At 41.1% G+C, this 1153433-nt stretch overlaps 4 protein-coding genes across 20 annotated transcripts; 2 read left to right on the top strand and 2 right to left on the bottom strand.

Moving 5' to 3' along the window:
• Positions 1-207727: 207727 nt before the first annotated feature.
• Positions 207728-919971, top strand: CELF4 (CUGBP Elav-like family member 4). 16 transcript variants are annotated; one of them, XR_011678996.1, is made up of 15 exons: positions 207731-208356; positions 298789-298871; positions 601408-601456; positions 799966-800094; positions 805160-805239; positions 823523-823666; positions 834088-834235; positions 838939-839088; positions 850255-850335; positions 851349-851414; positions 853082-853162; positions 859353-859496; positions 880896-881062; positions 901539-901626; positions 903639-905025. XR_011678996.1 is itself a non-coding variant. In XM_071425772.1 (14 exons), exons 1-13 carry the CDS (start codon positions 208077-208079, stop codon positions 881021-881023), a joined length of 1563 nt encoding a protein of 520 aa, XP_071281873.1. In that variant the 5' UTR covers positions 207731-208076; the 3' UTR covers positions 881024-881062; positions 918615-919971. The 16 variants fall into 16 exon arrangements, 14 of the variants coding, with proteins under 14 accessions (XP_071281884.1, XP_071281885.1, XP_071281879.1 ...); XR_011678995.1 differs by having other exon boundaries at positions 903494-905025; XM_071425772.1 differs by lacking the exons at positions 901539-901626; positions 903639-905025 and adding an exon at positions 918615-919971.
• A 24091-nt stretch (positions 919972-944062) lies between these two features.
• On the bottom strand, positions 944063-1120439 carry KIAA1328 (KIAA1328 ortholog). Of its 2 annotated transcripts, XM_071425768.1 has the most exons (11): positions 1120360-1120439; positions 1115810-1115845; positions 1113997-1114139; positions 1110115-1110209; positions 1101830-1101945; positions 1051489-1051616; positions 1005926-1006611; positions 1002983-1003078; positions 985139-985323; positions 978477-978585; positions 944063-951949 (listed from the first exon to the last, which is right to left on the bottom strand). In XM_071425768.1, exons 1-11 carry the CDS (start codon positions 1120409-1120411, stop codon positions 951733-951735), a joined length of 1863 nt encoding a protein of 620 aa, XP_071281869.1. In that variant the 5' UTR covers positions 1120412-1120439; the 3' UTR covers positions 944063-951732. The 2 variants fall into 2 exon arrangements, with proteins under 2 accessions (XP_071281869.1, XP_071281868.1); XM_071425767.1 differs by lacking the exons at positions 1115810-1115845; positions 1120360-1120439 and adding an exon at positions 1114255-1114439.
• Positions 1120440-1120593: 154 nt separating this feature from the next.
• TPGS2 (tubulin polyglutamylase complex subunit 2) lies at positions 1120594-1142256 on the top strand. Its single transcript, XM_071425766.1, has 7 exons — positions 1120594-1120751; positions 1125184-1125263; positions 1133222-1133309; positions 1134644-1134775; positions 1136607-1136720; positions 1138376-1138536; positions 1140102-1142256. Exons 1-7 carry the CDS (start codon positions 1120679-1120681, stop codon positions 1140327-1140329), a joined length of 876 nt encoding a protein of 291 aa, XP_071281867.1. The 5' UTR covers positions 1120594-1120678; the 3' UTR covers positions 1140330-1142256.
• A 1711-nt stretch (positions 1142257-1143967) lies between these two features.
• On the bottom strand, positions 1143968-1153152 carry LOC139589530 (aquaporin-7-like). The gene is made up of 6 exons (XM_071425975.1): positions 1153063-1153152; positions 1149355-1149481; positions 1147343-1147480; positions 1146496-1146614; positions 1144938-1145155; positions 1143968-1144127 (listed from the first exon to the last, which is right to left on the bottom strand). The coding sequence occupies exons 1-6, from the start codon at positions 1153150-1153152 to the stop codon at positions 1143968-1143970; spliced, it is 852 nt and encodes a 283-aa protein (XP_071282076.1).
• Positions 1153153-1153433: the final 281 nt, after the last annotated feature.

Raw genomic sequence — 1153433 nt, 5'->3', positions numbered from 1 at the left:
CATGTACAGCAAAAGGAGTCAAAAGTCAAAAAAACAATGTTCTTAATAAGAATAAGAGAGAATTTGACATGGGCTGAAGAGTTGAGATGACCCAGAACTGTCTCAAAGGAGGGATTTCTATTAGCAAATGGGGAGAAAACTTGGTTCTACAAAAATTGATATAATTTCCTACTGGAAACAGAGGAACAAGGATAACATCTAGATGAATTTTTCTCAATCAAACTAAGTTTATAAAAAGAAAACTCCTAATCTGACCATCACTCAAATTGTTTGCAGTTAAACAATTGAATCCTTAAGCTGATGTTCTGAAGGAAATATTATATGAAGGACTTGGCCACACACAGAGTTAAGACTTGGATTAATCCTGCTAATTTGTGAAGCATCTGAGGCCTTTTTAGTTGGAATACAGTTCCCTTCAGCTCCCTGTCTAGTCAATGAAGAGAGATAAGTCACTTCACCAGTTAACTGAGATCACAGGAAGGCTGAATTAACCTCTAGAGAAATTAAGCTCCTGCTTTTAACATCACAGAATATTTTGTCTGATTATAGCCAGTCAGGTGTTATGGAACAATGACTCTAGACCTTTGTGAGTGTGCTCCAAAGAGATTGGTTAGAAAGTCTGGACAGGTCCTTCATTTTTAATGTTTTGGATGTTTTTTTCCTACTTTATAGACAGAAAAAAATTGAATCTGCTTGTACTCAAAATTAAGAATCCTCCAGGACTTCAGGCAGCTCATTTTTTCCTTTCTATCATTCACTGTCTGATAAGGAAAGTAGTCCCAGAAAGTAAGTAGCAGTAAGTCTGGAATCAGTCACTAAAAAATAATAAAATTTAAAAAAAAATTAAAAAAGGTGACATTGCTAGATACTTTTGTTTAATAGAATTTTAATGCAAACCTCTGAGTGAATATGATCTGAACCAACCTACCTTTTAAAAAATATCTGATAATCTTAGTGTCATTGATTTAAGTTTCTCTGATTCATACAGTTTCAGGAAGTATTATCTGCCTTTTCTTATGGGCATCAATAAAGAATCATAAGGCTTAATTAATGTGGATCATTTTAAGAGCCTTAGATTAAAAGTGATATGCAAGTTAAAAAGCACTGCCATTAATGTTTATGTTCAATGCTTTGCAGCCTTGCCAGCTGGCTTTCTTTTATTTTTTCATTTACGTGTTTTTATAGGGAATTAGTCATAGAAAAAAAAAAAGGAAATAAATGGTGATACTTTGGTAATTTCTATATGTCACAGATTCCACACTGTTTCACCTGATGACCAAAATACCTAAATGACCTGGCCATTACACACCATCATTATGATGCTTGTTTCTCAACAATCATCTTTACAGCCTCACCTAAACCTGGATTCTTCTGTCTCTGTAACAGGCATCTGCAAACCTGGTCGAGTAGGATCCCTTCTTTATTGTCCAATGTTAATTCCAGATAATTTATAAACTGTTCTTTTTGTTTACTTATGCATCATCATCAATCAATGACCAATCTTGCCCTAAACAATAAAAGAACAAAAATATTTGAAAGCATGACAACTGAAGAACAAAAAATTATATGCAAGCTTCCTTTAAAAGGAAATCCAGTGTTGATTCTACTTTTTATCTTTTTTTTTTCTCCCCAAAACATCCAATTTGGCACATATTTTAAGGGTTTTTCTTCTTTATGAAAAAAAATAAGAGAGAAATTTCCCTGCCCTTCACATTTTAGAGGTTTTCATTAAAAGCAAGATATTGCCAAATGAAAATGGCAACGCTTTATCTGCACCTTTCTGACCACAAGGATATTGACCAGCTGGAGTAAGTCCAGACAAAGCCACCAAAATGATTAGAAGGAAGGAGAAACTCTCCCATGTGGAAAGACAGAGAGCAATGGGCTTGTTCAGCCTAGAAGAGAAGGCTTTGGGGTCACTTAATTGCAGCCTTTCAGAACCTGAAGGGAGCCTATGAAGGAGACGGAAAATAGCTTTTTACAAGAGCATGGAGTGAGAAGACAAGAGGGAATGGACTCAAAGTGAAAGAGAGTAGGTTTAGCTGGGTATTATTAAGAAATTCTTCCCTAAGCCTGGTGAGGATCTGGCACAGCTTGCCCAGAGAAGCTTTGGATATTCCATCTCTGGAAGTGCTCAAGGCCAGGCTGGATGGGGCTTTGACCAGTCTGGTCTAGCAGAAATGGGGGGTGGAACTTGGTGACCTTTAAGGTTCCTTCCAACCTAAACACATTTATGATTTTATACTTCTGTGTTTCTCTGAAACTAAATCCTTCCTCTTTGAACTGAACCATTGCTGAAGTAACAGAATTAACTTTTCCTGTTCAGATATAATTTAGCTGACAATCTGTCCTTGGTACCTTTGCACCTGAAAACCCAAAAGACATTTGATATTTGTGAAAGAAGATAAGGACTTGTGCTTGAAGACAAATCCTCACTTGCCTATGCATGGGCATCCAGGACTTCCTTTCCTTTCCTCTTAGATGAAACTTGATGGGGGAGGCAGAGCTGGACAACCACACTCACTTTTAGCAATGACCCATCAATCCTCTCGAGCCCCACTGGAGGCTAGGTCCCTGCAGCTACTTCAAAAGAAGGATGTCTGAATCATTCAGTAGAGCACAAATCTTACTTCTTTACTTGCTATCTCTCCACCACCTTACTACCAACAGGCAACCTCTTTGTGAACAGCTTGCTCAGGCCATGATTGTGATCTTACTGAGATGTCTGTCCATCTGTCTTGCAGAGGGAGGAGTCTGTTGATCTCAACACTATAAGACATTTTGGAAGGTCTTGCTGGACATTCACCTTCATAGCACTTGCTTGAATTAGGGTTTTACAGTTTCACCAGAAGACTGAGATTTCAGTCCAGGAAAAAGTACTAAACATCATCATGAGATGGTTTTTATGTACCATCAAACTCATAGCAGCACTGAATTAAGAAATTATAGGTGGGGGGGAGGAATAATTAAGTGGATTATTTGACAATTAGGACAATAATTAAGAGAAGCAACTTACAAGTACCTCCTTTGAAGGAACTGCTCTCTCACCCTTCCTCTGCAGATATAAAAAGTGGAGTCAAAGGTTGGACTTGGTCATCTTGGATATCTTTTGCAACCTCAAATCTGCAATTATGTGAAAACCAAAAAGAAAAGAACAATCTTGATCTTGCACAAGGAAAAATCTCTGTGTTTATATGTGTGACATTGATTCCTGACTACCATCCATCTACACTGTGGTGGTTTGACAGGAAATGTGTTTTTTGGGATGCTGTGTTTTTGGCCAATGGATATTCAGGCTTTAATATTGGCATTTAACCTGGCCATTGAGACATGGACATGCCTCTGAGAACACGGGGTTAAAAGCAGAGCTCTCCCCTGGGAGGGTCCTCTTGGGTTTCCGGCGGGAAAGAGTTCGGGTCTCTCCCCCGGCCCAGCTGCTGGCTGGGCAGGGGGAGGGGAAAGCCATGTGGCCGGGAGAGGTAGGCCTGAGCCCGGGGGTGGAAGGGTGGAAGAGAGAGAGAGAGAGAGACACCGGGAGCCATCGGGCAGCCCCCCCTGAGAGACACAGAGAGAGAGAGAGAGAAAGAGAGAGCTGCTGCCTGAGACTGTAACCTTGAAGCTTGATAAACATGGGCCTGTGCCGGCAGCACGGCTGGGACGGAGAAGGAGGGGAGTTCAGCCAGCCGCTTGTAAGAGCTTTTAACCCCTTTTTGGAAAATGAGAACTTCACAGAACATTGACCTTTCCTAGAAGATAGAGTGGAAGATGAAAAAAGGAAATGGGCCAGTGTGAGAGAGGTCTGGGCGAGTGAGAAATAGTAGAAGAATAGAGAAGAATCCTAGTGAGAAGAGATGATAGAGTAGCTTTTGCTGGACTCTTTTTGTATAGCCATGGACAGAACCATGTTCCTTGTGATACAGAAACTGCATTCTAAGGAGAAGCAATGGCCTCAGAACCAAGAGGGTTCAGTGTTGATGCCCCTCGGCCCCAGAAGGTGAAAAAATATGGGAGAGACAAGTGTCCCAAAAGAGAGATTGTGAAGACAAGTGTCCCAAAAGAGAGACTGTGCCTTTTTAGATCGAGACAGAGCATCCTTAAAAGACAACCCTAGAAGCAGTTCTGGTCCGTGTTCAGTAGTGAGAGCACTAGACATGAAAAAGAAGAAGTCACCACGGCAGATGTTCTCCGGGCAGTGCCACGAGTGACACGGAAACACACGAAGCTTCAGCTGTGTTTCCAGGGGAAGCCCATGGCACAAGAAAGACTCCTCTCCTCTTGATGAACTGAAGATTGATTGTCTAAAAAGTGCTGCTAGACCGAGAGTTAGTGATTTGAAGATCAAATGTATTGTGTTAAAATTTAGTAGGGAGAAGAAGAAATGCATTTGTGAAGTTTTCATTTTCCCAGTGTATGTGTTTCATTTTATCTGTAGTTGTAGAGTAGTTAATAAAGTTCTAGTTCTCTTTTCCCTAAGTAAGAGCCTGCTTTGCTTATTCCTGGTCACATCTCACAGCAGAAACCAAAGAAAAAGTATCTTCATAGAAGCACTGGCATTGTGCCAGTGTTAAACCATGACATACACTAAGTTGCATCATGTTCTCTTGTGTCTGAAAGATCTTAAGTGATCTTAAGAGACACATCTTTAGGCAAGAGACACACCTGAAGTGTCTCTTGCTTAAAAATTTCAAGTCCCTGCTGAGTTGCTCTTAATGCATCTCACCTGCCTACAAATACTCTTCTCTGCTCACCATTTTTTTGAAGTCAGATGCTCCCTTGTATGATTACTGCAGCTAAGAGGAAATTTTTCAACGCCTGTTGACATTGTTGTCAGAAAAGACTGATTTATTGAAACAAAAGCTTTTCTCAGAAACTCAGCATATTTAGTGGATCTTAGCTATGTCAGGAAAGAGTCACTGCTGCCCCACAAAATTCAATATTTCGATAATGATGGGAGACTGAGGTTCAAATACCTGGTTTGTTAATTTCTAACAACAGACTGTTTCTCCCACATCACAGGAGGGCTTCAGACACTGTATACCTGCATTCGTCCTTCTAGGTCATTGTACTTTAGGAACTGAAAATATTAATCAGCTAGAATGCTTGGTTGCTTCCTATCCAGTTCTTGTCATGAGTCACTCTCAGGACAGAACTTCTAAACCTTCTACATTTGTCAATCTGTTGTTCTGATACGACATGCTAAAAAAAGGAACAATATGGAAAATTGTGGGTTAGGTCCTGACCTCAGGCTCAATCTTCAACAGCACCAGAAAAATCAATCTAATTTCTCCAAATTTATACAAATGTAATTGACAAGAGAACACAGCCTTTTGTCTCTCCACATATCATCACTCAGAACTCCCCTAGTGCTAGTGCCACCACACTGCTACTGAGGCTGGATCATCAGGGTGAAATGAATTTCCTCGTGGTTTATTATACGATCCCTGCCAAAACGCATTTCTCTGACAAGGACATGGAGCTTCCTTTCAGAGGCACAGATTTCACAGTGCTGCTGTGGACTCCACACTTTCATCAGTCTAAATTATTTGATACAATTTAATTAGTCTAATCAAAAGGCTCAGCAGTTCTTGTAACTCTGCTCAAGAAAGAGGAAAGGAAAAAAATCAGTGCTTTGTTTACTTCCAATGTTGCTCCCAACGCATGAAGACACACCAAAATAACTGCTGTTTATTTTACAAGATGGAAAAAATATTGAACGCCCTCTGGTTATAGAAGCCATTTTCTTTTGGGATTACAAGTGCAGAGATGAATTAGGTACACTTAGGATCAATATCTGTTTCTCTTCTCGGCTCAAGATGGGATTTGTCAAAATTCGAGAGCAGCTTCTATTGAGTGTCAGCTACAAATCCTTCCAGTACTGAGTCATATACTCATTGAAAGTTGAAATATAAATGGCAAAGGGCTTTTTCAGCTACAATGTCCGAGGTCAGAATGGTAGATCACCTTTCTTCCTTCTTTTTAATGAGCTTTGGTTTGATGAAGTGACCTTGCAGGTCTGGAATCTAAGGACGTAACGGGTCTTTACAAGCCCTGGCTGTGTTGGGTTCCATGTAGCACGGCTCCAGGAAGCAAAAAGCACAACACAGAATAATTGAGCATTGGTAAGTGAAAGATATGGCTCATGCTGGGAAGATTTTGTCTTTTGATACGATAATTTTTTTTTTTTTTTTATTCTATCAATTGAATCTTAAATGTGGTCGGAATGTGAGGGGAAGAAATAGCCATGGCTACCAGGCTTCAGCACGGTCAACAAGTGTTAATCTGCTGCGTGCCAGTCCTTGACTTTGCATATGAAAAATGCTTCACTGCTGAGAAAGTCACTGGGAAAGGAATGCCCTCACACTTAGAAGAAATGGGGTCCTAAGGCACAGCCCAGAAATCCAAGGACCTCAAAAGCAGATCATGCTCAATCACCTATTTGGAAACTGAAACAGCCTCTGAAGACAGAACCAGTTTGAAGAATCAAAAAGGCTCTTTCTTCAAGATTGGATTTTGCTTTTTGGAAAAGTATATCTTTTCTGGAGCAATTAAACACTCCCAGGTTCCAGTTGAACAGAAGTTTGATCTTGCTGTTTGCATTCTTGACCAAGAATAGCAAATCCCAGGGAAATATAATATAGAACCAAGTTTAAAAAATAAAATATAATATAAAAATATAAAAAACATATATAAAATGTTTTATATATATATAAAAATAATATAAAAAAATAAAAAACAAAAAATAAAAAATAAAAGTAAAAAATAAAAAATAAAAAATAAAAAATAAAAAATAAAAAATAAAATATAAAATATAAAATATAAAATATAAAATATAAAATATATAATATAAAATAGATAATATCTAAAATATGAAATATATAAAATATAAAATATAGTGTATAATATAAAGTATAAAAATAAAGTAAAAATTACTCAATTCCTTAGGAGTTTGAAAAGTTTCTAATTTTTTTTGGCTTTCTTTGGGATGTATGTTCAGTACTGACTTTATAAGAATGCCCTTTGGCTTGAAATATCTTATATAAGTGTGATCAGCTGCTGCATGGAGGGTGAATGTGCTAAATAATTTTAAAGACAGGCTGTTTTTTAAGGGCATATGTGACCATCAAATTTTGTGTCCTGGTGTTCTGTGTAACACCATAAATTCATCCCATTCTGTCTGCAGATGAAGAGACAGAAAGATATTTCCCTGTAGGATCAATTTGCATGGATGAAGCCATTGCTGAATCATCTTTTCCATTTAGGAAGACAGGATTCATACCTGGGCTATCTGAGGGTCATAAGTCACTCTCTTTTCAGAGGAGGCTGAATTTGCAGCAAGTGTGCACATTGGTGCACCTCCGATTGGCAATGAACATTGAGTCTGTGTCTTACGTATGCATTATTACCTTAAGGAAATTAGCCAGGAAATTTGGACTGAAGGAGCTGATTCTCTTTGTTAAGTGGAAAAAGTACTGTATAATTAATATTGAAGCCAGTAACAAAGCAAAACTAGGCTTCTCATCCTTGAAACTTCACTGACTGGAAAAATTAGCCTACTCTCCCTCTTGCTCAGTCTCTTTTGCTCCGTCTTCCTTTTTTTTTTTTTTTTTTTTTAATTATAACTTGCTGAAGCACTCCATAATACCCTTTAATCTCCTTTAATAACTACCCTATCCTAGATTTTTCTAAGCATCCTTTTGCACAGCATCCACAAATCCAAGAATGAATTGCTGTTAAGATTGACTGACTGGCTGATCTCTGAGCTCTGCCAATTTACCAATCCGTGGCTTGCTCTTGTGGTTCCTCGGGTTCATTGTGGAACGCACGGAAGGGTGGGAGGGGAATGGGGAAAGGCATTTATTCTCTCCTGTAGAGCCACCACCTGCACTCAGCTCGTCTTACTCAGCCTTCTGAGTTGACAATAGCACTTTAAGGAGTCCACTGAAGTGAAAGGCAGGTTGACCTTGCAATGTCCAGAGATAGCAGAGCAATTTTTGCATCTCCATAAAGGTGTAGAGTAAGATAATGGAGGCAGAGTGATAAAAATAACTGAGTTTATGGCTCTGGAGTTCAATAACTACAATTTGTCTCCCTTGAAAGGGAGGGAAAGAAAAAAAAGAAAGAAAGGAAAAAAGAAAGGAAAAAAAAGGGAGAAAAGTTAAAAAAACCTCAAAAAACAAAAAAAGAAAGATGAAAGAGTGAAGAAAGAAAAAAGGGAGAGGAGAGGAAACAGAGAGAGAAGGAGAGAGAAAGAGAGAGAGTGAAAGAAAGAGAGAGAAAAAGTGAGAAAGAGAAAAAGTGAGAAAGAGAAAAAGTGAGAAAAAGAAAGAAAGAAAGAAAGAAAGAAAGAAAGAAAGAAAGAAAGAAAGAAAGAAAGAAAGAAAGAAAGAAAGAAAGAAAGAAAGAAAGAAAGAAGCATTTTTTCACCTTTCCTGACTATCATGTTTATCTGACTACTCATGTTAGTTAAGGTGCCTCTGCACAAACAAGGAGTAAAATGTACATTACTGGTTTTAATACATTTTGATTCTACATTTTGTCCATCAAAATGAATCAATATGTATTGTTGGTCATATTTCATTGTTTCCTTATCTCTTACAATTCTTGTACAATTTTCTTTAGTATTTTATAAAACAAAGATTTTCTTGTAGGGACCTCACTAAGTTTTCCTCAATAAGTTTTTGGTTACTTTGTTGCTAGCTATAAAATTCTTATGAAATCAGCTGAAACAGAATTCTAAGAAAAAATGGTCCATATACACAATTCTGTCCATAACTGTACTATAGTTCTAAGTGGCCAGTAATCCTGTAATCGACAACTTTTTTGGATGTGATTCAATACTGTGTTCTGCCTGGAAAATGCAGCAGTAAAATTGTAGCATCCCGAATGCAAGTAGTTAATACCTGCCATAAAGTTTGATTCGCAAAAATGTGTGACAGGTGGCTCAAGACAGTAGAGAAGCAGGCGTGCTAAAATCATGATATATAGCCAGAAATTATTATATATGCAGATGGTCCAAATAGGTGGACTTTCTTCAATTTCCTGCTTATGATCTCTGATAAAAAGAGCTTTGTTTAAAGCATTGAGTGAATAACAAGAGAATACAGATGTAAGAGAGGATGCCTGAGCTAACAAATCCTGTTCGCTGATACCAAATGTAATTACACTTTATAATACAATCTGTACATTTATTATGTCTCACATTGAAATTAGTCCATTTTTCAAAATAATTTCTTCTGTTATATTATACCATTCAAGAATATTTCTTTTCTTGTTGTTAGAGTATTTTATAGGCAGATTTAAAACATCTGCAGTCAGTGGATCAATTTTTATTTTTTTTTAAATTGTTTTTTCTAAGCAAAAGTAATAGATGTTTTGTTTATCTAAGAGTTTCAAATTTTGCTCTAGCCATAACAGTCAGTTCACATTTACCTAGAGAAAGATAGGTAAATGTATAAAATATACACAGACAGAAAGCAAACAAACAAACAAAAACCCCACCCAAAACTCTGTTCTCATATTGTCTAAAAAAATTACAAAGTTGTGGTAGAACATGAGGTTTATAAATCACAACTCTGGTCATGTGTCACTTCATTCTCTGCCAGATTGCTTGTCTGGTTAAGTCAAATGATATTTGGCACGGGGATATTCAGCATCTGTACTTTCAATTATACGTTATGAAGCTAAGTTAGTTGCCAAACATTTTTTTTTTCTGTAGTCCATAAACTATTAGAAGTATGTCCAAAAATTATATCCAGATTTGTAGGTGTTAGGTGAACAGTAAAACCACATGAGAATGTGAACAGCTCTTTCGTAAATAGACAAAGTTAGAGTGCTTAGTACCCAGAACCAAAAGAAGAAAACAGAAATAATATGTATATCTCAAGTATTTGACCAATCCCAACATAGACTCAGAAATAAATTAATCAGCGTAGTTCTGGCTTGGAATAAATCTTTCTTGAGCTCTGTCCAGATTATTAAAACAGGGAGTTTAAGCCAGTCACACAACTGACAAAGAATTATGATGCCTATTTAGAGATATTTAAAAGAGGTGTCAAATTAGGAGGTTCTAAATTAGGAACTTCATCAGGTTAAGTTTTCTCTGGGGTCAATGGAAGAGGGAAAGCTGCTCTGCAGACTCACTAAGCACATGTGAAATTTGAGACACCTGCAGCCAGTGGGTATTTTTTTCCAGTTTGATCACAACAGGAAACAGTGGCAACTATTCTTTTTATTTGACCACCTAAAATAAGGAAAGCAAAGAATCTAGGCAGGGCTTTTTGTTTAACTTTTGGTGTTTTTTTTAGGAAATATTCTTTTTCAAGAAGGTTAAAATATAGGTATGTGCAAATATTTGATGGTAAAACCGCCATCAGAATAGGATCTTATAAATAAAGAGATCCCTACTATTTCAATAAGGGCTGATCTCCAGCAAAACTGAAATTTGGAAAAAAGTCCAGATGTAGCTGAAACCTTGTACTTAAAGAATAGAGGAATAAGAATTATTTCAATTTTTCATTAGAGAATTTTGTTTCTTTTTCAGGTTTTTTTTTTTTTTTTTCCTGAGGGGGGGAAAAATGTGTTTCAAGGCCTTGAAAAAAAATTCAGAGGTTTGGAAAAGGTCAGATTAAATCAAAAAGAATTTCTAAAAATAGTCAGAAAACTCAGGGAATCAGGAGAAGAAGTATGAGGTTTTCAGACGAAGAGAGAAATTAAATCAACCAGAGCAAAAAGCCCTCCTAATATCTTAAATAAAATCCTGAGGGTTAATTAAAGAAGGGTGTAGCACAATTAACAGGCTTAAAATATATATGCCACAGCTTCATGAGTTTTGTGAAGTAAGTGATTATGGATAATTAATGACAAAGAAAACTGATTGGATTCAAAACTTAAGCTTTTCCTTGACTATTACTCAGAAATACCCAATTTATTAGGAAAGAAAAAAATCTTACCTCATTTACGTGTACTTGATAATTGCATTTCAAGGAAGTTTTCAGAACATCTACCTGTGTGAACCACAGTGAGAACAGAGGTTCAGTGTCAAAGAAACATAATTTCAACACAAAAAATGGAAAAAAAACCATTCTTAGCATGAAAAAAGAATATGTTTGTATTTTTCTTTTAATTTTCAGCTATCTTAATAAAAATGCCCAGTAATCTTAAAAGGTATATAAGAGTTGCTAGTACGAGATTATTTTATTGAACAGGAGGAAAATGATGGTTTGTCTTTTAACACACTTTCTGATGATAGCCCACAGACATTTTGTAACCCATTTCTCAATTCTGAGAGATTTTCCCATCTTGAAAAGCAGTCACTTTATTTTACATTATTATGACTAAAACCAAGCAGGTCATATGCTGCCTGTAGTTCTGCTAATCTATACTGTTGGCTTCAGATAGTTTTAATATTGAAAAACTGAATATTACTAAGAGTAAGGGGCTTAGAAAAAAAAAAACTAAATTAATAATAAAGTTGTGGCTTCCTTTACAAATTAAAATGTTAATTCTAGGACAATCAATCAGATTTGAGAAACAGAGGAATTATATAAATAAAAATAAATTAATTCAAATTTTTACATAAGTGGCAGGCATGGGATCCACTGACTTGCATACTACACTAAAAGAAAGGAGACAGATTTATTTCCTTACTTTTACTGTTGTGTGTTAATGGACAAGCTGCTTCACTGGCTCAGTTCTCTCTCTGGTTGATTATATTCAGACTGGCATTCTTCAAGGACATGCATCAATTCTGTATCTGCACAATGCCACCCTGAAACCAGTCATGGGCTTTTAGAAGTGACTGAAATATAGACAGTAGGAAAAAAAGGAGACTTACATCTCAGCTGTAGTGGAGTGGGTTTAGTGTTCTGCAATGCTTGGTTGCTTTATTATTAATTAACAAACAGAGCACTATGTTCTTTCTTTCTTTTCCCCTCCTTGATATGAGTTGCAGCATGAAGGCAGCTCCTACCAAAACCACTTTTTAATTTCATGGTATAAATTGGGGTTTTTACGCTAGTTAGCAAAAAATAAACAAAGACTTTCTGAATGATTGAAATGGAATTTCTGAAGGAAAGAGCAACAAATAATTACACTTCTATATCACTAATTATTATTGGTAGCTTGAACAAAATTATGTTTCTGGCCTATAGAATTTCTAATCAGTAAAGTCACAGCATCATAATATGATCTCTTCAAACAGATTTATTTTTCAGATGACTGGTTCCTAATGCCATTTTGGCATTGCACAATTCTGCTGTTAGTTATATTTGCCTCCTGCCTATAAATATACTGTTTTCTCTTATTACAAATTATTATTTGTAGCATAGTAATGAATAGAAACTATAGTCACGGGTTAAGGGTGCAGTGCACCAGGAATTATCATAAAGGGAATTTAGGAACTGTCCCTGATACAGATGTTACAATTTAAGAAAATTATATAACATTTAAATATACCACAAGCACTTGTTTCTAGACATGTTTACCTATTACACTTCTTCCACATATTTTTGAATGTCAGTGGAAAATAATCAAAGCAAGAAAGATGGGCTTGGGGCATTTTTATACTAAACAACAAAGAAATTGCACCTGGGAGCCTCCAGTTAATGATGCAAGCATGGATTCATCATGGTTGGTTCAAGCATGGATTCATTCATCATTACCTTTAGACAGTCAAGACCTTTAATTTAAAAGCCTGCATACCACAGGTCTTTTCTAAATGTGAGAGATTCAACATTAAAGCTGCATGTAATATTCTCATTTATGTCTGCCACTTAGATGTAAACACAGAAAAACATCAAGGATTCATATCAAAATCATCCTTCATGTTAAAGATTAGTGGGATTTATAAGGGTCAGTCAAAAAGTTAAACGTTGTTTGTGTCCCTTAATAATGTAGTTCAGCCCATTTTAGGTGCAACTAAAACCTCAAAGTTTCCCACCTGTAAATTCAAAGATTTTCCTCTATTCTACTGAAACAGAAAGTTATACCTTAAGTATGAACTTCATTAAGAATGAGGAGATGAATGTAAGCAGAAACCATTGAGACTAATAAATAGGGAAATGGGATGGCTAGATAATAAATTTTGAGGTGGTGAATGATGATAGGAAAATGGGAAGACTAGCTAATAAATTTTGAGATGATGAAAGATATTATGCCTTGGAATGACAAATATTTTGAATGCAAGACTTGTGTACTTAGACATTTATTGAAACTACAAGGACCCCTTTTATTTTTTGCCTCCATTCAGAACTGTTTAAGAAACAGAGAGCCAACATCACATTAACATTAGGGTGAAGTGATGAGTGACAGATAGGTGGCAAGACATGGGCATGTTAGCAGGCTGTGTCCTTTTAATCACATCTGATGAGCCTCTGGTTCATCTCACTGAAAGCTGGTACAAAGGCAAAAAAGATAACACAGATTGAAAGACTCAGCTGATAATAAAAAATATTCACTAAAAGCTTTCAATTAAAGGCCTAGTGTGTGAATAAGAAATTCCCTCAAAAATGTTGGAGATTAGGAGACTTTTAAATAGTTTTATACAAGCTGGGAGAGTGAATGCATTTGGTCACTCACAGAGACAATACACTGGCCAAGCTGAATAGTGTTTCAATCCAATCCTCTTATCTCCCTGTTTCTTTGGCCTGAGGGTGTGTGGGGCAAATAAGTGGAGCAGAAGAAAACTGGATTTGCATGGGGCACAAACAAACTCTTAGTGAGAGTTGCTAGTAAGGAGATGGAAATGGGAGCACTGCTATGCTCAGCATGAAGGAATACCACAAAGGGCTTCACGTCTCAAAACCTGTAGCACAGAGCTCTTGCCAGGTGGAAAAGCCAGCACTTGCAGCAGTGCAGTGGATGCTATAAATACAGATTACAAACTCAGAAACCTTTCTGAAGAGCCTCATCAGAAAAGGAAGCAAATGCTGCCAGCCATTCCCATACAAATGACTGTACCTGGCTGGGCTACAGTATACTAAACAACTGCAGAAAGCAACAAATCACCAGTCTGTTTGTGACAGGTCATCCCAGCTAAATCAAGTTGTCATTTATTTTTGACTTGCTCTTGCCCCAGGATCAGTAGCTGTTTCTTTCAGGTTGAGACTGGAGCAATTTGAAAGTGCAAAAGCCTATTAGAAAAAATGGCATGAAGGGTTAGTTATAGCAGTGGTGGTTGCGCTTTGTCATCTGTAGTTAACCCTTTTGCCCCAGGGCTTCAGAGACTTTCTGTATGGTTCACAGGTCATTCAGAAGCTTTGCTGCAAGTAAGCATTTAAAGGTGAAACATGGGAGCAAAGCTGTCATAAAGGCATGGGGGGAGTTGGCTGTGCGTGTGGCAGGGGGGAGTTGTTAATCCAGATAATATTTTAAATAGAAACAAGATCCCTGGGGAGGGGGGGAGGGAAGTAAATGTGCCTCTTGTGTTTGGTAGCAAAAAATACCAATCACTTAGGGAGAGTAGACACTTTCAAGCAGTGTTTCAGTAGTTTCAGATAGAATTTCTGCGTCAGTGCTGTCTTTTGTAGACTTACACAAGCTGGAGACCTCTGCTGAATCCTGAGCTCAGTTGTATCAGGGTCTATGAGGAAAAAAGTATAAAGCAATGGAGAAATTATTTGCATGAAGTTCTCCCCATTTCTTCAGAAACAAGAGTATGCAAGAGGAAGTGAAATGGGTTGTTCTGTAAGGAAACCAAACAACTCTTCTGTGGAAAGGGTGTTTAGATTAGATATTAGGAAGAAATTCTTTACTGTGAGAGTGATGAGGCACTGGTACAGGTTGCCCAGAGAAGCCATAGATGCCTGTGGTGGTTTGACAGGAAATGTGTTTTTTGGGATGCTGTGTTTTTGGCCAATGGATATTCAGGCTTTAATATTGGCATTTAACCTGGCCATTGGGACATGGATCCGCCTCTGAGAACACGGGGTTAAAAGCAGAGCTCTCCCCTGGGAGGGCCCTCTTGGGTTTCCGGCGGGAAAGAGTTCGGGTCTCTGCCCCGGCCCAGCTGCTGGCTGGGCAGGGGGAGGGGAAAAGCCATGTGGCCGAGAGAGGTAGGCCTGAGCCCGGGGGTGGAAGGGTGGAAGAGAGAAAGAGAGAGAGACACCGGGAGCCATCGGGCAGCCCCCCCTGAGAGACACAGAGAGAGAGAGAGAGAAAGAGAGAGCCGCTGCCTGGGACTGTAACCTTGAGACTGGATAAACATGGGCCTGTGCCGGCAGCACGGCTGGGACGGAGAAGAAGGGGGGGGTTCAGCCGGCTGCTTGTAGGAGCTTTTAACCCCTTTTTGGAAAATGAGAACTTTACAGAACATTGACCTTTTCTAGAAGATAGAGTGGAAGATGAAAAAAGGAAATGGGCCAGTGTGAGAGAGGTCTGGGCGAGTGAGAGATAGTAGAAGAGTAGAGAAGAATCCTAGTGGGAAGAGATGATGGAGTGGCTTTTGCTGGACTCTTTTTGTATAGCCATGGACAGAACCATGTTCCTTGTGATACAGAGACTGCATTCTAGGGGGAGGCAATGGCCTCAGAGCCAAGAGGGTTCAGTGTTGATGCCCCTCGGCCCCAGGGGGTGAAAAAATATGGGGGGGACAGGTATCCCAAAGGAGAGATTGTGGGGACAGGTGTCCCAAAGGAGAGACTGTGCCTTTTTTGGATCGGGACAGAGCATCCTTAAAAGACAACCCTAGAAGCAGTTCTGGTCCGTGTTCAGTGGTGAGAGCACTGGACGTGAAAAGGAAGAAGTCACGACGGCAGATGTACTCCGGGCGGTGCCATGAGTGACACAGGAACACATGAGGCTTCGATTGTGTTTCCAGGGGAAGCCCATGGCACAAGAAGGACTCCTCTCCTCTTGATGAACTGAGGATTGATTGTTTGAAGGGTGGTGCTGGACCGAGAGTTGGTGATTTGAGAAACAAATGTATTGTGTTGGAAATTTGGTGGGGGGAGGAGGAAATGCATTTGTGAAGTTTTCATTTTCCCTGTGTATGTGTGTTCCTTTTTCTTTGTAGTTGTAGTGTAGTTAATAAAGTTTTGTTTTCTTTTTTCCCTAAGTAGGAGCCTGCTTTGCTTATTCCTGGTCACATCTCACAGCAGAAACCAGGGAGAAGGTATCTTCATGGGGGCACTGGCATTGTGCCAGTGTTAAACCATGACAATGCCCCATTCCTGGAAAGAATGGCCCCATGCCAGGCTGGAAGGGGCTCTCAACAACCTGGTGCAGTGCAAGGTGTCACTGCCCATGGCAGAAGGTTTGGAACTAGATGATCTTCTGGTCCCTTCCAACCCAAAAGGTTCTGGGATTCTATGATCCTATGCTCCAGCCTCATATCCAGAAAAACATTATCTTGACCTCTGTGTATAGAGCCAAATATTTAAGGAAAAGTTTACTGAAACCATGGCTACACTGTTTTGATTTTACACTTGGCTATCTGCAGAAGATACCATTTACCTGCTGCATTTTCTGTTTGCTTACTGCTTTTTAAATAGTTCTTTACAGATTTGACTCATACCAATGGCAATATTAGGAGAAGGATTTCCATCATTTCCTCATTACTGCACTAAAAGATGCCCAGTCTGACTTGCTGGGCATGGAAGGGGTTGAAAAAGAAGGCTTTAGCAAGGAATCAGGTGTTTTCTGTATGTGACTTTTTAGCCACTGGGCTGGCATAGATACATAGAGCTGTAATAACACACCGCCCTCCAAAAAAAAAAAAAAAAAGAAAAAGGAGATTTTTTGTGCATTTGCTTAATCTTGTCAAGATATGTGTATTTGAGATGCATGGTAAGACTGAAAAAGCAGTTCCAACTAATGCACTAATTGTTTATTATTATGTTTATTTTTTTTCTGCAAAAACACTTGTTGGAAGGGCTTACCTTAACAGTGCTAATTCTCTATTCTCTTCTAAGGTATGCAGCCATTCCAAGAGACTGCATGGCAGTAATCAATAACAGTGTCAGAATAATTACAGATTTGCCCATGTTGTGGGGTTTTCTTCCTTTCTTTTTCTTTTTCATCAGGCTTCTTTGCTACATATAAACATGTGCAGTTCTGCCCCTTATTCTGCCAGTCTCAGATATGGGTAATGTCTTGAATATCCTAATCTGACTAAAGCATTTCCCTTTCTCCCTTCTATTTCCAAGAGATCATGAATACCTTACTGAGGCGGTCCAAATGTCTAAACAGTTCCCCTTATGGCCTCTGTTCAAATTTGCTATAGCTTTTCTCTCTCATACCTTTTTACATGGTTTTCTAAAATTCCTTAGGCATCTTAAGTTTACATTCAAAATAAAACAAGGCTGACAGATTTGAACTCATTTCTGATATTGTGAGGAAGAAATTGTAGATAGAAAAGAACCTCTGACAATTCAGAACAAAGGTATTTTTGTTGCAAGCTTGGTAATGGTGTGAGTTCAACCCTAGTCTCTGCTGAATTGTTAAAATGTGAAAGGCAACTTACCTAAATGGGCAGTGAATGAGGGGAGCTGGATGTACCGTGCAAGCAAAGTGAAAACTATCAATCACCATCTATTACTTCACTCTTGGTATTTGAGCAGTGTTTCAGATGTTCTGGAGAGATTAGCTCAGAGTAAGTAAATGCCAAAATGGAAACTGTCTACACATATCCATCCAGTGTGTCAGCCAAGCTAATCACAGTGTGCTTTATAGACTGACCACTTCAGTCCCAGCTCTATCAGGGATCTCTCAGACATAAATTTAGCAAGGTAGATGAATCTGACTTGTCTCAGTAGAAAGTTCCATATCCTTCAAGCAAGTCATCATGCAGATAAGGAATGAAGATATCTGACTTGGAGATTTGACCTTCTAAATAGGCAAAGTAAATTAGAAGCTACAAAGATTTTCTGCAATCATTCCCTGGATTATGTCTTGATTTCTAATACTTCATGGATCACAGGTTGAGAAGAACTGAGCTAGCTTAACATGAAAGCTGTCATCTAAAGCAAAACATAAGCCATGAGCCCACTCCCTGAATTTCACACATGATTAGAGGGGATATCCTCAGGCCTCAAAGTAAATTCCCAGTCATTTTACAGAATCCTTTTAGTAAACAGTTCCTCATTCCTCATATTAATTTGTAGCTTTGAAGAATATTTTGCTTGAGAAAGTAGGACCTCTCTTCTGGATAAATCAGTGTAAATTCCAGTTTAACACAACAGGTTCTCTCTCCATCCACTTCCAAAGAAGTAAAATGATACCTGATTGCTCTGAGCTCTTTCAAAGCAATGGTTCTTTGGATCTCTCCAAATGGAGGAATGGTCAGCCACTGTAATAATCTGAACATAACACAGAGGCAGCATGAAAACCATGAGCTTTTCTTATTCTGAATATGGTGCAATAGGCAGAGGAGGTCATAGAAGGTTAAAGGCAAATGTCACTTCCTAGGGTGTGTTTACTCGTGCTGAAGAAAAACCAGTACACGTAATCACAGTGACAAACCTTAGGAGGGAAAATGTCAGTAACTAAGCAGCATCCCCAGGGGTACAGGAGAAACCTTCCTTGCTCAGGTGAGATTCACTTCTCATTCTGAAACAGAAAAGAAAGCAGCAGCAGTAGAAGAGGGACCATCAATTGAAGCAGATTCTACAAAAATAGTCCTGAAGGCAGAGAGCAAGAGCAGTGGTGGTGTAACTTAAGACTTGAAAGGATAACAGGGATAGAAGAGTTGTAACATTACAGCAGAAAGTGGTAAAGAGTAGGCAGCATCCATACTAGCAGAAGAATGAGACAATTTTACAGGCATAAGAGAAGCTGAAGTGAGATAGATTTAGCTGCAAGTACCCAAAAGAAAGGAAACAAAAAAGTCATTGAATGCAGCAAGGTACAGCCATTAAAAAGAGACATATTTTCTTCCTCAGAAAGAAGATGTTTAGGGGTATAGAAGATGCAGGAACAGTTCCAGAAGAGGAAAAAGAAAAAAAAAAAGGCAGCGAAAAAGCAGGACCACACCTTCACAGGCAACCACTTCATGGAATTGTTCATGTTCTTCTTTTTCTCCAAATAATAACAATCCACTCATGATGTGAAGCATGAGTTCAGAATTACTATCCAGCAGCTCATATAAGGAGCATGTGACAGCTAGGAGAGCCCCCAAGCTGTATTTTAGCAACACATGCACTTCTAGATCTTCTAGCTTTTACTAAGCTCCATTTGCAAATGACTCTGACATTCGTTCCTTTAAAAAACAGGGATGTTGAAGCTTGAGAAGCAGGAATAAAATTGACTCAAAGTCAGAAGTTTTAGAGTAAAGATAAGGAAAAAAGACAGTTTATCCGAGTCCAAAATCTACAGAATTTATATACTCCTCATAAGAGAAGTGTACTATAGTGCGGACTCCTCATCAGCAAAGTGTACAGCACAAAGATTAAAAAGTGTGGTCCCTCTTTCCCTCTCCCAAACACGCAGGTTTTGTATCCATGCTGTATTTGTATGCCTCACTGTGAGCACAAAGAGGCAGAGACTCATTTGTGGTTTGTTTGGTAAACACAGACAATAGATACAAATGCAGTGGCATACAGGATGTGAGAATTGTTCTAGGTGAGATCAAGACAGAATTTATTTATTTTTTAATAAACAACAGCTATGAATTCACAAAAGGTAATCTTATCCCAGATAAGAGAAACATCATTAAAAAAAAATGGTGCTCCAAAAATTGACTGTGACTGCAATTATTTTTTAAGATACATTCTAATACATTAAGATACATCCAGAAAAGAAAATAATTTAAACCATCTGCCCCAGCTTGGGATTTTTGTTTTGTTTTGGTTTTTGTTTCATTGTTTGGGTTTTTTGCTTTGAAATCAGCATATAATGATTTAGCCATTATGTATTTTTCACAATCTGGGATTTCAGGCTGATGCTTCTGTGTTTGGAATTCATCCTTTCTTATGGATGACTCTATTCATGACAAACTGATATTTTCAGAAAACAGTGTTTTAAGGTTGACAATTCTCTGAGTCTTTGAACTGACAAATTTCACTATTCTATGAATAAAGTTAAATAACTTTTTAATTTATATTTATAGCTAAGAATATCAGAATATTTGCTGTTTAATATGAAGCTACTCTAGAAAAACAAATACTTTGTGACCACATTTCCAAATTTAGGCAATGCAAATGGCTAAGCAAGATTGTTTTTAAACTGACAGAAGGCAAGCGAAGACCTCCAGTGAAAAATTAGCCATCTAAAAACTGGGGTTTTTTTAAAGTCTGTTCCTCTGAGATAGAAAACACTGTTTGTTATGAATCAAAACTTACTATGAAAACATATGACTTTAGCAGAACTTCAGGCTGGATTGGATCTGCAAGAGTGAGTGACATCTCCCCACTCGTTATATGATTCAGTGCATCACCTTTCTGGAGCTGATAAAATCCATCTCAAGTCCCTGCTCTGTCATGTCACAGAATTGTAGAATAAGTTGTGTTGGAAGGGACCCACAAGGATCATTAAATTCAACTTCTGGCCCTGCAGAGGACACACCCTATGCCTGTGAGCATTGTCCAAATGCTTCTTGAACTCTGCTAGGCTTGGTGTTGTGACCACTGCACTGAAGGAGCCTGTTCCAGTGCCCAACCACCCTCTGGGTGAAGAACCTTTTCCTGATATCAGATCTAAACCTCCCCTAATACAATTTTAGTCCATTTTCTTGGGTCCTGTCACAGGTCACCAAAGAGAAGAGATCAGTGCCTGCCAGTCCACTGCCTCTCACAAGCAAGTTGTAACTGCAATGAGATCTCCCCTTACTCTCCTCTTCTCCAGGATGAACAGACCAAGTGCCCTCAGAGCTCCTCAAAGCTGTTCACCATTCTTTTCCTCCTTTGAAAGATTTCTAATAGTTTAATGTATTTCATATATTGCAGTGAGCAAAACTGCACACAATATTCAAGGTGATGTTGAACCAGTGTAGAGAATATAGCTTCCTCTTCTCTGAGGCAGACACGCTACTTTATATAGAGTCTCTTTGCCACAATAATTTAAAATATATATTCAGGATTCTCAGAGGATCAGAGCTAGAGCCAGGACTTGAATATCTTTCTTTCAGGCAGTGAGCTGTATAACCCATTGCCAAACTACGTCTTGCTAGAGGTGTGCATCCAGTGCCTGCTAGTCCTCTTGACTTGCTCTGGCACCACCTGCAGCACAGGTGAGAACCTCTAAGGGTTCAACAATGCCTCCCAAAAAAGCTGACTGAAAGTGCTAGCCTACTTGAGAAGAGATGCCCCATTTAGCTAATGACAGCTGAGATTAATTTCATCCTTGGTTCTTTATACTCTGAAGAAAGTGACACTAAATCCTTGCTGGAGGTTCAGAATGCTGTTGGTTTTTTCTTCTTCATCTTCCTCTTGTCATGTATCACCTCATTTTCCAGCAGCAGTGAATGCACAGAAAGGCTCAGCACACCTGAAAGTGCGACTTGGTGCCTCTTGTTCTTCAGCACCCATCATATTGCTCTATGAGATGTAAATATGTGACCTTATTTTGAAAGGAAAATCCTTCCTAGCTGCTTTTCAGCTCCATCACTTATGCATTATAGACTTTCTACTCAATTGCAGCATAATCTCATAGGAATTTATTATGCATCCTGTATATAAAACAGTATGTACCCTCTACAGAGAACATCAAAAGGTAGTTAATAGAGATGTTAAATTATTATTGGTTGAAAGCAGCTGATGCCCTAGAGTAATCAGATTCTCTCTTTCTCTCTCTCGCTTCATATACCATATATAATATATACAATTAATAGTGCACATATATCAGTCGCCGAATAGATCTCTATAAAGTCTGCTCGAATGTTAGAGGAACTGATGTATTAAACATGTGGAACCAAGCAAAGGTGTCACAATAAGGCATATTACAAATACCAGCAAAAGTGTTGATGGATATGGCAAAGGAGAAAGTGCGAGTCCCGAGGAAAATAATAAAAAAAAAAAAAGCTTTATGTTATTTCCTGCTCTCACCATTTATTTGTAGGGGAAGACAGTCAAGGTGCTGCTGACTGGAGTGAATAGCTGTACTGGTATTTATTAATGGTCAGGAGAAAATGTTAAATGCTTACACTGAGCTAATCACTTATTGCCAAAGATCAGAAAAAGTGTGATTTGGAACTTACTACACAATGATTAGATTAATTGAGATGAGATTAAATTAGAATTGCAGTCTCTGGGATAAGGCTCTGAAATACGAACGAGGAAATTTCTTCAATGCTATGGATGTAGTATGAAATGTTGCCTAAGTTCATCCATCCCAGTTTATGATGTCCTATGCAGAGTCTAATCTCTCCTTTCAGAGAGTTGACTCTTTCCAAGTGTTTACTCAAAACAGCAACATCTCAAACACACCTAGAAACTTAATATAGTGTCTACATTAGTAGTAAGTATCACTAGTAATAATTAGAGCAATTGGTGAGACCTAAATATTAAATAGAAATTTATAAATTTTTCTTCAACAGGTAATTGAAAATTTTGGAATAAAATGAGGTTAATTGAAAAATTAAGATGTAGGACAGTGGAAAAGAAGATAAAGGTTCAGCTAAATGATGCTAGAGATTTCCAAGCTTAACAACTTGTGATTCAACAATAACATATTAAATACATATATTCCAGTATATGCTTAAGGTGGCAAAATTACTGCAACCCACTGAAACTCAGGTATCTGACTCCTCTGGTCTATAGCATGATGTACATTTGCCTGGGGTTTTGCACTGCTCCCTTCTGAATTATCTGGGCCTATCTCACACCTGAAGGCTCATCCCATGCAAACCACATTGCTGTCATCACAAAACACCCTATCAAGATGAAAAATGAAAAAGACTTCCTACCTGTTTCACTCACTAATTCCAGAAGAGTACTCAAAGAGCAAGCTTGGACTCAAGAGATATGTTTGTGTTAACAAGGCCCATCATGGGATTCTGTGATAAATGGTCAGACACTGTGTTCTACACTGAGACTTGAAGTGGACAAGGTGTGCTTGAAGGCTACCACCTTAGCTGGCAAAATGAGCAGATCTCTGAAAGACCCTCCTAAAAATCTTTTTTGGAGCTCTGAATGTGAAGACCTAGCAGACCTAGCTATAAGAACATGTTTTCCTTAATATCCAGGGGAAATTTCAAACTGCAAAAGCTCTGGTTACAGGCCTGAAGGAGGAAAAGGGGATGAACAGCTGGGGAAAGTCATCCTTCTCTGTTTACCCACAGGTTTGGTGTGATTATTAATGGACTCCCAGAGGTAAGGGCAGGAGAGCAGTGCTGAATATACACCCCACACAATCCTCATCGCATCTGGTTTTGTTGTGCCATAAGCTGCTATTTCAACAAAGAAATCCTGATCCCTCTTCCTGCTCTCAAAAAGGTCATCTCAGGAGAACATATTGCACATATGGAAGTATATCCAGGTTTAGGTACCTCACCCACATGAACAGAACAAACAACACTGTGACCAGTGTAACGCAGAAATGGTTAGATCAAATTTTCTTCTGCTCTGGGCAGATCAGCTGTTGTTGCAGTGTTTTGTGCCCTGAGTGGGGTGTCAGTGTAGGCTGTCATGGTTTAGCAATGGTGTTTTCCAATTTAAACACCAACTAAAATCTGCTGCCATTCACTCCCTCTCCTCCTCCAACCAGAAGCAGAAAAGGCAAAGATTGTGGTCAAACATAAGAAGTTACTGGAAACAGCAAGGAGATAAGACAACCAGCAGTAACAGGAACAATATTAATAACAAAAGGTGTAAGACAAAGAAGTGGTTTACACAGAAAGTCCGTACATAAAAATCAGCAAATGCCAATTGGCTCTTCCCTGCCCCAATTCCTCCTGAGTGGAGGGAACTCCACTCTCCTGGGAAGTGAGAGTACCATTCCCGCTCCTCCTTCCTGGCAATGACATGTGGAGGTATCAAATAATACTGGTGTCCTGGCCACATCCCCTCCTAATTATTGCAAAAAGTTAACCCTATCCTAGCAGAAAACAGGATATCAAAGAACAAATTTAATACTAGAAGATGTGCTAACAACATCCCAAAACACACTAAATGCCTGTTCTTTATAAGAAAGTCCAGCAACAAAAGTTCTCCTCTGATGTGGACAGAATGTCTCAGGTCAAAAATATTAATAATCCATGTTGAAGAGTGATAAAAAGTGGATTGATGTCATCTAGCTTGAGACATGCAGTGCAGATATCTACATTTGACTGCAAGGAAAGAAATAGGCATGATACGGAACACATTGACTAAAAGTTTATCTTCAGGCACTAACATAGTCAGTGAGGTTAAACAATAAACTGAGCTGCAGATGTCTACCTTGCAAACTTCTGAATGAATCCTATGTGCTGTGTGAAATGGCACTATGTTCAAATGCCTTTGTCCAAAAACAACTGAATTCTGTTTCACTGGTGAGAGTTCCACCTACCTTCATTTTGTGGAATATTAATTTAAAAGTCAGAACAAAAACAACTCTTGAAGATCTGGGAATTGCTAAAAAATTTGGAGTTGTATTAGAGTTCTGTTTGTTGTGTTTTTCTCTTATATATGTAACATATGTTTGGTGTCTTTAAACACAATTACTTTTGTATAATAAAAGTGTTGATTTGATGATGTAACATTTTCTGCAAGTGTGTTTAAGACAGTTTATGTTTTCATAAGTTGCAATGAAACTCAATTATGTATGTGTAATAAGGCTCTTGATTGTTACACTTCTACTTTTCTGTATAATGAAGCCAGCAATTAGAATTTGGTTGCTCTATGGCATAGGAAAACACACTTGTGTTTTCTAGACAAAAGATCTTAATGAGCATCTTTAAAAAAATAAAAAAGTGTTCCAAAAGAAAAGGTCAATAATTCAAACATGTAATCAGATTTCTTAACAAAAAGGATTTTCTTCCTCAAAATATAATAACTTCAATGGGCAAATATTTGAGATTTCATTAATACACTCATTCTTATGATTAGAGAAATTAATAAAAAAGTATTTCACCAATAAAGTTATTGCCTTTACATTGTTAACTTAAAAAAAATATCTTGAGTGCAGGTAAGTGAACACAGCTTGTATAGTAATAAGCCCTAATCACACTTATTGACATCAGACTTTTTCTTTGGGCAAGAAGTGTGCTTCCAAAACAAATTTCCCAATTGTCTTTATTTACCATGCCTTGGTTTGGCTTCTGTGGCAGTCTTGGAGCTTGGCAACTATTCCTTTTGGATTAAATTCAACCAGAAGATATTCTAGGAGATCTTCAGAGGCACCACTCCTGCAGTCTGTGGGTTCAGACTATAGCTGACCCAAAGCAAGCACTCTTGAAGTGTCTATGCTGTGACCATCAGGTTCTAAACATCACCTGTTTTCCTTACACAGATTTCTTTTGTTCAGCTTATTAGACATTATAGATAAAGATAATATCTCATCAAGGAGATGATTTATGATTTTCTAGTAACTCTCCATAGTGGATATTTATTTTGAGTTCTCAGGCCTTTAGTAAAGGGCTATGGAGTCAAACTGTGTCCAAACCAAACCACTAGAACCACGGCTTTCTTGTACCATACGGCTCCCCTGTGCCCATTTATCAATACTGTATATGCACAAACAAAAAAATCTGAGCAAGTCTCAATCAATTTTGATGACTGGCACAGAGTCAGGAAGGCTGGGAAAAGAGACTTGTCACCTTGCAGTGCAGTGGGTGAGACGACAGAAGAGGTTGGACTCACTGAGTATCATTATAGTTATCTAAATCTGATAAACACTAATCCAATTGTTTTAAAGTTTTGTGCAGTCTAGTAGAGAAATAAGCGATTTTAGGGTATGAGATGGCCTGTGACCAAAGAGTTTCTCCTTCTTTCCATTGATTGCAAGGGATCATTGGTAACCAGCACAGATGGAAATCTCATGTTAAACCCCCATGAATGATGCCCAAATCATCTTATGATCAGCAAAACAGAAAAAAAGCCATGAGGATTTTCAACCTTCTGGTGAAAGAAAGAGAATCCTAAATTGAGAAGTAAAAGAATCCTAAACTCAGACAGGCAATTGTCCACTTGAATGACTGAAGGCTGAAACAGTCAGTGGCAAATCTTGTTTTGACTTTAAAGGAACTCATGTTTTACTGTTAAAATTAACACTGAAAAAACTAGTAAAATGCTGTCAGTGCACATTGTTGTGGTATCACAATCACACACTGCGATCAATGTGACTTCAAATGAACCTATAAGAGAGTCAAGAGAGTCTGAAAGACTTTTACATGCTAATGTGGATCCACTCACAGCAGTTCATAAAGTCAGGCATTTCACAGGTAGGATACTTGTCTAAAATCTACTTTAAAATGTTTTTGTTCTTTAAAAAAAAAAAAAAGAAAAAACCAAAGAAAGCCACAAAACCTTAAGGAGTTTTATTAGGTTGCTCTGATATCCATATTTTTCAGGAAAAAGAAATGTAATCACTGTATTGCAAATGTATTTCACTACAACTTAATTTGTCTTTGAAAACCAGCTTTTTTAGAGCTTAATAAAAACACCAATAGAAATATACTCTGGCTTAAGGTTGTCTTTGGGGCTTTTTTGATTCTGTAAAATGCAAATTACTTCCAAATCCTGAATTAACTGATTTTAAATAACTTCCCCTATTTTTAAGTAGTTTTATAATTGTGCTTGCATTTAATTATGGTCCAAGAGGAGCAAGATTTCTAATTATAGTATTTTTCTTAAAAAACATTGCTAAAATCACTCTTTTTCTAAAAAGGCCAATTGCTTTGATATTCTATTTTTTTTCTTTTTTTTTATTCAACTCACACTACAGTGCCTGACATACCCATCCAGGGTGGGCATGTGACATCACATTCTGTCTCCTTTGTGCTTTGGTAAAAGACCAAAAATAGTACAAAGGAAACCCCCAAGCTTTGCAAATGTGTATGTATTTACTGTTACTTTTCAGGTTTGAGGAACATTCAGGTGAGGTTGTACTGAGCACCACACTGATATTGGTAAAGCATGGAGGTAGAGGTAGAGGTGAGGAAGAATTTGTGGAAGGTGAGGCTTTTTCATCCTGTGTTGCCAAAAATTTGTGGCAGCATAAGGCAGACCTCAGGAAACTCTACAAAACAAGATGTTACTGTACCATAGTTGGGTAGCCCAAGATACCTTGGGAAAGCAGAGATGTGAATCTTATGGATCTCATGTGCCAAAACCACTCTCTAGGGCCAGGGACGGTGCCTGGGGTATTATTACTTGAACTGACCAAATAAAACTGATCATGTCTGCTTGTGTGCAGCAACTGACCCACCATATGGCAGTGGCATCACAGCCTTAAACAGGTGTTTGGGCTTGGGTAAATTTAATTTGGGTCCAATCCAAAAGATATTTTGGAAGCATAAACATGTGTTAAACTGCTTAATCCCTTTACACACATCCACACACATGAAGCACATGGATTTCTTTGTTGTGGCTTTTCCATAATATGCACACAGCATGTTCTGGGTTTAAGTCCAGTCTGTGCCTGCTCTTGCACATAAATGCAAGAAATATATTTTAGATATTGTTGGTTTGTTTCTTTTGCTTTATCTTCTTTTTTTTTCTTTTTTTTTTTTCTTCCCTGCCATATGGGTTTCCACAATTAGAGATAGGATTCATCTCAACTAACCTTCCCTGTCTGAAAGGTGAATGGCCAAAAATAATCACCTAGGGTCTCTCTGCAGTCAGCAGAGAAAAACAGACAACTCCAAGTAGTGATTTGTCCCAACTTAAGCCAGATGTCTGAAACAGACAGGACAAATCAGTCTCTGAGGTGCCCATTTCTCTCCACTGAATATAAAAAGGGTCCAGTTATCTGCCTTGCACCAAGTATGTAATGTTTAGACAATAACAGTAAGTGAAATAAATATTGTCCTTAGCATCTTATGATGCATATTATTCTTTACACACCAGAGTAAAGTACTTATGTGAAAAGGACTTCTTGTATAGGGACAGTCCTAAAAACATTTAATAATAGGGAAAATGGAACAGATAATGCAGATATTTAAAATTAAATAGAAATTTTAATCTTCAATTACTGCAAGACTGTTTGTTTGACTCAGCAATACAAATACACAGGTGTAGATTATTACGACTAAATACTTTACACCTGGAAATATACATGCATCTTGCCATCAAAAAAAATTTCATTTTCCATTTCCTTGCACTTGGCCAATTATATATATAATGATAGTAACATACAGTATAAATTTTGCATGCAGATTCTCATTAAAGAAACATCTTAACAAGATATTTTAAAGAAATTGCATACACACTTTGTAAAAGTAATATTTTCAAATGACAGTTTGAAGTTAAGTCGCAAGAAAAAATAAAGTAATTACACTTTTTCGTAGTGGAAGACACATGGTCAAATAAGACTTTATATGAAAAATTATTCCCTTTAAAAATTACTCTGTATTTCTGAGAAGCATCTTCTGAAGTACTGTGATAATAAATTACACTTCAGAGCAATGTCTGATTTAAAAAAGGCTTTTTAAATGTACAATACCTGAATGCAGAAGACATTAAAATTACACATCTTATGCTAAGAGAATATTACTAATTCACAAACTGAAGTACTCAAAAATTAGTACAATTATTTTTTTTTTAATTTGAAAAGGTTTAACATAATTTTCTAAGTAATTTTCTAAGAAAAAGTTCTCAGTCCTGAATCAATGGCAGAGCTTGTATCTGTTATATCAGTATATAAACTGATCCATCAGGTAATAAACAAGAGAGTTATCATTCAAAATGTTCATCACATCTTCTCTTAATACAAGAATTTTTCCCTTATAATAGGGAGTTAGGGTGCATATAGGGGAAGAGCAGGAAGAAGAAGAGGCTGAAAGGAAAGATAATGAGTTTGTATTCCTCTCAAAGAGATTTCATTGAAACATTAACTCTGACCCTTTCCTTCTCAAGTGTCTGTCATGGAGGAGTTTTTTTGCATTGATTTAAAATAAAAAAGCATGAGTCTACTACACCAATTTATAGGCCTACATGATCTAAACGTGCTTCTGCCCAGTGAGTGTAAGGGAGTCCTGAACTGGCCACCTCATATATAAACCTCTGTATTTTGAGAGATGAATTGTACTCTCTCTCCTGGCACTAATGACATTCTGATGGTTCATTAATAGTAACAAAGGACTAAGCCACTGCAGTGAGCTGAGGGTTATAAAAGTCTGCAGATGCTTCCAGTGCTGAGAGCCAGTTAGAAGAATGTTTACAAAGTCTCCCCAACACAGGGACATGTATGATTGTCCATTCGCAACTAACTACCTCAAATAAGACACCAGATGCCTTGAACAGCTATCAGCAGCAGCTTCCTTTCTGTGAGGTATAAAAATGAAATGAACAGCTGGGGTAAGTTTCTGTTTAATGAAACATTTTACACTTTTTAAAGTATCCTTCCCCAACTGTACACATAAAATTTCCCTCCTATCTCATCTAGAAAATGGGAAAATTCTTCCCAATCTTATGTGTCCCTAGTGTGACACTTCAGAATTTAAATAATAATACCCTCCAATAAGTAAGTGAATGGATAAACAAATTTCCAAATCTTATTATTACAAGCGGTTGCACCATTAAGTAAAGTCCAAATGCTCCTTAAGGAATAATTTCAGACAAAACTGTGTCGTATCATATATATTTTACCTTTCCATCCATTATCCAACATTATAGAGAAGCTCTTCTGTTTCTTAATGCTGTGATTTTCAGGGCATGATAAAGTGGCGAAATGTGTGTGTTGATATTTTGTGGGATTTTTAATTTAAGGTGTCTGCATGTCTGTGTCCGAATCAGTGTCAGGTTTTGTCACTGCAGAGCATGCAGGTATGTGCTTCAGAGCCATTGGCTTCAATAAGAGCTGAGTTCTTATTGAAGTAGCAGGCCCTGAAGCATATACCTGTGTGTTTGGTGAATCAATAACTTGTGGGCACCCAGCTCTGCCCCAGAGGTGCTGGCTATTTCACCTCCTATGGATCCTGGTGGGAGCAGAATAGCAATCTACTGTGGGAAGCACGAAGATGTTGAAAGGATGTTTTACTATCCAGACCCCTGTTAAACGCCTGTGTATCATAAACCTTTGTCATCCTCTGAAACTACAGTTCCTTCAGACATCTGCCAGTTTGTGGCAACTGAATTTAAACTGTGTATGTATTTTCCTCATGGCCCCATGACTTGTAAAATATGACAAGTGATGGAGCCATCAAGAATACAAAGCCTCAGGAGACATCCTGCTCGCTTGTGTGTGTATGGGCATTTATTGCCTCTGTGTGTTTGTGTGTGAGCACATTTTTATGTATGTCTGTGTTTCAGTGTTCTCTAGTACCTTCCTTTTTGGGCTTTTTAAATTAGTATCTGATTTTCAAGTGCACTGAATTTATTGAAAAGTATTGCTAGAGAAGAAAGCTGGAAAAATAATGCTCAGAACACTAACAGCAGAAATTACCTCATCTCGCTTAAGGATATAATGGCCACAGGGAGAAATCTTCAATAATTATTTCAGACTAATATTAGTGTTTAAAAGTTAGTATTTTAATGGAAATGTTTGATCTTGATGAAGCACAGAAATTGGCTGTGTCTTTTAAGTTTCCTTGCTCACACACCTCACATACAGACAGTAGACAGGCAGCATAATCCTCTCTAGGCCTTCAGGTACAAAACAAATCATTACAGTTTTCCCATGTATGCCAAGGTTAAACAAACACCTGTAATGCTCAGTTACTCCAGCTCCTCCATACACTGCATTAGTGGCAGCTTTCCTTAAGGATTTGACTAAGCATATGTCTATCCAGCAAAATGGAGACACAATTTCAGAACAGATTGCCTTTAGCCTGCTTGATACAGGTAAAGATAATAGCAATGGCATGTTGACACAAGCTAGGAAAACTCATATGCACCCACCAAAGGCCCTGGGTAAACATCCAGGCTCCCAGGCCTCACAAATGGACAGGATGCTGATCAGCAAGGGCTGACAGCTCAAAACTGACACAGGTTAGGAAAGGCAGTCTGGGAAGGCTACAGAACTATGGAAGTTTGTGATCAAGTCAGGACAGTGTGCTTCAGCAGCTTTCATGCTGACATACCCTCACTTTGGACATTTGATCACTTCATATCTCCATTTTCTTTCATCTAACCTTTTTGGTGGAATGCAGACTGTCCAGGGCAGTGGCTGCCTCTTTTGTTGCAGTCATATCCCCTTTGCAGCAATCATTAATCCCCTTTGCATCAATCAGATTTAACTTAGAAATTAACGTTAAAGGCTGACATATTTATTGACAACACAGTCTGTAGTCATTGGGGTTTTTTGGGGGGGGGGGGTTTTGTGGGTTCTTTTTTTGTGGGTTTTTTTTTGTTTGTTTGTTTTGTGGGGTTTTTTTGGCTTTTTTTGTTACACAAGGGCTAAAATACCATGTTATCTATTAGTATAATTTTCTCTTTGTAATATCCAATGACTCTCAAGACATCCAGGTATACTATCCTACAACAGGTCTGATTAGAAACTAAAAATTATCAGTGAGTCCTGCCTGGAATATCTCTTCTCACATTCAAACCAATATCAAATTTTTGTTCATTTCCAGGAATCACCAGGTCACTTGCCTTTTTTTTTTTTTTTTTGTATTCAGATCTTTCCCTTTATTCCTTTTAGCCCCTGTAGGCAATTTTGACACCTACTCCAAACTGCCTGTTGCAAGGCTGGCGGAGAACATTTGAGCATGGAGGGCAATTTTTTCTTTATCACTGGTGGACAGTTTTTACATTGAATTTTGTAGATCCAAAGGTTTTTTCACCTTTTTTTCTTTTTCCCCCTGAGCCAAATAATAAGAAAGTTATTTGGGGAAAGGTGCGAGAAGAAGACTACTACACAAATAAAAAACAAACTGCAATTCCATGTTTACCTATTAGAGTAGGGTCTTTATGGGGTACTGTTCAGCAGAGTACAAAGGAACTTATAAAGAAAGAGTCACATGACAATAGTTGTGCCAGGTATTTACCTTAAAAGAATAGATTCAGCTCCAGTGGCTTTATTAAAGCAATTATCATTTGCATCTCCTAAAAGCCTTCCCCCTGTGAAGACTGCCCTATTTATTACCAAATGGTGGCTTTCAGTCTCCCTCTCAGTTTTCTGGCCAGAAAAGATCAGCCTGCACAGTTTATCTCCTTTTTATTTACCTTGGTTCTGATAGTGTTTCCTAATTTAATGATGGAGTTGTTAAATTTTCCTGATTGGGCTGTATCTTCCCCTGATTTAGTGACGCCCTTCTTGAGTGCAGTTGTTGCACACTTTGATGATTGAGATGCATAATTTAATTTAATAAATGGAGAGAGTTTACTATCATTTTTGCATATTTTATTATTAAGGAAGATTCATAGTTTTGAGCTCTGGTTTATTCATTCCCCTTATTTATTTATTTTTGGCAAAACCAGCTGCACAGACAACACTTGTTCAGCTGCAAAACTCCGCTGACCAAGCTCTACAATTCAGGAATTGAACTTTTGAATCTTCTCCTTATTAAGGTGCATATTCTAGCAGCAGAAATTCCAGATGCTTTTTCTTCAGCAGCCAGGGCTTATGTGCTAAGCTGTCGACAAATCTGTTGGGGATATCATTTGTTTTAAGATCACTAAAGTGCATTTTCTATAGTTTCAGCTATGATTTTAGATTCTTTGATAAAGCAAATAAAGATGCAATCAGTTTCTTTGTAAATCTTCCTATTTTGCATATAGTAAGTGGCACAAGCTTTCCATAACCAGCAGCTTCAATCTTTGGGGAAGCATTTATCCTACTATTTGAAAGAAAACCTAAGCATTTTGCTATCTTAGATTCTGAAGACACAGCAGGTTGGAAATACTGTAATTCCTGTTCAGTTTATTTTGCATAATATATTGGGGGAAAAACAAGCTTGAAACTGGACTGGCAAATGCAGAATGAAATAGCTATATAAACAGTGATAATAGATGGCTCAATCAGCAAAGAATACAGCGTGATTATGTATAAAATTTCATCCACTAAAGTTCACAGCGTGATCAGGAAAGGAGGCAGCCAATCAACAGAGCATAGAGCTCTACTGAGAATGAATATGTTTTGAAAACTCAGCTACCCAGAATATTTAACGGGATCAGCAAAGTTCTAAAAGGGGGCATTTGAAGATAATAATGGATATGGCATTATTAGTCAGTAGAAAGACAACTCCTTTTGCATGCCTGTTTCCAGCAGTGTGTTCAAAAGAATTTAAGTATTATGTACCTGGGAATACACGTTAATGTTGAGCATGTCACTCATGGTGAGAGCCCTTGGCAGGACTGGTATAAAAATCTGCTTCTATTACACACTAAAGAACTCACTTCATTACATCCCTACTGGTTTTAACATTGTTCATATTTGCAAAGGCTGCCATATTGACCAGCACCCTGAGAATCAAGTGAAGAACTGAAAAACGAGTATATAAGGGTTTTGTTTTTGTTTTTTTTTTTTCTCTGTGAAGAAATAACAAGTTTATCATCCTTGAGGAAAGGGCACTCAGAAAAATTGCTAGCAGTTATCTGTATGTTACACGTGGTGCGTTGGTGCCACTGAATGCTCAAAGCCTTGTCTGGCTCACAAAGCACATTTCTCACAGCATGAACATTTCCATTCAGCCCCTAGAGTATGTATTTTATTCAGAATATAGGCCCATATGATCTGGAAATGAACTGTTGGGACTACCTACATGGATGTCAGCTTGGATGGCTGCCCCAGAATCCTAAGAAACAGAGAGTCTGGAAATTCATTCCACACGGGCCTGTCACTGACTGCTGCAATCATGATTTTAACATACCATGAGATTGAAAAATCTCATTCTTTTCTGGGTTTCTAAGACTCCTACCATTTCATCTTTCTCCTTATTGTAAACAAGTTTCTGAGTACCCCAGGAAACTGCTAGTCAGTTGTATCAGGTCTTAATCTGACAGAACAGCTTCATGCAGTCAAGCAGTGTGATGCAACTTGATAAGATACAAACAATCAGCTGCTGCTGAGGGCCCAGTATCCAGAGCATAGATCCTTCAGGGCTTTTTTAGTTGATGCTAGCCCTACAGTGGTCCCATAAACCCAATATGCTGGAGAATGTTAGATATTTGATTAAAGTTCATCACTGAAATCAGCTTTTTCCATACAAGATCCTGTTCAGACACTCCAAATTTGCTTTATGCAAGATGTAATAATTGAGAAAGGTCCAGAAGGTCACTTCCAAAATGCACTCCTGATCCAAACTCACTTAACAAGGTAGACATACCCTGAACCATATCAACTCCTCAGGCTTTTCAGTCAGCTAGAGCACAGAGTACACTTTCTCTCCATAACACTGCAAAATTTCCAAATATAAATGCCCTATGCTGACATATTCAAGGAGATCAGTACAAGCTATGTTCCCTGTGGCTGGGGAGCCATCTTGTTAAAAGAGGTCTGGGGGTTCTGGTGGACAACAAGCTAAATATGCATCAGCAGATGTCTGGAAGAGCTTCCCTCTGAGAAAAGAGTGAAAGAGTTAAATCTTTTCACCGTGGAAAAGAGAAGGCTCAGGAGCAACTCCATCACTGTGTTCCTGAACCTAAAGAATAGCCAGAAAGAGGACAGGGACTCACTCTTCACAAGGAGTCACACAGAGAAGACAAGCAGCAATGGGAGGAAGGAATTATTACCTGTGGGTAATTTCACTTTTGTATGTTTTTACAGTCAGAGCAGCAATTCAGAAAAAAACCCACACTGACATGTAGAGCCCTCTTCACTGCAGGCTTTCAAGCTGCAATTGCACAGGATGCTAGATAATCTTATCTAGGCTCCCTTTCCCACAGAAGATGGAATCAAATCCTCTCTGGACGTCCCTTCCAACCTGGGCAGTTCTGTGGTTCCATGATTCTGTGATTCCATGTGCATGCATGTATCCATACTTGAACATTGATATGACATATATTACCTTCCCTTAAAAAAGAAACATCCATGTATGTGTTATTTTACAGCCCTTTCTATAGCCACCCTCATGTTACTGCCAAACTGATACTGAAAAGAGTTGACTCTCATGAAGGCAGCCCCAAAGAAGCCCAACAATTGCTGTAGTAATAGACTGTTATGCATCACAAGATATTGAGCCTGAGGTGAGAATTACTGGCTAAAATTCTGTGACAGGCGCTATACAAGAGGTCAGAGCACATAATCATAATGTTCCCTTCCAGCCATAAAATCTATTAATCTAAGGATTTCATTCTACTGGGTATTGTGCACAATTTGCTACAACAAATACTGAATTCAATTCACCCAGGTCACACAGGAAAACAGTTGTTTTTAAGATTACACTTAGAAACATTTTGCACGTGGTATCAGTTAAATTCGTGTACTAAAGAGAAGACCACAGAAATCTTTTCTCACCTTTTCTAGGATCAGCACACTTTTTAAACATCTGAGAAATTCCAGTGACTTCAAAGGCTTGATGTTTTAAAAAAGAAGAGCCACTTGTTAAGTCAATAAATGTAGAATGAACCTCTCAGATTGTTTTATTTCTTTTGTTTGGTTTTTGTTTGGCTTTTATTGTTTTGTGGTTTTTTATTTCTGCATGGTTGAAAGGTCTAATAAAAAAAGATAAGACTCCTTTCATCCCATTCTTTTTTTTACAAAACATTTGGTTGCATTGAATTTAGTACTTAAAAAGATTTTAATTTTAAAACTATTACCATACAGTATGAATAAAACATATGCTAAGTGGATTAGGAACTGGCTAACTATAAGGTTTCAAAATGCAGTACTTAATGTTGTATGATCCCAGGATTTAGGAGCAACCTGTTTCTAATGTGGTTTAGTAATTGGTGCAGCATTATTCAATATTTTCATCAATAAGTAAATAAGAAATCACTACAGCTAAAATCTGCAGATGGCACAGAGATTGACGTGCTGGTAAGTAAGGATGGGAACAGGAAAAATCACCTGGCTGTCTCATGGAATGGTAGCCCAATAAATAGAAGATTCGCTGTAAGATGGTTATACCTGGAAAAAGAAGGTCCAAAATTTCTTTTCCTTCCGTAGAAAGAAGACCCTGAACACTTTGCAAAGCAGAAGCTCAGTATTAGTAAAACTGGACTTGTTTCACAGTCAACTGTACAATATCAACACTGTTTCCATCACTGTGACTGTGGTCACAGGGGTTTTCAGGTGAAGGAAGAGACGAGAATGTTGACTCCATGATCAGAAGGCTTGATTTATTATTTTATGATATATATATATATTACATTATTACTATACTAAAAAGAAAAAGAAGGACAGGTTTTCTCAGTAGCTAACTAAGCTAAGAATAGAAAAGAATGATAACAAAGTCAGTTGGTCCTTGATTGGCCATTAATTATAAACATCCAAGATGGGCCAATCAGAGGTGGACCTGTTGCATTCCACAGCAGCAGATAACCATTGTTTACATTCTGTCTCTGAGGCCTCTTAGCTTCCCAGAAGGAAAAATCCTAAAGAAAGGATTTTTAGTGAAAAGATGTCTGCAACACTGCAAAATTCACAATACAACCCCATCAGCTGTTATGAAAAATATTAACTCTATACCAGCAAAACCATAATGGGAAATAAAGCTGCTGACATAAAGCAATGGACAAAGAAATCTTAAAAATAACCCTAACGTTTTAAATATATTCTTGATGAAGTACTAAAATAAATCAATTCACTTAATTTTCTGAAAGGAAACCCAGGAGCTGCCTAGATTAAAACACAGGTAGGACAAGGTAGGATATGTAGCTTAATCTTATGCAATATGGCAGAACAAGCAAGAATGATTGGACACATTCAAACTGGCACACAATCAATTTTTTAGGAAGGCATAACTTTTCAATAGCAGGGGTCACAAACTATTGGAACAAATTACCCAATAAGTAACAGATTCCCTGTGTTTTGATGTCTTCAGAAGTAGTATGGATGCCTTTTGGGAAGGAATGTAATCAAATACTTTGAATTCAATGCTGAATAACTCTGTGACATTTAATAAATTGCGATATGGAACTATCCTCAGCAAGAGTGAATGTGAGTGTCCCTTCTGGCTTTATCATCTCCGCATGTATTATTTTGTATTATAATGGATGTCCCACAGGACTGTTGGCTGGAATCCTTCTCTCCTTTTTGTGATAGAAGGACACGCTGAAGACTAACTTAAAAATAATAATAACAATAAGAGGAATTTAAGTTCTACTATTTCTTTTATTTCCACTTTCTGCGTCCTCATCCTTCACAGCCATAATGGGACACATCTAGGTGTGTGTTACCACAAGATAACTCTCATCTTGGGTCATTGAAGGCACTCCTCTTTGCCTTGTGTTTCACACTTCCCCAAAGGTATGTGTTATCTCGGTATAACACATGCCTTGTCGTGTCTTATTTCTCATCTTCAGAAGAGACCTTGAAATTAAATAAATAAGTCACCAAACAGTATGGGAGGAATTTAAGGGTATTTTTCCCCCAGTGTTTCTGTTTGTGTGTGCATGGGGGGGTGTGGATATGCCTTTTGGATTTCTTCAGGGGAGAGGAAGGAAGAGAGAAATGTCTGGAAGAAAAAGAGAATTAAGAATTGAAAGAAGCACAGAGATTAAAAAAAAAAAAGTTTTAAGACAGCGGCACAGCTTTGTTACACAGCAACAATATAGGTTTGTGATAATAGCCCCTGATGAAAGAGTCCCAAGAAAATTATTAACATGCTTGCACATGTACACCAACCATCAAAAACATTCTAAGATAGTAAAACATACATAAAGAACCAGTGCGGAAAAGGAACAAGTAAGCAAAGTGAGAACTGACACCTGTGTAGAAAACCAGTGCATATAAAACCTGGAAACAGGAGAAAAAAGAGATTGCACAAACAGCATGATTAGGAAATACAAGCAGAAAACACAGGTATCACATATTTACATAATGTTCTTTTCACATGCTGTGTTCCAGTTCTGATGATAAGACAGACTGGATCATACAGGTGAGTGAGGAGTAGCAGGGAGGTACTGCAGTGAAACACCTTTACCTGGTTGAAAAAATGAAGGCCAGAAGCACCACTGCATCTCATTTCTTCACAGTCCTTATTTCTTAACAGTCCTTATTTTTTAATCTGGTGTGAGATTACTTCGGTGGTCTGATAACCAAAGAAAATAGCATAAATTATTGCTATTTAGGAAGAAAATGTCTATCAAAATACTTAATCACTTCTGAAGATACCAGCACTGTTTTCACAGTTGCTTTTTGTGCTTTGGTTATTTTTTTCATCTATGTCTTAGCCAACAGACTCACATTAGTAAATCAAGCTGTCCATACCACAAGTGTGTGGTGAGGAGAGCCTTGAGCTGCTGTTGGTGGTGTCAACTCCAGAGCTGAGACTAAAGTGGCTGCATGAACATATGTCTGCAATCAAACTGCAAAACTGAGCAGTAGGACACATTGGTTGGGATGCAAAACCATGCTGAGAGCCCTAGCCTGTTTATGGATTCCTGTGTGAGTTCCCAGGATGCACAATGTAAAGAAATCCACTTGGGGGACCATACTGTTTTTCTCTGAATGAACAGTTCCACCAACTACTAGACTCTTGGGAAATACAAAAGAGTGAGCTTTTACAGAGGGGTGGAAGGTGCCATTTGTGTCCTGTCAAGAACTGCAATCAAGTTTGAAAGCCCACAGAGCAGGACCTCTAAGTGCACAGTCCCACTCTGCTCTTCAGACTGGCAAACACAAAACCAGTCCCATGTTTATGAAGCATCTTGGCCTGGGTTGGAAGGATCCTTAAAGTTCACCTAGTACCTCAGCTGGCCTTAAGAGTACAAATTTGGAGCAAAGCCTACTGTTGTTTTTTCAATGTCTGTGAAACGCCTACAGCAAGTCAGTCCTACCCCATTCCTTGAGCACTGGTGATAACTTACATACGTCTCTTTAAAACCAGTCTACTCAGAAACCATCTTCTCTTTTGCAGAGCAAAGAGACGACCTTGATGAACAAAGAAGGAGTAGTCTTTTGCTTTAAAGACAAATTCCCATTGCAGTGAAGAAGCTCTCTCTCCCCTGCTTCATCTGAGAGCAAATGACACAGGTGTCAGGGTCCTGAGTCACCCCTACTGTCCCTGACCAGGCTCCCTGGGTGCCCTAAAAAGAGTGATCTAGGTCACTTCTAAAAGGCCAATTCATGACAAAAGCTATGAACAACCATTTGACGGAGTTTCCAACCGTACTGCTTACCCTGCTTGGCGTGATCTGCTGCAGCATTGATTTCATCCAGGATTTAAGTCAGCAGAAGAACTGTTTTCCCTGAGAAGATTCATCACATCCTCATCCAACCCTTCCTTCAGCCTCTTGTGGCATATCCTTGTGGCCCAGACTCTACTAAAACAAACCTTGGTGTGGCCACACCAGGAATTGAGTCAAGGCAACTTTTTGCTTTAAGGTAAGCAAAAAAAATACATATATCTCATCTAATAGATATGTCTCTCCATAGAGATACAAGAATTTTCTTCTTCAGAGCTAAAGAGGAGAAGGCAAGGGAGAAAGAAAGAAAGGCATTGAAGACCATGTTTTTTTTCCACATCGATATTGTCCTGACAGAATGATAAATTGCATACAAATCTGCAGCTTAAGCCAGCCCTGGTGTCCACACACAGCAAACAGCAGCATCATGTGTAACCAAACACATAAACACGTTCCTACAGGCAAGCTGCATGTCTGTCAAAGCTGTGGTCAACAAAAATTTGCTGAAGCCATGGGGCAAAACGTAATTGTATTTGTCAGCTAGGTACACCAGAAAAACAGGACAGCAAATAGCTGGTTTGGATGCAATATTTGGAAGTAGAAACCAATAATGAGTGATGAGGCAACCCAAAGCTTTCTAGAGGTAAGAAGGTGCCTTTCCACACATCTCTGTTGGTTTTTGACTGTGAACAAGAATATCCCCAGTGTATTAACTTCTCTTTTCCAGCTAGCACATACCTGCACACATCAGCTCACAGATGTGTTCATTTTCTGGATCTTGGCTGCAAGTACAGCACTTCTGGGTACCAATCACCTGGTTCCTGCAGATGAGGAGTTCAGATGCCAGGGATGTAGAGGAAAATGCCACGCCTTTCAAAATCCCACTCCTTTCAGGCTCCTCAGAGGTTGCCATAAGAGCCAGAGCTAGAGGTGCAGAATAAAAAAAAAAAAAAAAAAAAGATTTGCAGACTGGGAGATTTCCTAACATTGGTGGAAAAGCACTTGCTTCGGGCCATTGTAGACCAATAAACAGTTCATTTTTTCATTGTTCTAATTAATTTAATTAAGTTAACTTCCAAGGTGTGTTAAGAAGCAATGCCTTGGGTGATTAACTGTTCCCATATCAAGGTGTTTTCACAAACACATTTACCTTGATTAGTGTACACATTATTATGTAATTAAATACCTCACACAGAGGAATTTATTAGTGCCTCCTTGTCTCCTAACAAATAAAGCAGCCCTTGAAATTCTCTCTGAAAAGAGCTCTCCTAAGCTAGGTGAGAAGGACAAGCAGAAATGTGTGGAGAGAAAGATAATCATGGATTCATCATGCAAGCAAGTCCCTCATTGTCTCAGCAAGGCTCTGCATCTCAGTTTTTGCAAGGGCTGTGAATGTCTGCCTGGGTCTCCTGGAGACTTTCTGGCTAATTAACCCACTTTTTACAGATCTAATGTGCTTTTCTTTGTCCAGCAGAATCATCGCTGTCCCAGTTCTCTGGAACAAATTTTTTATTCAAACCTTAATTCAGCTAAATGGAAAACCTCAGTTTAAAGCATTTACTTAAGAACATTTTAAATCTGAAAAAAAAAAATACAAAGGAAACTTAAACAGTGTTTAAGAGCTCTTACTATGGAGCTTAGTCAAAGGAGTGAAGTGAGGCAATTTCACTGAGAGTTTGCTTCTTCTTTCTACCATTTGTAGCCCCCAGTCACTCCAGCCACAGTTCTGTACTTAAACATGTGCTTAAATATTTTGTTGAACCAAGGCCAAGGTTACTCCCATTGGCTTCAGCAGAGATTAGTGCATGAAGCTGAGATTAGTCTTTGCCCTATCTGCAGGCTGTACCTGCTATTTTATTAGGCGTGACCACAATATTTCAGCATTCTCTTCTGGGTTTGTCAGTAGATCATAAATTGCACTCACCATCTGATGAAGCAATAAGATTTGCTTTATGCCTCATTGGTCACTATCCCAAGCATTAAAGCTTTGAATGGGCAAAACTCAAATGGTTCAAAGGTTCTGTTAAGATATTTGCCCAAAGTTTACAAAAATGTATTTTACAACACTTGTGTTTATAAAATAAATGAGAGTTTTTCACTAAATTCTGATATTATTAATTATTTATTCCAGATAAGCAAAGCAGTTGGATGAAAAATTCTTTTAGGCTAGTTAAATATGATTATCAAGTTCCCTGTAGACCAGAAATTTAGTGCTGGAACAGCAAGGTGCAAATTCACTATCATTACCCCAGTTTATCTGTGAGAAGGGAATTTCAGACCTATATCCACAGTCCACATAATTTTCATATGCTATGAAAGTCCCTCTTGAGCTAAATTTTGAATGTGAAGTTGCTGCCATTATACTCCTTAGAAGAATTTCATATAGAGTGAATACAATTTCTTAATTTTTTTTTCCTTTTCCCCCTAAAAAAGAAAATATTCTAGCCCTTCTTAGTTTATCTTACTCTGAGAAATGACAACAGTCTGGGTTGTTTCAAGAGTTTAAATCCTCAAATTCATCATTATTGATTTATTACCCATAATTCCTTCAAACAAGAAATTAAAAAAATAAAATATTTACATTAAAAAAAATATTTTATGGAAAATAGAAGAAATGTAGAAAGTAAGGAACAGTATTAGACTTGGCCAACTATCCAGCTAGGAGTGGAAAGAACATTTTGGATGACTGCCTTTTCAAAAAAGGTTTACATTGCTTAGCTCTGGCAGCAGTGTTTGAAATTTCAAGATCTGTGATCCCCTGAGCATCTTCTTACACAACCTGCTTATAAAGCCATGAGTTTGCCAGTCTTGATTACATAATATCTCAAATACAGGCGTTGTCAATTTCGTGACCTAATGCCAGTTGTGCCTGAGAGAATGCATCCATCCATCCATCCATCCATCCATCCATCCATCCATCCATCCATCCATCCATCCATCCATCTTCCACATCCCTTTCTTCACCTCGTTCAGCACATTGGTGACTACAGAGAGAATCTCATCAGTTTGCTTCTCTGACCAAAAATCAAACACTCACGGTTTTTCTTTTTTTTCCCCAAAATCATTTCCAGCCAGGACATTGCACTGCGTTGTCTCACTCCATGGTTGCATGATTTCTGGAACTCACGTAAGGGGATGGGGATGGTTGACATCACCCTTTTAGCCTGTAGCACAATGTTAGATCAGGTCAGGCCAAGTGGAAAGAGAGATGTAACCTCCTGAATCTCTGTGCACTGGTGATTGGGAATGGTGTTTGAGGTTACTCTCCTACCTCCCTCAGCATGGCAGGAACACTGAAAAAACTTTTGCAATTTCTGGAAAAGTGCTCTCCCCAGCAGATTTTGAGCACCAGCTCTGCTTCCAGTGAATAAAATTTGATGCAGATTTATAAGCTCCAAACACAAGATTTCAAGTCCCAAATTACAAGAAGAACATATGTGGAAGAGAACACTATAAATGCACTGCACTCTTTAACATATAATTAGCTAATTACATATCCTGGTGTTTGGAAGCTGGCTTGTTCTGTCCCTGTCTAGGACTAAGAATAATAGCAAGGAAAATAAAAGAAGAAAGAAACACATAAAGCCATTTTTTTCCCTTGTCCTATGAGTATAGCAGCTATGCTCCTGAGCAGCGCTCCAAATTCTTGGAATTCAGTGTGCTTACTTATCCTGATATTTTCCAGGGCACTGTGCCCCAGGGAATGAAAAAAAAAATGAAAAGAAAAAAAGAAGTCAAATCTTAATGCTAGTGCATAAGCTTTAAGCATGTAGAGCCCAGCTTTCATTCCATAAGGAATGAAAGCATAGGTCCTGGCTCACAATGGTGTTGTAGTGCAGACCAATGCCTCTGAGTTGCCATTGGAATACAAATAATAAGGCTTACTGATTAACCTACCTGCTGACAGACCTGAAAAGCCTGACTGAGTTAAAAGCACTCAAAAGCTTTTAACAGCCCTCCTTGTGAGTCTACCATTCCCCTCCCTCAAATCACATGCACAAAAGGCAATAGAGGAACCAACAGGATCTTGTTTTCCATTCAGCTCTTAGAGTGTAAAGCATTACCAGGAAAAAAAAAAAAAAACAAGTATTAGGGTCCTCTAATATACAAGCATCACCACCCTTTTTAGAGGGGATGAATTAGGTGACATTTTCTGGGAATCTGGAAAATACTCCTGAATGCCAAGTGAATCAATGTTGAAATAAGAACAAATACAATCCCTACAAATGGGACAAGAGCTATCAGGTCTGTGGCAGTGAGAGAGAATTATGTTTGCCTGGGGCCAGCTCCTCAGGGAGAGAAGATTGATTCTTTATGATTGATGACTCGGCACTTGAATGCCAAGTCATCAATTCCCTGTGTTCATGGCATTGACTGCATCAAGATAACTTTTCCCTCGTGCCTAAGCATGGATATGGTCCTTGCTTGGAGTGCAGCCTCAGAGGGCTCAGGTATAGAACCTGAGTCACTTGCTTTAAATAAGAGACAGACAAAAAACTCCAGCACTGAAAAGTGGATTGGGAATGGTGAATGGAAGGCTTGGCCATTCCTTTACTTTAGGAGGTCCAGATTATATATCCTAAAATGAATGGGTTTGTATTATGCAGTTATGTACTCTGAAATGCAAAATAAATAATTTTGGTTTTGTTGGCAATAAGTTCAAACTTTTGTCTGTGGGAGCTCAACACTCATTCCACTGTAACACTGTAAGCTGTGCACCTCACAGCATGGAGGAAAGTGGCAACCAGAAATACATTGTTTTATCTGTATATCTAAGGGGGCGTTGGAAAATACACATGTCCTATGGGTCCTGACAGCTATTGACAAAAATGTACAAAATAACTACCCACTGATAGAGAAGCAGGATGTAATTTCATTGTCAAAAAAAAAAAAAATCTGAAAAACAAACACTATGAAAAAGCACAGTTCGTGTTTGGAAGAAAGTCCATTCCTTGTCTCTTTTGTTCTGTTCCTAAAGTCCAAGAAAATGAGTTACATTTCCTAAGCAAAATTTAGGATAGGTTTGATTAACCTTCCTTTTCCAATTGCCACAGTGTTTTAAAGGACAGCTCCAGCTGCCTTAAACTGACCACTAAGGACTTCCCCATCAGGGAAGGATCCACAGCTGACACAAAGGCCCCCCATGACAGTGGTGTAGAAAGGAGAAGGAAGGTGAGCAGGACTGCGACGCCTCTCAGCTGAGTGCAGGCTGACAGAAATGTTCAATCAGTGCATGTTAGAGAAATTGTCTGGCTGATCTTTCACAGCCTTCAGAATGTTTAAGCCTGGATCAGCTACTACGAGAGCAGGGACAGAATTCTGCTGTAAAGTCACCCATCAGTCTCACTTCTAGAGGAACCATCCCACTTTTTTCTTTCCTTTTTCCTTAATTTTTGTTTTACTTGGCTACCTTTAATCCTGAAAAAATATAAAGTCATTTTCACTAGATGCATGAAAATGTTGGATTTGTTTTTTTTATTTTTTTAAATTTGTTTGTTTGTTTGGTCTGGTTATGTTTGTTTGGTTGATTATTTTAATAACTCATTTTGCACAATTCAGACTTTGAAAACATTCTTTGCAAGTTCAGATTGAGTTTCAGAAATAATACATGAAAAAATAGAGGAACATCCTTATTTAGAACTTTCTTCCATCCTTTTTAAATTTTTACTTCTAGGAAGACTGATGTGTGATGCCTTTAAAGAAAGTGTTAAAAATTTTGCAGGCAGTAATTAGAGACTTCAAAGCTTTTCAAAATATTACTACTCAGGTTTTTACTTTACTCAAAAACAAAGCAAAATTTAAGCAGAAAAATGAATTCACACTTCCACTTCCCACAACCAGAATGCCCAGTCAGAAAGGCAGAGAAGTGGCAACAATAACAAGGAAATGTAGCATAGATTCCACCTCTAGCCATGTGTACGAACATGTTGTTCATTCACATGTTTACCAACAATCCATGATCACTATTGCCTAGTGTTTATCTAGTGATTCCTCTTCCTTGATTAAGACTTAATAGTGCTGATGCCAAAACCATTTACAAGGGAGTATTTGTAATACCAGCTTATTAATGCTTTGGGACATACAATATCACAATCACCCTTTTAATCTGATCACATTGCATTTGCCCTATTCAGAAGTGAGGAGTTGTTTCACACCTCCTGCTAGAATCTTTTTTGACTCAGAGGTTATGTGCCATATGCTAAAGGTTCTATGTATAGAAATAGATGTGAGCTATTTCCAGCCTTCCCTCAAGCCCAGGCTGTTGGATTTCTACTCTTGGCTTATAACTATACGATGTGTTGTACATTTAAGTTGCTTTCAAACTTGTTTTTAAGGGGCAGATACTTGAAGATGAAAGGCTGAGAGTTATAATGTGTTTTCCTCTACAGCAGAATAAAAATGGTTACACCTTTTGAAGGTTGTGAAAGAGCTGTTAATGATTTTCCTTTACTTTTTGATGCTATGATAGAAGGAAAAAAATATAGTATTATACTGAAAAGAGATTACCTAATTCACACAAACTGCAGCCAGACCACCAAACCTATAGTCATCTTGAGTCTGGCCATTCATACTAAGCAAATCCAGTCCTATTCCTTGTGAAATATTCTAATTTTCTAATTCCATTCTCCCTGGGTTGGGTCCTTGCTGCCAATAAATCACCATAGGTTTTTTTGGTTTATTTTTTTTTTTATTTGAATTGCACTTTTTTACAGAGGCTCAAAAAGATTTTGAGATTCCTTCTGCATTAATGTGATTTTTATCTTACGTGCCCATATCGTTGATGTTACACATCAGAACTTGCATTTGTTAAAGGGAGTGGTGTACATAACAATGTTTTCCCCAGTAGACTGAAATACAGAGGTGTAGATATGTACACAAGCATGCATGCAGCTATTTTAGCCCACAGAAAGTGAGCTAAAATTCCTTTGTTGGTCTGGAAGAATGTAGAAGTTTTAGAAGTTTGGGCACATGCAGAGTCTCAATTATCAAGTCCTAAAATTGTGCATTGCCAAGAGAGGCAAAGAGGCAAAGCATCACTCTGTGCTTGGCTGATTTTTTAATATACTTTCTCAAAGCAGATGTGGTTGGCCTGAGGTACATTTGATGCTTTAGGCTAGCAGGACTTTCTGTTTGACTCTGTATATGGAAGATTTCCTAAGGAAAAGGTCATCCTGAAAAGAAGCAATGCTTCAAACAGTGACCTCAATGTATGCACAGATGCTCCCAGCTCCACTTTCCTAGTGGTTTTAGTACAAGTCACTAAGAGTCTTTGTCAATTTGTTGACAATTTTAATTACAACAAGACTTGATTATAACTACTTTGCCGACTCTATTCAGTGTTTCTCTTCATTAACATCTTATCAGCAGTATAATTGCGGGCTGCAGTGAACTCACAATGCCTTTTACCTTCTTCAAAGCTGCATTCAAAATGTGAAGACAACTTCCAATTCAGTCCTGTGGAGCTAAAGGAGATACACCCCTTCAAACATTTCATCAATCTGATGTTAAAGCAACAAAACCTGAGCGAGCATTTTTTTGATCTATCGAGATCATATGAGAATCATACTCATGAAAATATTGCACTGATTTAAAGAATTTTCCCAGCACTTTGGCAACTGTCTTTGCAGTCTGTTTCCTAGAATATGACACAATTCAATTTTTTCTGTTTCAAAAAATTTTGTTTGTTCAACAGGGCAAGAGGTCATAGTCTCAAGCTGTCAGGGAAGGTTCAGGTTGGGCATCAGGAAGGATTTCTGCACTGAAATTGTGGTCAGGCACTAGAGAAGGATGTCAAAGGAGGTGGTGCAGCCACCGTCCCTGGGAGAGTTCAAGAAAAGATTGGACGTGGCTTTGAAATCAAAAAAGCTCATTTTCTTATCTGAAAACCTACAATAATAATATTATTTTGAAAAATTCTGTAGGCCACTCAACTCTTTTTTTCCCTCCATTTAAAGCAAATTGCTTCACTCTTAATGACAGTATGTATTACCATTTTGTCCTTGCAGCTTGCCAATCCTTTTCTTCAAAACTAAGTTGGAGGCTACCCAGCCTGGCTTGTTCTGAGCACCCAGGACAGATGGGGAGTGACCATACCATCTTGTAGCCCTGGTGTGTAATCACCCCGGTGGAAACATCTCTCCCAGTGTCAGGAGGGGCCAGAAGGATGCATTTCTTTACATTCTATCAGCCACAGGGGAGGAAGAGAACAAAACCAGTGGATCTCCACTGCCACAGCTTCCCTGAGAAGAGATGCAGACTCACCCTGATGTGTACCCAGGTGCTGTAAACTCATATTACCAGGATCTCACTCTGCTTGGCCAGCAGAGAGATACTGTGATCACAACAATTTAACAATAAATAGGGAAGTTATGGCCTATGATTTTTTTCTGTTCAAATGTAAAGAGCAAATAGAGCCAAGGAACACTCTCCTCTTTCCCTCATTGTTTCTACCACTTTATCTACTGAGATCTGCTAGTCCTCTACTAAGAAGTCAGATTCTGAATCAGGATATTTATTTATCGTGTATTAATTAAGTATATGCCTACATAACTGCACTTAAGGTCAGTTCTTAGCAATTTAATTACAAAAGAAAGTTAATCACATTTAGGCAGGCTCTCCCAAGCTTGCCTTTTTTTTTTTTTCCTTCAATCATTTTTCCTCTGTGTTCAAAATTAATTAGTGCTAGCTAAAAAAAAAAAAGTTACTGACACCACAGAGTCTGTTATTATTCCTCTATTCATTGAACAGGCAGCATGCAAGCAGGACATTTTTTTTTTTACCCAGGTGCACTTCGTTATTGACATTATTTTTAGAAGTTTATGTGTTAATATATATTTAATATGTACAAATTTTGAGGTCACCAGATATTATGATGCTTACCCACACTGTAGCCAGATTCAGGAATGTGAATTCCTAAATTCAGCCCTTCCCCCTAACAAGGCAGGAAACACATTGAAAATTGTGAGAATGTGTTGACAAACACTTTCCTGGTTTTCTCTAGTTGATTTAGTCTTCTTTTTTCTTGAGGAATCTTCTCATGGCATGTTCATAAACTCAATTCTATAGCCAGAGACACTACAAATTACTTAGGAAAAGACAGACATATAACCAGGCATTTTCTAAAATACATACCTCTGGAAAGTAGGCATTTAAAGAGAAAAAATTACCATGAGAAATGAAATGAAATCATGGGAAGTTCACGATCAATTTGCAGAGTACAGCTATGGGAACTTCACCCAGTAATTCATGTACAGCACCCAATAAACATGCCTGCTAAGACAAATGTCTTACCCTGGCTGAACAGCAGGCTTGCCCACAGATAAATCCACAGGAACCCGTAGCCCTGATTCACATCCATGTGTGCTGGGGGTACCAGACCTTCCAGATCACTGCCATTTTTCACAGCTACTGGGATTCTTACCGAGGGTGCCAGTCCAGAAAAGTTAGTTTTTGTTTCCTTTTGGGATGCCATCCCCTCTAGAAGGACAGACATTTGCACTTTCTTTTCATGTTAGTGTGCCTTTTAAAGATGAAATTTCCCAGCAAGGTAGCTCTGTTTTATGTATCGTGCATGTTAATTTGCAAATGATTGAATCACACTTTTTTTTTTTTTTTTTTTTTTTTGTGTATGTAGATAAGAAGGACATAAAATATTAGTAAAAATCCATTTATAAACTCTTCCTCTCCTCCTCCCTGGAGAGCTGCTCTAAGTCTTTTCCTCCACTACAGAGCAGTGTGCGTGAAGGTGACAAAACACCACTTTTAAGTCTGCCCTCCAGGGTCCTTTTGTCCTCCATGTTGAAACAATAAAAACACAGAAGGAGAAAAAAAAAAAGAGGAAAAGCAAAGATGAATAAGAAAAAAACCCAACAAAACAAACAAACCAGTGCACTTAGAAAACAGTTTCTAAAAAGCCTTTAAATTGTATAAGGAGCTTCTGTTTCAGATAAGCTCTTTTGACACAAATGCACTGCAAAGTTACTGATACCTTTTAAACAGAAAACTTCCCACCTTTCTCAAGCAGATAAATTGCTCTGGTCAATATTGTCCCAACTGACAGTCATTTGAGTGACAAAATAATTGACCAATACCCAGATTTATATTTTCTATTAGTGCAGTTACCTGAACAGTTATTAGTTTCCTCTTAGATACTAACAATATTATGAATAACCTTAATAAATATTCCACACAATCATGGCAGTTTTGAATAAAATAGCAAAGGGGAAAAAAAATGAAACAATGAAAGGAAGGACAAAATACCCCAGCTGCTACCAAATTTCGAGCTATGACTGTGTGCTCTGCATTTGAAACTTCATCAAAAAGCAACAGGCACAGAATGGGGGGGTGGGGGGCGCAAGGGGAAAAGATACATAAGCTATAAGAAATATCAAAGGACACCTTTGTTGGTGGAATATTTTTCATAATATCTTGACATTACAGAAGGCAGGATGGTGATCAGTAAAAAGGAGTACAAGTATGAAACAAATAGAAAAGTCAATGAACACATAGAATGCATCAGGTATATTCAATAGATCATCAGCAAAGGAAATCAGCCCAGAGTATTTTCAACTCTCTGTCAGTCTATTTATGTATATATCTATTTATCCAAACATTATTCAACCCGAACAGGAAGGTCAAGAAGCCCAAGAGATTAAAAAGGAAATCTGATGATTGTACAGGGGTGTGATAGTCACGTGTGTGTTTGTCAGCAGTGGTGGACAGATGGACTCAGTGAACTGGTTGGTCACTTTATATCCTTTTGTGTCTCTGTCCCATGGTACATACAAGATCTTGAGAAATGCCTGGACAAACAAAACTAATTTTCTTTAAGAGATCGAAATTCCTATGTCTTTATCAGGATGTAACATCCAATCACTACTAGCAATAATGAGTTTCTTAGACTGTAGGCCCTTAAATGATCAAACACACCATTGAATACAGAATTAACCAAAGCGATGAAATGACAGTGAATTCCCAAATATCTCAAAAATTGTTTTAAAGGAGGAGGAAAAAATTAAGTTTGCAACTTGTGGGAATGCAGATGGGAAAACAAGTCTGTGTGCTAAATGAAAGTACTCAGATCCCCACAATGAATGCTGATTTTATTTTTTTTTTAAGATTAGCTATTTCAAATTATGAAATGTGTCATTAGAAATCTTTCTGTTTACTCTGCTTTTGTATTTGTGCCACAGACAGCATAACAAATGGAGTAGGGTCTTAACCAGGGAAAAAATAGGTGAATAAAGTCTCTTGAGATAACCATTCATTTCTGAAAGCCATTCATAATGATGAATGTCTGTGAAGTGCACTCTAAGGGGAAAATTGCTCATCTAATCTCCACCTTCTTGTTGCTGGTGACAATGAAGAGTTAGTAGAGAAAATTGCAATTCAAATAATTCATGGAGAACTTTAAAGTTTTTTTCAAGATTCCTCAAATGTTTGCTACATTTCTTTGAGTTAGTCTTTGCCTTTTGTTACGCAGCTGGTAGAAAGAGAAAAGAAAGGTGATTATCTTGTTTTCTAAAGACTAAGAAAATGTCCTGTCCTTATGAATGACAAGAACATATGTAAGTATAATCTGCAGTTATTTTTAAATAAATTAGGTCAATGATAAGGTAGAACCTATGCCTTACTTAAGCCTTTGCCTGTTTCTCTCTTGCCCTTATTAACTGCTTATTATTGTGGGCTTGAATTTCCCATTACAGATTTCCTAGGTCGGTTAAATCCATATTTCCTGCACAGCAGTTGAGATGAGTTTGAACCATTCTCCATGTCCTCTTCTTCCCTGGTACTTGACATCTCTTGCCTGGAAAGCCTTCATTTCCTTGATTCCCAGTTGGTATCTGAGATGGAGCAGAACAACATGACCTCAGGGACCATCAGTCAGTCCTGGTTAAAGCTGCAGCCCTGACATGACAGGCCTGGAGGTTTTTTTCCTTTTTTTCCTCTTAATTTACCATGCTGAGTATGACTCAATATTTCCTGCTTATGGTTCATCCTTGTCCTCCTGCGCACAAGGGAGCTTTCACTATCCATCCATCTCTAAAAAAGTACTTGCAAACAGAAGAGCACCAGGATGCAGGTGACCTAAGGAATGCCAAACCGTGGTGTGACTAAACTCTTCAAGCACTCCAACAAGAGACAGGTCAGAAATGGGGTTGGGTGTGAAGATTGTTACAGATTCCAGCGCCATGGATTGAACCAGGTACCATCCAACCTGAGATGGAGGTATCTTCAACAGCTGCAGCAAACAAGCTGTCTGCTTGATATGATGAGGGCTACAGAATGCCTGCTGCACAGTGGGAAATCCTAGCAAATATCACAGTGCAAAACCAGTCTACGAGGAAACAAACAGGCTAAACAAAACAATTTGTCTGATTTTATAAATAATGAAAAATTGTTTTCTTTCCAAAGCTTCCCAAGTATATTTAGCTAAGATATTATTAATAATTTAATCATCTCTCCCATCTCCCTCCTGACTCAGATCAGTTGGAGAGTCTGACACTTCCAGATGAAAAAACAGCATCACTTTAAACAAACAACTCTTTAACATGGATAAAAATCTTTGCTCTTTCACTTTCCTGTGAATGAATAGTGACAAATTTATATATATACTTCTTTTTTTTAAAATTTCTAGATTACTCCAGCTTTAATCTAGTGGTTTGTACCATTTTAATACAATATCCCAAGACTTCCTTAGCTTACTCAATAGTGATATCTGTAAAAAAACCCCTTCATTGATCATATCTGAACTGTGTGAGAATGAAACGAAACAAACTACTCTATACCTTTGCCAACACATGGACACATAGCATTGCAGACCTTGCTCAGGAGAGAGAAAAGAATTTAACAAGAGTAAATGCAGGCATCAGTGGTCCCTTTAGAGATAAGGGTCCACATTGCATAAGCAAAGGTCTTGCAGAGGCAGCCTGTGTGTTCCCAGGGGTTATCAGCGTGCCCTCCTGGCTATCACACAAAGTCACAACTTGGTTGTGGCTCATACAAGGTTGTGTACAGAATATGAATTATTGATCCTTGGATTTCTACATGCAGTTTGATGTCAAGGTAATATTGGTGAAGAATTGGTGTAGGTCATCTTCCTATGTTTGTATGGTTGCCTTATAGCTCTTTTTTAATTTATATTGATTGCTCCTTCTGCCTTCAGACTTTGGACAAAGTGTCTCTCCAGGAGTGCATTCTGCCCTAAGTTAATCCAGGAATGATTTTTTTGGACTCGACAGTGCTAGGTTAAAGGTTTGACTCAATGACCTTAATGGTCTTTTCCAGCCTATGTGAGTCTGTGGTTCTATGATTCTAAGACAGGACAGATTGTGCTTCAGGCAAGAGGAGCAGTCAGAAAAGTGTGTTTGTTGATCAGAAAATTATTTATATGAGACTGACCATTTCTTAGCCTTTAACTCCTCTGTCTTCCTGACCTTTTTTCCTTTCTAATCACCTAATTCCTCAGTATGTCATAACAGGTCTGGTGCAATCCCAAAGCACTTTTCCTCTGTGCTCTTTATCATGTCCCACACTTTTGGACCCTTTGACTGGAAGGTGGCCCCAAGAGTTGCCTCTGATGCCTTGTGGTGATGGGTGTCACACATGCATGGTGAGGCAAAGGCTTTATTGGACAGTTTGGGTCAGGGAAGACAGGAAATTTATTTACAGCAAGTCCTTGATTTAGTCCCATTGTCTGGCACAGGACCACCCTTGTGGTCCTGTGGGCTAGTGTGCATGGATATTTAAAGGATTTATGGACTCTGGGATAGGCATGAAGTAACCTGGTAGTGCACTGATTTCCCCCACCTGCTGTGTTCTCTAGCGGCTACTGTGTGATGATCTGAAAATAGTCTTGTGTCATAAAACCTAACAATAAGGGCTAAACTTAAACCTCTGTAACTGAATTTGTCCTAGCACTGAGTCTAGATCCAGGTGTGGGTAAGATCTGACTTTTTATCCTTCTAATTTTTGAACTTAGGGAGCAAGGGTCATTATTCGATGGAAAAAACAGGAAACAAAAACACCATGTTTGGGTTGGTTTCTTTTTGGTTTTTTTGTGTTTTTTTGTTTTGTTTGGGGTTTTTGATTTTGTTGGTTTGGTTTGGTTTTTGTGGTGTTTGTTTTGTTTTGTTTTATTTTGCTTTATTTTATTCTGGTTTGGTTTGTTTTGCCTGAATGAAAAGTCGATCTGTTTTGGAAAAGATTAAATGTCTCCATGCTTTGATGAAATGATGGCTAAACTTTGGTAATTGCAGAACATTCCCTTCCTGGTGATGTATCTTCTTCTAGACAGCAAAGACTTCTCCAATATGGCAAAATCAAATATATTTGAAAATATCTGTTTGTACAGGTTATGTGGCACTATATTTCTGCTGCTAAATACACTGACAATTTTCTTTTTCTGATAAGCATTAATAATAAAAAGTCTCTGGTTGAATTCAGGGTGAACTAGACCCCAGAACTGGGTGATAGATTTTGTCCAATAGAATGGGTGAAATAAACTTGAGCCAACTTTTGAATACTAAGTGGATAGAGAGTTGGAACTGAAAGGGTGCAGCAGCCCTTGGCATGGATAGGGACCAGGAATGAGGTAAATGAAGACCACTAGGGCTTTAGCATGAGTAAAGAAAACAAATTATAAGGGATCTGAGCAGTAAAAAGTTACAAGGGGGAAGAAGAAGCAGAAGCAAGCCTAATTCCTGCCCACCCCCAAAAAAAAAATTATATATATAAGCTTCAAGGACATGGAGCATATAAATATACTGCCATTTCTACTTGTGTCTGAATTTTGCTGAAATCATTGTGGGCCCATTCTTCACATAGCTTCTCATCCTCAGCTGTCTACTTATGCTCATGCCACACCTGACAAAGAAGGAAGTTGGCATTATTCCTGTTGGTTTTGGTTTTTTTCCAGCTTAAAATATCTACATAGATGTCATGAGTATGCAAAGGATGAGAAATTATCTATGGTTCAAGGCCTTAAGTATCTCTGCTTCATTTTGTTCAAAATGGTGGCTATATCATGGTGTTTAGACAGAACTGTGAAACTCAAATGAAATCTCGTTCTTAACTGTTTTAAAAGGATATATGGAGCTAAAAGGTGAGATGCTGACCTGTTTTGGAGATCAGGATTCTACCTTGTGTGTGCTGCCAATGAAGATTTGAACTTCTGGTTGTGGTCTAGGCTTCTTCCTCATTTTCTGGTGCCTGGATTCAGGATTTGTGATGGGGTGTGCTGGATCAGAGCAGCTAATGCGAGGAGAGGGGGACTGTGCACTCAGCATGTAAAATGTTATGTGAGGAACTGAGAAAGTTTCATTCAGTTCAACTTTAAGCACCAAATACGTCCCTGTACCCTCTCATGAGCTGGTGTGGAATTGTTTTCTGGAGCAGATTCTCTCCTTTCATTGATCTTTGATGGGATGAGGATACGCTGGCCTGATAGCTCTGGCAGCAAGCTTCAGTGCAGGGAGCTGGGTGAGGGGCACCCTCTTGCTCACAGAGTGGATGTGCCACAGGAATGATTCAGCTCTTGTTACAGCAACCACCAGGCTATCCACAGGGCTGATAACATCTCTCTGCTTGAAGTAGTGTTTAAAGACTATGTGCTAGATAGGAGTGGGGTCACAGGCACTGGGATGCAGCCACAGTGCAGAGGGCTCTACCTGAACCAGGCAAAGTCTCTTTATAGTCAAGGGAGAGAAGTGCTTCTCCTTAGGGGGTGATTCATTTCACTCTAAAACACACATTTAAAATGGGTCACCTCTTAAAACGCTTCTTTCTTCCCCCCTGTTTGGAGGGGAAGCCTGGAGCAGCTAGCTGAGATATAAACATATATGTGTGGGATCTCTGCAAGGAGGTGAGGTGAATCCCATGGCTGGTAATCAACAGTAGGAAAGCACATATAGGATCATTATGTACAAAATGAGGCCCATTCAACCTGAGTGTTGAATGAGGCAGGACACCCATGGAGAGAACAACATGTCTTCATGTAATTAAAAGTGCCTTCATTACTGACAGATGAAACTGGAGAAAAGGCAAATATCAGTAGCAACCCTATTTCTGGTGTTTACCAGCTCCTGAGTGCTTGACCTTATAAATTCCATAAGCAGCATCTAGGTATACATATATATGTATGTAAACAATGTAAATATTTAAAATGTTTGTTTTGATTTTTCTCTGCATTTATAATAAACCATATCCTTCACTAATGTGAACAAGGGTAATTCTATTTTCTTCTGAACATTTGTGACAGTTCCTCTTAACTGAAGATTTGGCCTGGTTTGTGCTACATGTCTTCTTTTTTTAAGTTTCACAGACATATAAAGTGAATCAATATTTCTGCAGTTATGCTGATGCACCTCCACTTATAATTGCTGACAAGATCCAAAACTAAGTGGCAGCCTCCCAGTGAATGAGATAATTTTTCTTTCTGTCTTGCCAAAGCTTGTCTTACCTGTTTAGCTTAAAGATAGGTTCATACTGAGTATACTAAAACCAACTCTCTGTATTGGAGAGCTTACTGACTATAGACAGTGCAGCTTATGGATGGGAGATACTGTAGTTAATACTAGCCTGAGATGAAGGAAAGAAGGAATTTTCTTGCCAAAGGACTAAGAGAGTTGGATATCGTTATGAAACAACTGTTTGGTACATCTGTCTTGATGAGTTTTAGAAATAAGAAACTGGAAGTTCTTCAAAGCCCCCAAAACTGAAGGAATGTTATTTAATGCTTCCAAGCAGCCCTGGGCAGAAAATAGAGTTTGGCACTTAAATGTTTCCCTGGAGGACATTGTGTGATATATTTTACATGTTATTTCTCAAAGTCATGAATCTCATGGACCTAGGGACAGACTATTCAGTCCCCAGCTGTCATTTGACTTCTGCACACAGAGGACTACACAGTACCAATTTACACCAGTTTCTGGTTGGCTTCATTTAATATATACTTGTACTCTGGAATGTGACAGGGAATGAGCCTCAGTCTAAAAGAGGGGCACTAACCTGCCCTGTAGCTACACATTGTGCTTTTACAGTCCCACTCTTAATCTTGTCTCTAGTGTTTTTTATAGTAAGAGGGTTACTCATTTCAGCCCAAAGTCCAAACATTATCATTGCTTAAGGGTGTTCCACAAACAAATTAATGCTTGAGATTTCTTTGAAAGCTTCTGGCCATAGGAAAAAAATAAAATCTCTAGCAGAATTGGGTCATGCCAGTGGTGATAGACACATCCTGACTTTGTATGGTTGAATACCTGACAGTGGGTGAGAGAGACAGGGAGAACTCATGACCTAGAGGTGGTTCCCATTAAAGGGATAATAATGGGCAATATTGCTATCAACTAGATTAAGTTCTGAATTAAAGACTAATTCCCACTAAAGCACCAGTCTTACATTCCTAACCACAAGGCAGTACTAATCATGGCTAGAGGAACATTTACTCAGCTTGGAGGAATAGGGAATGGAGGCTCTAATGGTGTCAAGAGTACTTTACTTTCTGCAATTTAAATAGAGAAGGGGAAGTAAAACTTTTAACAATACTTGAAATACACTGTCGTTCTTCGCAATCAATGCTCTTAGAAAACAGCAGCAAGATCTTGGTGGAAATGACAAGTAACCTCACCTTGCCTTTTCCCTCATGTGAGATAGAACTTTGGAAGACAAATCCCTTTTAACCCTGCCTGACCATGTTTAACTACTGAGATATTTCAGTGGGTTCAGACTAGAGAACTTCCTGTTGAAAAATCATGTGATTTTGTCCACTGACATCACTTCTGCTATAACAGGAAATGACATTCCTCCAAACATGGCTTTTAAAGGCAATTCAAAGTACTTCTGATCAGACTGTGCTAGTGCAAAATGTAAGGCAAAAACTCTTCTAGATCCTTGGTCTAGTGTCAATTTACTTCAAACTGTCGGTTTATTTCTTACAATCAAACTGTTCTTTCAGAATATCTTTGGGTTATACTCCGAATAATTCTAAGTCCTCTATTATAATTAATTTTCCCTTTAAAAAACCCTAAAATTTTAAAAGCAAACAAACAAAAGCCACCAATCAAAAGAAAAACAAAAAGAACAAAAAGAAAAACAAAAAGAACAAAAAGAACGCACAAACAAACAAATTAAAAAATAAAAACACAAAAAAAACCCCCACAAAATCTCATAAACAAATAAACAAATGAACACATAAATCCCCAACCTGTTTTCTTTCCCCGGGGAACTTTTTTTTACTTCCCCATCACCCCCAAGAAAAGCAGGTTTTATTGACTTTGATGTGAAGCTTTAGCCCTCTTTAGATTCTCCTGGGAAATTTTCTGCTGTGTTGGGGAAGTGCTAAAAATTAATGAGTAATTCTAAGTTCAGTTTTGTTAAATATGGTTACACCTAGGTCTGTCTTATTCTCTGAAAGAAAAAATTGGAAAACAGGAAGCGTAGAAGCTTTTGTAAGAGGTGTTCTAATAGATCTGTGTTTTTCCATCTGGTCTTTTCCTTCTCTGATGAACAGTAGATTATTTAGAAAACGTGTCAAAAAACCCACAGTAGTAAGGCAGGGAACGAAAAGTTCCCTAACAGCCTTCAGAGTTTAAGTTTAAAAAGGATAGTCTGACCATTTGCTCTCCTTTCCACTTTCATTCTTGCCAGAATTGCTGCCAGTGTATATCTGTGGTATCTCATTAATGGAAATGAAAAATGACTAGTTTTGATCCCAGTAAGGTCCAGTAAGGTGCAGGGGGAAAACCATTCATCTGGTTCAATTAACTCAGGAATTCAAGCTACACCTTTTGACTATAAAATCCAAAACTATCCTTTGCTCTGAATATAGAGTTCTTAACAAAGCAGAGTCTGGCTGAGTGAGGACAGGAGAAAATAAGCTTCACACCGCCTGTTTTGAAAGTGACAGGTTAAATCCTCAAAGATGCTGCACAACTCTCATTGAGGTCTCCATAGCAAAAAAGTTATCCTACTAAATGTTTAGCTTCTTCTACTTTCCAGGATTTGGACCCTTCTTTCTATTTTAGAGAAATTTGTATTGCTCATGCCAGCTTGAATTCTGCTGAAAGGAAGGAAGGTACTGCTTAAACCTTGAGGCCTGAGTGAGAAATGTTTTTTCGTGACTTGGTGTATGCAAAGCAAGGATGATAATACCTGTGAGGTGTGAGGATGAGTGTAAAGGTGTAAAAATGTTATGAAAATAGGATCAGTATACACTCAAATCCCTTTAGTTTGTCTAAGTGTTTATCATATACATCTTTGTAGGTTTTTAGCCACATCTAATATGCACTTAACAATTGTTTTGGTTTTGGCTTTTATTTTTTTCCCCCATTGGGAGATTTAGCATCAGCTGTAGTGTTGGATACATCTTGGTGTTATGGATTTCATTGAAATTCTCTTACTGTGAATTCTTATTCCCTTAACTGGGATAGGATTTGCCAAGAAGGACTTCTGTGAAGTACTTTTCAGTGATTCACTCTCATATTCTCTATCAGCAGTTTATCCAGTTTCCAGAAATGTTGGGCAGAGAAGTGGAACCATGAAAATTACCTCGTGGACAATTTGTTGCTGTTGCTGTTGTTATTTTTGCCTAAGATTCTATTAGAGTTAAATATGCTATGACAGCTGGAGGTATAATCTTTTGGATAGAAACTGCCAGATTTGAATATAACTATTGTAAAGAGGGAGATAAAATACAAATCTGAGGGTTAAATCTCTGATGGTGAATCTTATCTCAGTGGCTGAATGTACCCATAGTAGCCCTGTTTCACTTTCCTTGTTAATAAAAAAACAGACAAAAATCAGTGATGATGGGGAATTGAATGCTGAAATGATTGCCTTATAAAGTAATAATAAAAAAGAAAGGGGAAACTCTCCCAAGCTCCTATTAAATTTACAAGTTTAAAACAATGCTAGGATTTCATCAGGGCAACCAGATAAGAAATTCCAGTTTTTGTCTGATATGCTAATGTGAGAAGCTCACAATTAAAGGGAATTTGCTATTCTTAAATGCTACACATTCAATTAAAAAGGTCCATCATGGAACCTAAAGCTTCTTCCTAATTTATAAAATGTTTTCATTGATGAATGTTCAGTAGTTATTCAGTTCTTTCCAAGGAAAACATAAAGCAGAGGACAGAGCATCAGCATCCCATACTTTTCAAGGAATTTTATGTAATTTTTTTTTAAATAGCTATCCCAGTTCATTACTGTCATTAAATATGATTGGAAAAAAAAAAAAAAAGAAAGAAAAAAAGGTATTTTTTCTCTCTGTTCTTTTCCTTAAGGGTCTGGATAGATCACAGGAGGAACTTATCCCCTCTATTTCTTCATGACAGGACAAGGGCTCTTTAAACTCTCCTTCTTCTAGAAGAAAAGTAAATGAAACAATGAGATAAATTCAAGCAACCTGAGCCAAAATATCCAAAGAGTGCAAGGTATATTACATGTCCAAAAGGGTAGATTAGAAGGGTATCTGAAGGATTGAAATTACCAGTATTTTATATGATGATAAATCAAAGTATTTAGGATGTCTGAGATCTTTAAACATAATTACTTTTATTGAAGTCAATAGAACTTTTAAGATAATCCTTCTAGTTCAGAAAGCTGAAAATATGTACCACAGTAATTTCCTAGAATAAGTGGTGTATATCCATTTGCTCTGCCTCTCATGTGAAAATAAGGACAATAATTTTCCTATCATATTAAAATTTATCAGGATGAAATGTCTTAAAGTCCAGATGCCATGTTGATAAGATATCACATCTGTATTGTATTTGTGATTTTCTTTTCACTTGACAATGTTCTCTTTCATTTTGTTACTCCATTTAAAGTTAAATATTTCCAAAAGAATCAGCACCGTCTCATTTATGTCTTTTTTTGACATTTTTAAATTTAAGTGTTCAATTTTATTTTCATTGTAATATTCTTGCTCTTGCATCATGTTCCAAACATAATGACTGGTGAATTCTGAGGTTCAAAACTTCTGCTTTTAAATGTAGTACTTTAGGTTAGTAATCAGAGACTATTTTGAAAATGTGGTGCCTAGAGTACATATGAATATGCTAATCAGCTAAACTTAATAGTTCTCATTTGTATTAATGCAAATTAGGTGGCTGTACTTTCCCCCAAATATTTTCCTCAGTATTTATTAGAGAAATCAAAATCTCTTTCTACCCATAATAAGTCCTAATATTTCATCTTTACGCTTTAAAGGGTGTGTTTTATTTTCACTTAATCTAATTTCATTGAACAAAATTGCATCTAAAGGCAATATAAAGCTACAATTTGTTCCATGTCAAATAATAAAAATGGACTTTAAATTTTACATAATTTGGCCTTTTGTTTTGTGCATTTCAATTAAACCTCTCTTGTAATCCAAATGGTAGAACATACTTTGTGCTCATTTGGTCTTGAAGACTGGCATCCAGCTGGTGCCTCCTTTCCTGTTGCCTTCATACTTTCTCAACTCTCAATCTCAATTTGTTCCCATAAAGAAAAATTGGGATTTTTCTGCCTACTCAAACCAGTCTTCTACTAGCTGGAAACGAAACCTTGTGGGATCAGATGTGCCCAGCTTTCAAAAAGGAGCAAGGGTTGGTAAACATTCAGAACAATCTGGGCTTGTTCTGGCCTGGATCTGGAGTAGTTACTCCTTCAGGTTTCCTTATTGATCACCAGGAGAGCCCTAGAGTTGAGGTGGACCCCAAAGAGAGAATTTTTAAGAACTGTATAGAGAAACCACCTCTGTTTTTAATAAGCACAGCAGTGTGCAAGACCGTGCAGAAGTCTCTTATTATCTTTGTCCATATAAATTTGTTATTAATAGCAAAAATATTTTTGATGTTAGCAATTTTCTCTTTTCAGTGGGAAAACTATAGGACTTCTCTTTGCTATATCATCCTTCAGAATTATATTAATTTTATTTCAGGATCACATGACAGCCATTCTCTTCTGCAGCAGAAAAAACAAAAGGAACTCCACCATCAGTATTCAGAATGATTCCAGTATGAGAATGACCTGCATGATGAAGAGAAAGACCTGAGTTGAATGTAGCTGCTCCCACCCTCAGCAGAGATGAGATAGAGCTTTGATGGGGCATTATGGGGCACACTTTCCAAAACCTCCCCATCCTCACGTGTGACTTGTCTAATAGGGACAGGACCAGCTGTTCTTTGGTTTTTACTCGGTCCCCAAATGCACAGTGGAACCCCATACCTGGTTTGCCCATGCACACTGTTGTAATTAAGATGATCAATAATACATGTTCTGCAGAAAAATAGCTGAGAGTAGCTTCCAAGGCTTGAACTTCTTTTGCAACTTTAAATGTAGCTTTAGACTTGATGGCTTAACAACAACTGGTTCTGTGTCCAGAAGAACTAATTAAATCTGATTTTCACTGGCCAGACCATGTGTGCCAGGCAAGGTACAAACCCCAGTCCTAGGGCTGAGATCTTCAAAACTGCATTCCTTCTCTGTGGGCTCTTTGGAGTCTTAATGAGAGTGGGCTCATGCTGCAGCCTGTCTTTTGTGGCCATATTTAAGGAGTGTTTCTCTGCTACTCAGATGCCTCTTTTCTGAAGCTTGTAGTAATTTAATATCCTTGACACCTTCAACCCTCAGCTAAATTTGATTGAAATGAGCTAATCAGTCTGTAAAGTGAGACAGACAGACAAATAGGAAGAGATGTGTGTGCTCTTTGACCATGATAAGCCTCATTTCCCTCAGAAACCCAGGTGAAAGAATAAAATCCATGATGCTTTCAGTTTAATTTTGGTTTTCTGTTTTTATTGTGTTCTTTTTTTTTTTTTTTCTTCTTTTTCCTAGGGCAAACTAACCCCAGCACTAAAAGCAGAGCAACCTTGACATCAGAGTTAAGGAAAAAAGAAAGGGGCAAGCTATTCCAGTGGAGGATAAATAAGGGAAACATTTTTTTGCTGTTATTTTTTTTTTTTATTTTTTTCTTTTTAACTGCAGTAGAAATCAAACACCAGAGCTTTAATGGAAGAAATCTCACTTCTTTTTTTTTTTTCTTTTTTCCTGGGAAGAAGGAGAAGATGGGAGAGAGGAGGAGGAAAAAAAAAAAAAAAGCTAAGCGACTGTCAGATCAGCTCAGGATCTCCATTAGAATGCAGAGTGCTCCAGAGTAATTACAAAACAGCTGTAATGGAAAATTGGTAGTCAAACCCATTTTCCACCAACTAGAACGGTGAATGGGCTCCATTATGTTCCTAATTCTCATTAACTTAATTTGCATAGGAAACAATGAAGGAATACCTAATGAGTTAGACTCAGCTAGCAGCAGATCGATACCCCTGTGAACAGGGGTTCGACCCATAATTACAGGACATGTGGCAAAGCCAGAATGTTTCTTCTCTTACATAGGGGAGATGGAAAGGTTGGCCTTGCTGTTGTTATTTATTTAAAGGCTGGAGATGTGGTCCCTACAGGGGCGGGGGTTCCTTGCTGTTTGGAGGTGGGAGAGACGGAGGGTTAGTTTTTCTCTTTCTCACTTTGTTCTGTGGCTTTTAGGAAGAAGTTTATTATTTGACTTCCAGTGCTGCCTTAGAGAAGGAAATTCTTTAAAAAATGGTCTTTTCAGTCCAAAGTTAGACAGCTGTGATGTGGTGGTGCTGTACACTGAGGGCTGCAGCCAGCACACTCGCTGCATGTGCTCTGGGCCAACTAAAACCTGGACAAATACGCGTCATGTGCCATCGCGCCCCAGACTTTGAGCCCAGACAAAAGGCAGAGCCTGCTCACCTGGGCTCAGCTCTGTGCAAACACAATCACACGGTATTAGAGGACCAACAGATGTAAATACTGCTGGCTCAGGGTGTGTGTGTGTCTCTTTGCAGTGTAATCCCAGGAAAGTGTCTGTTCAATTCCTGCTCTTGGCAGCGTGGCCGTATTTGCAGTCTTGGACATGTGCATTCAGCTCTCTGGCCTTTAACTCCTGCATGTGGGACAAGGATAACAAATCCCTGCTCTGGTTTAGACCCTGTGCTGGGTGGGGAAGGCTCTGGATGATCCAAAAATTAAGGTAATCTGAATGGGGAATTATTACTCTCACAAGCAAAGACTGCGAGGCAGGTGAGATGCTGCCACTTCTGTACGTTGAGACAATTTTTCTGTTTTTCCTGATTTGTCAGTCCTTGACCACAGTAGCTAGATCATGCTTATAGATATCAATACAGTTACTGGAAGTGGTTGAATCTCTCCCTATGGTTTCATAGCTTAATTTAGTATCTATTGTTTTTTCTGAGTGAGATTTCCCTTGCGAAGAAGACTTTAAAAAAATAGAAGAGGAGAAACTCCAAAAACAGCATTATGTGAGTCCTCCAAAGAGTTTTAAATTAATGTTACCCTATTTTTGTATGTATTGCAGCTGTGTAGTCCTCACAACGCCAAGGGAACATGTTATGGCAGATTCTGTAAGAAATGCATTAAAAGAAAAAGTGCCTGCCTTAACAAGCTCACAGCCCACCCAGATCAGGAAAACAGAGGAAATTGTCCCATTCCCCTTTTCACAGACAGAGACCTGAGTCACTGAATGATGAACCCTATGTGTCCAATGTCAGACTCAACTTCAGGCTGATGATTTATTGCTGCAACTTCTTTAATGTATTACATGAGCAAAAAATTATTGGACACATAGATTTTGGTGTCCCACTGTGCTAATTTTTCCATGTGACATAAGAAAAAGGAGGTGGAACTATGAAGGCATTATGCTATGAAGGCATGCCCTCGCTGTGGGAATCCCTAGTAGACATTGTGTTCATACAACCTAAAGAAAACTTTGGGCTCATGTCAAGACTGCAATAAAGGCTGGGTGTTGGAAAAGTCTTTTAGTTCAAAAATCATTTCATCCTAGAGTGGGCTAGTGATTGTACAGTTGTGACATCTTCAGGAAATGGCAATAAGTGGGAGAAGCCAGGAAAGCACCTCCCTTACCTATGTTACAAGAGAGTAACAGATTTGCTCTCAATGGGGTGGGGAGCATCTGCAGACCCAAAGGAGCAGCGAGGTGACCAGTGAGCTCTGCCTCATTTCCCCATGGCAGGGGTCAGCAGGTGGCACTCACACACAGCCTCAGGAGGTGCCAATGCCATTGGAGTAGTGGCAAGTTTCTCTTTTTAGAAATGCTGCATCATTCTTAGATCTTTGCTGCAGTTCCTTTGTGGGAAGCTGTGGCAAACAGCTCAGGAAGGGTTTTTTTTTCTGTCATAGTATTTCTGATTTAACACAGAATTGCACTTTGGGAAGTGGTTTGAAGTCCCTGAAAGCCGGATGGTCCAAATTCTGATTTTATAAGTTCTGTTAAATAAGTAACATATATAATATCAATACATTATCAAGCTGAACCCTTATATAGAGTCATGAATTCCTCCTTTAGCTGCAAGACCAAGACATGTGCAAGACCAAGATATCTGCCTGCAATGAGAAGTAGCACTGTTCAATGTTACTCAATCTCTTAAAAAAACCCTCTTATATGTTTTATTTGCAAATGTTTATTATTATCAAATTTCTCATCTATTTTAAAACAGAGAATCTTCTTGGAATTCAACAGTATTTTTTTCCCTGTTGATGTGTTGATCATATGTGATGATTGTAAGTTTGTAGCTGGGTAAAGAGGATACAACAATATTCTGGGCCTCTTGAGACTAGAGGTTCATCTCCTGTGTAATTGATTCAGTGAGGTTACTTGGCCAAGTGATTTTGTCATTCTTTGCTCTCCTTCTCCTTTTCAGTTGTTTTTCATCATCTCTGCTCAGATATCTCTGCTCATGTTCTCATTCATCCTTTCTTTATCTGATTTCACCACAACAAATAGAAAAAATAATCACAATAATTTAAAATACATTATTCTGGGTTTTGACTCACAACAAAAGCCTTTTGTCCAGCCTTAGACTGTCAGCTATGATTTGAAGGAACTGTAAGCAATCACTGCATTTAAAAAGATTATGGAAACCAAAAGAACTAATCTTTCTGCAAGACAAAACCCTGCATTCACCCTCCACTGGTTAAACTAAACTCAGGATCAATGGCTAGTACTCATTCTGAATTGCTGTTGCTTTGTATGACTAGTTACATTTGTTTAATTAAAGTAACACATCTGTACAGTATATACTGTGATCAGCCAGTAACATAATACTGTACAAGCACAGCAGTAATTGGATAGCATAATGAAATGAATGGTGGTTTTGGGCTTTTTTTGTTGTTTTTTTTTTAATATAATGAGATTTCATCATTTTATACAAACAGGTAATTAGTTCTTAGAAATAGGAGTAGAGTAAATTATCTCCAGATTTGAACTGTCAGCAGGTATTTTATATAGTGCAGCTGAAGAGGTAAAAATGTTTTAAGTCTCTTGAAATTCAAACCAAAATGAGGCCAGTATGGAATTAAGGTACTGGTAAGAGCTGAAAGGTTTCAGCTTATTTCAGACCATCTGCCATAATGCCTACCAAGCTTGCAGGTGAACTCCCACTGCCTGGCTAGCACTGTACACAACTGCAAGCCATCACCCAACAAGGTCACTGTGCATGAGGTTACTTTTCCTTAGACTTTTCAGATTAACTTTTTTTTAAACCCATTCACCAAATGTGCCACAATTTAGAGACAATTCCCATAAGCAGATGTTTCAAAACCAGGTATGTGTGGTAATAGGAATATGTGTAGAAGAAAGATGCCAGGTTCTGGTCTGGAGCTGCAGTCAGTGAAGATCTGCTTCTGGGCTAATATTGAATCTCTGTTCCTCACTTTTGGAAAATTAATGCTGTTCCCTTTATGTGTCACGATCACGTCCTGGTAGGGAAGGGTGAGGAGGGAGATAAAACACGTTAGCATAGGTTAACATTCAGAAGGTTTGGCAGGCAAGATCAGAAGTCAGGGGATGCAACTGCCTGCATTGTGTCCTGAAAACAATCCATCTTCCTGCTCAGACAGTCCTGATGTTTAATTGATACATTTCCGCCTTCCCCCTTGCTGTTAATATTTAAGCAGGTGAGCACAGCGGGCAATGGGCTGCTTGCAGTAGCCAGGTGGCCCTTGTCAGCAGCCTGCTGCACTGATCACCTCCCCTGAAATTTGCATTGCTTTTGTTCTCCTCTGAATGCGCACCAACAGCCCCAATTCAAAAATGTAAACAAACAAATGTATATCTAAACTTTCTCTGAAGGAAACCTAACCCCCTTGAAGAAAGTTCTGCAGGGCCACCACTAGATTCTTTTATTCGTCTCTATATTTTTTTTTTCTCCCTCTGCCTTTTTGTTTGGTTTTCACTCTTGTTCTTAGCATTGCCTTCTTTCCTTTGTACTTTGATGTTTCTTTGGGGATGTGAGGAAGAAAAGCAATAACAAAACAAAGCAAAACAACAACAACAAAAATGAAAAAAAAAGAAACCCAAACTCAATGGCATTTACAGTTTGTATTCACATTAACTACACCTGACAACAAACATAGGGGAGTGTGGAAATTGAGGGGAATATAACCAAGAAATACAGAGGCAGGAAGACTCGGGTACAGGGAACCATTATCCTTCCCTAGGGTCTTTGCCCTGAGAGCACAGCCTTCCAATCATCCAGAACAAAAGGTGCTCTGCCTGACTTACTGGCTGGATCATTTTCTCTTCCCCTACCCCACTCTGGCTCTTTTCCAGAGCAACAAGCAGGTTGCAGGCAACTGATATATTTGCTCTTGTCTAAGGCAGCAGCTGGTTCAGGTTAAGAGCCTCCAGTGTTAATGGTCAGCTGCTTGGTGCAGAGTTAGATTAACAGAAGTAGTCTGTGGTTAGTGTTTGCCCAGTTATCACTGAAGTGTTTGGGTCCAAATTCTCCATTGTACAACATTTAGGCCCATAAGGATCTATCCTACACCAATCTCCTAGTATGGTAGCTCAACAGCATAGACACTCTGGATGGGCATGAGCTCAAGTCCTCTGCTAGAAATGGTTTCATTTAGTACAGATTTTTTTTTAATATGGAAGGGATTAAGAAGGTACCAATGAGCTTATTTTATCTTCATGTCATTAAAACCTCTTCTTTGGGAGACTGGCTGAAATGAAAATACTGGCCTGAAGCTTTCTCAGATCTTTGGACTTTCTCAGTTCATTTATGAACACCTCTGAAAAATTCTGGGCACAAATATAACATTTCCATGCATGAAACAATGTACTGTCTTGAAGCTAGTACAGTCATCCACAACTGAGAAGGTTTGAATTTAAATCACTATAAACACAGAGGGAAGCCAGACTGTGATCTGGCTACTGAGATTACAGCAAACTTACGACTACCAACTAAGCTAAACTTGAAAGAGCATTTGTAGCCATGGATGGAAGAAGGTGGCAATCATTCAAGCAACCCAGAATTAGGAATCTGTTTTCCTGAGAAAGGCAGCTTTAAGTCAACTGACTAGTTTGCATGTGTTTGGTCTGAGAACATGAACTCAAGTATTCATCTTTTTTTTATGTATTCATTTACATCTATTAAGCCCCTTATCCTTAATGCCTGCTGCAGCTTGATGTAAAAGCTGGTCCTGTTGTGTTCATCACTCTTGCCATTGTATCCATTGAAGTTTTACAGTCCTGTTGAGAGTTAAAACCATTTCAAAGTGCCCCAGTGCCTGAGATCTCCTCATACTGAGAACAAGTATCATCCAAAGACCTGTGAATACCCTGAGTTACAGCTATCTCTGTTTCTTTTTCTGCTGTGATTTACCACATATCCTGTTGAGTCCTTGTCCTGGCTTATCAAATGATGTGAAAGTCATTGTCCTTCTGAATTTACTGGTTGGTTTTGATTTAGTTTGGTTTGGGATTTTGCTTTTGTTTTTGTTTCTTTGTTTTGTTCTGTTGTTTTGGGTTTCTATTTTGATTTGGTTTTCGTTTTGTGTTTTGTTTTGTTTGGTTGGTTTTTTGGATGTTTCTTTTTTTATTATTATTACATATAGCTTATTGTTTAGCAAAGCAGGCCTCCAATATTCCTGTCCTGGTTTGACACAAGACATAGCTTGTTGTCCTGGCTAAATCTTTGGACTCACAAAGATGTAAAGACAGTTATAGTCACCCATCTCTCTGTGTGAAATGCCAGGTCATGACAAAGATTTTCCCATTGCTGTATGAAAGTAGCCAAACCTGGATCAACCAAAATAGTGGAGGTTCTGGATAGAAACAATGTCACTTGGAGAAATCCCGATTCTTAATCTTTTACCCCATTTCTTTTCTTTGTGGCACAAAGCTTATACTGTTAAGGAGTTAATACTAGCAGAAGTTCTCCAGCCTCTGTGATTCTCTTGATGAGGCCACAAGTGGCTGAGAAATAGTGGAAAGGTGAAGGAATTAGCAACTTCGGAGTGGGAGAAAGGACTGGAGTGGGATAGAGTGTCTTTCTTAATGCTAACTTTGAGGAACAACACAGAAAAGATGTTTGATTAAACCCCACACACTCTCCTATACTTCTGAATTTCCCCAATAATTATCTTTTTAATGAGAAATTAAAAACTTCTCATTTCTATCAGAAGCAGACATCATTTAACTAATATCCACAGAAGTGAACATTCACAGCTTTCTTACATATTAGTTAGGGGTGACAGTGGTTTCTCAAGCCCTTGAGTAAAACAGCCACTGTAATTTTATTGTGTGCGTTTATTGTGTTTATATTGGGGACCTCAACATCTGAATGATAAAACATCATTTTTACCACAGATCCATTTTATAAATCAGGCACTGGGTAATCAAAGGTTCCTTTGTATGCATTTTATTGCACTTTTTGCATCCTCATTGTTCTTTGTATGGTGGCAATTTTGACTGCACTACATGCTTTGTCTACATTGAAGCATCTTCCCCATTCTTATGTTGGAATGCAGAGGCCATTTTAATAGCCCCATTTCCTCCACAAATAAAGAAAAAATAGTAAAGAGCAGGTGATTTATTTATATGGACAAAATGGTTTGATGTTCCTTGTTGACAGACTGATCCAGCCAATATTCCATTCTGTTGATAAAACTGTGAATGAATGCCATTCACTGACCGCATGAAGTCAAGGGATTGGGGAAAATTTCTCCATAGAAATTTATTTCCCAAGCTGTCAGATGTTTCTGGAGATTTGAACAGCCTTGTGCTCATATTTGTGTTCACATCTACTTTATCTTTATTTGTTCAACCATTTTGTCCTTACTGGCACACATTCCTGTAAATGCAGCAAAATTTGAACAGTTGTTTTCAGCAGTTAGCTACCAACATCTAATACTTGAGACTTTTACCTTGGTGGGTCTCCAGAATATTTTGAACTTTCCCTATCAATAAATAAGTAAATCCCTAGAGAACACAGTAGTGATTTTTTTGAGATTGTGCAAGATTTCCCTTCTCAGACAGCAGAATACACAATTTGAAGGTTTGGGACCAGTTACTTCTACAACAGATTCTCCCCATGCATGTCACAATTTTCCATGTGCCATGTGATTCTTATAGTTAGTTTGCACTCCTCAGACTAAAAGGTAAAAGACCTCTTCACACAGAACAAGATTAACAGATGCATTTTAAAAAGGTGGGAAATTCAAACAAATCTTAGTATCTGAAATAATCCATTACATCTATTTGTTTCTTTTATCTATCTTTCTCTTGTGCTCTGCTCATGATCCTTCGGTACAACATTTAGTCTCACAAACACACACACTTGGGGACCTGTCATCTTTAAATAAGGAGTCCACAGGGAAAGGAAAGTACTTTTAATTTAGATCTGTCTTAACCAGAATTAAACGGAGCCTTAGATCCCATGGTGATGGTGTAAGTTTGACATTTGCTTCTTGCTTTGTTCCAAGCTAGCGAGCACAAATATGCTTCCTCTATAAAGTAACAGAAAAGCTAAGATTGAATGTAATTAAAATAAAATACAACAATATTAAAATAATATTAAAGGAAGGAAATGTAGTGCATAAACTAGTCATTAACCCCAGCATCCTCAATAGATTTAAATTTGAGTAACTGTTGGTTGATTTGCCTACTTATAATTCCGACTCTAGTTTTAGCTGGATATTATATTCTTTTTCATTCATTAAAGCTTTGCAGCTGCTTCCCACTCCAGTGAGGGGTGCACTGTCATGCTGGAGGGAATGATTCCTAGACAAAAAGAAGTTTTCAGTCCTTTGGGAATTTCTATAATGATTCCAAAAGGGCCTAGTATTTTACCCATAGGCTCATATCAATGCTATGGATTAACCTGGTATATTGCATCTAAATTCTCCTGAATCCTAATCAAGTCAGTTAAGCAAAATGTTAGTGTAAATAAGTGCACAGACTACCAGAATACCCTGAAGCTGGATTTTTTTTTCATCTATGATCTGAGTTTGGATCCCGACGCCGCGTTACTGCCCTTTCTTGCTGTGAGTGCATATACATACATGTATATATGTGTACGCACATATAGCCTAGTGAGACATACTAAAATGCTTTAGGATGAAAGATCCTGGGTAATGTGTAGTCATAAGATGTTATTTATGCAGTTTCCGTGGAGGAAGATTAATTGAGCTGAGGTATGTACACTAATGCATGAGTCAGCTGTGGTATCATCACTGCAGATACATGGCTGATTCAGATGATTTAAAACACACAGCCATACTACAAAGCAGCTCAGGACAGGAAGTTAAGAATGATTTCAAAGCCAGCAGATACTGCAGGAGAAATCTGAGCTGGTAGAATATAATTACACCCAGTCAGCATGTTGTCTAGGCAAGTGAATGAATATTCTCCTTTCTGCATGAGAGCCAGAGGCTTCTTTCAAATATCCATAACTCCAAGTTTGGACATGATTATGAGGATACTTTGGATTTAATATTGATTTAGAGAGCATAAGATACTGGATGGAGTCCTGCAAAGTAAATCTCTGGACTGACAATCCAAGTAAAGGCTCTAGTCACCAGAATGAGTTTTAAAGTCTAGTCCTGAAGCTGCCCTGTTTGTCCATAGGTTGGGCAACTTCAGTTTTGGCACTTGACACAATTCCAACACTTCCAGAAATGTATCTGTAGCCCAGCAGCTTCCAGAAGCTCAAGGACATGGCCCTGTAAGAGCTCTGTGAAGTCACTTAATCACTTTTCATAAGAACCGTACAATTTAAAGGACAAGGCAGACAAAGAAATTGAAACCACACTTTTGAGAATGAAGATGGTTCAAAGGGACCATGCAGAACTCTTAGCAAATTTGGAAGCATGATTCTGGATTCACCAGCCACTGATAGAGCAGAGAGAAAACCTGTGGCTCTGGAGCCCCCAGCAGTTTCCTCATAACAGCATCCTTCCCTGGCTTTATTTAGAAAAGCGTTTAAAGAATTGAAGCAGAAAAACCTCCCATAAATCTGTAGCTTGAACTGATAGAAGAATCCAGCATGGGAGAGGGTGGGGATAGGGCTACAGAGAAGAGTCCCAAATTCATAATGGAGATCCAAGTTCAGCCTGAGGACCCAGCCCCTCAGCTACTCCACTTTAAAGTTGTTGCATCCCTGTCATTTATTCCTTTAATTAATGAGAAGGCACCCATAGTCTTCACTCCTCCCACCACACACCTTGCTGCCAGCCCCTCCTTGCTCCATTTCATGCCCAATCAATATTATTTGACAACATACAGGTCAGCAATGATGGCAGTTATATCAGCAGCATGGAAATTACAAAAGAAACTATTGTTTGTCTTGAAATTAAGGCCTACTGAAATCAATAGAACATTTGAAAATTGATATCGACCACTCTGTGTTTGTGTCTCTGTATATATGTGTGTGTATTTGCATGTTTATGTACAAGAAAAATTTTGGGGGTCAACTCCACTTTCAGCTACATAATTTCTGTTTCTTTTTGACAAAGCCAATGAAATCACCCTAAAAATTATACACATCTGAATGTTTCTGAAGCAATTGAAAGAAGAACAATATTGACAACTCATAATTGGATTTCCCCACTTATAATGGTAACAGCCACTGTTTTGTAATTATTTTCCAGGTCTTGTGTGTTGGTTTATTGTTTTTGAGGTTTGCTCTGGGTTTTGTTTTATTTATTTAAAGGTTTCTATTGAAGTCATATCAAGGAGAGGGGAGGAATAATGTCTGCAAATGCCATTTGGATCAAACAAGCCAAGAATAGTAATAGTTATTGTTTGGCATGTTTGAGAGCTATTGTGTGACAAATAGATTTGGAGTCATCATTTGTTTAAAAAGGCAGTAAATGAAACTTTATGAGATGGGGACAGAGTAACAACACAAAATTACCCATCCAGAACTCCTGATGGTGATCAGTAAAATGAAATAGATTAACTGTTTGTTTTTTCCCCCTCCAAGACACCAAGAAAATAAGATGCAATCAAAAATATTTGTTATCCTTGACCTACAGTGAACCAAAAAATTGCATAGTAGTGGCTGATGACAGCAGAGTTTGATGGGTAATGACTAGATAACCAGAAGCAGATGAGAACATAACAAAAGGCCAACCAAGTATTGTCACAGTCAGAACAACAAGGTTTTTTGATGAGAAAAATGATACCAGTATGAAGTATGACAGTTGTCTCTGGTATATGCTAAGCTCATGCTTCATGACTTCTTGTCAGTACTGGAATGGACAAGGAAAGATTTTTCTCTTCACCTTTTCCTCCACCTGTTTTTAATGAATTTTGTTTGTTCACCTTCTCTGAACTTCATCTAGAAATCACATGTGAGAGCATTTGTATAAAGCCTGAGAATGGTGCTGAAGTACCTCTGGACTGGTTTACTCTTATGAAATAGGTGTCACAATCAGTGCTAGACCTGGAGACAGGAGCCTTTCCCTAGGATGGTTACCCAGCACCAAATAGTCCTACTTGTGTTGTTCTTTTTTTCTCTTATGCTAATTGTCTTCATTGGACTTTTGGCTAATTAGAGGAAGGGAACAGAATGAGAGGTGAGTTGTAGAAGTCCTTGAAGTAGTGGTTCATACACAAGCACTTGAGGATCAGATAATTTGAGTTTATAAAGTTCAGACAGACAGTAGGGAGGACCTCTGTACTGTCAGGGCTGTGTCAAATATTGCACTGTGTTGTGCAAAGGATGTTGAGACACTTTACAGGGGAGATTGTGGAAAATCAAGGTGCTTTCCCTCATCTTTCCTTAGACTGTGATTTGTTTTTTGGTTGTTTTTTTTTTTTTTTTTTGATTTCTCTGCTTCACTTGTATCAATTCTCACCACATGAAATTTCTAGAAGTCAGGTTTTTTTTCCTGGAAATTCCACAAATCCCATTTTCTAACTTCAATTTCAAGTCACCCCACCCCCTCCAACCCCCCACAAAAAGTCAAATTAAAAAACCATACCAAACCAAATCAAACAAAAAAACCCCAAACAAACAAACCAAAAACAAAAACAAACAAACAAACAAAAACCTACAAGCCACACAACAAAGCAAAAAATAAAAAAGTACAACCAACCAACAAAAGAAAATCTGCATTCCATCATTATTGCTCAATTGATCTGTTAAACCTGACTTATGAGAAAGGTGTCTACTTATGTCTTAATTACCAAGACAATTCTTCACACAGATGTTGTAAATGTTATTTATTGATTACGTAGCATGTGTCACCATGGCTAGAAGCACTTTCCCCTGAATTGTAAACTACTTGGCCAAATTTTGATGTCTCTTACACCTTGATGTTACAGATCCCCAGATGGAAGACACTATAAAGAGAGTGCTAAATTTGAAGAATATTCCTTTGAACATTGACAGACAGCAAGAAGACTCTTTCCAGGCCGTGGGCCAAACTGTGCTATGAAACTCACTGCTCCAAGTCTAGTATAACTCCCCTGAGTCATCACCACTCTCAATATTTCGAGTCTTAAGTTTTTCCCTGCAGGTCTATCTGCTTCTTAGCCTAATGAATAATTTTCTAGCTTTTCTTTGCCTCTCCTGATAATCCCAAATCCTCTTTCTTTCCCTTCAGGTTAAAATCAAACAACACAAAGTATTCCTTAATCTGAACAAATACTCATTTCCCTCAAACTTAGATCTTCACCCAATTACATATTTATAATAATTTCAGTTCACCAAAGTTGCTTTAACTGTCCTAATTTATACCAATAAGAAATCTTACACATAAATAAATTTTAAAATATTGAAAACATATTGTGCTGAAACTTCTGTTAAATAGTCTTTCAGTAATCTGCTTCAAATGTATTGTATTTTGACATTCTTCATTCTACAAGTCACAATTTGGATCTTTTTCTACTCCTATGTGGTTTTTTTCTACAAAACAACCTCTTCCCTCTTGAAGCTACATATTGATTCTAAAATTTCTCCTGAAAGCCATGTGGACAATCCTGAAGTCTGCTTTTTAGTTAAATTGTGACTGAAATAAGACGATGTATCAATCTTGGATATCTGGAATATGAAATAGGAGACAGAGTCTAACAAAATCTTAAGTGGCTGCTCAAATTAAAAGCCATTTCTTTTTTTTTTTTTTCAGGACATTATGAAATCAAGGAAACTTAATCTGTATCCTGGACTACTAGGCCACAAGTTTTATCCTTTCGAAGCTCTAATGCAGCAGATTTAGGAACCCGGCTCTCCTGGTGTGGTTTAGGAACAGATTTATTTGTCTAGTATTTACAGCAAATGTCAACCTCTACCCTGAAATGGTTGTCTAGGTCCTCCTGGTTGTCAGTGAGAAACAATAAGCCCTTCTCTTTTGGTGGCCTCTGTTTGGAGCATACAGAGGTGGCAGGGATTTCTCCAGATGGGAGATCAGTTGAGAATTGATATCCACATTATCACCCAGATGAGCCAGATGGGTTAAACAAATCCCACATCTAGGGCTTTCAGTGACATACAGAAAAAAAAATTCCATCTTTTGAATTTGCAATTGTAACTTCTGACAGGGACATTTCCCTGCTGTATCCTGAAGAAATATACTTTCCCTAATAGGAAATACAACCTACTTACATTCATTTCTTATATATTACTTATGGGTTTTAATATCAGTAAAAATTAGTGTTATATTAATGTTCATTATGATACATTTCATTTAATATTGTATCCCAAACACTGAGTTGGAAAAGCCTAATCACTATAAAAAATATACATAAATGGCATCTGGAAAAATCAAAAAGGAAGACTGAGCCAGGTGATGGAGGCAGAATAGCTTTGTTTTTTTTTTTTTGGTAGCTTGTTCTTTTTTATTACTATAATTTTATTTTACTGTAGCTCACAGAATTCAAGCTATAGAAAAATAATGATACATAATCCAGCTTCCAAATAATAACAATAATGATAAAAATAAAAACTATGTGGGAGAAGTGGAGAACAAAACTGTTCAGCAGAAATGAACGAGCAGCAGATTGGAAGTATGAACAAACCTGCCCAACGTCATAGCATGCCAAATTCTTGAAGATGACAGATGGTAGAATTTTCTTTTACTGCACTCTACAGAAATACACAATAAAGCAAAGTGCACCTCCTTCTCCTCCATCCTCTAGCAGGTCATTACTAGATTTCTTGAGACATTATACCCGTCCTCCTCTGTTTTTCCATGACTTATTTTATTTTGTATCATTTACCTTATTTTTTGCATTTCTTTTTTTTTTCCTCATCTTTTAATGCCAGAATATTGATGTTTTGCTTCTGTTTTGTTTGATTAGAGCCTTTTATTCTATACTAAAAAAAAAAACAAACCCTAGCTTTTTAATGAGAATTTTCCTCAAAATTGTGTGTTAACATCTAAGAGGAAGTGTTTTAATTTTTGATGTGGTCCATACTTGTATTTTCATATTCCAGAGGCTACAGATCCTCTTTGGCAATAACTACCTTTGTGACATCCCTACATTGCCAATCTTATTTTATCTTTCCTCTCAGATGGTATTACTCATATGCATTTAATGAAACTCAGATGTGGTGATGCTCTTTCTCTGGCCATCACAGAACTCACCTGAGGGGACAGATAGGGAATGGTTACCTTAATGAGCAAAACACTTCCTGGGAACATTCACGGACACTGGAAGATGATTACTAATACTACTAAGCAGAAAAGCGCTAGATGTGGGTTTGGATTATGACAATTATCAACCTCCTAAGATATTCCTTGGCAAGCAACCAGTGTGGTTTAGGGACTGTTCTTAGTAGGCAGTGAAAGTCATGTTCTAAAAGCTAAGAAATTTTGCAGCTGTGGATGAAAGTTATTTCATGACATTCAGTCACCAAAGAATGGATTAATAAATGCTTAATTTGCACCTAATTATATTATCTAAGGACAGTTCTGGAGTACCACACACAGAAAACCATGGGATATACCCACAAACACCCTAAGGTGAGGGCAGAGTAAGAGGGAAGAGTTGTGTGCATGTTTAGAACCAGTTTGTACTCTCAAATGACATGTACTGAGTGGAAAACACACTTTCATTTTGTTCTTCATGCTCCTTCTCAATTTTGTCTATTTTCTGCCTTCAAACAGTAGAATTTTCAGGTCAGGGGCTATTTTTCACTATGTTTATGACAAATTCTTAGCACAAAACATCATACATCTGTCATAGCTAAAGGAGTTATGACAATTGTTATTAACCTACAGATCTCAATCTTCAACTCTCATTGCCGAAACAATGCAATTATTAATACAAATGAAATGATCCTTCTGAAGATTTTTATGGAAAAGCCTACATTAATGTTCATCTTCTCCTTCTTTGTCTTGTTTAATAAGAAAACACTATCTTTCTCAAAAATATTTGCTATATTTTATTAAAAAACTAATTTGAAGAGCTTTATAACTCCTTCTAATAACAAAATAGCTCTTCAGGATGGATTGTCATTATCTCCTTCTTTCTGTGAAATAGCAAGAGCCTGACAAAAATTCAGAGAAAAAGGGGATAGAGAGCACCTTCTCTGAAGGATTTCCAAGAAAATAATCCTGCTAAACTAGTTTTGGGAGAATGAATGAAGCATAATGGTACAGCAAACGCATTAAAAGTTACCACACAAAGAGAGATATTTTTTATTTGTTTGTTTCTCTCCTTCTTGTGTCATCCATGGCCTGTCCGGAGGCAAAGAGACTGACACTTGTAATATCCTCCCTCTCAAGCCGTCTGTCAGCTGGGAAATAATGAAGGGAATTGAGCTTGTTTCAGCAGAGATCAAGATTTCTAATGGGAAACTGGTGATGGAGATTGTCTGAGTGCTTGTGCCCTGAGCATGGATGAGTTAGTCAATGTCAAAACATAAACCATCACTCAGGGAATGTGGATAAGCTTGTTTGGCTTCACAGCTGCTTGCTGTGTTGGGAAAACTCCATTATGTGCTATGTTTTTCTAATTATTATTTCTTTTCAAAGGCAGCATTTTTTCTGTAAATGTACAGTCAAAAAAAAACAACAAACAAACAAACAAACAAAAACAAACAAACAAAAACCCCCAAGAACAAACAAACAAAAAACCAAAACATCCTGCTAGGTATAGAAGTCTTTGTTTCCATTTGAGTATGTGGGAGAGGTGGGTTATAGAGGAGTCCCATACAGAATTTTTTTTTCTTTTCTGCATATTATTTGTGTACAAATAATACGCAGAAAAGAAAACTTCAGTAACTTCTGTTAACACAAGTTGTGATCAGCTGGAGGTTTGCTATTAGCTGTAAAACACCCAAGATAAATTAGGCTAATACTAAAAAGTTAGAAATTCCACACAAAATAACCATGATGACACATTATTTCTCTCGCCCTTAGCTGCTTTTTCTGCTGAGACCAAAGGCTGTTTGGAACTGGAATTGCTTCTTTCTACAGGTTTGCACAGTGTCAGCTGGTAAGACTTTAATCTGGCTGGTATTCTCCAAATTCTGGTGTAATGTATGTAAGTACATGGTTTGCAATACATCACTGGTCATTACTGAGAACATGAGATAGACAATCTTCTCTTGCAAATGGCTTAGAGTAGTTGATCCTGCCTTGGGGAAAGAACTACATGGATTACACACCCTCTTAAGACCCTCTGCAATGCTGTTTTTCTGTGATTGCATCTAATACATACTTCAGTGCCGTTAAGGCATTTGGAATCTAAAACAGGACTCCTCCTTTTACATAAAGGGAAGCTGGAGTAAGTCCATCTGAAAAACAAAGTGAACTAAAACAAAACAATTTTTTTTTTTGTTTCTGAATTAGTTTAATAATTTTTTCATAATTTTTTTTAAAGTTCCTGAGTCAGATGTTGTTTAGAAGCAGCCTTTCAGATTGCTGGATTGGATATGTTTCCAGCTGTACATCTATTGTTCTTTATTCTATTGAGTGTGTTTCAGATATAAAAATCACTTGCTGTGAGCTTGGGTAGAAAGGCATCTGTCAGAAAGGGGAAGCATGCCCATCTTTTGAAGGGAGAAGCATTACCTAAATGCTTCTGTAGCCATAGTTGCAAAGATGATTTTGCCTGTGTTTTGCCACTGGTTTCCTCATGTGCTTTGCTCAGGGATACTGCAGGCAGCATTTCTCCATCTTTAGACCAAGCTGAAGACAGAATATTTGATCTACAGCTACCTTTTGCTTTCCAGTTCTGTGTGAAGAGCAACCTTTTGCTTTCCAGTTCTGTGTGAAGAGCAACGCTTTTTCTTTCAAATTATCTAATCAGAATTATGCAGTGATGAACAAATATCTGCCTTACACATAGAAGGGAAGATTAGTAGACTAAATATAAAAATTAAAGTTTGTCTAGATCTGCTTAAGCTCTTGTCTCACCACCGTGCAGAGCCTGATCCATCCTCAGACATCTCCCTGCAGATACTGACAGACACTGGTGAGGTTCCCTCTCTTCTCCAGGATGAACAGGCACAGCTCCCTCATCCTTTCCTCATAAGAGAGGTGCTCTAGGCCCTTTATCATCCTTGTAGCCTTCCACTGGATCTGCCTCAGGAGCTGCACATCTCTCCTCTCTTGAGGAGCCCAGAACTGGACACTGCACTCCAAAGCCTCCCTACAGTCCATACATAACAACAAAAGTCCTTGTTGCAAGTTCAAGATGTGAAATATTCTTTTCGACTGGGACAGTGCTGTGCTGATCAGAGTGTGTGATGACCTTGTGCCATGCTGGGTCATTACTCTGAGCTGTTTGGTGTCTGAACTTGGTCTCTCCGACTGGCTTGGGAGCTCTGGTTCTGCATCTGCAGATAAAGCATCTCTCTTATCTGCACTTCAGCTCAGAAAACTTGCATAACACCGCACACTATGAGCTATGGTTAAACATTCAGAACACCTTCCTCTTCGTGACCAGGCGTTTCTCTGTCCTCCAGAACCGATAAAGGTCATATACAGAAATTTAAAGTGTACCTCATGAAATTATCATATGTTAATCGACCTCTTCAGATAGCGACCTGTACACTGGATTATTACAAAATCTTGGATACTTTTTTCATCAGAACCCCCCAGTGGGACCTTTTGAGTAAGAAGTCCAGCGACATGTGAGACCTTTATATTTATTTATTTTCCATGTCCATTTAGCAGATGCTCTTGCTAAGTACAATTCCTCATTCTCAGGGGCATCTCATGGCACATAGGTCTAAAAGTTCAACCACAGCCTCTACAGGAAAAGGCTTACATCCTCTTCTGTGCTTTTTGAATTGCTGGAAACTCTCTCATTCTTCATCTAATAATAAATAATTGCAATAATTAGTGTTATTAATAATGCAGGATCTCAGAGGGCATAAGCACTGGTAAAACTGAGCATCCAAAAGATTTCTGTGAGCACAGAAATGTCCCCCCAAGGAAATAAAGTAATCAGAGGGAAATATTTTGAAAACAATGTAACTTTGGGAGAAATGTGTTGTTTCTAATATGCTTTTGGTTCTCTATGGAACAACAAAAAAAATCCCCATTAATTATTATAATTGTTGATTATTTGTTAGGCACTAAAAATACATTCAGGGTAATGAATGATTTTTAATTTTCAAGGCTTTAGGATACCTAAGTGAAAAGACTTTGGTGGATTTCAGTCAGTCTCATACTGGAGAGGTCACAGAGCACAAACACAGAATAGTGAACACTTCTTTTCACAGTGCTATCTATAAACTGTAGGCCAAATAAAACTGAGCAATTAATTTTCTCTTTTTTGTTGCCTGCCAGGAATACTTCAGCATGAAACTCATTCTGTCCAGAATATCAGTGTCCAGACTATTTTGAGCATCTGAATATAATTGGTAAGCTTTGGGTATCTATTCCATGAATAGACCTATTTCATCCAATAAATGCAGGTACAAAATTTTACTTTCAAGGTCAAACCAAGAACTTTTGGAAAATATCCCAGAAGAAAACTGCCTTTATAGGCTGAAGTTTAGCAGGAATTTCATGTTCATATGGCTTTACTCATCTTTCCAATGGTCAGAGCCCTTCACTACCGTTTGTAAGACAGAATAAACCTACCCCAGAGGAAAAAGCTAATTTCAGGCCTGAGTAGATTTAACAGAGAGACTACAAGATCTCAGAGGATTACCACTGGTTACCTCTAGTCTTATGAAGACATGGAGAGACAAGGTAAGACGGAGACCCTGAGAATGTCTAGGAACATCAAGCAGCATTGCCAGGAAGGACAAGGGAGGCAGCAACCTGCTGGATTTTGGTGAGGAGCACAAGCATCTTACTCATCCTGTCCAACAAGCCACCACCAAGGCTTACAAAACAAGGCTGGACTTGGGAAAACTCCACAGGAAATGAATGTCCTATCTTTTTGGTTATATAATTCAAGTTCCATATGCAATTCTGGAATTGCCTCCCAAACTCTTCTGAACAACCCAAGAAAAGGATTTTCATATGCAAATGTGAACTTTCTGCCCAGTGATGAGCAGTACCCTTTAGTACCCCAGCCTCTTTGTTCTTGATCTCATGCTACATCCATGAATCCTAACCCCATGCTGCTTCTTCCTTCCTCTGGCCCCATAGGAAGAGGTTTTTTTACAGTAGAAACTCCTGTTCTCAGTTGGAAAAGAGGCAACACTGGGCCTGATTGTCAGCCTTTCTGGGCTGGTGAGGTTTTTTATGAAATTAGACATATTTGTCTTGATGTTTAGTAGAGAGCATGAAATTCAAATCTCTGTGTTTGGCATTCCACAGGCCAGCGCTTTAATATTCAATGACATAACTTCATTGCAGTTTTGACAACACTATATAGGAGTTGTGCTTACCATTGAAAATTAAAGCCACTGAAAGAGTTGACAACAGCAGAATTGTGAATGCTTCCAGGCTCCTGAAGTGATTGTTATTCCAGTTTGTCTAGAAGTGCTTATTGTGTTTGTAATACCGTCAGTTCCACTTAAGGGCTACTTGAAGTCAATGCAATACGGGTAAGTATTACAGAAATCTTTCTTTCCTCCTGAACATTTATACCTATGTGGCCCATTTGCATTTTCATTTGCCCATATGTTTATTGATTAGACTTATGCTTGAAATCTTATCCAGGGTTAGTGTTTATATCTGTCTATCCTATCTACCAAGATTCTTATCTGTTCCTTGTCTCCATCATATTTTAGCACCTCAGAATCACTCATAGGCTTTTATCCTCAGCTCTGAGAGAGGGAAGTGCTGTCTGTGTTTCAGAAATTGGAGATTTGTATGCAAGCCCACGAATTATGAAAACTCTATCCTAATTTCCTGTACATGTTAGTTACACAGATTGATCTTGCTATGGTTTCCGCAGTGAAAAGGGATTGTGTACTGAGCATCCAAACTCAGTTCAAAAAACAATAGCAGTTGAAAACATTATAAAAATCAACCTCCAAAATGTAATAAATTCAAAGCAATGAAGCTATAGAGCTGAAAAATTGATATGCATAAAAGTCAGGGAATTAAGAATTTTATTTTTCTCAGTGACTTTTACATGCATATCACAAAGCAAAATTGTTTGCTCAGGTTTACTGTGCTGATCTCATTTCTTCAGATTGTATCTTGTAATATCTCTACACTGATATGTAGAACCAAGCCTAAATTTATTCTTAACCAAGTGGAGGCATGTGAAGCTCCTCACCTTATCTTCATCGTACCTCACAGCTCAATGCAAAGATTTGCTGACAGAACTTATTTCTCAAGAGTGTCATTAAAACACAACCCATAATCCTCTGAGTCTTATAAACCCAAATATTTCTTAGAAATTAATCTGAAATACAATTTATTGAGCTTATTTCCATTAGCTCTTCTCCCTGCATGCCTGGAGACCCTGAGGGGCAATGCCACAGAGGGGACATTTATCCAGATCCTTTCCCTGGGAAAGTTGGAGCTTCCAATTGCCTTGACAGCCTTGATGGCTTCTGCATACTCTGGACCCTGATTTTGAATTTTAAACTTCTCACTAACTTAACCTAAACACTTTAAAAATTCAGTCAAAAATTTTACTTCCATTAACATAATATGGTACTCTGCCTGAGTTTTTTTGCAATTATATTAACATTTAAGCAGTGGAATAAAATAAATAAGCAAAGAATATTCACATTAATGAAGTAAAATTATTAATACCCATAAAATTTGTGAAATATTTTGAAAAAAATGTATGTGAACTAAATTTTTCTTATACAATCGGTATCACAGGAATTTAGAGACTTTCTGTTCACAAAATTCAGGTACTATATCTGAAAATTGCTTTTATTATTTATTGAATTAAAAGAGAATTAGGTTTTCATTTCCTGATCCTCATTTTACGGGGCTGGGACATACATGTTATGCACATAAATTAAAGATAAATTTTAAAATTAACTATTTTTTGGCCAGGAATTTTCTTTCTCTTTCCATCTCACATTTATGCATTGCCAGTTAATCTCCATATACCGTCGTGCCAACAATGCCTTTTAACATAATAGTTTCTTCTGGCTCCCTCATGTTTATTTCCCTTTCCCTTCATTTGCAGGCATTCCAAAAAGCATCCACATTTCTTATTCATCCTCTAATATGACATCAGTGTTGGTTATGCACTTATGCAAGTTTTGGGATGGATTTCATATCACTAGTGATTTAATCTGTGCAAATTGCTCAAGCAGTGATGATATCAATGGAAGAAACATAAAGAGCAGCAGATGATTCAACAGAGATTGACATCATTGTCCAAGATAAGACCTGCAGATCACTGCAACATCCCTCTCTGGAATCCTGTGAGAACCCAGGTGAGCCATCTTAGATACAGCATTTAAGAGTGAAAAGCATAAGTGAAAAATCTGCCCTGTTTTCCCTGCAGCCCACAGATGATTCTGGATCCTTTTCCATGCTTTGGCATTATTTGGATGATCCGTATGAACAAAAGCAGATAATGCATAATAGAGGAACACAGGGCCTATTCTGCTGTCTCAGAACAAGAGCTAATGAAGAGTCTCCCATGAAAAGAGACTTGCCTGACTCAAAGAAAAATCACAGGCATCAACACCAGACAGAAAATAATCCTGAATAAAAAAGGCAAACAAACAAATAAACAAACATTCAAATTTAAAAAGGCTGTTAGGGATTACTGAATAACCTGTCCCCAGGATAATTCTTTCTTAAAGCCTGAAAGATGATAGTTGTTAAATACTTATTATAATTCTTTGTATTCATCTTATATGAGTATCTGTCTCAGCCTTTGAGTCATGACATCTCCTTGGAGAAACAGGCTATCCAGCCCTATGGCCTTAATATTTCCAGTTTTGTTTTTTATTTCTGGTCCTCTTATTCCTTGTTTAAGAAGCTACTACCTTGTTATCTGCTGCAGATGATCTCCATGCCAAGGTTTTGTTTTCCCAAATGTTGAATTATTTGTGCACAAGCAAAGCATCTGAAGTGGTCTTCAGGCACGAAGAGTGCTTTCAATTCCCAGATAACTCAAACCATGAGATTTGAAAACATTTTATGAACAAAAAAAAATAAGCCCCAATCTATTCAGCCCAGGAAGTGAGAAGTGTTTGAGCCTAGAGGAATTTGTCCCATGCCAAAAGATTTTTTCAAACTGTTAAAGGTGCTAAGGCTATCCTGTAAGGGTCTTAGTTGGAGTTAAAGCAGACAATACTCTCATGAGAGGCACTGGAACTCCGCAGAAAATGATCAAGTTCAGAGCAGCTGAATGTTTCTAGCCTTACTACTCACAAATGTCCCTCTGCAGACTTCAAAAGCCTGGAAGTCTCAGAAACTTTGTGTTTTCAATCAATTTCTTTCCAAAAACATTTTAAGAGAAATTGGACACTATTTTCCCTTGTTGGTGCAAGAGTTACTTACATGGTTTTCACTTTTTCTTCTCTGTCAATCTCTTTCCTGTGGTTCTATTGAATTATTTTAAATCCTCCCGATAAAAGGCTATGAAAGCTCACTCCACAGGTTGGTTGTTGCTTATTTCTTTTCCCCTTGTTCAAAGACATAAAGTGGTTCTAGTTCACAGAAAGGAATCAGGCTCCCATTTGGTCTGCTGGGTCAATTTCTGGGCTCCCTGAAACAGACACATGAATATACCAGAACATGTCCAGCAAAGGGCCATAATTATGATGGGGTACATGGAGCATTTGGAATATGAAGAGAATCTGAGAGGGCTGGAACAGTTCATCCTAGAGGAAGGAATGCTCAGGGGGATTTTATATCAATCTGCATAAATACTTCAGGGGAGAGAGCAAAGTCACAGTAAACAGGACAAGAGGCAGTGGGTATAATTAAAACACAAGAAAATCTATTCAGACAAACACAAGAAGAAAATTTCTAACTCTAAGGGTGGTCAAGACTGCAGCAAGTCATCATCTCTAACCTCAAGAGAGGTTAGAGAATCTCCATTCTTGAAAATTCTGGAATCACAAATGGACATGGTCTTGAGTAAGCTGTTGAGGGGACCCTAATCACCTGGGGGTAAGACCAGAGGAACTCTAGAGGCATCTCCCATTCTCACCTATTGCATGACTTTATGATTGCTTGCTGCTGTGAACACTTAACACATGCAGAGAAGAAACAGGTTTCAGTCTGTTTTTCTTTCCTGGCACCATGTTATTATTCCCTCTGAACAGTTGCTTCTGTCATTAGAAATTCACCTCTGTGCCCATACTGTTCAGAAATACAGTGGGCCCCAGGTGTCAAATCCTAACTAGTTAACTTTTTCCTGTGTGACTTTTCTCACAGTTTTTCTTTCTCAAATCATAGTGTCAACACATCTTTCCTAATTTTTTTGTTAATTCTTTAAGTCAGCTTTCAATCCCACTAATGCTATCAGCATTTCAATCTTAGTACTTTTGTAGAACTTTATCCTACCTGTTACCTTTAATCCTTTGAGTCATTTTGTCGGCATTAATGATTTCTTCTCATTAGTCCAAATAAAGTATGCAAGACTAGGCACAATTCAAAAAAATCAGAAATAAATCCTGAATGGTTCAGAAAAGTCCTATGAATTAAAAGGATGTATTTCATGAGTATAGTCTGAGTAAATGCTTAGTGAATATGAGAAGTCATCCAGGAATATGTGAGCAGTCTTATGGTTTCAGACTGTTCTCACAGGAGCTACTTGTCATGAATTCCAGTCAGCAAGATTGCACTTGTATTTCATGTTGGTACATGCATGGTGCTTATCGAAGAAAAAGATCGCTCTTCTGACACCAATCTCCAAGGCTTTGGTTTCCTGTCCAAACACTGACATGTTGACAGATATAAAGCTCCCCATTTCTCAGGCAATATTGTTCTGATCATGATGGTTTTGACAAAATTCCATCTTTATCCCCAATCCATTTTCTTTTTTATCATGGCGATCGCTTCCTAGTTTCCCTCAGATTACTTAGTAGCTCAGTATCAATAGACAGTGGTACTAAAGGGAATACACTTTAGTGCTTGTACAAAGACCATCCATCATGGAGAGATGGATTTGGGTATTTTTATAGGATTCTCCTCCATGGTTGGCTGAGTGCTGTTCTGCTGCTGTCTAACATGGGGGGATTAGAGGTGTCTCTCTGTTGTACCTGCTGCTTTCATATTGCAAAGCAGGGGGGTTATTAATAGCAATTGTTTTCAGCTGGAGCTTTTAAAGCTTGTAATACCAATACACAGGATTGAAACTTATTAAATGAACTGCCAGTACTGCAGCAGAGATGATAGTGTCTAGCTCTGGGCACTTATTCCTCAGTTTCCTGGATAAGCAGACTTTATGTTGAATGCTTTTTCACCACAGTGCTCTCCTTTAGCAGACTGCTTTATATACAGAGCTTCCAAACAATGCAAATCTTTCTTTAATTCCTTTTTTTAACCTTTCTCCATCTTTTATTCTCTGGCAAATTATACCTTTGGCATCAGGCTCTTCATCATCTTTCAGCTCACTCAGCCTTTCTTGTAGATAACAGCTTTCTGTGAGCGTTTTCACTCTGAACATCTTGCCTAGGATCATTATCTTAAGGTATTAGTGTATCTAGAACTTCTTGTCCCTTACTTTCCTTTTCCTCACAAAAAGAACTCAGTCCCAGGTTTTGCTGATGAACATGGGAACAGGAATCTTCACTTTATTTATGCCATGATGGGCTCAGAGCTATTTGGAAATGAGGTCTTGGGATGATAAAAGATAGTGCTAAAAAAGTATCATCTCACCAATAGTTAAATTTAGGACTGTAAGAGAGAGAAAAGCACTGCAAGTCTGCAGAGTCCCTTAACACAATGCTGTGTGCAGTTCTTCTTTTCCTCATCTCTTAGAGTAAGTAAAAGAACTAGAAAAGATACAGAAAAAAGGCAACAAGAGAGATCACAGGTATAAAATAGCATCCATCCATGAAACTCTGAGGCCTAACAAAAGAGATGACTGACAGATGATATGATAAGGGTCTGTGAAAACAATGTTTATGGGATCTTTAAAAATACAAGCTAAACCATGAAAGGAAACTAGGAGATGGGTATTTAGAAAGTAACAAAAGGAAGCACTTCTTGGAATTCCTTGCAACAGGTTGTTGGGTATGCTAAAATTCTTATGGCTTTGAAAAACAGATAGAATGAGTAGAAAATTTGTTGATAGTTATTATTCTCAAAGGTACTGCCCTTGGAACAGGAACAAGAAATGTTTCTGAAACAATAGGATTGAGGATATTTAGGAAAAAAAAAGAATCACTCCCCTCTTCTCACACAACATTTCTCACCCTATAGCTCTTCAGTGGAGCTGGTCAGAAAAAGATTTTTTAAAACTTAATTCCATCAGAAATGTTATTGCAGTAGGATTATTCTTGGTGTGTTCATATGTGTATGCATGTACATCTGTGAAATGAAATACTGATAATATTTTTGCTTCAAGTGTCTTAGGAGAAACATTGAGTAGTACATTTTCTGTTCAAACATCTTAATGGGATATTTAAATTTAATATCTCAAAATATAGTTGAACAAAGAAAATTACCTCATTTTATATGGAATACATAAATGCACAGATAATCAGAATTACATATTTTTTAAAAATGTTTTGACAATTCGAAGCAAGTATGTTTACATATATTTCTAGGGGAGAATTCTTAAAAAGTTTCTTTCCGATTTGTACTGGAATTATATGGCAGTTTCTCAGCAATGACATTTTGTACAGTAAAGAATTTACACTTGTCTCTGCATCAAAAAAATATTATATTACCATATAATCTTAGCAGGCAGAGATCATAAGGACCTCACATTATTAAAATATTCCATTTCTCTCCCAGGGTAGGATTATTATCTGCACTTACATTGTCTAGTGATTTTCTTCTATCTCTAGTTTTAAAAATCCAAGCAAATGAGTTTACTGGGAAAAAAATGACCCACAAAACTACTCAAACTATTTTTTTGTATAACTTTTCTTTTCCCCCTTGAAAATGCCATTTAAGCAAAACCAAAATGTTTCTGGAATGTGCAAATTTTGATAAAATTCTCCATGGAAACTTTTTTAAACAGTTCCAGGTGGTAGTGATATCTGTGTTTGCTGTGCTTCTGACATTTCCCTCAGTAAATATTCTCTTTCACATGAAATTACAGACTACATTTTGTTCTAAATTAAAATAAAATTTAAAAGAAATAAAATTAAAAGTGTTTAGGAGTTGAAATCTTTCTGAATAATCTATTTTCAGATGAGTTCTATGTATCACTTAAAGAACAAAGTGCATTTACTAATGCTTTCCTCTTCTTTTATAATGAACCATGATGAGAAGATGAGCTTCTCAATTCTTACAAGTATGGGGGGCAACTCCACCCATGAAAAATGCTTTGTGAAAGCGTTCATTCTCCTTATCCTTACAAACTCTGTAAAGATGCCAAATCCTTTCTTATTTATATTTATTAGTTTTGTTCTTATTCTTTCTAAGCTAGTCTGTTCCAGCTTGGCCTCTCCGACATTTTGCCATGGTGTGGACCAGGTTTGCTGGAACTGATGAGCCAGACCAGAGACCCAGGCTAGAGGATATTGCTCAAGCAGGTTCCCAGACAGCAGTCAAGCATCTCTTTGACCTCTGTGCCTTGAACAGAAATGTTCATGCACTCAAGAGAGATCATGAAAAAAAAAAACACCAACCAGGGTCACCAAAAACTGGGAAATAAACTCTCTAAACAATTTGCTAGGTTAGAAAGCCAAAATTACTTCATTAGCAGTGTCAGATGCATGGAGAATTCTCATCAAAACATGCATGCCCAGTAACCTAAGAGACCAGGTTATATTCCTGAAATTAATATATATTCAGCACATTTTCTTAATACATTCATATATGCTAATGATTTCAGTGGACTTATTTGGATATAGTTCTGGATCTTCTGATTAATCTTTTTCTCCTCGAGAGTATTTCAAATAGGAGGTCAGGTCATAATGTACTTCCCTTATCATTCTTTGTTCTGACACACAATCCTTGTTCTCAAAACTAAGACATCTACTAGTATATATTAGTCACTGATATAAGTAAATAAGGAAACATTAGCTGGCTCAAGACTTATTAGTCATGATGTAGGAAGTAAATACAAGGCCACGTTAATCTCTGGCATTTGTACTAAGCACTCCATGTACAAACCTAAGTATTAACCGTGAATCTAGGGATCATTCAGTATGTGCTAAAGTCAAAAGAATTTTTCAACATCTTCCCTCACTGCTGCATAGACTCCTTCCTAAAGAAATACAAATTGTTTGGCAACAAGGGTATCACAGATTATATGGGTACAGACTGTAAATTGGGCTGGGAGAGGGGATGCAGTTAGCTGCTGAGGCCCCAGAGATCCTGGCTTAGCACTGAGAGGGATGCTTCACATGAGCAGAGGCAGGGAAGGCAAAGCTTAAATAAAGATGTAGCTGCAGCTACAGAACCACAGGACACAGGCCTATCCGTACCCAAGGGAGGATGAGCAATGCAGTCTGGCACTGACACTGTCTAATCTCTTCTTAAGAACCTCCCAAGCAACAAAGTTTCACAGCATTGCATCTCCATCACAAGTAATGACCTGACATTCACTGAATGATTGTATCCCCTTCCCTCTCCTTTCCAATCCTTCCTGTGACATGGGGAAATGCTGTTAGCCTTGCTTTGGGGGAGACAAAAAAATAAAATGTTTTGGCCAACATCACAAAGGAAGACAGAGCATAAAGCATAAAGCTTCATCCAAAGCTTGAAGCCACTGCCTGAGTGCCACACTCTCTTCCTGCTGTTCCTCCACAACTCTCTCTCTGCCTCTGAAACACGACTATTATTCCTACTCTTTCTTCTACCCTTCTTTTTCAGTCCCTGCTATGGTTGGAAACACTTCACTGTTTTCCACTTGGCCATCCTCCCCAGGCTCCTGTGCAGGTACCTGGAGCCTCAGCCCTGGGATCAGCTGCACTACACCAGCCACATAGAACTGCATCAGGATCAACTCCAATTTCTCTCCAACCTCCAGCCAAGGAATTCAGAGAAAGATGAAGTACCAGGAGGGGGGTGGGAGAAAGGTGAGGCATTTTGTCGTTAACAATACAGCCTCACTTATCACTTACAACTGGAAGTGCAGATAGCAGTTATTAAAAGATGTACCATTAGTACAAAAGCTCATTACCATGCTGTAATCCTTGTAAGCATTTGTGACTGATACCAGTGGAACTGGCAGTGTGTAGAGGGTTTTTTTTGTCTCTTTTTTTTCTTTTTTTTTTTCTTTTTATTTTTGTTACATATATCTGACATTGAGAAAGGAACCAGAGATTCAAGGATCAAAATATGCCAAGAGGAAATCCTGGGTTCACCATAATTGTAGTGTTTATATATTTATAAAGCTGCTGAAGAGTCACATGTGAATATTTGTCCATCCTCCATGAAAAGGGACTAAAATCCCCTTTCTGCTAAGGTATAACATCCTCTAGAATGGGTCTGCCCATATTTTTGCTTATATCTGACTTACTTTCTCCAAGCACATTTGTCTCACTCTTAAGTACAATCTTTTCTTACCTGTTCTTATGACACTTTCCCCTCACCCATTGCCCCATATTCTTTATTCTCATTTGAAACAGAGTTTTCTGTCTTAAAAAACAAATCCCAAAATGAACTAGGGCACTTTGCCAGACATTTTACAAACTTTCACTGGAAACTGCTATTCTACCCTGTTGAGCCTTGAACTTTGTCTGAGCTATGGTTCATTTCCAACCATTCCACTAACCTCCATTTTAACTGTTAGCAAATTATTTCATTATTTCAGTGCCTCAGGAAAGCAAGGATAAGAACATTTCCTTGTTTTATGAAGTTCTCTAAGATATATATATACGAAAAAGCTGTAAAGAGCTAAGCAATACTATTGGTGGTAATAATAACAATCATAATAGAGCTAAAATGAGCCTGTGTTCCAAACTTTGGTACTTCTTTTTTTTTTATTCCTTGAAAATATCATTACTGAAATGGAAGGGGAAATAATGACAGAAAGGAAGATGTACTTCATTCTTCTAATGCAAAAAATATAAAAAATAGATCTGCATGAGATTGGCTACCCAAAGTAATATTTTGTTCAGCTCAAGAAGGTGCCAGTTAGTATTCAGATACATGGATTTAGGTACTACAAAATGAACAGAAACACCATATATGTAAGTCACGTAGAAAATAGAGATCTCTTGGTTTCAAGGATTCTTCTTCACTGCAACTTAAAAACAATGGGTCAATTTCGTAAAATCACCTTGATTCAGGGTAAAAAATAAAAATACTGGTCTTTTTCTGTTCTGAAGCAATACATAGACTAAGAGAGTCTATGTGACTGATACCCAGCTACTTGCTGTGGCTTTTTTCTCCTGTCTTGAGGAAAAAAAATGCATTTTCTTGGTTATGCATAAGTAAACTCCAAGGGAATATTTAATTCATGTCACCTTAATGGGTAGAAACACTCTTTGCAAGCTTGAATTTCAAACAAATAGTCAAGACCACAAGGCTGCCAACAGCTGACTGAAAGGCTGAAAGGCCACCATGGCTGAATTTTGGATGCAGATACAAATCTCATTAAATGTATTGATGTATTAAAGCTAATGTTTTGGCCAAAAAATATCCTTCAGGCTCAGCAAAAACAGGAAACAAGCTGTTCTTTGCAGTATAACAGCTGGATTGTGTCAAAGATCTAAAACTAAAATACTTGACAGGCTGGGGACAAGTAAAATGGAGGCTTCCCGTAGGTAAAGAAAGTACCAGAAGTTGCACTCTATAATCCTCTTAAAACAGAAATAAATAAGCTAAGGGGCTTTGAGAGTGAGCCAAGGGGCTGAGAGAGTGAGCCAAGGGGCTGGGAGAGTGATCCAAAGAAAAGACAGAGGGACAAGGCCATTAGCACAGAGAATGCCCCGGTGAGATGGACATATAGACTTGACTAAGGCAACCAACTTTATTTTCAGTCCAAAATGCTTTGCCTGTTGGTAATTGTATCCAAATAGTCTTCTCCAAGATTTTACCTGGACAGGATCCCTGAGATCTCAGCGCAGCCTTGGACAGCCCAAAGGTTGCAAAGCCCAGAGGAAGGGTATGAGATGTGAGGTGCATGCTCAGCTCTGCTGTGGCCCTGCCTGGCAGTGCTGAGAGGTTCACCATGAGAGGCAGACCCACCATGGGGAAAAGGCTCCAGTGACACCAGCAGTGGTCAGTGCTGAATGAAAAGAGGTGGCTTTAAAAGAGACATCACTGGCCAGGGATTCAAATAGCCCTTGACAGAGAGCAAAGCCTAGGGGAAAGCCTCTGTGTGCTCCTCATTTCCCAGCCTGGTAGATGTGGTCCCAGATCCCCAGGAGCTGTCACGTAGCATTCTACCTTCCCTACTCAGATAGCTCAGCAGCCCTGGCTGCCTTGTCATCAGATCCTGCACCTCACACTGCTAATAATTCCTACAAGAGCTCTTCTCTTTCCCTCCCCTCAGTTTTCCCCTCCTCCCCTCATTCCTCTGAGTGATTCATTTTGAAGTTAGAAGGATTAAACAATATGTTATCTCAAATGCTGGCAATAGCTTCAGGTTAAAACCATGCAGTCTGCAAGAGGTACCTTGTTGCTTAAGTTATGCAGAGACCAGAGGCTGCAGAGCAATAGAATCTTTTTTCAGACTTTTATCATGCCCACTCCTATAATGTATTATAAATCATTACCTTCCCACTCAGCATCCTGGAGTCACCAATATTCAACAGCATGCTTTTCTTTTCCTAGAAATAAATTAATATATCTTTAAAAAAAATGCTGACTGAATTTACTGCTCAGAAAAGTGAGTGTCTGAGAAATGGCGTGAATGGCTGTGGTGTGAATTCACACACACAGCTCCGCAGTCCCCTCACCACCCCACTGCCTGCTTCAGCCCAGCTTCTTTCCTGCTTCTTGCTATTGCAGACTACATCTTTCACCCTGCTACTGCTCCATTCTTTATTATTCTGCTCTTTTTCATCCTTTCCCTTCAGCCCTGTCAAAGCAGTTGAACTCAAAGCCTAATTCAAAGCCAACTGAAGCCTAGTAAAGCTAAGAGCAGTTTTCCCATTGACTCAAGGGGACTTTTGATGAGGTCTTCAGTGCTTCAGAGGAATGGGGACCAGCTTGAGAAGCAGGCCCATGGGAAAATCATCAGGTTTGACAGGACCAAATGCAAGATTATGAACCTGAGCTGGGACATGCTCGGTGCCAGCACAGGCTGGGCATGAACAGCCCCAGAGCAGCCCTGCCCAGAAGGGCTTGGGGGTGCTGTGGGTGAGAGCTGCACATGGCCCAGCCATGGCACTCACAGCCCAGAGAGCCAAACGTGTCCTGGGCTGCATCCAGAGCCCCGTGGGCAGCAGGGCAGGGAGGGGATTCTGCCCCTCTGCTCTGCTCTGCTGAGACCCACCTGGAGCACTGCATCCAGCCCTGGGCTCCCAGCACAGGAGGGACAGGGACCTGCTGGAGAAAGTCCAGAGCGAGCCACTAAGATGTTCAAAGGTATAGAGAAACTGTCCCATGTGGAAATTCTGAGATAATTGGGATTGTTCAGCCTGGAAAAGAGAATGCTTTCCAGTACCTGAAGGAAGCCTACAGGAAAGATGGAGAGGGACTACATACAAGGGCATGTAGTGACAGGACAAGGGGAAATGGCTTCACATCAAAAAAAAAAAAAAGACAGGTCTAGATTAGCCATTAGGAAGAAATTCTTTACTATGAGGATGGTGAGGCACTATCACAAGCTGACCAGGGAAGCTGTGGATACCCCAGCTCTGAAAGTGCTGAACGCCAGAGGGGAGGAGCTCTGAGAAACCTGGTTTAGTGCAAGGTGAGCCTGTCAAAAACCAGGGAGTTGGGACTAGTAATCTTTATGTGCCTTCCAACCCAGACCAGTCTCTGTTTCTGTGATGCTACCTACTATTTTCCCAGAAGTCCCTATAACTGTTTTCTTGTACTTGGAGTTCCCTAATTCCTAGGAGCTACAACACCTTTTAGAGTGGTACCGAAGCCTGTTCCTCATTGCTATTCCCAGTTGTCACTTTTTTTCAGTACTTGAGGAATCTACAACTCATGTATTCTGGGCAAAATCTCTTATGTTTTTTATTTTTAACTTGTCCAAAAGTAAAAGTTCTATGGATTTGTCTTGTTAAACAAGAACAAAAAGTGCATTGTTTTTAATTCAGCTTCATAATTTGAAGATTAGTGTCTGGCAATAGTTACTTTTTTTTTATTTATTATTTATTATTTTTGTCTTATGAATCCAGTCAGTTTGGGGATTCTTGAGTGGTTTAAAAATTTTGGGTCAAATTTTCATTTTTTCCCCCCAAAACTTCTTCTGGAAAGATAAGTTATGGTAATATGGAGAGGAAATAATTCTTAGCATTTACATTCCCAGATAAATTTTAAAACTCTTGGAAATCTCTCGAGGTGCTGCTGTCATTAAACTGTCTGTATTGAGTCTGGGTAGAGACAGCTGAGCAAGTTTGAATATAGACTGCTTAATAAACCCAAGATGGGAGATATTTTAAGCACACACACAAAAATCTTCCATATTTTGAAATACTGACTAGCGCTTGGCAGCACACAGTCTTAGTCCACGAGAAGCTTTCCTGCCTGCTGTGGTCAGAGGTGCCCAAATTAACAGTGAACACATTGAAAGTGCTACACTAAGTATTAGTGAAAGAGCAAGGACCCCTAGGCTTTCTGTCTCAGGGAGGTTCAGCTGCTGTGTGGGCCATCGCAAAAATGTTTTGGCTGCCATGCCAGGCTAGAAGCCCCTCTGAGCTAGTCCTGTTTATTCTAGGCAAATTCAGCATACAAGGACTGTTTAATGAGCCCCACAGTGGAAGAAATAGCATTTCTTAACCACTCATCAATGAAAATCAGTCGCTTCCCATATCAAAAACAGGTCCCAGGAAAAGGCATAAGCCTTAAGATGCTCCAGAATTCCTTTACACAATAGAACTTTCCAGTCACCTAGTTATGTCCCAAGATCCTGTCACATTACCAGGTTTTATTTCTGTGTTATGACAGAGAGGACAAGAAAGGCAGGAGGAGGTAAATGGCTTTAACTGAGAAATAAATTGCAGTCTACTCTGGAGCCTGGTAAACTGTGGCATAATTTGAGGGCTATCATAATTTTTCCTTTTAATTTTGGGTAATGGTCTTGGGCCCATGTAATGATGTTTAATTTTTTAGATTTATCTTCTTCAGGTGAATAACTACCCTATTTCTCCCCTCAAGTAAACCTAACAAACAAAGAGAAGTCTCAGAAACATTGTCCAGATCTGGACTGGACTCCCAAATCCCAGCCTTATCTCTGAAGAAAACTAGGAAAAATCCCACTCCTCATGTGGGCAGCCCCTCAAAGCAGATGTTCCCAGCCTGCTGCTCCGCAGTGCCTGCATCCCCCTCTCTGAAGGAGACAGCCCAGCTCCTGCCTGTGCTGCCTGGTGCTCAGGGACCCTGACAACACTGGGGGCAGGATGATTTGGTGTTTCTGCAACACCATTCTGCAATTCCCCTGCTGCTCTGCCTTCCCCCAATGTTTTCTACAGTGTTTTGTTAGGGTTTGTTTAAAGTGTTATTGCATGCAATGCTGAGAATGGATTATTCCTTGTTATGAATTTATACAGCGCCCTAAGGGTCCCTTGATTTGTACTGTAGAGTTTCTCATGAATAGATCTCAGCTGGGACCTGAGAGCTATGAAGTGAGGCTGAGCAGTTCGCTCTCTGCTAGATGAACTGTGAGCAGGGGACTCAGTGATATACAGAGAGAAAAGCTCACTGCTGAGGGGAAGACTTGAAGGAGCCTCTTCTTAAGAGACCAGCCAAGAAAGTGCTCAAAAAATAAAACGTGCATTTCTAGCCTTTTCCTTTGAGCAAATAACACTCCCCACAACAAACCCCCACTATAATTCTCTACAAACTAGCCTGCAAAGTTAAAGAAACAGAGACCTCCTGCAGCAAACTCAAATGGCAGCCAGCCATTCCCATTCCATGTATACGCACTCACCAGCATACAGCCAAGGATTATGGTTGGGTGGGTGCTATCAGAGATCAGAGGGAGCCTGTGGATGGGAAGGTGATAAACCAGTTGATGGCAGAGACTTGGACCTGCCTGTTCCATGTGTGATAATCCAAAAAGGAATAAACCCACTGACTGCAAGCTAGCAAGCTCTGAAAAGTAAAGCTTATCTATTTGGACTCTTCCATGCAAAGTTTAGGAATATGCAGTTTCTTGGAATTTGGAAATTTTTTCTCCAAAGACATGTCCTAAATGCACAAAACCAGTGTGGCACTGGGAGCCAGGGAAGTGAATTCTCCCTGGGACTGCTCTGTGTGTAACACTTTGTCCTTATTTACACTTTGTCTCCATTGTCTAACAGGTCTCTAAACTCTTGAGGATATGGGCTGTCCCTGCCTCATAGCTGAGCACTGTTGTCTTCTTTAGATATTGATTTTTGCTAATATCTCACAGAGAAATGGAGATTCAGAAGGTTAAAACTGGTATATAATTCTCAGAAAAAAACTGACTGCTCTGTGAGACTATAGTCATGCTTTATCCAGCAGCTGCTAAGTAACATGGGAAAGGCAGTGGCACCCTTCAGCAAAGTCAACCTAGTGATAGATTTTGACACTTTAAAAAAGCTGGGACTTAGAGTGGCATCCTGTAACAGCCACCCCTGAGTGCAAAGAGCTTTGTTAATAAAAGTGCCAGGCTAAAAAGGACAAAAAAAAAAAAGAAAAAACAGGATGGAGTTTAGTTTTTGTGGGAGTTGGTTCATTTTCTAATTAGTGTTTGTTTATGCAATTATGTAGAGGTTTCTGCCATCATTTGGAGTAAGATCATATGTCATCATACTGGTGGTCAGTATAGCTGGCAAAGACCAATTTCCCTCCTTCTCCAGGGAGAAAGTTCAAGTCTCAGTTTGAGTCTGATAATTCAGATGTTACCAGCCTCTGCATATACCAATCCCACTATATGGACCCTATAAGTTCTCTATAAATCCTCTCATTCTCTCCTCCAAATGAGGGCAGAAGATTAACACAGGGTTTGTTTCTGAAATGGCTTTTGATGAATAGTGGGGAGTTTAGTCAAGGAAAAAACCCAAATCTTGGTGATACATTAGAGTGAGAGTGTCATGCCCATGTGTTGAATGTATTCTGGCACAAATATCATCCTCACTAATGATGCTTCCTTGAAAACATAAAGATCAAGGAAAGGAAAAGGAATAACAACATCTTTCATTGTGTTTCTGTGTGTCTGATAAAGTCGTTAGGGAAAACAAGAAAATGGCTTTTTGATGCTGATGCTGCATAAACATGTTTTCTGAAGGAAAATGTTTTCACATTATCCTAAGAGGTGAAAAATAAGAGAGATTAAACTGCCAGGCCTCTTACATTGAGGGGTGATTTCCCTTAGCACCACTGAGAGAGGGGAGAATGACCTGGATAAATGAAAATAGGGGTGAGTAAAAGGGAACCATCGTCCTCTCTGTCTGGAAGGTGTGCAGAGCATGGTGCTTGAAGGCCAGAGGAGAGCAGAGTTTGTGAAGGGAGCTGCACAGAAACTAGACAGCTGAGCTGGAGTGATTACCTGGATAAGATAGGTTGAAAATAACATCATTGTGAGGCTGGTGCATCAGAGAATGTGTTTCACTCCCTGAGATTCACACAAAGATACCTATGGTCCTCTGCTGGGAAAGGATGGCTTCTAACCCAGACTTTCTGTTTTATACACATATTCCAGGCAGGCATGGATGGGGGCCAAGATCTGCAGCTCCCCTGCTGGGGAACATCCAAGAATGCTTTGCTCTTTCCAACCAAGCTCTTAGAAAACACACTGGCTGAACAGAAAATATCCAGACAGGACTCAATGCCTGCAGTCCATCATTTTTGTGCATGTCCCGAGCTCAGACCTGTTCAATGGGTTTATGTGCTTTGAGTTACTGAGACAAAGTGGAAGTGGGAAGACCAACCATCCCAATGATCAGTGTGCTGAAGGACACTAATGAGACAGCAGCCCTCTGTGAAATCACTGTTTAAGGCTACATAGACTTCTTCTTGCTTCATGTGTCTGATCTCTCTTTGTTCTGCAATAGAGACTAATATGGTGGCTTCTAGAATGTGGAATAACTTTGCTGAATTGCTTTGTTCAGCTTTTCTGTGCTGTGAATATTGTTTGATGGATGTGCAACAAACGGGACATCTTGGAACAGCTCCATGTGATGGAGTCATCCCCAAGCTGTGACTCCAAGGTGTGCATGTTTAATGCATTTTGGACATAATAGCTGAGTTCCATAATGTTGTCCCTCTTACAAACATAAATTAGATTATACCACACCACAAAACATATGTGCCGTCTCTTCTTCTTATGTCTACCTTACTTAGACATGCCCTGGAGACCTCACAAGGAATGATAAGACCTCACACTGAAAAGACTAAGAGATTTAAAATATTTGCTATTTATTAAAATTCAGTACCAAATCTAGATTTTTCAACAGCAGTGAAAATTCACACAAACAAACAAATAAAAAATGGATGAAAACTGTTTTTCACATGTCAGCAAGTTGGCCTAATTCTGCTACACTTAGCAACCCCAAGGACAAGGAAAAATCCCTGGATATCAAAGTATTGGCTGGCCAATTAAACTCAACCAGATACTTTTTGTTTGCCTGCAAGAATGAGATGTGGATGGGGTGAGCTTGAAGGAACTCTTTTAGGGGATCCTGAAAGAGTTGATCTCATTAACTTTTCCATGGGGGACAGAAGTTTTCTGTGTTATGTTATCTGATGCCCACAGTCCAGGCCACAAGTAACCTCTTTTTTACACCTGCAGCTAGCAGGCTCTTTAGATCTTTAAAAGCACAAATTAGCTCTGTCACATTATGGGGGCTATAGGAATAACTTTTCTTTAAAGGCATTTTACTCTTCACTATTTTCTTTTTTTCTTTTTCTTTTATTTTTCTGGGTTTTTTTCTTTTTTTTTTTTTCCCAAGGTAATCAAGCCTTAGCTTCCTTCTTTTCTCCCTTTTTCTTCCTTCCTTTCTTTTTTTTTCTTTCTTTATCTTTAAGCCCTTTCCTTTTCCTCTTTCCATTTTTTTTTTTTCTTCAACCTCATTTTGGAGGTCTGACAGCTCAGATCTGTAATGGGTCTTCCTGCTGGACAGCTTTATAATTGGGACTGCAGAGTTCTGAAAGCATGCCAGATGTGTCGTCATCAAACAGCAAAGTCCTCATTAGAGCCAGAGTTGTAAGTGCATGTGTATGTTTTCAGAAGAACTTTTCCATTAATGGCTAGTAGGTGTCCAGGAGCAAAGATCATTGTCGCTTTTGTAGCTGGCCTTTATATCAAGGATTTTACTTAGTGAAGTGAAATATTTTCTTTTGTCCCACTGCGTTTTCCATTGTAATGGGGACTTGTCTGTATCATTTCGTTGTTGAAGTGGTGCTTGATATGACAAGAAACCACTCTCCAGATGCTAATTGCCCTTGGGTTGCATTATTTATGCAGGAGAAGCAAAAATGGGATGCTCCACTATTTTTTTTTTTCCTCATAAGTGTTTCTTCAATTCTTCGACATGATAGCTTTTCCTTTTCACTGCACATGTTTGAGCTGTAACATTTATCCAAAAAAGATGAATTTTCTTTCATTTTGAAAAAGAGAGACAAGGGTGTACAATGGTGTCTTATTTGATGCCTCAGTCCAGATTCTGTATCACACTAATTTCATTTTTCCAAATAATTTATAATCTTCATATCTTAGCATGTTAGTGAGAAGATAAGTGCAAATATATTAGACTCCATTCCTTTGGAGCTTTTTTTAGAATAAAATGTATATGAGGTAAAGTTCCTTGAATTGAAAAATATTTTTAGGTACAAAGTAATTAAATCTTTCTGTAGAAGAACCATAGTAGATAAGTGTCTAGAGAGAACTGACTAGCTATTTTTTTTTTTTGGTGGGGGTTCCTTTTTATTTCTTTTAATATAATACAGAGATTTTAAAATAAAACTGGCAGAATGTCCTCTGCCAACATTCCTAGCAGAAAATGCTTGTCAAAACTGCATGCTTGTGTGAAAATCTATCAATTCTAATAAAATTCCATTATGAAGAAATCTGAGAAGATTGTTCTGATGAGCTTGTAATGGAACAGAATGTTCAGATGTTTCCATTTCAGTACAGCCTTTTCTGTATATCATTTTAAAGCTGTTCATAGTGTATAAAATCAAACATGAACATTACAATGAATCATTTCACTTTCTTTGAAAAAGCAGGTTTCAAATAAAAATCATTATTATTTTATTTCAGGCTCACATTCCTGAGTAAATTTCACATTTCTCCTATTATTATTATCCAGCTAAAAAGAGTGAAAATTATGGGAATAACGTAATTTTCTGTGAAACAGAAAATACATTTGCAGCCAGGTTCTACTTTTAAAAGTAGATTGGTCAAACCATGAGTGAGCAATTTTGTAGATACATTAAGTGGGTTTTATGTCATCTACTGTTAGATGTGAATAGTTCTAAGTAGCTAGACTATCTCTAGGATCCATGGACAAAAACAGATGTCACCACAGGATTTATCTCATGCATGTTAGAATGGTGTGAAGTACTCATGCCAGATATATAGTCATAGTTATATATTCTGTTTCTTCAGCAAATAAATGCAGAGAAAATATTATAGTGAGAATGTTTTAATAAGAACACAGGACAGGAAGCGTTCTGTGTGTCTTATTTTGGTCTTTTTCTTGCTATAATTTGTCTCAAAACTCAAGAATGTTTATGTTATTGTATTCCTTAGCACCTAGTTCTGCTGTTCTGGACCAGTTACCAAACCCTACTTGGTGCAATATAACAAAAATCTGACTGCTCTTACCCTGTTACTAAAAGCATACAATGCCAGGTGAGAACTGTGTGAATTCTCAGGTCAGTTCCAGAAACCTCAGCTAGATTTAGTATTAGCTTTAAGTACATGTTAAACAAAATTGAAAATGTCAGTGCTATCCTCAGCCAACAGAGCAGAGAGAACAGGACGGTGTCTCTGTGTGCAGCAGGACGAGTCACTCACTCCTCCCACATGATCCTGAGCCTGACCCCAGCTGTAACAAAACAACAATTAAACAAAACAAATCCTGTAAGGATTTTGGGTTCACACAATGGCAAGTAGGATCAGAAACTAGTCTGTGTCTGTTAATAAAAGCATATGTCTGATCCACAACAGTGAAAGTTATGGTCCATTGCTCATTTTGTCTTTGTCCTTGCTCTCTCTTTTCTACTCTGTTCTGTCCTTTCTGCCTCCCCTTTCTTTTCTTCAATCCAGTTATGACTTACTACATTATAATTATATGTTGTCTTCTGACTATTAATAATTCCAATATCCTATCCATCCATAAACCAGTAATTATTAGCTATAACTTGTTGCTCAAAACAAGGACAAACAGACCGTCTCTTTTTTTTCCTTTTTTTTTTAAGCAGGTTTTTGAAGACATTCTCGATAATGATGCCTTTGCCTCATCCCCCAAAGAAACTAACAGAAAAAGAAAAGAAAAAAACAAATGCCTACACAAAGGAAGAATGAGAATACAAAGAGGAAATTCAATACTGTGTATTAACTCACAAAGAGAAACAGTGAGTAAAGTGCTGGGCTTATCATTGACTGGAATGGAAAAAGATTACTTAACAAATCTATCCCTTCTGTTGATTCAGAGCGTTTTGTAGACTTGCACCAGAAATTAATCTGGACCAACAAAATTACTTGTATAAAAGAAGCACTAAAAAGAAAAGCAGCAAGCCACTTCAGAATGGGATTATTTCTTCATTTTATACATACATAAATACAAGGATTAAAGAACTTGCTTAATGTTTACTTGCAATATATTTATTCTTTAAAGAACTTACATTATATTTACTTACAACACATGTTGTAAAGAGTAGCACTATTTCTCTTCCCATTCTGTTTAGAAATTCAGATTTTAGTTATGAGACAGGTATCTAAAAAGCATCACAAAAAAGAAAATCAGGTCCTTTTAATAATTATAAAACACTTCAAAAATTTGGCCCACAGTGCCATAATGGATTGAGATAATAAGGTCTTTTGCTAAGATCAAAATATGAGAGATTTGCTAAAATGAATTGTTGAGAGCTGAATCTCAGCTCTGCTGAAAACAGTGGCAAATGTCCCAGTCATTTCAAATGCTTTGCCCTAAGTAACTTAGAAGTTTACACCACCAGGACTCTGTGACTTAGAATATTTTGAAATATTCTAATTGATCAAACTAAGTAGCCCCTTTAATGCTGACAATTGGTGGATGCCCAGGTAAGATAAACATACAGTGGCATTTTATCAGAATACTTTTTCAGTCTCCAATGTTAACTGCAATTTGCAACGCAGAGTTTTCTAAGATAAGGGATGGCCTTTTTATGTTAGCCTTGATGGCTTTTTCTTTCATGAAGGGCTTTTTATGAACCTATATAGATATTTAATCTTCAAATGTTCCTGCAGCAGGGAGTTCAACAACTCATCAGGCTTTTAGTCTTTACAATCAGAACACTCTTGATTTGTTAGATTTGTGTTTGCTTTTTAATGATTGAATTTGATGTCCTCTATTTTCTGTGTTGAAAAAAAGGTCATCAAATGTAATCTGTAGAGCATAAAGTCTGAAAATCTTCTTATTGACCTCCATGTCCTTTGTATTGGGCTCATAATAATTTCTGCTAGAGTATCTCAGAAGAGGTCCAGTACTAGCATACAACAGAAAGCTCAATACTTCTCATTCATTGTTTCTAAGACTGACTCTTCAATCAGAGACTGACTATGAGATGATGGAGTCTGGGACCATGAGAGAAAGTCAGAAAAATTAACAGCAGGATCACAAGCCTGGATTTCGAGGCAGCAAAATTTGATCTGTTTGGGGATCTGCTTGAAGGAATCCTATGAAATACAGACCTGAAGCGAAAATAGATCCAGTACTGCATGATTTTCCAAAGGCCAAGCACTGGTTGATTTTCCAAAGGCCAAGCACTAAAATAGTTCATCTCAACTAACAGGAGACCAAGAGAAGGCATCAAAAAGCCTGCATGGGTGGACACTAACCTGACAAAACTCAAGATATGAAAGTAAGTGTAGAAAAAGTTGATGAATGATCTAGTGACCTGGGAGGAATACAGAGACTGATTTCATATGAATGATGCTAGGAAAGGCCACTCATTGGAGCTGACTCTGGCAAGAGCCATGAAGGACAAAAAGAGAAAAAGGAGAATTTACAGAAAAGTTTAAGTTTGCTTCTGAATGGAGTAGAGGATTTACAATATGGTGAAGGCTGAGGTACTTAACACTTTTTTTGGTTTGGTTTTTAGTGGTGAGATTTAACATCAGGAATTCCAAGGCTCTTGAGGCAACCCCAGGAGTGGTGGCAAAGTCTGAGGAATGAAGATTTACTCTTGGTGAAGGAGGAACATCTTAAAGTACATTTTAATAGACTGAACATACACAAGAACTTGGGACCTGATGGAATGCACTCATAAATGTTGAGGTCCTAGTCAATGACATTGTGAGGCCACTTTTAAACTAATTTTTGAAATGTCATGGCATTTGGGGGAGGTTCAGAGGAAGCAAACACTGCCCTTGCATGCAAGAAAAGCAACCAGGGGGACTTGAGGAACTGTGGAATGCTCAGTGTTGTGTCGATCCTTGAGGAGATGATGGAGAAAATACTCAGGGAAGCAAACACATAAGGGACAAGGAAGTGATTTGGGGTAGTCAGTACAGACCTACAAAAGGGGAAATGATGTCTGACAAACCTGATAACCATAACCAAAGGAATAGTTTGGTGAAAAAGAGAAGAGCTGTGATTCTTCCATTTTTCTTGATTATGTGAAAGCTTATCACAAAACTCTTCCACAAACAAACTGACTAAATGTGGGCCAGTTAAATAGTGAAGTAGTCGGAAATAAGCTTAACTTCTGTTCTGAAAGAGTTGGTGATCAGCAAAATCCATGGAGGCCTCTTACTAGTAGTATATCTCAAGGGTCTTTAATGAGGACCAGTACTATTTAAAACCTGTATTAATAAACTGAATGATGGGAAAATGAACCCTTGGCATGTTTGCATATGTTTGCATGACAAGCAATGGGCACAAAAGGATATACAGGAAATTCCATTTAAACATAAAGAAAGCTTCTGAACTGTGAATGTGATCAAATATTGCAATAAATTTTTTAAAGTTGCCTATTCTCTATCCATGGAGATACTCAAAATCCCTCTGGACTTAATCTGGACTCTGATTTGATCAGGAAGTTGACCAGGCCAATCTCTAGAGATCCCTGTCAACTTCAGCTATTTTGTGATTAAGTTAAATTTCCAGGTGAGTAGGGGTTTGTGTTACCATTTTTTCCCTACCTATCTCTGACATGGGTTAAGGAGCTGGCCAGGGCATAAACAGACCACATAATATGCTCTGGAGTGTTATTAATCCCCAGTTCATAAATGTTAATGACTTTCCTGCTCATGGCTAATCCAGACAGAGAAAAGTGGTTTTGAGATTAGAAGATAAATCCTTACCTTCATGGCAGGCCCAAAGGACTCTGAAGCATTTGGGAAAATGACATGTTAGCATCAACACCAATTCTGCATCAGGATGCACCAGCACAGATTTATGTTCCTGAGAGGCATCCCATTTATCACGTGTGTGCTGCAAGATCCCACTTTGCATAGGTTTTTCCACAAAAGTTCAAGACATGTTAAGGCTGAGAATATAAAAAGCAGAAATATCAAGAGAGACTCTGTAAGGTGAAATGACAGATACCTCCTGCACCTGTTCTCTCACCACTCATTTCATTCCCTTTCACTTGTTACTTTGTCAGTGTGGACTGTGTTCTTGCAGTCCCTCAGACAGCCCTTCACACAGACAGCTTGAAAGAAACCCAGGTTTTATAGTCTTCCCTGAGCAATCTGAGAAGCACAACTTCAGGAAAACTGATGTGTTTCTACTCTTATCTGAACAGTTGAGAGAAGGAGAGAGATATCAGGCTGATGCATATTCGATCTGAAATTATTTATATGCATGTACATATTTTTTTGCATGTATATCTAAAAATACATGCAGATACATGTAGATATGTATATGTATATGCATAGGGAAAGAAAATATATCCCAGGCAGGTGTTACAAAGTGTTATAATAAGTGCCTGTTCAGACTGCTATTATGTGGGTTTCTGTGTTTTTGAGCATTAGGGGTAGGGTTTTCCAATACTTGCATATTTCACCATCTGCTCTATCTATCAAAAAAACAAAAGTTGTGTTGGGACAGAGGAAAAAATATAAGCAGTTAACACAGCAAAATAAAGCCACCCTAAACTTCTTGAGTACCCACGCCAAGAACTGGTTTCACAGGATATTTCACACTGCAATTTAAGGGAAAAATACCATGATGATAACCATAAGGGTCAAATTCTTGTGAAAATGGCCGTGTCTTCAACTTGTTTATCAATACAGGTCTCAGGAGATGTTCAGAGTTTGCCTGCTAGCTAATGCAAATCCTTTTTAAAATATTTATACATGACCCTCATGGGAATCATTTTGCTCGGTGATGAGTAAGAATCATTAAGAGATCACAGAATAATAGAATTAAGTTGGAAGGGATCTTAGAGTTCATCCAGTTCCAAACCCCAGCCATGGACAGGGACACCTTCCACCAAACCAGGCTGCTCAGAGCTCCATCCAACGTGCGCTTGAACACTCCCAGTGTTGGGGTACCCACAGCTTCCCTGAAATGTGGAGGTAGTAACTTGGCACCTCTCTGGAACAGAAACTGAGACTGCTTCCTGCAAAATGCCATGAGCAAGTCAGTTTTAGGTTTCCAGGTATCCTTATCAATGGATGTGTCCAATAACCCAAGTACATGCCACCCGTGAGTAGATGTTAATTCCCTAAATCTTTTGTCTTTGTCATTCTAAATAGGAAAAAAATAAGATAAAAGGTCAAATACATAATTTTGGTCAAAAATATAAACTAAAAAAAAAAAGAAAAATAAAGGGTTGTTCACCATAGATATCCACTTACTTTTTATATTTTAGAATGTGTTTTGCACTACATGAACATCACAGTCATAACTACTACTCTTGTGCATGTTACTACATTGGCAATTGAAAAGCTTGAAAAATTATTATCTGGACAGGATCAATCCTGGAGATATCCCCAGTGCTTGGAGTAAACTGAAGTCCATGAGTACTCTGGTTTGTCTGGAACAGAAACTAAAATATAAAGAAAATTTATAAAGGTCTCAAGTAAAATTATGTTTCTTGCAGGGCTCAGAACAATAAAAACAAAACAAACAAAAGAATCATTTCTCAAGTATACTAGGAGAAAAAAGATTTGAAGAGTGGAATATTTCCATTACTAAGTAGCAATAAAAAAAAGATAATAAGGATGGAAAAAAAAGATATATTTTTTATTAGAAGTTAGCTTTCATATTTGAAACAGGCAATATGAAGTACTTGTAGCAGATGAGGTAATTAAGCACTTTTCAGTCCAGCAGCAACCAATAAAGATAGAGAAATATTATTTCTAGACATGGACATTTACAGATCATGGGACTGAAATTCTCATGTCAGGAATATAAGCATGTGCCCTAAGTGCCCATCTTCCTGCTAATGTGAATTTGGATTTTTTTTTTTTTTTTTTTTTTTTTTTTTTTTTTTTTTTGTAAAAGGAAAAAACAAAATAACACAAAACCCTCACAGGATTCTAAAAAAATAGCACTATTGTGTTTATATATATATATATAATAATTCTATATCAATTCTGGGTAAGACAATGGAAAACTTTACCAGACACTCTGAAAATAGAAAATTGAATAGTACATAATTGGTTGAAAATTGGTAGATTATGATCAATAATTAACAACAGCAACAACAACAATAATACTGCTTTATCGAAAATAGGTTCCATAAAGCAAACCTGGTTTAATGTTTGGAGGTGCTTACAGGTGGCTTGATAAGAATAATTCTGCTACTATGTTATACATTAAAGTATTCTTTGTTTCAGCACATAATTTTGATTAAAAATATGTAGTTCAGAGTACCATCAACACACACACACACTTCTCTGTGCTTTACTGCCAGATGATTAACTGACAGCTGTGAAAAAGAAAATTTATCAATAAAGAATTATCAGTGAATATGAAAAGGTTAGAAAACAGTTTTGTGCTCATCAACATTTTAAAAAGGGAACTGGAAGGAGATATAAAGTCATTACTAGTGAAATGTGCAGATGACATAATATTCATCCTTCCTTTAGCTGATTGAAGGATAAATATTACCAATATCCAAGCAGACATACAAAGGCATGTGGGTTGCTTGGTAAGCTGGTGTCTGCCATCCATGATTTTTACTTGTTTTTTTTTTTCCATTTTTTCTTTTTGTTTTGCTGTATTTGGTTCTTTAAATACAATCGTATCCAGACACAGGACACTGGAAACTGAAGACTTTGAAAAGATTAAATGTAAACAATGATATTAAGTGAGGCACTGATGGAAGAGAAGCTTGTGTGATGCTAGGCTGCATAAAAAGGGAAGAAGTACGAAAGAGTGGAGAAAATATTCCATTTCAGCCTTCAGCATTCATAGGACTGGGACTAGAATACAATTGTGGCATCTGCATGAATAAAAATAGTTTATTAAAAAAAATGAGCTGGGTGCAGAAAAGAGCCATGGAAGTGATTTCAGGTCCAGAGAAACTGCTTCACAGAGAGAGACTTAAAGAGCTCAATCTGTTCAGCCTATTAAAATGAAGACTGAGAGGTGACTGCAGTACAGCGTATCAGTACCTTCACAGGGGAAGAACGCTGGGTATTAATGGGCTCTTTAATCTAGTGGGGAAAGGCACATCAAGAACTAATGGCTGAGAGCTGAAGCCAGACAAATTCAAATTAGAAATTAGGCACAACGGAGGAGATGATTAGCCAGAATCACAAACTACTGAGGGAAACAGTGTTTTCTCCATTGCTTGATATCGTCAAAATCAGAAAAGACAGTTTTGTTTGGTTTTTTTATTCCAGATCTGTTTTGGCTGAAGCTTTATGTCTTACTAAAAAGACAGCTCAGCCCAGGTTTGTGCAGCTTGACATGATATAGGTTGGTGGGAGAGGTCCCTTGATGTGCACTGGGATGACAAAAAGCTAAGTGAATGTGGTTAGCACAGGGATGAGGCTGAGCTAACTAATCTGGCCCATATATTAAAGCTCCAGTCTCAAGAGTCTTTCATGCTTTCCAGTTGGAACAAAGAAATGCAGCTTGTCTTCTTTTATGAGAAGCACCCTATAGAAATATCCTTTCTTGTAAATAAGGATATGTTTTATATCCCTAAAGAGATGCAACAGTAACATAACTTTGTCCAGGTACAGCATCAGAACTTTAGTTTCAGGGTTTATACTTCACAAAGCTGTCTTCCAATTTTAAGGATCAATATTCTACTTTAAATATATATATATATATATATATATATATATATATATGTATATGTATATGTATATGTGTGTGTGTGTGTGTGAATAACATTAATTAAATATAAATATGTCAATATGTGAATAACCTTAAGTAATTGAGCTTCAGATCTCCTTTCTGAGTCTTTTTGTCTGCTTTGGTTACTTTGTGGGGTTTTTTTTGTTTCTTTGGTTCTTAGTGAAATGCAGAGAAAAAATGGGAAACAATACACAAAGGAACTAGAAAATTAAACTCAAATAGATTAATAAAATGTGAGCTGTGCTGCTAGAGTTTTGAATTTGTTAGCCACAATGTCTCAAATAAAAGGACTGCTGCCATTTTCTCAACCAGTTATTCCAGGAAACCTATGTACCATGCACAAGTGTGGCATGAGTTTTAATATGCTGCTAGACACTTGCTTCTTTTCTCATTACAAGCAGACAAACAGATACCAGGGATGATGATTATACAGACTATATATCCTTCTATTATTTCCAGATGGCTCTGCTTTGTTGTGATTTTAATGCCATTGCAAAATGTATTTATTAAGAATATGTGCTCTTTCTTCATCTTTTTTTTTTCCTTTCTCTTTTTGTTTTCTTTTCCTTGTTTTGTTTTCTGATAACCACAGAGCACTGTGCAGTGCTGGAGAAGAACAATGCCATGGACTCTATGCCCCAGTCCACTCTGGGGAAGCAGCTCTGTGTAGAAGGAAATGGGGGTCCTGGTGGACAAGAATGTGTCCCCCTGCTCCTGAGGCAGCAGTGTGCCCTGCTGGAGGGACAATGGTTCTCTGGGGTGCCTCAGGAAGAGCGTTGCCAGCAGGTCAGGGAGGTGATCCTGACCCTGCCATCACGTGGAGCTCTGTGTCCAGCTCTTGGCTCCTCAGGACAGGGGAGATGTGGGGCTCTCAGAGCAATTCCAGTGGAGACCTTACAAGGATGATTAGGGACTGGAGCATCTCTGCTACAAGGAAAGGCTGAGGGAGTTGGGGCTGAACAGAGATGACTGAGAGGGATCCTCATCCATGTCTGCCAGGGCCTGCAGGGAAAGGACCAAGGATGGAGCAGAGTCTGATCAGTGGGGCCCAGCAATGGGACAAGAGGCAGGAACAGATGTCCATGAAGTTCCACCCTAATGTGAGGATGAACTTCTTCACTGTGCAGAGACTGAGCACTGGGACAGACTGCCCAGAGAGGGTGAGGAGTCTCCCTCACTGGAGATATCCCGTTCTGGATGCCATGCGCTCTGGGATCACCCACTGTGGCCCATCCAACCAAACCCACTCTGTGATCTTGTGATTAAGCACAAGCCCCTTCTTAGTATCTGGATTTGATATTTTCAGAGTGATTACTATACTGAGTCTTCCAGCAGATCTGATTTTTTTTTTTTCCAAAGCACAAAATAAAGAGTAGAAATAAAAAAAAAAAGTATATCAACTTGCACTCATTTCTTTGTGCACATTTAAAGAACTATATTCCTGTTCAAAAATTTGCTTTAAAATTCATTCAGCATCTATGAGATTTAGTCTAGCTGTTTAATTAATTTTTTATAAGTGTTCACTATTAAGGGTTGCCATTTCAATGAAAGCTAATATTTATTACATTTCAAATTTTTATTTTGAAGACAAGACAAGTGTTATTAAGTACAGCCTCTCCTTTGCCTCCTCACTACATTAGACAGGATTCTGATTTCAGAATGGCCTTTAAGATAAATTAAGATAAATAATGCATTTCCTTTTTTTTTTTTTTTCCAGAATTCATGGTAAGTAATTTGAAACAAACAATTGATGTCAAGGTTATAAAGAAACAGTGAACACCAGATCCTGACAGGAATATGGTTATGGCTAGAGACTCCATTTAGGCCTCAGTCTCCTCTGAGTTATACCCAGACCAAGCACACAATGCAATGGTGACACCAAAGACTTTACAGCTGAGGAAGAATTGGCCAGCAGCTTCTAAAGGAGCAAATCTTTGATTTAAGAGGGTATGGATCAAGATTTCAATGAGAATTTACAATTACCAGCTTTGTTTTTGTGAAAAGCCTTTGAGGCACGTGGAGAATATCTTTTCAAAAGAATGAAGCTTAGACTGAGATGAAAAACATGTAAAAGCTGATAGAGGTTACCAACATTTTTTATATCTAGCTTTGTGCAAATGTTTCCTGGTTTTCAGTAACACTAGAAAACACTTGCATCAGTTCTCCTTTTCTAGCCTGTTTCACTTTATATGTAATCAAGGAGTCAACTTTCCAAGGATTTAGGAAAATTCCATATATTCCTAAAAAATTAACTGGCTTAAGCCTGAGAACTTCTGCCTGAGATTGCAAGTCCTGAACTAACCTGATGTAAAACTCTCTGAAATGACCCAAAGAGAAACTGATGAAACCTTACAAAGTTCAATAAAAAATTTGTCAAGAATTCTCTATTTTATGTGTTTTCCAATCAAATAAGAGAAACTTTTAATAGTGGTATATAATGTTTAAATTTTATTTTATTTCATTTTGACACATAATTCACTGTATAGAGCACAAAAGCATCAAAGAACAGTCTATACAGGAGAATGTGGAATTTCGTCCATTAACCTTAAATTTTATTTTGAAAATATTAGAAAGTATTAAAGAAATTATAAATAACAGATCCCCTGGAAGTGCAACTTGATCAGTCCAGACTGGACAGTGGGAAAATATCTGCTATCTGTGCAGCCCTGAAGATAATCACACAGGAAATTGAAGGAGATTCTATCCCTGGATGCTTTCAAGACCAGGCAGGTAAAAACGTGCCTGGCCTAACACAATGCTTTCTTACTTGATATAGGCAGCTGGACTAGAGGCTTCAAAAGATGTCTCCCAACCCATATATTCTATAAGTAGCTAAATAATTGCAACATGCATTGAATCACTTCTTCTTTTAAACTAAATTTGTTAATCAAGACCTAATAAGTGGTACGAAATAAGTCATAAGGACACTATAATTTGTGTACTAAATATTCTAAGACCTCTTAATTCAGTATTTCATATCTTATGTTGCCCTCTAGAAAGCAAAAAAGTATTTCTATGAACAGTTACTCAATAATCTGGATTTAGAAGGAATTTCTAAGACACATAAAAAAATCTTTTACAGGATCATAGAATCATTTAAGTTGGAAACAACTTTTAAGATCATCAAATCCAATAGCAGACCCAGCACTGCCAAACTCACATGTTCCTAAGCCCCACAACTGGATGGTGATTCAACCCTGGACACACTGTTCCCTTTTGTCAACCCTTTTGATGAAAAATTTTTTCCCTAACATCCAATCTAAACCTCCCCTGACGCAACTTGTGGATATTTCCTCTTGTCCTATTACTTGTTACTTTTAAAGGTGTTTGTTTTATTTTATTCTGTCTCTATGAAAAAAAAAAAGTCATTTGAATGAAAATAAAGTTTTAGTGTCAATTTTCGATTTTGTTATGATACCACACTTTGGCATATTTTAAAATGAAACATTATAGCTTTCAATTTCCAAAATATCATTTCTGTTATTCCCTTGAAAGATTAATCTTCTCCTTCCTGCTGCATCTTCAAATAAAAGAAGAAGTTCAACTTTTTTATTTGAATGTTTTCTTCAGTGATCCATTTGTGGTACTTTTCATTTTGTGTATTCATATTTCAGAGAAAAAAATTAAAATAATGAAAACAGTTTCATATTGATGCATTTTCCTTCTTTCCAACTCTGTAGTTTTCTATTTCGACATTAAAGTGCAAAACCAAAAAATAATCTGTACTCTAACACTTTAACCAATCTTACTGCATTAATCAAAACCAAAAATTATTACCCTAAATATTTTTTTAAAAATTTATTTACCACTTTGGTTTGGAATGCAACCCTAGACCTTCTGCATCCACCTTAAAAAAAAATAAAGATGGTACTTTTCTACCACAGTATTTCAAAATTCATACATTTAGAATGCTTAATACTATATAGAGTTATTTCTAATTTACAGCAGTATGAGTCTCCTAAATACAGTGCTTTTTATTGTGATTTACACCACTGTTGCTGAGTTCTGAATCACAACCATGTCAGTATTTATGGTTTTCACAATCCCTTTGGTTGTATGTAATTTTTACAGTAGAATAAAAATAGCAGACCCCTACTTAAAGGACTTTATCATCATAGATCCTTAATTACAGCTATGTTAAAATAACCTCTATAGTGGCCCACGAGCCAAAGCAACAATAAATAAAAGGGACTGCAAAGTGAGTAGCTTCTTCCAAAGGGAAATGTCAGCCTGCACAAGGAAATGTCACCAGAGCAATAACATTTCCCACTGCAGCAGCGGTGGGAGCAGAGCAGGGAGAGGAGCGGGAGCTTTCTGGAGGCTGTGAGTGGTGCGAGGCTGGGGACACCCAGGACAAAGCAGGGGGAGCTGCCAGGTGGGTGACCAGAGCTGCCCATGGAGGGAGGCACTGTCAGGCTCTGGGCTGGAGCCCTGGAATGTGGCATCAGTTTGGTATCAATGCCCCGTTTGAGTAATATTTATTTTAATTCAGACACTATACAGTCTTCCCTGGAAGCAGAAGAGCTTTCCTTCCATTAGATCTGTTCCTCTTTCTGCAACAGCTGACAGGGAAGTGTCAATCAAAAGAGAGTGGACACAGCCAGAAGTTCACCAGCCTTTGTCTTCTGGGTGAGGTGTTCACATATGATAAGATGAGAACACTGGTGCAGAATTCAGCTGTCCTACAAGAAGCCTTGTACACAATACATGGAGGAAGTTACCTCATTTTCCTACAGGCTGCAAGTCTATCTGCAGCACTTACATTCTTTCCAAATCCCTGCTTCCATCTCCAGTAAACTTTAAACTGGGGTTTTGATTTTGCTCTGGATCCAGTTTGGTTTTGCCCAGCCTCCCACCACATGGGCTGCACACACAGCCCTTTAGTCCTGGGTTTGAAGAACCACACTCTGGGCCAGACAGCTAACCCCTTTTGCCTGTCATGCATCCAGCTCTTGGGATGCTAGATTGCTAATCCCTTGTTGTTTTTGTTGCAGGAAGAGGTCTTCTTGCTTCATTTGCTGAATCTCAAAGACCATGCCTAACACAGTATCTGGCTTTAATGAACTCGGTGATTATCTCTGTTCTGAGAGCAGATGTAAGAGCCCTTGGTGCAGTTATGCCAGAGAACAAAACACTCAGACCAAAAGGAAAAAGGGAATCTGCCAATTCCAAGCAATCATTAAGCTTAGTACTTGTGAAAAGCAGTAAAAACGAAGGTGAAATTTAGTTAACCAACTATAACATGTACTGAAACATTCTCAGACACAACCCTTGGAAAGACAGTTTAGCTAGTATAAAGAAGTAGGACTTACACAGAGATTTTTAGCCTGAAGATGGGAGTTTGCATAGTGAAACATAAACTGTAATGCATTGTACACTAGATAAAAATGAGAAATAACCTCTGGTCAATAGTACAAGGCATAAGATTTCCTCTGCATATGGCTTTAGCAGTAAGCATGAAAGGTTTGCTGGGACTTTCTTTCCCTTCACTAGCTGAACTTGTTTTAAGGTGCAATGAGAATCAGACCCTTTGCTTAGGGGGAAATCAAAGCGGAAATCAAACCCAGCAAATGCCTCTGGCCCTACCCCTCCAGTCTGTGCCACATCACATAACTAAAAGATCAAGCCTTACATCTCAGAAGAACTAACCTTTTGAAGTTGCTCAGAGATGATATCTGCTGCCAACGTCCTTTAACCAATTTTAACTGCCAGACTCCTCACCTGGAAAAAACTGCTTCATTTTCCCAGAAGAAGTGAAACTTTTTTTTTTTTTCTTCCTCCTCCTCCTTCTTCCCCCAGCTCCTTTGCATCTTTTCAATTTCTGAAATGCTTTGGTATCATTCTGGGAGAAAAGCTCCATGCAGTATAACCACATTAGCTTGTAAAGCAAACAGAAAAAAATGGCCTGTTGGTCATAAACAAGCTGTCTGCAAATTTGTCATATGCTATCTCTGCACTGGATCTTATTCAGGACTGCAAGATGTGGTGGTTTGTTTTATACTGATGGGCACTGTTGCCAGGGATTCCATCCCAATATAGATGTTTGTAATACACATCGTGTGTCAGTCTCTTCAGTCAGTTGTTGGTAATAGAGTTTGAAAGGCATATAGTGACAGTATAAATGCATATGGTATATCTGAATATTTTGTTAGAAGGATGATGGGTCCTGGCTGCTTAGGATGCTACATGGACTCCTGTGCAACCTGCATTTTTACCAGCTCTACCTCCCAAACTGGAAATAAAGACAAGCCATGCTGGTTTCTCTTTAGTGTCAGTGGAGTAAAATCTGGAGGGCAATTATCTGACCTCCCTTTGACCTTTATCTTAGAATGCGATGAGCTTCTTTCTATATTCCTTTCCACTGACTATGAAAACAAGACCCACATGATACTGGAGCTCTATGCAATTTCTTAAAATTTAGGCCCTGCCTACTCTGATCAACCTCTATTTTCTGGGAGCAGCATCCTTTAGATAATATGTGGTACCTGCCACCCCTTTTAGCTGTGTCTGACCGGAGCACTTTGAGTGTTACCACTTTTTGCATGAGCTGCTGAAAGTCCCAGGTTAAGCTCGGTACTGGGGGACCTTCCCAGCAGACCACAAGCAGCTGGTAGGGCACCATATCTGGCTCCCTAAAGTCCTGCTCCAGGTAGGCCAGCTCTGTGCTGGTGTCTCCAAAATGCAAGGACACTTAAAATGCTGTCAGACTTCTATTTTCAGGAAACTGACTCAAGCCACTATATATCTAAATTTAGGTGTTTGCATATGAGCTAGGTGTCTAAGCTTGGAGAGCTATTGGTTGACCAGATATAGACATTTGCTTCATCTCTTTCTAAACCACTAATTGTATTGACTAGACCTCTACTCTCTTTAATGGGTACCTGGCCATTTATCTTGCATGTGGACATCTAAAATTAGATGTCTTAATCCATGAGCCTAATCACACCACTAACTTTTAGATTCCTAATTAAGATAAATTAATTGAAAACTGCAAGACCTTTGCACCATTTTTGAGCTTTCTTTGAGCTTTCATCTGCCCTTAGTGGGAAAGAGTAAATGACCACACTGCCTTCTCCTTCGATAAATTGCAGGAATTGGGGAAAAAAAAAATTAAGAAAACCAGAAACTGGGCTTCTGGAAAGAACCCAGTTTCATGTACACAGAGATTTGCTTCTTCATTCTGAATAGCCATTAAATACCAATCGAAACTTCAAAAGATGGATTGCTCTGTCATCAAGCTAAGTGTGTCAGGGAAGGTTTTAGCTGGATATCAGGAGAAGGTTCTTCTCACAGAGGGTGGTTGTGCCCTGGAACAGCTCCCCAGGGCAGTGGTCACAGCACCAAGCCTGGCAGAGTTCAAGAAGCCTTTGGACAATGCTCTCAGGCACAGGCTGGGATTCTTTGGTCTGTCCTGTGCAGGACCAGGAGTCAGACTCCATGATCCTTGTGGGTCCCTTCAAACTGAGTATTCCCTGATTCTGTGATTCTATCAAGAAATAGCTGCAGAAGTGGCTTATTTTCTCCCCCTGGCCAGACCTGACTGAGGTTTTGGGTAACTTTACTACCAGAGCTTCATGTCAACACTTAAAAGCCTTGTTAAGCTTGAGCACTAAGATCTGAATCAGATTTGCTCTGGCTGCTCTGGCATGAGGGATGAGTATAGTAACCTTCAGCTCTATACAGCTGCATGTGCAGATTTTACCTTGTTGAAAATGTTTACTCGAGCTTTGGCATTTTGGGCCAGTTTTGGTTTTGTTGGGTTTTGAGCTTAATTTTTGTAGTTGTTGTTGAGAGATTTGGTTTTGTAAGTAGTTGTGTGGTTTTATTTGCCTTTGTTTTTATGAAATATCAGGAAACGATTTTTTTTTCTTGTTAAATAAAAGAGATACAAAATTTTGACTACAAGTTTCAGATAAGTCTGGTGAAGTTAAAACACTGTATCCACAACATCAATGCTAAAAATTTTCCAAAAATAGAACATTGACAGGGACAGGATACGACAGAAGTGTCAAAAAATATTCAAAATTTGTACAAGAATTGAAAGTGCTCATTCTTACCTAATTAGAGGTTGTTTGTGCCTCCCTACAGAAAATGTCCTCTGAAAACTGGTTGTGTCAAGACCAAACAGTGTTTATTTATGTAAGTTGTTGTTTTGTTTTTTTTCCTCAGAAATGGCATCATAACATTCATACATTCATGTGATCTCATTTCTTTAAAGAGGCATATATTTTCCATTTCAACAGCTATGGAAGGTAGTGAGTACATTTGTTTCAATTTTACGTGAAAGAAAGTGAGACAAAGAAGGCCCAACCAGAAAGGTATTTAACCTCCTACTTCCTTTTGAAATCATCATATAGCAATATCTTTGGAGATGTAGCTATAAACTTTAAAAGCAATATTCAGAGTACTCACTTTCACATCATAATGGCCAAAAATCAATTTCATTGATTCTATGCTGGCTGTTGAGCAGGGAGAGCTCCCAGTTCTCAAGTCAGAAGTTCTGTGGGAGCTGTTCAAGAGTCACGTACAACCTGTAGATGTTTTTAAGGATTCACCTTCAGTGTAAAAATGGCTCCCTCCTTGCATTGGGGCTGAGCTCCCCATTCATTGAATTATTAGGGTTGGAAAGACCACCTTGTTCCACCAAGGGCAGGGACACCTTCCACTAGACCAGGTTACTCAAGACCCCATTCAACGTGGCCTTGAGCACTTCCAGGGTCTTCCACAGCTTCTCTGGACAAGCAGTGCCAGGGCCTCACCACCCTCAGAGTAAAGAATTTCTTGTTAATATCTAAACTAAGCCTGCCTTTATCACACTGCCTATACACCTATAGTTTGGTACTACATGGAAAGAGATGAAAGTTCCCTTTCCTATACACCAAAAAATGTTACTGAGAGGAGGAGACATTCCAGTTCCTAAAAGCAGAATGATGATGAACCCTCTGGATTTCATTCCAGTTGTTCACTTAATGGACACTGCTATATCTCTACAGAAAATACAGGCACAAATCAGTCTGCAGCAATCAGCTGAGGGCCTGATATTGCTGGACTTTTTGGGGGTTGTTTTTTGTTTTTCCTTGTTATGGGCTAATAAATTCTTTTCAAGTTTTGCCTTGAATAACAGAGTGGTGGGAGGCATTTCATGTTTAGAAATTTTTCAAGGCAGTCCATGTATGTGATGGGCCTAACTGCACTCTAATGCCTCAGGCCAGGCAACTCATGATTGTCCTGTTCTTTCTGAGGTCAGGCGTCATGGAAATCTGCAGTGAGATTTGTGAGGCTCCAAGGTTAGACAATCCCTTGAAAACAGCTTCCTGGAATTTAAGGTTTTAAGTTCATTCAAAGCCCCATTTGGACACTGAAATAAACACTCTGGACCACATCTCAAGTGCTTTGTTCAAGGTCATCTGAGAGGAGTTCAATGGATCTTGGAAATGAGCCCAGATCTCTGCTTAACTCCAGCCATAGATCCATCCATTTTCATTCCATAGCAGCATAATAGGGATTTGGAAAACTACTCTAAAACCTTGAGAACAGAATAGATATCAAAATCCTTCTGTATATATTTGGAATCATCCCACCGTTTTCAATGGAGGAATATATTCTTTCTTATAACGAATTGAATTGCTAAATACGTATTGAAATCTCTCATTACTTGTTAAAGTAACTACAGCTTTCTCATAAATATTGTAGAGATACATGCAGAGGGTTAAAAAGCGACAGCTCAGTGGTCTGGAATTAAATCTGTTGCAGGTATATAATTTAGTGTGACATTAATTGGGTAGTGGGGAAGCATAAATGAGGAACACAATGCGTATACATTGGAATTTTTTGTTAAAGAAGGAACACTGCAAATGCTAACCTCAGCAGAGCGAAATCAAAGAGAGCAGAGAGGAAGGGGAGGAAAGAAAAAAAACAAAAAAACAAAAACAACACCAAACCAATTTCCCCCCACCAAAAAAACAACCCCCAAAGCAACACACAAAGCAGTATACAACCAAAAAATTGTGCCTTGTTTCTTTGGGAAGAAGTTTAAATTAGCTACTAAGGATTAAGATTATCAACTGGAAGAGATCAGTTTAGCTCTGAAAATGTAGGTTTAGCTGATTGTAGTTCAGCTCATCTTTGCAACTGTCTACATCCCAGGGCAAGCAGAGGGCAGCTGAGCTTTGTGAGCATCAGCTGTGATCACCAAGCCCCACACAGCCACTCACTCACACCCACACCAGCAGGACTGGGGAAAGGACTGGAAGAGTAAAAGCTGGAGGATTCAGGGGCTGAAATAAAGACAGTTTAATAGGGAAAGCAAAAAGCCATGCACACAAGCAAAGCAAACCAAGAAATAATTCACTGCTACCCGTGGTCAGGCAGGAATTCAGCCATCTCCAGGTGAACAGGGTTCACATAGGCTCACATAGTGGCTTGGGGAGACAAACTCCAAATTATCCCCTCTCTTCCTCCTTCTTCCCCCAATTTACACACTGAGCACGATGTCACACGGTCTGGAACATCCCTTTGGTCACTTGGGGTCACCTGTCCTGGCTGTGTCTCCTCCCAGCCTCCCAAGCACCCCCATCCCCTCCCCAGCCTGGCAGGGCAAAAAGCAGAAAAGGCCTTGGCTCTGTGCAAGCCCTGCTCAGCAATAACAAAAACACCTCTGTGCTGTCAGCCCTGTGTTCAGCACAAATACAAAGCATAGCCCTACTGTGAATAAAATTCTCCTTACACCAGACAAAACCAGCACACCCATTCTCTGTTTTGCCCTCACTGGCTGACCAGTATTGACTTGTTTTCCTTCTTATGGGAATTGAAGTGTCAAAGAGAACCTGGTAACAGCACAAGTCATGTGAACACCAAGAGGAACACACACTTCAGTCTCCTCTCAGGAAAACTTGTTGTACTTGTTGTAGCCACTTACATGGCAAGAACTTAAAAAAGAAAAGAAAAAAAAAAAAAAAGACTGCACATAGAAAAAAAAAAAAAGCTGAAAAAATCTCCCCAGAACTGCACATCCTTACACTGCTGAAGGGATCCCTGCACCACAAGAAACCAAAAATTACAAAATATGCAATTTGTCTCTACAAAAGAGCAAAACATACAAAGAACATTGCAGTGCTGTAAGTTCCTTCTGCCCTAATTTTTCATATGTGTTATTCCTGGCCTAGAACAGGGCTTTCTGGACTCTTTGTACTTCTCTCTCTTTACCTCTCACTCTGTTTTTTGATACATTAGACACAGAATGTCCTGGTTTGGGTTTTCAATTGCATGTTCAGGCACTGACCTGGACGGTTAAGTCATTTCACCTATCTGCTATTCCTCTGTGTTCTTCCTTGACTGTTATGTTCAGAGTTGGGTCTCTCTTGTGTATAATAGATACTGCTATGGGACCTTGGTCTCTGCTAAGGATATTAAATGTTGCTACCACACAGGCATTAAGTGTGCCTGCAGTTAGGCACAGGTAATCTTACAGAGGAAACTGGGGAAAAATAATAAATTCAATGCCCTACCATATTAATTTGCACAGTCGCAGTTTTGGAGATTAGTCTTAAATTATTTTGAATTGCAAATCCAATTGGACTTTAATTATGATTATGACCTCTACTTTGTGGCACACAGTTCAGTCTGTGCAGCCACAGCCTATGGTAAATTACTATAATGGTGCTGGAGATGATGTTCCATAGCACAGAGCCTTGCCCTACATCTGTAGACAAAGACATGCATGCACATGCACATTTTGACTTGGAACAACCTCCTAATAATACAGATTTATTCTCCTTTGGTTTTTCTTTTTTGGCTTCCCTTCACTCCTCATACAGGGTAGCAAGGACTCAGTGACTTGCTGGAAGAAATCTGTAGAGTATGTTAATTTCTGTGGAACTTAGGCAGCCTCATAAGTCTTAGAGATTAATAAGAATCTGGGAAGTATCTATCTTCTGGTGATGCTTTCATTTGCGCAGTAATAAAGCTCGCCTTTCTTGTTTAATAAAAACAATGAGGAAACAAATGGGTGTGCAGGCATTGGAACTTTTGAGGAATTAATTCAAAAGCATGGAGGAAAGTTTTTTATCTTGCTGTAAGCACCAGAAAGGTGAAAATTACTCTTCCCTCAAGCTCTTACCCTCTGTGTGCCTTATCTCCATGTTACATCAAATTTAAGGCAAAACCCTCAGAAGGTGCAAAGTGTCTCTTAGAAAGTACTGATCATTTTCCTGAAAGGTGGCAGGCACATTTCAGTGAGACCATCAGCAGCCTGGGAGAATTTTGCATAATTCACATTCCCTTGCCCACTGGAATAATTTCCTGGTAGAACATTCCCTCTCCAATCAAATGATGCTCCTGTGGAAAATTTCAAATCAGTGAAAATGTTGAGGCTTTTCTTTGCTGTCTTAAAATTCTCTCTTGCTTCTGGAGAGATGGTTGTGATTTTGCCTGGCTGTTCCCTTTATCCTCCACCCTGGAAGGTTTTTGTCACTTTGGCTTTCTGTGCACAGACAGGCAATTGGTGAAAGCAGGTGCCTTGCAGCAGGCAGGGGGCCAGGGGCTGAGCACCCAGCTCCTGCCCAGCTCCAGCTGCCAGAGAGGCACAAGCCCAAGTCACTTAGCATCCCCACATCTCCTGCAACTCTGGCTGCCAGAGAGCTGGAGCAGAGTGAGAACTTGCAAAAGCAATTTGCTTACCCCTCAAAAAAAGAGCTTTGCAAGTTAGCACAATTTTGTTTCATTTAGGCAAAAGGATTTAACAAAAAAGAGAGATGTTTCAAACTTTTGTTTTCCTTTGATGCACGTACATTAAATTATTATATTAAAAGTGGCTTTAATGTCTTAAGAACTGCACATTTGTCAGCTGAGGTTACACACTCCTCTTCCTGTGGCCAAGAGCTGACCAAGCCTCCCTCAGCTACCAGTTCCCAAGCTCTGTTTCAGCATGAGCACAGCTGCCTACAGGGGTCATATTCAGTACCAGGAATGAAAGGATGGTGCAGCAATTACTTATTCAGGGTTCTGAGTCTCCTTATCTTGCTGCTATGGCGCTTGGTAGTCTCAGGAAATGGTCCCATTCTTGTTTTTCTATCTCAAAGAATACTGGACAGTCTGGTACTTGTCCTGTTTCTCAAGCAGGCCATTACTTCACCACTTTCAGCCCACATGGATGGAAACATAGAACTGTGGTTTGATGGGTACTGAATGCAGACATTGCTGCCTTTCTGGTTCAAGGGTGCATTGGGCTCTTCTCCTCTCAGCTCCCCATCCCCAGTGTGAATTTTGTCTAAGTAGCAGTAAAGTTTCCTGCTTATCTCATTTTGATCACCTGAGAAATAAAATTAATTGGGATATTACTCTTCCCTGCAACAGTTTCATCCAGCCTTACTGTATAAACCTACAAAAATTACTTGATGGGCAGGCCTGTCCTGTGAGTTGCTGAGATTTGTTCTTGTTTTGCAGCTGGACCCTTTGTTAACTGCAGTCTTTTATCTTCCACATAATTCATGTGGTGGCACCTTTAAGGGTGATCCAGCTCTGCCTGGGTGCAGAACATGCAGTTACAGTCAGGAAGCTTTTGCCTTTGCTCCTGTTCTGGAGCTGATACTGTGGCATAGGTCTGGGTCAGGATATTATGTTTGTAATCATATTACAGTGGATCTGTTTGGGCCCTGACTTTAACCTTCACTTAATAAAAATGTGTTCTAGCCACAGGCCATGAGTTCTCATGACTAGAAAAGGTAGGGACCTTTGCAATATAATAAAAACAGGGAGGAAATACTGTGAGATACAGCACAGGTTCTGCTCTTCCCCTCCCATCTTCTGGCACTCTGATGTGAAATCTTTGTTTTAGAAATAAACACTTTGGAACTTAAATCAGTTTTTGTTTAATCAAGTCCACTTTTTAAATATTCTTAAATAAAATACTACTTAAAAAGGGTAATTTTACATGAAGTGGGAGAGAGATAGTGCAAGAACCTACAGTATATCAGACTGAATTAGGTTTTCATGCTACAAGATGTAAACAAATCTATTTAATTAGAACACCTTGTTCTTATTGCATTCAGAGTCATTTTTTATAGAGGCAGAAAGAAAAAAAAAAAGGGTTTGGCAGCAAATTTCTACAATACTACAAAAAACCCATCTGAACTGAGCATCTCCCTCAGTAAAAAGGGTGTTTTCTACTTGTTATTCTAATCAGATTCTCAAAGTCTAACCCCCAACTACAAAGATGATCCCTGGGCCAAGTACATGCATTCCTAGAGACCAGCTTTGGTTTGAAACCCTTCCTTTCTACTTCTTCAGGGGAGAACATCAGATCTGTAGTCATGCAGGGGGAAGCTGGTCCTTCAAGCAACTTCTTTAGGTTGTGCATACCAAGACCAGACCTCACCCATGGAGCTCCCTGCCTCTGCCAAGGCCATGAGGTTTCCATGCTTGCTCACCTCTGGGCCAACCTGTCCAATTTTCACCATTATTCCACATGTGCAACCCAGAAAAAAATAATAACTTTTCCTCTCTTTGCTGTCCTTTTCTCTGCTTTATAACGCAAAATGGAATCTGGAACAGCAACAGGAGGAAGGAGAGAGGCTGTGTGCTCGAGGGCTTTATTAAACTCCATAAAAACTCTAAGATCACCTTTCTCTTTCCTCTCTGGTAGCCATGCAAGGAGCCCACTTGGCTACACAGGCTCATTAGTCACAACAGAGAGGCAGAACAAGGTCCCACAGTGACAAGCTGCCACCTAAATCTAGGTAATGTGCCGTGCTAAAATGCTGTACACTTGCTTGCTGCAAGAGCTCAGCTCTTTGCTAAGGTGATGTTTCCCTTCCTATCTGAATTCTAGGCTTGGATTTACTACCCTTGTGGCCTGTGCTTTCGTTGATATACATTTTAAAACATGTAGCTTCCTGCCTACACAATTCCAAAGTCTCAAATGGGCAGTAGAGGCACACAAATGTTATCTGGGAATATTATGCATAATGCCAGACCTCTAGATCCAGGCACCACATGGAGACTCTCAGGCCAGCACAGAGGTAGGCTGAGCTATTAAACACCATCACGGGTGTTTTTCTTCTCCTCTGTACATATTAACCAGGTCTGTTCCACCACATTACTGGTACAAGAAAGACTCCTTGACTGTGTTGTGGTAGAAAGACCTCATGGCGGGATCTGGGGAAAAAACAGCGAGTACTTCCCTGAATAATCTTTCCTGAATAATCTGACCAACTGCCTGAGCAGAGCTGCACAATGCAGTCAAGGATGTCTTCATCATATGATGCCATCTGTTTTGGTTCCTAGTACAATAGACAGTCATGTTGCATACTGGTCCAGAAGTCTATGGATATAGATTAAAGGGAACTTTAGTAATCAGGGGATTTTTATACTTTTTCTCTCTTGCTGTGGCTCCTGGAACAAATATCTTCTTTGAATTTGTGGAAGGCATCCCTGACCATGGCAGGGAGATTGGAGGTAGATAATATTCAACGTCCCTTGCAACCCAAATCATCTATTATTTATTTTTTTCCCCTCTCACCTTTCCTTTGACCTGTCCATTTATATGACCACTTCTTCAGGACAGTCTGCTTTGTTCCATACTGATGTCCAATGGACCCTTCATCTCATCTGAACTGTCCAGAAATGGTAGTAGCCTGTAATCACAATAATCACACTGAAAACAAAATGCCAACATTTTTTGTACCAATATGAGGGCTGTTTTGTATTCCTCTGGCTTTGTCCCCTACATTAATGATGCTTAGAGGCAAAACAAAAAGCTGCTCATCTTACCACCATTAAACACTATCAACGACTTTTAAACAGTTGTCAGTGAACTTAAGTGCTTGTGTAAGTGATTAATTAATAGTCCTGGCTTAATAAATATCTCAGTCACTGGCACACGACTTATGGGCAAACTGTCATTTATGCCTGGCTTCAAAAGTCTCCATCTGGAGAAGCAACCAAGCAGCACACAATGACACTGCTGTGTGAGCCACCCTCCTCACTCCCACCCAGGAGCCACAGCTCACTTCATCATTCCTCCAGTCCATTCTCTGTAATCCAGCCTTCACTTCTCCCCCATTCCTATTGCATTTATGGTTTTCCCCTTGTTTCCTCATACCCCTCCCAAAATATTCCATACACTTCCTTCCTAACACCAGTCCTATTTTCTTATCTGTCCTCCACTGGATAAAGCACTGCTCTGTGCATCAAGAGCAAAAGAGATTTACAGAATCACTATCATATATTGTCAAGGAGCACACCATGCCCATCTGCAGTCCTGGAGTTCAGTTCTGTTTTCCTTGCACAAGGAGCTTCTGGAGAGGGTCCAGCAGAGGCCATAAAGATCTGGAGCAAAAAGGAATCTGGAACCTCTCTCTTATGAGGAGAGATGTGAGAGCTGGGCTGCTTTAGTCCAGAGCAGAGAACACTGGGAGGAGATCTCATTAATGCATATATAAGTATCTCAGAGGCAGTTGTCAGTGGATGGTGACATATTCTTCTCAGTGGTGTCCAGTGATGAGATTAAGAGCAGTGTTCATAAAGTAAAACACAAAAAGTTTCCCCTCAGTATGGGGAAAACCTTCTTTGCATTGAGGGTGGCAGAGCACTGGAACATCTGAGCAGGGAGGTCCTGGAGTCTCCTCTCTGGATACATCCAAACCCCACCTGGATGAGTTCCTGTGTCACCAGCTCCGGGTGGCCCTGCCTTGACAGAGAGTTGGACTGGGTGTTTTCCAGAAGTTCCTTCAAACCACATCACTTCTGTGATTCTGTGAAAGAAAAACCAGCGTGACCTTGTGGCAAAATCTGTGGCCGAACAGCACATCCTATTACTAAAGTGACCCAGCATAAAAAGATAATTTCACTAGAAAACTATGTCCCTGTGTTAGATTATTCACATTTGTCTGCTCTTTCCAAGCTCTGGAAAGGTAAATAAGTGGTTTTATGCCTATTTCAGCTGTGAAACTTTGGTGTAGAGAGGTTATTTTGTCCAGATTTATAAAAGACGCTTTATGGCAGAACAGAAACATTAATTCAGTTCTTTTTGCATCTTGATCACTGCTCTTTATTTCCTCTCTCAGTGTGATTTCTACTCTCTAAATTTTCATTAATTCCTAGGAGGTAAAATTTTTTTTGTGAGTAAAAAAGAGCTGTGTCTTTACTAGCTGGGTGAGGAACATGGTGTAATCATATGATTTTCAAAACAAATCCCCAATGCCTTCCAGAGACTTATTACCTTCCCTATGGTCTTAGTTCTGAGTATTTACCTCAGGAGAGAAAAAAAAAAAATCCACTCATTTACTTCTCTCACTGGTCTCTTCAGTTCTTGCCCCATGATGCCCCTTCTGCTTGGAGCACATCCCTGAATCTGCTCTATTGTCCCTTGGCTAACTACCCATACAAACATCTGCATTACTGCCAAGGAACAAAATTTCCTTCCTTATAAGCGCAGCAAGAAACAAAACCCAAATCTGAACAAAAGCAATGGCCCTTTCCCACTGTGATGTGTGAAATACTTTCCCGAGGCTGGTATCAACTCTCTCCATTTAAGTGAAGCTCATTTGCAGTCACTTCCCTATTCATAGTGGCTGGGCAGAGAGCAGAGACGGGGCTGCCTGTCACCAAGATGAATGGACAGATGGCACGGACAAAAGTGGTCACATTTGGTCCCAGCCAGGGGTACCATTTTTAAGGTCAGGTCTTCATCTTGTAGTGGTCAGGAGGAGGCCTGTGATGATGATGATGACAGTACATTTGGAATGATACTGCTATTTGTTTATCATGGCTTTTGCACAGGAGGTACCAATTTTAGCAAACACAGGAGGAAAGCAATTGAGTTAGCCCTGCAGCAGCATCTGAGGATCTTATCTGCATGGATGCCTCTCTTTTTACCCACTGCATGTCAGAGTCTAGGTACAGAAACAAAAGCTGTTTTCTGTCCTGGGCCAACAGTGAGTATTTCCTGGACCTTGCTGAATTTCTTCCCATCTCCTGTTGGAAAGAACTACCCTTAACTTCACCAGAGATTTACTTGCCAGTTTAAACCACGAATTAATCAGAATGCTGGATCCTTCACTGGTCTTTATCCCACTGTCCTGGTTCTATGGACATGGATTTATGTGGAAGTTTTCTACTAATCTCAAATGGCTCGTCAGAGTTTTCCCTGGTTAAACAGAACACATCACAAAAAAGGCTTTCTCCCTCTTCTTCCACACCTGCACCCCTATGCAGACAGATGCTAGACTACAAAAATATTCTTCAGCCAGGGAAGGTAGATATAGGTTCTCAAAATGCAAACACGATGTGTCAGTTTACCTTCAGTCAAGACTCTGAATATAAACAAATTATAAATATCTCACGCGAGTGCAAAGACCAGAATATAATTAGATTTTACTTTACCAACAACCCTAGAAGAGGGCATTGATGTCTAATGCATTTTCCTCATTAATTGGAGACTAAAACTTGACCTGAACTAGAAAAAGCATATTTATTTACAAGCTGGAGATATGCTTTAAACAGAAAATTAAAAGCAGATAGCCGTATAATCTTATAAGAATAAATGAGGAGGAAGACTGAGAAAAAAACAAAGAAAATAAAATTTCTTGCAGCTGTGTTTCACATATGACCTCTTCAGAATGTGATTAAGAAATAAAAACAAACAAAAACCTTCCTTCTGGTAAATGTAATGTACTTATGAATAAAGAGTAGTTTGGATTAGTGCTATGTTAACCAACAGCAAAACATGAATTCCTGTATATTTAGTTTTTAGTTTTAAAAATCAAGTTCAGCAATGTGATGTCAGGAAAAGAGTCTCTTTCCAGGGTGGGAAGTAAATCAAGTTAGGCTGGTTCTGACATGATCCTGATGTTATGACAGCATAGAGTTGGAGTCTGGAAATAGCCAAAATGTTGTGTGACCACAACACATACATTACAACACAGGGTAAAGAAAAGAAAATAAAACCTGCTGCCTCTCTGTGTTGCATATCTATAGCAAGGACTTGCTTTGGTGGACAGGTACCTACAGTGTCTCTGACTGTCAGGAGCAAAAGAGAAAAGAGGAAGGGGTTACCTGCCTGCCCAGGTAACCTCTTACTCTCCAGGGCTCACTTCTAGAGTTCATTGACAGTAGAATTAAAGCAAGAATATATTTAATGTGTTTACAGATTGTCTGGAATTAATTTTCTTGCCCTTCTGCAGACACAAAGTGTAAACAGCACAGTGACTGAGTCTATCTCAGCCTCCTTGGTGTGGAGAAGCAAAATACATTTATTTTCTCCTAGCACAACTCCATTCCCTCAGGTTGGCTCCTTTCCATGGAACTCCTTTACCTGTTCCATACTCTCTGTAGCCTCTCTATACCACCAGAAACCTAGAGTGACAGACTTTTCAATTCCCAAGTCTTTAGAGGCTGCATTTCCTTCTCTTTGTCCTTCCTTTCTAGTGAATGGCTTCTCTCAGTGAACTCCAGAACAGTTCTCTGTTCCTGGGCTGCTCTGGGCACCACAAAAGCTTCTCCAGTACCGGTTGGGACCCTCTGGCTGCGTGTGGCCATGACAGTGTGAGGAACAAGTCCATTGCTCCCACCCCAGGCGCTGAGGGAAGGATGGAGTCACCAGCGAGGTCAGCCTCACTTGATGCCTGGTGGCACTCCCTCCCCATGTGCATCTTGGCTACCACCTCCTGGTGGGAAAATGTTTTTATATGGAGCAAAAACCGCTTCCTGGGGAGAGCATTATTGTCTCCTTGGAGAGAGTCCAGTACCGGAGGAGGCTGCAGTTTATCAGTTCTGTCCTCACCACTCCACTCAAAGTGTCTGTGCCGTCAGGGGGATTGATGGAGTTGGGAAAGCCCCCAAAACCATATAACTTGACATTAAAGAGAGGCTGTGAAGCTCTCACAACCAAGAGTACCTTTCAGGGAGACATGCAGAGAAAACTGCCCTGTCTCTTTGGTGGATGACTTTTATCGTGAAGCTGCACAAAGCCATTACTAAGAAAGGCACAAATTTGCGGGAGATTGGAGGGGGGAGGAAAGGAGAAAGAACCAACAACAATAAAAATACGACACATGCTGCTCTCTTTTCTCTTCAGAGGCTTTGGGAGAATCTCCTGAGGACTAGGGCAGCTGCAGAGATGTTGTAAGGAGGGAATAGCGCACACAACCCATCTGTAATTTGACCCAGCGTGAGCACTGAAATGGACAGGACCCCTGGTGTAGCAGTATACACATCCCACCCCAATAAATTCACCTGGATAAAACCTCCAAGAGTCCCTATATTACAAATCAGTTTATTCTTTCAGCCTTCAGGGCAGACAGCAAGGAGTGGGGGCAGCAGTTACCTCATGGCAGCTCACCGAGTGCCTTTTAGCATGGACTCTGAAATCACAAGAAAAGGCTAGTACTTTGTGAGCTTGGTGATGCTGTGTCTGGATTGCCAACAATGTAGGAGCTTTCAGGTTGCTCAGGTGTAGCCACACAGGAGTGCTGGCCCTTCAGCAAGTGGATCCTATGGCTTTGTGCAGCACCCTGCACCATGGGCAGCCTCACACGGAGGCATTCACTGTCAACAACATTGTGGTAGTGCAGGTGAGAAAGGGGGAGTAGAGGATCCTTTTTTTCTATTTTTTTTAACTCACTGCATAAATAGAATCAAAGAAAATATAATGTAATATAAATAAAAACAAATGGTTCAGTCAACTCATCTTTAATGCTTTGCTGCGTGACATCTATTTTGTCTAATGGAATACGACTTTCATACACCAACTGGATATTTAACCTTGGCCAAAAGTTATGATGTACATTACAATACACTTTTATTATGTTACAATCTATTGTTGTTGTTTTTTTAATCTATTGCTAGGCCCCTAACAGTATGTCTGTGTCGATGAAACCCATCTGTCAAAAGCACAGTAGGGACATTATTATGTAAATGTAGTTGGGTCTTCCTTTTGTGGAATTGGGGGCAGGAATTTAATATACTGTCCTAATATTCCAGCCAGAGGGGAAAATATTTATGAAAAAAGTCTTTTTTTTTTTTTAAGTGAGAAAAAAATCTAGATGAATTTGGCTTTTAAAAAGTCAGATCCTTCTCTTCGCCCTTCCCAGTAAGATCTTTAGAGCTAATGATACAGTTTCTAATAAAAAATAAAATAAAATACATGAGAGACTTTTTAAGCATACCAGGAGACAGGCCATTAATATCAGCACTGCTATCTTTTCTATATTGCACTCATATTTCAATAACCTACATTTTGGGGTTATTCGCTTTTTTTTTTAACACGTGCCATTTTGGATTACTTCTTTATTAGGGTTTGTTATAATATATGCACAAAGGTATGTAGATTTCTAGGAGAGGCGTGGGCGAGGAGGAGATTATTTATTACAGTTCTTAAATATCAGCCAAAATCCATCCATCTAAATTGTCTTGCCTTAGACGCATTCTGCCATTATTTGCAAAATTAAGACATTTGTCCCTGCTCAGAAATGGGGCTAAAATTGAAATAGCCACTGTAGGAAATGAAATATCTACACAGCCCTCCCCTGGGCAAGCTCCCAGCCTGAGGAACAGACTCCAGGAGGTTTGTCCCAATGTGATGCATGAAATGAAGTGCATGTAGCTCTCTAAATCCAGATTACCAGCTGATTTCCTCCCCTAAATTCAAAGGCACCATCTGTTGAAATCACGACAGCCTCCACTATGAGGATCTCTGAGGTGGGAAAGTGTTGTCATCTCCTTCTCTGCAGATGGGGTGCTGAGGAGCAGAACAGCTGAGTGTGTGTTTGCACAGAATTAAGGTATATTCACAGCATGAGGAGAGGCACACGCATGAGGGCTGCGTTTCCTGAGCACAGGTAATGGAAACAAGGAGCACATGACAGCCAAAGGGTTATCATAGACAACAAGTATTTATGGCCCCCTCACAGTCTGGATCACCATTTGGATCCTGAGACTTGCCTCCAACTCAGTGAGTTTTGGTGAAAGCTCCTCCTGTTTGGGAATCCTTTCTAATTTCTTTTGCAAGGCAAACTGTGAGAACAGCCTGGTTTGGTTGAGAGACCTTCCCAAAGCACACAGACACCACTGTGGGACAGGAGGCTTCTAGGGAAGTAATAGCCAGCACCAATAAAGAGGCTGTACATGCACCATAGGAGTTAGCCAGGGATTTTAGCATCCAATTCAAAGACGGGAGCCAAAAAAGGCATGAATTCACCATATCTTTCTTGTGCCATTTCCTTCTTTGATAAGAAAACTTTTAAAGTATGCTATGAAAACTCTATTTCTTGGTGCATTAACATGGGCATGGGAAAGACTAAGTTCTCATCATCCATAGTATATTCAAGCCCTCAGCTACTACCCAAGACAAAAGCACCCTTATTCTGAGGCAAGCTCCAGGAGGAGACATTAATCCCTGGTCCCAGCTGGGTCCCTGCACAAAGAGTATAACACACACAGATTATATTAGTACCTACTGCTATTTTTGACAGAAAAGGGAAAACATTTAGCTTTGCGTACACTTCTCTCTGCATAGAGCTCTTGGAGCTCTTGAAAGAATCCCGTTTGCTAGTTTGAAGTGCCACAGGATGTCCATATGTGTTCCTAGACTTGACCAAAAATGAGGAAGTCCTGGGCATACTAAACGATTGAGTGTGTGTTTCACATCTAAGTCACATTCAATAAATATCTTGAAAGAATTTGAAATAATAAATATCTTGACAGCATTTCTAGCATTTTCTGCTAGAAAAAAAGCTCTCTTTTATCCAGAAGTACAGAAAAGAAAGTGTTCGCACAGGAATACGGTAACTAACTTTTAAACCCTCAGCCTTTTTGAAGTGGTTTGAAGTAACATCTTTTCCTTTCCTGAGGTTTGGACTAAGGTAATTTGAAATAGGTGTGATGCCTGGTGCCCATGGTGGAAATATTCTGTACCCTAAAGACAGAGAAAATCATTGAGAAAAATGGAAACCTTACACTACACTGCAGATTCCTTCCCTGATTATTAAGTTGTTGTGCAGACAGGGATTCCCTCTCAGTAAATGCACATTATGGTACACAGAAACACCCAAATGATTATGTTTGTCTGGCTGGGCCCAGGTCTCAGCTCCTGAGAGGAGTTTCAGTCTTTCTCTCATTTAAAACACATTAGGGTGAAGCAGAGCCTCTGTTTGAATGACTGTATCTGACAGTGAGCACCGAGGTTCTGGCTTAGACTGATGAGCTCATGGGGATCACCAAGAGGTTTGTGTTGGAAGGACCCTCACAAATGTCACGTTGTCCAACCACGCAGCAGCAAGGTGTGGTCCATGAACCAGACTTTCAAAGCATTTTCAGCCTGTGTTTTCTCCTCCCTGCTGCTGCTGCGTGCCATCCTCTCTGCCAAGGGAAGAAGGTGAAGCTCAGCACTGAATGAGGATAAACATAATGACTGGGCTTAATTGGGCAGCATACAGTGGAGACAAACACAGCGACTTTTCCTCATCCATAACTAAGTCTCACTGCACTCAGCCACTAACATGCTGAACCTGATCAGCAGAGCTAATTTTCATTAGCTAATTGAGCATGCTCACAGCATTCTCCAGCTCCTACTGCTCCCAGCTGCCTGCTGAAGGAGGTGCGCTGAGTGCAGGTCCCATCTCAGAAGGGTCAGCTCAGCAGGGCGCTGTCTCAAGAGAGGAAAGATAACCAGAGATGTTCCTTTTGCATGCCTTCCCCTCCTGCTTTCCACAGACACCCGCTTCTTCAGATATTTCTTAATTTAAACTTTAATCAAATTTTCTTTTAACATCTAAGCTCTTATGTGACATTAATATCTCTAAAGACTAAAATTCAGATCTATAGATATCTCCAAGCCTAAAAATACTTTTCCACTGTTAGTCCAAAATGTTAAATAACTATTAATTCCCCTTCAGGGCCAGGTTTTAAACCAGGCTGTAGAGATGCATTGTGTGAAGGAGGATGTGAAACACTGTCACGTGCCACTCATGGCACAGCACAGGGCAAAGATAAAGTGTACTATTTAGTAATGGGAAGAATCAGAACACTGGCTTGTGAATCTTTTAAAGCTCCAAGCTAATTGGCTAGGACCCATTTGGCAGGCTGCAGTGGAAGAAATGGCAGGGATGACAGGATCTGCTTAGTACTGCTGAAGCTGGTAAGAAAAATGGATTACATGCATTTTGCGGGTTTGGTTGGCTTTTTTTGGGGGGGGTTCTTTTTTGTTTGTTTGTTTTGGTTTGTTGTTTTTTTTTTCCCTGAATTTTTTTTTACAAATTTTTAAAAATAAAGATCTGAAAAGTTTTTATTCACAATGTCACCTGGGTGTTTCATAGGAGTCACAGTTTCCAAAGGTTTTATGAGAATTTAGTGTGTTTGTTCCCCTTAATTGACTGAATTGTCTGGTTAAACTACATTTCCCATTGCGCCTCAGAGCTTCTACATGCTAAGAGAGTAGATACTAAGGTAAAACAGCCCCTGAGCACTGCTAACCAGGCAGACACACTCCAAGAGGCAGATCCATGAATCAAGATATTTGTGTTTGCTCATATAACTAGGGAGGAAGAAGAGCTGTTCCACAGAATTATTATTGGTGAAAGAGAAAAAATTCAATGTTTTATTTGCAAAAAAGACTTTATTTGCAAAATATCGTGTTGTGCATTAATAACAGTAATTTATCATTATCATTATTAAATACATGTGTATATATGTGTATATGTATTTTATATGTATATTCATATCATACTTTTTAAAAACCATTGAGAGCAGTGCGCTGGCCTCTCCTGCATCTCAGGTGGGACATCTTATGGAAGACATTAGAGATCCAGTGGTGAAATAAATAACTTGGATGCCCATCTAAACTTTTCTGTGGGTGTTTTCTCCACCCAAGTGACCTTTGCACACCAAAGTAAGCTCCTTCATCCACAGGCTGGATGTGGTGCAGTTCTGAGGAGTGCCTCAGCAGCAGCAGTTAGCAAGGAGGGATGGCAGGGAGGCTTCACCCTATGGTTTGTGAAGTTTTCCAGGCTGCAGAGGGTGGTGCCTCAAGCACTTCTGTGTTCACACATGGGAGAGAAAGGATGGTGGTGCCTCAGTCTGGGGAGAGGGGACAGCTGCTCTGGGCTGGCAGCAGGTGAGTGGCAGATTGGGAGGCAGCTGGGGGAAGGAGCCCATCTCCAGCGGTCCTGTCTCCCCTGCCTTTGTAGGTTTCTCCATACCTGAGTGAGCTGCAGCAGGCAGCTGCTGCTGGGTGTCCCAGAAGCCTCCTGTCAGAGCACATCTTGATGACAGCATCCTCACATCTTTTTAAGCACTTCTGAGGCACACAGGCCATAAGGAGGTGTTACGGGGACAGCGCTGGAAGCAGAGACCAGCTTTCATAAGGTCAGTGCTGCTCCTTGATTGGCAGGGTGGCAGCTCCTGATCAATAACTGCAAGGGGTTATTGATTCAGCCACCAATCTGAACTCTTAATTACTGATATTAAATGTCAGAAACTTTCAGAGTTTAAGCCATATGACTGTAATCTCTTATTCCAGAAGCTCTGCGGTGGCAAGCTCTCATCAAACTTTGTGTGGCAAGGGTGTGCTCTCAGCTCAGCTGCTGCACTCTGGGAATGATGTGGCTGGCTTTGGTGAGGCTGCTCTGGGCTTGCTTGGTGGGAGGGAAGTTGCTGTCTGTCCCATTGCATCTTTCTGCTGCACATCAGCCAAAATTAAAGCAGAATAACAAAGAAAAGCCCTTCTCTCCCACTAGCAGAAACTGGAGTCCTCTACCTAGTGAAATCTTTGCTTTAAGCACCTCAGAAGGTCAGGAGATAAAGTTTTCCTTGTTAGGCCTGTATAAATATAGGTATATAAAGAGAAACACAGCAGGTGAATATTTCATAGATATATATTTTCTTATGTATTTATTATAAACTTTTGTACAGAAAAGGAAAATAAATCACCCTCATGCTTTATATCTACTTGTCTGTTTGCCTTAATTAAATGCACAAAAGTGCTCTGAGAATACCTGCAACAGTCTCCAGTAACTGCTCAACTGATCTGTCTTTCTAATACTTAGTAAAAGTTTTAATCTCTTTCCTGATCATATAATATCTTGCTCTCCATGTCCAATACTTTTGTCATTCTTTTGTCTTTGTAGAATCATAGAACCATTTGGGCTGGAGGAAAACATTCAGATTAAGCCCAACTGTAAATTCAGCACTGCCAAGCACATCCTAGCACAACATCTATATAGTTAGGGATTTTCTCCCCCTTTTTAATTACTTTGCATTTATCAGCACTGAATTTCACCTGCCATTCTTTTCGCCCTATCATTCAACGTGAGGAGATCTGTGCTTCTAGCTGCCAGATTTATTGCAGTTACCCTAACTATCTCAATCCCATCAACAGAGTTTTGTCTCTACTGCCACAGAAAGGATTCCTGTGGGACTCCTTTGTTCACCTGCCTCCAATAAAATTTGAGCATTTATTACGACACTTCACATCTACTTCTTTAGGCAGTTATTAACCCAAGAAAAGCATTTCCTACTTTCTGCAATACCCTGGTTTCTTCGCAAGCCTTTGGTAAGGGACTTTTCAAAAATCCAAGTGTGCTTTTATCCATATGCTTGCTGACTCCTTAAAAGCACTATAATAAATTTTGTAAGGGATAACTACCTCCCATAAAAGTTGTGTTGCCTCTTTCACATTACATTATATTCATCTACTTGCCTGCCAGTTCTGTTCTTGATTACAGTTCCTTCCAATTAGCTTGAGACTGTGTCACACTTGCTGGTTTGCAGTTCCCTGTTTCTCAAACTGGGAGAAAAAAAAAAAAAAAAAAAAAAGAATCCCTGATAAAAAGGTTTCCTCTTGAGCAAGAGCTAATAATCAAATTAAAGATGACCATGGAGTACTCTTGATTGCTAATAACACTTCTGAGTTTAGAAGGAGGAGTTATTTCAAGTTACTGAGTATAACTTCATTTTCTTTAAAATTTTTTGGGCTATTTATAATCTGAAGAAATCATTAAAGGTAGAAACTAAATCTTAGTATCTGTCTTTCTGGATGGTGAATCAGGGTTGATTCCCTTCATTTAGTCTCTTGAACTGGGTTGTTTATCATGTCATAATTAAAGGAAAAAAAAGGAAAAATGGATGGCTCTTTGCTATGATCATTTCATTCTCAGAAAAAGGGAATTGCATTAAAAGAAAAACAGTACATAAACAGTGATTACCTCAGTCTCCTGATATTTCTTTATAAAAGGTTTTTGGGAGATATTACACCTTGGAGGCTCAGCTGATTCTTGAGGGAGCCAAGTACTCTATTACCAAAATTAGTAGCAGACAAGTCATACTGTATCACAGGTAATTAAAATAATTTATAGATGGGCAAAATCCATTAAAGGTTTGGTGAATCCTATTTGGTGTATCATGGACAACCCAAGCAATTTATAAATGGGCAAATGTTGCTAAGCTTAAATAAATCCTATGAAACCAAAGAAAGCCTTTAAGTCAGTTAATCAAAAGAAGCCAGTCAAGCAGTTGTCTTGAGGCAGGTAAATCAATGAATATCAAGAACCTTAAATCTGTATTAAATCCCATTACTTATCTTTGTTTACCAAATTGTAACTTCAGTGCCCTCTCCAGGAATATATATTCTAAAAAAGCTGGCGTTCAAGAGTAAAAAACCCTCAGCCATGTACATGGCAACAGCAGTTCCACATCCTGGTAGAACTGTTCAAAAAGAATTTAAATTAAGTTCTGTGGCAAAACTTTCCAGCTGCACATCACCTCTTCAAATGTCACCTCAGTGATGTCATTACATGGTAGGAATAATGCTGACTTATTGAATACTGCTGTTTTATTTCGAGTTGTACTGTCTTTTGTTCTCAGTCCTTCTTCTTAGGCCTCTGGTTGCTGAAAACTCCCAGGAGTGAACTGGAAAAGCTGTTGGCCATACTATAAAGCTGAGCAGTAGGAGAGCTGTCTCTTTATTTCAGAGGATTTTATAACCTTCTCTCTTACTTTAGGCAGGGAAAAAATGTGCATCTCTTTCAGGCTTCACTGGATTCAAAATCAGCCCTTTTCATCTACTCCTTAACACCTCCATGGCTTTAGAAACATAGCTCAGGACTATGCAGTCAATTTAATACGTATATAGGACACTTCTAACTGGCTTTTGTATGTATGTGTATCTGGAAAGAATGACTCAGAGTTCCTTTCAAGGAGAGGTTTTACATTTTTGCATTTATTTGAGCCACTTAGTTACATGAGGCTCAGTACAATCTGAAATTCTCAGTACAATCTGAAACTTGCAGTTAACTTCCCTTTTATAAAAGAATAAGGGAACAGTCTAACATTTCTCAAAAATCTTTTAAGACTTGGTTTTCAAGAGGGCTTTCCAAACTGAATGACCATGAAAAACCATTTCTGTTTAACTTATTAACCTGTGTGTACAAGCTTGGTCTCTTGATTTCCCATTTGGTAAGGAAGTCTATAGCTATGACATCAGTTGCTAGCAAGAACAATTGTTCAACTTTTCTGCTAAGTTGATCAGAACATGTAAGAATTTGGTTAGAACGCACTAAGCCTAAATGAATAAGCAGAACTAGGAAGGAACACCACGTTTTATTCAGTAGAGTACACTTCTGCTCTGCCTGAACAATGGCCAGAACAAGTTCTCTCTTTTTTTCAGCCTAATCTTCAGCATAGGTCAACCTTAATGAGTACATCCAGTACTAAACAACAAATACATGGTCTTATTGAAATATTCATCTGGTACTGTATACACTATAGAACAGCACACAGTCTTGTATTTGAAAGGTTTCCTGTTCATAACCAGTCATTTCACAGCCCTTTTTGTCCATGAGGCTGGATAAGGCTTCTGTAAGCTTTGCAAGTCAAGGTAAGGCAAGTTTTTATGGTCCTAAATTGTTTGCCTCCCACACTGAACAGTCTCTCATTTCTCTGGGGGAAATAAATAAGCCTTTGAAAGCCATTAAATAAAGACAAAGTCTATGCAAGTTTAGGTGTTTAAGGTATCTGGACACAATCTCCCCTTGAGAAGAGCCCTATAAAGAAACCAACCTTCCCTTATTGACCTGCAGGAAAGTTCATCTCACTTGTCTTCAACTGTGTGGATTTAGCATCTCTTTGGGCTGGTCATATTAAGATGTGCCCTGTGCCAGGTAGGCAGCTGCAGGACACTGTGCTTTGGTTGGCTTCATGTCATATGTCAAATAAACTACAAATGTCACAAGGGATAAAAACATCCCACATTCACTACAGGGGGAACCTGTGAGTTTAGATTAGACTCCTTTCTCTTAGGTAATAAAGCATGGTAAAATTAAGCCCAATTTTATTTTACAATACCTGCCTCAGTTACTGTTAAAGGTTAGGCTCATACCATATTCAAACTAAAATATTGTATTTATAGATAGAGGTCTCGGAAGAATTTTACTATTTCATGGTTATCAAGAGATCAAAACAAAGAATCATCTATAAGAATAAAAGAAAACACATTTAATATAGAAGTAATTGCTATCTCCTCCAAAGCCTTTTTGAGTTATAAATATGCTTCTGAAGGTTCAAAAGTTGAAAGCATTTTTAGAAGAAAACATGTTCAATAAGAAATCATCAGGAAGACATGATTTTATTTCAACAAGAAGTTTTTTTTAGAGTGAGGACTGAGAGTTGTTTGTGATATATTCTGTTAACATATCCCTACATTACTCTTTGCTCTTTACGTTTTTGAAAGTCAGGATTCTTTCTAAAGCATATTTTGTAAAAATCTGTTTTTGTGAGATTATGATAATGTCTCTACCAGCTGGATGTCTAGTACAAGGAGTCTTGTTCTTTGAGGAGGCATTCATGCTAGTAGCTTGATTCTTGACCAAATGGCTCCTAGTTTTACAAATGTATTGCATTTGCAACACTATAATTATGGGCTTTTATTTAATATTCTTTACAAAGCAAAAAATATAATGCTTATATCAATTCTAGTTTAAAATCCAGTTTAAATCTACTAAAAAGATGTTAATGATTTTCTTTTTGAACGAGTTTTTTTATAGGTGCATAAAAATTCAATGTTTATAAATATATTGCCAAGAATAACTGAAGACAGTGAAAACTAAAACATGTTATAATTACACAAGCTGATTTTCAGACTTCATATAATACTGGCTGTTCTATAGCCTGTGGTACTATCCTCCTCTAACATGTACAGCTGATTCTTGGATAAAAGAAATAAGACCAGAATGGACTATTTTTAATTAGCTTGAATATTTGAATAGCCTGAATATTTTAGTAAAATACACACCCAGATACTTTTAAACCTATTTTAAACATAAGAGATTTAAAACAATTACAAAGCTATCTTAAAATTTTCCAGCAAGCTACTAACCACCCAGAGTAAATTCTGCTAATAATATGTTCCAATGCTATCAAGGATCAGCAGCAATTGCATGCCCCTTTTACAATTCTGCTCTCCTTCAGGGTAGTGCTACAACAATAAAGCAGTGTCTCCCAGAGTATAAGATCTAGTAATTTTACTTATTTAGGTATCTATTCAAAAACAAGGAAAAAATTACATTTTATATTTTCTGACAGTTGAAAATGTTCATGCATTCTCCCTTTGGATGGAATTAAACATATACTAAAAAGAATAGAATATCTTGGAGATCTAAAGGTGATGATTTTCTTTCTGGGTTTAAAGACAGAATAGAGGTAGCTAGAGGGGAGGAAGAATACTAAAACTTTGTGTTTCTTTGTTTGTGTGTATAAAGAGGACTGCTATTTTCAAAAAAGTCAAATGTATTTTTTTTAAATGTTTTTTAGTGTCTGACTCAGAAAAAGAGCCACCAGTGCATATGGGAACTTAAACAGATATGCCACCAATAATGATATTCCTAGAAATACCTTTTCCTCTTGTATATATATGTACCTGATATTATCTGAAGCATTCGAAAATGTGTTTGTGTACAGCAACAGTATAATAGGATTTTGTGAATTGTTCTTATCTAAGTGTTATATATGCATCCAGAGGGAAAACTTTACTTTAACCAGGTACATTATCAGAAAATAACAATCTGGGGCATAAGCATCCCAAGTGTGCACCTTTTTTATGGTGTCAAACAAAGCCAACAATACACGTATTTTCCCATTATTTTATGTTTGAATTTTTTTCATTATTATTATTGTGTTAAGCCAACTGTGTTGGATTTGTAAATGGGCTATGACTGTTACACTATAGCATCTGCTTATCCAAACAGGTCTCTCCTGATAATGGTGCCCAGCAATTCAGGCCAGGAAGTGGCAGTGGGAGATGAAACAAAGGGTATGTCTCTGCCAGTGGTCACAGGTTTCACCTCAGGCATGAATGCAATGAGCAACTCAACACAAAAGAGTTGTTTTCAAAAAACGGGACAGCATGAATACAATCCCCCAAGCTGTCCAAAAATTAAGATCAGGGAGGCAATGGCTGTTTCTGTTAAAAGTCACATTCCTGTGAGAGCAGTGCAGTGAAAAATAGAAGAAACAGGAATCAGCAATGAAAATAGGCAAAGGTAGCAAACATTCCTCATATCTTTGCTATGTACAAGAAACTTTTTTTTTTAACTTCAGCACTTCTTCACTGCAGTGTTATGTGTATATTCCCAGCAGTAGAAGACAAGCTGAGCAAGTTTTCATCAAAAGAAAGTTTGCAGGGCTGCAGCACAGAGGAAAGATAAATTGATCTGACTACTAAGATGAGAAAAAAAACATGTGTTTTATACAGTTTATGGATAGGCAATTACCATTTACTTGGTGACAATGTCTGTGTTAATCAGCTTTCCACCTGAACTTGGAATAGAGGCAAAGCAGGTTTATTAGAGCCAACCCTTTAATGGAGTGATTTCTGTGAGTTCCAGTTACCAGATGCTAGAATCCTCTTCATCCAGATGGTGACAGAAAAGAGATATAGAGAGGTGTGGATGATCAAAATTGGGAAAGATTCCATCAAGATCATCATAAATATTACTTCATTAAACACTCTTTCTACAAAAAAAATTTATGCTTGACTTGAACATGTCGAATCCTCTCTGTGGCACTTCTTTTCATAAGTTTTAGGTGTAAGGTTTCCTCTTTTCGGAGGGCAGGTTGAATCCTTCTCCAACCCAATGGGTAAATTTAGTGTTAGAAGTAAAATAAATAGAAGATTCTCAATGTCTGAGAAAGCATCCCTTTTTTTCAGACATCTAAAGCAAAGAAAGTAGAGACTCCGTGTCACACTTTCAAGAAGTACCTATTTCACTGCACGATAAGAGTGTTTATACTCACTCATTCCTTACACTCATGAAAATTAACAAGATTCACTGCAGCTGCAGTGGTGAAAGCCACTGAATGCATTTTCCAGACAGGATGCCTTCCTACTTCAGTCTCTTAGTCGGTGTGGTTGTAACTGATATTTTACTTTTTGGATGGTCTTTCAAATTCCACTTGGCGTGGTAAGTTCCTGGTAAACTTGCAACATTACTACAGCAGCTCCCATGCTAGATGTCCTCACCAAGGAGAAAAAGTTTAATATTCCTCCTCTCCCTTTGCAGTGAAACATTTGGGAAGCGCCACAAAGCAGCTGCACATGGGCTGGTAAGAAGTAATTTGACACCTTTACACCACAGGAGTAATTGGAGCCTGGTTTTTCAAGGTCCCATGAAGGCTCAGTCCTGAGGTTGAGAAAAAAAGTGCAGGTAAATCATTACTTTTCCCTTTTTTTTTCTTTTTTTTTTTTTTTTTTCCTGAAGGAGAACTTTTATCCCCATGTGTTTGTTTTAGATATTTACCACATATCCCCATCCAAAAGAGGAGTTAAAATTGTCGTGGTGAATTCCAGAAATTAAATTCCTTTTTATGTGATGAGATGGACTGCAGTCGAACAGCCCTCTAAACATGATGATAATAGCTGGCATGAATCACTGGCTCTGGAGAGCAGAAGCACCTTGAGTGCTTCTAATGCATGTTAATAAGTTTTCTGTAGTCTGTAAGGTAGTTTGGCTACCACAGCTTTTGATTCCATGACCCACATTCATAGCACAGTAGCACCAATGCCTCTGTCCATTGACTTCAGTAACATTGCTTTCCCAAGTAATTGTTATCCAAGCTGAGTAAAATCTGCAGAGTGTGATCAGTGGTTTGTGAAGCTACTAAGTGCTTTGCAGTGGAGTTTTAATATAGCTAAGACAAATGATGTAACAAAGATATCTATTTATGTTTAAAAGTGATACTGTAAATAGTTAGGATTCCATTTAATGCATTGCAAAGTTAGGTAACATGAAAAACAACCTGATAACAGACAGGCTTTCAAATCCATTAAGTGTATTTGAATATTGCATCCTAAATGTCCATCACTATTACAGGATTTTATGTGAGAGTACAAATATATAGGCCTTAAAAAAATCTACACGGAATAAAAAGACAGTAATAAAATAGAAGCTTACTGAGTTTCTTCTTTGACTACTCTTTCTTCTCCCTTTTAATCTTTATTTGACACTTTATTAAAAGTCCAGAGCTCAGGATTTCAACCCCTGGTTAATTACCACTTAATCATTTGGCACAAGTTAAAGACACATCTCTGCTGCATTGGTTTCCCCCCTGTACTACTCTCCTGATTAACCATCAGACATTGCTTCCTTTTCCCAATTACATCTCTAATTTAGATGTGGTCAGCCCACCTTCTAAAATACTGCCTAATGTATATACCACAGATATTAAAAAAAATAATATGGAAACATTATATGGAAACAGATGCCACTCTAAATTATATTGTGAGCTCCAGAGCAAGGATACTGGTGTGGACTGGGAATAACAGTGTTTAATCCTGCTCACACAAGTAAAAGCCTAATTTTAAGGAGCTTCTCTGTGCCAGGATCCATGTGGTGACTGAGTTGGACAAATTGGGAAGCTGTGTGAGACTGTGTGGTGCTTCAAAAATGGCACGATTACACCTTGGAGAGATTGTTCATGAATACCTACTTAGTGCTGACCACAACTAATAGATGGATGTCAGGAATCACGTTTCCCCACAGCACTGCAGGAGTAGGGCTGGAACCAGTTTTCCTTCCACCTTTTCTTCCAACTTTTGCTGCTTTCTCTGCACGCCACTTCTCCCTCCTGGGAGTTGCAGAATTAATTTCAGCAGCGATATGTGATCGGGAATGTAGGAAATCTTTGAGCCAAGATGGATGCTTGACATAATGAGTTGCACAGCAGCACCATGGAACTCGTCAACTGTGATCATCACCAGGGCGCTGAGAGTTTGGGATATTTTCTGTAAACACAAACATCTTTATTTTTCCATGTGTTTTGCAAACTCGTATGGTGGAAGGCTTTTCACACTTTTAGCCTGCAGACTTCTATTGAGTGTGGAAGCAGAGTTTATAAATAGGACTTCTCTTTTTTCTTTTAATGCCATTTAGATCTCATTTTAGCACAGTTTATAAACAAGCTACATTTGTTCTTTTTATTGGCTCAAGAGAACAGCTGTCTATCAAGCATTCCTGTTTACATGATCTCCTTTGGTAAGCCATGCTTAGAGACCTTCTGTGGGTTATCAGTAGCTGTTACATAAATAACAGCATATTGGATGAAATCTGTGATATTATTTCATGCGCATTTTCTTCCCTTACACTGAAGTTCTCTTGCAGGCAGTGGCCCAGAACCAGATCCATTCACCTCTGAAATGTCTCCAAAGTCCTCTTTACAGGCATTGTGTTAGATCCTGGCAGACAATGCCCCCTGGTTACACAGATCGTATGCTGGCTATCTGTAGAGGACTGCATTTCAGCCATAATGAATTAAGTGATTTCTTTCTTCAAAAAGCAGGAGATGTTTGACAGAAAAGCTAAAAAACACAGTGCCAAAGTGGGAGGTCTGTGCTGTCAAGAGGTGTCAAACTGACAGAACTGGAGACCTAAACCTTCTGTTCCCCTACAGCGAAAAACAGATTTCAAACCACGTCACATACTAGAAGCACTGGCAATGGAAGCAGTCATGTATGTTAGCCACGATAAAGAGGCACCAGATGTAGAGACGTGAGGAGATTTTAGTTGCCATCTCAATTCCAGTCTCAACTTTAGAGATCTAGAATTTAGTTCCCCAGAACTTTGTCCAATACTGCACCTTTTATTTCCATGACACTCTCCAACGCTTATCCGCAGTGCTCATTCAAATACAGGATTTTTGTTCCAAAGCATTTGAAGATTCTACTTTTCATTGCCCAAACATTCCCCAGTTATACAAGTGAAGTAAAACGTTCAGCACATGTTTAACTCCATCTTTTAGAAGTAGTAAATGTTCAAATTCATAAAGGGCACAGCCCAAGTTAAACATATGTTTAACTAGCATCCTGACTCAGTTGTTGCCCTGCATGTGGGGACTCAATGAAAATAAAAAAATAAATCCTAATTGTAATCCTGACTTTGGGCCAGGATTTTATTGAAATATTTATAAATAAAGACACGGTGGTATTTAATTATTTAAGAAACAAACTGGTTGTGGAAATTTCACAGAGATGTAAGGTCCTTGGACTTGTGCAAGAGATAAACTTGGCCCACTTTCCTGTGACTAATATATACAGTACAGAAAAAGAGAAAGGGTAAGGAAAAGCCATTTTCTTTCGCAATGGGAACATATGATATTAAGGAAACTGAAAACTACATTTCTAAAATTGTTTCCATTTCAGTGTTCTTCTGCCTATGGAGAATCAATACGCCAGAAGACCATAGCCTAAAACATTAATATTACAGAATAAAATTTGGTTTTGATGGATTGATAGGCACATTTTCTTAAGGCCAAGCAATAATGAATACAACCCTTTTTTCCAGATAATCTATCTTTCCTCTCTCCCTGCACAGAGGATGTAGAGAATAATATGATACCACTTGCCTGTATATAGAAACATCTGTTATTAGGCACCAAGAGGTTTGCATCACTAGGATGCATGTCCTCAACCCCACATATCCAATTGAAACAGCAAGGGGAAATCAGAATACAGGAAAATGCAGTTGTTTCCTCTGTTTCAGCTGCAGAAAGCCAGTCAATCAAGAAAGCTTGGCTGATGTCATGGTGGCTGATAATTCTCAAGGGATTTCACTCTGCTCTAACTGCACAGTCCCTAAGCAGGCTGAGTTTAAAAGCAAATCCATGTACACCCTGATTTCAACACATAGTTTTACATCATGTCACACTTGCTTTCCTTTCTGAATCAGCAATAACTAGTAAGTGCTTCCCTAGTAATTCTGATCTTACACATGGACAGAGCAAAAATAATAATTCAGCTACTTTACTGACATTTGGTGATTCTTTGCAGGGAGGAATCATGGGCCCATATTTCTGGGGAATCTCTAAATTCCTATGGCTCTGAGAGATGCTTCCAAGATCACTGGGTAAGCACTGAAGTTGTATTTCAAATTTGTCTGTGTTTCACTGTCAGACACATTTTTATTCACTTTTATACTTACAGAAGAAGTAATTCTGATTCCAAAAATTCCCTCTTTTCCTTCCTGTGTCCTTCCCACTTAACAATGACAAAGTCAAATTTGAGTGTCCTTCAGAGGTAAAACAAACCACTGGACAAAAGTAAAAAGAGTTTTTTGCAATGTTGTTTTCCTATTCAAATATATGTACAGAGAGGGCTGGTAATGTGGAGAAAACAATTCTGCTCTCTTTTGGATAAACCAAACAGGAGGTTATGATGTTAGGACACTTATATCATAAGTAGTTTTACCCTGTCATGACATAATTTGTGCAGAATTCAGGGAAAAGGCCGACCTTTCATTGAATGTCACCTTGTAACAGCTCACAGTTTAGACTAATCATTTTTTAAAATTAAGGGTAGGGAGGAGTAGTCTCAGTCTGCCTCAATGAAAAACTGTGGGGGATCTGTCCTAACTCCCTCAGCATCCTTAGATTCATACAGCTGCTCTGATAGAGACAAAATCAGTGGAAGGAAAAAAATGGAAGGCAAGAACCTTCTTAAAGCAAAGTTAAAGTCAGCGTAAGAGTCCAGTTAGAATTGTGCAAAGTCCAGAGCAACTTTGTCATCCCCTGAGATTCTTGGCAGTTCCTCTAGCATCTCCCAGGATTTCTGCTCACAAGAACAGAGGATAATATTGTAGTCATTGATTGCATTTTATTATTGTATTCTGAGTGCTGACTGGGGGACTGCATTAGTGCAACAGACAATGAAAACTGACTCACCCAAAACTTATAATTGTCTTGGATGAGGTTAAAGATATCACCACTAAACTGCTTGTGCTATGTTATTGCTGAAATACCCCAGGCTTTTGGCAAATTATGGAGCACTGGTTTGTGCCTGGAACAGAGAAGGAACTTACCCTTTAAGTCCCAAGAGCTTAGAAACTAAAGCTTCCTTAAGAAGACTACAAGCTAAAACTTAATGCTGCAGTATTACGGGTTGATCCACAATAACATCAGCATTTGCACATTGTAATATGACTTAGGGATATGTTATTGATTTTCTTTCCTAAGCATCCAGTAATCAGCATCTCAGCTAAGGTTCCTCTATCCTTCCATATGTTGTACAGCAAGTCATTGTACCTCCATAGAACCAATCCTTTCTTATTTCTTTTTAGGTTATTGCAGCCCCCAGCCTGTGCCAGGTGCTTCCCAAAGAACAAAGCTTAGGAAGTAGCTTTGAGATCTATGTAAAAACTCATTATAATGATATTTTTTCCTTCTTCTTTGTATTGAACTGCACCTTTCAACTAGTGAATTCAGCAGAGTTAGCAACTTACACCAAAAATTGGTCCTTTGTTAAACTTTTTCAAGCTTTCTTTTCTCTCTCGTTTTGAGTGGAGAGAGATACAGGTTCATCGGTTGGTCGTTTAATGAAATTCTCTTCATTCTTTTTTCTTTTCCTTTTCTTTTTCCTCAAGAATAAACAGATGGCTTTGTAGCTAAAAATATGATATAACACACCTCCGGTCAAAGTCTTCTGAAGCATATCTGTTTTTACTTATTTTTCTCTGCAACCATAAATGTCCCAAATACTTTACAGCAATCATACCTGATTCTCACCTGGAAATGAGGAATAAGATTTTTAGTGAGTTTCTTTGTAGGCCTTTCCACTCCTATCCATTTTGACTGAAGGTTGGAAACCCAGAACTAAAAGGCCTCCTCCTCTTTATAGACTCCTCCTTTTGAGCCCTTTGTGGACATATATTTTAGCTGAATGCCTATTTATGTTCAGAGAGTAAAATTTTTGCTTTCAATCTGTTTTAGAGCAAAAAATTTCTTTCTATTTGTTCATTTTCTTTACAGCTCATAATGCATTTTCAGTATCCTGTTTTTGTCTAGCATAACCTTGTTTCAGATGGGACAACCCCATAGGCCTATCACACACTGAAATGCAGATAATCATCAAAGTGGAAGTTTTTATGACCTTGAAAATTGACTGAAAAATAGATTATTACTTTTCTCCTTCTTAGAAAAAAACACATAGGCATAGATTACATTTTAATCAAAAATTCTTAATAGCCAAGCAATTTCCTACTGCTAGCCAGTTAGTGTGGATGGAGTTAAAGCAACAGAGATGTTTCTGCTCTGGACACTCCAAGATCTCACATACCTATACATGCAGTTATTTATTTATTCACTTACTTACTTATTATTCTATATCTAAGAATCAGTGCATGCACATGAATTTCATGTGGTGGGAAATGTTAATCTTATGTTAAAGAAAAGGGCTGGAAATCTTTTAATCTATCTCCTGCAATCAGGATTTAGTCTTTGACCTTTAATAAATCAATTCTTGATGTGTCAGTTTCCCCACTGGTTAGATTTTGATTAATAATGACCCTCAATATAATTTCTGTAGTTCAGAAAAGGGTGATGAAAGTGAAGGTCCAGTCCTGGCAAGTTTTACTTCGTCAGGTAGCACTTACTCCTGAGAATGGTTTTATAAACCTCAGTAGAAACTGCCTCAGCTGAGAAGTTTACATGAATAAGTATGATTTATTTAATATCTGCCAACTTTTTTCAATTCTTGAGGCTTAACATGGCATTTAAGTGAAGATTTTTTTTTTCTTTATGAAGGTCTTTTTTTAGCCTATCGTGCCTTGTGACAACGCAGATAATTTAGCACCCTTTTTAATGATGGAAGAGCTGTGATAGTTTGATGCCACTTGGCTACAGTTTAGTTATTTTTTATTTGGAGGTGGGGTGGGGAAGAACTTGTTATCTCTATGTAATTTTTGCCAGCATGGGTTTACACCTTCAGACAAAGGCTCAAGTTGACTGATGACATTCCCATCTAAGGTAGACAGCAAAACTCTTTCCAAAATCTAGCTGCTACACAGTTATACACATGCAAAATGACTCATTCTTTATTGCAGTGGCATCCAAGATTTTTACAAGAGCTATGACAGTGTCCAAAACAAAGGATGCACTCCAAATCAATTTAGTGGTGAGAGAAAAAATGGCAGAAATTAAAAGTCTAAGACATATTCTTACCATCTCCTGGCTATAGTCAGGGATTTCAGAAGGTCTCAGTTTTCATACCAGGAAGCCAACACTTTATTCTTTAACATCTGAACAATGATATAACTCATAAATTATGATACACTTCTCTGTTTCAAGAAAATGCATGTTTCGACAGCTTTATCAAATGCATAGCAGAGGAATTTTGATGTAGGTTCTTCCCACAGCTTCAGGATACCTTCTGTGAATGGCTTTATATGCATTTCAGGGAAAACTCTTCTCTTACTAGTGGGACAGATCAGTTTTTCCCTGTCTTTGCATAGATAATGGAATCAATATTAGGTGTGATGCAGTGATGAGTCAAGGTATGAGTCTCAAGCGTTTTAATTTAATAAACTCACAGTGCTAATTATGCTCATGAAATTATCCAGAAATTCCATCATTTTTATTTTGCAGTACTTAATCCATTACATCACTGCAATTTTCCACCGGGCCTAGCAGGTGATAACCATTATGATCATTCTCTTTCTTTCTTTCTTTCTTTCTTTCTTTCTTTCTTTCTTTCTTTCTTTCTTTCTTTCTTTCTTTCTTTCTTTCTTTTTCTTTCTTTCTTTCTTTCTTTCTTTCTTTCTTTCTTTCTTTCTTTCTTTCTTTCTTTTTTATTTCAAAAATCAATACTATAGTCATTTTCCAACCTTTCTGTTAGCTCTCCAGATTTTCAATTACTTTTCTGAAGTATTTTTCTTGGATAAAATTAAACCAATTATTGCTGATCTTGACAAGTAATGACACATGCCCTGTGAACTAGTAGCTCTTTCTGTGCTCTGAAAGCACTCCTTCGTGAAGCAAAGGTGTTTATTTGTTCTTCTAATACTTCTTTCTCCAGGAAATAGAAAACTTAACTACCATGCCTCTTGATACATCAGAAATTTATTCTGCTGAACTTTCAGTATTAGCTTCTATCAGATCGTTTCCATTACTAGCAGATTATGCTACTAGATAATTTTCATTTTTACAGAATTTGTAAATTGGATCCCCCAAAATTCTTCACCAAGCAATGATTTGAGTCCCTTCTCAACTTAAATCATAGAAATGCATTACCAGGCAGAACCCTGGGGACAGGATGGAACATCAGACCATGCTCTGAGATGTTGCAGTAAAAGAAGTATTTACACACTGAGTCATAATGAAGGAAAAATAATTTCCTGCCTCCAGAAGTGGGCCAAGACATATTACTTCCTTTCTGAATTTTCCAAACAAAACACACCTTTTTTTTTTTTTTTTAAGCTTCTTTGGTCATTTCAAAGAAGTTAAGGGATAGGAAACCAAACCAAATTGGTCTTCTGCTTCTCTCCGATGTTTTTGGGGGTTTTCTTCAGAGACATAAGGAAAAAAAATCTTTTTGGGTCTACCAGCCAAGTGAAAAATCAATTAGTTACACAGGTCTGGCTATTTGTAAGGATTAGCTATCAGACAATACATGCTTTTTGTTTGTTATTTTTTTCCCTATAATAGAACATATCACGGACCCAACGCTATTGAATTTTTGTTTACATCTGCACAAAGTAGCATTTTTAACACCATTCTTCAAGGTGCAGACAAAAAAAATGTAATAAAAGGGAAAGAGAAGCAATTCCATCTATATTTTAAAAATATATTTGTAGCTTCTGGGAAAAAAACCCCAGTGATTTAAAGATAGCCCTAGAATGTTCAGCACTCCATTTTTTTACTTAAAGTGAGACTTCAAATCTTAAAATCTTAAAATGAGACTTCATTCTACCCCCCTTCCCCACCCTTCCCCAGTTTAGTGAGATTCTGTTTGGTCACCATCAAATTCAACTTCTCACACCTTAGTTGGACAAATTTTTTTTTCCTCCCCGTTAAGAAACTATTTAGAGGCCAAAGAATACCCTACTATCTTCAGACTGGACTTGCACAATTGTTCTGCATGACCTTTCTCTGTTCCTCTTTTTCCAGTAGCTACAAATTCCTTCTCAAAACCTATTTTTTTTCCTAGAGTATTTCTATGCTGCAGCCTATTAAGCATCTGAGTTTCAATATGCTCAAATAACCACCAAACATGTAATCAGGACCAGTTAAGCACCTGAACTTGCCCGGTGAAGAGGTAATAACATGGGGACAAACTATCAGCTGCTATGAAGCAATCTAGTTCCACTGGGTTCAGCACTAGAATTTCTGTTTGTAGCAGAGACCTCAATACAAAATCTTCTCTACAGGGAGGCACTCAGTAAGAGATACCTGAGAAGAGAATGCATATAAGAGTAGACTAAGGAAGGCAGCTTACAGGCAAAGGATCAGATTTAAAAAATTAAAAAAAAAAAAAAGAAAAAGAAAGAAAAAAAGAAAGCCATCTCTCTGCTGCCACCTGAGCTGTTCACTAAGGAAAAATAACAACTGATGTACAGGGAAGTTGACAAGGAATACAAGGAAGCACAACTTTTTGTCCACTGCCTTGGACTAGCTAATATTAATAAGCAAAGGTCAAAGCCTTAAACAGAAAGGTTATTTCAGGGAATTGTATAGAATAACAAGAATCAGTACAGCCCAGAATTGTTGAACTTGGAATTCAAGGGTCAAGGTTTCCAACACCTGAAATTTCACATGTGGCTGGATTTTTACATACTGCATTGTTTTCTAATTGCTATAAATCTTGTGGGTTTTTAAGCACATAATCTGCATTTCTGAAAAACACAGTTACTAGTTACCAGAAACTCAATGTATTATTAATTTATTAAATGCTGATGGACTGAATTGTGTAATGGGTAAAGACAGTCAAGGATCGGTGATTGGCAGGAATAAACCTGTTTCATTGAATGGGGACAGAAAGGATTTTATTCAAAGAAATGGCAGTGAAACTCATCCTAATAAATAACCAAGCTGAGTTGACTCAAGCACTTATAATGCCAGTGTCTGTGATAAGCAATGGAAACATTAATATAAAATGCTTCACCATAAATGAATACAGTAGAGTTCAGAATGATATATTGCAGCACAGCCATCCCTAGCATGGCATGTTTTTAAAGTGATGCTTATAATCATTTTTATTTTGGTAACAATAGGGGGTGAAAAAAGAACAGAACAGCAAAAATTGTTATCTGCTAAAAAGGAACTGCAATAGCAAAATTTCCTGATAAGAACCTACATAAGGATTTAGCCACAGTGAGAGAACTGTGCTCAGATACAAATGCAGTAACTAGGAATGTGGTTGTAGCTTGTTCATTCCTAATCCTAGCTGTATGTTACAGTCAGATGGTGAAAGCAGTCATTTCATGAAATAACTGAAATTTTCAGATATTTCACAAAATTACCAGCATTATGGCTGTTCTACTACACTCTTAGACTCTTTCACTCCATCATTAAATTAAATGACTGGTGTTATTGTGAAAGTCACATTGGTGTGATTTTTATCACTTATATTTAGGCACCTGAACTTAGATGTACAGGTCAATTTAGGCTCTCACAGTCATTGGAGAAAAGGTGGCATGTCCAGCTGGTAACCTAGCTGACCTAAACTTAGCTGGTTTTCGATTAAATAAACCATCCTTTGCATACACTGCTCCCTTTCACTTAATTACAAAAGTCAAATGTTATAGGTTTGAATAAAGATGCTTATCCTTTGGTTGATCCCCGTGACTCCAATTCACTGTGTTGCTTAATATTATAAACACTCACAACTGCTGTGAAAAGTATTTCTGTTACGACACACTCTTGGAGACACTGACTTTTTACACCCTGTACTCTTTGCCACAGGACATCTGACTGCACTGGATCCATTTGCTCCCTCCCTGTAGCCTACATTTCCCTTTCCCAGTGTGCCATGTGGGCTACAGGACAGAATTAGTATTATATTCAGGGGTGGTTTTTTTCATTTTGTTTTGATCAGAACAAATAACATGGCACATCTTTCTTTACCCAGTCTGGGACATTTATTAAACCTCTCCACAGTCATGCCTTTCCTACAGTCCCTAGTCTTAAAAATTTGCCCCTGTTGTGACAGTCAAATTCTAGTGACAGATGAGCATGTTAAATGCCTTTACTGCCTTGAAGAAATTCTGTCTCGTATTCCTAGTAAATGCAGCATTTGTTGGTCCTTCCCCTTGCAGGCCAGAAAAGACTAAGAGCCTGTCTTTCTAACTGCTTCCCTGGGAAGTGAAAAGTTCTATCTTCAGACAGCCATGATGAAGTGGTACCATTCACAGGGAAGACAATATTAGTTGAAGTATGGATGTGGTGAGTGTCCATGAAGTTATATGACAGGTTCACTCTTTCCTAACGAGAATCTGAGAGGAGCCAAGGGATTCTGCACATAAGATTTGGAATGTCCAATATGGTTCTGATAGAACAGAGAGGCTGGAAACTACAACTCAAAACAAGTTTCCTGGCTGTGACTGCAGAGCAGGGGAGATACAGTTCTGGGGTTTTCTGGGCCCTAGGAGGAAGGCAAAACAGGCACCTGCAATGCAAAGGAGAATCTGTTTCTCCAAGAGAATTACTGGATTCCCTGAAACTGTTAAAAAAGCAGTCCTCATCCCAGGGAAAATCTTCATTTAGATGGATAGGGTTGAAGTTTTATATGAGTTCAAAAACTACCTGCCAGTTTGAGTCTAGGCTGAGAATATGGATAGGGTAAATATTAGCTCCTACTTCATCTGCATATAAAACCCAGAGCATGTCACAAGGCACTTCACATTTGTTCACACAACTGTGTGCTCTGAAATCCTTAGAAGGAGGCTTTTTTAGTATGTACTCCTGTATGTTCCTTCAGCTGTGGGATGGACTCTGTTGTTGAGATCCAATACCCTTCCTGCATAAAACTTTACCACAAATTCATAGTCCAGAAGACAGCATAACAACAGACAAAGTGAGATGTGTCACAAGTCTTAAATGGAAACTGGACAGTGAGACCTAGAAAATACTGGTCACAGAGGGGTGATATTTCTCACTTAGCATACTTCACACTGTTTTATCAGATACAGGTTGTTATCATGAATATGTGTGGCCACCCCAGAAGAGTTTTAAACTGGTGAAATGTGTATTTATGTCAGCAAATATTATGCAAGCATTAGAGCTTGACCCACTGAACCCAGTGCCCACTAGAAGGTACAAAACAAAATCAAAGTCATCTGACAGAAGTCAAGTAATTCTGAGACAAAATACTTAATGCTCTTCCCTGGTCATGGTCCCATAAATCTTTGCAGTTCCCCCTTCCACATCAAATATGTAAAATAAAACTGCCTTCTGATTTGTGTCCCTTTTTTCTTTTACAGTCAGCCTTGAAAAGTAAATGATCAGTTGAAACATCCTTTACAGACTTCATGACTATTAAACAGTAAAGAGACTGGTCCTGAACATTTGTAAAGTTAGATATTTCAGAAAAGTTTAAATGTTGGACAAGAAATGGGAATGCAATCCTAGAAAAGAATTTTCTAGGATTTTCTAGAAAAATCATATATTTTCTTCCTAGTGTTGCTGCCAAGGAAGTGAGAAACATTAGTGATTTGAGCTTGCTTTTGTTGTTTCCATACATCATCTAGATATTAAAAAAGTATTTACCTTCCAAATCTATGTCTTAGACTTGAGTTTTCTTGGTTTTTTTCCTAAAGGCTCCACTAGGTTATTAACAAATTAACTCATTCAAGGATTAAACTGATATTAAAAGAATTTGTTTTTAAATTTTATTTAATGTAAATAATTTTAAAGCTTCCTGAGAAGCAGATTTTTTTTTAATTAAAAGTTTTGGGTTTTTTCATATTATATGTTGGACTTTAATTTCCTTTTTATATGGACAGATTTTGAACATATGAGTTTATGTTTATTTCTACAATTATTATGGTTTTCAATAAATCATATACAATTAGACTTTTGAATCAGCACCCATGAGGTACTGATTTCTGAACTCCAACTTCACATGTTTAAGATCAGAGAATCATAGAGTAATTTCTGTAGTGAGGAAATCCTGGAGAGTTAGGATGGTTCAGTGCTGAGCCAATTTAAAAATTATACCATTTGACATAGGCCCTCATTCAGCCAAGTTTTGTGTGCAAGAATGGATATTTCACTTCTTGTCTGGGTCTCTGCCTTAATGTTTGACCAACCTGATGGTGTGACTTTTTTTCTAATTTCTAATAAGAATTTCACTCTCTGTAACCTGTGTCCATAGACTCCTGTCCTTTATGTGTCTACCTCCAAAAAGTGCCTGGCCCCACTATCTCTCCAGCTGCCTAATTCATATTTAATGGCACTTATTTATTCTGCTTTTCTGAAGATTAAATAAACCCAGCTGCCTCAGTTTCTTTTAGTATATCTGGTACTCTGGACACCCACAAACCTTGCACTATGCAGCTGCCTGCTGGCCAAGCTTGAGTACCTTGTAGATTGTCCTGGATTGTAAAATAGGGTTTGGGGCTGTGTATTCTTTTTCCCATCTGTTAGAGGTGGGGCAGTTATTTTCTGTTAATTGGGCAGTTTTCTTTATCTCCACATTATTTCCACATCCAATCCTCCCTCCAGGAAATACCTGCTGTTAATGAGCCATTGAGTGTCACTGCATGACTGAAAAAATTCCATAACCCCACAGGGAGATGCTCCAGCCAGGGGGAGGAGCCAAGCATTCCTAACTGGATATGATCTGAGATCTGGAACGCTACAGCAGCCTTTTCACGCTGGATTCCCAGAGGAAGATCAGGCTCATCTACACCACCACTGGACCTTCACAGGAAAACTAAACCCTTCTGCAGGATCACTGCTTCAACAGAACCACTGTTGAACCACCAACCTGGCATTCCAGGAGGACTGCAGCCACCATTTAATGGGACTGCTGCCAACACCCTGACCAACAGGGTGTCATTCTGACTCTGTCAGTGCTTTTTATATTACTACTTTTTTTTTCCTTTCTTCCCTAATAAAGAACTGTTATTCCTACTCCCATATCTTTGCCTGAGAGCCCCCCTTAATTTCAAAATTATAGCAATTCAGAGGGAGAGGGTTTATATTTTCCATTTCAAAGGAGGCTCCTGCCCTCCCTAGCAGACACCTCTCTTTTCAAACCAAGACACAGATGCAGGGGTGATGCAGTACTTCGAGCTGGTTTCACTAGTGCTGAATTGAATGTAATCACCTCCATCACCTTGGTAAGGAAGGATGCACTGTGACTCGAGTTCAACTCAGTGTCCACCAGGGCCCCCCAAGCTCTTTTCTGCACAGCCATTTCCAAGGCCAGCTGGTGGGACAATGCAGAAGTTCTTGACCTGCACAAAACCACTCCACTCTTGACCGCATTCAGTGGCCCCACAGAGAAAAGCCAAAAAAACCACCCTGCAAAGGAAATGGCTGCACCTCTGTCAGCCTTATGAGCAGTGCACATCCATCAGATTAGGGTCAAGACAAAGCAGGGGATGGTGTACTCCTTCAAGATACAGCTGCTTCAGGGTGAAATGAATTGGGGTTGACAATTTTCTTCATAACAATTTAAAGCTTTAATACTGAGCTTTACTCACAATGGTAGAGACAGAGATCCAGTGAACTGAGATTGTGAAAATGAATTGTCTCAAAATAAACTGAAAATGTGGCAAAACAGTTGCACATTTCCAGATGGTAATGAGATGCAATTATATATTTGAACTAAACAGATGTATCATATAGCAATTGTTTTGAAACTATTAGAAACTGCTCAAGAGAGAAAGTGTGCCTGCTTGTTTGTCCGAGGCTCACAAGAAACTCAGCTATATTCAGATTTCCTCATTTGGTGGGAGAGTAAACATTCACTAGAAGGTAGTTAGATAAGGTTGAATGATAATTCCAAAGGCAGGTTATATCTATTTAGTGAATGTGGGTGTAGTCTTGCTAATTTTCAAGTAACCCAGAACACAATACAACAGTTTCTGCAGCTAGATGAGTGACCTCCAATACTGGTACAAAGCCCAAACGAATCACTGGAAATCTTTATAACATGAGATATGCTTCTTACCAAAGTTTATACTCTAAACTCAAGTTTAGACAGGATTGTCTAATCTCCACCTAGAGCCAATACAGGGGGATGTGACCCTCTCGAGAGGGGTGTCATGTGTTTTGCTGAATGATGGTCACAGCATGTCTGGTGGAAAGGCAGGGGTGTGTGACAGAGCCTCCAATTTGGGACATGTCATTCACATGCAGTAATACCAGATGAAAAACAATTCTATCTGCTCTCATCTGTTGCTGTCAGAAACAGGATATATTTACATATGACTGCAACGGGTTGTGAATAAAGAATCATAGAATGTTGGGAGGGACCTTTAAAGGTCATCTAATCCAAGGCCCTGCAGTGAGCAGGAGCATCTTCACCTGGATCAGGTTGCTCAGAGCCCTCTCCAGCTCGACCTTAAATGTTGCCAGGAATGAGGCATCCACCATGTCTTCGGGTAACTTGTGGAAGTGTTTTACCACTCATAGTAAAAATCTTCTTTCTTATATCCAAGCTAAATCTACCATCTTAGTTTAAAACCATGACCCATTTTCATCGTGCTGTAGGTTCTGCTAGTAAGTCTGTCCCCATCTTTCTTGTAAACATATTTTCAGTGCTGTAAGGCTATTACAAGCTCTGCCCAGAGCCTTCTCTTCTCCAGGCTGACAAACACCAATTCATTCAGCTTTTTCTCTTAGGAGGAACCCTCCCATAATCTTTGTGGTCTCCTCTGGGCCCACTCCAATATGACCATGTTCTTCCTATGTTAGGGTTATAAGTTGACAAGTTGTAAAAAAATTAAGCTTTGGGGAGAAAGACTGATTTAATTTACAGTTTAATTTAAAGTAATATAGGAAAAATTTTAATGGCATTGTAATGTCCCTTTTCAGTACTGGTAGAACAAAATCTTGCTATTTGTGTTACAATATGATTTTTATATTATGATAACGTTTCATCTTAGATGCAATCTAACAAGATTTTAATTACTTAATTAGAGGTAGAACCTCATTATTTTGTTAAAGGAAAAGCTTTGAAATATTATTTTTTCCTAATGAAGATATTTGGTGTATTTTATACAGTTCAGAAAAAATAATTTCATCAACTCAGAAATTGTTGATGAAATGAAATTGGCTTCTTTTTCACACCTCTAGGTTATTTATTACACTATTCTTCATTCAACATCTGGTACTTATTATCAGTTGAAACTTTCATTGTTGCGATGGTTGATTACTCATACCAATTATTGCTGTTCTTCTGGTTGTACTCTATTTGAAAGAATATGCACAGCAAGCAAATGCATTATTATCTATTATTCCATTTATTATGATTATTAGTATATGTAGGGAATATATGCAGAATATTATTCATATAGTAGTTAGACAGTTCCACAGTCTTGATATTTGCTGTCTTTGATATCAGGCTATAACAGTTTCCCCACTCTATATATTAGAAATAGAAGGAAATAATAATTAAAAATGTTGCCCAAGGTTAAGGAGAGAAAATGAGTAGGAGCAGGCATTCACAGTCTTCTGGCTCTAATTGCTTCTGGAACAATATGTTTCATTGTATTATTGAGACCAAAAAGAACTAAGAGTGATAGATGAAAAAACTCCCAGTGGTAGATATCTGACTTATTCCTGAAGCCGTATCACCAAAACTTATTGATTTTCACATCAACAGAGTCAGTTTAGAAAATATTTGTCTGAAATCCAGGAAGACTGAATACATCCAAAAATACAGAATATCCAGTTCTCAGAGAAGTCAACAGGAACTTTCAAAAGTTATTTTGGGTTGGAAATTTGGTGGGTTTGCTTTCTCTTTAACTAAACTGAAGTTGTTGACTCTGGGTCTGGGTGTAATGAAAGAGACTTGTCAGTACTGAAGATGAGGGAAAGGCTATGTAACCTTCAATGGTTTTCAGAAGATGTTCTCATATTTTCATAATAATCTGTGGTCTACATTACCACAATAAAAGCACAGTGGATTGATGAACTAATCTTGGCATTATATGCTAAATATTGCACTGAAATAGAGTACTTGTTACTGGTGCCAAAAGAAGGGCATGTAACTCTCAGAGTGTAAGAAAGACAAATGCCTCCAATGTGTAATCAATTCCATACATTTTAGGCTCCTTTCTGGCCATTTGGAAGTGCTCTATCATTCTCCTCAAAGACTGGGACCAACTCAATAGGTTCAGCTAGGAGAAAAGGATCCTGCTCTACAGATTAATTCTGGAGCAGCTATGAACAGGTCATCAATGGTGAAAGAGGTGAGGACTTGGAGCAGGGTGAAACTAGGTTTAAGGGCAGTGAAGACATAAAAGACCAGATATATAACATATATGGAACATACTATGTGTAGCAATCTGGGATGTAATGCAAACAAGGAACAAAAAGCAAAACGTATAAGGATGTTAGAAAGTAGAAAAATAGTCCATGCCAATTCCCCCAAAAAGAAGGAATAATGAAGAAACCCCATTAACACAGCATTTTTTTCCATTTTTGAGCTTGGAACACTGATGGCCTGATCCAAATGTTCCTTTGTTTGAGCAAGATGTGTAGTACAAGATCCAGAGGGACAGTGTCAGGGTGACCATAAAGTTCATGAAAGGGATAGATGTTATTGTGTGTATAACAACTATAATTGCTTTTTTTAGTGCTGAAACTTTTTTCTTGGTACAAATATTCCTTATTTTCTTGTCCTGTAAATCTGAGCCAATAATACCTGCCTAGCTTTACCATTAAGATTTTATTTTTTTAATAATAAATTCTTGACTTCATGTATTCACTGCATTTCCCTTTAGCACATAACAAGATTTTAAGCATAATAAAAAGCTTAAAGCTTTAACAGACAAACAAGTTCCCATTTGACTAGCTTTCATAAAGCTGCTTCAAGGAGCAGCTGGGACAAACAGTAGTGTTTGTTTTTGTCTCATCGCATTTTTATTTCTTAGTGGAATTTGCTGCTAGCGAGCAAAAAGAGTTTCTGATCATTGTCAGTTACTCTGAAAAATATATTTTATTACTTTCAAAAAACTCCAGTTAAATGAAGGGAATTATAAAATCATTTTTACAGGAGTCTTTGGATAATAAATTGTCAAGTCTTAAATATCATCAGATTGTTTTATCTGAGTTTATCTTGTCAAGATGGATCAGAATGCTGTAATCAATCACTCAGCTTAGCCATAAAATGGCTTCATCATGCATGTGTATTCTCTTCAAAATCAAGTTGTAACATTTGCACATAATAACTTATTGGGTTGCAAGGTTAGTCCAAGCCTGTGTTCAATATTATCTGACATTTTATTGGCTACTACACAAACTTTTGCCTAATACAGTCATTTTACTTAGAAATTTAATTGAAAGGTTGCCTGTAACAAAGTACTTTTTTAATGTAGGAAGAGTAATGTAAAACTGCTTGATGTGTGGGAGGAAGACAGGAGACAGTAAAATGTGGGACAAAATGAAGAAGAAAAAGAAAACACTCATTCTAATGAGAAATGGAGTTTGAAGAGGAAGTTTCATAAGGATGAATTCATTCCCTAAGGGAGCTTACTCTGCATTTGGTGCCTGGATCAGCACACCTTCCTAGATGAAAAGTATAAATCACACAGTTATGTGATGGATGATGTTTATTTAGAACGAGGCTTGTTAAAGAGGTGCTTAGCACAGGCGTCTTCTTTCAAGGAATGAGGTCTTGATGCCAGCGTTTAGAGAGTACAAAAAAAGGAAGGCAGGAAGTCATGGGCTTGTAGGGAAAAACCCCAGCAGAGGATAAAAAATGGGCTATCCTCAGTTTGTGACTATCTGGACTTTGTCAGAGGAATTTGCAGGATGAAAAGAGGCCTCTACAGGAGGTTTCAGGCAGGCGATGGATCTAGTTTACATGTGAAACTTATACTGACCTATTTCATTTCACAGGAATGAGGCTTTACAAAAGGTAAAAAGGTCTGCTTAAAAAAATAATTTATGTCTGGGATGATGAGCATGCAAAAGACAACCATCAAAACAGAAATATAATATTAACCAAATACTATGTTTTCTCATGTTGGTGTTATTTTTTTTTCTTTCCTCCCATGTCTTAGACATCTATAACTTTGTTGAAGAAAACTTTATAATGCCTTATTTTCAGAAAACTTTTTCCATCTTTTCCCAGGACAGAAGAGTCCTCACTTCCCTGTCCTGAAAAATAAAGAACCCCAAACAAACAAATAAAAACTATTTTCCGAATATACCTTATACTTGACACAGAATTAATATGTTAATAGAAGTATGTGATAGCAAAGTATTTTGAAAAACAAACTAAAGAATGAATAAGTATGAAAAATATTATTAAAGCTGGGACTGTGGTCCCTAAATTTATGTATAGGCAGTTAATATAAAATAGCAGTAAAATTGAAAAACAAACAAACAACAACAAAACTTCTAGAAGTGCTTTATCCTCATTACTGTTTAGTAGAAACGTCCTGAATAGTAATATTCCCTCAGGAGATAATAATTTATAAAATATAAATGTTTTATGACAGCTGTTGAATGTTGATAGAGCTGCATTGGAATCCAAGACTGAGTTCCATTAAAAATGTTGTCTTTTCTTTGGTTACTGTCTCTCTCCATCTTTTCCACTGGTTGGCTATGGGGATTGCCAGGATCCCACAGTGCCTCTCTGTATGGAAGGTAAGATGAAAACTTGGAAACTATTGGATCTTCAGTTCCTGAAAAACCTCATCTTGCCACTTACTGAAGTGGCTTCCCATTTTGAATGTGTAGGATAAGAGAAACAGAAAACTTGTGGAATGTCTGTACAGCCACCCTCCCAGGAGCTTCCAGTGTTCTTACCTTCAGGATGGCTCTTCTGGTGGGTTTCCTGAAGACAGTGACATTTTTTATTTTACACAAAGAATTTGAAATGTGAGGTTCTCCTTCAGTTCATAACAAAGTCAGCTATTCTGAAATATCAAAGCCCTTTGTGAATTGGAATGACCTTTCCCTGGTTAGCTCCTGCCCTTTAGCAATGGGTGTTGCTGGTTGCTCGAAATTCACATACATGGCCACTTTTTGTAAAAAAAAGGCTGTGAGGGGGCAAACTTTCTCCAAAAGGTCTTTAACTTAAAAAAGTCAACCCAAGGCATGAAAAAAAGAGAGCCAGTTCTGCAGGCTATTCACCTCTTGGCCTCTTTACTGAAATTGCCAACAAGCAGAGGAGCTGCGATGAAGACTATTCCTTTATCTCTGAAAATAATGTTGAATATCTGTCACTGCTTTGGGAAATGATTGACCTGATAATGATAGGTTTTATATCAGCAGGTCCTCGAGTGCCATTCTCAAAGTCACTATATGGGGTTGGAAAATTGACTACTTAATGGTGACAATCCTGTGAAACAGAAAGGAATTGCATTGCAGATGAATTTTCTGATGCAAGTGCATTGTCTTTTCTCTATCCAGATTGATGCCCATGCACTAAGTATGTTGCCCAGAGCAAAACTTAAGGGAATTATAGTGCAATGACATTACATTGAGCCATATACCTTTAATCTCATGCAATAATTTACTTTTAAATTTTTTCTTATGATGGTGAAATAGTTCTCAAAAAAAAAAAAAAACCAAAAACCAAGCATACTTACAGGTGGGTTATATTTAAATTTATGAGTATATAATTTAGCCTTAAGAAAAAAAAATCTTAATTTGCTTCTTGTTTTTAAGGTTCATTACAGTTAAAGTTTCCTTCCAGAGAAGCATCTCACAAAGGTCAATAGAAACTATTGGGGATTAAGGATGGAGTTTTCAAAAGTAATTACTGCTGGCCTAAGTCTGATCTTACTGTTTTCAATGAACTACTGTTAACTTTAGTTTGAATAGTCAAATGTCAGGAGCTTTTTGGAAATCCAGTAGGAGTGTTGTGTCATTCAGTTGACACTGAGAGGACAAGACCCTCAAAGTGGGTTATGTCCCTCTTTCTTTTCAGTGAAGTGTGGACATTAATTTCTCAGAAACATATAAATGCTATCATACCAAGCAAATATGCAAATATAAAAAGAGGAAAAGAACAGAGTGAATGAAATTGAATGGCTGGGACAAAAGGGTTAACAAGGACAAATATAGATAAAAGTAAACAAATACAAATCCAATGAGATATTGCCTTGGAAAATTGCTACCTAATTTATTTCCTCATTAGCATTTTTGAAACTTAACTAGGCCCAATTTCCCAGTAAACAAGAAAAATGAATTGCAGATCCCAACTCTGTTTATGTTCAATTTCTATGCTTTGTTTTGTTCCCCCTGAATTAAAGAAAAAAATCTGTCTTGTTTGCTCTTGAATTAATATTATAATCAATGCAACTTTCCATGGTGTTTGCAGTTTGTCACTACTATTTATTAGATACAGTATGTTAACAACCAAAGAATAACCAACAGAGGTATTCCGTTGTGATAGGTAAGACTGAGACACTACTCATTCCCATCTTTGCCTATTTAAATGGTTCATTTTTAATTAGTAAAACAGGGAATACTTTTAGGGGTAGGAGAGAAGAAGACACATAACACACAAATTTAGAAAATTATATTCTGATTTGTAGACTTCAAATTGATCCTACAATCTTGGGCAACTTAGAGGAATAGCTGCTTTTCAGCAATTTTCTAAGAAAATTGACTACTTACGGTAAAAAAAAATTGGAGAATGGTAAAAGTTAGATTTTCAATCCATGCATTATGCTGGCGCTTGTGTAGTTGTCTTTGCACAGTGAGCCACGGAAAGGAATGACTGCATCTTTCTGCCACAGCAAGAAAGAACCCACTCAGCAATCCTAACTGGAAAAGTTAGGCTGTGCTCTGCACATAGAATCCCAAAATCATAGAATAGCCAGGCTTAGAATGGACCTTAAAGATCATCTTGTTGCAGCCTTACCAGCGTTCATTCCAGTCAGGTTGCTACGAGCCCCATCCTGCCTGGCCTTGGACCCTTCCAGGGTTGGGCACCCACAGCTTCTCTGGGCTACTGTGCCAGTGCCTCACCACCTTCACAGGGAAGGATTGTCTCCTGTTTTGTAAAATAAACCTCCCCTCTGTCAGCCTGAAGCCATTCCCCCTCAGCCTGTCAGTATATACCCTGTAAAAGAATCCTCTCCATCTTTCTTGTAGGCTTTCTTGGAAGATGAGAGGCTGCAATTAGGTCAGTCCAAAGCCTTTTCTATTCCAGGCTGAACAATCCCTGTTCTCTCAGCCTTTCCTCATAATATATTCTGTTATTTGGGTTGTTTGGTTTTTTTTTGGTTGGTTGGGTTTTTTGTTGTTGTTTTTTATTGTTGTTGTTTTGTTTTGTTTTGTTTAAATTCAATCATATACATTTTCTTTTATGTATATAATTCCATCCCAGACTATCAGATACAAACTGAAGTTTTTACTTCAGGGAAGGGAAGACGACTCTTCTACAGTTAGGACAGCATGTGAGTAGGAACCTGATCTTAGACGGGTTCTGGAATCTACCATGCTTGCTTATGTTTTAGTTTTAGGTCACAGTCCTGCATAGGTGACTGCATATATGTACATCCAAATTAGTAAAATATGGTATATTTTACAATTGAATTAGCTACATCAGCTTCTGATGGTCTTATTAGCACCAAACCTTTTGGCTGAGATTCAGCTATGCTGCAAAAAAAAAATATCTCAGTATGTGACTGCTGTTCTCTGGTAGCTGTGGATGTTGTCTAGGAAAAGTACACATGGGTGCCTTAGCACCTAGTGCATGACAGCATGACACTGTTCTAGGGAGAGGTCTGTGTGTTAACTTCAGTCAACTTGTGTTAACCTGTTCACTTTAGTCCAATATATACATTCCCTCTCCTGTACAGGTAATTTGTTTCTTCTGTCATGGTATATTTTTTTTCTCCAATCCAATCCAATCCAAACCAATCCACATGACTACTCTTACTATAGGCACTGTAAAAATACGTTTATTGTAGAAAAAAAATTAAAATTAAATTTTCATAATCTTTTGCTGAAGTGTTGCACATTAAATGTAAAGTAATTGATTTCCATAACAATGAATTTTACTAAATGCAAATGAAATTCTATTAAAAATATTTCAAAGCGAATATGTTTGGTGGTTTTTTTTGTTGTTTTTATTTATTTATTTATTTATTTTGAGCATGTTGGATCTTTTGGGTTTTTTCTGTTCTTTTTGGCATAACTCAAACATTTATTCTCCCAAATATAGCTAGTCTTCTGCTTACAAGTACTCATCCCCTATACGATTCATTTACACTGGCATTTGCCTGTCTATAGACTTTCATCCACACACGTAAAAGCACTGAAAAATATCAGGTAATGACTTATAATTGCTACTTCTGATGGACTATGGATTATGTATGAATAATTTTGTTCCTCCTTACCAACCTCACATCTTTATTAGCACACTTTTGTTGCATATTTTTTTCAGGCTGCAAATTCTGCAGAATAGAAATTATATCATTTGATTTATTTGTACAGCATCTAACATAACATGATACTAAATATGTCTGTATATAATCAGTGCTGTATCAGTGTTAATAATAAATAAAAAAAGCCCTGTAAGATTATTATTCATTGCTCAGGTAAAGAAAAATGGAAATAAGTAAGTAGGCAACTGCCCTAGGCTCCTATGCAAATCAAAGGCAGAATCAACCTTCCAAACCAAAGTAGATTAAGATTCACTTTCAAGACATGACAAAATGATGTGTTTCTTAAAAGCACAATTAAAAGATCCACATTATCTGCCATGAGTGTCTAAGGGTGAGCTTCACTGTGGGTCACTCCAGCTGACTTAAAATTTAGGCAGATAATTTTCCTGTTCAGCAAAGAGTGAGGAATACCCACCTCCTAAAACCAAGTTCCTCCCAGCTCTCTCTCCTTGCTGACTGCAGAGGGAACCAAGACAGCTCAGAAATTCCTGGACATTCTTGGCTCAGCTCACTTGCATGCACTGACATCTGATGATCCAGGGCATCCAGGCTGGGCTGGAGGAACAGCACTCAGGACCTTCCAGGTGCCTCTTGCAATATGAACCTCATCCTTAGGATCCTTTTCCAGGGAGAGCCAATGCATTCTGGTGAATAATCAAGCTCTGCCTGAAGTAGGCACGGCATTTAATCAGAGGAATCCCTCTGAGGAGTCACACAATTTTAGCAACTGGAGCTCAGAAAACCAGCTCTTATGTAGACACTTACCCTGCAGTTAACTAAAATTAGGTGAAATGAATCCCAAATTCATAATTTTTAAATAGCTATAGTTATATTAAATGCAAATGATCCACGGAGCAGGCATCTGCAGTAATTTCTGATCAAAGATTTCAGAGTTGGGCTGGAGGATGATGGCTGCTAAAGTTCAGGAACAAGCTATAAGAGGAAACTGGGGACCTCGCACAGGACTTAAAATGGTGCTAGACAGACACTTCTAATAGACTTGCCTCAAATCTATCTGAAGGAAGGTATTTGGGGATATCTTAATGCTAGCACCAGGGTTATGTGAAGAGGGCTGGTTGATATTTTATATGTTCTCTTTAAACCATATCAGATTTCCATCCTTGAAAATGGTTTACTAATTGTAGAAAGGAACTCTTTGTACTTAAAAATCAGATATATTCCTTGCACCAAAGAGCATAAGGCAGAGATCTAGATCAAGAAATACTTAAATTATTTTTAAAGAAGACTGAGAAAGACTGGCAGGCTGACAGGCTCTTGAATGTGTTCCATCCGTATGGATGTGTTCCATCCGTATGGAATAGGGTACTGAGCAGCAAAAAATATAATATGCATACGCAAGTAAAAAAAAAACATACATAACTAAATGACATAATGAGGAGCATTAAGAAGAGCCATGGTGCCATTCTGAATGCTAGACTGATGCAGTCAAATGAAGTGGGGAGGAAGACAACATTTGCGTGTGCATCAGGGGAGAAAGATTCTGCTTTAGGCCAGTTGCCTGTCAGCAAAAATATGTTTTCAGTTAATACTGGATGAAATAAAGTAAGTAAACACTGTTCACAAGCAATCAAAAAGTTTGGGAGGGGATTTGTTTTCTTTTTTTTGCCTCAAAATCAAGATAAAAGTATTAAGTCTATGCTTGCAGGTATGTGTTTCAGTAAATTGAAAGGAAAAAAAAAACAAACAAAAGATCAAAAAAATAAACAAACAACAAAATCATAAGCATTTATGGAAAAAAAAAATGGGGGTCGTTTTAATTCCAAAAGATTTGTCAGTTTTTGTTTATGTTTTCAAATAAAACTTCCTTGGAGTTCCTGAGCACCAGAAATGGTGATTACCTGTGTAAATGATCCAGATTTGTGATTTCAACAGAAAAAATGAGAACTCCTGATTTCCTCCTGTGTTACTCACTCTGACTGTGAATACCTTGAAAAGCAGCAATGCCTTTCAAAGGAAGCCATAAAAGCTACAGGTGTAGTCATCTTTCTCATGCAAACCACTGTGACCCTTTCTGACTTTAGTGCAATTCTGATTATCAGCATCGGTGGAAGATTTGTCTAAACTGAATCTGAGCTATTCCTGTGTGGTAGTGCAAAGTTGTGACCATCTTTCTTTGCATGTAAGGTTAAAGAGCTTTGTGCTAGAAAGGATCACCACAGGTTCTGACACCTAGTCCAAATATGGAGAAGTAAATATTTGAATGCCTGGTCTACTGGAGACATCTGTTGCTCCTGTTCAATGTCAGTAAAGTAGTTGCCTGTAACTGCAAAACCAACCAGAGAATCCCCTTCTGGTTACAGAGGAAACACGCATCTATAGATGAATTTCTACAAATATTTCCAAGATGCAGAGAGCAGGAAACATGCAGTAACTACTACACTTGGCCCCGTGTACTGCTGTGACTGCTGCTATACAAATTTTAAAAAGGCAAGTGAGAAATGAAGTCATAAGAACAGATGCAGAGAAGAAAAAAAAAGACATTTCACAAGGCTTAATTGCAGTTAAAAATATTTCTATCATTCCTGAGTGAAGAATTTCTGCATCACTAAGATATAATTTTAGTCATCTTATACCTACACTAACAGAACAGCAGTTCCTGACTATCTAAAGGTAGCAGAAGCCATGTTTTCCTAATCCTGGGGTTGTTTTTTTCCCCCAACAAATGCAGTTGAAATAATAACAAAGCAGCCTCATTCCACCTCTACAACCCAGCAGCAAATATAAATCCATCAGGGTGACAATAGGATTAAACTGTGGGCACTGCTTGCTTGTTAGTCTTCTCCCTTAAATAACTTCCATGTGAGATGGGAAATTAATGTTGCAATAAGTTGGTTCCTGTTGTGGGCTCAACAATAGAGCCAGCAATCCTCTTACTGTGGAGCATTACTTTTGCCTGTATGTCGGCTGGCTAAACTGTTCAGTCACCTTTTGTCTCCATAGGAGTACAATGTGCTTGTTGATTTGCCAAGTCCCAAATCCTATATTTAATACAATGCCTTGGTGTAATTTGAAAAATAAAAGCATGACTCTCCCTGAATACCATTAAGAAAATTGAAGGGGAGGGGAGAGAATCAGGGGCACGAGCTCACATACAGATATTTTCACATTCACACCCCAGAAAAAGACTCATGCTGTGTCTTCAGGTGGAAGGAAGCATGGACAAAAGAAAATATATTAATTGGACCACCTCAGGACTAGGTCTTAAGTTGGCTCATCTTCCACTGCTTTTTCCTTGCTTTAATGCAAGGCCATTTATTTGCTGCAGAGCAACCTCAGCTCTGAAGGCCAGTGAAGAAAGAGGACAGAGCCAAGCCTCTTCCTTTTCCTAGCTAAACAGATATTCCTACACCTAAACCCAGCCATATTGCATTTTATTTGTTTCTAGGTGTTGAATCCAAGCCTGAGTAAATCCAACATATTTAAGTCTATGACTAGGGGCTCTGTAGTCCAAGTCTTCATAAGGAAAAAGGCCACACCTACTGAGTAGTCTGGAGTTTCTGCCTGCACTTCTCCTTTAGATGCCTTAAGCTGGTCACAGCATTCCAGAGCTGAAGCCACTGCTATTTAAAGCTGTTCAAAACAATGTTGTCAGAGTGCCTGCCTGGTGAGGAAAATTATATCTTTCAAAATGCCTAAAAAAATATTGCTTTCCAGCAAATTTCATGCAAGGAGGAAAACAAATGAAACACAGTGATGGTGACAAACTGTACTGTGGCAAAAGCTTCCACATGGGATATTTTTTTTTTTTTTTTAAATTTCAAAATAGCTTTAAAAAATCATTGGTTTAATGCATTTAAAAATAATATATAGTTTTACTGTGAATTAAATTCTCTGAATTTAGTACAGCAAAATATTTGGACTGACCTTCAACTCCCTTAGTTTTTTTTTTTCCTCTAGGGAATTTAATTTTGAAGCAAGATGTTTATTTATCTATTCTCAAGGAAGTTTTTTGTATTTTATGAATGAACCAATAAAAATCATGGACTTAGATTTTCCCATCATACAGGGAAATCTGAGCATCCTGATTCCCCAGGTCTACCACCATCTCACCACTTTTCTGTAGGCAACTAATCTGTGCCCTTAGTTTGCCTCCCATGGGACAAAAGTTATGCTCAGAATGGTCCCAGCACACAAAAAAAGGAGGAAGGAGGACATTTTCAGCTGTAAAATTGTGGGCATTATTTGTGTTCCAATGCACTCCTTGAAAACCCAGTGCCCAGGACTGGGCACTGTGGATCTGCTGCTGCTCACACAGATGACAAAAATTCTCACAAATTTAGCAGTTAGGATGCAGAAAGAGACAGATGAGAAAAGAGCAGGGCGGGTGGCAAGGCGGGAGAAAGGGTACAAGAGAAAAGAGTCACACTTCAGCTGGAAAATTGTGAGCTTTTGTTCTTGATTGCATGACTAGTAGAGTTACACATCCTTCAGATTCCTCTGAGGCCATCCCTTCAAGTCAGACCTCATGTGACAGGAGGGAATTTGGTCTGTCTCTGCCCCATGCTGGAGGTAAATAGATGAGTATCATAATAAATTTACTTTAATGAGAGAAACAGATGCATGACATTCTTTATACTGAGGGGATAAGGAATGCAAGCAGCACTGTCGTGGTTTGAACAGGATTCAGCCCCACACAGCCACTCATTCACACCCTGGCCATGGTGGGATGAGGAGAGAATCAGAATTGAAGAAACACAGGGGTTTTTTATAAAGTCAGTTAACAGGTAGAGGAAAAACCAGACTCACAAGCAAAGCAAAACAAGGAATCCAGCACTTGCCATCAGCAGGCAGGTGCTGAGCAATTCCCAGGAAAGCAGAAGATCCATCACACTCAACAATGACTTTGGAAGACAAATGCTATCACTCCAAACTCCCTGCACACACTTTCTTCTTGTACGCTGAGTGATGCCTACAGTGATGTCCCTGTGTGATCACCTGGGGTCAGCTGCCTTGCTTCTGTCCCATCCCAGCTCCCTGTGCACCAACTCACTGATGAGATGAGGTAAGAAGAAAGGTGCTTGATCCTGCGCAAACCCTGCTCAGCAATAATGGCAACATCTCTCTATTATCAACACTGTTTCAGCAAAAATTCAAAACACATCCTCGTGGTAGATACTGGGAAGCAAATTAACTCTACCCCAGACGAAACCAGCACATGCATGAATCTCCGCCCAAAGCAGAGGAGACAATTCCCAATGAGAATAAACAGAGGGCTTCTGGAGCAGAGGTGCATTCTCAAAGTGACTTTATAAAAGCTTTCTCCTCACTCCAGCCTTCTCCCCCACTCAGCAGCCTCCTTGAGATCTCATGTATCATTGTTTTGTGCACACCACTTTCCATGAGATGAGTTTAATAGTATTATAAAAGTCACATTGTGCACAAATTGGGAACTTCAGCGCCTCGGTAACTGCTCTGATGCATACACACTTGCAAAGTTTTCAAAGCAGAAATGTTGAAGGCACTTCAAGGCACAAAAACATCCTTGGGTAAATTACTTCCTATTAGTATGTCACATATATCTTATATATGACTCTGGTTTCATGAAGTGACAGCCGCGCTTGACAATAAAACTTTGCACTCTTTTTTATTTATATTTTTCGTGATTTTTTTATTTCTTCCAAGTATATAATGTCTGATGCTAAACCACTTATCTTCCTGCTACCAGTGAGACCAGAGCTGCCTACTTTGCTTACCAATAAGCTAGAGCATTTCCACCCCACACCTCTGCCTGAAATATCAAGCAATTCTAATCACTGCTGGTTAAGTCAGACAAGAGAAGGAAGAATGGATAGTTTTAAAAGGTGGGTAGGTTGTGAGTCCTGTGACCCATTTAACATTAAAGTGGGAAAACATGAAAGAAAAGCTGAGTATCTAAAAAAGAGTTGTTTCCTTGTCTGAATAAATTCCACCTTAGATCACAGAATATCACCCTTTTTTCAATATCTTGAGGCCATACAGCAAGAATGAAAAGTACCAGGCCTTCCTTCTCACCTATAAAAAAGGAAGAAAGAGGCATAGCTTCTACCCATATGAATCCTCCAAACTGTCTGCAGCCCTCCCCCTTTCCAGATAGTGATTCCAGAGTGAGTAATTTGGTTCTCAATTTTTTAATGAAGAATCTGATCTCCTTTTTTTTGTTGTGTTTTATGCTCCTGCATAATGGGACACTGAAATTGAAAAATCAGTTTAAGTTCAGGTTTACAATCTATTTCACTTCCTCATTTCCAATTACAATTTTGGAATATTTTGTTGTTTGCGTTTAAGGCATCATATGGAGATATTTAACACTTCATATATAGTAGGTTAAATGACAATTTTAATTGACTGTTAGGAAAGTTTAGAAATACATAAAAACTAGGAAAAGATAACTCCATATTTTTCTACTTTTCTGCCCCATACACCATTTATGCATAACTTTGAATCACATCTCCTTAACAAATTCTGATCATTTAAATAGCCCTTGTTGATATATATTTCTGTATATATACAGAAATATTTCTGAAATTTTTTGGCTGAGAGAAAGATGGAGTAAATTACAGAAAATAGAAGAGTATCAAACCTACATATTAATCCCCAACCAAACATACAGTGTCCATTTAACTGAGCTATGAACTCTCTGTTTACAGCTATAGGAAACATTTCCTAAATAGTTCTCTTTCCAGTTAAATTCCTAAACGTGGTCACATCTGGCCAAAGAAAAGTATGGGAGGCAAAGCTCAGTAATCAATAGTAAGTTATTTTAAAATTTAGTTGAAAAACCTTACCTTTTAGACCTTCCAAAAACTAAATTAAATTTGAATCTAGGATTATATGTTGCAATTATGTTCACTTGCAAATTTACTTTTTTTCTGTAAAACCCTGTAATTTGGTCTACATTAAAAAACTTATATCAGTTAATTCATAATTAATTAATTAATTAATATTATTTAAAAAACCCACACAAACAAAAAAAGAAGTAGCAGTCACCACATCAGTACCATCACAAAGGGTAACCACAAGGAGATTTATTTTGGAAACATAATTTCCATGTTTATGCTGGCTGAAAAATATATTATTTTAATAATGACATTTTTAATATTTAAAAATATGAAAAAAATAAAGATCATTACTATTTTTTCAAATAAAGAATTTGATTTAGAATTAATGAGTTATGATGGTTTTAACTATTTTTTTTCTTTTTGTTTTCAGTTTTAGGAAGCAGACAGCTTTTCAATCCCGGATCTTGACCTGTTGGCGTTTTATTTTTTCAACATTATATGACATCATAAATCATATATAAAGCAAATATCTGAAGCATAAATCTCCCATTAGACACACTAGACAATGTAATTTCCTTCATTTAAGCTTCAAAGATTTAATCATGACTCTTTACCTGAATTTTAGTTCTGATTTAGGTAGTGGCTATCTAAATAAATCTCCCATAAATTGCAGGGAAATCTGAGTTTGAAGGTGGTAGAAAAATAGGGAAAGAAGAAGAGGAAGAGTGAAAGAAAAAAAGGAGGGAGGGAGGGAGGGAGGGAGGGAGGGAGGGAGGAAGGAAGGAAGGAAGGAAGGAAGGAAGGAAGGAAGGAAGGAAGGAAGGAAGGAAGGAAGGAAGGAAGGAAGGAAGGAAGGAAGGAAGGAAGGAAGGAAGGAAGGAAGGAAGGAAGGAAGGAAGGAAGGAAGGAAGGAAGGAAGGAAGGATCTAGTATCTCAGGCAAGGCTGAATCCAGGGAGATTGCAGTGGACTATAAGGCAAAACCTCATCAGAGAAAGCTTTATTCCCAAAGGGAGTTGCATTGAAAAGGAATAATTGACTACAGAACAGAAAGAACCGATTCATATTCTTTGAAGTCAAATCAAATTCCTCATCCTGAAAACTTCCTTTCACAGATTAAGGGCCAAGTTTGCTTCTGCATTCTGTGAAGCACAATAAATTACCATGGTATGAGTGAGACAAAAACTTGTCTACAGGCATTTGATTCTTAGATCAAGGAAGCAGAATATTTTTATATGCATTGATTATTCTGCTCACCATTTCACTGTATAAAATCCCTATATGACAATTCCTAATCTCTATTTTTCAGCATATTTATTCTTATATTCTTAAAAAAGCTTTTTTGCTCATTCCAATAACATCTCAACAAATGTGGCCACTAGGGTTAGTTAGGTCCAGGTCTTTCTTATTCCTTCTTCTGATAAGAAAATTGTTATTTTTTCAATTACTCTTTCATATCAAGACAGTGTGAGCTGTCTCAAAGACCAGCAGAAGGAATACAGAAGCGCACTTGAAAGTAGAAAGTATTATAATTTATACAATGGTTCTTTCTTATTTCAGAAAAACTGAGTACAATTCCTTCTTTCACAAGAAGTCTGCACTAATAGTCTCAGAGTGTTTATCAGTCCCAGGTATGCCTTTCCATAATTTATAAAGTGAGTCTCAAGACTCTGAGCTTGATGTATGGAAGCAGAATAAGGAAGAGAGGACATAAATGTTTTCCTTCTGGGAGCAAAGGAATAGATAGGATGGTGGTGATAACCTTTCATTGGGAGCATAGATTGGTGTATATATAGATGGGAACTATCAAAAAGCAGTTGGTTATATATTCTTGAAATAAGGCAAATTCTTACTTACTTTTCACCTTGCACAATTTCCTGCACTGACATCAAGTGAGCCTACAGTGGTATGGGATCTCTGAGTGGAGAGCTCTCCATACAAGCCCCTCAGAATCTGAGCCAACACATCACAAGGAAAGAAAGGAGAGAACAGCTGTCTTGAGTAAAGCCAGAACAACATTACCAAGCTCTGGTCTCTGGGAAATTCAGTCCTTTTCCTACTGCTTGTGTGGCCTTTGATGATACGGGTTCACCTTTGCAAAAGACATTTTGCGGCAGACAGTTCAGATCGCTGTCCTTTAAATCCAGACATTACAACCAGCTGGAAGTCTGCAATGACCTCTTCCATGGCAGAGCAGAATAAATCAGTGACAAAGTGCTAGAATCACTGCAAGAACAAAAGAGGTCCCTCCCTCCTGGAGCCTGTATTTTAACCTCTTTAGATGAGATTCTTGTTACCTCACATGGTCCTCTGAAAGTTAGACATCTAAGTCTAAGCTAGCCATTTATGATTCCTTAAGAGTCAACAGAAAGAAACACAAACCTCCAAAAGGGCAGTTCACCTTGTCCTAAAATAGTTTTTGGGAATGAGTCAGCAGTACTGCCCTCTGCATTACCCATATCTGCCCTTTGACTGTAATGGATGGTGAGGGCAGTCCATACCTGTAAACTTCAGACACTGAATTTATATGTGAGGACTTCCACTTTCTTTATGGTATTCCAGATTTCATTCCTGTGGAGTCAAACGCATGAAACTATGAAGTCCATGTATTCAAGACTTGCCTCTTACAAGTACTTGGATAGGTAACATAATCACACTATGAGCTGAAGACTGATTTGAAGGGGGAAAAGACTTATGTTGGTCACCTTAGTTATTGTGAAAAAAATGTACCATAAACATAAAGCCATAATATCAATCTCACTTTTATGTCCACACACACACACATGCACACACACACACAAAAAGAAAAGGAAACAAGGTAAATTTGGTCTCAATTTACGTAGATGGATAATAAGACTTTCAATTATTGTTGCATTATTTGTTAGTAGGTGGATGAAAGATTAGGTGACAATATGCAAAATATATTTTCTCCATATTATAATATTTAGTAATGTCATTCGATTTTTTATATGTTTCATTAAATTGTTTTGTGGCTTTATTATCTACCCAGATGCACAGCTCAGAAATACAATTATTCAGATTTAGAAGCAATAAAATTTGGCATGCATTTACTTGTATTCAGAATTCCTGCACGGTAAGAGAAATTACTGCATTCTCCCCACATAGCTTGGTTCTCATGCCTTCACTGAACCATTCATTAGAAGGAGCACATTATAGAAAATACACCATTTATGTTAAGAAACCCTCTGATAACAGATGTATTTGTACAAAGCAAATATTTCAATATATCATAGCCTTTTGATCATGACTATAATAGAAGCAAACCTATACACATTTTCTGTAATGCATATCTCTGTTATATGATTATTGGGGGGGAGGGGGGAAATGACTGTTATAGATTATATGTTGTAAGAAAAGGCACCTGCAGACAGAGGTTGACAGTCCTTTGAAAACATTATTGAATACAATACAAATTGTTCCATTTTATAATAAATGTTTTGAGGTTGCATTAAAAGGCATGTCTCCTAGCTGAAGCACGGGGAGCTTTCCTACAGACAAGTCATTCCAGCTTTGTTTTGCCTTTGCTATGTTTCATAAATCAAGCACTCATATATACGACACAATGTCCTGAAGTCATCCCCTGTCCCCTGTAGTTACGACTGAGTCTGTTCCTGATGGATAGCGGGGTAGGGAGTAAGTCAGCGGTCATGTCCTAGCAGGGGAGCTCTCAGCAGCGGTGTCTGCTGTGCTCTGTGAGGCTGCACACAGCACCTTGGGGCCCTGCTTGGACCTCAGGCGACGATCCTGGGCAGAAGCATCCCAGATGCTTTAGTGTGTGTTTTTTTTGCAAAAGCGTCCCAGATGCACACTGTCTGCAGCACAGACCTGCTGGGCTGAAATGGGCTGTGACTGCTTATCAATACACAAGTAAATGCACTAAGGGGAAGATGATACTGCTCGGTGCTCCTTCCAACAGGAGCTGTAATTCCACCACTGACTAAGTGCTTTCTTTCACCCGTGTGTTGCTTCTCACAACATCTCTACAAGAAGAGCATCCCCTGGCAGAAGAGCACTAATGAACATCCATTTGCTGCCCAGGAGTAAATGGGAGGATGTTCAACATTCCTGACCAGCAGTTCCCTACTGGATCAGGCCACACTGCCTGGTCTTTGCTCACTCTCAGCGTCAGCTCCTTGCCACTCTGAGGCAATAGTTTGCATTTTTAGGGGAGTGCCCCAAGGCACTGCCATGTGCTGCACTGGGGAGCTGCAGGTCTTCAGTCCTTCCTCTATGCTATCAGGGCTGTACCATAATTGATGTTCCTGCTGATGGATACCTTGAAGTTTCATGTCTCCCACGGACTCAAGCTGTCTCCCATTCCTGCCCACCCATCTCACAGGCAAACTTTATCTTGTAAGCCTGTGTAAGAGAGGAGACAAAGATAATCTGAGCAGCTGTGATTTAAGATTTGGATAACTGAGGCACAACATGGCTATCTCCAAGGGGCAATCCCTAACTGATGTGGGAGATCTACGGAGCATTAGAAACTGACTGTGCTTTTTTTCTATTATTTATTTCTAAAAGCAGAAAGGCCTCCAAGCAGCAATACTGGTCTGAATATCTCTGCTTTGTAAAAGCCACCGATCTCATCCTCTTCTTTTTCTGCTGCAATTATTAAAATGTAGAATAGCATTTTATTTTTTAAATTAATAACTTCTGCTTCAACATTTCTGATTAGGGTATAAGATCTTTATTACATGAATGAAATCAGTATAATCTTTTTTGCCTAAATTTATACACATAATACAGATAGCTTTAGTTCCGATTTCTGAGAGGCATAGAATTTTTATTCTTTTATCCTAATGGATAGAGTTTCAGGCAATTATGTTGTTTATATTTTAGAGACCAAACTAATTTTTTATGTGAATTTCGAATAACTCTATTGACTTCAACAGAGTTACAGTGGATTTACATTACTATAAATGGTAGTACACGTTGGTCCTTAAATGACTATGGGGAGTTTGGATTACCCAATGGATTTGGCAAACCACACTCAATAATTTTGCTAAAAATGTCTTTATTCCTGGGGCCATTTAATATTTATGCACTTGTTTCAAGCTTGTTTCTAAAGAGTACAATGATTTATTATGAACCAACACTTGCACAATAAGCTATAATAAAACAGCTATTTAGGTTTGCTTATGTTTACCACAAAATCAGTTCAAGGCATCTGAGAATTTTCGTTGGTTAAAATAAAGTATGTCCAATATAATGAAGAAATCTTACTTGATATAACTCATAAGCTTGTAGGACAGACAGCAAAGTGCCATGGTTTGACAGATGCCAGTGGATATTCATTGCCCACCACATTTTCCCCTCTTAGGGCTTCCCTGTTCCTCTTTTCCCCCCAAATACATTATCTTTTGAAATTAGGCATAAGTTTTACCGATAGTGAAGAAGCAGCAATCTCTTTCTGTGTTTCTTTGCAAACAGCTGAGTTATTTTATTTGAGGGGTAATGTTCTGGGAGTTTCTAAATTGTAAAACAAACAGATGGCTGTCATTTATGTATGGTTTTCAATTTGTACATTATAATCTTTCCATTATTATTTTGAAAAAGTACCTGAATAGCATTCAGCTTCTTCAAACCATGAATCACCTCTTCCAACATCTCTGCAGTTTCCTTGGACAGGTACATTGTCTCAAGGGAGAAGAAATCTTGCTCTTCATGCATGATTTGACCCTACACTAAGGTCATTGAATATTCTCTCATTTACACTGGATAACTGAGTGAGGGCTAAATGAGACCCTTGACAGGGTGAGGGTCAGTTAACAGAAAGGTTTAGAAATTATATTTTAATGTATTTTGGTTTAATTTATTTTAATTTTATTTACCTTATTTTAAAGATTCAGAATCTAAATTTTACAGACTCAGAAAAATTTCATATTGATGACTGACATTCAAACCAAAGGCAAAAATCTGAGATCCCAGATTTTGGATCTCTTTCCCCTCTGCCAAATAGTGATTTTTAGTAAAGAGAGATGACTTTGATTTAACTTTTCACTATGTTCTAGCCACCCTATTTTGTTGCCCATCAAGCAAGAAACATTAGTCATCACTCTGACAACAACAGAAAAAAAATGGCTAAAATAGAGGTCTGATATATATCAGCCACTGTTATTCTTATTGCAAGTCAAGAGAACACAATTTCCACAAATTTGCTTAGACTCATAAAGTCTCATGCTCAGAGATGCAGCTAGGGTTTTCAAAGCCACATCAAAGCACAAGCCCTGTCACTGCCACAAGAGGAGAAACATTGCTCCACTCGTCAGCATCTGCATTATGCATACCCACTTCCTTCCCTTTGATGACATCAACAAGATCAAAATGGGTTCAGCTCTCAGAAAGTAGTGCTGTGGCTCAGTCATAGGTGTTTGGGCCAGAGAGAATTTGTGGGGAGAAACTTTCCACCTTCAGGCTGTGCAGTAAGGTCACCAACAAGCAGTCAAAAGCAATTTATTGCATCATCCTCTCTTCCAAGTTTTCTGCTCTCCACGATGTCACACAAGCAAAAGATTTTTCATTTGGCAGAATGCTTGCTGCATGGCAGTTGTCACATCCTTGGAAACAAACAAAAAAATGGACAACCTAGAGGACTGGAACCATTTTAGAAATCTGTAAGAGAGAGAGAAAAGTTCTCAGGACATAGGTGAATTTTTGTCCATTGCAACTGTCAGGAAATAGATCTTCTTGTTAAAAAGGAGGCTAAAAGAAAATCTGATATAGTCTTACTGCCATGAGACTGCTCAAGTGAGTAAAGGGGAGAAGGAAGTATCTCCCACTTACAGGTGTTTCCAAAGTGAACAAAGATAAAATGCGTCCTATCATACTTAAAGAGAAAAATAGGACTGAAAATGGGGATAAGAAAGGTCAGGTTTAATGCAAAATATTTCCTGTTTAATGAGATAGAACTTTGACATGTGCTTCTACAAATGCCATAGATCTCTGCACATTCAGAGGCATCACTCCCACACTCTGATGTTTTGGTTGGTTTCAACTCCTGACCCGGGTCCCGGCAAACAAGCCATACCATGGACAGCAGAGAGCTGAGCTAGTTGTGATGGCTCTCTCGTGGGACACTAGAACTCCAAAAAGGATGGATTTGGGCAGCCTCAAACAGCTGTGAGCATGAAAACAAATACATTATTTACTTTGATGTGTTTAAGTCAATTGCTTACTTAAGTCATCACTCCGCGGCAAAAGAAAGGGAAATGGCGCAGTTGAGCAATACAGAAAACTGACCACCAGGCTGACTACTCAAACAAGTGAGAGGCAGAGAAGCCACCTGGATGTCAATGTGATCAAGTCTCAGTAAAGAACTGCAGACAGAACACATTCATTTATAAGCTCCCAGCCATAAGTTGCTCCAAGTGCTAAAGGCAGCATGTAGTTATTTAATAAGAGGTATTTTTCCATTTTGGCCATAAACCATGTGTAACCATCTCATGACTTCCTATTGTCATGCTAGAAATACTTTTTTTTTGATTTTGATATTATTTGTGAGATAAAACTAAACTCTCCAGACAGCTGAAATTTCAGTACCTCTCTCTGGAACATCTGCTGAAGTGTGAAGGAACACAGTGCAGAGTTTCCACTGAGGTTATTCTTTGATTTAACACAAACAAATGCCTTAAAAAATCCTACTCTATTTGCTAAACAACCACTCTGAAAGAGAAGCTGGACATCTTGGGAGCTAAAACATAATATCCCAGTTCTGGTGAGACACCACAAGGGTGACCAAGCTGACTGTGCTGTCTGGTGATGAGCATGCAGGATAAAAGTGATTTGTTCAGACCATTTTCATTCTTCCCACTTCGTGGCTGCACTCAGACTAATTCTGGAAACCTACTAGGGCTAATTAAGAATTGAAAAGCCTAAGAAAAATCTAAAACATCTATTAAAAAAAATCAAAAAAACCAAACAGGTGGACAAATATAAATTGATGTTTAAGAAGTTGTCAAGACTTGCTATACATGCCACGAATATAAGTCCAGTCCAAGTCAAAAAACTTCAATGTCACTAACTCAGGGAGAAAAAATAAAAGGCTCTCTGGAGCAAAGCTGACATAGGTCTGATTATGCTGACAGAGGAAAATAAAGTACTTGTTCTAGAATATTATTCTAACTTCCCTGAGAGCTTACTAGGAGACATTATGGCTAAACAGGTAATCAGCCATGCCAAATCTATTTTTGCTAAATATAGTACACCTGCGATCAGAAAGTCTGACAGTGGGCTACAGTTTTGTAATTTACTGATGGAAATTAGATATATTAAGCAGTAAAGAGGCCCCAAGCATCCATCCTGTGTTTTAATGAAGTTGTCTCCTTAGAACCATCAAATCATATAATTGTTTGTATTGAAAAAAACACTTTTAAGAACATGGAGTCTAATCATCAACCCAGTACTGTCATGTCCACAACACAACCACGTCCCTGAGAGCCCCATCTACATGCCTGTTAAAAAGCTACAGATATGATGACTCAATCACATCCCTGGGCAGCCTGTTCCAAATCTTGGCTACCCTTTCCATAAGGAAATTTTTCCTAATATCCAATCTGAACATCCCCTCACACAACTCGAGGCCGTTTCCTCTTGTGTTGTTGCTGTGACTTGGTAGGAGAGACTAAACTCCACTTCTTTTCAGATATTTTCAGAGAGCAATAAGGTCTCCTTTTCTCCAAATGAAACAACCCCAGTCCTTTCAGCTGCTCCACATCAGACTCATGCTCCAGATCCTTCCCCTCTGTTGCCCTTTGCTGGGCACTCTCTAGCACCTCAATATCTTTATTTTTGTGAGGAGCCAGCCTCTTAAACAGGACAGTCTGCCCTACAGAAGTCCAAGGTGTCAGTGTTGTTGGCCCCATCCTGCTTACTTCTCTAAGAATCAAAAACTCTGTTATTCCATGATTGCTATGCCTGGGGCAGGCTCTGACCATCACATCACTGACCAGCTGTGGCTGCCTGACCAACTCAGTGGCCTTCTATGATGGGTGGATACATCAGTGGCCAAGGGAAGGGATATAGATGTCATTCATGTGGACTTCTGCAAAGCCTTTGACATGGTGGCCCTCAACATTCTTCTCTCCAAACTGAGATGGATTCAGCAAGTGAACTTCTGGATGGGTAAAGAGTTGGTTTAATGGTTGTCCCATTGTACCAAGATGAGCTCAAAGCTTTAGCCTAGTCCCAGAGATTTGGCATCACAGGTGTAAGTGAAACCCTCTGAGATTGGAGTGCCTTTTTGGGGGGTTACAGGGGGTTACAGAGGGGATAGGCAGGGCAGGAGAGCTGGAGGGGTGGCACTGTCTGCAATGGAAGGGCTGGAAAGTATGGAGCTCACATTCCATTCCAGCCCAGCTGGAAAGTATGGAGCTCACATCCACCTTGCACCACTCCTTGAACAGACCAGGTGCAAGGTGTGCCTCTACTCTGCTCTGGTGAGACCCCAGCTGGAGTGCTGCCTTCAGCTCTGAGCAAGCTGGGCTGCTGGCAGGTGTCCCTGCTCAGGGCAGGGGCTTGGAACTGAGGGGGTTTTAAGGTCCCTTCCAACCCAGTCCATTTATTTACCTTATTTTAAAGATCACATTATTACCAACAATCCTAGCTGTTATCTGCCTTGGCTTTCCCCCTGATCCTTTCCCATAAATTATCAACTATCATTAAGCTCTAGACAACCAAAACGCTCCCTCGCATACATGGCTACCCCACCACCTCTCCTTCCTTGCCTTCTGACGAGGTTAAAACCATCTCTTTCAGCACACCAGTGGTTCAAGAAGCCAAACCATGTTTCTTCCTGTTTATTCCCTCATAATTCCCTGCAGGCCCTGAAGTCTCTCCTCTCTTTTTTTGTCAGCCTTCTTGTTGTAACTTCATGGTGTTGTGCCCACCTGGGAAATCAATACTGAATAATGACCTCAGGGCCCTACCAGAGAAGGTCCTTCCCTTCATGTTGGTAACTGTGCCCAAGGGCAGCAGCAGTGTTCCCTAGGGAATGGGGCTGGTCTGCAGTCACAGACACACCTCCTGTGCTGGGCCAGAACTCATCCCCCTTGCCCTCTGTCCCTTCAGGCCATGTGTTCAATCAGGTAGGGAAAGGACAGGGACGTGTGCCCTGTCTGTCTGTCTGTCAGGCCTGTCTCAGGGAAGTCAGGGTGCAATGCCAGCCTGTCTCACATTCCCTAACACTCCTCAAACTACTCCTCTCCTCCTGAGAGGTGCTGTCACTAGACAGAGGAACCTCTCTGCCTGGGTGACCTCCGCTGGCATGGGAGCAGGGCCCACCCTGAAGCTGGGTGCTCTGTCCCAGAGCCCTGGCAGGGTGGCTGCCTCATCATGGTGCTGTGGAGCTCACAGCGGTCCTGCCTTTCTGCCCTGTGGACACCACTGCTCCCTGGTAGAGCTGACAGGGCCTCAGTGCCCTTCTTGCGTGAATTTCAGCAGGAACTGCTGGCCAAACTGCCAGGCCATGCCCTGATGGCTGTGTACTGCCCTGCTTTCCCACCTGGCTGGTGTCACTCCTGGCTGTCAGTGCTCCCTAAGGCCTCATTTCATAGGTGCAGAGGTTTGGCCACCATTGCTACTGGTCTCACCTGGCTTCTGCCATCCAAAGCCTCATGATCTGTGGGCTTCCAGCAGCTCTCCCATCTCCTCCTGTGTGGTGTTGTGAGGTTCCCAGGCCAAGGTGAGAGATGAGAATTTGACTCCATGTTCTCAGAAGGCTGATTTATTATTGTATTATTGTTATTAATATCATATAATATCATATTATACTAAAACTATGCTAAAGAAAGAGAAAGGATAGATCAGAAGGCTAGACAAGAATGATAATGAAAGCTCGTGATTGACTGCTCACAGTCCGACACAGCTGGTTGTGATTGGCCATTAATTAAAAACAATTCACGTGTTTGGATAAGCAATCTCCAGACCACATTCCAGAGGAGCAAAACATGGAGAAGCTGAGGCTTCTCATCTTCCCAGGAGAAGAAATCCTGGCAAAAGGGTTTTTCAGAAAATATCCTGGTGACACTCCTCAGCTTCCCTCAGGTCAGGAAACTCTGCTGTGCACTGCACCAGGGTGTTCTGCAGCCAGTCCTGACAGGGCCAGAGCTGCTCACCTCAGCAACCTCAGGAACACCAAGCAAAGGACATGTGCTGGCAGAGGGGACAGAGGCAAAATAAAAGGGACATTTTTTTGCCAAAGAAACCATCACACAAGCACCAAACAACAAAGCAAGAAAATCCAAAAAGATAGCTGTCCCAGGAAAGTTGGATCTGGCACTTCAGAGCAGCAATGGCACATTTTAAAGGAGTCAGTCCCTGCAAAAATAGCATGAGAGAACAGATTTTAAGTACTAATGAAAGTCCCAATACCACTGATATCTCAGGAGAAACTCAGTAATTTAAGAAACTAGAAAGGCCTAATTTAATTTAATATTGTTAATGAAGTATAAATGATGCTTACAGATATTTGTGATAGGATGTCATTTGCCTACATTTTATAAAGTTGGTTTTGTTTGGTGTTTTTTTTTTCCTTTTGCCTAGGACAGTAAAGCAGAACAAATGTTGGGAATTGCACCTTTCAATGGAAAACACAGGTACTGCTTTATGCCACCTTAGACGCTTAAAATCAGGATAAAAATCTCAGTGAGAAAAACAAGATTCACTTCTGTCTGCTGGAGAAAAACAGACACCTTCATAGGATGCTTTTCCATACCTCAAGCCAGGAATCTAAACTGGGAAAAGTTTTTTCCCTCTCTCTCTCTTTCTCTGTGTCTTGGTCCCACTGTGGGCTGTACAGGGAACACAGATGGGAAGTCAGGCTTAAGTGTCTTACTGTGTGACATTTAGAATCAGGGGCACTGATTCCTGTCCCCAGCCTCAAGGATGATGCTTGACTAACAGTATCCCTAGGAGACAGCTGTTTTCCATGACCTTTTCAGTGACCTTAGGCCAGGCCTTCAATAAGAAAGCTTTTTATCACTTCACCAAGGACTCCTACATGCTACAGGAGTCTGCTCTATCACCCTTTTGCAACATTGGATCGATTTCCCTGAGAGTCTCTACCACAGCTAGTTTCAAGGTCCCAAGTTAATTTTCGTGGTATTTTTATTTCCACACCCCTTTGAGTCCTCCTTTGCAGCAAACCAAAACCCAGGGAACAAACCCAGGGACAGGACATCTGCATTTCCCTTGGGTTTCATCTGTTCCCTCATGCATGGGGCTATTGGCTACAACTCTGTGCATATAAGATCAGGTTGCTTTGCATAGTGTCTAGCTCAGCATTAACACTCAGGTCTGCAGCTTTTTCCGTGTCCTCCGAAATGCTAACACCAGGGCACTCTCAGAAGGCAACTGGGGGGCGGCTGGAGCTGGAAGTAATGCCTGGGCTTCTGCATCCCATTTTGAATCAGGCCCATGGTAGATAGCAAACAAGCATTGCTACCATCTGATGGTTGCTTGGGGAAGTGAGTTTAGATGCTGCAAATGTTCGTCTCGGATAAAAAACACCACTCCCCGTTGCATCAAGGAGCACTGTGCTGGCAGCTTCCTGGCTTGCAACAGGAAAGATTCACAGACTTATGTTTTATTTCTAGCTCCTCTCACAAGACTCTGAGGAAAACAGGCAGCATAGATGAGTAGAGCTGGAAACTGAAGTCTTTTATATAATTAAATACTCATGTGAAGGACAGAGGTGTATTTTTAACTTAGTCAGATATTTTGCTCCCAGGGAGTTTAAAAAAACATTATATTAAAAAGTTGTTTTTATTAACAAAGGAAAATGTTCATTATTGTCATAATGCATCTTAATTGCGGGGGGAGGAGGAAAAGCTCTAAAAGGGTCTTTTTGTTTCTTTTAAAAAGCTTTTTTTAAAAAATTTACATCCTTTTCAATGTATGGATAGATCAAGGGATTCCTTTACAGTTCTTCATTGTTTTGATGGCATATCTTATATACTGGGAAATTGAGGCACTGCGATATTAAAGTTTAAAATCACAGATTCTCCATGAAAATGGGCGGTACCTGACCTTCCAGTGTGGTTCACTTTGCACTCCCTTTTTTCATGTTCAAAGTCCAGCTGTAGTGAATTCGTTTGTTGCTGAAGGCTCAGCATTTTCATCAATTAGGATAATTACCCTTTCTTGCATATTTTGTGTAGCCACAATGGTTTCTGCCCACAGCACAGAATCCATCCTCAGATCCTTCTTGCCTTCTTGTCCCACAAGATATTCATTTTTAATTAAATGAATCAACTGTCCAGTCCATTTTTAGTTTCCCTCCTTTCCTCCTCAACAGTACCTAATTCCAATTTATTTTTCACTCCTTCTCGTCTGTTTTTCTTGCCATATAAATTTCTTGTCCTGAGCTGTTTCCAACTTTCTCAGGCCAGGTTTCTCTTTCTCATATGTGCAGCAAGCAATTCCTCATCTTCTCCAAACAAGACTCACTCGAGGAGAGGAGAAAGGATGTATACCAGGAAAGCACAGGAGAGTCATTGCATTCAGGTGCTGAAATGCTGAGTTTCACAGACCACCACCCAAACTGCAATTGGAGCTGAAATTGAATTTAGCAGCTGAAATTTAGGAAGTCTCGAAGAACTCAAGGAGCTTGTCAATTTTAGAGTCCTGTACATTGAAAAAATCCTGGTCACAGCAAGCGAAACACTGAGATCTTGAATCTTTACTACAGTTTATCAGAGCTTTAGAGCTTAATTAACAAAATAGTACCAGAAATCTCTAGATAAGATAAGCAATATATTTTTCTCTAGTCTTGCTATCAGAAAAAAAAAAAAAAAAAAGTTAGTTACTTTGGAGTTTTTGAAGGTTGGATTGGCTTAAAATTTTTTTGTTTTGTTTTTGTTTGGGGTTTTTAGGGGAGGTGGGGGGAACACGAGCTTGCTGGTTAGTTTTCATTGTTGTTTGTTTTTCTTTTGCTTGGTTAATTTTTTTTTGTTTGGTTTTTTGGGGGTTTTTTTTTGGTTTTTTTTGGGGGGAGGGGAGGGTTGTTTTTTTTTTGCTCTCCCTCAGAAGACAAGCAAGAACCCAAGATGTCAGAGCTGTAAGGAACAGAATTTAGGGCCAAATAATGGGTAGTCATCAACCTTAGGAAGAAACAGGAAAACCAGAGCTGCTTATCAGAGAGAAAATGGCCAATTTTATCAAGGTGACAAGACCCAACAACATCTCATGAATCCATTATCTGAACTATTATCTGCTTTACAAAATGCCAAACTCTCCACTTAAGGAATAATTACAGTTTCAAATTGCCATCGTTTGCATAGTTTACAAATTAGATAGTTTAAAAATCCTACCTATTGAAAGCACTGAGGCTTCCACATTGCCCTCGAAATAGACAAATGCACGAGTCATGTAAGTTATCAAGAAACTGACATTTAAAGTGGTGCTGCACTAAGAAACCAATTTTTGTATTTATTTCTCATCCTGATTTTGGTACCCTGCAAAACAAGAAATGCCTACAGTATAAATTCTTTGAAAAATTAATATGTATGGGAAAACTCATTTGAGGTAAACTGGCATGTATTTTTTATACATATTATGATTTGTTCCTGGAGCAAATGCATTTGTTTATGAGTTAATCAGTAAAAGGCTTTTGTGTACCTAGATCTTTATGCTTCATCTGAAGAGTGTCAGTTCTTCAGAGTTTGTTACAGAGCAGTTGTTCTTTCCATAATGATGCTTATGCATCTTATCTTTTTTTTAGTACCATTATGCACTTTTAAATTCTTTTCTCCTTATGAGGTCTGGAAATCTCCTTCTCCATTTTAAAGTGAGAAAAAAACTTAGGCAAGAGAAAGCTTAATGATTTACTCACAGTCATACAGGTAACAATAAGACAGCTGAACAGGGTTTTCTGTGTAATGTGCAATGAGGACAATATTTGCTCTCACTCCATAAGTCCTAGAAATAAATTACTTGCCCACTGGCAGGGCTCAGCATTTTTCAGGGGTGTCCTCACTTACTGGGTGGCATAGTTTGGAGTCCTAGATGGAAAAACTGCAGTCACTGTGGTGAAATCTACAGTTCTTACACGGACTGAAGCACGGCCCCTGAAATCCTTGCACCTGGTAGTACCAGAGCTACAGCATCATAGCACCCTCTCTAAACTACTGCCAGAGGGCAAAGGCTGAGATGCAGAGTTACCGACAATCAAGGCCAAATAGAAAATAATTTCTATTTACATTGATGTGTGGGACAGGAATTAACACCACCAACAAAAATCCTACTGCAAAAAGAAAAGAATGGGATATTATGGACGTAAAGATGGTGATACATGATTAAGTTGCACCTGCCCTCCAAAAGAAAAGTTGAAGGAACTGGGGTGGTTTGTCCAAAAAACGTGGGAAGCAAAGTAATGGTTCTTCAGTTCAAGAGCTGCCAAGGCAAGTGAGATGAATTATTTTTCAGAGGCACCACGAACAGGAAAAGAAGGCATGGACTTAAATTACAGCAAAGTTTTAAAGTAGATGCCAGTAGGATGTTCTCCTGATGTGTAACAATTAAGTAGCTGAGTAAACTGATTGGGAATCTTGCAGCATCTCTATTTCTTGGGGTTCTTTAAAACATAGTGGAGACCTGTTAGGCCTCAAACAGGCAGAAAATCAGCATTAGAAGGACAAAGGAATAGATGATTTCATGATTCTACATCCTAATTCTGAGTTATCTTCCATGTCTTACTAACCAGAGTTGACTTTTATTTTTTCTTAAACAGAAACTCTCTGTAACATACAGAACCAGGAGACAAGCATATGATCTAGTAAACTGAAGACCTAATTTGGAAAATATTCATGAGATTTCAGGGCAAGGATATTTGAGGCAAAAATAGAACCATTCTCTTCAATGATTTATAAAATTGCTTTAGAGAGACAGGGTAGAACATGCACAGTGATGTAGTGAGTGAAAACAAAAGTAATTGTTAACATGTTGCATTTTGAAGAGTAGTGGCACCATTTGCCCTCCTGAATTTTGTATCAGTACTTCCATGAGCTCTCCTGATCAGTGCAGATGTGACTTTGGTAGGCCTGGGAAAGGCATGACCTCAGTTCTTCCCTTGACCTAGAAATGTCAGGGTTAATCTGTTCTTCCAATTTATATCTAGGTTGCCTGCCCTCCTTCCCTGGGAGTGTTTCAAGACAAACACTAAGCAACCGTTCAAAACTCTCAGCTGCTGTCTTATCCTCTATTTGACAAACTCATGAGTTTTTTATAAATGTAAGTCTTACTTTGATTTTTGCCTGCTGCATCAAGCCCCTCAAATTAAGGGTTACTATTTAATGAGACTAAAATGGCCTCACTGGACATATGTTTCCAGCAGCACAGCACAAACAAAATGGTAACACTCTTCTACTTGCTTAGCATTAGAAATAAAGTTGCCTGGGCAATTTCATTGTAAGATAATTATGAGCTGCCAGGTAATACAATTAGATGATGCCTCACTCTACCTAAACCAGTTAAAAAGGCTTGTTTTGTTTTGTTTTTTTACCTTATACTACTGATAAAATCTTTCACCTAAGTGGCTGCCCTGTCATCTGTACTGTAATTTGGTATTATCCCAAGTGAGAGCACATGTCTCACAGAAGACAGAAGATGGTGTTTTGAAAACAGTTGGAACCATCTGAATATTCAGATAACTAGTAATTAAATTTGCCCAGTTTAAACGAACAGGGGGGACCTCTGAGAAATCTGAAACTCTGCTAAAGGGCCTTCAGCTTTTTGAAAGGACATAAGGCCAGCAGTAATATGTGTGAATACCTCTACCATAGCTCCCAGCAACCTTACAAATAGCCATAAAATCCCTATTTCAAGTCTGGGATTGAAACAAGTCTTCTGTCAAATATTGTTTCCACTGGTTTGAAAAGCAAGTCTGGAATAACATGGATTCTGCTGGTTCTGTCCCCCAGAATTGCACATATTTTTTGTTGAGCCTATTTCCTCTACAAAAATCTATGACTTTCAGGGAGTCAGAATAAGCCAAAAATGCACCCATTTGAATGTTTCAAATAATTCTTGGTAAGGGCTAGAAAGGAATGGAACACTGGGGGATGTTTAGTTGCTTTGTAACACATGTTAAATTTTGGTGCCATTTGTGATACTGCAGCACTCAGCTTCACGTCTTTGCTTCATTTTTCTGCAGAGATGACTTAGTTGAATTGCCCCTTTAACCTTCTTTATCTTTGCCAGAATTTTCCCCCTTGCCCTGCTTGAGTCCTGCAGTGGAATCTAGAACCTCAGATGGATCAGCAACTTTGGAAAACCTGTCTCTTTCTCCCCCACTGCTCTCTGACCTCTGTCTTTGGCCAAGAGTTCTCCACCATTGAGTTCCATCTCATCTCCTTCTACAGTCTTGTAACTGACAAGATCAAACATTATTTATTCATTTCACTGTTGGGGTAGGGTTCAGCCTGGAGAAGAACTTCACTGAGCTCTATGAACGATGTAGGAGAGTTTCTGTTGCTGAAAAATTTATAGTCTAAAGAAACAAATAGTGAGGGAAACACAGTTTTTTGTCATATTTTTTCTGAGGTTGAGTGGGAACATCAAACTATTGCCTTCTGTTCACACAAGAAATCTCTGATGTTTTAAAATACCCTGCTTCCCTGCCTAGACTACAAAATCACCTTCCATTTCATCAAGGTTTTGTATTATGCAAATGTGAGAAGACACTCATATTTTAGATGTTCCGATTCATTCCCAACCTTCATCTTTAAGCAGATTTATTTGTTGGGTGGTTTGGTGGGTTTTTTCGTGGCTTTTTTTTTTTTTCCTCTTTCCACTTTCCAAAACTGTTTGCTTTGACTTCGTGCTGTTAAAAATAAAACCTGCGATCACCTTCACGTAAAATTTTGCCGGTGCTCCTAATTTGTCAGTTTTCTCTGTGCTTTGGCCACTAGAGGGTAGCACAAACAGCCTCCTGGAGCGAAGGTCCCAGGACCCCCAGGAGGACCCCAGGAGGGGCCAGGAGAGGTGGAGCAGGGTGGAGAAGCAGGAGCGAGGGGCTGTGGGCAGAGCTCCTTGCCTCTGCTGAACCCAGCAGTGAAGCCACCCCTGGAACAGGTGGGTTTAGACATGGATGATTCCTGTTAACCCAGCCTAGGCGTGGTTTTGGGGGGATAGAGAAGGGTATTCGTGCATACATATTAATGATTTTCAGCAGAGGTTGGTTTTGTTTAAATGAGGATCTGTTTGTGTTTAACCCTTTGGGCAGCATTCATTTGGATATGATCAAGAGTGCACAGGACATTAATTGTAATGTTTACAGGAAAAAACTGGATATACTTAATGTTGATAGAATTAATGAGTGCAATAATGAAAAAAAAAATAACCAAAACATATGAAAGAAGTGAGAGTAGTGACAGTGTGCCTCTGTAAATTCAAATGTACAGTAGCCTGAATTCTCTGAATTGTTTAGAAATTTTGCTTCTTCTAATAACCCTTTGGCTTATAAATCACATCACTGCCTCCTGACTTTGCCTTGAGAAATTCATTATATGTCAATCCAAAGGATGAAAGGTTTACTAGCCTACACACCCCAAGCCTGAAGCATTGCCCAACACTGAGAAGAAAGACAGGAGACAGAAGCTCTGGAGATAGAGTAAATTTCCTGTGTAGATACTAAGAAACAGGTGAGACCTGGTGTAAAAATGTTCTCCCTTCTACTGAAAATTAAAAGCAATGAAATACAATATCTAAGCTAGGATTCTGTCCACCTTGGCTGTCCAGATCAGAAAAGAGGGTGAGGAAGCCAAGTCAAAGAGAGTGAAAACACAGCTGTTTTGTGTACTGACCTCCAGATATCCTGTAAACTTTAACTGCTGTACAGGAGAGAAAAACCTGCAGCAAAAAAACTTTAGGAATTATCCTACAGAACAAAACAGGATGCAACAGCTGAGCAAGGCCTATTATAAAGCAATTTTCATAAAGTGTCTAGAGTAGACCAAGGAACTGCAAAGAAAAAAAAAAAGATAAGAACAGACGGAAAAATTATATAACAGGTTGTAGATCATCAGTGGTTTTTTTTCCTTCTCAGCAGCAATGAATATGGTAGTAAAATCAGCAGAAAAGCAGTGTACGGGTCCACTGATGGCAGGAATAAAGCAGACCCAGGGGAATGCCTAAATGGACAATAATTGCAGGTTATTATATACTGTGCTACAGTACAGTGAAAAGCTGGTCAGCTATTAGCAAGTTTGGAAAGAATAATCAAGAGGACAGAGAAGAGTTTATAATCTTTCACACTCAGCAAATCAGAGACGAGTCTCCAGAGCTGAGAGATGGGAAAAGAAACCAGTTATATGAAGCACCAGGGTTGTATCTCGCTGCTGAGTGGAAGGAATTTGTCTGAGGAAGGAATTTGTTTAAATGTGATTTTTTTAAACCACTGTGGCCTGCAAAGCTGTGTTTAGCTGGGGTTCCTAGGCTGGATGCAGAGATGTTCTTGGCTAATGGATGCTGCACCTCAGGAAAGTAATAAATTTAGTCATTTATTAAGACTTGAGGCTTTTATTTATCTATGTTAAACACTTTGAGCAAAATTCATTTTTTTCAACATAGACATCCACTGTCACAGAAGGAGCAGTGGGACATCCCACTCTGTCCTGGGAGTCCTGTGTCCTGTCTATCTGCCCCAAGCACATCTTAGCTTTTGTAGGACATCTGGGAGATCACTGGGTACCTGTGTTCAGACACATGCATCCCATCCCCAGGTACATGGCATTGTGAATGCAATGGAAAATTATAAACTGCTCCTAACCCATCTGCAGATGTCCATCCTTCTGCCTCTAAGTTACACATCCTTGAATAACCAAACTTCTTCTTGGTTTCCTCAGACGAGTGTCACAGCTAAGTGGGATGAGTCTGGACCTGCGTGTCTCCCAGTCCTCAATGTATTTATCCTACCAACGTTCCTGTGAAGGAAAGAGATGCTATAATTCCTCCCTGACATATGGGCAACAGAAACAGTCACGCAGAGAGTTTGTGCTCAAGAAGGAAATTGAGTCTCCGTCTCCTCGATTGTAGCTGTTGAATTGTTCCCTCTTATGTTGTTAAAACTCATTGCCTGCACAACAGACAAAGGTTTAAAAAACAATATTACTACTAATTAGATTCTGCTGCATTCATTTAGTTTAACACTGTAGATTATTTGTATCTCTTTTTTTTAATGCAGCTTTGTAAAGTCCGTTTTTATTTGGCGTATCTCGATTCCATTATGGCATTAGGAAAAAAGGGAGACAAGATCCCAACTTTTCTGCTGATTATTTCAACTCCCACTACACAGCAGATGACTGAGAAATCCTAAAGATGAGTCAGAGGGTGAAATAGAAAGTGTGGAGAGATTGTTTTAAATTAATGGGTGTGCTGAAAAAATATCTGACAAAAAAAAAAAACAACCAAAAAGCAAAAGGAAAGAAAAAAGATATTTACATTTCTAGATAGGTTGTCTTTACAAGCTTTAAAAGCTTTCTAAGTCAGTAAAGGTATCAGTGTATCTCCATATCAAAGAGAAAAAAATATGTTGGAAACATATTTTTCTTGGTTAATTTTAGTAAAAGATTGAAGAAACAATTAAATCACTTTAGGGTAATGCAGGAGAAATTTGCATTGTAAGGTATCACAACTCAGTTTTAACTATGCTATTGCCTCTAATGCAAGCTTAAAATAATATTTAGCTGGGGATTTGCAAGTGGAACCCAAGTGGCTCAGGAAATGGAAAGAGTGACTATAAGATCTCTTTTCTTTTCCACTTCATGCCAATTACCAAGTAGGGCTCTGCTGAGGCCGTGAAGGATATTCTGATCTTACAGATGCCTTCTTTCAAATGAGACTCCAAATCAAGTCCTGACCACTGATAGTTATTGAAGGTCTCAGAGCCTGTCCTACCCAAAGTCCAAAAGGAATAATCACAATTACTCTCCATACTGATCCTTCATTATCAGTCAAGGAGAAGTTTTTCCTTGAATCACAGATCTAAAACTCTATCTGGTTGCCCTCTGCTGTTAAACAGACACCGTTCTCCACAATCTCTGTCCTCTTGGGACCACAATTTTACGCATCATCTGTGAAGGCCATCGCTCTGCACTTCTGGGCTATTGGTTCAACACAGAAAACGATGGAGGAGATTTTCCAAGGGATCTGACAGGTAAAGGTGGTGCTTTACATACAAAATTCAAACATTTCGAGACATGCCTTTTAGACAATCAGAAGTAAATAGTTGTAAAAAATTTTACCCCAGTCTCAGATACACATAACAGTGGATGATAACTACTTATATTAATGGGAAATAGGGACACACTGTGTAGATTGCCAAAATGTTCTTTACCAGGAGAGTGCTTTCCCTCAGTGAGTACCTGGAAGAGTCTGCAAGAGGCTAGAAAATGGCCAGCCATAGAAACCTACTGCTGCCAGCTGTGGAGAAGTGGAGGATTTTGTTGGCTATGTAGAGTGATGTTATGAAGCAGAATCTTGGAGATCTTGCTCCCAGATTATTGCTTACAGCACGGGAGGAATCATTTAGCCTACCTGGCCTCTGAGGAGAATCTCTGTCCTGAGCTATTTTGCATGGATGTTGGTTCCAGGTCTTCTTTCAGAATTGACTTGTCACATGCTGTGAGTTTTTGAATTATCCACTCCAAACAGGACAGGAGCACCTTTGCCTTTGCCTTCCACTGCATTCAAAGGAGTTTTGCTTGTGTGTGGGCTGATAAAATAAGCTGATAAAAAGACTGGATAACTAGATTAGGGCAAATAGGATATAACTGATAATGACAGTGAGTGAGAAGTCTGGCAACCAGGCAGAGATAACAGGATTTATTGGGGAAATCAAACGTGAATTGAAATGTTTTTTGGCAACCAAATGAGTTAAAACAATAAAACAAGGGACACCAAAGTAGGCCTTCAGAAAATAAAACTCCTGGGCCCAGTGTAACAGAAGAAAGGAGAAAGAGAACAAATGTTAACAGAGAAAAAATAAAGCAATCCAACAAAAACCAACTCACACCTTAGCAGGGGAGCAGGAGGATGAGATGAAATGATGAATGCTGAGAAGGAAAGGGAGTGGAGCAAATCCTTTTGCTTGGGCTTGAGGCCAGGCTGTGGGAAACAGGTAAATAACATTTTGCTTAAATTTGAACTAGCCATGCTTCGTTATCTGCATTTTTTCTCGACCACAGTCATGCTGAAAGTAAGAGATGTGTACGAGAATATTGTTTATGTGTTTGTTTACGGGAAATACAAAAAAATAAAATCAAACTTCCTTCTTCAGCTTTTTATCTTGCAGGTTGCTGGAATCCATTGGTTAGGGAGAAAGAATAGCTGATTTTAGGTTCCTCAGCACACAGGGAAAATGGCAGGCTGCAATATGTGCTTTGTATGTTTGCCTTTTGTAGGTGGAGAAATGTCTGTTTCCTTGTAGACTGTTTTACACAAGTGAGTACAGCTAGTCTGTTTTTTTTTTTTCTTTCAGAGGTGCAATACATGATGTTGGCATTGGTTTTGTAGTGAGAATTAATTAAGCATAGGATTAAGGTGAGTTAGATTAGAAGGAAGTTCAATCTTATTATTAATCTAGCCATACTATAAGGAAAACAAAAACAAGGAAACATAAAGTAAACAAAGCAAAGCAAAACAAAACAAGAGAAAGGCTAACAATAAATACTTCCTCACCCATCAGATTTCTCCAAGGTCTTCTTCAAACTCATGTGACTGAGCTTTTTGGGTTTGGGCTTTGGTGGTTGATTTGTGTGGGTTTTTCCTGCTTCACCTGTTGGTCTAATATAACTTCCTCTGCTTCCAGTGTTACAGGGAAGACCACAAAACTGGAATCCAAAATGAGCCCCCACATATTTTCAGAGGGATGTTTTCGTAGGCCGGGGGTGGTGGGCATAGGATCACAGTCAGGAGATGAACAGTGATGTTCCAAGTGTGAGTATTTGACCTTAAAACGATAATGGTTTTATATTGTTTCCTTGAAAGACCGTGTGTGGGGGAGTGAGGTAAGGGAGAAATAAAGCTATTTCCATTTTAGAGCTCATGAAACATAAAACAAAGTGGCCCACAGCCACCTCAGAGATCAGAACCAAGGAGTCAGTCCAAATCATCAGACTCCAGGTGTGAGAAAGAAGACAATATTGCCTTGTCCTTTTATTGAGACTGTTTCCCTGGCATCTCTCACCAGTGCTAAACACATAAGGAGAAGAATAACAAAGACTCTAAGTGGAGGGAAATAATGAAGGCTTGTGAGGTTTTGTTCAGTTGCAGCAATCTCACATGTTTATTAATAGAAGGTCACCATGTGTAAATATATAATTTTGGCTGGATATGGGCAGCATCTCTTTAATTATCTGAAGAAAGAGGGTATTCATTATGTAGATAGTAAAGGAACATCATTCAGCAGAAAAGCAACAGAAAATTTCAAGCAAAGAAAGGCACGAACTGCTATTTTTCCCTGTCTCTTGCTTGTCATTATGAGTCATTTCTACAGAGTCTCTCTGTGCATGTGTAAGCGTGTATATATTTTTACACACAAAACCATAATATCTGTATGACTTATATAAAATCATGTGTGTGCTTCCTTGGCAACTCTGAAGGCAGGCAGGAGCTGGAAATCCTGGGGAAAAAAAAAATAATAATTTAAATGAATGCAGAGCTGACCTGGCTCAGTGTGCAGTGACTGAGGGTAAAATAGAATTTGGTTTCACAAACTGAACTTCCTTTCATAGCCAGTGTGTCCTAAAGTGCTTTACATACAGTACAATGAGGGTGATGCCGGGAGTAGAGGCAAACACAGAAGTCATTGTAGGCACAAAAATAGCTCACATGTAGCCTTCTATATTAGAATCTGTTTCAGCAAGAGAATGGTCTTGGGAACGTTATTAACTCTATATTCATCTGTTTCCTTATTGCCAAGGGATGTTGAACTTCTTCTTGGACAGCCTCTGAGAGGATGGCTTGAAAAGCATCACAGTTTCCAGCCTCTTTAAAAACCCCTGCTATTATCACTTTCAAGTACCCAGGTTTCACAGCACAGTTATAACTGTATTGGTCTTTTCTTTCTTTTCTTCCATCTTGGACCTTGTCTGATTGAGTGTGTGTGATTGAGGATATCAGACTGTTATTCAATCAGAAGACTGGATAAGGGCCAACAGCAGCATTATACTCAGTCCTTTCCATTCATTGTATGCATTGAGTCATATTGCAAAAGAGTGTTTCATCCTTGCTAAGATTCCCAGGCATCTCAGTCCATCCACCATCATGCAAATTATCTCCCAGGAAATTATTGAGTCCAGAGGAACTGCTATTTGTTATATGGTATTTATGTACCATAGTCACCTTTCTTGAATGCATTCATGAACCACTTATGAACTTGGAACTGAAATTTTCCCACCTAGTTTCAGGAATTCACTCGAGATAATGACTAGTTGTGGGTCTTTTTGTGTCACACTCTGTGTTTATTGAATGGATAAAAGCATCTCAAGTGGCCAATTTTGATTAGTCAAGAATAAAATGTCATCCAGAGATTCAGGTGGAGGTTCACCTCCTGTTTTCTGGGGTCTTGTGTGGGCAAAGAATCTAAATTCATCCCTTTTGAAAAAACAGAGTGCCTCTGTCTTACTGAGTCTGCTACTCAGTTCTGGTGGGAAGCTGGAGGTCAGCACAGATAGATGATGTCCCTACTGTGAGCAGCATTAGAGTCAGGAATGAAATTCCGTCCTTATCATTCACATCCTTCCCTTCCAGCACAGTGCAAACTTTGTGTCAGAACTTTGGAAAGTCTACTGAGTGCTTTAGGCTTCAGTGTAAGCCAGTATATTTGAAGGCTATATCCAAACTGAATAGCATATCCAAACTGAATAGCAAATACTTATTTATTTTGTTCATTTTATTAAATCACTATTGTTCTAATTCACTGATTGCTCAAACCAGGGGGATTTGGAAAACCTTACAATAGTTCCCATCCAGACTGCTTGTCTCACATTTCTTTCCATGGTAACCATGGCACAAGTTTCAGTCCTGATTCAGTCCTGAAACTCATCCTGATATGAGCCTGGGGACTCAAAAACACTGTTGGGTCTACAAGCTGTTCTGTACTCAGTGAAGTTTGGAGACCAATAGTGCTCAGCCTGACTCAGCCCACATGTAAATCAGTTTACAAGAGTGTCTTCTAGTTTACACAAGCTTAAGTGCAAGAAGAACATGGTGCTACTGATGTCCCAACAGTAATTATAACCACTGAAGGCTCTATGTGGATAAATGTCCCAGAATACAAAGGTCAGTATTAGGGTTCACGATGAGATTGTTCAGCTGATGCATTGATCAATCAGAAGGCACATTTCTCTCCCAAGCCCACCTGACATTATTGAGTTCTATATTAGAATCCGTGATTTTCAAATTTTCAATACATTCTATGGCAAGTATAGCAAAATCAATGAGGTGTGATGACTGGGGATGATTTGGTATTTAATCTGCTGCTGTCCAAGTTGACTGCTTTGAAAGAAAGGAAAGAGGATATGGCAGCTAAAAGAGTTCTTTGAAAAGTATGCTTATGCATTTGATGCATATATTTGAGAGGTAATAATAAAGATTTTTTTTTTTTTTTTGCAGCTTTCAACACTCAGAAACACTTGAGATGAGTTTTAGTGCTTTGAAATTGAGGGGCATGGTGAGGGATACAGTGTCTTTGAGTCTTATGAGCTTAGGCAGAAATTTTAACCCCTCAGTTCTTATTTTCATTTTAAAAAGTAGAAAAGAGGATTTGAACAGCAGCAAGGTTTCTTATTTAATTGTTTGGCATGAAAGAGCAGATCCTTACTTGATATGGACTAAGATATTTTATACCAATCATTAAAACAGAACTCACATTTGCATGAAAGAGCTCTTCCTTTTAGATGAAAAAGCTGTGTTTTTTTCTGGGATGGGCTGTGAAATTTGATCTAAATTTTCTGTAAAGCTTGGAAGAGGTAAAGATAGAGGGAACTGATGTCCTTTGGGCAGCCACATTTGCCCTCTTGGGAAGAAAATTTCCTGCAGAATACAGTCACAAAAAATTGTATCCTACATCTTCAGTTAAGCACAAAATACTGTGGGTTCTGAAACCTAGACCAATCCACTTTATGTAATGGAAGCTCAAAAACCACCAGCAAGGCTCTTGTCATAATTTGACCCTTTGAGGTAACTGTGGAAGGCAACCAAGCTTTCAGGCTCTAACAGCCTGATTTGACCACATGTCAGTAGGACAAGCTTCCCCAGGCCTGGGGCTCACAGGCTATATGGAGTTACAGAAATTCAACTGATTCAGCTGTATGGATGCAAAAAAAGATCAACCAGAGATGGACTACCCTTTGCTAAAAATATTTTATAACAACTGAATCCCAAACACAATTAATCTGTTGTTATGTGCAGGGTTGTAATCTCATTAAATAATGTTTATCAGCCACATAAAAATCTTCAAAGTAGCCAATTTCCCCATGACCTGATCCCAGATCTTCAAGGGATCAGAATTCTCTCTCACAGGCATTAGTAAGAAAGCCTCTCTCCCCACTGATTTCATAGACAAGAGTAATAATACACATGGCTGGCATTGCTGAGTATCTCTGGTTAAAGACTGGTATAACCTCACCCTTATATCCCATTCTGTGGAGTCTTGGCTCTGCTCAAGTTGCACTGCAAGCAAGCAGACGCCATGCTCTCCTTTAGCCAGTTCGTTGGACACTTCCTGCAGCTAAAACCAAGAAATACAGTATTTCCTTTCCTCTGTGCAGACTGGGAAGAAGACCAGGCATTTTCTATTCAAAATCAATTGCCCCTGGAAAGCAAGGTCTGATTCTGTCAGTCTGGGACCTAGCAGGGCTCTCCTCCTTCTCTTCTTAGTGCTTCTCTGGCTGCTTGCCAGCAGAAGCATGAACAGCACACAGAAGCAGAACTACTGGACAGAAACTCTCCCATTTTGCCTCTGAGTCTCCAACTGATCCTACTTTGGACACCTGTGCTTCATTTGACTTGTTTCATGTGCTTGAGATGACTTGCTGTTTATTGTGATGGCAGACTTTCCAACCAGGCCAGTGGGTGGAAGTTTAAGCCTATATTTAAATTTGTCCCATTATTTCACACAAAAAAGCTGGCTTCCAACTGTGTGTGAAGCTAGTCCTGGCATATCCCAAGTTCCAATGTCAAAGTATGCATGTAAATACATGTACAAACTGCTCTGCTCATCCCATGTCCTTCTTTGGTGTAGATAAATTCACAAAGTTCATGATATCTTTATTCTCATTCCATTATTTCCTGTCACAACACTATAGAAGGTAGTGATAGAAGGTTTCCTTGAGCAGCTGCTGTAGATGGAGCTGGTACATTTTGTTCAGACTCAGATTAATTCAGAGCTGTGGAATTATGGCCAGTTTCAGAGGTTACTCCATTATGGACTCTGGAGCTGCCTATGTGTTTTCTGCCATTTCTCCCTATGCATGACCTCTTTGACTTTATGCTTTTATCCCTCCAAACTCTCGCACCTAGTTTTATTAAGTGTTCAGACCTTCCTCAGAAAGGCCTCAGTAGCCTTACCTACCCAATTCTTTCCTGAATAACTCTTCCTTTTTTTGATCCAGCTAATATCCTCACTAAGACTTTGCTAGTTCTTCCAGGAAATGTAGCTGCTTTACCTTCTCCTGCCTGCACTATGACTTAGAATGTTTCCTTCATTCCTGAATTTCCTTTCAATTTTCCCTCTCTACTTCCCTGTCCCAGTCCCTCTTTTGACCTTCTCTGAGCATTTTTCTCATCTGCTGCCTCCTAGAGATCTGGCATTTCTGCTTTCTGAATTCTAATCTACCATTTCCTCTTCAGCTAAAGGTCTGGAGAGATGAACAGCCCTCAATAACACCTATCTTTTAACATCAGCTGCAGATGTAACTGGGGCTCCTAAATTAAATGGATACATGCAGAAAGCACAAAGGATGAAAACTGTCTGTTCTAATTTCAGGCCCAGCACAACCCACCAGCTGGAAATACAGGAAAAGACCTCTTCACCCTCCTATTTCAGTCAATGGAACAAACAGAGTCTGAATCTTTGTATTATGCTGTCACTTGCACTATAACTATTACTTTTAGATCACGGGGAGGTACATGCCACACAGAGTTTTCCTGAGATGCTGGAAGGCTGGCAGAGAGAAAAACAGCTTCCAGGTGGAAAAGTCATTCTGAAGTGACCAAGACCCTACACTTTCCTAGAGAATGCACACTTGAGTGTGCACATGGAAGCCAGAAAACCTCTTTAATTTGTTCCATAAACTTATTAATGTGGGCTTGGCCCCACAGCTAACTAGAACCATGAGTATTCTCTCCCACTGCTGTTGAAGCCATGGACAATTCAAATACCCCTGCTTATTTCCTTTACTGTCTCTACCTACATGTCTGGCCTTCAGAAGACAGCTCACTGTACAGGTGATTTACTATTCTGGACAGAAACAGACAAAAAAGAAATAATCAATAGGAGTTTAAAGAGATATAAGAACAGATCTACATTTTATTACATTCATAAATTCTAGGACAGATTTATAAATTTGACCATTAAGGAAACTGAGCATATTTGCAACACCAATAACAAATAATGCAGGTAGAGATATCATCTATCAGACAGCAAAGAACTGATATATTTGTAGATATGTAGACAAACAGATAGGAAGGGAGTGAAATAGGCAGAGAGACTGGCAGAGAGAGGGATAAAAAAATCCTTAAGGTCTCTATGAAATTGTAGCAGAAAACTGACGAAGAGTATTTTTGCATGTTTGGCTGTAGAGTACCCTCCTTCTCTGTCTGCAGTATTTCCACATATGTACATGTGTGGATGCACTCCTACATGGGCTCCCCCCAAAAACCACACACACACACACACACACACACACACTGTCAGCACTTGGTCATCTGCCATGCATCTGCGTTAGAATGAGATACATGAAATCAGCAGCATTAATGCTGGACCCTGACTGTCATTCCCTCTGGGCACTTGGAGAATAAAACAGGAGCAAGAATGGGTTTTATAAAACAAGTATTCACTCATGCAAATAAATACAGCATTGAGACTGTGCCTACAACATGTGTCATTCAAAGCAAGGCTGGGCACAGCTTCAGAAGTAAAACATGCCACAGGATGTCAGGGTGCTCTGAATCTGAGCTCTGACTTTGCCATTTTTCCCCCCTGAGGCTGTAAAGGTCTGTGTGTGTAAAGGGACCAGTGATTTGGGATACTAACGTCACACACCTAATCTCCATGCTTCATTCTCTCAAAAGTTCAGCAAGCAGCTGGGTGCCTAAATATGAATTAACTGCTTTAAGTCCTTTTTCAGAGTTAGGCCTGATTTTCAAGAATACACACTGACTGTGACTACAGCTCTGGAGGACAACACTCTCCAAAAGCTAGCTAATAATGCATCTTTAACCTTGTTAAATTGAGTTAAAGTCCCCAAATCCCAAACTGAGTATGTAATAAAAAAAAAAAAAAAAGGAAGAAGGGTTTTGGTTTGTTTTTTTTGTTTTGTTTTTTTTGTTTGGTTGGTTGGTTGGTTGGTTTTGGTTTTTTCTTTTTTTTTTTTTTCTTGCACACAAGCCCTAATTAAAAAGAAATTATTCTGGTTGCAAAGACAAGCACTTAAATATTAAGAGCTCCCAGAATTGAGGTTACTTGCACAACCTGGATTTTCCTTTGTTGTACAGATGCATTCTAATTCAGACTTTAATTACATGATCATTCACAGAGTAGATGGCATGTGTAGTGCTGTTTGTTGACTGTAGAGGACTGAGGGACTCTGCCTCACATTTCAAGTACACAGAAGAGTGGACTTTTAGGGGCAAGTATTCTTTCAGGCAGGTCTTCCTGTTCTTTTAACTCATCCCCATCTCAGATCCACCCCTTTCACTCTGTATTCCCTTTCCCTGTTCCAGTCCTGTATCTGATTTCACTTTTTGGCACTTTCTCAATTTGTCTCTCTGTCCTGCTTCAGTCTTTAAGTGCCTTGCCTGTGAGTTTACCAGCCCCAAAGATCTCAGGTCCTCTGTGCTTTACCAGAATTTATTTTCTGAGGTTTTCTTACATCATATTTTGCATATTAACCCCCCAGTTTTCCTTGATTTTGTACTACAGATGGCTGCCCATTAGATTTATCTCCCCTCCCATTTTTCTCTATTTTCCAAGTTTCTTCCTACTGAGAAGCAGACTGCTGTGTCTCAGAACAACCTTTTCTCCAAAGCTCTCTGTGGCTAACTGGGTCAATACAAATAAATAACTAGAGAATTCTTTAAACCTGGGTCCAAATAACATGGCACTAACTATCCATATGGCTAAATGCTCTTTTCCATTAAAAAAAAAAAACAGAACAACACATTATGCTGTCTGTAGTGCCTATTGAAAACACCACACTGGTCTGTGATGACCTCCAAGCTGCACCCAGAAGGTGCCTGGGAGGCTGGTAAGGACCAAACCTGTCAAAGTCTGTGTTAAGATTAAGGAAATTATTACTTTTCTTAAACTCATAGTCTGAACTTTTTTGTTCATTTCCTGGTACACATACTAACTTTGAATCTGAATCTCAGTCTGTTCCCCATTTGACTCCCTTTTGAATCCAACCCAATGATACTCCAACCTCCTTGTCTTTCCAGAATTACCTGAATTTCCCCCCAGCTCCCTCTTTTTAGTTTCCGCTCTAGTCTCCCTGTCAGCCCCTGAAAGCAAAAGGAGGATACATTCTCTGCTTTTGTCTTAGGTATCCAGACTCCAATTTTTCCTGGCCTGTCCTGGCCCTGAGCTGCAATGACAGGAATAACTCTCTCTACTGTAGCAAACCCGGTGAGAGCCGAGTCACTGGGGAATCTGGTTTTGGAAATCTGCATCTCTAGTGAGCATCTGAGAATTGCCATTTTCCCCCGGCTTTTAATTGGCCACTTTGGGGCAGATTTTCCCAGAGATAGCAAAAAAATCTTGAGAAAGAGCTTCACCTCCTGACAGCTCTTAGTATCATGCTGTAAAGCATGGGGACAGGAGAGCTTTTCAGAGCATCTCATTTGACTCAGTTCAAACCAGCCCAGTTCTCCTACGGGTTGTTCTCAGGGACAGACAAATAGCTCCAGACAAAATTTTTTGAGAAATAATTAAAGAATCTGAGCTGCACCCTGGTGCCCAACTTGGAGTTTCAGCCAAAACACGTGCAGTTTATCAAAGCTGAAGAGGATTTTATTAGACTGAGGCAACCTTTTTAATTGGTGGTGCTACCAGATCCTATTAAAGTGAAATCTCCCTTCCTCACAGGGGCGCTGTAAGCATTAATTTGTTAATGACTGCACAATGATTTGATGATGAAAAGGACTGTATTAACATGAAGCATTATTGTCCCTACAATACAGGCTTGCCTGCTTTCATTACTCATTATGTACAGGGACATACCTATTATGAAAAGGGATGTGGAGATAATAAACTCGATATTCTTTTCAAAGGACTAATCCAAGATATTTACAGTGTGTGCAGCACAGGTAATAGGAATATTCTGGAGAGCTCTGTTTAGGTGGCAGATTCCATTGTGTGGAATGTAATGATGTGCATGTATGTGTCCGCACAAATCCTGTGTCCAAACATACCTGCAAACACATGCATGCATGTTCTCTTCTACTTTTCTATCCTTTATTAACCATACATTTCTTTTCAGCCCTCCCTTTGCCACCTCAAACTCACCAGTGCTACTTTAATAACAAAATGCCTCCATAAACAAACTCTTTCTTTTTCTTTTAATAACAGTGATACCTTTTGTTTCCTACATTGACTACAATCCTCTGCTAAGCTCCTTTGTATCCAATAATTTTTCATTTCTCTCCTCAATCAACCTTCTTGATTCTAACTAAGAGTTAAAAAAAACAAAACCAAAAAAAAGCCACCAACCCACACTGACTTATGCATTAATTCAGGGACCAATCTTGCAAATGTTCGCATGGGTAATCCTTCCTCAGATGAATAATCCCTCTGACCACAGCAGAGTGATTAACAACAATGCAGATTAAGGTCTTCAGGATCGGGCCCATGCCCTGATGCTTGGGTTCTCACCAAAAGTTTAGTGGATGATGGTCCCTCTTCTTTTGTTAGATGTTATTAGAGGCCCACATGCAGCTCTCAATTATTTCATTTGATTACATAGCTAATATGCCCTGATCCTGTCAGCACTCCCTGCAAAGCCTAACAAGCTGAAGTAAACAGTTCCAGCTGAGTTAGAAGGCTTGGCAGGATTGGGCCCTTTAATAGCAGTTGTGAGCTGTATCTGATTTGTTATCAGAATGTCTTTGATATTACCAGTCTCATGTTTCGTTTAGAAATAATCTTAATTAAAAAAAAAAAAAAAAGCCTAGTAGAAAATCTGTGAGTATATGAGCTGGTAAAGCTAACTAAATCTAAAGAAAGAGAGATTGCTATTTAAAAACAGAAGTCACACGAATTTTTATTTCTTTGGAGCAAAACTTGCCTGCTACTTAGCTTGCCTGTTTAAAAATAAAATTCACATTTATTGCTTACCTATTTGGAATAAAACCTGCCTACAATTCTTTTTACATCATACAACAACAGATGGTTTTGTGTGCTATGGGTCCAGGGGTTTGAAGTTCAGCAGAAGAATCCCCCTCCAGCAACCTTTTGGCCTATTCCTGCCTTTCTTCTCTACTTGCTCGTTTCCTGGAGAACGGAGACAGTCAGGACTGATGTATCGCTGTGTCCCCCTTGCCTGCACCACACGGTGTTCATTAAAAACTTGCTGCTAGCAAGGGCCTGATCCAGCCCTCCTGGAAGTCATTGGAAAGCTGTCTATTGACGTCATGGGGACGAGGAGCATACTAATGCATGCAAGTACCTTTACTAATGCGGCCAGTCCTGTTAACAACACCGAAGTTGTTCACAGGATTAACAGCAATCAATCAAGCCCTTTGAAAGGCACATTAAAAGCCAAAGCCTGGTCTGCAAGCCCTTTCTCACAGGAGGTGTGTATATACCTGTGGCTGGTCCTGCTGCATCCTTCTGATCCCGGCCGGGCCATGCCCGTGCCTTTTTCCAGCCGTGTGAGTTCGGGGTAGCATTTCTTCTGAGGACGTAAAAATTGATGGCCATCTGCCCATCTACCCCCAAAATAAATGGTGCTTGTGTTCTTAAAAAGAAAAAAGAAAAAAAAAAAAAAAAAAAAAAAAGAAAAAGAGAAAAAAAAAAAAAGAAAAAAGACACCCTAATCGGAGTGAGAAGCAGGAGAAAATGGGGCTGCAAATGGCTGTGGGAAGGGGCTGCTTTTTCCCTGCAAGTAGGGAAGAAAAAAAAAAAAAGTGAAGTGCTTTATTTTGTTTATTTTGGTCCCAAGCAGATAAATAATATTTACTCTCGGGAGAAACTGAAGCCTGTTACAAAAGACCTTATCCTTACAAAATTCCTGTGGACTTCTCTGCTTCTGGATTGCTGAACTGGACCCACTGTGATTACACTGGGAACATTTCTCACTGGGGAACTGTTCAGCAAAAGCTGGTTTATAGATAACAATTTCACTCCTCCTTTGCCTGTATCTGTTTAAAATCTGCCACAGCCCCTTGTACATGTGTAAAGGTGCTTATGGGGTATAGCTTATTTCCACCCACAGCAGCAGCTGTGTTCATCTTGGAGCCCTTGTAGCAATATTTGTGTCCGTATTATTTCATCCTGCCACCCCTCACAGCTGTGCCTGTGCACCAGGGGGCTGTACTTGAACAGCATCCATTTCTAAATGACTATACTTACGGCTCTGTGAAAACGGGGCGTGGACCAGCTCAAAGTTTTAAAAAATAGAGATTGTTATAAAAGGGACACCCGCACTGAGCAGCAAAATTACTCTTTTTACTGCCCTGGTCTTTTTAATTTGTTTTCATTTGAGATAAGCTGTGATTGCAGGCAGAGTGGCCTGCTCGTGGACAAGGTGTTAACAGAGCTATCCCTGGGATGGATCAGTGCCGGATGTTGTTTCACTTTTCACTGTAGTGGATATTTCTTCTTTAAAAAAAAAGAAAAAAAGAAGAAGGTTTAGTCCTCCTAGTTCTATCACGGGTGTGGTTTCAGGATCAGAAAGAGAGGCTATTAGGATTTTTAAGGGGCGGGGGGGGGGGGGGGGGGGTGTGGGGGGGGTGGGAAGGAAGGCTGAAAGATTTTGTTTCATGTGGGTTTTGTTGTTGTTGTCATTCTTTTATCACAGTCTAAGGCACAAGGCAGGATTTGAAAACAGGTGAGTCACGGGGCTGGGGATTTGGGAGCCGGGCTGTCTGAGGGTTTTACCCTCCCCGCGGCTCCCGGGCTGTCACATCTCCGTGTTTGTAGCCTTTAAAGGTTGCAGGAGTGTGCCCAGGAAGGGAAGATGGGCAGACCAGCCCACTCACCCCCCCGGCTTGGACCCCGGCACACAGCACGGCTGGTCAGACGGCAGACAATGCGCGGTGCCTGCCACCAGCCCGGCACCAGGCGGCTGACAGCCGCTGCTGCCCATCAGCGCCCCAAGATGTTGAAAGAGCCGTAAAAGGCAGCGCAGGCTGCCGGGGGCTCCGCACGGCTGTGCCCCCAGGTGCGGGCCCCCGGAGGGTGGGATGGGGAGGCTCCTCGGGGCCGGTCCCGTCCCGCCCCCCGCCCGCAGCGCTCCCCTCGCAGGGACCGGCGGTGGCCCCGGAGAGGGGCGCAGTCCTGCCGCCCCCCGATCCACCCCCGCTCCTCTGCTGGCAGGACACGGGAGCACTCTCAGACGCAGGAGTAGCTGGAATAGCCGAGCCACCTGCAATGGGGTGATTTTATTTTTTTAAAGGTTTTTGGTTTTGTTTTTAACGGGAGGCGGAGGGGACGGAGGACGGTGAGGGGGCGGGGGGGGGGGGGGAGATGGTTGGCAGGACACTGCCTTCCTTCTCTGTCATTAAAACAAAAGCCAAATAAAGTGGAAAGGCGGCAAAGCTTGCTCCTTTCTTTTGTTTGTTTGCTTGTTTGTTTGTTTTTAAAACCGAAATAAAAAAAATAAATAAATAAAATACATAAACCCCGCTCAGTAAAGCAGGCAAGAAGGGCTGAAATTTTAAACTAACAACCTCCTTCCTCCGCGGCTGCCCCTTCCGTCGGCAGCCACACGTGTTACCTGCGCTCCCGGGGGACGGGCGGCCGGGGGGGGGGGTCCCGCTCCCAGCCCGCTCCCCCTTCCCCAACTCCCCGGGGCCTCGCCGCCCCCGCCGCGGGGCTCCGCTGCCGGCGGCGCCGCGAACAATGGCCGGGGCCGGGGCCGGGGCGGCGGGGGCTGCGGACACCCCCGGGGCGAGCGGCCGGAGCCCGCCCGGCACGGGAGAGGGGGTTCAGGCCAGGTAACTCTCAGGCTGCTCCGAGCTAGCCCGCTGGTGCTCCTCCATCCCCGCACGGCTCGCACGGGCAAGCGGGAGAACCGGAGAAAAGGGAAAGCGGGAGGAAAAAAAGAACAAGGGGAAATTGCTCTGAGCGCACGCAGAGCCGTGTTTCGTTACTGTCCGGATTACTGTGGTTATTATTTGGGGGACAAGGGGGAGTTGTGTCCTTAATCCGAGGCTCCGTGCCCTCCCCACCCCCAGATGCTGTGAAAGCAGGGCTGATTTCGTCTCCACCATACAGTACACTTTGTCTAGAGAGCATTGTTCGGACAAGCAACTCCCGATCACTGATGACTACAAAATACGATTTATGTTTCCATCAGAGACAGACAAAATATCCTGATGGCTTGAAAGTCGGGCAAGAAAACCTTGCCTAATCAATCCCTTTCCAATATACACACGCACATACACACACACAGAGCCCGTATAGGAGATAACGCCCGCACTGACTGTACATAACATAAATACCGGCAGCACGAAAATTAACAGCAGTCATTTCGATATTTTTTTACTCTCTTCAAAGCTCTACAATAATATAGTTTGTGCTTTCCTAGTTTGATGTCATCATCAGTAACATAATTTATATTTTAAAAAAAAGAGAGAGCTTAAAGAGCATGCATTTTTTTAGATGCAACATGAACAGATATAGTAAAGAGAGCTTGTAACATCACAATCACAACAACAACAGCAAAAGCAACCTCTGAGCCGGGGGGTTCATCCGTATCTGAACTGCTTTTTATTATCATTTGCGAAATTAGAATAAGAGTAAATAATAAGTAAGAGGCATCATCATAACAGAAAGAAGTCAGAACACCTTGGGTTTGGGTTTTTTTTCCCCTCTCAAATAAAAAGGCAGATTTCCCGATGATCACTGAAATTATAACGACAGCGATTGATCGGAGGGCTTGCAAACGAAAAGGAAAAAAAAAAATCATCATCATTGGTCCTAAAAACGCAACCGTTCCCCTTTGCTCACTTGGCACAATAGAAATTGACTGTCTCTCAAAGAGCCATGCGCCTAGTGCTATTTATAGCCAGGGGCTGTGTTGGAAGATACCATTAAGCCTCTGCCGGGCAGACAGACAGGGGGGTGGTTGGATGGGAGGAGGGGGTTTAGCCAGAGTAGAGGCAAAAGCAATCCCCCACCCCTAGCCTCCCTTCCCCGTACACACACACATCCACACACTCACACCCCACCCCCTAGTCTGGCTGGGAATTTGAACTGATCCAGCCTGTTTAAACGGAAAGGACACAGATCTTCAATGTAAAAAAAAAATCAGATCAGACCCAGAGAGAGAGAGAGAGAGAGAGAGAGAGAGAGAGAGAGAGAGACAGAGAGGGAGGAGTGTGTGTGTGTGTGAGTGTGTGTGTGTGTGTGTGTGAAAGAGGGAGAGGGAGCGAGAGAGCGAGAGAGAGGGAGAGAGAGAGGGAGAGAGAGGGAGGGAGAGAGAAAAGAAGAGGGGGAAAAAAAGGAAAGAAGATTTTCTCTATGTATATAAAGATGGCCACGTTAGCAAACGGACAACCAGACAATACCAGCCTGAGTAGCAATCACAGCAACCCCAGCACCAACGGGCATATGAACGGATTAAACCATAGTCCCGGAAACCCATCCACCATCCCAATGAAGGACCACGATGCCATTAAGCTCTTTATTGGGCAGATCCCCCGTAACCTGGACGAGAAAGACCTCAAACCGCTCTTCGAGGAGTTCGGGAAGATCTATGAACTGACGGTGCTGAAGGACAGGTTCACTGGCATGCACAAAGGTGAGTTACCTCCTGAACTTTCCCGGGAGAGATCGGGAGAGAAAGGCAGGCTCCCTCTTTCTCCCTGTCTCTCTCTTTCTCTCTCTCTCTTTCCTTTCGATTTCATTTCATTTTATTTCATTTTTGGTTGGCCCGGGGGCGGAGGCGGCAGGCTGGGGGGGCAGGGAAAGAAATAATAGACCCATCCTGGGAAGAGAAGAGCGAGAGTCAGGGCAGGGAGTCAGCTCCTTTTGGCTTATATGTTAGTATTTTTTATTTCTTTCCCCGCTTTTTTGGGGGGTGAGAGGCAGCTCCCGGGGAGCGCCGGGCGAGCGGCGGCGCGGGCGCGGGGCCGGCGGCAGCTGTCCGCGGTGCTGAAGCCGGAGCGGGTGCTCTGTATTTACCTTCGGGAGCCGCTCTTCGTCAGCCCAGGGGTGTGTGTGTCCGTCTGTCTGTCCCTGGGTTTGCTGGCAACCCCCGATTTTACAACTGTTCCGTATCTGACACCGGCAGCTTTTTCTTTTCTTTCTTTCTTCTTTTTTTTTTTTCTTTTTTTTTCTTTTTTTTCCTCAATTTTTTCGTAGTTTTTTTTATTTTTACTGCTGTCACATTTATTATTTGTAGTCCTCTACAAAGCAAGAAGTGGAGGAGAGTGAGTTGCTCCGGGGGGGACTGTTTAATTTTGGTTCTATTCAACACGGGAACAGAGATATAAACAACAATAAAGAAGCCCATCTCAAGCGGGGCAGGGGTGTGTGCACAAAATCACGGTATGTGTGCTTGTGTGGGAGAAGGCAAGACAGAAAGGACAGGTGGCAGCTTAGTTCCAGAGGGAAGAAGTCTCTGACCAGGCATATTCCAAGCACTACTTTAATGTGCCCGAAGTCCATGCCGGGAACTTTTTAGGTTTTCTCTAAAGGTAGTGGAGATGTACTCCTCACACAATGCCTCACTTGCTCCATCTCTGCCCGCTCATTTCCCTGCTCAGCTTAGGCTCTCCGGAGGTGCCTATCAGATTAGATGGTGCTCCGTTTTGGGGGTGGGGGAGGGTGTGTGTAGTGGGGGAGAGATGCTCAGATCCTCGGGTAGGAAAGTAGGACTCGCAGGGAGGAAGTTGAAGGTAATTTGCATGGCAGTCCCTCTTAGAAATAGGAGAAAGGCAGAAGTGATATAAGCCACCTTATTAACTCAGATTCTGTGTGCATGTGTGTTTATATATTTTTTTTTTGTTAAAGAAAAGGGAAAAGAAAAAGACCGGGTCAGAAGTGATTGGGGTGTGACTCCAGATTTAGTGCAGGAGGAGAAAGCGTTTTGCACGGGGCCACGGGGAGAGTGGAAGTTGTATCTTTTACAGGACAGCTTCAGTACCCGTGTCTAGTCCAGCTTGGCAGACTCCTGCCAGTGACAGTCACCAGTAATGGCATTACTGGCTTCCCAGCTTTCCAGATGCCTTGGCGAGTTGTAAATCTTGAACTTAACGGCATGTTCAGCAGGCATCTCTTCCCCCTTCCCACTCACTCCCTTCCTTGCTTCCACTCTCAGGAAACGCGAATGAAAATATACCCTGACAGTGCAAAGTACCAGCTTTACACAGGCTGGAGAAAATGTTCAGGGCTCAGGGACTAGGGACTCAGTCTAAGTTATAGGATATTTCTCCCATCCTTACTTGCCGGTCGCTTCAAACACCCTTCTCATTTTTAAAATGATCAGTGTAGCTCTTTTGAACCTTGCTTTCTTTTCAGACTGTCTTCCTAGAAGCCACATCATGGTCTGATTGGCATTATTCAAACATTACACCCGTACTATAGTAATTATAAATAATAGCAATAAAAATAATAGTAAGAAGTGCAGGGAAGGAAAGGTCCTGAGAGATTTCATCTAATAGTGAGAGTAGACACTGAGCTCGTGTGTGTGTGTGCATGTGTTTGCAAAAAATTATCTAAGGTTTCTGTAAAATAAAAATAACAGCAGTAAAAGCTACACTGAAGAGAATCACTCAACATAGTGTAGAGGAAATCTTTGAGCTAACACTTCAATAAAGTATTTTTTTTCGGTCGTGGGAGGTTACTGTGATTTGTTGATGAGATTTTATTCTTTTGCTATGTTTTATCTTAAACCTGAAATTAATCATTCTGTGCGCTAACTTCAATTTCTATTTCATAGATTTGAGTTCTCTCTCTTTCAGTTCAGTTTTGCTTTTACTGTATGCCTGTATTCACAGAGACAAACTCAGGAAAGGGGAGAGAGAGAGAGAGAGAGAGAGAAGGAGAGAGAGAGAGAGAGAGAGAGAAAGGAGAGAGAGAGGGATCATTTATCTTGCTTGGATGTGTTTAACACATATCCCTGAATTAAGCAAGATACTAACTTCATTTCCCTTCATTTCATTTCTGTTCTAAAGCTGCAACCTAGGAAAAAAGCCAGGTGGGGAATCTTGTCACCTCATCAAACCAAACTGCATGAGTTCATCTCAAAACAAACAGTCATTTTTAACATGCTATAAGTTTTGGACTTTGGAAAGAAAATTTATGATGATGATTGTTATTTTGCGGGCTAAGGTTTGAGTGAAGCTTCAATAGACACCGAGTTGCCAGCATTTCAGAGATCGGTTTTATTTAGTACATCCGAGAAGAGTTTGAACTCCTTTCTAGCGATGCCGCTGATTTATTAGCTAATCCTGATAAAAATGTGCCTCTGGCTACCTGGAAAAAAATTACTTTCTTGCCAGTAGTGATTAATTACTATTAAGTCAAAAAGCGTGATGGGGCTTTGAAGGATGAGGGTTGTGTTTGGCTTTTTTTATTATTATTTTATTCATTTTATTTCATTTCTAATCTATTTTTTCTCTCTTCCCTTCTCTAAATGCAGTCATGTGAAGCATTGTATTCACTCAGATGTCCTTATTTTGGCTTTGCTTTGCAGGCGTAGGTGAAGAATTGCATAAAGATAGTCCAACTTGGCTCACAGGGGTAGGTTGGCAATACAAAACCCCAAGATGCTTTCCATAAGAGATGCATAATGCTTATACATTAATTGATCCATCACTCTCAGTTGATTTCATTCCTAATTCAGGGGATTAGGCTGTGGCAGTGGTACACCCTGAAGGGTTAATAGTAGGCTGTAGTTTATTTAAGTGTGCGGAGAGCATACCTTGGGTGTAGAGGGGGAGAAGGTGGGACTGTTCTGGGAGGAGGGAAGAGAGAGGAATTAGCTTAAAGTAAAAAAACAGCAACCGGAGTAATTTCAGGTGTAAATCCATTGAAACAAGATCAAAGGATGTGTATTCTTGAAAATATTATGAAGATATCCTATTGCGGTGCCCCTGTATAGCAGGAGGAAATTGAAAATTAAGAACCTAAAGTACATTACTATGCCCTCCTCCAAGAAAAACTATCACAAAAGGAGAGTGAAGTCCCAGGTTCTCTCACCAGCAGCCCTGGCTGATACCAGTACAGACACCAGGAAAGAGGCAGGGGATTATGATTCTCTTGCAGATACACAAAGAGAGAAGGGGTACGGGGGAAGCAGCATGTGGGGGAAGGCAGGAAAGGCTTGCCAGATCCCCGAGAAAATAAGCTTTCATGGCATGAGCGTAGCTGCTGCATATTTCCCCCATCCTTGCTTCTCTCCACACGGGGCAGGAACAGGTTCCTGCTCTGGTACTTTGCTGAAGGGTTGGGAAGAGGCTGTGTGCTGAGATCTACGGGTAGAAATCTACCGGGGCTGAGCTGACCCACCCACGCTCTCACACATACACGCACACACATGCACTGAGTTAACTAATCACTTTAACAATTTAGCAAGACATTCATTCATAACTTCCCCACATCTTATCTAGCTGTGGAGTATGCTTAAAGGCTGAGTTACTGGGAGATATAAAGGTTAGTGCTCTCAGGACAGCCATATTATAATGCATTATCTTTGAAGTCATTTAAGGCCAATTTAAGTGGTATTTAGTATAATATTTATGAATTAATGTTATCTAAATATAGGACTGTCCCCATAGGTTTAAACAGTCTCTTCTACTGAAGCTTGCTTGTACCCAAGGCCTGGGAAATGCTTTAATTTAAAATACACAGGTCTCCATAATATTCTATTTAGGAAGTCGGAAGAAATCAGCATTCCACACTTAACTGAGATTTACTGAAACACATGCGGGTGAATGCACTTAAAATGCGGAGATAGTGTGCACTGGAAAAGCAGGAGTCTTGCAAAGACTTGAGACCAACAGCACTCTTTCAACCCTTATTTAGGGGTGAGAAAAGCACAAACCCCCCAAAACCTTCTTGAAATCCACTGCTGCAGTCCTGTGGTTGGGGTGTTTTTCCTGCCTGACCTGAACCTCACTCTGTAAGCATTCAATGCAGATAGAAAAATGCAGTATGAAGAGAAGAGTTTAGTTCTTTTACAGCTTTACCTTCTTAAAAGTATAAATAATTTTGAAATTTAAGATTCCTCTGGGGTAGAAAAACAAGACTTCCATTCATTATATTCTATTCTATTTGATTACAAAGATAGATGATAGAAAAATTAAAACCTTGTTAAGTTTAAGGATGTTTATGAAGGTTTTGGATATATCAGAAATTCAAATGCGCAATGAAAATGATCATTCAGTTAAGATGATGTGTATGTTTATACGCAGAAATGTATAGATTTGTGTGTGTATGCATACAGAAAAAAAGATGTGTACACATTCATGTGTACAGCCTTTGGGAAATGGAAATTTAGTTGAAAAGAAGCGCAACGCAATACAGGTGCTGAATAAACTCCTCCATAATTGAAACATAAGACTTGCCTGTCTGAAAGCAACACATACAACATTTAGTATGGTAGTAAACCAAACAAGTTTTAGGGAGGTAAAGCACAAATAAACTGGAACAAAACAGAGGAGACTTCAAGCCTTAGGTCTAAAGAACAACCCCTTAAAACAATCACAATGCAATTTGATAGATTGATGGAAGAGAGGAAAAAAGCAACACCCTGTTCATTAAAATCTCCTGTATATATGAGCATCTATGTGTTTTGATAATGTCAAACAGATAGCCCAGATTGCTCCATAAATTATAAGATTACGCGTTAACTCTTTTTTTCCAGGGGTCTGGACATGGATTCTGGTTTCTAAAAGCAGCTGCAGCCAGTTATGATGCTGTTGTTACGGTTGTGTCAGCATTTCCAATACAAACTCTAATTTTCTGGGATCTCTTGCTTGCCTGTCAAGTTTTGCACTGAAAGCTGTTCCTCAGCTAGTCCCACTACCATATGAACTAATCATCCTTACAAGATGGATTTGTTTAAAAGTTACATTAATGCAAAAAAAAGAAAGAAATTAAAGTTTGTGTGCCCACAGCTTTTGTTTCTTCTCTTACATTTCTCCAGTTTAGACTCACATTTCTTACACTTTTACAGATTACAATTGCTTCTGTCCCTCAATACTTACATATTCTGGTGCCTTTGGGCATTTTATGGAATAAAAAAGGGTACTTTTTGTCCTTAAAAAAAAAAAAAAATAGGAACAACCAAATTTCTTAGTATTTATTTGTCCTTACCAAGGTTTTAATTAAGGTTTGAATCAGAAACTCACTAATTTCTGCAAGAAACAATAGGAATGGGGGGCAGCTTGGTTAATTTTATGTCTTTTTTATCCCATATCGACACAGAAAAAATCGGAAATTTCAACACTGAAGTAGAGGGAAAAATTGAGGATCCTTGTCACCTTGCATGAGAAGCGTGGTTCATCTGGTCCTGTATCCCGCATCTGCTAGTGGCCAGTGCCACCGGCAGGGCTTTCTTCAGCAGAGAATTCAAATTGCACAGCATAATAAAAGCCAGGCAGCTGATGGAATAGTCTTTTGAAGGAGATTGTCAGAAAGCACCTGGAAATTTTGTCTGGGTAAAGAGTGGCCGAGATTGCGGAAAGTGTCTTGTGCTCAACTGAAAAGCGGTTTGCACCTGTCAGGGAGGACAGGCAGAGAACTCTCTGTCCATGGTGGTCAAGAACAAGGGACAGAAGGGTGATCAAGGAGGGTCTCCTCCATCCTTAAGAGCTGGAAGTACGCAGCCACATTTTTCAGCACGACATCAGGGTGTTTTTTTATCATGCATACCCCTGTGTGCATGCACACCAGCCAGCCGCACTGACCCGACAGACCATAACGACACTAAAGGAGCTGTTACTGTCCCTCCCGTCAATCAGGTGTGAACTGAGGTGGTTGTATGTGACAGGCAGTAATGGTTCCAAGGGAGAAAAAGTGGGGGAGATGATCTAGGCTGTTGGACTGCTTACCTGCATTTAAAATACAGAGAAAGTACCAGATGCCCAAAGACCCATGCAGGTGCTGGCTCTAACCTCAAAGTAATATTCCAAAAAAGCAGGGGGCTGCAGAGCTCAACATGACCTGTCCATCAAGCGGTGTGTGGTTTCTGCCCCATAAGAGTTTGCACTAAGCAAGTGAGGTGCTAAGGAAGCTAAGTTGAATCCTGACTTTAACAAATAGCTGGTGCCTCATTAATCCCTGCGTCACCTTTACTTCAGGAGCAAAGGCCTTTACCTGCTTGCTGGACAGAGCACAGTGAGATTTCTGCCATCGCTTAGGTGGCTTCATGTTTGGAAATCCTGCTGCAGGTTTGCACTTATTCAGTGTTTCACATTCCCTTTAAAATTCTGGATTTGGGGTTTACACAACAAACCTCAACACTTGCAGATAATGCTACTAATTTCTGTGCTTGCTGGCTTGTCCCTTAACTTAGCTTTACTTCTGTAAGTGAAACTAAAACTAAAACAAAGAAAGGAACTGACAAAAGCCTGATCTCTGCCACATTTTTCACTCACTTAAGTGCTCCACTGACACTTGTATGACTGTTGCCGGAGTTTGTCATGGTGGACTGACCCTTATGCATTAAAATCTGCTGCAGAAAAAGGGAAAAATATAAACCGTGGTGAGTAAAAGTTATGGTTTTCTTCCACCATTGCTCACTTACTGAGCTGGGGTATATATTACAAGGGTTTCTTTTTCCTTCTACCTCCCAGCAAGCCATCATCGCATTTTGGGGATCTCAGGATCTACTGAGTCACTTTATCTGCGCTGCATCTCTTGGTGTGGTCTGGAGTCAGGGTGTCACCACAGAGATTGCATTTGTTTGCTTTTGTCACTGTGAGCCACAGCCTGAATGCACCTACAGGTGAATGCAGCTTTTAATGTACATTCATTATATCCAACTGACATCCCCTTGAAGGAAGAGCGGGCTTATTATTGTCGCTCCTTAAAATAAAGATGGATGAGAGCTCTAAACCTCTCAAATAAAGTGCCTGACCATACGTAGTAGCTAAAAATAAATCATATACGGCCATCTATTCCATGTAAATGAATGGCAAGACATATAGATATAGACATTGTGTTAAGTTTGTCAAGCAGAAGCAGCCAAAAATATTGATCAAGGCAAGGGGGAAAAATTGATAATGAACTGGACTCCAAGAAGACTTTAATTGACAGTGACTTCTGTGAACCAGCTTTGGACAGTATATATAAACTGACCACGATGTAACTTTATTGCAATGCACTCTCCTGTAATTAATTGTCACCTTTGTTAAGACTGGCTACAGATCAAAGGTTTAAAGATACTTAACAGGTTCTTAGTAACAAACCCTTCAGATGCATTAGAAATATCCGACAGTTCAGCCAATGAGGCATGCAGATTTCGATCTACCTCACCCTTATCTGTTTATTTCTTCCTCCTTTGTTGAACATGTAAAGTCATTGTTTAACATTAACTATTTAAAGTTTAACTTCGCTGGCAATTTTAATGCCTCCAGGGATATATTGTTGTGGTGATCGGGACCTTCACTGTAAGGTCTCTCAAAGTATTTTGCAAACAGAAAGTTGTTTATGGTTTGGTAGACCAAAGTGTAGTGCAGACACAGTTTGCAGTGCAGACTATTCTTACCCCTTTACGTGGCTAAGGTGTTTAATTTCCTTGTTTAAACCCAGAAAACATAAAAAGAATATAAAAACCTGAAAAAGCACATACACAAAAAGTGTAGCTGAAAATGAACTTTTACGGGAAAAATGCATAAGCAGTGAGATAGAAGTGCGCCTGACATTTGTACATCACACACATACAACTATTTATTTTATGTGCATGCTAATGAAAACATGTACTCAGTACAGACAGGATAATATAGGTTTCTAAATAATTCCTTTCTGAAAGACAGCACAGAGAACATACTCTTATGTGAAAGTGGCAGGTGACTTAAGAGGGTATTCCCGGAGTTATATGCAGAGTTTATTATACATAACCATTTACTCATTATACTATTTTAATGATACAGTCACACTTAATTCATCTCTGCTTTATTTGTACATTGTGTCTGAGCCTCCAAAATATTTTAGAGGCTACCAGGCTGCCTTCCCAGTGCACCAGGGCAGATAACTTTGGACATGAAGCTTCTTCAAACAGAATAAAAACGGAGCTTTGCAGACAGAGTTAGTCTGATGAGATCTGACTGCATATTTGGTCTGTTTCTAATTCAAATGCCTGTATATATACTACATAGGGACTGTGTATGCATGCATGTATCGAAAGGGCAGACTTGCATTTGCACATAGTTCCTCTCCTTCCCAGTCCCTAAGGATAGATTCGCATCACATAATATGCATCACTCACTGCAAACGCACACAAATATCTTTGTCGGACTCGGTAGCTTCTTGCAGGTAGATGTATAAAGCAGCATCAGCCTAATAATATCCCTATAAAACAGCGTTTCCTTCCTAGGATCGAGAGGGATGAAGGTTGTCAGAAGATCAAAAGATATATCACAGTGTGCTTGTAGAAATCCCCTGATTATGTTTCCTCTCTATAATGCTCTAATTCACTATTTGATCAATTGTAAAAGGGCAAATGCTTTAGGAGGAAAAAAAAAGTATTAGGTTACTAGATGCTTCAGGGTGAGTGAAAATCACACCTAAAATTATATGTAGCAATACAGTAATGAACTTATCAATACTTCTTTAAGGAATCTGACAGCCCTATATGAGAGATTCAGTTCTGTGAGCAAAGGTCACAATATAGGTATTGCTTATTAAGACTATCGATAGCCTAGTTGACCAATCTAACCAGAGACTGTATAATGTACCTGCTGTTAACAGGCGGGGAGGAGAACTATGAAGAATTTACAGAATTGCCCACATGTAATATTAATAATATTGATTGATTCTAATAATATAATAAGGTAAAGATGCACTTCTTTGAAATGGTGCATGGAGGAAGCAGGGGGAGAGTGAGATACCTTTGCTGAACAGATTGAATTGGTTTGTACTTCTCTGGAAGTTAATCTAGTGAAAATTCAGTTTTCTCACCTGGGCTCTGTTTCCTGCTCATTATTTCACTAAACACAGACGGAAACCAGATTTGCTGTTCTCTAGGATCGGGTCTTGGCCCAATAGGTGCACAAAAGCCAGGGACCTGAGAAACTTGTCGCAGCGAGGAGTATTTTGGTCAGCAACTTCAGCCCCCGTCAAAATAGGATTAATCCTAGAGAGTTCTTTTTCAGCACAGAATTGCAATGAAAATGTTTCATGTTTTTCCCCCCATACCTTTATCAGCATTTAAGGGAAGGGGGGAAAAACATGGCGGAAATAACATACGTTCAACACTGTGTGAAATCTATTATTGATAAGAAAGGACTTTGCAGAGCAGCCGCACACCTGCCCCAAAGCCTGCTGAAGCCCAGGAAAAGCTCAGCCTTGCCTGCAGCAGTGTTTGGATTGGGCCCGAAGTTACGGGCAGCTCTGCAAGATGCCGCTGGTTGAAGCAGGAGCAGCCGATCACGCGCGATGCGACTGACTTAAGGTTGTTGCTCACCCAAGCCCAGACACACAGACCTGGCTCCATCCGAATTCCCTAACTACTCCCTCTGCAACACTAGGCTGCCTTATCTAGGTAAGCTAGTTCACTCCTTCTGCTCTACCATTCAGCTTCAACCGTTCTCGTTCCAGTGTCCATATGGTACTTTCAAGAAGGTTTGCATTTCATTACACCCTTTTTTTTTTCAGTTTATGGGGCAAGTGTTTTTCTTTTGTGAGCATTTAATTGCTTTTAAACGCGATTTATTTGATCGTATTCCATCTTCAATAATACATGGATGAGGATGCAATTTTTCACCCTCTTTTATAAAGATATATTGTTATTCAATTATGCTATTCTGTGGTATTTGTTCTGTTTTGTGCATTCAGAAGGAGCTTGGTTACTTTTTTACATCACTTTCCTTCTTCCTATCTTCTTTTTATTATTATTTATATGGATTTTTTTTCTTTTTAGAAAAAGAAATCTCATTCAAGACACTGGCAATAAATGAGAAAAGTAGGAGTGGAAATGAGGAATGGGCAAGACAACCAACAAAAATCCTTTGGCAAACTCTTTAAAAGCACACCATTGCCTCATGTTTATTTTCAAGAAGGGATACAGCCAATTTTGATACCAAAAAAAGAGTATCTTAGAAATTATTTAACTCCAAGTTTAGTAACTAACAGAGAAGGGGAAAAAAAGAAGTGAGTCAACCCACAGGAACACTGGCAGAAAGGGCACCTAAAGATCTTGCAGGAGACAAGAATGCCAGAATGTTGCTAGTTTCTACATTCTGCTAGGGATTTGAAAAGTTAACAGGGAATTAAACAAACAAATAAAGAAACACGGAACACAAGAATTGACATTCCTTCTGAATATTTGTAATGGCTAATACACCTCAGAGCTGCTCCGTTTAAATTGCTGCCTGTGCCTGCAGCTTCATTCAAAGGAAGGGCATTATCTGGTGGGTGAGGGCGGGCAGTGAGGACGCCTAGGTTCTAATCACAGCGTGGATAATTACTCACCAACACTCTCTGATGGAGTCACTTAAGCTCGGTGCCTTCAGGCCTGAACTGAAACCTGTTGAATCAATGGAAAGATTCCCATTGGCTCTAGTGAGCTATTGATCTTTCATTTCCCCAACTGCAATATTAGGCCAGCAGGATTTTTTTTTTTTTTTTTTTTTTTTTTTTTTTTTTTTTTTTTTTTATGAGGGAGAAGGGGTAGCGGTATAAATTTGACTTTTTTCTGTGTAAAGGTTTTGGTGTGTCTCTGATAGTAAATGTATTACATCAGAGCCCCTTTCAGCGTAGATCCGAAAAACACGCTTTCAAAAAACACTGAGTGGGGGCATGGAAAATTAGCTTTGCTCATTTCACTTGTAAATACATATTTGTTCCCTGCTTTGCTAAGAAAGGGTCAACATCAATTTTGCCAGTTTTCTTTGTGTGAGTAGGATTCAGCCTTTGTAATTTCTCTGTCTACAGGAATGTCATCATTCACTGATTCAGGATCTTGATTTATACTTTTTTTTCCTCCTTCTTTTAGTGAATCACATACATACTCTTCATTGTTATGGCAACTGAGGGAGCTGCAAAGCAAGGATTTGATGAAGGGCTGCATCCCACCTTTCTTCTTTGAGGGCCCGATCCAAACCTATTGTTTGCAACAGAGTTTGGATCAAGCTGAAGGTATCTGCCTTCACCGGGTCAGTAAAAAGAGCAAGTTCCCTCCAGACAAGTGTACTCCTGCCCTCAGTACAGGCAGATGGAATTGGCAGTCGTCGCCCATTTACCGAGCACCGACCCAACACTCTCTGAAGTCAATAGTTAGACTCTGACCCAGCCTCACAAACAACAGACAGACACTGTGTGAATCCTTAAGCAGGGATGTGAATATCCCTGACTTTGGCAGAGCAAGGTAGTCCAGAAGGGAGTTTTCACTGCTGCTACCCAAGGTGTAGGTTGTGGGGAATAAATAACATCTCAGTGTCCTTAGGTATCCAGACACAAAAAAATTAATTTAGTGATATTTTCATCAAAGAGGAGGGTTTTAGGTGATCGCCTACAGCAAAGATCTGACAAAAAAATTAATCAGGTTCCTTGTGTTTCTTTTTTTAATTATTTCAGTTGTAGTTTTAGTTTGTTCATCAGTAGCTATGTACATGGGATTTCTTTCTGGTTTTTTGTTTGGGGTCTTTTTTGGTGTTTCCATCCCATCTGTGCTCATGTGTTTTATGAAATAAATGAAGGAGCTGGAGTGTGCATGCAGTTATGTGTGTGTGTGTAGAGTCGATTATCTAACCCCTAGTCTATTTGAAATCATCACAGTGCACTCAAGTCAATGATATTCTGTCAAAGGTGGAGAGGAAGCCTGCGTGCAGTGTGAGTGTGTGAACACGATGCTGTTTGATTGCCTGAAATCCAACTAAGTCTCAGTTTCAAAGGCCTGGGGGCAGCAGAGAAAGTATTTGTTTGTTTAATTATTTATATATTTACTCAGCTTTACTGACAGTGTTTGCAGATGGGGGAAAAAAAGAAAAAAAAAAAAGGAAGAAGGAATGTTGGGTTCTTGTTTGGAGGGGAACATGTATTGTATTAGCCTCAATCTGTTCTCCCTTATAACAGCTGCTTTGTGCTGTTAAATGGTCATTTGTTACTGACCGGCTCATTGAAAAAGGCCAGAGAGGTGCTGGTAGAATTAGATTTCACGAGTTTATTCATAAAAGGAGTTGCACAATAGGTGTGTCATTCCCCTGTCTTTTCCTCTGCACCGATCCAGGGACAGGACTTCTGGCAGCAGCTTCTTAATTCAAAAAAGATATAGCTGAGCCACCAGCAAACCAGATGACCCTGCTGTGACAAAGCACACAGGTCCGACTGCCGGGTGAGCAGCTCGCTCCCCCGGCTTGGGCCTCTCTCCTTGGCCCCTGCCTTTGCTGTTCAAGTGCAGCACCCAGGCTTTCACTCACTGGGCTTGCATCCAAGATCAGCTCTTCATCCTGGCTTCCCAGCCTTCCTTGCCTGCTTGCAAGTACAGGTGTGGGTGTGTGGACCACAGGCTTAGATCCCCTCCAAGATCTTGTCCCTTCCCCAGGTGCCGCTCCAGGCTCGCTGCCCATTCCCACTTGTCAGCTTACTGTGCTCATGAGTCGTTCATTTTCCATAGCCAAGCTACAGATCATTTCCCCCAGCTTTCACTATCGCTGCTCAAACTCCCCTTCCCTTGGTTCAGCTCTGCACCGATGTTCTGCCCTCGCACCGTCCCTTGCAGAAAACACTTCACCGGTTCGTGTCGCGAGTCACCACCTGGGTTCTCTCCGACCATGCTAGCTATCTCTCCTCTCTTTTCTCATCTCCTTCCCTAGCAGGTTTTGGGAAATGGAAGTAATGCTGTCCATATTTTCAGAAAGCAAAATAGCCATGGGTAATAGCTGAAAGACCCGCACTCATTAAATATGCAGATACACAACCAGACACATTTCTGTACATAAACTACTAAGAGAGTAGGCAGAAAAACATTTTTGTTTTTGAGTTTTTTCCCGCCTTTTGGGGCTCAAAGCTCAAAGTCCTCTTTTAAAGATTAAAAAAAAAGTTCAGTAAGCATTTAATTTCACAAAGACAATTGCACCTTTTTATTTTTTAACTTTGCTTGTTTCATTAAATAAGCAGCTGGTTTCTCACACCTGAACAAAGATCCTGCATATGTTTTCCTTTGAATTCTAAAAATTGTTCTTAATGATCCCTGGCAGTCCATTCTGAGACTACACTTCAGCTTCTTGCAAAAAATATTTTTGCTCCCTATTTTGAAACATAACTTCAGAAACCAGAACTTCACTTCCAGAACCTCTCTCTAGCAATCCAAAATTAATGTGAGAAGGCAAAATAAGCACTTGATATGGTGTTGCATCAAAGTCTTCTTCAGTCAGAGGTAGGTAGGAAGGGTTTAGGAGCCTATTTCTAGCCCAGTCTTCTTACTAACCTTCTGTATCTTACCTGATCCCATTTCTAGACCTCGCTCTTCCTTAGTTTGCTGTGTGTAAAGAGGAATTTATGATATCCAGCTTTGCAAAGAGCTTTGTGTATATTTAAGTCAGAAGTCATGCTGTAGCTTTAGCGGTGATGGTCTAAGGTTATAAATGAGACCAAATTTGTAAGGAGAGGTAATATCTTTTATTAGTCCAGCTGATATAGCTGGAAAAAAAAAAAAAGTCTTCCTTGTGTGCTTGAAAGATTGTCTATTTTTTTCCAATTGTATCACTCAGTCTAATAAAAGATATTACCTCTCCCAGCAAGGCTTGTCTCATTTGAGGTGTAAAGCATGTAAGCTGGTAATTTAGGCCAGTTTTTTGTCTGTCTTGAGGGATTAGACTTTTCCTCACCTAGGTGGACAAGGGGAAAAGCACCCCGGGCTGGTGTCCCTGTCTCTCACTTTCTGTGATCAGCAGCGGTGGCCATCTCACAGGCATTGAGAGGTGCAGGGAAACTCCGACAACCCCTGTTTTCTGATTGTGGAGATGTCCTTCCTTTTTTGCTGTTCTGCTCCCTTCCAAAGCACCACATGCCCTCTTCTCACCCCTGTGACTGTGATTTATTTAAAAAATTGCTGCGTGTATGTGTGCGTGCATATGTGTGTGGGCAACCACACAAACATCCCCAAGCTGCCGAGCAAGCTGATGAGCATTTTCTAATGTATTTAGCAAGTAATAATGCAAACCACAGGCAAAAAGTACACAAGGACAACAGGTAAAATGCTTAAGCCAGGGAAGACTTTGGAAGGAAGGTATTTTTTTCCGCAGCTATGAATAAATTGCAGCCCCCTCCATGGCTGGGAGAAGTATTTTGGTGGTTATTTTTTTTCTGTTTGTTTGTTTGATTTCATAAAGTGTTGCTGAAAATACTAAGCAGCAGAAAAGAATCCAGAAGCAGATAGCAGGTTTTCAGACACAGCAAAATCTGAGTCGTACGCATAAGGCAGCAGTAGTCAGAGGACAGCTATTACTTATGCTTGGCTTTACTACCAGGGAAAGCGTCGGATCATCTATTCAGATCAGGATAGTCAGCTATGCCAAAGGTTTAATCAAATATTAAACATGGTCAGTAAACTTAAACCAACGTTAGACATGCAGGAGTTCTGTTCCTTTTCAAGCAAGCACTCTAAGAGAGGAAAGTTTTGTCTTGTCTTTCTCTGATGGAGACCTTCTGCGGCTGGAGGGATTCTTTTTGCAGACAGGGATCCGCATGGGTGTATGTCTGGATAAATAGGTGTGCATGTGGGTCTCCAAATGTGTGTCCCTTACCCTGCCAAGTAGAGACAGAGTTGATTTTTCCCAACAAGTTCATCTCTTTCTCACTCAGATAATTACCTATGTGCTTTTAACTGTTCGCCCTGTCCATTTCTCTGTCCATCTGTCCCTCTCCAAACATGTTTTCTCTCCTGCACTCCCTCTCATAATCTCTTCAACAGGGTTAGAAAGGTGTGTGCTTGTAGATATGTGTATGTATGTATTTGCAAACCCGTTCAGGTAAATGTGAATATCTGGCTGCTTATTGATAAATAAGCACTTACAAAGCCACATCTGCCTCCTTCTTCTGTGCATTTGGGCTGTATTTACACCCTCCAGCTCTTATTTATTCTGACTGAGGACAGTCAAAGGTAGAACATTTTGCAGGGAGTTTTGGTTTACAATGTTACCTCTCCCTTCTATTATTCATTCTCTCTGATTTTTATCTAATCTCTCTTTGATTGTCCTGGTGCAGCTTAAGAGACAAAGTGAATTTTTATTACATCATCAATATAATCTCCAGCTAATCAGCATCTGTGTGCATTACCTTGCCCCCCTTTGGCTTTTCATCTGTGTCCATAAATAATAAGAATAAGGGCCGGTTTTTGTCTGTGTGCGTGTGTTTGTGTGTTGGTATCAGCGAGAGAGTCACAGCTGCACTTTTTCATTTCAGCCAGCTTGTTTTAGCAAGCTTGTTTTACACTGGACCCAGGTCTCTGCAGATTGTCTTGACTATTGCCCAGATTAATTTCCTGGTGCCTAATGCTTAAATCGTGGAAAAAAATTAAAGTGGATGAATCCATACACATCTTCTTGCAGCAACTGAACTTTGCTGTTAATTGTACAAACATTTCCATGGCACTACAGGCAACTTGCCCAGCCCCAGTGGAGTGTGGGGTAGCCAGCATATACCCCTATATAGACATTTAGCCTCTAAACTTTTAGTGAATGCTTGCCACTCTTTCCTGGGTAGGAGAATAGTACATTGCATATCTTTGAACAGGAAGCTTGGAGACCAGATTTTTGGCTTTTGATTGCTGATATTTTTCCACAGCTTGCTGTGTAGCTCTTAGCCTGACACTCAGGTCCGCAAATTTTGCAGAGTTGAGCTCCTATACATTTTTTTCTCCTCCTTTTCCAGCTCTGGAAGAACAATGAGAATAATACCTCCCCATAAAGTAAGACTTGTGCCGTACTTTGAAATTCTCATCCTCTGTATAGATGCATTGCGAATTTTAAACAGAATCTCTCTGCTATCTCTTTAAAATACCCTGATTTGGCAGAGCAAGGCAGTAGCAGTGCCTCTCTGTTAAGCAGGCAGATTTCAGATTGGCTTCCCAGTGGCTTAGGGTGATACTCACACCCGATACACAAACTGTAACACTTCTATCCCGTTCTGAAGTGCCAGGATCAATCCTTTCCAAGTTGTCCAAGACTCCTCACAAGCACCGTGTGAGGGTTCGATTAGATATGACAAAATCTTCAATTAAAAAAGGCACATACACTTATGGAAAAATTTTAGACCGATATAGTGGAGAGCAGCAAACCCTTTGGGAAAGAGTATGGCTCTCTTCCAGATGTAATGTAGCTATGGTATAGAGCTGTCCATCCAGCAAAGTGTGCGTTTAATTCACATTGTGGAAAGCCTCCCAGAACACAATAGGTTCTTAAAGTTGAGCAGGTGCTTAAATGCTTTGCTGGATCTGTGGAAATCTGTAGTTCAGATGAAATAATTAAGCGTAGGGGTGTTACAGAAGCCAGTGAAAAGCATAATTCTGTGACTCAGAAATAACACTCCTTCATAGCTGTGACAGAACAGTGAAATAATGAAAGAAGCACTGTGTACCTTGAACACCTTGCAGGGTGGATCAGGCTGAGACCACCTCTATATTTCAAAATATTTCCTTTCTGAATTCTTTCTTCATGGACAGATTCTGATTTGATTTGGCTTGAGAATGGGATTTGCTTCAAGCAAACAGAAACACAGAATATTTTCAGTCCTCCTCTTCTGTTTTCTTTTTTATAGCAAATCCTTTTCCCTGGCCCCTCCAGTTCCACTCCCTGTTTTGACAAACCAGCTCATTTATCAGATGGGAAAAGAGGATGGGAGGAATAGGAATATTTTTGGTTGCTTCTGTTTTGCATGATATAATCCCCCTCTCCACTTAGCACCTCCGTAAATAGGAGTTCCAATCTGAAATTGGTCACAGTTTATCGAACTCAGGATGAGACCAGATTGGGTCCTGAGTCTCTGTCAGCCATCTAATAAAGAAAACAGAATTTTACACTTCAGACAGATAGATCTGACACTTCATATAATGTCTTCTGATTTTTCTGGATCTTTATCCTTTATCCTTTTCTTATTTTTTTCTTTTTTTTTCTTTTTTAAAATTTTGAATGTTTATTTTCACGTGTACCGCTAGGTCTTTCCTTATTGTTTCACTATTTTTTTATGCCCCCTTGCATGTTTTTACACTCTTTCTTACCCAGCTTCCCCAAACCCAATGGCTAAATCCCTTGGGCAGGGATGAAACCACGATAATTGCTGGATAAAAGTCTACCTTGAAGGATGAAGAGCATCCCCACATTTAGAACTGGAAGCCATGAAAAAGAACACATCACTTATCTGAATTTGCTGTTCATTCAAGCACTGTTTATGGAGATTTACAGTTCCTTGCCTGCGCAAAGAGCTCTATTGCATGGTGTCTGCTGGAGGATTTTAGGTGGCAGTATTAGCTGCGGTATTAAAAATGCATCGGAAGGCACGGGGTGGGAGATTAGTTGGATAGAAGGACCCATGAATGAAGGGTTAATTGCATTCAAAGAGGCCATCGTATGGAGCAGAAGAGGCAATAGGTTTCTTTTCTTCAAAATTTACTAAATAGCTGGAAACACGGTTTAATGAATTTTAATGGGATCTTTCTGAATCCTATGCATATTGCATCTGCTGACTGTAGGAAGTCAAAGTATTGTTGAAAGGGAGGGTATTGCCCTACTTTAGGTTTCACAGTTCTGTATTTAAAAAAAATATTCTGCAACAAGCACTTTATTCAATATATATTTTTCTCCCTATTTAATTCCTGCCCCCCCTCCACTGCAAGTGGAAAAGACATTCAGAATCTGTGAGCCCTCAATACCATAGATTATTCTACTGTTATGTAACACGTGCTTTACATTTATTGAGCCATCTTGTGCTGTCAAGATAAAGGAGGCCTTAGAATTTTCCTTGCTTATGAACCATCGATGAAGACATGGTGATGAATTCTCCTCTTGGTTATATCCATGTAAATCTAGAGGAACTGACTCTCGTGAATTTCTTCCAGGATTACTGTGATATAAATGAGACTGGGATTTGGCCCAGTCTGCTGGGAGAAATAAAGAAGGGGAAGAGTCCGAGTTCTCTTTCTCCCTTCCAAGTGTGCATGGGCTGAGCTGGGATCTCACCATACAACTCATTTCCACAGAAGCTCCAGCAGAGGCAGCAGAAAAGCCAATCTATTTGACTTCGATGCAACACAAACCAGATACCCACTCACACTTTAGAGAGAACGGGTTTAAAGGAAGCTTTTTCCTATGGTAAACCAAGGCAGGGCATGCAGTGAGTTTGTCTCAGAGGAGCTGTGTGAATGCAGCACGTATTTTTTACGTCTGTCTTCACTATGTTGAGGTTTCCCATTGCCTTGGCAACTTGAATTTTCTCTGTCGCTCATCCTCAAAATGCCAGGCACCCTCCCAGGCAGCTGATAGGATAAGGCTGCCCTACTTTTCATTAACCTGGGGCCCAGTTCTCCTTTGGGGTGCAGAGAGAATTGCTGAGACCCTCAGAACAGAAGCTTTGAGGTTCCCTCGAAGCCAGCAGGAATTGACAGGGCTTGCCATCTTACAGGATTGTAGGTCTGTGGAAGGAGAAAACTGCACTGTTTTAACTGCAGCAGCATGATCAGGATGGCAAAACTTCTGTGTTAGAGATGTTGTAGTACCTATATAGAAATGGTCACACTCCCATATAAGTACACAGACGTACACACAAATATAGAAAATGTGAAAGGAAAGTAAAAGCATGCTGGCATTAGGCGTTGTTAAACCAATCTGACCGTGGCTATTCTACTGGGATAATATGTTCTGTGACCAGTTGTTGTTACACTGGCTCTGCAGATCCAGAGGGTGTCCCAACATAGGAATCAGGGCTCCCTTAGATCAGAGACAATCTTAAATCTGGATTTGGAGCGAGACTATCTAGACTGAGAACAACAGGAGGACTTTGCACCCAGAGTTCTTTAAAAAAGAAAGACAGGTATTTAAACACTCTTCTCCAGGACTCCAGACAGCACGTCTTCCCAGTACCGGGTTGGTGTATCTTCCCCCCCTTGTCTCCCATCCTTCCCTCACTTGTTTCAGATCTTTCTCTGCTTACAAGCAGGCAATGTGATGCCTGCTTTAATGGCACAGATAAGTTAGCCATGCAGCTCGGAGTGCCAGCCCTAAACCACCTATCCTCCTCCCTTTGATCTGGAATCAAAACAAAAGACGCCGGCATCAAAACGATCCTTTGCCAGGTAACGGTTACTTTGTGCGCATCGCCTTAATTCAGCTGTGAGGAGCTCTCATCTTTGTATCGTGCCCAGATCTCTGCTCATCTTAATACTTTATCAATGTGCCAGCAAGCTGCTTCTATCGTGGATACAGCTGTGCAGAAGCTGTCAGCGTTTTTAAGTAAAGCATTAAACAATACTTCAGGAGACAGCAAGTTGTTATTTCCTTACCCCTCCTCCAAATCTTCCCTCTTCCCCTCCCTCGCCAAGCCCAAATGATGAAGCCCTTATTTTTATGTCAGCTTCGTGCTCAAATTATACAACCCAAATGCATTTTCCTTCCCCCCCTCCGCCCCGATGGGACACGTTCTCTCTCTAAGGGGTGGAGAAAGAGAGGCACAGGAGTCCTTCTGAGGAGCTGTAGACTAAATGAACCTCATGAGCTGTTTTGGTGGCTCATTTCCCCTCCGTTCCAGGTGAGCTGCTGGACTGAACCCAGAAAAGCCACCCACCTCACCCAGGTCCCTCTAAAAGCACAGCCTGGGTTTCATAGCCCTTTCTAGACTTTTAACACACAGTGTTGAGTGATGGGTGTTAGGAGACATAGTTGTTTTGGTTTTTTTTTTCCTAGCTCAGCTGTTGGTTTACTCCGTAGACGCTGAGCAAGTAATTTCTAGAGAAAAATTAAAACTGTCTGTCACTGGTTTTAGTGCCTACTTGTTTTGTGGGCTTGTTATGTACATGCTTTGGGGAAGGGGGGTCCCTAACACAATTGGTGTTTCAAGCTGGACACTAAATTCGAGATTGATTTAAAAATTTCGAGATACTTAACTTGTTGGCATTGAATTTATGATTCTTGCTTTACAAAACTGGATAAATAAAATTTCCCTGTAAAGAACTTTGAGATATTCCAAAAGGTTAGCAATTGACAGTCACTTGAAGTATCAGGGATCAGACCTTGTTGGGCTTGCACATACTGCATAAACAGATATATCTTAACAGGAATATTTTGCCAGATTCTTGCTGTAGGGAATCCAGCTTGTTTTGGTGCATAATAATCTATCCACCCCAATTTTTTTTCTTTTTTTTTGGTGTTTTTTTTTTTTCCCACTTTTTTTCCCCCTCTTCTCCAGTGAGGGGCAGTTGTGAGGCACCAGTACTGAGAACAAAGTTTACTCCTCATATGTTGCCTTCGGCACTGACCCCCTCCTAATAAGTCAGGTCGAATTGATGCAGGCAGGACCAAGGTCAGGCTCGCTTGACTCTGGCTGTGTCTTCCACACACCAGATACAATGCTGCCACTTTGTGGCTCCTTCCTCTCTGTTCTGCTGCACGCACTCCCCCAGTGCTCTCATCCTGCCAGAGATCATCCCAGCTTTCTCTCCAGGGAGGGCTAGTGACACTCCAACTCTCACACTGCCTGGTCGGGGCTGCCATCCAGCCCTACCTGCCTCCACAACAGGCTGAGGCCAAAAAAAAACCCCTCTGCCAGTGGTCATCTATTGTAAGCCCCTTGTGCCCTCCCGTAACCTGTCTCGTGTGGCACCTAGTGCTTCCAACTAAAACCCTCTGAGCTGGAAGGGAGGGTGTAGGGATGCCAAACTTCAATCCTCAGATAGACACCACCTGTTTTTACCCTCCTCTCCAGATCCTTATAGAGGTGGCTGATGATTTTGGTGCAAGAAAAATGTACTCAGGCCACTCTTTTCCTAAACATCTTTTCTCTTTATTGTCTGTCAGGTTCTCGATCTTCTTTTTTTTTTTATTACCGTTCCTTTTTTTCTTACTTCCTTCCTTCCTTTGAGGAAAAGAAAAACACATACACACAAAAACACAGCAGGACAGGAAATTAAACCTTTGCACAAAGATGATTTGGTAAGATGCTGGCTTTTCACTCATTTGTTTTGCACTGATTATTTTTTATAGGGGAGAAAGGAAAGAGTGAGAGCAAAGGGATGTGACAGAGAGGGTAACTAAGCAGAGGAAGAAAAGTCCTTTAATTTATTTGGAGATCTCAGACATTGGCTGTTGCTTTTTCCCTAGACACATGAGAAAACCAAAAGAGCTTTAAACCCACCAGCAACACTCACATGAATGAAACGCCAGGTGGAACTGCTCCCATTTTCCTGGATATGATAAGGATAATGGCTTCCTCCTGGCGAGATTCTCCCCACATCATCGTGGTTAAGCAAGCCTTAGCTGTATTGCAACACCACTAGGCATTCCAAGGCTCCTTTTAATTTAAATGTGTTCATCTCTTTGTACCGAAAGGTTGTTTCAAAATAAGGCCATAGCAGTTCCTTCAAAAATCCCTCTTTCTCTTTTACGAGGATATGAACATTACAGCCAGGAAGCACTGGATGTCTCTGGCTCCCTGCTCATCCTCAGTGCTCCCCAGACAGCATGGTTTGCCTCCTCAGAGAGGATCTGCCCCTTGGAGATATTGAAATCCAAAAAGCAGGAGGGAACTGCCACAACTTAGGAATTTGCACTTCAAAAAAGTGGAGGTATATCAAGGATAGTCACTATTTCTGAGGAAGATGTGCCCCAGACAGGAAGATTCCAGTGTTTGTCCATGGACATGTCTTACACTTCCTAGAAACGTGTTCAAGTGCAGTAAGAAACAGCTGTGACAGAGTCCTAGCAAACCCCAACTTTCACCTGCAGGCTCGGAATTTCCCCACACATCCTGCACAGGGTGGAGCAGCCCAAGGGAGTGAGAACAGAGAAAACTCTCCTGCCCCATCTGTCCCTGGTGGCTACCATCAAAGGATACACCTGCAGCCCTCGTGCTGTGCAAACACTGCCACATGCCCCATCGTCTATCTGCCACAAGGTTTAAACAGTTTTTTATTTGCACACTCTGCAAACCCAGAAAACACTGTGTTCTCTGTGGTGGTTTGAGTCTGTGTTCCTCTTGGCATGAAGGGCCACGCAGTGCCTGTTTTTACTGAGGGAGAGGGACAGCTTTAGGGTGCTGAGTGCTCTTATTAGGGAAACAGCAAACCTGGTGAAGTGCAGACAGAGGTGTCATAGAGGAGTGGAACTGTTACTCTCAAATCAGGAGACATGTTTAAAATTTGAATATTTATAAATCTGACCAGAACAAGGGGAATGTGTGTCTGTTCCAGGGCAGCATTTATGGGGATGTTTTGCTGTTTCAAGACATAAGTGCTTATTTCTGTATCCTTTGTCTGGGGCAAAGTTGTGTGCCTCAGTTTCCTGGACTGCAAAGTAGGCAAGGTAACAATCCCATGTCTGGGAGGGCAAGATGCAAAGCCTAGTTCATGCTTGTAAAATAATTGAGATGTTTTGAGGAAGGGTCACTAGAAGAACTGAATAATTGAAAAGGCCACAGGAGATCAATGCACAGCAAAATACATGTTTGCTGATAATTTTTAAATCATAAGAGAACATTAACAAATAGACTATAATAATAAGGTCCTTAGATTTTATTTTTCTTTCAGTTTAATCCTCAGTATGTGCTGGGCATTTGGGCAGGGGGCTTTTTTGGCAGTTGTGATCATGTTTGCATTATATTTTTTCAGCAACAGCTGAGATCAAGAATACACTATGCTAGATGCTGTACAGGCATTCCCTGAGCTTCCATATTCCAAATGGACACAAACAAGCACACATCCAGTAGGAGAAAAGAAATACCAGATCGTGATCAAACATGTTGGGATCCTAACCCAGAGCTGCACTGAGATTAAGACTCAGATCCTTAAAGGCACTTAGAGCCCAACTCCCATTGAAATCAATGGGTGTTAGATATCTAAATAGCTTTATGGATCCAAGCATAAATAACTTATCCAAGGGCAGAGCAGCAAACTACAGCTGGGTTGGGAATTAAACACAGATTATACAAGTTACGGTCTGATTTCTTAATCACAAAATCATCTTTTCTCTCCAGATTTTGTGCAATAAATCCCCAGCATTCACATTGCAACACGGACACACAATGTCCACCCTATCAAATAACTGGAAACCTGCAGTGGCAAAAAAATGTTTTCCTCAAAACAAACCCAGCTGCACACACACACCAGTACATTTCTTCTGTGCTTGAGGTTGGCTTCTGCTCTTCTTTACACCATAGAAGCTTCTATGGTCTTCAGAGTTTCCTCCCTAGGTTTACACCCAGGTGACAGAGAGCAGAATCCAACCCCAGCACTACAAGTTCAAGCATTTTTCACTTGGCTCTGGGGAGGGGATGGATTAGACAAACTGAACTTTCTGAAAAGATCAATATGGAACATCTCTTTCAATTACTCTCCAAGGCACTAAGCCTGTGAAGTCGGTTATGATGCATTTATAAATCTTTCCAGGAGGGGCTGTCTGACATTCTCCTCTTCCACCTTTACTCCCCACAAATAGGCTGGCAGGGCAGCGTTACTCAGGGAAGGATCAGGCTTGAGTTTCTCAGAACCAGGACAGATGGGGACCATTTTCATCTCCCGTCCCCAGACATTAAAATTCACATAATTGGAGAGGCAGCTACGGAACAACAGGAGGGGCCAGGACCAAACCTTCCAAAAGCCACTGCAAAGTCACTGTGACCAGAAGACATTGCACAACCTGAATATATGAGTTACAGTCTCCAAAAAGATCACAGCCCTAATGGACCTAGCCCAAATGCTAGTTTGGATGCAATTATATAGGGGAATGGGGTGGGGGAGCCCTTATGCCGATACAGCTCCTTTGATTCACAGAACAGGTTTAAAGCCTACCCAAAAAGTTATGCTGAAGGCGTTGATTTAAGTTCATCTCCTACAAGCCTGCTGGCTCTGATACTGCAGGGTTGAAGAGAGGATTTGGAGCACACAGGGAGAGTTTTCTAGAGGACCATGAGTCACTACACTGTGGCTATGCTTTTCTGTGCATTTACCTGCCAGGACGACAGGAAACCTGCCAGTTAAAAGAGCATCAGGGTCACTTGAGATGCAATCTGTGTCCCTTGTTCTCCCTCTCCAAAAACCCTTGCTTAAGATCAGGCTGTCTGAAGTTTTATTTTGTGTTCTGTCTTGATGTCTGGTTAGGACCTTCTCTAGAGGCATTAGCTGAAAGGTAGTAATAGGCTCGGGCAGCCAGGGCTATGAGTGTTTAATTCGTATAAGCTATTTAGACGTTGCATCAACAAGGCTGCAGGATTAATGCATATTAATTCCCATCTTTCAAATCTGACTGCAGACCAAGCCTAAAAACACCACTGCTGGCCGAGCTGTCTCCACTCCTGTGTGGGTGTTTTTTTCTCAGAGGGTTTGATGAGACAGCTTTTGGGGGGCACATGGGAAGAGTCTGTGTCTCCTCTTAGGGTGTAATAAAATCCACATGATGGTCTGCAGACAGGAAAGAGATGCAGGGCAGTTCAGACTCCTCTCTGCACTAAATGCACCCTCCTGCTGCAGAGGGCATGGTTGTACCTTGAGGTTGCCTTGGCCCTGGACAAGAGTTTGTTACCTCTGCAGGGGCTGTGAGCCCCACTGCTGGGTGCTGCACAGATGGAGGACAAACAGAACCTCCAGCTTCAAGGTGCTGGGATGCCAGACAGGAGACAGGAGATAGCAGATGAATACTGGCAGACAGGGCAAGTGTGAGTTGGTGCTGAGATGTTTTTCAGTAACGTGGCTGGCAGCCATCTCAGCTACCCAGCCACTTTGGGTTCCCAGGCAAGACCCAGGGGTGAGGAGGGGCTCAGCAGCAGGTGAGGGGGTTTTGGTCTTGGCTCATAAACCCAGCAAATGTGACAGCCATCTGGGCTTGTCTCCCACTAAGTCCCTTCTTGCCCTTCCAGCTCTTCCTTACCCCAACTTGAGAAATGCCAGGAGGGAGGTATGTGCTTGAGTCTTGTTTGCTCTGACAGCAGTACTGGGCTGATTCCTGGCCTGATAGGGTCTGCTTTGCTGATGTATCTTCACAGAGTGGACATCTCTGCACCCTTCACCCCTGCCTTTAAGGAATCAGGAGTTCCAGATGTGGGCAGGGAAAACGGGGGAGCTGGCAGTGTGTGAGAAAGGCTGCAAGTATGGCTGGGGAAATTGTTCCCCTCCATTTCTTTCCTTTGAGATGACCAAACCCTCGGCAGCTGCAAGGGTCAATCTCTTGATTTGTCACCCACTGGTGAAGGTGAGGCTTGTGAGGGTAGCCAGAAGGGACATTTAGGCACCAGTGTGACATCTTTTGCCCACCAAGCCTGTGTAAGCCACAGGAGTCCAGAAGATGCCCTCCCTGCTGCCGGGTGAGAGCAGCACTGCGGGGCAGCAGCGGGGAAAGCGCTTCAGGAGCAGCTGCATATTGCGGGGAGTAAAACTGTCCATAACCTGATCCCAGCTGCAGGATCGGGCTGCAGTGAGGTTGAAAAGGACCTGCCATCCTCGGTGACAGCATTTGGTGTGAGTGCCAGCCTTATTTTAACCCAGTGGATGCTGTTAATGAGAGGATGTAAAGGCACCGAGGAAAATTTGCATGCAGTGACTGCGCAGGGATTGAATCTTTCGGAGTGAAATTTCTAGTGTGAGACAGTCTTGGTAGATGTTATGAAGAATTAATATTTATAGACCATCTTAGCTCTTAGCTGGGAATTTCTACACAGAGGTACATTTGCATTCTTGGAAAAGAACTTTTTATGAACTTTTTTTTTCTTTATCACTAAATAGAAATAACTTGTTGATATACAGCATATAATTTGAACAGATGATTACTGTCACATTTACAGATAATTGAGCAAAGTGCATATAATAGATGTATTTTTACATTGTAGTGGTTACATTATCTAGAAAAAACAGAGAAATGCACATGACTACATTAAAGATTTAGGGCTCTATTCTGCACCATTTAAGTCAATGGGAGTTTGTCACTGATTTTAATGGAAGTTAGGGGTTTATAAGCCCAAGTAATGCAGCTGCTAAGGAATAAATATTGACATAAGTGGGTCAATATATTGGTGTCTTTTAAGTGCTAAAACTGTACTTTGAGATACCTATTGCATTTTTTTCTTTTTTCTTTTTTTTTTTTTTTTGCATATTCATTGTAGCTGCAGTGCAGCCATCCTGCTGCTAAAAAGCAGGACATGGTGGGTACCAGGATTCATTGTGTAGTAGTGACACCTTCAGGTTACTACCAAAACCAGTCCCCTCTGTGCAAGGCACTGCACATACACGTGTGGAGAAAGAAACCTCTAGTGAGAGATTTGGTGACTTGGCCAAGGACATAGGGCACATTAGTGACAGAGGTTGCAATGAAAGCCAGGGACTGCAGCTCCAGGGAGAAATCAGAACCGCACACACTTAATCAAGTCTTGCTTGGGAGGTTTGGGGTATTTTTCACCAATGGGCATTAAAAAAAAAAAAAAAAAGTTTAGGTTAAGCTCAAAATTTAATTTGTTAATTTCTATTAAAAAAAACTCAGATATTTTATTTTTTAACACGTCTATGTCTATGTTGGGTCATCTTCTATACTTTTCATAAAATACAATAATAAAACCAGGTCACACCCAGTTAAGAAAAAAAGTTATTCCCACAGATAAACTTTTTTTTAAGATAATAAAAAATAAAAATGTATTGAATTTATCCCTTTTTATGTCCTGCTTGAAACAACTTGCCAAATTTCCTCCAAATCTGCGAACAGATTTCCTTCTTGTTAAGCTATTTTTCCCCTACAAATATCAGCTGACAAAAAAAACTGTGCAAGTCTAGTCATCAAGCTAACAGTCTGCTCTCAGTCTCTCCAAACTAAGCAAACAGTATACAAAACAGAAAAGAAGTAAGAAAAGAGCCAAAGAGACCAGAACAAAAGCAAAAAGGATTTATTCTCTTAAAGCATCATCCTGGAGTACGGGGATATTACTCCAAGACGCACAAGAACCACTAGAAACAGCCACCTCCATATGAACAGAGAGAGTGCTGTACTCTGCCTCCATCTAATACGTGAGATTTATAAGTGCTTCAGCTCCCCAGAGGCACTCAGGCATATTGCTATATATAGGACTGTTCCCAGATTACAGAATGCCTTCCCTTGACTGTAGCATTTTTAGTCCACAGGGATTTTTTTTTCTTTTGCTTCTTTTTATTTTCTTTTTAAACCAGCTCACTCCAAGCTGCTTCCCTTTGTTTGCTCCACCACCAGTGTTAATCATTGCATGGAAATGGGTTCAATGTCCGGTTCAAAAGCAATCCTAGGCAAATATAGATAAACAGCCTCTCCCAGGAAGCGACAACATTAGTGCGGCACGTAATGTGGACAATAGATTTGTTTTCTGAACGAGTTAGCTGGAAAATCAGTTAGGGCTCTGCCTCACATTGAGCTGTGTCTCCACCGAGGCAGGACTGGGGGCTGTGGATGCTGGGCTTGGGGCTGGTGTAGGTCCAGAGGGTCGCTGGAGCCACCCATGGGTTGAGGCAAGCTGCTTGCATCCCATCCACACCAGATCCATGGAGGATGTGGTTCTGTCCCAGCTCACACTCAGGCTCTTTAGCTCAGAAGTCTTTGCTTTAACCTGAAGCATTCACAGGGACAGCAACCATCACCCTTTCAGGAACAGTGAAGAGGGGAATTGGACAACAGCAGCTGCTGCTCTCAAATAGGACGTGATTACACATGGTTTTGGGGAAGACATGGACAGATCCTGCAGCAGTGCTGAGTTCCCTCTGTGCAGAGCTGGTTTCCCTTTCTCTTTAGCCTACAGGGAAATTAGTATTTTTGCTCTCCTTCACTCTGAAACTGGTGTGTGATTTCATACATCTCTGCTTCTGCAATCACTGGCCTATCCTCCATTTCTTAGATTTTTTTTCTTTGTGTGTGTGTGTGTGTGTGTGCTTTCCTTTCCTGTCATTATTTTTGTCCAACAGCTATTTGTTCAGTAATCTCCCCCAAGAGATTAGCACACTAATAGGCAGGCAACAAAACAAGAAAGAAAGAAAGACACAGTACTTAAAGGATGAATACTTGGGAGAGAGCATCAGTCTTTTGATGTCCTGATTCCAGTCGGGTTTATTTGCTATATATATGTCTATAATAACTATACATCTTCGTACAGCTGTCCTACTGCTGAAACGGAGATTTCTGACTGCCTTGCAAACCTTGTGCTTCTCTTTCACTCGCAGAGAGGAGGGAAACTACAGCATTCCCAGCACCCAAAGGGGTACCCTGGCACAGAGAGACTCACAATTTGGGGGAGCAGGACAGCTTAGCTGCAGAGTCAGTCCACCCATCACGTTTTCCTGCCCTCTGTAGCAGCAGCCTGAATCCTGAAAACATCTCCACAGCTTTCACTTTAACCCCGTGGTTGCTCCCATTTCCCATTTTGAGGGGTCTGTGCCTCCTGATGGTGCAGAACCAGGGCTCCATCTCCAAACGTAGATGCTGGATTTCGCTCAGTCATGGCTGACTAAAAGAACATCATCTGATCTTTAGTGACCCTACTGTGCTGAGTGGATAACAGCCAGGCATTTAATACAGATGCAGAAAAAGGCAGGGGCACTCAGGAGGGAAAATATGGCTGCAACTGCGTCACATTTTGCAGCATGGTCTGACAAAAGCTGCAAGTGCACTTTTCAAAGAAAGTTTGGATTTTCAGGCCTGCTCCATCTTTGGTGGTTGCTCTTGCTTCGTTTTTTCTCAGACAAATTCTTCTTTTAAACTGGCAGTGAAGACTTACTTAGGACTGCATTAGGGGCTCTTGAAAACACCCTGGAAATTGATACCACACACTTGGGCGATTTTATTTTTTTTAACAGATTGGTAGGCATTCTTTTAATTTCCCCCTTGTGATTTTATACAGAACACTTTTTCAGGCAGATCTTTTCGCACCCCTCCAAAGCAGTCAATGAAACCATTTGCATGCATACAATTAAGCACAAGGGAGGGGGTGAAAGCAGGAAAAAGCTACAGCTACAACAGCCAATAATTTCATCTGAAAAAATCCTTCAGTCGGCTAATATTCTGAAGCAACAAGTCCTTTTTGAGCAGAGTTTCAAAAATTCATGCATATCTCTAACAACCATTTTTTGTACCAACAAATTTTGGAAAATATAAAAGATAATAATTTTAAATCTAGAACAATATCATACATTCTGCACCCAGTTTGCCCCTGATCATACACAGCTGAGGATGGTAAGAGCTTCATTATTGACTTTGTTGAGCATATGATGAAGTAGCTGATGGGCATGCAGCCTCCCTCAAATCAAATGGACATCACAGGTGTAGCAGAATTTGCCCCCACATTTCTGATAATGTGTAACATAAAACCTCCCACTTAAACACACTCCAATGGCCAGAATAATAGAGGGAAAATAGGGAGGCCTGTATCTGGGGAATAAAGGGGAAAGAAATTGGAGCAGCAGGAATAAATCACAAATCTTCACAGTAAGATAGGTATCTTAGGTATCCAACATCGTAGGCCTCTTCCCAAGAGATCAGAGCAACCCAGTTGTTCCCTGTGATTCCCAGTGTACACAGAAGAGGGAGTTACTCAGAGTTTGGAAGGCCATGAACTTGTTACTTTTGATTTCAAAGAAAACAAATTGATGTTTGAAAGTTAATAGAGTTTTATTGTGAGCTCTCATGCATTCAGAAAAATGGAAGAGATCATCCAAAATTATGATGCTGGACTGAATATCTCTAGCCAAAATATATTCAATAATTTCAGCTCAAAACAGTGCACCCTGTTTTGCAGTATTTCAATCTATAAGATTCAGATTTTCTCAGTTAACACACAGACTGAAAAATGTACACTTAAAAAAAAAAGTTGAGATTCTCATATATTCTCACACATTCTGGAGCTGATTGTGAGGAAGTAGAGCAAAGCACACCAGACTTGGAGGAGCTAGAAGAGAGAACAAATCCAAAATAAGAATAGGAATGCTTTTCTTTGAGTATGCACATGGTTCATTTAGTTATTTTCAGGGTCAGATCTCAAAAGTATCCTTTAAATTTTGATTTGCTTGCTATTCATTCCCATTCATCTCCTGGAGTCCAGTGAACACGGTGTCAGCTTTGTAAACAAAGTTGACACCTTTGAGGGTTGCTTAGAAAACTTTTTCAACACTAAGGATGCAATGGGAAAAAGAAATAGAAAGAAAAGAAAGACAGAGAAAATGAAGGACAGGGCAAGTGTATGCAACAGCTCCCTCAGACATTCTCCCAGGCTCTCACCATTTTCAGCCCAAGGGACTTCCAAACCCTGATGCTGGTCACTTCTTTCTGTAGTGAACCATAATGAGCGATTTCATCCCTGTGCAGCTCCAACCCAAAAGTCTTGAAGGCCTTGTACCATAGGGGCATGAGATATTCCATCCGTATCAGTGCATCTGGTCAGCAGAGAGAAGAAAAGTAATTCAGAGGGCACAATAAAACCTTGAGCAGAGTCTCCTGGAAGTACTCAAGAGGAAGCACCAGTCCAGAGACCTGCCTGGAGTAGCCAAGGTTTGCCTTTTAGGACTGGCATTTTAGGAATATACATCAATAATATAAGAAAAAGAGTGATCACATAATTCCTTGGAGAAGCAGTACCTCTGGAACCAGATCAAATGTCTGCAGTAAAAGCTGAATACAAGTAAAATTCACTTGCATTTAATGTTTCACTCTAAGTTTCAGGTTCAGCTAGATTAAAATTAAAGTTTGTCCAACATTTCAGATGAACTTGAAGTTTGAGAGAAGCAGGAGAGACTTTTGTTTTTTCAACATTATCACATAGATGGAGCAGTCGTGAACTTTTCACTTGGAACCAGCTATCAGTGCCCAAAATAACCTTGAAAAAGTGTAAGTTGAGAGAGCAGAAAAAGATTTATTTTGTTCATATTTTTATCATGCTTTTACAACATTTCCCAAATAAAAGACTGGGATATTAAAAGGGGTGACCAAATTTACCAGCACTTCCGTAATAAGATCTTTAGACCATCCAACATCCTACAATGAAAGATCAATTTCTATCATCACCTTACACAAAATGTTGGTTTAAAAGTTTAATTCCCACTCTGTGCCTCTGAACAATGCAATAACATCCTCTTGCTTTTTGTGTTTTCGGGCCCAGGCAAGCTTTGGATTTCTATTTAAACCACTCTGTATTCCTAACCCAAGCCCCCACCTCCCCTCATCCCAGGTAGACATTTGCATCCTTTAAATGATCTTGTTTATTCTATGTGTTGGAATACAGTTATCTGAATATTAATTATGGTTTTAGTGAAGTTCATCGGTTGAGTGCAGGAATTGAGAATTCCTCCTTTGGTTGCAGCCACCTGCCTAGATTTCTGTGTTTATCTGCTTCACTGAGTTTAAATCAGTTTCTGTAAGTGAAAGTCTGTTGCTTTGAGCAGATGTTAATGCTCAGAAATAGTGTACAGTCTGCCATTAGCATATGTAGCATAACACTAATAAATAGAGGCATGTACCACCCTTGAAGGTGATTCTGATTTCAATAGAGAAATCTTCCCCCCCATCCTGCCAGCCCCTTTCCTTAGGGAAGCCTCTGGCAAACACAGCTGTTAAAAGTGAGGGATCTTCCTCCCACCCCTGGAAAGACCTTAGCAAATGGTCCATTCTGTTTATGCTACATTTGGATGATTAATGATATTGTATAGTGTAACTAAATTGTACTGCTATTATCATCAGGTCACTGCTGACAATTAGATATATCATCTCTGGGGTTCATATACAGATAACAATTTTAACTATGTGGATAAGTAAAGGTTTGATGGTGTCCTAATGTTAATGTAAATATTACCACATATTGGAAATCAGTAATGCACCGCATGCGGGGATCGTGTTTCACAGCATTTCACAGCAGCGGCTGCCGGGGAGCCGGAGCTGGTGAGATGGTTGCAACGGTGGTTTTCTCCTTTATCCTCCTTGTTAGTTTTTTCCCCCTTCCCTAAGGATTTGGAGCAATCCATCTGTAAAACACGACAGGCTCTAAGGGACCCAGCAGCTTTCAAGCAAAGCTGTAATCAAACTGATTTGGGATGTTTCAGGTTTTGGGAGGGGGGAAGTTCAGTTACCTCAGTGCTCTGCTGGCTCCCTGCTCAATGCAGGGCTTAGAGCTCCAGTACTAAAGCAGAGTCACTGGAAGAAAAGTTGTTGTTTGAGCATGGCCAGCTTAGCCATGAGAATGAGAAAATCTGAGAAAATCAGGTCCTGAAAGTGTCTTCATGTTTTGTCTCGAGAACAGATCAGTGCTCCTAATCCTGACAGCTGCAAGTAACCATTTGAGAGAGAGGTCGTATTAAGTCAAGATGAAAAATTTGAGAAAGGACTTATATTGCAGAAATGTAACATTACAGCTCCTGGCTAAAGTTGAAAGTATATTGAAAAGGTTTGGAGGAGCAAGAATTCAAATTGAGCAAAGCCTCTGCCCCTTTTACTAGTCATCCATCAATAACTGGCACATGTCATGTTAGGGCACAGACTAGAAATTAATTTTCTTGCTAATATTAAGAAACTTTATTGCACCAATCCTTATCTTCATAAATCCTGATATATACCAAGAGCAAAGAACACGGAAGTCACTGCAATAATATCAGCAGAAAACTGGAGCATGATAAAAATCAGCTTTACGGGCCTTGCATTTCCATGAGTCTAATTCCCATTTCATAGGGAGGAAAACATAGCAATCTGCACTCAAAAAGAGAAAAGAATCACTGGATCAGAGCCCCCAACTGATTTATACTCACAATTTCCTTCTGAGATAGCAGCAGCGGATGTGAAAAGCAAAGGCTACCAATATTTCTGTTCTCCTCCTGGCATGAGAAGGGAAAGATTTTCCTAAACTCAAGAAATTACTGGAGTCAGATTCATTGGACAGTGGTTATTTTTAAGTGGCTTGAGCTATCCACTTCCATCATTTCAGGTGGGTGATACATCCCATTTTCCACAGAGGAAGGCATTAAAAATGAGAACAGTTTTGAACAGAAATAAGGATACAACCTGAGTTCACACTTCAGTGATTAGTGCATATCTTGTCTGCTAATTAAATAATGGGGCATATCAATTAAAGTAAAAGCAAAATAAAAAAAAAAAAAAACAAGTAAAAATTATAGACAATGGTTGCTCATCTTGTTAGAGAGCTGAATCTATGCTGCAAGAGCAGATCCCTTGTAGGTAAATTTTTACAGATACCCAGAAACTGACAAAACAAAAAACCCAAACAAAACCAAAGCAGGTCCTAGAGCACCCAGGTTTATGTGATAGGAAAACAGAGATGGTGGCAAGTGAATATTAGATTCCAGCTAATCAACACAGATCAGAGCATCATTTCACTTGACATCCTGCACCTCTTGGGAAAGGCATTCTTCTTCCAGACAGTGCTTGCGTCTCTGGGCAGAGGTACCCAATTTCTGTGGGTCTCAGAATAAAAAAGCAAATTTCTTCTCTGCTCCAAGCCCACCTCTGCTGTAAAATAAGTCCACTCAACAATTTAAGAGAGAGAAAATAAGGAATGTATAGTATAAATTCATTTTTATTCCATTGATGTTCCCTTGCCCAGTATTTGCAGTTATTGATCTGCAACTCAGGGAGAAGGCCAGAAACAGTAAAGGATAAAGGTAAGCCCAAAAAATTTTGCTGTTCTAGAAGCTGGAGGGCAGAGGAGAGACAAGGAAGAAGAGCTGCAAGAGAAAGGGAGAACAGAGAAAGGAAGAGAAAATTAGAAACAGAGCAAACAAGATTAAGTTTCATCTGACTTATTGGATGTACACTTGGAAAGCAAAAGGCAGAGAGAGGAAGGGCAGGGGGAGAGAACATGAACTGCAGCAAGTTCTGTCCTGAGGCTCCATGCAATGGTTTTGTCAGAGACTCTCTGAGGCTGGTGCCACTTCGCATGATGTGTAGCTTTAATGAAACAAGGAGGGGGCCAGGCAGGAGGGAAGGGAAAAAGAAAAAGTGACTGAGACTCTCTGTCTCTTGCTCGGTCTCTGCTTCAGAGACCTATTGGCCATAACTCTTGCAGGGCAAATAACAAGCGTTCCCCATCCAAATGTAAGCACATTGGCACTTAATCCTATTTTATAAAGGTTATAGTTTTACATAAATCACTCGCTCTAAATGCACTTTAGTAATCCTCCTCATGTTAAGTTTCCCTTTAAGCCTAACTAGGCAAGGAGGATTTCTCCCACTGGCCCTCTGGACATGACGCCACCAAGATTGAACTATGCTCTCCATCTTTAATATCCCTGGAGGGATTCATCTATAATGATGTCAGGGGCTAAGCATATTCCCTTGCCAGGGCGGGGGAATTAAATCTGTCCTTTCCCTGTCTCACTCAGGTCCAGCATAGCTAAAAACAAGTTGTTTGGAGACCAGGGAAAGCTGGTGACGTTTCACTTTTGATGTCTTGCTCTCCGTGCAGGTTCCCTAATGTCTACTAAAGAGTGAGCTTAGCAGCCTTTTCTTTGGTGATTTCACTATCAGTCATCCCATTAATGAAGTTTATAACAGTCACTGAGACCTCTGCTCTCTATCATATCATGTCGAATCCACCCAGTGATTCTCAGGGTTACACTGGAAGGACAGACTGACAGACGGAGCCAGCCCTAGGTAGGCAGACAGCATATTGCTTGAAAAAAAACACATTTCACTAAGGAATCAGGTTAAAAGTGCCACTGACATAATTGCTGCAAGTCATCTTTTACGTGTTCTCACACAGATGCATCCCTGATGAGGAAGGCACATTCAAGCTCCTGCACATTTTCCTAATGAGTTCTGTGTTTGTTTCATAGCAGGGCACACAGGCTGTTGAATCATCAAACACTCAAGGAACTTCACAAGCTTTGACCAAGCTAGGTACAATTATTTTAGCAACCTCAGAGCAGAAGCACACTGTTCCAGCTGCTGCCTTTATTTTTTTTCAGTGAAAAGTTAGTCCAGAAGGATGAAGTATCCTGCCGTGGACACAATAACTTCACGTGGCCAAAACAGAACTTGGGTTCTTTCAGCTAGCATAGCTGAGCTATCTCTGTGGCATCTCACTAAGGCACCTTTAGCTTAAATGTTTCTGCTCTATACACATACCCATTTTCTTAGCATTTCTTCTAGTTTAGTCAGTCAGATTTTGGACCTAGTCAAGTTTTCTGAGGTTGAATAGGTTTTAAGAAATTGGAGTGGAATAGGGGAGAGCCAGAGACAGTAGCACTACCATCAATAGGCTTGTGTTCTGAAAACTAATCTAAAAATACACTCTCTTTACAAGGAGACAAGGTAGGTAAGTAATATTAGATGGCAGGAAGTTTGCCCCCCAAGCTGTCTTGATCCCTCTCCATAGATCAGTTTCTGGTAATCTGCAAGAATACTTTGAATTTATTGTGAGGAATCCAGAAACCTTTTTCAGTTTTCCACTAGCACAGACTTTACCTAGCCTTTGTGTTTAAGAAATGATTCATGAGATCCAGGTTTAAGTGAGTGTCTCTGCCTAGCATTAGAAAAGAAGCTGATGCAACAGGAAGCAGCTCTTTTGTTCTTTCTGGCCTTACATCAGGCAGGAGACAGTTTTTGTGACTTCCAGTCAACCGATGCAAAACCACGAGTCATTGAACTAAATTCCCAGTGTCTGATTCAGAACACGACTGTAAATAGATGACGCTCCACTGAAATCATTGTTGTTTAACTCTCCCTACCAACTCTTTGACTCTTCATAGCAACTCTGATTCTAGCTCCAAATTAACATTAACAGCACATAATCCGTCTTAACAGAAAGCTATGGACAGATAGGAGATGAAAAGCCTGAACTCCTCTGCAGAGAGCAACCTCACACCTCTGAAATCCTCGAGCTTTCTGTGTCAGCCTCAGCTTAAATGATTGTAGAAGCCTAAACAGGAATGAATTTCACCCACAAACAACATGAAGAAAATTTTTTACTTGCCAGTCAGTGACGATTCATGCATTAGCAAATTCACGGGAAGTTCAAAGCTGCCTAGTTCTGTCACCAGCTTTGCACAGCTGGGAGAAACTCCATTTCCTTGCAATAGTAATGACATTCTACTACAAGAGTAAGAATAAATTTGTTTTCTATCAGACAACCAATAGAAATAATTCATAAGTTTGCCTTATGCAATATGGTTGCGTTTGGAAAGCTCAACTGCAATCAGTGCCCCACAGTGCAAGGTGCTGTTCATTCTTTAACAAAAACACAAGCCAAGAGAAACAGAAGAGAGGAAGTCATACACTCAAGGCCGTGCAGCAACTCAGCAGCCAAGGGAAAAAATGAACTTAAGTTTTTTGACCACCAGCCCAGTGTTCCTTATGCTGCACCATTCCCTGTGCCATCAGTGAGGTCAGAGAGGGTTTTTTATTTACGCACTTCACAATATCATCATGCAAAAGCACCTCACAGCCTATATTCTTATTTTTCCCCAAGAAAGTAAAAGCTGTTTCTGTTCCCAGTAATATAAGAAAAATTGAGATATAGGAAAAAACTGGAGCTACAGACATAAATAAATAAATAAATAAATAAATTATGTCTAGACTATAATTTGTGGTGCTTATGTCCCAACTTCAAAGGCCCTGCTCAGTTTCTACTCAACCCCAAAAGCACCTATTCCATCAGCATAAATACTCCTTCTCTAATGAATCTATATCTTGGAACAGGGCCCAGATCTGAGGTCTCCTCTGAGTCGCATAAATGCCCTTACCAGAGCATCATTTTCTCAAATCTCTGGTCCAGAATTAAGACACAAGAAGCAGCAAAACATTTTTATCTCCTGCTATTGCAGCATCCAAAGCACCACCTTGATTCTTTTTGGTACACACTGTTTGTTTTGGGAACAGTAGCAGCTGTCACATCAAATCACTGCCATGTACTTTGTGGGGCACACACTCACCTGTACTGGTCCAGAGAGCCACCTCCAGCACCAGCATCCCCCAGCTGTGCTCAGCACACCCAGAGCAGCTGCCTGCTCCCCTCTGTGCCTGAGATCCCCAATAAAAACTTCCCTCTCCATACAAATATACAAGACAAATGTTTATCTGAAATGTTTAGGGCACTGGGTTTTCTGAGGATTTTCTGTTAAAATCTCCTTGGCCCTAAAAACCAGGCTGGGTCATGGAAACACTCAAAGCTGCTAAGTTTCTCTAACAGTTAACAGAAAAAAAAAAAAAAAAACAACCAAACAAAAAAAAACCCCAAAAAAAACCAACCAAAAACAAAGAAACAAAAAACCAGCATTGCTTCTTTGCAGAGAAAAACAGGCTGGGGCCAAGGACAAAGAATCAAGTTGCTGTTTTCTAAAACATTGATTTGAACCTGCTTTACACTTAAAGCAAAACAGAAAGACAATAAATCCTAAGAAAGAATCAGCAAAAAACCCACAAGATATCAAAACTTATGGAGTTCTATAGTAAATCCAAACTGCTCACATAAAGGTCTTCCTGCTGAAACATCCTAGGAGGACTTTTCTCCTCAAGGGGATGCCAGAGTCACCAAGGTTAGCTTATCCCCCTCCTGCAAACATCTTTGGAAAGCATCACAGCTGGAAGGCTGACGTAGATTTGAGACAGACACACACGCTGGACTGCTCATGCAAGAGACCCCACGCAGTTACAGTGACAGTCACACCTGCTCTATCTCTGCATATGCAAGTCCCAGACTGCCTCAGAACCACGTGGAGCTGCTTCCATTTTCTGCTCCCCTGTTTGGCTGCACGCAGCCACAAGGCAGGGCAGAGCAGCACATATGCTGTTCAGGAAACAAAGGAAAAAAACACAATGTCATCTGCAAAAAGCAGGAGATTCCTCAACACCGCTGAAAGGTGAGTGATAAGAGAGTCTTCTTCTTTTTCTGAAAATACCAAAACAACACTGGTTCTCTCAGCTGCCACCACAGCAACCTGTGAACAAGGCATATCAATTTTATGCAGTCACAGAATAAACACCAGGTTTAGAACACACTGTCCACATGCTGTCAACAGATATTTCATGTTTGTGCTCCTTAACACTAAATACATTCACAGGCCTGTCCATTACATAATTTCTAGTGCAGGTGTACCCAAGCTTTTGAGTCAAAAGCAATTTTTTTCTTTTTTTTTTTTCTTTTTTTTTCTTTTTTTTTCCTCTCTTCTTTTTTTCTATTCCCCTGGCAAACCCACTTCATTGCTGGAAAAGTATAAGACTGGCAAATGATGTCTTAGCACTTTCTACTGCTTCCCCTAAAGCCCACCAAATTAGTTCCTGAAAATTGCTCTTATTCCTATTAGGATTCTCTAGAGAAGGTGCAACAACAGAGGATTAGGACAAAGAAGGGTTCTTTTGCATAGTTCAGAGAGGGGATACACTTTTTTTTTTGCTCAGAAATGAAGGTGGACTTTGGCAGGCTTCTCTGCAAAGCTCTGCTCCTGTTCCTGACAGCTCTCCTGAAGTGATTTCACATGGAGGCAGGAGCTCCTTGTAAGATCAGACCTGGTTCCCACTCACTGCATTTGTCATGAAGGTTCCTAGCTGGTACAAATTCACATTACTTTGCCAAAGTCAATAAAGCTACAGCTCAAGTGTTGACTTCTGAACTTTTTCTTAAACTTTTTTCATTTTGAGAGCTACTCTGTGTGAGTTAATGATTTATCCAAAGAGAGGGTGATATAGAGTTGCATCTAAAAGTTATTTACATAGCAGACCTGTTGCTGAAATCCCTTTGAAGGTATAGACCTGAATCTGGTTTTGAATTAAGCCCTTATAGTCACTAAAAAGAAAATACTTCCTTATTTCTTTATTTATGAGTATAAATTCATTTGCTATCCACCTAGAATGTGGTAGTTTAATTCTTTTCTTTCAGGAAGAATAGGAATGGAACTTGGTGAGTTAGAACCATAGGACAGTAATTCCTTAACTGCTATAAGCTCTGAAATTGACTTTCAACAGAAACAAACACCACATGAGAAAAGTTAGCAAGTGGGAAAAGTATTTGTTATTCAACAGGCAGTTGTGTTCAAAAAAGCTTAGCTCCTAGAGTGTCCCCTTCTTGCTCACAACCCTTTGACTCTCTCTACATAAGTAGTTAGAAGAGGTTTTAGAAAACTGTACCAAAAAATTATTGCAGCAAGCCCTTCTTATAAACTTAACTGACTTGCTCAGTCTTTGAGTCTTTTCTTGGTTTTATCACTACAGAAGTGTCTATTTGTGTTTCATGGGGGGAATTACCAAAGCCCAACTAGGGAAAAAACCAAAATGAAACAAAACCAGAAAAAACCTCAAAACCTTTCCAATCATTTATTTTATTAGATGTAATAGTAACCATAGCAAACGCACCTGTGAACAATTAAAAATAGTCTTTTATATTTATTATTTTTTTTATATTTAATTTCCCCTCAAGACACTTGGAAAAGCAATTTACTAAAAAAGCAGGAGGACACAAGTCCAGGACTGCACCAGAAGCATCACATACAAGCCCCAATGTCCTCTCTCTTTATCATTTCCTTCCCAGAAGCTGCATCTTGTCAAGGCTTCCCCTCTACATAGAGCACTTCCTAGCCTACTTTTTTGAGGGATGACTTCTTAACACAAGGGGTAGAAGCATTGCAAAGGCCCTGAAGAGTCTATTTTGCAGTAGGTAGTAGACTGCTAAATCTCTTTGTTTCAGGTTGTGAGCATCCTTATTTCTTGTTTGTGAGCTTTGAGTTTGACTGTGTGTCTCAGACAAAACTGTTGACACCTTTCACCCCATCTTAAAGTTAAGTAGTTACATTTTCCTTTCCTAGATGATTTTTCTTCTCCTGAAAATTATTCCAACTTGCCTCCCTAAAAAATCATCTCTAAGCAGCCTTCAGACATGGAAGGGGTTTTATTTTTTTTTTTATTTTCTGAAAGCTATGGATAGACTCGTTCTTGCACAGCTCCTTGGAAGTAATTCTCATTAATACAATATGTTAAATCCCAGTCTCGAGAAGACTTTGATGTGTAGGCTTAGGAGATGTTCAGGATGGGATCTATCCATTAAGAAGGGCTTGCCTTGGACAATGAGTTTGTGTATTAGGGCCTGGAGCTGTTAGTTTAAACACAAGTAATAAGATGAGGTTATTCCTGGATGTAAGGCTAAATATAGCACCACCTTTGCCAGCTTATGCTTCTGCCTGTGCAACTGCCTTACTCCTAAATCCCTATGCCACATTCCTGCACAGTTCTGGGATGCTGTTTTATCCCTCTAGGATGTTAATAAGCCTCACTGGCAAGGAAGAGAGCATTAGTCTTTGATGGGTAGGTAGATTAAATATGCACACATAATAGTAAATATTTATTTAGGTACCTGAGCTATTCTGATTAATGGCTGCATTTTTCTTTTAAACGATTTGAGTACTTTTTAATGGCAATTAATTAGTATTTATGGTATGATTATTTAATTTATTTCACTCTTCTGCTGCTACTACTGTCAGGGAAGCTGGAAACTCCAGGTTTTTACAGTTTTTTCAGGTTGGTAAATATTAGAGTTTGCTTCTGTCTTCTGTGTGCCTGGGGATGCACAAACCAGCATGTCTCTGCTCTATTTCCTGGCACTTATTTACCAGCAGCAGAACTACCATCCAGGGAAATAGGACTCTGATCCTGCAAGCACTTCACGAAGTTTTTTAACTTTAAGTACACAAATAAACTTGTTGTGGTCAGCAGTGGCACAAGGATTACATGCATAAGTTTCCAGAATTGGGACCTCTAGGTCTCTCTAGTGACCTGCTTAGCTTGCAGCAATAACAGGGCAGCTCTCAAAGGACTATGCACAGAGATACCCAGAGCCATAATCTGGCTTTGTAGGTCCGATGTAAGTAGTGGCAATATGATTTATTTTTGGCCCTGATTGTTGAAGTGTGAGGAAAAGAAGTGAGGGTTTCAAGAAAAAGGACACAGGAGACCCTTCTTTGTCAGGATGTCCACTGCAGAAGCTATGAGCAAAGAGGCTATGTACCTCCTCTCTTTGGCCTGTCAGGTAAGCTACAGGGATTGCAGGTATCCATCTCTTGCTCCTGCACAAGGAGCTGTACGAGGACCTTGCTGATTGACCCTGGGAAGAATCTTCACTGTTAACCTCACAAAAAACCCTACTGAATTCAAAAAACTTAATTTCTTCTTTGGGTGAATTCCTAGAAGTTTTATGGGCTTTGCTGTTAGTTGCTTAAGCAGCTTGAGTTCTCCCTTGGCTTGATGCATGCTTAGGAGCTGGATTTTTTTTTCCTCTGGCATGTGGGTTTGTAAATGAGACCAATACTGTATTAAACCAAAACTTTGGAGTGCCCAGTCCTATTCCAGATTTGTCTGAGACAATTTCAGAGGTGTAGGGCTTCTGAGCTGATCTGGGCACAGAAACTGCTGACAGCCTCGAGAAAGCCCTGTCCCCCAACAAACAGCACAGGATCAGCACCTTGCCTGGATCAGGAAGAGTTGGAGGCTACCAACAGGGAATGAGTTGATGGGAGAGGTCTTAATGAAGCAGAGGGTGAGACAATTAGTGCCAAGGGATAAATCTTACACAGACGGTTCTCTTATTCGCTCATCCCTTACGCTCTCCTCCCTCGACAGCCCTGAGTCAAGGCAAAGCAAACAGATGGGGAAAAATACAATTAGTTGCAGAGCCACCAGAAATCCAAACAATATTCCATCACAGGTTCTAGGCCAGCACACTAATTTATCGAGTTCGTGGTGCTATTGGAAGTGGCCCGGTGTGCTAACTCGGCAATAGATCATGATAAAAAATGTAAGTGATCCGTTATCGCCAGGTTAATGCGCTTTACTATGCAATTCTGCTAGCTCGACAGAAACATCATTACATAATGATAATGATGCTCTGCAAACACAAGCTGGAGGAGGGGGAGGAGGGAAAGAGACCTCAGGCTCCAGGATTTTGCAGAAATTCCTGGGCAAAAAGCACTGGATTTCCAATTCAATTAAAAATAAATATAGGAAACTGAAGAGAGTCAAGTCTCAGAAAGCAAAGATGTTAAGGAATCATTAGTTCAAAGTAATGAATTTTTTTTTTTACAGTTCATCTGCCTGATTAGGAGTGTTGATAACCATGAAATTCACCAGATATTTGCTATTGTTTCATTTCTCAAGAGCTGACAGGGCTATTCAAATCTGGATGCACTTTGCTGATAATGTGGATGAATCAAAAAACTGTCTTCCCACCTGGCACATGGGCTTTTGGAAGCTTGAAAGAGAGACTGGAGGGAGGAAGCAGGAGGGAGAGAGAGAAGGAGCAAGTGACACAGTGCCTGGAACATGGATAAGCAGAGAGAGTGGGATAAGTGGGAGAGGCTGAGGCAGGGTAATAGGAAGGGGGAGAAAGGCAAAAATAAAGCACAGCAGCATGGTGCTGGTGGGGCGTGTGTGAAGTGAGCTGAGGGAGTACACACAGGCAGTGCCCTGGGTGAGGAGTCCCTGAGAGTGAGCAGAAATAAGTGTGTGAAGGAAAGAGAGCACTGCCTGCTCTGAAGGCATGGCACAGTGAGTGACAGGGGTGATACTCGTGACACAGACATGATTCCAGCAGATGGGAGTTTGAGAAACCACAAGCATGACCAGGGGCCAAGAGGGAAATTCTCCTGCCTATGATGTCTCATTGGGTCCTGGGGCAGGACAGAGACCTGGTCTGTCACAAGCCACCCTGCTTTACCCCCATCTTGCTCTGCATCCTCTGGGTGTGACATGTTTGTCTCATGGTGCTGTGGAAAGCTCTTGCAGTTGATGTGCTTGCCTGGGTATTTTTAGCATTTACATTATAAATCCTGCTGGCTTTAACATTGCTGGGTAGACTTGGTATAATTTACCTTTGGTTTAGCAAGAAATAGGAGCTGACTCAGGGATTAAGGTGCGTCAAGTCAACACAAATAAAAAATAACACAGGGGAGGATTAGTCAAAGATGAATGCAACACGGGACCTGAGTGCTAATTGTGAGAACAGCGCAGGGAAAGAAGAAATGAAACCTCCTTTATTTACCCCCTACTTCTCTGAAGACACAGCCTGTCGTGGGGTCAGTGTTGACAACACGTCCTGTTGATGTGACCCCCTGTAGCTTGCAGAGGTTGCATCCCTTCCTGGGGAACTCATTGTCTTTATAGCCCAGGTTTTGGAGCTGCATCTCTTAGATTAGGAAACTCCTGCTAGGCCTCCTACACAGCAGGCAGGGTGGCAGCCCTCAGCCCCATCTCATGGCTTGCAGCTGCTGTGTGATGTGGCTGTGAGCAGAGGCTGGCTGCTGACAGGATGAATTGGGAGATGCCTGATTTGACACAGATTTCGTTCTCCGGCAGGAGGATTTCCCTTACAGGCTCCAAACAACTTAGCCATACTGGGAAGCGGAAATTTCTGAAACATTAAAACTCTTCATGCAAACCTGTTGTGGGAGGGAGGATGCAGTTGAGTAAAGCTGGTTGCTATTAAATACAGGGTCCTGTGACTTTGGGGAAAGATGAGGGATGACTTGGCAACATTGAAAAGATGGTGGAAAAGGGGGGTGGTCTTCCCTGGTCAATCCCTATTGAGTTCTTTTTTTAAATGAAAGACCCTGAAGGTTTCAGCACCTGAACAAATTATAAAACTTCTGTCTTCCCTGAGGGTCAGGGGGCCTATTCTGTTCAAACTGCTGGGGTTCATGCTTTTGCCATATGGGTTGAGTCCTTCAATGACTGTAGGGTAAACTACCATCCCCTATTATTCTCATTCAGCACAACTGTCCATACACACATATGGACTCTGCAGTGAAGCCTCTATCACAGACTTATTATATGTTGCCCTGCTCATATTCCACATCTCATGGCTGGAATCAGGCTGTGACCATAAGACAAAAGAAATTAAAGTGGCTCAGTATTTTTTTATCTTTTTGTTCCTGTTCTAGTGCTCTGCCCCAGAAATAAATGGTTATAACATACCTTGAAACAACAAATTTCATAGCCTTGGGTTGGTTTCTTATGAATTATTGTCTTATTTTAGAATCTCTTTATATTTCCTTTCAATTATTTTTCTACAAGAATATGCAAGGACTAATTTGGAAGGAGAGGATGGGAGCTGTTGCATGTGTACATGGACATGTACACATTCTCTCTAAAGGTAGTGTTAAATTTGTGATTAGTTGTTTAGATTAGTCATGCTTCAAATTCCCCATCAAAATTTAGATGGGCTTTTTGCTAGTCACAGCAATTTCACAATACCCACCCCTCTTCCTCCAATGTTCCTGACATGGTTGTGTTCTGATAAGGAATGACTGGAGGTAGGAGAAGGCTGAGGGCTCCAAAATGCATAAGTCAGCACAGGACAGTTGGTTTGGACCTCCAAACTGCCAAGGTTGTGGCCCAGGAGTGACATCCCTTCACACTGCACATGCAGAATCCCGCAGGCAGCAGGCTGGAAACTCAACTCTTGCTGCCAGCCTTCTGAACTTCTGTGAGTACACACACAAGCATGAGGTGCATGAGGTGATATGAGGGAGTAGGTATCTGAGAGTTAGGATTGTGTGAATATTGGGCTGAAACAGGCAGGGTGCTGTTCTAAAATACTGCCTTCATCAGGTCTGGGCTTCTAAATTCTCTGTAGGAGTGGAGTGGCACTGCAGAGGTCTGAGGTAGACTCACAGGCTTAAGGACAGCTGGCATCCTGTCTATTAAGTCATTTAATACTTCTCCTGGGCTAAATACAACTCTCCTGTGTTGAATCATCCTCTCTGGTAGTATGTGTGAGCCTAGAAGACATTTCCAAGATTCCATAAGAGAGTACATTTTTAAATTTCATTTTCTGTAAAGAGTGCAGAGATAGAGTGGAAACACTTAAAATTTTTCCCCACCACACCATGATGTCACAAAGAGGAGGGATAATGCTGGTGCCAATGGAATATGAAGCCCCTATCATTGCAGTTGAAGACCAAACCAATGAAAATCTCAGTCATACAAAATGCTTTATATCTGATCTTTCACTGTAAATGTCATATAAAGAAAGGATCTCTCTGATATTTCAAGGAGCAGCAAAGTCTGTGATGACATGCTGGTATCAAGATTTGCATATTTATTATAGATAAGCTGTCAAAATGTATGTTGTCAATTTCACCTTATACTCAGAATTTAATGATGCACATAAAGGACAGAAAATCTTTAATATTAATATTAATATGATTTTAGATTATAAGACTTCATTGTGGATATCAATCACCTAACCCTTAAGGACATGCCACTCAAGTTGATAGAGTTTATAGAAAATTAATGTGATCCATTCTGTATGATCTATTGCAGGATGGGGGGCTCAGGGGGTGGCACGGGGAGCAGGCAGGGGGTTGGCCATCCTGAGTTTGCATTCCTTTCTTGGCTATGTTCAGCCCTTTGAGCAGATTAACTCTGCCTGACCTGGGACTCAATTGCTGTCTTTCATGTAGCTGCTGAGGAGCTGTGCAACCTGTAACCTGAGGGAGAGTTTGCAGCTCTGCTGATGGCCCCGTGTTGGGTCAGTGCCTGCATAAGGAGGTTGTATTTCATCAGCAAGAGGTGCTCTTGGAGAAATATTTCACTTCCACTTGCTACTTAATAGCTTTAAAGGGGATGGGTATTATGGCTTCCAAGAATCTAAAGGGGAAGGGAATACAGGAAAGTAGTTGAGAAGGAAAGTTACTCCTATGATTGATATCCCCATAAGAGTGTTGAAGTTGACAGGTTTCTTAAACTTGATTGTACAGATATTCTGGTAAAATCACCCTGATATTTAGAGAAAGGCTTTGAAAAGCAGTTACAAACCTTGGTTGGGGTTATTTTTGGTATCTTTTTCCTCATATTTTTGGTATCTTCTTCCTCAGAACAGACTCGTTCATTTAAGGCACTACCAAACCAACATTTAAGGCACTACCAAACCAACATTCTTACACCTTCTTTGCATGGGCAGAGGCTTCCAGGTAGAATTCAGAGAGGAATTTGGAGGTTTTGATCTTTTATTTCAGTATCTGCTGCTGTAGTTCATTACCTACAGCATTTGACCCCAGCAGCTCCAGTGGAGCTCACGTTCAGGACCCTTAGGTGAAGGCAAAACTTGGGCCAGGCTGCAACAATTAGATCTGTTCTTTGGAGCAGGGGGACAGAACAAGACCATTGCACACTCTTCCTAGAAACTCTTGCATGACAAAAAGAAATATTTTGTGGCTGGACAGAACTAGGATCAGTTCCAAGCTCAGTCACAGGCAGGGAAAGATATCTAAGCACCCTAACAAAATGGTGATCCTCTTTGCGTGCAGCTCTGCTGTCCTGCCCTGCCTTTGCAAGCCTTGTGTTCAGACCGCAGCTGGGCTGGTTCAGGGCTTCCATCACAAGAACACACAGCACATGGGTGTAGCCACACAGCCTTATTTGCTATTGATGGTGCATCATGTCTGATTACCTCCCCAGCCCTCATCTCCCTTGACATTGGCTCCCAGGGAGGAGACTGTTAAACTTGCTGATGAAACCATGCCTTCAGCTTGCTGCAGTGTTTCTGGGTCAATTTTTTTTTTGTATGGGCCAAGAAGAAGTCCTTCAGATTTAGTAATTATCTGTTCTGTTTCATCCCCTGAAATTAAGTAGCTGACACTACTTGTATTTGGGACTTTAGGAAGGAAAACACCTGATACCCACCTTTTGTATTATCTTCTAAGCTGTGAGTTCTGAGAGTCACTTAAATTTGTAGGGAGCACCTGGGCTCTGACACCATGGTGGGAGGGGGGAGAAGGAACTGGAAACTACCTTCCTAATAATATTCCCACCAGCAGAGAATCATAATGTGAAAGTTCAAGCATGAAATGAAGACAACATGAATCTATTTCCTTTATCCACTTCATAATACCTGCAGAAAAGAGGTAGGGGAGCTCTTATATTTAGCATGTGAAAGTAGCATGAAGCTCTGGCAACACAGACTGGGTCTCCTGGAGTTTATACACATACATACTCCTCTTATCTCTGAAAAAGACAGTATGCACAGGCTCAATAAATCAAAAAAAATAAAGGCAGGTGGGAATGAGAAGGGGGCAGAGATAGCCTGAAATATTTGTAGCAGCTTTAAAACCACCTTTCTTTCATCCTGGTTTTTAGTGGAGCTGAGTTCCTACAGATCTTGTGTTTGCAACTTGGTTTCTGTCCCATATTGGGTGGGGAAGGAGAGATTGAATTGTATCCTGATTGTATAAATTAATGGGTGAACACCCTGCACATGTTTTCTTGTATTAAATAGTACCAAAGATTCACTAGTACAACTTTCTCTGCATGCTGGCAAAATGCTGAATTGGGAGATCTTTCTCAACATGTTTATGCCTCTAGAGCAACTGTGAAAATGATAAATTCCAAAATCTGTCCTATTTTGACTGCTTTTTATCTCTTTTTTTTCTTTTCCTTCTTCTTCCCCCCATTCCCCTCCCCAACTCTCTTCTTCTGCTTGCATATTTAGGACACTTACTCATCTGTGTAACTGTCTCATCTATTTCCTGTAGGGCTCCTGCATAGTAGTATAAGCAATGAAATAAACCTAATCAGCCAAACACGTGTGCTCTTTCTTGCCTTGTGCATTTTCTCCTGGTTGTATCTGTTTATCTCTGTGTCTCCAATATCTGCTTTTATCTATTAGTATGTCTTCTTTCCCATGTTTTATCCATTAATACCTCTTGTTCAGCTGAGGATAAACTCAGTAATAATTGCACTATAAAATGAAGAGTACACTACATGTCTCGTATTGCTCAGGGGTCTGTTAATTGGAATTTATAAAGTTCAATAAACAGTAATCCAATAAGACCTAAACTCTTATTCATTTATCTTAGAGGTAATATCCAGGCTGCCAGCAGCAAGCTGGAAGTAGTTGAGCCACAAGCCTTGGTCACACATGCAGAATGGATTTGTCTCTTTACCTCTCTGTAGTAGGTACCTGCAGCTGTGAGTCTCCCAGCATCCCTGTCACTCCCAACAGCAGGAGATGTTTTCCCCTGTATGGGAGACTTTGAAGGAACGTGGCAATAAGCAACTCATGTAAAGCAAAAGGTAATAATTTTTTTTCCCCCTTATGTCACAGCCTGTCTAGCAGATCCATGTGGAGGTAGTGAGTCCTGGGTGGACTCACTCTGGGTGTTTTTTTTTTCCTTTCTTCTTCAGTTGGACACTGCTAATGTACAGCGAATTTAAAACACTGTTCCTCCCCTCCACCCCTGTGAACTCTGCCTTTTAAACCATAGCCCTGTTCCAGAGGTGTCTGCTCTGCTCTCCTCCTTCACTCTGGCCTAAAGCACTGATTATGAATCACACTGGACACCACTGGCTCATTTTCAACCCAGCCTCTGTTTTAACTGAGGGAGAGAGCATGAAGCAGCTCTGTGATGTTTTTCAGTGCCGTGCAGAGATCTCTGTGTGTACAAGCACTAAGTTTTCTGCAGTCCACTGCAGTGGAAACCAGGAGTGGAGTCCTGCAGACATAGATCAGGTACTGTCCCTAAAGCAGTCTGGAAAGCAATGCAGATAAGGGGTGAGGCAGGGTCATGTTTTGAGGTCTGTTGTTGACTATCATGGGGGCTGATTGGATAGCCCTGCATTTGGCTATGCAAACAATTAAGTGTTCTGTAATACAATCCCTGCAGATGTTGTACCAAATATATCTCAGTGATAATGCAACTTAAATAGCAATGTATTGACTGGACAGACTAAACAGATAACATGATACCTGATTAGTGGATCAGTTTGGGAGCAAAAAGCAGTAGGACTGAAAGTGATTTACATGGCCTTTTGAAGGCCATGTGTGTTTGCTGCTAGCTAAAAAAGAAATCCCAAAAAAACAAAACCAAAAAAAACCCAAACCAAAAAAAAAACACCCAAACAAAAAAAACCCAAACAAAAAAAAAAAAACCACAAACAAAAAAAACCAAAACCCCAACCAATAAACAAACAAAATCCTGCGTAAAAACTATTTGTCAAAAAATTGACTTTATGTCTATTTTTAGTATTTTTTACTTTTTTTAAACTGTATAATAAATTTGGGGCTTTGAACTGAGTTTGATAAATCTAAATATATTGCTTATAAACCATCTTTGAAAATAGCAGCTCAGCATGTCAGTGTTTCCCAGGAAGCCCCATAGAAACCTCTCCAGCATGCAGCAGTGGTTTTGCTCCTTGGAAATAGTTGCTGTAGGTCTGAGAGGAGATGCTGGGCTGGGGATTACACAGCTGAGCTGAGGGTCTCACTCTTTCTTAACTCTTTTGCACATTGAATCAAGCCCCTCACAAGCAAAACATGACAAATACTGTTGGCTCATCTTATCTGAAGTGCCCACAGTGCTTCTGCATTTTACCTGGATGCTCAAAGAGTATTTTGATCTTGGCTCTGTGGCACTTTTACCTCTGCTTCCAAAGTGTTGCTCAAGTTTTTTTTCACTGATACCTACTCATATCCTGCCATCTGATACAAGCACCCTGCTAAGATTTTGAAGCAATGATATTATGGCAGTGGTTTCTACATCATTGCCCATGCACTGGTTTCTACATCATTGCCTGTCTTTGCAGCATGATGTGGTTGGCAGAAGTTCCCCATCTCAAAGTGACTAGGCAAATGTTCAGATAACTCCCCTTGAGTGTTTTGCTTTTTTTTTTTTTTTTTTTTGTCTAAGGTTGCTACTTTGGAGTCAGCAAATCTTTGAGATGTAGATAGCAGAGGTTAAGAGAGTACACAAGGAAAAGAGTGTACATATTTGCCCTGTTCTTGTGCTTTTTCACTTAATAGCCATTACTGACCATCACCAGAGATGGGAGAGACACTGGGATAAATAGATATTGGGCCTGACCCAGCAGGCTGTGGTTACAAACAGCCCTCCTGAGACCCCTCTCTCTACATTCACTGGCTGCATAAATAACTTTGAACCATCACGGTCTGTTCTGAAAGCCTCAGCCATGTATCTAAAGTGAAGTGGAAGGAATCTCTGTCTCCGGGTCTACTCTTGTTGAGCAAAAACTAAAGCAATAATTGTGAATGAAAAATGCTCTCCAAACCCCAGAAGGGCTTGTTGGGCAAGGCAGTATATTTGCTTTGCCTCCTTTTGGTGACGAAAAACATTTTACTGAAGAAAACCGAACATTTATAAACCCTTAGTTCATCAGTGGGGAAGCTGCAATAATTTATTTGATTCTTTCATACTTCACTGTTGTAACAGCTTAATATTAGGGTTTAGGACAACATATATCCCTGTTCTGAGAGTATTTGCTTGTTTTAGGACAGTGGAAAAAGAGACAAGCTCTGTAGTTAAGAGAGGAAAGGGACCTCAATTTTAGCAACTTCAGTACAGAAATGGACAAAAATCCTAGCCTTGATTCAAAGCTTCAAAAGTGTAAAGTGAAGGCTCGTTATGACCTGTTCTGTTAAATGAAGTACAGTGGTTGTTCAGAGGTAATGTCCTCATATATTATCATGCTTAAAAACAGGCAATGTCATAAACTTTTTGAAGCACCTAACATACTACAGAAGCTGTGCAGGCTGGTAAAGTCACTAGTTAACATCTCTAAATCACATAAAACTGGAAGTGCCATATTCTTTCCTGATGTGTTCAAGGTGACCTGCCATTCTCACTATAAACTGGATTTTTAATTTATTTTTTATTTAAGAGGGGAAATGCATCCACTCTGGGGTGGTGCATAACAGCTTTTTAATCATGCTAGGGCACTGTTCCTTAGGTAGGGGCATCTTGGTCATTGTGGCCTAACCACAAAGATGAACTGACAACTTTGTTGGTGACCACTGTCCCAATATTGACATATTTTTCAGTAACAGAGGCAGGTGCCTTTGTTTCCTCATTCCTTCACAACCACGATGCATTTGTTGAGCCTAAACACAGGTAAGCCCCAGGTGCTGTCCAGTCTTTACAGGTGCAGCAACAGATTGAATGTTACTCTTGTGAGGAGGGCAGTAGGATGTGTAAAGTCAGTGAAAGTGCTGGCCCCCTACGGGTTCCAAAGGCAGGAATATATGTTCAAACCTCTGTAACTTATTTTCAAATACTGCTTAAAGTTAGACTTTTAATGCTCTGTATAGGAACCAAAGTGTGCTGCCTGGCTTTCAGAGACACCAAACACTCAGGAGATCCCACCAAAATCAGTGGAGGCGTGTGTGCTTGGGAGCTCTGAAATAATGCCATGACAGTTTCAGAGGGAGTGATGATTCCTTCCTCCCATATTCTATATCTAACCAAGGCAAGGTATCCCTAACCAGGATCATATGGAGCTCAGTGCTTTGAACAGGAGCTTCTGTCCTGTTTGATTTACTCTCTCCACACTGTGGTTTGCACCAACCCATCCCTCAAACCCTCCTCCCTCTGTAAATCGCAGTACTGCTTCACTGACCATGTCAAAGGTTCACTTTGCTCCTGTAGAAGTCTTTTCCAGCCTGGTTAATGTCACTTAGTGTTTAGCTGCACTGTTTGTTTTGAATGAGATTAATTAGGTTTCCCATGACTGGTGTGTTAAGAGCTTCTTGATTCACATGTTCTGAATATTGTCTCTGGACGTGTTTGGTGGACAGTCTTTGGAAATGTTTGTGCTGTGGTGATGTTTGTTGCTAATTGCTGTGATTTGTTGAGACATGGAACAGTTGAATGATATCACTGTTAGCAAGGTCAGCAGAAAGATAGTATATTTTATTCTGAGGTCAGAAAAAAGTAGGAAAAAATCCATTGCAAGTTCTAATGAAATTTTCCCTGTGCAGCAAACAATTACTTTGAAAAGCATCTAAACAAAGGGAAGCCTTTGAAAACCAAACAAAAATCTGTTATGTTTTAGAAATAATAAACAAACTTACCAATGAAACACAGCTGTTCCCTGCTGCTATGTTAATGGTAAAAGGTGCCTTTAAGCACCTGCTTAAACAGGGGTGGCCAGTACTTGACAATGTTATTGTTTTTCAAGCTCCCTTAGTAAAAATGAATTGTCAGCAAGTTTAAGTACGACATCCTTTCTAAAACCTCCAGTGACTCCCAATGACTTTTAAAACTGTGTAGCTAAAGATGTGGATTGTGGCAGCTATCTCTCCTAAACTTAAACAAACCTGCAAGAAGTTGGCTATTCCCTCTTCTTCTAGGAATGCCTTCCCTTAAGGATCCTGAGTGCTTTTAGTAACAAATTTTCCTTGTAATGATCAGATTGTGAAAATTGCATCCAAAGCTAATGTTTATCTCCAAAAATATGTTCATCTTCATCGGTGAGAGGGATCTAGTGCTCTGGCAAGTTTTCTCTCCAAGGATCAGTGGTCTCATTAATATCTAAAAGCCAATGGCTTCTAACTGAAAGTTTGGGATATAATCTTGATTATAAAAAGAGAATATTGTGGGAAAACTGCTGTTTATGGATAAAGAGTGAGGCTGTCTTCCAAATACCAAGGAAAGCAAACCTATTATGTTCCAACTGCTGATATTCATAGAGATTATGTTCATAATATAATAGATACAGACATGGACTTGGATGTCTGAAGAGTCCAGAATTTCGACTTGGCAGATTGCTATGTATTAGTAGCTTTTTAATTTTGGTCATATTATGGTCTTCTTGATCTATGTAAATTTGATAGAGTGCATCTTTCACACTCTCTGCTACCTCAGGGCTGCTGCCAGTGCGGTCAGGGTGACAGACTGCCATGATGTTCTGCTGCTATTGAGGAATTGGTGGTTTTCTAGCCTGCCAGCAATTCTTGGGGTTCCTGGTCTTGGCATCTTGCCTAAGTTCCATCTTTTTAACTTTTTTACTGTCGACTTTGTTCAGAGATGTGTGCATACACCAGCCATTGTCTGGAGACTATTTTGCCCGAACTGTGTTGTGAGGGCTGCTCAGTTTTCTCACAGTACGAAAGAGGCTTTTCTCCCCTCTTTGGTAGGAAGCACAAAAAAAATTTAACGCTTCGGGACTTTCACACCAGATACAAAGCAAGAGAAGGAATCTTGAAATTATGGAAAATTTTGTGTTGGGAGGAATGTTTCAAGTTCATCTGTTCTAGTAGTTCTGCAAAGAGCTGGGACACCTTCAACTGGATCAGTTTGCTCAGAGCCCCGTTCAACCTCATCTTGCATGTTTACAGGGAGGAGGGACCTGACACCTCTTAAGACAACCTGTGTTGTCTTAAGTGTTTTACAAAACATTTTAAACAACTTTCTCCTTATGCCTCATCTAAATCTTCCTTCTTTTAGTTTAAAACCATGACTCCTTCTCCTATCATAATAGGCCCTACTAAGCACTTTATGCCCATCTTTCTTATAGGCCTCTTTCAAATACTGAAAGGCCACAGTAAAGTCTGGAAAGCCGGAATCCTGCCCTTTTCTTGAATATTCTTTTTGATAACATAAAAGTTATGATAGTTTGTAAATTTACCATAACTCTTCTTCCTCCTCCTCCTCTTCTACACACTCTCTATAATGTCATCAGGCATATGTACATATGGCCATTGCTCAGGTAAAGGCTATTTCACCAGTTGTTTGTGTCTCTGAAAGAAATTCCAGTGGTAGGACTTGCAAATGTGCTGGGAATATAGGGGCAGCCTCCTTTCCCTTGCCTTTGCTGCACACCTGCATGAAACTTACCCCACCAGAAACCCAGATAATCTGCAACTCAAATATCTTCTGTGTATCTGAAACAAATTGTGCTGGCTGTTTGCCATGTAGTGAAATCACACAGTTTTTCATTACACTCTCAGAAGCCTTAATTAGTGAATAAGGCAGCTGTATGCTCTCAAAAATACATCTATCAGTACAAACGGTTGCCTGATGGTCCAAAATAAAACGTGCCAACATTTCTTTCATGCTTTCTCTTCCCTTAGAGCTCATGGGCAGGTAATTGGGGGGAAAGGACCACTGAGGATTTTCTTACTTTGAGATTTATGTTCATCCCCAATTAAGAATAAAAGACAAAATGCATCTTTAAATTGTCTGTCTGATTAAAATTATCTGTCTCTGTATGGAATTACATTCCTTTCTGTCTCATCTAGGTGTACAACTGGTAGCTTGTAACTCCTGATTTTGTGGGTCCTTCATGCTTAGAGGAAAGGTTCTCTGATCTTCACCCATTAGTTCCACAGTGCTATTTGTCAGCATAGAGAAAAAAGAATGCTTGTCTTGACATGTCTTAAAGAGAGCAAGGCTCTTACCTGTCTTAGAGAATTGACCAGAATATACTGTTTTTCTAAAAAGGGACAAGAATTTTATTTTAAAAATTGGCATGTGTCACTTTAAATGGCTCTTGGTATTTTTGTGGACTAAATTAGCCCTAGGGACATGCACCGGTGAAGTTTCTTCTCCTGGAACTTTTCCTGGAATTTCCTCTTCCTTTTTACAGCAAACTTAGAAATGAGCTTGTGAAAGTTTTTTTTTCACTAACGTGGCAGGTAAATAGCTCACATCACCCAGTTTTCTATTTAGTAAGTATTTCTAATAGGAAGTTTCCTCCAGCTTTGAATTAGAGCTGCTGAAGCATCACTGGGGTTCTATCCTCTTGAATTCCCAGTGGGGCAGTGAAATTGAGTGTTTCTTTTTACAGAGAGGAGAAAAAAATCCCACCAGCCACCTAGGAAGCTTTTGGCGAAGATGGGAATTGAACCTACACCTTTCACATCAGCAGGCACATGGTGTTGATGTCATGAAAGATTGGCACAGCTTCAAGCAGGAAGAGGGTTAGTTTAGGGTGGTATCAAGGGAATGCAAATTCACATTGATTCCTCTCATCTCCTTGAGCCAGGGAAGTGCCTAATGATGCAAACTTGCAGAAAGTGACAGAAAACCCAAGGGAAAGGTACAGAATCGATACTACTATTTCAAAATTTTATATAAAGAACAGGAAGGGTGATGAGACTTGAGTCCTATTGTGAGTATTTTGTTGTTTGTACTGTTTTCCACAGTGGTGGTTGAAACATCCTACTTGAGAGACAGGGGGAGAAAGCTCTTTTTTTCTGAGAAAGGGATTCATGTCTGGTGGAACAATGGAGTCTGATCTTTCTGCCTGTCTGCATCTCACATGCACTTGTACACTGTCTTTCTTTCTCCCCCTTGCATCCTCAGAAGAAACAACTCTGCTTCATTTCTCATCCAGATCACTTCTGATCCCTCTTCAACAAAATTCTAGAACAAGTCTTGGTCTCCTGTGTCTGTCTCAATATAAGTGTGAGTCAGAGATCCATCTGGATACTCTCTGGGTCTTCTGTAGAACACTCAAGGATCAGCATGTGAGTTTTGCTAGCCTCAGCTGGTGGACTGTCTCTTAGCTAGTCTACATCTCAGGTTTTCTGTTCCTTTTGGAGATTTGTAGTTGGAAAAGTGTTGGCTGAAAGCCTGCTAGTAACAAAAGAAAGCTCAGACTTTTTAATTTCTTATAACCTGTATTAAGTGCGTACCCCTGGCAACTTCTGATTCACAGCAGCAGATCCTGGGAAATCTAACATTCTTTTGCAGTACAGTGCAGATAGAAAGGTGTCAAGTAAATTCAAGTGAACAGAACACATCAAAAAAGACTAGATTTAGACTTAATTTAGATTTAGACTTAATTTCCCCTCCCTCGCTCCCTTAATTTCTCATATTTCTGCTTTTTGGACTGTATTGTGAGGTTTTAACTGTGGTTATGATATGAACAAAGAGCTTTGATAGTCAAGAGACTCATAAACAAAGGGCAATGCTAATTGTGAAGCTTTTACCATTGAATTAAATAGTGAAATAAATTCTGCACATCTGAACTTCCCAAAAAGACAATATTTAGCCTTTGCATTAAAAACCACATTTTCTCATAAAATCATACTCCAGGCTGAATTTTATCCCTCAGCAAACAGTTGGAAGGCAAACAAGCAAAATTTGTGCCCCACAAAATGCAAGTGAAATAAATACAAGCCTTCTGTCCCTCAGCAGACTGGTAACATCTCCCAGATGATATGTTCCTACTCAGAGGTCTTCAGTGCTGCTGGGAGGAGCCATGCAAGTAGACTTTTCAGACTTCTATTTTGCCTGCACATTTGATCCTCTTCGTGCCTGAAAAAGAGGTAATATATAAAATCAGGGTTATTCATGATGGCAGTAATACCATTAACTGCTGCCTTAATAGCCTGCAGGAAATGAGTGGGAGTATGTATCTTACTATTTATGGTGAGCAGAGGGACACCATGAAGAAGGCTTTGACAGCTCCAGTGGTTTCTGTGGTTCATGTTGTCCATGGTGTGTTTATCTGACCTCAAAATGCACTTTGGCTGGGGCAAGAGATGGAGGAAATTTGTTTCCTTCTCCAAAAGAGGGGTTTGGGGGTGGAGCTGGACAGGGAGCTGGCCCTGAGGAAGGCAGATTTCATACACAGCTTTGTTACCCCTCTCCTGGTTGAGTTTGGCCAAGTAATTTCATATTTCTCCAAGTATCTGTCTTCTCATCAGCAAATGGAATAAAGACACTGACCTTAAGTGCTTTGATACCTACTCAGATGAGATAATTTCTAAGACCATGGTGGAATTAACATGGCAGGTTGAGAGCTTTACCCTTTTCTGGGTAAATAGGATACTGTTCTCTCAGGCTGTCAATCCAGTAGCTGTCACTTGTCAGAAGCACTAAATTCAGATGCAAAATGTATAATTGCAGACAAAGTTAAATGTGCCAGGGTCAAAAGAAGGGGGTGGTGGGAAAATGAGATAAGTTGTTTATGTGGAGAGGGAAAGTACGTGTGTGGGGGGAAGTGTTTGGTGAACTTCATAGACCACATCTTCTGAAGGATGGAATGGCATTGCATGAAGATTCCAAATGCTAGTTTCTAGCAAAAAACATTAGCTGCTGGAGAAGCAAAACCATATATTACAGAGCAGCACTTTCTGCAACTTTTTTTTTTGAGGCACACATTTGTAAACACATCTAAAATTAGATTTCAGCATCAGAACAATGAGTACTAGCTCTTCATATTCTTTGCTCTCAAATTTTGATGGTTTTTTTCCCTCTACAGATCATAATATAAGTAGTGAATGTGTATATATAATTTATTTATATTTTTAAAAGGAACTTTCTATATTTCCATCTGTTCCAATTAGAGTGAATGGAACAGCTTTTGTAGGTAAATGGAGAGAGGGGGAGGAAAAGGAGAGTAAAAAGAACAAAATGGCTTAAAACACAAACCTTGAATGGAAGAGGAGAAAACATTTGTTGCTTAGCACCAAGACGAAAAATATATTCTCTCTACAAAAATCCAGAAGCAAAATTCTCGTTCCTCCCCCTCCATCTTCCTTTCTCCTTTAGGGAACTTCCAGACATTAGCAAGGAATATGGGATAGTAGACTTGAGCACAAAAGGTCACACAGGACCTGGACATAGCAGTGCTCCTGTGGCAGGTGGCGTTTTCCTAAATAGAGAATCTCTTTCTAGTCAGAAATGACCCCACATCACCCCTCCATGCTTTGAGTGAGTTTGTACAATCCAAGGAGAGGGAAAATCTTGGTCACCTTGGGCAACACGATCTCCAGAATCTCCTCCCAGAAGCCACAAATCTGTGACTCAAGATGGTCAACAACATGCATGATTCCTTGGTTTTGAGAGGTCGTACTTTTGATTTCTATCCTGGTGACTTGACATGTCAAAAATTCTTGCCAAAAACTCTAATTTTATGCTGGAGAATTTAAAAATCAGTCCACTTGGCTTGCTAAGCAATGATGAGAATAGGCCACGAGTACCCTGAAAGGCTGACTGTTTTACTGTTTTGCTACCATTTTCTTCTGCTTCCCTTTAGTTTTCTTGTTTATTTTTGTTTCTTTGTTTGGTTTTTTATTTGGTTTTTTTTTTCTTTTTCTTTTTCTTTTTCTTTTGTTTTTTTTTCTCTAAATGGAATACTTTTCAGTTTTCTGATTAGAAACTTGCACTTATTTGTCTCCAGGATTTTTGGCTGCTTTGTACGTCCACATCTGGGTGAACTGAGGCTTCTAGAGTTGGTAGAAGCTTCTCTGAATTTTTCCTTCTTCAACCTTTGCTTGAGGCTCTCAGCAGTAAGCTGAGATATGACCAAGAGTAGAAGCTGCTCCTTTCCTGGGACCCACGTGTGGCACTTGGAAGGTGCATCCTTGCTATTTCATTCCTTCAACCAAGTGGGAAACCCAACGAGACCGTCTAAGCCCTTTCCACTCCAGAAGAGTGAATAGGCCTCCTTTAATGGCTGGAAGTTGCAGGGAGATGGGAACCCATGCAGTTTTTAGGTTCATAACCCCCTCCTTCCTCTTCCCTCTCTTCCCATGTCAGTGTTTTGTTGCCATGGAGACAGTAATTACTCCAGGAGGTTTCTAGACTCTACTGAAGCTCCCATCAGTCTCGCCTCCCACCTGGGGAGCTTCTGACATTGAGTTAAAGGTCAAGTCCTCATGTAAATGTTTTCCTTTCCAAAATGAAATATTTTACCTATTTTGGGTGACTGTGGTGGCAGCACAGAAAACAGTTTGTCAAATCACTTACAAAGCCAGAGCTGGGACACTTAAATTCTATTCCCATCAGGTACCTGGTAGTATGGGTGGAAATCAACAACCTCATAAGTCATATATTAGTCCAAGTTGAGTGCTTGATTTTCCCTACCTAATATTGCACATGTGCTTTGCCATTCCCTTCCATCCCCCTCCTTCCAGGTTTTCTGAGCTTCTTGTTCTCATTAATTTGTTGTTTGCTCTCCTGCCTACACGTAAAAGCTGGGATGAAATAATTTTTATTGACGTTAGTCATAGGCTGACACAGTCCTAGAAAGGATCCCCTGGGTCACTGAGTCTGCCCCCCTGCTATTGCAGCAGGCAACCACGTAATTTAATTCCTTTCATAAACTACCTGTTAAAAGCCAGAATAATCCCTTTTTAAGTGACTGTGAGGGAGGTAGGGGAGGGAAAAAAACCCTCATCCCCTGATGTTTCTTGTATAGAGGGCAAAGAAATGGAGATGTGTTGTTAGAGCACTTAGAATAAGAGGCAGGAAGATGTGGCTCTTTCAGGTTTGTTTTTTTTTTTCCCAATTAACCCATGCAGTCACCTGCTGGAAGGTGTTATCCATGTGTGTTAGACTAGACAGGATCAATGAAATGATGGTGCTGAAACACCAGTCCTCTCTGAAGCAAAGGACAGTGTTAGAGTTTCAGATGCTGCACTGAGGTTCATGTGACCAAGTTCTGCTGGTCTTTGTCCTGGAGTCTTCCTAAGCAAGCCCAGACAAACAATTTCTTTGACAAGGTCTTTGCTGTCTGACCATTGATACTGCAGATGACTTGCAGTTTTCCAGAGAGGCCAAGGCAGAAAGAAGTGTGTTTGTGATGGCTCCTCCAGAAGGAATAGCTCTGCTGAGCAGTCCTCCATCCAAGCTGTGCCTGTGCTCTGTGCCGCTGGCACAAGTGGCACGGAGGTCAACTGTGCTCTTGTCAGAGGCAGACTGGAAAGCAGCAAGTGTAATTTATGGAGGCTGGGCATGCAGTTAAGTGTAAAGTGATGGAAAGTGTGGTGGATCACTGCACTGGTGCACTTGACTTGTGCATCAGGCACATATCTATGCAAGTTCATGTTCAGTTCAAAGACAGTCCTGAAAGCATAAAAAATGGCAGCACTCCCAGCTACAGCATTGTCAGTGTCAGAGCATGCCATGGGGTTTTGCTCTTGATGCCTTTCTGAGCTTCTCAGCAAAGCACACAACTGTAATTAGTTGACAAGCTGGCTGTGAGGAAACTCTGGGCTTTTATAATATCCTCGTGTTTCACTGACACCTTTGATCCTGAAGTGCTTTACAAAATTCTGCATGCGCACAGAGGAGACCTTTGGCACTGGCACTGACATTCAGCCACTGCTGGGGTGATCTGCAGCAGGTGGGTAAACAAACAGCAGCTACAGCTGCATTGGGTGCTGGAGAAAGAAGCACTGAAGCAGTTGAAGAGTTTTGGGTAGGCAGCTTGGGTAGGGCCCAAGTGAATGCATTTGCTCAAAACAAAAAAAAAAAAAAAAAAAAGGAAGGAGCTTTCAAAGTATGTTAGTGCATTGTTTCTAAACCAATGTGTTGAGCTAGGTAGCTTGCAATCGGAGAAAGTAATTCTGGAGGATCAAGTGTACTTGGCAATTTTCTTTGAGAGAGGGACTCAAAGAACAGAGGGCTTTTTTTAACAGCTAAAACTCAGGATACAGGTTAAGCTCAGCCAGTGAAGTTGAGCTGATGGAGAAAACAGCATCCTGCAAGCAGATCAAAGCTGGACTGTATAGACAGCAACTTTAGCATTGGTTGAGTATAAAGTGTACATGACTGGACCCCCAAAAGGATATCTGTTTAAGCAGACCTCTCTTTTTTCAGTGAGACAAGTGCCCAATTTGCAGTCTCTTTTAAGCCTCTTCATTGTGGGATTGTTTATGCTGGAACAGAGAGGTTTTCAGAATGGTTATGAGCAGTTCAGAGCGTCCACATCTGCAAATCCACACGGTATCTAATTGCTCTGGTCATAAGTAGATATGGTACAAAACAGTGTGAAAGAGAATGCAAATATCTGTCTTAAAGTGATGATGTGGCCTCTCCTACTGGTAAACTGCTTTTGTTGCCCGAGTTCAGGGTTTGCTGGTCCAGTCAAGTGTCATGCCTAGCAGTCAGGGACACTGACCTTGGGCTGTCTGTCTCTTCTCCTTGGTTTTTGAAGAACTTTGATCTGTCAGTGTCAGACATGGATGCAGTAACTGCTGATTAGTTGTGATTTTCAATGAGTTTTCCAATCACCACCATACCTTGGTTCCCCAATTTAACAAGTGAAAGTAATCTTCTCTTTCACCAGCATGCTCAGAGGAAAGGAAGCAGACTTCAGGTATGTTTCCAATGACTTGTATTACTGATGGAGAGCATCCTTTAGCTCAGTTGAGAAAGTAGGAAGATTAATTTAACCTCTGGAGGTTTAGCCACAGCATTAGTTAAAAGGCCTTAGCACTGCTGCTGTGGAGTAGTGCTGCTTCTTGCTACGTGAATCTAACACTTTGGGGAGGTGGGCATTGAGGTAGATTGCAAGTTGCCCAGACCCAGAGGATGTAATCAGAAACATTTCTGGCTCTGAGACTTCTGGGTTCCCAGAGCTGCACTCTGAAACCTTGGTCTCTCCCAAAACACAGTGTAAAGTCATTGGACTGGACACAATATTAAACTTTCCAGCTTCACAAACCGTGATCTTCTCTGTGGCGTGTAGCCACAGCACAGCACAGCAGCAGGCTGCTGTGTAGTAAATTCATTGTGTATTGTGCAAGGGACCATTAGTTAGCTTATTATTAATACATGTGTGGGCTTTAATATACTGGTACTGTATCTGTCAGCATCTCTACCAGGTTTGCTTTTGTCCTTTGTGTTTTCCCAAAACAAGCTTATACAATTAGTTTCTTCTTGTTTCCTAAATTATTTTTTGCTGTTCCTAATTATTTCACACTCCATATAAAAGAATTATTGGGGTGGGTAATGGGAGGCAAGGGATCACCTCACCATTGCACTGCAGGCAATGTGACGTTAAGGCAATTTGGATTTGTTTTTGTACTTGTTTGTATTTGGCTGCTGAAGAAATAGGAGATACTTGGGATCTGATTTTGGAGGTTAGGGTGTGACTTTGCAGTAGAGAAAAAGAAGTCTATCAGGTTGGCCTTTATGCCCAAGTAAGATTTTTGCTGAAATAGGTTTAGACTAAATCACTGTCAATTCATTCAATCTTACCTGAACATGTGGAGTTATTGGTTATTTCCATAATTTTTATTCCTTTACAGACTATCCTCTTTCTTCCCATCTTTAGATATGTGTAAGTAGCATCTTCAAACATTCATATCTATTTACATAAGGAGCAGAAGACAATATTCCATTGAAGATTGTATTCCCAGTCTCATGCAGATCATGGAGAGGAAATGTGTGAGAAGGGTGTGAATAAAATGAATTTTACAGCTGGGCAGTTAAAACACATTTACATTTCTGATTTCTGAGAAAGCAGCCAGCTCCTTAAATACTGGTTGACTGAGTGTGAATAGGCCAAATATCACTTATTTCTTAAATACCAATTAAACAGCCATCTCAGTTAGGATTAGAATGCAGACCAGCAATGGAGAGAGCCTGAAGAGATTGTGTACAGAGTGTGCTGCTGACTTGGAGGCAGCGCCTCTTGCCCATCCAGGATAGTGATCCATGTCCCTCACCAAGCATACCTGTGCTTGAAAATTTTGACCAGAACTGGAGTAGCAGCTGTGCTGTCCAAAGCTCTAGGGTAAACAGGGCCTCGAGTATGCTCATTGCCAAGTCATGCTTGGATTGCGGTGGTTAAATGCTCAAACACCATCTGCTTATATACTTTTTCTGCCTTCCACAGAGCAACACCCTTGCTAACGTTTGCTTTCTGGTAGAGATGAAGCATGTTTGCCTGTTCTCCCCAGGTTGAACTAGAGCAAACACATCCATTTATTTTCCAACACAAAGTTTCTTGCTTAAAATCTGGAGGGTTCTTTCCTCAATGGACTATTCCCTTCCAGCGATGACATCCTGCCTTTCTCTAGCCTACCCTCATGCAGAAAAACCTTTGGAAAAACAGAGTTAAATGGGAGGTGGGTTCTGTACTGGAGCTCATGAAGAGCTGGGGATGAAACTAAACAGCCGGAAACACTGCAGGAAATATTATAGAGGTCAGGGAGAATATACTAATTAAATCTGATAAATATGTTTCTCTTGGGGACAAAAAAAAAAAAGCATGGCAGTTTGTTGGTTGGGGTGTTTTTGTTGGTGGTGGTTGTTTTTTCTTTGCTTGTTGTCAAATAGGTTCTTTTGTTTGCTGGTTTGGTTTGGGTTTTTGGTATTCTTTTTGTACAGTGAGTGGGGATCTTGAAAAGGGAAAATGCAGATTACCTGATTATTTATTCCACAACTGATGGCAATATGGACAACCATTCCCCATTAGTGGGGGTGGTCTGGGCTGGGTGTCAGGGCCCTTCCACTTCAAATATCTCTAAAAATATCATATCCTAAGTGAATGAGTGAATGAGTCCTTGCTACAGAGGAAGAGAAAAACAAGGGCATAAGCAGCCAAAACCTCTCTAAATGGAATATTTGTTAGTTTTCCGTGAGGCACTAGTGGGTTTTTAAGCTCTTCCAAGCTTTGAACAAATTAAGACTGAGTGTAAAGTGTAGATATATTTATATTTGTTCCACCTCTTTTGGGTAAGTTGAGGATCTAGGGGAAGACTCATCAATTCAATGCATGTTCCATTAGAAACTTCTTGGGATTAGATCAGGTTAATGAAAGGAATAAATAGGGCTTTGACATGTTGTTTGGTTTTACAGGACTGTATTGTTTTATGATGTTTTATGAGAAACACTTATACTACTCTTCAGGAGAGAGATTATTGCGCCTTTTATAAAAAGTAAAAGAAAACCCACTTCTCTTTCTTTTTCTCTCTGTTGCTAAGTAGATGGTATGTTTGTTTGCAGTCGTCATTTCCCAGTAGAAATGCTATGTTCTGGAGCACTGCCTAGAAAGAAATGGTTTCAGAGCACAGATTTCACAAGCAAAAGTGGTGGTGTGGTGGGAGGTACCCAAATCATGAGCACCCAAAAAAATCTTGGAGTAAACAAGTTGTCTTGGAGAGAAGATGAATGAACACGTCCCAGATGAATACACCCAAAGTCCAAAAAAGCCCCCTTGGGCTCAGTTCTGAAATACTCCTCTTGTTACATTTCCTATTTCTTTAGAACTCTCATATCTCAACAAACAATTGAAAACATTATTCTGACACCAAACCTCTGGCTGTGCAGAGAACATCTGAGGTGATGTCAGTGTTCAATATGAATAGGTTAAGCTCAAGCTCTGAAAGTTTCCAACGCCTACTTTCAGAGCTGGTTTTTTAGTCTTTCAGCATCCTGGTTAAAATGGGACAGCTGATCTTTTGATTTGCTTTAAGGGTAAGGAGGCTGTCATGCCAAATCAACAGGGAGTACTTGTTAAGCTGCTTTGTCTCTGACTTCACACTATTCTGTTAGAGTTTTAATCTTTTCTGTAGGATTTAAACAAAAACACAGTAAAAGTGTAAAACTGCATCCTAAGCTCCATCTTCTCTTGCTACTTTACTCTCCAGCTCAGCTTCTCCATGCTAGCTTTCCTATAGAATGACATCATTATTCTAGACAGTGTCATTTTCACTTTTAATATCCTCTCCCTTCCCCTATGATGACAATCCCCAAGCAATTGGTTTAACTTCCTAACCCTTCCAGCACTATGGAGACACACAGCAGTTACTATGCCCTTGCAGATGGGAGGCAGAGCTGAAGAAACAAAGCAATGTGCTCAGATCCACACACAGCTTGGGGGATGCACAGACTTGAACAGGGTCCTCTTGTAACCTTGGCTTTTCAGGAGGCTCTGGCTTGTACTTGCAGACTGTCACTGGTTTTGTGATATGGACAAATGTCTGTTAGACCAGTGTGACCCACTTATGCGTGTAACCTAATGAAGCTTTGAGTACAGACCTTTCCTCAGAGGCAAAAGGCCAATGCACTTGCCTGTGAAGTCTCTTTTCATTCACCTTTAATATTTTGATGTTAATGGATCATGCTAAAAAGGATTAGCCATTTCAATTTACATTCTGCTGCTTTCTGCATTTAACATTCTCACTGTAAGTGATGAATTATTGACTATTTGAATGTGACTACAAACAGTCTGAAAGAGAAGGTCTGCTTTACCGTTTGCAATGCTGAACTCATACAGCACAGGTGAAGGTGCTCCTTTCTCTTTTTAGCTACCCATCATGGGCCTGCCTTCCCAGCTTTCACCTACTGTCCCAGTACCCCAGGCTGGTGTGCTGTCTGATGTTTAACAGCCCAAGAAGAGGCCCCAGGGTTAAATATTGTTAAGCATGTGAAATTTAACCTATATTATTGATATTGGGTTCAGACCAAAGTGTCTGCAAAGTGGCTTAAAAGGAAGAGTTCATTATAGAATAAAGCACTTTGGCAGAAGACCAAATCCACATGCCCTTAAAATTGCTCTTGATTCCTCCCCTCATATTTAAATGTACGTAATTACAGAATCAGCCACTGTTCAGAAATCAAGATCTGTCAGATCTTGAAAATAAGTCAGAAGAGATCTAGGAGCAAGATGGGTACCATTACTCAGGACATGAAGCACAGTCTCCTGAACAGCTGTAGCAATGCAGTGAGGCTGAGAGATCAGTGTTTTTCTGGGCCTGAAATAGTTTTATAGTGGCAAAGACTATACCTATGAAAGCAACAGTGAGTGCAGAGGCTTCGGGAAACTGTTTCTACAGACTGTAGTGAGGTTTCAGACCTCCCCTGTAAAAAATGAAGGAGTCGTCCTTACCTTGCTCCCTGCAAATCTCCTGCAAGTCATCTGTCCTTGGCCCCCTCAAAAGCTTAGAAGTGAATCATGCACCTCCGAGGTGGAAACAAGGTTTCTACCCTTGTATGTTGGACTTTTTTTTTTTGGGATGGGAGGGAATGAAGAGACATGACATTGGTTTCCAGGCTACTCATTCCAGGGAAAAGTAGAACTTCCTGATAAATGCCCAGTTCTTACTCCAGGATGGTAATGGTAGAGGAACTTGGAAGTCTTCTCTTGTTGTGCATATGTATTGTGTCTAACATATGATAGACAGTTTTTGTAATTTTGACATGGGTAGTAGGTCTGTGGCAGACCTTCAGCTGCAGATGGGCTGAGAAGAGGGACAACTTTTCAAGCAATCAGAATGAGAAAGCTCTAGGATCTTTTCTATCAAGGCGCTTATTTTTTTTTGTTCTTTTTTAAGTTCTACTTCCACAATTGTTCTGTAGGCTCTGCACCATGAGTGACTGTCCATATCTGGAAAGCAGCCACCAAGGGAAAACCAAAAAAAACCTCAAATCACATGTGAAAACTGAAGTGCTTCTATAAAATATGCTGCAGAAACCCCTACATAAAAGTGAGAGAAAGGCATGTGTCAGTGGTTTAGGCAAGGTTTTAACCTTCAATGTATCTAGCCATTTGAAAGCAAAATAACTTTCCCAGAGCAGTTAGTCAAAAGCTTATGAAATGAGTAGGTTTTCGGTGAACTCAAAACCAACTCAGCCTTGTCTGATCCCTTCTTCACACAAGTGCATGAGAAACACAAACGCCTGGTTAGAGGAGAAGGTGGCACCAACACAACCATACCCCATCAGTATGACCGAGCAGTTGGCACTGAGCACAGAACTGCTGGCTCCTCTTTCTGTGACAATTATGATCTGACTCTTCCGTCAGATATGGGGAGTGTTTCAATCTTTTCTTTTTATTAAAAGGCACTACTTTAGTGCTAAGTGTTTACTGGCTTGGTATGATATTTTGTATCCATGTCTCTTCATGGATTCATATGTCTGGAGTGTCTTGCATATAAATTCACAGGCATGCAATAATACATGGTACTGTTAATAATAACTATGCAGATTTGTTCAGGGCCTTTTGTAAAGGAGAACAATACACTTAGAGTTTCTGTCATGCACTTAAGAACCTGACACAGGAAGTTAGGAAATTGTTGACAGAGTTTGAAACAACTCTATTCCATCTCTGGCAAGTTTTCTTTCAAGTTAAAGAAATCATGGCCAGTGAAGACCAGTAATGTTTCTTGAAATTCTTTGCAATCAGATGTTCTATATACAAATAAATATAGGTGAGTACTTGAGAAAATGTGCTTTTATATTCAGATTTCATTAACATTTTTACATGTCATTTTTAAATAGTGGTGCACTACCTGAAATCAGTGGACCCATTCTACTAGTTACTAAACAAAATGAACTCTGAAATACTGATAAACGAAAAAGGCAGTGAAGAACTAATCAGAGACATTGCTCAAAGTGTATAGTCATGTGGGAGTGCTTATTGAAACAGATAAATAGCAGGAACTGCTCCAGTTGCTGCACATTTGTGTTTAGTCCCAACTGTAACAAGCAATAGTTAAAAATTAAGGTGAGAATTTGAATGCACTTTCTTTTCAAGAAGAGGAATTGGATCTTCTGGAGTAGGAACATTATTAATTACAAGAGGCATGCTGACAGAAATGACTCAGTTGTGCAAATTTCCCCTTATTTCTTGTATTTTTCTTGGTTTGTTTTCTTTTTTTTTTTTTTAATGTATGTTCTTTTGGAAATCGAGGTCTTATTTTAAGAATTTTTACAGCTGTGAGAAAGAAAAAATGACAGACCTTCAAATCGTTTTGGGCCTTTCAGACTATGAAGCGTGATTTCTTAGCATATGGCTAGAGGAAGAGGGTTTGGATGTGCTCTGGAAAATAATTTTCCACAAGCAATTGCCAACTCTGCAAAAGGATTTCCTGAACGGAGACTGAAAAGACGCTTCTGATTCCACTCAGGGTGTTCTCTTTAATGGAAATGTCTAACTTGCTGCAGTAAACCTTGAAGTCCCCATGAAAAATTCATGGAGCATAGAAAAAAAAAAAAAAAGCTGAAGGACTTGCGTAGTGCTGCACGAAGAGGCTGGCACTGAGGCTAGGTGACATGAGAAGTCCTGCGGCTCTGCCAGGTGGTGCCCTGGAAATAGCGAGGAGTCCAAGTCCCGTCATGCTCCTGAGCACTGCTGAGCTGGGAGCGACGTACTGCAGAGGAACCCAACCAAACCTTGCAATTTAACTGTCCTCCCTCCCTTTCAGCCTTGCTTTCTGTCTTGGGGAAGTCCAGACAGGAGTAGAACTCCGGCAGTGGATGTGAATAGTTTCTTCTCCTTTTGGAAGGAAGGTGTACATGAGAAGTTCCTAGGCTGCAACCACACACACACAGTCCTGGTGCCTGGGAAAGAAAACTGTCTTCCTTCTCTTCTGGACAAAATCTCTGCTCTGGAATCAGTTCTGTTCATTCAGTGTGAATTTAGTGTGAATTGAATTCCTTTCATTCTGTGTGAATTCAATTCAGATGATTTCACTCTTGGTGTAAGTGAATGGAAGAGAGACCTTTCTAGCGTAGAATAGGACACACAGCTATTGAATTTGGCTGTTCTTTTCCTTCTCAAGAGTGGCTATAACTTGTTCCTTTTCTGAGAGGTGGAGGCTTGAAAGTGAGCTAATGATGCTTCAAGGCCCACTGGGTAACGGCAGACAAATAACAATAAGGCAATAAAATTGCTGGCATAGCAATTTGAGCAGTATGACCCTTGTGATAAGGAATTTGCCCATAAATTGCACCTAAATAAAATAAATATAATTGTCAGAAGAAGTGTGGAGTGAGATTTGAAAATAAGTGTAAAATAAATTAAAAATTTGCATTCCATCTTCATTTATGGGCAATTGTGGGAGCTGTCTAGGGTTTGTTTGGCACAACACATGGTTGGTATGGACAAAGACATCCAGAAGGAGAAAGATTTCCTATGTGGTGTTATGGCACATGAGAAGTTAAGAATATCCCAGAGGTCCAGTGATTGACATCATCAAATGCACTTACAGTTCCAAAGCTCTTGTCTGTCTCAGGCCTGTTTGGCAGCAGAGCCAAAGGTCAGCAAGAAATTAATCTGCTGTAAATGAAACTAAATGGATTTCAGGGTGCTGTTTGTGACAAGAGTAAGTGGTGGAAGACTTCAGCATGTAAAGGGCTGCAATTTAGACCTTGCTAGTGAACTGGGTCATTCGTCTTTCCCATGTAAAATGAGGTGAACCTAATCTTCCCAACAAAATAAGGATAACAAGCAAGACGGGTGTTTTTAGCAATTTAACCCCAGGGCAGCTGCTATCTAAATAACTAACTATTAATGTGCCTATCCTGCCTCCTATCAAAAGGAATTAAAAGAATAATGTTCATATGAAAATAAAAAGTAGTTAATTGTTGTCATTCTAGACATCTCGGCTCTAACTGAACTCCTGGTAATATATTCTATGTTCTCTAATTACTGATGCTTGAGTGGCAATTATATCTGAGGAGTACCCTGGACCAATTCTGGGTGACAAAAACATTCTGATCCTGCTAAGAAAGGTGATTTTGGGCAAGGAAATATTTTTTTCATAGCATTATAGCACTTGTTGCAGGGATCCTTCATCTTCTTGGCCATTGACTGAGGTCATACCCTGCTTGATTCAATCCTCCTGGAGTTCTGAGTGCTTCTTAGCCACTCTCTCCCTCTTCACTATTTTATTTAGTGCTCTGAAGAGCAATTAAGACGCACTGATTTAAGAAAAACCTTTGTGTACAGCCTACCTGAATGTGGTGCCAGGTATGCTTGTGCCTCTTAACATGAAGAAAACTGATTCTGGTTGAGATTTCTAGGTATTAGAAGGTATAAATAATCTCCTCTTGAAATGAAGTGAAATAAATGTGTGCACTTGCACGAGAGCTAGCTTTCTGTTGAGAAACGTATAATGATCCCAGCTTCTGAGGCGTCTGAGCCAAAATGTGTGTGTATATAAATGAATGTATATCTCAATGCTTAGATGCTCGAGTGATGGATGCTTTGGGAGAAGATAAAGTAGCCAGGAAGGTTTGAATAAATGTCTCACCAATGCCTATCAATAGGCAGCGACTGCTGCTGACATGCTGTTTCTCAGTGGGCAAACTGTAAGGCCTTTAAGTAAAAACAATTATTGAATGTATGATGTCTAAGTCTATTAGTTGTATACTATTATTGACTGACGTTAGATTAAAAAGCATGTCCTTATTACTCCCTCCTGTCATTAACTTGCCAGGAAAGGTCAGTCAAGAAGTAAGTTATTACTAAATTGTAGACTCACACATTTGTAGATGAAACCAGAATAAAGCCATGGAGGACTAGAGCCAAGCTTTGGTCAGGCCCAGAGCCTAGTTTTGTTCTCACTCCCCACACTCTATAATGCAGCCAACTGCTCCCCATCCAGACACACTGTGGCTTTGTCTGTATTCTGTGCTGAAAACAAGCGGTTTTTTCTTACTGTAGCTCTTCCCCAAATGCCTCAGGGTACCTCTGCACTGTGCAAGGAACCTGGATCTAAGCCTGCATTTGAGTTCCAACCTGCTGTCCATCAATGCAGGGCATGTGCAAGCCCACAGTGTGCTTCATCTAAGGGACAGAGGGAAAAGAGAGGGAATAAAGGCTTTGTGCTCAAAGTGTATATTTATCCATGTCATGGAGGGACCAGTCAGCTGCGTTCAGCCTGTCTCTTTCTGTTATTTAATGTTTCCTGCAGCCATGGTGGTTGATCCACACCAAATAGTGGAGAAGGTGCTGCCAAATCCTTCCTGAAAGAGCCCGACATCTGCTGCTGCAAAGCAGATGGGATCTGTAAGCAACCTGTCCTAAATCAACTCTCTGTCAGGAGACATCAGGAATCAAAGCCTCAAGCCAGAACATGGAAGGGTGGAGAGTGGGCAGGGAAAGAACTGGCCATCAACCTTTTTGCTGACCTAAGCATCATAAAGGCAAACGTAGTTTCAGTGCTAGACCATCCTTGTATCTTCTCTGACTTCGGCAGTAGTTAGTCTGAAATGCCTGAACTTTAGGCCATGAACTCCTTTCTCAGAAATAGTATTGAGCTAAATAGAATGCCACTTGACAGTGACTTCAGTATTTTGGAAGTCTTTACTTGGTGTTTAGTGTCATTGACATAAAATTGCAAGATTGGGAGTGGATAGGACTCCACTCATTCCTTTTCCAGGGATTCCTTAAAATGGTCCTTCAGCTGCTCAAAACTTAACACTAAGATTTCAGAACAAATCAAAGCAGTGGAAATGGAAATTATTCTTTGTCCACAATGTGGACTTATAGATAGAGCAGTAGGTTACTGACACAGGCAGAGAAATAAGTTGCACAAAAAATGAAGCTTTGTTTTGATATTTCTGATCCTTTTGCCTCTTTCCTTGGACGGAAAGATTCATCACAGTCTTTTGACTCAGAACAAAGCTCCTTACAAACATCAGATATGTGACTCTTCTTTCAGGAATAATGTCATTGTTTTGGCCTTCCACCTTCTTCACTCTCTTTCCCTATTCCCAACTCCTTGAAATCATCTGGGTTAGTGTGTTTTTATTCTTGGTCTCTTGCATGCCTAAGGGAATTGAGTCACAAATGGCTTGTTTTCACAAAATTGGTGGAATAAAGCCCAAGCTTTAAAGATGCGGCTTGGCAGCTTTTAAAAGGGCATAAGTAAAGGCATAAAACATTGGGTGAAGTTTCCAGAGTGATTTGAGAAAGTGATTCCTAAGTGAGTTTAGAGAATTTAAAGAAGATTCTGACATTCATTTTTTGTCTCATAAAGATACAGGATGATGAGCCATTACATACATTACATACATTTAAGTGTGCTTCAGAATATATGTTATTCTGCTCCTGCAAGATTGGGGAGGGTGTGTGTGTGATTCCAGAACAAGCTCGTCTTTAAAGTAAAACTCGGGAATGTCATGTGGCAGAAGTAAGAGGGAGTTAGGAAAAGAGTTTGACATTGTAGTGGGAGGGAGGGAAGGAAGGAGCTGTTTGCTCTTTGTGGAGGAGTTCAAAGTTTCAAGAACTGTTTAGGCATTTGGAAATATTGGTCCTGTTCTGCAGACCAAAATCAGGGAGATTTGGTTAATCTGTTGACTGAGACCTGGCCATGCTTCCTGAAAGTGAGTTGGAGGACAGGTTTTACAGAGGAACCCATTCCTCTTCCTTAATATGTAAAACCATAGCAAGAGGGACAAGGTGTGCAGACATTAATGTTTGCCACAGGATCATTCTGAATCCTTTACATCCATCCTACTCTCTGCACTTCTCTGCAAGTTATCCATATCTCTCTAGGTTTCAAATCCTCTCTTCCTGGCAACTCTGGAAAAAGTTAAGTTTTTGAAGTTAATCTTAAGGATTTTTATCTCTTTTAAATATCCTATCTCTAGTCTGCTGTGTTTCAGAAGTGTCACACCAAATCCTGAAGCGAAGAGTGAGAACACCAAGCTCTGCATAATGCAGGTGCCCAGGAGAGCAGTAGGCAGGCTGGTTGCTATAACAGCTTGTAGCTGTAGAACATCTTCCATTTCAGAAAAGATCCCAAATCTCTTTATGGACTCAGTTGAGAGAAGGTAAAATGCTCTATGGACAAGTTGGGAAAAGCTGAAAGAGGCAAAGTACTGGGTTTAACTTGGTATCTAGGATAAACAGTCCTGACCTACTAAGTACTCTCTATGCATAGATGAGAAAGGCAGAGAGAGTTCTTCTGCTTATTTCTAAGCAGTCTTTCAACATCTGTGGAAGAGGGATAGCAATTTATCTCTTTTCAGTAGCAGTGGTGCAGAAAAGGAATCATGCAACATGTCTAAAAAAACCCAATGGCTTAGGAAACTTAGGACTCTGTACCCATCAACTATTGTGCTTCTGTATAGAGGACAGTTATGTTAGGTGAAGGATGAGATGACAACTGACACTCTGGACTGTGTCTGTGTGGCCTATTTTTTCTTTTGGAAATGATAGAAATGGGGAGGTTTGTCCCTATGGCTTTAATAGCCATGACTGAAGTGATCTAATTTGAGAAACATGAATGGGAAACTTTGTTGGAGTGGTCAGGCATAAAACTGCTGTGAATTGTGTGGTGAGTTTATGACACCCTTAAGATTTCTCAAGACACCAGAGGTACTTGCTCTATATTCTTATCAGAAAATAATTTCCCTTGCAGTGTGAAACTGCTTTGCATATCAAGACTCATCTTTCTTGGGAACTTTATCAGTTATCTTAAGGAAAAAATAATGGCTAATATCAAGACTGCTGTTGGGGTAATCCTGGGACAGCTTTAACTTTGCAGAAGGCTTTTTTATTGAAAAAGGAGGAGTGGTTATATTCTAAATCTTTTTCACCTGCCACCCTAATACTTAATAGGATTCAGACTGAGGCAGTTTATATTGCACTATGATTCCAAAATGCAGATTCTTCTTATTTCTGGAGGTTTCTAGGAAAGGATTGGACAAAAAACATTAAACGCTTTATGTATGCCATGCATTTTGGTAGCTGGTTGGATGAGCTGACCCCGCAGGCTCCATTTCAGAGTAATTGGTGTGAATTGACAGTTCTGTGATTCACCTGAAACTGCTAGGTAGCCAAGAGTGCTGCTCTCAGTTTTCAGAGTTGAACAGAAAATATGGTTTGCATGACTAATATGCTTATCTAGATGTTACTTCCTGCAACAAAACTTTCAAATGCATAGACTGATTTTTATTAAATATCAAAATGGTTTCCTGTGTATATGTTTATTTATCAAAATAATGGAGTAATTTGCCCAATTTTCCAATACAAATAATCTTTCCTTTCTTCCCCCCACTTTTATTTCAATGACAAATGTCTAAGTTCATCATCTCCCACCATCTATAAAGATTTCTGGGGGCTTTTTTTTTCCTTTTTTTCCCCTCCTCTTATTTTCCTTACATTTTCAGTAGTAGAAGTTCGCTTTCAATGTAAGTTGAAATGTATGATCTTTGGAAAAAAGGAAGCCAGTCCTGTTTTAGAACACGGTGGTCTCTGAGATGCCTGGTAAATCACTGCACTGCAGAGGAGGATTTAGGTTGACAGAATGCAGCCTGGAACACAGGACTGGGGGGAAATTCTGGCTCATCAGGATCTGTTCCCTACCATTGCAGACAACCACATCACATAATCCCTTTCATAACTTTATCGAGCCTCATCTTTAAACTAATTAGGTCGTTTGCTCTCACTATCCTTGTTGGAAAGCAGTTCCAGAGCATCGCTCCTCTGATGGTTGGAAACCTTTTACTAATTCCCAAATCAAATTTATTCATGGTCAATTTATACTTATTTGTCCTTGTGCAACATTGTCCTTTATTTTAAATGCTTCTTTTCTCCTTGATATTTACTGTGGGGATGTAGCTAGCAATCCTATCTATGTGGAGCTTTTTTCCATTTTGCCAACCAGACAGAGCAAGCTCTTATTTCTTGCATAATACAGGAATTTGGTAATATCTCTCTGGCTCCAGGTATTGTATTCCACCTTTTGGAATACAGGTGTGGGGAATGGTACCCACTCTTCATGCTGGGCCCTCCTAACAGCTTTGCTAATGGACATGGTACTCTTTTCCCTGATTTTTGAACATTCTTCTTGACATTCTTCTTTGGCTTTTAATACTGGAAAAAAACATTAGAGCAACACACTGAGGTTAAGCCACTCTCCTTTCCCTTTTGCACATGAAGAAAGGGATGCAATCACACCTTAAGCAAACAGCTGGGAACAGGGACACCCCTGGGTGTGAATTTCAAAGCGTCACAACACGTCCTGTCACACAAAGCCCACTAGATGACCGCCAGCTTTCCAAGCAGTCTCCAAATTTGTGAAGACTTACATGAACCTTGAATGCTGACCAAAACCAGAAAAAACAGTAGCTGCAAGGTGCTCCGTCTTTGTCCTTCCATCACAATGTGATACACAATGCAGAACCATGTGTAAGGGGAAAGACCGGTTTCGTGTAGTTCCTCCTGGAGTGTGCGTGAGCAGCAAATAAAGCCCTCACAAATGGAGTTCTTCTGGGGACACAAAGTTCCATGAGTATGCAGGAATCATAGCCAAAGGGGCAGTGATATGGCTGCAGGGCATCCGCTCAAAAACTGTGAAAGTCTTAGACATGGAAATGCAGAGCGGTTGAAAGACTTTGTGGATGCCTGGCAGTGCTCCATGGAGGGCAAAGACAAGAGGTAGAGTAACACAGCCATTAGCTAGTCCAGCGTGTCAGCAGGTTGTCACTGAGGAGGGTTTTTCAGCAGTTGGACAGAGCTGACCATGAGTCATCAAATGCCGTGTTAAACTGCGATGTAAAACTTCTGCTTGAGCTGTCGATGCTTAATTTTATCTGTTTAGCTGTTAAGCTTGGTAAGGCAACTTCAAACTGCAGCATGCATCTGCAAAACATGTCATCATCGTCTTTGGGCATGGAATTCTTATGGCATGCATCCTGGTGAGAAGCAATTCTGAAATATTTTTGTAGAGAGAGGAGAGGGAGAAAACAAAATACTGCGCGATTAGGGTCTGAGTTGTGCGAAGAAGTGCTGCATGAGTGTCAGGGCTTGGGAGGTGGGCCCTTCAGAGACATCCAGCACCTTTGCTACTTAGTAATAGCTGGATAAGAAGCTTCTGGGTTAGCCTCTTTTGTCCCTTTTCCAAGGAAAGAATTTCTGCTGCTTTAGCTATAACATAACATTCTGCATATCCTGATAAACTCAATCTGTTGCAATTAAATCATATGGTGATCACATGACATGTTTTAATTCAGATGAAGAATTGTTTCAGTTGTACTGGACAAAGTGGCTGCAGGGATATATTTTTATGGGGATGCTGATCTGCTAGGATCTGTACAAGAGTGCAACAAAGACAGTCCAGTGAGAGAAGCTAAAAAACAAGGAACAGAAAAATAGTGCGCAATCATATAACTAATATCTTCTATAAAGCATGCATATATTAACATAGTTTTGCTACAGAGGCAATTTAAATTCTGCTGTTTCCTGTCTTCTAATTTCCATTTTAAAAAAATATTACCTCAAAATCTTGTATTTTCACATTTGAAAATGTAAGGATCTTGCAGAGATTTTATAGTCCTTGTCTGAGGGAAGGTGGGGAAGGGGTGAATAGAGAGTCTGTAAGGTTTCTTTTTTTCTTCTGGGGGTCAGAGAAATATTATTTAACATTCCTGTGGGTATTATCCCATTATCATGTAGAACATATTATCATGAGAAATTTGGTTTATCAGCAGAGGTAGATTAGAGAAGAAATTCTGTGATAAATTAGTTCCCTATTGAGCAATGTTGTTTTACAGGAACCAAAATATTTGAGAAATGCTTCAACACAAAGCTTCTGCCAGCTGTTGTACCTGGATCTCGAATATTTGGGTCTGTAAATGGGTTGGTAAGATACTGGAAGCCCTGTAGGGCACTTCTAAATGTATAACCTCTTGATACACCTTTTGGACTGCTCCATAAAATCAGATTATAGGTAGTTCTGGAAGTAGAGTCTTATAATTATTGCTTTTAAGACTGAAGCTTACTAGCCAGGGGTCTACTACTTTTTCTGGAAAACTTACTATAAATGATAAGAAAACCCTCAAAACAAACAGTCAAGCACCCTTAAATCTGTTTACAGGGAAAAAAAACCAAACCAAAATAAACCAACCAAACAAACGAAACCCCAACACAAATAGAAATATTAAATATATTAAAATATATTTAAAAATGGCTGTGGAAAACGACAGATTTGGTTTCATCAAGTGATTACTGAATATGCAGAGATCACATTTGGACCAGAAGTCCCTGACCACAAGGCTGAAATCTGAGGAGAATACCCAGAGGAGGCATGATGCGCATCCTCTGCTTATAAGAGGCCAGGGCCTCTGCTTCTGTCCCCCATTGGAATGAGGACATTGAATAAGGTGGACTTTGTCTGATCTAGCACCATTGTCCTTATATAATGTTCTAGTCCACTACTTTTGAGGGCAACAGTAGCTGTTCTTTGGGATTTTTAAACTCATTAAACTCTACTCTCCTACTTTCTGACATCAGCAGGGATTCTCCAGTGAGTTTTAGCCTCCCAGAGACGCTCAGCAGCTGGCTCACTATTTTTAGCTTTCCTGACAGAAAAAAAAAAAAATAGTAAAATGTAACAACATCTTTGATGTGTGTCTGCTTTCAGGCATCCACTATCCACTGATTCATTGACTGGTAACAGGGAAAAATTTGGTAGGTCACTGTATTCATGAGGTAGCCTAGAAAGTTTCTTTCATCTGTCTTTTAATGTCTTGGTCAAAATGGCTTCCAACAGTCTCTTTTGAGGAGTCTGCTCTACAGTCTGAATACTTCCCCACTGGGAGCTATTTGCTGGTACTGTGTTGGTAGAGACATGCCTTTCTGTTCATTTCTGGCCTAGAGCTTCTCAATCTATACTAAAATATCAAGCAAGACGTCATATTAAACTTTTATTAAAAAAAAAATCCAGGAAAATCATGATAGGTTGTGTGTGTATGTGTGTGTGTGAGAGAGAGAGACCGATTCTCAGTTTTTTCCCTGAAATAAATCTCTACAAAATAAAAAAAGAATTATATCACTCAGGAAAATTTGGTGACTGGCTGACTGCACAGCTCTGTCCAACCCCTTGAAAATTACTGGCAATTGCCCAGCTGACCATGGATGGAATGGTGCTTTAATGCAAATTTTATCACAGTCAGTTGACATTCTGATTTCTTTTTACCAAGAAAGGCTATTGAAACTCTTTCCTCAAAAAATGGGCTTTTTCTTGGGTTAGACAATGTATTAAGCTTCTGGATAGAATCATTAAAGTTAGAAATAGGGAGAAGGGGGAAAATGAAGGCCCTCTGAATGCATTTGCTCTTGGATCAGTATTAGCTTTTGTTTATGGTTTCAAGTCACTTAAGTAATAAAAGTTCCATGAAGGACTGATTTGTTCTAATGGCTGGAAGAGACAGTTAGTAATGTTTACTTTTACCTTCTGTAGGGTCATAAACATCCATCTCATAGCTTGCAATTGTCCTAAATGGCACAAGAATGTGTGGCTGTGATTCTCTTCCAGGGTTGCAAGAATTTCTCTCTCCTTATGCCTTTTATCAGACTAAGGAGACAAAAACCTTACAGAACAGTCAGATGGAACAGTGACAAAAAAAGGTGTTGGAAAATTACTGAGTTAAAAGTTTGCACTAGAAGGTCCCTCTGCCTTTCCATGCTGATTTAACTCTTCCACCTTTTCCCTTCCTGCCTTTTCTCCATCCCTGCCCTCAACACACGCAGACATAGACACCCCTCAATCATGCTTAAGAGATTATTCCACTATTGCCCTTGAACTTGTATGATCTGGAAAACCACAGGTTATGTGGTCATGCACTATCCTCACACAAATAAATGCCAATAAAAATTAAATTAAATCTATTCCAGACTAACAGGTTGTTTAGATGCAAAAGCCACTTTGAGGCTGAGAGGGAGGAACAAACACCAATATTCTGAATAATTAGGAAGCATTCCTAAAGCTCAGGAAAAATGTTCCAATGTTGAATTTCCTGTTGTTACCTCCAGTTATTGTTCCCTGGTATCACCCTGAACAACTTTTCTCCAATCTTTGTGTTTATACCTTCAAGATTTGCAGCCTGTTACCAGCCATCCTCCTGAGCCATCATTTACCCAAGTCATACACATTTAGTTAATCTTCTCTCATAAGTCAGTCCTCCCAGTCCATTACGAATTTCTATTACTCATCTCTGAAATTCATCTTTTCTTTTCCATTTTTTTCCCTTCCATGTGTTTCTGAACAGTTTTAGGTGATTAGAGCTGACAGGATCATTTTAGATGTGGGTTTTCTATTGGCACCAAAGGAAGGGGGTGTCTGATCTGGACGAGATATACACACTATTGTGTATGATATTGCCCACTGTCATCTGAAAATGTCTTTTGACATTACTGCCTTTCAGCTTTGTTGGTCCTGTTGAACATTCTTCTGTGGCTATTCTTTACCTGTATTTCCAGAAATGAACCATGCAAGGTTCTAGGCATGGCTAATCCTCCCCAGCAGGGATTCAGGTGACTGATCATTCTATTAAGGCGCTCAGCACCCTCTAGGATCTGTTGCAACTTATTCTCCATTCCTCTTGATGTGTGAAATCTTCCTTGCTGGACTGTTTAAATTTAATATCAGAACTTCTGCTTTGCTAGATAGTTCTTCTACAACTGACATTTATCATGCATGTTCCTCCTGCCAGCCCTCAGTGTTTTGTGGTCTACACTGTTCATCATAACATGAGTTCAGTTCTCAAAGCAAAAAAATTTCTGCAATAAGCTGTTTCAAATGTTTGATAGAAACAATTTACTATATACTCAGCATTCACTAATTTTTAAGTTGATCAACAAAAATGTGATCAAAATATGTCTCTGGTAGTTGATTACTACACACTTTTCCTTCTGTTCTCTACGTGTCAGGAAATTGTACCTCCTTTATTACAGCCTGACAAGAGCCCTTTTTAAACCTAGTGCACTGAAGCTTTGTAAATTGCACAGATCTTGTTTTAATTAAATTCACTGTTTCTTTTTCACCTCAAAGATTACATCCTTATACCTTTTGTAAAAATCTGAAGTCTTAGACTTAAATTCACACAGTTTGTCTTAAACTTGCTACCCAGGAACTTTGTCCCACAGTAGTGGATGGGAAAATGCAGCTGGATACAAGACATAACAGTGTTTTCCCAGGTTTCCATTTTGAGACAATCTACTGGATTATATTTATAATAATTTATATATAAATAATTTACTGGATTACATACTGGATAATATTTGTGAGTCTGCTCAAGAATATGCTCATGTTCAAGAAAAACAGACTGATAGGTGCTCATAGCTTTAGGTAGGGTCTTGAGAGGTTTTGCGTTCAAGTTTGACCTTTTCTACAAACTCTTTGTGTTGCTTTGGACAGGTGGTTAAATCTTCATTCAGTCCCTGCTTGCCTTGTCTAGGTTCCTAAGTTCCCTATGCATCAGCCAGGCTCTTAAAGGAAGCTTGTACCGCAAAAAGATGGCTCAACTTGGAGATTTTTGCCAGAAAGGCAGTGGAGGACCTTGCCCTTGGGACAAACCTCTCTTCCTTTGTGTTATAGCTGATTGATAGGGCCTTTGAGAAGCCCTTTTCATCTTTCTCCTGCCATGATCCCAGAGCACCTCATCTCACTTCCCTTTCTCTCTCATGCACACACACAGGCTGTGCCTCATGGTTCTCAGCCCTAAGCTGATAGAGGTTTGTTGATTAAGAAGATTACTTCATCCCTGGAATCTTGCAGATGAACTTGATCCTACTTCATACCATTCCACTACCTATACTTAAAGAACAAGCCAAATTGAGAAAGAGGGATAAAGAGAAAGAAATAGGTGATAAGAGACAATACTTATTTGCTTCCAACATCTCTTGGAGGATAGAAGAAGCTATTCAAAGTCAAAACATATGGAAAACAGCATCTGGTTATGGGAGCTTGGATGTTAATTGTTCTGACAGCTGAAATTTGTCTCCAGAAATCTCATGAAGCCAGCTGGTATTGTAGAGTTTTCTCTGGCTCATATTGTGACTCTTACAAGTTTCTGGAGACTTCTAGTCTCAGGGTGATCATCTTGTAGGAGCAGCTGCTGCTTAAAGATTTTCATTTCTATATCAGCTGGAATCAGGAAATACATTTTTTGTGGGTTTGGATTTGCTTTTGTAACAAAAAAAAAAATCCTAAGGTGGCTTTGGATGCTCTTCCCTAAATTCAAACTTTACAAAAACTTGTGGAACTTAGCAGAGAGGTTCTGATGTTGTCCAGTTTACAGCCCTTGCATATGTGGTGTGCAGAAAAACTCACTAACTGTGGGTAATAAGGCTGATTTTGAGAGGTATCCTAAGGTTCCATTTTGAATCTGAATTTCCTGAATCAAAAAATTGTGGGCTGGCAAACTTGGTAAGAGCAATATCTCTCTAGAGATAATTACAATAGTTTGTTTCTGAATGGTCTAGGCGTTGTCTAATAATAGTTCTTTTCTGCAGTTGTCTCAGTGCCTTTTTCTTTCAACCTTGAGCTGGAAATGTCAGAAATCTATATTGACACTTGTGCCCTGTCTGAGAGAATAAAGAATATGAGGTTGTTTAGAGAGCATACAAGTCTGTATTTAGAACAAGCTACTTACATGTTTCTGAGACAAAAGCATAAATAACTAATCATTTGATGATGCTATCAACAAGATGTTTGCTGCATGGGCATGACATTTTTTAAGGGCGAAAATACCAACTTTTTTATGCAAAAGTACAAACACATTTCCTGCACATAGACTTGATGTTATTTTCCAAGAAATGTCTGTTCCTCATCCTTGTGAAAGATAATGAGCAGTAAAAGAAAAAAAAGGAAAAGAGAAAAAAAAACCCCAAATCAAACCCACTCTATATAGATGCAGAAAAGAAAGGCTTGGACAAAGCTGTAAGTAGCAGAGTCATCTAATTAGTTTAGAGATGTTTTTGCTTTAGCTTTATTTTGCTAAGATTCAAGACATTCAAAGTGATTGTTGTTTAACAGTAGCATAACCTCTGGAGACTTAGATGAGCATTCTTGAAGAAGTCTCTCCAAAAGAAGTGAATCCAAAAATCAAAACAAAATGAAGTGGAGGAAAAGTTTCCAAAAGAGCTAAATGTTTTAGAAAATCCACTGAGTTATTCATATGCTGCTAACAATAGAAAGAACTCAAAAAGCAGGACCCAGAACAGCAGGTACAAAGTCTAATTAATGCATGTAGTCTAAGGAGGTTTAACCCATAACATTCTGAATTTAAGTGTTACTGTTTCAACAGCAGGATTATATTCTCCTTTCTTTCACAAATGAATCACAAGACTCAACCCCCCCTAAATTTCTGTATTTTTTCTTTATCACCTCACTGCAAACAAGAAATCTTGACGATTTCAAGCTATTTTTTTTCCTGAGTCTGTAATGTAAAATGGATAACATAATTATGTTGGATTTTCTTTGAAGTAATAGGTTGAAGTGAGTCAAGCTTAGAGATGATCAGGATTTTAACTCAAACTTGATGCATCATTATGGAGTAGAAGGTGGAATCTACTTACTCTCACATAAGTGATCTCCAGAGTTCAAGACTTTTTCATCAATGACAGAGTTTTGAAACACTGGGAACACTCTTGCTTGGTCCAGAAGAACACTTGACTATTATTTTCACTTGAATATCTGTCTTTCCTTATTTTAAATAAAAAGCATGCCCTAATTATTAGGGCCTGAAGGCCCTATCTTGACTTACAACAAGGAGTACACAGGTATTAGGCAACAAATGAGAAATAATTGGCTGCTCTGTTTAAAAGTAAGTTTTCTACTGTAACTCAAAGCATCAAATATTTCCAGGCCTTATTGGGCACACTAGCATTCTCTGTGGAGGACAGCTATCTTAACCAGTAATCTACATTCTGATTTCTTTAATGGTGAGCCTATTCATGGACCATTTCTTGTGTGTATTGAAATTGGACACCTGCACTGGGGAGAAAATGTTCTGGATAGTCAGAATTGCAGAAACTTGAGCAGCGAGTCTTCTCTTGACTTGGCTTGGATGATCAAAATTATTTCTGGAGTTTCAGGATGAAATTTAAAGCTGAAACATTGGCAGTTATAAGAGAACAGGACATGGTGCGTGGTATGTCAAATCAATGGTTCATTCTGCACCTTGCTTTAAGTGTACCAGTCAGCAAAGGATTGTTCAAAGCAACCTTGCAAGGAACTTTCAAGACCCCAGGAAAAAACATTTATGAATGAATCACAGCCAGAAACTGTTCCCCCATCCTGGGGAAGAAAGTCTGACAGATCAAAAGCCTTACAGTTTTGCAGTGGTGTGGAGGCAAAGTAACTGTGGTGTTACTTAAAAAGTAAACATGAAGCTTTGGGGGTCTGCCAGTGACAATGTGCTCTCCTGTGTCAAAGCTCTGCACCTGAGACCCTTTTTGCCTGATCCAGATTAGAGCCCAGACTACTGGCTGTCCTGGAATAAATTATTCTTGCTGTAGGATCTTGTCAGAAATGGTATCGTGGGGCTGAGAGACTCGGTGAACTATTTCGTTAAAAATTTCTATGAGAAGTTCTGACTTTTAAAAACTGATGCTTTCATTAAAAAGCTACTTGTTATCAAAAATCAGGAGAAAACCATTGTCTTTGTTGTTGAAACACACACCGACAGATGCTCAAGTCTCTGTTGTCTGCCTGTACACTGCTAAATATAATTAAACGCTGCTTACGCTGAGGACTGACTCTGATTTGGACTGTGCATATCAATGCCTCATTTTGAACTATCATAAATGCATTTTAAGTGAGCTAATATTCTGTAAATATGGTTAACTTCTGCATTTGCAGATTGCGCCTCTTAATTTGCTTTTTAGTATTGGTTCATGGATGTATATGAGTGGGTCTTTTGTATGCTTTTAACACAGAGAACCCTATCAAGTTATCTATAGCAGGAATATTACAGCATCATAATAGTTAATGGAAAATAGCATAAGAGGAAAAAGAAAATTAGCATTCCACACAGCAGGGCATTTCGGATGTTAATCTGCCTTGCAATATAATTGACAGGGAAGCTGATATCTGGGAAGATTTTTATTCCTATCTTTTTCTCTAAACAGTTAGTGTTCAGTTGTTGTGCAGCAGGGGAGATGGAGAAAAAGAAAGTTCTAGCCAAGTGAATGTTCTTTACCAGCAAAGATGTTAACTTTTGTCAGAAGGTAGTTAATCACTGAGAGAGAAACAGATGAAGAAATTGGATAAAACATTTCCAGTTCCAAAAGTCTTTATTGATTGTGTCTCCCTCAAGAAAATTCAGCTCAATCTCTGAAACCCTCAAGTGATTAAACCTTGGGCAGTCCACTGTAGACAGAGCAAATGAGAATTGTTTCAAACCCAGACATGTAGAGCTAGGATAGTTAAAGTGAAAAAAGATTTCTTTTTCACTTTGAAATCCTAGCCGGGAGACGTAACCTGAGATGTTGATTTTAAGGCAAGAGTTTTCTTAAGTATCATGATCTTTCTCTATATAACAGATCTCTGAATTTTGAAGCAATGAACTTCTTTATTTTCAGAGAAGTAGCTCTCTTAAAACATCAACCTAGAGTCTGGAAAATGGGGCACAAGTCTCTGGTCCATCACAGATAACTCGTATATCTGGGTCTAATTTTTTCAATGGTAATTAGGGCATAGAGAAATTGAGGCATCACTAAATGAGATGCTCAGACCTGTGACCAGTTGAGAGTTCCTATATTTTTTTTTCCCAGTGATGTAAACTTTTTGGTCTCAAGCCAGCTTCTCTAGAAGACTGTAGCTGTTCTCAAGCTGCAGCGTGACCCAAGGTATGCAGAATTACTTACCTCCTCCATTCTCAGTACACAGCATGAGGGTCTTGGAGAGTTGTGTTTGGATTGCAGTTTGTTTTCTGAAAGTCCACAGTGGTCTGCTGGAGTAAAGCCCTTGGTTTCTTTGCTTTGGGGTTTTAGGCTGTGAGGTACCCTAAATATGGTAGGGGAAAAAGTAGGCACTATCAGCTGATCTGTGTTCTTTCTTCTGTTACAGAAGACTGTCTTGTTCACTAGTTCATGTGCTGTGAAGGATTCTAGCATAACACAACACAGGAAGGCCAGTTAAGGAAATCCTCACTGTTAACTAATATATTTGTAACTAAAAGCGAGAAGGTATTTGACTCAAAGAAGAAAAACCAACAAAAAACTGACAGCCTTGTGGAAATTTTATCTTTTTTTGGGCAATGATTCTGATTTTAGTTACACTCACAAGTATTGGAAAGGCTGTAGTTTCAGAAGTTATCACCTGTCAGCAGAGCTGTGATGACTGGTTGAGTGCATACGCTATAGTCACAAAAGTTTGTGAATTAAAAATTGGCTTAGATCACTCGAGCCAGCCTTCTCAATCCCTAGGGTTATCCTAACTGTTCTGGATTATTGTGGCTGAGGTGAGCATCTTGGCCAAAAACTGTTCCAAGAGAGGCAATGTATTAGGGTTGAAATCCCCAATGTAATATCACCACTTAGTTCCAACTTCCCTGCCTGTCCACCTTCTGCTAGACCAAGGCACCAAACCTCATCCAACCCAGCCTTGAACATTTCCAAGGATGAGGCATCTGCAACTTCCTTGGGCAACCTGCTACAGTGCCTCATCAACTTCACAGTAAAAAATTTCTTCCTAATATCTGATCCAACTCTACCCTCTTCAAGTTTTTAGCCACTTTCCCCTTGTTCTATCACTTCATGGCCTTGTAAATAGTCCCTCTCCAGCTCTCTTGCGGCTCCTTCAGTTAGATGTCCCCAGAGCTTTCTTTTCCCCAAGCTCAACAAACTCAACTCTCTCAACTTGTCTTTACAAGAGGGGTTCCCCAGGCCCTCTGATCATCTTTGTGGTCTCTTCTGGACTCTCTCCAGCAGCTCCACATCCTTCATAAGTTTGTGACTCCAGAAATGAAAGCAGTACTCCAAGTGGACTCTCACAAGGGTAGACTAGAGGGGAAAATCACCTCCTTCAACTTGATGGACACAGTTCCTTTGCTGCAGCCCAGGACATGGTTGGCTTTCAGGGCTGTCTGTGTGCAATGCTGAGATCAACCAACATTGCCAAGTCCTTCTTGGCAGGGCTTCTGTCAATACATTCTCTGTCCAGTCTGTATTTATGCTTGAGTTTGTCCCAAAATGGGTAAAAGACTTTGCATTTGGTCTTGTTGAACTTCACAAAGTTTGCATGGGACCCCTTTCCAAGCCTGTCAAGATCCCTCTGGATGGCATTCCTTCCCTCCAGAGGGTGGAATGCCCCTCTGGCAGTTTCTGTTTCAAGGTAAACCTATTGAAGGTGCACTGAAACCCAGTGTCCATGTTGCCAGCAAAGATGTATAACACCACCAGTTCAAAAACCAGATCCTGAGAAACAGGAGCACCACTTGTCATTGCTTGTCATTGTGAGAACTCACACATTGAGCCATTGGAAGCAACCCTTTGAGTGTGGCTATCCAGCCAATTCCACTAGCCCATCCCTGAAATCAATTTTTCTCCATTTTAGAGACAAGGATGTTTTGTGAGACAGCATCAAATGCTTTTCACAAATCCAGGCAGATGGTGTCAGTTGCTTTCTCCTTTTCCACCAGTGCCTTGTAGAAGGCCCACAAGTTTGCTAGGCACAATTTGTCATTTGGGAAGCCATTTTGACTGTCACTAAGTACAATCCTTATTTTCCATGTAGCATGTTTTCCAGGAGTCTCTGCTCCATGATCTTACCCAACATGGTCTGTAGTTCTCTGGCTCTTTCTAGTTTCTCTTTGAAAAATAGGGATTTTTTTCCTCTTTTCCAATTAGTGGGTACCTTGCTGGTCTCCCAGACATGAGGGACAGGGGCTTAGCCATTTCACCTGCCAGTTCTCTCTGGACCCATAGATTCACCTCATCAGATTCCATGGACCTGTGCATTTCGAGGTTCCTTAGATGGTCTCAAGCCTGATCTGCTAAAGTGGGTTTTTGTCCATTCTCCCAGGTCCTGCATTTGCCTTCTTCAACTCAGGCTGTGTGACTGGCTTTCAGTTTTCAGTATTATTTTGTTCAGTTCACAGTGTGTCTCCTGACAGTTTTGCCCCCCAGGCTTGTGCAAAATCTTCTGAAGACTTGCTATGAAGTTGAAGTTGCCATAACCACAATCATTTTCCATCTGTATCTCATACAATTATTATTTGCGGTATTGAATTCTCTGGAGATAAAATTTAAGTAGAGCTTTTGTAATTTCTTTTCCATCTCAAGCTTTTGTTTTTGTTTCCCACCATCTCTTTAACAATCCTGTTTCCCTGGAGACAGCTTGATATGTCCTCATGCTTCCAAGAGATAGGTTAATAGGTTAATAGGCAGGTGGGAGTTTCCAGATGTTTATGTGCTTGCCCAAAAAGCTGTCCACTGGTAGCAAGTGAAGAGCTGGAAAGATACAATCCAAACACAGTCTTTTTTAACTGATTGACTTATGTCTGGAATGCATGAGAAAAACAGAATTAAAATTAGGAGCAGTTTGGACGGAGCCCTTCATTATCAAATAGTCAATTAGAACTTTTTGTTCAAATTCTGATATAATTCACAAACACTGTACTGACTGAGTCATTACCACCCATAGAAGTGGGAGATAGAAATAATGCATTGCTTCCACACCATCTTTACTTAAGAGATATGTTGAGAATGGGCAATTCAAAGGGGATGGATGGTGCAAATGTTTTGTGATGGAATGTGAAGCCTTCCACCCAGAAGTCATGTTCACACCCAGACCAAACTGCTGATGGCAAGTGAGCAGTTAAGTTGAGCTACTTAGGAGTTCACTATGAAAAATCTTTTTTTTTCCCAGTGAAATAAGTGATTCTGTACACAATCATGAGGTTCAGCAGGGAAAATTGATTGTTCTAAAATTTTGTTCCATCTGGGAAATCAAAATGAAATGAAGGAAAAAAATCATATTAAAAAAAAAACACCTTTTTTTTCCCATTTTCTTTTCTCTGAAAAAAAAAAACCAACACAACATAGCTGCTCCATATGACATTATTTCAAGACAGTTGTTTGGGATGCTGTATTCAATAGTGTTAATCTGAGTGTCTAGTGCTGTATTTTCTAAGCAACATTCTCCAGGAAGGAAGAGCCCTTTGGAGGGGTCATATAGAGGCACACTGAAAGTGGTAGCCTTGGAAAAGTAACACCTGAAAGAGGTTCTCATTCCTTTAAACATCACAGTACAAAGTAGAGATCAATTTTGGTTTCAGGGAGGCAGGCAGGATGGTGCAAGAAAGAGTATTTCCTTTCATCCTAATAGATAAGTATTGTTTTATAAAAGTTCTCGTGTTTTTGAAAAAAAAATTATTATTTTAGCTGATGGCTAATGCTGCATATGTGACTTACAGAGCAATCTTGTGGTAAGGAAAGGGAAGACAAAAATTCCCCATGAGCTGTCCTTTTCAAGTTCAGGTTTGAGGCCTGCTATGAACATTAATCTCTACTTTATTTCATTTGGCCACTGCTGGGATGGAACTTCTTACAGTCTCTAAGAAACCAAGCCTTACTTAAAATAAACAAGATATTATTTTTCATAGAGATATTGCTTTTTACCCAACATGTGTGGGATAGATTGTAATTCATGTGCATGATATATGAATGAAAAGGGAAAAAGAAATGCTTCCACAGAGCATACATTTTGTCTCTGGAAAACAGGAGGGTTTTTTGTCTGATCATACGAGATAGTAGCTTTCTTTTCAATTTCAAAGTGTTTTAGCTCATAACAGTGTGTTTGTTATATCAGTAATGATTGGATTCATTCTGAGTACTATTTTGGGGAGTTTGGTACTTCTACCACTTTTGAAACAGCTTTGGAGAGAACTCAGTGGAGGTTTCTCCCTGGTGAGAACTTGCCTCCACACACAGGATGGGTCTTGGGTGGAAAATACCCACTTTGAGAGAAGAGTTGTCTCCTGCTTACTCAGCCTGAATTACAGGCATGGTACTATAGGAGTAGGACATTGCTACCCTGAACTGTCATCATGGCAATCACAATGAGGAGAAAAATATAGCTATCATTATGAGAGCTTTACACTGCATAGTTTATCTCTATAACAGTGTGCTATGATGTGCCTAATTAGACTGTATCAGCTGCTCCACGTCTGCTGCTAAAGGGAGACTTTCTTATTGTATCTAGTAAACAGAGAGCTCTCAGCCTGTGATTTAGCACTGAAATTAAATTTAAGCATAGTTTCCCATTTGATTATCAGGCTATGGGTGACTTTTAAGGATCCTTTCCAATCCATTATTTCTGCTAGCTGTAAACACTTTGCCAGAGGAAGTTTCTTCCTCTTCTTTGGTGGATACAGACTAACTGAAAACTCATCAATTTAAAGTTAGAAGGGAACAAATCAAAATAATTCCAAGCATGCAAACTTTTGATGATGTTCAGTCTCCTTCTTTGACTGTTAGCTTCTGCATCTGAGTCTCAGTTATTGAGACATAATAAATGTGATTGATTTGAATAAACAGAAAGTAAGAAGACCTCCAGAAACTAATACAGGACAAGAAATTGTGAAAAATCATTCTTTTTATTCTTTTTCATGCCATATTATAGCTTCATTGTGAGAGGAGTATGGTGACTTCCACAGGACAATCTTTGATAAAAAAATGTAAATTTATAGAAAAAAATCCTATTTTCTTTAATGCACTAATCTATCAAAAGCATGTAAAAGTGTGTATTTCTTCAGTGATATTCTCTAAGGAAAAAATTTGGAAAAAACTGAACATTGCACAGACAAAATGCTCACAGTGGCAATTAAAAAGAAGTTTACAGTCTACTGTTTACTCACCTGCTACGTACTTTATATATTCTTGGGAAGAGGGTGGGTGGGTCAAGATGAGGTTATGGGACCTCTTTGTTTCTTTGGTAGTCTCTCTGTACTTGTGCTACTCTTGAAAGACATTCTCAGTTTGAGGGACATGCTGCCTGAACCTTGAAAGATATGATACCTCCATTTCAAGGAGCTGGAGACATTCTGTAGTAATTTCAGAGAAAATGTCTTCTGCATAACAAGCATATTTTTTGCTGCAGGAACTGGCAGGTTTTCAGTATACTGCAGTAAGAAGAAATAATTTGATCACATCAGACACACAAATGGAGTAAGATATTGCAACATTTTTACGGGAAGGGAAGCATAGAGGTGGGGAACAAAAACACAGGAGGGTTCTACTTTGACAGGGCTTTAGGCTTTGTAGTTGATAAATTAATCTTTGGAAGAATCAAAGATGTAACCCATTGGTGTATCTCTCAAGTTCAAGTGATCTGTGGGTCAGGGATGTTTTGTAGTGATTGTTTGGGCTTTGGCATGGTTGTGTTTGTAACTGGAAGCCACTGAGTCCTTGCAGCAGCCAGAGTGGGGAGGTGGATTTATGATGTGATGCAAAAAGAGCAACGAGTTTTTGGTGCAGGTCAGGCTAAACAATAGAAATTTTCCTCTGCAGTAGGAAGTTCCAAGTCCTTGTATGCCCTTTGCTTAAAGCACCTGGTAGGAAAGAAAGGTGTGAGACCTTTCAGCATACGGCAGCAAGGGTCTTGTTCCTGCTGGAGCAGGGGTGGGATCTCATGCCCCTCCTGGCCATCCTGTGGAACCTTTGAGATCCCTAATCCTGTGCAGCATTCTGTGGCTGAAACATAAGCATGTCTTCAAGGAAAAATAAGCACTCACAGGTACACTGTTGCTCACTTTCCACCAGGGCTCAGAGGAAGCTTTGATAGCTTCATTTCTTGACTTTTACTACTGACACACTAAGGAGGGAATTTTATGATTGGTTTACTGGGAATGGGATGATGGCCGGAAAGTGGTTTGCTCTATGTCTCAATTTCAGAAGGATCTTCTCTGAAATAGTGCTCTTACAGAGGTTTTTCTTGTTCTTTGCAGGCTGTGCCTTCCTAACATACTGCGAAAGGGAGTCTGCTCTAAAGGCCCAGAGCGCACTGCATGAACAGAAGACACTGCCAGGGGTGAGTCCAGACTGATAACATTTCCTTTTTTTTTTTTTTTTTCTTTTCTTTTAAATCTAAGAAACGGGTTACATATGGTGTTCTCATCTCATGTTTGGAAGCAGAGAGTCTCCGTTTGTTTGGATGATTCAGTATTTGCATTGTGCTAATAAAACCAAGATACCACCAACCCAACCAAATGGTTCCCATGCACAAAACTAAAAGCTTTTTGCCTTTACTGGGAGTCAGGAAAACAGAAATCAACTGTTTACGGACTGGATTCTACCAGCCTAACTCAGCTGAGAGCTTCTTTAGGATTCTGACCACTACAGAATGTTAGTTGTCCTCACCAGGTGCTTCCTCTCACTACTTTTCTTCTCTGAAGCAAGGTTTGGCAGCAAGTAATCAAGAAACAGATCACATTATTGAGTTATCACAGAATGAAAACATATTCCTGATGACAAAGTGGTTTGACTCAGTTACTTTAGTATTCAAGCAGCTGAAGCAGATTGGAAAGGCGGTGAGACAAGGAGAAAAGAGAGAGAGAGGAAAGACGCACACAAGATAATGAGGAAAATTATTCACATGAGCAAGATCTAAGGTTCAGACAACACAACCAGAACTAAAAATAGAATCAGCATTATGTGGGGAAGACCTGCCCTGCTGGGATGGGTTTCTAGCTAAGTGGTTACCTGGGGGAGGGAGAGACTATTTAGATTCAGACAGAGTGCATGGATTGGGAGCAGCCAAGTGCTCCTGCAGCTGGAATGAAGCTGGTTTCACAATAACCAGGAGCCAGTGACCACATAACTAAGAGTGGGCTTCTGAGGGCTCCAGGCTGCATCTAAACTGAGAGGAAATCTATCCAAAAGTCTGTCTTTATTAGCTGGTGCTGAATGATTGATTGCTGTGTAGCAATAACCTACCTTTCCACCAGATCTAAGACACATCCCTTGCTCTGTGTTCTGAGGAAAGTGTTGATTCTGGTCTGCTTGTTTCCATCATCCTGGGTCTATTTACCTATCTCTAAGCCACCTTGCCAGTATGGAGATGCCCACGCACTTGCTCATCTACATCTATCTTTGCTTAAAAGGCCATACCTTATGCAAATATATACATACTTCATTGCCTAAAAATATTTCTGTCAGCTGACAACTCCCTCTGAATTATTTTTTTTTCCAGAAACTCCTTAGCAGCAGATTGAAAGTAACTTCAGTCTTGGGAGGGGATTTCAGTTTTTCTTCCTCCTCCCCCTTCCAATATTTTCTTTTTGCTTCTCTCTTTCCTGAATGATAAAACTGGATAGAAAAAAAAAGAGAGCGAGAATATGTTGAAGAGGGGTGTTTCAGGTAACATTTTAACTGAAATTTTCTGAAATATGCTTGAAATAAAATACATATTTATCTAAACTAGAGATGTGATGAATAGGGTGTTGTGTATTTAAAAAAGAATAACTGAAATTCCAGATTTTCCACTGAGACTGCTTGCACTTCTCATTAGGAGGAGATCATTCACTTTATGGAACTCTATCTTCTCTGTGAGTTTAAAATCTTATCCTGAAATTGTATGATGATAATGTCTTCAAGAACACAGTGGGTCAGTGAGATTGAGGACTCAGGTGTTGGAGAGGGAGGGCAAGTGATGATTTAGGATTTTTTTTCCTCTAAGTTCCTTATATGTTCACCGTTCTGATTCTCAATCTCTGTGTTAGAGACTTCAAATCACAAAAGTCTTAAAGTCAAAACTGTTTTCTTGGACAGTGGTAGAATTCAACCAGCTTTTGCATTAGGATTGAGACTTCCTTCTAAGGCTGCACCAACTAATTCTAGACTACAGGGAAACAATTTCTTCCTTGGCTCGTGAAATTTCTCTTACATATGTTCCATACTGGCCACACTGCCTCTAGAAGGCTTTTTTTTTTAAATTTCTTTACACACTTTCAAGAGACACATCAAGATCTCATTGAGCTGAGAGCAGTGAATCCTCTGTCTAAAAGAGCAACCAGGTTTCTTAGAGTTCTGAACACTGATTTTCCCATCCCTTTCATTTCCAGTTCTATTTGTCTCAGGATAAAGGTTTACTTTCCACCAGCAAACCCTCTTCATGCAGCTTTCTGCCAAGTTTCTGAACTCATCCTCTGAATGATGTCACTGTAGTTTATTTAAGGAAACCAGTCTTGTCTCTTGATAAAGTATCATGCCTGGATACTGTTTTATGGTTCCTATCTGAGTAGCAGAGAATTATTTATGACTTACCTGACTGTTCTTGATAACATGCACCAAAAATATCAACCATAGTTCATCACCATAAAATAAGAGGCAATTTTAGGGTCAGAGGTCTAAGTCCTTATTCACATAAGTTCAAAATGAGACATATATAACATCTTCTCTTGACACTCCACTGTCTGTGACACAAACAGCTCGACTGAGGAGGCATCAAAAACAATTAACAGGCATGGTATAGGAAAAAATAAATAGACTAGACTAAGCCATTCTTTCCCATTCCCCAGTAAACTGTACACTTACCTGCTCTTGCAATATTGCTGTTCATATTCTTTGCATTGTAAAACACAGAACTGAGTAATTTTTAATAATATGCACATGAATGGTAATGTATGGAAATGGTGAGGCATGAGGAGGTTTTGTCCAGATTCAGATGCCTTGCCTCTTAGCTATGTATCACTTTGTTTTTAGTGGAGTGGCTACAAGCACATATTTTACAGTAATTACTTTCTGGATGTGCTTTGTACAATGACAGAAATATGTGAAACATATTTCTATGTTATATGTAGGACATAAACTCATCTTGTGGAATAATCAAAAGACTTCCAAGCAGGTATGTGTTGATTAATAAAGTCTTTATGGCACTTTGTTTTTTGGTGGGAAGGAAACATGATACATATTTTGAAGCAACTGGATTGGAATGTAAAACATAAGACTATCATTTGAATCTTCCTCATCTGAATGAGTAAATTAGGTTATTTTGGAGAGTTTGAAATTGTTTTGCCTAAAATGGAAGGTTAATGTGGCACAGCATGTAAAGAGCACTTTGTGATTGTCGGACAATTCAAATTCTAGTGTTTACTTGTGATTGTTTATTTTACATATAATAGAGTGGCTGGATGATGAAGTATATTAGTTCTTTAATAATTTATAGAAATGCTTTGATGTTGCAGTAATTACATTAAAGGTCACATATCAAAGGTAATTTGGTTGAGCAGCTGTGATGGTTTCTCAGAAGCAATCAATATTGCTGTCCATGGCGCTGATTTCACCAAGGGGACTGCCAGATTAAAGGAGGCTTATTACCAGACAGACAGACACGGGGGAAATCAAGAACAGATTGGAGAGATGCACTATTCTTTTTCCTCACCTATAATTAACACTGTTCACCATAATCTGTGCTAATCCTTCATAGTGGGAAACTAACTTTTTTTTTTCTTTTTTTTTAAACTCACATTATAAAAAGCGAATTAAGGCAAGGGAGAGTAATTTGGGGGAGCAGAAGAGAGAAATTAGAGAAGTTAAAAGTTGGCTCACCCCTGGGATTTCTGATGCTGATATATCCCACAATGATAAAATGCAATATCAAACCACAGGCCATGGTCCTGAGGAAAGCTAGGGGGGTAAAATGATCTAGACAATGAGAGTGCAACGTATGGGAGAATTATATCTGCCAGCAGATTTTGTATAATATTATCTATTTGCCCCACAAAGCTCCACAGGAAATGAAATCGGGGAAATAAAATTATGTTTTAAGTGTAGTCATTTTGATTACAAATTATAGTGAAGCGAACTTTTTCTCCCCTTTCTTTTTTCTTTCTCAAGTGAATGGCAGAGGATAATGCTGAGAAATGTAATTACGCTATCAAGATCTACTTTTATTTATAGCACAAATAAACTGAGCTCTTGTATGATAAGCACAGCAGCATTTTTCTTCCCCTAGTTCTTTGTGGCTCTCTCAGGCAATGGGAGTGAACAGTCCATGTACACTTGGTTGGAGGCACTGTCTCTTTGCATAATGTTAAAACCTTCCTGTAAGACTTGCAAAGAATAACTATGAAATTAAGTATGTACGAAACTGTTAACCTCAGCAATCTGCAGGGCTTGTTCAGTCTGGGAAATAGGCTGGGTTTTCTTACTGTATCTATTCCTCTTGAAAGAGACCAGTGGTACTCCTGGTATGCTAAATTTCTCAGTGCGAAACATAATTAGTTTTCTCCCTAACTGTTCTGATATTCTTTGTCTCTTCTTGCCATCTAGAAAAAAATGCATTCTGTTTTATTCATCATATGCAAAAATATGCCTCTTTAAGACTAGAAGACAGGTGAGCTTATAAAACTCATATTAAACCCATTTTTTAAAGAAACAAAAACTCTCCATCTTATTTCAGGTGCCAGCAGTTTGGGGGTTTTTTTTGTTTGTTTGTTTGTTTTTGTTTTATGAGGTTTTGTTTCTTTGTTTTGTTTTGTTGAGGGATTGTTTGTTTGTTTGTTTGTTTGTTTTAATATAAAAGGTTTTTCCAACATTACTAGTTTTACCTGACTTAAATTTTTATGTATATGTGAGGAAAGACACCCAAATGTAGGTGAGAGGGGTTTTGTTGGTATTTTTGTTTGTTTGTTTGTTTGTTTTAATAAAAAAGGTTTTTCCAACATTACTGGTCTTACCTCATTTAAATTTTTATGTATATGTGAGGAAAGACACCTGAACATGGAGGAGAGGGGGGAGGGTACCTTGCAAGGTCTGGCCTCTCTTAAATCCATGTCATAAGGCTTAAATGAGACATAAGAGTCATGTGGACTTCAGAAATCCTGCACATATAGCATGGATTTCACTGCTTAAAAAGGCCTTGAAATTTTGCTTTCTTATTGTCTTTTTTTTTTTTAATGTTTCAAAGCTTTTTCCAAAAGCTTGTTAGAAAACCATTAAACCACATATCACCCTGCATGCTGTGTTGTGCCAAAAATGGTATTATATTCCCACAACTTCCCATTTCAAAAGTTTTTCTCTACTGATGTAAATTGCAATTTGGTCAGCAGTGGTAGGCTGGATGGGTTCCATTGATTAAAGTAGCCTGCTGAACACACAGCTTGCTCACCATGCCCTTTAGATTTTGAAAGAAAACACATTTAATTGTTCCCTTGGGAGAAACATGTCTGTTTTCTGAAGTTAAAAATGAAGATGAAAAGGAATAAAACCAGATTTGAGGTAAGAGACTTGGGAAAAAAAAAAAAAGAAAAAGAAAAAGAGAAAAAAACCCCCCAAAAAACAAAACAAAAAAAACAGTCCTTCAGAAATTCTCCAGAAATTCTCCCTTTAAGATTTTTGGATGTCAATGTCATGCTTAAAGTGATATTTATTTTTTTACCCCTTGTTTCCTCCTTCTGAGTGACCAGGCAGAAAAAGTACTTTTGAACCTTGCTTTGGATAAAGCAGGGTAGAGGAGAGGAAGAGGAAGCTATAGGCACTTTCCATTTGCTAAAAACCCCTGTAGTTTGACAGTGCTGCTCTGTTCACCAGATGAGATGAAACACCTGGGTCCTATCTGCTTGGTAAACATTAAAGTTCCATTTCACTAGTTAAAGATTGGCTTCTGTATCCCTACAAGGCAGCCTCTAGAATACAAAGTAAACTCTCTCTCTGCTACCCAGTCCAAAGAGCTTTGCAGAGAAAGAGCACAGTGCCAGCATCCTGACAGAGCCAGTGTGTTGGATGCACACTGTTATCTCAGCTGAGACTGGTGTATTCATCACCTTTGTGGTGGCTAACCACACTCAGCCTGAGATGCAAAATGGGAAAAAGGCTTCCCAGTCGCGTCTGAGATTTGGTGGCAATTGAAAAATGATGTGCAAGAAAAAAAAATCATCAAGGTAGCATTGTCTTGTCTTTTTAATTTGACACCTTTTGGATCTCAGAGGATGATTTTCAAGTTATTCAACAAAAGGTTTTGCTGGACCTTCATTTGCTTTATGTGTTATTCAATGACAACTTTTCTCTCTGACGTGTCTGCCATAGGAGGATCAATCTAATTTTATGTACAACTGTAAAGATGAATGATAAGTAGAAAGGATTCAGGCAAGTACAAGCTGAATAAATTATAAAGGGCAAATGATGACAGGACTGGGGGTCCCAAGAGACAGTGATATGATAACAGAAACTAAAGACGAATTTATGATGGATGTAGTTAGCATGTACTGAGGCTGTTAATTCTTCAGGGTAGTTTTACAACTTCTTGTGATTGGAGCAATCAAAGTATTTCATTTTAAAGAGATGCTGTATATTTTCACTTGTCTGTTCTGCATATTTGTATGTATGTCCTCATTTACATGCATAGCAGTAAACTCCCATAGGCTAGTCAAGCTTACCTCCCATCAAAGGACCTCTATTCTCCAAACCATAATGCCACTGTTTATGCATAAATAAATAGATAATGTGCAACAATTTGAGGGCAAAGCTGGATATCAGGGAAAAAAAAAGTTTTCATTTTCTTAGAACACAGCGAACAAATTTTTTTAGACCCTGCAAGTAGCTGAGCACCTCCAGCTACCTTCAAAGCCAAGCTCAGAGATTGAGTCAGCTCACAGATCCCTGATGAAAAATTATGTATAACAAGTTTCAGGTAGGTCAAATTTTGGGCTTAAGCTGCTCTAAGAGCAGCTGATGCAGCATCATAAAGTTAGAAGCAAATCTGATCTCAGAGCAGTTCTTGATTGCATTTCATTCATACTCTTATTTCGAACTCTTGTTCCTTATTATTAAGTATATTTGCATGAAAATGATCTTTTTTCCTTCCTCTGAAGGGTTGTCTCTTGTCTGTGAGTAATGCTTACTCTGGCCTACATTTGTGAATACCATGGGCTGGATTCTGACTTCATTTACACAAGTGTAAATCAGCAATGATCTGATTGAGGTCAAGGGATTTATATGGCGTAGGAAAGAGCAGACTCAGCTATATTTGTCACTGCTGAAATGATGTCATCGTGAAAAGTACCGTAGCTCTAAATGGGGAAACATATTTTTACCAAGAATCTTTGCATGCGAATGCATGATCTCACAAAACACTGAGCATCCCTGACACCTGCTGGGCCCTTCAATAGCTCCCACAGCCCTTTTGCTACAGAGAGGTCCCAGCCCCAAACTGTAAGAATTAAGGATGGTTGATGCCTTGGTGTTTCAACAGTGTTCATTAGATACTAATGAACCCTAAGTATTTGAATTGCCAGTTGCATCACCCTGCTGATTTGGCAATGATGGGATACTCCCAGGAATAGCTTGCAAGCAGTAAACCTTCATTCCTCATCCCACATTTCCAGTCACAGAGAAACAGAGGAAGAGGACAGGCACCCTTTAACTTTTCATTTTTTCAGTCATAGAGTGAGACATTACCTAGCCCAGGAGTCATGGTTCATAGGCTAACCTCCCCATAAACACCCACTTCCTATATTTGCACTACAAAGTCTGGGCTGCTTGTGATCTGCAAGGCCACTGTAAGTTTCTAGAAAAGCACTTAGTATAAGATCCTGTATAATTGTGTGATTTGGATTTCTTCCTGGGGTGATGTGCCCACCTATACTACAGCTTTACAAGCTGTACCAGTCATAGCCTATGCTGGTGTGAGCATTGTCTGCCTGATGTTTTTCATGCAGTGTATACATCCCTTAAAATCCTTCAGATACTCAGCGACAATACAATAATTCCTTTTTATTTTTTTTTTTTTAATACAAAGGCTGAAGGCCATGCACAAGAGTGATGGATCAGATGTGTATCTCTGCCACCAAAATCATTATCTTTGAAACACACATACCTGTGTCTTGATCTAATTTAACTTAAATAGTCTATGTAATATCAATGAAAACACTAAAACATGGACTTGAATGCTGTGGAGTAACCGCATGCCATGACTGTAATTCTTGGTGGGCAGTTCTACAGTAAGGACTTGAATCTTTCCTGAAACACTATTTCTGGTAGTGCTACTTATGCTATGTAGGTTAAGAACATCTATGCTTGTTGAAAACATTTCAGTTGCAGAGTAGACAGCCTGCCAGCCTTACCATGTGAAATCCATCCACTGGCTGCAGATCCTTTAAAAAATAAGCCGTGTTCCCTACATTAAATAATCTAAGAGCATGATTTGTGCATTAAACTTAAAACTGTTCTTTAGGTTAAGGACACCTTTTAAAGAACTATCTGAGCTGGAATGCTTTTGGGAGTGGCAGGAACTGTCCCATCTCTCCGCTCACGGGTAACTTCTGATAGGACTTGACGTGATGTAACCCATTTAGCTACTGTGCTTCCCTTCCCTTGCTGCGCTCTGTCTCTGGCAGGGAGAAAGTGGTGGGGAGTGACTGACCATGAGATTGCACTATCAGTTGAGGCGAGCAGGTATCTGAAGTGATTTTGCTCTTTTGAGTAAGCTGCAGTGAGAGACTTACAGTGGCCCCGCATGTATGAGCTGCTGCACTTGGCAGGTTCCCAGCAATGTCAAATCTCTCTGATTAGTTTCTGTAAGTACAAGGACAAAATTAAGCCTAACCTATTTTTCAAAGAAGAAATGTGCATTTCCCATTTTTCTCTTTAATGGGAACTTCTTATATCTTGTGTCCTATACCTTTTTTCCCCTCCCCTTCCCACCATGCCACTCCTTTAAAAAAAAAAGTTTGTTAAAATACAATTTCTTGTAAAAACATGCATTCAAATTTCTTTGATTTCTGTAACATATTTTGACCTTGATATGCATTCATTTTCAGCACCAAATGAATCTTCTAGTGCTAGAATGAAGTTGTTCTTTTACTTTCCCCTTAGGTATGGTATACTACAATCCTAAAATCCTCTGCTTCTTTCTAGTGCATATTTTCTTTGACATGTTGCAAAAAATGAGTGTTTTGATCACTAGCTTTGTAGGCAGGTTTTGGCAGAGCAAGTTCTGTCCAGCTATAACTAATCCATTCCAAGCTCAGGTTGTTCCTTCAAACAGATGGAGAAAATTTATTTTTCTCTTGTTCTTAGAATGGCTCAGTAATTTCTATGCTACTATATTGACTTTGCACGGTAAATATGTAACTGATAAGACATGCTGGCGTGAGTTTCTGATTTCATTTACAGCTTTGATCAGTGGAAGAGCACTTTGTTTTCAAGGTGGTAAAACTGGAATCAGTTTTTCTTGGTCTTTTTATTTATGGCTAGCTTACTGTAGAGATTTTCCTTGGTAAACATTTGAGGTGCTGCTTCTGTCTTTTCGGCTATTTTGTAGTGTCCTTTCTCAATGAAGTCACACTAATGTCTGCTGTCTGGCCAAGCATCATTTTCTCCTTTTCTCCTCCATCCCATCTCACCCTGCACGTCTGTCCTTGCCATCTCTTATCTCCTTTGTAGATTTGCTGGAAACATTACCCTGCATTCCCGTAATGCCTGCTTGGTGAAATGAGTTGAGATTACAGCTGCTGAGGAGGAACACTGTGCTTCCCAACTACTTCTGCCTGGGAGAGCATGTATTTTCTCCAGACAAAGGGAGATACTCAGCTTACTGAACATTTCCACAAGTTTTGGGATGCCACATGTATATAGACTGCAGAGCTGGCTTGTCCTAAACCTCATGTCTCTTGAAATTATGAGGCTTAGTGTGTATGAGCTTTTCATGCATACTCATGCTGCCCAAAAGAAACAAGACACCCAGGAGAGGGTTGTACATGTTGTGTTCTTCCTCAGAGCAACTGGGGATTGATTTCTCTGCCTGTGTTTATCCTGCACAGGGGAAGGGAGTGGGATGTACAGAGGGTGAACCTTTCTAACCTTTCAGGGTACCTGTTTTGTTGGTAGCAGCCTGCTGCTCCCACCTTGTTGTTTTTTCTGCCACTGCATCCTCACATTGCTTGACGTGACTCACGCTTTCACCTGGGAGAGGAGAGGCTGAGACACTCCTGGGCATGTTGGGCATGTGTTGCTAGCATTCAACAAGCACAGAGCTTCTGAGGGAAGCCTGAGAAAATGCTGATATTTGAGGGCTTTGTATGGGGTTTTTTTTGGAACCAGTCATGTCCCAGTGGAGGTCCCAAATTTATGAATATTGCTATGTATTCCTGTTTCATTTTTTTGTCAGTTAAGCCTTAAACCTTTTCTACCAGTACTCTGAATCCAACCTGCCACAGCACAATGATAATGCTTTTAAAGTGAGCCTGTCCAAACTAATTTCATTGTCCTTGTTGAGTGAAGTGCAACAATTAAGCAGACAGCACAAATGAGTCCAGATAAATCTAGTATTTACAATTATTTCAGTTTGGATAATCTAATGTGATATTCATTGCGGAGCTAAGAATTATGTTTCTCAGTGAGGGAGGGGCTGCCATTCAGTACTCTTGTTGGCTGGATGTAAATTCAGAGTAACTCCATAGGCTCTTGCAGAGTTTAAGCTTCTTTACATCAGTGCAGCTCAAATGAGAATCTTGTCCTCTTTCTTTAGATGCCCTATACAGCTGAGTCCCTTCAGCTGTGCTTGCACTTTAGAGATACAGCCAAGGGAGCTGGAAGGTCATTTTTTTTTTCTATTTTATTTTTTTTTTAATGTTTTTTTTTCCCTGGGCCAGGGTTGTATTGTTGAACTCACTCACTTTAAGGACTTCAGCTTTCTATGAGCACCTCTTCACTCTCCAGCACTGAAACACTGACTGACAACTTGAGTTACCCTTCAGATCTCTCATTGCTGCTGACTTTCTGAATAGAACTGCAATCAGATCTCCTCATTACAGGTGCTTCTCTTTCTTGGTATTAAACACCTTGTGGCTGTGCACTGCCTTTCCACCAATTCCAGCTGAAAACTCACAGCAATCCTGGTTGAAAGCCAAGAGATTTATACCAGCATATCGACATTAAAAGGCAGATTTGTGCTAGTTTCTGCTTCATTTCTTTGCAGGATACATTGCTTCTCGTTCCCTGCTCCTGGTCCCCCCTCTCCTCAAGCAGACCACACTGTGTTGCTGGGCAATTTTCACCAACTTAATCACATTTGGGCCGAGTGTTTTTCCTGCATACCCTGGAGTGTGCCTTCCTTAGGCCTTGGTTATTAGTTTACACAGTATATGAAGCCCATTAGAAGAGGATAATCAGGGCTTGTAGAAGGCCACCTCACTCGTTATCTGAGGAGGTTATGCTAAGCCTCTGTAGTTATTAATCATACTTTCCCATGCAGATAGCTGAAGAGTCACATTTATCCTCTTTGCTCCTCATTCTTTCGCTCTGATGTGCAAACTCTTTTTATAATCGTTGTTATTATGGTTATTCATAGCCCATCCAGCCAGCCAGCACTGCTCCTAAGATGTCACTTGAAGTCTTGCACCTCTCTGAGGTGGCCTGATGATACAGATCAGAGCCACTGGAGGTCTCTCCATTTGAAACTCAGAAAACATCCTTGAGAGTCCTAGAAAGTCTCTGCTAGCTGTTATTGAATTGCAGTATCTTGTCCAGAGGCCAAGAGAATTCTGAACAGAAGCCGACACCATGACAAGAGCCAAGTTTAACAGCAACCCTCTTGATTTCACTTGCCTTGCTTTTTAATATCAGCTCTAACCTTGAACTTTGACTAAGATGATATGCTACCTTGTGGCTTTTTGAAACCTAGCCTAATGCCCTTTTAATCGAAGTGAATGATCCTTTTTCCTTACTTCACTTTTAAAGCACTTAAGTCAACTTGGATAAAATCAGAACTGTACCAAATGGACTCAATATTGTTAAAAAAAGTTTTAAAAAGTTTTAAAGTGTTTACTCCTTGATAGAATTTTTTTTGCCCTAGAAATATGTTTAGGTTTAAATCACTCTCTTTCTGATATCCTGTGTACACAAAACAATTCCCCAGAAAAACTTGTCTAAAAGCCAATTAGTTGAAGCTTTTTCTCCAATGGCTCTAGTCATGGAGCCTTTGGTTCAATAAAATTAAAGTTAAAACAACAGTTAACAACTAACACCATTCAGCATTTAGACATTGCACAACTATCCAGTCACAGATCACATCAGTGTGCAGCTACTTCCTACTGCATGCACGTCTATTTCTTTCCTTTGTGTCCACTACCACTTTTGCAGAAGCTGTCCTCCAATTTTTTTCTTGTCTCCCTTAAAGAAAACTGGTTTTCTGTGAGAGCACTTAGTTTCTGAAGCAGTAGCCATGTCAGTGGCATGCAGAAATCCAAAACAATGGAGACCATAGTATCTATCATGCAAATTTAAAATCACTTGTTCATTCAGTTCTTAAAACCTGGATTTACTCTTTGAACCTGGAGTGTGAGTTACCATATAAGTACATTTTTCCATCCTAATATCGTTTCTCAATCTGTGAAAACAGGAAAATTTCCAGAATGAACACTTTGTAACACTTCTCCTTTGACTGAAATACATAAAACTCAAAACTCTGATTTCTCCTTAAGAAGTCTATCTCATCCCCAAATCCTGTGCTTATATAACAATTCTGCATATCTAGAGGAAGGCAGTACTGCTGTATTGACTGAGAGGTCCACTAGTCTCTGTCATCTCATGATCTGGCTTCTCCTCTTTTCTTTTTCTTCTTTTGTATGTTTTGTCTTCACCTAGACAGCATGCTTGATAATGCATAAGACCTTTGCTAGGGCATTATGGGGTTTTTTTTTTGGTTGGTTAGTTTAGGGTTGGGGGAGGGGTTTGTTTGTTTGTAGGGTAGAGTTTTTGTATGGTTTCTTTTTTAAATTATTTTTAATGAAAGTATTTTCTCTAGAAAATGTCAATTCAAGACCTTTTCATTTGAGGGATCATAGTGGATTTGATCATGCATTTATGTGAAGACTGAGTTTTGGATCTGATAGAAAATTCTTGCTCAAATGAAAAGGCCAGAAAAGCAGAAATCAACCCAAACAGGCAGGCATGACATTTGCTTGACATACGTAGCTTCCCTGATACAAATCCCTGCATTACCTAATTCAAACTAAAAAGTGAACAGACACTGGCTTTTCTCTGCCCTCCCCAGCTAAATTTCCTACTCCCCTGATCCTTGACTATTTGAAGATATTTGCACATATGCTTCCTTTATTTTCTCCTCCTCTCCCTCCATTTTTATAGAAATTGCTATGTAATTTTCTGGAAATGCTAAGGACTTTTTTTTGAGTGGATGAATATTTTGGTGTGATTCTTTGAGGCACGATACTGGACCTGGATGATTTTAAGATGAATTTAAGGTTTTTAAAGATGATTTTAAGGTTTTTGACATGCAGTGATGAGAGGGGACCAGGCACACAGATGGAGATTGCTGCACATGACCTCAGGTTTCATTAAGATGTCGGCAGCTCCTCAGTTGCCTCTGTACAAACTGGTCACCTTTATCCTCCCTGAGGTAGTGAAGAGAGAAATACCAATGATAAAGAGCAGTTTTGAGGGCTGAACTAGAACCAGTGTTTCCAAACTCTAGATTCAGTTCTTGCCTACGTAACAGAATTCAACAAACCCACCTTTGCCTTGATATCCTAACTATGAAATGGAGCTAATTAACCTTCCCCCAGTGCTATCTCTTTGATTGGTAGGCATTTAGAGTCCTCCAGAAAAGTATTTTTCCTTTCATATGTATCTGTGTTTGTGTACAGTGCTTAGCAGTGACAACTCCTGCTTTTGACTACAGTGTCCTAGACACTCCTGTGATGCTGACAAAGGATGATAACTGTTGGGAGGGAAAAGCTTTCTTCCGATATAAGTTGATGGCTCAGGATGATTCTTGCCTTTCAGAAGGGGGTTGCCTCTCTTCTCTTTCTCATGATTGACCTGAAAATAAATAAGGAAAGAGTGACATTCTTACTAGTGCTTTATTTTTATATATTTATTTTAAGAAAGGAGAATTTCTCTTAGACTCATGCTGCACTTGTCCATACTGTATTTGACATCTGTGATAAAATTTGGGTCAGATACACTTGTCGATAAAAAGAGGCATCCTACAAACAGCCCTGTGCTTGCATTAGGGTCATGTCAAGAATAATAGAGACCATTGTCACTGCAGTGAACCTCTGCATCGTATTAAGTATTCCTCACTTCTCTCCTCTCTGCATCTCTCCAAGACATAATACAAGATGCCTATCATGTTCCACCACATCTCACCAAAGGGCACAGAAAGGGGAGATGGCTAGCAGGGAGCAAAACCCATCCAGGATGCTCCAGCATCAATAAGCACAGGGAAAAATGGTGCATCCATTGTCTTCCTTGATCATGTCTCCTCTCCCCTTCCGTGGGTGTGAATTGCAGAAAAACATTGCTTTTGTCAAGGGGAATTTCAGGTTCATCTTGTTATTTTTAAGCACAAGATGTATGTTGGGGTTGTTTTTGTGAATGAACCAGTGTCCTGGGGACAGATGAGGAAATCACACATTGGCATATGAAAGAGATGGTTCTAGGCAACTTCCTTTCAGTGGTTTTTGCTTAAGGTCTCCCATGCTGCTCACAGGTACACAAACATCAGACACCTGTATGTGTTTTAATTGTGTTAATATGTGTTCAGCCTGCTTTGTTAGCAGTGAGATTAGCAATGAGATTTCATGCTATTTCTCTACACTGTCCACCAACACCAGAAAAATTCATGTGCTATCAGAGACCTGCACCCACCTCTGACCTGTTCACATCCAGAGATGGCCCTTGGCCTTAAATGCCTCATACATCTCTCCCTGATAGTTCTGGATCAGCACCCACAGCAGTGTGGTGGCTCAGGAGTACCTTTGTATAACCATCTTTTTTTTTTGTTAGCACATTTGTAGTGGTTCAGAATACTTTCAACACTGATGCTCAATCAAACCACTCCCAATTCTGGTGATACAAGAAGGAGGGGAGACTGATTTCATTCACTCATACCTCAGAAAAGGCTTAGAAAACAGATCATGTAGGTAAAGGAATTATTTGCTCTGAATTTAATGCCCAAAGTTGCTCTGATATGCTCTGCTGGACCTTTTCTGTCCCTGAATAGTGTTTTCTGGGGTAGACAGCAAAATCTAGTTCCCCCCAGAAATGCAATACCTGGCTCTCCTCTGTACAAAACCACTTTCACTTGACCAATACATCAATAATTCAGTGTCACCTGCTTTGGCACCACACACCTGCACTTTCCCTCCCTTCCTGTTTCTCCTTTCCCTTCTTTTTCCAAAGCTTAGTGACATCCTTTGCTATATTTTAGGTGCTAGCATAGATCAAAGTCCTCTCAGGATCAAACAACGTGCTGCATACAATCCTTACGGTAACAAACAAGGTCTTTCACTGACAGAAACACGTTTCTGTGCTGAATTTTCAGCAGCCTATCAGACTTGATTCAAGGGTACCTTTTGATTTCACACGGAAATCTCTCCTGCCCTTCCCCCCAGTTCTTCAGGCAGAGCAGGAGGGGGAAAATAAAACCCTGGAAGAAAAGGGAGAAGGGCTTTCTTGAAACTTTGGGGAGGGATTTAATATTCCCATGCCGTATGCTTTATTTGTTGTGTCAAGCAGCAGACAGAGACCTTTAACAAAGGATGGACATATCCAATGTAAAAAGCAAGAAAGAGAGAGGGCTCAGACACTTGCCTGAGTGTTTCTTACGTCATTCTGATGGTAATTTTTAATATCTTGTGGTCCTCACTTCCCAATAAGGTCTTTCCTGTTCAAATATCCCTTCAATACAACCTTTGATGTTTGAAGGGACAGGTGGGTCCAGAGTATGTTTTGAAAGTTGGATAAATGGGTTTCCATACAGGATACTACTTACTATGGGCAAGTACTTCCTATGAGTCCTGTCTTTGCACAACTTCAAGCAGACCTTCAAAGGAGATGAAGTGAAAATATAAGTATTAATGTACAGTTTTCTGACTAGCTTGTATCTTTTGTATTCTATCTCTTGGGGCTTCTGAAAAGCTCTCTGAAAATTTAAGTGACGTAGATGCTGAAAATTGAATGCAAATACTAATTTTGCAAATCCCATTTGCAGAGGTTCCCTTTAGTTTCCAGTACTCTGAGAACACTCTTCACTGAAGACAATTCTGCTTGAACCTTGGGAAAAAAAAATCCCAACAACATATTTTCTTTGCCACTTTCTATACAGTTAGAAAAATGGAAAAGTAAAGAATGTAAACAATAAATAATACCCCTTTCCACATTAATGGAAGAAAAATCTATATTTTAGCTAGAGAAAATAATTGTTGATTAATATTTCTGAACAAATAATCTTCATAGTCCATAATTTGCATTCTATTATTAAAAAATCAATCAGTAGAAAGCTCTTCTTAATAATTAAGTTCAGGAATGTTACTGTTCACTTATAACGTTACTGGGTTTGTAACTGTTCTGGTTCATCCTGAATCACAGAGATGGAAAAAAGCACTTACTTATAAGTGGCATACAGATGAAACATATTGCTTTCAAGAAGAAAATTAGAAATTCTCCCTTGATGCTCACTTCATCAGGGTCTGTTTATTTACCAGGAGAGTCTAGGTTTCATTCCTAGTTGATATTTCTTCTCTAATTTTGAGCATACACTCTTCTTAGGGTACAAGTAGCTGGCTCACAGGTCCTCAGAAGACCTGAAAAATGTAGAACGTATGCTCTGAAAAACAGTTTGTCAGGAAGCAAGAACACGAACCCACACCAGTCTGTGATTATCCATTATGGGATCACACACTCGCTGGCTTGCCTCAAGGGCCTCTTTTCTGGAGTGCATGCAGGGTAAATAGGTGCTAATTTCCTTGCTGCATAGAGTGCATTTTCTGTCTTGTCTGAAGAGAGGAGGTTCTCGTTTCCCCCTGAAGAGTTTCTTTGTGTATTGGTTTGGATGAGACAATCAGGAGAGAAAGTCCTCTAATCATCACAGACTCAAGTGAGATGCAGTGTGCCTTTGTCTGCCACAGTTAATTCCTTCAAATTCTTTCCTCACACAGTAAAGTGATGTTTAATTTTCCTTCGAAAGAAATATCCCTGCTGGTCATTACAGATAACTGATGTGGTAACTCAGTTGCATGAGAAGCATCACAGAATAAATAAAAAATAATAAGAATCAGCAAAATAATTAAGAATTCACACACTGGAGTGAAATTGCAAGCCTCCACAAGGCAGGAAATGGTTACACAAAACAAATCATAGCGTGTACATGTGCACTCTAATATGAGGAAATGTGAGTAATACATGGGAGGTACAGAGAGATTTGATGTGGACTCCAACAAGTTCATTGAAAATCTAACAAATATTCAAATCCATTCCAAGTGCAACTCTCCACCTCTGGAGGATAATTTCATTGACTTACCTACCGTCAAAGAAATAAATTCAAATGGAAACCTAGGAAAACTGTGTTATGGGAAATATGGAATGGTTAAATGGAGTTAAAATTTTACCTTTTTTTTTAAAGGAATGCACTCATAGTTTTTCAGAATCTCTGTGAAAATGAGCATTATACAAAAGTACACTGAAGCAATTTCATGTAATGAAAACAGCTTCATTTAAATGAAAATACTGGTGTAATTCTCATTAAAATTTAAATTTATGAAAGATAACCCAAAGAAGGTCTTAAAGTGATTTAAAAGAAAAGGGGGGCCCTTGCTAAACTGGAAAACATTGAGAGGGGCTGAAACAACTCTCACTGAGGAAGGGGAAGACACTAAAAGGAAGAGATTGGTTACATTAAGCTGTCTAGATTATGACCCAGAATGGACCAGTTTGGCACAGTCCTCAAAGGGCAGGAGGCACTTTCAGCTTTCCCTACACCCTTATTCATTACCACAGGCAAATCTTTCCAGGCCTAAACCTGCTCTGCACAACTGAGGCTGCTGAAGCATCTTTCCTACCAGTTGCCAATTTCCTGGTGAAGCTCAGAGTGCTGGGCTGTGTCAACTACCCTGTTGTCACTGACATATTTTCTGAAAAATCTCTTTGCCAGGATTTCTTCTCCTGGGAAGCTGAGAAGCCTCAGAGAAGAATGAAAACAATAATGATCTGATTGCTTCTCCTGTGTTTGCTGCTTTGGAATGTGGTCTGGAGATTTTTTACCAGCTGTCAATGTTAGATTGGTTTCATGTGAATTGTTTTTACTTAATGACCAATCACCATCAGCAGTGTTGGACTCTGAGGAGTCAGTCATGAGTTTTTATTATTCATTCTTGTTAAGCCTTCTGTCTGTATCCTTTCTGCATTCTTTAGTATAGTTTTAGTATAGTATTCTTTAATACAATAGAATATCATACCATATCATAAAATAATAAATCAGCCTTCTGAGAACATGGAGTCAGATTCCTCATCTCTCACCTCATCCTGGGGACCTCACAAACTCAACACCCTCTGATGTTTGGCTTTTGGGGCACCCAGCCAGACCTTCAGGTGACTCAGGGCCACACTCAATGCCCACCTTGGGCATGAACACAGTGGTCTGGGGGACCATATTGGAGCCTGTGGGATCCACTACAGGAGGATGAGACTCCCAGTAGCATATGGCCAGGGTGTGCACTCACATTTCTGCTGGCTGCTGATGTGTGTGCCAGAGGTCGCCTTTCCATGTGGTGAAGCCCCACTGGTGTTTGTTTGATGTCATCCTGGGAAGGCCACAGTTTTAAGAGGTTGTGTGGAAAAACCAGAGTCTTTCTGAAGTTGGAATTAAAGCACAGTTTTACTATTCCAAAGGGAAGACAATCAGGAGGCTCTTCAGGCTTTGTCTGCGGCTGGTTTTGATCTCTCTCTCTGAGAATTAGTCAATTACAAATGACTCATTTCAGTGCAGAGAACCCAAGTTAGTACTGGGGGAAGGGATGAAGTTGATTGGATTTTCTGTCAGTATGTGGGTAGATTTTTCTTATATATGTGTTCAGTATCTGTTTTGTTCTGCTCTCAGTTGGAACCAGGGAAAAGTCTTCATCTGGATTCCCAGAAAGTGGAGCTAAGTCAAGGACATGATAAACCTCTCTTTTCATGTGAGCTATCCATTATGTCCATTCCCAGTATGTGTGGGAGGAGGTGGAACGGGGCTTAGTAAGCTGATGGTAGAGCTCTTTTATTTCCAAGGATGTTGTTTTTCTTATACTGGGAAGCTAGTGGGAGTTCTGCAGTGAGTAGGTGAATACAATTCTCAGAGGCTGGTTTGGTAGTGGCAGACGTGCAAGTTAAACTGGAAAATGCAGTCATGTGATTTGACTTTTAGATGAAGCTAAAGTGGGAGCAATATTCTGGTATTGAAGTGTTTTTCTGTGAGCTCACTGATCTCAGCCCCTTTATCCAGATATTAACCCTTCCCTATTTCAAAAACTCTCTCCCTGGGATTTGGTATTTTAGGTTAGCTGTAGGCATCCTTATAGACATTCAAGGCCATCCTGGTATTTCCTAAGTCTATTCTCACTGTCTTTTTCTCATAGTTCTTTGGTGTTTTATAGTGTAGAGAGACCTGATGCATGAACCTTCATGGTACGGTCAGTCGTCCTCTAGAAAACAGAGTGTACAGGGTGAAGGAGATTCTTGCCCATTTTCAGTCTCACCTGAATATTCCCAAACTGTCTTTGAGAACAATCAGATGGGTGGTTGAAGTTACTTGAATTGCTGATTTGTAAAAAACCTGATTAATCTGAGCCTGAAAGCAAGATTACTGCCCCTGTAGTGCAGGGAGATGCCCAGGTGACTGTGGCACTGCTGTTATGAGCTCAGGAGGGTTTTACAGCTCAGATGCTCATCTTAGCCAGTATGGCTAGAAGCTGCTTGCCTTTGGTACCACACTTTCCTGGATCAATGTTCTTTACATCTCCAGAGCAGTTATTAACATTTTGGATTCCAGTTCCCACACCTAATAGCTCACCTTGACAGATGACATTGTTTCTTTTGTCATTGCTGGGCTGTACTTTCAGGGAAGCAGTCCATGGGAGATGGAAATAAAGCAATGGAACTTCAGCACTTCTTCTTGTTCTTGGCAAAATAAAGCTGGCCATTCTTGTTCTGAACTAGATAGGAACAGAAAACCCATCCATGAATTTGCTTCCCAGTGATCCTTGGAGGAAATGCCAACCACAGCCTGGAACGTTAACAAGTTAACTATTGGAAATATAGATTATATTGGGCAAAATTTTGCTTCTCTGAGTTTTGGGCTTTCACCCACAAAAGGAAGACAAAGTTCCTGAACTCTTTTGCAAAGTGGCATAGAAAGATCAAGTATTTATTGTCCAGTCACCTGCTCTCCCTGCATAGGAGAAATTTAATTTTTTTTTTTCCCTTAACCATTTCACTATTGTCAGATGCTGGCAAGAACTGCTAAAACACCAAGAGTTTTCCCACCTCTTGGCTTTTAAAAACTGTAAGCCCTTAAAATAAATTTGAAAAACACCAACCAAGCAAAAACCTGAATTTATCATCACCTGGTAGGTCTGGATAGGGCTATTCATGAGAACAATCCAAAGGCCTTCACCTTGACTTCCCAACATAGTTTGATGTGATTTTAATCTGATTATTAGACTCTTGATACATCTTGCAAGCTTGTAAAAGATTCATTGCTGGCAGAAACATTTTCGTTACTGGGGAAACTTTTTGTTGTTGTTGATGTATGTGTTGCCTGCCATAAATACTCATCCAAGAGCCAAAGGTCATTTGGTAGCTGCTTAGCAGCTTCACTTTCTGAAATGAAACTCGGGTGTGTTGGATCAGCAGCAGAAAGCTGGGGGTGTAAAATAGATGAGGGAAGAGCTGTTCTGTAGCATTGAAGCAGCCAGATTATTTTCCATCTTTTTGGTTTGCTTTGGGTTTTTCTGGTTTTGTTGTTTTTTTTTTCTTAATTTGTTTTGTTTTGGTTTTTTTTTTCTTTTTTTTTTTGTGGGGGGGGTGCTTTGTTTGAGGTTTTTTTTTTTTATTTTTTAAATTATCTTGATGTTGAATTTTCTTGGTTTCAGTTTTTTTTTTTTTTCTTAATGTTTAAGTTCTTAAGTTCTTCTTCTTAATGCTTAAGTTAAGACAAGCAAAGCGCAGAAGGGATAGCCTTGCTACCCAAACCTTGTGTTTACTTACAGGGTTTATTTACAGGGGCTGCATAGTACAGCCTGTGGCATTAAGGGATGCACTCCCAATGCCATGACCTTCTCCTGTGCTAGCCCAGGGGATTTGTCTACAGAGCAGCAGATGCAAATTTGGGCTTGTTTTCTGGGCTAACCAGAATGATTTGGTAACCAAGGGCAGTGGGTAATCAAGCCTTGACTTAGAAATTTCATTATGTGTACAGAAATGAGGCTGAAGAAAAAGCTGAGACTCTGGCTTATGCAACCTAAACACACCCTGAACAACACAACAAAAAAATCAGTTTATCCCTATGTCCATTCAGTTCTCAGTTTACTTCAATAAAGTTTACTTCTGTAGGTACCAATTTCTGCTAGGGCTTGCAATATCTTTAAAAAACCTCTGTGACCCACATGACACAGCACATCAGATTAGGTGGTATAGCAGCAAGTGCTCACTCTAAACTTTTTAATTTATTTTGTTTGGGGCACCACCTTATACCTCTCTAGATCTCTGAACTTCCCTCGCAGAGGGCCTTGTTTCTGAATCTTCAACAGTCGTGATTTGGTGTTAAAACTGAGGCAAAAAAATTGGCACTGTTGCAGCCAACAGACTTGTTTGTCCCTGGTGCTTGAATGGCATTCACTGCAACTCTTTATTTTTATATATATATATATATATATAGATATATACACCAAAACCAGAAAACCTTTAAAATTTAAAATTTTAAAATCTCTTTAAAAAGAACAGATTTTCACCAAACATTTTTGAGAAGCTAGCAGTCTTGCTTATGAAAACAGGTGCCATCCACAGAAGTGACAGCACTGCCAGAACAGCAGCAGCTCCTGACTGCAAGACCAACACCTATCATCTTCCAGCAGGGAGGAGCAGCTGGCCTGTGATGGGAAATTACCTGTGTGCAGGATCTGTGGAGCAGTCAAGTTCACTGTTAAAATTGTGACTGCATCCTCTCTTGTTTAAAACGCAAGAAAATGCCGAATTTAATGAGCAGGGATGATGGAAAAATTAACACACAAAAGTTATTCTCCTGGAAAGCACTGAAATGTTTTCTGGAATAATTGCTTTCGGTATATTTCTTAGTGGGATGGTGTTTCAGATTCAGAACAGTAATTTGACCAAGTTCCCTTTATCCTGTTTTGATGACATCTGGCATTACAAATCAGTAAGTAAACCTGCTCTGATACTGGTAGAGGATTCTCCTCTAAAATTACATCTAATCACAGTGATAATACACAGGATAATACACAGTGTTATTTCTCCCCTTAAAATATCAGTTCTCTCTTCACAGGAGAGAAATAAGCTTCATAGCCTTGAAGTGTGCATTAAATGGAGTAATGTTTTTCTGGCCAACCCTGGTGGTACTTTGTGATCATGGTTATATTTCATCTTCCTTAGCTTCAGCCTAATGAAGGTAAAATATTTGGGTTTCTTCTCACAGCCATTGCAGAGTAGTAGTTGAGTGTGGCCAGTCATCCCATCTTTCCTTTTCCCTTAATGGAGGGAACCCAAAGGCTAAGGTTGCCCGAGTGACATCAGGTGAAACTGCTCTGACAGCATGATGGGTGAATTAATCCCCTGGACCCAGGCAAATCAGTAGCCAGGTCTCTCAAATGAAGCTAGTCAGAAAGTAGGTTTTCATCCTATTAACCCACATGCTTAGAAGATTTAGCATTATGCAGCTTGTTATAAGCTCTTCACTGTCTTTATTAAACTATTTATCTGAGGTAACTTCATATTTTCTTTTAGGATAAAATGGAGATAATGCAATGTGCTTGTTTTAATTTGCAAGGTTAACCGATCTAATTATCTGTGTGTGTTTATTTAAATCCTTTTGAGCACAAGGCCCTTGCAGGTGGCTGCTTTGTTTTCCACCAACAGGAAATCTTTTAAAATGAGATGATATAGCTCAGTGGGTCTTCTTGTATAAAGGATTTTCTAATAATGTATGAATTTATTAAAGACAAATAGAGGGCTTATTTACATTAAACAAATTCATAAGGAACTATTTTTTCCTTAACTAGGAAGAACAAATGGCACCTACTTATTTTACTATGTGAAAGGATTTTACATTTTCTACAAAAATATTAGACATCAACATTTTGGGTGAGGCTTTTTGACATACATTTCCATTCTCATATTTAGGCAAGTTTTTCAGTGTTTGTGAGTTAATATTTTCACAAAGTCTTCGAATTTGGAAGATTTGGAGACTTCAGTGGCACAGGAAGCAGCACCACAGTTCTAAACTTCTGCTTCAGGTGGAATGAGTGCAACCTTTGAGCTGTGCTGTGTTTATGTGCTCAGTAATTTAAAGAGAAGAAACATGCTCCTATGGACATCTAGATAATATTTCAGCAAAATTGAAAGAAGGGTAATATTTTTTCCTCTTTCATTCCTTGCGCTCTTATCCTCTTCTAGCTTTCACATGAAACCTAGGTGTTCTACTTGCAAATGCTGATTTACCATTTGCTGTATCCGGCTGATGGAGTTAAGCTACAAGCAGTGCCATCTGGGGAAGCTTGTCAGCAAAGGTGCTGCATGAATGTGGCCAGACAGCCTCCAGAGCAGAGAGGGCTCTGCCCTGGCATCCCCTAATCTTTCAGCCCAGGGATTACCTTGAATAGAGCCAGCTTGTGCCAGCCTGCTCCTTATGTTGTACAGTTACCAAGGTCCCCAGGTTTTGCAGGACCAGTAGATTTCTTTTGTTTGTGCTGCAGAAGGCTTTCTCCTAGTAACTGTTCATCGACTCTGAATACTCCCCATATTAATGAATTACCATGTTCCTCCTATCAGCTCACAAAGCCACCTTTGATAAACAGACTCATTTGCTCTGTTTCCTGACCAAGCATTAGCTTAGTGGCCCAGCACATCCATCTTATCTTTTGGGAGCTTTGTTCGCTATGGCAGAGCCGATATCTTGCTTCAGTTAAGCACCTGCCAGTGATAAACAGAAGAGAGACAGGTGCTAATCTCCCTGGGCCTGCCACTCCCCAGGGAAAGAGCCCATTTGGTCATAGATATGAGTTGCTGATGGATATTTTATTGATGCCACATCTCACCATAAAGGGAATTGGCTGAAGCCCTTTCTTGATTTTGGATGTTTTTAAATCTTGGCTGACTGGGGCACTGCAGAATGTGCTGCAGTGAACAGTCATGTTTTGGCTAGCATGTAAAACAGCGCTGGTTTCAGACAGAGTTGTGTATGAGGAAGGTCTTACTTTTGCTGATCCTGCTTGTGCTCCAGACGGTCTTTTATAGGCTGTCAAAACAGAGAGCCAAACTGAAGTCTTTCCTTGGATTATATGTGGTCTTTACTTGAGCAGAGCCTGCACTAAGTGAGCAAAATCTAAATAAGGCTGTCAAGGCTCTGACCTAGAGTATTTACTCACACGAGTTCCAGTGAGAATTGCAGACTTTATACACTGGTGCAAATGTGTTTCAGTGCATTCTCCTGTGCTCTGACAAAGTTAATTGTCTAATCTTGACACCAAGTGCCCTGTACTTTTTTAAGTGGTTTATGCATGAGACTAATTATGTGCTGTTAATTTGGCTGCTAGAAGCTTTCTGCTTTTAACATCCATTTGATTTGGGAACCATACAGGGTGGCATTTGCATGTAACTAGTGCAAGGGCTCTGAACTGGATGCTGAAAAACAAAGGCAGCATATACCAGTGGAGCACTCAGAAAGAGGAGGAAAGTGCTGATTCTTTTGTCTTGCTGTCCAGAAATACTAGGATGCATGATCCACAAGTACAGATAAATTTTTCTATCACAGAGACATTTTTCCTGTACAGGGAAATTTTTCCAGTGTATATGCACTCTGTTCATGTAGATAGAGTGTACAAGGAAAATTAGCATTTTCTGTAACCATGTTCAAGTGCAAGAGAAATTCTTTCAAAAGAAAGAATTTAGGTTACAGGGGCAATGCAGGGAGCCCTAGGCTGGGACAGGCTATTTCCATCAGCATAACTGAACTTCAGTTGTCTCAACTGCTTTGGAGGCACTTTTGAACTTAGTGATATCTTGGCATGCACGCTTTGGAATGAGACAAACTTGTGAGTTATCTAAATTCTTGAGAACATGCTAGTGTGTCATGGCTAAAGGTGCCTCAAAATCTGAGCAAAACCCTTGCACAATTTCTGGAAATGTCCTATTTTTCACCCTCCCAGTTTTCATCAGAACTTCCAGTGACTGCACCTGAAAGAAAAGCAGACTGTGTTTTTTGTTCTGCATCTAGAAAGTGCTGTGGAAAGCTAACCAACTTTGTATCACAGGACATTTACTGTACTGTGTTCCCAAAGTAGTTTCTCAATGGTATAATGAAGCACTTACAACATTTCACAAATTAAGGGGAAAAAAAAAAAAGTGGGGGAGGCAAGCCATTGTGGGAATCAGATTAATGTGACAGCAGTTTGTAGGTATTTGGGGAGGGGGATGGCCTCAGCTTCTACTGTGTTACAATCATGTTTCTCATGTCATTTCTATCTGAAATGAACCATAATGCCAAAGATCTTAAGACAACATTGAACTAATACAGTGCTTCAGGAGTGGAGAAAGTTGGCTGTTCAGATGCTTCTATTTCAAAAGTTTGAGTAGATCAGAGCGTCTGTAACTGGGTTTCATTATGAGCCCCATAAATATCCATTAAGTTTCTGCCAGGGCAGTCTGATTTGTAGTTTGGGAACTGGCAGACTGCAGGCTGTCCCCTCACATCACATCAATGGGAAGTTTCATTTTGGGTTCGAGAATGATGGACCTTGATCTTGGGTTTCCAGCTGAAGTTCCCTGGGACTCTAAGCTCAGCTCCAAAGCCACTGTTGATCTCAGCATGATGTAGCTCTGAGGCAGCTGGTCTTTGTTATCAACCTCAGACCTTCAGCCTGCAGGCTAAGACCTTTCTGAAACCCAAAGCAACCAAAAGAAAGCAGACTCCCCCACAAAGAAAATGGTATGGCAAATTTCTTAGGAGCGCCTCTGACACTGTAGGCCTGATTGTTAAGAGGATCCGTGACTGTGGAGTTTCTGAAATGACTTCTCTTTATATGGCAATTTCCCATCTGGTATAGAAATCAGGTTGTTAACAGACCCGGTTTGATTAGGAAAAAAAAACAAAAACAAAAACAAAAAAACCCAAAACAAACAAACAAAAAAAAACCAAAAAAAAACCAAAAAAAAAAAAAAAAAACAAAACAAACAAAAAAAACCCCAAAAAAACCAAAAAACCAACCAAAAAAAAAAAAAAGAAGAATTCCAGGTGTTATTAGTAATGTATTAGGATTCCAAATTTTTATTTAAATCTAGGGCTGAGAGATAAAGCATCTTTTTTTTTTTTTCTCTGAGACAGTGTAGTGTTCTCAGGCTGAAGAGTTATCACCACGTACCTGTGAGCTCTTTTGAGTCTGTAGGTGCCTCTTTACCTGAGCAAAGAGCTGAAATAAATGCCTAAGTTGATGGATGCATAGGCAGTGAGGTTTTTTAAAGGAGCAGGTGTTGCATGAAGTTGGAAAGCAACAAAACAAGGGGACTTGGTTTCTGAAGGCAGCTGGGCTGGGCAGGCAAAAAGCATAAGCACAGGGGCAGCTGGTAACCTGTGCTGAGAGGAGGAATAAAGAGGAGCCTGTGTTGAGGACAGGGGAGAGTGAGCCTGCTCAAGCCGAGTGGGAGGCAGCAGGAGCAGGAAAGTTCACTGCCTGCTTAATTGCAGGGGGTGCCACAGTCCCACTGTGTACACAAAACCCTGTCAATAGCACTGAGGTGCCAGCCTGTTAATTAATGATTTACTTACACTGACCCCTAACCCTGAGGCAAATAAGGGGGATTTGTTTTGCTTCTATTAACTCCTCAGCTTGCTGAGCAGAGGCCCTGTAGTCCCCAGAATTACACGGCCACACAGGAGCTCCATGTCCTTTATTGAGCAAAGATCCAGCTTGTGGCAGAGGGGAGGGACTTCTCACGAGGCTCAGTAAAAGAACTGGGGGCTCTGGGCCTCCTTTTCCCCATGCCTAGTTTAAAAGTGCATGTTGATGTGGCACTGTGGGTGGTGGTAATGGAACAGTCTCTGGAGCCAAATATGGTTTCCTAGTGGTATAAATGGAGATAGAAGTCCCAATACATCCTCAGGGACACCTGCCATAATTATCACAATCAGTTTGGCCAAATGGCTCCCAGCAGAGCCTGGGGTCTGATCTGTGACTGCTGTCAAGGCCAGATTTCTGACACAGAACTGTCTTCCTGCATGACCACGGCCAGGCCTCAAGCCCACACCAAGATTCAGGTCTCCAAATCCCATGCCATAGGAAATGAAGAGCTGAGAAGGCATTGGAAAAGCAATAGGAGCAGCAGTGTTCTCTCCTTCCCCTGAGCAGTAGGAGGATAAATACATTTCAGAATGTAAAGAGATTGATACTATGGAAATAGGAACTCTATAAGTTACTTAGTTCGCACACGTGCAACTCCCTGAGGGTGTAACTAGGGTTGTTCTGGTTTTTTAGTATTATTGCTTCAGGCATTACACCTGAAAATGCCAGATGTATTTAAATCAAGTGTGATGGTGTCACTGCATAGTAATAGTGTTTTATCAGGGGGATGAACTGGTCTGCTTTCTCTCTCAAGAGCATTTGGAAGAGTATGATGCAGAGTGGTTTGGAAGGCAGATGGGCTCCTCTCTACTGGAGAATTACATTTTTATTAAAGTAGCTGGTTGTTGCTTCAGTGGAGGACCAGTGGTGGCTGCTGTGATCAATAGAACTGTGCTTTTTATGTAAGATTTACTCTTGCTTGTCCCAGTTTTGCCGAGAATGTTCAGCTTGCAATCGATAACAAGCCGTGATGACAAAGTAGCTCGTTTCAATTGAATTTGATGTCATTAAAAATGTTAAAAAAACTGTTGTCTCTTCCACCGTTTTTTTAGATAAAAGCCTTTCAATGAGAAACTTTGGTGCTGCCCTAGCAACCCAGCAGAGTGAGAATAACCAATCATCTGTCCCAGCCTTGCCATTGCTGGTCTAGGATTATCATGGCTGAATCCAGCATCTCGTAGCCCTGTGCTTAGACTGGGTCATGGTGGCAATTCCCCAAGAAAAGAGGTGCCCATTGGTGAGGGGAGAAGATTCCTGATGGATGGCTGTAACGTGATACCGGGCAGCTTCCAAAGTAATTTTAGCTGATACTGCTCTTACCTCTGGAATCAGGCTCCTTTTGGCCTTTGGTATTAAGAGTCTGATTTGTAATTAGAAGAATGACATTATGATAACTTTAAGTTCTGGAAGGTAGCTGTTGCCATGTATCTCATAATTTTCCATTTCCAAAGTCAGAACACATTAAGTAAATATCCCTCTTGTGCCCAGAATGGGTGATTATCTTCTCTTCTGACTTGAAGAAGCCCTGATGCAGGGACTAACTTGCTCCAACTTTTGGAGAGCAGCCACTTCTTCTGACTCTGACAGGACCACAATTACATTTACCAGTTTTGTCTTGCACATTTCTGCTTGTTTAATTTCCTAATAAGTTCCTCTTCTTGTGCAGGGGAGTAAAGTGACTTCTCACTCTTCCAGGAAGTCAAGCCATTCCTGGCTCAGGTGCTTCAGGTCACAGTGACTCAGCTTGGGGGGGATCCTAGCAGTAACTTTCTGCAGCAAAATAAATGGTTGCAGATTTTAATTCATCTGGGAAGTGTTCTGAGTTGTATAATTGACTTTTCCTATCCAATCTGCAGAACTGCGTCTGCATTTAGAGAACCTGATATTTGCTAGGGAAAGCAGCCCTTAGAAATCTGCTCCCAGTTGTTGTGAGTTTTTGGTTGGTTTTGGTTTTGGTTGGTTTTGGTTTTCTGTTTTTTGGGGGGTTTTTTTTTTGTTTTTTTTTTTTTTTGTTTTGTTTTTTTTTTTTTGTTTTGTTTTGTTTTGGTTTTTTTTTTGCTTCATCCCACATCCTGCTTTAAAAGCATCCTTGCGCCCAGAATGTTCCCATCAGCAGAAACAGGTATTTTAACATCACAGCCCAGCAGAGAGAGAGAGAGATGTGTGGCTATAGGACTGTCTAATTCTTCCTCCTAGGTAAGTCTGTTGGGTTAACCATCTCCTCAGAGCAGGTAGTTCCTCCTCTGAGAGCTTCCCAATGAGGGGCTGCAACAGCAGAATAAGATGAAGGAGAACGGGATGAAACACACAAAGGCCCAAACCATCTTGCTACCTGCAGTTGGTACAGAAGAGCACTCTCCTTAGATGGGCTTAGAGGTGGATGGAGCTGAAGTCTGACAAATGAGCTTGGAGACCCTGCTGTGTGCTTGGAGCAGGGGGAAGGCAGGATGAAGCGACTGCAGACCAGGCTGACAGACGGACTTTGTGCTGGTTGCTAGGCAAAGGCAACTCATGCCTGAGCCAGCAATCCCCAAACCCTCCCGAGGAGCACCAGAGCTGGAGATGAGGGTTGCTGCTATTCCAGTGCCAAGGAACAGCACTTTATTTTGTTAAGAGCATGGTCCTGCTTTATTTGTGTCCTCTCCAGCTGCTGGACATCAGTGGCAAGGTTAACTCTGCCGTGGGTGGGGAGAATTCCTCGCTGTGGCCTGCTTCACATATTTTGTTTTGTTCTGTTATAATTTCATAACCTCAGCAACAAACTTCTCCCCCTTCTCCCTCCTTATTCCCCCTCTCCCCTCCTCCCCTTACTCCAATGGTTTATGAGTTTTGTGCTCTGTGGCCTATTAAGGTTCAGTTCCCAGCCAGTAAAAATGAGGAATTGGTTCCTGCCATTCCACGCAAGGAGTTTTAATGCACTCGGTCTCCTGGAAGCCTAAATGTTTTGTATCGGTGATAGTTGTGTAACATAAAGCCTTAATAAAGGTTTATAAGGGAAGGGATATGAAATGGAGCGTATGGAGTTCAGCTCTGTCTGTGGCTCTGTTGGAGAATTAAACCAGGGAGAACGAGTTTCTAGGAGAGCTGGGGGTCTGTGATGTGTACAAACATCCACTGCTGTGACCCCCCACATCCCAGCTGTGCTGCCTCCTCCTGAGATTAGAAATTCCCCCTCTTCTGAACCCTGCATGGGAACTTGTGAAACACTGGCCTGAAGAGACATGGCTCAGTTTGAGGTGTGGGTTTCCAGGGTGGACTCTTGTGTGTCTCATCCTGAGGTGTCCTCTGCTGCCCATCTCTCCAGAATCCTTGGAGATGCACTTCCCTCCACAACTTCTCTCCAAACTTGTATGTGCAGGGAAGGTGCCTGTAAGTAGAGGTGGCAGCTGGATCATCTCTCTATGCACCTTACTCAGCTTTGGGCTGAAAAGTTGGGTTTTGCTTCTGCTTTATCATTTGCTTGATCTTTTTGCAGCAATCCTTGAAAAGCAGCTTGCTGTCACCTCCTTTTTGCCATCACCTCCATTTGCTGTCTCACATTTTTGGGTTGTAAGCTCTTCAAGATGCTGTCTGCTCCTGTGCAGTGCCCAGCACAATCTTTCTTCAGTGGTCAGTGAGGCATCTAACACACATATTTAATATTTAATAGTCTTGTGGGACTCAGATTGGGAATACAGAGACAGTCTCATGCCTACCCCTTGTCTTTTTCCCCGTTTCAGGGATGGTGCCACATGCAGTTACAGCTAGCCTGCCCCATGAATTTATAAAACACAAGCTTTTTATGAGCTTTCCCATCAAAATTCTTGAAAGTAGGTGCATGGGAATGCATTTAGTAGGGTTTGAGGGGTGCCCTTTAGCTGCCTTATGGTATGTAAACATGAAGGTATTTTTGTGGCTTTGTTCTTTAGCAAAGCAGCAAATCTTCATTTCACTGAAATGTCTCATAAACATGAGCTTTTAAAGGGATAAGGATGGCAGGTTTTTGACATATAGGGAGTTTGGCTTTTCCCCCCAGATCTTTGAACAAATGGAAGCAAAAGCATGAGAATGTCTTTTCTTCTCAGTCAGCCTTGTGTTCTCAATATTTTAAATTTTAACTTTCCAGAAGTCTTCATGGGGATGGGGAAAGTACTGACTTTTATTTTGCTGCAATTGTTTTCTGTGTTCTGATCTCTAGACCCAGTCCCATTCCCAGTCACCTCAAATTCAGATTTCTGTATGGTTTCTATTTTTATGAAAAGGACATGAAAGACAAACATAAAGTTTTCATGACTTTGGAGAAAGTTTGTCTTCTGACCTGAAGGTTTGTTTCTTATTTATTCAATATTGTTCTACCAGTTATTTCACAATTTCAAAAAATTAAATTCAGATCTAATTACAACTGATTTAATCATCAATTTTTAATATATACATTTTCAGGCATAGAATTAAAAACCAAAAATGTTCAGATATATGTATGGTGTTTGGGGTTTTTTGTTTGTTTTTAAACAGACGAAAATAAATACGTGAAAATGGTACACTAGGGATCCAATATTAGTCCATCCTTAATATTGCAAGAAAAGTGCAGCAAGAGTTTAACCCTAAGAAGGACAGTGAACTGTCCTAAATGATTAGAAATGGTGATTCTGTAAGGTGTAAATTCCCCATAAATGTATTAAAGGATATTAACAATGAAACCTAAAAATGATGTATGAATATTGCAATGAACTTTTTCATTGCTGATCAGGTTAATAGATGGGGTGAAGAAGAAGGCTAGTATGAGGCCTTCTAAAGGTCCTCAGGAGTTATTGCAGAGGACAAAAAGCAGAGAGATGAAATAGAGGAAATAGATATGGATAATAACCGTGCTTCTGAACAGGTGCAGTTTTCTCCTGTGCAACAGAGGCGACAGAGTAATAGCAAGTGATAACTAAATTGGTGTTTCAGTAATTGCAAAGTCTTGGTCCATGCCTTAGCATCCTGCTGCTGTCCTTGGGTTACTCTGATGAGAGGACAAAGTAGTCTTAAATGAATATACTTGTCTAATGATCCAAGCCACAAAAAAGATCATGGGGATTTTGAATGCTGCCTCACATGCTGTTCACCTGCAAGCAGTACAGGACAGCTGTAGCTCACCTAGTTTCACCTGTAGAGCTATCTTAAATGACACAATTTGCCTTCCTGTGTTTCTCAGTATGAAGGTTGATGTCCAAAAAAGTTTCAACCATTGATTGACTTACTTTCTCTGATTGATATGTTTCTTTGACTTGACATAAACAACATTTCCAGGGACATTATACCATGGATTGGTGTGGGCTACCCATAGAAAGGATGGTGACCTTAATATCATGCCCAAGTTCACTTTCACTCCTTCAGAAAAATTCCTGTTCGGCCTAGACTAAACCAGTTTGTGTTGCACTCAGAACAGTATTTGAGATGGGTGACTCATATTGAAATCAATATGAGTCCATTGCAGATACAAGCTCTGGTTCCCTCTTGGTCTCATTTCCATGTGTGTAAAATGGTGTAAGAGTGGCAACCTCTGCCTCACAGAGCAGGAGGACAAAATACATTAAATACTGAGAGCAGCTCAGATGCTGTGGTGATGGGAAGGCACACAAGCACCAAGTTGCAAATGCTTCAGACTAAAATGCCAGCAGGAAGAACAACTTCAGCATTGGAAGTAAGTCATCAGGGTATCTGCAAAGGGAAAAAAAAAATTGCTTGAAAGAATCCCCTGAACAAATTAAATCTTGAGGCCTAAAGACAAAGGGAGAGAGAATTAATTTTTCTACAGATATGAAATGTTCTGAATCAGATAAGTCTTGTCATTAGAAAAGGCACTAAGCAGCAAATGTCTGGATAATACCGCCAGCTCCAAGCTTCTCTTGGAACCTCTAAATACATTAAATCCATAAAACTAAATGAAAGCAGCTGCAGTTTTATAGAAATAAAAGGCTCTCATATTAAAAAGCTAAGAGCTTATGAAATGAAAGAAAAAAATAATAATAAAATTAAAGTGGGGGAGGAGGAGAGCGAGAGATAGGGAGAGAGGAGTGAAAGTTAGAAACATAGGTTCCTAGGAAAGGATGATGCAAAACGCTCTGAGTTAATATGTGAGAATCCTTCAGAGACAAAATAACACACATTCAATGCTCAGTAAAAAAGAATAATAATTTTTTTATTAAAATATTTTTTGGCTTTAAGTATAGGTTTTAGTGTAAAAATGCCATTTTGCAATAAAACCTTTTAGAGCAGTGTGCCCTCTGAAATTTTGGGAGAAGCCCAGAGGGTTTATCCCTTTTTTCATTCCTGCTTCAGCTTTCTGAATTGAAGCATTTTGACTTTCCACTTTGAAACGCTATTCTTCCACCTTTTTTAAGTTACAAAAAAAGATAAGTCTTTTTGTCCCCCTCTTCTTATTCCTTAAACGCATCAGTGCATAGAAATAGCCAAGCATATTTTGCGAGAAATTCTGCTGTTTCTTCTCTTTGTGGGAAATGGAAACAAGGTTTCTGTCCAGCAGTAATTCCTCGTGTCTTATGCATCCTTGAGGTTCTGAGAAAAGAATGAAACTGGAGGTGGGGGAATAGTGCGTGCAAAAATAACTTTCATTTGTATGCAAATTTGCTTTCATTAGGATTTTCAGTTCTTCTTTCTTAGATGTATTACAGCAGTGTTTGGAGGCCTGCTGTACAAACACATGAATTCTGCACTGCTAACATCCCTTTGTGCAAGAGCTGTTGAGCCACATCTCCGTGATTTAAGTGGAGCTGCCACTTGTTGTGTCTCTGCTTTTGCAGAGCTGTTAGAGGAGATTCGTCTTGCCCCATCTACAGCGTTTCAAAGTCAACTGCCCATGCATGATTGGGCTGTCTTAGACCCGTTTTATAGCCAGGAAAGGGACAGGAACCTTCAGAGACACATTGACCTTTGCCTGTTGGCCTGCATTGCCTATAAAACGAAGTCTAGGTTGAATAACTCAAACTTGGAGTTCAGATCACTGACTCCCACTCTGTGATTCCTTAACTTGCTGGAATCACTCTCACCAGATGGATGCTTTCTGTTGAAGCTGTGCATCACAGGACTGCTATTTTGCCAGCTATTCAGGAAAACGTGCATGTGGGCCAGATGGCTAAAAGTAGCCTTGATGTGTGGTGATTTAAGTAGGCCTTCTCCTGTTTGCTTTGTGAGTTTTTTTTGGTTTTTTTTTTTTAGTTTTTATGACATTGAAAGGATGAAGAGGGAGAAGCTGATTGAACATCCTATTCATAGGAATAATTACTTTTGTAAGGCATTTGAAGGGAAAACAAAGAATTATTTGATTCCTACAAGGAGAAAGGCAAGAGCTGAGACAATGAGACATCAATGAATACATATTAAACCAGCTGCCCTTAAGCAGAGTATGGACTTGTAGTTAGAACTGACCTAAAATCCCTTCCTGACTGTATAATTGGTTTGATGCAAGTTGATGGCTGAAAAGGGTAACATTCTTCTCCATTAGTCGTCTTACTTGAATAAAAGAAATAAAAGCTCAGATGTTACCACCAATGATTTCATGTACCAAAGTTATTGACATTAATAAGGCCTTACAAATGTTAAAAAAATGATGATAATGCTGTGAAATCTTAAGCTAGATGCTACTTCTCAGCAAAACAAAGTATTTTAACTGCCATTATCCTTTAAATTCCTGTACCGTTTTGCTTTTTTGCTTTGTTCTGATGTGTCAAGCCTGTGGAGCAATATTCTTTCCTAGTCCTCTTGCCTTGGCAGGAATACACAAAGTCCAGGGAAAGTTGTGTGATTTATTCTAATTTTCCTTAGAACCTCTCTCTTGGTATGCTGAAACTCCAAGTGGGCAAACGCTCCCATCCAGGAAGGCAAAGCTTGTCAGATGTTGCCATGACAACCTGAGTGTAATTAAGGCCCGTTTCAGCTGCTAACAGCTGTGTGCATTTTATCTGTCTTGAAGATTATACACACACACACACACACACACACACACACACACACACACACACAGATAAATATATATCTACATGGAAGTGTACTGTGAGGATCTGCATCTATCTAGCTGTACATAAACCCACACACTAAATTGCTGCCCTTATGTACTACCATATTAACCGAGCTGAATTTAAAAAAAAAAAAAAAATTGCAAAGACCTTTCTGTCCTTAAGGATGCTGAAGAACCAGAGCTTCTCCATTGCCTTTCCTCATACAGCCACCCATTTTTAATGAAGTGTGGGAAAATAAATATTCATAGCCAAGAAAAAGGAAACCTTTCTTCGGGGTTAGAGTTTCCAGCATCTTTTCAGGTTGGTCATAGAGACTATAATTTTTGTTCCTATTAAGGAGGAAATAGGAGCTGTTTCCACTAAATGTCTTTTGCAAATGCATCAAGTTCTGAAATAAGTCACTTAACCTTTAGGTAGCTCTTCCTGCCTTCCTGCAGGAAGCCATTCTCCCGTGCACTGTTTCTGCACTCAGGATGGAGTGTGCTGTGGTGTGTATTGGCGCCGTGCTCCTTGGAGTGCTGTGTCTCCAGGCTGGGATGGACCCCCTGCATCCCAGGGCACAGCCAGAGCTACTCTGCTGCTCCTGTGCAGTGCTCAGCAGAGGTCAGGAGCTGCTGCAGGCAGTGCTCTCACAGGAGAGGGAACAGGACCTGCAGGAATGAATACTCAGACCACTCAAAAATAAGTGCCAGATCAATTTCCTTTGTTAGCCAACTGGGACAAGAACCTTTTGAAAGGTACCTACAGCAGGAATATTCACTGTCAGCTGTGAGACCCTCCTGAGCTCACTGGCTTTCCCTGCCTGTGCAAGAGGCTGCACTGGGCCTGCTTGGAGGATGTGAAAACCTTTCATTTTGTTGCAGTGGGTTACAGAATTGTCACCTAATAAAGAGTGCTTCAGTTGGTTGTGCTGAAGGTAAACACGTTTGCTGTGAGTGTGGCTCGTAAAGGATGTGGGGTTTTGTGAGATGTCACACGCAACTTGTCTGAGGCTGTGAATATATTAGACTCCCACTCAAGTTTAGATACGCATCCTTCCAGCAGAGGAGTTTAACTCTTCATGGAGCCCATAGGGATACAGTAAAGCATGGGGAACTTCATAATTAATAAATTTATTTTCTAATATCTGTATAAATTGTCAGAGATGACATCAGTTTCAGTAGGAAATGATGGTCAAGGGCTTAAGTGAATCATTTATGGAAAAAAAAAAAAAGGAAGATGAGGAGGTAAAAAATGAAGAAGTGGTTTTGGGAAAGATGGTTCACAAAGTAAATGCAGTGTAATGAAGACAGGGATTATATTCAAAAGACAATAAACTCTGGACTCACCTTCTAAGACCTAGATGATGTTGTTGTTGTTGTTGTTGTTGTTGTTTTTCATAATGGTCTCTAGGTTTGCACCTGCTATAAACTATACAAATGTGGATGTCCAGAATGTGTTTGGGTGGCCTTTTGGTTTTGTTTTGGGTTTGTTTTTTTTTTTAAATTATAATAATCTGAGCTGGTGAATACAGCTGCGTTCTCCTGCTCTTTCTCTTTGTGTGTGAGAAATTATAGGTGCCAAGGGATCCTGTGAACTTTCTGTTTTGGGAAGGAATCTCATTGCAATCTGCATTTTGGGAATGCAGAATTTCCCCTGAGTAAGGGAACGGGGTTATGTCCCTGAATGCTTTTTGCCTGGGGGACAAAGCAGGGGGAGGCTGCAGGCAGAGAAGCCAGCAGTGTGTGATTATGTCCATAAGGTCCTGTGTCTAAGGCACAGTTCTCAGAGGTCAGATAACTCTTTGCAGCTCTGTTTTTGAGTGCCTGGCTGCAGAAAGGCAAGTCATCTGGCATCACTTTGCTTGAAATTCTTTGTCTCAATCCTACACTCTTTTCTGGTCTCCTTGGTCATTGTGTTCCTCTTTCCACTGCACATGATTCTGTCAGGACACTTTTTTTTTTTTTCTATAGCAGATGATTGCACAGAGTAAGTTAGGTATTTTGATTAAAAAATGCTTAAAATTCCATTGAGAATGTGTTTCATTTGTGTGCATACGCCCACAGGCATGTGTAACTTGGAATATGTTCAGGCTTGGACACCAAAAATGGCCCCATCCTGGGTGCAGGTATCCTGCACTGGGCGCTGGTAAAGGTTTAGCTACAGCTGCAAGATAAAGTGGGAGTGGTGTGCTACAAGTTAGTCTGAATCCAGAGAAATTAAAACAACTTGAATGCCATGCTGTACCTTTAGCATGGTCTAAATGATTCCTCAGAGAAAAAAAATACATTCAGCATTTTGCGGTATTTATGTGAGGGAAATGCTGTTCAGGGAAAAGGGTGAGATGAAGGTTTCAAACAAAATAAATGGAATTTCATGGAGACATTTAAAAGGGGAAAAAGTTGGAATGGCGGGAAGATTGGGGTGACAGGGAGTAGGAGACCTTTCCAGAGTATGGATCTTTTTGCTTGAGGATTTTGTATGGATTTTGATTTGAAGAATTCTGTGAATGATCAAAACATATTCTCCCTCCACCTACACCCAGTCCCTTTTCCTCCCAAAAAGCACCAAACCAAAGAAAAACTGATTATGAAAATTGTTAATTTTTGCTGAAATAATTCCAAACTTGAGATGTCAAAGAATGATTTTCAGGTCCAATTCTTACATGTGAAAAGCTCCAGTTCTTAATTTCAAGTTGGCATATGCTTTATCAGACTGGAAAATCCATCTCTGAATGGAAGTGGAAGAAATAATAAACTGGTAATTGGGATAATATGATACCAAGATTAGCTTCCTACATAGCTGCAATGCCTCAAGTAATTTTCTTGGGACTGTGATATACCCAGTTATATCCAATATTATTTTGTCTTTATATATATATTTATGATATATTTAAATCCCCCAGTGATATTTTATAGCTGGGTAGCCATTTTGTGAAAACAAATGTTTTCCTCAGAGGAAAACATCAGCACCACTACTTTTTGTGTGCCATTTTTGGGTTTGTGCTGCCCTTTTCCTACCCCATGAGAGGTGACACCGTGAGGAAAGTGTTTCACTGGCAGTTTGTATGGAGAAGTGGAGGAAGGTGAGGATGGGCTGTGCAAGGGATAGAGAGGTCAAATATTTACAGAACTAGGTCACATTTTCCAAGCTTAACTTCTGGATAGCAATCACAAAGAAAAAACTCATTCCTTCAGAAACCAGGATGTGCCCTGAATAAGGAGGAGTCTGTAAGAAAATGAAAAGCATGCTTATCACACAGTCAAAGGATCTACTTGGAACTGGGAGATTCAGCAGTTTAAATGTGCCTTTGGACTGTAAATAGACCCAAACCCCTATCTACCAGTCAAACAGACTCCAGTCCTTTCAAATGTAAGATTTGCTTTAATTACAAAAGCATATTACCATTTATCACCACACTCTAATCCCTAACCATACACCTCCTTAGCCTCTCTTATCCACTAACTTTACTCAGCCTACCCTAACTGATATAAATCTACATCTACATATCAAACATATTCATGAACCTCTGTCAAAAAAAGAAAAAGAAAAAAACAAACCCCCCCTTCCCCATCAAGTGCAGGATTAAGCCAGCAGAGGTGTGCTTGTGCTGAGTCTTGCTTTGCTGCTGCTGAAGCTGCAGCTCACCAGAGGTGCCTGCATCCCACAGTGAGGGACAGGGACAGTCTCCCTGCCAGCCTGGCACGTGTAGCCCATAAATCCCTTTTCTTTCAGTGTGTAGGTGTTTGGTGTCACGGTGCTTTACGCATCTCCTCAGTTGCTGCCGAAGCTGCCTGAGGTCTGCTGCGATGGATCAGGGTTTTGATGTTGGCTTGCCTGTCTGTACACTTTGCTAATTAGAATAACAAAACTGGTAGCAAATCTTCAGGCATCAGCCATGCATTGCATCAATTAAAAACATCAAAAACAAAGCCTCTCCTGGTTCCTCTCCTTTCCACTTGATCTCTTACTCCATGGGATGATGTAACTGTTTCCCTGAGTCCTTCTCCTAATTACTGTGTTCCTTGCTTTCTCTCTGAGCTTTCTTGCAACCCCAATTCTCTTCCAACATTTTATTTGCTTGCCCTTTCTTTTGCTGCTAGGGGACACCACTACTCTAATAGGGGAAAACAAGCATTTGCTGAGTTTACGTACCCTGGCAGAAATATAAGCATATGATTTTTTAAATAAATTTTTCTTCTCATTTAATTTGAAGCTGACTTTTAAAATTTTCTTTAAAGTACCAATTTTTGCATAATTTCTTCCAAAGGATAGATAAGTATTGTTATTTCAGTTGCATGTGGGGTATTCAAGACACACAAGTTTGAATTAGATGAGCTCATATGTTCTACTGGATAAATTCTAAGCCACTGAGCAAGTAGGTTGATCTCTTAGGACATTGACAAAACATGATTGTATGGAATTTAGATAAAACACCCTGAACATTAATTTTGACAGAGCTTGGATTCAGTTTTGAACTGTTAGCATTTAAATTCACATCTCGTGTTTAACTGACACAGAAATATAAAATACTTGGAGGAAGACAGAGACACTGCCCTAAATTTTTTCTTAGGCAGTTTAGTATGTGCAAAACAAAGCAGAGGGAGATGCCTCACTGTAAAGATAATTCTTTGTGCAGAGTCTGAAAAATGAGATCATGGTATAAAGAGGCTACTTCCGCACTGATGTAATTTCTTTATGGGCTTCTAATATAATTGTTTATTTTTCTTAGATTAATGCAAAAATAGAAAGAGTGCACTGAATATTTCAGGTGATCCATAAATCATACCATGGATATTTTGGTCTTGTCATCTCACTTTGTCCAGCTTGAATTATGTTGTGACACATGGTGGAAAAGAAAAACACTGCTCAGTGGAATTCAACACCAAGTGTGCAGACATGAATATAATCCCCCACCCCCCCACCACGCACACAGATATTACATGTCCCAAAATTCAGACCATCAATATTTTGTCTTTTTTTCCCTCCTATTTAATCTCTTGTATGTGTTTGATTTTGTGTATGAGTTTTTGCTGTTGCCAATGAAAACTGAGATGGAAAATCTCATGACAGAGGCCAGTGCCTCCCCATCATCTTCTCCCTCTTGCTGACTCAGGCATTTCAAGAAGCATCTTAAACACAGGGATGCTTCTGAGCTTGAACTCTCAGCCTTTCATGCCTCTCTTTTCAGTTTCCTTGCTCTTCTTTCACAATGCTTGTTTGCTTGGCATCACATTAAAACCAACCTTTGCTGGGGCTTCTTTTGAAATCTCCCTACCCAACCGCAGCAATGCCCCTACTTCCTTTTCCTCCTTCCTCTCACTCTCTTCATCTGTGAACACTTGGAGCTGCTGTTGGGGGAGTGACTTGTACCAGGGCAAGCTGCATTTAATTCAAGTCACTCCTTACACCTACAGAGCTGCCTTCCTGCTGTTCAGCATATGTTATGCATCCCCTCTCCGTGCCTGGTCCGTCCGCCTTGGCAATTTAATTCAAGTTGCACAGCATCATGCTTAGAGTCTCCAGTTTGCTCTCAAGTGTCAGCCAAGATGGCTGCTGTCATATTCACTTAAACATCCCATGTAGATGAGCCCTTTGTATGACAGGAGAAGGGATTTGGTGGGTCAAAACCAGCACGAACCAGGAGACACAGCATTTCCTATTCCTAGCTGAGCTATCCTGACATTTCTGACCAGACTTCACATGCCACAAAGGACTGACTGCAACACACACTTTCCTGATGAGCTCCTACTTAATTAATTATTTCTCTTCAAAGGAGTTGTGGGGGGTTTGATATATTGATACATGGTGCTTGCTGTCAATCCAAAGTAGAGGTCTGTCTTGAAAATTTTAGACAATGCTTTATTGAAAAAAAAAAAAGGAAGCAAAGCAAAAGCCCCAAATGATTGCAAGACTTACAAAGAAAAAACTGGGGGCCAGAAAAGGCAAAAAATGAGTAGTGTTAGTGCATCTGACAATGTGTAACAGGATGCTTGTTCTTGCATCCTTTGGTTAAATCAACTCAAAGTTACTGTCTAGGAGGAGGGTAAAAGAAGGGGGGAGTGGAGGAGATAGAGGATGAAGGTGGATGGGGAGCAGGGGGAAAGAAAGAAAAAGAAAAATCAATTGAAGCTGAGTGAGATTTTGTTTGCCAAGTTTCCAGCTGCTGCTCAGAGTGAATTTTTATGGCCAAGTTATAAACCTTTGAAAATAGGAGTTTCTAATGGAAATGCTGACAGACCCTTTATATGGTGACATTAACACTGGCCGCTCTGCAATTGTCCTTGCCTTCTTTTATTTATTTTCCTCTCTTTGTCCTTAAGGTCCTATCACACTTACTGTGATCCTGGTGAAGAAACAAAGAGAGAGAGGTCAAAATCGCTTAGAAACAGGAACTCTTTGTAAGCTGATGAAGCAGGTTGGGGAAGGGCAATTTCACTGTGTGGAGACAGAAATGCTTCAAGTTATTGTACCCTCCCACCATAAAGCCTCTTGTGATGCAAAGTAGTGTTCAATCTCTCAATATATATTGTTTTATCTTTCTTCTTTTTTTCCTGCTCCCAGTAGCTTAATGTCATGTGAATGGTGTTCTTCCTTAGAGCCAATTAATGAGGTAAATTTTTAAGCTAATAACAAAAGTGATCTTGAGAGTAAAAGAAAAAAAATAAAGGGAATTGTACTCTGTGTTTTCCTTTTGGTATTTTGTGTGTGATTCAAATAGCCATGTCTCTTTCTCAGCTGAAATTAAAGTGTTCTTTTAGGGGAAAATCAGTCTTTCCTACCTCTTTATTGAGAAACTTGATTATACTATCACAGGCTTTTGATTTACTTGAGAAAGTTTAACTTTCCTTGTGTCTGAATGGCCTTAAAATGAGTCTCAAGCTGTATTTCTGAAGGAGGCAGCCACCTCTGGGTTGCTGGGAAAAAATGGTCAGGAATATGACCTTGTCCATATTTGCTGCCACAAGCTTTTCCTTCATGTGTGCAGGTTGGGATGGGGAACATCCAATGACCTGCAGAAAACAGGCTTTGTGTGAAGCCAGCAAAGGGGGCTAACAACTCTGAGAGCACCTGGGGACTCTGCAAAAGATGTGAAACTTTCCTGATGGAAAGGGAAGAGGGGATGTGCAAGGAAGGAAATGAGGATATCAGTCTTGGCCCTCTCATTTCCTTCTGCAACCCCTTTGACTTGCCAGACAAAAGAGAAAACTTTCTGCATAATCTCAGATTTAGTTTGGTTTTATCATTCTTGGAGACATTAAGCATATAGAAGGCCTTTAATTGCAGAGGAGAAAAAAAGCATCTCTGATCTTTTAAATGCTGTTACTTACCTTCTCTGGGCCTTGCTGATTTGACTTTCCACCAGCAAGCTGTTGTGTGCACCAGTGCCCGGCAGCTGTGAGGGGTGGGATGTCACATTTGTGAGCAGAGGTTTTTTATGAGCTGCCCTGCCTGCAAAGGCTCCTCCCTGCCATGGTGGGTGGGTCTCAGACTGGCCCCAGCGTGAGAGAGGCGAGTGCTGGGTCACAGGATGAGCATGTGCAGCATCTCCAAGCATCCTCAGTGAGAAAAGGTGATGACACCTTCTCCCAAGAGATGAGAGGTACCCCTCTCCAGCCTGTTTGCCTGGTGGCACCACTCTCTAAAATCTGTGTCTGTGCTCTTCAGGGTTTGTGCCCTGAGTGGAGTTGAATGCACCTGCGGAGCATTTGGCCATCATTGGATTTAATAGATCTCAGTCATGCCTCCTTGCACTCCCCAGAAGGTGGAAGTCAAATACATGCCTCATGCTTCAGTGCTCTTCAAACACATGTTTAGCATCTTAACTTTATTTCTTGGTTTCCATTTTGATGGTACACAAAGGGTTTAATGTTTTCATTGTTATACACAGTAGCTTAATTTTTTTCCTGGTAGCCTCTAGGCTGTTGCACCACTGTTATGAGATCCCTCCTAGGAACAGCAGGGCAGAAATGTTCTTTATTATGTGCTTGAATTTAACTTTTTTTTCCCCCTCCTCCCTTCGCTCCCCCCACAGTTTCGTTTGCCTCTCTGGTTTTAATTAGCCTTGCTTTTCCAATTAACATCCTGGTCTGCTGCAGTGAGGCCAAAGGAGGGAACCAGAAAGGCATGGCAAGAACCCCCTTTTCTGAGAAAGACTCGTGGCTGAGGCTTGGAGACTGAATTTTCCCAAGGTGGAGCTGCATTGACTGATTCTTAATAAAAGGAGAATTTGGGGCCCAGCGGCACTGTGGGTTTGTAACAGGCATTGTTCCTTGAAAATATTAAGCTCAGTAGGAAGCACGTTCCCCCTTGGCCTCTCCTAGTCTCAGGTAGTGATATGGAAACTATCATCACATTTGAACCCCTTGCAACCTGTCCCTAGGTGGTAATGCTTTATGAATACCACTGAGCAAGCAAAAAGAAGAAAGGAAACAGGAAAATAAAAGATTAAAAGCAAAACCTTTTGGCTTGTCCCCCAGCACAATCAGCTTGGTATTTTCAATAAACTAAAAAAAAAATATTTGGGGCTGAGCAAATCCTTTAATTGGGACTTAAAGATTTTCTCAGACATTTATCAGAAGTGTCAAACTGCTGTTAGTGCATCACCTAATGTGATCCATTTAGCCTCTCTAGCCTGGCACTCGCTTTCAATGGAGTGAGTCTGGATTTTCCTCCCTGATTTTCCTTCTCCTGCACATGTCCAGCTAATGGTGGGGCACAGGAATGGTTGAATGGGGTCCCCTTGTCCAGCAGGCCTCCCAAACTGGCCCTGCTGGTCCCAGGCCTTCCATAATGGTCCATCCTTCCATAAAGGGTCAGAGCAGATCACAGCCAAGGAAAAGGGGACCTGGATCAGCCTTGTTCCCTGGGGTGCGGTGTGGGGAAGGGTGGTGATGGTGACTTCCTGCCACTGATGCTCTGTCCAGCTTTCCTTTCTCTGCCCAAACTGTGTTCTCTGGCTGATCTGCAGCAACAGAGTTCTTGATCCTAATGTGCCCTTGCAGGAATCACTTTCTTGTCCCTACAATTCTTTCTTCTAGGAAAGAATTGTTGGGACAAATTCTATACATGCATATTTGTATTTAGATTGGGTGTGTTTGCCTGGTATTTCTAGATAAATAGCATCTTGTAAGAATATCCCTTTCTACAGAATATTTTTGGTCTGATACAGCCAATATCTATTTATTGGCACAACCAAAGTTCAAAAAATGGCTTTGATAATGACAGAAAATCTACCTGAATAAGGACAAATTAACATTCTAGAGAACACTTCTCCACCAGTGTTCTTGAACAGACTAAACTATATCAGAGCTTTAAATTTTTTTCTCTGTCCCTCTTCCTGCCTCTGCTCATTTTTCTAGCTGTGATCATGCATCCTTAATTCCATTCAGATTTCTTTCCTTTGAGAAGATGGTATTAAATTAATAGCTTTGCTGGAAATACAAAAAAAAAAAAAAAAAAAAGAATGTAGCCAATATGTAAAGTACCTGGAGATTTAGCACTTTGCTGAAGAAATTAATAATTACAACAATATGAATCTCATCGCTTTGCCCAGCCCACCAAAAAATTAACAAGTCTCTTCCCCTCTAGAGATAAAAATCTTATTTAGATCTGTCAGGAATATACTTTTGTTGCCTTTGCAATATCATTGTCAGTGCAGGGACAGGGGGAGGGTAAGATTCTATGTAATGTAAGGATTTTGAATCTAAATATTTGATCACATCATTCTCTGCTGAGATTTTATTTTTCCTTATCTTACTTCCAACCGTTTATTTTACCCTCTTCCCACTAGGGTGGTGTAGCTTTAGTCACACTTCCAAAAGAGCTCTGTGTTAGACCCTGGATTCAGCCCTGGAAGTGTTATTATTAATAGTGATGTTTCTCAGTAAACTTGCCTCCCAAGGTTGCTCTAGCCAAGATTGTTTAGAAAACTCCACTGGGATACTTGTAAGGGACACCTTGGGTCTAATGTACTAGCATTTAATGGACAAATCTATTTAGGTCCCTGTGTTAATATAAAACTGTTTTGTTAGTTGTGAAGCAGGCACAAAGCACTACTAATAACAGCTGTGAAACAGAGCTAATTTGAGCATCAGTGGCCACCTGAATACTGGAAATTCAGGGCACTCTTAAAGCCTCTCTTTTCTTGATGAGTAAAATTGGATTGATGTGAATTTCATTATTAAAACAGAAATTCGTACTTCCCATGGAATTTCTTTTTCACTTCTTTGAAAGCAAACATTACATTTTTCTTGAGAGAAGAGCACAATTTGATAGCTAGGGGAAGTGTATTCCCTGATTTTCCATGGCTTGTTTTGGAAGGCTGAATTCAAAAGGATTTGGAGCCTGTGCTAATGTGATAATGGCAATATTGGTGCTATTAATTTTGTGTTTCACCCTGCCTTGTCCTGCCGTGTTGCAGCTTTAGCACTGAACAGACTTGTCTCCTGCTCTGTGGGGAGCTGTCAGCCAGATGATCTCCCCAGCTCAGGGTGCTGCTTATTTTCCCTGGTAAAGTGCTGAAGTAACCAGAGCTGCCACAGAACTGGGGAGTCAGTGGAGATTTCTGGGTGAAGATAAGTGATTTGTAGTGTCAGCGTTGCAGCTCCCAGGGTGAAATTGTGTCAGATTCCAGCCAGGCCCCCAGATTGCCCTGGTGTGACAGAGAGGGTACAGAGAGCAGGGAGGAAGAGTCAAAGAGAGACACCAAACCATGATGCAGCCACTTTCTTCCTATCCCCAACTGCCTGTGTCTTCATCCAACTCTTTTTAAAATCACATTTTCCACAGCTCACAAAAATGGTCTTGTGTCTGTCCTCTTCTTTCCACATTGAATAACACGGTGGTTCTAGGTTTCCTTCTTGGAAGTCTAAATCCTCACGTGCTTGGTTCTTGTCCAGAATCTGGGCTAACAGTCAATTTGTGTTCACTATGACAGGGGAAGTAATGACTCCATGTGGAGGAAGTGTGGGAAGAATAAATAAAGGACATTTTTTTTCTGGAATATTTCAGAAAGAAACTGTGTAGAAGGGCAGAAAGTTACAGACAATTTAGCATTTCTTCTCTGGGACAACTGGGTGGAGGAAAGTTTTTGGACAGCAGGGAACGAGGGAATGGTGGTATGTGATGCTATGTAGGTGTTGGATAGCAACACAGCAAGAAACAACACAAGGGGCAAAAGGTCATTTGACCAGCGCATCTCCTGTGTCTGCACTGCTGTGCTTTTAAATGATGCATTGCTTTGGTTTTTCTTCCTGGGGCCTGCGGTGGATAATACCGACAGTTTTTGTGCTGCCCTGGTATCCTGTGTGCACCAGGGCAGCTCACTCTTGCCGTGACCCTGTGAATATCACTTTCAGTGGCACGGATCCGTCCTGTTGCTCTTGACTCCGCGGTGCCGCACAGGCTCTCCTGTAACTGACAGGTGCATTTCTCGGGGGACTTATTTGTCAGCCTGGAATTCCCCTTCCCCTGCTTTAGCAGAAACCTGTCGACACCATTAGCATGGGGATTGCTGATTCACCAAGTGGGAAACAAGAGGAGATTGTTTATTTGCTAATGTCAGATGTCAGTTCAAGGTAATCTCTGACCCTTGGTCAGGTCTCAGGAAATGAAGCTAAGTGATACCTTGGCCAGTTTACTTTGACAGAAGAAGCAAAATATTATTATAAATTATATAGAGATTAAAAAGAAAAAAAAAATGGAAAAAGCTTTCCATGGAGGAAAAATTGGTAGCAAGGAATCCCCAGTGTATTATCTCTTTGAAGGTATCTTCATCCATCTTTGTGACTTTTTACTTTAAAAAATAACCTCATCTTAACCTAATCTCATTCAATTTTCAAGGAGAATTGGAAGAGGATATTAAAAAAAAAAAAAAACAACCAAACTAAAAAACCCACCAAAACAATGGAAAGCCTTAGTGTTAACAGATGGGTAAAAAAGAATGTATAAATTACATTGCTAAATAACCTTACTGATGGCAAGTTTGTATCTCCCTAATAAAATAATGTGAAAGGTGTTTAATTTGTGGGATAAATTAATGGTTGGCAGCATGAAAAATCCATACGGTACACAATATCCACCAACCCTCTCCTCTGTTGGATTCCATACCCAATATTGACAATGAGAAAATTATTCTGGGCTTTTAACAGTGGCTAATGCTAAGATTTTACAGAACTGATTAGGGTTTTTCATTTTTCATGATGCCTGCTCTTTGCATAAACTGGATGAGACTGGACATATTTTTAAGTCTGAGCCAGAAGATGACTGAATTTTCTCTCCCTAAAACCCTTCTGATTTTAAATTGTTGCCCAAAGTAGGGTCTTAATCAGTTGTTGGTGAAAATGACTGGTAAGCAGCTGCCAGCCTGATCCAAACCTCAGGAATCCTTACTGGGAATCCTTAACTCTATTGTGAATGGTCCATGAAAGCAAGTAGCCTGAGATTTTCCTTCCCGCCTAAAACCCACACAAAGGGACTAGGAAACAACATCTCAGGGTCAATTACCAATGGAAGACAGTGTTAATCTCTTAAAAAATGTTACTCACACTTCATTTTTTTCATGTCTCTGACCATTTACATACACTCCTGACTCATTGCCTTCCTATAATACCTGTGAATGTGCAGCCCCTAAACTGGAGCTTGTTCTTGATAACCCTCAAACAGAATTTCCCACCTCAGCAGGTGGGAATAGAAGAACTCTTGGGCAGATACTCAGTGGTAGAATTTGAGATAAATGAATCCTTGTCTGCTACAATTCCTTCCTAAATACCCTTACTAGTATCCTGGTGAGATGAGTCTTCATTTCTGGTCTGATGATAGAAACAGATGATCTTTTAATAGTTCCAGTGGTGGGAATGCCGTTTCCTCCTCTTCCAATGAGGAGTTTAGAAACCGACAGGTAATTAGCAGGAGCAGCTGTTCATATGAAGAGGCCTATGTCCAGCTTCCCCTCCTCAACTGCTATGCTCTGTGGAAACAGGGAAAAATGATATATCAGTGCAAGGGCAATTTAATTTCATGTTCTTTTTCCTTTCCTCCATCATTTACAGTAGTTCCAGCAGTACTGATGTGGTAGCAGGTACCACTTAAAGCTGAGACCTGCAAAAGAATGAGACCCTTGACATTTATGTCAATGGATTCAGAATTTATCATTTTTGCTACCCTATATGGCAGCTAAGAGGTTTTTTTGCTCTATTTCTTGAAATTCAGAATTCCAAAATTTCCGTTTATAATGATGGTTTTGTTAAGAAAATACAACTAAGTGGGTTAAAACAATCTGTTGCATAGACAGCTTCAAATAGAAGAAGATAAAAGTAAATTTTTTAGAGTTCTTTGGGGGGTTTTTCTGCTTTGGTGTCTTCTATGTCAACATTTTGTGAGGCGGGTGGGAAAGGAAAGAAATACGCTAGAGGCTTCAGTATAAATTAAGACGTGCTTTCCAAATCATTAAAGGGAATTGTTAATATTCACAGACACTTCCAGGGGTCAGTTCAGCCTACCTAGGATCTGAATTGCCATCTGGCTATGCCAATCTCTGCTCATTCAATACATAGTCAACTTAGGGAGTAGACTCCTAATACCAAGATGCTGTTTCCAATTTTGTATTAATATTCTACTCAGATGTGGAAGATTGTACTTCCATTAGAATCATCTAATTCAGAGGGTGCTTTTTTTTTTTTTTTTTTTTTTTTTTTTTTTAATGTGAGCTGTTGCCTTGTCAAAAGGAGTTCTGCTGGTGATGAAATAATTCAGATTGTAAAGTTATGCATCAATAATTGCATGTTGGGTTCCGTGAGAGGCAGGACCCTGCAGGGTTAAGCATCTCATGAATGTGCAGAGATGTCCTTTGCCTTTGGGAGTTTTCCAGTGTGGGGAAGGAGCAGAGAGGGATGGCAGAGAACTGGGGTATAAAGAAGGCTTGTTCACAGCAGCCAGCAGTACAGCTGTGAAGAGAACTGGTGATTCAGCCTTGTGTCTTTGACTGCTGGCCCCTGATTCACTCCAGCTGAGGTGTCAAGTTAGGAGCTAATCTCCTTCAGTTCACTCTGCAGTCAATGAAATCTCTTGAAGCGTTTCTGAAGGACAGGTTACTTAAGAGCTTGAAGTTAATGAGATAAATTGAACAGTTGGTGCCCCTTTAAGTTGCTGTCACTTCTGCCCATTGAAATCTCCAACGTGCATTTGGTATGGCAGCATGACAAATCCCAAGCAACAGTAATGATGACTTCAGTCTCTCCAACACCAGTTAGCCAATATAATATAAAAGTGTTAGCAGTATATGTTGTATTTTTGGTTAGATATGCTATTTCTCTAGCTGGGAGAGGTGCTTCATGCAGAGCCCCATCAATAGCTCTGGAAACCATAGTCAGTGCTGCTAATTGGATCCTCTGCATTTTCTAAATTGAGGGAGAAATGCTGGAACTGAGAGCACCTCTTTTCCCTATTCACGCTGCAGCACTTCTGCAGCTGCAACCATTGTTTTTCCAAGTAATTTCCAGGAACCCAGACAAAGGAGATTACATGATCACTACAGTGGCCTCTCTGAAGAGACAGAGTGATTAAATGTGTTGATTAGAAATTTGCTGCTCACCTCTGATAGCAGTGCATGGATCAAAAAGTCATCTGCAGGTGAAAAACAAAACAAAACAAAAACTGCCTTTTGAGAAGAACTCTGACTACATTTCCATCAAATACTTACAAGAGTATAGCGTAGCTAACAAGTGAGCAATGAGTTGAGAAGTTTTCTAGGTAAGTAATTTACCATATAAAAACCAGATGTATGAATTTAGATGTTCTTTATCTATGCATGGACATTGGGGTGGCCACTGCCTACTCTGCTGCTACAGATGCTCAAGTACATCAGCTGTCCTAGCCCTGAGCAAGTTTTTCACCTTCACCTCTTCTGTGTCACCTAGCAATATGGACACTCTGTCTTTTTTAAAGTGCATATTTATGGTTTTCTGCTGTCTACTGCAGTAACATGGTTTATGTGGGACAGAGAGCTGAGGTGAAGAACTCAGGGTCCCTATAGAACTTGCAGAACACAAGAATTAGATGCCCAGCACAGAGGGCTTCTCCCTTTCTCAGCATATAATGGATGGTAGAGTAGAGAAGACTGGTTGTTGCAGCCCAAAGCACAATGCTTTGTCTTTTTTCTCAAATTTGTAAAATCTAGAAACAGGTACATATTTTCAAAGGACTCGTTGGCAAGAGTTGAAACTATTTGTGTTGCTTAGGCATTGTGATCTGTTGTGCTTGTAACTCTGTAAGCATTCAGTAATACATAATTTCTATTCTGATGTTTTGGGTGTTTCTCAGAATATGGAGACAATATCTAGCAGCATGGGAGGGAGGATGTTTTATATTTAATGCACTCTTCTCATTTTTCATTCTTGTTTATCTTCTCCTGATTTTGCTCCTTGGACTCAAACTGCAAGGTGTTGAGGTATTGCAAGTGTATTTTCATGGTGGGGCTCCAGAATGATCCAGAGGGATGTGCAAGCTAACATATGATGCACATTAAATTTCCTTGTATAATTTACAGGTTTTACAGAAAACCTGTGATGAAACCAAGATTTCAAACCTGTTTTTCCTGTGTCTCAGTGATCTAAGAGCAGAATTGGACAGTTTAGTTAACTTTTTAGCTTATCAAGAGTGTGTGGGCTAAACTAATTGGGGTTAGATTTTATGGACATTCTGGATAATAATAGGATGTGAAATGTGAAATGCTGGGATGTTTATCTCTCCAGAATATTGCACTTTTTTGGCCCTAGGAGGCTTCTCTCTCAAAGAAACTTTGCTATTCAGCTACCTGTGAATAAAAGATTCTACTCTAGGTCAGCAGAGCACACCATGAGCTTTTGAACAAGACCAGACTAAGTCTTGGCCACTGAATAATTGAGCAGACAGGAGATGTCACAAAAAGTGACAAAACAAAACTTTTGAGGCTGCTGTCATTTTTGTTACACTGCACAGGGAAACAGTGTTTTACTTGAAGAGTTTCATAGAGAAAAGAGAGGTACAGAATTTTTTATTTCTCCAAAGGCTCCTTAGCAACAGTACTTTTTGCTTCCAGTGTGGTGCCACACCTATAGGCTCAATCCCCCACCAGTGTGAGTCTGCTGAAACTGGGGATGAAGCTTCCCCCACAAAATAAACTCCATTTGTCATGGCAGGTCTGAGTGTGGCCTTTTGAACTCACTGTGTATGGCCTTAGGCTCTTCTGTCTTGAAAGGAGCTGTATTTCCATCTGAGGCATACAGAGACTTTTTTCATCCTGGACAGGACTCAGCCCTCCTTGCTTTTGTGATGCCTTGACTTTTCCTGTTGCTCTGTGTCTGCTCTCCTCACACTGCTTCCTAGTGCTTCACAGACAAGGCCAGGGAGAGCCACTGTTATGTGTAATGCTGCCACTGGTTGCAAATGAGGCTCAAGAGCTTCACAAGTGTTTAGAAAGTGTGCCAGACCTAGAAGATCAGTGTGTGCAACAACTTGATAAATACACAGGTGTATAGGAGTCAGAAGAGTACAGTGTCAGCATTCAGGAGCTCCCAATGTATGCAGCTTAACCATCTGACCAGAGTAACCAGTTATTTTGTTTTGAATTGTCATTCTTTCTCCTACTCATATTTTTAATCTATTTGCTTTCTACATTTTTCATTTTTTTTTAAACAAGTGAGTAAAATGAGAGTAAATATTATTATAATGTAGATAGATGCCAAGAAGCTACATCTTTGAAATCACCACAATACCTTTTGGATTCTCTCTTAAGATTGGGTTTCTGAGAACATGAGTCTTAAACATTTTTTACTGTAGCTCTATTTTCTATTCTTGTCTTTTTTCAGTCTGTTGAACTGACTAGCCAAGTCCTCCTCTCTCTCTCTCTCTCTCTTCTTCTCTCCCCCTCCTGTTCTGGAATAAGCTCTCTCAAATGTATTTATTTCCTACAAAGCTAATGAAAATAAGGCTGTGGATAGAGGAGGAAAAGCTTGACTCTCACTGGGGGAAAAGCCTTAGTTGAGATCAAGCACATTACTTTGACAGCAGAGATTCCAAACTGGGAGGAAGACTGGAAAAATTAATGCATAGTAGTTCCACCATTTGTTCACCTACATGCAGATTTTCTGGCTATCTGCTCCTCCACAAAGGTAATATTATTTAAGTAAACAATTAAAAAAAAAAAGAAAGAAAAAAGAAAAAAGAGGTATAAGAGCAAGAACCATATGCTAATTTTGGACAAAAAAAAAATCACACTCTTCACCTGGATGACCACTTTGGCCTAGCTATTATCACAAACCAGTTCCAAACCAGGACTTTTTGTGAGCATTTATTCTAGGGAAAATCATTGCACTTTCCTCAAAACTCCCTGGGGCCCATGGGATGGAGAGAGGGACAAGCAATTTACTGGCACAGAAAAATACTATTGGAGCTGCATATGAAATTATTTCCTTCTTTTCAAACAAATGGGGCTTGGTGTCACTGACCTGAGAGTGCTGCAGAAGTGTCTCCCACAGGAGCTGAACCTGCAGCAGGGTGTGGCAGCCATGAGAGCAGCACCCATCAGTTCTGCACAGAGCTGTAGGACAGCAGCCCACCCAAAACTGCAGGTGAGGGATTTTTGGAGACCCTTTAAAGGGATAAACCTGTATGTGTAACTTGAGCACAGTCCAGTGTGGTCCCATCCACCAAATATGTCCTTCTCAACCTATCCCCATCCTAACAAATTAGCTTTTTTCTGGGAGCTGCTGGGTCCTTTTGCTTCCCAAACCTTCACAGACAGCAGCTCTGCTGATCTGACCTGAGTACAAGATACCCTTCACTGCAGCAGGGCTGCCAGGATATTCCTGCCATCAACAGAGCTATCCATCCAATCCTTACTGGTAAATTGGAGCGCAGATCACATGCTTTTTCAGGCTAATGATGATATAAGGGAGTACAATCCATGGGTTGCCACTGCAGCAGCTCCAGGCAAGCACAACCTCTGCTATTCAAGCAAGAGGGAGGAAGAAAGCTTCCAAAATTCACCTAGCCTTTGCCCATCATAAATGATCTTTCTCCTCCTGGCTTCAGGCTTCTTTGTCAATATCAGAGCCAGGTACTGCTGCCACTGAGACTTGGTAAACCTGGTGTAGCACAGCTCAGTTCTACACTTGCAATACTCACAGGCATAGTCAAAGATGGGAAAATAGCTCATGTTATACTGAAAGCCTCTGTCCCTCAGCTGTCTGCCCAAGCAATGCAGCACCAGCCTGCCTGGCAGGGAATATGGTGCAGGATTTTGTGACTTGTTGAGAGAGACAATAGATCATGAATTCAAGTCTGCCTTGTGCTTTTGTTGGAGCAAATGGGAGTTTTGTCTCTAATTCTGTGGAGAGCAAAGTCAGGGCCCTGGTCAACAGAAAATAAACCTTTTAAACAAAAAGGAGTAAAATCTGAAGGTGGATTTTTTTCTATCAAAGTTTAAACGTACTTACTGCATGGAGGAAAATTATTTGTCTGAATTATGACACTGAAAGTCACCTTTCAAAGAGCTCTCTAAATAGATTTGTGTTTTCTTTTCAGAAGTTCACTGCTGAAAGTTAAGAAATCCCCAATAAACATTAAAATTTATTTACAAAATTATAGGTGTGAATATGCTGCATAAAATGAATATTTAATATACAAGAGCTCTTGCTTAATATTTGTGCAATTGATTCATTTTTTTATTATCCCTGTCATAATGATCATTGCTTATTTCACACTGAAATCTGTTTCTGATGGTTAGTTCTAAGCAGACACTTTTTCTGTGATTAACATAATTGGTTATCTCATTACAGGCAATCAAAGATTTTGATCTTAAATACTTTTTGATAATTAATTTGATGTTTTATTGAGTAGTTTTGGCTATGTGATAGATGCAGGAGACAAATTCTGCATTGTATGACACCGCAAAAAAACTTGGGCTAAATAACTTATCACAAAGAATATTTACCATTTGGAAAAAACAGCTATATTTAGAGTAAAGTCTCTCTAACTAGATCTTCTGTAATGTGCAATTTAAGATTGGCATGCCATCTAATCTATAACAGTGGATTACACCACTTTCCTTACTGCTGCATTCAAATATTGAGCCTAGTTTGAAGTATTGATTCAGCTGTCTTCAGCCACTAGAAATATGACAGTTTATACCAGCTATCTGGTTAGTAATGTCTCCATAAAGTGATACATTTAAAAAATACATGCTTAAAAATAATACTTTAATTTTTGCTTGCTTCTTAAAAAGAACATCATGGTTGTCATTAAATGAAAATAAAATGCTCTAGTTCTGAAGGACAAGCTTTATAATTTTTTTTACTGCACTTGATCAGGTCAGATGTACAGTCCTTGTGCAGCTGATACTCCTTTTACAACCAATGTTGTGGGCATCCTCATTTTATTTGGATTTTTAAACCATTTTGCTCAAGGAACCTTTGCATAATTGGACCTTTTGTTCCATCACTGTGCTGGTTCAGATCTGAGCTCTCACATCCGAAGGGCTGGTCTGTTTAAAAGCTCCTGTGTGTCAAAGCAGGGGAGAGAAATAGAACCATTAGGAATTATTCATACAGTGACAACGAGATTTCAAGGCAAAAGAAAAAAAAAAAAAGGCAAAAGAAAATATCCTGCCTTAATTTTGGGGAAGTAGAGGCCAAGCTGACCTTCTGACCCAAAGACACTCTGCCTGCCCATGGCTCATTTCTTCTGTAGTTCTTCTGGCATCGTGTCTTGCTTCAAGCTTCCCTCTGTCCCACCTCACAGAAGATAACCCAGGGACTGAGGGACAGAGAAACCACTGATGGGAAAATCTCCTGGGGGTGACACTATGCTAATACCAAATAAATAACAAAATTAAACCCAAACTTGTTAGTGGGTAGGTCACACAGCCAACCCTTTTAGGACGACTTCTTGATGCTGGAGGGAAAAGAATATGAATCAACAGGCAGGCAAAGACTCTGCTTCTGCTGAATGACTCATTCTGGGAGTGAACTGTCTTCATTAGCATACTATCACCCATTAATTTTCCTCTGTGGAAGGAAAGGGCTTCAGTTTCCTCTCTTCCTCACATGACCTTCTTCAAAGTTATTGTAGAAAACCACTTGGATATCCAGCACCAGCTCTGTTGCTTTCCTGATTTTCTCTTGTTTTTTTTCCAGTGTGACAGTAAATGTTACTTGAAACCAAAATCTTTGTAGGTTACTTACTCTCTATCCTATTTAATTTCCTATATCACGACTACATTATGACATTCTAATCAGGTTCCCACATCACACCCATTGTTGCTGAAGTGACTTTTATTTATTGTTTCTTCCCTTCTCTCTTGTGCCCTCCTTCATAAGAAGGACATTGGGGCTATCTGGGAAATGAAATGACTCACTCAGTGAGAAATCCATTTGTATCATACAGGAAGGGCAAAACAGATTTGCTCAGTTGCTTGCAGAATGTGAGGGCAAACCTTCTTGGTGGTTTTCCAGTTTCTTTCCCTGTGTTTTGAGCCTGGGAAACAAATAATTTTGAAATTGCTTTTTCTAACTTGGTTTGGGTGTTTTCTCTCACATCTGTCTCGAGGTTACTGACTAGAGAAGGAATAGAGGGAGAGAAAGGGAGGCAAGGGGCTGGTGGTAGAAGCCTTGGAAAGAATCCGGTGAGGTTATCCAGCATATCTTCCTTATTCCAAAGAGGGATTAACTGTTCTTTCCCGTGGAATTTGAACAGGAGGGTTTTTTGAATTCTGTGGAGATGAATTTCTGGCCTGATTATTATCTAATCCCAACATGCAAGATTAAAATTGATAGTTCTAAAGCTGAGAAATACATACGTGAGGAATGAAGCTTTTAGCTGTATTGATCAAACTACCAGTTTTATATGAGAATTAGTTGGTATTTAATCTATCTAACAGCATATATCAAAATTACAACCTAAGGTTTTTAATACTTACAAAAAAAATTGGGAGGGGAGGCTTGGGGAGATATAAATCAATGGGATAAACTGTAATTAGCTTTTTTCCTGATAGATTATAGTTCCTTTCCCAAACGAGAACTCAGTACAGTCACTATATATATTTAAATTGCATTAACTATCCTAAGAGCTGTAAAATACCTGGAGCATGGGAGATGTCTAATATAATAAAGAAAATAGTAAGTAACAATATATAACTAGGAGCTTGTGTTGAATTTTTATGGGTCATGTTGTTTATAGGCTTATAACTGTGCTCTTGGTTGGAGCACGCACTAAGGAATACCTAACTAAGAATCAAAGAGAATACTCTGCCAGAAGATTTGCATGAGTCCTTTTCTTTTATAAACTCTAAACCATGTTCAAATATGGTAGCCTGCTCATGGAATGTTAGATTAAAAAAAAAAAAATAGAAAACTATGTTAGATTAAAAAAATAGAAAACTTTTGTCAAAATGTACTTTGTCTAAATATCTTTCCATACCAAGCATTAAATATTACAGAGAATTACAAAAATAAAATACAAATTTAAATAATTTTTAAAAAGTAACCCATAAGCATTTCAGAAACATTGATTTTTAAAATTTCATTACTTTTCTGAACAATTTGCAAGTTCTCAGAGCTGAGATTTTGTTGCAACAAAACCTGCGTTTTACTAGCAGCTGAACTTGTGGCCAAAGAGAACACAAACACAGACCTGGAGAATCAAGTTTTGAAGAAGCCTTTTGGCATTAATCAAGCTGACATCTTTAGGATGTTTTTTTCATACACTTTCTCCACCACTAACATTTTCAAGGCTGCGCTCAATCACCTCCAGCACACATGCTCAGTAGTTTTATAACTGGAGGTTGACTTATCGAGTTGTCCCTCCTCTTCAGTGCCACTTTTATTTGGCTTCAGATCCTGAAATCCTCATTCTCCAGTTCAAAGTGACTTTGCCAGAGTACCTATATGTGACTTGGTCTTACACCTGGGCCTATCTGAGGTGCATTTAGCAGCAACTCTTTAAACCTTGCTACAGTCATAAAACCTTCCAAGAAGATTGCAGTTAGCTCATCACCTTCTAATGGATGCCTTGCACAGCCCCTGGAGCAAAGAAAACTCACGCACTGCTCTGAAATACACCTTGGGTTTGCTCTGCTTCTGGTCATCAAACGTTAACACCAAATGTTTGCAATTAGGCTGCTTATTGTAGAGACTCAGGAGTTCTTTGAATATAGAGCAGCAAATGGTTCTGAGATAATGGTAGGCATTATCCTCCATAGGAGAGATCCTATTTTCAGTGACATGCTATCTTAATTCTGCTTTACAGCTGCTTTGCAGAAAAAAAAAATAAAAAAAATGCTGTTTCAGTCCAACTCTGAGCACTTGTTTCTTGGTCTGCATCATGGCAAAGTTTTCTTTAGCCCCACTGCTGCTTTCTTTTCTTATGACAATGCATCTATCAGGATTTTCAGGCTAATTTAGGGATCTGCCTGCTTACATGTTTATTATGAGTCTCAATCAAGCCATCAAGTCTTCTTCAAAAGTACAGAAAGCCTGGAAGTGCTTAGGATGTAATGAAAATAAGCAGCTTTATGACCATAAAGGAGGAGGGAAAGAGTGGGTGGCAGATGAGAATAAGCAAGGGGAAGTTTACATCTCTGTTCTTTCAGTATGGTTCAATAGACAGAATTTCAATTCCACAAAGACCTGAGTCAACTCTGTTGAATTCCCTGGCTACAGTAGGCATCCTACATGACTTTCAGAAGTTACTTAGCTTGTCTATGGCTCAGTTGCCCTTCCTGCTTACTTGCTTTTAGGCAGCACATTGCTGATAGCAAGATGCTCATAACTAGTGTCAGGGTAATAGATAGGAATTGCACAGATGATCTGAGAGTGGTGACTTACCTCAGGGCCATATGCCTAGTCCTGGCTAGTGCAGGAATAAAGCCAAGTCCTGTGCAGGTTGGTGGCTTCCTAGTGAGACTTTCTGCTTGCTGTGCTGTGCTGATTGACAGGAGAAAGGGGCCCACGCTGATGTGCTTCAGGATTGCCTAGATTATGGACATATACCACCACAAACAATCAGTTTAAAATATTTCTTGTTGTTGCTATCACTTGGATCTTGATGTAGCAGTGACTGAAGGTACTGAGTATAAACATTGGATGAAGCGTGATGGGCAAGAATATCTGATCTGAAAACTGACCTTGGTCTTGGAGGTTAATCCAGTTTGGTGCTCAGTGTGTTCATCTCCCCACCAGCTTCCCCAGAATTTAAGCAAGCTGTGCACCTTGAAGGATCAGCCTCCTTTAGTATGTTTTTTAGCCTTTGGCAATGCATTAATTAAATGAGGATAATGCTTACTTTCCCCTTGAGGATATTGTGAGACTTGTGTAGAGAGACATTTTGAGCCCTTCTCATGAAAGACACTGCACAGAGTAAATGCCAAGCGTTATGTACCTCTTGAGAATCAAAAGGTCACCCACTGAAGACCAAGCTAAATTCCCATTGATTTTTATGAGAAGTCTGGGTGGAGCCCAGAAAAACAGTCCCCAGGGCATGGACTGATCCTTCTGGCCTACTCAGTGCTGGGATCATGTAAGCTTTGATACTTTCTGGAATTAAATAATTCACTTCTTTCTTAATTTTATCATCATTAATTTAGCCTATCTTGAAGAGAAGCAATAGGTCAGTTGGATGGGGGGTAAGGAAGCCACATGGAACAAGTGAGGAGGAATTAATTAGGTATGCTGCTGGCAATGTGCTGCTACCTTCTGTGGAAGCCACAATGCTCAGAGCTATGGAACTATCAGGGAATGAAAAATAAAATAAAAGGCTTTAGATTTACGATTCCTGGTCTTATGTGTTCTTACCATCGTTCATATGGATTAGGAGTTAAGTTCAAACATTCCCTGTAGAAACAAGGGTTTGCTGACTTAGAACAAACAGCATTAAGAATACAGGTTAGGCAAACCCAGAGATATTCAGGTTCATCCTAAGTTTCAGCTGGAGTTGGTCTGAAGCGCTGTGTTTAATTTTTTTTTTACTCTGGTGCAGCAATATTCATAGGATAAATCTATATTGGTCAGAGTTTTTCAATGCTGCTTTGGGGGAAAAATGTAAACTAGACCTAACGCTTGAATATTTTATAATTCCTCTTCCTTGTCTGTTTCTGTTTCTAATTTCTTCCAATATCTGTCCTTTCTACTGTTTCCAGGTTATTTCAGAATCACTCTGGGAAATGTTAATGTTGAGAAGTCCAGGTGTACCAGATTGGCAAATTCCTTCTATCTGAATCAGAAGTGGAAACTGACGTTTTGGTATCCAGCACATTGGCAGTGCACAGAGGTCAAGAACCAAAGCATCTCCATACAAATTAGGCATAATTAGACATAAACATAGTTTGTGGCATAGAAGTTGCAAAAGTAACATTCATCAGATGAGGGAAAATAAAAAAATTAAATATAAGGTTAGAGGTAGGAGAAGGAAAAAAAGAAGAAAAAATAAAACAAAAATAAACAAACAAAAAAAAACTAGCCGAAAACTAACAAACAGACCAAAAAAAAAAAAAAAAAACAAAAACAAACAAAAAAAAAAAAACCCACCAAAAATACAAACAAAAATTTGGCCTCTGTCTCCTGGAAGTCAGGCAGATGTGCTTCTATAGAGGTTGGTAACTCCTCTGTTCAGTGTTTACAACTACCATAGGGAACAGTAAGTTTCAATATATAGGAAAAGAGGGCTGCTTTAGGACTGTCATGCTGTCTCAGTCTATAGAAGCTGTGAAGATGATACTAGACAAGCATCCACAAACTACTGGATATTTATAATTCCTTCTGGATCAGGTGATCTTTTGGGATTCCTCACAGCTCTGATCACTAGCTTAAGAAACAACAACACTGATTTGACACCTGAACTTTGAAGGAGATGGAGAAGGAAATATTATGTACCTTGCAATATTTTTTTTCAGCTGGTCTGGAACACAAGTCCAGACTTAAAATCATGTAAAAGCTGAAAATGTGACTCTTAGCCTACTTGCACAGTTGAATTCTCTTCCTCACCTGGGGCCAGTGCTGTCCCCAGGGCTGTTTGATTTTGTTCTGCTTGATCCTGAACACCAATTCCCTATTTTTCATAAATCCAAAAGACAGAGGAATAGATCATAATGAAGGCAAATCCCATGATCCTAGAAGCTAAAGGGCTAGAAGGGATCATGAATTGTAAAACCACTCTCTAGCTATCCCACTCTTGAAGTGACTTCTCGTTTCCACTTGTCACCTTCCCTTGCACCCATTCTGACCATGAATTTTGGGCCTGTACCAACCTGTGTTGATACCAAGTCAGAAGGAAAATTTCTTTGTCTCCACATTAGGCAAAACATTCACTGGTATCATTAAACAAGGAGCCTCTTTCTACAGCATCCCTCCTCTGGAAACAGCCTTCTGATTTCTGCTTTGGGGAATGCATTAATGATGCCGACAGGGAACTCTCTTGCAGGTTGTTTCTTGCAGCGTACGAGGATTTTACTCTATCAAAGGGTTTCTGGCTGTCTCTTAGGGCCCAGGCAGCATTGCTGCTCTAATTCCTGGGCCCGGATTTCATTTAGCTTTTTACTACTTCTACCCTGGTGTGACTCCCTTGACCTGCAGAGGCTTTCCTCTGATTCATGCTAAAGTAGCAGCGCGTAGTTCGCTCAGAAATCCAGAATTCACTCTTTCCAATCCTTCCTCTCCATTTCAGACACAATGGCCTGATGCTGATCTTAGTTTCATCAACACCTGCCTGAAAAATAACTCTTTTTGTGTGCACCTGTTGAATGTGTTTAGGGACAAGCCACCTTGGAGCCTGTCTGCATGAAGGGGACCAGATGTTACTGCCAAGCAGCTCTGGTTGTGAAGGGTCATGCATAAATTTCCATGTGTGTTCTCTCTCCAGTTTCACTCTCTCAGATGCAAAATCTTTCCTCAGGGGTCTATGTTTAAAAACTTGTTCTACAAAAGAAGGGTGAAAGGGTGATATTTGCATATCTGCAAAGGCACCAGGTTTTAGGTGAGAATCTTGATAGATCAAGGATGTCACTCTTAATAAATTCCTCCTTTGTATGAGACTGCTGAAACTTCTCTTATCTGACACAACAAAACCAAAATTTTCTAGCAATGCTGTTTGATGTGAGGAGTTCCATTCCAAGCACTTATTTGCTCAGAAGCTGATTGTGCGGCCTGATGCCTAATCCCAAATTCAAAATGCTGTCACACATATCAGGTTATTGGAACTCTGTGCCTCGGTTTCCCCAGTTATAAAAGGGAGAACAGCTACCTTTTTCCTACTCAAAATACATTGAGGATTGGGCAAATTACACAAAAGAAAACACCTAAATCCAAATGCTGTTAAGAGCTTATTTTCCATGTTGCTTCAAACTCTCAGTAGTAATTCAAAGTAGCAGTGGTGTGTGTGTGTTTGTGTGTGAGAAAAAGGGAAGCAGTGAGAGCATTTATGAAAAGATGAACAGGTTTAAGGTAAATTTACCTGAAAATCTTTCGTCAGCATAAGGGGTGGCTTGAATTGAATGACAGAACTATGTGTGTGTTTATTTGTAGAAGTAAATGTAAAACATCTGTTGGGCCCGTGTACTTAAACCTCCTGGGAGCAGCTTTGAAGCTATATACCTCTGAGTCTATGCATTTTCTTTCTCCAGATTGGTGACTAAAGATAAAAAGAAATCAAAATATGCCTAAAACAATCTCATGTGCCAACCTGGACGTGGTGTTTCAGGCTTGTTCAGATTGTAAGACTTATTTATGGTTTATTTTGTCACTAGCAATCTCCAGTAAAAACCCTGGCCTTTTATTGTACATTTGGATCTTTTTATATCCTAGGTAATTAGAGAGCAGATCCAGGTATTGAACACACATTCCTTCACTAGCTATCTGAAATTAAAGGTAATCATAAAGACATTACGGAACACATCAAGATTTCGTTTATTACGACATTAATAAGACATTATGCATCGCACCCCATTTGATTAGCATATGGTGCCTCAGAGCAAATCAGTTAACACTGATGCATCTATTAAAGTGTCCAAGCAATATTCTGCATCTCCTAAGTGATGCACAATATATACACTGCTGTGTGGCCACCCTCACCCAGCCTCTGCCAGGCTGACACAGCCCTAAACCTCCCGTGATGGGCTGGGTGTGCTGCAGACACAACACTGGGATGAGCACAGGGCTTGGAGGGCCCTTGCCAGAGAGAGAGAAGGAACTTGAGGGCACATTTTAAGCCTTTGTAACACAGCTAAGCTAGTTTTTAAGAGCAAGCTTGTTTTAAAGTGTGAGTTTAGTGAGGTAGGAGTGAGTAAGGCTTTTGTCCCTCTGAGACCCTGCTGTTAAATTACCTGGTTCCACTGCATCCCAAAAGCCCTGTGAGCACAGCTCCCCCCTGAAGTCAGTGTTGTAGCTCAGTGCCTTCCTCTGCAACTGCACAAGTGAACCAGCTTCAAAACATTCCTCCCATCCTTTGTTATGGAATTGTGGCAGAATCAGTAGTGCATGTATTGTCCTGATCCCTGCTGCAGTCACTAAAGCCTAGAATAAATACATTAATTTTAGGGTTTGATAAATGTGAGTTTTGCCTTGTGACTCAGTGGTCAGGTTTCCATCATATATTTGGACTCACTTCTCTTGCTCTCAGAGTATAATTCTTATTGCCTAATTCTGTCCTTCTACATTTTAAATTATGCCTTTATCTAGAATTTATTTCTCTCGTCTGCAATTCAGAATTTCTATTATTAATCCTCTGCAATATTATAGACATGCAGAAAGTACTATGAAAAATTCAATATACTTTTAAATTTTTTTATTATTGTAGTAAAAAAAGAAATATGAATGCCCCTCATCTTTGAGTTCAACATATTTAATTTAATTTAATACATTTAACGATGTTTAAAAAACAGACTAAAGATGTGTTTGGATTTGGGTTTTGGTTTTTTTTTGGTTTGTTTTTTTTGTTCAGAAATTCAACCACAATTCACAGCCAATTCTGTTGGATTGTGTCACATAACTGTGAGATTAAAGCAAACAGTAAATATATTATCCTTTTTTTCCGGGATGGAAAAACTGCATCACAGGATAAGTTACATGACACAACAGAGTAACAGTAATAGCCTGGATATTAAATACATAGTCTTGTTTGCCCTAGATAAAGTCCCTGTGCATTTCTTTCTAGAGATTGTCTCTTACTGAGCAGCCTCTATTGTTCAGATATTCTGCCTGAAAGCCTTTGTCACTAACTCAGTATAGCAAAGTAGGAGCTAAATACTTGAAACATTTTCTCTCTTACTATAAGTTTCAGGCACTTCAGGAACATAAAGGGCCATTTTTAAGTGTGGCACATCCTATTTCTTTAAAGGAACAAGCCAAAATCTCTGATGTGCTTTTGAACTTCTGCAAAATTCACACTGCACTTTCTTTGCTTGATGACTCTTACACTGTGACAAGTTGGGGGAAGGTTGCCTGAGGTCAGCTGAATCAGACAGGAGTAAGAAAAACTATTCCTTGTCTAGTCTGCAGAGAGAGATCACCCCAAAAAGAGAATTAGCCATGTGTGACCACTAGGCTCTTCTGCTATGAGCTGACAACTGCGTGTCTTCCTCAAAATCAGACTCTGTAAATGTTTATTTTTTTATTAGAGCAATAATAGCCTTTTCTGCACTGCTGACATGAATGATTTTTTTCCCCTATTTTTAGATTTTAAAATAAAATCCCTATTGGCAAACAAGAAATATTTTCTGGGAAAAGTTCAGTAAACTGTGAATGCTGCAAAGATACCCAAGAGCTTAGAGGCCACAGTCAAATGGGGAAGAAAGAGGAATGTGAGAGTGGAGAACAGAGGAAAGAAGAGTAGGTACTCCAGTATGATGAGAACCATCTGAGTTTCTCTTGATGTCCCTGCAGTTCTGCCTTCCACTGGTGTCTTTCATCTGTCAAGCTCCAAGTCATGCCACTCATGCACTCCTGGAATTGTGGGCATGTAGCAAAATGTTTGGAGCAGGGGCAGCCTCGGTGTGTGGCACATGCTGTACATGCATTTTCCTTGAACTCCCTCTAAAAATGCACATATTCTGACACACATACAGGAGGCCCATTCTGGGGTTTAACAAATGCCTTGTTTTTTTACAACATAAAGCTCTTGTATAGCTTGAAGAAATGTGGAAAAGAGAAAGTATTCATTTCTTTTTTTTTTAGGAAGCTGTAAACTGTAAGGTACTTATTCAAGAGACAAGAGCTTTTCCCAAGAGCTATTCCAGTTGCTTTTAGAGTTCTCTCTCTGTTTCTCTTAGTGTGGAAGAATTTTAATATTTGTTCCCTTCTTTTTACTTTTAAATATAATGTAAGTGGTTCTGTGACAGTTTAAACTCTCTGCTTACATTTTCCCTGATTGAATGGGCTGCAGGAAGATAGGATAAAATTTAGAGGCATGGGTCATAGTTTTGATAAAACACATTTCAAGAATTGCTGCTACAGGAATGCTACAGCTGAGATTTTCACAGCTACTCAAATTTAATCTCAAATGTTTTTGCTTGCTTTGCCCAATAAGAAATTCATCAAAATGGGGTTAGATCCTAATTTTAAAAGCTAAAAAAGATGATTGTCAGAAGTGAGTACAAGATGGTGTGAGTACAAGATGGTATTTCACCACACCACTCACATTGCCATAACACCTTTAACATAAGATCAAGTGAGGCATCTCAGCTACCCAGTCCCCTCCACTGCTGCCACATCAGCCCTTGAAAAGCTGTGTATTAATTCACACAGGCTCTTCAAAAATTTTATTCATCTGCAGGTCCCAAACCTTCAGGTCTAAAGATGTTTGCAACGTGCTTGCACCAATTAGTTTTTCCCTGATGGTGCCATGCACGACCAGCCCCATGAACAGCAGCACCCTCATTCTTTGCTGTGTCCATTTAAACATCCAGGGGCTCTTCTGATGAGGCTGTTTATATTGGTGACTTATTTGGCTATATTGAGTGAGTTATATTGGTACCTTCTCCAGCTACAGAGGTTTCATTGCCACCAGGGTTGCCTAAAAAACATGCTGAGGGTGGGCAATAGTAGCTAAGCCTTTAGATGCAGGGTGATCTAATGTACAGGATGTGAGCTTGAACCTCTAATTCTTTGCTCTGGCACTGATTTCTCTGAAACTCTGAGCAATTTGTTTTACCTTTGAATCCTCCTTTCTCTGAATCACAGTGCTTACCTGCTTTGAGGTTTAATCAAGGAAACTGTGCAAGTGCCAGATACTGTATAAAAGCAAGAGGCAATTATTAAAAGTGGGCTTTGACTTTTTAAAGGTAGGATAACAGATGCTGGGTAATAAATCTCATTAACGATGATAGGGAAATTGTCTTACTTTTGAACTCTCGTGGTGTTTGTTCCCTAACTTTTGTTACTGCTTAATACTTATTCTGGTTTCACTGTTTGTTTTCCAAAAGTGCTGAAAACAATTAGATGACACAATGAGCTATTATTTCCCTAGGGTGTCCTAGCACTTTCAGATCTGTGCTTATGTTTAGGAATTATTGAAGCATATTGTTTTGATATGGCTTTAAGCAACATGATTGGCTTTCAGATCTAACCAACACTGAGATTTGAAATCTGTTGAGCGAAGTTGCAGTGTTTTTAAAGTGTTGTAGCTAGAAATTCATACGAGATATTTCACAGCCTAATATTTGTGTGTGAACGCTTATCTACTGACAAAAATTATTGACTTAATAGGCTCTGATTTTTCTCTCTCAATTTGGAATAGGAAAAACATGTCTCTTGTTTGCTCATGATGGGAAATCTGCTTCCTGTCCACTTATATCAACAGCTCTGAACGAGGAGCTGCAAATCCAGCCTGGACTTGATTGCTCTCAGAAGTGTTTCTGCAGTTAAGAAGCTGCAGTGTAGCACTTGGTTCCACATGAGGGGAATCAGATGGGCTTTAGGATTTACTTTGCTCTGCTAGTGAATGTGCCTCAATTCTGCAAGTTCAAAATGGTGACGCATTTAAAGTTAGCTGCTGCACTTGACTCACCCACTGTTCTTCTTGGGTGATTTCTGTCTTGCAACAAGCAAATATACAGGAAATAAAGATCTAAGTTTGGGTGATTATTTGTCTTGGGATGATGGGTAAGGCATTCACATTGAGATTTAAAAAAAAATAAAACAGAATAGAAAACTCTTGCTTGAGTAGGAGACAAAAGTGTCAGTGATAAATTAAGCCCCGACCTCAGTTTCCCTTTCCTACACAATTAGGAGTTTCATAGAAATACCTCACAACATGCTTGAAAGAGAGAAGACCGATTTGTACAAGAAGGAAATATCCTTACTCAGGGTCATGAGAAATACTAATCATCACAAATACAAAAAGGCAAGTGAAACAGAGGTTTGAGAGAATTAGGTTTTTTTTAAAAAAAAAAAAAAAGATGTTGCTCTTGCAGACAGAAAACTGTGATAAATAGACATGCAGGTGGTGTACTTGTGTAGTCCTGGGCTTGTTGGAGATGCTGACCCACCCAGACATGGACACATCTATCTATCAGGCAGCTCCTCTCCGAGAAGTGTCCTGTGCTGATTCCCTGACTCATATTGTAAAGAGAGAGGGAGACCAGCCTCGTGCTTAGGATTTTATGATGGAGCGTAAATCAGGTCTGCCTGTACTTGACCAAGGTTGAAACCCACAGTGCTGCATGGTAATTAGATTTTTAAAAGATTTTTTTTCCCTCTGGTTTATTTATATAGCAGTAATTACCTCCAGCACACAGTCGGAGTGACTGCTTGTCTTTCATGACCATACTTTTACCCTTTCATTTGACTGTCCTGTGCTTTTGTGGCTAATATAGAGCTTCATTCATTATCCCCGAGCCCCTTCCCCTGCCAGCCCTTGCACAGTGGCACAGCGGGGAGCACAAGGTTATTCTGTGGCAGCTTAAGTGGGAGTGGATGTGAAGAGCAGAGCAGAGATGTGTCCCCCAGCACTGAGAAGGCCAGGCTGCTCCCACACCTTCCTCAGAGGCGCAGCATTCCTAGGGGGAGCAGGGCTTGCCTGGGGGCTCTGAGCCCCTGCACCCCCTTCCTGCTGCTTCCGCTGATTCTCCCATCCCCGGTTCTTTCTGGTGTATCTTACCAGCAGTACAGAAATGTTCCTTAATAAACATCTAATTTTCCAGCTCTCCTTATCACAGAGTCCTTAAGGTTGGGAAAGACCTTTAGGATCATCCAGTCCAACCAGCACTGCCAAGCCCACTACTAATCCAAGTGCCACACCTGCACATCTTTCAAATCCCCACAGGAATGGTGACCACTGCCCTGGGCAGCATCCTCCAGTGCTTGACAACATTTTCAGTGAAGAAGCTTTCCTAATATCAAATCCAAACTACCCCTGGTGCACATATGTCTCTCTTTGCCTCTCTTCTCCTTCCACCTCTTCCCACCCTCCTTTCCCATTGTCTTCTGAACTTGTCCCTGGGTTTGAGATGGATTTGACAACACTTGTTTTACGGCAATTAAAAAGTATTTGGCTCTTACACTTCTCGTCTTAGTATGAGAGAAGGACCATGAATCAGCTTCCTGAGGATAAAACAACCCCTCATTGTTTCAGCCTGGCTCCTGACAGGACCTGTGGCCCCTGGAGAGAGGAGCCCAGACTGGAGCAGGTTTGCAGGTGGGATTCGTGATCCCATGGGGAACAAGCTGCAGCAGCCTGCTCCTGGAAGTATGGAATGGGAAAGTGGGAGTGTTTCTGAAGAGCTGCAACCTATGGGCAGGACCCAGGGTGGAGCAGTTCATGCAGGACTGCCTCCTGTGGGAAGCACTCCACACTGGGGAGGGTGAGAGGAGCCCAATCCCTGTGGAGGAAGAAGCAGCAAAGACAGCGTGTGATGAACTGACCACAGCCCCCATTTCCCAGCTCCCTCTGCCACTGAGGCTGAGCAAATCAGGACTGAGGTTGAGCCTGGGAAGGAGGGAGGGGTGGGTGAAAGGTGCTTTAAGATTTGGTTTAATTTCTCCTCATTACACTGATTTGATTTGTAATAAATTAAACTAATTTCCCTAAGCCAAATCTATTTTTGCCTGAGATAGTAACTGGTGAGTGATTTCTCCCTGTCCTTATCTGGACCCATGATCCTTTTGTTTTTTTTTTTCTCTCCACTGTCCAGCTGAGGAGGAGAGCAAAAGAGCTTTGCTGTGTGCCTGATGTCCAGCCAGGGTCAATCCACTGTGGCCCAACTTCTGTTCTGGCTGCAGTTAGGGAAGGCAATTCTCATGTAAGTCAATTTTCCTGAAGGCATACAAGGATCTTAAAACCATATTTGTTCTGCTGGACCAGTGTTTGAGGTAGGAAGGACTGAGGTGGATGCCTGCTGCAGATCTGTGTGGCCATGCTCAGCAGCACAGGCTGCAGAGGGACTCTGTCTTCTCTCTGGAGGCTCCTTAGAGCTCTGGGTGTTCCCAGTTATTATTGCTTAATGTGCACCAGCATGCTCCTGGACCAGCAGAAACATGGGGTTTCCAGGGGATATCTTTATAGCAGTTGTCAGGAGGCTTGAGGCAGAACAGCTATGAAATGGAGCATTTTCAGCTCTCAAATGAGAGAGAAGGAGCTTGCTTAGCCACATGAGGTGGTGATGCTGCCATCAGGCCAGTGCAGTCAGTCAAACAAATGCAACTCCCTTTACAGTGTGAAGAAAAATAGGTTTTAAAAGCATCACCAGCCTCCCCAAAAGCAAACAATGTTGGTGAGTCAATAAATGATGGAGTTCATAAAGTGCCATTTACTTCCCCCTCCGTCTGCAGCAGTAAATTCAGATCAGACTTTCAGTAGCTGTCTGGCCTCACAGGGGTCTTGATTTCTTTTTGAAAACCATGGATGACAGTTACTTCTCTTCCCCAAGCTGTCAAGAAAGAGCTGATATGACTGTCAGAGGTGCAGTGTACATGGTGTAAGCAGCGTTTCTGTTTCCACCTCACATTTGTAAATGCAGCTGCTAACATCTGAGTTCAACTCATTTCTAATTATTTCAGTAACACTGAGCTGGCTTTCTCTTTCTGTGGAAATTTTCACTATTTACCAGGTTTCCTGACAAGATCTTGAGTGAACAGGATCTATCTGTAGATATTAGACTAGATTCTGGTAGAGGAGATCAGTGAGAAGGAGAAAAGATGCTGATGGTTCACATCTAGGGGCAGGAGGCAGAGAGAGCTCTGTCACAAGGTGTTAGTGTCAGCATCCAGGCCTTGGAGACCTTCAAACATACTGACTAGCTGATCTAGCTGATCTATTCCAGATCTTGGTGTCATGGGCTCAGCTGCTTCAAAGCCATCACAGCAGCCCACCTGGGTCTCTCCAGCCTTGTTAATCGTGTGTCCCTACAGCAGTCAGAGCTTGGGAGGAACGAGGTCTAGAACCACAGGGACACAGAAGTGTTTTGGTTTGAAGGGACCTTAAAGATTGTCTCACCAAAACCCCTTCCACTAGATGATGCTGCTCAGGGACCCATCAAACCTGGCCTTGAATATTTTCAGGCATGGGGCATCTATTTTCTGGGCATTGTGTGCCAGTGCCTCACCAACCCAAAAAGAAAGAATATTTTTGCTACCTTTCACATTAAAGCCATTCTCCTTTGTCCTGCCATTACATGCCCATGCAAAAAGTCCCTCTCCAGCTTTCTTGTAAATCCCCTTTAGGTTCTGAAAGGCCACAACAGAGTCACCTTACAGCCTTCTGTTCTCTGTGCTAAACAGCCCTGGCTGTCTCAGACTCTCTCCATAGGAGAGCAGCTCCACCTGTCTGCTCATCTTTGTGGCCTTCTCTGAGCTCAGAGTGAGTTCTTCTGAGAACTCATGCCCCTCCTATGCTGGGGACCCCAGAGCTGGGCGCGGTGCTCTGGGTGTAGTCTCACCAGAGCAGAGTAGAGAGTTCCTTCTCTGTCTTACCTGGACTTCTCTATTTCACACCCTTTCACACCTGCACATGCAGAGACCAACCTGACTTGAGCAGCAATACACAACTTCTAACCATGACACCACGGTCAGATTATCTGAAGAGCAGATGCATATTCTAACCATGACACAACTTCTAACCATGACACCACAGTCAGATTATCTGAAGAGCTCTCAGCACACCACAGACCTGTCCCAATACTACTTTCTGATAGTGATTAAATGCAGTGCTGGGTTTTTTTGTTTTATTTTGGTTTTCAAGGTACCAAAAGCATGCACAATTTGAACTCACAGTGCTATTTTTCTACCCACTGTAAGATAGCACCTCACATTACCATTCTTCTGCAAAGCGCCATTTTTAACAACTGCAGGTCAGGAGTCTGTTTTTCCTTCCCAGTTTCAGCCCACAGGGATTTTCATGATAACATTTAGCTTCAGAGCTCCATGCTCTATGGAGAAATGTGATTCAACAGCTGCCCTTCCTGAACTGTGTCCTTAAAGTAGAAGCAAACCTTTCATAAAGCCAGGGATGCAGGGGAACATGTTTGTATGTGTGTGGATGGATTTATGTGTATATATAGGGACCCATATAAAGAAAATTTTGCTCTGTTTCCTCAGATGACTTCTGATTTCCAAGTACTGTAGAAATCTTGGTCTCGGGTCATTTTTTCTGCAGAGACAATCTGTAAGTGGGGAGGACAAGCAGTGATGCTTTGGTAGCTGGAAACACTGGATCGGGGTGTAGGTGAGGAGGGAGCAAAGCACATCCCATTCTGCATGAGAGTGGAGGTCATTCCCACACCCTGGTAAACTTCCCCCTGTTTCAGTGTCAGGGTGTTACGTGGTCCCTGCCCTGGCAGGGCTACATAAGAGTGAGGGGACTGGGAATGGAAAGCAGTTGACTCCCACATATGCTGAAGGTAGTGTCCAAGCTGTGCAATCAGGGTTGTTAGCCCATTTTCTTTGTCTCCTTGCCCTCACAGTCCAAATGATATTCCTCTTTTGTTTGGTTGTTGGGTTTTTTTTTTAATTTGATTGTTTAGTTTCATTGGTTTGTTGTTTTGGGTTTTTTTCCCTAGTCTCCTCCTTCCCACAGATTCTCCTTGCACATGCTGTTTTCTTAAAGCTAATTTGTTTCCTGCTCATCTTCCATCTGCCCCCTTAGGGAGGAGTTGGACCTCCTCTCTCTTCACCCACAGACTCTACTTCCCGCCGTCATTTGGTGTGCGAGTGTGTTTTAGGGTTCGTTTTAATTATCATTAGTGTCCTGAAATGACCTACACGCGTAAGCTGCTTTGCATTCCCTGAAGCTGGTGTGGAGCAATGCCTGGCCGGCTCCTCTCGGGCTGGGTGGGGCTCTGTGATGGATCAGGGCTCAGCTCCTCGCCTCCCTCCTGCCCTGCACCCTGGGGAGACCACAGAGAGCCGCCTTCCCCTGTCACCCCACCGCTGATTGAAAACCTTGCTCCATGGATTAAGACACAAAAGTCCTAAGTGAATTAAATTGCTCAGCCTCAGCTCTTTCCTTCGATGAGAGATTTCGGAGAACAAAAGCCTCTGTAGGTTGTTTTTTTTTCACATGGTTCAGCACAATTGGGGCATCTTGCTCTGAACAAAAGAGATGTGGAGCTGAGCGGAAATTGCAGGGCTGGTTGCTGGACCCTGTCCTCCACCCTCCCCTCCGTTCTCTGCACCACGTGCAAAGGGCTGAGGAGATGTTCCTGTTGTACATGGTGTGAATCAGGTGGGAGTTTTTCCCCCTGCACCTTGGCCTGAACAGTACTGAGGGTCCAGAACTGCCCTGGCCCTAAGTGAGTATTCCCTGATACTGTCACTTGAATTAAAGACAGATGATTTTCACATCGTTCCTGCCTTGACAACATTAATCTGATGTGGCTTTCACAGCTTTAGTTGCAAATCCAATCACTTGATGGATGGGAATGTTTACCCACCCCAAATCTCAACTTTCCTGCCTTCCCCGCCTCCTAGCTAGTGTCAGCCAAGTCAGCAAGATCTCTGTCCATAAAATATACCAAGCAAGCTGCAACTTTGCAGTCTTACTGGGATTTATGGACAGGCTTAAATGATAGAGGATTTTTTTTTGTTTGTTTTTGTCCTTTTAGGCTTTTATAAACAAATGTTTTCCATGAGTAGCTTTGTTTTCCTGAGTTCCATGTCAGCCCAGCTCAGCTGATGCTGAGACCTTGCCCATCTTTCACAGCCACATTAATTGCAATGAGTATTGTGGCAAACTGAGAGATGAGTTTCACGTTCTGGAGCATGGAGTAAAATTCATGCAAATAACTTTTAAGACCTAAAATCTCCTTTTCTTTATCAAAACAGAAAGAATTGGTATATGGAAGAATATTGAGACAGGTGTGGGGGCAAAATTGGAACAAAACAACAAAAAATTGACCAAAAAAAGCAACCAGGCCTCACTCTCTGTTTCCTTTAATAGGACTGTAGAGGGTTGAGTATTATTTCTTTTCCTATTGGCCTCCTCATGTGACTATCTTAAATACACCCCTTCTCTGACCAAATCATGCAATCTGTGTTTGTCTTTGTATTTGGACGTCCGTCCATGTCCTACCTTGTGTGACTTCACCATGTGTGGGGCAGAAATACTGGTTGTGACTGCCACACAGAGCAATTATTCAAGGCCTTCTACACCTCTCTTAGTAGACAGAATGGGTCATTTTGTAAAGACTGGTCCCATTCTCTAACAATTAGAAGGACTTGGTGTCATCCTCCTTCTGCTATCTCACTGTAATCCATAAAGCATTGGCTTTACAATGCATTAGTATCCTCTTTATAATCTCTCTCTGTTCCCCTCTCTGACTTTCCTTGAAAGGACAATGTCAAGATAAAAATCAAATATTTACTCTTGTGGGTGTAGACAAATCCTTTCTGTGTTACTTATAACACCTCAGATTATGAAATCGGACATGATTTCAATCCTCTAATTGACCTGTCGTCATTTAGGCTATTTACTTTAGTTCTTGTGGTGCTCAGAGCTTGGACAGTGAGTTCAGAGGAGCATAGAGGAAGAGAGATTTTATGCATAAGTTGGATGCCTTTAGTCCTTTTATGGCAGTAGAAACCTTTACATCAGGTGATAACACTGAGAGGAACAGCCTGGCATTAGCTGTGAGTAAGCACAGCTAACAATCACCTCCCTAAAAATGTTATTTTGCTTATTCTGGTCTCTCATTAAACAGCTACAAAGCACAATTAGTGGAAATTTTTCATGTAAGTGCTATCCTGGAAAACCTGGCTATTAAGGTTTTGTATTGACCCTCAATGTACACTGTAGTGAGAGAAATGCAGTTTAGTAGTAAGAGTGTGAGTCATATGCCCTGAAAACTTCATTTGAGGGAGCAGTAAAGTCAACTGGAAGATCTCTGTTGATTTCAGCATTATCTTCCTGGCTTTGTATGCACTGACCTTTGCTACCCAGGTAATTCTGATAATCCAAGGGATGCCAGGGTGTCGTTGTTAGAGACTCAGTCCCTCTGCAATAGATATGAAGGATGGCCTTGTGTCAATGAGCTTCAAAGGTATGACACAGAAACTAACATTTTTCTACCTTCTGCAAAACAATTTCTCAGTAAACATACACCAGTCCCTTTGAGAGGTCTTGGCTAAGGTTTAACACCAGATCATTTTTCGTTGTCTTGAAATTTAATCACTTCTGCTGAAACTTTTTTGGTAAGGGACTGAGAAGGGCAGAGTGGAGGAAAAGAAAAGCCTTCAACTTTTCCAAAGGGTTGGGATGCGAGAGGTACTCTTTTATCCAAGCAAACCATCAAGTTTCAGCAGGCACATTGGTGGTGCCTACTCACATCATTTTATAGCATTTTCTGAAGACAGCGCTGTGGAATGATGAACATGAATAGGTTCAAGCTTTGTGAGAGGTCCAAGAACACTCATGGGATGCTGCAACTTTTTCCTTTCCTTATGTTAAGACATTGCTGCTTGTTGGAGTGGATAGGTGAATACATAATTCATCCTTTACTCGTACAACAGTGACTGTTTTGGTCAACACAGGACAGATTGATGGTCACCCTGAGGTGACACAGTATGCTTGGGGGGACCAGGAATGCAGCTAAGGGTGCATCTTGCCTGTGTCAGGCAGAGCCACTGGACTATAGGACTATAGAAGAATTTGAGATAAAAAATACTCCTGGCCTGGAGCTTGCCTTCTTCTGTGACCATACACGTGGGGTTTAAGCACAGTTTAGTGACTAATCATAATAAATTTAATTGACAGTACTATTAAAATGGTTGTTTTTACCTTCTGCCTAATGGCCATTGAGAGGCTGTGCTCTGCACATGACAAGGAGTAAGTTAATGACTGTCATTTCAATTGCTTGTAAGAGATCCTGAGAAGATTTTAGCATGCTCTCTTTTCTTCCTAGTGTCTTTTCTCAAAGGCAGGAGGGTAACAAAAGTCAGATGTGACCATCACTGCCCATGGCAGTAAATCCATGATGGAGCCTTGATTACAGTCCATCTCTTCAAGTTTGTTCCCTGGTTCCCTAGTTAGCTGACAGACAAAGTGGTATAAGCTGCAAGTGTGAGATCAGATGGTGTGGGTATTACTGGAATCTTTGCTTCTGCTCTGATTGGTGGCCTTGATTACTCAATGATGTTGTCTGTTCCTGTATCTCACCACTGGAGGATAAAGTCTGCTATCTCTATGTTTTTTCTAGAAAGCTTTTATATCCCAGTGACTAAACACATCAACCCATTAAAAATCTTGCTCCTGAGCGGTAGGAACCCAAGAAGATTTTGAGGGAAGGTGTATTTGTCTGTCTTTTTAACCAGTCTCTTTCACAAATCAAGTTATTACCCAATCAGATGACTCCTTGGCAATTGGGGTACCAAGCTGATGTACCAAAAGGGGAGCTTTCCAGGGGACAGTCTCACAAGTACAAGGAAAAGAAGTGCCTTTTGTTAAAAAAATTTGTGAAATGGAAACCATCAATCTGTTTTAATACAGATGCTCAGGAAGTGTAAAGATAAGAGGAGAGAAAACAGTTTAAAATTGCAATCAGTGTGTAGTGGGCACGGTCAGCTGAAGGGTTAAGTGACAGAGCCTTATTCACTCATATGAATTAATAATTGATTCAGTAACAAATCACTAATGTTGCAGTAGTCATGGTGAATAAGATAATAAATGTGTCCTGTCCAGGGAATGCAATGTTGTTAGAATTCAGCTGAAATTATTCATAAATGTGCTACTTTTCCTCATCTCCAACTACTGCTAGTTTAGCTTTTCTTTTTAATCTTCCTAAGCTGTCACATTAGATGGTAGAGCTAGTCACATTCTATATACAGTGGGATATTAAGGAGAACTGTGGAGACATTATGTCAAATATCAATAGATAATAGACACAAATTAAGAAACAAAGTGCCTCCATACCTTTTTGTGCTCCTCGTCTGGCTTAATAAATAAATAAAATAGAAGCCCAAAGGCTATTTAATAGCTTTTGCATGTGACCCCTGCGGATTTTCTGCCCCCTCCCTCTTTTTCTGCTTGTGGAAGGAGCTCCAAGGACTTCTGTAGCCCTTTGCTGAGATGTCCTGGCTGAAGAGGCTGCAGGGTACCTGGTATTTGACCTGCAGAGAGGACTCACAGCCCCTACACACCAGTCTGAAATGCCACCACAGGTCCTTACATCCTTACATCCTTGAACCACTATTCACAAAGGCAGCAGGGTGTCCTAAGTGACAGGAAATGAGTGAGGGCTTGTAGTGGTATTTGGAACATGAGGAAAAAGGTGTCAGGGATGGAGAATCACTCAGCCAGCAATTAAAGAGAAGGTGAGGCAGATGGAGCAAGCTTGCAAAAGATGAGAAGTGCTTAAGAATGTTGTAGCTTGGATGATGTGAACAACAAAATATCTCTAGTTTATCAAAGAAAATGACACCAAGGACTAATACTCCTGAAAGCCAGCCAGACAAAAAATGACAAATAAGTATGCTTTTGGTTTTTTTTGTAATCAATGAGTGTAATTGAACTTTGTCATAACTTCAAATGGGTGAATTTTTCATTGCTTGAAGTTTTCAAATCAACATTTGGATCCCTTCCTAGAGAAGATGCTTTAGCCAAGGGCAAGGTGTTCAGTAAGTGAGTGGAAATTGTGGTGCATCATGTTAACGAGGTGAGATTAGAGAAATCTGGCCTTAAACTCTTTGAACACAATCTTTAAATACATCTGGAAAATGACAACAATATGAAACAAAATCCCCATCAGCGTAAAAATAAAGAATGCTGGAGAAATTATCAGTGTGTTCAAAGAGGGAAAATAATAAAGATGGGAAACAGTTCAGAACTGAGGGCTAATGGCAAGTAGTCTAGAAGTAAGGACAAGGTAATTTTCAGTACAACAGAGGGATAAGTGGTAGAACATAGGAGATCTCATTTTAAAAGTGAGAAAAACATGGGAAATTCACCTGCCTACAATATTTAGGGCCAGTCTGAATTGCAGTGGACAGCTTCGAAGGAATGTAGGTCAGGAAGTCTTCAGTCCTGCTCTGCTCATATTCCTGGTACACAAAGAAGCACATCCCTCTGAGCCAGACAGAAGACTAGGGCTGAGTCAGAGACCAGAGACAACGCCAGAGTACCCTTGGAATACTGAGCTGAGAAAGGGAGGGGAGCACAGGAGAAATCAGTGAGCTCTTTAGAGAGTGATCTCAGCTCTCCCTGGTTTGATATGCGTACTTTGCTCATCTGTAGCAATTACACACAACCTCCTAAAACTTGTTGTAAATTCACCTTTTTGTGCTCTCCTCAGATTTTAGCCTCCTGTTAGGATGTAGCTTCCTCCAGGAGACTCTTGCTCTAGTGCAGCAGCACAGCAACCCATTTCTGTCTGGAGATGCAGCAGCCAGAGCAGGTTTATCCGTACAGCCTGTGATTCCCCAGCCAAGATGACGTTGTCAGACCTCTTGTTTTCAAAGAAAAAAAAAAAAAAATCTAAAAAAAACCAACACTGCCATGGGGGCAACAGTGATCACACAACAAGAGGGCCTCCCACCTCTGCCTCCCCATCCTCATCTCCCTGGGTGCTACCAGGGAACAATAAAGCCCAGCAGAAAGGAGCATCACTCCTCCTGTAATCACACAGGATAAGACACGCTGTCTCTGCCTCCCCCCCCCGGGTTACCTAACCCCTCGTGGTGGCAGGAGCTGTACGTGCCTCCCTGGGAATGATGTCAGAGGAGGCACAGGGGGGCTGGGGTTGTGCCACATGGCAAGTCACATGCAGTGTGGCTGTCTCCACGTCCTCCTCCTCCTCCGAAAGGCTCCGTGTTTACTCTGCAGCACACTACTCCCCTGTGCAAGGGACATGCAGCTCGCTGGGATGCTGGGGGATTGGGGACCAGGGTTCACACGTGTGTGTGCACGTGTCTGTGCAGGGGTGAGCATGTCTGTGTGTGTGCAGAGACAGGGCTCTCCTCCACCACTGCTTTAGCACCAGATTAGGGACATGCTCTCCCCTTGGGGCTATGAGGTCCCTTCAAGTGAAGCCTGAGCTCTTCTCCACGAAGCAAGAGGGACAAAAAAAGTGAGAATGGGGCTGGAGGGAAGTGGAGAGGACCGGAGTCCTTGTCTGGCTGTCTGCCCAGTCCGCTTGTCCTCCCTCCACTTCTACATTCCCTCTTCCTCCTGCCACCCGGCCCTCCCCCTCCCTCCACACACATACACTCCTTTTATTCTCAGTAAGTTATTAAAAATGTAGACATCACTGGCTCCCAGGGTCAATATGTTGTTTTTAAATTTAAACATGAATTTCCATTTCATTGAGCCTTCAGGCCTAATGAGATGTGCTTTGACAGGAGCAGCTAGCTGGAAAAGGCATGATTGAGGGGCGAGCCAATAATATTAACTCACAGCAGAGTGTGCACACACAGCGCCGGAGCCACGAGCCTTGATTCGCTCCTATCCAGGGCTCCGGATACAGCAGGCAAGGATTTCTGCTGCAGGCCCTGCAGTGAAATGTCAAATGCATTTAACCATCTGTGAGCTCTGCCTGCTCGTGCTGGCCCAAGTTGGACAGCCTGAATGGAGTTTCTTTCAGCTGGGATGACAGACGGGGCCAGGAGGGCTCTGGAAGTTGGGCTTGTCAGTTTAGAGGGCATCAGCTAAAACAAAGGGAAGAGCATTAAACTGTGGAGAAGGCACTGGGATGGGACTCAGAAGATGTAGACTTCCACTGGCCTAGTGTGTGACCCGGGCAGATCACTCTGATATAAGGAGGATCGGGAAGGAGTGTTTGCATATCCTGGTGTTGGAGGTCTCTCCTTTCCCTGGACAGGTAGTGGAAAGTGCCTCATTCTCCCTGGGGAAAGCTACCAGCACACAAACTTGGCGATGTTTCCTGTGGAGAACATGATTTTTCCAACCCAGTCTGTATAAAGCACATGTGGGAGTCTCTGTCAAGATTGCACTCTGGGAAGAGACAGCAACTCTAACTCCATTTCCACAGGGAAAAGCTACTCTCAGTTGTGAGGTGCCCCAACCTACCCGTGTGTTCTGAGTGCTAAGGGACTGTAGAGTCCTCAGCCTGGCTCTGTCACCAAATAAATTTGTCATTGGAAGTGACATTTTCCCATATTTCCGAAAGATGGCTCATTTCAGAGTCTTTTCATCTGTTACAGACAGAACCTCTTACCCAGCTCCAAGACCCATGTTTTGTTATTCTTAAGGTGTGTAAGACCACAGATGTGCAGGAACAGCAAGGCAGTGAGAATTCACACAACATAAGATAGGTTGGTTTGATTTTTCCAGTTTTCTATCAGAAAAGATACCGGTTAGAAAGACTAAGAAATGGATCTCAAAAATGAAGAGAATTATTTGTGAGTTGTCTCCAAATTAGGATTAGCACAAATGTTTTATTGGAGCTGTGTTTGGGAGAAATTAGATATTTGACCTTTAGATTTTATGAAAAGATTTGTTTTCCCCCCTCTGAAAATAGTGATTTAGCATTGATAAAATAAAAGGGGAAGTAGAGAAAAAAATCAAGTTTTGGAAAAAATAAATAATTTTTATTTTTCAATGCAAAATTGATGCTTCCCATAGATTCAATCCAATTAAAATGCTATTTTTTTCAATCTTACTTTTTCTCTATTTGGGCATATAGAAAAATCCATTTCCCAGACCTAATCCAGACCCCTGGTGATTTCAAATCACTTAGGAGGTTTCTGTCAGGTGTGATTTGTAGGCCTTCCTTGGTTTTGTTGATCCAGACTTAAAATCAGGAAGAGCCTTTCTCATGGTGCTTTACTGGGTTTGTTTCTGCTGAAATCCACAGCAGCAGATGCTGATCTGCGAGTGTGTGTGTTTACAAAATGTGAGGGAAAAATGCAGCGTGATATTAAATGAAAAGTGAATCAGAGTAATAATTAATAATAAAGGCTGCTGAACATTCTGAATCTTTGAAAAGGGTTGCTTTCTTCCCCCCTGAATCCAGCGAGCACTCACTCGTATGAATAACATTACATGCATGAGTAATCCTTTTGAACTCAATGAAACCCAAGTTAAGTATGTGCAGGAGACCCACGCAGGATGGGGACCAGGAGTTTTAGCCCTGAGCTGAGGGAAGCTGTAGCATTATGTTTGTACTGTTGCTTAATTGCAGGGCAGATGTAAATAGTAGGTCTCCCCAGTTCTATTCTGTTTGGGCTTGTCTGGGAGAGATTCCCTCCTGGTGCCTAAACCTTTCTGGACTCGTGCATTTGTGGCCTTTAAAATGTGATATTTAGCTTTCAGAAAGCAAATAACAACCATTGTGCACTTTTTTGCACCTTTCTCCTGAGGGTCTTCCAAAGCACTTTTGACAACATTAACTGTTGAGACCTGACAACTCCTCTGTTGAGGGACAGCATTTCAGATTTGCTGTTTCTCCTTCTCCTCCTCTCTGAGTCTGCATATATTTTTCACTTGCATAATGTTATTTGGACCTTCCATAAAACTTCTCCTGCTAAAGGCATATTTGTATAAGAAGCTGAATTTCTATTTCACATCTTTTCTAGGAATAAATTTCTAACCTGTACACACTTAAAATTTTGAAAAAAATATAATTTAGAAAAATGTTACATTTTGAGGGAAGCAGTTCGATATGTCTTAACATTTGGTTTTGAGAGTCCTGGGTGCTCAATTCTGATTTTATAGAGAACTAGATAGATAAAGGTGAAGTCTAATTTAGAGCATTGTGCCCAGTATCATATAAATCATCAGTGTTAGGAGCAAGAATAAGAAACCCTGAGTACCACAGCCCTTGCTTTATGTCCTGGCTGACACTTGTAGTAGGAGAAACATGAACTGCAGCAGCTGAGATGGTGTGAGGATTTGCTGCCTTAACACAGAACGTTTTCCATAAGCTGAGTTTCATGAGTCAGCATTTCAGAGAGCAATAACTTACAGTAATAAACAGGGAAAGAACACCAAGTTTGTGTGGGTAAATTTGGTTCTAAAATGAGTGATGTACTTCGTGGTAATCAGGTACAGTTGTGATTTGAACCCCTTAAAGCCTGTGAAATATGTTCTCTGTTGGATGATTCCAGCTTTTTTTTTTCTTCCCCATCTTTTATTTTCAGGAGTGTTTTGGGGTTTTTTGTTTTGTTTTGTTTTGTTTTGTTTTTCTTTCTTTCTTCCTTCCCTTTTCTTTAGCTTTAGCTGTCTTTAAGGACAGATACCTCAGCTGGATATTGTGCATTGCCACTATAGAAAAAGAGAATAAGGAGTGAGGCAAGGAGAGGAAGAGTACACATTTTCCCATTCACTATTGATTTCTGTGATTTGCAGAGGGAAGCTGCTGTGGCTTCTATATGAAGGCTGTAGGTGGGGAAGATGGGGAGGATGGGGAAAATGGGGAAGCACATTCAGGAACAGTGCTTCCATGTAAATTTTTACCCATCTCTGTCTTTCTGCTTGGTGGAATTTTGGAACGGATTCAGGCTTTTCATGTTCACAGAGAATTGGAAGCTTAGATCTGTGACCTTTTTAAAATCCATTTTGAGTCTCATCTTTCAGAGATTTAAACAAAAGATTTTGACCTAAAGGGCCATTGGTTTACACTTTCTGATAGAGGGGATAAGAAAGACTAAGAGGAAGGAGGGGAGAAGCAGAGATTATCTGAAGCAGGACCTGCTGATTCAGGTGGTAATTTTGCAAGTGGGAGAAGGAGACAGAAACCTGTGAAAGGTGCAAGTTGCTGCTTTAAACCTGTAGCAGGAAATGTGGCAAGAACCTTTGGGGCACAGACAGAGTCACTGTTGGAATAAAACAGTTTTCCTACTATAGTCAGGCTCAGTGTTAGAGGAAAAGGACATTCCTGATTCTTTACTGCCATCATAATCATCTGCTTTTATTGCTTCTATACCTAGACCCTAAAGAAATGTCTCAAATAGCAGAATTTCAGAGACAGAGAAGGTATGGGATCCAAGCATTGGTTGTAGTGGGAGCTGAGACCTCTCACTATCTTAGCTTGAAATCTTCCTTCTTAGTGCTGATTTTTTTTTTCCCTTGGAGTCTTTTCCATTTGAAAATTAGTAGTAGCTATGAAAAGATATCCATCCCAAGCCTTCTTTATTTTTCTTCTCCCTCATTTTTCTAATACTTCTGTTTCTGTTTGGAACAGATTTTGTGTGCATTTTGGCAATCAGATAGAATCAAATTCTTCATACCTCTTCTTTTTCCCACTGACCCACCCAAATACTTACCCACAGAAAGAATGAAGAATGGAAATGTGCTAGTGAAGAATTCTCTATATTTAGGAATGTTGGAAGGGGATGTGTCCTTTCCCTAATCACTCTAGGAGGACTTTTGTGATACAGAAGTGTGCTACCACTGGAGCTTCATCTCTGTTCCTCATCTTCAGAAGGAAACATCAGAGGGTGTGGAGAGAGGAGGCATCTGACACACCAGACACATAAGAGGGAGGAAGGATTTGCTCCCTGTTGAGAGAGGGGCTCACCCCAGACTTCAGAAAAGACTAGAGCAAAGCTCTGCCCCTCTCACTCCTGCCTGCCCAGCTGCAGGAGGCTGTTCAGATGCAAGGACATTCAGTAAACAGACTGGCTCCATTGAAGCAAACCTTCATTTTGCCTGGATTTGAGCTATGTTTTTAGTCTTGTTTCCAAAGGAAACAGAGCCTATTCATTCACACAACCCACCCACATCTGCTCACCTGCTTTCTTTCTGCCCCCATTTCCATATCTACACTCCCCCAAGACCCTTTTTAACCTATCAGTCGTTTTCAACCACATCTAAAATCTCCTGAAACTCTCAATGGTAATTGTGGTTCCAGTGGTTGGAACTGGCAGAAGAAAGGGTTACCAAAGCATTTCCCTTCTGAGGAGGTGATGGCCAGAGTCTATCCTGGGCAGCAGCTGGTGCAGCTGGAATGTGTCACACCCAGCACGAGCCACAGAGCTCACAGGCTTTTGGATGAAGTGGAACTTATGGAGGAGGCTGGCTTAGCGAGACGGGAGAGCACGGGAGGCCTGAGATACAAATCTGTAGCAAGCCAAGCTTCATTAGCTTGGCCTCATACTTTGAGGAAGCAATTATTATTTCCAAAGCTTCCACAGTGCACGGAGGATGCGCTGCTTAGCTTAGAAAAATGCCACGTCCTTGAGAAATACCTGTATCATTGAGAGAGCCAGGGTGTGCACAGTCAGTCCTGAGACAAAGAGGGGAGAAGTTAACTGGGCACCTTCAGGATTGCTTGGAGTGGAGGCATTAAGATCTAAGATGTGGAAGCTTCTCTGTTGAAAAGAAGTCCTCCCCACCCCATGCAATAGGCAAAATGTTGAACCAATTGTTTTAGGACACTGTGAAGTTTAAGAGGTATTCCTGGAGTGGAAGATTTACATAATTAAATAAATAAAAGCACTAGGCAAATTTGGTTTAGGAAAATCTCCATAGGAAGCACCTATGGTGACTCTTAAATATGGTTAACCATGTAAGCCATTTCTGAGAAATTTCCATAATTGCTGTTTTCCTGAGAATAAGAGGCTCTGTCTAGGGGGGATTCACTTGTATTCTTTCTATTTTTGTCATCCACAAACATCTCCTAATTACTGTCTGAAATAGGTGCTGGACTTGAAAAGTCATTAGCTGGGTCTAGCACCACAATATTTATTATTTCATCCTCATTTGTTGGACATTCTGGGTCCTAGTAACTGAAGGATTGAAGTTTGAAACAGAATTCATTGGGAGGGAGCCATGGACAGATTGACAAAGCTGCTGTGGGATAAGAAACTGGTAATTGTGGCAGATTTATGATGACCTTCATAAACGGGCATTGGAACCTTCAATTCAAGGAGGAAGCCATTAACCCTTTTGCAGATATTAAAAATAATGTCATGGGGTACTTTAAGTATGCAAAATTTTTCCTCCTGATGACACACTTTCCTTTGGGTCTGATTTGAAAAGCTGTGCATTCTCCCAGGGGCTAAGCTTCAAATAATAGCGAAGCGTGCAGGGAAAGAAACTACTTTCACACTTCATAAAAGCAGGACAACTTTCCACCAGGGAGCCAGCAAGCAGTGTCCCTGTGGGACCTGTAAAGGTGTGTTTAAAACAAAAGTGAGACAGGTTAAGAGAAGACTGCATTGATTAACAGGGGGCCAAGTGTTCCCTGTGTATAATAATCTGATTATTGCAGCAGTGACATCAACACTTTCACTGATTTAGTCTGTCTGGGGTTCCACCCAGTTATTTCTTTGTGAAAACAAGAAAAATATCATAATACAATTTTCTCACATTATAAAATGCTTCAGTACTCCAAAGTTATTTGAAATATTAATGTTTTGGGAAAATGTAAAGCATTTTGCTTAAGAAATGCAACTTGATGACAAAAGTAGCAGAATTCCATAGGATTTGGTGGCAATTGTAGTTGCTAAGATTCTGGGGGGAGAATGAAAATTGTTACTTCTCCAGCATGTGAGTGAGGACATTGAGGAAATGAGAGATGAAGGGACCTCTTGAAAGAAATATATGTTGATCTTCTGGGAGAAAAAAACCCAATTTTGCAGAGTTTAGAGTCTCCCATATCAGTGTTGTGGCTAAATAAACATTTCTTTTCAAATTCAGTACAAAATTATTTTAATGAAAACTCAGTGGGAGTGTCTTTTAACTTGCTGCACAGTGATGAGGAATTACCAAGTAATTCATCAACAATGTCTTGAGAGGCTTTGCATCACTAACAGGCACCAATAATTTTGTCATCTCTGTGCAGAATGGTGGTCACAATTCCCTATAAGCTTTGAACTGATGCCTCCCTTCAAGTCCAATGGTCCCAGCCCACAGCTTTTCCAAACACTATTTGAAGTCAAGATGACTTTTGTTCCTGTGGCGCTGCATACTTCATCCTACCCATCAGAACACAATACTGGTGTGAAAAGTGCAGATATTTCCTGGAAAAGATAAAGGATAATAAAACCTGTTCTAGGCAGCATTGATTGTATGACCTTATATGAACAAGGTTTTTTTTTTTTTTTCCTTATTTCCAGAATAAATATACCTGTTATGAGGTCTGATAGGAAGAATAGACTCTGGCTCCTCTCCATTGCTCCTCTGAGCAAAAGCATCACTTTAATGAACCTGGTGCTCAGCATCCAGGGGACAAAAAGTGCACTCTGCCCTTGCAGGCAAGTGCAGGAGGGATGATTTTCCCCATTAGCGTTTTGGAGTATGGATAACTGCTTTCCCCAGGATGGCTGATCAGTCAGTAGGATATCTCTTTTTCCACAGCTTCCCGCAGAGGTGGTGGGCGAAAAGGAGAGAACAGCAGAGAATAAGCCTCTTCCAGCTTCTTTTCTTTTCCTCGCTCTCCCTTGTCCCTTTGATGTAGCTGCTGGGGCTTGTGCACAGGGACAGTGAAAGGCCCAGGCACAGAGGGGACTGCCCAGATGTGCCCCAGAGCCCGTCAGAGGGGCCATACAAACACAGCGTGTCCGTGGTGAGCAGGATGTTCCAGCAACACCGTGCTGCTGGGGCAGAGCAGGTCCTTCCAACAGCTCTTCCTCTGGTGTGAAAATGAAAACAGAGCTGGTAGTGTGGGACACTGGAGTCTGAAACAGGAACATATCATGAACACAAAATGAAAGCGAACGACAGTTACTTTTATCTATTTGTCTTCATTTCAGTGGATTCTCCCTTCACCCATTCCCACCCGCCTCTCGTCCTTTTTTATTGGGTGAATAGCAGTTTTTGAACAATCTGATAGTAGTTGCTAGCTCAGCTCCTTTGCTTTTGAGCTGTATTTATTACTCATTTCCTGATTTCTTACAAAAGAGTTCTGCTGCCTTTGAGATTTACAGAGGGGTCTCTTTTCTGCAAGGAAAGGAAGAAAAAACACAGGGAAGACTTTGCTCAAATCTGGCAGTGGAAAGAGCTTCCCCTCACCTTGTTGCTCTCACTGACCTTTTTCCCAACACTCATGCAAATTAAAATCAGCCTTTTCTATCTATCCATTCCCTTCTCGCTCTGTATATCAGCTTCACATTGCAGATAATCATTATCAAGAAAATCCTCCTACAGTGCACTTGTTGGTAGGGATCTGGAAAGTGTGCCTCTGTTCAGCTGCAAGGCAGGGCCAGACATATCTAATTGATGCATAATTATAACCTATTTGGTCTTCCAAACTGCTGCTGCTGCTGAAGCTTATCTAACCTTAAGAAGGGCTGGCTTCAGCTACTGCAGCTGCCACCTCAGGAATGCCTCACCCAGACCCACAGTCTCTCTGGCTCAGGCTAATAGACATTAACCCTATTGCTCTGTGTTTTGTTTCCAGTTCCTGACACGTTTTGTTTTTGACAGCTGGCCTGCCCTGAGAGGACCTGGATGTGCCCATTAGTGGAGCCAGCCCTGGGTGCACAGTGGGTTCTCCTCTGGCTGCTGTAGTGTGGAGGCTTTTTACCACCACCACCACCACACAAATGCAGTTCCCTAATGGGAGTTTCGGGGACTGCAGCTGGGGAGGACAGCAGTGGAAATGCATGGGAAATTCTGTTCTGAAAAATAGGGTGAACTCTGTGTGCAAGGCCATGGTAATACTCAGGCAGAAACATACGGGCCCGAGGAGGCACCTTCCAGGCCCTCCTGATTAGTGGGAAATTCAACCTAACTCCAGAAAGAAACTTTCTCCTTATCCTGTGGCACTTCTTTATGAATGTATTTGAGCCCCTACATCATCCACATGTGAGCCAAGGAGAAATAGATGAAGGCTTGGAAACACAGGTCATTGGTTTACCTTTACCTGCCCTCTCTAATACATTTAATTTACTTCCAAAAATTTTCTGCAAAGGGAAGATCTGCCCATTTATGTGCAAAATTGCTGAATTCTAAGGATGGTAAATGGCTTAATATTATCACACAGTGACTGAGATATGAAAGAAGCCAGGTGACTTGACTTCTCCAACTCTTAATGATTTTCACCCTTTTCTCTCTGCAAAGTGGTTTGTACACTAAAGTGCATGGGAACTGCTGCACTTTATACTCCCTGAATACAGCTTTTAAATTTGGGCTGGTAGACCTTTCTCTTGAGTACCTGCAATTTACAGTCCCTCCTCTCCACATTTAATTGTGTTTGTAAATAATCAGTATATCTTTGGGTGGAAAAATAAAAGTGCAAAGGATCTGTTACGGGCTAGATTTGTAAACTAAATCTTTCTTCTGCAAAAAAGAGATAAAGGGGAGGAGCCCTATGGTAGTTTATTTCCTGCACAATGAAAAAGCCCTCGTACCGCTGTAAATAAAACTCCAGTAACCGTAGTCAGCTGGCATCATGTGGAAATCACTGATTTTCAGGCTGAACAAAACTGTCCCTTTGTACACCTCTGCCATTTGTTGGCACTGAGCCGAAACAGTTTGAGTGTGTGTGGAGAGGCAGCTGGCTGTTTGCTCTGTGCCTTGCCTGTGTAGCACCCAACACAGAGATTTTCTGACTCAAAAAGAATATTTTGAGGACGTTGCTTTGGTGAAAATACATAATTATGTGTTGGGTGGTAGGTCATTACTGTGCTGACTGCATTTGTTCCTTAAGCAGCCTGAGAGAAGCCAGTATATCCCAATAGCTAAGAAAGGATTTGCACGCCTGGCTGAGGATCTCAGTGCTTTATCTGCTCTAGTGAACCAAGCCTGCAGCTCCCTAAAATGAAGAGAAATGCAGTCACTCAGGACCTTTTCCTTTGTCACTGAATTGCGCAGTCCTGGTCCAGAAGGGTATTTAAGTGGAGAAGGGAGTAACTGAGCCTAGGTGTGGTTATTCCCTAAGATGGCTTGCTCTCATTAATTCCTATTCCTAACATTAGATCACATTTTCTTTTTGGGTTGATTGTTTTGTTTGTTTTGTTTTTTGAAGGGGGTGGTTTTTGGGGTTGCTTTTTTGTTGTTGTTGTTGTTGTTATTGTTGTTGTTGTTGTTGTTTGTTTGGGTTTTTTTAGTTTTTTTTTTTTTTTTGGTGACTGGGAGGAAGAAAACTATCCATGACTGGTGTAAGACCAGGAAACTATCCATGACTGGTGCCAGACCAGGATAAGTTTATTTTCGTGTGAAGTTTCAGAGTGCCGTTTCCTGTCAGCTGAATGCCTTGATGGAGGAACCAGCCCCCAGGACACCTGCCCCTGCCCCATGGGCTATGGAGAGATCCCTACACAGTGTCAGTAACAAGTCTGCAGTACATATAGCAGAAACTGGCTCTATCCCATTTTCTCCATTTTGGTATCTTCTCACCACTAAGATGTGCACAAATTGAAGGAAGTTCAGACAAGAGCCACAAAAATGATGAAGGGCCTGTGAGGTGTTGACTTATGAGGAGAGATTAAAAAGAGCCAAATATGTGTAGCTTGGCTAAGGGATGACTGGGGGTAGGGGGGAGGAAGGGAATGTGATATTTATCTCCATGTACATACAAGGATGTAAATTCCAAGGCAGGAGATGAATTGCTTATGATAGTACAAAGGAAGATTTATTAGAAGTTGTAGTAGGAAATTAAGCAAAGGAAATTTTCAGCTGAATATCAGGAGAATTTTGTTAAGGGTATGATAACGATGATAAATATTTATATAGCATTTCAATAGTGAGAAGGGGAGAATGGTGGCACAATGATTCCTGCATCCAGTGTTTCAAGGCAATAGGGAGGGATCACTTTCCACCCTGTACTGCTATTTGATAAAAGGCTTAGTGCAGAAAGGGAAAGCTTTTTCTCCAGTATGTGAAGCTGAGATGGCTAAAATCCTTGTCTAACCATAAATGGCTTTGGTTCTCTGGCAGTAGTAACTTGGAGAGACCTTGACCACTTTGCCTGATCAAGCAAGCCAGTTGTTGGTCAGCTAATGCTGGTATTTCTAAAGACAAACAGATTGGTTCAACATTTTCCTGGGCAGCTCAATCAGAAGACATGGCTGTCTTCTCATGACAGGGGCTTATATTCAGAAAAACATTGGAAAACTTGCCATTTACTTAGTAAACAATCTTTGCCTTCCAGCCTGTGATCAATTCATTTCACAGCTCTGTATTAGTATTTTCTGAACATAACAGGAATTTTCCAGCACCAGCCCAAGGAAAGATAACTTCTTAGTGGGATGGTGGAAAGCCAATACTTGAGGACCTGGAGGCAGGAATACCAGAATGTGCTTTGCAAGGGACAGTGCCATACAAACCTGGAAAGAGTGTGTAGGATGGAAAGCAGTGTCTCTCTGTCTCACATCAATTACAATGACCCCCATCTGACGCCCCTCAAAGCCACGCTGGAGTCATTCACTTGAATTTATCAAGCAAAGGGGAATCCCAAAGTGATTCCAGTGTGAGAGAGCCTCACACACTCTTTCAGAAAAATATTTCACACAATTCAAGGCAAAAGCAGAGTGGGTTTCTTCTTTTTTTTTTTTTTCTTTCCTAGTGCAGTGTTCAGTGTCTGGGACACAAAAAAAAAAGGTATTGTCAGATGTGTAAATGCAAATTTAATGAGTGCGTAAAAAATCCCTTCAAATCAATGCAAAAATATTCCACAGTGGAGTCATTTTGATTAAAAAAAAAAAAGGGGGGGGAGGAGGAGGTTGCCTGAAATAAGCAAAATTTCAAGCTAATGGGAATCTCATTCATTATTTAATCCACTCCTTATCTGAAATGTACAAAAAATGGAATCTAATATGGCGTATGTATGTTGTTGTCTTAGCAAAAAGACAGGGGCAAAGGCCTGCAATTTCACTTAATATATTAAATCCTACTGCAGGCTTTGAGCCAGATTAATAACTCTAGCGAGCTAGAAAATCCCAATATATATTTTTTCTAGCTCTATGCATGATGCAGCTTGATTCATAAGCAAGTCTACTGTTGGGCTTCATTAAATACAAATAAAATATCCCTTCTATTGCTAAAGCCCACAAGGTGACAGAAAGAGGAGAAGCAACTGTCCTTGCTAGTTAAAATGTATTTTCTTTGGCTTCCTACTCCTTAACTCAGCCCCCAAGTCCCAGGTCCCTAGAATATTTATACAGTCATAACCCTGTGCATAGAATCCAGAGGGATGGACTGAAAGGAAAGAATTTGTTCCCGGATCACTGGGGCATGCTTGTGCAAAAGACCCTGCAGCATTCCTACCCTCAAGTGGACACGACTCAGTTTTATGTCCGCTCAGGAGAAGAGTTTCAGCAGCCCAGCACGCTTCCTTACTGTCTGGGACATCTGGTTTGTGGCTGATTTAAGAGTGTTACCCAACGACTCGCTGGCAGCTCTGCCACAAAACCTGGGTTGGTGCTGTGTTTGCCAGGTGGCATGTTTGAATCCCCAGCTTGGAAAGCAAGAACGGTGTCAGGGAGCTCAAAATCACCAGGCTGGCTTAAAACTCATCAGATTGAAACTGTAAAATGTATAGGAGAGACCCTATATAATTTTAAGGTTGCTTTGCAAGCCTTTCTGTGTACATGGAGTGATAGTAAAACAAAGGATTTTGGAGAAAAAAAAGAAAATCAAAGTTACATGAACAGCATAGTCCTGCCTATAAATTGTGGCACTAGCTTGGGAAATCAATCCTTTTTTGGACAACAGTGAAACACATGCTGTATGGATAGCTAGGGATGCACTTGAATGTCCTGAAAAGAGAAGGATTTATTCATGTACAACCTCGGTCTAAACCTTCTGTGTGCACAGTGTTCAAAGCCAAGTTCTTGGGGTCTATACTGGAATAAGTGGACAGGGCTTCCCAAAGAGTAGAACTGGATCCCATTGCAACCCTTTGCTCTGGTATCTTACAAAGCCATTAAAACCCCATTTGAATATGCCTTGAGTCTAACGGTGGTGATCCCTGAAGGGAACACCAGCAAAAATCTGGGAACACCAAATTTTCCATAGACCTGCTGAAATAGATACAATAAAATTATGCAGGAGTCAGAGCCTTCTCTGGAAAGGTTAATATGGAAGTAGGCAAGTGAATTAGTGAAGAAAGATATTACCTGTTCTGAAGTGAGCAGAGCTGGCCTGATATAGACCAGGGGACAGGATACCTGCAAAAGTACTCTGGGGGAATACAACACCCTCTTCTTAAGGGTTTATTTAAGCCATGACTTATTCTTTCTAAAATAAACAGAAGAATAAGGTCTTATTTAATTTATTCCTCTGGAGAAAATGGAGCTTTCAGTGTACTGGAACAGGATAAAATAACTTCTCCAATATAATTTCACAACTCTTTTTTTTATTTTTTTTTAAATCATAGATGACCGAAGGGGTTTGTTTTGTTTTAATTAAAGGAAGAAGAAAAATGGAGTCTTAAGTTAGTGCTGCAGGTTTTCAGATATCTGGCAGTGAAATAAGAAAGCAGTGGTTTTTATTGCTGCAGTTGTTTTTAAGGTGGGAAATTAGTGTAAAGTTATTTTTAAATCCACATTAGTATCTTGATGGATTTTTCCACTCACTCCTGGCATAGACCCAAGGATTCCAGTCCTGACTGCACTGAACTGCTGGAAGTGGTGTCCAAAGGGACCAAGGACAAGGGCATGGTGCAGGAGGAGGGATGGTTTTCTGTCTGTGTCTATATGTCTGTCATGCTTCTAGTTGGGGGCTGAAACTGCTCTGGTGTCACTGCAGCTTCTCTGCTGTGCTGTGAGCAACAGTCAGTGGATAACCTGAAGAAATTTGAGTCTGGCATGAGCTACTCTGGTCGTACTTCCCAGCTGGGCCAGCCCTCAGGACTGCTGCTGTTGTTGGTTTATTATAGCATGCATTGCCATGGGCACAGGAGCTCCTGTTTGAAGGTAAAAGTCCTGGACTAGTAAGTGCTTACCACATGCAAAATGAAAAGATGGTCCTTGACCTGAACTGCTCGGAGATGTGAACGCCTGAGAGAGGCCACAGCAAACAGATGGAGGGAGAGCAAGGTAATAGAGAGAGGATTATGATTTGGTTGGGAAGTTGCAGTGATAGCACACTGGCTGCCTCGTGGGTGTTGAGTGGTTTGGAAGTGTCACTGCAAAGGTGAGTTTCAAGGAGGGATGACGAGGCGGACTCTGTAGTAGATGCCTCTGATGTTGGCAGGACTTTCACATCCCTGGTACACAAAGGTCTCTGGACAGTAGAAACAGCTGACATAGCTTTGGGGTTAAGCCAACACTATCATGCTGTTAGGATGTTTATCTGAACCAACCGTCACAAAAGGCTCTCCCATGCCTACCTCAATATTAAGGACTCAGAGGATTTTGAGGACAGAGCACATCATTTACCCTGACCTTCTGGACGTAGCAGAGGCCACGGGATTACAGTGGCTCCTGCACCAGGCCCCAGTCACTTGGGCTGAATCACAGCAGCTCTCTCAGAAAGGTGCACAAGCCTAACAGAGAGCCTTGAAGGGAGATGGTGTCTCACTTAAACAGGACCTGTGTATGTGTTTGCACAGCATGTGAAATATAGTAAGCATATATTTGTGGGTTTGGTTTTTGTTTTTTTTTTTTTTTTTCCTTAATGTTAAATGGGCTTAAGGGCCTTTCTGAAAAGCTCAGGGGTTTTGAGCACAACTGCGTACTGCAGAGGCAGCAACTGTAGGCTAATTTGAAAAATTCACGCTGGACACTGGGCTGAGATGTGCCCTTTAAATGATGGTCAGTGACCCAGGAAGAATTTCCTGAGTGCAGGAGGACCTCAGCGGAATTGTTTCATGTCTGCAAGTGTGTGGCTAAGCAGTTTAAATGAAAATAGTACTAAGGGCATATTGTTTTCCTTTGGCTTGCATTTAAAGTGCTTATCCTGTGCTTCAAATGCTCATGATTTTACATGAACTTAAGTTCAGCATAAACATTTAAAAACCTTAGAAAGTCAGTAATATTACAAATCCATATTTTAATTTATGGGGGTTTTCCCTCTTTTTTTCCCAAATGCCATGTTATTCTTTTTTTTTTTTTTTCCCTTATACAGTCAGCACCATTCAAAGGGTTCACAGATGGTAAAGTTGGCTGTGACCATTAGAAATGGGATTTTAGCTAGAGGAATGGAATTCAGGAGGTGGGTTGTGTCTATGCCACAGAGTTGCTTTAGAAGCCTTGAACAGGACATGCAAATATTATGAAAAGGAGGAGTTAAGAAGTGTGGCATTTGGTTTCACAAATTCATTAGGTATCTTATCTACCTATATGATAGTGAATAAGGGGGAATATGCTTTGTTCTGGGAACAGTGTGGAGCACTGATCATTGCTGGTCATTTTTTGACATTCTAAATGGAAGCAGAAAATAAAAAAATTACTGTAAATTACAGGAAAATTTAAAATTTTGCCATAAATTATTGCATTAACTGAGTCCCATGTTGTTGTCAACATTCTTCTAAACTTCCCCCATCCATTATAACCCCTTTTCTCTGCTGAGATCATGTCTGTCTACTTTGTAAGCTCTGTGTATACAGTCCGAAACCACAGTTTCAGGCCCTGCTAAGAAATTGTGTTAGCACTAGGACAGAAAATTGATTAGTCCGTTTTCTCTGTTCCAACTTAAGAGAAGAGTGAAGCAGTAAATAGAGTTAATGCTGAAAAGTGAATTAGATTTCTAACACTGTTTCTGCTTTAATAGTTTTTTCCATTTGCTAATAGCCCAGATAATAGCAACTGCCCTTCAATAACATGTGTTGTTTTGTTTGTATCTTTTTTCTGACAGCATCTTTTTAAAGCAACATGTTATAGCTCATTCAAGAAATAGTTATCAATTCTGTCCTTGTTTGTTTCTGCAGGCAAGCTAAGTATGTCCTTGTTAACACTGGCTGTCGGGCATTGTGTACCTGCAGGCTGTGCTTAGCTCCCTCCCTTTAAGGGTCTCTCAGTCAATTAAAATTGCAGATACAAATTCCAGGTGCTTTGGAATGGGGCTTTCAAATCCAAAAGGCCATTTCACACTTTTTTGGAAAGCAGAGCAGAGTGGATGGGTGGTGACGGCCTCTCCAGGCAGGAGCAGGGTGTCCCCTGAACGCCAAGGATGCTGAGCCAGATTGGATTATTTTGGTATCACCTTTCCCAAACCTCCTCTATCTTATTAATCTCAAATTCCTCTTTAGGCATACTTTTACTAATCATACTGTACTTGTCAATTATAGCTTTCTTATCTACTCGTGGCTGTATCTAGACACTTCCCAAGAGTGTCCAAAACAGCAGGGCTATTACATCACCTGTAGCTCATATTCTTTATCATCCCCTCCTCAATAGAGTGAGTGGGGGGAGTGTTCTGCCAGGGTTTCTTTCGTTTGTGCCTCTGCAACCCATGTGCTGCTCCATGTGAACATTTGGAGGAGGTGGTTAAATTTGCTATAAGAAATTGATGTGTCCAGAATGCTCCTTCATTCCTGTGTTTGTTCTGAAATACTGTGTTTGTCTTGAAAATCATGGTTCCCAGTTAAGTAACACATATGGAGGAAAAGTCTGTCGAGCTTTCAAAGCCTGTCAAATGCAGGCCATAATGTACAGCACTAGGACGCTTCCACATGCATAGTCTGTGCCTTTGAGGGGTTCCCCACGTGTCCTTTGATGATTAAGTGACAATTTGTGATTTGATATTGCCTAGCAAATTCATTTTCTTTCCCTGTACCAGATTTCTCAACCCACCCCATTCTGTTCTGTCCCAGCATTTCAATGCCCAAATTATTAGGAAACTAGGGCAGAGACCATTTACTTTGGGATGTCCATTCAGTAGTTTTCCCAAGTATTTAATCTCAGATTGGTGACTGTAAAGCTACAGTAATTTGTAATTGCAGTTACTGAGTGATGACAGTTAAATGGCATGTAATAAGAGCCTTTTAGCTACATACTGAGTTTTATCCTAGTTTATCACTGACATTTCATTCAGAGAAAAAATCTCACAAAGTTTTAGTTTTGTAGATACAGTCATCTAGAGCAGAAATGTTTGCAGAGGAGTGCTAGTCGGTTGGTTCTGTCACTCTGTCCTTGGCAAAATACATGTTTAATTTTAAAATACTCTTTTAATTTATTTGATAGTTCAAAGATCTATGGTTTTTTTTTCAAATATGGAATTGCTATTTACTTGGATCTCAGAAAATATGTCTAGTTTTTTTCTAAATTAAATATCCTGGCTTGAATTTGCATCTTTAAAAAAGAAACTGGTAAAATTGGCATGGAAGAACTATTTGACTAGTGTGTTCTCAAATCCATTTGAATAGCCAAATTCCTTCTTCTGCAACAGTGTGCAATGCCCGTACCTAATCCCTGGGTGAGAAAACTCACAATTATCTAGATGGAAAGGACCCGTTGCCACACATCCCTGGAAACCATTCCTCTCTTCTCCAGAGCTAGCAGAGCTTGGCAAGAAGATGAGCTTGGGGAAAAGTTTCTGAAGTTCAAGTGGGATGTTTGATAAATTACTGGCCAGCATATTATTTGTTGTACTGTGATTGTGATTAGTCCAGACATAACCCTGTTTTTTTTTTTTTTTCTGGGGTTATTTCTTTGAGATTAAGCAAAGCATAATAGTGTGATAGAGTTGAAGTTTATAAGGAAAAAGGTTAGAACATTAATTAAACTTTTCTGTATTTATCTCAGTCTTCTTGCAAGACAATTTCTTTTAAAGCCAAAGCCAGATACTTGAATGAAAAATGACCCATCTCCTTAGCTCTCCTATCCACCACTTTTCATGAAAATTGACCTCTCCATTAGATCAACTAATCAGTGGAGCATAACTGAGGTTTAATGGCCATCAAAGAGAAAACCAATTTAGCTTCAGCAGCTTTGACTGGAGTGCATCTGCAGGACTTTGGGCAGACTGATCAGTAGGGGAGTTTTTTCTGATTGTTGTGCCAAGTCTTTGCTAAATTTCAAGTAATGATCTCTCACAACTGTCCCTTTACTTTGTGATTGTGCTAAAAATAAGTTACTGAGTATTTCTCAGGAGGCATTATCAAAGCCTGGACTTAAATGTTTGTATGAGAACTATCATGTCACACTCCTGTGGCCTGGCTAAGGGATCCAACCTCTTTTCAAACTGCAGGAAGTCCTGCTTTCCTTCTCAAGCACCAGAGAGGCATCACCAGCAGTAATGGCAGAATTTTCACTATGTATTTTCTTCTGGATAGAAACTCCATTTTCATCAAAGAGTAAATTCTAGATTTAAATAAGGTGTTTCACATGCAGCAATGATTTTATTTAATTATTTATTTATTTAATTAATTTATAGCTAGCTCCATGTTGCAGTTCTTCCCTGTGAAACTAATCTTTGCTGGAAACTGGATCCAGTCTTGGCTGAGTGTGAGAGCTGCAGTGATATGTTAGGGGGTGTTGGTTGGTTGGTTTCTTTTTCTGGTAGAGAGGAATTAACACTTAGGTGTGGACCCAAGAAGAAGGTTTGGGAACCTCAGGACTGGTATACCCATATCTACTGATATGGGTGGATCCAGCTGATTAGGACTGCGTTTTCCCATGGGGTTTTGTCCAGAATTTGTCATGAGTAATCTGAAATAACCTAACCTGCATCTCCATGCCAGTGTAAGGTGTCAGTGAAAATTACTTTTTAATTCATAGTAGCCTCAGTTCATAAGACTTCCTATCTGGTTTTCTTTATTCTTTTTTTCCTTCTACTGTACCACCTCTTTCAACTTCCTGAAGTATTCTGTAACTTCATTGGCTTTGGGAGTGGGTACAGGTTAAAAAATAAAATAAAAACTTTTTACAACTCATTTTACACCTAGAGTAAACATGTTTCCCATTCTTGTTCCGGAGATATTTCTGTATCTCCAGACTCTCAGACTCTGATCCAGAGGAGCTCATTACTATACAAGTACAGTCAATGAGAATAATTTTTGTAGGCTTTAAATACAGAAAAGAAGAGAAAAATGCATGTAGAAACTAGTAAATTAAAAGTAAAAAAAAAGGAAACATTTTAAGACAGAGTAATGCAAAGCTTTCAAAAGCATGAATTAAACCAACCTTTCACTGATTAGGCATTAGGATGAAAGTTTCCATGGGAACATATTATCTCATCAGTCTCTACTTCAGTGTTCCTTGTGTCCTCGATTGAAACAGCTGGAACTAGCTAAATTATGCCATTTTGTTTGTTCTCAGTTGTATGAAACCTTTTTCTTTCTGTGTTTCAACTGCAATACCAAAAAGTCAGTGTCTCTTTTTTTCCCTCCTTCTTCTTTCTTGGCCAATGAATCTTTAATTATTTATACAAGTGGAATATCTCCAGGAGAAGTGAGGGAGAGAAAAAGAGAGGGAGTAAAATGAAGAGAAATTGCTTTAGCTTTGCTGGTGTGGAGTTGATCCCAGTCTTGAAATAAATATCAGCCTTTTTGGACTTGATTATTTACCAGTTAGGGGAAAAAAAATTTAAAAAAGAGAGAAAAATCATGAACCTCTGATCAATAATTCAGGCTCCTCCATCTGTGAAAATGTTGGATTTGGCCTAATTTTTCTTATAAACAAAGACCATCATCTGCTCCAGAAAATAAAATCTGCAAAATTCAGGTTCTGAAGGGGCACTTTTTCCCTGCCAAGATCTGATATATTTTTTTCCCACACAGATGCAATTAAAAAGCCAAACCAGGAAATTATAACAGAAAATCAGGCAGGCTATCTTTCATCCCTGTTCTGGTAAAATGTCAGTTGCTTAGGGCTATACTGTTGAAACACAGGTCAACAAGAAAGGAGTTGTTAGCCTTGCCAGATTCTGCCATTCAGTGCCTAAATCCCTTTGGCAGACATGTTAGATACCTGATGCTGCTCTGGGAAGGAGACTCCATATCAAGTGCTGAGATGGAGCTTGAAGGACAAGAAGTAACTTTAGCCTGTATCTTGTGTTGCACACAATGGATATCTCCTTCAAATTTAAAATAGTTTTAGTAAAACAGCTTCAGTAATTCTGCCCGTCCCAGGACTTTATTTCTTTAGAACTGTAGAGAGATGTCTGGGTGCAAATATGTTATTATTTGCAGGTCATCTGCAATTAATGAATTCATAGAGACTGGCTGCAGCCTTGAGTGATTTCTGAGAACTCAGCGTTCAGGGGTTTCAGGTAGTAAAGAGCTGAGCATTAGGACAACCTGAGGTTCAGGGATCTCAGCATGGGCCAGTCTGTAACCAAGGAACTGGTGATCTTCTGCCTTCTACATCAAAAGTAAGTGTGGGAGTGCAATGGCATGCAGCTGATTTTTCCAGGTTTTGAGAGCTAAATGCACAAGGGTGGGCAAATGTCAGGGGAAAGACCTGTGGGAAGCTGAGTTGGGAATGGAAGAAAGGTAAGCCAGGCTGCAGACTTTGATATAAAGTCTGAAAAATTGTGCTCAGAACTAAGTCTACAGACTTCAGAAGGAGAAGAAATTTGCAAGGAAGGGAGCCTGAATCAACATCTTAGAAAAATTCAGCAAGAAAAAGTGGTTGAGGAAACTCTGAGAGGCCTCGAGTAGAAAATTCAATATGATGCCGGTAAACATACCAGCCCCATGGCAAATCCTTCTTTGTATTTGGCTTCTTCCTTTGATTTAACAGAGGTCCAGGGAAAAAAATACAGCCACAAAACTACACCCAGCCAAATTTGATCGCAGCTTGTTTGGCAATTATTGTATTCATGTATGCGTGAAATTTCTGCTGGGAACTTCTCAGGGAGAGTTTGTGGCTAAATTATCATCATTTCTCTCCTAAAACTCTAAAAATGTTAATGAGGGTTGGTGCAAAAACTTGTAACTTTAAAATTAGATTCATCCAGTAGAAATGACCTGAAAGTCAGTTCCCTGTGACAAGCAAACCAGGAATCTCCTGAGAGCAGAATGGCAGTTTTCCCTCAAGAGTGAGGGTGGTGAACTCAGCTTTGCAACGTCAGAATCAAACCCAGCTATCTGGCTCTGTCAGACAGGTGGGATATTTATCCACCTGCCACAGATACACGTTTCTACTTAAGAGTAAACATAAGTGACATGAGGAAGAATCTATCATAAAGTGTTTAGGGAAAAGAAAAAAAAAAGAAACAAATACAAACCTACAAGCGTTAGTGTTTCTCTTCTAGATTCAAATTAAAAAAAAAGCCACATTGTGAAATGAAATTTAAATAGATGTGGATACTTGGATCCAGCTTGCTGGACAGTGCTCACAAGGCTGTGCTGAGCTGTGACATTACTTTAGAGAGGGGAAAACAATACATGTGACTACTTCTGAAATGCTTTTGATGCCTTTATGAAGTGGCATTTGCAGTACAGGGTGGACAGAAACAGTCATATCCAAAGGCCTGGCAGTGTTTCCATGGTTGCTGAAGTCAGATGGAGTAAAGTGGCTGTGGCTGAGCACCAGGGTACCTGAAGATGTGTGTCTGTCCCCAGACACCCCAGGGAGCAGTGGCTGGGCTGGGGAGGACAAAGAGAAGCCCAGAAGTGGAGCTCGGAAAGAATAAACAGGATTATTTGCTGCAGCTTCCCACAGCTCTCCCTAGGCATCAGGTTAGCCTCTGCACTCCCCTCCTGCTCCGTGGAGGTGCAGTGAGCACGACTGGAGCTGCTGTACCATGAGAGGGAAAGTGTTTATATCATGTGGGTTAGAGCAACCAACCTGATCGAATTCCCCAAAGGGAGCTGCACTTTCTGAGGCTTTCAGCAATCTGTTGGGAAGGTATTTTTTTTCCTTTGTCTTTCCTTTATGCGTCCCTCACAATCTGAGCATTTTAAAGAGCATTGCACAGACTGCAGAGAAAAGGGGAGAGGCTTTTCTGAGGGTGCCCCTTCCACCAGAGCAGAGCAGACACTACACTTGTTTCTTTAGGGGGGTGAGAGGAATGGATGGAGACCTGCTTTTCTGCTTCCCTTGCCAAGCCAGACCTGGTCATGCAGGGAAGAAAGAAAATGAAACTCGCTTTTGGGATCAGGGGAGGAAGATAGGAACAACTCCTCTTCACTGTTATTTCCAGCCTGAGATTAGCTAATTTCTGAGCAATGACACTCCATTAGGGCCTGGGGAATCGGCTGTCCAGCCCTGCACTGCCAGAAAATCAGTCCTTTCACAATGATCAACCCATTTTTAATTCATCAGCAGCCAAATCCTGGGGAACAGCTCTGTGTACATGTCTATATGTATGTGAGATAGTTATGAAAGACCTGTCTTTGACCTCCTCACTTTCAGCAGAAGGTTATTGTCTTAAATAGCACATCCAGCTCACAATTCCCTTTGATCCTCTGAAACTTCAGCTCAGCCACCTGATATAATTTTCATCCCCCTCTCCAACTCCTTGCAATCCCTCCTCCCCATCCACCTCCCCCCCCAAACATTCAAAGACATTATAGCAGGAACTAATTTTGTCTGGACTATTATTAGATCATGAGATCAGGGCAACATAGAGGTCGTAAAATGTTTCATTCTCTCAGAATGGCCATCGTGCCCCTATCAGGTACCATAACGTTAGGTTTGCTTATTGTGCAGATTGCTTGAGTTGCAAATTGCACATTATCCAGCTTAAACACCTGGCATTTACATTCATTATAACCCTGACACCCCCCCTTTATGGCCTCCCGTGAGGGTCTTCCAATTGGTCAGAAGCGCAAATGAATGTTTTATGATTATGATGAATAATGTGAGGGGCTGTGGAGGGGAAAAAAAAAGGAAAAAAGAAGAGAAAGAAAAAACAAGAATGAGATGTAGGCAGAGGAAGGGCCTTATAAAGCACTTTGGCAATGCAGAGCTTTTTGTTAGAGGTGTATAGTGATCTCTGTAGTTAGAAGAGGACTCGATGTAGCTGGATAAAGCTAAAGCAGAAATTAAGTCGTTTTCAGGAACGTAAAATTGTGTCTTTTTTGAAAGAAGGTTGAAGATTTTGGCATCCTGACACTAAACAAAGTGTCGGAGAGAGAGGGTTATATTCCTGATGGTGTTTTTTGTTTCTGAGTGTTTTCAGGCCAGTACCTACTTATAGTTCCATGCCTCAGTTTCCCTTTAAACACTCATCAGGAGTGGATTTAGCAGCCACTTCTCTTTCTCCTCTGCTCCCCACCTGTCTCAGGGCCTTTGCACTGAAAAAATCCCTTCCTCAGCCCTTCCAGACTTTATGCTTTCCCTAGGAAGGAGCACTTGGACACTGGCTGCTAACTGGAGTCACATCTAGATGCAGTTTTGAGTGTGTGACTGTAACATCCAAATCAAGAGCTATTCTTTCAGTGTTTTCCTGCCTCATTTTCTGGCTTGAGGAAGGGTCATAGCTTTGAATTAGGAAGCTGCAAACTAAATGTATGAAGCCATTTACTGCACTACTTCTTGGGTATTTGGCTTTTTATTGGCTCCTTCGTTTCCGCTGTCAGTGGCTGCTGGGCCAGCTCTATCTCAAGAAGTCACACTGCATTTTGAACCTGGGTGTTATATTTTCTATTTTATTTCTCAGGGAAGATGTAGTTCCACTACCCTAATGCTATTATGCCTCAAGTTTGTTTTTCAAGGGGCAACAGAAGGTGGACAGAGTTTATCTCTTGCCTCTGAGGCCATCTTCAAAGTTGAAGAGTCTTGACTATAGTTTGTTTTTTGTTTTGTTTTTGTTTTGTTTTTCCAGGAAAGTTGTAGCTATTTTGCAATTGACTTCAGTGGAGCCAGAACTTCAGGGCTTATTTCCTAGACTGGTCAGAGAGAAAAGCTGGAAAAAACAGTCTCTCTCTAGTGGGACTTTCATAGGCTAACAAGAGCCTGGAAATTGCCTCTGGGTTTGCTAGTGCCATGTCTTCCCTCAGGAGGCTCACAGAGATCATTCCAGGATGCTCCAAGCAAGGAGGAAGGAAAAAAAAAAAAAACCAACAGGAAAAAAACCCAAAACAAAACAAAAAGTCTAAATGAGACTCCATGTCTCCAGAGATTGTTTCTGTGGCTTAAATTATTTTAATTAATAAATAAATAAATGGGATTGAAAGTTGCCTGGGAGAGAGTCTGAGGTTCTGAGATATTTTTAACCCCTCACTCCTCCCCCCCGATGTTGTTTTGCTTCATCTCTGAGTGGGATCTGCTGGTTGCTGGGTGCTCTTGTGTGCATCTCGGTCTGGGCTAATGAGACTTTCGTGTGATGGAAAGCTCAGAGCAAGGGCAAAGATAGATTTGACTATTGTGTTCAGGGCTTGTGTGCGTTGTAGGGTACCAGCTGGGCAAGGGAGGCTGATTTTAAGGGCTGGTTTTTGTTACAGCCTCACCATTTAGAAACAATCAAGCAGCATACTGATAATGAGAGGTTTTAAATGCAGTCTTGGGCTCTGCACAAAACTGAACTAGTCGAATAGCAAATTGCTCTGCGTTGCTTTCTCTCACATTGTCTGTGATAGTTCACTTATTCATGATGTGCACTGAGCTCAGGGAAGCCACATGCCCAGCCTAAATCCATACAGAAAAAGCAAGTCAGTCCTATAAGACCCAAGAAGAAAGGAATATTTACCAAAGACTAGCATGACATTTAAGATGGGTAGAAAAGACACTGCTGGAAAGCCTTCTGCCTGATCTCTTTGTGGAACATTGCAGACAGCACGGCTTAGAACAATGGGAGAGTTGTGGGCTGCTGTCCCCTACAAAGGACATGTTCCTGTCAGTAGTTTTGTAGTCTGTGTGGCTCATAACCTAAGATCTCTCTGACTAAAACATAAATCTTGGTTGGTAGCAGTGGAGGATTCACGTCCTGAACAGAAGTGGGCTCAAACACAGAAGGAGGTTGAATCAGCAAGGAAGCCCAGTGCCCTGTCTTATATGGTTGTCATCATATTGCAGCCTTCAAATCGACACATTCTTTAATTTTTCAAAATAGCCCTTTAATTGAATTATCAGCCATTGATGAAAACATAGTCTTTTCCCTCTACAGGCATAATGAGACCAATTCCACAGTACTCTTGACATATCAGTTCCTTATGGCACAGTCCTGCAACACTCGATAGGAGCGAAATCATCAGGATTTTATAGAAACAACTCTGAGAGGGCATATAATCCATTTGATAATGTTTTGATCTCACGGATAGATAGCTCTGGATATTTCAATACATCCTAGAGATTTTTCTAGGATCATATTCAGTTCAATCCTATAGATGTGTGGACAGGTTTCCTCTCTCCGATATCTAGACAGCATGGATATCTGTTATACACAAAACAGCTATGTAAGTGAAACAAATTCATCCAAAGGAGGAGGGTGCCTTGCGTGTCATCAGTTACTTGAAAATTACACTTGTGTAATTTAATCTTGCTAGAACTCCTTGACTGAACACACCATCCATTTCTACCTCCATTTTTGGTGTTGCAGGACAAGTGCTAAAGTCCACTTCAAGGGTAAGTACAGAAAAAACCAAATTTCTTCCCAACTTTGTCTGACTTATGCCTGGAAGCATGAGGGTGATTTTCCTAGCATTTCTTATCTGAGACAGTGCAACTGTGGATGTTCTCATTATGCATATAAATGTCTAATCCTATTTGGAATTACGGTGAGGTCTCGGATTTCATGGAACCTTGTGGCAATTTGTTGCACAGGATAATTATGCAGTGTAGTTAAAAAATAAATAAAAATCTTTTGTCGGCTTCAGATTCATTCTCCCTTTCAGCTTACTGAGATTCTCTCTCAAACTGGTAATATATGCATATATATTTTATGCAGGGTTTTTCACAGAAAGACTGCTGATCATTATAATGGTTTTTTGGAAGAATGAGGATTGTTCTTTCTGATCTCACTAATTTCTTTCCAGGCACCTATGTCTTCAAATTTTGGGAATATGTGCTTGCCTTAATATCACCGCCCCATAAAAAAGAGAAAAAGTAGATTTAGTTACACATTCAGTTTAGGTAACATGATCCTGGAGTTGCAAGTGATTAAATTAAAAAAAAAAAAATGGATTTGAAATAATATGAAGAATATGCAAAAAGGTCGATGCTGCTGGGCAGTATCTGGGAACATGATGGATCTTCCATCAGTAGGGGATGCTCACATGAAAATTGGATTGTGTTTTAAGATGAGCCATATACCAGACAAGATAGAGAGACATGATGCAGACACTATAGTGTAAGATTCTATGAGAGTGCTTGTGCTTTGTATACCATGTCAGACTAAAAACTACAGCATCTCCTTGTACTCCCAGTATCTTAATCTATAAGAAATATTTATGCTTATTATTTTTAATTAATTTAACCCTACTTCCAAGTTGTTGAACCATTTTTTCCCCAGCTGTTATTGGCTTGCAAATTTTTTGGTTGGTTAGAGTTTTTTGGTCATATAAAATTATTTTAAATTAAAGTGTTGCAGAAGATGTTGTTCAGAACATCTTCCCCTTGAACTGAGTAGGATGTTATGAGATTTTAAATTTTCTATAGGAAGTGAGTCAATAAACCTGATGCTACAAAATAGAAAGCAAGATCTTTTCAGGGAGAGTTTTCACTATTCTTATAGGACTTGAGAAACGGAGTGTGAGTCTCTCTTGAATGTTATGATGTGTCTCAAAATATTTAGGCATGGCTGATAATTTCCTGTTAAATTCTAAAAGGTTGAGAAATGCGACAAAGATGGAGCCTGTGGAAGGAAGTGGAGTTCTTTTTGCCCTTAGTGATTTATGCTAGCTGACGTCTTCAATTATAATTCAAATTTGCAATTTCCTCTTAATTGTTTTATAGAATCATTATCTTCAGACTACCTTTTTCATGGCTTCGTGTAGGGCAGTTCTCTGACTCCAATCCTGTCTTTAAAGTTTGCCCTTTCTCAGCTGCACTCTTCCCTCACTTTATCTGATTCCTGCCTTGGTATCTGCAAGGGGCTGGCGTTGTGTGAAGCTACAGGAACAGTACAAAGTTGCCACTCATAAAACGATTTTCAAACAGGAGAAACATAGCGTTCAATTTTCCTGTCCAGAGCTGCATCCTTAAGTTGGCATTGATAAATCAGCTCTTTATTTGGTGTCACAGAAGCCAAGTCCAGGAAGATTTCCTGATGCTTCTGGAACTCTCCCTCTCCATCTGTGTGGTGGATAGACCTCTCCATGCAGTGAACCATGAAAGGGCTGCACCACAGATGTTGGGGACTGGCACAGAGCTGGTGATGGAAACCAGCTCGAGCACGTGGGGCTGGGACACTTTTCACCAGTTGAGGGTCATCAGGGAATGGAGCAACTTGTTGGGGCTTGCACTGTGGACACATTCCACTCTTTTCTCCCAGAATTTCTTGGCACCCCTTATTTCCTCCACCCTTCCAAAAAAAAAGAAAAAACCCCACAAAATTATTCCAAACTACCAGAGTGATGGTCTGCCTCACCCTGTCCTCCTCCTCCTCCTCCTTGCCCAACTCCATCACACTGTGAGTCTGCAGAAGTTTAGCAGTAATTAGTGCCAACCTCTAGCTGCTCACTGCTTGCCGGGAATCCGGATTGTCAGCTCCACCTGTCACAGGGCTGTGAGGAAATGAAGCATTGGGAGGCACAGAGATGTGGGAAGGAGGAGGAGAGATGTCCCCGTGCTACAAAGCACATTGCTATTAAAGTGTCAGTTTTTTGGTTTACTGTTGCAGTTTGTCTGAAGAGTTTATGGATCAGCAGATAACAGTAATTATCACAGAGACTTTTCTGCTAAAGTCTAATCTAACCTTTTATAGTTTGTACCACAGGGCATCCTTCTCCTCACTCCTCCCCCCACACCCTTATTTTTTAAGAGCTTATTGGGTGATTTTATTATTTTATTTTTATTTTTTATGGCCTTTAAATCATCAAAGTTGACATCAGACACCTTCACACGCACACAAAAAAAAAGGATGCATAGATTAATTGAATGAGGGGGAGGATGGTATGGTTTTATTAATAATACCAATCTAAAGAGTTTATTGTAGCAAAACCCAGGAACAGATTAACTGCATTAAAAGAAAAGGGAGGGGGGAGCAGGGAAGAGTAAAAAACTCAGAAATGTTAGTCAAGGTGAGATGCTGTCCTCAAATTTAAAGCACTTGAAAATTTATTGAATACCATTTAAGCCTTGCAAATACTTGCAAGGTCCCAGTCCGGAATCATTCTGTCAAAGGCAATGCCTTTATTCTCAGTTGGGGAACAGAATAGGAAGACTTATCCCAAAAGTGGGAGAGTGAAGAAAATTTGAAAAAAAGGTAAAAATCACCAGCATTGCTAAAAAACATAAAAAACTGCCACAAGGCAACTTTCTAACCATTGTTTAAAAAAAAAAATGAAGTCTTTGGGATAGTGTTGCAAATCTTGTTGGGGTGTCTTGAGCTTTTCTTTTACTGAAACACAATTTTTTCAATAAAAAGATCTGAAATGCTTATAAAACACGGTGTGTCATTTTATAGAAGGGTCAAAAATTTTCATTATTTTTATTTCTGCCTCCACAGTCTTTGCTGTGCAAGCATTACAAAGAGGTCCTGATGGAGTTAAGCTCTCAATTTATACTACTTTTTCCCCCTCTCTCTCACCATTCCCACTTCTCCAGAAGAACACAAAAGGAAAGAAGTACTTCTAGAAATTAATAATGCAAGTGAGTAGGTGTGCCTTTTCCTCTCCCCGCCATTTGTATTTTCCTTTGAAAAACTTCAGAACTGTCAACACAGGGGTTTATTTTATTCGTTCACTATTTCATAATATGGTAGAAATCATCCCAAAAAGGAGTATTTATTCCTGTTTGCTTGAGTATATGTTTTTGAAAAGCTACCGATTCACAATTGTAATGTGGTGGTTTGGAGACAACGTGCCAATTATCAGAGCCCCAGTGCAGAAAGGATTTTCAGACATCTAGGAGGAACTGAGAACTGCCCTAAATAGCTTTCATGTTCAACAGGGAAGGCTGGAAATACTTCATTTTGACATGGAAGTTTGATGTACAATGGCCAAGACATGAGGTCAAGTTGATGCTTGCAGCATGAATGAGAGGGACCATTTTAAAAACAGTCACGCCAAAGATGGTCAGTGAACAGCATGATCCTCAGCTGTCTGAAACTCTTCAGATGTCAGAGAAATCACAGCCTAGATCTGCCAGTTCTTTGGGACCCTGGAGTCTCTGGTCTCTTGGCAAACCACCACACTTGGTTTAATTTGTCATCACATTTCTAAACAGGATGATGGTATGAGTGAATGGTGTTGGATTGGAGCAATATTTTTTATATCTCTTGCATGCAAAATGTTAAACTCTTCCATTCGTGTATAAGTTTTCTCTTCCTAAGGCTTGGGGCATCTATTTGCTATTTTAGTGGGGGAAAAGAGATGTAACTCAATATTGAATACACAATTGTTGACCCCTTGTAAGAAGAAGCAATAGTTAATGAATTACACAGAGGGAACTGAGTAGGGAAATGCTGAAACACCCTGTAGGTTTAAATTGTTTTGTTTTTAAGCCTGAGATTTGGGAGATCTGGTCCTTCTTTATCACTTTTAGTCCTTCCTTTACCTTTGTCTTCATTCTATTAGGGAACGTTTCAGAACAGACATATCTGGATTTTAATACTCTAAAGAGCAAGGTTTCCCTGGACAGTCAAGTCCATACAGCAACTCAGGGAGCTTCTCTGTTTTGTGTTTTCTCTTGTCTCCATGCTGGACAGGTAGGATTATAGGTCTCCAAAACTGTTCTGTTGAGGTACAAAGTACCAAGTCAAGAGTAATTTCCTGCAGGGACGTCAAGGGAGAGTCATGAAAAGGGAATACCGAGGCAAGCTGTAGTCTCTGGGAGACGATGTGGGGAAAAAAAAACCTATTTAATTTATTTATTGTTAAAGAAATATAATGGCACTGGACAGCAGCCACTTTTCAGGGTATAAAACATGCCAGGGGGATAAGGATGATATTTTTGTTCCTGCCTGAGGAGTAGCACAGCTAGGTACAGTCTTGGTGAAGAAATCCATCACTGGTGCAAACAACCTGCCATGTCCTGCCCATCATCTAAATGATGTGAAAGGTCCTCAGTCTACAGTTCTTCCTCTGGTGCTCAGCACAGGCATGAACTCACCTTGAGGGAATATTAGTTGCCTAAGTTTAGTATGTTCCTGGATACCAGGCATTTCACTTCTTCATCTTTTTTTCCCTATTCAAAAAGCTCTGGCTCAAATTAAACAAACAAACAACATTTCTGGTTGAAATTAAAGAAACAAACAAACTAAAACAGAAAAAAACCCAAAAAAGCCCAAAAAACAACAACAGCTAAACAAAAACAAAACCAAAAACATACCAAACAATCTCCCACATTTTCACCTTCTTCCTTAAAGTATGTGAGCCCAACCTTTTTCATCCTAAAGTGACAGAAGAATGGCAGGAACAATGAACATGAAATGTAACAGTTCACTTAGCAGGAGAGCAGGCTCCTGGTGTTTGAGGTCTCTGAGAAGCCTCTGTCAAATGGCAGATGTGGCACTGGTGATCAGGCTTTGCTCTTGCTGGATTTAGCACAGTCAGAGGATTTGGACTGTTCTAGTCAACTGTGAAAACAAAGTATCCTTTTTCTGTTTTGTTCTAAATCTGAGGAGAGAGGAAAATAAAATGCCCTTCTTCCAGATACACTGAAGGGCAGTTTTATTTATGTCATTACGGGAAATATTTTCATCTAGACGATCCTTCTCTGGATGCCTCAAATTTTGACATTGTTTTTATAATCTCTGTCCCCTTTCTTTGCCCCTTGGCAATATTGACTATTGTTTATCTAAGCCCTTCCTCAGTCACCTGAATATATGTTTCAAAGATTGAATTTCTTCCCCAGAAGTAGCTTTATTCTATTTTCTCTAAAAACTGGAAGGAAATTGCTTCCAAGAGGGTATATGGCAGCTTGGATTGCAAAGGCTACCGGCATCTTCTTTCTCCAGCTCCACAATACCTAGCCAGAGATGCCATTATTGCTACTGGACTTTTCATTTCTGAAATTAACCATGTAACCAGAGGCAGTAGCTCATTTCATGGCTTTGCTGGGAAGCGAAGGAGCCAGGGACAGATATCCAGGCATTTTTACTTTGGCTGCAAATTGATTTTAGCTCTTGCTCTGGAGTTTGCAGCTGGCCTTTGGCATCTGGAAAAGCATTTGCTGAGGAGTATCCAGCACAAATTAAGGACTCTAATTTTTTTTTCTTTGGACATTCTCTTTGCAGGAGTATGTTTTACTCTCAGAGAACGCAAAGGAAGGGGGAGAGGGTGACTTCTCAGACCTCTTGTTACCTTCCTCCAAAGCCACTTGGAAGCCTTTCAGCCCTCTGCAGTACCCTTTTGGGGGTACAGACTTTTGACATCCTTTTGGATCAGGAGACAACAGAGCTACCTAGAGATGATATCAGAGACATGGTATAAATGCTCTTGTTTATGGTTTGACACTCACAGGGCACCCAAAGGCCTCAGGTTTGATGACTGCAGATCTCAGAGGGACCTACGGAGGTGTTTGAGTTTAAGCACTCTGGTTTTGAAAGTTTTGTCCTATGAGATTTGACAAAAGCAGTGCTGCCAGGTTGGTGATGGGAGCAGACACAAAATCTGGGAGTCTGGCTCTCCAGATGCCTCCCTGAAACATCAGTTACATTCTCTCTTTTCTGCTGTGGTACAATCATTATGATTATGGCAGCCTACAGGGTTATGGAAAGGTGCAGGTGTTTTCTGCTGATTTTGGCTAAGAGAAATTACATCTTGGGAAATCCAGTGGATTAAGCAGGTCTTTTTACCCCCGTTTTAGAGACTATGATATCTGCTGACAACAAAGAAATCAAAGTCACTATTTTTTGCCCCTAAGGAAAACTGGTTTCTTTGAAAAAGTTGAGATAGGACAATAGAAAAATGAGTGAAAATAAACACTGGAGAAAAAAAGAAACCTGAGAATCTGAAGGGTTTGCCCCAGAAATATTTTCAAACTGAAAAATCCATGACCAGAAGTTCCACATCAGGTCTGTTTCCCACATCTCTGAGGGATCTGTGATTTCAGCTGTTAAATGTCAAAAACAGAGAGATGTCAGCCCTAAGTTTGCATCTTCCTTCTCATTGTCAACTCTTTTCTCTAGCCAGTGCAGGAAGCCATGCAGCATCTTTCTGGGCTGGATTTTTATATTCTACAACAATCCATATAATCACAGAGGTTTAGGAACCTCCCTCTGCAATGGCATTTAGGATCTGGAAACCCCTTTAAATACCAGTGCCTCTAAGGACCATTCAGTCTGCAAACAGCAGACAAACTGGTTAACTCTTGGTTTTGTGTTCTCAGGCATCCCATTTAACACCTTCCTTTACACTCTGCAGCTGCCAGAGCATTGAGAAATGTTCACCTTCACCCTGCTCCTTGTGCCACTGCTCACACCCCATCATCCCTCCTAAGCCTGGCATGAACTTAACCACAGTGCCCAAAAGCTAACAGGGTTCTCTAGGACTGTTCATTGTACTGACCCCAGAGCAAATTCATTCTGGTGCTGCTGCCTCATGCAGGGGCAGATTCCAGGCATCCCAACTGATACACCCCACAGGCTTTGTCTTAACTCTGAGCTCAGCCCTCTGCCACCATCTCCACTAGCCCCTCTGGAAATTTCCACTGAGAAACAGAGAATTCTTGCTGCTAATATTATTGGTGCCAAGAGTCTGGTTGACTCCTTCTGGCTGTAGGTCCCTACTTCAGTTTCAAGAACACTGGAAAATAGTATAGAATCTGTGAGTGTCCTGGAAAAGAAAAGGCCTGTTATAGTTTGGTTAGATAAACAAAGTTGTTTGAATCCCTTTTCCACCAGCCTAAAACTTGCTGGAGACAGATTTTATTAAAAGGGAAGAAAAATAAAATTCTTGTTTGTGTCTTTCAAGTGTCTTTTTGTAACAATACTGCACTGAGGGAAAAGGCTTTTCCATCACTCCACACCTCTTGATTAGTTTGGATTATCAATACATCCTGATTATCTACATGGAATTGCTTCAAGAATTATCAGAGGTGACATTAAATTGATTAATCTAGTAAAGCTTTTCTTGCAATTAGATTCATCCTATTTCCAATTACCTAAGCACTTGCCTGGTATTTTATGTGGTGGAAGAGGAATCACTGAGATGTTCTTGTGTGCTGGGTGCACTTTTTCCCCATTTGTAGAGGAGTTTATCTCAGAAATAGAAAATCACAATTCAGTGCTGTGTTTCCAACAGTGAGAGGTCACTGCTTCCAGACCTTTCAATGAGAGGGGCAGAGTTGAAAAAAATACCGGCTGCAAGTCAAAGTTGTAGAACACAGTCAAAGTTACCTTTTGACAAATCCGATTTCCCTATGGTCTTTTTTGTAATTTCCACTTGGAAAATGCACCAGTTTCCAGACTTTCGGGTACAATGTTTTGAAGATGGTCACTGCTGCTTCACACCAGAGAAGTTCTGTGTTTGAGTTGCTGGTTTATGATGCAGGAGGTTTCTGGCTGCTCCCAGGACAGTGATTCCATGTGAATCACCCTTTTCTGACTCTGCTGTGCCATCTATAAAACATGGGCAACAACATTCCCAAGGTCTCCATGCTTTAATCTGGTCCCTCTTGACAGTAAGTTCTTTGACTTCAGGGGAGCTGTACTGATTTAAGCCAGCAGAAATTCTGCCTTGGAAAGTTTTTGACGTGTTTTCCAGCTCTGTGGGTGAAGAACACACAAAGTTTGCTTGAAATTAAAGGTGAGGGTGACTAGTTGTCTGTGTAAGAGCAGAGTTCTTGTGGGATGCCCCTTCTCAAAGTGGGGAGAGCAAGCTGTTTTGCCACAACCCCATGCTGTGTGTCTGGTGTACAAAACAGGACCTGAGAGAGTGAGATGCTTATCAGCTGCAGTGAGGGAAGAGGAAGAGCAGAGTAAGCAGTAGGAGGGAATCTTCACAACAGCTTTAAAGGAAACACATTTGAAATATAATGAAAGGTCTTATTGGGCTATAAAAAAAATAGAGAAAGGGAGAGGAAACAGCAACCAACCCTGCTGTTGTATTGTCTTGTTAACAGTGTGTCACCAAATTTAGCAGAAGGAAGCATCTCCCACACATCTCCCCTCACACAACTGCAACTGTCACAACCTCCCGAGCTCTGAAGCACAGCTTTGATCCTGTGCAGCTCTGCCCCAGTTCTGCAGCACACAGAAGAGAGGAGAAAGGGGAATCACCTAGCAGATTTTCTGGGGGAATGAAGAACACCATTGCCAAAACAGGGTTAATTGCCATGACAACAGTACTTCCCCAGCATCTTTCCAGTCTCTGTCAGAAGGGCCCCCCTCCTCGTGTCCTCCTCCCCTCACTGCATGTGTTGTGTTAATCTAATTTGTTCAGCTCAGTGGCTAAACAAATAACTGCAAACCTGGTGCTCATTCAGATGCATGGCAAGAGGGGGCAGCTCTCCGAAATGATATTTACTTGGTTATCTGATGATACACAAGTTGTATTAGGAAGGACAAGGCCTGGGAAGGGAGCAGACGGAGAGCAAGGTGAGATAAAAGTGAAGGGGCTCCTTAAGTGCCGACTGATTTGTGGCTGTGTCCTGCTGCGGTTGGGCAGATTGTACAGAGCAAAGTTGGTCACTGGAGCATGATGTGGAAAGGCTGTAGAGGAAATCTGCTTCCAAGGATTTCTACTGAAGTCCCAGCAGCAACTGACAAAACTCACAGAGAAAAAGAGAATCACTTTTCTGGAATCACTGGGTCCCAGAACAGTTTTTAGAACAAAATCTGTTCTGGTCAAGATCTGGGTCTCTTTGTAAGATGTCTGATCCAAAGAAGTGTTTGGCCTTTTTCAGTTTATTTCCTTATTTAATGATTATGCTTGTGACCATGAAATGTGATTCCCTCCTCTCACGGGATTTTTGTGTTCTCAGCTACCCTCGGGAATGCTTAGCTTTTCACAACTGTGTCATTTGGTTGCCCTAAAATTTGAGAATTCTCAATGAAAGGAAAAGGTCCTTCCCAAAAATTGCTCCTACCTTGATTTGCAGAGAACATACATTCTTAGATGTAGCTCAGAAAATCAGAAGTGAGCTGCTGGGTCCCGTACCTACACATGGCTCAACCAGTCTGTGACCATACATCTTACACTGTGTACATCTTTTCTGAAGTATTGACATTGCCTTTTGGATAGAGCACATCCCTCCTAAGAAGCGAGGCAGAGAAGTACATGGAAGTAGGTGCCGGGCATAGAATTGGGCACAGAATTGGGCACCTACATGCAAAAGCTGTCTTGCAAATTGCTGAATGCCTTGAGCATCTGTTTTCAGTGTGGAGGGTGCAGGCAGCTCCTCACCTCTCTGAAGTCTCTTCTGTGTATTTATTTGAGGCAAGGTTTTTGCCAATGGACGTGAATTTCCACATAGATTCCATTGAACCAGTTATATTTCCAACCAGACTGGCAGACTGGGGAGCCATACTTGTAACCAGCCCATCCTTAGATTTCAAATTATTTTCCCATTATGTCTGTGCCCCCCTGGATTCAGGGCAATCTCAGGGACAGGGAACAAAACCCTGAGAGTCCCCTTCCCTGTGACCCCTACATCAGCTACCTGCACTCTCTGTGCATCTGTTTCCCCTGCCAGCACTGCCTGCTTGGCTCTTATGCTCAGGATGAGCATTTACTGGGGTCCCAACAGGTGTTGCAGCACAGTCTTCTGTATTATTAGCAGTAAATAGCAGACCACTGCTGCAAAATGCTAAATATGTTTTGTTTTCCTTAGGTTCACTAAGCAGAAGGAACACCTATTAGCTCAGGTCTGTTCAGACCTGTAGGCAAGGACTTTCCTAATTTAATGTGAATTCTTCTCCAGTTAAAAATGATAGCCTGTTAGAAACACTGCACATGCACATCAGGTTCAATGCTCCTCTTAGGGCTAGCAAGGTTAACATGTCCACACTGTTGCAGTAGTCTTACATTTTAACAGGATCATCCATTCTGTTCTTTTAGAAGGAAATTAAAAAGCTGCAAAATTTTTGGCCTTGGAATGGTTGGTTTTTTAGTGCTTGTGGCTTGTTTTTTACCTTCCAGGATTTCACCAGTGCTCTCTGAGGCCTTACTTTGTTCAGAGGTAGGTCTGTTTTCAGGGGAATGAACATTGGTATGATACTTCAGCAATCCTTGTTTCCTCCTCTCAGCAGTTTCAGGTTGTTTTTTCAATGTCTCCTCTTTCAGTATTTCACCAATTATGAGAGATTTGAGGAAGATACAAAAACTTTTCTGCAAACCTCCTGCTCCCATTCCTTCTTTGCAGCATGGGATTTTCCATCTTTGGGTTCATATAGAGAGTGGTGACCAAAACATCAACATGCTAATCTCAGAGCCCCGGGCCATTTTACTTACTGTTGCTAAAGAACACAGCCCTGCTGGCTGTGCCCTGAAGCTCTTAAAGCAAGGAGCTGAATTTTGATATTCTCTTCCCTTCTCTTGCCCTTTTTTTTTTTTTTTTCCAGCCTTATTTTATAATTATATTTATTTGAAATTGAATTTTAAAGGTTCAGTCCCCAAAGCAGTGAGATGTAATTTCTGGTGGATATTAAAACTGTATAAAACTGCTCATATATCCCCTCATGAAGAACAGCTGGTACTCAGAGCGGAGGAGAGAGAAAGAGATTGACTCTACTCTTCTTGCCAGCTATGCAAAAACCCAATAATAATAAATAAAAACTTATTATTTTCCCTTGGAAAAGAAAAAAAATAAAACCAAAAACCAACAAAAACCAAAATAAGCCTGAAGTTACATGAAGCATAAAAATTTGCTGCGTAGATTATAAACAGATATTCAACCATATAACTTAAAGTACTGCCATTGAATTCAGGACCATGATACTGCCTTGTGCTGGTGGAAGGTCTAGCATGGAACAGCTCAAGATGTTCCTGTCTGAGAGTGCAGGCTAAGAGACAGCCACAGGGCCTCACTGTATTTTGTACAGTGGAACTCAAGACCACACTTCCATCCAGCGTCCAGATTGTGATGCCTGTATTTTCAGTTCATCTCTTTCTCAAAGAAGCATTGAAAAAAAAAGGATGCAAATAAAACTGTACTGTGTTAACCTGGGCGGAGATGGCAATAAGGCCCAGGGTTTACACAGAGACAAAACAGACAAGAGCATGAAATACTGGGACAGAGATAAATCAGTGGTGGTGTTCATTTGATCTACCTTTAGGTGCGTTCTGTGTAGGCTTCCATTTCTCTGTTCCCTTCATAGTTAATGGAGAGATAGGAAAGACAGATGGTGAGTTTTAGGGCATGACTGGTGTTGGCCTTGAGCAGATACCTGTGTTTAGCTGGATAAATTGCACTCCAGACTGGTGGGGCCCTTGGTTCCATCCCCAGTGGCTGTGAAGAGAGCCATGGATGAGCCCTGCACAGGCTGTGCACTCTCATTGCTGACAGGTAATTACATTGGCTGATACAGCCAGTGACCTGCTCAGTGTTTCAGTGGCAGAGACAAGAAAGGAGCTCAGGTCTCTTGAATTTGAATCTTGTACTCATCCTACACCTCCTTTAACAACGGGGAAATTATATTTTCTGGTTTGGAGTAGTGGGTATCCTGTACATTTTTCTATACAGATGCATAGTTCGGGTATTTTTCCCCATTTCTATTGCTTTCCAGCTAAATTAATGAGATTTGATTTTCACTGAGAAAGCAGTAGAAAAACAAAAGTGGCCTCAATGGCTGAATACCCTGTTAGCATAGGGGGTGAAACATCTCCACTGGCCCTAGTGGGTCAGGGGGCCATGAACATGACTTGGAAAGGACAGATTCCTAGAGGGCTGTGCATAGAGCTATTCACCTGATCAATAATTCATTAGGTACAATTTGTAAATAACTGAGTGGAAAATATCCTTTCTTTTCTTCTAATCACCCCAACTAATCTGCTGATCTAGAGAACAGACAGGTTGATAGGGAATGTTATCTCACACTCCAAATGTAGGAGGAAGAGGTCAAGCTTCTTTTTCAAGTCTCACCTCATGGACTTCAGATGTATTTTGGTCCAGCTGGTGTTATTTGAGCCACTCATTTGGCTCCAATCACAGCCTGATATCCTTGACAAAGTTCTCCCAAATCACTGAAAATCTCTTTTTTAAAATTTATTTTTATTCTTTTATATGTCAGCTCTTTACTCTTTTACAGAGGTCTGTGGAAATATCATATCATAACCCGATGCACTGATGGGTTAGGTATTAACAGGTGGAAAATTCAACATAGCAACAGAAGAGTCTATTTAGGGTAGTGGATAAGAGTGTACTCTGTCACCAATCCATTCTACACCCAAAGTCACATCTCTCAGTTCCTGTTTCACCTTCCCTTTGCCTCATCTATTTTGACTATATGTTCTTGGATGGAATAGCTCAGTTACCACTACCATCATGATACTGAAAACACAGTCTGCCCCATATTACCCAGGAATAGTAGGAGTCCCTTCCTCCTCCACATATGCATGCATTTCCTGCTGAAAATGTCAATATTCTGCAGAAACCCATCTGTTTTCAGAGCAGTCTTGTAAGATTTCATTACTGTAGGACAGAAGACAAAGGGAAAAAGGAACTTTTTAGCTTTCCAGACGGCAAGCTCTAGAGGGGAGGTAAGGGTGACAATTTTGTAGCTCAGTGTTGAAAACAGATTCTCAGCTTTTTGACATTAATCTGATGGTCCCAACTTAGACCAGAGGAGAGTAGTAGAATTTGAATAAGATGCTCTTCCTGACATTTATGTGGTTCCACAAAAACACAATAACAGAGAACAACCCTGGTGTTTGGCATGTCAGTTCTTGTGGCCCAGCATTGTTACTCTTTGCCCTGTCTCTCAAGGAGCACGGTGGTTTGATTTATGTGGTAGTGTCTCTCTAACACAACACAGAATTGCAGGATCATTTAGGTTGGAAAAGACCTTCAAGATCAAGTTCAACCATCAGCACAGCACTTCCAGGTCCACCACAAACCCATGTCTCTAAGCCCCATATTTACCCATCACGGCCATAAAGAGCAGCCTGTGGCAGGTTTTGCCCCTTTTTGAGCTCCTGGGAGAGCTGTGTTCCTCCTCCATCATTGAAGTCAGAATAGAAGATGGAAGGCAGTGTGAAATCTCATATCTCACCCTCTGATACCAAACAAGACTGAACAGTGTGCAGTGTATTTAAATATCTGTGTATTTCTGTACACATGAGCAAGTGTACAGTGACACAGATAAGGCATTGTTTACCCTTTGGATTCTGGTCACTGACCTTTTCTATCTGATTGATCTAGAAACACATAATAATATTTAATTAGAAATACACTGGAGAAATTTGTATCATCAACAATAATACTAAGAAAAACAACTTGCTTCTTTATTCCCTTTGTTTTCTTGGAGAAGTTAAACTCTAAATTAATACCGATTTAGATTTTCTAAGAAATCTTGCTGTAATGAAGCTCATGCAGTGACCTAAAGAAGCACACACTGGTTTGAACTCTGCAGCCCCTGGTAGAAAATGTTTAATTACCTCTATTTTGCCGAAAGCAGAGCTGTTTATCCTGCGGTTCTTGGAGATCTCTTGGACTCCCTCTGGTGGCTCATCCAGTACGATGTGAAAGGAAGGGAAAAGTTGTTTACTCGGTGCATTACATCTGGGCACTGTTTGTGCTGCCGCTGTGGTTTGCATTCATCTCTCTTAGTGTTTCCTAGGACTGTGTCATCCTCTCTCTGCCTAGAGCTTTTCAGTCAAAACTCAGTGAGGGTGTGACGGGCTCAGGGTATTTTAATGCCTGGTTAGTGGAAATAAGAAACCTAATCCTCAATTCTCCACGGCATTAAAAATAAAGAAATAAATGTCACCATGCTCATGAATGCCCAGATGTTTGCATCAGTGCCTGGGGAAATTTGCTGGATAGCAAACCTGTAAGGTGGGACTCAGGTTACTCCTGTACTGCACAATTTCTCACTCACTTCCTTTTTTCATTGTGAGATGTTCTTGTGCTTTGAGCCCCAAATGAAGAGTGTTGCCCACATACTCAGAGAATCTAGGAATCCATCCTGACTAAGGATACAGACAGATACTATTTGATTTTGTTTTTCATGAAAGGAACTTTCTGCATTGAAGCAAAAAACACCAGTGTTATTTGCAGCACAGCTGTTTTGCTCTGCTCGATACTTTTCCTTCTTAGTTTTAAGTCAGCTCTTTGTAGTTGCTTTTGCTTTTGTTGGTTTTGCTGTTGTTGGCCTGGTTCATTGGTTTTGGGATTTTTATTTTTTTTTTTTCCTTCTGGCTGGTTTCACATGAAACTGGATGCAGTTTGCTGTCAAACCCATCCTGTCCATCTGAGCTCAGATACTGGTGAGTCTGGCTTGAACCCGGACACCAAGTCAGTGCATCCAGAGAAATATTAAAATATTCTGGTGATAGCTTCTCTTCAGTTCTATGAATGCCAGTTCAGTCTTATCCATGATAGAGGTGTTTGCACATCTCAGAAACTAGGATAAGTTTTCCTGGTGCAGACACAGATGCAACAGTAAATCTGTTCACAGCACAGAGACAGCCAAAAACTCCCTATATGGGCTCAGTGAGATAACAAGCTGGCTGGAGTAGCTTCATCTGCATCATGGCAAGGATCAGGGATTGTAGAGTTGCCCATGGAATTCTCCAGCACAAACCAAGCTTTTTCCATGCGCCCACTCAAGCTGAGCTTCAGGGACAGGATTTGTTTAAATGTCTAAAAGATAGATATTTACATCTGAGATGATTACCTTCACCCCTTCTGTGGTCAGTGGAGGGAATGAACAGCCTCTCTGTTCTTAAAATAATCATACTAAGCACTTGGGTCCAATGACAATCATTCAAATTTATTTATCTGTAATTGGATAAGTATCTCAAATTCAGATGTCAAAGGTTTAGATGTCAAGAACAAAGTACCTCTGAAGGGCACAATGCTTGTATTTAGGACAAAAAGTGACTTTTCCCTTTTGGTTCAGGATGAAGTGTAAAGTAAATTTTTCATGAAACCTGCTCTATATTGCCAGAATTCAGTGTTATGTGATGTATCCTTGACAAAGAGTATGAGCTGGTAAAACAACAAATGTTCAGGGAACACACTGAGAAGGAAGAGATCTGCTCAGAATGCGGCTTCCTTGAAGGTCCACTTAGCATGTCTGTGACAACACCTTTAGTACTGAGAAAGGATGGTAACCTGTTATAAAGGACTGTCATGCCCTATTGGACTTGGGTCTCGGCCCAAGAGTAACCCACCCAGTAACTGACACTTCCAGCACTTTGAATATCTGGGCAGTTAATTCCATGTATATATATGGAATTGTACATGTACACAAGTGCATCTGAACCAAGTAATCTGTAATATGTTTTGTTACAGTAGCACAAAAAATTGTTGGGGTTTTTTTGGTTTTTGTGTGGTTTTTTTGGTTTTGGTTTGGTTTGGTTTTTTTTGTTTTGGTTTTTCTGTTATTTTCCAAAAGCAGAGAAATAAGCACTCTGCAAGTGAAGTTCAGGTATATGTTAAGTGATCCCTTTTGAGATCAAAATTGGGCAAAGAACTTCATGGAAGGTATTGGGAGTCATAGCAATGCCTTGACTGGTTTGCTGTCCAGGTGCTGCAGCTTTGTTGTGCTTTCACCAAAAGCACAGTGTTCTTTCATTAATGGAGCTCCTGAAACAGTTATCCATTAATGTACTTTGGCATAATTGCATGGAAGTGGCACACAGAAGTGTCACTGCACTGATCTGTGCCATCTAATAATCAGTCTACTGCCTACCAAGATGATGCTGCCTTTTAGGCTTGATCAGAAGCTCCTGAAGAGAGAGGGATGATTTCAGGGGCCTTAGAAGCAGGCCCTATGTAAGGTGCAGACCTGTAGGCCCTCTTCCAGGTGCAGACCTGGAAATACCCAGCTCTGGCTTCACATTGGGAAGAGGGTTGAGGTTCATGCCCTTGATTACTGCTGCTGATCATCTCCCTTTCTGCCATTACAGCAAACTCTGCTGTTGGGTGCCTCCTCTCAGGGGGAATAACCTCGCTCTGGGTCGAGGAACGAATGCTGGAGGGAGGATGGAGAGGCAGCCCCCTGTTTGTAATCTTTAGACAGAGAAATGCATGTCAAAAAGTGTTGGAGTCAGCTGGGAATGCTGCTTGCAGCAGTTCATGGTCACTGGCCAGTTGGTAGGTTACAAATGGCCTGTGCAGCCACCCACAAGGCTCCCTGCCTCATGGGTGGACCAGGGAACAAAACCAGCTCCCTGTACCAAATATCTGCGTGAGAATTGAACAGAGACAGGAAATGCCAAAATTGCACTTGCTCCCTGGGAGCAGAGGAGCAGCCACCCTCTCCACCCCACTGTCTGCCACAAGGCAGACCTTGTCTGGTGAATTTCAAAGCATCTGCTGCCTTCAGAGAGGGAGATGTGAGGTGATTTCTTTTCCCCCCATTTTCATTTTCTTTTCGGTTTCTCTTGAAGACATCAGAAAAGGTTTGCCTTGATACTCACTGCTGAGGCATTCCCAGTGATTTCCCCCATGGCACATGCCAGTTGTCTTTACCTACCTGTCTGTTAGCACAATGCAGGGAATCTCTTTGGTGTTTGGGGCTAAATCAGGAATAAAGAGCCCAGTCTTTTCCTGCACGGTTATCAGAAAATAGATGGTGGCAAAATATCTCTATTTGCACAGTATTCTCTTTGTTCTGCTGAGTGAGGGATACAGAGGACACTTACTCATTCTGGGAATTACTGACTTAAATTCTTCCACTAGGGATTCAAAGTGATAATCCAAATGGTCCATTCTGGCTTGAAACACAGCACCCAGGACCCATAGCTTTAGAACATTAGACATGTTAGGTCACAGCATACTCTCTTAAAGATTTGAAGATCATTCAACATCAGATTTTATTTATACGGTTTTGTATCCTTTCTCCAAATGAGCTTAAAATAAGCCCTCTCTCTCTTTTTCTTTTCTTTCTTTTTTTTTTATTTTTCAGTCATTTAAAGGCTTACATCTTCCCCAGTATGGTCAGATCTCCCTGGAAATACTTGTCAGTCTTTTAACAGATCTGACTCAATTACAAATATTTGAGAAACGCCCCCAAATTGAGATGGTCATGGCCTTAAGTTATCTTGCATGAATTTCATTACACCTCCTATCATGGAGAGAATTTCAAGAGTCTCTAGATACCCTTAGGATGATCATCACTACTGATTCAGGCATGCAGATAATGTGGGATATTTTTAATTATTTAATTGTGCCTTTGCAGAGCTGTTTATGTGTATCTCATTTGTTCTCAAAGCAGACTTCACCTACTCCAGCCAAAATTATTGACACTCAGAGTAGTGTTTGTATGCCAAGAACCACAAGTCATAGAGCACCTCAGGTAGCTCAGGTAAATGGTAACTGTGGGTGCAGTCCAATCCCTGGAAGTGAATTGGAGTCCTCTCAGTTTTTGAGAGAAGGAGGGAATTCAATTACATGTGAGCAAGGCTTTCACGGTCACAAGAACCAGTCCATGGCTTGGTTTAGTTTTTTTAGCACACATGTGAGAGGTCAGAAAAGTCATTTTGGAAGATTTCCACTGGTTAATTTCTTTCTAAAGTCAGAAATTCAGATTTCAAGGAGGAGTGGGTAGAGGAACAGCCTCTACCAGGAGCTATCTGGTAAACAACTCTTTTACCAGGTGAGGAGTATGAAGTCATAGAATGTGAACCTTGACTTGCATATGGGCTGGGTCACCTCAAGGAGTGAAGAGAAACTTCAGCTCAAGACAGGCAGTTTTTCAGTGTTTTCAAACCCCATTTCAAAGGATCTTGAGAGAATGAAATTGTCCTGTAACATACATTGCAAGGGTACCAGGAGCTAGAGGCCTCCTGAGTGCCTCTGCACAGAGGAGGGCAAAGGAGAAGTTTATTGGGTGTTTGGATTTTTGCTCCTGAAGGACATTGCCATAACTCAGCTCCTCTCTCCTGAGCAGCTCTCTCACTCTGTACATGCAGATGAAAGCCTCTTAATTCACTGTATGCCCTTCTCTCCCTTTTTCTGGTGCAAACATATGTGCATTTACATGCTCTGCTTTCCTGCATCCTCCTCACAGCCCCTGCCCTCTCTCCCACCCACACGCTGTTAAAATCTGCCAGGGATCCAGTTAGCAAAAGGTGAATTTTTTCTGCCATCTGGGTGTTTGGTGGCACAGATTCTCTTGGCCTGCCTACACACATTCGCGGGCGTGGTACGCCCTCCTCTTTCCCCTTCCTCTTTCTCTCCCCCTCCCACGAGCTGGCAGTAAAAACAAAAGGGAAATCTTCAAAACCACAATGTCAGCTGCCTGTGTCAGTGTGGGTTGAGAGGACGGATCACAGCATACTCATCTCCCAGTAGGCAAAGGGGACTGTATTTCAATAAATTTACATACTACAGAAGACTCTGTAAGAGATTGCTTTGGGGATCTCTCTGTTGAGTTGCTTTGGGGACACCGAGCCCTTGACTTGCTCACGAAGGGTTTGATGCCACCTGCTCTAAAATTCTCATGTTCTCCATACCCTTTCATTTCAATACCAGTGTCCATTGTTTGCTTCATAGCACAGTTTCGTTTTTTCTTCCAGTTTGACGAAATGCTGTTTATTTATAGATCTGGAAATGTTGGCTCTGGGCTTGCTCTCAGGAAAGAGCAATGATAGCTTTCCTCTGGTTAGCTCCTGCACACACCTTGCTCCTGACCTTCTTGGGTCTCACTTAAAATCGTGACCTGTCTTGAGTAGATCACTCAACCTCTCTGCCTTTCTTTAATCTTTGGTTTCTCTTCTGATTAAATCCAGTGGAACTATTCTAACTTAGGAGAGCAATCTGAGAAAAATAAAACGTGTCACTGAAAACAGCATTTATGTGTTCATCTCACTTTTCTTCAGTATTATGTATAATTTTTTCCTGTGAAAAGATAATATTGAAACACTTTTGCAACTGGCTGTTCAGTACAGATTACATCTTTTTGTTCAGAAGAGAAGAAGAAATTTTCCTTAGAAATCCCTGCATTTAAACATTTTTGAATTGCATATTTCCACAAAGCATGTGTAGTTGTTGCCCTTTTTTTTTTTCCTGGCTTCAAGAGAAGTGGCAGCTGTAGAAATAGCAACATTTCCTGTGTTTTTTGAATTCTTGTACTCATCATGAAAGGTTGCTTCCTCTAGGACCTTAGCTGGACTGATCACAGACCCAAATTCCATCCCAGAACAGCACAAAACACAGGGACTGCCTTCCAGATGGTTGTTGCTGTTGCTTATTGAAGGGATTTGGTGCTATTCCCAGACTTTTTTGGGGTGATCACCTCCAGGTAGCACAGGGAAGACCATGACTACACAGTCTGCTGTAGGATGATTCACATCTATACTTAAGATAACCCTTCTCCATATTCCTATGAGCTCAGACTGATATCATGGAGAAGCTGTCCTGCCATACTCTTCAAGCAGGTGAAGATATCCTCACCTAAAGGCTGGAATTTAGAGCTGGGCGTAGAAGGTTGGTTTGAGGAAGAAAATGAGAGAGGAGCTAGTCAACATTTCATATACCCGCTGCTGATATCAAAGAAATGGCTTCAAACTCCCTCTTAGGCACGAGCTCTCTGTGTGACAAGGCAATTAGCCTCCCTGTGGCTCAGTTCCCAGTCTATGCAGTGAGAATACAGCACACAGCAGAGCAGCAAAGCACAAGTGCTGGTGAGATGTGCCACGGGGAAGGGGATGGAGGCACTGCTGAGAAGGGATAAAACAGGAGTGTGTAGCAAAGAGCCACGTGAAATGCACATCCAAGCAGAAGTAGCAACCTGCTGCTTCGGTGTTTGCATGGCTCTGGAAGTGCACCAGGACAAGAGGCTCTGAACCAGGTCATTTTAACAGTTCCTGTCAGAGGAGCACTCATTTAATGCAGAGAGGGAGCAGCTGAGCAGCTGCATTTAGAGAGAAACACCGTAATCTATTACGGGGCTCGGGCCACCATTGATCAATATGGCAAAGTCAATAACAGCTTTTGATTCCAGCATATTAGGCTGAATGTCAGATTCATGTTTATTAGAAGTTTTTACAAATAAGTCAGGCTTGAAGGAAAGAGAATATGTGTCAAAACTTCAGACAGAAGGCTGATTTTTTTTTCCTTGGGATTATCATAGAATGATATAATAATTTGGGTTGGAAAGGACATTACAGATCATCTAGTTCCAACATTATGCCATGTTGCATAGCTTTCTAAGGAGGGGAAAAATCCCCACCTTTTTATGTACAGAATGAAATTCAAATAAAATCCATTAAATTTGAGTTTTCCGTTAAGGAGGATGAGGGTTTTCTGAGGTTTAAACTTGTAATGACCAAAGCCTCATATCTAATTTCTTCTCCTGAAACTTCCATGTCTGTAAATAAGTCAATCCATTAGTACCTAAAAATCTGCTTGAAAAGAAAGAAATTCAAACCCAAAGTGCTTTAGGCATTTCACATGACATCAGAGAAATGTTATAACTATAACATGAATTTATTTTAAATGTCTAGAAAACATGAGGACTGTTATATAAATAATAACATAGTTAAAACACTACAGTAAGTTTTAAAGGGAAAAATTTAGTATAATTTTTATATTCATCACATATGTTTCTACCTCAACAATGGATATAGAATATTTTGACTGACAAAAAAAATGAATTACCAAATATACAAATATTTTCATTTTTACAGATGTTATTCTGAAAGGGTAAAGTGGAAGTGCAAAAGTAAAAATTCAGAACTGCTTGAATTTAATCTTCTCTATCTTTTTAATCAACCATGTCCCAAAACACTTCCTGGGAGTTAAGCAGCACCAGTACAGAGACAGTTTATTAAAGAGAAGGGGGGATTAAAAGATATAAGGAAAGGAAAGAAAAAAGTTATAATAGAAACTAATTGGAATTGACAAGAAAAAAGGGAGGTTTTTCCTGATGTCTGGAAATATACAACACAGAAACAAGGTCTGAACTTAGCAGTGACAAGACTGTTTTAAAGACACACAAGAGGTCTCTGTCCTGGATGAAACTAGAGTGATAGGAGCTCACAGATGCAAATGAGATTTGTGTGACTGGTGGAGAAATAGACATAGCAGCATTTTGATTTTTGGTTCTTGTTTATTAATAATCAATGGAGCTCAGCAAAACGAAATCTCTCCATTTAAAGAGAAAGTCTGAACAAACAAATAGGTGAACAAACTTGTTGGAGAGTAAGTCAGACTGTGTGTCAGAGCTCAGCCTTGAAGGAATATGTAAGAAGAGCTACTTGTGTCCTTATCTGTGTCTCCTCTGAAATGTTAGTGCATCTGATGCATTTTAAAATTTGATGGATTTCTGTGGTTCTTATCTTCTTTGTTCTTCTGGTGCTTTGCCCTTCTGCTTTCCTTTGATCACTGCCTAGGATCAGTTTTTTGTAGAGTTGCTGGGGCAGAGTGTGTTGGCCGCCTTGCTAGTCAATGACCCAGCAAGCGTGGTACAAGGACATTACATGGAGAGGAGTTTTTTCAAGGGATGCTGGATGAACAAGTTTATCATAATTAATGAACTTGCAGAGAAGAGAGCCTTGAAATCTTCCTGCTCCAGTCCTGTGTGCAGCCCTTCACCATGTAATTTTCTAGGTTCATACATCTTGGTAGGTTTGTGCATTTTGGCAAGAACTGATGGGTGTGGGGCTGAAATAGCATCCCAGAGAAAACAAACTCTCACTTACATGCCAGTGGTGTTTTTAGTCAAGGGACTAAAACTGTTTGGAGTATTATTAGAAAACTGTTCATTCCTGAGAGAGAAAGGCTTTCACCAATACACATCTGCAGTGCCTGACTTCCTGGTGGATTTCTGCAACTTTTTAATGCAAACCTTCTGAAAGTTTGCGAAACAAAAACCTGGGAAGTTTCTAAACTGCTGATTTCAGACTCAAGAGTACAGCCAGGGGAAAGATCACTCTGTAATTGCCATGGTTTTTATACACTTTCCCCAAACATCTGTTACAGGTCACTGTCAGGAACAGGTTATTTTGTTACAGACTTTTAGTCTGACCCAGGATGACAGTTTTTACGTTCTGATTAATAGCCTTAATCCAACATCACCCACAACTCCTATAAATCCTCTTACCTCTTTTTTGGCTCTTACCTGCCAGAACCCCAGGAGTGAGAGCACTACAAAGAAAATGTTCCTTTCCCTTGCAGCAGAATCCAGCTTTAAATCCAACACAGTCTACTGAGTTTATCATTCATTTTTTTTTAAGCCTTGCCTTATCTGCTGTTATTGCCCCTCTTGGATCCAGAGCATTTTGTGAAAGGAAAGATGGTTGAAACCTAGAGTTAAGGGCAAGATGGTGCTCATTCCATCAGCAGAGGAGCACAGAGAGGTTTGCATAACACCACAGTACCCGCTGGTTTTGTTCCTGTGGCGTCATCATTGCACTATACAACAGAGGATAATTTCCCCTTTCTTTTATTCTTTTTTTTTTTTTTTCAGAAAACAAAGAAACATCTTACTTTTCAGCCTGCCAAACACATGTACCAAAAACAGGAAAGAGAACATGTTCATAATCTTACAATGCTTACAAGAGTGCAACACGTATTTTCATACTGGAATAAATGTTGTGTTTGCAACCAAGGCTTATTGCTGCACCTTTCCCAGGATGTTTTGAAGTGTGAATCTTGTGGGCATAAAATTGTTTTCTGTAACACTGGCGAGGTAAAAAGGCTCAGTGCATCTTACTTTCTTGTGACAGAAAGAATTGTTGTCTGTATTTGCTGTACATACATGAACTTGAAGCCAAATCCTTTATGAGTTAGTCTTTCCAAATGATTAACAGGACTAGTGTAGGCTGCACACTGCGATGTGAAACACAATCTGGCACTTCTCTTTTTCTCATTTCAGTTGAAATTCTTTAATTCTTTTCTATCTAATACGTTAGTGGAAAAGAAGAAATATGAAGTTTTTGATGGCTTCTCCATGATGCTGATGTGTTTGATTGGTGTGTGTTCATATGTCCTTTCTTTTTTCCTCCAAGTTCTGCAGCCATCTACATGCAGAATGGCCTTTTTGTGTGTTTAGTGTGACCAAGTCTCTGTTTAAGGTCCTCAACTACTAGCCTACAGACAAGAATGAGAGAGAGAGAGAGAGAGAGAGGGAGAGAGAGAGAGAGAGAGTCCTTCTTTGTGGTAACTAACTCTTTATATAATGAGCCCTTTGCAAATTCTCCTTGCATACTTACCGACACCCCCGCAGTTACTTAAATGGGCATTATTGGTCACTAGGTCCCAAGGTCATTCAACAGAATGGGGTTGTTAAAAATAGGAATGAGGGTTCAAGGCATGGGGTCAAGAGAAATTAATTGAAAAATCTTCTGCAGGCCTGACATCGTCTGTGGAATGGCAGTGCCCAGACACCTCCAGCTGCTGTTGCGTTTCTTGCGAATGTAAATTAATGGCTTCCTTTGTGGCACTGGGGTGGTTTCCAGGCTGGATTGTTCATTTTATTATGTTCTTTTACCTTTAATTTTATTTTCTTTTCCTACAGTTCATCTTTTCCTTGGTGCCTTTTAGTCTTCCTTCCTGCCTTGTCCCCAGCTTTAACCTTTGAACTCTTTGGACAGATCCAATTAAATGTGGAGTTCTCACCAGTTTTGTGGAATCAGGCTCCCAAATGAAGGAAATGCTGTTTCTTTCGCTGTCCTTAACTTCATGAAATGTGATGCCTTAGCAGACTGTGGAGAATGCCCACCTCTGCTGACACATGAAAAAATATTTCACAAGCCAAAGTGCATTGCTTCCCTTGCAGACAGAATTGCTCACATTTGAAGATGGGTGGGTGTTGCTTTTCTTTATACCAGGTTTGAAATCAAAAGTTGTTGCCTGCTCCCCTCTTCAGCACACATTCCTGTTCTAAGCCTCTAAGCTATTGCAGATCAGGGCAAAAGCTGAAACTCCCTGAGGGGGGTTTCCAGAGGTCACTAGGATCCTGCATTTGAGAACTAACCACAAACCCAATCATGGAAACTAGATGCTTTGAGGAAGGTGTCTTCTGCAGGTTGTCACAACTTGGGATTCATTGATAAATGTGCATAATGAACAGGCATCTGACCTAACTGCCTAAACTCTGTACACAGTCAGTGGAGAGAAATAGGCAATTCCAGAGAGTGAATCTCCTGACATCTACATTTGAATTAAATGGATTGTCCTCTAGAATTGACTATTTCTCATGGGTTGTGAAGGTGACCTAGATGACTATCTCAGATGTAAATGCCAGTACTGTAGATGACTAAATCTGTACCAATGAAAGTACTCCCAGTGTTCTGATGAAGATATGCCAGTCCTGAATTGCTTCTGGCTGTTTATGCTTTAGAGGAACCTGAGATCAGGACTTGCGTGCCAGGAGAACACCCCTTCCCAATGCTGTTTTTTTAGTTGGTTGACTTTGTGCTTTGTTTTGTGTTTTGGGTTTTTTGTTTGGTTTTGTTTTGTTTTGTTTTGTTTTACAGAAACAAGACAAGCAAAACATCCCTTTTCAACAAATGTGACTGAAGTTATGCACCTTTCCCACTGTGACTTTGAAATTTTGGTACAGAATTGGTAATAAGACTGAAGTGTCTTCAGTCTTATTCCAGTACCTTAATCTTAAAATTAACTATTTTCAGAACATTATTTTCAGAGTTTGAAGAAAGAATCATTTAAGTTTGAGGTTCCTCTAAGAGCTAAAGAGATTTTAGACCATGAAGACTCTAAGAGGTGTTGGATTTATTCCCTCCTCTGGTCAGAGAAGAACTTTACCAGGTCAGAAGTCACACTGCAAATACCAAGTTCCAATCTAATTAAGGGATGGTGCTCAATTTGCCGGTCACTAACTTTTACCAGTCACCTCCTCCTGCTCCGATCTGCTGTGGAGGATCACTTCTTTTCCTTTCTCTTTCTTCTTTAAAGGAAAAAAATATCATTAGGCTTTGAGGGCTTAAAACTGTTGCTGGCTGCACATCTCTAAAAATAATATAAATCAGTGCCGAGGGACCACTTGTATTTTGGCTGCATGAGGAACTTTAACAGCAAAAGAAAAAGGGGAAAACTCATCAGTGCGTAGATCTCAAAAACTAGGATGCTGTGTCTGCAGCCTTTCAGAAAGTTCAGAAACCCATTAAAAACTTTATTTTTTATTTTCTTTCCTTTGGCTTTTCCTCTCTGGTAAGTTATTCAGCCTTAACATGGCTGTCATTTACACTTTTAACCAGGCTTGTAATGCAGCAAGGAGGATCATCTCAATCTGACTGCTCCCCTAGAAACAGGTATGAGGCAATATCAGGAAGAGAGATGCTGGGTTTTAGTTCTTCTTTGGCCTCTGATTTCACACTTGTAGCTTACAATCTCAGATATAGGCAGCAATGGTAATACCAGCCAGCAACAGGGTGCAGGAGGGATAATCTGTGATATCAGCATGCAACAAGGAATGCCAGGATGGCAGGTTGAGTTATAGAGAGGCAGAAGGAAGTCAGCCAGCATCACCAGGAAATTAAGAGTTAACGAAGGTCCATTTGTTTCACATTTGACCTCTTCAACTTCTTGCATTTTATCCGTAGCTGATGTGGCCTTTGAAATTCACCTGGAAGAACTGAAAACCTCTTCCAGGCACCTTCTTTATAGACTCATTTGTAAACACACATTTAAAAATTTCACGCTGTTAATGATTCCCTTGATAAGCTGCTTGCTGAGGCAGCAGAGGATATTTAATGGATTTGAACTACTCCTCTATCCAGCTCCATCCTCTTCCTCAGGTGAAATATCAGCATTCAGGATCAGATCTGACCCATGATCTGGGTCTATTAGAGACAACAGTTGAGCCAAGTTCTCCCCTGTTGCCATACCAACTGAAGCAGAGGAGTGAATATTCTTAACATGAGCCTGTCCATCTAGCTGTTAAAGCACAGAAGATATTCTTTCACACATAAACTTGAGATGGAGAAACAGTGATAAAAGCTAAACAATCCTTGTAGGCCAGATAGTCAAAAAACAGAAGGATCAAGAACAATACTAAGGTTGTCCCAACTCCATGCCCTGTCTCTCACCTACAAGACAGAGTTACTGACTGGATTTAGAGATCAAAGTGACTCACAGGGCTTCTTAAGGCTGTCTCAACCACACTTCTCTAATATCTTTCCTCCTGGCTCCTTGAACATTCCCCCTTCATCTCTTTTTTTTTTTATTCAAATGCACCAACCGTAAATCTGTTTAAGTAACATGATAATGACCAAAGGAATGGTTATGATGTCACTAAAATGAGCTATATATAATCTACCTAGTGTATTATTGGGAGCAGACAAGACAAGGAGATGGGAGAAAAGAAAGGGAGGAAAAGTGCTTGGAGTTAAATATCAATGTTTATTAGCTACCTTCTCAGAGGTGCTACTTTAAAGGTAACGGATCTGTTCCCTTGCATTTCTTTTGCCCCTTCACCTTCTGTTTCTGATGTATTAGAAGTTTAATTTTGATAGCAGAAGTATTCCCCCCACACTCCCTTTGGTTTACACTAGACTGTCTGATCTGTTTCACTGACATAGCACAATGGAGATGCTGCTAAGAGATATTAAAGTCAGGAATTATCAGCTCGGTAGTGTAATATTATTTCAATCTCATCCTCAATAGATTGTCTGCATAGTGACATACTGCCAAGGTGAAATGAATGAATGAACCTGGGGAGGCTCATTGCATGGTGAACACAGGAAATGAAATAAACAAAGGGCAGAGAAACCCAATGTTAAGGAGGAACAGGGATGTGGGATTTGGAGGCATTGCCTTCACTGTCCTGCTAGAAATTGACCTGGTGGTGGCACAGGATGAGATTTCTCTCTGGAGGGCACATGGCAGGAGTTTAAATTCTTCTTCAATAGTGGAAATGGTCTGGTCTGGTTATGTGGATGAATTAATGAGAGAAAAGTAATAGCCCTGTTCCTCCTGTAAACTATTACTTTAAAGATCTGAATTTTGTTCAGACATAACACTCCAAGTACTGCAGGGTTGTACCAAATACCAAATCATCAGTGTTTAAAGATGGGATATTATTGAATGTCCTAAATTGGTATTTGGCAGAAAAAAGTGGGTTTGTGCCACAATCTTTCTTCATTCCTTGGACATTCATGTACCCAATTTTTCCTTTTTCCTTGTTTTGCTATCTGTCCCTTGGGGTTAGATGCCAGTAATTCCCTAGGGAGATTCTGATATTTCTTAACATCTGCCAGACATTTCTGAACATTACAAGGGAGTCAGTCCTTATGCACACAGGTAGGGTCTGACTGAATCATGGGATATGACCCCCAGAGAGGGGCAGTTGTTGGTGAGGCATGGGCTAATCAGCTCAGCTGAGGAGTGGTCATGATAATTTTGTTATCTCAACCTGTTAACTGAAGAAATTATATAGTACTGCCATGGAGATCTCTAAGCAACTCTGACTTAATCTAAAATTATAAATCTGGCTTCAAGGGGAAGGAATACAGTCTGTGTCTGTCCTTCAACTTTTGAACTCAGCTGATTTTGGATAAATTAAGCAGTGGAGGTAAAAAGACTCAGATACATTCTGCTTTAGTATGAATTTTGGAAACAGGTAAAATGGTGAGGAAAAGGCACTACCACTGCTTCCACTGAAGAAAGAGCTAATTGATGTTGTTCTTTTTTAGACATCAGAGAATCCAGTCACAAGCAAGCCATTGGCAAACAGTCATTAATTTCACAAAGTCGGAAATAACTTGTTCCTATTTAGGAACTAGGTAAAAATATTGAGGAAGCACCTTCCAGCTCTGTCTCTCAGTAAACTGAAGTACACTACAGAAAATTAACAGCTTTAACAATCAACCTTTTGCTAATGACCAGCATAGACAACTGATTTTATGAGCCTCTAGGCAGCACGTCAAGACCAGCTTTGCATATGCACTTGATTGTGCATTGTGATGGATTTAGGCTGATTCTCACTTCAAAGTATTTCCAACTTTCCCTCTGCCTGTCCCACACTTTGTGCCTCTCAGCACAATTCTCACAGCCCATTAGAGAGAGTTGTCCATGGCTCAGATTGCTGCACTCAGCCAAGATCAATGCAAGTGCCATTCCCCTCGTTTCCACAGTCCACTCTGCGCCCCTGCTGTCCTCCGTTGGAAACACTCATCTATCTGCACACCCTAGATGTGCTGCTCCGACTGAAATCTGGCAGGAGTAACACGTTAAAGATGCATCTAGTGGAACCTGCACCCAGAGAAACGCCACTTGGTGGTTCAGCCACTGCAGGCAGGGAAATCAGCCAACAGAGGACTCACTTATCTGTTAGGTCTTGATGAGCTGCTCTACAAGCTTCAGACAAGAATGCCTTAATCTTGTAACTCATCCAAAATAAAGTGAACAAGCACAGAAGGTGTTCAACTTCACACAATTTCAGAAAATTCAAATTAACATTTTCATTTTGTCATAGCTGTACAGTCAGTGAACATCCCAGACTTCTCCATGAGAAGCTAGTAGCTACTTCACTTCCATTTGATGGCTGGAGATAAAGCAGAGACAGAAACAAAGCTACTTGTGCTCTGTAGCATGAGGATGATGGCTCTGAGTGACAAATATCTCAGGTTGCAAAAGGAACAGGTAGATGTAAAACTTTATTTTGTCCTACATCAACTTCCTTCACCTGCTTTCAAATTGGATATGCTTAGACAAAAATATGAGTCAAGTCTGAAGATAGCTACAGGATCTATCAGAATTATCTATGGGACACCACAGTCCCATATGGTGGTTAATCCCCTTCCTGGTCATCTCTTCATCTATTTCTACAGCAGTTCAGTTTTGCTTCTAAGAGCCAAGTGTTGCCTGCAATGAAAGAGATCTGCCCAATGACAGATTTTTTGAGGATTTTGCATGTCTTAATGATAATGTAGAGAAATGTTAAGATCTCTCATATTTTCTGTCTGCAAGGAGAAGGGTGAGGTAGGTAAATCCACACACATGAGAGAGATTGAGTGCTGCCCAGTGCTCATTATATTTGTCTAGATGATAGGAAAGCCTTTTACCTGCTCTTTTCTTCGTATGCTGAAGGATTTGAATCTTTGCCTTCAGTCTTCCTAAATGAGTCCCCCAATGACAGAACTTTCATGCCTGCACCCCCTTTCCCTACAAATGTTTTATTATTTATAAAAGATGAAACTGTTCCAACTGTAAGGACTGACAGGTTAAGGTATGTAGGATGTTAAAGCCTCAGGCAAAAGTTTCTGTCTTTTCTGCTATCCAGGGTTGAACCCAGGGATCTCATGTGAGTACCTTAACTGTCTGTCTATTCAAGGTCTCCCTGACTGCCATCCATTTATTCTGGAAAGAATAAAAGCAAACTAGACATCAGACACCAAATATGAAAATCCCAGGGGACTTGGAAACAAAACAATACCTGACTGATTTTAGACATTTTGTTCTCTGTGTTATTTGGGGGGTAGGGGTTGTTGATGGAGGAGCTGTTTGTTTTTTATCAATTCTATAGAAGGAAAATTAAAACTGTAGCTGAATTCTGTAGTAAAGACTTTAAAATGCCTGACTTTAATAATTTATCTCTCTAGAACTGTTTTTATTTATGTTAAACTCTTAAAAGTCTAAAAGGATTTTTTCTTAAATCAGATGGTGCATACTCTTTTAAGTTTTATAGATATTTTCTATACAGTTAAAGGACATATTTCAGGGGCTTAAACCTCTCAGGTCTGTGGAGACTTGCTAATGGGAGCTATTTTTGTGCTACTAGGGCCAGTCCAAAATAAGGAGGACTAGAATAAGTGTCTGTTACTTTTTTGCTCATTTTTGCTGCCTGCTGCATTATTGATGCAGGAATGGAAAAGAGTAAGAAGTGGTGAGTTAAACAGGGACATATCAGTTGGTCCTGGTCTCTTGTAGCCTGTCCTTCTGTCTAGGACTTTCAGCATCAGTCACAAACTTTCAAAGAGTTTTGGAGATCTATTCAAGGACACCCTACCACTGGATAATTAAGAAAAAAAAAAAAAAAGCCACCACTATTCAGCACTTTTAGTAGACTTCTGGAGTCACAGTACTTCTAGGAAGTCATTGGATAAATCAGATTATGTTTCATCTTGCAGACGAAGCAAATACATATTTTCATGCTGACAAAACCAGTTACAATTGGTGATCTGCTGGTGCCTGTAGCACCTGTTTCTCCAGAGTGAGAAATCATCTTGGTCTTGGGACACTCAGAGGAGAAAATGATTGCAAATGCCTTAACCTTGACCTCAGTAAAGTGAGATAAGGTCCAAAAACTGGCTTGGAAAAACTGAGGAACACTACTTGGGATGGTACAGAAACATTGGAAATTCCCACATTTCACAGGGCTCAAAGAACTGAAATCCAGTTCGTATTTAAAAGAAAATATCAGACAAAAAAAAAAAAAAAACGACAAAAAAAAAAAAAACCAACAAAAAAACAAGCAGACAAAACCCAGAAACCCCTCCAAAGTTGCCTCTCAAGAAAAACTTTCTTGGCAAGGTGAGTTGGACATTGGTAATCTGGGTGAGGGTGGTTTGAAGAAGAGTCTGCTGCCAGTTGTTGATTGTCTGATGGAGCTGATGGGAACATTGGCTGAGCCTCTGCCCTCATTGTGTTCATTAGCATTCACACCTTTCACTGGCCACCCCCTTGCACCAAAGACATTTTCTGAGGTTGCTAATTTTCATGAAAGCAAGTGGGGTCACTTTCCACCTTTTTTCCTCATCTCGACAAGGCTCGTCCCCCAGAGAGCTGAGAAGAAAGGTGCTTTCTTGTTGTCATCTGTGCAATTATCAGCTTTGAACACGATGGCAATTTGTTGTTGTTGTTGATTTCCTTTGTTATGCTAATGTACCAGCTCATTCTCTGAGTGCTTTTTTCCCCCACACAGCATAAAAAGGAATATTACACATTTAATTTCATGTTATCATTTGTTTCCCTCTGAGATTTCCTCCAGCCATTTTTCGGTCTTCTTCAGGCTAGTGGGAGCTAAGCAGTGGCATTTTGAATTCTGACTTTGTCACTTCTATTTACTTTTTATCATAAAGGGGTATTGTCAATAGGTCTTATGTGGCACCTATAAAACCCATTTAGGAATTTAAATCTCCACTAAAACACAGAATTTATGCTTCCTTTTATGATTTATGAGTAGAAGCCTAAATTCTGCTTTTAATAGTCTACCCATTTATATTCAAAGCAATCAGCTTACATGCTGCACGAGCCTTAAAGTTGTTAGTGCACAACTAAAGAGAATAAAAGCAGGAGGATGTAGACAGAGGCCTAAGCCAGGAAGTTCAGAATAGAATTCAAATTAGGACTTCTCCAGGGCTTTAAGATGCTGTATCTCTCTGACACTTATTACGATTCAACTCCTCTATGCATCCTGTATTTCACCCTTTGGGAAGAAAAACAATATTTGAAATCAAGAAGCAGGAATATTTTTTTTCTTTTTTTTCTTTTTTTTATTTTAAATCACGTAATCAAACCTCAACTGGTTCACTTGCAAGTATAAATCACTCAAGAAGTTGAACACTCCTCTGAGTCAATTGTTCAAAATTTAACAGTCCTTACAGCTAAGGTGGTAAGTGGTCTAAACCAGACTTTTTAATGCTAACAGTTCTTATTCATTTTCAGACAGATTTAATGGTTGTAATATGCTTTTTTTTTTTTAAATCAAAGTGAGTAATAACACTTGTCTGTAATAATGCTTAGAATAAATGAAAGAGACTGATGAGTACTTAGGTGTTTTCAAGTTTTTTGATTAATTGAATTTCTTTCCTCTGAATTTTGAGAAAGAGTGAGTGGAACAGGACAAAGCTCTTACCTCTTCTGGCCAATTACTGGTAATTTGTACCTATCAATAACTGCAGATTCATATCTCTTGATTTACATATTTGGAAGGCTATTTGTTGGATGTCAGTTTAATTTGTCTTCCTTTTGATCTCGCTGGAATAAATCTAAAAGTCTTCAGATAAATGAATGACTCTGGAGTATTGCTATCCTAACAAAAAATTATAATGTGTAGTCTAAGATGTGAATAAAATAACCCATAACTCTTAAGGGTTAAAGTATTAACCCAAATTATTCCTACAACCTGACATCTTTTGCTTGCATGTTTATCATCATTGCATGCAGAGGCAATCTCAGAAATCGTCCATCAAAAATGGGACTCAGAAGTTATCTATTTATGACAGAATATCTTTCGCTGATGAACTCTGCTGCAAATGATTTTATGCCTGGTGGGTTTTAAAGGAGTTCTCACAGATCATTATTGAGGTTCTGAGGAATGAATATGAGAGAGGAGGCATCAAAACGTGGCCAGTTTAAAAATATCTTCTACTATAAGTATTAGTGCTGTCTATTGATGAGCATTGTGGTGTGCATAGCAAGCTTTATCTTCACTGCAGATTTAGCAACATGCTATGCTGGAGCTGAAGGAGTTTCTTGATGCAGCTCTGGTTCATCCAGTCAGCATACCTAAAAGTCTGGTCTGCCTCCCAGTTGGAAGTATGAAAAGCAGAAGCATGTAGCAAGATAGTCCCCTAAGTTCTTTTTAAACTCTCTGCATTTCAGGCCATTTAAAAAAAATATTCATAAACTGCATGTGGAATATCAAGCACAATATCTTTTGCTATTTACCTGTGCAACGCTATTTTTGTTTTGTTCTTAAGAGGGACCACCAAGATCTATGGTGAAACTAACATATTGTTTTATTCAAGGTCTTTCATGCCTTTGTTTAAGGTGAATTTGGTTTGGTTTTGGTTTTTTTTTTCCTATCTTCTCGGGAAAAAATGTAGAACCCAGCAACTTCTAATGAATGTGACCACAAGAGGCTTTCAGGTATTCTCCTTCCTTAGGTGTGGTGATGATATATGTACCAGCTGAAGGAGGCTTACATTTCTGGAGAGACAGATGCAAGGCACAGAGGGAGCACGGTGACCAGTCTAAATCCTTAAAAGCAGCCTAAAATTAAGTTTCTTCCTGAAGAAAAGGGTAATGAAGGTAATGAATTTACCTGTAGTTTGGCTAGCACAATCTCAGAGCATTTGTTTAATAGATCCTAATTTACTGTGTCCATTGCTGTGCAGATCCCAGTCAGGCTCTTTTCCACACCTACAGTGGGACAAGGATGTGGCTCAGTCCTTCCAGGTCTTACAAAGCCTAAGATGAGGTTAGAATTTTACCCTTTCTCACTCCCAGTCATGTGCTGGGTACCAAAAATAGGTCATATCTTCTACCCTCTTTTTAGGGAGAAGACATTTCTCACAGCATAATCAGGACTCCCCTGGTAAATCTCTGCTTTGGATCTATATGCTTACTCTTCCAATTATGAGTGCTATGATAAAATGTCTTCACAAAGGACAAACTACTTTCATAGCATCCGTCAGCATCATTTAGACTCCAGTGCCCTTGCTGACTAGGTTTATAAAAATGACATCTACATCCCAAACTCTTGGAGCAGAAGAAGCAGCTGCCTCTGCGAACTGCCATTTTTTTCCTTCTTATATTATGCTCATAGTGATAAACAAAGCCTCTTTTGAAATATTCATGATACTGGCCCACCTGGGGTATAAAATATCCAGAAGGTAAATAATGAGCTAAGGTTTCACAAAATATATCCCCAGACAGAATGGAACACATCAACTGCTTCCAAAGTCCCAGAAAAATAAGTTCCTTGAACTTACTCCTGCCTTGGATAACAATGTGTTTCTGGGAACAGGTGATCTCACTTGATGTCGCAGGCTATTACAGGTCTTTGGAATTATAATATTTTAGGGGCATATAACCATGAAATATTTTCTATATAGACCACAGTTAGTCCTTGCTAAGCAGCTGTTTTAGCATGGTGCTGAGCTTGACTATAAATTCCCTAATTTTCACTATAGCTATTGAACTTGGAGTAAAATCTTAATCAGCCATTGCTTACGTGGCTTTTTTTCAGAATTGGCACATGTAGGGCCTGCCATAGAAGAGACCATGGACATCATGCCTACTAGCACACTAGTACACAGATGGAAGAAAAATAAGAAATGACCAATTTTTCATCAGTCCCAGTGTTCAGGCTTCAGCAGAGATCCTTTTCAAGGCAAGCAAGCAAAACCAGCCTCCATCTGAAAACTATTCCTTTTGTAGTCCCACAGCTCATCCTATTGGTCTCCATTTTACAGACATACTGTCTGTGAACAACTAGTTCCTTTATGAACCATCTAATAATGTCCTTCCACATAATCTCCTGTGGTAGCAAATTCCAGAGGTTCACCACTTACTGCATAAAGAAGCTTTTCCTTTTGTCAGTTTAAAAAAAAAAAAAAACCAAAAAAACCCTTTTCTTATTTCCTTGCTTCTTTTATTGCATGTTGTGTTATGTTGAACAACATTTCCACATTCAGCTCACCCAGTGCTTTCACCTTTAGTAAGTCTTTATGGTTTCAAACCTCAGATTCCTGAATTGTCTAAGTCTTTCAATTTCCCCTCAAGAAGCAGCCACCCCATCACCCTGATCATAATGCTTGTCCTTCATTTCACCTTCCTTAACTTCAGTATGTCTGTCTTGGGGTGTGTAAGCCAGAAAAGTACACAAACCTTCTCAAGAGGTGTGTGCAGGACACCTTTTAGATACAAAATATATATCCTATTTTGCTATGCACAATTTCATGATGGTGCCCAGAATCTCACTGGCTTTTTGAGCATCCACTGTGCATTGAGTCTAAGATTTCAGACCCCTGACATCATGAAACCAAGATTTCTTACCTGAACTATAACTGCCAGTTTCATGTCCAGCTTTATGAACCTTCAGGTTCATGGTTTAGGTTTTTTTGGTTCTTTTTCTTACTTTATTTTAGGTTTATCCACATCAGAGTTTATTTGTCAGCCATTTGTAAATTTTTATGGGATCTGTCAGCATCTCCTGTCAGCAGAAAAGTGGTTTTCATATCTACGGAGTTGGATATTCCTCTACTTATTTTTTTCTCCAGGTCATGGACAAAGATGTTGAATAAAATTGCTTCCGGGACCAATCCCTATTGACTTGTCTCTTGAAAAGTCTCTTCTCTTTAATATTCCTTGCCTTTCATCCATGCATTTACAGTCCCCCTGCTAGAACTTCAGCAGATTATTGAGGTGAGTTTTCCCTTTGCAGAAGTCATGCTGCCCAACAGAAAATATAGTTCATGTACTGTATGATTTTATTGTTTATTATAGACTCCGTCATCTTTCAAGGGATGGAAGTCAGTCTCACCAGTCTGTAGTTCCCAAGATTTTCCCTAGAGTCCTATACACTCTCAGTGAGGTCAGTCTTTGATTAGAAGTTATAGCCTGTCAGTATTGGTTTTGATAGCTAGGTTAGAAATCTCCTCCCATGGACTTTCTTGCACAGTTATCCCCCGAAACAGAGCGAGAAAAATGTGCCTTCATTTGGAAAAAAACCTGACATTTTACTCTTCCCCTATTTTTTTTTTTGAATGAGTGAAATTAAAAGCTAACACTGATTTTATCATTAAAATAGAGTGAAACCAACATGGCTTTGTGTCATGCAAAAGGTAGGGGGAAGGACACAACAAAAAATATACAAAAATTCCCTTCTCTCACTACAGTAGAACATCATGCAAGAATTTGCTCACAGGGTGGTTTTTTTGGCTTTGTAGTGTAAGGATGTCATTCCTTATTCTGTTTCTGCTTTAGAAATAGGACTTTCAGATTTTTAGCACAAATACCATCTCTGTAATAAGCTGTGAAATATGAATGAGTCTTCTTAACTGATTACTACTAAAGGGATGAAGAGCTAGGACAGTCCAGCAAGACAGAGATATGCCAGTCCTTTCCTAAGTGTCTCATTTTGCTGATTCAAATGTCTCTGTAGTCAGGGTTGTTTGAACAGAATCAAATTTACTTGTAATGAGCCATATAGTGATTCTCTTGTCTTTTTTTCCTCTTATTTTTTCTCTTGTCTTCACATTAATTTCTGTAAAATAGCACATCTGATTTTGTAATGCGCTAAGCAACTGTTTCTCAATTACACCAAATTTTACTACTCCTCAGTTTACTTTTAAAGACATGGCAACTTCAACATTATCAAAGGTTCTCCTCACAATAAAATCTACAGTAATTCTTCACCAGTTTCATAAAAGTTTCAGTACCAAATTACTCCATGAATACTTGAGTAAGTAATACTTTCTACCAAATTCTTAGACTTGTTTCTAGAACATCATAGATCCATGGCAATGAAATCCAAATTGCCCACAATGGTAAACTGATAATTGCTGCACACATCTACATTCTTTTTTTATAAGTTTTTTCTTCCTAACTCATCTTTTTAATGTATAATTTTGAAAGTGTACAACAACTAGCAAGAAGTGCTGCATATATTTTTGGACTTGGATAAAACAGTAGAGGAATATAAGAGGTTCAAGGAGAGTAATGATGAAATAGCTACTACTTTATTTATGAAATATTAAAGAAAAAATAAAAAAGAAAAAAGTGATATTTGTTCTTTCTTTTGGTTTTCCTGAAACCTTTGTCTTTTCTAAAGCATCTGTTTTGGGTCTCTTCCTTTTGTAGACCCTCTCCGTCCATCCATCACTCAGTGTGTGCCTTTTCTGGACAGCTCATCCAGTTTCTAACTCTCTCTCTGTCCTGCCCTCAGCTCTCTGCCATGATATTTCCATATGTATGAGGGACAAAACTTTATTCCTATAGTTTCTCTCTTTCTTGTGCATTTGGAGAATCTTGACTGGGAACTTTTTCCTTGCTGAGGGACTTCAAAGCACCGTGAGACGTTTATATATGAGCCAAGACTCTTACATTCATGTACTTGAGAAATGGGTATGTGAAGGAAGGTGGGCGAAAATCCAATATGGTCACAGGGAAGAATGAAAATGTCATCATATGTGAAAATATCTCCATGTGTCCTTTATTAATGTCTAGGTCAGTAGAGATAATGGATATTATGTATTTAAGTTTCTGTGCACAATGGGCTGTAGAGATTCATGTCCAAGCTCCTGAAGCAGGTGGACAATCCACGTGGAACAGGCTGTACATACAGAAACAGTTTCATCACTTCACATTGACCATCAGTGGTAACAGTCACAGATGACTTTCTTCTCTCTCCATCAGGTATCTCTATCCTGAATAAAGCAAGTCCTCTCCTCAAAGCTAAAGTGTGAGATGTGTTACTTATAGACAGAGCTGTCTTACACCTTTGAATTTCCTGCTTAAGCTGGATGGAAACATTGCCAGCAACCCCAGCAACTTATGCTAGTAATTTTTCAGAGCCACCCACTTTCAAACATTACACCTTCCTTCTGCTTTTCCTAATATTAAAATTCTTCCCTATGATAAAGTGAAGGGGTAAAAGAACCAGGCATTCTGATTATCTGACGAATAGGGATGATGACCTATTCGTTGACATTGAGGATCAAGGCAATATGCTCTGGGCTGCAGAATCTTCCCAAACACCAACAGCCATTCATCATCTGTCCTGTAGCAGAAACACTGGCATGAATCTCCACAGCTGGCTGAATGTGGTGGCCTACTCAGTTCTGCTGGGTCTTAAATTGGTTTTCAAGACATCTTTGTGAATCATGGGCAACTGGAGAATCAAAAGTTTCTGTTGAAAACACCAAGGTGAAGAAACCTCATAATTTTTGTTTATTTATTGGAGGACTAAATTCAAGAGAGACCCACATACTCTAAATTACAGCCTGAGACATGTTTGGAAATAGTTTACCTTATTTTCCTCATGGCCTCTTCCTTTTCTGAGACTAAAAGGGACTTGGTGACCAGCATCAGTACCTGTGCTGCTGTAGGCGGAAATTAAAATCCTATGAAGTTGCCACAGTGAAAGGCATTTGTCAGTGAAAATACAGCATAAGAATACAGGTTTTTGCTGTTCCTGGACACATAACCCACTCAGCTGTCACAGGAGTAACCAATGCAGCAAAGTGAAATTCATCTCCCTCAGCATAAGCTGAATAATGAGAGAGCAGATTCCTGTGAATTCTTTACATTAAGAGTTTGGTATGACCTGTCAGAGCTCAGATGGTGCTTTCAGTGCAGCTGAATTCACATGGCTTTTCAGTGCTAAGACACTTCCTAGAATATGACAGGAACTTCCACCATCACAGTCTGGTTTCAGACATTCCCTGTGGATGTCTGCCAACCGCCTCCATGGCCATGCAGGCTCTATTTAAGACCTTTGCAGTGATGACAGTACTGATGACCATTTTGACCTTTCTTAAGTTATTCATTCTTCCTTTAAGAGTTCCTTTTTCTGAGTTTTCTATAGTGGTTGCTCTTTTGGTTTAATTATATTAATGTTGTGCAGTGCATCTATTGCCTAGAGATGGGTCTTTTAGAGAACAGTACAAGAACAAGAGTTTGCAGCAAATCCTTTGTTGTAGAAAAAGATACAAAATTCCAAACTTTGCCCCGAGGAACTGTCAATGTGACAACTTTCACTTCCCCTACAACTCACGAAGAAGGTGTCTTTTTGATGCAGCTGATGGCTAGAGGAGCTGTGATCTTTGTGCACATTTCCTCTGCCAAATACACGATTGAGGCAGTCCTTACAGCAGAAAAGACGGTGGTTTATAAGCACTGCAGTGAGGGAGGTGAGAAGGAAGTGACAATAGTGGACCTTTCTTAAGCTCCTGTCTGACTTGTCAAAAGGCAAGAGAAGGAATGAGATTCAATTATGTCAGAGCCTTGACTAACATAGAATGAGAAGATAGTAACACCTCTGAGCAATTGTAATTGCCTGGGTTTTTACCACTGAGATGGAGACCCATTAAGGGTGAAGTTTCTGAGGAGATTTTCAGCATTTTAAGTTCCTCATCAAGCTGAAAGTAATGAGAAAGCAGTGAATTCCTGTAGTAGTCTGGTGCTTGGATTCAAAGCATTGACAAGAGGCAAAAAATCCCAAATATCTACCTGTAGTTTAAGGCAAGAGAACAGGTTGTGAAGTCATCACCAATAAAGGAGCCACTAGATCTGAATATGAGAGTGCTTGTTGTGAGTGTGAAGCAAAGGCCTCAGTGGATGGTCATTAATCTAAGACTTTTCATTCTTTTTTTATCCAACTCTAGATCTCCCTGCTCTATTCCCCTACTTACTGCTTGAAATATCTCATGGGAAACCACTTTCCTGGTTGCAGTAGTGTCATACCAGCACAGCAGAAGAACAAAAGGATGAGAGGACAGGAAGACTAAACCCAGACTGTTCCTACCCTCTTTCTTCCCTCACCTCAATACTCTAGAAGTATTTGTTCAGGTCCACCAATAATTACACTAGGGTTTATGTAAGACAGCCTCTGAGAAGTCAAAAGAATGTCACCCCTTTGCAGCACTAAAAACACAGTGATACTGCTCAATACATGCAGGTTCTTTAGGAGTTCAGGTCTTCTCTTCAGCTATTAGCTTTTCATGGGGAATACAGAAGAATACCGAAAACATCCCTAGGTGGGATTTGTCACAGAAAATAGGGAGCCTTAGCCTTCTCTGACTTATATCCTACTCCTGTGCAAAGACAGTAAATGATATAAGTATAATGATGAGCAACTTGGATTGGGATATCAGGGATGAGGAGTGGAACAAAACCTTCTGTTAATTTGAGGAAACATTGTGAGTCCCTACCTAGAAAAGTTTCCATTTACTTCACTGACTACACTAGGTGCCTCCCAGTGTTAGAATTTTAGATACTCAGAGCAGACTGGACACTTTCAAGGCTTAAAAGAATTTTCTTCATGTAGCAAAAAACTATATGACAACTTAAAGCATTCTCATGCACCCTGAGAGTGCCCCAATGTTTTCTGACAGCTGACAAACTAAAAAGGACGAGGCTGTCAAATGCAAAGAATGGGTCCCCTCCTTTTGGCTTCTGTCCCTCTGGTCTATTCAATTAGGATTGATCAAGCTGTGTCAAAGGTCCCTCCTCAGTTTCAGTGGCCACCAAGATCTTTCATGATGACTAATGATAGGCTATCCTTAAAAAGAAAAGGAGAAGAAATAGAAAGGGTAATACAAGCATTTCTTTTTTCCTTTCTTTCTTCTACTCTTTCTTATGGTCCAATTAGGCACATTACCTTTATGGTGCACTAAATGAATTTATTATAGTTGTCATTGTTCAATGATATACCAGGCCCTTCTGCTTTCCAAAATATGCTCTCAAGCAGAAACCACCACTTACTCAAGCAAAACAAGATTTAATCATATTTGGTGAAAGACAAGGTGGAAGATAAATATTTTTCTTTCTCTGAAAGGTAGCTAAAATATTTGAATTCAGATATGGATAGCAAAGGGAAACTGGGTAACACTGCTGATAAGAAACTTATGCATTTATTTGGTATCTTGCATAAGTTTAAGAAATTAGACTGAACTGTTACTGGAATTGAGGAAATGACCCAATCATCCTCTGGCAGTTCCCATACCTGTTCATATTTTTCCTAAACTGGATATTTTATTAGCATTTGTTATATTAGCATTAAACAGCCAAAAAGTCCAGAAAAAATATTTTTTCTGGACTTTTTGCCTGTTTAATGCTAATATCCAGGTACCATTTACATTTGAAAGTATATGCTACACTTTTCTTTGGGAGCTAAGGTTGTTGGTCCATGGCAGCCTTTTCAAGGGGTTTTTTTTTGGTCTGTCAATGCTAAAATTAGGTGTGATTGGTAACAGATATTTCCCAAGTCTTATATTAGACCAGCCTCAGAAAGACAGAATGATCTGCACCAAAGAGTTTGGGTGAAGGTGATGGAATGACACCATGAACAGAATATAAATGTATTATGATAATTCTTATATTGCAATAACAATATAAAAACTGCATATATCTCATTATCCTAGAAACTAGTCAAGGACTGCCAAAGGTTCCCATCAAAAATCAGTTATATACAGGCCTCTATCTAGTTAAAAATCCTTTATTAATTTCTAAGGGTTAATTTTCACTTAAAGCTAAAATATATAAAAGAAAGGAATGGGGAGATCCTAAGAGATTTGAAAAGCAAATAAAGCCTGAGAACTTAAATCTGTTATAGTAACACAGGTCTAGGGATTTTCCTTTCAAGTTCACACAGAAATTCCTGATTTTCACAATCCTATTCATGTCTAGTATAAAATCTTTGGAAATTTGTACTGTATCTTCAGAACAAATTATTTGTCTGAGCATCTGAGTGAGTTCCAATCACAAAATGCCAGAAGTTTATCATGGCTGAATATCACTGTTCTAAAAATGCCTGATCCAGTGTTTCCAGCAAATAAACTTTGCTTTAGGACTGAATATACCAGTGAATTTCCTGGTGTGGTCATGTTAAAACATTAATGACCAAAATGTTGTTAAATTCAGGGATTTTTTTCTTTTCACAGAGGGTTATGGCATCCACTGTTGGTTGAGCTTTTCCTTCTCTGACCTGAAAGAAGAATCACTCATTTATTGCCAGAAAGATTTATCAGATTTACCAATCTTTTTGTAATACTTAATATTAATACTTAATAGCTTTCCAAAAGAACTGAAATTGAGGGGGTTCCTATCTTCCAGTAAAACTCAGTGGCCTCCCGCTTTCTTTCTTTCCTTGAAAACATAGAAAATATGGCCTCAGATGGAAAAAAAATTCACTAATGTCAGAAACACAAATGAAATCAAAATATTGAGGTTGTGCAATATTCTGATTCTGTAACAACTCAGCACTACATTTATCCTGAACCTTTGTACTGAAGGATCCTAAACCTGATGCAAATACTGTAACATTAACACTCACAGCCTTGAAGCATCAATATTATAATTGTTCAGCCCATGAGGAAGTGAGGCAGACTCAGTCTGAATTAATCCAGGTTCACAGAGTTAGGAGGGGTCCTGGCAATTTTGATAAACAAAGGCTGCAGGGATCCCATGCAGAGATGCCCTCGGAAGGTGAGGGGAAGTGACAGCTATCTAATTACTTGGGCAGATCATCACTTTAATCACTTATTGTATGTTCTACTGAACCCCAGAAGTCATAAGAACCATCAACGGTGAGGAGATGCCATAACTGTGCACACCAAAGTCCAAAGTCTCACAGAGCTTGCCATCTAAATCACTGGCCACTGATACTGAAGTTTCACTCACTGGCATTAAAATGAAGTCACAACTTCCAAGATAATAAAATTCCCTGCCATTATTAACATTAACTCCTCACAGAAACAGAGCTGCCAGCCCCACCAGCAGGAGCTGAGGAGGTGGTGTTGCAAGACAAGTAGGTTTTGGGAGCAGCAAAAAGTCATGGAGCAAGGGAAAAGAGGAGGAGGAGAGGATGGGGTCAGGGAGGTCCATCTTAAAAAGAAAAAAAGTGGGGAACAACAGGTCCAAATGCACAGATGAGGAGTGGGAGGGGAAGCAAAGACAGAGGGGAAGGAGTTGAGCCCAATTACATGATCACAGACAATATTTTTGCCTCTGAAGAAGTCACCACTATCCTGGTGAGACACAGCCAGCCATACCATTATCCCACAGCAGTAAATGACTGAGCTGAAGGCACGTACACGACCCTGTGATGGTGACTTGATACCTAATGCACTGACTTCTTGGCTCATGACCTTGTGGTCAGCCCTCAGAATGAAGAAAATATGCAGTAATAAAAGACTCTTCAATTTGAGGGAATAAGGATTTCAAGAAAAAAAAGGCCAGAAGTTGAAAATAGATAAAAGGCGCTTTTTTTTTTCTTTTTTAAGCAGTGAGTATAATTGCCTATTGAAAAACAGCTGGTGTATTTTATAATAGTTTCTTCAAAAAGAAAACAGAGATCTTTCAGAAGACAAATTTCAACTTAAAAAGTCATTGCATTTAATAAAGAGGTAATAAGGAAAATCAGTGCCCAGTTACATGTAGAGGGTCGGACAAAAAGAGTGATGGAGGACTATTGGCATTGGTGTTATGCCTGGCACTGATGGAGGCCTGGAATGACACCAGCTGGTCTCTACTGCCATGTTTTAAGCAAATTTGGCAAGAGGCACCTGAAAAATTTTCAATTGCAGTTGAAGGACCTAGAGGTCTTCAGAAGCAAATGCATTTCTGAATGAACACATTTACTTTCTGGAAACGTAACTACACTGTTTTGGTCAGGGTCCTTTTGGAAGGATGTGGTAAGAGCACCAGGCTTTATCATCGGGCCAACATTTGTAAAACATACGTCCACACAAATTGGCAATTGTAGCAGAGACATCCTATCTGAAGGTTTAAGTTACATTTATGTCCCTATGGCATGGTTGTCTAGGAAGATTGATTTCTAGCTACAGCCAGTATTGTGGACTAACTCTAGGGCTCACTTTGCCTGAATAAATAAGTAAATAAATAAATAAATAAATATTGCTCGCTTCCTCTTGTGGCAGCTAACATTTCTTGGCTAGGCTGAGCTTTCCATTTCTGTATGTCATGGACCTGCACTCTGAATAATGTCAAATGCCTCTAAAATATACATCACAAAACTGTAGATCTGTTAAGATTTCTAATCTTTACTGGTGAGAATCAACTTTTCATTGCACACAGAGAAACCAATTCCCATCTCCTCTCCCTCCAGAAATTAGACTGTACAGTGGAAAGGCTCCAAGTCACTGCTGTTTAATGGCAAATTGGCTTGGGGCACCAGCAGTACTAGTTCTAAAATCATTAAGTGAGCTGCCACCAATACATCTTTCACAGTCAAGCTGAAGATAAATGGATGGTGAGATTGTCAAAGATGGAATTCAAAGTTACTGATGAGTTCCATCCTTATCCTTTGATTTTTTGAAAAATAATATTATTTAATATTATTTTCTTCAAGTGCAACATTTTTTTTTCCAGGTGGAAAATAAAGGGGATAGGAGAAAGCAGAGAATAATTTTCCTCTCTAAAACAATCAACTTCTCTCCCTACTCCCCTTTCTCCAAGACCAAACTCCATTAGTAGTTTGCTTTGATAGGAAGGGGTAAGATTTGTAAAAGCTTCTGAGATGAGGAGAAAGGAGACCTGAAAGAAAGAAAGAAAAATGATGCATGTTTTTGTTGAGGGGAGGGCAGCGTGGCAGAGACATTTGAGGCTCCCACAATATTGATCCTGAGACAAAGGTACCCCTCAGAATTTCCAGGTTACAAATGAATGTGTCTTTCCCCATCCTCATACCCCATTAATCGAAATAAGCTCTCTCCTTGAATCACAGCTTTGCTTCTGTTGCAGGTCAGTAAAAAACATTGACTGAAGGTTGGGAAAAAATCCCTTCCAGGGGAAGTGTGGCATGCACTCACCTCTCCTCAGCTGCTGTAGATCACAGTACAAGTGAGAAAGATGAACAGATCTTTGAATGGGTGGCACATGAACTGATGTCTTTGATGGCATGGTTTGATGACAACGCCTGTTAGAGGCTTTTCATGCAAATTGTGAAATCACATTAAAACCTCTCCTGCCTGGAAGAGTTTGTTCCCTACTACACACACAGCAGAATGAGAGGGAGAGATTCAGGGAGAGCATTGCTGTAGGTGTCTTTTCTCTCTTCCTATGGAACTAAGCAAGGTTTTCTCCTTACTAAAGAGGCCAGGAAAGATATATAAAACCAGTTGCCTGTATTTCTAAGATATCATCAACTTTAGGATGGAATAAATGTTCTTCAACGGAAGTACAGATCACTATTTATTGATAAGAATGTTGCTTTATATGACTAGCTTAGAGGTTAGGCTTAAAATCTGAATACCTTAGATGAGACACACTTCCCTGTCTCCCCTGAATCTTTTAAGCCAGGAAACCAACCTCCTCAGCTTGTTTAATCCCTGGGAGGTTCATAGGAAGAGAGTCATTGGTGATTTTATGCGAAAAATAGCTGTACCTTCAGCATTTTGTTACTCAATAAGGGTATTTCATGGCCAAGCATATGGGTGAAACTGTGCTATGCATGAGTCACAGGCATGGAAGATAAATATCTGAGACTGTCAACAGAGTGGTCATTTCATGTCCTTACAGATATTAACTCCCACCATAGTTACAGTCATTGCCTGTATAGAAACACTGTTTATGGGCAGGAAGCACATGGAAAATCTGAGTCATTTTACAGACTCCTGACATATGTGGGGACCATCAGGGATAGTAGAGTTATAATAGATGATGCTCCTCCAGCACAAGACATTTTTTATACCATGCACTGCATATCACAGGTTCTCAGCATCACCCAGAAATCTTTGATGATGATTTGTGACTTGTTTGAAGGGTTTTTTTGTTTACTGCAGTGAAAAGTTTTTCAGTCTTCTCTAAATTCTGGTGAATTTCTGACCCAAACTGTTCCAAAGAGGTATAATATATTAAACTGTTAGAAGTCTTTTTGCATAATCTTTTGTTATAAGCCTTTGGGTATTTAATATTTACTCCACATGAATTTATTCTGTTTTATTTTATTGTTAATAGTTAGAATCAATGATATTAAGGTCTTTTCCAGCCTAAATGATTCTATGATTGTACTTTAATACTGCCCTTATGATTAATTGCAAAAGGACATTATAAGAGTGCAGATTCACCCCTTTCTTCCTAAGTCAACTCTACCAATGTCAGGGAAACAAGTGATTCTTCTTTTACAAGAAGATAAAATTATGATGAATGTAATATAAGGAATAATTGAATTAGTGTCATAATAGCAGCATAGACTTCAATTAGAAAAAAATATTTCCATTGTGATAAAGTTCTGGCCATAAATTTCAGAAATCATACATTTTTGTAGCCTTATATTTCTTTGCTCAGGAAATGTCTGTCACTGAGAACCTGAGGATGACTCTTAAAAATGAAAGGTTTCTCCTCATAGAAGTGCAAAAGGAGAGGGAGAAAAAAAAAAAAAACCCTGTCCTGTAAATGAGATACCATTTTCAGGAATCAAGTTAAAAGGTAAAAGACACTTTGCTCCCAAGCATGTGACAGTTAAGTCAAGGTGTTTTGTTTAACATGGCAAAGAGCAAAATGTGATTCTATAGGTCTGTCTTACCTGTAAAACATTTACTCCCATTTTTCAAAAGGGAGGAAGAAGACAGAGATTAACAAAATTTAGGGACCAGATAGTGTAACATCTGAACTTGTTTAGACCATTGTTTAAAATGGAATAAAGTGATGGGTATGAACTTGTGCTAAAGGCTGTCAGGATCATGCAGTACACTTTTGAGCAAGGTCCTCATTATTACATAGTTTTATCTGAGAAGTAAAAAGGGGAATGAGCTTTTCTCATAGCAAATGATGGTCTACATATAAACCCAAGTCCCAAAGATTTTGGTAAAGAGTGGACTAAGCTGCAGGGAACAAGTAGGATGTCCAGTAAAGTCTTAAAAAATATTTTGCAAGTCTGTGTGTGCCCATACGTGTGCATATTGGGACTGGATGGTCCCAGTGGTTAATTACAGTGTTTGTGGAAAAATAATTTAGTGAAGGATGGCTGACTTGAGTGAGAAGGAAAAAAAAAAAAAACAAGACATTTCCATACTGTTGATGTTTCATTTTCTTGCACATATTAAAGCACATTTACAAATAGGAGAGCAGCTTAAGTTTCTTCAGGGAGCATCCAAGTCCACAGCTATTGGGATGCTCTGGAGTATTTTGTAAAATTACTTAAAAAATTGTTCCCTTTGGCTTCCATATTCCTTTCTCAATTTCTTTCACTAAAAAAAAAAAAAAATTGTGTTGTTTCAATCCTGCTTCATCTTGATAGAAATTATTTATGTTATTTATGTACCACTGTCATTTTCAGCTGGCTGATGTGGAACTGATACTCAGGGTAGTTACTGAGAGTAGACCAAGTAGGATTGCACCCCCTTTTTTATCATGGCATTGCCACCACACAAACACACAATACAGCCCTGGCATTGCTAGGAATAAGTGTCGCTAGTGCCTCTTATTAGTGTTTATTATCATAACTGCTCATTGTATTGCCCATTATGTTAATGAATTAGAACAACAGACCTAAATGTTTGTTGTTGTACAAAGCTCATTAGTCTCTGAGAGGAACTCAATGCAACATGAAGGTTGAGGAGCTGGGTTGCAGGAATATTACCAATTAAGTCCTATATGAACACGCAATTAGGTAGGATGACATGCTTGATTTACGTTGCTTTATGGTTAAGCTGGATAAACAGCGTATCGCTGAAGACGAGAAACCTGCTCCCCCTTTGCTCATCCCCACCCTGCTGGAACCTATTCTAATGCTTCCAGTGGGAGCTCAGCACACAAGAGCGGCTGGGCAAGGTTATTGGTGCCATCCTGAAGCACTTTTTACTCTCTCTGCTGAGCTAAAAGGATGGGGGCAGAGTGTGTTCCCCTTGTGACACTTGTTAGTTTAGCTGCTTGCCTCTTTCTCACTGATGTCTGGTCTTCATGGGGTGTTTTCCCTCAGTACCTCAAGCCTGCAGTGTCTGCCAGCTTATAAATGGCTTTATCCCACATCATACTTCTTCAAATAGAGCACTGGACTTAATTTAGATTTCTCCATCAGCCCTTGCCTTCCCTGAGAACACACACAAGTATTTATTATGCAGTGCATAGTGCAGCATGCAGCATTGCACGTCACACACACATACATTGCACATCAACATGCACCATCGGCTGTGATCCTTGTGAAGCATCACTCTTCCTAACTTCCTCTTCCCTCTTTGTGCCATTATACACATCCATCACAACTGAGGGGAGATGCAGTTGAAAGGCACTTTCAGAAGTTGTCACCTCCAGCTTCTCAGCCATAAATTGTTACCTCCCAACTGAGACTTGGTAACTGATCATATGAGCACTCCTAATTGTTTCAGAGCAAGGTGAAACTTCAATAATGAATTAAACTATGGAATCAGCAACCATTAAATAGCGACATGTTGATTTTTTTTTTTCAGTGTAAGGCATTTTATTTCCAAAATTAGAGGTTACATGTACAAGTAGAAACCCAACAGGAGCCAGGAGACTGCTAGTGAAAGACACAGGCAGCTGATCAGCAGTATCTTGTTCTGTGTGAGGCACCTGTCTCTCACAAATGTGTCTTTCAAAAAGCCACGTCTCCCCAGTCTCCTGGCTTATTCTGTGCTGTCTTTGGCACCTGCACAATCAGTTGTTGACCTCTGTTTTCAATGACGCTGGCTTGGCACTGAAATCAAGCCGTAGAGACAGTGAGGCACAACAGAGAGACATTTTATGATGCTGTGTCTTACTGCCTGAAATGCTGCACATGGACAGTCTAAATCCTGGACCTGTACAGAAGGGTTGGGTTTGCATCACTTTTTCTAACTCTTCTAAGCAAATATGGTGTGGCTACCTATAGGACATTTGTTGTGTGGGTTTCTAGTGACTCAGAAATCAAGTTTACTCTTGGTGTTACATTGACCAGAACAATAAAAATTGTGCTATAAGTCAGCTATGCTGAGAGAGCAGGGAACTACACACCTTTTGCCCCTTGCTGTTCCTGTGTGTGCAATACTAGTGCACCATTTGCTGTTTCAGCTGTGTGGCAGGCTTTTGCATTTTATCTTTTTGTTAATGATGGGATAGAGGAGTCAAAGCCCTCTCCTGTTCTAAATTGCTGATGAATACTACATCTCTCTCATAGTCTTTTTCCCTGTTCAGCATGAAAAAATGTGAAACTTTCACCATTGCATTTCTTTAGAGTTTAAAGTTCTGTCATTTCTGGTGAATAAATACTTAATAACAAAAAACTTGGAGTCATCAGTGGGAAAATGAGTCTGCTTTAGAAACTAAGTTAGCAATCAGCTTGGAATTGAAGTGAGTGCTTAAAAAGAAACCTGAGAGGCACAAAATGTCAGTTTTGAATGGAAAGGAGGAGTGGCTGTTAGGGGGAAACTGGGAAGATCAGAAGTATGATTCATTGGGTGCACACACCCAAACAAACAAACAAATACCCACAAAAACCAAAAACAGCTCCTAAAGGGAGAAGAGAGGAGGGGACCTGCAGTTACAGGAAGAGTCAAAAGGAAACAGTGACAGGTAGCTATGATGTGTTCAAAAAGACTCTTTCAGGATCTTTCATGGTTCTAGCCTGGAGGCAGAGGAAGAGGACCTGACAGGAGGCAGCTGTACATCTGTACAGACTTCATTTGTGTCTCTGTAAGGATTTCTAAAGAAGATTTTGCTGCTGTCCACCTTTTTCTTTCCTAAATATCCTACCCGAGCATATACTTTTTGGTGAAATGTTTGAGACCATTAGTTTTGGAGACTGGTGTTTGAAACAGGCTTCATTTCTCCAGACAGACACATTCAGGTTATCTCAGCCCCATCCTGAAGGACCTGTCTTTAACACTGTGATTATCTAGTTGTCTTCTCTCCCACAGTCCTTCCTCCTGAAGCTTTGCAAGAGTGCAAAATGATGTGGATTGTTAGGAAGAGAGGCAGCTCCAGAGCCCTCCATTAGAACCTTCCTGCCCACTAGAGTCCAGTCAGGCTGCCTCAATATTCCACAGACTCTGCTAGTCACTTTAATCTGGATTCAAACAAGTAATTCTTGATTGCAAGTTTCCTAACAAGTCTGAAATATCCCAAGGTCCCTTGTGCTTTCCTCCATTTTACAAAGGGGCTTTCTCATGCAAGAAGGCAGAAACAGAGACACTGTTCTCTGGTGCTTCATGCAAAGCAGTGATGAAATGTGAGAGGAATGGTTATTAGCAGGAATGAAAAAGGAATTTTTTTTTTAATTTTATTTTCCATTTCCACCGAGTGTTTACTGGCAGGATTGTTCCAATCTGCTCCTGTAGCTGCTAGATCAAGTGTCCTATTCCATCTGCCTGCATTGGTTTTCCTTGATTGAAAGGACTGAAGGTGAGAAGCCTCTAATGTGGGCTGATGAAAGTGGAGCTGGCACTCCACAGCAATGGGATAAAGGTGGCAGGTCTGATTTTTCAAACTTGTCTGAGAACTTCATTCCACTTTATCTCATCTTTAACCTTCAGCTCCAAAGATGGGGGGGAAAGCAAAAAGGAAGGGGTAAGATTCTCAAGGGCTAATTCTGAACAGTGATCTTCCCAAGCAAAAACTCTGTGGAGGACATTTACTGTCAGGCATTTTAAAAAATCAGAATTTTTCTTCTATACTGTCTACTTCTCTATACTTATACTTCTATGCTGTGCAGATAGAGGAAGACTTTAAAAAATAAAATTGACTAAAAAACCCATCTGGAATGGAGTCAAGCTGTTTGCAAAGTGGTTAATTATCATAGTAGGAACAAGATATTCACTGCCACGTGCTTCTTAAAATTTGAATGTGAGAGAGGAGTGAATGAAAAGGAGTGCCAAAAGAGTCCCAAATATTAAAACTGATGCTGCAGATTTTGAATTCTAGGCTTTCCTGTTTTCTGGAGATCAAGATCATTTGAGCTAGAAGTAGATCCTAGAGGGAGTTGTGGCTTGGTCTCAACTTATCTAGCTTTAGACAATTACTTGAAAAACTTCTACTGGTTTCATAATAACCAAATCTGTTAAATGTGGGGAGGGGTTATTTTCCAGAGGGAATGCAACCCCTTAAATTAATATTTGAATAGTTAATTTTTTCCACACTGACCGCAGTGATAGCTCAGGACGGTCGCACTCCAAGCTTTAGTATCGTATTTAAATACACGGAAGGATCTGGGCCACTGTGTCTCATCAAATCACTCTTGAATCTAGATGGATTTCACCCTGACTGTTATTCAGAATCAAGACCATTTCCAAATCACAAACCTGTACAAACTGCATGGCAAAGCACAAGGTGTAATTTCCGAGCTGAGCTGAGCAGTAGGATCTTCTGTGGTATCCACCAGTGAGGTGGGAGTACCTTTTAGTCACGGCACAAGTACGCTGGTGGTGAAGTAGAGCAGCTTAGAAAGGTTGTCCTCTTCAAAACCAAACTAACGGCGAACAAACTCAGAGCCTTAATGCACACCGATTAAAAGGAAATCAGGATGGGTAATTAACTCCTCTCTCAAGTGTTTGTACAATTCACTTTCCCTCTGCTGCATTTCCTGAGCACTCCTGGTGCTTAGCTCTGAAGACGTTGAATAATGACTTAGACCACTGAGTTAAAAGTTTATTTTCTTAAAAGATCTGTTCTCCCATTCAATCCATTTCACACATTGCCCTCCACCAAGCAGAACAATAAAATGAACTATAATCATAAATCCACAGGTGTTTTGAGGTAGCTCATTCATAGTTTCTCAGACTAACAATATGAGTCAGCCTGCAGCACCAGGGGAGATGTTAAATCTACGTTGTTACATTTTCACTCTTACCTCTATGGTTTCTCTGAATCCTCCCTTCTCTATTTAATACAGCCTGCTAATCTGTTTTCTGTTTATTTTTCAAACACAGGCCTTCTGCCTCCTACACCACTCAGCATCCCGCCCACCTCCCCTCCCCCTCTGACTTTCCCAAAGCAAACAGCGCATTCAGATCGAACCAGATTGACAGGTGTGTGACAGATGGATGGACAGAAAACTGGATCGGTCCAAACTCCTTGGCACTTGAGAAATTGACAACACAACCAAAGCAGCGTAACGGGGAGAGATAGATTGGCAAATGGAATAAATGGTCCCCTGAAAGTTTGTGATTAATCTTTGCCCTGTCAAGTAATGGCCTGATAATGCAGGAATTTAATGGGAATGACTTCTGCTAGTTCAGAGGCATCCATTAGTGTGGGGTAAAGCAGGAGACAGTAGTAGGAATTGTTCTTTTTCATAGCCTTTGCAAATGAGAGAAGATTATTAAAATTGTACCATCTGCACCCCTGCTCCTCTCTCCTAAATGACAAGTCCACACCTTTGCACTCTTCTGTTCAGAAGGGGTGACACTTGTGGGTTTGCAGCTTCCTTCCTGGAAATATTCCACTTTATTTGATGTTACATGCTTCTCCTCTCCAGAATGAACTCCAAGCTACCTGATAAAGTTAGCACTGGAAGAGAAAGATTGTGTTAACTAAAAGGTGTATACTTTTCAGAGGCTGATGTTTGTCAGCCCTGTCTTGAGAAAAGAAGGCTTTCCCCCTTCATATATCATTTGGCTCTGCCTCAGTTTCCCTATACATAATAAGGCTGTTCCCCAGCAACAGGGCACTGCGGAGGATTCTGCTAGACAAGTGCAGAAGGAAAATTCTGTGTCTGAACAAATGCTGGTGTTGTCTCAGGTCTAAATTGTGCCTCACATGCTGTGGGTGTTTGTTAGCACACTAGCTTAAGGGTCTGATTAAGGTGAGAACACATCTATTCTAGTATTCTGTTTATAAAAACAGTTGTAGTGACTGGGGACATAACACAAGAGTAGGCAATAACATTTCTACTGAAATTTTTGTTGTAAAGACATCCTGTTCTGAAATCATTTGGCTCAGTAGATACTAATTGGCCCGTGAATCTGTTTGGTTTGTCTTTTTGAACTTTTCTGAACTTTGTTGGTTGCCTCAGCATCTCCTGCAACAAGTGCTTTAATTCTGTACCACTTCAGGAGGAAAAAAATAGCTTTTACTTTCAATGTGCTTGTCTTCTCACTTCATTAGCTTCAAGTATTCAGAGCAGGTGGTAGCACTTTTGTCCTTAGCCCTTCAATTCCAGCCAGGGGCTTATTGCACAAGATGTCAAGAGGGGAGGGAAGGATCTGATGGGCGAAGGATCCCAAGAAAAGAGCAGGCAGATGTCTTGCACCAGTGGGGTGGTGTTTACTCTCCAAGAAGCCTGGTACAGACTGAGACACCCCAGGCCTAACTGATATGAATAACTGAGTCACCTTCAGGTTGGCACGGAGGGGACTGGCTGGGGAGTGAGCAGGGAGCCCAAGTGCTCAGTCACATCAGTGCAGCTGTAGCACTGGGGGAGGGAGGATGCAGGGGGGCGGAAGAAGCTCATTATGACTGATAAATAGAGGGCTCCTGTTGTCAGCAATGTCATTGTGTTCACCTTTTTTTTTTTTACAGTCCCCTCTTTCCAGCTGTGTAATTAATTAATGGATTGGAAGTGCTTATTTTCCAGTGATCTACAGGTTGACCTTGCACCTTCCCCTGCCTGTCTGTGATTGTAGTCAGGAGGTCCAGCTTTCACCAAAAGCACCTCCCTCTCTAACCATCTCTGCATCAGCCCCCATGGTAGCAATAGCTGATTCCTCCCCATGTTATTTTCATAGTTCTGAGGAAAAGAAAGCAGCAACCTTCTTTTTTTGCTGGCATTTTTACATTGACTTTGCACTGGGATAAATGTTGGCACAAGGTGTAGGTCCTCATGCGCCAAAGGGTAGGATTAAGATCACAGGCATTTTAGTTCCTGGAAAGAGGGAGGATCATATCTTTGAATTTCAGACTGCCCAAAATAATGCATGTAATCCAAACTAGATTTTCTGGTCCTTCTGCAGCCACTGATGAGAAAGGTGCCTCTACTCTTACACCCAAAGCAGATAACTGTCCAGAATAGGATTAATCTCTTCCAATAGAGATGTTTTCCTTATTTAGGCTAGGAGGACTACAGAAGTTAAAGTAGATATTTTGTGTTCAAGGTAGCTAAAATTAGGCAGGATGTGTTTCATCCTCATCATGTCTGCCTTGTACTTACAAATGAAACAAGTAGATCCATTTCTTCGCCTCTCATTTATATCTTTAAGCATATCTGTAAAGGCATACAATGTTACAACAGTACATCAGAAACTTACAGTTAATGGGGACTGAAGAACTTGTACCAACAGGGACCTCATGGCTTCAGTCCATAACTGAACTCTTACTTTTTGCAGTGTGTGAATAAAATATCATGAGCTTTACAATCAACACCATGAATGAAAGTCTGGGTAAATACACTTGGTGACCTCGCTGGCAAAACTGCCCGACAATTTTGCAGAACAGACTCAGGCTATTGATCAAGTTGGTTGGAAGGGATCTTTTCACCTCAGGGTCTCTGGACTACATTTGACTTAGGGCAGTCAAGAGCAAAAGTGGCTGTTATCAAATGATAAGAGCAAGCTGAAGGTCTCAACCTAGTCTCTGGAGAAATAAGTCCAGGGCATGGAGATCTCAATCAATTTAAGTTATACTAGGGGTGACTGACTAGGTTCACATCACAAGGCCAATCTTCTCTTGGTTTTAGGCCTGAATGCATAAGAACACAGTTATTTAATCTTTTAGTTTGACATAAGATTGGAAGAAACTCGGAAAGACCATTAGAGAATCTGCCAGTCTGTTGCTTCATTGTTTCAGTTTCTCTGTAAAAGCAATTTTTTTAAACTAAACATATCCCAACACTGACAGTCTAAAACTTTCAGCTACCTTAATAAAGTATAATAACTAATTCAAGACTCTATTCCCCAGCCTCACTATCTCCAAGAAGAAATACACCCAACATAGGAGCAGGATTACCTAAACAAGTTGCAGGAATGTGCCCATAAGTGCTGGGTCAACCACTTTATTACTCTAGTGTAGAGCTTTTATGATTACTCATAGGCTTTGTCATATATTTATTCACCTAAGCAAAACCCCACCTTTCCTAAGAGCTTTACTGACTCAGACCAAAACTTCTCCTTGTCCAGCAGCTTCTTCTACAACAGTGACTGTAAGAAAGTGTCCAAATAAAGGTGTAAGTGGAAAGCAAAAACATTTTATTACTTACTTTCAGCACCCTTGCAGCAAGTTCAAGCTCAGACACTTTCTGAGGTGTGCCATTTGCAGTTAGGAGCGTTGAGTAGATTTTATTTTCTTGAATTCTCCACAGCTTTTGGATTTATGAAGGTGTTTCATACCTGTATCTAGGAACAAGTTGATTCATAAGTCTAAGTACAATATAATCAACTCCCTTTCTATATTTTGAGCGTACTACATGCTAATTCTGCTACAACCAAATTCCAGATACTATTTTTTATGGAAGGTCTTCCCTCTCTCCTTCTTCTCCCCCTTAGAGAGATGGTCTTCCCTTCCCTTCCCTTCCCTTCCCTTCCCTTCCCTTCCCTTCCCTTCCCTTCCCTTCCCTTCCCACTTCCCAGAACTTCCCTTCCCCCTCCCCTCAGTGTGTGAACTGCAGGAAAACCAGGCTCAGAAGAAAACCAGGCCACAGAAAACACAGATCATTCCACAGGAGAGAACAATCAGAACTCCAAAGTCAGTTTCTGAGACCGACTTTATTATGGTGCTGCCTTCTTTGCCGCTGTGGGATCTGGGGAGGAAGCATCTGGCAGTGGGTTCTCTTGTACGCTCTCTATTCCCTCTGACTGTTCTCTGCATCTGAGTTAGATGGTGTTTGTATTTCTCCTCTTCAAATGTACATCAGCATTTCAAATGAAACTTCAGACCACCGCCGTGGCAGCCTTTTAAAAGGATACAGCACGAGATTCCTCTGTCTCCTCTCCTCCACTGGAGAGCAAAGGCAAACCAGAAGAGGGATATTAATGTGCAAATTAGCGCAACCTGACTGGCTCCAGATTGCTACTTAGAATTTGCATATTAATAAATGTTTTTGTGACAGCATTTAGCAGATCAAGAAGGGCAAAGATTAAAAAAAGTCAACAAGATTTTTAAGCTTTTCCTTTATATTCCCTTCTCCTTACACTCACAGCCTCCTGTATATATCTATATCTCCTTATACCATATCCATATGTGCTTAGGTTGCACATCTATAGGTCAATGCATGTAAATCTGCCCAGCTCTTGACAGATGTGAGATTTGCAGGATTGGCCTGTGTAGAGTTGGAAAAACAGCTCTGTTCTGGAAGGAGAGCAGGCAGCTTTGCCTGTGTGTGTATTTGAATGAGTGTGTTTTATACACACGCACACAGAGTTAGAAAGATAGATGTAGGAACTGGACAGTCTCCCTCCCCCACCCCCTTTTCAAATCTTTTTCCAACAGGCGCTTTTATCCCATTCAGCTGAATAAATTGGGACTCTTGAAACTGTGATCTTGACAGATGTGAGCTTTTTTTCTGAGCTGCATTGGAAAAAGATAGATAGTGAAAACCTCCAGGGCATTTGGGCTTAGTGGAGCCAGTGAAAAGGGTTATTTCCAAGCGTGCTGAATAATGCATCCCTCTGAATTCCTTAGTTCTCTCTTTCTGTCCTCCTTTCTGTCTTTCACTCTCTCTTCCTTTAAATGCTTTGTGGATGAAATGTTGAATGCCCTCCCAGAGTTCTTCCACCACCACAGGAAAGTTGCGATCAAAATCTTACCGAGCAATGGGCCTTTAAAGTGTCTCATGTGAGTAGTCTGTGGGGGTCAGAAAAAGAGGGGGAGAAAACGAACAGACAGATAAACAGAGCAAGTTACATGTACGTAACTGGTGCATTAAAGATATATTTCCCCATTTCAGCTAATTAGTTGTCACATCAGTCTTAAGCAGAGAAACTGGCTGATAGCCAGACTACATTTTTTTCAGAAATCTCTGAGTCAAGAACATATGTTCAAAGAGACTCTCACCCCTATTAGATTTGTCTCCCTGGCTTATTTTTGTTTATCTATGACATGTTTATCAAAACAAGAAACAACTTGAAATTATCTCATTGTCAACTCTTTTCTTTGTTCTCCTCAACTTTCTTTATCCTTTCCCAGTTTGAGCTTGAATTTTGTGCTAGTTGGTCAAGGCAGGATTACAGTTTGCAGTGAGGAGAAACCAAACTTCACATTTTACTGAATCAAAATGTACAATTTCTGTATGAAACAAAGGTAAAAAATGTAATCTCTTTCAAGATAAATGTGAAATGCTTTGTTCTTGCCTTGCTTCATACAAGACAGATGTTGGAAAGTTATGTAATTATTGTTTCAGTGGTTTTTTTCTTAATTGCCCCCATTTGGGGCCCTTTTTTCCTTCCTTTTTTTAAAACAAAGGCATTTTGAAAAGAAAAGCCCAATTTCCAAATACAAAAGTTTTGTTTTTTCCTTTGGCATTTCCACCATAAAGCACTTTGTCTCTGACTGCATTGAAATGCAGTGTTTTGACATTTTGCTGTGTGGATGTCGGGCTAAGTGTCTTGCCTGAAACCACAGAGGGAATTAAGACCACATCTCTTGAGCCTTCGGTTAGCCCTTAACCACTGAACCATCCTTCCTCCTAGCAAGCCCTAGGAATTTTTTGAGCAAAAGTGAGCCCATGGACAACAACATGGAGAGGGACACATCCCTTTATCAGAGGCTCATGAGCAGAGACAACCCCAAGCGGTTTGTGTAGAGGGGTAGGCACGTACCCCCCATGCTGGAATTGGCATCATCTGTCTTTTTGCTATGCCTCCACTATAAAAACAAAGATTTAAGGGAAGCACAACAGTGGCATACACACCCTTGGGCCACACATCAGTGAGTTTGCTGGCAAGAGCAAAGCTGCCGTGTCTCTGCAATGTTTTTGTCAGGATTATCTGACTCCCAGTCAAGGTGCAAACAAACCTGAGGTCTTCTGTCAATAGCAGCGTGTGAGCTGAGAATCTCAATGTCTTCTGAAAGAAAGTTTGGGAGTTCTTCCAGAAAAAAAAAAAAGCGGGGAAAGGTTTCTATACCAACATTCAGAAAGTCACTAGAAGAGTCATAGTGAAGTGAAGACAAAGTCAGAGTATCTCTTGATTTGTCTTTTCAAGTATTTTATTTGGCTTGGTTTTAAACAACTCAAATAGCCTTTACTGCTTCACCTGGGAGCCTCGTGCACCATCTCATTTCCATGAGTCTTCCTCTATTTTACCCTCCCATGGTGTCACATAATCACTCCTTGCAATAAACCATCATTAGTGTAAATTACTTCAGAACTTCCTGGTTCTGGTTCTGATTCTTGTTCTGGATGGCATTTCCATGGTTGTTCTCAATCAACCCGATGCTGCTCTCCTCCAGCCCAAAATCCCTTTACAGCTATCTGAAAACCAGTTACACATACCCAGCTCCTGAGAGATGAGAGAATTGGACTCCACACATCCATGCAAAGCCTATGACACAACTGTAGGTTTAGTTGACAGCCAATGGCAGTCCTGATTTCACTGATCCTAAGTCTATTCATTTACCCAAACAGAATTCACAGATTATCTTATTCACCTTATCCCTTCCTTATTCTCTGTTTCTTGCTCCATCCCAGTTTCTACCTCCCTTTCTAGCTTTCCCTCTTTTCAGAGTATCCTGACGCATTTTGTCCCAGCTGCCCTTCATCAGCCCATCATCTACAGTAGCCCATAAGAAGCACCACAAAATCTTCACATTCAAGTCTTTGCTCTTCACACAGGCTTCTCCCTTGGGTGGGGGAGGTAGAAAAGAGAGGGCACAAAACATTTCTGACAGGCATCAGTTACATTGCTTTATTTATGGCTGGAAGGCAGTTAAGGGCTGAAGATGTAAATAACATCTTTGTGCAGCAGAAGGAATGGGGCCCAGTTTGCCATGTTATCCAATCTCCCTTCTTTCTCTCATCACATCCTTTTTGTAGATTCCCCTATGTCTAATATAGAAAGGTGAACATACTTCAGTTTTCTCTCAAAAGAGGTTTACAAAGCTTTCCTTCACTCAGCTGTCTAGTCTCATAAACATCCATGGAAAGTAATGTCTTTTTTTTGTCTTGAAGAATTTTCTTTCTCTCACTCTGTCAAATTTGGTTAAAATTGCTCAGCTACTATAAGAAATATCAGCAGAGAAAGAATGGGACAAGGAGATAGGTAATAAACATAGCACAGTTCTGTAAATCCCATTTCCTTAGGAAAACTGGGTAAAACAGGGTGTTCAGGATTCAGCCTGGTCCTGTGATGGGCTTGATCAGTGCCTCTTACTGATTCCTTGTGTGGAGGGCAGGTGTCAGAGCTTTCCCTTGGAAATGATCATTGTAATTGGGTGTGCTGGATGGGCTCATCCTGCCTGGATGTGCTGAAGGCAACAGCACAAAGTGTTGTACCCTTTGTCTTTAGGTCCTTTTACAGAGTCATAACATTTCAGATGCCCTGAAATTTATGCCTCTTTGTCCTGAAATATACAGTATTTCAATATGTCCTGAAAAAATGCATAAGCTTTCTCTTCCCACTTTTCTGACTTCACTTCCCCCTCTTTCTGTCTTTTTCTATCCTCAGTCAGCCTCTCTCTGGTGTTTGTCAATAAATATTCAATTAATGCTTTCCTATGATATAGATCTATGGGTGCCAGATAAGAACATCTTCACAGGTTGAATGGTGCTGCTAAGTCTGGCGGCTAATTCTATGCAGATGCAGAAAGTCTGCTGGAAGTGACTTTACAAAATGGAGTGCTCAAGCATCCCTGTTTTATTTTTTAATGCAGATGAGAATTTAAAAGCCTGTGTTTTCTACAATTAATTTTATGTACTATTCTTTTCAATTATTTATGTTCCCTGAATGATAAATGGGCTGGTGGAGAGGAAAACAAGACTCAAGGTAGTGGGAATCTGTAGAAAGAATCCTTTTTCCTCATTAGTTATTTATTTATTTTAGACTGGAATAGCAGCCCAGATGATAATTAAGAGAATGTGGGCCCTAGATCAACAGGTCACAGGAGATCAGTTTATCACCTAGCAAGGCTCAGAGGAAAAAAGACCAGAACAGAGGATGGAGGTTTAATCATAATTTTGCCATAGATTTATTTAAAGTGCTTTGCCAAATCCCTTAACTTCCCAATTGCAAATAGGAGGAGATAGCTGTTTTTTGCAAAATAGAAATGGATAGCACAAGTAAGCACAAATTCTGTAGCTGATGAAAAAACAAAACTTTCATGGATTCAGATAGACTTTTCTTGCATATATCAGTGTTGATCCTGAGCCTAGGTGAAAGCTGCATTCATTAAAGTCATGTTCATCCAAAGCCAGAAAAGTAACCCAGAGGTAACTTTTGATGTTGGAAGCAGGAGAGAAGTGATACAGGATGTATCCATAGCTTCTTCAGGCAACCTATGCCAATGCCTCACCACCTTCACAACAGAGAATTTTTTCCTAATATCTTATTTAAATCTACCCTCCTTCAGCTTAAAGCCATCGCCCTTCATGCTATCTCCACAAATCCTTGTGAAGAGTCTCTCTCCAGCTTTCTTGTAGTCCCTTTAGGTACTGGAAGATGCTATAAGGTCTCCCTGGAGTCTTCTCTTCTTCAGGCTAAGCAACCTGAATTCTCTCAGCCTGTCTTCACAGGAGAGGTGCCCCAGCCCTCTGGCCAATTTAGTGACTCTCCTCTGGGCTCACTCCAACAGACCAACATCTTTCTTGTGTTGAGGGCTCTGAGCTGGGCAACATACTCCATTTTTCAATTTTTTTTTTAATGCCTTTGTGTGAGTTCTTGGCATAGCACTAATACAAACATGCAGAGAACAGCCCTCCTCAAGAAAGAAAATGCCTGCTTGAATCAGTGGGCATTTGAAACCTCTGGGGAGAGAGCCTTACCCTCTCTGGTTTCCAGTCCATTTCCAAGGCTTTTGGAGAAGCAACAGGATGGCATTTGGGGCCTTTGAGAAATTGATTCTAAAGATGTAAGGGGATTATTTTAGAGCAAAAGGGAGGAGACCCCATTAAAATAGCACTGAAATGGAAAGGAAGCTGAACAAATGGAGATGTGTTAGGCTGAGCGTTGTTTGAAGTGAGACATTTTCCTTGAGATATTGATTGGGTTTTATGCCGCTCTTAACCTAAATCAGATCCTTAAAAACAAAAAAAAGCAACCCTGAGTAAAAAAAAATATAAAAACCAAAACCAATGAACAAAAAAACAAATAAAAAATATATAGAGGGTTATTTTAGGACTGAGAAGAACAGCCAGGATTTTCCTTCCGCACATTCTGCTTCCCTAAAATAGTAGTGCTTGCTTGTAAGAGAGACATCTTGGCAGTAATGTATATTATTTTCTTTCAAGTTCATTTATAAGGTTAAAATCAAAAGGTTTGTGAGTTCTGGATGGATTTTTTTTTCTCCTTTCTAAATTTATTTCAGCATAAAAGAGTTGAGTTGGAAGGAAAACAATGGAGGTAAAAATTATGCACTGGAAAGAACTAGGGATGAAGCCACTTGAAAAATTGCCAACTTTCAGAGACAAATTCATACTAATTTTAGAAATTTCAAACACTTTCACAAATGTATTTTTATTCACAGTTATCCCATTATGCTTTCATGGTTCTTTAAGAAAGCAGGGCAAGGTGGGGGTGGGAGGATGATAGATCAGAGTAGAGACCTTCTCCCAGTTTGGGAAAAATAAGGTAAGCAATTTGGTCAATTTTATACAGATGAGAGTTTATTAAAGTCACAACTAGAAGAATCAGCTATTAATTGAGAATTATACTGCAGGTATGAACTGTGTGGTCCTTTACAGGATGTCCGCAGGGTAATCTTTTCCACCATGACCTTCAGAGATGACTGAAATTATGGCCCTTGATACACTAAAACAGTTCCTTCAGGAAAAAAAAAAGGCAGGAAGGAGAAGTTAAAAAAAAAAAAAAGAGATCCATCAGACTTATAGCATAAATGTTTGTCTTTGTCATAGAGGCTGTTAGATTAGTTCAGCTTCCATAATCTATTTAATTATTGTCTTTAATGGGACAGCCATTAAGCGAACTAGTTACTTTCTGTAAACATAATGAGAAGTATCTGCATTTTTTGCACCAGCCTGCCACCTTCTGAACCAAAATTGTGTACTCATCTCAGTGACATTCCACTCTTTCCACAAGAGATGCTGTTATGAGATGGAGAATGGGAATGATTTCACCACTCTGTCTATTCCACTACTAAGCTCCATTAACAGTGGAAGATAATAGCTGGAGAGAAACTGGAGTCTTCACCCTACTTTTCCCTTTTTTTGAGTCTATTGCACTACTGTCAGTTTGTGATTTGGGTGTTGAGGAGCACTCAGAAGGTAGGGATCAAGCTGAAGCTGCAGGTTCATTTTTCTAATGGCAAACAGGATGTGCTAATGAAGCACTATTTCCCTTCTTGTCTCTGTGGCTGGAGAGGGACCTATTCCACTGATATACTCAAAGATATCATGTGGTTTGGAGACTCTGTTAATTTCTAGTGAAACAACAATTAGGCAGAGTGAACAATTACCAAAAGAAAGCTGGGAAATGTAACCAATGCCTGAATTAAGGGCAAAATCCAGAAAGCACCTTTGAAACACTTTTTTTTTCTTTCTCAGAGTTGCTTTTTAAATAAATATTTTAAACTTTAAGGAAGGGGAGACTCTAGATCTCAGCAGAACCTGGACCTGACCTAAATCCCACTACACCACTGAGTTTACTTATTACTGGTGGCACTTGTTTTTTTTACTTCTTTGCGAGTGTTCTTTCTCGTTGTCTCTATTCTTTTCCTTTCCTGCAGATTTTTTCCTGTTTATTGTGCCCCTAGAATAAGAAGGCATCTGAAAATGTTCAACTCCTAGGAGGGGTTTTGACCCAGTGGTTGCTAGGTGATTAGATGTTTTGATGATGGGAAGTCATATAAACCGATAGCAAAAGCAGTATCCAAAATACAGCACAAGCAAGTGTGAAAATATGTGGGTGATGAGCCTCTAATTTTACACTCTTCATCTTTCCACATGAGGCTGTGAGTTTACAGCTTGCGTGGATACTATCTAGATGCCTGTTGTATGAGGATGAGAGGTGCTGGAAAAAGGTAAGGCTATCTTCAAAAATAAATCCATAAACTCCCCTTAGCTGCCCGTTACAGCAAGAAGCCAACCATTAGAGGTCCTGATGAGGGTGGAGAAAACTGGGGAAAACAAACTGCTTAAAATGGTGCCACATGCCCCAAAGCGGCTTCAAACACACTCATAGAAAACAACATTCCAGAAATAAACTTTTTTTTTTTTCCTTCCCCCTACCCCCTGTGTGTGATTAGTTCATCCTAATTCACCATTTAGGAAGCAGGAAGCCATGAGGCAGAAGGAGCACTACAATGCCAGGCTGCTATTTCTTGCTGAGTAGCAACAGGCTGCAGAGTGGACACACAGCTTTTCCTGGATGTGGCAAAAGGTTTCTTTCAGCCCCTAATTTGCAGTGTCAGAGTAACCCATTATCAAGACGATTAAATTTAAAGAGACTGCAGTAAATGCTAGCATACAGAAGACATCAAGCATCATTAAAATGTAATTGGAAGCAAAGCTTAATGAGGTAAAAGGGAAAAAAAATACCCAGAATCCTTTAGGGTTTTCTGCCCCCCCACCCCCCTTAACTTGCTTTGCCTGAGCCAGCAACTACTGTATTGAAAATTATAACATGCAAGCTGCATTTTTTATTTGCTGTTCTTGCAGCAGCTAAAAAGGCACGATGTTTAGTGTAGCTTGGCAATGAGCATATAAAGTTATATTTGCTGTAATTTTAGACTAAAGGCGGGAATGCTTTTGCTTTCTCAAAGTCTGAAGTTTCTTGTAGGAGCAAAGATAATCTGGCTTCACTCATCTAGGGCAGACAATAATGGCCAAATGGAAATGTGTGCCTAGAGTTTTGCACTGATCTGTAGACAGCAGTGGGTTTTGGAGCAGCATGATTCCATCTTTCCTGAGGACAGCAGGAACGGTGAGACAGGGGAGAACAAAAATTGAAAAGGATCGAGAGGGGAGCAGCAGTCATTGTACCTGGTAAGCCAGAATGAAGCTGCAGTGCCTCTGGTAGGGATGTAGATAGTAAATGTAATGTTTGTATAGGAGGTAATAGCTCAATAAGGCAGTGGGCTGGTTTCCCAGGTCCTTAAAGGCTACTTGCTACAAAGCATCTGCAGTTCAGCTGGTACTATTGTGATATGTGCTGGGTAGGGTTCTCTGGAGAGGGAGTTGTTCCATTCATCTCTGTCTTGCAGCAAGGTTGAGGCCAAGCCTAGACTTTGCAAAGGCTGAGTTGGTGTGAGTCCAGCTTTTTGTTGTTGTTGTTTTTCTTGGTTGGGTTTGGGGTTTTTTTGGGTTTTTTTTTTTTTTTTCTTTCTTTTCTTTGTTTTTCTTTTCTCCCCAAGACATCAAGTCAACACATTTTGTACTTTTTTCTGGAGAAGGAAACAGACTGGCTCAGTTGGCTGCATATCACTATCTGGGCTTGTGTTAGTGGTTGTTCTCCTTGTACACAGCTGCATATTTCCTGGAAGCATCACCATTTCAACTCAAGGCCCACACAGAAGTAGGTTAACAATACAAATATTTTTCACAAAACCATCTGATCCAGTGAGGGTGCCAAGAACTGGCCCTTGAACTAGCCAGATATATTTGTCTCAGTTTGATCCATGACGATTTTATTATTTTTTGTTTGATGTTGTCCTTTAAATCAAAACTCTTCAGTCACCAATGGTGACTCTAGAAGAGAATTTTGTACCTTTGTTAGAGAATAGAAAACCCAGCCTCTGGAGAAAGCTGCCTGACCTACAAATAGAGCCCCAAGCCGGCAGTGTGTGTTGCAGCTCAGCCCTACCAAACACCATTCACCATCCCTGGTTTCATTTACAAGAATTTACATCCCACCTTGTGCATTAGTTTTTTTTTTTAAAAAAGGCTTCCAAAAACAACAAAGTGACCTCAGAGCTTGGGAGTGAATTCCAAGCAATGTCTGCACCAGAGGGGGCTCAGAGGTACAAATGCCTGAGCTCATTTGGAGCCAGGAGAGGTGTCCACGCAGCAGCAAACCCAGCTGTCCTGTTTCCTGATCCAGAATTGATATTTGCACCAGACTCCACTGTCCTCTCCCAGACAACCAAAAGAACTGACCCCTGAAAGTTTCTAGTATCCAAACATTCTCTGAAAACTATGCCCTTCAACTTTTGTCTTTGCTTTTATTGCTGCTCCTATTCTCTGTCATGTCTCTTTTAATTTAAGTCCTCCAGGGAAAAGACACTCTTCCTTATTAGGAGCTCATACAATGTATAAAACAGCAGGGCTCTATCTTTTTGCTTTCTAGGATCAAGCAAACAACCTGAAGAAATAAATTTTGTCAAAACATGTCAACAGAAGCTTGACTGAGTAGCACATCTCACTACAGTAAAGGAGGTGGTGTGCCTGATACAAAAGATTACAGATGAATCACTGCTTGTTTTTGTTGAATAAGATCCTCTTGCTTCCTTGCACTGTCACATTTATTTTTAATTGCAGATACAGTGTCAACTTAATTCAATATGGGGAGTGATTAGTAGAGTATAACCTGAAACAACCGGACAGGTAGAGCATCCTTAAGGATCTTAGCTGGGCTGCAATTAAATAGAGGTTGAGTATTTGAATAAGCTTCAGATTAAATTTTCCCTTCATTTTCTGAGTTGCTCTTATTGGCCAACTATTTTACACTGCCTAAAAATGTAAATCTTCAAGTCTCCAGCTGCTCAAACAAGACCTTTCACTGACACAGTGTTGTCTTTAGATTGAAAAAAATGCATAGTTGCAGGAAGCTGGTCATTGAATCTTTCAGTTTCCTACCTTTACTAGAAGAATATTTGCCTTATCATACAGAAGTAGAAGGGGAAAAGGGGAAAAAATATATATGTGTGTGTGTGTGTATATACATATACATATATATATATATATATATATATATATATATATATATATATATATATATATATGTATTGCTAGACCAGACTCTTCTGGTTTAATACTGAATATAACTTTTTATATTTTGGATCACAAAACCCTTCTAGTAAGGTCTCCAAATGTTCTTTTCCTCAGTGAACATATGTGAAGTGCCATTGCCCTTTTTAGCCCCAAACGTACGTCTATGACAGACTGAGTGAAGTTTTTTGCATGTTACCTTTCTTGGACAGTTTATTCTAAATAATAACAGGGGGGTAGGGGAAAGTTAGAGCAATCATCCATTTCGTAGTATGCCAAAGAACAAAAAAGGAAACCACTTGATTTTTTGCTGTGTTTTGGCCACACCTTTCACCAAGGTTGAGATTGTGATGCCCACACTTAAAAAGGTTTGAAGTTTGGATTATTTGGATTTGGACAATATTAAAAAGTACAAAGAAGATGAGTTAACATCTTCACTGCCTGCAAAGGGCTCTCTATTTTCAAAAAATTTTTAAGATATTGTGTGTCTTCAAGTTGAATGTGCTTTTGCTGCACAGAATTGAAGAGTCTCTTCTTTTTTATACAAATTAGATCTGAAGGATCTCTACAAATAATACAGCAAAGTTCTGTGTCTCAATGTACTGTTTTTACATGTCATGCTAAGCTTTGTAGGGCAATTCTCACGATACTACACTTCTTTCCAAAAATAGGAGTATTATGTACTAGAAAACTGTAGTTAATTTTTTTCCATCAAAAATGTGTTTGGCTTTTTAAAGGGAGAAGTTGAGGGATGGAGTTGAAGGTTTGTTGCCCTTTCAGGAGTAGCTGACATGTTTTAGGAGATTTCAAATTCTTATTTCATGTAAATTTTCAAAACTTTCATTAGAAAGAGGAATAAAGGGAAAAAGATAACATAATTTTTGATCAACCTGTGTGACAGACAAATAAGCACTAAATTTTACTACATTGACATAAATTATAATAGATTTCCATGCGGTACTACAACCTCAAACATGAGTGCTGTGAGTTTTGGACAGAGTGTGAAAAATTTTTTGGTTTCATATTATAGCATTTTACAATATTTTAGGGTGAAACTCCAGATTTCAGTCTTAATCCCTGTGTAGTATGGGAACTCTTGGAGGGTGAAATAATTTTACTCTCAGATTTCAGAACCAGAGGTTTTGCTGCAGTTCAAAAGCACTTTGGGCTATATTGGGATTTTCGTTTTACCAGCTGAGTCCTTTATAGAGATTAACCATTGTACACTTAAAATTTTGCAATGGCAACACTGAGCTTTATACCCCTCAGTTATAAATAAAGTCTCAGCCCTAACAGTGGCCTATCAAAACTGAAGTTGTATAATAATACCTGGGGCTCTGGGTAGACCATCTAGAAATATTTAGAAGAAAGATCAGAGGTGAAGGAGATGAAAGAGGATAACATTTAGGAACCACTCTTGTTTTGCTTTCCCTGTACCCAAAAAAAAAAAAAAGAAAAAGAGAAAAAAAAAATAGAAAAAAAGATAAAAAACCTCTGTATACACATTATCATAGAAATAGATTGCCCTGCAGCTGCTCCACTCCAGATATATTAACAGCTCTGGGATTCAAGAAACCATTGTACAAGCATAAGCTTAAAGCCATCAGAGTGACCGCAATGGACTTTTTCATTAACAACAGGATCACAGAGGAAGAATTTACTCAGGCGGAACAATTAAAAAGCATGGAGCTGCAATAAAAGGGAATGAGACTTCAACTCTTTCTCTGCCTTTGTCTTTAGGATTCTTTCTCCCTTTCTGGCTCTCTCTTTTTCCCTCCTTCTCTCTTTCTCTTGTTGTTCTAATCCAGGGCTCCCAATGGTCTGGCATTACATCTTCCCTTGAATTAGCATTCCCATTCCCCCGGGAGGGCTGCTGTGGTGATGACTAAGGGAAGGGGTGATAAATGTTAACAGAAACACTTTTGCAGAGTGCTGATTTTTCTGTTTGTAAAGCAAGCACCTGCACAAAAGATGCCGAGTGAGAGAAAATAACTCCATCTCGATGGGAGACAAGCGCAGCCGGAGACACACACTCACTTAACATACATTACAGGGATGCCCTGTAGTACTATCACACTGGGACTTGTACGGCAGAGCAGGAAGAGGGAGAGGGGAGGAGAGGTGCACAGTGGAGAAGATGTTTGCTTTGGGGTTAAGGCTGTAGCTCAGGTTTTGTATCACTGGCACACAGCCCCATCACCCCTTCCTCCCATGACCTTGTGCCTCTCCGTTGCTCGGTGTCTCAGTTTGTCAGCATCAGTGTGGTTCATGAAGTGGGGGTGGACGGCTGGGGCTAAGGGAATTTGAATACCTGAATATCAGCCACACTCCAAGGATGCATCTTTTCAGGGCAGTTCAGTTCATTTCTGAATCCCCATATTTTTACATGTGGAATTTTTGGGGAAGGAGGGAGCCCGTAGGTGATAAATTGGACACTGGGGTAGTTCCAGTGTCTGCAGGGTCTGTATATGGAGATTAAGATGAGCAACTAGAGCCTTGTCCCACCTGAATCTGTGCTCCACTCCACTCCTGCCCCACACCACGAGATCTAACGCAGAGCCATATCAGTACAGCTCCCATCACATCACCTGAGTGATGAAAGAAAGGAGAGTGGGACTGTGGCCTCACACTGGGGTGTCCTCATCTTCTAGAGCTAGAACTGCAGGAGCTGTAACTTCTTAAATAAATGTAGTAGATTCTGCTTTGGTTTGGAATAAAAATGATAAATATGAGCAACACATCCACGTTTGATGAATTGCAGGGCTAAATGTTCTCATGCATATGTCTGAACCACTTCCTGAGTCACCCACTCTTGGCAACATCTACTTTTGGGCTCTCTATTATTCATGGCCATACTGTATTTGCAGCATTTTTAGCTGAATGGACAAAGTAAGGCCATGGACATTTTCTGGGAGAAAGGTCAGTGCACTCCCCATATTGTAGATTCAGAAGAAAAGTAAAAAAGTTGTTCAGGCCAATGATGGATGCAGAGAAACTTGGGAGAGGTATGGTTTGCTTTTGATTATAGCTAAGATAAGGACTTGGTCTAAGAATATTACATTACAAGGGCCTACTAGGCTGCCACAAACTTTGGATTAGCTTGGGAGACTGTGTCCAATTCTTTTATGAATTTTGTTCTTTTTCTGGAATTACTATTGTAAACAATTATATTATAGAATGGGGGGAAAAACTGATTATTTTTTTTCCTCTGTGTATGAGTCACCTACATTAAGAACAAGCTATGGAGGTAGTTTTACCAATTAACTTATTGTAAAAATTGTAAAAGTAAAGAAGGCTAAATCTTTCCTTCTTTAGTCAAAGTTCTTGGAGTACTTCATCCTTTCTTTCAGACAGGGTTGGAGGTGGTGTATACAACCTGATTCTGGTGGTTTTTTATGAGGCAGAGACTCAGTTTCTCAATATTATTGTACATGTCTAGGAAGGAAGGAAGGAATATTTTTAATCTGTTTCCATCTCACCATCAGGCTGGTTCTTCACCAGTGATGGACATGGGGTAATAAGGAGAGGACAGGACAACAGAGACCCAATCTCCTGCTACCTAGCAAGACAGGCTCATCACTCAGTTGGATTGAACAGTCCAAAGTTTTGGTGGGTGTTCTGATCCTTCCTTATGTGAAAAGTTGAGATGAAAGAACAAATTTAGAGCAAGCACTAGTTCATTGAACAGTTCCAGCCAGCAGATTTACTTTAGGATCCATAATGGCTATGCCTATCACATTCCTTGAAAGGTTCTTGGGGAAAGTTGCATGGGCAGGTCTGTGAAAGAACTGTCTGAGTTCTGAACTGGGCTTTCTAGGAGTCCTAAGAAGAGAAGCCAGGGTGCCAGTCTCCAGGCTTCAAACTGCAGAACATCCAGTTGTGAGGTGTTGGTAAAGACATCTAAATACCCTGCTCAGAAGGAGCTTCAAACTTTGACAAATAGAAAGCACTTTGAGCCAGAAAAGCCACTGACTTCATCCAGAGAAGGGAGGGGAAGAGAGGCAAAGGCAATGTTTAATTAGGAAGCTAATTTCATGACATCATGCCTCCTGGCCTTTATTCCATTAATGAAGCTGAAAGTAGGCCACAAACTACAGGGATTTATTCCTCCCTATTGGGACCATGTTATATCTGTCTGTCTGCTTGCATGGAAAATGCAACATCATTCCCAGTTGTTAACTTACTCCATAAACATTCACCATTCACTCCTCTTTTCCTGTACTCTCATTTGTACTGCATGCCTAATGCCCTGTATAAATTGCCTCTCTCTGTATACTAATGCGGGCATATTTTTATTTTTTCTTATTATATTTTCTTAGAGCAGTGGGCATAGGAAGAGTGGAAACAGCCACCTCTGAGGATTTACCTGTGGGCTAAGCTCAGAGTATAAGGGCTGTCTCCCAAGATACTGAGAGGTGCTGAAATAGAAATCGTGAGATGGGAGAGCAAAGAATTAATGTTGGTTTTACCTGTACTGTGGGATGAATACTGAGGATCTGATAACTCAGCCCTTATGTGCAGGGGGAAGAGGGAGAAAAGGACAGTGGAAATTAGCTGGAAGCATGCTTAGGATAGTGCAGACAAAAATGCCTCAAGACCTGGCTCATGCCCTGTCTCCAGGCTCCTGGTGTTTTATGATAACGAATCTGTAGCGGTGCCTGTCTCCCCCTCTCCCCAGCGTCTGCTGCTCCCCACAGACAAGGCAGTGGAGCAGAAGGCATGTCTGCTCCATGCTGCTACAGCTCACAGCCCGGGGTCCTAACGCAACATGCAACAGATGCCAGGTCTGGTTCCTGCTGGAGCCATTCTCTGTCAAGACATTGGGAAAGGAAGCATCTTCAGCCCTTCTGCCGTCACTGTTGAGGCACTCAGCTGGGTTAGAGGGGAGCCGTGTCTGAAGTCAGCCCCGTATCAATCACCACAGCTCCTAAGACAGGACAGAGAAGGACATGTTTGGATAATATAAGTAAATAGCTCCAATGGCCAGCTGCCACGAGCAGGGGCAATGTCATCCCCTGCCCTTATCTGCATGTTTGTGCTCTCTCTGCTGCGCCAGCGTAGCACTCGTCAGGCTTGAGGGTTTTATCGCAATCACAGAATCAGAGAATATCTGGAGTTTGGAGGGACCCGCAAGGACCATTGAGTCCAGCTCCTGAAGAGTTCCTGAGGTGAGCCAGCTCATGCAGCTGACCTGACCTGGGGTGGGACCCACCAGTGCCACCCTGAGAATAGGGTAGGAAGATATATTTGTATGCTGCTGCCAAGAAATGCTCTCCCATGGATCTGCAGTGATGCTGAAATCTTGGATCCCTTTCCCAGACTGCACAGGAACCAAAGTGAAGGCTGGGAAAGTAAGTAAACACTGTCATGAGAATACAGCATCTCAGCACCAAAAATTGCGCATTATACCCCAAAAAATGTAGTCTCTTAGCTCAGGCATGTACCCATCCTCTGTGTCTGAACAGTATCAGCACACATTACACCAAGCCACTGCACAGGCCTGCTCAGCAATCAGCTGGGTATATTCATAGATGTTAAAGCCCTGAGGACTACTGCGATAATCTGCTTTGACCTACATAACATGGGCTGGAGAAATTCACCCAGTATTTCCTGGAGTGAAAGGAATTGTTCTTCCCAGAGTGATTTCATTCAAAGTAGGACTGAGTTGATTGTCTGTGTGTTTGTGTGTGCTTGTGTTTAGCTATGCATTATGTTGTGTCTCTTTTTAATTCTTTCTCCATCTCCCATTAATGGCCTTTTCCCCTCTTCTGAATGCTTAAACCCTTGAGGATTTAACAGTATTCAGAGGATTCAAAATTCAGAATTGCGGGCATGACAACTGGAAATATCACCACAAAAATGTGTTTAGCTCACCCCAGAAGACAGGGCCAAAACAGCATGTGTCATTCTCTGACCAACCACAGTGAAAAGATGTGATTCAAATTTCAGATCTGCACCCACGATAATGGTTGAATAAACATCACTTTTGTTTGGTGCTTGACTGCTTAGGGACACCAGCAAACACTGATGAAGTCAGCACTGATGGTCTGTGTCACAAATTCCCTGTATACAGTGAAAAGGGACAATCTCAGATAGCACAGTCAGAGCAGTCACATCATGTCACAAGTTTCCCTTATGGTTGTCATTTGTGTTTCCAAAGCAGAGCACTTTTCTCTATCTGTTCTGCTTTGATTTTGGGATCAGCTGTCCCACACCTGCATGCAGCATGAAATCCAGTGGCCCCAGATTTGGGAAAGCTCTGTGTTTCCTAAACTGGCAGGCACCAAGGGGTGTATTTAGGCTGATGAAAAATATTTCAGTTTGTTCAGGCTCTGGCCTCAGAGATTGTGTGAGTGATGTTTGCTGATTGTACTTGATGCTTATGTAGAAAAGACTCTCTCCTTAGCAAGGATTGCATTGCCTTGAGAGAGTATGAGCTGGGTGCAGTCACCACTTACTAAGTCAAAGGTGGAAGGACTGGTTTCTCCACACCAAGGTATCCCTGTGCATTGCCTATTTTTCTAGGAAGATCCTCTTTAAGCTGTAGCACAGAGTTCTATTCTTTTCACAAAATCTGAGATACTTTTTGGCATACGCTTACAAACTACCTTTCATGTAGGTACTGGCCTGCTTCTTCCTGGACCAAGTAAATGTACAGCACAGTGCTGTTGCTTCTCCCTTTTCCTTGGGCTTTCTTCTATCAGATGGAGGTGTCTGATCAACATGTAGTCCACTGAGCAGCAATGGAAGTCCCAGAGCAGGAAAGATAACACTGTGTCGTGTACAGCTTCTAGTGACAGCTCTTGAGCTGAATAATCCTTTTTACCTGGTCCCTACCTCATATCAACCCCGACATGTAGGTCCTTCCCCTTCCCGTGGCCCTGGGGCCCTCTGTCCACAAGCAGGTGCAGAATTCATTCTGGTACTTCACATGCATCTCTCTCCAGTGTCCTAACAGCCCTTCATCTTACAGCACACCCCCATCACTGACTGTCTTTGCCTTCCCATCCCCATCTCTAAGCTCCAAGCAGCCATCTCTTGCCCTGCTCCTGCGCCTGGATGCGAGCAGCGAGCGCTGGGAATCAGCCCCATCCCTCCCGCTCAGCACAGTGTTAGGACAAGGTCAACCAGCCTGACCCTTGTGTGTTTTTTTATAAATACATCCTCCAGTCACCAGGTCAGCCGCATAAAGACTTCTTTCTGAAATATGGGAACCTGACAAGTGCTTAGCAGACGGCCCGACATCCTGAATCCGGTCTCTGTGAGATTCTCCTCTCAGCAGCGCCGGCACATGCTGTTCTGATGGTGCGGTGCCAAGTGACTTCTGGGTCAGTGCTGATCTTTGGAAATAAGTCTCAGTGGGGGATTGATGACAGAGTTCTTCTGACCTGAGGGAAATCGGTAGGAGGAAGGCACAGACGTGGAGCTGGTCTGCAGGAGGGGGTGAGGAGGGGAAGGGGCGGGCAGAGGGGAAGGGGGGATGGAAAGCTGGCGACTTGAATATTAAATCCTCTTGAGCCAGGGAGCATGGTGAGGCAGCCGAGCCTTTAGCTCCCTTCCTCATGGGCTGTTTTCCAGGGAAGGAAAACAGCTTTAATCTGTTAGAAGAATCCCAATTTGTGTTTGAAAGCATATGTTTACGCTGGGAACCCAGCAAACGGCACTGCAGTGCTTAACTAGTAGGTCAATGCTGTGGACTGGGAATTCAGCTCTGCCTTCAGTCTGGAGAGTTTATCCACACAGATCTGAGCTGCCATGGTGGTGCTGAGGAGCAGCACCTGCACAAGGAAAGCCCAGAGGATGCTGGCTCTCCAAAAGGCTCACCTGGACCTGCCTTTGTTCTGAAAGCTGACAGGGTTTGTGGGAACTGTGCTGTCCCTCTCTGCTTTTACTGAGGAGCTGGGACCCCCCCCTTCTGCCTGGCCTGAGGACACTGGCTGGACTCAGCCCAGGCATTGAAGAGCTGTTGGTCAAACAGATGAAGGGAGGCAACCCTTTGGCAGCTGTGACCTCAGGCAGGAGCCCACACTCCCTCCCTCCCAAATCTAAAAAGAGCATTTAGAAGTCTCAGGAGGCATTTTGTTACAACAGGTCTGGATCTTGCACACCTTTTGCTGCTGAAAACCAGTAGTGTCCTCAGGAGAAAGTAGCACAAAGGAGCTCCTGGGATGGCACCCTCTGTGCAAATGCTGCAGTCACGGCGTGCAGAGCAAACTCATCCTTCACCCCACTGCTGCTCCCCTGCCCCCAGCATGGTTTCTGAAGGATTTCCTACAAGCTGCAGCAATACTTCACCCTGGTTTCTCATTTGAATCAGCAGGGCTCTACAAATGGTTTCTCCAAATGGAGGAACAAGAAACAGAAGAGTTTAACCTAAGATGTGAATTATGTTAGGCCAACCTCCAGCACAACCTCCCTGTTGACCTTACTGTTTGTTTTCAGCCAGGCTGACTGTGGTTTAGTCGCTTAGGGACAGCCTCATTTGTGACAATGAGGGAATGTTTACAGTGGGTATTTTTATCAAGCAGGCAAACCCTAGTTTAAGGAAAAGAAAACAAACCACAAATAATATGAATTATCTCATTGTATCTTTGCTCCTGAAAGATAACGCTGAAGTTATGATTTCCCCCCATACCCTATGTGAGAACACAGTGCAGCACTGTACATGGAAGCACAACAGAATAGTAACTCTTTATTACTCCCCTCTTCTCAAAATTATACCTAACTTCATCCCATAATACCATTCTTTATATTTAAAAGTGTGAGTGCAGGAACAGATTCTCAGCATTTCCATAAAAATTATATAGACAGGTACAATCTGCTGCAGGCAAGACAAAGAATACGTGATTCTCTCATTCTTTATTTGATTTGTCCAGCTATTTCTCAGCATGAGACAAGACAAGGCAGGAGTTTCCTTCACCTTTCATAGCAAAGAGCAAGCATGCATCAAATAAGGAAGAGTTTGTGGCCATCTCCCATGTGAGCACTCCTTAAAAGATGTGCTGAGGGAAGACCTCTGGGGGAAATATCACCCACTGGGAGAGGGAGATTTGTGCTGTGGTTTGGTTGCTTCCACAGAGCCAGAAAGCAGAACATCAGAGATGGAGCAAGATACTATCACTGAAATCTAAAGTGGTGCTGCTGCATCTCCCTTGGCAAAGACCTCTCTGCAGAGATCAGGGAAGTTTTGCTACTTTGGGACACTTGGAAGCTGAAATTTTAGCACAGGCTTCAGGTAATTGATGAGTTCATATCCAGGATACTAAATCTCCTTAATTGCATGGCGAGTTTTAAGGAGTTTGGGCCAAGTCCCATGATATCATGGGAATACATGAGTTGACAGCTAGGGACAGAGGATTAATCCCAAGTCATGAAGGCCTGGTGGTGTCTATTCCCAAACTTATTAATCAGACTTGGAGTTACTTGTGTTTGGCATTAGGAAAGGTGCACTGAGACATAATCGGCTTCTTCTAACTCTATCCCATGATGGGAGAACAAGGGGTGACTTGGTGAAATTAATGGCTGGTAAATTTAGAATAAATAAAAAGAACCACTATGCCATGTGCCAGTCCCCTGTGGGATTTACAGCCACAGGAGGTCATCGAGACAAATACTGTGGCTGTATTATTAAAACAGGCTAGATAATTTTATTACCATTAATAACGTTTACAGTTATGTAAGCTGAGATAATGAGGCTAATCAAATCTCATGCTTCAGGGCATAAACTGATTGCCTGCAGGGGTCAGGAAGAAGTTTCTTTTTCCCCACATGCAGCACTGCACAGCTGGCTAAGTGCTCTGTCTAGGGGCTACACCAGCACACTGGCTGTCACTGCAGCATGGCAGTGTCCCCATCCACGCTTTGCTGCCGTCTCTTCTTCCTCCATGTGCTCCTGCTGTTTTGGTTCTGACCCCATCTCCTGGTGTCCCCCTCCTCCTCATTTCCTGAGCATCCTCTGCTTTCTCACTCTGCACCCCAGGTTCCTCTCACTGCCTACAACTGCCTCTTTCCATGCTGTCTGCGCTTTCCCACCTCCTGCACCACCCACACCTTGCCTCTGCACCCTGCCACGAGCTCCAGCATGCTGGCTGGAAGCCCAGGCTAATAAGCCTGGCTCCATTTGTCTGACCCTGTCCAAAGCTGACCCTCTGTGGAACAAGAAATTGTGTTTGTGTGGGGTCTGGGGTTCATGGTAGAGGTTATGAACCTGTGATATTTCCTGCAGTTTCTTTGCAGATATATTTTAATGACTTAGTGCATTCCCTGGTAATACTCAACATCCTCTGCTGAAAAGTTTTTTGTGAGCAAAAAGTGAGGGCACATTAGCTGAATGTTCTGAAAAAAAAAAAAAAGACAAAAAAAGCCCAGCATGTCTTTCTTGGTCCACAGAAAGACTCTAAGGAGAAAGAAGAGGTGATAAGTAGACAGTGAAGTGCTTTTAGATATCTCTTCTGGGGGGCAGGTGAAAATAGCAGTCGTGTCATTGTTATTTTGGATGAGATGGGGAAAGGAGAAGCGAGGGAGAAAGTGTCATTTAAGTCACATGCAGTGTTTTGGATCTGCAGTGATTACTCATGCAGATATCTGTGCTGGCGTCTGACAAGCAGATGAACGGGCTTTGGGCTTGCAGAGCTGTGAGCAGGGGAGGTCAAACTCCAGGTGAAGGGGTTTGAGATGTTCCCTGCACTGTTATTAATTTGGCCAAGGCAGACCAGTACCTGATAGCCCCAGGGGCAATTCTGCCTCGCCTGTTACAGCCAGGGAGGGGCATGGTGGAATCAAGGGCTGGATCTGGTTGTATCCAAGGCTGCCTCTTCAGCACCATGGCCCAAATTCTTCAGTGCCCAACACCACAAGCAGTTTTCAGACCCACTTTCTCACAAATTCTGGGACAGTCACTTGATCCTCTGATTTACACTTCAAGTGTATCAACAGGCGAGATGAGAACTTGAACGCCTGCTAGGAAAGGACTTTAATAAAGTTTGCTCCTGTTGCAAGAGTTCAGATGACTCCAGGGCATACACAGGGTTGTTTGCAAAGCTGATGCACATTTGCTCTTCTCAGTCAGAATGATGAAATATTTTCTTCTTTAAGCATCCTTCCCAATCAACTCAGCTTGCTGAGAAAGACACCTCATGTTAAATACCCTGCTCAGATTTTGTCCCTGAAAATACATGTGAGAAGCACATTTTCCTTCCCACTCATGGTAGGCCCCCTCACCTCCAGGACCTGTGTTCACCTCAAACAAATTGGAAAGCTACAGGCTTTGTCAAACCCTGTCCTTGTTGCTGCAGAACCACCTCGCGTGTGCACTTTGAAGGGGTCTTTAATATAGGCACAATATGGGGCAGACCTCATCACTGAGAAAATCTCTTACAGAACCAATATTTGTTAATGTAGATAGGTGCAGAATGCACCTTTCAATACCTCTTTCTAGCTGAATGCACTGAAAATTACTAGTGCTTTATGTAACTCAATTGGGGGCCACTGAGACTTCAGTTTTGCAATTAGATGCTGTAACAGATATGTATAAAAATATATTATGGAGTTGGACTTTTTTCCCACCCTTCCTTCTCTTTGATTAATCCTTCTTTCCTTAGATTCCTCTTGCTCCCCTGCCTCCACTTCCTCCATAGCACATCGCCCTCATGTCTGGTTTCACTTGATCATCTCCCAGGAGTGGTACTGCCAGTCCCAAAAATGTAAATTCCAAGAATCATTTGGACTGGGACTGTAGATGAGAGACACTTCCTTCTGCAAGTGAATGATTGTCCCAGGCATTGTTACCACTCACTTGGTAGCATGCTTTTCTTCTTCTTGTCCACATATATCCTTGGGATAGAGATTGTTCTGATAGCTTGTATGCCTTGGAGTATTTTGTAGAACATTACCCTGCAAGAAAAAACTTTGATTTCCGAGCTAAGGTTTACTGATTAACAGAAATATGAGGTTCAGTCTTGGTGCAGCGGGGCTAATTCTTAAATATTTTAAAACCAAGTTTGCTTGTAAGAGGCCTTGATTTAAATTTATGGTCCACTTTCACACATAAAATGGTGGATATGGGATTTTAACACCAAAACTTGGGCTTAAAAGCAGGAGGGCTTGATTTAGAATTAGAAATTTAGCAAGAGTTGGACAGCTCTCTCTAAATAAAATATTTTTTAAAAAATAAAAAATTAAAAATAACTAAAAATGTTGTTTCACAGAGCCAGGGCAGACTAGAGAATTACTATGAGCAGCAGTAGCAGCAGTTGCCCCACTACAACCCCTAGGTAGACAGCCTAAATTGCTCTTCACAACAATGGTGTTTACTCCAATTTTCAGCTCCACTGGTGCAAATACACCAGAGGTTGTATGGTTACAGCTATCCTGGTGGCTGCTGAACACACAGCCACTTATCCTCCCCAGGATGGAAAATACTCTTTGCATCCAATCCCACCAAAAGCTCTTTTTCTTGCTAAACTATCTTCTGAGAAGTTCACTGGAAGATTAAATACCTCCTTCTGCTATCGCCCTCCCCTCTTTATATTTTTATCACTCTGGATGGCCCAACCTTTCCCTCTTAAAGCTGTGCTCAGTGGTAATATAAAACCCAGACAAAAGCACAGAAGCACTGAAGACAGCAGCCAAGTTAGAATTTAGGTTGCGTCCTCTGAGCTCCTTTTCGGAATACTGCAGGCTTAATTTGTTGTTTGAGCATCTCCCATATTTATAATAATGCCCTCTATTAAACAACATGCCGTTAGCCATAATTTCCCGTGTGATTTACATATTTATTATTTTTATTTTTATATATACAGAGGGTGATTTTGTCTCTCAGAATCTACGGCTCTCAGATGGCTCTGGTTGTTGCATTATTATTTTTTTCCCATCCATTACCAAATGATCAGAGACAGATTGCAGGGGTTTTTTTTTTCTATTTCTTTTTTAATAGGGTGGCCTGGCTAAAGAAGGGTAGAGTGAAAATGGGTGCAATGCAGTAAACCTGGAATCGACACAAGGAACCCAGAAGGTCTGCTAGGTTCTTGCCTCATTAAGAACTCCATATCTGCTCACTGACTAACCTTGCAAATGAGTTCACGCTCAGTAAAGGAAATTGATTACTTTCCATTGCAATTAACATCTGGTCCTGGGTCAGATCATTAGGATAATTTGTTATAGAAAAAACCAAAGAAGCTAGCTACAGGGTAATAAAGTTTCTTCTGGACCCAATTAAAGATGCATTCTCTGGTTATTTTGCGGGACATCAGCCATCTCTTGGGGGTATTACCAGGAAGAAGGAAGCATAAGGAGTGGACAATAGGTGGTGGAAAGAGATATCAGGGGAATCATTTACTCCTGCCTCTAGGAAACGCTCCCTTTTGCAGCCTGAGTTTCAGAAATGATGTATGACATCTATTTGGTGAGGAATGCGCAGGGCTGAAGGGTTAGTAGGGACTGTGAATCTCTAGGGGTTCACTCAGAGCAGGCTGTGTTCCTGTTTCGGACAGGTTCATAGATAAAAATAAAAATAAAAAAATCTCTTTTTTAATTTCACAGCCCTGTTTGCTCTGAGACTTATAAAGATGTTGGCTTTCACCGGCAGAGTTTTCCCAGTTTGAGAAAAAACTCTGAATCTCGCCCAAGAACTAATAAAGGGTTTTCTTGGATCTGAGACCTACTTTACTTTTTTTTTTTTTTCCTTACATGTATATATATCAAAACTCTAAGAAATCTCTAAACATATTCCAAATTTCAGCCCCATGTGTTAATCGAGCTAAAAAAGAAGCAAACACCACCAACTAAGAAACCTAGTTTCCATTCATTTTTCTTGCAACAACAGGTTTACATGGCTCCAGGGAGAACATTTTGGGAGCCAAAGTGTCAGAAATGGAAACAATGCTGTTCATATTCATAGCAGCAAATGCTCTTGTAACAAACCTGTTGGTGTCTGAGGCTTCCTGGTGTTTCTTACACTTCTTTCTGTGGCCACTTAGAAATTCATGGTGACAGAGAGGCTCAGAAACTAGGTTTTCCTGCAGCACAAATACCATCCCCTACCACTGAGTTAAAGGAGAATCTTCATTAGCAGCAGAATGGATAAATATTGTTGTTCTAATTATATATCTGAAACTGGGAAGTGGCATGTCAGAGTGGGTGGGAATTGATTTTTTTCTCCCCACTGGAGAAAAGTTTTTAAGATAGCTTTTGATTCGATATTTTTGTTCCAATTGTGATGAAAAGGGAAATTGGGAAAATGTAGCAAATAAACATTTAAACATTTTCAAAAATCAGATTGGATCAGGTGAATATATTTTAAAATAATGAGTTTAAACTGCTTAGTTTTCTCTTCATCATACTACATTTATTCATCCTTTAGTCATGGACTACAGTTTCAAAGCAAAAAGTAGTTTTCTAGTGACATGCACTGATATGTCATCTTTTAAAATTATTGAATCATTATTAATTTCAGATTATAGAAGGGAGCGGCATTATTTTGTTGTTGTTGTTTTTACTTTCAATTTTCTCTGTGAAAGTTGAGGGATTTTCTTTGTTAGCAGATTTTTCTCGCAAGTACTTTCAGTTCTTTCTGACCAACAAAACACCAAAATGTCACAGAAGGAAAAAATCAGAACATAGTTAACCTATGAGAAAATAAAATACTGAGGTATAAGACTTTACTATATGCCACTCTTTTTGTTTATTTAGTTGTCCTAAGAAATAAACAAACTCTCAACTTTAAAAAAAAAAAATTTTTCTTTCTTTTCCTGAAAATTTGAGCCAGACATTGCTGATGGCTACAACAGTTTGGGTTGATCTCATTGCAGCACAGGATATGAGGGAGCAGAGCCTGGCTGAGTGCTTAGGTAGGACTCAAGTGATGCATAGACTTCATGATGGCTCTGTGCAGGAGATGTAAATATCGGACTCCAGTGGCTTTGAAGCATCTTGCTGATAATTCATATGGCTACAGATCTATAAACCTGCTGGTTCTCAGGCACCTTTGCCACAGCTATCCATGTTAATGGGAATGGGAAATGAAGCATATATTTTTCTAGTAATGGATAAACATCAGGAGGTCCAGGGAGTTTGAATTCTTATTAGAGAAGACTACTCTACTTGTGAAAAGCCCTTCCAACTCTGGAACAGTTTAGACCTAGATCACTGAAATCTGTATAGGTGCTACCTGCTTTTTTTGATGGGTTGGCTCTCCAATTTCAAAGCTTCTGAAAGCTAGAAGAGGCCGATATTTTTAAGATCTGGCTCTGGAGCTCACTACTATGGTCTGACATCAGCTACTGTCCTGATGACCTTGTATTTATGTTTGTGCTAAGATCAGTCTAAGCTTGTGGTCATTTATGATGAGACCTCAGTCACAACACAATGAAATAAACCAATAGAAGTATTTTTCAAGCACATTAAATGCCCAAGTTATTTATTTAAAGAAACTTGGCATTGGGTCAGATGGCAGCCAGACTATCTAGGCTTGGGATTCATCTTGTCAAGTGTAGACACCATATTACCTGTATCTGTAAGCATCCTCTGCATTCCACAGAGAAAATTAGCACTTGCAAGAGGGTTTCCATACTGAAACATATGGAAATGTACTGAAAAAGCAGACGTCCTGGGAGGTACCTGTTTTCCACTGTTGCCTCTAATGTCACCAGCACAGCAGAAAAAGTTTATGCCTGGTAAAAAGGTCAGGTTGAATGCTATCCAAAAAGAGACGTCTGCCTACAATCTTCATATATCTCCATGTGACCCAAGGTGGATTTAGATTCTGTGGGTAGATAAACAGGCCAGTTACTGAATTTTACACCACAGTTCATCTCACCCTACAGTGGACACTCACATTTCATCATGTCAACAGGCAGAAGAGATTTCCACTGATTAAAGGAAAAACCTAGACATCTACCTTCCAGATACCCAAACTTGGTTCACAGGAATCCTACCCAAGATTATAGACTCACAGAATGATTTAGATTGGAAGTAACCTCAAAGGTCATCTCATTTCAATCCCCTTGCCATGGGCAGGGACACCTTCTACTAGACCAGGCTGTTCGTTCAGCCTGGCCTTGAACGCTTCCAGGGATGGAGCATCCACAACTTCTCTGGGCAGCTTGTTCCAGGGTCCCTTTACTCACACAGTGAAAAGTTTCTTCCATCCAATATCTAATGTAAACTTGCCCTCTATCTGTTTAAAGACATTACACCTCATCCTGTCACTCCAGGTCTTGTCAAAAGTCCCTCTCCAGGTCTCTTGTAGGCTCCCTTTAGTCACTGGAAATTTCTATAAATTCTCCCTCTAAGCCTTTGGGTCTCTGGGGTGACCAACGCCAGATCTCAGTCTGTCTTCACACAAGAGGTTCTCCATCCTTCTGATCATCTTTGTGGCCTCCTCTGGACTCACTCCATCAGGTTCACATCCTTCTGGTAATTAAAAATCTCAGCTAATTTCAGTAGAAAGTGAGCTAGGTTGCACTTAAATCCCCCATCAGAAAAAGGGGTGGGTGAACTGTCTGTTTCACAGGGATTTGAATTTGGGTGGGCTATGGAGGCTTCTAAATGAGCTTAGAACTGTGTTATCACTATCTTGGTAATTCCTCAATAAATAAAATTAATGAGTTCTGTTGTCATCCACATCCCCACTGAAGAGGATTCAGATCCTCCTATCTCTGAAACCACTCAAGGAGTCTTGCTCCTCATCTGCTTCCTGATTATATTTTCTGTTAAAGAAAGGTCCATTTAATATGTTCCTCCCCAAAAAGTATTTGCAATTAATTCTTATCAAGGGCAACAGCTGATTTGTAAGATTACTTCTAAATTGGTAATTAATTAACCTATTACCAGAGGAGGGAGGGGTGCTCTGATTGTCGGAGGTTAGAGCTGATAAGTGATGAATGGTTGGGTTATATCAGGACCTTGGCTCCCCTCTCTGATCACTTTGGATGTTACCTAACCATGCATTATATTTGAACATGAATCACAGCTCCTCAGTCTTTATATTTCCTAAGCCGAAGCCTGACACACAGAACTATGGGTAGATCTCATTTATTATTTCTTAATTAAAGGCTCAATGCACAAAGAGACGCCTCTTGCTTCACTCTAGCTAGCCAGCAAGATCATAATTGTACTGATGTCGAGGCCAGCTTTCTAAGTAGCTATTGGAAGTCACAGCGAAGAAGATCTGAGCTATTCTGTAGGGAATTTTAGACAACAAAACTTACAGTCATAATTTTTAATTAAGAAATTACTTTTTTTTTTCCTACTGGGCTCCAACGTTGATTTCTTCTCATTCCTCTCATGGTTCCACACTGGAGCATTAGAAGTAACAGGGAATAATTAGTTATTTTTCCCTGTTTTTAATTTTTTGTGACTAGGCTAATATATTAAAATGTTTGCATTGACCAAAATGGTATCTTTTAGCCCTGCTAGTAGAACAGTTGTTTGTTGTTTCAGCACAGTAAAATAAAATTTTCAGTATACCATTGTTATAGTCTCGAAGTTTTCAGGTTTAAATGTGTTTACATACATCTATAGAGACCTGTTTATAATATTAAAAAAAAATTTAAAATAACAGGTTTATGCAACTCAACTGTAAAACATCTGCAAAAAAAATTCAAATTCTTATGGTTTTTGTATGTCTTTTAGCAAAAAATAATTTCCTCTGGTGGAAGTAGGTTCAAAGCAGTATTTTATATAGCTTCACATTGCTGTCTGAAAGAAATTCCATAGGATTGCAAGGTGACAGACAATGTGTAAGGATGAAAATGATCAAACTGACTTTTTTTTTTTTTTGGCAGACTCTTTCTCTTCTAAGGTGATGTAAGAGTTAGATAATGCATGACCCATCCTTAGGGGGGAGTGTGCCAGGGCTGAGTTGGAAATGAAAAAAAATTATTTTTGACTTAACAAACTCAACCTGGCAATGTTATGAGAGAGAGAGAGACAGAGAGAGAATAAAATATGGAAAGCCCAGATGGCATTATAGAGTCACTTTTCCTGACTGTGAGTGTGTTTTCAGGAATTGTCCTGCACTCTGGGATGCCATAAATCTATCTTGATATAATGCAGCACTGCTCAGTTGCTGTCTGAAAACTTGCATCCTCGGCTTTTTTGGTGGTGGGGTCCGGGGTTTGGTTTTGTTTTCCATCAATGAGAAATAGGAATTATTTTTCTGTGAGATGGAAAGAAGGCAGGCAGGAGGCATCTTCTCTTTGCTTCCCCCCACTCAGCTGTGCTCCTCATTTAGCAAGATAATCTCTGTTATGTATAAATAATGATAGGCCAGTCATTGCTGTGGAAGGCGAGCATGGGGTAGAGGTCTGACAAAGAGTAAGAAAGCCTAACTTGATGGAAATCCAGATGAAAGGCACTTTCAGATTTAGAAGTTCTTCCTTCCTGCTGACCAGCTGGTCCCATGTGAGGCAGGCTCTGCTCAGACAGACAGACCAGGCCAGCAGGGAAGGTATTTGTTCCCTGGAAGCCCAGGTGGAGAACAGTGTCATGATCCCAGAGACTTCTGGCATTCCCCTGCTATCTGTCCCTCGTGGCTGTGTTTTGGTTTAGCAGTCACCAGAAGCAAATGTACTGCCTGAAATGCGGACCTGTCCACAGCTCAGCAAACTGCTGGGAGAAAACAAAGGAGATTTCCTGCATCCTTGGTTTCTTATCCTGCTCCCGACCACAGGGAAGGCTCTTACCAGCTTCAAACAAGTCTCCAGCCCATCAAAGCTTTTTTCTTAGATTCAAACTTGTAGAAATATGCTTCTTTCTGCATGTGGGAGTGTAATGTGCTAGTGGATGAATATGGGTGTACATACAACTCCATACATCTGTACATACAAATACTGTCATGATCCATCTGATCAGTGAAAGATGTCCCTGCCCAAAATTAAGGAGAAAATGAGACCATATGCAAAAGCAAATCATATGGATTTTATTTAACAATAAATGTGAGGTAGAGAGATAGAAGGAAGTAGAAAAGAGGAGGATGCAAGGGGGAGAGACACAGAGAAAGAGGAATAAGGCAGAAGATAGTCACAAACCACAGATCCTTCAGCACCCCCCTATTCTTCTTCACTGTGGACTTCCTGGGGATGGGGGTCCTGGAGTTGTTCTTTTGGGGACACCACCTTTACACAGTCCAAATTCCAAGTACCCACAGGGTGGTCAGGGCTGCTGTTCCCTTACTGGGGGTGACATGGGTGTGAACCATTGCTTCCTTTCCTACACTTTGCCACAGACGGAATCGTTGTCAGGTGTGTTAGCCCTTATGCACAAAGCAGACCTTTCTTCCCCCAGGCCTGGAATTAGCACCTTCCTGTCACAAATTCCTTCCTCCAGTGCTTATCTCAGGTTCCCACTGTGGTGACTTGTCTTATGGCAACTTCATTTTCCTACTGACCTTGTCTGTATTTGAGACAGGCAATATTGCTCTTTAAATCCTTAAAAATTCCTGTATGTATACATATATATATACATATATATATATACACATATATATATATACACACACATATACATATACATATACATATACATACATAATATATACATATATATATATATACACATAGTATATACATATGCATATATATACAGATTCAGCAAATGTGGCAGTATATACATATACATGTATATACATATCTATATACATACATATATATATATATATAGGGACATAGCAATGTACTTTCTTAATTTCTCTTTTGCTACCCAAAGTCAAGGCATCAAGAAGAACATGTACTTAAAATTAATAAACTGAGATGGTTCTTGAAACAAAAACTGAAGGGTGCCTGTGAGACGTTGCAGTGATTAGTGTTGAGATACAGAACAGGCATCCTAGTGAATGCCTTATAAAATTAAAAAAAAAAGGGAAATTAATTGATTACATGTAGTATCTGTACCACTGCAGAGGTCTCCTCAAGACTCAGAAGTGTTTTTGGAGAGGTGACCCCCTGCACAGTCTCTCAGGGTGCAAATAGTCCATTTTGCATATCACTGTGCTAATTTCCAAATCGTAGAAGATTTGCTCCAAGTTTTTACCAACACATCTCCTATGCAAACAAGACCCATGGTTGAATGTTGTATTCATAACCCTGTGCTTGTTGTTGTATTCAGCGCTGTAAAACAACCCAACACCAGCAATGTTGGCAGATTTTAAAGGTGTGCTTTTTGGGATAGTGAACTGGAAGTACAAACGCATATTTTATTTTTTAATTAAATTTTAATTTTAATTTTTTAATTTTTTTTATTTTAAATAATCTTATTTCTAAAATTTATTTTAAATTGTCTTATTTCCTCCCACAGATTGTAGAAAGATTTTTTTTATTATTATTATTTATCAAATCAGTTTTCAGGAACACTGAGCCTTATGAAATGCTTTTTATGTGAGCCAGCAGAGGCCAGTGGCCACAGGTGAAAAAACACTGGCCAGCACTCATGGATAACCCCTGTCAGCAGTAAGCTCTACACAGCTACTTATACATTCCCAAAATCCAGCATCCGGGGGGAGAGGATCAAAAGAGTAAAAGTGAGAAAACTTGTGGTTTGAGATAAAGTAAGTTTAATCAAACAAAACAAAATAAACAACCTCCTCATAACAACAACAACAACAACAACAACAACAACAACAACAACAACAACAACAACAACAACAATAATAATAATAATAATAATAATAATAATAATAATAATAATAATAATAATAATTCACACCACTCACCAACTGATGTCCAGCCATAGGATTGGCTAGACATCCCATCCAGCTCTCCCCACAGTTTATATGTTTATATATTGGGTATGGATAAACCCTGTGGCCAGCTGGGCTCAGCTCTCCTGGCCATGCTCCCTCTGTTTGCTTGCAGAACCCAGGACTCTGAAAGGTTCTTGATCAGAGTGAGCACCAGTAAGCAACAGCTAAAACATTGCTGTGTTGTCAACATTATTTTCACATTAAGTCCAAGAGGAAGAGCTATATCAACCACAGGAAAGAAAATTGACTCTACCCCAGCTGACAGGAGGACACCAGCTTTCTCTGGAAAGACTTTCCTGTGTAGACAAGCCCTCAGGGAAAGGTGTTTTCAGTTTCTGGTAACATCTCTGCAATATCATGCCTCTGCATTGACTTTAATCAAAACTTAGCAAAGCCAGCTTCATCACCAAATGCCTCTAAAAAACTGTACATTCACAAGAAATTACTTGTCTACATGCAAATGAGGTTTCAATTAAGAGATATTTTCTCTTTGAAGGATTTTTAGTAAGTTGCCACACATTCAAAAACCACCTGAGAGTTCTGCTAACTCTTCCCAAAGCATTTCTACTGTAGTGCAGGAGGACAACAGCCTTTGGTTTCCATGTTTGCCTGCCCAGGGTTCCCCAGCAATACACAGCATACTGACCTAGTGCCCTGATTTAGTTTTAGTCAAAGTACTAAAAACTTTTTTGCAAATCTGGTGTACTTAAACTGTGCCTGTGGTTACCAACATGCTCTTTGTTTCATTTTCTGGAACTTGGGATAACTAACTTTATGATAGCGATGTTGAGTAGCCATTAATTCTCATTTCTTTCAGCTATTCCTCAACTCCAGCTTATGAGTTCTTCAATAAAAATCTCCCAAAGTTACCTTGGCGACTCATACGTTTGCCAAGCTGACAGATTTATGACAGTTACATATATAAATATTTATATGCTGCGGCAATGCAATTTTTAAAGGCAGATATATACACTCTCACCGAGACTTTCAAACAAGGCAAAACGCACTCCAACAGTGTGACATAACCACGTGCAAGTCAGTGTGTATCCACAGTGCCTGGGCACACAGACACACACCCTAATGGTCATATAGTTCTTCTCACAAGCACGTAGGCTTTCTATTCAAAGGCCTTTTGGGGAGCCAGATCATGCTGATAGACGTGTGGCTGTAATACGCACCTCAGACACTCAGAATTAAACCTCCTACTCTGCTGCACTTTGCTGGACAAGGCAGCACAGGAGCACACCTCCCACAGGAACTCCATGCAGTTTGTAGACTTCAACTTGGCTTCTACAGAGCAGCACATTCACTGTTTCCCAATAAAGTTGGACACAGGACATCAAAAGATCTGCCCAACAAAGCCAGCTTCACCTGTTTGTACAAGGCCATGCACATACAAGAAGAATCATCCCTGGAAATAATTCTCTTTAATTTTGCCCTGTCATCTACTCATGTACCTTCTTTTTAGACTAACTGAATGTCTTTGTGTTGCATTGCCCTAGGCTGGTCACCAGAGCAAATTCTTAGCCTATACATTCTGGTGATGAGTTCAGCTGTTTTATTGTCTGGCAGAATAGATGGAGATGATACACAGTCCAAAGTTAAAAAAAAAAAAATGAGGAGGTGGCTAAATAGAGAGGAGTAATTTATATGTAAACGACTCAGCAATTTATAGAATAAGCCAGGGATCTTTTATTTTTGTAAGACTGAGGGGAAGCACAATCAGCATCATGTTAACCTAGGATGTACTCTGAAGGTACCATTTTACTCACTCCATCTTCCCTTTCTTTGTCTAAAAGTCTAAATATAAAATCACATCCCCCCTCCTTCCCTTGCTTTAAAAATAGAACTGATATGAAGTCTTCCTCCTCCCCTGCTTTTGATGGGGAAATCTCAGTGGCTGTTTAGATTTTGCTTGTACATTAATAAAACATTACAGGGAAGTAGTAGGAGAGAGAGCAAAAATCTTTCCTGTGACATCAAAATGCCTTTCTATTCCACTGTTGCCACTTGAATTCACTGCTGCTTCTTCTAATCTCCAGAACTTTGGTTTAGTGTGAAATATGCACATAGGAAGAGGTTATGTATGTGCATATATTTTTGGATGTGTTGTGTCTCCCAATCCCTTGGATGCACACTGAGAGGTGTGACAAAGGATCCAAGAGAGCCTTCCCTCATATAAGGTCTCCTCTTGGCCCATCTGTGGACATGAGATCAAAAAAAGGTTGGCAGGTTCCCAAGTCCCAGCCCTGGAGATTTTCCCTGTGCTTATGGTAGAATGAAAAATTTGAGCAATATCTGTTGAGGTGGGTTCTGATTTTGCACGCTTTAAAAAGGGACACTTGAGATGAAGGGAGCAAACAACTGCAGAGAAAAAAGAATGTAAGATTCTGAGAAGCAATGGGAATCTGAGCCAAGAGGGAAGTCAGTACAATCAGTGGTTTTAGAACACTCAAACTGGGTGTCCAAAGCTGCAATCAAAACTTGGACAACTAACTCTCTTGGCCTCATCTTCCCATCTGTAATCCCAGTTATCTACCATGCCTTTCAGCCTCTGAGCATGAACAGTGAAGTGTGCTGCTCACTCTCCTGACTGCTGACAGCTACCAAAGAGCTGTGGCAGCCTGACTGCAAATTCAGCTACCGGGGTAATTAATCCCTCAACCTAAGCCAAATCACATAGGATAGGAATTAGACAGTGCTGACATTAAATATTTGTGCCATTTTGTTCTCACCTGCATGTATCTTTGCAGAATTTACAGCACTTCCAAATACCATGCGCAAAACTGTTTTTGCTAGATAATAAAAACTTTTGTGATATTTGTAGCTTGCTTTTTTGTTGTTTTGTTGTGGGGCTCTTTAGCATGCAGGCCATCAGGTATGCAAAGTCATCTCCTCATTCTCATACTTTTGAAGGTCTGAAGTTCATTCACCAGCCTTCCTACTTGTTTCCCAGTTCTGCAGCCACAGCTTTCCTTAGGATCTGATCCAAATCCCTTTAATCCCAAGGAAAAGCCTCAACAAGCATGGTTTGTACACTCTGTGCAGACATCTAAGAAAGTTCTTCAGTTTTTTTTTCCATGCATAACACTGGGAAATATAACACTTTTTCCTTTTCCTTCACTTTTTCCTTTTCTTTTTTTCTTTAAGGGAAACATTTTTATTGCTTCTCTTTGCCATTACTGCAGTATTATACAACATGTGGATATATGTATTTTATATATGTATACATACTTTTTATATTTTAATATTTTTATATATTTATTCATATATATGCCTATATATATGTATTTCACAGATATACAGTTCAGCTACTAATGTCTCCAGGCTTCATGGCAAAGAATAGTTTTAAAAGTTTAATTCTATTTCATATTAAGTACAGAGCCTCAAAAAAACTAGAAGTCTTACCAGAGTGTTCAAATCTAGGAACAGGGCCATGTTTGAATTCTTTGTTGGAAGTCATGATTAGGAATGTTCCCATCTTAAATCACTTTCTAGGAATTAAAAATGATCATGCACTGTAAGTGCCCATTGTTCTTTTGAGGTTTGGAAATTAAGGAAGTACAATAAATATACTGAATGGGATCTACTGTTTCTTGTCTTATTTTCTTCAGGGTAGTTAATCTTAAAATATACTGCCACGTTTGCTGAATCTGTTTGTGTGTATGTGTGTATAGCCATTTTGAAGTAGGAACAGAAGTACAGAGAATCCTTTAGGAATTTACTGTAAGTCAGTAATGGATTTTGCTTGTTTTCAGGCCTGGTTTTAAAATGTCTTGTAAAAAAATAATATCCCCAATGCATATTGTGCAGGAATTAATGTGGAACTAGAGCAAAATTACTCTGCCTCTTAGGCATTAAAAAAATCCCAGTGACACTAAGTTCAAAACATTGCAAAAATGTGTTTCTCCCTCCTTCTCTCTCTCTAATATTTTAGTAACTCAGTATAATTCTTCATTATTGTGCTGTTTGATATGTAGGAAAGGGGACCTTGAATATAGAATAAGTGCTTCTAGTACAGCTGTAAGATATGTGATCTGCAAAGCATAATATTACATAAGCCTGATAAAGCAGAATGTTTTTAAGCCATTAGCTAAAGCAGGTTTTGTAGCAACAAGGGTTTAACTCAGTGGTGTACCACTGAGTTTATACTGGTTTAACACCATCACCCATATAAGGAAAATCCATAGATAAACCTCATCTTTGCAGCTGGACAAGTTTTTTACCTTTGAAGGCTTTAAATTTTTCCCTTTTTTCATGGCACGGTTGCATTAACAAAATAAGCATCCCATACTTACATTTATCAAAGGACTGAACCTAAAAAAAATCATCTTTATGTGTATGTGTAAGTTAAGGAAGGGACCCTGATCCCAGCTGACACTGCTGAAGTGGAGCTTGGATCAAATGATCCTTTTCCAAACAAAGCAACTCTGGGATTTTTGCAGCCCTGAGGGCAGAATAGTACCAACTTAAGGATTCCCATTATGAATTCAGGAATCAGTCCACTGTTTATTCACACAGTCTAAGCTTGCAGTGACCTCCCAGTGTAGGTCCAATTGAAGAACAGGGGCCTCGGATATAATTTCTTGGAAAATCTTTTCAGTAACTGGATTTTGTTGTTGTCCTTGTTCTCAGGGGATCTAGACTTTATTCTTTCTTGGTTACTGATTTACAATGAAACTCCATGGAGGGAACTTCTTCTTCTGTGCTTTACTTTTTCCATCCTCAGGGAAGGACCTATTTGAGCCTGGCTTTGAGATGAGCTGAGGAAAAATTTAGGGTATAATTATTTCAGTGATGCCACTCAAGGTTAACTTTGCTTGAACTGGACCCTGTCAAAACTTGTCAAAATTTTGACAAAATGACTCTTGTCATCAACTAGACCCATGGAAGAGGATCCCCTTCTACACCTCCCGTTTTCTAAACACAGGAATAATTCATTTCATAGAAATATTGTAATTGAAATAAGCAAACACAGCAGCCACTTTGTGGTTCTGTGGGAGATGGTATTTAGAGTGGGAGGATGACTAGAGGATATAAGATTAAGTTAAGTGAGGGAAAATTAAGCCTGAACATCAGGAGAAATGTTTTTCCAGTATTAAAGTCTGAGAGGCTGTGATTGCAATTTCATAATCCAAGGGAAAGGGGGAGGGGGGACAGGACAGGGTGGGGGTGTCCATGGTATCTTTGAATGACAAAGCACAGCAGAAAATATGATTCTGTTTCTATTTACTGGACTCCCAAGTACACTGTGATCTGGTCTGGATTGAATTACACAGTCTAATTAAAACAGACCCTTATTTAATGGGCTAGAGACACAGAACATTTAGGTACACAAATGCTGGTGTAAGCTTTGCATGCAGTTGCATTAATTTGCCTGCCCAGTTACAAGAGTTCTGTGTAGAAATTGGTTAATTGCACCAATTGAATCGCTGATTGGGCATAATACCCTGCACAATAGCCTTATTTGCATATGCATTGATAGAGGCTTGCATGTATAGTTATGTGGGCAACGGTGCTCATATTTTGTATATATAAGAGTGCATGTAAATTGCTCGAAAATCTGTCCCTGTAGATCTCTTCCATCTCTACTTTAGATCATTTTTGTTTGCTAAGCAATAGATCATCCCACTCTGATACGAAGATGCGTCAGCTTAGAGAGTGAATATCAATTAAATGGGTAAATAAAATGCTGCCAAAGGTGTATTTTTGTCTTTTATCTACAAAATCCTTTTTTGCATTTCTCATAGCTAAAATTCTGGGTTGTTTTGGGGCCCTTTTCTGGCTGTGAAAGCCAGATTTTTCTTTCAGTAGTTTATTTATTAGCCCCTTTTCACACAGATTTATTAACTATAAACCTGATTGAATTCCATATAAGGCACACCAATGATATTCCCACTAAATTCCATAGGATATGTGTTTAATTAGAATCAAGGCCTTGTAGTATTGGGAGCTATCATGCTGCTAATATGCTCCTCAAGGCTAGGATCTGTTTTGAGGCAGTTATATTGCCCAGTAAATACCTTTGCTTTGATCTTTTTTCTTATGTAGGGCAACCGAGTCACAGAATGCAAAGGTCACCTAAAATACTATTAAGAAAACCACACATCCTGGTGAACTAGATCTGTGTTCACTGGTGAGTCTTTTAGCACGCCTTGCCCTCTCCTGTCTCCAAACATCAGCCAGCTGGCCCCTCTCAGTCTCTTCTCTTCAGCTCATCGCTGGCTTTAGAAAGTAATGAGCCCTCCTGTGGCTCTCTTTTGTTGTGTCTCATTCTTCTTTGGCAAAGTAACACATGTTGTCCAAAAAAAAAAATAAGAAATGGGAAGAGCTTTCTCAAACCTTTAACTCAATACAGGAAGGGCTACAGGATGAGCTAAGAGAGAGCATTGGAATGTTCACCCATTCTTTCTCCTTTCTGATTTGGAGCACACATGGGGATTTGGGGGAGTTCTGAAGAAAACAGAGTTTTCTGAGGAAAGGAGAGTTTCAGGCAAGTGATTCCAAAAGGTTTGGTATTACCCCTGGGCTTTAGTCTCAGCACAAAAATTAAAGGCCCTGGTTATTGTTTTTTTGGGAAAGAGACCCTGAAGGAGCAGGAGCATAGCGCTGGGATTAGGCTGGAGGGTGCCTGGGCAAGCCTAGAGAAACCTTCCATTGCTTGTAACTTGGGTTCTGCTTTCCATAACTCCATCAGGACCTGCAAGGCCATACTACATTCCTTCTTCTATGGATTTCTTAGTCAGGAATTCCCACCCTTTGTAAAACTATTTAAGACTTCCAGAGTGGGTTGACAGGATTGTCAGCAGTTGGACGTGATGGACTAATTTCAGTAAAACAAGACTGCATTCCATACAAGTAAAATGATATCATGTAAAGGGCCTGACAGGAATACATTCATCTGAACTTTAAAATACAAAACAGTTTGCAGAGCAGTTTCCAAGCAATGAGTGCCCCAGAATAGCTAAAAATTGTCACACGTCAGGTGAATGAATTATCAGCTCCCTAAAGATTGGGGCAGTGAGAAAGTGGAACATCCTTAACAGATTAAACATAAATTCAGCATCAGAACCTCCAGGTGTAGTCCCATTTTTGCAGGGAAAAATTAAAATTCAAGTGTGATTTGAAGGGAATCTGTGATGCAGAAAGTAGGAGAAACTCTGCTGTTTAGAGGATGAGTCAAAGGCACTCTTACCAGTAGAGAAAACCATTTAGTGTTTTATAAATAGATAAGGGAAAACAAGGACAGAGTAAACTGGTGCCCAGCCTTTAGCACATGCTTAAAGCAAGCAAACATCCTTAAATTAAAGACTGAGATCCTGGGACTGTGGGAAAAGAGCACCTGTGTAAGCACTGGTATCACCAAAAAAGAAAATGAGGTCTGGCCATTTTCTTTTCATTGGAGTTGATGTGTCTAAGGCAGGTAACACCATTTTCCACTACAGTTTGTTATGCTCCCTGTCATGAAAAACAAGTCTACTCCAGCCCTGGCCCTGTGTCCTATAAAAAGTCAACTCCTGTCATCCAAGAGAATGTCTTTGAATAATGAATCCTGAAAACAGCCAAGAATTCATAGCAAAGCCTATCTAGCTTTCCCAGATGCCAGGCTTCCAGGTTCAGATTTAGTCAAGACTTTTGAGAAGCTCAGGTAAAGAAATAGGAAGTGGAAAGCTTCATTATTATTGCTTGTTGTGGCTAGAGGTACAGAGAACTAGTCAGCTAGCAGCAGAAAATTGACAGTTTTTCAAATCCCCTCTAAAAAATTGAAGATGCTTTGCAGGATTTTTTTTTTGTTGTTTATTCCAGTGTTGTCTTCTTTTTTTACTCTGTGTATTTTGCTATTTCCACTTTGGCTGTGCTATAGTAATAGAAATTATTGTTCTTGAAGGCCAAACCGTCAGATAACAGCAAAGTAGGGGAAATATTTCCATCAAGAAAACAGGAAAAAAAGGAAATACCTTCATCTCCCAAGATAATGCCATACATGATGAATGCACCTCTTGATCACATTAAAGTGTTTAATTCATGTAAAATTACAAAGGCATGAAAATGAGCAGGATTCCTTTTGAAGTCAAGACAGTTTACGTCATCTTGGTGGTCATTTCTCAGGGAGGCAACTCTGAATTTATTAATAATGAAGCTGAGAACCTAGAGGGAAGGCTCTTTTTGTGGGTGCCTTTTATTTTTTTTCATTTTTTTTTAATTTCTTGGAAGAAACAACCTAAATCACTTGGAGTAGGAAGTCTTCTGGCACCTAGAAACACTGGCATCCCTTGATAATAGCCATAAAATTCCTATCTGCTCAAATAAATTCTTGTCCCAGTCATTTCCTTTAATCACCAGGATAATTTGCTCTCAGCCTACATCAATCAGGAGGTTGAAACCCTGTCCCTACTATGGTCCTCAAGTTTCCTTGTAGCCTTTACCCACTGACAGCAGCACTAGTAATATATCAAAAGGTTGGACTATTCCATGAGGTGGGGTATTTTCTGAGACAAAATTGTGACAATAGTATGATGTGAGTGTCTGAGACACCTGAGATTTTCTTGGAAAATCTCTTGAAATCCTGGTTTGTAATTTTCTGAAATCTTGTCTGCAGAAGCAAGTTTTGAGTTCAGTGTAGGCACAAGTGGTGTCAAGGTGAGATTTGCACTAAAAGAGACAGCATTCACTATGAGAGGTAACAGTGTGTTGTCTAAAGACATAAAAAGTAAGTGGGAAGAAGTATTCATCACTGAAAGCAGGACTGAAAAACAGTTTTGTGGCATGAGCATCAGTGGTCCAGTGGTTAAATGAATGCAGCTTTTCCTCTGGAAGTCTTCAGTGGCACTCAGCAGACCCTATTGGTAAAGTAGAAAAATTATGGATATATTTAGAAATAAATAAATTATTTCAGTGCCTAAGTTTGCAAAAGATCACTCCAGAGCTTCATTACACACCTAGGAAGAAATTGCAGAAGTTCTTGGTTCCATACTCTCCTTTTTCCCCATATTAAAGATGTATAATATTTACACACTAGAGAAAAAATACCTGGGATGAGACCCATCTGCCCTAAACTTGAAGGCCAAAAGAGAGACATCAGAGTCTGGACTAGTTATGCTAGACTCCCTTTATGGTCAGTGGAGAGAAATAATCCTCTCCTGAGAGTGATTCATCACATCCTGAGATGCACACCTCAGTTAACCCAACTGTGTGTTTTCAGGGCTTGCTGTTTCTTTCCATTGACTAAAAACATAAAGTCCTGACTGTCTGAAGGTAGATGTCTTAGTGAAAGTGAAATTCTTGTTATCTTGCACCCACCTGAGAAGTCCCCATAACCTGACCCCTTCAGATACTATGTCTTTAGTATTTTAAAATGTCTTCTCCACCAACCACTCATCCCAAATAGTACCAGTATTTATGCTTTGAAATGGCATTTAAGTGAGATAACCTATATATATAAAAGACAAATCATATTCAAAAAGTGTCTCACCCACCAACACAGTATTTCTGAGGAGCCTGAGCAGCAGATGTCCTCAGATGGAAGTTTACACTGGACATTTAGGTGAAGCTATTTCTAATTTCTGTGTGTGTGTGTGTGTGTGTGTGTGTGTGTGTGTGTGTGTGTGTGTACATCTGTAATAGCAGATATGACAATGTGGTGTGTACGGGAAGAATGGGTGAACTTTACCATTTCATCCAAGCATTGTGTGCTACAGTAAATATCAGAGATAATGATATTGACTTTAAGGTATTGCAGCTTCAAATGTCAGTTCTACTCTATCTAACACTCCTTTGGATTTGATTTACATCTCTTCCTCCCACCTCAAAAGCTGCAAAGCATGTTGGAAAGAAGGACTCGATACGGAAACACTTTGTCTCTCTTTTCTGGCTCTTCTTTTTACAATTTTTTTTATTGCAGATTTTTGACCAGGGCTGAAGAACTAACTCCACCGCCCTTTTTTTTAATGCTTTAATTCTGATTGTAAATAACTGTGCTTCAGGCTCAGGGGTAAATCAAATGGATGAAATATCATCAGCCTCGAAAGTGAGTTCTCTTGCCAGAGGTGCTGCAGCTGAATCAAAAGGTCAAGGAAGTATTAGTGACAGTTTGAACAGAAATTAAACTAGTCCAAAAAACCAAAGAGCTCATAAGAATAACATTTAAACAGCATTTCTTGGTCCTTTACAGGCATTAACTAAGAAATCCTCACTGCACCCCAGTGACATAATGAGAAATATGATGGTGGTATTGATACTGAAGATTCAGTTGCAAACTGCAATCAAATCTGCACCCTATAATTGAGCTGAAATCCTATATATTTGATCCTTAGAAATTGCAAAATATTGACTTAAAACTCAAAGTGGGCAGGAAACAAATTTTTCATCCAGCAAAAACTTTGCTTCTTTCTGAGCCTTGATAAGACAAGCTTCAAAACAGCTAATTTTCAGGAAGGGGACGGCACAGAAAGAGCCCAAATGCTTGATTCAGTGAGGGTATTTTGCTTTAATAGTCCCGAAGTGCTTAGCTTTCTTTCCAGGTCCTTGGTTCTATTCTATCTTTTAGAAGAGTGTTGCAGCATATCATTCACCATGTAGGATCAAGTGAAGGTTACTGAGGAGGCCAGTTCAACAGAGGTCACTTTTCCAAAGATCCTGGAAGGAAGCAATAGCAAAGAACTTACCCAGTTACGGTTTTAAGCTTCCTAAATGCATTAGGTCACTTTACTGTAAAATCTTTCCCTTCAGCTTTTTCTTCTAACACTCTCACCCTTACACTGTATGGTAAAGTTTTTCCATTTTAAGTATTTTGAGTTTACAGGAAAAGGAAATTACCTTGACAAGCTCTGTGGTTTTAGGGAAGCACTACCATAACTAGTAGAGACATCTCTAAATCTCAAGGATGTAGGTACTGAAAGACTGTATTTTTCTTAAAGGATTATTAAAAGGACAAGAAATAAATTCACAAATGGAAGAAAAAAAGTTGCCTATGAAGGAAGGAGTTATTTAAGATGATCCATGGTGTCATAACTAAGAATAATAGGATAAAATTAGGCAAATAAAAACTCACAACATGTATCAAGTGAAGTATATCAAGCCCTGGTCTCCCAAAGGAAAGGGTGGAAAATCCAAAGTTGAGAAGACCTCAAGACACATTGAGCAAAATGGGGAAACATATACAGGAACATTCAGACACTGGCAATAGAATTGGCTGGATGACCTACAAAAAAATAAGTCTTTTTCTTACTCCTGGTCCTGGCAATTACTGTCCTATAAATCTAACTTCTCTCCCCATTAAAATAATGGAATATAAAGACAGAGAAAATATCATGAAACTTCTAGAGGACAATGGGATCGTGAGCCGTAAGGAAGATGGGGTTGAGAATTAATGACATCAGTGTAAAGACAAAGCAGAGGGAAGGTTATGTGATAAGATTTTAGTAATAAGTTTGATAGAGTGCATCTGAAAATCTTGAACCCAAAAGGTCATTTAGATGCCTAAGATACCACCACTTCCTTGTTAAGGCTGTCTGTGAGAGAAGGTGATGATAAACAGCAGAGTTTCTAATGATGGAGACTGGTCTGAAAGTACATTGCAGTGCCTTTTCCCTTGTGGCGTCTTCATTCCTGATGCAGAAAAGAACCAGCATGATAATGATGTTTCCTACTAACAGGAAGTTAATCTTAGTCCTAAATGCCTGTCATGGCAAAGAAATGCTTCCAAGGAATGTATACAGATTTGCAGTACTATTTGTTTGAGGGAATGGTATTTCAAAATTGTTCATTTTTTAGGCTTCTCACACTTTGAATTATTCTGGACAATAATAGTCAGACCTGGTGGTAATATCCTTCTGTAATTTAGAGGAACGTAGTTTTTCATATTTTGTTACGTGGTCTTTTTTTTTTATTCTCTTAGAAAAAATGAAGCACAAAGAGGTCATTTCTCTTAAATTTCTCTTAAATATACTGAGTTTGTTATAGCTGGGAGCAGACAGCCTGACTTGCAGGGCCCTTTCCGCATATCATCACAATGGTGCTCACTGGTATGTGGGTAAATAAAGAAGTTGGGGTAGGATTTCTCTGACAGTTCATTACAAACCTGAATGGTTGAAACCTCTGCCTGGCACAGCTGTCCAGACTGGTCAGATGTGTGGAATTTTCAGTTTCTATTTTTTCATTATAAACTTGAGAAATAATTCAAATACAGACATAGAGGGATGAAAATAGGTGTGTTGACTCTCCGTCTTTTAACCAAGTCCCATGAATTATTTGCCTGCTCTTGTTCTTCCAGAACAATCTCTACAACCTCCAGAGAATATCTTTATATGCCTAGTATTACCATTTAGTTTTGTCGTTTTGTTTTGTTTTGTTTTCCAGAGCACCTGTATTTCTAAACATGCCATATTGCACCATATCCCTGTATTTTTTCACAGCTTCCCATAGACAAAGTTCTGATTTTAGCTATTGTTCTGTGAGAGAACAGAATAGGTTCTTATAGCTGGATTCTCAGTCTGGCCATTCCCCTTCTTCTGCCGCCTTCATGACTGAGATCCTTCCAAAGGTGGTTTTCGAAACCACAAACTCCTTAGAGGAGAGCCTGGTCTTCCCTGCTTATTCTTTTGCCAGTTAGATTCTCATCATACCTGAGATCTGGACATATTTTGTGCCCAAAGTGCAGCTGAAGCATCACTGAGAAGAAAAGCTGCAATCCTCCTCTTCAGCCATGACTCCTGCTCCTGGTTCCCCATGGATCAGCAGGGAATGTTTTAATCTGAGCAGACATTCCTTACTTTGCTGTGCCACTCTCCAACACTAGCCACTCCCCGGCCTTGGTGGTCTGTGCTGGATTGAATCTGAAAGGTCAGACAGAGAGGGGAGGCCAGATGGCCGTGGAGACCCAGCATGTTGGAACACTATGTTTAATTACACACAAATTTACTGCAGCATGTCAGGAGGGACACAGGGAGCTTGTCCCATGGAAAGGTCATGCATTGTGTGCTGCCTTTACCTAAATTACACTAGGAGGAATGGAAGTGAGACCCTGACCTTGTATAATGAATGTACAGCCAGACCCCAGTGGGCACAGTGCATTCATGTGTTCAGTTCTTCCTTCCCCAGACAAAGCAAAAATAAATTTTTTTTTCACATACTGACTAAAATGCCCCAGATTTTCCTTTTCTTAAGAAGTGCCAGTATACAGGACCCTACATATGTTAAATGTATAAAAATGTTAAAATACATAGAAAAAATACAAAAAAAGTATAAAAACTTTAAAAAAATTTAAAAAATGTCAAAATATATTAAAAAAACTTAAAAAAAAAGAGGGAACGCTTTGACCGTGGAAAGCCATCTAAATATGATGTCTGAAATAAGCTGGGGAACCAAAGCCCAGAAAAGAGTTTAAATAATCAGATGCAGAAATTTCTTCTTTTAGGGTAATTTCTATGGGGTAATTTCTAAATGGGATTATTTATCTCTGAATTTTAAATTCTCCAACTTTAATATCCCATATTTTTTTTTTATCCCTATTGTGGTACAAAAATTGAAGAAACAGCTTACATTTTTAACTTATGCACTTATTTAGCCTGGTTTCCTTGATTTGCTTGTTTTTTTTTTTTTTTTCTGATGGAGGAGAAGATGGAATGAGGGAGGCAGGAGAGTTTCTTTGGCTTTTACTGTTGATCTGAATCTCAGTGGCATCCAATGGTCACCATGATGATGAAGGTCCCACTGTTGTGTGTGTGTTTGTTCCAGCACAGCTCCCACTGAAAAACAGTACAATTCCAAATAAATGTCACCAGGATTGAAGAAGGTGGTAGAAATTTGTTTCCCAAGATTACAGTGGATAAGCGACAAGCTGGAAGAGAACTTTGTTGTCCTGATTTCCAGTCTAGTTCTAGTCTTAACACAGGCTTATTCAAAGACATGAATATGAACACTTATCTGGGGAAGGTGCCGATTAGAAATTCTTGTAGGTAACTCACAGTGGTTAGGTTTCAAATTACATTAAGAGCTTGACATGATTTAACTGCTTCTGCTACTAACCAAATCTGATGGAGCCTATAGATTTCCTTTTCCTTGGAATGAAAAATCATAGACTGATCTCATTTTATTCAAAGCAGTTGTTCTACTACTGCCTTAAACAATGAGTTTTATATCATTATTTGTCAGTTTGGCCTCCTGGGATATTCCTTTAGTTTCCTTAAATGAGAAATGAAGAACAGATAGTAATGGTGACACTTAATAGTGCCATATTTCTGTATCCTACCATCTTACTGGTATTTACTCTGCAGAAGAAGTGACCTGTCATATATAAATGAAAGTATTCAGGACCAGGAATTTATTTCTGTGGTTTTGAACTTACACATTCTATGAACAAATGTTAAGAACTTATGTAACTTCATAAAGTACTAGTATGAGAAGGTAAAATTGCACAAAGAGTTAGAGTGTATTGCACAGTAAGGGAAAATAAAACAAATAGCAATAAATAAATAAATAGATAAAAGCCAATAGATGGGGACTATATATCCATAGAATGTTCTTCCTAAGCACCATCACACAGATCAGGGACTGTCCAAGCTGGAACTTCAGGAATTTTGGTGGCTTTGAAATTATGTTTTTGGGGTACAGTTCTGCATTAGGTGAAGGTTGGACTATGTGACTTCATAAAATGTACTTTTTTTTTGCTGGGATTTCTTCTGATTCCATGTGGTTGATTTTGATTAGTTTTATGGGATTTACTGCTTTCCTGACCTTCATATTTTAAAAAACCTGGGAGATTTTCAGCAACTCAAATCAATAGGTTGCATGCTAGCTCAGTGAGAGAAAGCATGTTTTCTCATGTAACCACAGAAAGGACATGTGCCTTAGATGTTGGCATATGACCAAGACAGATGTGTGTTAAGGGGTTGTGAAATGTTATCTAAACAAGTAGAGGTCAAGATGACAGTTCAGAGGCCTCTTTATCAAGGATTATGTATTTATATAATTGACAGCTCTAGCGCTGTACAATTTTAATGTCCAGATTAATTCCATTTGACAGAGGAATCTGATATTCTTGGAGGTTGCTTCAGATCCTGGACTGAAGAGCTCCATGGAGAGGCATAATCTCACCACCTCTCTCCATTTTTGATGAAGTCAAATGGTAGAAAAGCAGTCAAACTTCTTCATTCTTCAAATACCCTTTGCCTAAAACAGCAGTGAAGTTGCTGGGCATCTGAGCAGCTCCACACCATTAAGTGTTCTGGTTAGTCATGGAAATGCTATTCCTCTAATATATAGGAGGATTGGGGAGGAGGGCAATAAAATAGGGAGGGACTGGTCCAGAAAGGTTCAGAAAGTGCCAAGCATCCAGTACCATGAGTTTTGTCTATCTGCACACCAGCAACACACATGCCAGTGGGTGTCCAGTTTAAACCCAGGAAAGGACAGAATACAGCTTCATTCATATAGGAAGACATCAAAATTCTTTCACAATAAATTGATATGAAGTTCATTTCAGCTAACTTGACAGCCCTTGGGTTGGATGTTTGGAAGAAGTCATCAGCAGAGAGAAATTGTTGTGTGACATTCGTACGGCCTCTTTCACTTTTGAGATCCCTATATCCTCCTTCATCTGCCACTGCAGGCACTGTACCTGAAAAACTGTTTCTCTCCTGAACACAAACCTTAATTTCACACCCTTTCTATAAGCATACAATCATAGGATGGTTTGAGTTGGAAAGGACCTTAAATATCATGTTGTTCCATGGGCAGGGATGTTACTTCTACTGCACCAGATTGCTCAGCTGCCCAACTTTTGTTCTCTCAGTGATTGCACTGATCACTGGCAGCCCTTCTCATTCTATTCTAATCTCTAATCAGAAGTAGTTCTTATACCTTCCTACATGACTGAGGTCACAAGCTAGTGGTGATCTGAATCCCTCACCTCCTGCAAGGCTGCCTGGGAGGTTTTTCAGTCTGTTACACACCTTTGTAGTGCTGGTGAGAACTGCCTGAAGGAGATGTCAGTCCTAAATCCAGCTTGCAACAGCCAGGGGTAAATACAGCCAAGTTCTTTGGCTCTTTTCTGGGACTGGCACACTGGGGGGAAAAAGGAAGGAAGAAATCACAGGTTCCATATACTACTTGACCATTATGTTCTGAAAGTTAAAAAAAAAAACAAAAACAAAGCACAACCAAAAAAATCCAAAGCTATCAAAGAAAAGAAAAAAAAAAAAAAAGCACAGAAACAACAAAACCAAACATGTTCACAGACATGTGCCTAAAATGCTTCTCCAGCATTTTAGAGTCAAAGCTGAATTTATTACTGAGAACTTTTTTTCTTCCTTTTAAACTGAAACCTCCAATAATTGCCTAGTGTTCCTAGGAATGTAAATTACTCTTTTTGGTCTCTATGTGGGAAGCAAGGAGATGAATGGGAGTCTAAATTGGTTTTGCTTCCTGTTCCCTGTAGTGGTTGCAGGATTAGTCCACTGTGCCTCTTTGCCCTTCCATTTCCTTGAAGACATGGGAAAACCTTCATTTTGCCAGGAGTTACTTATTCATTAAAATGAATCAAGCAAGCCAGATTGTAGCAGGCATTTGAAAACCTGCTATCTGTCAAGAATTTTAAATTTAAAATTAACATTGAGTCCTCCTTTAAGACAAAAACCTTGACCTTAAGTTGCGTAGTGATTGGCAAGCACTCCCCATCCCCTGACTCGATTAACATTTAAATGCCATTTTGTGTGAATATGAGTAGCGCCTTTGGAACAAACAAATTACTAATGTCTTCCTGCAGGAAAGGAGCATCAGAAGTGTCTTATTAATTTGATGTCTAATTGAAAATCCCTTCCTTGATCTGGAGAGGTCTATGTGGCTTAGGAGAAAAAGACATGGGGTACTTTTTGCCCCTACAGGTGATAACTCCATTGGCTTACTCTTCCTTTATTTGTTCTTCCAAGCATGGTCTGCAGTGGGACAAAGAGAAATACAGGAGAAAACTTGTCTTGTATAAGGAATGTATGTTTTGTGTTTCAGTCTTCTGGGAATGAGCAATAAGGAACAACTTATGACCATTAAGCTTTGCAACTTGTAGTACAGCACCCAACTGCTGTACCAGTGAATAAAGAAAGCTATTGAGAAATACAAGTGTCTCAAGAAAATTAACAAAAAAGTATCAAGGCTGGAAGCCAAATTCAGAAATTCTGGTTTTTTGGACTATTGAGCTTTTGGGGTGTTGATGTTTTAGGACGTAAGCACTTTGCAGCCCTAACCACTATCCACACCATGTGTTCAGCTCATCTGTGTTTGTTGGATCTCACACATCTCTTGTAGCCAGTGCAGGTTAGAGTCTAAGTAGAATCACAGAACTATGAAGGTTAGAAAACACCCCTGAAGACTCTGAAGTCCAACCTTTCACCAAGTACCACTATTCTCACTAAACCATATAATGAAGTGCCATGTCTGCTTGTTTTTTGAACACTTCTAGGGATGGTTGCTCTATCACTTTCCTGGTGCACTTATTCCAAGTTTTCCAATAATAAGTATGCCTTGTTGGTGAGTACACATTAGAGGTGTCCCCATCCTTCATCACCCACAGAGAAGTTTCACAAAGAATTTGAAGGTTAACCTATCAGTGATGTGCTCCTGTTTTGCATTTCAACAAAATATCTGAGGCCTGTGCTGTTGGCAGGGGAAAGTATAGGAGGGAATGCTTCACCAGCCAGCACATTTATCTGCCAGCACTAATTGTGCAAATGGGGAAAAATTTGTAAGATGCAAAGGTGCCGCTCAGAGAACAGCAGAATTTGCTGCTATATCAGATAAATAAATATGCATATGCAAATTAGAAACGGGCTGCTTTTTTTCTTTTTTTTTTTTTATAGGATAATGCCCGCCATCTCCTTCAAATTATGTCAATTTGACATTGTAAATTTGCAAGGTACACACAGGAATCTTGATACACCAAGCCTAGCACTCATTCTTTTTCAAGTGTTTTTCCCCCCATCTCATTAACTCTGTCAGTTAATTCTTGTTCAGACACTTTGCCATATTCTATATTTAAATTTTGAATAAGAAAAGATGAGATTTTATTTAATTACTCCCTTGTCCCACCTTTTCTTACTAGAACTCCCATTACAGTCTGTCTATACACTCACGCTACGCATCATCTCTAGCTACAGAGATTTATTTTTTTTTACCTATGCATGAGCTAATCAGCATGGTCTTCTGCTGAGGTCAGTAGAGAGAAATACACTCTTTTATGATGTGATTCCTCTCATCCTAATGTTGAAATCTAAAATCAGTCAAATGAATTGTGTCCCAAAAGAACACATTTCTCTTTGTTGATTATAGAGAATATCAAATGTGACTCACTCAGATGGAGTAATCTGTTCAATGACCACATCTGGCTGGATAAACTTAAACTCACTCCATCCTCATGGAGAAGAAGTGTTCTTGAGGTACCAAACCCAAAATTTTATCTCCTGCTCCTGAGCAGCATTCATGGCAGAGCTGTGATATCCGTGATGCCAAAGATTCCCGTGTGCTTGGAAATTAGTGAAGGTGCAGTTGCATCCATTCGTGAAAAAAAAAAAACCCAAGCATGCAGATATTTCTAGATGCTACCCTGGATTCTGCTTTACCAAGATGGGATGGAGATGTTTTGTTTGAGCTTCCTCTCATCTTGTAAGGATATCAATCAGATTGTGTGGTGACAGCATGATCATCATTTTAACGTTCAAGTCCACACCCCCTGCCAGTTCAAGGATGCTTTCTCCAAAGAATATTTAATCTGCAGCTATCTTATTCATGGCTTTAAGTAGTAGCATGATGAAAAGCTCCTCCTGACCTAAGTGTTATGCAAAAGGCTTAGAAGAAATATGTTCTTACAAGACTTTTAGCTCAGTCAGATTGAAATATTTATTTTTGTACAAAGAGTGCATCTCAACTTTACAGGTACTCATTCTTTAAAGCATAGAAATTTGTTCCCCATGTTAAAAAAATAGTAGTAAAAAAAGAAAACATGAACTATATATTGATCTGTGTCCAGCTGGACCATGTGATGCCAAAGTACATAAGAGTTCATCTGTCTGTTTTCAGTAGATGAGCGACTCAGTTGCAAGTCCTGAAGAAAATGCTGGTATTTGAGCACTTTGGGGATAGATCTGTCAGCATTTCCACTGTTTTCTTGAAACTTTAGGCATGTTTGTCTGACACAGAGGTGATAAATCAGTGCACAGAGTGCAGGTGACCTGGTCAAAGGTGTTTGGTAATGCAGTTAATCACTGTTCTGCTCTTCATCATGAGGACCTGCAAAAGGTGTTCCTATAAAGTTAGCTTTTTATCAGCTGGATATAGATAATATAGATAACTATGGTAAAGAATGCTGGCATAGTCTTTTAAGTAAAATATAAAAATAAAGGGCTCTCTAAGTGGGATGCTTTGGAATAAAGGGGGAATTGTGTGGTGAGGCTTGTAGTGAGTGAATATCCAATATTATGGCTGTGGACAGCCATATTCAGAAGATACCTACAATCTCAACACTCCTGTAAAAAAAGAGCTAGGAGAATGGATCAGGTAATGTAGGATGCAATTTTGCCAATTGTTTCCTGTTATGTATTTCCCCTACATCTGTCTGAGTGAGTATTCAAGATCCTAAATAAAAGGGCTTTCTTTATTTCCCAGGGTGGTTACAACCTAATATACTTTTCATTTACGAAAATTCTCCTTGGCATCTATGTCTTTCATTTTTCTTCCTGTATTTGTGTGTAACTCTATCAGCAGATGATCTGTTCAAAACTGATGGCATTTTGGAACCCAGCACAGCATTTTACTCCTGTAGCTTGGTCAGCCAGTTGTAAAAAGCTTTGGAACATATAACTGGCTTCCTTTAAGATTTTACCTTTCATCAGTTTCCAAAGAAATGTGACAGTAGGCCAGAAGTCTGAGTGGGAAGTATCTTTATGGACTTGGACACTGTAACTTCATCTGTCTGTGGAATAGCCCATTTTGAAAAATTGCCAGTATATAGGAAACAGCAGAAGAAAATACAAAGCAAATCAGAAAAGAGAACATACTGGTTTTCCACTGTCTTTTCAAGAAAAAGTTTTTGTCCCCCACAAAATTTTGATAATTTTATTATTGTTTCATTTTCAAAAAAAAAAAAGGAGAAAGTGTGATCTCAATATCTCAATATTATAATAATATTATAATTATAATATTATATAATTATTTTTATAAGATATTATAATAAAAACTTATAATCTCTTCTCTGTAATTGGAAAGTTTCTCATAATTATTTAAGTTATGTTTTCTTTAGTTTTATTAAATTTCTTTCACAGAAAGAAACCTGATAGGAAAAGCAATCCTAAACTTTCAGGAAAATGAGAGTCCTATGTTTCTTCAAGTTCAATAAAAAATAAATAAATTTGCTACAGTTCCTATCACATGTATTAGCATTGTGATGGCTGGTTATTCTTAGAAATAACAGAAAATGATAGGTTTTTATAGAAGATGAAAATAAAGTAGTAGCATATGCTATGAAATAGAGGGCAGAAATCTAGGTGAGCACATATCTGCAGTGGGAAGAGGATGAAAAATCAGGGAGGGGTTTTGAAATGAGCTTGCTTTTATTCAATCACTTGCCCAGGACCTTTCTTAGTGCTTCAGAAAGCTTTCAATAAAAAACAAATAAAATGCATAATAAAATATGGACTCACAACAAAAATTCAAATGACCATCCCAGTACAAGACCATAAATAAAAGATTCAGCTGGTGAGACACCCACAAAATACATTTTCAAAAGGTTTTTAAACAGATTAAAGAAGTTGACTTTGTGTATATTGATACTGGAGGGTGCAATTTCCTACAAAGAGAAAGCAGGCCAGGCTTGGTGTACGGAGGGTAACTCAGGATGCAGTTTTGTAAGGCTATAAACCAGTCCTCCCAACAGGTGGTTCTTAGAAGAAGACTGTCATTAAATCTTAAAGAAAGATTTAGGTATGTGTTCTTCTTCTTTCTTCCTCCTCCATCTATTTTAATTTCAAAAAGTTTTACAATCCTCAGTGTAATAGCTCATCTATCTGCAAAATAAATAGAATTTATTCCTTTCAGCTGAATCATGCAATAATGTAATCAGGAAAGAGTCATAGGCTAACACACACACAACTTGATCACATTAATTTTTTTAGAAAACCTAGCTCTACTTACTAAAAAAGACTCTAGCAATCATTTCAATCTACAGCTGTGTCCAAGAACCAAAGATTTTATTCTGTCTTGGCTTTAAATCTATCTGATGTTTTAAAGAAGATTGATTAGACATTTTAAAATCCCTTAAAATGAAAATGTTGCATTTTTAATGAAGAATAAGGATGGCAATAGAGTATTGCTAGATATTGATATCCAAAAGTGCCACAATACCGCCGAACTTAATATATTCATAACAGCAGTAAAAAAGTATTTGTTGTTTAAGCAGGTGGGGAGGGTTTAGGTAAAATGTCTGTCTCTGTCCTCTTGGTGTGATTTTGCTCCCACATTATCTGGTCTTGCTGTGGTGACAAGTTTGGGCTCCATAGTATTAAAAGTCTCATTTTTTGGCAGTCACATGGCTGTGTGATAAGGTGAGGTTGCCTTGCTTTCCCTGTTTATCATGGGTCCAGCATGCAGGATGGATGTAGGAATGCAGTGAAGGCTGCTGACTGCACACAGGCTGCATCTCAAGAACCCTCTGAACTGAAAATTATTGGAGTTTAGGAGATTGTTTAGCATAGATATAATCTTTCTTGCCTATTTTTGCCCTGTGCTCCATCTCTGATGAGAGGAACTTCAGCTGGATGGACCTACTGTAGGATCCAGTAGAATTGTTCTTATTCCCCAAAAATATTTACTACCATGACACTCCTGTGATGGATGCATGGCATCCATCCGCACAGGAAATGAGCTGAAAGGAAACCTCACAAGAAACGAGCTGAAAGAAAACCTCATGACACTTCATGCCAGACACACACTCACAGAGAAAAAGTTGCACACTCCAGGTATGTCCAGGATTTCTGAGTGCCCAGAATAAATCACCCAAGTTCTCTAATCCAATGTGTCTGCAATGATGTGGTAGAAACTGATGCATGATGGAGACATGATAGCCCTTTAAAAACACTTTTCTACATCCTCATTCCCTTACTGGCTTTTGGTAATTCAGTGAGAGTTTTTGCTATGTGATGTAGCACATGAGGCACTTGCAACCCAAAGAACCCAAAATATGAAATAAGATAGGCACAGAGTGGAGAATTTAAGCACAGGAAGATTAAATGACTTGCCCACAAGCATCTCAGGAGTCTGTAGCAGAGCCATGGACCTGTTTTCCAGCTCTACCTCTTGCTTCAGTCTATCACTTGCTTTGTTTTCTTGTCTTTATCTGGCCCTTCTTTCCCTGAGGGCAGAGAAATTTCGCAACTCACTGGATCATTTTGTCAAGGGAGATAGATAACTTTCCAGTTCCTCCCTCTCCCCACCCTCTTCCCCCCAATAGCCAATCCAATTATAGAAAATCAAATATCTTGCTAGAGCTGGCCAAATTCAATTACACAGGTACTTCTGGGTAAATTTTGGCAGTGAATAGTTTGCTCGCTTTACCCAGACTTTTCTCTTTAATAAAATGCTCCCAGTTAGCCAATATATCTTGTTATAAAATAAAACAACACCCAACATATACATGCAACTATAGATAAGCAGAGACATTTTCTTCAGCTGCTTTCTGGGTATAGATTTTCAGGTGTCTCCCAGGACCTCTATACCACTCTGGATCTGAACTGTTAAATCCTGTCTACCTCCGGATGATTAAATGGCAGGATGGGAAGTCCTGCCTTTCAAAGCTGGAGCTCAGCAGTCAAATACCAAAACTGCTTCTGTTCAAAATATGTTACCTTTTCACTAGGGAAACAGAAACAACAAAAAGAAACAAACAAAACTAAACAAACACGTCATGTACAAGTATACTTTTAAAATAAGGTCTTTCATTTGAAAGCTGTAATTTTTTTTTATTAAAGAATGTTGGAGCAACACCAGGTGGGAGTTCAAATTATTCATATTCTTATTTATCTCTGTAGGGTTAAACCTTTAAGTTGCTTTGCTTGTCTCTTCTGCTTTAGAAGGGGCAATTCATTGCCAGACATGAAATCCACCTGGGGATCACTACTCAGGAAGGAGAAAGTAGACCTCTGGCAACTGCCCTTTAGCTCACTGGAACAAACCTTTACCAAAATATTTGGGCACTTCTGTAAAAACTCTGCAAGGCAAAAAAACCCAGAACTATTTTCCTTAGGAGGAAAATTATTCTTTATAAGGTTTTACAGATGACCAAATTTACAGTTGCATAAGATAAAGGACATGCCACTATAACAAAGTGAACCAACCAAAAAAGTGTTGCCTCAAAGAACAGTACCTCATACTATTTCTTTAGGGATCCCCAGACCAGTACTAAAACCTCCACAAACACTTCAAGCTTCTGTGAAATGCAAACAGGAAACATTGGCCAAAATAACCAAACCTCAACTGTCTGGCAATTATACAATATTGTCTAAAAAATATTTGGTTGGTTTTTTAAACTTTTTTGAACCTTCATGTGGAGAAATTCTACAAATATTCTCTCTCTCTGAGTCCTGTTGTTGTATTTTTGACCTTATGCAACTCATCCAGTAAAATGAGACAGTGGACTGGCATTTGGAATGAATCAGAGCTGATGTATCTCCTTTTTCTCTTGGATAACACCTCTTCTTCCTCTCAATAAAACCTTGTATTATTCAAATAGGGTGTAAAGACAGTGGACCAGCCAAGAAACATGCACTTAAGATGTCTGAAATACAGAATGCTAAACATGTCCTCTGGATCCCTTCCAAGCTGGTTTAGTTACTAGACTTGTTTCATAAAGGAAATGGGTGCTAAGTGTGGGAAGTGAAAATACATGGAAGGGCATTTTCAGGCTGTTTTAATGAGCACAGCCAGATAACAAAAATATTGGTCATGTCTGTTTTCAGCAATTCTTCTCAAGTTATTCTTCTTCCTTGTTTGTTCTAAGATGGGGGGAGCTGCTCTGAGCTATTAGACAAGTTTCTCTCTCCTGTTCAAGCAGCATCTTCAATTCAGTTAAAGAAGAAAATACACACACAAACTACTATTTGAGACCAAAATTTTGACAGTTTAGGAGGAGGAGGGGAAGAAGAAGAATGGGATTAGACTTATATTAGGTAGCAAGAACATCCAGATTTAGTAGTGTGAGGATTTAAAAAAAATAAAATCCCAGAGCTTCAGAGAGGATAAAAGCTTTCTTGCTTCAGTGCCTAAACCAACTTCTAATTAATGGGGTTTAGGAGGACATTGTCCTTACGAGTATGTTATCCCCATGGCTGCCCACTGAAGGGTGCCCTGCCTGTTGCAGGGAAGCAGATGGTATTGACCACTGTCTGAGACAGGCTATTGAACTAAGGCTGACTGTTGATCTGGTCCTCTGTGTCTGTGCTTTTTTAATCTAATCTCATCTAATCTAATCCTAATGCATTTTTCTTGTGTGTCTCAAAAACTCACAGGTATATACAAATACACAGGTATATAAAATCTTTTTTAATAAATTCTCTAATTCCAATTAAAAGTGGCCTTCTGGTTTGAGATACCCTCCCACCTTATCAATCACCCCAAACAGTGAAGTCATCCACTGCAGGTATGACATTTTCACCCAGAACAAACAGCTGTCTGCTGCAAGGATCAATTGCAAACACTTTGATTTTGGAGGAAACCCTCCTATGGGTTGGGGGCCATAAGGGGCTGGTTTGTCCTGGAAACATGCAGGGTTACACACAAACAAGTTTCAGAGTCAAGATGAGCCATCTGTGATGAGCTTTGGGAGGACACTGCTGACTATAAATGAGCGATCATTCCGTGGACACAAGATGTAGAGGATTGTCTGTGACTTGTACACCTGGATATAAATCATGCCATGACTTTTTTTTTTTCTCCAACCAGTCAAACAGTCAGTGTTTTGAAGAAGACTTTGTCATATTTAATAGTGCTGTCAGCCTTGCAGTTTTGCTGGCCTGTTAATAAGAAACTCCAAAATGACACTATTAACTATTATTTTCCCAGAGCTGAGCAAAGCTAGCCACCACAGATTCTCACTTGAGGTGGAATGAAAGCCTTCATTGTGCAGAAATGATAAGCTCAATTCACCCCCAGGGTAACTTCAATATATTTGGAAGCCAGTCTGCCACCTGCCTTGACAGCAACAGCTACAGGGGAAGGAATTTGAACCCTTCTGGGCTGATATGGATGTTGAGGCAAACACAGGTTGAAGTTCTTCCCAAAGTAAATCATTTATATTCTATATAATGCTGGTGCTTTTTTTTTTTTTTTTTTCCTTTTTTTCTCTGGGTGCCATCTCAGTGTGAAGATAAACAGAGCAGGCAGGAAATATCCTCTCAAAACAGAGGGAAAAAAGCCTTAAGGAACTTGATAGATAAATTTGTACTTATATTTCCCCACTCTGCTGAGAGATTTATCCTGCAATAAAAGTTATGCCAGAAGCTCAGACAGACAAGTCCAGATTAATGCCAAACTCCTGCCAGAACCACTAAATGATCTGCATGGTCAGAATCTACTTTCCAATATGTGAGAAATGACTGCCTAACAGATGATTTAGTTTTAAGATTTCCTTTTAACAAGCTGTAACAATGAGTTGGTGGGTGTTTGCCCTGTGCATGCAATCAGTTTCTATTGTGTTTTGGTGTGCACTTTCACCCTCTTAACCAGGTCATCCTCCAATAGAGAAAAAAAGGAAAATAAAAAATTCCTATCTGTCCAGATGGTCCAAACAAGCAGCTCACAGGTGGTTGGAGTCAAAAAGGTTAGAGCTGTTGATTTTGTTAATCCATTCACTCACAAACGGAGATTCCTCTCCTTCAAACTCTTCTATTTCAGTCTTTTGGTGCAGGTAATTTGACCTTACATGGAGGACAAAAAGTGTCTGTTGAAAGATAAGGATGTTTTCAGAGTCATAGGCACCTGAACAACTGATTTCAACTTCTATGGGGTCTTCCCTGATGCCAGCTTTAATTTTTATTCATCACGGTGTTGACTTGGTTAATTGTGCATTGAAAACAGCACCATTTGCACCATTAACATTGGGCTGATCTGTTCTATCAACAGAGGAACACAGCCCAAATTGATGCAAAACCCCTTGCAGCTGAAACTTGTCATGTGAGATCTGGTTCCAAAAGACATTACCCACAGTTTCAAAGAAAAAAGGTACAAAAAAGAAAAAAATGTTTTTCCCCTTCACAAAAACACAAAGCGATCCACAATAACAATAATAAGTAGAAGAAAGGTAGGAGAGTGGAATTTTGCTACTGTTCAGATATTTCAACAAATGTTTGATCCAGCATTCACTGAAGTCAGCAGGATTCTTTCCATTCCCTCCCTTTTCCAATTGCAGCATCATTAGCCACATTACTTCTAACTGTTGGGCATCTACATCTAATGTTGCCCTCTCAATTGCAGCAAATAAAAATAGAAAATTAGAGAACTCAGCTTTCCATATCAGCACCTGAGGAAGGGGACTGAGCAAAATTTCCACCCAATTACCTTCATGGCCAGATGCACAAGGTTTTGATCACCTTTCATTCAGTCTGGGAAGCATTATTTGCTGTGCAGCATTTTCCAGGTGATGTTGTAAATGATAGATCCTCACAGGCAAGGTACATCATGTATGGATGTTGTTCCTGAAGCTGCAATCTTTGCACTTCCCATTTTTTGCCGCTTCACATTTGCAACATTAACATTGCATTAACATAGGGATGGAGTGTTTAATATGGGTGTGCAGTTGTTTGCAAATCGGTTTGCAAAGCACTTTGGGATCCTTCTGGATGAAAGGTACCATGTAAGTGTCAATCATTATTACTATCATTACTATCATTATTATCATTATAAGTTCACAAGGAGACAAACAACCACGTTGGAATAACACTGGGGGCAGATATTTTCAAAGCCAGAGTGGAGATTTGGGCTGCATGTGAGTGCCATGAATGCACAGTTAATGGCAGTTCTAATAGATTACCCAGCAAGGGGAGCTTTGGCCTTGAGAAAGGATAGGTACTTTCAGAGCTGCAACTCCAGCCTTTAAAGCAGCACATCTAGGTAATGCCAGGGAATTTCAGCTTCTTTTCCTGCTGTGAAAGATGATTCATATCAGGACATGTAGTGGGGGATGTTGGGGGAATTGATGGGAGGAAGATTTGTGGGAGCCCTGTAACGTGGCAGCTGTATTGGGATTTGCAACAGCTTCTGCACCTGTAGCATGATGTGCATATTCCAGGATAGTGCTAGAGAAACTCACCCTCTCCATATTTCTGTGCAAATTCATCTCAGAGCAAAATCTTTTTGGATAAGAAATCAAGAAGGAGTGTCTCTGGCATTTTGAGAGCTGGAATATGTGTCAGAAGAAAAAACTGTTTTCTGGACTTTCAGAAAGAGGTTATATTCATAACCACCAAATACAACTAATCTTCTAGTTTAGCATCTCCTGTCCTCACCACTGTTCTGCAAGAGGTTATTGCCCTTCTCATCTCTACAAACAAAAATTCTTGTCTGGATGAACTTTAAATTAACTCAATTTCTGGGGACATTCCTACTTTAGACTGGGGGGATTAGCAGTGTGGATTTCTAGGTTGGTTTTTTCCCCGCTTGTTTTCGTGCTTATTTTGCCAGTGGATAGTTTCTCAAGCATTTCAATTGAGGCAATTATGAGGACTCTAGAGTAGAGGGATATCTGTTGTGGAACCATGCCCCAAGTTATGTATAGAAATATAGCTCTGGATTGTGAATACATCTATAGATGGCACAGGTTCTGCTTTTAATATTGCAATTTCATATCACTGTCTTCATTTTTTCTTGGGAAGGCTAAAAGCCAAGTGTTTGGCTCAAATCAGACATGACATTTTAAAACATAATTATAAAGTAATTGACTGAAACCAGAAGTTACTGTTAGCAGGTTGCATGGCTGAAGTGGAAATGGCCATAAAACATATCTCATGATGTAACAGTCCCTAATACTATACCAGAACTGGATCTGGTATATCAGAACATGGTTTTGACAACACCAACAGAAACAGCTGCTGTCCTAACCATATATGTTAGTATTCAGGCACCTACTTCCAAACAAAATTAACCCTCAATCTGGATTTTAAAACACCTAACTTTAGGCTAGTTTCTTAAGAAACAGAATTTATGCAATCAGCCTCTTTGTGTTCTGTCCATCTGTTCCTCCTCCTCAGGAACTGTGCAACCACTGAAATTTGACTGATCTGTGGCACGTTTGGGGTCCCCAGGTCTTGGATATTGAAGTGGAGTTAAAGCAGCACAAAGTGAGCTGAAGTGGAGGTTGAGTGAAGCAGCACAAAATTTGTCCCTTCTGAGTGGCTTGGCTTGCTTCTTAGTTTAAAGGACAAACAGATCATGTTATATTCCATGTGATAATGAAAAGGCAGATGCTACAAATATCCTGCTGCTTTACCAGGCAGGAGCATTCCAGACTCTATTCCTCACAGTCTACATCACAGAATGACAGTTTAGGGTAAATGGGACCTGTGGCATGAGCCACATGGAAGTAAATCAAGGCTAAATTGAGGGCACTGACCCATTTCCTCAGTTTACCAGGGAATTCCTGTCCTTTTCACTAAATCAGGAGACATTAAGACCCATATGGATACCATACAGTCAAAAGAAAGGGAAAGGACAAAGCAACCTTTATTCATGGTATTTTTTGTGGTAATCCACCTGTCCACACTATTATTGTCTTGTAATTAGGGTGAAAGACACTTGAGACAGCAATTCTCTTTTCTTTGTTTTCTTTATGGTTGTGATTATAAGTGGGCTGTGGTTCATGTCTGCATCTTTATGTGCTCTTTTGATTAAAATAATTTAGATTTTTTTTTTTAACTAGGCTCAATTAACCCTCTGTCCCTTAGTTTTCCAATTTGTGAGAGCTAATAAATAAGCCCCATTTACAGAAATGTTATTCAAAATTAACATTTTTACAACTGATTTGCAGAGAAAAACCCTTTGCAAGTGCAAAACAATTATTGAAGATGAATTTACAGATGTATGATAACAGAAAACTGTTCATGAAAATCCAGCTGCAAATCTTACACACAACAATTTTAGCAATAGCATACTTCTCTAGTAAGCTTTATGGATTAGGGGACCAAAAGGGATTTGGATTTGGAATAGATCAAGTCCCTCCAAGGTTTCTATTGGCCATGTATTTCCAAAATAATCCCACTATCATCACAGTGTTTTCATGTTCAGCTTGAAAAACAACATTTGATTTCTCATCGCTTTAGAGGTTCCTTGACTCCTAAGTTGTTGATTACAATTCAGATGTTAATTGAGGAACTGGAGGATGAGTGTGGGTTGTTGTTTTTCGTTTTTGGTTGGTTTTTCTTTTTTTTCCAGTGGAATATTTTTGCTGGAGAAATGAGGTGGCAAAGGATGTTTTTGACAAATAGATGCCAATTTAATGCTGCTACGTACACTATTCCTACTTTCCCCTGCAGGGGCTTCCTTTTACAGTCCCACAATGTGCTAGTTTCCAGAGGCTATGCCTCTGATTATCTCAAAGTTGACAGCATTTCAAACAGTCAGCAACCCTGTTTTAAAGGAAGCTGTGGTGATTGGTTGAAAAAGACAGCCCGAAGGCCTCCTGATCCAGGAAGCCACTTACACATATGACATCTTCCCCATACCCTCACTTCTTCAGATCGACTCAATACCAGTTTCTGCCATGATAGTGCCCTCGGGAAATCAAACAATTAATAATGGCTGAGAAAAATGCAAAGTTAATTGATGCTTGTTCTATTCTTCAATGAAAATTGTGGTTGCCCATGATAGATCTGCAATAGTATTTCTCTTCCTGTGTCTTCCCTTTTGGCACTGCTGAGTCTTTGGGTCAGAGAAAGTGATTCTCATATGTATTTGTTAAGTTTCTGGTCTAAATTAACATTTCTGTTGGGAAAACAAGAATTTGCTCCCTGATGTATAATTATTTTTTTCCTTCATATCTTGAACATGCCTTGTAGAAAATTAAAGTTGATTTAAAGATTTTAAGACTCAGAGAGTTGACTCAATCAAAACAAACCATGCTGTAATTTTAGAGTTATTTGTCTAATGTGATATTCTGTGATGTCTTCACATCCTAAACTAAAATGCCCTCTGCCATCAGACATTTTTTCTTCTGATAGGTAATAATAAAGGGCAACAAATTTTCCTGACTTTCCTTTGTAGAAGCTACATATACAGCATCGTTAAATCCTTTTACTGAAAAAAAGTTTCAAGCCTCTTTTTTTTTTTTTTTTTAACCCTTCCAGTGCCTTCACATTTTATCAGTATCCAGTTTGTAAAACAGGCAGTTGAAAAATGCACTGTTTTGATTTAACATCCTCCCTAAAGCCCTATGGATAAGTCACATTTGTTGCCTTTTCCTCATTAAGCCTTTACTCCTGGCACTCACAATCCTCTTGGTCCAGGAAATCACAGAGGGAATTTGCCATGCTGGCAGTACAACCTGAATTCTTCATGTGTGTTGCTGCCCTTGTGTTCTGGATATATATGCACTCTTGCTTTCTTCCTGTTATAGTTGTGAGGCTACACTTGGGGAAAGGAGGGAAGGTGAATGCAGGACCTTCAGGAAGAAAAGAGCATTTGAAGGAGTGGAACGTGGAGACAGGATGTTCCAAGCATAACAGGGACATAAAAAGGAATGAAACATCATTTTGGACAAGCAGAAAAGGGGAGAGGAGACAAAAATGTTGAGTCGTTGGCAAGCACTAAATCAAAGAGGGGGGCCTTGAAGTCAAGGGCAATGTCTTCCATTATATCAATACAATTAATGGCATCCTTATGTTCAGTTATTTGCATTAACAGCAAAGTTAATGCCGGCAAAGATCAATGCTGAGATTAGTGATGTCCAAATCAACATGCTTTTAAGCAAATTATTTCCACTGTCTGAGTCCCTCTCCTAGTTAGTAGCATGAATCTTTGGTGGTGTCTGCAGCTCCATCAGCAGATGCCTCTTAAGGGGTGCTGTCTCTTAAATATAGTCCTGCTAACATTAGTACCACTTGCACAGTAAGCAGGAATATCAGGTCAATAGATCCACTCAGTGTGGATGTCCTGTACATCACCAGCAATGGCCAGGAGTAAAATGTTCCTTTTGCATTAGTGATTAATATTCCTTTTATTATTGAGAATATTTTAATTTCCTTTTCTCTTTGATCCTCTCACACACAATCTGATTATTGTGCTTGTTCCTTCTAAAAAAAAAAATAAATGAGCCTGTTGTCTTGGAACATTTGACTCAAACAAATAAATCACACCAAATCCCATGAAACACCTCTACCCATGTTGCAAACGCAAAGTAATCAGGCAGCTGTGGTCAGTAGCAGCTCCATATTAAGATGACAATGTGCTTCCTGCCAACAGGAGGCCTGGAAGCTTAAGACTTCAAAAGCCAATTCAAAAATGCCTTTGGCTGGGAGCTGGTGGGAATAAAGCTAAATCTGTGTATCTCAAACTACCCCAAAAACCCCTTAAGGAAAATATCCTTGACAGCAGTGACCCAAAATATTCTGCATTATTACTCACTCTTGCATACTTGGCTGAGTGTTGATCCCTATTCAGCTATTCCTATGGAGGCCTCTCTGCCTTTGGGCCTTCTTGTAGAACTTAGAAGTTCTGCAGCTTTGGTTCTGCCCCAGCATTTCGGGCTGACAGACACCGCGCGCCTTTTGGCGCTTTGAACGCGTGCGACCGCCACGGCGCTCTCCGCCGAGACGCACCCACATCACTCCACCTAGCTGCTGGCAGCTCTGGACTGGAAACATCTTGGAAAGGACTGATCAAAGCAATTTACACAGCTTTTCTCTATTAAAAAATCTTGGTTTTTAAAAAAAAAAAAAAAAAGCTCTTTTTTTTTTTTTTCTTTCAAGAGAAATCATCAGGGAAGTCTCTTAGATTCAGGCTTGAATTTCTTTTGAAAATTAGTGACAGTGGGAGAGAGAGAGGACTCTGGATTAGCAGGCTTTCAGGAAGTTATCAAAAGAAATTCCTTTTTTGCTGATCAGTCAGTTATTCTCTAGCATTTCCTTCTCTAGTTTTTTAAATCATTGCAATAAATCTGAAAATTTGTGAGTCAAATTTTCAGTTTGCTAACAACAAGTTAGAAAATTGGAGAGGATTCTATAAGAAACATCTTTTTAAATACCATTCTGTTGGAAGGCATGAATTCAAATTAATCTTAAGTGCAGACCATTGGCAAGATGGTTTTGCTGGTAATAATAGAACAAGGTTTTTTGATGATAAAGCAAAGATTTGAAAAATATACCCAGAGCCCTGAGACTGTGTATGAATGGAGCAGTAGAGGTACCAGTAGCAGTGGTATCAGTATGCTTTCTGATGGCTGGATAGGCAGGTGGGCCATGATGTGCAGTATTTTTGGTTATCAGTTAGTATTGGATAAGCATTTCACAAAAATATCCTCTATAATTAAATACTGTGGTTCTGGCACCTTGAAGAACTGTATAACCTACTTGGATCCTAATTTATTTTGATTTCTAGAGATCCTGTCACCTCCCTCATGAAACAGCTATGCTTTCCACACTACACATGGTATTTTGTGACACTAAGACATAGTGTCAGATAAGCAAAGTGCTTTCTTGCCACCCTTTTCCTTCCTGATAGCCACCAATCCTTGCTAGGCTATTAAGGAAAGCCAGAGGAAGATGAAGGGAACGTCTTTGGGCCCTGGTTTAATTCAGAGCACCTGCTGTCTTCCTGGGTGCCAGAATTGTATAGCCTTGTTGGGAGCCAGGATGTAATAGCTGTGTCTGATAAATAGCAGCACTAAACGTGCTACAGCAAAGGTTTTCTGTACTATAATAATTGTAGGCACTGACTTGGTGCAATATATCTTTGCCAGCGTGTAGTGACAGAATAAATAGCTGTTTTTAACTATAGGATCAGGAAAAGCTAATGCAGTGATTGAGGGAAAGTATCCAGCTAAATGTAGTCTGTCTTTGTTATGCCATGCTTCCAGCCCAGTCCTACCTGTGCTGAGGGGGTGAGGGATGGACTCCAGCTTCTCCAGCATCCTCTGCTCCTCCTGGCTCACAGCAGGGCTAGACTGTCAGGGCTGCCTCTGCCCCCGTGATGGCTCCTGGGCAAAGAGAAGGAGGAGGCAGAGAGGAGGCTGAGAAACCCAGCGTTCCAGGAAGCTGTTGGAGGGGAAACAAGTCAAGGTCGTGAGTTCACAGTCTTTGCAATCTGGTCAGTCTTTGTTGGCCAGGAGAAAATTAATGTGAGTCCAGCCCAACTCCTGGCAGGATTTCCCTCACACAGAAGGGTGCCAGAATGGTTGGTCACCATGTTGACAGTCCTGCAGGGATCAGGATTGAGAGGGGTCTGGTATCTAAGCTAATGTCAACTATTTTTTCCTGACTATACCTGGGATATTTGATCTTGCTCAGGTGGTGGTAGGATATTTCACACAGTCACTTCCCTGAAGTGGATGGGGTTTTTTTTTTTTGAAATAAAATAAGCACAGTACCAGAGAAGAGCTTTCATTGATGCCATGCTTCAAGGCAACAGCCATCAGTAAAAACATTCGGGCTTTGAAAAGTGTTGTCAGGGAGGAGAATCCCTTGTGGAGGGTCTGTTTGGGGTATAAGAGATACATATTTTCTTTCTTGGGCTCTGGAGTTTTATCTAAATCTATTTCATATGAAAGATTAAGGCACAATAGGAGTAATGAGCGAGGGACCTTTGGAGCATGGGCAAGCACAGAAGGGGAGAGCCCTCGCTCCAGCTTGACAGTCACTGCAGATGGCAGGAGGTCAAAGAAGGTGAAGCCTTTTTCTTCCATCCAGGGGCAGACCCAAGATGAAGGTTCCCTCCCAGCATTTCCAGGGCAGTGCTGCATTTCCTCTGCCCTGCTTTGCAGACCATTTTTCCTTCCATCTCTCTCTTTTCTGTGGCTTTGCCGGTTCTTGCTGCTTGTACTGAGAGTACACTTTGCATAATTTATCTCTTTCCTAATGAGGAGATGGAGTCCTGGCTGCAGCTAATGGCACTGAATTAGCTCACCTGCAGTCTGAGCACTGGATCTCATTTACCAAATCTGCTCTGAGTGTCTGGGAGCTCCTGCCAGCTTTTGAGGCACACGCCTTGGAGATGTGGCTGGATGGTCAAGAAGTGCTCAGGGGGGAAAACTTTTTAGTCAGCTGAGACTGAGGTGTTCGAATTTTAAGTTGATTTTTCTGCTACAGTGAATTCCATACTCTCCTGATTCTTCCTCAAGTGGAGTTACAAACAAACTACCCTGACCCAGGACCAGTGGACCCAGAAAGAAAAGGTCTGCTTGAACAGCAGATCTGGTAATCACTGTACATGCATCCTTTTCATGTACACAAGCAGTGTGTTTCAGGCAGGTCATGGAGGCCTGCACATTGCTAGAGCTTTAATCAGTATTAATTACTTGTAAATGTGTTTCTCCTACAGCAAGAAAAAAAAGGAGTAAGAAAAAAAATCATTGAGGAAAGGTGGAAAGGTTGGAGTTTAGAACTTTAACAGAAAAAAAAAAAAACCCAAAATAAAACAAACCCAAACAAACCAATGTAAAAGGCAACCAAATTCTTCCAGCAGCATTTCCTCTGTAAAGCATCAAAACCTATGGATGATTGTAGGAACATTTTAAAAGGTAGGAAATTAATACATGTCAAACTGGGCAACCACTATTTTATTCAAGAAGTTAAACTTTTCATTAATTTGATAAAAGAGTGCAGGAATCCTTGTCATTTTCAGGGTATTTAAAATGTAGCTCTGGGTTCTTGGATATGAGTTCCATCCTTATACCTTATCTGTGGGGCAAAGGATCACAAATAGAATACAGATCCATGTCCATGCTGTACACATCAGTCCAAAATAAATCCAGTGGTATTCTGGTAGGGCTTTTTATATAAGAACAAGTGTACAATCCTGTTGAGTCCAATTAGAGATTCACAGACTAGCACAACATCTAACTGTGGCAAGTGGCACACACTCAGGGGAAAGGTACCTAAAAGAAAGTAGCCTGACATTGATGGCCCTGATTCATTAAACATCTGCATTTCAGGCAGTGTTGCCAAGCCTGGAAAGTGTTCTCATCATCACACACAAAAATTAGGGGTGTTGACTAAACTTGTTCCACAAACAGCAGGGAGAAAGTGACATCTCAGGAAGATATGAGCTATTTTACACTAAGACATGTAATTTTTCCTGGCCAAAAATCATCTGATGCTTTAACTGAAACTTCCCCATAACTGAGCTAATGTTTTTCTCAGTGACGTGCTTTAATGCTAATTTCATACCTTTATTCATTCTTCACTTCTGCACTCTAAGCAGGAACAATTCTTTCAGCTGTTCCTTGTGGATGGTATTTTCTCAGCCTCTAAATCACCCCTATCTGAATTCACTGGTCAATCCACACATTTCTTCAAGGAGAGTGCCAAGTGTGGTTCAGCTGGGGCTTTTTCAGTACAAAAGGACTGTAAAAACTGTTCACCTCTTTTCTCCCATGGTCTAGTTACAGCCACTTGAGTTAGGAGGCATAGTGAACAATGTTAATGCACTGTGCTTAAAGACTGCATCACTGCCGCTAGAAGATATTAAATATTTCATGGTTTGTTCTTGTTTCTTTTCTCATCATACTGTACAATTTCAGCATCTTGTGCAGTCTAGCAGAGTTTGCTTTAGACAATAATGACTGGCTAATGCAAAGCAGGAAAACTCTTGAATCATTCTTGTGGTTTTTTCTGGCTTTTAACTTTTTCAAATCTTCTGTTGTATTTGCTTGTCTTTCTAATACATTCATATGCACCCATATATGTGAAGTATGTTAATGTAGATAACTACCTTTATAATTATCCTTATAGCAGCCATTCCACATGGTTTTCTGATTGCACTTACACATAAATCCATGTGTGTGTCTGGATATGTGAAAAACATCTGTACAGACAACACTTGGAAGCATCCAAGTGTTTTCCAGTCCAAGGACTAGAGGCTGGGTTTGGCAAGGCTGTTTCTGTCACAGGAGGAAAGAAACAGAACTGGGGTCAGACCCTTTAAAAACTGATCTTCCTCTTTACCTCTGCAGTCCTGGAAGAGTGATGGATGCAGAATTAGTGTAACATTTTTCCAGCACACCCAAATTGTGCCTAGATGAGAGCAGCCAGGCTGAGGAGCAGAGCCATTCTGCTGCTGCCCCTCAGCAATGTTCTTCTCTGGGCAAGCAACCAGGTTTCTGGCCAGATCCATCCCTACATACACCTGCAAGTGTTTAGATAGGAATTTCATCACACCATATCAGTGAAAACCATCCTCCAGGACAAACATGTGCTGGAGAGCAGCAGTCCCAAAAGCAGCCTAGATACCAGGAAAATTGCCAGGCCCTGCTGCATGCTAGACATGTGCTGAAAGCATCTCTAGACCTTGACGAGATCCATGAATCCCTGGGCTTCATTTTCTTCCAGCCCCTTGTTCATATTCATGAGTTCAGTGGCTTTCAACATAGGTTTTGTTCCATCTCCTCCTTTCCAAAGCAGGAGAACCACAGGCATTCTTAATTCACAGATTTCTTTGCATTCTTGAATTAGAAAGGAAATGTTGGAAAATGGAACCCATTTGTGGTTCTGGATTGTCTTTCTGTTTGACTTGGGTTTTTGGATTCCTTACCACCACTTCTGCTACTCTCTGCCCTGCTACTCTCCCCCTCCTCCCTGCCTTTTGGGAGCAAAATCTCTAAGCATGGAGACAAAAATTGTACTGGAAATCAGCAACTGGGCACTTGCTCTGTAAATTTCACATGCTGATGCATTTCTGTGTTAGCCAAAAATAGCAACAAAACCAACAACAAGAACAACAAAAGGAAAAAATTGCCTAATGCAAATCACTTGCCACTGACTCTTTTCCAAAACAGTAACATTTAGTGTATAGTGCAGCACAGCTGGCTGCTGGCCCCCTGTGGAGGTTTCTGACCAAGGTAGCATTTAGAAACAATTTGGCTGATCCATCTTATGTATTTTTGGCAGATCTTTTCCATCATTTCTTCTTTACTAAGAAATTATGACAGATGAGTCTCAGATACAGATGTCATCTGCTAGATTCTCCTAGAGGATTATTTTAAACCCAGACCACCTGTAGATGTCCTATTCATCCTTTGGACGCCTGTCCCAAAATCAGACAACCTGTGGCAATCCTATCTGTAAACTCCAGAGAACCTCCTCTGGGACTCTACAATAAATCCAGGTTCTGCTGAAATCAGTGGCAAAGCTCTGATTTGGGCTCAAACCCTGTTAATCCACAGGATGATTCTCAAATTATGGAGATTCCCACTGGATCATTTGCTTATCGATTAATCTAATCTTCATAGAGACTTTCTTCTCATCAAACTTGGCTCTGTATTTCTAATTGGGGTCAATATTAGGTTTCACTCAGGTTGCAAATCAGTCACTTGGTAATTTGAGTTATTCTTGAGAAGTGCCATTATTTTGTGAGATAACTGCAGAAGGAGCCAGATACAACTAATTCAGGTGTTTTGCCTAGTGAAAACTGGTTAACTGATGGTTAAATTCAAATCCTTAGGGAAACTAAGGGTGTGTGCAACACTCTCCTTTTTCCTCTTCAGCTGCCCATTGTGGCACTGTCTCTATCTGTACCTCTATAATACACAGGCAAAAAAAGTGTTCATCTGTTGTGACCTTCATGTAGTCACTTAATCTCAGTACTAAAGCTCCTGTAACTTTCCATCCTTTCCTATCCATCATCTCTGCTTACATTGTGGAGTCTTTAGGCAGCTTAAGCTTCCTGGTAGCACTAAAATATAAATCATAAATTATATTAAGGTCATCTCTCTTCTCCAATATTATATTTAAACAAAACATATGTGGTTTTTCATCTGCTTTTCAACCATTGTTATCTTGCCCTTTTCAGGCTAAAATGAGAGCTCTTACTGGATTACATTCAACACACACAAACTTTAGATGTCTGGAAGTAAGGTGCTAAGGTTAATCTGGTCATCTAAACCTTTCTATAGACAATGGAGAAAAAGGATCATCACAGAACAAAGTTTGTCTTGTATATTATGAAACTATGACTAAGAACAAAAGAAATGTCTCTTTGGAGATGTGTACATCTCTTTATTTGATCATGTAAGGAGTTGGAATGATTAGGTTAAACTAAATACTACACTGTTAAAATTCCAATTGACAGAGATTAAATTAATCATATGTTAAATACACACTCTTCTTGCTGTGTCTGTGTTTTATCCAGTGCCATGGATAAGCACGACACTTCTGCTTTTATATTTTCTGATTCAGATGAATTTTTGTTGTTGATCATCTTCCCTTTCCCATACAAGCACAGGACAGCATTGTTGAAAGTATCGTTTTTTAAACATATGTTGTTGTAACAGACACTAAGATACAAAATGCAGCTCTGAAGATGTCATGTAAGGCTGGAAATGCCTGTGATTGTGCAATCATGAAGCATTCCTTCTCATCCCAAGTTTACCATACATTTCAGTTCTGGTGACAGCCCAAAATTTCTCTGTGCTAACTTTCCTATTAAATGAAAACAGCCCACTTACACATCTCTGTTTCCCCCTCAAAGATATTTTTGTTGATGTGCTTTAAACTTTGAGATTACATTGATCTTTCTGAAGGTTGAGAAATTAGCACTGTTTTACCAAAGTCACTCTAAGGATATCTGCTATTTTTGCTTCATTTCACACATCATGTGGTGATTCTTGAAGGTGTAGTCTGTGACATATAGTGACATGATTATGCAAAGATTGCCAAATATGTTTTAGACAAAGATTCATTACCAAGGAGCTCGAATAACCTTCCATGATAGACAGCAAGATAAAATATTTCAAATATTTTGATTTAAAATAATTAGATTTTAGAGGTGGCTGCATATGTTTTATACACATAGCATTTTGCACACGATTCTTTCTTTGAATGAAGTCAAAAAGGAGAAATGCATTGTCCAAAACCTACCAACATTAAAGCTCACTGACTTGAAACCTACCTGCCTCAACAAGAATGAACTTAGACATGCTAATTTAACATTTTACTGTTCTATTTTCTATCTTTTCTTATCACACGTGTACTTTCACATATTCTAGTTTTAAAAGTACAGTCTTATAAGATTTACAATGATGGATCTTTTGTTTTTCCTTTTCTGTTAACTTATTGTCTGGCTATAAACTCATGATAAATTTCAGACATAAAATGTGCCAAAGTCTACAAACCCAGTGGATCACCACATGGGATGAATAAAAAGCAGAGCTGCTATTTATCTGCCCTTGGAACTAATTAGTAACTGCAGCTCCTGGATCCCTTATACTCTTGATACTCAAGCACAAACAGAGCCCAGTTACACTTCAGGGTGCCTACTTATGTCTCACTTATTATTAATTTCTCTCTAAAGGCTTCTCTTTGTTCCAAACTGTAAACCAAAGAGATTTGGATGTTACCTGGATCCTCCTAAGCTCCAGGTAGCAATTTGGGAAGGGTTAACTGCATACCTATACAGGACAAAGGCTGACCTCCTGCCCCTCAGCAGAGAAAACATTCATCTTTACCAGCTTAGCTGGAGTTGATCCTGCTTTGTACTGAGGGAAACCGACCTTTGGAGCTCCCTTCCAGCCCTGTTCTCTCTGATTTCCTTCAGGGAAAAGGAAGCTATCCAAAGCAATTTAGGGTGGGGTCTCTGGAGAATGCAGTATACTTTCTGCAAAGGGCAAAGCAAGGAAGAACTCATTCTGCTAAAGTTATTCAATGCTATCCCCTGCCAACATTTACTTAATTATCTTTCTGTTCTATAATGGCAATTGAGTTACGGCTCTTTCCTGGAACTTCTATATCCTTCCCTAGTGAGTGTGTTTGTGTGTGTATTTTAAAGAAGAATAAATTGAGTCCAATCAGTTCTGCTTTGCTCAAGGCAGAATTTATGATGGCCTTGCTAGAGAAAGAAGCCATGAGGCAGGAGAGGACAGTGCTGCTGCTATATTTTAGCTGCTAAATATGCATCGTAAACGGAATGCTCTTCTCTCCATACTCTTCAAAAATCTGTCTCAGGGATATTGTTGCCACTTGTCAGAATCGTGCACTGCCTAAATGTTTCGTCCCTCTGTACTTGCTCAGCTGCTCCACATTACCTTAGTCCTTGTGAAATGCATTCACCAGACCTCAGCCACACAGATTTGGCGTTTCAACTCCATTCCCTTACTGCAGAGTCAATTTGATGCCCACATAAAATGGAAGGGTGATCCTCTGCACAGCACATCTGCCTGGTGAACTGAAGGCATCATTTTCTCTACTATCCACTTTCTCCTGTTACTTTGGGGAAGGCAGCTGGATGGGAATCTTCTCAGCTAACTGTAGTGCTAGTAAAAGGGAAGGTACTCAGTCTAGGTTACTATTCATAGCTCTCTTAGTCATCAGTAGGGAGACACAGGCACCCTTGTAAGCCAGTGGATGACTCCTCTTGCAGTACAGAATGATTCACTGCATGGGGCACCTGACTCCCCACTGATGATACAGCTAGTGGAGATGCCTGGAGCAAACCTGATGTCTGAATTTTGCTGGTTCAGTTTGAGTTTAAGAGCTGAATTTATCCCTCAGTTACGTACCTGACAAATGAGAGTGGTCTGGCTTCTCCAGAGATGTTTGAAGGATATGTTCACTCCGAGTTGTTGCTCGGGATTTCATTGAGACCACGGTAGATGCTGAGGATTTGTACCTTTTACTCCCTCAAGATCTCCTAGTTAATATTACAAACTGCTATCAAAGTCAGTTTAGTCCTCACTTTCATAGCCTACACTTACATAATTACAGAAACACTGCTCCTGCAACAACTCTAAGAAAGCCATCAGCCATCAGCTGAGTGTATGAGTAACAGCATAAAGGAACAAAATCTATAATCTCTTTACTTGCAGGAGATTTTTGAAAATTAGGACACATGGGAACATTAAATTTCAAGTTTTAGAGGGTTCTTCCAGTGCTAATTTTTCAAGATGATTTTCCTAGATTATTGTTAACTCTTGTCTGAAGTATGAGGAGACCCCAGGTTGGGATAAATATCTGCTGTGCTGCCCTTTACCAAAAGAGAATGCAGTCATGGCAACACAACACAAGTAAAGAAAGAAAAGATGAAACATTTCTCCAGTTACTGATCGTGTGATCAGGGAAAAAAAAAAAGCCATTTAAAGAAACACTTGACAGCATTCCCTCCAACTCCCTAGCAATGACTAGTTTCCAGCTCCCAAACAAGAAGAGACAGAGTGTAACTGAATATAGGCCCAAGGTGCCTTTGCGCTAATCCTCAAGTCCTAAGGTTATTTGGCTTTAGTTTTATTTAGTGTCAGGTTTTACTTCTATAAAGAGAAACGAGGGGAAAAAAAATAAAAAAAAGGAGCTGATGAATTTTCCTCTTCCTATAGAATGAAATGCCAGTACCTGTTGAGCTGCATCTTCATCGCTGCCTTGGGGGTATTTGATTTCATGAATCTGATTAAATTATTCTGCTTTCAGTATTTCTTTAATATTGCTTTATAAAATATACTCCTAGTGGCTTCAGTAGTGAGAGCACTTGCTGTACTTTCTATAAAGCTTGCACTGTCCCTCTTGAGACCAGGAGGAAGAGCCCTTATTAAAGAGTTCAGTCATAAAAGCTTCTTCCTCTAGGAGAAGTACTTTGAAACAACTGAAACACACACATACTTTTTCACTGTGATTACAGAGGCACCCATACTAATTCCTTTCAGTGTACTGTATGGCCATCTATGATTTCATTGGCAGAAAACATTTCTCTGAAGAAATTTCAGGACATTGTCATTTGATCAGTGTCTCTAACTGATGGGAGACTATTCCCCCCTCCCCAGTGGTGAATACCTCAAATTTGCTCTGTGGTGAAATGTTGCATTTTTATATCATGGGGGTTTCTGAGGCTCTGACCTTTTGTAGGGTGAGGCACTGCATGAACATTCAGTGAGGGACTGTCCTGGTGGCAAGGACTGCATAGACCTCATGAGCAGCATGGATAAAATCAAAGTGGATGGAAAAAAATGGAAAAGGGAATTAATTAAGGCCAAAGTGAGTGCCAAAGGTGAACGGCAGAGCTGAGGGGAAAAATGTTTCCTCTTCTCCACCTGCCTAGTACTGCTGTATTGTTACTAGTTAAGGATCCTGCTAAAAAAGAAAATTAGCTGCCCTGTTGCTGTACTGTGCACCTTGATCTGCTATCAAATCTGGCCATGGGGGCTGAGGACACTGGGCCTTCAAAACTCACATAAGAGTTTTAGGAGCAAAAATTCCGAGGCAAGACTTTGAAGCTGAAAGGGAAGAACCCAGCCCTTTTCTTTCTGTGCATTACCCAAACATGAAACATGAACACAAAAAGCATGAACAAAAAATTATATAATGTACTGTTAACAGAATCTATACCATTGTACTGAAAAGCTTATGCAAACAGTAGGAAAAAGTCAAATATACAGACACTGTGGCTCCTTATCAGTCTCTATCCTCCTCAGTTTGCTCACAGAAATTTCTGTTCTTTATATCACTTGGATGCATGCAGTGTGATGTGCAAGGAAACACAGCCCTGTCTTCTACCTGCTTCTTAACTGGGAAATCATCCATCTTATTGCTGCTGATGAAAGCCCTTTATTGCTATTAAATGTCTGCAAATAACTCCTAAATTGCATTGCTTCTCTGAGAGGCACTTATTATATACATGTATAAATGTATATAATAATTGTTAGGAGCAACTCACGCATCTACTGCTGGTTTGCAAGATAAATGACATTAATCAATAGGATGCCTACAGAACTTTTGGTGAGTCATTTGTTATGCTAATTGAACCACTTAAAGTAAACTGTCAATGAATAGAGATTTTTGACAGCTGAGATGAGACGTGGGGCTAATTAGTCAGTTGCTATTAAAAAAAAAACCTGCCCAATTTTCATAATGTAATATTTAAGAGAGAAGATAATGTTAATCATCTGACCAGACCTCTCTCCCAGAGGATATACTAGCAAAAGGCACAACCCATCACGAAAATCAAGTTTCTCTCAGAAGCAAACAAAACAAATGGCTGGCTGCACAGAGATGACAACCTTTGCAAGAGAGTTGATGCGTCCCATAGGTTACAGCAAACTTTTTAATTAATACACAAAAGCCCAACTTCTGCTCTAAATTACCTGTGTCCTTTTAGATCAATCCCCTTGTTTTCGCTCAAAGTATTTTGCATTCATGCTGGCAGCAATGAGATCATTGGGTCTGACTGTGAGGCTTAGTCCTAACCTACAAATCAAACGGATTGATCAGATACACACACTGTCTAGAAGGCATGAGCAGCGTTTTGGCAGCCCTTTGGAGCTGGGTTGTAGGGGAGGTAGACACATGAAGTTGTGACTGAGATCACAGGATAAACTTCAGAATGTTGCACCTCTCTTTCTGTGATAGTTTCCATTTGCAACCCATTGTTTCTCAGTGCTGTCACTTCCACTCTCGAAATTGCAGAAGTCACAGCAGAAGGATTCAGAAAATATGCATTTTGGTCTCAGAGCACAACAGAAATTCTAATTCTTTCTAATTCTAACAGACTTAGAAATACTTTGAAAGAATTACTGTTCCTTATGTACCCAGCTTCTGTACTGTATGAATAGTTAATCTTGATTCCACTGAGGCATGCCAGGACCCTTGATGCCTTAAACAACAGGACTGGGACATGCTGCTGTTAGTACATTCCACCCCGAGGTGGCCACAACTCTGTGGACGAACAGTGACTCTGGCACTGCAGCAAGTGTCACTAGCAATCACCAGTTACCAACTTCCCAAATTCTCTCTTTTATGCTTGCCAGAAAGGTCCTTAAGACAATTTACCTTTAACAGCAAATTTCCATCCTTAATGGCAACCAGCAAGGTTGTGTGGAATCAGAGCTGTCTCCTGTGCTCAGGGCAAGCATTGTAAGGAAAATAAAATAAGCTAACCAGGCAGTCATGTAGAGTGTTGCCATTCAAATTTTCCTTAAAATAACAGGATAAATTAAAGGCAAATTCTTGAATGTGTTGAGGGAAAAAAGCAAGTGTGAGCCAGAGACTTCCATCTTGATTTCCTTCTTGTTTTATAACTGTTCTTGGAAATTACTGGACTTCACATAGCACATTCAGAAGAAAACTGATTTTGTAGTTTTAAATTTTCAAGCTTTTAAAGTTAACTGCATGGTACAGGTACCTGAAGTTAATACTTATGAGTAACCAAAGGAAAAGTATTCAAAGCAGCTTCTCAAAGTGCCAAGTAACAAGAAACTAGTTAATTTATCACATAAAATCAGTGCTGTAGAATGGCCAGGTCTCTTTATCTTTTTCTTAGCCTATTTGTATATATGCACCTATGTCGCTACCATGATAGTACCTATATTTCTGTATTCCATATCAATATTTAAAAGTTAAACAAATTATTTCTGTGGGTTGGCTGTTGCCATTTTTCTGTCACTCTGGCACTGCCCTTGAACACGTTGACACCCAAAGTCATGTGTACACGAGTTATTCAACAGACTTTGACTAAGACACAATGAAGTGCATTTCCAGGAACATTAGAAACAAGACCCATCTTTAGCATGTACCCAGGTCAACCTGTAATTCTGCAAAATAAATGTCACGAATATCACAAATTAGAAACTGGTATTTTCACAAGCCCAGAGTGCTGAGATGTTTTTTGCTGCTGCTTGTAGATAGAAGGTAGGGTGACACAGACTTCACCAAGAGGGAATGTTCAGCTTTCTCCAAGGCAATTCAGCTTAAGCAAGCATGAAGCACAAGCCTCATCACCCAAACCTCCAGACCTACTTAATCTGACAGGTCTGAAATAGATCAAAGCCTATGAGCTCTTTCCTTTCTCTCTGCTTTCTGGTGTCCTGGCACTTAGTGTCTTGCCCTGTCAGGAGCACCGTCAGAGTTGGAGTGGGTGATGTCCTGTGAATTGAAGGGTTACTGAGGGCTGGGAAGTGTGAAGTGGACATGGCAAGTCTTGGGATTGAGTCAACAAACTGAACCATCCGTGAGGCAAGGGAAACAAAACAAAACAAAACAAAAAAGTGATGGTTTCAGAAGCACTGAAGCCTTTGCCTCAAGTTGGGAGCAGCTTGCCATGGTGTCAAAGAGATGAGAAACCACTGTAGGATGGGTCTCTAGCAGAGACACAGACTCAAATCTGTCCTGGGTCCAGCTGATTTTTTGAGTATTTCCTATGCTGTGGCTCACCCAGAGCTCAGGCATGGGCTTCAATTGCTTAGGACAGGTTTCTTGCCCAGAACCTAGCTGATTTCTTGAGGACCTTTCAAATCCAATTTTACATGATTCTGTGCAGGAAGATTTATATCAGTCAGGGACTCTTCTACATTCCCCTTTTAATCAACAGAAGATACAAATCTTTCAGGGCCTCCTCTGGCCATTTGTCTCTGGACATGCATTTTCAGCTTTTGACATCTGCATTGTGCTTTCCCAAATGACAGCTTTTGGAAGAAGGAAGGAAAAAATTGTTTGTTTTAAACACTCCTTACAACTTTGCTCTATGCTACAGCAGCTTCATTCTTTATTTATCCATCAAGAAATTTGTTGGTTTAAAGAACACTCAAATTTCAGACTTTTTCATCTGAAGAAAAAAATACACACATTTTGATGCAGGGTTTTGATTCCGAGAACTACTTATTTTTGTTTAAAATGAGGCTGATTTGGCTGATCCTTGTTCACAACTGAAAACCCTGACCTTCATCTACAGTTTGTTTCCTTTCTTTTCCACTAATGCTGAGCAACTTTGAAAGAGATTCATGAATACAGTGGGCTGGGGAATAGGAAACCCAGGGCAGAAGGCAGAGGTGTTCATGTGTGGAGTAGGAAATGAGATTTCCTTCACCTTTACAGAGTACAAGGATTTTAAATCTAGACATTGGCATCTATATGTGTTGAGAGGATCCTGCCGAAGAATATTCTTCTAGAAAACTCCAAATACTTCTTCAGCTGAACTCCAGATTTATAATGTATGCATCAGAAGTGAGGCTATGCCTTTAATTCTGGGTGGGCTTGAAATCTGAAGTAGCCTTAATCTCTTTAATGACCTCAACTCTCCCAAATTTTGCTGAGAAAAAAAAAAAGAGAAAGAAATGGGTGTGAAAAAATATTCAACTTTACAGCCTTGACCTATTTCTAATCCTGTTCTGATTGCTATTTACTGGGCTCCTTTCCAAACATACTGTTTACTTTAGGGCGGATTTTTCTCCATCCAGATTAAAATTCCAGTGCGTTTCCCTCATTCCTTTAGACTGTAACCCCAAATGGGCCATGGTATTTTATTCAGAATACAGTAGCTGGATAATGATGCTCTCAGCAACTTGCAGAAACCAGGCAATTTGTATATGAGTAGCTCGTATGCACACAGAAGCACACGGGAGCTCATGCATACAGCCCTGCAAATTGCCTGATGCACACACACACACACACACACACACACACAGAGAGAGAGAGAAAAATGTGCTCCATGAACATGCCCATGGTTCCTTCTACGCCATGCACATATGGACTAAACAATTACACTCACCTACGAGCCTGTCACAAGGCAACAGAAATGCCAGCTGCCTTTGAAGTTTCCCGAAGAGCAGGAAAACGAGTCAACAGTGCTGGCCAACATCACATCATTAATCATCTATTAGCCGAGGTTGTGTGCTCCTGTCACCTGTCACTTTGTAATGCATGCAAATCACTCCAAGAGTAACATTTTCAGCCTGACATTTCCAGGGCCAGAGCTGGGATCAACCTGCTCTTTGTATTCAAGATTAAAAGGAAGTAGCGAAACAAGTGGTGAGATTGTTGGAAGGAGACAGGGAAAACAAGAGAAATAAGAAAGGTAATGAAAAATTGGTCAGGAGAAATAAGTTTAAAAATAGAAAGCTAAAATAGTGAGGTTTTGCATATGACCAGGAAATACTCAGTTTAAAAACATACCTCTGCTCTATAGCTCTTAAAGAAAGTGAACCATAAAAATGACACTGTTTTCCTGATAAACTATGTAGAAAAGGAGAATACTTTCTATATTTTCTTCTTTATTTGTAACTTCTAAATTTGAAACCTGATCTAGCTTTAGAAATCTCTATCTGAACTGTTTGCTATAAGTTCCCATTACTGCCAATGTATGAAATAAGATTTTTTTTTAATACAATTCCCTTATCTCTGTTTTAGATGCATACGTTAGGAAGAAATAAATTGCTGAAGTGCATGGAAATGTATAATTCTCTCGTTTGTCTAGCAAGGGAGTCGAGGGTGACTCAGTGAGATATACATAGGTACAGGTATCTATATTTACTGAGTTGAATCTCATCCCTACTGATTTTTAAATCAGTTTGATTTCTTATGATTCAGAAGGGACAGAAAGTGTGATACCAACCCAACTTTCTCAATTATTTTTGTCTTGATTCTTGGAAAGGTAGGATAATATAAACTCCTCATATCCTAGATCTGACCTACCTAAAAATGCCACATTAAGTCTTGAATATATTTATTATGCACAGTGTTGATTAACCTGGAACTTTTTCAGTAAATTAGTGTTGGATGACCAGGTTCTCCAGATAGAGCCACACTTCTATTTACAAACTTCCCCTGCCAGAGTGAAGACATCTTAAATTCTCTTTGGACAGGTTATACCTGAACAAATGCCAGTGTTTACAACAGTCTCTATGGTGCTGAACCACAACTGACTGTTAAGAGAAAAAGATGAGTTTAGGGTTAAATAAATCTCCATGTTAAATAAATACCTGAGAAAAACCAGATGGGGATATCTGGTAGTTCAGGTAGAGGTGTTCAGGTTTGTATCTCCAGACAGGCACAAGATCCCACCTTCATATCTGTCTTTCCTAAGACACTCATGTTAGCTTTGTCTCCAGCCCCTTCCTTCCTTATTATCATTCCTTTCCTTTCCACTATTTTCATTTCTTCTTCATTTGGCCCACTTTGGCAAAACATGTCTGCCATTTCCCATGTCCATCTTTATATGGATGAACACGTTAGAGAAAATCATCCTCACATGGATGAGCATCGCTTCAGTGTCAGCAAAGAATACTTTGTGACTGAAAAAAATATAAGGGTAACATTCATCTCAGCTGTGGCTCCCCTCTGGCAGGGATGGTGGTGCTCTCTGCCATGCCATATCTCACTGCCCCAGGAAGGCAGACACAGATTAATCCTGCTTGTACTGGTGGGGAGGTAATACTGGGAAACCAGAAAAAGGCATCAGCAGTCCTCACCAAGATTCAGTTACCTGTTTCCTGTCTTTGTCTTCTGAGGAAGCAGAGTACAGAAATTTTCTTCCTCATTTAAAGCCATTTTCCTTCCTTTCTGTCCTGACATAAATCAGGTTTATTCTTTGATTCCTTTCCTGCGTGTGAAAGGATACACCTTTCTGCAGGGAGCAGCAGGGACATGTCTCTTCTGTGGAGTCTAAATCAGGGTGCAACACTCCAAGGATGGAGGGGCAGTATCCTCAGCTAGCCCACAGGATATGTATTTGCAGGAGATTTTGAGGCTTATTTCTTTGGATAGATAAACTGCAGATCATGAAGGCAATTAATCATGGACTCATGGACGAGTACATCTGGAAGGGACCTCAAGAGGTCATCTCATCCATCCCCCAGCACGGAGGCAGGATAAATGTGCACAGACCATCCCTGACAGATGTGTGTCTGCTTCTCTCTGCTTCCACTCTGGATGCTTGCACACCATTATCCATCTAGAGAAGAAGCAGATTTAAAGTTATGAGGAGAGGCAGAAAATATCACTTTTTAAGCCTGAAGATTTCCCCCTTAGTGTCTCTTGGGGCCTGAATCCAGTTTTTGGCAAGAGGAAGATCCAATCCTCACTGTAAAATCTTATGAAGGGAAGGAGGTGTGAGCAATTTGCTCGTTTTGTAGCCCAGGTTCTGTTCCAAGATGTAAGACCTTTTTGATTGCTAGTTCAGTAGAAAAGCTCAAAATTAAATCTTATCTGGATGTGTGCATGTGTAAAGGAAAGAAAAAAAAGAGACAGAGAACAAAGGAGGAGGAGGAAAAATTAAGTAAAAGGAGAGTGAAGAGAAAGAAAGGGACAGAAGGGACAGAAAAAGATAAAATGTATAAGACAAAAGGGGAAATGCAGAGGGGCAGGGACTAACTTGAAAGGAGGAATGAAGAAACAGGAGGAACAGAGGACATACAGGCTGAAGTGAGAATGTAGAGAGATGCAGGATTTGAAGCTGGCCATTTCTAACAGAGAGATCAGAAAGACTTTTTGTTGTTGTTGTCCTTAAGTGACTTCTCCCACTGGCTAACATCTCATTTTATGGCAGGTAAATAAGCCTGCCTAATTGGTCCCTTGTTCAAGAATGGGAATATTGAGCTGAGCCTGCTCCTTCTGAAGTGGGATCTTGTCCAATTTATGGTCTTAGCAGATGTGATCTCTTCAGGGTTCCACTGTAATGATAAATTGAAACATTTGAATGCTGCGTTCCCAGGTCTGGGCATCCAGCTTTGCAAGTGGGGAGAGAGGATCTGATCAACTTTCCTTCTGAAATGACAAATTGTGGTTTCCAGAAACATGACTTAGTCCCATTTGCAAGCCTAACAGTTGTGGAGGCCAAGAGTGGGCTGGGTGAAGAAGGATGCACCAAGGTCATTTGAGTCTGAAGGACTCTGGTCCAGGAGAAAAGATCTCCTTTGAGAAGGAAAGTCGGGAAGTGCACCTTGACTCAAAAGCACTTTAAATTAGGGTGACACTTACAAACACTTTATTAATAATTAATAAGTGATTAATGAAAATTACTTTTTAGCTGATAAATTGCTTGAAGACACATTAGAGCATGTTTCAGAAAGACATGGATAAATATTTTTATGCATTCCCATTTATAAATGCTTAGTAATGGGCTCTCAACTTTCAGGTGTCTCGGCATCATTTATCCCCATCATCCTGGTGGCATGCTATAGAGACATCTTATAATCATTTATTTTCAAAATCTGTTCCTATTAATCATGTATTAATTATTATTAAGAAAACATTTGTGCACACTTCTCTTAATCTGAATTCTTGCTTGACTGCTTTTCCTAGAAGTCTGGAAGAACACCCAGCTTGAACAGTTCATCATGTACTCCAGAGCCAGGCAGGTGTAAAATGGTAGTTCATGAGACTATCTCAACTTACTCCAGCTAAGAATTGAGTCTAGCCTGCTCTGCCCTGGCTTTATTTTTCCCTGCGGTGCAAGGGGAGGATCTACAAGGATGCAGATGCACCAGTGCTAAGCAGCACTGCTGTTTCTGTAATGTCTGGGCATTACAGGATGGAAGCTCACTGCTGAAATCCATCCTCCTGTGAACAGACCAGTGTGTTTTCCTCCTATCTGGTGGGTGGCAAACCAAAGCACAGATGCACAGAACTCCAGATCTTGGAAATTTTTTAGGCACCTATGGAAATTAATGAGCTTGCAGCTGAAAATGGCTAATGACTTATCCACAGCTCAGTCCCATGCTGGTTCTTCACCTACAGGGCTGTTCTGCTGCAAGGTCAGGATTGGTCTGTCAGTGATGTGTACACAGAGAGAGGGGGGAGACAGGCTGTGTAAATCCTTTACACAGGGCTTTGACTGAAGCTGTTCCTCCACAAAACTTAGAGCAGTGTGAAGGCCACTGTTATTTATACCAGCCTTAAGGACTGAAACATCACAGGGATACCTAAGTCTGTCATGAGGATGAATGTAAAATTGTCCCTAAATTACTCAGTGAGTTTGCAGAGCCAGGCAGATTACTCCACTAACTAGCAATAGAGCAGTAGACAGCACTACCTAACTGATGAGTTTTCTGATGAGTTTAAGCCCATGATTCCTAAGCCTGGGCTCAGAGTCTCCTACCTTTGAGATGCCTCAACATCAGCCTGAGAGATGGGAGACTAAAGGAGTAAATTGTTAAGACCAGGTACTAGAGACAACACTTGCTCCATACCTTGATCTTCCAATCAACCAAGGGCTGGAGGATCTCTGCTCTGTCATACATGGACCAGATAAATCACAAATAGAAGCTGTCTTAGCTTAGAACTCTCTTCAAGTAAGAATCTCAATTTATTCACTATGCTTTCTATGGTGTGAGGGGGTCAATACCCAAAAACACCTCCACTTTTCCAGGAAAGTTTTTCAAAAACACCTATTCCTTAGAAAATGAAAAAAACAGCAGAAACTATTTCCTTGCGGCTTCTTATGATTACTTTCTCTCATGTCTGTCAAGCTGCAAATGAAACCTCCTGTGTCAATTGGTTCAAAGCTATTGAAGGAAAAGAAAAAGAGAGAGAGATGTAAATAGACATTAAGACATGGAATAATCACTAAATTCTTCATTTCTTTAGGAAACAAAACTAAAAATAATTTTAAAATTATGTCAAAGTTTCCTATTTCTGTCCCTGGTGCCTTTGTAGAGCTCTGTGACAACAGACCATTGTGCAGGACACAATAGCCCTGTGACTCCTGAATTGAATTTGTTCTGCCTGTTCATGGCCAGTTTGCACTCAATTTTTATGCCTGTTGCATAGAAGAATCCTTTTTCACAGACAATGATTTCTCCATGAGCCGCTCTGGAATATGCACAGCGCAGCGACTGGCTGAATTCATAATTACCAATGCTCCTAGTGGAAACACACAACTGCTAAAGTTATGCTCTTCCAGGCAGAGAACACAAACAATTTATCTGCCTGCCTAGGTGCTTGTATTCCCTGTGCCAGGCTGTGGAGTGCCTCTTGATCATAACTTGACCTACTGACTCAAAAACTGTGGAGAATCAGAAAAATATTAACTCAATGGGCAGTGGTGGGACAGGGACAAGACAAGGGATAGGACAAGCGGACTTGGCAGAGCTAGGAATTGATCTAAGGTCTAAAAACTTGTACCCATCATGGCAGCTAAACTCTTTCTCTGATCAAAATCTTCCACTGTAACAGGGTATTGAATGTTTTGCCTTGATGACAAATGGCTGCCACTTGGCTGCAGTCCAAGAAATGCCCCTCCCATGGACCTATGTGAAGAGCTCTTAGAAAAAAAATAGCCAATACCTACTCAAAAAATAATTCCCAGAGAGCCTATGTATGAGACAAAGAAAAAAAAATCTCAAAAGTCTCTCAGTCTTTTTCTCAACTCCCCTGCTGTGCCTGATTTTTAGAATATCAGTAATACCTATAATACCAGTATTACAGGACACTCTGTTGCTTAGAAAGTAGAAGAAAAATATAAGAAGCAAATCTGCATTATGTTCCCATCTTTTTTTTTTCCCCATTGGGGGTGCTGCACGGCTTGTGTTATTCACTTTCCCTCTGCCTACCTGCAAAATTAAAGTAATTTGGGGAAATTTGCTGAAAACTACTTCCCACAGAAGGTGTGTAAGGCCTGTGTGTTTTTAATCACACCCATCTGGAGCTGTTATGAAAGGATGAGAGAAGGGCGGGCGCGCGCAGATAAAGAAACGCACGTGGTGAATGCACGTGGAGAGCTGAGGAGGCACAGGAGTCTGGGGCTTCTCTCAGTGCAGTAGCTGCAAGGAGCAAGCGTGGATCACCAGGCAAGAGGGAGAGATTTAAAGGTTCCTGAGAGCCACACAGGTCAGTCAGACCATGGGCGCTGTGATCCCTCCTGTAGAGTAGCCATCACACATTCCTGCTCTGGGCAAACACTGGAAGTGCCTGGTCTGAACTCCCTCCTCTTTATCAGGGTTGACATGTGCTCCAGTCCAACACCACCTGAGTGCCAGAGGCTGGAAAAACCCTTGCATTCTTTATAAGATGCTCTGGGGGTAGCTAGCAGTATGTCATGTCTCTGCAGGTATTATGAGAAAAAAAGCAGAGACACAGGTGATTACAAATAGATTCAGAGATATAACTTTCCGTCCAATTCCATCAGCCCCATCTCTCTTTAATATTTAGCTATTTCTCAATAAACTAAATTGACAGCAGAGTCTCTCCTGCCGAGCATTTAAAATATATGTGTATACATTATACACAGATTGCTCCTTATTTCTTTCCCTCCTTATATCATTAAACTGGTGTTGTGTCTGCTGCTCTGTAAATGTGTAAATGGCAGCTTCTCTTACTGATAGTGGAAAAGTTTGAATAGTGTGGTTTTGCCATAGATGAAGTAAGGGAGAGGGAAGAGGAGGACTGTCTGCATGTCTACTGGGTGATGAGTGCGTGGTTGCGGGTGTTAAAGCAGAAACTATTTCCTCAGAGTCTTGGTGGTATGTTCTTTGACAGCCTCCTACACCCATGAAAATGTTTATGTGTTTAAATTCTTCTTTAGGACCCTAATCTTCTTTCCTTATACCGGGCATAAAATATCTAAATGGAAGGCAGGGACCTTTATGTCCTTTCAGATCACTTAAGTTTCTCCTCTCCCAGTGCATTAATTTTTGTGCATGGGGGTCTTATCATGGATCAGGGATACAGAAGTGCCTGAGGAGCACACAAACGTACAGAGGGGTGTGTGATTGTTCTGCCGAGGCACATCACAAGAGCAACAGCCTGTGCACAGCATCACTTCTGGCCAACACAGGAGCTCCTCCAAGCAAGGATTCAGGCTGGAGGATTCACCCCCTTGCAGGGGTTCTGTGGCATCTCACACAGACACAGGCAGAGGCACACGCCCCTCAGCCTGTGGCAGCTCAGCCTGTGGCAGAGCACACAGACACACTGAGCAGGAATGGGTGTGGAGCACTTCAGTGTACAGGCAAATTGTGGCACACAAGAGGAGAGCACCCACTGGAAGTGAGATGGATGAGTCACCGGGTCAGGGAGTTGGAGTGGATTTTTCCAGCCTTTGGGAATCCAGGCTGTCCATGTCTCTACTTCATAAAAACTTAAGGACCCTCTCGAATCAAGGGGATGTTGTCTATACTTCCAGGATGCTGTAATTCCACATGTGTAGATACCCATGTTTGTATCTAATGGAGAGAAAACAACATACAGACAAGATCTTCCCAAATAATTAAGTCCACAATAAGCTATCAATCAATACAGAAAATCATACCTGTTCAGCCTCCCTGGGAGAGACATACCCAAGACCCATCTGTTCAATGATCTAAAAGTGAATGCTTGGAAGAGGCATTTAAAAAACAAATGTAGCATGGAGTGACGCCTCCCTACATTAACCCACTCCAAGGTTCTTGCAAACACAAAACCACAGGGTGTCCAAAACCTCATCTGTTTAAGGTATACCAGAAAGTAAAATTGTTTTCACAAGAAAGTTTTCTTGTGAGGTCATCAAGAAACACTTTTAAGCTTCATAGCATTTTTTGTTTAACCTTTGAGCACGGACCAAAATTTTGTTTTAAAGTAGGCTTGATTTGCCTGTGCAAGTATGTGTTAGAGTCATGATACAGCTTCCAAGCTTCTACTTAAAGCCTGTGATTGCCAAAGAAAGTGGTGTGATTGCAGGTGGTAGGAAGAAGTTTTCTAGAGACAGGTGCTCTAAAGTGAAGCTGAAGAACCCATTCTGTCCTGGGGCCAGATTCTGCAGCTGGAGCGACTTGCATTTCATCTGCGCTCTCATGTTGCATTTCCGACTCCAGGAAGCTCCCCTAATATTCCACCTTTGCCTGTTCATTATAGTAGCTCTGGTTATAATTAAACTCTTCTTTTAAACAAGATACCAAATCCAGCCTGCAAAAAATATTCATCAACAATTTCCATCTGTGTTAGCAAAGATTTCCATTCACTTTGTCTCCTGCCTCACCCCACCCCCTCTGAACACGTCTTTGGGAAGCTTTCAGTATGCTCACAAGGAGACTTCATCTTCCTCTGGTTAGATGTAATTTTAGCCTCATGGCAACTGAGAACCATGAATATTGAAGGGGCTGTGGTTGCTTCTGGAACTGCTGTGGAGGCAGAAGCCTGATGTTGGTCAGAGAAGGGCTGTGTGCCAGGTGGCCTCATGGTTTAACCCTTTCACACTCTCAGTCTCAAGGTATCTGCAAAGCCCTTCTGACCAGGCAGCCTCTGGCACTGCTCTACTGAAGTCTGTTTACTTGCTAAAGGCAAAGCTGAGGGGCAGCCTCACTGGCAGTAGTTTTCCAGGCATGGACTGCCTGGATGCACTTAGGAAGGTATCCAGGGATGCTGGCTGCCCTTTTCCCTCAAAGCCAAATATGCTCGTCCTTGTGCTAGCATTGTCCATTATGCAGTAGTGCTCCCAGAGGCTTGCAGTGAAACACCTGATCCTCAGGTGGGGATAAAAAACCCCAGCAGAATAATTCCACTGACTTCAACAGGGCTGTGTCATTCCATGCCAGATGAGCAACTACATCAGGAGACCTTAGAGTCACTTGAGAGGCTGGGAAATCACGAACTCTTAATTCTGTCTGAATAGTTCACTGACCTGAGAGGGAGACTGGATGTCATTGTCTCCAGAGCCAGGATATTCACCGGTTTCCAGGGATAAGCAGTACTGTCTGTATCAGGACAAGTGCATCAAGGTGCAGCGTTGTCACCCACTGTAAGAGATGTGGTCTCCCTACCTTCCCCAGGGTGTGTCAGACATTAGAAATGAGTTAGCAGGGGGTGGGAGTCACACTCAATGCCCACCCAGCCTGTACATGCACAGCCTTGTCTCTGTGTTTCACCCTGGAAAGGGAGTGCCCCTCACACACAGTCAAGAGAGAGAAATAGAAGTCATTGTAAATAATTGTGCTTCCAGCTCCATTGCCAAATAGAACAGGGCTAATTTGCCTTTCTTCTAACAGTCTTCTAACAATTCACAGTCTTTAGATGCAATTTTTGCACTGTTTTCAGAGATTTCTTAAGGTTTTCTTGAATCTAGTTATAATTTTATTCCCCAGAAGGTTCTGTGGCAAAGAATTCCTCCAGTAAAATATGTATGGCATAAACAAGCAATAATTCTTTGATTTCAAATATAGTTTTACTTTTTTAATATTACAAGTAAGTGAATCTTGACTGTCTGTTTAAAAATCCTTTTGACATTTCATTTATTTTTTATATAAATCAATTTGATTTCCACTCTGTTTTGTCATTCATGCTGGGGTATCCAGACTATTTCATCCTCCCCATCCTATAGAAACTATGCTTTCCCTCTGATCTTTAAAGCCATCTTTTTCTCTGCCCTTTCTAGTTTTACTTTACTCATTTTCTGTCTTTCTGGTGAATTCTGTGCACCATCATAGGAGACAGAGTCAAACTCATTTAAGGATCATGACTTTCGAATATAATTTTGTTGCCTTTCTAATTCTATTAAAGGACTCTGTGCTCACAGTTCACCTTTCAAAAAGCGGGGGGGGGGGGGGGGGGGTAATAACAAAAAAAATATATGGGTTTATTTTTGTTTTCAAACAGTTATTTAAAAGGAAGAAAAAAACCAAAACCAAATACAAATACAAATAAAAACAAACAAAAATTAAACCCTCCCCAAAAATCCAACCCTAACTTTTTTCTTGGATGGATGGATGGATGGATGGATGGATGGATGGATGGATGGATGGGTGTTTTTGCTGTCAGGCTAAAGCCGAATGCACAGCGCCAGGGCATTGTTCCAATATTTCAGTTCTTCAGCTAGGTGATACTTCTCGAGTGTTTGAACAAGAGATGCATCACGGAGTGGGGGAAGGAGGGGTGGAGAGGGAAGAGTCTGTCAGCAAGAGGCCCCATGCTAATCTTCTCCTTCAAGACGGGGGCCTTTTGGAAACCTGTTTTAATATTCATGGTCTTTAGGTAAATAGTCTCTGAGTCAGGCTGTCAGTTTCTGCAAATGTGGCTGTCTTGCTGAAGCTACTGCACATTTATCAGTGAGTAAACAGTGACAGGAGTAGGGGGATTAGAGAATTAAATTAGTGTGTAACCACTCTCCTTCTCAAGTTTTTGGCATTACCTCGTGTGTGTTTTGTTCCAAGTTTTTTCTAGGTTGTATTTTTTTTTGTTTTAATCTCTGTCTCTCCCTTTCTCCCTTCCTTCCTTCACACACACCCAAGTCACATACTTACTCAAAATCACTGAGATTTAGCTAGTTTGTTCTCCATTTTTTAAAAGTGGGGATGTTTTAATTTATTTTTCCATCAAAAATGAGGTTTTTAAAATTGCAATGAGGTGGATTGGAGGAAAGGATCAGGAGGCACTTGCTGATGCTCACCCGTTCTGTTTTCTCCCATCCTGGTCCTTTTAAGTTTCTCTGGCTGAGTTTCCCAATCGAACAGTTTCGTTCCAGCGAGAGGAGCCGGCACTTCCCATCTGCACCAGTCCTATTTTTTCCTCCTTTCTTTCCCTTCCCTCTCCACCCCCCACAGGGCATGACATAGACTCTGCCACCTGCCTTGTACTCATCAGGTTATAAGCCAAATATGCAAGCCCCTTGGCAGCACCGCGTTCCTGACATCCTTTGTTGCCATCCCCTGACACCGACGCACAGACACGCGCTGGTCACCCCTTCCCCCATCCCATCTGTGAAAGGAGGAGACACTTTACTCTCTCCTGGCAGCCAGAGCCAGACCGGTCACAGAGGATGCCAATTAGGCCTCCGAGACACTAAGCAGGTCATGTCCAGCAAATTTCTCACCGGCCCTCGCAGGGGTGTTGGCTCTGGTGTGGGTGCTGGTGGAGCACACTCCCGGTGTTTGAACAGTGGGAGCCCGGTTTGCCGAGGCACCGTGGGCAATTTGGGGTGTTGGCATCCCAGGTAGTGCTTACATCAGTCCCACAACGTCTGCCCCTGTGTCACAGTACAAACAGAGCGTATGTTGAGCATCCTCTTCTGTTTGCTGTAACAAAGCCAGTCTATTGGGAGCGCCGTGGACATGGCACTGGCTTCCAGACTCCCTCCCCAGCTTAGAGCAGAAAAAAAAGGTGGGAAGGAAGGAGGAAAGCAACTGCTTCCCTGTGTATCTCCTCGCCTTGTGTTAGGCTGATATCCACTGGCATGTACACAGCTACAGATGGGACAACAGTACCTTGTTGTGTATCCAGCCCACAGAGTTTGTCTTGTATGTGCGTCTGCTCGGTTCAGCCGGGTTCGCCAAGGTGGGTGGCGGGGAGCCAGTGCTGCTGCAGCTCCCAGGATTTATTATTAACACCCAGCTTGAATCAATGCAGCCTCCTTTCACAAACCTCATAGTAAGCTCTCTCAGGAAAAGGTTTCTTTACTAAGCGGAAACTCTTCCCCATTCTGTGCAAGCTCTTACTTCAGATCTGGGGACTGATGATGCTGGGGCTGCTCTTGCATGCCAGGCATTTGGACTAAACCCTGCAATAGCCACTGCACATGGTTGTTCGTGTATGATCTGTCCTTCAGCTGTAAGGGCTGGCCCACTTTCTGTTCTGTTGGAGGGCTGGGGTGGCAGATGGGGCAGTTAAATTTGCTGCTGATGGGCAGAGGAGACTGCTGCAGGTCTCCATGGGGCTTCTGAATCCTTTACAAGGGGTAGGATAGGGTGAACTACTTCATCTGCCTCCACTCACTCTATAACTATGAGCATTTTACAAATTGCTAGCAGACATTTCTGCAGAAAAAATGCATAGATGGAATAAGGAGAACACAGTGCAAATAAATAGGGTTGTTTTGGCATTTCTGTCCCTGTGAGCACCTACCAGAGTGTTAAGGGCCGCATAACTAGCCTATGAAATAGAATGAAATCCCACTTTGGCAAATTTGCTACCGACCATGTGGACATGCCTGTGACTTTTCCTACACTCCCTCTCCTTCACCATCAACCTCCTGCAGGGCAGGTCATCACTGAGGGGGAGGAAAAGATGGTCCCACAGATGGCCTGAGTTCAGAGGGTCTGTGGGAGGGAGAAAGCTCTCATTTCCAGATGTCTGTGGAAGAAATAAAATAAAATAAAATAAAATAAAATAAAATAAAATAAAATAAAATAAAATATAAAATAAAATAAAGCAAAATAAAATAAGATAACGTGTAAGTCACCCATAAAGCCCTCTCCCTCCACGCCCTCACTTGCCCACACATTACCCTGTTAATGACAACCACCCTTGGGGCCTTTACCATTTGGAAATTCCAGAGTGGATGGAGAATGCAGCTGCTGCCCCCAAGCAAGTGCCCAGGCCAAACAAATGGACCCGCTGCCATGGTGTAAAGGCCTCCAAGATGTGCAAGTGCTCCCTGCCCAGGATACACCCCTCCTCTGACACATGGCACAATTCGCTAACAGCAAACACTCATAGATGCCATCCAGCTGGGATGGGAACAGGAGCAGATGCTCCTATTAAAAAGGCTGTAAGACTCAGTGCCCCTGTGCCCTGTTCAAAGGGAAAGTCCAAAGTGTCTTGTACAAACAGAGGCTCTTCTCCTTCTGTCGCCTCCTCCTCCCTGGGGTTGAGTGCAAAAACCAGCCATCCCCAAAGATATTTCTGCTCAGTTTCATGCTTTGCAGGACATCGTTTATTGTCACAGACCTTGTCTCTGTGTTTGTAATGGTTGAAGCTGCTGCCAGGACTTCCCCTGCTGGAGATGTTTTGGTTGTTTTGTTTTGTTGGTTTTTTTTTTAATTTGGTTGTTGGACCTCTGAAACTGAGCTAACTGGGAAAGGACAGGATTTTTTGGGGGTGATGTGTGCACATCCTGCTTTTACAGGAGATCACTCATAGGTGCATAAACCTTGACTGCTGTGGTGTAAACAAAGAACAAGAACTTTCCTGTAGTATCTGAAGCAAATCCTTTCTTCATTGGCACAGAGAGGTGTCTTTTCCACAAGTGTTTTGGGAGAGGATACTAAGATCGGGTGCACTGTGCATCATCCCATGAGATGTGTTTATTTCTCATGTGCTTCCCTGGGCTTCCTAGGGAGGGACTGTGTCAACAAGACAGTTTCCTTCTTTCCCTGTACAGTCCCATAATGGCCTCAGGGGAGAGTTACAGATTCCCAAAGCTCCAGATCTCCCAAGTGAGTATGGTCTTGGAGAGTTTGTTTTCATCTTGTTAATGACCAGCCTTTACACTGGGAAAGAATGAGATTGTGGGGATGCCCTGTAAGCTAGGATTGAACTGTGCCCTCAAAAAGAGCCTGATGGTGCAGACAGCAATTCTCCCTGTGAAATTCTTTCTTCACATCCACATGGAAAAGCAGAGTAGAAGAGGAGAGGGACAGATCACTTCTTCCTATCCCATGTGTGGTGTTAGCTCTTCCACACCCATGCTTTGGAGCAAGCAGTAAAGGAAAACTAGGAACAAGGCTCTTCTTCACAGATTCTTTGTATTTCTCTTGGAGATGGGAAGTGATAAAATACCATTTTTGTCTTCTCTCCAAAACTTCCTCACTGCTCGTGGTTATCTCAAGGTCAACCACAACAAAGCCAGCCACCCCCTAAAACAAAGCCAGAATGAAAAAGCCTATATGTAGTGCAGCAACCTGAAAAATAGCCTGGGATGGTGCTGTAGCCCAGGGAAGGCTCTTAATGTGATGCATTTGAGAGAAAACAGACCTCTGGCATAACCAGCAATATGATTAAGGGGTTTCTTTGCTTCCAGTAATGCAATATTCCAGCCTAACACATGCAGGATTAATCAGCCTCTTCCTGTAGACTGGGAGCAGGACATGTGTAAGAAGTTACAGCCCTCGTTTAAACCCAACTGCAGAGGATTTTGCGGGGCTTTTGCTCGTTCTTCTCATCTGCAAAATGCCACTTTGGTGGTTTATGTCAGTCGTAACAGCACCACATAATGTTTTCTGAGCCCAGCTGGCCCTTATTTAGAGATCAGGAGGTAATGAAGGCACAGTGGAATGATATCGATGCGGCTGCTGAAAATTTTCAGGGCTGGATTGCAATTTGCTGGAGTGGGGGCCCCGGGGAGGGGATAACGGTGTGTTAACCCTTTCCATCTCATTGTCCTCCTGCTCCCAGCCAGGCTCCAATCCCTAGCAGTCAGAGTGAGCCAGTGAGAGGCTTGTTTGCGATATTTCACAGACTATATGGGGCAAATTGACTTTTGGCTTGTTGCTGTTTTGCCACACAGACTCAAGGCCAGTTTGCAGGAGATATCCCGGGTGCCGGGACTGGACTTGCTGGGTGCAGGGTGCACTCGGCCAGCTCCGTGTGCCCTAAATCCTCCCTTAACTTCCTGGGATTTTTGAGAGAGCAAGATGACCACTCTTGGAAAACAATGACTCCAGCTCCTCCAGTCGATTGGATTAGCAGGAGCGATTGGATTAGCTGCTAATGAGTAGTTGTCACTCGAGCTGATGCTACCTCACCGCATTACTAACCCAGCATCAGCTGCCCTCTGCACACCTTCCCTGGCTTAAGCTCCATTTACATCCTAAAGCGTAATTTAAACAAAACTAGTAATTACTGGGGTGCAGAGGGAGTAAACGTGGGTGCAAAACTCTGTGCAGCTCCAGAGGGGTGCAGAAGACTGTACAGAACTGCAGGCTGAGTGAAATCCTTAGGAAGAAAAGGTAAAGCAGCACATGCCATTGCATATTTCTGGGTATTGGACATTAATATGTTGGGAAGGAAACCATGTAATACACAGGAACTAGCACATTTCCTGCAGTTCTGGGGTTTGGGGATTCCTTTGGATTTTTTATTGGATTTCTCAAAAGCTGCCTAACCTTGTCTTTCCTGTAATTCAGCTCATTCTGATGGTGATTCAATTGAAAAAAAAAAAAAGAAAAAAAAGAAAAAAAAAGAAAAAGAAAGAAAGAAAGAAAGAAATCTTTACTCTAGGTAAGGGGGGGAAATCAGCGGGTTGTGTGTGTGAGCTGTCAGAAGCCCTGCACATGAGCTCACAATTCACACACATCCTCCTCTCTGGTACAAGCACCTAAATCTGGTAATTAGCATGACAGATAAGATTAGGGGGAACTGTTGGTTAGACATAGTTGGTAGCTTTTTTCTGTGCTGTAACTTTTTGCTCTTTCCACACTTCTGGAGCTTTTTTTTTTTTTTTTTCACAGTTTCAATATATTTTTCACTCTGCCTGATTTTTCACTGTGTTGGTTTTTATTCTTTTGCCTCCTTCCCCCACACACTCTCTGCTCTTTTGGTTCACTGCTTCTCTTATTCAGAACATGAACTCAATAGCTTTAGAGATCAAGTTGAAACCATGATATTTAGTGGCTTCAAAATTAAGAAAAAATTGTCCCCACCTCCCCAGCTCATTAGCAGGTCTGGTAGATTTTTTTTATCATAACAAGACAAAAAGTTATTTTCTCAGCATCATTTTGAGAGACTATTAGGGAAAAACTGCTGATTTTCTTTCATTGCTCCTGTGCTGTCTCCACCCATAGAAATGAAATTCCCGTATCTTTTTCCTCATGGTAAAAGCCGCATAGAGAAACTTGGATTTGTAGGTGTCCAGATGCCAAAGGAGAGATAACAAGGCAGGCAAACTGAGACAGATTCCATCATCTTCCAGAAAAAAAAGATCTAAAAAACTGTCCTCTCATTTTCCTTCTGAAATGAAAGACTACAGCTATAGCAAAGCATCTTGCAAGGCAAACAGGTGGCCAATGTGTTGGCTGGACCAAAAAGGAGCGTAGGAAGTGTTGCAAGCCTGGTTATAATTATTTCCTTGCTCTTTCCTGCTTACAGCGTTTCACTTACGTATGGTCTAGTTTTCCATGCCTCCATCTACCTGCTCAGCCTTGCATATTTATTTGGACCTAGGATGTGTGATAACACAATCCTACTTACCACCACACGGCCCCTGCGAACTGCAGGAACTGCTCCATAGGGATCTGGGTGCCTCATTTTGTCATCTTGTGACACTAATTTCTACCCCTACTTGTTAAATTAAAGGGAAAAAAAAAAAAGTCACATTTCAGTCATTGCTTTTTCTTATCGGATTCATGCACAAATTCCAGGTTTGCATGATTGCCCAGTTGAGAAAGAGGCCTTTGGTGCAAAGTGATAAGGGTCTGGCCCATATTAAGGGAGAGCAAGGGAGGCAAGATAAGGTCAGGAAGGGGAACTAAACATAAACACCACGGTTACTGTTTCTGAAGCACTATTTGCCCAGATTAATACAATTTGCGAAATGACAATCCCTGTGGTGGCTTTGTCCCAGCAAACGTTTGCTTTTCGGATTAAGCCTCATTTGATTTTATTTTCTATTTCCTTCTCCAAGAGCCCCGTGCCCAGCTCTGAATCCTGCTGACAGACACAGGGACTCTTTTGTGCTGCTTCTTCCTCACTGAAGTGGAACAGGGAGAATTGCATTTCTTTGCTTTTCCTCCTGCTGCCCTGGAAGAGAAGAGCAGATGGAGGGGGCAGGGGCCAGCCTTTTCTCACCCAGATATCAGTGGCCTTTATGGTCCTTTCTAGTTTGTGGAAATTTGAAGAAAGACCCTCACACCTATTGATTCTCTTTTTTCCATATACCTGTACACACATATAGACACCACATATATGTATTTGAATGAAATACCTCAATGGAAGATAGCTATGTAAATATAAACACATTTCAACCTCAGTCTAACAAAGTGAGACATGGGAATTTCTTCTCATAAAGCAGTAGCCCAAATGAATTCTTTGAAACTGTAAAATACTCCCCCTCTCACCAGTCACTGTCATTTTAAGACCTCTCTTTCCTTCTCCCTTCCCTATACGAATTTATAGCCTAGACATACCCATTCTTGTGAAATTAATTCATCCCTCCCATTCGTCCCTAGACCTTTTCTTCTGCTTCATCTTTTGGGTGTCGTGAGTGTGACACACCACTTAAGATCAGTCCTTATCCCCTTATTCCTATCTCATTCCTCTGACTAGTTAGATTCATCTTAGCTCCATCGGGCTACCTTGCTTTTAGGCTGGAGCCACACAGCAGTTGCTAGTCAGAGAATCCCAGAAGATGATGGGGAAAGAAAAGAGGGGGAGAGCAGCCCTAGTGAGGCTGTGTGCTTGGTATGAATCAGAGGGGAGGATGCATTTTATAATACTTCTAATCTTTTCCTAAGTAGATTTTTTCTTCTAGGAGGGACTTCAGGGACACTCATCCCCCTCACCTTGGCTTTTGCCATGCCTGGAGAGGCTGGTGCCACTTCTCTGCTGCCAGCCCCGTTTTGCAGAGCTGTCTCAGGGAGGGCATCATGCTGCTGTGTCAGCGAGGCCCCAAGCCTCTGCCCCAGCCAGGCTGCTGGAAGCTGGCATCCAGGGCACAGGGCTTGGAGGCAGGGAGAGAGAGGAGAGAGCTGGGCAGCGATTTCTGCCCCATTAACTCCCCTCTCCCTGTAGTGAGGGCTTACGTAAGAGGGGATGGCGTGTGCCCGCGCAGGATGGGCAGGACATCTGGACTCCTGGGCCTCTAGAATGGTATTGTTTTGAGCAATGTAACCAGGTAAATGCCTTGATAGACTAGACCACATCGCCAAGATAGCATTACTAATTTGATTATGTCACTGTGACATTATTAACCCACTCAAGCATCCTTTAGATGCATCGCTGCATCCTGAACTTGCGCTGCTTTTCCTTCTCAGTGACAGGCTAAGGGTTCTTTCTCCTAATCTATTGTTCTACACGACTACTACTTTACACAATAATTTCTCATAATACTCAGCTTTCCTAAGAGCTAGCAAGCTTCCTGGCTTTTTCTTTTATATTTCTGCCTGTCTGCCTCTTTCTGTCTTTCTCTGCCTGTCTAATCATACTCTATAATAATTTCATAAAACATTTCTCCCTAATTTTGTAACCATATACATGGGGTATGTTCTTGAAGAATAGACCAAACTCTCTTTCCCTCTTCTTTAAAAAAAATAAATCTCTGAATATATTTTGCATGGAATCAGCATTGGATAAAAGGCAAATGCATTAACTTTCCCACTCAAAGGTGTGCTCTCTAATCCCTGAGCTGTGGAGATATACCCCTGTCACTCCCCTTTCTTCAGCTATATATATATATTCTTTCTGTCTTACCAATTTCACAGTACTCGGAGGCAGAGGGTTCAACTCTCTCCTCGCTCTCAGTGTAGCTGATAGCCTGATGGAAAGGAATTTTCCCAAGAGCCAAGGAAGACACTCAGCAGAAATGCAGAAATGTCCTGTACGAGGGTGATCATCTCACCCTTGTTAATGTCTAGGCTCTTTCAGCCTGAAGCAGATGATACCCCACCAGAAAGGTCTCCCCACACTGTGTGTAGCAAAGGGATGGTGGCTAAAGGGAAGGCTCTCAGGCAGCCTGCATCTGCAGCCTCAATAATTGTGTTGTGCCTACGTCTGCTCTCTCCTTGGGTGTAGGCTGTGCTCTGGTGCAGCCTCTGAGAGCCATGGCATACGCACACGAGTGAGCGTCACTCCAGATAGTGAGACTCAAATGCATTTTTAAGTCTGCGCTAAATCAGGACCTCAGAGTGTTCCTGGGAGGGGATTTCTTCTCTAAGGCGTTGTGCAGAGCTGTCTCTTCGTATCACACGAATAACTGGGATATTGGGCTCTTAGAGCTAGAGATGCCTTCCTCTTTTAGTTATGCCGAGGAATCATTTCACTGGAACCTCGGCTCCCCAGACAGCTCCCTTTTGCTCTGTTTCTCTACATCACATCTGTGTTTTGCAGCAGCAGTAGCAATACTCTAGCCATAGCAGTAGCAGCACAGGAATTCCACATAGGAGCCTGGATCCTCCCACATTTGGGATGAGGGTGTCACAAAGTAAACAACTCACTCTATATGCAGTAGTTCCCTATGGCCCTTTGCATTGTATTTTGTTTTTCTACTGTCCTGCAGTATGTGTTCTCCACATTTGAGTATTGGTTTTCCCTTGCCATCCTGTGTTAACTCTCTGCTGCTCTTATGTCCTTGTGCCCATGGCAAGAGATCTCTCTGTCTTTCCCTTAATGGGACATGGATGCACTCCAAGGGCTTAACCTCAGACACCTATTCTCATGAATCTTTCCAGAAACAAACCCCTTGGAAACTAGTTCCATGCTATCTCTCCCATCTGGACAGAATCTACTCACTGAACTGACAGAAATTACCAGGACCAGTGCAGGGAAAAAACTAAAAAGAGGTGTTAGCTTTTTACTGGACTAACAGGCTGAATCATCTCTGTGTCTTACAAGCACCAAAACTGGTTTAGATGAAGGTAGCAGGATCTCAAGGGAGCAGCTTGGTAGGGGACAGGGATTGGCCTTACCCAGGCAGGGATTTGAAATCCAGGAGCAGCCCCTTGTGCAGGTGCACTCCAAAACAGAGGGGTTCAGGCACAAAAGGGACAATGCTGTGGCACAGGTTGCAAAGAAAAATAACATCTCAGTACACCAAAAGCCTCACCCCTGAGCACTTTTCTGCCTTTAAGCTTTGGGGAGCTTTATGTTTAAGGAAAAGCAGAGCTGAAATGAACCCTGACTGGAGCACAATGCAAATATGAAACAATGATGAGTAATATTAAAATTAAGCTGGACAAAGCACTGAGAGAGTAATCCATAAGGGAATAATCTCTCATCAATTCCTTGGAGCCCCAATGCGGCAACTTATTAGCTCTTTATAGCTCTGGGAAAAAAAAAAAAAAAGAAAAAAAAAAAGGAAAAAAATCTAAGATTCCCTTAGCCAATTGGACTATGAAGTAATTTAATAATAGTAACAATTATAAACATAGTGGTAGGAGTAATAAAAAAAACAATACTAAGATGACTTCTAAGAAAAACAGTTTATTTACACGCTCTTTCAAAAATTACTGCTTGTAAAACAGCAATATTTGTTCCACTGCATCTCTTTGTTCACCACCTGCCACCAAGTACCTGCCCTCAATGACCATAAGAAAAAGAAAGGAAACACTGGAGTGGTCTGTCGATCCCAGCTTTTATTTTGAATAGCTGATTTCTCGAGCATGTGCAGCCTGAGGTCTGTCTCATTTGCAGGATACTCTGAGGAATCAGCCCTAACGCATTCAGTGACCTGGCCCGTAACAATGCAGGATGTGAAATAAAGGGGACTTTATATTATTTACAAAAAAAAGCTAGTCTGTGTCAGGTATTGGCGAGCAGCTGCTTCTGCAGGTGCTGCCCTCTCAGCTGAGCTGCAAGGAAAGTCAGCAAAGGGGTTTGGTTTCTTTTCATCCCTGTTTTTGCCCCTCAGCGCTGACAAGTACTGCAGGATCAGGCTGAATGTCACCGGTACCCCCTCCCCAGTGCTGCAGTGGGCAGTGACTGCCCAAAACCAGCTGCATGTGCCCTGCACCGTGTCCATGCAGGCGTAAATCACAGGCTCCACGGAGACACGGAACACGGGAGTGCTGCTGCACACACGCTGCCTGCTGCACCGCAGAGCCTGCCCAGGGTGGCCACGCAGCCACAGCTTTCCTAAAGATTAACACCCCAGCCCAGTAGCCACAGCTTTCCTAAAGATTAACACCCCATCCCAGCACAGGCACACTCCGCACCACCAGGCCCGCCATGAGAGGCTCACCATGGTGGCTACAGAGCTTGGCACAACAAAAAGAGTACACCCTGCACCTAGAACCATTCCCCAGCATCATTTCCCACTGGGATTTCTTGCTGTTTCACAGAGAGGCAGCCAGAGGACAGCCCCAGCACCGCAGCCTGCACACGTGTGGTGACCTCTGGGTGTGGGGTGTGCGCGCTGCTCACACCGCACACACACAGCCTTGCCTCCCTGTTCCTTCAGCCCATCAGGCCCACAACCTCTCTTCACATACTTACACGTTTAGCACACTCTGTGGCAGCTTATGTGACTCCCACAGAGTCGAGGGACAGCAGGTTGATCTGCCACACGCACCCCAAAAAGAACAGCACAAGCACGAGCACGTATACACCTGTGAATAAGGGGGGGGAGAGCTGAAAAAGCTGCACATTAATAGGAAAATAACACTAGCAAAGGCTAGCTGAAGAGGCATGTGCTCTCCTTTGCTTCCTGAAGGGCTTCCATTTGAAATCTTGGAAATGTTAATAAGAGTTAACCAGGTGAGACCGTCAACAGAAGGGATAGTGGCTGTGTTGGAGGCTGCTCGGAACACCTGTCCCCTCTCACAACGAGCACTGCTCCCTGCTCCTCATCCTTCCTGCGCAGGCGAGGGGGAAAGCAGATTCCAGTACGGATTTCTCGTTTAATTGCTCTATAATGCCATCTTGTGGCTTCTTCAGTCATGAAGCCGTTTTTTGTTACGTTTTCCCCAAATTAGGTGATTACCTTGTAAAGACAGGAATGGGCAGGTAAAAAAGGAAAGAGGGAAGTAAAAGGAGCAATTTATGAGGATCTACCCATATGTCAGGGGCGTGAATGGCTATAGGTGATACCATAATCTAAATTTTGAATGTACCAATTGATACTCTGAAGCCACCTGCATTCAGTAAACCATGACAGACTCCTTCTAAATAGTTTTCACATATCTTGGAGTACCAAGTGATATGTTAAAAAATATATTTTTACTATTTAGTAGAAGGCCAAGCTCAGATAATTCAGGTCCTTACTTTGATGGAAGTGCCAAGAGATCCCATTTCCTATGAAAACCTGGTGTTTGAATTATCTCATTTGTGGCAGAACTGATGGTAGCATGAGACTTTCAGAACAGGTGGAGTCAGAAAGGAACCAAGCTCAGAGCATGCTGGTCACTACTGTGAAAGCTGAAAGAGGTATGGTGGGATTTGCAGGAAATCTGAAATGCTGGACAAGCCAGGCAGCACACACAGATTCCTTTGTCAAAGCTAGATACACAGCAGAGTGAGGAAAAAATGTGAGTAGGGAAATGAACACAGCAAGAAATTACATCACTCAGTCATTGGTTTCAGGATCTGCTCACCCTAGTGATGATGCCAAACTCTAAACAAAAGCACTCGGCTCCAGGTGCAAGCTTAGAGTGCTTGGGATGTTTGTCCCAGGGATCCTCCATGTGGTGTTTTTATTAATTGAGGTAAAGATTCCTCAAAAATACAATTCTCAAGCTGTTTGAAAAGTTCACCCTTCAGAACCAGAGTCAGGTTTAACACAGAGACACCAAGAGCAGAATACACAGGCCAGATCTGAGATGCTGCCTCACCCAAAAAAACACAACAGCAACAACAAACAAACAAACAAAAAAAAAAAAAAAAAACCTGAAACCAAACCAAAACAGAAAAAAACCAAAACACTACCATCATAAGTGGGATTTAATTCTGCCAGCTCCTGGCAAAAGCAGGCAAGCAGGACTTCATCCTAGGTGGGAGAAGGTACCAATTCCTTTGGGACCACGTGTGCTGGCTCCCTTTATGGCTCAGTGAACTGGAACCTGTGATGGGATCCACTGCTGGGATCCACTGCTGTCTGCAAACTGTACCAGAGGTTCTGGTGGGTTTTTTTTGTAAAAACAGTCACTGAGCTTTTGCTAAAAAGAGCCACGCAGAACACAAAAGCTTCTTCATCTCTGCTCTGCATCACCTACCACTGTTTCCCATTAGTTTTGGCAAGTGAAGCCTCTCATAAGCAATAGTGGGTTTTTTATGAGATTTGAGGCAGCAATGGTAGCAGAAGTCACCATGTGGAAACTTGGTTTTATTCAAGGGGAAAGGAGTTTTGGAAGGTGATATTTGAGACAAATTAGAGGAAAAGAGTATAAAGAGAGCCGTCACTCTTGAATGAGTGTCTGGTTCTTCCTAATTTAAACAAAACCCTTGACTCACCTCTGTTCAATACAGGAATATTGGGTAAAAATAGATTAATTAAGACAGAAGAGAAATGTTTTAAAATCAAATTAACAGGGAAAATGCGGTTCTTCACTACCCCAATATAAACTGAGAACTGCTGATTTGGTTTCAAAGGAAAGTATCTGCATTTTTATACCAGGATTTGTAAGCAGTTTGCATCAAGGAAGTTTTTTATTAACAGATTGTTACAAGAGTTGTCGTATTTGACCTGCAGTGGACTCCTTGCATCATCACATTCAATTATATTCTTTTGTGTGAGATAACCTTTGTGAAAGTGTTCTGTTGCACCTAAAAACTCTAAGGGATTTGTTGTTGATTATTTTTTCTTTACTTTTTTTTTTTTTTTTTTTAATTCATCTCACCTAACTTTAACCACCTACAGTGTAAATGTCTCTGTACCAGTTACCTTGGGCTCTCAAAGCATGGGGAGAAAAATAGGTGTTTCTGGACTGTGATTCATCTGGTCTATTTTGGATGCCTCATTAGGGTGAGATGATTCATAAGCGGTGCTTCATTCTCTCCATTGAATAGAAGGGGCCTGGCTCTGTTATAGGCATCTGCATTTGTTCAGATCACTCCCATTCTTTGTTCTGGTTTGGAAGGCTTTTCCACATCTCTGTCTCCTCTTCATTTCTAGACTAAATTTATTCACAGCCAGTCCAAACCCATCAGTTTAACCAGAGATGCTCTCCCTCACTTTGGACAGCCAAGGAGCTCCAGTTTGCTGTCAGCCTTTGTCAGCTTTGGGCAGGTCAAGGGAGAAATGTTATCAAGAGTTTGGGAAAGGCAATGGCCAAGGAAAGGTGTGATCCCCTGTATGCTACATGTCCATATAACCTCATGGAATCTTTATTGCTCAGATTAGGTGTTTTGGTAAAAAAAAAAAAAAAAAACCACAAGGCTGGAAACACCATCTGCTGTGTCTAGATAGGGATAAAGTATGATGAACTGAAACATTAACCGTAGGACACAAGTTTTTTAGAGTTTTGTTTTCTCATTGGGTGCAAACCTGGCTTTCCCTAGAAACCTACCAGTGAATTAGCCACAAACCAGCCAAAAAGCCAATTCACCACCTGTACCTAACCACATAAGCAGGGAGTTTGGCACCTCTCCATTCAGAACAAACATTGAGGACAGAATCGTTTATAGGGTAGTTCTAGTCAGAGCTGTCTTGGTCTCTTGTTTGCAACTGAGAGATTATACGGTGTTGAAACCAAACACAAGCTGGGAAGTAATATGCCTTGTTATCAGCAGCAGCAGAAGAAAGGGTTTTGTTGTTGCTGGGTTGGGGTTTTTTTAAAAGTGTTTTTCTCATGTAGATCTTACTATGGGATTTATTGGGAACCTGCTCAATCCTTCAAATTAAACACAAGATAAACCAAAACACTGTTCAAATGGAATAAAATAAGATACCACCCATGAAATAGTCTGACTATATTTTGGTATTTGTTTTCATTCCAAACCAGAGCCAGTACCACAGCCCAGCAGACTGAAGCCACTTGGTGCAGCCACAGTAGCTATAAATACTCCATTGCACTGGCTTTTAAATGTTCCTTTACAGGGTGGAAGATGGGGCAGCTCTCTGTGCTTTATCCAATCCTTCTCCCTGTGGTGCGCTTGCCAGCAGCAATACTCATTGTTAGTAAATGTGAGAGTGATTTTGTCCTCTTATGTACCTTGTTCATGAGGTCCTAGAAATGGCAACCAAACTCCTGTCTTTGCCACTGCAGACTTACCAGGCAAAAATGGTACCTTTATTTCTGGCCAGTTTTTGTAGTCAGGGGAGGAAGAACTGTGCAGAAGCCCTTCTTGGGACATGAAGTTTCTAGAAATTTTGCTACACACTCTTCTTGCTTGTCCTAGGGTGTTGGTCCTGCTACCTGCAGGCGCACAGTTTTATTCTTTTGGCCTATGTGTTGCTTGCTTTTATGTCTGCTTCAGTTTGCACAGCTACAGCATCAGCTGTCATTGCCCACCTTGCTGACCTCCCCTGCGGTCAATCCATTCACTGAAACGAGTCCTGCATTGTAAGCTCTGCATTACTGCGCAGAAATTCCTCATTTCTGCTGTGGTGCCTCCTTTTCTGCAGTGAGCACAGTGAAGAGGGAGGCAGTCCATGGGTGAAGGGACACGTGTAAAGCCTTCGCTGAATTCTTCCACTGTGGGATAAGAACTACAGAGAGGAAAATGTATTTCTGAGTCCTGCCCTATATGTTGGCATCCTGCTGCATTCTCAAAGGGCTTCGGACTTGGGAGTAGGAGTACAGGCTCAGCACAGAGATCCAATTTGGTTAGTCAGTACTAACCTTGAGAGTTACAAAGGACAGGACATATTTTGGGTGGGTCTGGCTGCAGCAGCAGGGCACCAGGTAAATTTTCATGGTGAGCTTGTGGCAGGATCACCAGTTAGTCTGGTGAAGGGGAGCTGATCACAGTTTGGTTCACCCAAACAAGGTGAGCAAGTAGAACGATTTAGCCCAGTTTTAAGGACATATCTTTTGGCACTCTTAGCACAGGACACACTGTCTTTGCAAACCTACACTTGCAGCAGGGACATAGCAGGGTTGCTGGGTTTCCCAGATGACTCATGTCCTGAGAGAAAGCACCTCTTTAGGGACTGATATGAATAATAAAGACATGGACCCTGCAAAGACAGCATCCTGAGGGTGTTTTTATTTTTGAGACTACTCTGGAAGTGCAGGATGTTCCCTTCATACCCTGAAGAGCACTGACTGCTTCACTGCCTCCTTCTTCCCTCTTAAATTTGTTCTTGTCCCCACTTACTGCATTTAGCATCCCGTGAAGTAGGCACTCCAGCACTGCCAGCGAAATAAACTGCCTGCCACCTGCCTACCTATCTGCAGGTCTATTTTTTTTCCTTCTTCTGGCTGTAAATATGTTGGTCAGAATCAGAGCTGGCCCCTACCATCTGCATCAGGTAGTATTTCAGCACTGCCCAGGCTTGTTGCAGAGAGGGCTTCTGACTTAGGGCTGAGAAGAACAATAAGAGCTGAGCTCTGGAGGAAGGAACATGAATCAGGTCATTAGTTATCCCTCTGCTTTTCTGGAACCTGGGGCATGAAGATACCTGCTTGCTTTCAGACGAATCCCCCCATCACAGTGTAAGCTAACGAGGTGCAATTTTACAGCTCAAGGTGAATGAAGAATCTGAAACTGTTGTTTGCCTGCATGTGCTATTGGTGGCAGGTGCTAAGCAGCTCCTACAGACAGTCTCACACATCAGGGCAAGCCACGAGAAAAACCGAGTAAGGAATCAAGGTGTGCTTTTTTCCACTGGAGTGTCCCTGTGTGTAGGTGATTTCCCAAACCAGAACTGCTCAGAACTTCTGCACTGCTTTGAGCCAGAATGATTTCCAGGGGCTGCCTGCTGCTGAAGCAGACATCTCTGCCTGGGCTCCTCTGTGGGGGACTTCACTCACTCAGTAGACTAACAAACAAAAAACTCTCCAGCAGGTTAACGGGAGGACCAGAGTGGAGAGGCACTTATGTGCTCAAAAGCCACAGAGGGAGCACAAGATTTATTGATCCATGCTCCAAATCAGGGACAGAGCACTAGTGAGGGACACAGGATATGGGGTTATACAGGGCTGCTTCTGAAAGACACCACAGTGAAATGGTGAACTGCCTGCCTTTACAGCAGCTGAAGAATAAGCAAGTAATGGATTTGGCCTCCCTCAGCTTCTCTCCTGAAGGTCACTGTGCCCAGAATCTATACTCTCCAGAGCATGGGACACTCTCCTTCAGGCCTGATTACACAGACTGAATTCCCCTCAGACAAAAGTGGGAAGGTGACCTGCTTTGTAGTAGCTTCAAAAAATGAGGATCATTTATTCCAGTAAGACACCACCTGAGACTGAAGCCTTAGTAGAGATACTAATATTGGGTCAGGCTTAGTTCAGCTGGTCCATTGTGGGGACAGCTAAAATTCTGCAGGACTATTATAATAGTTTGTCTGAGACCTTTCTGAGATGAGATGAGATGAGATGAGATGAGATGAGAAGAGATGAGATGACAGGGAATGGTCTTGTAAGAAGGGGTGAAATCTGAAACACAGAGCTCTGGGTCTGCAGGCTTGCAGTACCTGGTGCTGGAACAAGGCACATGTGCCTGTCTGTGGGACCAGCTCTGCTCCTAAACACAGCTATTGGCAGGCTGACTAGCACTTTGCTGTGTATATAATCCCCCCTAGTTCCTTTTCCCCTCATGGTTCTATTTCTTCTTTTCCTTATCCTTGTCTTCTTCCTTTCTCCCTTTTTTTTCCCCTCTTACCTTCTTCCCTCTTTCTCCTCCTTCCGGTTGATTCTCCTCCATTCCTTCATTTGTTTTTTTTTCCTCTCTTCTCTCATTTATTTGTTTAAGGCAAATTTTCAAATCTATAAACCTATTACAGCAAAGAGACTGTGTTGAGGCAGCCTCTGAGCCTGCAGATGTGGTGGGTCCTGGATTCCAATAACAGAACTTATTTGGAAAAAAACATTATCTGTAATGTGGAAATGGTTTGGCTTGAGGCTAAAATTTATCATCATTACCCTAATATCATCTCAAGACTCAGCTCTGGCAGCAGCTAAAGAAAACACCAAGGCTTAATTCAGTCAGTGCAAGGAAAGAGAGACAGAGGATGGAAAATATGATTTATGATGGAAATCAATGCAATCATAATACTTTATGCTTGTAAAATTGGGCTGTTCCAACAGTGCTCACAGATTGGATAGGCAGCTCTCCACCAAAAAAAAAAATCATGGCAAGAAAGAATGCAGTAGTATGATGGTGCAGCTGGCACAAAGGGATAATATTCAAGGTTTGGGGTGTGAATTGGAACAGGTTTTGTTTTGCTGGGGGTTTGTTTTCCTTCCTTCCCTCCCCAGGGATCAGGCAACTTCACTCAACTGAGGTCAATCTCTGCAGGACAATAGAAAGATGCTGTCCTGCAGCTCCCAGAGGCTGCAGGAAGGGGGAAAGGGAAGGCAAGGATGACAATCTGGAATATGAAAGGAACGCTGACTAGTTTTCCAAGTAAATGGCAAGATCTGGCAGGAGCAGTATCCCCAGTGTAAAAGTGAAAGCAACAACGTGACTCATTCCTCTGCAGTGCGGAGTACCTCTCAGAGACCAGCTGAAGTATATTTACAAAAATTTGAATCAGGCTGTTCACCTCAGCTGAAGACAGACAAAAGTGATGAGGCCTGGGAGGTTTCTTTCTAATGCAGAAAAGTAAAAAGCATCTGAACTTTTAAATTTGACCAAATCATGACTCCTTTCATCCCATAAATAAAATAAAAGTTGCAGAGATCACGGACAAATTTGCTGATGGGTTAGCTCATATATAGTGTAAAGAACATGACTTTTCAAAATGTTATATGCAATTTCCCTGAACAATTCTTGAAGGATGTTCTTCACTTTGGTTGTATGGGTAGGAATATATCCTTGCAGCATTGCCTGTCCCTGGAGAAGCAGGACAGCTTAGCATCCCCAGCAGACAGAATGAGGAAATACAATTATTCTTTGGGAATGTAAAGAAAAATGCTCATTTATTTATATAATTTCATCAAAGATGAAATACATGCTATCTAGGACTTGCAATTCAATGCAAACTTTGTCCAAAAAATGGTCAAAAGAAAGCACTTGCATTATTATTTTTCTATGGAAAACACGTTTCCAAACAAACCTGTCTTTAGTAAGATGCTTTTGCAATTCTTTTGATATTTCCTGATATCTTGAAAAATCTCTGCCTGTAAAAGTTGGGAGAAAAACAATTTGGGGATTCCTCCTCTAAAATAATCAAAATTTCCAGATATCATTTATGATTCCTCCCTCCTCCTCTCCCTCTGCCTCTCCTCAGGCAGAGTAGATGCATGCAGTGATTTGGATCTGAAGCCACTACAGAGGAATAAATTGCAATGTGATGCTGTGACCACCACACTTACACAGAAAGAGGGGACGTGCTGGAGCACACCAGAAAATCCAAAAAGGGTTGTGACTAACATTACAAACCACTAGGAAGACAGGCTTCCTTTTCTTCAAGGCTCACAGGAAGATTTTTTTTTGTAAATGCCGTAGCCAGCAAAGGCAGAGTCTCCCTGTCCCTTTCCAGCTCTCAGTAACTCCGTGGGAGTTATGCCACGGCCAGCTTTGAACAAGTTTGTATAGGCAAGAGAAAATTGAGAGGAAATGCTGTTTGGGATGACTCCATCCCTGAACTTTCATCAGCCATGCTGAGAGGTACCTGGTGTCACAGGGGTCTTCAGAAACATGCAGCTACAGGCAGGTTTGCATTCCCAGAAGGACCATCACAATGAAAAGACCATCACTGCACAAAAGTTCACCTTCCACTCCCAGGGCCAGAGCTAGGGTTACCAAGGACTCTGCCTTATGCTGACAGGGACATCTCCATCTGTGACTTTAAATGCTTAAAGCTTTCAAGCACTGTGCTCTTTGCAGGAATGGACAAAGAAAGAAAAGTACAAAGGAGCCTTTAGTCTATTCTTCTCCATCTTATCCACTTCCACAAGGACATTGACAGATGAGCCTCTGTGGTGCCAGAGAACTTGTGTCCCTCTCTGATCTGAGCTTTTCAAATGAAACCAAGAGGAGGCTGGTTTTTAGCAGACATTATGTCTTACTCTTATAGATACCCTGTAATATCCCATCAGTATCTGGCTGTCATTTCTGTCACCTCCCAGCCCAGATCTCACTAGCTAGTCGTCTTCCTTTTCCCCACCCTTGGCATCCACAGCTTTCCACCACCACCCCACACACCCACACACAGCGAGTGCACACACCTGTTTCACAGAGATCTGTGTGTGAAGCAGGTTCTTGTCTGATGGCCTAATTTCCCCGATGGATTAACAGATGACTCTGCCACCTTCTGTAATTCTATCACATTGTCCCCACACTCTTTCTTGCTTCTGGAAAAGTTTGACAGCAGTAGCAAGGGATTGGAGAGCAAAAGGTCTGCTGAATGGAACCGAATTAAAAGTCTTGAACACCTGCGGTGTCAGTGTTGGACAGCCATCTGTCCCTCATTTGAGAGCGCCCTTACTGTCTGCCATACCTAATGTTGCTTGTCCCAGACAAATGTTGAGATGCTGCATGGACTAAGTTGATGTACAGGGCCTTGCTTTGCAAATCTATCCTTTGTTTTAAAGACAGAAAGGAAGGTATTGCACCGGTTTGTCTTCGAGTTTGTTAATGAGATCAGAAGATTTACACTGTACATTAACTCCTTTTGCTGTTCAGGAATGTTACCTCAAAATAAACCTTCTTGAACTCACATCACTTTCTATGTGCACTGCCTGAAGTACAGAGACACCCAGACCAGATCCAGATACAAGAGTATTTCCTCTTCACAAATACATATATATATATATATATATATACATATATATACACATATAAAATTATTTAAAATATGCTAGACTTATGCATATGCATACCTTCACACATGCACACATATGCTTCACACGCATAAGCAATGAAATTTTTCATCAGACCAAAGTGCTGGGAGCAAAAAAGAGCAATAAAAAGCTTATTTGATACTTAATTCTTGAGGGTACTGCCCATCCAAGAATAGAAGAAATAAGTCTTTAAGGACCTGATAGGTACAAATATTTTGTACCCTAACAAAATCAGTTTAGCAGGAGAAAATCTTCAAGGGCCTTTAGAGGAAGCACAGAGCAATATAATTTTTGTTTTCTGGTATATTCCTAATTTAAAGAAAATCTAATTACCCACCTCTTCACAGACCTTTTTATTTTTTTTGGTATGTCAGTTGAATTGGCAGAAGAATCACAGTTTTTATGTAAGAGACTGAATAACAGATTCTTTTTGCTGGTGTGCTTGAGAACCCTCTTCTGCTACTAAAGCTGATAATGTTTCCTTGTCTGAGATGATATTGAAACCAAGAGATCTCACAATCCAGGAGAAATGGCTGTCACCAACTCATCAACAAATACTTAGGGCCTTTGCTGTAAACTGGAAAAGGCATGCTGCAGAGCAAAATTTACTATTAGTCATTGTTTGTTTCTTCTGCGATCTTACTGTAGTTCTACGCTCTTATCCAGACCCCAATCAGAATCAGAGTAGGAGTAAGTGGGAAAGTTTTCCCATCTTTGCCATGAAAAAAGTCAAACTATGTAAATCCAGTCAATTTGACAGATCAGTGGCAGTGAATCAGACCACATGCTTAGTAAATAAAAGCCCATACCATATAAAACCATCACCATGGTCAGCATTTAATAATGAATCTTGTTTACTTCTAAGCACAGTGGTTAAGATTGAAGGTTCAGAGAAGCTGTTGCATCTTTACATCCTCAGATAACATCTTTACATCATTGGTTAATCAAGAACCAGAGGCTTTGTCAGTTTAACATTTTTCTCTACTGAAGTCATGGAAATAGAGGTGATTTGAGCGCTTTCCATCACTTCAGTTACATGTGATAATCATTTCAGAGCAGCTCAGGAGTGGTGATCAGTAAAACCAGAGATAAGGTGCCTCTTGCTGCCACCACCGCTCTCGCAGGGATCTTTTGGGGATGAAGCAACAGCATCAACATGGCTGAGCAAAGAGGGGCATGACAGTGTTCAGAGAAGATTCTCTCGGGAGGGGGTGTTTGTTTTTTTGTTGGTATAGGCAGGAAGCTTAAGATGTTATCTTCAGGCTACAGTGTGTGCCATTTTGAACACACTGCTCTTAATAAATACCGACAGCAAATCAGGACAAGAACAGACGCAAGTTGTTTCAGGCGACTTCTGTCAAGTGAACAGTAATGCGCCAGGATTAGTGGCAATCCTCTCCATATTGAAGAGAGCAAGTCGCCTGCAGATGAAGTGCTCCAGGCATTGCAGTGGGTTTATCAAGGGGTCCTTGATATTCTGGAGCAGACGTGCAAGCTGCAACATTATCAGCAGCTTTTCAATTCAGCCATCTCCTGCTGAGAACTGGGTGGTGGCAGTGGTGGGAGTGGGAGGCAGTTGTTTTTAATTCCAGATGCATCCTAAAAAACCCACATCCCAGTGGCTCCCAGACTGCTGCTTTGCCCCCAGTGATGTTGCTAATGCAACTAGACTTGCTCTTGATAACCAAAATGTTGAAAGCACAGCAGGGCAACAGTTTGAGCCAGTGAATCATTAACTTCCATTCCATCGTTTGCAATCAAAGTCAAAGTTCACTGGGGCTCAAAAAGGCAATGGTAACCATCTCCAGTGTCACCATCCTCCCTCACACCAAGTGTCCCTTGAAAATGCCAGGCCAGAGGACAGCCTTTTCTGGTGTAATTTTATTAAATGAGTGCTAATATCTACAGCACATTATTCTTCTCTCCATGCTGAGATAGGCAGTAGGTGTGTGGGTTAGCTCTTTACATGTGAACAAGACACCTCTTGCATATTCCTGAATAAGGATCTCTTTGGAATGACAGTGTTGAAGTACTTCCAGGCTTCCTTTACCTTTCAGCAGCTTTGTGCTGACCTCCTAGTTTAAGACTGCCTAAAAACTAGAATTAACAAATTTTATTGAGTTACCATGAGAGAACCCTCATAACAGAGCCAGCTGTGTTGTTTTACTAATAACGCCATCAAGGCTGGTTTCCAGAAGAATCTATCTGATCACTGGCATCTGGTTTGAATTACTTTGTACATTAGTGCTGAGAGCTGACTCAGTCTCTGGGCACCTCAAAGGTCTCTTTCAGGCACAGATTGGTTTGCTTGCTAGATCCTTGTCTACAGCTGAGCATCTAAATTTGTATTTCCAATCCAATTTAAAGGAAACATCCTGAGAAAAATCTGTCCTTGTAAGACCTGTAGGCTGGAAAATACTGAAAAGCCGGGAAATTAAGATAAAAGCAGCATCACATATTCCATGGAAACCATTTCTAAAAAACCTGTCACCACTTCTGGGATTTAGCTGTGCAGAACTTCTGGCTAAGAGTTTTAAAAGAGGTAATTAACAAAATACATATTATGGTCTCTTTGAAGCTTCAGGGCGGGGTCTTGCTCTAATAACTTTCACTGCAGAGCTCCTGTCTTGACCCACCTCCATACAGAGCTCAGGAAACATAAGTGAAGGAAATCCAGTTTGGAAGTCTTCCCTAAATTATATCCTAGCACAGAAAAAAGGTTTATATGAACTTGGAAGTCTTTCCCCTGCTCATTCTGAGTTTGCAGCTAACAAGAACTTTTCTTGCCCTTTTTTTTAACCCCCTTTTTTTTTTTTTGCCTCATTAGCCTTCCAGCAGAAAAATGCTGCATTACACATGATTCTGAAAGGGTCTGTAATCTCCATGCAATCTTTATGCATTTTATGAAATAAATAGCTTAATCAGATGCACACCAAAAGCAGAATACAGAGACATGCAGAGAGTGAGAGACAGCAGGCACACCTGAGACTGAAGTGCATCCTGTTCATAAAGGGAGATATAGTGCTGATGGCATTTCACACCGAGGTATCCAGGGACCATCACATGGCTTGATGAGACCAAGGAAGCTCAATAGACTTTCCAAACCTAATTAGTACTTAATGATCTGGAGAGACACGGATGTCCATCACCTCTGCTTCAGCCCCTCTGTTCTTCCTCAAATTCTTAATTAACCTTTAAGGAGATGATGTGCTGATGAGTTTCCTAGGATATTGCATTGATTTTTTTTTCACACACGCACACATACACACTTGTGCACACGCTCAGCCACACCACACACGCCAGCTCACATATTAAAGAAGCTCTGGTACAATTTCTGAGCTCCAGTGCACTCCACACAAGGGCTCTGCTGATCAGTGTTTATTAATGAAGCGCTGCCTCGAAAATTGTTAATTGATGGCAATGTACAGAACATTGTCTGGAATTTAACCTTATTCATCATTTAAGTATGGGGGAAACTAGAGCGTGGTGTTAATTAATAGTGTAAGAACAAAGTTGGATCGTTCTGCTGTGGATTTGAAAAACAAAATCGTAAGTGCAAAGAGAGGGAGAAAAAAGCTGTAATTAAATATAAAACCAGAGAAAAAAACTGAGAGAAAATGGAGCCAAAGCCAGTGTCATATTCAAGATGACTCACTTTGTGCTGATAATGAAATAAAAATTTTCTTGTGAGCTTATGTAATATTTTACTCTTGTGTCATATTTAATCAGCTCTGAGTTTTAACAAGATAAGTAGAGGGTGGGGGGAAGCTGCTACCAATGAAGTGAAAACAGATTAATAAGTTTTGAGAAGTTAATAGACAAATTTTCAGATTAAAAAAAAAGAAAATAATCAATGTTGGTAGCTGAATTCACCAGGGGGAAAATGACAAATGGAGAATGCCTTACTTCAAGTTCACTTAATAACAATCTAAATATATGGTGATAATGTAGTGTGCAACGCTAACAGCTGCACTCTTCCAAGCTTGTCTAGATGTTTTCAATGGCTGTTTGTTCTCCAAGTCATATGCTTGATTAATGGAAACCTATCCACTCAGATATTCATTTAAATGACTTATTACCACTTATTCCACTTACACTGTGGTTCGAGTGTGACATTGCCTTCCACAGGACTGCTGCCCTTGCTGAGCTAGGGCACTTGAACCACTTGAGTTTGGGCTCAAAATCTCAGTGTACAGGCTTCAGCCTGTTGTGCTCTGCTGAGTGGACCACAGTTATGGACCAATCTTCTGGTCCATGCAGGAATTTCTCTGGCACAAAAACCTTTGATCTCCCCCAGATCATACTCAACACCAAGGATAAAAGAGGGACAACATGGACATTCCTGGCTGTGCTGAAAAGTCATGCACTTTAGCACTGTGCTCTCAGAGACTAAAGCCCAGTTTCTGCCTGTGATCAGACAAAAACATCTGTGTACAGCAGAGGTGAAGCCTAGCATTTCCTTGGAAATGTCTTCTTCTGCACTTTCTGTGTTTACATCAACTTGGGGTCTTAGCCCTTTAAAGAGATATTTCAGTGACTCCTAGGTTTGAAAATGTGGAGGATGGTGTGAACAGGTGGTGTGCTCCCCACTCCAGAAATTCTGTCATGGAAAGAGAGAGGATGGTCTGAGGAAAGAGAGGAAATGAAAGGGAAAAAATACCAAAAAATAAACAAAAATTCTCAAGAAACAAACAATTATACCAAGGGAAAAATACTGCCAGACTTTCCTGAATTTCAGAGAAATGTTCTTCAGGGGTTAGTCCAGTCCCTTCCTTTCAGTTTAAAAGAAAAAACATGCCATTTTGAAACAAGGATAAATCCCATCTATTTTCTTTATTTCCAAAGCTCTTTTGTACTTTTTTTTTTTTTCCAGGAAGTATTCTGGAAGCTGACCAAATTTCTGATTTATTCAAGTCCCCCTAAAACTTAATTTTCAATTTATTTTACTGTTTATTTGAAACATATTTCTAATTTCTGCTTGGGAAGATAAGGCATGAAATGATGAAATGTGGAGCTATACAAAGGTTGTTTAACCTACCTTCAGGCCCCAAATCAGGATTAGTTCTGCCTTTGTCATCCCTCTGTCATCCCTTGTCATCAAGGCCTGTAACCCTTGAGTCATTTGGCTATGCGTGATGGGAAATGGCTGGTGAGGAATGCAGAGCACAGGAGATGACAGTGCAGAGCATCAGGGACCATGGAGGATGTCAGTGTCTGCCAGATGCCATGAGAAGGCAGAGATATTGTTTTTACCCAGATCTCCAAAGATGAGAAGAAAGGTCCTGCCAGTGCATGTGCAATTCGAATTAAGCTCAGATTTCCTCTGATGTGATTAGAGATTGTTCATGTACAGCACACTCTGATGGTTGATAGTGGGAAGATACCCAAAGGACATGGAAAGCTTCAGAGGTATCTGGACTGTGTCAGAAGCAAGATGGTGTTTTGCAGAAAACACAAGAGAACATTTCCTGTTCTGCACTTCATGACCCTTACATGAGGTCTGATTGTCCTGATATCACTCTGCTTTGTGCTCTCCCTGAGAGCTGATTCAGTCTTTATTGCCTCTTCTCTTGTCACATGCCTGGGAGCATAAAGGACACCCAGCCCCCCAACCAGTCATGTAAGCTGACATACGAGTCACACAAATCAAGCCATATAAGAACAAATACCCCATCTCTCAGCCAGGAAATGCCTGGTGGGGATGGTAAGAGTGCTCTATTATTAGTGGCTGTTAAGTGAACTGTTTATTATTTAAAAGTCAGGTGGCTTAATTGTTCTTGTGAGAGCAAAAAGCAAACAAATGTTCAATAGGCCAAGCTCATTTTACTTCCTATCTTATGAGTAACCTTTACTACAGAACCTGGCAGCAACCGGTCAAGAAGACAGCAGGTATTTTCTGCATCTTTCACTATTTTCTTTCTTCTGCTTCTTACTGAGAAGAAAGCTTTTTTTCCTAGCCTGTAAAATTTTGTTTAGATGAGCAATGAGAGGGAAAATATGCTGCCTAAATCTAGGACAGTAGCTGACTAGTTAAAAAGAACAATGGTCTTATATTTAGGAAGACTGCTGAATGGCAGAGCAGAACAGATTTTAGTTCTAGAAAATCAAATAAATAAATGAATAAATACATATAGTAAAAGGAAAGAAACCCACCTCCTCACTCTCTATAATCTCAGTGTTTTTAGAGAGTCAGGTGAGGCCATCCAGATCACCAAAGGCAACCCAAAGCTGGCAGCTTACGAACTGTGCTCTTAGCAATGCTTACACCCAGCCCTGGACATTAGAATCTGTTTAACTGAGCAAAATAAACATGTTAATCATGATCCTGGGGATTAGCTTGTAGTCTGCTTGAAAATCGCTGCATCATTTTTGGCCACCAGAGTTACTCTTTATCAGAGCCGGTTTCACGCAGAGATTAGGAATCAGCAGGGCCCTCCAAAGTGTACCCAGCACACTCCCAGGAGCTTTTGGGGTCAGTGGTGAAGTACCTTGCAAACAAGCTTCTGGCATGTGTGTCTCAAAGAGGCCCCTCCTGATCTAGCAGGGGGAGTGTTAAATTGTGGATTACTGCACTTGGTTCAGTTCCTTTCTTCACCCCATGAGGGACATGAATGTGCAGGGCTCCCTTGTGTTCCACATGCTTCTTTCTCTTCTCCCTATTATCACCTATGTAGGGTACATAATTTTTTGGATCAATATTAGTTTCTTGTATTTAACACTCTTCTCTTGGCAAGGGGAAAGTACAACCTTGGTGGGAATTTGTTTCTGGGGCAAATCAGAAGTGGTTCACTCTTGCCTCCAGCATGATTCACCCCATCAGAGAAACCCTGCAGAAGAGAGTGCTCAACATGTGCCAGGAGCTGGAGGAGCTGGAGGGTGGTGAGGCACTGGCAAAGGTTACCCAGAGAAGCTGTGGATGCCCATCCCTGGAAGTGCTCAATTCCCATTTGGAGAGGGCTCTGAGCAGCACAATTTAGTGCTAGGTGTCCCTGCCCACATCAAGGGTGTTGGAACAAAATGAGCTCTAATGTCTAAAGCCTGAGAGAGATGTCCTCCCTACTTGTCCCAGTTAAATCCTACACTACCAATATTCTCTGCTCACCTTGAGTGAGAAAGAAGTAACTTCTGGTTCCATGGCTAGGTGAACTTCCAATGATGGTGTCAACATTCAGCTTTCACTGACTTGACTTAATGCCTTAACATGACACAACATCAGAATCCATTCTCAACTTGAAGAGAGCACTTAGTTTGAAGAGACAGAACATTGAAGGCTTTGTTTGTCTCCTAGACCTAAAGAAGTTGTGCACAGTGGGAATCAGAGTGGAATCACGAGGCAGATGATTGCGGGTCCTGGCTGTTTTGCTAACAAATATGCTTTAATCAGATAGCACCAGTGGTGCTGAGTGTGGCACTACCTGTTTTGCGCACAGTAGGATGCACTCATCTTTCTGGGAGACATTCCCTGTCTGAGTATCTCACTTGTCTCTAGCAGGTTCTGAAATAGGGTGTTTTCCACATATTAGAGTTTGTTTTGGTAGAACACTGTCATCCCAAAAGACATCTTTCCTATTCCTTGGTGTCTTCCTTCAGTGACTAAATTTCTGCATGCCTATTAGCAAACAGCCTCAGAATCCCATTGTGTTACTTGAATGACACTATCATGAAAAATAAATAGAAAAATGGAAAAAAAATACCCAAATCTGACTGGGGAATCTTTAGAGAAGTTTTCTCAGTCCTTCTGCCTTGACATCTAATGTGTTGATTTCATTCTTTTCCTCCTCCTGTCATTTCTGTGCCTGCTTCCCCCTATGTCCCTCATTCTCTCCCCACTCAGCCCTACAGGTATAAATAACCCAAAAACCACACAGCTATGTCTGTGACAGAGCCATGCTGTGTCAGTCTCTGCTGTGCCAGTTTCCCCATCTGCCGCCTCTCTGCCCCACACTGCACATCCAACACACACTCCAGTCGTGCTGAGTTGAATCAGGTGGGTGCCCGTGCTTGAAATGAGGCAAAAGCTGAAGCCCTCTGCTGAATCTGAGACCTAGGCTGTGACACTGATGGTGAACAGGCAATTGTGTCTTTGAAAGGAGGGACAGAATCCATTTCACAGTTCAAATGCTTGAGTACTAATGGGTCTAATAGACATAGGCGTGAAAGTCTTGAAACAGCAATGTCCAGTGCTGCCTGTCAATGCAGAAAGATACCTGCTTGATCTTCCTGTGACCAGGCTAAAGGCTACTGCCTTGCATGAGCCCAAAATGCACATTGATTCAATTTCCCATCTCTGTCCTGCAGCTCCTTAGGAAACGGAACATTTGCTGAAAAGAAATAAAGCAATCATTACAAATGCTAGTCATTAACAGTGTGAACCTTCATATTCACCTGCCAAGACATTGGTAGCAACTCAGCAATGTTGTTCCCTGAGCACTGACTGTTGGGTTTTAATCACATTGTTCTATTAGAGCTGTTCAAATCAACCATTTGAGAACTGTCTGGCTGCTGTAGTAAAAAAAAAAAAAAAATAATAATTTGACCTTGACATCCTCTTCCTTCTCTTTGTCCTAGTACTCTTTGGAGGCAATCATTCATACAGTATATATCTTGTATATAGTCTGTCACTCTTCCTCCTGCAGTCCGTGTGGGATCAAAGTGGCTTTTCTGGGTGTTCATCTCCTTTATATTGCACTGACTTTACTCAGCACCTAAATACTGATATTCCTGTGGGTGCTCTGTAAATGCTCTCATGCTGGCATCCTACCATGGCCCTACATCTGTGAGAGTTTGGCCAGCATGTCTGATACCTTCTTCATGCTTTACTATTTTGATTAACTATGTCTTTGTTAACACTTACTCTGTCTTCATTCCCATCTACTTTTGTGCAATGAAGTCCCCCAGCAGTCAAATGCAAAAATGTTCCAAAATGTCAAGACTAGACCACCTGTGTACCTCTCTTATTACCAGAATAGGTCTGCTTTTCCCCATTCCACCCCTAAGCCAGGGCTAATGAAAGGCAGATGGACAGTTTTTTCAGAAGACAAAAGACAAGTTCAAGCTGGTCTCTTGTGGCAGACCTCCCTGAGAAGTTACTGTCTTCACCTCAGCTGACATCATCTTGACAGTTAATGAGACTGTCCAAGTTTTGAAAATGAAATGAAGATACAAGTGCACTGATCCCTAAGCCCCAGAAGATGGTTTTATAAGTAGTGGCAAATTCTGTTACCAGTCCTCCAAGATACTGCAGCTGGAAATTGAGTTTGAGCATAAAACAGCTTATTGCAACATTATCTCTTAACAAGGGTTTAAATACCACGTCAGAAGCAACACAAATAGAGAGAAACTAGGTCTGTAGTAAAAATGTAAACAATTTCATTTATGCTCCCTTTCCTCATCAAAAAAAAATAAGTTGACAAAAACAATTATATGAGGTCCTTAAAATTTATCCATGGAATATTTTGATTCCATGGACAAATAATAACTGAATGCATAAATATTTATTTATACTTTGAAAGACCGCCATGCTGTGAATAGCAATTTGGGTAACTGATGCTTATATCTTCTTCCATACCCCATAATCCCAAATTAGACTCCATGGATATGGTGCATATAATAGTCTCTACTCTTAGCGGAAAAAGGGAGTTCATCAAGGGAACTTTTTCCTACAAAGTATCCTGAGAGGCTTAGTACATCTGGGGAAGCCATCACAGCAGAGCACGATGGCAGCATAGGAAATGAAAATACACTTCCTCTGGCAGCATCTCCAGACTGAAATCTTTGGTGTGTTTGGGATTTGAAGGGGAAAAAAAAAATATTCTCTGTAGACACTACATTTGTTTCATGAAAAAAACATAGAGCTCAAACACAAAATTTCTCTGAAGAAACAGCTTGATTTCACACTAAGTGGTGATTAAGACCCAAGAGGAGAGGCTTTCTCCAGAATGCAGCCACCCACCCATCTCCAGATTTCTTTAGCCAAAGAAGTGCTGTGAGGAATAAGATCGTCACGACCTTGTGGAGGAGTCTCAATGAGATCCTTGTGATCATCCTGCTTGGCTCCAAGTCATATGCAGGAGCAACAGCTTCCAGTTTCCTCCACAGCCACACTCCCAAGGACAGTCAGGGCGACCACAAGGAAAATGAGCATTTTGTACAACTGCTGCCCATGTGCAATATTCACACATGGCACCCCCCCTTGTCATCAGAATGGTGATCTATTTTTTTCATTTGTTACCAACAAGAATTTAATTCTGGGTAGTGCCCCGAGGGGAGGAAAAAAAACCAAAACCCACCACTAAAATAACCTGTGCCTCTCCCATTACTGTCCCTTTAGTTATCCTGTCCCCTACTTCTGCAAGAGACCTGCCATTAACAAATTCCCAAACCACTCATTTATTTCCAGGGCTGTGCTGTGAAACCTCATTCTTCAAACATAACAAATCCAACAGCTTCATGAGTTGAGCTATTGTGGATTTTTCCCTGTGACTGCAAATGGGAATGGTCTGTACAAATAAAAGCCCAGATCTCTCTGCTATTACAAGTAAAAGAGTCTGGGTGAAATATCTGCTAAGGAATATATTTTATGTGTTTTCTTTAACTGTCCATCCAAAAAGTGCTGAATGATGGTTGGGTGCTGTTAGGAGGCACTGATAATGGCCTTACACTTATAAAGCACCATCCATCCAGATGGACTCCCAAAGTACTTTATAAACTTTACTAACTGGTTGTTCCAGCTCCACACGTCACCTTATATCTATCCATCTGTTCACAGCTATAGCCCTACACAGAGCACTTCTTTCACCACTAAAGGGTGGCATTTCCAGATTTGGGATGTAGCTGATGTTTAAGAGCTCACATCAGTGTGGAGTAACAGCTCTGTGGCTTAGCCCTGCTTCTCTTCCATAGCTCTGTTGACTTCAGCACTAATTAAAACTAGAGAGCAGAAAATGAAGCTCCCGAGGAAACAGGTCAAAAAGAGACGAGGTGATTTTTGCGTAGTAAAGCAGAGTAAGGCACCTCATTGCCAGCAGCTGCTTAGATGCAAAAGTTTACACAGATGTGTAGGGAAGCTCACAAGTTCATGGAAAATCTTGATTCCAGATCCACCTGTGCCACAGAGATATGCCATGTCTCTGGGGAGATTACTGTTGGCAGACCCAGACCCCTGAGGTCACAGCTGGATTTGGGGTGTCTGTGTAAATTTTCCTATAACAATGCCCACACAGAAGACCCAAGAGCAGGGCTTCTTGTCTGGGCAGTGACATGCCCAACTGGAAATCATCAGGTAATTTTGGCTCTAAAATCTCTCACTGGCTTATTGCAAGAAGTTTGCTCAGATTTTCATTGCTCTTTACTACATGGATTGCTGTAAAGTCCTGAGTTGAACCTACAATTGCACTATCAACGTAGAACTGGAAGTCAGTATTTGGGGCTACCAGTTTGCAGTTAAATTACCTAAGCAGGGAATGGTGAAGGTAAAGCCACTAGGGAGCGAGAAGGAGGCAGTGAGAGGTGTGCTGCAAGTCCCCGTGAGCCCCAGGGGGCTGCTTCTCTTCCAGGTGAAGTGGGAAAGTTTTATGCAGTGCTTGTTCATCCCAGAAATTGTTTAAACAAGGAGCACATGTGTCACTTTACACAGCCCTCTGACAGGTCTGTTCACATTTGTTGGGGTTTAGATCAAAATTACATTCTGTTAAATTCTGGTTTGTATTTGGCTATGGGAGGCATTTAGATCAGGCAGCTTCTGCTCTCCTGAAGTATACCCAAAAAGCAACATGATTGCGACTGGTTAGACTATGATTTATTTTTTTCATCTCTTTAGTCTGCAGGATATGTTCAGACAACAATCTACATTTGTGTGATATTAAGATCCATTCAGCACCCTGTAAAAAATCCAAACTAAAAGATTAATTGTTAGCCATGATTACCATATTATTTATTGTTATTGTGTGATGTTGAGACTATGTTTGGAACAGATGGGAATCCAATTAGCTTAGTTCTGCCTTTGTCCGTTGGATGAGACATTAATTTCAGGGCCACTCTCCACCTTGTCTGAATAGCTACAAGGAAAGAAATATGCTCATGGAACTTCATGGTTTTGAGACTGTTTGTCATATATTTTGTTTTCTCATGAAAGGACACTACTGGCTGCTAAGCAACAGAATAGCTGTGTTTACATGTACATTTATCTATATATATGCACATACATACGCAGACACGGGGAGTTGTTTACTCAAGGACAAGAGTCCTCAACAGACTGGCTTTCAACTGAGAGTAATTCTATTAATTAGGGCTGCAGATACCATCCCCCTTCTGCTTCCCCCACCTCACCCCTCCTTTTCTTTCCTCTGTTGCAACTATTACTATTTTTAATTAACGTGCCAAAATGTTCACTTCTAACTATAACAAGAAAAGAGAAAGACAAAAGGGCAGAAGCAGGGAGAGGAGCTCTGGAGAGAAAGACAATTTGTTTGACTAACCCTTTCAGAAAAAAGACAGGCTTGTCAATGATTTCTCTTCAGGATGGTATCCCATAGCCAGGGGAGGGAGCAGAAAAGATTTTTTGATGGGGCTTTTCTCCCAGCCAGGAATAATCATGCCTACAGAGAAGTCTTAAAGCAGCCTTCGGTTTGGGGGCAGTTCTGTTACACCTCTCAGTGGTATTTCTTTTTTCCTTTTTAAGATCGCCTTCTTTTCCTTTTCCCTATTTTTTAAAGTGTTATGAATCCTTAGTCTAGGAATTATCTCTCAATCCATCTATATTTTTTGTGCTGTATTGATTATTAAGTTATTTCTCCACCACAAATCCCTACCCCTGGATTTTAAATGTTACAACATTTGATGTAATCCCCACACTTCAAAACTGATATCCAGACACCACAGTAAATATTTAGGGTTCAAGGTTCCCTCTCTGTTCTTCATCTTTGAAAGAGTTTGTGATTAATTGAATACTGGAGAAAGGGGAAGGTGATTGAAATGCTCATTGTAGAGAAACAGAAGTATAAAAGACAACACGGGAATTGAGATATAAACACAGCATTAGCACTGGAAATAGTGTTGATTGAAATTGGGCATATATGGGTATGAAACATGGCTTTTCATACTCAATAAATTCCATGAAATCCATGCTTTTATTGTTGCTGTTTTATTTAAGTTGAAGTTTTCTGGGTGTTGATGAAATATCAGAGCAGGTGAGTTCAAGAAAGAGAATCAGCTTTTAACTAAAAGAATAATGGCTTTGCATTTACTAATGTTATCATTCTCCATGGATATTAATAATCTAAATGTTTGCCAGAAACTGGAAAAAATAGTTTGCTCATTTTAGGTTTTCTGTTGAATCTTTCCCGTCCTAGGCCTCCTCCCTGTCCCTTCCCAAAATATGTGTGAGAAATTAAAAGCATCAGAGAAACCAGTGTGTTATGAGCCCCATCCTTTCCAGTTCTGAGGAGATGTGAGTTTTTAAAGCTTCCAGCTGGCATCCACCAGCCTTTCAAGACAAGCTGCAGATCTGGAGCCCGCTGCTCCAGAGGTCCCTGATTCAAACTCAGTGGCTTTGTCGAGAGGGTGGTGACTACTTTTGCTCGCTCACAAATTGGCAGTTTTCTGAACCACTGTGAGCAGAAATCCCTGACTCCTATTCATATGCGTCAGGCAGCGTCTCTCATTTCAAATGACATTGGCTTATTTGACTTTCAAATGAGAAAACTAAGTATCGTGAACAGATGAAGAGATAATCAAAACATCTTTGTTCAGGTTTTTGGAAACTGGTTTTGAAAACTGAAACTCCTGAGCCATTCTGCCAGTTCTCACAATATTTTTATCATTAAAAAAACAAAAACAACATTTGCTAATCGGTTTCCTAAACCTCCTGCCTTTGGAGGCATGTGAATTGGTACTGATTCACCTTAATAATAATTAAATGTAACTTATGTTTCTATCAACCCATATTTGAAAGCTTGAAAAACATTCACTTTCAAATGGAGAAGAATTCAGAATCTGAACTATTTCTAAGCCAATCCTCAGCACTGACAACAGTGTTGCAGGAGCCACCCTTGCTTTGAAAGCATAGGCATAAAATAAAAAGTAATATAAAAACCACAGAAACACATAGTAGTGAAAAACCTTCCTGGATCAGCAACTTTGATCCCTTACCACTGCATGAGCTTGTCAAGGTTCATCTTGAACATGATCTTGTATCTTGCTCCTCACTTTTCCAGCTAGGCTAGGACTGCTTATTGTTGATGAGAGATAATTCTCTTCCTAATTTCTAGGCTAAATATATTCATAACTGGTCAGTCTATTTCCTCATCTCAAAGAATTTATATTAATGAGTGGCTAATTGTTAATTCAATTATTCTTTATAATTATTCTTAACTGTACTTCGCATTTTCTCTCCCTTTTTGCATATTTGAACTGTTATCTATACATATTCACTCTCCAGGCTGTTTTGGTGAGTTATGATTGATCAGCAAAATCGTATGGTGAATGTGTTTCATTTTCCCAATTCAATAAGCAAACGCATATCTGTGAGAAAATGGAGTACTCATCTTCCTTTAATATTTGAATATATTCTTGGAAATTTGGGGTTTTCTTGAATATTCATTGCTATAGAGACCCATTTCACTGTTCACAGAAAGCGCACAAAATAGGTAAAGTAAATGTTGTAAGCAACTCAGTCCTGTTCTCTGAAAAGGAAATTTACCTTCTCACACAGCTCTTGCTGTGTTATCTTCTATAAATGGCTGCATTTCAGCAATGCCATGCACAAATTTCTTATGAATTCAGTGTACTGTAAAGTACCACAGGACATTTTGGGATGTCGTTGTGGGTGTAGTTTGGTTGTGTCTAGACTAGTATTTTTTAAACAGACACCAGGGAATGGAATATCCTCAAGATAATAGCATTTCATAAGGATGGGTGGATGCTGTCAAGATGAGAAGGTCTAGCAGCATTTCCTAAGGGATTTTGGGGTCTTTGCCAGGCAATTCCAGAACTTCAGGCCTTGTTTGCTTATGTTTTGGTTTAATTATCTGGAGTGAAAGGACATCTTTGCTTTGTATTTGAACAGTGACACATCACCTGCCCTCTCTAACCTCAGCTAACAGCATTATCTCCTCAGGTCAAGTGAGAAAGGCCAGTGCTCTTGTTGCTGTGGGTGACAGGTTCAAACCCTTATAATCATCCATGACAGCACTTGTTATACTTCTTTTTTTATGAGAAATTTTCAACCTCTCTCTTTCAGTTCCTTTATACTGGGGGTCTTTGGTTCTTAGCTTTCATTTTACATCATTTCCCTTGTCCTTCCTCAGCAACCTTGCGTTTCAATGTTTGTATGGCTTGAACAGTTTTCCCTCAGGATTTAACTTATATGCTCATGGTCAAATTTTAAAATCCATAGGGTTAATCTGGGTTTGAAGTACAACCAGAAGCATGTTACAGTCTAGAGCAAGCACACACTCAGACCTCTGCTGCTTGGCCTCTTTTTCTCAGGCCAGCAAGCTGAAGAAAGACACACAAACACAGGGCACACACCCCCAGGGCACAGACATGTCCTGTTCCTTCAGCTCTATCCTCAGCATTATCAAAATTTACAAGAAGCCACCTTAATCCTGTTCACTCATCACAAAGCCCTCTTGCTCCTGCAGACCTGGATCCATAGCTGTTGGCTTCTTATCTTGGAGGCTAAGTAAATAAAAGAAAGGCAAACAAAAATAAAAAAAGACACCTTTCTACTCTTGCATAAGCTTCACACCAACCTTCTCGTTATTGATAAGTGGCTTAAAGTGCTGTTTGGAAATGAAAAAGTCACCCTGGTAAGATAACCTCTGGCCTTGGCAATACCTGGCAAATTACTGTGCATCTCAGACTGGACACAGCTTCTCTTATTTTGCCTTAGACTGAGGAAAGCTGACACCCTGGATCACAGAGTGAGGTACCCCAGTGTAATCCCTTGCACTCCCTAGCAGCGTTTTCTTAATTAATATTGGGCCTTCTCCCCAAGTTTCTCTCCTGCCATCACTTCTGTGTTTTGACTTTTTTTGTTTTGGTGTTTCCTCTGCCAAGAGCAGAGAGAGGCATAAAATGTGAGATTTGACATTTTCTAGCCCAGGAAAAAAGAACATCTCAGGAGCTGCACTGGCTGGCAGAGCTCCACTCACTGGTACCTGGTCTGAGCTGCTGCATGGAAAGACACCAGGGAGGATGTCAATACAGAAGAGAGAGGAGATGCTGCAGGGTATGAGGACAGTGAAGAAATGGCAGCTTTGGTGAAGGCTCTTCCCAGGATAGAGTGAGAGCATGGCTCTCTTGGGAGTTAATGTAGTGTAATCTTCCTGTGGAAAGCAAAGTTTGACCACGTGAGTTAAGCCTGATGCTTTGCAGTGGGTGAGGAGAGTTTGTTTCCTGCGCCACCACTCCACAGTTTTTCTCAGGAGGTAGTGTGTTGCATTATTGTTGTTCCTGCTGCTGTTGTTTTAATCTTTCACGGGAGATTATATAAAACAGCCTCTCCATGAACCAGAACACATCTCTGGGGAATATGATGACAGCATCCATATCTTAAAAAGCCATAAAGTAGAGACACACTGTAGAAGGTAGTCATTCCCAGTAATAAGTGCAGTATGACATCCAGGAAAAATACCCTATTGTGACAAGTTTGAACACTAGTTCAAATCTGGAGAAAAGTACCTTTAAAACCACAGATGTTGCCATGCTTGTTATTTTAAAGGATTTTCCTTCCCTAAATTACTCCTGCAGCCAGAACAAAGCCCTTTAACCCTTGGAAGACCACAGCTATTTCCTGCTCCCCAGCTGTGAATCTTAAAACCGGTTCCTCTTGAAGCCTGCATTACAGACATCCTCCCCTAAAATAGCAGCTGCCCTGCATTTTGCAGGACTCACACTTTGGTGTACTCCAGCCCATGTGGACCCTGACCTTGATGGGTGAACAAGCTGATAAGGGTTTTTCTTCTTCCCTGATCTCACACAGAGATTAATTTCTGGACTATATAGAGTAGATGTGAGGCCCCATAACAGGCTTGATTCAGGTCTTGCAGGAGCTGAGGCAGGAAGAGAGGATAACCAGAGTTCCCAGTCACAGAGGGATGGAAGCAGCCCCCAACTTTCCATTTGCAAAATGTGCTGCACCTCAGAGCAAGACACTCATTAGCTATTGCTGTATTCATACCTGGAGGTACAATCCTGCTGCATCACCCATGCTGCAGCCCACAAGATGGAGTGGGAAAGAGTTTCCTTGCTGTGCTACTCCAGTAATCTGTTAGGAGAATTCAGGCCACTGAGCTTTAACTACCTTGGGCCACACTTTCAGAGCTGAAATGCCACCTATATCCCTGCAGCTAGTTAGTGAAAGAACAAGAGACTCCTGAGCGTGATTGAGACTGCCTGAGCAAGGTGACGTGCAGGATCCTGTTTAGAACAAGTGAATGGAAAGCCCCAGGCACAGTGCAGGTCAGCCTTTCCAAATATGATGCTGTGTGCCTCAGTTTCCCCTCTATGATCAGTGTGCAAATTATGCCAGCAGCCACTGCCCTCAGTTAGGTTTTATTTATGAACTCCAGGACCAATAAGTCAATAGATCCTGCAGAAATGTCACTAATACAACCATCCACAACAAGGGAAAGCACATTCCCAAGCAGGGACAGTGTGGAAGGCCTAATGAACATTAAGCAGAGCACTTGTTCAGCACTGGCTTTGTCGCTGCTGGGCAGCCTTGTCCTGACAGAGCTCCTGTCCAACCAGGGACGTACATCCATTCATCATTAGTCCTAATGCAAGCTTGGGAGTTTTAAAGCCAGGGCTAAATCAGACCATCTTAATTTGCAGGCTTAATGCATTGCATATTATCCGTATCCTTCCTATGGGATTTATCTTGATTAAGTGCTAATTTGTAACTGGTGGTATACCCAATGAAGTGACTGATGAGAAGGGTGCCTGGGTTGAGAGTCTGTGTTTTGGCAGCAGTGCAGACTGGGGATGGAAACTGCTGTTCCTACTGCAGACACTCAGGCAGTGTGTCCAGTCCAATAGGCAAAGTGTCCAGAAGGGTTTAGCCTGGGTTATTCTTCAGCTGAGATGGAAGCCAGAGGTCTCTAGTGGGAGAGAGGACCAGCCCTGTAAAGGTTTTTGGCCGTACTTGAAAAGCCAATCTCTGTGCTCTTGTATAGCCCTGTGTGGGCAGAACGGTGCAGGTCAGAACAGGTGGATGCTTCAAATAACCAAGTGCAGGCAGCTTTTTACACACCCTGACTGACACATCTTCTGTTGTCTATTGGGCTCCTCCTGTCTGTGCCCACAGCTGAGCTGCCTGCCCCATCCCCTCAGTAAAACCCTGCCCAGCCCTGCCTGTCTCACTGCTTCCACTCCGTGTCCACCAAGAACCAGTGGAGTAAAATGTTGAGTGGGTGAGACCATTTTAGACACAATCACCATCCTGATTTGACCACAAAAACCTGGCAGAGCCTAACAGCAACATAAAAAAATCTCTTTGAGATGGGCAGAGCTTTTCCAAGGAGCTAGGAAGGTCCTATTTCAGGATAGTTTTACTTTGTTGACCTTCATTTTGGAATCAGAAATAAACCTTCCACCTTCACCAGACACACCAAATCTCAGATCAATCTACATCAACATGTAAATTTTACAGGGTTTGAGGAGAAGTGACCTTTAAGCAAAAATGGGTTCTCAACTTTTGCTATCACAGCATTGGCATTTCACTAAAATAAAAGCCTTTATTTCATCTGTCACTTTGGTATCTGAAACTGTGTCTGATTCTGTAACCACCTGCCCCTCCTCTCACCCCCCCCCACCCCAAATCATAAATACAGGCTGAATATCTGTCTTAAACAAGTCTTATACACAGAAACACACATACAGAATTCAGGTCAAGCTGTTTCATAGTCCTATTTTACAGAAGCTTCACCCAAATTTCTCTGATGTGGTAATAGTAAAACCCAGGGAAGGCATCCAAAAGTTTTAATTTATGTTTTATGCTGTACAGAGGTTTTCCCAAATAGCATTTCTCCTTTTTGGTTGCTTTTCCTAATGCTGAAAATAGTGGACAGTTTCTCAGCTGATGGATACTGCTTCCTTTTGCTTGAGTAACTAATGACAGCATTTGAGGAGGAAGGGGGGCTTTGTGTAAAAAAGAAGTTAATTAATTTTGGGGGTTTTAATCTCTTTTCTTTTGTACCAAACTATAAAACAAAAATTCTTCAGGAGCCAGAACATGTACCTCCAGTAATCGAAAGAGAGGCAAGGATCTGACTAATAGATATTACGTTCCATTATATGGTCTTGAAGTCAATAAACATTAGGTTACCTTCATGCAGTGAAAAAAGACCAGATTTATTAAAAAATCTTATCTGGAGGGTTTGCATTTCAATAGGATGTGAATTTGCATATTTTAACAATAACCTCCCATCATTCTGTCTGATCTGTGCTCAGTTGGCCATACAGATCACTTTATCTTGAATAGATTATCACCGGTTTAATAAACCCTTCATAATATGCAGGTATAACAATGGTACTTCATTGGATAAAGAAGGCATTAAAGTTCTTTTTCTGGAAATAGGGGTGGCCCAGCTAGTGATTAACTTTATACCTCTGTACATCCCTGTGCTGAATACCGATTGAAGGAGAGTATTCCCATTATTCACATTCAAAATGGACCAGCTCTTCAGAGCTCCTGTTAACTCCTCCTTGCCCATGGCAGCTGTGCAGAGGTGGGAGTTTAAAAAGCCAAGGCTGCCAGGGATGTTATCTCCAGCAGTGGCCTCTACCTGGAACATCAGGAAAAGCTGACATTCTTCCCCCAGGCTGAGTCTCTCACATGTGCAGGGTGATCACGGACAAGATGTCTCATGAAGGAAGCACCATCTCAGTGCTAGCTGGAATTAAGGTCAATACGCTGCCCAGCAAAAAGCCAAAAAGTCAGTTAGGCAAAAAATCTTAGATAGCCTGTTTTCAGAAAAAAATCAGCAATATTCTTCCTTGCCTGCTCTCACAGGCTTTTAGTTACTGACCACTTCAACTTTCCACACAGAAGTTCATTTTCCACTGGTTGCCCTTTACAAGAGATGAGTCCGTCCGACAGCTCCCATGTCCCAGATTGTCATCTCAAAATGTTTGTTTGGGAGAAGCACACTCAGACCCACGGCAGGAGCGCTAAGGAGTGTCTGCCAAACCACAGGGCTGGCTTTTGCCTCCTGCAGTTTCCACGGAGACAGACTATTATTTACATATGCCTGCAGTTCCAGGCTCCTGACCACCCTTCTCATGAGACACAGGGCAGAGCATTAGTACCAGTGCACCAGAGACAGGGGCAAATATAATTTTTGTCTTGTCCTGCAATTTTTGATTTCTTCATTTTTGTTTCTTTGTTGACATTTGCACCCTGACTTGAAAAAAACATGGTACTCTTCCTCTCCAGGGTAGCCAGTGCAAAGCAGGCAGCTGTGAGCGGGAACTGTCCACACACACAGCTTAGACAACCCTCAGGCTACCGTTGCATTAAGCCCGAGCTTGTAGACCTTAATGAGAGATAATGTTTGCTCAGGACCAGCTCTGTGGTCATGCAGCCTTGGGATCTGGGCTGCCTCACATCTGACCAGCTGGGAGCATAGGAATAATGAATTTAGGGGCTGGGTGTGCATGCATGTATGAGAAATAGAGAGTATGTCACACACGCATTCCCCAAGAGACTCCTGAGAGCAACTAGAACTTTTCACACTCTCTCCCTCCCCTGTTTTCTTTTTCTCTGCTCAAGCTGTGTTCGTGCTTGCTTTTCCAAAGCTCCCATCAGGAGCTTTTTGCTTCACAAGAGCCAACATGCCGTTGTGCTGGCTGACAGTGGGAGCACAGCAAGGCTAGTGAATAATGGAAAGTTATTGACCTATAATAACCTGGCATTATTGACCATAAATGATTTAGTTAAAGTGCACACACACACACATACACACACACACACGCACACACCATCTCACGTGAAGGAGCTGAATTTTGAATTTCGTTTGTTCAGCACTGGCTCAATGGAGCTTGTCACAGGGGCATTTTGGCCTGGCATGAAATTAATGTTAATCAAAAATCTCTGAGGATCCTCTAAATAAGATTCTTGTGGGGAACAAGCACAATATCTGCTGCCAAAAGCAGATTGTCCTGAGTCTTTACTTGAGGCTCCATGAGAGCACAAAGCTTTCATGAACTTCAGCAGAGTTCACAGATTTTAAGGAATTTTCATTAAGCAGTTTTGACCCCTGCCATAAGGCAGTCTAGAGACTAACTACCAGGACCAATAACCTACCACCAAACCAGAGCACAACATTTAGGGAAAAGGAAAAGCATCCACTTTTGATGTCAGACTTCCCAATTTCCTGTTATTTTTTTCCTTCTGCTGAGCCAGCTGTTCCCCTCCAAAGTGCTGACATCAGGTCCTTTGGAGTCACAAAGTGTTGGTTGCCCTTCTGGAAAGCATACTCAGGGTTCATGGCCGGCCTCAGGTGCCCCTCTGGATCCACAAGGTTAGACATTACCCCTCATCCACCCTGATGAGACCCCAGCACCCTCCTGTGCCTGAATGGAGGCCTGTGGAAGTGCAGGTATCTGAGCTGGTGAGCTTGGCTGGCTCAGATGGAGATGTGAGCAAGTACCTGTTTAGCTGAGCCATAACCCCAGCCCCTTGCACAATTGCCATATGCCTTCCTAAGATGTCCATGTTTCTATCAGCATCTGGATTTTGTGCCTGAGCCTTATTAAGGAAGGTTCCTGCCCAGCTTTTGACAGGTGAAACTTTGCAGCTTGGATCTGTTCCTGATTATATATCAGTGCTCTCCAAACAGCCATAAAAGCTTCTCATTAGCTTTGTGGGTGCTGTTCTTTATACACAAAATAGCCATGACACTGTGCCTGGCTTTCTTTGTTTTCTCAGGGTCAGAGGGATGAAAGGAAGGATTGCTTTGGTTTCAGATTTGCCTGACTGGGAGCTCTTGAGAGAAGATACAAGAATAAAATTTTAACTCTCAATGGCACTAACCTGTGGTGAGGAAGCAGCTATGAATTGGCATTTACAGCACAGAAAAGTGTCACGATGCAGGGATTCTTTGCCTTGCTTTTCCAAGATCAGGGCAGTGTTCTCCCACTTACTCCAGCAGGCAGTGGAAGCACCTGGAGCTGCTCCCACAGTCCAAAATCACTGCAGACAGGCAATCACTGGAGTCAGAGGTGCTATCCAGGCTGTGTACTGAAGTAACTAACTTTTGAGTACATTTTAAGTACCTAATGAAGCAGGCTTCCCGGAGTAAATCCTTAATTTCTCCATCTAGGAAATTGGGTTTGCATAATTTAGTTGTTTAAATTTAGGCAGCCAAGAGCTCCCTCTGGAGGTCTCCAAGCAGCCCGTTCCTCTGCATGGGCACGGTCAGGCACTTGCTTCGAAAGGCGATTTCAAGATGTACCTGTGATTTCAGCACAAGCTAAGTTTTCCCATTCAGGAAATAGGATCTCCTAAGAACTTTCCAATTTTTCCTCTAGAACTAGAGCTAAGCTAGGGGGCACGGCCAGCTAGAAAGGGACATCTGAATTTCTCCCTGAAGTCAGGCAAGGCACATAATATCCTAAAGCAGATCTGCTTGTCACAGTGAGCAGTGGCAGCAGCAGAGTGCCTTATCTGTATGTGCACACCATCACACACCTCTGCATACCCCCGAGACCAGCCCAGAATTCCTGACTGCAGCAGGATGTGAACGAGCCACAGCTTTTTCAAGGAGGGCAGAGATGGGGGTGCTGACCTCCTAGTTCCCTCATGGAATAAAACTGTGTCTGGGGAAGCTCAGCCTAAACAGTGGGAAAAGATTCTTCACTGAGTGGGTGTCCGGTCACTGGAACAGGCTCAATAGAGCACCAAGCCTGTCACAATTAAAGGAGCATCTAAACAATGCTCCAAGTCACATAGAGGAGTGTTAGGTACACTGCAATGATCATTATGGACCACTTACAACTTGAGATTTTCCCTGATTCCATGGTTTTCAGCTGTGTCCTTCCTTCCTCTCTGTGTAAGGCACTGTTATACCAGCATTATGTGTGCCTTGATACCTTGGATTCACAGAGCTTCTAACAAATATAAATTCCCCTTTGCACACACCCCATTTAATCAAAACCTTGCTGGTTTAAGCAGTCTGTTTTATTAAATTACCAACCTATGAAGCCATTAACTCAATTAGAAGCAGCAATTCTGTAGTCTTGAACAACCAAGGGGTAATATTGCAGTGGTAGACGTTATGCAGGTATGGCACGTTATAATAACAGTGAGAGCTCATAGAGCATCTTAAAACTTTACAATTTTGTAGGAATAATATCTAATTAATCCTCACAATGGGCCCTGAAGGTAAAGATTACTGTCTAACCCCTTTTTCCATGGAGGAAACTTAGTGGGGAAGGAGATGATAGGTAATAGACTTGGGAAAAGCACAAAAGGCTGTATCTTTCCACGGCCTGCATTCACAGTAAGAAGGTTCCCCAAATTGCTACTTTCCTTCAGAGCAAAGCAACACCAAGTGACCATTTTCTCCCTTTCTTGTCTCCATATTGTAATGTGTAATGGCTTGAGTTATTTTTTTAAAAATCTTTTATATTTTGGAAGGAGTAGAGGTAGGAGTGTAAAAGTAAATAACACCAAAGTATTACTAAAAGTTAATATCAAATCATACGGAAATAGAGACGATAAATAGGAAAAGCAGCAGGACTTGATTTGAATTTGAGAAAGAAAGTGACAGATTTAGGATCAGTACATTCTTTTAACAAAATACTGAGAGGAAAAAAAAGCTGAAAACAGTGAAAATCAAATAATGTTTCTAATAATTAGCATTGCCAACCATAAAAATGCATCAGGCATAAATTATCTCAAGCAATCCTGTATGATAAAATAGTATAAATAAAGAAAATTTATTTTCACATTTTTGTTTTCTTTGAGTGATATTTTAAGCATTAAGAATTTTCTTTCATTCTGGAATTAAAATTCTCGTTAAAAAGTTGCTCAGGTCCAGAAGTTTAGGATTTAAGGAAAGCACCATATGTCAGGAGACTGATGGTAAAGACCCAAAAGCTAGCAGCTCTGGCAGTGCTTGTAGCAGGGCTACATAAGGATTACCTTTAAATGCAGAGAGGTTTGCATTTTACCCTTATTCAAAGAATTAATGAATATTTTATTTAAAGTAGATTATTAAAAAAAAAAAGCCCAATGATTGTTCTCAGTGGTGATGGCTCCATTTTATCTCCTTTCATATTTACACCATGTAGCACCCAATTCACACTGCAGAGAGAGAAAGTACAATCTGGCCCAAATTTTCAAATATGCTCAGCACCCAGTGGACCAAAATCTTTTAATTATCTCTCTGTGCATTTGAGAACATCCTGAGTTTGAAACAGAAGGCTCCTTAACTCCTTAAGTAGTGTGATTTCTTGCTCGGTTTCCCCCTCTGCATTTTTTTTTTTTTTTTTTACTGTCAGCATCACATCGCCAGAAATCAGGATGGGTCCTGATAGGAAACACAAGCCTTATTCTCCTCCAAGCTGGTTCAGACAGTGTTGCTTGGGCTTGCCACTCTTCTACCCAGGAGCACCAGGGCCCAGGAGCTCAGACACACACTTAGCAAAAGGTTCATGGCCACAGCCTCCAGAAAGTTTACAGCTGAACTTCTCTGTGTCTCTGAACAACTCTCCCTCTTCAGCCACAGCCCAGGAAGGGGAAGGAAGGAGGAGAGTGTTGCTGGATGCAGTGAGGCCCCTCTGCTTTGCCTCTTCCAACTTAATCCAAGCGGAACAATCTGTGAGAGCGAGTGAGGGGGTCAAGCTTGTGAGCAAGTGGGAATGGGGGTGATGGGGAAGGTAGTAAATAACTTTAAATAACTTGGAGCTATTGGCTGTGATGCCAGAGGTGGCATGCTGCTTCCAGCCACTAACACATGTGGACAGGTGAACCTTTACACCAAATCAATCATCATATTTATTCTAATTGTATCGTAATAGTCCCCCAGGAGCTCAGTTCAAATGAGCTTGACATTATTAAAATTTTAATGCCCAGTTTTCATAGCTGAATGAATATTTAAAGGGTATGTCCCAGGCTTAAGTTATGATGATGAAGAAATTAATGGAATGTCTTGTTTAATGCTTTGGTACATGTTGATGCAAAAAAAAAAAAAAAAAAGAAAAAAAATGTGGCTGTTAAGGCAGAAAAGAAAGAAAGGCAATATTTAGGCATAATTAGAGGAGGAAAGCATCAGTGATGCATTAGTATCAGACACCAATTTTGTTGGATAGCTCTCAGCAGAGGGAAATATTTATCATTCAGGAGGGGTGGAAGTCAGGGTGCAGTCAGGGACCAGAAGAGAAGCAGCTCCACATGAGTGACAGATCAGAAACCAATCTCTGGGAGTCTCTGACCACATCCCTACATAGAAGAATGAGCTTGCTAGCCTTTGTTGCCTGAAACAGAGAGAGAAAATCACCTTTGTTACCCAACCAGGGTGTTTGTTTATTTTAAGTACCCAGATCAGCTTTGAAGGATGGCATAATTAATCAGCAAGACTCATCAGTCTGGTAATTATGTTACAGATAATTGTCAAAACATAGGACCAGACGATACCAGTTATACATAGATGGGAGTGAGAGGTAGCTCCTTTTGCACTGGGGGGCCTGATACAGGCTTAAAGTGGCACAGAGAATCGCACTGAGGGTCTGAAATCTGGAATGATTGTGGGGTTTTGTTTCAGTTTGTGTTTGGGGGTTTTTCAAGCCTTCCATCCCTTTCCCAACTCAAGAAATATTTGTGAATCTATGGATTTTTTGGTTTTTCTCCTTTTTAAGGCTCTACTAAAATTTGCAAGATTCCAGCTTGTGCTTATTCATTTACTGTTAGAAACTGAGAACTAACTTGAGCATCTGGATGGGCTTAAAATCATACCCCGTATGTACTTCCTAGCTGTGAAGGAGGGCAGAAGAAAAAGTTAACACTCTAAGTCCCTTCACAGAAGATTTTCTCTAAAGGGGCACTATCAAAACTAAGATAATCTTATTCTTCCTCTGAGTGTTTCCTTGTTTGTTTTCTTTTTTGTAAAATTATATTTTATTTTCCTTTTGTCACCTCAGGAGCCCCGATCCAGTGCACAACTAAAGGGGCTTATCATCAGAACAAAGTGTTCACACATCTGATTTGAGATGTGATTTCAAACCAGCTTAGACAAGTCAGTGGATAAGGTGGCATGGCTGCTGGGGGCTCCTCTGCTCAAATGGAACTTGTTTCAGGCTGTCTGAAAAAAAGATCAAACTTTATTTGTTTGTTAATAGAACTGAAAGGAGAGCACAACTGTAACACCTGCAGAGGATAGGGATACACTTTTGGAAGGAAACTCTTGTGCTGCAGAAATGTCAGAGCATTCTGCTTGGAATAGGTTTAGGTCTGGGCCTTCTGTTGTTCAGAACTGAGGTAATGGTCTGCTCTCTGTTGTACTACAGCAAGCAGGTGACTTTAACCTTTGAAAAAAGGGAAATTAGCATAGGAGGAAGAGAGTGAACACACTAACCTTGAAAGCAGGACCAGGGGTGGGGGAAAAACCCTTTCTAGCCCAGTACCAAGGAAAACCCTGCTTGCAGTCTTGACCTGGTGGGAGCCTTTTTCAGTTCATGGGGAGACTGTGTTTAAAGTCATGCTCTGAAGCTATCTGCACATTTAGATCAGTGAGAGAGCCTGTATTTCATGGTCCTGGCAGTGGGTGAAAGCAGCTAGTTAATTTACACAGCTTACTCAGTTGTTTGCTAAATGGCAATGCTGTGGAAAGCATTTCTCCATAGGCAAAAGGGCTGGCTGTGGTTCTTATCTTTGTGGCCAGGCACACAAGGCTACAAGCACAGAAGGTCTAATCTTCTTGGATGGACGGTGGCCAAGGTCTTTTTGCACTCAAAGCACTGAAGTCAATGGAGCTTGGCCTTGCCTAAAGTCTGCAGAGTCAAGCCAAGCAACCATTAGTGGCAAAGGCAACATTTGGGTCTTGCTTCAGAAGAAGAGATAAAGCTCAGAGAGGGAAGAGCACAGCAGGAAAGTTCCAATAGCCAGAGGTCATGGGCTCAGGATAAGGTGGAGACAAGAGCAGATGTTCATCTCCTAGTGAGGGAACAAGGCTTGTGTCTACAATGCCTTCAGCGACACAACTGTCTCTGTGATCTGATTGCTGCCCTGCCCTGTCTGTGCTGAGGAGTCCCCAGGGCTCTGCGTGACCATGGTGTGCCCCACATGCAGAGAAAGCCCCACCTGCCCAACAGACAGCAGCAAAATATCACCAGGAGCACCTGTGGGACCACTGAGATGTGAGGTCTGAGGGGAGGCTTTCAGCTGGGAGGTGCAGACAGAGAGATCCACCACCAAAAACACCTTAGCTGAGCACTGCAAAACTGATCCAGGACCCTCAGCACATGTTCTCATCACTCATTCAAATGCTGTGATGCCTCATACATGCATTTAGCATCTGCAGGGTAAGGATCTGTGCTTGTTAGGGTGAGGCTGTCTTTGTTGTGTCCACATGGACTACCTTCACATGCTGGGGGACATGGAGTACTCAGGCTGAAAGAAAGGAGGATCAGGGGAGACCTTGTCACTCTAAAATTACCTGGAAGGGGGTCATTGCCAGGTGGAGGTTGATCTCTTCTCCCAGGTAACAAGGGGAAATGGTCTAAGTTGTAGACCTGCTAGGGCAGGTTGCAGTTGGATATTAGGAAACATATCTTCACCAAAAGGGTGGTCAATCATTGGGGCAGACTGCCAAGGGAAGTGATGGAGCCATCAACCCTGGAAGTGCTCAAAAAGCTCATAGATGGACATTTTGGGGGCACAGTTTAGTGCTGGACCTGTCAATGTTGTATTAACAGTTGGATTTGGTCATCCTAGAGATCTTTTCCAGCATTAATTATTCCATCATCTATGACTACATTGTTACTCTGCCTTGAAGAAGTTTGGGATCACAGTGAAGAGAATGAGGTCTCTTTTTACTCAATACATGCTAAGTTGGCTAATAGAAAAAGTTAGGAATAGAGAAGAATGATTTTTGGTAGAAGGTGTTTGGGCATATTTTAAAATTGGATGCAAACTTGAGAAGGAAATTAGAAGAAAGATGGGATTATGGAAAAAAAAATTTCCCTACTAATACTAGGGAAGAAGGGAGGAAAGGACAGGAAAATACTTACTTAGTTTTATATTAGAATTTGATGTGTTTATGAACAGAATTTCACATTGTAGTTGCTCATCATATCAGCAGAGAATGAGATTTAATAAACAGCATGTTCACTCAAGAGTTATTCCTCTGCTGTCAGGATACACATAGAAGTAGACCCTTTTATGTAGCTTAGCATGGCCAGAGGGCCAGTCCTGGGACTCTTGACATGCTTGAGTGTACTCACTAAATGTTCAGGGATTTCTCAGTCATTTAAGGGGTCTGGGGCTACAGACACCTTTTCAAAAGTCACTATCCACAAGACACCCTTCTTTTCCAGGAAAGAAAGGTCAAGTGTAGGAGCCAAGCAAGATCCATGAGCACAATAAGCACCCATCTGGGTGATCAGGGCATCATCTTCTGTCCTTAGTCACCAAGGTACCATGTGGCAGCATGGTCTAGTGAGTGAAAATAGACCTATCAAACACCATTTTTACGGTGTGACTGCCCAAAACTTTAAAGGAATCTCCTGCTGTCTGTTTCACATGGAGATTTGTATATGAAACAATATTTATAAGATAGAAATACTAAAAAAAAACCAACCAAACCAAACCAAGCAAAAAAAAAAAAAAAAACCAAAATAAAAGCTAAAAAGGCAGTCCTGATTCTCTCATTTCGGAAAAGCTTCACACCAAGCATCCTGTGTTTTGTCCTCAAACACAGGATGAAGACTGAGCTCTCCCTTTACCCTACCATACTTCATTTAAAACCAGAGACACCATAAGATTAAACACTACATGCTCAGCTACCCCAGGAACAAACAAAATGATTTGTTGTATTGGAAAGTCTGTAGTTGCCCATTAACAAGATTAGCAGTTTATTCAAACTCAAGCCCAAACTGTTCGGTGAGGAAGAAATTTTGTATTTGAAGCCACAGGCTTGTGCATGTGAGCATGAACTGAACTGGAGCCCCTCTAGGTTCATCTACACACAGGAGAATAGGAGAAAGATGAATCAATAGTTAGACAGATGGGTTATAATATGTTCTATATGATATATAGAAAATACTCTCAGAGAGCAGGGATGGCCGGTAGCAATCATTCTCAGGGGTAGGCACCAGAGCATTGACTGATTTGGAAAGGTCAGACCCTTCAATGGGGTTTTTTTCATATTTCACACATTGCCATTTCATTTCATGTCATCTGTTTGTGTACATACCTATGGCACACATCTCAGCAGGAGGGGAAGAGGGTGATGGGGATGAATTAAGAGTCCTTTACCAAGATGAGGTTTGGGATAGTCATTTCAGAGAAAATGCATTACTAGCAAGGTGAACCTATGTGATTTAGTTTGGGGTTTTTTGTTTTTTTGTTTTTTTTTTTTTTAAACAAGCTTTCTAAAATACTTCCTCTCCTTACTCTTTTGTAAATGTAACATTGTATCAATTCAGAGTGCCCACAGTAAATGTGGTTAATGTGTAATTACACATCAATCCCTGCAAACACAGCACTTACCTCTATTCCCTTGGGGACAGGTTTTTGCTCTATGCATTATAGCTGAAATAGACAAATATAGGAGTCTACTCGTGTAGCTAACCTGTGGTGAAGAAACTTTCTTGATTCTGTAGCATTTGGAGAAATTTACCTGAGCTGAGCACCTGAACCCTGACTTTGTTGGTTTTTTTTTCTTCAGAGAAAGGAGATTGCTTTGGATTCATGCTTATGGCTATCTAGTTTAGATCACTGTAATTCAATTATGTCACTCAGAATCAGGTACAGGGTGATTTACTTGAACTTTGCAATTACACATACACAATTCAATTGTAGGTGATTTTCTTGGCTTTTCCAACTTTGACACTGATATACTTTGCATTTCCTTAGGGCCCTCTATCAGGGCAGATTTTGTTCAATGCTTTAAAAATTATGACCCACTCCCATAAACACGTTCCTGCCAATACCTTTGCTCACATAAATAGCTGTATTGAATTTGGAGAAATTACTATTGTGCACATGGCAGACTCAAAAAAGACTCATGGCAGACTCAGTTGGCAGAAATGGTAAAATGAAATTCCTCTTAGTATTTTGGGGAGAGATTTGAAAGAGAAAAACCCACCAAAGAAATGAATAGTAAATGTATTTCCTGAAAATTTCAGAGCAGGTATTAAACTATTCCTAGCTCCAATTAACATCTGAACTATGTCACAAGACCATCAAGAACACCATATTTTTTTTAGGGAAGAAGTTGCTCTGGTATTTTTTTTTCCCATGAAGCTAACCAGCAACTACAGAGATGCAGGAGTGCCCAGTAAACATTTGCTAAGACCTGCTAGCTGGCATCCTTCATGACTAGGTCACAGCTGAGTTTCATCATTGATTTAGGGGGCTGATCCCTGAACAATACCAAACACAACACATCAGTGAGAATGGAGAGTTTGTTATTTGCTGTTATATCTGTCCACATAATTCAAGCATAGAAATTACAGGATGTTTGTTTATTAGGTTTTTTTTGTTTGTTTAAAACCAGAATTTAGATACTTTTTTTTTCCCCATCAACCACCTCCATAGTACATGATGATATCTTTATCTTCATTAGTAGAATAAAAGTTGAGAAAGAGGCAGATGTAATGATGTGTCCAAAATCATCCAGAAACCCAGCAGAGAGCTGGAAACAGACCCTGCCAGAGGTTAGCACCTCTGCTTTTTTTACATTTTTGGAAAATTCCAAACACATGGGCAGCAGAAATACTTTCATCATGATTCTTGATACAAACCAAAGCCCCCAATATGTCCTCAAGGAGTATTCAATTATTTTAAGACCGCTAAGGATGGTGGAAAGATTATTATTATTATTCATATGATCAGCAGGAAAATCTTCTATGGTTCTATAAAGCACACAAGCTCTAGAATAACCTTTTGTCTCCTGAAGTGACATCATCCTTAAGCACGACCAGCAGATTATCTCCAGCCTCTCTTCTACTTGGTCATGATCTTCCTATTAGTGGCATTTAATTCATCTTCAGTAATCTCCTCATCTTTTCCCTTTTTCTTCCTGTCTCAGAGCACATTTTAAGATATTCAGAATAGCTCCATATTTTTGAGGGATTTTTTTAAATCTCTGTATTTGTCCATTCTCAAATAGAGTTTTAGATCTACTTAAAAACGGAAGGTACATTGATGAGCTATGAAAAAGTGGGTGAGACAAGAAGGAAAAGGGTGGTAGGAACAGTGAGAGGAAGAAAGATGGAGACAGTGAGAAATCAGCTGTCTCTGCTTCCTACTCTTCTTTCCCAGGTGATCCTTCTACCTGCTCTAAATTAATATCAAAGCCAGAGGGAGCAGAAAAAGGTTGGTGGGGGAAAAAACGACAACCTTAGGAAAAGAAAAATCATGATGCAGAAAAGCGTCTGTCCCCTGTCTAATTCCTGCAGTGGCCTGTAGCTGATGGTGCTGAGAAAAATACAGCAGCAAGCTCTGACATTTCATTTCTGTGGAGAATTGAAAAAGGGCTTGCTATAATTCATCGCTTCTTGTAACTCAAACCCTTTTTGACAGGGGTACCTGCGCTGTCTTTTAACAGTGGCACCACAGTGGCTGTAATTGGACATGAAAAATGATGTTGTGTTTCTACTTGCTGGGAGAATTGGGGTGGGAGTAGGTGGGGCAGTGGCAGTTTGGTGTGAGATGGTGACATCTGGCATAATTTGGACGGGTTGGTTTTTGGCAAAAAAGAAGAAAGGGCAACCCAAAAGGAAGGGTACGAAGCTTAGCAAGTGTGATCACCTTGCCTAAGGTTTGCTAAGGGTGGTACTCATCATAGATGAACATGCAAAGAATCACAGGAAAATGAGAAGTGTGATGTGTTCTAACTCCACCATCAACACAAATATTTACGGCATTTGTGGGAAAAGGACACAACCTCTCCCCCTGAAATAGGCCCATTCACAGCCACCATGGTTCTTCTTCCCAGTACAGATGGGGAACCTGAGCCGTAGGCTTTTCCTGACGCCACACTGGGAACACAGTTGTGCATAAAACTCTGGTGTGCATAACACTCTCTCACCACCTCTCTGAAAACTATGCCTATATATGTAATCCAGATTAAATTATTTAGCTCTTCTCTCAATCTCTGTGCCTCAGTGGTCCTCAGCACATCTTTGCTACAAAATTGTTGTCGAGCAAAGCAAAGTAAATTTTCAATTACTTCAAAGTAAATTTTTGGCCAAATGGGACTCTGTATCATGAATGAGGATAAACATTGTCCTGATTTATAATGGTTTTATAACTATAGAGCATTCTGGTACCATAAAGTCAGATATCTCCATATTATGGAGGGAATAAAAAATTTTAGTCAGGTCTTAAAGGATGGTAGAGAATTTAAAGAGGAGATGAATGTTTTTGGGACTGACAAATGGTAAAACAATTTACTCCTTTCTCAGTGGCACCCCAACAGGGGTGACATAGAACAGGGAAGCATGATCATATTTCAGATGAGAGCACAAAGAGCAACCATGAGCAGAGGAAAGAAGGATGGCTGAAAGAACAGGAGGGTTGCACATCCTAGAGGAAAGCCTTACAGTGCACTCACTCCATCTACCAGTTCAGATGCTGGGTCAGCCTGCCCTAGGTCTTTTCCCATGCAGCCAAATCCCTTTTGAAGCCTTCTAGTGACAGGGTTTAATAACACCTTACAGCCACATCTGTAATTCCGCAGATCCCAGGTGAATTTCCTGGTGGTATTAATCAGATTTGCTGTCTGGAAAATATTCTTTCTCCTGTCACATTCTCAGGGTCCACCAAGACAGGACACATATTAAAGATGTCCATATCACTATTTCCCCAAACACTCTTCAGAAGGCTTCATTTTGGAGTACAAACTTTGGTTTCATTCCACTTAATTTATGGCCACTTCCAGCTAAAGAATAAGCAGGGAACTTGAATACCTGAATACCCTTCTCCCCACTAAGGCATTTCCCCAGGGTTAGAAAGCTGCATTGTTCTGCCATTTTATTTCCCCACTTAGCCCTTTTCTGGTCCCCATGATCGGTCCTTGTTCCCAGAGTGCCTGTATAAAAAAAAAAAATTCCATAGATGGAGAAAGGAAACTTAATTATTTTCCTCTCAGTGTTTCTCCCTATAATTGGTGTCTTTCATGTCAAGATGATCTCAATTTGTATTATGGGCTCCGTTCAGGCAGCACTTTCTCTTTGGTCTATAAAGAAATTGTCAAGTGTATAAATCATAGTGTACATTAAATTACACTAGCCTTTTACTTATTAATTTCCTCAGTTTTTTCTTCCTCTGTTGGATGCTCATTCTCTCACTCTTTTTATAAATTTTCTTCAGAACTGACTGCTTTTTATCACTCCTCAATATCAGAAAGAAAAAAAAAAAAGAACCAAACCAAAACAAACAACAAAAAAACCCCAAAAAACAAACAAACAAAAAAACCAAAAAACAAAAAAAACCCAACAAAACAAAAACAAAAAAAACCCCAAAGTCCAAACACATATTTGCCTCCTTTCATTTTTGCCAAAGGGCCTGATAATGTCCTCTGCCTTGTACAAAGTGACTTCATTCAAGAAGAAAGTGACTTCACTCAGAAAGAAATACGAAATCTCTCCAGTTTTCCTCAAGACTGGACCCAAATGTGACTTGAGTTCAGTGCAAATTTTCATGAACTTTAGCACAATTCAGATCAGTACCTACGTGGGTGGATTTTTGGGATGTTCTGCGTCTCAAGGCTGTGTCCATTTGGGCTCCAGACTTTGCCTCTCGAGGCTGTGTGCTGCACACCTCCTGTAAATTCCTGGCTACTGAGGCATTTCTCTGACTGACTGCTTGGGATGCAGCTTCTGGCTGTCTTGGAATGAGCACCAGGGACCTCTGACCCCCCTCTTCTGACCATAGGCATTGGATTAGCCATAGGGTTCCCATCAGGAGCCCGTAATCTGGAATAAGGGGGCAAGTGTTGAAAGTAACCAGATCTTGAGCCAGACTTTGGCACGTGCATGGCCAACACCAGCCTGCTGCAAACACAAACAGCCAGAGGTCGAGCAGCTGAGGGAAGCAACCAAGGAATTTGGCTTCATTGTCCTGCACATGAGAAGCAAGGTGGGGTTCATATCAGCTTAATCTAAATGCAAAGACAACCTCCATGATCAGTAGAGAGGAAAGGACACTGGAAAAGACCATGCATGGTTTATGCCTCAAACACCAGGCTTAAGAGCGGCTTAGAGTTACACTTTCTACATATTTGGAGTTACATGACACTGAGTATTCTCCTCACCTGTGTGGTGTCAGATCCATGAATGTGAGTAGCAGCTAGCTGCTCACATGTGGGCCCTGTGGCAGGATATCTGTCCTGCTGCTGCTGCTTCATACATCACCTCTGCCCTGCTAATACCTTGTGGTACCTCTGTGAGCAACTTTGCAGAAGCAAGGGCTGATACAAGGTCTAGCTATTACCAGGTTCTTTGTTGGTTTCAGCACTTCAGCTGTCTGGATTTTGTTGGATGGTACAGGCATAGAGGAGAGCAGGAGCTGCTCAGTAGCATCTGTAGCCATGGATCCTTCTCTTGCAGAGTGTGAGTCTAACTGTAGTCATTTTATGGATAAGTACATTTTCCTCTAGAGACAACAATACAGCAGGATCTGCTAGGCTCTTCATCATCTTAACCTACTTGTCAGCCAGCTTGATAACTTGTTGTTACTAAAAATGTGTGCAGAGCAATTAGAATAAATCTAACTTATTATGAAGCGCTTTTCAAAAAAAAAAGAGGAAAATTAGGAAAAAAAAAAGAAAAATGAAACTAATGGCCTTGCTGCCCAACTATGATTAGCCACAAATAAGGGATGGATTAATTCCCTGAAGGCATTCTGTGATATTCATCAGCCAATTTGTGATCTGACTTTACTGGGAAGACATATGTTAGGAGATTCCTATTGCCTTCTGACCTCGTGCTCCTTGCGATGCTTGTTTGAACTTGTACTTTCTTTGTTGGTTGATGGATCAAAAAGATATTTTCATTCTGCTCAGAGGTGGTCACACATAGAAAGATATTTTGAATAGTCCATCTGCACAGGGTATTGATTGCTTTATGTGACAAGAAGTATGAGGCAGGGAAGGGCTTTCAGACTAAATTCTTAGCTGGTTGTGATCCAGTCTGCACCCCTGGCTATTGATATCCCTGTTCTTCAGGCTCCTACATCATGTTAGGCACTGCCAGTGAAGAACATTGTGAGCATCTGCTGCCCTCTCTCCTGGGAGTGAGCAGCTCTGGGGATAGTGATGGTCCCCAGTGATTTTGTTGAGTGAGAGAGGGATAATTTGAATAACAGAAACCTATCACAACACAGTGGCGAGGTTTTTAAACCTACTTGTATAGTGATATGAGAAAGGAAAAAGATATCTGAAAAAGCAATAGAAGGAACATCTGGTCCTCTACCGCCAGAAAATTCTCGGTATCCAATACTCCTGCAGCAAGTGGACAAATTAGATCCAAATCCAGGTTTGAAATGGAGGCTGCTATGTCACACATGACTATCCTACTGAGCTAACAGTAGAAGTGGAATTAGCTTTTCAATTTCCTTCCCCTCACGCCAATCTCAAGAAATTTTTGCAGTTTAAGTTTCACTGGTCCTGATGTTCTGACAAAGCATTTTTGCTGTCATGCACCAGTGTTTCCAGGGGAAACTATTAGAAATTTTAAAAGTTACGTTTAAAATTTCATGACCTGTGTAAAATGAGTCAGATCCCTCTCCCAGTGTGATTCAACAAAGCCACTGTCGGGTAAGAGGAGTGACACTGATTTATTTGTCTCAGACCAAGCCGCAGACTGCACTGGTTAGTTCTTTGTTTACTAATTGCTTTTTTTCCCCTGCCTTGTGGAGTAAATTCTGGTGCTAATTATGATGCGCAGTAAAGAAGCAAAGCAAGCCTCTGTATATGAATGTCTGACTCCTCCATTAATTACATGTCTGTCTTTGTTCTTCCTTGCAGATGAACAGACCGATCCAGGTGAAGCCAGCGGACAGTGAAAGCCGAGGAGGTAGTTGACTGCATTGCTTTCAGCCACAGTGCTAAATATAATTGTTGTCTCTGGCTTCTCTCAGGCAATGTGCTGATCAATTAGTAACGTAATCACTGCCAAAGAAATTCCCTCCACAGCAAAGATTCTCTTTATTAAATCTCCTTTACTTCATCTCACTTTCCTCATATTCAATTATTATTTGATTTTAAAAGGCAGGCAGGTGCCAGCGATTGCCTGAGAAACAAATAACTGCCTCGTTAGGAAGTGAAGCATCAGGCACTGACTTAACAAAGTTTAACAGCAGTGGACAGCAATGGGGGTTTTTTCAAGCCTGTGTCAGGCTGAGCTGTAGAGGTGTTTAATTTGGTTAAGATAAAGCAGAAATTCTATGGTTCCTCTAACCATGTTGTTTCTGCTTGCACTGAAGCAACTCTACTTCTGGAAAAAGCAAATTCTGAGCTGGCAGAGTTTTCTGCACCTGTATCAGCTTATATGGATAAACCTGTTGTGGAAAATAAAAACTTCTCCCAGACCCTGGGAGTTATTCAGGATTTGCACAGGTATAGCTGAAATCAGGAGCTGGTATTTTGCTTTTCCATTCTACACAGTGGATTTGGAAGCTTTGTTAAGTGATTGTTCAATAGATCACCAGTGATGAGGTGTTTCCTGTAAAAGGTTTTTTACCTGAACTGATGTGGTGATACTTCACCGTACTCTTCTAATAGGAGCCTGTTTGTCAGATCAAACACACAGATCACTGAGAGAGTGTGAGATGGTCTCTTATGCTGGATAAATTACCATCCTGCTATTTTTTTCTTGCGTCTGTACATTTATATATATATACACACGCATATATATAATGAAGTGTTCTCTTCCTCTCTATCCCTATCTCTTTGGGAAAAAAAAATAGAGAGCCTTTTCCTCATCTTTTCAGTAAAAACCTCTAGTGCTTATGTATCTGATAAATGTGGGAGTAGATTTTGTCATTTAGTAATGATGTGGCTCTTAGATGTCTGAAAACTCTTCAATTTCCACCATAAATATAAACTTTTCTTCATTTGTGGGATGACTATCTTTGTGCTGGCATTAGTGGAAATCTCTGGCAACAACTACTTAAAAGGAGGAAAATGCCTCACAGAGAAAAGGCACCACATTCTCTCTCTTTTCATTTGAAAGCTGTGGATTTCAGGGACTTTGGCTGCGTCAGTGTGAGGCTGAAACTCTCCAGTGACTCAAGTTGTTGGGAGAATTTGTATGTAGCTTGTAGTTAAAAAGTTGGTGTGACAGGCTGGTGAAACCACAGGTCGAAAGGGGCTCTGTAAGGACTGGCTGTGGTGCTGTGCAACTGCAGATCAGGAGAACTGAGTGCTGGCAAAGCACCAGAAATCTCAGAGACAAATACTGCCCTTTCAGAACCTCTCTAAAGAAAATTTGGGGGAATTTGGTTAATACAGGGTGGAAAGTACTGATGGAATCTGGCAAGTTCTGCATTCAAGGGCCAGGGCACATTTCTGACTTGCAACAAAGACACGTCACATCCTCCAGCATTGTCCAGCAGTTTTTAATAGAACCAGGTCAATTTCTTCCCCTTTCCCTCCTTGTCTGATGATCTGGCTCTGTGTCTGAGTCGGATTGGGTAAGCCATGGGCAGTTGTCAATGCCAATCTCCTGGGGAAAATAGAAAGGCTCAGCTGCCTGGGCAAATGAGGGGACATTAAGCACATTCCAGTGGAGCTCGTGCCGACAGCGAGAGTGAAGGGAGGGCCTTTTGTCCATTTAATTAGACATACCAAAAAATAATAATTAGGCTGGCCAATTTGCCTAGTGCGCCTACAGGGTATGTAGCTCCCAATCTTTTACTTTTTTTTTTTTCTTTCTTTTTTTTTTTTTAATGCAAATCAGTAATAGAGAACACATGCCTGGCTTTCTGGGGAGGGTTTTCAAACTCCTTTGCTAAGAGCAGCTGCTTTCAGGAGCAGTGGTTTGAACTGCAAAGGGCTCCAGTGGCAGCTTGATTCCACATTATCACATCTGTGGCCCCCTCCCCCTTGTATTTTAGCTAATTATCTCCTCATCTTACACAAACCTCATCTTTTCCCATCCAGCCTGCTCCCATATTTCTCCTGTCGGTGGCGATCATAATGCAGAGGCCAAGCGGGTGCTCTTGTCATTGGTGTGAAAGACACGTTGTCCTAATTCCCCACTGACAAGCTGCTTCTGGGCTGGGGATGCTCCAGGACGGCATGACTCAAGGGCAGCTGTGGGAGAAAAGAACAATTGGCACCCAAGGGAGGCATTGTGTGAAAACTTACGTTCTTCAAGAGCCCACCGGTTAGAGCAGGCACAGCAAACAGAATGCTAAAGAGGAGGCCATGTGTCTTAGGAGCACATCAAAAGGCTTCATTAGGGCTGCAAGATAAAGGTCAATCTAAACAATAAAGAAATTTCAGTTGTGGCTTATTATACCCTGTCCCTCTATCAGGATGGGACGTAGGGGAGGAGCGGGGCTTGGGAGATGAAGCAGCTCTTCCACACAGCACAAGTCTTTGGTCTGCCCAAAACCCACACTCTGGATTATGGGGAATACACACCTTGGATTAAGGGGAATTCTGGTGCCAGGCCACAGTGTTAGTGAAAAAATGCAGTGTTCTCTGGAATTGAAGTTTGCAACCAAGTTTTTACTGAAAAAGGTGAGCAACATTCTTGCGGAAGTGAGATTGTGTTTTCTTTGGGGACAAATACTTTCATTTTACTAAAACAGGAATCTTTGAATTTTTCAGCAAGTTCTTCCACAAGTAAAAGGTGATGAGAGTCACAAATTTATTCTCTCCTTCAACTAGATTAAGATCAGTTTTTCTTGTTGTTCTGGAGTCTGGATTTTTTTTGGTATTTAACCCTCCAGGTGTCCTAATTCTCACTTGAAATGAAAGTGAGTGTTAGCATTCAGTGTGTGTGAGCTACAATTTAGACTATATAAGTTTGGGAAAGTGTTCAGTATATTTTTTGTCAACAATTACAGTCAACCCACCAAAATGGCTATGGTGAGTGCCCCTTAATAATTTTTCTGATTTTATTATATTTTTGTTAATCTCCATATTGTACAATGAGGAAAACAAAGCGTGAAAACCTTTTAAACAAAAACTGGCATTATTTACATTTGCCTAATCCCATGGGAAATAGAAATTAATGTGTCCTCAATATATTTCTCTAGGGAAATAGTCTCAATTACTGGGAAAATTTTGCATTTTACATTCCTGCTTGTTTGTGCATGTATGTGCATAGTCAAGATACAAAATATTCTATAGGGGTACTCCTTTTACAAAATGCTTCATAAAGCTTCAAATACCTGATCAGAAGATCAGAGTCCTTCGAGATTTTTTACTTTAACACTAACAGAATTGATGGAATATGATAGAAAACAAGCAATTCCATATTTTGTCATGAAAAATCAGATTGTGAGTCCAGCTTTATTAAGGATATCTTATGAACTTTCATTAGCCTTTGTTTTGGCCATTTTATCTTGATTATATGGAAACTACTTTGCCAGAGATTAGTTAGTCTAATACAGTTTTAGGGATGTAAGCTAGAACTTCACATCAAAATTTTGAACATAAAAAATCCCAACTAAACTGTTAGATTCCCTATTATTTTCATCTTGGTGGAGGTGGTTTTCCTCAGCTCCTTGTCTGATATTAAGCTCTAAAAATAGCCTGCAGGTATCTATCACTTAAAGTTTCTCAAACTTGGAGAATGATCTCAAGTCTGTTTTGTGGTTTGGGGCAAAAGTTTGGAGCCATTTCTTATTTCATCCACAATATCTCCAGCTCTCACTAGGCAGCTCTCACTGCAGCTGGCAGGGTTAACCTATGATAAACGCAGCCCCCAGGTCCCACTATGTTGTACAGGCAGTAACATTTTTTAAAAGGAAAGGACTCTCCTGCTGCTCCAGCTGCAGTCCGTTAGTGATGCTTAGATGCTCCACTGCTCCCACATTCCTCTCAAAGGACAGAGGAAGGTCCGTGAAGGAAACCATGCGAAGATGTACACGGCGTGCTACCCTGGCTCTGCGTAAATGTCACTACCAAAATGTGTTTTGTGGTGGTTTTGGGTCCTCCAGCCTTCAAACAGAAGGCTCTTGGACTAAAGAAAGGAAAAGTAGAAAGTGGTTTAGGGTTGAAAGGGTGTAGTGTCCTGCAGAGAGAGTGTCAAGAGGTTTACGGGACAGACTGTGGTGCATTGTGCTGCAGTATTTCTGCAGTATTTCTGCATGCAAGAAATCTGCTAAAGTTTCTGTCTGTGCTTTCAAGCAGATTATCTTTTGTGCATGTTTGAGGGAAGTGTGTGCTGTGTTGTCAGGACTCAGGACATCTCTCTGGCTGTCTTGAGCAGCTAAGATTTTTGCCAGGGGTCTCAGAGACCCTGTCACAGAGCTTAAAATGCCTGTGGTTTTGATTATGACAGTGGAGCAAGTTACTAACTTTAGATGAAGATTTGCAAGCTATGACAAATTAAGTAGAATAATAGTGAAGTTATCACAGGGTGGAAAAGTAGATTTTGGGATTTTTGGTTTGGGGGTTCAGGGGGCAAGATGGAGGGAACTGGGTGTGTCCAGCCTTTCTCCTTCTTCTTCTTGGCCTCCATCTTCTGCTGTGATGTTGGCACTTTTAGATTGGTTTAGAGTAGATGCTCACTGTCTAACACAGGTGATAGGTACTGGAAAGTAATTGTAAATATTGTATATGTAGTTTTTAGTATAAAGACATAACACCACCCCGGGGGCAGGCAGAGTGCCTGGAACTGTCCTGCTGGACAGACCTCAGCAGAGCAGGAGAAAATTTTTTATAGATAAGACGCAATAAACAACCTTGAAACTGAGAACTGAAGAGCTCTGACTCCTTCTTCAAGCGCCGGGCTGGGAAAAGAGACTTTCTAACTTTTCTCGGAGTCCCTCTGACCAGCTAAAGATCCCAACACTGTGTCATTTTTTGTTGCTTGGCAGCTAGAAGGCTTGGGCTTCATATTTCAACTAACTTGCAGTATTTCTCTACCTGTAATTGGATGTGCAAAGTCTGAAACTATCTGTTTGGTCATGGTTTAGTCCAGATTCAGAACAAAATATTCAAGAACTGAATTAATGGCAAAACAGTGTGCCTTGCTCATGCATGATTTTCTGCTTCTTTTTATACCCTTCCATCAGCTTGGTAATGATGATGGGGTCAGAACGGCCTCTCCACATTTTCTAAGCCAAATTTTCATTTAGGACAAAAGCCTGGGTCTAATTCTTACTTCAAGCAGGTAGTTTCTAACTTGCTAGCTCTCTGCTGTGGGTGGCAGGGCAATCTGTCCTAGGTCCCAGTAATTATTTGCTAGTCAGTTGTTTTCCATTTAAGCAATCAGAATTACACAGCTTGTGCAGATGGCCGAAACCTCTCAGAGAGCTTCCCATCCAGGTACCAGCCAGATCTAGGCCTATTTAGGTGCTGCAGTCAAGCAAGGCTGGTTTCCTTCAGTTTAGCTGGTCTTCACACTGGTATAGCAGTCCCACATGGAATGATTTCTTTCCTAGTTGGAATCCTTTCATAAAGAATAAATTGGTTGCTCAGATCTTTAGACCAGAAAAGTCTGAAGACATTTAAGGATGAGAAAGCAGAGGGCAGTCTTGACAGAGCTCAGCATCTTCCCTTCTGCCCTGCTGCAGGCTGGGCTGTGCCTGTGTGCGAGCAGTCCTGCACTCTGGGGCTGTGCACGTGTCAGAGCTGCACCTCTGCAGCTCTCATCTCTTCCTTAGCTCTGATCCACACGTGTTGCCTGGAACATCAGGCTCTTTGGAGGACACTTTACCAGCTGCTTCCCATCTTTTACCTTAAAAAGACTTCCCACCCAAGAAGCTGAAGAGCAGGAGGAGGGAATATCCTCTTCCAAGGTGGCAATCCTTACAAACTGCCTTTATGTGACCTGCTACAGCTTTTTACCTTTTTTTTTTTTTTTTTTTTTTGTCTCTTATGGTCTACACACTCATTCAGCAGGAGTAAGCAGGTGGCACTGGCAAATTATTTAGAGAAAAAGATAATTTTCTCCCATCTCAGAGTTGGGGAAAAGATCTCAATGAACCCATCTCCATTAACTCTTTCAACATCACAATGAGTGCAGTACAGCTCACATTGATCTTTTATAGCTCACATAGAGAATGGCACAAACAGGAAGTTGCAATGGTCCATATATGAATCCCAGCCTTTGCTGCAAATGTTGTACTGGAGATGCTGACTACTAGTTGTAGAGCAACATTTACAAATTGTATGAATTCTGGACTCAAGACCTCTGAAATAATTTTCTACACCCAGGGTCTCATATTCCCCCTTCTTTCCCTCAGTGTTTACAATAGTTTAAAGAGCATCTCTCTCCACTCTTGTCAACTCCTGCAGTTTGAAAGGAGGTTCCCAGCTCCATGTCAAATCTTCCTCCTAAGTCTCATACGTGTCCCCTTCCAGAGATTTGTAGCCAACCTGGTCAGTTGGTTTTGACTTCTTTCAGGAGGCATTTGGAAAAGAATACTCCCACATTCAAATCTAAATATTTTTTCTCCATCAATTATATATCAAATATTACTCACTAGAGCTGAATTGCAGTATATCTGTGTGGACAGTAAAGAGAACAAATGACTGGTTCAAAACAAACCTAATATTCTGTTAAAAAGCTTATCAGAAGTGAAGATGAGCTCATGAATGAAAGGGAAAAAAATAAAAAAGAAAAATCAAGAATGCAGGCAAAAATCTTGGTATTAAATTGGGAGGTAGCTTTCTTGCCTTAGAGGCTGGGGAAGTGTCAGGACCAGCAGAAAACCTTGGTGTCATTATCAGAGGCTCCTGAGGAATTGCTGCAGTACTGGGAGAGATGTCAATGCCTTGAAGCCTGCTTGTCTTGTCAAGGGCTGGGGAAAGAGCTGGGCCCAGAACCACAACAACCTCCTAAAGTATCCCACAAACTTGAGCATCAGTCTGAGGACACGTCCATTGGATTTTATGTCAGATCTGAACATTTCTTATGACCTGCAGTGTTTTTCCTTCAGCTCTAAGATAAATCTGATCTAGAAAGAGCTTTTCAGTGCTCATGGAAATCTCGTCTTCCTAGCTGTAGCTGGTTGTGGGACTGATTACAGTCAGTGGGAAACCAAAATCTCTTGGTTTATTGTGGAATTTCAGCACTATGTGACCCTACTGACAGCTGACACTCTGCTGTCCTCAGAAAGCTGTATTTTCAAGCAGGGAGAGTGTTCCAGCATGCAAATGGATCAGTTAATTCAAAGTGGCCCTGGGTGACCCCATTCATGCTCTCCATTCTCTGTTAAAACTTAATTCTGGGTGAGAAAAAGGGCTTCAGCAGATCCTCATGTGTAGTGTTTTATATTTGATGACTCTGCTGAAGGCTGATGTGCTCCATTCTGCAGTCAAATGTTGAAAGAATATAAGGGACATCAAGCTTTTGTTCACATCTGCCCTTCCCATGGTGATTGAAATCAATGGAAGTGTGCCCATCAATAGGAACTGGAAAAGATCCACAGGACATTGTGTTCTAGTACATGTCCTAAGGACAACCTTTTAAAATCAAGTATTAGGGGAATATAAGGGAAAAAACCCAAAAACCAAAAACCACATTGCACATTTTTCAAAAAATGTCTGTAACCTAACAATTTACTGACAAGAAGGAGGAGAGAGAGACTGGGGAGCTCATCTCCTCGAGGTTTTGATATTGGCTCTGTTTCTTGCTATGACAGAACTTTTGATCAGTTATGTAACTTTGATTCCCTTCTCCTTCACACCTTTCCTTTATTGTCTGCCTGGGCTGTGGTATGCTTTTATTTGCTCATTTCTTGTAGATAGTGCCTTTGGCATTCATGCAAAGGCTGTCAGTGTCAAAGGGTTAAGGCACCAATGAAAGCCTGTAGCTGTACACAGGAGGATGAGTACAGGGCCAAAAACCAGCTGCAGTGGGTAATCAAGAGCCCTCATACTGCAGAGTGATATTTGGAGTTTTCTTCAGTAAAAGGGCAAAATGGAAGAAGCAGTGGGAGGAGAAGAGTGGAGGAAATAAAAAATATAGTCCTATAAAAAATCCTACCATTGTAAATACAGTTCAGCCTCCTGGGTGAACTCGGGGACACGTAACAATCCCAGTATCTTTTCCTTAATGTAAAGGTTGCTTGTCAATGGGGTTTTATACAGAATTAATAATACATTTATATATACGCTCCACAATTAATTGCAAAGCATTTATGGCACTGAACAGTTAGAATGCATTATGATAATCACTCCTCGTGCATTGACTTTATTGTAAAGGTTTTGCTGATCACTGTAATTGGCTTGTTATTACACAGGAATATAATAACACCTCTCTGTATAGTAGTTTATAGCACATCAATAGCAAATGCATTCCCTTTATTGGAAGCAATGTGCATTTTATTAGAATACAGCTGAATAAGTGCAATCTGTGTAGACAAATGAAGTTTCTAATGACCTGTCTCACAAAAGAGTCGAAATAACAAGCCATTCATTATGTATTTTTTTCCACTGATGAACTTCTAGTTATGGTTACACAGTCATTCCTTTAAAAAAAAATAAGGCATGTTTTGCTGTTCTTTCAAAAAAACATTTCGTGGAAAAGAAATATATGGGCCATTTTTCTGCCCATGTTGAATAAAGTAAGGGTGACTGATGCTCACACCTTAGAGATTTCATTTGCTTGTTGAGATTTTCCAAGCTTCTTCCTTGAGTGTTTCATCTGACATTCACAAAGAATCAAAATGTTCTTACTCTGAGTCCAAATGCAGCTCTTGGAGCAGCACTATTCAAACAACCCCTATGCAGTCACCAATCTGTTAGGTATGAGGGTCTTGGTATTGTCCTTACTCCTTTTGAATGGGCTCTTTTCCTTTGATTCACAGAGGCATTTCTATATTTAGCAAAAAAAAAAAAAAAAAAAAATCTAAGAAGGAAGAAGGTACCCAGAGTTTTCTTCCTGTCTGCCACCATTACTCCAGGTCTAAATTTCAGATTTTTCTGGAAAATTAGAGTGGCATGCATCTGGTGTACAAGTGTAATTACTGTACATTTGTTTATCCAACTACGCCCAAGTGTGATCAATGTCAATCAAGTGCCTAACCACTTCTGAAACCCTGAATCTGGGTACACAAGATTGTTGTTTTCAGACCTGGTACGGTTATACTGCTGTCCATGGTATAAACTTAGTCCAGTGTTCAGCACATGAAGATCACCATCTTTCATCTTCAAAATTCCACCGGTGGTGGATTTTTGTCATAAACTCAGCTGATTAGTGGATGGGGCTAATAATGCCAAAGTTGTGGGCTTGATCTTCATACCAGCCATTCACCTAAGAGTTGGACTTTTGGGTGAGTCCCTTCCAACTCAGAATATTCTGTGTTTCTGTGATATGTGCCTGCTTCTTCTCAACTGTCACTTGTTTATTGTACACTCGCGCATCCCCTTGACTCTAGAGTAATTCAGGGTATTTCTGGAAAGCAGGAGCTAGGAAATGCCTGCATCATGGGCAGTACTCTGAGCTGTTGGCACCCAGACTGGCTCAACCCAGTTTTGACACAGACAAACTCTCTTTGAGTGGGAGTTTCAGTGGGGAGGGTTTTGCCTCTTGCCTGCTGAGATCTCAGATTAGAGTATCACAGCTTGCAAGAAGTTTCAAGACTCTGGAAATACTGGAGGTCAAGAAATCTTTTCTTCGTGACCTACACAGCATTTTCCAATTGCTATATATATTTTGCAGTATGTACATGAAATCAGTTTGGGAGGCAGAACATCTCTCTAAGTAAATAATTTAGCTCACTGAGTAAGCTGTATCTACTGCTTTTACCCAGAATCTCTGGGCCTCTTAAGAGCCTTTGACTTAGGGACAGAAGAAATTTTAAATAGGGCTACTATGCCACTGTTCTTAAAATGCTACTTCAGGCAGAATTAACTTTTTCTAGCTTTATCACAAAAATATTAAGCATATAGTCTAAGTTAGTAATCTAGTCTCCTCCTGTGGACAGTGGAGAGAGAGAAGAGCTTCCAAACTATGATTCATCCTGTCCTAAGACAGATTGGATAAATGGTACTTCAAAGTTTCCCTTCTCTCTCCCCTCACTGAATCAGGAATGAATCTATGGCAATTAACTTAGATTTAGATATCTCACTTTTAGACACCTAAAGAGGGGTAAGATGAATCGCAACTTTCACCTTTTCAGGCCACAGTTTTCTATCTGTATCATATGAAGGATGATACTTGACTTTTCTGAAACCCGAGGCAAGATGTATGAATAAAAATTGCTATATAAAAACTATGGATTGGTCCTAAAAAGAGAAGGTATCTTTTTTCATTAATGTGTTTGCATCATAATATCAGAGGAAGAATAGAAGGGATTGCATCCCTATCAGCCTGAGCAATAGAGATTATCTGATCAGGTTTAATTCCTCTTTAAAGTCAATTTCCATTTTCATTTTTTGTATTTTACTTTACTACCACTCATATGCTCAGGACAGAGAGTGAACCAAAAAACCTCCCCAAAACCTTAAAATTAAAAGTAGCGGTGTGTAGCATCAGTGTCTTTAAAACGTGTTTTCATAATTAAGAAAAGTATTTTTATCTTTAAAACCAGCTTGCTTTGGAATCTGTGATAGAAAATGAATATGGCCCCTTGTAATATCATTTGTAGAGAGGTAATTTTCAAGGCAGCACTGCACTGAAACATTTTCCCCCAGGGAGGATAAACAGTTGGCTTCAATTAGTGAGGGACTGTTTCCTTTCTTTTCAATTTTAAGGACAGTCTTGCAGCCTGATCTTGCACAGAGGAAGAGAAATCTCTACACAGGGCAATAGACTGCAGCTTGGAAGACTGAGGCTTAAATTCTTGCCTTGCCACAGATATTCTCCTCGACCTTGAAGAGGTTACTTAGGATCAGGCTATTATTTTCACTCCATTTCTATCTGGTGACTATTATTACCTTTGACTGTCTGAATATACACGTAAAATTGGCCGAACATCTTGCTCTGACTCCAGTTTCCTTCTATAAAATAATATTGGTGCTGCAAGGATACATGCATTAAAGATTATTAGGTGCTCAGGTTCTCTAATCATTAGTTCCACAGAAATAACTTGGTTAGATAAATAGAGGTGTTCAAAAGTGTCAAATGTGTTTCACTGCTCAAATCTCACATAAAGTCAATGGGCCTTGGGTGTCTAAATATTCCCTTTGAAAATCTCCCCAAATAATGATGTTCTTCCAAATAGTTGGAGCCAGCTTTGTGGGGCTGATTCCTTACACTTTTACGATGGAATCAGCTCCATCTTTTTCCCATAGGAGAAGCTGCCTATGGATGCTTGTGGAAAGTGAGGAGGACATGTTCCATGGCAGGGCAGGCTTGTTTCATAAAACAAGTTGAGACTGCCCATTGGGCAGGACTGGAAGAGTGTTAAAAATAAGGGAAAAGTAACTTAAGTATCTTAGGAGTTCCTTTAGTGAGGGAATGTTTTCTTTTTAGCATCAAACCTTAAATGCAGGAATTGATAGTTAATAAAATGCTTCCTGCCCATGAACTGCCATATGAATGGTAATTAATTCTCAAAAATCTTTATTTTATCCATCTCTGGAGTCACTGATGAATGGCCAGATGCATTGATTACAAACCACAATATACTAACACTTCCAAGCAGACAGCCAATTAACATGAAATTATATTGCCACAACCCGAGGTACATTGGATGTATTGCTTTCTTGTTGTTTTTTTTTTTTTTTCCCAAAATGACTATGACTATAATTATTATTATGAATAGCTAATGAAACAGAGGTGTGGAAGAGTGGGCCAGAACCACAGGAAAGGGGGAAGGAAGTTTGTGTGAGTTTAATGACTTTAGAGATCAGACTAAAGCAACACAGTCTCTCCACTCCCTAGATCAGAAATCTAATTATTTATTATCTTTCTTATGGTAATGCCTAGAGGACCAGCCAGGAATGATGACACCAGGCTCACTGTACAACACAGAGCAGACAAAAGTCATCTCTTCCTTAAAAAATTAGTCTCTAAAGACAACCAGAGGCAGTGCCTGGATACAGAGTTGTCATACAATGTCTCCACAGGTGACACAAAAGGAATTGTGCTGGGTTGCACAGTTAGGAGTGAAATTAGTAGTTCAAGTCAGGGGCTGAGGAGTTAGGGTCTGGCCAAGGCAAGAAAACAGTACAGTGGCCTTCAAGCAAGGCTCCTTTTGGTGACACATCTTCTGGAACAAAGCAAGTGACATCCTGAATAGCACACACAAGAGCCTAAGCCAACAGCAGCGCAGCTTCCTTCTTGACAAGGACCATCCTCCTACACTCTCACACCACTGGGTGGGTGAATGTGATCATACCAAAGGCCAGACAGATGAAAAAAAAATAATCTCAGGTTTAGCAGATGTCTGAGGGACATAAGAAGGAGCCTGTTATGCCACCATGCCACTCACAGAGGAGGCAGTTCTGTGGGCACTGTGGTAGAAACAAGGGTGCAGGGCTATAGATGTCCCTAAATACCAACTGTATCTTTACAGAGAGATCTTCAAAGGGACCACGGCCACCTAAAACAAAACAGAGGTCAAAAATCATGTTCACAACAGAAATTCTAATCCAGGGTCTGCAATGAACTGAATTTATCCCTGCCTCTCCTTGATCTCAGTGTGTGATCCCACAGTCTTCCCGGGTATTACAGGCAATTGGGTTTCATTAGAGTTTCTAATGTTTCCTTTTTGAAGTTTGGACTTTGAGAGGAAAGGCCAAAGCACTGGAGCAGCAGCCATTCTGGTGTTTCTCTCTAGATAAAATGGAAAGGAATAGGGTTTAGATCTAGATTAAATCATTAGATCTCATTTAACCTTCTGCATAAACTGACTAAAATTTCACCCAGATGATCTGTGCTGAGACTTCTGGCTTGTATTTGACTAAAGAATAAAGAAATTTAGCCATAGAATGACTCTTTTGAGGCTTCAGTACAACTTTGATATCAAAAAGGTTGGAATTGATATGAACCTTCTAAAAAGCATTTAATAATTCAGTTCAATTAGTATGGATACATTTTAGTGATCAATTACATATAACAAGTAGAATATATTTTTCCATCAAATACCTAAATATGTATGCCTTCTCCAGTTTCCCCCACAAAAAAACAAGGGACAATCTTTTCCTAGGGCAAAATTTTCCAAATTTTTCTAAAGAGACCCTTGAAAAAACACAGCAGGGTAACTCTCCTAAAACTGAATGGGTGGAAATATTCATGTTTATGAACAATGGAGTTCATTCAGAGCAATAAAAGGGGAGTCTCCTGGAAAGCAGATATTCCCTTGCAGAGGATGCAATCTGCATGGCTCCTCCTATGTGGTCCCAGTGCTGTCATTTCCTTCTTGCCACATGTCCATACCAACACAAATGTTTCTGCTTCAGTTTCTATCTTCCTATTCTGACCATGTGCCAAAGAGGTGAGATATGTTCAGGGCTTTTCAGAAAGCTATGCCGTCCCCAACTCAAAAGAAATGTCTCATCTGCCTTACCCAGTAACCACAGAAATGGTTGTTTGCAGTCTGCAGACACTGTGGAGTGACAGAATTTCCATGGGCAACTTATCAGGAGACAGAAATCCTCCATTTTGCAGACATCAGTAACATGGTGACCTTTAACAACATTGCAAGCTTTCACTCTCTCTTTAAAGCATTATATCCATCCTTAGGGAGAAAAACTTGAAGCTAAGGATTGAAATCAGAAGTGGATCATAATTCTGGCTGTGCTATTCAATTGCCCTGCTGTATTTAGGATCCATTTATTTCTAGCTGGGCTTTTTTTTTTTTTTTTAATTCTGTCTTGAATCTAAAAAAAGAAGTGACCAGGCTGGCAGTGACATGTGATTAATAGATTGCACCTTTAGAAAAAGTTAGCAGAAGGAGATTAGCATTGCAGCCTATTATTTATTAATTAAATGCAGACACCCTATTTATACCAATGCTGATGGCATTAGTTCACATCCATGCTTTGGGACTGCATTATCCATCCGGTCTCCCAGCATAGTAATGTTTGTTACTGAGCTGGTGGATGTTGCTGGGCTCCTTCTGTCACTTGCTTCTGTTATCAGCAGGAAAGGACAGCCAAGAAGTTAAAGATCCAACCTGAACATTTTGTTCGAGTGTCTGCTCTGTCTCTAACAGCCTGAGTTACCTTGGCCATATCTCTGGGCTCCCTTGGGACATCACTGCTTGCTTTCTACATCTGTACCTCCCCGTAGCTCAGCGTGCAGTGAAGATTGAGCATGCAAGGCAGAATGCTGTGTGAGACCTTTTCCATTGCCTACAGGAGGAAGAATTACATTAGGGGGCATATAGGTACCTGCTGCTGCTATTTCAGTCAGCAGAATGGGAAAGAGTTATCACAAGTGTTGTTATTTAGCTGTGCCAGGGTAGAAAATTATACTTCACATGACTCTTGTTTGATAAGCTTGTCCTCCTGCCTACAGAGTATTCAAAGGAAAGTTCTGAAGCCTAATACAACCCGGAGGTTTCCATTGTTCCTAGCAGCTGTTTTCAAGATCCTGCCTTCAAATGCAGGAAAAACAACAAATGAATTGCAGGACTCTTCCCGATTCCACCTCAGGGCAATGTCATGGGCTTCTCTGTCACAGGTTAAGCTTGGGACGAGCAGATTGCTGTGAAATGGCCTTCTCTTGCACCTTGAATTAGAGAAAGCCCTAGCAGTGCATGACACACTTCTGCTAGTTTTAAATCAGGAGATAGCTCTTTACTGCCTCATAAACAAATACATGGCCTTTGGTTAGACCCACTGTTGTTGCATGAGCCAGCAGAGCCAATAGACCATATACGTTTGGCTTTCAGAGTAAAGATGGGAATCCAGGAATCCTCACATTCACCAGTTGGTATCCTTGAAAAATTGCAGTTTGGATGTCCATAGTCCAAATGATCAGCTACTCCCGCAGAAACGTGTCATAAATGCTTAGATTTGGTAGGGTTTCTTAAGTTGTGATGTACACTCTCTCTTGTGATTGTGTCTGGCTCTTTTTACACACATTAAAGGACAAGTTAAATGCATGAACCAGCCTCCCAACAGTGTCTTCTACCTGTAAGCTTTGCCTCTCAGCAGGATGATCTGCAACCAGAGCAGGCAGTCTGGTCATGAATGGGTTTAAGGTTTTCTTTCTTCTCTGGGAAAATTCCTAAGTCTACAAATGTACAAAAATAAGTTTTAAAACTGTGATGAACTCATGAAACTATTTGGGATTTGATTCAAAACCCTCTCAGAATGAGACTTCTGGAGTCTGAGTAGGCTTTGGATCAACACCACCATGGAAGTGTTCCTCCAGAGCAATCTGAGGACCTGAGCCTTAGGCATCCTCCTACCATCATTTTGGTGTTTGCTTATTTGAATTTTTGTCAGCTATCATGTTCCCTTGCTGAAAGCTGAGCACTGTAACAGCCAATAATTAAAAGTGAATATTGAAGAGTCTTTCAGCATTATCTACACCATGATACAATCTGAACACATGCAAAAGACATTAAAAGATGAATGAAGAGAGTGAATGGGCTGATTTATCCTGGACTGTTTCTCACGGTGTGAAGTCTGCCTTTCACAGCCTGATGAAGTGCAGAGACAGTTAGTGGATTTGCTACCAGGAAGGGCACACATTCATTTCCCTTCCTGCAAATGTATTTAGAGCTGAAATTGAACATAGGAAAAGTTAGAGCCAAAAAAGCAACCACTGAAAATGTAAACTATCATTTATTTTGGCAAGCTGGTGTTAAAAAGAATAAGTTGAGGGTAGTAGAAACTGGCATAGAAATTTTACAGAAGGATTTCTCCCTGTGTGTGTATGTTCCAACTGGTTGTTTTGTTCTTCTTTTTTCTGCCCTGCGTTTCTTGTAGCTTTCCACAGTTAGACATTTCTTCCTATGGAAATTTATTAAATACTGTGCCAGTTGTGAACATACCCACTTCTAACCTTAGACAAAAAGAGAGTTGTATGCAAAGTGAAACTGCAGTTCCTCCCCATCCCCACTGCTGTAGCAGTAGCATAAAGCACCTCGTCTTTAGTCAGATAGTGAAGAAGGACAGAAAGATGGATTTAAAATGGATGCTGCTCTGCTGGATGATGTAGATATATTAGCACTTCTGCATCTCTGTCAGTGACTCTCAAAGCCTCCTTCAGATGCAATCAGCCTCTTCACCTTGCTCAGTGTATGAATAAGGAAACTGAGGAACTGTGACTAATGTGGTTGGGAACAGCACATCACTACACAGCTTGGAGATGAAGTCACGTCTTCTAAATCCTGTTCAGTGCCCTACTTAAATCTGGTCTTCTTCATTCATTTTGTCCTCCTTCCTTCCCCCAGATTTTCACGAGTCTTCTGCTCTTGTAAATGTGCTATAAAGTGAATCAGAGGGCACAGCAGTGCATGGGGCTGGGGAGTTTTCAGGGGAATTCCCTGTGGGTCCAGCCTGTCAGCACCACAGCACCCACCCATTCCTATGGATGGGGAACACCTTGCTGCTGGCATTGCAGGAAACAAAGGAAAAGGTGGTGCTATCATGCTGGAGAGGATGTAGCCCCATTCCTGACCTCCCTGCACCCTCTGTGCTGTAGGAATTCATCATCACTCTCCTGTCAGTTATATTATCTCCTGCACGCAGCCGTGCAAACACGCAGCATAACACATACAAATATCTGGTCACAAAAGGCTCAGCAACAGCTCTGACCAAATAAAATCCCCCAAACAGACAGTGAGTCTGGATATTGTCCTTTTAAATCTCCTTTGAAGGTGTCAATTTTTTCCCTCTTTTTATGTAAATCTGTTCTACCTACACCACACAAATGCCAGGAAGTCTTAGAACAGTAAATACCCCTGTAGCACAAACAAAAATCACGCTTCAGAAAAATTGTTCGGCTTCTCAAACCACAGTCTTGCCCTTTAAAATGAAGGACATGCTTTTGAAAAGCTCTCCTTCTTCTCCAGACCTTTGTTTTCAGCATGTTTGCAGCTGTATCACCTTTGCCCGTGATGGTATCATAGTTTTTCAGGTTCAGCAAGGACACTCAGCCCAGGAAGACACTAAAGTAATGTCTTAGAACTTCAGAAAGTGTTTTGCCATTGAGTTGATATTAAAGCAACACCTTCATAAGGCAATATGAAGCAATTTGCTATAAGTTATCCAGTCTATTGGCTAGGAACAATAAAATCCCTGCTCCTTGCCAAAGGAAGCCAGACTTGTACAGTCAAGCTGTTTGTATGTGCATGTCTGGGCCCATCTATCAGTCAGTCTGTCAAGGGTTCCTCCTCTGAGCCTGGAACCCACTGGGTAATTTAACCTGTCGTTGATGGGGTGGAAGAAGTCCCAAAGCTACTGTGTTCCTATAAATAGGCAGCCATGCAGAGCAGGGGGTTCTCATTAGTGCTCCTAAGCCCATCTTTTATTAGACATCAATGAACTCATGGGGGTAGGGGCACTGGAAGAGGGTTTACACATTCGGCTGCCCATGAAGCAACTTGTTTCAGTGTGTGAGCTCTGATACCCTGTCAAGAGGCCTCCTGTAGTAACAGCTTCTTGGTTTTAACAGGATGTCAGACAGATTTCTTAGCTCCTTTCTGCTGATTTCAACAATGCTTCACACGGCAGAGAAGTCAGCCTGCTGGTTGCATTTCCCTTCCCTCCTCAGCCAAAGCCACTGGGGAGAATTTCTGCACAATGTTTAACAAGTAGCACAACATCAGAGGTGGCTGCTTTTCAGTGAGGAGTACCTGAAGGAAACAAGAAAAACAGTATAGTCTTTTGAAATTTTTCTGTCTAGCATCATAAAAAGTAGTACTCAAAAATAAACAGGTATCTGTTACTCAATCATATCTTCAGATTGTCCTAAAACAGACTTCAGGGTTAAGAAAGGTGTGTGAACAAATCTTAATTTCATTTAACATTGTTCAGACTGACTCAATTCCTCTTCCAAACCCTTTTGCATTAGTTGTGTTGATTTTTTTTTCTTTGTTCTGCAGAATAAAGAAATCTGAGCTGTTGCTCAAAGCATCTTGGTTTAAAACAGGAAAGCACACTCTGAAGCAGACCTCAAAAGCTCCAGATAGGTGGTAGTGCATGTAGCAACAGGAGAGATGGTTCTTCAGCTTTAGTTCTGAAATCTCTGTGCTGTCCTGGGTTGATGTCAAATCTCTGGCCATTACCCAAGCATATCTGTGGACAGAGGTGTGTGGATGGAGGTGTTCACAATATACAGCACAATGCACTACAGACAAACCATGGGTCTCTGTTTCTGACAAAGAATTTTTGAATTAGATTTGATATAAATTGGCTAAAAAGTACAAGGAATAAATGCCATTAAAAATATATACATATACATATATATATATATGTGTGTGTGTAAATAAATAAAAAACCCCTTTTTTGGCAAGAACAGCATTGAACAACAACTGGAATGTAACCCCAGCTGGTAACAGTCATATGGAAACCTATGCTTCAAAGAAAAGCAACTTAAAATTAACATCATGTCAGAGCTACTGCTTTTCATAAGCACCAGAAAATTCTCCATCCTGTTATTTCTGTAGATCAAAAATTTTTTACATGTATACTTACATTATTTGTTCTCATTGTAACATTCTGGATAAAGGAAAAGTCAGTTTAATTTCTCCTTTCAAAGAAAATCACACTAATTTGAATATGTGGATTGCATATAAGTAGGTACTCTGTGGGATGTGTGTGCACATGCATTGTTCAGGTCCTATGCCCTTCTAGATTTTTTAAAATTCAGTGGCAGTTTTACAGAAAAATTACTGGGTTTATTTTCAATTTGTCAAAGTATTGGATTTTTTTTTCTTAGACTTCATTTCTATATTCTCTTTGCTGAAAGTACAAAATCTTATTTTCTTTCTTTCCTACCTTCTTTATTTCTTTCAGTTTTGGCTTTCTTCCTTTCTTTACCTCTTTCACCTACCTACCTGCCTGCCTGCCTCTCTCTTAGGTAATATCACCATAATTTCTAGAAGCTATAACAAACAGGCAAAAGAATAGGATCAGCCTTTCTTCTTTTTAAATGGTGGTGACTAAGCAGTAACTCCACATGAGTTCTTAAAAGTCAGTTTGATTTACTGTGGGGTACATTAGAGCAGGGTCTGGTATACATTATCCTGCCAGAGAAGTTGTTTATATGTATGGAAGACCAACAGGATGAAGCCGAAAAAAAGGCTGGTTTCTGTCCCTCCTGAATGAATGGAAACAGAAAACAGGAGAAGAGACAAGGAGGAGGAGACAATTCCACCCGGAGGGCATTTGTGCTTGCAGGGATTCTGCACAGTGCTCTCTCCTGACATGGACCACCCTCTGTTTAGCTGGAGGTGTGCCCAGTGAGGAGCCAGGGAGGTTCCTGCACCTCAGCAGCAGGAGGTTTGCCAGCCTGGTCTTATGCAGAAGCTGAAATTTATTTTCTGAAGGTAGGCCCCCTTCTGTGACCATTATTCACCCCAGCCCTTACAATGTAATTATTTGCCCCTAATAATGTTGTTTTCCTCATGTGAAACATCACGCTAGGAATCACATGAGGAATGCCTGTCTCCAGTATCTCTTGTGCTTCCTGACTTCCTGAAGAAGCACGTCAAGAGGACAACAGAGGTTTGCAGCATTGTCTGAGCCTTTTGACTCCTTTTAGCTTTACCTCTCTGTGGGCAGAATGACCTGGGAGCAATGTCCCAGCCAAGCAGGATCAGATTATGGCCTTTGCAATGTGGCAGCATAGCCAGCACCAGGGGAAATCACATTTTCACCCAGCTGATGTTAAAACAATAATATTACTGGTCTTGTTCTCTGATATACCACGAGGGTAATGTCCACCCCTGTGAGATGTTCTGGTGGTAAAGGGACAGAACCATAAATGCATTGGGTCCACACAGCAGATGAACTCCCTACACCCTCCAGTACCTGGCAGAGCTCTCTGAAATAACAGGGGGAGAGGAAATAAAGAGCCTGGGGCCCTGGGAAAGTGTTGTAGACCTCCTTTGCACATTTCATGTAAGTTCTTCTTCCCGGCTCCCAGTCTAACAGTGAACATTTGAACACAACACTGAGCCAGGAAACCAGGAGCATTACCACAGCAACCACACTCCCTCAGGCCATGCTGGGCTGTACCTGTCCTGATGTTGGATGGAGCACATCATTTTTTTAGTGGGAATACTTATTTTCCAAGCCTAAATTATCCTTAGTGTTTCTGAGACTAGATTTTTACTGGCCAGGCTTTTGTGTGGCGTTAAGCCTCCAATAAATTTTATTCAGATTGCCTGAACAACTTTTAATAGTTCCTATTTTTCACTCCTGGCAGTAGTCCTGCAGAAGTAGTTCGTTCTCTGTGCTGAAGTGCTGAAGTCCAAGCTTGCAGTCCCAGACCCTACAATCTCCTCCATGGTGACCTATAATCCTTATCCTTGCAGTTGAAGGTTGTATTCATTTCCAGGTCTCTTGCTTTATTAAGGATGAAGTTCAGCTGGGACTTGGAAAAAATTCTTTTACTCACTTGGCTTCTGTTGCAGACTTATTTATAAGGCTGGGAATCAGTGAGCACTTTGAATCTGGGATGGGCAACATTCCTTGATTTGGATAGCATTTTGTCTTCTGGTAACGTAAGCAATGAGCTAGACAGATAAAAAATTTCTGGAGAGATCTATCCTAGTGAAAATCTTTACTTCCTTGTTTTTGTATGTAAAATGCATAGTTATCTCCCCCTCCAAATTGTTCAATTTCTATAATCCACTAGAAAAATGCTCCATCTGTGTGGGCTGCGGATTTGTCTCTCTTGCCAGGATCAGGCTTTCATTTTAATATTCTTTTTAATTTTTCTCATGGGCAAGGATGGAAAACACACCTGAAGGTCTCACCTGACGCCCAGTACAGATCATGTTAACACTACTGTGACTATCAGCGAGCCTGCAAAGTTTTACAGAATGTCTGGGTGCACACATGCCTGTTGGAGCTGAAAGGACAATCCTGGGAAATTTTGATCTTGTTATTGATAAAATGCAATAAACTATTATTACTGAAGTGTAACCTCTCAACTGTCAGAGAAGTTGCTAGTACAGAGCTTGCTAAGGATTAATATCTATGCGTGTGTGTGTGAGTGTGTATCATGGTGAATAATAATAACCACTTTAGTCAGGTGTTCTTTTCAATTCTTTCCTTTATATCAGCTGTAGGTTTTAATATTTTGTTCCCTTCAGGGGATATTTAAGCATGTTAGCTAAAAAGAAGTAAAGCAAATGCAAAACCAAATATTACTTGAAAACAGCATTCATTCCCAATGGGTTGCTGTGCATGGAATTTATCTAGCTTTTCTGTGTGTCTTCAATTATTATTATTTTGTAGAATTTAAACAGGGACATTCACTCCAAGAAAAATAATATCAAAGATGATCCTCTGGCTCTACTGTTCATAAGAAATGTCTTTATCCTCATTTCCTCCGAGGGGGAAATAAGGGTCTGAGAGCCATTGAGTTTGGATTAATCTGGATCCATAGTCTGAATACTTTCTCCCTCCATTCTCCAATGCTCATTTCCCTTCTTCCCTTCCCACACACTCATCTACTGCAATACATAGCAAGAACCCATTGAAAGTGTGACTCTGGGCTTCAAGCCACACTCATCCCTGAACCCAGCTTAATCATGCTGAGGCAACATCATCAAGATTGTGTATTTCCATTCTCTGGAGGTCAACCTCCCTTTACACCCCCAAGAACAATTTCTTTTTGTTTTAAACAAAACAGCTATCACATAGCAGTTTTCCAACAGTGTAAATTCCAGTTTTGCCTCTGTAGTTCATCAGAAATTGCGTGTCAGATCTGAAAATGTCAGCTGGACACAAAAACAAAACCAATTGGCAAAACAGAGAGTGCTGGTCCACATATGATTGCTGACTAGAGGGTTCACACATGCCCCAAGGAGCCATCTGGTGAATGCTCTACAAGAAGAATGTTTGTTTCACCCTCTCTCCAAATAAATTTTACTCTTTCAAGTATGGGAGTTAATCAGTCTAAGAGAGAGGCATTAGTCAATGAAACAGCTTTCTGAAGAAATCCTCATTGTTCAAGACTTTTAAAAATTGGCTGGACAATGATCTGCTTGAATATGGGGATTCATTTTGCTCCATCCAGGGAGCAGAGTGAGCGTGTGGGATAGAAGAATTAATAAGTCTTTTCTGTTGCTAATTGCTGTAATTTTGAGAAAGAAAATGGAGCGAGAGCATTGCAGCAAGAGAGCCAAGAGACCCGAGGACAGGAGGGGTTAACACTTGTCACTGTTAATCATACATTTACAGTCTTGTGGCAGAGGACTGCGCAGGGTACAAACACACACAGCTCACCCAAATCCATTTTCCCCACTGGCACCATCTCTTTATGACTTACTGTGTTAATTAGCTGGCCTGCTCTGCTCACACTGGAGCTGAGCTGCAGTGATTGCCACCTGAGGGAGAGGGGACACCGTGCCCGGCGCCAGCACGGCGCTGCTCTGAGCAGGAGTGGCTTCCAATGGGGCAGCTTTCCATCATTCCCGGGGGAGCAGGGTCTGCACAGCTGGCAAACAGGAGGGTCCTTCCCTCCCCTTGGGTTTCCTGACAATGTTCCTGGGGCTTGCTGATCTCCACTGGAGCCTGGGGAGACGCGGAATTCATCCCTGCGACCACCTGGACTCTGGTTCCACTTCAGAATGATGTGCTACAGGCCTGGAGGAGGGGAGATTATTTCTTTGTTTAATTTTAAAGTAAGGCTAAAAGTCATGGAAATCAGGGTTTCCTCTAAAATATCCTTGTCCCCCCTCTGCCCGCCCCCAATTGTTTTCCAGAAAAAGAGAAAAAAAAAGAGATTTCAGGCTGAACTAAACTGAGTCCTATCCTTAGGAGGGAGGATGTGTCAGCTTAGTACAGGAATAAGTGTGGCTCAAGGGAAGGAGTGTCCCAGCCAGAGGATTGAAGGTTGTTATACAAATTAATGTGGTAATTACAGTATCATCTGGAGAAAGCAACTGTGACTGTGTCCCTGTTCTGCTAAGTACTGTAAGCACTGTAATAGATGAGAAGTCCTGGCATAGTTATAATCTCAGCAGACAACTCAAAAGGGAAAAAAAAAAAAAAAGTTCGTTTATTACTGTGTCACAGATAAGCCAAGGCTCAGAGACATTTTAAAGGTATTGTCATCACCAAGTCACCATCACCTCTGGTGTAATTTTGCCTATACTATGCGCAAGACTAAATTGAAATTCTTGACAGGGGAAAGGGACAGCGACAATTGCTAGGAATCAAAGACATTTTCATTTAAAAAATGAAAATTTCTGCCAAATTACTCTTTCTTTAAGGTTTCCGAATAATGACTAAAAAGGATAAGAAAAGTTCTTCCTTCTTCATTCATCCTTTGTTTTGGAGAAAAGGGATCTTATCTTGAATTCCAGAAGAAATAATAGATAGAGAGGACTTTTTCTAAATACAAACACAAACCCTAATGAAAAAAGAAAATCAGGACTAAGAACAGACATCCAAAATCATATTTTTTGGTTAATGAAATATGTCTTGGTTAGGTCCAAATGTGCCCTTCCAAAACCTCTGTCTAAGCATAATTTGCAGACATAAAGAGGCTTTAGCAAAGTAAAACTCTCATTAAAACTCTGTTTTAATAAAGGAAATAATGTTAATAAGATATCAAATGAGCAGTCATAAGCATGTGTTAGCAGCTAGACAAAAAAGTGTAAGTAAGTGAGAAAGGGGAAGATCAAAAGCAACTTCTGCCCATGCCAAAACAACCCCATTACAAACAAAAAGGACATTAGGCAAAGATTATTAAAAACTAGTCCATTGTTCAGTAATAGCAAACATTTCACACCTCACGAGGCAGAAGCAATAAATCCCATTGATTCCTCTGAGACAATTCACAATTAAATACTGATTTGCAAATAAATAAATAAATAAATAAAGGCAGAATTCATTGTGGCACCTTGCACCGCCAAATCAAAGCAATTGGAGTGGAATTGAGAATAATTACCAGATGTGTTGCTTTGTGCTCAAAACGGCATCCATTATTTACAACTACCAGTGATGTTCCTTATTTATTCCTCCTGCTGGTCTAATGACTATTGCCATTCAGCGTTCTTTTATTTAATCATCAACATCCAAAAAAAGAAGTATCTTTTTTCTCTCTCTGTTTTTTTATTTTTTTTCTTTTGGCAGCAGCAGGAAGGGAGAATTTTTCTAAACCCCAACAATAGCAAATTGCTCTGGAGGAATGCATCATTTTTTTCAGATTGGCCTGTAATATAATTATGTGCATTGCCTTCAATTTATTGGACTTTTACAGATGTGCAATCCAAATGGATGTTTCTTTAACTCCTGAAGTAATGAATATTTGTTTTCTCCTTGCCTATTTCTCATCTTTTCTATGGAGGTTATTTCTGGATGGAAATTGACTGGTGGTCATAAGCATTAAGAGAGTCTGAAGCTCCCCCGGGGAACCCAGTGCAGTCATAAAGTTGTAGTACATGTAGCCATGCACACACAGAAAGAAAAGTGTTTGCAGGTGAAGAGACTCGAGGGACATGGATTTTCTTTTTTCTTTAGTCTTCTGTTTGTTTCAAACCCATTTACAGGCAGGGTGCTTGCCAGGCTCATCAGGCTCATTCTAGGTAAGGACAAAGGGAAAATATTCCTTGAGGAATGAAGAATTGATAGGCAGATATTAGCAGACAATTAAATAATCCGGCCCTTCATATGCTATGTCCACAATAGACCATTTCATGAGTATCCCCACACTTTTTCTAGGATGTATTTGCATGAATATGTCCATTGTGATGGAGAAGGATTTTTGAAGGAATAAGTGAAGATGTACTGAATTGTCTCAGCTGCAGGCTGTATTAGAAAACATCCCTCTTCCATTGTCATCTCATTATTTCCAGAGGTAAAACTGTTGGAACATCTATTTTCCTCCACAGTTTACAGATTGAACATTATTTCTTTCATTTTTCCTCTTACTTTGGCTGTTCAGAATGGATCCTGGTGATCATATAGGGGTTGCCATACTTTCAGGCCCTTGTACACCTTTCAATAACTTCACATTTTAAATTAGGAGTTTTTATCACAGTTAGTCATCTTCACGGAGCTCCCCAGGAGAACAAAGTCCTGGTAGGTCTGGCTTTGCAGGGAAAGTGAATGGACACACACAAGGAAAATTTTTTTCCTCAATTTCAAATAAAATCTGGCAGATTCTTTCCATTCCAGTCACTGCACTTCCACTATAAGGCAAGTATGATCACAATACCCCTGCAAAAATGTCCACTCTGTATCCCAGTAAAAGGATTAGACTAAACTGGAAGCCAGAAAATACTGGGGAAAGATGCAAAAAAATAATGGTACTTCTGCCACTTGGAGTTTTCTTCCAGGAATATTAAAAGTGAAAAGAGTATGAAATTTCGTAGGGATTAAAGAAGGCATCACAGAAAATCTGATATTTGAGCAGCATTTCTTCTGCTAGTGTCCAAATTCTTCAGGATCTCTGAAGAACCAAAGGTGCAGACGACAGGATCTGTGCAAAAGGTTGTAGAAGCTGGGCAGTCACTGTCTAAGAAACTTACAGCAAATTCCAGGGTACACACACCCACACACAGAGATTCCTGAATGGCTCAGAATCTCCTGTCAGTTGGGTACTCTCAGTGAAGACAGACATCACTGCTCCTCGTTCTGTGCCTTTAATCTTCCGTTTTGCTCATTCTGCTCTTTAATCATCAGACGACTCCTGACAGTAATTGTGGATGTCCCTGGATAGCTCAGTAATAAATGTATCCTGAACAAACATGCCTGTCAGACTCTATTTAGCCCAGAGCATCAAGTTTATGACCTCATGAAAGAGAATCTTTCTTAAGTTCTCTAAACAACTCTCAAAGTTAATCTCTACTTCTTCTAGTTGCTAACTATTTTTTGCCATTTCCCTCAAGAATTAGGGATAGCCCCCTGAAAATTGCATGGGTCCCAAACTTTGGACCACAGACATAATCTCTGTGTCCAAGTCTTCATGACTGCTTTGCATTCTGCAACTTCAAATCTGCCTTTTGTGAAGACCAGTAGCAACAGAACAATAATGCAGAATATTGCTAATAGAAGTACACTTCTGCCCTCAAAGATTGCTTTTGCAGGAGCATGGAGGACAAGCTCTTTTTCTGTATTCACTTTTGAGCATAGTACATCTGCTGTGACAGTTTCACAGAGTAAAGAAGTGGAGTTGGAGAGGGGTTTCTTTCATTGTTAATTATTTGTGCTTCTGGTCTAGTGACCCAAACTATATTTAGCTCCCCATCAAAACCAAAACCTGAAAATTAAATGGACTGGAATGAAAAGGTGGTCTCTGTGTCACTGTCTGGATTCTGTTTCACAAGATGCAATCCTCCTCGATTTCCAAAACCAATTTTCTCCCATCATCTTATGAAACTAGAGGTCATCCTGTGAAATGTGATAGCTCACCAGTTTTTATAAAAGAATGTGCCCTTCCTCACAAAAGCAGGGTTCATTAAATCATGCAGCTGATCAGATTGCTGAAGCCTTGATTGGCTGGCAGCCAGGGTGAAGAAATCCATGGGGAAGAGGCACATGGCACCATCCAAATAGGCTGGACCTGAACTAGGGTATTTTAATCACACCGCTATAGAGAGGAAAGAGGGATCTCAAAGAAGGGCAGTACAGGAGCTTTATCGACTTTTAGGGTCAACAGGAGATGGAAAATAATCATCCAGCCACATCTGAGTTCCACAGTTAGCATTTATTCCCAGGCACCGCTTCACTGCTAATCACAGTTAAAAAATAATTCAGAACCCACCTCTGCCCTTGTTGCACACCTTCTCTCCACTGTGTCCTTACAGAAGCTGGCAAAAAGCTGCTTAGAGCTGATACCAGCAGGCAGCTGCTTCTGGAGCAGGGCATAGGAACAATGAGCAACACTTCCTACGGACAGAAAACCCAGCAAGTTTTGAGAGCAGGTCCCTGGTCTAAGACAAACTTCAGGCAAAATGATGCCCTGGACTAGCAGATGGGACAAAAATCCTTGTGTGTGCTGGGTCAAACAGGGAAAAGTGTGCAGGAACAAGAGAGATTAGGAAAGTATTTCTTATGTTATTCTAAATCTGGGATATCGGGGTTAGGTGTCCCAAACGTCAGATGACTTATAATGAATGCTATCTGGAGTTATGGGGCTAATTTTTTCCACAGATTTCACATGGAATGAAAAAGGACTAGATTTAAGCAACACTTTGATTTCTTTTTCAAGGTGTTCAAATAAAATTCAGAGTCATAACTGGTGACTCAAAGACTAGCCAGGTCTGAATAAGAAACCCAGAGTCTGTCTGTCTGGGATTTGCAAGGCATGGGTAACCTGCACTTTAAAAAGGATAAAGAGAGCAAAAGAAGCACCCCAGTATTCACCACAGCTGTCTGGGACTCTGAGACAAAATATGCTGGGGATTTTCTTTATATTAGCCAAGAAGAGGGGAGTTGGCAGAGCATCCTAAATTGAATCACCCATTCCTCAGGCTTGAGGGTTTTGCATAGTTCAGATGAGCAACCATTCTTCTGGCTTTAGCCCCAACACAAGTTTTGTAGGGAAACTGTTGCATACACTATTAATGCTTTGAGGTTTCACCTCTGCTAGAAGACATTTTCCATTGGTTTTGTGAAAAATGGGTATATGTAGATCCTTTGTTCACTCTCAGACTTAAAATTTGAAAATATGGATGGTGTTATCAGCTAATATCTATAAACAACCAATGCATTTTTTTACAACCATTCATTTTTATAAGTAGGAAACTGAGGCACAGAAAGACATAGGATTTAGACTAAGGTATAAGACTGAAAGACAAGAATCTCTGATGGCTGGTAAAAGCTGCCAAAGGGTTCTCTTCAACTGAGTTGAAAACTGCAAATTCAGAGTAGCTGACCCCTTATTCATGGGAATCAGCTTGTCCCTACCCTAGGGTGAGGTGTTCAAAGGCCAAATGCCTTGCTCACCAGCTGTTGTCTGAGAAGTTTTTCAGCTCTTTGGAGAATATTGATATTGATTGTGGAAAACAAGCCTTAATCTGGAGAGACAGACAAACACACATAAATAAAGTGCGTTTGAGTTTAAAGAAAAAAGTTAGCGTTGTGCCATGGAACTATTGACAAGATTGTCACAAATATCATCTTGCCTCAGTGTAAATAAACAAGCTTAGTGCTGTTATTTTAGAATAAAAGGCCGGAATAGGTTTTGTATTGACTTTCTAATACCCACTCAAGAGTTGGAAGAAGAAAATTAAAGATAATAAAGTAAAAGTGCAAACCATAAAAGTGGAGACAGTTGGTGCATACTAAGCTGTGAATCTGAGACCTCTTCAGTTCAGGAAACCAATTGTGTAACTCAGTAAAGGTCAGCAGCAGAGATAAGTTGAGCTTGTCAGTGAATCCCCTTCTAAATTTGGAAGGATGACGACTGCAGGGTGATACAATCTTAGTCGGAACTGATTCAAAGACTGGTTCTTGTGTCCTACCTTTCTGTATGCACTGGAGAGCTGGGAGGTGTTCCTGGGCCCTGCCACATTCCTTTGAGGTTGACCTGTTCTTGGGTAGCTTATCCAATCCACTGGGCAATAGTGTAAATTGGTAATATCATCTTAACTCTGTTCAGTGGCAGGGATGTCTATAACTCCCTACAATAGAATCAGGTGTGATCCCAAGCTCTCTGCATTTGCCTTTCTTATAAAAAACATTCACTGATGCCACTTGGTATCTTTTTTGGAGCTCATCAGTCTGTCTCTTCATTAATTCAGGCCTCTTTCTGGGTAAGTGCTGTTCCTAGAATAACCTCATCATCTTTATCAGGTTCTTCTTAGAGCTTCTTTTATTTTCCAAGCTTGTGTGATACTTTTGTGGACTTTCTCACTTCCTTTTTTCATCTTAAATGAAAGAGGATAGAAGGATTTAAAAAGATAGGAGAGGACTGAAAAGAGAAATCTGATCACCTAGTCCAGTAGCCCTCTCAGGAAGGACAACTGTTTTGTCCTTCCTGTTTTGGCTCATCTCAGCATGTTTTGGGCAAAATGCTCCCTTTAGGGATGGCAAATCATGTGTAGGAGGACACACTTTCCATTTACTTCCCAACATTTGGCAAGTAAAGTATTGCTAAGAGAGTGAAGTTAAAGGTGAATAAGTGGTGTAAAAAGAGGGGTAAAAAGAGTTTGCATAAGGGGCTGGCAACATGATGAGGATTTTAAATAATGGTGAATTTTAAGAAGATGACAATGTGAGGAAGAACTTTATTTACAAAGGGCAGTTGAGGAAGATATTGACAACAGTAATGACCATAGGCTGCTGCTCTGCCGTCTCTGCCTAAGCATCCCTGCATCCAAGCAATCAAGGGATCAACAAAGCTTTCCATGACCATGACTTTACACATGATTTTGAGTCAAATCAAAACATCCTCTAGATTTGCCGTATTTTAGACCTCAGATTCTGCCTTCTGCAGCTCCTTGACTTTTCAGTGGTGTTGCCTCGTAACATCCAAACATCCACCATATCAAACTCATGCAATAAGAGGGTGCAAATGGCCCATGAGTTGTTGAATACATGCAAAGCTTTCATGCATTTAATTAGTTTGAATCAGATCAGTTACTGTGTCCAAATAATGCCATTTAAAAAGGTTTCTTTGACTTTCATTCCCAAATTCCTTTGAGTTGGAGAGTCAAATGTGAGGCAGGGATGAGTTATTTGTTTTGTTTCCTATTTCAAGAGAGAAAATTTGGATGGAAAATTCAGAAAATCCAGCTCTATATAGAAGCTGCAACTCTTTAGTCAGAAAAGAGATGGGGCTGCAATTGTGTGGATAAGCTCAAGTCTCCTGTACTGGGAGTGTAAAGCAAAGGCCTGATGCAAGTCATGACAACACTTCCAACTTTTGCACTTCTTCCTTGGAGGTTTGAAGGCAGCAGTAGCCTTTGACACGTCTTCCTGGCCTCACACACAATGCTGAATTTCAGATAGTGACTCTTGCATCTGCCCCACAGCCTAGGGCTCAGCCAGAGGTATTTAATTGCTTTAAAAAGTCTTATGGCAAAGGAGAGGTTTCCCCATGCGTAGCCTCAATGCTTAATTACCCTTGCTGGTTAATTATGCTCACTAATTCTCTTCAGTGACAACAGGGTGGCTATAGGGTTTTTTTCCTACTGAATTTAGTTTCTCCAAGCCTCAGATTTACCTTTGTTAAAGTGGAAGTAATAAACAAAGAGCCAGATCATCCCCCAGTATAGATTAACAGCACTGAGCACAAAAAAACACCTTTCCTACTTATTTAGTTTGGGGTTAGAGTCCTTTGAAAATCCTGCCTGTGCCTCTCTGTACTTTTAGTGGGCAGGATGCAAAAGTCCTGGACATGACATTGCCTGTGAAATGATGCAAGTCCACTATCTCTGCAGCATTGTTCTTGCAAGCCTGTATCATATCAATAAAAGATTATCTGAGTTCAGGAATGAAAAAATAAAATGAAGGAGAAAAAGATTGGGAATCATTCACAGCAGGTCATTTTGGTTGGACTGCAATCAACTTGCCAGGTTTGATAAGACAGGTATTTGAGAGAGTATTGATCTCAGCTCTTTTCTCTCTTTAATTTCATTTTTTTGTATTTGTTTATACTTAACATTTAACAAGCTCCTTGCATCTTGCCTGCTGGTTACATTCAGCCTCTGGCTTATGTATTTGTTGCTCCTTAAAAGCTTTGTAAAATTTCTGCAGCTTTTGGGCCAGCGTCCATTTCTGCATGGCTTAGCTCACCTTTTCCTCCCTGTCTTCAGTTTGCGTTGGGATGATTAATTAAACCCCAGTTTGATTCACAAGACCAATGCTATTTCCTCACTACATTTTCACTCTAAAAGATTGTTGCAGTGGGAATCCTACCCTGGTACTGTAGTTTCTGTGCCTTTTTGTGCATGCCTGGGCTCAGCACCATCATCTGCCTTCTGGTAGCAATTCCAGGTGCTCTCTGCAAGTGGTTTGTGGGTGCCAAGCAATGTATTCACACCTGATAAAGGGCACTAGTTCTTGATCTACAGATTCTGCCAGGCTGTACAGAGAAGATGAGAGGGGAAACAAAGGCACAGAGGTGGAAACGACTTTTCCAAGGTGGTATTGCTGACCATGTCAGAGCCTGGCTAGACCCCAGCGCTCTCAGTCACTCTCTGGTGAATTATCCCCAGCACCAGAAAACCTCTGAGGGTGATTTAAAAGGGTGTGATTTTAACCAAGCTCAAGGCCCAGCAGTCCAATGAATCTTCTCCCAACAACTGGTATGCACATAATTAATCTCGTTTTTCAGGCTTTTGTGACTAACACAAGAGCTGTTCACCCTAACCTCCCTGTATGATTCATCTGTGTTTTGTATGGCTTTTGTTACTCAAATTGTAACTCTCAAGTGCAAGGGGTGAAAGCAAAATTAAAGAGTGATATCTGACAGCAGATGGAGATTTGATAATATGAAGAGGAGTTTTTTACTGGATCTTGTTCCAAGTTGTAACAGTGTTGGAGATGGTTAGACCCAGGCCAAAAATAACAAAAACATTGAAATAAGAATTCTGATCTGATTGGGTTTTTTCCCCTGGGTTTATGTCCAGTATTTCAGATATTCTGCTAGAAAAGATTCAGAAAATCATAGAATTAGTTTAGGTTAAAAAAAAATTAAAAATCATTGAGTTCAACTGTTAACCCAGCACAGCCAATTCCACCATTAAACCATTTCCCTGAACACCACATCTATGCATCTTTTAAGTACCTCCAGGCATGGTGACTCCAGAACTTTCCTGAGCTTTCCTAGGAAAGCATGTTTGACAATTTGTATATGAAAAAATTCTTCCTGATGTCCAAGTGAACCTTCCCTTCCCCAGTTCTGTTGCCCTCCTCTGCACACTCTCCAGTACCCCAAATAATGAGGAGACAGACAGTTCAATTCCAGTGTGAATTAAACTTTGTTTCATTTGCAGATTTGGGGTCTGTTCACAATAAGGGACTACAGGTCAGATAGAAACAAGGCAGTCCAAAGGGAGGACTGACTTAGAGCTGTTTCTCCTTCTCCATCTAATTTTTGGTTTTTCATCGCATCCAATCCTTGAATATGTTTAAAGTTTCCCTGTCACCCTGCTTCCTTAGCCAAACAAATCACCACTTTTTCGTTTATTTAATCAGCTTGATAGGATGATTAAAAGTTAAAATATATGAGGAGTCTATTCTACTTAAAAGTACTGGGTTTTTGTTTAGACCTTGCTTTCATAAAGTGTTGGCTTAAGGGAGTGTAATGGCACCTGCATAGTTTTAAATGCTTCCTTTTGTTTAAGAGATGCCCATTAACATAACTCTTTTTTCAGTGTTATTATAATTATTATTAAACAAAGAAGGTCAGTGTGGTTTTGAATTAATTGTTTCACTCTACAAGAAAGTCAAACTCTAATCAGTCTGAAAGCTGAGATGTAGGAAAACACAATTTAAACACTCTGGTTTGGTTTTTTTTCTACTGAGTACAAAGCTGTCCACTCCAAATAAGAACATTGAGCTCAGCTTTGCTATCCTCCACCAGCTGCCCTTTCCAATAATGACTCCATGACTGGTAGTTAGCAGAAGGAATTTTATTTAGGACTCATGTTTTGATAGGACTTAAGACTATTTTAAAAAACCCCAAATTTCCCAAATGACAGGCTAAGTAGGTGGTTAACCAGCTCCAAAGCACAGATCTAAAGCAAAACACATTTTCAGAGAAACTGCACAACATAAGCCTTTGGGGGACAAGCTCAAGTAAAAAAAATGGGGTCTGCAAATTCATTGAAATTAGGTGAAGCATTTGAGAACCATCACCATTCAAAGATATTGATGAGCCCTGGTCTGCACATGCAAGACCATAGCATTAATCATTCACACAGACAGGAACAGACCGTAGTTTTCCAGCAAGATCTGCTGAGGGTTGTTGGGCAGTTTGGAAGATGTGTTGTTGAGGCTGCTGCTGGGTCTATTGGGGTCAATGTGCAGATGTGGCTCTCCCTACACCCTGTTACTGCAGTGCATCTCTCTCATCCCTCAGGTAACCCTGTTTGCAGCTGAACCTGGCCAGCCCCTGGGACTTCAGTCAGTCCTGGCACCTTCCTGTGCCAGGGCTGAGGTTAAAATGCCAGCCTGAATCCAACCTCTCCAGAGCAAGTCATGCCCCTCTTCTTCCTGCCCATGCCTCAGTTTCCTAAATTAAGCAAAGTACAGGAGATATGTATTGATCTGTCTTGTGGAGTTGACACATAAGAAAGGAAAAAGAAACATTTGCAGGATAAAATTAATAGAAATTTCCACTGGATTTCATTTAGTATTGGATTTGTAGGAAGTCCAGACCAGTTGTTATGTTTGGAGCTTTCAACCCCAGCATGAAATTCTTGGTTCCTTCCTCTCCCATCATTAAGGCCTGATCCTGACCCTCTTTACTAGCAAGAGTAAACACTGCCCTTTGAAACTGTCACGATGACTGACACGTAAAAACTCCACATTACATAGGGTGTTGGGAGTGAATAGAGATTTCAGGCTCAGCTTTAAAAAGGCTGCAGCAAAGATGGCTCAGTGAGAGGTGCCTGCTCCATCCCTCAACCCCTTACTGCTCCAGAGTGCGGGTCTGCATCCTCAGCACTGGTGTCCTTCAGATGAACTGTTGACCAGAGCTCCCCTGTCCTACCTGTCTCAGGTGGCTGCTGCTGAAAAAGAGCTTAAAAATATCCCAGTGTAACATTCCCAGAAGAGGTGTGACCTCAGTGTCTTTGCCAAAGCTCTCCTCTCACTGTAACATAAGGCCCAGATGTGAGATGAGCATTTGATGACTCCCAGGGTTTAACTGTGCAGGAGCAGATCGTGTCCTGGGTTCTGGCTCTGCAGAAACATCTCTCCTGCCCACCACCACTGTCACCAAACACCACTCCATGCAGTGTCTGAGTGGTGATCCACAGCATGAACCTCACTCTCCAAGCCAGAGGCTCTCTGACACCCATTTGAGGATCCTCTGCATTGCATCTGCATTGAGATTTTGCCTGATTACAAAGGCTGGGCTTTCCCCTGTGCACAATAATAAAAAAGAGTTTGCTGAGGGTGTCTATCAGTTAACTCAGCATTGGCCTAAATCCTGATCCTTACCTCTGTGACTTCTGTGTACTGCATTTGTTCCATCTCGTACCTCTCACTGTTTCACTCCCATAGCTCTTCCTCAGCATGGCTGAGCTCTGGAGCAGAAAACAAAGATAAGGGAGATCCCATGCTCAGTTCTTCCCTTCACCATACAGTGTTGGTATGCCTATGATTACTCGAGATAGACTATTAAATTTACACCTTTAAAGTCCTGCTTTTGTGCAGCATCTCTCTAGTACTGGTAAAATGCAGGAGGACATCTGAAAGGTAGGCACCAATCCCCCTATTTTTTCCCAGATTCTAAGATCCCCTCCCTTCTCCTCCTCCCTCAGTCCAGGGGAAGGGTATCTGTCCCCAGAACTGCAGCAGTTGGCTGCTCATTCACAGATTAACTGCTCCAGCTCTCTGCCTTATTACTATTCATATTCGTTTCCCCATCCCAGCAGGCAGTAATCCAGTAAAAGATGTCAGCTGGTTAGCAGAATCATCTGGGAAAAGTTGGGAGACCCTTAACAGACTTCCCCTTCCCATTGCCAGCCCCCTGCTACTAATTCAAATAGTCCCCAAAGCACTGGGGGGGGGGTTTATTTCAGTTTCCTTTCTCTTTGTCTGTTTTCTTGGTTTTGCTGTTGGCTTGAATTTTTTGGTTTTATTTTTCTTTTTTTCCTTCTGGACCCAGCTGCATCTCTGCAAATTCCATCTCCAAAATGGAAGCTTGGCTGAGCTGGAAGCTGTCAGCACCAATGGTTAGTAGCTGGCAGAGGCCACTTGCCAGGGAAGGGGGAAGATGAGTCCCTAGGCATCAAGGCAGCATGAAAAGTGACTACATCTAAATACTTCAGCACATGATATCTTTCCCATTACTTTGATTCAAATCTCCCTTAATCCTCGGCTGAGTTAATGCAGTTAGTAGGTTATGAGTGCCGCATGTGGATGCCTCTGGATTTGAGTCCTTCACACAATTGGTTGGTAAATAATTTAGTACCAGTTTCGCCTGGAACAGAACCTCAAAATAGCCAGGCTGCTTATAGCTCCTGCTTTCTCTCTTCCCACTTTTGTCCCCTTCACAAGCTCTGGAGGGAGGGGGGTTGTTTGTGCAGCACAGCCTGGCAGAGACTGCCATTTTACATGTCACAGCTTCCTCCTGTCCCTGCTCATCACAATCTCTCCTAATTTATTTTCTAGAAGAGAGGGGAGGGGAAGACTGGGGTCAGGCCAGAGAGCTACACACACACACACAAAAAAGCAACTGAGCATTCCTGCCTTGGAATCTGCAAACAATAAGTATTTGCCCAAATTTCTTCCACCAAACTCAGTTTTTCCTTTACATCTGGTGTTTTCAAAATAGTGGTGAATTAATTTATTTAGACCTCTTAAATTCTGTTTAAGGCCAACATGGCAAAGGTAGACAGACAATAGTAATAACAATGAAGGAATATTTGAGTTTATGAAAAAATCCTGAATGAGAAAGGCAGCAGAAATCCCTGTGAAATGTCCAGGAAATCTGGGATGGACAAAATTCAAGCATTTCAATTCTTCTTTGGGCCATAAAAATATCCCTAATTATGTCCCTTATCCTATTTTATTTCTTGTCACACTTCCTTGTCTTCTTCCCTGTTACTGACCATGGTGCATCAGGCTATGCACTGTATGCCATGTTCCTTCTTCACACCAGACACCACCATTCTCAGCCTCACCCAGCAGATGTGGAGCAGACTCTAAATTCCTATTGCTCATCATTGCTCCTAGTTTAACTGAGGTTCTTCTTGATCTGAACCATGGAGCATTTTCCCTCTCCTAACCCAATGAAATACTGACAAAGACAGGATTTGACCTCATAGCTGGTTTTGTGAGATCCTCTTGACTGATTTCTGTGGAAGCCATGGGGAGAGCAGAAGAAACCATGGACAAAATTTGCCATTAAATGTCCTCCTGAAGAGAGGCAAACCATTTGCGCATAGAAGCTGATGGGTGAAATATTTAATTTTGCTTTATTCAGGAGGTTGAATTTCAGGAGATGAAAAGTGACCAGATTCCTGACTTTCTGGTTAAATTAATTGTTGCTGAGACCTCTCTCACTGTGAGAATCACTGAGGCCAACCAACATGGAGCACTTTGTGTCACCCAAGTCTAGACCACAACCACTTTGATCCTCAGACAGGTATTTAGGGTGACAGACAAGTGCATTCTTGTTTACCCACCCTCATACATGCCCAAAAGCAGTCTGGAGGCCACCGTCCCTCTCTCAGATACCAATTCCCTTAGCACACTGCATTTTGGTCAGTCTGCCTGCCCAGCCACAAACAAACCTTTTAGCCAGACCCCAGAGTGGTCACTCTCACACCAGAAGTTCTTTGTCATTTCTTAGCTGCTTGTGAGCCTCCACATCCCCACCCCAGACCCTATAGGTGGCTTTCCAAACACCTGTTTATAGGAGTCTGCACCAGCACATGAATTTAGCAGGGTTTTGTCTGTGAGGTGTCAGTCACCAATACGAGTATTTAATTATATATCACAGCCACAGAAAAAGAGAGAGCTACTTGAGCCCTGCACTGCTTCAGTGTTGTATGGTTGTGTGTCAGGGCTTTCGCTTGCTCTTGCCTGCTTTCCCTTCCTGTTTTGCCTGTTTCCTGCTGCAGTTTCTTTCACCCGCGCGGTCGGGTGTTTTGCAGACAAGCTGCAGTTCAGCTGCCTGCCCACACTCAGTGAGGTGCAACACTACTTCATAGAAGGGAGGACTGAGGCACAAGGACTTTAAGGTCAGAAAGTTCACCCTCAGGTGCTTAAAGGCAGCAAAAGTCTGCAGCATTTAGGGACCAGAGGGATGCTTGCCAGAGGTGGTATCACTGCGTGTTTGCTCCGATACGAGCAATGGTTGCTTAGCAACTTTGAGATGATGGCCAACTATTCTGATGTCTGAGTAAGGATTCAGACATTTCATTTCAGGGACCCACATTTGAAAACACTGGTTTAGGTGGGGTGATGAAGGTCACATGCAGAGATGGTGGCTGAGCAGTAGGGGCAGAGCCAAGCTTGCTCCTCAGTGCCCATTTCAATCAGGAACAACTGTTTGCTCCCTCTACAGAGATGTTTTGGACCTTTGCTGTTAGGAATCACCCTTTCTGTCTTGGCATGGTTAAAGCTGGCCCCTGGGAATGGAGGATTTGTGGAAATGAGGGTTTGAAATGGCTGCCCACCCTAAATGCCCCTGGCCAAGGCTGGCATCCTCACTGATGGCTGTGGTGACGAGGGGGTGTGGGGGTGCTGGGGCACTGAGCTGCTCATGGGGGGTCTCCAGCTTGACTCACAGACCCTTTCTGAGGGTCACACTTTCACCCAGCCTGCAAAATGGGACTAGTGATGCTTCAACAACATTTGCCAAGAGCTTTGAGAGGTTTGTTTCCCTCCTACAAATGCAAGGCAAGATCTAAATAGCAGTGTTATTTCTAGCGTGTTATCCTGAGAGCGAGAGGCACAAACAAGATCCGCATTTGCTGATGGTGACTCACTGTGAGCCTTTGAGGGTTGTGTGGAAGGGCTTGCTCTGATGTTTTTGCTGCTCTGAGATAGATTATTGATTCTCTTTATCTGGTGTTCGTCTTACAAACCCAAGGTGATGAGCATCCTGTTAGTTTCAAGAGCACTGGTGCTATTTTTCTACTGCTTCAAGGGACACAGAATACGATCCAAGTATCCTCAGATGAGCAAAAAAAGCAGGTCAACCTGGTTCACATCAATTAAACTGCCAACTCCAAAAGAAGGCTGAAAAGTAAGATTGGATAGCAAAAGCAGACCTTGTCCAGTGCAACAGTTGGGAATTTTCAATTAAATTGTATTTTGTTTGTCTTGGGTTGGCTTCTGTTGTTACTGAGTTTGCTAGGAAATGCCAGATCATTGAAAACAGTGTCTTTCATCTGGGGGGCAAAAAAAATCCAGAGAAAAATCTCATAAAATTGTCAAAATGTTTTATTTTGACATTGGTGGCAAAGGAAAAAAATGTGTTCTTTCCCATTACAATAGAATTTGTTATTTCAGAAATGTAATCTTATTCCCAGGTAATTAATACAAGAAAATGTGTGGAATCTAACAGATTTGTATATACAGCTGTTGAGATACAAAAATAAGGATTTGGCTTTAACACAATAGGGATTTCACTGTTCTTCTCAATCCATGGCAGAAAAAGGTCTCTCCAGCAGCAGCTGCAACATCAACATCCCTTTCTTTGCAGCAAAACCTCCAGCCAAAAAATGCTAGATGCAAAATTTACCACATTCTTCACAAAAAGCCTTTCTTGGCTCACTCCCTCACCCACCTTCTGCCTTTCTTGAAAGCCATAAATATGAAGAGGCCAGCTGAAGTTAACTGCAAAATACCCACTTGCAAACAGGTGTAACAAAAGAGTGAGTCTGAAATGAGAGTTCTGCAGAAAAGAGAGGGAGAAAGGAGGTGGGGTGGGAGGTGGGAAGTGGGGAAACGGGAAAAAAATAAAACCACTACATGATTGAAGGCCTTATAAATGTAAATGGTTTGACAGAAAGGGTTTAGCAGCCCTGGGTAGAAGATTGTACTTGCTGTTTCAAGGCCCTTATTTTCAAAATCGCAGCACTGGATCCCTTTCAAAGCTGGTCCCTGTGTTTGCTTTTTCAATCAGTGAATATCAGATTGTCTTTTTTTTTTTTTTTTTTTAATATTCTCTGCACTCATGTTCCAGGCTTAAATGAAACCTGAGAGAGAGAGAGAGAATACGAGCCATGTTCTGGACCTTTGAAAGAGCTCGTCCCTGCTGCCTTTATTGCTACTTATTTATGAATCTCCCATCTCCCCCTCCCAATCCCCCCTTCCTCACCAACCTCCACCTCTTGTTTTCCTGCAGCAAATCCCACCTTCCCCTTTGGATGTTTTTTACTTTTCTTTTTCCTCTACATTTATCTATATATTTTATACCCAGTAAGTCAATCAGTTTCAAATTATTGGTCCCTGAGACAGATGTTTGGTGAGTCATTTAGCTGCGCGAAGTTCTTTAGACGGCTTGCTCTTCCACCTCCTGTTCATTTAAAGCATCTTTTGAGGCTGATTTTTCCTTTTCAAAATGTCTTTAACTGCCGAACGTTTGCTCCCACCGGGCAGTCTAATGATGTTGGACACAATATGTGTGAACATCTCTTTAGAGGCCATCTCCCCTAGGCTACATTCTTGCCTATAAAATCATTGTTTATTTAGTCCTTAGGCCTAGGAACCATCTGCAGTCCCCATGGCTCCTGTTGTTTTTAAAGTCCTATTAAGTTTCTGCACTTCTCCTCAGAGCATTATTTTATTTCTAAATAACCACAGACAACTTCTTGTCAACGCGGCTTCTGCCAGGCAAATTAGAGATGACAGTTTCATTCTTCTGACTGTGGTGAGCTCTCATCTGATGTTATTTAATGTGAAAAGCAACTGTTATATAGAGAGTGATTTAAAAACAATGAGGAAAAAATAATAATAGTAATAATAATAATTTTAATGGAGAAGATAGAGAGGGTGGCCCAGAGACTCTGGGTTAAGATGCTCTGATAGTGTTTGCCAGCCCAGAGAATATTAGGGATTGGAAGGCTCTATATAATGGTTATAACAAAAGAGAATCAATGAGAGCTGACTTGATGTCATTTTCAATCTTTCTTTTCCTGACTGGAACTGAAAACATTTTTGTTTGGTTTGGTAGGGTTTATTTTTGCTTTCCCGCCTTGCTGTCTTTTCCCACCTCACATTCCCCTCCTCTGCTGAGTAAGCACTCAAAGCCAAGGACAGTGGCTGAGCCCTGTCCTCCAAGGGGGAGCCCATCCTGCTCAGCCACTCCTGGCCTCATCACCCAGGAGCTGTGAGCTGGCAGCAGAGACACCAAAATCCAACCCCTTGGCTGAGCAGCATCTCAGAAGCAGGATGCTCTCGGCATCAAGAGCCACCTCCCCCTTGCAAATCACTCTGTGCAGGACTTCTCCCTATGTCTTAGTAGAGGTGCTTCACTGAAACAACTCTAGCTAAAAAGGTGAAGTCCCTACAGTGATGTTCATGCCAGGAGAAGGATGTCTGCTCTTGCCACAGGCTTGCTCTGCAGGCAAGTGAACCAGCATGACTCATGCCCACACTTCTAGTAATATTCCTCTCCCTAAAGCCAGATGGCATCATCCATTTTCTCTTCTGGGAAAGGTTCCTGGCTCGTGGTACACCCCAAACCATGCCCAGGTATTGACTGTGAGTGCTAGCTGGTCAGGGCTGGCAGTGGGCCAGTCTACATCACTAACAAAACAACAGGGAGGACAAAAGCAAAACACCTGAGCCCAAACTGCCTCCTTGGACAACGAGATGGCCATGGTGTTTTGACCTCCCTCAGCTTATGAACAACAAGCTGCTGGCTCTGGCTTCATGCTGACTGCTGCTGATAAAAGTGTGATCAGGAAGAAAGTGAAAAATCAGTAAGAAAAAGAGGTAAACCTGTGTGATGTCTGTGAACCAGCCAACATCTTACTGCATCAGTTTTGCCACCCACTGATCAGCTGTGATAGCTGGGCAGGAAGGCTGGATTCAGCTGTGTTCATAAGGCTCTGCAAGACGCAGGGAGAGGACTGCAGATGGAAATGGTTGGGAGGGGGTGATGTGTTTTGTGAGAGCACCTCACCGTAGTAGTGCTGTGGCTGGGCAGCCAAACACTCAGACATCAGGGAAGGAGGTTAAGGTGGCTTCTGTCATCCTAACACTGCCTCCCCCTGCATGTTGCAGCATAAGGCTGTCAACCTAACCCTCACTTTGTGGAAGTCGTGTAACTCCAGTGAAGTTTTTAAAAGTCTGGAATTATATTGTGTTCTATTAGCAAAGAAACAGCGCATTACACTACTGAGGAAAGAGGCTGGCATCAATGGATCTGTGCTGATTGACACCAGATGAGAAGCTGCCTTTTACAGCAATCACAGATTAGTTTTCCAGATAGTATGATACTACTTCAAGTGAGTGTTTCTGCAAACCTTAGCTATTGCCATGCTTCTACAACCCATTTGTCTCCTTGAATGCTCACACTGGTTTTGCTCTGTCAGAGCAGTCTACACTATCCTTATCAACTTAGATGGTTTATCTTCTCACTATGGCTTGTATTCTAATCACTTGGGCATCTACCATCCAGTCTGAATTTGCTTTTGAAACAGCAGGGTAGCCTTACATGCAGGTACAATTCAGGGGGATATGGCAATTCCATTACTGTGAAGTTCATTTACTGCATGCTTGGGTGGTCTATATACTTTAGTAAATTTTCACTGTTTATGCTGCAGCTGTGAATAATCTCCTGAGTGCTGTTCTGTTCCAAATAGGTTGTCATCCCATCCTCAGCAACAGCACGCTAGAGAGCCCTCCAGTCACGCATTAAGTACTATGACCAGTTTCTCTCCAGTGAGCCTCTTCTGACATTTTCTTCTGAAGGGGACAAATTTAAGTGCACAACCACTTTTGTTTCACTGGTTTTATTTTTGAAGTCTGTCTCTATGTCTGCTCTTGGGGTGTACAGTAGAGAAGGCATGACGAGGAAGTGTCCCTAGTTCTACAACTAAACAATGTCTGCAGTCTGTGATTAACTTTTGTGTGTGTGTGTGTGTGTGTGAGAGCTGCTTCTATAAAGCCCTTGAGAAACTTCTGTACTGTTTCAGACCTGACACTGTCATTCAGTGTCTCTTACTCCAGGGGGACGTTGTTGCTCATATAGGTGCAGGTGAATATGCAGGACATTTGGAGAGGTGAAAGGAATACAGGCCAAGGAGTGCAATAATAGGGTTCACCTCCAGTGCTTCTCAGAAGAGATGGGGACTTCTGGCCCAAGGGATCAAGCTCACAAAAAGTTGGTCATTCCACAGGAAGGAATAATGGAATGGAGACAATCTGCTGAATACCTAGCTGTCTGTCTCCACTCCTTGCTCCAGTACCCCAAAAGTGTAGGAACCCTTTGCAGAGGGTACAGAGAGGGCTCAGTAAAACCGAGGTGCACTCACATTGAGTCTTTCCCTCAGTGAGAGCTTTGTCAAATGGCCATGACAAGACTCTTAAGTTCTGCTTTAATTATTGTATTGTGAAAGTTTATTCAGGACTGAGCTAGTCACCTACGGCTCCTTTAAAAGCCAGCAGAGGGGAAAAGTTACTCCAGGTGGCAATTCATCTCCTTGAAAAAAAGACAGAGCAATTGACTTGTGGAGGAGCATGTTTCTCTCTGCAGAGCAGTGGGACACGAGTTGTGGCTAGGAGATATAAGGCTGAATCTCAGCTGTGGCTCCTTTTGTGGGACCTACAACCTGGAGAGAAGATCCCAGGTTCTACCTCAGGCAAGGTTTAAGAAGAGAAATTTGTTAGAGAGGAAAGGGGTGCATTCTCATCCTGAAAAGGAGCTGTGGAGGGGATGAATTGGTGTATCCCCGTCCAAAAGAGCTGAGGTATGTTTGAGGATGGGGAGGGACTGTTGTGGTAGTAGTTGAGTCCATCTATCCCACTGCACAGTCAAAGGGTGGATATATGCTTCTCCAGACACCAGTGATGTCTCCCCACAGGAAATCCAGCTGTTCCTTTTATGTGGGGAGAGGGGAGTAGAGGGGAGGGGGAAAGAAGGGGAGAAATGGGAAGTGAAGAAAATTACTTTGAGCCATTACAATTGAACCCAGACAGTACTTGGATGTGACTGCAATTAAAACGGAAGGTCTTTTAGATGTAGGAAAGAAATCCTGGCTCTTAGAGTCCGTGGAGAATGCAGTATTCAGTAACCACAGAGGCAGGCATACATTATAAATACATCTGTAACTACTGAGATAGGTGTGAAAATGTAATTAACTGGAAACCTACTGAGTTTAAATGGACTTTTAGTTGTTTCAGGTTTTTTTTTCCCTTCTTCTTTAGCCCTCCCTCCTTCCATTCTAAAGTTAAGTTTAGACTTGTGGGTCCTCTAACTCCCACTGGCACAGTGTAATTTAGCAAAGGTTGTTCCAGCCGAATTTGAAATTAATAATTTCAAATAGGCAAATCAATGATATTTAAAAGCTCCCTCCTGTGTGTTTGTACAATCTGCACAGGTATAAAAGCTAATCACATCTTGCTGGGGAAGAACATTTTTTATCAGTTTTAAGTAGAGCTTGGCAGTTTGGCGGGATCAAAAACCATGTTTCTTCCTAAAGTGTGTGTGCACCTCTGTAATTTAATATTTCTCATTAACTTAGTGCTGGGAAAAGGTGTCAATGCTGACAGGGCGAGGCCAGACAGCCCCCTGAGAGACCATCTATTTCATGTCACCATGAGATCTGTGGATAGAAGGAAGGGGACATAGAAGGGATCATGGAACAGGAAGTTAAAAAATAAAGCTTCTGAGGGTATTGCTTTTTTGGACAGTGAAGGGCTAGGTTTGGCTCACCTAAAAGACATAGAGGAGGATGCCAAAACACAGACTTCCTTCAAATATCTCTGCAAATGCCATATTAGCTCAGCTCCAGCACTGTTTGTTGTTCTTTGTCATGATCATAGCACTTCAAATATCATATATCTCATGAAAAATATCAGACAAAAAATTGCAGACTTTACATTTTTCATAACAACATTTCTTTCTAACATCAGTAATTTACTTTTACTGTCCACCTGGAAATAAGATATTGTAAAACCACTCTTAGCATTTTCTCTGTTAAGTATAATTTGAATGCTATTACTATTTGCAAATCAGGGAATCAGAGAATCAGAGAATCATAAAATGGTTTGGGTTGAAAGGGACCTAAAGATCATGTAGTTATGAATACTATCCCCTTTCTAAGTCCTCAAAGACCTTCAGCTGCAATAATTTCTTGCAGCAAGGAGTTCCATAGGTCAACTCTAGAGAAGGCAAAATATATGCTATTTCTATGCCAACTCCAATGTATAATTTATTTTCTGGATTAGTATTTTGCCTGTGCTTCTACATGAAAAGATCCTATTCAGCCCAGTGCTCTCTCATATGGAGAAGAAAAGCCAGCTGGCTGTGCTGAAATACTCTTTCAAAAAGTTCCAAGAAGGAGGAAGAGTCTCACATTTGTATTCTCCTTGCAACATCTCTTAATAATTTAATTCCCATTAGAAGTGCCTGTGTTGTAGGGGGGAAAGATTTATAGAGAGATTTCACTCCAGGTTGGGTTTTTGTCTTTCTGTGTTTTCTTGGCATTTATCATGCATGTTTTAATTTGGATCTGAGTCTTGCTACCATCTGGTCATTATTGCAAAGAAATATTCATTTTCTCTGAGTGACATGGGCTTCATTCATCATGGAACTAGCTGATTGCCCCTCGGTTTTTTTTTTTCCTATTACTTGGAATGAAGTCTGAAGATACTTAGCACCAGACACAGCAGTAGTCAATAAAGTTTGCAAAGTTAGTGGCAGCTGGTAACTGGGCATAGGAAAAATTAGAAGACACTTTTTAGGCTCTGATTCTTCCAGTCGTTTCCGTACGTCATGCATGGGAAGTGCAGCACTAGAGGCCAAGGCAACATTGCAAAGGATGGGAAGTGAACTGATGACTCCATTCCCCTTCTACTATTGAACTGTGAAGTGCTGTCACCATCAGAGTGAAACTTGGAGGTTTTTGCTGTCACCTAAACATAGGGAAGACAAAAAGGAGACAATTTACCCCAGAGGAATGTTGCAACAGCTACGCTCTGTTTCTCTCACAAAAGGAAAATACTTCCAAGAGTGACAGCTTCAGAAGGAGTGCGAGTTCTTCATGAAAAGGTCTCAAAAGCCATAACTCAAGCTTTGAAGGGAAATTAGATATGATCACTTTTAGGCTCCTGCCACGCAAGAGCCTTCCCTCAATGCCTGTCACTGCAGACAATGGGCACAGAAGCAGGGAGCAAACAGAGGGGCACAACTGGTTTTAAGGTTATTTTCCATGTGTACTGACCCACAACTGCATCTGCATACCCTTTGCAAATAAATTGCTTGTGACTATTCTTTTACTTGTCCTTCCCACATCCTGTTATGTAGATCCCTGGACTAATCTTCTTTTGGTTCCCTTTGTTGGCACGCACTCCTTTGTAGCAGTTAGTGCAAAGAGGGAGGCTGCATGTGTGGCGTGGAGGGTTGTGCCTCAGTCTCCGCAGGCTGTGAAAAGCCATGTGTCCATCAGAGGGTTGGACAGACAATCTGAAGGACTGACATCCTTCAGCATCATCACTTATGTACCTCTCCAAATGGGGTATAGCTAAAAAAAGGCCAGCCAGGGCAGATGGCAACTTGGGATCAGTCAGGAGCAGAGACAGATGGTAACGTGCAACCAGTTGGAAGACAAGTTATTGCATGAGATTAGCTGGAAATGGATGGGAATTGTAAAATGGGACTGGTTGGGAATGTAATTCTGTACAGTCATTTGCAAAGAGCTGAAAATTAGACCACCGTCCTAGCTCCCCTGGCAGTCTTGGACCTACTTATGTTTCCAAACAGTGCAGAACCACACAGATCAGCAGAAAGCAAAGTGATCTCCCAGGGATAAGATCTGGCCAACATGATCTCACTACAACCTCTGGATTTGGTCCTAGAGATTAGCTTCTTTTTTGGAGAGAACAGGACCACTGCTAGCAAGCATTGCAGTTTAGTGTTCATCAACTGTTGTCACTGTGCCCAAGGAAATATGTTTAACAGTTTTTGGACACACAGCACATTCTGTTGCACCATGTCGAGGGTGGTTTCAAATGGAGCAGCCAACAACTGGAGAAGGTGATAGAACAGCTTGCTTCAATTTGGACCATCTGTGACAGTGAGATTTTGGGGTTATGAATACTCAGCCTTCCTCCAACCTAGCAAGGCAGAGAGAGAGAGAAAGAAAGTGGGAACAGCTGTGAATTTGCTGGAGGGTAGAACCAAGCTCCATATTGGGTAAAGCATCATCAAAACACTGAAATGACCAGGAAAAAAAAATTGTTCTCAATCAAAATTAATTTTTACTTTTCCTAATAGGTGGCTTGCTTGGAGGCTTTGCTCCTGCTCAAAGTGATTTGAGGTTGGTAAGGTCCCATTACTCCTAGTGAAATCTGTCATTATCTATTCTGACACAGGCAGGAGGTTAAGCAGAGCATTTATTTATTTATTTGACATCTAAGAAGGAGAGCAACAGAATCATCCAGCGGTAAGGGTATACGGGTAGGAGAGAACAGGGGCGAGAGAGGCAATAAAAATAGAAGGCAGTCCAGATGTTTACTGCACACTAAAATACTGCCTTTCTTCTCTACTGATAGCACGGAATGCTATTTTGTTTCTTTGGAATTCGTTTTCTGAAAGTGTCTGCATGAAGAACATCTGCTCCCTCAAATCCAGACCTACAATTTGAATAAATTATCAATATCTGGCAGAGCCTGTTATTAATGGCTAGAGTTTTATAAGATTCTCCAGTATAATAATAGCAAAACTAGCGGCTGGCATTCCTCCCAGAGGGACTCTTATTTGTCCCATTTTGTTCTGTTTTGTTTTCTTTTCTTTTTTACTCTCTGAATCTGAGCGTCATCAGTTGATTTTTACCATAGCTCTTGGCTCAAAAAAAAAAAAAAGGAAGAAAAGGAGAAAAGCCATTAGTATCCTATAAATCAAAAAGAAAAATGACATCCTCAGATATAAAAGACTCCCCTGAGTGTTGTGTTATTATTACCTGTACAAGGTTGCACCTGTGGTTTCAGAAACATCTTCTTCCATCAGGAATCATCAGGTAGTAAGATTTCTCACTTCCATGCAAGAGATAAGTTTCATTAACTTCCTCTTCAGCATATACCCTAGTAATTAATGATGCAGAGCACCTTTGAGGTACCCTAATGTAGGCCGTTTATCAAAAAGTGCAACTGCATAGAAAAAGGACTATGTTCCTTCAATATGATAAATCCGAGCGCGTGCTTGGGTGTTCTACATCTCTCTTTTAAGTACAGCCACTCCTTATAATTGCAGGCTTTGACTTTCAATGCAAGTTCTGTAAAATCGCCTTCTGGCAGAGACGTCCTCCCACGCACGTGGGGATGGCCACACATCAGGAAAAAACTCATCACTTCTCACAGTCAGCAGAGCACTAAACTCATGGGGACATTGTGCAGCCTAATTTTTGGTGCCACTCCATGGAGCCTATGGCAAAAGTCATTTGTCTGTGAGTCTTCTTTGTCAATGGGGATGAAGGAGAATCCAGAAGGGTACCTGCATGGAATTTCTGCCCTCTACTGTTGTAGAAAACTAGTTTCTACTGCTTTGGCCTGTTTGTTCCCCAGAGTTTAGCACAAGGAGATGCCTGTTATGAACCTTAATGCAGGGCCAGCACCAAAGAAGACATTATTGCATGTCTGAGCTCTTGGCAGGATTAAACCAATTCTCCCAAACTCTTTGCAGAGAGGATGGAGGTATTTGGCCTATAGGTATGCCCACTGCAAAAAGAGATGAAAGGAAGACTTCAAGGTTAGGTTAGGGTTAGGGTTAGGGTTAGATTAAGTCCTAATGTAAAAGCTCTTTCATCATATAAGAAAAAGAAAAATATAGAAGAAGGTAATATAATCATGTCAGCAAATACATGGAGCCTCCAGATTCCACAGGTTGCCCTTTGTCACTGTGATTTTCTCAAAAAGGCTGGTATCAACCCAAACACAAGGAAAGGCAGATTTCACAGGAGTCTTCCTCATGTGGAGGTTCTGAAAGCTGACCTGAATCAAGCAGCACCCTCTGTCCAGCAGCTCCCACTGACAACAAAGGATGGCTCTGACTGGGCATGTAGGTCCTGTAGGCGTGGATGAACTGATCAGACTGGAAGCCATCCCAACCCAGAGGGCCAGGGAGTCATCAGGACACAGGGAGAGTCCTGGGAAGGGGAGTCACTAGAACAAACTCTGCACAATACCCCTCTCCACATGGGCAGGCAGAGCTTTGGGGTGTGTCCTGGGACACCACACACCAATATTTTCATGTAAAATCCTCCTTTAGTCAACCAGTGGTGGTCCCAATATTCATCTGGAGGAATGCCACCCATGACTGCTCTTCAGCTGGACACTGAAAGGACTCAGGTCCTTCAGTGCAACCATTCAGCCCAATCTTAGTCCACTGAGTGAGTGGCCCATCTGTCAAACCCATGGCTCTGCAGTCTAGACAAAGAGGTTCTGTGGGTCACTGTCCAATGCTTTGTGCAAGTCCAGGTAGATGATGTCAGTCACTCTTCCCTTATCCACCAGGGCTCTCACCCAGCTGTAGAAGGCCATTAAATAAGTCAGGCACAATTTAACCTTAGTGAAGCCATGGTGGCTGTCATCTATCACCTCGTTATTTTCCACGTGCCCTAGCGTAGTTTCCAGGAGTATCTGCTCCATAATCTTTCTGGACACAGAGATGAGCCTTCCTTTTTTTCCCTTTTTAAATGGAGGATATATTTACCTTTTTCTAGTCTCTGGGAATTTCACCAGGCTGCCACAGCTTTTCAAAAACAATGCACCATGCCTTAGCTACTTTACCTACCAGTTCTCTCAGGACCCACAGGTGCACTTCATCAGGTTCCATGGCCTTGTGCACCATCAGGTTCCTTAGCTGGTCTCAAACCTGCACTATCCTTGCACAAGACACCCCTGTCCTTAGGACAAATCAGGTGATTTTCACCCAAAATTGGTCCCTGTGAGCAGAGTCAGTCCTGAACACACGAGCTGCTGTGCTGCCTCAGTTGAAAAGCTCCATCTCATGCAGGGATGGTGAAGATGAATTAGTTAATTATGTAAAGTGCTTTGGAGATGAAAAGTGACATCTGAGTGCCAAGTATTACTATTAATAACAAAACATATACCACCTACCAGGTATTATTTCTTCTTTTCCCACTAAAAAATATAGTTCTGAAGTTCAGATTACACCAGCACAAGTCAGAAGGAAAGCATAAGATTTTCAGCAAAGCATTTCAATCTAAGGAATCCAGAATTCAGAGGAGCCCATTTTCTTTGGCTCTGCCTGTATTACCACCTCTGTACCATGGTGTCCCAGTGCCAGTATGGCATCCTAACAGATCACAAGCCTTGCACAAAAACCTGCCTGTCCTCATTCTGGTGTTTTGTGTAGGCACCTCTGCACTGTGGTTTGCTCAAAAAAGCACTTTGTTCAAATTCTAGGAACACATCTCTGCAGGTAAACAATATGCTTGATTCCTCCTCAGCAAATTTCTTAAATACTTACTTCAACTAAAGCACAGGTTTAGGTTTGAGAAAGCTGGGTGCCAGATTCTTGGTGGAGCCCCAGTTTTACTGAAAGGCAGAGAGAATGGGAAGGAGACGGAAGGGAGAACTCTCCTCTGAAAATTCACCCTTACATGAAACTGCAGATTGTGGCATATGAAATGAGAAAAAAAAGAGACTGCAAAATAGGAAATTTTGTACTCTACCACAAAGGGTATAAACTACATTTCAGATTTGTGTTGGTATTTAAAAGTGTTAGGTGTGTTCTTGCTAGGTCACTTGAAAACTGGACCTTGGTGGCAAAAGCCATTATTGATTTTGGTCTATTATAATATTTCAAGATAAAGACTCCAAAAGTGTTTTGTGAGACAGCAGTTAAGTTACAAACTCTGCTGTAGCAACGTGTCTTATTAAGAAAAAAGGATTCATATATGGGAACCAAGGCCAATATTAATTAAACAAGTCCAAACACTGCAGTGTGTTTCTGCAGGGGGGAAAGAGTTTTCTTTTCATGCACCACACAGCCAGCCAAATGTAAGATATTTTGAGAATGAAGCAATTTGTTGAATACACATCTTTGTCCTCGTCTCTCCCCCTCCTTTTTCTCTCTCTCCTTGCACAAAATTTGAAGGCATTCAAGTAAAATGGCTCTTAGGAATTTCACACACAGTTTTATTTATGGTAAATTTATTATAAGGATGTTCTCTGTCATTGTCTGAGAGATTTATTTATTGTATCACACTTTTGAAACTGCTGATATTGATTGTTTCAAGAGTTTGCCTTAAAGGAAGAGGGGGAGAAAAACAACAGCAAAAAAAACCCCTTACGAATGAAAAGAAATGGCCATGTTGCTATCAATTATTTCATAATGAGATATGAGGAGAGAATTTTAAACATTATCTCTAGCAATACAGTTGAACAAACAATATATTTACTGGAAATTATACTCCAATGATGAATGGCTTGTTTTAAAATAGAGACTTCTCTAATGGGGGCCTTTCAGAGAATCAGTGACACACAGTCCAATTCACAATTATTACTGTATTTTAATCGAAACCGAATTCCGTATTTCTGCCAGAGAGTGAGAAGAGTGAATCCCATTTGCAAATATCTCCATCCTGACGATCCCCAAACAATACCAAATTCTAAGCTGTCCAAAACTATCCTAGTGATAACTCCATTTGCCAGTAATTCATCCTTTTCCTCCGCTACAACCTCCCGTTTGCTTTCTTTCTCAGTGCCCAGGTACATTTTCAACTGCAAAGATAAAAAAAAAAAAAGCTTTTCCCACCACCACCAAATGAGTGCACCCTTCCCCCGCCACCACCGCATCTTATGTAGAATAGGGAATTGAATATTACTCACTGAAGTTTCTAGCTATGACAGACAGTAATTTACCATTTTATTGTGATTCAGTGCTTTGGACAGAGGCACACATTGCCTGTCATGCTGTGTTCATCACCGACTGTAGAGACAAGCGTTGCTTGTCAAATAGTAGAGCCCTTATAATGAGGACACCTAGGTGTAACATAAAAGATTCACAGGCAAAAGGACTTCTTATGGAGGGCTTAAAGCCTCTAAAGCAGTATGAGCTAGTTAGATAATACACAAACTTTAGAAGTGCTACAGACAGATATTCCCCCCTTACATCTATTAGGCATACCAAAAACGTTATCAACAGAACAATATGTAAACCTTTGTGCAAAGTAGGCAGAGCAATTTATTTGCATTATCTCACCACCCTGTAGAAGGGATGAAGGAGAAGAGTGGTGTGTGAGTGTGAGATATGCAAACAAAACCACAAAACCTAACCAGGTGTGTGCAAGGGAAAGCAAAAACCTTCTACCTTTCACCAAAGCTGTTGGATGGTCACTAATGAGATTTCCAATGATTTTCATTTGTCTTCATTTCTACCAAGGTTGGCTCTGCATGGCATTTTTCACAAAGTGAGGGGTAAGGTGGGCCAGCAGGTTACAGCACACGCATCACTCCGTAAGCAGCTGTCAGGGGGCAGAACACTGACACTCCAGATTGGACTAATCCTCCATCAAACCTAATTGGGAATAATGGACTGGATCCTCAGCTGGGGTAAAAGACACAAACCCAGTGCTCCTCAGTGAGGCTCTCCTCTGTTATGTCTGTCACAGAGCTGCACAACTCATGTGTGACTCTGCCTGTCATTGCCGGCATGGCTCCCAAGGTTGGAGCTGGTCCCCTGAAGGTGCATCCCTTTGGCATTGTCAGCAGCTTCCTGGCCAGGTAGGATAAGGTCTGCACAAAACTTGACAGTGCTGAGGCATTGGAACCAATTTTCCAGAGAAAGATGTGGCTGCCCTATCCCTGGAAATGTTCAAGGAAGGGCTGGATGGGGCTTGAAGCAACCTGGGATAGTGGAAAGTGTCCCTGACTACAGCAGGGCTGTTGAAGCTAGATGCTTTTTAAGATCGTTCTGACCCAAAACTTTCTCTGTTTCTGCAAAGGTTTGCAGAGCATCCAGGCTTGCCCCCTCTGCCAGGTGTGGTTCAGGCCCAGGATTTGCTCGGGGTTGCAGGTGAAGTGTGGGTCCTATTGAAGTGTTGTCAATAGGGCAGAGCAGAGACCACGCAAGGGGCCTGAGAGCCGAGTGTAAAGCCAGAGCTGTGCTTGTCTTCAGACAAGCTTGTCTTCATTTGGCCCCACTGTGTGCTCGAAACCACCTCTGAAGAGCAGCAAGCTCTTCACGGACCGGGGCCTTCTGTGGGTACAGATGCCTCTTGCCTTCCATCCCTCCCTCCCCAGTCTAAGTGGGCTTGGTTAGCTCGAGGTTGCAAAGCCCCCTTTGAGTGTACATTTCCAAGGGTGAGCAGAGGCATATCTGCATAAGTGGTCCTGTGTGAAGACCATACACTTGACTGCATGAGAGAAGACTGCATGAGAGGTCCATGAGCCCCCTTTTCCAGACAAGTTTTTCCCAGGTTTCCCCACACATGAAAACCATGTTAATAAACCCATGTCAGATTTCTCTTGCCAAAGGGACAATGCCTTTCCTCAGCAGTCCTTCCCCTGGATACTCCATGGGTGGTGGGAGTTTTCTCCCCTCTCCTCCAGGTCCTCTGAGCTCCCTTTCCTGGGACAAGGAGATGGAAGGAACAAAGCTGGATGCAAATGCTGCTCGGTGGAAGTTGCACCATGAGCTTTTATATTTTCTTATTTGCACAGTAATGTGAGCACACAAGTTCATCAGTGCATTATAATATGCACATTTTCAGTCTTAGATGCTGTGTTACAGAAAGCTGCCTCCACACACAGTTCAGTATCTCATTTGCAGGCAAGGTTATGTTTTCCTTTAAGGGTAGTTAGAAACACAACCAATTTTAGGTACTAATACTAATTTAGGAAAGTGCATGTTCTAATAAAGGTAGTTTAAATGTATTTAGAGGCTGAGGAGTACTTGAACTTTAATATTGCCAGTTTCAGATAACATTTGAATATTAGTGAAGCTAAACTGATTGATTGAATTACTTTAGGGAAGGGTGAGACACAAATGCAACATTTTAGTTAGTCTTATTACATTTTCATTTAGCTTAAGGGAAATTGTAACTGCTTGAAGATTGGATATTAGAATGCCCAGGTAAATTTTTGCAAGATTTTGCTTTATCACTGCGTGCATATGTCACATGCTGACATTCATTTTCTAATGCTCTTTCCCATCTTTTGTCCCACTTCTCCTAAAAAAGAAAACAATATGTGAAATTGAAAAATGGTGCTCACTGAGGGGTTTAAAGACATTTGAAATTTGGAATATATTTTAAAGGTCAATTTCAGCAGTAATTATGTTATAATGGTGAAGCTTTTAGAGAATGCGAAACGCAAGATTAATATGTTGCTGGATAAAAAGTGGCAGAAGGCTCTATCTTGTGAGTGTGTGAGTACGTGTGTGCATGTCGCACGTGCCGAAGCTTGCAGGCTCCACCAAGACACCAGAGCAGCTCTCCCAAGCACACGAGACACCACCACACTTTGTACAGGGCGGAATTCGTGATTTAATTAGCTAAAATGAAACATTGTGGTGTACAGTGTGCATGTATGTAAATCTCAGGTGGGTGCTTTAACTACATGATTATCTATGTAGATTTATATTTTGTCAGGTACTCCACTGTCTCATTGTGTGCTCCTTGCTGTCTCATAACCTAATGTGCCTTAGTGTACTAGATCAGAAAAAGAAACCTCTGAGTCATGACAATGCCAAACATCACATGAGCCTTCAGCTCTGCTAGAGTGAGTTGTGTGAGAAGTTTCAGACCTTCTGATATAAACCACTGCATAAAACATGGTGAGGATTTAGTCAATGTAGCCAACAAACTTATTTGTTACAAACCCTTCTCTGCTTGATGCAATCCTACTGCCCCAGGAATGGCATTGTCCTGAAAACTCAGTCCTGGCTTTTCACTGGTATGGATGGGCACTTTCATCCCAACAGAGTTTTTCAGTCCTCTGAAAAACTTCTTTTTGGAAATCTGAGCCTGACAGCACACTTTTAAGATGAGCCACAGGGGTGGATCAAAGCCTGAGCACAGAAGGGAGTGTTCATACCCTCTAGCTGTCGCTATGTGAAGAAAATCCTGAGAAATTTTGAGGCCCCTGTGCACCTATTCATTATAGAGGAGTAGGACTCCTATTTCTTTCCTTTTTAGCATTTACAAGTCAGGGGATGAGGTCTGAGCTGGTTTTCTTTTAGAATCAGTAAGGAAAAATTGGCAGGCAGTGAAAGTGTACCCAACCAGCTCTAGGTGGGTATCCAGGTTTTTGCTGCTCTCCTCTCAGTGCATAAGGGAGGATAAGTGACAAGCTCAGGGTAGGCATCTAACACTTAGGCACTTAATCCTTAGATGAACCTCAATTGCATGCTATTCACTCCATTTGCATTTAAATTAGGTGCCTAAAGACCCCAGGAAGATGGTAAGCTCCCATCTCTCCAGTGACAGAGTGAATATGAAGGCAGAGCCCCCACAGCAAGGGCTGTGATTGCTGTGGAAACTGTGAGGCACCTGGCCACTGCAGCAAAGCAAAGTAAAACAATAAACCAGGACGTGATGTATAATGAGAGAACTACTCATTTCCCAAAGCACATCGTAAATAGTATATTTACAACATTAATTAAATGTCTGCAACTAAAATTATTTATAATAGAGATGTGAGAACTCACTAGACTATTAGTGAAGTCAACTTGTTTCATTCCAGAAGGACTGGACAAAGACTTATTACACTGTATATGAAAGTCTTAAAGAGTTGCTGGCTTAGAAAAGTTTCTTTCCAAGATGTCTTCATAAAAATAATGAATGTGTTATAGAGCATAGCTTGTGAGAGAAAGCCTAGTTTGTCTTGACTCCTCTCTGACATATTTCCCATATAAACAAGGAGAAAAAAAAATGTGCTTGTATCCTAATGAAATAATAGCATACTGTTAAAGAGAGCCCCAGAAAACCCACACGCTGGTACCTTTTGTCTTTGAGTTTCTCCACAGTGTTAAAGCAAAGACCAGCTGAAGGCAGACAGGTTGCTGTCTTCATGGTCAGCAGTGCCTACATCTGTACCTGTGAATAAAACAGGATGTTGGTTTGTGCCCTGCCCCACAGTTTCCCACACTCCTGAATGTTTAGCACATCCCTTGACAGCTTTGGCCCATCCAAGCTGACCACGGGTCCCTACATGAAGGCACACATCATTTCAAAGACCATTCCTAAAAGCCATGTGAATAAATTTCTGTCAGGTTTGTCTCTTTTCACCCTGCTCTGTCCTCCACAGTGTTTCCACAGTGCTGATAGATCCTCATGCCACACCTCAGGGCACTAGCACATGCCCTCATTTCCAGGCTTTGCAAACTGCTTTGTTATGTGGGGTCTATTTCCTGCATCTCTGAGCAGAACACACACAAATTAACAGATCTATTTACTGTGAGTGCCGTCAGCATACATCAGCTGGCCATGGGGCTAGAGAAGGGTCCTTAGACCACTTTTATTTAGACATAAAGACATTCCTCTGCTGCTTTTGGGAGGGAAGGGACAGTTTCCAGCAGCAGAACTCCATATCTTTGAGCACTGATGAGCTTTTCTGTCCCTTCTCCAACTGTGATCTTGAGCTTGGAGGCTCAAGAGCCGGTTACTGTGATCTGGTGAGGTCTTTCCCTTTTCCCTTTTCATACACCAGCATTTATTCGCAGTCCACTCAGCTGGACAAGCCAAAAAATTAACAGAGAAAGAAAGAGGAGGTGTAAGACCTGTTATTATCACCTCTTATTTTCTTTATTTGGATCCCATTTTATGAGGATATGAACACCTACCTGTCAGATAAAATTTAAAATATAGCAGGTAGCTACCAAACTCCATTATTATCATTACATTTAATTTTGACATTCTTTTCCTCTTCTCCTCCTTTCTGTGTTTTCACTGAGGTGACTGTACCCACTTCTTGTTTATTACTTTTCCTCAAGGTCATGCACTATGAAGATTTCGTATTTTTTTACTGAAGGGTAAAAAAATCAGGGGAAATCAAGTCCCTCCATCCTCCTCAAGGAAGGAATTTGCCCCCTGCAACTTCTTCTGGTCCTGTTCGCTGCTGTTTCCCACTTAATAAACATCGTAGCAAGCCAGTGTCTCTTTGTCATCTCCCTTCAGACTCCAAGACTGTTTTGCGTTAAAGGTCTGGAGCCACGGGGTGTGCCAAAAGCTGGGTCATATGTTTTGCTGTGATGTTTCCACTATTTCAGCTCTGTCTAGAAAGGGCAAATGGTCAATCATCTTTCTGAGAGTTAATGGAGCATTTCTGCAGCAAGAGGAAAAAGTGAAAAAGTTTAAAAAGAGTGGCTTATTATCTCAGTCAGCCAAAATTCACCTGGCCTGTCACCTGCCTAGAAGTCTTCATTTTCTTTTCTTTATTCTTCCAGTTTTTTCTTCCTTTGCTTTTTCACTTAAGCTTTCCTTTAATTCTTGCTTCAGTTTCAGATGCACACCCCTATTCAGTTCTCCAATTATAATATTTTGAACTTTAACATTAAAATCAGGATATCTGTCTAACATCTTTCCTGTATGTTTCTAAGCTCTTTGCAGACAGTAATTAACTGAATCTGATAACAATTCTGAAAGTTTAGGTGATTGGAGGCACTGAGTGCCTGAGTCTTCAGGTCCTTAATTAGTGGCAGAGTAAGGAACGGAGCCCAGGAGTCCTGACTCCTCGTTCCTTGATTTGACCATCTGATGTTGTCTCACATAAAACATAGGAAAATATGGATCAGACTATCTCTCTCCCCATCCCTCTTCATCTTGTTCTAATTACCTATCCATATTTAATCTATTTTATCAATGCCAAATACCTTACCAATCTGCTCTGGGTCATGCCCTGTGATACTTAGGTTACTCCATAATACTCTGTCTTGTGGTCATAACCTTTCCCTTGAGATATCCCCCCTCACCTGCTCTAGTACCACAGTGGCTATTAATTATATCAAAAGATCACCTGCTGCCACCTAAACCAGAGAATCCAGCCAAATACTTTTCCTTTCTCCATCAGCAGGAACATAGAATCACATAATCATGGAATCACTGAATAGTTTGGGTGGTAAAGGACCTTTAAAAGTCTTTTAGTCCAACACCCCTACAATGACCAGGGATATCTTCAGCTAGATCTGGTTGTTCAGAACCTACTCCAACCTGACCTTGAATGTTTCCCAGGAGGCAGCTTGCTGAACATTGAAGGACTTTTTGCTTGTGGTGAGGTTTACAAGCACATCTGGGCTGGTTTTTTCCTCACCACGTGCCCAAGTTTGCACCTTTCCTTAACCACTGCTAAGCACACTCCTTTATCATTCATCCTGACAAGTTTAAATTTGTCTTTCTCTTCAGGTAGGGACAATACCTTAAGACAGGTAATATATACATCCCTTTCCCATCTATGCCACTCCTGACATGTTGCATTTTAGATTAAGCTCTTGCACTCCCCTTTGCTTGCTTGGGAAGAGCAGGGGGCCAGATGGAGGGATGGGGATGTGGTGCTGCCTCGATGGGAAAAGCACAGGTCAATGTGCTCAAAGCATTCTTCACATCTCCACAAAGACACATTTCAAAATCCCTTGCCCACAGCTGCAAAGGGAGCTGTGGCAGGGTTTGACTGTCTCTCTACTTTGTTTCTTGAGGTGTCTCATTCCTGGTGGTGAGGTGAGGGCCAACCTTCACCTGCTCCTTTCAGGTATTTTGGTACAGCTGGGGGCAGCCAATCCTCACGAGTACGGACTCCACCTGCCTCAGTCTCTGCACTGCTTCCAGTGTGCATCGTCCTGCCCCATGCTACCATCTCCCTGACTAATTAATAAGTGAGTCATCTTCTCCTGTGGCCTCAAAATGCATTCAAGCTGTCAGTGGGACATTTATTTATTTATTTTGTTGTCGTTAGAGGACTACTCTCCTAAACAAGGAAAGGATAAATAAAATCAACTCAGACAAGGTTATTTCACATTCCTAATTTCCAACACTATTTTTTTTTTTTTGCTAAAATTCCACATTGCTTGTTCATGTTTTTCCCCTTTCCCTCTCCCACCTGCTAACAAAAAAACAAAATACATTTTCGAATCAAGATAAAGCCATCAAAGAACTAACTAAACATGATTAGAAAGGACCTCTCCTTAATGGGAAAAAATCATGATTTAGACCTGGCTGCTTTCCAAATATCCCTGTGCAATCAACCAAAGAAACACATTTTAGAAAACAGAATTGTAAAAGTAACTTTGAAGAATCGGTTGCCATGGAAACAGATCTGTAAATACTTAACTGCAAACATTAAGTGACACAGTGATATTCCAGAGCTCAGGATGCTTTAAAAGGATGGCAAATTTCACCCAGCTCTTTAAATAATCAACTCGGCTGTGCTTTGATTTTTCTTCTTTTTTTCCCTTCTCCTTTCTTTTTTTCACACTATTCAGTGCAATCGCATCCCTGTTCTCAGGCATGTGTGATAATGGAAATGCCAGAACTATTTTATAAAAGAGAGTCCTGATCTTTTATAACATGGAAGCAGGGAGGGAGGATGCAGCACCAAATACAGAGTCAGAGCAACCTGTGGAGTCTGAAAATATAGCTCAAATTCATTCTGTTTCCCTATAACTGCAGGGTCAGAAGAAAGTGTGATTGATTGTGGCTTTTCACTGCAAGAAAAACCACAAACGACCAGCAATTTCTTGTCATCTGCCAGGGAAGAATCAGATGCAACGAAATAAAAGGGTTATGGGCAATTTTAATTTAAACAAGTGGGCACATTTATGTTGTGTTCTCCCTTTAAATCTTGGCTCAGAGTTAACTCACTCCCAGGTTCCCCAGTACGTTTCAAGACCCAACTCCTGTTGAATTCAGTGGAGTAAGTGTTCCCTGACCCCTTGGGGAGTCAGGGCCTCACTTCTTTCTTGTCATGAAGCATCCATCCATGCCTCATATGCTTATCTGGTCCAGTTAAGCAGGTGACTTCATCTGAAACCTCAGGTGTTTGAGGGGCAAAACCTCTCTCCCCTGCTAAAATCAGAAAAGAGAGCATTGATGTTTCCTCCTGGGAGAACAGTGAGGGGCAGCTACTGATAGACCTTTCCCTGGCTGCAGGTGCTGATTATGGAAGACTTTTGTAAGCCTGCTTTCCCAAGATTTTGAATGATTGAATTTTCAGACATACTTCAAAAGGTCTACATGTTGTCCCCAGCCTCAGGGGAGGTGAGATGGGTCATCAGCACCACAGAGTGAAGGAAATCTTTAGGGATGGTCACGACCTAGTACATGATAATAGAGTGAACTGTGGTTATTCACCTAGTCCCATCAGATGCCTCTTAATGGCTTTGCTCATCTGCTTGAAGTTTTGCAATTTAGGTTTTGCTGCAGTTTTAAAGCCTAACACAGGCAGGTTAATTTAACTTGTAGAAATCTTTTGGGCAAGGTGATTCCTCTTTGGCTTCTGACAGATTCTGCTCAGAGCCTCCCAATACTGCTAAACTAGCATATGGCTTTTCCAGAGTAAGGGGCTAGCAGAGAGGAGAGGATATTTTCCCACTACAACTCTGCTGTTGGCAAGCACTTGGATTTGAACCAGAGATCCTCACTGCTGAGCAACAGCCTGTGAGTATCTGCAAACATGGGTTTAGCTGTTGCTTTAGGAGGACCTTTAATAACCTGCTTGTTTTCATCGTTCTGGTTGGGTTTGAGGTTTTCTCTTCCCCATGGGCTGGCTGTGTTATCCTACTGAAAGCTGAGCAGTATTATCCTTTAAGCTGATTTTTCTGCCCAGCTTAGGAAAAAAAGGGACAGACAGAGGAAAGAAAAAACATAGAGGCCAAGGATGCAAGGAAAAAACAGGAGGGGACAGAGAAAAGCAGTTTGAAAGGAGCCCTGATCTCTAGAGTGATCACCTTTTACTTACCCATTCTATTTGCTGGAAGTCTGTACGACTGCAAGAAATTCATCCATTCCCTATCTAGTCTAGGGGTTACTAAAATGGACAGTGAAACAGAGATAGAGGGATAAACCTACACACAGATAAGTTACCAATCAATTTATATATATAGATGTATATATATATTTTTTTTTCCTAAGAGGTGTCTTTATCTCATATAGCTGAAAAGTTCCCACCTGGATCTCTCCTCTGCACAGCTTGCCTATCTCTGTATCTCACATAGATGCCATCTGTCTGGGAACCTCTGAGAGAAACCTGTGTGATCTTTGTGGAAGGAAAGTGAGGAAAAGCACATTTTCCTTTGCCTTTTTCCACTCCCTCCTGCTCCCTCCTCTGGATGCATGCTTCAAGGAGATGTGTGCATGTCAGGCAGAACTCAGCCCAGGGCAGGGAGAGGAGAGGTGGCTCTCATTTGCAAAATCTGCAGTGTTTTCATCCTTGGCATGGTGGTGATGGGGTGGGGGAGAGGAAGGGGCTATGGCATGTCACTTCACTTTATCACTGCCTGGGCTCTCGCCTTGTCATTCGGCACTTGCCATGAATCTAAAGAGAGTTTGGCCTTAATAACTTCACACAAGTACTGCACTGCCAGTGACTTTAGAGACGGGTGACAGCAAGCAAGGAATTATAATGAATTGCTGCAAATGCCTTCTTCACACAAATTACAGTTATTTTCCTCTGAGCCTGCAAGCCTTCCCACATCAGGATTTTTGTTCAGAAGATAGGGTAGGGTGTTTTTGTGTCTAGGGAGGCAGACATACATTTTACCATTGCAGTTGGACCCCTTCACCCTTTTCTTTCCCTTCTGCCTCCCTGGGGTTTTTTTTTGCTGTTGGTTTGTTTCAGGTATTTTTTTCTCTCATGCAGTCAGAAAACTGATTTTCCCACTGAAAACAGCACAGTGCTCACAAGCCACCCTGTACTTTAAAAGAGAGTGGAAGGAAGTTTGGCCCTTGTGGTGACTGCAAAAAATTAATTTGGGGTTAACATCTTTCCTTTCCACCCCAGTTATCTAAATTGGGCTGTGAAGGTCCCCCTCTCCACCGAGGGCTGTTATCACTCTGGTTGTTCGTCCATCCTGATAGGTATGCCCTGTTGAGGATGCTCTCAAACAGCACTCCTGCTTTCATTAAGGCAGCTGTTTGGGTCTCAGTAGGGTGGGGTATTGTTCCTGCAAGCTTTGTTTGGCTGTTCAGCACCCCAAGTGCCCATGGCTGGTTCAGGCTGACTGTCACTGTTGCCCATAAGTAGATTCAGCTTTGTCAGTCTGTGATGTATTTGGGTTCTGACCATTGAAGAGGGTAAATATCACCCAAATACAGCATGACTTCTTTTAGACTGGTGTTAATGGCCAGTATATGGCCAGAACATGGCTTATAGCCATTTTTCATTTCTTCATCAGTCTCCATCCTTTCCTTTAACAGATATTTTTAGCAGTAGTGAAGTGATGCAGTCCTTGGCATTTCTAAGAAGAAATTGTCTGCCCAGACAGGTAAATTGCCCTAAAATCTCCTTGGTGCTAACACACAGCCAGATCCTCCATCTTAATGTTCATCCCGGAGCCTTCACTAGGGTTCAGATCGTAGCTATTCCTTGGCTGAGGACAGAAGATTGTCTTCTTTTGTCACTCCCTGTGCTGAACACGAGACTGGAGATGACACTGTGCATGAGTTCAGGTGATTTCAGTGGTGGTCTGCAGAGAGCAGAGGATATATGCCACACAGAATCAAGAAGAGCCTCCCCTAAGGTGCAAAAACAGAACTGTCAGGCAGTCACTTTGTGCAGCTCTGCAAAGGTCACTTCTGTTCTGGCAGAGCATCTTCTAAAATCACTAGAGTAAATGGGAAGATTTATTTTGCCTGCCCTGCTTTTTGTTACAGACTGGGAACACAAGATAGTTTCTCCACACAAGTCAGAAGTGTAACTCTAAGTGCACTTTAACCTCATCAAGTTTAGGTATTTAAAAGACTCTCTAAAGAGTTTTGATTGAGAACACAAGTCAGCTGAACTCTGTACAGTTCAGGCAGCTTCTCACTCTTTCTCAGCATAATCATCCATACAACGAGGCCTTGCTTCAGCTGTTCAGTTCTTAGATTGGTTTTAAAACACATTATTTGTGCTATTGCCCGTGTTACTTGTTTAGTTAGCAGCTGTCATATGTCAGGATCAACTGAGCGATGATAATGCGCAGCAGAAATATTTCAATTATACATGGAGCTATTCTTAAGCATTTAAAAAAAGAGGGATGTCTGTCATCCAAGCCCGTGTTATCCCAGAGGTGCACACCTGCTGCTGCTGGGTCTCAGGTGCATTCAGGACAGGTGTTTCATCTTCTGTTTTCATTGGAAATGGGTTAGATTTTGTGAGGTGTTTTGTGTGAAGAGAGGAAGTTCAGTTACAAGGTGTTCTGAGAAAAAAGGGACTGAAGAGCAATATTATTAAAAAGTGAGCTGTTTCAGTGAAGGCTCTGGGAACAACATGCTTGCCTTTTCCTTAACCCAGTGTGCCTTTGAGTCACCACTGACTTGGATACTGTCAGGGAGAGTCTGCTGCTGCAGGCTCTGCAGTGTCAAAGCAGTTAAAGGGACACTGCCAACATGCTCTACCTCCTCAGGAACAAAATGTGAATTACAAGTAGTTCCAGGTGCTATGTTTGTCCTTGAGTATCCTTTGCTGATTCCTGTTGTCTCACAAACATGTTTTGAAACGCCTCTCCTTCCCTTGCTGCCACGTGAAAGCCCAGTGACGGACTGCCAGTCGCCAAGAGAGTGCTGCAAAGTCCCTCCCTGGGTAGAAGGGTGATAGGTTCACTTTGTCAGTCTCCCTGCAAAGAAAAAGCATGTGGTGATGGTACCCTGCATCGTGAGCCTTGTCAATAAATTTATCAATTAAGTTCCAAGGCTAGGAAGACATCCCCAGGCAGCATCAGCACCTGCTCTTATGGAGTTTTCCCACACATCCACTGCTGGCCTTTGTCACAGATAGGACATGCTGCCTGGATCCACAGGCCCTCCCTGTGCAGCCATTTGCAGGTTACAAAGTATGGCTTCTTTATTTCTTTACAGTTATGTCAAAAACTGAGCCAGCTTCTTTAGTGCTCAAATCACAATTGAATTGGGCAGGGTTAGCAGTTAAGAAAATCTATATTTAACGTGGAGGTGACTAAACATTATTGGTGCCATCTCACAGGCACCTGATATTGCAGCTACTTTTGTCTATGGCTCTAAAATCAGGAATGAACCTGCAACAACCTTGTACTATCACACAGGATGGAAGTGTGGCCATATAGTCTAAAATTATCCAGCTACCAAAGCTTATGCGTTGCCATCCACTTTTTGGGCCCATTGTGCCTTCTTCTGCCTGCAAGGGAGGCAGGTCTAAGGACACTTATTTGATGAGTTACATCAGGTCAACAGAAAGAGGACATTAAATTGTGTATAGCAGAAAAATCTCCAATATAGGAGCTGTGTGTTAAACACTGTGGTGTTAATATGCCCAAATCAGATGTGAGCATACAGTCAAATTGCATCAGTAAAGCAGCTAGCTCTGCTACAATCTTCAAGTTTTAACATTAGTTTTGTGTAGAAGAATAGAAAATAGATTTTCTGCAACTGGGCATTAATCCCAGATTCTATCAGAACCCAAGGTTGAATCTGAAACTTTTTGAAACACTGTTAAAGCATCAAAAACATCAAAGACATTTGAAGCAGCAGTATCTAAGATCAGCACTTTTTTTTCATGTGCCCGAAGCTTTTGTGATCCTTTAGCTGGTTCCATGTACCTGGATAACGTTTACCATGGCCTTATTTAAAATAGTTAAACCAAACACTAATATTCCTTTAAGAGGGCAACGGATTCCACCTTACTTTAAAACTTCCTGAGTGAATCAAGCGAAAGTGGAAATGTCCTCACAGTCTTCTGCCCTTATCTAACAAAATGAACCCAAGCAGGAAAGCTGACTTAAGCAACTGCAGTTTTGTCAACATTTGGTTTTGTTCTGGGTCGGAATAAAAAGGCAGAATATCAAAACCTGTATTGGGGGGAGGAGTTCTGGAAACACTGAAACTTTTTTTTTAGTCTGACATCTTTGATTGAAGAAAAACATTTAGGCTTTTCTCAAATCGAAATTCAATTTCCAAGTGGCCAGAGCTGAGCTGCCGCAGTGCCTCAGGCGAATGCTGTGGGTGGGGGGCACCGTGGGATTTGTAGCCTGGCAGGGGAGCCCAGCCCTGTGAAGGATGGGGATGTAAGACAGCTAAACTATTGCTCTAACAAGAAATGGCTTTCAGCACTGTTATTTGAATTGTGGGAAGATTCCATTTTCATCAGAAGTCCTTCTATTATCTTTTTTTTCAAACAACAGATAATTATCCCCATTTAAAGGAGAAAATGGTCTGTGGGTTTATTAGAGAAATGGGGACATTTGACCTAAAATACATTCTTGAAAGGTGGAATTAAGTGTTCTGTGCATAATTTTGAAGGGAAAGGAAAAAAAAAAAAAACACAAAAGAACTCAAAACAAAAACTCTCCTCTCCCTCTCAACATATACAAATGGTTTATTTGATGTGATGTTTGTGACTCCAGTGAGTTTGACCAATGTTCTTCATTAAGAATCCACTCATTTACTGGATTTTAAGACATTTATGGCAGGTATCACAACTTATTTTCTGTTGCATAATTTAATGTTATTACTAATTAAACGCAATAAGAGTAATGAATGCAGTCCTCAGGCTTGAGCAAACTCAGTGACTTGAGCAAACTCAGTGACTTCAGGTTGTGTTATTTTTAGTAAGACTTCCTCAAAAAACAATAACAACAACAACAAACCAAAACACAACAAACAAAAGACCATAAAAAAAGAAAATTCTGAATATTTTTTACAAAGTAAGAAGTTTCAGAGCTGTAGATGTACACCATGAACAATTACATGCCTTACATGTCTTAATGCATTAGTTCAGGAGCGTGGAAGGAGTTGTGTGTCATGGCTGTGAGGTTCCTGATTCTAGCAAAAGAGCAGTAGTTGCAAGTGGATTACAGCAGCTCTCTAGTTAAACACCTGTCTTCTTTGTAGAGAAACTTTCCCTATGCCTCTTTTAATTCCTTCCCTATTGCTCTTTCATTGCTATTTCCAATAAGTGGAAGCGGTGAAAAAACCTGACTTTGAGCTGTGTATTGTCCTCTTCTATCTTCTCCCTGTTGGGTATCCAGAGTTACAGCTCCACACAGGTTGGTGGTGAGGGAGGTGCTAGTGGTGATAGGAGATTTTATGAGAAGGGAGAAAGATGGTTAAATATTTCATTTAGTGAAGTCTGCCTCAATCCTCAGAGAAGTAGAGAAAAAAAGAAAAAAAAAAGGATTGTATTAAGGGGTTTTAAGGGAATAGGAAGAGTGATGTCAAAGAACTGGGTGGAATGGAAAGCATTTTAAGGAACACAGATGTGTGGAAATACAGATTTATGGAAGGAACTGAGAGGTGTATTGGGTGTTTCAAGAGAGACAGATGCACGAGATCAACTTGCTCTTCATCCTCTTCTCCCACTGTTCTGCTGAGGTCCCATCATCAGTGAGGAATGGAGAAAGATGGGCCTGCTGTGGGGAGGGCAGAGCCGGGATGCTCAGTCCTGGGTGGGAATCAGGCAGAGGAAATGCTTGGTCAGCTTAGCTTTGAATGAAGAACAGAGAAGCCAAGAGGCAGAGAGAGGAGGAGAGGCAATTTTGGATGCTTTGTTAATTTAAAAGTGCAGTAGCACAGCAGACCCTCTACTTGATGTCACCAATATGAATTTCAGGCCTTTTCTTCTCAGAGAGCATCAGAGAAGGAAGCAAGAAAGGCAGAGGTGACCTTCAGCCTTTCCCTCCCTAAAGAGCAGAGGGAAAGAGCTGTCAGATGCAAAGAGGTCAGAGGAGCTCTGGCTGTTACCACCCACCACCAGGAGAAAGGCTCATCCCTGCTTGTGTTTTGAGCAACAAAAAGAGATCTTGAGAGAAAGCAAACTTACTACATATCTTGCTGTAATGGATTTTAAATGCCTTTATTTACCAGCATTTGCAATAGTTTTCTGTTGGTATCAAGACCTCACCAGCTAAAGATAAAGGAATCTTTCAATGTACTGTGCATGGGGCCAGGAAATAATTCTCCTGCTCTCTCTGTTTAGCTTTGCATATTTGACCCTGTGAATTATGGGGGTGAAATGGAGAGAACACCATCTTCCAAGGCAGCAAGCACTACCTGGCAGAAGACAAGGACCAACACTATAAAGTCCAATGCAGCAAATTCTGTTGTCTCCTTTAATATCCACAGTATTTCACCTGGAGAGACATAGTCCAAAACCCAAAATGTGCAATGCTAAAGTAGATAAGTCTACTGCTGTTTGACATGGTTTACTTCATCCTCGGCTAGAAGGAAATCTGATCAGTGGTGTAAATCCAAATTCCTTTTCTTCAGAACACTTGCCGACAATTTGGACAAGAAATTCACTTAGTGGATAAGTTAAGTGGATAACTTAGTGAATAAGTTTTATTTCTAGCCACCTTTATATGCTGAAGTTCTGTGAAACACACCCAGCTGTCTAGTTCCTTGTCCCCCCGCTCCCCACCCATGTTTTCTAAAGATAGTTCAAGCAGGTTCAGTTTATTACAGAATAGTTGGGGTTGGAAATGATCTCTGCAGTTCATCTAGGTCAGCACCAGGAGGGGTTGGAGGTATTTTTGATTTATGAGATAAACTGCCAGAACAAAGAGAAGCCAGCTAGACTCTGCTGCTTTTATTTGTGGTTACTAAAGAGCAGGTTTCCTTGTCATACATCCCACAATTCATTTAGAGAAGGAAAGTGCTGGCTTTACCAAAAAGTTTCTGCCTCCTGTTAAATGTGGAATAATAAAAGTCAGTGGCAGACAGCAGTGGAATTATTGCTTCAGATACTGAAGTATTTAATTTTTCAAGCAAAGGGTAGAGGGCTAAGACAGAAAGTTTAGGTGTGGTGTGCAGGAGCTCTTATCTAAAAACGCAGTTGGCTGAGATACAAGATGCCCATCTTAGCAGTTAGTAAAATCTGCTCCCTCAGCTTCCCAAAGCCTTTCCTACTTTTAGGAATGTAGCTAGGTCCTTCACTGGAGACAGCTCTTTACCACAAACATGTCCTCTGTACTTGTATGATCTTTCCCAAACCCACCAGTGGGGCTCAAAGAGAGCCTTGACCCCCTCTGTCTTCCTTGGAACTCTGATGGTGTCCTCTAGACTTCCTCACACTTTTGTCTTTGACACCCTTGGGATCCTGGAAAGACCCTGAAACCAGTTCTATGCTTCACCATTAGTGCTGTATTCACTGGGCATATGAATTCCCTAACTATGGTACAATCAACAAGAAAAAATGACACAAATTTTGGCATTTTACAAGAAAAAGCACTAAAGGGTTTCATGGTTTCACAACTGTGCCAATGTACAAATATTCAAAAGTGATGAATAAGACCCCCAAAAAATCCTAGCACTGATCAGCTTAAAAAGATTTTTATTTCCCTTAGTGGTTATATTTGGCTTCTTATCATTTCTCTTGTAGTTTTCAAGTCTTCAGGGCTCAGGACTTGGTTCATATTTCCAAGCTTTTGTTGTTCACAGCAATTCATGTCTGGAAAGGTATTTATTTTTTGACTGAAAACCTGTGATTTGTACACATAATTGCAGAACTCTGAGAGGAGTCATGGATCAACACAAAATATTCTGACACTCAAAGCAGTTGCTGGTGTTGGTAATATAGGTTCATTACCACTGTTCTAGGGGCTTCTTTGAAACTAGCAAGTGTGGTTTTAAGCACATTAGAAATTCAAGCAGAAAAAAAAACCTTGATAAAAGAAGCCGGTAGCAAATAGCTGGTCTGCTATGACAAAGATGGTTCTTAAACTGTGTAAAGTTTTGTGGGGAATTATTTTTCATGAGGTGTGTGCTAGTAATGTCTTTGATGCTTGCATCCCTGAGGAGGATATGTACATCTTTTAAAGTGTTCCTGGAAATATTCCCTGTGAATTCATGCAAGAATTCACAAAGTTTAGCATCAATTTTCTTTAGCTCTAAGCAACCTCTCAGATGTATTTCTCTTGCATTCTAGGTATAAGAGGCAGTGGCCACTCAGTGAACCTGGAAGGAAGGGGTCTTGGATATATATTTTCCCCCTTTACAGCAAAAGACAAGCGTTTCCTCATGTAAAAGGGACCAAAAAAATTGAGGAAGATAAGACAAAACCTGTGCCATGTGCAGCAGAGATTCCTCTGAGAGGACCCAGTGGCTTAAGAAAGACCCTTTGAATGATCAATTCCCTTATGTTGTTCATTGATTTTCTCCTGGTTTTCTCTTATCTTTCCTTTCCTGTTGATATCTCTTTAATTGACTCCTGATTACAGATTACACCAGTTACAAACTGTTATTTGTCAAACAATGGATCCAGGCTTCTCTCTGTGGCTCAGAAAAATGCATGAAGCTTTTGATAGTTTTAGGAGGTTCAAACTGAACAAACTGTGGGGAACATAAGAATATCTGGTGGTAATTGGCAAAGAAGGAATTTGTATAGAGTCTTCCTCAAGCAACTACCTTGTTTACACTCCCAGGCCTTTATACTGCTAGGAAATCCTGTATCCTGCAAGAATTACAATGCAGTAGAATCTGCAACTGAGTTCAAAATGTGCTTCTCGGACTCATTATCAACTTCAGCTCTGTTTGCAATGCTTAGCATATAAATTATTTAAATTAAACAAACTACATAAATTATTCAAGTTTCTTCCCCCCCTCCCCTTATCTTTAACAGACACTGCAGAAGTTCAGTGCTAGTTGTGTCACACTTCACTGCCAATCAGATAGGAGTGTTAAAGGCATCTTACAGAGCTGGCAGTGCCTAAATGACCATGAGGCTTTTAGGAGGCAGCTACCAAAAGCTGAATGGCAGTGACCCTGGAACAACCCACCACCAGTGATGGGCAGCATCCTGCTCAGCAGTGTAAGCAAGGAGGGAGTTACAAAGGGAATCGGTGCAACCCAACCTTGTTAAATTCTTTCTGCTCTGCCTTTGGGTGTCTCCAGGGCTTGTTGCTCTTGCTGTGGGGAACCTGAGGTTGTCATCAGCCATGCTGTGAGCAAATCTAGTGCAATGTTAAGGGCCTTTCCTCTTAGGAGACATTACCTTGACCTGGCTCCCTTATCCCCTGGTGAGGTACTTACAATCATCAAAGGAATGTGGCCTTGTTCTCTTCAGCTGCCTCCTTTCCTGTCATCTGCTTTTGCATCACCTTCATGGCCAAAGTCCACAGTGGCTAGAATGAAGCTCTGACTTGAAGGCATGTGCAATCTCATGTTTCTTTAGGGCTTCAGCCAGGTCTCTGTTTAGGTGCTTCATGTGGGCAGTCATGGCTCCTGGCTCCAGGAGGGCAATAAATACAGAGACTGCTTTAGAGGGAGGGCTGTTTTGTAGACAGCCATCAGGGATAGGCAACAATAAAGTGTAATTATAATAGGAAACATGAGCAGAGCCCTTAGTTTCAGTGGACTGTCTGAATTGCTCATTATACACTGGTCTTTCCTTCCCTCTTTTGTTCTTGCTATTTTCTTAATTTCACATTTCAAATATGATTTAAGAAAGCAGCTCTACCGTGTTCCCTGATTTTGCTCTGATTGATTTGTAAATCTGTGAGGACATGGTTGAGTTAGATTTCTGAGAATGTCCAGACATTGCGATACATCACAGCCGTGGGCTTTGTGGGGGCCATATTTTAGCTGTAGGGAAACAAATAAATTCTTTTGTTCATCACAGTCTCCATAGAACATCCATGTGATGGTTCAATACAGGTGTAAATAATAGAAGATAAATTCCAAGATATTGATGGCTGACTGTTTAGTCTTGAGTTAGTGTAGCTAGCAAGGATTGACATCAATCCAGGCTGGAGGGGAGTGAGACAGATAAACTTATATTAAATATATAAATCATTTGAAGAACATAAAGATGGGCATGGCATGATCCTTGTTGAAGTGAGAGAGCAGTAAAGATCATACTGCAGGAGGAGATGCCAAGAGCTATCTGCTGAGACATGGTAAAGTATCAGAGCTCCATCCCCTCTCTGCATGGCTTGGGCATCCCTACAGACCAGGCAGCAGAGCCACAGAGGAGGGGCCTTTTTGCCACTTCAGAGAATCTGAACCTGCTAGAAAGGAGCCTCAAGGCTCAAATGATGTGAGTGTGATGGAAAACACACTGCCACTGCCCATCACTGGTGGTGGGTTTTTCCAGGGCCACTGTCATTCAGCTTTTGGTAGCTGCCTCCTAAGAGTCTCATGGTCATTTAGGCACTGCCAGCACTGTGAGATGCCTTTAACCCTTGTGACTTGACAGTAAGTCTCATGATACTCAGGGCTTTCCAATTTCCCACAGCTCTTACAAGTATTTGTGCATATAAAAGCCTGGTTTTCTTTGATTTAAACAGAGGAAAAGATTACATCCCAACCACAAGTTCTGGGGAACCTGAACTCTTGGGGCACAGAAGAGCAGAAAAGAAACAAAATTACCGAGAGAAATAATTGAAAAACAAAGCAGAACAAGAACCATTTTAATCCCCCCTCATGATTCAGGGCAAGCAAGGAAAACATATTCTCCTATCTCATTTTTCAGCAGTTTGGGGTTGCTGAAATACAAGCAGGTGAGAGATATGTCGTATTCATTAAAGATGGATGTGGCGTGCCTCTTTCTTTTTTGACCACCAAGAGATGACATTCTGTGTGTGGTGATAACTAAGAGGATAAGATGGTGTTTCTATTGGTTTCATGCTTGCCTGTATTGGAGCAGATAGATGTAATCACCCTGGAGATACTGTATTTACTTCTCTTTACTTATTTACTGTGTTTCTTTTATTTCACTTTAGGGGACTAGGCTGGAATTGACATTTCTTTCTCTTCAGCAGCAGCCTCCTCTCTCAATGCAGAGTCTCTGGGCTCTGAGTTAAGCCAGACAGTGGAATGGACCTGCTGTAAATAGTGTTGATAAATTGGGTAGATAACACAGCATGGCCTGGTTTACCCCAGTGCACAGAGTAATAAAAAGGAGCTTCCGCCTCAGAAAGGTCACGATATTGACAAGGGGAGTGATTGTGGGGATGGCAGTCGTGAGACGCCTGTCACTAAAGTCACTTTTCCACAGGAGATGCTGAAGGCCTTTTCCTCACTGCCCTCACCCCTCACAGCTCCTGATTTAGTGGTGCTGGGAGGTCTGGAAACATGAGGATCCCTGGTGCCAAAGAGAGCTGAACTGCAAGGTTCAGTTGGATCTCAGCTGGATCTCAGCTGGATCTCAGGATCCTGCCAATCCCAAAATGGCCAATTATGCAGGGACTTTTCCAACTTGACCAAAATGGGGTAGATGCCCCAGAGCTGGCCTAAGAGTCTTTAGATGGTTTTTCACCACAGCCTGTGGAGCCACAAGGTCTTAGTGAGAGGCATGGTGCCACCAACCTGTCACAACACAGCCAAGCAGTTCAGTAGTTTCATGTGGTAATTTTAAAAAGGGCTTTTTTCAATCCTGTGCTTACATTTCTCAGTTCATACACCAGAGAGAACCATAACAGCCAACAGAGGGCCCACCTAATAGACATCATTGAAACATAATTTTGGAGACACCAGATCACTTGTGGGTCACAGACACTGAGCAGAACTTGCTCAGGTGTGCCTGGCATGATGGAGATCAGCCAGAGAAGTAGCTCCAATACATAATTAAGAGTCTCAGACCACTCTAGGGAAACCTGCACCCAAAATTCTGGTCCTCAACAGCCCTGCCTGCCCCTTTGAGCAGTCAAAACAAACGTATGTTCAACACACCACAGCAGAGATGATAGAACATAGAGTGCAGTGGGGTTGACATGCATTCACAAATAAATTGAATAATCTCTAAGGTCTTGCCTAGACTTGTGGTCCTTTTCATGTCACAGCACTTTTAAACAGCTTTCCAATTAACATACCCAATATTAGGACTGAAAATTCAGGTCCAACAAGGTCTCATTAAAAACCAAGGCATACAGCCCACCAGCTGAATTCCATGGACCATGCCAATCAGTACTGGGATGTGACATGATTATAGCACTATATGATATAGCATTATAATATAATATAATAATATAATGCTATGATATAGCATTATAATAGCAGCCATTCTGTGTCACATTGAAGGTCCTTGTAGTCCAACAACCTTCCCCAACACTGGCCAGCAAAGCATAATTAAAAAAACAAAACCAAGAGCAAAGTGCTTGTTACAAATATTTTTGTCCCAGTTACTCTTCCAGCACTCCAGAGCTTATGGGATTCCTAAATAAAACTTGTTCATAAAGCACTTTGTACATCAATGAGAAAGTATACATTAAGTGATGGCATTGCTGCATGGTGGGGAAAAACATTTGTTCTTCCCAAAGAAGCTAAACAAATATGACAAAATATTGATTCCATCATTTTATTTTAAGAGTGATGCCCATGGTGTATTAGGAGTGTGTCCACAGTAGAGCAAGTTCCTTAGATCTTTAATGCATTTTTCTACCCTAATAGTATTATAACAGATGTGGTTTTATGAATGGAAGGAGGAATGGTTTTGGCCACTTTCTCTGTCTTTTGACTATTTACTTACTACAAAATTGGCTTAATAGTAGTTTCCAACAGCACTCATGGCCTACTCCCAGCTAGGAAACTCTTGTGAGTTCTTTATAAATGAGAATGAGGTTTTGGGGACATTCCTATTTTGCATTAAAAGTTGGCCCACACCGAGGACTAGGGTTTGATGTATCATCAATTTGTGTCACTTACTACCATTTCAAATTCAAAGTGACATGGATTTGGAAACCCTGCTAGATGCGGAACTGTGGCAAAAGGGCTGAGTTTGGCCAGGCTGGGAAATTGTAATGCCTTGAGAAGGTGACAGTAAAGTGGCTCAGGGGAAGCTTAAGCAAAGCCCAAACGGTGCCCTATGCAAAGGCTATCTAATGATTTAATACCCTGTTCCTGGACAGTGGTGTCATGAAGCCCAGAAACAGCAATCCTTGCTTTGGCCACACAGCACAGTCTTCCAGGGAGCCAAGATCAGCTCATTAGACTGCAAGATCTGCGCTCCTTGCAAGAAGCTGGTCCCCATCCAGTTTTGACAGTCTCAGCCAACCTGTGCCATCTGCCTGGGACAGCTCCCCAAACACACAGCAAAGCCTTTCTCAGAGCCCCAGACACATGGACTGAATATTTCAGAGTGCTGGAAACAGTGGTCACTGTCAAGCGCAGTAGTTTTTGGCCCCAGTGGCCACTTTGTCACAGATGTTGCTGAGTTCTTTTGTAATTTCCAGGCACTTCTGGAAGGCAAAAATTAATTCAGTAGTCACAAAATTAGAAAAGAACTGGAAAACTAAAATTGGTAAGCACCCACCTAATAGTTAATATTCTCCCTCTCCCCTACCTCTGACTGCAAACCTCCCCCCTTTATTGGCAGAATGACCTGGACCTGGGTTCCTGTGAAGTGAAGTTAGTTTGGGTTAGTCTTGCAGGAGGTTCTGGGCTCTCAGTAGTGATAGAAAGTGAGATAACAGGGCTCTCAGCAGCTCACCCTCACCTTAGCCTCATCCACTGGGCACACATGGGCTAATGCATTCTGCTCCTATTGCTAAGCAAGTTGGGGTTATAAACATGATTTTCATAATTGGGTTTTAACATACATAGAAACCATCCAGCAGCGATGATAGCTTTGCACCAGAAGAGCCTTAAGACAGAGAACAGCTTCTCTGAAGTGTTAAGAATCCCAGCATATTTATCTTAATAAGTTTTATTACAGCCTGCCAGTTTAAACCTAATGACTAATTTATCGTATAAAATACCAGCAATATATTTTTTGGTTTTGCTAATTAATTATCTCAAACAAAGGTGATATTTATAAAACTGTCCAGAAATGGTATGTGCATTAAAATTGCCTTGCAGCAGGAGATGAAATTATTACTAATATGGGATCAAATTATTACTGTATTGACTTAGTTATTTTATTACCTCATAATGGATTTCTTCATTATTTTCCCCGGGATTGTAGCATTCATGATTGCATTAAAGTCTGTTAATCTATGCAAATATCATTAGGAGCTACTAATAACCATGGCAACTTTCTTCAATTTCAAGGAATGTGGTAAGTACTCCCAACGCATTGTTAGGTTCTGTTAGTGTGATGGGATTAACTCAGCCCCCAAGTCCTTGGGACAGTGGGTGGGCAGCAGATCCCTGTGAGCCTTTCATGCTTTACGGATAGATAAAGTGGAAGGTAGGAATTTGTTCTTCTGCTTAAGAGGTGGCACTACTGTAACCCTGCCTGATGTCAGCCAAGTCACCTGTTAGTTTGGGAAAGGGCCGTGTCATAAATTTCCTCTGCATTTCCAGCCCTGCTGTGTATCCTCAAAAACAATAGCCCACCCCATGGCTCCATGTTTTAAAACTGCAGTGGGAATCAGATATTTTCTAAAGGTCAGGTCATGGAGTTGTGGCTTTTCTACATGCAGGACGAGGCACAAGCAAATAAGGAAGGTGAATTTTCAACACTGGCATAGATTTCGAGTGTCTCATGTGTGATCTAATGCTTCACACTGATGTTTCAGAGGTGCTCAATGAACCATTTTTGAGAGGACTGAGATTGCTGCAGAGCTGTGAGTGTGTCTGTCAGTGTTTGTATCGACCACTTCAAAAATTGCAGAAAAATATTAAGCCTTGAATGTTTCCCTTCTCAACACCTCTGAAAACTGAAAGATGCATGCATGAGTAGAATGATAGGTAAGGGAAAATACACAGCTGCTGAATGGTATGACTATTTATCTCCCTCACCTATTAGTCTAATTTCACATCTCCCATACTTAGATAATGAGGTTACAGACACCTTTGTAGTAATGCACACAAAATTAAATAGAGGAAAATCAGGTTAAATTGGATCACAGAGTGACAAGGATGGAATTTCATCTCTTTACCCATATCTGTCTGTCTGACTATCTGCCTCTCTAAATAATCTAGATCCATAGCTTATATGAAAGCAAGACAATCCCAACAGCAACTTTCCAGCAGTGATTTCCAACTGATCAGTGCTACATAATTCCTGCAATATTAGGGCTTACACCGGGCTCTCCTGTCATTTCTGAATGGCACCTGAAGCCTCCTCTTTGAATTGACCTTAGACTGAAATCAGTTTAGGTCCAATTATAAGAGCTAGTGAACTCTGGGTGCCCTTGTTTTGCTCCATCAGTATGTGCACCACAACTGAGAGGAAGACAGGCTTTGAAAATGTTAAAGGCTTCAGTTTTTGACACAAAAGCTGCATTCTGAACTATAAACAAGCAAAATGGACTTGAGACGTTGGTGAGCAATCCCACAGTCCCAGGGATTCACAGGAATCCTGTCTTCTCCCTTAAACAGTAACAAGAACCTCCATCCAAAAAATCTTGTAAAAAAAAAATAAAAGACAGCCCAAAAACACTGCTGTGGTGTCAGAGCAAAGTGGTGTTGGATTAGGCATTTGCACCTCTGTAAATGAATTAACAAAATGTGATTGTTTTATGTTTGGCTGTCAATCTGTATTTGGCTCAGAGGGGATAATTTTTACTCAGAATGTGTTAAAAAGTAATTCTATAGATGGTAGCAGTCTTGGACCCTGTGAAACTCTCAGCTTTTTTGCATGAGCTGACCTTGTTTTGTTAAATAAAAAGAGACCCAAAACAGTATTCAGGAAGGGAAAAAGCAGGGTGAATCCATGGAAAACAAACAAATAAAAAAAAGAAACAAAAAAGAACCCCACACAGAACAAAACATAAAACCCTCACCATGCTATTTGCCCTCTATTCTTTCTTTCTTTTTCTCTTTTTGTTTTTGTTTTTTTTTTTTTTTAAGAAGAGCTACTCTTCGTGATGAGATATAAAATAAAGGGAAAAGCAAGCCCAGAAGAAATGCAGGCATTAAATTGGATGGATGGGCTGAAGCTGTTATGCATTAATTGCATTTCAGGATCAGCTGGGCCCCCTCTCAGCTCGGCAGCAGAGCCCCAGTCTGCTGGGGGGGCTGAACAAAGGGCAGAAACAAAGCAGCATTGAGGGTCCTGTCGAGGGTCTCTCTGGCTGGTTTCCTTTCACAGCCTGTTGTGGGATACAAGCTCATTTATTCTTCGAGTTTAGACAGATTCTGCCAGGAAAGACTCTCTTGCAAAACCACTGAATGAAGCTCCCAGCTTGAGCTGCTTGGGAGTTTTGGGACTGGGAGCACAGGGAGCTGCTCTGCTTGTGTTGTTCAACAGACAAGGGTCCTAACTTGACAAAATTCTCAGGTCAGCCCTGCTAAGGGATTACAATAGATTTAGGTGTGAGGAGACAGATACAGAAGGAGGATAAACATTTGCCTATTGCTACCCAAAACATTAATTTAGAAGGAGATGGGTCCCACCAGAATAGTTTGGCTCTCCTGTGCTCAGCCCTCCTTTTAGGCCAGGCAGAGAGTGCAGTGGTTTAATTTAACTTAAAATGGAGGATGTAAAAGCATATGCTTTGGACAGATGTGAAAGTGGAAAGCAAGGTTTCCTTCTTACTACTTAAATCAGAGGAGTTCCGGAGTATCTGGCATTGGTTCTGAACGGCTGATAGCTGTTAATGAAAGGTTTGCTCTCAGTCTGACTGGGTGGCTTTAAGGTAATTTGGAACTTAAAAAAAGTCTGTATTCCAGGGGTGATCCCAATTCTGTCATCTTGAGCCCATCTCAAATAGCACTGAGGGGACATAATTATGTGGTGTAAATCAGGGTGGTTTCACTGATGGTGCTGATTTACACCATCTGAGGACCTGGCTTAGCTCTGGTATGGCAGTGAGCTGCACTGCCTAACCTCCCTGAATTCCCTGCATGGATTCTACACATCACTTAACTTCAGGCAAGACTTTCTCACATTGTCTGAATGCTAATTGCACTTCTGTGCTGTAGCTTATATTAAAATTAATATATAATTCCAAAAAAATAGAGATAATTGAACTGACCCAAAATATAACCCCTTTCCTTATTTCTTAAGCACTTGAGTTTTAGCACAAATCTCTTTTACTGCAGGGGCTTATGTTGTGCCGTCAGCAAATGCAAAGAGCAATTAAACATTTAACATGATCACAAGGAAAAGAGGAAAGCTGCTGTTTAAATGCATCAAGGAAAAAAAAGAAAAAAAGCCCAGGAAAACAGCCTCTTGGGTCTAATATAGGACAGAAAAAATGCACTACGGTCAGTTCAATTCAAGAGCTTTGTTTATTGGGGATTTAGTATGTTATTTTTTTAAATAAAATTCTTACTTTGCTGGGCTCCTTAGAAGGAGTTTCAAACAATCCTGTGCCACAGAGATGCCAGGTTGAAGCAAACACTTTCTGGAGGGTAAGCAATATGATTTTCACCTTCTCTTTGTTTTCCTTAGTTGGGAGGGTAACCTGGATCTTGGGGAATATGTGCTTCTGGAAAGAGCTGTACTGCATTTCCTCAAAAGAAGAAAAGTAACAGACTTCAAAACTCTGCATCCCTACTGACATTCCTCATTTTTCTGTTTCACACATTTTCCTGCTCTGCTAAAAGCACGTAATCTAACCTATGAGTCATCTTGGTCAGTGCTGCTGCCTATACCCAAAGTATTAATAAGAGGAATTAGTCCTGTTTGTCAGTCTGTCTGTGAATGAGAGATGTGGGATTAAGTCGCTAGATGATATTTGTTTTCCGTAGCTTATAGAGAATGTTTATTCAGTTGCCATAAGGACATCGGGGTCATGCAGCCTGATATGCAGCTTGAGCAGGCAACTGCAGTGTGCAGCCCCATTCAGAGGGGAGTTGAGTCCCTATCAGAGAAAGCAGCCCTGATTTCACATTCTGGTTGTCTGAGGGACCTGCCTTAAAAATGCCCTTGGAGTCTGTTTCCCCAGGACAAAAGGATGCACAGCAACACAGGCTCAAAAAGGCCCTCGCTCCTGGTGAGGGGTGGATGGGGAGAGCAGATAAGTAATGGGACTCCAGGGCTGCTGTCAACATGACAGCATCTTAACAAAGATACAAAGGAATTTTGGGGGAACCTAATTTAATAGGATTTAATAGGCCAAATTTAATAGGATTTGTCAGGTCTTTTCATGGGACACTACCGTTTTCCTTTCAGTGCTTTTCAGGATAGTCTTCTTGATCCTGGTGGGTGCTTTAGGGAAGGGGGCCAAGCCACACAAACAAATAAAGATGTTCATCAGTTCTGTGGGGCATTAGGGTATGAGCTGCTGAGATAATCTTTTTTGGAAGAGTCCAACACAGGGAGATTCTGAAATGGGGTGCTGGTCACCAGGAAGGCCACCAGGTGCCCAGAGCAGACTTTCCCCACAATTTAAAATAATGGGAAAGCAATGACCTAAACCCATTTCCCTACATTTTAGGAGGGCATCTGAATGGAATGGAAAATAGAATGTATTTCTTCTTCCTCTGAGATTTTCAAGAGTTTAGGATTTAGAGGACCTTTTTTTTCCATGGAAACAGCTTTAAAAGTTTCTAGGTTGAATTCAGAAAAAGTGGGAAAACAACTCAAATATCAACTGCTTTCTGCCTGCAAAATCATTTTCTTCTCAGCTCTTGGATTAACACCTAGACTCAGGCATGCCTGTGACACAGAGAGGCTCTGTACTTGCCAATCTCAATTTTTTGGGGGATTGCAATATCAGACACAAAGCAACATTTTCTCTAGTAGATTGTGCCGCTAATACAATAAGGGTCTAATATATTAATGAATAAGGATCTATAATATGCTAATATTTCTGCATTGCATTAATATTCTATTAGACTAATGTATTATTATGCTAATAAGTCTATTAAAAATGCAAAATATAATTATACATTTTGTATGGCTCCACTGTTGAAATCTGATTCCTGCCCTAGACACACTTGTGTGTGTATTTCTAGAAATTGTATTACCTGCTGTGCAAAGTTAGCTTGATCTACACCTGATGTCTTTCATCACGCACCCCAAGCAGCCGAGAGAGGCTTTCATACCCCCAAACCCATTAACAGGTGAAACAGATTAAGTGCTTCAGCAGGTCTGCGTTTCAGCTGTGGGAGAGACAGGCTGACAGCCATGCTTTACACACGCCTCACCCTCTCCTGGAATTTACCTTTCTTTTCACTGAGCAGCTGATTGAGAGGGGACCCTCCTCTGGGTGGGCGTGTTGTGGCAGGAGGGACTAACACACCTAAATCCCAGCAAGCCAATCCCCTAGGAAAGGGTGCTATGTGAGGCCCGTTGAAAGAGATCCCTTTCTCTGTGGTGTTTTCTTTTGCCAAATTTAGGCAGCTCCCAATTCAGTGTACTGTTTATATAGTTTATTCTTTAATGCCTAATTTCCCCCGACACTATCAAAGGAGCCTAATCCGCAGGCAGAGAAGGCTGTGACTTTCTCTGGACAGCTAATCCTGAACAACAGGGCACTGTGTGTCTGGTTTTCCCCCTGGTCCCAGCCCTGGCTATGCTTCTGCTCCTCTGTCACTGTTGAAAGAGAATTTTCAGTGTGCCTCCCACTCTCCATAAATATATCCACACTCCTGCTCACTCCTGAATAATGGCATTTGGAGGAGAGGTCTCCTGCAGATCTTTCTACCACAGCTAAATGTTCGCTTGATTGCTTTTAGATGGGCCAATTAAGAATGAAAAGGGAAAGTGAACAGCATGGTTTTGTTTTGTTTTAAAAATGTCATGTTTGCCAAGTTTATTAAGCAGGAGCTTAGAACGAATATTGAATTTTCAAAGACTGGCTCTGATAAAATTTAGAAAAGAAAGTGGAAGGACATGTCCTTCCCCTTTTCCCTGTCAGGTAACTCGCTGCCCTGTATCAATGTCTGCATCTCGTGGCACCAGCCATTTAATGGATGTTACAACAGACATCTTTAATGAAAGAACAGGGCTTCTGTTACCTGTCTGAAGATCTATTCGCTTCTTTATTGCCACTGGAAAGAGGCAGAGAATTGAATGGAGAAGGTTTCTGACCAAGAGAAATCCCTTCTAATGGGGAAGAAAGACACTATTTGGGGAGAACTCATGGTCTGGGGAGGTTGAGGCTCTCTGTCACTGGAGGATGGTTAAAAATGGGAGAAATGTATCTGTCTGTAAAAACACACTTGAATATGGTTCTGCATTGTGCCCATTGAACTAGGGAGCTTCTCCAGGTTCCTGCCAAACTTTTCCTCTGGCTCTGGCCCTTCTTCCCTAGGCAGCAGACCCAAGGCTTTTGAGGACCCTCAGAGCTCTCAGGGTTTGTTTTGTACCCAAATAGCAAAGAATTTGGGAAGGCACAGAATTGTCCTTAAGTGCTGAATAGGAAGAACAGTTTATAAGAGCATCATAAAACTCAGAAGTGTGCTCAATTTCACAAGATTTAAGGCTTCCATAAGTATCTACATGCTTCACACAGCCCACCTGTACAGCACTGCTTTGTGCATGAATAACTTTGTTATGTGGTGGCTGGTTTGTCACAGTAAGGATCCTGCTGCCATTAGCAGTGACTGGATTTCTCTTTTAGAGCAAGAGAAAGAAATCCAGGTCTGTGAAAGTGAAAATCTAAACATTTCATTATTATTTTCTATGGGTATTCAGTATTATATAAATATACATGTATGCATGAGTGATGTGGAACATATGTGATTCCCTGACTTGAATTTAGGACGCATGGTGAATGAGTACACAATATTCAAAATCATTTTATTTTTACTGTAAAATCATCTGACTTCCAAATTTCACTATTTTCAAGGCAGCAGCATAATGATTATGTACTGAGTGAAGATACACAAAGCATGGAATTCCCAGCTCTGGTCTATAAAATAGGAAACTCATACTCACATCTTTACACTGTCCATGTTTTCAACTTGCTGGTGGTGTTCAAGTCCCACAGCAAATTCCAGTTATGTTATTGTCATTATTACCATTACTATTTTAATCCATGACTCATGCACCACCATTTGCTGTGGATTCTCCAAAATGATGTCAAGTGGTTTCAAACTGCTTCATCAACTTGAAGTTCAGTGGAGCTACACTGATTTACATGAGCTGAGACTTTAGCCCAAAGTTCCTATTGAAAGTGACAGAAAGCTTTTTGCTGTCTGTCTCTCCCTGGGAAAGATAACGCTTTTCACAGGAAAGCTGTTATTTGGTGTGCTCCCTTATGTAACAGCACTGCTGGCAAAGAAAAGAGACCACAAAACATGAGGACACTAACACTCAGGAACGGCTCAGGGTGCTGACGTGACCAAAATCTCTCCACAGCACAATGCTGTGCTGTTGTCAAACAAGTCCACAGAAGGAGGATTTTATCAAAATCTCTTCTCCAGTTTCTGCAGATATCTTCAATCTATATTTGTGTGGAACAAAGGTTTAAGTGTAGATTATTACTCCAGCCTTTTGTTTTGCCTGAGTTAATCTGCTTAGCAAAAATCTTCCTGTCCTGCCTCCCACCTATATTTCTGCACCAATACATATCTAAAATATTCTTTTTGCTTCTCCTAACACAACCAGGCAGAAGTTAACCATGTTGATTGTCTTCTTGTTTAAGTGGTATGTTGGCTATTTTATAGGGTTTCTTCACCTCTAATTGGTCCATCCACAAGGGGAGAAAAAAGTACCCCTGTGCACTTCACCAGTAACCTTAGATCTGCTGGATAAGTTCAGGTATTTCAGGGTTGGTATTTATGAAACCATCAGCATCTTTAAGAAGTGTGTGGGCTAAAAAGCAAGAAAAGCCTTGCAGAGGGAGGGTTATGCTGTTCATCTCTGTGTAAAAGACCAACCCAGACATTCCAGTGCCAGCCCCTGGAATGAGAGTTTGCTGCAGGAATCCTGAGTTGCAGATGCCTGGTAGCTCAATGTCTATCTGTGAGTGTGTTTTCTTCTCTTGGGTTTCTTTCCTACCAGAATAAATGAGGAAAGATTGGCCTGTAATGCTTATACAGAATGCAATTCCCTTTCTATATAATGCTCCTTCTTTTGACAGAGAGGCTTCTTTTCCCCTCTAACAATTTCTGTTTTTCTTTCTCTTGATCTCACTTTTCTGCAGTCTGCATGCAGGCATGTGTAAAAAATCAGGGTGAGAGGATTTGGTCTCTAGGCAAAGAAAACACCAACAAAAGGCAGCATAACAAGCAGATCCCTCTCTCTCCTACTCTCTCTCCACATGGGCCCTTCAAGCTCAGGGTTTCATGCAGGAATGGTTAGTCAGGACCAGGATGGAGGCAAGAGCCCTGGAGGAGAAGAAACATTTGCAATCTTTGAAAGGAAGTAAAGGTGGGGGAAGACCACCCCACCAGTGCAACCCCAGTGAAATTTCATCTAAGCCTGTTTTTTTTTAATGAATTTTTGTTCATCTTTAATTGGATGGGTCTTCCTCACCGAAGGAAGGCTAAGAGAGCAAGGGAAAGGGGAAACACAACAGTAGGGTAGGCAGCAAAGTCTTTGACAATATTTCTTTTTATATTTGTTTTTTTCCCTCTTAACTGATAGCTAAAATGTCTTTCTAATAAATTTCTCTGTCCTTTTACCAATGTATTTAGCAGAAGATTGGTTTTGGAAATATCAAATGAAATAAAGAAATCAAGAAAGATTGCAAAGATTTGATACAGTGTCCAAAATTTAGGAGAAAATGAAATCCTTCCTTCCTTCCTTCCTTCCTTCCTTCCTTCCTTCCTTCCTTCCTTCCTTCCTTCCTTCCTTCCGCCACTTCCGCCACTTCCTTCCGCCACTTCCTTCCGCCACTTCCTTCCTTCCGCCACTTCCTTCCTTCCTTCCGCCACTTCCGCCACTTCCGCCACTTCCTTCTACCACTTCCTTCCTCTCTTCCTCCCTTCCTCCCTTCCTCTCTTCCTCCCTCCCTGAGCTAGGAAGTTCAGCAACACCAGAAACCTATTTTGATCTTCTGGGTTATATATCTTGGATCACATCTAACTGGTTAGATCAAGCCATAATAGTATTTAAAGGGAAAAGTCATGGAGTTTTTACAGTAAGGAACAGGAGTGTCAGGAGCAGGATGAGTTTGGCACGACTTAAATGGGATCTGATCTTTTTGATAAAGAGTGGGGCAAATTTCCACCAAAACATTCATCACAGATTAAGAGTCCGAGAGAAAGTGAGAAACAGATTTGGTTGTTTTGGTTGATGAGTTTTCACATCTCACTTCCTCTCCCTCTTTCACTCTCTTTCACCCACACATCCACAGGTAGACTTTGAATGTAATATTTTGCACATCTCCTACAACTGCATTACATCCCGCTGGCCATATCTTGACAGGCTGCATCAGTCAATAATGATGTAATATTAAAGGGTAATGACACAGCCATGCAGAGTAATGAGAGAAAGCAATTTCTCTCACTATTTACCCATTTACCAATCGATTGAATTTATCATGTCAAAAACACAGGGATAAGTCCATGAGAGGCTGACATATGTTCCTATTGTGTAGTGGTTCTGCTCAGCTGGCAGACAAAAATGTCTAAGTAAACATATTAAGTTTAATTCTGCTCAGGGTGTGAAGACAAAGGAGAAAAAGGAAACAAGCCTGGACATGAACTTGGACTTGGAGAGTGGAAAAAATATTACTAAGAAATAAGGAGATGAAAGAAGGTAAAAGAATACAGTTTGGGTCCATGCAGTGAGCATCAGTCGAGGCATGTGTGTTGCTTCAGCAGAGTAATTAATTAATACAGGTGTGTTTGTTACTATAGACTTTCTCAATAGTGCAATTCCACCTTGCATTCCTTCCTTTGAGAGTCTCTACAGGCTCAGAAAACATCTGTGGTTCTCACAAGCTGCCCCTAGAGAAGATTAGGATGGACAAACTTCATTTACAATGAGGAAGAAAGTGAAACCCAGATAAATCCTTAAATTAAGCAGAACAGGACCTGCATTCCCTCCTGGTGGTGAAACAGGGGAGGGGCTTGGATCAGCCACAAGCAAATCTTGATGACCAGATGTGTCCAGGAAAATTGCATTTGGAAAAAGCAGGAGGCAGATTTTATGCATAAGTTGGTAAGGAATTCCTCAGACTTCCAGGAAGCAGAGAGTTTTTCAGCAGTGCTGTAATTATTTTGGGTTCTTCCACCAAGAAATTTGAGGCTGATGTGACAGAACCCTTCTGCACCTTCATTGCTTTTGATTTCCATTTTGAGGTATTGATGTTCCCTCCTCTGAAAAGCAAACTGGATATACATTTCCAACACAGCTGCCCATATTTGCAAGGATATATAGGAAACAGATCCTGCAAAAGTTGTATGGCTCTTGGAGCAGCCCAATAGGAAGAAAGGTGTCAAACTCTGAATCTATCACAGGATGAAGTGTTTGGCTTTACTAAACCACAGGTACCCTGCACAAGCTGTGGGGAAAAAGGCAAATGCACACCATATAGCAAGAGAGGTCATATGTAAGGTGCTGCCCTAAAATACTGTGTTCAAGTAACTGAGCAAGGCTGTGGGAGAAGAATTGGGTGGAGAGTGGAGTTAAAATCACTGAGACTCCATCAAAGATGGGTATTCACAGGTCCTGGGCCAGGGAGGTTTAGAACTGAGGGCATGGAGAAAGGAGAGGGATAAGGATGTTGCAAAGTATTTTTTCTTTTTCTTTTCTTTCTCTGAGCTGTTTATAGATGTAATCCTACAACTGCAGAGTGTAAATCCTACACAAGCCTGAGTGATTATTGCAGCTGGAGGCTCTGGGTGGTTTTGTAACCTCTCTGCTCCACTTCAGCTGCTGAAAACCAGGAGGGAAGAGGAGCAAAGGGAGGGAAGTGGGAGGAAGGAGGAGAGCTGGGCTTCAGCAAAAAACCTTGATCCAAAAGCCCATCTATTTTCCCAGCACTTAATGCCTCATGAATGCTGTCCAAAAGGGGGAAGGAGGCACTGGCTTCTGGGCTGCATCAAAAGGAATGTGATCAGCAGGTAGAGAGAGGTGATTCTCCCTCTCTGCTCTTGTGAGACTCCACCTGAAGTGCTGAATCCAGCTCTGGGACCCTCAACATAGGCAAGAGCTGTTAGAAGAGGTCCAGAGGAGGATCACAAAGGTGATCAGAGTGCTGGGGCACCTGTGGTATGGAGACAGGCTGAGACAGTTGGGGCTTTTCAACCGGGAGAGGAGAAGCATCAGGGGTGACCTTCTAGAACTTTCTGGTAACTGAAGGCTCTAAAAGAGAATGGGAGAGGAACCTTTTAAAATACATGTACTGAGAGGACAAGAGGTAATGTCTTAAACTAAAGGACAACAGGTTTTGATTAGACGTTAGGAAGGAATTCTTGACTGTGAGTGTATTGAGGCATTGGCACAGGTTGCTCAGAGAAGCTGTGGCTGCCCCATCCCTGGAGCTGTTCAAGGCCAGGCTGGATGGGGCTCTGAGGAGCCCGGGATGGTGGAAGGAGACCCTGCCCTGGCAGGGGGTGTAAGATGTGAGTGAGTGTAAGGGTGAGATGATCTTTAGTTCTATTCCAACCCAAACCATTCTATGTGGTTCTATGCTTCCTCCAAAACTCCTATCATTATGTCCTCCTGTACTGGGTGTGAGGGAAAATGAAGTGTGATGTGATCCAGCACCAAATGCTGGTACAATGGCCCAGGTTGCTGTCAGCAGGAGCTGGCTGCAGCGTTTATCTCCAGCTGTCCCAGCTCACAAGCATGCCCACCTGGCACACAGCAGCACATTTGCCTGCAGCACGGCTGAGACAGATCAGGCTGAGCCCAGCATGTGCCTTGCCATGCAGGGACACAGACCAGCCTGTCAGACACAGGAAACCACAGTCAGGAGTCAAATGACTCTTTCTGGCCTGATAGTTTCAAGCCTCAATCACACATATGTTTAAAAACATTTTGTTCCCGTTGTACTTTCTCTATTTTCCTTCATTGAGAGCCATTAATTATGGAGGAATGTGGCAATCTTTGGGACTTGCTCGCAGAGTCCCCAAGGGCTTCACCACACAGGGGCACCTCTGCTGCTCTCTCTGCCTGCTTTGGGTAAGCTTCCAAAGGAAGGCAGGGGATGTGTGAGCAGAGGGAGGGCATTTTTCAGTCGGTGGAGTGTGATGATTTCCTCAAGTGATGCAAATGAAGAAGGCAGGAGCAGCGCTCTGCCAGCGCTGCCGCATGCAGAGCGTGGCTGTGCCCGTGGAGCTGTGCCAGCTCGGAGAGGAGGGGACACGGCCACAATCCCCGCAGTCTCCTTACCTAAATGGGCTGCTCTTGCCTTGGGACATATCTGTGCAGCACCTAACCAAGTGGGGCTCCTAACGGCGCGCATAATGGAAATAACTTACAATAATAAAGTAAATAGACAGTAAAGCTGTCTTCTGTAATGTTATTCTCCAGGTGAAATGAGATACCAGAAACAAACAAACAGTCTCCAAATGATATTAAAATGTCTTTCACTTTCAATAATTTAAGGGACATACTAGTGAGAAAGATAAGGAAACTTAAAAATACATTATTTTTCAGGCTGATGGTCTTTTCCTCAGACTCTCTCCTGTCTGATCCACTGAGGACTCATTGACATATCCTAGGCTGAAGCAGAACATTATAATAAGTTATTCAGACAAAAAGTTTTCTTCTTTAATTTTATTTACTAAGTTTGCCTACCGGAAAAGCTGGTTAGCTTTGGGAGTTTTGCTTCTAAAAAATAAATTTCCTTCCTCTCTCTCTCTCCTTCCATTCTTCATCCTTCTCTCCCATCCCTTCCTTTGCTTATCTCCCCCCTTCCCTCCCACCCCTTCCATCCTTCCATCTCTTTCTCACTCTCTCTTTTTCTCTCATTCTTTTTCCTGTTTCAAAAAGCCCTAGACTGTCTCCTTGAGTGTTAAGGACAAACTGGCAATAATTTATGTTATAGCGTGATATGAAAAAAATTACATTACACTATAAATTATAATATGAAGGGTGAAATGCCAGGAAGGATGCCAAATGCTGGTGGAAATCCCATTAGACAACAGAGTTCTATTGCCTACCACTCCCCACAGAAATCTTAGAAGGTTTGCATGAAACTGTTTGCTGTGAGGGGAGAGAGGCTGGAGGGGGAGGAAGAGGAAATACAACACAAAAGATAAAATACATAATCAGTCATCTGGAAGTAGGAAATTTTTACTAATGCCCAAAAAGAAAGGTGACTTTTTAAAATAGAAATTTAAAATCTGGCCACCTGGGATTTTGAGGTGCTGCCTCAAGCTGGAGCAGAGGCTGTGGGGAGGAAATGTAATGTGTGTTTGTGCAGTGCTCTTATCAGAGGGGCTCTTGGATTTCATCCTCCCAGACAATCCCTGTGGAAATCCCTCCTTGGGTTCTCTGGGGTTTCAGGTACCCCTGCTCATCACTGCAGGCCCAGAAGCTGCTGGAGGATGTGCCAGGGGCTGCCTGAAACCACAAGCTCTGGTGGTTCTTCTCTGAAAACAGGACTAATCAGGAATGAAATTAAGAAGGGCTCTTGGAGAAAAACGGCATCAAGGAGAGATGAGAGCCCAGAGCCCATCTCTAACCTTGTGCTAGACTATTGTTCCTGGAGCAGGCAGATGCAGGGGAGGAGGAGATGGATGATTTCATACTTGTGGGTACATATTTTTCTTAACACTCACCACTACCCATCAGCTGAGAAGGTCCCAGGGACCTGGGGATCATCCTCATCTCTTCATATATTGCCTATCACCCAATTATTATTTAATTTCTAAAAATCTTCACACGCTGTCCATTCCGCTGAATCTCAACCTGCGTCCATCTCTTCCTTAGATATGATGGCACCAAAAATACATGTCAGAACAAATGAACTTTTGCAACCTACAGCCTTTGTGCAAAAGGCACAATTCACCCAGGGGTAGAATGGTTGGAGAAGCTGTTGTTTTGCTCCTATCTCATGTCTGGTTAAAATAACTGTTTGAATCTGAAACTATCAGTCAAATTTTATAGCACTGCAGTGTTAGTGAAGAAACTAGAGTCCTCTCTAGACAACAGGTAAGGAAAGAGGATAAGTTTGTTGTAAAAAAGGGAATATTTTTATGATGGACCAAGAATGAGTCTTTTTTTCTTTAAAGATAAAAGAAATACAAAAAAAAAAGGAGAAAAAAAAAAAAGGAGGGAAAAAAAAAGACCCCAAAACCATGGATTATTATTTTACTCTCAAAAAAATATAAAGGAAACTAAAACCATACCAAACACCCCAATCAATGGAGAGAAAAGCAGCTTTGAGTGCCTTATTGAACTGACCTACAGAAAAAGCTTCAGAGTTTCAAGCCCAAACAAGTCCCTGATAAGATGTGAAATGCAATGGAAAAATCATTTAGGGGAAACAACAGAGAAGCTGATTTTGCTCTAGTTTTACAGGTCGGTTCAATAAAGGTTCCTGAACTCCCTTTTCTGTGTAATTCTAAGGACGGGTCATTTAATTAATATATTTATCTGAAGGAAGAAAAAAAGAAGGGTAAGGGAGGGAGGAAAACAAACTTAAAACAAAGACTGTATTTCACATTGAGCATTGCAGGTTTTGGTTGAGTCTGTCTAGCACATGAGCTCTCTGGGTACCCACAACCCTTTCTTCCACACGGTTGCTCTCTTAGCTTCATCCTTTAATTTGGTGTATAAATTATCACAAAAATGATGGAATCCAGAGAGGAAAAACACATCCAAGCACATTTCTTACTCATGTTTTCCTTCTTTAGCTCTTTGTGATTCATTTACTGCACTTTCAACCAGCCCTCCTGGTTTCGTGAGATGTTGAAAGACAGCTCAAGCATTTTATTATCTCCCTGCCAGCCTCCAGAAGAGTATCTAGCAGTGTTCAGGATACCCCCTGCAGTGGGACTTGGGAATGTAAAACTGTGGGGCTCAGTCCTCGGTTCTGCACCATCACTCACTCCCTGCTCCTGCCTTTGCTGCGCAGCCTCCCGGGCATGGCACAGCTGTACAAACCTCAGCACAGCACAGACCCCCGAGCTGGGAGCGTCTCCACAGCCTCTGGTGGACACACCTCAGGCTGGAGCTGTCTCGACAGCCCTTGACAGCTCTATTTCTCATGCAGGCAGGGCTGCTGAGGGCGCAGTGCAGCAAGAGGGTTCATCCATCCCTGTGTTTGAGAAGGAGAGTCCGTGCCCATCTCTCAGTGCTCAGCCTAAGGCACTGAATGGGCGAGTTTGATGGCAAAGACCTGGTGTCTGCTGAAGACCCTGCTTAATGTGGGCTCTAAATACTCTTCACAGCTCTGTAGGTCCAGCCCTGCTTCCAAGAGACAAAAACTTTACACAGCCTCAGGCACCATGAGGGGTTACCCTGTCAACTGTGCCTTGTGGGCTGCCTAGACCGCTGGTTAGGAGCTGCAGGAACACCATAACAGAAAGGGGTTTTGTGCAATAATAGGGCAAAAACACATCCCAGTGGTGTGTGGTCCCCTCTGGTGGTGCTCCCCGTCTGAGAGCCTTGCTGGGGAAGGCAGAGTGCATCTGGAGCTGGGACTGGCATATCTGTGTGCATGTTGCCATCTGTGTTCCAATCGCTTCTCCGTGTTACTTTCCTATCAATGAAAGATGGAGAGAATTTCCCCCTGCCCCCTTCCCACTGACACTTTTGCTAAAAGCGTGTTCTTTCTGTGCAGAGGGAGGAGAAGGGTTAATAGAAAAACTTTTCAAGGTGAGGCAGACAGCTAAGCCTTCATGCTCTCAAGAAATTGAACTGTGGAGAAGTGTGGGAAAAGGCTTTTTTCCCCCGCCGCACCACAATGCGGTCTGTCTCAAATTAAAAAAAAACAACAAAAAACTGTAAGATTTTTTTTTTCATGTTCTTCCAAATATCACTTCTGCTTGTCACAATATTTATAAAAACCCTCTTGCTATCTCAAGCTGCACAGCCTTTGGCTCAGGTTCCTGCTTATGCAAAACAGGGTCATAAACATGTCACTGTGTATTTGATAAATCCATCTTCCTCTTGTCATTGTCACCAAGAAGCTGAGATGACGGGAGATTACTCCGTCAAATCGCCGTAGAAACGCCTGCAGAGTTTATGAATTTTCATAGGATGTAAGTCCTCTTTAATGGGAAGTGGGGCCCAGTGAAAGCTTGCTGTTTTTAAGGAAAAGTACGTGCATCTGTGTGTCTTCATCGGTGTGTGGGAATGCACTGCATGGCCAAAACTTTACCCACCACACACTGGGAGCTGTGCCAATGCATCCCACTTGAGAACATCATCCGGAGCTTGTGCCCATTTCCTTCTATCTCCTTCTCTTGCTGTGACCCCAATTCACATTTATATTAAGGCTTCCCTAAGCCATACTGGATGTGTAAAAGAGATGTTAAATAAGTGCAAATGCCATTAGAGGGTATTTACTGATCTAACATATTTCCTGTGAGCATTTTCATTACCACATCTTGACATGTTTGTCTCTGCCCTCACCTCCTCCTTTTTCTGCAATCTAGTGAAGAAATCAACCCATCTTCAGTGAGAATTGCCTCTGTGTCAGGGTTCAAAGGCCGGCTGGGTTTCTCTTTCTGTAACAAAACTTAAAAGCAAACACATTTCACAGTTTTCCAGACAGGAAAAATGTCCTTTTGACACTCCTTATAAGGATTTAAAAAATGGCTGACAATATTGTGGCCAAATTTTAGCAAAATAGGAGAAAAGAAATAAATATGAATATTAACCTTCAGTTATGAAGCTTTGTTGAGGCAGATGCTGAGCTCTGCTGAGGACATCCTAAGACCTGTAACACCTTCAGCAGTTCAGTGGGATTTTTTGCAGCTTTCCACTGGCATTCATGCTCCTGCAATTAAACAGCTAATGCCCAACCTGGGAAGCTCACAGCTAGGTCTTCTATGTAAACTCTTCTTTGTGAGTTAAATTTTTATTTATGACCTATGGTAATGTCTCCTGTGATCCTGGGGCATTCTCTCTGCATTAAAATTGTTTTATCTTCATTTTCCAGCATATCCAAGTAGTTCAGCCTCCTGCTAGGATGTTGTGGCTTAAGCCTGGCCAGCAACTCATCCCCATACAGCTGCTCACTCACTCCCTGCCAGTGAGATGGAGGAGAGAATCAGAAGAGTAAAAGCGAGAAAACTCAAGAGTTAGGATAGTTTAATAAGTAAAGCAAGCACTGCACACAGAAATAAAGCAGAGCAAGGAATTAATCCAGCACTCCCATGGGCAGACAGGTGCCCCATCATCTCTCCAAGAGCAGGGCTCCCTCATGCATAATGTTGACTTGGGGAGACAACCACCATCACTGCAGATCTGACACCCTTCCTTCTTCCCCCAGGTTGATAAGAATTATCCCTGTGGTCAGCTGGGGTCAGGTGTCCCGGCTGTGTCCTCTCCCAGCTCCTTGTGCATCCCCAGCCTCCTCAGTGGTGGGGTGGGGTGAGAAGCAGAAAGGGGCTCAGTGCTGTCCACTGCTCACATAGCAATGACTAAAACACCCCTGTATTGTCATTGCCATCTCCAGCACAAAAACCCACAAAACACATCTGCTATGAGAAAACTAACTCCACCCAACCCTAAACAAGCACATGGTGCAGGAGTACAAAAGGCTTTTAGGCCTTTTAAGTGTTGTATCAGGGTTGTTGCAGTGCAAACAAAAGCAGAACCCTCCCCAAATAGCTGCCCACCTATGAAACTGCAAAACGAGGAGGACCTCGCTCTTTCTCAGCATCCCAGGGCTTAAAGGGAGACAATAATTCACTTGTGGTCCTCATGGCAGCAATTACTGCAGTGTGTGGAGCCTCAGTGCATTTACCCAAACAGGGGCAAATTGGGTAAATGTTGGTGCATTTACCCAAACAGGGGTGAAGCAGCAGCTCTGGCCCAGACTCACCCAAAGTGACCATTGTTTATAACCTGTCTGCCCCCTGCACAGCTCTGTGTGTGTAATCCCCACAGTGTGCAGGAGAGATGGGCTGCAGTGGGGTTTTCATCCAAGTGATGACACAAGGGCAGGGCCACCCATGTGCTCTCTGTCAGGACCTCCAGCGAGCAGTTTCCCCATGCAGTGACACCAGGGGATGGTGTTACCTGTGCTGGGTCTGGATTTCACCCTCCGGGCTTCTGTGACTGGGGCGTCTTGCTCACCATCACAGATTTCCTGCAAAAAACAGGAACCTTGATGGCTAAAAGTAAGCTCCAGTGGCCACATTGGGTGAAATCTCTTCTCTGGTATATCAGGACATTGCTGTGCATTTCAGCAGCCATCAAAGTGGTTTACAGATCACACATGCTGAACTGCGTTACCAAATCATTAGTAAGTGGAGCAAAACTTAGAGGAAAAGAATGAAAATATAACAAAACATTACCAGATACTACAATATATTTTCTAGAAGCATCTGACCACTTTATATTTTTCATTTGTTGAGAGGGCATACAGCATAAGGAAATCTAATAAAAGCAGAAATAGAGGGTTGGTCTGGTTATTTAAAAATTAATTTTCTGCTTTACAATGAAGGGATTCTGTCTTATTGTTTTGCAAGCAAACAGCAGCTTATTCTTCTGAAACTCAGCATTCTTCCTTTTGGAGGATGAAAGAAATTTTCAGAGAATTTACAAGAGAAACCTGTTCATTATATTATAAGTTAAAATTAATTAAAAATTGGATTCTCTAAGAAATGTATCATCTGTGCCCACACTTTTCATCCAAATGATGTCAATAAGAGAATAGTTCAGACTTCAAACTTTCTGTATGGTTGCAGTTAATTGAATTCTTATGCTTGGGGTATTCTTGAAGAAATTAGGAAGTAATTAGGCTATGCTATTAACCATTGTATATAATTGATCTGATGATATAGCCAACAAACAGGCCAAGGTCAACAGCTTATTCAGCTCTTGAGTTTGATGTGTTCTCAGAGAGGATGCTCCATTCCTTCCTCTGTCATGGATTTGCCTGCTGGGGTTCTACTGGCTACCACTTTTGGGGGTATTGAATCTACCTTCTGCTATACAAAACAGAGCAGGTTGGACAGCTGTGCTTTGGATGCTTTATATGGCTTTGCACCTCACTGGGCAGCACTGCTTCCTCTCCTCAGCTCTGCCCACAGCAGGGCATCCCACAGCAGGGTGTCCCACACCCCTTTGGGCAGCTCTGAACCAGGTTCCTGCTTGTAGGGCTAACCCAAGCAGGTGACTCCCAACGCATAAACAAAATGTGGGAGTGGAAAGAGACGTCCCAGGCCTCCACCTGCCTCTAACACACCTCACCCAGCCATTAAAAGGGCATCCAAAAAGTAAATGCTGAATTCAGCAGTACAGTTTGGCTCCTTGCATGGCAGTAGCTCTGAGCAGCAGTTACAAATCCAGTTTAACAGGCCAGTGCTCTGACTCTTTGCATTGATTCAGCACACCGGTGGATTTGTTCTTAAAGAATGAAGTCAAAACTCCCTTTGGCTTTGCCAAGGTCTGGCTTTCACCCTGCAGAGCTGCAAATCAATAGAAGCAGTGGAAGGCAGAACTCACTGTAAATGCCTCTGAAGGGGGGGTTTTGGAAAATGCAATTACCCAGAGAAGGAAATAACTAGACAAGCTTTTTTTTATTTGCCCTTTTTTTTCCCCTCTACTTTTCCTCTCTTGGTGGAGAGTACTATTGCAGGAATAGTCAAGAAAATGCATTTTGAACATTTATAATTCTTTTGAGCTGAATGCAGGAAATTTACTTACGGACAGAAACACAAAGATGCAGGTGTGTGAAAACAGTATTTTTCAGTCCATTCAGAAATAAGATTATTAGGAAAACACTCTAAAATCTGTTGCAATGTGGAATTAAAAGTATGTGACTCAGTTACTTCATGGTGTCACTGACAGCCAGGCATCAGTGTTAGCAGCATTAGTAGCATGTATAGCACAATACTTGTCTTCAGGGACCTTAAAAATTAATTGCTATTAGGATTGTGATGGCAGCCCTTTAAGAATATTAATGTAAGGCTTCATACAAGAATGTATGTGTTCTTATATTCTGGTGCATATATTCTTAACCTTTAAAATAATTTCCGTAGGGATCTTGGCTCCCTGGGTGCTGCTCTGCTTTGCCTTTTTATGCACATTGCAGCGAGCTGCTTTGGCCTTGCCATTCCTCATCCAGGGGTAGCCCTTCTTTGGTCCATCTGGAGAAGGAAGGAGCACAGGAGATGATTTTCTGCACATGCATCACTCCTTTCCTGTGTTTAAAATGCAGCTACCTCTGGGGTTAAACACGACAGCATTTTAACAACTTTCAGTCGTGAAGGATGGCTTCTGCAAGTCAAACTGATTGAGGGCTATCTGACAAGGGGAAGGGGGAAGCAAACACCATGAATTATAGATGGCAATCTGTCTATTTTACCATTACATACCCACAGTAGGAGCAGATTCATTCCTCTTGCACCTCCCATTGTGCAGTCATCCCCATTGTACATTCATTTCCATTGTTTCTCCTTCCATGTATTGTACATTCAGACCCTGTCTCAACTGTACATTCTGGCCCCGTGGCAGGAGATCCATCCATGGGCTCAGCTGTTTCACAAACAGATCTAATAGCTGTAGTGTGCTCAGATGAGCATGATGGGTAATAGCAGAGCAGATTGAACTATATTGTCCCAGGAGTTCATATATTTTTATACACTCGTAGGGTACACATCATCTTGCTATGACAATGAGGCTAAGTCAAGCATCTCGGGATGCAATAAAGCAGATTACAATACCGTTCTTTGACTCATTTTCACTACACTTCCCCTCCCACTTTCTTTTAACAATGCCAGGCAACTTTACAGGCAATTCCCAAATCATGGCTTGCTCTATGTTCTTGTATGTTCTTGTTCCCTCCCAAAAGATATTTAGCTCTTATTCCTCCTGAAACAGTCTTCCATGGAGATAAAACTAAGAATTTCCTAAATACCAAAGAAAGTTAAGGACATGAATTTCAGCAGAAAAACTCCCAGCAATTCAGGCTTAAAAATGGCAAGGTTAATAATTTTTTTCCCACCCCAAGCCATGTCACATTATTAAGTGAAATAAAGCTGACAAAGGAAGTGATATTCAAATAGCCAGTGTTCTCATTTACTGCATTATTATTACCATACACCTTTCTTGTGCAGACATGCTAGGCAATTAAGAGCCCAATTAGCCCCTTAGACACAAGCAAAGAACTGCCCAGCATCTCAGTGTGAGCTGTGGATGTTCTTTCAGAGGGTCAAGGTGTGACCCTGGATGGGTTTGAATCACAAACTTAGCCAAAATCTGGAGAACACTTGGATTCTCTTTCCAGTCTGTGCCCACAATGAATTCATCACCTGAATTCATCCCCTGTAATCTGAGGCTTTGAGTGCTCATGTGCCTGAAGCAAGTTAATTGGTCCATGCTTTTCCTTGCTGGCTCCCACTGTAGAACCCCTGATCCCAAACATTCCAAATCAGGAGTCAAGCTTTAGAGAAGCACAAAAGTTGCTTAAATACTTGAGGTGATTTTTTAACAGATACATAAGGCATTCTTTGACTGTGCATTGTGTCTGACCTTATGTGTTCATTTTTTTTTCATTCCCCCAAGAGCTGAGAGGTGGGGTGACAGAGATGTCCAGTGATTAGGGTGCTTCAAAATCTAATGCAAACAGTAAGTATATAGCATTCTCTTTATTACAGAATTCTATGTGCTAGTGTAAAAAAAATTGGCTGGAAGAGGTAACATTCATGATAAAGTAAAATTTACTCACACTAACAACGCATTGTAAAATGGCAAAGTCCAAGAAATCTGAAATCCTTTGTTCACACAGCTGCTTCAGGACTACAGACCCAAAAGAGCAGAATAAGCAAACTTTTGTCTATAACCACATAGATATGGCTGATCCTGTCTTCTGGGAAGAAAAATGAGCTCTTTCTGGGTGCCTCCAAGCCCAACAGTTGTGACAGTCTGTGAACTCAATTCCTCTTTGTATTCAGATAGTTCTTCCCACCTTGAAATATCCCACTGAGTGCAGCAAACCATATATAAGGAAACACATCTTCCCAACACTGACATCCGTCTGTCCCGAGGTAGCCACAAGCATCTGTCTTAATGACCCGCAACACCACCAGACAACAAATACCAGAGAGGGCCTCTGAGATGATGGGCTGGTGTAAAATGAGCCAGAGCAGGCTCTGTATAGATTTACACCACTGGAAAGTAGGAGCCAGGGACAGAAAATCATTACTACATGCTTTGGAAAGTAAATGTGTACCTTGGAAGGCCAAATACTGGATTGGAACTGGAGATTAATTGTGGCGTAGATGGGGCATTAGGAAATGTATCGTAAGGTACAACCGTCCTGAATGATATTGACTCCTCTCACAAGGGTGCTGTGAAGCTTTGTGAGATTGTATCAGCAAGGGGTTCAGAGGTGCTCCCCAAGCAGGAGTAGTGGGAATGCAACCCAGAAAGGACACTGCCTTCATCGTCAGGGCTGTAGTAACAAAGGGAGAGAAAGATAAATCTTAGTAGGATGGATAAATAGGGTACTTTGACAAGATGGCTGTGATTTCCTCTTTCTTTTCTACCTTCTCTTTACTCCACCACTCATTTTCTGTTTCTGCACCCAATGGGACAAACACAGAACTATGAATTCCCCTGTTACATCTTTCTTTTCCTCCCTTTATTAAAAGGAGGTCTTTGTGTTTATGGTAAAACATATATAAAATCTATAGCTAGAAATAAAACCATATGCAGATTCAGGAGAACCCAGGGTCAAAGCCAATCCAGAGCTTAGCAAATTTACTTCTGAGAAGTTTTACCAAAATCTTAAATATCTGTCTCTAAAGTGACAAAAATTTCCCAGCATCGGATTTTGTGAGACTTGTTCAGGATACAGGGCAAGTGGATACAAACAAGCCAGTTCTCTTTGCTTGTCCCCAATCCAGGCCACATTTGTAACACTCACTGTAGACTTGGAATGCTGCTTTTATCCCAAACACCAGTCAATAAAGTCAAATTTGTCAATAGAGTCAATAGAGTCAATAAAGAAGCCAAATATGAAGATTTGAGACAGATAAATGTAAATACTTTTCAATATAATTTCCCTCTCCTTCCTCTCCTTTTAGTGAGCTCTATCTACAGGTTATTACAGTTTATTTCATTAGCAATAAGAGATACATTGGAGTTTGGGGGGAGGGGGAAAGAAATAAAACAGAATAAAAAAACAGCAACAAAAAATCTTGGTTTATTTAGTGGAAAATTTAGTAAATGTTCAAGACTGCATTCCCTAATCCCTTGCTCCTGACACAGTTATGCCAGACCTGGATCCCAGCCCCTGGTCAGATCTGCCTTCATAAAACTCTGCATGCCAGTTTTATGACCCCATTTCTGCACCTCACCAGCCTCCCTGTAACCAGGCTGAGTCTGTCCTACTGACATCAAGGTATTTAGGCTCCTTGTATATATTGGACATGGATTTCCATTCGGTCTGATGTGCCTGAGATGGATGTGCTGGCTGTGCTGCTTCGATATTCTCCTCTAATTGCTAATGTTTCAGCTCCAACACAGAAGTACTGGTTATGCTATTTTATTTTCTTTTTCTTCTTTTTTTAAGGCCATCTGACTTTGTTTCCTAGATGAGATATGACAGGCAGGGATTGCATCATGGTTGTACAGCCACTCATTCTCTCACTCTCTGTGCTGCTGGATGTTTGCTTGGGCTGGAGCAGAGGCAGCACCAAATACACCCAAGCCCCACAGTTCCTCTGAGGAAAGAACCCAGCTTTTTCCAAATCCATTTCCAGGCATCCAGTAAGAAGCCACACAGTGCATGTTAACCAGGTTTTGGGAAGGAGGGAAGATACAGCAAAGGAATAGGAAAGTGAACTGCAAGATACAGGAGAGCCACAGCAGGCTGTTAGCAGGGAAGATACTGTTATCTTTAAACTTTCATGTCTCACTGTCCTGTTATCACAACCACATGATGCAATCTTAAAACATATATCTACTCTAGCAAATTAAACCAGCCAAGGCCCATTTTCTGGCCCACAGGACATGAGACGTAGTACAGCTTTTATCCAGTTATCTAAACTCCCTTCCAACCAGAACAGAGAGAGTGAAACAGGCATCCCTGGAAAGGATGCCTGGCTCATAACAATCTGTATGGCCCCAGCACAGTGTCTGGGTCTGTGCTTTCTTTTGGTTTAGCTGACAGACAGAAAGGACTGGACAAAGTCCAGTACTAAGCCTTTGTGCCAGTTTCAAAATTTGGGAAAGGAGAAAAAGTGCATTCAACTACCTTTAACATCTGCAAACTCCACTCCAACTCCTACCCTGGTATTTAGCTGTAAACTCAAGAAAACCCCAAACTTCATATGAGAACAGTTCCAAGAGAATGAAATTGTCATGGAAAGGATCGTGTTGTGCTTCAATTTTGATTATTAAAAGAAGAGAAGAATCTAATTCATATCCGGATAGAGATTTGAAGTCCCTACCTGTAGGTACCCTGGGCTTTGTGTTTCTTCCTGTTCTAAAGAACTGAGAGCAGAATGGGACTGCAGCCCAGAAATATGCATATCCAGTGAAGATCAGAAATGTTTGATCCTGAAAAATATCTCTTTTATCAAAATCACCCTGTAAAAAAAAAGCCACTGTATGTGAACAACACGCTGCGCCTTGCTCCTGTGCAGGAGAGTGTTTCAAAAAGGGCAGATGCCTGCAAATCTGTCAATGGGCAGAAAAGAATGAATGGTAGTGAGGGGCTGAGGTAAGAGTAAATTCAGAACAAGGGAAAATATTATCATGGTGAGAGCAATTCAGGCAGTGGACTAATGTGTGAAGGAATGGAAGAATCACTTGGCTGGACAAGACAGAAGATTTTCAGCTGGGGCTGGTCATCATGTCAACACAAATCCTGCCACTGAGGGGAAGTGAGGTGCTCAGGTGAGTAGCACCTGACCCTGCAAGCCCTGAATTCTACCCGAGCCACTCCCAGGCGCCAGATTTTTCCACCCTTGTGAAGCTGTCCACTTCCAAAAAAAAAAAAAGTGCAGAATTTACTACAAGGAGAAAAAAATGGAGCCCAAGTGCCATTCATAGGATGTATGGCAGCATTCTGTAATACATCAGTCCCACTTATAATATAATAGCTGTATAACTCATACAAGGCTCTGGCTCATGTGAGGCATGGAGGTCTACATTCCACAGGGGAGGAATAAGCAATGCAGTTACACACCCTGTAGCTGGGTAAGATTGCAACACAAGCAGCAAGCTTTCCAGGCCTTAAATGCTGGAGGGAAGGACAAGGCATAGGAACAGTTTGATCTCTGATTTTTATGAGAGTTAGAGCATTTTCACTGCAGAACTGCAGCAATTCTCTGCAAATCTCTGTGTGTATGTGTGTGTGGTCAGCAGTAATTCTTAGTTGTCTTAGCAGTGAAAGTAAGGAGTGAATTGGTGATGGGAATTAAATTAGCATTCTTATTCTCTCAAGAGGTGATGCCATCAGTGTCAGCGAAGGGAGAGGTGAAATGAGACACATTCTCAGATGAGGAAAATTGCTACAGCTCACATGAAGGAAAGGGAGCTCTGCTCCTTTATACTAGCTGAGTATATTTTAGTGAACAAAAATATGAGGAAAACTTTATTGCTACAGACTAGTTTTCTTTAAGGAATTCAGAGCTCTGGCCCTGCAGTATGACAGGTCTTTTGCAGCTCTCAATTCACATGGTTAGGCAGAGCAGGATGACAAACTTCAGATCAGCCACAAAGTATGTATAATAAGAATCCAGTCCTTGATTTTTTAATTTTTTTCTGTAAGACCTGAATTCAAAGCTTTGGTCTTCCACTATGGCAGGTGATGAACATCACAAGAAGTTACAAGTGAACCTTTAAAATGCTTCAGCCTTCCAGCAAAAGCAACCTTTGCCTTGGAGACTCGGTATCAGACTTCAATAATTCATACATTTTAAGCCCTGTAGAGACTGGTGTGACAATCTGAGCTACACTATATAACAGGCCTTCAGACTCCTCTGAATTATTTCCATTTCAAGTCCAAGAGCTATTGTCAAAGTAAAATACATATTTCAGAAAAATACCCAATCCCATTTTAAAGTAGCTAGTGAGAGGTTATATTCAATAGTCCTTGGTAAAGATTTCTAATAGTTAATTACTCTAAAAAGGGGCAACTTCTTTCTTCTTTACATCTCAGACTTTGTCTTCTAGGATTTGGTGCTTTCTACCTCCCCATCTGCTAAAATAAAGGACCCTGTATTCCCATATTTCTAGTCCATAGACAGTGATTAAATAAATGCTTAATTTCAATTTTCTGGAGCTAACTGGTACCTTTAGTCTCTCCCAATAAAACTGGATTATGACAGGTGTATGTAAAACTGAGTGTCTCAGGGAAGATGAACAGAGAATAGTCATTCACTGCCTCTCCCAGTGTAACAGCTGAGGGACATCGAAAAAAATTATCAGCCAGCATGCTTAAAATGGATCCAGAGAAATTCATTTTTAATGGGACCCAGTCAGGTGGTCTAAATCTTTTCTGCAGAACATATAAATAGTCCCAAAAAGTCACTAGATGTGTTCTCCTTGCCCCTGTTCCTGCCAGTCACACATCACTGTTGCACATGCCTCCATTTATCCATAGGTTTAGTTGTGTTGTGGGTCAGGTCCAAGCCTCAAATTTGGAAATGCTTAAATAGTAGATAATGAAAAAAAAAAAAAAGGGTAAGTATCTTTAACAGGATCAGTTCTAGCATTTTCCAAATGTTCAAAGTAGCACAAATAGCAGTGGAAAGAGGCTCCTTTCCGTGCTCAAAATTTCATGGCTCAGGTCCAGCGCCCAAGATCTGAGTAGAGGTTCCATCAGTGGGAAGTTTGAGGTACTGAGTAGGAAGTGAGAATTATGTGCCTTCATGGACATGAGCTGCAGAGCCTGTCCACAAAGATAATGCTCATGAATTTTCTTCTGCAGCACAAGGCTGCCCCTGAGGATCCCCACAGGCAGCCAGGACCCGTGCACAGGGAAGCAGGTATGAATACACCTGCATTGCAGCTGCCCAGAGTCAACATGCACAAGAGGAGGAGAATTACTCTCATCACTCTCCATTCCCAGCCTGGATCATCAGGAGGGTGGAGTAGAGCAACAGAGGTTAAAAACTAGAATGCCTACACTGGAATTAAGCCATAAGGTCTGACTGGACAGGGAGAGAAAGAGGGGGGTATGGATAATTGCACCCATAGGGCAATTAGAGTTACAAGGAGCAGTGGAGCTACACTTCAGTCCCAAGAGTGTGATTAATTGGCACTAACAACCCCTCTGGAGTTGCCTTATTGCTATTATGAAGACAAGTCTTTATTTTTTATTTTATTACTTTTTATTTATAAATGAAATATTTAAGTGCATGACTTTGATCGCCAGGATCTGCTAGTTAGTGCCGGCTTCAGCCACAAGGTGCCAAGATTAAAGATTCATCAAAGGCAAAGGATTAACCCACCCTGCTGGAATGCCAAGTAGCTAGTCAGGAAGAGGATGCTGCATTAAAGCCCTGAAAAGTCCCTCTTTGCTTAGCTTGTTCTCCAGGGCTGTGGATTTGGAGTCTCCCCCTTCCCTCAGTCCCTGCTTAGCTCATATGCCCTTCTATACCTGTAAATTGCCTAGGAGGAAGAGGACAATGCCAACATTAAAAAATACAAATATTTTGCTAACATGGAGTATTCTCCTTTTAAAAAGAGGTGGTTGTAAAGGTTGCATCTCTAATGTCTAGGGCTGGGACCCAACGTCCTCTGTCTCAGTGTCTTGTGGAGAAAGGGCTCAGATGAATCTGTGACTGGTGGTCTTTTCAAAAGCAGCCAGAAAGGAGACAGCAAAAACATCATCATCTCCCTTTAGGAAAAATCACCACACATCCACATTTTCCCCTAGAGACTTTCTTCGTTTCTGTGTAGAGATAGAATCTGAGCTGCTGTACATTTGTCTGAGATTTCTGTGTGCTTTTTTTTTTTTGGACATGTTCTCTGATATGGTCACACCGATTCTGGATCAATGCTGAGGTGGGCAGCAAAACTCCACAGCTGTACAGAAGTCCATGACAGAGGAATGGCCATCTCTTTAGCAGTCTAAATCTATTTTAAATCCTTCTTCCTATCTTAGGACTGATGGTCTTGAGGACATTCATTTACATGCCAAGACTAATAAAATAGACTGGTAATTTTTTAGTCTTTCTGCTTATTCTCAGATATATTAAACACTGATAGAAGAGTGTGTTCTGTGACTTTTGGAAGTCCAAACAGTTTCCAGGGTCTTACGCTGCAAATTTGAAATTATTCTCCCTCTTTTAAATATCCAACTGCTAAGTCTGAGCAAACACTAAATTGTTCCTACACCCCCCTGCCCAAGGAGGGACCACTGGAAAACAGAGCTGTGTAAGCATCCACTCCCTTGCAACAGGGCTCTGCAAACCAGTTAGTTCACTGTTCATTTAACGGGATCTGTCAAAAGATTGAACAAATGGAGGAGGAGAGAATCTGCCTTGGACAAACATAAATTCATCCCAATAATCTTGGTCTGTCTGACTAGTGCCTGTCCTCTTGCACTGCTGGGGCTCCTTCCAGGAGAGGATAAATATATCTAGTTCTTCTCTCTCACATGACAGTGCTCTTTTTCCTTTCCTTTCCTTTCCTTTCCTTTCCTTTCCTTTCCTTTCCTTTCCTTTCCTTTCCTTTCCTTTCCTTTCCTTTCCTTTCCTTTCCTTTCCTTTCCTTTCCTTTCCTTTCCTTTCCTTTCCTTTCCTTTCCTTTCCTTTCCTTTCCTCTCCTCTCCTCTCCTCTCCTCTCCTCTCCTCTCCTCTCCTCTCCTCTCCTCTCCTCTCCTCTCCTCTCCTCTCCTCTCCTCTCCTCTCCTCTCCTCTCCTCTCCTCTCCTCTCCTCTCCTCTCCTCTCCTCTCCTCTCCTCTCCTCTCCTCTCCTCTCCTCTCCTCTCCTCCCTTTTTGCTACCAAAATAAAGTAATTGGTAGGCTTTGGGAAGGCTTGAAATTTCTCTAGCATCTGGTTAGATAAGGTTTCCTTCTCAGTTGCGCTTCCCATGTCTCTTCTATGATGTAGCTAAGGAGCCCAGCAATCTACTTTCCCTGCCAGATACCATCATTCAATTGGAAATACTATTGTTTTCTTTAGGCAGATGGTTAGATCCTTTGATCCCTTCACTAAACTCATTAGAAAACCTGGCCTCAGATCAAACCTTGAAAAGAAGAAAATTTCAGAGGGAAAAATAAATACCATGGTGATGAAGGTGGTGTGTAAGATGCTGGATAGAACTTATTTTCTCTCTGCCTTTGAACCAGGGCTTTTTACTCTCTGAAGTCTGCCATTGCTTCTAATACTAATCAGACCACACTGGTCTTTGTACATATGCACACACACATATACAAGTATTCATGTGAATGTTGGTGTATGTAGAAGTAACCAAAGGCATCTCCACTTGTTTCAGTCCATATGTGGGCTATAAGAGCCACATGGGAGTGGCTGCACTGGACCCTGCATTCCTCTGGCACACCTTGCTGCATGTTGATAAGGGCTCTGCTGTATTTTTCATTTTGAAAATAAAGGGTATTTTCAGTGATTTGGGCTGTAAGATGTAGGATGAATAGCAGCCAAGTGACAGCTGACATGGCCTCTGTGCTTATCAACATGAGTCCAATCCCTCCACACCTGGCAGTGCCGAGTGGGCACAAGGAAAGTGCCCAGCCACAAGTTACCTGAATAGCTCCGTGCCCCTCCCTTTTGTGGGGACAGATTTGTTGTGTTGTGCAGAGAAAAGGTGCCAGGTGTGTATTTGAGAGAGGAGGATGGAAATGGGGGAAGTCCAGCAGCACAGTCTTCTCTTCCTTTTGTCTCTTGGAACAGACATCCAAGGATTCCCCATAAAACAGAACCACTGATAGTGACAGTAATGCCCAACAGCAGAAAGGGACACAGAGAGGTCAAAGCAGGAGGAGTGGCAACACAGCCTACTTTGAACACAACCACGGGCACAAAGTGAAGTGGATTTGTACGGCTTTGGAATTTGAGCTATGTGAGAGGAGTGATCTCCACACCTTCTCATTTCTACTGAAGTATGGAGAGAAATATGAAGGAATTTCCTCAAATCCCCTAAGAGCAAACAAAACCACCCCTCCCACAGGCAGTCAGTGGCCGTCTGTATGGGACTCCATCTCCCAGGCTGAATTAAAGGGTGCTGGACACCCACAGATCCCATCAGTGGGGGGACAGGCTCATCATCCAAAATGCCAACACAGTGGATTCTTCTCTATAGCACAGGACTAGAGTCAAATACTGTGACTGGACTTTTTTTTATTTTATTTTTAATGGATTGCATAATTTTATGACTGTCAAGATGAACAAATAATTTGCAATGAATAATTTATCCAACAGATTTTGATTCTTTTGCAGCTTACTGAATATCCATGAGCAGACCTCGATTTCAGCTGGCTTATTTATTGTTTGAATTTATTTGACATGTTCCCCTTTCTTTTTTTTTTTTTTTTCAAAAACACTATCAACTAATCAGACACAGCTCCTGAAAAAGTTTGATAGTCTGCAGTTGAAAGTAGTTGTAGCAGCCATGAATCAGGGAGTGGACAGTACAATGTGTAGAGATTTCACTTGAGAAATTTGGATTTAATTCTCAGTCCTTTCACAGACTTCCAATGTGACCTTGATAAAGAAAGTTAGGAACAATGTTTCTACTAAAAAGCTGTCCCTAAGTGGCTAATCCAAGGGAGAGGGAGGAACACAAGAATGACCATATTGCAAGCACATCAGTCTTGCCTGACGTTCTACCATTGACAATGGCAAAGACTGTCTGTCTAAAACAAAATGTAAAATCAGGGCAAGCAGGCAGTGACTTCTCCCCTAAAGCGTTTATCCCACCTCCTTCAATTTGTAGTTCAAAAGATCGCCGAGACAAAGCTGATGTCTCCTTTTTGGTAGCCCTTGCTGTATTTTAGTTTCACATTAGGGGCATGAACCCATGGCTGGGGAGATTGCTGGTGTAAACTGTGTCTTATTCTGTCACAGACTACCTGGGTTACCTTGGTCCAGCAAATTAAGATGAGGTTTATTTACCTCACCTAACAGTGTCTATTTAAAAGAAAGGTCTCACTGTGAGCTACCCTGGTTGCTAAAGATGGGGATGTGTTCATGTGCCACGGTCAGGGGACCACCACAAACCCATGAGAGTGGTTGGTGACTGCCTGGGAGCACCAGGTCTACTCATTACAACAGGGAAGATGCTCCCCTCCCCTAGAGATTCTAATTATCCTGTGATAGGGGTACACAACAAGTGGAGCAAACAAGCAAGGCAAGATAACTGAACAATACTGGGAGGGAACTGAATCCAGGATTATGTCTGGCTTTGCCCATGAGAGGCAGCAGTGTTTTGAAGGCACTGGAGCAAAAGGTAGATTTTAATTCAGGTTCTTTACATACACGGACTCTCTGCTGAGATGAAGGAGGTATTTTAATCCTCTGGGAGCAGAGCTATCAAATTGGCTGGATGGCTCCCTCTGTCACAAACAGCATATTTTATGCAATGTATCCACACTCTGCTTGGTTATGGTAAATCAGCTTTTCCTCCTCTGATGTTGTGTGCAGTTTTGCATAGTTGGGTGAAGGGAAGGAGGGAGGAATGACCCAGGTCGACAGAGATGTAAAATGCTTTCTTGTCCAAGAGAAGAAAGAACTGCTTGTGAACAGGTGGGACTGAATAACGCTTGGTGTCAAATGTCTACACTGGCTGTTCAGGGTGGCCCTGAGAGCTGGAGACCAGGAAATCACCCTCTGTGCAGATAATGAGCCTGCAGGAGCGGCCCAAGGTGTGTCAAGTACACTCCACTCCCACTGCACAAGACCTCACATGCCCAGGGACTCCTGGTGGGCCAGCATGTCACCAGGCAGGCCCAAACAAACTCTCCACAGGCAGGCAGGCAGCGGGAGCTGGAGTGTGCCATGTTTCCTGCTGCTCCAGATGGTGCCCTTTCAGAGTAATGTAGATGTAGCCACAGAGGTCCTGCCAAGAGACAGCCCTCTCCTGCTGGGCAGCGACACATGAGATCAGCAGTGCTTTCCAAAGAGCTCCTGCACTGTCCAGTCTGTCCTTGCTCCATTTGGGAGGGCTTGCCATGAACCCTGTGCCTGGGAGCAGGATCAGGGCAGCACAGGGTGCCCTTGAGAGAGAAAATGGCCTCATCGCCCTCAAAACATGGGAGCCTCTCATGAAGGGGTCTGCTTTCACAAGGTTGCTCCTCCTCTCTGTGAAAGGAGGAGGAAAATAGCAGATTTTATTCCTGTCTTGGGACAGAAGGCTTGAGGGGTTCTTGAGGAGTAAATGCCAGGGTGGAAGTGCGGGCCATTGCTCTTTCTGCCCTTCTCCACCAGGACAAGGGAAGCTCTCCACCAGAGCCACAGCTGAAACTGTCCAGGCTGAGTCTTGTTTCCAGACTCACAGCAGGATCAGCTGAGATCACGTATGCCAAACTCACGATGCTTTCTTCTGCCTTCCCTCATCTTTCTGGACTCCCTTTTTGCTTTCTTTTAGGGTCTCAACACCTTAGGGTACCTCAGGTGTTCTCAGCACATCCCTCTACACCCTTCTCCTCCCTGAACCATATCAGGTCTCCCTGCTTATCCTTCTTCTTATGTTTTTCTGTCTCTAAGGAGTATAACTATGTTCAGTGACCCAATCATCCCTCCAGAACCATCCCTTCATTTCTTCCTGGCTGGTGAATTTGTTTTGGAAGTTGTCTTGATTTAGGTGAAAGTGTTTGTGGCCTGAATCCATCAGCTACTCAGAGCTGCTCAAATTACTTTCAAAAAGTAATTTGTCACTGATTCCCACATCCAAAAATTTATTGTCAATCTCATGTTCCTGGTGACCGTCTCACTAAAAGATAGTCACGTATCCAAAATTAGAACCCGGCTGCTGGGAGCTCTGGGGAAATAAACCTGAGGTGCAAATGAAAGAGAGGTGTTTAGCAACAAATATAGTTTGGTTTCCAGTGCTCTCTTTGATGGCTTGCTAGAAATGACTCTCCAAACTTTCTGGCCCTTCAGCAGCACTTCTAAGCAATTTATGCATTGCAAGTGACATCCTGTGGGTTTCTTCTCCCCACTGCTCTCAGATTAAAGACAGGGTCCCATCTGCCCATGAACAATGTTCAGGAGACAGCAAATACCAGGGCACCAGATAGAGGGATGATCATTTGTCTATAAAAGGGCTTGAGGGCATTTTCTGCCATTCCAGTCAGGACAAGGTCCATCTTCCTTGCCTTAGGTGTCCCAAAAGCCAGGTGTCTAATTTGGGTTAGGCATACCAGGCCTTTTTTTATAATGAATACACAATATCAGGTGCCTCCAGAGGTAATTTCATTGCAGCCAAAGACAAATTTGTAAGAAATGCCAGATGAATTGCCCTCAGGATGTGTTTATATATCAGATGTGTTTATATATCAAAAAACAAAAAAAAAAAAGAAACCTTAGGACCTTAGGATGATGGGCTTGGAAATCCACCTTTTAGACATCCTCAGCTAGAGAAGATGGATCCCACACTCTGTTGGGAAATTCTGTTGTCCAAATGAAAGCAGTTCAAGGCAAAATGTTGCTTGCAACATCTTTCCCAGTGCAAAGGACACCAAGTGGAAATTATCCCAATTTCTTTTTACAGTATTGAAATATATCTGTATATGTTTGAATTGGCTTTGATTGTTGAAGGAAGTACAGACTATTGCACTAGAAATGTGTGAAATGCTTGCAAAGCTGTAGGGAAGCAGAGAAGAAAGGGTTATCATAAAAAGGGCAAAACATGTAAAATGTTAATATTGTAGCATATCATTGTGATGTTCACATGGTTAGTGAGAGGGAAAGTCTTGTGAGCCTGAGCTAAGGAAAAGTTCTTCCTTGTTCCTCAGGTTTGTTCTTAGAAGAGAAGTTTAGCAGAAAAACTGCACCTTGACCCCAATTCAGGAATTCCTAAAGCTTACCTCATTCTTAATTTTCTTGTTTTTCTTTGAAAATTACCTGTGTTCATACATGGAAGCAGACAAACTGCCTTATAGGACATTTCTGGAGAAAGAGCTGAGGTGAGCACAGATAGATGATGTGTATTACACTTTCCACAAGTGATACAAATTTTCAATTAAAGCAGGGTCTTTTTGACAGCATAAGATTAAGACGTTTTTCTCAAAATCACATTTATTTTCTGGAGGAAGGGAAATGTCTCTCCAACAACATTGAGGCACTTGTCTGGGAAAAAAACTCCTCCATTAAAAGGCTGGATTTTTATTGAAAAAACATGAGTGAAAATGGCAGAAACATGTACATGGAGTTTGAGCTGAGGGAATTGCAGCAGTAAACTGCAGAGCTGAAGCAATGCAAACCCAAGGTCCCTCACTTATGCTTAGCTTGTCATGCAGATATGCTGGAGGTATTTAAATATATCACAGGGGCCAATATGGAGGGGGGAAATGCCTTTCCTTCTTTCATCTCAAAACCCAATAGGTCATTACTGGTCATTCTGACATCAGTGCTGGGAGGACGCAAAACAAAAACCTTGTTCAAGGGCAGTGCCCAGATCTCTCTGCCACAGCCAAAATCCAGCTCTGCCTGCCCTCCCAGCAAGGATCTTCCTTGTCATGTAAAAATCACAGGCTCTTAATCCATCCATGGTATTTACACTGCCATATCCAACCATGGCAGGGATCAGTCATTGATAGTGCTGACCTGCCTAATCTCTCTGACAATGCAGAGCAGAGACATGAGTCAGTCCCAAAAATGAAGATGGTTCTCACTGACAGCGAAGCAGTTAAATTTTCAGGGTGAAAAGAGTGTGGGGTGAAAAGCAGAGCAGACTTGGCCATTAAAGAATCATCCAGGTTGCCATAGGCTTTCTGCTCTTTAGAATGGTTTTTGGCTTTATCCAATGTACTGAGCCAAACTTACTGTTTAATTTGCCCCAGAGAAAGCCCCACTCCCTGCAGCCCTAATTCCAGGGCTGCCCATTTCTGCAGCTAGCTCAGGTTCAACAGGCAAACAAGGAGCCATAGCATTTGGGAGGGAACCAAAGCAGCATTGAGGCTAAGCAGGATATATGTGAGTCAACTTAAAGAGCAGTAGGAAACTGTACCACATACCGACCCCTTAAAAATGCTCCCATAGCCAAAGCTGTCCTTGGTTTTCTTCTTACTGACCAGAAATGCAGGTTTTCTCAGACAGGGCTGTTTTGACAGCTTCAAAAAAAGTCACCTGTCCTCTGGGTTGTCCCTTACTTGCACACTGAAAGAAACACACATTTGTGTTTCCAAAAATGTGGAAGTATGTACAGATATGTACCTTGCACAGTATCATCTCCCCTGAATAAGAAGAAGCCTAAGATTGGCCTTGTTCCAAATCATGTTGAACACGCCACCTGGAAGGAACAGAGACATCTGGAAAATCATTCCACAATCTCTGAGGAAATTACAGGAGAAATACCGGATGATTGGAAGAACAGCCCTTTGTGGGATTCTTACTTTATCAGCCAATTTCACTTGGATTTTTTTTTTCATAAGTAGCATATGTTCAGAACTTTAATAAGAAATCTTTGAGTTCTGGGGGTTTATTTATTTGTTCATTTAATTTTCATCATAGACAAAAAAAGTTTTAGAAATTTCAGAGGTGGCAGGACAGAGAGTGAGGGAAAAAAACAAACAAAAAACAAAAACCAAACCAAAAAAAAAAGTAAGAAATATCTGATAATTCACACTTTAGGGTGCAATAGTGGGGATGTTCCTTCCCTTGCCTGGAATGTGATGCAGATTAAATGAGCCCACAAGAAGTCTTAGCATGACTGGACTGAAGATGGAAGAATCATTGGTTAGTTCTTCCCAAAGTCCTCCAGCAGACAAGCAGAGTTGTTTAAAAAAACAGCAGAGTTATGTCTGGTAAGAATGAAGGTCTAGGTAAAGCTGAGATTCTGTGTGCCCATGCAAAACATTGACTGCAGTGTTGCCTGGGTATGGGGAAATGAGGGGAAAAGAGAACCTCCACATGAGCTGCTCCTCTCACCCATGTGCAGTGCCTCTGATGCAGAGCTGCTCTATCCTCACATTTGCAATTCCCTTTTAGACATGTGGATTTTATACAATAAAGAAACCAAACAAGAGAGAGAGAGATAGAGCACACATCCCACCAAAATTCACACAATGCTCCCCTACTTAAATCACTTAAGAACTTCATCCTGAATATCTCAAATGGAGTTAGGTATCCTCTCTGTTAAAAATATTGCTAAAGATAGATGTGCTATCCCTTTTCAGTTTAGTTAAATGTGGGGAATTGCTTGGTATTTACTTTTAATGCTCCCTGGAGATAACAGGCAAACTGTACTCTTCCCATTGCTATTGTGAGGTGAATGGCAGAGAAAGCATTAGCTGAGGTCATGTAGATATTTGGGGAAACCAAGCCATATAAAGTATAAGAAAATCACAGGCATCTCCACTTGAGCCTTACATCAATTCTGCACTTAACAGAAATACAATTTGAGCATTGTGTCTATGCAGCTCCCCTCAAGATTTAACTAAAATTCCAGCATCTGCTGTTTCTGATTGACTCAGAGTGCTGTTCTTGTTTGCCTATACTTGCTCCAGGAACCTGAGTAAATTTCTCACATGAAGTCCATACTATAAATCTACATCTGCAGCTGAAATCACATTGAGGGGTGAGGAGTCTAGATCTTTCCATTGGTAATAGAGAGAGTTTGCATGGTTCGATTTAGCTTTAGTCCAAAATTTCAGGTACTTGATGCCAGGTGAAATGAATTTCAGAGATTCTCACCCAACAAGTTTGGACTTCTCTTTAAAACCAATGAGAATGAGAGAAAGACTTCCTCTAGGGTCTACATCTAACCCCTCAGCAAAATCAAGCTTACATTTCCATCTTCAGGTTTTCCATCACTTACACAAACACCTCCTCAAACCTTAACCATGTTCATGGCACAGCTAAGGAGCCAGGAGCCACCCCAGTACTTTCAGGGGATGCATTTTGTACCAGCAGCAAGCACAGGCACCTGCTCCAAGAGAAGAGAGGGTCCCTTGCTCTGCATCTCTGCTCACTGCCTGTCACATTCCTTTTAAAGTCTGAAACCTGGGAGAGCAGTCTGTAGGTTGGGACAAATGTTAATCCCTTTGTGCCATGCAGCTGCTGACGCAAGGTTTTGGAGAGGGGAGTCTGCTCTGCAGAGCTAGGGAATGGTGTCACAGAGGTAGGACCAAGTACTTTGGACAAGTAAAACACACTGAGTTCCTAACTCTGTCATAAAATCCAAGAGAAGCATGGGAAAGGATGCTGGCTGAAGAACTCACCAAAGGAACTCTTCTTCTTTGCTCAGGGATCCCTCCAGTGCCAGAGGTGTGAGCCCATGTAAGATAACACCGGCAATTGAGGTGCACACTCCTTTTGACAAAGCTCTCTTATCCCTTCCCTCTTCCTTGACTTTATCATTCAGTTCCTGGTGAAATAATGTGAAAGCATCTATTATCTCTTTCATTTAATTTGTAAATACACTCCCAAAGGGCTGGCAGAGCACATATATCAGTCCTTCCTTCCAAAGGGAAGGAATGCAGGCTTCTGTCCACACAGGGCATGTCCTCCATCCTTGCAGGACCCTTCTCACTGTACATCAGCTGGAAAGATGTTTAAAAATGGGTTTGGGTGATTTCTGCACATAGCTGGTGTGTGGAGGTGGTTGAGGGGCAGTGGGGAGCTGTTGGCATGCTTCAGATGCTCCCTGCATAGCTGGACAGAGAGGATAGCAGACACCTCCACAGGACTCAAATGTGTGATGTCAGTATTTGGCTCAACAAGCTGCTATGTTTTCTATGAAGTACAGCCATATCTGTCTCGTAGACAAAATTAATAAGAAAAAACCCCACCCTTTTTGTTCATATTACCTTTCATGCTAAAGATCTTTAAGTATAGAGTGAAGGTAAAAGACAAAACTCTGGAGTACACAAGCACTTACTCAGATGCATTAGCTAAAGCAAGGAGGGTCTTTGCATTCCCTTTGTCATATTATTACTTCAGATAGTCCTTGGACTGCAGCTCAGTCATTTACAGAGTCCTTGAGACCACAAACTTGTCACCAGCTTATGCGGCCGTTCTGCCCCACAGCAGACTGTTGGAGGAGTCAAGGCTTCACCCGTGATTGTTATCATTACTATAAATTATCTTTTTATTGCGCACTGAAACCCTCAGGCACTGAGCACCTACAAAATCATGTTTCTTTCAGCAGCAGGTGCAGGCTTTCAGTTCCTGAACACCCTCGTATGGCTGAGAAGACAGCTGAGACAGCCATCTGGAGACTCGGGAAGCAGCGTACCTGGTTCTCCAGCCCCTCAGCTATCTCACTGTCTCCATGCCTGACAGAAACAAGTCTTTCCTCTGCCTGGCAGCACACAGACTTTGTGGGTGACATGGCTTGCTCTGCTCGGTACATTACCTGCCAGAAATCCAGAGGCAGCGCCTTACACACACACACACTGCACTAACCACAGAGGGAGCCATAAGTTAGGCTCCCATACTTTAACAAGTAAACACTTAGTAAATGTTCTTCTTTCTTTGGAAATCGGTATAGACTGATAGCTAAATAGTCATTTATCTCTTGATCACTTTTCCTGGCCATAATTGTATTTAATTAAGGGTAAGTGCCCATAGGGCATTTTAAAAGAACCATGTTAATGCCCTATTGACAGCACTGTAATGTGTTTCATGTCATCTTGCTGGTTTTGGTGTGCTCTAGGATTAACCTTCATTCCTCAATCCTAGCACAAACCAGATGATTGAGGCACGGAGGAATGGGCAAAGTGCCCAAGCTAGGCCAGCAGAAAGGTGGCTGAGCCAGTTTTAAAAGTCAGGAGTTCAAACTTGGTCCAGCACTTTGGTTCCCTAAGATCTCATCTGTTTCTTTCAGTCTGTAACCTGCTTGGCAGTCCCAGCAAAGCCCAGCTCAGGTAGGAGGAAGCTCTCCAGGCAGCAGTGCATTTGCTCCCCTCTCCCTCCTTGCACCTGGAAAACATATTGCAATAAATAGGCAGAGACAATCAGTACTTTCATAGACAGGCCTCCATACCAACAGGGATTTCATCCTCGCCTGCTCCTCTAGATTGGGCTGATTGGCAAAGGCAGGTAAATCCCTACCCTTTGTTTAACAAGATGGGAAAATGATGGAAAGCAAGAAACACCCACAGCCCTCCCAGGTACGAATGCTCAGGCTGATTCAAGCCCTTTCAAGTGGTTTTGTCTCCAGCGATTTGCACTTTCCTGCCTCCCAGCCCTTCCCCACATTCCCATTCCCTCTTCCAACTCTGCCTTGCCAAGTTCTTCCACCGCTGTTATTATTTGTGAAGCGTGAGGAGAGTTATGACAAGGGAGGGATGTCATTAAACCACGCCGGGAGGAGATGTCAGCCGCCATGCAAACATCTTCCTGACACTCCACTTTCAAACGATTTCAGAAACTGCACTCAGATGATTTCAGGTTGGGTAGGCCTGTCAGCTTGGATGGACGACACGCGTTGCTTTGGTGCCGCAGACAGCTCCGAAGCCTCTCAGCCGGCTGCTGCGCACACGCGTACACAGCCCCGTCCCCACACACACAGCTGCACATCATTATTTTTATGCCACTCCAAGACAGACACCCTTGAATGCCGCTGGAAGCGTCAAACTTTCACTGCCGGGGAAAGCTTTAACATTTAGAGGGTTCTTGTGTAATGCAAATGAACCAGAAAGGTAGGAAGGCATCCCAAATGCCACTCAATGCATTTATAAAAAGATAAGGTGACTTTGTCCTACCCTACCATATCACTTCATTACCAAGTGTCAGCAAAGAGCCTGGCAGCTCGATTGGTTGATGAAATCACATGACCCAAGTGTTATCTTGCAAAAACACATGAAATTACTAAGCTTGAACAGCAAAGTATAAATAACCCTACAGTTTATTCCCATCAACCAAAAAAAGACTATGTATCTCTTTATTTCCTCTCATTTTTTTCCTCCCATTGGGGGAAGAAAAAGAAATTCCCCATCTAATTTATAATTCAAGATATTTTGCTATCTAATATATTTATATTACTTTATTCAATATCTAATTGAAGTGCTTTGTTTATGCATTATTCATTTGATCTTTGTTTTCCATCCTTATTGTTAACTTCCAATGCAATTTTAATGGGCTCATGGTCAGAGATCAGGGTGGCAGACTCTTTGATGCCGTGTTAACTCACTGACAAAAGGGCAGGAAGAAAATGGGAGTTAGGAAGACATTAAAGCCATCATTTCTGATCCAGATCTGAGCTGTGCCTTTCTGGTACGTGCCTAATTTTCACAGGGGCAGATTTCCTGGTTTTGCTGTGTTGGTCAGTTAGGGTTCTGGGTGTCACACTACCAGCAAGCAATAAGAAAAATGTAATTGCTTGAGCTTCTGCAGAAGTGGGACATTAGCCAGTGCCTGCTGAGGTCTGTGGAAATAAGGTGTTCTGCTCCTCTTCAACCTTTCAACATCTCTGCTGAATCACTCACACAAGTAAGCAGAGGTGAAGGTGATGGATGTGGCATGTTAGACAGGAAAATGGGTTGGTGTTCAAGATTTTCTAGTACCTAGGGTGGTGCTGCACAACAAGGAGTGCACACTAGACTTGAGCAACACACTGCTCTGGAGTCTGTGACTCAACCATAGGAAGCACAGTCTGCCTTGTGCCTGAGCAGGTACCAGGTATGGCCCTTTAATTCAAGGCATTGGGGTTTCAGATGGGTCTCCACCTCTTGAATGTCTCCTGGGCATAAATTCTGTTATGCGGTCACTCATTGAACTCACAGTTAAGCCATCTTCCACAAGCAAAAATTCAGCATTTCTCTTTCAGCTGAAATATTGCAGCCCAGCCCCACTGAGATAAGAAACATTCAGGTTCACTGCTCACTCCAGCCAAAAGCTTACTTTCATTTTTACTCTTTTCTTCTCAGCTTTGATCTCAACAAAGACATTTTGCAGCAGACAAAGAGTTAACAGCAGTGTAGGAACTGTAATTCAGCCTAGTAAAATAATGTATGGGTATTCTTGGCATTTCTGGATATCGGCACAGCTGTAGCACCGTCTCACCCATGAACAAATATTCTTGGCCAGGACAGGGGCTCTCACAGACCATTAAAGGGCTTCTGTAGGAAGGAGCACATGCAGCAAACAATGCTAACCTGAGTTTACAACTGCTGCCCACTGAAAGTTGGCATGGACAGGTAGTGGAAGTATTAAGTGATAGAAGACATAGAGCATTGAAAGTGACAGGCAGCAGATGTAAATAGAGGCAATTTTGTGCAATAACCCACCAAACTCCATTTTAATGAACTTAGCTCTGCAGTCTCCACAAGACGAGACATTACCAGACAAGGGAGAGCGAGAGGGAGGTCCAAAAATAGTGTCAGGAAGACAGAGGCTGCTAAAAAATTGCAGCAGCAATCCTGCAGAGAGCAGACTCCCCTGGGATTGAGCCCGCCAGGCAGCCTCCGTTTGCACCCGCGACGGGAATGGTGGGGACACCAAGGAAGAATCTGTACTCACAGGATGATGGAAGGAAAGACGCGAGGAGTAAATTATGCTTTGCACATTCCAACAAGAAACCTGGCAGCGGATGGTGGAAATAAGGGAGATTTGTAGGATTGATGTTTGTCTGGGACCAGTCTGCCTTTGACTTCCTTCTTTCCTTTGTTTTGCGCATTTATTCCCCTTGAATTAAGTCATGGAAGAGGAACAGATGCCGTCAGGATTGAAAACAGCGTTTTCAGTAGCTTGAAGCTAGTGCTTGAATGGAGGATGTCAGCATTTCCTCTGAATTGTACAAATCAGTGGCATTGTAACAGGGCTATTGTTTAAAGATGATTTTTTTTTATTAGAGATTCTTAAGGTCAGTTGCTGACAAATGTTTTTCAGAAATATTGGGGACCATTTAAGAATTCTCTCTCATCTAATGATACATCATTTTCAAATGTTGGAAATAATATTTGCCAGGTGTTCTGGATTTTCATGCTGAAATGAATCTCCATGTTTTCTGGAGCAAAAATTCCTGAGTTTGATTTCCTTTCCCTCATGTTTGACTGACAACCATTGACATGCTGTTGTGAATGAAGTGTTGTTGTCTATTTGAACTCAATGGCCTCAGACGTTCCCCCTAGATGATTCATGTTATTCAAATGATCAGAAATCTATAAATCTCAGAATGGAAAAGTGCAGAAATGGCATCTTCATTATTCTTTGGGTTCTTTTTTCCCATCAAGGATGTAAGAGATAGTTTTTCATATGTAGTTGCTGTTTCAGATTCAACATTCTAATCCTAAAGGTTTGAAATTCTTTCACATTAGTCTTTGCATGTGATTAGAAGAGATGACCATCTCAGTTAGAAAATATTTTTGTACAAAATGCAGCAAATGCAAATAAAATATCCTCATGTAAACTCTTGCTAGCTACTTTAGAACCATGCTGGCAAGTTTATTTCTGAACACAAGAAAGAAGCGCAGTATAGCTGATGGGCTTACCGTAGGGGAAAAAGCAAACAAAATGAAAACGTCAGTGAAAATATTACCCTTGTCTGTAGAAAATGTAATTTTAACTCATCTTCTATCTGTCGTAAAATCAACTCCTTTAATAAGGCCACATTCTTCCAAAACCTAGACAGCACTGGAAATTAAATTTCCAATCTTATAATAGTTTTGATGGGGAATCTTTAGCCTGCCCAGGAACAGCAAGTGTGGTGTTACAGCTGTCCCAGTCAAATTCCTGGTTGTGCTTGGTCATCCTTAAAAGCTGTTAATGGCAATGCAAAACAGTCCTATGCTTGACTGTGTAAAAATGTAAAAATCACCAGAGGCTCCATGTGTCAACCAAAAAGGGATTTCCTCCCTTTCCCCATGGATCTGGTCTTTTCTTAGGGTTCAAAAGAATTTGAATGTATGGTGGGGAAAGATCTTTCTAACATGAGAGAAGGGATAAGGTGTGGGGGGGACAAAAAGAGACAGAAAAGGGAAAGAAAATTCTACTTGATTAGCTTCTTAGCATCAGTTGGATGTGACAACTCTTTGAATATGGATGAAGTCTACAAGAGGGATCATCTGCCAGCAGTAGTTGTTACCAAGGAAGTAAGTGATGCTGGAGGTCAGAGGGCACCTGTCTCACCAGCTAATGAAAGAATTGTGGGAGACAGAGCTTTTCTATCTGATTAGTATAAGGGCTGTAATTCCTGTCCTTCCCACCCCCACACCTTCTCTGCTCTCTCTTTTAAAATTATTCCGAGGCTATTGTTGTTATTGTAAGTGGGATGTGAAAGAGACTGTCCTAGGAAGAGCTTTGCCTCTCTTTAAGTGATATTTTGGCCAGCAGCTTTTGCCAATCTCATCATCCCACACAGATTCTGGAAGGGAAAAGCAACTCTTTTCTTTAATCTCTGCCAGACTTTTTTCCCAATCATGCTGGGAGCTGAAAGTCACCCTTGATTTTCAAGGGGTAAAAATGCAGTGGTTGGAAGGGACTGATTAAGCAGGAATGTATGTATGGGTGTGGGAGTGTTAGCAGAAATAACAGGAATGCTTTGTCTGCAAGGGCAACAAAGAAAAAAAAATATTTTTGATAATTACAGGCTATTGCTTTAACTCACTTTTCTCACCCAATTTACTGCAGAGATAACCTAAATAATCATATAGTTAGTCCTCCTTTTAGATGTCCTGAGAACTCCATCCTCACCCTTCCAAAAGCCCCACACCACAAACAGACCTTTAGGCAGGGCCATGGACACAGACCAAAAACTGATAATTTGAGGATAAAGTCTCTGAAACTCTGATTTGAAAGCAGATTTAAGGATGCAGCATTGCACACTTACCAGTGCATTGCAAACACAGGGAGGAAGAATGTAATAAAAAAGCTGCAATAAAGAAAACAGACCTGGGAGTTTTAGGGATCACTGTGTGCTTTCCAAGGCAAGGCATAAACCAGAGCCTTCTCATTCCCAGGCAGAAGGTCCCTCTGGTTATCTCAATCTCTGTCACTCTCTGCCTGGCTCACACTTTCCCTTATGTGCAAATTTGTTACAGAAGCCCATCATGGCTTAAATCAGTAAGTTTCAGGACAGCTTTGGTGGTTTTCAAGAGGAAATAATTTGGCCCATGCATTACACCGACAGACCAAAGATTTTGCTTGACCTCTATAAAGCAGTACTGGTCTGATCTCCTATTTATTTACCAAGTAAATGCCACTCAGTGAATTTAAGATGTTGTCAGAGAGTATGAATCTACACACAGGTCTTACATAGCCAGGATCAGGTTTCACAGAGTTTAATTAATGCGGAGGATAAGACATTTTCCCTTCCACTAGCAGAGGAAAGAGAGAGGGAGTCTGGAACTTCTTCATTGTTGAGCTATCACTCAAAAACTTTGCTACACCATCAATCGATACCATGCAATTGGGAAAAGATGGATATAGCAAGGCAGCTACTCCCATGATAACCCCCAAACATGGATAGTTATACAAGGCTGCAGTGAAAGGCACATCTACGCCGAGGCACTGTGATTGAAGTGTCCTGCTTCAGATCACCATGAAAAGCACAGAGAAATGCCTAAAACTCCTTGCCCTAACCAAGGTCCTCCAAAAGTTTTTCCCTGCTGTTCTGCTGAGGGCTGATAGAAGTTAATTTTCAGGTGTAATATCTTATTGGCTCACACTTTCAAAGATATTTACTAGCAGAATTCACTAACAGAATTCACACTCCATTGATGTGAAAACCTTAACTTCCCACCTGATTAAAAAAAAAACCAAAAACTGGGTCATGATTACAGATTGCATTTTTAAGTGGAATTTATCTAGAATATGTACATAAATACATATACATGTATATGTATATATATGTAGTTTACTTCTTTTGAGTGTGTTTTCTTCTGTAAGTATGGATGGTAGGAAGAAGGGAAGTAATTTATATCTCACTCCTCATTTTTCTATGCATTTTAACGTCTTGAAAATACTAAAGTAATGAAGATGAGTTCAGCAGAGATGGGACACAGCTAATAGTGTTTCCTCTACAGAACGGGTATCTGCAATTTCAAATAAATTGTGCACTATTGTGCGCATTTGGTGCCTCTGCCCATAGGCATTCAATCTGAAATTAGAAGTATTTACTTTCATGTGCTGTTGCACAGCCAGCTTTAGGGAAACCATGGCCCTGTTAGGTTCTGCATAATCCTGTTAGCATCCTGAACAGCTTTAAGGAACAAACTCTCTTTTAAACTAGTTGGTCAGGTTTAATGTTCCCTAAATTTACCCACATCTAAGACATCTAATTAAAATGCAGATCCTTCCAAGGATCCTTCCAAATCAGTCAAGACTTGAAATATAGAACATAGAGAGAAAAGTGCTTTTTTAGGGGAAGAGTGATTTGGCTGAAAGCAGATTACTATATTATGAGGAGAGTTGTGCCCTCAACTTTGCAGAGCAGAACCCTGTAAATGACAAAAGAAAGAGAAGGGTGATTATCTCAGAAGCATGTCTTGTAGTAAACACATTTCTGCAAATGCATCCCACCCTTTCAAACACAAAAGTCCAAATCTGCACATTATTGAAATCAATATTTAGTTGTCTTTTCAGACACAGTGAAAATGCTATTACAGATTACAAGTGAGGAAGGATTTTGTACAAATACTTTATTAACTGGGGAATGGAAATATATGCATGCTCCTATCAAATAATAAGATACCACAATCAGTTTACTTGATTGAAAATGTGAAAAATTTTGCTGATGAGGTATTTTTTAAACAAAGCTATTTCTTTTCATTTTTCTCAATTTCCTTTATTAATCTACTTGCTTTAAATGAAAAGAGAACAAAACAACAAAACGAAAAGTTGTTACCTTTTGCGTAGGAGAGACACTTTCATTAACTGTACTTTTTTTTTTTTTCTTATGTGCATTTTGGGCAGTAAACAGTATTCAGACACATCTCAGTCCACGTGAATGACTGCCAGCACCCACAGAGCTGGGGAAGAGCTGCCCAGGGAAGCCTTTGAGGAGCAGGAAGGTCAGGGGTGTGTGAGGTCTGGGAAGTCAGGATCAAACAGATATATTAGATACTATATTTAGATTGGATATTAGGAAAAATGTCTTCATTGAAAGCGTGATCAGGCATTGTAGAAACCAGTCCAGGGCAGTGGTACAATACCATCCTTGGAAGTGTTCAAAAGGTGTGTGGATATGGCCCTTGGGGGACATGGCTTGGTGGTGATGAGTTAACAGCTGGACTAGATGATCTGAGAGGTCTTCTCCAACCTAAATAATTCTATGAACCTGTATGGATCCTATGTTCATTTATGTAGCTGTAAATGAAAGGAAAAGCCACTCCCTGGGCAGTTTTGTCTTTCAGTTTCCTTCCCCATACAAAGATGCAGGCTGCTCAGCAGATGGGATGAGTGATCCATCCTGTCAGGCACGGTGCCTCCAGCAGTGGGCTGTGCCTGGTGTGCGAGGAGCCCTCCCTCCTGGCAGCACCTGGCCCAATGCACAGTGCTGGACAGAAAGGACAAATTTCTCCTCAGGCCCTGCAGCACCGACCTGGTGTACTATTGACACACACAAAGTCAAATGCTCTGTCCAAACCCAGGGTTGCTGCAGGTCGTCTTGGCACTTGCAGAGTCAAGACAGCCCCTGAGGTGATGTCTGGGTACAGCACATGCATGAAGTCAGGGAGTTGCAGAGACAAAAGGCATCTGTGGAGACTGAAACAAGAAGGGCCTGCAGCAGAGGACAGCCCAGGCGCAGGACCTCTCCCTCCACTTTGGCCTGGTCATCATCCATAGCAGGAGAGCTTGACATGGAGCATGAGCTTAATTGATTTGGATTGTCTAAGGCACTATCTCTCTGCTTTGTATTTTAAGATGATTGAAATATCTGAGTACTGCCAGTCATTTCCAGCAAATGAACCCCCAGCTCTCTCTGTGCACTTACCTGATTTTGAAGAGAAAAGGGCCAGGGACCCATGTAGGCATCAGACAGAGAACCAGAGAGGGAAAGGAGCTGGGCCATGTGCTCAATCCTCAGAACCCTCAGAACCCTGTACCAGTACTGTGGCAGGCTGGGAGCACACATTTATCTTGGATATTCATTATTAAAGCCTTGTTAGGAACTCCTTGATCTCATGAGGAATGGGAGCAGCCAGGGGAAAGTTCAAAGAAGAGAGAATCGTAGAATCTTCTGAGTTGGATGGGACCCACGAGGATCATGGAGTCCATGGATCATGGATCCATGTCCCTCCAGTCATGGATCCTCTGTCCCTACAGAGGAAGGAGGTTGGAGATTCAGATCTGCTAGGTGAGGAAATAGGGTGAATGTATTAGGAAATGTTTCCTTGGTCATTTTATCAGAGACCTAAATTAATGGGGTTTTCTGAAAAAAAAATTTAAAAGGTATTTAAAAAAAAAAAAAGAAAATAAAAGAAGCTCGCCATTCAGCAGTTCAGCTCCAGATCTCTATAACACTTTCCAATGAAGGCATTACCACAGAGCATATTTTATTCCCAGAGACACTCTTGAGCTTGAGCAGAGGGGATTTGCATCTGTAAAAAGGACGGAGAGAAGGAGACAGCAAGGCTTAGCCTTTGTATACATTGCCAGAGCTGGAGGAGGTGAAAGCCCAAGGAAGGGGGTGTTTGACCCTCACCTGGGTAGCAAAGAAATTGGAGACAAAAACATTTTACTCTAACAGGCCCACTTCCTTTTTGTTCCCCCAACTCTAGCTGAGAAATCAGAGCTTCAATCTCCTGTTGTCAGGGTCTAATACATAAATAAATAAAGGCCCAGATAAGATAACAGCCACAACAACAACAAAACATGTAGCAGACACAGGGGCAGGAAGGATCAGCATCTGCTTTAATTAAAAATCTGCCTTCATTGATTTTTTTTTAAAGGAACACATTTGTAGGGATATGAAGATAATGCTTCCACTCCATCTTAGTTCAATGAGTGGTGTACGTCCGCTGTTAGCTACAAATAAGCCTTTGATCATTTTACTGCTGTCTGTAAAAAAATAACTTTCCCATGTATTTTCTTTTTTCTTTTTTCCTTTAAATTGGGAGCTTAAAGAGGGGAGTGGCAATAGACAGATCTACTTGGGAAACCTCCGAATGAGGGTGGGGGAGAGAGCAAGGAGAGGAGAAATGAGAGTAAATACACAAAGCTGCATCTAGCAAGGAGGGATCAGGTTGCCAGAGCCCAGGGGCTGAAGCAACCAACTGTACCAGGCTCAGCTCAGAAAACCCAAAATACTCTGCCTGCTGTTCCAAGCTGCCTACACTCCTCTCCAAACATAACAGTTAGAAGCATGTTGATGTATTAAAATTGCAGGAAAGCATGCATTTGGGCCCAAATTTAACTGGCATGCTTCATTGTGCTCACCCTCAGAGGAAAACTGAGGGATGAGGGAGGAGGCAGTGTGGGAAATGCTGGTCCATGTGGGGGTGGGACATGGAGGACAGAGTTCTCCTTGCCAGAGATGGCACTTGGCAGTGCAAAACCAAGCATGTGAAGATGGAGGTGGGTGGCAGAGAGCTGCCCTCCTTCCCAGGGAGAGAGCCTTGGTGGATGCAGTGTGGGTCCCACCTCTGCTGACAACCTGAACAGTATTTGTATGGAAATCACTCATGTTTCCCGCTGTAAAATGAGCTTAAGACCACTTTGCCTGCCTCCCAGGGCTTCCTGAGGGTAAGCAGATTAAAGGTTTGGAAGCATGTGGGCACCACAGCAGTGGGGAGCAGAGGCCAGCGTGGCACAGACAGGGCATGGGGGCATGCAGGGCTGATTGCAGCCACCAGAGTTGGGTCCTGCTGCCTTCCCGTGTCACACAAGTGTGAGAAGCCATTGCAGGTGGTGGCACTAAGGCAAAGTAGGCTCACTGCCTGGTCAACAAGGGATTTGAATGCAGCTTCTATCCACCTCCCTCCTCTTGCCCCAGCAGCAGCAGCTGGCTTAGCGTGATGGGGCTCTCTGCTGCTTTGTGCAAAATCCCTTCCCATCTTCCTGACAGCATCAGAGACCCCTCCCAGGTCTGGCCATGCTCCCTTATGGTGAGGGGAGGCCAGAAACAAAAGCAGCTTTTCCTAAAGGGTTGAAGAGTCTGGAGCTGGCCTTGGTGGGAAGGCAGGGAGGGGACAGGAGGCAGGAGGGGACAATGTGGGGTGTCTCTGCTGGGGCCTGTGTGGCGGCACAATCTGCTCCAAGATTCCAGTGAGGAGATATGTCCTTTTTGACTGTAGGTGTCTTTTTGCACGATCCCTGAGAGGTATTTCCATGGTTGCACCTCATCCTGACTTCCCATGGGTTTGGCAGGTGCAGGGAGTAGGACATGGTGTGTCACCAAAAAGCTGCATCTTCCTACCTTTAAATTGTGTGCCTCAGAGCTCAGTTTCTTCCAGTTGCTGCTGCTGAGGAGAGGAGCAGGAAGGGTTTTCTGTCCCCAGGGGCACCGTGGCATGGGACACACATCACAGGGTCAGATCACTGGATCCTGCTCCTGCGTGGCCTCACCTCTGCTGGCTCTGCGCATCCCAGTCATGGGCAGCAGTGACAGCGTGAGAGGGTCCCTGCATGTGCGTGTGTACCCACTGTACTAATACATATGTATGTGTATTTTTACATATCAGTTCTATAGGGCTCAGCAACATCAAAAGGAACCTGGATAATCAGAGCAGAAGATATAAAAGATCAAACAGAATATCTTTTAAACAGATCTGAGAAGCTTAATTTTCATCCAATGTTACTGCAGGAGCTTTTCCTTCTTTTTTTTTCTCCCTCTCTCCATTTTTTTCCCACTTCCATGAGTTTCTTTGATCTGTTTTGATGTCTTTTTCAGCTCCTCTTTCAAAAAAAACTCTTTTAAAACCTTTTTTTTTTTTTTGCTTTTCCTTTCCCCGAAAGTCATGGAGGTTTCTAAGAGTAAGAAACTAGCTACATGCAGCATCTCCCCACACACTTTCCTCCCCACAATGCACATGCACTCCACAGTCCCTGTTCTGCTCAGAAACCTCTGACTCCAGGGCAGAGGGATGAAATTAAAACTGCACTGAGTGAAATGTTATTTCCTTCATGTCAAGGGTTTTCAACTCGGTCACTTTTGAGTCTTGTCCAGGGTTTGAATTGGACTACATTTGTGGCAAAAGCTGTTCCCTCAGTTGTATGTCTAGCAAAAGGCCAACTTCACAGAGAGAAACCCAGCAGTCTTCATTTCAGACCTGTGCTATCAGTTCACGTTGACAAGGATGTGAGTGTAGGGTCAGGTCACCAGAGTTTTCCCTTTCATTTCCTTAAGGCCTGGACAAACTTACTTAACTTTTCAGCCTGACTACTGAAGAAATTACTAACTTCTATAGCAAACCTGCTATGCCTATAGGCAACAAGGAAAAATTAAATTTCACCCAGGGATGAAAGCCACCTAAGAAAAAATTCTCTCTTCACAGCTCTATGGCACATTTTTCACTCTGGTTAAGGGTACACCTCCTCTTAGTTCTCCCAGGTGGTTTGACCTCTGGTGTCCCTTCAACACCCTGCAATATCAAGGTCCCACACACAGCATTGCCCCATGGCATGCTCAGATGTACCAGCTCAGTCTTGGCACAGCATCCCAGCAGTTCTGCACAAGTGACCTGGCCACGTGTGGGGCAGCTGATGCTCCCCATATGCTCCCAACAGCCCCACCTGTCCCAGCTGCCTATCCCATTCCTGGCTTTGCTCCTCTTTCTGTAGCAGACACACTTTCAAAAAGCCCTTCTCCAGTGCAAGGAGCATTCACCAGCACTTCAGAGCAGGCCGTCCACAGCAGGCATCAAGCACAGGCAAGAGCTAAACAATATCAGCTGAGTGAAGTCAGGTGAATATATGTGGCAGGGCACTGCAGGGGATGGCTGTCTGCTGGGCACAGGGCAGATAAAGCCAAAACTCTTTTCACGCTAGCCTTAAGCAGGCTGCAAGCGACTTCTCAGGATGCCAAGGCTCACATTCCTGCATTAAGGCTCTCCCTCCCTCAACAGCTAGTGCCAGAGCAGTAGGAGTGCTGGTCCTGTTCTTCTAATTAATATGATTTCGATCTCTCAGAGTGTCTTCAGAGCCCAGATAAAATGTAGAAAGTGTAAATACTGTACAGAGACACACAGACTCACAAGACTGCCTCATCTTTCAAGCCGAGTTAGCCTTTCTTGCAGCAAGCAGATGAGCTCAGAGGAACAGAAAAAAAAAGCCTGAGCTATTACAGCAGAAGTTTTGTGTGAAACCAAAACTGCCCTGCAGATTGGAAATCTATTTTCAGTCATTCCAGTTCCTTCCAAAATACTAATAATAATAATAATTGAAGTTCTGAGGCTTTTCAAGTAATTTTTATCCACCAGCCTCCTCTGAAGTACAAAGCCAGCTCATGCCTGTCAGGCCAGCTGGGCTGAGCTCAATCCGAGACACAGGGTGCCAGAAATTTAATCCTGAATTTCCCAAATCTAATCGAAATGGCACAAGCCTTGATTAATAATTCACTACTTTATTACTGATACGATGCCTCGGACTATCACAGCGTCTGAATAATTGATTTGCCAAGAGGGGCGACATGTCCTTTCCTAAAGCAGAGAAAGTTTGACCAGAGAGTTGCTGTGTAAAGCTGGCTAAATGTTTTTAAATAGTTTGAGACTAGATCTCTGACATTCACTTGGTGTCTAAGGACAAACTGAGAAGAGGCAGACAGGAAGTTTTATTCCATCCTCCATGGCACAGTCTGTACACAGTCTGGAAGCAAATGGATAGAAAGGTTAGAAAGGACTGGAAGGGAAGGAAATTAAGTTACCAGAAGAAAGAATCCTCATCCTACAAAGTTTGCATAATATGAGTCTTAGCTGCCTTTAGATTTGATCCATTAGGTCTGTGTCTCCTTTCTCTCACACTGACCCCTCTTTTGACTAATGATGGCTCAAATCCATTGACTCTAAGGGAAGGTGAATGTCCACAGAAGAGCTGAGCAAAATTTGGTGTAGCTCAGCCACACTTTATATTTTCTCATCATGGAAGGCTGACTAAATTCTGGATGACAGTCCTGCTGTGCCTTAGGATTAGAGGTAAATTTGGGCTAGAAATGGTGTTTCAGAGCTCTCCAGAGCTGACAGCACCATAACTGGGCCTTGAAAACCCCTAGAGTCAGTATTTCAGTTTGAACAGTAAACAAAATTTCCTTGTCCCATAAAAACTGGACCTCAATTTTCCCATTTGTAAAATAGAAATATTGACCACTGGTGCACTGTTTTCCACATATTCCTGTGGATGAACAAGAACTTGGAGTACTTGAAACCATTGCTAGCACCTCAACTGGTGTGGGATGGTAACAGTACCATGCAAGTAGAGTTATGAAGAATCAGAGAGAAAACTCTGGCCCTGCATTTAGAAAAAAATATTACCTGAACTCTCTATCTCTTGCCATATATGCAAGGTGACAGGTCTACCAGAAAGCAATCCCATCTACATGCAGTTTTGTTGAAATTTTCAGAGCAAATGGCAGCCTCCGGCACTTTCAGGGAGCAAAACAGAACAGAACAAAACATTTTAACTGCTAGCTGAAAAAGCAGTCCTTTTCTCTTCTCGGCTTTATTTTGATACAGAATTTTGTACTTATAAAACAAGTCACCCACCGAGCTAGTAGCAAAGGGGTTAACAGAATTGGGGCTGCTTTCTCCCCCTGTCCACTTTGCCTTTGGTAGTTAAATCGAAAGCAAGTGGTACTGCCTTATTACTATCATTGTGCTGAGATATTGCATTAAAGGAGTTTAGGGTTTCAAATTGAATGTCAAATATAATATCACAGTGGAAACTTGAAGTGCGCAGCTGAGCTGCTCAGCTCCAGAGGGTTAAAGCCGCCTGCCCAAGAGCACTGCCAGCCACTGATCTCCATTTCAGCCCACTGAGCCATCTTCAGATGCTCACCACGACTTGCAGGCAGGAGAAGGGGGCCCTGATGGATGTCAGGCAGCTGCAAATGGAGAGAAAGAGAGTTCAGTGTAACGAATTGATTGCTGGGGAATTGATTGGAGTTCTGTATTGCCTCAGCTGTAGCAGCCGATCATAACTAATCAACCCTTTGTCACTTCAGACTGGAGCAGCATCATGCTTGGGCCAGGGATGGGGAGAATGTCATTCATTTTCCTTGGTAGAAAAGTTCCTTGTTGGAAAAAGACCATGGCCATTGCCATAAGATTTTTCACCTCAGTGCTTAGAAGCTGAATAGTTCAGGTTTTGAGTAATTTTCTAGGTGCATAGACAATGTTTTCCTCTAGTCTTTTTTTTTTTTTTTTCTGTTTTCTTGGTTTGATTTATCCTTTTTCTGCAGGGAACATTAATGAAGTATGCTGTATGATGGAAAAAATTCATAGTACCGCATACAGGCTTAATACTGGAAACATGTTTTTTATCCTCTTGTTAATGTGACCTAAAGTGTGTTAAATCAAATCACTGAGAAAAGCAGATTAGACCTATTCACAGCTTGGAGGAATCCATACGTAGCCCGGAGAACAAATTCCCATTGAAGCAAATTTTTATTCAGTGCAATGAGTTGTCACAGTAATGAGTTCTTGGGGTAAATACTTTACTCTGGTACCTTTTCTTAAGTGGTTGGAGGACTGCCAATGTTGTTCATCTTTCCAGCCTCACTGATATCACTGCAGTTATGTCCTCCTTATAGCAAAATTAGAGTTCTTTAGAAAACTGACCTCACACTGCAAAATTGTGCTGTGAAAATCTTGGACTTAAGATTTAGATAATCTTAGACTTAACCTATGCTTTTAGTCGGCTGAAAAACTTTGAAAGTGCCCTGAAAGTCTTGTTCATCATCTTTCTGCATGATCAGTTTGAGGATCAAGAAAACTCTCTTCTCATCCTCCTTCTCTCCCTGCTTTCCTTATAAACCCTGCCTGAGCATAGCCCATGTATGACTAAAAGGTGCCTCACTTTCTGATTCCCTAAAGGACTGTGTCCTGGGATGTCAGGCCCAATTTCAAACTGGCATCTGAGACTACCCAGAGGGAATGGTTTACCATTTAACATTGGCAAGAGCTCATTAAATACTTCTCCTGATAGCTGGGACAGGTAATGCAGGGCACACCCCACCTACTGCATCACTCCAGTGAACGAAAACACAGCAAAAACACCTGCTATGCCTGTGCATATCTTGCAGAGAGGAAAAGGGAGGCTTCATCTCTCCAAATTCACTGTTCAGCAAAGTTACATGTGTCCATGCACATGGACTCTCTGCTCTGTGGGGAACTCTGACAAATGCTGGACTTAATATGTATGCAACTTCCCACACAGTTTTAGGACAGGCTTCAAGTTACCCTGTGTGTCAGTGCTTTGCTGAACGGGAATGGATCAAGCCAGGATGCTTTTTTATTTTTTTAGAAGAAGCATTGCTAATTACCAAAGAGTACTTTTGAACTTGGCATCATCTTTTTATTATAAAAATATCTACAAGCAATTATGAAAATAAAGTCCACTCGTCACATGAATTGTGGTATATGCACTGTTGACTTACTGCAAGTGAGAAGATAATTTTGTCAATGTAAATGTCTGAAAGAGATAAACCATTCCCAAAGCAGGTGGAAATGTATATAGAGCTATAAAGCAAGTCTGCTGAGAGTGAGAACACCTTGTATAGGAAAGTCTTGGATCAACTCCACAAGTGTGATAATTTCCTCACTTTCATTACTCAACATCCTAGGAGTACAATGAAGAAAGATGGTTACTCTAGTTGATGCTGCATCTTTGTGCTTGTTTACCATTTTGCACATTGTCTTGTAAAAGATTAAAAAGAAAAGAAACTTAAAAACCTGCGGGGTTAAGTTAGAATTTTATAGCCCTGTTGGGAAATAACATGGCAGGAGCAGCAGGCTCATCCTACAGATGCATTATATTTTGCGACAAACTCTGGTGCATGCAGAACATCCATCAATCATTGAGATAATTTTCCATCTCATCAATTATGCAAATTAAACCAGAAAAACTATGTTCAAATAACGCTACGGGCCTGACATAAACCCAAGAAAGCGAGGCAGCTTGGAGCGAAGGTTGAAATCCTACCTTCCCTCTGCCCTGCCATGCACTGGCTCTTCAGGAGACAGGCTGTGCATGACCACCATGGCAAAGCAGTCCTATTGTTCCTGCCAGGAGCTCCAGTACCAGCAAACCATGCTATGGCTGCTAACAGGAGCCTGAGGGACAGACCTTTGTATTCCTTTGGCTGACATTCAATATCCATTCTTTCCAGACTGATTAGGGCCAGGACCTAGCTAAGGTGGTTGTGAGGGTGTTCCATGGCCCGGAATACTGTGATGCTGATGGACAAGCTGAGCTATGAGCCACTCACTAGGCGTGTGAAGTCAAAGGGTGGAGGGAGAAGTCTCAGATTTTGGTGGCTGACTTCAACTCCCATCTCCCAAAATGCCAACACAAAGAAACTCTTCCTATGGCAGTCCTGCACCTCTCACATGGCTTAATCCTGTTTTTCTAGTTTTTCTTTATTATGACATGACTTAATGGACAGAGCCACACCTGGAGAGAGAAATTCATCCCCTCTGAAAGAGTGACACGGGGCTCACACGGGTGGCAGGCACTGCCCACATGAAGATATTGCCATTCTCCCAGCAGATCTCCCTCAAAGGCAGAGCAGGATAGTGCGAGTTAAATACCTCAGAGCTCAAAGTGACAAGCATGACAGTGGATAAGACATTTGTTAGCTTTTCAGGGCTTTGGAGCAATCTTGCAATCAAAACTGCTGTCTTCTCATTGATGCCGTGTTGTCACCATGAAGCCTTGAGGAACTACAAACATCAATGTGGATAACATAACACAACTGCTAAGTCTTGGAATAAGGAAAACTCTCCAATATGCTGGTTATTTATTGCTAATATTATTGTTATATATTAATAATAATAACAACAACGACCACCTGCACAGTGCTGGGCTTCATCTTCTATTTTGTTTACCTCAAAATGAAGGCAGTGATTCCTTTTGACTGAGTATGTGTATCTGCAGGGTATGCATCTGTACCAGAGCAAATCTCTTTTGGCTGCCTCTATAGTCAACAGGGAGCTAGGCAGTATGGTCAGTGGAGTTTGATCAAGGTTTATTTCAGCTCACAGTCCCCATCATTCAGTCACAAGAATTTTATCCTGCATAATACTGACTGTATTGATGAGATATCAGCTCCTGTCAGGGCATCTGGGCACCATTTGGACAATGTCTCAAACATTCACACCTACACTATAAAACTTTCTGTTAACTGGGATCCATTTCATGATTGTTCCAGGTCTGAAGCATCTAGTTTTAAACAGTCCCAGAGACACATAGAGAAGGCAAGTCAGTGATTGTGAGATCCCTTTGTTTCTGCAGCACTTTGCTCTTGTAACTTTCTTCCAGTTTCTAGAGAACTTACTACTTTTCATCAATAGAGTGATGCCTTCTCAGCTGGTATATAGAGTAGTTTTGCTGCAAGAGGAGTCAAGTGAAAATGTACAGAGAAGCAAATGCTTGCCAGTCAAAAAGAAAATATTTGGAGAGAGAAGGGAAAAAACAATGTAGTTCACTTGCTGAAGGACAAAATGCTTTTTAATTCCAAGTGCCAGCATCAAAAGACAAAAAAACTCATTAAAAAAAAAGCCTACTCTTTCTATTTATCTATCTAGCTATCTACCAGAAAACTTGGAAAAAATACAGACAATCAAAAACATTACTTTTATCAGTGCACCCACACCACAAAACTTTTTTGCCCTCCAAATTATTACTAGAGAAGCTGTTTGGTAGGTTTTTTCCCTCCTGCATCTCCATTTCTGGTCACAAATGCATTGCTTGTGCTCCCTGTTGGTTACATTCCACATTTGTTATGCGACCACCAGCTCTTAAATGTAAGTGAAGAACTATACTCCACTGATTTGTGTCAGTGAATCTGTGTTTGGGAGATAATTGTTCACTGGGTTTATTTATTACAGTCACTCTCACAGGATCTGCATCACAGTATGGTCACAGCATGTCTCTGGAAATAAAGCAAAATGAATTGTATAAATAAATCGGGTACATTAACTCAACATGAGCTTTGCAGGAGCAATATAGTCAATAGAACATACTAGTAAAAGTGACAGGACATTATATATTCAATGACACATGCTAACGAAGGTAACAAGAAGCACTTAGTCCATGAAGCATACAAATATCAAGTAGAGACAGAGGAAGTTTGAGTCACATCCAATTAAAACAGCTCATTTCTGGCAGGTCAGCTGCACTTGACAGACGTCCTCATATAAAGCAGCACCTTGCAATGATCTTTGTACCCAGCCCAACTCATCTCTCATTAGCGAGACATTTCATTACCAGTCTGTGGGACCATCCTCTCAGTGCTGCTGGTTTCTGTCTGCCCAGCGGAAATGCTGTCGAAGCCAAGAGCTTCCTGTGTGTGACTGTCTAGCCAGAGAGGGAACTTGGCACTCAGTAAAACCCACCTACTAGGGAGGCACCTGAGGCACTTGCAGCCACATTCCCTGAACGCCACTCATTGCACTCTTTTCTGACTCTTTTTTCTACAACTTGTAAGATAAATATTTTTTAACCTATTTTTCACTTTTCTCCCTCCTTCCCCTGCTCTTCACCTCATGAAAACCTGTAGCAGGATTCTGATATCTCTTTTTCTTTGTGGAGAGTATCAGCTGACAGTAGGATATTCTGTGCTGACAGGAGAGCATGGGAACAGGGATAGGAAGATATTAGAAATGTTCAGCTTCTTTTGCTGGGAAACAACCCCTCTCCTTTACATAACTCTATCTAGTTATGTGAACAGTTTCCACAGGATAAAAAGGGGAACTTCTCAAGCATTTGTCTGTCAGATAGAGGTACATATTACCTTTGTGTTCAAAAATTCAAACATACTTAGGTAGTTCTTTGCATCTACAGGACTTATTCAGAGAATTCAGTTCTGGGAGAGCTGCCAGTGACCACAGCAGCACCCCCCCACCATCCACCAGCAAATTAAATAAGAAAAGAGCCGATTTGTGCATTGGTTTTGCCAGAATGCTGGAGGGTCCTTGTAGTTTAGCTAGTAGACCATAAAAAGTACTTAGCGATTCTTTCATTCTCTTTCTTCATACTCAGCTTGATTCTCTCAGCCACAGGTTTTAATTAGACAAAAACTTTGCTTTGACTGTTTTCAGGCCATGAAAATTTTGTAGAACTAGAACAGAAGTGATTATTGACTCTCTGAAGGAATGGTTGGCTGTAGAGTAAAGGATCTATGTGGGCATATATGGACTAATGTAGTAGGCATAACTCAGATGGAAATAAAAGCATCAGAAGCATCCTGCTGCAGCTCTAGCCTACCAGGAAAAAGCATAATTTTATGTTATTTAAAAAAATATACAACTTATATCATATATATTGTGTGTATATATATATATATAATATATTGTATATGTATGGTATGATTTACTGTTGCTATTTCCCACTCCTTCCTTTTTCTCATACCCATAATTTCTTTTAAGAAGTGGTTAACACTTGATCCTCAAGCTGATGAGCAAAGACATGATTTCAAGGATTACACTTCCATTGTTACTTAATGTGCACCATAGTATTAAGCTATGGGGATCTTTATCCCTTCAGTGAATGAATGTCTCTGTGACACACTTTTTAGGTAGCTACCCACGACTGACAGTCCTCATTTGGCTTCTTGTTTCCTCCAACACTCTTCCCTCACACATCCACTTGTCCAAGGCCAGAGGCACCTGCCTTTCAGCACATCAGTTAGGGAGAAAGTTGATTCTTGTTTCTTTGTCCTCTGAACCAAACGATACCACACACCCCTTTAGCTAATGAAAGCCCTCCAGAGCCACTGCTGTGGGTGAAATCGACCTGTGATTTATGTTCATTAACATCATGAACATTACTGTGAAATTTTTCACCCTGGCACTGTCTTTTTCAAGCAATAAAAAATGAATGACTTCCACCAAAAACTCTTCTGTCACAGCAACAGGAAAGCCATTTTCTGAAAATGTGGTTACTCTGCCTCAGCTTGGAGCAGAAGTCAATGGGCAGCTCTCTAGATTTATAAACATTTCTTAAAATTAATTTATCTGTGAAGTCTAACATCTTCAATGTAGTTGTACCTGTCAGATACAAATGATTCAGCTATGCAAGATGAAATCCCAATATGTCAATATGATCTACTGTAGAAACAGGTTATTTTTCTTTCCCCTTTTTCCAATATTAGATAACTAAGTCTCCATCCAGATACAAAGAAACAAAAGAAACCACATAATATAACTAAGAACATTCAAATGCAATATTTAATAATAGTCTGATCAATGGGGTGAGAAAGTCTTATGAAAGAAATGCTGATTTTCAGTATCTCAGTTCCACATGCTTTTCCAGACACCCATAAAAATCCTCATTGTCCTGGCAATGTTTGTATCTCCCTGGCCTGAACTAAGATAGGTTCACCATGGGGTTCTGTCCCTTTGTAACACTTTTCACTTGTTTGGGGTTTTTTTGCTATTTAGGGTTTGTTTGGGTTTTTTTGGTTTTTTTTTTTTTTCTTTTTTGGTTCAGTTTTTTTTTTTTTTCACAGTACAGGTGTGGTAACTGGAGGACTAATAGCACATATGATTTCCTCTTACAGAGCTTTTTTATTAATTCACAGCAGCAAAGTTAAGATCTCATATTCCGATTTGTAGGAGGTAATCTTCAGAAATGAAATTTGCTGAACGTTCATTTTGTATCCCTCTTATGTCAGATGCAAGGAGGAGATGGAGCACCTTGTATCCACTCCTGCAAGAGCATAAGATTAGAAGGAAAACATACTGCTCATATTTCCATTTCATTTTCATTTGGTACAGGCTTTGAGGTCAGTTTGTCTTCAGTCATTCCATAAACACATAGGCAGGGAACAACACAGTAGTGAAAAGGTTTTGAAAAAGGTTTTGAAAAAGGTTTTGAAAAAGCTGCCCCCAGATTTTAGCATCTCCGTGGTAAATATGTGGCATATGTAGAACAAAGGTGCAGGTGTGACATTACTCACTGCATAGATTGTCCTCTTCTGGAGGCCAAAATAAAAGGAGTGTAACTGAACACACAAGATAGAGAAAGGCACGGCAAAAGTTTTCAAGGAAAAGTACTTATCACTTCAAGCAGAGAAGTCATGACATCTTTTTATCAATGGGAGGAGGAAAATTAAAGATATGGCACTCTTGCGAGCACCAGATAAATTGCAATTAGGAGAAGGCTGAAAATTAAGAAAGCCTCAGAGTGTGACAACTATAAGATTCTCTTTTGATAGTGGAAGTATGGTCCTTCCAGTGAAGTGGCAGAGGCTCTTCTGATTATGTTGCCTAATTTGAAATTGGATTGGACAAAGTAGCTAATTTCCCGTAACAACAAGCTGTGCTGAAACTTAGGTGAGGGAAGTTATTCTAATGGGCTTTGGGAACAGAAGGAGGGAAGAGTCTACTGTGATGATCAAAGAATCCTAGTTTGGGCATCACTGTGCAGCAAATTGTTCATTAAAACAGTAACTACTTCTGTCTAATTATTAAACTTGAACATTTCTGAGCACCAAGAAAAATTCCTGTCAGCAGCATTAGCCTACCTCTGTCCTTCACATTTTTCACCCCAACCACCTGCAATGGAAAGTGAACTTTGATCTCAGAACCTACATGATCCATCCAAAAGTAGCCCTCCTTGCTCAACCTCAGCCCTAGCACAATCATATCCTGTCTGAGCTAAAGTCAGGTGCTATTACCAGCCCAGCACTTAATGTGGGAATAATGAGAAAAGCGAGGGAAAAACACATGGCTAGTAAAATAGAAGCAATAGTAAAAATGTTAAATCACTTTACTTATAGATTATGATTTTAAGATCAAAAAGTACATTATAAACATTCAACCATTAAAGTTGCACAGGCTTTGATAACCTATGTTCTCAGGATTTGCATTCTGGACTGCTTATTACTAACACTATTAATGATATTGTTTTGCATTAGAGCAGCAAATAGAGATCTTAATCAGGGCCTGGAGGCCTCTTTCACTGCATCACACAAACATAGATGCTTAAAAGAATGACTAATTTCAGACCTACAGCTTTATAGGGTTTGGGTGGGATTTATCTCACCTTTCACTACCTAAAAACAGGGATCCCAAGGTTGCAAAATGAGCCTGAGTGTCCTAGCTAGCAGCAGACAAGGTGTTTTCCTGTCAGCCACAACTTCCTGTGCTTCTATAAGGAAATAAGAACACAGGTTAAGGATATCCAGGAACTGAGATAACATGCTGTTATGGGTCTTTAAGTGTTGTAATTCCTTGAAATGCAGCAGTCTGATTTGTGTGTGTGTGTATTTTAAATAATTTGTGTGTCCATTTGCACACAGAGAGAAATGTATATACAAATAGATGGATATTTTATGTGATTCATTCCTATATTGCCATTTCTTAATGGATTTGCTTCTTTTGAAACTATCCCTGACTAGCATATCAATCCATATTATGTAGACATCATTGAAACAGGCATCACAAGAGGCAATGACTTGAATCCTAAAAAAGGAAACATTGAGTTTAGACATTAGTTAAAAAAAACTTAATGATAAGGCCAATTAGGCACCAGAATGAGACACTGGAGGTGTTTTCAGAGGAGGTTAAAAAAAGGACTTGCATCAGGGGTGAGGAAGAAAACCATGCTTGTAACAGAAGTGCTTCAGATAGATTAGCCAGCCAGACAGGCATGTTTGTGTGTGTGCACAAGTACAAATATATATGTAACATGCAAAGCATCATTGTGCATTTAGTGTATGTTTGTGTGTTTACACACATATATGCACAGATGTGTATGAATGATGGTCCCTACATGAATTGGCCCACTGAATATTTGTAAAAGGTGACCTATAAAATCAAGTAAAGCAGAAGGTTTTATTTGTCTGCTAATCTGACTGTTCTGGAGCTTTTTAAAACTTGATAAAAAGCAAAGTTTATGGACTTGGAATGAAGTGTGGTGAAGCAGCCCTCGGTTCCCCAGCCATGACATCTCCAGTGGTTTGTGATGTCTGTAAGGGCACTCTTAGTCTGTATCTACCAAGCAGCCAAGTTTGACCTTCAGTAGTCATCCACATCAATGCTGCAAGTTATCTCTGAGACAGCCCTCTGTCATTTGATTCACCAGCCCACTTCCTCTTTGTGTTTGCCTCTCCAAAAATGGGGGTCCCTTCTGTTCTCTTGTCTGTTTCCTCTTTCTGGGATAGAGAAAAATATAGACAGAGAAATATTTTATCTCCAATTTAGGAGTACTCATTGTATGAGTAGCTAAGGAAGAGTGATGAAGCACACCACTCTACCTGACTTTACAGTAAAAGGCAAGTCTCATACAGATTTTAGGTATCTGTGAAGATCACCACCCATTGGGCCCAAGCTTCATTTTAGGAAACAATTTTATCAATGAGGTGCTTTTGTGCACCTGCCTCAGCACAACTTCCATCTGAAAATACCCAAATGGAGCCTACTACAATTCCATCTGCTCCCAGCTCAGCTTCAAGGCTCAGGTTGTTGAGTAAATCTTCCCTGGCCTAGCCAAACCTACATGCACATGGTTCACTTCAGGGCTAGAGTAAATCTGAGGAATAGTAAGCAAAGCTGGTCAGAAAAAGCAAAAAGTTGTGTGCCTCAGAAATTTGTGTCAGAGCCAGAGCTAATTCCAAATCTCCCAAATCCCAAATATTGCCATAACTGCTGGACAGCACATGTAATGCTACAGGAAAGATTTATGCTGTTTGATCAATACTGAGTATGTCCAAAAATCCCACTCTGTGATAGCACAGGGGGAAGGAGGAGGAACAAGTCCTGCTCACTCTAAATTGATCCCTTTCCCTGAAAATTACACGGACTATGTAGATCGCCATGGCTTTCCTAGACATCTCTCCCAAACAGCCAGCCTTTCCATGCCAGGGAAATCTGATGCCCAGCACTGCTTCACTCTGATTTTCTTAGAAAAGGAGAGTGAAAAAAAATATCTGAATGGCAGCCTCTGGCAGCCAGCTTTCCATATTTCTTTCACTTGTCTTCCCATCTCTCTTCTTTTTATTTCTTTTGGACTGTAAGTTTCATTCCAGCTGGAATGGACCAAAATATACCTGTTGAATATTCACAATTGTGGAAGAAAAAGACATGCAGAAATAAAGAGACACCTTTGGGCTCTGCCAAGCTAAACAGGGGGTGTTTGTGTGTGTGTATGTACAGAGAAAACAAGCATAAACATGTGCCTGTGTCCACAGGTGCCATTTAATTCTCCAAGGCAGTAAAAAATAGGCTCCAAATTTCACTTCCCTGCTGTGGGGAATAGCCAGGCTGAGAACAGCCAGCCCCAGCACACTGGTGTCCTCCACCAATATATTTGATGAGCAGTAAGAGCCTCCTCTACACCATTTTCCATCAGTTTACCTGCACCCTGAACTCCCCTGCTCAGGCAGCCTGAGAACTTGGGAGATCCTTGTATCCTTAACTGTTACATTTGTTTAATTTCCCAGACAATGTGATGGAAAATATCCTTTTAGAGATTTTGAAATGCCTATGAAATATGCATTCTTTCTTGCAGGATTTCTTTGGGCTGGTGTAGATCAGCAGCAATGTTCCAGATTTACACCTTAACAGCACATGGTCCTGTCATGAAAAATGAAATTCAAATAGTGTATGGGTAGTGCAGAAAGCCTTAGAAAGGATGGATTTGGTCAGATTGACAGGTTTGTCTGTGACTGCTTACCTGTAATACCTGGACAAAAATTTATTTCAGAGGGAATCTGTGGGATTCATTTCATCACCACATTTTCTATAATTCCCTGACAGGAGCTAGACAGTTCCAAGTATTTATGAGTAAAGGTGATGGAGACAAGTGATTTTGGGGCAGTGTAAAAGCTGGGAGCAGAGGTCTGATACAGCTTTCTGTGGTGAGACCAGAGTTTGTCTTCCTCCTACAAACAACCCTTCTGCCCAGCTTGCAGGACATGACCTCTGCTGCAGCCACTCTCTGTCCCACAGGAAATCAGATTTGGCATGATACTTTTGTTTTTCCTTCTCTGAAAACCATATAGTGAAAAACCCACAAGAAACCACAGTGAAAGCTGCAAAATTGCCCAGTGCTTCACTATGTAGACAGTGGCTCACCTCACAGTCTTTCTTTTCAGCACAAAGAGAGACTTCTCAGTCACTTAAATCCAAAATAACCTAAGAGATTTTTTTCTTCCCCTCCCCACTGATTTGGGTTTCTGTGGACCCAAAAGAGAAGCACTTTTCTCTGACAGTTTTGCACTAATTAATTGCAGCCCACTGCCCAACTGCAGTTCTTCAGGTGCAGACCTGCTTTCCATAAGGGAGATTAATAGGCAAACCCTGCCTCAATTGGGCTCTTTACTTTGGCTTCCTTTCCTTCTGTCATTAATGCTATTTTCTGTAATAGATGTTTTGAGTTATTTGGGAGCTTGGTAAATTAGATTCATTTATAGTGTGATTTAAAATAACTAAGTAAATATGCTGAGCACTGCTTAAGAAAGACTGTGTCTTCCCAATCTCTGACAGGGATAAGGTCTGTGGAACTCAGCTGAGCTTACGTCTTAGTTAATGGCAGAGCTGGGGTTTCTAGATACAGATTTTTTCAAATAATGATTATGATATCCTATATTTGCCCAGTCCTTTCCACTCTAGCATTCCCCATAGCATATCCCAAATGTCTTGTCAACCCCCAAAGCACAGATTCTTTATTCCTATTCAGCTAAATCTTTCTCTTCTGCCATGGGCTTTTGCTTGAGTTAAGACTTCAAGCCATGCTCCTATGTACACTCCACTTTTGCTTTATATGGTACTGAGAGGCAATTTCCTGTGGGATGTAATACATCAGCTGCTCCAGCAAAGGAAAGCCACATATCTGCCCAGGGGTCTGCTCTCCAGCTGCTGTAAGTCAATGGAGATGCTCCACTGGGCAGCAGAGGAAACCCTTAAACACAATGCTAGAAACAAGGCAGGGAATCTTTACAGCCTGCACAGTAAGGGCTTTTTGTGTTACTTTTTTAATCCTGTCCAACAAGCCACCTGCCTAGCAGACCTGCCAAAAGGCCTGGGGGGGGGATTTATGTAATTCAATTTGGACAATATCTTCCACCTTGGCTTGAGTTGCTGGGAAAACTTTCACAGTTTTGATTAATTTTCTCCTCTCTCAAAAGCTTGTCTTCTGAGCAGACATTGCAGAAATATTCTTGCAGAAGTTCTTGAAATGGTAAGCTTGTCTTGCTTTTTTGATCAGTCTGAAAGAGTGTCAGTATTTCCCTTTCCCTCAGCCAGTTTAAGACCCTCTGTTTAAGGGCAAATGTCCTCCAAGGAGAGAATGCCAAGCCCAGGAAGACTGATGAGCAGCACTGGGTTGTTTGCAGAGCAGTGTCAGGCATCAATAGGCTCTGCAAGGGGCAGCAGGCAAGAGCAGTGCCAAAAGACACCTGTTCCCTATCTGTCTCCAGTGTCTCACACCTCTCTCTCCTGCTTTCACTCATCTCTCACTAAAACCTTTTTTTTTTTTTAACACAAATTAATTGCTACTGCAGAGACCACTGATAGAGATGGTTAGTTGACCCCAGTGAGCAAATCAGCTTCACTGAGGTGGAGATGGTGAAAAAAAATAAAAGCCTCAAAAGGGTGATCTTTCACAGTGCATTTTAGCAGGACAGCTGCTTTTTGGCACATCCTGTCACACCCAGGTCCTGTGCCAAATGGGAAAGAAGGGCAGGCTGTACTTTATCCACATCTGCACAATGAGCTGGCAGGGATGTGACACTGTGGGTGGAAGAACAAAATTAAATTCAGTTTCTTGTCTTCCTCTGGCTATCCTCACTCTTACAGAAAAGGAAACCCTGTGACAGGCCCAACAGAAAATCTTCCCCACCTCTTTTTTTCAGGTGTTAGGATGGGCATCCTCTTCTGGAAAGATCCCCCCTAAAGGTCCTGCCCACTGGCCAAATAAGAAATGTCATGTTGTCTGTCCTGCCCCTTATTTCCTAAGGGCCAATAGAGCTACAAACACCTCCTGCTGTCATGTCACCTCAAATTGTCCCCCTTCTCATCCCAGGAATGCAAATCATGCAAGCCCAAGTGCTGACCTGTCATTCTGTCATTCCCCTGATATACTGGGGAGCAAATGATATGGACATCTGCATTCTTGTCTGCTGCCACCTCTGCCACAGTCTCCTGCAGAGGAAATAAAGCCCGTAGATATCTTGTTTATAGCCCTCCTTATAGTCCTCCTTTCATCCTGCAGCTTGGGTGCATCTGGAGCCTCTCGGAAGCTCTGTGGTCACTAAATGAGCCGAGCAAACTTCAGAGGGAATAAAAAGAGTTGTGCAGGTTTTCAGGAGCCTCTCCACACCTTAACTCACCCCTCCCACTGTGCCTTGCACAGATGTAGCTTTGCACAGACAACCAAGCAGTTTAGGCTCAGATACAAAATTTAGAGCATTTTGGGGGTATAAGAAACCAGTAGAGGAACTTAAATACACAGAAAGGTATACCTTTGTGTAAAAAAGCTAGCTCAGAGCTAATGAAATAATACTTCAGAATGCCTGTGCTTCCCTTAGGTTTCCTTCATGCTGCTGGGAATATGCAACATATTAGTTATGTTCTCATTAGTGTAGCTCTGAGATATGTTTGTGCTCTCCATTTAGCTCTGTCTTTTTCTATCAGGTTTTCTGTATCTCCATACTCACTCTGAGCAGGCCCAAACTCCTCATTGCTGGGCAGGAATGAGGGAGAAGGATTTCAAGTGCCTTTTGTAGAAACACAGCCATCCTTATCAGGAATCCCCATGCTGGGGTAGAGAAAGAAAGAACTGGGTATATGCTCCTTGAATACTTTGCTTTCATGTGCCCTTTGCCATGTCCTGATGGGGTACCATCTCCATGGCTTTGGAAGCTGGAGTTAGGGGGAAAGTGCAGCAAGAAGATGCATGCTGAAAGCTAAGGAATTCTTTTTTTTTTTCCCAGCATTCTTTTTTCTTTTTTTTTTTTTTTTTTTGAAATGAAGGTTGGGTTGGAAATACAGCAATGCTTGTTTCTAATTCAAGGCCCAACAGAACTGCCAGGGTCTAGTTTCTCCAAGACATAGCCTGACACTTCTGATCTGTTTACATCTCATCAGCAGAGTGGTGTTAAATCCGGCCAAGGCAGAACAAGGAGCGCTCCAGGGGAAGAAATATTGCTGCTGTAGAAATCAGAATTGGTCAATGGCTGCACAGCACTTCCTTAGCACCCTTCTCCAGAACATTTCTGAGCTGTAAAACAGAAGTCCTGGGTAGTGCTTTAAAGAGTAATTTTTTCATATTCTTTATGAGCTTATACTCCAGCTTGGGTTATTGTGTTTTGCCAATTGTATGTGCAATGGTATTGAATAATTTTCTTTATTTTCCTGCAAAAACATAGAGAACTATAATGCCTCTTTGTATATCCCCTGATGCCTTGCCATGGAAGCACCTCATTTTACAAGAGGTAGTAAAAAAGCTCCTCTGAGTAAGAAACTACAGTCTGAAGGAAAGAAAAGTAAGGGACTGCCTCAATGCGTGCAGTTTGTGAACACAGCCATGAGGGAGTCTTGCACCTCAGAAACCCTGCAAGCTTCATCCATGTAAAGAATAAGTGCATCTGTCTCCGCTAAAAAAAAATTTTGTGGTTTGAGAGTTTATTCCTGCTCAAAAAGTAGTCAGTAACACCTCCATGCAGGCAGCCTGCATGCCACCCAGGACACAGCATCAAGCTAAAAATATATGAGGAAAGAGAGAAGCCAGCAGTGGAGGTGTGCAGGACAGGGTGGCCCATTTCCTTCCTCTTCCAAGCTCTTGGCATTCTCATGCATGCCATCCTCAGTTTGCCTGCTTATATCCTCAGACCAGCCTCTGAGAGTGTTTCAGTTTTCCCTTCATAGTTAAAAAAAACCACAACAAACAGTGGGAAATAATGCCCAAGAGTTAAGTTTCTCTTCTTAATTAAGAAGTGGAGGAGGATTGTCCCAGCCTTCTGAGTACTGTGCAAAAAAACCCCCCACTATGAAGCCTAAACTTCTTTCTTTCCACCATCAAGCTGGCAAATGCAAGGTCTAAGCATTTATTTATCAAAATCACTGTAGATATTTTCTTCACTTGGAGGCTCAGTATTTTAGGCTGAAATCATCCATCACAACTAGGGAAAGGGAAAAAAAGGCTTTTCACCTTCATGGATCCCCCCCCCTCCCTTCATCTCACCTTATTCGTGCTTAAATGGGTAGAAATTCATCTTTTTCTCCAAAGATCCAGCTGGCTGCAACACACTCTGTGCTTAAACAAGCTGCCTGCATTGGAAGCATTTTTCAGGGTCTCTGCCTCTGTCTACCCTTCCCCAGCTCCCTGGGCCCTGATTGACACCTCATCTCATTTTTATATTTGACAACTCAAAAAAAAAAACCAAAACAGAACAAAAGGAAAAAATAATTAAAAACCCAGCTTAAAATAATAGCCCCTATTTACAAAAGCAAAGGAACCTTTCTCAAAGGAAAAACAGGCTTCTCACCAGGAGGTGTTCACACTCTCCAGTAAATGCTCTTTGCTACCAGCCTTGGCAAGGGGGATTGTTGTGTGTGTCTGTGTGTTACCCTTGCACACAACGTGTGTATGCTTGCATCTTGTGCAATGTTTGATTCTGCCTTTCCTGAAAGTTGACATGGAAAAGCAAACACACAGCAAGCCCTGTGACTGGCTCCTCTGTGGCTCTGAGGGTGGGATGTCTGTCCTGTGGCAACAGCTTTGATAAAGCTGCAATCAGCTCCTCCTGCAGTGCCCATTAATGTACCCGTGTCCTTAAGGCAAGAGGTTTTGGGACAGTTCACACCAAATACACTCAGATTGTGTGCCAAACCCACTCTGAACTGGAAAACATGAGTTTTTCTCAGTTCACTTCAGACAGAGAGTGAGCAGAAACCTCTGAGGGATGTAAGTTTATGCTGACAAGCCTGATGGTGTGATGGGACCACCGAGGCTTCAGATGTCTCTGTGGGGAGGGTGAGGCAGAGAAATGCCACTGTTTTTACTTCAACAGCCATGAAACAGAGCCTGTAGACTTGATTGGTTATGAAAGGTGATTGCATCCACATTTATTGCACTAGGAGGGAAATTATTGCTCAGCAAGGGAAAAAGTGAAAAAAAAAGGATTGACATCCTTCTCTGAGGGAACATGGGATGTGCATTCAGAAATGAGGCCATGGCAAAGGATCTCTCTTCCCACCTTTGCCTCTGTCTGCTTCTGTTTTGGAGGGTTACTCAGCTTGGGCTGAGATTGCCTTCCTCATGTCTGTATAGATCCTAGAGAAAGGAGTCCTGAAAGCCTTATAGCTCTCACAACAAATAAATTCTTCTTTATGGATCTGGGACCACTTTGGTTTTTAAAACTTTGAATGCAGCAGAGAGATTTTGATCCCACAGATCCACATAAACAGTTGTATAACTCTTCTGCCATTCCCAATCCACTACTCATAAAAGAGGTGCTGGGGTTGGAATAGTGATATTGAGACATGCTGGCCTTTCTCATGCTGAGAGAAGTTCCCTGCATCATCCCTTCCTTCCTTTGTGGTGCAGCACTGGGTCTGATGAGCTATTGACATGTCAGCAGAGACAGACAAATCAGACTGTCTGAATCAAATGGCATTACCCTCCAAGCCATGACAAAGCAACAACAAATGCATAGTCTCTGTCTCTGATCTCAGATGATTACAAACAATGAAGCTTCCAACTTTGTAGAAAGCAGTTTTCCCTGCTCCAGTGAAACAGCTCAGTGCCTGATTCCTTGGCACAGCCTACAGCCTATAACCATAAGCGTGTGGCTGTTACAGATAACATGGCACTTCTGGGAAAGCTGCAATAGTTTACGCATTTTCCAGAGCCAAATTCCAATTTGAAAGGTCCATTATGCCTATCTACACATCCATTCAGCCTCACACAACCCAAGCAACTGGCTACAAAATCCCTCCTTGCATCCCAACCTAAACACTTGGTTATGGTGTGGCAGAATATTGCCACAACTCTTGCAGAAGGACTTGAGTTTTGAGGCCAGAGTGATTAATTCTCAAATTACAGGGTATCCACTGTATAGACAGCAAAGCAAGCTACAATTTTTGGGATAAGACACCTTCTCTGCTTTGTCTCTTTCCTTCAGTGCAATTCTGCAGGAATTCAGGAGATCCCAGGCGCCCAGATGGGGGACATCACATGAGCCAGAGCTACCTTTGCTAACAAGGATGGGCTGACTTTTCCAACAAGGAGAAGAGGTGGAACCTCAGACAGTCATATATTAGTAATTGTCAAATGTATATCTTTTAATGGGGTATTTCAGGGGATTTTACTCTTTTCTTTGAGGCATTGATCTCTGCAGGATATGTAATAATACTGGATCAGAAAGGCTGAAAGTCTTTGTGGTTTACATCTCTCTCCTTATTTCAGCTAAAATGATATGAATCCCCTGAACATCAGAGAGTGTTCTCTAGAGTGAGTCTTTCTCTTTTTAAAAAATTTTATTTATTTATTTATTTGTATTTCAGGTCAACCCAAAATGTACTTTTTGTATAAAATACACACATGTAGTTAATGTGGTGATTATTTAAGCAATTTGCGCTCTTGTAGAATTCAGGTCAAATTTTATTTAATATTACTTTGAAACAAGAAGTCGTCAACTGTTGGGCTTTGGTACAGGATCAAATATTTGCTCCTAGAAGGGCAATATTTTCAGTTGAGGTTTTTAAGTGTTCCTTGATCCAAAATCGCACTATTTAAATTTTGACACAAAATTCCCCTCTCCATGGAGTGTAGTAACGGACCAAAAAAAACCCCACAAATTCTCAGCCAGCCATGTGCCATATGTCCTCGGGTTTGCTTATCTTACTAATTTGCATATCTCGCATATCTTACTCGTACTGTAGGATGATTACTGGGAGGCAATCGGGTCCAACTTCGGGACGTTCTCAGACTGAGATTTTCTCCCACATTTGAACACTCTGATAAGCCATGTCCACTGAGGTGTGCTGGCTATTTCGCACGAAGGTCTGACGATACATACGCAGCAATCATGGTGAATGCTTCACAATAACTCAGTTTAATAACCCAGTATTAGGGTGTAATTTTCGGTTGCTGTAATTCTTCGCATAGCCTTTAAGAGCGAAAATTTTCCACCTATTCAAATCAGCTGAAGATCTTGAGCCTGAATCTGGTTTAACTGCTTGGTCATTAAATTAGGAGCTTTCCAACCGCGATGCGATTGTATATGCAGTGCTAATGCCTATTCACTCATATAGGCCACCCGAGATCCCTGACTTCAAAAGGCTCCTCATGCAAACAGCACTGTGAAATGCCCAAATTGCTCTCTGTAAATTCTGCAAACTGAGAGCAAGTGTCTTTGTTAAGTCCACGAGGAAGTGCACGAAAATCCTATTTGCTGACGTGCAGAGGCTTTGTAAGGCAGAGCCCCCAGCCTGAAATCGCTTGATTTGTGGATCCTTGCGATTAAGTTGAACTGAATGACATGCAAAGCTGGCAATTGAGATAAAGAATCACTCTAGGCTAAGGAAGGGAGGCAGCTAAAATCTGAAAACAAAGGATGTTAATCTCACGCTCATCATCTTTAAACAGGGCACGTTAAAGGAGCAGGTAAGGCTCAGCAGATGCCCTCAGATTACTGGACGGGGATGTTGTCTTTTGTCTTGGCAAACCTCATTTTGATCTAGCTGCTGACAATTCTTCCCCCTTTGCTTTCCTCCCCCACTTCCATCCCCTCAGGCGGAACATCTCATCCCAGTGGAGCCTCTGCCTCACTCAGGCAGGAGAGAAATCCTATTCCACATCACGGAAAGTTCCCTCGCAGTTCCCAGCCTCTCCCAGGAGTGCGGTTCCTTTGTCCCTCTGCCCCTCTGCCTGCCTGGACCCGGGGGTCCTGCGCAGACAGCATTTTGCAGACAAACATGACAGCTTGCTGTAGGACATGTGGCTAATCTGTCTGTCAAAACACGGAGACAGCCGCACAAAAACAAAGGCGTTTTTCCAAAGTAGATGCGCGCAGCCTGGAGCTGAATCCCACTCCCAGAGTTAGGTGAGACACTGATTTCTGACAGCCAAAGACCCAAAACTGTGCTGCAGGCTTGTGCTTCATCATCCCTACCCCAGGACCCGCGATCTCAGGGTCTAGAACTTCGTGTAGTTTGTCACAGGTGGTCCCCAAGACGTCTGTGGACAACAAGTATTGTCCTTGTGCAAATTAACGCCGTGGTAGGGTCTGGCAGCATCCAGCCACAGCAGGATAATCGGCAAAGGGAGATGCATTTAAACAGTATTGGAAACATTAGAAACATTCCAGCACTGCAGGTTAAAAACTGCTCCAAGATTGCAAGTTCGGCATTTTAGGGATCAGTGGGAGATTTCTCTGGAGATTAAGAGCAATTGAAAAGATCGACTTCCTCTCTATAGAGAAGTTCTAATAAGGCTGAAAATAAAATGCTGTCTCCCTCAGCTTTCCTGGCAGAGGAGCTCCAACGCGCCCCCCTGTTGTTTCAATAATTCAAACTTCAGCTTTAGCCAGCCAAATAGGCCTGAAATTCACCTGTGAAAGTTCATGAGGCTAAGTGGGATTCGGAACAAACTCCTCTTGTTTCCAAACTCATGTATAATGCAGCGAGGAACTTTGCTCAAAGCTGAGCTTTGGCTCCCTGTTATATTTACGATGCTCCACAAAAAAGAGCAGGAGGCAAAAGGACAACACCACGTCAGAGGCAGTGGAGTGGGAGGGGAAGGAAAGAGCACAGCCACCAACTCGAGATAAGCTGACATTCATCTGTAGCTGGGCAGCACCTGAATCTGCTTCTTCTCCCTTGTCAGCCCAAGATTGTGGCATTTCCCAGATACAGAGGACAGATCTGTGTCCTTCAGCAGAGAACAAAACAGACAAGGCAAGCACGAAAGGACAGAAGAGGCAGCACTGCGAGGAGCGTTGCTCCATTAGCCAGATGTGAGGAAACTGAAGCTGAGCATGAGAATGGCAAGCCTATCACTCTTGCTCACACAGACACAAAGGTGTGTCCAAGTCAAGCTGTCCATCTGTCAGTGCTGTCTGTCTGTCTGCAGGAGCATCCCAGGCTGCCTCTGGCCTTGCCCAGTTACTCCTGGCAGAAGGATTTGCCATTGTGCCCACAGAGCACCATGGCCAGAGGGTTTTGGGCTGGCAGTGCCACTGCATCCCTGACAAGGTGGAAATCTAAGCTTCAGCAGGGTTTGTTTCACCAAGGGTTATTCAGATAGTACAATGTCTACCACTCTGGTTTTCTTCCTCAAACCCATGCAGTGGACTGGAAGCAGGTCCCTTCTAAATTCACTTCCCTGCTGGCTCACCCTGTTTTTATTAAAATCGTATCCACAGACTGTAAATAGATTTCTGTATAAACCTATAGTTGTTGCCCATAGACAGAACAGACATATTAGTTTTAGGTAGCTGGTATTAAGTAAACTAAATCCATGACAGGGTATTAGGAATCACCTTTTTACATCTACTTCAATTATCAATGTTTCACTGAGGAAATACATACAGTGATTATATCTAATCATGAATTCCAGTGCTGATCTGAGATCTTTTCTCTTTCCTTCCTTCCCTTCTTTCTTTAATTACCTCACTAATGTGGTAAGATGTTTATTTTTGTTGTTTTTTTCATTTCAAGTACTTGATTTTTTTGCAGTTTTCTGGGACTGGAGTAACTGAAGTGCAATGTGATTCATTTGAAAGAGTAAATATTTAACTACTAAATGGCACCTTGTTTTTTTCCAGATCGCCATGTTCTTTCAAGCTCTGTTTATACTATATACAGGAGCTGGAGTGTATCCAAAGGAGGGCAATGAAGTTGGTGAAGGGTCTGGAACACAAGTCTGATAAGGAGCAGCTCGGGGAGCTGGGGGTGTTTAGTTTGGAGAAAAAGAGGCTCAAGGGACACCTTGACAACCCCCTGAAAGGAGACTGTAGCCAGGTGGGAATCGGTCTCTTCCTCCAGGCAACAAGCGACAGGCTGAGAGGAAATGGGTTCAAGTTGCTCCAAGGGAGGTTTAGATTGGCTATTAGGAAAAAAAAGGGTGCCCAGGCATTGGAACAAGCTGCCAAAAGGATGGTGGAATCACCATCCCTGGAAATCATTTTAAAAAGTGTATATGGTGCTTAGAAACATGGTTTAGTGGTGACTTTGCAGTGCTGGATTAATGGTTGGACTCCATGATCTTAGAGGTTTTTTTCAACCTTAACAATCCTATGATATTCATCTTAGAAGTATGAAATTACATTAAAAGAAGATAAATATTATAAAATTGTCTCTGAAAATGTTACACAATACCAATGTGAGGCCAACCCAGGCAAATTTAATTCTTCTCAATTGTATTTCTATTTCATTATTTCACTACTCACTTCTTGATTTGATAATTACATTGTGTTTTTTGAGAGCCACTAAAACTGAGTGCAACAGCCAAAGCTGGAGTGAATCAGCTTGCTGTGCTCACTCAAAAGCACAGGCATCTTAGACTGTGATGGTCACCCTTTCCCAAATTTAACAGAAATTACTCTTTAAAATTACACTCCTATTGGTACCTTGTAGGCTGCAGTACCTGAGTGTAGCAACCTCTGCTGTTCTAGGGACCATGATCAGCTGGGTGGGCTTTGGGTTACGTTTGCCTCCTTTGCACGAGGCCGTCTGCTGCTGCTTTGGCTGGGAGTTGTGAATGTTGACCATACCTACAGCTTTGCTAAGTGCATCAGAGAATGAGAATGAAAAATTGTACTTCAAAGTACACAGGTGCTGTGAGCTGAGGACATTCTGCAGAATTAATTTTGGCGTAAACTTGTGAGAAGCAGGAATGTTGCATTTATGTTTCTTGATGAAACTCTTTTTCCTGCAACATTTGCTGCATTACAGTTAATGGAATTTATGAGAACAGCTTGTGATTCTCCAAAACTACCTGGTGCTGTCATTTCAGCCAGCACAATGTGAATTATGCAATAAGCCATCACTTTAATTAAAACAAATTGCATTTACTGTATCAGTCCATAGTATAAATCATTCCCTAGGGCCCCTCTTCAAGGTTTGTGCTTGGCCTACTCTTGAGAAATGTTGACAGCAGCCTCCATTACCAAAATATTTTTGAGCATTTTGTTCTAATATTCTTCTTCAGGATTCAGCTTTTGAGCTCACTGCCCTGATATACAAAACAAATTTTATCCAAGAAAGCAGGGCAGAAATCCTGTGTAAAAGCTGAATATCTCATTTTCCCTTTCTCTTCTGGTCTGCAATGTGCACTTTAGTAGACAGTGGCAGTGGATTATGAAGTTTATTAATTGAAATAATGATAATACTAAAAGCCAAAAAATGAAAGATGCAGATTAATTGTTTTCATCCAAAGTTAGGAGTCACATGGGATTCCTCACACTCCCTACTATAATTAGACTGAACAACAAGACAACCAGATTATTAGTCCTTTGTGTATCTCCAGTTTAATAAAGAGAATGACCATTGGGTATTTGTATTCATTTGAGCTCAATGCAGCTTAAAATGCAGTACTAAATACAGCATATCATACTGCAGGATGAAGTAACTCACATTATAAGGAGACAACATTATCTTTTTCGTGACCTCTGATGAGGGGGCAAGGGTTTTTGCTTCATTCAGTTTGGATCAGGCATGTTGAGACCATTCAGAACTACCTAATGTTTAAGTGAGTGTTTCCTTGAGAGTTTGTTCAGGTTACCTTGCTTTTCAAATTAAAATAAAGTAGTTAAGTTCTTTTCTCAAAAGGAGTATAGTTAAAGAGTTTCCTGAATTAGAATTTTAGACTCAGTGGTGATTTCTGCATTTAGCCATATGAGAGAGAGGCTATTGCAATTCTGAGGGAGATGTTAAGACAGTCCTGAACAGGTTAAAATGCACAGGGGGTCCTAACAGAAGGCTAATGTAAATTTAAAAATTTCAAGCAAGATTTTGCAGCCCCTTCTGCAGGAGTTGCTTAACTCTTGCTAATTTGGTGGATCTTGTAGGTGGAGCTGCTAGAATTTATGAGAAAGTTGAACCATTTGTATATAACACCAGTTACTTTGAAATTGCTGAAACATCATGATGAACAACTGGGTCATTGAACATAAAACAAGACCCTAGAGCCTGACTGGAAAGCCATTAAAGCCAATGGAAAGGGACCCACTGGCTGGAGCCAACACTGGAGCAGATCCACAGGGAATAATCTAAACCAAATCTGTCTTCATATTTATTTTCTTCTTGATATATACCTAAAAGATGCCCAGCTAGATTTACAGCAGCCTTAATATCTACCTGTTTGTTGTGAAGATTATCTCACTTTACATCAAAGCAGGTATCCATCTCCTCCAGCAGCCTCATCCTGTTGTTGTTCAGGTCTTCAAATGAAAGCCTTTGTCACACAAACATATCCCCAGAGCAGACTTAAACACTGAGAAGGAAACAAGATAATACCCATTTTCTTTCCCTGAAAAGAAAAGTAGACGCAACTGGAAGCAGCATATGCCCAGACTGTTACTCCTGTTCTTCAGCCAAAATAAAGTCTGAAAATAATTGGCATCAATAAGCATTATCAAGGACCATCTGGAACATACATGCAGTGAAAAGTGAGCAAATACCTTCAGAGCAGTGGATAAATAACTTAGTTGCATTTCTTATATATTTGTTGTATGGAAAAGACCATTTAGCTTATGAATTCAAAAGGCATTTATTGATGCTGTAGTAAAGGCCCACTGCACAAAGCTCAGGAAGCTCAAAATGCTGAAGCCAGCAGAAAAGGTCCTTCAACCTCCAATAAACATAAGTACATTTTCCATCTCTTGCTATTAGGCTTGCAGTGTATCTGAGTGGTTTACAATTTCTCATTGTCTTTAATTTTTTTCGTTGCCTAAATTTAATGATAATAAAGTGGTGTCTCACGGACCCTGTGGTCACCACATTTTTTTGTGTTACAGGATGTTCAAAGTGCATGCCTACATTTTCTTTTTAATGATCAAAAATAGTTTTGGTTTGGTTGGTTTGCGGTTTTTTTCCTGAAGTTATGACAGCTCCAAAAGAGCTGTGGAGATTATCTTCCAACTTTCTAAATAAATTCACTGCTCGCCTGTTAATAAGAAAGCATAAGAAAATTTCAACTCTCAAAGGTAATTTTGGGGGAAAGTTATAAACCACTGAAAACAGCAGCTTATAATGAAAGTGTCATCTCAACCATAAAAGGTACCTCAGTGCTCCGAACAGGCACCGTAAAATATGATTGAGAGGGAGTTCAGAGGTATTGCTAATGGCCCCGACATAAGGAGGGTGGCTATAAAAGATGAAAAGATGCATGGCTAAAACTGCCCACCACAAGTCTTTGAAGAGCATCTGACTACCCAGGCATGCCAGAGACAGCGATTGCTGATGGACCTGCTCATGCAAATCTGCTAAGACAGAGACACCTTCAAACACCTCATGCTTGTGCTTCCTCTGAAAGTGATGCAATTGCTCAGCAGAGACACAGCTTGCATCCCCAGGCACATCCTGGGTGGCATTTGGAGGGAAGGGATGGCCAATGGTGAGGCAGGACTGTGGCACTCAGCCTCTAGGTCTGGAGGAATACCCTGACCTGTGGTTGTAAAATTCCAGTGTCTCATCAATCGACTTTCCGGGTTTCAACATCTTTTTTCAGTTTTCATGAAACTGTGTCATTTTGGTTGGAATGAAATTCTGGAGAACATGCAGGAGTCTAGCCTCCTGCTCACAGCAGGAAAACTTCAAAGTTAGTTTTGAAGTAGTTCTGCTGTTCCTATTTAAGCCAGGTGATTTAAAGTGTAATTAATATGTCCAAAACTTCTGCAGGCTGAAAGTCATCTCATGGACTTTCAGGGTTCACGTTTGGCCATGCTTATTTTGCAACGTGGTCCTTATGATATCTTTAGTGAAAAGGGTGCTGGTCTGTGCTGAGATTCAGTCAGGAGGACTGTTTGGTTAAATTTATCCTACCCTTCAGGGAGCATATTCTGAGTAGGAGCTATATTTTGAATATCTGTAGGTCAAGGTTATGCATGACCATGACTATGCATTTTATTTAGGTCATTTAAAAAAATGGTTTGTAAGGCAAAACTGTGTTGAAGGCTATGTGGTAGAATTATTTTCTTTTTTAATCACTGGTCAGCAGATGAAATAATAACAATAAGGAGAGCTGTGCCTTGGGGGAAACTCACTTCAATGCTGCTTTCTGCCTGAGACCCATCTGTTTCTCACTCATACTAACTCCATGCCAGAGATATGAAAAAACAATGCATGCATCTAAAAGTCTGTGTCATGGGCTGACCTGGGCTGGACACCAGGTGCTAACCAAGCCACTCTATCATTCCTGTCCTCAGCTGGGCAGAGGAGAGAAAAAATACCACAGCAAGATCCTGGGTCAAATAGGGATGGGTAGAGATCACTCACCATTACCAACACAGGCAAAACAGACTAAACTCAGGGAAATTTATTTAATTTATTACCAATCAAATCAGAGAAGGGCAATGCAAGATGAAAATCAAATCTTAAATCAACTCCACCCCCTCTACACCTCCTTTCTTCCTGGGCTTCACTTCAGTCCTTGTTTCTGACTGGGGTCAGTTCACTGCATGTTGTCTCTGCTGCTCCCTCCCCTGCAGGGGTTGGACTCTTCTCACTCTTACCCTGGTCTGGTGTGGGGTCATTCCCACAGGAGTCAGTCCTCCATGAGCTGCTGCAGTGTGGATCCCCCTCCAGGAACAGCCTGTCCCAGCATGGATCTCTCCCATGGGGCCATTCCTTCAGGAACAGGCTGCTCCACTCCCCAAGAGGTCACAGCTGCTGCCGGGACCCTGCTCCAGCAGAGGCTTCCCATGGGGTCCCAGCCTCCTTTGGGCATCCCCTGCTCCAGGCCGGGCTCCCCCAGGGGCTGCAGGTGGATCTCTGCTCCCCCGTGCCCTCCCTGGGCTGCAGGGGCACAGCTGCCTCAGCCTGGGCTGCTCCAGGGGCTGCAGGGGAATCTGAGCTCCAGAGCCTGCAGCAGCTCCTGCCCCTCCTGCACTGCCCTGCCTGCCTGCAGGGGTGCTCCTCTCAGACATTCTCACTCCTCTCCTCCAGCTACTGTACTGTTGTGCAGCAGTTTCACCCTTTCCTCTTAAATTATGCCAGAGGTGCTACCACAAGGGCCCAGTGTGCACCAGTGGCAGGTCCACCTTGGAGCTGGCTGGCATTGGCTCTGTGAGATATAGGGGAGCTTCTGGCCCCTCATCACAGAAAGCAGCCCTGCAGCTCCCCACTGCCTTGCTACTCAAACCTTGTACAGCCTGACTTTGCAAAACCCTTCCTGTATACAAGCTGCCCAAACTTGAAAATGTGGAGAATTTTCTAAAGTCTTCAAGTGTTGACAAGTATATTTCTGAATACGTTCCCAAATATTATCTGAGGATCAAAGCTCCAGACTTTTTCTCAGTGTTTATTAGCAATTTCAAGGACTCAGAAAATATAAGTCAGACCTAAAGATGTCGTGAGGTTTTACTCATTTAATAATAGAGTTTAGGTTCCTTTATTTGTCTCCTGCTGAGCCTTTAGCTTGAACTTGGGTCACTTTCAAACTTTGGTATGCTCCTGAGGTCTGGAAAACCAGGGATTTATTGAACAAGAAAGAAAAAAAAACCTCAAGTGTGCACATGACAGCAGAGGGCAAGGCCTCAAACAGCTTGAGATTGCTGTAAAAATCCTGATGGGTTTCTAAGCCCTATCATTGTCGCAAGCCTCTAGCAGGCACTACTCTTGTAGCCAGTTAGGTTCCTCATGGGAGGCTGCAGAGCACGCAGCCTTTCCCCAGGGCCAGGAGGTGAGTGTCTCAGGCAAGATGTTAGCCTGACTTTTTTTAGAACAATTTCATATGAATCCTTCAAAGACAAAAAGGAATGGAATAGCTAAATGTAATTCTCTTTATTTTTCAAATCATTTTTTTAGCTTACCCTTGCTCCTCAAAATTTTGTTTATCATCTCTTTCTCTTCCTCCCTGCTCTGGGCTAGGATGGTGCCTAATGTTGAAGGTGATCTATCCTATTTCTCTCCAGCCTTGTGAGGGAGGTGGAGGAGCCAGGAGAAGACTCTTGTTCAGTAGCAAGAGCTCCTTTGGAAAGCTGTAGAAATGGTTTTATCCCTTGGGTCACAGTGTGCATTCACACTTCTGGGTGCTTCTGTGAGACTGTCCAGGACACAGGGATACCCTAAAACTGAGTATTCCAGGTGTGAGCATGACCATCAAGGGGTGCTCAGGCATCATGTTTTGCTCTCCCACCTATTTCCCCCCTCCTGCAGCTGCAGGAGGTGCCTGGGGGCCAAATCAGCTTCTGCCCAGTTCCACACCAGGAGTTCTGATGTACCTGGGCTGGGAAAGGATAATTGGGAAATGTTCCTTTCCTGCAGCCCTGGGAGAGTCCCTTCCACCGCTGAGGGGTCACCTCCTGTCCAGCCCCAGGGCTCAGCTGTTCACAGAGCTGACCTGATCACCACCATGCTCCTGCCTGCACCAAGTGACCCACGGGGACCAGGGGAGGGTGACATGAGAAGCCCTCTGCCTCCCCAAGCTCTCTTTCTCTCAGCAGTGCCCTTCACCCCTTGGTGTTGTTTTCATGTCCTTCTGCTGGGAGAACAGGACTTTGTGAGTCTGTAACTCTTTACAGAATCACAGAATCATTAGGGTTAGAAAGAAAACCTCTGAGGTAATCAAGCCAAACAATTAACCCATGTTAGCCATTGAACCGTGTCCCCAGCTGCCACATCCACACACCTTTTGAACACTTCTAGGGATGGTGATTCCATCATTACCCTGGGCAGCCTGTTTGAATGCCTGGCCACCACTGCAGTAAAGAATTTTTCCAATATCCAATCTAGACCTCCCCTGGTGCAGCTTAAGCCTGGTTCCCTCCTGCCCTGTCACTGGTAATCTGAGAGAGGAGGCTGATGCCCACTCAGCTGCACTCTCCTGTCAGGGAGTTGTAGAGAGTGAGAACATCCTCCTCTGAGCCTCATTTTCTCCAGTCTGGGTACCCCCTGCCCCCAGCTCCCTTTAGATGCTTATCAGACCCCTCATTAGCTCTGTTCCCTTCTCTGAATACACCCCACCACCTCAATGTGTTTCTTGTCATAAGGGGCCCAAAACTGAGGCCAGGTGTGACTTGTGTCAGTGTGACCAGTGTGATGGGGTGGCGATACACTCTGGGCACACTCTATGCTCCTCCTCAGAGTGTGGAGACAAGGAGGGCAGCAGGACACTGACTGCTGGTACCTGGGGATACTCAGGAGAAACAGGCAGCTCAGTGCAACTCTTTTTTTTCTCTGCATTAAGACTCAAAAGGAACCCCACACGTCCTTCTTGAAAACCTCCTCTGCAAACCCACGTGTCTCTCTAATTGAAACAGGGCAGGGTCTGAAACCATAGGAGTCCACAGCTGCTATTTCTATTGTGCATGTCTGAGTCAAGGTGAAGAGAAAAGTCAGCAAAATATCCCACAGGGTGAATCCTCCATGTGCCAAGAAAGCTGACTCCACATTAAAGGTGAGAGCCAGAGCTTGCAAAGCAGTGATGGCTTGGGAAGACAGAGGCCTTGATTCCTTCCAGCAGCCTCCAAGTTTTATTCCCATTAACATTGGCGCTAGCCATCACCCTGAATACCCCATGCACCAAAAGACGAGTGAAAGTGAGCAGGAGGGAGGGAGGTGATAAAGTTGTCAGGCTGTAGGCAAGGCTCTGGCCTCCAAGGGCTGGCAGAGACTGTGTCTTTTAGAGATACATCCTGGGATGTGTTTTAAGGGTAGATTGGAGGTGCTCTGGATAAGGGTGGGTTTGCTGATCTCGCAGAGGCTTCATCTTTGGTCAGCCTTCAGTTCACAGTGTTGGAAAATCAGGGTTTTGCTTTTTTCTTCTCTTTTATCTTCCTTACCAGGGGAAGAAAACTCTATGTGGCACAAAAAAAAAAAAAAAAAAAAAAAAAAAAAAAAAAAAAAAAAAACCCCAAAAAAAAAAAAAAACCTGAGATGGCAAAGCCACTCATGTTACCTTCCCACAGGTGACAAATTCCAGCACTTGGTGAGTGTTGCTAACCCTGTGGCTCACAAGGCACCTGCCCTGACTGCATCCAGGGTCAAAAGCACTTTCAGGGCCCCGCCAGCAATCAAAATCTGCCTTAAAGAGCACAGCACACAGTCTGTGCCATGGGGAGACAGGAGAGAGTATCACTTCTGCTCTGGATCTCTGCTTTGGTGTTGAAAGAGCAGCACTCAGATAAAACACAGAGCTGTAGACAGGATGGTTTCTTTTTGCCATAAACAAGTCTGAATGCCACAGAGAAATCAAAAGTATCCTTGTTACTGAAGATCCAACCTCTTTTCAGAGCAGTGCAGCCTTTCTGCAGAAACTTTAGTAATTGATGCAGAATCCACAAGTGAGTCATTCCTCCTTCCCTCTTTTTTCTCCTCTTCCTCCCACCTTGGCACCAAAGTGCACTAAGAAAACAAGACGTCAGGAAGATGTCTTCTGGATCATTGCTGCAGCATCTTGTCTGCCTTCAGGCTCTGGTGTCAAGTAGTGATCAGCTTCTTCCCTCCAGCCCTGAAGTAGCAGTTTTCAGACATGACCTTCCACCCCTTCACAGCTCCCTGTGTCTCTGAAATGTCCAGAGGTCAGCCCCTCACTGCCTCCACAAGGAGACCTGTTCTGGAGATTCCTGCCTCACACCAGCCCCACCTCATGTCCCTGTCATCTCCCATCATGTTTCCAAACTGAAGGGGATACCAGGAGTTTAGATGGTGTCCTCCAGCGTGACATGGGCTCATCATTTCACTATTTGTTGGGGAATGGCAGCTGTGCACTGCTCGTGGAAAGGTAGCCTTGACTGACTAGCTAAAAATTGGAGGTGACCTAGCTGTACAACTTACTGGTCAGGAACAATGCGACAAACTTCATCTTTCTTCACTGCCAGCCTCTAAGGTTAGAGAGGGCCACTACCTGTCATAGTGGGGAGGAGAGAGACAGCTCTATGGATGTGTCTGTGCAGGGGGGAGAGGAGGGGTATGCTCTTATTCTTTCTTTCCTCCTTCGTTATATTGATTTTCAGTGGCTTGAATGCTTGGAATGCAATAAGGGAGCAATTCCCTTCTATGCTGGCTAGTAAACATTGCCTGTAACTTTATTCTGGGTCAGGAAAGTCAGCACTTAAAATTAAAAGTGGTTCCAGAGGAGGAAAGCCATATTTTAGGAAATTCCAGCTGGGGGTTCCTTGTTACTGTACTTCATTTTAAAATCCAGTGTCGTGTCATGTCGTGTCATATATGCCTTTAAAAAAGCATTTAACTGATATATATTCTCATCTGCTCTTTACTTGCAATATTTCAAGCAGAAAATATTTTTTAAAAATTAGTTCCCTGGCTCTCTGAATTTACAGCAGAGGCCACAGACTATAAAGTGGAAGGAGTTGAAATTAAGCCCAGGGGAGAGAGAAGTGCACTAGAGAGAAAGTCTCATATGCCAGGTGCTTAAACACATGCATAGTTTAAATCCTGTGCCATCTCACCAAAGTCAGTGGAGCTGCTTTGTGTTTAAGACTAACCTGCCTTAAATTCTGGGGCATAATCTCTAAAAGAATGTGTGTAATGCTGGGGTGCAGGCTGTCATGCCCATAAGCTGCTCCAGGTCTAAGGTACAAGCAGCTGTGGGAGTTCCTTTTTTTCCTGTGCAAAGCTTCTGTGCTCAGGTCTTGGAAAGCCAAATGGTTTCCCCAAGGCAGGAAAACAAATGTCCTGAGCAGTCAGATTGAGGAATGAGTGCCCTTGCTGACATGTGGCTCCCAGATGCGAATCCAAGCTGGGACCTGTGATCTTAAGGATGAGCATTTTTGCTAAAGATGTTCCTCTCAGCAGAGGCTCATTTCTTGAGTCCTGGGGATTTTACCTGGAAAGCTTCCTTCTCATGGATCAGGCACTCAGAGCAAGTGTTTCACATGTAGTTAGGCAGCAGCACTGAAAACATGGTGCACTACTTTTTAGTTGGACAGACAAGCAATTTATAGACCTGTGCTCCTGGCACTGTAAAAGCAGAGGGCTGTTGGAAAACACCCAGCATAGGAAGCAGGACCAGTGGTGTGGAGTGCTACCCTTTGGAAAGCCACATGCTTCACCAGCACAAGCACCCCCAGTGCCCTATTTGCATTCTGTCCTTCTGCAAGAGGCCCTGCAAATCCCCTGCCCACTCTGCTGTGTGTCCACGGGCCCACAGCAGGGCTGTCAGCACTCTGTCAGGTCTCGGGGATGTCTGAGGCTGGAAACCCCACTGGGGACATGAAGGAAGCCTGGACAGTTTATGAGATGGCAGGAGGCAAAGTACACCTACCTGGCCCTGAACTCTGAGGCTCGGTATCCCTTGCTCCCCACTTGACATGTACAAACAGTGACAAGCCCTGTCACCTGCTACCTGGTGCAACCATTCCAAAAGCTGGGAAAGCCAGACGCGCTGCTAACAACTCCAGCTTCCCCAAAGAAAGCCCCAGAGACTTCTGACAAGGAACTGCCTTGACTCAGGCCAAATGCATTCATGTTAGGAAACCTCCACAGCTGGGTCCCTGGGTGAAACAGCCTCGATGAAAGGACACCAGCAAGGCAAGCAGACAGAGGGAGAGACATGGCACTGGTGTTTCACCCCACCTCTCCTCCTTGTCCCTTCTCTCCCCACGAGAGGAGAAACCCCTGACTGAAAGATCTCAACTCTGGGAGTGATACAAGCTGCTGCAATTCTTTGCATCATCCCTGTCTATGACTCCCTGCTCACTGATTTTCATGCTTTCCCCTGGTCAGTCTCCTAAGCACAACAAGGTCTGATAGAAACACAGATATCAGCACAAGAGGATCATCTGAGCACCTTCCTGGGGTCTCAATTTCCTGCAGCTTCACTGTTTTTGGTATCCAAATTGCTATTTCCTGGTGGTAAATCACAACCTGGATTTTAGGGGCTAGAAAAAGTTGGGCACTGCTTTTCTGAGGAGACAAAATGTGTAGATTTGCAAATGTTTGCTATCAGCAAAAAACCTCCTAAATTTCCTAGATTCCCAAACAACTCTCACAAAGTGTCTACTTTCAAGATGCATTTTTCAGGGTGCTGCTGTTATTCAAGTCTCCATCTAAGCAGTCATGCAAAAAGCATCACTTTCAAACAATGGTCTATTGATTACTTGCTTCATTAACAATGATGCTATTCCCTGTAGAGGTTTATTACTCTTGGTTTTTTTATTATTTTTGTGTCTTATGATTTGGTCATTAATGGGTACACTTGCATTTCATTTCATTGTGACTGACTTTCCTGCAAGGAATTCTCAGTGCAGTCCAAGAACCTCCATGAATAAATGTTTACTGTCAGGAGATATGAGTGTGTTGCAGGGCTCAATGGATGTTTTCATCCTGATGAGGCAGCAGTAAATCAATTAAAAACATGATTGATTGTAAAATTGTGGCTAACTTGCTTTTGCTTTGGGATTTCACATGACCTAAGTTAGTCAGTATAAATCTAACAATATATTAGTCATGCAGTGATCATCTTGCTGGTATCTACAGTGTGGACTGCTGTGCACACAGCTGAGGCAAGAGCAAGGGCTAAACCTGGCCCTGGCATATCCTGCATCTCTACTCCTGCACAGAGCACAGAACCTTGTCCCACTGGTGATTTAACTCCTTTTGGCAACATTTTACTAGAATTCCCTTTACCAGAGGATAAAATAAATCGAAAGGGCTCTTGGAAGGGCTCTCTACACAGATATGTTCATTCAGATTAGGGTATAGTGTACATTTAGCAAAGAATAGCTATTCTTAATTAATTCCCTGACTAGTTGCTTTTTTTCCAGTCAGACTACTGTAGCCCAAATTAGATTAATCGACTTTGGATATTCTTGCTAACAATCACTTTCTCTTATTAAGAATTATTAATATTAGTTCTTAGAAACTGATGATTCTGGAATAACTCAACACATTTAGTTATATCCCAAAATCTTCAGTGGCATACAATGGCCAGTGTGCTCTCACTTGAGCAGAAGTCCCCACACTCCCCTCTTAAAGCTTTTGCCAAGAGCACTGGGGTGTGTCTGCTGATCAGAGGGAGCAGTTTCTGTTCTAAAATCGGTTTAGAAATCTTCTGTCCTAATCTTCTGCAGTAAAGCAATAAACCTCTTGATAACAAGACCAAATCCAGAAGCCACCATTCAGCACATAGTGCTGCAAGGGAAATGTGAACCAGAGAGACTGAAAAGACATGAGCTCAGGACAAAAATCACATCCCTGTCTCCCACATACCCATCCAGGGCTTATCCAAACCCCAGAAATGCTGCTGTAAATCCTGCTGCAAGTTCTGAGTGCAGACCAGGGGATCTGCTGCCTCTCCATGTGCAAAAGTCTGCAGAGAGGGGCAGAGGAACAATCTGCATGACCGTGTGCTCAAAGAGAGATTTACAGAGACAGCGTGCATAAATCTAGATAATTTATACAGTGCCACAAATACAAACAGCAACGGGCACCTTTCACAAATTCACATACACAAATGTACCTCCAACGTGAATAATGCAGTGACAAAGTGAGCTGCCTTTGTGTGGACATCTTTGGTATCAGCAGTTAGGAATAATAGTTGTCTAATTGTAGTCTTTCATTGTGTGCTGTGTCAAAGCGTGGGCGAGTAATTGCAATCATCAAAACCCTTTCAGAGTGTGTGCAAAGCCCCGACCCCCATCACCTGCTATCAAGCCTATCTGATCCACCACACACATGCACTTACTGGGCAGATGAAGTAGCTAGATGGGCTCTTATCTTTTTTAAAAATTATAACTACTATTATTATTGTTGTTGTTGTTTTTTCTTTTTTTTTTTTTTCCTTCCATCAAGATTGTGTCTGATTCATGAAAGGGGGTTAAGAATTTTTAATTGTTGTTATTCTTATTTTTGGGGGGGGTGGGTGTGTGTGCGTGAGAGAGAAAGAGAGAGACCAATTGCTTTTTGGGTGAGATAATATAGATGACAGACATCAACAATTATACAAAATAATATGGTAACCAGCAACTGAAAAAAAAATTAATTCTTATGGGCTGGTGAGTGTTACAATTTGAATGTCTTTATATTAAAATCCTTGTAATAGACACAGGGAGAAAGCAGGGAGGAGGGAGAGAAAACAGCTCCTTTTCAAATATACTCATACGATGGAGCACAAGATATTTTCAGAATGCAAGAGGGACTGATTTCCATTAACATAATCCCATTTCCAATATTTTTTATTAATATAAACATCTTGGCTCTGGGAATGCCTCCTGGATCATTTATACCTGCTGTATTTTACATTGGGTTTAGCGGAAAATCAAGGAGAGCACTAAATATATATATATATATATATATATATATATAAATTGAACCTATTTGTTATATTCATTCTGAATTGCCAGCTGTACAATACCTGAGTGGAGAAGCAGATTTGATTATCAAATACAGTTAGGGCCTGGTTTTGCCAATGTGGAGCACCATGTAAGTGCATATTGTAAATATCTGTATGGAAGACAGGAACACCACAATCATGTGGGCTGCACACTCTGTCTTCCTGCTGGAGAGGACTTGCAGGGATTTTCTCTGGTTCAGCCTGCTGCAGCAAGGAATCCATCTCAGTGCTGCAACTACTGTTACAGAGACCACGACTTGTTCAGGGAGCACACAGATTCATGGGTGGATATTTGCTTTAGAGGGTCTCAGCTCTGAGTTTTCTGCTATCTGCCTTTGTGTGATAGATAATGTCTATTTATTAATAGTATCTGGTACCTTCAGAGACTCAGCAGGACATGTCCTTTTTGCTGAAAGTATCTTCTGTTGCATAAGGACAATGTGTAATTTCCACAGCTGTCAAACACTTGTGTGTGCACACTTGAATTTCTGCAATAAGACAGTTTTGAGGTCTGCAATTAAACTCTCCAAGGAAGCAGGAGAAGCCCTATTTTTGTGCAAAGTTCAAGTAAAAGGGAATTTTGCAGAGTTGTATAATCATTTGGGTTGAAACAAACCTTTAAGATCCTCAGGTCCAACAATATTTATAAAATGTGTACAAAGTCCAATGAAGAAAAGTCCTCATTGTGAATTTTCTCAGACTGTGGGTCAGGACTCCAAGGAGAACAGATGTAACTTGTTACTTAGACCACTAAAAATGAGGATAGGCACTATATTTTTGAATATTCAGTGGAGAGAGATGTCATATTATCAGAGACCCACAAACCCTAAGAAGACTTTTTCATTTTTGATTGCTGTAAGTTATCTCCACTGTGTTGTCTGACACTACTGCCCTCATTCTGCACACTCTGAATTTGCTTCTGTCTTTGAAAGAAACAAATTCAGATGTACCAAAATACATACATTTTATAAGGCCTCAAAGCAATCAGGAATGGTGGTGGTATTGAAGACAAGATACTGAAAAATGCCTGATAGGAAACATCATAGATTGTAGATTTTTGTCATTATTGCAACTGCAGAGGTCACCATTTTTCAAACAGCAGAACACAGGTCTGGAAACAAGGAGAGTTTATTCCTATTGGTCTCACTCTTGCTGTAATATTTAGGGCAAGTCATTTGAGGGTGGAGTATGTTCATTTACAATACCTTCCATCTTAGGAAGATTAGGTGTTTATTCTCAGCTGTTCATTTGAGATACGCTCAGCAATCAATAAGGAAGAAAAGACATTTTCCAATACAGTCATTCATTCACTTCTAAAGCTGATGAGAATGAATCACTTTGTTGAAGTTCATTTCAATCTACCCACATTTTCTGTAGATCTGCGGCCAGCTTAAGTAAATTCCTGGATGGCAAAAGTCAGAGAAGAATACCTCCCTTAGCTACCTATTCCTCTCTAAGTTGGAGAAATTCCATTCAATAGAAATGCTGGATTCAAAGACCTATAACTATTTTTTTCCCACCTGTAAATGCTTAGAATTTTACTCCCCAACACAAGAAGTGGGTTCATCTTTTCTGATGGAGTTTCATAATGATCTAGTATTAATGACTTGTTTCCTCATTATAATGGTTCCAAAGAGTTAACTGGACTAAACCTTCACCTTAACAAAGTTATAAATGCTTCTTTTCTTAATCAAAGAGAACTGCTACCGATTTCCAGTTCCATCACCCACTGTGCTCTGCCAGTAACATTTGGCCTGGATATATTGAAGCATTGTGCTAGAAAGCAACTTTCTTAAATACTTATTATCCACATAATAATTAGCCCTGACTGAGGGAATTTTTCAGGCAAAAATGCTAATTTTTTGTGATTCCTGCTCTGGAGACAAAAGTAGAGGATTCAATAAAAATTTTACTGGACAGGTTTCCAAGTTGCAGGATGGACTTAGTGCAATAGCAAGTGCTCCAGTGTGTAACCCATACTCTGATGGCACAGATTACCTTTGCTGCTGAGTTATCCTGATGTCTGTGCTCATGGGTGTTCAAGGGGGAAGAGTGATGATGTCAGTCCAACCATATTTAAAGGTCATTGGTGCGGAACAAAAATTATGTACGAAAATTTGACATTTTCTGCTAAATGGAATTCTTGTTTCCCACCTCACCCTAATTAAGACAGTGCTGAGAAGTGCTTGTCATGGGGAAGGACCCTACACTTTGCAGAGACCAGCCAGAGGTAGGCTCAAATCCAAACTTTTTGCAATGCAAGATGAGCAACAGAGAAGAAGAAACAAAACCAGAAAATGGAGTTGAGAAAACTAAAAGTTTCATAGCAAGAGGAGAAGTAGTTTCAACACACACATGGTCACAGTGTTGTCAAAGTCAAATGTGAGTGCAGGGGGACCAGTTCTGGAGAAATTTCAGGAAACTGAGATGGGATTGCAGCTCTCTTTAAGGAGCTCCTACCATGCATAAAGGGCCAGCATGGGAGAAACCAGTGAGACACTTGTCTGCAAAATTCAATTACTGGCTGATAGAGGATGTTATCACAGGATAACCAAAGATGGGAGCTGGCGTTCCAAAAGCAAATTAGAGATGTGAGGTAGGGGGGCGATAGGCGGTGAGGAGCCTTTCAGAGGTCCCTGTGTGGACATTGAACCATAACAGCCACTCATCAGCTGTATAAAACTACCAGCAGAAGTATCCCCAGGCTGGGAAAGACTCTTTTTGGCAAGCTTGTGTACCACACCATGCCATCCAATAGAGCCCATCTTATTGAAAACTGAATCCCTTTGAGTTCCCTGCAACAGCAGCAGCTGGAGGGGAAATAACAGTAAAATTCTATGGCCATAATAAAACGCATTAGCCATCTGAACACTCATTTCAATCAAATAATGCAGCCTATTCATATTTAAACAGGAAATATTGTTTAATGTTTATGATAATGATCAAATCAAATTTTAAAAATTAAACACGAAATTAAACATTAAAGTGAGGTTCCAGCATTGGGCACTTGGGACACTGCTTCCAACCCACAGCTGATGGTTGCAATCAGCAGGGTCCATCCCCTTACCTTTTCTTAGTGCAGCTCCTTGAGGAGGATGCTAGAAGAAGGCTTTGGTGTCACTCAAATGACCACAGCTGGTGGAGAGTGGCTGATTTTGAGTTGATTGCTCCAGTCTCCTCTTGCATCCATTCTGTTTTCCATGACTGTGACACTTAATGGTTGTTGAGGGGGAAGTGGAAATTCCAAAGGAGAAGTCATTTCATCTGGATGAAGCTAAATGGGACTTGTTTTTCATCCAAGTGGAAGGCAGTTGTGTTCCTACTGAAATATTTTGGACTTATTAACTTTTTCCTGAAGAGAACAGGGAGAAGTTACATAGTTGATTTTGGTTTTTTTGGTTTTTTTTTTTTCCAAAGCACTGAGGGAAACAAAAGTAGAAAATGACACTGGGAAAAAGCAAGTTCTTAGATGTACATAATGGTCACAGGAGGCAAAAGTGCAAATTAACACCTTATTGCTCTTTAAATACTGTTCCTTTGGGGTAGAACACAGCAGCTTTTACACACCAGTAACACACAGCCTTTTCTGTGGTGGCAGTAACTGGTGCAGAGCTACAGATTTCAAAAAATAAAATGTTGCTTTACACCAGTGGAGTCATGATCCCAGCTGATTAATTTAAGGTTTTGACAGTGCTGTCAAAGTTTGTGTCTAATGAAGACCTTGGAGTGATGGCTAGAAGTTAGGGTATTTCTTTTAGACCATATCTTGTGCTACAGTAAACTCAGAGCCAGGAAACAACTTTCTCCCACATGAAATCTGTAGTGATTTTATTGATACTAAGCCTAGCAGGTTTTTTTTTCCCAGCTCTCTCCACTTGAAGTCAGCAGAAGAGCAAAGTTTGAAACTAAAAAGTATTGAAACAAACTCATTGTTTCTAATATCCCTATGCATTGCAGCCATGGACCTTATCTGTGCTGTGACCCTGTGCAGCAATGTTAACCTTGTGCTCTAATATTTGCATCTTTCAAGGGAGTATACCCTCAGTGTAAATTAATATCAAATTAGTATGAATTAATACAAAATTAACAAAGCTTTGGATTACCAGTGAACTGCATGTTGTTTCTTAGAGTAAAAAAAAAATCATCACAAAAGACAGAATTGACCTGTCAATCTCCATTCTTACAGCAATGTTTGCTCAGATTTTTTATGAAAGGAGCATGCACAGAGATTTCCATACTATGAAAAAATAAATAAAATGACTGAATAAATTATCTGGGAAAGTACAGCAAAACAGAAAGATTTATCTTAACCTGTGTCTGTTGCTCTCATCCCTGTACCATGCACTTTAAAATTGGATTGGTATCCTATAAGAGACTGTCAAGGATTTCATTTGTTCTGCTTGACATACAGATGTACAATTGGTAAAACTGCATCTTATCTTAGTAATTGTCTACACTGCTAAGGCTGTACCTAGTTATTGACTTCAAAAGTCGGGTTTCATCTGTGCAGTTCCCTGATCCAACATCAGTCCAACCACCTCAAGCTCTATCTGCTCATCTTTCAGCTCACCTTCCTCAGTTAAACCACCTTTCTTTTTGCAATAGCTGCTTTTCAGCTTTCTGTAATCAATCAAGACTGGAGTGTGGGGGTAGAGAAGGGAATAGCTTAGTTCCCTGGTTTTGGTAGCATCTTTGTGTATCTAAAATAAAGTCATTGTGAGCTGGTGTTTAAGAACTTACTGAATATTTTGAGGGCTTTTAAAGAAAAAAAGGGTTTTTCTAGAGTTTGGAGGGAGTTGTTATCTAGCTCTAGTTAAATTTCTGTTTAGTAAAAGATTCATAGAGTTGAGAGATCACAGAGAGAAATTTCTGTCTGTCTGATGGTCTTTTAAGCACATTGTGTTCCAAATTCAGATTAGCATGTTGACACTGTAATGGTTTAACAGTGTTTTTTCAAACCTGCAGCAACCTTCCCTTTTCACAGGCACATGCTGCAAATAGACCCACTTGTAAAAAAGGGCACTTTGTTATCAAAAGAAAGCCTTTAAAGCAGGGTTTTTGTTTTTTCCAGTTCCAGGTGGAAAGAGCTTTGACTTTTGAGTTTACAATTTAAAAAACCAAATAACGCCCAGATTTTTTTCTGGGAAGCCCATATTTTTATGCCTTTTGTGTATTCTAAATGATGGGCCTTATATCTACAAATATTCCTTAAGCACTTTAAGCAACTGTTGGGAGAAAGAGGTTAAAAACAAAACCTTCTTTTCTTCCAATTCTCCCCCCTGTCTTAATAAACAGAAGAGCCATCCTGGGAACTAATCTTGCTTGAATCCCAACATTATGGATTCAGTTTTCCAAGGAAAACAGGAAAAAATATAGAACAACTATAGTCAATCAGACCAACACTTATTCTGACACATATCCCATCTCCTAGCCTAGTCAGTCATAAAGCAGAGGGAAAATTGCAAGAGCAATATTCTTTCATGGCTTCCTGCAATTGGCAGCTCAGGGATTTCCAGAGTCAGGGGTACATTCTTTGTATCAGTAGTTTTCAATGGATTTTTCTTCCATGAGTTGTCCTGCTGTTTTTGAGTTCACGTGGATGTTTAGACTCTGGTTTTGCATCACTGGCATTTCTCATTGTTTGAGCAGAACCGTTCGTCCCCGGAGAAGGCAGAAGTTAGTCAAAGAACCTCATGGCTGACAACTTGTACAATCATAAAACAAAGCATTGAAGTCTCTTTTCGCTTCCCCAAATGCTGTCAGCCAAAGCGTGGATGTAGCTGGCGTGGCAGTTTCAGGGAGAAAAGCCTGGCTGCGCAGGGCGATGAAGCTTACCAGATGTCATCACTCGAGGTAGAATCCCAAACCCACGGTGGTTTATGCTTTGTAGGAAAGCTGTGAACACCAGGAGTACAGCAGCTGGGGTACAGCCCTGCAGCAAGAAAGTATCTCCAAGTTTGGGTGGAGGCATAGGTTCCACATTTCAGATTTGGGTGGAAGCATAGGTGAACTGGCTCCACATTTCAGAGTTAAAGCCATCTCCAGTCATAAGTGATAGTCACGAGACAAAGAGCACCAGGTTTTCAGAGGGTTTGTGGCACCTTTGCCACGTGCCAGGCAGTCCAGAAAAAACTCATTTTTGACAGCTGGCAAACAATGCCAGTTCTAGGGATGGCAGGCTGTGCCTGTGTCAGCCAAACAGCATTCCAGCTCACAGTGAGGAAATTCCTCTGCTCTTAAGAAATGGTCTGCAGTTGTCACAGCTTTTTGGAGAGATGAGGTGGGTTTTCAGCCCTGTTTCTTGTTCTGTGCTCAATTTTCAAGCTTCTCTAGATAATCAGTGTTTGCAATAAAGTGGAATGATGGTAAGGTGGTTGGAAGGACCCACAGATAAACGAAGATGCTAATTAGATTAGCATGTAGATCTGGGAATGTCTATTGCACCAAGAGCTGTGTTCATGTGTTAGCTTTGTTCCTGGGCCTTCTTTGTGAGAAATCCTTATTTCAGGACTTCACAGGAAATGCATTATGGCTTTTGTTTGTAAATTTTTTACATTATACCTTTTTTATATTCTTTGATTCCTTTATGGACTCCCCAGGTGCCTGTAACAATGTGGCAATCAACATGGATATGCGCAGTAGAAGAACTTCCCCTTTATAAATAAATCTATGCAGATATGGCAATCCACCTCAGGTTATCTTTCAAACTTGGGAAAAAAATGTCAGGGAACAAATCATTTGATGCTTCAGACAGTTTGTGGATATTGCTCCCTGATTTTGGAGGCTCCCCTCACTTTTCTCTCTCTCTTCCCTCTTACCCTCTCACCTCAGTGTGCTTTCATAAAGACAAGTGAGTAACACTGGCATGAGCTGTCTTCAGGGACCCTTTGTAGTTGAGGTCCATCCCCAGAGCAGTGGTGTGTGAGGGGGAGCTCAGGGGCATGTCCTGCTTTCAAATGTCTCCACACACCTGCTACTGGCCTCAGCTGGGAACTCCCTGCAGGCACAGCTGAGCAGTGGATTTGAAACTAAGCCTCTATTAAAATAAAATAGAAAGCATGACATCTTTGGAAAACAGAGAGCTTGGGACTGCAAACAGTAAGAGTTCAGCGTGATGCAGACCCAAGGCAGGATTTGGCTTTGAATGATGCTCACAATCCTGTGTCCTCTGGGTTTGCCACCCACACAGCTGATTTCCTCAGCCAAGGTTTTGATTTCCTTTTGCAAGAAAGGAGGACACATCCTAACCTTCACAGCAAAACTAAGTGTCTTCTCAATCAGGCTTGGATGCCCAGGAGGAAATGCAGGCAGACAGGTTCTGCCCCACTGACTGCCCCAAGAGGGACCAAGTGTCTTTGGGGACAAGGGTGACCAGAGACCCCTGGAAAAGTGACCTTGGGGAACATCTGACATCCAGCTGTCTGTAAGCTGCGGGGGAGATGCCTTCCTGGAGTGAAGTGGGAGCTGTCTGTGGCCTTTAACGTCAGCCTAAAATGCTCCTATGTGGTGACCCTCACCAGATCAAATTACTGTCTCTGTAGTTTGGGGGTATGCTTTTTTATCTTGTTCTCTGTCACATCAGAAAAGAGAATATTAAAACATTCTAATGGAGGTTTATCTACCATTACTAGGGGAAGCTGGTGAGGTTTGATGCCATTTGACATGAATATACTGGGAAGAGTCAGAAAGAAGGATGAACCTACATGATTCCCAGACAGACACCCAGACCCAGCACAGTTTTGAAGGGACAAAACTGGGATCTTACTGGGTAAAAATACCTTTCCAAATCCCAGGGCAGTAGGACAAAATATTATAATATAAAAACGCAGATTATTTTCACCAAAAATAAAAATCAAGACCCACTGTTGAAGAACAGATTGCCATAAAAAAAGGCACCCCACAGAGAGGGGTTCTATGTGAAGAACAAATCCAAACAGAACAAAATTGAGTGGAATGACACTAAGGAATCTAGTTTAGATGAAAACAGTAAATATTTTCCACTTTAAATGCTTTCAATATGTATCACCCACCCTGTGAAAGACCTTCACTACTTTAAGGAGAAGGAGGACCACCAGGTGCCCCTGCAGATGCCCCTCAGCTCTGACAACCCAAGTGCCTCCTCCATACACAGGTGTTACCCCTGACTACTGCCTGAGTTTGCCATATGTCATCCCTTTTTTGTTCACTGCCATTTACATGCTGGCAGGTTGACTTTTTAATAAGGTAAGAGTAGGCTGAAGATTTCACATGTGGGCGCTTGAGAGACCCTCCCCTTCACAGCAGGCTCAGCTTTCTCAGCTTTAGCTCAGGCTGACATTATATCAAACTGTGCCTCTCCCCAGTGGGGATAACCACAGTTTATTTACAAGCTACAACGGGAATGTCACACTAAATGAAGACGAAAGATGTGCAGGAAGTGTGATTGCTGCCTGTGCCTTCTTAAGAGCTGCTTATTAAGGAAATCGTCCTTTTAAGCAGCAAAGAGCCACCAGAACTGGCCATGTTCAATACTGGGGCAAGATCTGACCTGCTCACCAGCCCTGTCTATCGATAACATTCCTCCTGTGGTCATGATGCAGATGCTAATGAGCATATTAATAATAAATAACACTGTGTGCATTTATCATGTCCCTGATTCAAAGGGTGGGAAATGCTTTACCAACTAGAAAGTGTGAAGTCCCAGAGCAACTCTTTTCTCTGTGTGGAGCCTATTGCTACCCTAAGCAAAGGGACTTTTGTCATTTGGGTTAGCAAAGAGAAGTGGCAGTGGAAACACTGGATTCCAGTCACTACGGTGCTGCTGATTCATAGTGTGAACTTGGGGGGAGTTATTTCAGTGCTCTGAGTCTCAAGTTAACCATCTGTAAAATCAAGATAATTGTATTTACAGTGCTTATTTCATAGAGCTGCTGTGAAGATTAATTAATGCATATATATTTACAAAGTGCTTTGAGATCTTCAGGTGAAACCTGCTGCATATGTGTAAGATATTAATTTTCTAAAGTACCTTGAAGCCTCAGGAGCTGCAGTGTCTTGCCAGGTATCACTACATTTTATAGTTCTTTTGTTCTTTGTCTAAGAAAGTTGTTTTGCAGGTAGCAGTAATATATTGTATTAATGGTGTGATACTTTGAAAATAATATTTTTTCCCATTTCCTTTTGACTTGTTCTTCTATCATGCACCATATGTTAGCAGATTACGGGTTCATCCAACAGTAATTTTGGGTAATTATTAGAAAAAATATTTTTAACTTTTTTTTTTTTTTACTTCTGTAGATCTCATCACAAAGAAAATCCCTGTGTTTATTTGATATTGGCTATTCCAGCTGTGTTGGTTGTTTGTAATCAGCTAGATAAGCTACAATGCACATGATCCAGAAAGAAGATACAGGAAAGCGCAGTGAGGGACTGAAGATTATATGTGTTTATTTTATATGCTATGGGTAGGATTGTTCTCCTCTAAATTTAGCCATCTGAATATTATTGGTTAAGTTTGAGGTTACTTCATATTCACTGGAAAGAGGTGGGCACTGGCTCAGAACAGCTTGCCTGACCATTTTTAGGCAAGAGAGATCAGTGCAGCTGACCAAATGTCCACTGCAGGGTAAATGGAGCAGTGCACTGAGTTCCCCTGACTGTACAATACCTCCACTGGCTTTGGCAACATAAAGGGACAGACTATCTGTAGGTAAAAGATGTGGATATTTTAACCTGCCATTGAAATCTCACCTCAGAGGTATGGCTTCATTAAGAGGATGAATACTGAATTATTTGATGCAGGCAGATGTGCTGAGAGTGACGCATTTCTTACAGTTAGACAACAGTGGCTTCTGCAGCTCTGAGTAGCCTGTAAGCGTCTCAGTGTTTGTAAATCAACTTAAAAGAACAGCAGGTTTTGATAATATAAAACTCCCATACACTCACCAGTTCTTAACTCTGCCTTTTTCAGCTGCTGCGGGATTGTGCATGTTAGTCATATCGTGTCTGAGGTTCTCAAACTGTGGTATTTCCACCTCCTTTATTTTAAAGCAATTCTTCAGTTTTAGGAACTCAAAGCCAAGGAGTTTTTCAGTGGAAGGTTCCTTCCTTAATTTCTCTCTCTGACGTGCAGTCCAAGTCCCATGAGCCACATAATTCATTTCTTCCATCTCTCTATGCTTATATATACACCTCCAGAGAGCTGCCACATCCAAAGCACATATAAGTTTTCTTCCTAATTTTTGCTCATTCTAGTCACCTTTGAAAAATTTCTGTACCCCAGATCTAAAAGAAAGTGAAAAGAATATTTGCACATGCTCACCTATAAACAGAGAAGTCAAAGCATTCAACCAAGGAAGCAAACAGGTGAAGACTGTTTAGGTATCTTCATGTTCTTTCCCTAATTCAGTGGATTTTTACTATTTAGCACCAGCTGGCCACCTGCTTTAATATGCACATTTACACACAGACCTATGTGTATGTTTAGATAGATAGAGATGTATGGATTTACACTGGAGTCTTGAGAAGAATTCTTTTGATTTGCTCTGGACATCTGATCTTCCTTAAGGCAGTTGTCACTCTACATTAATTTGTCTTGTTCTGCCTCAACTCACTCTTTTTTTGTCTTAAATGCCATATTAGAAAATGTTTACAAGCCCCCTGCCTCCTTTGTGATTCCCACAATCCATCTGGCCACCTAGGGAAGCATGCCATGATGCTCCCTGACACATGTCAGCCCACATCTCATCAGGGACTCAGCTGTGTCACCCCCGATGATGCCGCGCGCCAAGATCAGTCCTGGGCTACATTACACCCAATCCTGCCCCCGGGGGAGGTGGGAAGGACTATGCTAATTGCTTCTGACCCTCCAAGATCCTGGAGCAATGGGATGGATCTGCTCAATGGAGAGCACGTTGCTGCAACGTGCACAAACCCCTCCAGTGCCTTTACAGGATGGCAGAAGCCTTTGCCCGTGTGCCTGTTGTGGGAGGATGTGGCACAAGAGGTACAGGATCAGCTCACCTGGAACTATTCCCCATGAGTACAGGAGCATGTTCCCACTCACAGCCCTGTGTGGAGAAAAACATGTGCTTGGACCCTGCTGCATAGGTGTGCTTCAGTCCTCCAGGAACCGCCCTAAAAACCTTGGATTCTCTCTTCAGGGATGCCACAAAATAGTGGAGCTGTCTCTGAAATTGAGGGAAAACATGGAAAATCAGTGTGTTTCAGAACTCCCTGCCTATTCTTTACTTTCTTGAAAGAAAGGAGGCTTTCTAGTTTACTGGAATCATAGAATGTTTCAGGTTGGAATGGCCCTTAACGATCCTCTAGTTCAACCCCACTGCCCTGGGCAGGGACAGCTACCACTACATCAGGTTCCTTCAGGCCCCGTCCAACCTGACATCCACAGCCTTTCCAGGCAACCTGTGCCAGTGTCTCAACATCCTCACAGGAAAGAATTTCTTCCTAGTACTTTCTTAATAGAAGGTATCACCTATTCTGCACAGCCAACAGAGTGCTAGATTTAGGGAAACACAGGCGTTTCTTCTGTTGCCCAAGACTTGCCCTCAGCTCTGCAGAGCCCTACCCTGAGCCAGTGGACCAGCACACAAAAAAGGAGGATGAAAGACCCAGCTGTTCCCTGACCTGGCTCTGTATGTCCACATCATCAGACACACACATTTCTTCATGTCTCTTGTCACTGTACTGAAAGAGAAATGTAGGACTGAGAGGTGCAATCATTCCCTCATCACGTTCATTCTTTTCTTTTTCCCTTTCTTGCTCTCTTTCTTTCCAGGACTCCTTTTCCTCCTTTAATCACACCTTACTAGACTCTGTGCTTTTATGCATCTCCTGCCAAATGACATGCACAGGTGTCTGGCTTTGCATTTCCCTGGCATGCAGATATTGCTGTCTTGTCCTTTGCTGGGCATGAACCCCGGAGTCATCACCTCCAACAGAATCAAACCCCTTTTCAGTTCATGTGTGCATGGTTAGGTTGTAGAAACATCTCAGAGGGGAAATAAATGCATGCAATTATGTGAAACAGTTAGAGCAACACTGGATAAAGAAAACAGAAACTGAATTTCTAAGCCTGTTTTCAATCAAGCTTTCAGAAGCACCAGGTGCTCTAGTAGAAGCAGAAGGCAGTTTTAAGATAGCCTTACACCAAACCAGTTTCTTGCCAGTTTTCCTGAATTAGACATTGGCTTTCATCCTGCATGATGGATATTTTGTCTCTTCCCAAGTCCCAGAAACAGCTAGTCCTTGTAGAACAAAATCCAGCACTGAAAACCCCTCCACACTGCATGCCAAGGCAAACAACTTGCTCTGCAATGCAGGGCAGGGAAAACAGGGGGTCAGAATTGGGTTAGGCATTAAGGCTGGGACCTCAGGACAAGCTGGGGAGGGGGAGATTGTTGGGTCATTGTTTGTTTGTTTGTTTTTTTTACTTGATTATCCAAGGGATGCTGAGTAGGTGGTGTAAGATTTTACTCGAATTGCTTGTGTTTAAATGCACCCATACACTGCACACACACAAGTACACACTCATAAGCACATGAAAATGGGTGTTTCAGTGTGGGGGCAGGGGATGGGGTGGGAGAGTGGAGCTGTCAGGACGATGTCATGGCAAAGGCATCCCATCAGCTAGAGGGGGAGATTTTCTGGGCCTTGGTTTGAGAAGCAGACAGATGAGTGACAGGGGTTAAAAGCTTCCCGCTTTCTTTCCCACATTGCCTCCTTGATGGTAAAGAGTTCCCTGTCCCTCACACAGAAGGTGCTCTGAGATTTCAAAGCATTTTGCTGGAAATACTGTACGGACTATAATAAGCTATTGTAGCCCATGGCAGAGAAGCCCAGCTGAGCCTAATTCCCCATATCCTTAACTCATCAGCCTCTGATCAAAATGCAGGTTCAGTGTCCTAGACTACCATTAAATGAAAAAAATGCACACAAAAAAAATCCAATTAGTACATTTCATGATGTTGAGAGATGTCAGACTGTGCACCCTGGGCATGGCAGTCCTCTGCTTAGTCATGAGACAGGCAGTGTAATCTACCCCACCGTCTCCTGTGGGCCTGACCCAGAGGACCTGAAACCAAAGGACAGACAGGAGCATGGGCTCCTCCACTCTTTCATTTTCCAGCTGCCTGGCCAAGGCTGTCACAGGCAGACACAGTCGGTTTTGGCACTGGAGGCATCATCATCCACTCTCATAAGGAGCAGAGCACAGCCAGGACCACCTCCAACAGTGGCAGCAAGGAGGGGAAAAACATCAATGGTGCAGGTTAGCAAGGGAAATTAGGAGAAAGATAGACAAATGGAAAGAAAGAGAAACGTGATTCTAAGTAGCCATGATACTCCTGGAGATCATTGCTGGAGACAGTGAAAAAAGTGGTGACATTTGGCTCTGAGTGATCAAAATTACAGAAAAACAATAATAAAAAGCACCTGAGATTTGCTGCACAGCAAAAAAGTTTGTTACTCAACTGCTCCTGAAATAGACCACATTCCTCATAGGCTCCTTTGCAAATTCCCTGGGGGGAAATTAATTGTATGCCTTGCATTTAACCAGTTCCCTGTCCCAAAGAGGTCTGGGCTCATCCCATCTATTCCTCATTTTATCTTGGGTCTTTAACATTTAATGAGCAGGAGATTGGATCCATGGCCTTGTTGTCCAGCAACATTTCCCTTAGAAGAGACTGCATCAAACTTTCTGGACTAAGACACAGCAAACCTCACAGATTTCACAGACATGGGAGAATACGACCCCCCAAAGGTCTCTTTGGTTCATTGAGCCTGAAGATGAGACATCATTGTGACAGTTGGGCTGTAAACGCCTAAATAGATGAGATCTCAGCTCAAAAATCACACCTCTGAACTTCATTATTTAAATATTTCCAAGCCTGAAAATAATTATGCCAGACAACTATCACGAAAACTTCTCCTTAGCCAGGAGACAGTCAAATGGGCAGCAGTAAATCAGGGACCACGACTTCATAGCTCTCGAGCCTGGTTGTGAGGTTCCTGCCTGGTGCTTGCAGTACCTGTTCCCATCTCCATGTGAGGCTGGAGTGGTTCATTTGTGCCTAATGATGCTTTTTCCAGGGCAATGCAGCTCATGGCTTAATGTAGACTGACCCACTGAGTGTTCTTAAGTGGGCCTCTCTTGGCTACAGCATATTGGACCCATTTTTTGCACTTTGCAAAACCAAACATCCAGGTAACACAGCAAAAAAAAGGAAATTAATAAACATTATATTTCTGTGTTTTTCCTCTATCAGTACATTCAATTACTTCTTCCTAATAAACAAGATCCATTTGGGATCAACAGGTCTCAGGACTGATTTTATCTTATTATCATCAAGGAGAACCGGCTTTGCTGTTAACCTTTCCATTTATTTAAAATGCCCTGGATTTCATATTCAATTTTTATGCTCCCTATTTCTGATTGTTTCCTTGAAATGGGAAATTCAAGGACTTTGATAAATGGATTGAAAGGTTGCCTTATTTCTCTGTCACTTCTGCCTTTGCATCCTTTGCAAAATGCTGTTTTGCAAATCATAAAGATGGGGATTGCAACAAGTATTCATCAGAGTACGGCAGGGAGAGCTGCAGGGGAAGAACAGGTTAGACTGTCCAAGTGAGGGGAAGAAGCAAGAAGCTGTGGGAAACATTTAGGAGCTGAAATTAGTACAAACTGGCATAGGCTGGCTGTCCCTGTAGTCCCTTTAGTGGTGGTGTCCATGGGCTGAAACCAGTGTTACCCTGGTCTCTGGCAGTCTGGGAGCCATGGAAAAGGGCCTTCAGTGAGTTTGTGAAAATATGTTGAAGAATTCATTTTCTCATTTGAGACTAATTTACACTCTTTTTATAGCAACTCCAGTTGAAATAGTGCTGACACAGGTATGTGTCAGACTGTGAGAGAAACTGATCGCTCTCCATCGCTGCACAAATTGTCACCTAAACTGCAAATGGCAACACTTGTCCCACACACCCACCCCACACCTCCCTAAGCGGGATCACAATTCCTGGGGTATTCCATACCCCTTTGAACGAGGCATCACAAATAAGTGACTTTCTCAGAACAGGTTTTCTTGAATTGAGTCACAGATAATAAGCACCTAGTGCCAGAAGTATCCCCATTCAAGATGTCAGCATACCCAAACAGCAGCCCCCTCTAACGAGTCAAACTCAGGCCTTAAGTAACTGCAGAATGAGAAACCTTAGGTACTAATTAGGTTGTTTCTCCCCTGCATGAGCTGAAATAGGGTTTCTGTCCCTCCTGCATCACTGTAGTCACTGCACTTGAGCTGATATCATGAGCACCTGGAGATCTCTCCTAATACCACAAAGAGTGGTCAGTTCATAGTGAAGTTGGTCAATAAAAAACCTCCCTGTGCCACTGCACACAGAGAGAACTCCCTGCAGGGCAAACACCTGGGATTGCTGGCTCTCCTACTCTTCCATTCTTGCACTCAGCTCATGCCCACAGAGCCCCTCAGTTTCCTTTCCACCTTCTGAGCCCTCCAAGCCCCACTGCAAAGGGCATCCCACAGAGAATGCTGAGCCAAGAGGTGACTGAACCCCCAGTGCTTCACAAGGAGCTGCCTCCTCAGAGGGACGTGGCCACCCCTCAGAGCCCGTGTGAACACAGCCAGTGGTGAAAGCACCAAGACCTTTCAGATGATTCAAATGTGTGATTGTCGCACTTGTCCCTTCACACACCCCTGTCAGGGCAGACAGGACCTGTGTTCCTTCTGGCTCTGCACTTTTCACTCCCTTTCTTTGTGTTACTTTGGCAAGTAAGGAAAATATTCAGCCCCCAGCTCTGAGTCATTGCCACCCTCCCAAAAAATATTCTCGTCCTGAGCTGCTCTTTCCCAGGAGCTGCCAAGCACATCCCAGTACTCACCCCAGCTCCTTAGGCAGCTACAGACTACAGCTTGTAGCAGGAACCATTAACACTATTAATAACCTCTTTTTAACATGAGACTTTTTCAAACTGCCGGACCCAAAACACTTGACGCATTTCACTGCCTACGTGTTGCTAATCCACACCCTCCGAGGAATTTCACAGCCATCACTGATGCAGGCTGACCTCCTTGCACCTGCAGAGCAACATCACAGGCAGACCTCAGGTTGTCCTGACTGAAACTCATAAATGTGTCTCCATACAAAGGAACAAGGGGTCCTGTGCAGCACAGCAGCTCCCCACCGTGCTTTGATGTGCCACCAAACAACTCCACTGCTGAGCATTCCTGTTCACCAAGGCATTGTCAGTGGTGTGCAAGCTTCCAACTTCCTGGATCATTTCTCCCAGCAGCAAAATATTGGAGCTGCTCAGACCCAGCAGGCTTACTATGGAGCATCCAAAAATTCAAGGAAGGTGGGATGCAATCCTTTTAAAGCATGGGTACTTTCTGCAGCAATGATCTCCTGTCTAGTCTGTTTGCTATTCCTTCCTTCCATCCATCCATCCATCCATCCATCCATCCATCCATCCATCCATCCATCCTCATAGTCACCATTATTCTCACTACAGGTGAGCACCTACATTTCCATGGAAAGGGCAAGGCAGATTTTTTTTTCATCTATGGCCATCTCATCTCACTTTGATTTATTTGGAAGGCAGGCCTATTCTTTTTTGCTTGCCTTCACTTTGGAAGCCACAGCCATGACTTACTTACCTGAGCATCTCTGACCTTTACTGCCTGTGACCATTTTCCACCAAATACCTCCTCTGAAAGGGTTTGATTTTAAAAAGCGACCATTTTCTGCAGGGAACAGAGCATTTTTTTGCCTTTGCAGTCCCACTTGTGTGCTGAGGAGAGGCAGTGTTGGGAGGACTGCTGTGCCATACCCTGGGGTTCCAGAGAAGGGTCTGGCCTACATCAGGGTGAGACTGATTGTAAGGAAGGGAGGGAGGGAAAGGGGAGATAGAGACGCAAGAAACCTCGTCACTTCCACAACTGCTACTGCTCAGGAGAAAGGAGCAAAAGAAATATATATCTGCTTGCCTATTAATTTAAATCTAGACACAGGAAGAAGTCAACGAACTGTAATTTATGAGCTGTCAAAGACTGAAAAATTCCTTTTGACACTGTATTTTCAGTTATTACATGCTTTCCTGCAAGACGACAGCGTAATTCTGTAGGGAGTCTTCTAGTGAACAGCACAATAGCAGAGGGCAGTGGGGGCTTTCTTATTATCTTTTCTTCCCCCTTTCGTCTTCTCTCCCACTCCTTTCAATCATCCCCCCTTTCCTACCTTGCTGCTTGTCCAAACAGCAGCGAGGAAACAAATCAGCAGCAGTCCCCATCCTGCCAGCCCTTCAACACCTCCAAGGCAGTGCTCGGTGCTGGGCTGGGTCTGGCACCATGCAGAGATTTCTGAGGACTCACTGGGTGTTGGGAGTGGAGAGTAGGCAATGACCACATCTCCACCAGAGACAAGGGAAACAAACTCTCACACTGTCTCTGCCATTTTAAACACTTCAGCTGGCTTGCCTCTGCCCATGGCAGGCACCCACCACTCCTGCTGGCACACCTTTTGGTTGGGTCCCTCTCACTTTGATCAGCACTGGTTGCCAACTCCCTCAGATGCCCAGAAGTTGGCAGCATTGACTGTCTGGCTCCCTGCTGCTCCTCCAAAAAAGTGAATCAGGACAGTGGAGATTCCTGCCAGGATCCTGGGTAGCAATGCTCCCCTGGAGAAGTGCAGTTTCTCCTCTTTTCTAAGCCCTCCTGAAGGTTTGCTCCTTGGAAGGCAGTGGTAGGATCTTGGGATGGACACCCCTGGACAGCACAAAAACCAGAGGGTGGGGTGGCATTTTGGTAGTAGTGTTTATGGAGGGGAAGGCATGAAAGGGTCACCCATGGGTATCTGTCCACATCTCCATCAAGTTGTGGAGACATACAGATTTGGGAAGTGATGACAGTGGCACCTTTGGCCAGTGTCAGTTGATGCAGGAACCCAAGCTAATTTCATAAACGAAGTTTGACCTGAAAATGTTTCTTTCTCCTGAATCCAACCTGAAGTTCCCTTGGCACCCAGCTCATTTCCTTATCACTTGGGGAATGGATTGGGGGAGGCTTTCACAACAAATGTCATTTATCCTTGTATTTCCAAATCTTCCTTTTCCTTACACACACAATTGCTTTTTAATTTGAATTGCTGGTGGTAGTGGTAAGGTTGTCTTTTTGCTTTATTTTTTTCTTCCCAGCTTTGGTTTCTCACTCACAGCTCAGAAAACCCTTTTAAGGTCTATTCTCTGTGATAGGCACTTCGCCTCCTATTTAGAGAATCACTCCCACACGCTGCACGCATCCATATGCAAACATGCAGACACATGATTTTTCTGGGTGAACTGAACTACAAATCTTGCACTTTAATATAATTTAGGCAGCCTGTGCAAAGCTCTCTGAAGTCAGGATTATGGACTAGTCTTCTGAAAAATGCTGTAGAAAAGCCCAGAGGAAAGGATCATGATTTTTGTGGGGTTGTGCTGCAAGGCAAGCACTCACAATCCCCAGAGTCTATTCCAGGTTGTGTGTCTGCTTAACTTCTGTGTCACCTCAAGCCTGAATCTGGGCCAACACCACCACCTGCTATACTTAGGCAGTGTTTGAATGATTATCTTAGACCTTCATTAAGTCTGCCATCATTGCTGTGGTAGCATGTTCTTTCAGAATTGGGTATTAAAACAATCAAGCCCAAAACTCCCCTGGATTGCAGGTGAAGAGATGGAAAAAAAATGAAAACAAAGAGGTTTGCCCAGAACTACTCTCACATCTAACTGCAAAAACAGGGAGATAAAAGAATGACTCTTGAATGTGAGATGAATCCTAAGGGACCTGGGGACAAACTGTTGTATCTTACTCATGAGTGGATTATTGATGGGCAAACTCTCAGTGTTTTTATTAAAATTCAGGAAAGCCTGCACCAAATCCTTCAATATACTGCTCTCTGGGTCCTAGCTTCCACTTAGATAAGGTGTGAGCTACTACCTGAAAAAAATACAGGACAAGTAGCTGTCTGTAAGACCAAGGACCACCAAACCACCCAGGGCTAGATCTTCCTCAGTCTGGGACAACATGGCTGGAACAGGACAAAAAAAGAGACAGTGGAAGCCAATAATGAAACAGTGAAAAGACAAAGCAGGGCTCAATGCATGTTCCCTGACATATTTTGGTTAACATTACATATGCTAAATAAATGTCATCCCAACTGGGACCTGGGCTTTGTTTCTAGCTCAGAGAAAAGTTCAGTGAAGCTGAATGATAAGAGCCCTATTGCCTTTACATTGCTTCACTGTGCAGGAGGTCTCTGAGTGCATACAGTACAATTACTTTTGCTCCCAGGAAAAAAAACACATTGAGGTGGAGAAAGGAAAAAACTGTCCTGTGTTTCTTGTTACATGAAACACTCTTACTCTTACATTATGACTTTGGTTTCCTTTATTTGCTGGTCTCTCCAGCTCTCACAGTCTTGGTGGGAGTAGCTTGCAAGGGGGTATTTAATCCCAGGGTGCCACAGACATAATAGTGGCAAGACTATAATAAAGAAGAACAGGGTCCTTCTTAGGATAGTTGAGTCACTGTATTTGCAAAGATAACATCTACACCCGCATAGCAAACACAACCTGCCAGTGAACCAGCCATTAAAAATAAGCTGCAATAACCAAGAGCAAAGAACAGAAATAACTGAAGTTTGTGCCCATCTTCTATAGCAATATCTGGAGAAAGGAAAATGCAGTATTACTTAAATACTGTTGTTAGAGGATGGTGCTGAAGTAGAGGTGAAGTCCTGCTGTTCAAGCTGGGAGAAGGAACAATGCCAGAGGCAAGGGAAGGAAGGAGAGGAGCTATGTGTCTTTTAGATCCTATCTTCCCCCGTGGCAAAACTGACTGATTGAGTTTTCCTTATCAGTATAAGTTATCTTGAGCTGCAAAGGTTCTCTAGAATTGGAACTTCCTTGTAGTTCTTGCTGAGCACAGTGTTCAAGAGGGTGGACATTAAATGGATTAAGAAGTGGGTAATGGACAAATCTCAAAATGCAGTTGTCAAAGAGAAACCATGATAGAGTGAGGGTATTTGCAGCAGGGCTCTACACGGATCAGTAGCCAGCTCTGACGCTAGTCAGCATTGTCATGAATGATGTGGAATTAAATATCCCGGCTGATAAAATCTGTGGATAACACAAAATGGAAAATTGTAAGGACAGAGCTCTGATACAGAGTCATCTAAGTCACTTAGGTCACTCTGAACAAGCTTTGGCTGGCTGAGACATTATGTGCATGTTTCTGCAGAACCAAATCTAAGTTGACTCAGGGCGGAATAGGGCTGCAAAACGGGCCTAAAGAATGAGGGGCTGCATTTCATAAGACAGCAACCTAGAAAAGTACCTAGGCAATGGTGTAGAAAAGTGGTTAGCACGCCTGAGGAAGAGAACACCATCTCCCAGGATGGTGGTGAGCAAAACCATCTAGCAGGCCTCTTCCTCTATAATCCAAGAACCTGAAGGACAAAGATGATTTTTAGTAGGTGACACTGGTGGAGAGAGTACTTCAGAAAACTGATCCAAGCCTGGCATTCATTTTTTAAAAACTGCAATAGGTTTTTAAAAAACCTGTATAAATGAAACACATGCCTCTAAGTGCCAGGTTTGAAAAGTTGTGCCCATCCTTGCCTGAGAGAGCTCCAAGAGACTTGGGCCTTTGCGGAAGTATCTTTTCTGGGAAAAATAGGCTATATACGATAGAGCACTTTAATCACCTGGAGAGAGACTGCACTTTTCTCTAAAACTTTTCTAATTTGAACACGATGCCAAACACATTAAAGCGAGAAGTCAGAGACAGGCTCTTGTCACAAGAGGATGCACATCAAAGCAAGCGATGATGCTGTCGCTTGCTCTGCCTGTTGTCCTCGTAGTAAGAGCTGGCCCCTCACCAGGACACACATTTTAGCCAAAACACAGCCTGTGGGGATGGCTGTGGGGCAGCAGCAGGATGGCTTCAGCACAGTGGTTCAGCCCCCTGGGGCAGCTCTGTGGGCATCTCAGGTATGGAGTGGGAGACGCCAAACCCCTAAAAATCCCTTTTGAACAATCAGGCGTGTAAGCCTCTGACTAGCCTGGGGTAAACGGGGTTTGGGGGGAAAGGAGGAGTTTGCCACCGCTATATTTCCCCCAGTGCAATGCCCATCTTTGCTGGCTGACTGATGCTGCAGATCACTGAAGAGGGTCTTTAGCACGGGGAGCCCGACGCTGGCTCTGTGTGTCAGTGTTATCGCTCGCTGTCACATTGCGAGAGAGGAAGCGAGTCTGTGCCACGCACACAGAGAACAAAGCCCTCGCCAAGCCGAGTGAGAGTTACAACTTGTCAGCACGTCTCTCAGCCTGCCGAGGGCCAAACATGAAACACAAAAAAAGGCCTGAAATGAGGGGAAAAGGGAAAATAATAGCACAGCGAGCTCTCAAGCTCAGAAAAGGCTTGCTATAAAACAGCACCTTCGCTCTCTGCCTCTCTCTGTTTCTCTGAGTCCTGGCTGCTGATGAAGGGAAGAGACGACTCCCCTTAGCATAGTTACAGTACTGTTGCAGTAATAGGGACCAGAGCCAGGTTCAGATCTGGCTTGCACAGCCCTCCTTTCTCCACACACCCCAAAAAACATTGTTAGCCAAAAAGCATCGTTACTAATGATGAAATCTGGGGTGGAAAGAGCCTGCGGAGGGTCATTTTTTACTATATGGACAGTAAAGCTCTAATGGTTAAAAACACCTTTCTGAGACTTGGACTTTACTCTGAATTAATCAATTAATTTATCCCATTAGTAGGAATGGGATAACAGTTTTTTATATTTGCTGATCTTGCCTTAGCTGTGTTGGTGGGACAAATAATTCTATCATTGTACAGTGTATGTCTGTAATGTTGATTTATACCTACTAAGACCTTGTTTCAGGAAGCTTTCTATATTTATGCTTACTAATCGTTTTGTCCAGGTGTATCACTTTCTCTTTCAAACACTTTTGACATGGATAATATGCCATGGCAAGAGAAAAACAATAGGATGGGCAGCACTGTGCAGGGCTGAAATGAAAGACCAACTTCAGAGCACTTCTGTGAAAAAACAGAGATGCATCTATACAAACTGACTGAAAACAGGAGACAAACTTCATATGGACTACATCTTATGCTGCCAGTTGTTGCTGATACAGTTGGTAGTATATGCATCCTTCAGGCTTCTGGTCTAATTAAAATTAGATGAAGCAGAGCACTGTCAGTAGCAAACTACTTGGCAAATATTTGTCTTGGTCCCATCATGGCACTGTGCTGCATTTCCTTCTGATGCCCACACTGGTGGGGGATTGAGTTTCCCCCTATTAAGACTCACCTGCTGTTAAGAAAAAACATTATCCAGTTCAACACCCCTGTCACAGGCAGGGACCCCCTTCTGCCAGACAAGGCTGCTCAAAGCCAAATCCGACCTGGCCTTGGACATATGAATCTTCTGAGTACACAAAGAGATGATCCTTCTCTTGCAGGTGTGCAGAAGTCTTTTGACCCTAGCTTTTCCCTTTTGCTTCCCCCCATGAGCAGAGTCTCAGGTATGAGCTTGAGTGGCACATGTAAGATCGAGGTGTGGTTCCAAGCCAGGATTTCATCTAACTCTTGATGAGCAAGACAACAAATTCATTAATCCTAAAGGAAAACATAAGGACAATAATGGTCCCTCAGATAGATCAAGGGCACCCAGCTATGCTACTTTTACAGAAGCAGAGCCCTTATACAGTAAGAGTTACTAGGTAGCATTGGGCTGAGCTGAGAAGGATTAAAAAAGACTTATGGAAAGGAGAAACTCAGCAAGGAGACAGACAAGGCAGTATTTGGCCCTGAATACTTCCATCTTCCTGCATGTGAGAGAAGATGATGGAGAAAAGATTTGCAGATCCAAGCCACTAATATCTCATAGATGTCCACTACAACCAACACCTGTTTGCTGTGATTTCAGACCACAGCAGCCAGGATCAGAACTGTGGGACTGTCCCCACAGGCTCACCAGGGAAGGGCTGACTAAACTGTGTGGATGGGGAGGTGCCGAGCCTTATCCTGACCAAGCTCACCCTGAGACCCAGCTGTCCACAGCCCTGCCAGCAGCACCCGTGCCTGCATTAGACTGCCTCTGCAGCGGGAGGCTGTTTATGAACTAATTCTTTACTGCTGGCGTAGCACCCGGCTCATTTTCACCTTTCTTAAAGGTTAACCTCATTTCCTTCTATTAGTTGGTTTTAGCGAATGCCATTCGGCGCAGCAGTTAAAGAGCTCTGTCAGCGGATGGAAATGACAGTGGCATTTAAAGCCAGCCGGAGCTGAGAGCTGGGGGGTGGGAAGGTGGGTGGAAGAAATAATCTTCAATAAAATGTTTGTAGGGAGATGCTAAGTGACATCAAAGAAAGCAGCCTTGCTTTCCCCAAGAGGAATAATCTTTGGCTCAGCGTGCTCTGTGGTATGGGTCTCCCCTGAGTTTGAAACCAGCCCAAATGCAGGGAGAAAAAGAGACTGGAGGACTCCAGAAAGGGCTCTGGACATCCCACCTTTATGGATAACTTCATTTTGGGTCCAGCTGGCCTTACTTAGTGACAAGTGTGTGCTGAATATTACTGTCACTGAAAGAAAGTTCCCCTGTGAGTGTGTTGATTATAAATTCTATTGCAAGCCCTGCCTGACATTTCAGGGCATCCTGTCTGATCCCAATTTTACTGCATTCCTTCACTTCTCTGCAGTACTGTTTTAAAACCTGAGGTGAGACCTGCAGGAAAGTCTTCTACTCAGAGGAAGGATGAGTTTTGCTTGTGCAGGAGATTTCACAGGGGGTTTGTTTTCTTTTCCTTACTGCCACAGAATGGTGAAAGGAGGGTAAGCAAACAGGCTGAATCAGGGAAACACATGCAGACTACCAAACCCTGGCACAGAAAAGGTGTGATGGGTGTAGTCCAGGCTCTTGCTGTCCTTCTGCTCTGTCCTCACCAGATCTCTCCTGGCATGGGTGTAAGACATTGTTCTGCATCAGGGAGAATCTGCAGTACCCAGCAGTGGCAGGGACATCTGAGCAGTGTTTCAGCAAATCAGGAGTCTGATCCAAAGCCTGCAAGGCTCTGTGGCACTCTTTTTCATTAACTTCAATAAGCTTCAGCTCTAACCCTGAATCCCCAATGTTTATTTCAAGCACTGGTATAACATCACTGGAATATAATGTTCCTCCTCAGACACACCTTAGGGTAACAGTCTAAATGAATATGTAGATAAGTCAAGCCAGATCCTGCTGGGTGACATCCTGAAGCAGACCCATTCATTTCCTGGGTCATTTGTCAAGCTGGCCAAAGTATTTCAAAAGGCCAGGTGCCTAGCCCAGCGTGTAGTTTTGTAACAGGCAAAGCATTCCCCTGGAACAGATTCATTTCAGTGAGTTTTTGGTTTTTTTTTTTAATTAATGCATTGAGTTCTCTTTTCAGGAGGTACAAATCTATCATTTTAATGGGATCTTTTTGATTTAATTTTGTTTCAAGTCTGTATTGTATTAAACCACTAGCTTCCAACCTGAGTTAGACCAAAGGTTTGTCTGGTCCAGCATCCTCTGTTCCAACAGTGCCCATTAGAAACAGTAGGAACAAGGCTTTTATGAAGAGTGATCCTCCCCCTAACATCCTCTGGCTTCCAGCAGACAGAGGTTTAGTGACTAAGATAGATTTTGCATCTGGATATTCATGTTTTATAGCACTGAGTGGACATAAGCACCACTAATCTGTCTCATTCGCCTCAGAGCTAATTTATTACTTTTGCATTCAGCAACATCCCATGACAGAAATGTCTTTTATTTATTCATATAGTGTGTGAAAATATACTTTCTTTTGTCTGGCTGAAAACCACAGCCATTCTGCTTTATATATTTTATGTTTTGAGGTTATTAAGACAAAGGCTTTTTATTCCTCTGAGACAATACCCTGTAACATTTCACAACTGAAGAATTTCCGTTTCACAAGAACTTTGGCCTCTTCAATTCAAAGTGGAAGCACATTTCTTGAGACATCAGTATTTCTTATAGGAAAAAAAATTCCATTTTTCATCCAGTTTCAGTTGTTTCATTATATCAGTGTAATTGAGGGTGACAGCAGCAAAAATAATAATAGCAAAAAAACCCCCAAAACCAACCAAATGTAAAACTACCAACAATAACAAAAAACCTACTTAGGCACCCTGGGAAGAACTGGCAAGAATGCATTAAAGTTTCATAATAGCAGCTTCTTTCTGCCAGCTGGACTAGGAGAGTCACAAGGACAGGTTGGGAGGATCAGACACCCCAGCCTAATCACACTGGCACCACATCATGTGCCTCCACCTTTTTGTTCAGCTGCCCATATGCAGGCATGTTCCATATAGAAGCAGAGTCCCATTCTCACCTTCATTTTTATCAATAACATCTTCCAAATGGGACTTCCACCCAGTTAGAGGGGAACTGGTTTAACAAAAGTTATGTTAAAAAGTTAACAAAAGTTGTCTTTTTAGATGACCTGACTTGTGGGGAAAAAAGTCACTTTTAGGGTGTCCTAGCAGCCAATGGGATGTCTGGAGGATTAACTGGGTAGATCCTATTGGGGTTCAGGTCTTGTATTCTTCACCTGCAACTGGCCACATGCACTGCATGCCCAGCTCCACTGCTCACATCCACAAGCAAACCCTTACAGGATTTCAGCTCTTGCTCCATAAAGCAGGGTGAAATTATTTTTCCCCCTCAATCTTCTTATTTTTCTGCTTGCAGTTACAGGCAAGACTATCTCTTTACCTGCTCATAAACACAGCCTGGCAAACTCCACTTTTGATTTTAACTAAGGTTTCCAGGTACAGCATCAAACAAGTAATGCACAAAACTTCTGTGTGAAATACAGCTTCATAACTGAAGTGAACATTAGGCTAAGAGCTGTATGAAGTAGGAAAGGTGTTATTGAGACCTCTGAGACATGCTGCTTGGATTCCTTTATTATTATTGTTTTCTTTTGCCTTTTCTTCATTTTCTTTGTTTGTAGATGAGGGCATGGAGAGGAAAAAAAAGCCAGGAAGTTTATAAAAGCAATAGAGAAGGGAGTTGAGGCGTTTTGTGGAGATCTTTAATGACATTCTGTATAATTTGAAAGTGGGGAGAAAAGGGGAGAGAGAAAAAGGGAATTAGCAAAAAAACTGGCAAAAGAAAAGTGGAATGTGGAGAGAAGCGTGTGGATGAATTTTAATGCAATCAGAAAGCTGTAATAATGGTAATAAAGGAATATATTCAGACGTCAAGAGAGGGAAAAGGGAACAGGACCCGCGACACCAGAATTTAAATTAGACATAGACGTATAATTCTCTTTTCTTCCCCCCCTCCTTTCTTCAAATGAAGAAAATGGAATTTTTAAGCACAGCAAAGGAGGGATTAACAATTGGCAGGTTTTCAGCCCTTTGTCTTTTGGCGAATCCCATTTAATCACCGTCTTTAATATTAAGGAGGCTGTGGCCGTGTGGGGCTGTCTCAGGCTTGGGGGAAAAGGGATGATATACAGAGGAAAAGAGAGATAACACTTCGGTTCAGGCAATTGTGAGGAAGTGTTTCAATTACCTCCACTGAAGTCTTTAAAAACTGAAGTTTAATTTGATCTGAAATGTCGTCCCAGCTCCTGCAAGAGAAAATATGTCCTTCCCACCCCCCTTCCTGCCCATGCCCATGCTGTTTCAACAGTCCTCGGTGCTCAAGGCTGGAGTGCTACCACAGATTAATGTCTTGGCCTTCTAGGCTTCTGGAAAGGGTTTCAAAGCTTCGACAGGTCACCAGTGAGATGAGTTTAGGAACTGAAACTTATTTTCCTGACATACCAGTCTTGACACCAATGACCCTGCGGAGTTTGTCAAGAAGCTTCTAAGCTTTGCTCTGAATGGGTGTGAAAACCAAATGGCCCCTCAGGCTCAGCCTCAACCTTGTGTGGCCACAGAGTGAAAAGGGGATGTTACACATAGGAATTAAGATCTGTTAAATTCTCCAGAACCAAAGGCAATAGGAGTGGTATTCAAATCTGAGCTGCCTCTGAAAGATGAGTGCAAAAGCACAAATCAGTGTTCATTTGAGGTGTCATTTGATAGTACAAGACAGTCTTCTCCTTTATCTCCTTTTTCTTCTGGAAATCCATCAAACTGCACCAAGATAATATTTGTGGATTCACAAGAGGAAGGAGCCTAAACAGTCATGCAAATTTCTGTGAAGTTGAGTCATAGCACAGCTGGACACATCCACTCTTCCATGCTGGGTCTCCTTAGGTGTTTTCTCCCAAGAATGTTTCCAGGGTTGTTCCTGGGAAATGGGAACTGTAAGACCAGGCTGCCAACAGCTATGGAAAAAGGTCTAATTTTACCTTTTTTTCATGATTGAAAGGTTGATTTAGATTCAGATATTCTTCCTGTTGTGGCAGGATTGTGAAAAGAAAGTGTGTGTTTAGTCTATAGGTTGAGTTTAGAAAGACCAGATTTTGACTCCTATGTCTTTTCCTAAAAGGCATTGCCGCAGGAACAATTCCCAAAAATATTCCAGTTTCTGATAACAACTAAGAATCATGAGCTGTGAGGCACAGTTCAGAGGCAGAGGCTTTATGCTTTGCCTGGCACGGGGTTTCTTTTCTCACCAGCAGCTTTCCAAAGCAAGGGCTACAAATAAAATGGAACTTTTCAAGTTGTTTTCCCAGCTCAATATCAAACACCATAAAACCTGTCACTTAAGATCTGCACAGGGAATCTGCTCAGGGAATCTGCACATCTTTTGGCAATGGACACTTGTGATGGTGCTGTTCAGCAAGTCAGAGCTACAGATATTTGTCTTGGGGTTATAATATTTGCAGCTGTACAAGAGTCTGCTGTTAGGATTTTTTAGGCTATGTCTTCATGGCAGGGTTTGTTTAGCCCATGGCCAAAGTTTTTCCATACGCTATGTGCACCAAGGAAGTCTGAGTGTGTTTTCATCTCAGCTGCCCAGATGAGGCTCTCAGTTTGTGGCTGGGTTTCACTTCAGTGCTGGTGCACAGAGAGTGTTGCTACAGCAGCACAGACCAGCCAAACCCAAACCAGGCCCACCCTCCTGCTCTGAACAGTCCCCTCCATCTCCTTCCATTTGTCATCATGGCTCTGCACTTTTTCCATCCTCCTCCTACGCTTGCTCTCCCAGACAATGCCTGGATGGGGTTTACAGCTGCTGCACATCAAGGACCTCTCCCAGTTCCCAGTTCCCTTTATAGCAGGTCTTCCCTCAGGAAGGTAGGACTGTAATATAAACTAGGACACTGAAAGAAGAGAATAGGCCCAGTCATGTTTAATTAAAAAACATCATCTTAGACATTGGGTTCAACATCTGGCAACAAGTTAATTTTCTTTCCAGTTTCTCACAGGGCCAACAGCACCCAGCACCTGTGTTCTCTTGGACACAAGCACCTTGATCAGGGTGTCGCTGTATTTAGGGGTCGCACTACTGCAGGACATGAAAATCTCTCCCTGTAAAATAACTTCAACATTCACAGCCATTGTAATTTACCAAAGTAGACTTTTATTGAGGACTAAATCTTGCCTTGACTTACCCCCATGCTCTTGTGTGAAAAGGAGAAGGGAAAGCTCCAGCCGCTTAAATCCGATAGAAGCCATTGTAGGGTTCAGCTATAGATCTGACTCCCAGCCTGCCAGGTACATCTCATTATTTCTGCCAGGGCTACCTGTGCTCCTGGAGTATGGCAAACCTCACCAATGCCCAGTTTTGCCAGGTGCAAACACCAAATTATTCTTTTTGCAGATGGGGAAACTGAGGCTTCCTTTTTAACTGGGTAATTTATGTAGCCCATATTTCCACTGAGGCCACTGTCCTTGGCAGATATATAAGTATTTAATAACAGTAACTGCACAGTCATCCATCTCTTTGGTACCAGGAATAACAAATCACTCTAACAGAACAGTGGTTTTTCTTTCCCTAGTTTCCAAAGCATGGCTTAAGATGGGACTCAGGAGTCCCAAAACTCCATCTGAAACATACAGAAAAGAGCTTCAGCCAAGCTCTTGAATATCCTCATGGGTCCACTCTTCCATAACTGGATCAGGAATGATTTCCACTCTTTCCCAAGGCAAGATCTAGGTTCTATCTATTGAAAATTGTTTGTGGCATGTTGAATATAAGCAGAAGGAAGAAGTTCCTGACTCAGTGCGTGCTTAAACTGGAGAATGTCTTGCTGCAGGATGCGCTGGATGCTTGCAAGCACACACGGGTTCAAAAGTCCACTGAACAATTACATCAAAGAGAGACACTTCAGAAACTACTACATATGAAAATACAAAACAAAACAAAACCCCAAAACAAGTAAAAAAACCAAACAAAAAACCAAACCAAAACAAACAAACAAAAACAAAACCACCACACTGCAGACTCCAGAATTCCCTGAATTGCAGAGCACTGAATTCTAGGAGAATATTTGGGGGGATCAGCAAAATTCCCCATTCTTTTACTCTTCCCTAGACATCCAAACTGGCTGTTGCCAGAGGCAGCAAACAGAATCAGACAGACCCTGTGTCTCTTGTTCAGCTGTTCTCTCTGTTTACTGGATCCATGTCCAAGTCAAGGCTCAGAGTGCAGCCAAGAAATTAAGTAAGAGAAATCCTTCAAACTAAGTTTTTGACATGCAACAGTGGAGAGTAACGCACCTGTGGGATGAAGCTTCCTTCTTTGCACGGGAGAGTTATGCTCCCACACCTGGGCTTATATTCATTTGCGCTTGTCCCCATCACACAGCTGTTCAGATTAGTGTTATTCTCTCTAGCCCGGGTGTCTCAAAGCCTCTGTCTCCAGCAGTTGGAGACCAGCAGCTGTGCAATCATATCTGCTAACGTATGGGATATAAAGGATCTGTTAAGTAAAACCAAACCAGGGAGGGAGGAGGGGGAGACATCAGTGCAAAGAAATCAGTCCTGCTAAGATGTGATTAGGGAAGCCCCACAACACCCAGCTGCAAGGAAGAGGTGAACTCAGCAAACATTTTAGAGCCTACAGCAGAATTAGCCCCTTGAGAGTGTTGTTTGATATGGGGAGGAGGAGGGAAAAGGGGGCAAATAGGAGCTGCAAGTAGAAGGAGGGTTTGTTTGCTATTGTTTGAAGCTAGGTAGCATGATGCTTCTGTTGTTTGGGCTTTTGAATTTTGTTGGATTTTTCCCCCATCCTAATTTTTGAAGCACCTCTATCTTACAAGGTTCATGTATTTTCCAGCAAGGCACCACGGAAAAGATAATTAGCTAATTTACAATTAGCTACAACAGTATTCATAATCACTTCCCCTGTGGAAAGGGTGGTAATCATCATCACGTAGCTGTAGGACTGCTGTGCAAATGGCAATAGGAGTGTGAAACCCAGGCCCTGGGAAATGCCCTGCTTTTAGCCTATTGATCACCTGATTAGCACAGGTTAAGGGAAGTGTTGGGGCACTCTGGCTCAAGAGAATGACAGGTTTGAGCTTGCAGATTTGACTTCAGAGCTCCAACCAAATTTTCATAACATTCAGGGCATCTGCAGCCTATCCTTCTTCTCCAAAGTTCCTTCTTTCTTCTTGGACCTGTGGAGGATTCCTTGGTCATGATTGTCTGAAAAAACCCCAGGTTTACAGCTCTTGTTCACCACCATGATTTTGGCATATGCCTGATCCCACTGCTTGGAGCTGGGAGTTCTGGGGGATGAAAGGCTGGACAGGAGTCAGCAGTGGGCTCCTGTAGCCCTAAACCAGCCTAGTCCTGAACTGCATCAAAGAAAAGTTGAGGCAGGTGGTTCTGTCCCTCTATTCCATTTTTGTGAGGCTGTTTTTGTATTTTTGAGACTGCTACACCCAGCTCTGGGGGCCCTGCTGTAATAAGGGTGTGGAGCTGTTGTAGAATATCCAGAGGCCACACACAGGGGGCTGGAGCACCTCTGCTATGAAGACAGGCTGAGAGAAGAGAAGGCTTCAGGCAGACCTTATTGGGGGTCTTTAAATACTTTAGGATGCTCATGAGAGGTGGGGACAGACTTCTGAATATCGCCAGTACCAACAGGATAAGGGCTCCTGCTTATCAAAGAGAGCACATTCACTCTAGATACAAGGAATAGTTTTACACCACAAAGTTGGCGAAACACTGACATAGGGGAGTTTCTCATTCCTGAAAACTTTCAAGATTCTGTTGGATAAGGCTCCGAGCAACCTGCTCTAGTTGAGCATGTCCCTCCTCACTGCCAGGAGTGTGGACCAAATGACCTCTAAAGGTCCCTCCCAACCCAAACCACCCTGATTCTGTGCATGTCAGGAACACTCCCAGTGCTATCTTCTTTTCCTGCTCTGCAAGGACAAATCAGGAGGGTAGGCAAGCAAGATCAACTCTGCTTCCTGCATCCTCTCAGGTAAATGTGCCACTTGGCTCTGTGCATCAGCTTTTCTTCTTACCCACACCTGCATAGAAAACTTCTCTAGTTGCTTATTTGTTGTGTCATCGTGCCAAGGAGATAAACTTGAAGGCCTTCCCAGTGCCAGCACCAAGGCACTGCAGCTGCTCCCCCTCTGTGTGTGCAAGCATGTTTGGGAAGGGGGGGAACAGCAGCAGGCACAAATAATTGTAAGCTATACAAATTAGCCTGGGACACAGAGATGGTGAATCTGTCCCTCTTTATTTCCAAGGCCTCGGAAGTTCTAGATGGTAAAGCCAGTTTGTGCTTTCCCAGTACAAGGATTCAACCTCTTTGTTTAGCATGAGGAATACAAGAACACAAGTGCATTTATATACTCTTATCTAAATGTACCCCCACGCACACACATACATTAGCTTGAGCTATCTGGATAAACACAGTCCTGTGTCATGTCTCCCTGCGAGTGACCCTAATTTTCCCCCAGTCCCTCCACAATTGCTGTGATTCTTGTTCTTGTCCTCTTGCTCCACAGAGGGTCAAACATCCTGCATCTCATTGTCCCTTCTGTCTCTTTAATTAGTGCCCGTCCTCCCCCCTCTCCCCCTCGCTCCAGTGTCCCCCCTTCCCATCTCCTTTCAGCACTTGGTTTGCAGCGCTCTGTTATTTCACCTTTCACGTGCGCCGCCTCCTTCACCCAGGCCCATCTGACACTTCTGCCTTACACTCATCATGGAAACATAACATTTAAATACAAATAGAACAGGGAATAATTTAACCCCTATTTGCACTGGGGAAGGTGCCAAGGCTGCATATAAACACTGCAGGGAGGTCTGTAGATGTTGTATATCTAGCTGACAAGTTGCGTTTCTTCACCACAGTGCCTTGCAGCCAGATTTTCCTGACAGGCACGAGCCTCCACTCCTGGCAGAGTGGTCAAAAAAGAGGGAAGCCACAGGGGTATTGGAAATGTGACAAAAGGGACACCTCTGGGAACCCTGATTTGCCATTGCAGTGGTCTTTCTCTCCCTTCCTCTTCTCCTGTGAGGATCTTGGAGTGCTACCTTCTGTCACTGCTGTGATTTGCTTATGGCAAAATGGGGCAGACCTGAGAGGAACCTAATTTTCAGTGTTATCAGAATTTGCCAGCAAAAACCTCCTTGGGTCTCCTTTGTGTCACCACACATAAAAATATCCACCCATGCTTGGACATTTCCATGGCAAAGCGGGCACGATGGACTCAGTTTGTGGAAAAGACTGATAATGGGGTGTACAATAATGAGTGAAGACAAAAACATGAGGGGAAGAGGCTCACATGGACACCAAATTCAGTTGCAATATTGCACTGCTCATAGTGGCGCCAGTTTTAGAGATGCTGCTGCAGCAAGGTTAGTGGGGAGTCCTCAGATGAGATAGAAACTGAAATTGTGACTTGGGAGAATGTAATAGACAAAAATTTGGACAGGTTGTTCCTCACAAAAGCAAAGGGGAGATGCTCAGATATGAATGAATACTCGATGCACAGACGTGTGTGGCCTTGAGGAGGCTACATGGAATAGGCCTCTTTCATCACACCTGTTCTTAGACACACTAAGCTCACTGTCTTCATTTCCCTCATGGGGAGGAGATGGAGAATGCTCTTCCTGGGTGCCTATCTCTGTTGAGCAAGTCTGGGTGGTGCTGTGAAGTACAGCTGCCTCTCTGTGGCCACAGACCAGTTTAGGTTGGAGCACAAGGTCACGTCCACAGCTCATGCTGGGGACATCCCAGATCATGGGCTCATTCCCGGCCACTTTTCATCTTTCTCTTCTGCCCTGACAGTGATGTTTCTGTTCTCCTTGACTGAGTGTTCACTTTGGTCTGGGACCCATGTCTTAGGAAGTTTGGTCTGAAGATTTTTTGCCCCACAGTGCCACAGTCTGAAATGGCATTGAGCATTGAGCCTGGCAGTGGAGGAGATAGGGGACTGAGTCTGCCCAGTGCTCTGAAATTTAGGTGTGGAGCCTGAGACACATGTAGTGGGAACAATGTCTCACTGAAAAAGGAGGGAGCATGGGACTCAGGATGGTGATATATATGGACTATATATGGACTATATAGAGACAGACCCTACAGGCAGGAAGAGCTTAGGGACAGCATCATCTAGAACTGCTCAAGGCTTGTGTGCAGCCTAAGACTTCAGAGTTTTGTAGGATGTAGGACCCTTAAATCTCACTAGAGGACACTGGAAACACCTGGTGAGGAGCACCAGTGGTGTGCACATGTGGTCAAGACACACCTTGATGACATCAGAACATCCCCTCTTCATTTTATTCTTGGAAACTCATGGCCCTTTTTTGACATATTTACAAAACAGGTTTTTTTGGTGCTTGGCATCCCAGTATTTTGTCCAGGATGGGGAAGACTAGTGTATGATGATGCTCAGGGTGTAAGAGGCTCATAAAAGACCATTAGAGGAAAATCTCATTCGCCAAGACCTGGAACACATTGAATGATCCCTTCTGCTGGACTCTTCCCTCTTTTTTTCTACTCAGGATATGTGATGAGTGTTGTTAAAACACAGTGTTGAGTTCCCTGAAAGAGCTGGGATGTGAGAGGCAAATGCAGCACTTTGTTATAGAAACTACTGAAAGTAAAAAAACTTGTTAAATAAACTCATTTTTTATCAGTCTAGAGTGTGATTGTGTAGAGCTCTGAGATGGCAGATACAACAAATTATTCCCCTGACTACACAGGGTGATGATTTTCAGGAGGGGGACAGGGTGCTGGTTTGGAGATGGGGTTGGAGGTGATGTCCAAGCAGTGGCTGTCCATGGGGACCCCCTTCACACCATCTCCCCTGGAGCAGCAGCAGCTCCTGGGGAAGGTGATCCCCCCCTTTGGCAGAGCCTGCCGCTGATGGTCAGATGCCCATCTCATGGGCAGCTCACCAAAGCACCACATCATCTGCCAGCCAGTGCAGTCCCGGTGCACTGCAAAGATGTGGGATGGGGGGACGTAAAAATAATAATTTGAGCACTTCCTAAAACACCTGGTTTCAGCTTTGCATAAACTAGACCAGACAAGGCAGTTTCAGGCCAGTTCCACACTAGAGAGTTTTGCTGACAGAGGAGGGATGGGATTTTTTTTTTTTAATGATACATTTATATTAGCAAAAAGTCTGGTGAAAACAGTTACACAGCTAGAAGAGTGCTTTTGCTGATGCAGCTTATTTGAAACAGGGGAAGCTGTATAAAGTACAATATAAGGCTCCTCTGTTGTGCTGGAAGCATTTAACAGGCACAAAGTTTCTAGACAAAACCCTTTGCCAATCATGTTCCTAGCTCTTTCCAGCTCATCTGCCCCCTTCCTAAAATATCTTCCAGGAAGCTGGTCCCATTTGCTAGGTAGGTTTTCTTCCAACACCTGGGAAACCTTTGGACTTTGCACTGGACTCATTTCCTAAGGCTCTATAATGCCCTAGACTGAAAGATGCTCCCCAGTGCACACCGTGAACTTCAGCAGCTGCTTCTCTGAGGCTTGTACCTCACATCTTGGAGTCTTTTTTCCAGGACACTTTGGCCATTGGGAAAACAAGCCTTTCACATGTCCAAATCACCTTCTTGTGAGGTGGGGACAACCTACAAGCTGCGTGGTGTTAGGTGGGGATCTGTGCACCACTACAATCTGAACATTTTGTTGCCAGCAAAGACCTCAAAACACCTCTCTGCATAATAAATTCCAGCATAAAGTAAGAATATTCTTTGTTTTAATAGGTCTATCAGAAGGTTATTTCTGTTTTTCTCACCCATCAGAAGTGTACCTGTATCTCCCTAAACCTGTTTTTCCTACCAGTTCAGCAGCCTAGCTGAAGGCAACATAATTCCTGCTTTTCTGTGGGCAGTACGCTTTTCGTTGTCGTGGATAACTCGACTGCAGGGTTGAAAGCTCCTAATATCCTCATTCAATAGCCACTGCATGAAAAATTATTCACATCCAAGCTGTAAAGTAATTTGCCAATGTGCAGGTGCATCTTGGAGAGGGGAATTTTGATCAAACACTGGTTTGAAGCAGAACAGATTGCCTACTCCAGTGATTTCTCAGTGAACAAAAGTGACATGAATTGCCCAATTAGTCAGCCAGAAAAGGGTTATTGCAAACCAGTGTTTTGTTCAGCTTTAGGTTAACCTGTGCATTAAAAAAAATAAATTAAATTTTAAAAAATTATTTTGATATTTACATATATTTATTCAAATTAGTTACATCTGCTCTGTAACGTGCTCTGAAAAAACCCTCTTGGTTCACACATTTACATAGTGTTTAATGAATCATAAATAAGACATTTATGAATCATGTGCAAATGGCCTGTTTACATACACGATGTAAACTATGTAAATTTCCTTTTTTTTCTCGGTGTAACGGTAGTAGTCTTTGAACAGAAACCTGATTGAGAGGCATCATTCAGCCCCCTCTGAGATCCTTCTGACAATCTTTTTTTTTTTCACCAATATTTTCTGGAGGTGTCCCATGGAGATCCCCAAACTTGGTTTAAGGCCAAGTATAAATCATAGAATCATTTGGGTTGGGAGGGACCCTGAAGATCATCCAGTTCCAATTCCTGCTCTGGGCTCATCCCAGCAGGTCCCTGTCCCTCCTGTGCTGGGAGCCCAGGGCTGGATGCAGTGCTCCAGGTGGGTCTCAGCAGAGCAGAGCAGAGGGGCAGAATCCCCTCCCTGCCCTGCTGCCCACGGGGCTCTGGATGCAGCCCAGGACACGTTTGGTCCTGTGAGTGCACAGTGCTGGGTCACACTGAGCATCCTTGTTCAAAATACAATTATCCACTAGCAGAAAACATCCTGCTTTGGCAAGAAATACCACCTGCCTGAGCTATCTTATATATTAACAATCATATAAGTTAACTTTATATTTCAAAAAACAATTTAAGTTTCAAAACTTTGGGCTTATTTCAAATGAACTTTATAAATATATTAAAATCTCATCCAAACTTGTAGATACATGTCTCTGAGTGGGCATGAATGACAAATCTCCAGTTTACAGGCTGTGACTTCCGTTATATCCTGATTTTAAAAAGCTTATGTTAAACATTTTTTTTCCTGCAACTTATTTAGTATTGCGAGGGCTACTAACTTATGTTATTTTTCATTTGGACTTGGTTCCAATATACTATATTTATCACATTCCTCTTGGATTGCAGTCTGAGCAATGTTGTCATTTCATTTACTGCAAACTGACTGCAAAAATTGATCAGAAGAAGTTGATTTGGAAGACTTTGGTGCCTAGGTTTTAAGAGGCAGATAAAGATTTTATAAATAACCAAACCATTTTTGTTTGTTGTTTGCTGGTTTGGTTTTTCCAAAATTTGCTGGATTATTCCCAAGTACTCATGTGAAGTCAGAGGCTGTTAAGTTTTTTCGAGCCAGCCACCTGAAAAGACTGGCAGCTTCTGAGATGTGTCACCTCGGTGAAGTCACCACTCGTGTTGCATGTGATACTGAGCCACCTTGGCTTTTGCATCCCTCCTGAAATATGGTAAGCATCTCTTTATTTTGTTCCAGAAGACAGAAAACTCTTTGTGGGCATGCTCAATAAGCAGCAGTCGGAAGACGATGTGCGCAGGCTATTCGAGGCGTTTGGCAACATCGAGGAGTGCACAATCCTTCGGGGACCCGATGGCAACAGCAAAGGTAAGGCATGCCTTGTGCTGAGCTAGACCCTGCTCTTCATGTACATGTCATTTTCTGGTGTGACAAAATTATCATGCAGCCCCCAGAAGAGCACCTCTTATTTAGGAGGGGGCACATTTCTACTCTGCTGGTCAGAGGAAAAAGCTGGTCACGTTGTAAAACACTCACTCCAGTGGGCTATGGGTCACCACATGCAAACTGGTGCCTCCCCTCTGAACAGGGCCTTTACATTCGCTCAAGATGTACTCTCCCCACTCCCTTGAACAGGATGACTCTTTCTTTAAAAAAAGCCAATATTGGTACTTTACCTCTTGGCTCACGGGCTCCATTATCGCCTCTGTTTGCCTCTCATCCACCAGCCCCAGGTCTTTCCCTTCTTCGCCTGCTCTTTGTACGGGCTCATACCAGCCAGTGATTGCAGCTGCAAGGGTACAGGTGCCAGTTAATATATTACACTCATTACACATTTACTGTTTGAAACACGTAAATACCTCATTGCAAAACTAGGTGCCTTTCCTCCTTTTGCCACTTTTTTTACCTGGATATCACAAAAAATCTTCTGCTACAGCCCGGGCATGAGAGTGAGGCTTCTTTCTGGTGCAGGAAGGTCATATTTTTCCACAAAAGTCTCCAGACTAAGTAACTTCAGTCTGAATAGGAAACCCTCTCCTCCTGGCAGTTAATGTGTCCATTAAATATTGATCTGCATATAATATAGCATAAACTATGTTGGCATGTGCAACACCAGAGAAGAGGCCAGTCCTGCAGACACTGTTCTTATCTCACTGGATATTTTGACAAGGGACAACATCGACCAGCACATTTTTGCAACAATGTCTTTCTCCAGTGCATCACTGCGATTTGGATATTTTTGCAAAAAAATCCAAATCGCTGTGATGTACTGGAGAAAGACATTGTTATCCAAAAAAATCACTGGTGGCCAAAAAAATTACTTTACACCAGACTCATAGCTGTCCAACACACATCAGCACAAATCAATATATATTGATATATAAATATTCTTGATATAAATGAAAATAAACTGTGGGCACCTTTTTTCAGTTTTGGGGTTACTTCATTTCCACAACACCCAAAGACAGGGGCTGGCCCACAGGGAAGTAATAGTCTAGGATGTCCTAGAGAAGCTCCAACCATCATAACAGCAGAGAGTTAAGCAAGTCATTCACTGAACAAATCAGTAAATTGGGAAAAAGCAAAAAAAACCATGTCAGGCTGCTTCCACCTGGAATGAAATCTAATGACAAAGGAGTTAAACAGTGTAATAATAAAGGCAATAAAGTCTGAGTTCTGTGAGAAACAAATTCCAGAGGACATCCAACCCACAGACTTGTCTTCATACTTGCTCTATCTCTTTTTTTTTTCCTTCTAAAACAATTTCATTATAAGACAGAATCTGAGTGGCAGCTCCATATTGCTAACCAGTTTAATTATTAGTGCTAGCAGACTGCAGTCTCAGGCTGACGTTTCACTGAGCTGTTCAGGATCAATACTGAGCCTTGACAGAGTTAATATTACCAGCTTCCATTTGCTGGTGCTATTTACTGAGAATGTGAAGCTCCTAATTTACACACACACAGTTTCGTGCATGCACACATGCACACAGAGCAGTCAATCCAATGGAAAACTTAAGGCTAGTGCCCTTATCTTAGGAGACAGTCAGGCAAGCCACAACTCCCACAAAGTTATTCCCAGTCTGTAATGTTTTCCATCTGCTAGAAACCAATATGTGACACACATTGCTTGTGAGCTACTTATTTTGGGTAAAACCCATAAGGCTTAAATTCTATGTAAGTTGAGATTTAAGCAGATTGTCTAAATTCCAGATAGCAGTCAGATCCCATGCACTTAAATCCTGCCCAGACCACCAGGTATCCCTGTGGTGACCCTCTACACCCTTCAGGTAGCTCAGTGCAAGCACTGCTCTCAGAAGCTGGGTAGAGCTGGGTAGCAGCTCCCCAGTTTAATCCCATCACAGCCCAGGCATAACCAAAAAGCTGCCTAAGCCTTTCCTGAAGCCGTGGGTGCTCTCCTGAGCCATGGGCCATGGCCTTCAGAGTCTGCAGAAACACCTCCTGCCTGAATTGCAGTGCTAGGAACAGTGGCTGGAGCAGGTAACCAAGTGGCAGAAGAGCTGGGACTGAGGAATTTCTCACCCTGAAGGGGAATGCAGCACCTGTGTTCCCTGGGAGAGGATGAAGTGCTTCTGCACCACTCCAGGTAAAGCTCACCAGGGTCCAGGCAGGAGTTCTCAGGTGAGGGACCTGAAGTGGATCCAGAAGGCCCCACAGAGTCTTCATTGATGCTGCTGCTCTCTGTGCAGCTATTCTTTTTCCCTTTCTATTTTTTTCCCATTCAGCAGTCTGCCTCAATAACTCAAAAAGTAAAAACTTCCAACACCACCCTCCATAAGAAAAGCCTTACCCTGTGCAATTACAATCCTAGGGCCTGATTCTGCAGTCTCCTCCAAGCTGCCAAAACAATCAGAGCAGCCCTTCCAGCCCTAGCCTGGAAGCAAAGGAACAAGAAAACCTTAAGCACATGTATCACCCTGTTCAGCAGAGGTTATATCTCTGTGTGTGTCAAAATCCCTTCACACTCCAGAGCTGCTCCTGTCAAAAGGACACCATTGTTCTGAGGAGAGTGACATGACTCACATCCTCTGCTCACCCACTCCTGGAGGCAGTTCTGGTGACAATGGGAAGGAAGATTATGTGCACCTCTGGTGTTGTGTACAGAAGCCATCTGATTGAATGCACAAACAAAAAGGACAAAATGTTGGGATCTGTGCTATTGCCTTGCCATTTACACCAGTAAAAGCTGAGTTTTCACTCATCTTGCTACCTCAAAACCTACTGGAAGCAGTTAATAGAAAGCAGTAGGAGGGATCCCATTAGCATCCTGAGCATTAAACAAGATAAATGCCTGCTACTCCCTTTATTCCCACCTTTATCCAGCTCCACTGATCCATCAGGACCCTCAGCACAGGGGTGAATTTCACCTGACAAGAGTGAAGCCTTCAACATGAAAGCAGCACCACAGCCAAAAATCCTGCTCTAAATTAAATTGGTGACTGGAACAGGAAAGCTTTTGTATATTTGCTAATCAGCATCTTCTTTTTAGAGGCAGAAAGTACAAAAGAATCTCTGCAAATAATTAAACACCCTAATTCTGGATTATCTCTGATTAATGAAGAGGAAGACGCAGTATCTCAGGAGCCTGGGAATGCTGGGCTGGGATTATGTCATAATTGATCCCTATTGTTTCCAGCTGAAGTTTATCTATCTCATTTTCTCATGATTGTCTCTTCTCAGCTCCTTATAAATTAGATCCAACTATTAGCAATAATCATTGGGCCTTTCCTGAAATGCAGCCTGAGCACAGTGCTGAGAGGGTGATGCAAAGTGAACAGCCCTCAAAGTGAACTGTAAGATATTTTATATGTGTATATTATTTTTAGAACAGGCTATCACTACTTTCTTCAATCTCACTTCTATCAGCCTGCAGTGATGATTTTAGGGACCTTTGGGGTTCATTCTTCTACTTTGCATCTCTTCTAATTTCACCCTGTGCTGTAGGGATCCAAAAGGGTGTGAAGACTTTCTAAACTTGCTGCAAAGGGGCTGGAGAGCCATCCCACTGTCAGGACTGGCATCCTGTGCCCTGCAATCTGCACCCCTTCAGGGAAACCGAGAGGGCTTTGCAAATTGATTAAAAGCTCAAAAGTCGTTGGTAGTAATAGAAGAGGATGGAAGCCAAAACTTCTCAGATCTCTCCCAATCTGTTCCAGAAACTGCCTTAGCATATGGAAATTACCCTTCCCATCTCTGAGTCAGTTTGCTTGTAGCTGGGAGTGTTGGCAATACTTCCCCCCACTCTAGAAGTGCATGTAACCCTTTGAAGTGTTGATCATTTCTGCACTCCAGCACAAACCCATAAATGCACCTTTCTGCCCTAAAACCTTATGTAAGAGTTTGGTGTGAGATTCCCCACACAGCAATACAGGCCAGAGAAACGCTGCCCACATTTCTCTAATGTCCAGAAGAGAACACCTACACAGGCACTGACTTTGCAGCTATGAAAAACTTAAGATTCAAGTTTCAGTGGTGGCAGGATGGTAATCAACACATGGGTACCTCTCCCACCCCTGCTACTTCACCAGAAGGTGTCTCATGCTTTGCCAGACCTAAGTGGCTTGGAGCCAAGACAAGCTCTGGGCAGTCTGTCACAGAGCTCTACCAAGCAGTGAAATCATAAGGTACCTTGTGGGTTTGGAGTAACTTGAATACCTTCTGTACATTTGTCCTGTGCTTGCTTGTGTTAAGAATGTGCAGCTTTCCAGTGACTTGCACATGCTTCCATGCTGTTTCTCACAACCACAGAGGGAGGAATGCCCATCATTAGATCTAATATCAATAAAAGAAACAGCTTTTTCACTCAATAAATTGTAAAACTGTGCAAGATTCTGCCGTGGAAAGCTGTGGATGTCAAAACATGACTGGATCCAAGATGTTCTTGCTAAGTTTGTGTCTGTCAGTACTTATTACAATTAATGTGGGGATTCTGGAAGCAGCTTAGCCTTAAGAGGTCCTCAGGCTGCCAATGTTTGGACTCTGGAAAAGGACCAGGACTGTGACAGTGTTCACAGGGGTTCTTGGATGAGGGAAGAGACAAGCATCTGACTCCATGTTTCAGAAGGCTTGGTTTGTGGCTCGGGCTCTGTGTCCAAGCCAGCTGGGCTGTGATTGGCCATTAATTACAAACAACCACATGAGACCAATCACAGATGCACCTGTTGCCTTCCACAGCAGTTGATAATCATTGCTTACATTTTGTTCCTGAGGCCTCTCAACTTCTCCGGAGGAAAAATCCTAAGGAAAGGATTTTTCATGAAAAGATGTCTGCAACACAGGAGACTTTTTTTTTTTTTTCTTATTCCTTCTTCACAGCCATATTATTGGTGAGTTCTGAGGACAGGATACTTAGCTAGATGGAATTTCATGATGCCCATGCAAACTTTCTTATGCTCTTCTTTTTCCTCTTCCAGGGTGTGCATTTGTGAAATACTCTTCACATGCAGAGGCCCAAGCTGCCATCAATGCCTTGCATGGCAGCCAGACAATGCCGGTGAGTAGCTCCGTCACACGGGCAAGTGACAATTGGGCCAGCCCTGGCTGCCCTGATTGAGGAGGAGAAATTATTTATCTGTGCTCTGCAACTCATCATCCAGGAAGGCCCAGGGCCTTGGGTATGCTTAACTCACCAGAGGAAAGGCTGGGATGGCATTGTCCTTCCTCACAGGCACAGAACCCCAATGGGTGCTGTGTTCTGTCACCAGCAGTTTTGATGGCCTGAAAAAAAGACATAAAGTTCACACATGCCAAAAAGGTTTGGGTCAGACTCGCTGTGGGCACAACCTCACAATTTTCAGAGGGATGAATCAAGTAAAAACTGGTGTCTAATGTTTTTTTTCATTTTCCCTCCTCTGAGAGCGCCTGTCTCTAGGCAAAGGATAAAGAACTTTTTGCCAGCTCTCAGCAGAGAGAAGCACGTTCACATCATGGTAGTGGGGGCTAGAGACAAATCACAGCAGTGATGGGTGCCTGTCTCTGTTACCAAAAAAGTACCAGCCTGGGCATAGGTCTGGTTCCCTTCACCTGCCCCTTGAAAGGTGTCAGACCTTGGTGTCTGACCAATTACTGCATCTTCCTGGAAATATCTGAGGGATCAGTCCACTTGCACAAATTTCTAGTCATATGGGGTTTCAAGACTGATTGTTCAATTAAACAGAACTGGGGTTGTATTTCAATGCAAATAGATATCTGTGCACCACCATGAGACAGAGAAGGATATAAGGCATTCCACTGTCAGTAGGAGAAGAAAATCTGGAACAAGTTGTTTTGGTTTATTATAATAGTGTATTATTTTTATTACTAATTATTCACAGTGTAAATCATGGAAGGCTAAGAAGCATGTTGACAGCTTGGAAAGGATACAAGAAAGCTCAATTAAAAATATTTGAGAGTGTAAAATCTCCCTTTCAGTAAGAGACTCTAATGTAAATTCATGAATTTATCCAAATAAGTTTAAAGTGGGCCCGACAGATTTTCTCTAGATCTTTGCAGGGATGAAAAAGGAAAATTCTTTACAAGCAAAAAGGTTTCTAAAACTAGCAAATTATCAAGATCTCATTTTTTGGAACCCCATCTTAGACAAATCAGTTTAAAAATGGTACATGTTTACCAGTGACGGTACCAAAAAAAGTCTCCTCAAATATGGGGTCTCCATTTTTTGAAGTACTTAAATACTTTTAAGAGTCTCTTCCTAAAAGGCTCCTCCTAAAAAAAAACCAGACATTGGGCTTGATGCTGACATCCCATACTGATATAATATGGGCACCTTTCCTGAGACAGGTTAAAGAGGTACTTTTAGTTACATTCTTTCAAACTTTGACCCAAAGTGATAGTGTCTATAAGCTGACATCAAGAATTTCAATTCAGTAGGGTGTGGTACCACAAAAAGGTTTAGCAAAAAGTCAGTCCTCATCCCAAAAACTCTGCAAATTCCTGTGACAAAGGCAAGAGGAAGACATGAAAAAACAGACAAAACCCAAGGAGAGTTAAAGATTTTGTCTAGATATCATATACCCAAAATATCATTATTCCTCCCCAGGCCTTTCCCTTCCTACTTTCCCAACACTTTGGATTAGAAAAACATACTCATCTCACAGCTACCTGGAAACAACTTATGACTCCATCCTGGTGGTATCACCTGAACTTAGGATACACAAAACACATGAGAATTTGACCACTTCATGGATCAATTTTATGGGACCATTTGTCCTCTTGACCTATCTGACTCAAACATCTCTTATAGAAATATTCTTTAATAACCAGAGCTGGGCATCTGAAAAAGCAACACAATTTATCCTTTACTAGATGGCCATCCCAGACTCAGAATCAGGTTCTCACAGCTTCACAAGTTTCCACAGATTGGCTGAACCTCACAATACAGACTCATAGTTCACAGAAAAAGCAAGGAGGAAATTAATTTCATGATAAGCTAAGTTACATGGCATTGCCTTGCGTCTCCCACGAGCTACAAGCAGCCACAACAATGCCACCTGTGAGGGCCTGCAGAGTGACCAACACTCAATGAAGACGTGGAGCACAACAGGTTTTTCCCCACAGTGTCTCAAAATTTCTAAGGCTCTTTGAAGGAGATAGGCCAAATCCTGCCAGGATCTCAGTGCCCATTCTTGTTTTCATGGCACTTTGGGGCCTGCAGCATCACTCAGGACTTATTTGGATGTTCACAGGGAAATGCAGCCACCTCGTGGTGATATGCAGACGTAGCCCATTGTGCTTGGGAAGGAGGGGGGCATCTCTGCCATCTTCCTTCAGCCCCCTTCCATTCCTCTCGCCACCAGGACTGGCCTCCTTTGCCCAGCTGTGATGCCAGCTCAACGTCGTTGCTGTGGCTCAGTCAATTTTCAGCATCTCCTGGTTTGTCCTCGTGTACCACCAGCAGGGCATCCATCATCATTCCTGTCAGGTCTCGGGCCGCTCGTTCCTGCGGCAGACTCCTGTTTCTCCACAGCTGTCAGGATTATTGCTCTGCTGTGACTTCCTGTTCACACAACATATGTTGCCTAATAGTTTCAAAAGGCAACTTTCTTTTATGAAAGTTCCTTTCTTTTTTTTTTTTTTTTTTTTTTTAATTAACCTTACCTTGGACAAGTGCCTGACCATCAGCCATTACAAACCCATTTCTCTGTGCAAGGCACTTGTTTCTCCTAAGGGTCCACCAAGTCTAAATCTTTCCAATTTTTACACAATCCATTTCCTTTAGAAATAAACTACCCAAAATCCCCTACTTTTGAGCAGGCAGAAAGTTCCTTCTATACCTACCTATCAAGAGAGCTTCCTTTTTGTCTTTTTAGATCATATTTTCTATTAGCTCATCAACTTTATGAGATTGTTTTACTGGATTGTTTTACTGGATATCCTTTATAAGAGACCAAAATCTTCATGTACTTTTGCTTGTATTTGTAGCATATTTACAGTAATTATATGTCCTGTACTTTTAGTTTTGATTACTCCTTCCCTCCTGTCTCTGTTTCCCATCCATATGGGGACATAAACAGGTCCCTTCCTATCTTTCTCTTCTCTTCCTATTCCAAGTCTTGTCCCTAACAGCCTTTTCCACCAACACAAATTCAGCTGCTATTGCTGTAGTGACAGCTTGCAGAACTAATTTCTCTGCTTCAGGGCTGACTCCTGTCCAACCCAAAATCTTGGTCTGTCTTTCCATCTCCTGGTGGATGTTTAGCTGTCAGAACAAGCTCAATATGTATAAAACTGAGCTCTTGAACTTTTCCACCCAAAACCTGTCTTTTCTATCCTCCACCTTCATTCTCAATCACTGTGGACAATATTATCATTCTACCTATCAGTCATGCTCTTCCTAGGCATCCTCCTCAGCTTGGTTTTCTCCTTCTCCCCATGTCTTCATATCTGGACAACAGCCAAATTGCACAAGAGTCATTCTGCAGAACACATTAGTAATCTAAGATGTGGCCTTGTCCATCCACCCACACAGAACAAACTCTCCCCAAAACTTCATTGAAGTATCATAAAATAGAAAGATCATCTACATGTCCATTAGCAGGAGTAGAGACACTTCCAACTGCACCAGGTTGGTCAAGGCCTTCTCCAAGCAGGCCTTGGTCACTGCCAGGGATGGAGCACCCACAGCTCTTCTCTGGGCAGCAGGCTCTACTGCCTCACCACTCTCACAGTAACAATTCTTTTCCTAACAGCTGACCTAAGCCTGCCCTCTTTCAGTCTGAAGCTATTCCCCTCTCTCCTGTCACTCCAGACCCTTGTCAAAAGCCCCTCTTCAGCTCTCGTGTAGCCCTTTAGGCACAGGAAGGTGCTGTAAAGTCTCCCTGGAGCCTTCTCTTCTCCACCCTGAGCAACACCAACTCTCTCAGCCTGTCTTCACAGGAGAGGTGCCCAAGCCCTCTGAGCATCTTTGTGGTCTCCTCTGGACTCGATCCAACAGCTCCTTCTTATGTTTGGGCCCCCAGATCAGGATGCAGCACTGCAGGAGGGATCTCAAGAGAGTGGAGTAGAGAGCAGAATCACACACATTTCAGTCACAGCAGCTATCCTGCCCAGAAGATACACAGGGTTAAAAGATAGAGTATTTTTGCACCCTTTTCACCATCTTGCCCACTGAGGCAACTCAGAATTTCTTTGGTTATAAATTCATTCCTGGGAGGGGTAGAATGGTACTGTTACTGTGCACATTTCCTGCACAGGGGTGAGAAGAAGTGAAGAGTGTGATGTGCTTGGCTTATCTTTAACTATCCGACAGTTTGTCACCTATTCTAAATATCTTCTAGGATTCCTGCAGAAAGGCGAGAGAGACATTTCCAGAGATTTGTACATTCTTCATTTTTTCTGTGCTAGGATGGGCAATATCACCTTCTGGGCATGCCTGTCCCATTATAATGGATAACTCAATAACAGGCTTAGACTGAATACCTGAGGTGGGACTCATCAAACCTAATTTGAGACATCCAGAAGTTAAGAAACTCATGTCTGAGGTTGTCATCTAAGTTTGTCATCTAAGTTTCTCTTATAATCAATAGAGGAAAATAGATACCTCTGGAGAAATTTTATTTTAGAGAAATAGATTTTGAAACCTGTCAAACTAATAGGCAAGCCCAAATAGAAGTGTGCTTTTTAGCTAATTTTAGGCATCAATTTGCTGTGGTACTCCAGCTCCAAAATAGTGGTTCTTCATCCAAAGGGCAACTTAGAATGAAAAAAGGACCAGAATGCAAAAAAGGACCAGTGCTTAAAAACTAAAGACAAAGCCAGTGCAGCTTAAAGTGAACACTTCACATTCAGTGCTGGGACACCTGAAATCTGTCCTAGATGTTTGTTGCCCAGATAAAGTAATTTGGGATTCAGAAACCAGGCATCCTGCAGCAGAGTCCCCTGACTCCTGTTCCATTAGATGTGCTGTGAACTTGCTTAACACACTAATTGTCAGCACTATCTTCATTCCATATCTTTATTTAATTAATGGTGTTCAAGGCAATCAAGGCCTCAAGCTTCTGGTGGCTTCTCCCACCACACAGACCAAATTCTCTCTTTGTTTTACTACACAAGCCTGCAGCAGCTTGGTCAAAGCACAGCATTCCCTCTGCATCCAGGCAATAGCACTCCAAGTCTATCTACGGCTGGCTGAACATTTTCCATGAAAATTACTTTTCAGATGGAATCCTTGGTTTTGTGAAAAGGCAAAATGTGAGACTTGGATACAAGCACTGAACAGACGTCTGCCTTTCAGAGAAAGATTCAGTTTAGCTGAACTTTGAAAAAACAGTAGTGTTGCAATGCACAACTTGGTTAACTTGGAGGCTTTCATTTAAATATTTTTCCATGCAGCTCTTATCAACACGAATGACAAAACCAAATTCATCAACAGTGTCCAGGAACCACCATTATCAAATTATGAAATTATAGCTCAGTGTTGTTAGATGACATATAGATTAGATCTCTTGGTACTTTGTAAAGTACTCGTTGTACTTTACACTTTTTATTAAGCAAGAAAATATGAATGGCATAGCATATTGAATGAGGTTAATTTTGAGTGTCTGTCCATCACGTTCTTTGGAAGTCCACCCATAGTAGAAAAATTCCCAGCCAAACATGGGTAACGATCAGGTGAAAAAATTGTCTTCTTTCCTTAGCCAGTGTACTGTCCATCCCTTCATACCATAAGAGATTTTTTTCCATTATTTAGCCTAAAGGAATTTGTCACCTCTTTGGTTTATCAGGTAAGAGTGAGTATGACAGGATCAAAAACTGTCCCAAGAATCACAGAATCATAGAATTATTTGGGTAGGAAGGGACCCTGGAGATCATCTAGTTCCAGTACCATGGCATGGGCAGGGATGCCAGGCACTAAACCAGAGCTTACAAGTGGCTTTGTCTTGTGCAGTGGCCTCTTTCAAGCTAATGGCAAACGGGGCACTGGTTCTCATCTTCCTGGCTTTGGAATGCTCAGGCACCCCACCAAGGAAACCACCCCCAGCTCACACTAATGATTGCTGCTGTTATCGCTGTGCATTCCCAGGGGGCAGCTATGACTTTGCAGAGCTCTGTGAGGCTGCCTTCAGAAGCAGCCCCACTGTGGAAACCAGCTGAACAGCTGCGCTCACCCCCCACTAACACAGCAGAGGAATATTTAGGTGGATTCAGGTTGGAGGGGAAAGCAGCCCAGAGTCTGCAGAAGGAGCTCTGAGCAGGTGGAGAAAAGGAGGAAAATGGGCCTTTGTGGGCACGATGAAGCTGCAGCCCGGGTGCTGCGCTCACCAGTGGTGGGGAAGCAGATTTTGCAGGAGCAGGCTGCACCAAAGCACTGAGTCGGCAAGAACTGCCTGGGAGGAGCAGCCTGGTGGCTCTGGTGAGTGGGGGGCCACAATGCCGTAGATCAGCTGAGGTATTTTTAACAATTATTTTGATATAAACAGCTCTGAACTTGAGGAGCTCCATGTAAATGGGAAGCAGTGGGGCTTGTAATTAGATTTGTGTACACTTTCATAAATTGCTGGAAAACATCAAAGCCGTGATAGAAGGCTGTGGTGCACTTTATTTCCTTCTTCTGTTCTTCTGTTAATTGAATGGTTGATGTGTGGATAGGAAGCGTTGGCTTCGCAGAGTACTATTTACAGACCCGCTGACAGCTGCACTGTGAAAATTAACAGGAACAGAGCAGCCTCTGTCACAGCTCTTCCCATGAGGGACTTGCTTCAAATTAGATCATTTCTTTCATAGGAGAAACTTTCCTCATCGCTCCTCCCTCCTTCACAAATACGCACTCACATCCAGCTGCACACTCCCTTCTCCCCTCAGGCTCATGGCAGCCTTTAGTGCTCAGAAGGGTTTGTCACTTCCACAAAGTTGGGGTGGTTAGGCTGCTGTTTAAAAGCTGTAGTGCATTCCATTTCCAGCAAGACACTTTCTTTGGGAAGTCATCCAAATCTGTGAGCCAGGTGCATGGAGCCACATCTTCGTGCTTGCAGGTCTCTCATTAACTAGAACACTCTTCTCATCCTCCCAGAAACTCTGGTAGACATCCTCTCAGACTACTGCTGTTGGAAATGTGGTTACTGTTGTTCCTAGAGAAAATTGCTGTGTGCTAAACACCATAAAAACCTCTGACAGGACAGCTCCTACACTCAGCAGTTTGCTAACTAAAGGCCAGGGTTAACCTGGCTGGATGAATTACTTCAAAGTGTCAGTCAAAGTATAAAACTTCAAGGTCATCTACACTTTTGTTACAGTTGATGGAGAGGGTCTAGGACCCGAGAGAGATTGTCTTGAGTAGCTGAGGGTTTAGGATTGATGCCCAAAATGCCTGCAATTACATCATCTGAATGTCTCCTTAATAGACAAGACACAAAAGAAAAGCAAAAGAAAAAATAATACAATGTATGGGAGTGAACAAGTCTTTTACATAATTAATCTATCTGTTTAGCCTGTTCTTAGTCAAGTGACCACAGTTCTTGTTCCTGGTTCCAGTAGAGAAGCAATAACCAGTGAAAACCTGATAATCTAAATCTTAATATTTATTGACATCCAAGAACTACAAAATTAAGAATATCCAAGTTGAAGCCTTCAGTTCACCCGCTCACTAACTGAAAATGTCTTCAAAACATCCCAGTAACATAAACAGAACCACAGACAAACCCATATTACAAACAGATAACAATTAAACAGACCACAATTCAGAGTATTAATTAACCAACAAAATTTACTTTCATTGAGATTCCAACATGGGATCAAGTTCTCAATTAGTAAAAGCCACACTGTGAGAGTCAGTAGAGACAGTCACTGAGCCCCTCAGGGTAAATAGAATCACAGTATCACGGAATCATCAAAGTTGGAAGAGATCTCTAAGTCCAACTATCAACCCAGCACCACCATGTAACTCCTAAACCACATCACCCAGATCCAGATGCCTCTTAAAACACCTCCAGGAATGGTGACTCCGCCAGGGCAATGTATTCCAAAGCCTGAAAATCCTAAGAGTGGTTTTTATTCTAATATCTAGCCAGGATGACTCCTGTCTCAGTTTAAGACCATTTCCTCTGACCTTCCACTGCAGCCACAGTAGGAAGGAGCAGTCCCCACCTTGTAACCTCCTTTCAGGTACTCACAGAGAGCCATAGGTTCTCCCCTTGAGCCTCCTCTTCTTGAAACTAAAATAGGAAATGGAAAATCCGTTAGACTTTCCTTTTACATGATCACAGAAACATAAAGAGGAGATTCTCAGAGGTAATCCAGGCTGAAAGCTGATGCAACTCCAGCATCTAAGTGTCCTTCATGACTCATACCTGAGTTTGGCTGAAAGTTAATTGACCAAAGTGAAAAAGCCTAGCGCAGAGTGAGGTACCATCACTGCCCGTTCACCTGCCCAAATTAATGCAGAAGGCTGGGGCCTGGTTTTACACCATTGATATTAGAAAAACTGATGGGTGAAAATTGAGATGTCGACTCTGACCCTGTTTTTCTCTTTTCTGTTGATCTTGAACTCTCTAAAGAACACACATTCCTTGCAATGTCCTTGTGCAACACAGAGGCTGTCTTGTTTAACTCATGGCAAAGCACAGCACATTCATTCCTTGTATTAAAAAATAGTAATAACTTAGAAACCCATTAATAAGTCACCAGCAGCAGGCCTGCCCTCTTTCCAGCAATGAATGATTTTTTGAATATATATTTAAACACAATTTATAAGGGTGTGTGTCATTTAGGATGAAAAAAAGCAGTGGACATGTAATACCTACATGTGAGTTTGCAGCCATTTCTACCACCAAAGCCCAGTGACCCTTGATAGCTCACCTTTGCTTTCCATGGAGCAGAGGGCTCTGGATGGAGGGAGAAAAGAGCTCATAGACCCCATCCCAGCACCTCCATCAAGACTGCTGATTCTGCAAGCTTCAGGACGGCAGGTTCCCAGTGTTGCCATAATTTCCCTTAATTCTTCTTAGAAAAAGTAAAATTGTAGGACTGTGTTCCCTGCCTCTCCCATAGTTTCATAAATTTACTAATTAATCACATTTCTGGGTCCCAGAGCAGAGATCCAGGCAGCCTGGCTGCCTGACACAGGGTGTGAATCATGCTGGCACCAAAAATGGCCTTCTCTTGACTAGTTACATCTCCAAAACCACACAGTCATCCAGCAGAGTGACTAGTGGGACACGAGAGAGATCACTGGACATCTTCCCTGGGCTTCCCTGCTCCCTCTGACCCATAGCATCCAAATGGGACACAAGCAATAACTGCTTGTGAGACACATTACCTCCTTCTGGAAAAAAAAAAATACTTGGTTGGCACCCACCCATCCCTTCACAAGTCCAAGGGGAGCTGGGCATTATATCTGCAGCTGTGGAAGTGGCCATGGGGAAGCAGGAACACGATCATGCCACTCCTGGGAATTGCCTAGGTCCTGGTGATAACAGCAACCCCTACAATTCTTGCTCCACTCAACTCTTGTCTAATCTGTGTTAGATTAGCACTTGAGGGGCTAAAATAATTCACTGGCAATGACCTTCCTGGGATATCAGAGTCATTGACAAGCCTCCAGCCTAGGAGACATGAAACAGTCCCTGCCTACCAAGGGAGTTCCTGGCCTACTGGAGGTAGCTCCACTGGGCATCACCACCTTCCTCTAATAAGGATTAAAGATGTCAGCATTGTCTTTACCTCTTCTGCTTGCTTTGGGGGCATTTCTTTCTTCCTCCTTTTCTCTTCCTGTATCTTTTGATCTAAGCCTCATTTATATCAGTGGGAGCTTCCTACATAGTTAAGTAGGCTCTGGATCAGCATTAAATCACTCTGGATGCTTCTCATTTTTCCCCTAAATTCACTCCTTCCCAGCCTTGCTCAGGAGTGTGCTCAGTACTGATAGCATGCATTCTCATGAGGAAAACAGAAAGATCTTGGTAAATGGTAGAATGTGCATACCTGTGCAAAACATAGCATTAGTGATGCAGTAGCTATTATCCAAATGGGTTTTGCAAAGTTCAAATTTAATTTTTAGAGGACAAAGATGTCCTCAAAGAATCAAAACAAAGAATCAAAACACTGACTTTCAAATAAGACTCTCAGCTGAAGCTCACACAAAGTCTGAATGTGAAGCCTCCTACCAGACACCAATGTCTTTGCCTCAGATGTCCACTGGCAGGTGAAATCACATAGAGGAGCATGTTTGATTTGCCATTCCAAAGGTCTGTCTGGTTGCTTCTCGCAGGAATAGTGGTTGTGAAGGTGGCATGTTTCAGTCTTAGTGGAGTGGAATGCAGCAAGGGCAGATCCTTCAACATAAACCAACTTCTTATTTCAGCAAAACCCAGGAGAGCTGCACTGAATTTACACCATTTCATTGCTTCAGTTGACCATCTGTTTCTCTGTATTAAAGCATGGGTGACACCCTCCTGAAAGCAGAATATTTTCTCAATTAACTGTAGAATCATAGAAAATTTTGGGTTAAGAGTAACCTTTAAAGCCTATCTGGTCCAGCCCATGGCTGGACAGTGCTTGGAGATCTTCAGTTTAAATGTGCTCCAAAAATTCAAATCTTTTACTATCTCAGTTGAGCAGCATGGTTTACACCACAATAGCCTGGAGTCCTGCAGCATGACAGGGGTCTGGGAAGCACAGTCATGTGCAGGCTGCTGGCAATGCAGTGCCATGGAAATGTTCTTTTTTGTCATATGAACAGCTGAAACGTATCTGCCCAGCTTGCCAGCCCTTCCTCAACATCTCTTTATTTTCCCCCCAAGTCATCATAGGCTGTTCATGTCCTTATCCTGAGGTGCCAAAGAGGAGTTCTTGTGGGCAGAGTCCTGAAGCATCAGGATCTCCATACCTGGTTGAGATTCTATTTTGCTTTGACAATTGTCAGTTCACATTATGACCCTGGAATAATTCCACTTCTCTTATTTTCATCCTTACTTGTTTAACTGAATGGAAAGATCATTCATAGGTGTCTATACTGCAGTTACCAAATATGTTTTTAATATATTTATTATATAATATATTAAATATAAATATATAATATATTAATATATACCAAATATGTTTTTAATCATAATTTATTTTAAAAAATTAAGCTTTTTTTGTGTAAGTATATTTTATGGGGAACTATATTTTTAATTAATGGAACAAACATACCCAATCTTTCAAACCATGTTGCTCTTATTGGAAAGGGGAAATATACAACACTTTCTTTTGGATTCTTAATTTTATCTTTTTCTTCAAATAGCCAAAACCAATATTTACTACTTTCACAGTCTTAAATATCAGGAAAGAATCTCTAGTCTGTTGGTGTAACAATACCTCCCACTTCATAATACATTAGGGGAGGTGAATGATTTTGTGAGGGCTTTTATCATTCATAGACTGAGCTGAAAAAATGTTTGAAAAAAAAGTGCTTGAAGAACTCTGCTTTTAAGTTTAGGTTTTTCAGATACCTGGCTTTGATTCGAGAGGCATACTAACACCTGGGTTATATATTGAGTTCTTTCTAATTAGAATTGGGTACAGTGACACCAGGACTCAATGATTCTGTTGCCCTGTGGAAAGCAATAACTTTAGCTCTGAAAGACACCTGGTAAGTAGTGTATGGGCAAATAAAACCTAAATCAAGCTTCCACTCCAAATAAATTAACAGCTCCGGAGACCTGTGAAGGGAAGTACCTGCAGCAACTCTCTCTGCTTAGACATTGCATGAAGAATCTTCTCTACTGAGGGAGCAGCATTATCAAAGGGTCCATCACTACAGTCCTGGATGAATGCCTCCTTTCCCCTCTCCATCTCTGTCACTCTCAAGAGTGTCTAAACCAGCTCTCAGGACTGTAAAGTGGAAATAGCTCCTAGTGACTGCTGTCCTACTCATCTTTCAGATGAGACATGAAATTGAAGCCCTGAGTGCAGAAAAATAACATATTTCACAAGATGGGAGGGATGTTAGTCTTGGTCTTTTGGTCATTTTCCAGCCTGGGTAATTACATTTCTGCCTAGCAGAAATTCCCACTGCTCTGCAGTTTAATTGGACAGTAGTTTCTTTTTCACTTGCCTAAAATCCCAGGCTGGGGTCAAACCCCACTCTCTAATTCACCAGCCCTCTTTTCAATAGAGCTGCATAGGCATTTCCAAAAAAAAATTCCAAATTTGTTTTCAAACTTAGGGGACATCATGCCAAATGGCCTGAGATGACAGAGCCCAAAGCAAATAAATCTTCCTTTGGCTTTTGGGCCTTAACTTCAAGGATCCTTGCATGGAAATATTACCCTGATTGTCTTGCTGAAGGTCAGCATCCTCTCAGCTCTGTTTTGTAGTCACAAAGGGAGTGCTAAGGCAAAATTTCCACCACTTTCCACACTTAGGAATACAGTCATTGCCCAAAAGATGAGTGTCCAGCAGCACCTACTCATTTAAGCATCTTCGTGTTCATGGCTGACATTTTGGAAGGTATTTTATAGGATCTGCACATTCAGATCTCTTATACTCAAGAGCTTTAGAGACTGGAACTTTAATATAACAAATTTTTTTAAAATATTTTTGGCCTAGAACTTTTATCTGGCTCCATTTGAGCTAACAAAGATGTAAAGGTACACCTACACGAGACACCCTTGTGTTAAAGGACTTAAATCTATGTTTGCCTCCAGCAGGAGATTCACTAAGCTTAAAGTGAAACTCAGTTTAATGACTTTGGCAAATTAGGCCCAGATTCATCAGTTTTGAAGGAAAAAGGTGTCTAACCATCTGCGGAGATTAGTAACCTAAGGAATCAGAGCAGATTTATAGGTCTGGCAGGAAAAGGAAATTCAGGCATATATTCTGCAAAGCCAGACCTTCACAGAACTTTTCCTAAGAATATTGTTCTAGGGAGAAGCAACTGGAAACCTGAGCTAGTAGAAAGGGATGGGAAGCAGAACAGCCCCTCTGTAATCCAAGCAGAAGCAGAAAGAGACCTGCTGAGTCACTTAGGGGCTCATAAGTCTATGGCACCAGGTGGGATCCACCCTAAAGTGATGAGGGAGCTGGTGGAAGAGCTCACCAAGCCCCTCTCCATCATTTATCATCAGTCCTGGCTCACTGGGGAGATCCCAGACGGCTGGAGGTGCCAATGTGACATGCATCCATCAGAAAGGCTGGAAGAAGGGTCTAGAAAAATACAGACCTGTCAGCCTGACCTTGTTCCCCAGCAAGGTTATGGAACAGATCATCTTGGGTGCCATCACACCTCCAAGATAGCCAAGGGGTGAGACCAGCCAGCAGGGGTTTAGGAGGGACAGGTCCTGTCTGACCAAGCTGATCTCCTTTGATGACCAGATAAAGGCTGTGGATGTGTCTGGCTGAACTTCAGCAAAGCCTTTGACACCATCTCCCACAGCATCCTCCAGGAGAAGCTGGCAGCTCACAGCCTGGACGGGTGCACTGTTTGCTGTGTTAGGGACTGGCTGGATGGCCAAGCCCAGTTGGTGACAGTGGTGCATCCAGCTGGTGGCCAGTCACCAGTGGCGTCCTCCAGGGATCAGTGTTGGGCCCAGCCCTGTTTTATTGATGATCTGGATGAGGGAGTTGAGTCCAACATCAGCAGATTTGCAGGGGACACGTAGTTTTGGGGGAGTGTGGAAGGGTAGGGAGGGACCTCGACAGGCTGGATAGATGGGCTGACTCCAACAATGGATGGGGTCCTGGGTCCTGCACTTGGACCACAACACCCGCTCTGCAGTGCTACAGGCTGGGGACAGAGTGGCTGGACAGTGGCCAGGCAGAAGGGGATGTGGGGGTGCTGGTTGGCAGCTGACTAAACATGAGCCTGTAGTGTGCCAGGTGGCCAAGAAGGCCAATGGCTCCTGGCCCATATCAGGAATAGTGTGGCCAGCAGGACAAGGGAAGCCATTCTTTCCCTGTACTTGGCACTGGTGAGGCTCCATCTTAAATGCTGTGTCGAGTTCTGGGCCTCCCAGAACTGGATGTTGAGATGCTGGAGTGTGTCTAGAAAGGGGCAACAAAGCTGGTGAAGGGTAGCATAAGTCCATGAGGAATATATGAGGAATCTGGGGTTGTTTAGCCTAAAGAGGAGGCTCAGGGGGGAGCCTCAACATCTCTCTCTACAACTCCCTGAAAGGAGGCTGTAGCCAGTTGAGGGTCAGTTTCTTCTCCCAGGCAGTAGGACAAGAGGACACAGTCTTAAGCTGCCCCAGATGATGTTTATGTTGGACATTAGGAGAAATTTCTGCACAGAAAAGGTGATGGGGCATTGGAATGGACTGCCCAGAGAGGTGATAGAGTCACAGTTCCTGGAGGTGTTTAAGAAAAGACTGGATGTGGCACTCAATGCCATGGTCTGGTTGACACCGTGGTGTCTGGTCACAGGTTGGACTCAATTATCTCAGAGGTCTTTTCCATCCTAGTTGATTCTGTGATTTTTCCCTGCTGCTGGGCAGTAATGTTTGGCCTGCTGAAACGCTTTTACTTAATCTGTGTATACACGCCATTTGGAAGACCATATCTAATGGGAAAAAGTTCCAACAACCAGGCAATAGATTTGTTTTCCTTTGCCTTTAAATGAAATATCAATGGATGGATATTTTATTTTTAGCTGAATATGAAATTTCACAAGCGACCTGTCAAGCTCCTGTTTTCAAGAATGACTTTATTTCACACGTCAAGACAGCCTGGGAAATTAGTTTTTCTCACAGAGGACTCTGATTAGGGATTACAAAGTGAGCGTGGCGCAGAGTGATTTTTCCTCCATCTTTTCCCTCGCCCCACCAACCTAGAGAGTGCCTGACTCTGCTGACTAAGGGGAGCAATTCATTGCCATGCGTGGCAGGGGGATGGGAAGAAAGATAGCCATATTAAGTAGACTTGCTGGCCCAAGAGAGAATAGGAGAAGCATAATAATACTTAGCCTTTATCATTCTTTTCATCAGTAGATATCAAAGCACTTGAAAAAGGAGGTTGATTTGAGGGGAAAAGAGATAAATTCCAATTGGAAGCAGCCTATTGCAGAGGCACCAGCAGGAAGGCTCACTTTCATGATAGTATCTTCTGACTGTGGGTCTGCAGGGTAGAGAAATGAACAGGTCCTTTCCTCTGAAAAATGCAGAAGTGCATTTCAAATGTTATTGACTTACCCAGTGTAACTCTCATGGGGTTTGGCAAAATATGAGGTCCAGTCCGAGAACCAGAGAGAGCAAGGAGATTATGTATTACCAGTAAATGACAGAGCAGACAGGACCTATTGCCTTTGCCAGCAGACAACAGCAGATTTACACCATGGTTTAACTCCTCACAGAAGCAATAAATAATCCAGAGGAAGGGCTGCAGCATTTTTACCCTATGGAAAACCTGGCCCATTCTGGGGCATTTCTATTGCTGTCCAGTGGATTAGTAGAAGTCACTGGAGTAGAAAGCAGCCCTGTTCTGCTGTATATGAACTGCAATATTTGGCTCCACTGTTAAAAGTCCCACACTGGCTGATCTGATACAGTTTACTGCCTGATTTCCTTTGGGCCACATGAAAGAGCTGCACATGAGGAACCACACACTGAAAGCATCAATCCCAAGGTCAGTCTCCATTTTCAAAAGCAATGCAGCATCTCTACTGGCTACACATCTTTAACCGCTTACATGCACATCTCATTGCAGAGAACTCTCAGAAAAACCTCTTCTTTTTCTCTTCCTTCTTTGTAGTGTGTGGTCTAGCTTGAATCTATTTGCCAATGGCCTTTCTGCCCTGTGTATATGATAGCAATGTTCAAAGAGGCCTGAAGTCCTGCTGCGACAGGCAACCCAGAAAAACATCTCTCGGGAGGCAAGATGAGATCCCATTGGGTCAAACAGCTGCTGTGCAGTCACTATGACTCACATCAGAAGGGAAGAACACTCCAGGGGCGAGCACTTCATGTGGAAGTTACCCATGTTTTCATGATGCCATCTACAATAATAGTTTGGTTTTCAACAGTGTGAGGCATCAGCAAATGCCTGAGGCAGTTCCCTGGCCCTAAGACTTCCAGGGCAAATAGAGATCGAGAGAAAAGGAGAAGGAAGAAGACACCAACTTATTTACACTTGCCTGTCATGCTAACAGGAGCAGGTCACATCTTCGAAACCCCTTCTGTAGAGATGAATACACTCTCACTCAGTTTCAAAATCCTCCATCCTGCATTGTGCTCATCATGATGCAGGCTCTGCTCTGCAAATCACAACAGCAGCTCTGAACAGCCCAATCTGCTGTGGACCAGTGCCTCCCTCCAATACAGCTGCAAATAGGTTTAAATCATTAGATGCAAGTTACCAAACAGTCTCTTGGATCAGGGTTAATTAAATGAGTGTTGAAATCTAATTAAGAACTGGTCCAGGTGATAATTAGCAGGAAATGTATGCATTAAAATATTCATTTGTCGATGAGCTGCAATTAAGAGTGTGATTTGGGGAAGGATCAATATCTGCATCATGTGATCTGAAGAAAAATTAAAAGTCACCCAGCCTTCAACAGAAATGCAGGGGAATTTTGGCTACAGGGTTTTTTTTTTTCTCTCTTCTCCTGCACTCCCCCTTCTGTTTAGGTTTTATAATAACTGCTGAAGATTGCTCTCCATCTTTGAATGGAGCATTCATCTCTGCATCCCTTTGTTTTCCTGAAGCACTTCTTTCAAAATCTTGCTCTTCATTACATTGTGTGAGTGGGTTATAGATTTATTAGAGAGAGACTAACAGGTCAAAAAGAAAGATTCTTTGCCAATGAAAATCACTTTCTCCCAGTACAGATTGCTAATCCAAGGGAGCATCACTCATTGTGTGGTATTAGATTGTTGGGGTCTTTTTTTAGCAGGTTAATTCCTCAACTCTTTATTCATAACTGAGGATCTGAAGAGGCTATTGAATATGTATAACTTAGACTTATATATACATATGTCTATAGCTGTGGTTTACTACGCTCCTCCCAGTTTGTAGCAGAGCAATTCTGCTTTCACTGAGACTATTTTTTCTGGTTGCAGGTACATAAGGGCTTGTGTAGGCCAGTTAATAATATTTTTCTTGTGCAATTCCAGAAAATTCCTCATCTGCTAGGACAACAAGGGTCCTGCAACAGTTCAGCTCCTCTGGCATGAGCAGGTCTTCCTCTACTGCCACAGCCAGAACTGAGCTGGTCCTTTCCCCACTGACAGTACTACTGACCAGCAAACACCAGTTTGTCAAAACAGAAGCTATGGGAGCACAATTATTTCAGCTGCTCACTGTCAGTGTCCTGACAGCTCACCTGCCCATCTCCCCAGGCTGGGAGGCAGCCCAGCTCCCAGGGCACCTGTCCACTGGTGTCAGGGCTGCAGTCAGATTGTCCCTCCCCTTCCCTTCCTTACCCTGTGGGGAAGCAACCAACCCATGAAGTTAGGACTTCCTTGGAGAAAGACCAAAAAATGCCTTCCTAAGTAGATTTATTTCTTCTCATCTCTGCCCCCTACCCAGAAATGTAAGGATTGCAGCTATTGACCCTTCATCTGGTTTTGGGGAGGAGAGGGATTTCTTTCATTCCCAAAAGCATTACATTTTTCACAGATTTCTGCAGGCAGTTCTGATGATCATCCATAGCTCTGCGCTGGTGTTGACTGCAGACATAATCCTAATATTGTAGATTTTTCCTGGAAATGTGTGGGCTCTTTCATGGTAGCCTCTATTTCCTACTGTTTTGGAGAGAGAGCTCAGGTCCATCCAGCACTATTTTTGCTCCCTTAGTCTGGCAGTGCTGAAGAGATGCTGTTTCATGATGACACATACACCCTGCCCAGCGTACTGACTCCTGTCTCCAAGGCTGGGCAGGGATTTCTCACTGGACTTGGGGATTACAAGACACAGCATTGAAAGGGTGATTCATTTCAGGGGTCTGGAATGCAGAGACCTCACACATTCTACCAAAACAAATCAGTCTACAAATCCCACCACATGCATGCAGCAAAGCCTCCTACATTTCCCTGCAATGTGTCCAGGTCTTTGTCCTCTGATTCAACATTCTGGGCCTGAAGGTTGAAAGAATAAGGCAACAACTTTTGCAGAGAAAATATAAATTACATCCTAGAAGCTTTGGAATTTTGGAAACTAGGAGCCAGGCTGCTGGCATTCACCCTCCAGGGTCCTTTACTTCCTGATGCTCTCACCCTCTTGCAAAAGTCAAAATTCACAGCCTGATAGGTTGCCTGGAAAACATCAGCACCTGGATTCTACCAAATCTGTGTTAGGTGTGTGGATCGATGAGCTGGTGTGCATCAGGCTCATTCCCTGTGTGTCTCCTTTTGTTTCCTGTGCTGCAGGGAGCCTCTTCAAGCCTGGTGGTGAAGTTTGCGGACACGGACAAGGAGCGTACGATGAGGCGCATGCAGCAAATGGCAGGACAAATGGGCATGTTCAACCCCATGGCCATCCAGTTTGGAGCTTATGGAGCCTATGCACAGGCAGTAAGTATAGACAGCAGCTCTCTGCACGCTCATGGGAGGGGGAAGTATCACCTGGAAATGCACAAAAACTCGTGGGAATGGACAAAAACCTGAGCAGAGGAGGAAGAGGTGGCTTATCTGTTGAACTGGTTACATGATGGGAGTAAAAATTAGCCATGCCATCCAGGGTAGGCTCTGGAAATCTCCCAGGTGTCTCCTAGGTGCCATAGACAGCTCTAGCAGTAACTTTTGGTCATGTGTGGACCTATGCAAAACACTTACTAGGGGGCTAAGCCATTGTTGTGGAATGAAAACACAACTACACTTTGAGGATTTGGATAAAATAAGCCTGCTCACTTTATCCCAGTTATCCCAGCTTTCTGCCTCACATCACCACTACCCTGCTGCACCTTGCATCACCATGGGTACCTTTGGAGTGACCACAGGACAAAACAGCAGCTGTTGAGAGAAATGCTTTTAGATTCACAAAGCATAGTAGATAATAATAAAATGTACACACAGACATATCCCCACACAAAATCCTGCTGCTTCAAACAGTATGATTGAAACAGACTGGGGAAAAATCCTCTTGTGCTGACTTCAGGTTTCCTGTGGGCATACCAAACCTGAGAAGATGTGACTGTACAGGTGCTGGGGTCTTTATGATATTATTAAATGGATGACTCTGAAATTACTTGTTTTCATTAGGATAAAATTAACAAGGATCTGCAAGACAAGACCAGAATCAGGTAACTTGGGCTCTCTGCCAGATATTTTGGAGGAAGGTGGAGGTGATGCCTGCAGCAGGCAGACACAATACTTCCCAGTGACTTTGGCTGCTTTCTCTCAAGCAGATTTTCAGGCAGTGACAGTGTATATAGGTGCTTCTTCTATTTGATGGCAAAATGTGGCCTACTGCACGATTTGTGCCAAGGAGGGAAGTGATGTTGAACACATTATCCAGAGTAGCACCTTCCTGAATGGCAGACCCAAACCTTGCCTTAGGTATGTAGGGCCAGTTCAGGAATAACACTCTGGTGTGCCAACACTCCTTCCAGAGCAATGACCGCAAGGTTCTCCTTCCTTCCTTCCTTCCTTCCTTCCTTCCTTCCTTCCTTCCTTCCTTCCTTCCTTCCTTCCTTCCTTCCGCCACTTCCGCCACTTCCGCCACTTCCGCCACTTCCGCCACTTCCGCCACTTCCTTCCTTCCTTCCTTCCTTCCTTCCTTCCTTCCTTCCTTCCTTCCTTCCTTCCTTCCTTCCGCCACTTCCTTCCGCCACTTCCTTCCGCCACTTCCTTCCTTCCTTCCTTCCGCCACTTCCTTCCTTCCTTCCGCCACTTCCTTCCTTCCTTCCTTCCTTCCTTCCTTCCTTCCTTCCGCCACTTCCTTCCGCCACTTCCTTCCGCCACTTCCTTCCGCCACTTCCTTCCTTCCGCCACTTCCTTCCTTCCTTCCGCCACTTCCTTCCTTCCGCCACTTCCTTCCTTCCTTCCTTCCTTCCGCCACTTCCTTCCTTCCTTCCTTCCTTCCTTCCTTCCTTCCTTCCTTCCTTCCTTCCTTCCGCCACTTCCTTCCGCCACTTCCTTCCGCCACTTCCTTCCGCCACTTCCTTCCTTCCTTCCTTCCTTCCGCCACTTCCTTCCGCCACTTCCTTCCGCCACTTCCTTCCTTCCGCCACTTCCTTCCTTCCTTCCTTCCTTCCTTCCTTCCTTCCTTCCTTCCTTCCTTCCTTCCTTCCTTCCTTCCTTCCGCCACTTCCTTCCGCCACTTCCTTCCTTCCTTCCGCCACTTCCTTCCGCCACTTCCTTCCGCCACTTCCTTCCGCCACTTCCTTCCGCCACTTCCTTCCACCACTTCCTTCCGCCACTTCCTTCCTTCTGCCACTTCCTTCCTTCCTTCCGCCACTTCCTTCCTTCTTTCCTTCTGCCACTTCTGCCACTTCCGCCACTTCCACCACTTCCTTCCGCCACTTCCGCCACTTCCATCACTTCCGCCACTTCCGCCACTTCCTTCCGCCACTTCCTTCCGCCACTTCCTTCCGCCACTTCCTTCCCTGACTTTCTTTCTCATGTGTTGGCACCAAGTATTTCCCATCAGATCACCATGTTTTCTTTTTAATTTGAAGGTCTTGACATTTCTGTTCCTCTCTGGAAGCCCTGTGCCTCACTAAGGACTTGGTACAACCCAACCTACCCCTTGTGTGAGCCATGCAGAGTTGTGAGGATGTGCTGTAGAGCTCCACTGAGGTGCTTCCTCTCCTTCCAGCTGCACCTCTTGGTGCACCTTCAGAATTTTTTATTCTCTCTCTTCTGGAAAAATTCTATTTTTACTTCCATTTTGCTATCTTCATTTTTATTCCTAGTCAAAGTCAGTCTCTGTCTCTTCCTTTGTCCTCTGCTCCCTTCCTCACATTATAGAAGAGCAACTTCCTATTCAGCCTGGATGTGTTTAACACTCCCCCTGGCCAGAGAAGGCTGCAGGAAGAGGAAAAGAGACAGTAAATCCCAAATGAGCCTAGGTCAGTGGCCAGCAGACTGTCAGAGGGATGTAGCACCTTTGCCACCATGTACCAGAGGAATTAACAGGAGGCAATCCACTGACAGCTTGGGACAAGCATTTGCTGAGGTTGTCAGGCAGGAGAAGTGGCCTCCGTGTCACTCTACAGACATTGGTCAGGCAGCTGGAGAGATGGAAAAGACACCACTGTCCTGATGTCCTGGTCCTAAAACTCTTCTTGCATTATTTTTAATCTAGAGTAACTCTTCTAATTTCCAGACAAGGTTTATACTGATATGAGAGGATGTAGTCTGCACCTTTACACCACAAAAGTTTCCTCTGTTTCTCACCAGATAATACAGGTGTAGTATGAGGGGAGGTGAGGAATCAGGGCAGAAGGAAGAGGAAAAACAATTTCTGGTCTTCTCCCATCCACTTGAAACAAATGGATATTTTTCATGTTGATTTCTGTGAAAGCAGAATTGGACCCATACTCTTTTTTTTATTTTTCTGATAAAAATGCTAATAAGGGAGAAAAAAATAAGTTTTAGATCTTGACCCATTGGATATGACAAGCTGGTGACACCAATTACCCTGGGGACTTGGGAGCTGTCTAAATGATGGGATCACATTTCTGTGTGGCGCCTGTGGACCCAGAGCGTGCTCAGAGGCTGTCTCTCAATCAGCCTCCCTATCTGCTCCATCTCACAGGCTCACATGAAAGGGAAGGAAGGGAGAGCCGGGGCTCTGTGACGTTGCCTTGGTCCCGATTAATCCAGCCCGGACTGCTGGCTCTCAGATATCAGGGTGATTGGCACCTCGCAAATGCCAGCAGGAGATGGAGGAATCGATAGCAGAGAGGGAGAGGGAGACAGCAGTTTTACTCAGCCTGAAGTCAAAGAGCTAAGGCAAGTCAAGAGGAGGGAAGCTGAAATATCAGGAGCGCGACTGTCATGACTGGTGATGCCACTGCCACCAGCAACTCTCGTGACATTGGTTGAATTGTTTGACCCCCTGATCTTGTTTCTTCATGTGCAAATAAACCTGATGATCAGATTTATTTATTTTCTCTCCTCCCTCAGGGACACGGCTCTCTCTTGTATTGTCTCTCCATGAGCTTTCTCAGAGTGGTATGACAGTAATGTAAGTGTAAGAATTGCCTCAATGCTTAATAGTGAGGCCACCACAAGCATGAGACATCAGACTCTCTGAGAGCTGTCCTCCCAGCTATCCCCCAGCAGTCCAAACCTGACTGATGTCTCTATATAACAATTCCCAAGCAATCCCATGACGGTGGTTTTTCAATAGTTTCTAATGGTCTGTCCCCATGGAGGCGGTTGCTCAGGGCCCCGTTGCTGCAGTTTCTTGCTGAATTTTCCCCAGAGAAGCATCTTGCACCTCACTGTGACAGGATTAGCTCCCAAAAAGCCTCGATGCGCCAAGGTGGTCAGTGCAGCAGGAGCCCCATGGTGTGGCTGTTTGATAGATTGGTGGGCAGCCATGGCTTTGCCAACCCAGCAGCCCCACTGAGGAGAGGCAGCAAGGGTCTCAGACCATTAAAGTTTGACAGATAAACTTTAGTGCTGCTGTCAGGACAGATTTGGGCCCCAGCTCCTCCCGAAGTTACCTCCCTTACAGCCCAGCAAATGGCCATGCCACAGCTATCCCTGCTCCTGCACACTGCCAACCCTCTCAGCCCCAACCTGAACAACTTTAACCTTGATAAAAGCCATGGTCTCAGCCAAGCAACCAGTCCTGGGGTTCAGCAGCCATCTGGCCTCAGACACAGAGGCAAAAAAATGAGGAAGCAAAGGGAGTTCTCCACTGTGTGTGGATTTCTATCCCCTCCTCAAGTGCCACCTTCAAGCAGCTCAGATAAAGCTTGGCACCAACTCTGTCTGCTGAACCAAAGCTTGGCACCAACTCTGTCTTCAGTGGCACAGAAAGTCACATCAGACCTACCTCACCTCTTTTGTATGCAGCTCAAGGCAAATCAGATTTCATAGCTTCCTAAAGCTCCCAGAGCCCCTACTCTAATTTATTTCAGGGTGGGTTTTTTGATTGTTTTCAGTTTTTTCTCTTCAGCAATATCTTCCCATACTCATTTAACTCCCCCTTTTATGGAGCAATTATTTATTTTATTTCACAAGGGTACAGGGCACCAGCCCTTTTCATTGTCAGGTTACTGTGGATCTACATCAGCTGGGTACAGACAGCTGCTTCTGCAGTCTAAGGCCAGGCTGAGGTATAGATCTGGACTCAGCCTGGAGAGAAGGAGAGTGATGCTGCCTGGCACCACCTTTGATTTGCTGCCAGCCTAGGAAGAACCTGCAGGCACACTCTCCACTTCACAGAGCACAGCACACCTACTCAGGGCAGCCAAGCCCAAAATCACAAGCAGTGACAATCAAAACTGTCTGTGAATGGTGGTTGTACAGTTCTGGCACAAATAAGCTACAGTTCCTGCAGGTCTTTCTTTGAATAAAAGGGGCAAGGAGTGTTTAGTGCGTGTCTCATGTCAGTGATGCCTCACCATGCAGAAAGGAAATGTGCACAGATCAAAAAAGGGTGAGGGAGATGGGAAAATGCAGAAGAGCAAAGCAAGAACAAAGGAAAGAGCCTTGGAAAGTGACAGATTCAGTATAAATTATTTAATTTTTAAATTATTTAAGATAAGATCAAAGTCATAAATCAAGTTTGCATAAAAAATGGGGTGGGACTGTTAGCCACAGTCTTCTGGCCAAACTCCAGCCATGGGACTGATTGCATCCTGCAGCAGGGGATAGGCATAGAGTCAGTGTGTAAAAACAGACAGGCTGGGACAGAGACAACACAGGCAATGCTGACATTTGTTCTCTGGCCTGGAACAAGTCCTTTCTCAGTAAATCCCAGCTCTCCTCACTCTGAAAAGGTACAAACGGGTGCTGCTCCTGAACTGCAGACAATAACTGCAGCAAAAATTTGGAATATCCAGCACAGCAGAACTCTCAGACATCACCTTAAGTGGTCTCCTTGGGAAGTTGGGGCAGAAGTTACCACCACACTGACCATAAAACCCTGGGCGCCCTGTTCTGCCTCCCTGTCCAGCTCCCATGGAGATGAAAGGATATTTGTGCTAAATGATCTGAGGTAATGCTGACAGGAAGAATTGCTTCTTCCAATATTTCTTCAATTTGGACTGTGAAATTATTTTGGAGAGATAGTTTAAAAAAAAAATCAGCTAGCCCTATGAAATCAGGGAAAAATTACTGACTGTAGGCTGCCTTCTGGATATAATAGTTAATATATTTAAATTACCAAAATGGGACAGTATATTTGGTAAATAGTACCTGTTATGCAAATTATTTGCACTTATCCGTTCCAGAAGAGGAAGCTTTTTGAAGCCATAATACTTTTTAGCAGGGATATTACCATATTTCTTACCACCAGCTCCCAGCTAATAATGAATACTAGAAATAATGAACACTATGATTTGGGCTCTACATACAAATTTTTTTAGGATTTTGGGGGATTTTCCAAAGTTCCCAGGAAGTTAGGAACCCAAGTTATTGTGTGTCAGACTTTGGAAAGACACTAAGAAATTAATCCTGGTGCTGCATATTTGTTTAGGTTTTTTTAATATCCTAATTATATTTAAATTTTATTTTCAAAGCAGAAATTTCTATTTCCGAGAAAACATAAGTAGTATGAAGGACAATTCTGATTTTTCTACCAATTATCTTCTGTTTGTTTCAAGGCTTGTAAAGTATTTTTAGATTTAACTCCTGATTAGCCAGTTAGGTATAGCAGACATGAATTTGTCAATTACACAATTTTACCAAATATGAGTCATATTACTGCTTGATTGATTACTTTACTTACCTCTTTCTATCACAGGGCTACCATGAGGATTCATTAGCTAAGTCTGTCTAGATCATTAGAGGTGGGAAGTGTGGAATGATGTTACTACTGCTACTACTGCACTATTATTACTATTATTATTATTTTTTATTATTTTTTATTATTTTTATTTTTATTTTTATTTTTATTGCTGCTGAATGAAGAATATGAAAAGTCAAACAAAGCGTTGTGTGGTTCAGACACAAAGATAGAAAATAGCACTTGGAAAAAAGAGAAGGTCATCACATTGTTCAGAGTAAGACTGGAGGGCAATGATCACGCTATTTCAGAAAGAGCTCATCAGAAATAATCCCCCTTTCTCCTCTTCCCCTTCTTCAGTTTCACACACATTTCTTTTGGGGGATGGGGAAGGCAGGCTGTGCATTGCTTTTCCTATTTCTAGCGGGATTTTTTGCTCTGAGAAAGTTCCTTCATCCTCCAAGCAATTGTTCCTCCTGTAAGAAAAAGACATTATCTCCTGCCCTTGAGTACCATTGCAACTTTCAGTAGGAAAAAGACGGGCGAGACAAACCTTTACATGTGTCTGTATTGATCAGACAACTCTGCCACCCCTTCCCATGCTCTAGATGGCTTTTCCAGGCCTCTCCACCTGTTCCCAGCACTGGGATGGTGACTGCATGTTCCTATTTCTTGGGGTGCTGCCCAAGGGCAGGAACCAGTCTGGTAGCACCTCCTGGTCTCCTCAGAAGATAAATATTTGAGCAACAGAAAAGACAGCAGGAAAGAAGGAATGAATCCTTAAAATGGATGGGGAAAAGCTCTAAATGCTGAGGCAAAGGTCATGCAAAGGAAGCAAGAGAAGCAGAAGGAAGTACGTCCTTTCAGCTAAGGGAGGGAAAAGCTCCTCTCTGTCCCCTTGGATCAGTCTGAGATAATAAGGCTGCTGCCTTCCTGATTAGTGCTCTGTAGCCCCAGCCCAGGCAGGGAAAATCTGCATTTCAAATGGCATATTTTAAAGTACACAATACCCAGGGGCCCTGCTGCTATTGATTTGCCTCTGGTGGGGTCACTGCCTCACTTTCTACAGCTTTATTAACTGGGACCATGCACTGGATCTCTTTCAAAGTGAAAGGAGAGTGGATGGGACATTTGTCTTCAGGGGGAGCTGGGGAAGGAGTGGGGTGACTTTCACTGGGAATGCCTTGGAGGTTTTAGAAGGAAGACTGGTGACCCTAACAGGACTTGTTCTTCTCCTGTAAATTTCCCTAGAGCCACCCTGAGGGGGAGGCAGGTAGGTCTTATGCAGTCAGCTCCTTTCAAGGTGACTGAATTCCTGTCCTCCCACCCTCGTGCTGCCATTGCACTCAGCCAAGGTCTGACCATCAACCACAGGGCTGGGTAGGAGCCCCCTCTTCCTCTCCCCTAACCTCTGCCCCTGAGCACCTCCAAACAGAGTGGCATGGGCACAAATGGGATCTGTGGCCTCAGAAGTTCAGCAGGAAATTTGTCAAGGGTTGAAAACATCCAGACATTCCTGGGCCTTGGCTGAGGCCACCTCTCCAGCCAAGGAAGCAAAGCCATCAGCTGGGGTGCACAGCTGTGCTCAGGTGTGGATTGCTCCGTTCCTTCCAGCTCCAGGCAACTCCACTTTTATCCTGTTGACTTGGTCTGAAGGCTGCAGAGACGTCTGTGTCCTCTGGGTCATGATGTGAAGGGCTCATTTCAACATTCAGAGGGGTTCCCAGGTCTCTAAGACATCTCAGAGAGTTCATCCACAGAACACTGAGCATAATAGATATTGAGTGACTGTTCCCTGCACGAGCATCTCTGCTTTGTAGCAGAAGCACGTGATCTAGTTTCCCCTGTCACAGGTTAGGATTTTTACCACATCAAAGTGAAAAGGGGTAAGAAAGTGCTAGAGGCTATAAAACTGTTTATCAAAAATCTACAGAGCTACAAATATGTGAAAAATATATTTTTGAAAACAAAAACAAATCTTTAGGTACCACCCAGGCAAAAATACCCAGAACAGAAAATGAGATGTGAGTCAGCACACCTAGTGTTGGAGTCAATCCAGTGTCAAAGATGGGTGGATGGATTCCCCTTCCTCCTTTACTTCCTTGGCATACCTTCTAATATTGCCTGCTCAGTACCTCCTCTGGAGAATAAACTCAAATGATGCCCAAGAACAAATGTACACCTTAAAGGAGAATCAACATGGTATATAATACAAAAGATTGTCTAATTACTCCATCAGTAATTGCAAAGAGCAAAATATCACTCATTAAAATGTAAAAGTGCCTTATGCAGGGTAAAATAAAACAGGGTGATTAACCATCGAAGGGAAAGCCACCACTTTGCCACCAATCTTTATTAGGCTTCAAAAAATAATAATACTGAAATCCAGTGGAACACATTTCACCTGTAGATCTCACAATGTGTGGAGTCAGGCATCCTGTGTTACGTTTTATTGCTGGAGAAAACAAAGCAAGTTCACATAGCTTGTGCATAGTTATTCAGCAGGATTTTGTCAGAGCACCCCTTACTTTGGACCGTTTATGGATGGTGGCAGGGAAAGTTTCAGCATTTGAATGAGTGCAGTGATTTCAAGGGTTTGTTTTAGTGTACATGTGTAAGAACAGTTAATTTAGCTGATATTTCAATATTAAAGCGAACAGAAGGGAACGTCTGTTCCTTGCCATGACTTCTGAGGTCTGTTTAATTCTGAGAAGCATGTCCCATGTGCTTAAAGAACAGTATCAGAGGGTGATTTCCTGATGGGAGAGAGAGTGAAATCAGAGAGAGCAGTGAAAGAGAGTTACTCCAATTTTGGAGACAGCAAAGACATGAATCACTTCTTAAATCACCACAGAAAAACATTTCTCTTTTCCACTATTATCATCAAGTCACAGATTACCAGAGACTGGGAATGTACCGTTTTCCCAAACTTTCTGTACGTGTTCTTTACCCCCCCTACACCTTCTCTAAGCACCCAGAAATTGTCACTGCTGAGGGTTGGATACTCAGACATTCCCGCCCTGTCTGGCTCTTTGTACAACACCAGGGAAGGGGACAAGAAACAGCTTCAACCAAACTGTCTTATCCTTCACACCAGGACCATTTTAAAATCTCTCTGCAGCCATACTGTCCACATGAACTGCACCAGCTGTGTGCTGCGCTCTGAGTGTAACATAAGGATTACAAAGCCTTGTTTTAATGAAAAAAGCACTCCCAGGCTTCATAAACATTCACCAGCATTCTCCTCCAAAGTTTTTAGCCCCAGATGCCTGAAAATACAACCTGGGTTGCTTATTTCTGAATTTTGTAGGTGCCCTGAAAGAAGCAGCGTTTTGACTTCCTAGAAAAAATTAACTGAGAAGATCAACCCAGATCAAAACCACAGGGAAGGGATTTTCTCCTGAGACAAATGTAATCTTGCTAAAACAGGGGATCTTCCTTCTCTTTGGGGAAGAGAAGGGAGTGAAGTGAAGTACAGCACTTTTGGGGGTCTCTGATAGTGTTGGAAATTGGTGCCATGATCTGGTTAGAAGTTTTAGTCGTGGTTTTGCTCAGTACCCAGCTGAAGCCTTCAAGCAGCACCAGAAAAAGTCATTTTTTGTCACTGACAGGTGGAAAAAACCCCAGATTATCCCTAGACAACTAGTCAAAATTTCTGCTTTGGAGGAAAAAATCCCCTTTTCCTACATACACTCCCACCAGTAACCTCCGGGCTTTTCCAGAATTTTGACATAAGCAACATAAGCCACGAATCCACTCTGCTCAGGTATATTGTGTTTTGACTGTACAAACAATTTTCTCTGCCTTTCTGACTTGGTGGGCTGAGTCCAGGTCACAGGAGACTTCCACAAGGCGGGGTAGGGACCATAAAAACCCCAATTTGCCAAGGTGCCCTTTGCTTCCAGCCCCTGTGGCGAGCAGAGCAACCAATCATTGGGGGTGCCACAGGGATGGCGTGCCAGCACCCCAAAACATCGGGACGCATCGGGACGCATCCCATCCTTCCTGGGTGCCCTCCTGGAGCCGGTGCCACAGGCTGCCCCACCAGTGACCGCGTGATATTTTTTCCCTGCTCTCTTTGTTCCAGCTGATGCAGCAGCAAGCGGCCATCATGGCCTCGGTGGCGCAGGGCGGGTACCTGAACCCCATGGCCGCCTTCGCCGCGGCCCAGATGCAGCAGATGGCGGCTCTGAACATGAACGGCCTGGCAGCCGCCCCCATGACTCCAACCTCAGGTACGGGCACGGCGGGCTGGAGAGGGCAGAGGGCAGGGAAATTGAGCCAGGTCCCACAGGACGGCTGGCAGGATTTGTTAGCTCTTTGGGATCCTCCTCTGAGCATCAGGCTCTCCTCCCAGGTAACAAGCGGAAGGACCAGAGGAAAGGGTCTCAAGCGGCACCAGGGGAGGTTTGGATTGGATATTAGAAAAGGTTTCTTTCCCAAAATGGTTGTCAAACATTGTAACCGACTGCCCAGGGCAGTGAACAAGTGTGTGTCCCTGGAGTTATTTAAAAGGCATGTAGATGTGGAATTTAGTGACATGGCTTAGTGTCAGGCTTGGCACTGCTGGGTTAGTGGTTGAACTCAATGATCTTAGAGAGAACATTAACTATTCTGTGCTTCTATGACATTTCTCAGTCTAATCCCATACACAACTTCTCTTTAGCTCCAAGAACCCTCCAAATGTCGCAAATCATCCCACAGTGACCTACACTGGTTTATTGGGGCATATATATGTCCAGGAGGTCAGTGTTGGTGCTATCACAGTCAGGCTGTCCCACAGACTAGCAAAATAGGGTTGTGGTGAGATGCAATATCATCAACAAGATGAATTTTGCCTTTGGGACACATAAGCATTTCCCCCTATTGTGAAATTGGACAGAAGGCACTCAAAGAAGGCATCTGGTGCTACCTGGAATGAGGGTGTGTAGTGAGAGGGTTTCTGGCTGCAGCAACAGAGGCAGGTAGCCAGTGAAGGGCTCCCAGGACCTAGCTAGGCTGCAAAAAGCCCATTCTAGGAGCTGCAGTATGGTTCAGCAGGCAGAAAAATAAGCTGAGACAGGAACAGGGCTGTCTTTCTTGGGTCTTGAAGAACATAATTATTCCCATTTGGGCAGGAACAGGTCAAAGAATCATCAGCTCTGGTAGTCCTGGAATAACATGTGGCCTAACAGCAGGGAAGGGAAGCAGGAAAAGTGGGGCCAAACTTTGAAAGAAGTGAGGATTTGGGAAGCTTTTCAATACACTAGAGTCTGGTAGGGAGGCAGAGGACTCAAAGGCACATCTTGAGAGGACCATTTGTAACAGAATATCACGAGGGAATGGGGAGAGAAGGGAGAGTAAGAAAGACAGATCTCATTCCACAAGACTTTATGGAGACCCAAGGAAAAGCACTTGACTCAAAAATCTTATACTGCACATTTCAAAATATATGTTTACACAACGATAAATGTATAAACAAAAAGTCGATGGAGCTACTGCAAATCCAAATAAAAAAGTGGCTTAATTATATGTGCACCCTTTAAACCCGCTGCTGGCAAGATTATCATATTTGCATTAGCTAGATTTGTTTTGTGTTGGTGGGAGCAGAGAGAACATCAAACAAAGACTGCCTGGAATTCAAATATTGTCAGGGTCTGGAAAGCTGAATCCAGGCAGTAGTGTGCAATGGATCCCCCACAAAAGAGCACAAGCTCTTTTGAATATATATAAGCAAATTCTTGAAAAGAGTGTGTTCTGTGTCATGGCTGTGAGAACACCTGTACAACAGCCAAGTCCTGTGCCCACCAAGTTCTGTGCCATGAAAAACATCCCAGCTCTTTTTTGGTGTAATCATTTCCTCTTCTGCTATGGCCGGTGTCTTTCAGAGTCATAGAATCATGCAATTTAGGTTGTAAAGGGTCTTTAAGATCATCAAGGCTAACCATTAACCCAGCACCGTCAAGCCCACCACTAAACCATATCCTTCAACACCACATCACTGTGTCTTTAAAACACATCCAGGGATGGCAACTCCTCCATTTCCCTGGGCAGCCTATTCCAGTGTTTGACAGGATGAGGGGACTGTTAAACTCTCGCTGTCAGAACAGAGGAGAGGAAACTCATGTTTTTTACATGCTTTCTGGATTACCCATGACTGGTCATTATTGAAAATAAGATGCTGGTCTAGATGATCCCCTGATGTCTTTCACGGCAGCCGATTTTGCACTCTCCTAATGACATATTTTCAATCACAGAGCCTATTCACTTTGGCATTATTTCAGATTTACCTTGAATGAGTAGCTTCCTTCATGAAAAACCTCTGTGGTGGGTTGTGGAAATGTCCATTGACAATTATTCCTTAGGAGAAATGTTTAGACTTTGAAATTACTCCTTGTATTACTACAACACTCACAAAGCATGTGATAAGATGCATAGAAAATGTTTCACATAATGTCTGAGCAAGCAAGCCTACAACACTAGCAGCAATTTCTGAGTAGCCAGGAGATATCTGAAGCCTAACATTAATTCTCCTGCTAGCTTTTGTTAGCATTCAGAAAGCCAAATGGAAAATGATCATTCTGCTTCATAGCAGGATTTCTAGTCATTGAAGTATATCTTTTTTCTGCCTTGGAAGGAAAATGAAATATTTCAAAGTTCTCAGAGGAAAAAAAAAAAAAAAAAACAACCAGGCACTAGAAAAAGTGTTTGGAACATTGAAAAAAAATAGAAAGGAAGTGTTTTGATCTTCCTGAAGCAAAAGAAAAATTGTGCTAGGAAAAAAGGTTCTGGTAACCCAGAAGTCCTAGAGGCTTTGGAGGCATTTGCTCAGCACAGTGCCTCTGTGCTGGTTTCTTCAGCCCTCCTAATACAGCTGGTTTCCTCTGCATCCCACCTCTAGCAGAGTGGATTCCTGGGAATATGACCATAGGTTCATTCATTTCCATGGGACCTAGGGGCTCAGAGTTTTGGATCCAGGTAAATCTAATAGATGAGAGACAGTATCCATCTCACCTGGCTTTAACCATAAAAAACTTAGACATCTCATTTGAACTGCAGTCACTGGAGTGCAATAAGCACTCCCTATGGGTAATTCAGACCAAGAAAATTGTAACGCTGTTTGCTGTCATTTTAACAGTCTTCCATCAAGGGTCAGGTTTATCTCACATAACAGTCCATAATTGTGAGGCAATTAATTTGACATTTCTGAGAGTTTGGTTCAGGTTCTACATTTCTCCCATCACTGCAACAATCTGGGTGAAAATTGGGTCTGGCAGTGGGTCTGCTACTCTGTTACCTGCAGAGAGCAGCTAGAAATTAAATTTTATTTAGGCTTCCTTCCTTCTTCCTCCTCTCCCTGCCTCCCTCCCTCCCTCCCTCTCTCTCCTTGTTGTAAATCTGCACCTGGTGTGGCTACAGTAAGAGACCTCAAACGAGGGATGAAATCCACAACTGGCATGCACCACCACCATTTGTTTTCCACGGTGGCATTATGCCAGTTTTACTCCAGCTACAGATCTGACCTCTCCAGGGGGGTTCTTTATAAAAAGAAAATTGAAGAATTCCAATAAATATGCCTAAACTTCCTTAGACATGCACAAAATAGCAAGCACAAATCCCTTGCTGCAATTTTAGAAAAAAAAAATTATTTACATTTTCTATGCAAATAAAGGAGAGATCCAGAAAAGCAACTGAAATTTTAAGTAGCCTTTGTGATTTGGAAGCTGATGGCATATGCTAAGAGCATTGCCTTTGGACTTCAGTTGCCACTGCTGGCTCCCTGTACCTCCACAGAGGACATTTTTAAAGGCCAACACCATTTAAATAAGAAAAGGGGAAGCAGCAGCTTGTCTGCTCAGGGTATAAGAAATGAGCTGAAGTACTGCCTTTTTTTTTTGGGCTACTCAAATCTGAACATATTAAAATATCTCATGCATCTCTAGCAGCTTTCTTAAAGTACCAACACAGATTTAAGCAGTGGTTAAATTGTGTTATTGGACCAACCCATGATTGAATGCTGCACTGGTGAAGACAATATGTGCAATTGGTTTAAAAGATAGATAACTCCAAAAATTGTGCTTTCAATCAGTAGTATACCCTGACACAGAAAGATAATGTTGAAGTTAAGATAGTTTCACTTCCCATGCCACCTAGCAAGAGAAAAATATGATGTCAGGCTCATTGAAAACTCATTTTTGGTCCCTGAAATCATCCTGAACATGTTGCAAGAACAGACTGTCCAGTCATTTTACACATACATAGGAGAAAGTCAGTGAGGTAGCAGACAGATTTAATTCTCTTCCCAGAAATTCAAGAATTCTCTACCAGTGGGTGACAAGATCCCACTCAGAACATAAAGACAAATTGGTTGTTCTGAAATAGCAGCATTACAGTCCCCCACAGGATGCATCTGGTAAGAAGGAAAGAAAAGATTCCATGAAAGGAACAAATTTGGTCCAAATTTTGCCCCAGTTCATTGAGAGATATCTGTTAAAACAGTATGAAGTCAAGTTTGGACCAAACAGTAACATTAAAAAATGTATCACTGGCTACCTTTAGGCTACAAATAAACTTGACAAGTCTTTTAAGGATCCCTGGTGCTGAGAAAGTTCAGAATGAGTTTGCACATGAAAGGTGTTTTCATGAGAGAGTGCAGACAGAGCAGTCCTGGAAATCAGTACACCCACAGAGATCCAAAGGGAATCTGATAGAAACTGCTGTAGGAAGCTGGGGCTGAGGGTTTTTGGAGGTTTTTCAAGCTCGTCTTGAGTGCTTTCTGAACTGGGGAGCAACTGCAAGCAATCCATTTATTTGCTCAACAGCTTGGGAGCTTTTTCATTTCTCGGGTGTTTGTTTTTTTTGCGGGTGGTGGTCACAGCTGTTGTGTCAGCAGTTTTCTCCACAAAGTTGTTGTTCCCAGTACTCACCAGCTCTGCCCTTGTGTCCTCCTCATTTTCAGGTGGAAGCACGCCTCCTGGCATAACTGCACCAGCTGTGCCTAGCATCCCATCTCCAATTGGGGTGAATGGTTTCACTGGCCTCCCGCCGCAGGCTAATGGGCAGCCAGCTGCTGAAGCCGTGTTTGCTAATGGCATTCACCCTTATCCAGGTAAGCCAGACTAATCCTGTGCCCACAGCCTGTTGCCTCAGTCCTAGAGATACTGTCCACACCCACAGGCTTTGCCCAGCAATAACCTGTGGCGCGTGTTCAGAAGGGTTACACCCCGCACCAGCAGGGCTCATTATTGGTGTATTGTGTCTTATGCAGCTACAGTGTTAAACGGTTCAATCTGGATGATAAACATCAAGGGCATGTTGGAGGTGGAAAAACTGTGTACTGAATATTTGAGTGCTCGTCTGCTGGATAGCATGTCTGGTGAATACAGTCAGGACAACCAGCATGTTGTTCTTCAGCTGAAAATTGACCTGACTCCCGAGCAGTTCGTGCTGGCAGGTCCCCTGCAGGACTCCCAAGGTCTTGCTTCTGGTCAGCCTTGAAGGAGCTGTGCTAAGCCTGTTTGCACCCAGCACTGGTATCTCCTGCTGGAATTCCCCCACAGCCAGATGGCTCTGGGAGGATGATCCAAAGGGTCCATGTGCCCCAGACCCAAGTGGCTTCCTCTGTGCAGGGAGCAGGTGTTGATCTCCGAAATGCCCACTGCACAAAAATCCTGCTGCCTTACCAGGCCTGGGGAGTGAAGCTGCATTGATATAGCCTCTGAATGGACTCGGGCTCACCCTTTGGTGGCACAATGCAGGAGAACTGCTGCTGGGATTCACACTGTGCCTAGCTCAAAGACGCCAGCACTACAGAAGTGGTTTTGCAAGCACTGGGAGTCAGAGATGGATGAGGGAGGTTAAAGGATCCATACCTGCCCCTATACCTGTATTTACAAATATACATACAGTCTAAATCTGTAATTACCAATTACCATTCCTTAATGTGCACCTACATTTTTTCAGCATCCTCAAGACTTGAGATACCTCTCTCCTCCAACACACTTCCTCTAGAAAGTAATTTTATACAATTTCTGTACACATACTAATGGTAACAATCATAGCAATAAAAAATCCAAGTAAATGTTACTAATTGATCCTAATCACCAGCTGGCAAAGGAATATTTTACCCTGGGGAACTGATAGATTGATCTAGTCTGTTAGGAAATCAAATACTGAATTCAATATTCCAGCCAAAAAGCCCCAAAAACTCTAAGAAAAAATAATTCTTTCAATCTTAGCCAGTCCTGAAAACTCAGAACATTCATCATCATAGGGAAATTTATGAGCTACAAGGAAAAATACCATATAGTATAGAAATACCAAAGCCTTACCTAGGTATTGACAAATTATTATCCTCCTCCCAACAAACACTTTGCAAACATGGACTCTGAGTTCACCTCTAAGCAGAATTAAAATCAAGGGACTTACTGTACTCAAAATTAGGCATGTATATATGTGTTGTAGCAGTGTAAGGACAGGGGAGATTTTGGAGTCATCAGAAGACTGCAGAGAGCCCTTAGTGTGTTCAGTGAGTTCAACCACAACACCGAGAAAGCATTCTGTCTTTAAGGTTATATAAACATGGCCATCTGTTCTTCTGTCCATTTATTTCAGTTTGCCTGTTTGCCAGTCAATCATTTCTCTGTTTATTCATCCACTTCTATGTATGTCTGTCCTTTTTTTCTGGTTTATTCAGATCCTTTTAGCCAATTTCGATGATCCATTACTGTGGGTACAGAGAAAATATGTTCTTTCTAGGTGAATCTTAATGACTTGAGCTTTTCTTACTATTCCCAACTACCCCTATAATTAAAGAATACATTAATTATGTTAGGCATTCCATCCATGGTTATATAAAAGCCAATGGCCTTAATCTGATTCTCTCTGAGTTTCAGAGAGGCTTGCTCAGGCAGCAATTCCCAGTAAGTCCCTGCACAAACCCCAAGAGGCTGACACACAGAAAGGTGACAATCATCCTGCCCCTCTTTGCTGCAGGCAGAGAGACTCCCTTCTCTGCCAGTAGAGCTGACATCCAAACAGTCTGAGCTGTGTAAAGTTTGGATTTATCTCAGGGTAATTTCAGCAATATATTTGCCTTTCTCATTGCTCAGCTTCCCCATAATGTGGTGACACCTTAAGTTATACCAGAGGTGTAAAGGGAACAGTGCCAGGTCAAACACCCACCTCTCATTATGCTTTTGTCTGTCCCTGAAATGCTGAAAGCAAGTCCACATAGCTCACATCACGTGTTTGCTCCATCTAATTGTGTTCCTTCTCATGAGCATTTATGCACTCTCCAAACCTCCCCTCCTTGCCACAGGCTTTATTCAGTCCTGGAGCTTAGCAGCATGAAAAATAAAAGGATTAGACATTTATATGGGTAATGAGAACATCCACAGCCATATTAGACTGGATAAAAATGTAGATAGGACACAAAACTTCATGTTTTATGATATAAGCCAGCCACTAATTGCTTGGGGTTAGAAAGAAATTTTCATCACTGGGCAGCTTGTTCCATCATTATGGGATTTTTCTCACTCTCCTCTATTGCATCTCTTACTGCCCTGTGGTTCTGCATGGCTCTGTCACTAAATGCAAGGGTAGAAATAAAATATTACAGCTGAACAGGCAATTGCACTAACACTATAGAGAAGGGAACATCATGACAGTCCCCATCCAAAGCCAGCATCTTCCAAACAGCTTTCTTTTATGGTGTATCTCTCATTCTGAAAGTGGCTAAGACTGCTGCTGTATTATGTACATAATCATAGTCTTGCTATGATTATGACTTGCCATATATTGCTTAAATCCTGAATATTGCTTCCAGATAATCCTTCATACTCCACAAAAAAAAAACCCTTAAATGTGGGTTCACACCATTACAGCCTGTAGCAGAATATTCTTTGTTGCCTGAAAATAGCAAAACAGGACAATGAATGTCTCTAGAGGCATGGCATCCATATCACTCAGACCCTAATAAATTCCATTAATTGTGCAGTTTGTCTACATGTTCACATTTCTGACCAGCTGTATTATTTTTGATGCTGCATCCAAAGGACTCCAGAATACCAGTCTTTATAAAAACAAGTCATATAACGTAATTGTATTTAGTCTGTAATTCCACTCTTTTTTTCTTCTGCCTTCCCCTGTGCTCTTTTTCCAAGATTCCCTTTGACTGGAGAAGGGATGTACATGGTGTCATTTCAGTCAGATCACCAAACCATCCATGCCTTTGTGGCAAATGGATCAATACTTTGAACAGCCCTACTCGCCAGGGCTCTGATCACAGCCCCTGTCCCTGCAGGAATTAGCTTTCTCTGTTAATCTGGTCAGGCTATGGATCCATGCAGTGGCACTAAAAAACCATTCCTAGCAGTCATAACCTTTGCAAGCCAGGGTCTCACCTTCTCCAAGATGAGGCAGTACATAATGCCTCAGTGCACTTTTTGCCACAGAGTGAATAACAAGGCAATAAGTATTCCCCCTTCCACTAGTCTGAGCCCCTTTGGAGATTTGACCTTTTTGTGTATTAATTCCTGCCCTTTAATCTTTCAGTTTGCAGAGCTATTGAACGTGGCAATGTGTCACAATATATACTGGGGACAAAGAGCATAATCTGCTGTGCCATGATCTTGTGAGTCACTTTGCAGCAGCACAAGAGCGTTTGCCATTTCCACATTAGTCACAGTAGCAGGGATTGCACTCTTCTGCCAAAGCTTCTTAGCCACCCAGAGCCTCTCTTGTAACCATGTGTGATGTACAGTAACAGTAGACACCATCTGCACTGGCTTCTGCTGTGTCTCACATCATCAGAATTCCACCCTCTGCTAACAGGTCCTGCCCTGCCCAATTGCATTGTGAGGGACTAGACAAAATTCTCACTCCAAAGATAAAGCCTCTTTGGTAAGAGAAAGGGGACATAGAGATGAGAAAATCGGGAGACCAAAGGATAGCAAGCAAGAACGAGAAGGGACTGGCTGTCAAAGAATCAGTGAAATGAGAAAACTGGAAGAAGGAACAAAGCAGAGCTCCCAGAAAATTAAAGGCTGCTCCACAATCTTCTGTCCAGTGCCCAGAAAGAAGTGGAAATACATTACATAGCATCTCACACCCCCTTACTGCTCCTGGACCAAAGGATGTGCAACTTGACCAGAGCCAGGGATGGCCCAGCAGTTTGGCAGCTTTGCGGAGCCTTAGATGGGGAATGCTTTAATGAGTGCTGAGTTCTTCAGCTTCCTCACAAGGGGAAGCAGAGAGGCAGGCACTGATCTCCTCCCTGGTGACCAATAACAGAACCTGAGGGATGGTCTCAATTTGTGTCAGAGGAGATTAAATTTGAATATCAGCAAAAGGTTCTTCACCCAGAGGATGGCTGGGCACTGGCACAGGCTCCCTTAGAATATAGTCCTAACACCAAACCTGACAAGTTCAAGAAGCATTTGGACAATGCTCTCAGGCACATGGTTTAACTCTTGGGGATCCCCTGTGCAGGATTTTGATGATCCTTATGCATCCCTTCCTAATCAGGATATTCTATGATTCTGATTTGGTCTGGAATTAGGTTGCTGAGTTAAAGAAAGCTAAGTCCCCTCCATTCTTTGTAATCCATTAAAAGTGTGTCACCTCATTTATTATTTTCAGGCACACAGTGATTCTGTTTCTGACTGCTCACCACTTCCAGGTCCATCTTTCCACTCCGCAGAGCCAGCAAAAATTTCTCCTCCACCACCACCACTCCCCTTTAGCACACAGTACATCTGGGCTAGCAAGACAGCAATCTTCACACCCTGTTCAGGGTCCAGCCCTCTCTGGTGAGGACCAGCTGTCAGTACAAAAAGGCAGCCAAACTTTTGTGCCCACATTTTTCCAAGTCACCACTGAGACAGGCAGTAAAGGTGTGCCTCACAGGGGAATTCCTGCTCTGTAGCAACTCATGACTTCGTAACTGAACCAAGACCATCCATTCATTTCCCCTGGTTCAACAAAGAGGTATCAGGAACCAATTTCACCCACCACCTGCAGAGACAGCCTTCAGACTCCATCTGCATTTATTATCATTACCCAAGTTAATTTTGCAGCTTGTCATTGAACAGTACTGCTGATAGACAGGCTGCTGCTCCAGAGCAGTGAGTCCAGGGCCAGTCCTGACCACGCCAGGCACCATCCAGAGGCTCTGGGCAAGAGCAGGGCTTCACTAGTGCAGGGAGAGGAAAGGACTGGCTTCCCACACCCCAGTGTCTGCCCTGATATTTCAGGGCTGAAAGGTGTTAGACAAGAAGAGTTTAGAGAGGAGGTGAATCAGGAGAAGAGAAAAAGAGTGACCTGCCTGCACCTTTAGAAGGTCCAGGATGAAAACCAAACCCCACAGCATTTTGTCCAGACATACACTGTGGCCTAGAAAGGTGCCTGGCTCAGCTACTCTGAGGCAAAGTTCCTCACTACAGGAAATCTCTGGCTCTGTGTTGTTTGTCCACCCTAAATCTCCAGGTGAGAGCTTTCCTGTTCATATTTTGTATCAGCAGTTCCAAAACTGCAACAGTGAGCACCTGAGACATCATTATGACTAGGAAGCATTTATTTGACCCATTTGTAACAATCTGCCATGTGCCATAAACCACGCTTTACTGGTAAAATAAACAAGTGAAGGAATGCACTCATTAAAAATATAATAAGAAGTTGCCATCTTCAATTGTAGTCTAAACCACTTTAATGATGCCATGTACTTCCAATGACCGTGCTGCAGCTGTAATGAATGAGGTTGTTTAAGGCAGTTGTGTGAGCCTTCCCAGGGCAAAAGTGTTTCCTCCTCTGATCTGGAAGAAGGTGCCAACACAAATCAGACTCCATGCTGATGTCTTCAGTAGCATCTATGTGAGTAATAAATCTCAAGACCTTGAGATTTATTTTTAAAACTGACTTAAACTAAGCCCCAAAACAAGGACTTTAGGGCACCTTAAGAGCTTTTAAAACCTGACCCTGACTTATGTGATCATGTGGCCTTTGGCAAAGAGAGGGAAGTCTGGTCCTGGCTTTGCTGTTGAGTGTTTGTCACCTTGACTAGCCATGTCCACCTGTCTGCCTTTTTGAGTCACCTGTGTCTTTCTTGCTTTGCTATCTGGAAGTTCTTCATTGCCAGACATGTCTCCTATCATGTTTTCACTCAGCATCTGTCTCAGAAGGAATATCTGATTAGGGCTGGGGCTTGGAGGTGAGACTATTAAGAAAATAATAAAGATAACCCTGGTTTCCATGATTGAACTATATGAATTTTATAGAAGGTCCATGTGCTGTCCCAAACAACCACATATAATAGCTGGGGATGCCACCAAAAGGACTTTTTCCTACTAACAGGGTGAAGCAGAGGATACAAAACCCCTGGATTTCTGGGCTCTTTTGGTGTGTAGGGGAAGAGACAGAGAGACAGCATGTCTTTAACTGAGTGGTGTCCACCCCTAAATGGCAAAACGAGACTATAAAACACTGGATCAGCCTCTGTTTTCTGCCAGATCAGCACATTCTTTCTGTTATTGCAGTTATTGTTGTGTCTGAATACCTAATTAATTACAACAGTAAGCGCTGGCTTCTTTAATCACAGCATCAGCTGTCCTAATCAATCTTAATAATATGGAATCTGTACTATGGCACCCATGAATTTTAATCTACATAAATTTCTTAAGACCTCTCGCAAGCTTGTTGTACGAAATGATATAATTATGGATATAGATTAGGGCTGTAGAGAGTGATTTAAATTGGATTTAAGGAGAAGGTGAATAGAGCCCTCCCACTCAGTTATTTATTTATTTTTATCCTGGCCTTCACATAGATTTTTTTTTCCTATCATTATGTTATTACCCCCCCGTACTGACTGAACAGCACTGCCTCTCTTTGATTGCCCTCCTCCCCCATCCACCTTCCCAAAGGGGATCGTGGCCAAGCTGCAGCTCCTGAGAGAGGTGTAGAGCACCCCCAGGACAGTGAGAGGAATGAATAGGTGGGGCAGAGCACAAAGCTGAGGACCCAGCTCACAACATGCTGTTCCAGACCTATAAAAGGAGTATCTGTGCAAAATAGAGTGAGATAGATGGAACCGAGCATGTCAATCATGGAATGCACAAATAATCAGAAGCAAGGAATGAAGAGAATATCACACAGGAGTAAGATCACTCCTTCAACCTAAGAGAAATCACAAAGCATCTTAGGAGCCAAAAATGCACCAGGCTCTGCTTTTGTCTTTCAGAAGCACTGGACTTGTCTGGTTTCAGAAAGCAGACTACTTTGGCTCTCTCTTACCTGAGCTGGGGCAAGGAGGCTGTCCCATAGTCCACTGAGGGCATTTGAAGGCCTCTTTTGCTGGCTCAGGCTGTGACTATCATCCTTTTTCCTCACCAACCCACTCATTTCTATGCAGATCCTCCTGATTTACACCCCTGAATACCACAGAGGACTCCAGCTCTCTGTCCCCTACAACCAATTTCACTTGGGGCACCCATATAGCAGCTTGTCTTGGACAGACTCTGGAGTCAGGCTACTGACACCTCAGGAAGGATTCTTTATAGAATAACACTTCAACCAATTTTATTTATTTTTAACAGTGTGCTTCATTCTTCCACCTCCATCCATTCATTCTCTGACAAAAGCTAAATGTCAGGCCCAACACTAACTGAAAGCCCCTTTAAAAAGTTGGATTTCAATCTAGAGATATATCAGGAGTAAGAAAGTTTCCTGGTATTAATTTTAAAGCACTTGTATTTCATGCTGACTTGGGAAATCATCCTCAGTTTTTGGCATCAGGCAGAGGATTTGGAAAGTGACATTAACGGATCTACTTTCTTTGAAGGACTTGGGAGTTATTTCTTGACTTCTGCCTAATGAATAAGTGCTGCCTTTGTTAAATTTATATTTATGGCCATATAGTAGGCCATTGGCTTGTTTTATGTCTCCAGGTTTATGGAAGGTTATCTGCCATGGTCACCTTGTGGCATCTTGGCCAGGACTGTCTTGCAAAGAGACAATTGTATCTGAGCAGGATTTTTCCCATGGAGATATGGAAATGATCAAATTAATATAGAGGAGATGTCCAGGGATAAGGCTCTTGCCCTGAGCTGCCAAATGAAGTTACTATTAGCATCTGTTTTCATGGTACACCTTTACTTTGCCCTGGCAAGGCCAGATCCTCAGCTCCTGGAAAGCAGCAAGGCCACAAGGACAGCAGTGGGGCTGATGTGATTGATAATTCTCCTGTGGCCTCTCAGGAGCCTCTCTGCCTTTTTTTTTTTTTTTTCCCTCCACCAGCTGATCCTCAGCATTTACATTGCAGCACCTTTAATCTCAGAAATGTCTGTGTGTTGGACATGACACCTCCATGAGTCTGGCCACAAGGAAATCTGTTTCAGATGTTCTCCCTAGGCACATTTGCACAGAGTCAGCACATCCAAGGTCTTTGGATGATGATACAACTTACAGACATACTGGTGCTGGTCCAGAAGCTGCTGTGAGGTGCTCTGTGATATCCATGTCTCTCATCTATATCTCTTATCAGCCCTTATACACCTACTTACCTTGTGTGCTCCTGCAGGCTTGCACCCTGGCACAGACAGCACACAGAGCAGCTGAGGTGTTTTCCCAGCCCTGAATGTTTGTGTTCAACCAATATTTTCAGTATCAAAGAAGACTGGTAAGCTGGATGGGGAAAAAGGGCGACAGAGGCAGGTTAACTCTCCCACTAATGATCTATGTGAAGGCCACCCCGTGAAGTTATGTGAACTTTATGGAGGAGCAGAGCAACCCCACCTGATGGTCTCCTTGTGCTGAGATACAGAAAATACTCATAACTCCCAATCACTTTGAATTTTAGCAAGTGGTGGGCTACAGCCACACCTAACCCCTGTGGTTGGTCGACTCTGAATTGTGAACTCCTCATTTAACTGAGCCCTCGATGAGCTCCTCCTAGGTCATTCATATGTAAGAGGGCTGTCACTTTACAGAACACAGCATGGCCACAACTTCCTCAAATGTCTAATCTGTGTCTTGAGATGCCTGGATCAATACCAGCTGTTGGCTTCATCCATGCTACAGCTGGGAGCACAGGCAGTTATGCCCTTTGCTAGATCTGACTCATGTGGCATGGTGAGCAGCAGCATGAAGATGTGCTCATGGCTGCCCAGGATGCTTTGGCTTCCTGCGAGGGTGTCCAGCCAGCCCTGGAGTCTGTGTCCCTGCCTCTTCATGGGCCAGCACAGACATGTCCACTATGCTGAAGTCACACCTTCATTTGCTGAGTAAACACAGTCTGCAAGCTAAGGAAGGAGAGTCCTTCAGTAAGAGAAGTCATCACTTTAAGAGGTGCCAAGTTAAATTCCTGCTAGTTGCGACTCATCACAACTTTGGCTCTTCCCAAATGGCCAAGGCAGGGTATGAAACTACAAAAAAACAGAGCCATAAGCCTGGAGCTGCTGCCCCCACAGAGGTGCTTTCAACTCTCCTTTCAAGAGCATCCAGGGATGGTTGGGTCAGTCAGGGCCTGGTGTGTTAGAACAGACACTTAGATATTCTTTTCCCATGAGGAAGAGATTCCCATGTTGGAGCAAAGCTAACTGTAACCTTCCCACTGGCTTGCATGTGCTGTAAGCCAAGAGGAAACCCCATGCCCAACCTGGGTCACAAGGCAGCCTGTGAGAAACACTCAGTTGGATATTACCCTTGGTGGCAAGTCATAAATACTTGGGAAAATAATGAACTCTGAAAGCTTTAGTGTGGAAGGCAGAAAGGCTGCATTTCATGGCCTGTTATCCCAAACACTTTAAATAAATTATTTACCCAGCTCTAATAGTTAACCTTAAAGGTTGGGGATTCTAATCATGTATTTCCTAAGCAGTGTACCTTAGTTCTGACGGCCAGTGTGGTTCCAAAGGCAGGTGAGATATCCACAGGTGGGATAAGCAGAGCAGCTCTGCAGTGAGACAGATGGCCATGTCCAGGAGATAGACTCAGCTATAGCTGGGAGGTCAGGAAGCTCCCACACGTGCCCAGATAAGGCAAGGAATAAAGGAAAGGGCCACAGGACAAGTCCTGCTTAGTGAGCTCTCCTGTGTCAGTGAAGTGCCAGCCATTGCTAATTACCAGCAGGTCAGGGGGCAGAACAATCGTGTCCAAATCAGCCTCACCTGGGGAGGAAGGAAATACTGTAAATGCATTTCCTGAGGAGCAGAGACAATTTCCTCTTCTGTGCAATGAAAGGAGCACAGTTGCCTTTGGGGCAGAGATGGTGGATCCTCTCCTTCACTGCAGTCTGTAAAACCATAGTTAAAAAAGATTTGCTTCTCTCACCAAAGGTTCCCTCACCTTTCTCAGGAGATATCTTCTACCTGACAAGACTTGAAGGGTCTAAGTTATTATGATCCATTCTCCTAAAGGGGTGAGGGAACTGATGTATTACTCAAGTTTTCATAGCTGTTCAGTTTTCTTTTGGAAAAATATGATCAATATTCTGGTTTTTGAGGAAAACAGTTTTAAGCAGAGGTTAAAAAGAATAGACTTTAGTTGGTTTCTTCTTCAAGAAGAAAGTAGTAATTTTAAAAATAAAAAAAAACACAAAAAAAACCAAACAAACAGACAAACAAAACAAAACAAAAAAAACCAAAAAACCAAAACAAAACAAAACAAAACAAAAACAACAAAAAAAACCCCAACAACAAAAACAAAACCCTATTTTCCAGACATTACCTCCATTATTTTCCTGGAACAATTACCCTTTAAAAATGTAGTGTAGAATCTCTAGTCTAGCCTGCCACTGACCTCCCACAGGTTTTAATGTATTCTCCTCACACTGTTTTGCAAAAACTGAAAATCCTTACAGTAAGACAGTGGTTTCCCATTTCACATACAAATATATTGAGGGACTTGCCAAAAGTCATCTAGGAAACCATTCCAAGCTAGGACTGCAATCCTACTTATTTCTTCCTATGACTACCCCAGCTTCAAATTCCACATGATCCAGTCATATCCAAAATGAACAGGAGCTTCCAAGCCTTAGCCAGCTGATTGGGTTTGCCACCTCAAATTTTGGTCGTTTCACCATTCCTCCTTGTATTTTGGGAGAAAAGTGTAAGACCTTGCAAGTTTCCATCATGACCAATGGTGATCTTTAAAGTTAAGTTTCAAGCTGGTATTTCTATTTGTAAGAAAACACTTTATCCGTGTTCCTTGGGTATGTAATACTCACGTATGACAACCTCCCCCACACTTTGCCATACAGTCAGTGTCTTTCCTTGGATAGGTGTATGGCACCAGATTTCCTTCCAAGAGGCCCCCACCTTTGCATCCTCCAAGCCTTGCCTCCAGCCACACCTCTGTGCGGGTAAGAAGGAATAAAGGTGGGATGGATGTGGGAAAGTGGCAGTTCCCTAAGGGATCATCCTACGAGGAATAGGTTGGAGGGACTGCATAAATGTAGAACTGTGCAGTCCCAATAAATACAAATTAAAGTCATTAGAAGAATTGAAATATTAGGGCCAAGGTGACATTTGGACTGGAGGTTTAGCCAAGCTTTGCTTTATATTTTTTATTGATGCAGATAAAGAAAGAGCTTATCCAACACGTTTCTCTTTTTTCTCCCTATCAACCAAAGGAGAAAAAGAAAAAAAAATTTCTTGACTAGCTTTGGTTGTATTTGAGTAATACTTCAAAGTTTCACAAAAATAAACAGTTTTAGTGGGGAGGAATGCACACTTGTAAAGAGAGAAAATACACTTTGAAGCCAGCAAGAGACTGCATGCCTTATGCAGCGATTCACAGCATCCTCCCTGGAGCAGACAAGTGGTGTCCCCCTCCTCTCCATGCAGCTTCTTCTCTCTCACTGGGGGCTGCCTGGCAGCAACACAGTCCTTCGAAGGGATGTGGGGATGACAGGAGCCATTGCTTTGTTCTCTTCTCCTTCCTCCTGCTATGCCCCTGTTGTTTTCTGCTCTGATTGAAAGTTTCATGTGACTGTAGCTGTCACTGAGATCTGAGTTTGCACAGCACCTAGCACAGTGTTAGTCCTGGCTTAAGATGAGGGTTCTTTGGGGTTGATTAGTGCCAAAAATCTGCATGATCAGTGCAGATCCATAATTTAAGCTTAGGAAATGAGGAGAGAGGTTTATTTGTCCTCTGCTCCATCGTCTTAAAGGGTGATGGCTGGGGGACAGAACCCTCTTAGCCATCCTGGGGGGTACTCTGCATTCCTGTCCATAGCGCAAGTGAGCTGCTCCTCTTCCACCCTCAGCCCCTGGGTATGTCTGTTTCATAACACATGTTGATGATAAAAGATAAGGGGAGAGTACCTATCAGGTTTTAACCCCTTAATTCCTTGTCTCTCTTGTGTCTCCACAGCACAGAGCCCCACTGCAGCAGACCCCTTGCAGCAAGCCTACGCTGGAGTGCAGCAGTACGCAGGTCGTTAGTATTAACACTTTCTCCCAATAAACCTTTCTCTTCTCTTAAGCCATTACCCTCTGAACACACCTCAGGGGGCTGAGGGAAGGGAGGTTTTACCGCTTCAAGGACAAGCTGGGGGCCACAGACTCCCTGATTCAATTTGCACCAACATCAAGACATCCAGGGTGCTCTCTCCCAAAGCAGGCAACCTCCTACCTTTCCCATGGGAAGGCTCCCACTGACCTGCACCCCAGTGAAGCTTCACCTGTAGAACTGAGTCTGGTCTGCCTTAGCACAGTGCACAAGGGCAAAATCAGGCCTCTGTTTTGGAGGCTGCTTTCTAAACCAGGTCTCCTGAGTGCTGCAGCAAGGAGGGAAGATGGGCAGCCAGACCCTGCAGAGCCACTGCCGCTGGTGCCTGGCAGGACATGGAATGCCTGCACACACCCGTTTTTTTTAGGGTGTGTCTGCTGGCCATACCCCACTCAGTCAGTCTGAGCCTTGCTTAGGAGCTACCCAGACATCCTCCTGCTTCCCAGCAGATTTCAGCACAGCTCCCTGTGGCTCAGCCTCCTCTCGAGCTGCCCTGTGAGCTGAGCAGCTCCTTTGCAGTTGATGGACTGACACCAGCCAAAGTGACCTGGTGCAGACCACGACCCTGCCGTGTTCAGCCTCCCCTCACGAGGTGTCCATGGCCAGCGTTGCGAGGAAGCTGCCACCCCAAAGTCATTATTTCCTGTGGTAACTGGAGCAATCATGGGTTCCTGCTGAGGAATGGCTATTATCTCGTGTCAGCGCTGTATCTGGAAACTTAATTTAATTCTCCATGTAGAGCTTCATTTGCCGGTGTTTTAGTTATTGTCATTTATTGCTTGTGAGGTTTGATAGATGGGAAGCAACTCAACCCTTTGAGCTGTTAATTAACCCCTCTGCACACACATGGCCCCTATCCTCTTCTCTCTGGTCTTGCAGGCGACCCATACTCTGTATTTTTAGCAGCAAGGCACATCATCTACCATCTGTGGTAGTGAATGGCTCCCCTTGTTTGCTTGGTGGGGGAGCTGAGATGGGGAAAATTGTTTAATTGCTGCTCACTGTTTCCACTGTGTTTGTGTGAGGGAGAGGAAGTCTCTACGGGCATGAAAGAAAATGTGTATCTGAGAGTGTGTGTGCAACTGTGCCTATACAGCCTGTGGGTACATGAAGGGGAAAACACACGTGTGAGCTGGTTTTGTGAGCATGGGAGTTAATCAGAGTGCCATAGGTGAGGTGGGGAAAGGTGTGCGTGTGCTCTGCATGCAGCTGTCAGTGTGGGCAGCTCTGCTCTGAGCTCATGAATGGATGTGTTCCTGTCACCAGGTGGAATGGTTGGACATCTCTGCTGGGAGTGGTCTCAGCAGAGCCCTCCCGTTTACACTGCATGGCTGCCCTGGGTGCCACTGCTGATGGAGCTGGAGGGAGGCAGGCAGGGAGGGAGGGAGGGAACTTCGGGCCCTGTGGCACCTCCTGGAGCACAACCATGGCTCTTACACCACACCTCAGGCTGCACGAGATGGCCCTTCACAGAGCCAAAACACAGGGGCAAAGCCCACATCTGGCATGGTGTGTGTGGTGGTTTGGAGTGAAAGCTCCTTGCTTCCCAGCACTGAAATCTGTCCTTTCTTTTTTTCCCTTTCTCTCCCCTTTAGCTGCTTATCCTGCTGCTTATGGCCAGATTAGCCAAGCGTTCCCACAGCCACCTCCCATGATCCCACAGCAACAGAGAGAAGGTGAGTAAAAGTGATGTCCTCCTCTGTGACCCCAGTGAGCCATCCCCATCTCGTTGGTTCCCCTCCTCATGCACCTAGAGCGCCCATTAAACACCCAATTGCTTTGAATGCCTGGTCCACTGAGTTTTTCTCCATTTCCATATGTGGCATGGTGTCACTGTCACCAACAGTACTGTGGTGGGCTGCCCATGTGGGGAACTGCTGATGAGATCTCTTCAGTCCCCTGGGAGGAAAGCATGCTGGTGTGCATGGGACATGGAAAGACCAGCTAGCAACATAGCCACGAACACCCAGTGAGGGCCTCCGTTTGAGACAAGCAATAAGAATGCAGATAAAAATGCAATTGTATTGGAAAAAAGAGCTTTACAGGGCACAAAGCACGAGGGGCCCTTCATTAAAAGGCAGTAACATCATTTCAGACACCTGCTGTTTGGAGAACAAGGACTTGCTATTTAGAGTAGCTGATCTAGTCCTTTCAGCCTTTCAGCCTCCACTGATAATCTGGAAACATCAGTCACACCTTGCAGAGCACAATCCCTATATCAGGATGAGAACAAACTTGTAGTTAAAGTTCCTATTTCTTTGCAATGACTGTGAGAGTTGCCTGGGTAATCTACTCTACAGGACTGGATGGCTTCACGGAAGACATGAAGAGTAAGGAGAGGTGAATCTACCATTTTTGCATGTAAATGCCTTGAGAGAAAACTGTGCCATGTAATATTTCCTTTACAGTAGTGGGGAGCAGTGGAATCCTCAGAGGCAACCCACTTGGGTGGTTCCATTCCACTTGTCCTCCAAGGAGAGCTGCTCCCTTTTGTCAAGAAGGAGGGGTATGCTTGCCTGAGTGAGACATTAAAGTCAGGTGCTCCAGCTTAGCAACTCTCATTTTAAATAGTTACATTTTAAATTTTATCCTCTATTAGATCACTAATTCAGACATATTCTATATTATATGTGTTATTATATGTATGTAATTACATTTAATATTTTAATACAGTGTAAGAGTCAAAATGAAATTAATCTAGATTACACCATCAGACTAAAACATTCTGATGATCTAAAACTACTTTGGGGTAGAAATCTCATTTTGTAAGAAAATTAGAAATGTCGTCATTTCCATCTAATTTGGAATTAATTTTTTTCCTATGTCAGAATTTCCTGGGGAACACAACTTCCAGCTCCTGATTAGCTCTAGTACATGTCCCTGCTGTGAGAACAGATGCACAGACCTATCGTATCATTACAGAGATGTTTCCCCCATGCTGAAGGACTTTGCTTTTTATTACTTACTGGGGCTAGATTAAGCACAGGACAAAATGGCGAGCAGATCCTTGCTCAGCACAGCGCTGTGCCAGGAACAACCAGAAGCAGGGGGAAGCTGTGGCGCACGCCTTGAAGACCCTCTGCCTGTAGACCCCTGTGTTCACAAGGCATGGTGTGTCTCTGTGGGTTAGGAGTGAGTGTCACCCAGTGGACAAGCTGTCTCATAACTCTGCTCCTTCCTATAAGCAGCTGGCATTGAGAATGAGGATGGCTGGGGGACAGCCACATGAGATGAACCACCAGTCCAGTGCAGGTTGCCATTCCCAGTGTTCCTCATTTTCCTGCAGTGCTGAGAGGATGTGTCTTTCTCTGCTTCTTGGTAGAGGAATATTCTGTAAAGCACAGCACTCCCCTTTAGCAGAGGGTCAAGACCTTTAAGCATCTCTAACCTTTAGCAGGAAAACACGGCGAGAGGGAACTCAATAATAACAATAATGCTCAGTGCTGAGAGGAGTATTTTAGGTTTGCAGGGATGTGCACAAACATTGATTCATTAGTGAACCAGCCCTACCACCACAATAACACCAGTGATCACATTGTTAATGACAATCTCGGCTCTCCACTCCTGGATCCCAGTTGGATAACAAGCCTGGGGACGTTTTGCTGCTGCAAGATTCCTGTAGAGATGAGTCATTACTGCCACATGAGCACTGAGGCTGCTGGCAGCTGACAGGGTGCATAGGGTGGAACTGATCCAAAACTATCAACGCTTAAGATAAAATCTTGATTCAGGCCATGTCAAGCACACAAAACTTGGAGGTAATTTTAAGTCTCTATTACTCATCTTGATGTCGTTTCTGAAACTAGGATGTGCAACTCCTCGGTGCAAGTTTGCAGCTCTTATCTGTGTTGTGTTCAAACATTCTGGGCAAGCAGAAGAGGCAATGAAATTCCATCCTTTGAGTGTTTGCTGTAGAGGTGAGGTGTGCAGCTAACCAAAGTGCTGCAGCCTTACTTCATACAACCTCGTGGGTTAGCCCACTTTAATAACTGTTGGAAAACAAGCCTCATCACAGCCTTTCCTCATTACATTGTGCTGGGCTGCAATGATGGGTAGCTGAGGTCAGAACAGGTATATGGGGTTCACTTATGCTGAAGGAGGGTCTGCAGCTGTCCCTGTGCTAAAAAACTGACAGTGAGCTCAAGTGTGAGGAGCATGGGCAGAGCAATGGCTCAGGTCCAGCCAAGCCAAACCCACCGTGTGGTTCTGTGCCCTCAGTCACTGGTTTTTCCATTATCCAGAACAGTTTGCCTGTAATCTGTAGAACATCCATAAACTGTACAGTCCTTAAAGCTTTTCTTGCTTTTTTGTCCAAATCAAGGCTAACTGTTCTTCTTCTGTATAAATGAACAGAAATGTATATATGTCATAAAATGTATACATGTCATAAAACCAAGAGCCATGACAGACATCAGTGTTGAAATGAAACTTCATTTTTCCTGATGATGTGTTATGGAGGTTAGATTTCAAGCTACACTACAGCCCTTTTGAAAACAAAAGTAAAGCCTGTCATAAATAATTTTATTATTGTATTCAGCCCTGAATTGCCAAGTATAGTGATCTCCAATAATCCATTAACTCTGTCCAAAACAAGAACTTTTTCTCCAAAAAGAGAGTTGGAGTCTTTATTAGGATTTTTCCATACCAGCTGTGGTTTTTCTGTTGTTCCTGTATCCTGAGAAAGCCCCTCAGAACTCATTGCATTTGTGCACTGAGAACTGACTAAGATCTTTAAAGCATTCTGAGATGAACAAAAGGAATCATAAAATTGTTTGTGTAGGAAGGGACATTAAAGTTCCAGCCACCTACCATGGGCAGGGACACATTCCACTAGATCAGGCTGCCCAGAGCTCCGTCCTCCCAGACCTTGAACACTATCAGGAATGGGGCATCCACAACTTCTCTGGGCTACCTGTTCCAGAACCTCACCACCTTCATAGTAATGAGTTTCTTCCTTCTGATCTTGTCCTTGATTTCTTAAAAATATACAAGACAGCCATACACACAAACACACAGCCTTCTATGGAGTGCCCAAATTAACTTGAATCAGGCAAAAATGTATCCAAAAATAGCTACGAAGGCTGAAGAAGACAGATCTTGTTTTGCGAGTTCTTTACCAAGATCTCTGGCTGTGACAGGTAACTTACAGACTCAACAAAAAATTACAGACAGGTAACTTATAGATTTAACAAAAAATCGCTTGTTAAATTCTAAAGAAAGTAATTTCATATGTGAGGGTGACAAAAGAAATCAAACTACCCAATTTTGGTTTGTTTTTTTCTTTTTTTCCTCAGAAGCAAGTGAAGTTTTCAGCACTGGAAGTTAGGAAAAACCCCTCTAGAGCTGTAAACAAAATGAGTTCAGCCCTGAATGTCTGGGTCAGTAGGGGAAGCCACAGCACAGGCACATTTTAGAGCCAAGCTGGTCTTTGAGATTGGTCCCTGCTTTTTCACACCCTCCCTGGTCTCTTCCTTTCAGTCTCTGAGTCATGTGAGGAAAAGTTGATTTCAAGGTGAACCAAGGGTTGTTGTCTCCTTGAGCCCAGGCTATAGGTGGTGTAGTTAAAGTTGTGTGCCTCCTGGTCTGCCTTATGCCTTGGTAGGTGTTTCTCAGCACACACAGGCAGAATCTCTGCTCATGCACAGCACATCCAAGACCGCAGGAAATGCAGCTGGTATTTTTGAAAGAATTGGCCAGTTTTACAGTGAAAACTGCTGGCTCTGGTGATGTCAGTGGGAATTTTGCCACCGACTGCAGCAAAGCCAAGATTTTACCCGTTTTATTATAATGTGGATCTCAAATCCCACAGCAGAAGTGCTCTGGGGCACATTCAGATGAAGGAATGAATTTTTTCCCTGTTATTCTGGACTGTGGTCTGCTCCTGGGCAGAATTTTCTCAATTTTAACAGACACCTAAGGGGGTTAGTGTTTGTTTAACACTTTCAGACTGTTTCATATCTAGCTTATTATGCCAATAACTCTGCATTGTGCAGAAATGGATGGCAGCAAGGATTGGAAAAATGATAGTTGCCCAGTGAGAAGACTAAAGAAGAGGCAGACGGGAGGTGGGGGGAAGCTGGAAAAGCTTGGCATGAAATAGGGGAGCCTGATTATGGGCCACTGAGGTTCAAAAGTAATTTGGCTAAGCAGATGACCGGGTGCCTAATTAGTTAATTATCCCTCTATACCACTATCCCCCCCATTTGGAAGAAACCCTGTTACCATCCCCATGACCTTTAGGAAATGCACAAGATGCAAAGGATCAGCTGTTCCTTCATGACAGTCCTTTTAGCAAATTAGTGGGGAAAATTGTGCTTAGCAAATATTCATTAGGGCTTCATTTTCCATTAATCCAAAAGGAAATGTGGAGAGCCTGTGACTTCAATCATGCTGAGGCCCAGGAATTTTAATGAGCTTTAAATGGGCATCTGCCAGAATCCTGACTTCGCCGTACTTCTCTTGCCAGCCGGGGGGATGAGTAATGGGTAATAAAAGGTGGGAGCATCTAGACGAACTCCTCTCCCTAACAGGAAAGGCAAAGTTGTAATTTGCTGTGTTATGACACTGTAATTATGCCCTGATGAAGAAAACGAGAGTATTAAAAAACCCTCTCCTTCCCCACACTATGCCCCAGACGTAAAAAGGGGAAAGTTGACTGAGTCAGGTCACAGGATTGTAGGCACATGGGCGAAAGGGAAGGGGGAAACCCTCCTTCTCTCTGACCTCTAACCCTTTTGGCAAAGGGCACACAATGTATCCCCTTCATCTCGGTCCCTCTGAGTCAAGCAGAGCTGGAGTTACCTGTCGAGGTCAGTGCAGAGCTGGGCAGCAGCTGGAAGTACCTTTAGAAATAAAATGATGAAAAAAATAATCCCTGTCTCATCAAACCATACAGTTTTCTGCTATTGAACACTGCAAAGGTTTTAAATGTTTAATTTTCTTTAACAAAACCACTTGGACACACCTTTTTGACTGTTGCTCGAGGACAGCGTGCATAAAAATAAAAGTCAGGTTGAAAATATTTATTACAGGCTATTTGACAAGAGACAAGTTTGCCTTCTTCTGCCCCAAACTACAATTTCAACAGAATATTTTTTGAGGGTCTCTACTTTAATTTCATATTCCAGCTAAAGACACCTCTCTGGATGTTTTCCAGAACACCCTCTGAAATTGGTAAGAGTACATGTTACAGGATTGAGGCAAAAAAAGCCAATCCATCTTGTCTAGTAATTTGGACTTAAATCCACCTAAAATCTCTCCTGCAGAATGCTCTAGAATGGAGGACATGGCCTAACTGTCCCGATCTGTGGGAGTCTTCAGGCTGATTTGAGCTGGGGGGATGAATGTAAAATTCTACAGAACAAGATGAGCCTGTGGGTTTGTGCATATATTTCTGCTCATTATCATCATTTGTGTGATGTTATTGTCATCACACAGATTCAAGAAGGATAATGAAACTTCTGCATGCAGACACTGGGAAGAGGCAAGGGATAGTGTGGGTCATCCAAAACTCTGCAGATTAAATAAGGTTATGAGGAACAAATAAAATCTATGAACCATATTCTTTCATTCTCTGTGTTCTTACTCCTCCATTCTGTTCTTTCCATGGCCACATGTGCTGGTGCATTCCTCTCTCTCTAGATTTTATCCTGGTTTCCTGGGAAAGCTCTTGAAGTTACCATAGCCTCTAGGTGACTTTTTGAGTTCCTGGTCTTCTACTTTGTCCACTCCTCTGAGAGTCTACAGGCTGCTTCCTAGCGTGACCACTCACCAGTCAGAGAGAGAAGATGCCAAAATAAATCTCCACCGTGTGCTTTCTCATGTCCTATTTCTCTTCATTCATGGGTCTTCTTTTTCTCTTGATAGGACCAGAAGGCTGTAACCTGTTTATCTACCATCTGCCCCAGGAGTTTGGGGATGCTGAGCTGATGCAGATGTTCCTGCCTTTCGGTAATGTCATCTCCTCGAAAGTGTTTGTGGATCGGGCGACAAACCAAAGTAAATGCTTTGGTGGGTAAAGATAACAAAACAATTAGATTCATCCAGGAAAGGGCTTTCTCTGAATACTTTACCTTTCAAACTGCTTTCTTTCTGCTTAAGCTTTATGATTTCTCTCAATTTACTCCTGTCAATACTTTCCCCCTTCCTTCTTTCTCTCCTGATTGTCTCATGCTCAGAGTTGTGTGTGCTGCTTAGAGGTCAAGGTTTGGCATCTCACCAGCAGCAAGATTCTGCAGACCATGGTGGGGTCAGAAAATACCCCACTTGTAAAGGGAGGTGGGGAGGGTGCAGAAAAGACTAAAGCAACTGGAGCAAAATGGAGGAGGCTGGTCATAGGTGAAATTCTGAGATTAGCAGAGGGATCATGTTGCAGAAGGGGAATTTCTGTACCTAAGGCAAAGGACAAACAGGCCCTGGGGTTGAAGGGAAGACAGAGGTGTAGGGTCAGCTTTCCTACAGCTGTGATGCATTAGACTGCAAGGGGGGTAAGGGCCAAGCCTCTGCTGAGAGCCTGCTCTCCTAGGGGCTGATGGCTGCTTGGTAGATCACATTCAGACATGTTCTGACCCAGTGGACCTGAGGCAGCACCCCAGCAGATAGAGATGGGCCAAGGTAACCCTGTGCTTCAGCTGACAGCCTGTGCTAAGAGGCTGGGTTTGAAAGCTGCACCTGGCTCCCACAGCTCTGGCCTCTCTGCTGGCTGCACCCCACCAGCTGGAGCAGAGAAGGAGCAGAGCCCGGAGCCGCCTGTGAGCCCCTGGCAGGGACACCTTGAGCTGCACCCACGGTGGGAGGGCTCAGCCAGCCAGCAGCCATGGAGTGATGCATGCATGGGCTCTCACTGGGATACCACCCTTTGCAAGGCTGGGGCTCTTAAGGGTCCCTTTTGGCAGTGTGGTAGCAGGGGGACCCTGCCACATTTGATCCCATACACCTGGTAGACAGGGGATCTCTCACAGCCCTGTGCCGACCACTGGGATCTGTAATTTTTGATTCTCTGCCATCCTGCACCTCTTGCATACCCTCCCTGGGAAGTGCAACAGAACAAACTATTGCTTTTCTTTTCCTGTTACTGCAGCTAATGTGGATTCTGTCTCTCAGGCAAACTTCCAGAATTAAGACTCATTGGAGTTTTCATTTGATTTTAAAACCACTCTCAATCTCCACACTGTGCTTTCTTTCCATGCTGCCTTCCCCTTTCCCCTCCTGAACAGCTCACCTCCCAAATCTCTTCCCTCATCCCTTGCTACCCACAGCGCATGTCAGAGAGTACTCCAAGAGTTTTGTGCCCTTTCTCTATGCACAGTTTCTCCTGCCCATCCACAGAGGGTCTGAACAGGCTATTTTCCCTTTTGTTTGAAGGAACCCTGATCCCTGACGAGAGGGACACAGCCCTCCCAGTCACCAGGAGTCTCTGGGTTGCTGCACTCTCCAGCACTAGAGGAATGAAGGACAAAGAGTCTGGCGTGCAGAGGCAGTTGGCAAATTCAAATTAGAACTCAAAACTATGAATTAGCCCCAATGAATACAGACCCCATTTGCTTTTTATATACAAATTATACATATATATATATCTCTGAATCTCACAACAAGTTGAGCAGACTAGCACAGCTCTAGGTGACGCTGAAAGTGACGCTCAAAGGAGATCCACAGATTGGAAATGGACCTTCGGCAATGGAATTTTCAGCTGTGTTTAGAGGAATTCTGGGCCTGGTTCTCCACATAAAGTAGTAAATGGCAGCCTTCTGGACAGCTGGGAGCCTTATGCCCACTCAGTTCAAAGACTGATGGCTACAAGGCCCCACGAGGACACGACACACACCCCATTTGTGGGCAGGGATTTGGGGCTGCTTCAGAGGTGCTGTGAGATCAAGGCTGAGAGTTGAGCAGGAGCTGAGGGGGTCTTAGCAGAAACTTTTCTTGGGTTTTACTTGGAGAAACTAAACATCAGCTTGTTGGGTGAAGTGAACTCCAGAACTAACTGTGGGATATTGAAGGCTAAAATAGGGAGGTATTCCTTTGGAAGTGTTGACTCAAGCACACAGACAAGCAAAAGAAGGGATTAAAGATTGCTGGTCTTAGTTACCTTAATCACCTTATATCTGCTTCTGAGACACAAATACCCAGGTCCAGTAAGTTTGGGATCCCAGATGTCAAATCTCTGGATTTCTCCTAGTTTTCCATAGAGCTGAGTGCCTGCTGTGACTGCTGGTCTCAGACAAACATGTCAACTAATCTTCCACATCCACCACCTCCAGAAGGATAGAAATAACAGAGGCACAGGTAGCTAACTATCACAGGTAGGTTACGTTGCTTTTCAAAACTTCCCACCCTCCTGACCTTCAGATTTAAATCAATGTAAAAGTGTAAAAGTTATAAGAGGAAATCAGGCTTTTCAATTGTTTTGCTAAGTCTACTGAAACTGGCATTTTTGTTGGGGAAATAAATTTAAATAAAAAAATAAATTACTTTTTCCTAAAGGAAAATAAGAGATTTTATTAACTTTGAAAGTAAGAAAATTCCTTCTTTGCTGCTAAAACATTTCCCAAAACTCAACATGTAAGAACACAGCATTTGCATTCTATTTCACTTTTTTTTAGTGCAGCTAGAGCTCTCCAACTGCTAGCCTGGGGGGACAGTTCTGTCTGGCCCCAGAAAGATATTCCACTATTATATGACCTTTTAAAATATATCTGCTAAGCAGATCCCAAATAAATTGCTGTAACAGAGTTTAGCCCCAGGTTGTCGAGAAATTGTCAAGAAGTCCTGCTTTAGACAAACTCTAAAAATTCTATGGAGAAAAATGTCACCATGTTTTTTTCCACAGGAACAGAAAAATCTTTATTTGACGCCTTTGTCTCGCTGTTGAACAACCTGTAAACAGCTGGCAGAAACTGAACAAGTCAGTAGAGCAGCATGTCAAAATAGAATTGTGGAGGTCTGCAAGGATGATCAGGGGGTGGGGTCACCACTCCTATAAAGATGGGCTGAGAGAATTGCAGTTGTTCAGCCTGGAGAAGGCCCCAGGGAAACCTGACAGCCCCTTCCAGTATTTAAAGTGGCTGCAAGAGAGCTGAGATGGACTTTTTACAAAATCATGTACAGATTAAAATTAAAGAGGGGAGATATAGCTTAGCTATTAAGAACAAATTCTTGACTGTGAGCATGGTGAGGCCCTGGGACAGGCTGGCCAGAGAAGCTGTGGATGCCCCATCCTTGGAAGTGTCCAAGGTTAGGTTGGGGCCAACCTGAAGCTGGGACCAACCTGAAGGTGGAAGGTGGAAGGTGTCCCTGAACAGGGCAAGGGTAGCTGGAACTTAATGAATTCAAAAGTGCCTTCCAACCTAAACCATTCTTTGTTTATCATTCATGATTTTTTTCCCCTTATTATTTGCATCTGAATTCTTGCCTGGATTTTGAACACAAATTTATCTCTTTTTTCCACTACTGGCAGGATAGTGTTGGTGCAGCTATAGAAGCGTTAGGAAGAAAATGAGATCAGAAACAAACCTTTCTCCTGGTTTTTGGAGTCCATGAGCCTGCAGAGAGCCACTAGCACCTGCTCATGCTAAAGAAACCATAGTGGGGACAGCAAGCCTTTGACATTCTCAATTTAGAGGCCACTGCCTCCTGGCTGACAAAGAGTAGTGAGGAATGCCAGCTACAGCAAACACCAATACCAGATATAAAATGTGAAAGTGCTCAGAGTATGTCTGTTGTTTGCCCTAGCAGGACTGCCTGCTCTACCATGTAAGGCTGCCTAAGAAACAGCCCTGATTTCTCACTGAAAAAAGTCATTTAGTCTGGGAGGCTTCTTTGCCTATGACTTTTCTTCTGCTGCACACATCCAGGCTACACCCAAATCCTTCTCATTTTCTCTTGCAATTTTTCAAACCTCTGGCTTCTTTTTTTCTCCTGTCCCTGTCCTGATGCAGCTGTAAGATGGCCAAATGCAGAACCATCCTTGTCCTTCCCATTCACCAACAACCTGTGTATCCCCATGACCTAAGCCTCCATCACTGGCCATATCTGCATCCCCTTGGGTTTCTCCTCAGGCACTGTCCTGTCCCCATTCTTGTATTCAGACTCAGTGATTTCACCTTCACAGGTTCTGCCCTTCTCTCTCCTCTCTCACTGGTTCTTCCCTCAATTCCCAGCTGACCCTGTAGCCTCTGCCCACACACTCCTTTTGCAGCCAGCATGTTTTTCCAACTGGGCTGTGCTGTCAATTCCCAGTGCAATGGCAGGGCCACAGAAGGGCTCCTCTCACTCAGAGCAAAATTAGCAAAATTACACTTAGTTGGACACTCCTTGAAGACTCCCATTCTCAGAGTGGGCTGGTCTAGGAAGACTTGCACAGAGGTGAAGTGTGCTGCAGCCTGAATGTCAACATCTGCAGGAGCCCAGAGTCTGTGTCTGCACAAGTGAGCATTCACACTGGGTCTCTCACATTCCCACTACACGTGTGCCAGTTATTCTGTGTGTAGGTGTGCTGAATGTCAGAGGATGTGGATTACATCTTCGTGCTGGTCTCAATGGTTCTGGTGATAATTCCCCTCTCACTTATGTAGATACTTTAAATGTGAGCAGTTTGTGTACAAGGCTAAAAGTGAACTCCAATAAAACAACGCTGTTGAGGCTGCTAAGGCAAGTAGGCAATGTGAGAAGGGCAACTTTTCACCCTGCCCACACATGGCTAACTCTGCCTCTGTCATAGGGTGACGCTGCAACACAGCCCAGCAACACTCACTGCTGTCTCATAAAACACATCTAAAGAAAGCACTTGAAGACATTAAGTTAGTGAAATACAGAGACAGACATATTCTAGAAAAATGTCTTAATGGAGAATTGAGTGAGCAAGACAGGTTTAGGCAGTAATAATTAGGAAGACATGTCAGAAATTAGGAAAAAGAAAATACGGATGGAGAAGCAGAGGTCAAATGTTTATCCCAAAGTGTCAAATAAGATGTAGCTAAATTAAAGCTGGAGGAATCGCCTCACTGGAACACTTGGTGTGCTCCAGTCACCTCTTTCTGAGAGCAATAAGCACCTGGATCTGCCAACTTTTTGCACACCATTGAGCAGCAGACGCTGTCAGGCCAATTCTGCTCCATGTCCCTGCTTTGTCCCCTACATGTCTCCTTGGCATGTGCCTCTTCTTCATACCCATTGCTGTAGCAGTTTCAGTTTCTCCCCATGGGACAATGACTCCAGAAGGCTGTGAACAACCTGTCTTATTCCCAGAGAGATGCTGTGGTTTCCCTCCACTCAGCTTGACATGCTCTGACACCACAGGTGTAAGCAAACACAAGTGGCATGTGTTTTTCTCCTTTTCTGCACATTCCAGATGCACTTTCACACCAGCAAAATGTCCCAACCCTTTTTGAAATGTCCCACATTAAACAAAACAAGGAGCATTCCAGCTTATAAACTGCACAGGCTTCTTAGGACCATAGGTTTATATATCCTAAAGGAAATATCTTGTTTGACTCCTAGTACAACATGAACATTGATTGTTTCATTCCAGATTCCTGCAGGGAGTGCATTTGAAAGTTGCTAATGGGCCACCTCATTTGGAAAAACATCCAGCCTTATATGAAGATGCCAAAATAGAGAAAATAACATCACTTGATGAGGGTCATAATAGTTAATTAAGTTTGCTGTTAAATAATTCTATTCCCTACTAAACTCCTCCTAGCTTATGAAAAGAAACTGGGGAGACAAAGGAGAGAGATTAAAAGTGAGAAAAGCAGTGAGGAATGAGAGCTGAACACAGGAGGGGGTGAAGCTCGGGAGAAGGGCTGAGGGATGGGCAGAGCTTGTATCCTGTTATTAAAAACATGCTGTGGCAGTTAAATGCTGCAGTGGGGTGGCAAAAAAGGCGGAGTGGGAGATGCAAGGCAGCAGGCAGGTCGTGATGATCTACAGAGTTTCAATCTGGAAGCTGAAATAGAAAGAAGGAAGCTGTGTCAAGAGAATAGGACACTGGCAAAGCTGTACAGGGCCCTGGGACAAGGGGCATTGCACATTAGGTCTAAAGTGCATTGGCAGCACTCCACAAGACATAGGAGTGGAACAAGGGACCCTGAGGTACATTAGGAAAATATTGTTCAGCACCTGCTGACAATGTGCCTCCAATATGCACTGCCAAATATGGCAGTTTCTCATTTAATAATAAAAAAAAAAATTAAAAAAAAAAAGGTAACAACTCTCCTTGGGTTCATCCAGGAAATGAGCAGGTGCAGAAGTAAGGTGTTGTAAAGGAAAGAAATTCTTGTTGATGTTCATAGCCCATATGGGTGATCACAGGTCAACCTAGCTGTTAGGATTGAGCTCCCCTTCTTGGAAAAGTACACTGACACCTTTGCAGAGGTCTTTAGTATTCATGGATGAGGAGAGTTATTTATCAGACAAAAGGTTTTTGGGGTTTCTTTTCTGAGTCTTCTTTTGGTAAACAGGAAATTCCCACCAAATAGATGCATTATTAGGAAGGTACTGAAAGTACTGGTATCAGTACTATGATTAAGTTTGATTCATTTTTTTCTTTTTAGTATTAACCTGATTTCAAATTTCCCAAGGAAGTCTCTACCTGATCCTTTCTCCCTGTAGCCCTTTGAACTGGGCTCTGTCCTTTATTTCACATGATCTAGTGACAATACATTTTGTTTCAGGTTTTCTGGAAAATCTGTTTGTCATTCCCATATGGCTACAGCCTACAGATCCCAGCTCAAAGAGCAATGGAAGAAGCCACTTACTTGAGTGCCACAGCTGAGACAAACCAGAAATTATTTTCCAGGCACATTAAGCATGTCTGACCCCCGGTATGTTTCATTTCAGATCAGCACTGGTTTGTTGTGGTCCTCTCCACTCTGAAGGACCTGGCACAGCCAGAGAGCCAAGGAGGGACTCATAAGGTGTGTCCAACTAACCCAAGGGGAGGAGGACACCCCCAGGGGGATGCTTCGAGCTCTCGGAGAGAAGGGGAAAGAGACATAGAAGTTTAATATCTGCTAGCCTATTCCAAAGCAGCCATGCTCTGAGATTTCAGGTCTGCAGAGTGAGGATGGAACTCTTCCAGCTGATAAGGAAAGAGTTGTGTGAGTAAGAAAGAGAAGGAGCTGTTCATCAAACTCGCTGTACAGCACCTCCAGCCATTGCAGTTGGCTGGGGGAGGCTTTAGGGGGAGGAGGAGGAGTGGGAGAAGTATTAGGGCTGTGAGCCACTATTCATTTACAAACTATAATTAATTTGATGTTTAGATTAATTTCTGATGCACTCTCAAAGGTGCACTGAAAGCATTTTTCCTTTATTATAATGTTGATTGCTTATTGGGGAGATAAATCTAACTGTCAGTTATGCACTGACTTACCAAAACTTTCAGACCAAGCAAGCATGTATGCATAAGGAACAGCTGTTTGCAGCTCTCCAGTTAAAGGGACAGCTCTGTCTTTTCCCAATAACTTACATTACAGAAAACCTATATATTGTACACAGGGACTTCTGCTTTCTTTTGTAGCTCAACAATTTATTAGACAAGAATATGTGAGCAGAATCTATCTTCTATTTATCTGGGTGTCCATGTGTCTATCACTGTTCTATCCATCTTCCCCCACAAGTGATAAAGTCTACCCAGAATTTTTTTAAGTTATGGGTATGTGTGTATATACCTACTCACGTGCACACTTACACCATCATTTTAAATGCTCTTTCTCCCGGGGTAATTAGATGGAGGAACTCATTACTGCAGGGTCATTGTGGCTCCTGCTTTACTGACTTTCAAAAAGGAAACGGTCACTATCTAATAGAAGTAACCAGAGTTGAGTTAAGACCAGAAGAGGAGTTTTAGTGCTACTTTGATTCCTGTCAGAAGTTTCTGTTCAGAAGTCAGAATAATGACCCCTCCAAAGGACAGGCCCATTCCTGAACTCAAAGTGATGGATTTGCAGAGTGCAGACTCTACACCTCCTTCTCTTTTGGGACTGCAGACCCACTAGAGCATTTCGTCAACACATGGCATCTGGGTTTATTTTTTGTTGTCCCGAGATCTCTGATACAAGGCAAATTCAAGCTGTAGAGTGAGTGGATGAGTCTCGATCAGTCCATGAGCCATTCTTCAGCTTCCTTATATCCACCCATTCTGCCTCATCCACTGCACAGGTCTGCTCTTCACCATCTTGAAGTCTGTTGCCTGGTTGGTTACTGAGCAGCTGTTCAATAGATCCTCACATCTTCATGCTTGGCCCCACGCCTTCCTTTTATATGATACTCAAACTCTGCCATGAATATGAATTTATTTTTATTTCCTCATCTGTTTTCCTAAGACTTTTCCCAGCAGAGCATTTGAGAGGTTCACAGAGCTAAGTAATGGCGTTTTGCTGGTGCTCCTGGTGTCCTCATTTCACCAAGGGGGTGATGAGGCAGAGAAATATCCAAAACTGTTTCTTGATCTTGGATTCCTAATCTCAGTTGCCACAAGCCTGATCAGTCTGTTTACCTGCTTTGTCTAGGAATTTAGCATAATGCAGAGCATGTTATGTTTTTGTCTGCTTCAGATGCAGGTATAGACAGCAGCCTTTCTGCCCGTGAAATTTCAGCCCATGCACCAAAAGAAGAGGAAAACCCAGTAAACCTTCATCCTCACTGAAAACTAAAGAGGCTTCATACATCTCCAAAAACACTCTGACACAATTTTACATGTATTTTCAACATTTGTATGCCATTATCTCAATTTGGGAAATGACAATTTAGCCACAGCTGGACCTTGCTTGGGCAGGACTCAGCAATGGCAAGGGACAGGAGCACCCACTTTTGAGAGAGAGCAGAGTTTAATGACATAGATTCAAGTCATGGTGTACCACTGGCACTCAGAACTTGCTCTATTTTATTTAATAGTTAAAAAACAGCCTAGAGGTCTTACTAAAGGAATTCTGTGATATATTATATACTTAGCATAACTGGGATGTCATAGTAGAAATAGGGACAAATTCCAGTTTTCCAAGGCAACATCTGCTTGTACAACTACAAAACCATCCTTTCCCTGCCTTATTTACTGTCTAAATTCCAACACTTACATTAACAAGTCTGATACATTGCCATTTTCCTTGCCCTGTTATGTTATTCATTCTCAACAGTAATTAAAACAAGGATGCCATGAAAGAGAAAAATACAGAAATGTGTGGTTAGAAGCAATGCCTTTATGCATATACAAAGCAATACAGAATTAAAATTTTATAGGTAACATAATTTCTTGCATTTCTAAATTGAGTACTTAATTTTGCAACCTTATCGTTGTTTCAATTTATGGTTGCATGTGATATCTTCTCTTTTTAAGTAAGTAACTCTAAATCAAAAACTCCTCAGATAAGATTAGCATCTTCAAATAGTATATATTGACATATTCAAAAGCTGTCATCAGGGTAACAACTTGCAGATCCCCATAAAAACAGGTGTATCATTCTTAATGATGAAATTTCTGGTTTCATCTGTATCAAATCCCCAAAAACAATTCAGCATCAGCTCCGCTCTCCCCAGGGTGGATCTGTCACATCACACATATATAAGTATTTACATGATATATATATTATATAAGATATGCATAGTTATTTACATTATGCATGTACTACACATACATTTGTTCAATAACAAATATAAAAACTTGCAGACACAATTGTTATTGAAAACAATGAAAACTGCAGAACAATTGTTTGAATTTTAGCAACCCACTCCAATGCTTGCTGGCCTTCAAGGTGAAGAGTTTTCCTTGTGTTCAGTCTCTAGCTTTGCTGTTCTAATTTATGTCCCCTGTCTCTCATTCTCCCACCATGCACCTCTGTGAATCATATCTCAAGTTGGAAGGGACCCATAAAAATCACAGAGTCCAACCCCTGACTCCTCCCAGAACTACCAAAAATTCCTGTGGTTGAGAGCATCATCCAGATGCTCCGTGAACTCTGACAGGAAACAGATTTTCTTCCTTTTGGACAGCATGACCTAAAAATCTGATTGTGTTCTGACCATTTAAAGGTGAAATTAAATGATTCTCCTAAAAATAGGAGACCCGTTAAATCCTTCTCTAGAAGGGTCTTCAGAAATCGTGAAGCCTTTAGCCAGGTCTTTGTGCATCTTCTGACATGGCTAAATAGGTTTCAGAAGGATTATTGTTTTGCCAGGTTTTTTTAAAATTCTAATGAGAGAATTTTTGCTACTGGGTTTTTGAATTTGATGCAAAAGACACATTTTTAGGGGTGGCTCATATTTTCACCCCATCCATTATAATTAAGAGCCCTCTACAAACCACTAACATATCATGCTGTTCTCAGGTCTTTAATTTTTCTGTTCAAAGGCATATTCAAAACCACATTTTCAAAATATATTTATATTCCTCTTAGTTCTGTAATTAAAACACAATCCTATTTTCTAGTCTTCTACCCAAGGGTGAATCAAGAGCTCAGATGGGTCACTGGGCAGAGGCCCCAGAGCCAGTACTAGATCAGGATTTAGTAAATCATAGTGTTATGATTCAGGTCCCATAGATTGAATGCAGCTATTCTGAGGAGCTGCAGGCTGTTCCTCACTCTGATCTCCAAAATTCAGGCCTTTGAAGGCAACTAATGGTGAACATTCTGCTGGCAGATCCACAGGAATTTATCAGCATCTTTGCTGTAATAAGACAGTTTTTCTTTCCCATTGTTTTTGGGAAAAGAAGCCAGACAATCATTTTCTTACCCTTTGGGGGTGGTTGAAAACGTGGAGGTTTTACAATGGCAGTGAAAGTACCACAAATGTAATAGCTGGTTGAATCTGGAGATGTTATCCTCCAGTTAAAATGTGCACAATTCTTTATTTTCTACTCTTTCTACCCAGCATAGGTCAGTGCCAGTTCACGACCTCCTGGTCTAGATGTTGAGAAATTTTCTCTTTTCCTTTCCTTTCCCAATGACTCACTGCATATGAGGAGGTTTGTTTTCCTGTTGAGTTCACTTTTAGTTTGGTTAGCTGTTTTTCACACAGTCGCCTCCATAGAAAGTAAAATATTCCTTCAAAAATCACGGCCAAAAACTGTTCATTGCCACTTCTGGCTTCTGAACAAAAACTTCCAGGCTGCTGCACAAGAGAAGCTTCAGGCCTTTCTGTCTCTGTTGGGTTGTCCCAAACTACCCATAAAGAGGTATCAGGTGTTCAACACCCAGCAGGGAAGGGGTGGGTAGTTGTCCATCTGAGCAATGGTCAGCAGAGCAAGATGGGAAGGTTCTGTGCATTACTGCACCAAAAAGGGGTTTATTTCGGAGGTTCCCTGGGACATGAGAGAACTGCTAAAAAATAGTGACTAGTACAGCTCATAGCTCACCTTCCCGACAGGATTTCCTGGTTTGTTTGGGTGTTTTGGTTTTTGGATTCTTCTTCTTGATCCAGGAAGGAATTTTATTACTTACCTACTATAGGTAGGTAAGTAATAAAATAATTAATAAGGTAAAAAATATTTTCAAGAACAAGGTCACTTTTTATGGTACTTGTCTCTTATAGATCAAGAAGGATGACTGGTGATTTTAGCAGTTGCCTTGTTCATACATGGCTTTTTTATCCAAAAGTCACAAATTAAGCAGGATCCAAGAGAGAATCGGGGAGCAAAGAAATTAGATTTAGATGAAAAACAGATTGTGACATAGCTGGTGGGAGGTTCAATAATTATTTTCATCTGGTTTATATTGCAAACTTCAACAAAACAAATGTAAAAATAGCCTTAATTTTGATTCAATAACAATCTCAGTGCATCCTTAATTCAGCATCAGCATCTACTTAGAATCTGTACAAAACCTACTTTATACTCATCCTTTATTTCCAGTTTCACATTGGAGAAGAGCACGTATCTTCAAAGGTTCACCTGCTTTTTTCAACCATGTGATTTCCCCCATAAACCTTATTCTGGCACATGATGACATCAGATGTTTTCAAGGAAGGCTCAGAAAACAAGTCAAGAAGAATTCCATCCATTTCTGAGAGCATTTAGGAAATAGCTTCAGTCCTACACATCATTCAGAAAGAGGACAAATACTATTTAGTCATCTACACATGATTCTTCAGTGGCTGTTTGTGCCTTGTGAGGAACATAATAATCATCACCTGGGCTGGAACATCATGTTTTTTTAGAAGAACCACAGTGGTTTTTGTCCACAGCAGACATTTATGCACACTGGTCCAGTGTCTGTTTCATGGGCTCTCCAAAAAATGGCTGAAGCCTCAATCCTTCACTTCTTCCATCAATTCATTGGATGGTTTCAACTCCTACTTAAAAGAATAGGTAGAACCACAGTCCATAGCATCAGACAAGTAATTGCTCATCCTTTAGAAAACCTCTGTTTACAGGAAAAAGAGAAGTTTTAATCTTTACTCCACTTTTATGATGAGAGATCTGTTGTGGTTTTCTCTATGAATTTTTTACTCCCTTTTATCTTTTTAGAAAAAGTTAGTCCTGATCATGTGCCCAGATGTATATATGAGCCAAAACCTTGGATCACAGAATCATAGAATTATTTGGATTGGAAGGGACCTTAAAGATCATCTCGTTCCAGTCCTCTACATTTTCCACCAGACCAGATTGCTCCCAACCCCATCCAACCTGGCCTTGAGCAGGGATGTGGCACCCACAGCTTCTCTGGGCAATATGTGCCAGAGTCTCATCCCTCTCACAGTAAAGAATTTCTTTCATATATATAATCTAAATTTCCCCTCTTTGAGTTTGAACCCTCAGATCAGATCTGACCATGCAGTTTTAAAATTGTCAAAATCCTAGTCTAATCTAGAGTCTTACCCTTGTGCTTTCAACATGAGTCATGACAAGAATTTTCCTATGAAAAATAATCAAACACCATACAGATTATGAAAGAGAAGACTCGTGGCTAGAGTAGTCCTTCTTGGTCTTAATGACCATATTCAGGGTCAGCATCTACAGCCCTCTGATTTCAGAGGAGACACTGCTTCTTCTGCCTGGATATTTCTCCATCTCGAGATCTTCCAACAGGCAATGCACAAAACCAGGGACCAACTTCTCTGCACACTCCAGCTCACACTGCTGCAATGTGGAGAGGCAGTTTCATGCACAGGAGGACAGGAAGGCGACATCAGGAAGATACTTGTGTATTTCAAGCTACCTTCTGCACTGTGTTCTGACCTTTAGAGAAAGTTAATCATGCCATCTACTTTCACTCTTCATTTAATCTCCCCTTCCCATCTGTTCAGTCTCTCTCAGCTGGAAACAAGATGAAGAACGAGTACCAGTCAGCCCTCTCAGTGGTCTGCAGCCCACACTTTGGGGCCATTTATTATAAGGCATTAACATCAATTGTCACCTGTATCATGACTGTTACCTCAATCCGTCTCAGATTAGTAAGCAAGAACTGATTCTCTAAATATCTGAACAAATGAACAACAGACAGAGAGATATGCAGTATCAGAAGAGACTGTTCTGATCCTTTGGACTGAAATCCAAAATAACATATGCCAGGTGCCTCAGCTCATGTGACAGGTTAAAACCTTCTGCTTGAGTTATAGCATCCCTTTTAGAAAATCTCTTAATCAAGGTTTCATGTGATAGGTGCTCCACCTCTATTGCTAAACAAGATGTTTTCCAAAATAGTTAATTACCTTCACCATTTCAAATATACAGACTTGGTGTCTTATTTCCATTTTAAATTTGACAAATGCCTGCTTCCAGAGGGCACAGAAGAAATCATCAAGCTCTTCTTTTCCCCCCTTTTCTAAAAGAACCCCATGTTTTAGTAGGTATTATTTATAGGCTATGGCCAGAAGTAAGTTTAACTTTCTCTTCAATAAACTGTGGCCACTCTCATTACTCTTTCAGACCTATAATTACTCTTCTACTTCTGAAAAAGTATTTAAATTTATTTGTTTTCTAGAGCAATCACTAGAACTAAATGCAGAATTCCAGTAATGATCTTTCCTGAGCCATATTCAGAGGTAACACTGCCTTGCTATTTCTAGAGGAAATACACTTCTTGCTATTTCTAGAGGACATTCAGCCAAGGTAACTTCATCCCAAAACTATACTAAGTCTTGGGACTTTGAGAATTTTAACACAGTCCTGAGAGCTCATATATTTGGCTGTTGACACCCATCTTCTTCTTAAGAGGCACTGTTTTCTAATGAGGATTTCCTCTTTTTATGAGTGACCCACTTGCTTTTTCCTGGAGATACTTAATTTTGCATTTGATTGGATTAAAATGAACACCCTTTAACTGCGTCCAGCCTACGCAGTGACCCAGGTCACTTACTTCTGTCATTATTTCACCATTTTTGTATGATTGGCCAATTTAACCAGTAATTACTTCAAACGTCTTCCAAGTAATGCTAGAGAAATTGAATAGCGCAGAGATTTCAGCACACCGCTGAAGGAGCCTCCTAGAATCTCTGCAATTTTGTTTGTCACAACTGACAGATTCTTTCGTGGTCTCATTTCTGGGCTGATTTCATTTTCTGTAAAGAAATGCTGTCTGAAATACTCTAGCAAAGTTTAAATACACTTTTTGATAACTTACTTTATTCACCGAACTTGCAATTTCGTGCAATCAGTTTCATTTGATAGATGTTATGTTCTGTGAAACCATGATGATTGGTACTAATTGTGTATCTTTAAATTCTTTGCCATATTATCTCATATCAAAATTTTCATAATTTTTCTGGCACTTATGAAAGTTTAACTAAGTTTATCAGGTCACCTAGTTTATACCCTTAAAAATTAATATTAGATTTTTTTCTTTTCCTGGAACATTTTGAAAGTTTTCTAATTTTCCATAAATTTCTAAAATGAACATTAATGGTTCAGCAGATTTCTGAGCCAATTCCTTGAATATTCTGAGTTTCCAATTATCTCATCCCGCAGATGGGAAATATTTAATACTAGTTGTTTAGCACAGTCGTCTGTTACTGACTGTTCATACATTAAAAAAATAAATGGATGGATGGATGGAATGGATAGCTGGGTAGACAGATCTCTCTTGGACATGATTAAACAGCAGTGGAAGGTTAAATAATCCAAAAAGTCATCCAACCCTATTAGACACTGGAAAACAGCTGAAGTGCTATGCCCTTGCTCTGCAGACGCACTCCTTTATTGAGTATTCCAGTACCCATAAATCACCTTATAATACAATACCTTCCAAAGCACACATACATTATAGAGCTACTTACATACAGATTGTATCCTGAAATTCTTTACAGCACTAAAAAATTGCGAGGCAGCAGCTAGTACATTGTGTAAAGAACACAGCAAGGTAAAGACCTTGCAAAGCAATTAAAGGAAAACCTCCATTCTCTGATAAGACTAATAAACACGGAGAAAAAGAAGCTGAGGAGTCGTAGGAATTAAAGAGACTGAAGTAGCAGGGAAGGTCTGAGGAGCAGGTGGGCAGGTCCTCATGGGGGGAGAAGGACAGGAGCTACTGAGCACCACCCTTCCCACAGGAAGGCTGCTTTGATGTGAGCACCTTACTGCTGCCTTCAAAGCAAAAAATGCCCCCCTGGATCCCACTTTTCATTGGTCAGTAACAAAATCAAGGAACCCATGAGCTGAGGGAACAGTTATATTAATAACCAATTGTATCAATAACTAATTCCTTAATTACTGACTCAGATTCCTGGAGGAAGGACAGGAGGGCAAGGTCTCTGGTCTAACCAATTACCAGCACTTTCTGCAGATCCCTCCATTTTAGTATTCTCAGACACATGGTGTGCCTCTTGGGGCTGTCCTGTATAAGGCCAGGATCTGGACTCCATGATCCTTGTGGGTCCCTTCCAGCTGAGGATATTCCATGATTCTCCTGCTCTAGTCTGGCCAAGCTTCCTTCCTACAGCCTAGGGGGAAGCACTGCAGACCCAAGGGAAGCACAAGGCATGGATTTCTCCTTTGCTAGTGCCTAGGCCATGTGTGTGGCATTTCTCTTTCTCTCCCAGAGGCTGAGCAGCAGATCCTTGCTCTTCTGTTACTCTCATTTCCCTCTAGTAAAGTGAATATGGGTTGAATGTCAAAAGGAAAAAGTTCAGAGATGGTCTCCTTAGCTAGTGACTTTCATACCTGAAGGAACAAGAAGCACCTGGAAAGATCCTTCATGGCAGTCAGAGAAATATTCTGATGGCCAGAACTAGTAAAAAAAAAGTCTGGTCCAAAATGAGCTAATAAGCAGCAATTTCTACTTGCTTCTGTTGCAGTGTCTTGCAAAGTATATCTCTGAGATGGCAGCGAGTATCTGGAACATAGATAAAATATTCTTCTTTTTTTTTTAAGTTTAAGTTTTAAGACAAGTTTAATAGTCATTTCTTTGAGGTCCCTCTTTTCCTTCCTATTGCCTGAAGGCAACCTAGTTACAGGAGTGGACCTGCTGCAGGACCAGCTGCCCACAGTTCAGGAGTCTGGATGAAAAGCTTGCATCTGGACCTCATTCGTGGTCTTGACTGATTTAAGGGAAGTTCAGCATAGTTACCATGCACGGGGCTCCATCCAGAGGGAAGCTCCTGCCCAAGAGAGACAACGTGTTATTCCAACCTGGTAACAGATCATCAAGAGGCTGTTTTGCACATTAACCACTAATTTGCTTGCTGGATGCAAAGCAAACCAGAAAACTCAGAAGGACCAATTAAGGATCCATGGAAACATAAGTATGTGCTCCTATTCAGGACTGTTCTTAGTGCACAAACTAATTCATGGACATGCAGAGAAAATGTAAACAAAAAGTTTATGGTTACAAAGCAGCCTTCAGATATACTCTGACATAGATTGTGAATTCCCTTCTTTATCATCCTGGCTGATTAAAAGAGAAAAACAGCCCTTAGGTAATATCTGTTACATAAAGCCATTGGTGATCATGCTGATCATGTAATGAGAAAGGCACAAAGCTCCCTCTCCACATCACACCACAAGAACTTTCTCTGGAAGAAAGGGGGAGAAAATAAAGCAATTCCAAAATTGTACCCCAGTTTCTGCCTATTAATAGTTAACACAGTCCTATAGGAAAAGAGCAAGCCATAAGAAGTAGTGGGCTCCAACAACAGTTCCTTTCCTGGAAGATGCTGTGCAGAATCAGAAAGATTAGATGCCCTCTGTTGCTGTCCTAGCAGCTTTCACCATTCTCTGCCGCTTTTGATAAATCATTTATTAGAACAGCGTTTTTACATAATCCCTGGGGGGGAAAAATGGGAAAAAGAAAAAAAAACCCACCAATATCCCCCCCCATAAAGTAGATTTATCACAAAATGCTGTCCTCCTACCAACTGTCTTCAGACCAGAACATATATTTCTCTGATTATTAATTAACTGATGCACAGAAAGAGCTTCAAGCTTTTTAACCTCTCCCTTTCTCTTTTGTCCTTCAAGCATGTAGATGACAATGCAAGGGTGGTGTTCAAAACACAGAGAGCAATTGTAATACTGCCATCATGTTTTGAGCCCACAGGCTCAAATACTAAAGCCATTTAGGAACTGAGTATTTAAGTTATTTCCCCAGTACATACATACTATTCCTATCATACATGTTCAAATCTCTCGTAGCACCATGAATCCTGCTGACACAGATGAGGAGAAACAAAGATTGTTGACTGCCAATACTGCATGTAACAACACAAAAAAGTCAAATCTGCCAGTAGGTATCTGACCTGAGAAGAGAAAGGAACTTGCTGTTGTTGGCCCAACATGCCTGTCTCTCTGCCTATCATTTATCCACTGTAAAGTCTCAAATCTCAGGATAAGCCATAGCTTTCCTTCTCTTTGGAGTTCATCCAAATACCTTCCACAATATGAAACACAGCTACATATAAACAATAGGAAAGGGGGAGACTTGGATGCACCAGCAAGTTCTGAGCATATCAAGGCCCCTGAAAACCAAAACAGTGAAATGAAGCTAGAGTAATTAGCTGTTGTGTCCCTAGAATATGATCACAAAGAAAATACACAGTTATTGGCATTTGCCCATCTCTTTCCACAGGTTTCCAATCCCAGTTCCTCTACCCTCAGCATCCAGCCAGAGGAGATTTTTATATTGCATCAGTGAATACCAGAACAACTAAGGAGAAAAAAATCTGGTCCAAATCTGTAGGCAACTAATACCAGAATCAGAGTACAACTCCCAGGTTCATTATCTGGTCTAAATGAAATATAGTGAGCAAAAGCACTTCTGATCTCTCTTATTAGTCCCATTTGTTAAAATGCTGTATTATTTACAGCTTTGCACAGAATGAGGAAGTGGGCTAAGAATTCCGTCTCAAAAGCAAAGTAATGATAAAAACTGGTATAGCTTCATGAGCTTATCTCACAGCAAGGTTTTTGCAGAGGCACAACTATATTAACACACCAGCACAAGGGCTTATCATCCCTCAGAGGTCTAGTCTTGGCAAAAGTAGAGAAATAATAATTTTCTGTCATAGTGGGCAGCATTTCTGGAGAGGTTTGGTTCAGCAATTAACATCACTCTGGGGAGTGACCCACCCAGGCATTTAGACAGTTAACATTCTACCCTGAAATATCACTCCTAACTTATGGAACCAGGTAGATCCCACAACAGAGGTTCCTTGATTTTAGCTGGGTGCCTGCCTTTACTGCAGCCAGCACTGCTCCCTGACCAGTGATTCATTTGAGCACAGCTAAGGGTGTCCTGATAGAAGAGGGAAATCCTGCCCTACCCTACACTGACTGCATTGGCAGGACCTCCACTGATTACTGTAGGGTCCTACAGTGTCTTATTCACAAAAGGGTGGATGTGCAGGCACAATCTACATGTGCACATGTAGGCAGCAGGAGGGACATCCCTGTAGCAAGAGTAGAAACCAAAGTTCCCAGGCAAGGTATGTTCTCTAAAGGCATGAGCTAAACAACCATCCAGCTGCAGCCAACTCAACTTTGATATTGGATTGCTGTGTGTATATCAGTAAAATAAACATACCTGGCACTTCTCCCTAGCACTGGGGACAGCTGGCACAAAATGGCCTACACCCAAATTATTAAATTCTCTCAATTTCCAGAACATCAAGGACACATCCAAGTTAACCACTGACCACAGCCTGTCTTCTGTACTAAAACTTATGCTTTGTCCAGGAATTGTTTGATGTTAAACATTAGTCAAAAAAAAACCTCAGCACTACAGATTATTAGGCACCAGTTTCTCTGAACTTCCCTGGAACAGCTTTAGTCTACTGTTTTAGATGTAACTAATATGTGTCGGCCAGGAATATCAGCAAACCAGATGTGATTTTTAAAAAGAAATGGGTTTCTTTACATCCTATATTCAAGGATATCATACCTTATATCATATAGACAACATATTTAAGGTTGAAGCTCAAGTAAAGCATCCCCAAGGGAGTTTCCAGAAGTATTTTAAGTCTGAACGCACTTGGGTGAAACAGGAAGTGTTTGGTTTATTCCATTGCTGGAATCATAGGACTTTGTGAATCATAGGACTTTGTTGATAGATTATTCAAGTAGTAAAATGCAAACTGGAAACATCACCAGGCATTTACTGCCTAAAAAGTGAGGGCAAGAGCAGATCCATTGCTATTGAATGAAACCACAGCTCATCACTCACTATAGCCCTCCAGTTTTCTTTGATAATTGCTGTGGGGCTTGGGAGTACTTTTTGTCTGTTCATCTTCAGAGCTGCAGTGTTGGTACCTCCTCATCCAGGGGGTTGGCAGGAAAACTGTGAGGACAGCCAGTTTACTAGGAGCCTTGGCTTCAAGAGGGAAGGACAAAGAAGGTTCCCTGTTTATTCCATTGGCTCCCCTTTTAAAACCCCATGTGCCATACTCAGCAAACCTGTTGTCTCCCTTTGAGAGACACAGACCATGGGTTTCATGGCCTGTCATGAGGTTACATTATTAGCCAAGGTCAGGGAGCACAGCTTAATGCAGGGGTGAGAAGGTGCCTTTGCATGCACGGCTCTGTGTCCTTTTCAGATGCAAGGCACCCTCTGTCACCTGTGAGAATCACTTCAGAGCAGGAACCAGACCAGGCAGGAGGGGCTGCAGAATGAATCCACAGCACAGCCCAAGGCTGTAAGCCAGGCCTGGTTCTGCTGTCAGGAGCAGGTGTATACCTGGCAGCAAACACTCAGCATTAGCTTTTTGAGGGGCTTGCAAAAACCGTCTCTTCATTTCAGCCTGTCTGTTGAGCAACACCAGGCTCCTAGGATTGATTTGTGCTGCCAGAGCCTTGCAGGGGTGGGTAAACAGATGGCTTTGTCTGGAGAGCAGGTTGGTCCAGGCTAGTTTCACCCAAGGTTTGTGCTCAGAAATGTTGTTGGCACACAGGGACATTTCTGGCAAGAGTAGCAGAGGCAATGCTTGTACAATGTGATGGCCCCCTGCCTCACTGATATCTCAGACTTGTGGTTGCTCCAGCTACAGCCATAAACAGCATGGGGAAACAAGGCCTTTTTTTGGATCTAACAGGAGAAAAAAATTAAAAATATAAATAAATTTTAGAAACAAAAACAGAAAAAAAAAGTAAAGTTACACCAAAAGCTCTCCCCAGAGCTGAATCTCTTAGAATGCATTAGCTGAGTGCATCCTGTGTGGTTGACCTATATAATTTCATCAGATTGTTAAAAAGCAAATGAAGACAAAGAATGTCTTAGGTGACCCATACATACAATATTCAGTCCCTACAGTTGTTTCTAGTGCTGGATGTGCTCCATGGTTGATTGGGAGATTTGCTGGCAAAATTTGAAATTCCATAGGAAAACCATGTTAGGAAAGCACTTGTGTTCATCTCTCAGCTGCAGAGTAACATGGAGTTTGCAGAAATTGCCAGTGATTAAAGCTCTTCATATTGCTTGGCTGGCCAGCAATCAAACAATTCATGCTGATTAATACAATAATGAAGAATTTATTAAATTCACATTTTATTTATATTGCCATAATAAGACAGTAGCAGTAGGTGTGTCAGGTTCCCCTCATCATTAGTATTGACAGGCAAAGAAAAGGCTATGACGGCAAGTTAAGGAAGGTTTATAGGATGACCCAAGTCCCAGTGGAGGGATATAGAGGAAGACAGAGTGCCTTGAGAGCATGTATTACATCTGCTGACTCCCAACTCAAAGGTGACCCAAATCTTGAGGCACCAACATTTGGATCCCTGTGCTGCACCTAGTCTAGTGTTCAGACTGGCACTCAGACCAGGCACTGTGTCCTGGGACACTGATCTGTAACAACCCCTCCTATCCTTTGTCCCACATTGGCAACCATCCTCTCCTCACTCTCCTGCCCACCTGCCCACCCTCCTTCCTGCTCACTTCCCCCCTCTCAGTGCCCTCACCCCTTCCCCATGTTCATTCTCAGTGGTCGTTGCATGTACGTGCCTTGGCACCCTTCAGCTCATTAAGTCCCATGCCTTGCCTCGTGTTTTGACAGGTTTTGTGAGTTTTGACAATCCTGCCAGTGCCCAAGCTGCTATCCAGGCCATGAATGGATTCCAGATTGGCATGAAGAGGCTGAAGGTGCAGCTGAAGAGGCCAAAGGATGCTAATCGTCCCTACTGAAGGGTTGTGGGAACCACTGGATACAAAGCACTAGCACAGGTAACTGCATGGGGAAGGGGGCGTCAGCTACACCTGTAGCGTCTCTCTGTGTTGTAGACTCTTGAGGAGATTCAGCTCTGTGACTCTCTATCTTCTGCCTTTTTGACTCTGGCTAGAGCCACTCTGCTCAGACACGCACCTGCGCATAAACCAGGAGCTCTGTGTGTGTGTGTGTCTCTTTAGAAAAAGAGGTGGAAGGATGCTTAACAAGGGATAAGACAACTTCCTCATCCCAGGGGCATCCTGCATCTCTAGAAAGTGTTTCTGGTCACTAGAGGAGAGTCAGCAGCTGTCCTGATTTCCCCTGCTCAGTGAAAGAGAGCATTTCTGGTGCTTGAAGACAATCTGCAATTGAGAGGTGGGACTGGGCTGCGGTTTAATCCCAGGTGACTGGACTGGGACAGTGTCTGTCTCAATAGCTCTGTGTTGCAAACGTTTCAAAGCATTCTTCATTCTCCATGCAGTACAGTCTGTATCCAATTCCATCTCAGCATAATAACTTAATGTAAATATGTCTCCCTGACAACCAAACAACCCCTGATTTATTTCGTCACAAACCCAAGAAATTAATAGACGGATCCATGTTCACTTCTAGGTCAGTTGTTTTAAACTCCTGTGTGTAGATAAAACCCGACCAAAGCCAAGGGAGCTTAGCTGGAGTAAGGACCTGGGGTCTCATTTTTAGACTCATGTGCCATGTATTGCTGGAAAGAAGCCAGCTGGATGTTTCAAGGGAACTTTTAATACATGTAACAACACCAAAAATATCAGAAGCCACAGCTTGTTTCATTGGAATCCAAATATATCACCAGTAACAAAAATGAAGATGTTTCCAAAAATGGAAATATTTTCCACCAATGGCTGGCTCTTACATTAGGTAATTCTTTGAGAAACAGAAATATAAACCCCTATGTGTTTGTTTACAGAAACAGGAAGTCCTCCTGTTGTTAAAACTGTTCCACACCAGAGATTCCCCAATAAACTCAGCACCTAGGGAGGCCCTAAGCAATTTGTACTCCTGAATTAGTGATAAAGAGATTGGTTAGGTGACCTTTCCATGTCATTTTAGCTGTAATGTCTAAGATTCTGTGATTTTTATTCAGGCCTCTTTTGATTTATCTAAGATAGGCAGGAAATCCCTATCTTCAACTTTCCCAAAGAAAAACAGAGTGTTTTAATTTTTCACTGGGATCCCAAATATCTTTGAAAAAACATATTTTTCCAGTCTTCAGGGCAGTATCCTTTCCAGTGAGAATTCAGGAATGGGATCAAAATATCTTTGAAAGAGGTGCTGCACTGAAGACAGCATAAAGGAGATTAAGAAACCTTTCAATAAACGTATTAGGTGCATGTGCAGGAAACAGCCTCCATAGTTTAGAACCTCCTTTATATGTGACTAAATGAAGATAACCATCAATGCATTTTCCCCCTCCAAAAACCTCTTTTCTTTTCCTTGCTTATGAAAAGGCCTCTTGGAAGCTTGAAACCAAAACATGTTGCCATATCCAAATGCTTTTTGCTTCATCACACTGGCTTTTTTTTCTGCAGGCTTTGCTGGGGAGGGCGGGGGGTGCATGCGTGCAGCTGTGTGAAAGCAGGGGCTGCCTTTGTCAGGGAGGCTTTCTGTGACACCTGCACAGGGATCCAGGGACACAAAGGTGTCCCTAGGTAGGCACCAGGCTTTATGTCTCAGCATAGCTGTGCTGGCTGAGGATGTGCTCGTTTCTCATGGTGGTGTCAGAAGATGCAGGGCTGTGGATATCTGTGTTGTTCAAGATTCACCAGTATGAGTCTATGGTGGTTTTTATCATCATGGCTCGCCATGAAGGGCTCTGAGGTCTCAGCTTGTTTCCTACAGAATATTACTCACTAGTAGGACAAAGATTAGTTGCTTGGGTATTTTTTTCATTTCTTCCCCCCAAAAAATTTAATTTAAATTATATAAAAAGGAATCAGCAGGTAAAAGAGTAATATAATTCCATATGTACCTCTTAAGCATTTTTTTTTTCCTTTCCTTTGCTTCTACTAAGCAGAACAGTCTTGAAGAGTTGCCTCTAGGTAGGAAGTCCTTTAGCCGTCCTGCCTTTTATTTCAGCTTTAGTACTCTGCTGTCCAGAAAAATCAGTTTTACCGCCAGATCATTTCCACCCTTGGCTTAGAGAACCTTATTTAGAGACTTGTTTAGAGACCCTATCAAAATGTATCTCAGAGGTCCTTGTTCTCTTGCATACTCTCACCTTGTTGAGCCTGTTGTAGGAGCTGTACCCAACTTTTAGCAGAAAGGAATTCTCCAGGAAAAAAAAAAGTTTTATACATGTGTTTTTCCCCCTGACAGAAGGAATTGAACAGGAGGGTATCTGGTCCCAGGAGGACACTGCAGGAGCATTCCCCAGGGGAGGATTTGGGTTAGCACAGGGAGAACCATGCTGCAATAGCCTGGAGAGGACACTTGGGGACAGCCAGGACACCCAGAAGGTCACATGGGCTTAAACCCAGGTCATTCTCTGGCTCTTCTTCCTCCCAGGGATGGGGAACTGATCCCAGCACTCTAGAACAGGCAGGACTCTCAGTCAGGAGGGCCACAGGGCAGCTTTCCCACCAGGGCTGGGCAGTAGTGATCAGCAGAGGGCTAAGCCCCCAGGAATAAGCCTGACTCAGAGATGGGTCAGCTGTTCTTGGCTAACTCAGTATTATTGTACCTCCACTGCTGGCTCGATTTGCAACTTCCTTTAACTGATAGAAAGATGATAACTCCACTGTGTTTTTTATCTGTCTTTACTTTGGATGCAGCTCTTCAGGGTCTTTAATTCCAATTTGAAGCATGTGTATAATGGTATTGACACCAGAGTAATTACTCATGTGCTTCAAGAGGATGCTCAAGAAACTTTTTAATTGGGATTTTTCCAAGGAAGGGCTTTTTTCTATTGAATTGCTTTCAAAACAATAAGAAGTTGCCGATGACAACAACAAAAAAAATCAGCACCCAGTTTGATATAATCCACCAGAGTGTTTTTTCCCTAACTGAGAAAGAAAGGGCCTCACTAAATTTTAATTCTGGACGCACTTTTTTTAAAAAAACCTATAAATCTCCCTTTTGGGACACAAGAAGTCGAGGCCACAGTGATTTGAAGTCCCTTGTTTTCTTTGCAAGCGCTCTGAACTTGCTGTCAAACACTGAAAGGGTTTCTGTGATGTGGCAGATAAGTCCAAAGCTGCAGCAAGCAAAGCCCTGAAGAATTTAGATGGCAAAATGGCTGCCCCGTTCTCTTTTTTCTTTATAATTAAAGAGGTGGCTGTAGGGGGGAAAAAAGGAGGGGAGAAATGATGGGCCGGGAGAAAACAAAAGAGAGGAGGATCATTTGGGGCAACTCTGCCAAAATCAGTATATTCTATTGCCAATCCCCTCTCAGGACTAGGAAGCAAAGACTCTTGAGACACTCCACGTGTCTTTCAGATAGAAAATGCAAAAAATTAAGAATTATTAAGAAATTATAAGATTACAAATAAGAAAAACCAACCTGAAGCCCTCATCTCCCTTAGGTCCCATTGCTAGGAGCCCTTCCACGCCCTGTGCTGTGCCTGGGGCTGTGTGTGAGCCCTGAGCCCCTCCGGGACAGGCAGGCACGGTGGGACAGCCCTGCCCAAAATCTGCACAGCTCACAGCCCCTCCAGAGCTCAGGGCTGAGCACAGAGCAACCCAGCAGCACCCAGCTGATAGATCAATAAAAGGCACAGCACACAACAGCCCTGGAAATCCCATCCATTCCCCTTCTGTGGCTTCATTGCAGTGGCTGGTCACTGGCAAAGTGATGTTTTCCACCTCAGACAGACACTCTGCTGCTGAAGTTTTGTTTAAAGCTGAAGATGCAGGGACATTTGGGTGAGACTCACCCAGAGCACTGGCATGAAACTGAGTGAGGGAAAGGGAGTGTGAGCGAGACAAACTGAGTGAGGCGAAAGGGAAACAGAAAAGTGAAGGAAAAAATAGAAATAAGATCAACGGCAAGATTTTTTTTTAGCTGTACTTCAGAGTAGTGACAAAACATTAAATGGATACACTGCCCAGGCAACCAGCTTCTATAAAACACCAGGGGAAATAACACAGGCCAAAGCTCAAATACAAAAATAAAAAAAAGATTTTTCAGGTCCTCCTTCACTGCTTTTTGAACATGGACTGATGTCTGGTTTATTGTAAAATGCTTGAAATACATGTTTTTGCAGCTGTCTGGAATAGATGGTATTTTTACTCTGAGAATGGTGGGGGGTTTGGGGGTTTTTTTGTTTGATTTTTAGTTTTTTGGGGTGGTTTTTTTGTTGTTTGTTTTTTAATTAGAGGGTATATTTTATACCCTGGAAAACTGGAAAACTTTGCATTTTTCTCTTTTTGATCCCTAATAAGATAAAAAAATAAAAGCAACCCAAACTCCGTTTTAAAGTAAGATTACACTATCAGCCAAAAATAAAGCAAAATAAAAAATTCCAAATTGCCATCAACAAAAATATGTGAGAGGAAAACATCTGTCTTCTCTTGTCATTTCAGATGGCTTCAATGCAAAGTCTAGTGAAAGTGTATTTTTTACTGAAATTTTTGTTGCTTATGCCTCCCAGATAGCTTTCTATTACTTCTAGTGAGAGGCTATTCTGCAGCTGCATTGATCTCACTGTTTTCTATTAGGCTATTCATCTTGAGATTCATTCCAAATACCCTTTTTCAAGATAAAATCCCATTTCTTGTAGTTATGCCTCCTACAATCATGCTAACCAGCTTCTCTTCCACCTGCACAGATTATTGTTGTTTCCCTCTTTTAGTCATCACTTAGATCGTTTAAGACTTGCTTACATTATGGAAATTTGCACTAGTATAATTGCATCAAAACAGTACTCCAGCACAAGCTTTAATATGAGTGAATAAAGAGAGAAAAAAAATCAGCACAGCTTAATTTTGGAAAGTCTGTTCAGGTACTGGAAAAACATCACCTCAGCCAATATTTTTTTCTGTTCTTTGGATTACTTTTGTTTTTCATTTCCACTGACACCTGTGATTAAATTAAGCATCACTCACTGTGTTTACAACCTAAACTTTGTGCTGTTGTGCTTGTACTGAGAGAATGGAAGTGAATTTTAGTGGGGGAGGCAAAAACAGGACTCCCGAAGGTGTTTGCAAGACTGACAAGGAAATCCTTTATTTTTCTGTCTGATCATTTTTAACCTGTCTGTCCATTTAAATTACCGATAACTTTATTATGGCAAAATTCTCATGTCTGTTCTAGAAACCACAGTTTCGATACCAGAGCATGCAAAATCCCATTTGCTAATTATTTTATTCTAAGATTGGCACACAATACAATGCACTGATGGAAAACGACAATAATTAATTACTGCATTTACTCCAAAATTACAATCACTAATTACTGCTCTGAGACTCAATTCCATTCAGCGATATTTGGAACTTGTTCTTCCTCAAAGCAGGGCAGCTTTTCAGGAGTATTGCTGTGTTTGCATCTAAATGAGTCCATGTAGGTCACTAACAGATCTGCACTATTTGTCATGGGAGTGATAGAGCAGCACAAGGCAATACCACAACACTTTCCCTCAGTTTGGAGCAGGAATTCTTCATTAAAACCCAAGTCCCTCCCCCCCCCCGCCTTTTTTTTTAATGTTAGAGAATGTAAATACTTCAGAATTAAATAATAGATATTAAAGCAGCCTCCTACTTCTCATCTCGCTGTGATACTCTTGGCCCCGGTGCTCTGAAGTAAACTTCTGGAGAATTGTGGGAACTTTTGCCAAAGACTCAGCCAGAAAATAGCTTTCTGAGTTTTTCCCCATATATACAACTCTGTGAAAAGACCAGGAGCTTGTTATGATGGTGCCCTCTTCAAAGGCTTCCAACAGCAGAACCCCCAAAGCTCCAGGGTTGACTGGAAGGTGGTAATTTCATATTCAGCCACTTGACCAAGATTAGTGTGGGAGATCGTGTGGACAATGTCACACAGATTACCTAAGTCTGATTTTAGAGCTTTTCTGGGCTCCGTGTAAGCTTCAGTTGCATCAGTTAAGGGGCAGCTGCAGTAACCTGGAAAGAGCAGCCTTTGAAGGAACATTTCTACCGGGTTGGTTCAGCACACAGATCTGCTGGGCCAGTGCATGAGGGACTGCAACTTGAAGAAAAAACAGAAAATATAAGAAAAGGAAAGAGTAGGCGTTTGAAACAGCATTGATTTGAAATGAGAGCCAAAGAGATGGAAAAACACAGGAGACATCCATAGCCAAATTTTTTTGTTCAAGCAGCAGCAGCAGCAAACACTGGCAGAATGAATCCTCTGCTAAATAAAATATGTACAAAATGATTGAGAGAAGGCAAAGACCCACAATGAAAGAGGATTGTGAAAATATGGGATGAGTCCTAGAAAACAAGCACAGTCATTTTTCTACAGGACCTTCCAATAAGTTACAAGTCAGCAAAATCCATTGATACTGGGACATTGACAGAGAGACCAGTACTCACTAGTGAGCAAACAGGAAACAGGCACATTATCAATTTGCAAATGCTGCTCAGGGAGAGAGCAAAGAAAGGTCTAGAACCGCAGAGATGTTCTTCTCAGATGGCCCCGTATTTGAAGGCAGATGGAGCTGTCTTTGGTATGTTCAGTTAATACAAATATCAGCACCATTAACATGGTTTTTTGCCCAGGTAAAGACAATATGAACAGTAGTCAGGGCACAGATCTCTATGTCTAAGAAAAAGGTTAAAACCCTCTTCCAGGGAAACTGGAAATTCACAATGAAACCAGAGTTATGAGTTAGCCCCAACATGTACACAGGACTCAGGTCACTTGTGCAGCATTGATCAGTAAGCTGAAAATGATCCGATCTTTTTGTCACTGACCTTTGAGAGCTACTGCAGAACCATGAATTGAAGCTCTGTGGGATAGTGTTTGGCACTTGCACTGTAGAGATAAAGAAAAGGGAGGCTAAAAAACTCCATGAAATTTACTCTGCAGGGGAAAACTGCTACAGGAGTTGGCAAGAATCTTAATAAGGGGTTGCAGAGCACTCCATCAATGTGAGCACCTTAAATTGATGTCCTTATGGTTTGGAAGGCATATACAATCAGCTGCACTAGAACACTGTTTCTCGTTCCCACGGTTATACTCAGTGATATATCAAATGCAATAATTGCATATTTGAATAATTCATAGGTACGGTAACTTTGGCCAGATACAAGTGAATATCAAAACTCTGGTCTCTGAAGTGTTTGATTCAGCTGTAGCAGAGAATTGAAGGTTTACGGTACAAGCCTTGCTTCTCAGGTGTCTTTCATCCAGCCCTGTGACTGCAGTCAGGGGAAAAAAAAAAAAAAAAAAGAGAGTTTTTATTTCAAACAGTTCATTTTTCCACTTAGCTGAGCTTCATCCAACCTTTTTGAAATATTGGGTAGAAGGCTGAGCTGGAGGGGAAAGGAGAACAGCAGTCAAGTCATTTCCCAAGCAAGAAGCAGAGTAAATGAAAACTCAGTGCTCTGTCTGGAAAAGTACTAACCACAGCCATGATGGGGCTAAATTCTCGGGCAGCGTCAATCACCAGCTCCTCTGAAGCCAGTGAAGTGACACTGATTTATGGCAGCCAAGGATTCAGGCCCACTATTCCTAAATGTTCTCCTGGCAGAGATGTTTCAATTATTTGCAATTCAGAGGGAGATGCAATGCCACCATTCTGGCTGCTCTGGTCTTCTTGGAGCACAGACACTAGGGAATGATCATGCCCACCTCCAAATATCACCATGGCTCATTTTAAAAATGCCTTTTTAGGATAATGACTTGCAAACAGAGGAAAATATCTTGTACCCATGGAAAGCTGCAGCTCCACACTCTAGTAATCCTCTTCAGAAAGCAGATTTCTCCCATTTATTGGAAGATACATTCTCCCTCCCCAGCTCTTCACATATCCCTTTTTCCTGTGTAAAACAGATCCAGCAGCTGGGCTGCCTAAAGCATCTATTCTAAGCAGAGCAATAACACTCTAAAATCCTCACAGTGACAAGATGCCTACCTTTGAAATTTCTGGCTCTGTGATGCCCAGTCCTTGATGCCAAAGATATCTTTTGGTTGATTTGGATGTGCTGTAGGCCATGGTTGTCATGGTAGACCCTTAAAAGCAGATTGTTCCAAAAGAAAATAGGTTTTCACTAGCTTGATTTCTAAGGATTTGGAAACAATTGAGCCATCAAATCCATGGGCTGTGCAGTCAGCCAAAAATTTGTCTTTGCTGGATAAGATTCTCTATTTTTCTCTACTTTTCTCTACTCTCTTGAAGCATCTCCACTCATGAGCAGAGGTTGCATTCCATTTGCTGTGATGTATGACAAGTGAATGCTTTCCATGCTCTTTATTTTCCTCTGTGCATTCTCCTTGCATGGTACATATTTCTCCATCATGGCAAGTTGGACACAGGGAAAGGAAACCAGACAGGCAGCCCAAAGCCAGCTGTAGGAAACTGGGCTCCTATAAGTCAGTTTTAAGAGATTTGGTGCTTTCAGAGGGGGGTTTATTTGGGGAGTTTCTGTCTTCTGCTCAGGTTACAAGAGCATTGTTTAGTACAGACCTTGTTACACAAATCCCAATAGGAATTCCTACAGGCCTTGTTCCCATTACCCATTAAGACCAATGTAATGCAATTTAGAGAAAGGTGTACAGATCCTCATCAGGCGTAAAGGAATAGCTCATACCTGGAGAAGTATTCCTACATTTAAACCTGAATGGAGGAATTCATGTCCTTTGATGGCTTTGTTGAAGAGCATGTGACGTGCTGTTAGTAATTAGGAAAGGCACACAGACTGGTGCCATGGTTATCTCTGGGGTGTTTTCTCTTTCAGCACAGACCCACTTCCTGACAGTCTGACTTCTGGTGCTCACCAGGGATTCCTGGAAGTAACCCCAGGATACCACTTAGGATTAAAATGCAAATAATTTCTTTCTTCAGAAATGCTCTAGAATAAATGAGTTGTCCTGAAGTTCACAGGTATCTGAAGAAGTGCTGGGCCTGTCCTTCATCTGGGGAAAGAAAGTAGGCTTTAAAGGAGTGATGATGATTTGTGCCAGCTAAAGGCTTGCTGTGGGATTTGGCCACTTCCACTCAGGGAGCAGAAATCTTCTGCTTTTTCTCTTCTAATCTTTCAAATTGCCTCTGTAATTTTTTCCCCAAGTTGTATGTGCTCAGTGTGTTCTGTCGATGTGAGAAGTGGTAATGTCACTCTGCTAGGAGTTTTATGGTTCACAGAAGGCAGGATTTGTATTGAGATAGACAGATAGATGGATGTCTGGTGCCTGCACACAATGTATTACAGAGATTGACCCAAAATTTTCAACACTAAAACCCAAACAATAGACTGAGGGAATCTCTGTCTGGGAGATTTCAGATGGATTTTATATCTTTTTTTTTTCCTGATTAATACAAGTCTTTAAAAGCATATCATCCCTGTCCCTTTGCCCAAATATTTGGAGAAGATCAGAGTAAAGAAGGATCAATAGCAAATAAGTAGTCTACATTTTCTCAGGTGTCAATGTAAAGGAGGTCAGACATGCCATACTGGGGAGGGAAGGGAAGGATGCACAGTTAGGAAAGTCTGGTGTGCATTCAGATAAGGAACATTCACTGGGACAAAGGAGCTGAATCCTGTTGCCCATGCAGCCAGTGAACCCAGGGAAGGGGACAGTGATGCTCATGTGGGCTCTCCCTGCACATGAGGGGGACACGGAAAGGAGCAGAAGTGCTGGCTGATGGGAGCAGTAGGGACACCATCCTGCACATGAGGGGGACATGGAAAGGGGCAGAAATGCTGGCTGATGGGAGCAGTAGGGACACCATCCTGCACATGAGGGGGACATGGAAAGGGGCAGAAATGCTGGCTGATGGGAGCAGTAGGGACACCATCCTGCACATGAGGGGGACATGGAAAGGAGCAGAAGTGCTGGCTGATGGGAGCAGTAGGGACACCATCCTGCCAAGCTGCCTGCGGAGCCTGGAGCTGCCTCCTAATGAAGGCGAGCGGCTGGTCACAACTGGAGGCGAGCTGTTCCCCATTTGTTTGTGCTCCTCGGAGTGGCAGGGATCCGCTCTCCATCAGAATAATCCAATTGAACAAAATGATTCATATTAGCAGGCACATCTGTCTGAGGCCAAAGCAGAACCCTGGTGTTAGTTTAATAAATGGCGTTCATTAAACTCAGCTGAAAATATAATCTGGAGAGACTGATGGGGTGAACAGAGCAAAGAATAAGCAAAAGGAGTTAGCAATTATCAGATGTCATTTGTTCTACTGGTACCACGGAATTGGAGCTTGTTTGCTGAAATCTTAATTTCATTTTGCTGAGGCAGAATCCATCAGAGAAGCTTATGCTGCAGCTATGATTCCTGTTTGTCAGCCCTTGGTAGGGAATGTGGCATTTTTCTTTCCTCCTTTTCTACCAGGCAGAGCAGAGATCCCAGCAGAGAGCACAAGGACAGGGAAGACTTAGGGAGAGCAGCCTTTCCTTTGCCATGAGAAGACTGCTGAGTAAAATTCCCTGTGCTGCAATGGAGAGAACATGGGCAGTGCTCTGGGACAGGAACTTTGGGTATTTCCAATGCAGCAGAAGCCATAAATCTTCCCAGCTCCTCTGCCATTTCCCCTCCTTACCAAGACAGTGTATAAACACTTCTCACTTGACTTCAGGAGCATTTTGCACTCTATAGGGTAGGGCCAGTGTTTCCACTGGCAATGTTTCCCTCTTTTCAGACTATACAAAGGCTGGGTTCTTCTTGGTGGTCAGGTCAGGGAAACTCCTACAGCTGTGCACTGGTGGCTGTCCAAGGCAGCCCAGGGGAGCAGGCACAGGCACAGGCATCGAGGTATTGGAGGCAGCCCACATATCCACAACTTAACCCTGATGGTCTGGGGCTGCCTCCTTCAGGCCCAGCCCTCAGCCAGCTGTGCCAGCTCAGCCAGCTCAGCTCTCTGGCATTAACATTCCTGGCCATAAGTCTCCACACAAAGCACTGAATCCAAAGGGAGTGCTCTGAAGAGGGAGAGCTGCCTTTCCCAATTTCTGCTGAGCAGAGGAGAGCTTCTTGGGACTGATTTACAGAATGGTCAGCATTTGAAGACTGGCTGGATAACCTGTTTCTTGCGAGTTGCTTTGGTTTTGTTTAGTTTTAACTTGTCCCTACGGGTATTCAAATGGTTCCTGGTGTGCTCCAGGGGAAGGCAAAAAAGGATTTTATATTTATAGACTTGCCGGAGCTATCGAGTCCTAGCCAGTTAGAAAAAATCAAAAGAATAATGGAGGAGAAGGGAAAGCTTGACCTCATGAGCTTTCAGCGTTGATTAGTTTGTTGGTGTCAGGAACCTTTTCTTGTTCAGGGCAGACTAACTGTGAAATAACTTTTTTTCCCCCTACTCTTTAATCTGTCTCCTATATTCCCAAGGGGAAGGAGGAGCCAGTACCTACCTTCCTGGAGCTCTCCCTCAGAGGAAGCAAGTGCACAGACTTGCACACCAGCAGCAAGGGGCTGGTGGGTTTGGGTTTTTTCTGAGATCCATCTTCTCTGCCCTTCGGCGAGAGGCTGAACAACCTTCTATCCCCCTCAAAATTGTGTAAGAATCATCTGCAAACACAAGCTGCTCTGGAGGTGGACAGAGGTTTTTCTCACCCCGGTGAGCACAGAAGAGGGAGGGAGACTTGCAGAGAGGGACAGCATCTTTCTGAGGTTTGCCCTGGATTCCACCATCACAATCAGGGCTCCTTCACAGCTGTTGGAAGTGGGTGAGACTTGCACTGAATCCCACCTCCTGCCCACCACCACTCCTCACACAGGTTAATCCTGAGCTTCTTGGCACAGGGAGGAGCACAGAGGCTTAGGTTAGTTAACGTGATCCTGTCATTTGTATGGGACTGGTGAGAAACTTGCTGAATTTGCTCGGTTCAGCTCTGTGGATCAGGCAATGATAGCACTCCCAAGCCAGCACAGCTGCAGGCACAAGGGGACATGCTTCATAAGCACAGGCTATCTGAGGTGACAGTGAACCAGAAACCCAAAGAACTGAGACTGATCAGACTCAACTGGATGCAAATGGAATTTGGGATTTATTTTCAATACTGTTTTCAAAGTACATTGAAGTACTCTTATGAACCAGACATCTTGGGAATCAGCACATTGGTTTTCAGTGCTTTCAGAAAAAAAAAGTTTTGTTATGGATTTCTTTCTAAATTCTCAGACAAAAAGTTTTGACTATTTTTAAGCAGTAATAATGTTTGACTGATCACCTGCATTTTCTACCCAGAAAGGCTTTAAACAAAAATGTGATCCAGTTCTAAATTAGAATCATATAAATACCTCAGCTATAGCAGTGAAATGAGTCACAGACATAAGTCACATGCATAAGTGTTTTCAGAATCAAATTCTGAGACACTAAAATTCACCAAGAGATGTGAATTCCTCATATGGAAACCACTCCAACTAGATGGTGGAATTCTTGTCTTATCTTTCTCTAACTCAGAAAGAGTTACCATCTCCTTAGCTAAAGTATCTTCTTTTAGAAATGTCATACAGAATTTGGCTTCAAGAATGTTTGGGGGGTTTTTAATAAAAAATTATGAATATTTAATAATTAATAGAACTATGTAAGCTTATTGAGTCATCCTGGACTTTAATCAATTTGAAATATTTGGGGCACCAATTTCCACCTTACTACTCCTCACTGGAGGTACATCAGAGCTTTAGTGCAATTAAAATGGAGCAGGAAATATTTTTAGCTAATTGCACTGTGCACCTTGAAGGTAATTTGAAGCTGCAGGCAAAAAAAATAAAATATCAGAAGGTGTAATTGAGTGCTGCAAGCTGGGAGTTTGTGTTTCTGGCTGCATTCTGATTTAAGGGGGTATAGAGACAGGGCATGGAGAGCGGGACAGGCTTGGCAGAAGGAGAGTGAAATCTCACCTCTGGAGGACAGTCCCAGGATGCCAGCAGACCCAGCAGCCCTGCCACTGGCACAGGACCAGCTCTGGGAGGGTCAGAACACGTTCCTGAAAGGGATGTCAGGCTGGGAGATGAGCTGAGATCTCCTCCTTTTCCAAGCCCACACAGACACCACCCCAACACATCCTTCCTGTACCTGCTGAGCAGCTACAGACCAAATCCTCCCCCCTCCAGCCCAGCAGGCAGCTGTGGGCTCTTGTTTCTCATGGCAGATACTGGAGCCACTGGTGAGGTGCATCCAACACCTTCCTGGGAGGGCACAGGCAGCTTAATTGACCTGCTGAGACCTGTGAGCTGGACTTCATGAGGTCGTCCTAGGGGTCTGCTCAGGAAAGGGAGAGGGGAGCAGGATCCCCTTCTTACTGTCAGCAACAGAAACAGAAGAGTGTAGCAGTGTTTGATCAGCATTTTGATAAGGTCTAGTCAATCTATAAAGGGAAAAAGCAGAAACAGCAGAGACTGGGCACAGAGGCTTTCTTACAGCTTCCCAATTAGACTTAGTTCTCAACCATGCACATTTTTTTAATTAAACTGTTGGTACAATGCTCAGGAGATAGAAAACTCCTTGAGGCCCTCTTGTAATAAAGAACCTTTCATTGTATGCAGAAAGGCAAGCTTAATTTCCTCTCCCACCTAATATTCATCTGCAGCAGAAGCAGGGGTGAGCACTCTGTATGAGGCAGGATAAATGCTCCTCAGGGCACAGGACCCACTGATTTGGCCATTGGGAGGGAAAGAGGCTACATCCTTTGCTGCAAAATAGCCATTTAACACTCATTTGACCTTTACCATCACTGCTCCTCAAAATGACCTGAGTTCATTGCTCTGATCTTCGCCCGCAAAGCTCTTGATTGGCAAAGCAGAGCTGAGAGAGGGAAAGAGCCATGGCTATGTTTGCATGAGCAAGTAAATTCTGGGTGCTGCTGAGGAGGGTGGACAGGGCTGTGACACTCAGACCCAACAAGCCCCTGGCTGCTCCCAGCTGCAGCCCTGGGCTGGGCAGAGCTCCCTCCTGGGTCCCAGCCCTGCCCAGCCCAGCCCTTCCTCCCACCACACACCTCCACACCTTCCCCAGGGCTCCTCCGCCACCCTGTGAGCCCCAGCACCCCTGGCCACCTCCCCTGCCACTGCTCAGGGCAGAGTGAGGAAGGGCAGCCCTGCTCAGGGAGCCAGTGGCATTTTCTGACTGCCCAGGCTGGCTCCTGCAGGAGCAGCTGCTCCGTTGTGGTGCTTTTTCATCCGCTGCTTGAGACTAATGGCTCTAGAAAAATAGATAAATCAGAGGTGACACAGCCATTGCTGCTTGACAATTTTTCATCAAACAAGCTGGGGGAGGAGGGGATGACCAAAAAGTGACATTTTGACCAAACTGGATGTTTCCGCAGCAAATTTTCATTCCAGTAGATTAAAAAAAGAAATGCAAACAGCACAAAAAACATAACTGTCTTGATTAAAAATGTTTGCCTTCAAAACACTAAATTCCTCTTAAAAATGGACTGGTTTTCAGATTGATTAAAAAAAAGGCAAAAATTAATCTATTTCTCTGGCCACCTCCCCCATCCCAGACTTGTTTTGTTTATTAACTAAAATATTCACAGGAAAGAAAGCCAAAATAATGACAATTTTCCTCCAGAAAATAATTGTCATTTTTCAACTAGCTCTTAATGCAACATAGTTAAATGAGAGCAATCCTAGTAACAACACTGCACAGCAAGTAAGTAATCCAATTATTTGAAAGAAGGGCATTGCAATTTAAGAGCTAATTTTTATCATCACCTTAAATTTATAAATGGGAAAAATGAGGCAGGGTCATCAGGAATATAAGAACAAAACAAAACAAAACAAAAAAAAAAAAAAAAGGAAAGAGAAAAAAAAAAAACAAAAACAGGCAAACAAAAGAAAGAAAAAGAAAAAGAAAATAAAAAATTAAACATTAGCATTAGAAATGCTGGACTCCCATCTCCCTGTTAGATCACACTGGCTCCTCTTCTCTGTCTCTGTGTGTGTGCAATTGTCTCTGTTGATACATATGTACATGTAATACCTCTGTACATGCACATATGGATATGTTGGTGTGCATTTTCATCTATATAAAGATTCATCTATACAATCTGTCTGCTTTTTAACCTTCAGATGTTAGAACTGAAGCATCTGACAAAAATACTCTTCTCCCCCCCCTTTCCCTCCCTCCCCCCACTAAAAATAGCACCCCAAGAGTCCAGGTAAATGCGTTGATGTCTGGTATAAATCATCAGGCTTCTTTTAATCCCAGCATGGATGCAAAGTCCCCTTCAGCATGCTGCCCTTCCCACTCTAACACATTTGGGCTCCGAATCTTGGGCTCACCACTCAGCCTTGGCAGCAGTTGTCATAGGGATGGAGTCTGTTTTGGAGAGCCCTGCCTCCATTTTCCACCTCTGCCAGACAGTCTGGGCAGGAGCTGCAGGAGAGGGGAACCTCTGTGGGTTGGATTGGGGTACAGTGGAGAGGAGGACTGAGGCATAAGGAAAGCAGAGCCATCCCACAGCACCGGGGGCAAAAACAGAGAGGGAAATTGCTGTAGAAACAGTAAAAAAGGCAGGGGAGAAAAACATGAGCTGGAGTTTTAATCATATTGATCAGCTTCAGAGGCAATAGCTGTGAGGGTCTATCACAGGCAGCACAAACATCTCCAGTTCCTACCAGTACGTGTGCATGGCCACAGGCTCCAGCAGACAGAAGGACAGGATTCTGACTGCAGTTTTGGGTGCCAAGGCACACATGTGTGTAAATGGAGATTAATAAATGTTGTATAAAGGTGAAAAGTTGTCATATGCCATGATCAGTGTGAGAACAGGAGGATGCCACCTTCCTGCTGGAAGAAGTGGTGGCCTTTGAGTTTCATCAGGGAGAGGTTTCTTAGCTCCAAGGCAAGGAAAAAGGTCTAGAGATGATCAGTGGAGACTTGACTAATAAGGACTCAGGGGAGAGACACAGCAGAAATGATGTGGAACTGGAGGCAGTAGATTTCTGCAGTGGAAAAAGAACCCAACCTGGCAGCCCACCACAATGGTGGCAGTGTTGGCACAATTGTGTGGCCCTGTGGAGGACACAGAGCAAACTTGTACCTGCAGCTGGCTGCATTTGCAGCTCAGCAGATACACAATGACAGCTCCTGTGGCACTCACCAGATAGTCAGGGAGTGTTAGGCTTGTGCCACTTGCACAACTCTCTCAGTTAATCTACATGCTGTAAGGGTTCAATGGAATCATAGTACAGATTAGGTTGTAAAAACACCTGTAGAAGTATTAAATTCAGTCATTAACCCAGCACTGACAAGCCCATCACTAAATTCTGGCTCTAAGCACCACGTCTATACCTCTTCTAAATACCTCCAGGAGTGGTGACACCACACAAGGCAGCCAGTTCCAGTGCCCAACAAGCCTTTCAGTGAAGAACTTATTCCTAAAATCCAATCTAAACCTGTCCTATTGCAATCCAAGGCTGTTTTCTTTGCCCTGTCACTGGTTCCTGAGGGGAGACACTGACCCCCACCAGTCTGCAACCTCCTTTCAGAGGGAGAGTGATAAGGTCTCCCCTCAGCCTCCTACTGAGCTGAGCCCTGGGGAGCACCATTCCTGACCAGCTGGATGTCATTCCATTCACCAACACCCTCTGGGCCCAAGCAGCATCCATTTTTTTAATCCAGGCAACAGTGCACCCATCCATGCCATGAGCAGTCAGTTTCTCCTGGAAAATGCTGTGGGAGATGCTGTCAAAGGCTTTACTGAAGTCCACATGGACACATTCCCAGCATTTCCCTCATCAACTAAGTGATCACCTTGCCACAGAAGGAGATCAGGCTGGCCAGGCAGGACCTGTCTTTCATGAACTCAGGCTGGCTAGGCCTGGTTGTCCTGCATGTGCTGCATGATGGCGCTGAGGATGATCTTCACAAGCTTCCCCAGCACTGAGGTCAGGCTGACAGCCCTGTAGCTCCCTAGGTCCTCCTTCCAGCCCTTCTTTTGGATGGGCATGCCACTGGCTAACCTACATCAACTGGGACTTCTCTGGTTAACAAGACTGCTGATAAATTATGGAGTTGCTTAGTGAGCACCTCTGCCAGCTCCCTCAGAACCCAGTGCCACGCTACATGGGTGTCTCCCATCTCCCAAAATGCAGAGCTTATCCTCACAGTCCAGCCAGAAACTGCTGCTAAAAGCTTTACTGTGACAGAGGTGTTTGTAACAATAGGACAACTGTGCTGACAGCACAGGTTGCAAGGACATGACTAGATTTATGTTTGTCTAACCAAGGCTTTAACTGAGATTCATTTCCCCTGATGGTATAGACCTAGACTGCAACTATTCCCTTCACAGCAAGTCAGTCAAGGTCCTCATTATAACCATGAAAGAGATACTGTTTCCTTTTGCCCATGACTCACAGTCTTATCTGAAACAGTTCCTAAGCATGAGTGAATTGGGACCTAAAATCCCTGTATGTCTCCACTAATGCTGTCCTAGACTGATCTGTTCAGCTGAGGATGTCTGCATCTCAAATTCCATCACCAGGACTTCCATCCCTTATTTCTCTCCAGTGTTGCAGGAGAACAGTCCCAGGACATTAGGCACTTGCTGCTTCCAAAAAAAAGTTGAACATTTACCAGATTTATTTGGCTATGGTTTGGTCAGTGGAGCAAGACCTTGGGCATGTCCCTAGAGACTATCAAAGTGTCTTCTCCTGTCCACTGACTATGTAGCTGCTGCAGACCCCTGCTTTAGAAGAGCAGCTTCATGTGGTGCTTGAAATACAGACCCAATTTAGGCAGACAGGATTACCACATGTCACTTTGGTCTGAAAGAATATTTTCAAGTGGCTCTTTTTTTTTTTTTTTCTGTTTTTTTAGCCTCAGTAAGTCCTAATCCTTCACCTGTACATATATATGTTTTTGTGTGTGTGTGTGTGTGTGTGTGTGTGTGTGTGTGTGTGTGTGTGTGTGTGTCACCTGCAATGTCTGAGGGTGTCTGTGCAGGACAGACAGAGGGATGGTAGTACCACCTCCAAAGCAGTGGTCACTGATTGACCAGTCCCACCCTTCCCACTCTGCACATTAAATATTTTCCCCAGTAAAATTATAGCAAAGAACCTTTCCCCAGCTTGACAGTAGCCTGGATCTAGCATCCATGTGTAAACCCACTGCCCACTATGCTCCACTCCTGATCCTGCAGCTGGGGCTATCCTGTATTTCAATCCAAGACAGGAGATGTGTGTTGTTGCTACTTCCCAGGAATAGAGCAGGATATTGTCAGCTCCACCCGATCTCTCCTATTCCTGTTGCCTCCTTTGTCCTCCATTCATTGAATCAAAACCTGTTAACCCTTCCTTTTGCTGCTAGTGCAGCTGAGGTAAGGAAAGACACAGGCCTTGCTGTGATGGTGCTGACAGTTCTCCTTCCTTCCCCAGCCTCTCGTTTTCCTGTGTTATGACATGGCCAGAAAGCCCAGAGGGGTAAGAGGGATGCTAGAGATCTTTTCCTCTTCCAGGAGCTGTACAGCTGACCCTATTTGCTCTTGGGCACCTAGGGACACAAATGACAACAATTCCTCCCTGGGCCATCTTCAAAAGGACAGTTTTCCCCATCTTGGATTGTGAAATAACTGTAGACACAGATCCTGCATCTGCCTTGGGGGTACCAGTCTATTGTCTTTGTCGAGCCCAGAAAGCTCAGGCTGACACTTCCAGATCATCAAAGGGCAAGACTTTGGGGCCAGGCCATCAAGAAGGAGTCAGCCCCAACCAAGACAGCAGCCAGCTGTGGGAAAAGTGTGGAGCTGAAGCCAGAGCTCAGATCAGGGGCTTAGTTCAGCATCGTCTCTTGTCAGCTAAGCACAACTGCTGCAGCCAAGAAAGCATGTTTCAGTTCGCAGAAACAGTGAAGAAACCCAAGACAAACAAACAGAAAGCTAGGGAAGGAATTTTCGCTAGCCAGCATGCATGACTTCAGGATAAGAACTGCCAACAATATTCTTGTGACACCCCAACAGGAGGTGAAATTTCATTCGTGTGCAGTGACTTTTCAGAAATAGGCTGCAAGGAGAGATATGAGCCCCACCAAGGGGACAGAAAGGCAATACCTGAGGAGCAGGGTGCAGAGCTGCTGACTGAGACAAGTGTATTGTTGTGTGCAGTGATTTTTGGTGTTTACTGAGGCAAAACTCTGTGGGCCAGTAAAGGGACATTTTCCTTCACAGGAAAGGAACAGGGCATTTCTATAGGTTGCAGCAACCAATCCCTGGCAGGTTTTATTCCTTTTCCTTTTGCTTTGTCCTTTTGCTTTTTCTTTTCCTTTCCCCTTTTGGTTTTTTTTTTTTTTGTTGTTGTTGTTTTTTTTTGGTTTTTTTCCCCCTTTCTTTTATGTCTTCTCTTCTCTTATCTTCTCTCCCTTCCCTTCCCTTCCCTTCCCTTCCCTTCCCTTCCCTTCCCTTCCCTTCCCTTCCCTTCCCTTCCCTTCCCTTCCCCTCTCCTCTTTCTCTTACCTTTGTTTTCCATTACCTTTTCAATTCAGACCAGAGCTTAATGCCAAAGGAGCAAATGTCCTTCTTTTAATGATGCTGATTTAGGAACCATTGTATCATCTGACTCCTCCTACAAGTCTGCTTCCCACACCATACCAGCATTGCTGTTTCAGAGCCCGCCGTCCTGTGAACTGCTAAATGGACGTGCAGCAGTAGCTGCTTCCCTTTTCAGTTTTCTTTTTTGTTGTTGTTGTTTTGTTTGGTTGTTTTGGGGGTTTTTTTGTAATTTATTTATTCTCAGTGGCCAAAGCAGTTCTTGGCCTATTATTCCCCCATGATTTTAAACTTGGGATGCAAACCCAATCAGAGTGGTCCCTGCTCCGGAGTCGGTGCAAGGCAGTGGAGAGGCTCCCGGAGGACTCTGGCCAGCCATCCAGCGAGGCCCAGGAGGCTGGGGGTGGTGTGGGGAAGGCCGGTGCTAACGAAAGCATTCTGGTTGGCAGCGAATGTTTTTATTTTCCAGACTCCGCAAACCGATCTGTGTCTGCGCTCATCCATTCAGTGCATGCTCTCCTCAACAGCCGCTGCATCACGCTCTGTTCCTGTTCGCTGTTGACCGTGTGTCCACATTTAAGTGTGTGTTTTATGTGTGTCTCTGGCTAGGCCTTCTCCATCCTTTTTTTTTTTTTTAATTCTTCCTTACTTTCTTTTGTTCTTTTCCTTTCTTTTCTTTCCGTTCAGTTGGTTTGTTTTGCTCTCATTCTTGTTTTGTTTTCTATAGTTTAATGGCAAGTATTTCCATTAGAAATTATTTTTGATTGATGCTGTGTTTGTAACATTTTTTTTTAATTATTATTTTTATATATATCTTCTTTCCCCACCTTTCCCTTTTTCCACACTATATATAAATATATATATATAAAAAATCTTTTCTTCTTTTGTCATTCAATCAAATTCCAACCAAGAGCCAGTCAAATCCACCACAGTCTCGCGCTGAGCTAGGAAAAAAGTTCTCGTAATGACATGAAAGTGGAGAATACAGTTCCCCAGGCCGTAAGTTCAAATCAACTCGAAGTTGAAAGTGTGACATGATGGCGTCATGTAACAAGCTAAGAATTGGTTGCATGACATGCCGTCAAGTTTCGTGCAGGTGCCGTGATTGAAGCATTTTTCTTGGATGTTGTATCAGTTGATGATTGGCCAGTCATGATCACATGTGCCTTTTTTGACTTTGTGCTGCCACAATTTTTTGCTGTGCTCATTTTCGTTTTGTTTTTGGTGCTTGCAGTGGTTTCTTTATTTGTCGTTTGATTTCTCGTCAGCGTTTTATGCTTCTTTAGATGTCACATAGAAGGAAAAAAAAAAGATGGATTCCTAATTCTTTAGAAAAAAAATGGGATTGTTGTAACTACAGATAATTTGGAAAAAAAAAGTAGAGAGAAAAATGTGTGGTTAATTTTTTGCACTGAAAATCTTGTGATTATTTTTTTTTTCCAGAGAATTGGGGCCTTTTTCAATTGACACCTTTTTTTTCCCCTTAGGATATTTCAAATCACTTTCTAAAAATTTTAAAAAAGAAAAAAACAAAAACGGAAAAACCAAATCAAAACTAAAAAGACTAATGATAGTAATGGTAGTTTGCAAACTATAGCAACCAAAAAAAGCAACCCCAAGAAAAGCCTCATTGTATGTCTTTTCAAGAATTCCTAATTCTAAGGTGCCGTATTACAGCAACTCCAGCAAAAATTAATTGCTTAGAGGGAGGGAGGGATTGAGTGGGAAAAAAACCCATCCAGATCAAAAAGCAAAATGCATCTTTTTGTTTACAACTGAAAAAGGGTCCTTGACGAGTGTTTTTTATTTTTTTATTATATTATTATTTTTGGTGTTGTAATTGTTTAGACTGCTGTGTACGGTTTGCTGTTTGTTGAACCAACAGTGTGAAAACCTGCCAGCATGGATTGATATTCCGCATGACACTTTTCCACCAGAGTGGACCTTTTGCAGTTTCTAAGTTTCTTGATGTAATAAATCACCGAGTGTATAAGAAGAACCTGCTTGCTAGAAGGAGATAAGAGCTAATCCTTAATGATTAAGCATCCTACTTAAATGTCAAGCCTAGTCGGATCATGATTATTTTTTTTTAAATAATTTTTTTTATTTAAGAAATGTTAGCTTTACCTTTTTTTTTTCCCAAAAAAAAAAGTTTACTCCAACAGTCTTTTTTATTTAACCTTCTGTAAATTGCCTGTTCAAAGTCCTACTTTCTGACACTCACAAAGGAGTAGATGTTATTGGCAGCTACGTCTCCACAGAAAGCTCATACACTGTCAAAGATGGCACCCCATTAAAATGTAGTACTCCCCTCTCCTGATGCCTTTCACCCTACAAAAGCCTGACAAGCAAGATTGTGATCTGGCATTGCAAAGCGGCACTTAAAAATAATTAAAATGCTGCTGTCTTCACGTGTGTAGTAATGCAGATTTACATAGACACGCCCTAATTTTATTTTTATTTATTATTATTAATATTATTATTATTACTACTAATAGGAACAATTGTGTTTTTCTTTATCATGATCGTGACTACCTTGCTTACTTTGGGTTTGATCCGGTTCCCACTGAAGTCAAGGGGAATCCTTCTGTTGATGTTAAGTGGGAGCAGAATCAGAGCCAAGGCCTTCAAAAGCAAAAAACACCAAAGCAGAAGCCCCATCCTGTCCCAATTGAAGGGAGAAGAAAGCATCCATTACTTTCAACCGGAGCAGGATTGGGCCCAAAAGAACAGGCTTGATTTTAATTTCATTTTCATTTTTAGGTCTTTTTTTCCCCCCTTCCTGTCTCAAATATTCCCCCCACACCTTCCCTACTTCCCCCTCCCCTTTTTGATTTAATTTGCAATGATCTTCTTCATTTTTTAGGGCAGCAGCTGAATGGGCCACATTTAGGAAAAAAAAAGTATATATATATTAAAAAAAAAGTGAACTGTTGGATTACATCTTTGACATATCAGCAAATATCAGTCGAGCTGAAGACTTCAGACCTATTCTCTCTTTGATTGTTTAGACTGTAACATTTCTTCAAGAAAAGTATCACATCTGCTGACTTCGAAGGACATGCGCTTGAAAACAAACAAACACATAAAGTAAAATCAGAGCAGGAGGAAGATGAACCGGGATTTCTGAAGAGACACTGATATCACCACAGCGGCTTTTCTTCAAACAGGAGATGCAAACCTGGATTCTGGCAAAGGAGTGCCTGTTTGCCACCAAGGATGCGGTTACCATGCGAGACCCATGGTAACAGCCACTGAGCATCTTTATCTGTCATTCCTTAGCTATATAGGGACCAAAGGACAAAACTTTTTACCGCAGACTTGTAGCTGTATGTAAAATATGGAAGTTCTTTCCTTTTCTCTGAGCTGTTCCTAAAACAGTTTTTGAGAGCGATTATATGAAATATGTAAAACCTAAAAAAAAAAACAAAAAAAAAACAAACAAAAAAAAATCACAAAAACCACAAAAACACCAAAAAAAAAACCACAAAAAAAAATTACAAATGCTTAAATGCTTTTAAAATGGCAAGATAATAGTTCTTTGATACTTTGGGAGGTTCTTTGGTTATACATTAATTAGAGTCTATGAAGCTTTCATATGGTTTTCTGTATAATACGCAAGGATTGCGTTGTTAAAGGCAGGTAAGATGGATATCTATGAAAAGCAAAAAAAAGTAAATAAATAAATACATAATTAAGTACATAAAAAGGCATAGAAAAGAGAAAGGAAAGATGGTTGATATTAAATGGAAAACAAAAAGGTTTGTAAATGCTTCTAACTCTCCCCATTTAAAATCCTAATAGTTGTACAGAATTTAAAAAAGAAAGTTTAAAATACCTATATAATAGAAAAAAATTAGACAACATAAAAATAAAAAAAAAACAAAAAAGCAAAAAAAAATAATACTACATAGAAGTTAGCGTTAATGCTAAAAACAAAGATGTTGTAGAACTGTAATTTTGTAGAGTTTAGATTGAGCATAAATTCCTACTCTCTGCCAATTGCTGTTGGATGCTGTTATTTATCGAGGAGAAAAAGGAGAAAAATGGCTATTTTGGCAGCTTTTTTAACTGCAAGCATTCCAGCTATTAAAAAATAAACAAGACAAGACTCAATTCTGTAGACAATGCAAATGGGAAAAAAAAAAAAAAAAAAAACAGCTGTCTTTTTATCAGACGTTAGTTCTAACTTGAACAACAAAACACAGCTAAACGCTTCATGTCTTCATGATCTGCTGTCCGCAAAATTCCCATCATCCTATGCTTCAGTAGCTTCCATATTTGCTCTAGAAACCTTCAGGGCAAGGGATTAGCCTAGTACCTTAATCTTAAAAAAAAAAAAAAAAAAAAAAAAAAAAACTAAAAAACCTAAAAAACCTTAAAAAAAAACCATAAAAAGTAAACTAAAGAAACAATCTCTTTGAAGAATTTCTGAAACTGTTTACAAGGAATTTTGAAAAACAGGGGGATGTTTAAAAAAAAAAAGATGCTGGCTCTGTTTTCTGTAAATAAATTTGCATATTTTGTAGGACTTTTAATTGTAATGATAGAGAAAAAACAAGGAAAACTATTTAATGAAAGCACGATATTTATCTTTGGTAAATGACTTTAGAGCAGTTAAAAATAAGACATTGCTTTAAAAAATCTGACTCAGAAAAAACAATGAATTATTTAAGAACACATATATTTTAAAGAATATCATATTTATTATAATTTATTTTCACAGTCTTAAAACTTGATTTACATAATTCTCACACTTGTTTGCATCGATTGAGCAGTGTGATAATTGGTTTTGATTATTATTTGGTTATACTCTTGTTTTTGGTTAATGCTCTTGTTTGTTTTTCTCAGTATTTTTTATCTCGATCTCGAACTTTCTTTCTTTGTTGTTTTTCCTTTTTGGTTCCTTTTCTTTTTTTTTTTTTTTTAATGTTAATTTTGATTACATATTGGGCCTGACCGTGCAGTCCTTACTCTTCCAAAACTCTCATGGGGATATAACGAGCATTTTGCCAGAGTAAGGACTGAAGCAAACTGAGCCCACAGCTAGGAAGTACAGATGTGTAACGCAGCTGCAGTTCCATACAACTGCTCTTTCACTCTCAATTCCCTAAAACTCCTTGTAATCTTCTGTAATTATTGAATGACGCTTTCCAGCTTAGCCCTAAATAAAGCACAGTTTAAAAAAAAAAAAAAAAAAAAGCCGTGTTCTTTACTTCTTGATGGCTTTTCTTAATGTGTTTGCTTTGAGAACAAAATGAATCTATTTCGACTCTTTCATTAATATACATTGTTTGAGTATCAGAACAAATCCCTTTGTTATATAAAACGTATCTCATTGGATTGAATTAATGACACTGTTTCATTTAATGTCTGCTTGATATTCTAGAGTGGTTTACCTTAAACCTAGCAGGTTAGAAGATCAAATAATGGTACATACAAATTAGTGTCATTGTAGCTCCCATTTGAAGCCTGTTGTTTGATTTCACGCTCATGGTTTTTTCATGCTGATAAGTATAGAGGCCAAAGCTCGGGACGTTGCTCCTTTTGCTGCTCTGGGAAAACCCTGTGAAATTCAGCAGTCTCCAGAGATGAAGCTCAATTTCTTCCTCAGCATCCCTCACATCTTGTGTTTGAATGGTTATTTTCCTTTCCCCTGAAATGGCTGTACCAGATCAACTGAGCTGAGGTTGAGGCTGAGATCAGGAGCCTTCATATTTTCTCCCTGATTATTGCAGCCACATCTGCATTTGAACAAGTTGCACAGGCTAAATCCACCTCTAAATGAAACCAATATGCTTGTTCATAATTTAAACCCCATAGGAAGGAGTTCTGTAAGTAAAAACTCCTATTATTAGTACTATCAGTTACTTAAGTACTGTTCAGGGCAGTAGAAATAAGAAATATAAATAAGATTATGAATACAAGGAGGGAATAGGGTCAGTATTGCTTTTCTTCCAAAGGTAAAGGCAAATACAGAAGTGCACATACACCAAACCTATCCCTGCTTTTCAGCAGAGAAGATGCTCTGCAGAGGACAGAGTAGGCTAAAAATGCGGGAACTGGTCTCAGATGCCACTGAGAGAGAAAATGAGGACTAGATTTCCAGTAAGAAGAGGTTTCTATTCCAAAGGTTATTCAGCATCCTGTCCTGAGCTGCAGGGATGAACAAACAAAAGCACAGCTTCTTACCTGGGTCAGGTTGAGAATAAAATGTGGGGAAGGGCTGATGAAAATCACTACTTGAAGGAAGAAAACCTCACAACAAACAGGGAAGACTCAGTTTCCCAAACTGGCATAGCAAAGGGGGAACGAAAAGCTGCTGCCTGATTGTCTCCCCACTTCCCAGGCCACCTTCCACACCCTCCTCTGTGACCTTCAGTGTCCCCAGAGCTCTTCCCCACCCTGCTTGAAGTAGATGCTGTGTCTCTGCAGTGTGAGTCACATCCTGATGGATCTGCAAGAACACATCCCTGTCATCCAAGCAGGATGGGCTGCACCCCTGGGGCATCCAGCTGGGAGCACTTCTGGCCAATGAGATACAGCTGGGGACTGTTGACTGATGATTTTGTGAGACAAGATTTTGTCTTGTTTCAGGTACCCTGCAATACACAGCAGATAAAATATCCAGTATTGGAGGGCAATCAGCTCCAAAGGGAGACCAGAAAACACTGTTAACATGACTCTATGACTTAGGTCAATACCCCAAAATGTAGCACTTTGCAGAGAAACCTTTGGCATTACTGGACTGGGAAAAGAGGATGTGAGGACAAGCAGGGACAACCAGTGACACAAGAGAGACCATGCCTGGTACTGACCTTTCTCCAAGGACATGCCCATGCATTACACTGCAAGCTCAAAAAGTGGTCAAATCTCCAAGTTCAGCCCCCAGTGAATAGGGAAGGACCACAAGGCTGTCAGCCTGCTGGAGGTTGATTTACACCAGAAGTTCATTTGCACTGGTGTGCTGGGAAATAAAGCACAGCTGTCACCACCCTGCTGCCTAAACCAAGTGATGGGTACTTGCCATACCCAGCTCTCTGGCTGTGGTAGAACACAATGGGCTGAAGCACAAATGGTGACACGGTCTAACAGCTGGTTTAAACACCCTTCTCCGGGCTGTGCAGACACACCAACCCTGATTTAAGTGTTTGTCTCAGAGAGACGCTATGCTTCTCTCCAGTTCATCCATTCACACTGTAGGTGCTGTAAAGCAAAACAAATGGCAGCACAAGCCTGCTTCAGCATGGGCTGTGTTGTTGGGACAGGCAATTATCCAAAGAAACATCCCAATTTGAAGCAATGAAAATGAAGAGAGAGATCAGGTCTACCTGAAATCCTGTAGCTGCATGTCTGTGTGCACCAGCACACAGAACACTGCATTACAGAGGTTCAAAAGCCATTGCATGTCTGATGCTGGCTCCTCTCTCTAGTTTGTAGCTGCTAAGTCACATTACATTAAACTAAAGGGTTTTTTAAAGGTCAAACATTCATCTTTCACCAGTGTGCTCCTTGGTACCACTGTGATTATAGTAAACTTCAGTCCTATACCCATGAGTAGTTCAAGCCAATCTTTGGTACAAGAACAGGGCACGGTTTGCTCTCATTCTTTGGGGAGTTCCATGAGGGCATCTCAACCAATTAGGTTGAGGACACCTCAACCAACTATTTTCATGTCCCTAAGAAAGCAGTTCATACCCTCCTGGAGTCGCTTTTCCATATCAGCATCTCTTGACATAGGCACTGAGCCACTCACCTTTTGCAGGTGAAACAATTCCTCCTCCCACCTCCATCCCATTCCTCCAGGCAGATGTCTATTAGAAAACTTTATTTTATTAAAGGATAATATGGACTTTGAATAAGGCTTCAGAGTCCTGCCTATTTTACCTTTCTATAACAAATATCAATATAATGTTTGGAAATGTCCTTGCAAAGCAAGGTCAGGACTCCTCCACCTCCAACAGTTCAGTTTCCAACAGTACATTTCTCCCAATCCCAAATACGACCTGGGAGCAGCAACTGTCCCATAGGTGTAGAGCCATGAAAGGTGTTTGTGATCCCAGAAACAACTCACACACCCCAGGGGGATTGGCAGATGGGGAAACTCATCAGCAGGCGCTTCAGTGCAACACTGCAAGTTTGTGCTCTGCACCACCTGGAGAGGGAAGCTGCTGATGCTCTTCCTTAGTAATGCTCCTTAGAAAAGCTCATTTGAAACAGTCTGACTTGTCCTGCCAGTCCAGAGCCAATGAAATGGGAATAGGCTGCAAACTCAAGGCAGCCACCTGTTGAGCCTGAAAATGTCTTTTGGAATAGCATTGCTGTCTACTTGTTGAAGAAATCAGTTCTTAAAGTAGGTTTCAATACCACGGCTTCTCTCTCACTACAGCAAACACATTAGAGCAAACACATCCCCAAAAAACACTCAGAAGGTTCCAAATCAGAACCCTTGTGTTTCATTTATTAAGGGTATGAGGTCACTCTGGTGTCTCATAGAACGATGGAATTGTTTGAGTTGGGAGGAACCTCTAAAGGTCATCTAATCCAACCCCTCTGCAGGAAGCAGGGGCTGGATCAGCTTGCTCAGAACCTCATCCCTCTGCACACTTGCCCTCACCATTGTGCAAGCTTCTGTTAACACCCACACAACTTGAAACCTTCCCCACATTGCCTCTGAGGAATCTCAGCACTGGTAAACACACAGCGAATGCTGGGGTGAAGAAACACTCTCAAAGCAAACATCCTCTCACCATGGCATTCATGAGCTATCCTGAATTCTGGGTCTCAGTCTGGTAAGTTCTGAACTTGGCATGGACCTCCTCCAGCAAGCAAGACAGGGGGAAGGTGTTTCCTTGCACAGGTGTAGGTAAGCACATGCCCTCCCCCGGTAAGCAGCAGCCTTGCAGGGCACAGCACATTCACGAGACACAAGAAGGTTCAGATTCTTCCCCACCCAGATGAAGTTTGCCCCCTGACACTCCTGTGACACAGAAGATGGCCCTGATTATAAAACGGTAGGTCAGTCCAGGGAGGTGTTCACAACTCCTCTCCCGTTTAGAAATCTGCCTCATCTTGTTTAGAAAGGTGGAAATACAAATAGCATCAGGAAGTGGGTGACTCTATAACCTCTCCTAGGAGACCCAGGCTCCTAACACCACTCCTGAATATGATATACATTGTATGGGACACTGGCTCTCACCTTGGTACTCCTTAGTCTGCCCCTCATGGCATTTTCTTGGAGTTGGGTTGCGGCTATTGCTTTCAGCACTCAAAAAGAAGAGATACAAACATGCAGGTTTGCAGTCAGCTGAGTGAGTATGTATGTAAACTCTCCCCAGTGGGGAACCTCAGCCTGACATCCCAAAAATGGGTGCCTCTCTTCCCCCCTAGAGAGAGAGAGGCCCTAAATATCTCCTCACCCTTTGAGGCAGATCCCATCACATATTTTATTTTCTTCCACAGACAGCACAGAGAATGCAATTGCCTAATTCAGTGTGGTGAGTCCTACCAGATAGCAAAACACCCACAAATTAGGCATCATGACTGTGATGCCTCCTTTGTGATTCCCTCCTACAGAGGATGAGAGATGATTCCGCTTCAGCGAGCTACAGAGCAGGCTCCAAAACTGGAACGGTTGTCAGAATGCATATTGTACACAGATCCTCCTACCAACTCCTACAAGAAACGATTACCTTCTTTCAGCTAGAACAAAGAGCTATTAAGTGAGACAATGGGCCTAGCAGCATTGGTGAACCATCTGTCATCAAGCGTTAGACATTAGCAATGTCTTTTTTAAGCCAAGCCAATAGAAGCCCCCAGCCACTGTTACAATGGCACACAGGCACAGATGAAAAGTGTCAGCCCAACTTATCCTTGTTTTAACTCCTTCCACTCGGTCTGCTCTGTTGCTGCTGCTTCCTTTAGCAACCCTAGTACACGCAGGACCACACAGATTTCTCAAAATAACCATCAAAATGCACTTTCCACCAGAATTCACACAAGAGCAGCAGACCTGGGCTGCTCTGGGATGCAGGCTGATTTGTTTGGAGGGCTGGCAACCAGGAGACTGATATGAGAGACACTTTCCCTTCTAGACCCAACTCTCCTAACCCCATGGGACAGCGATCCCAAACACCTCTAATTGTGTTCCAGAGCCCAAATGCCAAAGAGGGCCTGAGTCCCTGTGCACAACTCTGGTAGCTGATAAGCAGCAAGCGGCCAAGTGTAGGATAAGAGATGAAACATGAGATTTAGGCTGAGACATAGAAAACTGAGGAAAGCAGGCTGACCCTATGTGTGGGAACAGTCATCAGGCTCCTCTGCCCAGCCTCTGTATCCCACTCAGTCAAAAATCCTGTTCTGTTCTGGTTGTACAGAACAACCTCAGCCAAACCAGGATAAAGAGCTAGAGAGCTACCTGGCTCTGCAGATTAAGCTCTGTAGCTTAAGCAGGAGTTGTCCTGTACCTGGCTTATTTACACCTATCAGTTTCCAGCCTAAAAGCCTGACCTTAAAGCTTTACTAAGTATTTTCTCTCTTTGATTACCAAGCTTTTGCAGTGCTGGGAGGGGGCTGAGTGAAATACTGGACAACTAAGGTGTTTTATTTTTTCTAGAATTAAGGAATCCACATAAAGCAACACATTTGCCTGAATGAATTACAGTTCAAATCCAGTTTAACCGGAGACTGGGGAATTTTTCCTTCCAAGGAGGGATGAATACAACCAAATGCCAAATTTTAGGACAGGTTTTCACACACCAGATTTAAGAGAGGATTTCCTCCCCACAAACCACAAACAGTGAAGAACAGCAGGTGAAGGTCTGCAGATGGGGTGAGACTACAAACTTGGCCTGACTGGACAATGCTTTTCCTCTACCCAGATCATGTGAAGTCTTTGGTGGTCCTGGATCAGCAGGGTCCCTATCACTGCTCACAAGCCCAGCTGGTGCTTTTTTAGTTGCACTTTCAGCTGGGGACCCAGGAAAAGAGTGAGATGTCACTTCCCAGTGGTTGGTCCTCCAGGGACTGAGCACACAGAGCTACCTCGCCTGTCCCACAGGTGAGGGGCCGATGGTGATGGCCAAGCACTACACCTGGCTAAATTAGGAAACAGCTTCCATGCAGATGGAAACCAGTAAATCTCATCGGGGAGTTGGGGACTGAGAGAAGCCAAGTGAAGCAGGAAGTGAAACAGATTAGCCATGGTTTGTACTCACTATTTGAAACAGCCTCAGAGAGAGCACACATGGTTGGGTACTGTATGCAGGAGAGAAGTGCTGGTGTTTTGGTGTTTCTGTGCACCCTGAGCTGGGCAGCAGTGACTCCCAGACACCAGGCTGGAGGTGTGTTAAGGCCAAGAGGCCACAGGAAAGCAGGATTCAAGGTGTTTCAATCCAGCCTCTCCCACTCTCTGGAAATATAAATTCAAAGACAAATAGAGAAGAGGGACAAAACTGGAATTCGAGCCAGAGGGACAGGTGTTGGTAAGCATCACATGGCAAGAACAGAAATGGTATGGATCAGAGACTTTCAGATCTTCAGCCATTTCACTGCATGAGTAATGTACAATGTGACTGGTATGGAGACTGAGTGAATCTGGGGGTGGTGTGCAGCACTGCACGTGCTAAGCACTGGGTTCTTGCATGACCTGCCCTGGTCGCTGTGAAATGGCACCATTTTCATGGTGACTGGAAACACCCATGAAGAAGGTACACTGCTCCACAAATTCTTCCAGTGGCTGGTCTTTTATAAAGCTCCTCCCATGTCTTTCCAACTGGGGTTGTGAAAAGCATTGAACAATGGCCTCTTTCTGCAGCAAAAATAAGTTAATGGGGACATTTACAACTGCTTTCAGTGAACACCTTACAAAAGTCAACAAGAAACTGCAATTTTAGTGTGTCAAAGGAGCCAGAACATCAGAATGTCCCAACATGCCCATCTTTTACCCAATAAAATCCACAACTGGTGTGACAAGCTGTAATAGACAAACAGCTATGCTCTGTCATTCTTCTGTGCGAAAACACCTTTAGCCCTTTGCCTTATCAGGCCCAAAGTCATTTCCTTGGCAATAAGATCAACAGAAACCTCTGCATTTTTCTTCCAACAGTTAAATTATTTATGAGCTTTGAAAATAATCCCACTTTGTCTTCTAACCCTAGTTTTGCATATATATATATCGACCCCTGTGAATTCTTCAGCTAAAATATGCATTCATTACAAAAGCATTTCAGGGTATTTTTTCCTTTCCTCTTTATCTACTTGTTTGAATATGTTGTAAACTTGATTAATGTTGCCTTCTAATCTCTTTCTTTCTAGAGAGAACACCTGGAGCTCTTTTAACCTACCTCAAATAAAAAATAAAACCCAAGAGACAAACAACCCAAGTGGCAATGTCACACTTCCACAACCCTTTCCTTTCCCTGGCCACGAATTTCTCCTCTTCTAAGAGGGTGGACACACAGGCAAAACTTGTGTCAATGAATCTACAGGGCCGTGGGCTTCTTCTAAAGCCCCTTTCCTTACGCTCCTAATAACTTGCTTAGTTTCAAGCCTCTCTCAGGCAGGAATAGTTTGGGGAGATTTATGACAGCAATTCTTCTGGTTCCTTTCACAATGTGTTTTCCGCTATTCTCATCTATCGCTCTGCCAACATGCATCATTTATTTAATACCAGTCACTAGCCACATTAAGCTTTTTGCTTTTTTTTCTTTTTTTTTGCCTTTTTTTTTTTTTTTTGTGGAGGACATTCCCCCCATACCTGGAGAAATCATGCAGGTAAATAACATCTGAGCCAACAGTCTTGGACCTGCCTTTTCTGCCTCCATCCACAGCTTTCCAGGAGTATCAATCATCCCCGAACTAGGATTCTTCTCATTTTAATTATGCTAATATCGCCATAATTTCATTCTCGTTAACAGCAATTGAGTTTCAGTCTCTGCAGATGGTGAAGCTGGACAGTTACCAAGCCACATGCCATCTTGAGAGGAGGTTATGGACCAGTGCTTAGCCTGTGGCAGTGCTGCTCAGCACCGTTTCTGGGTTGTATCACTTCACTTTACCCATTTGTGAAATGGCATATGCCTTTGCCTCATACTGGTTTTGAGATTTACAAAGGACACTTCTAAAAATAGAGAGTCCATTGCCCAGCTAGCTCATTCTTGTTACAATACAACCCTGCCTGCTTTGACAATTTTAGGACAGACACTCCTCACAAGGAGCCTCAGGAGAAGACAAAGGAGAACAAGTACAAGGTGCACCAGGAGAAGTTTGCTCTCAACATAGTAAAGACATTTTTTACAGTGAAAACTATCTATCACTGGAACAACCTCCCCAGGGATGTGGTAGAGTCTCCATCACTGGAGGTTTTCAACATGCCATTGTATTCTAGTGGGTGCTAGATAATCTCATCTAAGATCCCTTTCCAATGAAAATTTGGACCACGTGAACTTTCTAGGTCTCTTCCAACATGGAATGCTTCATGATTCTGTGGTCCTGTGATTGTTACAGGGGTACACAGGTGTGTGGGTATGTTACCATGATAGACACCACCCCTCTGAACCTCCCCATGAGAGCATGTGTAGTCCCCAAATCATGGCAGTGCTGATGGGAAGGACCTCTGTGGTTTTCTCATCCAGCCTCCCACTGAAATCAGGTTGGGCCTTCTGGGTGTGTCCCTTGTTATTCTCACAAAATAAAGCTATTAAAGGCTACACAGGTAAATTTGTATGGCCACAATCACACCTGTGCTGTGGGCACTGGCACCAGTGCAGGTCCCTCTCCTCACCATTGTACAGCCTGGTAGATGGACCAGGGTTTGCTGCATCTCCTTTCTGGACTGGGTTTCTCTTCAAGGAAAACCAGTGTGAGTAGGGTGAGTGATGAGCACAAAAGCAGTCATTACCCAGAGAAATACTGGGGTATGCAGAGGGACCAGGACGTCACTGCACACAATGAGGAACTATTCTGCACCACACAGCAGCTCCAGTTCCACCCAGTGGAGAATAGGTGGATTCCCAGGGATAATCCATCACTGCCTTTCCTCACCAGGACTGGTCCACCATCTGTGAGGTACCAACACATCCCAGACACAATCCTCAGCTCTAAGCTAAGGGAAATCCCACTGCTCCCTGCCTGACAGACAGAGGAAACTTCAGCTTAAACCTGGCTACAAGTCAGAAATCAATACTGCATAAACCAAACTGCACCAGTTCTGCAGGAAAGGCCTGACATTGTGACTGAAAGTGTGATGAATGATTTTTACATGGATTTCATGTTTGGGCTGTTGGGTTTTTTAATCTGAGTACAGAGTCTGGTAAGGCAAATAGAAATTATGATGGACTATTGCAGCTTTCTGGTCTGAAGAACATATTAAAATCTCTTCAAGAGATGATATCTGACCAGCTTCTTATGCAACTGTTGCCTCCTCCTACTCCATTTGACAGCTGACCTCCCTGATAATCAAAGTAAGACACAGATGGCAGCTGCACAGCCGAGGTAAACATGAAATGGTCTCTGTGACAGCCCAGAAGAGTCATTGTTTTCCCATCCCTAAATCAGATGGCAATCTAGGATCCCAGCCAGACCTATCTTCCCCCAAGCATTAAAAGCACACAATGAATGAAGAGGCATCGTAGTCAAAAGGCTGAGAAACAGCCTCAGTAAGATTTTGTGTTGCACTTCAGGTCTTCAGATACTTTCAGGATATACTTTTAATCCATGGCAAGGACTTTGATTTTCTTTAATTATTTCTTATGTTGGTAGGGGATTAATTAAAACATGAGAGAGAGTCACTTTTTAAGGGCAAAAGGTTTTGAATTCGGCTTGCTTGATCAGGATGACAACAGTATTTATGCTGATGGCCAAAAAGGGCATTTCTGACTCCAATTCCATTTCCAGAAAACATTAACTTTGCCTCACGGTGCATTATTTGAACTGGCGCACGTCGCCAGGGGTTGAATGAGACAGTTCCTCCGCACTCCACGACGGAGTACCGACACTTACTAAATTATGCTGTTAAATACTGTAGTATGGCCATAAAATACAATGAAGGCCCGTGGAAAGGTGCCAGCCCCTTTCTGAGAGAGAGAGAGAGAGAGAGAGAGAGAGAGAGAGCATTTTGGAACCCTGCCTGTGGCCCGTAATTTTCACTTCCTCCTACTACAGTCTGAAGTGACATGAAAGGACTTGTAAAGTCAAGTCCAGGAGGCTGGTGGGGATTTGAAGGAGTAAAGATGAAGTTAGAACATCGTTGGTAGCATTTGACCTACTTGAACTTTGCTGGGAAAGAAGGAAGGAGCCAAATCTCCCACACACCTCTATAGCAGACCACACTGAGGGAAAGGAAAAAAAAAAAAAAGAAAAAAAAATCCAGCCTGCAAAATCTACATATTTCAGCCCAGACAGGGTCAAAATATTGAAAACATATAAACTTCTAATGGAGAAAACCGTTCAGTCAAAAGCAGCAAAACTTGGCAGAAAAGTTTCTGGCTAACAAGATATTTCAGTATTTCATGGGAGATGGAACTTGGTGAAGGAAAAGAACCAATGGCACAGGATGGGAGGATGGAAGAATTGCTTACACAAACTGAGTCTTGTCAGGTGCTGCAGCAATTCACATGGACCTTGACATGTACAAACAATAATGAAGTCCTTTAAGTCCAGCAAGCTCAAAATTTAATGCTTTTTGTTACTAGTGATTGCAAAGGAGTTGAAGGATAGAGAAGGAATTAGGATGGACCTTTGTGAAAAATATTTCAGCAGGAAAGATTTTTCCTTCTCCACTGGTCATAATCTGACTTGTCACACTCTGTGTGTACCTAAAACCCTTCATTGCAACAACACAGACAAAATGGTGTTGCCCACTAAGCTTAAAATCAAGCTGAGGAACAACCAAATACATGACAACTATTCAGGTCAACTCAGTGACAGTGCCTGACAGACAACACACACAATATTCTGCCCTCCTGTTTGCTGCCACAGTTCTACAGAGGTTGGTTACTCATCAGAGGAAGGCTGAAAATAATAAAGAGGTGGAGATGGGTGAGCAGAATTCTACAGAACTTTTTATCTTTTATGTTGACACACATCTTGATCTATTTCTTATATCCCCTCACCGACAAACTTATACACATATCCAGCAAACCACTCAGCCTAAAATGTGTGCCCTCAGTTGTCTTGCATGTAAGCTTTCATCAGATGGTCAAAACTGGAGAGCAGTAGAGTTTTCTTAGCAACTGTGTTTGAACAGAGACACACTTGGATTTACCCAAACCACCCTATGTTCATTTTCTAGGCTGGGTGTCCACTGGAGGTGAATCTTTGTTACACACTGTCTCTGGAACAGACCGAGCTTGAGGCATGGTTTTCAAATTCATTAAAAATTCACAACAGCTCTGGTGGCTGCAGAAAACCTTCACATGGTTCCTAGGGATAGCTCTGCCAGCAAAACTCAGAGCTACCTTTTTCCACACAACCTACTTCTTAAAACCCTGTCCAGCCCAGGCACATGTGGGCAGTGACTGCCAGAAGCACTACTTGGGGAAAGGATTTGAATGAAGCTGTTAAGCCCAGTGAGACAGGACAGCCTGGAGAGCTCCCACCCAGCCCCTCCTGCCACTGGGAAGGAGGGAAACAGCACTTGGAAGTGCTTTGCCTGAATTTCAGGATGCCTGACACCGTCACAAAGCACACATGTACCACACAGGGGAACACCACCAGCTTCCAGAGAGTGCAGCCTCCAAGGAGTGGACCTGAAATGCAGAAAGCAGCATTAAGGAAGATGTTAATACTTGTCACCCAAAATAATGTTTATGTCAAAGAAAATTCCCTGTGCCAACAGCATAGGACTCACTTTCTTTTCCACCCCACCCCACCACACCCCACCCCCCTTAGTTTTTTCTCATCTCCACTGCACTTTTGGAGCAAAATTCTCAGTGTAGTTGGTCACAGCAGTTCAGCTGGGGACAGGGATGAGTATCAGGAGTGGAACAAAATACACAGAAGGAAGGGTCCCTTTTACATTTTCAGACACAGACTGTATTTTCCCCTTCCCCTTGGGCTCTGTCACTTCACTTTCAACTCCCACAAGTAGTGCTTGGAGAGCAAAGAAAGTGGGGGAGAGGTGTGAGAAAGCTGAGCCATCTGCCTGGAGGAGAACAGGGATCCAGGCACTGGCAGATGAGCTCTGCAAGCACTGCCATGGTGTCCTCAGGTCCTGCCACGTGCTTCTGCATCCTCAGTCCCTGTCATGGGCACCCTCACACGCGGGGGAGATGGAGGGGAGTCTGGAGCACAGACCAAGGAAAATTGATGAGATGCCAGACTTCCAGAGACAGGCAGAGGTTTCCCCCCTCTGCTGCAGGAATGAAGGGCTGGTAATAAACTGTGGGGATAAACGGCAGCAGCTTCCCTCACTGCTTCTGTGTGCTCCCTGAGGGGGTGTTGGACCATGGCAGAGGGAGGGATTTAGTGAGCAGCCACGGCCTCTGTGACAGCCGGCATCAAAAACACTCCCCAGCGCCAGCTGTCCTCAGACACGACTGGTCTTGCTCCATGGTTCCCCTGGCTGTAAGATGTCATTTTGTTGCTCTGCCTCATACTTCCCAATGTGACAAACTCCTTTTCAAGCAAAAGTCTTTCCTCCATCTCCTTCCCCCCATTATAAATATATGAGAAAAAACAAACAAACCAACAACAACCAGACAACCAACTCTTGACATAAATCCTTTCGGCTCAGGTTTTTTGATAAATACTAGTGTTTCTTTATCCTTCACATTTCATTCTTCTCCACAAACTCTGAGGAAGAGTTTCAGGCAAAGCTCAGCTCTTGAGTCTTCTCCAAGAAGCACCTTTGGAGAAGTCAAAGTCTAGAATCTGGGCAGGGGAACTCTTCCTCTGCTTGTGGAGAGTGAACAAGACATGGAGTGAGCATGTGCCCAGGATGCTGCAGCATGGTTTGTCTGTAGATATTCTGTTTTATTTCATTGCAGGCATCACTTCAGTCGTTGTTATAGTGGAAATGGTCCCATCTAGCTGCCAATACCAACATCTGAGCCCGAGATCATCACTGTTTGGGTCAGCAGAGCTCTAGTCATCAGACCTGACTGCATCATCAGATTGCATGCACAAAACCTGTGACAAAGACCAGCACCAAGCTCCAAAGCCCAAACCTTCGCTCCCTCCTTGAGTGCTGCAGCCATGTGTCTGCTCCTTTCTGCTCTTCTTGGCTGCAGGCTGAGATGCAACATTGAACTGAACTGCCCACCTGAACTGACCCTTTCTCAGAGGATTTGATACCAAGGTGTGGGAAGCTGCATCCAGGTGCTTCCCTCTACATGCCAGCGTTGGCAGAAAAGCAGAGGGGAGTCAGAACACATAAGGATACAGAGGGGAAAGGAGTTCCTTGCTCCTGGCTTCGGGGGCTTGGCAGAGTTTCTCAGATCCAGAAGGAGCCAGTCAGCGTTTTGGATCCCCTACTGAGGTTCAGACCAGGCTTGCAGAACTCAGTCTCACAGAAGAAGGAAGCACAGTTTTGCTGGACCTCACCTGCATCTACGTTCTGGGCAGTGAATGAAGGAAACAGCTAAATTCCTGTCCAGCCAGCTGCTTTTCAAGGCTTGAGAGAGACAACTTTTACTGAACCTGTCAGAAAGGGTCTTGGGAAAAAACCACCCCTCAGATGGCTGGCTAGCAAATGCCACTGCCCCCACCAGGCCACCAGCTACCTAAAATACAGTTGCAAGCCTGGTGCCTAAGCCAGGCACACCTGCTAATGTTCAACTTTTGTATTTTAACCTCAAGAGAAGCTCTTGTTATGGTGAAATATATGGGGCAGCAGACCATGGCAGCAGAGCTAAAGCCCATAGATCACAGAGTTAAATATTCTGCTGTGGGCTGAAAGTGAGAGCACACAGTTTCAGCCCATGTGTTGGTGGAAGTTATGAGCACGCGAGAAAAGGGGATTTATAATGAGAATGGCAATTCAACCTCAATTATAGTGCACGACTGTCTGCACACTATAAACTGAAGGTTTAATAATGAGGCAAGAAGGCTGAAGGAGAGAATTTCATTGTGTCTGTTTCACAGCCTGGAATTCTTACTAAATTCATCAGATTACTTGAGTTCTCCTGACAACTGTAGCAGTATAACTAATTTTAAAGGGGTTTATTGTATATTCAGACTGCAGCAGAAGATACGGGCAGAGAAAACCCCATAGCAAAAGAGAACTCCAGATTGAGGACTATAATGTATATGAGATTTGAAAGAAGTAAGTGCTAAAAGATGTAGACAGCAGTTTTTCAGGGTCCTTAACCTTGATGAATAAATGAATAAAATCCCTTAAAAAATTGCAGTGTTTCTTTCAAGTGGTTTCCAGCATGTTAATGATCAAGAGAAGCTGAGAAAATTGCTGGGAAAGGAGATGACTTTCCTCAATATGCTTTTACCACAGAGACTATGAGACAGACATGAATTGTAAGCAAATAATACGCAAAATATGACAGAGAGAGAAGAACAGAGGCTCTTTATCTGCCCATAATGCATTTGCATACAGATGTGTTGACTGCAAGACTTTGTGATGCTGCCAAATCAAAGCTTTAATGGAGACTTGGAGCCTTCCAGTTCTGCCATATTCAGGTACTTAGACAGGACTCCCCTGTACTGTGTTTACCTTACTACACCAAAAGAAAGAGAAAAGTACCTAATTTGAAAAGGGACACAGAGAATACACAAAAGGCTTTATCCACCACCACAAGCATTCCACTCACCATGTACAATACCCCTCCAGCTAATAATGAAGACAAAGGGGCCTGAATAGCCCACCCCTCTAATTTCTTATCACCAAAGTCCCCTAAGTATTGCAGAAAAATTTCAAGACACACCAGTAGAATGCACTACAGAAAAGGGGCATCTCCCCCCTTCTGCCACACGGGAAGGGAATGTCCTGGCATGGCCTTGCCCAAGGGAACTGGAGGAAGGTGTAACTGAGGCAGGGAGCATCAGGCACTGATGGGCAACTTGCCTGCTAAAAAATATCCCAGATTTAAAAAGCCGTAAAATGGCAAAGGATAAAGGGGTGCTGAAGGCTCAAATTTTGAAGGTATCATCTCTAGCAAGGTTTTCACCCCTCAGTTTACTGTCTGACAGTGCTTGAAGACAATGCTCTCCCTGTCTTTGAACTCTCCCCAGCACCAACATCACCCACACACCCCTCTTCTCTCCTGGCCCCACCAACCTCCAGGTAATAATGTAGCTGATTAGATCTTTCATCATTTTTATTGTTATCCACCCGCAGATTAATAAAACAGCGCTCCGGCTGTTTCTGGCTGACCACATTCCCTAATTTATCATAAAGGCTTAGCCTGAAACACTTCTGTCTGACATGTGGGGGGAGCTGCAGCCCCTCCCAGCTCAGCACAGCTGCGGGAGGGCTGTGGTCTGCAGCAATACCCGAATTCTCACCTCGCAGAGCAGAAGTTAACGCGCCGCAGCCGAGCCGCTAAAGCAAAATTACCAGAGATTGGTACCAGAGTCACAGAGGTGGAAAAATGGGGAGTTAACTCCAGCTCACTGGAGCACACTGCTTCATATCTGTACTGTCTCTTAATATGAGGGAATATGCTCTTAAAGCACTCCAAATTTTCTGTTTAAAGACAGTAATTGCAAGGGTGACTTAACATGGCCTCAGGGACTATCCTGTAAGAATTGGAAGACTTGATCCCTTAAAAGTCAAGCTGGAGGAATCATGAAACTGACACTGGAGTTCCCACACATCCTTACCTTTTTCTTGTCCCCTCCTATCCTCTGCCACATCCCTTCCCTTCCTGCTTTGCCTTCCTCCTCTTCAGGGTACTGATTTACATGCAAAACTCAAATGTCTTGGAGTCCAAAGGAGGATTTTAACCCACAAACTCAATGTCCCCCAAAACCACACAGAGCTCTACTAAACTAATGGCCTCATTCATTTATTTGGAGTACATGACTGGCTAAGTGAAGGTGAATTCTTCAGTGGCCAGTGTTATAGGGAGCGCCTATTCACTGACATATTCAGTGTTCTGCAACCCAAGGTAACAGAAAAGAGAAGAACTTCTGTCAGGTAAACATTTCCATAGGACTTTTCCTGTTTTAAACTGAACAAGAAAAAGAATTTTCAAATTAGCAAAAGAGGAAAAAACAACCAAAAAGGGTGAAAACCTTTTTGTTAAAGAAAAAAGTGGAAAAATTCTACAGAACCGATTCTGTTTTATAGAAAGATTCCATTTAATGAAAAAAGTCAATTTTCTGATGAGAAATATTTTCAGGGGATACATTTCAGTCAGGGCTGTCAGCTGTTACTTGCCTTTCAACCACTGACCAAACCAAAGCAATCTTTGTCTTACAGAGCTGGGGTGTCATTTTGGGAAGAGCTGAGTGTAACAAGTCCTGGGGTGAAGGTGCAATAACAAGAACACACAGATACAAGTCACCACGAGAGAACAGCTCAAAGGCAGAGCATGTTTGAAAACAGCTGCCTCCCAGACAGGTAAGCCCTGCCTGGCTCCCTGCAGGAACTCAAAGATGTCCAACACAGTCTTCCACCAGACCTTACCAAAACCTTTATCTGAGAAAGAGCCTCAGACCTCCCAAGGTAGTGCAGTGACAGAGAGGGAAACAAGGATGGAGCAGGAAAAAGGCAGATAGGGTATGAATTTCTTCCTCCTTGAACACACACGTCCAGCTGGCTCATATGGCCCTGTGGTAAAGACAAGCATACTCACCCCCTGCAATGGAAGGCCATGGAAAACTGGCATGGTTGCCGGTCTCACCAGGAAAAGGTCTGAGCTGAGAACATGCAGGAAAAGCCCAGAGCTGCCAGTCTCTTCCAATGAAAAACACTTTATTTATTCTGATATCCAAAATATTCTCCTCGCTCTCTGCTATTATGTTTGTTTCTTCTCACTTTCATTTTTTGCTATTCCTTTTCCTCCTCCTCATTTTCAGCTGAGCCACCCAAAATTTCTTTGAGCTGAAGAACCAAGACTGATTTCACATGACTCAAGGCCAAGTCATTTTGTACGTGTGTATGTGTGTGTGTGTGTGTGTGTTTTAGTCTCTCTTTGTTTTATTGGAATCCTGTGCTCACCAGAGCCTATGAAGGGATAACCCATGAACATCAGGGGCGGACACCCTTCCTCTACACCTTTCTTCACAAAATGCACAGGAGCTTAAGAACTTTGAGATTTCTTTCTCCTCTACCTAAATCCTCTTCAAAGGAGTTAAAAGTTAACATTAGAGGGGCACCAATGAGTTGGAGGGCACATGAAGTACAATTCCATTTACCTTTCCACCTTTCAGAAGCCAGACCTTGGTGACACATATCCCCCCTCCTCCTTGTGCCTGATAGTTCATGCATGCTGCCTGACCAACCCCAGACCTGGGTTATCTTATTTCCTATGTCACCCTCACCTCTTTCTCCCTTTCTCCCACCAAACCTGAGACAGAAAACAGCAGTTAGAAAGATTATCATGAGCTGTTTTTTGGAACAGAGACCTAAGCAACAAGTCCCTCATGAACAAGTGATGCTTTGCCCAACCAAATCCTAAGGAAACCCTGGCAAAGTCAGGCTAAAATGGACCAAATGCAGTTTTTCTTAGCTTTCCCAGCCCAGGGAGGACATGGGTCTAATTCACAGCTCCCAGCCCAGCTCTGCAGTGACAGATGCTGCCTGGAACTGAAGGAGAAATGATGATGCAGGGCCGTTCCCTTCGAGATGCCGTTCTGTCACCATGGAGGCAGACAGCGTGCTCTCAACAAGTTTATCTGCAAAGTAACATGAAAATTCCTCACAGCAGGAGAGATTTGACAGGACGTGCCTAGCACAGCTTTATAAAAAGGTTTCTTCAAATGCTTCCAAATCCTGTGGATCTTTTTCTTGCTTTATCATCCTTTTCAACATCCTTCTTTCTCTCGCTTTTTCTTTTTTTTAGTGCCTTCACAAGGCACGTTTATCAACATCAAAGCACATTCTCTTACAGCTCAGTTTTTCTCTTCTGAATCCACTTTTGCAAAATCCAAACTACTATTTCTCTCCACACCCAGTGACTTCACCAGGAACAAAACTTGCCTCTGTGCACAAAATCTTCTTCAAATCTGGGCAGAATTGACATCCTAAGGCAGGGACTGAGATCCCCAACACAAAGGTGAATTCCCCTGAGACAGAGCATTTGTATTTGATATTCCTGCAAACTCCACTGTGCCTAAGCTAAATTTTGATTGCTACCTCACTTCTGAATTTCTCCTACCTCCCAAACCAAACCAGAGGTTCATGCTGCATTATACTCATAGGCTGCATTCAGAATGTTCAGCCCAGACAAACAATACTTTGCTCTGTGCTGCTGTCACCAGAGAGATGCTGGAGGCTTGGTCCTGCCTGCACTGCAGGCAGCCAGGGCTCAGGCAATTGCCAGGTCCTTTCAGACCAGTTTCCTGGGCAGCTCAGCCAGCCTACCCACACAACAGGGCAGTGCTGAAGGTGCTGAAACCTGGGGTTCCCTCCCCACGTAGCCCCCAGGCCCCCTCAGGATACTCTAGCAATATGTACACAGCTGATGTGAAGGAAAATTTGGGCCCAGGAACAGGTCTAAGCCTTTAGCCCCACACCCTCAAACCTGTTAAACCTTCTCCTCCTCTCCCTGATTTCTTCCATTTTAAGGAAGAGCTCAGCCATGTTCTGTCAAGCTCTAGAAATATGAGTGTGTCTGTATGGCATAGGTAGGAAAGTTTTCAAGGCCCAGACCGGTCTGCAGCTGTGTTCAAGACAAGATGACTTCATACAGGTCTGCTTTAATTAAAAACACCAAGGCAATCCCAGAGGATCTTTAAAATCCAAACCTGGATCACCTGGCAATCCCCACCTAGCAGAGCCTTACATCTCTTCTCCTCAGCACTGGCACTGCCATGGGGACAGACTGAGCACAGCAGTTGCTTCAGAGAGGCTTTCTCCACCTTTTGGCAAATTTCATTTGGCAGCTGGCCATGGGAAGGCTGGAAACTGAGTTAAAGGATGTGCAGTCACCCTCCTCAGTGCATAAAGGTCTGTCTGTGTTGGGGTGGGGATGGGAGAAGGTGAAAGGGTAGTTGGAACTGTGAAGTTTGAAGGTGAAAAAAGTCTTTATATCTGGATTAGTGGAGTCCTGGGGCCTTCAAAAATAGTTAAAATTCCCTTTTTTGAGTAATGGAGAAGTAGTTTGCATTGATCTTAAGAATTTGCTTATAGTTTTCCCTGGAGTTCAATGTACTGGGGAGTGCAAAGCTGACACAGCTCAAAAGTTTTATGAACCTCAGGTAACAGCGTGAAAGGAAATTTTAATAAATATTACATTTATTTAAATTTAATTTCTTTCCTTGTTAATAATAAAAGCCAACCTTGGTCTTCTGGGCTTTTCTCATATGCCTGCTTAATACAGCAGCGAAATTGTGGAATTATTTATATTTTAACTTCATTTTCAGTAAATCGTCAATCATTCACCTTTCAAAAGCATTAAATTCAGAGACGAACAGCAGGGGAGAGGGAGACTGAAAAATAAATATTGACTTTCAGGGGTTTGTTTTGGGTTTTTTTAAGAACAGGGTTAGAAATAGAAGCTGTTGTGGGTGATGAGTAAAAGCTCAGAAAAAGGAAAAGACATTTATGCCTATAGATTTCTCCCCATTATAGTCCTGCAACTCTGTTTCTGCTTTGTTTGCAGGAAGATACAGCAGCACTTAAGGGTAGTGGTCCTTGCTGGCTTAAAGATACACTTGACTGAAAATTTTGGGTCCTCTTATCATTGGGTAAATGATCTTCCTTACACAGGATACCCACTAGTATCCATAGATACTGGTATTGTCAACAGCAGCAGAGATCCCAAGGAAAACCCAAGAAAAGAGGAATGACAGAATCGGGAAATCCACCAGGATAGCAACACGGTGTCACTTATGCTGTGTGAAGATTCCAGAGATTCTTCCTTTCAAGTTCAGTAGCCCAATCAATGCCTAAAGATAATGGCAGCCTCTTGCTACAGGTGTCTGCTGCTCTCTGAGACAGAAGGACTCCAGCCAGCTGTCCCCTTGGCTGCTCTAGGAACCTTCTGTGGGGTTCTTGCTGGTCTGTGAGTGACAGCATCTCCTCAGTCCCCAAGTAACATCCACCCTCTGCACCAAACTCACCAGCTATCCCCCCCCAAAACCACCTGAAATCCCAGCCTGTGCAGGCTAAGACACATCTTAGAGAGGGGCTAAACACGGCCCGGCAGATATGTGGAGAGGAGGCAAAAGCCATACCTCATGTGTTGTGCTCATTACTCCCTCAGGGAGCACTCAAGTCAGAGCCAAAGAGCACAGCAAGGGGAGCCCAGCCTTCAATTTGGGCTTCGCAGCACCCCAGTGAGCCACCTGACAGACTGGGTTCAGCACAGCCAAGCCACACAGCCTTCCTTCAAAGGCCTCTGCAGGGGAAATCTCTCCCAAAACCTTTGGCAATTTGTTCCTGGAGACAATGACCAACACAACAAGTGCCTGGGTCCCTGTATTTGTGTTCAGCTTGTGGGCACCGGCCTGTCTTGTGCCCTTCTTTCTCTTGGAGGTTTAAGAGCCCTCTACAGCAGGTGCACACACACAGCAAGCTGCCACTCCAGCTCGCTGATGAGCTGAACAAATTGCTCTCTTGGAAGCGTTTTCTCCAGCCCAGATTTGTGTGGGTTTCTGCATCCTCTCCAATTTCTTGTTTTTCTTAACAAAGCACATGTCCCCAGACTGGAGATGGGTTGTTGTTTCTGTTGTCCAACCCCCTCCAAAGGTAAAATGAGTTTCACCAGTCTCCTTCAAGCTGACACCAGCTGGTCCCACCACCATACTGGGAATACAGGTCCAGACCAAGGACCTTCCTTTAGGGCCTCTAAATCACCTTCAGAGACATTGCCTTCTGCACCCTGGGACGGGCCAGCTGGGAAGCAGCTTGGCAGAGAAGGACCTGGGGGTCCTGGTGAACACCAAGCTGAGCACGAGCCATCAATGTGCCCCTGTCACAAACAAGGCTCCTGGGCTGATCACTGCCAGCAGATGGAGAGAGGAGATCCTTCTCCCCTGCTCAGCACAGGTGGGACAGGCCTGGAATGCTCTGTACAGCTCTCTGATACCCCACTATCAGTGAACAGCATATTGGAACAAGTCCCACAAATGGCCACAAAAACTGCAAATGAATTGGGACTTCTGATGTGTGAGGGAAACCTGAGAGCTGTGTTGGCCAGAGTGTTGAAGAGATGGGGACCTTAGGAGAATCTTATCAATAATTATAAATACCTGGTGGGTACAAGTAAAGAAGACAGGTCCAGAATCTTCTCTGTGATGCCAGGGAAAGGCCAAGGAGCACAAACTGAAATACAGGAAATTCCATTTAAATGCATGAAAAAGCATTTTTTAACTGTGATAATGCTAAAACACTGCAAAAAAATTGCTAGAGAGGTTGTAGAGTCTCCTTCTTTGGATATATTCAAAACACAACTGGCTGTGGTCCTGAGCAACCTGCTCTGGCTGCCCCTATTCTGAGCAGAAGGGGCTGGAGCAGATGAACCCCAGGGATGCCTTCCAACCTTTCCAATCTCAGCTGTTCCGTGATTCTGATGTTCACCAGCCCATATTTCCACCTGTCCTCTCAGTTCCTATTCTCTCTCCTGGTTTGATGCTGTGAAAATATATGTTCTACATGCCTGGACTGCTGATGTCCTTTACACACATCCTCAAGCCATATTAATCACTCCTCCAAACTTTAGGTTATCTGTACAATTTAGCCAGCAGCGTTGTTTTTATGTATTTCCAGACCATTGATGGAAACATTAATTTGCATCTAAGTTATAACTGCCTTCTCAGGAATGCCATAGGAAAGTGCTCATTAAACAGATTTCCTGCTCATAATTTCTGTCCAAGATCTGTCAGCTACCCATTGCTCAATCCATCAAATATCACCACATAAAAGAAACACAGATTTCCAGTCCATATAGTCTTTATGTCCTATTTCTCTCCATTTAACAGCAACAGAGACCTAGGAAATGACTGCAAGAACTGCAACACATCCACATCCCCACACATTCTCCACGCTTTTGGCAGCTGCATGTTTTAAGAGCAGCAATGGCAACCAAACTGTTTGGTCCTACAGTGAGCAGTGGACCTGAATTACTCTAGTTCCTTTTAAGTAGTTTGCATGTTAGCTGTTCACTGTCACAATGAATTTGATTTTATGATTTTATGTCCCAAGAAAAACTACTTCCCCTTTTCTGTTTAAAACTTTTGTGCAGTATTTTCACTGGATGTTCTCTCCTTTATGCCACATGGGAAGCCGTGAGTCATTTTGCCTTCTTCATGTAATCTCTAGCACTCAAGATTTCATAGCCTTCCATTCAGGCCGCCTCATCAGCCTCACTGTGCCAGAATTATTTCCAGGGAAGAAGTTCTATCATTCCCACTCCTTCCTTGGAGCTGGTGCTAGATGTCTGCAGAGAGCCAGGCTGGGCTGTGTCCTCTGCTGCCCTCACACCATGCTGCCTCTGCAGCTCCCATGGCCTGAAACCACCCCTGTCCGGGTTGCATCCAGTTGGGACAACACATTTCCTTAGGAAGCAGGGCATGAACCTCTCTGGTTCACAAGGAAACAGAGGCTGGAGCCCTTACAAGCCTCTGCCCTTTGCACAGAAAGCATTCTCCTTCCCTGCTGCCCTCCCCGGGCAGGCAGGCAGGCCACACACAGCTCACCGTGCGAGCAAGCATGTGAAAGGGGAAACAAAAATTAAGCAGTGGCTAAAGGAATAGGAGAAGAAAAACAGATGAACCCCAGGAGTCTGGGGCTGAGCAGCACGAGCAGTCGGAGCCCCTGGAAGCCAGCTCATCCATGCACACTGCCCTTGCTGCCTCCCTGTTCCCAGGAGGGGGCCTAATAAATTTTACAAAAGAGCAAACAGCTGAGAAATGCTCATATTTAAAAATATATTGAGAGAATTTGCATGTTGTTCCCTTTTGTGTGGGGATGGCATTTATACACCCGGCATTTCAGCAGCACCGCATCTCAGAGCACTTTACATAGCAATTAATTACACACTGGTAGTGGAGTGACTGTCTACAGGCAAACTCATCAGCCATTATCCACTCAGCAACATCCAGCGTACAGCTGTGAACATTTGCATTAGCAGAAAGTCATCCTGGCTGCCATTAGCAGGGTGCAGGGTGTCAGCAAGGGTGAGAGGGGTCGGTGCATCCCTCACTCCTTCCCAAAAAGCCTTTGACAGGCACCGTCACAGCTTTCACAGCCAAACCTGTGACCCTTCCCTCATTCGACCCCAGGGAGATGCCATCAGCTCACAGCACACTGCAGTCCAGATCCTGCACCATAATGCCAGCTTCTCCTACAAGATGGGAAACACTCTTGGAAGAGAGACTTCTGAGATAGCACATAAAGGTACAATCACCAAATCTGTGGAGTGGATGGCTTTATGGTAGGAGCACTGCTGTGGACAGTGACAGTTTCTATCTCATTTCCTCCATGACACCTCCATGCCCCAGGATTACTTCAGCACTCCCCAGGTCTCTTCCATAAACCAAACTGGAAAGACACTGAAGATCTGAAAGACCAATGTCTGATACCTGCTGTGGCCTCAATGCTATTTGGAAGTACTTTACAATGCCAGATTCTCTCCTGAGTCCCTTTGCCTCTGTTTCACCCACAGCATGGCAAAAGCAAAAGCACCACAACCAGGAGACCAGAGGAAACCTGTGAGCAAAGAAGATCCCAGTAGGGCACTGATCTTCAGAGGGGTCCTGAGGACAAGAGACCAACCAGCAGTACTCACAGAACCCAGAGATATCCTAGCTAAAGCATTAAAATAAACTCCTATTCTATAGCTTTACCACCAGTTGTAAAAATGTCCCTGGACATTAGAACTTGATCTTCTGTATTGTAAGTTGTTAAAACACTACCTGGCATATTTTTGGCACAATCTAGCTAGGATGCTCCCAAATGATGCCTAGACACAGCCTGGGAATTAGCACAGACTAGTGCCCATTCTCAGTAGGCAATTTGGATGCAATCCCCCTTTTTTGGAGGGTGAGAGAATTCAATAGTACAGATGCAGGATATCCTGTGCCAGCTGGCCTCTGCACAAGAGAGCAGACCTAGCTACAGTTAATTTACAGGTATAGATGCAGCCTCAGAGTCCTGGACAACATCCAGACAATGATTGCACCCTCCTCCTTTCACCAGCCTGAATTGCAAAAGAAAGCCACAATGCTTCTAATCTTTAATTGCTTCTGTGGACCACTGAAATGGTTCTGTCTTTTGATCCTGGATAAGTTGATCTTTGAATTTCTGAAAGTTGGAGTGTATGAAGTCTTTGGAGCTCCTTTGAAGGGCCACATGAGATATGACTGCAGCACAAAACCACTAGGGTCTCTTCTTTCTATCTTGCTTGTGTTTCATGTGTGCAAAAATATCCAAAGCAATTATTCATCCTGCGAGGCTGGTGTGTCTTCCTTGCTGAGCCCACCAAGCCACCATGAGCCCAGAGAGAGCAAACAACCACAATCATTATTGCCATGGGGCAGGCACCAAATCTCAGCCAAGAAGGAGACAGGAAAATCAGCTACAAACCTGTGTATCACAGACCTTTTCCAGTTTGTGCTTTCTAAAGAACCCAAGTTGTGTGGATGAGGAAGATCTAACAGACTCGGGAGGATAAACAGGGTCTTACAAAAGATGACATTGGTGCACAAACCAAGCCCTCCAGCTTGGAGTTTTCCTCTCATTAAAGCTGAATAAACCAGAATTCTGGCAGGATGGGATCACTGCCTGAAGGCAGAACAGGTCTCTCTGCTCAATCTGCCTACCCACTCCACAGCCTGAAGTTGCTACCCAGGGGTGCAGGAGCTGTGGCACTAGAGGTGAGCATGGTCTCTTCCCAGAGCCTTCTGCAAAGAAGAGAAGGGAATCAAAGTTTCAGTGTCTGGAGAGGGGGAAATCCTTCCAAGTAGCTGATTTACAGCAAAACCACAGAATCTTTGGAAACAGAATAAGATAATCTCTGTGAGGTTTCCTTTATCTTGTTTTTGCTGCCAGATTTCTGACATTCCTTTGGGGTAGAGACAGGAACATTTTAATGAACTTCTGGGAGATGGGGTACTTATTCCACTCTTTCATGTAGGCTGGATCCCATTACAAGGTTGCCCCGTATCAAATTTATCTGCCTTTAATCATTCATTTGTCTCCTGTGAGACCTCCCCATTTCTTCCCCAAACACACCTCAAACTCCTTTCAAAACCCCGACAACCCACAGAAACTGCCACCTGGCTTTGGGGTTTCAATAGTGTGTCCCTGTTCAGGGACTTCAACATAGGCAGTAAAACAATTCAGGACATTGAGAAGGATATTCTTGAGGTGAGAAGAAATGGGAACATTCAAGGCCACAGCTCTCTGTGCTCAGATGTCCATGAAGAGCCAGCAGCCACCATGCTTGGCTTGGGGACTTCACTTCTATTGGGCCTCTGGAAGCCTCTGTAGCCAAGGCAACTTTTTTTCATGCTAGTGCTATAGGGATTTTGATTAGTTTTGTGCACTTTATCTCCATCCCAGGCTGTAGGGAAGAGTGCCTGATCCCCTGGCTTTTACCTGCTGCTGGTATCCCTCTCCACAGCTGTCTCCCAGACAGGGGAGCAGAGCAGAAACTGCTTTTTCTGTGATGCACAGCCACATCCTGGGAAGCAGAGCTGGGAAGCAGAGCTGCAAACCACCAGTCAATTGCACAGATTCCACTAGAGACCATTTCAGAGAAGGCACTGAGCTTGATAATGCTGATTTAAAGGTGGTGCAGCTTCCCTCGCCGTGGGAATTGCCGGGTGGCGTTCCCTGGCCTGCATGATGCTGGAGGTCAGGCTGCTGATCAGAGCGGTCCCATCTGGCCTGAAAATCTATAAATTCAGATCTGGATGAAATTGGGCAATTTTGGATTTGGATAAGCATTCATGAATTTAAATGAATAAATAATAATATAATAATAAATCATTTATCTCACTGTCTAGCATGCGAGTCCCCTCGAAGACCTGCAGTTCAGAAGCAGCCAAAGTTTGACTACCTCTGCAATTAGAGCCAATGAATTTCAAATGAGGGGGAGGGAAGGATAAAAAGAAGAAGAAATGTTGGGGGGGACCATTTATTCAAAGCAACTTTCACCTCCCTGCAGGCCATACAAGGACTAGATGCTAACAAATTTATCTCACTGCTGGCTCAGGGTAGTGGCACTGGTGAGAGCTTCCATCTCCCAATACATGTACTCAAGACAAGCAAGATCCATAAATCCAGTGGTTTCCAGATCTGCTATGTTAATATAAAGCTTGCACTCCTCACAGCTGGCTCACAGGGCTAGGCTCAAGACTTTCTGATTCAATCCCAGGTAACCATGGAAGGCACGTACATTTCCTTTTGGTTGTATTATGGAAAAGAGCTTTGGGCTAGAGCAATGTTGTGCCCTGCTCAGAGTCAGGCCCTCTCCAATGAGAGGTAAATCCATGGGCAGTCACCAAGGTGGAGAGGAGACAACAGGCTGGGCTGCACTTCTGATGGGCAATCTCCACTCCTGATCTCTCACCCACAGCTGTCTCCTCATTCCTACTGAGGGGCCTTTGCCAGCCACTCCCTTTGTGCAAAATTCCCAGCACTGTTCTGTCCTTCTCCTCCTCACCCTTCCAACTGCTATATCCCCTTGAACCACCCCTAAACCAATTCCATCCTGATTCTCCCTGGTGAGTTTCTGCCCTCCCCAAACCTTTGTGTTTAATTTCCTCTCTAAACCAGCTCTTGCAGCTTCCCCCAGTTCAGCCTCCTTCACTCATTTCATTAACATGCTGTTTACTTCTGCTTGTAGATCATTAGCAGCAATATTAAACAACTGGCAGCCTGCCCAGGAGGCTGTGATCTCCGGGGTTGATGACTTGTTTTATTTTCCCTCCCTGAGAGAGCAGCAAAAGCATCAGAGTTGGGTGGACATGGAAGGACCCGAGCCCGGAGCAGAGATGGGAGAGGCGGCTTTTTGCCTTTCCTAGTAAATCTGCACTCTGCTTTGCCTTAAAATTCTTCACACATGTAGGTCCTTCTCTAATGGGCATGCTTCTGATATCTTTATTTGGACCATTTTCTTGAAATAGGTCTTTGCCACCCCTTGCTCCTCTTAAAATCACTTGGTTTGGAATCGATGAGTCCACATCTGGGACTGCATCTCAGGTCAATCTCCTTTCAGGCCCCTTGTATCACAAATTCCTTCTGCTTTCCTACTGAAAGATGAGCCAGCAAACTTATGGACTGATTTCACTCTGTCATCTTGCTCTGGCACAGGGATTTAACTCCTTACAGGAGAACTCATCTCCACGACTCAGACTCTTGAGGTTCTCATATGTTTCCCTTAGAAAATTCCTCTAAGGAACTTTGCAGAGGTGTGGGAAAATTTTATGTTCAACTCAGAAACTCAGAAAATATTTTCAGTAACCCAGACCAAGTATGAAATTAACCCAAGGCAATCTATGAAGTCAGGAGGAAGCTCAGACCAGAGCAAAGGCACTTTGGTACCTTGCAACAGCTACTCTGTAGTGAACAGAGCAGAGAACTGGCTGCATATTTTCATTAAATATTCATCCATTTGCTTTTTAATATGATTTTTTTTTCTTTTTCTGCCACAGAAAGCTGAAGGGGAAGGAAGGGTGAAAGGGAATTGGCACACTCAAAATCTTCCAATATCATGTCAACAGAAATGTCACTTGAAAATTCTAATTCAGACAATTTTGACTCATCTCTGCTCATATTTCCAGTGCCTCCACACTGGCCCCTTGGGCTGTTGGCCACCTCCTCCTTGGATGGACAGAGACTGCCCTGTCCACACAGGACTTGCAGGGGCCTGCTGTTAGCACTGTAAAAAATTCCAATGCTAGTAGGAATATCTTCAGAATATGCTCATGCTCCTTCTTTGCTCCTTCTTTTTTTTCCAGATCAGGCTGTTGCCAGCCATCATCACAAAAGCCTGGAAAACTACCTCTGGATTGCTCACCCAAGGCACGCTTACACCGGTTTGTTCCTGTTCTAGCACTGCCACAAAGCATTTTCCTCCACTCTGCCCACAGGGGAATCTTTGGGGAATCACTGGGTCCCCTCTTGGCACCAGGTAATTGGGTTAAGGACACCAAACCCTTTGGACTCTCTCTACCTGAAGCAAAGTGACTCTTCTTCTAACCCATGGTCAGCAGATGCTGCCATCAGGAGCTGACATAATGAATTTGAGTAAAAAGCCTCCTTTCTGTTCAAGTAGCTCCCTCCCCCTGGTGTGCTGCTATTTCAGACAGACTTGAGAGTGTTTTTCACTCAAAGGCCTTCCATCAAAGGCCACTCATGTGGGGCACAGACCTTTTTGTAGTGTTTCAGTCACTCTTTATGATTTCACTCTTTCTCCACCTTGCTGCCTGTTTTCCCCACACCTTCCTGGCCAAAGGCACCACACACTGTTCCAGAGGTATCCTGCTGTGTCCAACACTCCATGGACACAGACTGCTGTGTCCCCACCTCCAGGAGTGTGCAGCAGAGCTGTGTGACACACAGAAGCTGCATTTGCTCTTCACACCCAGGTTCCTAATGTCCTCACGTGGCCTTTTATCTCTGCTTCCCTGCCCACTTGTATTCACACTATTCCCAAGCCAAACATTCAAGCTATCATTCCCTGCTTGTCCTTCCAGCCTCCCCAAATCTTTTTGTTTTACTTCCACTGTGCAAACCAGCGCCTCTAGCTCCTCCCAGTTTAGCTTCACCCACACATTTCATTAACATGTTGTTTATTCCCACTTCTGGATGATTAGGGAAGACATTAAATGACTGGCAGCCTGCCCAGAGAGGCCATTACCTTTGGGGTTGATGACTTGTTTTATGCACCTCTGACAGTGGTCTGGAGAGCAGGTCTGGAGGGTCCTGAGCAGCACAGGGAAGATCCAGAGGAAGCTCCACATCTCCACATTTTCAGTGCACTGATGATCTCTGCCTGCCCCCCAGCCCCATGTGGAGTCACTGGGACAGCCCCAGTGGAGCCTTTTAAGAGGGACCAAGAGGGCATGAGGAAGACAGCTGATAGGGAACATGACTCCTGGTCAGGGGCTTTTCCTGCTCTGCAAAACCGGGAGAAAAGAAGGGGGGCAACTAAACTAAAGCACGCAGGACATCCTCTGGCAATGCCACACAGTGCCCTTACCACCTGTGAGGGGTGGGGGACGACCTGACGGCATGGTGTTTGTAAACTCATTAAAATGTTACATTTCAGAGTGTGTTTTAACTCTGACTGAGGTGAAAATGGTTCTTTAGGGAAAATACCCTCTGAGCACCAGAGTCTGGGTGGTCTCAGTGGGGAGTTCTCGGGAGGTTGCAGTTTATTGCAGCCCCGAGACATGTGAAAAGTCTCTGTTTCGGCCTGCACGTTCGAAGAATGAGTCGGAGTTCTTCAGTTCTCAGTCTCAGAGTTGTTTATTGTATCTCATCTATGAAAATTCTTCTCCTGCCCTGCCAAGGTCCATCCAGCAGGACAATTCCAGGCACTCTGCCTGCCCCTGGGGCAGTGTTATCTCTTTATACTACAAACTACGTGTAACATGTTTACAATTACTTTCCAATACCTATCACCTGTGTTAGACAGTGAGTTTCTAGTCTAAACCAATCCAAAAGTGCCAACATCACAGCAGAAGATGGAGGTAGAGAAGAAGAAGAAGAAAGGCTGGACATACCCAAGTCCCTCCATCTCGTCCCCAAAACCCCTACTCTAAAAACCCCAAAATCTGCTTTTTCACCTAGTGATAATTTCATTATTACACTACTTAAATTTCTGTGGCTTTCAGGTCTTCATACAAAGCTGGTAATTTTCTCCACAGGTCATAATCAAACCCACAGGTGTTCTGGGCTGTGTGCCAGGGTCTCTGAGCCCCCTGGCAGGGGTCCCGGCAATTCTGGACACCCAGAGGGATGTCCTGAGTTCCGACAGGGAGCTGGGTAAAATCCCTTTGCAGATCCTCTCTCAGCCTTCCTGAGCCCAAGTTTCAGAGGGACAAAAGCTGTCAGGTGCACACTGTGGAGGGGATGGTTTTACCAGGCACCTGGGGGGTCCCAGGACTGCTGTGAAGACAGACACCTTGACACCTGACAAGCTGCAGCCTCAGATCTCTGCTTCCAATTCCCCAGGGGGAAAAACACTTTTCCTTGGAAAAGATCTCCTTGCCAATGCAGTGCCCACCACCAAAAACCCTCCAAAGGGCAGCTTACACCAGGACAACATGTTTCCTCATGGTCACTTTTCCAGATTTGCTGTTCTTTGGAGATTCTCAGCCTGCCAGATTAGTCTGGAAAGTCACTGGAATGCCTCAGAGCAAGGATTTTGCTGAGCAGCTCCGAGTGTAGCAGTGGTTCCAGACCAGAGCCCTTCCCCACATGAGCAGTCACATTTTCACCAGGCAAGCTGCTTTCAGTGCAAGGAAGATGCTGGTCACCCTTACAGAAAAGCACTCTCTTTTGGGGCTTTTAGAAATACAGATCTTACCTGCCTTTTACACTCCTTTAAAGAACAAGATGCAAAGCGATCTCTTCCCCAGTGAATAAAATCACTGAATTGAGAAAGAAAATGTACCAGGTGGCTCCCACTCTTACCCGCCTTAAAAAAAACAAAAAGGAAGAAGAAGAAAAGAAGGTAAGAAAAAGGTTTTGAGCTGTTCTTCAAAGGCTGTCTGATTTGCTTTGAATAATATAAAATGATGATGGAGGGAAAAAAGAGAATATTAAACTCAAGGCTGTAAAAGCTCTGCTCTCAGGCTGAGCCACTGAAAAAGATGTACACTTTTCATGAAATAACTGCAATGGTCTCTCCTTGTCTCTGTAACAGCTGGGGGACCAGCAGCGAGGCAAACCTGAGCCCAAACATGGCCTGGGCAACAAAAGCTGGGGTGCTCCTTCCCTGGAGATGTATCCCCCCTTGGTACATCCAAATGCCCCACACCTCACTGTGGGTTTCTCCACCAGACTCCCCTGTGTGCCCCCATCCTGCGCCAGAGCTCCCAGAAAAGGGAGGCAGGAAAGTAGGACAGGAGGGACATGCGGAAAGAGAGGGGAAAATGAACGAAAAAGTATTTTCTTCTGAGATCCCCCGAGAAAATTAGTGTGAAGCTGGAAGGAGCTGATTGCTGTCAAGGCCTGCCAGAGCCCAGATAGCCAGCTGCAGTCCCCAGGCACAAATGTGATAATAGCCAACAAGCTAAAATCATTAACAGTAACGATTGCCTCTGGAAAGACCCCAACACCTAGGAGGAAAAACCAGTGACAGGAGAGGGAGAGGAAAAAAAATTAAAAGAGAGAAATTGTAATTTCCTCTTAGCATTTCTGCACTCTGTTTTCCATAACCCTCTGATCCCAATAAAGACTGCCTCACCTAGTTATGGCTCAGTCTGGCTTTCCCCAGCTGGACTCCAATGATCAGCTCTTCTCCCTCTATTTGCTGGTGGGAGAGCAGAGAGAATGAGGGTGAGGGAGGAGAGGAAAATACTTGGTGAAAATAGCCCTCACCCTTGGCTGGATGGACAGCTCTTACAGATGTTAACTACTAAAAAAAAAAAAAAAATCTTTATAGCTTTGTTTGGATGAGCCAAGCCCATGCAAGCCCATGTGATGAACATCTGGGGTGTCCCCACAGCCCATGACATGTGGCACAGAAAGAGGGGAAAAAAATCCCTTTCTCAAGCAGATCTCTGAAGTGCCAGAGACAAAAGGAGTACTGGAGTGGTCTGTTCTGGGACCAGTCTAGATCAACTTCTTCAACAGCAAATTGGAGAGAGGATGAGAATTTGCAAACGGTGCCAAAATTAAAGGACTACTCCGAGCTATGCTCAGAGACAAGAAAAGTTTGGGATGGATATAGGAAAAATATTCTTCCCCATGAAGACAGTCAAGCACTGGCAAAGCTGCCCAGACAGCTCATCCATCCCAAAGCCTATGGCATGCCCATTCCTGAAGGTTTACAAGAACCATCAGGATAAAACCCTGGGCAGCCTGGTCCCCTCTCACAGCTGGCCCTGTCTTTGGGAGGCTGCACCAGAGACCTCCTGAGGTCCCTGTCAGCCTGTATCATCCTGTGACCCAAATCAGACACCAATGGCTCCACTCTCTGGTCACACAGCCAGCTTCACTACCCTTGCTCTGTCAGCACACCTCTGCCTCTTCCAGCATCCTAATACTCCTGGGAATGACTCTTTCCTCCAAGGAATTTTCTGTGACAATCAGAATTGGAAAGCAGGCCGTAATGAGTCTGTGTGCTCTGTGTCAAAATGAAACATTTTCAGCTAAGCCCCTTGACTGCAAGGCCCCTTAAATCTTTAGCAACTCACATCCCAGTCTGCAAACCTGAGAAGATTTCTTCTTGCTTCCCAACCCTTTACCCTATCCAGGCTTTCTATTTTTCTAACCCCATCTCAAAGCAAACTCCATGTGAGAATCTTTTGGTTAAATCAAATGCTTCTGCAATGAAGGAAAATAACATCATTTTTTAACAATAAAAACAACAGATTTTGGCTCCAGTTGTATTTGTGAGAACATTGGATTCGTGTGTAGGATTTCATGCTTTATCTTGGTACAGCCCCATGTGCCAAGCGGGTGTATTTGGGGGTAGGTGATGGGAAATGGCAAAATTATGAATTTGCCCCTGAAGTATATAGCCCAGAGCACAGCCTGCCCAGGACAGTGCTAATATTAGGGGGAGAGGAGTAAATTCACCCTAAAAATCCCCAGTATAATGCAAGGCTACATTTACCATGTTCTCTTTGGACTCATTTGCCTTTTTGCAAACAATTCTCTGCAGAGCCATGGCTGACATTCAGGAAAGAGCAACGAAGTGGAGCACCAGGAGCTTTTTGCACCAGCCAGTGAGCCCATTGCTAAGCTGCTTTGTGCAGGAGTTGTAGAAATCACATCCCATGCTGACATTCACCTTCTTGGGGAGCTGGCGGGGAGGACCACATTCCTTTCCAAAGATTGTCAGGGCTCAGAGAAGCATTTAGCAAAGCCACACTGAACCTGTTCAGATGCAGCTGGAGTTTGTAAAATAGGGAGCTCTTCTTCCAAAATTAATTCCTGGCTTTGGATTTCTCTGATGTAAAGAGTTTAATTTTCCAGCTCAGAAAACTCTGTGCTGTTCCTTTAGTGAAGGGATAGGAAGGTTCCCAGCCTCCCTACCCTGACCAGCAAAAACACAAATTCTCAGGCTGTTTCTGAGAAGTTTCCTCTTGCACTTCTTCTTCCCCACAGGATATCCTCACGTGTCCTTCAGTCCCAGGCTCAGTGTCGTGGTGGGAGAACACTGCACCAGCTCAACAGCACTGACCCGGGGGAGCAGTGTGATCCTCGGGGCTCTCTGAGAGCAGGCAGCGAGCTGTGGGGTTTGTCCAAGCTCCCACAGGACCTGCTAAAGACCCTTTAGGGAATCATTCTGGATAATCAGCACATCAGGCTGTCCTTAACACCCCCAACCCTTCAAAGACCTTGTCAGGGCAGCACTCCCCACTCAGGGATTTCAGAGACCCTGCCAGACCCCACCATCTGCACAGCTCCCCAGCAGCCTTGGCACCTCCTACCTTGGCTGCCCTGGCTCTCCCAAGGACCACAAAGGCTGGCCCAGACTCTTCCTGGCATTTTCTAGGGGGTACTTAGGCAGTTGGGTTATTGATCAGGAGACATGCAAGGGTGTTTTGGCATTGCACGGTGGGGATCTGTCCTTTCCCAGCTGGACTTTACACTGAGGCCCACTGGAACATTCATGCCATGGGTGGGTCTTGAGCTCTGAGCCACAGGATGCTCCTCAGACACCCCACTCTAGAATTTAACAGCTTTATTTGGATATTGGGGAAATCCCACATGAATACACACTGGCACAAAGCTTGAAGGAACAATTTCCCTACTCTCACTACACTCTGAACCCCTCTGCTGCAGGAAAGTGAGTTGGCCAGTTCTCCTCTTAAAAAGAAGTGCCCAGGGATACTTAGAGAGTGTCTCCAAGGCACTGAGAGTAAATCATGTGTCAGATCCCCAGCTGGAAGAAATCAGAAAGGAGGGAAAGAAAAAGATAAAAGTAAACAGAAAACTTCTTCTACCCTGAAATGGGAACTAAAAGGTGGAGAAATCTCATGTGAAGGACTCTGTTCAGAAATCCTGGCAGAGTTTCAGACATCAGACTTCACAGCCAAGTAACTGATGGCAGAGATAAGAAAAAGAAACTGTCAAAAGTGTACATAGTGCACACATCACCTTGGTATCTAATTAGCTAAAGGAGTCTGAGTCTTTACTCAAAAGTAAAATTTTTCCCAATGTACACAAAAGCTGATTAAACTTTAACCCCTCTCCTCCCCATAAATTAACAAAGAGACCCCAGTCAAAGTGATATGGCACAAAAGTTGGTCAAACAAAAGTTTTGGAGCTCTTATCTCCAGTTTACCTTCTCCATTGAGATTTCCCATCCTTGATTAATGACTTACTTTTTTTTTTTTTTTTTTAAGGAGTATGTCTGTTGCTAAACCTCTGAAAGCTCCACGCTGTCACTGGACTCTGAACAGACCAAGACTGACTGTGCCTTTTATAGAGGAACCTGTGTCTTACACACATTCTGTCCCCTCACAAAACACCTAGGAAGGTGGATATTCCCAGTGTCATCACAGCCAGTCTTAACATCCCAGAGTTTGTCTGCACTAGGTCATTTAGTCTGAATTAAATATATGAAAACAGGACTGGTCACACCACACCAGTAGCTCCTCAGGCACGTGCATTTGGTGTCAAAGAGGTCTCTCATCTCTTTTGCTTAATTGAAGGGGTCTTACTTCAACTCATCTTAATTCTGAGTGTTGAAACAGAGTCCTGATTCAGTTTAATTAATCCCCTTTAAAAATGCATTTGAGTTAATTCTCCCACGGGTCTCAAAGCAGAGAAGTGCCCAGAAATCACTGCGTGGCTTAATATTTAGAATGAGATGGAACTCTTTCAGGGTGAACTACTAAACCCCACCTGAAGATTTCATTTTCCTTATTACTGGAGATTGGAGGAAATTTTTTAACTCAGAAAGCAATTATGGGCAGTGCTGCCATGCCCATGTTTTGATCATAGGTTTGATGAAGTGGAAAGGTCACAGCTCTTGAAGTCAAGTGCTAGGATGATATTCCCACATGCCACATAAGTTTATAACTGAAAAAACATTGGAAAAAGCTTTGAAGCGTAATAATAAAAGCAAAAACAAGACCTCAAATGCATTAGTATTTTTCTAAATCACGCTTTTTTTTCATACTTGTGGTTGGCAGTGTAACATCCAACAGCATCTGCAAAACACTAAGTACTATTTGAACAGACCAAATGCTTAGGAGGGGAGCCAGAAAAATGTTCATAGCAAAATTTACCAGCCCTTAAATTTAATTACAAATCCAGAACTAAAACTGTGTTCAATGAAAATTTCACTGTGGTGAGTGCAGCAGAGATGGGCCTGAGCCAAGAGGGAGCAAAGAAGCAAATCCAGACCTCAGGAGCCTGGACATTGTTCTGAACTTCACAACTGTGGAACAGGGATGAAAGACCTGGACTATTCAGCTTGGAGGATTCAAAATCCCTGTCCATTACCATGGGTAGCCAAAGAGCATTTTCAGAGCCAGGGGACACGGGTGCCCCACCTGCACCACCTCCCTCCCAGGGGTGTCACCTCCAGCTCCAATGGGGATTGCCAGGAACTCAGGAAATTTGAAATCTGGCAGTGCCACATGCACAGAGTGGGCAGACAAGTGAGATCTGGCACATACCAACAAACGCACGCTGACAAACTTCTTTGAAGCAGTCCTGGCCAACAAAAAAATCTGACTTTTCCTGGCTCTTTTTTTTCTACCTCTCCAGTGCCTGCCCACCTCCCACCCAGTGGTGAAATACACAAGGTTTTCAGTGACTTTGAGGAGATTGGCTTTTTATTTCTCCCTCCACCGGATCTCGTAGAGATTTGGCTGCTCAGTGTCTCTGTCCATGGAAACTGAAAGAAGAAAATGAAAAAGCAGAGGCTGGCCCCTGTGCCCATGGCAGCTGATGGGCCTCAGCTGTGGAGAGTACCAGGCAGTGGCCACATGCAGCCCTGTGGTGCAGAAATTCTGTGTTACACGATAGATGCTCTTGTAGCTCTGCAATACTGTCTACATTTATTAAGTGAAATCACTGCCTGTTTTCTGCAGCATTGAAAGTGAGCTGGAGTACAATATATTTATTGATTGCTACTAAACACACCCTGGGCCTCCCTCCAGCTTCCTCTCTCCTGTTTATTCAAGCAGAGCTCGAAGCACAGACGCACACCTGCATCCCCAGGACAGGCTGTGCCCTGTCTGTGGAACAGGGGACACAAAACTGCTGCCCCAGCCCCTCTCAGTATCACATACAGGAGAGCTGAAATCACCAGGAAGGAGAGGGAGCGATGGGACCACTGGGCAGGCAGGGCACCAGAACCGGCAGGAGGAAGAAATGGGTGCTGGACTCCAGGGACCAAAAGGAGAAGCAGAGGTGAGGAGGAGGCTGATGGAGGCTTTTCCACAGCTTTCCCTGGCCTGGGTGTCAGAAGGAGCAAGAGTCCTGCATCAGGAACAGATGCCAGAAAGGATGGCCAGCACTGCACAGGGTGGTGGGGATGCAGCAGAGAAGCCCAGGCTCGGGCACAGCCCATAAGGCAGTGAATCCCACTTTGTTACTACTCCTTGACACCCTGGGGACCCACGGCAGAGAAATGAGCCCCTGGATTTATCCCCCTTTTCCAATTAGCCTCATTTCCCCTCCTCCTCTCCCTCCGCCCTGCTGGAATCAATCCTTGTCCTGGCATTTTAAAGGGCAATGTGCACGTTTTATGGCTGTCCCCTATAAAACCATTCTACATGATAACACATCCAGCCCTTTATTAGGGACGTTTGGCAAGTTTATTAGCCAGACATTTTTCTGCGCTGACAGATGAGGTCCTGCCATCACTTCTCCGAGCACGAGAGTCCCTCCTGTCCCCTCCTCCCCTTTCCCAAGCTGTCCAAGCCCTCGATGCCAGCAGCCCACAGAAACCCTCAGTGCACCATCAGCCCCCTCCCTGGGCAGCTGAAGTCCTCCCTGTCCTACACCTCACCTGCAGCCAGGTGAGGAGCAGCAGCAGGACCACCCCCTTCCCACAGGAACTAGCAGCATTTAATTGCTAGTTAAATAGCCATAGCCGCACCCACCAAAGACCTATTAACCCTCCAGAGCCAGGAAAGTGCTCTTGGCTCCGTGCACAGGCATCCAGAGGGGCAGACTTTCATATCATGGCAGGACAGCTCCTCAAGTCTCTACAGCAAGGCTGTGCCTGGAGGAGCTGGAAGGTTTTTAGGTATCTCGGGGGGTAACTGCTCTCATCAGACACCAGGAAACCAATTGGCCTTTGTAGTTTGGGCACTGTGATGCTTTGCCCCAGTCAACTCTGATCCCAAGGTCACCACAAGCACAAGACCTCGTTTCTGCAGCACTCCATGATTAGATGAAGCTGGGACACAAGTTCAGCAGATGTTACATGAGGCACAGGGGCTCTGCTTCCCAAAAAAGCCAGAACTGTGCTGCCAAAGTGGGTTTGTTTCAGCCCTCAGATGCTGACGCCACCGAGGCTGTGTCTGTGCCAGCTCCTCCTCCCTGTGAAGCTCAGAGGACTTGATGTAAAGCCAGCTGCAAGTTTTATTGTCCTGTGCTCACAGCTGTCCATGTGTGTAACAGTGAGCAAAAGGGTCAGCAGGGGTTTAACGGGGGGTCAGGGATTAAGAACAGAGATTGGAATTTATCTGACTGCTTACCTGGTGCCTCCTCGCCGCACTCCAGGGCCACTGGCCACTGCTGAGGGTCCGCTCCCCACACACCAGCACAGCCAGGGGGGATGACTGCCTGGTGAAAGGCAGCAAGCAAACCTCTGGCTCAGCTCTCATCCCAGTCCGGCTGTTGGGCAGTCACCCTCCCAGGTCATGGCAGATGATCCTTGTCACCTTTCAGGTGTTGGTTGTGCATTAAAATGGGAAGTGGATGCAAGGCCATGTTGTGATTCCCACCCTGCAGGGAGCCTCCCACCTGGCTGTGGTTTCACTCACTGATTTTGACCCATTGCTGCTGTTTAACCCCAGGCAGGGCCACCGGGAGCAGTGGTGGGCTCCCTGCAGCTTCCAGCCCCCCTGCCCTGTGTTGGTTCACATGTCACATTCCCAGGCTGTGTTATTCTTAAGTGCTGTAAATCTCTCACTATTATTCTCCCACTTGATATAGTGAGCTGTGTCATTTTGAAAGGAAATACATAACAGTATATTAAAGAAATCATGGATCTCCTCATTCATGTTTAAAACAAATTTATTACAATGTAAGAAACCCTGAATAGCATGAATTTATTATAATGATTTAAGGCTCCTGGCACTTGAGTTAAAAATGTCTCTCAATAAATAACTTTCCCTTGAAAACATAGCAAATTAATATAGTTTACCATTTCCAAAGTTATATAAATCCAAGAGGCTTAAATCAACAGTACGCTGGATAAGATTACTGTTGCTCAGCCACAGACTGGTATCACAGCTCAGAGGGATGGAAAAATCGGTGAAAAATGAATGCCTTTTTTTTTTTTTTTTTTTTTTTTGTTTCTTTTCTTGGTCACCTTTCTCTCCTTTCCACCACCCTAGGCTATGTCTGCTCTGTGAAAGTCAGACTAATGTGAAACGGATGACAGCAGCTGTGGCCTTTGCACACAGGTATCATTAAAACAGAGCGGCTACTCCGCCACCAGACTCAACAAGCACTGCTCTGATATTTCCCCAAAGTGCCTCCAACACACACAGCCCCCTTGCTTTCCACAGCAGTGTTTTAATTTGACTGCAGCTCAGGAGCTGAGATGTCTCCAGCTTGGCTGCCTCCAATCCTGCTGCAGTCTCCCAAGTACAGAGCAAACACTGGAGCTATAAAAAACTGCCTGGACACTGACCCTGGCCCCAGTGCAGGAATACAAATGGATGAACTAGGAAGGGAAGCAAAACCCCACACGTGGCTGTAGCCATCAGGGACTGGCAGGCTTTTGCCTGGCCCAGAACTTGCTCCAAGAGCTGTCTCTGGAGCTAGCAGCTGTTGGGGACAACAGCCTGCGCACATCTGTGCATCCTGGGGAGCAGTGGTGTTGTTCAGCTGCACGCACAGCTGGGTGCCAGCTCACAGAGAAAATTTCTCACATCTTCTCCCTCCCCATGGACCTTCCTTCTCCACAGGCCACCCTCCAGGCAGCAGAAAGAGCTCGGCATCATCAGCTGAACAACCAGGCAGCCCTTCCCAGGCAGCCCTTTCCCTCAGCAAGGTTTTCTATGGCTTTTTACTTTATGAAGGCCTAATTTTTTTCTCTTTACTGTCAGCATGTCAATTTTTTTCCACAACATGGTTGATGACTACTTTTTTAAGCAAAGTACAGCACCAGTGACATCCTGACAGTGCCAATACAGCCAGAGTACACCCACCTGAGCTTTTCAACACAGGAAGTTAGGGCTGTTAAGAGTCAGATTGACAGCCTCAGTAAATTCAAGTCCTCTGTTCAGCAGACGACAAGGAGTTATTAGAAGCAGACAAGGCTTTCAGGTCATCCAGTCCATCTCCCACCCCACCTTTTAATTGTCTCTCTCACCCATGCTATAAATATCTGACTCTTCTCATCTTGTTTCCTCATTATGTCAATTATAGCAGTCCCTGATCATTTTTATTACTCCTCACTGCGATCTCTCCAATCTGCCAGTAAGCTCTCTGGTAATGAGATCCCTGTGCTAAAGGCACAAGTGCAAATAGAGGGGCACCAGCTCCACTGACAAGGAGCCATTTTCTCTGCAATTCAGAGATGTCATTGCCTCCCCACTTGCAGCTCAAAAGTCTTCTCATCTGTTTTTGTTGCTATCACTGCCTTGTGCTTTGTTCACTCTTTTCCTTCTGAGAGTTTGTGTTGTCTGGGTCTCCCCCATCCCATCAAGAATGTGTCTGGCAGATTGTTATCAAGGTGTCTGAGTTCACAGGCACTGCACCCACAAGTTCGTGCTCTGTCCCAAACTGAGTCCTGCAATCTTTTTCTTTCCTGCTTGGTATTTCCGCTTTATGTTATTCTTTCCTCCTCAACTCTTCTAAATTTATCAGGGCCTCCTGGTTTCACTTCTTACACAATTCTGCTTCAGGAAACAGAACCATGATCTGAAATGCAACCAGACCTGGTACTGGTACTCAACCCAACACATCCAAAAAACAACAAAAAAAAAAAAAGGCTTCTGAAAGTAGCAAAAAGGAAAGGTTGTACAGAAATGATGCCACAATGTCACCATTTCACATCCAGTTCCAACACTGGAACTGGGTATCCAGCTCTAGTATAAACCTTTCAAGATGCATAAATGCTAGACAAAGTTCAGAAACAGACCCTCCAAGTCATCCAGAGGCTGAAAAAGACATTAGGACACAAGGCCATCTCAACAAAGAGAAGGTTTGACCAGGAGATTATCACTCCCTTTCGGGTACTCAGTCTGGCAACATGGCAACTTTGTAATCCTGCTTCTAGAGGCACAACAAAGTCCAGCAGCTGGAAATTCAGGTAGATAATCTCAGCCTCAAAATAAGGCAGTTTTGTAGCAGCAAGAATAATTGCATGCTGGAAGATTTTGACAAGGCACTTTTAAAATTTCAATGCAACTTTCTCACAGTCATCTCTAATTCAAGAATTAACTGGATTTTGTGTCTGTGAATTCATCTTGTCCTTTCCTTCATTATCAGGTGTAGGAGAGGAGAGGAGTTCCCACTCTGTTCTTAATGCTCACAATACCCAACACTTTGTGTTTGGGCAGCTGCTTTAATCAAACCCACGCTTCAAGGTTTTAATGTGGCTGCCAGTAAGCACCAGGAAATATACCTTTTCTCAGCTTTTCACTTTCCTCTTGTCTGCAGACAGGAGACCAGAAAGAATGAACTCACACTGGTTATTGCATGCTCTGAGGGAAAATTATTTTGTTTTACATACTCAGGATGAATCCTGAACCAAGGAAACTTGGCTCTCACTGCAGCTCATGGATTAGGTCATCTGCTGGGACCACCTGGGCATCTCTCACCTCACAAATGTCAGGACCTCACCTCTTAGTGACATCTGAGTTTCTCCAGTTCAGCTCCCCAGTGCCTTCAAGCCTTCCTTCAAGCCTCAGAATACATGAAGCCTGAGAGCTTCAGCTTCTGTTCAATAGGAATGTGTGGCCCATATGTTTCTGCTCTTACAGATTACCGTTCACAGACATATTTTGGTGGATACTTGCAGTGCCCTCTGCTGTGGGCACTGATACAGGTCACAGCCCCTCTGAGATGTGGTGCTAAACACAGTTCAGCACAGAACCCACAGAACCCCGTGAAGGGAGGCAAATTGGCTTCCCTGGAGCTGGGAGACAAATCCAGTTTCCCCCTCTCCCCAGCCCATCCTTTTCCTGCAGCTGGGATGCTCTTCCACCCCTGTTAACAAATGTAGGAGTCCTCAAGCACCAACACTAGCCAGACTAAGTTGGGTTTCTTGCTGTTTTTTAGCTAAATTCTGCTTTCAAACACCCTAGTAAGGGATCACCACGAAAGCTCTGCTGCACAGCTATGCCAGAGATGCTGGAGTTAGATGTCTCTCAGCTACATGGAGTCACAATATTGTAAAACATTTATTGTCGCTGTGAGCAGACAAGCCTTCCAATGATGCAGGAGCAGGTCTGGATGGGGGAGGCATTTTCCAGAGGAAAGCCACCCAGTCAGAGCAGACTACATTGCTTCTGCTGGTTTAAATCACCTCATTCAATATTCTGTGTTGTCTTATGTAGCATGCAGTTATGTAAATTTATAAATCATACACTAATTAGCACACAATTTCATAAATTTAGTAACAGTGAAAAAGGAGGTTTCTAACTAACCAGGCTGTGCTCTCTCCCCCACAGATGGTACAAATCCAAACACAGGCTGGAGGTCATATTTGAGAAATCTCTGTTGCAACTTCTAGAGTTTAACCCCAGGCTCACATGCACTTTCAAGGGCTGTCTTTTGGATATCTCAGGCTCAATCTCTCTGAAGTGCAGCTAAGCTCATTTCTCTCCTTCCTTAACACCAAACTTCCACAGCTCATTGGATCACTGCAAATTTTATTTGTTTATTCTGATTCTTGCTCTCCAGTCTCCTATTCTTCAGCCATCTAAGTCCCCATCCCTTGCAAGCACTAAGTTCAGTCCGTGCCCTGGGCTATACCTGGGTTCTGCACAGTTGCTCTCCATGTGCTCTGGCCTCCCTGCCCAGCTGCTCTAAAGGGGAGATGCTAAAGTTAGGTCAAGGTAATTTCCTTCTTTCCCTCATTTGGCAAGCACGCCTTGGATAGTAGCTCCTCAAATGCAGGAACATGATTTGGAAAAGGGTGTGGAGTCATAAGGCTCTTATGGGAACCAGTGTTTGAAAACATTTCTCACTTTAAGATACAAACACACAATTGTCCTTCACCTGCTTATTCTAGTTTAACAACTTGTCCCTGCCCTCTGGCTCACTCCCACTTCATCTCCACCTTTGGTACAGTTATCTGCCTTGCATCTTTGTCCTTTCTTGCCTTCACCTCCATCCTTTCTTCCTTACTGTTTAATTCACTTTTTTGTCCCAAAACATGGTGCTGGCTCTTCAATTCTCTTCTCCTTTGTATTTTGAGACCTCTCTCTTACTTCATGCTCCAAAGGAGGCCTTGCTCCTTCTCACAGTAAGACCCATGTCCTGGAGAGGAAGAGAAGGCTTAAAACAAATTCTTCATGTATCTTAGCAAACTGTAGACTCAGAACATAACGTGATTTGATGTTGTGGGAAGTGGAACACATTGTCAATGGCAGTATTGACAGCTGAGCTGGACAAAAATCAGAAGATAAGCCAAATAAAAGTCTGGAAGAATAAATTAAACCCCCAGATAATTTATTAGATTAAGACCTCACATACACATATAAATACGTGCTCGAGATGGGATTCAACAGCAAGACTGGAAAAGCTAGAAATGAAAAGGGTGTGATTATTACAGGTCTGTGATGTGCAAGGTGCACAAAAGCAGTAACTACACAAACAGCCAGCAAGTGTGTGTGCACGAACCACGTGGGAAGGACACAAACTGAAGGCATGGGTAGGAGCCTTAGCAGCAGTCATGTTACTCCACAAAGCCCCATGGAAAACACAGCCTGATGTGCAGCTGAAGGATATTCACTGAGAACACTCTGGACAAACAGTCTATGCTGGACCAACTCTCCAGCAGCAGCTCCCAATATAGAAACTCAAACTTAAAAGGACACTGTCATGTCATTGCTTTTGCTAGTTTAACTTTTGCATTTCCTCTACTGTTTTAGCAGATGGAAAACAATTCCCCTCCCAGTACAAACTACTGATTTTGTCCTTTCCTATTTGACAATCATTGATTTTTTTTTTCTAAGGCTATAAATGTTTTAATAACTTCAACTTTGTAGTGCCTCATGGCAAAATATCTTTGCTTGCACTGACTGCTAAACACTATTCCTAATGTACTGCTGATAACTAGAGCAAGAGCCAGCATTATAAAAAATTACTTTCCACAGGGTCTGTGAAATTAATAGCTTTTGTTTCTTTTGTCCACATCTCATAGAGAGTTGAAGCATACAGCTCTTCACCCATCAGGGATTTCAACCATCTTTTACTAGAAAACTTTGATTCACAAAGATGTGCCCCCTGTATAGGTCCGACTGACAGACAACACCTTCAGCATAGAGCCCACAATCCTGACAATGTCCTTTTAAAAAGAGCTACAACCAAAAAATATAGATTCAAGCCAAAAGTCACCTTGAGAAGTAGAATTTTTTAAGTGATCATAAGAAATCTCAAAGCATTAAATATTGGCACCCACAAAAGAATCAAAGAACAGAATGCTCCCATGGAGTGTTTTCAACACAAAGGCACCTTTCAAGAAATATACATGTATTTTTTGCTGTTTTGAAAGGTCAGTTAGCATTTATCAGAAAAGGCAATTAAAGTTTCAGTCAAACTGGAAAAGAGACAAGAAGCAATTGGACTGAAATCAGAGAACTCTTTCTCTATAAATGCCAACACTTAAAAAAACACCAGCAAAGCTAAAAAAACACCATGAAACAACCCCAAACTCTAAGATCTACGTGACGGTTATCCCCAAATTTCCTGCTGGTCCTTGTATATTTTTCTCTTCTTTCTCGTCCTTTTTCCTGCCCTCTTTAAGCAGCAGACTACTCAGCCAACAGAATAAGAAAACTTATGTTCCCATCTGTTCTACTTGGGCCAGGGCACTGAATACATCTTTGGGGCTCTTAGCAGAAACCTGGGCCTTCACAGGCTCAGGGAGTAGAACAAGAGGGACATTCAACAGCAGACAGACATATTCCATAAAACTGTAACACCTCACTAAAAGCAGGACAGACCATGCAGGGACTTGCCACAGCAGTAATTTTCTGGTCCAGCAATGCTGCTTTTCTCCTTTAAACTCCTCCAAGCAGCTTTTAAAATTCAGCTGGGATGCACAGAAAGGATATCACCTAATTTGTGATTAAGACTGGGCCTGAACGAAGCAGCCCAGAGTAACCTGAGGTTCTACTTCCCCTTCTCTCTCCTTTTGTTTCACTGACGGAGCACGGTGCTGCCAGGGGCTGCGGTGCTCTCGTCTGAGATCCACCTTGCAGAGCATCACACATTGCACAGGAGCAGCATGGGGAGGCAGGCAGCAGCCATACCCCAAGCATCAGTACAGCAACTCAACCCAGCCATTAAGATAAGCAGGGTTGCCTAAAGAGACTGTCTGAAAAGCAGTACTGGCCCATGAAGTGGTGTTTGGGAGCAAATGGCCTAGAACTTGCCTGAACTGGATCAATTCTACCTTTCCCTTGCTGCAATTTTACTGTGCAAAATGAGTATTTTAGTCTCATATTTCTAAGAACACATGCCGGTGGCTACTGTTACAATAAAATATGAACACTGCATTGTGGAGAAAATGACCATTAATCCTGTAATGTGCAGTCATTTTTACCAATTCGGCACATTTCTTTAAATAACCAAGTGCATGCAATAGATGGAAATGCATTTAAATAAACTGAAATAGATACAGCATGAATAATTAAAGCTGGCAGGAAAGTGTGCATTGTGAGCTGCTAGTGGAAATAATTACTGATTTGTCTTATTTACAATGGAGCCTGGATGCAGGATCAAAATAGTGCAAGTTAGTGAAAATGTCTTAAGACTGCTCTTATACTAGCACTACTATGTATTTCATCTTGAAAAGTACATCAAATCAGTTTTGGATCTCTACGATGTCTGACTCTGTTCTGCTGTTTCAGGGTTACATTACCCAGCACATAAACTCTGTCAAATAGCACTGATTTAAAGAGGAATATAATTCAAACCTGTGCCTAGTACATCAACCTGCAACATCATCTATTAACATTATCAGACATTGTAGAGTTAAGCTTACAATATATCCCCTAAAAACTCAGTGTGTTAAATATCAGAATGTTGAAGGAAAAAGTAGATCATAAAATCAGTGAAAAAGTACTAAAGTGCTTGTACCTTTATAATATGCCAGGTTTTAAACAGACTTGTTTAATTAGAAAATAATCTACTTTGAACATGCTGGTTGTTGAATGTTAGGCAGTTCTTGCAAACTGCTTTAGAGCAAAAAAAAATCAATAATGAAATATACTTTCGATATAAGGCTGGCAAAACTGTGACTTCAATGTATTAGAAAATGTTGTAGATTTTAAAAAAATGCTATTGTAAATTGATTACTTGGCACATGAAAGGTTTAGGGAAAAAGTTAACACTTTCTGATTGGCATACCCCAACAATATACTTGCATCATGATCACTAAATCCAAAATGAACCTGGATGCTAATTGGCTATGTTTTAGAAGAGGGAAAACAAGCAGTGATCACTCAAATAATTTCAGAGGAGGTGCAGACCAAGGAGTAGTGTCAAATGAAGAAGATCTCCTCGAGGAGCCGACTCTCCTCCAGCTCATCCGCTCTGCTCCTGGGGCTGCAGGGGCTCTGGCACCAAGAGGAGGACAGCCTGTGGCTCACACAGCAGGGCAGGTGCGGTTTGCTCCTGTCACAAGGTTCCCAGCAGAGCTGTCCTGGAGCTGATACTGGGCTCATAGACTCCACCAGGTCAAGAAGAGAGGCTTGGTACCTACAGAAACACACCAAGAAAACAGAGCTCTGTTAAGATCACAGCACCATGCAGGAATTGCATCCAGTTTTCCTGCCTCCATAAATCAGACCAGACCTAGATTTGTTTGACAGGGGCCACCGGCACAGAATGAATTTTGCTGTATGGACTCCTGTCAGTAATGACAACACAGAGCTACTGAAAAAGAGGCAAGCAAAGCATGGGTGCTCAGGTTATTTTAGGCTGTTTCATCAGCTTTTCCTTTTGAGGTGTGTAATGTTTTAGTTGCACTCTGGAGACTGAACACAGACCTCAGAGAGATGACAGCCAAATACACCAAACAAGGCAGACCCACACTGGTAATGGTAAGGTGACTTATACACATGCTGCACTCTTTTTTTTTTTTTTTTTTAATAGACCTCTACATTTGATTTAGTTTCTCAGGGATTTGAAAACAGCAGGAGACTTTATTATTATTATTACCACAAACTACATGTGCTTCCTGTAAATCTCTGTGTACTATATGGAGTCTGTCTGGTGGAAGCAGTGAAGGAATAGAATCTAAGTAAGGCAATACAGAATCAACACTTGAGGCACCAAGAGAAAAGGCAAAGGTGGTAAGCATCACTCAGGCTGTCCTTTAAGTGCAAGTACAGAGATGAGGGAAGGTTGCAAGCCAATGTGATCTGGTAATGCTCACTGAATAATGGCAGGCACTTGAGACAGGGACTTTCTATTATTATTCACAGGAGACAAGAATTCATCTAAATACCAGCACATGGATTGATCATTACAATATATTTCCTCCTGTCCAATTTTAAATGTCTTAAACAATACCATTTCCACTGCTTCCCTAGGGAGCCTGTTCTCCAGCGACCTCTCAGTAATATGTAAGAGATATCACTCCAGAGTTTTACCCAAAAGTCCCTTTGTTCCATGCTGTTGTTAGCACCAACCTGCCTGATATTCCCAACCCTAAAGTGACTCACACATTCAAAGGCTTCCATGCACAAAACATTATTCACATTTTTCACCCAAATGAAACTATCAGCACAGGTGATTGGATCCATAGGGTATCTCTCTTGTAAGCAAATAGTTCATCTATAGCATGAGGAAACATCTCAAGCTGGTCTCTGCTTTGAGAAAAGCCTCTGTTTTTACTTTTGTGACTGTAAGAACCTAGAAAGACTAAGCAACCAAGACAGCTGTGGGAGGTTTCTCAACTCAGATGGGTTGAAAAATCCTTAAGAACAAACATCTACAGCAGCTCATGGATGTGAGAGATTAGCAGTGGCCCATGTACCTCCTAAAGGCAGACTCCCACCTGTGCTGTCCAACAGCCTTGTGCAGCAGCAGCAGGTAAAAGGCTTTCCCACCCTGAACTAGCCATGCCGTGAAAAACGCCCTTCTTGATCTCCACAAGTAAGTGCTACGTCCCATCCATCACCAGAACACTGTCACAGAATCGTTTGGACTGGAAAAGACCTCCAAGGCCATCAAGTCCAACCTTTGATTGGTCACTGCCCTGCCAACCAGACCAGAGCACTGAGTGCTATGTGTGGTCATTTCCTGAAAGCCACCAGGGATGGTGACTCCAGTACCTTCCCAGGAAGCCCATTCCAGTGCCTGACATGACAAGTTACTTCGCCCATGACAAGGTCACTCATTGTTATGTCTGAGAAACAGAGCCACTCCCTCAGCTCAAAGGAGTTAGCAGTGGCACTGATGGGTTAATACTAATCCTAATGGTGACTACTGAAGTTATCCTATAAAAGCTATTTCTTTCAATTTTTATTGTTTCTTCCAATCTGATGGTCAGTGTCATTTCTAATACAGTCTGACTTGACATTACTGCCGTGCAGGGCTCTCTCCTGTTTGACTACAGGTTGTTTTATTTTCCTGCAGATGTGTTAGATTTAATCTCACTCACAATCAAAAAGCTAATTTGCAAATTTCTTTTCCACATTTTAAGCTTGTCTTTCTATTATCTAAGTAGCAAAATATTAGTGGCTCAAAATGAAAAAAATACAGCTTTTGTTTCAACTGGATCTTGTTCATGGCTAACCCTAAGCAAACATGATGTCTTTTAGTTACACTAACAAAAAAGTTCAGAAGGACGTAGAGTTTTGGGTAGCCAAACCAGATCATTCTAGAGAAATCTGTTGTTTGTACTATCATTCAGAAAGTACCCTTTAAAAACTGAAACTCCTCAAAGATATTTCCAACATAAAATGGAATGAGCTGCACTGATAGCAAGAACTAGCACACAGATATATGAGATTTTTCACATGGAGAAAGTTTAAGACTAGACTCTATATAGATACACACATATGGTTTGAACCCCAGTTAACACACACACTGCTTTCATTAGCCACACCTAAAACTTCTTTTTAGATTAATCTATTCTAGCATACAAATGCTTATCTCCTCTGACGGTAGTGCTATCATAAAATTTCAATTTGTCCAGCAGCCACATGCAATCACAGATTAGGCAGGGGAAACCAAACCAGCCAGTGCATTTACAGCAAATGTGCAGGCCCTAGATTTCAGCAGTACCTTCGAGTTCATTTCTTCTGCAAGTTTATCTAAGTTTTACAGCATTTCTGCTATCAGGAAAGCTAAATGATTTGGCAGATTACAAGCGCAGCAAATAGCAAAGATTATGTAAAAGACCAGGTGTTGTAAATCAGTCTATTTGACACCATAGTTATATATGCAATAAAGTGAATGAACTCTGCTAACAGAGCACTATCTGATAAAGAGAATGCTCCTTGCAGGTATTTAGTGTTTAATCCCAGGATAATGGTTTGCCGGGTTAGTCTAAGCAACATCAGACAGCATCTGGCTGGAGGCAATAGAGTACACCTAGAATGGTTTGAAACTTGCAAAGACAATTTTCTCACAATTTATTTGTAACCCAATATTTAAAAAGACACAGTCAGAATGCTTGACTCCAACTTTCTCTAAAACCAGGGTATGTTTTCTTTGCATTACTTGAATGAAAAAATAAGTAAAACCAGGCTTTATTATTATTATTATTATTATTATTATTATTATTATTATTATTATTATTATTATTACAACACTTGATGGCTTCAGTGAAGTCAAAGTTACAGGATCACGCACACAAGAGTCAGAACATTTCAAGCAGGAAAACTGATTTGGCAAACTTGGCTTGTGAATAGTGAATGCTCTTTTAAAGGAAACTAATGGCCAAGGGTTCCCTTGTGTTGTTACTGCTTCCAGAGGAGAAAAAAATCCCAACATTCTACAGAAGTACCAGCACTGTACATTAAGCCACATACAGAAATTCCTCACGTATAGATGTTCAATCAAGCAACCAAATGTCCCATCAGTGCTGGCGCTTACACACATTTCTTTGATAGGTTTTGCCCTCCCAACAGAGGGAAAATGGCATGGGCAACTGTCCCTTTAAGGATGGTGATAATTCAGTCTGTCCTCACTTTTTTGGTACATTTGCCAGTGTGCTGGAAGGTCAGTGAGCAAGGGGAGTGTAACCCAGGTTCTTGTTAATGGATCTCTTGGAGTGGATTAAAATGAAATGTCACACAGTCCAATGGGTTAAAATATATTCAGGCTCAGTGGGAATGCCCAGGTACCTCCCCTGAGTAGGGGGGAACTTTCATGCCTCTGGTGGAAGGCCTCAGAATTGAGTCTGGGGGCACTTAGGGAGTCTTTGATAATTTATGATCCCTTCTCAGGGACTGCCTCTCATTTGAGCCAATAATGCTCCATCAGATCTTCCCTGGGGGGAAGAGGGCAGTTTAACAACTGAGGGAGTTATGTAAGGAAGAGCAATTAGCATAGCAAGAAGCACCATCTTGCCTTGCAGGATCCAGGCTGTGATAGTTCACCTCTTCTGTCTCATGCAGACTAGCACATGTACCCCCAAAAATTCACATCCTCCCTCGAGAGATGCAAACCTGTCCTCCGCAAAGCACCCTGGCACCCCCACAAATGGGCAAATGTTATGAGTCATTAATCATTAATAGTCCAGTCTCTCACAGCATCTCCGCAACAGACTGGAAAATAATCTCTTTTTTTGACACTTCTCCGATGTATACTTTTTCATCTAACTTTAATGAGCTTGAAAGTCTGCATGTTTCATCATGGGAGAAGAAAATTTCTAAGGTCTACAAGTTTGCATTAGAAGTCTAACTATTTAGACAGATAAAGTTTGGTGAAAGCAATCTTCTAAAGTCTCCAAAAAATTCATCAGGAGACAGAACATTAAGAACTAGTGTACAAAGCAGAAGGAAGGCAGGGCCATAGGCTCTCTATAGAGAATAGATACAAGAGTAGGGAGACTAGACCACAGTAAGCTTTGAAGCTCCTCTTTCGATGAAGAACTTTCACCTTTGCTTTTATTGTACAACATAAAACTCCAAATACAGCTCACAGAGCAGCACAGAAATGCTCAGTCTGGGAGGCTGGTACAACTGGGATCAAGCTGGTCCAGTTGCGTCAGAGCAGAACTGTGACCTGGGTAGCAAAATCCACCCTGGTCAGGCGTTGCACAGTGCTGCGAAAGCATTCCCTTCATCTCCTCTGCATTACTAAAACAGGCTGCTAGAATTTTGTCTCCTCAGCCACTAAAACCCTTTTGCAAATTTTATGAGAAATTCTCAGCATTGGCTCTTAATTAAATAAGTATCTTAGTAGAGTTTATAACTCTTAATGTAAGAGTTTTTTAGTCTATCACTAAGATAACAGGAAACATCATAAACCATTGTGATTCAGAAGAGTTCATTAACCATTCACATTTTAAAAAGGAAAACAAAAATAAACACAAGATGGCACAGTCCCAAATCTCTCTTTCCACAGTGTGTCTTTTTCGCTGCTCAAGCAGCAGGAATACAGCTCTCTGAACGCCAACAGGTGAATCTTACTTTGTCCCATGTTTCCAAACTGAACGGGAAGGAAGGCTTCCACATTTTTATGACGACCACACAAATACTGCTGATGCTCTGGGAACCATAAGACCACTTATGTCCAGGATGGTTGGTGAGAAATCACCTGAAACTACTTGATATTCCTCCTGATAAAACCTACAGGGCAATCAGAGCTCAGACAGTCCCACAATGTACAGTACCTAAAAAATGGTCAGGTTATGCAAGAGTGATGCACAGAACATATAACTGTGCAGGATATTAGAAATAACAGTGCTCTTGAAGGCCTGCTTGCCTCAACTGGCTGAACAGTGATGTTTATTTATTTAGACGTTTGGGATATGCCAATGGATTTTTAATATTTATCTATTTCCCACTGCTGGTAAAATATATTATATTTCTTACACACTGTCCAATTTTTAAAGTACACTATTGTATTTTCATATCATACAGTCCCACTTAGATATTAATACCATTTGTTCCTTCCTGAAAAAAAATAGCACAACTTCAACAAGTTTGATATTTGGAGGAGTGAGAATCTCCTTATGAGACAAAATAACTAAACTTATTAGAGTCATAAATACTCTGGCAGTAAAATATATGTATATTTCTTTAAACAAGCAGTGTCAGATAATATTTGATCACTATATTTAGAGACATCTTTTCATTTACAGTCTCTGAAAATTTATTCTCCAACCATAAACATGTAGGAAACACATGGAATGTCTCTTTGCAAGGTGATGGCATTTCAACAAAGCATGCTGGCAATACAGTTTTGTAGCTGTATAGGCTTACTTTATTTAACTGTATATACCAGACGAAATAAAAAGGTTTATTTTTATACTACTGCTTATATTTTCAACATAAAGTTCAAAGTGATTTACTAATGTTACATGAATTGCCTTTGAATTACGGTACAGTATTGTGCCTAAGTACAAAGCCTAACACTATTTTGTATTCATAAAACACCACCTGCCCCCAAGCACTTTACAAATGCTAAATACAGCTAAAACCACATTCAAGGGGTAGGGAACAGATCCATTTTACAGAAAATTAAACAGTTTATTGTTATGATAGAGCAAATATCAAATCGCTGTTTGACTGGAACAAACAGGGCAAATAAAAGCAGAGGAAAAACAGATGCACATAAGAAGTGGCCTGAGCAGTCAAACTACCTGAAACATGAAGACACCACACTAGTGATACAATCTGGGGTTCTATGGAAGAAACAGCTAATCACCCACACCCAAGCTATCCCAAGCTCTACATGTGAAGGGAAGAACTCAATCCAAATTAAAGGGTCCTAAGCACTTCCTGCCATCTTTAGTCTGGCATCCACAATTACAGCATAAGGGATGAGAAATTATCTCCATGGCTTGCCCTTTTAACATCCATGTACCAACCCACTGTCCATAAATTTGCCTAATTGTTTTCTCAACCTGCAGTTTCCAACACGTCCTGTGACAGCAAGCTCAGGAAGTTCACTGCTGTCGACAGACATACTTTTGTTTTCTGTTTTAATACCTTGCTAGTTTTGCCATAAGGACTGACTGCAGTTAAGTTGCTTTCATGTGGTAGAATCTGGTAAAAAACAGCTGTACATTCAATTTATCCACCACCTTCACAATTTTGCACCCCTGATAATTTTCTCAGTCTTTTCCTATCCAAAGTCATTGCTTCTTGGTCTCTCCTTAAATTGCTTCATCCTGCTGATCAAATTAATTGTTCTGTGCACCTCTCCTAGCTTCCACTACAGCTTTCTTGAGAGGCAAAGACCAAGCAGAATAAAAATGTGGGTACAGCAAGACCTATGTATCCACAAGCTGTTGAGAAACTCCAGAAAGGTTTGAACTCCACAAATCCTAACCACATAGTCTGAGTTCAATATCATGTAGGCATGGTGCTGATGACTCTTCCCCAGTAAATTACAGTTTCATTCACACTGTTTTAATTTGCCTTTTTGGAGTTGTTTGCTACAGACATATTATTGGGCTACCTGAAAGAACTTAATATCCAAACACATGAATTTATTAGGTCACCCAAGACATTTTGCTGTTCACTTCTCACTCCAGGTCACTGATGAAGAACCAGGCCAGTGAGTTCCTGGGGGAATCCGTCTGCTAACTCTAAAAAATGAATATTAAGTCACTTTGCTTGCTATCATTTAACCACCAGTAAATCCCTAGAAGGAATTGTCCTCTAATCCTACAGAAACTTGATTTCTTTAGCAATTTTTGGTGTGGAACCTTGGCAAAAGCCTTTTGAAAATCCATAGGGCTGAGCTGATACCTTAGATTCTTTCTTCCCCACTCCCTGCTCTGTGCGAATAATCCAAGTCTTAGCCAGCAGACTATTTGGCCCAGGAAACCTGAGCTGAATATGTCAATGAACATTAGAGGCTGGATGGGTAGGAAAAGAAAGCTGAGAAAGAAAAGCTGATTTAGCAGTCATTCCCTGAAAGGCCATACATCAGGATAAGGGAGCTTGTCCTTCATGTGTGAACTGCACCTCAAAACACACCCTGAGGGGATATATTCCCATGTACTGAATGTCAAGACACCAAAACTGAAAAAAACCACAACACAGTGAAGGACAATTCATGAGGCTGAAACATCAAGAGAAGGAACATGATTAAACTGAGAATTAGAGAAAAAGGGATTGTGACAGCCTGAGATTCCCATTTTACTTTCAAACAGGCTGGAACTCAGAGCAGATACTTCACTCTGGGATACAGGAGGAGGTATCCCAGAGTAAATTTAACAATACTATATATGTATTTATATAAGCAAATTTAACAATACTATATATGTATTTAAAACAAATCCAGGTGGAGACATACTTCTCACCTGCAACAGGTCTGTATCTTCCAAAAGCATTTCAGACTTTCTTAGTTCTTAAAGAAAGAGATCAGACTGCAGAATATTTCAAAGCAATTAAAAAAAGATCTGAGCCTTTTATTTAAAACATATTATACAATGTAAAACAGAATATATTTATACAGTGTCCTCAACAAGAGCCTCCTGGAGTGCTGTAAAACCCACACCCAAGTAATAGAGAGCTTACACTATCAGAGACTTTTAGAGAGCTCTCTGAGGCAGTATTCACAGAATCATAACCTAGAGAAGGAAAAGACTTATTAGACCATCCAGCCCTCTCCCTGCTGACAGAACTGCTCCCTGCAGTGTGCTTCCTCACATTTGTTGCTAACAATCAGCCTCTCTCTACTCTCCTTGGGAAGCCATTCCACAGCCAAATATATCTCATGCTATCATTACCATTATTACTTATTTATGGGCCACGGTATAACCTAAAGGGCCTTGATCAGGATCAGGGGGACCAACTCTAGTACCACTTGTAAGAGCACTCCTCTCTCCAAAAGAGCACACAGTCAAAAGAGGTAAGCCAAAGCCCAGTGGGAAATATATAACATACCATTAAGGAGAACAGAATAGTATGGGAAGTGTCACAAATGTCCCATGAATTTTTGCTTCACAGTTTGGTGGGAGGGAAAGGTATGTGTCATGAATAAGAACATCTTTCTGATAGTCACTTAAACAAAGAGGGTTTTCTTCCTCCAAACTTCACCCTATTAGTTGTGGCTAAAGATTGGCATAGTACAGAGAAATCAGTCCTCTTTTTTGATGCAAATACACCTTAAGTATTTAAACAATGTTACACTTCTTCATTCTGCTCTAGTCTCAGTCAACATTTACCCGAGCCACACGTATTTTAATATTCTCTCATAAATCAATACCTCCAGTATTGCAACAGATTTTGCCACTCTCCTTCCATCTTTGACATTTTTTTCCAGTAAGCAACCACCCAGAAATAAGCACCATATCCCCTAGAGGGGCTGCACAGAAACAGAGAGGAGGTCAGCTCCCTCCAGCACTCACGCAATGCTTGTTGGTGCACATTCAGCTCTTCTGCTGCTGCTTCCTTGCTCCACAGGTCCCTCCCTTACCTCTAGGTCTTGCAGAGCAGTGAATTCAATGCCTCCTTTTCTTGGGTTACTAACAGATATCACCAAATTGTGTGGAAAGTAGCATCAGAGATTACAGTCCTTGCACAGGAATTTGGAGAGAAGCAGCAGAACTGAGTAACAGTATCACACATCTGCTAACTGAAATGTGATGTGCTTGGCAGTGCTCTGGGATGTTCTCCCTCCCCAGTATAGTACACAAGACCTAAAGAGGACTTGAAAGAGGCTAAGGTCTCTGGTTTGCCCCTGGCTGTTGGCATACCAATCAGTGCCAGTGCTCTAAAGGACACCATATCCAACAACAGCATCTGAAAAAACTTGAGCCCTAAGGCAGGGCTGATAAAGACATTTTCTTCCCCCCAGTTTTCATCCTGGCTTCACCTATGGTAGCATCCAAGCATTACTGAAACAAAGAGTTACTGCTGCTCTCATTCCTCCTTGCTACACAGCAGGACATTTTCACTTACTTGCTCCTCAGAGACCAACACCTGCTTTCCTCACCTTTCCACATTCCCATCTCAATGCTCCCCATCCAGTTATCCTCTTTGCTGCTGGTAACTCAGCCTTTGTTATTTCTCCTTTGGACTCAGACCCTGCTGCCCTGTAACCAACCTGGCAAATAAAATTCCAAGTGCTGCTTCATCATTTTTGTCTCTGTGTGTTTTTAGTAGTTAAATAATAACTATCTAATTAACTAACTAACTAACTAACTAACTGACTAACTAGCTGAAGACCAAGAATAAGAAACACCACAGATCATTTATTTCAAGGCATGGCTGCAGGCTGCAGCTGAATTGGCATAACTGAGGTTGTAATAATTCTGGAAGAGGGAGGGTGAACTACAACATGAGTGCTGGGAAGTAAAGAAACCTTTTAAATCAGATCTGCCAGTGACAGAAGAATAATTTAGAATGAAGTTTTTGTACAAAAGAGAGAAATTACAGAACCAGGTAACTACCACAGAGTTTAACAACCACCTTCTGCAATCACTCTGTTTGTATTGTCCTTCTCTCCCCTCCCACACAGCCGTTTCTGTGTCATCAAGTCTGAAAGCTCCTCAGATCAGAAAATGAACCTTGGTGTATGTACAGCACCTGGGGCCCTGATTCTGCTGTGATATTACATAACAACTTTGCACTTCAGAGCACACTTAGCTTTTATTCCTTTTAAGCACTCTATCATCACAGCACATCTTCAGCAAGATCTTCACCCTTTATTGTTCTGGGCCAAAACCAAGCTGTCATCATCTTTTCTGCCATACTTCATCCCCCTCTATCTCCTGCCTTAACAGCCTTTCTTTTAAATTCTTTTACTCTTACAAGTTTGTCCCCAAGCATACTTCCCCTCAAAGCAAACTCTAATTCAATGAATCATCTTCAAAATTGTGCCTTTTCTTTTATAATATACTAAAGCCTCTGCCAAAGGATTGCATATGTAAGTCATGGTATAGTCCTGCACCTCCACTCTGCCAGTCTCAGTGCTGCTCCCCAGTTTTGATTTCTTTTCCACTTTTCATCTGTTCTTCCCAGCACACTTTCAGCAAACCTAGGACTACCTCACCCTACAACTTTGTGGGTATTAAATAACTACAAAACAATTTTAAGGGGCATGGCTTAGAGGAAAAAGAACCCCACCACATACAGCTTGCTAAGTCTACCACCATTTACATGGGTTAGCAGTCTGTCTTTTTCGCAAGCTCAGTCCAAATTCCCAGCCTGCCAGATAATAAATCAACTTTTTGCTTCAGTTGTACAGTCATTGGGAGATCTGCATAGTTTTAGGTCAAGCATTTATACCCTTTTTATGATTCCAAAGTTTCTTACCTTGTCATTTAGTTACTGAACTGTGAGCTTTCATTGACTTTCTAACCATTGTGGCAAGAACTGCGAGAAGCTGTGCAAGATTTAAAACCTCACTGAGCAGAGGAGCAAAATCAGACTGCAGTAATTTTAAGTATATATTGGGGTGGAACTGTGACCCTGTGGAAGCCAATGGCAGTTCTGCCACCATTTCACTGGGGTTAGCTTTCGTCCCTGCCATTTCTTGGGCTGGGGTGACTAAGTATTGCAAGCTGTCTATTTTATACCTTGGAAATAAGATGGCTCAGAATGCTTGGAAATAGTTTATTCTACCATTCTATTTTCCTTTTTATCCTCCCTATCCTGGTTAAATATTTTACATACAGTCAATTGCTGTACCTAAACAGCAATTCTTCTTGTGGTTCTGCATGATCCTTCCTCTCCTGCTTGTCAGCTTAATTTCTTCTGCTGTGGCATGGAGTGTGTAATAGCAAATCCAGCACTCAAATTCTTCTGTTTCTTAATTATCTCTGCCCTGTCAGCTATATCAGAGAAAACAAGTTGGCATTAGACAATTCAGATACAAGTAAACATCAAGTTGTGATAATATAGAGTCTTGCATTACTGTCATTATGGAAAAAGCTGTTTCAGGGAGGCTTAAAAAATTAAATAAGCCCAGCACTTCCAAATGGCTAAAAACCTAAGGATATCTAAATTATTCTTCAATATCTTAATCATCTGGGAGAATCATGATCTTATATAATGGCCATTTTAAATGAAAGGTTTGCTGCTCTGCACGGTTACCACTTCATTTCTAATTGTGAATTAAAGTATAATTTAGGGTGGCTGTATGCCAACTTGACTAGAAAAATTTAGACAGTAACTCTGGTTGAAAGAAGGCCGAAAAAAGCAGTTACATTTCTTTAAGTAATAGAAAATCACTCACCAATTGTACTTTAAAACAAAACACAAGAGCTTTAACTCGACAAACTGACTTGAATTAAACCACAGAAAAAAGTGCTTGCACTGTAAATCTTACAGGGCAGAAGTGATGGTAGGTTATCATTCTGTTTATTAGCATGCACTTTGGAGAGTTCAGGGCAAGTATGGATACACATTCATTCCATTTTATGCTGCACATTACTGAAAACACATTCTTCATAAATAATTCATAAATGCATTGTCTGAAATTTCAGATTCCAAAAATACAACACAGTTTTCAACTTTATGGTTGCTTGGTCTTCAGAACAGAAACAGACAATTGGATGGATGGACTTCACAAACCTGATAAGAACCCATCAGTCAGAATTACACTCCAGAGGTAAATGCAAACATCTCCCAGCCTCTGATCCCTGGAAGCACGGCCATGATGATAGACCATGTGCTTGTGCTAGCAGCCCCTTGGTAGGGAACTGGCAGAAAAAGAGAAAGGGCAAAAGTAACCACATAGTGAGGTGTGGTGGAGAGCTAGTAAGTTGAAATTGGGTAGAAACCAAAAGGAATTTAAATATAAGGTATATTAACAGTCAAAATACAAAGACTGAATACAGCTTGTCTTGAAAAAAGCCCATTCTTCAGACCAGATTGCACTAGAAATGAGCTCTGCTTTTTGTTCTCAGCTTTTAACTGGTATCACTTTGTTTATGACATAGTAACTGGCATAATCTTTACGTCAGCTATGCTAGCATGAGTGAGTGATTAGGTTCTTGCACTTCATCTGAAGTCTAATTCCTGCAGGGAGCAGAGTGACCACAACACACAAAAGAAACTGAAGTATGCTTCATAGGCTGGAGTGCTTAGGGTTTATATACACAGTGATTTCTGTATCTTGCTGACATTATATATGTAGCTTATACTCACTTGCTTTTTTATCTTCATACCATGCTCAGAAGCCTGACATCAGATAGCAACTGCTTTTCAGACAGATTTGCATTTACTTGCTCTGTTCTACTCACCTCCCAGTGACAGGCACACACAATTTTGGGTACCTTATCTAGAGAAACATTTGGTGCCCAGCTCCTAACAGAACATCAGCCCATGATCTCCCTATGCACCAGCTCTTTATATGAACTAATTCCCTCCAATTTGCCTGAGAACAAACATTGCAACTGAGCTCAAATACTTGGCATCCCAATCCACTGACTGCTTGGGTGCCGACCATATGTGAAAAAACAACACTCTCATAAAAATTGTATTCCAGTACCCAACTGCTGTAAAACTTCTCACTTGGTGCTCCAGCGTGGAAAGACTGGGACTATCTGTCACTCTGTTCCATTTCCAGGTGTGCTGAACTCTCTGGGGTAATATTTAAATCAGCTGAGATTTCATACATCAAAGATGAGGATACATAATTCAAGAGGAGCCACCGAGATAAAACAGTAGCTGTAAAAAATACAGCGTGTTGGTGGTGCCTGGTTTAGCATGTCAAAGAGGGGCCACGGCTGGCAAGGAGCCGCACGCCGCCGGCACCGAGCAGGTCATGTGGCAGAGCAGGCACAGCCTCTGTCAGCTTCACAGGGACACAGCCACCGAGCAGGTCTGGCACTGTGCAAGTACCGGGTTGCAAGGCACCCTACAGAAAAAAACAGCAGTGAGGCACGGAGCACAAGGCGCTCAGGCCCGGTGTCCCTTGGCTATAGTCATCACACGCTAACAACCTCTTTCAAAAACTTTACACAGGTGGTAGGTGTCCCACTGAGATAAATTACCTACTTTCAGCTGCTGAACAGATGGGCAGGGAAGTGAAATTTTAGTTTGTTCATTCCCAGCAGTAACTAGCAAAGATGATCTCGGCTGCTGCAGGATTACTTTCCGATAACCACACACCTGCGAACAGTCCATGATTCTGTTAGAAACTACATAAGGTCATTAATACACTACAAAATAAGGCAGGGCACTTAACGGCTCAAGAAACTGATGTTAAGTCTCTCATTCCCATATCCTTCAGAATATACTCTAGGCTGAGTGCAGCCAGAAAGTGTACAGAGAGGGACCTCAACAGGCAGAAGAAATGGGCTCACAAGCATCTCACAGCCTGCAACAACAGGAAATGCCTGGTCCTGTACTTGGGGAGGAATAACCCCAGCACATGGCAGGTTTGACTGGCTGGAAGGCAGCTTTGCAGAAGGATCTGGATACTTGTTGTTGTGATACACAAAAAACCCTGAATAGAAGCCAGCAAAGGCCAGAACTGCTGGAAGGTTGAGGGGGTTGATCTTCCTCCTCAACTCAGCACCAGTGGGACACAGCTGGAGTGCTGTGCCCTGTGCTGGACTCTCCAGTGTAAGAGACATGGACCCAATGAAGATGATTAAGGCTTTGATGTATCTGACACAAAAGTAAAATGTGAGAAAGCTGGGACTGTTCAACCTGGAGCAAATGCAGCTCAGGGTGATCTTACCAAAGGGGATAAATACTTGATATGGCAAGGAAAGAAGCTGGAGCCAGGCTCTTCCCCGAGTGCCCAGTGAAAGGACAAGAGGTAACGGGCACAAATTGAAATACAGGAAATTCCATTCAAATGGAAGTAAAAAAGTTTCCTGGCTGTGTAGGTGGTTGAACATTGGCACAGACTGCCCAAAGAGGTTGTTCGTCAACATAGACCAAGGACTGGATGCTCACCTACCACCCATGCAGGTCAGGCATCACATAAACAGGGCAGTTTAAAATACCAATCAATGCCTGCAAACCAGGAATCTCCAGAAACAAATCAAAACATGAGCCAAGAACTTGTGCTCAGAACTTCTGTAGAGAAGTCTACAACTCATGAAAACCAGGATTATGGGAAACCTGATGATACATTTGAACAAGTCACTTCAACAAGTGACAACTTATACTTCACCAAGTCACAACTATTCACATGCAAATATGTTGCAGTGTAGCCCACACTCTGTAGGTATTTTTTTTCTTTTTTAATAAGACTGTCATAGCCACACTGTAAAAAACTTAACAAAAACAGTTTTACTATCTTCCCATTAAGCTTGCAAATATTTTCCTGGCAGAAGTCCTGAGCTAACTTTACAGCAAGATCTCTCAAAGGAAACAGAACTTTAAAAAAAAAGCCTCAAAAAACTACACTACAAAATGAATGTGACCCAGGGACTTACCCTTCTATGCAACAACACGATCAGAGTGCACAGAGACAGTGAAGTCCGCAGGGCGTGAAATTAAAATTTTCACACAGATACAATGAAGTAATGATACAATGTTACAACCTTGGCACAAAAATCTTCTGGTTTGAGTAAAGTCAGTGTCATGTGATGTTACAGTTTGTGCACTGGTAGAAAGAGTCTGCTGCTAAAAAGTTCATAACAAAACAGAAGAGGCAAAAGCAAGAAAATTGTACAGCTAATTACAACAGACCTGTACATTCTAGTGATCCAGACATCTCTTAAGATGCTCATCACAGTCAAATCAGGCTGTCAGTGCAGGCTGAGTTAAGAAAACACACTTATCTTTCATGTCTAGAAATCTAGATGCTGAGAGGCCATTAGGAGATAAGAAAAAGATTGGCAAGGAAGGAGGGAGAAAACAACTCTTTATGGGGTCAGTTTGTTCCCTACAAACGAGGTAGATATACAGGTTCAAAATTCCAAGCATATGGATAAGAACAGGGATGCACAGAGCAATTAACAGAGTCAAGCAGAAGCTGGGATGAGCAGCAGCTGGAGCACTGTTAAAGTCCTTCTAGGAATTGCTTCACCTGCTACAGTAAAAAGAAAAGGCTATGCTGGAAGAACACTGGCTCCTAAGCAAGGACAAGGTCATCGGAATAAGAGAGGAGCTGGAAAAGCTCTGGGCAGAAGCAGGCACAGGGGCACAGACACTTTAGAAGATTGTGCCACATCACAGTGGCCACCTGCAAAGCAAGCAACCTTTGTAGTGCAGATACACCAACACAGTCCCACGGGGATTCACCAGATACTCTGCAGAGAGCATGAAGCTTTATTTCTCAGAGTATGGAAAAGTCTCTCATAAATCATAATGCTGCTTGTACATTAGGATGTTTCACAGAGACCCAACAGACTGACAGACATGTCTTCTATAAAATACATTTACAGGCCAGAATTCTGTGGGGGAAGAATTGGAATTCAGTAATACTGCTCATTTCAAACCACACCATTTTGTGATCACAGCCACAGAAGTTAATGCATGCAAGAACTATTGGCAATGTATTTCCAGTAACCCTTCTGGAAATACAACAGAGAAAGTCAGTCTAACAGTGCAAAGGTCATTCCTTACAAGACAAGTTTCTCATCCTACTGATCCAAGACAGTACACAAAGAGAAACATACAGCCAAATGTGACTTAATAAAAACTTCAAGTCTTCAGCTTATTAATTTTTTTTTAATTTTTCTCATTTCATTCCAGTGATTTCATTAGGTTAGACTTCTTCATCTTTATTATAAAATAATCAGAACTGAAATGTTTCAATAAACCCAATTTCTGTTTTAAGCAGTAAAAGATGATTCAACGCAGATGAAGCAAAAACGAAAGTTAAAAGTACAATGGCATTAGAGGCTTTGAGAATATACTTTAAAAGATGTTAAATATATAAATTATATATTAGTACTCTAGAATTTCTTTGATTGTTTTTTACATTAAAAAAAAGAACTGTATCAACAATTTTTTTTTAATAGAATAATAGAATAGTTTGGGTCATAAGGGACTTTTAAAGGTCATCCAGTCCAATCCCTTGTAATAAGCAGGGACATATTAAACTAGGTAATTTTCACTATGTTCTCTAGCAGTTTGGAACAAAGCAAAATACTTCAAAACTTACAGGTAGGAAGAAACAAAGGTGAAAAACAACATTTAAGTCACCACCATTAAAACAGAGAGTGCTAACTTAGTACAGGGCAGACACAAAGATATAATATTATTCTCAGTAAAAGTTTTAGATTTCCATCATATTTCCAAATTATTTCCCTCCCAACACACTCAGACTAAAAGAAACAATTTGTTTTTTTCCCCCTCAGAGGGCCATAAACTAAGTACCATCCCAAAAACAACACAAGACAGATCAAAATTAATGAACATGGCCCCAAGCTACTGGGGAGCTAGAAACACATTGCATGGAGCAATTTAAATATTAAATACAATCAGTATCTACAATTAAATAAATGGTGGAAAAAAAATCCAGCTAGATACTGTTTTCCTTCTCAATTATCGAAATGTTGAAAAGATAGCTTCAGTGCTCTAATCACAGGCCATCACAAAGCCAAACTTAACAATGATCAACAGCATGTGTTTTTGAAAAGGAAACGTGGCCTAGGAAGAGAAAAAAGTCACACCTGCAGTAGAAACTGGTGCACTCAGCATGAATAAAGATCTGTAACAGAGACTGTAACATCACTCTCTGTTTCCTTCAACTCTGTAGCAGAAAGCTAAAGGCATGTTACCTGCTTCAGTGTTCCCCAAAGTAAAGACAACAAAGTAAAAACATATTCAGTTCAGTAGTTCAAAATTCAATATTCTTTACACTGAAACACCCCCATTACTTTCCCTAAACAAATGTGGAAGATACCTTGGCTCTTTCATTACTCTACCCAGGAAAAATCAGGGCCCAAATCTTCTGTTATGATGTCCTACTGAACTCATGACAGATACGTAACATGGTAAGATTGAAACACAAGCCCAGATATTGGGTTTTTCCCAATCACAAATGTCTCAACAAGGATAATAAGAGATAACAGCTATTTAAAAATAGATAACTATTTAAAAATCATTATTATAATACATATATTAAGAATGACTTTAAAAAGCTTTATGAATTAGAAGAAATGACAATAAAAATCTTGAAATATGTGGCATTTAGAAACACAATAATGATAAAAGGTCAGGATACAAGCTCACTGCTGGTTTCTGTCTTCACTTATATCATCTGAATGTGCCATCTCACAACTCTGTCTGATGCCTACCAGTTTCTCCCGTAGACAAGAAAATAAAGAATTGTTCCCTATTCATTTTCTGCATGTCGCTTTTGATTTTATAAAATTCTGATAGTATCCAAAACTTAGCCACCTCTTTTCCAAGCTGAAGAGTCCTAGTTGTACTGTTCATTCCATAAAATCTCTCTCACACCTGGGAGCAATTCATTGCACTACCCAGATGTGACAACCAACACACAGTAACCACTATTGAGGAAAAATTTGCTACAACAGTCTTTCATTTCAGAAGTGGAAACAATAGAAAAATGAGAAAGCTTGTAAAAAATAATAGTCATACTAGGGCTCCAAAAATGGAAATTCAACCTATGGAGAAAGAACCAGTTTAAGGTTTAAACAGTAAACTGTCATCCAGTCCAGTCTAAATGAAGAAAATTGAACAAACTGCTAGCTCAAGGGAAGGAAAAAAAAATACCATAAACCCACAACCAAAAATCCCCACAAAATCAAACGCCACAAACGACCAAAGACTAAGGGTTATTCTGCTGAAAACATTAGGTCCAGTAACAAATCCCAGTTTTAAGTATATAAAATATAGAAAGTTTAAGTTAAAGCTAGAAGGAAATGAAGTTACAAAGGAACAGGATGATAAAGCTACAGCAGAAAAACTCCATTAAATGGAAGATACATTCACCATGTAGGAACTTAGGAACTTTCTGAAGCTACAGCGGACACAGTAGAAGACCTGTTTGAAGATGAAATGTCTTGCTAATAAATTACAAGAACAAATCAAAATGAATGAGCACTAATGAATTGCTGGAATCAGCTGGTACTCACTGAAACTTCTGAAGGAGCTCAGGTATGAAATAGTTGAACTATCAACTGTAGCTTGTAACTAATTGCCTAAAACTGCTTCAGTTCTGAGCAAATGCAGGATTTTTTTTTAAGTGATCTGAAAAGATGCAGAAATCTACAAATGAAGATGTCTAACCTTTAGAACAAGCAGATTGATAGAAATTATAATAAGGAATTAATAAACTCAACATATTGGCAGAGACTAAATATAAAGTCTTCATTCACTGGGGACCTCTACAAGATTCATAAGATTATTATGCATCTAAACAAGAAAAATATAGTTTATGTAGTCTATCTGGAGTTCCAAAAGTCCTCCAACAAATCTATTACCAAAGATTTAAAAGCTGACATAAACTAAGAGAAAAATCCATTAATGTATAGATAACTGGCTAAAACCCAGGAAATTAAGAGAAAACATTAAAACTGGTCTGCTATAAAGTGGCCAGAGAGGTCACCAGTGGAGCTCACACAAATTTGTGAGGGCCTGAACTCTTTAATGCATTCACAAGTGGCCTAGAGAAAGGACAAATAAGGAAGAGACATTTGCTGATAATACTATGCTATTCATGGTAGCTCAAAGAAAAGCTAAATGAGCTTCATAGAGACAGAAAACTAGAATATAACAAAGGCTTAAAAAATATATTAAAATGGGACAAATGGAAATGGGACAAATCAGGGACTATAAAGCAAGAACTGGTTACTGTCCTTAAGTGACAGAGAGGCAGGAATGTATTTTTGAAGCAGGAAACTCATCAGCTGGAAATAGCTATCAAATACCTGACAGAGCTGTGTCTGCCTGCTGAGACCATCTCCTGGTGCACAGCACATCTGATGGGCAGGGATGGGACAATTGTGGTGCCAGGCCCTGCTCAGACCAAAAAATCATTGCAGTACCATAGTACCCGATTTCAAGTTACAGGGCGTCAGCAGGTCACAACAGTTCAGAACAGGACTCTCCAAAGCAGCCAAACTTCCATCACCACAATTTTTATTGAAAATGTTACTACATCACAAGCTCATGTACTGCTGAAATAGATGCTGCATGCTCAGAAACAGGCATATACACACCCTGTCCCACAGTGGAGGGCTTTTACATCCTTGATGCCTAAGCCCTTCAATTCACAGTGAAAACATTAAAAGTATATTAATAATCAGGGCACTGACCATGCAGCAGCACATAGGTTAACCCTGCATTTGCCTCCAAACCATAATGAAAATATGAATAATTCCACATATTCAGCTACAAGAGGGATAAGGTGTCAGTGTCTGTTACTCCACACTTATTTTACAGCTCATGGGATAACAGGTATGACCAAAAGGATATTTAGCTGGTTCTAAAATAAATTAGTGAGGGTAACTAGCTCAGTTTTTTCAAGATAAACAAGACAAATTCCACCCTAACTATACCATCATCACAGTTAAAGATCATTACTGCATGGATCAGCCAAGCACAAAGATGTGCTGTGGCAAGATCCTGCCCTGAGGAGTTTACAGCCTGAAAGGCCCAGGAAAGTGAAGGACAGAAGAAAAAGGGAATTTATTAAGCATAAGCAATATGGTGGAAGGATGGCAGAGACATCTTTTGGGACAAAGGCTTCTTAAAGTAAGATGCAATTATCCTGTATATGTTATTCATCTATTCCTCTCATCTCAAAAATAAAACAAATTTCCAGAAAACAAGAGGAAATGTCTCAGAAACATGAGAAGAGAAATTACTACAGTACTAGGAACAGAAGAGTTGCTTAGAGAACCATGAAGACAGGAATCAAGACTGATCTTACCTTGCCATGCTCTGTAGAAATTGCCATCACAGTAGTTCTAAAAAAGTTTTTAGAAGTAAGAACACTCAAGGTATCCGTGCAGGAAAAAGAGACAGTAACTTTTTTTTTTTTTTTTTGACAAAGGAGTAGAGAAAAATACAGAGGAACCTTAAAATATTTTGAGGCTGTTTTCATTGCTGTGGTTACAAATGCAAACAGGAATCACATCCAAAGAATCAACATTCTCTTAAGATTTGATGTGGTATTTGAGAACCTGCAAATGCACATGGGGAAAAATTGTAAAAAAATAGTAATTAAAATAGCAATGAAAATGATGCAAAGAGTTAACTCCGTTTCATAACATGATTTGTACTCTATTTTCCTTTGCTTATTATTACTTTCAAACTACAGTCAAGTTATTGTCATACCACTGAATGATGGAAACCTTGCCAACTACTTCAAAACTGACACATTTTCTGTTGCACTGAGCATTCCCAGAAGACATTTCCCCTCATTTTAATACAAAATCTTGTCAGATCCATGGAGCTGAAAAAAAAATGTGTAAAGGATATGTAGCTGTAATAGACCTCCCCCAACTAGTCGGGTTTGGAATAAAAGGCTATCAAAAAAGACTCAAAGATCCAGTGCTAGATTAATGCAAATATCTGCTTGTTTGCAAGTGTACTTTTTGATTAAACTGGCATACATCAAGTACAATTAGAAGGGTTATTTATAACTAAGAAATACATAATTCTGCATTTTAATGAGGGTGACAATTACAGCCAACAGTTGGTAATTAACATTAATCCTTTTGCACTGCAAATCAGAATTTCCCAATATGATTTTCATTGTCTGCAATGGACACACCGAACTGTTACTGCAAAGGAGCTATTAGGTGGGCTGCTTTGACACAAATAGGTGTTCCTGTTACACACAGTAAAGAAAGAAACCAATGATGTGTTAAATTTGATAACCTCAGATGTAAATACAGAATGTCACTTCAAAATTTACTTGATGTCTACAACACAAAATACAATCAAGGCTTATCATTTTCATGGCCGAACCCAATTCCAGGTTTCCCAAGAGCCAGGCTTCACAGGTGAAATCTGATTTCAACACAAGCTTGAAATCTCCCATTGTTAAATTTGGTTTAGATCCCAGCTCTGGGTTCACATCTGCATTTCCCCCCTGAGACTTCAAAGCTTTTAGTGGTTGTAACCGAACAGAGCAGATAAGGAGGAGCGTTTGCCCAGTCAGTATCAGCTTCCACAGCAGAACTCTGGAGCAACTACTAAAGACAGGAATAATCACTACTGAAGGCTTTGCAACTGTAGCAAAACCTTATTGCAAATTCTTTCCTTAAGCAGGTTATCAAAAAAATTTTGGTTCACAAACCCACTGAATTTTAAATCTCAGTCTTCCTAAATTGCTTTAACATATTTCCATTCCTTGAGTAAAAATTTCTCTGAAAATGAGTTCCATGTCTATAGCAAATGTTGAACTTATTAAACACTTCTCTTTCTGATATCTGTAATCTTCAAAGACATGATTTAGATTTGCTATGTGTGTCTTTCCAAAAGAAAAGGTATTTCTGTTTTAGCCTCTCAGCTGTTGCCTTTTTAAAGAGAAGCAATAGAAAACTCTTTTCATAGTGGTCTTTATTAAGAAAAGAGACCTAGCCCAAATCCTATCTGAGGCAAAGATCACAATGCAGCCAGTAAATGAAGCCTCTAGAAGACTGCTGAGGTGTTCAGCTGAGGTGTTCAACACCTGGGTCAGGCAACTGGAGGGCGATCAGTGTCAGGTACAGGTAAATGAGAAGGTAGAAAAGGAGAACTGTGAGCACTAAGCCAAGAAACCTACAATGCACTTCTTACAAAGAGCTGTAAAATTCACATTTATTTTGTAAGTATGAGATAGATGGGTTATTTCTACATATAGAGGTGCCCAACTAAAATCAAGATAAGTGATATTAATGTCCTATGGTCAGTATTATTGAACCTCGAAAGCAATAAAGTATGAGTCGATAAATATTACATTTGCAACATAGTTAACATTCTTCTACTGTCTCTGGCACTTATTACACATTGTAACCGCAAGTCTACAATACATTATTCATATTTGGGGTGTCACTGAGTGATGGATTGCTGTAAGAGAGGCTGTCCTTTAAATAAATCAACAAATAAAAATGCAAATGTTAACATTTTCAGCCACAACTTTTTCCATCTTGAATGGGGAATGAAAATTTCACATTATATCGACAGCCAGCAGAGAGAACAATTAACAACCTACACTGTGAATAAGAGAGATTAATTTGCCAATGTCTGGTTTTATCACTTGCATATGGAACTACATTGGACTTTTTGCACTGCTAGCTTTCTCAGGGAGTAGGCAAAACTTGTGTCTCCTACCACTTTCAGAAACTAACTCACCACCCTACTCCAAGCATATTTTTAATCTCTTTAAATGTTCCTAAGTAAAATCTGGAATGAAAGTTTTCTGCTCATTTTGAATCTTGAGTGGTGTCTGATCCTAAGGGTAAAAAAAACAATTCTATTTCTTTGACAGTGCTTGCTCAGATTCTACATTCTAAGGAACTTCAGAAATCGTCTTAAGTTGATATCCATATTAAAGCACCCAAAATGCAAAGACGTGAAAATCAACTACCACATAAGACAAAAGCTTGAATCTCATCACTGTCATATTTCCTAACACTCAGCACAACCGATCTATTTTAGACAATTCCAGTGTGCATTATTAAGTATACAATTCTGCACATTATATTTTACATCAGATATTAATTTGCTTAAAAGTCCCTGAGTACACATTCACCTGAGATGTGCTGGGCAATTGGGTAAATAGTTTTGTTTTTAAAATGTCCCTAAACACAAATTTACACAATACAATCTGTTTATAAGAACTCCAACAGGCCACTGTAGTCTAACAGACAATAATACAGCTCAAATACAGCATTCATATTGCAAAAACTTCTAAATCACTTCTTTTATTGGCTACAAGAAACTTCCCTCTAAGACATTCAGCAAGTATGAAAGCTTTGATCTGAAACTGCAACCAAAAACCACAGACTTAATGCTGAAATCCCTGACTATCACACAGTCCCTTAATTTACCTAACTGTTCTTGAATTCGCTTTGTCCAAAGTGAAAAACACTACAGGAGAATTATCTGTTTCCATGGTGAGCAGAACAAACTTTGCCTGTGTCTTTTTAAGTGCTTAATTTCTGCAGTGTTACAGGACTTACTGTGCCAAACTCAACGCTACGTGGGGAGAGCCTGACAATTGCAACAGGGCTGTAATCAAATTAAATGGTATTTCAGAATGTACAATTTATAACTTCCTTTTTTTTTTATTCCCCCAGAAATAGCTGAATACTTTAATTTAGTGCAGTTTCACTTCTGTATGCAATACAACATTTGTTTTGCTGAAATCAGTACCTGAGTATAGCTAAGATCTAGTTTACATAAAAATTTCATTACCAAATGAAAACATCAATATGCCAGTACTTCCCTGTGCAGCTCCCCTCCAGTCCAGCAGACACACAGACACTCTCTTCTAGGCAAACACCAGTTATGAAAAAATGTAACTGGTCACCAAAAAGGTAGCATTTAACACAATCAGAGTAACCATGCTTTAAGAACAAATCTACTCTTCCAAATTTGCCCAGCCCCAATCTTGTATGTGAATTTTCTTCCCAAATATATTGGCTTTGGTCTAGATAAATAAGCACATGGAGTAGAAGAGCTTTTCCAGACCTGCTGTGAACATAATTTGAAGGGCCTCATGTAGGTGTAGACACTTGGCTTAAGAACACTGGATAACCAAACTTGCAGTGTTTGGCCACATTATGGAAGGCAGATAGGCATGCACAGAAGCCTGACAGGTAAACAAATTCACTATTAGCCCAGCTCCAGACGCCAGATAAGGAAATGCAGGGGTTTTCTTTTTCTTTCAGAAGTATCACTGAAATAACTTTGTGCACACTCACTTTGAAAGGCTGGTCCTTCTACAGGTCTAGCACTAAAGCTCCTGAGGTTTACATCTACCTTCTAGGGACACTTATTTCTTGTTCATGACATGATTCATTCTGAGACAGAGAAGGAAGCAGGACTGCAGCAATTCTTTCCCAAGCCGGAGGTAGCTGTAACACACTGAAACCTCCAGTTGAGCCCTGCCAAGGCAGGCTATCATGCCAACACATCATCTACCTGCCATGCCTGCTTACCCAGCCAGCCCTCCCCAGAAGCTGTGCTAGCACCCTGGTGCCTCTCGCTGCCAGGGAGCTTCTGTCGCTTTCCAACACCTTCTCTCTGGCAGGCTTTGCATTGCTGCTGCTGCCGGGTGCCAGGGCTTGTGCTAGTTAAAGCTGGCACAAACACGAGTTGAATCTAGTCCTATAAATTTAAATAGTCAAAAGTAATTAGGTTTACATGTACTGCTGAATAAATAAATTTGCTCTTAGGCTAGGGCTTTGTGTTGCAAGTTTCAGATCTGTGCCAACTGTTGTGGTTAAGCTGTTAACCCCCCCAAATCACAGATCATAATGAACATGCTGACAAACCCTAACTTTAGTGGCACAAAAGCAGCAATAATTCTCAATATTGATTAATTTAGTTAGTTAAACCTGCAGTCTAAGCTTATAAGCATTCAGTGATAAATTGAGACTGACCTGCTGCCCAAGCAGGTTTTTTGATGAAGGATAGAATCAGCTTTAGGTTTCCCCAGAAATATTTGTCCATTTGCCATTTTTAATTAGAGAAGGCCAGGAGTAAGGGAAAGCACAACATGGCTGTTTAACCTAGTTAATAATACCTACAGCACCAGTGGTGAGAAAGAAAGGGAGGAAGCATGGGAGAAAGTGCCCAGAAATAGAGGATTTTTCATCAACTGGTAAAATGATACTTTAAAGATGACAGCTAATCAGACTCCTTTTACTGATCACTTTACCTAGTATGATTTCTAACAGCATATTTCAACAAATATTTTACTCCCCTCTGTGGAAAAGAATAGACCATCAATCCTCTTGAATAAAATTTCTTTTTCTGAGCAGTCTTCATATGATGTGCATAATTATATCTCCTTCTCAGTGCTTGAATGGAATCTCAACCTAGCACTATTAGACAGTATCAAGCAGTATCTTTACACACACTTTATCTGCTATGCCTGCCTTGCAGAGGTAACCATTGCTTCTAAGAGAAATGGTTAGGCAATCTTGTGGTTTCTGTTAGTTTAAACATACAGCTACTTGTGGGAAACAGCCCAATCTAACTCACTTCTTAAATCCTCCAAGAATTATCATCCCTTCCATCAGAGGAAAAAAAAAGTGTTTCCATAACAAGTAAGTACAAATCTGTCAATATTGATAATGGTTTTTCACCTATTATATATCACAAGTTCTCTCAGAAGATAGAAATAAACTGCCAGCTGCTGCCAAGAATACAGGGTTGATATCAAGCATACATTTTCCAAGTCCACTGGGCCAAGAGAAGATTAAATCTGATTCTAGCCCTCTCATCCTCCAAGAAGCATTTAACTCTTCTCATGAACAGTTGCACATTCCTGGTATGCCACTGTACTGTTATCTAACTAGTGGTATGAAATACTGCAAGTTCATATTTCAATCTGCTTTTTTCTTGCTTAACTGAAGATTTTATTATGAGAAAATGTGGGATATGATAAAGAAAAGCAGGGATTGTATGCCGTTCTTCTAGGCAGTTACCACTAGAAATGTAATCCTGCCTAAAGAAGGCAAGTTGTTTTCAGACCTTTAAGCGTAACAACAATGCTGCCTTCAGTTTTTCCATTGGAACAGAAGTGATAATGCTGCTTTTCCAGTGCATTTAGTGCAGACATATAGTATAATCAGGAATTGCTGACTTAATGTGATTTTGTTGCTTGTCATTAAACATAAAATAACTCTCATACAAAACATTTTAAAAGAAATGCCATTTGATAAAAATGGGAGTGGGGGAGGAGGCGGGCAAATGGCGAGGGATTAAAATCTTCAAGCGAATGTAAAATCCAACAGGGTTAACACTGTCCATTAAAATTATTTACAAAGGTATTTAATGTGTCAGGACTTGGAACATAAAATACTTTCTGTTCAAAATCTAAGTAAAATTAAAATGTTAGAACCTGGCATATTCTTGCTTTTTTTATTCTAACACGCAACTTAAGGCTTACTATAAATGTCAAAAGGATATGGCAGGTTTTAGTTCATATTATTCAGCGTGTGCTAATATGAAACATCATAGAAATTCAGTCACTTCCCTGCATCTGGGAGAATTTGATGGTTATGTTTGCAGAATCTTAAACCAGAGATTACCCAGCAGCTTACCGTGAAGGGTCATGCTGAATCGGTGATACGGCTGTGGTTGCAGGCACTTTGCTGCTGCCCATCAACCCAGGAGATATGGCTGCATCCTTCCTAAGTCCTGAAGTTGTCCCTGCGGAATGAAGTGAAGACAAACCAGGCATCAGAAGCTAGAGATTTTGGAATAGGTGTTTCTCAATTCTGCCTTATTACAGAACATTGGGACAAAAAACTGAAACAGTTTTTGAGTGAGAAATATACACAGAGAAATGACAGAGAGCTCATCAGTTGAGAGTACTGTGCACAGCATCCTTTTCAGGACCATACAGAATCAAATCTGTAGAATAAGACACGCTCTCCAGCACCCATCTTACTGCCCAGAGCTTGACAGACTTGCATGGTTATTATTCCTTAAGTGGCCCACAGGATTCAGCTTGTTTCACAGATGCAGTTCTCATTACATGCTTTAAAATGTTAGTTCTCCAAGTGTAAATATCACTTCAATAGTAGTTTCATTTAAATAAAATAGAACTGAGAATCCATTCCTTCTTCCCACCTCCAAATAACTCTTGAATTACAAAATAATTTAGGTTTAAAGGTGAAGTTTGGAGGTCTTGTAGTTCAATCCTCCATTCAAACAGCATCAACAGATTTCAGACACTTATCACATTAGGTGCTGAATGTCTCTCTGATAGGACCTCTGTGGGAAACTCCTCTGGTTCCACTGTTTGACCAGCCCCATAGTCAAAAATGTTTCCTGTATAGCTAATCAGAATTTTCTGAGTTGTGACTTTTCCCTGTTGTCTCTTGTGTGGCTGATGATGACTTCCAAGAAGGCTCATTCCCTCTTCTCTACACTCTCTCCTAAGGTAGCTGAAGCAAGAAGCAAGATCCATGCTGAGTTACCTCTACTTACAGCTGAATGCACCCAGCCTTCTCAGCCTCTCGCTTCAGCCCCATGGCTGTCCTGGCTGCCTCTGCCAGACTCCCTACAGCTTGTCATGTTGTCTGTGCACTGTGGAGTCCCAGATTAGACACAGCATTTTTGGGCACAGTCTCACTGAGCTAACTGGGGGGAAGTGTAATTTCAGCACTCTGATGGCCACAGCTGTATTATTATGGCCCACTAAGAGGTCCAGTTACTCCATCACACAGGCACATCACTGACTCACTGCTCTTCAGCAGGACACCCCATTCTTTTCTGGCAAAACTGCTTTCAGGATTTTTTCAGTGTCAGTTCAATCCAGCTGAAGGACACTGGCATTGCCCTCTGCTGAACCTAAAAACAGTTCTGTCAAATCCTTTTCCCAACCTGTTAAGGTCCCTTGAACACTGTGCCCTGTTCTCCAGCACATTGACTGGTTCCCCAAGCCTGCTAACTTGCTGAAGGTGCATCCTGTCATGCTGCTCAGGCTGTTTGTGTTAAGCAGCTAACCACAATGAACTGGATGCCAGCTGGACTGAAGACAACCCTTGAAGGGTGGTGGTTCAGCCAACTTTTCATTTGCTCACCTGAGAACTGAGTTCTTAGTAAGACAAATAGCATAGAGGTAAGAAAGAGGTAGAGGGAAATAGGAAAATTAGTAGCTATCTGATCTACCACATAAAAACCTGTGGATTTGGGCTTTTTTAATCTCTCCTAATTAGTTCTGTGCAATCAACATCACTTAACTGGAGTCAGTATAGGGAAAACTAAACTTATCAGCAAAAACTGAAGTCAAACCAGTGTTTAGATCCTTATGTAATCCTGTGATGGCCAAATATTTCTCAGCTCTGTGAACAGACGCATTAGCTATCAACCATTCTGAAACATGAAGCAACACGAAGTTGTAATTCCAGCCTCAGTGTAAAATGTACAAGGAATTATTCCTTGTACAAGATGTTCAAGGAATTATTTAAAACAGTGCATTGAATCTAACATTTATACAAATATATACAATTCAATAAATTCATGTTTTAAGATGCATTTTAGAGAGACTAACAAAAAAGACGTTATCACCCTGCTATAATGAACTGTGTTTCAGCACCTTTCAGTAATAAAACCTTGCCTAAGAAAGAGTTAATTATCAGTGAAGGAAGTCTGGAAATATCATGGGGATATATGCTGATTGTGTGTCCCTGGTAACTTGATAGTGTGCCAATTCATGATGAGAAGAGTGGGTATGCATATAAAGACTGGAAGGCTCTTGTTTAGAGTTTTGACTTTACAACTGAATAAGAGATATTTAGAAATCATTTTACGTGACAGTGGAATGAGGCAGCTGGATTTTAAGAAACTAATACCAAAGTAATAAAAACCTTGTTAACACGGGAGAAAATATTCAGTTGCTAATACGAGACAAGGCTGGCACACTGTCAACAAACTACATTTACAGAAAATGAGATGTATCTCTGCAAAAAAAGACAATATATGGACTCAGAAGTGGCCAACACAGCCTCAAGGGGACTGTTCAAATACCCAAGTTTGAAAATATTACCAGAGCTAGAAACAGAAAACAAGAAAAGGAACTCATCAGGAATTTACTGAGGCTGTTAGGCTGCACAGACATAAAGCAGAGGCATAAAGAAATAACAAATAAATGTATATTAAAAAAAAAGTTAAAAAATACATCTTGGAAAAAGCATGCAAGTCTTTTGAGGAAAAAGAAACACTCAAGAACAAGCAAATATATAAAGATGATTCAATCAATAACATTCCCAAAAATGTCCAAGCTACTACTAATTTTAAAATATATTATGAGGAAAAAATAAAGGAAGGGAAAATTGGCAAGTAGAGGATAATGAAGACCCTGTTGATGTATAATACCTGTCTATATAAAGCTGATGAAAAGAAACTACCAGGGGAAAAAAAAAGATACAAAGTCTTTAGTCTGAAGGATATATATTTCAGGGCTAAAGGGAATTAGTTAATGAATTTATGAAGTGACTGGTAATTATTTATGAAAAGTCATAGAGAACTGGGGTGATACAAATGACAGCAAATTAATTAGATTGCAGGTGTTAGAAGACAGTATGAGACTGGAGCCATTGCAGATGATCTAGAGAAGCAAGAAACGTGGAAAAAGAATAGACACATTTGCCCCTGGAAAAAAGCAAATGCTCTTTCATACTGTGGTAATTTAAATCCTGACACCAATGAAAAGAACCTGGAGCAGCAAAGAATCACAAGAAAAACCCCCTAGATATAAGCTTGCAAGTCAAGCTACCCCCAAAGCAATTATAAATGTCTCCTAAATGGGAATGTTAGGAATACTATTTTCAATTTGGCTAACCTGGTACAAGAATGATTTAAAGTAGATTAAAAAATCATTTGAGAAAACTCAAATAGCTATATATTTCTGTTGGAAAAACAGACAACTAAAACCTTAAGAAAATGGGGAAATACAGCAGTCTATATTTTAGAAGTGCAAACATTAAGGATGAAGAAATATGGATGAGGCTGGTTCAAGCAGCAATGGAATGAAAGTAAGCAATGGGAAATCTAGGTTGATAATCATAAAAGAAATCTTTATGACTTGAATAATAGTAATATTCATAAGACTTAACATTTATATAGTACTTCACATCTTCAAAGCACTTCACTAATATTAACTAATTGCTCTATTCAATTGTAGGGGATAGTCTTCCCTCAAGGGAAGAAGTTCCAGATCCTGAATCCCTAAGAAGCTACATCAGAAAAACTACTGAAAAACAAACACTGTCTAAAGAAATCAGCCCCTGGAAAAGTACAGGGCTAAAATGAGCTAAAATAATTTTCCTTCTCTGGCTTTTTCTTTTGCATATGAAAAAGGAAAGTGTGCACACTATACAACATCATGCAGACGTTGTGTCCAACAAGAAGAAACAAAGGGGAAAATAGTTCTTTCTTTTGTTTCAATGCAGAGGTACTTCAGGAAATGCTTGTAAAGATGAATACTTTAAACAGAAATGTAAAGAATTGCCCAATATTGCACAGTGCAATGGATGCATGTTTCCCAGCCCCACAGCAAAATTTTCAAGAGCAGAAAGGAAGAAAAACACACATTTCTGTACTCCAGCACTTTTTAACTAGACAAGTTGTTAGATTTTAGTACACGTTGACATAGCTGGTGGTGACACCAATAAAAACAATTTACTGCTGAAAGGATCTAAGACTTCAGGATTGCTCCAACTGCCTATAGTTTTGCTGGTAATACTAAAAAAGTTTGACTACACAACACAAACACCTGCTAAAGCACAGGAATAAAAACTAAGGAGCAAGCAGAAACAAAAGACAAAATCAACAGTGAGGGAATAAAAATTGATTTCCTAAGTTGATCCAGTAAGCTTCTACCCTGAAAAGAGAGCAGAAGTGACCCTTTCCACTCCAAGAGGTGAAGGGACCACATTAACAATGCTCTTCTACCTGTTAGTAACCATTGTCTGGGAGAAGAAAACATGTATTTGTTAGGAAATCACCCTTTTCAAACCCACTGTTGTCACAGCAAGTGACCAGTCCTGAAGAAGGAAAGCCTTCCACCATTACAGGATGAGAACAGCTTCCTGATTAATAATTTTAAACCTGGTACAAGTGCCTGTGCTGCTCTGGAGGGACACTGCTACTGATACAGCCACCATTCCCAGTGGCACAGCAAGCCCAAGGGCTCAGACCAGCATTCACACTGCACTAAGGAGTTCTTGGATAGAGTCACCAGCCTGGAGAACATACAAATAGACCAGACTGATACCATCAGGAGGAAAAATAAACCTCTACAGCAATAGGTCAGCATCTGATGGTTGAGAACTTTTCACCTGAACACGTTTCTGTACACAGCACTGCTGTGCTCTGACCAAAAGGCCACCTTTAGGTATGTGGCTAAATGACATTGAGTTTCATGCCTCAAGATATCACCTTGTGGACTTCATTCCCCTTTGTCATACTGCACTGAATCAGAAATCCCAGGTCAGCAGCATCTGGGAATATCCAGCAAAAGCAACGACAGAGCCAACTAAGTCCAGACTATGCAGGCTAGAACTAAAAATCTTGACATTGTGTCCTGGTGATCCCCTAAGATGGAAAAAACACTTTACAAGTATGTGTGTGTGCTTGCTAAAGGAGTCCAAATATATAACAGAAGGAAGCCAATTAAAAAGGTACTAAATACAGAAGACTTCAACTTCAGTGATTAGTGCTAGGTAATTTGCCTTGTGATAAACAACCATTCAAATCAGTAATAGACCTGAGGTTGTTCCACAGCTTGAAAGCATTCCTCTGAACTTTATCAGCTATCACAGCAAGTGCCAATGTTTGTAAGTCAAATTTGGCAATGCAGCTCTACACCATAAAAGCCACCAATCCCAGTAAGTGCTTGCAAAAGATGCCCACCATCTTCAGAGATCATGCTGATTGCTACAATCACTAGATCAGCATAGGTGCAGCTAAGTTGCAATGTGCAATAGTCAGATGCAGCTGATAACTTCTCCTCAGTCCTACAAAATGAAACGAATGAATGAAGAAGAGGCCAGGTTGGATATTTTCCCCTGAATCTATGGAAAATAAATTATTTTCGGGGATTACCCCAATCTAAGGAACAAAACCCACCATCCAGCTGTGAAAAATCCTTGTTTCATCATTGCAGCAAAGAGGAGGAGGGGGGCAGAAGGAAGAGGAAAAGAGAAGAAAAAAAAATGATAGCTGAAAAAAACCATAAAAGAAAACCATCAGTGAAAATTGCCCCTGAAACTTTGCAGAATTGTAACGGCTTTCTCTTGCTTAAATTGATTGGTGTAGCAATGTTATAAAATGACTATTAGGATTCATTGTGCACAACAGAAAGTGTGAAATGTCAGCAGATTATACAGCAAAAGTAATGGGTCCTGAACCCCTGTTAGTCAAAAATGATTTTGTTTCAAATTAGAAATTGATTTTTTTGGACACAAGCCCTTTACAGGCTTCCAACTTTTGTAGCTGTGCCTTGGAAGAGATTAACCTCAGCCACTGTTTGGGTCCAGGCTGATGATACCCTTTTGAAAGTTTCTTCACAGGGACTGCTTTTTAATGTTGGTACGGTCTTAACCAATAACACAAGTTATTTGTTCCTTTGAGAACTGCACCACATTTCTTCTCATTTTGCCATTTTCTTTATTTTTATGCTGACATATACAGCAAACTGGCTGACAAGTTAAAATAAAAAAATAAATAAAAAAAGCTAGTTCATCATTGAACCAAGGATTATGTTCACGGCTAAGCAGTGACACATCCAAGCTGCTTTTGTTCCCAACCTTTTTTCTTCATAAGAGAGAAAAGATTGCATCTCTGCTCCTTAAGTGGAGGCACTAAGCTAAGGGCAGGATAGGTTTTAGCAGTAGAGACATCCCTGTGTGGCAAACTAGCAGGTTGTAATGGTGCAGTCATCACTCAAGGAGAAAAAGAATGCAAAGATTACATTTGAAGAGCAAACCCCACCGCACTTATTCTCACTGCCTTTTGGGAAAATTAAAAAATTGAAGGAGTTTTCTGACATTAAGGGACTAATTTTTCTCTTTCATCAGAAAGACCAGACAGGATCACCACTTGTTATTTAATTATTTTTTTAATGGAGCTAACACTTTCTCTTAGGTTGTTCAAACACCTGTAAAACTTCTTTCTTCAATTGTGCATTTTACTGATATCCTTTTGAACACACCAGCACAATCATGGCCCTGCAATACAGTACGCTCCCCCTTACCTTTCCTGGACTTGGTGCCTTCCCTCTTGGTCTGCATTTGAGGGCTTTGCCCATCATCCACGTTTATACCAAAGCCAACCATTTTCTTCCCTGAACTGCTCCCATGACTGCTCCCTGGTTTTCTGGAGTTTTTGCTCACTGGAGATGTCCTCAGTAAGTAATCTTCATGTTTCAACACAGGGACACTAGGAGGGAAAAAAGATCATGCTGTTACATGATGCATTAGGCCCATTAACACTGCACCCAGCTCTCTACCAACTTTTACTCTCCAGAAGCATAAACATCATGCTGCTGGTTGAGCTCTTGTTGAATACATTTATAATTTCTGAAAGCAGAATGCCAAAGGCTTGAAGAGTTACCAACACACTTTATCAGGAGTCTTTGGTTATCAGCAGCCAGCAGCACCCTGACAACTGTATTTGGAGTTTTGCAGCACTGGGCACGTTCCCTAAAGCATTAGGTCCTGGATTTCTCGAGTGGTTAGAACAGCACCAGTGGGATGAAGACATGCAAGAGAACATGAAGATGAAGACAGACTTTGTCCAGCACAATGGGCCAAAATTGGAAGAAAGAATAATTTAAAAAATGTTCACTCTGCTAGAATAAAGGGGAAACAAAGAAGATTATGTGAAGAGAAATATGAAACTTTAGTTTGCAAAAGGGAAGCAGATCACAAAATCACATAATCATTTTTATTGGAAAGGACCTTTGAGATCATCTGAGTACAACTGCCAAGGCTACTGTTAAACCACATCCCCAAGTGCCACATATACAGGTTTTTTAAAAAACAGGGATGGTGAGAAGCTGATTCAAGAAGAAAATGGATGAGAAGAGAGGAGACAAAGAGGTGAGATTGATGAACAGAGGTACTTTTAAACAGGATAGAGAATGTATGAGCAAATTGCCAGGAGAGAATGTGGTGGAGAAGTGCAGTACTTTGAGTAAAGTAAGGAAAGAGAAAGTTGACCAGAACCATTATGGTTCAAGATGAACTTCAACACACGATCATAAACACTGCATGGATAGAGGCAGGAGGCAAATCTGGTGACGACGAGCAATCATGACCTCAAGCCCTGCAGACACAGGCATCTCAAAATGTTCTGGGCAGACAGGAAGATGACCCACATTTCTCTCAGTAAAGAAAAGCTACTGCCTTCAAATTCTGCTCTCTGGGAAATAACTACTGCTTTAAATCACAATTCCCAACATATGTAAGTCATTAGTCCCTGTCATAAAAGACTCCTTTATAAAAGAAATTAAAAATATAAAAAAGTATCTTTGTATTATCCACATGAAATAATACTGTTTATTCCAAGATTATATTGATCTACTTGCAACCATGGAAGCAATAAACAGCTTTCTTAAGTTATTAGAAGATTAAACAAATCTTAACAGCTGGATTCTGTGAACCTAGAGGTCTTTTCCAACCTAAACCATTCTATATTTCTATGATAAATCTTTTTCCTGTTTAAGCAGCAATTTTACACTGGCAACCCAAAGACTGTCACTGAGCTTTTATTAGTTAGGATACAGCTTCATGGAGGCTGAATCACAAGAATCTTTTACTTAAAAGCTTGCACTGACTGAAGTTACTGTAGATCTGAGGGAAAAGCAGGAAATGATAGCTAAATTAAAAGTTTCCCATCAATGTGCTGTATAAGACATTGTTTAATAGGGCCCACTGAGCCTGTTGGACAATTAGTATTACTCCTGTATTATTAATGCAGAACAGTATATAATGGCTTATGACCTATAATAACTGACTGAAGTGTTGGATATAACTTCTCCAAATAACCTCCGTTTACTTTAGGGCTTCTAACTGTGTGACCACTAATAATATTGCAGTGTTTTTTAAAATTTATGGTGGACTAAATTAGTATCCTATTTGAATTATATGAAATTATTAACCTACTAATTCCTGCAACTACAAGAGCACCAAGAGGTGGTTTTGGATCCTAGCTTAAAGAGGCTTAAAGGTGTAATACTTGACCAGATTTCCCTGATAAACAGGACTTGATATTCCATTTCCCTCTATTTGGGATGACTAGCAGCATTTTAAAAAACAGTGAGGCTGTCATTATTTGGATGCTTTTTGAGTTGTTTAAAGCACATTTAATTACAACCTACAGTCCTCATGTGAAGACAGTGACCTTTGGCTTGCAGATAAAGAGGTGATTACTTGACTGGTTCTCCTTCTGAATGGAGTATCTTCTATGGTGCAGTTATCTCTATAATACTGAGTTCTGTTTTAAATACTGCAGTGGCAGATGCAGCTCAAACAGTAACAGACACCAAGAAGAAATTACATAAGCTAAGGTATAATAAATAACAAAAGAAAGTGTATTTGCATTTATAACCTAAATAAACAACTAGAGCCTCATTGTTTAGTATATAATAGAAGTCAGCTCATGCTAAAGTTGTGCTTAAGTAAGGATAGAGTCTCAAATCTTAAAATGACAATCTGAAAGGTGTGCAGACCAAGGAGAGAAAGGGATAATGCAGAGAGATAAAAAAAAATCAGTAATTAACTATCTACCACAATTAAACAAAGAAAACATAAGGCAAAAAAAATCTGTTTCAGAACATAATTACTCATTCACCTCTGGAATAATTAGTAAAACGAATGATGTGACTATTGCAACATGGAAATTTAAACTCAACATATGGTCAAAAGGAATCAGCTATTTATGTCTGGAGAGATTTAGCAGCAATTTTCAAATCCAACTACCCATCATGTCACTCAAAGGCACCACAGTTAATAGGAATTCCTGCAGGTCACCACAATATCCAATGAATTTTCACGGCACTCCTCGAAACTAACCAACAGAGAAGACTTTCTAAATAAAGACCTTATTAACCTACCTACCCTACATACCAGGGCAGGAGATGTAGTGTGGCCAAGAAAGAAGCGAGTCTCAGCACTGCTGCCTCATTATGAATATCCAAGTGCACCATCACCAAAGGAAAACACACCTTGAACATTCCTTCCATCCTGTCTGAGCCTCATATCGCGATATCCCCGCTGAGCGCGAATGGCAAATTTTAAATGTCATTCAGGACCCACTGAATACTGCTAGTATTTGCATTCTTTAAAAAGTAGAAAAACATTAACCTTTTGTTTTATTGAATTAAAATGCCATGGAAATGCTGATGTAGTCTTCAGAGACTGAAAATACTTTTACAAAGAAGAATAGCTGTCATTTATTAGACACAAAGAACAATTACTTGATAGGATGCTTTCTGACAAAAAGCAGATTGGTATTCTCATCATAGAAAAGGCATTGTAAAAAAACCCGGCACAGACCTCTGAGACTTGAATAATTTAAAGCTGCATTTGGTGCAATTTGAATTTTTCTTTAGGGAGGCAAAGTTAAATACCTTTAATTTGTTCTAATTATTTCAAATTTGCAAGTTAATTATGGCTGATCATTAAATAACAAAAAGGACTATCGTCTCCATAGAGTTTTACCTCCTACCCTCTGCATTACTTAAGCTAGATTTTAGTATGCATGAATTAACTTTCTAAATAATCACACGGTTTGACTAAATGGCTCAGTAAAATGAGCTCTGATCCTCACAATAAGCATTAATGGACATTAGAAAGGCTATTGGGACCCATGTTACTTACATTATAAGTATTTTTAATGGGGTCTTATTTACTAATCTTTATGTACTGTTCAAGTTAGGGCATCATATAGATACATTATTCTGCTTTAATAGAGGAAAGTCAGTTCTTCAAGATACTAAAATAAATGTCCACTTAGAGCCAACTACATTCATTTTTAAACTAATGCAGGAAAACTCTGATAGAATATAACTTGTTTTAGCTGCTGATCCTGATGAATCAATCCAACATAATGGCAGCCTTGCTCTGCAAATGGAGTTTTGCAGATCTGTTGAATCGCTAAGCAACCCAAGCAGCTCAGGCTCTTGCCAGAGTCGTGCTTACTATCAGCATGTGATTTACCTCGCCCACGAGGCTTCCTCTCTTCCCTGCTCCACACCCAGCGTTCAGCAGACTGAGTTCCCAGTCCTTGATCCCAAATTTGGATGCTCACCTTCCACTGAACTCTGATCTTTCCACGCATTTTTCAGTGGCATTCAGAGAACAAGACTATGTTGTAACTACTCAGAAACCCGAAAAGCGAGGCAATTCATGCCTCTCCTATGTATGTTCAACAGATGGCTGCCTTAATGGTACCCTACTGCACTCTGCTGAGGCAAGGGCTTACGAGTTTAACCATTATCAAACTAACAGATTGCCGTGGTAGGGTAGCTCCAAAAGCAAACATGTTGGAATGTTATTTTCCTGTTCCGTAATTTCTGTTTTAAAAATAAAATAATTAACAGTTCATGTGTGCAATCTGCTGCAATTATATCAGGCCAAGAATGCATAACACTTAATGATGCAAAACTGGTGATAAGTAGACAACCCAAGCAATACGTTTTTGTAGCTGGAACCTGAATTGCCATTTCAGACGCAGTGTGACAAACAGGCTGAAAATTGCTTCCTCCCCTGCCACTTTGGCTGAGAATGTTTTCCAGCCAGATCAGTTTCCAGAGTCAGTTCAGTATAAAGCAGCAGCACTACAAGTACTGGGACAAAAGAGAAGATGCCAGGATCTTCTTTTCAGTAGGGATCAAATTTAGATCAGTTCACATCAAGCTTGTTATCAAACAGCACTTTTGAAAACCACCTGTTCCAAAGTGGGGCTGTTTGGGAGGTTGTTGTCTGCATAGAAAACAAAAAAAATATTTCTGGGGAGAGAAGAAGCATTGTAGACTTTGGATATGTGGATCTGAAAACAAATGGCAGTGGTCTACAGAACAATCACAACCTTTCCAGTCCCCTCAAGTGGAGCTGAGGAGAAACACGTCAGAACATACAAGCCAGCGCAGCAGCACATGGGAAAGAGAAGGGAGATTGATCTGCTTGCTACTGCTTTGTGCAGGGTGCACAAATCCACAGGGCAGCTGAGCACAGCTGGAAGGGAGGTAAGAGAGATGCAGGTGAAGAGGAAAAGCACAGCATGAACCTCAGGGCAATCTCTCATCCCTGAATGCCATCACCCTTCCCTTCCTAAAAATGCTTTTTTAGCTCAGCATTTTTTCCTCCCTTTAAGAAGCAGGAAAAAGTCCTATTCTAATACATTCCTTGAAGACCACATTCAAGCCCAGAGTGAGATTTCATGGGCCAATTATGAAATCTGGCATTTTGAGGCTTATGTTAGATGCATCAGCATGTTAATGGCACTGCTGGGATCCAGTGAATGTCAATAAGAAACAGCTGCTTTCCTTTCTTGAGAGCATGTGCATTTAAAGCTTTGAGATCACAGAATCAGAGAATACTTTTGCTTAGAAGGAACCATTTAAAGGTCCCCTGGTCCAATCACCCTGCAATGAGCAGGGACATCTTCAACTAGAACAGATTGCTCAGAGCCTATCCAAAGTGACCTTGAATGTTTCCAGGGCTGGGGCATCCACCACCATTCTGGGCAACCTGTACCACTGTTTCACCACTCACAGTGAAACACTCCTTCATCATATCTAACTTGAATCTGTGCATTAAGATGAAAAGCATGGCCACTTGTCCTATAGTTACAGACTCTGTTCCAAAGTCTGTCTCTATCTTTCTTAAAAGAGACCATTTTAACCATTGAAAAGGTGCAGTCAGGTTTCCCCAACACCTCTCCTCCAGCTGTCTTCAGGACCACATCCAACTCCCTTATCACTTATTTTTTAGGCAAAAGGCAGGAGGGCAGGGACAGGTAGGCAAACACTTCAACAGTCAGTGAGAGTTCTGGAACTGAAATATAAATATTATCAAATCTGCTTGTAATAAAAGGATTTTTCATCACAGAAAATAGACAGTGATTGCCTACAATCTACATGTTATTATGCAGACAATATATTGCTGAGCTGTCATGCAGAGATTTCATCTCTTACAGCACTCTTCAGGCTCAATGCCCTTGAATCCAGTTATGCCCATGGCTGTGTCAGGTTTCTCTGTTGTTTTTTTGGTTTTTTTCCCCCCTGTTGAGCTCTCTCTCTCAAATCTAGTGCATTTAGTTTACTTTTCTCTCATCTTGGAGGAGATACACTTGTACCTGTGCTAAATTTTTTTCTTTATCTGAAGCTGTATCAAGGTACAGCAATCCACAGCACAGCTTCCCCAGACCACTCTCTCAGGGACCAGTTCCTTCCCCATTCCCTCGGTAGTTGGTGCTCAGATATTTAATTCCACCAGCAAGAACTGAGGCCACATATGCTCTTAATTAGCAATGACCTATTAGATCATACCAGCCATAGGTGAAACCCTAGCCCCACTGAATCAATCAGAATACTGTCTTTATTTTCAATGAAGTCAGGACTTCACTTAATTTACATACTTAGAGGTCCATTTGTAGCAAGTATTAAGCTAAATTTAACCTAGAATTATATTCATGCCTTCCCTTTGAAGCCCTCTCCTCTGGTTTAAGTTCACTACATTTCAACTCCCTACCAGCACTTTTCCAACATATGAGTTTCCCTAATAAATAGCAAAATTACAGCTGTGATTACTTTTCTATCTTTTCTGAATTCAAAGAAAATTCTAGCAAAAGGTTTTCAGACAGTCACAGAGAAATGGCCATGGGAAACGGACTGGCCAAGCTTTAGCAGGGCACAATTCTGTGACTGTTTGTTTGGCCTTTCTTACAGAGCAGACCAGAGCAGCTGTCGTTCCAGCAAACTCTGCTGTCAGCCTTCACAAAAGGAAGTCATGTAAATGTCAAGTCACAAGTATAAAAACAATCCTTCCAAACAGTGTCTATATATCTGAAAAGCCTGCCTGGCTGTCACCAGTTAAAGCACCACGAGGAATGATGCAAAACCCTGTTTAGGACAAAGTTTTTGAACTAAATCTAAACTTTTTCAGCAGATCAGACAGCATCACTCTCTCTTTCAGAAGGAGAATCACATGCTCTTCAGCAAAGTGAATGCCAGTCTTAGTGCCTTATCCAGCATCACTAGTGTCTGGCTGAGAGCCAGCCCCAATCACAAGATACCCATCGAAATGCCATATGCAAGCTATCTCCTGAACAAACATGCCCCAAATTGGATTGTAATTTGGTTGTGATAAAGGCATTGAAGAACAACACATCATCTCTTCTCTACTTGCCTCACCCAGAGCAAAAGGCTTCACAGTGGATGGGCTGCACTGCAAAACAGGCTGGCTGTGGCAGAGATGGGTCTGGGTGTGCAGGTAACCACCTTATGTCTTTCTTTGCTAAGGCTATTAGTACACAAGCACTCTCTCCTCTACAGAAGTTTCCAGACAGGCTGATAGGTGTTGATAACAGCAGCTTTCAGTAAATGAGCAGCAATTGCAAAAGCCCTTTTTCTGATCATGGATCACATCATGGAGCAATCATTTCCTAAGTGTAAGTGACAATACAGCAGAGGAAGGACACAGTAAGAGTTGAACAGTACAGGGTTTTCAGTATGCCCTACTAGTAAGATATTCTGAAGAAATTCCTAATTAGAGAAACAGATTGCTTTTTTTGTGCAGATATTAGGAGTTACACATGCACAGAAAATATGGAGTTTAGCAGGATCAGAATAGTTGAAAAAGACACAGCAACTACAGTAGCTTCTGTTCATTGACAAAGTTACACTTGATTGATGCTAAGTTTCAATGTTCAAGACACCAGTAGGACAAATTTTCACACCTGGTTTCCAAGTGATGAAATGAAGGAACAAAAATTTCAGATTTCCCACACGAATAGAAATGAAAATTAATAACCACTAAACTGGGCAAACAGACATATCCCTAACAATACTGAGGTGATTTTCTGGGTCACTGACAGCTCCTCCAATATCAGGGAACGTGTCACAGGGAAAGTCTTTCATAAATGCATCAAATTCCATAACAAATACAATTAAAAGTTTTTATACTGTCTATTCTTCTGAGGCTGCAGAATCTGATTTCTCTAACCAGGAATCATTACCACTGAAAACAACACAGAAGCACCACTGCAGGACCCATATTTTTCCATGAAATTTCTGTCTTCTTATTTTAATCACCTTTAATCACCACAGGATGATTGAATCTAGCATTGAATCATGTTTAGCACAGGTTACTACAGGTTTTTAGGGTTATAGTCTGTTAGTGTTAAAGTCTTACAAATCATGGGACTATTGAATCTGGAAGCTGAAGTGCTTTACTTATTCCAAAAAGCCATTTGGTTCCTCTGCCAAATAAAAACCTGACATGGGTTTTGATTTTTGATAAAAACAATCAAGTAGAATTTTGCCAGGTCTGTAACTACAAATGTACATAGCATCCTAAATATTCTCATACTACATCATCTTTTAAAATGGTGCCATACACTATCCCAGATCAGTTAGAAACACCCTTCCCAATGCATCTTCACACTTCATTGGCCTTTTTTCCATGATTAAATCACATCTGTGGGACATGGTCACTCTATGATTAAAGAGTATATTAATGATTTACCACTACACTAGTACTCATCCATATTATATTGCTTAGTAAAATGAAAACACTGAGATTGTTTATTGATCTGCTTTAAAAAAAATCCTATAGCCTGAAAAGAAGCAAATAGAGAAGTTGAGACTTTGGACTTTACTCTGATTAGCAGACTACCATGCCCAACAGATGCAGATTTGACAAGATAGCTCCTGGTAAAGATTTAAAATAACAATTTTAGCCACTTCAGTTGCCTTAAATTCACTGAACTTACATATTTCACAGGGCATGTTTGATGGCTAGTGACTGTAAAATCAAGAATTTATTGCAAGAGCAATACAGACTTAGATGCCTAAATAATGGCATACAACTATAAAACCCATGGCCCTGAGCCCCACAGAAAAAGCAACATACTAAAGATTTCCCTTCAGTGCATATATTTTATGTGAATTTGACAGCACCACCAAATACTGACTCAACCAGGATGTTTAGGGAACAGATTTAACACATTTTTGCACTTGTATTCAGAAAATATTCAGATATAATAGAACTGAAACCAGATGGAAATCACTGCCTCACTAAAAGGCAGTTACCACTGAGATGTGTATTGGCATTGCTCTAATATTCAGTATCAAGAGGAAGAGCAAAGGGAAGAGATCTTGGGACAAGGCTGTTTGCCATGAAGCTCTGGGCTCTGGGCTCCCAGTTCCCAGCCTCTGGAAACCCTTTTGGTCCAGACACAAGTGATTTTTGCCATCTTAGAGCTACCACTATTGATTTTGGGCATGAAAGTCTACCTTTGCATGCATTTGTCACAACCTGGTGGAAACATCTGTCCAGAGCAGAAGCCACGAGTGCTGCTCTGACACTGTGATGTGGCATCAGGGGTTTGCATTATTTGCGCTGTCAAACCATCTCAGCCCTACTGAGTCCACAGCTGGTATATAAACTTAGCACATCTCTCAGAGACATGGTTTGCTCAAAAAGGATGCAAAGATGGAAATGGAGATTAAGGAAACACAGAGATAAAAAGAAAAGAAGGATTAACTATGCATTGATCAAACAAAAGGGCATTTAGTTATACAAAGAGGTGAAGTCTGGCACTATTGATAGAAGACTGAAGACACTTGTAAATTGTTTTGTTTCAAACTCTTCTACATGCTAGAAGCCACACAAAGTGTTTCCATAAAGAAGAGCTGATGACTTGTCACTGCAGTGGAGTTCTAATGTTTTTCTCTCCAGGTCACCAATGAAATCTTTTGAGTATGGTTTAGATTTTAGGTAGGTTTATCAGGCAGAGAGCCCATCTTTGTGATGAGTGTGAAAAACACATTAGTTTGAAACTCACCAAATTAAGATTAAGGGCAGGGAGGGGAAAAGAGCACTCTTAAAAAGCTGAGGATAAAAAAAAGAAGGAAAAGATAAAATGTAAAACAAGAAAGGCATTGTCAGAACACACAGTTAGAGGCAGAAGTCACCATGAAATGACCCAGTGGTTCTAAAAGACAGAAAGAATTAGGGAATGTAGTAGCAGCAAATGGCTGAAAGTTAATCCAACACACAAAAAAACTCTGAGTGCCACATAACTGACAGAGTAAAGAAGAGGTGGTGGCAGAGAAAATAAAATAAGAAACAGCTTTATGACTTTTAACTGGCCCCTGAAGGTGCGTTTAAAAGAAGCAAAGCAGACAAGACCTGAAGAAGCAGCCAAGATACCCATTTGGAAAACTTATTTTGAAGTAGGTGAATGAATACTGAGCAGTTAAAGAACACTTTAGAGTAGTCAAAGTGCAAGAAGGACTAAAGCAAGGGGTGGTTTTAACTGTTGACACTGCAAAAGGGTATTTTGGCTGCCAAGGAGAAGGAAACTGCAATAGCTGTCAGCAGCCCAGATGCAGGCAGAGAAGGAGAGTGATCCTGAGGTTATGAATCTGAGTGGCAGGGAGGATGTGGCATTATCAAAATCAGAAGTGAAGAGAGAGTCAGAAGAAAAAAGTAAGGAGCTCTGTTTTGGCCAGATTAGGAATGATCTGAAGGCAAAAACAACTGGGATTATGTGTCAGGGAGGCAGTCAGATATGCAAGACTAGATGGAACAGAGCAGAAGGTTTAAGAGTTATTGGCAGGGGGATGATAGCCAAATCCGTGTAACAGGATGTTGTCATCCAGTGGGTACAGAAATCTCCAGTCAAATCAAGGAGTGACTAAATCCCTTCCCTGCCACCTCACAGAGGTTTCTACCTAGTTTCAAATGAAATTATCTAAAATAGTGCTGCAAAAACATGCATAAAAAACCTGACTTTCCATAAAATCTAAAGATCATACTGTTTCTAAAACTAGGGCAACCACTAAATGAAAAGTTAACCCGAACAATAACTTTAGCTAAACTTCAGGTCACATGCATTTAATATAATGAGATGAGGAATATGAAAAGGCCATTCATAATGGAATTCATCGAGTTAGGAATGCCATGCTTAGCTGCCTTATAACATATAATTAATGATCCTATAAAAATCCAGCAGTACGAACTCTCCTGGCTGCCCGCAGAACTGTTCTTTATGCTGGGTAGGGCAAGCAAGCATCTGCTTCCACAAATACTGCCCTTTGAGAAGCTCAAAAGCTTTTTTCCCCGTGTTCCATCAGGGACCACAGTGCCATTTCCATGACATGCTGAGCTTTGAACCATTACCCAAATCAGACTATAGCATTTGGCAACCCAGTACACATCTGTCACGATAGACTGGTTAGTGGTCAAATGTTAAAGAAAAAGTCATTAACTCTCTTCCATTGCTTCTCATACCCCACCTTCCTCCAGATTATTTATAATCCCCACTAAACCCACCCTGTGTTTAAAGTCTTCTAACACAACAGTGAAATACATACTGCCTGGAGATCTGTGTTGCCTCATACCATTCCCAACCATTTGGTACAACAAAAGACATTCTCTCTCCATCAAAACGCCTCAGCCCTCCTGAAGCATTGATGCTCAAATTCAAGGTTAAAGGATTAAGACCTGAAGCACTGGGTACCAGAGGAAATGAAGCCAAATATCGAAAGAAACACAAAAATCAATCCTCTTCGCTGCAGGAGCAGTGTGAAGAACAAATCAGCTAGGCTGAATCTAAAATTTTCTCTGCGTGGCTCTCAAAAATTAGCACTTTTATAAATATAATGGGTACTCTGCAAAGCCTCAGCACCCATGCAAAGCCACAGAGTTCAACTCAATACAGCAGTATGGTCTGGGAAATTTTATGCCAGAATAATTCACTGGCAAATATACAAAGTCCACTTCCGAGACAGCAAGAGCTGGGGAGTGAGTGAGAGCACATGTGTTGTTATCTTTATATGTAGTCTGAAAATCTGCAAGTGGCAGAACCTAATATTTACTAAAGTTTGCCTTTTGCTTCAATTCTCTGAGTGCTGAAGTGCAGCCAAGGTCACAGGAGGGGTGGGGGAGTGGGTTTTAGCTTAGTGTAGCTGTGATCATGGGCAGAACAGCAGGGTACAGAGGATTTCTTGCTTAACTTTGTAATACCAATAGCTTTTGTTCTTAGTCCTGCCCCATCAGTTCTGATATAAGCTTTAAATGGCATGAAAGTTGTGCGGGTGGGTTTAAAATTTCCTGATTCAAAACTACCTTCCAGAACATTTTGTTTTATGAGGTTTTTCTTAACTTTTCCAACTGATAAATTTCTGGGACATATGAATGTCTAGATTAAACAAAATATTCTCTTCATCCAAGATTACACATAAAAATAAAAAGTAACAAAACAGTATGTCTGAAAAAGTAATCCATTCCAATTTATAAAAATAGAATTCAGGTTTTCAAAATTCAATTCAGGCAGTAAACTAACAGTGTCTACATTTTCCCATAAAGGAGGCATCTGCAAATGACTTGCAAAAATGTCTCTCACTGTCTGCAAGTGTTGGCAAGGAACAAACTCCTTCAGGAGATGCATGCATTTCACATATTTCAACTCAAAGAAAAAATTCTCCAAGCATTTTCAGTTTTGATGTAGGATATTACCAAACCAAGCCCATGCAGAATACTGGCAGCAAACACAAGTTTTGTGAAAATATCGAAATACTTTTTTTTTTACAAGCCTGTTTTCACCAACTGCCCTCCTAAGCTTAGCAGTGTTTCTAATACCTGAGTGCCTGTGCTTTTTGAAGACCTCACCTACAGGCTGAGTGTACCTGCCTAAGAAAACCACTTATGGCATTTTCTCCTTACATCTTACACCTCCAGTCACTCAGTAGGCTTCCTGCTCAAGGTTACTTTGGACTGCAATGGGAATGATGTAATACTGCTGTGTGCAGCAGACGTGATCATGAGAACAGAATCAGCATAATTCAGGTAAATGTTAGATAGGCAGCTTGAAATCACTGTTGCAGTTGAAAGTAAACCTGAAAATTAGATTAGTGAAGGAACCAGGTCAGCAGAAATGAACTCCACTCTCTCCAGTCCGATAAAGATCACTGCCTACCCTAACAAAAATAAAAACCAACTTTAAATGCATGCATAGGTATATGTAAAAAATTGCCACACACTCCCCTTTATGCTTTTAGTAATCACATCAGAACAAAAACCTTCACCCTGCACAAGAAAACCTACTACCTTCAGAGTCTGCACGTGGCCCTAATGAAGCAGAAATGTGTGTCTAAGTCTGACTGTACTCTCCCATACGTCACAGCAGACTCCAGCAGCCATCTGTTGGAAGGATGCTGTGCCTATATATAGCCAGACACCACCACGAGAGAAAGAAAAACTCATATCTGCACCTAATTCAGCGTGTGCACTATTGGCAGATCTGCAAGCACCGTTTTTTTTACCGGCCAAACAAGTGTTCGCTCCACAAATATCCTATCTAAAAATGATACAAACTTCAATGTAAAATTATCTGGAACAAGAAAGTAACTTGGTTGTTAAAAGGAGCACTAACAGGTGGGAAAGCAGCTTCCAGATACACAGATTTTATGGGCCATTTGCAAGCACAGTTGATTTCATCCCAATTTAATGTGCCAGTCTGCCAAAACAGCAAATAGAAAAAAAAACAAAAATCCCAACAAACTATATTCAGTACACTTCTAAAAGTTGGCCAAGTCTTATATAGATACACCTCAAGAGATCAAGGACAACTCAGAGATGACCTGGGAGTCTTGCACAAGGAGCCAATTGCAGCCCTGGCGAGAGTTTCTCCTTCAGAGGCTCAGGACCTGGACACACCCCAGGACGTGGGAGGTGACATGCTAGAATGAAGAACTGAAAAGAAAACTCCTCACAGGAAACCAAATGGGTACTACCACTGTTTTTTGATTCTCTTCTCCTCAAAAACAGGAGTAATGGGGCCAGCAAAAGTCAGGCCAGCAGTAGCAGAGCCATGCAATTGCATGTGATTTTTTTTATTTTAGATTTAAATTATTTGGAGGGGGGAACTGAGTGAACAAACTTGGATATGCCTGGGACAGCAGGGGGAGCTGCGAGTCTGCATTCCTCTGCAGGTCTATTTAATTGCATTGAATATTTGGACAAAAGCACATCACCACAGAAAGATGCCTGCTTATCCAACAAGCCTCAGAAAAGCAAGTTCATAACAAAGCATTAAACAAGGAGCAACAGATAATTGTCACCTTCTCTCACTAGATAATAAAAATAGTTACATCATAAACATAAAAATCTTTTAGAAGACCCCTGACAGCACTCCCTCCTGGAAATATCACCATAGCAATGAGCATCCAGCTACAGGGGAAGTATCACTGAATCCTGTGCTTGATATTTTCAAGTAACTAAAAATACTAACTGGCAAAAATACACATGGGTGATGTACAATGAGGCACACAAACATAAAGAGCCTTCAATGAAATTAAAGGTGGCAAATTTCACCTGCAAATCTTTAATACCCCAAGAAAAAATCCTTTCACCAGGCAGCATACATTGAACGAGTGCCTGCAGATAACTGTAAACACATCTGATAGCTGCTGTGTCCAACAATTCCTATTTGGAACACTTTGCACAGGTTTGTGTAGAGGCTCAGTGGCAGAATTGTGTGAAATCCAAGGCAAAGGTGCCTGTTAGAGAGGCAATAAAGAGCCATACTAGCAGAGCCGTATAGGAAACCTAAGACTTGGAAAAAGCAGGGAATCTTGAATGTTAAGATTTAGGCACACAGCAGCACTCTGGGGAGGGGTGCTTGCAAAGCGAAAAACTGTGTCTCCTCAAGCTGGTTCCATTAAATACATCTTATTTCCATGCCATTCAGATCAAAGTTAAGATTAAACGAAGGAGGGAAGAGTTTTAAAATTCCTTTCCCAGATGCAGATGTCAGGAGCACACACAAAAGCAGGTGCTGGGTGTATTGATCCTACTGAATACGCATGGAGTGGGTACTTGAGCATGTACCAAGCATCTGTGTCTGGGAGATGGAAAGCACTTTGTAAAAGCCTGTTTTATGCTAAACAAATGCATCAGGTTATGTTTTTATTTTGAATATTTTAAAGCATCTTGCACATTGGCGCAGACTTGAAAAGAAATTATACAGACAACTTGCCATTAATTGCACAAGCTACCAACTCCGTAGCTGCAAATTGTCTGTGGGCTCACTTAGGAGCACTCCAAGCTACTGAAAACCATCCTCAATAAAACCTGCTCTGACTGCTGCACCTTAGAGAAATGGAGATCCCGAATCTGAAGGTAGTTCAGGTCCCAAATGCTGGCCCAGCTGCAGCTAGGCAAAGGGAAAGGCACATTTCTTCTCAACATCAGGGAAGGGACAGATCCAACACTGCAAATTCCTACCAAACAGGCTGAGATGGACAATGCTTGCTGACAATGACAACAAAAGTATCTCAATAGCACATGTAGAAGAGAAAACAAAACAGGCACCCTTTGAAAACCTGGCTATAGTTTGAAGTGGCCCCTGAGATCAAAGTTTTCATTTTCACTAACAGACTGAGGAAACTCTGCATCAGAAATCAAACTCTGCATGGTATTTGCTTGTGGAATCTTTTTTGCTTTCTTCAATAAGGGAAAAAATTAATCCCTACAGGAGATGACAAGATGCCTTTTAAACTACATACCTCATTTCTGACTAAAATTACCTTTCAATAGTCTGGCACAGCTGCATGCTCCTATTTGCTTTTTTTTTTCATTAAGGGTTCCTCTATTATTTGTACCCATCCTATAGCATTTACGCCTGGCAGTGATGCACATTCCCTTGTCTACAATTCTTCCTACAGATAGTAGAGGATAAATTGCAATTAGATTTTTGTTATTGTAGATAATTAACTCAAAATGAGCTGTTAATTATATTAAAAAAACTAATGTTTTTTCAGTTCTTGATTATATTATTTATTTTACTTCTCACTTCAGCAAGTTTCCTGTTCTAAAGGTATTTCACTATTTCCTTTAAAATACCAGGATATTTTTAAAGTAAGTTTTCCTTATTTGAAGACTGAAATCAAGTTCTGTACTGTGAGATTTGCTAGAAGACCTCTCATGTATGCCCTGTAAGTCAGAGAGGGCTGATTTTCCACTAGTGTTCTGTTGGAATTTGCTGTAACAAGAACTGTTTTATACATCAATTAAAAACCAAACACCACCACCACGAAAAAAAGAAAAAATTATTTTAAAAAAAGAGCTCCATATCATTAAAAAACCAAAACAAACTGAAAAATAAAAAGGCAGAAAAAAACACCAAAAGAGACAGTTAAAAAAAGAATGTATGTCTACCAGCTCTTCCTCTTTTTTAAGATATGGCCACACACTCACACACTCTCCCTATCTGTACTGAAGAAAACATCACTTACATATTCAAATGCATAAAAGAGATAAATGGACTTGTCTTCTATGGCCTCTTTAAGCCTTACATTAGAGTAAATTATTTAGAGACCATTCATCTGGTAACCTTTGCAAAACTGAAGATGGCATATAAGAAGAAAAACTTCCAAGTGTTTTGCTGCCAAACTTTGTAACCAGCTGGCATGGCACCTTGAGACTGCTCAAACACACAATAACTTTGAAAAATTACAGTAAATTAAACCAGGGGAATGAAGATAGGGCGGGGAACCTTTTGAAATCTGGGACTCTCATTTTGTTAACAGCACAGGTTTTCTTCATTTTCCCTGTTAGAATATGTAGATATTTGCAGGTTTTTGGTTGCCAAGAAGCTCTGCAGATGTTCTAGGTTACATTTTTCCTCCAAGGGGCTTAATGCTGCTGCATCTTAAACATGTCATGACTCTCCATCTTTTTTGCTACAGTGATAATACTTTGATCACTTCAGTTTGTGTGAAAATGAAAGAAAAAAGCATCTGAGCGCAACAAAGATATGCCAGTAACTCACAGCAGCCAAACACCTGGTTAAGCAGTGAAGAATTCCAAGAAAACTAACAACTCCTGCTGTTCTGGAGAAAAAAAAAAAAGGCTTATCCCTTTTCAGTCAAAAGGGATCTCAGAAAGAAAAATAGAATTAGTATAACAAAGTTAAAAAATAGGAAAAAATAAGGTATTGGACTCTTAGTTTATAAATGAATTATCAGTTCTTCCAGTATTCTCAGAACAGAGAAGTTTATTACTTTGAGTCATTCTCTTGTTGCTAAAGAAGAAGTCATTCAAAGCACAGCTGCTCATCTTGTCCACCATTCTTTGGTCAAAAGAACACCTATAGTTACAGCACAGAACAAGAAGCTGTTACTTTCTGAGAAAAGGAGAAAACCTTGCCAGTTTTTATTTGTTGCTTTCCTAATAAGCCTGCATCTTTTTCCAGTGTTAACTTGAATGCGACAGGGTAGGACAGAAGGAAAGTACAATAGTGTACTGATTGAAGTTTTAAATAGCAAGCAGGATGGAGATAAAGAGCTAAATATTGGCTTAACTCTGCTTCCAGTTATTTCAGTGGTAGTTTGCTCTCATCACACTGAAGTAGAGGTGTAATGAGAGGTATTTAAAAAAACAAGTAACTGTCACCAACCACGGAAGATCTATCTGAGAGTTAAAGGATAATCTATTATTTACATCAGGTCCAAATAAAGACTAAGGCGATGTTCTGATCTTAATTTAAAAAGTAACAAGCAGCACCTAGAACAAAGAACTAAAACTAAGATTTTGTGAAAACTCCATTTTGCACTGCACTAAGAGGTGGCACACAAAACCTGAAGCCTCTTCAGGAAGTCACCTAAACTTTGAGTAATAACAGGTCAGCATAACTATTGAGTTGACTCATAAAACACAGCAGCCTATGAATTTTACCCTTCCTGCAGAAAAAAAGCTCTTAATCTGAAACAAACACATGAACAAATACACTTGGCAGGCAACAGCACACTGTCAAGAAGATATATTGACCCTGTGAAGCACTTAGAAGTGAAGAGAGAAATTACCTTAGCCCCATGCTGCTGCCATTCATCATCAGAGCAAGATCTCTGGGTGCTTCAGCAATGGGCACATCTTCTGAGCCAGGTACATGGCCTTTAACCCTGGAAAAGATAAGTTAGTTACTTCTGCAGCTGGTCAAATCACACCAGGAACTTGCCACTAAAAGGTGACCTATGCATCTACAAATGGGGCACTTTTACACATTAACTGCTTTAGCAATTATCTTCACACTTTCAAATATAATTTTGTATTGGAAGTCTGGTTCAGGCCCAGTGCCTTTGCTTCTAAGGGTTACCACAGGGACAACCTTAGCCAGTGTAACCCAGTTGAGTATAAGCATTTCAGCATTGGAAAGGGAAAACAATAGGGAAAAATCTGCAGTCTTTTCATTACAGAAACAGAAAAGTTTCATTTGCAGATTACAGCACCAGAGCTCAAAGGCATCGTGTAAACGGCGTAGAACAGAATTTGTATAAGATGGTTCTGTGTCCTCAAACTATGGGCCCACAAATGATGCTCCATTCTTAACAGATCATTCCACCTTCTCCTTTCTCTCCAACAAAGACAGAAAGTTAAGGTACACATATTTCTCCTTTTTTTGACTAAAATTCCTGTTTCCAAGCTTTGCTTTTACTGGGCTGCTCCAGTGAGGCTTGAACCAGGAGGAGCCACTGAACTGCACATACACACCATTTTTGATAGCTGAGCAACTATTTCACATGGAGAGTAGCTGCAAACTGAAAGTACTACTGTCATGTGAGGGTAAGTAGAGAAATGTGGAAAATTAAAGCAGTTATGATGCAGTGCGGCAGAAAAAATTATCAACTCACACTTTAGCTAAAAGATTAGAAAAGTTTCTTGCCAATTACTGCAACTGGTCAAACCTCTTATTTGTCATTCAGTGACAATGGACCTTAACCAGCACTCCCCCCAGGCAGAAGGACAGACAAAAATAAATATTATCTGGAAAAAAAAATTTTCTTCTGCTGTTTTTTATGCTGTTTTGATGTTCTAACTCAGTTAGAACCTCCTGACAATGAAGCAAAGGTTATTTGAGCTTAGCTAAACAAATTTTTATTGTTAGCAGTATATAAAATTACTCTGTTACCAAGTGCAAAATGAATTATATATTTGGAACTGAAACAAAACTGTGATGCCTAAGAGATTTACCTCTAAATATCAAGCATTTAATTCTAAAGATACTGAAATATTTTTAAGAGAAAACACATTATATTCCAGTTGTTTTCTTAGAGAGAATATGGCAAATCTGACTTCACATGTACCTGTGAAAAGAGATCACAAAAGTGCAAAGTCCTCAGATTGGTCATATATGGTTTTTTTCATAGAATTCTTTTTAGGTAGCCTAAAGCTCTGTAAACCACAAAGGACTTTTTCCAGAAAAAAAAAAAAATGTAGCTACAATAGATATAATGGTACTAACAACCACATCATTACAGATATTTAAGGTGCATTTTTTTCTGAACTTGATGCCTCCAAACCTGAAAATTTTCCATTAGGAAAAAAAATCCACCAAAAAATTCAGTTTGTATGTCCTTCATATCTACTTGTTTTTCATTAGAGGGATGCATGCATAGAATTAAGGTATTTGATGATTAAGAATCCATCTGTTCCTACTTAATTCTCACCTGAAGTCATAATCCTTTGTTAGCAACTTCAGTCATTTTCAACACACACATTTGTGATTTCCTCCAAGACAGGTACTTTTAAAGCCACATAAACACATTATTTTCAATGTAAACAACAATCCAAGAAAACAAACAAAAGACGACCTAGATTATCGTACTCTCTTTTACAGTCTGAAAAGTAACCAGGGGGCTGAAATGAAGAAGGGTAAGTGATGTATTCCTCCATGGTGGTTACAGTACACGGATGTAGGAAGTGAGTCATCTAATGCAGACTCTCATGGGCTGCTGCTAGCAGCTGCCATATTAAAACAGTATAGAAATATCCATCCCTGTGAAACACTCCTACCGCCTCTTCCAAAAGACTGCAGATTTTTCTCTATTGTTTTTCCTTTCTAATGCTGAAATGCTAGTACTCAGCTGAGCTGCAAGGGCTAACTTAACCTGCTTCCATTCACTGTTCTGCTCACTTTAATAACATCATACCAAAAAAAACAGTTGTTCCCTATTTCTCAAAGACTATTTAGATTGTCAGAAAAGTGTTACCTTCTGCAACAAACTCACAGGGCTTCATCTCACATTTCTATGGCTGTTCCATTTCCCTTCAAGTTTTAAGCAAATAATGTGCCTCAGTATTGGCATTCTCCCTTTTCACTAACATTGCTGAAAAGAAAATGTCTTCACTACACTGCGTTTCCTTCCTCTTCCATAAATATATGGGGAAAAACTCCATATATTTTTATATATTCCATATACAAAAAAAAAAAAAATATATATATATACACATATATATGTGTGTGTGTGTGTACATATGTAATGATCTTCATCTTTTCTATAAAACACACTCCTCCCAGTCCCAACCTAGGAGAGTGCAACCCTTCAAAACTGACCTTTCCAAGGAAGGGAGAATGCCACATTTATGTCATCCACGCTCACACTGCTTTCTTGCCAAATGTCTGTATTCTTTTCAAGTGCCTGCACTAAGATCAACCTCTCATTTTCTTCTACTGCTTCTCTTTTCCAACCTAGTCTTTTAGCAGTGTTTTTCTTCTGCCTTTCTTTCTACCACATACTGTTTTCCTCTGCTGCTTTCCACAGCTGTCATGCTGCTTCCCAACAGTATACACTAACAAACTAAAGTCTCCTCTCCTCTGAATCACTCTTAGAAATTGTGCCATAAGCCTTGCCTGTCTTGTTCTATTCTATTTATTGTTGCCTTGTTCTGTCCTCCCACTTAAATCAACTATTGCCCATGTGCTTATTAGAAATTTTAGAATTTTTTTAAATTGTAAGTCTCAAAATCACCTGTTATAATCCATACGGGATTGGTGTAGTTGCTGTTGTTTTAGGAGCAGTTTTGCTTCTTGCTTAGTCAATAAATGTTGGAGTCGCTCCTTTTCAATTTCCAGCTCCAGTTTTTGAAGAAGCAGCTTCTGCCTTCTTTCTTCATACAATCTTTTAGCCAGCTCTGTTTCCTTAGGGCCTGAGTCTGTGCTGTGATTCAGCCTAGAACCTCGACAGTGCCTGGAATGATCATGGGTCTTGTGAACTGTCCCTGAGTGTTTCCTACGTACCTGGCTGACATAGCAGCTCTCTTCCATGCTCCCTGAGCTCCCCACGTGCCTCCAGGCACAGCCATGACTCACTTGCTGAGGGCATGCACTCTGAATTTCACCTGCCCTCTGGTCCATCTCCTGAGCTTGCTTTACATGGTGAGGGCTCCTCTGCTTGGCTGGGGAAATCACATTGTTGCACTTTCTGTGCAAGTCATTTTCCATTGGATACTCCTTCAGACATTCCTGATGGTTGTAATGCATTTCAGTCCTGTAATCGTGGTTATTCCTGCAAGGCTGAGAAAACACAACCTGCGCTGGGCTCACAGCCTTCAGTGCTCTGCTGTTCTTATGAAGAGTCCAAGGTCCCCCAACACCCAAGTAGGAGCTGTCCAGCCCCAAAGAGTGCTGCTGGCACAAGCTCTTCCCACTGGATGCCTGCAACAGGAGAAACAATTTCCTGTAAATCACTAAAATTCATCTTTGTTCATCAATTTCCCTCAGTAAATGTGTGCTCCTCAAAACAGAGCTGCTGGTCCATGTTGATGGACATGCAGCCAAACCCCACAAAATGTTTACCAGAACACCGACACAAATGTGCTATCAAATCTACATTTCATTCCATCTACACAAGTGTAATAAATGTAAAACTACTGTCTGCAGGATCCTCAGCATAAAATGAGTCACTTCAGAGTATCAAGTAGTTGTGAGCATCTAGGGTTACATAAAATCAACTTGAAGAGTGGCAAAAAACATTAAATGTTAAGGTTTGAAAATGTTTAATTTTGAATACCGAGCCAAAAAATCCATTCAGCCACTATAAATACTCTTTGATTGGCCATTACACAGCAGGAGATTTGATGTAAAACATTTCACCTTGCACTGAATGGTATATTACTTACCGCTGGAAATTTGATGAGAGTTTTTGAAATATCTTTACAGAAACACAGATAAAAACCAACTACTTTCTGTAAAAAATGGTTGTACATCAAAAGCTGTCATTTAAATACAAAACGTTTAAATACAGCTATAAATGTAAGTGATTTTTCAATTAAGCTGGGCAAGTGATTATAGTCTGATAAAACTCTGAAGAAAACAAGCAACTGTAATTCACATTTGTCAACCCAGTACAAGCAAATTCCAGTGGTTTTGTTACAGTCATGGATATTATGTAATAGACATCACAATCCTAGTTACATCCTGGAGTATCTTTGCACTAAGGCTCATCTAGGCAGTTAAGCATTTGAGCTTTTATGAACATCACAACAGCAGTGTATCAGGCACACACATTTCTTTTGCTAGAATTGCACATTAATTTCAATAACAAACTGAATTTAAGCTTCTCCAGCCTTTGGGACCTTCCACAAAGATATGAGACTTTTTAATTACAGAAGCCAGATTTGTTAAAGATAGCAAAACTACTGCAGTAAGTGGTTTAGCAAGGAAATTTGGAATCCACTGATGAAAAAAAAAAAAAAAAAGGTATTTTTTGCCCTCTGGGAATGCTTACAATAGAGAGGTATTGTGCACACAGAGTGCAAGACAAATCAGCCAGACCCAAACCACTCGAATTTAGGAATGCAAGCAAGTGTCCAGCAATGATTAGAAGAGAGATATAATACAAATCTATGCAGCATTTATATGTATAATTTAAATTCTTTTTTTAATAAATAAACAAAATACCAAATATACTCTGCTGCCCTTCAAGACAACCAATTACAAGTTTCTTGTAGACTTCACAGAATATAAATTAATGTGGATTAGCACCTGAATACTGATATTTTATTATTTCCAGTTTTGTGCATACAAATATATCCTCTCTCCCATGTGATTGAAAGCCAAGGATGTCATGTTTTGCCCCAAAGGGCTCAGTGAGTTGGAGGCATTTGCATTAATGTCAGTGCTAAATGTCTGAGGAAAGTCTGGTGCTTGGACTGGGTGAAAAGTGCAGGACACTAAAATATTTTAAAGTCAGAGGGGCTGGCAGGGCAACTGAGCAGAAATGCAACATGCTGCCAAAAAGACGGAGTTTTGTTATTTATTATTTGCAGCATGCCATCCTTGTTGGCAATATTTTCCAGACAAACAAAGGCTACAGAGAGCCCTTTTAATCTGAATTAGACAATACAGAAAAGGACGATGCAGTCTCTCATTTCCCACATCACCTGTTTCTGGGTGTAGAGAATTTAGGGCACCTACAGGAAGAGGCTTTCAAGGTGGAGGGCTCTCCAGTCCCCATGGACAGCAGAAGGTCTCAGATCTGAAGATATTCTTAGAGCATCCTATCAGGGCTGGCAGTGTAGGGTGGCCACAGAAAGCAAAGACCTGTCTTTCTGCAACCCATAAATAGTAGTTAAAAAGAACACTTATAAAAAAAGGAAACTCAAATGATAAAAACGTCTGAGAACACCACCTTTATTTTAGCAGTTTGCTGACTGAAGAGACAAGAGAATGTTAAGAAATCTAAGCACATGAATGAAGATTTTACAAAATAATCATCAGGTTTAAGAATAAAGGTCCACATTGCAAATTAACTTCATGGCTGAGACTCTATTACGAGTCCCTGAAGGCCCTAAAAGAGAGGTACCAGTTAGCATTTGTTGACCTTGGCCGCCATTAAGTCTGCCCTGATGGTCTCAGAAATGGCATTGACATTTAAAGACTTCATAACAAGGCAGAGAAACTTTAATGTTATTTCACAGGTACAATATGTTTGCAGGGGGGGAAATTCTCATTAATGTCATTGAATGTGAGTGGGATTTTCTTATTTCTTTAGAAGGAAGAGGTCATGTTAGGCAGAAGACTGAGTTTCAACATGCCTTTGATGGCTACTCAGTACTATTCAGGGTCTAACTCCAAAGAAAAATTAACTATTGGGAGTCAGAAACTAGTCAACAACTTTTTTTTTGTAATTTGTGGGTTTTCTGCTAAAGCTGTAATTGAAGATACAGCTAGATGGTAGACATTCCAAGGAAAATGGACTGACATTTACACTTTTGAGGGATGAAAAGAGACTGGTGTGTGACATGACAGATCTGCAAAATGCAGGCCAGGTAAAGAGGAAATGTAGAGGAAAGAAACATTGTGAAGACCCGCCTTCTTCTGTGAGTCTAAAGACACACAAGCATAAGGAATCAGGTAATTTTACAGGATGAGTTTAAGAAAGATATTGCCTACAGGAGGCAGGGAAGTCATGACAGGCCATGGTGGAACAGCTGTGCTTGCTCCTCTAAGGAGCTCTTCCAGGCTTGCTGTGCCGTATTTAAAGATACAAGTCCCTCTAACTGAGGCTTAAACAAACTCAGACTGCTCCTTGTAAGGTAAGGAGTTAATAAGACTTGATCAGATGTGAAAGTCTTGTGAAACAAGGAGATACTAAAAATGGTTTTAATAATCTTTAGAAGGATTTAAAGATGGAGACAGGTGTGGAAGTCTACAAAGTCTTTACAGCAACACCAGTAATTTTTGCTCAGGGATTCAGCGCAGAGCTTAAACAAACACCCAGTCCTTAAACTTCCTACGAACAGACAAACAGTGCACCAGTTTTATGCACGCAGCATTATGATCTCTGCAAATTGTTCTTAAATACAACTTGTGTGCTTTGCAGTTCTAATTCACAGCGCTGGCAGAGGAAGCACAGTTACAGACTGACTCCAGCACAAAGGGCTTTGTACTGCAAGGAATGAACTAGTAACAAAGCATATCTTTACAACACCAGCACAGGCAAGGTCTGGACAAATTTCATCACATGTACAAACATGTTTAAGAAACAGCCCAAAATCATTACCTTGAGAAGTCCTGCATTCTGAGGGACAAAAGCTGGCATCCCAGCTTTTGTAAATACAAAAATGTATGTAAAATACAATGCTGTAAGAGCAAAATTGCTGGAGATGCTAACAGCGTTAGGAGTTTAGTTCATAGCACCCAGGGCTGTAGTTTTTAGCTGAAATATGTCTGAATACTGGCAAAAGAGACAGTGAAGTAAAATAATTCTCAGTTGTATCTTGAGGACATTTCTACAATCTGGATTTTCATCTCAGGAGTTTCTCTTGGTGGGGTAGAAAGAGTGGAAGGTTGATTCAGAACTAGTCTGTTTTTCTGATCTAAGTGGGGACACAGAAGGAAACCCAGAAGAATGAACAGAAGCAGCAACCAGAGGAGAAATACAGAGATTTAAAGATATTTAAAGATGACACAGAGACACACAGAAACCTTCAAGAGCACCATGGGCACATACTTAATGGCACGTACTCTTCACCAGTGTAGTTGTTCTTTGGACATGATCAGTAAAATTTCTAAGGAAAAATTTGTTCATTGGAAGCATTGTCAAGTCCTGGCACAGGCTGTCCAGGGCAGTGGTGGAGTCACCAACCCTGGAGGTATTTATGAGACATGCAAATGTGGTGTTTGATGACGAGCTTTAGTGGTGGACTTGGCAGTGCTGGGTTAATGGTTGGACTCCGAGGTGGTTTCCAACCTAAACAATTCTGTGACTCCATCAGTGACCCAGACGACACCCTCACTAAGGTATACAACCTAAACCTGGAACTCAGTCACCACTCTGAATGCTTGATATATGGGTCTCATCTGAATAAAGCTTGGCTTTGGGTTTCAGGTCTATCAACAGTATAAGCACTTGCTTTTGTCAGCAAAATGAGGCAAAATGAGCTTATTATATAAATAAACTCAGATAGGATATTGGGGCAACAGAAATCCTGTTTTTAAAAACAATTACATCAAATTATAGGACTGTTTGAAGTACGTTACCAGTGATTAAGGAGCTATTCTTTCCAAGATTCTGTAAGAATTTATCAGGGAGAATGAAAAACCATAAAGATTTTAAAGTATATTAGTAGGATCTACTGAAGTCTATAAATTTTTTTCTTTAACTCATATAATCCTTTGTTAAAATCTGTACCATAAATAACCCAATATCAGTTATTACAAAGTGCCATGTAATAGTACAGCAACTGTCTCTGTCACTACCTAAGATAAATACAGTAGATAACTCCTAAGGTAAGCCGACCATTTTTCAAGCAAGAAACAAAGCACTATTTTCTGTAGAAATTATGTATAGCTATGATTGCCATATTCCACTGAATAAAACAAGTGGTCTCAAATGAAAAATACCATGAATGACAGTCACGAACCTGTATTTTTCCTGTAGAAATCTACTGAACTCAACATACTGAAAAGGCGTAGCTAAAAAAAAACATAGTATCACATCACAAAAAAGTGAATCTATAGCTGCTAGCTGACAGCAGAGGAACACCTCCTATATTTGTGCTGCCTTCAGTATTTTTTCTCCTCTTTGTTAAGAGGGTTTGAGCTGGCATGCCAGGTGCACAAAAAAACCTGCATTCAAAGTAGCATGTGAGAATTTGCTGGCGCTCAGCTTTAAGTGTATATTTTGCATTCATAAACATGTCACCCTTCTTCTCCAGCTACCCAAACACTGTTGATAATTGCTAACAAAAGCTCCCATTTCAGATCAGCAGACTGGTTTTACACTGCCTGATAAGGCAGTTAATAATACAGTGCTCCAAGAAAACTAAAGAGAGGTGTCTGCGTGCCGAGTCTTGGAAGTCACTGTGAGCAAAATGTCCATTAAGCCCACACAGTACCCACGTGTGGCAGTCCAATATCTGGCCACTAAATTTAGGCAAACACGTTTGCTTTTCAAAACAAAAATGTATCATTCCTGTTTGCACTATAGAAACGTGCCACTACACTAATCTTGACAGCACCAGGTCCAACTATTAAGATTCAATGTGCTGCCAACATTATAAAAATAATAATAAAAAAAAATCCCAATCTTCTGACTTCAATTTTTTACTTCTGCCCTTTATTTTACTGAAGAATCAGTAGTTCAAGACCTAGATAAATATTTCAAAAACTATACTATTTGTGAGCAGGGGAGGTCACTACCATTTCCCAGTGCATTTGGAGTTCATGTGAAATAAGGGCAAAAGAGTGATGAGCTGCATTTTTAACATGGGCATATACAGAATAGTTGTCTAGCTGATAGAGAATGTGTAATGCAACATCTGCACCGTACGCCTTGCCAAAGCCCATCCCAAATAAATGTAGTGCATTCTCCCTAGTGCAATTAACTCTTGTACTCTGGCAGGTTGTGCTAGAAGATCATCAAGGTAGATTACCTTCCAGCATATGAACTAAATACTTACAGGTGTTATATCATCAGTTATTACTTACAAACTTCTGCATTTAACAAGACATCCAGGCAAATGAATGATCTAATTTATGAATTATTTATAAGAATTTCACAGCATGCTCCTGGCGTCATCCATGGCCTTTTCCAGGTCATATGACACCAATTAGAGCTGAATTTTAAATTATTCAATAACCTGAACTCTCTTGTCATTTAACATATAGATATCAATGCAGTAAACAAGTTAAGTCTAATGGGCCCTGGAGGTTTGCATTCCTCCACCCATCAGCAGCAGAGGCTGTATGCTACCACTGGAATAGAAAATAATAGAATGCAGCAGTCAAAAACATTTGCAAGGTTTTAATAAGTTATTTTGCCTCCCTTAGGGATTTTTGTATAACTTACAAGCCCTGAATCTAAAACATATTAAAGTCCTTAGCTATGTGCTTTCAAAACAAAATTAGGACATAGCAAAAGAGCAAGTCTGACACTAACCCTAATTTAGGCCCTTAATTTGAAATGTAGTGGAAATTATGGAGTAAGCAAGATTTACTATGCACAACTCATTACCTTCAGGCTCTCCTACAGTAGAGCCAAAAATAGCCCCTCTCCCAACACAGATACACCTGCCTATAAAGATAAGGCTACACAGAGGAAAATGGAAATGTTAATTTAGCAGCTATCAGTTGACAGTGCACAGTTGAGGTGCATCTCATATTCCTCAACATTTGGGTGGCAAAAAGACTTCCACCATTCTTCTGTCCCAACAGCACTGGACACAGTTGTGATATAGAAACACATCAGGAATTGGGTACTTGCTTCAAGACATCACACTTCAGAAAGGTTTACAATTGCACCACATAATAAAAAAAAGTGAATGTAACAGCGTCCAAAGCACAGACACAATAAAAGATATCTTAAACCCATCATTTTCCATGATGCTACAAGAAGAACAAGAAGATATCAACAACAAAGATGATGAGATGAACAGCACCATTAGGTATTTTATTGTGCCTCAGTGTGAAGTCTACAGGAAATGCATGGCAAGCATGCCATGTCCTGGCTCCAAATCTCATGAGCGTGTGAGCATCACCCCCTATTCATTGCTGATCCACCCTGAGAAGTCCAACTTACATGGTAGAAAACTTCTGAGATTAGGGGTGCTCAGTACAAGCCTAAACCTTGCCTAGCACCAACAGATTTATTTTTATAGTACCTGTGCCTCAGCTTTCCGAAGGCTGCTAAACTAAACCCCAGATCCACACCTCCAGATGGTGACTTGCAGACCTCTGTCTTGGAGGACCCAGCAACTCCATTCATCTGCACACACATTTCCTTTGCCCACTGCTTTGCAAGGATTAAAAAGTTTCCTGAGATCTATCCAACACCAAAACGAAAAGATAGAAAGGGAGATGCTCAGCTTATCCATTTAAACACTATAGCAAGAAGTTCTCTAGCTACTGCTGTCAAGATAAATGCCAAAAAAATGATGTTGAGAAAACATCATGCCAAATAAGTAAAAACACACATATCCAAAATGTCTAACCAGATTAGCAAGAATAAGGATTTAGATAAAGCACACAACATTGGATTTTCTGCTCCCTGACCTTATCATAGGAGGGTGCTGCAACAGAGTTCTCTGTGGTTTTTTAAACTTTTTAAGAAAAATAGCGGGGGGGGGGGGGGGGGGGGGAAGACAACTGCCTAATCTCTCAGCACACATTTTAAGAACACACAAAAATAGCTATAAGGGATTTTATTTTGGTTGGCAGCCAGATTTAACTTCATTGCTACACTGGGCAGCATTTGATTATTTCACATTAAGGGTAGTAACCTGTTGGACGACAAGAGGGAGGTTCATATTGGTTTTCATTAAAGAGTAATATCCACCATGTATTTGGTTTTTCAAGGTAACTTTTTCAAAGTTATTTTAAAAAGCAAACATTTTTCCACTTGGAATCACAAGTTTAGCATATCACAGGCTACACATGTTCCCAGCTATTGCCAGTCTCTTTAGAATTCAATCAACATTCGCTCCAAAGTCATGCTTTCATAGTTCTAGTCACAAGACAAAAGGGCAAATATACTGTGACCCTTCTAAATAGCCCCGATTACTGTGATCAAACAGAAGCCAGATACTGATGTGGAGAAGAAGGTTCAGAGTTTGATGTGTGAAGATTACTGCAGAAGTAGACATTGAATCAGCACTTGCCAACATGCACCTCACCATGACAGCCAATATCACCTTTCCCCTGTATTTGCAGTAGGGATAATTCTGGTACCCAGTGGGCAAGGATGAATTTTAAGTAACAGCCACTGTTCACTCTGAAAATTACAGAAAGTTTTACTTCCTTCAGGTGGCTCCTGCAGCGTCCCTGGGGTATGGACAAAGGCTTTAAAATATTTTTGCAACATGAAGAAAGGAAGAGATGACATCTAGGAATTAAAAGCATGTTCAGAAGTAGGGACAGTGTTTTGGGAAAAGAAGGAAAAAAACCCCACAAAACAACTAGAAAGTTATTTAAATAATAAAGAAATCCCACACATGCAAAAGCATAAAATCTTTTGATTTTAAGAGTGGAAAGGTGTGCCTAAGCAAGCGCTTTCTGTCAGGAGTGTCCTTGCACTAAGAGCTAGACAGCATTTAGATTCTGCTAATGATCCCATCTCTGGGAAATAATTCATAAAAAGTAAACAGTAATTTTCATATGCCTGCCCTTTTGATCTTACATTTGTAGGGAGTATCCTGAGGCTAGCCGTGGGCGCCCTCGTGGCTCTGGCTGATTGACCTCTAATCTGCCCCTCAAGTAACGATCATGCCAAGGAATGACAACAAGAGTTGCAGACATTTCAGTGCAATCTCATTAAAGACAGACTAACTCACTTCATCTTGTCAAAGAAGAAGTTTCACACAAGAAATAAAAGCTTTTTAGAGGGATTATTTTATTTTGTAATGATGCTGTTCTTCAGAACAAAGACTGGAACAAGACTAATGCACCAGGACTGGTACAGAGCTTTACATTCACTGGCCAAATGCCAGTGCAAGACACAGTTATGTGGTAAATAGTCTTGGTAGCAGAAAATTAAGAGTGTCTTCTAAAAGAATCAAGTCAGAACCATAGTACTTGACCTCTCCACATTTCAAAAAAGTACAGATACCATTTATAAGATAGCAGTTGTCTAAGTGACTGCTCACATCTCATCAGCCACACAGCTTTGATATCCCAGCCTGTGTGGTTTTTTACTCCATTCTAACCCTTAGTAAATGCAAGAGGGGTCCTTATGTCCCTATGTCTCACTGGGTATGAAGCTAAGAGAGAAAACAGCCAGTCCAGAGCAGCTGACATCCAGAAACTCTCTGTCATGCCAAAACTTGCTATCATGCTAAGGTGAATAATTTATTGAAAAAAGAGAGTGAAGAAACTACAAATCAATCTGCTGGAATCCAAAGAAATGGGAGCACACACTATTTCCTGTATTAGAGTAATACTGAAAAAGCATGCATGCCCCCAACACACTGCAACAACGCAACAAAGAGATAAATGAACAAGTAGCAATGGAGCATTAGAGCTGCCACCAAAGTGCTTAGAACACTAAGTTGTATCTGAATGGTGGCACAACTCTATCATGGGCATATATATTGCATATATATTATGCGTCCACTTCCTGTTTCAGTCTTTCCACTGTATATATCCCTGCTCATGTCAGATTCTCTTGCCTCAGCAAGAAGCCAACATCTTAATTTACAGTTATGTAAGAAAAGCACTCTGCAAATTGAAAGGATTTGATTTTTTTTGACTAAGAACATATGTAGCTGTAAGTTTTTTGCAAACTACAACTAGTCCTGAAGAAGTTACACCTAAGCATGATACCTCATGATCTCTTACCTCATCTGACAGTCTCTGCATTGGACACAAGTCCCTGAGACCTCTGAGCAACACAGGCAAATGATCTCATGGGAGTCTGGAAGGCTCAGCTTGCTGAACATAAAAATTCAAGGTTCTCTTGGCACACAGGCTGTGATTTCAGTGAGAGATTAAATGTTTTCTCTTTGGCAGGCTTGCAGTACATCAAACAGGTTCATAAATTAACTAACGAAAGACTGCATGCAAACTTGAACCAAGGAATAGGAACAGGCATAGAGAAAATAGCCATCTCTCATTCCTGGAGTAAGCCAGCTATTGTCTTCTGGAGCTTACCACCAACATGCTGACTCCACAACATTCCCACCACACTTGAAATGCCACAGTGGATGTCCCAGCAGATATTCCATGTATGGCTGAGGCTCCTTTAGAGCTGAGGGCATTCTGAAGTGGGTTTAGTACTGTTGGAGGTGGCAACCACTGACAGAGGGAAATGACCTCTGATATATCAAGCTACAAAGATCAGCTTCCTCTTGACCTATGGAAATGGATCTTTTACAGTCCTGCTTAACACCATAAAGTATAGCAATATTGTCACAGCTATTATTTGCATAAAATGGTGCTAGATGTGTTGTAGAGCAGTTTGACAGTCCAGCCTAATGGGTCTCAGCTGCAGAATATTGATATAAAGGCTCTTCTATAGTAACCATAGGCCATTAGGTTGTCTGAATGGACATCCATCACTACCAGCTTGTGTGAAGAAGAACATTAAGTTAAAAAGGCATGACCAAGAATAAATTGAAAGGCCCTTCACTACTCCAGGGCAGCAGTGACTTTGTGAGGCAATCACTTTCACTCTGTGGCACTGCAGTCTGGACAGACAGACCAAGTAAAACCACCCACAGGTTTATGAAAGTGAGTTCAGTTTCATAAAGCTCTCAAAGTCTCAGCAACTGCAAGAGCCAGAGGAAACATGACATTCTTGCACGAAGCTGGGCCTTGGTCACAGGCACACAAAAATATGCAAAGTAACCATGTTAACATAGTCCCACGTTAATAGTTAGCAAAACACTGTGCCCTGCTTACAAGCTGCAGGACAGGGACATGGAAGGACAGTTTCCAGCTGTGAACCCCTACATTATAATCCTTTCAAGTTGCAGATGTGGACCTTCGTTTCAATAGAGAACCATTATTTTGTTGTGTTGTGCCAATTTAAGAGCTCTATTGTGATAAACAGGTACTCCATACCTCTTCTGTGCCATTTCCAGCCAGTATCCTAATACAAAAAAAGAAAAATCTTTCCCCACATTACAGCAATTAATGTAGCATATAAAGACAAATGAAATTTGACCTTAATTATTCTCAAGCAGGGAACCAATTTTTGATGGGGATTTTTTTTTCCCAGGGTAAACCATAGAAGTTTGTGGTTCTTATATTTTACCTTTCCTCTAGTTTATCCTTCCCCACTTTGTGAACTCAATCTGTACAGTAAGACTGCACAAATGCTGAAAGCAGAAGCAGCCCATGATGCAGAAAGCAGAGAAAGGCCATGATGCCAAAAGGTAGAAATTTTTGAAGTTCTGACAAAATTCTAATGCAAAGTTGAACCCTCTATCTGGGTTCCCAGGCCACTTCTTTGGATAGAGTTAGTTAATAAATGTATTCTGATTACCAGGCTTAAGCCTTTCTTATTCCATTTGAAAGAGCTGCACTTCAGCTCTCTTCCTTAAACTCTGGATTCAACAAAGAATAGTAACGCTTTGAGGCTGAAAATCTCTAAAACCACTCAGTGCCAACTTTAACAGGAGCAGAATTAGGTCAACAGTAAAATTCACTCCCTCCAGGAACAGAGTTTGAACCATCCAGCTGAGCAGAGAAGAAATTCTCACCACATGTTTTCATATCTGTAAAGTCCCTTGGGATTTGTAAATAGTGAAAAAAAAAAAATTCCAAATATTGTTGTAGAGCAGAAATTGCTATCCTACTGGAGAAGTAAAAAAACCCCAGAGATTGTGCATCCCTCATAGTTACATATTAAATAAGTACATCTTTTGAAGTGTTACAAACTTGATGGGGGAAAAGACATGAAGTCATAAGTATTTGGAAGAACTGAGTGGGAGGGGAAAAAAAAAGGAAGAAGGGAAAAGAGTCAAGAAGAAATCCAAATCACATCAGTTCAGTCAGGAATTTAAAATGAATTTTCTTTAATTAGCTGAACTGTAATACAAATTAAAACTGAATTTCTTGTTCATAGCATATTCATTGGAAGGGAGGGGATGCAGCTGGCTATTTCCAGAGCAGTTCAATCTTGTCCAGTTCTGCAGGACTGAACAGGAGCCAGTTTCCGTCCTTCTCAAAAAGACCAAAAAGCAACTTGGCAGCAGAGAGTCTGACTGCAAACTCCATCTCAGAAATACTTATTAAGCATGACAAACCTGTGGCAATTGTGACTAAACTCATTAAAATCACTACAGATTATTTAAAGTCTTCATGCCTGACATTCAAGTCCTTTATTGTGCTTTAAATGTCCAGGAAAAGAAGCTGTAGACACAGGGCAGAAATGAGGGCTTTAATACCACAGCAGATCGCTACGTGATGAGCAAAAGGAGTCTGGTCCCACACCGTATCTTTGGCATGAAATGTTAAACTGGATTGATTATAGAATTTCCCCTTGTTTTTGAAATCTTTTGCTTTCTGATGGCAGAACTGTTGATGATACAAATGCCCAAGCCCAGCTTTCAGTCTGGATAATGACCAGAAGCAAAGTAATCAGATCTCTTGGATCAGTGTCTGTCTCATGATATGAGATAAGATTAATAGTTTCATGCTGATTTGCCATTTCCTAGAGTAGTGTTAAATTACAAATTTACAGGGGGGTGGGAGGGGATGTGTACCGTATGAAACTCTCAGAAAAGGGCAAAACCAAAGCACAGTTATCATAAGATAAAACCATAAAACAATCACAGCCCTTGGGGGACCAGAAGCTCTGTGCACTCTGTGCAGCCTCTCATGTGTCAGATCATCACAGGGTGCCTGGTTATTTCATGATAAGATTATCTAATGTTAATCTCGCCACTAGAATTGCCTGCAATAAAAATGTTACAAACTTTCTAATTTTAATTACTGGGTTCATGAAGATAACTACTTCAATTCTGTTTGAGGAGTTAAAAAAAAACCACAACAAAAACATTCCCCATACTTTCTCTGAAGCTGGGAGTACTTCAAATACCAAAACTGGATTGGATGATTTTCCATATCTTTATTTCTGTGACTATTAACTCCTTTCTTCCCTTCTATTTTCAGCCAGTCACCCTAACACAGGACATGTGTCAATAGGATATAGAATAGAGGATATACATGTGTCAAGTGTCTATAGGACAACACAGTTTCTTCCATTTAATTTCACAAATTACAACAAAAAAGTGACAAATACCTCAAAAGAAAAATAGAATGCACCTATAAGTAAGCGTTCTTGAAATAATGCAGAAGGGGAAACTTTTCCTAACTAAAAATTGTCAATGTGTGTGATGACCTTAGCATCAGCTAGCAGAAGTGGTGACCCAGACTGTAACAACTCCAACAGCAGAAGCATCCGAGCTAATTCCCTGGAGAAGATTTCTGTGGAGCAATCTCTTCAGAACCCACCACCAATCTACTGAAGAGATAATCTCAGGTGTTACTTACACTAACTGGTGTTGTAACACATGCACACACACACATCCTCCTTGCATTCTTATACCTGCAAAGCTTGTATAGTAAATATTTCCCTCCCACTACCCTAATGCCCAGTGGCAAATGACTGCAGAGCCACACATGCCATTTACTGCTATAGGACTTCAAACCGCAGACAAGAACTTTCAAAAGGAAATACTGTGCAAAAATCCTTTAGGGAACTAATTTTTGGGGGCAGTGGGGTTCCTCAGGAACACAACATTAAATAGGAGGAAAAAAGTCAAGCTTAAGGACTCAGAAAATTCAAGAACAATACAATACAATTGATTACATTGTATCAACTTGATCTGGTCCAAAATCACAGTATCACCAGGGACCCTTGTTAACTCCTTAATAGTCCACAGTTTGGGTCAGATGATACCTTTTTCATCAAACCTTATTATTATTGAATTAAGAACTTTACATTACAACAAAATAAGTTTCTCACAAGAGTTGTAACCTGGTAAAACCAAATAAATATGTCCTAATCACACTGCCTTTGGATACTATTCTATTGGATGCTATGTAATTTTCTGTAGATGAAAGTAGAAAATAAGAACATTTGAAGCAATTTAAAAAATAGATTTGTCATTTTACTCACTGGTATGATACAATTTGCTTATACATCAGTTATTTTATATATGCATACATAATCTATTGCCTGCATTTTCCTTGTGCCTTTAGCATAAAAACAGATAGAGAAAAATCTAGATGTGTATTTCTTCTGAGTTCACCCGTTCCTGCTGTTTGTTTCTCACCTGAAGTCATAATCCTGTCTTTGACATCATAATCATTTGCACAGCCACCAATTGAGATGTCACAAACGGAGGATTATGGCCAGGTGGGGAATAAGCAGCAGGAGCCGTTGAACTCTTAAGAAACAAAAATCTTGTTTTCATGCAAATGTCCTTCATAATAGAGAACAAAAGAACAAAGGGAGAAAGCTACAATGGAGAGAAAAATACAAGGAGCCAGATTGTTTCTAAATACATGTCTCCCTCAAGTTCCCCCTGAGGAGTCAGCTGCCAATTAACAACTGCACAAATCATTACAAAAATAAAACAAAACTTGACATCTGATGATTGAATTCCTCCCACTGCCCCCACTACACCTATACACAGTTTTCTACTTAACATGAAATCAGCAGAAATACAAGGCACTTTGAAAGAACTTGTAACCTTTAGAGGTATTTATATATTCCTGGCAGTAACTAAGCCTTCTTCTCCTTGGTCTATAGATGAAGACACTGAGGTCAAAGAATACACAGGACCTCTCTGAATCTCACTCACTAACAGATTGCTGAAGGTATTAGGTATTATAAAGTTCAGAGCTGAAGTGGCACAAATTCTGGAGGAACAGAAAACCCATAGCTCCAGTTGCAGTCCAATGGGAGGCTGCTGCAGAAGGGCTACTCTAGCTTACCAGTTTCAAGGAGTTAAAAGAATTATGAACAATTTTTATATTTTAAAAAATCATTCATAAATTAATCTGTCTGAAATTGATAGCTAGAATCAATCTGAATGCCAATATAAAGTCACTGGGAAAAAAAATTAAATCAAAACTGCAATCCAGATCCAAAACAGCAGTAACTTTATATGTAAAGAGAAATCCAATCAGCTACACTAATACTGCTCACTTTATAAGGTTGCTGCAAAAACATCTACTAGGAATAATCCTGCTTTGATTTTCTTCTTTTATTCACGTTTGGGTAAGCAGTGCTAAACTGAAAAATGCTTAAATTGCCATGTTCTTAGCACTGCTGCTATACCCTTATCAAGAAAATCAAGTGTTTCTGCACCACTCTAATTAAAAAATACAAGAAATTCATTTCCGAAAAGGAAAACAAAACAGAAAAAAGCACAGCTTCACACTCTTGTGTTCTGCCTCACTATTGCTTGTGATGATGCTGCATATATGCCATTAAATGTGACAGCATAGATAGCCTATAGCTCAAACAATTGAATCATCTGCCTGTATTCTATTTCCCAGAGAGTCTTCTGGACATATCCTGTCCAGATCTTGTCACAGCACAGCACATGTGGCAGCTCATTCCCTCAGCAGTAGTGCAGAGTAGGAACCTCAGCATGAAAACTATGCCTTCTCTCCTTTTATTTTCCAGTCTCCAATTTGTGGTGCTGAAGCATCAGGACTGCTTCAACTTCATTTGAATTGTCCAAATAGCCTGCCTGTAAATAGAAGTGCCATTTGACAAAGGCGTAATTCAGTAGAAAAAACTTTTTGACTTTGCCACTAATAACCTTGTATTTTAGAGCTAACTCTCTCTTTCCTCCAAATCTGAAACTAGTGCAAGCAGGACTATAAACAGCATTCCAGCTTTTAGGCACTATCAAGCATGAGAGCAGACTGCTAAAAGCACAGACTAGTCTGGGTATCTGTACAAGACAATTGATCTTGAAAAAAAACCTCAGTAGTATATATGAAATCTAACCATGACTTCTAGTAAGGAGTTGCTGAATAACTCTAAGATCACTTGGGATTTTACACTTGATGGACAAACCTCTAGCTATCCTAACTAACTTTTAAACAAACTGTTAATTGCTCTCAAGTTGTATTTACCTTTGGCATCTGCTGTTTCTTTTTCGGATCTCAAAAGAAGTTACACTACCCAAAAGTTTATTAATTTTCCGAGTCTCATCAGTCTAGTTTAACAAAAAATAGTAAGCCTATCTAAAAATTTTGTCCCATATTTGCTTTTATACCCATCCTGTATTTTTTAAATAGAAGCTATCCACAGTATTCTAATCATCTTTAAACCTGTCACTTTAAGAGTCCAGATGGTAAAAGAATCTTTTGCTCCTGTACAAATTTATGTATTATGTATTAATAAGACTCAAATTCTATATTCAGAAAGCAGATATGGATATTTATGAATAACTCAAAGAAAATTGCTTTACAGAAAATACATTTAAATTCCTCCCTTCATTTTTCATAAAGGATGACGGGTAGTTTGTTTCACTAATAATCACTTGGAACATGCATAGGGATGTTTCACTATGTTCCTGTATCTTACTGGTGGCAGTTACCATACTGACAATACCTTTTCTATTCATATCTAAAGAAGCAGACATACAAGAACATGGTCAAGTTAAGAGCAGGTGAAAGTCATAGCTTTACCTTAGCTGTACTGAAGCTTCTCATCTAGTGGGAAAATGGGTACTTTTTTAAAATTTACACACATATACTGAAAGCAAAAGTTCAATCATCTTGGAACAAGTAACACTGTGTTCATATTGAATCTTTACTTCTAGGTGGAGGGAGCTGAGGGTGGAATCAATTCTACACTAAATACACATTCAAACCCTGTATTTCCTAAGACCTTTGTAAGATGAGCAGCACCCGTGCTGAGAACTGCCTACTGAGAATTCCAAGGCTCAGCCTTTAGAAAACATATGGCAGCAATGGATAATGGACACTCTAGGAAGCAGCAGATAGAAAAACGCCAGTTAAAATATTTTAACAGCAAGGAGACAACAAGTCTTTCAGAATGAAAAAAATCTCCTGTTAGAAATAAATCAACAAGTACAGCGCACTTTGTTCAAGGCAAAAAGAACAGAGGATGCAAAACCATGCATCTGAAACCAAGGGCTGAAGGCCAGTCCAGCCACACCTCTACACAGTCTGTAAGTAGCAGCATTTCATTCCTAGAGGCCATTGGTGTCTGCTGTTAAAGTGAAAAAGTCTGGTAGGTAACAGTATAACTGATGTGCCTCCCTGCCAAAAATCCTTACTGTCATAAAACGGAGTGCTAAGCAGAGCTTTAAATAAAGTTTGGAAGTGAAATGTTCTCAAACATTAGCCTGTGATTTCTGAAATTAGAGGTCAACTCTATTACCCCTTGATGCTTGACTTTTGAAATTCCTTAAAATATGGCACTTGCTTCCCATTTTCAGGACCACACCTCATGCAGTCAAGCATATGGAGTCAATAAAGGTGTCTCTTCATCTGCCATCTGAAACTTTATTTTTCTCACTTATAAACTGCAACTGGTTTTAGTAATAGCAATCCCTGCTACATTTGAAATGCACTTCCATTTTCCACATTGCAGAGCTATATGGCTTAGTAAATACATGCAATTTAGGTTCAAAACCATAGCTCCAGGCACTACATATCGAGAATTTTATATTACTGAAAATTAATGCCTTTTTTGCATATGCTTGAGCAATAAATTAAAAAGCTATGTCTTATATGTATCAACTGGGATTTTCTTAGCCTTCATTTTTAAAAAGAATCATGCATACAGAGTTGCATTTTGGTTTCTTCTCTGGGCTTTTAATAAGAGAATATGAATTTATTTCAATTCATCAAAAGCAACTAAATAGAACTCCCCGAGTCTCGTATTTTGTACTGAAATTTGTAGGTGTTCAACTGTGTCAATATCAACCTCTGAATTCAATTCTTCAACTGAAAAAAAAATTGGCACCTGCGTGTACAGTACTCATGCCATTACCCAAGTAGAATAATCAAAGTAATAGTCATAATTTCTTTCAGCACAGAAAACTGCAGTCCCCATATCAGAGCTGAGAGGAAAATATATGAGGTTATGATAATTGCTGGAAGGGTGGCACCAGGACTAAATAATACTTTGATGCTGTTCTCTCCTGGAGAGCCCTATTTCATCCTGAAATCTCCATTCTCCCGTGCACATGGGGAAGAGACAAAGCCATGGGTATTACTGAATGCATATTGAAGGTGCCTGAGAAATAGGGCAAGAGTCTTGCTCCCTGCTTGCTAACACAACCTCACTTCTTCCATGGCTTTCTTTCTCCTACCCCAGGCTGACCAGTGACCAAGGTGTGAATGCTGGAGTAAGTCACAGCTTAGGGACTCTTCAAATTAAGGGTACAGTGGAAGTGGCCCAAGAGATGGCCAGGGAAGGGCCAACAACTGTTGGTCCTTATTCCTCCTCAACTCAATATAGAAGCGAGAGCCTGGAGATAATTTAAGAGAGCTGGCTGGAATGCCAGGCCACAGACTTGTGGGACTGAAAGCTTAATCATGAAATCAGCAAGCTATGTCAAAAAACACTTGAAACAAACATCTCACGCAGAACTCATTTGGGAGAAGCCTTTCATTTCTGCCATACATAAACCATTAAGAAGACAGAATTGGAAATAAACCTTTTTCTTCCTGTGCGTCTTACTTGCTTCATTCAGAATATGCCTCTGCTCTAAATTCAGATTTAAACTTGGGGATGTCATGCTTCAGAAAGTAAAACTAATGTGGAAAAGATGAAAAAGAACTTTCAACATGCAATCTAATACTCTTTTTACCTTCAAAGTAAAGATGGAAGCATCAATTCAATAAAACAATGGTAAGAGGAATCTATTTTCTTATTTCCCTGTGAATCTTAGGAGTTCACATGCATTGTTAGGGACTACACCACGTGGTTTCATGAATTCCACTAATTTTAAAATGTATTATTTCATAAAACCCACAAAAATAATTACATAGATTGGAAGAATTTTAAAAGTAACACCTTCCAATTCACAAGGGCAATAAGCAAGCCAGGCTGCTCACTTATAAAAGAGAGATCTAGAAAATTATAAACATTTTCATTACAACAATTTTAACTCACCAATATCTGAAAGAAACATATACAACTTGTACACAAGTCAAGTTCAAACTAAAGTTCTGGATTTTTTTTGAGGGGTTTTTTAAATGTTCAGTCTACAAAATCCATAGTAATGTATTTTGTTTGTGTTTTTCCAGCAGTGGGATCTCCCTGGAACTGGAGCAGTGCCAGAACCGGCCATTACCACAAGGCTTGGTATCAGCAGGGGAAACCTTTCTAGAAATACTTTTTGAAGGTAACTTTCAAAGTCTTTCCTACACCACAAATATACTAAATGCACCAAAACATAATTTTCTCTAAACAAAATGGTATTCATCAAATCTTCAACCTATTATCCCACATTCTCTTTTGGAACAGACATGTCGATAGAACAGCATCGTCAATCAATCCAATAGATTTTGAGTGTATCCGCAATGAATCTACTCTGCAATAAATTGGCTTGAGTCATTTAAAAGCTCCTATCTTAATGTTAGGAGAAGAAAAATTATTATTTTGATCTACTCCTCCTCCCCGTAAAGCACCTTGGGCAAGGGCTAAGCATTAAAAAGAAAAATAACCAACAGCTGTATTGCAGCAATAAAGCCTAAAGAAAAAGGACTGATCAATCCAGAGAAGAAAATATAAAAGACATCATTCTATATAAAATACACACAAAGATTTTAACTCAAAAGTTTTCAACTGTGTCAAATGTGTTACAGTAATTAAACAAGCAGACAGGGTGCCAAAGCAGTAGGTAGTTAGAACACCCACGTTTTTCCCCCTTTTAAATCTTTCTGTAGTTTACTAAAGCATTTAAATTTGTATCCTTTCACAAACACAGTTCTATTAAGGTACTTAACAAGAGCACCACAGGCAATGATAACCCATAAACCTGTATGTGGATTTCTCAGCTAGTATCTACAGCACCACAAAAGGAGAGCCAGGATTCTCTCCTCCCTCCTTGCACTAGGCAGGAACTTGCAATTCCTTTTCCATTACACTTCTTCATCAATGCATGTTGCATTTACTTCCCTGGGATGAATCCCAGCTATGTTGTACTGCATCTCAGACTCCTATCAGCTCACCTTAAAAGATTGTTTTCCTTTATGAAATGGCTGGGCCTGAAAAAACATAATTGACTACAATTTCATCAAATGGCACTGAGCAATTGCTTAGCTCAAATTATAAAGAAAGAAGAAGGTTCACCAGAAGGCTGTTTCTGCCGCCCATATAAAATACATTTCTGACATTTGAACAATGTAGTAGTTTGGAAAGGTGCTGAAGAGCTGAGTGCTCCCACCTTTACACAATTTCAAAGAGTCAAGAACACTCAGCATCAGCAGTATTAGTTCAAGCCCATGCCAAATCACTTCATATATGAATGGAACATATATTTAAATATGTAAAGTAAGCTACACATATAATCGAAAACTGCACAGAACAGAATTGAGAGGGCCAGTTTTCCAAGACAGAAGATCAACTGCAAGGGAGTAGCAAATCACCCTTCCAGGAAGAACGTCCTTCAGAAGAATCCCAAGACAGTATTCCCTTGCAACTGAAGGCACACAAACCTATTTCAAATCCTTCGGATACTGTAAGATCATCCTACAAAGTTTCCCCAAAGTAACTTTTAGACTGATTTATCATTCTGTTCAAATCAATTCTCTTCAATGCATTGCACTAAGGAAGACTAGCTGAGATACGGCTGGCATCAATGACAGCACCATGAAAACTGAAAGATTACCTCTAAAAGGGTTTGAGAAGAAAATGCTCAGCACTGTATTTCATATCACAGAGTCTGAAAGACAGCATGTTGTTTATAATGCTTTCTCAAAGTACTACCATTAAGCAAAAATTAAGATATACTAAGATACAGAGAGCAATTTATAACACCAGTGATCTGGTTAAACGACAAACATTTAAAAAGCAAAACATAATGCACTAACAGGTTAATACCAAATAACAGGCAACTGTTATACAGTCTGCTAAAAATGGGTGTGAAATGTTGAAACGGGAAATAGGGGCTGTAAAAATGCCTTGTGATAGCAAACCACAAAAGAAGCCTCCCATGGGAAGCAATGGAAGCCAGCTTTCATGCTATTTAGACTGGACAAAAATGTTTAAAAGAAGATCTAGAAGGAGAAAAATCCTACAGTGGGAGCAAGGAGTCAAAGATTAAAATTTTGGTTCCACACATAGATGGAGAATGCAAGGGTAAGATGGATTACCAAAGTAACACTGGAAATTTGGGAGAAGCCCAGAACACTCTAGATGGGAGGAGGGCAGAGAAGGAAAGACTAGAGAAGTTCTTTGTCCCTAATATTCCTGATATTTACATCATTTTTCCAATGCAATGAAAGCAAGCAACAATTTCCAAGTAGAATTAACAAGCACACAGAAAGACAATAAATATGGGTTTAAAATGGAACATCTAATAAGAAAAGAAAGTCTTTCTCTTTTCTGCAAATGGAGGATAATGACAATTTAAATAAAAAAACCCATAGAAAACCATATTCATAATATACGGTTTCTGCAGGCTACAAAAATCATTGCGAGGTGCTGTATACTGCAGAGTTTTATGACATTTTTTGGCTGAGTTGATGATTAGGAGATTACATAAGCTGTTTATTACTTGCTGCAGCCTATGGAGCGCAAAAAAATGAACTGGTCATTTAATTTACACTAAATTTGTCCCAGATAGCAGAAAAAAAAAGCAAAGCAACTCACCGAAGACAGAGCAAGCATTAAAATGCTGCAACTGAGAAAACAGCACGATTTTCCAATATCACATTGTACAGAGAAGAGAAGTAGTTTGGTAAAAGACAATTAGTATAAAAAAGCCTCTTGAACTCTGCCTGGACCCATGGATTAATGCCTAGCAACAGAAATGTGTGCATGTGTATTCACTTGCACGCGTGCATGAGCATAATGGTTGTGGATGGACAAGGGAAGAGCTTGAGAATGACACAGGGCAAGGGAGGAAAAGAATAGGAATTCAGTCTTCACATTTCCCCAAAGTCTCAACTAGAACTAATCAAAATGAATTCATCTGAATGTCTGTGATGGCCAAGAATTTAGTCACACACAGTCTGGCTGTCCAAATGAATGGTGAGGAAAGGGCTCACATCAATCAACTTCATCTGAGAAGATTGGCACAACTTCAATAGAGATTGACAGAGTTCAGTGTCTGCCAGACTGATGAGCCAAGCACCAAGCTGAAAATGTTCTGACTATTCATAATGACATTGCAGTCTAGGGCCTTTGATTAATTAATTCAGGAACTAAAGTATTCCATTACTGTAAGAAGAATATTCAAGGTAGCTGTTTCTCTCCTTTACTGTATATGAAATCCCACTGCTCTGCACTTGGGCCTGCAGTGGTGCCATTACTGGAATGCCTTTGCTGCTATGCTGGGTCTCATCTACACTCCAGTTCCTCCCCTCCCTCAAACAATTTACTTTCCTACAAAATAAATAAGGCCTTGCAAATGCTCAGTGCCTTGCCTTTGAGAGATTTTGTTAAATGAGCCTTCTTCAAGGCACAAAAGAAGCATTTGTCTTAATTGTTACTAATAATGTTATCTTTCAGCCCTCTCTGAAAATCTCTGACCAACAGCAGGGCCCTCGCCAGGCACTGCTAAAAATGTCGCTAGGTAGCATTACACATGCAGGCAATTAACAGCTTAAAAAAAGAAGGTTGATCATTTTATTGCATTATTGTTCAGACAGAAGAAAATTCATTTTCATTAAGATAAGACCTTTCTACTCATTCTCAGCCCTAAATCTGGTTAGATGAAGGCAAGGTGTCTGCTATATTAATGTATTCCAATTAAACACAATTGGGTAACATAAACAGGAAACTTGAACAAGTTGTATTGAAGTTAGGGACTGCTGCTACACTTTCTTGGGCATGCAGTCAGTCACACTGATGGTGTTTAATGGAAACCTTGGAGGATGACAGACATTATATGGAAGTCAGGTTGAAAAAAAATCCCCGTACTCAACACTCCCCAGCCTAAATTATCTCACCAATATTGTCCATGTGTTTGTACAGAGTAACCCATACAGACTGAGTCTGTAGTTACCCCTTCTTTCTTTCCAGTATGCATCACTTTTCTGCTTAGCAATGGTGCTCTCTGTAGCATGGCATTTCCCTAAAGTATCCATCTGCACTGAAAAATATCTTAAAAGGAAGCAACAAGCTTGACATAAAGAGTAGGAGTAAGATCCCAGAAAAACAGCAGCAAGGAAAAAAAACAAAGATTAAAATTGGGAGATTTTATCAATTGACCTTATTTCTCCAGTATTCACTTTGCACCCACTGTGCATTTATTTTTGAAACTCCATTTGTTCAAAAATAATACTTGCGTGCCTTTTGCTGGAACAAAGTCAATCATCAAGACTGTGGCCCATGTAAATGAAGAAACATAGCTAGAGTAATATATAAGCTGCTTTAATATGAAAGTGAAGAGGTATTTCCTTAGTTTTCATGCCTATTTAAGCAATCTTTTTGTTCTAGAATAAGTCTCACCTGGCAGAAGACCATTAAGCTACAAAGCACAGAGAATTCACAATGCACTGCCATGAAGGGCCCTTAAAGGCCACACACAATGAATCCCTAATAGAAATACACCTGGCAAAAAGGATGCAGTAAACCCACAAGATTCATGAACTACACCCTTCTCCAAATTACAAATTATAAGGGACATACAAAGACTACAAGGTCTACTACAATCCAAAAGCTGTATTTATAGGCTTGTGGCTGTTCACAGCTTTCAATTTAGATTCAGCCTTCAATTTAGATTCAAAATTCCAGTTTTGCTTCTGTAGTGAGTAACATATTCTATATAAAGACTATTTTGCCCTTCTTAGCACTGGGAAATATGACCTTTAGGAAATTTTGGCTTAGTTCAAGTGATTTGGCTGCATTTCTCTCTTCCCATTTCAATACGATTCAACTTCATCTGTATAGCCCAGGGAAGCCTATAGGTAGAGAAAAATGATCTGTTACAAAGCAGCAACTGGTAAAGAACTTTTTACTTCCTCTTAACTTTTAATCAAGCACTCTGCAGTAGTTTTGGGGGTTTTTTTTATGAAATAAGAAGATTTTTTTATGCCAGTACCTAATTCTGAAACCAGCTTAAAAATCAACTATGAGCAGAGCAACAGTTATTTCAAAGCTGAAGGACAAGACACTCAGGGAAACAAGAAGTCTGTTACTTTAAACTGAGTTACTGAGATCCAGAGAGTCTTGATGAAAATGAGACCATCTATTACTAAAACAAAGCCATCCCACCAGAAATATCAATACACAAAACTGAACTTGTTTTGTTTCAGCCATATGTAAGGTGACACCTTCCACTACACTGTTAACAGCTGACATAGGGAAGGGACTTTTAAAATCTCCCTTCTTCTATCCTGTTGTCACCGCTGTGCACTTCAGCCTGCCTGGCCCTTGGCACAGTCATCTCTATGAAAACCACAGAAGTATTGCAAATTGACTAACAAGATTAGCAAATCCACGCTTGACTTGCTCAATAAGGTGTTGATGCATGCAGATATATTTGCCGAAATTACTTCATCCAGGAGCCATCAAATCTCGCTGGAGCCCCTTCTATTTTCAGTCCCTAATCCCTAAACCTTTCTAACCTGCATATAAGACAAAAAAAAAAGCAAAAAGGAGCTGAAAAGGAAGGCGAGGAGATAATGATGCCCTCCGCGAAGGCAGCGGATCAGGAGTGCCTCTCCCAGCCCCTGCACACACAGTCAGTGCCAGCTGCAGGCCAATTAAACCCAGCCGCTCGCAGGTGTTCACAGAAATGACTAACACAAAAGAAATTCGCACTTCAGAACTGCAATATTTAAAAGCTTTGAGGTGGAACCAAGAAAGATAAAAGCCCGAATTAAGTTTATTGCCACCTTGTGCTTCACTCTAATGCAGGTTTTGAACAGGGCCTCCCATTGGTATTAAAACTTGGATGAACATCTGCATTTAAAATACAGGAAACTGAGCACGTGAAGTGCTTTTAAAATGCCAGTTGCCATAGTAGATGGGGGCTTTAGTATATGTTCATTTATTATTATAGTTGTACAGCAATATGGTAAAATATATTTGCCAAGTGGGCAATACAAGCTCAACTCTAAGTCAACATAATATGCTAGATTGCTTAGATTTTCATAAATATTTTTGGTGCTTATTTTCCCAAAACATAACTCTCATTTCCCAAAATAACAATTTCTTTAATTTTTAATGAGAACAAAACCATGGCAAGATCTTATCATGCTCTCTTACGTTCAGATTAAAAACCACAAGAGGGGAGAAAAAGGGAAAGAGAGGCAGCCCCCTGACAACTCTCTGTGTTCTCTTAAGTGGTTGAGTGACAGGAACTATCCGATAAGTGAATTCTTTCCCTCTCTCTACAGAGCAGCAGGCAAAGTATCTGTAAAATGAATTTCTCTTTGTGGTCCTATACCAAAAATAAGTATACAAATTAACATCCAAATGTCTTTAATTCCCATGATATGTCTATTAAGCAGCAATTCTCCGTAAGGCTGTTTAGCTATCCAAACAGCAGCCTAAAATTATTATCTCTATAAGCTTTCCATAACTTATCACTGAGTTCCTATGAAAAGCCATTAATTTTGGCCTCTCTCTATCTTGGTCTCGCAGGAAATATTCTGCAAAGGGATGTAATAAAAATGTGATTTCTGCCATCATTTCATTAAAATTCCCTGTTAAATTTCTATCTGAACAGTGTACATAATATAAAAAAACTCAAAGCTCTTATTAATGGTGCTGTTCCTTATGATATGGACTTTAAAAAATAATGAAGACCATTTCTTACTTGTAAGAATATTGTTCATTTTTCATTCCTATTAAAGTTTAATCTGGAAGTTGTTTAAAAATGTTTAAGTTTCATTACATTTCAACATCTTAAGAAAGGGAAGGAGCTAGCAAGTTCATGAGCAGGAATGCTGTCACTCATCTGTCTCTTCCACTGATATCTCAACAGTAAATCACTCAACCCATCCATGACTCAAGATACCCATCTGCAACACTTTACCCACCTCACAAAAGCACTGAGAGGCAATGTTTGCTGAAGATCTTCAGCTCCATGGGTTGAGGATGTTAGAGAAGAGGAGCAAAGTGCTTCCTCCACAGTATCTCTGAAGTATTGGGAGAGAGTTTTCTGAGGTTTTTTTTGGGGTTTTTGGTCTGGGTTATTTTGTTTTGATTTGATTTTTGGAGGGTAGTGTGTATTTATGGAGGAATTAAGCAAGCTGAAAGCAATGCAAGAAATTGCAGGCAATACACAACAAAAGCACATTAAAAACAACCAAGTGCTCAATATGGAAGCATTCTTAGCAAACACTACTGAGACACAACCCCCAACTGCCTTTTAGAAACTGGAGAATCAACTTGTGTTTTCAAAAATGGAATCCAGGCAGCTTTTCCCTAGAGCAACAACAGGTTACCTCACATTTTAGAATTTTCCTAGAAGGAATGAGTGGTCTGACTTTCAATGGTCTTCTCCCTGCCTCCTTACCTGTAAATACTTGGTGGTAAGACACAGTTCCACCCACCTGGATCGATGAGCTGCAAGGGCACATCCCTGCACTCAATGCCATCCAACTGAACTGCCCAAGTCAAGAGAACAAGACATTGTTCTGTGGCAACACGGAGTTAAACGAAGTGACAGTAACCCACCAAGAAAACTGAAATGAAACTATCAGAACTAGGGCATGCATCTCTTTACAAACACTGTGCTTAAGCACTTTCTACAATCAGGTCTTTTATTCAGGGGTTTAATTTTAGACATCTAAGTATAAAAATTCTGGCCCATACATTTAATGGAAGCGTGCAATTGCCAAGCTGAGAATGTTAAATCTAATTTTAGTTTTTCTTTGCGCACTTGTTTTTTCACACAATTTCTGCAACTGAATAGGAAAATATCTGTGATATTTTCTGGACTGCATTCACAATTCTCAATTTAGTCGTTGCATGTGGTGTAGTTACAAAGCCTACTCCAGTGAGTTGGAGCTTTTTCATTACTGACAGTGAGACCAAAGACCAAATTTTAATTCTGAGCAGTTGAAGTCTTTTCGGGGGAATTTTTTTAGTGCTGAAAATTTCTATTAAAACTAATGTTAATATATTGTGATCTGCACACATTCTAAATTAGAAATTATAAGTTTGCTGAAAGTCCTCCTTTTAGATCTCTTTGCGCAACTATCATCTAGTTATTGTGCTACAGGAAAATTTTTGAATTTTCTTCCTCACAGAGATGGGCTCATAACAGGGATATATTGATTTAAGCTCGTCTCATTACTACTAATGCTCTGCTAAATTTTAAAGACAATGCAATATTGAACAGAATAATGTGTTCTATTAATAAGCATGCTATTGAAATACAGAGCAAATTTATTGCATTTGGATGTTCAAATAAACACTAAGATCATTTTATATATATCATCTTCTGCCTAAAAAGATGACTGAAATGGGATTTGATTTAAAAAACAATAATAAAAGCAACAAAAAATTGTTTGAATAATTAAGCAATGGATTTTAATCAAAAATAATATTCTCTAATCAGACGTGTATGGGCCTTGTTTAAAGCAGTACTTATTCCTTATTCTCAGAGATAAAAATGACCTCTAAAAGCACTGGCTGTAGCAAAAGTTTGAGAAAAGAAGTTTAAAAGGAGATTTAAGGTCTGTTTTGTAAATGAAATAAAGCAAAGATGGCAAAACTTTAAGTTCACACTGCACAGCGCCTGGCTCTTGCACACATACTTAAGCTGGCTCGGGAACCAGAAGTTAAGTATCCATGTCAGTGCAGTATCTGCTTGAGCCTGCTAATTAAGCTTGCTGAGAAGAACTAATTACTGATGCAGCTCTACTGCTTCTGGGAGCTGAGCTAATACCACTATGTGGTACAACATATCAGCCTGTTTGGGGGGTACCTGACCAAAGCAGGGCACAAGCATGCCCTCAAGTAATTCATTTCTGATAACAAACAACAAATAAAGATCCTGTTTCTTCACTGGTGACCCAGCATGTGATCTCCCACAGGCCCTCTCCTCCGTGCCTCATCTGCCACATAAAGAAAATGCTCCTGCAAGACTGCCTGAGCAGGGAAGGACTTACTGAAAGACAGGAAAATAAGCACCTTCTGAGCACTAGCGTAACTGCAGCCAAGGGTCTGCACACACTGAAATCTTCTTCATTAACTCTGCTACAAAGCATCCTCATTTCCTGCATTCTTGACTGCCACAAATATTGTACTAAGTGCTCAGGTTAAAAGAGAACACTTTAAACCATTTTCCAGCACAAATCTGAGCTGCCATAAAACATTCGCTTCCTATCTTGCTCAAACAGTTCTCCATAAGAATATTGCTAAAATTACACGGGAATCCAAGCTGAGGGGGAAAAAGCAAGATTGTAATCAGAATAGCAAGCCCTGCTAGAGCTAACAACAACTGCTGGTTACTACTGCTATAAGATAACAGTGAGGCAGGCACAGAGCATCACTGTGCTCCCAGCAAGCACAGGGCAATATGCTTGGTGCATATCCTTGCCTTTCCATCTCTGCTATCACCACTACATATCTTTCTTTCATTTCTATGTTGTTTGCACCCCAAACCATAAACCGGACAGGACAGGAATCCTGTTTTATTTACATGAGAAGTGCCTTCCTAAATTACTCCAAGATTGATGACTGTGGCCCCTCCATTTTGCTGCGCCTCTACACTGACACAAATAAAGCAGAAAAATCTAAATTTTGTTTCTAGCTTAGTACAGCAGTACCCAAAACCTGACAGTTCCCTTGGCTATCAGTATACACTTCCAGGACCCTGTTGCCCAGAACACCATCAGACTGCCCAGTAAAGAGCCCATACACAGATGGTAAGCACCAAGCTGTGCTTCTGCAAAATTTCAGCAGGGGCCAGAAATCTGTATCTTCCTTTAGTATTCATGCTATACCTAAAAGAATGGAGCTTGAGCTTCTAAACACGAACACAATACAAACAACCACACTAATTCTTTATAACCTGCTATTTCTGCTTGCACATGCTGCCTGGCCTACAAAAGGTTATGCATATAAAATTGTAAGGTTACAGTTATTATCTTGTTAGAAAGAACATTTTAAGAGCATTTGAGGAATGGAAGGGCTTTTTTGTATTAATATTTCAGTAAAACCACAAGTGTGTAGTACTTGCTTCTGATGTATGAAAAACTAATTTCAATTCAGTAATGCAGCATAACTGCAACACCAAATCCCAACATGCCTCCAAAATCTTAAAGATATAAAATTAGGCCACAGTCAGAACCTAACCCAATCTTCACTAGTTCAGCAGAGATCTTCCACTGCCTAAACAAGCTCTCTAATCATGGCTATGTCGAAATTTCTGCTTGTCAGATATTAAATCTTTATAACCTCAATACTGATTAAGTATATTTTAAAATGTTCCCAACAATTATTGTCATTACAGAGGACCTCTCATTGACCTGTGCTGCATACTTTCTACTGTTCTTGCAATCATTTTATTCCCTACCCACATTCTCTCTACAGCTTACCACAAAAGCATAAAAGCCTTTTTTTAATTAAATGATCTCATCTTTGATGGGCAGCTGAACTTGGCAAACTGAAGACACCCGCTGTGTAGCAAAGGCACATACTTATTCTTACTTATATAGTAAATTACAGAGTTTCTTCCAAGTTTGAGAGAAATATCAACTCTGGATATCCACAAAGCTCTCTTACCATGCACTTACAGATATTCTTCACAATGCCTATCTCAGAAGACTACCCTCTCAAGAAAAAATAACCTAAAATTCTTCTTCTGGGAGTATCTACTGAGATAGCATTATCAGTTCACAAGTATCAACAGAGCATGGCTATGTCATCTTCCTGTTTCTACCCTTTGTCTTTTTCTCATTCTGCTCTTACACTCTCATTTCACCCATTTACTGTTAATCTCCAGGTAATAACTTCTGTAACAAACAAGTTACAATGTGTGCTTTAGATAAACATTATGTAAACATCAGAAGTCTTCTGATTATCTTCAATCATTCTTAATCTATATTGGCTTACTGAGTAAAGTATTTGTCAACTACTATGAGCCCTCTTCTCAATTATGTCCTAAAAGAAGCTTTAAAAACTAAGTTCATAAAAGAAATAAGGATTGAGCACCTCAGGTCTCGTGAACATAGAGTCTTTAGCTAGTAACTCAAGATCCTTCCATGCATTCTTCTTCAAAGGATACACCCAGTTCAACTGACATGCTTCAAGATTATTTCCCATGCCCCTAACCTTTTGAAATAACTGACTGCAGCAATGATGAAATGAACCTTACCAAGTGCTCACTGATAATTAGCTCACTTCCTAGCCAGCATCAGTACCTGGTGCCAATCCTTTGGTTTCCATCAATAGGCACAGTTCAGGCACATTACTGCACCCTCAGTTTAATTAAATGTGAAAACCCGTGTGTCACCTGGTGTTCTGGGCCTTATTTAGGACCAAAATGAGAAGCAGCAATCAGAAGCAGCAACCTGAGGAGTCTAAAACAACCCTGCTGGCATTTCAATGGTTTGCCATCTTGCATGAACACTTCTTATGGCTATTTTATCTCAAAAATAGAAAACTGACAATGGATTTGATTCAACACTCTTACACCAGCCCAACTGTTCTTATTTCAATAGAGGACTTTGATACAAAGAGAGTAATGCCATTATGAATCATGGCAGTGATTTGTTCTTGTGGTTTGCAAGCACAGAACTTGAAAAGCTTTACAAGTGCTGGTGGGAAGCACTGTTGACCTCACTGTACAAATAGTGAGCTTAGGCACAGAAAGCTGAAGTAATTATCCAAAGGTCACAGAGCGAGTCAGTAGCAGATGCAGGACAAGGAGCCACTTACATTCACTCCCAAATTCTGTCATCCCCCCCTGCCTCCCCCCACTGCAGGGAAGTTATAAGTGTAAATCAATAACTGAGGTCACCAAAATCTTTCTGCATGCAGATTGCAGTTAGGTCACCCTCAAAGAAAGCAATGACAAAAGGGAAGGTGCTTAATGAATTTTTCAATGGTCCTTACATAAGGATACAGCAATCCAGGAGGAGGTGAGAAGATGCTCACTCTGGAAGCCCTGTAACAAGGCTGCAGTGACAAATCATTACTCCCACAACACTGCTCAAGGAAATGTAATGCTGCCATCTTCCAAATGCTGGGTTATAAAACCTTTCACACATACAATATTTAAAACTGTGAATTACACCTGAGAATGTATTCAAACTTCTAACAGTATCAAGTCATGCTAATGGTTATCTGTTTATAGGTCAGAAGGGCAGTAAATTATTGCAATGGAAAGTAGTAAAGCCACATTGTATCCAGTTGTGCTGTTAACAGGTGATAGTGAAAAGTAGGTGATGCATGGAAACTTCAAGTTTTTATAGCTCCTGCCTCAATCTATATTCACTTATATAAAGATGTCACATTTTTAAACATTTAAAAGTCAAATTGTCTGGAGAATAGATTCATATAAAATTTATTTTCAGAAACTGATATTTAGCCTACTGCTATCAGAGTTGATTGCTCTTATGTATAAGCTTTATTCAAGTTTCTACAGGTTTGAAAATACAAAGACTGACATTTCAGATCCCATATTCAAGTGTGTCATTAACCAGAAATTGAAATGGGAACATTTCCACTTTCTCAGAAATACTCAGTTTGTTAGGGTGGTAAGTGCATTAACTGTTTTTGAGTTTTTGTGAAGCTACTAAATATGACTCTATTTCAACACAGACAGGAAGGGGGAATCACAATGTCAAAAGAAAAATCCTCAATTGGTTCCTTACCCAGCACAATATGCCCTGAGAATTAAATCGTTTCAAAGCTCTGCCAAAATAGATATTTGTAAGTGGCTAATAGCAGAAATGTTTTATTCTGTTTATGTCAAAGACACGTTTGTCAGGCACTGGACAGCCAGACAAATCAGGGTCTAATTAGTTCAGTCAATTCCCTCAGTTTTATCCTTTCAGTCTACACTGAGTTATTAAAGCATCAGAAATAAAATGCTACTGAGACAGCAATAAGGGAAATAAGATGTCAGAACTCTATTAACAATGGCATTTTCAGGAAGCAATGTAAATAGGAAATCAAATTTATGCAAGAAATATATATCAGTAAGTAATACTTAATTTAATCATGCTGCATTTATCTTCAAAACAGCTTTCATATCCAACTGATTTTAAAAAAAAAGCTTCAACACATCAACATTGTGACTTCTTTGGAACAGTGACCATCATTCAGATTCAAATTCAGTTGCCTACCTAATACAAGAGGATATTGGTCCCCTATCCAAATACTACAGTTATACAAATAACAGTATGTGAGTAATAATTTATTCCACCCTCGACATTTAGCCAGCTCAGAAAGAACGTGTGACAGTTAAGCAGTTGCAAGATAAAAAGAACCGGAAAATGCCACATTCAACTGAAATGACAGGAAATATTTAGGTAGACAGAATGTAATAAATTTGGCAGACTTATGGGAGTTTAATTGCCCCTTTGTGGAAAGAGATAAATACATGTGAAAACTGTAACTGTGAGGACCAGTTCCTGGGAGGAACAGCTTTCTGTTAGAGGTGTCTAAATCTTCATTACTTGAATACAACCATCAGAGAAAGGAAATTTTCCTGACCCACAGCAGTGATGGTTATGTTGGCAGCAGCAGCTCCCAACTCTGCACCTGGCACCAAGGGAACAGTGGCCTCCTGCCCCAGAGGCTTGTCACATGTACTCACAACTTACTGGCCCTGCAAGAGTTCACACCTGCTAGCACACACATTGAGATCTTTCCTACTTCAAACAGCATCTACCACCCAAATAACTGAGCCTTATTGCTCCCAGATGTCCCCAGAACTTTTTTCCTGCCCCAAACCACCATGAAACAGTGCATCTTACTGTGATGGCTGGCAAGTTCCATGTTAGCTCTCACTCAAGTCATCCTGTCCATCAAACCATGATATGGAAACATTCCTCACTAACACAGAGAGAAAAAAAATTGGTGATTATATCCAAAGAAAAGATTTCTCCCAGGCTTCTGATAATTTAAAAAATTACCAGCTCTCTGCTTCACATTGTTTCTGACATTTCAAAGTGTTTTCATAATATCCTTAAACTTTTTACTTCATGTTTATTTTAACAGAAGCTTTAATCTCTTAATTCAACCTTTTAACCTGCTTCTACTTGGGAAAAAAAGGGTTAAAAGGGAATAATGAACATCTCTAGCTTTGCCCAGATCGGTTTGACAGCCATTTTCTCCCACACAGAAGTGCCGACTTATGGGTCCAAAAGGTTGAAGACAAATTAAAAGTAATGCTCAAAATACTTATTAATTTTAAGAGAAGAGATTAGTTCAACATGTAAAGAGCCTTAATAGGCTCTGAAAATCAACAAGCCGGACCAGAAAAAAAACATGCTCCGGGTTATTACTTAGGGTTGTTCATTTCACATGCAGTGTTGATCATCTTAGTGATGATCATATCTAATCATTCAGGAAAAAGTAAATGGAATATCTTCATATTTAATAAAAAATAACAAGGACTTCAGAAAGAAGATGCCCAGATTCATTTAAACTGAATCATCTGCTGAATTTGAGCAACTTTCTGCAAGTGCCTCACAGTTTCACTCTTGCCATGTACACAGGGACCCAAGAGTGACTGACATGGCTGTCACTCATTATTAGAAAGAAGGAATCAGGGAGTAACTTTCCAATATGTATGTGTCCACTGAGTCACATGGTCTGACTGAAAGCACTGAAAGGGAAAAGCTTCAAATTTTCAAATACTTTTTATCAAGAATGTCTGTAATCCTCTACATTTACTTCTTCTTAAATAAGCACACTATTACAACCACAGTGTTTTTAATAAACTGTTTTAATAAAATTAATCCTTAAATAAACTGATACTAAGAATGCAGAGGGGTGTGTCTACATGATAGAGCACTCCAGTGTCATCTTCTTGTATTTTACTCACAGAAGCACATACTGTCAATTTCAGATGATGTGATTCTTTTTACTTCTGATGAATAAAAACACCCATGAAATGGATCATATATATGCATCTGCCTTGTATCAGCATGGGAGGGAGAAGTTTTTCCTATGTTGAGCACTTGTTTTTTCTAACCCAGTACAAGCAAAAAGACTACCTTTTTTTAAGAATTAACTTATGTGTGGAGAAGTCCCAGGCTAACTGAGCTCTCCTTCCATTATCTTACAACTGGACCTACAATTCAACTTTGCATTTACATAGCATTATAAATTCACTGAGCTTACCTTCTTTAACAAACACTGGGCATCATCCCCTATTTAAAGAACAACAAACGAATCCAGAAAACAATTAAATAATTTGATGGTGATACAGTAACAGCACAGAATTAGATCCCAATTCATCTCTTTGCCAGCCCTCACCTACTTGGATAGACCACAGTAGCAGTCCCAGCTGCACACTTGCATGTAGAATTTTCACAGTCAGCACAAGTAATGAAAAATATTAATCAAAATTTCTCATGTCCCTTTAATGATATTCCCATGGAAAAAATGAAAAACAAGGGCCTAAATATTTAAAGACCTTTTTTAATGTGTGTGTGAACTCTCATTTCTGCAAGTAAAAAGGACTGCCTCCAGACCTACTCCTGGCTCTGATTTTACCTCAAGCTTGGAATTTACAGTAAGGGTGTAAGATAATGTTTCAAAAGGCTGACATCAGCTGATTAACCAGAATGTTCAAGTTATAAATAAATAAATCTGGGACTTATTTCTGTGTTAAGATTTAGAAAAATTGGAAATACTATAGTCACACAACCAGACAGATTATTATATTCAAAGCTTGCTTACATATATATCAGTTCAACTGGGAATGTTGAACTTGTGCTGATGTCTCAGCCATAGGTTTTTGTGTTCAACAGGTGCTAAACATGGGTTTGCTAAAAAGGAGGTTACTTACAAGTCAGTCTGTGTATTCATTCACTTGCTGTTTGCACATGCACCAGGAACACAGAACAGGTGGCTTTCTGCACTGGGAAGCTGGTCAGAAGCAAGTCCTTCCCACATGTATGCTGATACCAGAACACCACTGTGCATCCCAGGTCCTCCATCCCTCTCAACCTCAAATACTCCAGGGACCCCAAGGAAGTGTTCTCATACCTAATGCAGAAGTTACAGCTAAAAATAATCATTCTGTCTCCGTCAACTCCATAGCTAAACATGCACACTTATTACAAGGGACACACTCAAATATACCAAAACCACAAATGACAAGGAGTCCCACAGCTGAACAAGTTCTGAAGGATAAGTATTCAAAAAAAGAAGCCACATTAACTGCAGAATGTTGGACTTCATATGAGGGGCATAAGGATCTCTGGAAAAGAAATGGTCTCCACAGCTGTCACTTAACATTTAGATGAGTGACTTCAGTTGCTCACAGGCAACTACCTTTGCAGTCCTGTGCTCTCACTTAATGAGACAAGCTCTCCATTAAAATTTTCAGTCTCATTTTCTGTAACCATGAACATAAATGACTCCTGACTAAATTTATGTTCTCAATATGACTGTGAATTAAAGCTTTTCTGCTCAGGTTTAAAAGTGACAGCCTGCAAGAGTCGGTCCTTGACCTAGTCACAGAAGAGACCAAGGTTCTTAGAATCACACAACCATTTAGGTTGGAAAAGACTTCTAAGATCACAAAGTCCAACCATTAATCCAGCACTGCCACGCTCACCACTAAACCGTGTCTCCAGCTGCCAGCTGCCACCACATCTACACATCTTCTAAATGCTTGCAGGGATGGTGACTCCACCACTTCCCTGGGCAGCCTGTTCTAACTATTGACCCCTCTCTCAGTGAAGAAATTTTTTCTCATATCCAACTTAAACCTGTCCTGGCACAACTTGAGGTAATATCCTCTTGTCCTGTCACTTGTTACCTGGAAGAAGAGACTGACCCACACCTGGCTGCACCTTCCTTTCAGGTCATTGCAGAGTGTGAGAAGGTCCCCCCGAGTCTCCCTTTCTCCAGGCTGAGTCCCTGCAGCTGCCTCAGCCGCTCCTCTCAGGCCTGTGCTCCAGACCCTTCCCCAGCTCTGTTTCCTTCTCTGGACACACTCCAGCCCCCTCAGTGTCCTTCTTGCTGTGAGCAAACAAAGCTGAGCGCACATTCCACGTGTGGCCTCAGCCGTGCCCCCAGCCCAGGGGGACGGGCCCTGCCCTGCTCCTGCCGGCCCCTCCATGGCTGACACAGGCCCGGGGCCTTTGGCCTCCTTGGCCCCCTGGGCACACCCAGCTCCTGTCCAGCCACTGGAAACCAGCACCTCCAGGGCCTTTCCCACTCAGCAGCTTTCCAGCCACTGTCCCAGCCTGGAGCTGCAGGGGGTTGTTGTGACCCAGGGACAGGACCCAGCACTTGGCCTGGTTGAACCTCACACAATTGGCCCCGGCCCATGGATCCAGCCCGTGCAGATCCCTCTGCAGAGCCCCCCTGCCCTCCAGCAGATCAGCACTGACACCCAGCTTGGCCTTGCCTCAAACTGACTAAAGGAGCTCTTGATTCCCTCACTCAGATCATCAATAAAGATAAAAAACAGTACAGTCCAGAGCCCCCAGTACAGAGCCCTGGGGGACAACACTACTGACCAGCTGCCTGCTGCAAGTAATTCCATTCACCAGCACTCTCTGGGCCAGGCCATCAGAGTTATTTTTCCTCAGTCACCAGTGCACCCATCCAAGCTATAATAACCAGTTTGTCCAGGAGAATGTTGCAGAAGACAGAGTCGAAAGCTTTACTAAATTACAGGTAGACACCAGCTCCAGCCTAATCCACCAAGCAGGTCTTCTTTATGAAAAGTCTTCTGAAGTTTTAGAGCAGAGACATTAATCAGATGCATCGTGCAACTAAGGTACTGATGTTCATGACCTCAGCTCCAGAGAGTAAAAAGGAGTTTTTGAAATTACACACCAGAAAACAGAAGACATCCTGAGTGTTTTTCTGGTCTGCTCCAGTCAATAGAATTGCTACCACTTATGGAGAACAGATGGGGAAAGATTTAACATGGAATTAAATGCATCTATTAAAGATTAATGAGAAATTACTATATTTCAAGGCAGAGATCAACTTCAAGGTAATCCAGACTTCCAAAAGAGGTCAGAGGACATCATTTGCTTTCCTGTACTCTAAATCTTAGTAAGTAACTCAGTCAGCCTGAGAGCCCATGCATATGTGTGGGTAGCTTTGAATACTTATGTTTCAGATTGACCATTTTCTTGCATAGACAGGAGAAACTCATGTACGCCTTTTTCTGTTGATGGTACTGTGAAACATCTTTGGCACAGGATGGCACTGAATGTCTACATGATCTGTTTATACCCATGTTCCAAAATCTGAAATTATGCAAACAAAGTTTCAAAATATGTGTGTTGCTGTAACTTAGAGAAACATGCCAGACATTTTCTAGAATTTGCCATAAATAGATAGCAATCAAAAATTGTAATGTAATGATACTTAATGCATTCACTGGATCAGAGACAGGCAATCACACTGCTATAAACCAAAAATCACATGCAACGTGTATGTAGACTTGCAGTAAATGCTGTAGATGCCTGCTCTGTGCTCATGTCACCTCACCAGTCACATTCTGCTCATAGGAGACGAGTGCAGCTGTCTCAAGAAATCTGTCCTATGGTGGATAAAATCCTGGAAGTAGACTCCTTACAAACTTCAAATGGCAAACTGTGCATCAGAAAAACTTTAAGTTCAAACTTTTTTGCAGCTCAAAATGAAAGACTCAAGCTAAATCTTAGGGTATTCAGAACTAACTCGAAGAGATATTTCTGCAGGCAATCATCCTGGTACAGACAGATAACGAATTCCCACCTTCTTAGCTGAAAGAAAATTACACCCTCGGCTCTCATGAAAAATCTTTCCACCATACAAAGACCAACCTTTAGTGCCCTGAACTGATAATCACCTGGCTTTCATTAAATAAAGACACTTCTAATTAAACAACCTGATCAACACACAAAAATGTGTGCTTCGCAGGCAAGAAATGGCAAGCAATTTATCTTTCAATATAGTAATCACTTATATCACACTATCTGTAATCTACAGTGATGAATAAAGGTATTTAGGTTATGAAATCCTAGATGAGTTACTGACTGTATTCATTTCAACAGTAAGAAACAGCAACTCAAAGTGTTTGCATTTTCAGAAACAGGATTCAAATTCCAATCCAATACAAATTGGATTGGCCCAGAAACACTTTCACTTTTTACCAAAATATGTTCTCACAGGATGATCTCCCTCTTGAAAGGCTGGTGAAGAGAGAATACACAACAGTCAAAGAAAAATTCAAGTTGGATGGGAACTGTGCTATTATCTGGTCTACACCACACCAAAACAAGGCAAGCTTCAAAGTGGTCCCTGGTTCAGTTGGGCTTTGAAAGCTGCCAGGGTTCATCTTCCTGAAGTTCAGGAATGTAATGCTAATCATACCATGAAGGACATGCCACACGTGGAGGAATCAGACAAGTCTAGGAACTGGGAACTGGTGAATCAAGGATGTAAGTACATGAGAAACTGATTTTCAAGAGTCTCAAGTTTTGAAAAAGGCTAAATACTGCTGAATCAAAGGGCACGTGCATAGATCAAATGGACTGTACAACAGTAGTGACAGCGTATGTCTAGGTAGCTAGTATGCTTACACTCCTAAAGACTGCCAAGTAAACAGGTAACTCCACAAAGTGATGGATAGAACAGAAGTTTCCTTCCTCAAGGCCTGTGGAGTAACACAAAATCTTTGACAGTAAGTGCATTCATATGCAGCCTTGAATCCACTGAAGAAATCCTTACTCCTACTTCAGAGTGAGAGGATGCTGGTGAATATGGCCACAATTCACTCTCCCAAGAGCCACTACAATGTTAGACTGGAGAAATGGCAATATCAGATCTAAGAGTTTGCAAAGTACTTCTCAAGGACAGGCGGTTCTGCTGCAAATTTGAATTCTCGTGTAAATCCGAGGTGATGTTTCACAAAGGTAACAGTATCATCAGAAGCCTACAAAACCAAGAGGATGTTTTGATCTTGGAGAATGGAAATAAAGGCACTGTCTTCTTTCCAGATTTATTCTCCAACAACAGAAAAATATACACCAGACATGACTGTTCACCCAAGGAAAAGATTTCCATAGGAGGGACAGTTTTTAAAGCTAAATGGATGAAACTGAAAGAGGCATATAGCAAGAACACAAAAGGAAAATGAAAATACTTTAGAAGAGACTAGAGACAAGGCTGATTAAAGACTGTAGAACAAAGAGATGGTGAACTGGCACAGATCTCAGTTAAGCAGTGAACTGAGTGAGCTGAGAGTGAACTGCTTATCACCAGGAACACAGTGTCATTCACATCAAGAAAATAGGGCAAGCCAAACAGTTCTACTGTGGCACACATTCCAGGAGATTGAGTGTGGGTGGAATTCTGTTGTGAATGCTAGCACAGGTATTGCAATACTGATATTTCCTTTTTGTTTAAATATTTATATCCATCTGCATTCCTGTTCAGTGTTAACATTTTTTAGAAAAGACAGGTAAATTAACTACAGCCTAGTATCTTAGAGGTAAAAGGAAAAAAACATTATTTTTCTTCATGCTATTAAAGGGTAGTCTATTCCAGACTACCCTATGTTTCAAATATCACTGCTAATCACTTTGAACCCCCATGAAAAAGCACCTGAAACCTGACATTCTCAGTAAAAAAAAAAAAAACAGAAAGAATAAGGATAAAAACATTATCTCATTTTTACAGATAAGAGCGGCACAGAGAGAGATCAGAGGATTTGCAGAAAGTAACACAGGTAAGGCAAGGCTATTCCTGACAGTTACTCATGCAAAAAGTGTCTCTGTCTGGCCTTGCAAAATTATTCCAATACCCTTGAGTCCCTAGTCAAATTAGTTCTTTATTTATTATCCCAGTTTTGAAGTATCTTTCAGACGGTCTCATTCATTGTTCCCATACAGCTGGGTAAACAGACAAAGTCAATTCCATGATGAAGGTTTACCTTATAGCATTCAAAACCCTTTGCATATGTGGGATTTTTTTTTTTCCTTTAAGCAAGCTAAGAATGTGTTTAAAGGTGACCTGTGCTGAAAAAAATGGAACTGGGGAAGTTTGGGGACAATCACAAAGGAAAGGCTTCTGAAGATTGGCGTGTTGCAATATCTTTTTCAAAGGAAAAAATTAATAAAACAAATAAGTAATGTTTGAAGCTTTAGTATGTAATCATCCTTATTAAGGCAAAAAAAACCAAAAAACTTCAAGAATCTTAGTTGCCAATATCAAAAGAAAGCAAGGCTTATTTGTTTTTGCAGATAAAGGCTTTTTTTGGATTTTACTGTGAAGTGATACAACTGCACTAACAATTTTTAAGAAGTGATTAAAGAGAAATAGCAACATAATTAAAAAAAAAAAGTTTCTTTAAAAAAAAGCCTTCCTGAAAGTCAACTCTGCTAGGATTTTACCATATGCCCAAAGCAGACCATGTCTTTCAGGATGCTTGCGTGGTGCTTAGCATTGAACAATAACCTCGTTCCTGATGAGGGCCACTGGCAAACCCCAAAGAGGGGGCAGACATGAAAACACTAAGGGAGAGGGGAGATGATACACCATTGAAAATAAATTATTGATATTCCTTTCTGTCTATAATCCCACTCCATTCCCATGTTTCTTCTACACAAGGAAGAACTGAAGCCTCACACACATACACACAAGAATCTTTGTGAACCAAGGGAATTAGCAGATGTGTTGGTAATCTTCCACAAATAAGAAACAAACGCTGCCAGCTGTACTTGTAAATTCAAAGATTAACATTAATAAGAGTGCTAAGACTACAGGTATTATCTTCCCTTAAGGTGATAGAGCTCAAGAACCCCAGTTCTGCAGAAACTCAGCTGCCTGTCCAACTTTTGTGCCTCAAGTCCTACCCGACAGTGCAGAACATCTACAGATTCATTGTCCAGAATGTGCCAAATCAAACTGGATTCTTGACACTGTTTAAGATGGCACTGAAGTATTGAGTATATAAACTAGGTCAGACATGATTACCTAGAACAAGGGCAATTTTCTTTACCTGTCTGTGTAAAGCATATGAAAATGGCAAAGACTGAACGTTTGGGTGCTGCAGAGTGTATATCCAAAAATCATTTTTGATAGAAAAGTTTAACTACATTTTACTATGAATGATATTTTCTATTAACAGCAAGGCAGAAGCCTATTTTTCAGTAGAGCTCTCCCTTTACCAAAGTGCTATCTCTCTGAATCTGAGTCAACTTTAGTGACCACTTTAATATTCACTTTACAATTAATGCTTCTTTTTATGGGTTGGTAGAAGGTAAACCAATTTCAGTTCGGCTTCTAGGTATTGAATTTATTATAAAAAGTTATGTACTTAAAATTCCTATAATGAAACCAGAGGCATCATGAGATATTAACCTAGAGTTAATGCTGAGAAGGCCAGTTTGAATAATTCAATTCATGTCACCTTAAGTATCTTTTCAAATGGAATTAACTTTATCTCACAAAAAAAAAAAAGGAAGTTCCATGTTCCAGTTACTGATTATTGACTCCACGAGAGTTCTGACTTAAATCATCTTACCACCATCTTCCCAGCAATTTTATTTCACTACTACCAGGATGCTTCTTTACATTTTGAGGGCTGACTTTCATTATAAAGAGGCAAGACTAGCTAAGAGGAAAACATGGTTTCAGAGTTATGCTATCATTTGGTGATACTAAAACGGACAAAAATAAAAGTTAACACCAAAGCATCTGCATTAGTTCAGTACATTTACAAACCAGGGCTGCACTTCAGCCACATGCCTACGGCTGCTGCAGTCATTTACATCCTGTAGAACTCCACCTCTTTTTACAACAATGCCATCAATGTTCGGTAAGCTGCTGTTCTCTTGACCTGTTAATTGTCTTATTCTGACAGAAAACCCAGCATTTAAACTCTAAAAGGAGATGCTTCCAAATACCTATCTAAGCCTAGGGGAAAGTGACAGTTCATGATCCAAATTACGGTCGGGTAAGAATGAGGGAGACAGGCAGGTGAAAAGCAGAAGCAGGAGGCACTAAGATACAGGTGTAGCACTAGAAATTACTCCAAACTAACAAGTAAGAAAAAGGAAGGGAAATTAATAGAAACAAGAAAGAACAGCTAAAAACAGGCAGAACAAAGAAGTGCTTCATTATGGAGTACAGCTGTGCGGTCCAATGTTTCTGCACAAGACAGGAAAATCAGAACATTGCACATCGAAACACAGAGATCCCGGAAAGATCAGCAGTGTCCTGTAATAGGAAACACTGATTATGTCTCCTACACAGTTCTACCAAGAGAAAACTATTTGACAAACTAGTTATCTTGCTTTAAACCCAGACACATCCAAGATTTCCTTAACCCAGAGAAAATCAAGTGAAAATGAAAATATTTTAAATGGATTTGGATTCAAACAAAACTCACAACAACTTCCATTATCCTAACATTTCAATAAAATTGTTCTTGTCAAAGTCCACCTTAAACCAGAAAGGAAGAGAACAACAGCTTCAGTGGGGCAGAAGGAACTGGCATGGGCAGTACTTGGAACAGAAGAGTGTTCTGGGTCTGTCCTCTTCCAATTCTTTCCTCTCAAAAATCCCTCCCCGCTGTGCTCCCCTTCAGCAGACCCCATCAGGCAGACAGAACAATGCTGGCCTGAACTACTGTGTTAAGACAACACTCAAAGAGAACAAAAAACACTCAAAGAGAGACCCATCAGGACACTAAGAGTTCACAGTTCAGGTATTAAAAGATGTGCAAAAACAACACCAAGTCCCATCAAGAGCAGCCCAGTGACCCTTCTTGGGTTTGGAATGCCCATCCCTTGAAGGAGTGTACAAGGGAAAGGACAGACAGAGTGCAGCAGTCCTGCTCAACTCTTCACAGTTTCTAAACTGTGAGGAGAAACACAGCATAAAGTGCTTGTTTGGGTGAAAAATGGTAACAATTTATAAAGCCAAATGCAAAGAACAAGAAAATTGAAGAGGAAGGCTAGAAACATCAGAAACACTTTGCACACTATAAGAAAAAACAGTTGAAGCATGTTTTGACAGGTTTTTATCTATGCCTACGATGCTTTGCACACAACAAGAGGACTAGGGTAATTTCAGACCTGCTAGGCTAGAGCTGTAGAGTATGTAACCATAAATGAAATGTCAAGGCAAACCTCGATATAATATCTGAATTTGCATTTGTGGACAAAAGTACCTGTAAGCATAGAGAAAAGAAATAATGGAATCAAAGATGAGCTTGATGGAACTTCGCACATGAAATCAGAAAACAATTTTAAAGAAGTCTCTGTGTATACACTGATAGAGTGATTAGAAAGACAGAAGAACAAGAGGAGATAAACATGGATTGTTGAAATTATTTGATAGTCAGTGGTCTGAAGGTTTCCTATTATCTGCTTCCATGCCTTTGTCCTGTACTTGTGATGACAAAGGATCCCTCCATACTAAGGGCTAACCTAGTATAGGATAAATGTATTTGAAGTTGAAAGGCTAGATATTAAACATTCAGGGCAAAACCTGAAAGAAAAAAGGATTATCATCACCCAAAACACAGCTACCACAGTGCTTTTGGACTACATGGACTCCTCTGGACTATTTTCCATGGAGATCCCCAGCAAGCTGCATGCCATATAAACAGCAACACAGACATCATCCATTCTGGGAGGATATTCTTGTTTTGAATTCAACGCCATCACAAAAATGGAGGGCAGATATAAACACAATAAAATGGAAATGAAATGTTTACAAAAGGTTAAAAGCCTGACAAACAGCTCAATGTCCAACAATGTTGGACAAAAAAAAAAAAGCTAAAAAACACACTAAAATACACATCATCAGGGCAAAAAAAAAAAATTCCATGCCAACAAAGTCACAGAGTATTGCTACCTGCTTCCTGAGAGAATTAGAAGACTCCTTCCTGCACAGTCTCCAGTCTCCTGAGAAGCAGGATCTGCCTGTATAATTCTCACAGCAGGGAACCACTGAGACCTCCTTTGGATACTCTGTGCTGATGACTTTATTTCTAGCCCTGTTATAAATAAGCCTTTAAGACTGTTCCAGAAGAAGAAGGGATCAAGGGCAGAACCTCTACAAAAAGGCATGGTCTTAGGTAGGATGGATTCTGGAGGTCTATCTGCAGATGGAAGCTGCTACCAGAGAACAGCAAGCAAGAACCTGGGGTAGAGCATTTGCATAGGCAGTCTTCTCTTCCAGGGTATAATCTGCCATCAGCAGGGACAAACCAAGCACCTAGTTACCAGGGAAAAATCCCAATCAACCATGTTTTCAAGGCTTTGGGTGCCTACATACAAGAAACATTTTACCACTTAATTTATAACGTATCTCTAGTCAACATTTTCTGGTTTTAACTGCATATAGAACTACAGGTCTTCTATAATATACCTCAAATCAGATGAGCTGCTTTACAGACTTGAGAAAGCTCTTATTGACCAAATACATCATCTATAATGCCCTTTTCAATCATCAAAACCCCACAGTGAAAATGTGAAAGGCTCTATCTACAGTGTCTCTTAATAATTTTCCTGTTTAAACAGAACAGAAAACATAACAGTATCTTAACTTTCCTTGGCAAAGGTGTGGGTTACCATGATTCCTACTCCATTACAACATGGTCAATTAACTTCACCCCTTCTACTGACCCAAAACTTGTTGGGGTTTTTCTCTTTGTTTTCCTGCAATCTATGTATAAAGGCAAGGATTCATGGAAAACCAATCACAAAACAGTATTCAACACCATAAGATGCAAGATAATAGACTCACAGTCTCAATAAGGTGTTTTGACTTGGTAATTTAAATAAAAAAGAGATGGCAAAAAAAGAGCTTACCTTCTGCTCCTTTTCCTTGGCAGCACTGAGTTCAGAAAGGGAGTGTGATAGTTTTTCTTGCTGCTCAGCTAGGTACTTCTGATAAAGGCTCAAAAGTTCTTGGCATTCTCTGTACTGCTGCTGCAGAGGTGAGACATCAGAAGTTAAGGGAAAAACACTCTTTAGCGAACAGTTATAGCCAAATATATACCAACTTACTCCGTGTAAATCTGATTTAGATCCATAACAGTTCAATTTAAAAACAGATACCATGTGTTTGAGTAGCGCCTAATGATGATAAATCTGCCTAGAGATGAATGTTCAAGTACAATCTTCTTCCTTACTCAGAGTGGAAAAAGAAGAATTGCACCAAATTCTTTTACCATTGGAAAAGGGACAGCAGCAGGAGGCAGGTGATGACATTGTTTCAGCTGGAACAACTACAACCCTCTTATTCGCATTCAGCAAAGCCAGCCATTACCAATGTTTATTTATAAATAAATAAATAGCCAGCCAAGTAAGTAAATAGTCCATTTTTAAGCACAGACATCGATTCACAAGCCCACATACCCAAATCCAATCTCTTTGCTTGAGCGCCAATGGCTCAAAACCCCACAGCCACAGATGCAGTGCTACAGGCCTTTTACAGACCAGCAATAATTTTTGGACAGTAATCTGGAGAAGCAGCAACTGTGGTGTTTGCAAGGATATTAGCAACAGTGTCCTGCCTTGCTTGCAGCATTGAAATTCCAACAGGAGATAAATCTGCTCTTCACCTGTCATTGTGTAATTCCCTCCCTTGCTCATGTAGCATGGTAAACCATTTATGCTCCCCTCTCTCCCCCCTCACTTTTAATTATGCATGCAGATGGGATAAGGGCTCGCTGTCCAAAGAGATTACTCTGAATAAATACTTTAATAACAAGTCACTGCAATTAAGGTAGGGAACAAAAACTTCTTCAATCTTTAAAACGGTGTTGAGTTACAGATTTCCTTAACATTTTTATGATCTAATCATTGCTTCTGGGCAAATTCATGTTGCAATCACTTTTGCCAATCATGGCTGCATAAATAACTCACTGCTTTGTTATTCCCTGTTATGACCCTAAGGGGTTTTTTTTTGGTTCAGTTTTGTTGCCTTCCCTCTCTTCCCCCCTCCTCTCTTCTTATTCTTTCACAGGAGGGGTGGCCTTGCCCGGGCATCGTTTTTGTTGTTGGTTGGTTGGTTTTCTTCCCTTTAAATAAAAGGCTACTGAGAGAATAAGCAAAACATTTTAGGAAGGAATGGAAGGTTAATAAACCCCAATGCTGAAATCAATCAGGAGAGCTCTCATAACACCTTTGCACAGCACCTGGAAACATGGGAGGGTACAAACAATGGTCTTAACAAGCTAATTGCTTTCCAGAGCCAGCCTGCCTGAAGCCGGAGCTGTTTTACATTTCAGTTCATTTCGTCAGAGAGCACCAAAAGGCTGAAGTGATTTGTGGTGGTCTCAGGAGTCTCTGCCAGCTATGATGTATATAAAAGGAATTTTTTATTCCAGTTGTAACCATAGGCAGTAATGTTTATAGTAGGTGAACATATTAGCCTGGACGCAGGGCATGAATTTTACTCTAGCAAAAGCCAGTTCATTTATACAGCCTAAGAGTTAAATGTCGGTATTTGAAGACAAATTATAGGGAAATTCATTTAAACCCATGTTATGTGGCAGAATATAAAAACAGACAGTCCTATCTATCTTTATCAATTTTTTACAGCCCTCTTAATTCACTTTGCTTCCAGCAACCCCTTCCCCACAAAACAGATTTTGCCCTCTCCTCCCTCCAGCGAGCACACTGCTGGCACCAGAACCGAGCACCCTAAACAGCCCTGGGGCACACGAGGGACGGCCAGGCAGCCATCCTCACTCTTGCCACAGAGTTAGCACCAGTTCTACTGGAAAACCAGGCAAGACTGCCCACACTCCCAGGCCCCATTTGTGTTTTACAGACTGCAGAGCCCCCACGGTACACATGATGCCACCACCTCCTGCATGTGGCTGCCAAATTCATTTAAAATATGGTTTCAAACAGGACAAGGAAAATTAACTTCAGCAAAGTATGCAAGCAAATCCTGGTTGTCCAAAGGCCAGTTATGTGATCATGAGTGGGAAGGGCAATGGCTCACGTGAGCTTGAATGGTGGCCAAGATGCACCTGAAATTCTTGTGAGATTTGGTTAGCCACAGTAAAAGTCACTGTATTAGAAGATCAAAACCTTGTTCATTCACACAATCACTCTACATTAAGCAAAGTATTGTTACAGCCACCACAGTGTGAGTTTAAAGCCCTACTTTGCTTACTTAAGTAAACATGAAGCTTCTAATATGAAAAAAGAGTTAATTTGTTTGAGACACATGCAGAATAGCTGAAAGTATGGCAATTCTCAAAAATGTGCTGGTACATTTACTGCAGAATATCTTCTTAACAAAAAAGCCTTAATATTAGATCTTACTCTCTCACTCTATTGAATTTTTTGCTAAAAGCAGCAAGATTATCTCCTTTTTTCTCCTGCAAATTAGCCAGACAATACACAACACTGCCACAAAAATATTTAAGTCATTCAGATATAACAAGATCATGCATCTACTAAGGCAATACAGTCTTTGGACAGACATGCATGTCATAAATATTTTCTTAATCTGCTTTAAAAAAAAAAAAGGAAGCTTGAAAGAACAGTATAGGAGAAATCCTACAGATTTTCATTCCAAAAAAGGTAACATACCTAAATGGACACATTTGGTAATTCTTCATGTGTTCAGGAGCACAAATATTGAATTTGCAAGATGTTAGTTACCTGGGAGAAGTGGTACTTGGCATTTCACTGAAAGGTAGTTTTATGTCCAAGAAATATGCATTTCAATGTATTAAAGTAATACTTTTTATGCAGTTTATTAGTAAAGTATTGAGGTTGTATGAGGAGGAGGGGGAAACAAAAAAAAATTAGAAATGCAAAGGTTAGAATTTCAATAGCCACATTTACATGTAATACTGCAAGTACTACATGTTTTATAGAATAAATTAGTTAATTTTTTCACTGAATGTAAGTCAAAGAATTAAGAGCTCATTTATGGCTCTTATGAGATAATAACCTCAGAGGAGATAGTTGGCTTTGAGAGGAGGGGCTGCTAGCACACAGTGGTGACAGCTCACAGAAGCCAGGAATGGATGTCCAGGGAGCCAGGCAGAGAACAAAGAGCTTTTCCTTGGGGTGAAGCTCCACAAGAAGGCACAGCCAACCTAATAATCAACTGCTTCCAAAGATACTCTCCCACTCACTCTTTCCATCCACACCAGCTCTGCTGCCCCATAGATCCCTCACTCCAGGCCTGAGCAGACTGTCCCAGTGAGGCAAAAAGACAACCAGGCACAAGATCTGGCATGAGGCAAGCAGGGGGAGTGGAGCTGGGAGCAGAGGACACCTCTTCCAGCAATGGTCACCTGTCTGGGTGTGTTTATCTACCTTGCAAAGTCCCAACCCCTTCCTTCAGTTCTACTCTTAAATCCTCAGGCTATGAAGTCTGCTCCATGGCCACCTCAACTACTCACAGATTACTCCTTGCTGAAATATTGTCAGCTTCCCAAGGGCTGAAGTAGAAAAAAAAAAATCCAAAAACTACAGTTCCTGCTTCCCCAGAAACTGGGAAGAGAAAGGCCAGACTCTACCACACACACTGATTCCCTTCACTGTTCCCAGTCCACTCTTTCCACTGGCACTTTAAGCAGAAGTGAAGCCCAGCTTAAAATCTGAAATGTTTTAGTTCAGAGCATCCAGCATCTACCTAAGAAGCTCCTGAATTCTAGACATCAGCCTCCACATGCTTGTGCAAGCTATGTTCATGCTACAGCAATTCAAATTGGTCTCTTCAGGTCCAGGTTTCCAAGTGAAGCCAACATCAGGTTGCTCCACAAGGACTATTTATCAAAATTCTGCTTTTCTTATATCACTTTTTGCAAGAGGGAAAAAGGCAACCAAACCAGAAGACAGAGAATTCCCCCCCCCCCCACCTTTATAATTTGAGAAGAATTTTTTCATTTTATCTTGCTTTGTTAAAAGAAAAAAATAAATTTAAAGCAGCTTCCAATCACAGCAAAGTGAGTCTGAAAAAAACTTTTCTAGAAGCTACTAGCAAGAGAACACAGCTAATGAGATTCTTCACAATCAATATAATAACAAAGGCCTTCCTGTTTTTTCAGAACATTTGTGAGAACTCACCACCTAGTGACACTTTCCTCACGGGTTTGCCAAGAGCATTTTTGGGACAGGCACTTTTGGGACAGGCAGGGGCTCTATTGTTCCCTTTTTACACATGGGAAAACTGTGTCACGGGGAGTCTTTGGGTCTTTCTGAGCACATGGGTGCAGCCCAGCAGCCCCACACTCCTCAAGGCAGCTCCAGGACATGTGTCTTGCAGCTGCAGGGTAAACTAGCACAGCTCAGGCACAGCACTAACAGACCAGATTCATCTTGCACCTGATTAGCTCAGAGTCTGAGTTTGACTGCATTCACCCATGCAGAAAAGCCCTAATAGACCTCCCAAGCATCAAACAAGATGCCCAGAGATGATTCATTCCTGTAGTCCCTGACTGTAGCTTCAGCTTGGACTGTCCTTTCACTCAGGGCTGCATTCCCTGATCCATGGCCAGAATAGAACACAGGAGCTGAATCTCCATCTTCAGTCACCAGATGCTGCAGTCCCATCAGCCCCCATATCCAATGGAAGACTCTCTAGAGACTCAGAGCTATTACAGAGATATGCAAAGATGAATAAAGCAATCAAAGGAAAGAAAAAGTCAAACACACACAAATTGGATTGGAATTTAAATCAGACAGCATTAACTTGAACTCTGTGGTAGAGACACAAGAAACTTTCTGTGACGTGATGAAGAAAGTTTTTTGACATGTGCACTCACGACCCAGTAGCCACAAAGCACTGGTCTTTTTAAATTCCTGCTTAAGGACATGCAGCTAGAAACTGACTAGTTATCACCATGTTGCCAGTTTCAGCAGACCCAACTCTTTTCACTGCCTCAGGTAGTCCCTTGAAAACAAATGCTGTGAGAAAAACTAGACAAGGAAGGAGATGCTGAGGAAATGCCACTGGCAGTGGGTGGATGAAGCTACACTAAGCTCTGACAGGTCTTTGGTCTCCCAAGAAAAATCTCCTCAGATGAATTGCAGGCAGACCTGAGCTTGCCTGCATGCTCTCCAAGCAGGTGTGTGTGCCAGACCCATTCAAGGAGCTGTGCACAGCCCCAGCAGCATAGCATCAAGCACCACAAGCCTGATCTAACTTACCTTGCTTTGATGTTTTTGTGGGGTTTGTTTGGGGGTTGGGTTTTTTCTGGCAGCAACAGCAACACTACACCACTTCCAAAATGCCTCTGGCCTGCGGCTGGCACGTGAAGAATGTCACAGCAAGCTCACAGCTGTTTAACAGACACACCACTGCATCCATAACTGCGGCACCATGTACTACTACAACATTTCTCTGTACAGCTCATAGCCCAAAAATCACTTTAAAAAATGCTGCAAGAGTAAGAAAGCATTTCACCAAACTCAGGCAAAGGCTAAGACTCATGTTTGGAGCTGGGTCTCCAAACAGGGCTATCCCTGTAACCACAACTATGGATCAAGCTACATCTAAGCTTGATGGTTCCTAAGGGAACCAAACTTACAGAGTCTGCAGAGCCCCAGAGACCCACAATAGACTAATGGCAAATTCCACTATAAGTGTGTTCACCTTGAAGTGGACCCCCACTTTTTTTCATGCACCACCCAAGCATATATTTTTTTACAGTATTTTGACACATAAAGCAATGGGGTTTATTTTCTGCCTTAATATTTTGCATATCAATAGGAGAGAGATACCATGCCTTTTGGGAAAGAAGCAATATGTATGTCATTCTGATTTCCACCTGCAGGCTTTTTTCTCTCTAACCAAAGAAAGGATTAAAATAATGCAGCTTCAACTACTTACATATGAAAAGTCATATGAATAAAAATAAACTGCTGGTATTAATGAATTAACATCTAAAAGGAACACTTTAAAATACAAACTAAGATATTCTAAGCTCTTTCCTTTAGCATTTAACAATTACATACTTCATTGGAAGCTGACCCACATTTAATTTTAAAATACTACTTGGGTTTAACACATACAGTCCTATGCTTTGACAATTTCACCTCAGAAAAGCAAGAGGACTGCATTTTGGAAATCAGACTATCCAGGCATGGATCAAAGTCAACCCTAACATGTTTCTTCTGCCTTAAAATTAAGAGGAATAAAATAAGTGGTTTGACTCTATGTGAATCATTGTTCTGAGAAAGGGTAGAGACTAGTAACTTCTATGAAGGTTTATTATCTAAACTCTGAAGTTGCTGCAAAGACTGAAGGTAATAAAATATTTTATGAACAACTTCCCTTTGCTCGTTCTTATATAACTGAGTTTATGTGGACTCCCTGGCACAGGGATGCTAAGAACCTGTAGGGAACTTTCTGCACATCCACTTCTCGATGTATTAAAGAAATCATCTGGTGAGAGTCTGAACCTTATGAGCCTTCAATTCAAAACACAATTTCCTTCTGATCCAAATGCCTTAGGAAGCACAATTCTGAAAACACTATAAAGAAGCAAGTCACATACAATAAGACAGAGTGATCCCCAATCTGAAGCCCAACAGTTACATTTTAATTTACACTTGAATATTTTAATGTTGTTATCCAGTCAGTAAATTAACTCAAGATGCAAGAATAAAAAGGGAAGATGCATAGGGAAAAAGGTCACAAGGTCTACAAAAGTTAAGAACTTCACTTCTGTTTGAAGCATCAGCATTATGTTGTTGAATGCCACAGTTCTCATATAAAGGAATTGCTTAATACATTCCCATTCTGTTTGAAGGGAAATTAAATTTACATTCTTTGGGAATATGGTATTGTAATTAGTTCATGACTTGATTACACTTTGAAGTGAGCCGAGACTGCATATGGTGCATACAAATTAGTTAAGTTATGGTTACCTACCTACAGAAAAGCTACTGAGTTAAGAAAGTTAGTGACAAAGCCAGGGCAGTCCTTTGGAGCTTTCAAGAAGCACACAAAAACCATCCAATTCCAATCTAGTCTCTGGACTCCCAGATGCCAGGTGTGAACAGAAATAAAAAGCAGTTTCCTAAACAGCTGAAGAGTTGTTTTCAAAAAATAAGGTTTCCATTTCCACCTATAGCACCTGTAGAGCCACTGTTAAAATTGATACCCTGGTTAAATTCACCACTATGATTTATCCTAGTACTCATAATTTTGTAATTTCTTTTATAGACAGTCCAAGTTTTATATTATCTACCAAGATACTCTGTTCCACACAGATGATGAAATTCCCAAGTTCGCTTCAACACTCTGGAAAATATTGAGATGCACAATGCAAATATAGTGCATCTAAAATTGGCCAAAGAAGAAGATAGCCCATATGATTTGATGAGAGCAAGGAAAGCATTCAAACCTAAAACTAATTCCCAATATAGCAGATGAACTCAGAGAAGTCTCTAACATACTTTCAAAATGCAAAAGCAGTTTAGGGTACAGGATTTGATCCTACGTATTGAAAATCCTTTCCACAGGATATGCCAATCAAACTGGACAGCTTATCTGCCATGTTCTCTGGTTCAAAGGTGGGTGAGGACAAAAATATCACACACCATCATATGCCAGCAGATGTGCCTGGATCGATAAATGCAAATACCATCTCAGAGCTTGCATTTTCTATTCCAAGTGGAAACCACATCTCCAGCCTTATCTTCATTAATACAAACAAAAGAATACTCACAAGCAAAGAAAAAAAATAAATCGAAGATTTATTTTACAGGCTGGCTCTGCTAACAACTTTCTTTTACTGAAAAGGAAGAACATAACACACAAAAGACAAATTATGCTGCTACATATACTGGCAAAAATATGCATTTTCATAATAATGAACATAAGGAGATCTAATGAGAGGAAAAACTAAGAACCTGAATACACAAAATACAGACCCCACAGATCGTTGTAACAAGATACTGATCCTGGCATGGGCCATGAAAATTTCTACTTTTAGCATAAGAACTGCAGTGGCAGGAGATTTTCCTCACTGGCAAGAAGGAATTTGTTCAGAACATACTTTCTCCTTTCAGGAGAGCTCTACCAATGACTATAGTGACTTTCAGAATTTAAAGACTTCCTTTGGCATTTGCTTAAACGGCACAGCTACCCAGCCTCTTCCACTAGAAACTGTGAAGGAACTTGTTACTTATGTATTTGTCTACCCGCCCGTAAATGTACCATGCATTTTTTATGGAAGAAAGGAGCCTGGAGATTCAGACATACACAATTTCTGTGCGAAACAGTCCCAGCACCTGAGAACAACTCCACACATTTCATCATGTACGAGAGAAAATAATCACAACCTGCGCTGTGTGAGAACACAAAGCCAAAAGGAGGCATTGTACCTATCACCATCCACACAAAACCGGCGCTATTTTTCCTTCTACATATTTAGAGCGCAAAATTAAACAAATAAAAGGAACACTGCATAATTTAGCTTTCATTTTGTATCAAATTGCTCATAATTGTAACCATAAAATGATAATATTGTGCCATATGTGCATCTGCAGAGCCGGCAGCGGCGCTGACCGGCCCCGGCCGCGCCAAAAGTGGGGCTGTGGCGCCACCGTGTGCCCGCGCCGGGTATTGCCGCCGCCCGGCCCGCGCCGCGCACCCGGGCGGGCGAACGCTCGGGGCTCCTTTTCTCACCGAAAAGCATCGCCTTGCAACCTGAAAACGCGCCCTGTAACCCTCCCGCTACTCTTCTTTCTCAAACCGCACTCTGCCCCACCCGCAGAGGGAGTCAGTCACGGCTTTATGTGAAACACCCATGGCTGGGAATGTTTGCTGTTTTAGTTGCAGGCCTTTGTAAGAATTAAAAATTTTTTTGCAGTAGCCACTGTTACCATTTACACAAAGCCATTTGTCATCTTAGTACTACTCGATATTAAAACAGACATGTTCCCTACTCTAATTTGACAATGGAGTTCCTGGCAGAAGCCTGAGGAGAGATAAGGTGGGAATTGAGGTATCTGAGAAAGGATGCTCAGCCTCTTATGTTTAGACACAGTAAGAGGAGTTATTTTAACAGGATAAATGTGAGCTCGGAGTCAGAAGCGTGGAGAAAAGGGGATGAAGAGGCAAAAGAGAAATGGAATGTAAAAGCTGAACTTACTGAGAGCAGAGCTACAGCACCTCCATCTCAATTAAAGAACATGCATAGTAAATCAAAAAGGTGTCTGCTTTGCAGGGAATGAGAATGTAAGATCACAAAACATCAACTTGTTTTATAACTAAGCTAATCAGGTTTGGTCTTGGTTACTATCAGAATGGTGATCACCTGAGAATACACAACAGTGTCTGTCTTGTTGCTTCCTTGCAGGAAACAATCAATCATCACTTTTAATTTTATATATTTGATGTCTCTCACTGAACCTTTTTCCTTACCCTTAAACAGGAATAATGTTGATGGAGGAAGGCAGTCTCCTTCAGCCCAGCTCCCACCACCTTCAGAAAGAGAAAGTCCTCATTTGGGTCCTCACTGGAAAGGAAATTTGGATGCTAGGGAAAGTTTTTATTTGCTGCTTCCTAGCATGGTTGCCACTCTGTATCTTCCACAGCAGGCATCAGGCTTGGGTATTTAAACTTTCTTATCTCCTCTTTTTAAACCAGAACATAATCAGACAGCACCATGCAGATTTTAATCTGATTATTGGCAAATGGTGCAAGAGGCAAGATGAAAATCTGTAAATGTTGCTGGACAAAAATAGAAAAAAAATAAATACCAGTGAACCAAGGAATCGTGCCCTTCTTATGGAACTGTCCTCAGCACTATAGCTAGAAGAGCACCAAATGTAAAAATCACAGATTATTCTAGATAATTTATTTTTTTCCTTTAAAGCTATTGCTATTTTGACAGTCTTTCTAACCTTGTTAGAACACAATCTGTTTGCATGATGTAGAGAGAAACGCATTGCTTCTTTTCCTAAGATACACTTGAGGTCAAAGCAGACTCCATACCAGCACACTAATATTAAGGAAGGTGTCCTCAAACCTAAAAAGGGGAAAATATTATATGATGGAGTGCTGGAAAGATCTTTTCCACCATGTGCTGTACACATCTCTAACGTGGTAAGGACTTCAAAATGGCAGAACCCAGAGAGTTGGTCCTTTCTTGTGAAATCTGGCTTTAAACATGCCAAACTCAGAAGCACTGGTTTCACTGAACTGAGGCCAGGGAAGGAAAGATTTAATAACAGCCTCATTATAAGGTTCATTGTTGTAGGACTATTTAATATACAAGATTAACACATCTTATCTCCCACTTTCACTCAAACCTATTATACCCCTCATTAATACATGCACATTTCTACATCATTTACAGTACTCAGGAATCAAATATTACTGTCTGAAACAGGGTGTGTTCTGCTGCTCTTCCTGGTAATAGGCATTTTTTGCAATAACAGTACTCAAAAATAAGCCTCACAAAATTAGAGACATGGGTAGGTAAACAGGGCTGTCTAAAACTGAGAGAAACATAAAATAAAAATAATTTGTTCTGCCAACACTCTGGATTTCGTTTCTTGATTTTGGTTCAAAATCAAGAACCAGACCATTCAAATATTATATGACAGGAGACTTCTGCTTTCCCAACCTAATGAATAATGGTATCCTTTCCTCCTGACAATTTGAGATGTAGAAGTAGTAAAGTGACCCACAGCTCCTCAAATTAGGAGGCATTTTAAAAGTCTTCGGATCTGGACAATCAGAGAAGAAAAGGAAGCTCTAAAGTAAGAACACTACAATACTTCCCCAGATCACACTCCTTTGTGTCCACAGACACAACAGGGCTGGCCAGAACAATGTAGCTTAAGATTATGTGAAGGGGAGGAAAAAAATATCCACTGTTATGTTCTCAGGAGACCAAAGGCTGCAGGTTGGCCCCTATTCTTGCAGGAACTGTTATGAGTTTCTCAGGACAGAGAAAATGCACTTGTCCAGCAACTGAGCAGATCCTGCATTCCCCTAAGCTATGGAACTGCCCTCCACAGGAGGCTGCAAATGTTTATAGGAAAAAAAACTTAATTTCTGAAGCCACCCTATGGTAACAAAAAGATTTTCAAATCAAATGGTTAGTACTTATTGAAGAGAAAGGAAATTAATGACCTGGAATGATTCTCCTTAGAAGTTCTGAGAAACTTCTTCTAAGCAAAGACTTAACTGCCATGGGCCAAATGTATAGCTCCTAGGATTTTTTCTACTGTTCTTGGAGATATAGATGTTTACCCTGGCTGATTAATTTCGTATCAGAAAATGTGATTTGCTGGGACAGGCCAGAGTGACCCATGCACACTGAACTTCAGGCTTTTTGGAATTGTCCCTTATTTCAGGTAAAAACTGTCATGAGGTATTGGAAGTTGCTACCTCCCACAAGAAAAAAGACTCATCCCTAAATCCTCGCATTTATTACTAAAGAACAGCTGACATCCTGGAGGTCTTCTTGGCTTCTTACAAGGAGCATACCAAGGTACACAGCTGATGTGTATGGACCACAGAAGTCCAAGGTATTGGTGAGGAAGAGAGAAAACCTTTTCCCCATAGCTATGACTCCTTTTTCCTCCCACTATAGTTCTCCACTCATCTTAGAGAAACATTGCTATGTGTTAGCCTTGAGGGTATCAGTGCCAGAGGGCTGTTACTCCTGAAGACAGGAATTCCTGAATCTAAACTCAAAAGTGCTCATCAGAAGAAAAAATAGCTGAAACGAGTTTGCATAAAGACAGTTACTGGCAGCAAGAAAATGATACTTTCAGATATAGTCCTCTCACAGGATTAATATTTGAGTAAGCAAATAGTTCTTTGGCAAATTCTTTACTTATTGCAATGCAGTCAGAATCACAGTGAGATGACTCCATGCATACAGCAACTGCTGATAATGCAGGGATCACCACGGATGCTTAGAAGGGCTTAGTCAACTCAAGAATGGAATAGGCCTTCTTGTCAAATACATTCCCGTGGTTATAATAAATTTTTGAGCCAAACCAAATACAACATAAGGAAATGGGGAAAAAAAAATCAAACACTAAAAGGTTTTACATAACAGGGACCTAGAAAAATCAGAGAAATTAGGGGTATTTTCCAGACAACCGGTGACCAAGGTAACCTGCACACCAAGCTATATGGGAATACCTATTTCCTGCCAACAAGAAGGAAAGAAAAATTACTGTATGTGAATACCTCGCAAGGACCCTGGACCAGAATGACTGGTTTTCAGGAAAAACACCACAATAAAATTAAAGAAACAGAGAAATAAATATAGACAGCTACCCTCCTCCCAGAAGTTCAATACAGAAGACAAATAAAGGGCACAAAAGCACTGAACATTTAGTCAGATTTTCCCATTGATAAACATCATGGAGACTATGGAGCCCCCAAAGATTTAAGACTTGACTTCCTTAGTGCAGGATCAATTCAGAAGCCAAAACTGCAGTAGAGCTACTCAGTACCTCTCCTTAATTTCAACAGGTCAAGGAAACATCCATACCTTTTCCATCTCAAATGGAAACTTCTTCCTGTACTAACAGCCAGAAACCTTCATCACTGCAGTATCTCAACAGCTCATGGGTACCAACAGACTTATTGTCATCATCCCTGTGTGTTTACTCTGCAGGGAAGGTCACATTTGATATGGGGGAAGCTGAGATACAGACAAGGTATGTGATTTACAGGACTTCACAGAAGTAAGAAAACCCACGTGTATCAGACCTGAGAGTGCCTCCACAGCAGCCTGCAGTGCCATTCTGTCAGCACCATTCCCAGAGCTGTTGCACTCCATGCTGCTGATGCAGCTTTCTGGGCAGCCTCCTTAACAGTCCAATCCCCAGTTAAACCAGGAAAAAAGGGATGTGCACTTTTTGAAGTTTTCATGAGTAAGACATTTCATATATTCTTGCCTTCCCCTTCCAAGGATTAAGGTGAGAAAGAACTGAAGCAAAATACAGACAAAAATTAAAGCAGTAACTGTACCACAACACATCTACCTCTGAAGCAAGAAGGAACAGACAGCACCAAAACATCTTCAGATCTGACAGTTTGCTCTGCTACCAATCTGCACAAGCAGGTGAGACATGTCACTCCATGACAAGTATCAGAAATAAAGGAGCTTAATTCAACTTCTAGTGTTTTATAAGATTTCTCTCTATTGTGCGAATGGAGAAAACAAGCAGTTCTAACAAAACATGGGGAGATTTTTCTCCCCTGAGCTGCAAAGCTTTAAAATTAGCACTTTGTCTATGCTTGTTCTTTTAACGTCTGCATTTATTAAGGAGCAAAACAACCATGCATCTGAAATGCCAGAGAAATATGGATCCATAAATAATGCCACATTCCTATTCACACCTAATCTAAATATTTATGTAGTAATTTACCAGCAAAAGATGCAAACTATTCTTTAAATGCTACATTGTATTAAAGGTTAACCATGTGACGTTTTATTATAAGGCTCTGAATTATGTTTAACAAATTTTTATTTTCAGTGAAAGTTCTGGTGTTGAAATGGATGGACAGGGACAAGGAGTTTTAGTCACCTCTAAGAGACGAATGCTGAAGAGTTCAGACTTCCTCAGTATTTTTTCAGTCCACACAGCCATAGACCATGCAACTCAGCAGCATACTGATTGGGAGAGGAAGAGCCACCTTCTTCACAACTAGAAGATCTAGAAATGGCCCTGTCAGGGAGGTTTGATGCTTACAGCAGGCCTGTTGGTGCAGAGTTGCACTTAGATACACAGCCCCTGCTGGAATCAGGGCCAAATCCAAAGGGCTGTGCATGCACCTGCTGAGGGAAATGTCAAATGGAACAGCAGAACTGCCCGCAGTACAAGCACGTGCCCTCGAATTTCACAGCTGCTAGATGCAGTCTCACCTCAACAGTGAGGGAACACCTCTTTGCCCAGTACCTTACACAGGAATTCATGATCCACTCCTCACTCAGTCCTACAAAACCCAGCTTCTCTCTCACTTCTTGTCCTGCTACAGTCATCATGACATATTTATGCCCGTAACTGTTCCTTTTGGTTCCTCCTTCATCTCTCACCTTCATGCCTCTGTTCCTAAAACCTTTCATATAAAACATAGTTTCCAACTTATCTTCTATTTTCTCTCTTACACAAGGCTTTCTTTAGAAATATTACTTTGCTGACTTCGTTTCCAATTCTCTTGATCTCTACGTGATCTTCCACATAGAACACTTTCTTCATGTCATCACTTTCCTCAGATGCAAGACCTTTGAAGCTCACCGCAGACTCAGCCATGCAGGAACTGATACAAAGATTTCCCTGTGTTTTCCGTTTTCACGAACGGAGCCTCTTCCATTTACATTACACTGAGAGAGACCCACTCTTGTGTGACTTTTTGGGCCTATAATGTGCCACAGTTTTCAAGGCCGTAAAACAGAGGGAAAAAAAAACGCATATAAGTTTAAGTAGTGTTCTGGGAGCTAAATATCTTCCAACTTGTAGTATAAGAAGAAAATGAACACTATTGCCAATATGCCACCTCCTATACTGAAACTCTCATGAGAAAAGGAATTCCCCAGGTCTAAGCACAAGGTATTCACAAATAATACATTTTAAATGTCCGACTTCTTCACATTTCCTTTGTGACTGTTTAAGCAGATACCTCTAACTGAACAGCAGAAAAGGCTCACTTTTTCCAGAAAGAGCTAATCAGACACAGCAACATGAGATGTAGTAATGCTCCCTGCTTCAGCAAGAGATGAAGTGCAGACTTATTGACAGAATCTGCATTTCTGGTTCTCATGAGCTCTGCCTGAATAAGCTCACCAATCTGAGACAACACTTTCAGACACTGGTATTTTGAACACCACTGGTCTCTGGGACTATCCTTTTTTCTCTGGGACTATCCTTTTTCTGCACCTCACTGTATTTAGATCGAAGAAACCTTGGCAAAAAAACAGAGGAAGCTGGAAGCATAAATGTTCATTCTTAAGTTGCAGTAAAATCTTTCATTTCAATGATATACAGAAGTACTTGGAATGTATTACAGCTGATAAATGCAGAAATGAGGTATAGAATACTACTGAAAATAGACCTTATTTGTATGCACGCCATACAAATATGTTAAAATACGTAGTTAAATATGCTGTTGGAGTTAAGTAGCTTTCATAGAAGAGAATCATTGCAATTATCAGTGGTAATAGCAAATCCTCTCTGATACAGATGTTTACTTCCTGTTCTAAGAACTAGGGCAGGAAACAGCCATGTTAAAAATATTTGTATAGCACCAGCCATAGTGTTCCTATTTGTCACAGCTAAGTGTACAACCTGTAACAAAAATAGATAGTTTTTTCTTCCTCCCCCTCCAGCATAACTTAATATATTTAAAACCTTTAGTCAACAACCAAATGCCTGCTACCATATTTTGGCACAAGCTGTCTCTAACTACAGTCCTATCTCTTCAGTTAACAACTGGAACACAGAATTAGTCATCTCTAGGAAACAGATAGCATTAGCTTTTCATCACAAAAAGCTCAATTAAAGCCCATTTGAGAGAAGCTGAGCCATTTCTTTATTGCATTTTTTTCTTTTCCCTGCCTCTTGATAGCTAGGCTGAACCTAAATATCATTAACTGCTGTGAAGGCTAATATGCAAAGCCTAAGTACAGACCTGACTATGGCAAATGCCTCTCTCAATTCTGATGCATGGGGGGAAAGGAAAAAAAGAAGTCATCCCCATACAGACACAGTTTCTTCCCCATGCCCCCATGTTTACTTCTTGCCAATTTCTTTCGTAAAATGGGAGAGGTGTAACTGTCTATTCAATTTTTTAAATTTCACTGTGTGCCTTCTGTCTCTTAGAACATGGCAAATACTGTCTCTACACTATATCCCTAGTACTTAGAATGCAAAACACTTTATGACACTTCTAGCTCTGGGAGAAGAGAAAATGAAGCATGAAATAAGAAATATACTAGCAGAACAATATTCATTGACACTGGTGAATCTGTATACTGCTGCACTGGGAAAGTATTAGTATTTGGGGTTTTAGGCTTTTTTTTCATGTTAGCCCAGCCTATCTGATGCCAATGGTATGTCTGCCCTTGCAGCTTTTCCATGTAACATGCAACTGAGACACCAAAATCATCAAATTATGCTCAAATCTGGCAGATACAGACATTCTCATTTAAATGACAAATATTTTTAAGCTAAACTATATAATTATCCTCACAGTTCTTCATAAACCCCTCACCTCTAATAAAACACAATCACATTTGTTGAAAAGTCTGAGCCCAAACACAATAGAAATAGGAATCTCTTCTCTCCTACCAAGAGTATGGAACTAATAATAATAATATTTTCTTTCCTAGCAAGGGTCAAGATAACAGATTCACAAACAATAAAGCCATAAGCATGGAACAAAATATATTAAAAAACATCTTGGCTGACCAAAAACTGACTTTGGTTGAAAAAATATTTTACAAATTATTCTTTGTTTCTTGCAGCTGGTACTGAAATTGAAAGAAAATGGCACAAAAAAGAAGAAAAAAATCACATTCTTCAAGTCCATTATGACCAGCAATACTCAATTTAACATGCACTAATTCAATCAGCCTCACACTGATATTAGATAATGTGTCTTTGCACTGGTTTTAATATACAAGTTAAAATTCCTGCATAGATATACACAGGCAGTCACAGGACCCTAAAATTTGTCACATCCAACAAGTAAGAGTTGGGCAAACAATAATTGGAAGAAAATGCATAGCAAAAACAGAATAAAGAATAAAAACAGAATAAAATCTGCTTTTCAGAGCAGTCTTCTGAAGCTCAGTCCCAGAAGAGCAGTGATGAGAATCAGCTGCATACAGCATATCCTGGTCTGGTGTGTGGCAGGAAAGGTGTGGGAGCCTCCACACCACCACACCAGAGAAAACTTAGGGACAGGCACTCCTGCAGCAGGTGTCAAAGCAGAAGCAGATTTATGTATATCAGGCTAATCAATACTAAAATGGATCATTTCTCCTCCACCTAGTGCCTCATGCCAGGAATTCAAATAGTCTGAAAAGCCTTTCTTTTGGAAAACAACTGGCACAACCCCCTTCAGATGCCACTTGTACTGCTGCCACCTTCCCCACAGCTCCTCAGGGAAAACTTCCCTCTTATTCTACCTTCAATAGAAAAACCTTCCATGTACTGTAGGAAGGCACAAGACAGATCAGCATATCTTTGGGTGAACTAGTTAGAAATTTGGCTAAAGTCATTATAGCTAACTGACAAAAGCTTAAATCTTTTACTAGTGATTTGCTTGAATTATACATCAGATTTGTACTAATGTAATAGGCAACTTGGAATGTGCAGCCCTGATTTACCAGGGATTCACTCATGAGGAATTATTTAAAGTAAAGAGGGTACAAACAAAGTGGCAAAAAGCAAAGATAAATGTCACAGCACTCATTATTAGCAGGCCAGGTGTAATACTGACTGGGTCAAAGCTACAGCACTGTGTGTTTACAATGTGAACACATAACAAATATGTAAAAATCACTTTGTGTACCTCCTCTTTTTTATTTTCTTCCAGTGTCTTGGGGAAGGACCATTCCCTCCAGTTTCACCTCTCTTCAAATCCACCTGGACTCTTTTTGAAGGGAGAAGCTGGTATTTCATGGTTTCTAAACCATCCTCAAAGCCTACCACCTTGGTCTCAATATATTTTCAAAGAACAAAAGGAACTACCCCAACTACCTTATATATGCAAAAAGCCCACCCATAGTTATAACTGTACAACACAGAACACCAAAAGAATTTTCTCATATTTTGCAGCCAATTTAGTTATAGACCACCACAAATGGACAACTGTTTTTTTTTTATTCCACTTCCTTAAGGCAGGGGGGATGCAAAACTGTCGGGGGAGGCAGCAAAAACAAAAGATGACTTTCAACACCCAGAGTAGAACATGCAATGTAGCTAATGCTTTTTTTTATTTTCCCACCCCAAAAACTGATGGGGTCTTATTTACAAGAGACAGGATTGGGGAGGAAAAAAAAAGGTGCTTAATGCGCTCTTTGCATTAAGGATAATATGAATTTGGTACAAGTGTCTTGTATTTCCTGCTGTATAAATGAAGTCATTGACTAAAACCCCAAAATAATCTCATGCCACAAACACCACACACCACTCATCAGAGCTGAGATGCCGACATTTGCTGCAGGGTTGGTACTGCTGCACTGAACTTAAGCACATAATCCAGCTCTCCTCTAATTTAACTAGAATCTATTCTAGTCTGTACAAGAACTACAATCTTAACTGCAGAATATGTATATTTTTCCCTTGATTGCGTCTACTTGTTCTTTCAAGGGCATTCCCATTAGGAACAAACACTTCTCCATCCCCTCTCCCCCTGAAAGCAGAGTGAAAATAATCCTATCAAGGGAAACTTATTACTGTTTCCAAATTGCGCCTGGCTCTCAGCAGGCACACTCTCCAGGCAACAGTTTTGCCACTACATTATAACTAATTTTTTTTTTTTTCCACATGACATTTTGTACTGTAAGTAGGTATAGGAAGGACAGATATATGTGGTTTGGGATAAGAAAGAACCTTCTTGAGCCAAGCAAAAAAGCAGTGTCTCCCTCACTCTGCACCTTCCTGCAAAGAAATTTTGTTCTCACTCCTCAGAACGATTTCTTAGCACGTTGCACCATGGTCAAAAACAGACCCTTTCACAAATTAACGCTGCAAGAGACAGATGAAACCTGTAGTTTGTTCAAATTTGGAGCTCCTGGCTGCAGAGGATAATGAAGAAATAAAAGGAAAGAGGGGAAGAAGGAGAACAAAAGAAAGCCCGAAGCCATCATTCGAGTGAGTCCCTGTACCTGGACACGGCACTCGCTGTCCAACGCTGCCACCTGGTGGCCGCACCGAGCGGCGACACGGCCGCGGCTCCGGCGGACGCGGCTCGGGAGCGTCACCCCCGCTGTCCCCTTCCCTCCACAGCCACCGACTCCTCACAAAAACCCTCTCCGCTTCCCGCTCCCTCTGTTTTTATCGCTCTCGGCAACCCTTCCAAACAGATTCACCTGAATGCTTTAAATAAACTGTTCCCAGCACAAGGGAAAAAAAAAATATCTCAAACCAAGACATATGCAGTGGAATTAAATGTAGCGCATTTGATTTTTAGTGAGTAGATAAAGAGCAATTTTTAAATTAATTCAAGTTAAATCCACTAAAGGCTGCTTCAAGATCAATTAACAAAAATGCCTCAAAGTCACAGGCCATTATTCCATACAAAGGGAAACTTACCCAAATACATATGAAGGAATTTATGTATCATTTCTAGCTTTTTAAACAGAACATGGACAAACACACAAGTCTTACTGACAGACCCACATGACATTTAGCAGGATGAGACTCTCTGAATCAAGAGAAAAAAACATCGTATCTTAACTAATTCTTCTGACTAAAATAATCAAGGGAAATAGATACTTCCTTGGGAACAGGACAGAGAGAGCACAAGAATTGTACAGTAACAACAGACAGCTGTGCACGTCAGAACACCACTTCAAAATCAGATTGAAGAGAGGTCAGGAGCTAGATCCCAGCCTTTAATCTGCAAATGTACGAACAGCAACTCTCAACCTACCTAAAGGAAAGGTCATACACTGCCATTCTCTCTCCTAGTAACCCCTACAGCCCAGCTCCTCCTTGGGAGACTCTCAGCTTAAGAGCAGGCTCAGCTGAGAGGTATTATTTAACCACATCACACTCACCTGGACATTACCCTCTTCTGCATTTCACAGCCTCCCAAAGGCATTTAACCAGCCACATCAATGCCCTTTCCCACCACATGCTCTCATGCTCCTAACCTGAATAATGTTCTTGCTCCTCACCACATCTCCCCATGCACCAGGGAGGACCCCCTCACACACCAAGCAAAGGCATTTCTGAAAAGCTGGACCATTCCTCTTGATTCCAGAAGCCAAGTGTGCAACCCTCACACATTCACAGCATCCATACCCTTCCAGCTCATCGGAGTGAGAAACAAAACTCCACAAAACCCACAGCAGATTAATGTTTAGGAAAATGTACTACAGGCTTGACATGAAACAAGGACTCCAAAAGACAGCAAAGCAGCATCCCAGGCTTATTCTCCAGTTGATGCATAGCTCCAACTTCCCACTTTTTGCCCAGCACCTTTTCATGTCAAAGACAACATAACTGTATGACACTTGCTTAAAAATCCTTTTGGCCATCGGGGAGTAACACTTTAGAACATGAATCCAAAGAAGTAGTAAGAACTATGCCATAGCTGAAGTATCAAATTAGAAAAAAATACTGATGCAGTCAGTTCTACAGGCACATATATTGTCAGGAATGACAAAGCTTTGAAGCCATGAAATCCTCTTTGAAGCTTGGCTCAAAGCAACTATCACTTTTTAAGTTTCAACTATTCTACATTACAATTTTAAGTGAAAGGGCTTGGCAAGCCTGAAGCACTTGGAATTAAATAAATAAATAAATACATAAATAAATAAGTTTTTAAAATTACTGAAAATGGAGACCCTGTGATTTAGTACCAGCTTCAAAAAATATAAGTAAGATGACTTATGTTAGTTTTCTTTCTTTAATTGTATGGGGAAAGCAAATGCAGATATTTCTAAATAATTTAAATATTGCAATTGTGGATGGCCATACTGGTGCAACTCAGGCCTTTCTAATTCAGATTTCTTTTTCTTCTGACTAGAAAATATCATTAAGCTGATTTTGGTATTTCTTCTTATAATTCTCCAACAACAGCCTGACCTTGGTCACTGAAAGTCTTCCTTTGGTTAAGTTAAACAGAACACGTTTTCCTTATGAACTTGCTGCATCCTTAAATACAGCACACAGTCCCTGCATCCTCATTCTGGTTCCTCTTTGTTTCCAAAAATGTCACAAGTCAGGAGGACAATCAAAATCAAATCACTTTTCCCTCAGCAGGTCTCTGTAACACATTCAGCTTGATGTGTTTTCTGTTGTTTTAAATCTGTAATGTCCTCTTCAATTTGTAAATTTTTAATTGGAACCACAAGACATGCAATTGTTCTCCCATTTCTGTAACTCTTGGGAACCTCATACCACGATCATCTTGTTATTGAGCATTTTACTCCATAGGCTCTGCCAGTTTGATTGCAACTATTTTCACCACCTTTTTTTTTTGTCTCTACATTCAGATTTCTACCTTCCTATCCACATCTGTACTAGAAAGTCAGATGCAGCTGAACTTTTATCACTGTCCACTGCCTGTATCACTCTAAGTATCTACTACCTTAGAAATTCAGAGGCAGAACAGAAAGATCGAACCTGCGCCAAATAATTCACACGTGAATACAATCTTTGCAGTAAAGTTTGCACCTTATTTCTTTCCTCATCATGATCATAAAACAACTGCTGGAGTTTGTATTTTCTCTGAATGAGATTCCCCAAACGTATCCTGATTCATTCAGCTATAGGAATTCATTATTTTAGTTCAATCTAATGCTCAATCTTGATTGTGTCCATGTCTCAGCTGTCATTTCTTAGTTTCTCCACCTCTTCCTGTCACTTCAGCGCTTTACTTCTCCACCTTGCTACCCACAATGTTTTCAGCCTTTACTCCCATTGTTCTCTGGACTTCAAAGAGAACCTGTATCTGCTTTCAAAGATGTTCTGCACAGGCATTAACATCAGATTGCCCTCATCACTGCTTACCCTACAATCTCATGCACTAAGTTTCCATTCTTAATTATCTTGATTTGCAAAATATTTGGATGGCAAATATCCTAGTAAAAACACCGTAAATGCACGTGTCTAACACAAAAGCATAAATACAGCTCCGAGCAAGTCACATTTGAACCAAACAAATTGAGGCTGCAAAAGTAGAGCACCAGCACTTTGAGATAAGTTTTGGCTGAAACAGGGGAGTAGACCAGACGTCTCCAGTGTGCCATGTTCAGCATGGCTCACACGGCTGCAATAAGCAGCAAGCAGTGCTCCAGCAGAATATTCCAATCGGCTTTCAAAATAAATCTCAAGTAGGGGGTGTAATAATCAAGTTGGTAAACTCAATTTGAACATGAAACGTATTGATTTCTTCTGTGGCTAATCACCATCGTGATTCTAAATTATAAAGATCAGAAATTCTCTTCTCCCTGAATGCATACAGTAAATTGCAAACCAACAACAGCCCACAGAGCTGTAATTGCTATCCTGACAGGATAAAAACGCCTACTCATCCTATTGTTTTTGTGAGTCCATCTCCTCTCTCCCCCTTTTTCTCTGCCTTTTATTTTATCTGTTTTTTCACCACAAATGTGAACCTTGGGGATAGAAAAATGAAGAGCTTTTTCCAGATGTTTCCCACAGAATGTAGTGCTTCATTCAATGCCCCAAAAACCTGCCCTTTCTGGAAGTAACATACTGCGCATTCTCAGATCAGTCACAGACTCACAGAATGGTTTGGGTTAGAAGGGGACCCCAAAGATTACCTAACTCCAATCCCCCTACCATGGGCAGGGACCCCTTCCACTTGATCAGATTGCTCAGAGCCACATCGAACCTGGCTTTAAACACTTCCAAGGATGGGGCATCCATAGCTTCCCTGAGCAGCCTGGGACAATGCCCTCAAAGTAAAGAATTTAGGACCTAATCTATTAAACCTATACTTTCAGTTTGAATCCATTCCCCCTTGTCCTGTCACTACAGGCCCTTGGAAATAGTCTTGCCTCATCTTTCATCCAAGTTGACAGTCAATAACCATGACTAATGAATCTCACATATTAGCATTACTTCTCTATAACCTGTGCTCCATTCAACTCAGTATCATCATGCATTCTGTTAATCCCACTCCTCTGGTTTTTGGTTTGTTTCTTTCAAAGCAGAGTCATCCCATTCCAAGTTACTCCTAAAATACAGATTTCACCCAAGTTCTGCAACACTTAACTAATCCATGAAGATAGGCAACTCTCTAGTACCCCAGAAGGTAAGTGAGGTAATGTGAATGCCTCAGACACCAATAACCAGATGGCTGTAGAGCCAACCAAGGATTGCTGGTAATAACAGAAAAGAATTGCTGGTAATAACCAAGGATAGCTGGTATTAACACACCATGAGAAAAAAACAGGAAGTGGCTGGAGAAGGAGGCATACAGGGATAGAGCAGCACAATTCCAGGACAGACATCCTTGTCCTGCTGGAGCTCAGCACAACACAACACAGCACAAGTGGAGGAATGACGTCAAGAAGCCGGCATGGGCTGTAGGGGGATATGGAGACCACCAAATACCTGAAGCCTCCAACGCATTTCCAGACAGGTCTGGAAGAACTGACTGTAAACAACTGCGAAATTACATTAGAAACTTCGTCCAGTACAGGGAAACTCCTCTATAAAAAGGTACCCCCACAAAGCCCAGGACCCTGTGTGTGCACCTCAGGACCCTGAACACCCCATCAGATGCCTCAGCAACGGAGCCAGGATCTCTCTTTCTTCCTCCCCCTCTTTAATTCATATCTCTCTCCCTCTCCCTTCCATTTCAGCTTACCCCTTTATCCTAAACCCACTGCCATGTGCTTTTAGCAGGCCAAGGACTAACATACCACTTTTCATGCCAAGTGTGTAATTTAGTAATATAACTTTGTGATTGGTTGCAGACCTTTGACTCCTGTTGTTCCTTTCAACCATGAGCATCTAGAAACCTTGGGTGCTCCCTTCCCCTTAAGAGTGGGACATTCACAAACACTAGAGACAGGAAAGGAAATTCAAACTCTGACTTGTAAGATCTATCATAAATATCATTAACCAGTTTGGGGTATTTTGCCACATTTCTGTCCACAGATTTCACTTTCAGTATGTTCAATAATCCTGAAGGACTTAGAATTGACAAGCCTGAAACGTTTAACACTTTACACCATACTCTACAACTTGGATTGTTTTTCACAACTGTATTACTCTGGTTTTTTGCCAAATTTAATGTACCATATGCTTATCTACTTCTACTGTCTTGGTTCCCAAAAGAGCATATCTGTTTCACAAGGGTAATGCCTCATGGGGTTAATGTTTGTATTATCTGATGTAGAAAAACATGGATAATCTTAACTAAGTGTGTCTGACAAGACACCCATGAAAAAAAGCCTTGCACATCTTTGTTAGGATTACTGCAATACAAAGCTGAACCCTGTTTGAAGACAGTACCTCTGAGTAAACCTGTGTGGTGGTTTCCACCCAACCTCAGGGTGGAATGAACAGCAGAATTTTCTTTCTTGATTTTCCAAGAGATATCATTATACAAAGCAATAATGTTGATGCTGTTCATACAGAAAAGAATCTGCCACCTTCAGAAAGCAGAGCACACAATATGGGCAATTAAGCTTTAACTGAGATTTGGCTCAAAGTAAGCATGGATGCAAATTAAAGTACGGCACTCTAGAGCTTACTAGAAGGTCCTGAACTATGACCTTCATCTTTAATAATTAGACAAAGAATCATAAAGATCACTTTCTGGTAAAGAGCTGTCTGAAAACTACAGGAGGAACAAGTTTTAAATATCATACCCTCACTTATTTTCTGCATAATCATCCTCTAAGAGAAGGTAATGATGGGAAGTATGGAATGTATTTTTGTAGAGGGGTAAGATACCACTCAGTGTTTATTCTCAACATTTACCACCCGAGAGCTTATATCATCCTGTATTAACCTCAAAACTAATATTTAAGCATAACTGACTACTTTAGACAAAATTAAGAGAGGAGAAAAGCAGTTCATTTAAGAAGAACATCCTGCCTGTAGCATGGAACACAGCATTGTTGTGCAATCAGAGCAGATTATAACTTTGGCAAAATAACTGTACTTTTAACCAGGGCAACAGAAGCATTCTTCCCCCCAGGTAATCCCTCACCACTGGTGCTTTACCAATTCTGTAAGAATAACCTACAGAGAAAGGCTGAGAGCACAGAAGCTGTCCACTCTCCAGCATCTCTCACTGCTCAGAGAACAATCTTTCATCCTCATCCTTTCCACTCTTTGCATATTCAGCTGCATATTCCCTTTCAAAACAAGACTGGTTGTAATTTTAGCAACTTCGAAGTCTTAAGTAGGAAGACACAGCTTAGGGATTAAAAACCAGAGGGTTGCCATTACTTGAAAGGAGTCTGTTGGATGCCATTGTCCCCTGCATTTGCACAGATGAGCTGCTAATGAGAGAATTCAGGCATATTTTCATTTGAACTCTAAAATGTCCTCAAAAAGCTCCAATTCTGTGCCAGAAATTTCATCCTCATGGGTTTAAGCAAAAACAAAGAGGAATTCATTTGCATTCTCTACACAAGCAGTTTTTAGCTAGCAGAAGGCCATTCCCTAATGTCAAGGAAAGAGGACTATTTTGTTCATATCACTCTTTATCCACAACTCTCTGTCTGCTCATGTGAGGGTCACACCAACTTAATCATTCTGAAGTTTTGATATAATAAAGAAATCCTGCTGATAATTTGTATTCAATTTTAAAAGAGAATTCACATTTCCCATACTTTTCACTGTACCCAAAACCACTACATTTCTCCATCTGCCATACTGAGGTTTCTGCATTTTAGAAGTGTTCCATGAGATCCCTAAATTAAAATTTAGGTCTTCTGTTACACCTGGATCTCACCAGCTGGATGCCTGTCTGCCAATGGCAGTTCCCCCTGCGAGAGGTGAGTAAGGAAAAGTGCCCTAGCGTTATGCACTTGATCAATTCTCCCACTACATAATTCCAGCTAGAACAGAAATCTCTGCACCCCCCACTAACCACGCAGGCTGGGGCACAAACCTCTCCACAGGCATACAAGTCTTTTCTTTCCTTCCCTGAGCAGGAGGGAAGGAAGCAATATTTCCTAATCATTGCAAGGATACAAAGACTGTACATACAAAGAAAAGTTACAAAAGCATACTCTAAATATATTGAAGATGGGTGCATCACTCCAGAAAAGTCTTTGGACATGGTCTGAATGCATAGATACATATATTCCTCATAGAGACAGCCACCAATCAACCAAAAACCTCTCTTAACAGAGGGAACAAAAATGCAATTATTAAAACAAAAAGAAGGGCTGCTCTTGGACACTCTGTAGTAACTTAATTTAAGGAAAGTTATCAAGGATCTCTAGAGAGAAACAAGAAAAGCCATCAGTCAGGTTCCTCTGTCATTTTAAAATGACTCCTCCTGGAAGAGGAAAGTTTCAACATACAAGCATTAAGATATTTTCTCTGATGTAAATCCCTCCACCTACTCAAGGACCATGTTGCCAAAGGTGACAGATACCATATTGCACTCACTGTATCTCCACTAGACAATAAATTAAGTTTGCAATATAAAGTTGTTCAAGAACAAGATAAAATATCAGCAGCCACACATCCAAACAGATACTTAACATGGAAATGGCAAAAGGCACTGTTTCAATTTACACCACTTGATTTTGTAGAAACCCTAAAGCTGTCTAAGGAATTAATGTCCGTGTGCAGACAAATGGAAAATGCCTAAATGTTCCAGGAAGAGATTAAGGCTGAGTCTGAAATGAAAATATAGGAAGACAAAAGCAGCAGTCACTTGCAAGACCCATTGTCAGATGGGTTCTTGCAAGTAGCAAAATGACACAGTTTGACATAAGCAGGTTTAATATTACATCCTAAGGAAAGGGACTTCAAAAACAATATTGGATGGAGAATCTGAAGGTCCCTTGCTCTGTGAGCAAAAGGGTGTTTTTGCAGACTACTGCAGGCTGTCCTAATTGGCAGTAGATCTCATCTTCACATATTTTTGAAGGAAGTCCTAGTCCTTCTGCCTTCAGTGAAGGCAAAAGTTTTCTCCCAGAGTTTTACTGTGCAACCTCAGAAATTAAGACCAAAAAAATCAAAGGAAAACACAAGCGACAGAATAAAGACATCTGAATTTTAAACATAGTCCTACTACAACCTTCCTTTAATATGTTGAACGAATTCTCATATTTCTATTTCATTTTCTTCATTTTTATGAAGATGACATGGCTGCAATACATTTTAACTCACAGAATGAGGACAGAATTAAGAGCATTTGCAAACCACTGATCTCCCAGAACGAAAGGACCTAGATTAGCACAACACATTTTATCAATCCTTAGAACAAGCTGATTTAAAGCAGCAGCATTATGTAAATTAGTTACAGGGAAAAAAAAAAAAAAATATTCAAAAGGTTTAAGTAAATATCAAGTTTAGTACAGATATATACCCACTGGCTCCATAAACACATTTTCTATTTTCACACACAAAATGGAAGCTACTGCATTTCCTAATTATATTGCAAAAGAAGATGATCATTCCATGAAGTTCCAACTACATTATTTCAATTCAGTAACCCTGTATGTTCTCATAAAGCCTTGAAAGATTTATATACAGAGACATATACAACACATCACCTTTCTAATTTTATGAACACTGAAAGAAAAAAGCCATGATGCATACAAATCCAAGTTTCACGCCATCTTTAGAATTGACTGCAAAGTACAAAAACCACCTGAAATTTCCCATGTCCTCAACAACACTATCCCTCTTCCTTGAAAACATAAGTGTAATTTTGCTATTCATAAGACATACTACAGTTTCCCGCTTCATGCAGAATTCAACAATGTTGTTACAAGCAGAACAATTCTTAGAATTGCCAAAGTTTGTGTACTCTCAAGGTAGACTGCATACTGTTATGCCCAGAAAGTAAAGTATTCATCAGGTTGTTTTCATGGTTTGTCCTTTGAAAAAGGAAAACGTTGCATGGAAAATAATATAAAATGCTAGGTACAGCTTAATATCCATAATTTCATGTTTATGCATGCTTATCCAGATCACAAAAATAAAGTGATAGCAAAAAATAAATCAGTTTGACCTGCATAACCAGGGCATAACTGAGAAAAGGTCTATTTTCAGGATGGTCCCATGGAAATTATTAAAACTAGATACAGAAATTAAAGATGTGTGAAGGTGCCTTTCTAGGATGACAAGCCTAGAATTATTGCCTAGACAAGCAATAATGACAAGCCTAGAATTATAGTTTTAGAACAGAAATTCTTCTATATTCTCAAGCATTTCTGTGAGATGCACAAAAGTGATCTCTTTCAGGACACTGAGTACCTTCTCTGTGGCTCCTATGGCAATCATGAAAGGGTTGACAACCTCACTGAAATATATCAAAATCTAAGGTAAAATAAATGCAAACATTTTAATTCCTCATTACAGTTCACAAGAAGAAAGTAACAAGCAGCAAGGCATGCAAAAAATCAGAGCTCAGTACAAACATTACTCCAGCCATACCACGTATTCTCGTATGACTAGCAACACAATTCACTAAAACCAGTAAAATAAAACCATGTGTAACTGAAAAAGCCAACACTTCAGAAATCTGCAATGAACTTATTAAAACCACATATGCAAAAACCTCACTAAAACCTACCGTAAAATTCCTAGACTGGTTTCACTAACAACCCCCCCACACTTGGGGTATTTTGGCTCATGTTATTGCATATTAAGGTGAACAAGCAAATACTCGTGCTCCTCCCCACATCTCTCATTAGCTGTAATTAACATATCTGTACTTCATGTATCCTCTCTCAAACTGTCATATGTTCTCTTAAAAGAAATTTTAACTCCTCTAATAGAAGTCATGGCAACTTGGGAAACATAAGCCATAATTCCTCCCATGCCCTTTTTGCGTTTATATTCAGGAGACTGGCTGGCTCCTTAAATTGGGAACCTTGACTTATACAAGGAGATGCATGCAATGAAGCAATATAAATCAAAGCCATCTCCATTTCTGTGCATGTGCCATACCCATAACTGAATGCAGCACTCTTCCAGAGGGCATAGAAAACTTTCAAATATCACCAAAAACCATACAAGTCAAACTTTTGCACTTTTTAACAGGAACAGCTGCAAATATGCTTCAGACTGACATTTAAAGGAAACCTAGAATGCTCACTTAAATATGGTTCTTCTTTTTCCCCAATCAAAAACTCAAGCAAGTTTACTTTTTAAGACAGAATATGTGTCTGTTCTCATACATTCACTCCCACTTACTGATCTCTACCCCTCCCATCACAAAACCCCGAATTCCATTAGTGATCCCCAGAAATTCAAGACTGGGAATTCATGAGGCTGACTACCAGAGAAAGGGCACCTTTAAAGGAAGAAAAAGTAGTTGGCATAACAGCTCCTCAGCCCAGGACTGCTGGTTTCACCTTCCCATCATGAATTGCTAATACAATGCAAATAAAAATACACACACCACTGCAACCCGACAATATTTTGTTCACACATGCACACAATTAAACAGAAACAACATAGTTACTAGAACATGAACTTCTGTCACTGATTGTCTTCTAAATTAGTAGCATTAATCTTCAATGTTTATTATGGTAGTCCTGTAATATGACTTGAAACAGATCCCTACACATCTATTAACGAGTGAATAGAAGTCTCTTCTATGCCTATAATGTTTATTATAGGATCTCGGTTCTGGTCAAACAAAACCTTTAGACTGAATTTTTTGCCTAATTAGGAAAAGATAAACCTATTTTGCTTATGAAAGACAGATCTGCCATTTGAATGCACTTTTGTAATACAAGCATGGAAGCTAGAGAAATATAAAATAGTATGAGAACTGCATTACATTCACATAAAGGGTAGTTTAATAATTCAAGGTTTATTTGGAGGTTTGTTTGCAACTGTAGGAAAGGTCAGACCTTATATGAATAAGGTATTAAGGTTTGCACATAAAGTCTAAGGTAAGGATAAGTAAAAAGGCTTGTTTACCATGCAGTTGCTCAGTGCTGTAGAGAGCTAACATTTTTAAAACCAACAGAGTGAAAACAGCATGGATTACTGAAAGGATTCTGCATAGAGATCACCACACATGCATCAAGAGTTCAACTGAAAATCACAAAATCTGTTAACACACAGATCGTGGGAAGTTTTACTGTTTTAAGAGATATGTGGCTTTGGCTTACACTTAACATCCTTATTTTAAATTTCTTATTGCTCTTCCTTGCACTTCTTGGATTTAATACAAGACAGACTCCCATGCTTTTGCATTAAACACTTCCCACACTGTTTAGTGGCAGTCAGATACAACAAATTGTTAAGTTTGGACCTGGTCTGTGCTGTTCAGAAGAGAACTCATTACACCAATAAGCATCTACTCTGGGCATCCATAACCGGATGCAGAAATGCATATATCCTATTGCCCAAGACTGCTAGCTAAGTATTTGAACACATACATGTGCATATTCAAATGTGTACATGTTTTCACATTAAATAAGCTCAAACCAACTCTTACCAAAACACTTCCTCAAAGAAGACAGTGGGACACTAAAAATACTCAGTCTAATAGGAGCAGGAAAAAAGACATAACTTACGAGCAGCCAACAGAAAAACAAAAATATCCCACAGTTGCAGAAAACAAAAAAGCATGTTTCAGGAAAAGCAAACTTTGGCCTCATACAGAAATGCTTCTAAATCACCTACACTACCTTGGAAGAAAGCAAACACAGAAATTTGTAAGCTTGAGGAATAATTATTTCTGTTCTTCTAACCCAAGCTTCACTAATCAAATTCACAGGAATCTTAGTAAAATAAAAGTAATTTAATCTTATTCAATCCTTTTTTCCTCTTGATCTAAAAAACAGAAGTGACTGCTTCTCCTACAAACCCCTATATCTTCTCCATATCATCCTCAAGGGTGTCCTGGTAGGAATGCAGCACCAAAAGCTAACAGAAGGGACCACAGCATCAGCAGGTCAGCAGCAGGTAGGAACACCTGGACTATCTGCAGTATCTCCATCCCTCTTTCAGATGTGAGGGAGGAGAAAGGACCCCCACACTGGCTCAGCCAACAGCCAGGCTGCAGAACAGGTGCTTCCAGAACAGTCACATCAACACAGCCCAAACACAGCACAGGGCAGGCATCATCTGTGCAAGCTGCACATCCATCAGGAAGGATTTAACCAGTCTGCACCTACTTTAAGCAAGGAGCTGCAATTATTTTATCCTGTGGTTTCCTTTACTTACTTGCACTTTCACATCATCACGATTTTGTTCTGCAGTTTAAACATGATTCATACCCTCAATTTAACTTTGATTCATAGTTTCTAATAACATCAGTCCATTGTCCAAACACTGCAAGGGGATATTAAACAACCTTAGACGGTCTGGGGAATTTGCCCACCAACATTAAACACAGAATAATTGGTTGCCATAATATTGTTTTAGATAACAGTTTCAGATAAACAAAGTATAACTGTAATGTCCCTGCACTGAACCAAGAGAATAAAAAAAAAATTCAACAACTGTTGGACAATATTGCAAAACCTTGTATTATTAAAACACATAAATGGTTATAGCTTATTTCAAAGAATTGTTACCCAATTTCAAATTATATAAGAGCAGAAAAACAATCACAAATAAAAATTTTGAGTTTTATGAGTGGGTACTGCCCACAGCTCAATGTGAAGCTCTATTGTCTTTGTCCAAACTCTGTAAGCTAGCTTACTTGCTGCAAAATGACACCCTCAGGAGTTCAGGTTAAATTGTCACTGGTTTGGAAATGTAGGCTTCTGGTAATACACACACACAAACACACACGCAATAAAATTAAACTATGCCTAACAGTACCTAAGTTAGTTTTGAACTCTTATTAATGATACATTTCTCTGTAGAGCAGAGAACGCCCAAAAAATGAAGTGCTGAGCAGATGGCTTTTTTAAAGTGTGATTTAAATATGTGGCACATGCATGACATGTGCCTTTCCTTGATTTTCCAGACACTAATTGTTAAATAAGACTTCTGAAGTACGCATAAATGCATAGAATTCAATAATCAGTCAAGTATTTAGACACAAAAGAGAAGTCAGCAGAATTTTATGGATAGACAAAAATTAACTTCCCAAAACTAGAGTATATTCTGTGTTAAAAACATAGTCAGCACTATGAAAAAAGTTAGAATAATACAAGTGCTTGTGCACATACACAGAGACACAAAAGAAATTGTTTCCATTTTCATGCCTAAAAGCATAAATATCCCTTTGTACCATTTCCCTTATGAGATCTAAGTATTAACAGACAGGTTTTTTAATGAGAACTGTTTTCTCCCATTTATAGGGGATCTACCTCTTTGCCCCAACGGCCTGACACTTCTTTTTTACTGTCTGTATTGAGTATTCTTTTCCCTTTCATCCACATCTGTATCTTGGGTTTGCCAGTCCTTCTTCTTTGCCAGTGCCCCCCATTCCTAGTAGTCTACCCAGCACAGAGTCATCAATATTTTTGGAATATACATTCCTGCACACACTGATTCCAAATACAGCAAGCATACATACTCCATACTTGCATATATATCATTAGGAGACTTCTAGGACCTTATCCTGTCAAACCTTATTAAAGTGACATTTTTAAGGCTGACATTCCATTTTCTCTAAGCTTGTTTTGAGCAGACATTTAGTAGAAACCTCCCCCCATTCAGGATTTTAATCAAGAGAGAAAATTAGGAAAAAGTTAAGTCTGCTATCTAGGAAAAAGATCTATTAGGTCTTGTCTGGACTAGAGAAATGTATTCTTCTAAGAATCAATTTAGTCTTTGCAATGCACTTGTAAAATGTCACACGTTCACACACAGAAAGCATTGCAGATCCTGTTAAAACTAGTTTCATTAACTCTAAATGCTATTTCAGTCAGGCTGAATTAATGGCAGCTAAGTTAAAGGTTTACTGGCATTGTAGTTAATGCTGATCAAAGAACCTACCCATCACCTTTCCCACAATATTCTCATGGTCCTTTGAAATCTGCCCAACTTCATCATTTCTGAGACCCCTACCACAAATCTGTGGGATGGTACCCAAACTGCAGTGCATTTCACAAAGCACAACTAAGGACACAGGAAACCTGTGGCAGCTTGAAAAGCCTATCAGCAGTGGTCACTGCAGAGCTTAATTTGCTGAGTGAGAAACAATTCAAATTTCTAGACAAAGGCTTACAGCTATGGCAAAGCCTCCAAACGAGAATGAAAATCTAAACTTAAATTCAGGCTACCTGTACAAAGAACTAGCAGCCAGAGGGGAAGACACATAATGATCCATCCTCTGCTGGAAAAGAAAATGATGCCTAGAGATCTCTTTCAGGCTTTTTTTTCTAATATATTCTGCTAACAACACCAATCGTCCACCAAAATCACTTTTCAAATAGAAGAAGAAAACAAACATGCTGAAATTTAAGAAAATCCTCCCTTTTTTCAAAGACAACAATATTTTCATTTTGCATCAGATGTTTGGTTGCTTGTCGAAGTTTCATCACAAATTGTCACATTTTGCTCAGTATTAAAAAAAAAACATGATTTTTTTCATCAGTACCTGAAAGTCTAATTGTGTGACTGATTCAGTATTGATACACCATGCATGTAGCAATGACAGACTGACAGAATTTCAAAAAACAAATCACTTCCATTATGTCAGAGCACAATCATCAGAACAGCAGGATCACAACATGAGTCTCTCACTATGTCATGAGAGAACATAACACCAAAACATGGCATCTTTGAATTTGTTTGAAATACATTTTAGTGAAACAAAATTGCATCTCAAAGTATTAACAATGCCTGCAAAATAGAAATTTAAAATGCTGATCAGCTCTACATGAAAAAAATTGTTGCTTGCCTTTAATTCACTTAATTTTCAATGTCTGCTTAAGAACAACTACTATAGAAGCCAAAAGCTGATGGAGGAGATTTCTATTCCTAATCTAAGAAATAACTGAAAAAGAAAGAATAAAATATATAAGATGTTAGAAGTTGTTTTCTTTTCTAGACAAGATCTATCATAATAAAATGGCATGACCAATTAACAACAATTTCCTAGCACTGCACCAAGGCTGTCTAACCACTATAAATTCTGATGTAATTTTTGCATATAACAGTTTATTTCACCAAACCCTTGTCTGTTCAAGGCTCTAAAAACTGTGGGAGACTCCTCTTGTAAATGAATCTTAATCAAAATTTGCTTTGAGCATTGCTGTGCTTTCCAAGACTCCTAATGCATCCTTTTCACAGAGCAAGGCACATAGCATTCAACATTCTGCAGGACAAACTGCAGCAAAATTGGCATTGTGGCAAGAGAGGCTACATCTCTATTAAACTTACAGAACAAGGGGCCAGCTGAGTTTTAAATAAGACAAAGCACCACATGGCTATACTAGGAGTCTCATATCTGTCAGCACGTCTGTTCCCAGCTGACCAGGGTTCCAACAGATGATTTGGTATGCAAGTTCATTACTGAATCTGTCCACACTCTGTACCTTTCATACTGGAGTTCTGTCAGGCCAATGAAAACAACCTGACAAACATCCTGCAGTGCGACACCATCCCTCTATGTATCTGTTTTATTAATGTGCATTCAGTGCAGCTTAACGTATGAAAATGTTACAGTGAATTATTCTCCTGTTACCAGAGACTTATCTTGGCACTAGGCTTAATACTACATTTGATTCTCAAATTGGCTTTGTAAACATGAAACTGTTATGTCCATAGTCCATAACAAAAAAAGTTTGTTTTGATGACGATTGTTCTCATACAAGTTTACAAGCATGGAAAAACTACTGTCCATTACCCAGCTGACTTCAGAAGACTGACTCTGCTTGAGATAAAATTGAGACCAAAGAACCCGAATCCCAAAGATGAACAACAAATTTTAATAGATTTGGGGGAAACGTATCTTATACAATAAACTAGTACTACTAACCCAGTTTCTCCATTCTTTGTATATTCGTTACCATACAATTGACAAAAAAACAGGAGATGAGCAGAAAAATAGAAAAGAAATACTGTGTGCATTCGCATAAATTTACAGCTGAGTCTCCTCAGGAGAGAATGATTCCATGAGCTGCACTGAGGATTTACGCTGTGACTGGCTACTGCGCTCCTTTCTGGACGTGCCCATGTCACAGGCACACAAGGGGCTCTCTGAACACTGGGGTCAGCTGCAGGCCCACCCACAGCATTGGATCAGAGAGGCCACTGGGATCAAGGTGGGCAAGGGAAATACTGCCAAGGGTGAGAAGCAGGATTGAGCAAACTGGCCTCCAGCACATCTCTCCAAGGAGTTCCCTACAGCTCAGACTGCATGGGCAGCACCATGCAGGTCATCGCTCACATTTATTGTTTAGGAAGGATATCAGAAAGTCCCAGAGACCAGATATCCAGAAGCATGATGTTTTCAGAATGTATGAAGCAGAAAATCCAAGGTATCATTCCTAATTCTCTTCAAGTGATGTAACAGCATAATTGGAGCTCACAAGGGAGAGTCCATTGTCCTCCAATGCAGCACCCAAAAGAAACAACAAAGCCTTGTGCTTCACACCATTATGTGCCTTCCCTTGAAACTTCCTGCCTCCTCCTACATCCATACTGTTCCTGACTAAAAACGATCTTCAATGACAAGCACACATGAAAAAATAATGTTAAATTCCAAAATATAAAAAATATGACACAAGTAACACAAACTGAATCAACTTACAGCAAATACACAACATAACCCTTTCAAAATACACAGAATTGAAAAATAGATTCACATTAAGGAACACACTTCAAAGACAGACTAATTATCTTCCAGGAAAATTTGGAGAATATACTGAGCAGAAAGCCTCTTTCCTAGGGAATGAAGATTCACATCATCTAGCAAGCAGATCCAAAGAGTGAAAAGGAGTTTATGTATAATCTCATATACTTTTCATGAGCCTTATAAACTTCTGGCAGATTTAGTAATCTTCCATAAGTCTCCAGATTTCACAAGTCCTATTAAAATAAAATTCCTGACATTGAGAGAAAAAGGAAGTAGAAGAACACCTTAAGCAATGCAGTTTGGACAGAGAGGAGAGTGAGGGGAAAAAAACAGTCTTTATTACAGCTCACAAACACATTTTTGGTTGCTCTTGAGGCTAAAAGATATAAAATAGACAAAATACCACTGATTCAGCTTGCCCATAGTACTTTTATGTCAAAACTACAAGCTGCAGTGCAAAGCTCCTGCAACTCAAGTTACCCACACTTTACTTAATTTCAAGGACCTGCAGAAAATAATGACTCATTCAGTAAGATATTAATTGCAGAGCTTTCCTTTCAAATTTTTTCTATGAAATATGAGGTAAGAATATATTTTAGTGTCTACAAAGAGCAACAGATAGGGCAATGTTAAAAAGCAGCATATCATCCAAAAGAGGGACAGATGAAGGCAAAGACTGAGCCCAAATAAACACCCAAGGATAGCATTTAGCAACTCTGAATTAATAACCAGTTGTCCTGTAATTTCTGTCAGAATTATTTCAGCCATGTTTATTTCCTCATGCATAGTGAAAACTCACAACACAAAAAGCAAATAAAATATAAATCTGTTGCATATTTATGTCCCAAACCTCTAATTACTTTATTATTGGTATTTAAAAGGTAAAAGTCATAATGCTGGGAAGTAAACCCTGACTTTACTGTGGGCAACACCATTCACAGTTCTGAGACACCACTAGCTACTCAGTTAATGCAAATCTAGTTAAGGCAAATGATGCCTTTTTTTCCAAAAATTTAAACCATTCACAACAGTTCAATGTCCTGGAGCAACAAGCAGAAGAATACCCACAGTGGTGTGTCCCTGGCTGACCAAAAAGCAAGACTGAACAGAATTCCTAATGGGAAGAATTGAGAAGACACCTTTGCCATAGGGGAAGTCAAGAGGCCTCCTTGAAGCCACACTGTAACTTGTCTGCTCAGTTATCTCAGTTGCTTTAGTGGACCAACCTTTAATCATAACATATGTGTGCATTTAATCTGACCTTTGGGGACTTTCTATAACACCAATCAAAAGTTTTTCTGTGTAGCTTTGGAAAGATGAACTTTATCAAGACAACTTCTATAGGCAAGAAAAAGCAAACAAATCCCAATTAGTCCACACTGCTGTTCTGACTTTGCTAAGCTTTCTGACCTTTCAGTCATACAATCCTTCTCAGCCTTGTTCCATTTCACTCAGATTTCTAGCCTGTTCTAATCCAGAAGCCAAGACTTCCCATCATTCATACAACAACAAGTGAAACTTCTCTCACTTTGTCCTCTCTTTTCCCTTTGAGAAAGGGAGCGTCTATTGCTCTAATCCCTTCTACATAAACATGAAAGAGAGGAAGATCTATTTAAGCAAAACACTGGCACAAGAACAAGCATGTTTAAGCTAGCTGTGACTGTGTCTAGCCTGGAAATTAGGAGGTGTCATTAAAAAAAATAGAACCTCTTCTAAAACACTGATCCTTAAAAAACGGCACACAGAAGAGAACTAACAAATGAACCAAGGCAGATATTTACAGCTTTAGGAAGAGAAATATGTTAAGAGGATTGTCTGAAAGAGCCAGAAGGTTCCTGATAGTCATCTGTTCATGCAGATGTGCCAGGAGAATCTCCAAAGCATTCAAGGTCTGGTCAGAACAATGCAATTATATGTTGTTGAAATCTTTGCACTGTCCTGTGGTTGTTTCCAAAAGGACAAGTGTAACATAGTAACATGAACCATGACAACACGAGAGAAGTTCAATATAAACAGTTCATTAAAACCAACTAGGATTCACAGGTTGTGTGTGCATCAGAGCAGATGGACCCAGGAAATACCCAGATGGCTTTCTGGGGAAACCATGAGCCTTTCTGGGTTACCAAATCTAGCCCCACTCTACCAGAGACAACACCAGGCAATCCTTCCCATAATTAAATTCGGTCCTGAAGGTAAATTCATTTCATTTGCTCCCATCACTTCTCTCTGCAGATAATTAGAAACATATTCCTCATTTTTAATTTCCCTCTTTTCATAGGAAAAAATTATGCAGTAGATTTATTAGCAGGTTAAAGCAAAGAGCAATGGCAAGTTAAATATGGTTATTTGCACTGAAACAGAGCAATAATGCAGCAATGCAGGACTTGTCCAGTTACCTGAAGTGACAGCTGGACATTAAAAGCTGTGCTCACTCAAGTCTTACTCTGCACCAGTAAGAGATGTTGAGTAGCATCTTTAAAATCATCCTAGGATCTTTCATTAATGTGTCCAGGAATATTTATAGAAACCCAAAACTTCTCCCTGAAGATAATAAAATATTAAGAAATCCACACTGGAAGAGTTAATGTATTACAAAGGGTGTTAAATGCTTTGCTTGCATTTTTATATAATTACGAAAATTCTAGTCTCTGAAGGAACTACTTGAAAGCAACACACTTCAGTATCCTGTTCTCTGCACATAAACAAAATTAGACCTGCCAATCTTTATGACCATAATACATTTTCTTCACCCCTTCTTTTATTTTTACATTTTGGAATAAGAAATATTCCAATCCCCCCCTTGATTCTTCTTACACAATTTCAAAGTGTCACAGCTTAATGTGCACAAACATGCCAAAAACAACCCCTACAAGAAGATTACTAAATGCCCAAATTGCACTCTAAAAATCAATTTACAGAACTTCAGAAGACAGCAAGATGCCACTTTATTGTCAAATTCCAAGCTGAGTTTACAGAACTACTAGGTGGGGGGAAAAAGCATTTTTACTAACAAGGACTTAAAATATGCAGAAGTCAAATGACAAACCTTCACAATGGCATTTTCACATTTCCAAACAGTGACACCAAGAAATTCAGATGGCAAACATGTAGCTTCGTGTATTAAAACGTGCCAATCCATCAAAAATGAAATTGTACAGGGATTAGAAAAAGCCTAGCTGACTGCAAACTACTGAAAGAAAAAAAAGCATTGCTAAATCAATCAAATTTGAACCTTCTTGAAGGTAGATGAATCCAGCAGCCACGAAGAGTCTTGGCCTGGGCACTAAATTTAAGCATAATCATGACTTGGTGGGTTAAAATTATAGATTAGGACGCCATTACAGCATGCACTATTCCCTTGCTGCATCTGCACTGGCACCTGGGCTAGACCCAGTCACTGCAAACAACACCACACTTTGGTCTCCTGGTTCATTCAGCCAGGACATTCTGAGAAAGTTTTGATAGCCACAATTGTTTTATTCCATTTTATTCTCACTACTTGGGATATACATCCTTCATCTGACTCATTTTTTAAATCACTTCAGTACTTAAACTGTCACACTCAACGCATAATCTGACACCACAGAGTCATAGTTTGAATATTTCAGTTCTATTACTTTTAATTCTGTACCAGTTAATCATATTTTATTTAAAGGTAAAATGTTAATCTTCTGATGTTAAAAATCATCATATGTTACCTTTTTATGGCCGCATATTAAAATAAGGATTCTTGCCAATTACCTAGAGTCTTCTTTTCAGGATTTAAATGAGACATTGACAAGAGGTCAGCTCAGACTCTGTGCAGTGCAGCAATCTGCTCTGCATGCCAGAGGTGCTCTCTTCAAATTTCCCAATACTTCACAGCTGAAATTAGCACATCTCACCCATTTGCTAGTCTACATTGGTGTATCCATATTTAATTGTGAGTAAAAGGTGTACCAAAAAGCAGCTGGCTCCAAACTGTTTGCTATAAAATGGTTGCCCTATTGCAAGCTCAAAACTCTGATAGAAATCCTTCAAAACTCCTATGGCTCTCTCTGACATAATGAAAGCAATTTTTTTTTTGTTGTTTTAATATTGCTACTTCTCATGACTTAAAACACACCTCTACACACACCACCAGAATGAGGTCTTAGACTGCAAGCATTTCCCAGAAGGGATTTTTGTCTCCATACTTGTCTGCAAAGCAACTAGCAAATTGTTAATCATCTATAATTAAAGACACCATAAGCCCAGAACCCATCAGAGTATATCTCCAGTTTGCTCACGTGGCCCTTTATGCATAAAATATGCCTTTTCATTTCACTCCAAGTACCTTTTTCTACTTGGCTGCCTCCTTCCAACCTTCTTTTAAGACATGACTAAGAAAGGTATTCTTTAACATGTAATTTTTATGTATAAAAAAATTAAAATGACAAACCTGTGTAATATACTTCTCTCAGTCTTTTCCTTGACCCTAAAATTTTTTGTTTTATTTAAAAAGTTCAGAGTGTGTCCATGAAATGCCATAACTGAGCAACATGCTTACATTTGACCTTCATGTCACACAAAGGCCAGCAAGCAGTACCACAATTTTTTTAAACAGGTGAGTAGAAAAGAAAACAGCAGAATTACCTGGTGCCACATCTGGTACGTCAGGAAAAGCAGAGAACTGAGCTGGAGATTCACTGAATTTCCAGGGTCATTAACATGGGTCATGGTGGGTTCATAAGCAACACATTCTGTATCTCAAGAGTTACTTTTTCTTGTGACCAGTCTGCACACTGCAGGCTGCACACACCTGCTCTACCTTTAGCACTCTACTTGCAATAGTAAGCAAGTCATCTCGGGATAAATTCATACAGAACCAAATGCAACATACTAATTTCATTTTTAAATGGAAGAAAAGCAGTGTGGTTTTGGTGGTGCTGCTGATTTTATTTATTTATTATTGTTTCCACATTCAGACCTACAATTATTGGTATGTTGCTCAGGTTTTTGATGCTCTGCTTTCAGTGTTGACTTCAGTAGAAGCATCAAAGCTCTTACATACATTAAAAAAAAAATCAGCCCCAGTTTTCATACAATAACTACCATCCACACTTAGCTGGCAAGAGCTCATATACCTCTACCTGTCTGCAAAAGAAAAAAAATATTTTAAGTGTAAGACTAAAAACCTGGCAATGTAAAAGTCAAAATGCACTTCTGCTGACTGAGCCTAGCAGGTGAAACTGCTCCCTCCCTTAATCTTCTTTACAGCCATGCCCTGCTGCCAGGTAAGCCAATCCATGGACCACTGCCTGACCAGGCAGCTTGCTCTATGAGACTCCATACCTTACACAGGTGGCAAGCTCAAGGCTACAGTTTTTTTATTTTAACATAATTGCCTTGAATTTTAGAAGATTCTTCCTGCTTCAGGCAGAGGACAGTCTCCCACAGTTCAGAATGAAGGTATCTGTTATTACAACATTTGCAAGTGACTAACGGGGGGTGAAAGCTAAGTTTCATTTCTTACAGATTCTTTAGAATGAAACAAACTATATCTAAAAAGTGCAGATATGCTTTTTTATTTCTTTTGCAGTTCAGGGGAGGGGGAGGGAAAAGCATCACTGATTTGTATATTAAAGTGCAAGCATCTGTCCTACTGATGACATTCTAGGGAAGCACATTAGCATAAAATTTAACGATGTCAAATAAGTGGATGTGAAATAGGGACTGCGTAAAGACACTATTTCCAAGCCTGACAGAAACATCACTGTTTAGAAATGCAAATGATACCATTATGTTCAATAATTATATGAAAATATGAACAGTTCAGCATGTTTTCCAGCCCTGATGGCGGTTAATGGGATGTACGCTTATGTAAATAACTACTATTAAAGCTAATGCTGAAAAAAACTAATAAATTCATACTAAAGCAACTGATTTAGTACGCTTTTAAACCCCAGCAGTGCTCACTTATTAGAAAGGAGTGCATTCTTATGTTTAGAACTCATTACTGTTACAAGTCACTGCAACTCCATCAATTACCATGCATTAATGAAAATGGGACACATACAAAAAAAATTATTGCCTCTCAGCAGTTTTCTTTAAAGACAAAATATAGGGGTATTACCATCACTGGGCCTTGAGGGGAACTTATCAGCAGCATAATCCTTATTACCACAACTGTACTCCCTGCTCAATAAACCCTGGGGTATTTTGTGTCCCAAGAAGGGGATGACCTTCATGTAAATCTCCTGCCATATGCACAATGAAAGTGACCACACTGCCATCAGCAAAAGCTTACCATTTCCACAGTTAAAAATGTATTTAAGGATCTGAACTGAAAACTGTTAATGTGAAATGAAAAACTACTACAACTCCTAAAACTAGACCAAAGAAGGTGTAATGCCAATAGAACTAAGGATAAAAGGTATATGTGGAAATCTTCAATGAAGTTCTTGTCTCCAGATGAATTCCATCCAGTTTTACATTTACACTTTTAATAACCTCCCAGAGAGCCATGAAATTACGACTTTAAGAACTCTATTCATTCCTCTTTGGATGTTTTTTCCAATTCCTCAGTATTACTCAAAATTCTTAGCCCTCGTTAAACATCACAACTGATAGAGGAAACAAAGCCAAGAGCACTGCTATAGTAATGAATTCCTAAGGAAATTAAAAGCTGAGATTGACTGAATGTCTGTAACTCTACAACTAACCCACTTTCATTTTCTAAGTCTATGGAAATGAGTTATTAGTGTAACATCCACTAGATCCTAAGAAGTTTAGCAAGGCTAAAAATGCATTATATTAGTTTGCATTGACTAACAGTTTAAAATTAAGGATGCATCTGAACAACCTTACAAGAGACTATGGACAAAGAACTGATGCCAAATGGAGAAGATTAACGTAGGACAGTCACCTGTGCAGTCTCACCTGCTGTAAAACAAGATGGCATTTTGCTATGGGAAGGTACAGACTTGCAACTCTTGACTACAAAAGCACTGGCACTATGGACCATGAAATCCCACATCAAAAGAAAGGGGCTAAGAAACAGATGCTGTTTTCATCATGCTTGAACAGTGACAAAGTTCTTACAGGCCAATGTCCATCGTAAAAGCCAACATTAAACTAATGCTATGCTTAAGTGCAATGTACTCCCCACAGCACAAGGCAAAAATAAAGTCTATCCCAGCCTGAAAAACTTCCAATTTAAAAGCAGGCAGCAAAACAAGGCTTTCAGAAAGCCAGTAGCTCACAGAATACAACAGCAAACACATGATGACAGTCACTGTGACAAATGTTTGATGTGAGACAGAGGGAAGAAAAAAACCCCCCAAAACTATCTGATTGCTTTCACTGAATCTCTGTTGAAAGAGAGGTATGAAGTGTTTTGCTATCTAGACCATTAAAACTATTTCATGAGTGAAGGCCACTCTAAAAACAGTAAGACAAATTTGCTACTGATTAATAATAAAGCCATTCATTTTATTCTTCAAATCTAAAGTAATTACAAGCTAGAGCATGGCAAATGGATTTAGAAGAAGCCATTACGTCAGAAGAATCCTTTAAAGAAGAACAGTAATTTAAAAGACTGAACTGAATAATGAACTCTCCTGAACAACAATTATTATGAGATTGATTTATTGAAAGTGTATTTAATTATGCAAGAAATGTTTAAACTTTCCAAAATAGTGCAGGAAGACAGAGAAACCAATAGCAGAGTCAGCCCTACGTCCTCATTATAGTTGAGAAGCTGAAGCAGATGGAGAATTCATTTAGTTTAGAAGGATAAAGTACATCAATTTCTCTGAATCCACATTTCTAGTCAATTTGTTACAGTACCAGCTTCAACAATTAATGATCTCATTTTCCCATTTGTGCCTCCTTTTAAAAGAACTCAGTCTTTGTTTCCAAATGAGCAAAATGTCATAAAGAAAAAATGTAACTCAAACATCACTTTGAAAGCTCACATGCCTAAAGACAAATGTTTCAGCAATAACCACAAAACCAGCGGTCAAATTCAGTCAGGTAAGTAGCCTGGTCAGTTTAAGCATCTGGAAAAAGCAGAAAGATCTGTATTTCACCTGAGACACTTAAACTGACCAGCCTGACTCCCATGGAGAATTTTTTTTTTACCTGAACTACTTCACCTTTTTTCTTAAAATACCTGATATTGATGTATGAGACTGCCATGGCTGAAGGTGCATTTCCAATGACAGGTTTCTCCTGTTTAATTTAGACAAGGGCAGCCCATCATCACATCCAGTTCTGTCATGTCCACAAGACAGTTAATATAGATAATATCATAAACCTGTGCTTCAGATACCCAGAGCTGGGAGAGAGGCTGGCTGGGAAGCATATAGTTACCCATGGGTATCCACAACCTGGCAGGGCAGAACTCCAGCTCTTACTCAGTTTCAAAATCATCAAGTCTCTAGTACCAGGTACAGATCACCAGAATGTGAAAATGTCATGGAACATGGGAGATGAGAGAATGCTACTAGCCCTCAACACTCACCTCAGGGGAACTCCAAAATTCTATACAAGAGCTGCTGTCCGCTTCAGTCAGACACACACAGAACACCACTGCACCCTTGGTATAAAACACAGAGCAAATATGCTTCTCCCATTCCACAGCTGTATTTCTATGCTGACAATACCATCTCACAGACAATCCTGCACCACTGAGTGCAGAGGTTTAGGGCGAAAAGCCTGTCCAGCTCATATTCTACAGAGGCTGTTGCTGACTGCTTAGATACTGCATGCTGATTCTGGGTATTTTCATAACATGGACAGTGTTGCTAGATTGTGCTACAAGGCACTAACTAGGATTAAGCACAGAAAGCTTCAAATTAATCTCCAGCCATTGATCCATTTGAATACTCAACATTACAATATGTTTCACCTTGTTTTAGTTTAAAAGTTCATGAAAAATTCAAAATATCTTATTTACCCAATAGTCCTTGACTGATTCTTCTACATTTCAGTTCGTAAATACATACATTATTTAACCAATACTGCAGTTACAGAATAGCATATAAATATTCAGGGACTTTTTAATAAGTGCTGCTTTTTTTCAACAGACCACAATGGTTGCTTAGGAACATTTACTAGTAGGATACCTGAAATAACAGTAAGAGAAACACCTTCAAAAAGTACTTGGATAAAATGGAAGAAAGGAGCAAAACACTAATTCTCCATTCTCCTCACACACCTTCAAACAAATTATGATGCACAAGAAGATATATAGTATGCATTCACATATGAAAAACAGGAAGGGAAAAAACTTTAAATGATAAACTGAGGGAGCCAAGTTAAGAAATAAAAGAAAAATAATGACGGTCATTTCAAACCCTCAGTTCATAACTTGTCAGAAACTATACCATCAGGAACAGACTCAGCCAGAGTTAATCTCTAAAATTATTACTGAGTTTTAAATAAATAGCCTGACTTTCAAAAGCACAAGTTTCCTGAAAATGGCAAATTTCCCTTTCTATAGAAATTTTCTTCTTACCTTGTTGTTTTGGGGTTTTTTTGGGAGGAAGGGGTGGGGGCACAACAAGGCAGGGACCCATTTTCTCACATAGATGCTAAATGCAGTGTTAATATCTGTGACACTGTGCTGATATTTTGAGTGCAGACTGTCCCCTTGCCAACAGCAGCCCCGGGGAGGCACACACACATGAACCTGCCACACAGGACACTGGGACCACACATCAAACAAAGTACATGGCCAAAGCCCTTCTGTGCAAGATCACCTTTGCTTCCTCATCTGTGATGACGACTTGGTGGGTCTGATTAAAAAAGGAAAGGAAGCACAAGTGTTCATATTTTCAGAAGATCAGATTTAATGTTATAGGGAAAATAAGGCAGAACCAGCAAGTAAATTCCATATTCTGGTATCTCCTTTTTCTACGAATTTGTTCTTTGCATTAAGCAAGCCAGTACCTCTTTTTCTTCTGAAAAATACTACTAATTTTACATTAACACATTAAGATAGGAAAAGGAGAAAATATGTAAGTGGCCCTAATTTATGTATGTAAGACTTATGTAATGAACAGTACTATGGCAAAACTAAAAGCTTTTTATTAAAGTCTCTAGATAATAGTTATAAAGCTCATTATTCTTACAGCAAATTAATATTCTATGTCTCACTAACACTATAAGCAAATGAACTGTTTTAGTTAAATTAATATTCATGTTAACTGCATGCAAAACCAACTAATTAAGTAGTTCTATAATATTAAGGACATATGTAAACAGAGTCTGTGATCAATTTTAAGACTAACCAAGTAAATCATACAGGATTTGTTGCATGAATTTGACTGGGTCTTCAGAATGTGGTCTACTGGGAGGTGTCCCTGTCCAGGGCTTGGACTAGATGATATTTCAAGGTCAAACCACTTTGTAAGTCTATGTTCAGTCAGAAAATAATTCCAACAAAAAGGTGCATTCTAAATATAAACCAAAACAGTAGAATAGTACAGGTGACTAGTTTAAATCTACAAAAAAGAAAAAAGTTTGTAATAAACAGAATCTCTTCTTTCCTTTATCTGCCTATTCCTTGTCTATATAATAATAATTTAAACAGACCTTAGAATTCAATAACCAATTCTTAAAATTTTTTAGTAAGTTTCCTCTTCACCTATTAGTAAGTCTTTACAGAAATGTTATAGCTGCTTTTTCTTCTTCATTTATGCAACCGCATCAAATTTACATGAAAAAAATCCCCAATGATGATAACAAGAAAAGCTAAAGACCACAACATAATTTTTTTGAGCTATGAAGTATCAGTAGTATTTGTTTCTTAATAATCTCATTATATTTTTTTTCCTAAGACATATATCATGACAGTATTGGGACATCTTACAAAGGATATTTTCCTGATTGTTAAATTAAATTATATTTGGAACCTAAATTAATAATAGGTGCCTGAAAATACATCAGGGACAAAATAAGGAAAGCCAAAAGCTTTTCTATCAGCAGCTCCTAGCAAAAGAGGAAAAAGATGCAGCACAAGTAGTCTAAGTGCATAACATGGTGCACAATGCTCACCCCTTACTGTGGAAATGCAAATGAAAACACAAATAAGAACAAGGAAGTTGCAAGTCACACACTCCAAAGCCAATTCCAGAATCTAGACTGCCACTAGAAGCAGCTTAGTCACCATACAGCAGCAAAGAGAACACCAATACCAAGAGCAGATCCTGTAGAAGACACCACAGGAGGTGATACATGGCAATTCTCACATGAACTTAATCCCAAATTCTATTTCAAAAGTTCAGAGGGTGCTTGAACACCCTAAACAGACACATCCCTGCTTGCATCAGTTGTCTTAAAATTGTCTGACTGATCCAAGGTCACCTGCCGCCACCTTGGTTCTTATTAACCCTAACTGCTTATCCCAAACACTTCTGAACCCATCAGTCACAGGCTTTTGTTGCTTTCACATCAGTCGCACCCAACCTCCTTTTCCAAGTCTTTCTTTCCAGATCTCATGTTCTAGATCTCACTTTCCCAACACACACGCCATCTACATTTTGCCTCTTTATCTTTTACACACACTTCACTTTCAGAAAGTGATATTTTTCCCCACCACTTTATCATCTTCAAAGTTGTAGGATGCTTTCACCAGGGAGGGCATCAAGAGAGCGTGAGCAGCTGTTACTGGATTATCCAGGTCAGTCCAACTGGGCAAATTTTAGTAAGAACAGCAAGAGCTGTCATCCCAGCATGTGTCCCTGAACACCACTAAGTGCCACATCTTCTAACAGCAGCACCAGAACTTTCCAGTTTATTATAAGCAAAGGAGTTTAATACAAACAAAACAAAGCTTTGATCCTCTTTTGGTTTTGGAACTTTTTTTTTAAACACTTCAGATCACATTTCTTTTCAAAGAAGTCAGTCTGAAATGTAAATATCATGAGATAAACCAAGCCAGAACAACTACTTTTGACCAAATTATACAATAATATGATAGGCCTTAATACTTCTTTAGGAAGAAGGTGTAGACCAACTGACTACTTGAAATCCCTAATTTTCCTTAATTCTGGGATAATTGCCAAATACTTAGTATTGTAATACAATACTAAGTATTTGGCAACCCTGGCAATAGGCTGGACTATTTATGGTTCACAGTATGCTCATCACTCTTGTTCTCCATTAACAACAAGCCCTAATACTAAATACTCCATTTTCAAAGTTTCACCTGCCAAGGAAGGGTAGAATTGACTTCTAAATATGCATGAAATTTTATTTGTTGGTCCCTACCCAGACAGCACTGGGCAGTTCCACAGTAAAAGTGAGCTTGGGCTGCAGACAGCCCAAAGAAAATAGCCCATGCTATTTTCTAAATGCTGGTAAGTTACTCAAAGTTTTGTAGTGAGATCTTTGCATACCCACCCATCTCCCTTCTCCCCAAAGCTTCACAGTTCATGAGCAGCAAATTTGAACAGAGAGATCTTCACAGCTTCTCAGTGGTAAAAAAATCAACCACAACAAAATAAGGATGGATTTTCCTCAAAATAGGGATTTCAAGCACCAAACAGTATTTCTCCTCCAAGAATCTCAAAGGAAAAAACAAAACAACAAAAACATGTGTAGCTGAAAACAACCCACACAGTCCCTGCTAAGTGAACTAAACCCTTACCAGGCTGAAATTGCACTTTGCTGGATAGCTGCATTTATATCAGAAGCACCAATTTATTACTGCAGGGTACTTTTAAATACTGCAGTAAAGAAAGTTATCTTATAGGGAATAAATTCACTATGTGGGAAAAAAAAAAAGATAAAATTGATTTTAACAGGCTTCAAGTTTTTTTTCTTATGGTATTATATCCCTGATACCTTATTTGCAAGTGGACACTATAATCCAGAAGAAATTAAGGAATTTCAAGTTGCTGTACTTGAAACAGCCATAATCTGTATTCAGCCTCGGCAAGTCATTTGTACTATTCCTTGTCTCTGCAACAAGCTTTAAAAATTAAGTGATCAGAGTTACACTGAAGATCTTGAATCATTCATGTATGATAGGCAAGTATTGCAGCAGTTAAAATTACATTGTTTTAAATTATAACCTTGTTTTATATATCTAGGTTTTACAGAGTTTTATGAAGTGTAAAATTGCATGCATTAACCTTCTGCTATGTCTACCAGACTTCTGGAAAAGTATTCATGCTTGTGCAATCTATTTCTGCTAAAGAAACAAAAGGAAAGGGAAAAAACCCCAAACAACAGAACAAAAAAGCAAGCATGTCTACTTTCCACTAGCCAAAGAAACTTCATGTGAACTAGTGAAATCTTTGTGTGGATAAACAACAAAAAAATCAGGAACATGCATCCCACCCACATTCATGAGCTGACTGAACACACAAGCCTCAATATACAACAAAATACTGGCTTCAGTGAAATCAGTGTCAAAGAGCTGTTGTCACATCTAATGGCTCTTGAAATACCTCAGATCTAATATTTTCCAGTAACAGTGCACAAACAGCTAAGTTTGTTGATGTGTATATCATTTAGGACAAACAGACACAGTAAGTGCCACTGTGCTACAAGGGATGTTCTAAGTCATCAGGGCAATGCTCTCCTGACAGAGACCACACATCACTGAATGTCTTCCCTAAACTAAGCAAGTTCCATCATAAAGAAGCACTGTTTTCACTACACCTCCAGTGCTAAACTGTGAAATAGGACTGCCAGAATTTTCAAGAACCCTCCTCCAAATTCATGCTTAAATTTCTGAATTTTCTCTATTTCTGTTTCAACACCGGCCAATAGCTTGAACAGCCTCTTTTTGTCACTAACTTTGCTTTTAACTTGAACAAGGGATGGCTCAAGACTGAAAACAGTACTGCATACTGGGCTCCATCATGCTTTTTAAAACAACATTACTACCCTCCATCAGCAATGCAGCTCCCAATGAATCACACACTATTTGCTTTTCCTGTAGTTGCAGTCCTGTCTCTTCCCTATCCCACTGCAGCCAATCCTTAGCCCTCTGAGGAATTTAACAACAAAGCATCAATATCAGAGATTTGGAAGAAAAATGTACAAGAGAATTTTGTAAAGGTCTGTCACACCTCAGAAAGAAAAATATCAATTCCTGCAATAGTGACTTTGCATGTGATATTCCAGGATTGGGACTAAGCATATGCAGCTTAAAGAAATGCAAGCCACAGTCAGCAAGAAAAGAGAATCTAACTTTTTTATATACAAACAAACCCTACACCAAACAAAAAGCCCAAGCTAGCTAAACCTCCTAGTACATATATTTAATTTGTATCCATTTAGTGTAGATTCCCTTTCTCTGGACATGGAGAGAAATGGAATACCATGCAAGTTTTAGAACTAAATTATGACCACCTAACAGAATTTTAAAAAAATATCTATAGTCATATTTTAATGTGTAAATTCCTTATTGTCATTTTTTAGTTGACAAATATCTATTTCATAGCAAAACAACATCATAGGAACAGCTGGATGGCAGTTTAAGCTCAAATGAACCAGTGTCACATGCTGACAAGTCATCTCTCTGATTGCTTTTGAATGGCAGCACATGCAGATTTATTTTATGCCATAAATTAGAACAATTATTTCTCTGTACTTCACTTTTTATTTCAGTGAGCCATTGCACATATTTTTAAAGGATATCTTCCCTTTCCTTGATGATAAGTTCATTCTGCTCCTCTAGCTGTCTGATCTTCTTCTCAAACGATTCCTGTTCAGCTTTCAGCCGTTCTTCCGTCACCTCTTTTTCTTCACTTACCCTGAAAAGAATTTGAGAAAAATAAAATATATGCCATAACCACAGTGCCTGACTTCCAACTCCTCCACCACTTTGCAGGTAAATGGATAACATCCTCTCCACCCTTAAGCAGGTTAGTTCCTCACAATGTTTATAATATATTACACAGGAAGGTGCGTACGACTTGATGCAATACATCTCTTTTTTTTTTTCCAGAAACACTGGTCTCAGTAGAGTACATGCACATTAATGGGCAGCATGGAGGACAAAGTTAGGGCCTGAACCCACAATTAGGTTTGCCCAGTCTGATTCTCTGCAGCCATAATGAAGATGCACTGGGATACTTTCAAACCTAGGACATGAAGACAGAAAACTCAGACAGAAGAGCTTAGATGACATGACAGAAGAAAATTCTGGAAAATTTTTCTGTTTCTTAATCTATAAACTAATCCTTCTTTCACCTTTACTGGTCAAATACAAGTTCAAGAAAGAATCATTTTTCTTGTTAGCTTTCTCCAAACAAAACTGTTTGTTCTTCTCTGAGGATTTTCAAATATCAAGCTGCAGGCGTAAATTTTCCTTTCTGTCTGGGGCATGGCACCCTGTATCTTGCTGCTCAGTGTAAATAATTGGATCAAGATTAAAGGATGACAATGGGAGAAAGGCTTACAATGATCATTTATTCTGCACCTCAAGAGCAGGCTATAAAAACAATTATTCTGGTATCACGTAGGCAAGAAGATCATTATGCATAGATGATCCTGTAACTGTGCTAAAAAACGTGGCTTGGAAATCATGGTTCCATAAAAGCTCCACAAAAATATTAAGTAATGAGCTTAGACTAATAAATATTATTGCTCTGCACTTAGGCAATTTCTGTTGCTGAAGGCTCTTAAAGTTCAGCCTTTTATGATGATAAAACAGCTGCCACAACACAGGTGACAGGAGACCAAAGCAATACAACTTTTAGAAAACTCCAATTTTAACTTCCTTAAAGTGGAACAATCTTATGGGAAGAGGAAAGAGGAGGGGAAAAATGAAGTATATATATATATATATATATATATATATATATATATATATATATATATATATATATATATATATATAAGTATTAGACTAAGCCTTGTACTCATCCCATTAGACTAATATTCTGAACAGAATGTTTTGTTCAAGGACTGAGCCATACATTTGGTATCACTGTTCCCCTTAAGAGGGCACAGATTTGTTTTGATCTTCCAGTGGAGAAGTCATAAATACCACAACTGGGTCACTCCCCTGGAGTGAATTATGGGCAAGCAGTATTCCCCAACTCCAAGATCAACCCACAGCCCTCCCATATCAGCTCAAGCAGACTGCATGAAGTTGGAAATAATAATACTGAAACTCACAGTTTTTCTCTACAAACCTAGAGGGAGACAGACGACAGATACCGGATAATCAAATTCTTTAAATTAGGGCAGTTTGAAAGCTTGGATCAAATTATTACTTGTAAAGTTTCTAATGTACAGGGGGGAAAAAAAAGACACGGATTAAGCGTAAAAATATTTCACTAGTCAAATGCACAAGGTCTCACTTACAACCTTGGGCCCAGTCTGGGAAGGTGTGATGAGTTCAACCTGTTCCTTGGCCCCTTCCCCTCCACTCACAGGCTGTCAAAAGGGTTTTGCACATAGCATTAAAGAAACAGAAACTACCTATATAAATTCTGGACCCACACCAACACCTCTGCACTCCTTAGCTAAGCAGGCAACAAACTTTTGAGGAATTTCCACGACACTTCCTTGCAGTAACAGCCACAGCACATTTGCCACAAGCTGCAGATAGAGACTCTCATATCCAACCATGGCCCATTTGCTTCCTCTGAGTCCAGTGTAGCCACCTAAATAACTACAGCACAAATGACCTTCCTTCACATTATCAGTGACAGATGCAAAACCAAAAAAAGTTAATTAGAAAACCACAATGAAGAACACAATGACCACGTGGATCAAAGACAGGAATGGAACAAAAGCAGGGCAGGCAACTGGAAAGAGAGAACAAGTACCATCTCTAGGATTCTATGAAAGGAAGGAAGCTTGGTCAGTAATTTGTAGGAGTGATGCTGCATGAGAAAAGGGTTTGGGGCAACAAACGCTGGGCTATGCTGGTACCCAATAACACAAAAATTGAACAACAGTATAAGAAAAAACGCATGAAAGAAGAGAGCACTAGAAAAATCAGACAAAATGTAGCTGGCTTTACTCATCTCTAGATTCTGTGATTTGTTGCTTATATCAGTGTGCATCACATTCACGTGCTGTGTTTGTATTTAACACATATCACAGCAAGCTGTCACACTCCCAGACACATGAATATATTGTGCCACATTTACTTACACAGTAAATGACTGAGAACAGTAAGTGATCTCAGAAGAAATGTGGCAGTATGTGTTTATGTATCACAAAGCAGGAGACAGCCCATAAAGGGCAGGCAAGATACAAAAGACGGTTACTCACAGGAGGTGGCAAAAGGAAGTTAGAGAAAAGGAATACAAGAATCTCATCAGATTATGCTGGATTTATGTCACTTCCTATAAATAGCTCAGTGAGTTGCTGCGTTTTTTATTAAACTTATTTCTTTGCCTTCTGGCAGTAAAGAACATATGATTTTTAGCAGAAGTACCGAAGACTTCACTGATGCTGTACAAAAACATTACAAGGCTCATATAATGCTCCTCAAAAGTATTTTCACCCTCTGTTCACCCACTTAGGTCAGAAAAGAGCAGTGAAAGAAGGAAGGCACAACTACAAAGAGCTCAACTGCTCCACTGAGCAATATGCTGGTATCCAGCTCCATTGCTCTTGCTTCCAGGATCAAACAGACAACTGACAGCAGAGAGCAAAGATGATGAATCAGTGGAACTATTCCTTCCATTCAGTGTCTGCAACATTTTCTTGCATTCAATTCACATTCACCTACCTTGTGCCATAGGACGTGCACCATCTTTGTTCAAGATTTGCTTTAAATTCAACAGTTCAAAAAGCCTATATAATTCTAAATGCATTTAAATAAATAATTTTATTTTGCAGGAGCCTCTTTCGAAAAACTCGTAATGCAAATATATTGATGCCCCTCCTAGGGCATCCGCCTTAGTGTTAAAATTAATTCTTAGTTCACCAGTTCCAATTATTATTGTGTGCTCCCAGGTCCACTGCTGATACTAGTATTTCTGTCTAATCTAAAGAAGGAATTGATCAAGGAGTTTGCTGATGACACTGACTCATTCCACTGAGTAAGCAGGACTGATGCTCTCCAGGTGGAATTTTTGAAGCACTGCACAAGTCAACAGCACTTCCAAGTTTTATTTGTTTAATAAAAAACTGACATGCACAAGAAAGAGCCATGATAATACTCACATCAACACTACACTAGGGACAGAACTCAGCTCTTTCTGACTGAAGGCAGAGCTGGAAAAGCAAATTAAAAACAGCATCTCCTATTTTTTAAAATTTTAAAAAATGAGCTTTTACCAAAAAAAAATCTGAAATGCAGTAAGAACATTGCAGCTCAGCTAGTTAAGACAGAAGGAAAACTAAACAAAAAACAGATACATAGACACTGGGAACTTCACTGATCAGTCCAACACTCCTTGGGAACACTTGTCTTCTAATAAACACCAATCTGGTATTAGTCTGTCAACTGGCTAGCAAAGATTAAAAAGCTATGGCGACCATTCTTGAAAACTACAGGTTTTAAATTCCAGGCAAATAATGGCATCTGGAACAGGGCAGACCACCATGGAGGGCAGGGTGGGGGGGAGAGGGGAAGGAAAGAAAGAAACAGAATTTTTGTCCAAGGATCAGGGTTCACAAATCTGATACATTCTACTTAAGCATCATATGCAGTTTGTACACATTAGAAAAAAATAATTTAAAAAAAACTGCTATGCGCCCAAAACCTAATTGAAATTGCTACACAATGGATAAATTTTATGATATGCAACCTGTAAAATACAAAACTAGATTTCACAGCATGAATTTATAGCTACAAATGACTTTTTAAGCACAGAAAGTGTGATTGGTGATACAATAATCCTGGGCATGCTTTACCTATCAACACAAAGTAATTTCCAGGCAAGCTTAGGGATATCTCATTTGCAGTCTCACTGCTGACCAATTAAGAAAACTGCAGCACAAAATTGCCCCTAAAGTAACACACAAAAAAAGATAAAAGATTTTGATTTTAAAGCCAGGTAACAATTTGGTTAAATATTAAGTAGTGTAACCCAGGAGAGAAGGCAACACAAGAGGCCAAACACACAAAATTTGTAATACAAACGACAGGCAAGTTTTCCTTCAAAGATCTTAAGGACTGGAAGAAAAACAGCAAATATTCACTATAATGGCTTTACTGAAACCTCTTCAATGGCTTCCAGTTCTGCAACCAAATTAGTATTCTGTTTTGACACCCATTTTCACCTTTTGTTAGAAAATTTCAATTTCAGTTGGTCAATTTCAGCTTCATATCAAAGACAGTAGAAAAGACTAGTATCCCAAACTGCTAGCACCCTACAAAGGGTTTCGGAATCCAGAGAGCTGGGATGAGGGAAGCATTTTCTCAATAAGGGATAGCAGGCTGTCTGAAGGCTGTTTTAGTAGCTGCCAGTTACAAGTGATTCTGGGCATGCCAGTGATCTTAGCCACAAACATAATAGCAAAAACCATCTTGTATCTCATTTGGAAAGGGAAATCTCTCCTTCCCATGGGTGCAGAAGGGCATTATGATACCTTTCTACCAAAACTGCTTTTGAAGATTTGTTTGCAAAGACAACAGGAAGCCAGCTTTCTCCAAGCTTATCTTATTCAAAGAAAGAAATAATGCAAAGTAGTTAGGTACCAATTTTTGCCACTAAAAACAAAATTTAAACTTTCATGAACCACTCTACATCACTTAGTCAATGCTTCTGTTCACTCAAAAGACAAACTCCATATGTGAGCTGTACAGGCATTTGTGATCAGGGAAGAAGTATTTATGATGTACCTGCCATACCAGGAGCCCCAAAGTCACAGAACTATGGCTATACACCAGTTAGGAGTGAAGTGAATCTTGCAAACATACACACATTCACTCTCTCTGCTAAGGAGTTATGATCCTCTCTATTTAACCAAAGGCCAAGAAAGAGAGATCTCTCAAAATCTGCATGTCACTCAAAGTATTTCACCCTAGAATACTTCATAATCAGTCTCAGTGTGGTGTCTAGCAAGTCCTTAGTGTTCAACAGTGAGCTGGCTAAGTCCCAGCAGGCCCTGTGCTGCTCCTTCTCAGAGGAGGCTAATGTGTCCTGACACTGGCAGCAAGCACGAGACAAGAATCTTTCTGTGTCTTCACCATGCCACTGCTCATTTCATTGCATAAGCTGATGACTGCTCCAGGAGCAGCCTGCAGGAATAAAAAGCTCAGAGAGAGTCTTCTTTGCCTCTCTTGAAAGGACTTTGCTCATAGGGAGAGATAAAATTTGCTCTTACTGTGCCACTTTCACCACCACACCAGGAGGACATAACTGAAAACATGAAGGTGCCACACTGGTTGTCTCAGAAAATAATGACTGATCACACTCAAGAATACTCCACTTACTCACAAAGCACTTTGGCATTCATGGGTATGACTCATTCTTCTCAGAAATTCCTCTACAAAAGCAATTTTAAAAGAATCTGCTGACACAATAAATTAAAAAGCTCGAATTTGCTACAATCAAGGATTTTAAACTCTGGCTCCAGTCTGCCACTCTCATTTCACCTTAAAAGGATACATTCAAAGAAGGGCAAGATAATGGTTAGATTTACAGGCAGAAGCACAGATCAAAAACTACGATTATTTAGCCTAGAAAGGAGGATTAGAAAGGATACAGCTGAGTCCTTTCTTTAGACCCTGTCTCAAAATCCAATTCCATAAAATTCCGAACAGCTAAGGTGATGTCAGCCACTGGAATCCCCAGCAGGAGATCTTTACAGCCCAGAAGCTCTTTTTTTACCCCAGAGAAAATGATATTAATGTAGCTAGCATCAGAATTTACTCATAGCAATACAAAATCTTACACTTCAGCAAATTAGCAACTGCACCGGCACCCTCAATGTTCAAAAGTGCAGTGGGAGTGAGAGTTGGAGGAAAAAAACGTAAAAAACAGGAAGAAAAGTACAAGAGAGGTCTCTCTCCTTCAGCAGTCACAGAAGCTGGGGGAAGACCACTACCCTGAACTGCTCAAGCAACACCTGGCTGAAATTAAAGCCCCGGGAATCAATCATATTTTGCAAGTGGTTTCCACATAAACAGAATTTTACCACTTTTAAAGAGCTTTCATGCAGCTGCTGACTGACCAATCTGTATCTGTTTACCATCCTGCAACAAACGTGCATGAATTACCCTCAACTACCATTCATAAATTATAGCAAAATAAGGAAGAGCAAGGTATAGCCCAAGTGAGACCTTTATTATTCCAAGTATTTACTGCAGGACAGTAATCCTGTAAAACTTTCAACATTCTGCTGCTCCTTTTTCTTCTCCAAAGTAGCAAAGAATGTTCTACTGCTTGTAAAAACTCTCTATCATTGCACAACTAAGGATGAAAATTATGGAGAGTTTTAAAAAAGTGACGAGGTGAGCGGAATTAAAGTTCAACTTCCCTATTACTCTGCAAAGGACTTTTAATTACATCCAATAAAAATATGATTAGGTTTAAAAATAAAAGAGAACTAAGTATAAAATAATAGTGTTCCACTAATTTTACTTTTCAAAATTAATGTTGCTGCACCTTCTATTTTTCTTCAAAGAAATGTCAGGCAGAAATATCAAACTGTCCTCAGGGAAAAATCACAGCATCTGAGATTTAAGAAGAATCCCATGCTCGAATGAATTACTGTACTACTATTCACTAGGGAGCAGTGTATTATGAGGAACAATGTAATAAAAGGCTTTTTTTAATATTAGAATATACCTCTATATATCAACAGTGGCAACAGTGTCCGAATAGCTCCAACATCTGACAATTTGTAACCAGGCATCCCACCAATCTACTCTTTATGACAGTCTTAACTATACATTTTCTAACACAAGGCATGATAAAATAGAGTTGCAAGCATGAAGAACTCCAGAAATTACTAAAATACTGTATGGCAAGAAATCCTGTATTAGTAAAAATTATTAGCAGGTAAAATGGTCCACTGGATAAGGATAATCAGAGAGAAAATACTCCTAGCTGCACCAGAGAGTTATTGCATGACCTTGAGCAAGTCACTTAATTTCTCTAATTTTCCATATTTTCCTATATAAAATGAAAAAAGAACAGTAATGCTTGCCAATTATTGCACAGACATAAGTCAAAAAGCATTTAATTATTAACAGTAATTATTAACAATAACTTCTAGCCCAAAGGACCTGGGATCATCTCACAAGAGCTTCCCCTACTGATATGGCAAAGCCTACCAAAGGCCCATGTGCTCCTCCTCATTTTTACAGTGACTCTGTGAGAAAAAGATTTCCAGAGATCCTGAGGTGTTAGGGATAAAGACTAGGACAAAAATCTCCTCACTTTAATTCAAACTCTTTTTTACCTCCTTTACCTTTGAGACTGTAAGTAGCACTGGAATGGAACTTAGAAAAAGACTTCTGCTAAAGCTGAGAAACTTGCACTATTTCTGCCTCTCCTTTCAAGGAATAGGTAGAATCAGAAGAAATTAAGGGAAGCAAGAAGAAGTTTAGCTAGTTAAGTAAAAATTACATAGGCAAATCATTACCAACACGTTTGAGCCACGAGAAGAGCAACTCACCTTTAACATGGCCTTTCATACAAAAGCTTACCTCTGCCAAATAATAAGGACTACAAAGTTTCATACCAACAAAGTCTGTCATTTCCAAAAGCAGAATGTGTTTATTTGTAGCACTTGATACACACAACAAACAAAATCCTAGCCCTGTCATTGGGTTATTACAGAAGTACTGCTGGTCATGGAAATTTTGGCCTCCATTTTAAATATATATTTAGGGGCTCAGAAAGCAAGGAAAAACCAACCAGGCTGCTTCATACTTTTTCCAGCAAGAAAAATTACCTTGTGCAAATATTCAGGTTTTTAAAGCAGTTCTACATTGCTTGATGTTAATTAGAGAAACGACTCTCTTTAAACTTAATGCATTTTCAGGTGATGCTTCTTCTTACCTGGCAAGTTCTTTAATTAAGTTTGCAATGCGTCTCTTGTCCTCAGGACACAAATCCTTTAAAGAAGCACTCTTCATTCCTCCTTCATTAGTGCCCTGAAAATTTAAAGTTACATTTTAGAATGTACTGTTTAAAAGAAAACAAATACTTCATAAGCTATTAAAAGCATTTCAAGACCTAATAATTAGAAGCTGAAAGTAGATCAATTCCACCTGGGAATAGAATTCGTATTTTTTAAATTGTAAGTACATTTCAATGAAACAAATTACCAAATTGTGAAGAATTATTTTAAGGTATTTGTAATTCAAATGCAAGCTGCTAGCTTCAATACTAAAACATGCTGGGTAAAGTTTTAAGACATTCGCTATTTCTTGATTCATACTAGATAAAAAGGAGTAGGTTCTCATGGAAATCTAATGCAGCAATATCCAAATCCAACTTCAAACTTTATCATATTAGGATCATAACATAGGGAGTAAGAAAAAACAGGCTGCCTTAGCATTTCTGAGCAAAGCATACAAAACAGCAAAATATTGTTAGCAGAGGGCATCCTTTATTTCATTTTCCTAATACAGAGAAAAGCACACACACCTTCACATGCAGCTACTGTTTCATTTTAATGGTTTATTTGCTTATTTTGTAAATATATACTGTATTTACGAATACATATATATTATGATTTTTTTTTCCTTAGATATGTACTATACTACTAAGTTTATGCTACTTTAGTAAATAAAACTTGTCAAAGAAGGCTGTAGCAGGGCTGAGCACTTCAGATCTTTCACGCGTTCCCGGGAACGCAGAGAGCGAGCCGCTGCACTTCCCAGGCGTGCCCACCGGAGGGCACTCTCCTGCCCGGCATTCCCGACTTCGGCTGCTTCCACGCAGGAAACGCCTCCAAACTGGTTTTTATTCACCCAAAATTCCTGTGATCGGGTATTCAGTTCTGCAGCGCTAGTGGTAAGCACGAAATAGGAACCCGAAGATAAATGCAGCAATAAGAGCTATGCTATTGTGTCCAGGATTTTGGCAAGTTTCAGTACCTCCACTCATTCTGAAGGAGTTTCAGTTTATACTTTTACAAACCCCCCCACGTGCACGCAGTGCTTTAGATCAGATAAAAGAATGCCACCAGATGCCCTGAAGTTTGACTAAGTCAACACAATAATGCACAAAAGAATACAAAGCCAACACTGGGCTTCTCTCATTATCAGTAAAAGCAGCTGATCTATACCAGAGAGTAAGTGACCCCTTTCCTTCTTAGCTAATTAAACAGCATCTTAAAAACAAGTAAAGAATAATGTCCACTACGAAGAGAGGTGATGTTTTCACACAGACTCATGTTATACCTGTGTGATCCTTCATTTTAACTTCAGTGTATTTTTCTCAGGGGCGAGGGGGAAAGGAATTTCATAAGGCAAATTTCAGCACTTTTCAAGGGGCATTTGATTTCAGTTTTCTTGCCAAACATATGTCACTCACAAATGAAGAGAGAATGTCTAACTTGACTGAATTCAACTAAAAATACGGTTGAAGGAATTTCACTTCACATGCTAAAAATGTGTGACTATTTTTTTTTAGCAGACAGATGATGAAACTTCTTCAAGAAAAATGAAAAGTTACAGACCTCAAAAAAGAGGATGAAGCTTGATCACATTACTGAAGGGGATTTTAACAGAAGATCTCAAAAACTACTACCCAAACTGATGTACATACTGTCAGACAAAGTTTTGTGGGATGAAGAGGAAAATCAGTTTTTCCTTTCACCCACAAGTATGCAAAGATGGCACACAGGAAATTATCAGAGGAAGACTTGTACCATAACACACATCAAAATGAAGCTGTGGAATAATGCACAGCAACAGCTTGACCATCTAAAGAAGACAACAAAGGAGGTAGAGGCCAAGACTCTCTCCATTTCCCAGATTTCTGTCCTTTCTACACAGCTCAGGATAGAAGACAGTTTTGGGACTCGGTACAGGGAAGATATTCTCCACACCTTGGAAGGTGATAACTGCATGACAAAATCATGCAGGATCATAGAAAGGACCACAGTAGCTCACCTACTCCAGCCTAGAGCATTTTACTCAGAATTATGTCCAGGCCAGGCTGGATGAGACCCTGAGCAGCCTGCACTTTTCAGGAGGGTCCCTGCTCATTTCAGGAGGGTTGGACTGGATGATCTTTAGGGTCCCATTCAACCCAAACCCTTCTATGACTCTAAGCCATAGTAAAGCCATCAGCTCTCCCTAGACATACACACAACACTTTGCAGAAAGTTGTGTTTTTGATGAGAATTCCATGCAAAAGAAGTTCTTCTTCAATAATGAGTAAAAACATGTGTTCTGTTTGTTTCAAGTATTCAGAGCTTATCTTCAGAGTACAAAGTTTCCATAAGAATTTGGCAAGGCAAGCGAAAAACAGAAGGGTTAAAAAGACAAAAATGAAACATAGCTGTGAGCTCATCTATAAAAGCACGAGTCACCAATTAAGATTTCACGTATCAGGCATTATATTTAAAATAAGAGTACACCAAAACCCATTTATACAATGGCTTTCACAAAAAAAAGAGTAAAAACTCTCTAGACAACAAGTAACGCAATCAATGCACCATTCAACAAAACAGATTTTAATGTGGCATATGAAGGCATCTGTGAGGCAGCAGGCTTGTAGATACTTATGAAGAGATGCTTCTACATAAAGACTCTGCATAATGGGGGCTATTTGTGGAATTTATCTGCATGCCACTTAACAGCATGATTTGCAAAGTAGAGGTACATACCAGCCTCTAAAAGCAAGTACCGATAAACAGAGAAAGGGAAATATACATGTCCAGGAAAAGCCCTAAAAATTAATACTAGTTTAGCAACGAGTCATGTGTCATGCTGAAGGATTCAAAGGGCAATGACACTGTCACAGCAACAAGAATTGTGTGATCTGTCTTCACATCAGATTTTGAACCTACATGTCTGACACACAGCTGTTACTCAGCACACAAAAGGCAGAGAAGGACATCTTAGATGAAGAACAAGATCTAACTGCATGATAATAAAACAGTGATGCAGAACGAGTCAAAGGTTTTAGATCCTGCCTGCAAGCACGAAGAAGCCAACCCCAGTGATTTACAGGCTGGCCCAAGATGACTGCTAGGCAAGAGACTCAACAGCACTCAAATGACTCACACAGTCATTGTACTACACAAACCACGTTAGAAAAATGGCATCTCTCAACAGATTTCTAAACAGCATCTGTCACAACACAGAATAACCTTCCAAAGGAAACCCCACTGCTTTGGAATTTCTAATGCAAGGAACTGTAGAAACACATCACCTAGTCTCACAGGAGGAGACCACAAAATTCAAAGCAGTTGACATCAACTGACAAAGCTACTTCTACTGCTCAAATGCATTTTGAACTTTTACTATCAAAAACAAAAAGTGATTTTACCCTTCTAACATGAGCAGGCATAGCAAAAAGGTCCCTAAAATGAGTTTTTGCTCATGTAATTTCTAAATGAGATGACTAGAGCAATGAAAATGAGTAAAATAAACAAAACTTCTTGCATGTTTAGCTAGTAAAGTATAGGCTAGGCACTACCCAGGGTTACATGCACTGCCTCAGTGCAAATACACACATTGAAATATAAACAATCTGTTTTACATGGCCCCACTTACACACCACTTACATAAAGTAGCACATTCAGCCTTTGTTCTCTTCAGGTGATAATTTCTGCTAGAAAGCCATGATATAAAGTGGGCAAAAAGTGTAAGAAACTGTAAAAACAATACTCTAAAACTGTTTAAACATTTTCAATCTGAAAATTTTCAGCTTTTTTTCTACAATGTGCACTCTTAAGAGAAAGAAAAATTTGGTTTTACTCACCTGCTGCCCTGTCAGACCTCCTCCTGTACCTCTATCAGGATCCATGGAAACAGAAGCAACAGCTACAGGCACCTGTAGTTCAGTTTGACCTGTTTGATATTTTGGCAAACACCTTGTTCTTAAATTTCCTTTTGTAGACACTCCTGTAAGTGAAAGACAAGCAGAACATGCAGATTATAAAGTGAAAAGGGGCCTTATTCTTGCCTTCCACAAAGGCAACCTTGCCTTAGCAGCTCTTTTTTTGAAAAGAACGAGCACCTCAGGAATAGGTCTGCAGTTCCCCCCGGCCTCTCACTCCATACAAAATTTCAGTAAGATGAATACATCAGCAGAAAAAGAGGTGCATGGCACTGAAGCACATCCAGCCACAATAAACATTTTGTAAATTCTGAAACGCTCATTATGTCTTCAGACTAAAATTCAGTGCAAATAAACTGTGTTTGAGTAAGATGCAAAAGCATAAAATTGAGCTTCTGCTTTGATACCCAAAGACAGTAAAGAACCAACCAGCAGTAAAGCTGTTAAAAGCACCACTCATATAATAAAATACCACTTTTTCTGTTACACAGCCAACCTACTGATGCTCAGACTGTTTGTTCCTTTCAGGACCAGGCAAATGAGTAAGGCAATACTGCAGTGCACACTCCACAGCTCATCTGTCAAACACTTCCTTCCATAATTAGAATTAGATCACCACTACGAATGGTAAGAACATGAAAGCACTGAAAATCCTGATGCTGCAATTACAAAGTGCCAACACTGACACTAACACTAAAACTCCCAGGACCAGATTAAAGCCCATAGCTGCTTGGTACTGCCTCAAGGTTTAATTTTTGACTATTCAGAAATGCAAAAAAGTTTTGAACAAAAAATATTAACTTCATACAAGCAGATCAATTGCAATTATTTAGGTAATTAATTTCAGAAGTGTACCAGAATTCAAGTGAAATAACTAAATTATAAACTCTAATATCTCCGTGCCCGTACATAAACAAAAACAATGGTCCTGAAATTCTCTCCCACAGAAGTGGTAGAAAACTTCCCACAGTGAATCAATTTCCATCGTTTAGGATCACTGCTTTCTTTGCAGGGCCCAGAGAAAAACAATCCATCATCACCTGGCTTACAAATCTCCGCATGTGTTTTGTAGTTCAACAGAGATGTTTGGCCAGTAGTTTTGAAGGGTACCATAAACCTGAAGAGTACAATTCCTCAAAACTTATAACTGCTGGATGACACACACAGTTTCAGTCTAGAGTTAACTATCCCCAGATACGTTTCCAGGACCTTGTGTCACTTTAAGAGCTGTGTTTGAAAACAATTAAGAGAATTCTGAAGGGGAACTAAGAGCATTCATCTTTTCCCCAGGATTGTACACAAGTATGCACTCAGTAAATCAAGGTCAAAAGAGCTAATAAAAAAAAATAATTGCTTTATCTGTACACAATGAATCTTCATTTCAATTGATATTTTCAAAACTTACAAAAGACCTAACACCTCTAGTGCTTCAACATTCCTTGGAGACCACATTAAAAATTCAGCTTGCCTGATAAATTGGGTAAAGCCACACTGTACCTGCAACAGAAACAACTCCCCTGGAACTATTCATCTTATACAGGATGCTTATCTAAGCAGCAGAGCATAAATCCTCTGCTATAATCATGTATGTCCCATTACAACTTATGATGACTCTCTACCTTACACACACTTATGTACACAAACCACACACCTGAAAGGACACTGCAAATTTTATCATCCACAGGAAAAAAAAAAAAAAAAAAAACCTTCGTTTATGTCTATTAGAAGGTCATACCTGAAACAGGTACCAGTGGATCTTCTTCATCAGAAGCTGCATGTGGCTTTGTTAAAGGAAATAAAAAGAGTGAAAGCTTAGCTCTTTAAACAGGACTGTAAAAAGTAGTATTTGGTGTCTTAATTTTGTATAGCTGTTGATAAGAAAACAGTCAACATTCTGGGAGCAAGAAAAGCAAGGAAAACTTGGTTAAGAAAAAATCACCACAAAGATTGCTAAAACAAAAGACCTTACTCCTTCTTCACTGTGCATTAACTTTCAGCCTGTAAAGATTATCTCAGAGGTCACCTTTGCAAAAGATCCCAGGGACCAGCCCCAGTTACAAGAGCAATTACTAAGATAATGAACTAATAATATTTATTTAAATTTGAACAGTTTATATGGAACATCTTGATGTGTAGGGAAAGCAAATTCTGAAACAGTGTATATTGATACTGCAATGAAATCTATTTTGGCAATACATTTTAAGAAACATAAATGAGGACAAATGCAAAAGGTTTCAAACTGGTCACTCTCATCTGATCATCACATGATGAGTAATCATAAGAGCTTGAGGACTCATTTTCTTTAAGTTTCAAGAACTTTCAAATATCCCAGAGGTTTAACTATTAAATTACTTGACCACAGAAAACACTTCAAAATCAGAAAGAACACGGCACCATATTATTTGTGCTATCAGCAGTCACTCTTACTGTTAGCAGTCACTGAACTTGAATCCCTGCCTCCTGAAAGCCTAAAAATAGGACTCCATATAACTAAGGGAAGGGTGTAAATCATACTGCCTTCCTTCAAGGAGCAGTTTCATTCAGCTGAACCTAAAGATTGTCATTCCCACATGAATAACTAATATACTTGTGATTTAATCCCAGCCAGCAACTCGGTACCACACAGTCACTCCCTGTCCACCTCCCAGCCTCAAGTGGGGAGGAAAACCAGAGAGAAACAGTAAACCTCATGGGTAGAGATAAGAAAAGCTTAATAACTGAAACAAAATTTCAGTTATTAAGGACAATAATAATAACTGCAACCTAAGGGAAGAGGGAGAGAGAATTAAAACCTGAAAGAAACAAGTGATGCACAGTATAGCTGCTCACTGAACAATGCCCAACCCTTTCCCCAGCAGGAACTGGCAGCTCCCAGCCAGCACTCCCCAGTTTATGTACTGGACATGATGTTCTGTTACAGAATCTCCCTTTGGCCAGCTCCTGGCCATGATCCCTCCCAGCTCTTTCTGCATCTGCTCGCTGGCAGAGCACGGGTCACCCAAGTCCATGGTTTTGGGTAAGCACTGCTGAGCAACATCCAAAACATCAGCGTGTTATCAGAATTATCCTCATGCTAAATGCAAAACACAGCATACCAAGTACAAGGAAAAGAATTAACCCTACTCCAGCTGAAACCAGGGCAATACTGAAGTGGAAAACAAAAGCCCAGGGCACAAAATTCTCCTCCACTAACTTTTTTTTATACCCCTTTACTTTCCTCATCCTTCTATGGTTGGCCAATTATCTCAATTGTCAAATTTCTACTACTACTCAAATTTCTACTAATTACTCAATTATCTAATTTCTCTACTGTTAACAGATAAATGCATTTAAGGTTTTGCAGCTGCATTCATATAATAAAGTAAAATTGTGAAAATATTTCAGTGACCCTATACAAACACTTGCCTTAACTGAAATTTGATTCTGAGAGCACCATCTCAAAAACTTAATTTAGTATATTACCACAGAGTGGAGGAAATTAGGAAAAGTCTAGGAGTTTCCCTCTATGGGCAGCAACTTCAATCAACACCCACTGTCCATTACACATCTGGCACTTGTCACACTGGAAGGGCCTGATCACAGGCTCACTTATGATCTTGTTGATGCACTTTATCACTCATAAACAGTTATCACTCATCAGCCTCACACCAGTTTAAAAACACATTCAGTGAGTACTGCAGTCAAAGCCAGCTCTCTCTACAAACACTGAGAGCATTTCTTCTCTCACGTGTGAGCTGCAGCCTGCCACCTCCAGCTGCCAGAACACACCGTGGGGCCATAGCACAGGGAGAGGAAGCTGAACAAACTCCACGAGGAAGGCACTGTGCGTACCCTCTTTTCAAAAAGCACCAAGATGGATCAAAAGTCCAAGTCTGGATCACAGCCCAGCCCAAACAGCTGTGTCAGCACAGCCACAACAGCAAGCTGCAGGCTGCTGAGAAGTGTATGTTCAGCTCACATTGCATCAGGAAACAACAAACTTCAGCACAGACAGTTCCTACTCAACTGACATACGGTTAATCTGTGTGTCAACACATGGCTATAGGAAATAAAACGATCTGCCTACACAACATCCTGCTTTTAGAGTGTGCCTCTGGTACTGCCAGCTGTTGTGGATAAACTCCTAGTAGCAGGATGCAAAGACTAGTCAAAGTTGTTGCTATTACTCCCCCCAGCTACCAGGACGACCCTCCTGGTGAAGCTTTGCAGCCCAGTGTATTAAAACCACTCAGCGTTAGAGCAGGCTACCTTAATCAGCTGGACTGAAAATCACAATGACCCAGAGGCTGATTCATAAGCAATGTCCTTGTCTCAGAGTAACAGACTGGGGACAGCACCAGCATCAACCTTCTAACATTAACCCACTGCCACGTGCCTCCCAGACTGCCAGTAAGGCAAGTGTAGTATTAAAAGCTGTGTACCACCACAGCTAAAGTTCAGTGAACAGCAGAGAGAGGCACTGGAGAAGCTCAACACCTGGTACAGCTCACCTACACAATCTGCCTTCCTGTGCTGAGTCAATTCAAAAAGGATGGAGAGAACTTCAGTTTTCCGAATGTATTACACCAATCTACCAAATTTCTCCTCTTTTTTTGAAAGCATACACTACCGTTATTCTTAAATTGTGCCATTTGCTTTTCTAAGAATTTACACTTTTCCAAGGTCAGAGGAAACACTGCCTATTCACCAAAACATGTAGAATGGAAATAGCTGTCAGAAAAAACTTCATTCCTTGGAATATCATGATGCATGAGGCCACTGCTGGGCACTTTAAACCATATTTAGTTATAGGAAACAACCTGTTGACTGATAAAAATAGACTGTCAATTGCATCAACACTTCCACAACTGAGCAGAGTAGTGACAGTGGCAATAAATCCGACATGTGCCACACACCTTCATCCCATTCACAGCACAGAAAAAGTTGTCAACAACCTTTTTTACTTTACACAGATGGAAAATCATAACAACATGCTCCCTCAACAGGCCATGCGATGGTTGGCCCTTTCACATTATCCCAGGGAGCGTGCAAACATAAATCATAGAGCACAGACACATACTCTTCTTTCCAATCTCCTCCAGTTGATGCTGACATCCCACTCTCAGTCTGACAAACAGCAGTGCTTCAAACACCTCATAACTGGAACTAAATTGTCAGCTTCTAAATTTCCCAGGCCAGAGTATCAATTCTAGCCCAATGACTTTAAGTTGCTGAGCCTCCAACACAGCCACACAAGCCCAAACACCAATGGCAGCTCTTGGTTCCCTGAGCCACACAAGCACATCTCTCCCCAACCAGGCTTGTACAGGCTGAGCTCCCAACACCACAGCCACCACCCACACCATCTACGTGTCCAGCCCCACGTAGTCTCCCACAACAGGAGCCTGCAGGTCCTCTGCAGATGAAACCACGCCAATCTCACACTCATCCCTTAGTGACAGAGCCCTCCAAGTCCCACACAGGCTCACCCAAAATGTTGTGCTTATAGTCAAGTTTAGGTGCCAGTCACAAAAGACACATCTCTTCCCTGCTCAGCTTCTAGCCTCAGTTTCAAAGAATCACAGAATCAATGAGATTGGAAAAGACTTCTGAGATCATCGAGCTGTGTGTCAACCACTGAGTGCCAGGTCTAGTCCTTCCTCAAACACCTCCAGGGACCATGACTCCTCCACCTCCCTGGGCAGTCCATGCCAATGCCCAATCACCCTTTGTGTGAACAAATGCTTTCTAATGTCCAACCTAAACCTCTCCTGCAGCAGCTTAAGACTGTGTCCTCTTGTCCTGTCACTTGTCACCTGTGAGAAGACCCCGACTGCCACCCGGCCACAACCAATTCCTGTCAGGCAGTAGTAGAGTGCGATAGGATCTCTCCTGAGCCTCCTTTTCTCCGGGCTGTACAACCTCATTCTCTCCATTGGTTCCCTGACAAGTCCCCATAAACTGAACGCAATTTCCCCATTCCCTATGTATTTACTTGACCCGAGATTTCACAGCTGGGTCACACTGAAGAGGACTTACGACCCTCCCTTCTCTCCCAGGTCACTTTTGCTATGCAATCCCGCGTAAGCCCTACAAACCGGCACATACCCACTCCCTATCCCCAGGCTAAGCCCCCTCCACACTCGCCAGCGGAGCCCTCACATAGCCTCTACCACGGCCACAGAACCCCACCCGACCCACAGCGCCGCACCGGTTCCACGCCAATCCCCTCGACAGGCCGTCCCGCATGCCCCCGATGGCCTCTCCCGCCGCTGTCACCTCACACCGACCCCCAGGCAAGGATACAGCTCCGGCCCCGGCGAGTACCTCCACCCACACCGGCGGCCGCCGCCGCCATCTTGAAACAGCCGCCACTCCCCGCATACCCCCGCCGCACCCCCGGCTCTCGCCGCCCATTGGCTGTCTGCGCCTGAGGAACGCGGAGGGTTACGAGGCATGCCGGGAATCGTAGTCGTCTGAGCGCCGACGGCCGCCATGGGCCGACCAGGGCACCGCCCGGAAGAACTATTATTCCCAGCGTACCCTGCGGCTACGGGGCAGTAGAAAGGCCAGAAAGGCATTGTTCTCTGTTAGGCTGGGTAGAGACAGGAGGGTCCCGCGGAGGATGGAGGAAAAACTCCCCACCGGCATCAAGCCCTACCTGGACAAGCTCACCTTGGGCGTCACAAGGATCTTGGGTGAGTTGCGTTGAGCTACAGACCACGGGGCGGGGGCAGGCCGGGGGCAGGCCGTGGGCGGGGGGAGCCACCCTTTTGTGACAGCCCCTCCTGTGAATCTCTCAGCTGAGCAGCCTATGCACACACACAGACACATCCTTGTTTTTGGAAGCAACGGCAGGAATCCCGAATCTCTCGATTTTAAGAGTTTCATAAACACCAGAAAAGGAGAAGGTGGTGTTTTATGAAAAATCGTGGAATCGTTGAATGTTAAAAGGTGGGAAGAGACCGCTAAGATCATCCAGTCCCAGCCCTGATGCTATGGGCAGGTTGCTCAAGGCCTTATCCAGCCTGGCCTTGAGCACTGTCAGGGATGGACATCCGCAGCTTCTCTGGGCAAACCTGCCAGTGTCTCACCACCATCAAAGTGAAAATTTTCCTAATACCCAACCCAAATTTCCCCTCTTTCAATTTGTATTCGTTGCTCCTTGTCCTCTCACTTACAGCTCATAATGAAGAGTCCCTCTCCAGCTTCCCTGTAGGCTCTCTCTAAATATTGCAATGTTCCTATGAGGTCTCCACACAACCTTCTTGTGTAAATCGTGCCTCAATTTGATCCTCTGTGGTAATGTGGGGTCAGCAGGGAGTATGCCCCATGAACGGGGAGTTTGGTTTATCAGTGCTCTGGTAGAAGGCCGATTTGTCAATCTGCTCGGGATCAGATCCCATAAATAGTTGCCCTGTGGCTCATTCCCACATTGAGACTTGTTCCACAAAATGCCCTGATTGTCATTTCCAGGTTTTGCTCAGATATTGAGCCTTCTTGCGTCCCCTCAGCTCCCTCTGAAGTTCAGCAGGACTGCAAGGCATCCAAAAGAGGTATTCTCAGACAAAACTTTACTCATATCAGTGGAATCACAAGCATTTGTGCAAGTATTTGTGTGTGCAAAGGATTTCAGCATTAGACCTTTCGTACTTCAGCAGGACAGAGCACAGGTCTTATTTCTAAGGCTGAAAAGCCATACATCTATCCCAAACTATGTGTACAACAAGATTACAAATTGCAGTCCTGGAATTTCTTCCTGGGAATCTTAGAGCCAAAAGTGAGCTCTGTTATTATCTCACCCCAAAGAGGCATTGAGTTTCACCTTATAACCTCAGTGTATCTATAGTTGCACTTGGGTTTGGATAGCTGCTCAGACAGATGAGATTAAAAGATCAGGGTTAAATTCTTTCTCTGAGCTTCAGTGAGGACAGGATTTCACCCTCAATTTCTGATCAGTGTTGTCATACTGACTTATTATTAGACTTCTTGAGGGGAGTGGTGGGTGGATTTTTTTCCTGTTTTTTGTTTTGTTAGTTGTGGGGTCAGGATAACGTTATCTCTGCTCTGTGAGTGAAACTGATGGTCATCATCATAGCAGAAGCTTCTTTGAAGTAGCTCTTTTTAAAAAATTACTAGCCCTGCCCACATTTTCACCACCCTCAGGTGTGTGAGAGCTGTGAGATGTGAGCTGTGTCCGAATGTTGTGTTGCCATATAAATTGTTTTGGGTAGGTGTAATGGCTACACCAGCAGGACATGGCAATGCAGGTATGGCTCTGAAAGTCCTGCCATTCGTGTGGAAGTTGTTTCCTGGTTTGTGTTTTTTTCTTTTTCTCTCTGCGTTGCTGGCAACTTGTGTTGTGCAATACAGCAATGTCCATCTCAGTGATGTTTTACTCCTTTTCTGTGTCTCTCCACACCTTCTGGGAATTTGGCCCATTTTTTCCAGTGAAGTAGTCCAAGGCATTTCAGCTGTGCCACCAAATTAATTAGAATTGCTTAGCTAATTGGGAAACATAACCAGTCTGTTCAGTGCTTGTTTCTTTCAAATAAAAAAGGGTATCTCATTCAGAGTGACGCCTCACTCTCTATTTATTACTACTAGAAACGATCTTACTTTAAATCTTTTAGAAAGTCTCATGAAGTCACTTGATATTTTCTGCCTAAAGTAAGGTACAATCAGGCATTGTTTTGTTGGTTTGGTTTTTTTTAACTTTAGTCTCTGTGGAAGTTCCTACAAGAAGGGATATTTCTCACAAGCATTGTGGAGGCTATACCTTGAGGGGAAAAAAAGGGAGAGGTCTTTCCCATTGCCAGTACTCATTTTGCTGAAGTTCTGTGAGTAATAGAAAATTCCAGAAAGATTTATTATTCATAACTAAGTCAGAATGGAAGGTGTTAGCTCTTCTGGAATGCCCAAGATGGAACCATACGTCACTATTAGCACTCTGTATTAGATAAGAATGTAACTATTGAAACATTTTTAAATTAGGCTGAGAGTTTAGCCAGCTTACAGGCAGTATTAGCAGTACTGTAAAGACTGAAAATCCTGTGGTTTTCTGCTTCAGCTTTGTGTCACACCATTACGTTGACTGTTTCTGATTAACACTGCAAAGTGGTTTTGGGAGCTTCCAGACAAAATGTCCTAAAAATAGGGCAGAGTTTACTATGATCTTGATTCAGATTAATTTATAGGGTGTAGTCTGAAGAAGTTAAGCTTTTTCATGTATCTAGGTGACACTAAAGTGGCTTCTTTATTTCTTCCATCTGGAAGGAAACGCAACTCATTGCAAAGTTTGCCCAAATGTTCAGTGGTGCTCCTGTCCATATCTATGTGCATTTGTTAAATATGGTCTTCAGTTTACCTACAGTGTATTTTTAATATAATATTTGGGCTTTTAAGATGGAATTTCTCTTTCTTTTGATGTTGGATTTGGTTCAGACCTCTTTAGAAGTTGCATTCTCTCTTTCCTAGACTTCTTCTTTGACTGATACGATATTTAATCTTCTGTCATCCCAGCCAAGATGTTGTGCATGATGAATTAAACATCCCTGCTGTTTTCTTTGATCACAGAAATAACAATTACTCTGTTATTATAATCTCCTCAACTTGTCATAAGGTTTGCATAGCTTAGATGGAAAAGACTAGTTAGATAATTGATTCCACTCTCTCGTTCAGACAGCTTATATTTGAGCAACAGACAGATCACCCCGCCTTGGACCCACCTACCAGAAGGGAAACTTTGTGAAACCTCAGAGTCTTCTGTATGTTGGGGGTCCCCCTTGGCCAGACAAATTTACCTGTGTGACCAACTATGAAAATTTTTTTATGTCTTTAACTTGGAGTTTATTTATCTGATGCCTTGTTTTTTCTTTTCAATTATCTGACAATGTAACAATCAATATTTCCAACTGAAGTGAAGTTTAGGCTTCCTGAAACTGAGTGCCACTGTTCCACCAACAGAACAGACAAGAACAATGCTATTAATAGAATTAAAAGCCTGGCATTGAAGATAAAAAACAAACCAAAGCTCTCTAGTGCCTGCTTTTCCTGTCTGGTGCACTGTGTATGTTTTACCAGAAAGCAATTGTAATGTGTGTGACTGCTTTAGGGGCCAATACTTTCACAGCAGAGCCAGTCTTGAAAGCCTTGCATAGTTATCACTTCTATTCCATGGCCCTGTCTGCTGGGCTTGCAGTTCCCACAACAATTTAGTAGTCTTTCTGGACGTGATCCAAAGAGAATTATCTCAGTGGGAATTATTTCAGTTGGCTGTGGGTGACATAAAACATTATAAAATAGTAATTGTAAAGGAGTCTATTCTGCCATCACACACCTGAAAGCACCATGAGGCTTAGTATCTTACATTTATATAGTATTCCTTCCCATAAAATATTCAGAAGATTTTATAGATTGATAGAAGGTCAGTGCTTGTAACAAATTTTCATATGTCCAGCTGAGGTTCCAGAGAACTGATGTTTGCTCATGCAGATCCCTTCAGCATGATCAGGTTCTGTGTCTGTCCAAACCCATTGAATCCAGAGCTGAAATGTGCCTGCCCTTGTGGAATAGGGTTGTTAGCAGTTCACAGCAGCACTGCACTACATCTTGTGCCCAGGTGAGGATATCCTACTCAACAGAAACCACAGGGCATGCTTACAAATTAAGATTCATCCCCCTGTAAGAGTTTGCCTCAAAACTCATCACTGATTGTTTTTTCCATTTTCCATGAAAACCTTTGCAAAAGATCACACCTTGAAGACAAATGGGGTGTGCTTACATCATAGAATCATAGAATGGTTTGAGTTGGAAGGGACCTTAAAGATCTTGTTCTAACCCCTCCCACCCTGGGTAGGAATGTCACCCACTAAATTAGTGTACATGTACATATATATGTATTAAAAAAATCAAAGGATAACATTTTGTTCTGCACTAGACAGCCTCATGCCAAGACATGCAAAGTACAGTTACAGACGAAAGAAAGGGACTGCTCAGTCACCAGCACAATGCTTGCAATCATTAATGCCTTTTCCCTGGCTGTCACTCAGATTAGTTTGCAAAATTGTCTGTCTCAGAGTGTTGCTGTCACCCATGCCAGCTGCAAACATGCTCCTCTTTTCCTTTCAGAGACTTCCCCAGGAGTTGCTGAAGTGACTTTTGTGGAAAAGGAGCCAGCTGAACGCCACACAATCGTCTCTTGGGAACAAGTGAGTATTTTCCTGATAAAACTGCAGTGAGGTCAGTTTGAATGTGCAGCAGCCCATGGAGAATGTCAAGTGCAATGGCAACCTTGTGTTTATGAGACAGCTTGTTACCAAGTTTGATGTATAGTGCAGCCTAAGCAGGTGTTGTTGGGTTTTTCATAATCAGGTATCACTGTTTTAGGCTGTCACATGCACCTGATTTGTTAGAGAAACATCATCAGTGTGGGTACATTCAGCATGACAGCTCTGAAAAGAAACCACATAACTGTAGTAGGCAGCTACAGTGGTGACTCAGTGGGGGGCAAACAGTTTTCTGACTCAGGTCTGAAAACATTTTCCAACTCCCTTTCAAACAAAATGAAGCAGTGCTTTGTTATCCGTGGCCATTAAAGGTAAGGCCTCAAGCTGGCAAATAAACTGAGCTACCCAGTTTGTTCCAGTTATCTTTTTCTATTTTTAGTCTCAGCCATTCACTTCAGTTTCTCATATCCCTTTCTTTCACCTCCTCCTTGGCTGCCCAACCCAAACTCTTGGCTAGGACATGTCCCACTGCCTGTTGTAGAAAACTGTGAAGGACATGTGCTACCTTCATTTTGCATTATCTGACCTTACTGCATCAGTCTGTGTGATCAGAGAGTTCCTGAAAACTGTTGTGTGACTCAGGGCATTTTCATTCCCTTTTTGGAATATACATATCTTCATAAATCCCATGGCCATGGTTGAATAACTGCTTGGTAGGTGTTGCTTGTATAGGGATGGGACAATAGAAGCACTGTGGCCCTTGGAAAGGGACGTGGCAGAAAATGGAGTTGAGTGAATCATCCTCCCTCTGCTCTAATCCTGGCTGTGGCTTAAAGCAGCTGCTCCCAGAGACTGCTCTTGTTACCACTGCATAAAATACCTTCCCCTTTGACACCATGCCATTTACTGCTTTTCCTAAACAGTGAGGAAAAGTCTTACACTAGTTTTGGCAATGCCTTATTCCAATTAGTGACATTTATCAAGAACATATATAAAAAAAAAAAAAAATATATATATATATATATATATTCCAGGTCTGAATGTATGTGGTGTAAACCTGTGTGTTACTTACTGAAACTTGTCCAGAAGTCAGCAATTGTGGTCAGGGAGAAATGTCCTGTTTTTCTGGTTTGTGTAAACCGATCCCTGGTTTCCTGTAGCTATTGTTCAGGTATTGGGTTACCTGAGCTGGAAAGTTTGAGGCACCATGACTGCAAGCCAGCTCAGGTGTGGGAACACAGAGTAATATTTGCTCATTCTTCTGTTGAGTGGAGAGGACTGCTTCTCCTGGACATGGTGCTCATTCCTCTCATTTTCAGGTGCTGCTTCTCCTCTAAACTAAAATGGGTTTATTTCACAGCTGAGCTATTCTTGTAAAGCCAAACAAATGCTGTAGCCAAAGCACTTCATTCAAGAGAAGCCAAAACAAATTTCAATTCCCACCCTCCCCCCCACTACCCAGCAATGGACTAAGTCAATCGTGGATGTAAATGTTGAAAATTAAATGAGTACAGTTGTGTTGGACTTCTAATAGCGAAGAACTTGGCTGTCTGTTTCTTTGGTTTTGGTTCCCTTTTCTTTGACAATTTTTTTTTATTAAAAAAAAAAAAAAAAATTAAAGCTCCCTTCTCAATTTAAAAGGTACCTGGATTTTTTTTTTTTTTCCCTTGAGTTATGGGGATGAAGTGTGAATCTATTGCAGGACAAAATGTTCTGCCGTGATGATTAAGTGGAATGCACTCAACAATTCAGAAAGCTGTTCCAGGATGAACTTGTACCTTATTTTTCCTGAAACTTACCTTTCTTGAATTTGAATACATCTGTTTTTATCGGACTTACGGCCACTAGGTGGCAATACTTTTACACATAATCATTTCCCCATGGCTGAGATTTTTAACACGATTTCGTCAGAGTATATTTTTAACTTCCCTCTACATATTTTGTTATGAAAATATTTTCAAACTATTTGAAACTATTTTTCTGTGATATAGGAAAAACTGGTGAAACTGTTCCCAAAACTACATTATTTTTCCCCCAACAACTTCTCTATTAAGACTCATTGCAGGGCATTCCACAGACTCACCAAATAAAAGCTTTATTCTTTAGATTATTGTTTAATGGAATAAATTTTTCCAGGAAAGATTGTTTTACTGAGAAAAGAATCCACGTGTTCAGAAGTTCTTAAAAGAAAATCAACCTTTTTAAAATTATTAATTAACATATTTTATTCATGCTGGGGATATGCATTTTTTGTTTCCATCAGCCACGATTTCTAAATTGTGCTGTGCCATGTTTGTGCTACTATGTAACTGGATACTGTTGTGTTTTAAAATCTCACCTTGCTGAGATTATTTTAATCTTTAAAATCTTAAGCTTGTTGAATGTCCCTTAGCTGCCATGAAGCTTTGCAGGGGAAGCTGAGCTTCATGACAGGAGTTAGTGCAGTAAGGCTGTAGGAGAGAAGAAGAAATTTTTCCCAATGCAGAAAGAGCTGTTAAGTGTTACATGTCAGGAAATCAAGCTGGAAATTGCTCCTGAAGAATTTATTGGAAATCAGCACACACACAAAAATGCTTAAGGTGTACGATTGCCAAGTATTTACATGGGTAAAGCAATCACTTCCCCTAAAATTGTAAACAGTTCATTATATTTTAATAAAACCAGATTTTTCAATATTTCCTCATATTTAAACCAACTAAGATGTTACCTTTTCTCCAAGAGAGACAAGAAGTGCAAGAGGGAGTAGAGACAGTTACCTGGTCACCAGAAAACCAGTGCTAATAACTATTAGTGCTAATAACTATATCATCCTAAGAAATCTTTCCCACTCCTAAAATTAGGCTGGCAATGGCTCTACTCCCCTCCACGTGCAATTTTTAGAAATAGATGTTACAGTGAAATACTGCTAGGAGGCACTCTGGTACAGTGGCTGAATCACATTTTCTTTCTTGTGTCAGCTGGAAGAAAAATTAGTCACTCACATCCTTGTTTTGGTTTTCAAAAAATAGAAAATTGTATTTTTGTTAGAGGGACACAGGTACCTGAGACCATTTTCTCTTGTTCTTCTCACTTGTTACTTGGGAGAGAAACCTGACTCACACCTGCTTTCAGGGACTTTCAGCACTTTTCAGGTGTTAGAAAGTGGAAAGATCTCCATCAGCCTCCTGTTTTCCAATCTGAACACCCCTTGCTGCCTCAGCCGCTCCTCTCAGGCCTGTGCTCCAGACCCTTCCCCAGCTCTGTTTCCTTCTCTGGACACACTCCAGCCCCCTCAGTGTCCTTCTTGCTGTGAGCAAACAAAGCTGAGCGCACATTCCAGGTGTGGCCTCAGCTGTGCCCCCAGCCCAGGGGGACGGGCCCTGCCCTGCTCCTGCCGGCCCCTCCATGGCTGACACAGGCCCGGGGCCTTTGGCCTCCTTGGCCCCCTGGGCACACCCAGCTCCTGTCCAGCCACTGGAAACCAGCACCTCCAGGGCCTTTCCCACTCAGCAGCTTTCCAGCCACTGTCCCAGCCTGGAGCTGCAGGGGGTTGTTGTGACCCAGGGACAGGACCCAGCACTTGGCCTGGTTGAACCTCACACAATTGGCCCCGGCCCATGGATCCAGCCTGTGCAGATCCCTCTGCAGAGCCCCCCTGCCCTCCAGCAGATCAGCACTGACACCCAGCTTGGCCTTGCCTCAAACTGACTAGAGGAGCTCTTGATTCCCTCACTCAGATCATCAATAAAGATAAAAAACAGTACAGTCCAGAGCCCCCAGTACAGAGCCCTGGGGGACACCACTACTGACCAGCTGCCTGCTGCAAGTAATTCCATCCGCCAGCACTCTCTGGGCCAGGCCAGCAGCCAGTTTATAACTCAGAGAACAGAGCATCTAAGCCACAAGCAGCTGGTGTCTCCAGGAGAATTCTATGGGATACAGTGTCAAAGACTTTTCTAAAGTCCTGGAAGTCAACATCCCCAGACTTTCCTTAATCCACTAAGAGGGTCACTGTGTTACAGAGGGAGATTGGGTCAGGCAGTAATGCCTTTCACAAACCCATACTGGCTGGGCCTGATCCCCTGGACCTCCTGTAGGTGCCATGCGATGGGCACTCAAGAAGATCTCCATGGCTTCCCCAGCACTGAGGTCAGGCTGACAGGCCTGTAGTTTCCCTGTTCCGCATTCGAACCCTTACATACAATCCAGGAACCTCCTGAGCTGCTCCCTCTCTACTGCATAGTGTTTTCAGCACATTTCTGGAATGTTATTCTCCTTGCTTCTACAGCATCTCTTTTTGAGTCCACTTATGCACTCAGGGTGTGCACCTTCAACAGTCCTTCTTGGCATCCTTCTTGTGCACCCTTAATATTAGCCAAACCTCCCATCCCTGACGCCCATGGGCACAGGATCTACCCACCTTGAGCTTGCCTTGTGGCTGTGACTGTGGGAGAGATGGGAAGTGGATCCAGCAGGGCCAGTGAATGAGGAAAGCTGTGTTTCTTCAAGCTGCATGATGGGGAACAGGCTGGAGGACTTCTGGGAGGTAAGAAGTGTTTCTTACATGGTGTTCCCCCTCTTGTTAAGCTTTATAACATATTGAAAAACTGGCTGCACAACAATATCCTCTAGAGAACTTTGAAACGCTGTTCTCTGCAGCAGGGGATGAAGTCTACTGCAGCCCCAGAAGATCAAGGTGATGTCCTGGGAGCTCCCCAGGTCAGATTTATTAAAGGTGCAAGAACACTTTAATATGTTACATAAATTAACATCAACATTCACTGACAGCTAGGACAAACCAGCCATAAAACTGCAGGACATTAAGGAGAGAGAAGTGTGGCTACTGATGTGGTCTAATTCTTGGAAGCCCTGAGAAGTGACATGAATGCCTTCCTTCTCTCCCCAGAAATTGGGTAAAACTCATTCATGTTTTTAGAGAAGTCTCTCTAGAGCTATATGTTTTGAATGCTTTCTGTTTATTTAGTATATTTGCTTGAGAAACATTCTTTCAACATAGTTTCAAGTGAATTGCTGTATGTCAGGGTTCTTAGCTTTGGATCCATTTCTAATCAGGTCCTGGCCACAAAAATCAGATTTTCGTATTTTTCTATGTACTCAATGGACTATGCTTTCTTGGGAGACTATTTTGAGATATTACAAAGAACAAAGAAAAGGAATAGACCTCTCACACCATATTAAGCACTTGGAATATTTTGTTTTATGAGCTGATGAGTGTAACCAGATAACTGGAATGAAAACAGCTGCTTGCCAGGGCGATGGTTAAGCCAAGTCTGACATGTTATTTAGCAACAGTGTATTTTGTGGGGCTGGAGAACACAACTCTGACAACTACCATTTGAGCAAGAAGAACACAGAGTTTGATAAGCCATTTTTAGTATATAGTGTCTTTTTTCTGTGACTTCTGTCAGAAGAAGATAACTATTCTGATGTCATATGGTCATGTGACTAAGCACAATATGACAGATCAATCAATCCTTTCGATCAGATGAGAGAAATGGGTGCTAATGAAGTTTTCTATTTACAGGCCTTTTTCTGTAGACTCCAGACCTGCTCTGGTGCTGCATTTTCTACCCATATATTTTGCACCAATGTGGTTTAGAGAATCCTGAAATAAATTCAGACAGTGGCCATCTGGAGAAACATTCACATGTTGATCTTTTTCAAAAGGAGGATTCAGAGCATAAAACCTATTCAGATGTGATTTTTCTCTTGTCTTAGCTATGTTTGCTAAATTGGGCTGTGCCTGAGTTGTAGCAAGATTTATGTGGATACTACAGTGGAAGTTTTTAAACCTTAGATTTTGTCATCCTAGTGGATCTGGTTCTCCTGCTTGGAGAAGAACACCCACTAAAGTCAGGAGACCACATATGTGTTATGTGTTTTTACTGCTGCAGTGAATTAGTTTGAATTGGTGGATTTGAAATGTAGTTAAGTGTTATGTTAACTTTTGTACTGTGCTGAGGCTTTGTAGCAGGTCTGTCATACTTTCTTCATAGTTTTAGCCATAGTCACTGTGCTTACAGGTACAGCTTGAAACTGGAAGTGATGAAAGCACAGCATGAAATTATAAATATTTAGGACTGAGGAGAACCACAGAAGAAGGTGTGTTTGTTAAAGGCATTTGAAGAACTTCAGATATGTCCATGTGGTTTATTAATCACCTTAAACTTACCACCAGGTCCTCAGCCATCAGCAGACTCTTGTCGTAGGATGGTAAATTCTTCTAAAAACAGCCTCTGCAATGTCAGGGTATCTGCTGAAGATTTTCTCTGTCTGGATTAAGAAAGCTCTGAGCTAGTGACCAGGCTGCTTGATGAAGCAAGTAAAGTGACCTGCCCTATTGCAAGCTGCAAAGCCATTAGTGTCTGGGACTCTTCAGTAGTAGTCAATCAACATTAATGGATGTGCTTTAAAAGTAAATTAACAAGCACAAGGTTGTGGGCAGATTAGGCGCTCCTACATAGTGTGTACACCCCAGTTTAGAGACTGTAGCAACTCAAAAAAGGTGTCTGTAAATAAGGCTTTTACAGGCAGAAAGGCTGTTCCGGTCCTAGGGGAGAGAGGACATGTGAACAGGATGAGACCAGCACCTTCCCTTGCTCATCCAGCAGCTGATGGCTAGAGGCCAGCATTGCAGCTGGATTCACAGCTGGCAGGTTGCTCTTGCTGGATAGATACATCTCTCTTCTCTTGAAATGTTAAAAAATTCATGTCCCAAGTGAAGCAGAGGTATTTGCATCTTCCTTTTCCTTAGCTACTGGTTACTAGAATATTCTGTCTTTATTTAATGGAACTTTTCCACAAGGAGAGTGGTGCAGCCCTTGGGCAAGTCAGCATACAGAGATTGTGGAACCTCCATCATGGGACACTCTCCTGAGTTTTGAGGTCTGATACTTTGGGAGCCCTGAATGTGACTGTTTTAAATTTGAACTCACTGGAGTCAATCTGGTTTTTTTCTCTAAAACAGTTACAAATAGACCAACAGGAACTCCTTTAGTTGTGCTTGTTGTTTGTGTTATTGAAACTGGCAGGCTTCCATTCTGTTTAATTTTATGTACTTGACACTTCAGCAAGAGCAGAGGTTCACTGGTCTGCAGCCAGTCCTTTCCCCAGGAGGAGGGTCTGCAAATGCCTATAGTTCTTTGGGCTTCTTTTTGTTCTGTGGATTAAGCCTTTTATCCTTCCATCCTTGTATTTGCAGCTTAACTGAAGAGTCTAAGTTAAGAACCAACGCAGGTATAGGAGAAGTTTTCTCGTTCCTAGAAACTTGAGTTCACTGGGGTTGCTTCTTTCACTGGTGGCTCAAAAGGAAGCAGGATTAGGAGCCACAGCCATTCACTGAAGTTTGGAGGGATGAAGCCAGACCAGCAGATTTCTGAGTCTGGCTTTGCATGTGCCTGCACACATACTTTTTGTTAAGTGAAATGTCAGATCTACTTGAGTATGTGCAGCTTTTGAGTCTATGCTTCTTACACCTACTTGGAGCTGAAATTCCTCAGAAGAAGAGAGTCATTGTAGTAATATTGTACATGCTTTAGTGGAATAGGTAAATTTAGTCTGATTTCACTTAGGAAAAACCCTATTCTTTTAAGCATATATATGAAAAAGCTAATTGTTCTGATTTATGTGAGTTTGGAGTGGCTGCTAATCTCAAAAGGTAACACCATGTCTCAGTTTGGGAACAATGCTGTAATAATTTTGTGATGACTAACTGCTCATTGTGAAATTTTCCCAAGCTACCTTTGTTAAGACTAGCAGAGTCCCAAGAAATACGCAGTTTTTTCCTCAAGGCTTTAGAATGAGATATTTGAACTGATTTGAGTCACCTTGGAGTTAAGCAAGAAGCTTGGTGGCAAATATTTCTGTACCAATTTTCAGTTGTTCTTAGGGTTTGACGCATGTTCTGCATTTTCCCATTACACTTTGATTGTTATTTGCAGAAAAACTCCTGTGTATTACCTGAGGATTTAAAGAATTTCTATCTGATGACCGATGGCTTCCAGATGACCTGGAGTGTGAAGACTGATGGTGAGTCCCTGTGTATCCCCTCCAGTGACAAGCTCAATTCATTGCAACCAGTCCCTCTTCTGCAGAACCTCTTTAATTTCAAACTTACTTTCTGCACAATCAATACACATCTCTCAGGACAAAATCTATTGCTTGCATATTCTGGCATCCCACAAAAGAGGTACATACACTCTTTCTTTCTGGCAAGAAACTAATTATTCATGACACAAATTCTGTTCTGTAATACACTGGCCATCTGTTGACACTAAGATTTAGGTGTGTCATTTAAACCTCATACCTAACTCCCTCTGTAGTTCATGTAGAGAGAAACAACTGTAACTCATTATCCCGTCATAAATCAGTAGGAAGAGTCACCCCCTGATAATGCTTCTTTCTCATTAAAATGTGTATGTACATGTTGGAGCCTGGTTCTGCTTTCCACCAGCTAAAGTCCAAGCTTCATTTTCCATCCTTGTTCGGCAAAAATCAGGTAGTTTGTTCGCTCTGCAGCTGTTATCCTGGCTCTCATTGGCTTCAGGCAGGGTTCTCCCATTGGGCTGTGGACACTGCTCACTTCTGGAGATGGGTGTCAAATGCAGGGTCTTCCTCAGGAAGTGAAATGGCATTTCAGAGACAGTTCATATCAGGGCTTCAGCACCTGCATGACTCCCATCGTATTTCAAGGGGGACTAATGACTTGTGTGGAGTCTTGTTTCCAGGGCTCACAAGTGCACAGAGACCAAGGCTGCTGGTACAACTGTCTTGTTTGCGCAAATACCCAGCAGTGCCTTCTGAGACCCATCACACTGGCACGTGGCTGAACAGGGTGCTTGCTGCCTTGATGTCTACTAACAGTGTGAGTCCTCAGAAACACAGACAAGTGACAAGTCCTGTAGGATTCTTTCAAGAGCACCCACATGTTGATGCTCTGATAAAATCCTCTGTGGAAGTGGGAACCAAGAGGATGTACCCAAAACAGATACATGGAGTGGAAGAGGACAAGCTGCCCAGTAAGCTGTGAATTTGTGGGTTGGTTTCTGATAGGAAGGGCAGTAGCAAGGAAAAGAGCTTTGAGGAAGAGGCTGTAGCTGAAATCCTGTAGCCAGGATTTTTAGTTTTTCACAGGACTGAGCTAACTGCTGCAGCACAGTCCTTGTCAGCAGTGTAATACCCATACCTTTATAGCTCTGAGATGGTGTTGCATCACATGTAAGTGGGAGTCTGTGTTTGAAAAAGCCTCATTTTTGCTCTTGTATAACCATTCTTCACCCCACAGAGGTTGATGTCTGGAGGAAGATAAATGCCTCCCATGCCTTCCTGACACTGGATGTGATTAATGATTGGTTTTGTTGCAGATACCCCGATGCCCCTGGGCTCCATGGTGATTAACAGCATCTCAAAGCTGTGCCGGCTTGGTGGCTCCTCTATGTACACTCTGCCTAGTGCTCCAACTCTTGCTGACCTGGAAGATGACACAGATGAGGAAGGTAAGGCACAGTTAACAGTCTCATCCCTTTTGCTCTATTAATGTTAGAATATGGCACAAGATATGCGGACCAAACACTTTTCCACCAGGTTGCTCAGAACTCCATCCAGCATAGCCTTAAACATTTCCAGGGCTGGAGCATCCACAATTTCTCTGGGCAGCCTATGCCAGCACTTCATCACCCTCACACAAAAGAATTTTTTCCAGTAATGAATGTAAATCTGCCTTCTATCAGTGTGAAGCCATTCCCCCTTATTCTGTCACTATATATCCTTGTAAAAAGTCCCTCTCCATCTTTCTTGTGGGCTCCCTTCCACATACTGGAAGGCCACAATTAGGTCACCCTGAAGCCTTCTCTTTTCCAGGCTGAACAAATCCAATTCTCTTAGCACCTCAGCTATCCCCCATGGGAGGGAAATTGGAACAAGATGGTCTTTAGTGTCCCCTCCATTTTACAATAAATCTGCATTACTCCAGGTAGATGGGGATTACTTGGTCTAGCAACCTGGTCTAGAGAAGGGTGTGCCTGTCCCTGTCAGGGCAGTTGGAGCAAGATGATCTTCCAGGTCCATTTCCAGCCCAAACCATTCTGTGATTCTCTAATTCTCTGTCTCCTGGGCTGAATCTATTACGTATCTTATTAGTTCCCTACTGCCTTGGCAGGTGCATCTGTGTGCTGTGAATGTCATGGGGATTAGTGTTACCTGCATCCTCTTTTAACAGGCCTTTTCCCTGTTTAAACTTTCACCTGAGCCTTGCTCCAGTGATTCAGCTTCCAAAATCTTTGTGTGCTTAAGGTGTTAAATGAACAAAAGATAACAGGTTTTGTTTTGGTAGTGAAGACAGCTGGAATTGGAAAAGTAACTGGTATGTACATATAACTATGAGGCTACCCTGCCTAGAAATGCTGGGAATGCTGCTATTTAGAAAGAATAAAAAAGAAAAAGAAAGCCCACTCATTTTGTCAGAGTTCTCACATCCACCTGGAAAAAGCAAGAGGATAAGAACACAGCCAGGTGTCACACCAATTTCTTAAAAGAGTGCTATTTGATTTCAGTCTTGTCTCTGCACCTCTGTAAGCTCTTCTAGCTCCTAAATGTGGCTGAAAGTAGTTTTGATATTCAGTTCAGCTGCAGTCCTGATCTTCTAGAAATGCTCAGTGATGGTTGAGGGTCTCAAGTTGAATAAGAGTCAGATGTGATTGTTGAGAAGGATGCTGATGTCATACTGGAATGTATGGAGAAATATCTATCTCTGCAATTTCATTGAAGTCTTGTCCAAAGAGAAAAAGAATAAATTGTTCTCCCTGTCCTCCTTAGAAAAAAATAAATCTGGACAAAAAAAAGGAATCCTTTATGCAACAGAAATAATGGGCTTCAGTTGTAGCAATGAAGATTCAGGATCCATGAGGAAAACTTCTAAGTGATAAGTGATGGATTTGGGTTGAGTACCTAGAGATTGTGCCTGTGCCTTCTCTTACACTGGAGAACTTTAGGAAAAGATTAGACAAACCTCAGGGGTGACATCTGTAAACCTTGACTCAATGCCAGGGAGGAAGTAGAAGTCAGCTTATCTGCTTTCAGCCATCTAATTTTGACTCTGTGGTTTGTTTTCCTAACAGAGATGAAAATTTTTCTCACTTTTTCAGGTTTTTTTGGTTGGTTTTCTTTTAAACATAGGGAACTTAATAATTTCCAAGAAGTATAAACGTAATAGTTTGATTCAGTTCTTCATCAGCTGATTTATTAATGTATAAAAGAGATAGGCTCTTTGCAACTTACTCACAGTCAGTTTTCCAAACATGTTTCATAAATTTTTTTCCTTGCTTTCAGGTAATGGAGACAAACCAGAGAAGCCACACTTTGATTCTCGTAGTCTTATCTTTGAATTAGACCCATGCAATGGGAATGGGAAAGTCTGTCTTGTTTATAAGCATGCTGAACCAGGTAAGACTGAAAAAAGAAAAGTTAGCTATCTCTTGTTGTAGATTCTATCTGGAGGTCACATGTGGAGAGTCATCTTGTATTTCTGATCTTCTTTGCAATTTGTAAGTGAAGCTTTTACTGGGATGTTCTGTCTCCACTGAAGTCAGGAGCTAAATCTTAACTAGATCTAACATTTTCACTTTTAGTGTTGGAGTCTGAGTTATAACTTATGATATTTGTGTGCATAGAAATGGGGAAGTATTCACATGACCTACAGACAATTGAGTTGAAATAACACAGAGCTCCACTAATAGAGTTACTTGCATGTCTTGGAACACAGCCATTACATTTTGATGAGAAAGGGTATAACTCTGCTTAGAAACAAAGTGTGGATGGTGAAAAAAAGCTGAGACAGAATTAGACTGGGTCTTCCACCTTGTGCACAGATCCTGGGTCTCAAGGTGCTAACTAGGCCAAATAGTGGCAGGAAGAGTTAATGGGAAGGTGAGAAACGGGAGCTGAGCTGTTTGTTCTGACAGATACAGAGATAGCTGTTGTCAGTGAGAGAGTAGTGAAACATCTAAGGCACTTGTAAAATAGTTGTCATCTGACACAGTGCATAGGTCACTGGATGTATGTGTGTTTGCTGTGTAGGATTGTGCAATTGCAATGTACAGGTTCTTAAGAAAAATCCTGGGTTATTATCTTGTGCCTTTCATTGTATGTGACTACAAGTGCCATGGCAGGAAGTTCTTGTCCTCTTGCCTCCCCATACTAGTGATTTCAGCACATGCAGTTGATATCCTGGGCAAAGGAAGGGAGCATTGGTTACAGGTGTGAATGTCAAGAGAGGAGCAGTCTGTTTAAATGACAGTGTTCGGCATCTCAATCTGCCAAGAAAAATCCTTCTTTTTATGCTACAAAGGATGTCACCACCAGAGAAATATTTGATCACTGTGGAAAGATTTTGCAAAATGTGTTTTTGTTGGCAGCACATACTACCATGACTTCCAGACTCTGGACTCTATTCAGTAATCCAGATCACTGACAATTGAGTTAGTTGCTTTTTACTTTGTGGGGCAGATAAATGTTTGCCATAATTGTACTTTGAACATATACTACAAAGTTGCTGATGTCCAAGAATGTTCCATGTAGCATGTCACTCCCAGGTTGTGAAGGAACAGCATTGCATTCATCGTCCAGCACACAGCTAGTCAAATACCCCATGCAGTGGGTGAACACTGGATAATGGGTAGGACGCAAAAGATTATAGTAAATAGGGCTAAATAGTAAATAGTCATCACATCAAGCTGATAGCTGGTCACTGGTGGGGTTCTGAAAGGGTCTATCTTGGGCTCAGTGCTCTTCAGTGCCTTCATGAACAGCTTGGACACAGGACTGGAAGGAATGCTAAGTTTGTTCATTATACTAAATTGGGAGGAGGTGATGTCTCCCTCGAAGGCCCTGCAAAGTGACCTCAACAAATTAGAGAGATGTGCAACCACCAACCATATGAAGTTTAACAAAGACAAGTTCTGGATTCTGGGCTGGAGCAAGCCTGAAGGTGCCTAAAACAGCCCTTCTGACGAGTGTGTTGTGTCTCCCACCTGACAATGGCCAGGGGTTAAACTTAATACTGCAAAGCAACGGTGTAATTTGTGCTTGTTTTATTCTAGTGGTCTCCCCTGACACAGAGATCTGGTTCCTGGACAGAGCTCTGTATTGGCATTTCCTCACCAAAACCTTCACAGCCTACTACCGCTTGCTCATCACCCACCTGGGTCTCCCACAGTGGCAGTATGCCTTCACCAGCTATGGGGTCAGCCCCCAGGCCAAGGTAGGACAGCAGAGTCCAGCCTGTCAGTATTCTGCATAGGTATAGATTGGAAAAACATCTTCGCACCTTTTGGCAAGCTGTCTGTCTGCTCGGGGGGACCTCCCTGCTGAGCCATGGAAGGGACCACAAGTTTTTTCCCAGTAACACGTTAACAGTAATTTGTTTCACAGTAATTTGAATTCACTACTATAGTGTTAACCCCGCTTTTCTCTCAGAAGTTGGGCCTTGATAAAAATTATGACCAAAAAAGGGCAATTTCAAGTCCTAGAGGTAGTTACAGAAGACCTCTACATAAACCCTTGTGAGCATTCCATTCACTTATTATTGTTATTAAAATTACTATTCTGCCATGCCAAAATCCGGCTATTAGAGGCTTCTGCTGTTCTTCTGTGTTTGACAGGGCCTTCAGCCCTATCCTTGCCTCCTGTGAGAGATCAGGGGATGGAGCTGATGATCTTGCTGAGCACAGCTCATAAGCCAGCACAGTGTCTGTGCCCTTGGGCAAGGTCTGTTGGGACTGGAGTGTCCTGCACTTCACCCAGACACAACAGCTGTCTTACCAGCATGAGATTCCCTGGTCCTGTGTGCACATCAGAATTACTAAAATCACTACTGAGTTCCCATCAAACACTGGCTGTAGAATTTGGTTCTTCTCATTCCTGATGCCTTTCCTGTTGCACTGCACTGGACTTTATCAGTCAAGGCTGTGGCACTGTGCTCTGCCTTTCTGTAACTTTCCTGCTATAAATACTTTATTATGTTCAGTATATTTGCAAACCTTAAGAGGAACCATTTGTATATTCCCTAATCATTTGCAGCCCCTGTTGGTTAAAATCCTCCTAGTTTGTTAACCATTATCATTTTACAAGTTTCAAAGGGGGTATATTAAAGCTGTTTTCCACTAAGCAGTATAGATGATTATCTATATTTTGGTATTGAACTTCTGTATGTCCTGCTCACCACTTTGCTGATGGTTTCACTGTGATTTGTAATACCTTAACTACTATAATTTTATTTATGACTTTGTTAATGGAAAACTAGAAAATCAGAAACAGAAACAATAAGACAAACAAGCACAAAATTCTTTGTGTAAGGAGTTTAAAAAATTCATTATTTTATGTGTGAAGAGAGGGAGGAGGGTTACATTTTGAGAAATTCAACTAGTTGGTTTTCAGCTTATAAGCACATATAAATTCCAAAGGTTTTTTAATCCTTTCTGCTTATCTGAATCTAAATAAATGTCTTTTAGTTTCATACCCTCCTTTTGCTTTTCCTCCTGTGGTGTAAGTCAGGATTCACTCTTTATAAGAATTACACTGCAGGAAAGGTGGTATTAGGATTCTCTCTGGTTCTCCTCTTCCCTCTCTGGAATGCAGTTCCAGGACTGGGGCTGTAGCCATGCCTTGTGTATCCTTATCACAAGCACTCTTCCCAGTCCTGTAAACTGCAAACTGATAAGTGGCATAGGATTAAGATCAAGTCTTGGGGAAGATGGGGAGCAAGGTGGAATTGTCTAACTGCAGTTTGAATTTAACCTATTCCTTCCCCACCATTCTGCCTTTCAGCAATGGTTTAACATGTATAAACCCATAACCATCAACACAGCACTCCTGTCTGAAGAAGCAGATTCCTTTGTGAACAAGCTGGACCCCAATAAGGTATTTAAAAGCAAGAACAAAACTCCAGTGCTCAAGAAAAAACAGCCTCCGCAGCCACCAGGCTCCCAAAAGAGTCACACAAGCATGACCTCTGCCAAGACATCCTCACTAGCAGGGAATTCTTCAAGGAAGTGAGCCCGCTAGATCTGACTCTGGACAACATTTGCAATAAGCTTTGATGTTTTCTGCTGCAGAGTCTCTGTGGTTCGGACCAAGTTCCTCGTGCATGAATAGATGTGCCCATGGAAAACACGTTGCAGCACTTGCACGAAATATAGCTGCGATGTGGATGTAGTTCCTGGAGGCTCTTAAAAAAATTGATACATCAATTTTATTCCCTTCTGCTACTTGCAGCATGTACTTTTCAGAGGGCATGAAGAAACCTTTGATGTCACTGATCCAAAGGGAAGCATTTGTTCCTGTAAAAACTGCAGCAGTGAAATGAAAGCAAATGTAATTCACTGTAACTTTAACCAGACCCATGCTGAAGTAGAGTGTGTGAAGATGTTTCTTCCGTGTCCTTTGAAAGAAAACTATCCTGACCTTGCATGCTGTGGGAGCAGGCTGGAACCCACTGAACAGAGAAGTATCTTTCACTCCACATAGAATCAAACTCTGCACTTCCCTGTGCTTCATGCAACTTCTGCTCTGAGATTCATGGTAAATGGGACTTGAGATTTCCATGTCTCTGCATTAGCCTAGCCACTTGCTCTGCAGCCCAGACCACTTTTTGGCCTTCAAGCTCCTCCTAGACTGGAAGGCAATATGTGTATTCTATTTGCCATCTGTGAGAGGTGTGGCAGTTGTCTTCTGTTAATTAGGCAGTTTTCTTTACCTCTTCCACAAACCAATCCTCCCTCCAGGGAGATATCTGTTGTTAATGGGCCATTGAGTGTCACTGCATGACATAAAAATTACAGCATCCCAGTGTGAGCTGCTTCACCCGGGGAGAGGAGCCAAGCATTCCTACCTGGATATAATCAGAGATTTTGGGGCAACAGAATAGCCTTTCCACTGTATTCCCGGAGGAGCAGCTGCCTTTTCCACTGGATCTTCAGAGGAAGACCAGGCCCATCTACACCACCACTGTATCTTCAGACGAAGACTACACCTTTCTGCAGGATCACTGCTCCAACAGAATCACACCTGCCACTCCAGGAGGACTGCAGCCAACATTCCAATTGGACTGCTACCAACACCGTGACCAACAGGGTGTCAGGTCATATTCTGACTCTGTCAGTGTTTTGTATTACTGCATTGTTTATTTAATTTTTATTTTCTTCTGTAATAAAGAACTGTTACTCCTGCTCCCATATCTTTGCCTGAGAGCCCCCCTTAATTTCAAATTTATAACAATTCAGATGGAGGGGGTTTACAGTTTCCAGTTCAGGAGAGGCTCCTGCCTTCCTTAGCAGACACCTGTCTTTTCAAAACAAGACAGTGCTGTATCTTTTCAGATGGTGACATGATTTGCAATAATCCTGAAGCCAGAAGCTGCAAGATCCTTTGTTGCCTCCCTTTGTGGGAATTGCTGAGCAGAGAGTCAATGGTGTTGAGGCCCATCAGCCAGGAGGACCCCTTGGTTTGTCACACAGTCATTTGCAAAGCAGACCATTGAAACAGACACTTTTAAGGCAGGATCTCACCAGGGGCCACTGAGATCCTACAGCCTTAGAAGCCCCTGATGCTGTTTTCTATACTGTAAGTTTTCATGTTAGAACTGCACTTTAACCCTTTCACTGCTGGTTTTCAGTTAGTCCTGTTTGTTTCCATTACTTTTCTATGCTATTCTGTCTTCCAAATACACTGTAATCATGGTAGCACCCAATACATTTTGTGCCTGAATATGGAAATCAAAATCACTGTCTTCAAGTAAGCATTGACTGTTTAAACAGCATCATCTCTAATTTTTGAAAAACCACCACATATTTACACAAGACAAACCTACCTCACAGGGATGTTGTGAGGCTTTCATGAGTATTTGTATGGCCTTCAGAAAGATGAAGCCATCCTGTAAGTGCTTAATAGTATTTTAATAAATATTTGAATATTTTCCTCCAAAGTGATTGGGTATTTGAAGATGCTTTGGGGAGCACATGGACGTGGGATGCAAAAGCAAGAGCAGTGCTCAGGATGGATTGTTTGGGGTGCTTCTTCTATGTAGTAGAGAATCCCTTCCCTGAGAAAAGATGGGTTACAGTGCATTTAGCTTATCCCTCTTGAGCTACTCAGAAACTCCCAGTTAATTTCACACAGGCCAGAAGACTGAACTTTGTGGCAGCTGTTCTACTTCTGGCCTGCAGGAGGTGCAAAATCTCTGCAGCCACCAGCCCCTGCTCCAGGTGTATTTTGCTGCTTCTGGCACTGCCAAGAGCCCACCTTCAAATGCCATTGCTGCATTGCCTAGCAGCCACTCTCTGCCACTCCCAGATGACAAGAAATCCTCCAGTGCACCCTCTCAAGCCCATGTGCATCTGGAGACAGGTGAATCTCTTCTAGCTGCTCTACTGACATAAAGTGAGCTTTAAGGAGAAAGCACATGTCAGTACACCCAACCCCACCCCATGCCATAATACCTCAGTTATGCTTTTAGTATTGGGATGGGAATGACCATTAAATCCAGTAAATGCCCTTTTCTGGAATTCTGTAGAGTAGTGATGTTCTGTCACTTCCTGCTCTTGGAGAACTCTGTGTTGTTTGTTCATGGCACCCAGCCCTGGGACTGCAGTTATGTGCTTGGCATATGTACCGTACTTGCTTGAGCACTTTCTAGAAAAGTTAAGACCATTTTCACCCTCCTGGGAACAGGCAGCTTCTGATAGTGTTCTGCCTCTAGTCCAGTGACACCTCAAACTTGTAAGGCTGTTGCAGGCCCACTTCCTCATTCAGATGGAGGTAGCAGAATTCCTGCAGCAGCAGGGCAAGGTCTTATATTTCTCATGCATTCAGAGGTAGGAAAAAAATATGGGGGGGGGCAGTTTGTTCAGGATTTTGGAGACACTGTCACAGAAGTTCTCTGACTTCTGTCCTGTGGTGGTAGTTGGTGTAGCTCAAGTCTAGAGTGTCAGTACACACATGGTTCTTTCCTGCCAGCATGTTCCAGCAAAACTGTGACAGGATTCAGGAGACCCTGTAGTTTAGTTTAGTAATTTTTTAATGTTTCCTGAATGTTCAGATCAAAACCAACAAAATAAAAAACAAGCACAAAAAAAAAAAAAAAAAAAAAAAAAAAAAAAAAAAACCCAACAGGTTCATGTTTCTATTTTAGACTGTCCTTGTTCTTCTCTCTTCTGTGCTTTTCCAAACTAGGTGTTTGTTAGGGTGACAGATATGCAAATGAAGTAAGCCTAGGCCCCTGGTCCATCCCTGTAGTATCTGCATCTTACCAAGGAATATTCCAGGTCAAAATTTGTGTGTTAATTGACTTAATCATGTTGTGTCTACCACTGTTGATGCCTGTATTTTGACTTATATGAATATATACGTATCTGGAGACTTGTAGCTCTGCTTTGCTTTTCTTCAGAATATGATGATTGAGGGTTGAGTTTTGTTTTGGGTCTTTTTGGTTTTTGGTTAGGGATTTTTACACAGGGAGATTGAATAATTCCATAAGGTCACAGCCAGGTCTAGCCCTACATAGGTCTTCTCAATATCTCAGATACCAAGTTTGTCTGTTTAAGCAGAGTACGTTTACTGAAATCTAGTCCCTCATCCCACCAGCGTGGTGGACAGACAGATGTGCCCTTCACATGTGTTGTCACAGTACATGGCCATCACAGTTGGGAAGTCTCCATGCCTGCCTGATCTTTCTCAGGTTCAGTTTCATGGCCAGGCTGGTTGTGAAATTCAATGCAGAGTTTGTAGAGTAGAACACCAAAAAGACTTCCAAGAACTGGAGCTGTGACTGGGATCCACCACCAGGAATGATCAGCCCTAAAATGAAACACAGAAGAGGCAGCTGGTGAGCCAGACTGGAACCACTGCCCTGCAACCACATCCTGCTGGGGCAGGAGTGAGCTGTGTGAGCAGAGGAGTCTGTCCCGCTCCAGGCACTAAGCTTAGACAAATTTGCTTTGCCCCCACATAACTGCTGGAGGGAAGGTAATTTTCCCGATCAGCATGGAAAGGCAGCTCCACACTGCAGGTTTCTTGTTCTCCAAAAGAAAGGGGCTGTGTGGTCTTGATGAGTGGCACTCTCAGACACACACAGGCATTTTGCCTCCCTGTTTCCAGTAAAATCTGTGACTCCTCTACTGAGGTCTCAAATATATTTTCTGGGAATTTAAGGAAAGTGGGCATCCAGGACAGGAGACTCTGGTAATGATTTCCCCATAGGAAAAGCTGTAACATAACGGCATCTTACTAGACAGAGGAAGGCGAAGTTTCATGTCCAAATTCAGACTCTAAATTTAGGAGACCTGTTCAGCAATCCACCTGCATTCAGGTGAGCTGCATTCTGGCTCTCTGCTCACTGAAAAAAACAGCTGGATCTCCAGTGCACAGGCAGACAACTTGGTGCCCAGACTGAGGTATCTGAGTGTCAAGGTGAATCCCATGCTGGAGAATCAGTGTACTCCAAATTTTGTGTACATAATACAGAAGGCTCCCATAGGCACAACCCTCACACTCTGCAGTGCTACTATCACTTGGTCCAGAGAAAAAAGGCTTCATGACACATTTTATCCTGTGCTTATCTCCTCCCCTGGCAAGCTGAGCAGGATAAGAGCAAAACAGGTCACTCACGAGAAGACTTCCATTCCCCAGCCAGCTATTGCCGTGAAGATCCGTGGGGGCAGGTCCCTGGAGGGGTTTATGGCATAGCCTGTGTTCAGCCCCATTCCCAGACCGATGCCCAGGACCAGCACACCCGTGAGCATGGGCTGAGCACCTTTGACAGCTGGGTTGTTTTTCTCATCATGGATGACTAGAATACCCAGGATCAGCATAACTGTTGCTGTAAACTGCAGGAGCAGAAAAGGGAGAAGAACATGTCAGGAGAGAGGATGGGGATGGTTGAAAGATCCTGCTCAGCCAAGGAGAAGAGACTTCCCAGAATGAAAAAGCAGATGAGATTCATGATCTGATCAAGGCAGGAGGGATCCCAATATTACTCCCTCCTCACAGGTGGACTGAAGAAAATTCTTTTCTCAGCAAAAAACCTCATCACCAAGGCTGATACAAACTTCTCAGCAATGTCATCTCTCTCTATCTTTCAAGTCAGGGAAATGGTTTCTTTTAAGTACATTCTGTCTAATAAGAGCAGAGCCATAACAAACTGCTTACAAGACAAACCTGATCATCTCTAGAGGAAGTGATGTTTTGTACAGCCTGTATGCAGATATCAGATTCTCACCTGGGGAACTGATTTTCCCATCAGTGACTACATAGCTGGCATTTGTAGATTTGCAGTGCCCAGGACATCAAGAAGCATAGTTTTGATAGAGGTGATGACACCTGTCTCTTTCTGCTTTAGAAAATGCAGCTGGAGACACTTGGACTGCTTGCACAGACACCAGCAAAAACAGAAAACCAGAAACTGCAGCTTTTGGAAAAGTGTTGTCACTCTTATTTTCTTTCTTTTGCATCAAGGACACTGGTCCACAGAAGGCTGAGGGGATCTATTCCCCCCCTCTAGGCTCTTCCACCATCCTCTTCATCATGCCCAGGCAGGAGTTTTATCAGCTCAGTGTCCAAATCACAGGCTTCCAAAGATTTGCATTGGAAGTGAATCTTCCTTCCCTAATGTCTCAGTGCCCCACATCCCCATGAAGAATCCTTTTCCTATTTCTGGGCATATGGACTGCACTCTAAGCTGGGAATCCACTGCACACAGTCTCAATGGATGTGTTCAAACACAGAGTTCAGTCCAGGCTGTGCTCATGTGGAGACAGTCCCAGGCTCCCTGTGCTGGGGACGGGCAGCCAGCACAGCTGCTGAGGAGCATGGAGAGGGTGCAGAATCCAATAAAGAAAGGAACAGTTCAGCCCAGAACCCAGAGGAGATGGCTGGTGATATAGCTCAGCTTCTCACTTCTCACTGCTTGAACAGCATGCAGGGAAGTTGTCTGGAGAGCCTCTGGACCAAGTTGTGGAGCAGCCTTCATGTATTAGACTCTGGTCAGAACCCTTTAGGCTTGCTCAGCCACTAAGGTGCCTTGGATCTTACCTTTCAGATGCCTGCCTGGATGCTGGGCTCCTTGGGAAAAGAGGTTGTGGTTGTCTGTGCATGTCAGGCTGTGGGGACCTGTAGCAGCCCTGCACCACCCACCTTCTCCTGGCACACCACAGCCATTCCCACTGACCTCTGTGAAGAAGGCTCCCTGCAAGGATACATTGGAAGCAGGGTACGTAGAGAAGATCATCGCTGTGGCAGTTGGTCCTTTCACTGTAAAGCTCCCATTGGTGTAGTCATAAAGAGCATCTAGGAGAAGTGGGAATTATGGAAGTTAGCACAGCATTTCATCCCACAGGGGACACACAAAAGTCCACCTGTTGCAGCCAGCACAGACATCAGGGAAAAGGGAGGCAGTGGAAGATGTGATGGAGGTGACACACTCCTTGCAGAGCATGATCTCACCAATAGCTGATACCCACAGACTTTGGTCTGCACTCACTTCCTTACACCTACCAGCTCCCTATTGCTGCTCCAGGAGCCTGGGGTAGCCTGGGTGGTCTGAATGCACTGGAGGCCTCCAACCCTCTACCCCTCAGAGACATGCTAGAGACAATGGGTGGTGTGCCTTTGCTCACAGCTCAAAACCCTAAATGGCTGCAAACCTGTGTTCCACAGAGCAGTAGAGTCCCCCCAGAGCTCCAGCAGCACCTAATACATGGCAGTTCATGTAAATAAAACCTTGCAGACCTGGAAACAAAATGCTGACAAAATGCAGCTACTGCCCTTCTGCTGAAGACAGGTCTCGGAAGTGGGAACGCCCTAAGTAAAAGGAGCTGTGTTCTCCGGGATGTGCACCCAGAGGTGTATCTGGGACCTGCTCTGAACTTGAGCTGCACTCTGTCCCACAATTTAGAGCTTGCCCTCCTCACCCAGAAATCATGCTGGGTACTGCAAAAGGACATATTTTTGACAACACTGTGGGTTGACTGAAATTATGCCTGCAGCAACCTCTGTGATAAAAGACACAACCCTACCGTAGTAGAGAGCAAAGACGGTGGCTGCTGCCAAAAAGGAGCCCAGGAACTGGCCGATTACGTAAGCTACAAGCGTTTTCAAGGAGATGTTTCCTAAAACACACTGTGTAACACTGATGGCAGCATTCAGATGAGCTCCTGCAAAATCACAGAAAAAAGAGGCCTCAATACTGATGCAGCTGTTTTGGAACATGTGACATGGTGGATGCCCCATCCCTAGAAATACTCAAGGCCCAGTTGGACAGGGCTCTGAGTAACCTGCTCTGGGGTTGATGTTTCCGCTCCTTGCAGGGCAGTTGGACTGGATGAACGATAAAAGGTCTCTTCCAACCCAAATTATTCTTTGGTTCTCTGCCCCATGCCTTGCAGTGATCACCCAGACAGACCCAGAACAACAAGGCTCTCTCAGGCCAGGGTGTTACTCCTGCACAAACACAAAATGATCCTTTCTCTCTCTACAGCTGAATCATGCAGGTAAAAGAGCTCCTAGCTTGTCTTCTAAGAACTCTGTAGACCAAAGGCTGCCTCACCTGTCAGATATACCTCTCTTGGGAAGGTATGAGTTTCCCTATGAGTTTCTCAAGGAGCTTCTCCCTACTGAGCTTAAAAAGAGACCATACTTCAGCACATTTTACATAGCTGCTGGTAGATAAGGACCTTGTTTTGATGGAACACTTTCTTTGGAGGAGGTTGGTATCACAGTGGTGCTTTTGAAGACTAAGTGGGTCTGGGTCTCATGCCCTTGATGCAAACCACATGTGTTCTCCAGGCCTCCTGTCCCCAGGAGTCTAGAGAAAATATTTATTTTTCCTGCCTGATAGGTATAAACTTTGAGAGTCAGTAAATGTTCCAGCCTTCATGACCATCTTCTACTCCAGAATCCAAAAGGGGTAAGATGCAGACACCCATCATTTCATCAAAATGCAGGACAGAGTGAAGTGGAAGTGCATGTACCAGCTGCTACAGTCCAAGAATCACAAATGGAATGGGGCTGATCCCTTCTTATACCCTCTGCTCTTTTGTGGGTATGGCCAGCCATTTGGTCAGAGACCACAAAAAGCCTCTTGTGACACGGATGAAGCCAAATTACTATGTCAGGAAGGTGTGAAGTTTGTTTTGTAACCATACTATTGCTGGCTGAGCTGAGATCCCTTCTGCACTGCCCTCTGCCTTCAACAGATCAGCTCCTTCTCAAGAGTCACTTGGGACTGTAGGACCTACTTTCCTCAGTCTGCTTTCCCCAGGGTGTTTCCACCAGCTCCAAAAGGACAAGAAAATCAAGAGCTGACTGCTCCTGACTGCTCACATGGAAAATTTTTCCTTTCCAAGACAACCCCAGGTTTGGACCTCTGTCTACTCCAACAGTTCAAGAGCAAGGAGTTGCTTTTAACTTTCTGCCCATTAGGGCCCTTAATGCCTTAATGTTTTCTCTTGGTGGAAATGAATGCAGAAATTGCAGAAGGCAAAGGTAATGCTCTTGTCATGTGATGGATGCCACCTCATGGACCCAAAACACCACTTGAAAGTTCACATGAGGCATCTGTGCATGGGTGTGTAAGATAAGGAGAAAATTTGCATAGCATTCCTTTTGCAACATAGCAGTAATCTCTCCTTCGCAATAAATTATTTACTTCTCCATGGGTCATATCAGCAGCAGGTTTGGGGAGCTCCCTGTCTCCATGGGCTATGTTGGCATGTCCCAAATAGTGGAGGTGCTGAAACCTGGCTCTGCTGGCCACAACAGAAGGGGCTGGCCAAACCTCCTCCCCTCTCCCTGTCCCACTGGCCCTGTCACAGCTCAGAACACAAGCTGGGGTCAGTATTCTGCACGTATGCTGTGCATGCCCTGTCCCTGGCCTCTCCTGCTTTTCATGCCTGGGGACTCTAGGACTGCTTTTTTGAGGTGAGGGCCCATGTCATAACACACCCCTCCACACCCCACTCCTCCTGTCCCCAGTGCACATGGCCTTTTTGGGACATGGATATGTCCCATGTTTGACAGTGCTGCTCACCAGATATTTTTCCAGCTGCATGGATACCCAAGGTAACACCAATGCCAAATGCCATGTTGATGCTCAGATACTGACCAGTGTTTCCTTTTCCCAATACCACTTGTGCCACAGAGGACAAGCCAAAAACCTGTGTAAAAAGAAAGAGAGAAAGGAGTGTTAAAAGTATTTTTGTTGCTGTGGTAGACTGAGCTTCTTTGCTATTTTTTCTGAAAAAGTAATGAGCTCCCAAAGACAGAAGAAGGTGTTAGAAGAAAAAGAACAGCCCTGCTCTTCAAAAATTGAAGTGATACCTGTGATTGGTGCCCATCAAACCAAATTAGGCACTTTCATTATGGTTGGGTATGGAGAGACAAACCCCAAACACTCAGACCAAGAGCTGGGGCTCAGTGGGGTCATTCACACAGGCACACTGCAGATGTCTCTGCCTGAAACCAGGGGCATGAACTGGGGGAGCATCACCATGGACCACTGGGAGACAACATCCAAGGTGGATGGAAGGAGGGTGTGCAAATTCCTACTGTCCTTCTTTTCCTGGTGTGCAATTTGTGGACTAAATATGTCATTTGGGCAGCACCCTGCTATTTGCCAAACTCAACTCTAATTTTGGTAACATTCAAGCAAAAAACAAGAAAGGAAATTCTGGTTTAACTTTTCCATTCAACACATATATTTTTAGTTTGGAAACAGCCAAAGTTTCAGTGGGTTTTTTTTAGTGACTAAAGGAGAACCAGGGGAAAAAACTAGAGGTAAACACATTTCAGCAGGAAAACACATATTCAAGACATTGCTCTGTCCTGAAAGAGAGAATTCTATTTCATGCTTTTGATGTGGTAAGAGTGGAAAAATCAGTTCTTTGCATGCTCTTACACTGAAATCTAGAGAAGGACAAGGCATCTCTTGAGGTTTCTGCCTCATAAACCAAGGGTTTGGAAAGTGTATCCTGTTCTTTGGACTGCATTGATGTTTATCCAAGGTGACACGTCTTTCAAAGACAAGAAAGTCAATATGTTCTCCAGCACATAAGCTTCTGCTTTGGCTTGTACTATTTAACTGTGATTTTTTTCTGGCTACTCTGCCTGCATCCAAATTTTATCTCATGCGTCTGCTTCCCCTCACTGCTTTCAGACATCACCCAAATCCCCTGTTCCCCAGAGAGGCTGCTCCTCTTATCGCTCTTGTAGACACAGACCACACTCTGTGCTCTGCACAGAGATACAGCCCCCACAATGTGAGCCCTTCTCAGTCTGCCTCAGCAAAAGCCCCCAGAAACAGTTTGTGATGTCCCCTTAGCATCTGCAAATTACCCAAAATCTGTCTCTGATTTTTTCATCTCTCTTTTTCATCTCTGATTTTTCCAAAGCCAGATACAAATGACAACAAATATGTAAGGCACAAGTTATGCAGGAGAGCACACAGGTGCAGAGAGGGTTGCAGAGGAGGAGACATGACTGTGCATAAACAGCACTATCCTGAAAAAAACCCACAAGATAGGACACAGAATCTGGTTTTCAGCACAGATCCAAACTTCTGTTTTCTTCCTGTATCCTCACAGCCCGAAAAAAACCATTTATTTCAATTTCTTCTTCCCTAGTCCTTGTACTGCTTAGTCCTGCTGCCTGGTTCCTCTTACCAGCACTTCCTGTCCATTAAACTGAGAGGAGTGAGTGAGTGGAGTGAGTGTTATCGTCCAAATAACAGCCATTCAGGCATCCTGAAGGTGCATCCAGAGCACAGCCTCTTGCACTGAGGGCCAAGGTGCTGCTGAGGAGTTGGGTGCTCTTTGTTCTGATGCTGGATGCTGTTTTGTCTTCAGCCCTTGATGGGGCCCAAGGGCAGTGCCCTCCTTTTCTCTCTTCCCTCCCATGGATCAGTGAAGGAAGAGCCAGTGTAACCTGCAGGCTGCAAAACCTGCCTTGAGCTGTCAGAGTGCAGAGTAAATTCTCCACCTCATACTGCTTCCCTGACAGGACAACCCTGAAGTTGTTCTTTATCACCTGGGAACTTCTACCACCAAATAACGGAGAATGGAAAAGGCAAAAGAATTTGCTAAGCTGCTGCAGAGGAGTCATAGACATCTGTACTCTGCCTTACTATTGGGTGCAAAACTACCTGGGAGTGAAATTCAAAGAGCTGGATGTGCAAAAATTACATGATAGAAAGCAACCATGCTCAGTACAGGCAGTTGCCCTTGGAAATGAGCGCCTCTCTTGGTACAGAAAGCTGTGTCAGAGGGTCCCTATGCTTACACAAATCTTCATTTCTTCCTCTTTAAATCTCCAAGTTGTTTAGGTTATGCCCAGCCTTTGCATGCCAGCCTCTGTCCAGTCTAAAGTATCTCGTCCCAGGCTAAGTCCAGGTGTGGCAAATTGGCACAGATAGACACTGGGCCTTTTCAGAGGGAGGATCTCATTCTGCTCTGTTGATCAAACACTCAAAATCTCTGGTCCCAGTGGGTACTTCACCCCCACCAGCCCCTACAGTGACGGCAAAACCTTCCTAATCCTCTACCCAAACATTTCTGAAGCAGCCCACAAGCTCAAACCCACTTAATTATTTCTTTGTGAAACAGATCCCTCAGGCAAGGGGGCAGTTTATGTATGATTTACATAAGCACTGTTCGATTGGCTTCAAGAAAATCAAAAGTGAAATCCTGGCATGCTTCACACCCTGTAATTACATTTCCTAATGGTGGGTTGTGGTTCTGGAGAATTTCTCTGGTAAGTTCATTACCCTGGCAACCCCAGGGGGAAGATGGATGAATGCTATTTTCATTTTGCAGCAGCTGTCAGTGATAGAAGAGGCTGGGTCTGTTCCCCAGACCAGTTCACTTCCCCCCAAGCTACACCACACCTCTGGCACAGCAGAAGGAAAAGCCTCCATTCACTCTATGGGATCTTCTACAAGCATTGTAGACACTACTCTTTTATTTCACTCCCAAACTCTTCCTCAATTTTCTCGTAGAAGAGAACTGAAAGAGCAGCATGTCCAGAAAGGGCAGTGGAGGTGGGAAAGGGTCCAAAGGAGTACAGATTTGATGAGGAGGAGCTGCAGGAGCTGGGGATGTTCAGTCTGGAGAAAAGGAGGCTCAGGGAGGACCTGATCACTTTCTCCAGCCCCCTGAGAGGAGGGTGTAGGCAGGGGACTGGTCTCTTCTCCCATGTAACAAGCAACAGAGTAAAAGGAAATTATCTCAAGTTGTGCCAGGGGAGGATTAGATTGGATCTTAGGAAAAATCTGCCCACCAGCAGGGTTGTCAATCATTGGAACAGGCTGCCCAGAGAAGTGGTGGGTTTCCAGATATTAAATATATATAATACCTTGGAGGTACTTAAAAGACATGTAGTTGTAGCACTCAGGGATGTGGTTTAGTGGTGGCCTCCACAGTGCCAGGTTAATTCTTGAACTCTTAAAGGTCTTTCCCAACCTAAATAATTCTGTGGTATTTTAATTCTATCCACTTCCCTCTCTTCCAGCACCCACCTCCCTTTCCCTGCATTACTTTTTTGCTCCAGAAGGTTTGTGGCAGATGGTCTGCCTGCTGGGAAGCTGCCACCCCACCAAAGGAGAGGGGTGAGCAGCAGCAACCAACCCCTGGGCAGCCCTGAGGATGTGGCAGGAAACCACTGACCTTACACATCGCTGCCTGAAATGGCTGCACACACACACACACACACATACACGCACGCACATGCACAGACTCCTTCTTACCATGAGGATGAATGTTCCCAGTGCTTCTGCCAGCATCTGCCTTATGGTAATGTTATTAGTCTTGAGCACCTTCTTAGTCTTCTCCAGCATTGTCTTCCCCGCCTTCTTGACGCGGCCTCTGCGCTGCTGTTGTGATGGCACACTTCACTGCACTGAGCCAGGTTACCCTTTGAAACTTGGCACCCTCTCTTCCCCCCCAGACACCTTCTCTCCTTTGGTTAACCATGAACAAGCCAACAAAGCAGCAGCTAGCCTCAAAGTCGTACCCCCAGCCTTCCCCTCCCTCCCCCATATCCATCCTATAAAAGCCCTATGGTAGGGATGCAATATTTCTGTTGTGAGGGCACTGGTGACACTGTGCCTCTGCCCAG

The sequence above is a fragment of the Agelaius tricolor genome, unplaced genomic scaffold, assembly GCF_023055355.1.
Source record: "Agelaius tricolor isolate 1412-34295 unplaced genomic scaffold, bAgeTri1.0.p SCAF_4, whole genome shotgun sequence".
Lineage (NCBI taxonomy): Eukaryota > Metazoa > Chordata > Aves > Passeriformes > Icteridae > Agelaius > Agelaius tricolor.
Note: the sequence above shows the minus strand (reverse complement) of the source record. Positions and strands in the feature narration are given on the sequence as shown.

Bases quoted from the DNA above. Each gene is read 5' to 3' on its own strand.
- CELF4 (XM_071425772.1), top strand. From the start codon at position 208,077: ATGTATATAAAGATGGCCACGTTAGCAAACGGACAACCAGACAATACC. The intron at 208,357-298,788 runs GTGAGTTACCTC...TGTTCTTTGCAG, and splicing joins GTTCACTGGCATGCACAAAG to GCTGTGCCTTCCTAACATAC. The intron at 823,667-834,087 runs GTAAGTATAGAC...TCTTTGTTCCAG, and splicing joins ATGGAGCCTATGCACAGGCA to CTGATGCAGCAGCAAGCGGC.
- TPGS2 (XM_071425766.1), top strand. From the start codon at position 1,120,679: ATGGAGGAAAAACTCCCCACCGGCATCAAGCCCTACCTGGACAAGCTC. The intron at 1,125,264-1,133,221 runs GTGAGTATTTTC...TGTTATTTGCAG, and splicing joins CAATCGTCTCTTGGGAACAA to AAAAACTCCTGTGTATTACC. The intron at 1,136,721-1,138,375 runs GTAAGACTGAAA...GTTTTATTCTAG, and splicing joins TTATAAGCATGCTGAACCAG to TGGTCTCCCCTGACACAGAG.
- KIAA1328 (XM_071425768.1), bottom strand. From the start codon at position 1,120,411: ATGGCGGCGGCGGCCGCCGGTGTGGGTGGAGGTACTCGCCGGGGCCGG. The intron at 1,051,617-1,101,829 runs ATATCCTTTAAA...CTGATGTCTCAC, and splicing joins TATCATCAAGGAAAGGGAAG to CTCTGCAGCAGCAGTACAGA. The intron at 1,003,079-1,005,925 runs GTGATTTTGAGA...TATCTTTTCCAG, and splicing joins TCCCGTATGGATTATAACAG to GGTTAAAGGCCATGTACCTG.
- LOC139589530 (XM_071425975.1), bottom strand. From the start codon at position 1,153,152: ATGCTGGAGAAGACTAAGAAGGTGCTCAAGACTAATAACATTACCATA. The intron at 1,149,482-1,153,062 runs GTAAGAAGGAGT...CTTTTTACACAG, and splicing joins TGGGAACATTCATCCTCATG to GTTTTTGGCTTGTCCTCTGT. The intron at 1,147,481-1,149,354 runs GTGAGCAGCACT...GTGATTTTGCAG, and splicing joins TGCAGCTGGAAAAATATCTG to GAGCTCATCTGAATGCTGCC.